The sequence below is a fragment of the Malaclemys terrapin genome, chromosome 1, assembly GCF_027887155.1.
Source record: "Malaclemys terrapin pileata isolate rMalTer1 chromosome 1, rMalTer1.hap1, whole genome shotgun sequence".
Taxonomy (NCBI): domain Eukaryota; kingdom Metazoa; phylum Chordata; order Testudines; family Emydidae; genus Malaclemys; species Malaclemys terrapin.
The window spans coordinates 266,661,785-267,780,370 of record NC_071505.1 but is presented as its reverse complement, the minus strand read 5'-3'; the positions used below and the strand labels follow the sequence as shown (position 1 = coordinate 267,780,370).

The 1,118,586-nt window shown below is 42.1% G+C and overlaps 4 protein-coding genes and 1 pseudogene across 11 annotated transcripts; 2 read left to right on the top strand and 3 right to left on the bottom strand.

The window, feature by feature from the left end:
* Positions 1 to 38,269: 38,269 nt before the first annotated feature.
* METTL21C (methyltransferase 21C, AARS1 lysine) lies at positions 38,270 to 81,496 on the top strand. Of its 6 annotated transcripts, XM_054012903.1 has the most exons (6): positions 69,679 to 69,754; positions 71,075 to 71,166; positions 73,952 to 74,115; positions 77,140 to 77,282; positions 80,429 to 80,546; positions 81,092 to 81,496. In XM_054012903.1, exons 2-6 carry the CDS (start codon positions 71,162 to 71,164, stop codon positions 81,484 to 81,486), a joined length of 825 nt encoding a protein of 274 aa, XP_053868878.1. In that variant the 5' UTR covers positions 69,679 to 69,754; positions 71,075 to 71,161; the 3' UTR covers positions 81,487 to 81,496. The 6 variants fall into 6 exon arrangements, with proteins under 6 accessions (XP_053868916.1, XP_053868887.1, XP_053868878.1 ...); XM_054012941.1 differs by lacking the exons at positions 69,679 to 69,754; positions 71,075 to 71,166 and adding an exon at positions 38,270 to 38,368; XM_054012912.1 differs by lacking the exon at positions 71,075 to 71,166 and having other exon boundaries at positions 69,656 to 69,754.
* Positions 81,497 to 83,749: 2,253 nt separating this feature from the next.
* On the bottom strand, positions 83,750 to 154,408 carry TPP2 (tripeptidyl peptidase 2). 2 transcript variants are annotated; one of them, XM_054012879.1, is made up of 30 exons: positions 154,118 to 154,408; positions 143,834 to 143,962; positions 142,024 to 142,119; positions 141,650 to 141,754; positions 139,673 to 139,797; positions 138,657 to 138,820; positions 137,190 to 137,344; positions 135,457 to 135,533; positions 134,715 to 134,842; positions 131,730 to 131,829; positions 129,117 to 129,265; positions 128,823 to 128,938; positions 127,337 to 127,505; positions 123,333 to 123,490; positions 121,660 to 121,736; positions 120,856 to 120,962; positions 114,914 to 115,068; positions 113,843 to 113,959; positions 113,110 to 113,210; positions 110,415 to 110,511; positions 109,977 to 110,114; positions 106,415 to 106,659; positions 106,082 to 106,160; positions 104,041 to 104,079; positions 93,868 to 94,019; positions 93,571 to 93,667; positions 90,324 to 90,454; positions 88,540 to 88,747; positions 84,649 to 84,768; positions 83,750 to 83,839 (listed from the first exon to the last, which is right to left on the bottom strand). In XM_054012879.1, the coding sequence occupies exons 1-30, from the start codon at positions 154,391 to 154,393 to the stop codon at positions 83,750 to 83,752; spliced, it is 3,900 nt and encodes a 1,299-aa protein (XP_053868854.1). In that variant the 5' UTR covers positions 154,394 to 154,408. The 2 variants fall into 2 exon arrangements, with proteins under 2 accessions (XP_053868854.1, XP_053868864.1); XM_054012889.1 differs by lacking the exon at positions 104,041 to 104,079.
* LOC128830714 (U4 spliceosomal RNA) lies at positions 135,098 to 135,226 on the bottom strand (annotated as a pseudogene).
* A 110,390-nt stretch (positions 154,409 to 264,798) lies between the features above and the next one.
* On the top strand, positions 264,799 to 901,114 carry FGF14 (fibroblast growth factor 14). Of its 2 annotated transcripts, none has more exons than XM_054012858.1 (5): positions 264,799 to 265,557; positions 730,415 to 730,525; positions 743,311 to 743,414; positions 891,211 to 891,409; positions 894,398 to 901,114. In XM_054012858.1, exons 1-5 carry the CDS (start codon positions 265,350 to 265,352, stop codon positions 894,532 to 894,534), a joined length of 759 nt encoding a protein of 252 aa, XP_053868833.1. In that variant the 5' UTR covers positions 264,799 to 265,349; the 3' UTR covers positions 894,535 to 901,114. The 2 variants fall into 2 exon arrangements, with proteins under 2 accessions (XP_053868833.1, XP_053868842.1); XM_054012867.1 differs by lacking the exon at positions 264,799 to 265,557 and adding an exon at positions 680,419 to 681,027.
* Positions 901,115 to 901,193: 79 nt separating this feature from the next.
* On the bottom strand, positions 901,194 to 1,102,985 carry ITGBL1 (integrin subunit beta like 1). The gene is made up of 11 exons (XM_054012844.1): positions 1,102,774 to 1,102,985; positions 1,101,080 to 1,101,291; positions 998,114 to 998,260; positions 993,472 to 993,594; positions 986,285 to 986,425; positions 984,430 to 984,570; positions 978,433 to 978,579; positions 923,241 to 923,357; positions 910,102 to 910,248; positions 904,069 to 904,182; positions 901,194 to 902,275 (listed from the first exon to the last, which is right to left on the bottom strand). Exons 1-11 carry the CDS (start codon positions 1,102,869 to 1,102,871, stop codon positions 902,184 to 902,186), a joined length of 1,479 nt encoding a protein of 492 aa, XP_053868819.1. The 5' UTR covers positions 1,102,872 to 1,102,985; the 3' UTR covers positions 901,194 to 902,183.
* Between the last annotated feature and the right edge of the window lie 15,601 nt (positions 1,102,986 to 1,118,586).

Below are 1,118,586 nucleotides of genomic sequence, written 5' to 3'. Positions count from 1 at the left end.
GGAGCCCCGGGCCCTTTACATCGCCAGCCTGGGGAAGCCAGTCCGGTCCGGCACGGCATACCGGCTCTTGCCGTTATGCCGTACCGGACTGTACCGGCTTACTTTCACCTCTGGTGTTGACACATCCTAAATCAACAAATCATAACTATTTTTACTATTCATTGGCTAGCCCATTTGTAACAAGCCTAATTCAAAATCACTGGATTTTGCACATAAAGTCTTCAGTTTCCACATCTTGGAAGGTCAAGCAGTAAAATTAAAAACAAAACAAAACCCTCAGGCCTTTCGCTACGGGTACTGGAATACATATTTAATTGGTAAAATCAGCAGGTGAGTCCAGATTTCAAAAGCTCTTCACATCTGATCTTATTTCCTTTTTGTAGTACAAAAGGTTAAGCTGCCCAAGTCAGTCTTCAAAGAAGCACATGCAACATTTGTCTTGAACTTTTCTAAACAGACTGAATGAGCTTTCCACAGACCCTGAAACTACTAGCACTTCAAGTGCACATCATGTTATACTGAACATAACAGCCTACGACTGGGCTTCACTTCTCCAGGATTTAAGTGCTGTTATGCTGTCATCGCAGGTCATTTCACGCTCCTCTATGTACAAGTCAAAATCGTGCTTGAACTCTTCTTCCTTGCAAGGGAAAATATTTTCATAGTTGTTAAAATTGTGTGACATCTGAGTCTCGACAAATGAATCAAACACTTTATTGCTGGCAAAAAAAAAAGCACCCAATGCAGAGTCCATCATGTACATAGTGAGATAAAGTGGCCTTCAGTTTACTTTGAAATTCTGATGAGAAAGCATGGAATGCAGATTAAAGGAATTGCATTTTGAAGCCCATTGACTTGCATTCCACTTCCTTTAAGATATTATCTACATCAGCAGCAACTTGTAAATTGCATTTAAGCAGTGTATCTGTGTGATATATCAGGGTGCATTTGTTTCCATTTGCAAATGAGCCCCAGGGGATATTCCCCAAAGATAACTTGCAATACAGTACTTGGTGGTTTCCATCATCCTTGACCATCTGGTGTAATTTCATTGCCCTCTTTGAAATGACTGCATCCTTCTCTTTAATGACAAAGTCTTTCACTGTCTCAATGTGCATGAATGAATTTTGTTGCCTCTGAGCGGGGAAAACCAGCGTGATGGCACCATACAAGAGGGTATATGCAAACCTGAGTGGCTCATGTTGTTGCTTGCACAAACTTTAAAAAATGCTTGCCTTTTGCCTGTTAACATGTTCAGATATCACTGGAAAATGTATCACAAATTCACTGATGTTGTGGAACTCAGTTTTGATTGCATGATTAATAGCTACATGCAAAAGGTGAGCAATACATGGAATGTGAAGCAAGTGTGGATATATTTCTTTCAAATTCTTTACTAAGCATTTATATCCTGAAGTCACTGTTGATTCACAGTTTTCCCACATTTAGTCATACTCTCACAATACATCTTGAACCCAAATTGAAATGATTCCCACATTGCAGTGAAGGACAGTAGAGGATTTTAATAGAATAGTATTTATTGATTTATTTTTATCACTGTTAAACACTGCAAGGATGTTAATTGTTGACTGTCCAGCAAGCTCTGGGGTTTCATCAATTACTGAAGAGAATTTGTCACCCTGCAAAAGATCCTTAATTGAAGCTTAATGGTGAGTGAAAACTTCATGAAGGTATTTTTCTTCCTGCTGACAATATTCTGGACAAGTGCACACTGCTGGTGCATACTTGTGGAGCAGAGCTAATAAAATAACTCGAACCATGGACAGCATTCACTGGAATCACTTCAAAGCACAATGCTTGTACTAGATCACATAGAAAATCTGCAGCTTCTTGCTTCGTTTGTTTCATTCTTTCCAAATAGGCTTCCATTGGACTTTGGGTTATCTTTGCTTGACTTTCTTTTCATTTCAGATGAGACTTGTTACTCAAATGTTCAGCAGTACAATTTGCATGTCTGTTTTACAAACTTTGCAGCACAAAATGACCTTGTTTCTATTTCCAGACTTTTTCACCATTTTATATTTGAGGTCAGTGTATTCTCTGCAATATTCCTCTAGGGATTTCCTCTTGCAACCCATCATTGAAATAAAAAACAACAAACTTGGCCTCTATTACTGTACAAGTGCAGGTGATCCCCCCACCACAAACATAACTGGATTTATGCTTTTCCTCAACTTTGACCCCAACACACTAATGAATGCTGCATAATTAGCTGCAGTGCTGTTAACGCTGGCGCCAGCAGTTTTAGCAAAACTGTAAATATGAAGCATTCATTACAACACATTCTAATATGTTCTCAAGTAGCATTTTTCTCATTTTGCCTATCTGTAAATTTTGACAATAATCGATGGAGATATTTTTTCATTTATTTGTATATGTACAGTGAAATCAATGTTTATTAACATTTACTGATAAAAATCAAATCCTTTCCAGGCTATCTAGGGAGCTGGGAGGGAATGGGGAAGTAATGACTCAACAAAACGTTTGCATTTAACAATGGTAAAGAATCACAGTCATTTTCTTCTAACACTGAATAAGAGACCTTATTAGAAAAAGGAATACAGTATTAACCTTAAAACCTCTCTCTCCCCGTGCTTCACTGTAGAACTTTCCCCAGCCCCACTATTGCCTGACTTCCTACTATAATTTTAAAGAAACAGTAAATATATCCACTGTAGCCTGTGCTAACAATATAGGGCCAGAAGAATGAGTGCAGCCTAGGAGCTGTCAATAAAGGTGTCTGATAGGTGACCTTGGTGGATTCTGAGGACCGCGAGTATCCAAGTCTTGTTATAGTTATGATTCGGTCCAGCAACCGTTACTAGTTTACCCAGCAACAGTTCCTGATTCGTTAAGCTGTTTACCTATCAATAACTGACTCATGCTTTGTATTGATTAGTCAATTGTTAATCAATAGTTAATACATATACTGCATATGGATGCCAGTTATCTAAAGCTATCTGGCCAGGAGTTATCTGCTAGGCAGGTTGTCCTGCTGAGTCTCTGCCTAACCAACAGAGTTACAGTGTTTATTATTTTACCTCCATAATAAAAGCTATTGTTTAAATACTTATCAAAGACTCCAGAATTGGATATCTTGAACCACAAAGGAGCACTACTGCCTGAGAAGAGAAAGGCCTACAAGTGCCCAACATCCACTTTTCCTCTCTTTTCCTGTATAAACATTCTTTAAGAAGAGTTAATATTTAAAAACAATTTATAGATCCAACTGCGTCCCCAGTTTTACCACTTGTACAGAGCTCAGGGCCGCCTCCAGGCACCAGACGAGAAAGCACATGCCTGGGGCGGCACATTGTAAGGGGCGGCATTCTGGCCAATTTTGGAGCGGCCAGCCCAGCTCTGCAGGGGCACGAACTAACGATCCCCGCTGCTCACTGTGCCGCCGGGCTCCCCGGGACGCGCCACTCCCCGCCACCTGCACCAGCCTCCGCCTCCTGCGCCGCTCTGAGCCTGGCCTGGCTGAGCCGCCTTTAAAGGAGTGGCTGACCCAGCACCTCCTGCAACCCCCAATGGCTCCGCCTGCCCAGCTGGGAGAGGCACCCCAAGGCGGAGGGCTGCCCACAGGCGGAGGGAGCGGGAGGGTGCAGCCCTTCACCCCCCTGCAAGCCACCTTGACCACCCTCCAGGTGCTCCCTGCAGCTGCCATTTTTTTTTTTTGTGTGCCTGGGGTGGCAAAAAAGCTAGAGCCGGCCCTGACAGAGCTGATCATATTCTGATCTTGGGGATGTGGAATCCTGTTCAATGGATTCAGAACTCATCTCAGAAAGATTATTTCCCTTGACTAAGGTTATGGTGCAAATACCATTGCTGCTGGGGTAACTTGACAATTCAGCTGGATTTGGAACCAGCTGTAGGTGCCTGTAAAAAGCAACAGAGGGTCCTGTGGCACCTTTGAGACTAACAGAAGTATTGGGAGCATAAGCTTTCGTGGGTAAGAACCTCACTTCTTCAGATGCAAGTAATGGAAATCTCCAGAGGCAGGTATAAATCAGTGTGGAGATAACGAGGTTAGTTCAATCAGGGAGGGTGAGGTGCTCTGCTAGCAGTTGAGGTGTGAACACCAAGGGAGGAGAAACTGCTTCTGTAGTTGGATAGCCATTCACAGTTTTTGTTTAATCCTGATCTGATGGTGTCAAATTTGCAAATGAACTGGAGCTCAGCAGTTTCTCTTTGGAGTCTGGTCCTGAAGTTTTTTTGCTGTAAGATGGCTACCTTTACATCTGCTATTGTGTGGGCAGGGAGGTTGAAGTGTTCTCCTACAGGTTTTTGTATATTGCCATTCCTGATATCTGACTTGTGTCCATTTATCCTCTTGCGTAGTGACTGTCCAGTTTGGCCAATGTACATAGCAGAGGGGCATTGCTGGCATATGATGGCATATATAACATTGGTGGACGTGCAGGTGAATGAGCCGATGATGTTGTAGCTGATCTGGTTAGGTCCTGTGATGGTGTTGCTGGTGTAGATATGTGGGCAGAGTTGGCATCGAGGTTTGTTGCATGGGTTGGTTCCTGAGTTAGAGTTGTTATGGTGCGGTGCGTGGTTGCTGGTGAGAATATGCTTAAGGTTGGCAGATTGTCTGTGGGCGAGGACTGGCCTGCCTCCCAAGGTCTGTGAAAGTGAGGGATCATTGTCCAGGATGGGTTGTAGATCACTGATGATGCATTGGAGAGGTTTAAGCTGAGGACTGTAGGTGATGGCCAGTGGAGTTCTGTTGGTTTCTCTTCTGGGCCTGTCTTGTAGCAGGAGGCTTCTGGGTACACGTCTGGCTCTGTTGATTTGTTTCTTTATTTCCTTGTGTGGGTATCGTAGTTTTGAGAATGCTTGGTGGAGATCTTGTAGGTGTTAGTCTCTGTCTGAGGGGTTGGAGCAGATGCGATTGTACCTCAGTGCTTGGCTGTAGACGATGGATCGTGTGGTGTGACCGGGGTGGAAGCTGGAGGCATGAAGGTAGGCGTAGCGGTTGGTGGGTTTTCGGTATAGGGTGGTGTTAATGTGGCCATCGCTTATTTGTACGGTGGTGTCTAGGAAGTGGACCTCCCGTGTAGATTGGTCCAGGCTGAGGTTGATGGTGGGGTGGAAGCTGTTGAAATCATGGTGGAATTCTTCCAGGGTCTCCTTCCCATGGGTCCAGATGATGAAGATGTCATCAATATAGCATAGGTAGAGAAGGGGCATGAGTGGACGAGAGCTGAGGAAGCGTTGTTCCAGGTCAGCCATAAAAATGTTGGCATATTGTGGGGCCATGCGGGTGCCCATAGCTGTGCCACTGGTCTGGAGGTATATATTGTCACCAAATTTGAAATAATTGTGCGTGAGGATAAAGTCACAGAGCTCAGCAATAAGTTGTGCTGTGTCATCATCAGGGATACTGTTCCTGACAGCTTGTATTCCATCTGTATGTGGGATGTTTGTGTAGAGAGCCTCTACATCCATGGTGGCTAGGATGGTGTTTTCTGGGAGGTCACCAATGCATTGTAGTTTTCTCAGGAAATCTGTGGTGTCACGGAGATAGCTGGGAGTGCTGGTGGCGTAGGGTCTGAGTAGGGAGTCCACATATCCAGACAGTCCTTCAGTGAGAGTGCCAATGCCCAAGATGATGGGGTGTCCAGGATTTCCAGGTTTGTGGATCTTAGGTAGTAGATAGAATAACCCCGGTCGGGGCTCTAAGGGTATGTTGATTTGTTCCTGTGTTAGTGTAGGGAGTGTCCTGAGTAGATGGTGCAGTTTCTTAGTGTATTCCTCAGTGGGATCTGAGGAAAGTGGCCTGTAGAATTTGGTATTGGAGAGTTGTCTGGCAGTCTCCTTCTGGTAGTCAGACCTGTTCATGATGACAACAGCACCTCCTTTATCAGCCTCTTTGATGATAATGTCAGGGTGGTTTCTGAGGCTGTGGATGGCATTGCGTTCTGCACGACTTAGGTTATGAGGCAAGCGATGTTGTTTTTCCACAATTTCTGCCTGTGTACGTCGGCGGAAGCATTCTATGTATAGGTCCAGACGGTCATTTTGACCCTCAGGAGGAATCCATGTGGAGTTCTTCTTCCTGTGTTGTTGGTGGGAGGGTATCTGTGTATCAGTGCGCTGTTCAGTGTTATCTTGAAAGTATTCTTTGAGTCGGAGGCGTCGAAAGTAGGCTTCCAGAACACCACAGAACTGTATCATGTTTGTGGGGGTGCTGGGGCAAAAGGAGAGTCCCCGAGATAGGACAGACTCTTCTGCTGGGTTGAGTGTGTAGCTGGATACTGTAGGTGCCTGTTTCTTCTGTACCATTGACCATAATCTGTCTCAACCACGTAGTCTCTCAGAGTGTGTGTAGGCGACATCCAATGTCAACTGCTGGTGTCCAGTATTTTTTCTCATCCAGTTTTATCAGGAGTGGGTCTCCTAGTTTAAACTTGAGTAAACCTCAGACTGCATTCCAACAATTAAAGAAAACCTGCATCACTCAGCCACACATTCTTTAACCAGAGCCATTTTAGACAGTTAGGAGATACCGCAAGACTGGCATCAGTTTAAATCCATTGACCAATAAGTAGCTGAGCTCAGTTACAGACATTTCTCTATAGCTTAGCAGTTTTATGGAGTCTTTTGCTGAAGAATTCTCTTAGCAATGTGTACTGATCTCTCTTCCATTACCTTGTAGATGGTGACATGGGAGGCAATGTATTTGGAATTATGCTGTATATCAAAAGCTCAGAATTCAGAGCTCATATCCTTTTAGATGGTGGAAATGCAACTTTGACATTTTTGAGATATGCCCTTTGTATTCTTGTTACCAAAAGATTGGGAAGAGCTCTATTAAGGACTTCCTCCCCGCAGGCCCATTCCCTTGAATTGGTATCTATCACCCACGGTAGTTCCAAGAAAAATACCGACACAATTAAAGGATTAAAGTAAAAGGGGGGTTATTACAAACAAATTGATGGTTTACTCAAAAGAGGCATAAAGCCCAGACCCAGAACTAAACATATGTGGGTACAAAGATTACATAAACTGTTTACTTTACCAATCTACAAGGGAGACCAGAGGAGAACCAAAAGCAATGATCAAGAGTCCCAAGGAGCTGGCAGAAACATAGGGAACCAACAAAAACTGAAACCACAGGAATGGAGACGACAGGAATGGACAGGTGTCAAGAACAAGAATGGTGTCTTCAATTTTCTATCTTGATGTTACTGAGGGCAAGCATAGACTGTCACTGGGGTGGACAGCACCCTCTGTAGGGTTTAGAGCCCTTATATAACCTAGTGTTGCTAGGCAGATTTTTTTCTGGGGTCAGGTGACCTTTCCCTCACATCTAAATTTCCTGCCACTATCCCTGTTGTTAGGTAGCATTCTTTCAAAATTACCCAATCAGAAGTGAGGGTTACCAAAAGAGTGCCAAACTAAGCAACAAAAAGGCAGGCCAACATGGAGGATAACAACAACAAAACAAAAATGGAGGATAGCTTCTGACATTCTTATCAATTACACACTCTATAAGAACAGTAGCTGAGTTGGGTGTAGCATACAATTAGACAGAGAAAAATGTATTCCAGCAGTCTCTATTGCCATCAGAACATGTTTTATTTTTGCTTATGCTTTTCCCTAACCTGTCAATAAACTAAAATGGCATCCATATAGACTTCCACTTCCTCCACCCTTTGCAGAACCTCTCTCACAGATTTCTGGGATGCTTGTTATACAGACCAGATGGTGACATGAGCAATATCTTCCAAATGGTGTTCTAAAAGTTGTTAGCTTGACTCTGATGGAGCAGAACTTGCTAGAATCCACTAGTGCATCTAGTGAAGAGATTACTGTTGTATCATCTGTTAACTTAGAGATTGCACCTTCCACAGTGAGGAAATGATACTTTTCTCTCCTTAATGCTTATTGAGTCTTTTTAGATCTATGATGCTATGGAGGTGTCCATTTTTCTCATAAGGGGTACAATAAGCACCACTCTGTCAGTTCAGGAATATGTTCTATTACACCATTCTTCACCTTCCTATCAAGTTCTTCCTTCACTTTAGGAAGCAGAGGGTGCTGAGCACAAAAAAATATAGGCCCTTTTTCAAGAGGATCAAACTGGTTTTTCTTTAAACAGGCTAGTTTCACCAAACACCATCCCAGCTTCCACTATGTGTTTTATGGGATCTATCTCAATGGCTCTGATTTAATCTAGGAGGTTATTTGCAGTGCATTGTCATTATGGACTGCGGTGTCATACACCTACTCTTTTATCCTTGAACTGACTCAGACCATGTCTACACTACAAAATTAAGTCGACCTAACTTAATTGGCATACAGCCACCACAGTAATTACATCGTTTGTGCATGTCTACACTTCGCTCCTTGTGTTGGCAGTGCGTGTCCTCACCTGGAGTGCTTGTATCAATTGTACAGTCAGTGTGGGGCATTGTGGGATGGTGCCTGAAAGCCCGTAACAGTTGACATAAGCAACGCAGTGTCTACACTGACACTGTGTTGACCTAACAACATCAACCATAACTCTACGCTGCTTGTGGAGGTGGAGTTATTAAGTCGGCGTAGTGGACAGTTACATCGGCAGGAGCAAAATTTAAGTGTAGACCAGTGGTTCCCAAACTTGAACAACCTGTGAACCCCTTTAACTAAAATATCAAGTCTCATGAACCCCCCCCTAAAAATGAAAATTTCCAGGGATTTTCTCCTTTACCTGAGTATAAATTATAAAAGCAGTGATCTAAGAAATATAAAATTTGTTTTTATGACATGCTTATTACACACTATTATTAATTATGAGTTATCATTACAGTATTTTTATTATATTATAAAAACGGCAACACTCTTCCAAGATCTTACTTTCGTCGCTTGTATCACTTTGAATAAGTCTGTTCTAACACAAGGCTCCCATGTTTCATCAAGGAGTATCAGATGTGAAACATCATGAAGGTATTTAAGAAACCAACTCAGAGTTCCTCCTACACAAGCATTCAGGTCTTGAGCAGTCCAGGCAAACAACGCATGTTACAACAAAGCTTAAACTTGTTCTTCATAATAATTTTAAAAACAATACTAGCTGCCTATTTAATTTTAAAAACAGCAAAAAATATCCACCTCCCTTTCCATTTCTTATAAGGAGTCTTGACGTTTAAATCTCCTCAGTGTGATAGATATGTTTGCTATGATCTGTTTAGCTCTTGAAAGTCCAGGGTCTCCGGGCTGCTGGCCCCATGCTGCCCGGGGTTCCTAGGGACAGCTCTGTCCACCATTAGGGAATTTTTTCCCGAGAACCCCCTGTAACATTTCACAAACTCCAGTTTGGGAACCACTGGTGTAGACACTTCCTTAGTTAGGTTGACGTAAGCTGCCTTGCATCGACTTAACTCTGTAGTGTAGACCAGACCTCAGGCAACTTGTCTGTCCTGGACTATAGTGTTCTTCCCTGGATTACTCCAGTTTAAGGCTAGAGCTCTTTTCCTTAAAAGTCTCTTTACAGTCACCTCTGCTCCTGAATCAATTTTAAATTTAACAGTAGTATGATAAATCTTGACGCTGACAGTCCAAGCCTGCTCATGAATGCTGCCTTTAATAACACATCCTAGGCATCACACATACTTGCTCGGTTTATCTCTCTGGTTTCAGTGCTCTTAATGTTCTTTTCTCTGACACACACGCTTCACTGACTAAGCAGAGCTCATTTGTTCTATATTTTCCCTTGCTGCACTTGCCACATTTCTGCTCAGGGGACTCCTTGCTCTTAAGAGGAATGTTTTAATGGTGCTTCCCTTTTCCCTACAGGAACTTTATTTGGTACTTCCTGCCCTATGCTTCCACTGCTTTCTCACTGAAAGTCAATGGGATTTAGGTGCCTAAATCCTTTAGTTACACCTGAAAATATTAACCAAGGTGATTTGCATTTTCATTAACTCAAATTACTGTGCTTATTGTTCTGCCTGTGCCAGAGGCCAACATTAACTGTAATTTTTCTGGAAGTTCTTTGTGTAAGGTCTCAACCACTAGATTATTTCTTAGGAGAATTTCCTTATTGATATTGAAGTCACATTGCTCTGCCTGTGGATATATAAGGCATGCTTGGGTGGTTTCTTGGAGGGGAGGGGTTCTGCATCCTTTTGTAAAAGCATGCCTTTCCATATGTTACTTTAATTATTTTTATGAAATGCTCACCAGATTTTAATAACACTATCATAGTTATCTTCTTCCTCAGCAAAGGCAAACGACTTTCAACTTTACTCCCCATTGCATAAATTAAAGTTTGCTAAACTGATGCATGGACTAAAAGGCATTGAAAGAGAATTGCCTGGTCAACATGATACTGGCTGCTCTTTCCCACTATTACTGCTCCATGTAGATAACTGCTGTCATATATTAATGTAAAAAGTATTTTAAAATACTCACATTTACCTTATTTCCCCCTACTGAACCTTGTTTCCCTGGAAATAGTATCAGAAAAGCCACCAATAGCTAGCTAGATACTGTAGGCTCTCAGATATTATGGTGATCCGTACAGCATTCATACTTAGTGAGATAGATGTCTCAGAGTGAGAACTTTCATGTTATAGGTTTTTAGCTTCCAATTTTCAGCAGGCAGTTTGCAAAGACAGCTGTGAACTTTAGGACTTTTGGATCCTGAAGCTTGTAGTAATTGAAAAAATGAAAAAGATTAAATAAAAATATGCAATAAGGGAAGATATTGTAAAAGTATTCCATAGTGTTTTTTTCTGCAGTAAGGGAATAATGACTTCTGGGATGGGAAACAGTCTGATGGATTCCATTCTGTGCAATAATGCTGGATACCCCCACAATCTGAACCTTCATTAGCCAGTTGGATTCCTCCTTTTCTAATTCCCATTTTACCAACCCACTTATACACTAGCTCTTTAATACACCCAAAATGCCTGGGTCCAAAAAATGTTGTTGTAATAAAGTCCATTTTTCATGCTTCCATGGTACCTAAATGGCCTAACTCTAACTGAGAAGGAGCCAGGCTTCCCATTAGTTGTAAGGGTAGTATGAAACTCTTTCACATAGAAACATAGAAATGTAAGGAAAGGACCTTGAGAGGTTATCTGCTTTGACCCCCCACACTAAGGCAGGACCAAGTATACCTAGACCATAATCTATGAAGAAGTTAATTTAATGCATCAACATTTTTATTATCAGTTGCTTGTGTTATACTGGAAGCTAGAAAAGGTCACTAATGTAATACCTAATGCATCCACTATACAACTGAGCAGCATTTTACAGGAATCCAAGGGTGGTTATTGCAAATAAACTCTTAGCAGTAAAGGCTTGTAGTTCTGGTGTGATATTGCCACACCAGTCAATCAGTGTTGTCATCTGCATCACTTTCTGCAAATATCAGAACTTTGCACAGCAACATCAAAGACATTGTCCAAACATTCAGACTGGTGTCTTGCAAATCTGGCTGGCTTTACACATCAGGACTATTTGTGCATGGCAAGCACGATTTTATCCTCAGGGAATAAATGTTAATCTGATGTTTGACTAACCGTCATTCCTCCAAACAAATCAATTTAGAGCTATCCAAATGAAACATCTCCACACAAAAATAGATGGAGGGAGATGATCAAACAGAGATGATTATAGGTTGTTCTAGTGGCACAGCTGATGTACTGGGTTTGGAAGAATCATTCACATGAAATAAAATGACTTCTCTCCCTCTCGTATTAAAATATTGAGTGATACAATTCATATTTATCAAGATTGCTACCTACGTGCCTGGGTGGGTTGTGTGTGTGTTATTATTTAAGAGCAAGTCAGACAGATAATAGTACTTGATTTCATCACTTTAATTAGGCCATGCGGTAGATGTATTATCAGAATGTGTGCTGTCAGATAGAGACTTCTTGCTGCTATAAATTCTTCAATCCTTTAGGGGTGCTACATTCCCTCAGTGATATTTGATAAGAAGCACTTACCTTATGTTCAAGTAGCAGCTGTTACAATTCATTAGTACTTTGCACTGGGGAATTGTTGGCAGCATGTAATATACTTTGTGGCTGTTCTCTTTCTTGGACTATCAGTGAGCTAATTAGGATAAAATCCAATGGACAAACCTCTTTATACTCCGTTGCTGCAAGATGAGAACTAATGATTAAGGCACATCCACGCAATACAATACTGGATTCCTTGGACATTTTTACTCTGAAGTTTCAGCATATAGGCACGTATTATATAATGCCTACACCATTTCTACAAAAGATTAGCATGTGTAAAGATAGGAAGGAACAGCATTGCCACTGTCAGTTTTACTCTTATTTTAACCAAGTACTTAATGCACTAAGATATGAGAACCTTTAACATTTAACTGTGGGTCCAAAAAAAGTGATATCATTCATAGTCATGTAGTTACTCATACTAGTGAGAGTTACTTATCTGAAGAGATTATTGCTATTTATAATTATAAATGTCACGTTAGAGCATTGAATCTGAGAGCTCAAACTATACATTTTATTTCTTATTGGAAATTCTTAATAAATCTTTATTTAGATTAATCAGTGGCTTCATTCCAAAATGCAGCAAAATGCATTGCTTTTCCCTTAAACTGAATTTAGTGCTCATGAAAATTAGAAAATGAAATCCTTGATTTATTCACATATTGAGTATGATGAGCAACTGTAGTGTAATCTTCCCCACATTGCCCCTGCAATGTGCCTTGCCCATGGATCTAGAGGGACCCATCTCTAGGAGTAGGACGAGTTGGTGTAATATCCACACCAGTTTAATCTTTGCTCTCTCTACTGAGATTACTAGAAAGGGTGTCTGTTAATTATAATTATTATATTGTACAGCATCTGCAATGTTCTCAGCTTTGAATAAGACTCATAATAAAGGAATACCCATCATGAAATACAGTACCACAAATTGAGTCTAAATAAGTTTATTGAAGCCGATCTACTTTGGTTTTCTGCCTCTTTGTGCAAATGTAAATAATCCAGTCTGTTAAACCTGATCCAGTTCCTTAAACCTTAATGTGTTGCTGTGCAGTTTTAGATAAGATTCTCTCTTATGAAGTCTTTTTGATAGTCTGCAGTCTAACACCCTCAGAGTGCTTTCTGCTTCACTCGTGTAAATCAGTGTACTTTTATGAAGGCAATGGAACTATCCCAATTTGCACCAGATGGGGATCTGGACCAAGTCATGAAAATTTTCTCTGGTACCTTAAATCAGCCTGGTTTCTCAGTATTATCCCATTATGAAGATTCCCAAACTAGGTTCTGGACTGCTGAGGTCTCTCCTGTCAATATTTTTATAGTTTTATGGAGTAGAGCCATCTGTGGTAATCCACTTAATCACTGAACATCTCAATACCTGTTTTCTCAGGAGATACACAACTTTACTTTTCTCTGATATCTGCCACCTCCACCCAAGTATTCTAGATGATTTTTTATTATGTATCAGACTATTTAAGATTCAGAGACTACTGACTACTGACTACTGTTACTTGTTTGGATTTAATAAGACATGATGTAAAATAACCAACTTAGTTGAAGTTTTATTTAAGTAAGACAATCAATTAATACTTAATACAGCACTATACAGAATACAGAAAGGAAACATATGTACCAATCTGAGACTGGAGGATTGTTGGCAGGTTACTTCACTTCTAACTAACTCCCCAAAATTCATCCCTTTATATACTATGCGTATTTACAGAAAAGAGACAAAGAAAAAGACCTATTGATCTGTAGAACCCTTTTCATGGTATTTGGTTTACCTAATTGATAAGCTAAAGACACCTGTTTATCAATCCATTATTTTATCAATCACAAAAGATAACTGTAACTAAGTCATTATGGCAGAAATAATCTGTTAGTGTAGTTCCTGTAAGCTAAAAGGATCTTTCGATACATCATTATCTTAATCACAGAAAACACCTGCACCATAGCAATTACAAATAGTTCCTTTCTGGACATTTGGACATATTTTCCTAAGGGTCAAAGGTTAAAGTAAGAGGACACACAATCCATTATAAACAACACACTAAGGTCCCACTATAATTCAGCTTATTGATAACATTTAAGGGTCAGCTAAAGTTCAGGGTAGAAAGCAGATTGGCTAATTAAGTACAGACCTGCTATGATTTTACAGACATTCATTAGTCTAAAACAAAACACATTAGGGTTTAAACAGCTCTTGGCTGACAGAGAAAAGTTTCTGGGATATTTTTTGGTCAAAGAATCATGAGTTAACATAAAAATAAAATAATAAAAGATTAATATTTACCAACACTACATCTAATAAACTTAAAGTGAATCATTTTGCCCATATATTGATAACCAAATTAGAACCTTAAAGTAAAAAGAAGAACAGGAGTACTTGTGGCACCTTAGAGACTAACAAATTTATTAGAGCATAAGCTTTCGTGGACTACAGCCCACTTCTTATGCATCTGAAGAAGTGGGCTGTAGTCCACGAAAGCTTATGCTCTAATAAATTTGTTAGTCTCTAAGGTGCCACAAGTACTCCTGTTCTTCTTTTTGCGGATACAGACTAACACGGCTGCTACTCTGAAACCTTAAAGTAGTGTTCCTCAATAATTTCAGTTGGCAAATAGCTATAATTTAAAGTTGTATGTTTCTTGAACTCTTAAAGGTAAGTCCCTCATTGCAGCAAGTAGGAGGAAGAGGCCCACCCTTGCCAGGTTTGTTTGCACAACTCAACTTCCAAGCTCAAATACATACAAGGGGCTCCTCTCAAACTGGCATCTTAGGTAGGACTGCACTCTTTTCCCTTCCTCCCCTCCCAGTGGAGCAAGCATTTTCATCTCTCTCCAACGTATTAAGGAACACTTTAGTTCCTATATCACCATTTGTTCATTGAAGGGAATGATTCTATAATCCATACTACTTGTTTTTCCTGAGACCTGACACGGAGCAGAGCACTCTCAACATAATTCCCTACAGATCTGTTACTGTAGGCGAGCCCGCCTCCAGGTAGGGCAAGAAAGTAGCTATGACAAAATCATGTCTGTCTCATACTGCTGTTGTGAATTGTGAGCAACATAAAATACACCTCAAATTGGGTCACTCAGGAATAATCTTTGAGCGTTGGCAATGCTGCGTTCTTTATCTAATAGTGCTTTCATATTATACTGCCCCTAGAGTATAAAAAAGTCAACATGTTATGACTAGTATATGAACCTATGGAATGTTTATATGACCTACAATCCTTTGTAAATGGAATCCTCAATTGAGGAGGGAAAAAATATATACTTTAAAGAACTTGTGGCATGTTTGAAGTTATGTTTCTCTATATAAAGCATTTTGGTTTTCATGTAGTTTATTCATTAGTGCTTCATCCAGCATTTATTCAGGACAATCAGTTTCACAAGACTTATCACCAAACTTGCTGTTTTTTGAATATTCGTATGTAGGCTTGCACTATATGAGTATTAGGCAAACGAGGAAATAGATCTATAAACTGAAGCAAGTTAGCTGCTTAATGTAATAAATGCACTATATTTTATAGATATATATTAAAAAATTCTTAGTATTTATCTAGGGCCTGATCATGGGAGGTGCTAAGCACCTTCAACATTCACTGAAACCAAAGTGAACTGAGTAGGGTTCCCAACTTTTTAATATTTAAAAACCATATACTCCAGCAAGAATGCAACGCCAGAACCTCCCCCACCTGTGCCCAGCCTCTTCCCCCCAACGCCCCGCCCCTGCCCTGCCCTCCCTAGGCTCCACCCTTACCCCCTAAATAAAGCTATCAGGGGCTTGTGGTCTGTTTCAACTTTCACTGTCTGTCCATTAATATACTGATTGAATCTCTCACAGGCAAATAGTATTCCTAAAAGCTCCTTCTTGATCTGTGCATATCTGATTTCTGCCTCAGTCAGTGATTTTGATGCATAAGCTACTGGTTGCCAACAATCCTCATGCTTCTGTGAAATCACTGCACCTGACCCAGACTGTGAAGCATCTGCTGCTGTTTTAATAGGCTTTCCTGGTGTATAACACTTCAACACTGGTTTTTGTATCAGTTGTTGTTTTAAACCTTCCCATGATTCCTCCTGTTCTGCACTCCAGTGCCATTCATTTTTATTCTCTACGAGTTTTCTCTAAGATGCTGCTTTGGTAGATAGATTAGATATGAATTTTCCAGCATAACCATTCCTGGGAACCATTGGACATCTTTCTTTGACTGGGGACGTGGTATCATTTCAATGGCTGAAATCTTCCTCTTATCAGGTTTTACACCTTCGTTGGAAATAATGTCCCCAATATAAGTCAGTTTTGTAACTCCTAAAACACAGTTCTCCCTATTTATTTTGAGGTTTGCAGCTCTAGTTACATCCAGGACTTCCCGAAGTTTCGGATCATGCTCTTCTTTCGTTGAGCCCCAGATGACGATGTCATCCATTGAGGTGTCAACACCATTAATAGTCTGGTTTTGTGGTACACTTCTGGTGCTGAAGAGTAAGTGTAAAAATCTGTATCTTCCAAATGGCGTATTAAATGTGCATCATTTTGAGCTTTCTTCAATTAATTTTAGCTGCCAAAAACCGGAGGATGCATCCAATTTTCTAAAATATTGAGCATTTGCAAACTGTGCCATAATCTCTTCTCTGGTTGGTAGTTTAAAATGAGATCTCTGGAACCTAAACAGATGCGTAGCTGGCTGTTACTTTTCTCCACAATGATGAGGGAGTTCACCCATTCTGTTGGCTCCTCAATTTTTTGTATTACTTGCATTGCTTCCATTCTTAAACTCAAGGCTGAGCTTGCATCACGGAGTGCAAATGGCACCTTTCTACATTGATGGATAATTGGATAGAACTGCTTGTTTATTCAGATTGTATGTTCACCCTGCAAGTAACCCAGTCCTTGAAACAGTCATGATATTTCCGAAAGAGTGCCTCATAGCCAGATTCAGTATGATCTTGTAGTGAGAGCACCGATTTTACCAGACTGAGTTTCTCACTTGCAGCCAGGCCTAAAATTGGTGTCATCTCCTTTGACACTACAACGAATGGGAGCCTGTACATGGTGTTTTTATGGTTGATGCTAGCAATGCACCTCCCCTTCACTGGTATATTTGTTCCAGAATAATCAGTTACTTTTATTTTTGTTGATCCCTATTTTGGTCTTATTTTCAGTCTCTCATAATCTTGTTCAGACAAAATATTAAAGTGTATTCCTATGTCCAATTTCAGTGGAATAACTGTTCCATTCACTGTAATAGGCAGTATCCAGACCCTCTTATCAGGTTTGATAGACCCCAGTACGTGTATGAAAAACTCCTCAACCAGATTGTCTTTAACTGAATGCACTTGGCCTTTCTGCATCTGGGATCTGCTGCGATTTGCAAAATGATTATTTTCCCCACAGTTATGACAGAGTTTCCCAAAGGAAACACACTGTTTGGGGCCATGTTGTGATCCACACCTTCCACATAACTGTCTCCCTTCTAGCAGTAATTTTCATAGCGAGTGGTTCCTCTCTTTGATTTGACCTATTCTGGCTATATTCTTTTGTACTTAGTACATGGATAACCCCTTCTGGTGAATTTTGGTCTTTGGCTTGTGCTTTCACAGTTTCTGTTATCCTGCATATCTGGAGAGCTTTTTCTAAAGTTAAGTCTCCTTCATGGAGCAGTCTCTCTCTTAACACATTGTCTTTAATGCCACAAATGATTCTATCTCTGACCAGAGACTGTCAGCTCACCAAAGTCACAGGTTTTACTGATTTTCCTTAATTCTGTGACATATTGTTCAATGGTGTCATCAGTTTTTGGCATGCATGTAAAAATTTTGTCTCTCTCAAAGGTTTCATTCCTTTTTGGCATGCAATATTCCTCAAATTTAGTCAGCATTTTAATTAACTTCATGCTTTCACCTTCTTCAAACTTAAAGTTGTTATAAATATCCAATGATTCCTCCCCAACAATGTGCAAAAAGATTGATGATTTCACTTTATCCTTTTTTTCTCATCTCCCGCTGTGGCTGCTAAACAGAATTCAAATCCCTGTCAGAAAATTTCCAGTTCTCTGCCACATTGTGTGACAATCGCAGACTGGAAGGAGGTTGCAAGACATCCATTTTTGGCCTTTAACTCTTCTTAAGCTAGTCAAGCTACTACTGTGCTCACCAAATACATGTAAAAGCCTCTTTGCCTGGTGCTCCACTTGCTTCTCTGGTGCCTCTCTTTGTCTCTGCTTTCAGCTGCAAACACCTGACAGGAGTTACCTTCAAAATGACTGCAGCTTCCTTCTCATTCAGCACTTCTGACACCATGTAATGATCTTGGGCAGAACTGGGATATCCACAGCCACCCCGCCGAAAGCAGAGGGGTGGGACAGGAACCAGAAATATAAAAGGCCAGCCCTCTAGCTCAGTGAGAGCAGAGCTGCCAGAGGAGCAGGATGTCTCTCTATGCTGCTGGAGCTCAGATCTGATGGAGGCTGCTACAATGCCAGAGACCCGGAAGGACTGCCAGAGCTGCCAGATGCTGGGGACGCTGAGGAGCTGCTGCTTGTCATTTACCCCAGCGATACCAGTAACAACCCCAGAACCCAGGTACCCCCGGACTGCGAGTGTAGGAAGGAGCCCAGGGAAGCTGAATAGGGTTCATCTGTGGGACTGACTGCAAGCTGGCCAGTGTTTTGTGGCTGGATTTCCCCCTTGACCACTCTGCCGTTGTTAGGGCCTTGAGCTGGCACACATTGGAGCGGGTAGGCCTGCATCCCCCTACCTCCTGCCATCCCACCCCTGGGGTGGCAGCCTCCCCACCTTTTGGCCAGGAGGCCTGCATTGGTCTGGCACCTGCCTGAGCTAGGATGCCAGATGGTTTGGCTGGCTCTCTCGCTAGAGAGCTAATCCCCCGCAGACTGCACTGTTGCTCTACCTGACTGTAGGCCAGAGCCATTACCTGAACTGATTGCTGCCCTGCCCTGATTGAGGGCTCCAGGCAGACAGACTCCCTACTGCTCTGCCTCACTGCAGGCTAGAGCTTTAACTGATTGCTGCCTGCCCTCGTGAACAGAGTCGCTCTAGGAGCATTGCAGTGAGAGGGTGTGGCCTCCCACCATGATGGACGGGGAGAGGACTGCGACCATCTTACAAGCATAGATTTTTTTTTTTTTTGCTGCTATAAAACTACAAGCTCATTTCCTCTACCATTCTTTTGTCCCTCTTGGCATTATAGCTTTCCAAGGACTTTCTTCCACTGAATATCTTTTAGTTTCTTTCCTCCAATGCACTAGTGTGCATTTTTCCAACTTGAATTTAATTTTGTAGTTTTTACTTACCACTCTAATCTCTTATGTAACCTTTTGTAGCCTTTATGTTGAAATATTCCCAATTAATATTAAATTGTTAAAGGATGCAATAAAACTCAACTTAGTTTTCAGGTTTGCGCCACTAGCTCAGTTATAGAAAATGTATTAGTAGAAGACCACTATGCAACACTTTGAATGATAAAACCAAACTTTATTCAAAAGAAAAACAATTAGTTAAGTAAACAGGCATGCAATTACCATGTACACAATACAATTATACTTGCACTCAAAGATAAAATGGTATGTAAGTGTGTGATCAGTCCACTGACCACAGAAATAAAACCTTAGAATGTTGGCACCTAATGGTACCCTTTTAGGGTACAAACTTCTCCTTTTGTAATCCATTATAATACTACTTAACATTAAACTGCCCCTTACCATAGTTATATTTCTGCCAGCTCCTTATTGGCTTTTTACGTTACACATTATTTTAAATTAACATCTCATAGACTCATAGACTCATAGACTTTAAGGTCAGAAGGGACCATTATGATCATCTAGTCTGACCTCCCACATGACGCAGGCCACAAAGCCGTCCCAACCCTTTCCCTTGACTCTGCTGTTGAAGTCCCCAAATCCTATGGTTTAGAGACTTCAATTAGCAAAGAATCCTCCAGCTAGTGATCCCTGCCCCATGCTGCGGAGGAAGGCGAAAAACCTCCAGGGCCTCTGGAGGAAATTTCCTTCCCGACCCCAAATATGGTGATCAGTAGAACCCCAAGCATGTAGGCAAGATTCTCCAGCCAGACCCTCATTGGCCATTATACTATTTACCAGCGATGGCACGCTGTTCCTTTGACTAAAATCATGTTCCCATTAAACCATCCCCTCCATGAACTTATCTAGCTTAATCTTAAAACCAGACAGGTCCTTCGCCCCCACCGTTTCCCTCGGAAGGCTGTTCCAATATTTCACCCCTCTGATGGTCAGAAACCTTTGTCTAATTTCAAGCCTAAACTTCCCCACGGCCAGTTTATATCCATTCGTTCTCGAGTCCACATTAGTACTGAGCTGGAATAATTCCTCTCCCTCCCTGGTATTTATCCCTCTGATATATTTAAAGAGAGCAATCATATCCCCCCTCAGCCTTCGTTTGGTCAGGCTAAACAACCCGAGCTCCTCGAGTCTCCTTTCATACGACAGGTTTTCCATTCCTCTGATCATCCTAGTGGCCCTTCTCTGTACCCGTTCCAGTTTGAGTTCATTTTTTTTAAACATGGGAGACCAGAACTGCACACAGTACTCCAAATGAGGTCTCACCAGTGCCTTGTACAACGGAAGCAGCACCTCCTTATCCCTACTAGATATACCTCTCCTAATGCATCCCAAGACCGCATTGGCTTTTTTCACCGCCACATCACATTGTCTACTCATAGTCATCCTGCGGTCTACCAGGACCCCGAGGTCTTTCTCCTCCTCTGTTACTTCTAACCGATGCGTTCCCAGCTTGTAACTAAAATTGTTGTTAGTCATCCCTAAATGCATCACCTTACACTTTTCACTATTAAATTTCATCCTATTTCTGTTACTCCAATTCACAAGGTCATTCAAGTCTCCCTGCAGAATATCCCGATCCTCTTCCGAATTGGCAATACCTCCCAGCTTTGTGTCATCCGCAAACTTTATCAGCCCACTCCTACAATTTGTTCCTAGGTCAGTAATAAATAGATTAAATAAAATGGGTCCCAAAACCGAACCTTGAGGAACTCCACTGGTGACCTCCCTCCAACCTGATAGTTCACCCTTCAATACGACCCGCTACAGTCTCCCCAGTAACCAGTTCCTTATCCACCTTTGGATTTTCATATCGATCCCCATCTTTTCCAATTTAACCAATAATTGCTTGTGCGGTACTGTATCAAACGCTTTACTGAAATCAAGGTATATTAGGTCCACCGCATTTCCCTTATCTAATAAGTCCGTTACTTTCTCAAAGAAGGAGATCAGATTGGTTTGGCATGATCTGCCTTTGGTAAAACCATGTTGTAATTTGTTGCAATTGCGATTGACCTCAAGGTCCTTAACTACTTTCTGCACCAATGTCCTTCCCCTACTATCAATATAGACAGCATTTTAATAAAATATCCACAATTCTCAAAAAGAACAGGAGTACTTGTGGCACCTTAGAGACTAACAAATTTATTAGAGCATAAGCTTTCGTGGACTACATCCGAAGAAGTGGGCTGTAGTCCACGAAAGCTTATGCTCTAATAAATTTGTTAGTCTCTAAGGCGCCACAAGTACTCCTGTTCTTTTTGCGGATACAGACTAACACAGCTGCTACTCTGAAACAATTCTCAAAAACACTCATTAAAACCTTGCTCAAAACAGTTGTAACCAAAACAAGTCAGCAACATAACCTTGGGTCGTGTCCTTGATAACTTCAATTTCCCCACCTTACTGTCTCCAACTTATCTCTAATTTCTGCTCACATTAGAAAGTGCAGTGTCCCAAACTCCTGTACACTTAGGCTAACTTTAGGCCAAAGCCTAATTTCTACTTAGCATATTTTATAGGTTAGACTTAGCCCCCTTTTTATTTCCCTCTCCTTGTTTTTTCACAAAGTTTCCCAATTTAGTATCTGCTACACATTTAATTAGTATGCTATTTACTCCCTCTCTGAGGTTAATGAGGATGTTATTAACTTTTGTACCTCACACCAACCCCTCTGATACCCCATTAAACACCTTCTGTCTCATTTGCTCTTTTCTGAGCTGAATTACCGTGTAAGGTAAATTGTGTCAGTTACTTTGACCTCCATTTTAAATTATGGAGTGTGTGTCACAAAATCTGCCTTCATTTACAGGAGCTTTTATGGTGCCATGAAATGCTGCATGGGCAGCAAATTATTGGAATCCACATGACAGACTGTAGCCCCAGACATGTCTGGCACTCCTTTTTCTCAGTGCTTATAAATTATTGGCTTCTGACAAGCACAAGTTCTTAAGAGAGATGAAACCCAGGACTTTGTCCAAAGTAGTAAGCATTTCAAAACTGGTGCAGCATCAAACAGTTTTTATTTATGAGGAACAAAACAAGGCAATGTTTAACCCCCGACTTTTCCGGAATATCCATGGCCACTTCTAGATCACCTGGTTAACGTTATGAGCCAACTCAAGGACATAATATGGATTTCAGAACTGAGCTCACATGTCCATAGGCCACTGGAGTACTTCAGTTAGCTGAAAAGGGGGGAAAATATTACACTTCACTATTCTGGGCAAATGCTATGCATAGTAACATTACACTGAGACCCAGACATTAGAGAGAGACTCCCTCATTGCCAGCAACAACTAATCAGCCCAAGAATTTCTGAGCAATGACATCAGGCACACAGAGTCTCTGGAAGAGTCAAGTTTGATAATAAAATCAGCGGGAGAGAGATTTGGCAAACCATGTCACACATATGCCAACCTACGTTGGCTTCCTGCAGTGAGGGTTTGGCCCTGTATTTTAAGAATGATGGACAGGAGCAGTGCTGAAGAGGAGGGTGGAGTCCTCCAGCAAGCTGATAAAAGCTGATTTATATAAATGGAAGGTTACATGGCGAATTTGTTTTCCTGTTCAGTTGCTGCAGTTGTTCCTTTAGTTTATATGAATTTCCAAGAGAATGATCTCACTGTGAATCTTCATTTTTAAATGGCTGACATAAAGGATTCTGGATTGCAAATTCAGAACATTCCACCTGTAATTGCAGTGATCACCACTGACAACTGTTTATAGGTAGAAGTGAATCCAGAAGCATTTGGATTTGGTTCAGCGCTAATTTTAGGCTAGCGTTTAGTTTTCAGGCTCAAGGAGAAAGCAGTTTTAGAGTATAACTGATCAAAGGGGGAGGGATAGCTCAGTGGTTTGAGCATTGGCCTGCTAAACCCAGGGTTGTGAGTTCAATCCTTGAGGGGGCCACTTGGGGATCTGGGGCAAAATCAGTACTTGGTCCTGCTAGTGAAGGCAGGGGGCTGGACTCGATGACCTTTCAAGGTCCCTTCCAGTTCTAGGAGATGGGATATCTCCATTATTTTATTTATTTATTTATTTATTTATTTTTAAATCTTGCAAGCTGTGTGTGTGAGTTTTCCATCTCTTCTTCAAAGAGAATTTGGCCACATCCAAACAGGAAGTGGGAGCAGGCCCCCATTCTAGTTTTCACAAGATGCTGATTTTATCAGTTGTGCTGGGAACTGTGGGATAGGTTCCCAGGAAGGAAAAGTGCTTTGTGTGGGTGCAGGGATAAGTGAAATAGAATCAATAGTGTGAATGTTCTGTAATGTGCCAGTCACATACAGACCAGTGCTAACATTTAAATTATACATGGTTCAATTCTCCAGTATCAACAAAACCCTGGAATCAATTTTCTTCTTCATCCTGTGGCAGAAGCACACTACTTTTAATAAATACTATGTCATGTCAGAGTGCAACCCTTCTGCATTGAGTGTGGGATCTGTTGGTGTCAAATTGCATATCTTAAAATGAGACAGACTTTTTTTCTTTCTGGTTCGACTCCCGATAGTGTGAACCCCATGCCATGGGAGGCCATCTTGCAGAAATCAAAAACCATTATTTTCCACAGCAGATAATGAGGACTAATATGGATATTTTCCAGATTACCACACTATCTCATTATCTCATGATACTATTGAAGATGATATGCATTTGTGCTGTTAAGTCTGATCTTTAATTAAATGAGCAGTCTTAAAAAATGTTTTCCCTAAATAGAACTGCCAAACAATTGTCTCTCTCCTTAAATTCCTGAAGCCTCAGTCAATCATCAGTCAACCATTGTTATAGTTAAAACCATCTGATTACTTTACTAAACATCCTCACCCTCTCTTCCAACCCAACTGCAAATAATTAAGATAAACACTGATTCCTGTTCCACAAGCCCTTCCCTTTTGTATATGAGGGGCCTCCGCACTTTGAGCAGGATGGAACTGAGCTGCTTTGGAGCAGTGTTTGGAGCACCATTGGGAGGGGGGTGGAATAGCTCAGTGGTTTGAGCATTGGCCTGCTAAACCCAGAGTTGTGAGTTCAGTCCTTGAGGGGGCCATTTAGGGAAATGAGGTAAAAATCTGTCTGGGGATTGGTCCTGCTTTGAGCAGGGGGTTGGACTAGATGATCTCCTGAGGTCCTTTCCAACCCTCATATATTCTATGATCATCAGCTAACTGGCAAATGTTTCCTTGAGGTGCCTCCAGCTCTTGTGAGAACAAAATAACCTCAAACTAGTTATCAAGCAAATGATGAAATTTCCCAATCCACCATGTCCATGAGGCTCCAGAATATGATCTTAGAGGTCTAGTTTGTAGGTGCATGCACTATTAACAGTTCTGGGAAATCAGCTTTGCTTCAGGCCCATTGCTAGTAGCCAGATCATGGTCAATGTAATGATAACATAATCCACACACTAGGATAATAGCAAGAAGGCAGTTTGTTATAAATACCATTTCATACAAGCAAAGATCCACAGTGTATCCTTTTGTATTCTATTCTAGTTGATTTAGATTCTTATACTGCACTCATCACTGTAGTACAGGGGTTGGCAACGTTCGGCATGCGGCTCGCCAGGGTAAGCACCCTAGCGGGCTGGGCCAGTTTATTTACCTGCTGACGCGGCAGGTTCGGCTGATCGCGGCCTCCACTCACCGCAGTTCGCCGTCCCGGGCCAATGGGGGCGGCGGGAAGTGTCCCGGGTCGAGGGATGTGCTGGCCGCGACTTCCCGCCGTGCCTATTGGTCCTGGACGACGAACAGCTGGGAGAAGAATTCAGACTAAAAACAAACAAAAATATTCACAAAAGTGTTTATAGAAAATGTTTTGTGCTATGTTGATGGCCATACACACAGAAGTTAGATGAAAAACATAAAATGCTCTTTCTGGAAGTTGGCAGATTAACATGACTCTATTTCTTAGAGTCCAGAAAGATAGCACACAAGAACCCAGAAAACACAGAGACACAAAGCAGGCTGCTTCCAAAAACGGAGAGGTACAACTCACCCCACCTAATTCTAGGTGGGTGTGACAGGCGGACAACAGGTGAAATCAGGACTGCCAGACGCTTTTGAACAGACCCTGAAATATTTTTATTTACTTATTATCATTATTGTTGTTGTTGTTTTAATTATTTTCTCTGGAGTCTGGATATACCTTGACCAAGAAATTTGGACCTTGACAAAAAATAATTGACTACCCCTATTCTAGGCTGTCTGCATACTGCCACTAGGCCCCGATAACACACTTCCCTACAGAATCCTCTAGGCTCTCAATATAGTCCATTTTCCAACCAGCTCATCTCAATATCAAAGCATCCCTAAAAAATATGACTATGTTTTACAAAGACACACACACATATTTTTGCCATATTTTATTGTAGAGTTTACATTCAGAACACATTATTCTGAAAATTTACAGTTCTTATAAGCTAGTTACTATGAGCAATAAAACATAGCAGAAAAAATAGATTTTATAATAGCCGCATTTATTCAATTCAACCTATATTTTCTAAGGACATAGAAATCTTTATGCTGGGAACTTTATGGGCCACAATAATATGTGAACCTGCAAAAATGTGCATGCTTGTTGCACATCAGTTAAATACAACCCTACATATCTTATGCACACTGGATGAAATTAACTCCCATGTTGGGGTCCAGGGGAGCAGTACAAGTTCTGTGCAGCACTTACATCTCATTTAAGTCCTATTTTGAGAATTTAAGTGTTGCATAAACCTTGTGCTATCCCTCTGCATGCGGGTGAATTTAATCCTGTGTGAAGTCATGTTTATGTTAATAGTTACAAGTAGTGTGACTGGAAATCCATGCCCTGGAAAATCTACATGATCTTTTTGATTTCACTGCCCTCTGTGGACTCTTGTGAGCAGTCTCACATGACTGGTGTAAATCTTGCTGGATTACTCACCAGACAGCTGTTCTCTCTTAAAAAATCAAGCAAGACTACCAAAATCTCACATGGATATTCCTGAGATGACTGAACTCTTGTGGATATATCAATCAAAACATAAATTAGAAAGATAAACAAAGTATGGGTACTGAAAATTAAACTAGAGTATATCTGGTCAGGCAAAGTGCTAAAAGGAACTCTTGGTCTTCTGAGGACAAATTTTTAAAAAGGCATAACCTAGGGCTCTTCTTTTGGGTCTACAATTAAAACTCATTTGCAACAATATTCATGGAAAGGGATCACAAAAGGAGTTCATACATAGTCAAAGCACATTCAATTCTTTGATTCAAGTGCCTATTTATGGGGAAAAATTTGAGATACTGACACAGCTATACTGAATGCAGAACAAGTACACAGCAGCATCTGTATATCTTGCCAGCCTCTATCAAATGTATAGTAAATGCAATTTGTTGACAAAATTAAACTATATGTTGGAATTGCAAGAAATATCTTGTAAAGAATGGAAATGAACTAGGACTGAAAAGGAGCTTTGAGTTATGGGTGACTAATTTAAAAAATAATTAAGGACCTCATTTTGCAACTCATGCTCATTTTAAGCAGCACTTACTCCATCAAGTAGTCCCACTGAAACATTTTTTTAACTTAATTGGGGCTACTCAGTGTGAATGAGGGTACATCTACACTGGGAACATTTGTAAGCATTCTACTGCAGTGGTAGAGTCCTACTACAGCTACAAATGATGGAAGTTATAGTGCAGACACTAATCCTGCTACTATGGTGGTAAAAATGTCTATACTCTGTGTGATAAATGAAGGTGGGGAGGGGGGAGCTTCCTTTTATGGACACCAGCCAGCCAGTTAGCTATAAAGTCCCTCTTGGTGGCTGTTCTCTGCTTGCTTTACCTGTAAAGGGTTAACAAAGTTTCCCAGGTAAAGGAAAAGAAGTGGGTACCAAAAGAGCCAATGGGAGGGCTAGAACTTCTTAAAATGGGGGGAAATAACTTCCTTTTGTTTGTGTATTGTGTTCTCTCTCAGAAAGAGGGGAACACAGCAGGAATGCTGTGTAAGGCTAGAACCAGGTATAAAAAAATCACCTTCCATACCTAGAAGAAATAATTTGGATAGGGAATGTTTAGTTAGAGGCTATCAGGTTTATTTCTTATTTTGGCTTGTGGATCTCCTCTATGCTAACCCCAGATGCTTTTGTTTGCTTGTAACCTTTAAGCTGAACCACCAAGAAAGGTAGTTTGGGTGCTTAATTTTTGTAATTGTTTCTTTTAAGATCTAGCAAAAAGCCTAAGTTCCAGATATTTTTTTTCCTTTTTGTTTTTAATAAAATTTACCTTTTTAAAGAACAGGATTGGATTTTTGGTGTCCTAAGAGGTTTGTGTATGTTGTTTGATTAGCTGATAGCCACAGCTAATTTCCTTTGTTTTCTTGCAGGGTGTGTGTGTGAAAGGGCTTGAGAGTACCCACCAAGAGGAATTCCCAAGTGCTCCTTCCTGGGTTCAAAGGGTTTTTTTTGCATTTGGGTGGTGGCAGCGTTTACCAAGCCAAGGTCAGAGAGAAGCTGTAACCTTGGGAGTTTAATACAAGCCTGGCGTGGCAGGTATTAATTTTTAAAATCCTTGCAGGCCCCCACTTCCTGCACTCAAGGTGCCAGAGTGGGGATTAAGCCTTGACACCCTGTCTGCATTGTTGGAAGCACTGGAGGAGTGGTGCTGGTGCATTTTCCTTGTGTAGACAAAACCGAAGTGAAATTTGATGCTTTTACTTAGATTGTAAGTTCTTAGGGTATGTTCTACACAGCAGCTGGGAGGGTGCTGCCAGTGTGGCTGCCACAGCATGGGCAGCATCTCAGACTAGCTCAAGAACAGTCCCAGCCGACCCCCCGTCCTGGAGTATGTACTTGGGCAGGTAACCTGAGCTGCCACCCATGCCATTTTAGCATGTTAGCTCAAGCAGAGCCAGCACGTGCATGTCCTCCCAGCTGCTATGTAGGCATGCCTTTTGGGGCAGAAACTATCTTTTTATTCTGTGTACAGCACCTTGCACAATGGGATCCTGGTTCATGACTGGGCTCCTAGGCACTACAGAAAGCCAATAAAATAATAATAATATCAAGGATCAATAATATCAATGATCTGGCTTGATAACCACAGAATAGAGACAGCACAGGCAGCAGCTATATAAGATGCCCTACAGTGACTCACCCTTGTTCTGGAAGAACTGCTGCTAGGGGTTTAGTCATTCCTTGGCCTTTGTACTACACACGTGCTAATTGAAGTTGTGGCATTTGTGATGCAGATAGCCCATTCATGATGACAATATGTTCACTTTTAGATTTTTATTCAGAAGCTGTTAAAAGTTCTCCCAGTTAGAATAGGAATTCTCCCAGTTCCCTCCTAACAGGTTTTCCCTGGGACCATCTTCTATTTCCTGGTGTTTCTCTGAAAAGTCTCTCTGTAGAAAGGCTTCATAGTTGCTTCGATTCCATGGCCAAAAGGGGCCACTGGGATCATCCAGTCTGATCTTCCGCATAACACAGGCCATAGAACTTCCCCAAATAATTCCTAGAGCATATCTTTTGGAAAAACATTCAGCCTTGGTTTAAAAATTGCCAGTGACAGAGAATCCATCATGACCCTTGGTAAGTTGTTTCAATTATTAATTCCTCTCCCTGCTAAATATTCATGCTTTATCTCCTGTCTGAATTTGTCTAGCTTTAACTTCATGTTATACCTTTCTCTGCTGGACTGAAGAACTTATTATTTAAATCTTTGTTCCCTATGTAGGTACTTATAGACCGTAATCAAGTCACTCCTTAACCTTCTCTGTTAAGCTAAACAGAGTGAGCTCTTTGAGTCTCTCACTATAAGGCATGTTTTCTAATCCTTTAATCATTCTCAGGGCTCATTTCTGAACCAATTTATCAACTTTGTTCTCTAATTGTGGACATAGAAACTAGACACAGCATTCCACATCAGTGCCACATACAGAGGTAAATAACCTCTTTACTCCTACTTGAGACAGGAGTGCTGGAACAATTTTTATAGTGGGGGTGCTGATAATGGAAAGCACGTATTTGGTGTTTGTTATTACTACTTCAAGCCAGGGGTGTGGCAGCACCCCCCCCCCACCTATATTTCCAGCACTAATCACTCAAAATTCCTCTGGGTTTGCATCCAAGGATTGCATTAGTGCTTTTGGGCACAGTGTTGCACTGGGAGCTCTTGTTCAGTTGTTTATCTAACATGACTCCCAAATGTTTTTCAGAGGTACTGATTTCCAGAGTAGAGTCCACCATCGCATAAATAGGGCCTACATTCTTTGTTCCCAGATGTATACATTTACTTTTAGCTGTATTAAAACACATATTGTTTCCTTACACTCAGTTTACCAAGCATCCCAGCTTGCTCTGTATCAGTGACCTGTTCTCTTCATTATTTACCACTCGCCCAATTTTTGTATCACCTGCAAACTTTTTCAGTGATTTTGTGTTTTCTTCCAAGTCATTCAGAAAATGTTGAATATCATAGGGCCAAGAACTGATTCCTGCAGGACCCCACTAGCAACACACCTGTTTGATGATTCCCCATTTACAATTGCATTTTAAGATGATCAGTTAACCATCTTTTAATCTACTTAATGTGAGCCATTTTATATTTTTCTAGTTTTTTAATCAAGCTATCATGTGGTACCAAGTCAAATGCTTTACAGAAGTCGAAGTATATTACATTAACACTGTTACTTTTATCAACCAGACTTGTAATGTCATAAAAAAAAGTTAAGTTAGTTTGACAGGATCTATTTTCCATAAACCCATGTTGTAATTATAATACCCTCTTTTAATTCTTTATTAATTGAATCCTATATTAGTTGCTACATTATTTTACCTGGGGTAGGTGTCAGACTGACAGACCTATAATTCCCTGTGTCATCCTATTTACTCTTTTAAAATATTAGCACAAATTAGCTTTCTTCCGACCTTCTGGAATTTCCCCGGTGTTCCAAGACTAATTGAAAAATCAACCTCACTGGTCAAATGAGCTCCTCAGCCTTCTTGGGTTTCACATTTATTTTGTTTTCCATCTGAAAACTGTGTGGGAACTGAAAGTCAAGCTGGGTTCTTTCTGGCTGATGCACCATTACCAGTAATCCTGACTCAGGTGAGGTGTGTTAGAGATGTATCTTAGATTCCCTTGAGTAGTACACTTCTGTGCACCTTGAGATAAAAGTATCTGTCACTGATATTTAGTTAACAATTCTGCTAGGTGGTACGACCACCAGGAAAGAACCCAGCTCATTCTCCGTTAGCTCTGCTGGCTCTGCAGTGCTAAAAGCAGTAAAAAGTCAGTAAAGTCAGCAGCTACGCAGGCATTTACACAGGACAGATCTGTTGCATAAAAAGGAGCCATTTTTTAGTCTTTTGTTCTGATAATAATCATGTTTTATACCTTTTGTGCAAAGGCCTACATACCACACAAAATAGTGCTTAAATGGTGCAAAGGCCTTGTGCTGACCTTGTGCATTAGGATGAATTTTCGCCTTCTTTCTAGCATTTATGCACATTGCTATCTATGCCCACACTTTGTGCTTCAATGTAACTTGTGCACCAACATAGCTAAGAGTCAAACTGAGCATTCATGGTCTGTAGGAACTTGTTTAATCAGGTAAGCTAGAGGAAAGCTAAGAAGTGGGTAGGGGGAGATGTGTTAAACAGGATTCAGCTGGAAGCTGCTCTTACATCAGCGCATGAGGATCACCTGATACTTTTTTCTTCTAGTGTTGCCTGTTATGGAAAACCAGGAAAATAAGTGTCCCCTTCTCTACAATGATGTTTCTGACCTGGGAGGTTCTCTGGAATATTCCACTGTCTGGGAAGGTTGTCCTCATAGGGGTGGAAGTCATCCCAAATATTGATGTGCAGAGGGTGAAATATCTGTTGCATTCTATCAGTTTTACTGTTAATTTAATTTAATTTAAAATAAAAAATATGATTGTTTCCTAATGTCCATCCGATGAAGTGGGCTGTAGCCCACGGAAGCTTATGCTCAAATAAATTTGTTAGTCTCTAAAGTGCCACAAGTACTTTTGTTCTATTTTTTTTTTTTAGGGGAATAATGACACTTAAATTGGGGGGGGGGGAAATTGGGTAATTTAATGAATTGCATGTGGTTAGGGTTGTAAAGCTTAACACCACAAACACACACACACACTTTTTTCAATTTGGGGGTTTAAACTATGTGACAATTTAAATTTATTAAAGGTTTAAACCTGGATAATTTCTGTTCTACGCTCTAGTGTTGACATAGGAATCCAAGTAAGGGCACACGGGGAACAGGAGAGTCAGCACCAAACTCTCCTCTAGTTGCAAAGCTCATTTGCTTCTTTCATTGCAGCATAAATATTCATGTTAACACTCTCACTGTCACCTGTGACACTGTGACAGACATCATACAACCAAATTCTGGCACCTCCTTTATTGACCCTAGTGTGGGCTATAAGAGCACTGCAATTTGCTCCCATTACTCCGTTTCACTTTCTGTAAGAGGAAACAAGCCAGACAACTTCCCTTTTCTTGGAGGTGTGGAGAATCCGAAATTTATTGTTCAATACTTCATGGCTCTGATCTCTGGCAGTGTCAGGAATCTAACAGAGTATTTCTGAGTGCTACCAAGTCTAGACACAGATTTCAAGAACACTGACAATTTTTTTCTGGCCTAAATGTGTTAAAATTAGCAACACTCACCAATACTCCTAAAGCCCTTAGTGAATTTTTAAATATGTATATTGCTAAGGTGTTCTAAGTTTAAAAATTATATATACAATGTAAGCACATTACTTGGATCCATACACAGCTAAAATTTGTCTCTATTAGACATATGCATACACAGTATATGGAGTAGTAGTATCTGAGTGCCTGCTGCTGGGACAGTTGGTCAGTTTGACCGTGTGCTTGATTGCTTGCTTGTTTGTTTGAAAAGTGTGAATTGGGAGTGCTTTGTTCCAGGTGGGCCTTGAGTGGGCCTGACTGGTATATAAGGGCAGTCAGCAGCGAACCAGCTGAGTGGCGAACAGCTGAGGCTAACAGCGGGAGTTTGCCTGGGAGTTCGCGTGGGGAGAGCGCACTGAGGCTTTCATCTGCAGGTGTCTCTGAGTAGTTCCTGCAACAGTTGAGGAAGCTCTTAAGAGGACGGAGATATGGAAGGTGAGCGATCAGCTGTTGTAACCTGCACAGGTTGTGCCATGTTTGTCTTTCTTCCACAGGACAGAAGCGACTTTGTCTGTACAAGCTGGTCTCCATGTTGGAAGAGAAGGTTCGAGGGCTGGAGAAAGGAGTGTCGACTCTGCGTTGCATAAGGGAAAATGAAGATTTCCTGGACAGACGTCAGGAGATGCTTCTACGGCCACAATGTTCTGAAGATTCAGAGCAGGCGCAGCAGGGACAGAGGGATTGCGAGGAGGTTTGGCAGCATGTGACCTCCAGAAGGAGAAAGAGGAGCGTCCATGCACCAGCAATGGAGATACAGGTGAGTAATCGTTTCCATGTTCTCTCTACAGGTACTAATGCGGAGAGTGGACTAGATGACCCATCTGAGGGAAGGGAGCAGAAGGAGACTCCACCTATTGGAAGGCAAAAGATGCACTGTCCTAAGGATGGGGGTTCCACGACCACCACTCCCAAGAGGAGGAGGGTGGTGGTGGTCGGGGACTCCCTCCTCAGGGGGACTGAGTCATCTATCTGCCGCCCCGACCGGGAAAACCGAGAGGTCTGCTGCTTGCCAGGAGCTAGGATACACGATGTGACGGAGAGACTGACGAGACTCATCAAGCCCTCGGATCGCTATCCCTTCCTGCTTCTCCACGTGGGCACCAATGATACTGCCAAGAATGACCTTGAGCGGATCACTGCAGACTACGTGGCTCTGGGAAGAAGGATAAAGGAGTTTGAGGCGCAAGTGGTGTTCTCGTCCATCCTCCCTGTGCAAGGAAAAGGCCGGGGTAGAGACCGTCGAATCGTGGAAGTCAACGAATGGCTACGCAGGTGGTGTTGGAGAGAAGGCTTTGGATTCTTCGACCATGGGATGGTGTTCCAAGAAGAAGGAGTGCTAGGCAGAGACGGGCTCCACCTAACGAAGAGAGGGAAGAGCATCTTCGCCAGCAGGCTGGCTAACCTAGTGAGGAGGGCTTTAAACTAGGTTCACCGGGGGAAGGAGACCAAAGCCCTGAGGTAAGTGGGGAAATGGGATCCTGGGAGGAAGCACAAGCAGGAGAGCGCAAGAGGGGAGGACTCCTGTCTCATGCTGAGAAAGAGGGACGATCGAGGAGTTATCTTAAGTGCCTATACACAAATGCAAGAAGCCTGGGAAACAAGCAGGGAGAACTGGAAGTCCTGGCACAGTCAGGGAACTATGATGTGATTGGAATAACAGAGACTTGGTGGGATAACTCACATGACTGGAGTACTGTCATGGATGGATATAAACTGTTCAGGAAGGACAGGCAGGGCAGAAAAGGTGGGGGAGTTGCGTTGTATGTAAGAAAGGAGTATGACTGCTCAGAGCTCCGGTATGAAACTGCAGAAAAACCTGAGAGTCTCTGGATAAAGTTGAGAAGTGTGAGCAACAAGGGTGATGTCGTGGTTGGAGTCTGCTATAGACCACCAGACCAGGGGGATGAGGTGGACGAGGCTTTCTTCTGGCAACTAGCAGAAGTTGCTAGATCGCAGGCCCTGGTTCTCATGGGAGACTTTAATCACCCTGATATCTGCTGGGAGAGCAATACAGTGGTGCACAGGCAATCCAGGAAATTTTTGGATAGTGTAGGGGACAATTTCCTGGTGCAAGTGCTGGAGGAACCAACTAGGGGCAAAGCTTTTCTTGACCTGCTACTCACAAACAGGGAAGAACTAGTAGGGGAAGCAAAAGTGGATGGGAACCTGGGAGGCAGTGACCATGAGATGGTCGAGTTCAGGATCCTGACACAAGGAAGAAAGGAGAGCAGCAGAATACGGACCCTGGACTTCTGAAAAGCAGACTTTGACTCCCTCAGGGAACAGATGGGCAGGATCCCCTGGGAGAATAACATGAAGGGCAAAGGGGTCCAGGAGAGCTGGCTGTATTTTAAAGAATCCTTATTGAGGTTGCAGGAACAAACCATCCCGATGTGTAGAAAGAATAGTAAATATGGCAGGCGACCAGCTTGGCTAAACAGTGAAATCCTTGCTGAACTTAAACACAAAAAAGAAGCTTACAAGAAGTGGAAGATTGGACAAATGACCAGGGAGGAGTATAAAAATATTGCTCAGGCATGCAGGAGTGAAATCAGGAAGGCCAAATCACACTTGGAGTTGCAGTTAGCAAGAGATGTTAAGAGTAACAAGAAGGGTTTCTTCAGGTATGTTAGCAACAAGAAGAAAATCAAGGAAAGTGTGGGCCCCTTACTGAATGAGGGAGGCAACCTAGTGACCGAGGATGTGGAAAAAGCTAATGTACTCAATGATTTTTTTGCCTCTGTCTTCACACACAAGGTCAGCTCCCAGATTGCTGCACTGGGCAGTACAGCATGGGGAGAAGGTGACCAACCCTCTGTGGAGAAAGAAGTGGTTCGGGACTATTTAGAAAAACTGGACGTGCACAAGTCCATGGGGCCGGATGCGCTGCATCCGAGGGTGCTAAAGGAGTTGGCGGGTGAGATTGCAGAGCCATTAGCCATTATTTTTGAAAACTCATGGCGATCAGGGGAGGTCCCAGATGACTGGAAAAAGGCTAATGTAGTGCCCATCTTTAAAAAAGGGAAGAAGGAGGATCCGGGGAACTACAGGCCAGTCAACCTCACCTCAGTCCCTGGAAAAATCATGGAGCAGGTCCTCAAAGAATCAATTATGAAACATTTAGAGGAGAGGAAAGTGATCAGGAACAGTCAGCATGGATTCACGAAGGGGAAGTCGTGCCTGACTAACCTAATTGCCTTCTATGATGAGATAACTGGCTCTGTGGATGAGGGGAAAGCAGTGGATGTGTTATTCCTTGACTTTAGCAAAGCTTTTGATACGGTCTCCCACAGTATTCTTGCCGCCAAGTTAAAGAAGTATGGGCTGGATGAATGGACTGTGAGGTGGATAGAAAGCTGGCTAGATCGTCGGGCTCAACGGGTAGTGATCAATGGCTCCATGTCTAGTTGGCAGCCGGTTTCAAGCGGAGTGCCCCAAGGGTCGGTCCTGGGGCTGGTTTTGTTTAATATCTTTATTAATGATCTGGAGGATGGTGTGGACTGCACTCTCAGCAAGTTTGCAGATGACACTAAACTAGGAGGCGTGGTAGATACACTAGAAGGTAGGGATCAGATACAGAGGGACCTAGACAAATTAGAGGATTGGGCCAAAAAAACCCTGAGGTTCAACAAGGACAAGTGCAGAGTCCTGCACTTAGGACGGAAGAATCCCATGCACTGCTACAGACTAGGGACCGAATGGCTAGGTAGCAGTTCTGCAGAAAAGGACCTAGGGGTCACAGTGGACGAGAAGCTGGATATGAGTCAACAGTGTGCTCTTGTTGCCAAGAAGGCTAACGGCATTTTGGGCTGTATAAGTAGGGGCATTGCCAGCAGATCGAGGAACGTGATTGTTCCCCTTTATTCGACATTGGTGAGGCCTCATCTGGAATACTGTGTCCAGTTTTGGGCCCCACACTACAAGAAGGATGTGGAAAAATTGGAAAGAGTCCAGCGGAGGGCAACAAAAATGATTAGGGGTCTGGAGCACATGACTTATGAGGAGAGGCTGAGGGAACTGGGTTTGTTTAGTCTCCAGAAGAGAAGAATGAGGGGGGATTTGATAGCAGCCTTCAACTACCTGAAGGGGGGTTCCAAAGAGGATGGAGCTCGGCTGTTCTCAGTGGTGGCAGATGACAGAACAAGGAGCAATGGTCTCAAGTTGCAGTGGGGGAGGTCCAGGTTGGATATCAGGAAAAACTATTTCACTAGGAGGGTGGTGAAACACTGGAATGCGTTACCTAGGGAGGTGGTGGAGTCTCCTTCCTTGGAGGTTTTTAAGGCCCGGCTTGACAAAGCCCTGGCTGGGATGATTTAGCTGGGAATTGGTCCTGCTTTGAGCAGGGGGTTGGACTAGATGACCTCTTGAGGTCCCTTCCAACTCTGATATTCTATGATTCTATGATCTGTGCCTCTCCTGCACAAGTGTATTGTGCTAGGGCAGCAGTTCTCAAACTGTGGGTCGGGACCCCAAGGTGGGTCGCAACCCCATTTTAATGGGGTTGCCAGGGCTGGCTTAGACTTGTTGGGACCCAGGACCAAAGCCCAAGCCCAAGGTCTTCAGCCCTGGTTGGTGGGGCTCAGATTACAGGCCCCCTGCCTGGGGCTGAAACCCTTGGGCTTTGGCCCCCTGGCCTGGGGCAGTGGGGCTTTGGCTACCCCCCGGGTTGGCAGGGCTTGGGCAGGCTTAGGCTTCGGTCCCCCATCTTGGGGGTCCTGTAGTAATTTTTGTTATCAGAGGGGGTTGTGGTGTAATGAAGTTTGAGAAGTTCCAGGGCAGGACTGGCAACCTTTGGCATGCGCCTCGCCAGAGTAACCACCCTGGCGGGTCGGGCCGGTTTGTTTACCTGTCGCGTCCGCAGGTTCGGCTGATCGTGGCTCCCACTAGCCACAGTTCGCTGTCCCAGGCCAATGGGGGCTGCGGGAAGCGGTGCGGGCCGAGGGAGCAGTGAACCACGGCCAATAGGAGCCGCGACTGGCCGAACCTGCAGACCCGGCAGGTAAACAAACCGGCACCCTGGCGAGCCACGTTCCAAAAGTTGCCGATCCCTGTGCTAGGGGAACAGATTGGTCTCCCACTCCCGCAACATCCCTTCCAGATAATGAAACCATAAGGTCTTTGCAGCCAGGAGAAGGCACAGGGGAAGGAAGGGACACTCCAGAATATAAGCAAAATTACTAGGTGTAGCCATTTAAGAAGATGCATTTTAAAAAGACCCTGATAGTATTTATCTTTATTATAAAGGATTAATCATCACAAATATGAAGAATGCTCTAAATTAGTCTCCACCCCAAGTAAATCATTGTCTACCTCGCCCAATTTACAGGTTAGGGATTGCTTACCATACAAGTGAAGTAGGCTTCAGCTCCACAGAAGCCCACTTCTTTGGGCCCTGATTTAGCCAAGCACTCAAGCATGTGCTTAACTTTAAGCATGTGAATAGTCCCTGTATTACTCACATGCTTAAAGTTAAACATGTGCTTAAGTGCTTTGCTGGATCAAGGCAATAATGAACTGCATTGTGATAAAACTCTGGGTTTTGGTGAAGTGGAGTGAAATTCGTGAATTGCTTCAATACTCCTTTCTCTAATAGTACGCTTCACCATAAACTGGGGGACACTTTCACCATAAGTGCCGACTTCTTCTGGCGCCAGTGGGTGCTTGACCCCTCTCTGCCCCCAGCCCCGCACTGACTCCACCCTCCTGCCCCATCCCCTGCCGCCCCTATTCCAACACCTTCCCCAAAGTCCTCGCCCGAACTCCGCCTCCTCCCTGCCCCATTCAACTCCTTCCCCAAATCCCAGCCCCGTCTCTTCCCCGACTCCTCCCCTGAGCGTGCCATGTTCCTGCTCCTCCCCCTCCCTCCCGGAGCTTGTTACAGCTGTTTGGCAGCGGCAAGCACTGGGAGGTAGGCGGAGGAGCTGGGACGCGGTGTGCTCAGGAGATGAGGAGGAGGCGGGGAGCTTGGCGGCCGGTGGGTGCAGAGCACCCACTAATTTTTCCCAATGGGTGCTCCAGCCCCGGAGCACCCACGGAATCGGCGCCCATGGCTTTCAGTCCAGCATAAATGGATCCCATGATGCTAATCAATTCAAAGATTAATCACCTCCCTTGCCTCTTCTGCTGTATCTGGGAAAAGAAGTTGCCCATATCTGTTGGGGGAGGGATAAGGATCGTTGTCTTGCGGCAGCTGCTCTCAGGGGATCAGAGAGCAACCAGGTTGGGTTTGCTGAAGCTGTTTCCAGCCACAGCCATAGCCCCATTGCCCCCTGCAATTTTAAGGGGTGAAAAAGCCAAGACTGCTGGAGTGAAGAGGAGAGGGTAGTTTGCCAGGTAGGGCTCCCTCCTGTTATAATGAAACTCTGCTTGTAGTACAGTTTTCTTGGGGGTGGGGGGACAAAACTTCATTGTGAGAGGGCTCCACTTTATTTCAAAAGCATGTGGGTTTGAGAAACTACAGTCCTGTGTGAAGTGAAAATGAGGATACATAGGGGCTGGTGAATGATATTTTGGCAGTAATTAACCTTTTGGTCTCAGTTTACTCACTCCTGCTACTATTTCACTTCTGGGTTAAAGGGACCATTGATTAAATGAAAGGAGAAAGCTGTTAGAAATAATTTACAGAGTAGCAGAAACGTAATATCATGTCTATATTATACATGATCGCAGGTGAGTGCAAGCAGAAAAGCTTCTCAAAATAGACACTTGACACTTACAGTTGCATGTTTAATTATACGTTTGTGTGAGTTAAAATCGATTATTGCCAATGACACACATTGCTCATATTCAAATCTATTTATTTTGTAAGCACATTTATGCCTTGCTACATTCTTAAAGAGCAGTCTTTAAAGGGTATAAAAAGCCTCTGTAAAGATTTATGTGATTTTTTTTTAACTTTGTCATTTAACAGCTTATATAGCACTATAGACACATATAGAATTCCATGAGCATGCTCAATGGAGTTTCCATTCATTCTCTAGACTCCAGGGAATGCGGGTGATCTTGAACACTTCACCCTTGAAAAATGGGGCTGTGTGGAATGCCTAATTCATTATTAAACAGCTGCAAAGGGTGCAGGTGGATTTCATGGTCACAGTAGGGAACTGTGGAGCCCAGGAGGTCTGGAAAGCCCCCAGGGGCTAACAGCTGCAAAGGCAAATTTCTGTGAGGTTGGGCCTATTTTCATTAGTGATTTATTGTAACATGACTGAAGAGCCTTAGTTGCAAAGCCAGTGCTCGTGTGCAATAACATACTGATTTGTTGACTGTATGGGTTTTCATTCATAGATAAAGCACATTCAATTGTTTTAAGTTGTGTTTTGTAGGAGTAAGTCATCTGTACTATCATTATTTATACAGCATCCAGACTGTGCTAGGTGCTTTACAGACCACATAGACACGGTCCCTGCCTTGAACCTTTTGGTCTCAGCTTACTCACTCACTAGATGTGAGGCAATGATTTAAAGCAACAGCCCATTGAGGAAAATGAAGATTACAACGAGGAGTCCTTGTGGCACCTTTAGAGACTAACAAATTTATTTGGGCATAAGCTTTCTGGGGCTAAAACCCACTTCATCAGCTTCATGGAGTGAAAAATACAGTAAGCAGTATATATATGAAAAGATGGGAGTTGCCTTACCAAGTGGGGAGGTCAGTGCTAATGAGGCCAATTCAATTAAGGTGGAAGTGGCCTATTCTCAACAGTTGATTACTTTTGTAGTGCTAATGAGGCCAATGCAATCAAGGTGGATGTCGCCCATTTCCAACAGTTGACAAGAAGGTGTGAGTATCAGCAGAGGGGAAATTTTCTATAATATTTCTATTTTCCCTCTGCTGATACTCAGACCTTTCTCTAATTTTAGTACTAAACCAGTTCCCAGGAGCCCTCACCCACTAATTTTAACCATATGCCAATTTATTTAATTTAATATTCTAAACAGAATTCAGTCCTAGAATTAGTACAAATGACTGACAGACTGAAAGGAGCCTCTATTTTCATTTATATCACTCTCAGAAATCTAAGAATATTTGGAAACTCTCCGTATGCCTCTCTGTTCCTATGGCATCTGTGTAACTGCTTTAATTTCTGTAGCACAGATCAAAGAACAGAATACATGTCCATAACATAAGCAGCCTTTCTGGAATTGCATAACACAAATCCTAAAAATGTTTGCAATAACTTGGCATAGATTTCAGACTAGAGTAAACAAATTTCTGGATGACTGATGTAAATACTCTTCTTGAAACACACCTCTTATCACATTCATCTTCTGAGACTGGAGCAGCATGACATTTGCATGAACTTTTCTTGTTAAACAATCCTCGATCCCATGTTACAATATGGATTAGATCATTATTTCCCACATATGTCTGAAGGTTAGTTTCCTCTTTCTGGGTTAGGTTGACTATAATCCTCTTTCTCCTGTTTGATGCCATCATTCTATTTTTGCAATTTCTAACTTGGCTTCTGCAATGAAATGAAAAACCAGTCTTCACGTTGTAAATATGTAATCATACTTTTTATATGTATATATTCTACCCAACAGCGTGCTGTTGGTTAGACTACCAAGGCTGAAATTCAAGTTGCTGGTTGTAAACTGTTTAAGTCATTTTTCTTTCAGGGAATTGACTTGCACTGAACCTGAAGATTGACTTACAATCTGTTAGATCTGGGATATCTATTACTGTTAGGAAGAGTGATTAGTAAACCTTGACAAGTCTCTCTTTTAAAGAAAGTGATACGATCTCTCCCTAGTGGATAAAAAAGTCATACTCAAATGTTTAAATAAAAAGTCAGACATCTACAAATAGCAAGTTTATTGATTGTTAGTATTTATTTTTCTCTGCAATCAAGTGCTGTGGTTTTGTAAAATGCTAATGATTACTAAAAAAACAGGGATTTTGATTTTCGCTTTAAATTGGAAGTAACTGATAATTCAAGAAAGCACTGAATCACATGATTAAGTCCATCCCCATTCTGGAAAACACTGGCATATGCATAAATTGAAGCACATACTTCAGTGGAAACTAACAGAAATAAGAACATTCTTAAAGTTAAGTGCTCTACTGAACACAGAAGCTTCCCTGAATTGTGGCCTTCATTTTTTCGTAACAATCACTTTTTAAAACTACTCACTGATGAAAGTGGAAAATGGTAAGTGTTCCTCAGGATTTTAAACTGTCATTGACTTCCTGTTGGTTCTGCTGAGTGAACTGGATGGAAAAAGCATGGACATGAAGCAGTCATTCACTTCCTGGTTGTACATAGCACCAATATGAGAAGAGTAAGGAAGTTTTCTGTGTTCCAGAAATATTGAGTAACCAGAAATCGTGTGAATGCTGTCAGTGTCACTGTTCTGAGGTGAATTTCATCATGGGCTAATGCAACAACTGGTTCAGCTCAGAATCCTGCAATCAATTGGAATAAACTGACAGATTATTATTTTTAAGCAGACACTGTTCTAATAAAAAATAAACACCTACAATCAGGAAAATAAACCCTGAAAACTAGCATTCCTACTAATTCCTACCAGGGGTATTCTATAACCGTTTTTCAAGAGTACTTTTGAAGATTTAAGAATAACGCTGAAAAAATATATAGTACAACCTTTCTGTACAGTGCCCCTCACACAAACTCTATTTCAAAATGGATTGGAGTTGTATTTTTTTTTTAATTTGTTTTTGTCTTAAGTGACAGAGAAATTAAATGAGGCAAGCAATGGGCAAAAGATTTTCTATGGAGATCTGGACTGAGATATAACCTGATGATGAACCTATATAAGAGAAGGGTATTTTAGGCAATAGAACTACGGAGGAGATGACTTGCAGAAACATTGGTGAAACAGTGTGCAGAAAGAGAGAAGAGGCCGACATTATGGCAGAGATTGAGGAACACATTTAAGAACATGCATAACATTAGGAATGTGAGTAGTCATTTGGACTTCAATGGGACTACTGGGATGCTTAAAGTTAAGCAGATGCTTAGATGTGTCATGGAAAAAGCCACCCAGGCAGTAATTTGATCAGAGACTCAAGCCTGAGGCCCGTTTATTGAACACACCAAAACGTTTGGATACTGCGCCCCCCGCTTTGTATAATTGCCCCTATTCGGAATTAACACCTGACAGGGGTTAGGGTCTTTTTGGTACTTTCCAACGTTGCTGTAAACAACCCTTTAATGGATGTAATATGGGTTAGGGTCTCCACTGGTACTTTCCAGTGTTTAGCAACCATACCTTTTATGGGGTACCATTACACCATGCTTGTCATAGGGCACAATGATCTCAAGGGGTGGTTACACGACTGGTATAAGGGAGGGCATGGGTTACAGTTGCACATGTTTTAGGCCTATAGATTACCATTACAAAGCTTCACGCCTATTTGATTATACTCTTATCTTACTCAAGCAGTTAGCATATTTCTTAAGCATAAGGCACAATTTGCAAATAGTTCCTGCTTTGGGGGTTTTTTACACCCCCCCCCACCCCTCCCCCCAGTCATGGAACACTATCTTAGTTTGGTTCAGGTTTTAGGTTTGTTAGCTATAAAGCAGGCCCAGGCCAGCCAACAGAGGCCTAGGAAATTGGGGGGGGGGATCCTTTCCTCCACAGGTGCTTTGCTGAATCAGGGCCTACACGAGGGGAGGGAGCAGGGATGGGAGCAGACAAGGTGCATGAGATAGTTTGAGACAAGTCCATGGAGGGCTTTTCAGACCAAGTTCCTGGACTGAAATAGTACACTGTGGCAAAAATCAGAGTCCTAGTCCTAAACTTCTGGGTTTATAGGATTTGGGAACATTAGAGTCACCATGCTAGAATGGAGGGAATATCAAACTAATGTCACTTTCAAGCAACCTCTTGTGGAATTAAACAGCTGTCTTTTAGGTGATATCTTTATAAAGGCTAAAATAGTGAAGAATTGTTGTAGTCTCTAAAACTTTTATTATACTTCAAACATATGTAACAAGGTGGCTTACCCTTTGCCCAGCCAACCCTGATTACTGGAGATGCGCATTTGAGAAGGGATTAGGTGATTTTCCACTATAAGAGCAGCAGGAAGCTGAGAGGGGAGGGGGCACAGGGGAAATGCTCAGGAAGATCAGAGCTTGCCAGAGTATGAATAGCCTCCAGCAGAGAGTCCTGGGACTTGGGACTGAAACTACAGGCAGGAAAGGCCTGGGAGGAGCCCTGGTCAGAAGTAAATACATAAGTTTGTAGATTTTATTTTGAACTTTTTTGGATGACCAGAGAGCAGACTCTGCAGGAGTCAGGGCCAGCTCTAGGCACCAGCAAAGCAAGCAGTTGGGAGCTGAGAACCAACAGGGAGCCCTGGGAGCTGTAGTTCCTTGGTTAGTTCCCTGCCTATAGAGCGGGCCCTGGAGCAGGGAAAGAACTACATTTCCCAGCATTCCCTCGGCCGCAATTAACAGGAAAGGGAGGGGGAAGGAGTGTGGAACTGAAACCTCATGCTGCAGCTTGTTGTGAATGGTAGGGACAGAGCCAGCTCTAGGTTTTTTGCCACCCCCCACCCCAGTCCTGGGCTCCCCCCCGCACCACCCTGTTGCCCCAGACCTGGACTATCCCCCCGCCCACACCCCCTGCCGCCCCAGCTCTGGCCCCCACCTGCACCCCCTGCTGCCCCAGCCCTGGGTTCTCCCCCCACCTGCACCTCCTGCCACCCCAGCCCTGGGCTGTTCTCCCTACCCCCCGGACACCCTGCCACCCCAGCCCTGGGCTCTCCCCCCCTCACCCTCTGCCACCCCAGCCCTGGGCTCTCCCCCCACCTGCACCCCCTGCCGCCCCAGCCCTGGGCTCTTCCCCCCCCCGCACCTCCTGCCGCCCCAGCCCTGGGCTCTTCCCCCCCGCACCCGCATCTCCTGCCGCCCCAGCCCTGGGCTCTTCTCCCCCCCCACTCCCGCACCCCCTGCCACCCCAGCCCTGGGCTCTTCTCTCCCCCCTCGCACCTCCTGCTGCCCCAGCTCTGGCCCCCACCTGCACCTCCTGCCGCCCCAGCCCTGGGCTCTTCTCCCCCCCCCGACTCCCGCACCCCCTGCCCTGGGCTCTCCCCCAAAGAAAGAATTGGGTGGACTAAATGGACAGTGCACCTCTCTATCTGAAGCCTAGCAAGGGAGATCCCACTAGAATTTAAAATGAAAAGTAAGGGAGGAGAGGCTCTACTAGGACCTGGGCAGCTTTAGATACAGTACCAGGCACGTAGGAGGATTGACACTTCTGAGCCACGGAAGCAGAAATTGACTTTTCTTTTCCAGATTTAGCTAATATTCAGAAAGGGAATCTAGCACCTGCCTTCCAGATTTGAACACCCTCAAAATTCAGGAGTGCTCAAGCTCAATTTGGTCAGCTGTTACTTCATTTCTCCCAAATCAAATATACTGATCCACTGTAACTTGCTGTAGAAAAAGTAGAATAAATTGAGCAAGAAATGCTTCCCAGTGGTTATTAGGACTGGAATTGCTATTTTCAATTGCTTTTTTTTTTTTTTTTTAGTTTTAGTTTTATTTGTTTAAAAGGAAGACAGTGATATTGCATTGGCAAATTCCCCATAGAAACAAAGAATGGAACAAAAGAATAATAAAGGCACCTCAACTTTTCCTCATTTATGGAGGACAGTCTTATAATGTGCATCCAGATATCCTCCAATCACACAAGCTGAAAATTGTTCCACTTTACTGCAGTTCTGTAACCATATGGGAACCAATCCTGTCTGTGTTCTGTGCACATCCAAAATTCCTGCTGAATAACCCGCCCTGGGAGCAAGTTACCAGTGACCCAGGGCTGGGGCGGCAGGAGGGTGCAGTTATGAAAACACTCCATCGAAGAGGCAATGAGAGTAGCCTGCCAAAGCAGGGAAGAGCTGAAGAGAGCAACCTTAGGGGAGAAAAGAAGTCCCAGGGCTGAGTTTTGTTTTATGACAAATCGGAGAAGGGGCATTACCCCTCCCCCCCCCCAAAGACCCTGTGTGAAGTTTATTTAAAGAGTCCCTTGAAAGGGGAAACCCGAGTTGAGAGGCCACTTGCAAGGCTGCACTGAGGCCCCCAGTAACACCTGGGAAGAGTCCACTTGTTCACAGTGGTGTAGTCAGGAAGATTTCAAACATCCCTTCCACCAACCAGTGAAGTGGAAGCAGAGCAGGGCAGAAGGACGGGATGGAAACTATAAGGCAAATCATTTAATCAGAAAATGTAAATGACAATTGGTAATTGTTTAAGAATGCGTTACTAGATGCCCCAAAAGCCACATTTGAGAAACAAGTCCCTATTGGTTAAATAACCAACCTGGTTTAAAGGGGAAGTGAAGCCATCTATACAAAAATAAAATAGAACAAAGGGAAGAAAGGGGAAGTTGATAGTAAAAAATATAACTCAGAAGCCATGGATTGTAGAAAATTGATAAGGGAAGCAAATGAACACAAAGAGAAATCTATGTCCAACAGAGTTAAAGACAATAAAAAGGAGTTAAAGTATCTTAGGAACAAAAAGAATCCTGATAATGGAATTGATTAATTACAAGAGGAAAATGTTAAAATTATTAATAATAATGCAGAAAAGACAGACTTGTTTAATAAATATTTCTGTTATGTATTGGGGAGAGAAGCAGATGAGGTAGTCCCATCATATGATGACAACATTCTTTCCATTCTACTAGTATCTCAGGAGGATGGTAAGCAGCAGCTACTAAAATTAGACATTTTAAAATTAACAGTTCTGCTCACTACAGTACTGTGCATGAGTGGACTCTTTCCAGGTGCCCGCTGGTGGCCTTAGGGCAGCCCTGCAAATGACCCCTCACCTCAGTTTCTCCTCTCAAGGGGCTCCTAAAATAAATTCCACCCAGTGCCAAGTACAAACCCACTTGAAACCAGTGGGTATGTATTCCACATGGCTCAGCCATGCCTCCGCTGCTGCTACCAGTGCTACCACGTCTGCACCGCTATTGATACTTCAAGCTAGCACGAGTCTGTGTACACGAGCAGGGGAGTCACACCCCTAGCTTGCAGTGTAGACATAGCCAGAGCTACCTGAGAAACATGTCTTGGCAAGTGTTTTTCACTTTGCCTTTACTAAAAATACAACAGCATGTGCAACATGTTACGACATGTCTTTTAAAGAGGGTTTCTGGCAGTTCCCTTGGTTGAAATGTAGTATAGCCTGAATTTGAGTAGGGGAGTGGATAGGATGGAGAAGAGGCCAGTCTAACCCTTATTATGATCAGGAATTTAAGCTTATATTTTAAACCACAGAGAGAATGCCCCTTCTCACATTTCTGTTCATATACTGGAAATAGTTATTACACTATAAAAACGTGGCTGGATATAGCACTGTTTTCTATATCCCATTTTAGGTTGGAAGACCAAGTACATTCTTGTCCAGTCTTCATAAAACATAATATTTATAACATTGAGGTCAAAATAAAACCCACAAAAAGCAAGGAAGTATCTTAAGACATTTCCCTGTAGGATATGCAGTCCTCAGTCAGATCAGATTCCTATCATATGTACCCTTTCTAGTTTTGAAACAGATTGTAGAATACAACTGGTGCAAAAAAATAGAGTACTGCACCTATCTGCAGACTTTGTCCATATGGTTTAAATGAACATTTTCATTTAGTGTAATGTAAAATCACTCAACTGAGAGGAACATGTGTCTCTCAGTGCTTTGGAACAATGTATCTGAATTAAGAGTGCTTGTCACAGCTTTTGTTCATGACTCCTTGGCCTGCAAGGGTTTTTAAGGATTTTTTTAGGGATTGGTCCTGCAAGATAGTAAATGTTCTCTGGTGCTGAGCATCCTCTTAAATTCATACTTAAGTTCATTGCCATTTAGCAAAGAATTTAAGCATGTGCTTAAGTGCTGTGGTGAATATAGATGGTCTTTTGATTCAGGGCCTCAACTGGGAGTTGAGAAGGCTCAACACCATCTCAGAACCTCACAGGATCAAGCTCCTAAAGTGCACCACACATCACAGGATTCTTGAGTAGTTCAAAGAAAGAAGTGTGTTTGCATCGAAAGTTCAATATTATATAGGTTATAATCAGGGATTCTAGAAGTCTGTTTGCCATGGAAAAATGTGGAATTATGATTTTACAGAGAATCTTTAGTTTTATCATGTCGTGAAAAAATAAAAACTATACAGAGGAACCCCAATTATCTGATTTAACTGGGACCGGTGCCAGATTGGAATCTCAGAGAATCAGAGAATGGGCAAACAGCTTTCTATCCCTTAATTTAAGGTGGTGGGCCCTCTGGCTATCAGCCCCCAGGCAATTGGTGGTTCAGTTGCCTGGGGGCTGATATGGAGAGAGGGGGTTCTACTGTATGTTAAAACATTGTGTTCAGTTGATACCTATATGTATTGTGGCTAAGGAAACTAAAGTGAGACATTTCATTTTAATTGTGGAAAAACAAGGTTTTTTATGTATTTTATCAGAGAATTTTTTATTATCATGGAAAACTAGGATTCCTGGTTATTATATTGGGTAATTGACATGTAGCACAGCTGTCTTTTAGCCTTAACCATTAGTATTAAATAGTACTGACATAATATACAGATTTCCTGTTCTAAATCCTTTCTAATTGGACCAAGATCCTTTCTCGATCCTGTCCTTTCACTTTCTGGCTGGGTAATAGAGTAGTATAGTGCTGGGAATTTTTTTCCCTATCCTATTCTTCCTGATATAATTTCTGAAATTTCTATACTTTCTGCTGAGGACTGATGGAGATCGGGGACCAGCTGGAGTAAACCAGTTTAGTTCTATTGAACTGAAAGGCATTACAGTGATTTACACCTGCAAAAAAATTGACCCAAGATGGGAAAGAAATTTTGGACAATGATAAGTAGCCATATCCTGTTAGCATAAGCTAACTAAAGACAAATAACTTTTCATGTACCATTGTCAGTGTCGTGCCCTCTGACCTATGGTCTGCTCTGGTGCTGAGACTCATCCACTTCCTGGAGCCTGCTTTTGCTGCTCTTAGGGTGTTTTGTCAGTGAATGACACTTCTGTCAGTGCATGAACAGCATTGGTAGCATTCTGGATGTCCTCAAGAAAGAGAAATGTTCTCACTGATTCTGTTTAGTTGTCTTCTGTCCCTTCTGTAGGACGGGTCCTTGGGGTTGTTATGCCAATTTATGATTTCTGTGTGGTCAGTACAGTTGTTACCATGGCAGGTTACCTGCCACTTTCAGTTTGACATCAACATTTTCTCCCACTTATGTTGGGGGTGGAGGGGTGTCAGTCTTCTTTCTGTGCTAATTTCCTGGTATATAGTTTACTGGCTCAAGAAGCATATTAGATGTTGACACTAAAGTTTATGTCCTCTTTGACTATAAATCTCTGAACTGGTGATCCTAATGAAGCAATATGATCAGTATTATGATCTTCTTCACCTTCCCCTGTTAATCAAGGTCAGTGGCTCTTGTTCTTCATCTCCAAGTATTCCTGTCTTGTGCATCTTCCAAACTGACATCAGCCTTCTTCATGTTTTTCTTTAGCATCTCAAACCATCCTTTTCTGAGTCTTCCTTGTGGGCTTTGTTGTATGACTACTAGATCTTGTATTCTCTGGTCAACAAATCCCACCTCTTATCAGCTCACATGACCCAACCATCTCAGTCAATATTCCCTCATCTTTTCTGTGGTGAGGGCTACCTGTATCATGGCTCATACCATTTAATTGAATAGCTTATCAGCTCTTGTCTTACCTAGCATCCACCTGAGCGTATTCATTTGGATCTTGTGAAGTAGCTGTTCCTCTCTCTTCCTCATTGGCCAGCGTTCCAATACATATATCATAGCTGGCTAAAACCAGTTTGCTCTTTAGTTTACTTGGCATATTCTTATCCTAGAGAATTCCCATTAACTTCTCCATTTGCACCAAGTGCTCTTCATGCGAATTCTAATGCGTGCATTCCCATTCCCATCATAGCTCAACACTGAACACAGATATTTATATTGTTGCACGGACTGTAACTCTATACCAGTCTAGTTTTACTGGCTTTCATTGTCCCTCTCAATAAAGCATCAAATGTATTCATTTTTTGTTGACTAATTTGTAAACAATTTTCTTCCAATGCAGCCCTCCATTGTTCTAGATCCCTTTGAAGTTCATACTTATCTTTGTAGCTCAACATGTCGTCATTGGTGAAAAGCATGCTCTATGGAGCCTCTGACCTAATCCCCCCCGTCCAGGTGTCCATTACATTCATAAATAGGAATGGGTTTATGGCTGATCTTTGATGTATGCCTACCCTCACAGCCCTATTCTAACAATGCTAAATATGGATCCATTGTATTGCCCAGAGCTTTGTTGTTGTTCTTCAGTTCTTTGCTATTTTGTAGTGACTTTTCCACTAACTCACTTGGCTACACATAGTAATGATTTGAGGTGATATGCTTGAACTGACATATCAAAGACAATTGCCAAAATTGCTGCAGCCCTCATCTGCCTTCATAGTTGCAGAGAAATGACAGGTCCTTGAAATATGCCTATTCTTCCACTGGGGTCTTGAGAAGTTTGGACTGTGCTTTGTCTAGGACCTCACCTCTGAATGGTTCGCCAAGGCCCTACCAGTAGTACAAGACTCCGGACAACAGTTGTGAGGGTCACTGGGACACACAAGCCTCTCCACCACAACAAGGTAACAGTCCAAGGAGAGGCCAAAATGAATTACCCATGAATTATGAAACAGTATCTATTGTTACCTCTTGTGGAATACAATGGTGAACAAACAATGGTTTGCAGTGTTATTACATCAGTATTCAGGGTGTTGTGCAACAGCTTATTTAAAAAAAATGTGAGTAGTAGCCCACTAATAAGAGGTAACCTTTCCCATTTCATTCAGTAAGATGTGTGCCAACATGGCTTCAAAGGGAATTGAGAATCTTGGGTGGTTTCAGTGGTTCTTTTGCATTCTTTTTCCTTTAGTAACAGAAGATGTCAGATTTGGACACCTTGTCTTTGATGGCAACATTCATATATTTTGGACTCTTTCAATACACTACTCAGTACCCAGATGAGCACTGTGGATTGTATTTAGCATTTCCAACCTCATGCTGTGACATGACACCTTGGGCTTTATAAAGAATTACAAAATACGCACCAATAGTCTTAAGATTCATAATCAACTTTTATGCTTGGAGGTACCTAAGCTTGTTCGGATGGCCATCTGAGGTGAACATGAGCATCAGTATCTGTGCACTTCCCTAATGTCTATTAAAGAAGCAGCATCAGCATCATCACGCAGAGTGGGGAATCTCAACCTCTCCTCTTTCATGGTAAAGATGGTGACTGACCTGGAGCCTCGAAGGGAGAGAGAGAAAACTGGGGAAAATAATGGGGACCTGGAGGACTTCATCAGAGCTGCAAAGCATTCCCAAAAGGAGGGAAAAAGACTGACTGTCTGCATAATTAACTGTTGCTTACAGTCATTTCTCCCTAGTTCACACATTCCATTTCAAAGACATTCACTTGGAGAAGAGACAGTGAAGTCCTTAGGACAGTTTTGCTTCTCTGAAAGTATTTCCATTTTAAGGCTGTAATTTAATTACTTCTGATCTCAACTTTTATCCATCTAAGCAGCTGAAAGGATAACAGGCCCACTTTCCATAAGCTTTTAACACCATGTCGCCATTCCACATCAGATTAAAAATAACATGGATAAAAAGAAATATCTCCACTAAAATGATGAATGCTTTCCATTGTTAGCTCACATGATGCTCATGTGAGGAGCGCAGGATAGTAAGAATGACAACTGAACCCAGTCTGGCTTGGGTAAACCTGTTATTTGACAGCACAAAATCCTATCTCAAAACTGTTTCTGCGATGGACGTTTTAAATTAACAGCATATATTATAAAAGACAGTGAGCTTCTGATGTATTTTTGTCTTCTCAGACCAGTTTGACCAAAACCTGTGTCTCACCAATAATTATTTTACAAAACAAGCCAAATTCGGCTCTGTTAACACCCATGCAATCTCACTGACCAATCTCAGAGCAAGATGTGGCTTCATGACTGAAATGTTTCCAAAGAAGAGTTAGAAGAAAATAAAAAAAGCAGACTATGGTGCAAACCAGTTAGGAATAAATATTATAACATGGGGACTCATCAAATCACCTTTCACAAGTCCAGAATATCAAGAACAGAAAATTGCCTTCGCATTCTACTAGTTTTAATTAATTCAAATCTCAATAGTTATTACAATTTAGGGAAGAGCAAAGGTTTTAACTCTGCTAAGATTCACAGAAGCACCAGCATTAGTTGCAGAAAATCGCTTACATACTGACCTTTTGGTAAACAAGTATACCATTTACTGTAAGAATGCTATTTGCTTTTATTTTATATATATTTATATATATATTTTTTGCTCCAACTTGTGGAAAAGGTTAGTGGGGTGGAGGGTTCGTATAAGGAGTGCATAGAGGAGATGATAGTGTAGGTCCCAGACTCAAATTCCACTCCATTCTCATCCCCCATGTTATCTTCACTTTCTGTATAAGTGTCACGGAGCTATCAACCTCTAGTGCATGGTTAGCTCAACAGGATGACTATGATCAGAGTGTTAATATTAATTTTTTTTATTTACTTTTGTCAGTATATGTCACAGCCTTACTGTTTCTTAGATATAGGATTATGAAATGGCAGCACTATGACACGACATTCCAGCCTTATGGGGTATTCCACAGAAGAACATAGGATTTTCCCTGTCAGACTGAGTTACTAACAATGTGCCTGAAAAAGGGATTGCCTTTGATGGGCAGGAGCACGAGAGTGAGCCATTCAAAGTCTCCGCCCTACAAAACTGGCATAGAATCAGGAAACTTTTAGGCATTGCTCACAGGATTTTAACTTAAGCCCCAGTTGTATGCCTTGTTTGTTTGTTCATCCCTGGTGTAAATTTGACATTGCAACATCTGGCTGACTAAGGGTCAAAAAAAAAAAAAAAAAACCATTGCAAGTAACTTTACAGTTACTTTCAGAAGTCCGCTGCAAGAGTGCTATGCAGTCTTGTCTCTGCACAGCTAACATTCAACTAGACTTACATTATTCATTAGCATGTGCTCCTTACTGTGCACTGTTTTCCTTTTCCTTCATCAGGCAACTGAGATATATTGTCCTATTCCTTGGGTATGATTCAAGGAGAAAAAACTCTTTGGGGTAGGGAGCAAAGGAGCAATATTCCACCTACAGGAGATCTTACTGGTGGAGATGGGCACTCAGAGTCTAAGGGCAGATCTACACTTAAAACACTGCATTGGCACGGCTGCATCGGCTCTTCAGTGAAGACACTACTACACTGATAGGAGAGCGTTCCCTGTTGACGTAGTTAATCCGCCTCCACGAGAGCTGGTTACTAAGTCGATGGGAGAAGCCCTCCCACCGACGGAGCGTTGTCTACACCAGTGGTCAGATCATTATAACTGTGTCACTCAGGGGTGTGGATTTTTCACACTCCAAGCAACATAGTTCTACCGATGTAAGTATATAATGTAAACCTGGCCTAACGCTGTCCACGTTCAGATCTAAAATAAGGCCTTCCCACCATTAGTGGCATCTCACACCAATCTGACCTGCATAGAGTGACCAAAAGGAGACAGATTATTGCCTTTTTGGACATGGTCAGTGCTATTTTAATTACACCCTGGTACTGAGATACCTCAGAGATACCTGTAGTAAAGAGATACAGCTCTTGATCTGAGTAGTGGCAACAAACCGCTTATATGTTTAAACAGAAAAAGCACAACATGAATATAACTTTAGTAAAAAATCTGGCACTGCATCAGTGAGAACTTTGGCTATTTCCTCCATTTAAATATAATCCAGCTTGGTCCAGAACATAATTTCCTTGGTCTCTAGATCAGATCTAGATGGCCTTTGCTGATGTACTGAATATGCAAAGTAAATGTCTCATCTATGTTAGCTGAACTGAAGATAATTGTTCAGAATTTATGCAAAGTAGAGCAATTCTTCCCATTAGTTTGAGGAAATGACTGCTATGACACTGATTATTATGTTAATGGAAGTGGACAGAACTGGGCCCTTACTGTTTTTTCCACGCTGAATAGTCTCAAATAGTCAACAAATAGTCTCAAAGACACTCCTGGTTGCAACAACAGGGAAATTAATTTCCTCCTATCCCCATCTTTGTTATTTCCAAGCCCTCTGAAACTCCTTTTCTCCCCACTGGTAGTAAGACACTGGATACCTCTCAGTTAGCTCAGACAGACTATTACACTACTGCCAATCCTTGCAACTTGATCATGAATCTTGCAATATTGGGTGAAATTCTTAAAGCCCCCAATGCTGGGGGCAGGTGATAACAGGAGAGTCTCTGGTTTTCAGGGAGGACCTTGAAAACATGATCGAAGTGAAGCCTAATGGCTCAGAAACGCATGTGAAAAAAAAATAGAAAGAATTCAAACTATATTGGTTTTTAGCTTAAAAATCATGGGATTTTAAAGATTTTTTGAGGCCTGACTCATGGTTTTGAATGATTGTGGCTGGCAATACTGATACTAATCATTCTTAATAAAGGGAAATTATGTCTATAGATCAGATAAAACTCAAAATAAGGATATTACCCTTTCTGCCATACTTCCAAAATGGTGAGTGAATTATGGCATGGAAAAACACTCTGTATTGTGATCACCAAATGAGTTCCAGCAGCCCTTCCTGCACAAAACAGCAAGGACATGGCTCATGGCAACCCATGTAGCACAATTCAATGTGGGTCCAACAACAGAAAGAGAAATAACCACATACCACAAACTCGCCAGCATAACAGTGTCCTTGAGAAAGTGTACAAATAATTCTCCAATCAAGCAGTTCCCTAATGCAGAACTACCAGATCTGATCACTTCTTTAAATATGTTCAAATGCCTGAACAAGTCAATACATTGGATGCTTTTTCTCCCAGCTTAGCTGCGCAGATGAAGAAAGACAACTCAGTGCTACTGTATATATGGTAACCAGATGTCCTGATTTTATAGCGACAGTCCCAATTTTTCACACTTGCTGTATGGTCACCCTAACTGTATATCAGAGTTCACAAACCATCCACACCACAATTCTAGCACAGAGAAGGACAAAAGAAAGAGGCAACAGCTGACTCAGAAAACCAGACATAATTTTGATATTGCTAGCGTTGTAATGCTGGATTACCCAATATTTATACCAGGTGCTGTTATTACTGTCGTACATTTAGCTTGACAACTTGTTATACTGAGTGATAAACTACTCCTTTGAGAAATCTGTACTGTAATGTTATCCAGTTGTTTAATGAAAAAAACTATACCAAAAAAGTTTGCTTTTCTTTTAACAAATAGGGCTAGAATCATTAAAGAGAACAGGTAGCTATTTGACTTTCAGAGTTTAGCGGGTAGGTAGTACTTCTGAATTTAGATACTTATCCTAATTTTAGCCAACAGTTCTAGAGAACGAGCCCATCTGCAGATAACAGCACAATTATTTATAAACTCTTTCCCTGCAAATGTAAATGGGTTATTCTGCAATAAGTAAATGGGGATGCCGTTTATTAAAGATATAAAATAGCTACTAGTAATATATCCGAGGTGTGTGGGGATTTGGTTATCCAAAAATCCTGAAAGGAACTTAAACAACTGTTACCTCCCCCCCCAGCTCGGAGCAGCAGAAGCTGCTCTCTGTTTGAAATAACTCCTCTGTGCTGGCTGTAGAACATTGCTTTAGGTGACCTATCCTATCAGTGACTGCCCATTACCAGGAGACATGCACAGCATCTGGGCTGGATATGTGGCAGTGAGGAGGCAGAAATCAGAAACATAAGAATGGCCATACTGGGTCAGACCAAAGGTCCATCTAGCCCAATATCCTGTCTTCTGACAGTGGCCAATGCCAGGAGCCCCAGAGGGAATGAACAGCACAGGTAATCATCAAGTGATCCATCCCATCACATTCCCAGCTTCTGGCAAACAAAGGCTAGGGACACCATCCCTGCCCATCCTGGCTAATAGCCATTGATGGACCTATCGTTAAGGCTATGTTTTGGTCATGGAAGTCACGGAATCTGTGAATTCCGCAGACCTCCATGACTTCAGCCCGCAGAGGCTGGGAGCTACAGAGTATCCCCACCACCCGTGGTGGCCAGGAGCTGCATGGAATGGCAAGGGCCCCGGAGCTTCCCAGGCTCCGTGTGTGCAGGGATCCCCTGCAGCTCCCCAGCTGCCACAGGCGGGGTCCCTTCCAGCCACTGGGTAGGGGCAGAGGCCGCAGCTCCCAGCCACAGCAGGGTAGGGTGCTGGACCTTCCTCCCTCCCCATTTTGTTATGGACATTTGTAGTAAAAGTTAGGGACAGGTCACAGCTTCCATGAATTTTTATTCATTGCCCGTGACTTGTCCCTGACTTTTACTAAAAATATCCATGACAAAATCGTAGCCTTACCTATCGTCCATGAAAAAAGAAGAACAGGAGTACTTGTGGCACCTTAGAGACAAACAAATTTATTAGAGCATAAGCTTTCGTGGACTACAGCCCACTTCTTCGGATGTGGGCTGTAGTCCATGAAAGCTTATGCTCTAATAAATTTGTTAGTCTCTAAGGTGCCACAAGTACTCCTGTTCTGCTTTTTGCGGATACAGACTAACACGGCTGCTACTCTGAAACCTATCGTCCATGAATTTATCTAGTTCTTTTTTGAACCATGTTATAGTCTTGGCCTTCACAACATCCTCTGGCAAGGAGTTCCACAGGTTGACTGTGCGCTGTGTGAAAAAATACTTCCTTTTGTTTGTTTTAAACCTGCTGCCTATTAGTTTAATTTGGTGACCCCTAGTTCTTGTGTTATGAGAAGGAATAAATAACACTTCCTTATGTAAGCAGAGTCAGGATAAGCTCTACTCTGACATCTGGTGGTGAATTATGGCGAGGGTGGAAAAGAACTTCAGAGGCTGATCTTGTTTGCATAGGCACACCCACCCTCCTAGCCTGGGACAACAACAACTGAAAGTGGTTACTTTGGCTGGTGTGGGATCACCAGTTTCTCTGTTATTGGGGCAGGAAGAATAAAGTGTTGTTACCCTGATTCTGTGAATCAACGCCAGTGGAACTGCTGTATGACAGAGGGACTCACCAGTAACTAAGTAGCACTCGCTAGACAAGGGGCATGGGTTATAAAAAAACCCAGTGAATTGAGAGAGGTTGGGGACAGGTATGTGTACCTGATGGTATGGGCCCCTGGAACACCAACTGCACTACCCTGTCTCTCCACTGTTGAATAGCAGAGTTAAGTTTGCTTCCATTAGGAGTCTAGCTAGAAGTTGCTAAACTGAATTCACTTTGGGCCAATGGTGCACAAGCACTGGGGTTCCCCTACTACAAGCTGAAATCACTAAGAGCTGAAATCACTAAAAGAGCTAAAATTGCTGAGCTGAGATCACTGAGTGCTGTGTTAACCAGTGGGGGAGCCTGAAGATATATTGTTAAGCAGCTGGCAGAGCCAAGCAGTTTGTGGGATGGTTGGAGCGGAGCAGAGTGGAGCTGAGCCATTTGCGGGGGCAGCTGGAGCGGTTCATGGGACGGCTGGTGGAGTGGAACGGCTGGCAGAGCTGAGCAGTTTGTGGGATGGTTGGAGTGGCCCACGGAACGGGGAGCAGAGCGGAGAAGTTTGCGGGGACGGCTGGAGAAGCGGTGCGGCGGGTAGAGCGGAGCCATTCGTGGTAAAGGCTGCAGCAGAACTCCATGGAGAGGTGGGGCAGTCGGCCTTGGCCCACGTAAGGTGCCCCTTAACATCCCGTGTGCCCCCCCCATTTCCGCCCAGGCTGGAGGGGTAAAACTCTGCAGCTAAACTTTTGAACTCTGGAGCGGCACTGACCAGGGACAAAGACTTTGGGGTTGTTGGACTTTGGGGTGATTGGACTTAAGACCCTGAGGGGAAAAGGACACTGCCAAACTTACTTGGAGGTGGGTTTTTTGCTCATGGTTTGTGTTATGAATCCTGTTTGTGGTGTTTCCCCAACATAATGCCGCATTGTTTCCCTCCTTTATTAAAAGGCTTTTGCTACACTCAGACTCCGTGCTTGCGAGAGGGGAAGTATTGCCTCCTAGAGGCGCCCGGGGGGTGGTATGTAATAGTCCCAGGTCACTGGGTGGGGGCTCGAGCCGGTTTTGCATTGCGTTATTGAAACGGAACCCCTAGATACAGAACCCGGCCCTTGTTGCTGCCAACTCAGAGGGGCAGAAGGGTTACACTTATTTACTTTCTCCTCACCAGTCATGATTGTATAGACCTCAATCAGATCCTCCCCTTAGTCTTTTTTTCCAAGCTGAAAACAGCTTCCCTGGATGTTCTAACCCCATAGGGAAAGTTCTTCCACTAGCTGACTGAATGCCATCAAACCAGATAGGAAAGAATTTTAATTGGGCCCAGTAGAGAATTTGGCAGGCTCTCCCTGACAGACAGTCCCATTCCTGTCTGCAATGGATTCAAACACACTGAAGAGTCACTACTCCTCCCTAGAATTATGCTCATGGACAGTCCTAGTCTCCCCACGCCTCACAGCTGTGAAGAAAACACTTCCAAGAGTTCAGCCCTGCCTGGGGCCGGTGGCAGCAAATAGTCCCAAGTTTGAGTTGTGGCACAAAGGAGGTAGGGAGCCCATGCATATAACCTGACTTCCTTTTGGTGCATAACATAACTCCCAGAGGCTTTGGTCTTCTGTGTCAGGCTGATCCTTCCCCTGGAATTGGGCAGTTTGCTGCTAAACCAGAATCTTTGGCCTTACAGAGCAAACGTGGCTTGAAAGGCCACATATTTTGGGCTAGACTCGGCTGCTGTGAGATGGGGCAGAACAGTTCTCACAACTATGGAAATCAACTTTTAAAGTGAGCTGCCTCAACGCCTTCCATTTTAGTGTGTTTGTTTTGCCTCCCCACTGTGCAGATTCCAGTGTTTAGTCTATTGGTCAGATTCCAAATGTTGTTTTACTCTTTTTGCTTTAAAATCTCTTTTGCTGGCCCCTCTGTACTCTAGTATTGGAGATTTTTTACTAACACCTATGACAGTTTTAATGAAATGGTTAGAATTCCCTCCCTTCCCCCACCTTCTGTCTGACACCGAAGTGCACCTCACCATGTCACTGAAGCTCTGCACACAGTATGGCTAGAAAAGTCTAACTGAAGATCCTATTGTTGACAGAGCGCTGAGTCAGTCATCTCTGAACTCTGGATGATTTGAACTGAACCGCTGCCATTACCCTATTTAGGTTGGGGCTGTTTGATTCGCAGATGGAAGCATAGGAGTAAAACGTTCACTGAACCCGGAATTGACTAAAAGGTAATGAAGCAATCATTTTGGGGGGAGAGGAGTGGCTTTAAATACCAGGGTTAAAGAGTCATCCAAAAATATTTTTTCTGACTCACCTCACACAAGCTGCCAGGCAAATCTGACAGCTTTACGTATCACTGATATTTTCCAGATAACGTAATTCTGGTTTGTCTGGACCATTTTCAGCACATTATACACAAGCTGCGTAACTGGGATTGTGCACAAACCACATAACCAAGGTTTGCCAAGATCCCATAGAAACTCCTAGGACTGCTCTCCTGCGACTTCTCTCTCATCACTTCTACAGAATATGTCACACAGAAAACAAACATTCTGATGCTGATATGAAACTAGGTAAACATGTTTATATTTAAGTGACACGTACTAAGAAACAATTCTCCCTCCCCTCCAAAACAGTTGGGTTTTGCTGTGTGCCCAAAAAGTCAAATTTGTGCTAAATCATGCCAAAGGGGGAGCAAATTCTGAACTCAAAGGCACCTTCTGGAGGGCACTTGCCAGCAGCTCCCTTTCTAGTAAACCAAGAGACCTCAAGCACCTCTGCTGATTGCAAAGGGAAGAGAGGTGATCTCTCAAACATGCAGGAACTAAAATGTTTAGGGTTCTGTAGAAGCCAACTCTTCAACTCAACCCAACTGGCAACCAGTGCAGCTCCGGGAGCATCAGAGTAATCTGTATATGGCAAAATAGGACACTTACCATAGGAGCTGCCAAGTTCTGCATCGGCTTGTTTGTGGGTAGATATAAGGTGTAGCCCCATCTTAAGCATGGATCATGGTAGCAAGTTCTGCATCTGAAAAGAATGGTCCTTGGCAGACACAGATGGAAAAAAGCCATCAAGGGCATTGCTACTATTGGCAAATAGCTAGGAGCAAATAGGCGTCACCTTGCAATTCAGACAAATTCAGACTGGAAATAAGGTAATTTTTTTTATCTGTGAGGGTAATTAACCATTGGCACAATTTACCAAGGATTATGATGAATTGTCCATCATTAGTAATTTTTAAATCTAATTTGATTTTTTTCCTCCCTAAAAGATATGCTCTAGTTCAAACGGGAATTATTTTTCGCATGTGTTATGCAGGAGGTCACAATGGTCCCTTCTGGCCTTGGAATTTATGAACCAAAAATCTGGTTTTTTTGCAACCAAATTTATGATAGTTTAGATTTTGATACATGATTTAGATAACACTGCTCACAACACCAAAAGTACAATAATACAAGATTTAGAGCAGTATGTATTTTTAATTTTCCAGCTAACAGTCCAGACAATCCCAGCTATATTGTGCTAATATTAATCAAGCCCCATATTTAAAGCAGTACACTGGGATTTAAGTTCCAAACAGGCTATGAACAATACTTCCTGTACAACATAAAAAGCACATTCTGCTTATATTTGTTATAAACTGAAGACGTCAAGATGAAAGCTAAGGCCTCAAGCGATTGTTCGTCTCATAGCGAACAGGGGGCTGCACACAGGGGAGTTTGAAAGGGGGAGAAGGAGATACCCCTGCTGAACAAACAAGGTGCAAGTACTAACCTTGGGGTGAGTGAGTTTGTTTGGCTGTTTGTGTGTTTCTTTCAGTTATTTCAGTTACTGGGTCAGTTGGAATTGTGTATCTGGGGACTAGTATCAGAGGGGTAGCCGTGTTAGTCTGAATCTGTAAAAAGCAACAGAGGGTCCTGTGGCACCTTTGAGACTAACAGAAGTATTGGGAGCATAAGCTTTCGTGGGTAAGAACCTCACTTCTTCAGTCCCCCTATCTGGGGACTGTTTGAGCCTTTGTTCCCTGGATCATCCGTGATCATCTTTGATCAGCCTCAATCAGCCTTGCGATCACCCTCCCCCTGTGTGATTAATGAGGGGGTAGGGCTGACCTAAGAGAGAAGGCCTTAAAAGGCAGAGGCTAAGTTACCCAGGGGAGCTAGCCAACAGGGGAGTCTGAGAGGGAGTTAGTGGGAGGGGGACGTAAGATCATTGGTGTGGTTAGGAAGGGCCGCATCGCCAGTGACAACGCTGCTCCAGTCTCCTCCACCTGCGCCTGTATCCAGACACAAAACCTGACCATGGATGCCTCTACCCAGATCCTGGATTTGCAGAGACTGGCCTGCACTTTCCCACCCCCAGAAAGCCAGGGTGGGGGAACCATCCAGTGTGAAAGGTGCCTGCTGTGGAATCTCTCAGGAAGCAGGTGGGAGAGCTATAGGAGAAGGTGGCTAGGCTGAGGTGCATCCGTGCCCACGAGGAATTCCTTGAGAGTATTTGTATGGAGACATCCAAGGCTGAGGAAGCTATCCAGCTAGAGAGCACTGATGTCACACCACCGGGGGAGGAGGATATGGCTCTGTCACAGGGAGGACACTAGCTGCTGGTTATTTCTGGCAACAGGCCGTGCTCCACCCACCCACCTTGGTGATGGAAAATCATTATGCTGCCCTAGCAATGAGCGATGAGGAATCGCTCCCAAAGGTGGAGAAGGAGAAGCCATGTACCCCCAAGGCTGGGAGGATCACAACCACCACTCCCAAGAGGAAATGTAGGGTAGTGGTGGTTGATGACTCTCTTCAGAGTGGGGATGGAGGCACCCATCTGTCACCCTGACATGGCATCCGAGAAAGTATACTGCTTGCCAGGGGCCCATATCCAAGATGTTACAGAGGGATTATTGAGGATCATCCAGCCCTCTGACTACTACCCCATCCTACTCATCTATGTGGGCACTAATGATACAGCGAGGTATGACCCTCAGCAAATCAGAAGTGACTACAGGGCTCTGGGAGTACCAGTGAAGGAGTTGGGAGCACAGGTGGTGTTCTCTTCGATCCTTCCAGTCATGGGTAGGAGCCCAGGCAGAGACAGATGCATCCTGGAGGTGAATGCCTGGCTGCGACGATGGTGTCACCAGGAGGACTTCGGCTTCCTTGACCACGGGATGGTGTTTCAGGAAGATGGACTGCTAAGCAGACATGGGGAAGGGGAAGAGCATATTTGGATACAGACTGGCTAACCTAGTGAGGAGAGCTTTAAACTAGGTTCAAAGTGGGCAGGTGACCAAAGCCCATAGGTAAGTCAAAAAGATGGAGACCTGGGAAAAGGGTCAGAATATGGGGGGAGCATGGGCTGTTATAGCAGGGATAAAGGTGAGACAAGACAAAACTGGGGAGGGGGAAATCAAATCAGTATTGTAGATGCCTGTATACTAATGTGAGAAGTATGGGGAATAAGCAGGAAGAATTCAAAATGCTAGTAAATAAACACAACTATGACATAGTTGGCATTACACAGACCTGTTGGGATATTACACGTGACTGGAATATTGGCATAGAAGGGTACAGCTTGCTCAGAAAGGACAGGCAGGGAAAAGGAGGAGGTGTTCCCTTATATATTAAAAATGTATACACATGGACTGAGGGTTGATATGGAAATAGGAGTCAGACTTGCTGAAAGTCTCTGGATAAGGATAAAAGGGGTAAAAAACAAGGGTGCAGTCATGTAGGGGTCTACTACAGACCACCTAACCAGGAAGAAGAGGTTGATGAGGCTTTTTTTAAACAACTAACAAAATCATCCAAAGCACAGGACTTGGTGGTGATGGGGGACTTCAACTACTCAGATATCTGTTTGGAAAATAACACAGCAGGGCATAGATTATCCAATAAGTTCTTGGAATGTATTTTCTATTTCAGAAGGTGGAGAAAGGGCCTGATGAAATGCATCCTAGAATACTCCAGGAGCTGACTGAGGAGATATCTGAGCCATTAGTGATTATCTTTGAAAAGTTATGGAAGACATGGATAATCCCTTACCACAGCAAAACTCTCTGACCTCAGAGCTTTGACTGAGTGAGAATTGCAGAATTTAGTCCTAAGTGAACACTAACTCTTATTGAGAATATTTTACTGAATATCCTAATAAAAAAGCTATTTAAAAAAACTACTCCAATCTTCATCCCAATGTGGCATGAATTGTAGATCAAATTAGTTAACTGATGAATGGAGTGATCCTTGAAGATTTAGATCAGTTTCCTTCATCTTAGAATCATAGAATATCAGGGTTGGAAGGGACCTCAGGAGGTCATCTAGTCCAACCCCCAGCCCAAAATGCCGTTAGCCTTCTTGGCAACAAGGGCACACTGTTGACTCATATCCAGCTTCTCGTCCACCGTAACCCCTAGGTCCTTTTCTGCAGAACTGTTGCCTAGCCACTCAGTCCCTAGTCTGTAACAGTGAATGGGATTCTTCCGTCCTAAGTGCAGGACTCTGCATTTGTCCTTGTTGAACCTCATCAGGTTTCTTTTGGCCCAATCCTCTAATTTGTCTAGGTCCCTCTGTATCCTAACCCTACCCTCCAGCGTATCTACCACTTCTCCCAGTTTAGTGTCGTCTGCAGTCCATGCCATCCTCCAGATCATTAGTGAAGATATTGAACAAAACTGGCCCCAGGACCGACCCTTGGGGCACTCCGCTTGAAACTGGCTGCCAACTAGACATGGAGCCGTTGATCACTACCCGTTGAGCCTGACGATCTAGCCAGCTTTCTATCCACCTTATAGTCCATTCATCCAGCCCATACTTCTTTAACTTGCTGGCAAGCATACTGTGGGAGTATTTTCATATATCATAACTGGTCTCATATATAATGAGGTAAGGTGATAGAATTTCCAGTTCAGTAAATTAACCTTAGTTTTATAATAGGCTCTGCAGGGTTAGTTCAGGATCTTTTCCTGTGCCATAAGGGGAAAAACTAGCAGATTTCAAGTCCTTTTTAAAATAACCAGCTGGGAAATAAAACTGGTAAAAATGTAAGATAATACAACACCCTAGGGCAGGATAAGGAACACCTTATGTTGAGTTCAGACTCTGCCCAAATCTAACTATGTTCACATCTACAAATAAAACCCAGCTCTTTGTTAAGGTCTTTCCCCAAAGAGCAGTATCTCCACCCAGGACAAGCCTATGATGGCAAAGTTGGTGGCAAGGAGGAAGCACCTAGGGGAGAATGGAGAAGAAAAAGTGAAAATAACTATAAAGAAACCAATGCACATACAGAGTAGGAAAGGGGAAAGACTAGGAACAAAGCAAATCAACCCAAATATAATCCCTTGAACAGAATAGCTTCAGATTTTGAAAAGTTAATCACACACAAAAATCTTGAGCTAGCCAGATTCTGCATCTTAATCATTTACAGAAGGAACCAAAATGTGTGGTATTATAACAAACTAATAGATATCAGCTGCAAACAATCATGTGTCCATTTCCTCTGATAACAGCATGAGGACAAAGTATCAAGTTCCAAAGGTGATCTAAAAATTCTAAGTCAAAAGAATTTAAGTTCACATGAAGTCCAGCGTCCACAGTATGCGTGTAACATCAGCTTGAGATGCCTCAAATTCACTGGCTCACACCCACACGCTAACATGTATCTTGTCCCCTTTGCACTTATGCATCATCTCTGAATTTGGCCCACAGAGCATGTGCGTGAATGTAAAGTGGTCCAACCTGGTGTGATTCATATGCTGAGGGGCCACAGGAGAAGGAATTTGTGCTGGAAACAGATGCACTCGGAGGTGTAAGGAGTGAGGAAATGAACAGAGTAAAAAAATCGGTCTCATGTTATAATACATAGTATTTGTTTCAACAATGCCTCTGGGATCTCTGCCAAATGCACGTGAATACAGGGCTTGCTCGAAACCCCAAAGGCCATATTCTGGCTCAGTCCCCATTGCTCTGATGATCTGGGTGGCACAAACCTGGCTCTCTCAGGCATGGAGGTGTTACTGGGTGGGAGCACACTGGAAGAAAAGCAAAGCCAGAGTGCACTGCACTCTAGCCAGCCCCAGCTGTTGGAGCACTCCCTAGGAACCACTCTCCCCAGCATGATTTACAGCAGCCTAAGCCACAGAACAACATTTGAGGCTCATGGGAGTAGAAAGGTAGGTTAGAGCTAACTTCTCTACAACACTGGTTTCTGCCCTGAACACAGGTGATCTAGCCCTGGTTTCCCAAACAGCATCCTTGTTAGGCGCTAAAAGCCTGCACTGTTTTTATTCCAAACCGAACACTGTACAGCCATTAAATACACAACAAATAGTTAATGAAAAACAGCAGCTGATGATGAGGCATGCTAAAGAGCTCCTACTAGAAGCACAAAGGCTGAAACATTTATCACCCTGCTCGCTTCATTTGCTCAACATCTTGGGGCCCTGTGCACTACAGTAATACAAACAATGATAAAGAAACATTTAGAGCAATTGCTTATTTGTTCCCACTCCACTGTACTCCCTCGTTGGATAGCACATCACTGGATTTCATGCACGGATGGGAGCAAGCCTGATTACATTAACATGGCAACATTAAACATAATTAAACAAGACTAAAATGGAAGCAATTTCTAAAGATTGATGGCTGTCTCGGCAATGTTTTTTACTCCGCATACTCTCAGATGGCAGGGAAAACCCTTTGGATATAAATCTAACCAAGCAATTAATCTGTGCACTCTATTAATTTCCTGTGGCCCAGCCTGAAGGCAATTCCTGGCTATTTTATGACATCAAGCAAGCACAATAAATATCAATTGTCATTTATAAGAGCGCTGTTAGAGATTACCCTGCAACAACAGTAGGAAGGTTTCTTTTAGGGGTATCCTGCTGTACAGTCTCAAATCTCTGCCTGGCTGCTTAGATTCGCATGGAAGAGCCAATGCTGTTCTATGTAGACAAGACTGATGAGGTGGTTATTTATGTAAAAAATGGCATAAGCCAAATTCCCAAAGCACTTTATTCCCGTTACATGTATTTTATTACTTAACATACGAAAATACTTGCAGATTGGATGACTCAGGATGCTAGTATCGGATATAGACCCTTTCAGCTCTAGGTCCAGGTTTCAGCCTAAGACGCCCATACTGAAACTGTACCCACATGGACCTCCACTGAAGTCAAATTAGCAGCACTCACGGGCTGCCAAAGAAACCACATCTGTGCCTCTCACCAAGGAGGTCACCTGTTATGAGGAGGAGATTGAGTTGGAGTGGGGGGAAAGGCCTCCAGGAAGAACAATGAATTTTCCATTTTAAAAGAAATATAAATGCCAGGTTTGGGTTGCATGGCATGTCTCCATAAGCCACTCGGAGCCACTCACCATCCTGCTCCACTTTTAGTGCTGCCACTGGCCAATCAGAGACAGCAATGCATATATTTAGGCTTGGCAGAATTCAATTTTTATTTTTTTAAATAATTTCAACAGTGAACAATGTTTATTTTTAAGCATGTTCCCCCCCCCAGCCAATTTTTATCAATTTAAATTTTCCCAATTGTGAGAAATTATGGGAGGGGTGAGACAATTATATAATGGCAGTAGATGTTGAGTTTCAAAAAGTTAAAGCTTTATAACCGTTAAAACACAAATTGTTGGCATTGGATGTCAAAATATACAAAGCAAATATCCTTAAATCAAACGGTAACAAGTTCACAAGCAGCATTTTTTCTACTGTGCCTACCGGCAAATTTCAATTAATGTACACACAGTGAAATCGACATCTTCCAACCCTAGGGATATTCAGTGTTGCTGACTGTCAATGGGACATGACAGCCTTGGCTCAGGCAACTGCTTCACCAGCAGAGGGAGCATGTGACAGAGTCACTGGTGCAGGTGTTAATACAAAGCCCTAAGAGTATGGCCAAGCATCTGCTGTTGTAGCAGAGGAGTGTCTGCTGCTTTGGGGCACCACAGTACCTTTTGCAGTCTGGGAGGAGAAGCAGTTGCCCAGGAAAGGAGAGGACCAACACATCTCCGCAGCAACCAAGGAGAGGACAGTCTACTCCAGAGCAGGAGACCCGACACTTCCTCTCCTCATTCATCCCAGAGGGGACCCAAGACCTCCAGCAAACCAGCAGGGGCAGAGAGATCACCTTGCCACACCCAGTGTTTGTACCCTAGACTTCCATGCAGGGAAGAAGACCCCTGGTGCAGGCATTCACCCCTGGGTAGAGGGCAGGCATGGGCTACCATCATTGCCATCCCTGGCAGGTTTCAACTGGGGGCAACCCTGGCTTGCTGTCTGATCTATAATGGGTGAAATATGCCCCTATTGTACTCTGGGGCTACATTTTGAGATGCAGCCCATCACTGTGACATCTGCTCTTGGGCATACTGGCAGGCACAGAGTTTAGGAGAATCTTGCCGTCTATTTTTCCCCCCAATTTGACCTCTGTACCAATGGAACAGTACTCTAGAGCGTCCACCATTATTTGGGTCTGTATGTAGCAAGCGCTGGGAAATTTGTTGGAATATTTAACAAATTTGCCTCAACTGTGTTTCCAAGCTGTTGTTTTGCTTTCCACAGTCTAGAAATGAGTTTATGCACAGGAATGTTCACAGAAATAGCAGTTCTTAAAAGAACATTGAATATTTGTAGAATGGAATGTTGAGATCATAACTGCAAATACTTGCCCAGGCAACCTGATTTTAAGAATTACGCTCAGAGAACTGAAATTCAATTGATGGGTGAACTCCGAGCCTCTCCAGAGGGCCTATGAACAAGGGATATGGCATTATTTCAGCCCTGCTTAAATGGGACTTGGGCTGTCTGCCTAAGGGTGAATTTCATCCCAGTGGAATGACATGCCCAGTCAGAAGAACTCAGCTACTGAGCTATTTGCAGATAAGTGCTTGTGGATGGGCTACAGAACAAGAATTACTTGCAGGATGTATGAGGCAAATACATTTGAACAATGACTAAATTTGAAAAGATCACAACCATTTGCCAAGAAAGAAGCCAAATTTGAATAAACTTGTAATTAATTTTTCACTCAGTTCTTACATTGGTTGTGCCACTCACACATGGATTGATTCAGCTCAGCTCATTTTATTTTCTTAACCATAGGCTAGGTAAGTCACGTACAGCACCAAGCACATTGTCGGAATTTAACTGGTGAATAATATTAACAGTACTAGGAGTTACAGTAATCTCCTCCCCCAACTCCAATTAATGCCTTTCTTTTAAGCTACAAAGCCCTAAGCAGCTTCGAATCTGCCTACTTTCCTGATGCATAAACCCCCAGCTGAGATTGGCTGGAGTGCTACCTTTGTAAATATTAGGGAACTCATTACAGAAAACCCCTTCACTTTGGAAGTTACAGTAGTAACCCCTATGATAGATGGCCTGTCCTTTTGCCAATGCAGGAATGTTCCCCAAAACGTTACCTTGTGATTTCATGTACTTGAATATAACCCCAAATGAGTGAGCTTCCACCCCTTCCCTTCGGAGGTAATTCTAGGCATCCAGATACAACATCGATGGGCAGAGCCTACAAATCTGAACAAAATTTCAGTCTAACAGATCTCTCCGTTTCCTATTTTAAAAATCATTTTAAAAAGAAATAGTGTTTAAGTCTGAGAATGACTAGTCCAGCAGTGAGCCTGCCATAGCCTGCTCTCTAGTTATGACTACTGAAGTGGTCCTTGAACAGCTTATGTGTGACATGACCAAACTTACCTAAAACCAGGTGGTCTGTAAATAGTTTGGATAAAGATGCAGCAGCTTTTAAGACAGACAGTGGAAACTCGATCAATATACTGATGTTTTAATATCTGCTCCCAAGTGTCTTAGAAATAGTCCATACTCCTCCTCTTAAATGTATACTGCTGCCTCTTTTTTGAGAGAGAAATCTTTTAATATCACAGCTGATATACTTGTATGCAGTGTAGGTGCAGGTTATTAGCAAGAATGTGGGTCAGGTAATATCTTTCATTAAACCAACTTTTGTGGGTGAGAGAGACAAACTTTCGAGTCACACAGAGCTCTTCTTCTGATCTGGCCACTCGACCTTGAATGGTCCCGTACAATATGTGCTAACTACTTATGCTAAACAGTCTGTTCTAGCTCGCATTTTGCTGTGGTACTCGGAGTACCTTTCCTGGACCTGAATAGGAGCTCTGTGTAGCTCAGAGGCTTCGCTCTCTAATCCACAGAAGTTGGTCCAATAAAAGATATTACCTCACCCGCCTTGTCTCTCCATTGATACACTTAATATTTGGTGTGAATACTGAGGTCACCTACTGGTTAATATGTGAAATGCATGATAAGTTAAAAGTAAAAAAGGGATGGTGAGAAAGGAAGAAGAGGGCTATACTCTTATTTCCAAATTCTTTAAAGGAGCTGTACCGAATAAAGTCAAAATGTTGCTACACATTCAGAGATGTGAATGTTTATACATTGGAGTTGAACTTTTTAAGTTTATGTTTCCTATCTTTTAGAGTGATAGCCGGGTTAGTCTGGATCAGCAAAAACAACGAGGAGTCCTCCATGCAGCTGATGAAGTGGGTTTTAGCTCACGGAAGCTTATGCCCAAATAAATGTGTTAGTCTCTAAGGTGCCACAAGGACTCCTCATTGTTTCCTATCTTTGTTATCCCTCTAATTTCAAAAGCATCCAGTTATGCACTCTTTATACTGTCGTGAATTTGGGAAAAAAAAGTTCTCTAAAGTTCCTTTTATAAAAAGTGTTGTCTGGTCCCTGTTCAATTTTTAAAAGGGTCTTTTCAACAGTGAAACTGGCAGTATATGTGGAGTACTCACATTCTCAAAGTAAACAGAAGGCAATATCTATTTTTGCTAATTTCCTTCATGTATAGTCATCTTAAGGGTAGATTGTAACTAGAGTAGGTGCTAGATCAGACTAATGTGGTTTTCAAGTTTGCACTGTCCCTTTAATAGAGAATTATACACATCCTACAGCATCTATAGGCTAGTTAAAGGAGTCTGCCAGAAGGCTATCATTCTATCTATAGGGATGCCAGATTCCCTCAACCCTTCACCTCCTGGCTCCCAGAAACAGTGGGGGGGTAAGCCCTACAACTCCCCCAGCTACAATATCTTCTAAGAGGGGCCCTAAGACTTAACCTTTTCCTGGAAGCAGGATTTTCTGTGCCATGTGACCTTCTCTCTCTCTGTTTGGTCTGCTGCCAAATGGCTGCACATGTTATTTGTGTACCAGATAGACCATGTTAGGCTGTTTGGGTCAGGACGGCCGTAGACAATGTTGTTAAGACTTGGAATAGTTTCAAACTTCTAAAAATTAAAAACCATAAGAAAGGCATCAGCAGAATTTGACGAGATTGATTCAGTTTTTGACATGTGTACATTTTAGGAACTCCCGAAGTTGACAGAGGTTTTTATTTTGTTCTGCATACGTGAAAAAATTTAGTGTAACACAGTAAGTTCTTAGAGTGCTGTTTGGTAATGCCACCCTAAATAGACTGCACTCCTACTGGCTGGACTTTGTGAACAGAGAATTAATCCTCCCAGGTGCATGTCTGTATAAAAATCTTTAGGGTGGTTTGGGAAGATGCACAGGAAACTTCAAACTCACTCTGCTAAAGAAGGTAATGATACAACTATTCTTCAACTAACATTCTTTGGAATGTACCTAAATAGTCCTATGATAGCAACTAACAAGGAAAGTGTTACATTTATTTATTTAATGCCTTTTAAAATTTGGAATTGTCTGACGTTATCATTGGTCAAGGGAATTAAGTTTTCTGAGTTACTGACAAATGTAGCATTGTTTCAATGAGATCACTGCGTCAGTAATGATGGCAAGTTATTTTCCAGCTATGTTCCCCCCCCCCCCAATATACTCAAGTATCCGCCAGGAGGTCTATCATAAAAGTAAAGTCTCCCAGGATTTATTTGGGACTAGATTTCTCTCTCTAAGAACATTATTTATTATTTAATGCAAGAGAGCTTGATTTAATTGCATGGGCATTTAACAACAAATGTTTTTACCCGTGTCTGGTATGTGAAGTCCTAACAGAAAGAGCTAAATTTTCAAGGAATAACATATAATAATCCAACTGAATTTCTGCAAGTGCAACTGGCAGTGACTTTTGACTGATGAAATGCAGTCCTAAGACATGCTAGCGTACAGATTCATGCACAAAAGTTTCAGATTAAAAAAAAAATCTGGGAAGGGTTGTGTTCACAACTGAACACTGGTCAACGCCATGTTGCTCATTCATCTACATAATCATCTTATTTGTATTTTCATTTTGTTAACAACGGGACATTTTGTTAACAACAGGACTTTTAAATGAAAGATTGACAGGCAAAAATTATTTCTACTGAGAACAAACTGTTACCTTAAGATTTATCCACCTCACGAATATCCCCCCTGGTAGCTTCTTCAATATTTTACAGTCATGGTAGTGATGCTAAACATGGTCAAGCAGGTACTTCCATTATAACTCCACAGAAGACGACTTCTTTCCGCCAGAATAATTATACTCTAGCCTGAAATCTCACAGTTCCAACCGTAATTGTTGTAAATTGACTCAATGATAATTAAAAAGACTTTTAAACACTTCAGATCTACAAGACTAGAATTTAGCATTTGCCTATCTGATCACTTTGCAAAGAAATCCAGAAACAGATAGCAATGTGTAGAGCTGGTCAAAAATTTGTGGATGCAACTGTTTTCCATCTGAAAGTGCGGATTCAATGAAATCAAAACATTTTGCAGGAACATCTCAATTTCAGCAACATTTTTGACATGAAATTATCAATGTCATTTCAACTTTATTGACATCTGTTACATTATAATTTATAGCATGATGAAAATCAAAATGACACAGCTGAAATGAAATATTTCTGGATATTTTATTTAGTGAAAAATTCTCACGTTTCAACTTTTCATTTTGATTCAGGAAGAAGCAAAATTTCAAACTCTCAGAATTTCCCACGGGACTTTTTTTGACCAGCTCTACTACTGGGTGTGGGGAATTTGCACCAAGATGTCGTATGTATTTAAATGTGAACATTAAACTGCACATTCAAATACATGTATTATGCATGTCACTAATGCAAGTCATCTCTTCAGTCTTTCAGTTCAAACACACAGGATCAAATAGAGGTAGGGTTACCATATTTTGTGCCTCCCAAAGGAGGACACTCCACGGGGGCCCGGCCCCGCCCCCAGCCCCGCCCAACTCCGCCCCCTCCCCAAAGTCTCCGCCCCCTCCCCTGCTTCCCGCGAACATTTGAGTCGCGGGAAGCCTGAAGCAGGTAAGGGGGAGTGTGTGGGGAGGAGGCGCGGCCCAGGCTGTCCCCGGCCCTGGGGTGCCAGCCCCGGGCCCGGCCCACCACCGCCGGCCCGGCCCCCGAGTCCCCGGCCCGGCTGGCGCCCCCGATCCCCCCGCCGACCCGATCCCCCCGCCGGAGGCCCCGACCGGCCCCGGCCCCGCCGGAGGCCCCGGCCCGGCCGACCCGACCCGGCCCCGCCGGAGGCCCCGGCCCGGCCGACCCGACCCGGCCCCGCCGGAGGCCCCGGCCCGGCCGACCCGGCCCCGCCGGAGCCCCCGAGCGCCCGGCCCCGGAGCCCCCAGCCAGGCACCGCACCGCAGGCCCGGCCCGAGCCCCCGGCCCAAGCCCTGAGCACCCGCACCGCCGGCCGGCATGTCCCGATTTTCCCGGACATGTCCGGCTTTTTGGGCTTTCCCCCCGGACGGGGATTTGGAGCCCAAAAAGCCGGACATGTCCGGGAAAATCCGGACGTATGATAACCCTAATAGAGGCAAACTTAAAAGCGCTAATGATTTCTGAATTAGGAAAAGACACTGGGTGCCTCTTCTATTCTTGACTTATTCCTTTTGTGTTAAAAAAAAAAAAAAAAGGGAGCACATACAAGGCAAGGAACGTAAATACACAATCTACATTAATGCAACACTAAGGTTGGGATTTAACATGCACAAAATTCTGAAAATCTCCCAAAGCAGCCACATGGCATACAAGGTATTTAACAGGAACACGCTACCATGTATTTGCAAATGAGCTGAGACTTATGCTTTCTACAACTAGGATGTGCATTCTGTCTGCCTTGTGTTTAAAGTCTCAGGCACAATTTTGGAATAGTGTAGCTTTTTAAATATAATTATTGTGGCATTATTAAGCCTATGCTACTAAAATACCTGCATCTCTGAAAATTATAAAACCAAATCCTTGGTGTAGTCTGTACCAAGTTAAAAATAATTAAACACTCTTTTTAGTACATAAAACATCATCACCATAATTTATGGAAGTACATTTGGCGGCTTTTTTCTTTTTAAACTTTGCAGACAAAATGATATAAAATCTTATTACTCAGATGGAGAATTGCAATTTAAGTCTCTCTTACAATGAGTTACTAGCTACAGTATCTAAAGATTTGATCGACATAGATGTTTACTAGGACTGTATTCGTTATTGCATGATTTTTCACTGGTGATACATCGTCAAACTGGAATTTTGGCCTGTTGCAGTAACATTTAGGCAATGAATGAATACAGCAAAGATATATGTATAGCAATGCTGCCAAGTTTAACTGTACACTGATGAATTTAAGCACATAATTAATTATACACATACCCATGTTTAGATGACTATTCCACCAGGCCTGCTTGGTTTTTGTGCTCTCATATCTTGCACCTTCTCCCACTGAAGTCACTGATAAAATTTCCATCGGCTTCAGTAGGATCAGGCTTTCATTTAGGTGCAGTAGATTTTACTTTCCAAAGCACCACCAAATAATAAAGTATATACAAATGTAGTTGCTTGTTGAATTCAACATGCAATTGGTAGGAACACTGGACTTGCCATACTAATCAGAACGCTGGACCTGCAAATTTGTTGCTTCCAGCAGTAGTGGCCACTTAGCTTATGCTTCTGGGGGAGGCAAGTTGTATCCCTCCCCCCTCCAAATTACACACCTAGTCAGTTGTGCAACATGAAGGCTAATACTGCTTCATGGCCTCTGTAGCAATCAGCTGAGATGTGATTATTTCTATTTCAGCAAATGTAACTACAGAAAATATTGGTCTTATTCTGGCTATGGACATGTGACAAGACCATTTTTGAAATTGGAGCTCCTGTTCAATGAAAGGGCAGTTTTCCGAAGCGAGAGAGATTACAGTGGACTTATTACTGTACTGGAGAGGTCAGGATACTTTCAGAGTGGACTGAGGCTGCTAAGAATGTGGCTACACAATCACACAGAGAAAGGAAAGCTTCCAACCTGCAGCAATGTAATCATGGCAAAGTTTGCATTATGCCACCTCTGATTGTGATCATATTACAGTAGAACTTGTAAGTGGTGCAGGCTCAGACCTAATTAGTAGCTGGATGGATGGGAGATCTCCAAGGAAAACTGAGGTGCTGCAGGAAGTGATTCACTTGATAGCACTCCTCCTTCCGAATCAGTACAAAACCACTTCCCCTCTCTGCTACAAGACACAAAAGTGCTACCACAGAAGAGTTAAAATAGAAGCCCAGTCTGTGAGATCACTGAGAGTTCTCATGGCATTTTTCACAGGAATAGGAATGTTAGCCCTTGTATCTGGCCAGATCTGACCTCTGGTTATTGCACTCTACCTGCTTAAATTCCCACGGTTAGCAAAGATTCTTCAGTGTGTGTGTGTGTGTGTGTGTATGCCAGATATAGGATTGGTAAAGCACTTTGGGATCCTTCAATTGAAAGGAGCTGCATAGCTACGTTATATAGTGAACATAGTATCTGGTTACTTTACAATTTTTTGTTTTTCCTCCTTCAGCATTCCTGCTATGATCTCCACACAGCACCTGCCACACCCCAACGAAATTCAAAGAGCAATGGACTGCCCAAGCAAAGAGAAGGAGCTTAATGAGCAGCAGTCTGAATGTCAGGATGGGTCGAATTGCCCTGACTATTGTCCAGCAACAGCAGAATCCAATTCAGGTTGCTACTTAATAATAAAAACTATGGCATGCCAGCAAGTTGTAGAATATTGGATTTTCCTAGGTACACAAATCCAAAAAGTCACCCAAATATCCCATTTTCATTCTTGATAGGATTACTCTCACTTCCGTTTTTTACTTGTTTCTTAAATGTCCTTTTTTTCTTACAGGGCCAGATTTATAGAAGCGCTCAGCACCCACCACTGAGGCAGATTTTGAAAAGAGCTCTGCTCTTATTTAGACATCTAACTGAAGTGGCTGGATTATCACTAAGAACGATGGGAGCTCTTGCCTGCTGAGCTCTTTTAAAAACCTGGCCCACAGCCTAGATTGCCCTCTAACCCCCCTTTTTTTTAAACCACTCCCAAAACTGGGACTAGCTAAAACACAAAGTAAAGTATAAATTGCAACATTTGAACCTGACCACTAGAAAATAGGAATATTTTGCTTTGTGTTTTGTGGAAGAAAACATGACAGTCTACTTGAACGTGTGATAGTTTTTCACGTTACACTATTTAACATTTTTATCAATATCCTGGAAGAAAACAAAGTCATCACTCAAAGTTTGCATATGACACAAAAATAGGGGGAGTGGTAAATCATGAAGAGGACAGGTCCCTGATATGGAGCCATCTGGATTGCTTGGTAAGCTGGGAACAAGCCGTATTAAAACTATATGCATTTTAATACGGCTAAAAGGGAAAAATAGGAACTGAGATTGTCAGCCATACCTACAGGATGGGGGGCTTCGTCCTGGGAAACAGGGACTCTGAAAAAGATTTGGGAGTAGTGGTAGAAAATCAGCTGAACATTAGCTCCCAGTGTGACACTGTGCCCAAAAGCATTAGTGTGATTCCTTGGATGCATAAACAAGGGAATCATGAGGAGTAGAGAGGTTATTTTATCTCTTTATCTGGCACTGGTACGACTGTTGCTGGAATAGCGTGTCCAGTTTCTGGTGCCCACAATCCGAGACGATATGGATAAATTGGACAAGGTTCAGAGAATAGCCGTGGGAATGATTAAAAGGATTAGAAAACATGACATATACTAAGAGGCTCAAAGAGTTCAATCTATCTAGCTTGACGAAGAGAAGGTTAAGGGCTGACTTGATTAGTCACTAAGTACTTATATGGGAAACAAATATTTAATAATGGGCTTTTCCATCTAGCAGAGAAAGGTATAACACTGGGGTGGGTAAACTTTTTGGCCCAAGGGTCACATCTGGGACTAGAAATTGTATGGTGGGCCATGAATGCTCACGAAATTGAGGTTGGGGTACGGGCTCTGGTTGGGGGTGCGGGCTCCAGGGTGGGGCCAGAAATGAGGAGTTCAGAGTGCAGGAGGGGGCTCCGGGCTGGGGTAGGGGTGCAGGCTCTAGGAATGAGGGGTTTGGAGTGTAGGAGGATGCTCCGGGCTGGGACCAAGGGGTTTGGAGGGCAGGAGGGGGATCAGGGCTGGGGCAGGGGTGCAGGGAGAGACTCAGGGGAGCAGGCTCCGGGCAGCGCTTACCTCAAGCGGTTCCTGGAAGCAACGGCATGTTCCTCCTCTGGCTCCTACACGGAGGCACAGCCAGGCGGCTTTGCACACTGCCCCATCGGCAGGCACTGCCCCTGTAGCTCCCATTGGCTGCAGTTCCCGGCCAATGGAAGCTGCAGAGTCTGCACTTGGGGCAGGGACAGCGTGCAGAGCGGAGCCTCCTGGCTGCCCCTACGCATAGGAGCCGGAGGGGCCATGTCGCTGCTTCCGGCAGCCATGTAGAGCGGCCCCCAACCCTGCTCCCTGGCTGCAGTGTCGCAGTGGGGCAAGCCCCAGACCCCGCTCCCCAGCAGGAGCTTGAGGACTGGATTAAAACAGCTGACCAGCCAGATCTGGCCCGCAAGCCATAGTTTGCCCACCCCTGTGATAACATGACCCAATGGCTGCAAGCTGAAGCTAGACAAATTCAGACTGGAAATGAGTCATAATTTTTTAACAGTGAGAGTAATTAATCACTGGATCAATTTACCAAGGGTTGTGGTGGAATCTCCATCACTGGCAATTTAGAAGATTGGATGTTTTCCCAAAAGATCTGCTCTAGGAATTATTTTGGGGAAGTTCTATGGCCTGTGTGATACAGGAGGTCAGACTACATGATCACAATGGTCCCTTCTGGCTTGGAATCTAAGAATCCTGCACTATAGTTTTCTGCTTTTTGTCTTAGGACGACAAGATGTTTGTTCTTGTCACATTCCAGTATCATCAGAGGTAGAGCTGTTCATTTTTCAGTATTATTAAGGATGACATTAGAAGGAAAGGCACTTTAACACGGCAATACTCTGCAGTTATTCTGTGCTGGGCTGTGAGCTTGACCTATCAAATGGGACATGATGGAACCGCTGGGTTAAGATAGGAAAATAAAGTGTTTCAGATTCAAAAGATGACACTGTCCTCTGCATTCCTAGTTGAAACAATGCAACACCTGGTGTCAGGGAACACTGTACTACTGCCAATGCTGACTTTTGGAAGATACAAAAATAGAGGTCCAAACTATCTGTGGTTTAAGAACCCAGTGTATTTCTGCCAGAATCAATGCTAGCCGGCTACCCTGTCCACAACTGTGCAGTTACACTAGCAACCTAAAAATCTCCAAATAGCTTCATTTAGATATGGTATTAGCATGACTTGCAACCCCTGACCTGGGACACCTAAGTCTCAACCTGGTGACAGAAAAATGTATGGCAAAGGAGTGTCCTAAAATTCCTCACCAGGCAACCTATGTTGCTCCATGACTCACGGGAAAGGAAGGTTTTCTCCTTCATTTTGATTGACAGCAGGCCCACCCACATTTGGGATCCAGGTCTGGCAACCCAGTGAACCATGGTGCGCATAATTAGCTCACTAGCAACTTTTTTAGAAAAGGCTGCAGACTCATTGTCTTGACTGCAAATAAGTCTTGTACATTTTCTTTTCCCAGTCATGCAACAAAATGCACGTATATACTCCTATCTAACAAATAATACAGATATGATCTTTTCTCCCACAGAATCACCAAGAATTCTTAAAATACTGCAGAAGTGGATTCCTACAGTTTCTCCCTATTTTGACAAGGAGCATTATTGTTATGCAGATCACCAGATCACTATTCAAGAATCATTAGACCACTTTGGAGCTATAGTATGGCCTGGTGTAAGTTTTACCTGTGTACTGTAATCAAGTAGCAAGTTAAACTCTAAATTATAAAATAAATGTGAACAAATGGAACACTGGAACTGAAGTGAAATGAAAATAATGGTCTTTGATAAACATCCCCATTGCTCACTTACTGTCAGGCTTCCATCACAGTGCAGAATGAAGGTAGTTAACTACTTTAACAAGGAACTCTGGCTTATGCCCCTCTTACTGTCACTTTGGGCCAGAAGAGCAGCTTCCAAAGGTGTGAAATGGGAACAAATGATTGAACTGTAAGTCCTCTATAAAACTGTGTACCCCTCTCCCTTTGAAGAGTGCAGAAAATAGCCATTGCTATTGGTTGAGCATATAAATGAGTATGGGTGCAGACATTAAATCAAAGAAAGGAAAATTGGGAAGAAGTGTTGTGCTCTCTCAATGACTCCAGTCAGTCAGTCACTGTGGGGATGTAAGCACCCGGCGAGACACATGTGAGAACAGAGAAGAAAATAATATTGAAAAGATCCAGCATGCAGCATTTTATAGAGAATGGAAATTTATTTAGAACAGAGTAGAGCAATCTCATCCCAAAATGAGCAAGTGCGGAGGCTTGAAGGTCTATTTAACTGACTGTATGTAGACAAAACCCTTTCTACCCAGGATATTATCTGGGAACCAGGAAGTGTGTCTCATTGCTCACAGGTACTGTCCAATCAGCACCACTTGTGTTCCCCTCATGCATCATTTGATCCACCATGCTATGGAAAATTTAGAGAACTTGTCTCCTTCACAATTTTATTGGAAGGCAAGCAACTGCTGAGAACTTTCTAACTTGCTCAGTTTGTTTGAGACAGAGAACTGCAGGGAGGTCAAGATTTATTTTATGCCATAGGATTTTTTCCTTCTTTTGTGGTTTGGGAAAAAAGTGCAAGACTCTCTTAGGACTTGTGAAAGTGGTTCTAAAATACAGAAAAAGGCGGTGTTTATACTTTATCATAGGAAAGGCAGAAAAATTCTTGCAGGGAAAAAATAGCTATTATGGCAACTCATCTAATTTCTTTCACAGCTAGCTACTGGAAAAGCAAGCTTCAGTGCAGACAAAGCAGGGACTTGATGAACTTAAAAAGAGATGAGTCTGAAGACCAGTGAGAATATTGGGTCATAAGTGGTTGTAGCATGATAGGCTCAATGCTCCTAACCTTACACTATAGAATTCTTTCCCCAGATCATAAGTCTATGCTTTCAGGAAACAGCCTGGAGCGATAAAAGCATCTTGACTCCCCAGGACCTTTTTTGACGAGGATATACCTTTCATCACAGAGTCTGTCCGGTTTATAGAGTCTGGGTTTTAGGCGTAGAGAGTCATAGGCAAGGGGATTCAACCTGTTGACAATCTGCGTGTGAGAGTCATCTTTCAAGTCAGAAAATAAAGTTCTCTTTGGTGTTGTGAGAATGACATTTACCTTCTCAGTTTATTTTTAGGATTGTTTTTGAGTTTTAGAGGTGATGGCAGAAATGCAGAGAGAGTTTGGCCATTGGGGGGGAGGGGGAGGAGAGTATACTAGTGAATAATTAGGAAATTGCTCGCTGGGACCACACATTTGTTGCTGAAAGGCCACTCTGCTTAGTTGAGGGGATTGTCCACTAAGCCAATTTGGCTGTGTACACCTTTAATATGCATCAAATATTGAGGACTATCATGAGATTCTTTTAGGTCTTTATTTGCATTGCATCTCTATGAAGGGTGGTGCTCCTTGCTTCCAGTTGATGAATACAGATTATATTTGTCAATTTTGTAGTGACTTGATCTTGCTGATCATCTGGTTTTGGGAAACTAAGTCCTGAAGAGATGGACATTGTAAATTAGAAAGAAGGAAAGTAATTTCTCAGAAGACCAAAGGAACTCTAAGCAAGATATTGATCTCTGCAAGATTTAAATTGAGAACCTCATAAAAAGTCAGCTTTAGATTTAGACTTCAGAACTGAAGATATTTCCATAGTTCACAGACATGTAGATTAAATTAATATTTTTACTGATGAGGAAACATTCTATTGGTCCCTGCTTATCCCATTGTTGAATTAAAAAACACAGTACTTTGTGTGTAGTGAGATGTGGATAATTTTGTCTCATCTGTAAAGTGGTCTTCAAGATAAAAAGCATTATAGCAACTGATGAAGACGTGAGGAAAATATTCCAAACTTATTTACACTATTTATTATGAAGACGGACAAGGATTGGATTTCAACGCTAGAAAGCTTATCAGTCTAGCAATCATATAAAAACTCACAGAAAATGACAAAGATTCCATCTCAAGATAGCACAAGAGAGAAAGGGGAAAATGTCTGTCTTAAGTCTTCTTACTATGAACTGCAATTTCATCAGATCTCAAATTAGTCAGGTGTCAGTACATGGATGGGAGAACTCCAAAGAAAGCATAGATACTGCACAAACAGTGCTGGTGATTCATTAGCGGCACTCACCCATGATGAGTTGGTAATCAATGCCTCAGCATCATGTTACAAAACTGTGTGATTAGAGGAGATGTAATACGGGGTTGTGATGGAGGAAACAAAGAGGTAGTTCAGTCACCAAGCCTATCTGCTCTTTGACCTCTGCTGTGATTGCTAAGAAAGCAACCAATTGTCGACTGTTTTACTGGTATGGTTCCATGACAGAACTGTCACTTGAACTGAAAGGTACCATTTGTCTTTTCCCTCTCTATAAAGTGGTTGGAATTATTTCATCATGCCTGCACTATGACTAATGGATGGGAGTCAAGTTTATATCTGAATATCTAGAGTGACAGTGACTTTGTAATAAAATCTCTCCTTCTCCAGACTGATGATGCTCAGTTCCTACAGTAACTTAGAGATCAGTAGAAAGCAACAAAACTGTGTGGCGTATAGATGTGTGTATTTCTAGGGAAACCCATATAAAAAGAAGCTGTTTGGTTGTTTTTACTTGCCTAATAACGTGGGTGTTTTTTGTTTTAAAAAGAGGACTAATCTTGTTCCTTTTTCCTAATTTGCTTTTGTGCTATATACTTGAATATGTTCAGTCTAGAAGTAAACTTATTAGAAAAATGTTTTCAATGATTTAATGAACTGCTGCATGGCCATTAGCAAATTAATGCTTTCTATGGATATATTTTAACTGTTCTTAGGCATTGGCTTTATCTCAGTACCTGGAATCAAATCAACAAGAGATCAACCTAAAAGACAAAAAGGTACTTGAAATTGGTGCTGGAACAGGACTGGTATCCATTGTGGCTAGTATACTAGGTTGGTAAATTCTGATTAAATTCCAATAATTCCACCTCTTCACCTTCAAATATATCAATTGTGAGGTGGCAGCTAAACAATTCTTTGACACTGTAGTCAGTGAAATTATAACTAAAATTCAAACTTAACTAGCAGTTATGACTTTGGCTCTCAAAATTCTGTTGGGCTGGTCTACGCTGCCCCACAGTTTGGACTACAGGAGTGCAAACAGAAGTGCGCACCAAAGTGCTACACCTGAACGCCCCCGTGTGGATGCTGTGGGTGCAGACTAAAAGTTCCCCAGTTTGAAGATGATTATATTAACAGGAGCCTTTTAATTTGCACCTGTAGCATCCACATGGAGCACTTGGGGCAGTGGAGACATGCCCCAAAATAACAGTCCTTTATGAGTAGTTACCCCAATCCAGGAAATGGGCGGGCGGTGGTCTATTTATTGACTGAATGATGACCAGAGAGCCAACATATTCAAAATTGATAATTGGGGGAAAAACAGGAAGGTTTATAGAAAAAAATCTATACACTAATCATTTAAACATTCTCTTTAGGAGCTTATGTTACAGCTACTGATTTGCCTGAAGTACTTGAAAATCTCAAATTGAATATTTCAAGAAATACACAAAACATGAATATTCACCAACCTGAAGTGAGGAAGCTGGTGTGGGGAGAAGACCTCAATGAAGACTTCCCTAAATCAACTCACCATTATGATTTTATTTTGGCAAGTGATGTTGTCTACCACCATACATCTCTGGATCCATTGCTAACAACAATGGTATATTTATGTCAGCCAGGGACAGTATTATTATGGGCAAATAAATTCAGATTCAGCACAGATTTTGAATTTTTAGAGAAACTTGGCAATATATTAATCGTTACACTTCTAGCAGAATTTCCAGAATCAAATATCAAGCTGATTAAAGCCACAGTAAAAGAGAATTAAGAGAAAACAATACAGTCATAGTTTTGATGCCCCTCAAAGTTTATGAGCTTCTAGTTTTTAGTACATAATGCACACCGAGTGCATTAATGTCCATAAACCTGTCCCTGAGTCTTTGAATTTTGCACTTCAATACATGAAAAATTAAGCTGGAGGATAATAATATCAGGACACTTCTTAACTGTCTGATTTGTCTCATAAGCTTATAGACATGATTTACTCAAGCAATTCAATTTATTGCTGCCAGAGGGTCCGCAGTAACAAAACACAGCCAGAAGGTAAAGTTCCAAAATTTCAAATCAACTATTAGATCTAGCTACAGAGTAACTCCTCGCTTAACATTGTAGTTATGTTCCTGAAAAATGTGACTAAGTGAAATGATGTTAAGTGAATCCAATTTCCCCATAAGAATTAATGTAAATGGGGAGGGGGGGGGGGGTGTTAGATTCCAGAGAAATTTTTTTCACCAGACAAAAGACTATATATTACACATACAGTGTGTGTGTGTGTGTGTGTGTGTGTGTGTATATATATAAGTTTTAAACAAACAATTTAATACATTACACAGCAATGATGATTGTGAAGCTTGGTGGAGGTGGTGAAGTCAGAGGGTGGGATATTTCCTAGGGAATGCCTTACTGCTAAATGATGAACAAGCACTTGGCTGAGCCCTCATAGTTTAACACACTGTTAATGTAGCCTCACCCTCTACAAGGCAGCACAAATGGAGGGAGAGGAGACAGCATGGCAGACAGAGACAGAGACACACCCTGTGTGAGAGAGAAAGATGCGCATTGCCCTTTAAAGTGAGGTCAGCGTACTTAAAGTACATTGCCTTTTTAAGTAGATCAGCAAGTTGAAACAGCAGCTGCTGTGAGCAAGCTCCCTCTGTCCTGAGCCCTGTCGTGTCTTCCCCCCACCCCCATGGAGATGAGGTAAGCGGGGGACAGGAGCAGGGGGAAGGGGGACACCCTGACATTAGCCCCCCACTTCCCTCTCCCTCCCTGCACAGCAAGCAGGAGGCTCCCGGGAGCAGCTTCAAGGCAGAGGGCAGGAGCAGCACACAGTGGCAGGAGGGACAGCTGAACTGCTGGCAATTGGTAGCCTGCTGGGAATAGTTGCCTCACAGGGAACTTAGGGGAGTGGGAGCTGATGGGGGGCTGCCGGTCCACCCTGGTTACAAGCCCCCACCGACTAGTTCCATTGGGCTGCTCTTTCTGCAAGCAGTAGACAAAGCAAGCAGCTGCCAAACAAGTTATAAGGGAGCATTGAACAACTTTAAACGAGCACGTTCCCTAATTGATCAAGAACAGTAACTGGGAAGCCTTAAAGTGAGGAGTTACTGTACATTTATATGCTGTTTACATTGCATTTCTATATTATTCCTAAAGCTGTCTGCTTTAACACGTTATGTTTATGTACTCTTTAAAAAAAAACAAGAACAGTTTTCAGCTTCATTATTTGTTTTTATTAATTAAAAAATCCTTTTAAGTATCAGAGTGCACATGGTGGTTTTTTATCTTTAATTTTGCACATTTACGCTGTGTTTTACATTTTTTAAACATTATTAAACATTTGTATGTATAGCTTTACAATACCTGATTAACTGTCTGGCACTTTTATACATGTATCAGTCCAACCTGATACTCAACTTCACATGGATTTTTGAAAGTTTGCCTGAAATATCTCAAAGACAAAGATTTACAAGAGCACCTATGTATCAGCAATTCTGAGATACACACAGAGACCGTTGTTGTTGTTTAAAAAAAACTCATCATGTAAACTCTTGCAAACAGTACAGGTAATGGAGTTCCATTACTTTATAGTCTAATAAATAAAATTTTAGCTACTATGATGTAGCTTTAAGGCCTTCATACAATTGAAAAAGAAATTAAGATTAAACATCTTAAAACCCTGTTCATTGTAAAAAATACAGAGCTTTTACAGTTTGCAGTTAAAATGAACAGTTAAGAACCTAACATGCATGCAAGAAATCTTTTCCAACCCAATTCCAAATCCTTGGGTGCTGGCAATTCTGGCACATCCATTGCCAGCAATGGGATGCACACTAAGTAAACTCCCTGATGTCAGGAGTCAGGTTAACAGGTATTAAGCCACACCAGGGTGCCTTTCTGATAAATATACACAACTTAATAATCAGCACTCAGTATTTGATGAAGACATGCGTTCTAATTAAAAGGTAAAACTTATCTTTCCTATCCTGTCAGTATAAAACCATCTCTGTATGTTTACAACTGTTGGTATTTCAAAACACGCAATAATCAGGAGGATACATGACAGGAAGCCAGTTTTCAGAAAAAGATGCACAATGGGTCCATCCAAGTAACTTCATTAACTAAAGAAAAATAATTGATAAGCAGAAAAATTAGATGATTCTTTTGACACTGATATCGTGTCTCATTCTTTCTTAATCTAAAGTGCATGAATGGGTTTAGTTTTTGGAAGATCGGTATTTTAGCTTTGGTGAACAAAATGTTGTCTTAAGCAGCACAAGAATCCCAGTAAACTTGGGGATTTTTTTCCCCTTATACTCGTTTTAAATAACTGTATAGTTAATTTAACTTTAGGTAAGCAAAATGTCTTTGCAACAGACTGGGAAGGGGTTATTGAAGGAAGGGCTCTGAAATGAGTGAAGAAGAGACAAGCCTGTTCTCCCTCTCAGCACCTGGATGGGGGGAAGCTAAGAGCCTGATATAAAAGACTGAATTCCCATGAGACGTCCAGGGAGCATGCCCAAATAGGAATCCCAGCACCCTCCTGCTTCCCAGAGGCTAGAGGACTGGGCTTTTGGATATTGCCTTTGGACCTCACAAGTGCCCCTTCGCCCCACATCTTTCTTGCACACCTTTGAGCTAGTGAGTTTAATCCCCTGGCTAACTGGTGCCAGATAAATTCATTAAGTCCAATCAGAACCCCTGGTGAATTTGGGGGAGGTAAAAATGTTTCAGATTTGAATATTCCTGGATCAAAAACCTATCCAGTACGTTCTGTTCCAGAATCTCAATGAAAATTTTCTGAAACTCAATAGTTTAAGCAGTCTATAATGAACATACATTTACATCTCCTAATATTAAGAGATTCTTCAGCATACATAACATAACAATACCCCTCCATAATTAAATAGATTTATTGACTACCCCTTACCTGTATACAATTTTTCAAGTTTTCCTTGGTTGGCTTCTCTTCTGCAAGTTTTGTGGCAAATTTGAGACCTCTTCCATACATTTTATTTGCCAATGCATGCTTATAGGCAAACGTTAAAACCTACAGTACGTTAAATAAAAAAAGTTAGAAATATAACACCATATTAAAACTAGCATTGTTCAGATAAAAAACAATTTAAAGCAGACAAGTCAAAGTTAAACATTTTACCAGACTGTTTCGAATTTATTCTTATGTTGATTAACACAGATGAATCACAGCAATTACTGTACTCGTGTTTTAATTCTAAAATAAGAGCAAGTGTTTGTCACTATCACAAACTCCAGAACATTTTATGAGGATTCAGAGATCTCATTACTCAAACAGCTGTACACTGGATCACATTTATAGTTATTTAGATTTTTAACAACTGCCTAAATACACAGTACTGTAAATAAATGATAAAACAGCCAAGTTTCTTTTAGCCCATGGAAAAAAGTAATGTCAGATTGTGGGATATGAATCCCAGCAAGTATTAAACTGATTGCATAACAAACACAAAAAAAAACCAATGGATGGTGTATACACACATGTACCTAATTATAAACAAGCAATGAAAACAGATAAGCATGAAAACAGGCCTCAGGTTTTGCTTAATATATTCATCATGAGAATTTGCTTGCTAAGATATGAAAACCAGAGCGTTTGTTGATTACGAGGGTGAGTAATTTATTTGCAACACTGAGCTTTTAGTACCTTATCAACATTACACATAAAAAGTGCAGGTGAACAGACCTGCCCACCACAGAGATGTCAAATAAAACTGGTTCCTTAATAGCCTAACAAATAATTAATGATGAAGATTTTGGTAGATTCTCCATGCTATTTTACTGTTACAGAAATTAGAGCTTGTGCTAACCCAAGTCTTTCACCTTTGATACAATCCACTACATATATCCATAGTGAATATCCTATTTTAATTTCTTATATAAAGTGATACACCAGTACAACTACAGGGATATGGCAAAAAGGCTTTAAAAAAGCTAGTTACTTCAATCTGGGATGCAATTTTTTCCCCACCCTGCTGCTGCGGGGAGTCCTCTCTCCTTGTCACTGCCCCGGGGCAGCCTGCACCTAAACCCCTCATCCCCAGCCCAGCCCAGCACGCCGCCCCCCAAAACCCTCTGCCCCAGCCCTCATCCCCTGCCCCACCCCAGAGCCTGCACCCTAACCCTTTGCACAGCCCCGAGCCCCCTCCCACACTGTGAACCCCTCAGCCCCACCCGTCACATGAATTTTGTTATGTGCATCAATATGGAGGTAATGTGTCACACATCACCAAATTCATTCTGCACATGGGTGGGAAAAATTAGAGGGAACACTGATAGGAAGACAATTTTTTAAAATACTTACAACATCTACCCCCACTCATCCTCCCTCCCACTCACCCCTTGGCTTCCCAGTAGGTGGAGCAGTAAACACTATGCCCTTGACCATCCTTATTAGCTGGATAGGAGAAGAGGAATGCATGACAACAAATAAGCTAGCATGCCTGTCACTAGAATGCCTAAATGTAACTTGGATTTCTGAAATATGGTCAGATAAGAAAAATCAGTAAGAAATTATTTTCCTTCCCACAAACTACATAAAAAAGAGTTTATGACGAATGTATGGAATAGTACTACTTAAAGATTAAACTATTATAAAAACGTCTGCTAGAGAATAGATCATCGGGTAGAATGGAGATAAAAATTCCATGTCATAAAAATATACCGGTACAACGGTATTAGTGAACCATGGATCAGAACAGTAATCATTAAAATTGAGAGTATTGAGACCCTGAAACAAAATTAACAGATAACTTTAGATCCCTAAATATCAAGCGGATAAATGCTAACTATGTGGTTCACATAAAATTTCTTCCAAATAACTTTTTATAAAGCATAGAGTTAAGGCTACTCTAGATTTAGCTTAGATTTTAATTTGGTGGTGCCTCTTTAATAGTATGTCAGTTCTGGTCACCAGGAAGTACCAGGAAAGGGCCAAGGAAATGCACAAACTTGATAAGAGGTAGAATATGTATAGACAGGGGAAGGTTTTTCCATAAGAGGAAGTATTAAAGGGTAAGACTACTATGCAGTTTGTAAAGGAGGAAAAGAGTACAAGGATATATATGAGGTATATGAAACAGTGAAGAGCTGACTGGAGAACAACAATTCTGTTTTGCAGCAACTTTCAGCGCTTTGAAATTAACAAAAAAAAAAAAAAAATCCTCCAAACATTTTTGTGAAAACGTAATTGTGTCAACATGAAACCTAAATGTCTGTGTGTGGAGAGAACTAGTGGTTAGGGCACTGGCCTGGGATGGAGACCCAGATTCAAGTCCCTGCTCTGCCTGATTCACTTTTTCATTCCAGGTATCACTCTGAATCAGACAGAGCAGGGAGTTGCACCTTGGTCTCGCACATCCCATCCCAGTTCTCTAGTCCCTTGCGGCCACAGAAAGTCAGTCTCTCTCGAGGGAGGGATAGCTCAGTGGTTTGAGCATTGGCCTGCTAAACCCAGGGTTGTGGGTTCAATCCTTGAGGGGGCCATTTACGGACCTGGGGCAAAAATCTGTCTGGGGATCGCTCCTGCTTTGAGCAGGGGGTTGGACTAGATGACCGCCTGAGGTCCTTTCCAACCCTGATATTCTATGATTCTATGACAACATCTTGCTCAACACCAGTACATCTCCACAACATTTTTGGCTTTGAGGAAACAGCATGTTTTGACAAAATTTCATTTTGCTGAAAATGGTCCACTGAGCTCTAATAATAAATGGTATAGAGAAGGCCAGTTGGACACTCCTGAATATGTTATGTATCCTTTCTCATAATATGAGAGCACAGATGAAATTTAAAGGCAAGAAAGTTAAACAAACTGCCTAGCATGTTGTTGTTAATGCATAGCCCAGCCCAGCCCAGCACTGTGGCTTAAGAATCAACAGAGGAAGATGAAAGACATGTACACAAATAAGAACATCTACAAAGAAGCTATCTTGAATAAATAATCATCAATCTTCATGCTTCAGGCTATAGGTTGAATCATCAGCAGGGGTCACGAAGGAATAAAGGAATAACATTTCTTCTGATTTGTTCAACAGTTTTCATCTCAAATGATTCCAAAGCGCTGTACTAACTGAAATTCATATACATATATGGAAAAATTCATTCACTACTGAAATACAGCCATGTCTGATGTGAAACATAGCAATTATTCTAATAGTGCATAGCAACAACCAGTTAAAGAAGGAAATAAGTAATAACCTAAACAGTTACATAATCATATGTATTATTGGGATTTTATGGTTTCCTTTGAAACAGCTATGCTGAAGGACACAGGGACCTTACCCTGATAAGAACTTGCTAACAGGTTACAAGTGGTAATTCAACTTCTGGAGAGGGCTTCTCCCATTGCAGCCCTTACCCACAGCTAAGGAACACAGGCTTTTCTTTCATTCCTAATGTAGAAAATGCTATGACCAGCACAGAACAGGGGCTCTACACGCTTCTGTTGAAGGGCTAGAAGTGCTGTATTGGACAGCAATTGAACTATTCCTTGAAAGGAATAGTAAACTAGTAACTCGATAAATGAAGCAGTTTGTTAATAAAAGTCTGCAGTTACTGCTCCATACCCTCTCCATATGTATACACACAGAGCAGATTTATTTGCCTTGGATTTGATAGCCTAGGAGAGATCCCACCTGAGGAAAAACATTTGAGAGAGGCTGGCACAACATATAGGGATAGAACTAGGGAGAGGAAGGGAGAGATGTCTGGAAGCCATACACAAAGATGGTGTTAAATTCCATCACAACAGTGCAAAATTTAGAATTTCTGCTTGTCCTCTTACCTTAGTGTCAAAAAGATCAGTCCATTTTGTTGTTTCCCAGAAAGTCTCTGTCAGAACACCTATGCAGCTCTCTTGATCATCATCTTTACCTTCAGCATCACTTGAAACAGCCCCATCTTGGGCCTGCAGATGGAGAAGTTGGTCTGCTAGTGCGCTTCCTTTCCGACAAAGGGCATCCACTAAGGTAGACTTCTGTTTTTCCATATCACTACATTAAGAAGTTGAACACAAATACAAGGGGTCTCTTGCAGCTATTCATTTTAATCAAGAGCAAATAATTTAACTTTGCCTTAAAAATCACAGTAAACTAAACACACTTGTTGATTAGTATTTACACTAGAAGTAGAAGCAATTTTCAGCTACCCTATTAAAATACTGCATTTTTGAAAATAAACTATTTCCCATCATTGTAAACTGGCTCAAAATATAGTTTGTGTACATTACGCAACGTACAGATTCTAACCAAGCCTAGAGATTCAGGAGCAAATAAACTGCCTCTGGTATTTGAACAGAAGTGCAAGCCAAATTTTAAGAATTTAACAAGAAGTCAGGATCTAGAAATATATTTTATTCGTTCTTGGTAGTATGGAAAGAGGGCCAATCCACTGTTAATTTAAGCCAACACGGACTTCAAAGGAACTGCACCCACTTAAGCCAGCACTGAATTTGGTTCTCAGTTTCAGATGTTAGAAGACCACCAGATCATTTGGTTGACTCTACCAAGAAATGCTTAATTATTTTTAAATCCAGCAAATATAGCGTTATGTACAAGCCATTCCAAGCAACTAGGTTAATGATATAATTAAGCAGGGTCAATATGTAACTAACCTACAAACGTATACCTCCTTTCACAGCCCCTAAACTTTAAATTAGCCGCTCTTTGCTATTCCCCAGTCAAAATGGATCAGCATAAAAGGGGCTTTTGAAATGAATAATTAAAAAAAATGTAGTGCATTGTCATCTTTGAAGTGCTGACCTTCTACTGAACATACTAACACTCCAAAAGAATGTTATTGTGTACTAACTCCACAGAGAAAATGACCATACACCTCTACCCTGATATAATGCTGTCCTTGAGAGCCAAAAAAATCTTACTGCATTATATCAAACTTGTTTTGATCTGCCGGAGTGCGCAGTCCCACCCCCCTGGAGCACTGCTTTACTGTGTTCTATCCGAATTAGTGTTAGATCAGGTCGCGTTATATCGGGATAGAGGTGTATTTGAATACAGATATAGCCATGGTTACCAGTCTCTCTTTCCTGACTCACTCTATAAACACTTGTGAGCACTTCAAAGTGGCTTTATCAAACAACAAGTACTGTTCACTAGCATCTTGGAACCATCCTTCAAGAATTTTGAGGGTCCCACCGTATCATGCAAAACCCTGCACTTATTCCTACAGGAGTTCCTTGCTATCCATATACTACCAGTCCACTGATTATTCTGAATGTTTATGAACTTGATGAGACTAAGCACAGTGCAAATTTTCCCACACAGCTTTGCCCACGTATCTCAATTCTGATCTGAAAGCCATCCTTTGTAATCTTATCTGAGCAAAATTAGTTTTACAGTGTCTTTCTGCATTCTGAAATACACAAAACTCTAAAAATACTTGTCTCAAATACCCGTTTCCACTTGAAGTCAAGTTTGAACCCAAGTCTCAAAAAATTACAAAGCTAGATCAACTTTCAGAATCTTTTAGAATTCGTGTGTGTAGAAAAGGGGATTATATTTATAGACTACAGAAATAGGGTGTAAGGAGGAGTATTTACTGGTTAGGTACTTTTTTATAGTAGCTGCATCAGGCCTGGGATCAGTCTTCATGGCAAAATAAACCGCTAACGCTGTTTGATCAATATGCGAGATAACAGTATTTGCAGCTTCAATAATTTCATCGAGTCTTTTCATTCGTTCCTGAATGAAAATGAATAAAAGAAAAATGTGAGACTGGCAAAATGAAGTCACCCCATTTAACACTTTATATTATTAACATTACTGAAGTCACAAGTACATGGCAATAGAAATAGTTTCTCAAATGTATTTACTTATTTAACATTTCTACATTCTAGACAGGACTGAGGTCATATTGTGCTTAGTGCCATACAAACCCATATTTTGGAAGTCCTTGACACAAAGAGGTTACTATTTTCTTTATATTACAGTGGGGCCTATAGGCCCCAACAAGCCTCCCATGGTCTGCATGGCTCAGGAAGGAAAATATTTTAGGCATCTGTGAAGAACAGCTCTGGGCTTGTTTTGTGCCTCTGAAGCACAGACTGCCATGGCTGGAGATGGGATACTGGACAGGCAGGCTGGTGCTCTGAGGCGGTAGAGAAAATTCTCTCATATCTGGCTGGTGGATCGTGCTCACATGCTCAGAGTCAAATTGCCATTTCAGGTTTGGGAAGTAATTTCCCCCCCAGGTCAAATTGGCAGGGAACTTGGATTTTTCACCCTCCTTTGCAGCCTGGAGTGTGGGCAGGGCCGGCTCCAGGCACCAGGCACCCAAGCACGTGCTTGGGGCGGCACTTGGTAATGGGCGGTGGGGGAAGCGCCGCGCAGCATTCCGCGCGGGGGGCGGAGGGGGTGGGCTCCGGTTGCGTGGGGCTCGGCGAGGGGGCGGCGCGGCGCTGGAAGGGGGTTCCAGCAGCGCTCGGCGGGGGCAGGCTCCAACGGCGCAGCACGGGGCTCGGCGGGGGGGGAGGGTCCAGTGGCGCGCGGCGGTGCTCTGGGGGAGGTTTCGGTGGTGGTTGGGGGAGGGGGGCGCGGCATGGCACGGCTGGGGAGCGGTGCTTTTTTTTTTGCTGCTTGGGGCAGCAAAAAAGCTAGAGCCGGCCCTGAGTGTGGGTCACTTGTTAGGATTATCAGGGTATCTTGCCAAATCATTTCCCTGACATTCATTGCAAGGCCTTGGGCATTGGTGGATCTCAGTCCCTCCTATGCTTTGCCTGTGGCACGCGACAGCTTAGTCTCCTGAGGGCTGTAATACTTTAATCCAGGTTATTGGGCTCAATAGAGCGGGAACTGGACAAGGCTTAGTGGCCTCTGATGTGCAGAAGATCAGATGATCTAGGTCTCTCCTGACCTTAAACTCTTAAGATTTGAAGATAGTAAGATGGAGATCCCAGCTTCAAAGAGCTTGCAATCTAAATAAACAAGACAGACAATGAAAGTGTCAGTACTTGTTTTATAGATGGCAAAGACCCAGTACATCACACAAGGTATGTGAGGGATCTGATCTCAGATATCCCAAGTCACAATATAGTGTCTTAACCAGAAGGCCAAAACTACAAGATCAACCTTACAATCTTAGTGACACAAGATTGATGAAGAATGGGGTTACAGACAGCATCCAAATAGCTGATCATGATTTGAGACAAGCCAGCTAGGGATACAGAATCCACCCTTCCTATGCATAAAGGAGATTGTGCTTCTGAAGTTTTGTATAAAGTCTGAGGTGGTGCACCCTGCAAAAGAAAAAATTAGCACCAAAGGAAGAGGAAGGAGGTGGAATGTTAGGAGCTCACACTATCATGGTGATGAACATGAAATAGATTAACAGAGAGAATTTGTGCAACAGCTGTCTGCTACAGGAAGAGGACAATAACACCATCTGCTAAGGATCATAGCAGTGTACCTTTGAAAATGGAGGGTAAGCACTTATTCACTTGAAAGACATGTGAGCAGACCCTCCACCTCAAGAACAGCTAGTCTATCTCATGAAGAAACCATCTGTAAGGGCTTTATAGTTTGTGGCTAAACTCATTGATCTTTGGATTAGATCTCCAAAAGCAACACAAGTCACCATTAAGCCAACCCACTGCTAGATGATCCATTCCCAGAAAAATGGAATTAACAAGAAGTCACCAGACCCTTACATCAGACTGTACTAAATCTTGGGAATAAGATTTAATCAGTGAGACTGGGAAAAAAACACTTTGCTCAGCTGTGTTGACAACCAAAAGGAGGGAATCCCTCTCCATCCTTCAGCCAGTATCAAATGATGTAACAGGTTCCAACTGTATCCATCTGAATGGCTATTCAAGGGGAGAAGAAGGTGTCATCTGAGGTAGCTCTCCTAGAAGTTAGAGCTACAAATACTGAGTTCAGTACTTTGTAAGCCTCCCTAGAGTAAAACAAAAACAAAACCCTTTTATATAAAAGGGTATATAGATTGAGCATTCACCTTTGAAAAGTATACACATACAGAAGTGCTTTGATATACTTCAAATATCTGCAATGAGCAGCAGGACTGAAACACCTTCTCTTTTTAAAGAGTTCAATGTTAGACACTACCCTGTCCACAGTGCTCCTTGCATTCACAGACTCCAAGCTGGATTATAGCAACTCATATGTAGAAATAAAGCCCTGGAACCTGAAAAACCTACATCTGGCACAAAATGCACCAACTTGTGTAGTTAGCAACCCTGCTCACAGTGATCTGACCCCAGAGTGCTCTGGTTTCTGCAATGCCTCCCTAGGTAAATGTCGCTGGGATTGGTCCTAGCTACCCAAGAGATTGCTTTCTCCATGATCGTAATCTCCCACACATCAGCCACATTCCACTGGAAACTGTCAGCCATCATGAGAAGTTCATGAATGCAGAAGACAGAGTTTTAACAGGAGAAAAAAAATAAACTATGAAATGCATTCCCTCAACGAATAAGCAACTTCACTCCTTTCAGAACTAGATAGAAAAAACTAATTTATTTAATTTTACTTTACCTCACTAATTTTTCCATAAACAACCAATAAGCCAATCAAACTGTTTCTCTGATATGCTGGGAACAATGAAAGAGATGCTAAGCATTCACGTTTATAGCCTTGTAAAAATGCACTGATTTGTAAATGATAAATGCTTTTAATTCTAAGTTAAAAGTTTCTAGTTCACTGCACTCGGTATAGCCAGAGCAGTTACGTCAAGTCTAGGCATCTGTGAAGAACAGTAAAGGAGAAATCTTTAGCTTTAATCTCCTATCTCAAGGCAAGATGTAGTGAAACAAATATTGTATTAAAAAAACAGAACTCACCTTTTCAGAATCCAGCTGATGGAGTCTTGCAACATACAATGGAAGATGATTAGGAAAGGCTTCTTTCAATTCATTATACATGTCACTGGTATCCAGCCTAACCAAAGAGAGGGATGAAATGAATATGCTGCTTCTGCATGTGCTAATCAGGAGGCAGTGCAACAGTGAGAGACTGGTCTTCTGATATCGCAAGTTTAATTATCCTGGTACTCAAACTTCCATTTCTTCTATAAAGTGTAATATTAACAAAATATAAAAGTTATGCGATGACCTGTTATGGAAACTACAAAGACATACTTAGTCATCCATTGTATCTTCAGGTCTCTCAAAGCTTCAGCAAATTCCTCCTTTACGTCTTTTTCTTTTTCTGGTTCCCTTTCTTTCTCCTTGCTGCCATTCTTAGTCTTTGTTGGTGATGGTATCAGATGGTAATGAACAGTAATTACATCCTAGCAGTAGAAAAAAAACCTCATCAACTACTTGGTGGAATGGACTGCGTTGCTATTTTTATCTTACAATGCAAAAAGTGTTAACGATTGCGAGCAGTTACGTGCTTGGAAGCTGGAGCCTGAGAGCAAAGGATTAGTCTTTAGAATCTCAGAATGGTTCAACTTTCTCTGGAGACGCACCCAATTTCCCACCTCCCCAGGGTTTCTTCCAAGTTTTCAGAAATGGGCTTGTCACAAGGTGACTGGCCCCTGCAAGAAAGGAAGCAGGGTCCAGTGCCCCTGGACGGATTACAGGCTGCCCACCTGGGCTTAAGGGAGGGCACCTGGGTCTTATAAAGGGGGAGACAGCTGGAGATAGTTTGGAAGGTGCCTGCAGACATTGCAAGGAGGAAGAAGGCTCCTGCAGGGCCCTGAGTCAGCAGGGGCGAGACATCTGCAAGGAAGGCCCATGGAGAGGGGCCAAGCTACAGGCAAGAGGTGTTGGGAGAGTAGGAAGGCAGATTCTCAGGGAGGATGGGCTGTGCCCAGCTTGAGATTGGGACAAAAGGAGTGAATTTTAAAGAGAGGACAGACCCCCCTTTGGGGGAGGAACTGGGCTCAGCTGAAACTGAGGTGAAGACTTTGTAGGTTTGACCTCTATTTTGTGCAGGACTTAATAAATTGGACCCCAGAGGGGAAATATCTGAATATCTGGATCTTGTGAACTTAAAGGGCCTTCAGTGAAGGGGAAATTGATGTAGGGTGCAGCCGAGCCATGCTGGCCAGCAAGGAAGGCTACAGGGAAGGTGCAACCTTTTAATATGGCTTTAACCATCACATGACCTCAATGTGTCTTAAAGTAGTTCTATTTTCTTTACCAAGGTGTCAAAGCTTAACATTTTTGTATTCACATTCTGTTAAAGGGAGTCATGGAACGGTCTTCAGGAAAGCAGGTAAGTTGGGTAAAAAGGTAAAAATAAAATTAGGTAAAGTTTGGGGACAAAACATGTGAGTGAATAAGGGTTGGGTTTTTTTGAGGGGGGGGTAATTCTTAACAAAATGTTATATTAGTAAAGTCATCAACATGCCATAAAACTCAGAAGAATATACCTCTTGAGCCACTGTAATTTCTTCCAAGCTGCCACTACAGGACTTTGCAGCTTAGCCTATGGTGTATTCATATTCAGATAAAAAGCTGAACAGTAACATTTTTGAATTATTTTCTGTTTTCAAACAAGACTACTGTGATGTGGTTTATGGAAATACATCAATCTCCAGACCAAACCTGCTATATACAGTGATCAAGGTGTGAAAAAAAATCTCAAACAGCTGTTTTGATACACACATTTTTCTCGTATAAATTTAAATCCCATCACTTCGGAGTAAACCAGTGTCAAGTTTCACCACAGACCATCTCTAACATACATTACAGGACACTATCAATTTTTTGCTTTTAACGATGTTACAGTATTTATTTAAACAGGCTCCCCCAAAAGAAAACATTAAATTTGAGTGTACAGACCCACAACATTACCATACTAAGCCTGTGCTATAAACATGTAGATCAAAAGGTTCATCTTATTGCTATTTAAATAGATAACTAGGGCCCTACCAAACTCATGGTCCAGTTTGGTCAATTTCATGGCCAGAGGGATTTAAAATTGGTCAGTTTAATGATTTCAGATGTTTATATCTGAAATTTCACAGTGTTCTAACCAAGGGGGTCCTGACCCAAAATGGGATCATGGGGAGAGGGAGGTTTGCAAAGTTGTTGTGTGTGTGTCGGAGGGAGTGGTGGGGTGTGCAAGGCACTCCCCTCATTTCTGGGCTGCCTTCTGGGCTGGACTAGAGGTGGTTCCCGGAGGTGAGGTGGGTAGGTGCCGGGGGTTCCTAGCTGCTAGTCCAGGCCAGCTAACATCTCTTGGGGAGGTGGATTATATGCGGACAGGAAAAGCTGCACTGCTGTAGCGCTTTATGCGAAGACAAGATTCTAGTTTCATTAATTTCTATCAACTTTAATCTTAACATTTAAAAAAAAAATTGGTGGCAGATACAAATGCGTGAAGGAAATGAACTGACTGATTAGGACTAACAGCTATGACTCAGATATTGAATAAACTTTTAAAAAAAAAGCACTTTCAAAACTCAAAGAACATGCCAAGAGCTACTGCTGGACAAATAATGCATTCTTGTTTATATAAAGGTTTTTATTTTTTTCAATTATGTTATATCATAGTTACTCTGAGTTACTAGGATATAGTGTAAAACTGAATTTAGACATTTAATATATTATCATCTACAGAAAAATTACCTTCATAAAGGAAGTCTCTCAATGTGTAGCACTTACTCTCAGCGTTAAATGTCACAGCTATTCTCATCTCTCATGACAAATTAAGCAATATTACAATTTATGAAATTATTTATATAATGTGCAGCTAGAGTCAGTAAGCCTCAAAGTGTTTTTACAGAACTACAAACTGTATACGTACAAGAATTACTTCACTTGCCATCAAAATATAGACAACCGTGGAGTGGAATTTAACCACAATTGTTTGCTAAATTTGGTACAAGTGGAAGAAATTGAGTTGTATAAGATACAAATCAAATATTTTATTTTTGAGTCATAGCAGACATTAACACTTTTTCAGATCTGCCTCATCTTAAGATTTTCTGTAACATAACCATAGCAGCTAAAAGGTTGAAGGAAAATGTGCTCCTAGCCTGATGCTCTCTGTGCCAAATTTGATGCTGAAGAAAAATATTTATACCTGTATTACATCATCTTTAAACAAGGATTATAATAGAAGTGTCACCAAATTTAATTATGATAGCATGCAGATAACATTAAAATAGTATTAAGATTTAACCACCTATTCCACCAATTTTTTTCCCCACTACTCAACAAAAATTAAAGTGGAGGTCAGATGTCAGCTTCACGTCACACGTTTTTTTAGTCTCATTCTCTTTTCTCAGTTATATCGGTCTACTTTCCCTCTCATATCTGTCTAGTTAGACTAAGCTTTTCAAAACAGAGACTTTAATTGTACATCTGTCTGACGTACCAGGCAAATAATTACATATAATGAGGTTATTCTAATTCACCACCATTAGGGTTACCATATTTTGAGTGTCCAAAAAGAGGACACTCCAGGGGGCCCCGGCCTCGCCCCCACCCCAACTCCACCCCTTCCCCAAAGTCCCCGCCCCAACTCCGCCCCCTCCCCTGCTTCCCGCGAACATTTGATTCGCGGGAAGCCTGAAGCAGGCAGCAGGTAAGCTGGGGGCGGTGGGGGGAGGAGGCACGGCCCAGTGTGGCCCCCCCCAACCGAGCGGCTCCCTCCGGCGGCCGGCCCCGGCGTCTCCAGCCTTGCTCGGCTCCTGGGGTGCCGGCCCCGGGCCAGCCCCCGGCTGAGCACCCCCGGCGCCCAGCCCCACCGGCCCGGCACCCCCGGCCCCCAGCCCCACCGGCCCGGCACCCCCGGCCCAGCACCCCCGGCCCAGCACCCCCGGCCCCTCCCTATTTTCCCGGATATGTTCGGCTTTTGGGGATTTCCCCCCGGACAGGGATTTGAGGCCCAAAAAGCCGGACATGTCCGGGAAAATCCGGATGTATGGTAACCCTAACCACCATAGTTTTCACATAAAATACTCCAGGAGCACATGCATACACATACAGTTGGCTTACTAAAAAGGGCATTATCAGCTTTAAAATTCAAGCAACGTATTTCACATTGCATTTTTCCATTGCACAGGATCTCTCTCTAGGCCATTTGAATGTAGGCAATTTCTCATAAAGGCACCAGCTGAATTTGAAATAGTAAAAGAGGCTCAAAAAAAGAAAATATAAATATTTAAACACAAACACTCCTTCCCATTCTTATGCAAAGTTCTCCAAAAACAGGAAGATGGGGAACGGCATAGGCTATGCCAGACCTCCAACACATTAAGACATCTTTGCCTACATTTCCCTAGAGGAGAGGTTTTCAAACTGTGGGACGCGCCCCTCTATGGGGGGGAGGGGGTATGGAGGAACATTTGGGGCAGCTCGGTGAGGACGCACGACCTCCACCCCGACTCACCTCAGTGGACCACCCAGACCATGGGTCAGCGTCAATGCCTCCGTGCCCACTGCTGGCTCTGCCCCCAGATACCATTGCATGCGTCTTTCCCCACCCTGAAAACCTGAGAGGGGAGGGGCAGGTATTGGGGGGCACAACCAAAAATTATAACTCAAAAGGGAGGGGGCTCAACTCAAAAAGTTAGAAAACTGTTGCCCTGAGCATAGGTTTTCACAGTGTGGGGTGTGCGGAGGTTATCGGGGAGAGTGACGACCCGATGCGAAGCAGAACAATAGTGTCTTGCTCTTTCTGAGCAGCAGAAGCAGTGGCGAAGGCAGCTAGTGCACAAGGGAAGGTAACTGATGAAGGGTTTGAGAGCCCATCCTCCGAGAGCCCTGCCCCTTCACCTCACACCCCACGTGTGCCCTGGATGCTGGGATGGTGGCCGCAGGCAGCAACAAAGGGAGTGGGGTCTGGCCAGCAGCAGCATGGAGGATGCACCTGGAGCCAGCAGATGCAGCCTGCTGCAGGGTCTGCAGAAGAGGGCAGCAGGCTGGGAGAGTGAGAGCAAGAGGGCTGGGCAGGACTGGGGAGGAGAGAGAAGGGGAACAAAGAAGGGTCGTGTATGGGACATGAAGCTTTGAGGGGGGGCGCGGCAAAAACAAGTTTAGGAATCTCTGCTTGAGACTTCTGTTTACTCAGATGGCCATTTAAAACCAGTTGGTGTATCCCTTGCTTTTACACGAGCGTACATACAAGAGACATAGATTCCATTTTTCCAAGTACAGGTCAGCCATTATGCCCTGCCGCTAAAAAGCCCACAACGTGAGTGGTTTAGAATAGCTCTCTCATTGCCCAAAGGAAAAATCAGTGGGCTTCCATTTTCATTCCAATTCCGTGTGTCCCAAACTGCTGATCTAAACAATTGCAACTGGGTACTGTTTGGATACTGAATACTTTGTCCTTCGGGTCGTGATGTGTTGAAGAACGTATATGCTGTAAAACCTATTTACTCCTCTCTCAGTTGACTGGCAGGAAACTCTCTGCTAGGGACCAGCAGCCCTGAACCCCTTTATGGTGGGCTCAACCCCAGACCCTCATCTGTTGTGACCACGGCCAATCTGAGGCCATCTCTAAGAGCAAACTTTGGGTGGATCTTTAAGTCCTGCATCCACCAGAGAAAGGAAGCTGTTAAGTCTGGGTTTGCAGAAAAGCAAGACAGGAAGAGCCCTGAATGGAGAAAAACAGTAGCTGTGAAGCTACAATTAGTGTGGATCCGATACTTTGGATGCAAAGTAGAAAAGGATGTCCCATCTCACTCCTCAGTCTAGCCTTTCAGGGAGAGGGTGCAATAGCGAACATACTGCCCTTCTTCATATCTCCAGTAAGGATTAGACCCCCGTTCAATGCATGAGTGGTTTGTCTCAAGGTCTGTCTTCACTGGGAACTTACATCAGCATAATTACATCTCTCAGAGATGTGAAAAATCCATATCCCTGAGAGACGTAGCTATGCCAACCTATCCCAATGTAGACAGCGCTAGGTGGATGGAAGAATTCTTCTGTTAACCTAGCTACCGCCTGTCAGGGAGGTGGATTACCTACGCTGATGAGGAAACCCCGCCTACCAGCGTAGGCAGTGTCTACACTGAAGTACAGCTGTTCCGCTATCACGTTTTCAGTGGAGACATAGCCCAAGTGATTTCTGTAGTGAAGGTATAGGTGGACAAAGAATACCTCCTTCAGGAAGGCTGGCTACTATAGCCACAATGATCTTGGTAAACACTTGGAAGCCGTCAACAGGTGAAAGACAAGCATTTAAACTGTCAGTAGCAACTCTGAACAAAGTTTAAGTGACCTCTGGTGGTCCACACAAATGGAACTATGCAAACAGGCATTTTACAGATCCAGGACCACAGGAATTCCCTCAGACTGGCCACTCTGATCGCAAAGCAAAGGGCCTCCATAAAGATTAACTGAACTCAGAGGAAGAAATTCCTAGTCTTAAAAAACACAAACTGTCAGAGGAAAACAGAGTAGAGATAACAAGTCTCTTGAATCTGCCTTTTGGAGTAAGTCTTGGGAGACTGCTCCAGAATGGATTATTTCAGCAAGTCTCCTGCAGTAGAAGAAGGGGTTTTGCAATACCTTGATGGAAACGTGATAGAGTGGCTTAGAGAAACAGTGTTTAAGGCACACAGACTAGAAAGTTTGTAGGTTCACTTATACGTAGACCTGAAGTCACCTTCTGATGGATTGTTGTAGACCCATGACAATCCAGGCAAAGATGCTTCTGAAGCACAGCAGACTGATCTCTCTTACTACAGCATGTCCTGAAGCAGCCAGAAAATGAGTGTTTGTTATCATGGCTTGGAAAATGGGAACCCCAAGCATTTCTGCCTAAGTGATGATTATCATCACTTTCTGCCTAAAAATACTGGGCCTTTGTAAGTGGTTCCCTATTGCAGCAAAATGTCATAGGCTGGGACACAGACATGCAAAGGCAGGTATGTTACTCCTGCATACAAACATCTTCTCAATATTTCACCAAAGGGGGTCATGTGTGGTCTCTGTCAAAAGCTAAGAACTAGCCAATTGTGCGATGTTTGTATGGGAAATAATTTGAGTTACGTAACATGTAGGATACTGGATTTCAAAATTACTGAAGTGAAACTTATCACCTGAGGCAAGAAGGATCTCAGGGCTAACTCAATCAACACTGAGAACAAAGGACATATGTGAAGCCAGCCCTATGTTCACTGTCTGGACCACATGCAGGGTTGAGGATTTACAATGACAAGAACCCCCGAGAAAAGTCTCCGAATAGGGGACCCCTGAGGTAAGAGACAGCAGTCTAACCGTATAAGAGAAGCTGAAAGGGTACATGACAAAGGAGAGACTCTGACAGCAGGGGTGTCTCATGAAAGATAGATCCCATCTTTCTGAACTGGACAAGCACTGTAACAACTGACCATTGGATGAGAAATTCGATATCTTGTTATTAAGCATAGGTGTGTTTTTCATGCTTTTCTTTTACTTGTAACCTTATGTTTCCAAACCCCTATACTTGCTTTTATTTGAATCTGTCTCGAGCTCTGTTAAATAAACTTCAATTTGGTTTTACTACAGACACAGGTAAGTGCTTTGTACGAAGAATGCTGAATTAAGATGAAACCAGTGAACTGGGGTGCATTGCTTCCATGGAGGCAGAGTATCAGCATATAATGTGCATGTCCAGAAAATAAGGAACTGGGTACTCAGTGGTATGTAAATTGCAAGCCTGCACTGGGACCAACAGGGCTTATGGAGTGCAGAACAGAGTGCTTGCATTGCCTGCAACCTGTAGCTGGGGAGGGTTTCCCCGCACGGGCACAGACAAGACTCTCTCACTGGAAGTAGGAGGTAGTGATTCACCCCGGACACCTCAGGTAACCTCCAAAAGTGTCACACAGGCTACATGTAAGGGAATCTTGGCGACAAAGTCTCTGGACCAGGCCTATTGCTATAGAGTTCTGAGTGACACTGGATCTTCCACACACCACTGGACACCGGAAAGTAGCCACCTCCAGGAGGAGATGGTCCATCTGTTCAGAAGTGCACTTCTTGTCCTTCTGTAGCCCTAACCAAACATCCCAAGGGCATATAATACCTTTTATGGGCAGTTTCCATTGTATTGTGTCTTATTATGGGACCCACTATTCCGTCTGTACAGAGTGTACTTCCACTACCAGACACGATCCATCCCTGCTGATGGGGGGGGAGCGCAAAGTGAGGGCAGCTGGCTTCAGCAGTGTTACTGAGTATGCTCAGTGCATGTGAGCATGTTCAATACAAGGCAAGCAGCAAATCTGGGGGGGGTGGAGAGGGTGTGCCAATGTGACCCCTCATGCCGCCCTCCCCTCTCTTCCCCCCTGCCTCTGCCCACTGCCACAAGATAGGAAAGTGTTTCCTGGAAGCCAGAAGTGTAGCATTAAAAACTTATACTTTAGGACGGCATGGTAAGTATCAAAAGGACTGACTAAGGACTAGTTGTGAGCCTAAGAGCCCCTTTATGCCAACTAGCAAAGGCACACCCAACACACTGTAGTTAGAACATTTAGCCAAACAGTGTCTTGTATCACAAACTGGTGACACATTGTTTATTAATATTATTGTGTGATGTTTGTATGGTTAGTGTATATAATTATTTACACATGTGCTAGAAATAGGTTACTAAAATATCTTCCGACCAAGCAATCTAAGTAGAGCGGATAAACAAGTTTGTCGCTGACAAAGGAACGTTTTGTCTGTCTGTCTCCAATGTAAATTGAGCAAGGTGAAGCCAGAGACAATGGAAGTACATTTACATTTAATGTAAACGAAGGGAACTGACTGTCTAATCTCCAGGAACCCGCACTCTTGTTAAGGCAGTGGGGTGACAGGGGGCTTACTGTTCTGGGCAGCCCTGAGGAGAGCATCACACTAGTATCCAATATACTCTGAATGGTTTTATGAATAAGTACTATATTAGCTCCTTTATTGTAGATTCACAATTAGTGGGATCAACACATCCTATCCTTCAGGAAAAGGATGCGTTTACATGGGCATTTTTACATTCTTTCTAAATGAGCTATAGTTAATCCTAGAGATGATACAAAAGTGAACACAGGAAAATGGCAGCAGTCTGCATCAAAGTTCTTCTTTGAACGTCTGACCTTCTCCTTGTACTGATATATCCATACCAAAGACCAACAAAGATAGCAGCCTCTCAACCTTACAGGCTCTTAGCTAATACAGCAGAGGTATAGAATATATTGCATGGAGCTGGTAACTTCCATGGCCCACATCCTTCTTCTCTTCCCCAGTCAAAACTCCAACCCATCAGATTAGTGAAAGGTAGAGATATGCAACTAGGTACGATTTCCTTCCAGAGCCTGGAAACAGACTCCACAGAGAGGAAAGAAAATAGGAGGCAAAGTAATCATGTCACTTTAGAAGCGGTGGAAGAAAGGGTGGGAAAATAAGTTAGCAGGACATAAGTAACCTACATCAGCTGGGAGACAGGAAAGAACTGAAGTGAATGACACAGCCCTTTTTAAAAAGAGCAATCATCTTCCTTTGTTTTCAACTGCTCATCTGCTGGCAGAATGTTACAATACGTACTACAGAATGCTAAAATGCTCATTTTATTGAAAACACTAATACATTCCAATGTTATTTTATCATTTAATTTATTACATGAAGGATACTAGATAGGAAAATGACAGTTCTTTGTAGATTATACCATCTGCTCCAATTATGATTTCTACCGTTCCATGAACAGGCTGACTTTATGTCAAAATTAAATTGATCTACATTAAGCTATGTTTACGCTTTGTTTAAGAAAATCACAGAAGCTAGAGATAGAAAGTCTATTAGGTCATTTAGTCCATCCCCCTTCAAAAGCATTGTTGTTTGCTGCAGTATGTTTTCTAGTGCTGGATCCAGTCTACGTTTCAGTACAACTAAGCCTCAAAGAAATACGTCCAGTTAGTGGTGAGGAGGCATTGGATACCATGCTTTATATCATAAACCTTAAGTTCAAATTTCAGTGCATTCATTAAGAGACTAGATGGAAGGCAAAATATTTGCCATGGAAAATCTTGACTCCAAGCACTTCAGAGAGAGAGAGAGAGAGAGAGAGAGAGAGAGAAAGAAAATGAATGGGGGAGTAGTATATAATAAAGAAAAGGAGTTACAGAGCGACTCATTACACATGCATTTTTAAGGCACTATCACAGAAGTATCTGGGTGCTCAAGTGCCACTCAATTAACTTGGTATTACAGTAATATTTTGTTGGTCTAACAGAAGAGGTTGCTTAAGGCATGAAGTGGATAACTCAAGACTACATAAGAGAAGGCAGCTGAGGGAGACAATGAAAAATTAAGTATAATACTAATAGAAAAAGTCTCTAAGTTATATGCAAAAAGACTTAAGCATCTTTTCCAAAAACTGACATTCAGTACCTTTTTAAATTTTCCTTGTCGTTTTGCTGCAGACTGCCCCTGGGAGTTAGAATAACATACCGTAAGAAAACATACACACACTACACAGGATGGAGACACCTTCTCTGTATGATTATGGTTTATTTTCAACCTAGAGAGCTCAAACTACTAAAGTGCCAGGTCTGTGGTCAAAACATGCTCTTAAAGCATACAAATATTTTAATGTCTTTTCAATTAAAAAAATGCATTTTTGTGTATACAGTTTGTTGTTCCTAGTAAGACAGAAGTGTTGTTAACCACTTAGCTCAATGAAAAATGGCAAAATGAACTTTAGAATACAACACAATTGAGAGTTTTAGATTAAAATGGAAATTAAGTGGCATTGTTCCATTTTATAATACTTAAGTAGAATTAATGTACAAAAATACTACTGCATTTTTTTTTTTTTTTCAGTTCACACTTAGTGGACTAGAACAACACTGTTGCCTATTCCTCCCTTTTGTCACTTGGTGCATAGTGATGTTCACTGATGGCAGCAGCAAGAATGCGACACTATTGATGGCACCCATCCAACAAACTGTTCCCATAACATGATACACAAGTTCGTGATTGTGTAAAGAATCTGAAGTGAAAAGTTCGCTCAATGAGCTCTATATTTCTCTTGAACCATTTTCAAAAAAACTGACTTGATAAGCAATAACTACTCCATCTCCAGTGGTTCCCACTCTAGAAATTACTGTACCTAATGGGTATTTAATTTGATGTAAAATAGCCTAGCCAAGAATTACAACAAATTCTTCTGCTGAATTTCAAATGAAAGGGAAAATATCCTATGCTATCATTATAGTTATATGTTTATTGAAACAGCAATAAACTTCCAATCTGGCTGTGAATTTATTGTACATACAAGTAAATATAAACCAAACTAAAAGTTTAACATGCTGGATTACTGGGTTTCTCAAGTTTTTCTGGCCCAAGAAAAAGTATGGCTTCCTGAATACAAACATTCCATTTTCTTGTAAATTGTTACCTAGCCGGTAGTATTATATGCACCTAGATTTAATACATTATGTTGTCTCCATAATAGGTCATAAATCAAATACATTTAATCTAACCCGCTTGAAATTATTTCTTGGCCTGCTATACAAGATTTCCTATGTCCCAACATATGCCTATGACTGTATAGAAAACATTTGACATTTAATCTTAGCAATAACCAATTTAAAAAATACTGGAGTATCTGAGAGAATCCTTCCTAAACTTCGCACTAAGTGAAGTGGAGACTGATTTGGCTTTTACAGCTAGAGTCAGATTGAAAATTCATTCAAGTCAGGAAATTAAGTTTCTAGGTCTCTACATACTGACCAAGGAGGTACAGCTTTTCTATTATGACATAAGGAGGTAGAAAAGAGATCTTAGGTCATAACATTGGCGCACACAGCTGTATTAGTGGTTGACAACATCAGAAGTCTGGAGCAGGTACGAAAGCCTGCCCCAGCATTACAGTCTACAAAACAGATGTCGCCTAAGTTTTAAAAGTAAAATGTAAGTAGGTGTCAAAAGGCACATTTATTTTGTATTTGTTTTGCTGGAAGCTGCATGCACGCGAGTAAGGAAGTGTACTACATAAGTGACTAGAAAAGCAACATGCAAAAGCAAAACACATGAAGTAGTATTGTACATTAAAAAATGACACAGGTAGACAATTATACAAAGAACCCTATTCTTACAAGTTTGTCATAACTGTGGAAAAAAAGCAGTTGCCTCTACAGCAATTCAAAATGCTTCTGCGTAGTTTTAAATAATTTTTGGAAATTTAGGATTTACATGTTATAATTTCAAATTAAATTGCAGGATTACATTTTAAATATTCAGATTTAAGTTTACACTAGGACAACTGATTTTACAAAAACCCATGTGTCTCACTTACTACACTGAACACTCTCTTAACAGGAAGATTAAGAAAGTAAAGCACAATGATCATCATCAAGACACAGAATTTCCCATTTAGAAAAATAGGAACTTTTGAGAACAGTAGTCTTTATTAGTTTCAAGTACTCACAGCTTTCTTTCCAAGTTCCATCTTAGACAATGTCAGAGCTCCTACAAGATAACATCCTGGCCCTGCTCCTTTAGGTATTCTAATAAAAAATAAAGGAAAATACAAATATAATCAAACAAGGATATGCTAAAATGATTTAAGTTCCACTAATACTAAACATATAAAGAACTCAAAACTGTCAAACAGCAACACTTAAAGTCACATTTTGTTAATCAGTTTACAATGCGGAACTACAAACGCTAGAAAGGTATGTATCACATGAGTATCATTTTAGTTGGATTTATAGAAGCAGCTGGTTAAATCTACATCAGAAAATAGGTAACATCAACTTACTTGTCATCAGGCAGGGATGTAACAAAGAATGGATGACTGTGTTTTGGTGGCAATGTCAAACTGTTTGATTTCTTCTTTCCTAAGAGAGCAAGGCTATGGTTTTCATAAATATCTAAGCTCAAAGTATTAGACAACCTATGAGAAACAACAAATGGAAGGTCTTTGATGCGATCCAGTTCACTGTTCTGTTCATGACGGATTTGTAACCGAATAGTGTAATCTCCTTTCTCCAGTTTCAGGGAATACTGAAAGAAAGAGGTTCTCATAAAATGCCAAGATTAAGAAGTTTTACCATGCACACACAATCCTACAAATAAAATCAGAATCATGTTCTTCCTTAAGCTGCCAGAGCTTTATTGGTTAACAGAGAATCTTTTATCTACATTTATATTAATGAGAAATAAAAGGTAGTAATGCCCAGTACCTTTGCTTTCAGTAGAATTACCACCTCACTGACTAAAAGAGCATATTGTACTATATACTGAGGATTAATGGCTCACTTTGTATTATTTTGGGGATCTGTAACTAGTACACATCTTTGCCGGAAGCCCCTAGAATGCTCTGATTACCGGGGGTTGCAGAGGTGTTCCCTTTCTCACAGTATTGAGCATTCAAGCCTGAACATATATAAGCTGCTGCAACCTTGTTCCTTAGTTCCTTTTGCCACTTCAAAGACTCCATTCTAGACTCCAAAGAAGTGGGGATGGAAAATATCGTGTAGCTACGTGCACTCCGTGATCTCTAAGAATTACACCTGCAGCCATGTAGCCTACTGAACATTGGTTGTACAGAGCCACACTTTTGGAAGACTGATGAGCAGCTGTGTCTCAAGAGGACTTCAACTGCAATACCACTCTTCCAAACTAGGCATCAGACCTTGAAACTAAGTCCAGGAAGCAATATTGCTTGAAGGTATGAATAAAGGCGATGAAAACAAGTTTTCAGATACCTTTGATAAGGATGTTTCTAAGAAACTACAGAAGTTGCCTTATTTCTAGTGAAAGCTGTAAGAACTTTAGGTACCAGTGACACAATCTCTGGCAGGTTGTACAATTTTGAATCAAGATGCAATATCAGTCTGAATAATTGAGTGGATAAAGCCTCATTTCCATGAAGTACAATCTAGGGAATTTCCCAATGACCTTTGTCTTGTCATGATAGATCAAACTCATAGTTACTGTGTCAAAGTTATGTAGCCCAGCTTCTCCTAGCTTTATAAGTGGCTAGGAAAGACTACTACCCTGTTTCCCCGAAAATAAGACAGTGTCTTATATTAATTTTTGCTCCCAAAGATGCGCTAGGTCTTCTTTTCAGGGGATGTCTTATTTTTCAGAAATGAAAAATGCCTTATTATCGGTGGATGCCTTATTATCGGGGAGGTCTTATTATCGGGGGGATGCCTTATATTACAACGAGAGGCAAAACTGTAAGTAGGCCTTATTTTCGGAGGATGTCTTATTTTCGGGGAAACAGGGTAGTAAATTAATCATCATCTTTCTTGAGTTAATCCAGTCAAACTGTGTCTTCTACCACCAATACATTACTAGATTTGTTTATATGGAAATCAGACAAACTAAAATTCTGGTTGTGGGCAAAGAGCCACATTGTCATTATGGAATATCAAATGAGTAGGGTCCAGTGATCATGGCCTGCAATTCATAGACTCTGTCTTTCGTATAACAGCAGCAGCAAATAATCTTCAAGGAAAGGTAATAAAAGTCCTGATTTAGCAGAGCACCCACAAATGTGAGCAATCCCATTTAAATTAATGAAATTTAAGCAAATTCTTGAAGTTAAGAATGTCATATGCACATTCTTAAGATTAGGCATATGTGTTTTGTTGAAACAAGTTCATAAAGGGCAGTCTGCCAGAAGCTCCAAAGATACTCCATCAGCTCTTTAAGTACCAGATTTAACCCCCAAAGCAGGGGTTCTCAAACTGGGGGTTGTGACCTCTCACGGGGTAGCAAGGTGGTTACATGGGGTCAAGGGGCTGAAAGCCCCAAGCCCCCATTAAATTTAATTACCCCCCTCATGTTTTTAATTTATAAAAGGAGTCACACTCAGAGGCTTGCTGTGTGAAAGGGGTCACCAATACAAAAAGTTTGAAAACCACTACCAAAGAGGACCCAACTTGTGTATTGTTAGGAAGACATGGAGTAGACCTTGGAAAAGTGGTTTCATTACATTTCATGATGTTTAAGTGGAACTTCGACAACGTTCATGGTAAACTGTTACAGGAGCCAAGTTGCAGTTTAGCAACATACCTATATTTTTGTTTTTGTTTTGTTTTTTGAGGGGTGGGGAAGGGTTGAACAGCAAATGGATAATCCAATATGAGAGAAATAGAAGCAGATATTGTGTCAACTTGCTTTAGGACTGCTCAAAGAGAAAATCTCTCCCAAGTCACCATAGGTTTGTATGGCCCTCTATCAAGAGATTCTTAATAGCTGAAGATAGTGAATGCTTTTTGGAGATAAAGATTTCAAAAATCAAGCAGTCAAATGCATGAATTTTGGGTCTGGATGTAGTATGCTGGCCAGTTTCTGTGAAAGGAGGTCTGGAAGTTATAACATCAAGTGGCTAATTTATATTCTCTCCATTTGCTGGTGATTATAAAGCTTGAGTGATGCAGTTTTTGTGTACAAGGAAAACTTGTGAATTTATTTTGTTTCTTCAATTTAAAAAAAAAATACAACTATGGATACCCATCTAGTACTCTGGTGAACAACAAACTTAAACTGATCTTTCCAGAAAGTAAGAATGATCAAAAGCTACATTAATAAAGGCCAACTGGGAATCTGAATTATTAGAAAATAATTCCAAGAACTAAAGTCAGTAAAGAAGACTTCCACTTTTCTTTTTATTCTTCTATACCAATTCAGATATATAGCCTTTCCGAAAGCGGTACAGGAACCTATACAGAGGGTAGAATACCTAAAAGTCTTGTGAAAATCCACCTTCCTACCAAAGGCAGCACCAAAGAAGTCTTCCACAACCAGCCTCTCACACTTAAAAAGGCTGTTGAAAGACACTGATGGAGGCTACCTTAGAAATCTAATACAGGTGCCTCTGATAGGATAAAAGCAACCACTCTGCTAGACAAATACACCAGCACTAGGAAGAGCTTGAGGGACCCTTTCTGCCTTACACAGAAAAATTGAAACTGTGCAACATCTTAGTAAAAAGACAGGGACTGCAGTTCACGTCTCTGGTAGCATTGGTCACACTAAGGCAAGCAGTCGCATGGTAAAAGCTTTTTGTAGTTAAAAAAAGAAAAAGAAGAAAAAAAAAGTCAAATTTTTCAAATCTTCTTCCTTACTCTACAAAGAAAGAATGACACATGTTCCACCAGATGGAGAACACTGGCAATTTCCAGTTAGCATGTTCCTTTTACAAAATACACCACTCAAAAGTGCAATTACTACATCCTGTGGTTATCTGATGGCAGGGACTATCTATACCTATGGGTCTGGATAGACAGGTGGGGAGGGGGAAAAGAAGGAATATAATTTTCATATTATGTAGAATGTCTGATCAGGGTAAATATATCCCTCTGTACCTGGTGTGGATAAGCATCACCTGACCCCATTTGTCTTTTGTTCTGGTCAAATATAATCCACAGCTGGCTGTCAAATTCAGATTCATACAACAATTCACAAAGCAGTGGACAGCTTGGAGTCACTTCCCCACTCTTAGGCTATAAAAAAAAAGTCAAAACACAGTTGAATATTGCGTAGTGAAAGGTACACTTCTGAAGTAATGATTCAGAAATAAGTCTATATTAATCATAGTAAAACTTAAACAATCCTTCCAATTTATGATTAATTAGAATCTCTGTTCTCACAGTTTGCATTACAACTGGCATCAGCTACAGAAGCACTCCAAGATTCTGTGATCCAGCACATCCTAGAGCTCTCCCTACTCCTTTTGTTAGGAAATTCACAAAAAAGTTCTAGAGATATGAAGTTTAAAACAGTGTTAACCAATTAAAACTTACTTGATGAAAGTTGTACGTCAAAATCATCTCATATAGTTGCCGATTATTTGGCAAAACATCTCTGGATCCTAAAGGTTTTATTTTAGCGCTCACTGGTCTGCAATTGAACACAACAGCAAGTTTTAGGAACAGTTTTCCTATACAATTTGCCTGAACAGTTTGTCTAAACAGAAACTCGCATGCCTTATGACAGTCTTCAATTACATGATCGATCACATGCAATTTTTTCGACAGAACCCATGCCTCTTACACCTGCAAAGGATGGACCTGCTTTGGGGATGAATCAGGGTTATGTAGTGAAGCAGACTTGTCTACAAGATCCCTGATCCACTACTGCAGAAGTTGGAAGGCGTGTAGTGAATGAGGCATGGTATTGCAGGAAAAGGATGGTCTATGGTTAAGACAGCTGAATCGTACCCTGGAAATTGGACTATATCTTTGCCTCTGCCACAGAGTTCCTATATGCATGTCACTTAAATCCATCTTTTCCACACGCAATCATTAATTACATGTTCCTCATTTTCTGGGCACACAACTTGAGACCCTGGGCTTTGATTTGCCAAAGGGCTGAGCACTCACAAATGCAAATGAACTCAGTAGGAGCTGGTCTTGGAACACACAAATTGCAGTACTTTGAAAAATCAGGTTCTAGGGGTCTCAATTTGGGCACCCAAGGCGAGTGGATACTTCTGACCTTAATATGTCTGTCCCTCAACTATCCGTCTATAAAAAAGGGGGATAATATGCATCTCTCACAGGGGCACTAAAGATAGTTCAGAATGTTTAAGAAGCACTCAAATACTGGTCATGAGTGCCACAACACATGAGGAAATTAATAATTCTGTCTTTAGATCAGAGTTTAAAGAGTGTGCAGTAAATAAGGCACAGGAGACACGCACTGAATAATGAGAAAAAAATTAAATGGCTGCTCATTAAGTGAGCACCCCCCATGCTGCATTTTGAATGAGGTTGGGGTCCTGTAGAAAAAAAATAATGTGATGATATAATCAAAGACCATCTTAATGCATAAGCACAAACGGGCAGAATATTATGTTTGCTCTAAGCAACCTTAATTCTGGCATTTCCTAACTTTAGAGTGCTTCATCTTGCAACTTTAGTTTCCTTTTAATAGTGTGTTTGTAATTTCCTAGATTTTTTAAAAAAAGCAAACAAAACCCAGAAATTCCAGCATGTGGCATCACATTGGGACCCATATGGGTTATCAACAGGTTGGAACCATTGGAGCCAGAACACAGTCCTCTGCCACTTGAGCTAATTGAGTAACTGACAGAAGTAACAGGTTATCTTCCATACAGACTAGCACTAGAGGGGGAGAGGACACTTTCCTGTCAGTAAATATTGTGAAATCTCCTAGCAGCCGAAGGGTGAGCCCTCAAGAATCTTGGGCTACATTCCTGGCTAAGAAGGGAAGTGTGCTCCAACAGGCACACGCCCTTCTTCCTGTTTCTCCCAAGCTAACTTGTTCTTCCTCTTTCCCATCCCCTCCAACAACCTGTCCCTGTCTTGTTCTTCCCTACCCTGGCTTCTGGTCCCAGTCCAATCCTCCTTGCCTACCCATGCCATCTCCACTTGTCAGGCTTCTCATTCTTATCACATTTTTTCTTGCCCAGCCAATTCTAGTCTCCCCACTGGGGATCCCCGTCTAAATCCTGGTCTTCCCTTCACACCAAGTGTCCCCCATCCCAGTCTCCTAGCCCAGCCAGTCCCAGTTATTCCCTCCTGATTCTTTGTCCTGTGTGTCTCTTCCCTCCCCACAGCCCTAGTCATCCCAGCCCTCCCTATTTCACCCCAGTTCCTTGTCCTAATCAGTCACAGTTTCCCCCTCACCCACCTCACAACTCCTCATCAGATCTCCCCTCTCTTCCTCTGCCATTTGCCCTCTTCTCCCCCCAGTTCTCAGTTTTGTTGTTCAGCCAGTCCCAATCTCTCCCCCTCCCACCCAGCTCCTTCTCCAATCTCAGTGTTTCTCCTCCGTCCCACCAACTGTCTCCCAGTTCCAGATTCCCTCTCCCGACAACCTCTTAAGCTTTCTGTTCTAATCTTCTTGCTCAGCTAGTTCGAGTCCCTAACCCCTTCGGGATCTTAGTAACAGTTTCTATTCCTTCTCCTACCAGCCCCAGTCTCACCAGGATCCCTGTCCCTATCCACTCCTTTTCCTCTCCCCCTATTCAGTTCTAGTCCCTTTTGCATTTGAGTCAGGTGGCTTCCTCTTCATCCTCATTGGGATTCAGACAAGGAGCCCAGAAGAGGAGACTAGGACTGGCTGGACATGGCAAATGTGATTAGGATGAGAAGTCTTTCTGGGCACCATTAGGCAGGGTCATTGAACACAGGAGAGCCAGTATCCCTGCTCAGTTCCAGACTCCCGCCCTACTCTGGCCTGAAGCAACCTGGAGCTGCCATTATAAAGATCTGTCAACTCTGCCTGCGCATCTCGTGGAGGTGGAGTACAGCAGTCAACGGGAGAGTGCCCGGGGGTCGATTTATCGCATCTAGACTAGATGCGATAAATCGACCCCTGCCCGCCAATCCAGCGGGTAGTATAGACATAACAGTAAAATGAATAACTTTGGGTAATTCATGTTTATTTCAAGAATTACTATTTTAATTACAGGCTAAGCAACTTTGAAAAATTAGACAATTTTCAACAAAGACCCCAAAACAGCAACTGTACCTGAGCGTTTGGACCCAGCTTTTCAGATTTATGCAAGGAGCAATATCTTCATATTTCAGTGTGGACTGAACATCAAAACGGACAATGCCTTCTGAAGCATGCTTTAAAAAAAAAAAGTATTTAACGGTTAACTTGGTTCTCAGCTTTATTTATAAATACATATAAAAAATTCTAACCCATTACTGGCCTTTCTTCAGAATAGAATCATAGAAATGTAGGAGTAGAAGGGACCTCTATAGGACTTCTAGTCCAGTCCCCCACACTCAAGGCAGGACTGAGTATTATCATTCTAGACCATTCTTGACTGGTGTTTATCTAAGCTGCTTCGAATGTCGGAGATGCCACAACTTCCCTAGGCAATTTATTCTAGTGCTTAACTACCCCGATAATTAGGAAGTTTGTCCTAACGTCCAACCTAAACTTTCCTTGCTGTAATTTAAGCCCATTGCTACTTTAGGTATTTATGTTTGAAAAACTGCATCCTAGACCATTATTCCCTGTAAATACTTGCAAGTTTAATGGATGAACATAGCTTTTTTGTACTAATCGTGATCAATACATTTCTGTGGGTTCCTGTTCCTATTACTGTGCATTTAAGAATTATTATTAATCACTGACATATCTCAGCTACATGTATAGTCTGAGTTTTCTTCAAGGTGCATCTAACGATCTTTTCATCATCAAAGAATTTCTCAAACTGATCAATAGAAACTAAAATATGAAAAAAACTCACTATGTTTAACTGAGGAGTAGCACAAACTATGCCATGGAAGGAAATTGTATAATCAATGCTGACATCACTAAGGCTTGCCCACCAACGAGCAATACAAAATTCAATGGTTTTTCCACCCTGGATAATAGAAAAGACAAAAGTTAGACATATTCATACCCTCACCTTCCATTCTCATTCCCCACCGACCCTAAAAATAAATTAATAAAAGAACAAAGGAATTTGCACGCAGTTCAAAAGTACTCCAATTATGCCAGTAATCCAAGTTTACACAGAATTGGCCAGGACACTATGCTTGTCCTGCAAATGCAAGACAATTCCAAAAAATCATGTCTGATATCCTAGCTATGACCAAAAATGAACATAATACTCCAGAGACAGGTGCAGCATTTTTCTATATAAACAGGTTTTAAATAAAAATACATTTAAATAACACTTCTTCCTTCTTTCCCAGCTTGCAGGAAAAACTGATTGATTAGTTTACAGAAGACGACGGAGAGACTGCTGCCTATCTATATGTAGAATTCGCTGAGGGAAAGCTAAGATGAAGAAATGAATATTTAGTTTTGAAAGCAGTCCACAGTCTTCACTCTCTCTTGCAAGAGTTCCATAACTTAGGTTCAGTTCTATGGCATTTTCAAAGAGGCTAAGGACTGAATGGACACAGAGCATGAACCCTTGATATGATGTCCAGGTCATGGCTGAAGAATGTGGCAACAGGAGGAATCCTACACTATCACTGCCTCTACTGTGCCTGTTCTTCAAACAAACTGATTTTGGATTACCAATCTGGCTTCTTTAATACGCATTAAATTAACCCAGCAACTGAAGACACCAAATTCACTTATGTTCAGTTTTAATATCAAAATGATAAAATATGGAGTAATTAAGAAGACTAGTGAAAGAATGGAAATATAGTGCATATAATTCAACATAATAATTCCAACTGAATCCAGGCCCTGCTATATCGTGCTTCTTTGAGTTCTCTGAATAACACGTCAACAAAGCCAATTTTCTTTCATGGTTTACTGTTAATTTTTGTACATATTGATATTTAAATTCAAATTAACTTACTAAGACAGGAAACGCTTCAGTCACTGATCCTTTTTCTGGTAAGGATGAGAATTTATAGAACTCATGGCTTCTGTATGCTTTTTGTTTCACTAGTTGAACCGCATGAAGAACAAACTTGGCAGTCACATCAGTTGAGCAGGAACATACTGTAACTTCTAGATTAAAGAAAAAAAACTTTCAAAACAGAGCTTAATTTCAGTAGCCAAAAAAGCTAATAAGAATGGAAAATGTTTAGAGAAGAAAAAGAAAATTAGACTCCAATGTATATGTAAATTTTTTAAAAAACAGTTATTATTCAGCACACAAGTGCCTATGGGTACGACTACACTGGAATAAAAGATGTGCAGCATGGTTGGCCCAGGTCAGCAGACTCGGACTGGGAGGCTAAAAATTGCTGAGTAGACATTCAGGCTGGAGTTCCAGACTGGGCCCTGGGACCCCACGAGGTGGGAGGGTCCCAGAGCCTGGGCTCCAGACCATGCCTGAATGTTTACACATCAATTTTACAGTCTTGCAGCCTGAGTCAGCTTCCCAGTTCGGCTGCAGGTGTTTAACTGCTGTACTGACATACCCAAAATCCATGATTAAAATAATGTCAAATAATACATGTGCAAAGGCTGAAATTGTGGAAAAGCAACATCACTTGTCCCATAACCTCAGCCATGCTGAACACAACGCCATCTACAGCCTCAGAAACAACCCTGACATCATAATCAAAAAGGCTGACAAAGGAGGTGCTGTCGTCATCATGAATAAATTGGAATACGACCAAGAGGCTGCCAGACAGCTCTCTAACACATTCTACAGGCCATTAATCTCTGATCCCACTGAGGATTACCTAAAGAAACGACACCATCTTCTAAAACAACTCCCTGACAAAGCACAGGAACAAATCTGTACAGACACATGCCTAGAACCCCGACCAGGGGTATTCTATTTGCTACCCAAGATCCATAAACCTGGAAATCCTGGACGCCCCATCATCTCAGGCATCGGCACCCTAACATCAGGATTGTCTGGTTATGTGGACTCTCTCCTCAGGCCCTACACTACCAGCACTCCCAGCTATCTTCGAGACACCACTGACTTCCCGAGGAAACTACAATCCATCGGTGATCTTCCAGAAAACACCATCCTGGCCACTATGGACGTAGAAGCCCTCTACACCAATATTCCACACAAAGATGGACTACAAGCTATCAGGAACAGTATCCCCGATAATGTCACAGCTAACCTGGTGGTTGAACTTTGTGACTTTGTCCTCACCCACAACTATTTCACATTTGGGGACAATATATACCTTCAAGTCAGCGGCACTGCTATGGGTACTCACATGGCCCCACAGTATGCCAACATTTTTATGGCAGACTTAGAACAACGCTTCCTTAGCTGTCGTCCCCTAACGCCCCTACTCTACTTGCGCTACATTGATGACATCTTCATCATCTGGACCCATGGAAAAGAAGCCCTTGAGGAATTCCACCATGATTTTAGTATTTTCCATCCCACCATCAACCTCAGCCTAGATCAATCCACACAAGCGGTCCATTTCCGGGACACTACTGTGCTAATAAGCGATGGTCACATAAATACCACCCTATACCGGAAACCTACTGACCGCTACACTTACCTACATGTCTCCAGCTTCCATCCAGGAACACCTGTTGACAGGATCCATTGTCAACAGCCAAGCTCTAAGATATAACCGCATTTGCTCCAATCCCTCAGACAGAGACAAGCACCTACAAGATCTCTATCAAGCATTCTTAAAACTACAATACCCACCTGCTGAAGTGAAAAAACAGATTGACAGAGCCAGATGAGTACCCAAAAGTCACCTCCTACAAGACAGGCCCAACAAAGAAAATAACAGAACACCACTAGCTGTCACCTTCAGACCCCAACTAAAACCTCTCCAGCGCATCATCGAAGATCTACAACCTATCCTGAAAGATGATCCCTCACTCTCACAGATCTTGGGAGACAGACCTGTCCTCGCTTACAGACAACCCCCCAACCTAAAGCAAATACTCACCAGCAACCATACAACACTGAACAAAAACACTGACCCAGGAACCTATCCTTGTAACAAAGCCTGATGCCAACTCTGTCCACATATCCAAGTGACATCATCATAGGACCTAATCACATCAGCCATAACATCAGGGGCTCATTCACCTGCACGTCTACCAATGTGATATATGCCATCATGTGCCAACAATGCCCCTCTGCCATGTACATTGGCCAAACTGGACAGTCTCTAGGCAAAAGAATTAATGGACACAAATCTGACATCAGGAATCATAATACTCAAAAACCAGTGGGAGAACACTTTAACCTGTCTGGTCATTCAATGACAGACCTGCGGGTGGCTATTTTACAACAGAAAAACGTCAAAAACAGACTCCAACGAGAGACTGCTGAGCTGGAATTGATATGCAAACTAGATACAATCAATTTAGGATTGAATAAGGACTGGGAATGGCTGAGCCATTACAAACATTGAATCTATCTCCCCTTGAAAGTATTCTCACACTTCTTATCAAACTGTCTGTACTGGGCTATCTTGATTATCACTTCAAAAGTTTTTTTCTCTTACTTAATTGGCCTCTCAGAGTTGGTAAGACAATTCCCACCTATTCATGCTCTGTGTGTGTGTGTGTGTGTGTGTGTGTGTGTATATATCTATATCTATCTCCTCAATATATGTTCCATTCTATATGCATCTGAAGAAGTGGGCTGTAGTCCACGAAAGCTTATGCTCTAATAAATTTGTTAGTCTCTAAAGTGCCACAAGTACTCATTTGATTGTCATTTTTTAAACACAAACACCCTGACGTTGGATTCCAACCTGCTCCCACTGAAGATAATGAGAGTTTTATCATTAACATCAGACCAGACACCTCCGTGGCAAAGGATTCAGTTAAGTTCTCATCTTCTAAGTGGACCACAGCACTTGAAGGGGAGAGAGACTTTGCCAGAGGGTTTTAAAGACATTTGCTGACCGAGGAATAGCGACACTTAGGAATCTTGGGTTCCATTTGAGGCTCTGGATGGGAATGTGCTCTAGCAGGCACGGATTCAACTGTGCATTTTCCCAAGCTTTGCCCCTTCTTCACCTTCCCCTCCAACCTGTCCCAAGTTGTGCGTCTTCCCCAATCCTGGTTCCTTGTCCCAAGACAATTCTGCATTTCACTCCTCCTCCACAAACTGCCTGGTCCCAGCAGGGGAAGCTCTGAGACACAAGTTCCTTGTTGTCAGGTCTGCTGCCCAGACCCAGCATGGCCAGAGCAGATGGAAACTGCAATTGCAGGGTAAGCCCTGCTCAGCCCCACCCTGGAACAGGTACAGGACAAACAGAATCTTTGGGAAATTTAGCTGCAAAATCTCTAATAAACATGTGAGAAGTGTAATTTTTCAGAGGCACATAACTTGGCCAAATTTTCACAGGGATGGAAAAGGCACATCCTCTACCAAATTTCAAGCCTCCATTCCAAAGCATGGGGTGCTAGTGCTTCTCAAAGAACATCTTTTCTATTCCTGTCTTTTTCTAACATGGGCACCAATGTGTTTTTCTCTAGCCTCATTCTCAAAAGTGGCTGAACCATTTTGGCTGAAGTTTTCCAAAAAAAAAAAAAAAAAATGCAGCCTGGGGCAAACACGCAGCATGGGGAAATTTTAGCCCAAGTGATTGAAGTTTCGCAAAATGGTAAGTAAGGCTCAGTGTTTGTCACGGAGGTCATGGATGCCGTGACTTTCCAGGACCTCCATGATTTCTGCAGCAGCCCCGTGCAGCTGGCTCAGGTGCACCAGCTGTTGCAGTCCTGTCCCGCCCTCCCACCCCAGCAGGAGTTTGGGTGTGTGGGGTGGGGGAGGGGAGAATCCGGGCTTGGGGGTTGGGATGCAGGGCAGTGCTTACCTGGAGGGGGGATCCCCTAGCTCCAGATACTGTTTCCGCCGGCAGCCAGGCACCACCCCCATAGCTCCCATTGGCTGCGGTTCTGGGGCTTGAGGCAGAGCAGAGGCAGCACGTGGAGCTAGGGTCACTGCTTCCCAGGAGCTGGGTAGGGAGCCTACCCCAACCCCACCAACCCCCATCCCCATCCCCCTGGGCTGTGCCCCTCTCCCCAGCACCATCCCCCCAGTTTTAGTCAGTGGTATTTTTAGTAAAAGTCATGGATAGGTCACGGGCCGTGAATTTTTGTCTACTGCCTGTGACCTGTCCATGACTAAAAATATCCATGACTATGACTAAAACTTAGCCTTAGTTATAAGCAGCTGAAAACAGAGGCTTATAATGGGAAGCGTGGGGCAAGCTTAACAGGTGATGCTACCTGCCTGCTTGCTAATACCTGGTAGAGAGGACTTTTGATACAGACTTTTTGACGTAAAGTGGCCGCTTCAGGTTTGTATTAAACACACACACACACACACACACACACACACAGGCCATACACTCTTGATTTGCCCTAAGCTACAGAACAACTAATCTGATGTAACAGAAGTATTCTAAAACACTATTCTGTTCTTAACTTATATATATGCGCAAGGACTGCATAAATGGCTTAGCTAAAACAAAATTATGATAATAGAAAGCAATCAGTCATTATAAAAAGATACAATTATTTCTTAAATAGATAAGAAAATTAAGGTTGGAAATTTTTCTCAATGGCATTTACCTAGTAAACATACAACTTCCAAAGAATATTTATTCTACCTCAAAAAAACCCTCTGTGTTGAAGTCTAGAAACAAACAAAGAGATGTGTCACAGCCATTTTATTCATGTGTCATATTCCTCTGTATGCTGCCTATCTTCTTACTCAAGTTATTTTGTAGTTGGTTAGAAATGAGGCAAGAAATTCACAAAAGAAAGTTAGTTTTCAATGGCATTTTTTTGATCATTGTTCAAAATATAAACAATATGAACCAAGATTTGGCTTACAGCCGAGAAAGACCGGGGGGGGGGGGGGAGAAGAGGAGGGGAGGGCTGAAAGCTGTCCAAGCGGCCGTGAGAAACTACACAGACCTTGCACCTGCAAGACAGCAAAATCAGCCGAGTGGAAAACAAAGCCCAGGGCCGCAGAGGCAAAAAACACACACAGACGAGACAACAAGAGTAGGAGCCAGCCAGGCGTCCGTGAAGCTAAGATGTTTTGGGAAAGGGAAAGAGACCGTAGCAAGCATGTTTGGACTGGGACCAGGAGCACCAGGAACAGAAGGCTCTGGACGAAAAAGCCCAGGACTTAAACCCTCCTAAGAGCTGGAGCAATTTGGAAAACGCAGCAAATTCTTGGATGCCCTGGGCCCAGGACAGCACTCCCGTCTGCCTTCCCCTTCTTTTCTTCTGACGTTACACCCAGACCTGGCCAAGTCTGGGTAGTGCGTGTGGGAGTATGAAAGTGGGTTAGGGCCTGAGGGCATTAATGCTTTCTTTCTTCCCCTGAGTGATGTGGGAATGGTCCCAGCACTCTGTACCGTTATTTTAATTTTATCAATAAAGCTTTAAAATTCAGATATGTGGTGTCATCTCCTCCCAAAAAAGACCCTGTGGTCCCAGCCTGATCAACTGTGGGCCCAGGCAGATTGGTAACAAAAATCTGTCACATCCCCCTTTAACATCATGTTCCTACATGTTTTTAAGCCAGACAAAATAGGGTCAATTATAGTATCTCTCACACACACACACAGAGTTTCCATCAGTGATGCAAATATACCCAATTATTTAGTAATTTTTTCTTGTAGTGCCACAAACCTAATCAGAATTAGAGTTCCATTGTGCTAGACACTATAAAAAGACAGACTCCCCTCCAATCCCCCTAAAGAGCTTAAAAAATAGCATTTCACAAATAAGTCTTACTCATAATACTCCCATTGAAATCTGGGAGTACTGCCTGTTTGAAAGACAAATTTTAGATAAATTTGTATTTTTAATTTTCCTTACCAGCCCATGTAGCTCCTTGAGGAACGTCAATGAAGTGTCTTCGGATTTGACCAGGCTTAAAATGCACATCAGTATATGAAAGGTCATAGTGTGAAGATTCATCTATTCTGTGAATATAGTTTTAAAGTTTAATAACTTTAAAACTGAATAATCTTTTTAGAAATCTTAAAAATGCAGCTAGTGGGTTTAAAATCCCCACGGCTCAAATACGGATAGGACCATGGGACATCTGTCACTTTGGATCATGATGCCCCTTGCTTGCACACCTGCTTATTTCATTTCAAGAACAATGAGCTTCACTATTATTGCAGCAGCAAAGTACATCTTTATGACCACAGTCTCTTCAGAGCCCATCAGCACTGGTCATAGTAATTCATGACAGCTAGTTTTTGTCAGACATGAGCTCATCCCATTTCCAACAGGAGGTAGACACACCATGTTAACAGGCAACATTGGCTTTAGGATTTTGATGACTAATGGTGTTCCATCAATACACTATAAATCAGCTTGTGACTCATCACTACCTAGTCTTTATGCAGTACCACTGAGTGAGGACAATGGCATTACAGTTACATTAACTCAGCTTCTCTCTCTCTGTGGCCATCTCTGTGCCTGTATTCAGGATGGGGGCAATTTGCACTATTCCTTCTGGCAGAGGATTTATATTGGCTTGGATATTGAGACACTTGAAACCAGAACTGCCCGAAAGACCCAAGAAAGCAGCTAGGACAATACATCATACTCAGGTATTTATGTAGCCATGCATGGGAGTAAAAAAGAAAAAAAAAGTAAATGTTCACTGACCTTGTTGGTATAATAAGAGTTACTGGAACTCTGAACAAAGGGCCTGCATTAGGCGCTGCTATATCATAACCACACACCTGACAAATTAATCAAGATGTTATTTAAGTAGTTACACAGCATCATGTTCTAAAGCAATTTAAAATGATGTAATATGATCTGGGTGAGCTTCCATAGATTGGCTGTGGAGTATTTTGATTCTATATCATTATTACTCAATGAACTTAGAGGGGCTACAGGATGAAGAGGCTGTAATCACTGCCACATCAGAAAAACATTTAAGTACCACCAGTTTAAGAATACTTTTAAAAAAAATTCAACTTTTAAAAATGTTTTTAACTAGTACATTCAGAATCGCATAATTTTTCATAGGTTTCTGCACGGACACAATCACATATGACAAGTTTAGTTACTTGGTTAGGTAGGGACTAATTGCAGCTTAGACCTCTTCCTACACCGCTGTCTTGTGTTCACTCAATTCTGTACCCTCCAACACTTATATTTCCATTATTGCTCTGCACATCTTTATTTTTTGTGCACACAATTCATCAACATTGCTTAAGTCCCAGCCTTAAATATCAGCGTGGCTGAACCATACTACCTCCAGACCCTTTCTTCACTGCTACTGCAGTGCAATCAGAGATCTTCGTTTTTTTTATAATTGTTCTAAAAACCTGAAATGCTTTTTTTCCTAACAAGAAAAGTTATTTTTGTTGTTGCACCAACATTTGAGGATTCCAGCTGCAATGCAATGGAGAAGTTTTAGTGCTATCCTAAGTTTTGGACTCTTTGGGGATATTAAACTATTTTAAAAAGGATCAATGGGGCAAAAATGAAGGAGAGAACAGAGAAGGCAAGAGAATAGCAGAACATCTGAATTGAAAACAGCTTCCCCATTTAATTCAATAAGACACACTTCAAACTCCAATCTCCACTATCCTCCTCCACATACAGGGAAATATTAGCCAGACAGGGCACATCTACTTTGGAATAAAAAAAACCTGGGCATGGCCACGGCTGGCCCAGATCACCTGACTTGGGCTCTAGCTGCGGGTCTAAACATTGCTGTGCAGACATTTGTGCTGGGCATACTCTGGGACCCCTCCTGCCCCCGGAACATCTACACAGCAATTTCACAGCCCTGCAGCCTGAGTCAGCTGACCAGACCGGCTGCAGGTGTTTAATTGCTGTGTAGACATACCCACAGAGGTTCAGATATTTCAAGAAGAGATAAAAATGCTTAATTTTATTTTAAAAATCTAAGAAAAAACATTTAAGTTATAAATATTTAGAGTTAAGACACACTGAACAGCTATGGTAAGCCTCTTGTAGTAATAAACTGGAAAAATGAGCTGAAATGTTAAAAAAATCTACACTTATTAGTCTGCAAAAAATGTAATTGCTTTGTGTCAGGATTACAAAATTGTGCAGAAATAGGGGGGCAAGGTAAAGAACATAGTTTACTTTTTTCTTACATGAAGCCACAAGTTTTTCCTGTTTTAAATAAACAAATTGTGCAACAGCATTTGCTATCCAGTACAAGAGAAGGTAAAATAAATTAAAAGCTTTGGATGCTATAATCTACTAGAAAAATGATTTCTAAAAGTTAAATGAAAATGACCACAGGAAAGGGAGACAGCAAATACTTTTGTTTATAAATAGAAGTACTTTCATACCTCTGTGTAGTGTAGTCCTTCTCTCAGACCACGTGGGTCCACACGTACATTTATATGCCTACATTGGTTCATAAGCTCTAAATGACTGGGACATTGAACCCATGCCGCATTTGAAGTTAAAGCTAAATGAAGTTGAAGAGAGATTCTTTCGGTATTATCTGAAACAAGATGCAATTTTTAAACTTTTAATACAATAATCCAAAAAAAATGTTTAGGTGCCACTGTAACAAAAAAATTAATATTCCCACTAATGTGTACATGCCCTACTATTACCGGTGGGAACCCACTCCTTGAAACTTTTAAGGAAGCTGCTTTTATTGTTAAAAAAGTGCCACTGAACACGATCTTTCAAAAACAAAAAATGTTTTACTTGATAATGGGATGCACTCCCTCAGACAAAAATGGTTACCTTTTCTCTTGGATAGGCAGCACCATCACCATGAGTGAATTCTGGTGCTCTAAGCTGGAAACCCTTCTTCCTATTCACCCTCAATGAAATTCTCATAACCATTAAGTAAAATAGTGACATGCAATTTTTTTTTTTTAAATGACTCCACCCGTGATCATCTGAGGCTGTGTCTCTATTTGGAGCTGGGGCTGTGATACCCAGCTCTCACTGAGCTAGCATGCAAACAGTAATAGTGTAGCCAAAGAAGCAACGGCAACACAGGCTAGTTGCCCCAATTACATACCGATGGGGTCCAGTCAGGTTTGTACTTGGCACAGCTAGCCCATGCCACCACTGCCCATGCTACTACGACTCCACTATTTTTAGCATGCTACCTCAATGAGAGCTAGTGCAAATATGTTTAATCAAGCTGGTAATGACACCCCTAGCTCCCAGGGCAGACCTCGCCTAAATGCAGAAATAGGAGTTTCCTTCCCCACTCCCCTTTTTCAGGTCCTCCACTGCAGTGCAAAAATCAATGCATTCACCATGCTGTCACATCAGATCTAACATAACTAAGGCTAAGATTTTGTCACATTTTTAGTAAAAGTCACAGACAGGCCACAGGCAATAAAGAAAAATTCATGAAAGTCCGTGACTTATTAATGACTTTTACTAAAAGTATGTATGGCATAATGGGGAACTCCCGGGGCACCCCCCCTCCACCCACTGTGGCTGGGAGCTCAGAGTCCTCAGCCACCACAGGTGGCGGGGAAGGACACTGCAGCTCCCAGGCACTATGGGCTCAAGTCAGAGGTCTCTGGAAGTCACAGATGCTGTGACAAAAATTCACAGCCCTAAACATAACTGTATCAGAACTAAAAGATCAAGGTAACAGAACTATTCAATATTTAAGAATTGTACTATATCCAAATTTGTATGAAATAAGTTTTGAAAACACTGATACTCAAACTTCTGAAAGGAACACTTCCCACTGACAGGTTTCAAACAGGACCTTCAGTGATTAACAGAACAATGCAAGGAAGAAGAATGCTTCCTTATAATCACTACTAGATGCAACATGTTGAGCATTTATCTTAGAAATTTGCCAAATTAAAAATATTGGCCTTTATTTTGCTCAACTGTGCTTTATACCTATATCTTGGAAACAGTCCTCTATGAAGCAGAGAAGGATAAAATAAGGAAGTCCCAATGGTAAACAATCTCGCCGTGGCTCAGCAAGCCAGTCCCTCTTTTGGATGCAGTTATCTATGCTCCAGAATCTAGAGGCTTGTCTATTGTAGAAAAGTTACATGAGGTTTAACTAAATTAACGTTAAAGCTTGTATTGGTGAATTACTGAATTAAACTAAAGCAATTTAAGCAAGGGTTAAGCTGGTTTTCATAGATTTAAGAACCTCTGTAAATCATCTAGTCCCACCTCCTGCAAAACAGACCTTAGGACTTCCCTGAATTTGTTTCAGTTTGAAGCAGAAAAACATCCAAACCTGATTAAAAGTTGCCAGTGATGGACTTGACCCACCCCTTGGTTAAGCTGTTTCAAAACCCAGGGTTGTGAGTTCAATCCTTGAGGGGGCTATTTAGGGATCTGGGGCAAAATCAGTACTTGGTCCTGCTAGTGAAGGCAGGGGGCTGGACTTGATGACCTTGTAAGGTCCCTTCCAGTTCTAGGAGATGGGATATCTCCATTAATTTAATTTAATTTAATGGTTAATTAGTCTCACTGAGCTTCAGCTTTTGCCGCTCCCCACCTGGGGCAGTGGGGCTCAGGCTCTCCGCCCCAGCCAGGGTGGCAGGGCTCAGGCTTTGGTCCCTCCTCCTGCGGTGGTGTAGTAACTTTTGTTGTCAGAAAGGGCTTGCAGTGCAATGAAGTTTGAGAACCCCGCTAATCATTCTCATGGCTTTCCTCTGAACCCTCTCCAATTTTTCAGCATCCTTCTTGAAGTATATACATGACAGAACTGGAGACAGTGTTCCAACAGCAATCACACTACTGCCAAATAGCAAGGTAAAAATCACTTCCTACTCCTAGTCAATATTCCCATTTATATATCTAAGGACTGCCTTAGCTCTTTTCATCAAAGCATTGCTCATGCTCAGCTGATTATTTACTGTGACCACCAAGTCTTTTTCAGAGTCACTGCTTCGCAGGACAGAGTCCCTCACCCTGTAAATATAGTCTATATTCTTTGTTTCTAAATATATGACCTTACATTTGGCCATATTAAAAACACATATCAACTGCCCAGTTTACCAAGCAATCCAGATTGCTCTGTATTAGTGACCCATCCTCTTCATTATTTACCATCCCCCGAGTCTTCTAGAGGAGAGCCTCCTCTTGTGAGACTTAGGCAACAAAATATACAGATAAATAGTAAGGAATCTGAAAGCAGCTCAAAGTGTGGCAGTAACATATAGGACTCTTGAGCGTACAAGCCAAACAACTTGTACCAAATTAAGGGAGGCAACTGTTCCAGGTATAAATGCCCACACAGAACCAAATTCAGAATAGTGTGCTTTATTCTGGGAAACCAATTTTAAAAGGCACCCAAATGAGCCAATCAAGGTGATTTAGTAAGTGTTTTCCTTCTAGTTTCAAGGGTAAATTACAAAGTAAAAAAGAGCAACAAAGGTTCTTTAGAGATTAACGGAGGCAAATTAGCAGACTAAATATATTTACTCTTACAAAAGCCATGTCTCAGGGTATAAAACTACACTCTGTAAAACAACAAACTATGTACTGATATGGACTCCCCGCCCCAAAACAGAGAAGACGCTTGGCTGGGCACAACTGAGAGATGATGAAGGGCAAGATATATACCTCCTGAATCCAGACTTCAAAAGATCCAAGATGACTTAAGTGCACTATGGCACACACCAATACTAAAATCCCAAGGCTATCTAACTTAACTATACAAAAGTGTTAAGAGAAAAAGCTAGAAATCTGATTTTAAAATCTTTTTAAAAAGGACTTCTGCAACTACTGATCACAGAAAAAGAACTGATGGAAGTGCAAGTCCTTTATATATAACTTTGACCCTGAAAGTTTGAGGCCATATCCAGGAATTAGTTATTCCTCAACTAAGCGCTTTCACATTTGAAAAAGGTATACATTCCCATGGAGGGCTACATAAGACGCAAAAATTGAAGTTTTAAATTCACACAGATTATTCAAGTTAGAGGAAATTTTAAAATGTTTTGAATATTTTCCCCACGTTCATTTAAAACACTTGGTATTTTTCATTTCAAATTTCTCCAAAGTAAAGAAAGACACGCTTGAGTTAAAAACATGAAGGACTTCACCCTCCAAATGAAACTGTGAAAAAGCAGAGAGACTAAAACCAACGGTTTAGAATGGAAAAGCCATCTTGATTCAGCTGTGTTATCATGGAAAAACCACCTTGATTCAAACTATTAAAACTATAATTAAGAGTAGCAGCTTTTTTTATAATACAGATACATGACATAACTCACTACATCATATATTTTTCATTTAAACATATAGTGTTACCTAATTGTGTGATCTTTAGACCCAAGTCCTCATTGAATTTAAACAACATTCCTAAACATGTTTATATAACCAGCTTCTTCCCTACCTGTATTCTCAGGAAAAACAGGTTCTATGCCAACCCCTCGGTCAGAAGGTGCAGCTATCTGGACAGGATCTCTGAGGTAGATTCCACGGTTGTTTCCAACAGTAATAGTAAAACCTATGTTACTTGTGAATGATGAATTTTGAATGAGGTAGTCATAGGCTTTATCAACCTATTGAGAAAAGACAGTGTTCCAATATACTCATTTAACCCTACAGTAGTCACAATAGAAAATACCCAACTTCTAGATGAAGTTTTTAGAAAGCATAGCCACTAATGGTAGGGAAACACAAAGGTCTGGCATTTGAATTGCAATGGTTATACCTTATCTCCTATGCCAGCAGACATAGCAAGTACTGCAGGACTCTAAAACAGCCTACAGTGGCTATGCACAACATTGCAAGAGGGAGCTGCATTCAAGATGCCTTGACAAGGTGTCCTGGCTGAAGGTTGGGCGTATTATGTAGAACGGAGGAGAAAGAATTCACCTTCTCCAATGAGGAAAAAATAGTCTAAAGATGTGGGGCAAAATTTTCAAAAGACTCAAAAACAAAAACAAAACAAAAAACAAGTACCATTTTCAAAAGTGACTTAGGAGCTTAAGTTTCAGTGATTTCCAGTAAGACTTAGAAGCCTAAATATAACCATTAGGACTCACATGCTGATCCCTTGTGTTGCACTACTATTAGTTTCTATGCTTTGTGAAACACCATATGCTATGCTTCGGAGCCCAAGTCTTGCTGAAAGCCAATGACTCTGGGATTACTGAAAATTTTACCTGTAATTAGTTTTCAGATAGGCTCTAGCAGGGATCGGCAGCCTTTGGCACGCGGCTCGCCAGGGTAAGCACCCTGGCAGGCCGGGCCAGTTTGTTTACCTGCTGCATCTGCAGGTTCAGCCGATCGTGGCTCCCACTGGCCGCAGTTCGGTGCTCCAGGTCAATGGGGGCTGCAGGAAGCGACGCGGGCCCAGGGATGGTGTTATGGACACCGCGGTCACTATTGTCTTAGCATATTTCAAATTTTTTTTGTTTTGTGTTTTACTTTGCCATTTAAAAAAAAATATTGGTGAACTGGGCTCCAATGAAACTCCTTGCTTGGAAAAACAAACAAAAGAAATAAACAACCAGGAAGCAGCAGATTCAGCATAAACCCACAAGCTAATTGTTAGGATGAAAAAAGTGATATTTTCATTCAATGCTTTTGGTATCATACCTAATGAAGTCATTCTACTTAAATACACAAAGTAATCTGAACAGTTAACAGCTATCTGAGTATATAATCTGTTTTACTGTAAGAACTTCTTTAGAGCCAGTTTCCTATTTGTGTGGGTTATTGCACAGCAAAGAGAAAAAGCGATTCAGAAAGAAAAGTGTGATTATAATGGACTTGTATAGCACTTGCAACTACTTAGTGACCAGATTTCAAGTTGACAATACTACTTTAAAGTTGATGATTTGCATAATTTTTGCATCTATGCTGTTAAGTACCTGAATAATACCATGTCCTTGTGCAAACACTTCTATATTTTCAGCCTTCACTGCAGTATTTTCTAACGCTCTTCTGACAGAGTGAACAGTGTAATGAACATCATTAGCTTTGAGTCCTGAAATTACAGTATTATTGATAAAATATTAAAGAACATGAAGATTCAACATTATTAACTCTTATTAAATGTAAGAGACATAGGTTGCTTCAGTAATATTATTGGATTTCAATTTATAAAATTGTGCAATAATGAAAAGACAAACATTTCTCTCTAACAAAGAGACAATATTCATTACCTGACAGTACTAAAGCAATGCCTCCACATGCATTAGGTGAAGACATAGATGTGCCATTCATGAGCTGTGTTCCTCGTAAAGTCCAGTTAGGAACAGAAGCAATAGCTCCTCCTGGCGCACTGATACTCACTCCAAGGGCTCCATCGGTACTAAAAAGTTATGATACGATTATTGAAATCCAAATATTTGTTTATACAACCATTTCACATTAAAGCTATCATACTATTGTATTTCAGTGTTCAGCATTTTTTTTTATTTTTTTTTTTAGCATTTTTCATACTATTTTCAGTCATGACTTGACTATAAAAACTTCACTTAGGAGAAAATAAATATTAAACTCCTATTATAACATTGAATTTTTTGGAACTGGTAGAACAGATAACTAAAAATTATCTATCACAGACTCCAGTTTGTCAAAGGAACAAATTTCCTAACCAAAAGTTACACATCCAGTATTGTATTTCAAGTTATTTTAGATGCCTAATCTGTTAGGTACTCAAGTATGATGGTCAAGCACATGACAAATGTACTTACCCCTAATTTTTTCCTACAAAAATGGTAATAGTGAGGGAGAGCAAAAAGGGGATGCAAAACTAAACTCCTTAATTTCTGGTTTGTGGTCACTCCCACACTTTAAAGTTTAAAGGCAATGTCCTGAACTGAAGGACAGCGCAGAGGCCTATGGTGGCTTTAAGATGGTTCTGGACTGTTTCGGGGACTGGAGAGACCCCTGGCACAGTCCAGACAGCCCTGGGGCCTATCTTAAGGCCTTGTCTATGCTACAAAGTTAAGTTGACCTAAGCACAGCCATCAAGTATTTACCACCTGTCAGTGGTGCACGTCCTGACCAGAAACTCTTCCACCAACTTAACTGTGAGAGATATTGTAGGGTGGGATGGGGCTCCTGCTGTGAGCCCCCAGGCAGGGCTGACAGCCAACAGGCAACGTAAGTCACAGCGTCTACACAGACACCTTGTCACCCTTACTACATCGACCTAAGCACTACGTCTCTCGCGGAAGTGGAATTATTAGGTTGATGTAGTGAGCAACTTACATCGGCAAGAGCAACGTTGTAGTGTAGATACTTACAGAGTTAGGTCAAAATAAGCCACTACATAACTGTAGTGTATGCCAAGCCTAAGTAACTGCTGCCTCACCCCATGCTGCTCTATGGATCAGGGGCAGCTCTGCCTGGAATCTCTAGAGCACTGCATGCTGCAACACCATACTGGAATGCCATCTAGTGGGCCTTGCCATAGGATCCTTGGGAGACAGCCTTACAGCAGTCTTCTGCCCGCAATGCCTGTGCAATCTCCAGCCTGGGGTTTTTAGGGCCCCTTTGTGCATTCTTTTTTGAACCCTGTTATAGTCTTGGCCTTCACAGCATCCTCTAGCTAAGAGTTCCACAGGTTGACTGTGCGTTGTGTGAAGAAATACTTCCGTTTGTTTTAAACCTGCTGCCTATTAATTTAATTTGGTGACCCCTAGTTCGTGTGTTATGAGAAGGAGTAAACAACACTTCCTTATTTACTTTCTCCACACCAGTCATGATTGTATAGACCTCAATAATATCCCCCCTTAGTTGTCTCTTTTCCAAGCTGAAAAGTCCCAGTCTCATTAATCTCTCCTCATATGGAAGTCGTTCCATACCCCTAATCATTTTTGTTGACCTTTTCTGAACCTTTTCCAATTCCAATACATCTTTTTTGAGATGGGGTGACCACATCTGCATGCAGTATTCAAGATGGGGAATACAAAGTATCCCCTTCATTGTACTCTAGGTTTGCGGAAGGCAGAGTGCAAAGAAGACCGCAGGGACCTAAAGTTCAGTTAGCTTGGTCTTCACTTATATAGCTTCTTACATATAAAATCGATGGGGTCTAAATTAGTTGTTACCACTCAAGAAAGATCTTGGAGTCATTGTGGATAGTTCTCTGAAAACATCCACTCAGTGTGCAGCGGCAATCATATTGCCTCTATATAAATCCATCTTGAATACTGCATGCATTATGATATTTTCTGTCTTATTATCTATCCCTTTCCTAATAGTTTCTAACGTTGTTTGCTTTTTTGATTGCCGCTGCACACTGAGTGGATGTTTTCAGAGATTGTAGATCCCTTTTGCTCACTCTCTAAGCAGCATTCAAAGTTACTGGAAAGGACACAAAGTTACACACAAACTAACAAACAGAAACCTGAGATAAACTCCAAAAAAGGCCAAACAGAATCTTCCTCACAGCAGTGTTTGTTAGCTTCAACATCTTTTAGCAATATTAACATTTTTCTTTAAGGGGGCAATAGATGACAACCAGATAGCTACAGAGCAAACTTTCACTAACCACAGGAACAAAGGAATGAATAAAGGAGAGCACTGGTATTCTACATTTCCCTGTGGTATACCGTGAATGCTTTGTGAAAAGGCAATTTGAAGTGGTGCAACATCCTAAGTATCAAGAGCCACAGGAGGTTTGATATCTAAGAATGGGAGTCCATACTAAACGCTTCTTTTCTTTGGCAAGTTACACTTGTCTGCTACTGTCTTCTGACGAACTTTGATTCTACAATTAAAATTAGCCATGCAGCCTGTGAACTTGTGGATTATACATAACTTACCTAGGACCTCTCGATGACCAAGTATACTGATTCGCTGGTAGTTTCTCTCTCAAAGAATATTCAGCAACCATCATATCAGGTGATACATATGCACCAACACCTATAAAAAAAGATTTCAGTATTCTCAACTTTAGAATAACCTTGTCTATAGCCTATGGCATACTCAAAAATAACTTTAAATAAACAGTATGTATATTTTAACTGTTTTAGTGTGGAAAACAATTACATTTTTTAGAAACACTGTAAGCTTCAGCTAGCATAAAGTTTGACAGATATTGAGAAACAGTTAAGTTTTCTCTCAATAAAGTTTTGTACTTTAGAGTGTAAATTTGAAGACCAAGCAGGTATTCTATATAGTAGCAACCGTGATATATTCTGTGCCTATTTCAGTCTATACCCTTTGTCATTATAAAATACTATTTAACTTGTAATGTGAAAATACACACACACACACACACACACACAGTAGAACCCCATTTATCTGACCCACCCTTAACCAGCTCTCCGCATTTACCAAAACAACCAGGACTCCAGGGCCAGAAGTGGGAGTTCTCTCCTGCAGCCAATAGATGGCGCTGCAGCATCGCCTTTTCACAGTCTCTGGTTTATCCAGAGTTTTTGTTATCTGATCTGGCCCCCAGTCCCAATTAGACCGGATAAACGGGGTTCTTCTGTGTATTATATATATTTTAAAACTCATATTTATTCAAGTGCAGTAGTACACATTCACTTTCCAAGTTCTTAATTGTCTCAGATGATAAATTCCAATGGTCTTGGAGAAAACAGAATCTTGACAAGACAAACATGTGCAAAGTAAAGCCTGTAAGGTTTCAAAAGTCACAGGCTGTAGTAAAATGAGACATGAGAACGAGTGGTACAGAAACAATTTACAATGTCAGTTACAGCACAGCTATACAAGTTAACTATGCAGGGTTCTGAGAACAGGTTTCCCCAAAATAATTATTTTAGGAGAAGTATATTGCATTGACGACCTTTCAGCCAAAGTGTCATTGTCTGGGCCTATCTAGTAGATTTCCTCATTTTAAGCAAGCAACCCTAAATTCATCTAGTTGGAATTTGCGCTCTTGCCCATGTCTGTCCTATAGCCAACCCTTTAGAAAAAAAGATTTCCCAGGAATACCAAGATTTACATGTGAGGATTTAGTCACACTAATGTTCACAATTTCCTTTACTATTAATGGGATAAACAAAGTTATTTTCACCTGCAGATTTCAAAATACTCAAAAGGGCTTGTCTTCACTGCAACAGCATGAGTCACTACACTTGAGCTACTTCATTTGACATAGACTTAAGTTAGCCTATCTTGAGTGAGAGTAGGCACACTGAAAAACACTTGAGAAACAGAGCTGTAGTACCATAGTGTAATACTTCCCACATCAATGGAAGGGATTTTTCAATCAATGTTGTAAAGCCATCTCTCTGAAAAGCAGTAGACAGATTGAATGCATAATTCTTCCATTGACCAACCTGTGTCTACACCAAGGGTTAAACTGACCTAAGTACAGCTCCCAGGATGTGAAATTTTTCATAGATCTGAGCAACGTAGCTAAATCAATCTAATGTTTAAGTGTAGATCCGGCCTTAGTTTACATTACAAAGTTTTGCCAGCACAGATATATCAATTATATCCCCAGTGTAGACATAACTATGCTGACAGAAGAGTGCTTTTGTCAGATTAGCTAATGTCATTCAGGAAGATGGTTTATTTATGCCAGCACAACTCCATGTGTTGGCTTATGCTGCATCTCCACAGGGGGGGTTCTGCTGGCATCTGCTGTGTAGTGTACACAGAGAAGCCCGAACTCATGGAAGCAACACTCAAGATTCAACCCATATCAATGATGAGCCAACCAGATTGATTTAAAAGAACCATTAAACCTGAGCTAGAGATTTGTGTGTGTGAATGGAAGTTGAGTTGCGGCAACACCTTTGTTATATCTCAGGCTAACACTGCAGTGAAGACAAGCCAAAAAAATTAGTCCCATTAGGCTGAAGGGTCAACTAAACCTCTCTATGTTCTCTCAAGGTGAGAGCAAGTCACATGTAGACCTCTGAACAGAACCCACAAGTTCAACTCCAGACTCCTGCTCTAATTATTAGACATGCTAACTTGTCTTAAAAAAAAAAAAGTTTTAGTGATAATTCAGACGTAACATTGTAGTTGAATGGATTCCTCCCTCCCCCCCAAGAATATCTCTGGACAAATGCCAAATTTTAGATCCAAGTTACAAAGCTGGGATTCATTAGGAAAGGAAAGAGGCAGCATATCAGGGTATTTGACCAAACATTAGAAACAGTGTTTTTTCCCCAGTCAAAATGTATCTTCTGAGTCTAAGATATTTTGTAAGAGATAAATTGGGATCAAACTTAGTAAAATGTAGTTTGTAGAAACAGCTAATAGCAAGATGATCAATGAATGGCATGAGTGGATCAGTCTTTTTTAAATTAAGACAATTACACTTATGAAGCATTTAAAGAAAGTTTGACTATTTGCAAGGCTTGCCTTCTACAAGTTTATTAAAAATCAAAAATCAAGACAAACTGCCTAGCAGCCTCCTGTATTTTTCTGCATAGTTAGCAGCCAGGTATTAGTAGTAGTAAATATTGTTAAATTTCACCCAAAGGAGGAGGAAGAGGCTGCTCTTTGTTTACAGTACAAATGTACTACACATTCAGACTAGACAGCAGGCTTCTGAACATTAACAAAAAACAAATCTCAGTTACCACACATGTACCTAAAGAAATACACCAAGAACATAGCTCCATTTAAGACAGTTGCCCTCGGGGACATACAAAAGATTTTACAATCCTGTAAATCTTAATTTGTTTGCTTTGATAAATACAAGATCTTATCTCAATCACTTAATGTAAGTATATAATGTAAAAGATCAGCTATTTATATACTTTCTAAACTGTATGGATTTCTTTAATTTTATTTATTTATTTTTAAAGAGAGCTACTTGCCTATTACACTAGATGTAGTGCCACCTGGACATCCCACTGTAGAAAGGCAAGGACCATTATTCCCTGCACTTGAAACATAGATTACATTGTGTTTCCATACAGCTTCATTAATTACTTCACAAATTCTCCTAAAAATAAATACAGAAAACATCATTTAAGCAACAAAATATTTTCTTCCTCCTTCTTAGTATCCAGAATGCAATTCAGGCAACGTTGAAATCAACTGCAAAGCTCCCACTAATTGATGGGCCAGGATTCCATACCCTACCTTTGTTTTTGACCATAGTTGAGTAACGTTCAGCCTATTTGCAAGAAAGGGTGGTCACTGAGTAGAGTGTGGGAGTGACCCCTGAACAATTTTAAAAGGAAATTAATTAATAGCAAGATTAAAATCTATTCTTGAGGAAAGATTCTGTAGCAATCCACACATTGTAAAGGGATAAGTTTTCAACTAACAATAATCACGCCTCAGATTAACTTCATTAGCTATGACACTGCCACTGTTTTTTTTCCCAGAAAAAGTATTGCAACATACTACAAAATATTGACAATTTCACTAGGCTCACTTAATCCATAGATCAAGTTCAGCAATATGAGATGTACTGCAGCAGTTTAATATTAATGAATTATTAGTGTCTAGATTATTTACTCCTGTTGACAGTGCTACTACACAAATGCAACAATTTTTAACACCAGTATTCTTCAGTATTAAACCTGGTTATGGTAAACATAGCGTACTCACCCAGAATTTGGCCAGTGTGTTGCTTCTCCATAGCTGTAGTTGACAAGATCACACTTGTATTTCATCGCTTCTATCATCTGTTAAAGATTAAGTTAAAAAAGTTTACCACTAAAAACCTTAGAGATGGCAAATAACACCATTTATATAAATGAAGCCATTATAAGCCTATTTATAACACCGATGAATGAATGTTGATCAAGATTCAGATGAATATTCATGTTTTTGTTAAAAGGCAGATTTGTTTCATTTCCAGCTTGTCTCTTTACTAAAAATATTTTCCCCCTGTAGCCAATAAATGTTGCACAAAGTCCAAGCTTTGCATAGTTGAACTATCAAATTATTCTCATAAGTTATATAGTTAAGAGAATGTGGGTATATAGAACACTAGGGATCATTAGTTCTTGGCCACTGTATGTTGGTAATTAGTACTGCCTTGTCTTCTTTTGCTGTGCAATCTAATCAAAACCCAGTGCAGTGACCCTCCATTCCAGGGTCTCGTCATACGGAGGTAGTTCTACAGATCACTCATGTGATTGGGGTTTTTTTTATTCCTTTTTGGATTGAAAAATGTTTACATTCACCTTCTTTTCCTTTCTCCTTCTCTTCTACAGATATCTAATCAGAATTCCGAGAGAGATAAAATAATGGAGGTCCAGTGCCTTTGCTGCTGAAATGGAATAATGTCCAATTTTCTCTGAACAGTAGTTGTGAAAGTAAGTCCTCTAATTCTTAATGAGATTGTTGGATGCATCTCGTTTCTCTCCTGGGTTTATTTTGTTGTCTAGTGTACCAGTAACTCTATATACCAGTGTTATATGAAGCAAAGAATGTTAAAATAATACACACTTATCCCATATGTTAGAATCTTCTTCTCCAGTTTTTCACTGTACCAGACTAAAAAAAATAGTATGCACTTCATACAACACAAAATATATATTGTGTATTAAAAAAGAATGTGTCTTATGAGAGGCTTGTAAAGTATCCTCTATTTTCACTAAAGAGTCTGGCATCTCAAGACCTGTAAAATACCGGAATGGCAATAACAGGCTGGTATCCTGCTAAAAGCGATAGCCTACACAGGATGCCCAAAACAAGGCCACATTACCAAAAATACCCAATGCATTGGATTTATCCCTGAAGTATTTATGAAGTGGGATACAGAATGTTGGGCTAGACAGCCCATTGGACTGTTTTATAGGATAATTCCTACGTCAACTGTGCCAGGCAGTATTTTTTTCATGAGGTAAATATAATCTTATACTCCAGTGCCTGAAACTTCATATCCTCTCATTTTCTAGCTATTAAAAATGTCCCATTTCACTTTTTTTGGTTTCAATTCTTACTAAACTTCTCCTTTGATTTTTTCCAAGTCTAGGAAGCAACAACTGATCAAACTGAGTAATGCCCTTTCCTGACAGGCAAGTTACTTTTATGCATATGCTTTTATGAGTAATTTTTAAGCTATGATTTATTAAAATCATGTCTCCACTTCAGAACGACGTGAAAAAACATCTGTCAAAGTTACATACTGAACAACTGAATATCATCTGATTTAGGAGTTAAGCTTTTCTGGAGGCAACGCTGATGATAAATTTAGCAACACAGTTTTCCACAAATCTCTCAAATTATACTTTACTTTCTCTCCTAGCTATTGAGAAGATATACTTACACATTCAAGGTCCTGATGTCAAGCAGCTTAACTTAATTAGCTATTAATTCAGCAAAACACTTACAGCTCTTATTAGGCCAGTGCCAGTTTCCATTGTGCTTAGTCTGGTATCACCAATCTTGATTGCAAGAATCTGAGCTCCAGGAGCCACACCATTTCGTTCTGGCTCTTCTGGAAAATATCCAGCAGCAATACTAGCTACATGTGTTCCATGTGCTCCTGAACAAATTAAACAAAAAGCATACTATTGCAAAAAGTGTAACACCCTAGTAGAAACCTCAGTTTAATATGCTATAACCCAATTAATTTTCATTTACTGAGCAATTTATACCATAAAAAAAGCTAAGAGCTTATGCCGAAAGCTAACACCATATGGAATTCAGATTCTTCAGAAGTGTCCTTACTAATTAGACATCCATCTATTCTTTAAATCTTCTGATTATCAATTGTCACTCAATTTTGTTAGCACCTTTCACTGTTGCTTTACATTTTAGAAAGCAAGCAATTATAAAATTAATTATACATGATATTTATATAAACTGCACAAAAACGGGATAAGAGTAGATGGAGCTGTAATGATAGTGGTATAGTTGTCTTTTCAAAGGAAATTTGTATAGCTAGCCTTCATTATACCTTGGCAAATCAAAGCAATAGCTAAATTTGTCTAAGTTACACATATACACAGATATTTTCATTTAGAAGCTGCCCTCCATTGGTAAGCATTCTTTAATCATGCAAGCTGCAGGGGAAAGCAATTAAATCTAGTCACTCTCTATTTAAAGTCATGCGGAAGCAATTACATTTAATAGCCTGATTCTCTTCTCCCTTATACCAGTGAGACTCAGGAATAACTCCACTGAAGTCAATCATGTTTACTTGTAAGAAGCCAGCATTAGCAAGAAGAGCATCAGGACTGCAGTGCATAGAACACAAGCAGGAAACCATCTACTCATTTATTTTAGCTATTTCTATGCCTCTTAGGGAAATTTTAGTGGGGCACCATTGATAATGATCTATGCATTTATACCATACTCACAAATGTGGCATTTAACTGTCTGATCAGAAAGCTGTACCCCACAAAGGTGGAACTATGCATTTAAGGAAAGATACGTAGCTGCTTGTGTGTTAACTGCATTTTCAGTATTTTGATTTTTGAATATAGCCGTTTTATAAAATTCAAAATAAGATACCTCACACCAGCAGTAATTTTTTTAAAAAAGCATTTATAATTCATTAAAAATCAAAAATGGCAAGAGCATATGTTTTCAAATTAATTTTACAAAGCCTCAATCTGATTTAAACAATTATTTTTAACCAACATTTTAATTGCCTTGATTTAAATTGCTCCCACCTCCCCTCATGGTGCAATACAATATGGAAGTTTAACCAGTTACACAGAGACATTTACATTTTGACTCAAAAGCACCGTGAAAATGAAACCTACTTTATTTTATGAAAGAGTGGCATCACCTCGTTTCCTTGTTGAGATACCTAAAATAGATTTCATTTGCAATTGATTAAAACAAATTACCTCCACTGGTCACAATAGAAAGTAGGTTCCCCTCATCATAAATGTTCACTGAGTAATTCAACATTTCAGAGATGCCAAAAGATCCATATTCTTGTCTCTCTTTGTAGGTTCTCAACACAGTGCACTTAGTGAAGTCACCACATTCACTTGAATCAATACAGGCTCTGTTGATATAGAAGAGTATAAAATAACCCAGATCAATCTATAGTAAGAACCCCTGACTTGTTCTTTCCAATATAAAATGACCACAGAGTTTGTAGATCGCTTTAAATTGTCTAGTTTTTTTTAAGTAATATTGTTCAAAATTTTCAAAACCAAAATACCAAAAGTCAGGCTCCTAAATCAATACATAGAGGCATATAAGTAAGAGTGGCTTGATTGTGAGAAGGGGCAACATCCTATTGACTTCAATGAGATTTGTGATAGCTTAGCAACTCAAGGGGGGGAGGGGCAGAAAAAAAAAAAAAAAGACGCCACTTTTATTCAAATGCCTTAACACTGACTTAAAAGTCTAAAACCTGTGCCTAAAAGTTAGAACGCTGGCCACTGTACACAGCTTTATGTATTTAACTACTTAACGTAAAATTTACCATCCACAAAAAAAAAAAAAAAAAACACATGACTTCAGAAACGTAAACTTATAACACTAGCTAATAACTACTGGCAAAATGTTTGCTAAACATTTGGCTAAATCATGACAAAAATACTGAACACAAGGCTTCTAGATCCCCCTCAGACCTAAACCTTCAACAGGACGCTGCTCAGGCTCAGGAGTCCGCACTAACAAGTCCTGATGCAGGATCAGGACCTACATTTCTAAAACTGAAATCCTGCTAAAGGTAGCAATTCTTTTTACAACATCCTTTTAGTAAAAACTTCATTACATAAATGTTTTTACAAGGTGATCATCAATAACTACTACTTATATTTTACAGAAATGCAGAATACAGTTTGAACCAACGTTTAAAGCATGTAAAATTCAAACATTTTAGTTAGACACAAAAGCAAGAGTTTACCTCCAGGTCTCACCATCATGCCATACTAAGCAATCATATACAGGGCCAGGATCATTGTACTTTTTTTCCAAAGAATTCAACAGTTCTACTTGACTCTGAAATTCTTCCTTCATTAGTTTAGTTGCCTTAAAAAAACAAAAACAAAAAACACTTAGAATATATCATTATTTTCATACTTTTAGCAATACACACAGAGGCAAGTTGTGCAACAAACTGCTTTCCTAATAAAAAAATCCGTATGACCTGATGTGTCTGGAAAAGTTCCCAACATGTTTATGTATAATGTGCTACCTAAGCGTTAAAAAAAAAAACATAAGAAACATCAAGTTACTCATCTGTCATGATTTTCAGATATTGTTGTAGAGATTCTTTTTAAAGTTTCCTATGCAGAAGTGATTAAGTACTGTAGAGTTTATAGAAAAATGCTGGTATCAATTTATAGATGGGGGCGGCGAGAAGCCTTTTGTGGAAATTGAATCTCTGCTTCCACACTTTTATGTAAGCAATGTTAAGATACATATGTTCTAACATATTATACATTTAACAATTAGGAGTTCTGTCTGTATTATATTTAATTTAACTAAATCTTAAAATATTTTTGGCATATATCATGACCAGTAAACCAGTGGTTGCTACAAAAGTAATAGTGATCTACAGTACGTATAAAATTTACTGCATGGTTCACATTCTTTGCTCTACTCATCAATTACTAGAAGTTAATACTGGATGTGAAGTTATAATTCCTCCCAACTTCTGTCACCTGCAATCTTCAGAGGAAGTACAGGAATTCTTAATTAAGACAGAAGGTTAGGATAGTAAGAGAGCTATAAAATGGAGATCAAAACCAATTACTATGCATTAATTTTATCTAGAAAGCAGGATCTATCACCACTTCACATGGCAGAAGAGAAAGGATATGTTTTATTATTTTGTAGTACTCTAGTAATCAGTTCAATTACTGATAAGTCTCACTTCCATCTTTTTCCTCTGCCTCTCTCCTGAAGTCTGAATGAATAAAGTTGTAACTAATGCAAATATGTTGGTATGCTCAGTTTTGGTTTACACTAGTGTGTTCTTCTGAAGTAGCCACAGTTTCCATTGTTTTGAAAATTATACAATGTCTTGGCTGGGTGCCAAAACAGAACAGAAATGAAAAGAGGAGGCAGCAATGATCAGCAATAACTATTTCCTACATTTTACAGAAATCCAAGATGTGTGGGTACAACCCACAAACCCAGTGAACAACTGGTAAGCCTCCTTCAAGACCTACCAGCCTTAGTAGCATCTTACAGATTTAGAACAAATTTGAAACATGGGAGATGCCACATGGACTTGATACATTCCTCAAGAAGGTAATAAATGCCCATTATGGAAGGTATAAACAAGTAACATTTGAAAATTTAAGATGTGTGGTCTTCAACAATGACTACCAATGCTTCTGCAAATGAATCCAATATAAGTATTTTATCCTAGGTCCTTTATTCATAATATTTCTGATTCCTGTATTCTTAAGACACAGTGGCCTGAAGACTGATGGAATCAGAATATACTGACTGATGGACTTAATATGCAGATGACTTGAGTGCCTTAAGGGGCTGACAGCACTTAGTTTTATTGCCCTTCCCTTCAACTGAGATGATAGAGAATTTAAATGAACATTAACATTGAGAATTTATTCTAAATTGAGACTAACAGATCACTGACCTCAGAGAAGAGACAATGTGATCTAAAGAGAATGGAACCTTTTCACTAAAAACTAAAAGGAGTTTGATAAAACAAAGATAATATTCAAGACCAAATAAGCATTCACGTACGCATTCTATATCCTGATTTCAGAACAAGATGCAGTAACGTTCACTCAATTTGTCTGTTAAAATAACCTTGTCTCATTTTCTAATTAACAAATAGAGCTTTTTTAAAGTCTCTTAAGCAAGTGATTTCTGTATAAAAAAGTTGTTTAAAAAAACTAATACAAACTTGTGAGGGAGAGTTATGAACTGCATCAAACTCATCTAGTTTCCTACAAGCTTCTGCTAGTAGAAGCCTGTGAACAGGATCCCATTGTTTCTCCTTGCGTTCTTTCTGTAATACAAAAAAAAAAAATCCTCAGAATGTTAGTTTGCCTAAGAGACACTTGTACCTTTTATGAACACTATATCTTTTAAATCATTTGACAATCCTGATTTGGGGCATGACAACTATAGTACAAAAAAAACTTGTTATATCAGCAAAGAATTAAAAGAAAAATCTACACTATAGCAGTTTACAAGCCATAGTTTTCTAACAAAACCAAAAAAGCAGAGTTAAAATATTATAATATGAATACAAAATGAAAGTAAAAAATAAATTACCTGAATCCTCTCCTTAAGAGCTTTTGGATAGAAATCATAGCCATTTTTTATACCAATGTGATACTTGCCTGAAGGATTTACCCAATTTGTTGGAATCTAGAAAACAGATAAAATTCAGAAATAGAAATATTTCTTGCTCTCAACAGGTATTGCACACCAAATGTTAACGTGCTTTTTATATATATATATATATATATATATATATATATATAAATAAATAAATAAATAAATAAATAAATAAATAAATAAATAAATAAATAAAAAATACATGGCTAAGCAGATTTGTAATGGTTCAGTTTGTAAAGGCCAGTGGTTCAAGTCCAGACCTAGAGAACAGTAAATACCAACTTCTGCGAGATGAGGTGGCAGCCTCAATCCGGTTCCTAGTGCAATGACATCACAGCAGCCAGCACTCTAAAACTGAGAGTATCAAAAGGGCCAGATATGATAAAGGTATGGAGAATGAACAAACCCTTTACAGAGGCACTGCCTAAGCAGATGTTTTTTGTTTGATATTTTTTTATCAAATAACAATATAATGGGCAGGTCTGCTTACCATGGTAAGTGTAGCAAACAGCACAAGAAAAAAATTCAACTTCCTGTTGCTGTTTGACTCTTAGTGAATCAAGTTCACTGGCCCTATAGCTATAAGATCATGAGGGCAGAGGCCAACAGCCTCACATGGTGGGGGAAAGCTAATGGGACAAGGATTCCATGTACAATCATGAAAAGACAAAGCACAGGACACTCCAAGGCAGTAGTTCCCAACCTTTTTCGTCTGGCAGGTGCCAGACGATGAGCCACGGAGGACCATGGCGGCGGATGAGCAACCGCCGAAATGCCGCTGACAAGCAGCAACATCAATAGGCGCCGCCACCGAATGCCGCCGAAAATCGGTGGCATTTCGGTGTCGACGCCTCTGGATGACGCTGCTCGTCGGCGGCATTTCAGCGGATGCTTGTCCACTGGCCAGTAAATGGGTGCACTTAGATGCCCCGGTGGGCACCATGGCGCCCGCGGGCACCGCATTGGGAACCCCTGCTCCAAGGGGTTGACAGCATCAGATAGTAGGAGGGGTTGAAACTAATTGCCCCTCTACAAGGCTATCAATCTATCAACAACAGCAACAGTCCTAGACATCTGAGATCATTGTTAAGATTTATCATCTAAACCAGCTGCCTTCCACAAAATCATTCTCAGACCTCCCAGATGCTGTTAATATTGAGACAGAACAGAACTCCCTCCCTGTTCCTCCCCCCCGAACCTCCAAGACTCCTCAGTGACCTGCTGGTGCTGATCATATTCGGTCTTAATTATGTCAATTTTTAATATGATGGTTCTTTCATTTTACACAGCTGGTTTCACTAATGCCAATATTTTTTAAGTGTTTCCAATCTGGCATCTATGATCATTCTAAAATTTTTGAGGAATAGTTTTTCTGAACCAGCCTTCGAAAACCAAGCAAGAAACCTTGGATTTGTCAAAGTGAATTTCAAGTTATTATGTTTATTACAGTAGTGTCTTTGGGTTAAATATGTGGTTGGTCCCAATGTGCTCAACACTGTAAACACCCCATATCAGGCAATCCTTACCCCAAAGAACTTACCGTCTAAATAGATAAGCCAGACGAAGGATGGGGGAAGGGATATAACATACAAGAAGGATATACAGTGAGACAATCTAGTACAGGTTTTCACTAGAAGGGAATAATTTACAGACAGGAAAGGAAAAAAGGGGAGAGGTGCCATTAAATTTGATACCAGAAAAAAAATAAAATAAAAACCAACAGCAACAATACAGAAATGCTTACCTTCAGAGTTCTTCCGGAAAGACCTATAATTTCTCCATCTTTGGGTTCTACTACGGTAGAAGTGTTTACATCACCACTACCTGTTGTATCAATTATGTCAATTATTTTGGGTTTCCCATCAGTTGTAATCTGAAAACATAAGAAAATGATTATCTGAGATTAATATGTGGCTGTTAGAGTTGCATTTTTAAAATAAACACCCAAGAAACTATACAAACCATGAACTTTTAAATGTATATAATAAATAAATCTACCCCAGCATCCAGGAGCTCCTGCCATTTCATTAGCCACCTCCACACACAAAACAGTTTTATATTATTTTTAATGTTATAATAGCATGGGAATGCCACTATAATTAAGGTTGCATCATGACATCTGTTTAAAGATGGACCTAAGTCCTCTAAAATCAACAGGCTTAGGGCAAAGTCTACACTACAAAATTAAGTTGACTTAAGTTACTTCAACATACAGCCACTGCAGTAATTAAATCGCTTTTGCATGTCCCCACTACGTTCCTTGAATTGGCGGAGTGTGTCTCATCACTACTAGCACTTGCACCGACGCAAAGAGCAGTGCACCATAGGTAGCGATCCTCCTGTCCAACTTGCCACCATCTAGCACAGGGTGTTTTGTGAAGGGCTTGCACCACCTCATGTGAGCAAACGAGTCACACAGAGGTGACTGGGAACATGATTTCTGTGTCCCATGATATAGTTTTCTCCATCCCATAATTTTATCGACATCCCATAACGCCTCTTTTCAAAAGCCCTGCAAACCCATGCATCTACCATCTGTGTGAGAAGTGTGGATACTGCACAGCTCTGTCCTATTGCAGTGAGCATTGTGAGCACAGAGGGCCTGATCCTGCAGTATTTGCAGAGCCACAAGAGGAGGCACAGGGAACATGATGATTCCTTGGAGGCTAGATTGCTGTGAGACACAGAAAGAAACAATTCAAAGTTGTTGGTGGCATTCATGGAGCAGCTGCAGACCGTGGAGTGCCAATTCTGGGCCCAAGAAACAAGCATTGATTGGTGGGATCGCATCATTATACGGGTATGGGATGACTGGCAATGGCTGCAGAACATTTGGATGCACAAAGCCATATTCCTGGATGTGTGCGTGGAGCTCGCCACGGCCATCCAGCGCAACAACATCAAAATAAGATCTGCACAGATAGTGCAGAAATGAGCGGCAATCGCTATGTGGAAGCTTGTAATACCAGATTGCTACTAATCAGCCAGGAATCAGTTTGGAGTTGGGAAATCCACCATGAGGTTGCTGTAATGCAATGCTCAGGGCCATGAATCACATCCTGCTACTGTGACTCTGCGCAGTGTGCAGGACACAGTGGATGGTTTTGCAACAATGGAGGTTCTGAACTGATGGCATACATCTCTCTATTTTGGCCACTGGACCACCCTGCCACAAAGTGCTTCAACCGAAAGGGGTGCTTTTCTATGGTATTGCAAGTGCTGATGGATCACCGGAGACATTTTACCAACATCAACATGGGTTGGTCAGGGAAGGTGCATGATGCATGCATCTTTAAGAACACAGACCTGTTCAGAAAGCTGCAAGCAGTGACTCTCTTTCCAGAGCAGAGGATTGCCATTGGGGATGTTGAAATGCAGTGATCTTGGGAGACCCAGTCTGCCCCTTACTTGCAGGACTCATAAATCCGTACACCAGCCACCTCGACAGCAGCAAGAAGCGTTTCAGCTACAAGTTCAGCAAATGCAGAATGACAACTGAATGCGCCTTTGGCCGTTTGAAAGGACACTGGCGCTGCCTACTCATGAGATTAGACCTCAGTTTAAAAAAAAAAATCCCAATGATTATAGCTGCCTGCTGTGTGCTTTATAATATCTGTGAAACAAAGGGGGAGGGAGGGAGTTTTCCACCTCGGTGGAGGCAGAATGGCTCTCTGCTGATTTTGAGCAACCACATACGAGGACTATAAGAGCTCAATGGGGAGCTAAATGGCTCAGGGAAGCTCTGAAAGACCATTTTAATAGTGAGTCACACTAACGTATGTTGAGGTAGTGTGCTCTGCCTGGCATTGTTTTTTTGCATCCTAGTATGAAGCCTGTAATGAGTGCTGTGTGTGTATATATAACATTGCAAATGCACCGATTGCTATTATCTGTGAATGATGTCAGCCCCAGCTAGCATATATTGAGAATAAAGATGAATTAAGTTTCCATAAATAGGCTTTTATTCCAAACCTATTTTAACGCATATTTATAACTGAATGAAACTTTATAAATATGGGGAAAAGAACAGTCATTTCCATTTCTCAACACATACACCAACCGTGTCTCTCAGGTCAGCGTACGTGTGGCTGCCTGTTCTCTCCTCCTGCGTGGAGTGGTAGGGGGTAGTGCAGCGGCCCTTGTTGCCAAGTGGAATGGGGGTGTACGGAGGTCCCAGAATGCAGTTTTCTATGGGCTGCAGACGGAGGCAAGCATGGGTCTGCTGAACTTGAAGATCAACAAGAGTCTCCAGCATGTCTGTTTGCCACTTGAGAAGTGCTAGCATCTCCTGCAGCACATCTCTCTCCTTTTCCTGTGCTCTTCTTCTCTCCACTCTATCTTCATCCATTCTGTCCATCAGGGTGATCCTCCAAGACTAGTGCTAGGTATCTGAAGAACCAGAGAGGCTTGCAGGACCTCTTGGAACAGGTCATCCAACATCATCTTCCTTCTCCTCCTTAAGTGGCTGAGCCGCTCCATTGGTGTGGACGGAGAGACCCTCGAGGCCACATTTCCATCTGCAAAAGATACAATACTACCTCTCTGCATTTTGAGTGTATTCACAAGATACATGGAAACTTGGTATACTGAACTCACTCCCCTTGAACCACACAAGTTGCAAAAACCACATTCTCACTTGTCCTTGAGATTCACAGAGCACGGCGGCAGTCTCAGCCATGGTGAATAGGGTCTGGGGGAGAGTTGGGACAGTAAGAAGGGGATAGCTCACGGGCATGAGTATACGCATATAGGACAACTGAACTGAATGTGGGCACCGTTTTCCAGAGGTGGTGATGATTTTACCTGATATTTCACTCCTGATAGTAATGGAAGCTGAAAGGAAATAGCTCCTGCAGGCATCCAGCTGCACACTGGGTCTGTATGCTGCTAGCCTGTATGCTGCAATGGTGCTTGCTGAAGTAATTGCTGAGTGGCATGGGAAAGTGTCCAACAGCGGCAGAAGTAGTAAGGCAGCCCTCACCAGAAACTTTTGGCAGAGCACTGCAAACTACCTTCAGGAAAGTTTCCTCGAGATCTCTATGGAGGATTCACGGGACATCCTGGTGCATCCCTGAACTGCAGTGCCGCCTCTGCCTAACTGTATAGGGGAATGAGAAGCAGATAGCAACTCTACCTCTATTGGTTGTTTCACTACCTCCTCTAGCATAAGTAAAAAAGAGTAAATGAATAGATGTGTCCCTGCAATATCAATGCAAACTCCATATTTACCAGAGATTCCTTCCCCGTGCATGAGGCTCACCCATGCTGGACTGTAGGTACTGGCTCGACTGTCCAGGAATCAAAAACAGGTCCTGGCTTGCTGTGCCACTGGATCCCCCCCATCGCCTGTTCCCCATACTCCTCTTCCTCTTCGTCACTTCATAGTGGAAGCCTGTGACTCCTGCTCTCCCAAAGTATCCATGGGACTTTTGGGGGTAGTGGTGGGGTCTCTGCAGAGGATGGCATGCAGCTCTTCATAAAAACGGCACGTCTACAGCTCTGAACTAGAGCAACTGTTAGCCCGCCTTGCCTTCTGGTATGCCTGCTGCAGCTCCTTGGCTTTCACACAGCGTCTCTTTCATGCCCCAAGCGAGCTGCTTGTAGATATCGACATTTATACGGCTCAATCGGAGCTGTTCCTGCACACCCTCTTCTCTCCACAGACCCTGGAGATCCACCACCTCTTGCATACTCCAGGAAGGAGCGCATCTGTAGCATGTACCTGGCACAATCACCTGGGCAGCCACTAGGTGAGCTCTCCATGCTGAGCAGACAGGAAATGGAATTTGAAAAGTTTACAGGATTTAGAGGAGAGGGACGTATACCTGCGTACCTGGTCACTGGGCAGCGGAGCTCAAAATGGTGACCAGAGCGGTCAAGGTGGGGCATTGCAGGACACCTCTTGAAGGCTACGAAAGACAATGTAAGTAATGCAGTGCAGTGTCTACATAGGCGTGATCCTGGAAAACATATACGGAGAAAGGACAGGAAGGAGAAAGAGGGAGCAGAAACAAAGCAGTGAGGAAGTGGGTTAGACTGGTTGCTTAGTGACAACACACAGTTCAATACCAAGCTTGGTTTCTTCCACTGATTCCAGAAGAAATTGGGAGTACCACCATGCTGTCTTCTGTTATCTTAAACTAAGTTCTTTGGAACAACGACTCTTTCATGAAGTGCTAACACCTGTATTGCTATACAAATACTAAGGAAGGAGGGTATTTTTTCAGGTGGGTGGGACGATTCACTGGTTGGGAAGAGTATCTTAACTTAGAATTCATCTCAAGCTTAAATGAAAAAACAGTTTCATTGGACTTAGGTCACCACAACCAGCCCTCCTCAATAAAGAGAGTTCTTGCGTAGCCTGCTGTTAAGGAGAAAGTAAGGAAAATAAGGAGATAGTAGAAGACTTCAAGAGAAGGGGCAAGCCTGAAATGAAAGAAAGATGTCACAGCTGCTACAGAATCCAGCTGGAATTGATCTACAAAGTATGATGGTCACATGATAAACAGTGCTTTCTACTACTGAGTTTAGCGAGTTTGTCTTTTTGCCCAAAGTTATAAGAATGGGGGGAAGGGGAATAGTTTAGCAAAACTGGACATTGCATTAAAACCACACCTTTGCTTAAACTGACCTTTACAGGTTCAATCTATATGCCAGCCATGTTCTATGGCAGCTGTGACATTGCCAGGATAGTATACCCTGGAAAAATCTCAGAGTAAGAGCTGGCAATCTATGGTGTAGGAGGCAGAAAAAGAAAGATAAGTGTAAAGTCACTTGTGTGCAGATGCCCTCACATTATATGAAACACACAGGAAAACATCAGTCCATGTTACTCTTCCTTCTGATACTATGGCACTTCACAATGTGAAGAATGGTAAGAAAGCAACCCACCATTCTACTACAGACAATGCAACTAATATGGGTAAGATTGGGAGGCTTAGCAAGAAAAATAATGTAGTCACATATGGCTGTTCCACACACATTCTAAAGTTGATCCCTAAAAATTTAAAGGCAAGAATACAATATCTATACCCGCAATCCTGCAATGTGAAGCTTGTGGTGGATACCCTTTGACTTCAATAGTAGTCCAAATGGGCACAGGGTTCCCCACTATGAATCCAGTTGATGGATCTGGGTCTGGGACTTTAATTCACAGTCCCTTTGAAGCTGCCAAACAAACAGGAAGATGGCCATGTGTTTATCATTCCTCGAAAGAGTACGGTTGAATATTTATGCCAATTGCATAAAAAATTATGTTTCAGAGTGTCCCAAGTTAATGAAAATCTATGAAGAGAATAGACAGGATATTGGCTCTTCTCGGTCAGAAGATAACACGTTTTGAAGCGGTGTGCTGAGGAATTTCTCCAAATACTGAAGCTAATAGCAATCACATTGATTCTGTACAGAGGAATTCATGTTCAACTGCTGAAGTGCGGAAGATTATAAAAATGTTTACTGAACCTCAATTAAATAATGGCAAAAATGTGTTCCAAGAGAGTTATGAGTAGGCTTTAACAGCACCATTTTCTAGCATTTGTGAATGATACCTATAGGTACAAGTTTACACTTACAATAGAAGAACCAACAGTTGCTCTTGAATAGGTATGCTGGAAATAGATTTCCACCTATAGCAAATCAACTGGAAGCCAAGTGAAGTTTTCCAGTGAATACTAAAAACATAAAGGCTATTCAGGGATGGAATTGCAAAAGAGCATTCTGCAAGAAAACAGGGATGAGAATATAAGCCATGCTTATTTCCTCCACAAAAGGGAGTTACGTTGCAACAGATGGCCAGTACAGGAATTTGAGTAGCAATGGTCTTGTGGCACTTAGGGAGAGCTTCACCTGCCAGGAGGAATGTGTAACCCACACTTACAGTGTGGCGCTCTGACTTCTAGTTGAGGAACATGAGAAAGTAGAATTTTTGAGCTGATAGATCTGGGTCTTTCAGCTCAGGCAACAAAGACTCAGAGTTTCAAATCTAGAGGTCCTGGGTTCAAGCCCCTCTGCCCATGACCCAGCTAGAGGATTCATGCTACTTTCATGCTCAAGTAACATCTCAAGTATTAAACTACTACACCTTCTTCTGCTGGAATCAACTGAGCATTTTCTTTGAATGCACCAGGACAAATAAAGGTTAGAAACTACAAGGCAACACCTGGGGCTTCAGAACTAGGTTTTAAATGAAGGATTTTAATTCTGAAAGCAATCTCAGCGAGTCTGAATTATAAGATCAGTGGTAACTGACTTTTTTAAATTGATTGCAATTATATTTTAAATACTACATTATGAAATTTATATTGAGGTGATAATGTTTGGGAATTCATGTGTGTAAAAGGAAGTTCCCCAAATTTACAGACCAGCATCATTATAAGAGAAATAATTTTGTTGCATGACGACAAAGATTTCTATGCCATTTTGGATTTATAAGAGAAAACAAAAATAGAATTTTATTATTTGATATTTTGTGCTTTGCCTACAGCAGTTTGATAAAATTCAAATAAAATAACCTATCAGTGGTGGCATTGAAGAGTTTATAAAAAACATTTATAGTGTTGTTCATTTTATATTTAAATCTAAAATTGCAACAGCACAAATCTTCAAATTAGGTTGAGGCTTGGTAAAAGAATTTTAAATCAATTATTTTTAACTCAACCAATTTAACTGGTTTAAATGAGGGCTACAGATCCAGATCAATTATTCAAATTGCTCCCCCTTCGGGAAGGTCCTGCAGGAAATGGGAGCAGAAGTGCATTAGCATCAACTGTGAGAATCCGACTGTATTGAGAATCTACGAATGAGTGGGGTGGTGTTATAGGGGGGATTACATGTTAAAAAAAAAAAAAAAAGAAAACCTTGGCTGGCTAGGTTCTTGTCAATCCATCAGGCATTTTATTACACAGTAAGCAAGTACAAACTGATTGCTCTTGCCAAATATAATTACTCTAGAAAAAGCAATACATTTATGTTGTGACAATTAAACCCTTGGTTATTTTACAGCATCTGAAAGTGTTCAGGTCACTTTACAAAACAAATTGTAAGCTCTTTGGAGCAGAGACTATGTCTTTTCATCTAACTTGAAACATGACAAGACAAGCAAAGGTAACAAACAATACGAAGAGAATGGGGTGGGGAACAAGTTTATGGAGTTACCCAATTTAAGCATCAGTACATCTGGAGGTCTCAATTAAGTGTTTTGTTTTTTATTATTGAGCACATGAAAAATCATGGCAGAAGTGTGTACTAATGAGGAATCTGAATGAGGGTAGTGACTTGGTGGATAAGAACAGGTAATGCATTCCATACATGGGGTGGAGTGTGTGTGTATTTGGGGTGTGTGTGTGTGGTGGGGGGGGGGGGGGGGAGACAGATTGTCGTGGGAGCATCAGACTAACAGGACATCAAAACTAGCATCAGCAGCAAGAGTGGGAGGCATCATGATGAGACAAGGTCAGGGAGGTAAGCAGTGCTACATAGCGCTCTCAAGGAAAAGACAAGAAGTTTGAACTCGGTGCAATGACGAAGGGGAGCCAATAGAGAATTAAAAGTGGAGGCGAGAATGATATTGTCAGATCAACTAGTGAAAAATTTAGTGGTCTCATTTTGGGTAAATAGGAGTGGGAGGAATGTGGATATCAGAAGGCTTGTCTTTATTCAAACAGCTGTGCAGTTTTCAGTTAGCTGGCATAATGCTGCCTATCACCTCTCACAAGTGTCTAATGACTTCATGCCAAATCTCAGAGACTCTGCTCAACCTTGACTTCTCACTGCTTTTAACACTTATCTTGTCATCCCTGGACTTTCTATTGCTCCACCCTCTCTGGTCATTCTTTCAATGTCTTGTGGTGGTATCCTTTTCTTTGCCCACACTTTCCACTGAGTTTCCAAAGTCTTACATCTTTGGTCCCCTCCTTGTCTTATTTTACACCTCTTCAGTGATCATATCTGCTCACATGGCTTCAGCTACCATGTTTATGTGGATAATTCAAATCTATCTTTCCAATCCTGACCCAGCTCTCAGGCTGAGATGTAGGATTGGGACTGTCTCCATAGCATCTCCTCCTTGACAGAACACCATCAAATTAATACATGGGTAAAACAATCTTATCCTTTCTCCGAAACCCTTTGTCATCACGAAAAGCACCAATCTCCATGTCATGAGATTTGCCTGGGCTACTCCAACCTCTTCCTACCTGACAGCCACTTAGCCTCAGTTAATTCAAATTCTGAGCCTCTAAGAGCATCTTCCTTGACCATCATTCGGGCCATTTAATCCCTCTGAATTCCACCACTATGAGGTGGGATGGGAAAGGCAAAGTTCAAGCTCCACATTCTCACCTTAAGGGCCCTTCAGAGCTCTTCATCTCCCAGTTTAGAGTCATGTCTCTTTCCATGTTATCCTCCATTCCATTCTGCTCTGCCACTGCTCACACAGCACCTTCTTCCACACTATCCCTTCTGCATATAACTTTTTCACCAGGCCACAACCCTCTCGAAATCCCTCCTTAAAGTCCACTTCTGTGATACCTACAAGAGCAAAGATGCTCAAAGGCAGCTGGACATACTTAATGGGCCTTTGTTATATGAAAATTATAAACAAATTACATACAAAAGAAGCCATATTGAAAAAGTTAAAGGTTGAAAAGTCAAAGCAGGAAAGTTAGAAAGTGCCAGAATTAAGGTTGCCTGAAGTTTTAAACTGAATTCAGAATCTTATACAGCTCAATGTATAAACTCCATGCCTCTCTCCTCAGTATATTTCTTCTTAGATTATAGACTTTTGCAGTTATTTTTGTTTGTACAAAATCTAACTACGCTTAGCTGAACATGTATGACTACAACAACCACAAGAATAAAAATCACACAATACTATGAAGTACGTAAGTATTAGCTGGATTTTATTGCAGAAGAACCTGAGTTAGAGAGATTAGGTGACTTGTCCAAGGTCACACCAGAAGTCCATGGCAAAATGAGGAACATAGCCCAGGTCTCAGAGCCCAAAATGAAGCTCATTAGAGACACTTATAAGGCATTCTCAGTTGAAGGGAACAGCTCTGGAACAGATGTCCAGAGAAGATTAGACTAATCAAAATCTGATCATTTTTAAGAAACACTGTAGGGTCTTTCAATACTTTTCTACCACAGACAATAACATTTACAACAACAACAAGTCTCCCATCCTGCCTCACAAGAAGTCTTGCCCTAATCACAGTTCCCATAACCATGTTTTGCCTAAAAGATATATAGGTCAAAAAGGAAATAATTCAGGATAGCCCTATGTTTTGTGTTACACAGGAAGTCTGACTAGATAATCACAATGGTCCCCCTTCTGGTCTTATAACAGATGAACCACAGAAGGAGGAACAGCAGAGGTTTCCATGAAGAGCAATAGGGACTTTGCTTTGCCAGCCCACTTGGCTTGGCGATAAGCGGACAGCACGGGATGCTGCTGGCCATGCTGGACGCCTCAGTGTGCGGTGCACTATAAAACTCCAGGATAAGCAGCTCTCCTGAGCTCCCATATAGAACCTCAGCAAAACCACAGCAAGCATCGCCAAGGGCTCAAACCTGGCTCTCTCGGGGGATAGGGCACACGTTTGCCGCATAAATTCAACAACTCCCTTTCCCCCAGCTCTGGTGTCAGTGAGGCACCGGCCCCCTTCAGCCGTTTTCCCTCTGAGTGTCTCACCCCGGCCCCTCCAGCCTACAGGAGCCACCAACCCCGGAGTCCGGCAAGTGCCTGCGCCGCGTCACGCCCTCGCCCTGCCGCTTCCCCAACTTCCTGCCCCTTCCTCCTCCGCCCGGCGCCCCACGGTTTACAACGCCCTGCCCGGGAGCCGCTCAGCCCGACCATCCTGGGTGGGCCCCGGCCGATGGGCGCAGCGCCCGCACGCTGCGAGACGATCAGGAGACTGCCCCCCCCCCCGGACGAGGGGGGGGCACCGCTCGCTGCTGCCCCGGACAAGGCCCAGGAGCCCCCACTTCCCCCCAATCCCCGCGGGCGGTGACCCGGCGCCGCCCCGGGTACCTGCATGCCGGGCGCGCCGGGATCCACGCCGGTGTCCAGCACGGCCAGCAGCACCCCGCGCCCGTCGTACTCCGGGTAGCGGCCGAGGAAGGAGGCGGCGCCCGTCTCTTTCTTGGGCAAGAGCCCGTGGAAGGGGAACGGCTCCTCCGCGGCGGCCGCCATGATGCCAAGGGACAGAGCGACGGGACTGACCAACTCCCGGCAACGGCGCCTGGGACGCACCAAGTGAAGGGCGGGAAGGCGCATGCGTCCACCCAGCCAATCGTCGGGCTGCATGCCCGCGCCTTCTAGAGCGCCACGGCGCATAGGCTATACCAGCCAATAGGACGGCGAAACGCACTTACGCGCGCGCCGGAGCTGGGGGGGGGCGAATGCGTCTAACCATCCAATAAGACAACAGGACACGGACCTTCACGTGCCGGAACTCGCATCCCACTTGGTTCCGTAAGGAAACCTGCGCCGAATCGGCCAGTCTTAAAGAAACAGGAACCTATTTCCGTCTCTATCCCCCCGGTCGCTGCCCCGCTGGTCATTATCACAGTTCCCCCCCCTCCCCCCCCCCCACCGTGCGGCCCCTTTAATGGCTCCGCCGGGAGGAGGCTCCACGGGCCTGGTTCCGGGCCCCTCAGGCTGCGATGTCATCGTTACAGCCCCAGCGAGCCTGGTGCAGTCACAGAGCTGGGGAAGGGGGCGAGGGGCCAGCGCAGCCTAGCCTGGCTCCCAGAAGCGCGGGTGCTGAGCAAAGATGCGCCCGCTACACCCTGCACAATCCTGACAAAACAGTGCCCGCTGGAGCCACCGCCAGGGACATGTTTCGAAATGGGGCGTGCAGAGCACAGCTGGTACCGGGCCCCTTGCCTTGTGTGCCTTGTAACCAGTGGCAGCAGGCCTCGGTGCTGCTCTCCATGCACAGTACACAACCCCACACACAGGTAGTTAAGTCCAAAGCAACAAAGTGGCAGATGAAATTCAGTGTTGATAAATGCAAAGTAAGTCACACTGGAAAACATAATCGCAACTATATATACGTAACGATGGGGTCTATAGTAGCCGTGACCACTCAAGAAAGAGATCTCGGGGTAATCATGGATAGTTCTCTGAAAACATCTGATCAGTGTGCAATGGCAGCAAAAACCTTAGCAGCCTGTTAGGAACTATTAAGAAAGGGATAGATAATAAGAGAAAATATCACAATGCCACTGTATAAATCCATAGTACGCCCACACCTTGAAAACTGGATGCATCTCTCGTGTGTGTGTATATATATATATATATATATATATATATATATATTAGGATTGGAAAAGGTACAGAGAAGGGGAACAAATATGATTAAGGGTTTGGAACAGCTTCCACATGAGGAGAGATTAAAAGACTGGAATTTTTCAGCTTGGAAAAGAGATGACTAAGGGGGGATATGATAGAGTTCTATACAATCCTGAATGTTGTGGAGAAAGTGAATAAGGAAGTGTTATTTACTTCTTCACATAACACAAGAACAAGGGGTCACCCAGTGAAATTAATAGGCAGCACATTTAAAACCAACATAAGGAAGTACTTCTTTACACAACACAGCGTAAAGCTGTGAAACTTTTGTTAGGGGATGTTGTGAAGGTCAAAACTATAACAGGGTTAAAAAATGAATTAGGTAAATTCATGGAGGATAGGTCCATCAATGGCTATTAGCCAAGATGGTCAGATATGCAACCCCATGTTTTGGGTGTCTCTAGCCTCTGACTGCCAGAAGTTGGGATTGGACGACGGGATGGATCACTCGATGATTGCCTGTTCTGTTTGTTCCCTCTGAAGCGCCTAACATTGAACACTTTGATGGAAGGGGGGGTTGTAACCCACATGGACTCTGAGTGGGTTAATGTGGATCTTAGCAGCCAATTATGTTACTTGGCTGCACCTAGATGGAGAACTGAGCCTAAGTGATCAGGAAGCCCCCCAGCAGAAGGGTACTGGAAGGACAGTGTGTGTAGTTACTCTTTGGGAACAGAGCGGGGGTGAGGAGGAAGCCTGAGGTGAAAGTAAGCTCTGAGGTGCTAGCCCTGAAAGAAGAATCCACCTAGTGAAGTTGTGGGGAAGAAAGCCTGAGAGTGGCTGGGTAGGAGGAAGCCCAAGGAAACGGCACCAAGGGGTGGAATAGGTTGCCAATCCTCCTAGATTATCCGGGAGTCTCCCGGAATCGGCCTCAATCTCCTGGCGGCTATTGAAAGCAATCCAGGGGATTTTAATAGGCCTCTGAAAGTCTGGTCAGCAGTGCAGCGGGGCTAAGGCAGGCTCCCTACCTGTCCTGGCTCCGCGTGGGTCCCGGAAGTGGCCAGTATGTCTGGATCCTAGGCGCATGGGCGTCCAGGGAGCGTACCCGTGCTGCTCCCACCCCAAGTGCCAACTCAGCAGCTCACATTGGCCAGGAATGCAGCCAATGGAGCTGCAGGGGTAGTGCCTGCAGGCAGGGGCAGCACGTGGAGCCACCTGGCCCCTCTGCCTAGGAGCCGGACATGCCGGTTGCTTCCAGGAGCCGCCCAAGGTAAGTGCCACCCGGCCAGAGCCTGCACCCCTCACCCCCTCCCACACCCCAACCCCCTGTCCCAGCCCAGAGGCCCCTCCCACTCTCCGAACTCCTCAGCCCCACTGCCCAGCTGAGAGCCCGCATCACCTCCTGCACCTCAACCCCCTGCCCCAGCCCTGAACCCTTCCCACACTCTGAACCCCTCGGCCCTAGCCAAGAGCCCCATCCTGCACCACAAACAGCTCATCCCCGGCCCCACCCTGGAGCCCACAGCCCCAGCCAATGCCCTCACCCCCTCCCACACCCCAACCCCTTGTATCAGCCTGGTGAAAGTGAGTGAGGGTGGAGGAGAGTGAGCGACGGAGAGAGGGGGGATGGCGTGAGCAGCGCTTGGGGCTTGGAGAAGGGGTGGGAAAGGCGTGGTAGGGGGTGGGGCAAGGGTGTTCGGGTTAATGCAACTAGAAAGTTCTCAACCCTAGCCCCGACCCCACTCCCCAACAGGAGCACCAGGTGGGCTGAGCAGGTCGGGGCACAGGGGTGCCCCAATTGGCCAGGGACCCTGGGCATGGGCCCCGTGGCCCAGTGACTAATCCGCCACTGGTTGAGGTTGATCCTCCACCTGGACCCTGTATCTTGTTGATCATTATGTTTTTCATTATAAGTGACTGGGTGGATGTGTGTTTCTTCTGTTAGTGCCCATGAACATTTTCAGTAACACTGTGAATGTCCTTAAGAAACCTAAAACCAATGTACTCATTTTGTTTAAAAGCCTTCAGTTCCTCCTTTGGAACGGACTCTTAGAATAGACTGACATATGGACTTGGTGCAGACGGTATATCTAAGATCTCAGCAGTTTGCTAGTCACTTTGTTTGGAATCTAACGTTCTCTGCAACTTGCCATGGATGTAACTATTTGGCTTACTTAAGCCTGGTCTACATCTAACACTTAAGTCAACCTAGCCCCAATACTCAGAGCTATGGAAATTGTTGTGTGATGTAGTTAGGTCAACCTAACTCCCACTGTAGATGCAGCTAGGTTGACAGAAGAATTTTTCTGTTGACCTAACTTCTGCCTTTCAGAGCGGTGCATTAACTATATCAATTGGAGAAATCCTTTTGTCACTGTAGGAAGTGTTGTAGGAGCAGCAGTGATCTGTATGCTCTGTATGACTATGCTATGTATAACCGGTATGCTCAAAAGGTCTGTTATACTTCCCCCCAACACACTTTTGTCTCCTCTCCCTCTCTAAATACCTGTGAAGTGGCTTTCCCACTCCCGCTCCCCCCTGGAATACTTGTGGGATAAATGGGCTGGTTAAACAGCTGGAAAATCAGAAGAGCCCCCAGATAGACAAGACGCCTGGGACTCTAATTAGGCAGCACTCACACACCCAATGCATGGACACTGGCTGAGGAGGAGTGTGACCAACCAGACGTGGCCAAGTCATCTCTAGTCGCAGGCCATGAGGCACAGGTCCTTAAAAGGGGAAGGGGCCATATGCTCAGGAGCTTGTACCTCCCATAAAGCCCCTTTGCCCAGACCACCTGGCCAGTGGTTCGCTGCGTTGCAGTCCATCGTGCCTCGGAAAGTCATATCTTCATCACACCATCCATCTCTGTGCTGTGGGACACTTACCTTAAAGCAGAGGTCTGGCGAACCGCGTGCCGAACGTCGCCGACCCCTGCCTTAAAGGATCCTGACATCTCCAGTGCTGTGCCTGTCCTGGGAGCGTGAGTATGCGAGTATGAATGTGACCCCCTCTCCCCCTTCTTTTGAGCTTAGCTATCAATATAATAAACGTGCTTTCTGCCAAACTCTGGTCGGTCATTAGTCCACCCTAAGCTTACTAGCTGACCCAATTTTGGGTAACAGGAAGCATCTACAGTACAGTGCTGCAGCTGTAGAATGGTACTTGTGCTACTGTAGTGTAGGCATATCCTTAGTATATTTCTTCTGCTCTAGTTTTCTGTCCTTGAAACTAGTGAAGAGTTTATTGTCATTTAGATGATGGTGCTAACATTTTTTTCCTACTTCACTTAATGAACTAAAGAAGCAATCTGAGGGATATGGCAATATTCTAACAACATTAAGGATGGATCCTTTGAATACGAGTGGTCTTTTTATCATGTCCTTTATGCATTGAGTTTTCTGCTAGTTCATGTGATTGTAGACTTGATGTGATGTGGTTGAACGGATGTGTTTAAATTAGAATTGGTGAAAATGAATCACTTCTGAATTTTGGACCGTTATCTATTATTAACGTATCTGGAATCCCATGGGAAGGAAAATGTAACTTAATATGTAGTGTAACCACTCAATCAAAACACAGAGTAGTAACACTGTTGCAAACCCGATGATTTTATTTCACACCCTCATGATATTTGGTGTTTTTCTTAAAGCCCCACCACCTGAGGTCAAGTAATTACACTACATGAGACTCTCAGCTTTTTTTTTTTTTTTTTTTTTTTTAAATAAGTTTTCTGGCCCTCATATTTATGGTGAAAAACTTGAAAAGGGAACCTCAGTATATCCTAGAGCTTCAGAAGGCAAAAATAAAATAAATTAAAAAAATGAAAAATCTTTTGTTATATCTAAAACAATGTTATGATTTTTTAGGCCTGTCTCATGATTTGAACAGTAGAGGCTGGCAATGAGGAGTAGTTGCCTGTCACTTACCCTGCTGCTATTCTATGCTCTCCTCAAGCAGCATTCAGAGCAGAGCACTTTGTTGTGATAAATTAGCAATGAATGCGCTTAGATCCATTAACATAAATCTCAATAAGGCAATGGGGGATTTTGTTGTTTTGGGGACTTTCCATCTGCATAATTGTTTCCAAATTACTTTGGTGGCCAAATTTCTTTATTGAATGTGTCTGACAAAATTAATCTTCATTCAATCCAGTCTGGCATTTGTTCCTTTTACAGATCATCAGCGCCTTGCAATCATCCAGGTCCTCAGAGATCTGGAACATGATGGTTTTGTGCATGTCAGGTAATGAACCAAACCCAAAAGAAAGTACTTAAAACATATATCTATCCAAAAGAATAGAAGGTACAGTATTGCACTTCCTCTTTTGAGTCAGACCCCTCCTTGGCTTGCATTCAAAAGTGAAAATAGTTTTTAATTTTGAAGTATTGATATGTTCCCTTCAGCTATTCTTCAGGAGTAGAGTTGTTGTTTGATGGCCTCAACCAGTAGGGTTGCCAACTTTCTAATCGCACAAAACCGAACATCCTTGCCCCGCCCCCTGCCCCACCCCTTCCCCAAGGTCCCATCCTACTCCGCCCCTTCTCTGAGGCCCCACCCCCACTAACTCCATCCCCCTCCTCTGTTGCTGCGCTCTCCCCCAACCTCACTTACTTTCAACTGGCCTGGGGAAGGGGGGTGGGGTGCGGAATGGGGTGAAGGCTCCGGAGTGGGGCTGGGGATGAGGGGTTTGGAGTGCAGGAGGTGGCTCTGGGCTTGGGGTTGGGGTGTGGAAGAAGGTTCAGGGTGCAGGCTCCGAGCAGGCGACACTTACCTGGTGGCTCCTGGTCTGCGGCACAGCGGGGCTAAGGCAGGCTCCCTGCCTGCCCTGGCTCCACACGAATTCTGGAAGCGGCAGCATGTCCCCCCCCTCCGGTTCCTAGGCAGAGAGGCAGCCAGGGGGCTCTGTGTGCTGCCCGCGCCCACAGGTGCTGCCCCACAGCTCCTATTGGCCATGGTTCCTGGCCAATGGGAGCTGCGGAGCTGGCGCTTAGGGCGGGGGCAGTGCTCGGAGCCCCTGTGGCCGCCCTTGCACCTCACCACCTAGGAGCCAAACATGCCGCTGCTTCCAGGAGCTGCGCGGAGCCAGGGCAGGCAGGGAACCTGCCAGCCCCACTGCGCCACTGACCGTACTTTTAGTGGCCCAGTCAGTGGTGCTGACTGGAGCCGCCAGGGTGTTCTGGTTGAAAACTGGAAGCCCGGCAACCCTATCAACCATCTTTTTAAAAATTGTACAAATCCTTAACTTGGTTAATTTTATTACAATGGCCATAGTTAACCCATTCCCTTGGTGTCTGTGTTTCTTTCAATAATATCTAATTTTACTGTGCAGTGAAGTTCAGTTTACTCTCCATTAAAGCCTTTCAGCATAACAATATCCCAGCTCATCTTCCCTATAGAGTTTAGTATGTTGACACCCTGAATGATATATCTCCCAGACAAATAATAATGCAGGAGTGAGTAAGAAGGGAGGGAATAGGGGCAATGGGTGGGTATGGGGGACTCAGGTATAGGTATGGGGTAATGGGGCACACAGAATCCTGGAAGAGGAAGAGATTGGGGGGATCCTGGTATGGGAAATGGGAGCACGGGGGCAAAGGGACTGCACACAGATCCCCTGCCATTTGGGGCGGGGGGAGAATGGGGGACCCTGGTTAGAAAGAAGAGGGAATGGGGGGTGTATACAGAACCTCTGGCAGGGGTTGATTGGGGGAATTGCAGGGACCCTGAAATAGGGGGAGATGGTAGGGTGACACACAGGAATTTTGTGGTGGGGAATGGAGGAATGCAAGAAGGCCATGTTGTTGTGTGCAATAAGCTCAGAACTATGAAGTATGGGACCATCTAGTCCTATTGATTTTAATGGAATCATTTGGGAATAAAGGTATCAGAATTTGACCCAAAGTGAGTGGCTCCTCTGGCAATGTTTCTTAATAAAAGGCAACATTTGCTTTTTGAGAACAAAATTCTGCTATTGGTATTCTTTTAAGGACAAATATATTCTTAGCCTTCTCTGTCTTAATTAAGTTATTTATCTGGGAATGTTTTTTTTTTTTTTTTCAGATTCATCCCTCGTGAAATACAGACTAGCAGGATTATTAGTCTTTGTTACTCTCCCACATAACTCCCACAAGCATATGTGAAATACGTTTATCTGAAGCCAAGGTTCATGAGTGCATGTCATTCTCTATTCACTGACACTTGAGGCCCAGCTATTGGTGTTAGACTACATTCTTGTCTGCTATATCCAGAACTGTTCATATCTCAATTTAAAGACTTTCTCAACAATGATGCTTAAAAAAATCATTGTTGCTGAAAGATAAGGAAGGTCACTGGATACTTTTGAATTGATAGCCTGAGCAAGAGACTGGAAGTGAGACTCAATCCCAGGTCTCCTTTTAGGGCAATATATGTCATTTCCTCCAATGTTACATTTGTGAAAAATATTTTTTTATTAATGTTGGTTGTTTTAAATTTTCTTTCTCTAAGATCAAAGACACATGAACTAAAATACTTACACTGTCTCCTTAGGGTGACTAAGGCCTAAGAACCCTTTCTCCTATCCCCTCATTTATCACTTTATTCCCAGGACACTCAGAAGAGGAATTCAGTGTGGTGAATTCCATCACCAGCATGGAGAGCCTTCAGTCCACAGCCAAACCCAGCACCATGTGTTCCTCATTAAGAAGATAATTTGTAGTCAGATGCATGATACTGAGTTCCATGAACAGACTGAAAACCAGGCCACCTGCTTTCCTCAGATGCAACCAGTTCATATTACAGAAATTGTTGGACACACCTAGGAAAACATGACTCACCACCTGAAAATCAGAGTTCCGCCCTTTGTGATTGGTAAAGATAAGCTATGAGTAATTGGGATCTCTTCTGGCTCAGACTGGTAACACTTCATTGGAAAAGGAACCTATCTTCACATTTTAAGACATTTTGACATACTCTGTGAAAACCTTCCCTGAATGTTATAAATGTAGTTAGCTACTGTCCAGTATCTAATCTCCTGTTCCTGAGCCAGTTTAATCACGAAACTAACAAAATGTACAACATATCTACACACAGCTAATATCCCAGAGCCTTTGCAGTCTGGTTTCAGGCCAGAATACTGAACAGAAAAATCCTTGGGGCAGCGGATAAATGATTTCTTGCTACCAGTGGATAAGGGATTAGGGCCAGATTTTTAAGAGTATTTAAGTGCCTAATGGGATTTCAGAAATATCAAGGTGCCTAGCTCCTGTTGAAATCAGAGAGTTTTAGGCCCCTGTCTGCTTTTGTAAATCCTACTAGGCACCTAAATATCTTTAAAGATCTGGCCCTTAATGTCCATTCTTATTTTCCTGGCTTGTAAAAAAAAAATTGTGGGATATTAAAAAAATACTTTTAAATTTTTGTCCAAATTTCTGGCTCAGATGTTTTGGTTTTCTTTAACAAAATACTGAGAACAAAACCAGGAAAAAAACTCACCTCTTAAAATTTTAAATCAATCTATTTTTAACTGAAATAACCCCCCAAAAATGAAAAACTGTTTCCATTTTTGAGTGAAAAACCAGACACTTCACTGGAACAAAATTTTAAGCTAAAATGTTAGCTTTTCATGAAAAGCCACTTTTAATTTTATTAACTCGTTGATTAAAAAAAAAGTTGGCCAACTCCATTCTGCTAATTACAGGCTTTTGCTATCTTGCCTGCGGTGGAAGGGGTCCAAGGAAATGCTCTAAAAAGATTTGACTCTCTCCTACAGGATTGCACCCAGAGGATAGCCATGATAAATTGCACCTCTGTCACCAAGCTCTTCCCTTGTGGAGAATGGCAAAGATCAAACTCTCTTCCCCGGTTCTATGATGTATACACTTTATATTGTCACCTACCTCTGTAGTATATGCATTTAGCTGCTAGGAGAAATGGTGAGAATGTGTGAGCTTCAAATGCCAAGATATACAGATGACACAACTTGATGTGTAGTTTACAGCCTATATTAACACCATGGTCCCCAAATTATCCTAGTGTCTGACTGAGATCAACATGTGAGCGAAGGGGAGGTGGCAGAAGTTATGTCCTATGAGAGAGTTTATGCTTGTAGGAAATGATAAACACTCCTGACACTCCAGGGCTGGGGGTGCTAGCATGTGGCGGGGGCTGGCGGCCACACTGGGGGGTGGTCTCTGGGCTCCGGTGGTGGGAAGGGCGTGGAAGGGACAGGGCCTCGGGAGGAAGGAGCAGGGCTGGAGGCTAGCCCCCCCCAGCCGGCAGTTCACGTGCCACCCATGTCTACCACAAATTTAAGATAGCCCTGTATGCTGCACAAGTTTTCTCATAGACTAATGCCCAACTGGAACAATCTCCCTCAGGAACTAAAAACATTCACGTACCTCACCCCATTGTGTTCCAACTGCAAACTGCATTTCTTCAATCTTGCCTTCCCAACACAGTAAATATAGGTTTTTCTCATCCCACGAGAGTTTGAGATTTCACATTTTTTCCCATCCTAAATATGAATGAAAAGTCAATTTCAAATGTTGGGAACCAATAATAAAAATAATAAAAAATAATAAAAAAACCTGCCTGAAATTGAAATGAAGCAACTCTTTATTTATTGTAAATTAAAATTCAGACAAATACAACTTTTAGTTTAAAAAATATCATTGACAATTTCGAAACTTTTTTTTAAACAATGTTTGAATTGGGAGAGTTGTTAAAACTGACCCCTTTCTGAGAGCAGTCTTGATTTTAATGAAATAAATCTTAGTCAATAAATTCCCAACTAGCTATAATTTTGCCCTTGGAGGTGGGAAATAAGACAGATTTTTCAAAGGAATGTAAAGAATTTAGGGCTGTTAACTCCCTTAGGCTCCTTTGAAAATCTCAGCCAGAACAGAGAGAAACCCCAGTTGATAGATGAAGATGTTAGTCTCCTGGCTGAGTTTTCTAACTGGAGGATGTTCAGAATCCACAGTGATAGGTGCCACTTAAGAACATAGATGAAATGAGAAAAAAGACCCCCCTGCACTGAGGCAGCCATGCCATTTGAGGAGGAAAACAGTGAGCAGATCTATTGGGACCTCTATAATACTGCTCCTAAATGGGCATAGAGGTCACTGCAGCAAAATCTGATGTACTCCCTACTTCTAGTGCTGAGTGTGCAGCTTCTTCAGGTTTCCCATTTTCTGCTGATTTTAGAACAAATAATCAAGCCTATGTCCCGCACTTGGATCATTGCTTGGTGAACATTGGTCTATTAAAAGGTTGCCAATCCAGTAAAGTCTACCTAGAGTTTATATTCTGTTTTATAATCTGATTGAGTTTTGATATTTGCAAGTAATTATTTTCTATAAGAGCACAATCTTTTTATAACTTCTGTACTCTGATTTTTTTATTGAAAAAAATCAATGAATAGGTTGTGAGTATAGTAATTCTATTTTATTTGTGCTAAACTCTGTTGATCATACATCCATATAAATTGTTCCAGACAACTTCTAACAACATCCCACTCAAACTCTAAAGCATCTGTTTCTTTTAGGTTGGGAACAGAAAAATATAAATATTCCTCCTTTCTAATTCTAACATTGCCTGTGAGAACTCGAACCTCAGCTTTAGAAATGTTTTATGCACTTGAAAAATTGAGGCTCATGGAACTACATATGCAATCAGGAAAGAAGGTAGTGAAGCTACTAAAGAATCTGCATATTTGGCTATAACCATTGTTACAGTAACTTCTGAAAATTGCTTTTATTAGAGATGGGTCCAAACCAAAAATCCAAATTCAGTTTTGGGGACAGTTTCAAATTCCTAGCTCAAACCGGTTCCTGTAATGGGGCAAATCCAAACACTGAATGTCATGCTGACAGCCAACAGAGGAGAGCCTTAGGGTTCCGAGATTTAAACTTTAGGGATTTGCTGGATTAGGGGCCAAACACCTGTTTCTTCTTTGGGGGAAGAAGGGAGGCATAGAAATTCTCCCTCACCTGAGGTTTTCCCAAGGAGTGCACTACCTACTCAAAGTAAATACAATTTAAAGAGAGGTGGCAGGAGGCAAAGAGAGGTTGTCCTTCATAAATGTGTAGTATGTGAGCCTCGAACTTACAATTTTGAACATTCTAAGACTGCAAGAACCGCTAACAACTAAAGAGGACAGGTAAGATTTGAGTGACCTCTGGAATTTAACCTGAAACAACTTGGATGCTTTTCCTGAATTAGTTCCTGAAAAATGACTTTTGGGTTGCTCTTCTAATACCAAATTTATAGCTGAGCTATAGTGGACCAAACTGTAGTCATGCCTCACAGGGAAGACAAATAGCTGGTTAAATAGGAATTTCAGAATGACTTCTAAAGCCACTGAAGGAGCTCCAGCAAAAGGATGTTTCAGAAACATTATCACTTATACCAGTTGGGATAAGATTTTACAGCATGCTGCTGAACATCTCCTGCAAGGTTGATGAGAACACTGAACACTTCATAACACCACACAGGTTTATGCATCAGGCCTTTGATGAATACAATTTCTATAGGTTTGCATTGCCAGCAAATCATTTCCTATTTGAAGTAGTGGATCCCCCAACAAACCATTTTAAGTGGGGCATAATAGAAAACTATTATTGGGGAAGTAGGGGAATAGCTATCCAAAATTCCTGATTGTGCCACCTGTACTTTGTGAATAGTGTTCTATCTGCTTAGGAATTTCTTATGAGAATTACATGTGACATGCTTTCACACTCTCCTCTTCTCAAAATGCTTGTGATGTGTTCACTCTTAATATCTATTTGTTTTAGAACACATTCTTTGCTACACTATGGTTTTTATTTAAAGTGCATACCATCTCTTAATAAATCTTTTGGCTTACTGCATGTATCCTATGATATCTCTGCCATTCTTAAAAATGTTGAAAGCCAAGACTGAAAGTGACTTTTTGACAAGCCATTCAGCTTGTCAACCTTTCAATTTTTTTTCCAGTTTTTCACGTTTAGGGATATTGATACCCTGATATTATATTGTAGGAGTTTAACAATTAATTTAAAATATCAATCCACGTTTTAATCTCCAAGATGTTGACTACTAAGATGAGAAAACACCTCCTATGCATTGGGATTTTACCTTCTTTTTGAACATCCGTCCATGTCATGTGCTATGCAGACCATTCTGTTCATTCATCTGATCATTTGGGGAAATACTTTGCTTTGAAACCACAATTAGCACATTTGATCATGGTCAGAATAATATATTTCAAAGCTGTATTAAATTGTTTTTAACTTCATTTATATATGATAAGTCAGCATTTATAGAATCTCATTATGATCTAAGATTAAAATCTACCTCTTTTGTGCAAAACAACTTCTTACTCTCAATAGTTCTCATGAGCCCAACATTTGTTAAAATTCCCCTCTTGAGGGCAGCAAACATTCAATCCTGAAGTAATTTTTCTCCCTTAATTGTGCGAAGAGATGAATTTGAGATAGAATAGAATTAACATTCCCTGGCTTCCATATTTTAGAGTTTGCTTTGATCTCACCACTTTGATCTTATGTCTCTATTCATTCACTAAAGGACCCAGCCTGAAAGCTTAAGTCAAAGATACATCTGTCTGATTTGAAGAGGGAATAGCAAGGCATCACCTGCACGCTGACTGAATGTAGAATAATTGAGAAGCCGAAACAACGCTCTCTCGATTTTCACCACCTATCAACTGTCTGTCATTTTGTCAAGTCAGGTGAAAAAAATGTGCTAGTCTACTGAAAGTGAAGCAATTTGTTATTTCAGTTATTCAATGCAAAGTTCCACCTGATGTCATTCTTTGCAAGATAAAGCTAAACTATGGTTTGTAAACAGGGATGTGTAATAGTGGAACTCAAGAAATGTGCTATGATAGCAGCTCCAATGCTGACCTCTGACAGTGCTGCTGATTCTGTAAGAATTTTCAGGTATGCTCACTCACGATAAGACATCTCTGCTATTTTACTATCTTTAATTTTTATGAATGCAGTATAATGTCCTACACTAGAAACAGATACTAATAAGAGCAAGATATTAACATTGCTAAATACCTGTTGGGGTGCAGCTGAGTGCCTTCACCTACCACTGATCGGTTACCTATTTCCCTTTGTTGCAGTCTCTCCCTGTATAATATGTCTCAGTTCAAGGCCAAACCTGTAATTGTTGAAGTCAGGGCAAACCTGCCTCCTTGCATAAAATGGTGCAAGCTCATAGTTTATAGACTCTTTAAGTCAGGGACACTGGGCTGATTCTCCATTGCCCTACACCTAGTCTAGTCATTTACATCACTGTAAAGAAGGAGCAAAATGCTACCAAATCACTCACTTTCCTCCAGTGTAAATGTCTGGAGAAAGTGCAGGGCAATGGGGAATCAGGCCCTGTATCTTTAGTTTGTAAAGCATCATGTTCAGTTGTGGCACTGGACAAATAATTGCCTTAAGTGGGAGTTGAAAGCTTGCAATACATTGCAGAAAGTGCCATGTGCCTCACAGGATGTGGCCCTAAATCTCTGAAAGTATTTTCTGCTGTTACTTCTTGCACCAACCAAACAGATTAACAGGTACTGCATCACTGTGGGGCAAATTCACTTACATCTCATTGTTATGTAAATAAAATTCAATGCAAGTCTTAAAAAAATACTACAAGGAGTCTGGTGGCACCTTAAAGACTAACAGATTTATTTGGGCATAAGCTTTCATGGGTAAAAAAAACACTTCTTCAGATGCATGGAGTGAAAGTTACAGATGCAGGCATTATATAATGACACATGAAGAGAAGGGAGTTACCTCACAAGTGGAGAACCAGTGTTGACAGGGCCAATTCGATCAGGGTGGATGTAGTCCACTCCCAATAATAGATGAGAAGGTGTCAATTCCAGGGCAGGCAAAGATGCTTTTATAATGACCCAGCCACTCCCAGTCCCTATTCAAGCCCAAATTAATGGTGTTAACTTTGCAAATGAATTTTAGTTCTGCTGTTTCTCTTTGAAGTCTGTTTCTGAAGTTTTTTTGTTCAAGAATAGTTACTTTTAAATCTGTTATAGAATGTCCAGGGAGATCGAAGTGTTCACCTACTGGCTTTTGTATGTTACCATTCCTGATGTCCGATTTGTGTCCTTTTATTCTTTTATGTAGGGACTGTCTGATTTGGCCAATATACATGGCAGAGTGGCATTGCTGGCACATGATGGCATATATCACATTAGTAGATGTGCAAGTGAATGAGCCCTTGATGGTGTGGCTGATGTGGTTGCGTCCTCTGGTGGTGTTACTAGAGTAGATATGGGGACAGAACTTCAGAAACAGACTTCAAAGAGAAACAGCAGAACTAAAATTCATTCGCAAATTTAACACCATTAGTTTGGGCTTGAATAGGAACTGGGAGTGGCTGGCTCATTACAAAAGCAGCTTTGCCTTTCCTGGAATTGACACCTCCTCATCTATTATTGGGAGTGGACTACATCCACCCTGATCGAATTGGCCCTGTCAACACTGGTTCTCTACTTGTGAGGTAACTCCCTTCTCTTCATGTGTCAGTAGATAATGCCCGCATCTGTAATTTTCACTCCATGCATCTGAAGAAGTGAGGTTTTTTACCCACGAAAGCTTATGCCCAAATAAACCTGTTAGTCTTTAAGGTGCCGCCGGACTCCTTGTTGTTTTTGTGAATACAGACTAACAAGGCTACCCACCCCCCACTTAAAAAAACACTGTTTGTCTAAATCAAGGCTCTTTAAAAGAGCTATTAAGGACATTTTTTCACCGCTGCTCTATTTACCATAGCAGATAAGGAGCCCCATGTAATCCTTGAGAGTACATAAATAAACAAACAAACAAACAAACCTTTTAGGCTCCCATTGTGGCAGTGCTGCAAAGCTAAATTTGCTTGTCACCATGCATTGTTACATTGATTTTGTTATTAGAAACACTGTGATTCAGAATAGCTCTCCTTGTTCTTTGCCCAGAAAAGAAACCTCATCCCGAAGCAGTCTGTTTCCTAGTAATGTTTTTTGTTTAACTTGTTTTAAAATCTCATTCAGCACAATAATATCCACAAACGTTGGGCCTGATCTAAAGTTAGAGTAACCAGATGTCCCGATTTTATAGGGACAGTCCTGATTTTTGGGCCTTTTTCTTATATAGGATCCTATTACCCCCCACCCCTGTCCCAATTTTTCACATTTGCTGTCTGGTCACCCTATCTAAAGCTCATAGAAACCAGTAGAAAGACGCTGATTTAAATGGGCTTTGGCTTGAGCCTTGTATTCCTATTGTGGCTCATTTTGGTGCTCCCATAGGATCTAGATATTTTTCTTTTTGACATAGCCAGACAATGTGATCACTGTATACTGAGCTACACACTAGTATAGAAGCTCTTTACAGCCCAAAAGCAAGAGTAGTCCTTGGAAGCTGAGTGGCTAGCCAAAAAACAGATCTAGTAAGTTGTTCTAGTTAGAAGGCAAAATTGGGGATAGTCAGGTATTTCACTGATGTGGTTTTGTTTATGTACCAAGTTGTTTCTCTGAACACAGAAGGAATGAAATAGCAGGAAAGAGCATCTTTTGCTCGCTGCCCCTAAAAACACACTTCTCTCTGCAGGTTTCTTCCAAGGTCATATACATCATGCTTTCAGTTGCTCCTTCAGGCTGTCTGTGTCACTCTGCAGCAGGGCCGGCTCCAGCATTTCTGCCGCCCCAAGCCAAAAAAAAAAAAAGCCGCGATCGGTGGCGGCAGTTCAGCAGCAGGTCCTTCGCTCCTAGAGGGAGTGAGGGACCTGCCGCCCCCCGAATTGCCGCAGGTGCCGCCCCTCTCCCTTGGCCGCTCCAAGCACCTGCTTGTTAAGCTGGTGCCTGGAGCCGGCCCTGCTCTGCACTTATCTGTATTCTACATCCACACATACACACACCCTTGCCCAAACAGTGTTCAGCAAAGCCCTTTACCCTTTCAGTCCAAAACTCCTGTGTGGATTTACATAATCCTTTTTTTTTTTTGGATGGGCGCATGTGATAACTTATCCTTACAGTTATGTTAAATGAACAGTTCACTTCACACCAACCAATCTCAGTGAGGTTTGTGATCCATGCAGTCACCAGTGCCTCTCAGCATAGCACTCTGACAGCTGCAGTCACTGAGGTTCATGGTACCCAATACCGTATTTGCAAAAGTGAACTAGCAAAGCACATGTACTTGGGCCAAATCCTCTGCCCAGAGTGTTTGTGGGAAATGAATCTACTCTCAGCCCCTGCATGACTGATGCATTTCTAGGGCAGAGACAGCCCATGGATTTGCATAGCCATGGCTCCTCCAGCCCCAGCACTTCTGGCTAGCTTGTCCAGGGCAGAGCAAATGTGCGGAAGGAAGCCCCCCTGGAATATAGCACAAAGGTGCACAAGAGGAATGAAAATCATGCTGATGTGGAGGGCCACTGCAAAGCCTTCAAATCTCTTCAATCTCTTGCTGAGGCTGTACAGGGTATCAAGAGAGGGAACTCAACATCTCCTGCACTGCAGAGTGGGTCTGGGTGCCAGGCTGAGTAGTGCTGTGTGGAGGGAAGCAATGGTGGCAAGCTGGGTTCAGGTCAACAGAGGGACCATGAGATCCACATTTATGGTCATCCAGTAGCCCCAGCACCAGTAAGGGACCAGAGTATCTGCTGCTCAGACCTTCCAGCCCTTTCTCCCCACTCCCACTCTACTTGGAGAGTGGGGGGGGGGGTTGCTTGGACTGCAGATGTTATGTCAGCTATTAGTTTGGAATAACTTCTTTGGCGCAACTCTGATCCACGGGGAGGATTCTTCCTCCTTGTTCCTTGCAAAGTTCCCCGGCACCAGGCCAAGTTATTCTGGCTAGGTGCCTGGGAAAGAAATTTGGCCTAAATACAACAGTATGCTGAAAATTAATTTTTAAAGAATCCAACTGTATGGCATTATCTATACCAAATAATATACCACTTTCACTTACAGTTACATAAAAGCTTCCAACACTTTATCCTCTTGAATATCTTCTATCCGTCACATTTAGCTTGGTTCATAACCACCTACAATATTTGTGTCACCTAACTCAGTGTCTCAAAAACATTGTTATATTTTTCAGTAACTCTTTCCTTTCCCTCCACTTTTAGACTTATTTGCAATATCCTCTTCTCCAGATATTCCTTCTCCAGATAGTCTTTTATACTCTTTTAAACAGCTGTCTGAAATATTCCACATTCTTACCTCTCATCCTCTTGTAATATAGCTGCAAAAGTTATCATCACATTGTGCAAACCCTTTGCTTTCTCATCAAGCATGCAATACTTTAAATGCCCTTTGCATTTTTTCTATGGTGTCCCATTTTTTGGCCTAATATTCAGAATTACAAACTGACATTCAAGCACATTTACGGCTGCAGTATGCTTGGATGGTGATTTAAAAACTCATTAAAATTCTGACTATGCAGTTCAGACAGGAAATAATAGAATCTGATGTGCAGTGTACAAAATATCTGGCCGCAGGCAGGACCACTAATGATTAACTTATCTGGCCACTAGGTGTGACTGTTGCTCTACGTAAATAGAGCTGGAGGAAGAAGAACAGGAGTACTTGTGGCACCTTAGAGACTAACTGCTACTCTGAGAGCTGGAGGGTCATTCCTCTAAAGTGTAGCTTCTTAAAAGAGCAGTGTGACAGTGAAAAATGTGGGTAGCTTACATTTATGTTATGCTAGTGCCAGAGCTCGGCAAAAAGTTTCAGAGTAAACTTTTTTTCCACTGAAAAACGCAGATTCAGGTTGACTGAAACACTTTGTGAATTCATGTCAAATTTGTGGAATTGTTTCAGTTGAAAAGAAATAATAAAAACTTCTTTCTGTAGCTAAGAAAAATCATATAAACATTTATATAACTTGCTTAAAAATCAGGATATAAAATACCAGTACAAGAACAGGTATTCTACAATTTATTGTATTGTAGTAAGGTATTACTACAATTTATTTTAAAACCCAATATTACTTAAGTTTCTAAAGAGTAAATGTGTATCTACTAGCTGTTAGAACTGAAATGTGCCTAGCCATGAGATGTTTGTTCTAAATGCTGTAGAGAGTATTAGAGAGAGCACGGACAACATACTACAAGACTCAGATGGCTGCCAAGGTGAGGGTGTTCAAGAAGAATACTACATTAAGATGGAAAAATCAGTAGTCAAGAGTGCTCTCCACTTCACCCCACCCCCCAGAAAGGAAGTAAGTGTATAATCCAGTTTTATTTCCTTTCTCTCTTTTTTCAGTGCTTTAAACTACAGTGCAAGCCTCTTCACAGTTTCCTCACAGCATTTAATTTGTCCTTAAATAGAAACTTTATACATGTTCCACATCAGTCTGCCTTTGTTCCTTTGGTAGCATCTCTCTATAGAAGTTATTGCTTCTTACTTCAGGATGTCATCTCATTTGTAGGAACCTGTATTATGATCCAATGACTCCCTTCTTTTTAGTCTGTTATTTTTGCATGTTCTGTGTTTAATTCACTCCTCTCAATCACTATATATGTCACTATATGCCTGTTTAGCACCTAGTCTGATCCAGATATCAATAGGAAAGCTGATTTGCTGTCTTATTGTATTGCCAACTAAGAATCCATTAAAAAACCCCAGTTTCTACCAGCAGATCAAATTGTTTAATAGTAATGTAAATATTAATCTTATAGCCTTGCTGTATTTAAAACAAAATAGTGAATATTACTCCTAGAAACATTTGTTGGAATCAGACTGATAGGTTAGTGGACTCCTGAATAAGCCAGACAATACACACACTCAGAGAGGTCTCACTTTTATTGTACAAATTACTGGCTGATCATCCTCATTGCAACTATCATTATAATACACTTTGCAATATTCATTCCCTGCCTGTAACCCTCAGACGCCTGAATTTCAGGCTCTGGTTTCTTAACTGCAGTGAGTAACATAACTATACAGAGAAGGTAAGAGAGCCATTCCTTTTTATATCTCCATTCTCCAATGTCCCATTATGCCATTCACAAAGCATAAGTCATATCAGCAGACAGAGATGGGATCATATGAAAAATTTCTGTTACATTTCTGTTACATTTAAATTTCTGTTAAGGCTAACGGATACTGGTCAGTTATTTTCTTGTTTCCATCAGGTAGATACAATCTTATGGGTTGACTCTTAAAACTATCTTTCAACTGGCCATCAGCTTAGTTAGGAGACTGAGGGAACTTCCCAATCTGTGTGCTGAGAACTCTCTCTGGTTTATCACTGAGACAAAGCTTTTTTCCTTATCTCCTCCCCCAGGTGGTTCTGTACTGTAAACAACAATAACCCTAGACATTTTTATTGCACCTTTCAGCCCAGTGAACCAGACCTCCTAGGGATTTACATTTAATTAGTACGCCAAAATGATTTTTAACTATATTACTTCAATGGTTCTTCACAGAATAACTCCTCATCTCTGAAGAGGGGTAAAACCAATATCCTTAATTATTCAAGTACATGGGACATTTAAAGCCTTTTAATTATTGGACACTGAGAAAAGGATGCATTGTATAGTGAAGAGATTTCTCAGTCTTGAAATACCTGGTGCTATATTTACAAAGAGACTGATATTGAATTTGATTGTATGACCTACTATAGCATACAAAGTGCTCATTCCTGACTGTGGAAGTTGAGGTTGCTCAGGCCTGGTCTACACTACGAGTTTAGGTCGAATTTAGCAGCATTAAATCGAATTAAGCCTGGACACGTTCACACGGCTAAGTCCCTTTTTTCGACTTAAAGGGCCCTTTAAATCGGTTTCTTTACTCCACCTCCGACGAGGGGATTAGCAATAAAATCGGCCTTAGTGGGTCGGAATTGGGGTAGTGTGAACGAAATTCGACGTTATTGGCCTCCGGGAGCTATACCACAGTGCTTCATTGTGACCGCTCTGGACAGCACTCTCAACTCAGATGCACTGACTAGGTAGACAGGAAAAGCCCCGCGAACGTTTGAATTTCATTTCCTGTTTGCCCAGCGTGGAGAGCACAGGTGACCACGCAGAGCTCATCAGCACAGGTAACCGTGATGGAGTCCCAGGATCGCAAAAGAGCTCCAGCATGGACAGAACGGGAGGTACAGGATCTGCTCGCCATATGGGGAGATGAATCAGTGCTAGCTGAACTCCGTAGCAGTAAACGAAATGGCAAAATATTAGAAAAGGTCTCCAATGCCATGAAGGACAGAGGCCATAACAGGGACACACAGCAGTGCCGTGTGAAAATTAAGGAGCTAAGGCAAGCCTACCACAAAGCCAGAGAGGCAAACGGAAGGTCCGGGGTAGAGCCGCAAACATGCCGCTTCTACGCGGAGCTGCATGCCATGCTAGGGGGTGCAGCCACCACTACCCCAACCATGTGCTTTGACTCCTTCAATGGAGAAACACACAGGGAAGCGGGTTCGGGGTACGAGGAAGATGAGGATGAAGATAATGTAGATAGCTCACAGCAGCAAGGAAGCGGAGAAACCGGTTTCCCCAACAGCTAGGATATGTTTATCACCCTAGACCTGGAACCAGTAACCCCCGAACTCACCCAAGGTGTGCTCCCAGACCCTGAGGGCACACAGGGAACCTCTGGTGAGTGTACCTTTGTAAATATTACACATGGTTTAAAACCAAGCGTGTTTAATGATTAATGATTAATTTGCCCTGGCAATCGCGGCCAGTACAGCTACTGGAAAAGTCTGTTAACGTGTATGGGGATGGAGCGGAAATCCTCCAGGGACATCTCCAGAAAGCTCTCCTTCATGTACTCCCAAAGCCTTTGCAAAAGGTTTCTGGGGAGGGCTGCCTTATCCGGTCCGCCATGGTAAGACAATTTACCACGCCAGGCCAGTAGCACGTAGTCTGGAATCATTGCATAACACAGCATGGCAGCGTATGGTCCCGGTGTTTGCTGGCATGCAGACAACATCCATTCCTTATCGCTCTTTGTTATCCTCAGGAGAGTGATATCATTCACGGTCACCTGGTTGAAATGGGGCGATTTTATTAAGGTGATATTCAGAGGTGCCCGTTCCTGCTCTGCTGAACAGAAATGTTCCCCGCTGTTAGCCACGCGGTGGGGGGGAGGGGTGAAGTGATCATCCCCGAGAATTGGGTGTGGGGGGGAAGAGGGGTTAGTTGGGTTTGTGCTGCATGTTAACCCGGAAACCGCAGCCCTTCCTTTTACATTGCAAACCCATTTTAAATGGCCAACCCAATTCATGCTTGATATGGGAAATGAGGGCGCTGCTATTTGAAACCATTCCCACATGTTAAGAAGGTTAAAAAAGCCAAAAGACTGTGGCTTACCATGGCTGCCTGCAAGCCAAAATCTGTTGCCTGGCACTGCGTGAGTGATCTCTCACACCAAACCAGCAGGCCCTCAATATAAGAGGAAAAATGCGACCTTGTAACAAGAGCACACGTGCTGTGTAATGTGAACAGCAAAATTTAACGTGAAAGAGTGTACCCATTGCTCTCTAAAATGTGTTTTTTTAATCACCTCTCCCTTCTCCTCCACCAGCTGCAAATGTTTCTCCTTCACAGAGGCTAGTGAAAATTAGAAGAAGAAAATGGCGGACTCAGGATGATATGTTCACGGAGCTCCAGATGTCCTCCCACGCTGACAGAGCACAGCAGAATGCGTGGAGGCAGTCAATGTCAGACTACAGAAAGGCACAATATGAACGAGAGGAGAGGTGGCGGGTTGAATCGCGGGATGAACAGAGCAAGTGGCGGGCTGAAGATGATAGGTGGCGTCAGCTTGCAGACAAAAGGCAAGAGTCAATGCTCCGGCTGCTGGAGCATCAAACTGATATACTCCAGCGTATGGTTGAGCTGCAGGAAAGGCAGCAGGAGCAGAGACCGCCGCTACAGCCCCTGTGTAACCAACAGCCCTCCTCCCCAAGTTCCATAGCCTCCTTACCCAGACGCCCAAGAACACGGTGGGGGGGCCGCCGGCCACCCAGTCACTCCACCCCAGATGATTTCCCGAGCATCAGAAGGCTGGCCTTCAATAAGAGTTAAAGTTTTAAACTAAACTTAAACTAAAACTAAAGTTTTAAAAGTGTCCTTTTCCTTCCCTCCTCCCCCACCCATCCCGGGCTACCTTGGCAATTATCCCCCTAGTTGTGTGATGAATTAATAAAGAACGCATGAATGTGAAGTAACAATGACTTTATTGCCTCTGCAAGCGGTGCTCGAGGGGAGGAGGGGAAGGTGGGATGGTTGGTTTACAGGGAAGTAGAGTGAACCAGGTGGGGGGGCAGAGAGTTCATCAAGGAGAAACAAACAGAAGTTTCACACCGTAGCCTGGCCAATCACAAAACTCGTTTTCAAAGCTTCTCTGATGTGCACCGCGCCCTGCTGTGCTCTTCTAACCGCCCTGGTGTCTGGCTGTGCGTAATCAGCGGCCAGACGATTTGCCTCAACCTCCCACCCCGCCATAAATGTCTCCCCCTTACTCTCACAGCTATTGTGGAGCGCACAGCAAGCAGCAATAACAATGGGGATATTCTTTTCGCTGAGGTCTGAGCGAGTCAGTAAGCTGCGCCAGCACGCTTTTAAACGTCCAAATGCACATTCCACCACCATTCGGCACTTGCTCAACCTGTAGTTGAACAGGTCCTGACTACTGTCCAGGCTGCCTGTGTACGGCTTCAGCACCACGTCTGCCGGCACCCAGATGACATATGGTGACGGTGAGCTGAGCTGAGCTGAGCGGGCTCCATGCTTGGCGTGGTATGTTGTCTGCACAGGTAACCCAGGTAAAAAGGTGCGAATCGATTGTCTGCCGTTGCTCTGACGGAGGGGGAAGGGCCTGACGACACGTACCCAGAACCCCCCACGACACTGTTTTGCATCATTCATGCATTGGGATCTCAACCCAGAATTCCACTGGGCGGCGGAGACTGCAGGAACTGTGGGATAGCTACCCAGAGTGCAACGCTCCAGAAGTCGACGCTAGCCTCGGTATTGTGGACGCGGTCCGCCGACTTAATGCACTTAGAGCATTTTATGTGGGGACACACACAATCGGCTGTATACAACTGATTTCTATAAAACCGGCTTCTATAAATTCGACCTAATTTCGTAGTGCAGACATACCCTCAGTATCTGATAGGACCTCAGTATCTGAAAGTTAATAGTAATAAGAGTTTACTTGCCCGTTATCAGGTTTTGGGAGTGTCTCAGCCAAGCAATGATTTTTTCCCCATCATTTGTATATATTCTTAATCCTTTCAATCTAACCCTTTAATCTCTTCTGTATCTTATTTTAACCAAACTTGTTTTACATTTCTTGTTCCTTAAATGTTGTAGCAATTAATGTAGGGCAATGATGAAGGAGGAAAAGGGTAGTGTAGTCTGCATGAAACTGCACTTATATCAACATTTTCAAAGATAGGTACCCAAATCCAGTTTTTTTGTTTTTTGAAGTACTGCCTAATCACATCTCCCATTTACACTGTTTGGCACTGCACTAATCAGTTATAGAGACAGTCTCTGCCCTGATGAGTTTACAGTCTAAAAATAGAACCAGAGGAGACAAAAGATGCTCAGAGCCCCAGAGAAAGGATTTCTTAGATTTTTCCTCCATTTATTTTGGTGTTTGGTGTGGGTTAGTAATTGCATTTGTGAGCAAGAATTCTCCATGCTATGAGGGAATCCATACTCTGGGGAACTCCCTTCAAGATCTTCCTCGGAATGAGTGTGGAAAGCCAGCCTTGCTGTCCTTTTAAGACAAAGGTTACCTCATGAACAACTCAAGAGCAGGGAAGGAGCCTGATGACCACTCTTCAGAATGGGATATTGCAGATCACCCAAATTATACCAAACACAAGGGCTGTGGAAAAAGCAAGTGTCTTTTGGAAGGAGTTCACTGAGGCCCAGGGAAGGGATAGCAGCTGTTTGGAGGAAAAGGAAGCTAGCCCAAATCTTCTTCATGGTTCCCCACCATTTACAAGGCTGGAGATTCCCAAAACCCGAAATCACATGTTTTTTGGTCTGGTCTCAGGTTTGATGCACAAAGTTTATACAGCACAGCTTGGCCCACAATCTGGCAGCACCATAATCCTTGATTTACACACGCCCAGAGCACTCAGAGTGTTTTGATTAGGGGGCACATGCACACTCTTTCTCATTGCTTTGCTGTATTTGTGAAAGCCAGCATTACACTGAAGCTTAAAAATCTAATGGGATGTGACGCTAACAATTCTTGTAATTCAGTTCCCTGCTATCAAATAGCTAAGAGAGCAAATTCCAGCTAAGAAGCTTAGCACAGCTGAGGAACCTCTCTTGGTTCCTCTAGTAGAACTGTTGTTTTTGGACCATGAGTGTGTGAGGAACTGTGTGTATTAATCTGCAGAGCCTAAAACAGACAATGGACACACACTGACTGGCCCAAGTTCTCCTCTAAGTTATCCCACTGAAGCAAATGGAGTTGCACTGGTGTAGCAGAGGGGAAACTTTTCCTCAGGGTTTCCAATTAGGAACTGGTTCTGTTTATTCCTTTGCTGCAGGCATTTCTCTTTAGGTAGCTGTAGCGACCAATGATTATATCAGTGTACCACGTCAGTGACTATTTATTTAGTATGGCCAGATTAAGTTTCTTCTCACTTTGCTGCTCACACTTCTCACATGAATTTACCACATATTTCTGGAACCATTTCCTTCCTCCATTCCCTTCCCCCTTCCCCGCTCCAAGACCTTATAGCTTCGCTGCCTGACTTTCTTCTTACGGGACGCTAAAATTCTGCTTCTCTAATTCCTTTAAATAATATTTAATACCTAGCACATACACAGCACTTTAATCTTCAAAGTGCTTTACAAATATTCTCTAATTTTGCAGTGTTTCCTGGCATCATCATGGAACCATAGAAAGTAAAGATGGAAAATGCTTTGTCCACTATAGTTCTAAGTTACTCAATGGGGCAGCCCCCACTTCCTTGGAGACTATCTACAGTCCCATTACTCATTGTTACATCCTGTGGGATGAGCCTAAACAGTCTCTCCCTTCTTGGGGTTTGTGGAGAATGAGGGAGATTTTTGTATGTATGTCATATGAACCCTCCTTTACTCGCTAGATATTATTTCTGTCTGGCCTCATGGAGTTAAAACAAAGGAAGTTACTATGGAAGGAAAACAGGAAAACAACTGTCAGAGAGATAAGACATCTCCAGGTAAACAGCTTCAAGGGAGTTAAGGGAACAACAGAAGGGCCATTAATTGGGAAAAGTGACACCACTGTTTTGCCAAGGTCAGAGCCTAGAGCTCAAGAGGACCAGAACAGTTGATAGCATCCTCTGGAGAAAGAAAGGGAGGGAGCAGGGTGGATTGATTGAAATAAAAACTATTTAAATCAGATTTTAATCATGATTTAAATCAGTAAACTGGAAATCTTGACTTAAAATCATCAACTTTAATCTCGTTGTGAATTTGTACTTTTAAGTTTTTCCTAAAGAAAGGTTGATTCTTATTGCTGGTAACCATTAAAACATGTTGATTTGCAACTAACCATAGCCTTTACACTAAGAGTGGCACTACTTTTTGCTAGCCAGGAGGATGTATATATCTATACACATTTAAGATAATAGGTAGCTTAATGCACATTTATTCAGATTCTTAATTTTTATTTTGTGTATTAGAAAATGGTAAATGATGTTTTACTTGTGATTTATGTTAAGCTCTATTTGGATGGAAATTAAAATTCAGTTAAAGGCATAGAGTATTTTAAAGTTTTAGTTAAATAAAACTACCTTAAATGTGATCAGTACATAAGAAAAAATATTTATTGAAAAGTTTATCAAAACACATTTTGCATTAAAATTAACCAATTTATTAAATAAAGGAAGTCTTCTCTGTAGTCAGTGAATTTAACTGACTGTTTATAGTTGCCCTGTCCTTCAACATTTTAGAACTAGCAGGTCTCATCCTCTCACACCTTAATTTTATTCATAGATTGAAAATGGAAAACAAGCTTTTTTGTTGCCATTGGTTTCTTAACTTTGAATGAATTGATTATTGAACTGAATTAGTTAAATTGAAGAAAGTATTCTCTCTGCACCTGCAGAAGAAGCTACTTTAAAAAGCTGCTATAACACTTCAGACTCTGGTTTCAGGTGGTTAGCCAGTTCAGTAGTCTCACTCTCTTTAAAAGTTCAGCAGCAAACATGTACTGCTTAATATTTTTTATTTAAACTAATGATTTTAATAGATTAGAGTAAATTTCAGCCCCAACATAGGCTGTCAATTACAAATTTAATTTTAAATGGTTTATTTTAAAAAATGAGTCTAATAAATAATCCAAATGAAATTAATCAAATTTGATTTTTTAATATATATTTAATTTTTTTTTTAATCCACCCTGGGAAGGTGGAGTTCCCAGAAGCTGCTCAAGGTGAGACATTGCCAGAGGGAAAAAAATGCAGCAATACAATTTCTTTCCCAGCTAAGAAGTGGGGTGTCTGTGTTGAGCAGAACCTACCTACATTTGCAAAGACAGAATAACGTTTGGCTAAGACCAGATGCATATAGGCTCTTGTTTTAACTCTTTTCACTGATTGCGGTGTAATTTTGTGGGAATAAATGTTTATTTCTGACATAACTGTTTTGAGTCACTTTAATCAGCTGCTGGTCACAGGCTCCCAGAGAGAAATTTCTTGCAGATGCCACAAATAACTGGGCTTGTCATGTTTACATAATTGGGAAACAAGGTAGGCCACAACCCAGACATGCAGTCTGAGAGTGGTTCCACTCTTGAAAGAGATGAGGGAAGCAAAACCTGTCACCTATGGGGTGCATTCAAGAGGGAGAACAGAGAAGGTGTTTGAGGGAGGTAGGAGACACAGTGAGGGGAATGAAAAAATATGGGGTGTGACAGAGGAAAAAAGGTTGAGAAAAGTGAGGAGGTTTAGGGAGGAAGCCGAGATTGAAGGATTTGTTGGTGCGGGGGGGGGGGGGGCAGGGAGATGATTCTGGGTGACATCTTGCTGGGGAAAAGAAAACAGAAAGAGAGAGAATATTTTGGTGTAGAGGCAAAGAAAATAATAGAGGGATGTATGGGAAAGGAATGTTTCTTGACTGTTCCTGGAAAAACTTGGAGATATAAAAAGGGGGGGATTTGACCAAAGAGATTTGAAGAACCTGAAGAGGGCTAAAACAGGACAACCAACACCAAAGACAGTGCTAGGGAAATTAAACTCTTGGAAACCTCACAGATACAGGGTCTCATGGTATTGACAAGGAAGGGCTTTGTCCTCTTCTCCCAATTTTGGGGGCAAAATTACCCAAGAATGACCATCAAAGGATGCTATACATCCTGTCTGTCAAGGCCTTCCTGCAATACCAGAAATATTGTACCACACAGAGAAAGGGGCAAACCCCAGCAAATTAAGCTATTAAGAAGTTGGGAGATGCATAGAATATAATTTGTAGTCATGTCCATTATGGACAATGCTCTGTGTTTAATTGCTTTTGTTCATAGATGCTATAGTGACAGATGGTCAGATTTACAAAGGTGTTTAGATGCCTAAAGATGCCGAGAGGTACATAGCGCTATTTACAAAGTGCCTAAGCAAGTTAGATGCCCAAGTCCTATTGACTCCAATGGAATTAGGCACCTAACGTATGCGTTTTTGTAAATTGTACTAGGTGCCTATCTGCATATTTAGGTGCCTAAACACCTTCATTAATCTGGCTTAGAAGGCCTAGAAATACCTAAATTAGATAGAAATTTATACAAATGGAGCCATTTTATAACTATGTAAAATTGTCATCTTCATATGTGGATTGATGTTGGTGACAGAGATGTATTTTAGCTACTTTTTGCTCCTGTAGAGCAGCCAAATTAGGAAAGAGTGACCTGGATTCCATTCTGGCTCACATCAACAGAACTGCTAACTATATTCAAACTGAATAACCTATTGGATACATCTGTGCAAATCCAATAATGAATTCACTGGGTTGCAGATGTGCAGTAAGGGTAACATCTGGCCTGCAGAATCTCTATTGCTGGGGAATATGGATGAGCCAGGAAGAACCCAACTTCACATTCAGATTCCAGGTTGAGTTTGCAAAATAGGCAATCAAAAAATAAATTCTTGTCAGAGTTTCTTTGCTAACTGTAAAATAAGCAAATTTGATGTGGCGCTATTTGAAATATGGTGACCAAGGAATCACAATATGCCACGTTTGCAAAGCACAATACTGGGAAAAGTATGATCTGATCAGGTCAAGCCAGAACGGCGAAAAGATGCTTTGGTTCAGAAGAAAAGGATGGAAAATACAGACAACACAGCATAGCACTGGACATGATGCTCCTGATGAGAGCCTATTTTGGACTCTATTCTAAATAAGAATAGGTGAAATATAAAAAGTCCAGAAAAGGACAATGAGGTGGTTAGAATAAGAAATTGCAAAAACTATAATACTTAGGCTGAAAAGTAATCCTTTCATGCTTCAGAAAGAGTATTTAACAGTTTAATGGAATGTTGATATTTTTTAAAGTTTGCCTGACTCTGCAATGGAAATCTAAATCCACACTATTAAGGAATCCATACTTAATATTGAAACTGCTTTAGCTCATCTATTTTTAAGTATTTGTTAGTTTGGATCATAAGGCTTCCAATATACTACAAAGGTTATACCATTTGATGTGCATCTTTTAATATGCTTATCATGCAGGGATGGTAACTGTCTCAGAAAAGCTAACAGTAAAAATCCTCTTTACAGTACATATAACATCAGCTCCATATATAATAAATTTTCTGTGAATCAAATTTGAATCTACCTAGATCAGACATCAGTTCCTTAAGACATCAAGTCTTCAGTAGTTTAGATGTTACAAAATTGCATGTCTTAAAACAAATTTTGGGAAGCTATTAATATTTTTAATTATGAAAAGCTAAATCAGAACCTCTTTCACCTGTAAAGTCTATAACCAGGCAGCTGGAATTGAATGCTTGGTACCAGTTGTGATTTACAGAAACTTGAAACAGCCCTACATGGTAAAGTACTGTAGCAGCATGTTGCTTTCCTTTTGTGCTTTCCAACCTGATTTATGACAGACATTGCTGTCTCAGGAGATCAGAGCACATCCTCTCCTAGGGACTACTCTGCAAATATGAAAGAAAGCATTCAAGTACCTTAGCAAAGTGACAAAATTCTCACTGGATAAAATGAGTAACAGGTTTTCCTCCAAGGCAGAAAGACTCTGTTTTTAAAAGATCAGATGTCAAAGGACTGTCTCATAGAGAGACATGTTGCAGAGTAAACATGACTGAACTCTGAAATGTTCAGAATGAAATGTTATCTATCATCTCAGAATTGTATATGTATCTACAAGTTAGACATTTGCTAGATGTGTTTCTAAAGTCTATAATTGGGGAAGAGCTAGTTAGAAAAGACACTCAGACAGTAAGTAAATAAGCTCCTATCTCTAATGTACATATGTCACACACACTTTGTAAGCTTCCATAGGAATTGCACACCTGACCTGATCTGGGTTGTACTCATCTTGAGCAGAGACTGACATTCAGAGTAAGTTATATGCTGGACAAGGACAAACTAGGGCTTGGATGAGCCTGCCAAAGTCATTTAATTTGTGATTTAGGCCTGAGATTGAAGTTCAGACTATTATTCCATTAGTCTACCTTGTACCTTAATTTTTAAAAAGGCAGATCAAAGTTAAACATGGTATTTGGTTCAGAGTGTAGGTAATTTGTTGCTTACTAAAAAGAAATATACCATCACTAGTCAATCACTGCAAGAGTGCTGAGAAGAGGTTGGTAGTTGACACTTCACTCCAGTAAGGTATCATGCACCAATATTATTCCGAGTACAAGCTAAAGATTTTTCAATATCCACTAGAGCCAAGTTCCTTAACTGGTCATTTGACATTCTGTTCCTTAGGTAATCTTTCACTTGTCAAAGGCATGAGAATGTTCTTGTACATGCAGCACTTGATGAGGAATGCTCACACCAATCACACACACACTGTGTAGTTTGTAGAAGGCAAGTTTGTATTTATATTAAAAAAACCCATCAGGCGCAGCAAACTGTCAATCTTGGACTTCTGTTCTCTCTTCTTCATAGCATTCAGTTACTTTTGGCAAGAGTTTTACCTCATTCTCCACACTGTCTACGGCACATCCATAGTGTTCTGTGAATGGTTTTTATTTTAGAAAGTAAAGAAAATTTTCATACTTTGTGTTAAGGCAATTGACAACAACAAGAACAGATTTATTTTCAGAATTCTTTGAAGTTCTCCAGTTATTTGATCAAGCACTGGAAAAAAGGCACATTTCCTGAAGTCTCCTTTATCTAAAGAGGGCTGTTCTGCACTTGATGCTTCAGTCAAAAATGTATTCCTGAAGTTTTTTAGGCAATGACTGTATTCCCTGAACTTCAGGCAGCTTCAAGTCATTTTCTGAAGCTATGGTAATGGTTTAACTCCATGTTTTAATCAAACGCCTCTTCTGAACTGCTTATATTCAGAAATTCACTGATTAGGGTGTCCAAAGCTAAGCACGTCTGAGACAAGTCATGCTCAACTGCTTGCAAGAGTCAAATTTAACTTTAAGCAGCTGAAGAATTTTTGTGAACATGCAAAGGAGGACAATAAATGCAAAGTCTAATACTGAACTAAGACCTAATGCACCCACTGCCCTGTCAGCTCTTGACATCTCAAGATAGTAAAGCGAGTGTCACAAGAATGGATGACATCTTTTTCACAGCATTACAAGTAGAAACTTGTCCTAAAGCTTCTTCAAATTCCAAGACTTTATTTTTGGGTTGTCTATTTTCTTTTGAGTGGCTATGAATTTAGCACGTGTTGCTGATCCAGAGAGAAATTTCTCCAGGATAGCGAAAAAAAATATGTGTATGTTTGTTTCCTTTGCATATGTCGACAATAACTAAACTGAGCCTGGAACTGAAACAGTGAACATACAATGCATGAGGTAATTCTTCCCTTAAGAGAGCTTGCGCATCATTAAGTTTTCCACTCATAACTTTGGCACCACCATAGGTCTGGCAATACAATTTTGTACATCAGTACCACATCGTGACAATGTGTTCTTCACGTACTGAAGGTAATTTATTATCCTCCTTAGCATGAAGGAGACTTTACATCAAGTGACTCAGCAAGATGGAAACCAAGAAATCTTTCATAGATAGTGCCATGCGAATAATTGCAGCACTACTGACACTTGTTCCACTTTGCTAATGTCTTTAGTTTCATCAGCCATTACAAAGAAATCATTAGCTATTCACTTCTTGGCTTATGCATTCAACCACCATTTCTGATAATGTGAGTGACTTCATTTTGTATTGAGGAATGGGTGTATTTTGAATTGCATGGTCCACTTTCAATTTTCTTTCTTACCATGTCGTATTTGGCTATTAGAGTCAGGAGCTCCAGGAATTTGCCCTCGTTGTCACTGTTTTCGCTCATCTTGTCCTCTTTTAGCAATCCCCTGACTGCAGTGAGTCATGGGACATCTGCCACAGCTTTGATATACATACAGTTCTCTTGCACTAAAGCAAAATATGCATCAGTGATTTGGGACCAAACTGAAAGACTAAATATCTTTGAATGAAGCCCATACCACTTGACAGTGTCAGTAATTCTATTAAAAAGAACAGGAGTACTTGTGGCACCTTAGAGACTAACAAATTTATTAGAGCATAAGCTTTCGTGGACTACAGCCCACTTCTTCATGCTCTTGGAATTCTGCATCTTTTCCCATAGTTTTTCCAGTTGCTGAAGCCACTACTAATAAACACAGATTTTTCTACAGCAGTGGATGTGGAAAAAATCTGCATGGAAAGAAGTAAACTGCATTCATTATTTTGATATATTTGACCCATGGCTATAAACCGAGCCACTCTTCTGAAACTTCTCCATTCATTCTTGTATTTTGTTTGAGGACAAGACCTTAGCTATGGTTGTTTTGGGCCATCAGATACAACTTGTGCAATATCACTTGGCTCAGGTGGAATGTTACTCGCTGGGCTTACTTTATTAATAGGTGCAGTCTCTTTCACTTTCCATTCATGATACTGTATTGCCAAGTCCTTTCCTTCCACCTCCTCATCTGATGAAGAATCTGATGCCGAATGTTCCGCTTCCGATTCTTCTATGCTACAATCTTCTTTGTCATTATATAAGAGATCAGAGTCAGGAGGTAATACTGGTACAGCATTCTCCTATGAATTTTTCCAAAATGTAGCCTATTTTTGAAATTGAGGGCAAGAGTTGTCAAATTTCAAAATACTTGCTTTTCTTCAATGCATTTTGTTTGCTGAAAACTTCTGAAATGGTCAATGATCCTTTGCTTGATATTTTTAAAGATTTTTTTTTAAGCTACTTGTATTCAGAAACAGAGGGGACTCACGGGTGGGGACCCAAGTCATGCCCCACTGGCAGGCTACTGTTTTGGACTAGTCTAGGCCAGACGTCCCAGTCTAGCTTCCCATTTTTGGTTAAATCGATGTAGCAGGAAAGGGGGTGGGGGCAGAACGGGAAAGAGGGAACCAGCCCATAACCCAGCCCTGCAGGGGGATGAGATCACCTGGGAAAGGAAATGATGCATGCATTAAACCGCCCTGAACAAAGACTCACCTAGCCCTGTCCCTGTCCAGGCAGCTAGGGATTCTGGCCTGGCTGGGAGCAGCCTCCCTCCCAGCCATCTTTGCTGGCTCCTGCTTGCTGGAGTACAGACAGGGAGGGAGGGAGCAGGAGACAGATTAAGTAAGAGAGAGACAGAGAGAGACTGTTCATTGCAGCCACATAAACTTTGGGGATATTCCCAAAGCAAGCAGGGACACAGAATAGTCATTGGTTTGAATCTCACTTCTGCTGTGTGTGTCCTGTATGTACACTGTTCATTTCAGAGCAATCGCCCGGCCCTCTATGGTAAGGAACTACCTTCGCTAAGAGATTTCACTAATCTCTTCCACTGTCACAACTGCCTCTGCTACTTTTCCTGTCAGGAGGGGCAGTGGAAGTGGGAGCGTAGAGGGAAATATTTTTGAAGAGTGGTCTCTACCCCTTACCACCATCCCTGTCTGCAAGGAACGTGGCCAGGTTTTTGTGTACGCCATAATTTTACTTTAAACCAGAGCCTAAGCTGGTGGCTAAACAGCCTTAGGTTTGAGGGTGATGAAGTTGGTGTAAAGCCAAATTTCCCCCTTTTCCCTTCCTAAACCGCACCACGCACAGCTCAGTAAGCCAAAAATCTGGCCCCTCGACCAGAATGCTGTAAACTCTAATTTCACTACTTCGTTCTTCTCTTTCAGTTCCCATTCGTGTTGTCTTTTATTTTTGCTGGACTCCTTCACACTATAATGTCAATGAGTCTGAACACAGAGGACTTCAAATATTTCCATGTCAAATTGCACTGATGTGAGGTGTTATTTTCTTAGATTATTTAAAGCAAAAAATTATTCAATCTGAAACTAGACAAGACAAACACTACAAAGTGTTCTGCAGGGAAGAAACTGACACTGGAAGCAGGATGATCTGACAGATGATCTAACAAATCTTTTCATACTCAAAAATTTGTCATTCTGTTGAATCTAAAGATAAACTTAAAATGGCCAGCATATCCATATTGTGCTAGGAATCTTTCAAAGTCAGAGACTGGCAAGTTCAGAATAGCAACCCAGGTCAATGGAAAGTAATAAGTAGCTAATGCTTTTTATTACTCTCTTACAAAAGGTTCCAGGCATGCCCATTCCAGAGAGAATATAGATTCCATGAGACCAATGCCATTATTTGCAGTGAGACTTGGAAGTCAATGGAAGTGCAAAGGATTTCTATGTGAAACTTAATTGCTCAAGCTGTTTCATATAAAAATGTAACTCCATTAAAATTGATACATGCAACAATTAATAGGTCTGTTCTGTCCTCTATGACCCATGCAGGATCTCAAAAGACAATTAGGACAAAAAGTGCAGTTCACAGACAAGTATCATACTCAGACTATCATTGTTAAGTGAGTAGAACAAGACAGATACTTTGTTTAAAATATCCCATAATAATAAATACCTAGCTATCATAGCACACTTTTCATCAATGTTCTCATAGCTCTTTACAAAGGAGGTGAGCATCATTATTCCTATTTTACAGGTGGGAAAATGGAGGCACATGGTGGGAAGTGACTTGTCCAAGGTCACCCAGCAGGCCAGTGGCAGAGCCAGGAATAGAGAGGTCTCTTGAGTCCCAGCCCAGGGCCCAATCCACCAGGCTATACAATCTCTCTGTAGTTCTCAGCTGTTTTCTGATGTGGGTGCTTTCACAGATATTTGCACTGTCATTTATGGCTAAAACAAATATTTCTAACTAGGTTCAATAAAGTCTAAAATACAAGACCTGAGAGAGAGAGAGATTAAAGCCATGTCCAGAGCTGAATGTTTTTGACCTTTACAAAAAACAAAACAAAACCCCTCTTATTTTCAGGGATATAGATGTACAACATACCAGATGAAGGTAGCACTTCCTCCACACAAGAGTATCTTCTGCAGGTGCTACAGTTCTTATTAAACTATATAATACTCAAATATAAAAATATAGACTCCTCTGTCCCCAACCTCTCTACCCCATAACAATTCAATAAGAAGGTTCCAATGATTCCATCACACTGCATATTACTCTCTCCCTCTCCCTTCTCCCCTTTTTGGATTATTGTAGGATGGAGAGGTTTGAGATAAAGGAATGGTGTGGTGGGTCTATACAAACCCCACACTGGGCCTGAAAGGGTTAAAAGGCAATAGTGGGCCCAAGTAACCCTTCCTCTCTAGGCCTGCTGAGCATGCTGTGACTGGAGTCATGGGTTAAAAGGAGCTCAGAAGCCCAGGCAAAGGGGAGGGTGGTCAGGCTGAAGGAGAGAGGGGTCCCTCTCCGGGAAGCCAGACAGAAGGTTGAGCCTGAGAGGGGGCGACAGAGCAGATAAGGCCCACAGGCAGAGCCTTCTCCCACCACCACCACCCCCTTGGCGAACAAGCAGGTCCTGCAAGGCCCTGCTACTTTGGACTCATTAAGTGATTGACCATTTGGCCTATAGGGGCCATGCCCCCCGAACTGAAGGGACATATAGGTAGGAAGTAGCCCAGGGCAGTGGACTTAGACTCACTGCAGGGATGACCCGGCTGGTGTTGTTTCCCATCGGGCCATGGGCTGGGACCCAGTGGAGAGGAAAACACAGATCCCCCTACCACACCCTCCAAAGGCAGATGCCCAATTGCAGGTGGAGAGCTGAAGATTACCAGTTTAGGGTCAGGAAAAGGCACCCTACCACCCTGGCAGAGAGGCAAAGATCTGAAAGTTGGGTGTGCTAACCACTAGGCTGCCCAGCCCTCTGAGTACACTATGACAAATGGGTTTTGTGGGCAGCTTGTTAGGCTGGAAGAGGGAAGTAATTTCAGGCATAGAAAAAAGCACAAAGGGGAGAAAGAACAAAGAAAACAATGTAAGAAGAGTGGACAGAGTACAGGGAGTGGAAGGAATATAAGAAAACAAAGGTAAATGTTTAGGAAGGAGCAGAGTTATCCAACATCTTGGAGGTGAAGACGAGGAGTTTGAATTTTGTGGTGAGAGAGGGAGCCAGTGAAGGGACACAAGGAGTGTTCTAATGTAGTCAGAGTGGTGAGAGAAGACTACTAGAGAGAGCAGAAAGTTGAGCCAGGGAGGCTGGAGGAGGAGGAGAGTAGTCTTGGAGAGAGAGGACCATATAACAAACTAGGGTTTTGCCAGTGGGAATGGATTTAAAAATATTATAAAGGAAGAAGTAAAACATTGTCCCAGGAAAGGATAAGAAGGAATCAAGGGACAACAAGAATGGAAGCTTCTTTGGCCAAGAGGACAGCTGAATTGTCAACTGTGATGACAAAAAGGGAAAGGACAGAATTTATAGGAAGAAAGAAGGGAAGCTCCATTTGACATGTTGAATTTGAGGTGTACTAAACCAGAGAAAATGGTTGGAAAACACACAAAGACGGGTACCTGGACAGAGGAGGAGATGTTGTCACAGCTAGGTCATGGGCAGCCAGACCTAGTGCTCAAAGTCAAGATCCACAGTCACAGGATGGGAGCCCAGAGTCAGCCGGGTCAGGATACCAGGAGATCAGAAGCAGGAAACAAACCTGAGAGCTGAATCACGAATGGGTAACCAGAGTAAGGCCAGGTCAAGGTACCAAGAGGTCAGAGGCAAGAGACAAACCAGAGATCAGAACCACAAGTTGGACACCAGGAGTCATACCATGGGAGTGGGAAGCACAAGACATAAAATCTTCTTACATTGTTTTCTTTGGATCCCAATTGGATGGACAAATTCCTCTTCCTGTGCTGTGTTTATATAGAAGTTGTGGACCAATCAGGACCCTCCAGCATTCTGCCAATCAAGTTTTAGGACTGGAGTCCTCTGTCAGGGTACAGCTTCTGCCCTAGTAACCATTAGCCCCTCAGTGGGTGGCATGTTGGCACTTACTAGCACCTAATAGTGCTGTAGACCAAGGTTATGACTGGTGGTCCCTGAAATATGTAGGTTTTTAAGAGCCATTAGTATGCGGCTGTTAACAGAGACTATGGGAGTAAGTGAAGTCACACAGGGGGCAGGAATATAAAGAAAATAAATAAAGGAACTGAGGCTAGATCGCTGGGAAATGCCAGCAGAGTGCTGATTGTAGAAATGACAGAGTGGAGAACAGACAGAGAAGGAAGGTCAGAGCAGCAGAGAAGTCAGAAGAGAGCCTGATGGAATGAGAGTGACCGGGGGGGGGGTGGGGAGGGGGAGGGAAGGATGCTATCTTATATCCGTATTTCAGAAAAGCTGGTCAGATAGAACCAGGAGGACTTAACTGAATTTGATAAGAAACGAACTGGTGGTTGGAGCACACATTGGGCCACTTACATTCCTGTGCAGGATTGACATGGAACACCTTCTGCGGGAACCAAAGTCTTAGATCTTTGAGCTAGAGGAATTCTGAGTGCCAGGACACAGACCCAAAAGTGAGGGTGTGTCAGAATAGTGTTACTGGGAAATGTTTACAGAGCACGGCATTCACTAAGACCAAGTGTATGCTGAGGAAGGCTGGACCAAAATTCTGTGAAATGATCCTGCAGCACTCTTGTGAGACTAGAAATTCCTGGGCAGCTTGACATACATTAATAAATAGCAGATTATAATGAATTAAATAAGAAAATAAATACAAGCAGTATCATAGCACCTGTGTTATTTATTTTGATATTCCATTCAAGTTATTTTATGATGTCCAACATTTTCAGTTGTCAAATAGGCTGCAGAGTTTTCTATAGACAAGTGGGTATTCACCCATGAAAGCTCATGCTCCAATACGTCTGTTAGTCTATAAGGTGCCACAGGACTCTTTGCTGCTTTTATAGACAACATTCTGGAAGTTGTAAGGGGAAGCTGATTGTTTGGCAGCTGGGTAGGGACAGCTGGGGCTTTTGGCACCTGAGAGGTGATTTGGGAGTGTGGGATTAGCAGATTTGCTCAATGCTTCTGCCAAAGTCCTTAATCCAGTAAAACAGGAAACACATGCTTAACTTTAAGTACGTGAGTAGTCTGAGAGACTTCAGGAGAGTGATATCAATTTACACCATCTGACTATCTGGCCCATGGTTTCTAATATAATAAATATAATTGTTTGCAGTAAGAGATTTAGTTGCATAATATTTCATTATAGTTGATACTAAAGTAATAATTATTACTTGTATTTATTTTCTTATTTAATATAATTTAATATAATTGATAATAAAACTTGCAGTAATTTTAAACCTATACTGTATATTTATTTCCTTTGTATGTATTCATCTGGATCCCAATTTCAAATGGCCCCAAATTGAGAGACTTTTCATAGATAGTTTCCATTTTGTGAAGTTCAGATCCAGGTTTAGATTTCAGACATCTCTAAGTTTCAGTAGTGTTTGGACTCCTATCTAATGTTTATTAAGGAAGACAATGTAAAAGGTTTTGTTAAAGTGCATCTTTTGAATGAGTGTAGCCTAAAGCACATTGAAATTAGGTCAAATTCTATATGCATCTGGCTCTACTAACAAAGTCAATGGAAGTGTGTATCTAAGGGCAAAATTTGGCCTTGGCCATGTAAAAATAAGCGCTCGGTACAGTTCATAAAGGTAACTTACATAAGATTGTAGTGTGGACAAAAATATATATTTCTCTCCGTAAAATAAAACAGTTGCAATAAAAAACTATTAAATGCAAAATGCAGTTGTAGATGTTGAAAATTAGCTAAAATACATTTTAGATAGTCAACCACAACATTTTCTAATGGTTGATTAATAGAGTCACTCTTTAACTCTGAGGTGAGCTGCAGAGAGAGAGTGCATAACAGCACAGCTCTGGTTGGAATAATTATGCTATACCTGTTCTTTAATTTGGTGATCAGGCTGTGAAAAGTTGTCCTTGTTAGGAATTCAGGGATAGGAAATGAAATGTAGTAGCTCTGAAACAATATTGTTATAAGTAGAAACAATTTTTGATTTAGTTAAAAAAATTGATTTGAATATGCATCTTTTGAAAAAAAACAAACCTGCCCCATTCTGTTTGTGTTTGCCTTAAATTCATTGGGAAATGGTGAGCTACATAAGCTCTTTCTTTCAGGACACATCAATTTTTAACCAAAAATATTTATAACTAAATGAATTATACAGTTCTTGAACTCTTACATCTTAAAAGAGAATACTTAATAATACCATGTGAGAAGTTGTGCTTACATAGTGATTTTCATAGTGTCTCAAGAAAAATTACACATAAAGAATACAAAAACACAAATTTAGTTAATTCAGCAAAAGCCAAGGACAACAAATAAAATTGAGGTCTAGATTTATAAGCACAAATGGAATTAACAATACAAATCTCAGTGGGCAACCAGTTCCAGATGGGCGGAACATAGTACCACAGCAAAACCTACAGATTCCAACAAATGTTACCATATAATTCAATCTAGTTTAAAAAATAAATAACACAGCTAGTTCGAAGGTAACTATTAGGCAAGTATTTGGACAAAAAGTTAGCAGGTTACACTAGGCTAATATAGAACATGGTTTTAAAAATCAGCACAGCACATTTATAAATGATACAAGATTCAATATACAACCTCTGTCATGGGTGGGTGAAATTCCTAGTGTCTCTAAAACAGGACTAATGGGCTGAAAAACTTAACGTGAGTGAGAAAATACTAACCTGTGGAATTCTGCATTGAGACTTGTACAGAGATCTTTCTAAGAGACTACAATGTAATGCATTGCAATAATGTAGTTTAGCAGTGACTAAAATGTTGATTACTGTCTACACATCAGACTGGGTTAGCAAAGGCTGAGCCACAATCTTGCCAAGTGTCTGAAATTGTACAAAAGAGGATTTCCCATCCTGATTTATATGATATTCATAAGATTTTATGTTTTGCTTGTATTTTGCTTGAGCAGTTAAGTACCATATAAATAAAATGTGTTATTGCTAATTTGTTCCTGATTAGTACCACAGGAGCAACATAACTGTCATCAAAGATGTTTCCCAAAGAGGCCATAATTCCCAAAAGCCAATGATCAAAAGCTATGTCTTTGAATAATCACTTGAATGCTTCTGACCATATCTAGCACATGGGATACCACAGAAACTGAATAGAGGCAATGAAATGTCACCTATTCTAATTAGCTGGAAATCCATCATGACAGGCTGTCGCGGGGTGTGTGCGTTGTTACAGCCCCACGGCCACGTCTGCACAACCACTCTGGGTCTCAGGGTAGTGTGGCCCAAAGTCAATATGCCTGCCCTCAGGTGTGGTACTGCATGGCCTAATGGCCAGAGTCTATATGGATGCCCTTCTGCTGAGGTGGGTGGCCTTATGGCCGAGTCAATATAGCCGTCCCTCCTATCAGGGCGGGGTGGCCCAACAGCCCATATCAATATAGCCGGAGTTAATATACCCGCACTCTCTCTCGGGACTCGATGGCCTAACAGCCAGAGTCAATGCTGCCCTTGCATTCAGGGCTTGGTGACCTATGGGCCGGAGTCAATGGAGCTGCCCATTCTGTCAGGCCTGTGCGGTCTAGCGGCCAGAGTCAATAAAGCTGCTCGTTCTGTCAGGGCTGTGTGGCCTAGTGGCCTGAGTCAATAGGATTGGTGAGATGGCCTGCCCCCTGAGTGGGTAGCAGCCAGGATGGGTGAGAACCAGGATGGGGGGATCCGGTCCCTCCATCTCTCCCTCCCAGGTCCCAAACCAGGGCCCTGTCAGTGGTGGGGTTGCCCGCCACCAACTCAGTGGGGATCCTTGTGAAACACATTGAGCTAGTCTCTGGTTCAATAACCGATTCCCCACAAAGTTTCCCTGGGTCACTTCCTACTTGTTTCTCCATGGTGTGCCATCTCAGGATTCCCACGGTCACACCTACTTCTGGGGCACCCAGACTCTGGGGTTCGTGGGTCATCACCATCTGGCTGGCCTCTGCGTCCTGAAGTGCCAGTGGTCCTTCCTCAGGAGCCTGCAGGACACCTTCCTTTCCAGGGGTCAGCCCTGAGCTGCTGGGTTGCTCCCTTGTATACTTGAGCTCCAGCTGGAGCATGCCAAGCAAGGTTGAGGGGGTGTGGCCTCCTCAGCCCAAAGAGAGGAGTTAACCACTGCAGTACCAGTGCGTGGCATGCATGCACCATCACACAGGACATTGACAAAAAGAGACCAAAAGGCATATCAATAGGATAAATAAAGGAGTTAATATCTAAATAACAGTGGTAACATATCATCAAGTAGAATCACATAAGCCTTAAAGAACATGGGCTAGCACAAATTCCTGAAGAAAATCAGGACAGGTCAGATATATTAGAAGGACCAGTTTTATGCTCATTGATCTGCTAGCAAATTAGCTTTTTTCTGTTATCTTTATTCAATACTGCCTCTTCCCCTTCAGTCCCTCCTTGCTTGGTGTCTCCTGCTCCAGCACTTGATTGTTGTTGTCTTCTTCATGATAGTCAGGGCAGGAAGTTCAAGAATGGATTCAGCTCTTACGGGGTCCTTTATAAGGACTTGATCTGGTTTCTTCAAAAGGAACCAATGTGTGATACTCGCTCAGAGCATCCAGAACTCTAGGTCACTGTGTTACTCCCCCTACCTTAGGTAGATACTTGCTGGTGCTAAACTGGATTACATCTCCCCTTCACCCCAGTCTATTAGCCACCCCAGACAAACTTCTCAGGACTCTGCCAGCCCTTGTTTTGTCTTGCAGCTCAACATTTGTTGAACCCCACTTCCTAAACTTCCCAGAAGCATCCTCCTATGGTGTCCAGCCCTGGTCACTGGACACACTCACAATAATTACCAATTTTGCTGCCTTCAAAGACACACTGTATACTTGGTTCAACTGAGAAGGCACACGCTACTTAATATCACAGCACTGAGATGACTTGATAGTAAAGAGAGAATAAAGAGCAGAGATTCAGATTCAAATGAGTAAGAATAATGGAAACAATGATGGTTACAAATAAACCAGAAGTGTAACACACTCTTAGAGACTCCTCTTAACTTATAACAGGCTAAAATCTTTGTCCAAGGTAAGTTTCTCACCTAAAGCAACATCTCAGCATCACCAGCCCCCAGGGCCAGAATCTAGCTTTCATGGATGCAAAAAGCACTGCCCTTTTTGCTCCCTCAGAGATGGATAACCAAGGGGTTCTTTTTCCTCCTCCTTCAAGTTCAGCAGACCTTTGAAATGTATCCTTTTGAAGTGTTCCCCAGATAAGATCCTTCTTCCCTGCTGCTTGTGCTTTGGTGTGCTGACGCCATGGTGCTTTCTCACCCTCCTGTTACCTTGTTCTTCATGTTAACGCAGATGCAAATGAACTCCCATTGTATTTGGCATAACCTGTTTAACTTATATCAGAGATCTAGGCATCCAGGTAAATCAATGTTCATTTGTGTGGGAGAACCTTGTTTATTTACCCTGCCTGGCTACAAGGTTTAAGCATACTTTTAGTACATACATACAACTTCTTGACTAACACCTCACAATGCTTATGACCACCAGTATGATATAAGCTTTCCTTTGATACTTCACACGACATTTTTATAAATAAAGACTATGATGGCAATGTGTTAGATGTAGTGAGTTTGTCAGACCTGATAGAAGTTTGTTACATGACAATGAACCCTTTGCCAGTTGGCACTGATGGGCTCTCAGGGTCACATGAAGATTGCCACCTGTGGGTCAACAAACATCACAATTGTCACCTCTATTTCAGCTGTGCGTATTTCTTGCACTCCAATGAGAAGCTATTCATTTCAGCCATAACATTTGAGCGGATACATTCCAAACCAGTGCTCTTTCTTGTACATTGTCTATTTGGCCACTGTCTGAAGCCACCTGCTGTATGGATTGTGAGGGGACATCCCCTCATCCCTGCCCCATCCCACTGATAGAAAGGCTAATGAGCATTCCTGTGCTCAGGCAGCACCAATTAGGCACAGCTACAAAACATGCTGCACCTGGAGAAGGGGAGCTTAAAAAAGTGAAACTTGACACAGAGTGGGGAAGCTTGTCCAGGGGGAGAAGCTGCTAGGGATCTCCAGTAGGAAGGGGAGCCCAGCCTGAGGCAGTGGCCAGCCTTTCCTTTCCTCCTTCCCTTGTGTGGGCATAGACTGACACTACAAGCATGATATGGTTGAGGGGATCTGGAGGTGGTGTGCTCTGAGGAGCACCGCCAGGGACTAGATGTAGTTGGACCTGGAAAGGACCCTGGGAGTGAGATGAACTCCTGCCAGGAACAGAGAGATTACCCAGGAGTGGGGTCTCCCATAGGAGACCCAGGCACAAGAGACTCAAAGAGACTATGGCTGAGCCCAGGATGGCCATTCAGCCAACTACATGGATATTGATCTTAAAGGCCTAAAGAATTAAAGGTGTTTATAAACTCTTTCACTGTCAACTTGACATATTTTCATGGTTATTGAAACATTTTATGAACTTTCACATACTTCTTACAATTGAGCTTAGGTTAGGGATACATTTTGTAGGTCTCATCGTCACAACACACCACAACTACCAGTCTTGAAGGATTTGTCAAACCATTAGTGCAAGCATTTATGTATTTGCTTTGTGATGGATACTGTTGCATGGTCTTTTCTGTAATTTTCCTTAGGGTATGTCTAAACTACGAGAGTAGTTCGATTGTACTTAAATCGAATATGTGAAATCAATATTACAAAATCGAATGTGTGTATCCACACTAAGGACAGTAATTTGACTTTGTGAGTCCACACTAACGGGGCAAGCATCGACATTGGAAGCGGTGCACTGTGGGCAGCTATCCCACAGTTCCCGCAGTCCCCGCTGCCCGTTGGAATTCTGGGTCGAGCCCCCAATGCCTGCTGGGGAAAAAAATGTGTCGAGGGTGGTTTTGGGTAACTGTCAAAATCCAGCTGTCACTCCCGCCCTCCCTCCCTGAAAGCGCCGGCGGGCAATCAGTTCGTGCACTTTTCTGGTGAGTGACAGCGCGGACGCCACAGCACTGCAAGCATGGAGCCCGCTGCGACCATCGCTGCAGTTATGGCCGTTGTCAACACATCGCACCTTATCATCCACCTTTTCCAGAGGCAGATGCTGAGAAATCGGGCGAGGAGGCTACGGCAGCGCGGTGAGGACATGAAGTCTGAGAGTGGCACAGACCTCTCACAAAGCACGGGACCCCGTGCCGTGAACATCATGGTGGTAATGGGTCATGTTGATGCTGTGGAACGGCAATTCTGGGCCCGGGAAACAAGCACGGACTGGTGGGACCGCATAGTGCTGCAGGTCTGGGATGAATCACAGTGGCTGCGAAACTTTCGTATGCGTAAAGGAACTTTCCTTGAACTTTGTGAGTTGCTGTCCCCTGCCCTGAAGCGCAAGGACACCCGGATGTGAGCAGCCCTGACTGTCCAGAAGCGAGTAGCCATAGCCCACTGGACGCTTGCAATGCCAGACAGCCAGACGTCAGTCGCGAATCACTTTGGCGTCGGCAAATCTACCGTGGGGGTTGCTGTGATGCAAGTAGCCAACGCAATCGTTGAGCTACTGCTGTCAAAGGTAGTGACCCTTGGAAATGTCCTGGTCATCATAGATGGCTTTGCCGCGATGGGATTCCCAAACTGCGGTGAGGCTATAGATGGAACTCTCATCCCTATCCTGGGACTGGACCACCAGGCCAGCCAGTACATTAACCGAAAGGGCTACTTTTCAATGGTGCTGCAAGCACTGGTGGACCATAGGAGACGTTTTACCAACATCAACGTCGGATGACTGGGCAAGGTTCATGACGCTCGTGTTTTCAGGAACTCTGGTCTGTTTAGACGGCTGCAGGAAGGTATTTACTTCCCGGACCAGAAAATAACTGTTGGGGATGTGGAGATGCCTATAGTCATCCTCGGGGACCCAGCCTACCCGCTAATGCCCTGGCTCATGAAGCCCTATACAGGCGCCCTGGACACTGAAAAAGAACTCTTCAACTATCGTCTGAGCAAGTGCAGAATGGTGGTGGAGTGTGCTTTTGGACGTCTCAAGGGGAGATGGAGAAGCTTACTGACTCGCTCTGATCTCAGCGAAACCAATATCCCCATTGTTATTGCAGCTTGCTGTGTGCTCCACAATCTCTGTGAGAGCAAAGGAGAGACCTTTATGGCGGGGTGGGAGGTTGAGGCGAATATCCTGGCTGCTGATTATGCCCAGCCAGACAGCCAGGTGATTAGAAGAGCCCAGGGGGACGTGCTGTGCATCCGGGAGGCTTTGAAAGCTAGGTTCCTCAGTGAGCAGGGTAACCTGTGACTATTAAGTTTGTTTAAAGAGAAGCTGAACCTGCCCCCATTTCTTTACCCACTTACTGTTGACTATCTTCTCCAGCTACATACCCCGTTCACCCCGTTCCCCCCCTTCCAATATATGTTTAAAAATAAAATAAATGGAACTTCGTTAATGAACACCGTTTTCTTTATTATGGATTTTGCGGTAAAGTGTTGAAACTGGGACGCAGACTGTGGTGGGGAGCGGGCGTAGTGATGGAAAGAACGCTTCTAAACTGGAGGAATGACAGGCTCCTGCTCCTAGAGTGGTCCGCAGTGGTGGACTGGTTGTTTCAACGGAGCCTGCCACCTCTCCGTGTGGTTGTGTGTGGGGGCTATGTGACTTTGTGGCGGGGGAGGACGGTTACAGATCCCCTGCTGCGTGGCTCTGTGATCCAGGATAAGGACCGCTGCATAAGATCTCTAAACGCCCTCCCCCACCACCAAGTCACATAGCCCCCCCACACAGAACATGAAAACCACCTCCCAGACTGACCAGGGTGCCTAGTGACTGCAATGTGTGTGTGACCTTCTGCTGAACCTGCCCCTGTGTCCGTACCCTGGTAAAGGTGACTGTCCTCTCCAATTACCAACCCCCTTCCCCCCCTTCAAATACACTCTCCCCTAAAAGAACATGATGGAAACAGTAATTAATAGAAACGTATCTTTTATTAGCAACTACACAGTTAGGGGATGAAACTGGGACGGGGGCTTGGGTGAGGCGGGAAGGAAAGGACACAGTTAGGGGATGAAACTGGGACGGGGGCTTGGGTGAGGCAGGAAGGAAAGGACTTATCAAATTTTGGGGAATGAGAGCCTTCTGGTACTTGAGCAGTCTGCAGGGGTGGAGTGACAGTTTTCACGGCCCCTGCCACCCCTCCTTCTTGGGACTTTGGGTGAGGGGGATATGGGAGTTTGTGGCGGGGGAGGGCGGCTAGAGATAGACTGCAGCGGGGCTCTGTCCTCCTGCCTCCAGTCCTGCAGAACATCCACAAGGCGCTGGAGCGTGTCCATTTGCTCCCTCATTAGTCCAAGCAGCATTTGAGTCGCCTGCTGGTCTTCCTGCCGCCACCTCTCCTCCCGTTTGCTGTGTGCTCGCTGGTATTGTGACATGTTCTCCCTCCACTGGGTCTGCTGGGCCGCATCAGCTCGGGAGCAGCCCATAAGTTCTGAGAACATGTCGTCCCGTGTCCTTTTCTTTCTCCGCCTAATCTGCGCCAGTCTCTGCGAGGGGGATGCCAGGGTAGGTCGGGAGACAGTCGCAGCTGTGGGATGGGAAAAAGGGAGTGAATTCCTCACAAAGATAATTTTTTGTGAACAACGAACATAGTCTTTCTCTGTGAACAAGACCATGTACAGCACCTATCACATGCGCACTCAGGACCAGGTCGAATTTTCGGCCTTCACATTCAGTGCCTGGGGTCTTGCAGTGGAGATCAGACAAGCAGGGCAGGAGAGCGGAATTCGGGTAGCAGGCTGACATGGTAAGCCGTAGACTTTTGGCTGCTTAAAACTTAAATTATAGCAGTGCCCTCCTTTCACGTTCAAAGCAACGCTCCTAACATTGGCCAAAAGAAGAAGAACAGGAGTACTTGTGGCACCTTAGAGACTAACAAATTTATTAGAGCATAAGCTTTCGTGGACTACAGCCCACTTCTTCGGATGCATCCGAAGAAGTGGGCTGTAGTCCACGAAAGCTTATGCTCTAATAAATTTGTTAGTCTCTAAGGTGCCACAAGTACTCCTGTTCTTCTTTTTGCGGATACAGACTAACACGGCTGTTACTCTGAAACTTAACATTGGCCAGTTTCTGCTGCCGGCAATCCGGCAAGCATGAACTCTGCCCCTGTCCCACCCCCTCGCGGCTGTCCCTGGGAAAGATCCCTGTATGCTGCCCCTCTACCGCCTCCACCACGTGGCTGTAAACTGCCGGTGACAGTTCTGTAAAGGAACAGGCAAGCAGTCCCAATAGTAACATTCCCCTAATTCTAAGCAGGTCACCATGAGCGACATCACTCTGCTGAGAATTTCTGAGACCGAGAAAGAACGCATGCTGCGTGAAAGCCAGCAAAAACCAGGGCCGTATGCCACCATGCTCTGCAAGGCAATGATCCCAGAATACTTGATGATAGCCTGGTGAGTAAAAGTTTCCTACCACGGAGGACACAATAAGGCCGCTCTCCCCAGGAACCTCATGCAAAGGCTTTCCAATTACCTCCAGGAGAGCTTCGTGGAGATGTCCCATGAGGATTTCAGCTCTATCCCCGGACATATAGAGCTTCTTTTCCAGTAGCTGCACTGGCAAGGACTAAAAAGTAGAGCGCCTAGGGCAAACTAATCATGATAAACCGGACATTGTTAGATTCTTTTGCAGTAGTTGCACTGCCAAGGACTAAAACGTTAAGTGCCTAGGGCAAACAAATCATGAAAAACCCATTGTTAATATTCCTGTTCTGTTCAAAATAAATGTTTACATGTTTAAAACACTTACCAACTGATCCTTCCCCTGATTCAGGGTCTGGGTTGGTTGGTAGGGGATTTCTGTGAGGGTGATGAAGAGATCCTGGCTGTCTGGGAAATCAGCGTTGTAAGCACTGTCGACTGCCTCGTCCTCCTCCTCACCTTCCTCATCTTTCCCGTCCGCTAACATCTCCGAGGAAGCGGCCGTCGACAATATCCCATCCTCAGAGTCCACGGTCAGTGGTGGGGTAGTGGTGGCGGCCGCACCTAGAATGGAATGCAGTGCCTCGTAGAAACGGCATGTCTGGGGCTGGGATCCGGAGCGTCTGTTTGACTCTTTGGTCTTTTGGTACGCTTGTCTCAGCTCCTTGATTTTCACGCAGCACTGCATTGCATCCCGGCTGTATCCTCTCTCCGTCATGGCTTTTGAGATCTTCTCGTAGATCTTTGCATTCCGTCTTTTCGATCGCAGCTCCGAAAGCACGGACTCATCCCCCCACACAGCGATCAGATCCAAAACTTCCCGATCAGTCCATGCTGGGGCCCTCTTTCTATTCTGAGATTCTATCTCTGCTGGAGAACTCTGCATCATTGCCAGTGCTGCTGAGCTTGCCATGATGTCCAAACAGGAAATGAGATTCAAACTGCCCAGACAGGAAAAGGAATTCAAATTTTCCCGGGGCTTTTCCTGTGTGGCTGGTCAGAGCATCCGAGCTCGGACTGCTGTCCAGAGCGTCAACAGAGTGGTGCACTGTGGGATAGCTCCCGGAGCTATTAGCGTCGATTTCCATCCACACCTACCCTAATTTGACATGGCCATGTCGAATTTAAGAGACCTCTATGTCGAACTAAATAGCTTCGTTGTGTGGACGGGTGCAGGGTTAAGTCGATTTAACGCTGCTAAATTCAACATAACCTCCTAGTGTAGACCAGGCCTTAGTGTGGCCAAGTCTGTATGCTCCTTCGAGCAAGGTTCCCAAAGGGAGAGAGATTCACTAAAGTAAATAGGTTAATGTGGAGGCATTACTGTGTATACAAGCTTCTTCACTCACTCTACCCTCCTAAGATTATCAAAGCCTTCAGTTTCTTCAGTAATTTTTTTACACTCCTTTTAAAACAAAGTGATCGTTTCAGCCCTGGTTTGGTTTTCCAATTTCTGAACAGTGAGGACATTCAGATAGGGTATGAAGATTATTTCCATACTAAATTATCTGTTTTTTATGCTTCAAGAAGTTGAACATCAGACTCCTGTTCACAACTTGCTGTTGGAGTAGATCTTACAGGTCCAATTATGTGTACTGCAGATGACTGCACAAGGTCAAATTTAGCAAGGTTCCTGCGAGAAGCAAAGATCATCACCTTGTGGTACTGGAGCATTTCCAACGGAAATCTCTGGCTAACGGGGCTCTGGTAACTATATTCCCACAATGATCTGTGCCAACTGAGGTTTGGGGAACAGAATCGATTGATTAGAAAGGAAAGTTGCAAGAGGATTTTATTGCTAACAGTGATTTAGTTGTCTTTAATGTTGGCACTGTGACTTGTACATAAAGCTCATATGGCACACAGTCAGCAGCAGCATGTCCATGAGGTGCACATGGAATATTTTGGAGGATGTTGGAAGTGATCATCAGTCTGTTCTCACATGTTGGAATGGGAAGATTGCTCCCATTGCTACTTCTCTTCTTTGCTTCTTTTCTCTCTTCCCCCTCTTACCCCGCTTGATTCTTCAGGCTCTGAGAGCTTGTTATATCTGGTAAAGATTGGATGGGATGCTAAGAAAGTAGGACAACTCTTTTTTAATCACTCTTAGTTCTGCTATGAGCTGTTTCCCCTGGAAGCAATGGTTTTCAATAAAGGGGTTTAATATGGGGATTTAAGCAGAAAAAGCCAGAATTCTACTAAACATGCAGTTACTGTGTGTCACTACTAAGCCCAAACGCAAAGATATTGTAGTGGCACTTGGTTTAGCAAAAAGATAAGGCAGGAACATGTGACAATTCATTAATAAATATAGTGCAATATCAGAAAAGTAGAGAAGATAAGAATATCAGCTTGTACCTTTATCAGCAATGCAATAAAATGAATCAATCAATGGTGTTGCAGTAAAATGTTATTTTTTTAGGTGAAGTACAGAGATGCTGCTGTCTCAGGTATATACAACCTACTTCAGATGAAGCAGACTTGCTTTGCTATGTCCAGTATATGCTAATTTTTTAATTTTTTTTAACCACACACACATACACACACACACAGAATGCAGGAGAGAAAATTCATCCATTTTCCAGGGACCCACACTTCAGCATGGGCTACTATAGATATTAATTCATTAATTTCAATTCTTTGCAGTTTTTAAATGGATGAACATTGGAAAGCCACCCTTGGCTATGCCCACAGAAATTGGGCAAGCATGAAGGAATCAACAAAGGAAGGACTAAATCACAGAAATAGGCTAGATGGAATATTTTTAAGTTCATATCTATCTAGTTGAGATATTTCAAACATGAATACCACTTTTCATGTATTTACAGGCAACTGGGAGCCAGAATTCCTGCATTTTATTGCAGGTTCTGCCACATGACCCTAGGCAAATCATTTAACCTCTTTGTGTCTCATTTCCCCCACCCATAAAATAGGCATGACAATTCTTATTTGCCTCACAGGAGGGATCTCATTTCATTCATGTGATGATTGTGATGATCACAAGTGCTATTTTAATACTGGATTATTAATGATCATTATTACTACAATTGATTACATGGGTTACAACTGTAACCAGAGCTACTGAATGCTTTGCTGGTCACAAAAAGGCCAGAGAAAGCTCAAGTTATTGCGGAATCAGCCACCTGCTATGTGGAAAATGACACATGCTAAATATGTGGGGCTTAGAAAAATGAATTTCCCTATGACATGTAAGAGACATTTCTAGGCAAGTGCCATTACATTCTGAAGAATCTAAGCTTTATTAAAAAATAGATTAGCCCTTATAATTTGGAAGAAAATACTACCAAATGGAAGCCAAGAGTTACTGATGCAGAGATGTCTTTCTTGAGCCTAGGGCAAACAGCTCTCAGTGCTTTTGCTGCTGTTCAGAACTTTCCCAGTGTGAAAGCTGACTAGATTCTTGACATTTTTCATTACAAATATTGGGATCCCTCTGGGTAGCTGTGAAGCTGACAAGAATCAGGCCTGTGCCGCTCTGTTTAAGCTTGGGAAAGCTCTGAGCAGCAGCAGCAGACCTTGGAGCTATCTACGCCAGAGGAAGACCCAGAACTAGGATGGGGGAGAGCTAGATTGTCAGAGACCTCACCCCTTCAAGAGGTTGAAGGCTCCAGCATGGAAGGTGGGGTAAATGGAAATAGAGTGTTCCTTCTCCCTTCCAGCAGTCAGAGGAGTCACATTTTTTCAGCTTCTTACGTGTCAGAGACTGCAAAAAATTGAGTCCTCTAATAGGGCCCAGAGACAGCACAGCAGCCTGGTAGAAATGATACTTTGCCTCTCATTTGGTATGGTCCTTGGCTATTGGGGTTCTTCATCTTACGTTAGGGTGTAGAGATGGGTGGAAGAGAGAGACTGATGGATTAAGTTATAGAAGTAGTGTGAGTACACACACACACACACACACACACACACACACACAGAAGGTTGCATTTTAAAAAGCATTTTAAATAGACATTTGACAATGTTATAGACTTGCATCAAAATATCAAGGTAGAGCTGGAAACACTTTGTATAGTTAACTTTGCCTGACACTTCCTATTAAAAGACACTATTTAGTTTATAACTTTGTCAAAATTTAATGTATGTGTTTCTCTGGCTGATATACAAGTTTCAACTAAAATGATTCAGCCATTTCTGAGATTGAGGGCATGTCTACACTACAAAGTTAGGTTGATTTTATGTAAGTTGACATTGAGCCTCTGATTTAAGCAAGTGGATCCTGCATGTCCCCATTATGCTCATTGTGTCAGCAGAGTGCATCCTCACTAGCAGGGCTTGCATCAACGCACAGAACGGTGCACTGTGAGTAGCTATCCCACAGTGCATGGAGCCAAGTGGAATGTTGGGTTGGGCTTGCAATGCCTCATGGGACCAAAACATTTGCACAGGTGATTATAGAAACATGGCATTAGCCTCTCATGATGCACTTACCTCCCTCCCTCCATCCCTCCCTGAAATGAACAGCAAAGAAATCAAGCCTTTTTTCCTAAGCCTGGGTTACCTGGGTAGACACCATAGCTCGGCAAACATGGACCCTGCTCAGCTGTACACTGTTGTTGTGAGCATTACAAACACCTTGGGCCTTATCCTGCAGAATTTACTCAGCCGAAGAAGGAGCTGCCGCACGGAACAATTTGATGCCACGCAAGCAGCCCTGCAGGAAGCCATGGACCGGAGCAATTTGCAGATGCTGGTGACAGTTGCGCATCACCTTGATGTGGTGGAGCACCGTTTCTGGGAATGGGAAACAAGCACTGACTGGTGGGACGGCATAGTTATGCAGCTATGGGATGATGAGCAGTGACTGCAGAACTTTCGAATGCATAAGGTCACTTTCATGGAACTGTGCGAAGAGCTTTCCCCAGCCCTGAAGCACAGCAATAGAAAAATGAGAGCTCTCTGACAGTTGAGAAGCGAGTGGTGATAGCTCTGTGGAAGCTTGCAACGCCAAACTGCTATTCGTCAGTGGGGAATCAATTCGAAATGGGTAAATCTACCGTGGGGTCTGTTGTGACCCAAATTGTCAGGGCAATCAAGAGACTTCTGCTAAGAAGGGTAGTGACTCTGGGAAATGTGCAGGACATAGTGGATGGTTTGTGCCGCGATGGGATTCCCTAACTGTGGTGGGGCTATAGACGGAACATATATCCCTATCTTGGCACCAGCCCACCTCGCCAAAGGTACATAAGCTGAAAGGGGTACATCTCAATGGTGTTGCAAGCGCTGGTGACTCACAGGGGCCGTTTCACCGACATCAACGTGGGATGGTTGGGAAAGGTGCATGACGCGCACATCTTTTGGAACTCCAGTCTATTCAGAAAGCTGCAAGCAGGGACTTTCTTTCCTGACTGCAAAATAACCATTGGGGATGTTGAAATGCCAATCCTGATCCTGGGAGATGCAGCCTACCCCTTGCTCCCATGGCTCATGAAGCCATACACAGGCAGCCTGGGCAGTAGTAAGGACTGGTTCAGCCATAGGCTGAGTAAGTGCAGAATGGTGGGGGAATGTGCCTTTGGACATTTAAAAAGGCCACTGGTGTTGTTTGCTTACTAGGTTAGACCTCAGTGAAAGCAATATCCCTATTGTTGTTGCTGCCTGCTGTGTGCTCCATAATATCTGTGAAACAAAGGGAGAAAAGTTTTGGGGAAGGGGGGGGGGTGTTGAGGCAGATCACCTGGCAGCCAGTTTTGAGCAGCCAGACACTAGGGCAATAAGAAGAGCACCCTGAGAGGCTTTGTGTCTCCATGAGGCTTTGAAAACTAGTTTCAGCAATGACTGACAGTAATGTTACACTTATGTGTATTGTTCCTTACCAAGCTGTCCCCTTCATTGCATGTACTCCCCTGTAAACTCCACCCCCAGTAACCAGTGCACTGAATGAATAAAGAGCCTTTTCTCCTCAATCCATTAAGTTTTATTATGCTCACAAACACACAGAGACAGCAAAGAAAAGTAAGATAACCCGGGGCAGAAGGGCTGTGTGTAGGGGGGCGGGGGGAGAGAAACAAGGACAGCTTGCTTACAACTGCACTGCAATAACAATCAAAGGGGTGGGAATGGGCACCATCTAGTCCTTGTACCCTCCCCTGGAGTTGATTGCAAGGGATACCGGACTCCCCTCCCCCGCATTCTAGGACGTCTGGGAGAGGCGAATGTGGAATTTGGTGACGATGGCAGCAGGTTCAGCACAGGCTGCAGTGGGACTGTAGCATCCAGCTGCCTTTCTCGAACCTCAACCAGATACCTCAACATGTCTGTTTGCTCCCTCATACTCTGCACCATCTCATCCTGTGTGTCACACTTGTGTTCCCTGCATGCTCTTCTGGCCTCGCAGTCCTTGTGCAGGCTGTCGGACAGTGCAATCCTCCATGCGCTGAGCTCCGTCTTGTCACTCTCAGAGGCGCACATTAACTCACGTAACATGTCCTCCTGAGTCTTCTATTTCCACCTTCTAATCTGGGAAAGTCTCTGTCCCGGGGTGGAGGATGCGCCAATGGACAAGGTTTCAGCTGCAAAGAATACAAAGCACAAGGGTAGCACTGACGGTGCATACATTGTTTCTGCTGCAAGGTTAATTCTTTTTATTAAAGAAACACCCCTCAATGCACTTCCCTGCAAGCCACAACAACATAATCACAACCGCTGGCAACAGCAAGAGTCGGTTTGCTGCTCCAGCCACAGTGAGTAAGGCCCTGAGGCATGGGCAAGAGATCATGTGCTGCAGCTTTTGTGAAGACATCCTTGGGATCAGTGGTTCCAACCTCAGAAAAGCCCCCTTTCCTCTAGCAACCTGGACAAGCACCAGTGTAAAGCCCCACAAAATGTTTGATTGTTACAAAAGTGGCACCAGGTTGAGGGAGAAGGGAAACAAACAGGAAGCGCCCCCCCATTTTTTAAATGCTGGTTGCAATACGCAGTGATCCCTTCCAACCACAACTCAGGAAAGCATGGTTGTGTGACCCAGAATTCACCAAACCGGCATGGATTACTTGTCAAATTGCTTGCAGTTTAAGTGCTAGCATTTGAAACTTCCTCTGTTTCCCCTAGGAGACCATACGCAATATCACTCTCCTGAGGGTAACAGAGGCAGAAAGGGAGCAGATGCTGCAATGCTGTGTGCCGCAATGATGCCAGAAGAGTTAATACTGGAGTGGTGCGGGAAAGTGTCCTACTGTGGTGGACGAAATAAGGCAGCCCTTTCCAGAAACCTTCTGCAAAGGATTGCAGAATACCTCCATGAGAGCTTCCTAGAGATCTCCCTGGAGGATTCCTGGGCCACTCGCGTGCACATAAACAGTCTTTTTCGAAGAGCGCCCTCTGCGTAGCTGGAGTGGTCACTGATAACCACTATACCTATCTTTTTATTCAGATTCAACATTAAAAATAATAGCACAGACATTGCCCACTCCACTGGCTCTGCCTGAATCTCAGACACCAGCTGGGCTGTGACTTAATCACTCCTTTTTTGTCACAATTCTAATAATTTTGGCCTTAACCTCTCTATACCTCAGCTTTCCATCTATAGAAGGGGGATAACAATACCACCTAGTCTCACAGGGGTGTTGTGAAGATAAGTGTATTAATGTTCGTAAAGCACTAAGATATGATGAAACCACCATAGAAACACCCAGGAAGAAATGTAATAATTTTGTATTCAGTGCAGGGCTTGGCTAGCATGCGTTAAAGCTTAGGCCTAGGCCCACACATTGGATGAGGAAGATGAAAAGAAATATTGACTAGCAACCCATTCCCTGAATGAGGCAGGGGTCCTGTTAGAAAAAAATAGCATGTGACCATGTAATTAGAGACTATCATATGTCTTGCCAAATGCAAAGAGGCCAAATTAAGGCGTTACAAGCAATTTGAATTCTGGCATTTCCTAACTTTTGCCTGCCTAACTTCATAACCTGAATGTTCTTTTAAACTTTGTTGCCTTTAATATTACATTAAAAAACTAATTATAGCAATTAACACATGGGAACCTAGACATGCCAAATACCCAGCAACCACCACAGGGAAAGTGGGAGAATGTAATTGCTTCATGTTGTAACTTTTTTCTGATGTTGCTCCCCACGGTGTGTCATTCTGAGAGGGCAGGAAATGTAAGGCTGTTCCTACTCAGAAACCTAAGCAGTGAGAGGGCTGTGAAGAAATATGTGCCTGAAACTGATGATCAAAATGTTAAGCCTATCTGCTCAGTAAAGTAAATCAAAGAAAGGAATATAGCAGCAATCACATCAGTTAACATATGCTTTTTAAATTGAACACCAAAAAGCAACACGTCATCTTTGCATCTACCAGTGGCAATATAGTCTGTGGTTCCAGCATATGGTGATATCAATGATAATCATCCTGATATTTTGGTCAGTCTCAGACCTTTACAAACACTGGCCGGGAATGAAGAGACAAAAATGGGTTTCATCTCTTTCAACAACTTCCAGATGCCCCTGTAGCTTCCTGAGCTGCAAACTGTATGTGAAAGTGACAGAAGCCTTTTCTGCCTGAAAACCTGTGTATAATTTAAAGGGAGAGACAAGCTGGAATTTTATGCATCTACTTATAAGCTTATCTTACCCAGAAGACTTGGCTTTCTGAGTTAGTTAGTAGCAGCAGTCAATCCAAATGTGCCAGTGACACCTTTCTAGCAGAAAATTATGCATTAATGCTTCTGGATGTATTGGGAGAATAGTTGTCACATATCTGTATGTGTCAGCATAAAAATAATAGGAGATTGACTGTTTTATTTCCCCCCAGAAATCCTATTACTTACTTGTTTTCCTAAAGCCCTGCTTCCTTAATGGAGAATAAATTCATCACTTATACTCTTCTCTTAATTAACTCTGATTTTTATTCCAATTAACTGCAAAAAACCACAGTGACTGCAGGCAGCCTGGGAGATGGATGGTAATCTTCAAATGAAGTTCTTGTAAATTCATTATGATATGGTACGTACTGATGACATCTCAAAATCCGCATTTAAAAAAACACCACCGACCACTGTATTTTTAAAAATGTTTTATATTTTAGTAGAAGCCAGAGAATTACACATGAAAAATTATGTTAAAATTAAAATAAAAAGATTATACATGACAACATATGTAGATCCCTCAAAAAAGCCTCCCCCCCCACCCCTCACCACAGTTCATACTCTCTTCAGCTTGGGTGACCATATTTCCCCAAAGTAAAAACTAGATACCACCGGGGCTGATCGCCTGAGCCCCAGGCCACCCAGCACCTTGCATCCCTTGCGCCCCCGAAAGTTCCTCCACATACCCAGCTGGGTGCATCCCACTTTTGGCAAAACTGGGCATTCGTTCCTTTTGCTTTTGCCAACTGATCAGCAGTTGGCAAGAGCAAACGGGACAAATGCAATTTTGAAAAAAAAAAAAATCAGGAGATCCAGGACAGAGCTTAAAAAGGTGACTGTCCTGGCCAAAACGGGGTATATGGTCACCCTATCTCCTTGCAGTCTTTGAAACCTGGAACTCCCCTTCTAATACTACATCTGAAGCTGCACTTTGTCCTGCACTCTCTGCCCTGTTTGATCTGACATGTCCATGTCACCCTGTCCTTTCCAGTCTCTCCTCCTTCACGTCCATTGATTCCAAGGTATATTATAATTTACTGATTATAATGATGTATTATTTATTTAATAGCTCATATCACATTATATATCTATTGGCCCAGCCTGTGGGAGCTGGACTGGTCCCTCCCTGTACAGCAGGTAAACTATTGATATATCAACAGAAAAGGGGAATCATGAACTTGGTTCTACAACAGCTATTTAAAAGTAACGTCAGGAGAAATTTGTTCCTATATTTCAGTTTTTCAGAAACGTAAGACTAACTGAATTGTTTTTATCAATAATTTCTTTTTCACATTACAAAATATTTTTAAATACAAGTAAACATTCTTCTGCAGTGTTTGTAACCCAAACATTGCAGCACTGTGCTAGCCTTTAAATCCTACATTTCAAGATGGAAGAGGGGGAAAAAAGCCTGATTTGTTTTTTATACCAGATGTCCACTAATGCAATTCAACCATCTTTTTGCTGTGTGTGCAGTACCTAGCATATTAGGGTCTTTGTCAATGACTAAGGCACCACAATACAAAAATACACTATAACAACCACTTTCTTTAGCACTTCTGATTTACACCAGTGAGAGAGAAGGATGAAGCAGAGACTCAGCCTCTGAATAAAAGTGCTGCTATACACTTTCCTTCATTCAAAACCATCTTTGGTAGAGATTAAAAGGGAGCAGCAGAGATTCAGCAAAGATGTGTTCATCACACACTGCTTTATGAAACAGGATTTTGACATTTGTATTTTGTGACTCCCCAAATAGTCCTCTGACATGCTTTGGTGTTTCTTCCCCTCCCGCCTCCCGACCTCCTCTGACTTTAATTAGAATATTCATCAGCCTGGTTAACTCCAAGCACCTTTTAAAGGGGAATGGCAATTTGTAGTGTTCTAATCACCTCACCTACCTGTAAAATATTTGAAGCCACTAATATTTAAAATAAAATTGTGTTGCTATTTAAAAAAAAAGAAAGCTGTCACATCTTGTCATTGGGGGTTGGTCCTGCACCCACTGAAGTCATTGTCAAAACTCCCACTGAATTGCATGATGCAGGATGAGGCCCAATGTGCTGACACAGGTTTGGGACTTTCACTGTGAGCAAGTGACTGGGCTTGCTCTTGTCTGGAGAGTAAGTGTTACTCACTGTACAAAGTCCCAACCTGATTCTCCATCCCACAGCTAGACAAAAAACCCTCGGTACACGTTAGAGAGTGTGGTCGTGGACAGGAACGGCTCCAGGGTTTTTGCCGCCCTAGGCGGCAGCGCTCCTCCTCTGAGCATTTGGCAGCGGGGGTCCTTCTGCTCCATGTCTTCAGGGCATTTTGGCGGCAGGTCCCGGAGCGAGTGAAGGACCTGCCACCAAAATTCCGCCAAAGACCCAGAGCGGAAGGACCCCTGCTGCCAAATTTCCACCGAGGGTGGCAAAATGCTGCCCCCCAAATCCTGCTGCCCTAGGCGACTGCCTAGTGGAAGCGCCAGCCCTGGTCGTGGAAGAATTTAGCAAAGGCCTTGGGAGGGCATTTCTGGCAGGGAAAGATGCTCACTCTCTGTACTAGTATATTCTTCTGCATCAAGCATGCCCAGATTTGATACTTCCTAGCCATGTATCTGGAGCTGGCAATAAGTGGGGGTACATGTACTGAAGTTTTTCCTATATATCACCTGTGTTCAACTGCACACACAGCTACAGCCAGGGAGTTTTCTGTCTGGTAAATAATTAAATTCATGCTAGAAAGAGAACAGACAAAATCCTTAAACCACAATACTTCTTAGGGAATACTCTGTCAGAAGGCTGACTGGGAAAGACTGCCTAGTCTGTTGCAGTTCTAAGTCTCACTAGTGGTGGTTTCGTTCCAAACAAACTGTTATTTTGCTTTTGAAGTTCTAGATGATCCATCAGTTCTGGATGACAATCCCAACCCATGTTTTGATTAGATGTATTCTCCTACTTCAATCTGGCATTCTCTGAAGTTTTAATTTCAACTGTAATTCCCTTGATAAAATGATACAGTACAGGAGCACCTTACTTGGTGACTATCTGGCTCCCTACTCCCTCTCTTTTATAGGAACTCTTCTAAGCATGTCTTTTTGGGGCCTGGTCCTTTAAATTCAGCAGAGAGACACAGCTACAGTCTTAAAGTAGCCAGTTGGTTCATGTTCTTGATTCCTGTTACATTATCTCTTTCTTATTTCCTAAAGGACAGCCCTTGTGAATCATCACAACTATCCCATTATAATTGTAATTCCTGCTGTTAACAAGTCTCCCCAGCAAAGCGGACCCTCATTTGTTTCAATTTTCAATGTTATCCCAAAGCAAACTTCTGTGAGAATCCTGGTGGTTGATTGCTTATGCGATTCTCGGTTCTGAATCACTTTCCCAGGGGTAGCATCATCTGCCACTGAGTGCGTGCGTGGGTTGTACATAGTTGAATGGCCTCCCAACATGGAGGGCAGCTGCAATATAAGCAGGAACCCTGTCAAATAAGCAGTCGAGAACAATCTGATGGCACCAGACATGGCAAATGCAGGACTCCATTAAATAAGTCTGCAGTCAATCATAATTAGCTCCATCCAGTTCAGTGCCCCCTTTCTTCTCTTCCACTGTTGCAGCTCTCCTCCTGCTCATGGAGCCTCAGTACGGCCACTTTGCAACTCAATCCTCTGGTCAGGTCACCCTGTGATTTCACCATCTGGGGGGAGTCTTTCAAAATCCCTCTGCACAAGCAGCATCAGACAGTCCTCATGCCCACTGCTCTGACTAGGTCACTCCCACAGTGATTCAGGCAGTCTTCCTAATCACTGCCACAGGCAATACCACTCTGCAATGGATGGTAAAGGAACCCAGGCCTGCCAGCTACTCTAGGTTCCACTCCAGGGTCCTATAGTGAGCAGAGAAGGCCCAGACCTTAACTAACCCTGCCACTCTCTTCCCTGGACTACATTCTACAATGCTTCTTTAAGCATCTCCTTCGTCAACTTTCCTAGTCAGAGCCCTCTATCATACCCCTTCTAGGTAAACCTTTCATTATGGGTTCCTATCTCCCCTTCCTTCTCCCTTACTTCAGGGACAGAGACAGCAGGCTTCCTCTCTGCTGCTTGCCACACTGTTACCAGCCTCCTGGCTTTATAGAAGCCTTGTCTGTTCCCTCACAGGTGAGCTTCCTTCTAATTAGCACCCTGCACACAGCCTAAATCTCCCATTTGCAGCTTAATTGGCCAATTGGGCCTACTTGGCCTAATTCAGCTCTTTCAAGGCCAGTGTGAGGAGCATACTCCACCACACCGAGTCACACTTCTTGCACTGGTGGCTGGGTAGGGTTGGTGTAGGCATCACCGTGGTGCTGTGCACCACCCAAGGATACCGCTACACAAGAATCATACTGTGGCTGATCATATGGGCGGTGGGGATGGTTTGGTCTGGCTATGCAGCACAAAGCAGCATTATTGCAGGGGAGAACTACTCCCCCAAACACTTTTGCTTCAGGACAACATGTTGAGCAAATGTGCAGATTACAGCCACATTTACTAAGCCTCACACTTGTATGACACACCGGCCTTCAAAGAGAATGCACAGAGTACAGTTTCCTTTCAAAAGAGGTCTTCATGCCTCTTCAATGCCTAGCACTAAACAGCAAGTGAACCCATTACATTCCCCTTGTTCCTCCATTTTATCTAACACATTTAAATAATTCATGCAATAGCTATAAAGATACAGAAAAGGAAAAGTGTTTCAAATTTTGCTTCCATTTGTGTACTTCAGTGCAATTCAGGTTAAAAACAGGTCCATTCAAGCTGAAACTAAATGCATTTTGGCTTTGGGATTTAACATGATTACATTTACAATGGTCTAGATGGAATGATCCTTTTCTTCACTAAGTGTTGCTATTGCAAAATTTCCCCTGTCCCACCTGAGAGAACAAATGCCATTGCTGATAAGCTTGTTGCATGAATGCAGTAAACTCTTACCACACATTCAAAATCTGAAGAGAGCACTATGACAATATCCCCCAAGAATGCCTGATGCAATGAAAGATTGATGAAAAGAATATGAGATGGAGGTTCACTGTTCTTTTCTGGGATTGCTGACAAACTGTTTTGTCTAATGAATAAGCTATTTTCCCTTATTACAGTTCAGCCCTCCCCTTATGACATCTCTGCCCCCAAATGGCTATGGGATTTGTAAAAGTGCTTAAATGGGATTCTGGTTGGAAACATTTTCCCTGTTTTTACCCAAATGACAGGAAATTCTGGCTGTCGTGTTTTGCAAATGATTTTTCATAGACTTCTTGTTCAGGTCTGCTAAAGCAATTGGGTTGCTTTTGTTTATAGTAAAGTTTTATTTGAAGAGATTTTTTTTAGAACATAAACTATTTCTATATCTCACTTATTTCAATTAAATCCACTATTAATAAACCATATATATTTATAGATTCATCAATTCCAAAGCCAGAAGGGACCATTGTGATCATCTAGTCTGACCTCCTGTATAACACAGGTCACAGAACTTCTCCAAAATAATTCCTAGAGCAGATCATTTAGAAAAACATTCAATCTTGATTTAAAAATAGTCAGCGATGGAGAATCCACCAAGACCCTTGGTAAATTGTTCCAATGGTTAATTACTCACACTGTTAAAAATTTACACCTTATTTCCAATCTGAGTCTGTCTAGCCATTGGATCACATTATACTTGGCTCTACTAGTTTGAAGAGCCCATTATTAAATATTTTCCTCATGTAGGTACTTATAGACTGCAATTGAGTCATCCCTTAATATTACGAACGTCAGAGGAAGAAATGAGATGATTATAAGGAGTATCATCAGAGTATCCTACATTATTCCTATATTAAAGTATTTTTAGTGGCAGTTTTAGGTAGGGGGTCATCTCTATCTACAAGACTTAACATAAAAGAACAAGTTAACAAAGTCTGAGTTATCTGAGGCTTTTGAAAAGACTATCTACTCTTTCCACTAGAAGTTAGTGGGTTAAAAGAAGAATCTCTTTATCATACCACAATTTGCAGAAAACTCTTTCCTGCTAACTGTTCTTAGCTGACATGCCATGTTGTATTTTATAACATCCATTTATATTAGTCCTGCTGCATTCCATTACATGACCTGGCATGACATGAGATGTGTGGCTGGTGTGGAAGGATTTGATATGTCTCAACATGGCATAGCTGCCCCAGGAAATTTGAAAGGATCAACTTTTCTGGAAAAAAAAAAACCCCACAATTAAAGAAGCTCTGGTTTTTAAGTGCAAAAAAGGCTTTTCATCTTCCAAAAAAATAATACTATCAGCTAGCACTAATACTAATACTAGCAACTCCATCACTCTTGCCCTCAAAACAAATGACATAACTACTAGTTAAAATTTGTTGGGGTGGAGAACACGTTGAATGGGATGCACAGTTTTGATACAAGAAGAAAAATAGAATGAACACACAACTTTGATTCAAAGTTACAGAATGTTTTTGAAAGCTCAGTTAAAGCTTTGTGTTTACATAATTAATGTAGTATTATTATTAGCATTGAGTTACGTATATTGCAATCCATTTAGGATTTGGGGTCCATTGTACAGATGGATGTTCTACAAGCACATAGAAAAAGACAATCCCTGCCCAGAAAAGCCTACCTTCTAATTTAAGATGAAGCTCGGGAAACCTGATAGCAAGTGTAAAAAATCAGGATGGGGTGGGGGGTAATAGGTGCCTGTATAAGACAGAGCCCCAAATATTGGGATTGTCCCTATGAAATTGGGACATCTGGTCACCCTAGATGAGACTCATCAAATCAATGTGATACACAACAGGAGAGAAAGGATGAGGGTAATGAAAATAAGATCACATGGTTACATAGCTTAGAGCTCTTACGCCTGATACAACACCTGACCTTAGATTTAGATAAATCTGAACCTGTGACTCCGTTATAATAGATCCCACAATTTAAGGGGTTAGCTATGGCTTTCCTCTCCTTCCCTCCAGCAATAAATGCCTGACTTTGTCGGGATCATGGATGCATGCCCTTGTTACACCGTCTCTCTGTTTTTCTGACCTCTACCTTCCTTTTGATCCAGCAGAATATTAAGATTGACAAGAATCCTGCTCTCCAAAATATTCAGAAAGCAGGATTGATGTCAGTTTCAATCTCCAGCCAGCAGGAACATAGGAAATACCAGACCGGATCAGACCCAAGGCCTCTCTAGTCTAATATCCTGTCTCCAACATTGGTCAGCATCAGGTGCTGCAGAGGAAGGTGTAAGAACCTGGCAGCAGACAGAAGTGGGATAATCTGCATCCCACATTAGGTCTCATTCTAATCTCCCATAGTTAGAGACTGGTTTAAGCCCTGAAGCATGAGGTTTTCTATCCCTTCCACTAAAAGAAGTGAACAGACAGATGTAAAAGGGGTGGTGAGATATGCATATGTATGTAACAGACCCAGTGGTTTTGGGTTACCTAGCTGAGGGGCTGAGATTTAAATTAGGCTGCAGCCCTGATTTTGAAATCTAATAGTTCCCACACAAAAATGGGGAGAATGGAGAGCATTTAAAAAAAAAAAAACATACTTTTAGCTGTGGTCCTAATCTTGGGCTGAAATCCTGGGAACACTTATGCCCATGCTTAACTTTACACATGTGACATGAGTAGTCCTATTGATGTCACTGTTACTGCACATGTGCATCATTAAGTACACGTGTAAGTGTTTGTAAGATTGGGACCTCAGTTTTTCATCCCTGTCAGAGTTCTCTTAATGAAGTTTAATGTGATTGGGATCAAATTCTTGTTAATCTTACTCACAGGACTAGGCCCTACAAAACCAGTGGGACTACTCATGTGAGTAAAGTGGATGGGATTTGGCCCATTGATTGTAAACTCACCAGGGCAAGGACCTATTTGCCTTGTGGATCTATTTGCCTATAAAGCACCATACACAACTATGGCACTGTATATATAAAGGTCTGATTCTTACTTAAACTAAGGCCTCTTTATATCACTCTGGCAATGTAAAATGACCATAAAGGAGGTATAAATGTAATTTGGTCTCACTTTAAAGCCTTTTTATACTGCCAGAGCACTGTAAAAGGGCCTTCATGTCAATGAGAATCAGTGCCTAATAGTTTACATTCTTCTCCAGTACTGGTCGCCACTTCCAGCAGCTCCCATTGGCCTGGAGCAGCGAACCATGGCCAGTGGGAACCGTGATCGGCCGGACCTGCGGACACGGCAGGTAAACAAATCAGCCTGGCCTGCCAGGAGCTTTCCCTAAACAAGCAGCATCCCAAGTTTGGGAAACACTGTTCTAGGGTATGGAACACACATACCCCCAACAGATCAATAAATATTCTATTCATAAAACCTCAGCTTGTTTCTCCCACTTGTTTTGCTCCTGGCTATGGTGTTTATTTTTCAGTAACAGTGAAAGCTATCCACAATTAATCACTTTTTGCATTTTATATATATATTTTTGTTTTTACTCAGGCTTTTAAATACGCCATAATGTCTCATTGCTGGAAATATCGAGTACTGATGCCAGAGCAGTAGAAATAACAATGCTATATCCAAAAAAAAATGCTCTGGTCTTTTATATCACACCATTACCCTGTAGACTGCTTGTGTAAGAGATGGTATAATTGTCAAAATAGTCATTCTGCCAAATGCAAAACTTCAATCGTGTTGTGAAATTCCCATTTCAGTTGGGCACTTTACAAAATAAGTTTTTTTTGTAAAATGACTGAAAATGAGGACATGAAAATTAGGCACTGGATAAAATGCTTTGACCACATGCACATTTCCTGTCAAACTGGAAGGATGTATCTAGTAGGGTCCCATGGGGGTTCAGTCCTGGGTCCTGTACAACTCAACATTTTCATTAATGACTTGGATAATGGAGTGGAAACTTTGCTTATAAAATTTGTGGATGACACCAAGCTGGAGCAGGTTGCAAGCATTTTGGATGGCAGGAATAGAATTCAAAAATGACCTTGACAAAATTGGAGAATTGGTCTGAATTGAACAAGATATTCAATAAAGACAAATGCAGAGTACTGATGTAACTCTTCTGCCAGCCAGAGTTGGCAATAACAAGGGCTGGGTTCAGTATCCTTTCCCCCTCAGGTTTTTAAGTCCAGCAACCCAAAAGTCCCTTTAACGTGCCTGTCCCTTTTCTGCACCCCACTCACAGTTTCTGTCCATGGTCCATGCAAACCCAGAGTTCAAAGGTGCATCTGCAGAGTTCACCTCCCACCCTGGGTGGAGTGGGGGGTAAGGAAACACCTTACTCGCTCCGCTGCTTGGGCACTCGCTCGTCACCTCTCTCTCTATCAGCTGCCCGATTGCCACACCTCTCCACCAGCTGCCCTGCTGGCCCAGTGTCAAGATGTCTTCATGGCCCACCACTTAACACAGCTCTCAGTGATTTCAGCTGTTAGTGGGGGAACCTTACTGATACTGGGCAATCTCTTGCACCAGAGACACTATCCCAAAACAGGTCTAATACTTAATCTAGGTATCACTGATTTCAGCTCTGCAGTATGTAACAAGACTCTCAATTGAGCCTAAATTAGCTGTTTTATTACACAGTGGAGAGAAGAAGAGTCAAATGGTATCTACAACCATTAAGCAGGGCCCACCCCCACCAACCACAAGTACCTATCCTCACTTTCTCTCAACTCACTGGGCTTTGGAACCCATGTCCCCTGCCTAGCAAGTGCCATTTAGTTGAGGGTGAGTCCCTCCATCAGGATATGCCAAGTACAGTTCTGCTGCCCTCGATTCACACAAGGATAACAATCCTTTATTACTCCTGCCCCAAAAACAAGGAGACTGGGAATCCAACACCAGCCAAAAGTGATCATTTGCACAAGCAATCCTAGCATGCTGAGCACCTAGACAGGGTGGGTGTGCCCATGCAAACGAGATCAGCTCCTGAAATCCTCTTCAACAACTCATCACTAGATGTCAGGGGAGAGCTCATTCAGACTCTGCTTACACTTAGGAAGGAAAAATCAAATGCAAAACTTCAAAATGGGGAATAACTGACTAGGCAGCAGTACTGCTGAAAAGAATCTGGGGGTTATAGTGGATCATAAGTTGAATATGAGTCAACATCATGCGGTTAATGTCATTCTGGGGTGGTGTTGTGACAGAGTGCTGAGGGCTAGCACTTGAGCCAGCACTCTAAGTCGCTGTTAGTACCAATTAGGTTCCCTTGGAGAAGGCCTAATTGGACAGAGATATACCTGGTTACCTGGCCAGACTGGGGCTCGTGAGTCAATGACCCAATTAGTCCATTAACATGGAAGCTGGAGGGGGGTAGAACCAGAGACTAGAAGAGCCTGACAAATGAGGACTGCTGAGTAGAGACACCTTATCCACCCCTCCCCTTTTGGAGAAGGGGATAGAAAATTGAGATACAGCTTGTAAAAGTATTGAGATGCTTTTGTGCATTGGTGGAAGAATTAAAATACTGTAAATACACAGGGGTGTTTACAAGCAAGAAGGTCTCAGTGTGGTCTGTGTTGGTGGAAGAGGCGGGGCTGCGGCATGCTGTGTCACAGATGTAGCAACAGGAGTGTCTTAAGTAAGAAGTGGGTGGTAATCATTCTGTTCTATTTGGCACTGGTGAGGTTTCAGCTGGAGCATTGTCCAGTTTTGTGAGCCTCTCTTTAAGAAGGATGTGGACAAATTGGAGGGAGTCCCAAGGAGAGAGACTAACAAAAATGATAAAAGGTTTAGAAAACCTGACTTCTGAAGAAAGGTTAAAAAAATGACGCATTTATTCTTGAGAAAAGAAGATTGAGTGTATGTGTGGGGGGACTTGATAACAGTCTTCACATATATTAAGGGATGTTATAGGAGGAGGATGATCAGTTGGTCTCCATGACCACTGAAAGCAGGACAAGAAGTAATTGGCTTCATCTGCAGCAAGGGAGACTTAAATATTAGAAAAATCTTTCTAACTATAAGAATAGTTAAGCTCTGGAACAGACTTCTTATGGAAGATTTAGAATCCCCATTATTGGAGGTTTTGAAGAACAGGTTAGATAATCAACTATCAGGGATGGTCTAGGCATACTTCGTCTTGCTCAGCGCAGAGGGCTGAACTAGATGACTTCTTGAGATGCCTTTCACCCCTACATATCTATGATTCTATGATACTCACTGAATTAAACAATCAAATGAATAAAACATTAGTCCTCATTGCATGCTGTCAAATACAAAAGACATAATGTCCAATAGTAGTAAATGCTATGTGAATTTGTGTCACTACAGGATGTGGTTGCTTAATTAATAATTGAGATGTGAGTGACATTCCAGGTTTTTTCTGAAATATTTAAATATGTTGACTTTGCATCTCTTCTGGATCATGAGGGTGTCATTAAAAGAATCTTGGCCATTGATAGTAGAGTCACATTGAATAGCATCTCTCATGAAACAATATTTGCATGTATTAGAACTAAGTAGAATCAACCAATTAGAGACGTTAAACCAACTTTCCAAAGCCTTCACAATAACACGGTTATGTCATATAGTTATATTAATAGCAGAGATAAGACAGTTACATAGTGTTCAGATCCAGGACTGGATTGGACACGGTTTAGGCTAGGGGTTGATGTTTGGGTTTAAGCTCTAGTTAGAGATATGGTTCAGATTTTATGGTGCAGAAATCTTGTGAGTAGTCCATTCAAGATATTGGCCCAAAATACCGATTTTGACTGCAGAAAATCTCACAAGGTAATTTCTTCTCATGACATTTTGGCTTCATCCTAATTAGAACCAAAAAAGTAGGCACCATTTGTGTTTGTATCCAAAAAGATAGGGCTCAGATCCAGGGATTCTATTCTAACTACCCTAAAGTTTAAAGGTTTTGGATTCAATGTCCTGGTTTTGACTTACTTCTAACTGACAGCTCTGTTATATGATTCATTATGCACTAATATGACTATTTATTTTATAAAAAAAGTCTTTGAGGCAGAAGCTTTCTGTCTTTTCACATATTATCAGTCCAGTAACTTAATGATTTGTAGTTTTATTCACCTGGTCAAATGCCCAAGTGAAATGGTCATTTAACAAAATGACTGGAAGTTTCAGTTGTTTGGTAATAATGAATGGATGGACTATTGCTGGCGTAAGGCCACTGTCAAGAAAGTCATTTTGGTTCCAGTAGTGACTGTAACATAGACATACCTTTTACAGCATAATCCTGCAGAGAGGGACTGCAGATCCTGCAGAAAATTCCATTACAATTCACTGGCTTTCCCCTAAGGGAACTGCAAGAACTAGGAGCCACTTTAGCTTGGTGTCATACCACTGAAAGCCAGAAGGACCACTAGATCACCTAGTCTGACCTGTTGTATAACCTGGGCCACCAGCAGCGCCAAGCACCAGCACACTAAACCCATCAACCAAAATGAGACCAAAGTATTGCAGTCCGCAGAGACTAGGCTATTATGTGCCGCAGGCACAGAATACGAGGAGACTGAGGTGCACCAGTGCTCAATCCTGCCTGCAATGGCAAGGGAAATGATTAAGTGAGATATACCCATTTAATCCTGGCAAGTGACCCCAGGCATATACATTTCATGCTAGATTTTGAATCCACAAACAGTAAATATCATAGGGCAAGGCTGAAGTGGATTGCAGGAGACTGATAGAAAATACTGTCTACTCTGTTTTCATGAGTCATAGCATATGCATAGTATATTTCCAAAAGTCTTTATACCACTTACATCCTGTTTACTTTGGTTCTCTTTTCAAGTGACAGAGTGATTTATTAACTGTCTTTAAAAAGTTCCATTTCACTGAACAAATGATAAATATCAAAACCTGCAGCCTGACCTAACATCAATATCAAACTGACTCAAACATCCATAGGCTCTGTTTGTTTTCCAAAAAATAAACAAAAGTGCGGTGAATGAATAGTCAATCTAAGGAAATCTGAGTAAATTATTATTTGTATTGCCGTAGCACCTTGAGGACTCATCCTCATTATGTTAGGCCCTAAATAACCATATAAGAAAAAGATGGTCCCTATCCCGAAGAACTTATAATAAATTATTTTAAAAGAAAGTAAAAATTGTACAGCAATCAAACATATTTCCTGCTTTTGTTATCAAAGGTGGCTCTTCATACGGAATATCATTGGTGTCATTGTGTCACAGCCAGGAATGCTGGAAAGTGAGACTGTATATAAGCAGATCCATTTCTTCACAGCAAGGAAGTCTGGGAAAGGAGCAAGACCTGCTCTGCATCTTTCCTGACAGAAAATGAGATTTGGAAGGAGACAGGAGCAACCGTTCCCTCCCTGTTGCCAACTCTCACAATTTCATCACATGTAGCATGATTTGAGCTGGCACTGAGCCAGTCTTGTGATGGCAATGATGCAAGAAACTCCAGCCCTCTTGTGAATTTCAGCCCTGCCTGGGAGAAAACCACCTCTGATTGGCTGCCTGCCCCACTTCCTCAATCGTTCTCTTCCCGATCCCCTCACAAGCTAAGAGCTGGTTTTGGGTAGGAGATGGGGAGGAGAGAGCAGGAAGAACCCAGCAGCTCCCTCATCCCACCTCTCTTCCTGTGAACAATAGATCTGTCTCTCTTTGCTCCTTTCCCGTCTGTCCATGGAACACTAGGCCTGGGAAGGGTGAGAAAGGACCTTGCTGCAACTATCCCAGGCTTGGGAGAGGGGGATGGAAAGCCTCTTAAACTACAAGAGGAGCAAAGATGAGGCAGGGAGAGGGGTGGTATGTGAAAGAGACAGGGCTGCAGGGTGCATCGTTAATTTATGTGGGGATTGCAGTATTTTACTTATGAGCAGATGTCAAGATAAATCCTTTATTATGAAAGGAACTATGTATAGAAATGAGGTATCAAATGTTCTGCTACTCTTTGTAGCTGCACCATGCAACTGCCCTGTCCTCCTACGCTGCTTTGTTTCTGCCCCAGCAGGAAGTGTGTCACTAGAAACTGTAGACTGCATCTAGAGAGTACAGGAAGGGTTTCCTTCACAAAACACTCCTGAGATCACTGAAAGCTTCTTTTTACAGTGTAACTGACAGGTGGGAAGAGTTGGGTTTCTCCCCCACCCCTCTTTACTTCTCACTTGTGTCACTGTTTGCAGCATTTCATCTTTAGGTGTTTGTCTCCAGTTCATCCCACATGCCTGGAAATACAGCACATGACACTTCTTTCATGTTCACATGTATATTTAGTGCTTGTTCCAGATCATCAGGCTGTGTATTGTGAATGTGTCTGCCATTATTAAGTAGCTTCCAGGTTGGAACTCCAGGATCCCATCTGTGACCGGAGTCCCAGGGGAGCCAACTGAGGTCACTCAATTAGGGTGAACTGCAAAGAATGGGGCAGACAATCCCCCAAACTGCTGGATATTCCAATACTTAGATTTACCAAACCAGCATAAAACAGCTTCTATAATACCTCACTGGTTACCCAGAAGCCAACAACACAGTTGCCTTAAAGTAACTGAGCCTCAAGCATCCTCCCAGACACCCAAGTCAAATATGATGAGTATTATTGAAAATCTTATTCATCATATACAAAAGTTCTACCTATCCCAAAGGATCGGACACATTACCTCCCAGGTTAATGAATATTCCAGATCTTACCCAAATACATGCTTACAGACAATTCTTATTAACTATACTAAAATTTATTAAAAAAAGAAAAGATCGAGAGCATTGGTTAAAAGATCAGTATACATACAGGCATGAGTACAATTTTTGAAATTCGGATTCATAGCAGAGATGATGAACTTTGTAGTTTCAAAGAGTTCTTTCCGAATTAGTTCACAGGTTATAGTCCGATGTTTATATTCAGGGTGGTCCAGTCAGAACTGGAATCTGAATCCTTATGGCTTAGGCTTCCCCTGCATGAAACCTCAAGCAGATCTGAAATAAAAAGGATTGGGACCCAAAGGTCTTTTATACAGTTTCAGGCCCACTTGTGACAGCTCGGAATCCTTCGGCAAACAATAGGCACTCATGGGGAGTTTGAAGTGAACCCATTTTCTAAGCATCGCATAATTATCTCCACAGATTAACATAAGGGAATTTCCCATTTTTCCACCATTCGCAGATGATTTGCTATACATTTCAAAGAGAGATGAATACAGCGATATCCTATGTTTACAGTTCCTTTAAATGTTAAGATGTCCTTTTGATCTCTGAATTAACAGAATACAGCATAGACAGGGACTGTTTGATTACATTGTTAATCATTACACAAGATATAAGTAAACACATACAATTAGTATCACCTTTAATATCTACCATTATAGAATCATAGACTTTAAGGTCAGAAGGGACCATTATGATCGTTTAGTCTGACCTCCTGCACAACGCAGGCCACAGAATCTCACCCACCCACTCCTGAAACAAACCCCTGACCTATGTCTGAGCTATTGAAGTCTCAAATCATGGTTTAAAGACTTCAAGGTGCAGATAATCCTCCAGCAAGTGACCCATGCCCCACGTTGTAGAGGAAGGCGAAAAAACCCCAGGGCCTCTGCCAATCTGCCCTGGGGGAAAATTACTTCCCGACCCCAAATATGGCGATCAGCTAAACCCTGAGAATGTGGGCAAGACTCATGAGCCAGACATCCAGGAAAGAATTCTCTGTAGTAACTCAGATCCCACCCCATCTAACATCCCATCACAGGCCATTCGGCATATTTACCGCTAAAGATCAATTAATTGCCAAAATTAGGCTATCCCATCATACCATCCCCTCCATAAATTTATCAAACTTAGTCTTGAAGCCAGATATGTCTTTTGCCCCCACTGCTTCCCTTGGAAGGCTGTTCCAGAACGTCACTCCTCTGATGGTTAGAAACCTTTGTCTAATTTCAAGTCTAAACTTCCTGATGGCCCGTTTATATCCATTTGTTCATGTGTCCACATTGGTACTGAGCTTAAATAATTCCTCTCCCTCCCTGGTATTTATCCCTCTGATATATTTATAGAGAGCAATCGTATCTCCCTTCAGCCTTCTTTTGGTTAGGCTAAACAAGCCAAGCTCTTTGAGTCTCCTTTCAGAAGACAGGTTTTCCATTCCTCGGATCATCCTAGTAGCCCTTCTCTATACCTATTCCAGTTTGAATTCATCCTTCTTAAACATGGGAGACCAGAACTGCACACAGTATTCCAGATGAGGTCTCACCAGTGTCTTGTATAATGGTACTAACACCTCCTTATCTCTACAGGAAATACCTCGCCTGATGCATCCCAAGACCCCATTAGCTTTTTTAACGGCCATATCACATTGGCAGCTCATAGTCATCCTGTGATCAACCAATACTCCGAAGTCCTTCTCCTCCTCTATTACTTCCAACTGATGTGTCCCCAGTTTATAACAAAAATTCTTGTTATTAATCCCTAAATGCATGACCTTGCACTTTTCACTATTAAATTTCATCCTATTACTATTACTCCAGTTTACAAGGTCATCCAGATCTTCCTGTATGATATCCTGGTCCTTCTCCGTATTGGCAATATCTCCCAGCTTTGTGTCATCTGCAAACTTTATTAGCACATTCCCACTTTTTGTGCCAAGGTCAATAATAAAAAGATTAAATAAGATTGGTCCCAAAACTGATCCCTGAGGAACTCCACTAGTAACCTCCCTCCAGCCTGACAGGTCACCTTTCAGTATGACCCATTGTAGTCTCCCCTTTAACCAGTTCCTTATCCATCTTTCAATTTTCATATTGATCCCCATCTTTTCCAATTTAGCTAATAATTCCACATGTGGAACCGTATCAAATGCCTTACTGAAATCGAGGTAAATTAGATCCACTGCGTTTCATTTGTCTAAGAAATCTGTTACCTTCTCAAAGAAGGAGATCAGGTTGGATTGGTACGATCTACCTTTGGTAAAACCATGTTGTATTTTGTCCCAATTACGATTGACCTCAATGTCCTTAACTACTTTCTCCTTCAAAATTTTTTCCAAGACCTTGCATACTACAGATGTCAAATTAACAGGCCTGTAGTTACCCGGATCACTTTTTTCCCATTCTTAAAAACAGGAACTATGTTAGCAATTCTCCAGTCATACAGTACAACCCCTGAGTTTACAGATTCATTAAAAATTCTTGCAAATGGGCTTGCAATTTCATGTGCCAGTTCCTTTAATATTCTTGGATGAAGATTATCTGGGCCCCCTGATTTACTCCCATTAAGCTGTTCGAGTTTGGCTTCTACCTCGGATGTGGTAATATCTACCTCCATATTCTCATTCCCATTTGTCATCCTACCATTATCCCTAAGCTCCTCATTAGCCTCATTAAAGACTCAGGCAAAGTATTTGTTTTATATTGGGCCATGCCTAAATTATCCTTAACCTCCACTCCATACTCAGTGTTTAGCAGTCCCACTTCTTCTTTCTTTGTTTTCTTCTTATTTATGTGGCTATAGAACCTTTTACTATTGGTTTAATTCCCTTTGCAAGGTCCAACTCTACATGGCTTTTGGCCTTTCTCTCTTTATCTCTACATGTTCTGACCTCAGTAAGGTAGCTTTCATTGCTGATCACTCCCATCTTCCACTCCTTTTTTTTAATCACGTCTCTGAGATGCTTGCTCATCCAGCTTGGTCTACAATTCCTGCCTATGAATTTTTTCCTCTTTCTTGGGATGCAGGCTTCTGATAATTTCTGCAATTTTGACTTGAAGTGATTCCAGGCCTTCTCCACCTTTAGATCCACAAGTTCTTCAGTCCAATCCACTTCCCTAACTAATTTCCTTAATTTTTTAAAGTTAGCCCTTTTGAAATCAAAGACCCTAGTCACAGATCTATTTTTGTTTATCCTTCCATTTAGTTTGAACTGAATTAGCTCATGATCGCTCAAACCAAGGTTGTCCCCTACAACCATTTCTTCTATGGGGTCCTCACTACTCACCAAAACCAAATCTAAAATGGCATCCCCTCTTGTTGGTTCAGCAAATACTTGGTGAAGGAATCCATCAGCCATCACATCCAGGAAAATCTGAGCCCTATTATATTACTACTAGCACTTGTCCTCCAGTCTATATCTGGGAAGTTAAAGTCTCCCATAATCACACAATTCCCATTAGTATTTACTTCATTAAAAACATTAAAGAGGTCTCTATCCATATCCAAATCAGATCCCAGTGGTCTATAGCACATCCCAAGCACTATCCCGGGGAGGCTCTGGTAGCTTTTTTCCCTAATGTGATTTTTGCCCAGACAGGCTCTGTCTTATGCATTCCATCACTTCATATTTCTTTACAGTCTACCTCATCATTGATATACAATGCTACTCCACCACCTTTGCCTTTATTTCTATCTTTCCTAAACAGCACATACCCTTCAATACCCGTACTCCAGTCATGACTACTGTTCCACCATATTTCTGTTATCCCTATAATATCTGGTTTCACTTCCTTCACCAGTAACTCTAGTTCCTCCATTTTGTTACGTAGGCTCCTCGCATTGGTGTACAAACATCTTAATTTTTGCTGTTTGGCTTCGCTCACATTTTTTACCCGATTAGGCACAGACATTCTACCGCCAGTTTCACCTATTAGACTGGTATCTATACTACCCTTCCTCCTTATGTCCATTTTCCTACCCACAGCTGTATCCTTTCTTACTTTGTTTTCTTCTCTCTCAATGTTAAAATCCGGCGTGGAGATTACCTGGACATCTCCCATCCATCTCCCCCAAATTCCTAGTTTAAAGCTCTCTTAATCAGTTGTGCCAGCCTCCATCTTAGAAGTCTATTTCCCTCCCTACTCAGGTGAAGTCCATTCCGAGAGAACTGTCTTCTGTCCATGAATGCTTCCCAGTGGCAATACATCCCAAAGCCCTCCTTAAAGTACCACCGCCTGAGCCATCTGTTGATCATCATAATCTTGTCACACCTTTGTTGTCCTTCTCTAGGAACAGGCAGAATCCCACTGAAGATCACCTGAGCCTCGATTTCCTTAAGCGTCTTCCCCAGTCTGGCATAGTGTCCCTTGATACGTTCCAGTGAGAATCTAGCCATGTCAGTTGTTCCCACATGAAGGACAATCAGTGGATTCTTTCCTGCTCCCGTTAGGATCCTCTTCAGCCTCAGGTCCACATCCCATATCTTAGCACCCAGCAGACAGCACACCCTTCTATTCTCTGGATCAGCTCTGGTTACAAGCCTGTCTATTCTTCTCAGTAAAGAGTCCCCAATCATGTAGACCTGCCTTTTCCTGGTAATGGTCTATCCCCTCTTCCCTCTGGCTGCAAGTCCTCTCGATTCCTATTGTCTCTTGCAATTCACCGCAACCCATCCCGTATCCTCCTGGGGCTCATATTTGGTGTTGTTATCACCACTGACTCTGCCCCTCTTCCTATAGGTTTAGCTGCTCTTCTCTTCTTCCTTGCCCTCTCACCTTCAGTGACCACCTGCTGTGCCCCTTCTTCATTTTCCAACTCCGCAAACCTGCTCCTGAGCTCAATTTCTCCTTCACTAGCCTGTCTTTTCCTCTGCCTCGTTCTCTTAGTCACATGCTTCCACTGTCCACTTTCCTCACCCAGCAGTTTCTCCTCAGAGTTCTTTGGGCCTGCTTCCATCAGCAAGTCTGAGCTTTTCCCTTCAGCCTCCTCATGTCTTTGCTCCATCATCTGCTTGAACCCCCTTCTAAACTCAACCAGAGTTTCCACCTGCATCTCCAATCCTTGGATCTTTTCTTCCACCAGCTCTATCAGGCGGCACTTCATGCAGGCGGAACTCTTTTCAGGTACCCCCTCCTGGATCATGTCCATGCCGCAGCTTCCACATCCAGTCATCTTCTTTGTGTCTTCCACTGCTTGGGTCACTACCTCTGTTGCCTCTGTATCTGTCATAGCCTTCCCACCTAAATCCTGTAAGTCCGGGAAACACAAACCAAACCAAACCACCACCACCCACAGCAAAAGAAACCCCCAACGAGCACCAAAACACTGCCAGAGCACCACATACTCCCTTCACTAGCCTGTCTATTCCTCTGCCTGCCTCTCTTAGTCTTCCCCCCAAACTCCCCTTACAAACTCCTCTGTTTGCTGGCTCCTGTGCCGCTGTAGCTGTCTGTGCTGCTGCCTGACTGACTGGCTACCTTTATAGGACCCCTAATCAGAGGTTTGCATTTCAAAGTTCTAGCCTCTCTAACATGTCTCCAAAGGTTGACTCTGGGTCAACTAGCCTGCAAGCTGTTTAACTCTTTCTGGCTATGCATCACACCATCATATTTATGTATTTTCAAAAATAGTTGGTGTATCCTTGTTTAAGTCCCTTTTTGTGTATTGCACTCAGTTGTTTGTGATCAGTTTCTGCTTTGAAGCTATATCCACAGAGAAAGTTATGAAATCTTGTACATTCATACACCAGATCTAGTGTTTTTTTTTTCCCAGTATGCACGTACATCATCTAGGGCTATGACAGCCATGGAGATGCATATGGAACTGGCAACCAATCAGTTCCATGGTGCTGTAATAGGACTGCTCCCAGTCCACCTTTTGAGGCATCTGTGGAGAACCTTATGTCTTTCAATGGGTCAAAAAATTGCAGCATTGGAGCTGATGTCAGAATGTGCTTTGTTTCATGCTCTAGCATCTATGCCCATTCAGTGCAATACACAAAAACCCCCCTGCTCTGGGTCTAAGTGAGCCAAAGCAACTCCATTTTGTAAACTTTAACCAACCTAAATGCTAACAGCCTAAAAGCAGAACATGTAACAGTCAGCTTTTTTAGCAGACAGCTGCAGTTTCGCTCAAACTAGCAAAAGCAGTAGTAATAAGGAAGGGGGGGGAGTAGTCTACATGCATCTAGGCCGGCAAGGCCAAAGATAAACATGCGGACAAAAACTTTTCTAACACGCCACAATGTAGTGCCTACTGTAACTGCTGTCGGGTAGGGAGAGGTGGAGGGGAAACAAAACAAAAGGCTTACACAAACAGCTTGACATATAAAAAGGGGAAACTTGCTTATATTTGTTGCGCTGCTGATTTAAGACATGCTGGTCTCCTAAGTGCCTTTTCGAGATCTCAAATAAACTTAGTTTGCTTCTCCACCCTGATGTGTTTATTAGTGTGATGCACACTGGGCAACGAACCCCACTGTTGCCTCCTCGGGCCCTCTGGGCCGGCAACACATACTTGTATTCAATTGCTACATACCATTAGTGAGCGCATACGTGCACTGGACTACGAGGTCAAGGAGAGACTGCGTGGGCAAGCACTGAAGACCTACCTGAGGGAGAAGATCTACCCAAGAGGGAGAAGACCTGCCCAGAGCACCTGTCCAGAGGGAGAAGAATACCCAGTTCCTGAGTTCCTGTTTGGTGTCCAGCGCCCCTGATTTTCACCACTATCCCTGTTGGTATCCTGAGTTTTTCTCATTGTGTCCCTGTCCTCAGGATATGGTATTGTAATACCCATTGTGGTTTTCCTCTGTTTTACATCCGTAGGTTAAGGGGGTCTAAGGGCTCTGAGCTTCATGCTCTGGTAACTGTTAACAACTGAGTGTGTCTTCCTTATGTTGTTTAGTGTCTGAAGGGGGTCCTTGTCTAGTTTACTGACTAGTGGCATAATAAATGTGTGTGTTACAACTTATTCTGCCTTGGTCTTAATAAATCACCTGATGGTAGATGCGGGAGGGAGTGGGATCTGCAGACAGCCCATCTTCTGAGCTGTGTAGACCATAGTTAAACTGTTTTGGGCTAACAGGGGGGTGCAGGAGTCAGGGAGGGCAAAGGGCTGGGGGTGTGTGAGAGGGGTGCAGGAGGCAGGGCCAGCTCCAGGGTTTTTGCTGCCCCAAGCGGGGAAAAAAAAATTTAAAAAGCCGTGATCACGATCGGCGGCACCTCCACCGCACCGCTCCATTCTTCGGCGGCAATTCGGCGGCAGGTCCTTCCCTCCGAGAGGGACTGAGGGATCCGCCACCGAATTGCCGCCGAAGAGCCGAACGTGCTGCCCCTTTTCATTGGCCGCCCCAGGCACCTGCTTGCTGCGCTGGTGCCTGGAGCCGGCCCTGGGTGCAGGGTCTGGGAGGGAGTTAGGTTGCAGAAGCAGGCTGGGGGTTAGAGTGCAGGGTCTGGCCAGGAGTTAGGATGCAGGAGGAGGCTCAGGTTTGGGGTAGGGGGTTGGGGTGTGGAGCGCTTATGTGGGGCAGCTCCGATTTGGTGCTCAGGGTGGGGCTGGGGATGTGTGGGGGGTGCAGGAGTCAGGGAGGGCAGAGGGCTGGGGATTTGTGAGCAGGGGTGCAGGAGTCAGGGAGAGCTGGGGATGTATGTGGGGGTGCAGGAGTCAGGGCAGGGGACTGGGGGTGTGGGCTGAGGTTGTGGGGGGGCTCCCAGCCCCCTGCCCCACTCCAACCCCCTTCCCTGAGCGGCTCACAGTAGGAGGCTGGGGGGTTATGTGTAGGGGGAGTGCGGGGCCCTGCCTTTGCTCCACCCTGCCCCGATTCCACCCCCTTCCACAAGGTCCCATGCCCACCTCTTCTCCACCTCCTCCCCCGAGCGCGCTGTGGCCCCACTTCTCCCCCTCCCTCCCAGAGCACCTTGAGTCTGGGCAAACAGCTGTTTGGCGGTGGGGGAAGTGCTGGAAGGGAGAGGGAGGGGCGGGAAAGAGGCGGGGGGGGAGCTTGGCTGCCGGTGGGGGAGGAGCCTGCAACAGGAGCCGACAGGACCAAGCTTCTGCCCCCCAGCTGCCCGGCCCTGGGGTCCCCCGTCCTTGGGGGGGCCCATGTGAGGGCACCCTGTGTTTTATTGTAAATCCGCCTCTGAGCAGAACCAATGAGAGTTGGTTCTCTGGCACCTAGAAGGGTTGGGAACAGGCAGAGGCCAATCAGAGCCTGGCAGTCCAGAATGAAAGGGCTGGCTGCCTCTAGTAGGGGCCATTTCTGGGTGAAACCATGACAGAGGAGGAAAGTTATTCCTGCCCCAACCCAAGTATGCTGGGCCAGTCTGGGTCTAACCTTCATGACATTGGCCTTGGGTCTCTAAAGACTAGTGTGTATATTATGGACTTTAATGCCCAGGTGGCTAGTTTGAGTTAAGGTTTAATTTGTTTTAACCTCAAAAGGAGATTGGACTGAGAGCTGAGCTGGCTAAGGGGCTGGGCCATGGAGGCGGCAGACCATTGTGGAACCAGTACACAAGGGGTTGCTAGAGAGGAAGAGTCTTTGTAATATCACACCTTGACCTGAGGGGGTGCTCTGGGGGTGAGTACACTGTGTAACACAGCACGAGGAGCCAACAGTGTTTGCAAAGCAGAGGTGTGATGTGTTTGGGTCGCCTTTGTTGCTGAAGAGGTATACTGCTACAACTTAAACCAGTGATATCATTCTCCCTTAGAAAGAAGCATTATAGTAATGATTCGGAACAGTGAAGAATACGGTTGTGATACTATACTAGTTGTTAACTCAATATGCAAAACAAAGCTAGCACTTTCCTTGGGCTAATTAAAACAGGCCATTTAAGACTTGGTCCTTTACTGCCTAAGTGTAAAGTGTGTGTGTGAGAGAGTATAGAGGTAAAAAGTAATAAATGTCTTTTAATGCACTTTAGCAGCTAGAAACAGATGTACTTTTAAAAAACAACATAAAAATGTTGTTAGAGGATTGTGACGTTGCACCCCATAATGCTTTGTAGAAATATGGTTATGAGTGTAAATATGACATAACTGGAATATGTTTTATGCTTGATATGCCATGTAACATATCTTTGCAAAGGTTATGATCTACTGAATATATTCATCCTATTTGTATGCATGTATCTTTTTATATCTAAAGTTATGAGTGTTTGCTCTATGCTTGTATTTAAAGTGTTTGCTGTAGGAAGCACATAGGGCAGATTTGGTAAACATAGTGTGAAGGGGTTATTCAAGTATCTGGGAGTACTTAACTAGCAATGGACTTTGGGAGACAAGAATCCACATCTGAGCTTTCCTGGGAACGTTCAAACTAACATGTAAACAATGGCGACCGCCTGCAAAAAGCTGACTCATTCATAGACATGTGACTTGCCCAGGTGGCTACAGACTCCACCTTGTTCCTGTGATTTTGCAGAGGAGAACAAAGGGGTTTTTGCCCACAAGAGAGAGAATATAAAAGGCACGGGAAACACCTCCATTTTGTCTTCAGCTGGCTCAGAAGATAGCCTCTCCACCCCCAAAGAAATGCCTGAAAGAAACTGGAACAAAGGACAGTAACTATGAGGGTGTGAGTGATTGCTGGACCCAGACTAGGAAGGAGTCTAGTCTGTGAAAGAAGCTTATTGGAACATCTCTGAGGGTGAGATTTACCTGCATTTAGTTTCCTACTGTATTAGGCTTAGACTTGCGTGTTTTTGTTTTATTTTGCTTGGTAATTTACTTTGTTCTGTCTGTTATTACTTGAAACCACTTAAATCCTACTTTTTATAATAATAATAAATAATTTTTTAATAAAATCACCTTTTGCTTATTAATTAATCAAGAGCAAGTAATTAATACCTGGGGGAGCAAACAGCTGTGCATATCTCTCTATCAGTGTTATAGGGGGCAAACAATTTGAGTTTATCCTGCATAAGCTTCATACAGAGTAAAACGGATTTATTTGGTGTTTGTATCCCATTGGGTGTCTGGGTGCTAGAGACAGGAGCACTTCTTAAGCTGTTTTCAGTTAAGTCTGCAGCTTGTGGGGGACGTGGTTCAGACCTGGGTCTGTGTCTGGCTCAACAAGACATGGTACTGAAGTCCCAAGCTGCCAGGGAAGATGGGCTCAGAGGTAGTCTCAGCACATTAGGTGGCAGTCCCAAGGTGGTCTCTGTGACCCAACCCATCTCAGGGGTGACTCAGGGAACTTCTCACCAGTGAGTGTTGCTTCACTACCCAGAGATTGGCCAACTCTATTCTTGAATTATTTTAATCAATTTTTTCCAGAATACATTTTTCAGGGAAAAATGCCTCCCCTCTTTCCCCATTTTTGGAGAAACTGTTTCTGTCAAGTTTTCACGCTTCAGTGGAAAAACCCATAACTGAAAGGTTTGGGTTTTAATCTTTCATCCCTCCTGCCCCCTCTTCCCCTTTTCAACTTTTTTATACTGGAAAAGGACGGAATAGTGCTGGGGCAGGGGAGGGAAAGCAAAAAATGTGGATTTTGAGAATAAAAACACTTTAGGCCCTGTCTTTCATCAAAATACCCCAAAAAGTCCTCAGGAAATTTAAAAAAATGCTGTGGAAAAAGCATAGTGATTTTTAACCAGCTCTATTAAAGAAAGAATGCTTCTAAGAGAGCTAATTGAACATGATATGATTGATCAGACCAGTGTGGCTATTTTAAGTACGTACTTGATGGAAGAGGGGGTTGCAACTGACTTGTACTGACAGCAGCCTCCCTCTGGGCTGACTTGTTCCCAGGTGCTTGTCACCTGGGAATGAGCTGGGTGTTTTCTCTTTTATGAGACCAGTGAATAATGTGATCATATTGGAAGTTGATTCTTTCTGTAAATATCAAGTCTTATTTCAGAAAGCCTATAGATAAACCTGCATTGCTTGGGACCAACCCTACCCACCTCCTCCTAGGGCTACCTCGCATATCTGAAAATAGGAATTTAATTCAAAGATAAAATAGTCCTTTATATAAATATCTTATGAGTCAGTCCCAGCCCAATTCCCAAGTGGTGACATCACTCACTATCTGCTGTTAAGAAATATTTAAGGGGAGCTACAACTTCACCAGAAAATGCTTTTATGGAATTTAATTTAAATAAAACGTTAAAAGCAACTGTATATAGTATGAAAATAATTTAATTTATTCTGAAGGTAGAATGGTTATAATAGTTTGAAGAAATCAGTCCAGATGGTGTAATATGGCTGCAGAAAAGATTCATACCAGCCAAACTTGGGCATCCTAAAATACTTCACTGGGCCCAATCTTGTAACTTGCATGTGAGAAGGTGCTGCAGGAATGATCTTCAAGATCTTTGTGAATTTTGACACTGGATGACTTGTGTAATTAATAAAAGCAAATCCTTCCAAGTATTAATCCATTAGGACCAATCAATTACATTGTACAGAGAAACTTTAACGTATGATCTAGATAATAGTTGTCAGCCAATTGAGTTTAAATTTATAACTGGCAATCTAGGCTAATTTTGACTTAATTCTCCCCCGATCAAGTTGTTTTATGGTAATTGTTTAGTAATCATAAACTTTTTAAGACAATCTCTTGTTTCTTCCTCAGTCTGTGGTGCTTCTTAGGAGTATGAGTCTATTACTCCGTTTTACCACAAAATTAAAAAAAAAAAATTATAACTTTCTCCTAACTTGATTTCCTGGGATATCTTCTGTGACAGATATTGCCACCACATGTAATATCTCTGGGGGACATATTGTATTACGTTTATCTATCACTGTGGGTCAGAGATTGTATACAACTCCGGATGAGTTACCACAGCTGTTCTAGGAACCAACAATAGTGGGGGATGATTAAAGTTGAATCACTCAGGCTGTAATACCTCCTGAGAGGTGGTACCACCGCTAGGAAGTTTACATATGCTGGTGCAAACTGGGGTTTTCCAGAAACCAACAAAGAAAGGGCTTTTGGCATAAAAAGGCTGTGCAGAAACTGACTTAACGCCTTCTTTCTGATCCAGCAAGTGAACAGGACCTTCTGTCAGAGGGCCCCAACTCTTGCAGAAGGGTTGGAAAGACTTTGGTCCACTAGGCCCTATTAAACTGATGTGTGACCTCTGGTGAGCTTTTAGTATGCATATAGGAGCTTTATTGATTTTTTTTTTTTAAACATTTTCTGTTGGGCTTTTGCCTTAAGAATAAGTGTCTTTATTTAGAAAGAGCTGTGTGGAAACTTATCACTGAGGGCAATACACTATTCATAGCCCTCAGAAACAAAGCAGAGCCAGGAACTGGCCTTTAGATAGCCTGGCTTGCTGGGGATATCACAGGGAGCTGTGCATCCTTAAAACCCCCATCAGGAGGGAGGGACAGAGATGTAGGTCCCTGCCTAAAAGATGACAGCTGGGAGCCAGAAGCCTTAAGTGAATGCCCTCAAGGGACCATGGAAAGGGAATACAGGTCACAGTTTCAGGGTAACTACACATTCTTCTTGGCACTAACTTGCTTTTTTAGCTTTTAAAATGTATTGAGTAATCTTATTTTATGGGCCACATGGTATAGTAGGGCTATGCTCTGATCAGTGATCCTGTAAAACGGATGTCATGTTTCTCACGGATTTTATATCATATGTGTTTACAAGCTTACAAGTAAAACGGATTTTATATAATATGTGTTTACAGTTTACAAGTAAAAAATACCCTTGTTCTAATTGTCAGTCCTGCAAACTCCACCTGAGCTCTGGAAATCAAGCTATATTTCTGGCTTGAAGAATGGCGATTTTGACCTGGCACTGGAATTTTGTTAAGAATTCTGCTGCTAATAGAATAGTCAGGATAGAATCCAGTTCACTTATAGCTGCGCTGAATCTGCATTGCTAACAGGAGTAAAAAGCTACAGGTGTTCTTTCAGTACTCTGAATACATACTGGGGGCAGATCTATTGAGTAAGAATATGCCACTTTCTCGTCACACACATTTAGGTCCTGGTTGCACAATGAATTCCATGCTAGTGCACCCCTGTGCCAAGCCCCACTGAAGTCCATGAGACTCCGCACAGAGGCAGGGATCAGCCCACACAGAGCACATTGCAGGATTGAGACATTGGTCACCTTTCCAGACCACACTGTTGACTCAGATAACATTTCTCCTTGTATTTTACACATTACTATAAGGAACCACTGTAGAGCAGGGGTTTCCAAACTTTTTCATAGGGTAAGCCACATTTTCAGGACTTGACCAAGCACAGTACAAATTTTTATTCAGTTGAAGAGGACTCATGGTACCACTTGCTCCTTCTCAAGAGGGGAGAGAGAAAACAAAGAGCACCGTGGCTTGAGCATCATTGCTCTCTTAATAGAATGGGTGGAGGGAGGGAGGGAAGGAAGAAGCCCAGCTCTGCTGGTCGTGTTTGAGGTGGGAGAGAAGGAGCTGAACAACCCATGCGCCACTAGTTATTTTTCAGGTGGAGAGAGAATGGAGTCGCTGGAACCACTACACTTCTCAAATGATTGAGAGAGACCGAATAGGAGACTAAATCTGAGATGGAGAGAGGAGCAGAAATGTCAGTTCCTTTAACAATGGGAAAAGAGCAAAGGGCCCAGGTTGAAAAGGAGAAGTAGCTAGGAGCACCAGGTGGGATAGCCAGAAATAACAAAAAACAATGCCTGCAAAGAGGCAAGGTCTAAATTGATTTATATGGTGCAAGGGGAGGCTGAATGTTTGTTTATTGTGTGAGCAAGCACAAACTGATTTACTATGGGACTGTTCATCATTCATTTATTGTGTGGAGGGGGACAACACTAAGTTTATTGGGTGGTAAGTCCAGTTTTAGTTGTATGTGGAGAGACAGCATTAAAGTGGGGTGCAGATTTCAGCTAGCAAGGGACTGGGGACTTCAGACCTAAGCAGCAAGGGATGTAAGATTGGAATACCCAAAGAGCAGGCGACGAGGCACTAGGAGGTGTGAGCCTTCCCAAACCACAACTTGCCATTTGGATGTATTTCGGACTGTCAAGAAGATTCAGTCATTGGGCTACTGGGTGTTGGGTAAATTTTTCAAGTCCTGTGTGACACTCTGTACCTCAAAGAAGCACACTGGAACCCCCATATTCACCACTATCATATTATGATATGTGTTGTACAAAGTATGCCTTGTGAGGTTTCATTTTAAAAGTCTTGATCTTTTGAACATTAATATCCTGTTGGATTTTATGTGCTATCATTGTATGTAGACTTATGAAGTTTTGTTATGTGTGTGTCATAACTATAAAGGGAAGGGTAACAGCTGTCCTGTGTACAGTACTATAAAATCCCTCCTGGCCAGAGACTCCAAAATCCTTTTCCCTGTAAAGGGTTAAGAAGCTCAGGTAACCTGGCTGGCATCTGACCTAAAGGACCAATAAGGGGACAAGATACTTTCAAATCTTGGCGGGGGGAAGGCTTTTGTTTGTGTTCTTTGTTTGGGAGTGTGTTCGTTCTCGGGACTGAGAGGGACCAGACATCAATCCAGGTTCTCCATATCTTTCTAAATAAGTCTCTCCTATTTCAAACTTGTAAGTAAATAGCCAGGCAAGGCGTGTTAGTTTTCCTTTGTTTTCTCAACTTGTAAATGTACCTTTTACTAGAGTGTTTATCCTTGTTTGCTGTACTTTGAACCTGAGACTAGAGGGGAGTCCTCTGAGCTCTTTAAGTTTGATTACCCTGTAAGGTTAATTTCCATACTGATTTTACAGAGATGATTTTTACCTTTCTTTTTAATTAAAAGTCTTCTTTTTAAGAACCTGATTGATTTTTCCTTTTTTTTAAGATCCAAGGGGTTTGGATCTTGATTCACCAGGAGTTGGTGAGAGGAAGGAGGGGAATGGTTAATTTCTTCTTGTTTTAGATCCAAGGGGGTTGGATCTGTATTCACCAGGAGTTGGTGGAAGGAAGGAGGGGGGATGGTTAATTTCTCCTTGTTTTAGATCCCAGGGGGGTTGGAACTGTACTCACCAGGGAGTTGGTGAAAGATTTCTCAGGCTTCCCAGGGAGGGAAATGGTGGCAGCGGAACCAGAGCTAAGCTGGTAGTTAAGCTTAGAAGTTTTCATGCAGGCCCCTACATTTGTACCCTAAAGTTCAAAGTGGGGATCCAGCCTTGACAGTGTGTTACTCAAATATATTGTGAGGCTGGGAACACCTACAACCAGCTTTCAGGTACAACAATGGAGTAGCCAGAGGTTCTGATGGATCACTGAAGGGAATCCACTTTCCCAGCAGCCATCCCAGAAGACTTCTCAGAGACAGCACGTAGACAATGGAGACTGCTTGACCAACGGGGTTGGACCCCCACATCACAAGCAAAAGATCTTTCCAGAAAGCTGGAAGAAACTATAAAAGAGGGGAAGTGACATCATGACTTAGCCTCATTCCCCCCAAAACTCAACACCTGGAAACATGTCTGGAGGACAAAGACTTTGAACTGAGGGAGGGTGGTCCCAGGCTGGAAGGCAGTTCCAGCCTGTGTATTGAAGATTTGCGACCTGTTTGTACCACCTATCCGGGTAAGACACTGTTTGATTCAACTCCTGTTTAGTTTATAGAAGTCAGACTGAATTTACTTTTATTTCTTAGGTAACCAACTTTGATCTTTACACTTACTACTTATAATCACTTAAAATATTTCTGTAGTTAATAAATCTGTTTTATTTTTTACCTAAAACAGTGTGTTTTGGGTGAAGTGCTTAGGAAATCTCAACTCCATTTACAAAGGCCAGTGTGTGTCCTCACCACATTGAGGGAGGGGAGACTGGGAAATAAATTTACACTGCTCAGGCTTCTAACCAGGGCAAGACAGTACAGTTTTGGGGTGCAAGGCTGGGGAGATGAGGGGGAAGTGGCTGGAGCCTCTCTGCTGTTGGTTCATGGATGGCCAGGAGAAGCATTCATGTACCTCAGCTGGGTGTGTCCCTGACTGTGGATTCTGTGCAAATGCAGTGCCTGTCAGAGGTTTGTAGTTTGGCAACAGCATCACTGTGTGAGAGGAATACCCCAGGTTGGTGGGACAGAGGGCTCAGCGGTCCCACAGTCCAGGTTGCACTCTGGGGAACCTGTCACACCCTGCATATTTTGAGAGAGACTGTGTCCTGGACATGATCACATCAGCCAGCTTGCTGCCTCTTTGCAATTGCATAACATCCCTCTGGCAACAGCAGCAATTATATGAAAAAAATATCATTAGGAAAGTATGTAGTGGATATTTGGCTTCTTTGGATGCAATTTAGAAGCTGGAAACAAAGAGTGGAGTCATCACCACAGACGAGCTAGCTTTCTGCAGAGCACTACCAAGTGCTCTATGGAGCAGCAGTTGGGGAACCTCTGGCTTAGGCTACCAAAAGTAAAAGATACGAGAGAAATTATTTTCTCATTCAGTTTGCATTTGGGAGTGAAACTGCCCATACTCTGTCAGTCTCCTAGGGTATAATGATGACATCACTTTCCTGCTCTCCTCTGTAAGGCTTATCCAAGCACTGAAAGGGTTTAACATTAAGAGAACCAGGGCTGCTGCTGGTGTTTTGGAGCTTAGCTACGTGCTGCTGGTAGGTAAATATCAGTTACTAAAACAGGGGTGGGCAAACTTTTTGGCCTGAGGACCACATCTAGGTGGGGAAATTGCATGCAGGGCCTTGAATGTAGGGCTGGGGCAGGGGGTTGGGGTGCAGGAGGGAGTGCGGAGTGCAGGAGAGGGGTCAGGGCAGGGGGTTGGGGTGCAGGGTGCAGGAGGGGTGCGGCCGGGGGCTCAGGGCAGGGGGTTGGGGTACAGGAGGGGGTGCAGAGTGCCACAGGGGGCTCAGGGAAGGGGTTTGGGGTGCAGGCTCTGGCCCAGTGCCGCTTACCTGGAACGGCTCCGGGGTGGCAGTGAGTCTAAGACAGGCTCCTTGCCCGCCCTGCCCCCACGCCATGCCATTCCCGGAAGCAGCTGACACCATGTCCCTGTGGCCCCTGGGAGAGGGGGGAAAGAGGGCTCCGCGCACTGCCCTCGCCTTTGGGTACCTCCCCCGAAGCTCCCATTGGCCATGGTTCCCCGTTCCTGGAACTAGGGAAAGCAGCAGTGGATGACAGCTCCACCTTGGTGAACTTAAGTAGCAGTCTTCATTCTCCAGATTCCTACACTGGACTGAGGAGCACTAGCAAAGCCAAAGTCAGCCGCGGGGGACCGTCACTCACTGGCATACCTACAAGGGCCTGTCGGAGCAGCAGAAGCTGGCTAAGGTGGTGGAAGGGTCAATGAGCCTTGGTTCTTTCCTTCTCTGGTTGCTCCAGGGTCTGGCAGAAGACTGGGGTTCTTCACTTCCTGGGACACCTACACAAGGCCCAAAGAAGCTCAGGAGGAACGAAGGACCTTAGGGATAAGGAAGGAGATAGTGAGATCTATCTTCTTCATGAAGTCAGGCAGGAGAGGAAGCAGAGAATGGGAGGGCAGGGATTGCCTGACAGTGATATGCATAAGAACAGCCATACTGGGTCAGACCAAAGGTCCAGCTAGCCGTTATTATCCATTCTTCTGACAGTGGCCAATGCCAGGTGCCCCAGAGGGAATGAACAGAAAAGGTAATCATCAAGTGATCCATCCCATCGCTCATTCACAGCTTCTGACAGATAGAGGCTAGGGACACCATCTCTGCCCATCCTGGCTAATAGCCTGGCTAATCCATTGATGGATTTATCGTCCATGAATTTATCTAGTTCTTTTTTGAACCCTGTAATAGTCTTGGCCTTCAGAACATCCTCTGGCAAGGAGTTCCACAGGTCGACTGTGTGTTGTATGAAGAAATATTTCCTTTTGTTTGTTTTAAACCTGCTTCCTATTAATTTCATTTGGTGACCCCTAGTTCTTGTATTATGCATGCACAACAAAATGTTCTGAGTTCACATGCATGTTCCCTAACATCCTCTGAGGGATCCCTGCGCTTTTCTATGTAGGGTCTGTGTGTGAGAGTCACACAGTAGCAGGGGACAGAAAAGCAACAAAGTAAATTAAGTAAACTCAGTTCTAAAAGGAGAGATCTCAGTGGCAAGTGCCCTTTCCAGAAAGCAGCTTTATTAGACAGGGATTAAATTTACCATATCTAAATTGACAATGACCTTTTAAAAATGAGGAGTGGTGATGTCCTCTGCTTCTGTAAAGGGACAGTGTCAAAAAGCAGTATATTTAGCCTTTCATGGGGCATAGGGAAGAAGGAAATGCTGCCTCAGGCCCATCATCTTCGTTTTGGCCCTACCTGGCATCTGATTTTCCTCCTGAATAGGTTGGCTTGCTGTGGAGGCAGCACCTACAGCCTTCTGAGGAAGGCTGATGGATCGTGCCCTAGCAATAGTCACAGCATAACAAATAACAATACCATAACACAATGGGATTTAGTGATACCAGCACAAAGGGAGTTAATAAGTTATACCCCCAGTGGAAATTTAAATTAACAATTTTCAAGTGGTTCCAGTTGACCACCATATTGTTGGGTTTCTCATCCCCTGGTTGAAGCCAATGGAAACCAACAGTACATTAAGCTAAACATGAACAAGGCACCCTTATTACAAAATAAGTGTCCACACATGGAGTGATTCAGGAAGAGCTGTTCCTGAGTAGCACACTGTGTAGAAAAGTCTTAACTGAAGTATTATACATTCTACTGCAACTTCCACTAGGCTAAAAAATATCATTTTGATTAAACTTATTTAAAAAACTGATTTCATTGCTGCAGATCTGACTTCATATTGTTAAGAGTTAAAACAAAATGTTTTAATTCTTTTTTTCTAATCCTTCAGTGTCCCCTCTTTTACCACGGCGTTAAAAGAAAGCTAACTCTTGGCAACACTAAACCTGAGCATAGATTTTAAAAGTAAATATAAAAAGGTTATGGCTTTTGTTTGTCTAGAGACAAAATAAATCACCACCGTGGGACACACTGTGCTCTCATTTACCTCTGAGTCAGAGTAACTCCACTGACTTTCCAGGTTTCAGAGTGGTAGCCATGTTAGTCTGTATCAGCAAAAACAACAAGGAGTCCTTGTGGCAGTTTGTTAGTCTCTAAAGTGCCACAAGGACTCCTCGTTTTTACTGACTTTACAATTACTCCAGATTAACACCATGTATACGAGAACAGAATTTGGCCCTGTATCTCTTTGTCTGGAAGACACTCTCATTTAGTAACCCCATCCTCATTTAATGACTTCACTTCCAGGCCACAGTCGTTACATGTAATAGAAGCTGCAACTTCAAACGAAGATGTACATATTTTTTCATTTAATGAATTAATAAGTGACAGCATTCACTCTTTCCTGTGTAGTGTCAATGCAGATGACTCTGTGTTCTAATTTAAAAAGCACTAGCTTGCTATCCCTGGGACCCAAGTTCCAAGTCCAAACTAAAGTTTTTAACTGAAATGAGTTCCAGCATAACAAGAGTAGCTACTCGTAAATTGACACCGTTAAGTTCCTGCCTATGAAAGGCTTGGTGAATTGTCCAGGTCAGAGCTGAACTGAATCAATAGGACTAGGGGAGAATGTGAAAAAAGTAAGCAAGTGGTAATGAATCTTCTTAAATGTCCCTTCAAATAGAAATCTCTGTCCTACAGAATTTGTAGACTGCTAAGAGAGTACATTCTAGGAGATAGTTCTGTCCTACCTGAACATCCTTTAGAATTAGACCTGAAGAAAAGAAAGAAACCTGCAGACAGAAGAATCATTACAATATAGATCCCTTACAACTTTATAATTCAATCCCTTTGATTCCAAGCTAAGGTCCTGTGTCCGCTCTCACATTGGTTTTACATTCCGGTAATTCCACTGACCTCAGAGGAGTTGCTAATTTACACTGGTATAACAAAGCAGAATCCGTTGCAGTTCCACATACTTTAGTTTATGCCTGGCTTGCAAAAGATCATGTAATGAAGACTAGAGAGTTGGGTTCTGATTCTCCTTTAGATCTTGCCTCTTTGCACTGCTCTGGTAGTCTAAAGGGGCTTGAGAGTATGTCTACACAGCAGATGCTGTGCATGGGATAGCTTACCCGTGCTTGCCTGAATCCAGCTAGAGAAGATAATAACAGTGAAGACAGCATACTGTGAACTTCAGCACAGGTAGTACCCACCCGGTATGGACCTATGGACGTACTCGACTTGCTAGCCTGTGCTGAAGCCTGCGTTGCACCATCTTCACAGCTACTGTTACCCAGGCTAGCTGGATTCAAGCTGACTTAAGTAGGTTAGCCCATGCACAGTGTCTGCTATATAGACATACACCCGCTCTAAGGGTAAGTGTAATTCACACCCACTTTAAGGTTCATTTTACACAGCTACAGTGGTGTAAATGAGAAGCAGTCCCTTTGTGTACTACTTTGAAACCTGGAAATAGAATAGAAAAAGAATACTCTTCCTAAAGATCCTGGTTCTCCATTGGGCTGCACGTCATATAGTCACTTACATCTGTGCAGATTTGGTGTAATACACTACTAAATCCAAATTATCCACTTGCACACTCACTTTTGGCTCTTTGTAGATGTGTAAATCAGAGAAATGTGAAGCTCAAAAGGACCTCTAGAGGTCATCTAGTCCAACCTGCTACACTGAGGCAATATTGAGTATATGTAGACCATATGACTATGCAAAGGGTAAGGCAAGTAGAAAAATCAAGACCCGTGTCTCTCTGTATGTTTGTACAGTGCCAAGCTAATCATTAAGAAATGAGGATGATGATGACAACAGAGAGAAAAGAGATTTGAAAACTAAAAGCATCCAGAGAGTAAGCTGCCAATATCAGAAAGCAAAACACTACATGAGACCATAGGTGCTGGAACATTGGGGGACGGGGATGGTGGTATTGGGGCACCCCCCGGCTTGAAGTTTACAGTTTGGTTCAATGGCTCTCAGCACCCTCTATAAAAATTGCTCCCGCCCCCTGCATGAGATCAGACTCTTGGGGGGGGGAAACAATTCCCAAAAGGAGAAGTATTAAGTGGAAAATTGCCAAACACCATTGTGCACACCTGCATACAGATGCCTTTATACGGCTTGAGATGATTTGGCTGGTTCTTTAGCTCACCAGATAGAGGCCTTGGTCAAAGAGTTCAGATTTGGGGACTTGCAACAGATAACTACAGTGACATGTGGGAAGCTAAATAAATGACCTGATTTTCAAAGGTGCTGAGCACCTGCACTTTTCATGAGCATCAATGATAATTGTGAGTGCTAGGACCTCTGAAAATCACTCATTTATGGAGGTCTTATCTAGATTTTAGGGCTGTCAAGCAATTAAAAAATTAATCGCAATTAATAGTGCGATTAAAAAAATTAATTGTGCAGTTAATCGTGCTGTTAAACAATAGAATACCAATTATTTTAATATTTTTGGATGTTATTAGAAAATGTATACATTGATTTCAATTGCAACACAGAATACAAAGTTTACAGAGTTCGCTTTATATTTTTTATTAAATATTTGCACTGTAAAAAACAAAAGAAATAGTATTTTTCAGTTCACCTAATACAAGTACTGTAGTGCAATCTCTTTATCATGAAAGTTGAACTTACAAATGTAGAATTATGTTAAAAACCCCACCTGGATTCAAAAATAAAACAATGTAAAACTTCAGAGCCTGCATCAGTCCTCCTTCTTGTTCAGCCAGTCACTCAGACAAACAAGCTTGTTTACATTTGCAGAAGATAATGCTGCCTGTTTCTTGTTTACAATGTCACCAGAAAGTGAGAACAGGCATTTGCATGGCACTTTTGTAGCTGGCGTCGCAAGATATTTACATGCCAGATGGGCTAAAGATTCATACGTCCCTTGATTCTTAAACCATTCCAGAGAACATGCATCCATGCTGATGATGGGTTCTGCTCGATAACGATCCAAAGCAGTGCGTACCAACATGTTCATTTTCATTATCTGAGTCAGATGACACCAGCAGAAGGTTGATTTTCTTTTTTGGTTCGGGGTCTGTAGTTTCTGCATCAGAGTGTTGCTCTTTTAAGACTTCTGAAAGAATGCTCCACACCTCATTCACTCAGATTTTGGAAAGCACTTCAGATTCTTAAACCTTGGGTCGAGTGCTGTAGCTATCTTTAGAAATCTCACGTTGGTATCTTCTTTGCATTTTGTCAAATTTGCAGTGAAAGTGTTCTTAAAATGAACATGTGCTGGATCATCTGAGACTGTTATAACATGAAATATATGGCAGAATGCGGGTAAAACAGAGCAGGAGACATACAATTCTCCCCCAAGGAATTCAGTCACAAATTTAATTAATGCATTTTTTTTAATGAGCGTCATCAGCATGGACGCATGTCCTCTGGAATGATGGCTGAAGCATGAAGAGGCATATGGATGTTTAGTGCATCTGGCATGTAAATATCTTGTCACACCAACTATAATAGGTGCTGTTCTCTCTTTCAGGTGACATTGTAATTAAGAAGTGGGCAGCATTATCTCCTATAAATGTAAACAAACTTGTTTCTCTTCGTTATTGGCTGAAAAAGAAGTAGGACTGAGTGGACTTGTAGGCTCTAAAGTTTCACATTGTTTTGTTTTTGAGTGCAGTTATGTAACAAACTACATTTGTAAGTTGCACTTTCATGATAAAGAGATTGCACTACAGTACTTGTATGAGGTGAATTGAAAAATGCTCTCATCACTTTTACATTGCAAATATTTGTAATAAAAATAATGTGAGCACTGTACACTTATTCTGTGTTGTAATTGAAATTGATATATTTGAAAATGTAGAAAACGTCAAAATATTTAATAAATTCAATTTGTATTCTGTTTAACAATGCAATTAATCACAATTAATTATTTTTGAGTTAATTGTGTGAGTCAGCTCTGATTAATCAACAGCCCTACTATATTTTGGAAGTAGGCCAGTATAACTCGCTTTATATCTGTGGAAACTGCCATGCATTCACACTCAAGTTGTCTCCCACCAAGAGCTCTCTGGATTTTAAAACCAATATAAAGTCTTGTTACCCACAAAACTCTATCTTGGTAGGAATTAATACAGTTTATGGGCAATGGGGGCCCCTCATCGGTCATAGGGTCTGCTCACTGCTACTGCACCTCCTGCTGTGGATTAGCGGATTCCACAGTCAATGCTTCCTTTCCAGCTCTCTCCACGTGCGTTGCCGTCTCTTCCTGGGTCTCAGTGAGGTAAGATGTTCTGTAGTCATGACTCAGCCCTCCTGACAAATCATATGAATCCTCCTCTTCTGGGGTATCAACATCTTTTCTTACAAACAGGCTCAGGCAGTCTTCCCATTCACTTCCCAGCTTGTACCTCTTTCCCTCTGTCTGGTAGGGGAACCAAGCCCTGATCTCCACTCCAGGTTCCAGATCAGAGACCCTCTAATCAGCAGCCAAGGTCTGTTCCATTCTAGATCTTACTGCCTTTTCCCTGAACCTTTCCTTACGTTCTGCTCCCCCCCCCCAGGTTTGCCAGCCTTAAAGCTCCCTTCCCTTCTCCCATAGAGTAATTGTAGGTTGCTTTGGCACTCTAGCAACCAAACACACCTCCCTTCTCCTAGGGAGTAACTACAGACTACTTTCCTGCAGCCCCTTCTTTGCTTCCAACTTCCTGTCTTTATAAACCCAGCCCAGCTCCTTCCTCCTCAGCTGAGCTTCCTCATTATTCAGTTGGGGATTACTTAAGCTATCTGATTCCCCTCAGCTGTGGCTTCTCTGCTTAATTGGCCCACTACTTAGCCTACATTAACCCCCTGGAGGGCAAGTATGGGATGAACCTCCCATCACAGCATCCCACTTCCAATTTAACTAAGCAGGTGTAAGCAGTCCTCTCACTCCTACACCACACGTGTGGATGTAGGTGTTTAACTTCATGCACCCAAGTTTGACAATTTCAGGTCATATGTTTGTTTATTTATATGCATCCATTCTAGATGAATTATGATGATATATTTAAAGGGCTAAGTATAATTGTTGTCACTGGCACTCATCTATTAATATGAACATAACTGAGCCTAAAGACAAGCTCTTCCTTTGTTGTAGGGAATGTGTGCTGTAAAGACTTGTGTCAGGGTATGCCACTATCTCTGTGCCTGTGAGAGATATCCAAAGATGTTTTTTGTTTTGGGTTTTTTTTTTGGATTGCTGGGAAGTGTGAGGGGGGAAAAAGAGTTTAGCCCTTTTTGAGTAAGAGGAAAATGAAAATAAATGCAGCTTCCCCCTTACAAAGGATATTTGCAGTTTTTTTATCAGCACTATAACCAAAATGATGAGTTAAAGATGAAATTTGGCATGAAAATAGCTCTCAACAGAACAGTGCCTTTGGTATTTGGTTTTCTCACTATGGTCTTGAGTTACATTTACCACTTCTACCACAATAAAATTGTTAGCTTCTTGACTATTCTGTCATTATGATGATTATTCTGTACCACCAGAAATATACATGGTGTTTCCTCTCCACGGATCACCACCTTGTAGTGGTGGAGAGCTTGCATGTCTCAGTGACCCCGAGAGCGACGCTGCCTGGAGTCAAGTACTCTCTTAGGGCTACCCATGGCAGAACCGTCAAGGACGAGGTTCCAGACAAAGTGTGATCCAAGAAGTCCTTAACAGCAAAGCAGATGGAGGATAACTGCACAGTGGAGGAGAAACTCTTGTGTAATGTTACAACGGCTGTGAAGGTGGATGAAGACTGCATCAGATAGAGGATCTCCAATCGTCATGGTGCCCATGCCATTGATTTCAAATCCTCTATCTGTCAAGGATAGTGTGGTGACTGTTGTGCACCAGTCTCCCCTCTTTAAAAGAAGTCCTGCACAGGCATCTTCCAGTTTTGGGGAAAAATAACATTGCACAAGTCAAAAGTCTGGTGGCAATCGGCGAGTGGCGACGGGAACAGGACAGTGAAATCCGGAAGTTCCTAGTTACAGACTGACACACAGGCGGTGGGTGTGTGATACAGTCATCTTGCTCGAGGATTGAGGTGGGTCGAGCATCTCGACAGCTGCACCCATGACTGAGCAATCCTTTTGAGGATCCACTCTGCTCACCCCACATGGGGAAGGGGTTAGAAAAGGTACCCTAAAAATAGTCTTGCCTCTGTTTTTCCTGGCTGGATAGCCGCATCCAGCAGGATCACCACCTCAGTGGTCGAAAATGTAAGAAACTCTTCAACTTTGGAACTTGGAACGTATGTACCCTGATGGACAACTCAAACAGTGACTGACCAGAGCGACATACAGCCATTATTGCTTATGAATTGAGTCGGTTTAACATTGATATTGCTGCTTTTTCCTAAATGAGAAAAGCTGATGAAGGACAGGTGAGGGAGGAGAAAGGAGGATACACCTATTTCTGGAAAGGAAAATCTATAAATGCACCTCGATTGCATGGAGTGGCCTTTGCTATAAAGAACAAGCTTGTAAGGTGCCTCTCTCAGGTACCAGTTGGCATCAATGAGCGGTTTATGACACTCCGATTGAGGCTCACCAAAAATCAACAGGCAACTATTGTGAGCGCCTATGCACCCAACACTGGAAACCGATGAAAACGTAAAGGAAGATTTTTATTCTCAGTTGGAAACCATTTTATCGGAGACCCCTACAGAAGACAAGATCATCCTTCTGGGGGATTTCAATGCACATGTGGGACGATGTGGAAAGGAACAATCAGGAAAGAAGGAGTTGGCTAAAGCAATTCAAATGGAATTCTGCTCCTGACCAAGTGTGCTGAACATAAACTTATTGTTATGAACACTCTCTTCCGACAAAAGGAAAAGTTCAAAACATCTTGGAGACACCCACGGTCAAAGCAGTGGCATCTTCTCCTCTACGTTATAGTTCGTCCCCGAGATCGTAGTGACATACTTTTCACAAGAGCAATGACAAGTGCTAATGACTGTTGGACTGATCATCACCTTATTCAATCCACAATCAAAATTAAGATTGCTCCCAAATGGAGGCTGCAAAAGAAGCAGGTCAGGTGCAAGTTGAAGATTCAAGATTTGAAGGACCCTATTAAGCATGACCCCTTCCAAGCAGCCTTAGAAGAAAAGCTCCCATCAGAGTTTCCGGAAGAAATTGAGGAACACTGGAGCCAGTTGAAAGCAGTAATCATCAATGCCTCTGAGGAAACCATAGGCTACCAAACCAGAAAACATCAGGACTGGTTTGATGAGAATGATGCTGAAATTGAACAACTCATTAATGAGAGGAGAATGGCATTTCGTGCTTGGCAGAATGACATAAATTGTAATATAAAGAGAGAAGCCCATGCCAAGGTGAGGGCGGAAGTCCAACATAAAACCAGAGAACTCAAGAACAAATGGTGGACTGAGAAAACACAAGAACTCCAACATCTCGTGGACATTCACAATACATATGCTTTCTTTAGTGCCACCAAGGCTGTTTATGGGCCAATTTGCCATGGTATGAATCCTCTTCGCTCTAAGAATGGAACCACACTTCTGAAGGACAATGAAACCGTCAATTCTTGCTGGAAAGAACATTTTGAAGATCTCCTTAACCGTAATTCTATGGTTGCAGATGAAGTCCTTGAGCAAATCCCTCAATGACCATTTAGGGATGAGCTCAGAGACCCTCCTAATTTGTATGAGGTACACAATGCCACCAAGCAGATGAAGAACAACAAGGCAGCAGGTCTAGATGGGACCCCTGCTGAAATCTTTAAAGATGGTGGACCAGAGCTAATTCGGCAGCTTTACCTGCTTATCCTTAAAATCTGGATAAAGGAGGAAATCCCCAGTGAAATGAGGGATGCCCTGATTGTCACCCTCTTCAAGAAAGCGGATAAAGCAGATTGTGGAAATTATTGTGGTATCTCCCTCCTAGCCATTACAGGCAAAGTTCTGGCGCGGATCCTTGCAACTCGCCTTCTGCCCTGTCAGAAGAAATTTTACTGGAGTCAGAGTGATTTCTGACCATGTTGTGGAACTGTGGATAAGATCTTCACAGCATGGCAGCTGCAAGAAAAGTGTCGTGAGAAAAACCAACCACTGTATGTGGCTTATATTGATTTAACTAAAGCCTTTGACTCAATGAATCATCATGCCCTCTGGACTGTACTCTCTAAGATTGGATGTCCTGATAAATACATCAAGGTCCTAAATTTGCTTCATGATAACATGAAAGCGACTGTTCTGAGCAGCACTGGCTCCCAGAGCGAACCTTTCAAAGTACAAACAGGAGTCAAACAGGGCTGTATCATCGCTCCAACCATATTTGCGTTTTTTATCGCTGTCATTCTTTACCTAGTTGTTGGGAAGTTTACAGCTGGTGTTGAAATCATTTACAGAATGGACGGAAAGTTGTTCAGGCTTAGCAGGCTGAAAGCCAAGAGTAAGATCTCTACAACATATATTGTGGAACTTCAGTATGCTGATGACAACGCAATCTTTGCCAACTCTGAGAAAGATCTTCAAACTATCTTGAATGTGTTTGCCGATGCTTACGCACATCTTGGTCTCACTCTTAATATCAAGAAGACTAAAGTGCTCTATCGGCCCTCTCCAAATGAGGTATTACATGCCCCATCTATTAAAATCAATGGAGTGGCACTGGAGAATGTTGATCATTTCCTCTACCTTGGAAGTCATCTTTCATCGAAGGCAGATATTGATGCAGAAATTCAACACTGTCTGAGCTGTGCCAGTGTAGCTTTTTCCCATTTATGGCACAGGGTTTTTGAAGATCACGACATTTGAACAGACACCAAGCTTCTTGTTTATCAAGTCGTTATTCTCCCAACACTGTTGTATGGGTCCGAAACTTGGACAACCTATAGACACCACTTGAAAGTCCTTGAGAGGCACCATCAACGCTGCCTTCGTAAGATTCTGAAGATCAAATGGGAAGACAGGCGCACCAATATTAGTGTCCTGAAAGAGGCAAAGACCATTGTATTGAAGCAATGATCATCTGTCAGCAATTCCGCTGGACTGGTCACGTTGTCCAGATGCCAGACCATCGCCTCCCAAAACAGGTCCTGTTCTCTCAGCTGAAAGAAGGGTACTGTAACGTGGGTGGACAACGGAAGTGTTATAAGGACTTATGGAAGGACAACCTAAAAAAGTATAATTTTGACATTGACACTTGGGAGACACTTGCCCAGGATCGCTTAAAATGGAGTGAAGTCCTACATGATGGTCCCCTGCATTTTGAACTTGCTCGCCGACAAGCTGAAGAGGACAAGAGATGCAGGAGGAAGGAGAGACTGGCTTCCAGTCATGGTCAACAGCCTCCTGCTGAGCCTGAAAACATCTGCCCTCATTGCAATAGAACTTGTGGTTCAAGGATTGGCCTTATTAGCCCCCTGAGGACTCATAACTCCCATGGAAGATGATCATACTTGGTAATGAGTAATCATCATCACATGGTGTTTGATAGACAAAGAGACATGGTCCCTATCCCTAGGAGCTTAGGCCGAGGTCCTCAAAGGTATTTAGGCACTTAACTCACATTGATTCCAAAGGTAGTTAGGTGTCTAAATTCCTTTCAGGGTCTGGGCCTTATATGTTTCTTCCTCTTCTCCTAAGCCCTATGGAAGCACCTCAGAATTCAGTGAGGCCTGGGGCCAGGAAAGCTGATGTGTGGCCATATAAGCGCCACTGGATTTTCCCTTCCCAGCTTTCAGGACAAAGCTGTGGAAGTTACTGCAGACAGTTTGCAATGGCTTCCCCTGCCCCCCACAGTGGGGAACTTTCCTGGAATGGGCCCTTCCAGGGATACCCTGCATTTGTGGAAGCCCCTGGCAACATGTCTCCTGGAGCATGAGCAGTTGTATGGACAATGAACCTCCATGAGGAAGAGAGAACAAGGCCCTGTGAGTATTGTAATTTGGGGAGGAGAGGCAAAATTTCTGGCCATAGAGGAGGGAAAGGATGGATTAATGAGCACAAAAGATGGGACTGGGAAAAGGAGAGAGAGGGTATGGAGAAGAATGTGATGCATATTCAACAGGGGAGAGTGAGATAGTGAATAGAAAGATCATAGGTGATGTTAGCAAAGTAAAACAAGCAGAGAAGCTTGTTTGGTTCAAGTGATATCTGCTGCCTGTTGGACTAAGACCTGGGGTCTAGAGCAACTGCCTGGTAGGAGCCAGGTCACAGGAGCAGAGGAAAGAGAATTAGCAGAACTGGTTCTCTCCTGCCTGTCAGTTCCTGCTGTTGGAGTGGATCAGTTTTTTCCCCTTTCATTTCTCATCAAAAGTAATGTAATAGTTTCCTTGGGTTCTCCCCCCACTCCCCACATCTATTTAGCATCAAGGTCTCACATATGTTTTTTGGAATTTCTGCACTGCTCCCATTCTACTCACATGCACACAGTTCTTCCTCTCCCTCACCTCTGTAGAAATCTTTAGTGTATGCATCTGAATGCTTCCAAATTACTTATTGAAACTCTGATTTGTATTGATTCTTATGATGTAGTCTATTGAATCTAATTTACTGCCATCTTCTACATTCCAGATTTCCTATATACTCAAGGGAAAATACATGCATGTGTTTGTATACATCTTTATACATACTTTGGATGTTTTAGGTTCTGTTTCTTCGGGACACTTTTCTTCTCTGGAGCGATTCATCTTAGAGTATTTTTTTTTAATAAAATTCTGAAGATAAAAATAGTCTTTGTAAAGCAGGTATTTTTGAAACACCTCCTTCTCTGTTTTGATTCCATTCTTTAATGACTACTCTTGAGGTTCAAAAGGCAGCACTGTACACTTTCCACTGTTGATTTAAATAGCCTGGCATCCCACCGCACCACCTTTTGCACCTGCCACTTTATCGGAGGCAGCTGCTGCCCTAGGCTGCTATGCTAAGTGGCACCCAGGCAGACATAAACAGGCTGCAAACATGTGTTCAAGCTTGTCACTATTGTACGTCTACTAATCTTTTCAGAAACAGAACCATTGTCATCTTTATCAATTGTATTCTGATTCAAAGCAAAATATTTCTTATCTTTCATTACTGTATTATAACCTGAAGTGTGCAATACTGTGCTTTATCTATATCTTCATTGATGTAGGTTAACTCTTCAATTCCTAGGCTATTCCAGATTTATTGCTCCTGTTGTCCAGTCATACTGCAAAAAACAATTGAATCCTATTTCTATAATAATTTGATTTCTTTTCATCTTTCATAGTAAAAATAAATATAAGCTGAGACACAAACATAAAAGACCATTAAAGCATCTCAGAAGCTCCACTGAGGCAGAATGATTTTGCTTTACTTAAACCACTTGAAACGTTTCACTGTCCTTCACTGACACTTTAATTTAGCCACAAGAGCTCTCACAGAAATGTTTTGCCCTTTAAGACCTAGACTAGTTTCACTAGTCAATCTTCATTGCAATTACACATATCTGAAATTAAATCAAGCAACTACTGATGCCAAATCATTGTATCACCTAGACAACTTAAGCTAAGTTATTTTTAAACCTCTACACTGTCCTAAAATCTGCAATATTTGCTTAGACTCACAGTTAATTGCTCCTTCAGTGGCACTGCCCTTAAGTCCTTGAAGTGTTTCTTATACAGTATTTGTTTTATCTTAATTGTAATGATCTTGCTTCTTTGATTTTTTTAGTACCCTCTGCTTTGTCATAGATGTTCTTGCACTTTACAAAACTTCTAATTTTTGAGGTCAGAGGAAAGGGATGCAATCTATTTTTGAAAATTCACTGCCAGGACCAGTTCTGTTTAAACATAAATGTCTTCTGCCCTAATGCCTATCGTTCTATTTTGTATGTGTGTAAAAGTGATCCAGGTTATCTCAAATTTGGTCCAGGTGACAGGCCTTGCTATGGCTTCTTTGTGGTGTTCTGATGGTGCAAAACAGTTGCAATACTACCTCAGCCATTTGATGGAGGATTATCCATCCTTTTCTAGTATGCATGACCTTACACCAGGGGCCAGAAGGAGGGGTGGCATAAGAACCACTATAGACCTCTATGCTATCCAACTGCCTTAATGGCCCCTTGGCCCCATAGGCAGTTTGGCATAAGTTAAAGCAATCTTGAGACTCCTTGGTTTTATGCCAGAAACCAGAGCAGCCCCAGCCAGTCCCAAGATCAAAGTAGAGGGAAGAGGATAATGTATGGGTAGCATAAAGCCATCTTTGTCCACCTTACCTGACTACACCAAGTGCAGCTGAGACACAGCCCCAGGTCTGGGACATAGTATTCAAATAGTTCTGAATTATTTATACTGCGCTCAGTTTCCATTTTGTATTGGGCTGGCAACAGGCCTTTGGAAGTTTAGCATTTCCCTCAAATAGTGACCCCTTCACTTTAGAATAAGCTCTTGTCTTTGGTGGCAGGATGGATTATTAAATCTAGAGGGTAATAGTGTGAACCTACTGCACCTGTGTTTGTACACCCTGACCCTGATTCTCTCCTATCGTACATCTTGTGTCATCATTTACACTGCTACCAAGTGGGTGTAAAATGCTACCATTATGATTTAATAGCATTTTACACCCACTTGGTAGCAGTGTAAATGTCAACACAGAGGGCAAGGCAGGGGAGAATCAGACCTACTGGCTTCCCACCTGCCTCAGTACAGATTTCAAGGTTTGGGGTATAACTGCAAAACCCTACGTAGTTTGGGACCCAGCTACCTCTAGGACCGCCTCTCCCTTTATCTATCATCACACTGACTGATAAGCTGTAATGTTGTTGTTAACTGGCCCTAGCTTTGAACTTTTGAGAATTAGAAGCAAGGCATTTTCCAATTTCCTAGAGATGGAATAAATTTGTGGCTAAAGCGCTGGGATAGAACTAAAAGAGCTGATTCAACCACATACTTCCTATGTGGCCTTGGGCAAACCTATTCATTTATCTGTGCTTCAGTTTCCGCCCCCACACACACACCTCATCTTAAAAGTGGGGATAATACCTTCCTGAAAGCGCTGTTGTACGGTTAAATTTGTTGGACCTGATTCTCCACCACATTTCAGGGAGATGTTCACAGACACAAAGGGCACTTGACTCCCCTTGACAATCAATGGGAGCCAGGCACCTAAATGCCCTTTGTGCCTTTGAATATCTCCCCCTGCACCCACAATTGGTTGTGGGTTGTCCCAACATGGCCGGATCTTGGAGGTTAACAAAATAACTTCTCCTAAGGGCAGAAGTATTCCAGGAATAGTCATTGTTGTGTGTTTTCATAGCACCTAGCACAATGGGGTTCATAGGTGTCACAGCAACACAAGTCATATATTGTCCAGTACAAGGACTCTGGCACCTTCTCTAAAGCATCTGTTACTGGTCACAGTCAAACACAGAATGGCAGAGAAGGGCTGCAAGTATCACACTTCCTCATGTAACACTCAGGCCTGCAGCACTTTCCTACAGCCCCGCTGAATTCTCGTGTATCCCACTGGGCTCCGGAGAGGCTGCAGCTGAGATTCCTCTTGCCATTGCTCCTTCCAGGCACCAGGGGCTGCAGTGGCACTCATTAAGCAGGGAACCAGGTGGCTGGCCTTTCTGCATCCTCTCTCACTGGCTCCCTCTCCTGGGGGTTATCAATCATGCGACAGCAGCCTGGAAGCAGTGTGGAAAGGGAAGGACTCCACCTACACACACACACACATTGCTTCCTCTGTGCCCCACAATTGTCCCAGCACCTCCCCACACACTCAACTACCCCTACCCAACTGCCCCCCAGCTAGGGTGACCAGATCACCAAAGACAAATATCGGGACGCGTGGGGGGGGAGTGACGTGGGGGGGGCGTGGCGGGGGGGGGGCCAAAAAAAAAAAACCTTCCTCCGCAAGCGCTGGAGGGAGGCCCGGGAGACTCAGGGGAAGCGCGGGGCCGGGGTGAGTGAGAGCCCGGCCTGGCCCCGAGCAGGCAGGACTCAGTTGGGTGGTAGGGCGAGGAGGGGGGCGGCCCGCGGGGCCAGGCGGCGGCTGTTCTCCCCCCCGGGCAGCGGGACTCGGGAGAAGCCGCTGCTGTAGCTCCCACTGCCGCGGGGAAGGAAGCGGCCATGGCGCTCGGCAGCTGCGGCTCTGGCGCCCCCAAACCCCCCGAGCCGGGGCCTGCTGCGGGAACCCAGCAGCGCGCCCGCTGGGCCCAGCCCCTGGCCAGTCGCGTCTGGGCTGCTGCCCAGCTGGTGCTATCCTGCGGCGGCCCCGGAGTGGGGGCAGCAGGCCCCAGCCCCCCCCGTCCCGCTCGGGTCCCGCAGGGGAACGAACGGGGCTGGGCGGCCGATGCCTCCGCGGGATTGCACCAGCTGGGCAGAGCCCAGACGCGACTGGCCAGGGGCTGGGCGCAGCGTGCGCACTGCTGGGTCCCCGCAGCAGGCCCCGGCTCGGGGGGTTCGGGGGTGCCAGAGCCGCAGCCGCGGAGCGCCATGGCCACTTCCTTCCCCGCGGCAGTGGGAGCTGCAGCAGCGGCTGCTCCCGAGTCCCGCTGCCCGGGGGGGAGAACAGCCGCCGCCTGGCCCCGCGGGCCGCCCCCCTCCTCGCCCTACCGCCCGACTGCGTCCTGCCTGCTCGGGGCCAGGCCGGGCTCTCACTCACCCCGGCCCCGCGCTTCCCCTGAGTCTCCCGGGCCTCCCTCCAGCGCTTGCGGAGGGAGGGGGAATGGTGAGCCCGGGGAAGAGGCGGGGATTCGGGGAGGGAGCCAATCGGGGGAGGAGGGTGCGGAGTCGGGGCGGGGGGGGCGCGAGCACTTCCGGGCTCTAGCCTCCGGGGCATTTCCTTGTTTGTCCGGTTGTCCCAACCGCATGTCGGTCGGGACGCGGGACAAACAAGGAAATATCGGGACGGTCCCGATAAAATCGGGACGTCTGGTCACCCTACCCCCAGCACCACCACAGAACTGCCCCAGTCGCTCTCTGCAGTTGCTTGTTGTCATGACTGGGGCTGGGGTAGACAGACCTAGTGGTCAGAGCTGGAGTCAAGCCTGGGGTCAGACAGGAAACAGGAGCCGTTGCCAAGGGCCAGCACTGAGTCAAAATCCAAGGAGTCAGAGCGTAGCATTGCAGCAGGGGCAGTCGGGAACCGAGGCAACAGGGTTCAGGGACTGAGCAAGGCTGAGGGCAGGAGCCGGGAACAAAATGGGGCTGAAGTCAAGGACTGGGGATGAGTCTAGAAGTCAGGTAGTAGATGACAGGATCTGTAGCAGCAACAAGCCGGAATCCACCATGTTGTATAGACAACTTCCTGTGTCTCTTTGGCTTAAATAGTGTACTCAGACCAATCAGGAGCTCCAGAGCTCCTCCAATCAGGTCCCTGGGGATGATTCCTTTAGTGGCATGTAAGGCTGTAGAGGTCTCTATTCTCCAGACAGTAGTAGGCCTGTCGGGTGGTGGTGGTAGTGTTGTGGATGCAGCAGTGGCCCATGAGCCCATGGGCCTGGCTTGAGGACTCATGGATCATTGCATAATACTCCCCCGCCCCCTCACTTAGGATGCCCCCAGGACTTCGCAGGACCAGGCTTGCCAGGCTGGACTCTATGGAAGGCCTTCATGGGGTCTGGAGCATGGACATTGCCAGCAGGTTCCCAGGAATGTTCCTTGGGGCTATAGCCCTTCCAATTGATGGGATATTGTAGCGAGGAGGTGTGGCCTCCCTCAGATGTTGAGGGAACACCGCAAGCTGCCTGGTGGAGCCAGGAGGGCCATGCCCCACATCCCAGAAGCAGAGTGGCGGAACAGGAAGGGGAAGTATAAAAGTCCGGCCCAGCAGCTCAGTGAGGGAGCTGCGGAAGGAGACAGATGCTCTTTCCCTGCTGGTGGAGTGGGATGCCAAGGAGAACCGTTACTGCCCTGGAAACCAGCCTGAGTTTCCAGAGAACCCTGCCATTCCCGATGCTGAGGAACTGCTGCCACTACCCTTGGCAACATATCCCGAGGAGACTGAGGACATGGGTACACCCGAGGGGTAGAGTAGGAAGCAGCCCAAGGAAACCAGGCAACAGTCTGGTCAAAAGCTGGCCTGATACAGGATCAACGTGTTGTGGGTGGATCCCCGCTGACCCAGTGGTGGACCACTCATCACTGTTAGTGCCCTGGGCTGGGATGCAGTGGAGTTGGGTGGGCCCGTGTCCCCCTAGTCACCCCACCCCAGATGGCAGTACTCCGCCTCCTTAGGCCAGGAGACCTGCGCTCCTTGGGCCTCCCTTACCTGGTCCCCATAGACTGGGCTGGTGCTACAGCTCTGCCTGACTGCAGGCCAGAGCCTTGACTGTTTGCTGCCCCACCCTCCTTAATGGCCAGGCAAATAAACTACTATCACTCTGCCTTGTTGTGGGCCAGAGCCCAGACTGTTTACAGCTCTGTCCTGCTTGAAGGCTGGGGCCCACTGAAAACTGCTAATTTTTTTTCTTAGTGTGGAGAAGACTTTAGCAAACCAAACTGTGAGGAGGGCCATGCCAGCTTACAGATACCAAAGGATACCCCAATTTATTTTGGCGTCAAAGATGTTATGGATGATAGATTCATCACGTGACTCCCTGGAAACTCCCAACAGAAGTGTGTATGGTCAGAGACTCACCTAGCACCTGCCTCTTGGGAGTGCTTTTGGGGAAAGTTTCTCTCCCATTCACATTTATTCCCAGAGCTATAGGGGGGCTCATGCTTCCCTGACACATCTCAATTCCCTCCCTTTCTTGTGAGAGAAATTTCACACAGTCCCCCCAAACTTGGCTATTTAGATGGACCAATGTGTTCTAAACCTGTACGACTGTTCCTGTGTTCAAACCCTTCCACCTCATCCCCTCAGTTGGCGTGCCTGGACACAAACTCTGCAGAGAGATAAGAGGGGCCACTAGGTTTTTCCCACAAACTCTGCAGAGGGATGACAGAGGCGCCTAGGTTATTCCCTCTTCCCATTTGGGATGGGCTGGCAACCATTTCCAAAGCTGCTGGACATTTTCATCTGCACTGCTCTTGGTTCTCACATTCTGTCCATGAATATGGCATAGAAAATCTCCCCTGAAATGTAGTAAAGAATCAGGTTCAATTAAGTTAGCCTTACAACAGCCCTTTCATGTTGGCATATCTGAATTTTTCAGACTGGAAGAGGCTGAGATGAAAAAGAGAGAGTCTTCTGATCAGTGCCCCTTAGTATGGCAGAGAGCAGCTGCTTTAAACATGTATTTATTTAGTCATTAAATACTACCCATGTGCTTGACATTGTACAGATTATAGAGGAAAACATAGTCCCTGCCCCAAGGACTCTACAATCTAAATACTCACAGTCAGTCTTGTCTGTCTCATTGCTGCAGCGTAGACAGAAATGGTAGGGTAGAGATGTTGTTTTGGCCATCTCCTCAGTCCTCCTGCTCTATGAAGAAGCATGCCGTGCTTGTTCCGTACGGCAGTTCTGAGGTGTGGTGGAAAGGAGGCTCTGTTTTCTTGATGGGGTTCCAGGACATGATTTTGTCTTTATCTGTCTGATTTATGTAGTTATCCCTGCCCTTCCCCCACAAGAAGATGGGTCCTCAGATGATTCTTTCCCCTCTTCTACCTGCAAGATAAAAATCTCTAGGTGGGGATCTCTCTTTCTCACTCCTGTCTAGAAGATGGAGACCCTGGGTGGAGCTTTGTCTTTTACACTCTACCATGAAAAAGGGTTCCCTGGGCAAGGCTTTCTTTTTTCTCCTCCTCCATCCAAGACATGGGATCCACTGGGATAAGAGGAAACTTTTTGTCCCCTCCTGGGAAATTGGGGTCCGTCGTTGATGGCTTGTCTTTTCCCCCAAGTGGGAGCTGGAACTAGAACATCTGGGGAAGGAATCTGCCCACCAAAATCTCACTCTGTGACCCTACTGCCTGTTGGTTTCTCACCTGGGAGAACCTATGGGTGAAGGATTGTTTCTCCCTATCTAACTAAGAGATTTGGGCTACAAATGGCTGTTGCTTTTCCCACTCTCCTCAGAGACCTAGGATGAGTCTCTCTCTCTCTCTCTCCCTTTTGTCTTTGCCTAATCCTGGTTTGATTAAATTAAATTGCATATCACACTTGTTAAAGGGCAAAATGTATTCTTGCTCGTGAATTTCCCTACTGTGCTAAAATGCTTACACTTAGGTCAATGTCAGTTAATGATAGGGCCATTTATAAATGAATTAAAATGTTTAAAAGATCATTTAGAATTAGGAAAAATATGCAAATCACATGTACATATATGCTTGATTTTCTTTTTTTTTAATTATACACTTTTCATTTGAGAAAGGGAGATCTCTTCTACTTACACACTGTGGCTCAAATCTTCAAGTCCTGATTCAGACAAACCTTTCATAGACCTCAAGTCTGAGTAAGGAGAGTCTGGGCAAGTTCTCTCTCATTCCCTCCCTAAGGAGGATGATTTCCCCAGATAGGTTTTTCTTGCTTCACTGCTCAGCCTAGACATGAAGTCACTGGAGGCAAAGGGTGACTGACCATGTATTTTCTCTTCCTACCAGAGATGGTGTCTTTGTCTTCGTCCCCACCCCCATGCCAATCCACAAATCCGATCGCAGATGCCCCTGTCAGAGCCAGTCTTTGCTGTTCTACAACCACAGTCTCCTGTAGTTTGTGGAATCAAGAAAAGTAAAGGAGAGTGTCAGAGTTCATTAAAAGAAAAGGAGGTAAGTACTAGCCCTTTTCCTTGGGAAGGTAGCTTTGAAAATGTAACTAATACAAACCAGTCATTCGGTTTGAAAGCTTGTCAGTGCTCTTTTGTATAGATCATAGGTTATTCAAAGTCCCCTCACAGCCATGTAGTGCTGGCCTTTGTGGTCCAAGTGGGAAGACTCCAGATCACTTTCACACGTGAAAGGAGCAGTGCTGCCTGGGCTACCACTGATGGCACTAGGGTGGTTGAGCAAGCTCCTCTGCTGAACAATAGTATGACCTCTGAACACAAGGAAGGATCGTTTATTAGTTTAGGGGACTGAACAAGGGAATAAACCCAGCTCCTCACACTGACTCCCTCTGTGACCTTTGTTCAATTGCACCAGTCAACTGTTTCAAACTTTGGTGCCTAGAGTTAGGCACTTGGATCACTTGATGATTACCTCTTCTGTTCATTCCCTCTGGGGCACCTGGCATTGGCCACTGTTGGAAGACAGGATATTGGGCTAGATGGACCTTTGGTCTGATCCAGTATGGCTGTTCTTATGTTCTTAGGCACATATATCTAGAGATGTGGATTTAGGTGCCTAATTTTATACAATCACTTCTGAAAATGCTGGCTGTTAACTCTGTCTCACTTTCCGCATCTGTAAAATAGGGATAATAATATTTAAATACTTCTCAGAAGAGATGTGACAGTGACAACTAAATAATTAATATTTGTACAGTTCTATATAGGTCCCAAATCTCACCAGAATGAACCCTAAAACATACTAGTGACTATGTCCCAGAACTTCAAAGGTATTTAGGTGCCTAGATACCTTTGAGGATCTGGGTCTGGGGAACAATTAGCCCCCAGAACCTTGGCTTATTTGTCCAAATATCTATTGCAAAACTTTCCTAAACATTGACAACCACAAGCAGACCCCAACACAAGCAGCAAGAGTCTGGGAGGCAGGAGACAGGATCCAAAGTCCCAACACACACACTTTACAGAAGTTATTATTGTGCCTATTTGACCAGTGGTAGCACCTACAAATTCAGAAGAAACACAGAACTGCCTGGGTTTGAACTGATGGAAATATTTAGAGTGACTTACTAGATGAAGACAGTGTTTGTGGTTAAAAAAGAAAATTAAATGGTTAATTTATAGAGTGATATTCAATATGAAAACCTGGGCACTTGTCTTGGAAAAGGAGGACTTTGGTAGAGGGTTGGAGCTGGGTGGAGGAAAGGAGAGAAAAGCTCTCCATTCCCCTCTCATATTGCCTATACATTTTTCCCTTCACTATCATTCTGATCTCATATCTCTGCCTCATTCTCAGTCTGCCACACTTACTCATTCTCTGTATCACATCTCCTCTAACCTTTGACTCTCTCCAATACCCAGATATCATGTCGTGCTGCAGCAAAGGTGAGGTCGAGAAGCATGGGCATCAACTTCCAGTCTGAGTCAGTAGCCACTGTTGCCATACTCAGGTCCAGTTGCAGTGCTCACAGGCACACTTTCCGTGGCAGTGCTCAGAGTCTCAGACCTCATACAGATCCCAGTCTAGGCATTACCGGGGGAAGGCTGACTGGGGGGTGATGCCTACTGGAGAGCTTCATGAGGGGCTGGTTGCAACATTACTGTATGACAAACCTAGGGGTGATAGCTGAGGAGCATATGCGTTCACCCAGACCTCTGTGAGTTCAGGTCGCCAGTGTATTGCTGTTATTGTTTGCATTGTATTTATTTGTAGCATCGAGGTGCTGTACAAACACACAGCAAAAGGACTGCCCCCAAAGGGTTACAGTCTGCTGGGGTTTATAAAACACATTTGACGCAAAACCCAGAGAGACAGACTCTGAAAAAGGAGATATTCCTGGTTTTCAGGAGCACAGAGTTGCCCTGTTATTAATTCATGTTAATGCAGTGTGGGATGAGAGCCTGGTGGACAAAAGTCAGGCTTGGTGGAGGTGCAGGCTTGTGTTTGCGGGGGGATAGGAAGATAAGGTGGGGAGAGGAGTCAGTAATTTTGAGGAAGGTATGGGGAGAGGGGAGTTTGTGGCAAAATTTTTACAGGCCTGGCAAAAAGAAATCTGAGGCTGAGCCTGACCAAGAGAGGTTGCCTATGAAAAGGGGCCCCTTTTCCCTGAGTTGAGCTTCTGGACCAAGGTTTTTCCTCTGCCATCCCCTTAAGTGACAAGGATCTGCAGACAGGAGCCTGCCTCTCTCCACTCAGAAGGGATGCCCGTTTCTTTTCCTCCCTGGCTCAGGGATGGGTTTCACTTCACTCAGGTGTACAAGTGGCAGAGTGTGACCATTATTTTAAGCTGCAGCAAGGGGAAGGCAGCCCAGACAGACTGGGGGGAGGGCGGGGGAACGGGGGACGAGGAAGGGAGGAGGGCAGGCAGAGACTGCAGTGACACTGCCTTCGCTGGGCTGGCTGAAGCATCTCACTGGTGACAGGCCTGGAAGCACGTGGCTACGTCATGGAAAGCCAGTCTTTCAATGCAAATTTCAACTCCTCCTACTCTATCTAATGCCTGTAACTCACATCCACGGCTCAGGAGCGAAATCCAGGGAGGGATCTGTTCCAAATGCACACGGGTGTTGGAAGCAGGGAGAGTGAGAGGAACGAAAGAGATCTGTCTCTCTCTCCACATACTGTGATCTTGCTAAGGGCTAGATTTGCATCTGTTCTGCAGGGTGATTGAGACCCGCAGGTGCAATAAGATTACACAGATCACTGGGATTTGATGGTAAAATCAACACTCTAAGAGGGGAGTATACATCTTCATCAATCAGACTTGATCTGGGTGGTCGTACTGGTTGTGTGTTTTTTCTCTCCTAAGGGCAGCACAATGGCAGTCTTTCAGTAGGATGAATCCTGTCTTGGCTTTTGTTCTGCAGATCCACCCATCCTCATAGCAATCGAGTAACAGGCTATGGTTTTCTCTTTGGGGATCTTTTGTCTCTGCTTAGTTATTGGCCTCAGCTGGGATTTCTTCACCTTACTTTTCGTTTGGCTTCATGCTGAAAAAGGATTTCTTTTTACGCTTTTGGTAATAATCATCCAATGTTGATCTAGGGGGACAACCTGGCTGCGAAAAGCATCGATTGAGAAGTCTCAAAGAAATAAAGCACGTGAGGGAAAAAAAAAACTGGGAGAAGATCGGAATATAATTATTTTTTCTATGGTAAAACTGGTGCCCCTCTTCAGGAGAACTGATCCCAGCTTATTATTATGCAACCGCAAGGATCTCTTCTTTCTCAGGGTGTATAAGCTGCTGGATTGCTTTTCGCCCAAATCAATGTGGTTTCTTTGGAACATTTTCAGCAAAGGATCGCATATGCTGCAGTGTCTTTGTGGCAAGAGTCTTAAGAAAAACAAGAATTCAACTGGTAAGCAATACATTGCATCGCATTGTTTTCCTTTGATGCTATCCTGTCTGTTGCTCATTGAGGTAGCTCTGCAATCCTGCGGAGGGGAGAAAGGGAAATATAACGAGGGCAGTACGGACCTCCATGTGAATATGTGTTTGAAGGAGCAGTTTTAGATTAGCTTCGGCGACGATGCAAACCCAGTCTGCTTCTCTTGGTTTCTGTGGGGGAGTATGTCCAGAGAGAAGGAAAGTTTTATATTGTTGCCCATTTTAGCGAAGAGGAAAGATTGCCATGTTCGACCAACCCTCCCCCTCAGGTGCAGCTAGTTTGAAGAAGAGGGCTCAGGGGCTCTTGGCTGGTGCGAGATCCCCTGCCTGCGGTTAGTTCCTGTGCAGGGGCTATGCCACTCGGGTCCTGCCCAAGACTTTCTGATTAGCTTGTACAATATTCCCACCCAGGATCACCTTTCCCGAGTGAAATACAAACCCCAAAGCGCACCATTCTGCCCTAGCGCTCCCTCCTCCCCTTCTCCGGCACAGATCAGGGGGTACTTTCTTGTGCCTCGAGAGAAACTAAGCCAAAGTAGACCGGCCCACCAGCAGCAGCACAGGCTTGGGTGGTTTTGTTTGTTGTGTATTTCTTTGCTTCACGTCTCCTTGATGAACCCCACCCCCTTCTCTGTGTCTGTTCTCTCCGCTCTAGTGTGATGATCATGGGCTTCCATTCAAACAGGCTCCAACGGGGAAACTTGCAGTACATTACATAAGGAATGCAAATGCAGGTGCTTTGGGCAGCCCGATCTCAGCCCAAGGGGGCACTTCCCCGCTCCCCCTTCTCAGTGCTTTTCGTTGGCCAGCAGGGTGGGGGAGGCTAACTCTCCGTCTTCGGGAGAAGCAGCCTGGCAGGGAAATACCCAGCCGCGGGAAGAGAGCGAGCGCCCGGGGCTTGTGTTTGCACGAGCGCGTCCATGATTGCGCTCGCTTTCCTGGGGTGGCGGGCTGTGCCTGCAATCCCTGGAGAGCGCGAGCGGCGCGGAGCCCGGAGAGGTGTGCGTGCTGCTGGGTAAGGGGTGGGTGGGTGTGAGCGGGGCTGGCTGCCCTGCAGCGGCAGCTCCAGACGCGGGCACTGCAGTGTAGTAGATCATAAGCTCCCGCTGCCTCCCTGACACCCCAACATCAACAAGCAGCAGCCTCGGCGCAGGCAGCGGGGGCCCAGCTCAAAGCAGGGCAAAGAGACCCAGATCGGCGCCCAGGCGGGTGGTCAGCTTGGGCTGGTGCCCCCCGCGCGCTTTGCTGCAGCAGCAAGGAGCAGTCCCTTCTCGGCATACCAAAGAGGCCCACATGCCCCAGCCCGCCGCCGGGCGGGGGAAGGCAGGAGGAGAGCCTCCCGCAGGAGGATTGCTAGTGAGGGGAGCGCTGAGCCTTCCGGAAAGTGCCAGCTCCTACCCGCTTCCACGCACTGCAGTGCGCGAGCCTCCCCCCTGGCGCGGGGCACTTCAGCCCCATGAATTTCCCGGGCGGCGAAACCTGCTCGCCCCATTCAGCCCCCAAGCAGATGCGTTCCGTGGCCACTGACAAATTGACCTAATCTCCCCCCACCCCTTGGCCTCTAATCTTCAAACGTGGCAATACGGTTAAGGTGACAGACAGGTAAGAACAAGAGACCTGCTCGCCCTAACACAGGGGGAAATGAACGTTTTGGGGCTAACCCTGCAAGCACAAGAAATGCGCCTTTCAGGCCAGTTTTCCCCAACGGGTTCCTGACTCTTTCAAAGACAGAAGTGTTCCTGGGCTTGTTTCTAGACGTTTCAGTTTGCATAGAGATAGTGGAGTTGCCTAGACCTCCTAGTGTTGCACCTTCTCTTTAGTGGGGAGAAGAGGGGTTAATAGTAGTCTCTTTGGGGAGCTTAGTGACTTGAAGTGCTTATCTGAAGCACCTGCTTCCCCCTACTCCCTGTTTAAAAGAGGTCTGTTACACTTGGCCCCTCTTTCCCTGCTCTGGGGAAAATATAGCAGTGGCTTTTGGTTTTTTGTTTGTTTACAAGCATCCCAAATCACACAACATTATGTCAAGTATCAGGGGGTAGCTGTGTTAGTCTGTATACACAAAAACAGCAAGGAGTCCGGTGGCACCTTAAAGACTAGCAGATTTATTTGGGCATAAGCTTTCGTGGGTAAAAAAACCACTTCTTCAGATGCATCTGAAGAAGTGTTTTTTTACCCACGAAAGCTTATGCCCAAATAAATCTGTTAGTCTTTAAGGTGCCACCGGACTCCTTGTCACAACATTATGTAGCAATTCACATTCTCATTTGGGAATGCTGAAACATTGGGCAGGGAGGTGATGGAATAATTCAAAGTGTGGCCAAGAACAACATCAACAGGTGTCAGTTGCTTGAACCTTACTCTGTTAATAATACAATCTACATTAGGGGTTTCAAACATTGCTAATGTGTACTTTTACTACTGTATTTCAAGCCATTTTGCTTTCCAAAACTTGCTATCCTTTTTCCTTGTTTCTATAATCTTTTTGTTACAGGGACATGGTAAGTTTTTTACTTCTTTTCTTGCTCCAGATAAAGTCTTTAAAATGTGTTGCAAGTTTGTGATCCCAAGGTTCATTGTTCCTAAGAAATTAATCAATCAATTAAGGTGAAATCTTGCCAAACCCCCCTCCCCTCTTAATTGTAATAAGCCCAAGAGAAAAAGAATGATCATTCACCACTGTTTGTTATTATGACTCAGAGGAGATAAATAGGTTATGATTCTAACAGAACTACTTGGCAGTGTGCAGGGAGTGGCATTACCATAGTGAATTTCTTTGTCAGTGTCTGATGTACCACAGCAGCTTAGATATTAGATCACTTCTTGTCCCAAGTTTTAAAGTTTTGCAGTCACATTCTATGGCCTATTAGTCTGTAGCTGCGTTTGCAACCTCTGTAAGAACATTACATGCTGTAGGTGTGTTTGTTTTTAAGCTCTTGAGGTTAATATCGGAAATTTGCAAGGTATTTTGTTATGTTCTAGCTGTTATTTGTGTTGTGATTAAATAAAACAAGCATCAAATTGAGCACCAAAATATCTATTATACATTCAGTCATGTTTTGTGATGTTGTGGTCTCTGACTCTAGTTATTGATCCAACAAGATCTAAGTACTTTTCATTCTTTTATGACATAAATACAAAAACAGAGACTTAAACTAAAACCAAAGCGTATGCCTCCACTCTAAAATCCCTTTCCAGAGTAAAATTAAACAATCATTGGCTACTTGGAGAGACTAATAAACACTAATCTTCTTGATTAGATTAGTTGATATTTTGGTAATTAATACTGCTTACGGGAAACTGATTACTGCATTGTTCTGGGTGTAAACTATTTTTTTCCCTCTGTCTTTGCAACAGACCAGCTGTCCCATGTTTGTTCCCGTGCTCTTCTTTGCCTTTACTCTGATCTCCGTATGTGGCATACGCACCACTCTCTTCCTCACTCACAAATTTTAGGGTAGCCCAAGTCATTTGATATACTCATTCTGAGCCCATCCCTACTGGCACGTTGTATGAGAATCCACCACATTGCAAAGCGTGGACTTATATGCCTGTCATCGTATTGACTCAGATGCAAACTTTTAATAAATGGTTGGGTTCAAAGGATGAATGCTAACAGTTTTGTATGGAGTGCTTAGTGCTGAATAAAATGCACTGGTGGGTGTTTGAGCAATTAAGATCCACTGATTGTTATGAAGCATGTTTGTCACTCTTTAGACTATTTATCTCTAAGAGAAGCTCTGTTTCAGAAAATGCAGCCGGGACTGCACATTTTCAAATACGCCTTTCTTTTCCCACTCTAATTGTAACTTCCCCCTAGTGAAATCCATCTCCCAGCTTTCTCCTGATCAGGACCCACGTGCTCTGTCCCAGTTTCTATTATTTCCCAGTGAATTCTGAAGCCAGCCCTTCCATAGTTATTGACATGAGGCATCACTTCAGAGAAAGCCAACATTAATAAAGAAAAGGACTGCTGGTCTAGAGAGAGTTGTACAAATCATGTCAGTATCAGGTGAGGAAGTTTTAGCTTATCACTAACAGGACATGGAAGGCTAAAGAACATTTGTGTTTCAAATTATGGATCCTGGGAAGAGGAACTGTCTTTGTTTCCTAAAATTGCATGACTGTTATCTACTTCACATTTCTTGTAAGACAGAAAATTGTAGAACCCATTTGACTTGTTTTTACTTACAATTGAAAGAGTTTTTCTTTTTAGCTTTTTGAAATTTAGTAATACAAATTAACTGAAATTTCTGTGCTCTTCAATAATGTAAACATTACAATCTTTTTAGATTCACAGGGCCTCATTCTCCACTACCCTGCAGCTTGTGTAGTCAGTTCCCCCTAGGCAAACTGGGTGTAAAATGCTACCATTCTGTGTGGTGGAAATGACTACACAAGGTGTAGGGTAATGGAGAATCAGGGCCTAGAGAACATTTTATACTGATCTAGGCCATAAAGGCCTGATCCAAAGCCCAGTGAAGTCAATGGAAAGACTTCTATTGACTTCAGTGGGCTATGGATGAAGTCCTAACTGTGCATATGTTTGGTTAGGGGGTGTATTGATTATGGAATTATTTTAAGGCTTGAAGGATTGCTAATGGGACATTTTTCTAACCTCTAGGCTTTTGGTTCAAATTTAATTGAGATTGTCAGTGACTGAAATTTGTACCATATGACAGCTGTTTGGGTGTCTATGGGAGATGAGTTGGTTGTTTCAGTCCATTTCCTAATGCACAGGGGCTTCCATCACAGAAACCACTATCATGTTTGCCACCCTTGTTCTCTGTCTCAGCAGAGAGAGAATGTATTAAATGTTCTTCTCTGTTCCTTCCTATGAAGAGGCTTCTTTCCAGGTTAAATTCAAGAGAGATTGCTGTGGGGGAGCTGGTATTACTGTTTTATACAGACTGTAAATATTTTGAGAATACAGAAATTTACTTTCCATTAGTGTCAATCCACGACCATTCTCAAGCCAATATCCACTTAAAAGGAAGAAAATGCCAACTGCAAATGTGAAATCCTATCCCCATATTGAAAAAATGGGATCTCCAGACAATCCCTTGATAACCTCTTTCTTCATTCTCCTCCCCACCCCCCAAATACTGTTCTTTAATGATTGCATATTGTTCTGAAGAAGTTTATAAACCTAACCATGCAAAAATGGAACTGTTTAAAACACAGACTTAGGCTCTGCATTTTACATGCCCATTGTGTGTCATTGTTTGAGTTATAATTAAGTTAGGGTCAGATGCTGCAGCCCCCTTACTCATAGAAAACAAACCATCCCCTAGAAACCAAAGGGTGTTTTTCCTGTTAAGGACTGCAGGATTGGGCCCATGGTGTTTCTTTCACATTACAGTCAATGCTGCTTTTTAGTGTTAATACTATAGAATACAGATTCAATATCGATTTTAGCTGCACAGTACATTTTTCTCCAAGAGCACTCAAATGTAAAATGGCCTATTTACATGTATCTCACCCACTGAAGCTTTTGCCCTCCATGGAATATGTTTTCTGAATTTATACAAATTTAATTCTTCTCTGATCAAAGTAAATTGCATATTGCACTTGTTAAAGGGTGAAATATATTCCTGCTCATGAATCTTCCTACATGATACATATGCTTACACTTAGTTCAATGTCAGATAATGATATGCCATTTATAAATGAATTCATGTTTAAAAGGATCATTTGGACTTAGGGAAAATATGCAAAATGTATGTACAGACATTATTGGGTTTAATTTTGTAATTATGCAGTTTTCATTTGAGGAGGATAAGTAAATTAAATATCTATGAGCATGTTAGGTTAATCAGTTTGGGGGCAAAACTGCTATTTACTTCAGATCTGAGTAAGGGTTGAGTAAGAAATTCAGGATCTGGCCCTGACAAAGATCCATTAAATATCTGTAAAAATATAACCTGGAAAAAAAAAGAGACCTTATTTGAAGTGGAGAGATTTTCAGAAAGACTTCATTTACCTTTTAAAAAAAAGTAATAACCTTTCCTGCCCCTCCTCCCGCAAGTAATATGTTCTGTAGTTTTCTTGTACTTACTCAACTTGGAGAAGGAAGTGTTTCATCAAGTTGTCAGGTAAAATAATGTGGCTGGATTAAAGATATGACTGTGCTGAAATAGACTACATTGGATCTCTAGAACCGTTAGCAAATTCAGAGGTTGTGTGGATGAAGCCTACTAGAAGAGGGTTTAGATGAGGACTGTCTTGTCATCTAGGAAACCGGAGACCTGGTTCCGTACTTGGTTCTGTCAGTGACTTCCACTGTGGTTTTTGGACAAGTTATTTAACTTCCCCATGCCTCAGTTTCCCCCTCTTTAAAGATACCAAACAGTGGCTGAACATTGTGCAATTTCACTGTTTTTTACAGCTTCTTCTGAATTATTAGATACCCAGAGGCAGGTTACCAGGCCGGATGGACCAATAGTATTATCTGATAGCAAAATTTACGTTAACTTTAATGTTTTGTTTCCGTTTTTCTCATCTATGGGGAAAAAGGGGCGGGGTTATGATCTAGTGTAGGAATTCAACCACTAATGGACCTAAACCTACAAACCAGGGTGTAATTCTGATAGCTGTGCAGTGCCACTTACCTCAAGAGGGAACTGTGTGTAGTAGTAAGGCAGTATGCTTGGAAATAAGGTTTGCAGGATTGGGCCCATTAGATTTAGTTCAGAGTGTCTGTGCCTCATGAGGAGTGTGATTTGAATGTTAGAACAAGTGAAGGAGTGAGAAATGATAAAATGAGTGGGTGGCCAATATTTTTATCTCCGATCATGTGCTGAGGTGCTGGATTTTAAAAACTAATTTATTGTGCTGTGGAGCTGGATTCGGCATAACTAGGCCGCTCCTGGAGATGCTGAGCATCCTAAACCCAATGGGAGTTGAGGGTGCTGGCCATCTTGTAGGCCTGAGTCTACAGTGAACAAAATGTAGGTACATAGCCTATTTTCTTTAAACTACTCGACACCAAAGGTAAATACAGTATTCATAGTAAATAAAGTCAGTGCCATTATCCAGCACAGAAACTCTCCCCGCCCCCCCGAAGAGAACTTTCACTTTGGAGTGAAACCTCTCAAGAGTCATTAAGTGAAAGCCTTTTATTATATACAGAATATTATTTTTATATTGCTTTTAGCATATCCCATTAAAAGTATTGATTGCCTAGATAGCTGATGTTTAATGCAAGCAGTTGCAGATGTGAAAAACTTCTTGAGAAGTCAGAATAAAAAGACTTACTGTAATAAAATTCAGCAGACTTGTTTAGGCAACACACTGAGTTGGACATGCATCATCATTTTAATTAACAGACGCTTAAGATAGAATGCAATAGTGCTGTGGAATAGCAGTAAATGACAGACAACTGGTGATGGAAATTGACAGCATGATTTTAACAGCCATACGTTATTATTTTGACTTTTTCCCCCAATTACTTTAATTTTAATTGGAAAATGTATGAGGAATTTTATTGAGCTATTTTAATATTTGCATATGAAAAGTAATCTCTTGGAAATTATTTGGCTTAATCAATTTGTGGTGTTAAAATTAAATAGGTCCCACTTGACACTAAAATAGTTCCAAGGTTAAACATTTTAACCTTGTTGGAATTGTTTTTGGTTTGCTATGAGATAGCGATACAGGTCAGCTGTAATCCTGTAAGAACACTTTGTTCTAAGTAGAGTCCAGGAAGGCCTATATTTATGTGAGTTTGTACAATATTAGACTTGTCTATTTTGTGAAAAGTCATAATGAAATCAAATATCAACTTGCCTTTGTGCAGTTTTACAGTTTGAAAGAATACCCATCCCGTAAAATGCTGCATGGTACAAAGGGCTGCACAGAGAAGGTACACGTACAGAGGACCCTCCAGGGACAGATATCTCCATGCCCATGCAGAGGCGAAGGATGTTTCCTCCAGGGAACCTTCTGCATTCTTGGGCTGCCGCAGATACCAAGGCATTAGGACACCTCACTTTCTGCAAACCTCACTCTCTTCACCTTCCCATTGAGGAGTTGAGGCTCCTCAGGGTTTGGGTGACAGGGATGAGGAAGGGATGAACTAGTACCAGATGTACAGTCCCCTGTATGGAGATCTGGCGTGAAATACTGGTCGCACTGAGATCAATGGAAAACCTGGATTTCACCCCTGATTGGGAGTAAATACAGCCTGAAGCTGTATGATTAACTCACTGAAGGTCTATTGAGGGTAATCCAGAGGGACCTAGTCAGCAACAGAATGGCTGCTACTGCAGCCATTGGGCCATAAGGGAGACCATCCATGTATGTAGACTATTATTACTACCACAGATCTAGAGGATCCTGAAGATCCATATGATTAGAAGGCATCATCTCCTGCAAACTGTTCCCCTGACCCCTAATTCCTTTCCCTTTGGGGCATGCTGTAGGGTCTATTTGTGGGTGCAAAGGTTTGCAGAATTGAGCCCCAAAGTCACATAAAACACCCTGGATTATGGGATGGATCAAGCAGAAGGAAGAGGCTACTTATAAGGGCAAAGGCTTCTGTTTACATCCAGATTTCTTGGTACTAGTCATGCTGGAAAAGGAAATACTGAAGAATTCCATTGTACTTTAATGAGATTTTGAAATGAAAATGTTAAAGTTTTAAGCTGGCCAGTACATGATTGTGGTTCTTCAGTAAATGTATTTTCTTAAGCATGTCCCATTTATGCCCACTGCATTTCAACGTTATATGACTGAATGCACAAATGAATGTTTCCATTTCTATCTGGCATTCGAGAAATATCACACAATATTACATTATTGTTTGTTGGTAACTTTCACAAATTCATTCCTTTTTTCTGAGTTAATTCATTGACTTTGATGAAAGCAAATGGTAACTAACAGTAGAAAACTTAGTGCAAGTTATAGTAGAAGACATGAGGAAAGACTAGGGTATAGGGCTTATCTAAGGAATAGGGAAACTCCTATTCATCCTGGGCAAAAGCAGATTGTCACTATCTGCGGTTCAGATCCATTAAACTTGGGGGGAGGCACCCCAAAGCTTCATGCCCCTTCAACACTTTTTCCCAGCTGTTCTCAAGACAGGATCCTTCCCCCACCAAAACCAAGCAGCCTTCTTCCTTCTCTTCAACCGCAAGCACAGGGTTGCATGAGTCTGCAGTTCTAAAGTTTGCTGGTGTCTTGCTCGCCTCTCAGTCCTGTCTCCGATCTGTGGATCTGGCCTTGGTCCATCCAATTTCTATAGCTTTACTGAAGGTTAACCCGCACATTTCCCCCAGATTTAGTGCTTTTACTGGGTTCTATTTCAGACATTTCACATTTCTGTACTTTGTTTTTAAAAATGTGGGAAAAAATAGCCATTGCATCTAATTTCTTTTAATATGTTTTTAAGGTCTTTCACTGCTTTTTAAGATTCAGCCAGTGATAGTGAGCACACAGCAGTGATTGTTGGTGACTTGATTATTAATGAGAGGAAAGTTGGTGAATTTTCCTAATTTTCTAAGGGTTTGGGCATTAGCTATCTAAATGGCGAATTTCCCATTTTATGCCAAAGTGCTGAAACTGAGTAAATGTGGATGTGCTAAAGCGCCTGGCACTGACTCCACAAAAGAAAAGCAAATCTTTAGGAGAAATCAAGAGATGAAAGGGCAAATTCTGGCTCTTCCGTGGATATGTGGAAGGGCTCCAGTGCAAGAAAAATGATGGGCTTCTGTTGTGTTTGGGGACCAGGCTTCTGAGACTCTTGTACAGCAGGACTCTATACCTCCACTTCCCTGTAGAACAGGCCTCTGCAGCTCTTCCCTCCACTGTAACATTCTGTGGGATGATCAGCTGACCTCTGGAGCATTTCCAGTGGGTCCAAATATTTGGAAAACAACTGACTGAATCCATTTCTCCTTTCTGTACTCTGTAGTTCTGAGCGCTGACTGGAAAATCTGACACCTGTTGGGGCTGAGGGTTCTCTCTTATCTCTGAGATTTTTTTTTTTACGTAAACTCTCCCCCCTGGGCCCCACAAAGAAATACCTGCAAGAATAGCTTTACAAATCAAACAGTTCTTTTGGCTCTTCTTTTGAACCTATAACCATTTAGATTTTTCTTTGTAGTTCGGATTGGATTGCTAGGTGGTGAGTGAGAACTGTTTGTGTGATTGGTAAATAAGAGGAAAAAGAACAAAGTCTTATAGAGAAATATGCTTCATGTATTTAAAGTCCCACATTTTTAAGGAAGGCCTAATTCTGGATATTCAATCCCAGTGACATCAGTGGAGTTGAACAAGTGCAACAGACCAGACCTTGGGCCACTGTATCTGTTTGGGTAAGAGTAAAATTCTTCAGTGCGTCCATATGAGTTACTGAGTTTAACTGGGCAAGAAATCAGAGGGTGTATGTGTGATAGTGAGAACTGACTAGCTGCATCTGATATTATGTTTCCAATTCTTTTTAATTTTGTCTTTTTCTTCATAGTTTATATGGGATGGTACAGATGGAGGATTATTGGCCTGAAATGGGGATGAATCCTAGGATTTGTGGGCAATAGAGGATGTGGATGTGTTTCCTGGATGAAGACATTCAGTTGGTATGAATGTACATTAGAAAATGTTGGCTTATTTAACACATTAACAGCAAAAATGTCAATCTCAAGAATCAAAATGCCATACAACAGTGAAGAAAATACACTTTGGTGGAGTTCCTGAGGATGCCCAAATAAATATGGTATAGCAAGGTAAAAAATGTATACTGTGCTGCGCACGTCTAAGGACAATGAGGTAAATCAAACCAGTCCCGAGGACATGCAGATGAGTGTCTGGGGCTTCACTGAACAATCATGATTTTAATTTCATTGCCTTCTGAATGCTGGGTGGGGGACATTACATCCCAGATAGACCAGTTTCCAGAAGGCGCTAAGGAGGAGCCAGCAGTTTTGGTCCTTGTTACCAATGATGCAGATGGAAGTAGAATGTAGGTTCTACAAACCAGGTTAGGAACGTTTTGATGTACTGTAGGCAAAAACACTAATGTGCAAGGTGAGTAAATATGCTGAGAAAGGGCACACTCGCTGCAGTGAGTGGGCATTTTGCCATTCACTTCAGTGGCTAGCTGAGTGGATGGAGAACTGGCTTGGTTGCTGAACACAGTACAGTACCTGTTAGTGGAAGCAATTTGGGATAGAGGATGGTGACACAAAAGATTGAGACAGAAGATGGGTACAAAAATCAAGGAAAGAGAACATCATGCTCTTCTGTAGTCATGTGATGGAGTGATTACCCCACTTTCACCCTGCAGGGTTTAATGCAGGTAAGATGGGCCAATCCACCAATTAGGCAGCTAATTAATGGGGGTTAGCTGGGCAGGAATAGGTGGAAAAGGCAGATACTCCCAGAGAAAGGGAGGAGTGGAGACTTCAAATTGCAGTCACTCTCTGGGAAGAGGTAGGAGGTTTTGGGGAACTGGTAGGCCCAGGAAGAAAAGGAGAACCAGTGATAGGAAATAGCCCACAGATAGAGCAGTGAGGCAAGAGAGAGAGAGAGAAGGCCCAGACTGCTGAGCTCAGGGTCCCTGGGTTAGAACCTGGAGAAGAGAGAGGTCCCGGGTTCCCCTACCAGCCACTGGGTGAGTGGCACTGAGGCAGTGAGTGGACAGAGTGCCTAGGACTATTAAGGAGTTAAACCTTCCCTGGAAAGTGGGGGAACATGGACAGTGACATGGCCAGAGGACTGAGCCACAAAGAGGACACCGTGGTTCCTGAGACTGCAGGAAGAGCTGCAGGCAGACAGCAGAGATAGAGTGATGATGTGTAAACTGTGGATGGGGTGAGTGTGTGTGTCAGCCTCAAGCTAATCCCCAGAGTACCAGGAGGAGGCACCAGGCTGAAAGTGAGTGGTGTGCCCCATAACAAATCACATATAGGAGAATTTTGGGGTAGAGCTGGATGAAGTTGAAAAGGCTAACACAATTTTTTTGTAAATAGTGGAAAAAGCTGAAAATTCTCTGCTAAAAGAGTAGAGAGATTTTTTTCAAGTCCTGTATGGCTCAAACTGGAATAGTGTGGCATGTTCTCTCCCTCTTATTCTCTGAGGGAAATGAAATCGAGGAGACAAAAGGAATGGTAACTAAATAATAAAGGGATCCAAGGGGTATACAGTAGCTTAGAAAGGTTAGAGAAGAACATACTGTTCTGAAGGGAGTTGAGTTTAGAAGCTCTTTAAGCTACTGTCCAACAGAACAGCAAATAGGCCTGACCTTTAAGGGACACTTTTATGGTACAAATATATTTTTAGAACTGGTTTCCTTACCAGTGTTACTGGTAACAACAAAGATAACTAAATATGAATGATTTTTTAAAAACTATTTATGCTGTTTACTTCATAGATGTGGTCACACTATCTGGAATGGCTCTCGACCATGAATACCTGCCTCCTGGCAGACCCCCCGAACTGGTGGTGTGTTCTATAATTTAGATTTTACCGAATCAGTAACAAATGTGAACTCCTGAATCACTAACAGTTTCACCATGGAGTCACAGATAGTCCCCTTAGTTTCTCCAGTCTATTTTGCCACCCAGGTGAGCAGGACTTAGTGATAAATAGCCACCTACACCAAAAATCATAAAATATTCAGGTTGCTTCCAGTCCCAGGAGACCTGTCACTTACCCCAGACCAAGTGGTATCCTAGATCTTACACCAAAGTCAATGCCTGTAGCCAATTCTGTAATAAACTATCTAAAGGCTTATTAACTCGGAAAACAAATAAGAGTTATTTACAGGTTATAGCAAGCAACAGTAAACACACATGAGTTGCAATCTAAATCCTAAGAGTGTAGTAGTAGTCTGTCAATTCAAAGTGTCTTTCAGGGCAGACCCCTGGGGTTCTTTGGTTCAGTTTGGGGTGTTTCTGGCCCTGTAAGAGTTCAGACAGCAAAGAGATGAAAAATTTTCCTGTGTCTTTGTTTTATTTCCTTCATTCAGCCTCCAGCTCCATAGGATGAGCTTCCTTGCATGTAGCATTTCTAAGATGCGATAGGGCCATTAACCAATCCTTTGAATTGTGGTGTTCCTTGATGGCCCATCTAATTTTGATCGTTTTTCTGGACAGGCATGGGGAAACGCCATTCCCATCTTTGTTCACAAGTTTAGAGCAAACATTTTCAAAGTTATAAATCAAAACACAGACATTACAAATAAGATTAATGGGTGCAGCAATTTACAAACTTTTTATAGAGCCTAAACACTAAATACAGTCTTATAAGCACTATAACATGGAACAGCACTAACTCGTAAGTGAACCAGTCTGGTCTCCAGCTATGAGTTTGTCAGTTCTTAGCTTATGCCTGCAGCCTTGTCAAGACGGGCACTTGGCCTACCCAGCATCACACATGCATACTCCCATGTTGGAGAATATACTAGTAAGTTTCACTTTTTAAAAAGAAATTAAGGTGCTCATACACTATCACAATGCTACAGGATTTGGGTTGCAAAGGCTGCAGGGAAATGTTTTGTTTCTTTGAAAATATAGTTTACACTGGAACTCTTAAAAGTACTGTAAATATATATTTCTATTGGTTTTGGGTCTGTATACCTTATTTTTACAAAACATAAAATTTCAGGTGAGAATTGACATGATGGGTGAAACCGTTAAAAGATATAGAAGGGTTTAACACTAGAGGAATTGAGATAATTTTTTAGTTTATACAGGATAAATTTCCCACACGGATACTTCTACACATTTTAAAGCACCAAGTGGTTTGGAAAGAGTAATTCTTATTATTATTTAACATTTATATTGTGGTAGCATCTAAAAGCCACAACCAAGTTGAACCTCACTGTGCTAGATACTGTACAAATATGTAATAAATTACTGTGCTCGCATCAAAGAGCTTACATGGAGTGGCCTACTATACTAAAATGAATTTCACCCATTTTTAATGAAAATCAGAAATAACAAAGTAGTCCTGATTGTCTTGTTTGTTTGAATTTTGGAAAAATTCAGCATGTAGTACTTGGTGGAAATCTCTTAATATTTTTCTCCTAGGATGGAGAGGCTTCTTTTGTCAGTGAACTCAATACTAACCACTCTGAATGGTTGAATTTAAACATTGTTTGTTTATTTTGTTCTTTCGCAATTCCTGGACAAACCCTTTGCACAACCATTCATTTGCAAATTATATATTTGAAAGAACAAAGTATCAATATTTAATCTGGGGCAAAGAAGGAGGCTGCAATTAACCGGAAAAGATGTTTCTTGTTTTGAATCTTTGAATAATTGCAGTCAGAGGAATTGCGATAAGCTATGGTCATGGCACATAGATTTGTCTGTCTTAAAATAGAGCACAGTAGGGGTGTTGGATTTGGCATGTGAGTATATTACACAGATCTAGGGTTATTGAAACCACTAATAACATGACTAACCACTCTGTAGGTTTAAAAACAAATCAAACCATCTAGTCCAGTAAACTACTTTTAGTAATATACAAGTAAGACTTTCAATATAAACGCTTCGCAGTTTACTCGGCTATTTGGCAGCTGTTACTCAAGTCAGTATCACACTAACATAATGACCCTTGTAACTGCCCCAAACTGTGGGCTCAAATGGGTGTCAGTAATTCCAAGGGGGTCCAGACAGACTACTCTGGGGTTCTCCCAAAGACCTCAAAAATCTCGATCGGGTTTTCATTTGAAGGCAATCTCTCTCAGGTTTGGCTTCACACATGAGAGAGAAAATTTATAGATTGGCTATTATTTACAGTGGCTGCCTTCTGCCTTGCTAGCCAACAGAGCCAGCTTTACTCCATCTTTTGGAAAGCTCCTTGCTAGCAGCCTTACAATGGAAGGCCTCAGTTCTAGATTGAGGAGGCAAAGGCACTAGAGAAAGGAGAGAAAAGAGGCCTGTCGGGACGATCAGGAATCAGGCTGAGTCTACACCTGCCATCTCTAGATTTTAGGAGGGATGGGAATTTGTCTTTTCTCCTTTCAGAGAAGGGGACTGGAAATGCATAAATGTTGCTTCAGGTTTTAATTTTTCTGGTTGGCCTAGCTACTTCAGGGTTAGCTGCAGTGCTTTGCCATCCTGTATGTTTACTGCCTCTTAGGTCTGAATTTATCACAAGGTTACGGAGTATATCAGATCATGCCCTGTGCAACAAAACACAGTAGTGTGGTAAAATGAAAGGAGGCAGCAAGACCGAGGCCTTACTCATAACCCAAATCCCCAGCCCCTGTGCCTCCTGGCTCCATTCTTCTCCAGCAGTGAGTCCCCAGATGGATCAGAGGGCCTTGTCCATAGAAGAACAGGGATCTATAGATAAATTGGATCTGTGCTAATCCACAACTGTTTGGGCAGGTCTTGGGGCAGTCTGAGCCGACTCCATTCTCCTTTCAATCTTTAAGCTATAGTGATTAGTTTACAAAACAAACAGTTCTCCCAACACTCTCACTCCAGGGAATTAATGTATAATGCACTAATATAAAACTACAGAAATCCTGGAACAATATAGAGCAAGTAGTGAATGAACTATGGAATTTCTCCATGGGGCACAAGTGTGTTTCCTTTGGGTTTTCCTCTCAAAGAGGATTAGGCTTCTTCTCTTAAACAGAGATTTCTGCACATTCATTTTCTTGTGCTCTATTGTGTATTACACCTCAATGGAAATCAGAAAAGGTCTGGATGTTATGTGAATAGATTTCAGAAGTCTCAGTGCCACCTGTGAGAAACTGGGAAAGCACATTAAGACTTTTCAAAATATTTGCAATCCTTGGCTAGATAGAATGGTATAAAATAGACTCTCCCTTTCAGTGTAGTCAGTGGCCCTGTCCTGCATTGGTATCCACTCTTCAGTGGGACTCCATGTGAGCACAGGAGTATGGGCTAGTGGACCCCAGTGTAGCATTAAGTAAAATCCAAGTCTTGCTAGATGTAACAGGAAGCTCTAGGACACTTTTTGGATAATCACTTTAATAAAGAAACGTTAAAAGAAAAAAATTGCAACCTCTTCAGTTCCTTGCTTATGCAAATTAGTAAGCAATCCATCCACTCCCTTCTTTTCCGCTGTAAGTGGCATCAACAATTTCTTGCTTAGAGGGTCTTCAGTAATAGTATTCTAAATCTCTTACAAGTGTCCCGTGACAATTAATTTTCTTACCTAGCACAGAAAGATCTGACTGTTGTTGTAGAAATCGGTGACATGCTCATGTTAAAAGTACTGTTCCAAAAGGCCAAAGAAGCTAGTGAATTGGCTGTTTCTGTGTATGCTGCATCCTATTAAGGGCCTATATATTGTACTTACATCAATGGACTTCAAAACACACTTTTGAATTAACTATGAAGTCAGAGACTGCGGGAATAGAACATAAAAATCTGGCTAAAGGAGCAGTTAGAAGCAGGGGCTCTGTTGTATTTAACAGACAGTTCTTTCTGTTCTCTTTCAAGAAGCCAGAGTGTTTCTGAAAACTCTCGTACAGCTCATTGAGATATAGTTGGTCAGGTGCCAATACAATGTTTTCAGAAGAGCTTGTGGGATCCCATTATAAACAGTCTATTTAGACTAATAGTGAACCCTACATTAACAATTACATTAGGGCTAGAAATCAGCTGTGACTAAAACTTGATATTTGTCCTGGTGGCTCCTGGAGTACGTCCGTACATCAAGAGGAAATTCTTTTACAGTGAAAGGATGTCGTTAAAGTTTTTACAAGTTCATTTTGTATCTTTATTCAACTTCTACTCTTTAGTAACAGAAAAAGAAAGACAATAGTTTTAGAGTTGGAGAAGCTGTTATTGCACTATTTTCAAGAAATAGGTTGTAGTTTCTATATTTTCTGCCAGAGTTCTGTTAAAGGACACCATTCTATTCATAACAGTTTAATATGGGTAACTAGTCGAATTTTTGCTGCCCCTCGATACATAGCTATCTAATTAGAGATTATTTACTGTTCTAAGTAAAAAAGATTTCCCCACCTTTGCTGTGAAATTGAATTGTAAATTGTATACATCCCTACCTTGCCACCTGAATACAAAGAACAGCACACAGTAGAATCCACTTGTATTGAAGTGGTGTTTATACGTCTGTCCACTCTCCCACACAACTAAAATTCACTAGAAGCAGAGTTTCACTATGACAGGAGTTGGCCTACCTTCTAACATATCTCTCCCTCTCCAACCTGGGATTGGAGGCATGGCCTTCTCATCACCCCCTGCAGTTGTGTGTACTACACAAGGCTGCTGGAAGCCCAGATCTGCTGTCCAAATGATGGGCATCTGTAGCATTTCAAGCTTCTCTTTCCTTCCCAACAGCTTTAGGAAGGCTAGGGGCTAGGCCTTCTCTGTAGTCCCAAACCCACAGACTAGTGGCAGTCTTTCTTCTTCTTCCCACCTCAACCGGAACTGAAGAAGGGGAGGAAAGAGGAAGTGCCATGCATACTTATAATGCTATATATTCATAATAATAAGAAGTGTGGAATGCAGCACTTGACACTCTTCTGATCCAAGGTTAAGCATGGTGACACTATTTTGTAATGCGAAGCAGGTTGGAAGCAGGTGACGCAGGCTGGAACTGGCACTTGAGTTTACTTGGGGTGGAGGGCAAATCCTGTCCTTCTTCCTAGGGGTGCAGAGGGCACTGCTCAGAACAAAAAAGGGTGAATACTAGTAATAGAAGGGAAGGGCAGGATTTCTGAAACTTGCTTAGGTTCAACTGAGCACAACATTTTGCAGAGCTCTGCTTCTACGCCCCACTGTGCAGTGGGGATTTATGTTGGGAGGAGGGGTGAAGAGGCTAGATGGGGGAGAGAATGAAGCTAGTATGTCTATCATTACATGATTCCCCTGTAAGTATACTCAGGATTGTGCTTCAGAGTTTTTGAAGTTTTTAGATAATAAGAGTAACCCAAATCCATAGGTGACCAAAAATGAGAAGTATTTCCATAGGTTTAGCTGTATTATAGAGACTCTTTATAGGTTTTCATTCAAAGAACAAAATATGATGTGCTTCGACTTGCAGCACAGGTTGCCTTCACTGTGTAAATCAGTGCCCAACTGTAGTATTGAATCTGCAGCTAGAAAGGTTGGAACTGTAGCCTTAAGTTATGTACTTATCAGTGGGACATTAAAGGTGACCTACTAAAGTAAAGTACAATATCCCAGGAGCTCCCAATATTCACTGTATGCCCCCAGGCTTTTAGAGACAGCTAATGCATTATTACTTCTAAACTGATCTCTAGTTTGATTCTCTTAAGTCCTGCAGCACCCACTCCCATGTTGGCCACTTGGCTTCTGCTCTGTTTCTGGTGATATCACCACAGTGTGTGCAAGGGGGTCATCTAGGAGTGCCTTCCAATTGGTCTTGGGTGCAATGGATGGTATAGAAGCTGAAAGAAGACCTACAGGTCTGCTTTTAGGGCTGAATATCCCTATAGTTTGATTCAGGGGGAGTGGGAGGGTGAACTTGCATCACATATCTGCACTAGAATCTGGTTCTTTACCTCTGCAGGTTACCTTTAATTTCAAAACCTTTTTGTGATCATTTAAATCCTAACCGTATTATGGCACTGATGCTGATGTTGACATTTTCAGGTTCTCATTCTACTGCTAGCAGGTCATATCACAGTCTTTAAGGTACCAGATTTAAATAAGTATGTAAAACACAAATTCCGATCCAAAGTCCTTTGAAGTGAATGGAAAGACACCCATTGACTTCAATCGGCTAAGGATCAGGCTCTGAAATAAGGTCTCCTGTGTTGGTTTGAATAGATGGTATTCATCCAATAAACAAAAGTATGTAGATAATTTGAAATTTGACTATTTGGTTTCTGTGTGTAATACAACCACCCACTTTCTTCAATACTATTATTATTTTTTAGATCTACTTTAGAATCTCCATAGCTTTAACAGTGCATTCAATCTTGCAAAACTTCATTGATTCAATGGGAGTAGGATCAGACCATATATCTATCTGTCTCTCTATATTAATCCATCTGATGTTTGTAACCCTTTGCTATCTTTAAAAAGGTATGTTTTTAAACAGTAAAAAAGCAAGTTCAGTTTAGGCAGCTACCGTACTTCAAATGAATAATTTTTACAAGAGATAGAATTAGTTTATTTTTTCTTCAGTAAACGGAAAATAATATTTTTGCACATTCCTTCACTCTCCCTTACTCTGCCCAGTTTCTCAGAGATTGGAATGAGAGCTGTTCAGATTTTTTCCTCTATTTCTACAGGTTTGGACTGTTCCTAGCTATTATTGTACCTTGAGGCTTAGATAAGGGCTGTTTTTACTACATTAACTGACTCACAATACAGTATGTTCATTTTGAACTGCATATTGTAAATTCTGTGCCACCTAATCAAATCTTGCTCAGTAGCTTTGAAGGGATTGTGGATGCAAAGATGAAGTCTGATGAGACGTATGCATCCAAAAAGTGCAGAGCCACTGTATTTGTTGGACCAAATTCACCACTTGTGCAAGCAGGTGTAATTCTATTGTCTTCGGTGGAATTGTCACCTCTTATGCTAGCAGTGAATGTGGCCCATTCTTTCTAAAATTTCCAGTTCAGGACTGCCCAGTGGGCTAACTGTAGTGCAAAATGTGCAGGAGCCTATCTTCAGTTAGGCACTACTATCAGAAACTGGAAGTTTGTATTTGCATGAGATTTAGTAAAGGAAATTAACTAGAAACAAAAGCAAAAGTGGCTAGTCTAGTTTCATTGTCCAAACTGAGTGAAATGCAAAAAGTTAATGAGCAGCATAAATAATGAAAAGTGAAGTAGAGTTTTAAAAACTTTTCTAATTTCAGTAATTTAAGGTGGTCAGATTAATGCCGGTAAGAAAAATGTTTTTACCTTGCCAATGTCCTTTTAAATTAGTACTGATTCATTGTTCACTGGAGCTAACCTTAGTCCTGAATAACATTTTTTCTTTGTATTGTTACTTTTGCTGTTTGAGTAACATAATGCTCCAGAGAGACAAAGGAGATGGTCTTTTTTGTGTGTGTTTCATATGTACTAATTGTTTTATTTAATGAAATAAAGAGTTCACGGAAACTACAAGAGCAGGGGCACTACGATTCTTTTTCAAATGCATCTTCACTTTTGTAACCAAGAGTGGAACATGGTCTCTCTGAAAATCTTTTTATGCACAAAAATTATGTAGAAAAAATATCACCACAAAATGAAATTAGAATTCCAGGTGGTCATTGTTTTCTATCTCAGGAGACCAAGAAACCTGTTGCTTTATATCTAAAGTCCGCCACACACTAGGCAATAGCAAGGGATATTATTGTGTTATATAGTTCTCATGGCATTCCTCTGAATTATCTTAACCTTTTCTTTTTTCATTAAAATGTAGCACTACAAATGTGTGCTGAATGTCCCAGAGGCAATTAAAAAAACAAAACAAAATGAAATCACAATAATCTAACATGAAATTATATTGTTCACTTGGCATGTCAAGGGCTAGATTATGCCTAACTCTGCACTTGGTATATCAAGGATGAGATGGTGCCTAGCTCTTTTCTCCCCCACCACTCTCTATGTTCTTAGGGCTAAGCACAGACCTGTTTCTTGTGCTGTGGGCATATGAGGATTAAGATCAGTGGTGCTAGGATGAGGATAGAGTCAGGGTCATGTCTCTGTTCACCTTCTGCATTAGCCAGCAGAGTTGGGTGGGGCATGTTGGAGGCCATCTAGTATACTGTGTAATAGGGTGCAGCAAGACTAACCATTTGCAGGTAAATTATTTATAATCTCTCTGGCAAATGTTGACTTTCTAATGGCTACTACTTCAGGTGCAAGAAGATAACTAATGATGTTAGGGTTTTAATCTTCCAAATTAGATCTCAAAATCTGAATGATATGCAGTTGTTAACATAAGTGATATTCAAGAGCAGAAGCAAATTTCTACAGCATTGAGAAAATTTACTATTAGCAGCATATTGTTATTCAGAGGCTTGAATGATAACATTTGCAGCTTAGGCACTAAGATTCAGGAGGAGCTCCTGCTGTTTATACTTTAATGAAACTGAATCAGTCAGCAGAAAGGTTGGGGAAACCAAGAACTACTTCCTGTCAGTCACAGAATTTAGGTTGTTAGGCTTCCTAAAAGTGTGGAAACTGATACTGAGTTGTTAAATTGTTCCTTTATAGAAATATGGCACCAGATCCTTGTCTATGGCTGTGAAGTGCAGGTCATGAGTGGACATAAAGATAACGTAAAGCTCACTTTTACTTTTCCTTGATACTGCACCAGCTGTCAAGTCTCCTGCTTCAGCTTAGAGATGCTGCTTGCCAGTGACCCCAATGGGTTGAAATAGCAAGCAGGGATAACAGCAAGTAGGAGCATCGCTCCCCTGCCCCATTTCCTCTGGCCACAACTCCCTCACACGAGCAGCAGGAGGGGAGATGGCACAGAGCTATCATTGTGACTACTACACCATTGGAGGATCCCCTATATACTTTCTCCTAGGGCTAGTTGACTCTGTGGCAAGATTCCACCAGCCACATGGGGCAAAGCAGCCAAACTACATCTAGATTATGGCCATGAGCTCCAAACACTCTGGGCCAGATTCTCAGCTTGTGTAAATTGCTGCAGTTTATTTAAAATGAGAGATGCTAGAGAGATTTGCTTCCACTGATGACTGGGCCTTTAAAAAACTGCAAACCGGCTCGGCCCGCCAAGGGCTTTCCCTACACAAGTGGCATCCCAAGTTTGGGAAACAGTGTCCTGGAGTTCCTCAATAAAACTTTTGCATTTTTTTTTAATCTGTGCAAAACAACATGTTTGTCCCTGATCTTGTTCTCAGAAGTGGCTGGACCCTTTTTAGTTGAAACTTTTCCAGAAAAATCCAGCCTGAGGCAAACATCCAGCATGAAAATTTTCAGCTTTTAAATGGTTAAAATTTGGCAAAGTTAAAAGCATCTAAAAATAATAGGACGTGTCAAGCAACCTTAAATATATGCAGCCCTACCACCTTCACCGAGAGTATGACAGCACAGTAATTTTGCACACTTCTCACTCTGAGAGAGAGACAGATGCTATCTTTACCACAAAGCTTCCAGTTCTTTAGAAGACATTCAGCACTGGTATTTGTAAAATTCGTAAAGAATGACTTCTAGCTAAGAAGAGTTTTAGCACATTTGTTACTGTCTCTGCTAGAGGAAGCCTCCAATTGAGGCTAATTGGTAGAGCTGTTTATCGCCACAGAGGGTACCTACTGGTTTTAATTTCATTTCAGTAATGTATAGAAGGTCCAGATTGCAGTGGAACTAGCCATCAGATAAGGGACTCCATTAATGTGTTAAGTCTTCTATAATGTCTGGTCACCAGTAGACATAGTTTTTCTACAGATAATAATGGCAGCTGTTTCAAGGTTTGAATGATAAATGTTTAACAACAGATGAAGGAGGATGGATAGGGGAATAACTCCCTCAGCTTTCTATCTTCTCCTCCTAGTTGTTAAAGTAAACTGATCAGTTTAATAAGAGGAATGATTGGCATTGCCACTCGGGTTAAGTCTGAGTACTTACTGTATGCTAGCATGACAAAAGGAAGCAGAATCCGATGTCCTGTTGCACTGCCCAAGAAAACAACGTGTCACCACTTAGCAAAAGTATTTGTTCCCTGCTCGCTTTTTCTATCATTCTATTTCTTGTTTTCTCTCTTTACATACAGATATTAGTAGGGACAGAATATATACACTCTTTGGGGTGAACCATACACTATATTTTTATGAGCTGGTGTGGCCACATTACTTACAGCTAGAAGAGGAAAATGAAACCATAAGTCCATTATTGGGTTTGCCCAATGAGTGAAAAAATCCTGGTGTTTCATGACAGGAACTGCTGTGTTTTATTTCTGACACTTCTGTGGAATGGCTTTCATTCACTACTTTCTGTGCATCTAATGCAGGATTGTCTTGTAGAACTTGTTTTTTTAGTGACAGTTGTTTTGTGTGTGTGCCCCCATGTATCAGTATATTGAGGCAAATCATGTCTTCTACTATTACACTCCTCTTCATGCATTTCAGTTTAACTCTGCTGGAGCACAAACCTGAGTTCTGTCTTTTTGGAACTCTTTGGAAAGCATTACACAGAATCAGGCTCAGGACACTGCATTTAAACTGGTGAAAAAATAACATGAGATCTTACTAATAGCTGGCTAACACTGCAAGTTATTTAGTATTCAAACATTCACATTTAACAAAAACTAAGAATTTTAAACAATATTGGAAACACTTAAAAAAAAATTAACCAGTCAGTTCAGTAGTAAAATTGTCAGTGCAGTCCTTCCCATATATATTTCATTCGGTTGCTTATACAATGCATATCTATGGAAAATAAAATTGATAACTTCTGCATCATCGTTATAAAAGATTCAGCAGAATGTTCACTTACCTTTGTTTTAGAACATATATACAGTTTTTCCTACTGATCTTCATGTGTGATATTTTATGCAAACTGAGCTAATTTAAATTTTCAAAAAATATTTGCATATCACCATAAATTTCAGCTTGAGGTCAACACATATTGACCTAAACAGTGGCCTGAGCTGGAACATGGAGCTGCACAAAATGTGGTAGCTGTGATTGGAGTAGGCCAGTGCTAGGGAAGTAGGAGTGCATCTACAGGTGTTGGGATAGGTCGGTGGGTGTAAGATGGTGTCTAGTGCAGGGGCGGCCAACCTGAGCCTTAGAAGGAGCCAGAATTTACCAATGTACATTGCCAAAGAGCTACAGTAATACGTCAGCAGCCCCCCATCTGCTCCCCAGCCCCCAGCACCTCCTGCCTGCCGGCAGCCCCCACCAATCAGCACCTACTCTCCCCTCCCCCTGCAGTCAGCTGTTTCACATATGCAGGAGGCTATGGAGGGAGCGAGGGCATGTCAGGCTCAGGGGAAGGGTGGTTGGGGGAGGGGATGGAGTGAGGGCAGGGCTTAGGGCAGAGCAGGGGGTTGAGCAGTGAGCACCTCCCAGCACATTGGACAGTTAGCATCTATAGCTCCAGCCCTGGAATCCATGCCTAGGTAAGGAGCCACATATTAACCTCTGAAGAGCTGCATTCGGCTCCGGAGCCACAGGTTGGCTACCCCTTGTCTAGTGGCTGTCTGGGGGAGTTGTATAGCGGGGTCATGGGGTGGGTGCTGGGGTAGGATGGCTGTGGATGGGGTAGGTGAGTGTGGATGCTGGGTGTGTGTTGGAGGGGGAGTGTCTACCTATTGCAGAAACTCGGATGGGTGGGCTTAGGCTGCACAAAACTAAAGGCCCTCCTGTCTTAACAGTGGGGGAGGAACAACAAATCCCGGAACAACAAATACAAAAAAAGAGATTGGAGGATGGGTCAAAGGCTGAAAATCGGAGTTCTGGATGGGGATGCTGAGTAGAAAGCCCTGGACAGTGCCCACTGCTCCTCAAAGGAGTCCAAGGAGCCAGTGGACATCACTCACACTCTGAGCATTGATGGGGAGTGTCTAGTGCAGCTAGCTGAGGGTTGTGATCCAACCATTGAGACAAGAGCTTCCCTGGCCACAGCGGCCAGATATGATCGGAGTTTGCAACTGCAAGCAAATGCTTGCTGCCTTCCCACACATAAGGATACACTGGCTCAATTGTTGGGCTGAGGACATATTGAGGTATGTAGAATTGCCATTAATGATGGCTTCCACACTAGGCTATGACAGCAACATTTTTTTTTTTGGTGAGGAGGGGAGCAACAGGCTTGTAGCTATGTTTCCTGCTCTTTTCTCTGCCCTCATGCAGAAACAAAGATGAGTTCAACAAACCACTTTCTTCTCCCCACTACTGTTTTTCTTCTCTTTAGACTTTTTAAAAAAGTGCTACAATATAAAACCACATGGGTAACATCTGTTTTTTTTTTTTTTTGGGGGGGGGGGGGGGAGGGGAATTTTTGCCCGTGTCAGAATTCAGCCCATACTCATGGAACTGAATAGCTTTACAATATTATCTCCTTATTCTGAAGACATAGCTGATAAGATATGCATACAAATTAAACAAGGTTGCCAACTCTCATGATATTTTTGCGAGCGCTGCAATTATGCGGCATGAAGATTGGCTTATCGGAGGCATTTCTGACCGCTTGGCATTACTGCCTCAGCTCTAACTAATGCTTCAGCTCTGGCTGCATCAACCAGAGGTTGCTGTTGCTGCACAGAGATTGCATTGGATTACAGGTCCAGCTGTTACCAGCAGGGGCAGCTGCTCTGCTTGCTCTATCCTGCAGTATGAAACTCTGTTCCCTTGTTTGTGCTGCCTGAGCCAGCGTTTCTCAAATGAGGCCACCGTGGCTGCATGCGGCCACCAGAGGCTTTTCTTGCGGCCACAGCTGCCTGGGCGATGATTGGGGAGGGGCAAAGCATTGGCCCCTCCCCTGGGTCTGCAAGTAGGGGTTGCACCCTGCCCCACTCTGGAGCCACAACCACTGGAGGAGCAGACAGCTGGTGTGAGTTCCCCACCTTCCCGCGGGCAGTGGGGCTCAGGCTTCTGGCGTTAGTCCTGGGGTGGCAGGCGGCAAGCTTCAGCCACGTGGTGGCAGACTGTGGCCACTGGGCTTCAAGCTCACCATCCCCCCATCGCCTCTGTCCCCCGCTGCCTCCCCTGGCCTCTGACCCATCCACCCCATCACCCCTGGCCCCCAATGCCTCCCTACCCACCTCTCCATCCAAGGCTTAATTTGTCCCCTGGCTTGCCAGGGCTGAATAAGTCTGCTGTGAAAAGTGATATTTGTATGTGTGTTAATATCACTTTTCACTGCCTCCCAGCTAGGTAACAAGTTTGCTGCTGTGAAAAGTGATATTAACAAACATACAAATACCACTTTTCACAGAAGCAGACTTACTAGCTATCAATGCTATTAAAAAAAAAGAAAAACAGAAACCAGAAACCAAAAAAGCAAAAGAAACAACAACAACAAAAAAGACAGGAATATGCAAAACACCTTATTTGTGTTTCTATTCTGTTCAGGTCCTGTAAAGTATAGGGACAACTGTACATTGTTATTATTGAGTCTGCAAAAAACTACACCCCGCCATATAAATAAATTACAATGATTTGGACAAGTATATGTGCATATTTATTTGTTTTTCCTAAAGTTAATTACGTTTTTTTTAATTGTCAGCAAGAGTTTGTGGCCTCTCTCTGAGGTCACCAAAAAATTTGTTGTGAGAACCCCTGGCCTGAGCCCAGTATGGGAATCACAGCCTGCTAGGGTGCAGCTCCTACCCATCCCCTCCTTCTATCCAGCACTAAGTGGGGGTGAGAGAAGCAGAGGTGAGTGTGAAGAGATCCTAGGAGTGTGGGTGTCTCTTCCTGCCCCCTATCTTGCATGGAATCAGTCCTAATCTGGTTGAAAACTCCCAGAATTGGGCAGGGTCAGTATCTGGGGTGGGACAAAGGAAGAAGGAGCTAATAGGGACAGTCTCCAGGGGATAGGGAGGAAGGGGATGATCAGGAGCCTGGGGCAGTGTTCTGAAAGGTGGAAGAACTGGGCATGAGTGAAGGCTGGAGCTGGGCAGGCCAGTATCCAAGGTTGAGGGAAGTAGCGGACCAGGGAACTGTATCCAGGGTTGGGAGCTGAACAGGGGCAGTGCCCAGCATTAGTAAAAAGATGTGGGTCTAAATTAGCTGTTACCACTCAAGATAGAGATCTTGGAGTCTTTGTGGACAGCTCTTTGAAAATATCTGCTCAATGTGCAGTGGCAGTCAAAAAAGCTAACAATGCTAGGAACCATTAGGGAAGGAATAGAAAATAAGACAATATATATCATAATGCTACGATATAAATCCATGGTACGCCCACACCTTGAATATAGCATGTAGTTCTGCTTGTCCAATCTCAAAAAAGATATATTAAAATTAAAAAAGGTACAGAGAAGGGCAACAGAAATGCATAGGGATATGGAACAGCTTCCATATGAGGAGAGACTGGGCCTCTTCAGCTCAAAAAACATGACTTGGGGATATGATAGAAGTCTATAAAATCATGAATGGTGTAGAGAAAGTGAATAAGGGAGTGTTATTTATCCCTTTACATAACACACCGATCCGTGGTCAGCCAATGAAATTAATAAGCAGCACATTTAAAACAAACATAAGGAAGTACTTCTTCCCGCAATGCACAATCAGCTGTGGAACTAGTTGCCAGGGGATGTTGTGAAGGCCAAAAGTATGGGTTTAGAAAAGAATGAGATAAGTTAATGGAGGATAAATCCATCAATGGCTATTAGCAGATATGGTCTGGGACGCAGCCACATGCTCTGGATGTCCCTAAGCCTCTGAATATTGGGAGTGGACAACAGGGGATGGATCACTTGATGATTACCTGTTCTGTTCATTCTCTCTGAAGCTCCTGGCATTGGCCAATGTCAGAAGACAGGATATTGGGCTAGATGGACCATTGGTCTGACCCATTATGGCCATTCTTCTGTTCCTGTGAGGTGTTGTCTGCTAGAGGGTGGGCCTGCAGAAAGAAGGGCAGAAGGATGGAGGTGAGATCAGTGGCTGGGGAAGTGGTGTTAGGGAAGGACTTATTAACAGAAGCAAAAGGTAGGAGATTGCCCAGTTTGTGTGTGTGTATTTTTCGGTGCCTGTCAGGATTTCATGCTCAAACACAAAAAGAGACAATTCCCCCTAAGACAGGGGTCTCAAACACTCAGGCCACATGGGGCCCGCAGAGTTATTTGTTGCAGCCCGCGAAGCTCCCCTCACTCCCTGCCCTCCCTCTTCCCCCCTGGAATTATTTCCTGCAACCCGCCAAGCTCCCCTCCTCCCCCCCCAGTGCTCCGTGTCTACCTCCCAGCCCTTCCCCCGCCAAATGGCTATGTGATGGCACTAAGGACTTTTCAGGAGGGAGGGGAGAGGAGCGGGGACGTGGCACGCTCAGGGGAGGAGGCGGGGCCGGGTGGGGGATTTGGGGAAGGGGTTGGAATAGGGGCAGAGAGGGGGCGGAGTTGGGGCGGGGACTTTGGGGAAGGGGTTGGAATGGGGGCGGAGAAGGGGTGGGAAGAGATGGGGCAGGGGGCAGGGCCTCATGGAAGGGGTGGAGTGGGGGGTTTGTAGTCTGTTACCAACCAATTTTGAAGTTCTCAGCTATTTTGACTTGACAATTGGTGTACAACTACAGAAAGGGGTGTATCTCTGCTGTGCCAAGAGTACTAGACCACTGTGATATCAGAGGTAACCAATCACTACAGTTTCATTGGTTGTATGAGGGAGATTTCACAGATGGTGGATTACTTAGCCCGACTGCCACACCCTTGTGCCTAGCTGCCACCTCACATATCAGCACAACCATCTACACAACAACACAACCTGCAAGTCCAAATACAGATAGCCCCTCACCCCAGCACACACCCCTTATTTGCCACTAACACAAATCAACCAAAATCTCCTAGCACAACACACCCAGCCACAAAGCACACAGCTTCCCATCACAACACACATTTGCCCACCCTCACTCATACTTACCATAAACTTGAGTGGCTAAGTGGCAAGTCCTTTGCTAGTAAGCATATATTGAGCTACTGTGACAACGCAATAAAAGTCAGTAGAAAAATCACTGTAAGATGTTATACAATTTAAGGGTATAGAAAAAGGTATATATTATATGAGAAACAGTATGTGACCCTGTAATTAAAAGATTACATGATAAAACATAGTTTCAAAGGGGCAAAGAAAAAGTTGTGTGTGCAACCCTAATTTTGGCACGTGTGCTTAACTGTGCAGTCTTAACATTCTCTAAGTGTAGTTTTTTGTATGGATGTGATACAATTTGCAAGCAACACTGAGATTGGTCTCAGGATATCAAACCTAATATTGATGCTCTGTTTGATGCAAAATGCTGCCAACTAAGTTGCCAAAAATGAAATCACTGTCAAAATTAGCACTGACTTTTCGCATTACAGTTTTAAAAAAGTTAATACATTGACTTTTAATAGCATCCTATGTTACTCTTCATTTTTTAAATTTTTGACTATACTTTTGTATCATTGTATGAAAAGGTTTCAGTGATGCGGCCCTCGGGCCAATGTACTAGTCCTCATGTGGCCCTCATGGTGATTTGAGTTTGAGATCCCTGCCCTAAGAGCAGAAATGTCAGAAAACAGACCAAAAAAGATTTTTAAGCCAGTCTCATGATTATTTTGGTTTCTCTCATAATTTTTGAACTTGCAAGGTTGGAAATAATGCAAGTAGATCAAAAATGTTTAGAAGAACTTTAAGGTTTGTGATGAGGAAGAAAAGGAGCAGTGAGAATGAAGATATACAAAAGGTGTTAGAATGGTTTCACCACTTCTACTCTGTTCGAGTTCTTTAGACATAACTCTTTTATTAATCTGATGCCTTGTTTAATCAGCTTTTTGACAGAATACTTAATTACTCCCAGCAGGTATTAGTCAATTGATATCAACCACCCAGTGCAGAACTTTATTATACTTAAAAGGCAGATACACTGTAGTTCATGCTCCTTAATTTTCACTGAGAGACATCATTTTTGTATTTATATAGCTCTGGTGAAGGTAATAGATTTTAATTAGTTAATATTATTTAGTAATAGTTTTAACTGTAGCAAGTTTTGATGAATGGAAGTCAGTATCTCCCAGTGAAAATCAGTCTGTTCAGGAGTTTGGACAAAACTGACACTTTGTTTCCAAGTTAATATTTTGCACTAATCAAAACTTAATTGACTCCTTTATTTCATTGCTTTTTCCCATTTGGTTTGCTGGCAGATTTGAAACCCTAAACTGGCAGTGGGGAACCAACAAGTTGTGGAGATTAAGCAAAAGTGATTGAAGTGAAGAAAGCATTTGACTTCAATCGCCTATAAATAGACAGGAGCGAGAACTAGTTGCCAAACTAATTTAAGGTGTATTGGGCTGTCACTTTGTGGGGTCCTTTACACCTGTGCAATATTGGCATAAAGCACTACCAAATCAGGGTTCTCGGTGTATTTGTCCCATCGGCAGTGTTTTACATCCTCTTTGCACAGATGTGAATTGCACAAGACCATAGTTACTGGAGAATCAGGCCCATTGACTTAATTCCTGTTTATTATTTTACTTGTTGCATATTTTTAATGATATATCTTCTTAAAAACTAGCCTTTTGAAAATCATAGATGAGTCACGGTTATCAAGTCTCATGTTAAAATTCATATTGAGTTCTAGACCTTCAGGAGACTAATAAAAGCCAAGATCTGATGGTATATGCCGTTGTAACAGTGTATGGGGAGTTGGGGGGCTGGACCTGTGCTGGAAGGGGCTGAGGGAGAATTCCCTTAGTGAATGTACTGCAGTGGGTCACTATAAGCAACCCTATGCTGCCCTCTTGTAAGCCCTGGAGGGGCTATAATACAGGACATTCTGGGCTTCTGACCTTTGACTTAAAGTTACTTTTGTCCCCACCCTGGGGCTGTCCCCTCTGTGCTGTGTCTTCACGAGGTGAAGCTCAGAATTTCAACCCAGTAGAGAACAGCCTTTTATTTTAGCTCGTTTAGCTTTGCAGGAGATTGTTATCACATGCTATAACTGAAATGGTGAAATTTGTTCTTGGTATATAATTCCCTGGGCATGAAAGCATTTAAGTACTACTTTAAAGTAAAGAATATCACTTGAGTCTTTGTGTCAGGAAACCAAGAGTGGGATATAATCATTAAGTGTCATAAATATAATGTGCATAGCCTAACAATTGATCATTTATTCCAACCTTTTTTTAAAAAAAGGTTAAACTCTAAATCTTAATACTACAATAAGATGCTGACTTTTATTTTGGATTAGAAATTGAAACAGAAAAGAGAGGTGGTAATTTGTAACCTTTTATTAGATCCCATGGGTAAGAGATCATGGGCGTTAAAAATTAGAGTGACCTAAAGAACTTGCTGTGCTACTGGAGATTTCCTAGAGCAGGGGTCGGCAACGTTCGGCACGCGGCTCGCCAGGGTAAGCACCCTGGTGGGCCGGGCCAGTTTTATTTACCTGCTGACGCGGCAGATTCAGCCGATCGCGGCCCTCTCTGGCTGCGGTTTGCCGTCCCAGGCCAATGGGGGCTGCGAAAAGCGGCGTGGGCGAGCGATGTGCTGGCTGCGGCTTCTCGACGCCCCCATTGGCCCGGGACAGCGAACCGCGGCCAGTGGGAGCCATGATCGGCCGAACCTGCCATGTCAGCAGGTAAATAAAACTGGCCCGGCCCGCCAGGGTGCTTACCCTGGCGAGCCGCGTGCCGAACGTTGCCGACCCCTGTCCTAGAGGCTTTATAAAGTTCTTCAAGAGCAGAATTTAAAAGCTGATTCATACCAAATGGATTATTTATGTATTATGAAATTATCAAAGTTGAATGAATTTTCAGGATTTGAAACTTAAGAGGCTATGGCCCATGTGTTTCTTTTATGCAAAGGGCAGAGAAGTAGAAAGATCTCAATCCCGTGGTAAATGCACAGTATTTTATTCTTTAGAATGTGTTCATATTTCAAGTAGAGTACATAAGCTCATTGATTTGCACTAGTTACTAGGAACAGAGCTGGGTAAAACTGTTAAATTGTGAACAAATCTATGGTTTTTTTTTTTAAAACAAATTCAGTTTGACTATGTTTATACCACTTTCATATTTGCTTTTGTCTAGGAATACGGTCACTGGCAGGAATGTTCACCAAAACAATATGATTTCAACAACTATTGCAGAATATTAATGGAAAGCAAAATTCGAATTCATAGTCATGATTATGTATCACAAACTGGATGAGTAATGCTCATCCATGCAACAACAGAAACATTTGACTCATGTCCTATCAAAATAGCTCAAATTTTGAACGGTAAATGCACAAAGTAGTTCTCCCAGGGACTGTATTATGAGCAATCTATACCAATCCCTCAACTCTGTGTGGAAAGTCCATTGTAAATTACTTTATTTTGTGAATTAGTGATCAAGTGATCATACATTAAATAGCAAAGATAGTACATTACAAAAAGTAGTTTGTTTTGTCAAATGTTTAATTTTAAATATTTGTAATACTTCATTGTATACTAGTAAATGAATTCTAATGTACTTCATAAATAGGGTGACCAGATAGACACAGACTTTAAGGTCAGAAGGGACCATTATGATCTTCTAGTCTGACCTCCTGCACAACACAGGCCACAGAATCTCACCCACGCACTCCTGTAACAAACCCCTGACCTATGTCTGAGCTACTGAAGTCCTCAACTTGTGGTTTAAAGACTTCAGGGTGCAGAGAATCCTCCAGCAAGTAACCCGTGCCCCAGGCTGCAGAGGAAGGTGAAAAACCCCAAGGGCCTCTGCCAATCTGCCCTGGAGGAAAATTCCCTCCCTACCCCAAATATGGTGATCAGCTAAAACCTGAGCATGTGGGCAAGATTCACTAGCCAGACACCCAGGAAAGAATTCTCTGTAGTAAAATCCGGCGTGGAGATTACCTGGACATCTCCCATCCATCTCCCCCAAATTCCTAGTTTAAAGCTCTCTTAATCAGTTGTGCCAGCCTCCATCCTAGAAGTCTATTTCCCTCCCTACTCAGGTGAAGTCCATCCCGAGAGAACAATCCTCTGTCCACGAATGCTTCCCAGTGGCCATACACCCCAAAGCCCTCCTTATAGCACCACTGCCTGCGCCATCTGTTGATCATCATAATCTTGTCACACCTTTGTTGCCCTTCTCTAGGAACAGGCAGAATCCCACTGAAGATCACCTGAATCTCGATTTCCTTAAGCGTCTTCTCCAGTCTGCATAGTGTCCCTTGATACGTTCCAGCGAGAATCTAGCCGTGTCAGTTGTTCCCACATGAAGGACAATCAGTGGATTCTTTACCGCTACCGTTAGGATCCTCTTCAGCCTCAGGTCCACATCCCATATCTTAGCACCCGGCAAACGGCACAGCCTTCTGTTCTCTGGATCAGCTCTAGTTACAGGCCTGTCTATTCTTCTCAGTAAGGAGTCCCCAATCATGTAGACCTGCCTTTTCCTGGTGATGGTGCGGTTCTCCGGTCTATCCCCTCTTCCCTCTGAATACGCTATGTAAGAAGCAGTAATGGTGTACACAACATCCCCTTAATCTATACCATAGCTTTACCAGGGGGTGATGACACTAGGGGCTGGTCTACACTGCGGGGGGGCTGGGGGGGAGGATCGATCTAAGATACACAATTTCAGCTACGCGAATAGCGTAGCTGAAGTTGAAGTATCTTAGATCGAATTACCTGGGGTCCGCACGGTGTGGGATCGACGGCTGTGGCTCCCCCGACGACTACGCTACTGCCGCTCGCTCTGATGGAGTTCCGGAGTCGACGGGGAGCGCGTTCGGGGATCGATATATCGTGTCTTAATGAGACGCGATATATCGATCCCCGACAGATAAGACGTACCCTGAGGCTCTGTTCTCCACTGTGCCTGAGCAAAACAAAGCTCTGGTGCAGTGGAGAAGTGGGGCTCATAGGGACAGACCTTACCAATGTGCCAAAGGAGCAAAGTTGTTGAGCAAGGTCTTCATCCCAGAGCTTTAGGTGGTCTTTTAGATACCCTCACCCTAGGTCATGGAGTGCTTTAAAGATAAGAACGAAGAACTTGAACTTGATTTGATTAGCCAGTATAGAGAGTGTAGGCCAGGTTGATGACAAATGTCATATATTTCATAGAATCCTAGAATCATAAGACTGGAAGGGACCTCGACTCGAGGTCATCTAGTCCAGTCCCCAGCACTCATGGCAGGTCTAAGTATTATCTAGACCACCCCTGACAGGTGTTTGTCCAAACTGCTCTTAAAAATCTCCAATGATGGAGATTCCACCACCTCCCTTGGCAATTTATTCTAGTGCTTAACCACTTGGACAGGAAGTTTTTCCTAATGTCCAACCTAAGCCTCCCTTGCTGCAATTTAAGCCCATTGCTGTTTGTCCTGTCCTCAGCAGTTCAGAAGAACAAATTTTCTCCCTCCTCCTTGTAACAACCTTTTATGTACTTGAAAACTGTTCTCATGTCCCCTCTCAGTCTTCTCTTCTCCAGACTAAACAAACCCATTTTTTTCAATCTTCTTTCATAGAAGGTTTTCTAGACCTTTAATCATTTTTGTTGCTCTTCTCTGGATTTTCTCCAATTTGTCCACATCTTTCCTGAAATGTGACACCCAGAACTGGACACAGTACTCTAGTTGAGACCAATTCAGAGCGGAGTACAGCAGAAGAATTACTTTTCATGTCTTGCTTACAACACTCCTGCTAATACATCCCAGAATGATGTTCGCTTTTTTTGCAACAGTGTTACACTGTTGACTCATATTTAATTTGTGGTAGCCTGTGTTGCTGAGGAGACATGCTGTAGCATTCTGTACTAATTGGACTTTTTGAAGTACTGAAGACTTTGTGTCTCTGTATAGCGTATTGCCATAGTCCACTCGAGAGGTGATGAAGATATGAATAACCAGGTATCGTTCACAAGGATAGGCCGGAGACTCCTAGCCAACTGGAGATGACAGAAAGTGTTACTTGTGGATGTTTCTGTGTAAGAGTTTACCGTCAGTAGGGAATCCAGCAGCCCTCGTAAGCTGTGGACTGAACAGCTCTAGGTTATGCTGTTGGCAGAACTTCCACCAACAGAGAATCAGGCACAGCATAGACTTGCTCTGCCATGCCCCCTGCCTCTCCATCCCACCCTGGACAAACCCCTAGCATCTCCATATGCCACGCAGCGCCAGCAGAGGTGGTTGGCAGAGCTGGTGCGGGGAGTGAGATAGCTGCTATACAGACTGGAAATTCCCCCAACGGGAAATTCTCCAGGGGGTTTCACTGGCTGGCTTAGGTTCATTTTGCACTGCTTACACAAAGTGAATTTAGTGGTGTGGACAATCCAGTCCTTATGCTTTTATATGCTTGATGACCACCATTGATCACTGCTATAGAATTAACAGTGACAATGAAACAGAGTACTTCATGTTAAAACAGAGAAGGAAAACTTTGTCAAACATTTCACAGAGTTGCAACCAAATACAGTGTCAGGGAAGGGAGATGCATTAGCAGACTGGGCAGCAAGAAATACATACTGAAGTGACCACTGTTTGTGATTGGTATGCGTGAATCACCCAGCTTAATTCTATTCTGCTCATGTTCTTTTACCATGCCCTTGTCTCTATAGTATCATCAGAGCATTTTTTCTTCCTTAAACAAATAAATGTCGTCTGGCATTTTTGTGCTGCCAAAATATATCACTTTTCCTGATCACAACAAGAAAATCCTCTTGGGGGATAACAGAAGATGCATTTTACACATGTACATGAATATGTATGCTGAAGGAAAATTCTTTATAATTATATACAATGTGATTACGTACTGGTGCCTTTGCACACTATACTTTATTCTGTTTGACGTGTCAAGTGGTGCAATTAAAAGGTGAGTTTTCAGATTAGCTATTCATATCTGGTAAGAATTGAAAAAGAAGTGTGAGCTTTATTGAATTTACATTATGTGCACCTGCTGTTTGGATAGAAATGAATGCAGTTATAATTCAACTGCTCTTTCTATAACATTTTCTTGTTCACGCAATTAGAGCTGAACACTGAAGAGAGGAGTTACCTTTGCATAAGCCTTTCTTAAGTAAAAGCTCAATTAAATAGAGACTGAAATCCCTGTTTTTACTTGAATTACTGTTGCCCATGCCCTGCATGGCAAAGTGCTGTGTTTTTGTTAAAAGTAACTTTGACCATAAGCTCTTTGGGGCAGTGATTGTTTTTTTGTTTTATAGGCATACAGTGCCTAGCACAAAGGAGCCTCAATCCCTCATTGGGGCACTACCACATTACACAAATAATAATAACATGAAAATAAGCAATCATCAAAACAGATGTGCCCCAGAGGAGGTTTGGAAAGCATCTGTTCATCTCAAAGTCCAGGGCTATTGTCATGTTGCATGCCAGGAAAATCAGAGGTAAGTCAATGGAGTCACAATAGTGGAAAACTGGTATAAATGAAATGAGAATCAAGCTCTTGGTTTTTCTGGCACTGAAGAAGCATGTTAGCTGATAATGCCTTACCTTGTGGGCTTTGTGGTCCCCTTATAAAAACTGTTAGCAGCACACTTCCTAGCCTCACTTGCATTTTAGCTGGGATGTGAATTGACCTAACATACTACTCTAGACTGCTTTTGCCTAATTTATTGGACATAATTAATGTTACATAGCCAGATTAGTTTACTGTAGATTCTTAGATCATACAGTTTTTATAAAAGTATTACCTGTCCTTACATTACCTGAACATTTTCTGTTTTGTCCATTGTAGGGTATTATATTTTTATTTGGTAAGTAAGAGACACATTCTGCCCTCAGTAGCTGAGGTTTACCTCCCATTGACTTTGTTTACCATGCAACTGAGGGAAGAATTGGGCCTTAAAAATGGTAATTAAGGGACCAATCCTGCAGACATTATTATGTGAGCATTGACACTTGTTGTTGTGAAGTGATGTCTAGAGGACCAGGTTCAAAGACACAACTAATATTGATTTTACTAACCTGAATCTATAAACTTTGCAGCAGAATTTTATGAAATGAACATGTAACTTTGGTGAGTTAAAGCATTCCTCTTCTCCTTACATTACAATCAACTAGGTACTTCAGATTTGGGCAGATCTTCAGCTGCACCAAAACTTCAATTGCCATAGCTGAGGGAGTGAGGACCATAAGTATAATTCATATGAGAGACACTGCGTGGCTATCATGCTGTGAGAGGCTGGTTTGGCCCCCGGCATGACTTAGACCAGGGATCGGCAACCTTTGGCACGCGGCTCGCCAAATAATCACCCTGGTGGGCCGGTTTGTTTGCCTGCCGCGTCCGCAGGTTCGGCCGATCACAGCTCCCACTGGCCGAGGTTCACCGTTCCAGGCTAATGGGGGCAGCAGGAAGCGGTGGCCAGCACATCCCTTGGCCCGCGCTGTTTCCCACAGTTCCCATTGGCCTGGGACGGCGAACCGTGGCCAGTGGGAGCCACGATCAGCCGAACCTGCAGATACGGCAGGTAAACAAACTGTCCTGTCCTGTCAAGGTGCTTACCCTGGCGAGCCGTGTGCCAAAGATTGCTGATCCCTGACTTAGACCCAGGGTTTCTCAAACCTCATTACATCATGGCCCCCTTCTGGAAACAAAAATGACTACACCCCAGGAGGAGGGCACCGAAGCCTGAGCCTGCCCAAGCCTTGCCGCCCCCGCTGGGGTGGGGGTGGGGCAAATCTCAAGCCGGAGTCCCTCCACCTCGGGGAAGGAGGGGGGCAAAGTCAAAGCCCAAGGGCTTCAGTCCCAACCGGGGTGGGGGGGGGGAGGACGGGCTGTAGCCTGAGCCTCGCCACCCAGGGATGAAGCCCTCAGGCTTCGGCTTTGACCCCAGGTGGTGGGGCTTGGGATTTGGCCCTGGGTGGTGGGGCTCGGGCTTTGGCTCCAGGCCCCAGCAAGTCTAATGCCAGCCCTGGCAACCCCATTAAAACGGAGTCGCAATCCACTTTGGGGTCCTGACCCACAGTTTGAGAACAGCAGATTTAGACCAACCTCAGGTCTGCTTTAAATTCTGCTAGCTTGCAGGAGACCATGAAGGGCCATTTTGCCAGACAGGTATTGCAGGAGTGCAGCAGCACTATCTGGCTATGTACTCTCCTGCTCCTGCCACACCCTCTATACTTTGCAACGGGCTGGAGTTGAATTGGTTACATCAGCTCTATATGCCAGCAAAAGATTCCCCTATGCTGGAAGGATCCTCAGTTGCTACATTAGGGCAGCTTTCCAGTCCCTTTGTGCCACTGGATCTGACCACTTGCATTAAGACTTTAAGACCATACTTTTATGGGAAACTTTTTCTTAGGTAATAGTTATTGGGCCTTTTTGGGGATTATTTCCTCATTGAACAGATTTCAACCTGCACTTTTGTTTCAAATAAAAATAAGGAGGCAGGTCCCTGCTCTGCTTTCAGTATATGGTCATACTCTCAAGCATTCCATGTTTGTACCCTGGTTGTGCAATATTATAGGCACTCTATAAAGGATTGAATAAGTAAATAAGAACCAAAGCTGACAATGAACTTGTTTATTAGGACAAAGAAAAGAAAACGGAATAACTTTTCTTGAAATTAATATGACACTTCTAAACTCAGGAACTTTTTTTGTGTGCTGCATTTAATTATCAGCTAGATTTTTATTTGGTTATTTTTTGTGTAGCTCAGGGGAATTTCCCTTGTTGCCAATTCTTTACAAACGTGCTTGAATGCTCAGTTAGAGCGTACAAGTACACACACTGGTTCAGTTCCCCTAAATGTATCATAAATATGCCAAATCATATGAAACATCTCAGTCCTCACTATATGACTCAGCCATATCTTTCAGTGGATTATTTTATGCATTTACCAGAATGGCAAATATTTTGTATTAGTGCTTTTCTCTTGTGTCACATAGTAACACACCATAAACTTAAGTGTCAGTTTAAATATGTAAAAAGAACAGGAGTACTTGTGGCACCTTAGAGACTAAAAATTTATTAGAGCATAAGCTTTCGTGGACTACAGCCCACTTCTTTGGATGCATATAGAATGGAACATATATTGAGGAGATATATAGAGTTGTTCCATTCTATATGCATCCGAAGAAGTGGACTGTAGCCCACAAAAGCTTATGCTCTAATAAATTTGTTAGTCTGTAAGGTGCCACAAGTACGCCTGTTCTTTTTGCGGATACAGACTAACAGGGCTGCTACTCTGAAACCAGTTTAAATATCTGTACATCTTGTTTCATTTTTGTTACTCAAATACAAGATTCAGCATAATTAGCATTCAGCAAGATTCAGCATATTTCCTAGCCTTAGCTTTTGCAAGCTTTCACATATAGTTGAAAGTTTGGTGAATGTATCTCTACACTTTGTCTCACAATCAGCATCTGCAAGGCCTATGGTCAGATAGTATTGATGCTAACCGGTGCAGATAGAGCTATAGCTTAATAACTGTTAGTACATGATGACGTGCTCACATGAGGCTCCAATTAAATTTGATGATTCACAGATTGAATTGTTTCAAAATCTAGGCTGAATGTGAGGAGGGACTCCTGATAGCAAGACCCCTTCAAATTTACCAGAACAGTGCTGCAAATTTCAGCAGCCTCTCTGGCTCTAATGTAAATGATGCTCGGTAGTCATAATTACTTTATAAGGTTAACAAGAAAACAAAATATGATTACAGTACTGGGATAGATAGATATACATAAAGGCTCTTAATGGTGCATTTACTACTTACTCTGTGGCAAATAGAAATGATGGAAAAGAGCATAAAGGTTAAAGTTAATTTCAATCAATATAACATCTGGTAAGTAATATATCCAAATAGTGATTTGAATAGAGTTAAGTATAGAGAGGGTCTGAGTCACAGTCCAGTATGCCAATGGAGAGATTCTCAGAGCTTTCAGTGTGCTTTGAATCAGACCCAGAGGTTGCAAGGAAAAGGTTAGCACAAATGATTTGCATAATGAGTTGTAGATTCATAATATTTCCCAAATTGCTATCAGTTTGTTATTGACACAAATAGTTTCAGTGCACTAACTATGATGAGGAGATTGAGTTCATTTCCACAGGGAATTCACACACTGTATCAGGACTTCCTGCCTGAATGATTTGTTTGTGGAGGGCAGGGAATGTGGGCCTGATCTTGCCAGGGGTTGAATGCCCTGAACTTCCACTGACTTCAGTGAGACACCAGGGTGCTCAGCAACTCCCAGCACTCGGAACCTTGCAATAGTGTGCTTTATGTCTTAGGACTGAGGAATGGCAAGATACAATGAAGGGGATTTAAAAAAAAGTGTGCCACTAGTGTTTCTTGTGTTTGGAAAAGGGAGATGGAGTACAAAGTCTAATGCAATCAATTTGATCACCACCGCTTGGTGGTGAGCTGTTTGTAGTTTTAATAATAAAACCATCTACTATACTATAAGTCAAATCAGAAAATCCTCATTATTGGCTTACTGCTAGAATGGGTTGGTTATCTATCAATCTTGTTAATAAAACAGCTTGAGAACTTAACCTGATGTTTTCTGCATTATAGTTGGTTAAATGAAGTCTGTTGGTTTGCTGTACAGAGTCAACCCTTCAGACTTTGTGTGGTAGAATGATTCATTCACAGAAGATAACCAAGAAGAGGAAGTCAGACTTGGCACTAGGAAATGTAGAGGATGTTTAAATATATAATTAGGTGTAATTTCAGTGTGACATATTACACGCTACAATTGATATCTGACATGTTGACAGTATTTAGAGTGTCCTTTTGCGATGCCTGTTCACTAAGTTCTTGAAGCTTACTGGTATTGCCAATTTAAGTATGGTCTGATAGAAAAAAGTTTCCTTGGCATTTCTGATCTTTGGAATTTGTTTCATATACTAAAGGGGGGAAATGTTGAGTATCTCATGGCTTATTTTTTCTACATAGCTATTTCTGAAATATAGCAGCTATTGAATCTTTCTCCCAAGTCAAACACCAAAATAATTATCTTCTGTACCTCTGATCTGACTATAACACTGTGGTGCTTAACGTCTGAGAACAGTTCTGCTTTCAGGGAGCCTGATTATATCATTGTGTTTCTTTATTCCAAGTGTCCTAAATATAAACCACAAAAGAACCCTACTTTCAGATAACCTTTAGGACCTAATTTACACTCACAGAAACAATGAAACTTACAGTTAAGGCTCAAGTCCTTTATTCACCCATTTGTGACATAGGGTTTGTCTACACTTACCAGAGGATTGACGCTGTGGTGATTGATACATCGGCAGTTGATTTAGCAGTTCTAGTGAAGACCCACTAAATCGACTGCTGATCGCTCTCCCATCAACTCCTGTACTCCACCTGATCGAAAAGAGTAAGGGGAGTCAACAGGAGAGCATCTCTCATCAACATCGCGTAGTGTGGACTCCATGTTAAGTAGATCTAAGCTATGTCGATTTGAGTTACGCTATTCACATAACTCAAATTACATAGCTTAGATCGACTTAGACAAGGCCTAAGTATTGCAGCAAATCCAACTGTTAGGAGGCCCCCGGAATATGCAGGTGAAACAAGTGAGTTAATGCCACCAACCTGATGTGCTATTAACATCAAACATGGAAAATGATACAACTTGTTTTCAATTTTCATCTTTAAAACTTGCATTGTTGAGAGGCGGGATGGTCCAGTAGTCAGGGCACTAGCCTGTGAGTCTGGAGACCTGGGTGTAATTCCCTGCTTCTCCATAGACTTCCTGTCTGACCTTGGAAAAGACACTTAGTTTCTCTATTCCCTATCTGTAAAATGGGGATAATAGTACTTCCCATCCTCACAGGGTGTTGTAAGCATAAATGTATATTTGTGAGGCACTCAGATACTATGGGAGTGGGAAGCATATAAGGATTAGGTAGGTAGAATTTTGCTATTAAATTTATTTACTTTGGTGAGTTATAATCAAAATCTTAATTTTATTATATCTTAAAATGTTGTTTTTATTCCCTTTTCGTGTCAGTAGCTGAAAAGTACAATTAAGAAGTGCTACTAACATGCTACGTGTGTTGTATGAATCAGAATAAAATCCTTCCAGGTTTGTTTGGACTATATATGATGGAAATTAACCAGTTTAGATTTAGCTAAGTCTAGTGGCCCCTGGGTCTGTCATGCTTCCTCGGGTTTACTGGAAATGGAGTTTTTCTTTGTTGAAACAGGAATATTTTGAAAGGTTGGGGGAGGAGGGGAGGGGAGGCAGGGAAGAGGGTGCTGGCTTCCTTGCTTTGCCTGTCCCGAGGTTTCTGCTGTCACAGTCCCCTGTATCCTTAGGCTGGAGAGACTAGCAGTCTCCCTGCTCTGGCCCCAGCCTCCATGTGTTTTTTTCTCCTCAGCAGGAGGAGCCACTGGAATTTCATTGTAGAAAAGGATTTTTGACAAAGCAACAGCTGAAAGCATGTTGCTGGCTAAAGTGGAAGGCCAAAGGTTTGGCCTCAGGAGCTTCTGTTAGTTCCGTCAGTGACCCTGCCTCTGCCCTGAAACTGGGCCTGCCAGTGAATGAGGCGAGATAGTTTCTTAGTTCAGAAGCATTTGCGTGGCATTCAGAATCAAGTTGTTAAGGCCCACTGGAGCTGTGTTATCCCAAAGGGAGCACAGAGAGGGATAATATCTGATGCTTTCCCAATCTTCCTGGTGTGCAAGTTGCTTCCTTGTTGCACGGGAAGGGATAAGGTCGTAGCCCAGCCTTCTCTTCTCCTCCATTGAGGTGAAGTATGTCCCAGGGACAGAGGTGCACAGAGGGAGCAGTTCCCACACTAAGTGGAGTTAGGCAAAATGGGGGGTTTCTTGCATCCTCCTTCCATGAATCCCCTAAAGGCCAGTCATAGTGCGGCCCTTAGTAGGGATGGAGTTTGTTTAGTGGTTAGAGCAGGGGATTGGCTGTGAGGATGCCTGAGTTCTTTCCAGCTCTGTCACTAACTCATTGCCTGACCTTGGGTATCTCGCACAGCGTTGAGCCACTCAGCTCCTGCTTGCTCACAGGAGGTGCTCAGCATCTTGTAGGACTGGGCTTTTAACCTATCTGAAAAACGGGGATAATAATACCTATTCCACAGTGATAGCGTGAAATGTAACAAATTTTGCCAAATGCTTTGAGATCCTTAAAAGCAAGGTTTTTTGTACTGTAGATACAAAGTCTAAGAGGAGAGAGACTATTAGAGGCATCAATACGTGCCTCTGTAATAAAGACATTGGAGGTGCTGACTGTATGTTCTAGCTTTATCCTGTCTTGTATCTTGTTGCCTCATCCTCTGTCTCATCTGCTCTGCCAGTTGTGTCAGCCTCAATCCCTCGTTTGTCTGCACTCTCACACACTCTTTCTGCCTTTCTACATGGGACACCTTCTCTGAACTACTGCCTACAACCACTGCTCTGCCCTTTTCAAGTCCTTCCTTAACACCCACTTCTGCTATGATGCATATTGTAAATAAGTATGTGACCATGGATAAGCCAGTAGGGATTATTGATGGATAGTAATAGAGTTTAAAAAGTTGATTTATCGTAACTGTGCACTTAGTCTATGTAACCACATATTCCCTCATCCTCTCTCCTCTTCACCTCTGTTTGTTGTTTTTTGTCTTAAATTAAACTGTAAGCTTAGGGCAGAGACTGTGTCTTCAGATATGTTTGTACGATGCCTCTAGCCATGAGACTGATCTTGATTTGGGTCTCTGAGTGCTACTCTAATATAAATAAATGATAATTTATTAATACAACTGTTTGAGGAGAGAATTTTTAGCTCTTTGTTCTGAAGACTTTAGCCTCTTGGCTTCATGCTACACTACAGAGAACATATAATTTTGCAACAGCTGTGAAATAAGTTGTGGCTTGAAGCCATGTTCATTGGTTGAGAAGGAGGAACAATGCCTTAGGGATTTCTTACCATCATTTTTGTGTTTGGTGAACTCAGCTTCTACAGATACTGATATGAGAAATTTCTATGATTAAAGGTACAAGAGGAAACATGACAGAAGTCAGTGTTGATACTGGAAAGCCATAGTGGTTTAAGAAATAATTGTATTATGTTGGTATCCACATGCCTAATACCGGATTATGAGTTATGGATCTCGTTTTGGAACCAAATGTGCCCATGTGGGCCTTTTAGCTACCATCATCTCATTTTTTATTAGAGTAATTTATAAATGTCATGATCTCTGAAAGAATGAAATTGCTTTGTATATGCTTTGTTTACACAGGGTAAACTCACAGCCAGAGCGTTATATGTATTGTAATTGATTAATGTTTCATCTATCATTGTGTCTAATTTAGGACACATAAATGCTAACATTTGCAAGATGTAAACAGTCTTAACAAGAATCAGAAGGCAGAGTTGAAAACTGATGTGTAAATTTGCATGGCTATTAAGTGTACTATGTCTATCCTGCTGTCTTTGGCAGAGGCACAGCTTACACTCTTGATATCTCTCTTTTCAAAGCCGAGGCATTCTAATAGCTCATTGACAGGTACAGCAGCTATAGGGTGCATTGCAGTTACTTTGACTGCATTGCTTTAAGGTCATGCAATGCTGCAAAAGTCACAAATTAATTTTGTCCTGTGCATATCACTCCTCTACTTTTAAATACTCTTCACTATGCTGTGTATAGTAATGAAATGCCACATTAAAGACAGGGCAATAAGGTACAAAAAACAACCACTGTATCATAGGAATGGCATATTTTCTTGTAGTAGACTCCTACCATGACATCGCCCCTATTTTTACCCTGTTTCTCTTTACCCAAGGACTTTCAAATGGTCTTCCTCTCATCCCCTTCTGGACCTCAGAGCGAATGTATATATTTTTCATGCATAAGGGAATACCTCCTCCACTTTACCCTGCATGTCGTTCCTGAACAAGCTATATCTCTCTATACCAATATTCCAGTAATGAGATTTATCCAAACAAATCTAGGTGATGCCAATTAAGTCATAGTTTATCTTAAGAACTACTACTTCCAGTTCTTCATGTTTATTCCCCACACTCCATGTATTTGTATCTAAATATCCAAGATGTTGAGTAGATTTCCCACACTTATTGCTCCTGTGACCCTATTGTAATTTCCCGTGTTCCTCCTCCCCTGTCCCCCAAATATCTAGTCCTCTGTTAAAGTAGCCTTTTTGGCTTACCTATTGGCTTATGCCATCTGCCCCCTTTGAACCTAGTTTAAAGCCTGCCTCACTAGCTTGGCCAGTAGGTGAACAAAGATGCTCTTCTCCTTCTTGGTCAGGTGGACCCCATCTCTTCCCTTTATTGTGCTTCCCATTGCAGCAGCTGTTGCTTTTCAGAAATTGTTACCATCTGTTTAAATCTGAGCTTTGCCACTGACAACTTTGATTTCTATTCACACCTGTATACTATAAATAGCATTTCTCATCAATATTTATTATACATGCAAATTCCAACCCCCTTTCCTTTATCCATTTTGCAAGCTTTTGTGTCTATCATTTATTCCTTTACTTCTGAAATAAGCTAAAGACTTGTGTACTTCATGTGTCTTCCTCTTCCCCAGTGATTGGAAAGAAAGATCAGCTACCAAATTGTTGATGAGTCAATACTTGCTGTTAAGAAAATGACCAGCAATTAGCCAGGTGCAGAAGCACTAATTTCCTGTGAGGTTGTACAGGATGTAACTGAGAACAGAATTTGGTCTTAAGTGTTCTTAACAAATAGATCTTGGGCTGCATTCTAAATACCTCTTATTTATGGGAATCTCTCCAAGTATCTGCAGACTCAGAGTGTGCTGAAAGGCCAACTTCTGACATTTTTACCATAAAACCCACTGTTGGCTGGCTGTAGTTTGGTAGAATGCCAAAGTGGTAATGCCAACCACTGTTTGGATAAATATGATAGCAAAATTGACAATTTATATAAGAGCTTCTAAACCACCTACATGTGTTGTTTAAAATGTATTTTTCCTCCTTCATATTTTACACAGTAATGAGATAATGTGTCAAGTAAACCAGGAATGTAGTTTTGTGTATGTGTGTGTAATCTTTAATCTGTCATTGGCTTTCGAAGAATGAAGGGATTTTCTATCCATACACTGAACTTTGGTGATCAAAAGACAAAGAACTAGATATTTTCTGTACAGCAGCAGTTTTTTTTCTTTACTTTGCCATAAGTGAGAATGACAGTTTGAAGACTGTACTTGGAATGCTGGCCTGCCTATGGTGATTGCTTCAGTTTAAAATGAAGCTATTCAACAGCTTTTGATTTTGAGAAAATGTTATTTTTGTGGAATGTTGTAGCTTCATTCCTAATATTGTACTTTATGAAAAAGTAGAACACCTATAAGAATATAATCTGCTTTCCTGCTTGAGGTTCTGACTCTAGATGTGATGACAAGTGTGATGTGTACATTGTACTGCAACTAGGGGAGAGCAAGCCAAAGGCGGCTAGACTGGCTTGAGTTGAGTGCCTGGCCTTGACTTTGCTATGTCCATGAATGAAGATCAGCAAAGCCAATAATAATTTTTTTTTCTGGCATTATTTTCTGCCAGTCTTAAAAATCTATTTATCACATTGTGTATTTCTGTTGAATTTGATTGTAATCAGCTTAAATGACTCACCTTCGTGTTTCAGTTTGTGGAGCCAAGCCACTCCCTTGGTTTGGCTCGGCTCTGCCCTTGCTCTGCTGTACATGTGCACATTTCATCTATCTTGTTTCCAATATGGTCCTTATCTCAGCATTATGTACATGTGTCCCCAAATCATCAAATGTATGCCTCAAGATATATTCCCCTTCTCTCCCCACTCTTCTTACTTCTATTCAGCAGGAAGTAGACTTGGTGGGGGTTTTTCTTTAAATGTGCAATTACTGAGAGAAGGCAAGTCAAAGAAAAGGGTTTTGCATTTTGCTGTGAAGGCTGTGAGATGTGTGGTCATTTGGTCTCTTCTAGAAAAGCTCTGTCTCCTGCCTGTACGAATTTCACTGCCACTGAAATTTCACAGACAATTCCATTGCTCCAGCTGCTTTGGTAGGTCACATGATGCTGAAGAATGACCTGACTCATAGAGGACTTTGAAGATGAGGACTGATACTTTGAGTTTGATTTAGGGATCCAGCAAAGAGAGCAGAGTATTGCCGTCAGGTGCTCTCAGCTACTGAGTTCTGAAGGAACTGAAGTTTTTTTTGGAGTAACACGTAGGTACAGAAAATTAAACTTGTCAAACTTGAAGGTCATAAATATGTGCCTCACTATAGCTGAATCCAGGGCCAGATTTACCCATCACTGGGTCGTAGGCAAACACTCCTGCCACTTTTCCAGCTGGCTCCCTGCAGCTCTGCATCCAACACCTGGATGACGGTGGAGAAGCTCCAACTGGTCTGGTTCAGGTATGGGGCAGGCCCCATGGCAGCAGCCAGGAGGAGCAGTACAAGCCGTCCTACTGCTTGCTCAGCTTTGGCCCCACCATTATGATACAGGACCAGGGCCGGCTCTAGGTTTTTTGACACCCCAAGTAAAAAAATTTTTAGCTGCCCCCCACCCCAGCCCTGGGCTCTCCCTTCCCCCCTCCCACCCACACCTCCTGCCACCCCAGCCCTGGGCTCTCTCTTCCCCCCCAACCCGCACCTCCTGCCGCCCCAGCCCTGGGCTCCCCCCACCCGTAATGACTCTGCCCGCTCCCCCCTCACCTCCAGCCGGTCCGGCGCTGGCAGGGTCAGGGTAAGCAGCGGGGCTCCTGGGCTGCGCCTCAGCCCAGGGTCCCTCCATCCAGGGCTCCAACCTCCAGGACCATCCGGGACCCGAGAGGGCAGAGCCGGGGGACTGCCCCGGCAGAGGGCTGAGGAGCCGGGGCAGGGTAGCCCCAGAGGCAGCGGAGCCCCGGAGAGAGGGACGCAGGCCCCGCACAACAGCGCCCCACCCTCTACGGTCCTGCTGCTGCTGCTGCTTCTGGCCGCCCTGCCACAGTCCCTGGGCGGCTTGGGCCGCTTTGCCCAGCCCCGGCTGCAGCGCTGGGGGGCGGCCGCCCTGTGGCAGCTGCAGGCGTCTCCGTGTGCCCTGTGGGTGTCCCCCAGCCTGAGTGTCTCCCGCTCGAAGCCTGCCTGGCCCAGCCCCAAGGTGTGGGCGCTGCTCCCCCACGGCGCGAACTGCAGCGCCCCAGGGCGCCCCCTGCGCACGACGCGCTGCTGCTGCCAGGGCCAGCTCTAGGCTTTTGCCTCCGGAAACACACACACACACACACACACACACACAAACACACAGCCAAAATGCTGCCCTTGAAAATGTGCTGCCCCAAGCACGTGCTTGGGTTGCTGCTGCCTAGAGCCGGCCCTGTACAGGATCGGTAGGGCCAAAATTGAGAGAGTGTTGTTGAAACCCTGAGGCACCAGGTTGTAATGCTGCTCACTCAAGTTAGGCCCTGTCAGCCCTCTCCCCCCGGATTGCCATCTTTCTAGTCGCTCAAAATTGAACACCCCAGCCCTGCCCCTTTCCCGAAGCACCGCCCCCACTCACTACATTCACACTCTCTTGGTGTCTCGCTCTCCCCCACTCTCACTTACTTTCACTGGGCTGGGGCAGGGAGTTGGGGTGTGGGAGGTAGTGAGGGCTCTAACTGGGGATGTGGGCTCTGTGGTGGAGCCAGAAATTAGTGGTGCAGGGGGTGGAGGGGGGGGGGCTCTGGGTTGGGGCAGGGAGTTGGGGTGTGGGAGGGGGGTGAGGGCTCCAGCTGGGGGTGCGGGCTCTGGGGTGGGGCTGGGGATGAGGGGGTTGGGGTGCAGGAGGGGGCTGCAGTCTGGGGGGTGGGACCGAGGGATTCGGAGTGAGGGAGGAGGCTGCAGGTTGAGGCAGGAGGGGGTACGGGCTCTGGGCTGGGGTTGGGGATGAGGGGGTTCAGGGTGTGGGAGAGGGTTCTGGGCTGGGGCAGGGGGGATGGAGTGTAGAAGGGGATACAGACTCTGGGCTGGGGTGCATGCTCGCGTGGGGCCGGGGCTGAGGGGTTTGGGGTGCAGGAGGGGACTCCTGGTTGGGTGGGGCAAGGGGTTAGGGTAGGGGCTTACTTCGGGTGGCTCCTGGTCAGTGGCACAGCGGGGCTAAGGCAGGCTAGTCCTGGCACTGCGCCACACCCCGGAAGTGGCGGGGAGGGCAGAAGGCTCCGTACGCTTTTCTGGCAAGAGGCACCGCCCCCCCCCCAGCTCCAATTGGCTGCATTTCCCAGCCAAAAGGAGTGCAGCGCTGATACTAGGGGCGGGGGCAGCGCGTGAAGTCCCGTGCCCCCCCTGCCTAGGAACCGGACCCACTGGCCTCTTCTGGGGCCTTAGCCCTGCATTAGCATGAACCGGACTTTTAACGGCCTGGTTGGTGGTGCTGACTGGAGCCACCAGGGTCCTTTTTCAACTGGACGTTCCGGTCGAAAACTGAACACCTGGAAACCCTAGCCCCTCTGCCCCCATCATGACAGAGGGCAGGTGAGGCCAAACCTGAGTGGGCACTAGGGCAGCCAGTGCTGCTGCTCCTCACCGCTGATGTGGGGCTGGGTCCTGCACCTGTACCTGAGCCAGAGCAGCCTGAGCTCATGTTGGGTTCCCCCTCCCTAAAATGGCCCCTAGTCATGTGACTGGGCTCCACATGCCTTAATCCAGCCCTGGCTAAGTCTGAATCTGACACCAGGGGATCCAGTCTTCTAACAGGCCTATGATGAAGAGATGCTTTTTATATAGCTTTGGCTGTTTGGATGTCCAGAAGCAGTGAAGAGTCCAGGTGAACATCAGGACTGCAAACTGTTTTGATGATCTCATGGCAAATATCCTCTGTGGTCAAAGTGCTTCCTTATCCCTATCAGCATCACCTTTGTCTGTCCAGGATTCAACTTCCGTCAGCTGCTCTTCATCCAGTTGTTTATCTCAGCCAACATGGGAGATTATGCTGTTGTGTCTAATGTGAAGGCAAAATTGGGTGTCATCTGCATTTTGCTGGCATGTAGTCTCTCCTTCACTAATGCTGTGGAGGATGAGGAAGAGATAGTGCTGGAGGATTAGGAATAGGATATTCCAGCAGTTAGAGACGTCAGTTGTGACAAGTTGTGACAAATAGTTATTTAAAATCTGGTTGGGTTATGCCATGTTCTGTGTGTTTGTGTGCATGGGGGGGCATTACATTTCCCTTTTCAAAAGAGATGTGACCTCAGCTAATAAGCATTGCAGATGCTCTTGACTCTTTTTAGCTAGAAAGGGCATGAATCTGAGTCACAGATGGTGGCTTGTTCTTCCGTATTGTGTTTGTTTCTAGGACTGCCTGCTGTGTGGATAAGTGAAAGGAGAGATGTTGTGTTATGGGTTCTGTGTTCATTACATGCTTCTTGGTTTCCTGAAAAGCCATCTTGGCATGATTGTCTCTGAGAAGGAGTCTGATAGTTGTGCACAGTGGGAGATGCTTGGTTTTGGGGCTGAGCAGAAGCTGATTCTTGGGCCAGAGTAGTTTAGTGGGGTCTGGTTTTAGTAGCTCCTATGCAAGAAAAGAGCTGAGATAACTTTGTTTCTTCAACAATTAGGATGCAGGCTTGCAAAAATTCCATGTTCTGGAGACTGTCTACACCCGCCTGTGTTTGCCACTTCTGACACTTGAGTTTTTTCTCTTCCAGATGCGTCTGTCATCTGTTACCATTGAGATCTATGAGGGCACGAGGGAGGAAGGCCAGCTCTGGCATTACTTTACCTACAACTACACTAGAACAGTAACTTTTTTTTCCCCCAAATAGAGTAACAATTTGCAAAACAGGGAAGGAGTGTTAGAGACTTTGTGGACTTCAGGGACCAGATTCTCTGCTGCATCCAGTCTCTGGTGAGTTCATTGAGGGAGGACAGTCCCTTAGGGAGCTGGTTGCAGTCCCTTAGGGAGCTGGTTGCAGTTCCTTGATTCTCAGGCCTGTGTTTTGACAACCCCAGTTTCTAGGGGCTACTTTAAGCTCCATCAGCTAGCAATGGCTATCAACCGGCTGATGGGAGATGAAATGCATTATACTCTGATCAGGCCACCTCCCAGTAGTGACACATTGCTGATATGCCCTCTATAGTCTGGGCTGCAGGAGAGAGTACTGTAGAAACTGGCTATGTCCGTTGAGGACTCCCCATGATATGTAACCAGGTTCCTCTTCCAGTGCACCACTGGAACAGCACAAAAAGAGTGGAAGAAACCAGAGAATAAAAACTACAGAGAAAATATGAAATTGATTTGCTAGAATGGCAAAATAGATGGAATTAAGAAGTCTGAATTGGACTGTCCTATGGCAGATCCTTCCTCTGCCCTTGAGGTCCCTGTTCTTCTCCAGTAAATCACTACAGCTACTACAACTTTAATATCATATTTCCTGACCATTGAGTCTAGTTAAGAAAAAATTACATGCCACACAACTTCACTGTCATTACATCTGTGTCATTGGCTAAGTGAGTACATGGCTGCAATAAGTCAGCTGAGTCACTGAAACTGTGGAACAGTTAATTCATGAGAAAATAACAAGTCATTTTTAAAATGTGACAAGTGGCATGGGAAACTGGTATTTGAAATAGAAATCTTATGTTGTTTGCTATGGAACTTTTTTACACTGGGCAACTTTATAATCCACTTGCTTTATTAAAATACAAACTTTATTAAAAATCCTGTGGCTACATTCAATCCAATCAGCCAGCATTAATGTATCATTAAGGATAAGAAATCAAGTGCTCAAAAGTTTGGAAATGTACAGTGAAAGTTGAGAAATCATTTTGAAATCTTTCTTCTTGTGCTTATGCTTTAAAACGTGTTTTTAATCTTCATTGCATTTTCTGACTTTGAGAATTAGATTTCACACCTTACTGTTGAATTAATGCTAATTTTTTTCATTGTGTCTTTTTGTTTCCTAAAGAAAAAATAAGAATAACAATTGCCAATGGAGCTTGTAAATTCCTTGACCAGATGCCTGCTAAATGCAGCCTTCCTTATCCTAACTGACCCAAACCAGTTTATCTGTTATTCAAGGTGGTTGTAAACCCAGGTAATCCTTAACTAAGACTTCTGGAATGTAGGCAACCCTTGACCAAGACTGACCAAACTCAGTGTGTCTTTGATTGGGGTACCCAAAACCTAGTCCTTGATCCTTTAACTGGATCTGCTAACAAGGAACTCAGTGTCTGTGTGGGAGTCCTCAGTCCCACCCTTGGCTTGCCTCATAAATCCCATTGAATGGTCATGTGCAGCTATAAATGGTTTGTACAAGCTCCAGAAATTCTGACCCTTATTCCCAGGTACAGCAGGGCCACATTGTTATCTCAGCCTCTGGGGCTTTCTATGGCCATGGAGGAGAGGATGTCGTTTTTCCTGTGGGAAATAATTTGCACAGAAACTGTATTAGCACTTTCAAAAACAACTCCTGTTTGATATTCTGTTGTCTCCTATCATCTTCTTATATATGTGCAAACAGAAGCCAATGAATCATTTTGAAATGTACTGAAATTAACTGAGTATGAGTATACAATGTGATCTAGCAACATGCTTTTTTTTAATTTTTAGGAATTTATCAGCATTTTTATTGTAAAGTTTTTTCATATTTTGGTGGGCAACAAGGCTGTCCTTAGGCTTTATGGGGCCCTATGGGGTATTATTAAACTGGTGCCCCTATGCTTGACGGCAGCCCAGGCTCACATGTGTATTTTAGATAAGGGGGTCTTTTGAAGGATTTATTTAAAAAACTATATGTCTGAAGATTTGTCCAAGCATTTAAGACTCAAGATTAATACTTTAGATTGTGCATCTAAAAATCTATGCAAGGAGTTTTTAGAGATGTGATTTTATAATCATCATCACACACTAATGAAATATTTTTAAAGCAAATTTTAAACTAAGGTCCTGTAGACTAGCATGTTCTGAGTAAATATTACAGTAATGCACAACTGCTTTTGTCAGTAAATTCAGAAACTGACAGTATGTACCTGGGGGTTGGCAAATGCCTGTTAATGACTTTACCACTTGAATGGTTTCAATGTTGTGTTAATAAGTCTGGCAGTCTGGAAGTCTTTTTCGCTTTTAAGTACTAGATCCCCTCCAGAGGAAGACTCACCAGGCTGCAGCAGCCAGCTGTGGTGGGAGCCTACAGGAAGGGTCAGAACAGGGATAGGCAGAGGTGGGAGGGAGGACACAAAGACCCACGGGTGCCCCAAATTTTCAGGTGCCCTAAGCATCCGCGTATGCTGCGTATGCCTAAAGATGGCTTTGGTGGTCAATAATTTCCATTGGCACGAAATTTGGTATGCAAGTTGAGTTCATATTTAGACACCTAAATAAGTGGTCTGATTTTTTTCCAAAGGGCATGTCTACACTGGCAAAGTTACAGTGCTGGCAGTTACAGCGCTGCTTGGAGAGCACAGAAGGAAAACCGATGTGTGTTCACACTGACAGCTGCCTGCGCAATAGCATGTTCACTCTTGCAGCACTTGCAGCGCTATTCAGAGCAGTGCACTTTGGACAGCTATCCCACAGAGCACCTCTTTCACTTTTGCTGCTAAGACTTGTGGGAAGGTGGAGGGGGTCGCGGGGCATCCTGGGTCCAGTCCCAATGCCCTTTGATGCATTGCTTCACATCCCAGCAATCCCCGTGCAATCCCCGGCACCATCTTTAAACGGTTTGTGTTCTGTGCACCCTACCTCTTTCAGGCTGCAGGAATGGATCCAGAACTGCTGACCAGTATGCTGCTCACTCTGACTAACACATCACGAGTAGCACTGGAGTTATTCCTTAAACTACAAAGGCAAGAGGAGTGCAACACTGATCTCGCCACGCGTAGTAGCTACAACACAGAGGTGCTGACCACAGTGGAATGCCACTTTTGGGTTCGGGAAACAATCACTGAGTGGTGGGATCACATTGTGATGCACATCTGGGATGACGAGCAGTGGCTGCAGAACTTTCACATGAGGAAAGCCATATTCATGGGACTGTGTGATGAGCTTGCCCCAGCCCTTCAGCACAAGGACACGAGAATGAGAGCTGCCCTGTCGTCGAAGCATGTGGCAATTGCACTGTGATAGCTGGCTATTCCAGACTGCTACCGATTGGTCGCTAAGCAGTTTGGAGTGGGAAAGTTGACCGTTGGAGTCATGTTGATGGAAGTGTGCAGGGCCATTTATCGCATCCTGCTCCAAAAGACCGTGACTCTGGGCAACGTGCATGACATTATGGATGGCTTTGCACAAATGGGCTTCCCTAATTACAGAGGGGTGATAGATGGCACGCACATTCCAATTCTGGCACCAGATCACCTAGTCACCGAGTACATTAATCGCAAGGGGTATTTCTCAATGGCTCTCCATTTGCTTGTGGATCACCATGGGCATTTCACAAACATTAATGCAGGCTGGTCCAGAAAGGTGCATGATGCACGCATCTTTCGGAACACTGGCCTGTTCAAAAAGCTGCAAGCAGGGACTTTCTTCCCGGACCAGAAGATCACCGTAGGGGAAGTCGAAATGCCCATTGTGATCCTGTAAAAAGCAACAGAGGGTCCTGTGGCACCTTTAAGACTAACAGAAGTATTGGAGCATAAGCTTTCGTGGGTGAATGCTCACTTCATCAGACCCTGTCTACCCCTTAATGCCGTGGTTTACGAAGCCATATAAGGGGCAACTTGACAGCAACAAGGAGGGGTTCAACAACAGGCTGAGCAAGTGCAGAATGACTGTGGAGTGTGCATTTGGCCGTTTAAAAGCCTACTGGCGATGCCTGTATGGGAAGCTGGACATGGCCGATGACAATATTCCTATGCTTATAGCTGCGTGCTGTACGCTGAAGGGAAGGGTGAAAGCTTCACTCAGGGCTGGACCACAGAGGCTCAGCACCTGGAAGCTGAGTTTGAACAGCCAGAGACCAGAGCTATTAGAAGGGCACAGCGCGGGGCCATAAGGATCAGGGATGCTTTGAGGCAGCAATTTGAAGCTGAAAGCCACTAATATTTGTTGCTATGCTCGGGATTGCAGTGCTTGTAATGCTAGGAGGTGATTGGTGCACATGATGCAAGAAAGGGCCTTAACATAATTGTATGTTGCTTTGCAGTGCTCTTTTTGCTTTCATTTAATAGAATAAGGATTGCTTTCAAACCAACTCCATTCTTTTATTAAAAGACAACAACTGGAGGAGAGACTCAAATGAAGAAATTCATCAGCAGGGAGGGGTGTGGGGGATGTGAAGGCCTCAAGAGGAGGAGAGGTCCCTGGACAGCTACAGATTTGTGTATATCCAGGGATCATACCCAACCTTCTCCTTTGGAGTACAATGCAGTGGGTGCTGTACTTCAGGGATGGGTGTTGAGTGCAGTGAAGTCCACAGTGCTGGACTGTGAGGAGAGAGGAGTGAAATGCTGCGGGTAGAGAGTGGAGCCAGGAGATTGATAACAGTGTGTTGGCGGTGTATGAGGGGCGCCTGGGAAAGAGTTTTGCGACGGCAGCTGCAGGGGTGGGCGGGCGCGGAGCTGCTCGGTTTGAAGAAATAGTATCGCCTGGAGCGTGTCCACTTGATGCTACATAACAGCCTGTTCCGCCGCTCAGACTAGGCATGTGGTGGGAGACAAGCCTGATTTCTGCAACCCTCCTGCCCCCAACAACTAGCTTCAGCAATTCCCCAAATCAGATCCACTTACCAGGGGCCTCCTCTGCTGTTTGCGCTTCGCCAAGATCTGTGACTGGCTAGGCTTCTCCAGGGTAGAAAAGAGCTCCTGACTGCATGCATCTTTGGCCTCTGAGTCATCCTCTGCCTCTGGTTCCCCCTCCCACTCTTCTTCCAAGATTTCCTCCTCCTGGCTTGGTCCACCCTCGACTGGCATGTGAGCCAATGAAGTATCCACAGAGGCCTTCACAGTGGAGGTGGGGTTGCTACCGAGTATCACGTCTAGCTCTTTGTAGAACCGGCAGCTCGTGGGCGCAGCACCGAAGTGGCGGTTTGCCTCCCGTGCCTTGTGGTAGGCATTCTGCAGCTCCTTCACTTTTATCTTACACTGCAATGTGTCCCAGTCATGGCCTCTTTCTATCATGCATCGTGAAATCCGTCTGTTTTGGTTATCATAATTCCTATGGCTGGAGTGCAGCTGGGACTGCACAGCCTCCTCTCCCCAAATGTTGATGAGGTCCAGCAGCTCGGTATTGCTCCAAGCAGGGCATCGCCTGGTGCAGAAAGCTGTACGCCTCTCATTGGGGTGGTTTTTCTTTAGGTTTGTACAAAAATAAAAAGGGGCAACTATGCCAGATTCAAGCACCCCTGACATTGCGAACACAAATGTAATTAAACAGTCAGCAAAACAACACAACAGTTACTAATCAGTTCCACCCCTTGTGCTATGCGCGGCCTCTGGAGGTGCAGAAGGGAATGAAATAATGAGAAAACAGAGGAGAGGGGCCTGGGGACTGCACAGAGGGGGAAGGGCAGGTTCACATTAGCATCCTTTCCATTAGGTAGCTGCCTCCAGCCCCTTCGTGGTTGCAATATATGAGCTGAGCTACACCCAACCCAGCACGTGTCTCTATCCTGAAGTAGGTGGAATGAAATAGTTACTCTTCAGAGCATTTTTCCTTTCCCAACATGGCAATTTCTGGTGCATGGTAAATTACTGCTGCTTGGACCAGCAACAAATCCTTCTTAATGTGCTTTAAATGCTACTGGCAACTAGTTTGCAGTGGACCTACCAATGGAACATGCGGCAGGATAGATATCAGTGCTGGCGTTGTTGGGAAGGCTTATTCACGGGGACCTGTGTTCATGGTGCAGAGCGTGAATTGTGGACTTGTGCTTTGCCTCCAGTACAGGAGTAGCTATGGCGCTCCAGATCTCCTGAAGGAACTTGTTGGCTGCTGTGACTTTCCTACATATGAGAAGTAGGATATAGGCCTTTGTTCCTGATGGTGCTTGTAATATTGGGTTTAGTGGTCCTCTTCAAGGTAAAACATGTGCATTCGGGCACAAAGTAAGCAGTAGGGCTGGGCTAGTGTCCAGGCTGCCATCAGCTTCCAGCTAACAACAGCTGTCTGTGAACTGCTCAGGGAGTGGAGGTATGGTTGGCATGCCACAAAGCACACAGGGCTTGATAATGCTTTGACTACTAAACCAATGAGAATGAAGTGATACCTGTGTGTGATGAAGCAAGGGTTAAATAAAACCTTTGCCCCGCTATACCTGTGACTAATGCCAGGTGTGGATGGGGGAGAAAAGAAAGGAGACTGGCTCAGTTCACTGGCGAAGCAGCAGGAGCTCCCTGTGTTCCTGCCTGAACAGACGGGGCAGCAGCCTGCCAACTAGGGCAGCCACCTGGAAGCAAGAACTGGCTCCTCAGAGAAGGGGAGACTGCGAACGAACCCCAGTACCAGAGGTAACTGACTGAGCAAACCCCAGAGACATTGTGGGACTCGCCCTCACCATCTTGCAGCAGTCTCGCCCAAAGGGACCTGGGACTGCAGCAAAGCACCACCCCAGATCCAAGAAAGAACCCTCCGGGCAGCAAGCCACCAATAGATTGGACTAGAGGGGCCATGCCCCAAACTGAACAGACTCATAGGAAGTAACCCAGGGCAGCAGGTTCTGACTCCCCTCCAGGAGAGACACCAACCCCCCTGTTCAGGGGTTGGTATACACAAGGCCCTGGGCTGGGACCCGGTGGAGAGCGGGGGCCTGGGTCCCCCTACCACAACCTTGGCCTTAAAGACTGAGACTGCTCAGCCCAGCAAGGGGCTGAGAGCCCAGCAATCTAACCACTAGGCCACCCAAGCCCCTGTCACTCCATGTTTATGTGGACTAGACTGTATACTGGAGGAGGGAGTATAGTGATTGGGAAGGGGTCCACTCAGTCCATGGTGCCATGTTTCCCTCTGTGTAAACTCCACCTGGCTTTTCTGATAGCGTTTTGAACCCCTCCTTGCTGTGGGGAGGGTTGGTTAGCATTGTTGTTGCTGTTTTTCTATAATATGTATTGTTTGTTAGTAACGTTAATGGAAATATTGTTGACAGTCAATTTGAAAAGCTCATAGTGCAAGTCAGTGGCCCTTAAATCATCCTTCCTGGGAATGAATAAAAATGTAGTGATAACATCAGTTGGCCATAATTCACCTAATTTCCATCATGCCGAGCACCAGTGTTTTTCTTTGATAGGCGCATTTAAATGAGCACCTCAAGTCAGCAATGCCTCTTCCTCAGTTTGAAGTGTGAAAGCTGTGTGTGTTTGGGAAATGGGGGGCATGCATTCAAATAACTGAGTGGCTGCCTCAGCAATGTTTTAAATGCTCGCATGAAATCTGGTCTATATGATGCAGCATGGCACTGGCTACCATCCCCTGATGCACAGAAATAGTTTGATGTGTAACATTAAATAGCCGAGTAAAAACACTTGACAATAAATATGTGGGGATGGCATGGAGAGAAGATCAGTCAGATCATTCAAAATGTCAAAAGGACAAGTGCAGATCTCTTGGCAGCTGGCAGAGGAAACAATGAAGACCAGAATTTTTTATTATAATATAGAATTTTATCCTTATCTAAAAGATGTTTTGTGCTGCTCTGCGCTGTGTTCTTATTATCTTGATGATAACCATGACATGCTAGAAAGAAGTAGACTGTTCTGGTAGAACTCAAAATGTGGAATCTGTACTTAGTTTTGATTTTCTTCCTGTTTCTAAAAGTTTCTTTTCTTTTCTGTTCTTTTTTTAATGTTCAATCCAGACCACAATTTAATTCTGTATAGTTTGAAAGAATACTGTCAAAATTGATGGACCTGATATTTATATATTTTAAAATATTTTCCTTCTGATCTCCAAAAACGCTTTTATGTTCTTCTTTGGTTCAAGAAACAAAAAGTGCCTTCGAAATCACAGTAGTGTGAAAATAGCCTACTCCACTGAGCAAGTCTGTAACCATAAAATCAGGAAGCTATTTCTACCATGAACATGGGCTTAAGAGGAAGATGTGATGATGTTGCCCTTTTCATATTTTGCCTGCCTGTTGTTGGCGTATAGGGTAGGGAGGAATGTTGTATGAATCAGTGTCACAGTTTATATGATGGCTAGCATGGCTACATACCAGTACAAAGCTGTGCATATTCCATCACTACATAATAACCTTTGTTCTTCTTTGAGTGCTTGATCATATCGATTCCAATTAGGTTTGCGCATGCATGGCCATCGGAGAACTTTTACCCTAGCAACACCCAGTGGGTCGGCTGTGGAGCCACCTGGAATGGTGCCTTCATGGCACCGGATATATACTCCAGCTGATCCAGCGCCCCCTCAGTTCCTTCTTACCGCCTGTGACAGTCGTTGGAACTGTGGAGCTCGGCTTTGCTGCTCTCCACTCTCCCTAGCGTTTTTTCTCTCACCAGTGTTAATAGTTTGTTAATAGTTTATAGTTAGTATAGTTATAGAGTTTTTATATAGTTATAGTGTAAATAGTTCCATTTAGCGGGATTGGCAGGGATCTTTCCCTCCTCCCTGCCGATAGCTTGGGTTCATGCCATGGATTGTTTTATGTATTTATTTCAATATTTTCTTTTGAGGGATACTGAGAAGTGGTAGGAAGTAGGATTTTTTTGGCAAAATATTTACAATTGTTGTTTCTTGAGAATGTTAACTATTTAGTTGGTAGGAAAATAATATGTTTTATGGTTAAAATTATGTTTGTGTATAAACTTGCACTTGGAGCTGATCAACACATGCCATTGATGTATATACACGTTTACTTCTTTTTCATTAGGGCTTTGTTTTGTGTTCATATTCTGAGGTTATTGATATAAGAGTGGTATTTATTTTGAGGCAAAGGGTGGTTGTATTGTGGTGATGTATGTATTGCTTTGTGTTGTAAAAATTATGTATTTATCTTATTATGTGACAGTGTAAGATATATGATGCCCTTAACTATTCACTGCTGTACTTTTAAGTGGTTGGGTTATGTAAATGGTGGTACATTGTTGTACTTAGCAACATTGTCTGGTTTCTGGAACAATGTTTGTTTTATGGTATTTCCCAAGGTGTTTTTTTTTTATTACCTTTCATTTTTATTTCTAATTGGTAAATTCATAATTAAATACATTAGGCATCACAAAATTAAGTTATAGGAGTGGGCAGCTCTGGTAAAACAAATAAAGGGTGGAAACCAACATTCGTGCTTCTTGAATAGTGTGGAATAACTATAGCAGCAAAAATATACTGCCTACAGGAAATGTATCACTTCAGTGGGGTTCTGTGCCTTCTGTTGTCCACCTGTTAAGAGATGATTGCGGGATCCTAACCAATATTTGTGCAGGTGGGTGACAAAAGATCACAATATACAAGCAATGTATCATCTAAGTATCTTTGCTTTGTTCACAGCAAGAATTTATTGACAGGGATAATTGTAGAATATACTCTCAATCATATTTTTTTCCCTTTCTTTGTCAGCTTCAGTGGTGGAGAATCAGGTCTGGTTTTCAAACGATAGCAATTTAAAAAATTTCTGTTCCTGAAAACTGCCTGTTGTATGAGCCAGTGTCAATCTTAAATATTGATATAGCTGCCTTTGTAAAACGTTTATCACTGTGGTATCTAAGCACTACTCAGATTAGAAAATCAACTGAAACTTCTTGGGGTGCAGTAAAATATACTGATGGTTTTGAACTTTGTGGTGTAATGTGATTTAATTGAGCCAACAGAGGGACACTAATGTTGGATACTTGCAGGAAAAAATTAGAAAGGAGCCATGTTTAAGCACTTCAGTTTCAAAAAGTACTTGCTCAATATATTCAAGTTTATCAGAACAAGGGACAATGGGACTTAACTCCTAAAAGATAGGTGTTTTGTAAACTAAAAATTAAGGAAGAAGGAATCAATATCAGCCTTATAATAGGACTGTAGTTTGCAGTCTTAATGATCAGAGATTACCACCTCTTCATAATAAACTTGCAGAACCAGGACTAGAGACCTTGACCTGGTATTCTTTAACTTTTAGAATAACTCCATTAGCTGTTACATATAGAAAGACCCTCAAACTTTTAATAAAATGCAGCTAGTCAACACAATCACATTAAAAATATAGTGTCCAATCCAACTCCTACTGATGTTAATGTGGTCCAGGATCCCTGAGGGTCCACAGACTATGTCTCAGATATCCAAAGGGGTCTGCACCTCTATTTAAAATTTTTTAGGGGTCCGCACATGGAAAAAGGACCTCCCATAGACATCAGTGGACAATTGGGATAAGAACTCATTGAAATCAATGACACCCGGATTGGGCCCCAAACTACCCACAATAAATATTGTTAACTTGTCTTAATTACAGTCAATACATTAGTTCTCAGGGAGAATAAACTCTGGCAAGTTTGAAGGCATAGCAGTAAGCCATTTTGGAATTAGCAGGAGATAAACATTACATATAAGTCTAACTTAAATCTGGGTAACTTTTTAGAATGACTCAAAACAAATTTAACTTTCTTCAGACATGCAAGAAACATTCTTCTTTAGTCTTCAAATTAGACCTGGCAATTTTCAGGACAAATGAATTTTTTCAAGCCAAACTTAGGTAGGAGGTAGGGCACCAAAATAAGGTTTTAATATGAAAATTGGTCTGTAAGCTTTAACTCTGGAGTGGCTACCACCTGTCCATCATGTTTAAAGGAAAGCATTCTCTGAGAACATTTTACGATATATGAGTGTGTGTGTGTGTGTGTATGTATTATCACTGGATAGACAAACTGACAATAAACTGAAGCCCTATCCTCAAGTCACTGGGAATTAGTCTTTTCCTGGTGTGTGCGGAAGGTATATGTCTGCAACTCTTTTGCAAGGACAGATTGGTTAAGTTCAGAATAAGTAGTCAAGCAGTTTTTCAATAGATTATCTCTTCATGTGCATATCATTGAAGAAATTATGTATTTTACAGGTTTGAAGGGAAAATAAATCATGGTAAAAATGCAGGGAATGAATTCAACTGTCTTTGGGAAGGGGATATTTTTGGGGTGGATAGGCAGAGCGAATTGAGAGATGGAAAAGATGACAACTGAGAGATAGAGGAGCTGCCTGAAGAATAGAATCTTTGAGCCTGAAGACCCAGGATATTGTATATTAGTCGAGAGGTTTCCCAAGATGGACAGTCAAGTTCTATCTTGCTTCAGCGAGCCATATCCACATTGCAGGTATGAAGAGAAAAGCCTGCACAGGACAAAAAAATAGACTCACTTTAAACTGTAAACATTATTGGTTTTGCAAAATAACTTTCAATCTGTCCTTGCCAGAGACTTCATGATCAGGAAAGGAACTGATGCAACACAATGAGAATTCATTTCTCAGTTTATATAAACATCATACAGTTGCAGAATTTTCCTCAAAAGTTCTAAAAGTTCATCTCAGCCTATTTATGCAAAGTCCTGCTCAGATTTCCAGTATAATAAATCTCAGAAAATTATTATTAGTTATTTGTACAATGACGTAAGACTCACATTATCCCTAGGACAGACCCATCTTATTTTGATCTAATAGTAGCGTTTCCATTTCTTCTTGGGATCATGAATTCTCATCCTATACTTTCGTCTTCAGTTGGTTTAAATAGGTACATCTGAAAGCAGAATTTGGCCATACATCTCCATAGCTAAATAATAGCAAATTATTGGACTTTCATTTGAATGATACAGTCTTTTCCTGCTTCTCTTATTTTTTTGTTATTTTCGGTCCTGAAGACATAGAAATAAGCTTAAGTTTCAGTTGTGTGTTTTCTTGCATAGAGGAAATGGACACAGATTGATAAGATGCATTCTAGCAAGTTAATGTTTTGTGTTTTTGCAGGTCTGTTTATTCGATAGCTCTTATAACATTTACTGGAATCAGTTGGAAGGTAAACATGGTGAGCAATCTGGACCTGAAGGTGATATAAAGTATCTGTCAGTAAGGCTGGCTCATAACCAAAGGCTAAATTTAATTTACAGGGGAAAGAAAATTACCTACCACACTGTTAGTGAAATCTCTCTACAGTTACCTGAAAGAGGGGGAGAGAGAGGTTTTTAGGCTTTGATTAAATATAAAAGTCTGCACGAGGAGGTGCCGTTCATACATAAGTCCTGGGATTTAGTTTGATTAACACAGGAAATAATAATAATACAAAGAAGTTCAGCTCAGACCATCTCCCCAGGCTTTGCGCTTCAAGGATTCTTCCTAAGGATTACTCAGCCCATGATCATCTTTCTCCAAAGAACTACTCCCATCTCCTTTACTTCCTGAGTTAGCAGAACCCATTTATCAATCACCATACGGAATTAACAGCTGCAAATGTGGTGGGGTATTTGAGGCAAACACTGCCAAGCCAATCTATTGCAGACACTCTCTGAATAGCCTATTTTAAAAATTCTCCCTCCAGTCAGAGAGCCTGTACGAAAATGTGTTGAAGATTTAAAATTAGAATGTGAGGACAGCCTGCAGCTTGGCTCTAGGAAGCCTGAACAGTGATATTTTGGCCATCAGGGAAAGCAATTATGTGATGTGACAAAGTGGTGGGTAGGAATCCAAACTTCCTGTCTCTCAAACAAAAAGGAAAAATAATATGCATATATATGTGGCCACTTGAGTATGACCAGGAACAATGATTAAATATGGGGGGAAATTCTCTGGAGGGGTGCAGTAAGAAAGGAGAGATTTCTGTGAGATCTAGTACTTCCTGCATAAATCTTTAGAAATCTAACCCTTCCTCTCAATCCCAGATTTCTGCCCTGGTCATCTCCCACTTGACTAATTATAGTGAATTATACCCCTAAGGCCTCAACCAGGTCAGGACTCCATTGCACTATACACTGTAAAAAACATATTTTAATGACAGTCCCTGCACCTAGTGCAACCTCTTACTCTCTGGCCTCCTTGACACCCATATCACTCCCCTGTAGTTTATTGAAAATACATTTGCTCAAGTCATCTTCCTTACCCATCATTCTGCCAATATCAGTGCTCTCTTCAGTCTTTCTATTAGCAAATTCCAGTCCAACTCCATCCCAGCCTACAGCTCAATCTAATTTCTGAGCATGTCCCCCTTTGTGCCGCCAATGAAGTCAGTTTTAATGTCCCCTTTGTGTCCCCCCTCCCACTTCCATGTTTACACCTTTTTCCATGCTGCTTCTTATCCATGGAACACTCTGCAGTCCATCAAACTCTGCCTCTCCTCATTCAGATCACTCCTAAAGGCCCACGATACTCGATACTCCATAAGAGTGAAGAGGAAAATTTGCATTAAAATAATTGACAGAATAGAGCCATCAAGAAATGCATATAAACCTAAGTAACAACATAATATTCTTGTTACCTTTGTCGTCTTGTTTCCCCCGTTTCCTGCCCTCCTCCTACATTCCCCGTTTGTTACATTCACTCACTGTGTGCCGTTTTTATGATTAGATGGTAAGGTCCTTGGGGCAGGGTATTTTTCTCATTTGTGGTCAGAAGTACCGAGCACACTTTGCATGTTTTATAAACTATAAATATCATTAGTCATATTAAAGAAAGGGATAAAAGCCAATGGTATAATAATACCTAGCCCTTATATATCACTTTTTCATCAGTTGATCTCCAGGTGCTTTATGAAGGAGGTTAAGATTGTTATCCCCATTTTACATTTAAATGAGAGCTATTGGGAGGGAGGGAGAGAGTGGATCAGGCTGTAGGCAGTTGCTTTTAGAAAGTGGAGCAGGGTTATGGATATTTCTGTTGAGAGGAATTTGGCTAGGAAATTTGTAATTACAGGAAGGGAAAGTACACACACAGTTTTTAAAGGGTTAGATAACCCTTATGGCAAAGCCCTATGTAACTTCTGAGAAAATGATAATGTTTCTACAGGTTTTTTGACATTTCCCTGGAATTTAATATAAAACTAAGGACTCTGCTAGAATTCTCCATGTAGTTCAAAAAGCTTGTAGAAAGAATGTTGTATGCAGTGTAGTTGTAGCCGTGTCTCTCTCGCCAACAGAGGTTGGTACAATAAAATATATTACCTCACCACCTGTTTCGGTAGAAAGGGTATCTATTAATTATTATTTCCATAGAATGCTATTGAATATGTACATAATCCCAAGGTTTAGGGCCTGATTTTCAAAAGTGCTCAGCCCCCATAACTTCAGTAGAAGTCTGAGGCCAGTTCTGGAAAAAAAGGTCCATATCCCTTCTTATATTCTCTAGAACTTTTCCATAATGAAAGGTTAAGTTTGGGGCCCATGGCTGTTGGAAGAAATCCTGCTTTAAACAGAATAACTGAAAGTAGTCGAGATTACTTTATGGAAGTTGCTGTGGCTTTTCAGCAACACTTCCAGACCCCCATCGTCACACCAGCACCCAGCCACAAGAGGTGGGATGGAAGATACATAGTTCCAAGTGGCAGTGGTGGGGGAGGTATGCATGTGAAAAGAATTCTCCATCCAAGCTGTGTCATGGCTGGGTGGTAGGGGGAAGATGGGAGGATCTTCAATAGGATCTCTGCTCCTCCATCCTTTGGCCTCCTGTAGAGTGGTTCTCAGGGAACCATTGCATAGTTGAGTACCAACTGCATAGCCTGCCCAAATCCTGTCCCTGTCCCAGTATTGGTTCTGCCTCTGGGAGGAGACGGGGGCGGGGTACTTCTGCAAATGTGGACGAGGAGGCAGGATTTGCCTCTCAGTACATTTAAAATTCCTTGCTAGGTCTGTAAAATACGAGTAAGTAATATGAGAAAAGCTGCTCTTCCTAAATCAGGATTTACATTTGAGCCTTGTCAGCAAAACATTTTGGATCGTGCCCGTGGAGATGCAACCTATTCTCCTTCCACCCTTTGTCAGAGAGTTCATCATCGCTCCAATTTCTTTCTCTCTTTCTGTTCTGACTTAATGGCTGGTAGTAAAATCATTTTGCTGAAAGTTCTAAAAATAATCCTGAGTAACTGCTACGTAAGTGGAAATGTAATTCGTATTGGTTAAGTGAAGGGACATTGTGCTAACTGAACTGTAATCCTGGGTAGCTTTGTGAAACGAGGTGATAGGTCAACAGCACAGGTTGTTCTCTGAGGTGGAACTGAAGTTTCAGGGCTGCATTACCTTAGTGTCATTTGTTGCCTTGTAAATTGGTTGCTGGTGAGTCTTAAAATGAAATACTGACTTTACTGCACTGAGTCTCAAAACTTCCAGGGAACATTATAAGCATTACTTCCTAGAAACACCACCAGATGGAGCCTTCAGTTACAACGCCCAATACACTTGGGGCTCAGCTTGCTGACTCATTGTGGGATGCATACCAGTAGAACAGTGGTTCTCCAACTTTAGCAACCCGAGGACTCCCATTTTGATTTAAAATCTTTCATGGACCTCCAAGCTCCCTGCCCCCACTCCACCCCTTCCCCCAAGGCCCCACCCCAGCCCCACCTCTTCTTGCCCCTGCTCCACCCTTGCCCCTCTTCTTTCCTTCTCCGAGTGTGCCACGTCCCCAATCCTCCCTCTCCCTCACAGCTGTTCCCCAACATGCAGGAGGTGCTGGGAGGGAGGGGAAGAAGTTGAGTTGATCAGCAGGGCCCGCGGACCCCCTGGAGTAACCTAGGGATCCATGGACCCCAGTTGGAGAAACGCTGCACTAGAATGTGGAATGAAGTAGTGCAGATGCTTTAAAATGTCATCCACAATATTGTAGAATGGGCTAAAATATACATTTGTGACCAAAAATGTGACAAGAAAAAAAAATCAAAATACATAGATTCATAGATTCTAGGACTGGAAGGGATCTCAAGAGGTCATCGAGTCCAGTCCCCTGCCCGCATGGCAGGACCAAATACTGTCTAAACCATCCCTGATAGACATTTATCTAACCTACTCTTAAATACCTCCAGAGATGGAGATTCCACAACCTCTCTAGGCAATTTATTCCAGTGTTTAACCACCCTGACAGTTAGGAACTTTTTCTTAATGTCCAACCTAAACCTCCCTTGCTGCAGTTTAAGCCCATTGCTTCTTGTTCTATCCTTAGAGGCGAATGTGAACAAGTTTTCTCCCTCCTCCTTATGACACCCTTCTAGATACCTGAAAACTGCTATCATGTCCCCTCTCAGTCGTCTCTTTTCCAAACTAAACAAACCCAATTCTTTCAGCCTTCCTTCATAGGTCATGTTCTCAAGACCTTTAATCATTCTTGTTGCTCTTCTCTGGACTCTCTCCACATCTTTCTTGAAATGCAGTGCCCAGAACTGGACATAATACTCCAGCTGAGGCCTAACCAGCACAGAGTAGAGCGGAAGAATGACTTCTCGTGTCTTGCTCACAACACACCTGTTAATACATCCCAGAATCACGTTTGCTTTTTTTGCAACAGCATCACACTGTTGACTCATATTTAGCTTGTGGTCCACTATAACCCCTAGATCCCTTTCTGCTGTACTCCTTCCTAGACAGTCTCTTCTCATTCTGTATGTGTGAAACTGATTTTTCCTTTCTAAGTGGAGCACTTTGCATTTGTCTTTGTGTTAAACTTCATCCTGTTTACCTCAGACCATTTCTCCAATTTGTCCAGATCATTTTGAATTATGACCCTGTCCTCCAAAGCAGTTGCAATCCCTCCCAGTTTGGTATCATCTGCAAACTTAATAAGCTTACTTTCTATGCCAATATCTAAGTCGTTAATGAAGATATTGAACAGAGCCGGTCCCAAAACAGACCCCTGCGGAACCCCACTTGATATGCCTTTCCAGCAGGATTGGGAACCATTAATAACTACTCTCAAAGTACGGTTATCCAGCCAGTTATGCACCCACCTTATAGTAGCCCCATCTACATTTTATTTGCCTAGTTTATCGATAATAATATCATGCAAGACCATCAAATGCTTTACTAAAGTCTATGTATACCACATCCACAGCTTCTCCCTTATCCACAAGACTCGTTATCCTATCAAAGAAAGCTATCAGATTGGTTTGACATGATTTGTTCTTTACAAATCCATGCTGGCTATTCCCTATCACCTTACCACCTTCCAAGTGTTTGCAGATGATTTCCTTAATTACTTGCTCCATTATCTTCCCTGGCACAGAAGTTAAACTAACTGGTCTGTAGTTTCCTGGGTTGTTATTATTTCCCTTTTTATAGATGGGCACTATATTTGCCCTTTTCCAGTCTTCTGGACTCTCTCCCGTCTCCCATGATTTTCCAAAGATAATAGCTAGAGGCTCAGATACCTCCTCTATTAGCTCCTTGAGTATTCTAGGATGCATTTTATCAGGCCCTGGTGACTTGCAGGCATCTAACTTTTCTAAGTGATTTTTAACTTGTTCTTTTTTTTATTTTATCTGCTAAACCTACCCCCTTCCCATTAGCATTCACTATGTTAGGCATTCCTTCAGACTTCTCGGTGAAGACCGAAACAAAGAAGTCATTAAGCATCTCTGCCATTTCCAAGTTTTCTGTTTCTCCCTCTTCACTGAGCAGTGGGCCTACCCTGTCTTTGGTCTTCCTCTTGCTTCTAATGTATTGATAAAAAGTCTTGTTTCCCTTTATTCCCGTAGCTAGTTTGAGCTCATTTTGTGCCTTTGCCTTTCTAATCTTGCCCCTGCATTCCTGTGTTGTTTGCCTATATTCATCCTTTGTAATCCATCCTAGGTTCCATTTTTTATATGAGTCCTTTTTATTTTTTAGCTAATGCAATATCTCGTGGTTAAGCCAACGCGGTCTTTTGCCACATTTTCTATCTTTCCTAACCAGTGGAATAGCTTGCTTTTGGGCCCTTAATAGTGTCCCTTTGAAAAACTGCCAACTCTCTTCAGTTGTTTTTCCCCTCAGTCTTGATTCCCAGGGGACCTTACCTATCAGCTCTCTGAGCTTACCAAAATCCGCCTTCCTGAAATTTATTGTCTCTATTTTGCTGTTCTCCCTTCTACCCTTCCTTAGAATTGCAAACTCTATGATTTCATGATGACTTTCACCCAAGCTGCCTTCTACTTTCAAATTCTCAATGAGTTCCTCCCTATTTGTTAAAATCAAGTCTAGAACAGCTTCCCCCCAGTAGCTTTTTCAACCTTCTGAAATAAAAAGTTGTCTGCAATGCAGTCCAAGAATTTGTTGGATAGTCTGTCCCCGCTGTTTTATTTTCCCAACATATATATGGATAGTTGAAGTCCCCCATCACCAGCAAATCTTGGGCTTTGGATGATTTTGTTAGTTGTTTAAAAAAAGCCTCATCCACCTCTTCCACCTGGTTAGGTGGCCTGTAGTAGACTCCTAGCATGACATCACCCTTGTTTTTTACCCCTTTTAGCCTAACCCAGAGACTCTCAACACTTCCGTCTCCTATGTCTATCTGCACCTCAGTCCAAGTGTGTACATTTTTAATATATAAGGCAACACCTCCTCCCTTTTTCCCCTGTCTATCCTTCCTGAGCAAGCTGTACCCATCCACACCAACATTCCAATCATGTGTATTATCCCACCAAGTTTCAGTGATGCCAACAATGTCATAGTTGTGTTCATTTATTAGCACTTCCAGTTCTTCCTGCTTATTACCCATACTTCTCGCATTTGTATATATAGGCATCTAAGATACTGGTTTGATCTTGCCCCCCCAGTTTTGTCCTGACCCTCCTTTCTCTCTGCCAATATAGCCCACACTCCCTCTTGTTTCCGACCCATCTCCCAGGTCTCCATGTTCCCCACTTACCTGTGGGCTTTGCTCCTGTCCCCGTCGAACCTAGTTTAAAGCCCTCCTCACAAGGTTAGCCAGTCTGTGTCCAAATAGGGCCTTTCCCCTCCTTGAAAGGTGAACACCATCTCTGCCTAGCAGTCCTTCCTCGAATAGCATCCCGTGGTTGAGGAAGCCAAAGCCCTCCTGGTGACACCATCTTTGCAGCCAGGCATTCACCTCCATGATGCATCTGTCTCTGCCCGGGCCCCTACCTTTGACAGGAAGAATTGAAGAGAATACCACCTCAGCTTCAAACTCCTTCACCCGTACTCCCAGAGCCCTGTAGTCACTCTTGATCCGCTCAGTGTCACACCTCGCAGTATCATTTGTGCCCACATGGATGAGTAGCATGGGGTAGTAGTCAAAGGGCTGGATAATCCTCGACAATGCCTCCGTAACATTTCGGATGCGGGCTCCCGGCAGGCAGCATACCTCCTGAGATGAAATGTCAGGGCGACAGATGGGCACCTCCGTCCCCCTCAGCAGAGAATCTCTGACCACCACTATCCTACGTTTCTTATTCGCAGTGGTGGCAGCAGACCTCCCAGCCTTAGGGGTACGAGGCTTCTCCTCCTTTACTGTAGGGGATGATTCCTTCTCTCCTGTATCAAGAAGAGCATAACGGTTACCTATTACCATGGCGGGAGGGTTCGGAGCAGGGGTGGAGCACTGCCTGCTGCCAGAAGTAACCAGCTGCCAGTGTCCACCCTGAGCCATCTCCTCCTCCACCAGTGGTATATCAGCAGTCCTGTGTACTGGGACAGCTACCTCAGCTGTCTCCACATGGACACTGTCCAGGAATTGCTCGTGGATTCGGATGCTCCTCAACTTAGCCACCTCCTTCTGTAGCTTTCCCACCTGCTGCCTGAGAGATTCCACCAGCAGGCACCTTTCACATTGGATGGTCCCCCCCAGCCTGGATATCAGTAAGTGGAAATTGCAAGTTACAGTCTCTGCAAAACCACACCAGGATCTGGGTAGAAGCTCAGGCGCTCTGTCTGGCTACAGGCGCAGGTGGAGGAGACAGAAGCAGTGCTGGCACAGGTGTTGCGGGTCTTCCTAACCATCGTAAGCCTCCCTCTGTCAAACTCCCTCTCAAACTCCCCTGTCTGCAGCCCCCTGTCTGCTGAAAGGGTTGTTTAAACAAGAAGTTTTGAATGTAGTTGGTTTATAGGTTTTAAGGGGAATAAAGGGAAAAAAAGATAGAACCGGCAAGGGGACCCTCGCCCCCTTCCTGCTCCCCTTCCAAACTCCCTTGCGAAACTCCCTGTTAGCAGCCCCTGTTCACAAAAGCTCCCTGGTCGCTTGTGCGCTGCTTTATAAAGCCCTGGCCTGTATGAATGCCCCGCCCACTGATTAAGGCTTAGCCACTTACCAGAGGCTTCTAGCTTTCAAACCTTCCTTTGAGGCTCACAGCTTCCAACTGCCAGCCACAGCACATGGTCCTTCAAACAAACAAACAAACAAACAGACTGACAAACACAAGCTCAGCACACAGCAAATAACCCCCAAACACAAACAAACACGCACTACAGACAGTCACTTACTCCTTCACCTGGAGAACTCCCTTGCGAAACTCCCTGTTAGCAGCCCCTGTTCGCAAAAGGTATTCATGAAATCTCATAGTTTATTATTAGACAGCCCTAAAAGAACAGAACCAATAAATACAGTACATATCTCCTTAGGAAAAATATGGATTAGATATGGGCTGGAGACAAGAGGTTTGGATCTGGATCATATGTTCTTCCATGCAATCTCCAAGAGGGCCTTCAGAGCACGATGGTCTATAATTATTAAGTAGGCCATTTCATCAGACCTCATTATCTAAAGTGACTGTTTCTCGAGAAAGACTCTTCAAGGAATTGAGGACAAATGGTACTAACTTTTTGAACTATTTCAGTCAACGTGCAGCACTATGAAAAGCTGCCACACTGAGTTACATCACACAAGCTTAGCAGATCTTGAAAATGTCATATTCTCAAATTTTGCTGTTTCCTAAAGACTATTACACCAGTGCAATATATGTGGTGTCATGGGTTGTTTTCTTGGAGCAGTAATTAAATTTTCAGCTGTAGTCTTAGCCTTAAGAAGCAGAGCTTTTCATGCGATATTATGATATCTAACCTGCTGGTGTCTCTAAGGCTGCAGAACTCAGTGAGTGCTACGCAGAAATTGAACCATAACATAACTTTGTCCCAAAGCATATAAATAAGGGACCTCTTGCATTTCCAACTCTGATCTGGAATATAAGATTAATGTCATGCTTTGAGACCTGCAAGTGTTCAATAGATCCCAGGTGAAATTTTAAATGATATTGCCCTGATGAGCAAGACTACAGCAGTCTTCTGAGTATTCTTGAATATAAATTCTCAATTTTTGGGACACATGATGTTCCAGCCCGTATCATGCTGCTATTCTAGCCTCATGCCCCGTGTATGAATTCTGATTTCAGGAATTTGAGTGGATTTCATTGTAGGTAGATATGAGTTTACTGTGATTTGGGGAGATTTTTAGATTTGGACATTAGTCCAACTAGAGTGTTGTGGTTTTTTTTAATTATAATTATTATTATTACCATCATTTTGTACAGGAGCCCAGAGTGTTAGAGGGGAGCATTTTAAATAAATCAAAATAAATAAGTGATCTATATTAAATGCTGTGTAATTAAACAAGAGAAAATGGCTATGACAAAGAAGTTAGACCCTTGTTTTCACAATATGTGGAACAAAAAGATACATGGGCTACAATTTGGAATAGCCCATAGAATATGAATCACTGAAATGCTACTATACACTTAAGGGTCATATTTCTGGAAAAGAGTCTCTGTGGATAGTATTACCATCTAAAAGGGTATTTTCAGTTAAATAGTGAGCTTTTTGCATCAGGTGTAAATTCAATTACTGTGTTTGATATTGCTGGCTTTGTAATTTGAGGGGCAAATTCTGGTTTCCAGACCCCTTTTTGGTATTTTTTAGCTATTTTCCAGTTTCCATATCTGAATAACTTTTTTCCCATGCAGTATAAGTTTGGATAATCCCTCCAAATGTTCTGTTTAGTTATGGTCCACCACAACATTCATGTAAACTGGAAACCTCAGACCTAAGATATTTTCTGCTTCTCTGTGAGAACATAGGCATTGCCATACCAGATCGGAGCTGTGGTCCATCTGAATAATCTAATCTGCAAGCACAAATTCAACTGCCATCTTTATGCTGACAATTCATAGATCTACCTCTCTGCTCCGGACCTGTCTCTTCCTGTCCAAACAAAAATCTCACCCTATTTCTCTGACATCTCCACAAGGATTTCTAGCCATCAGCTCAAACTCAGCATGAAACAGAGCTCCTAATCTCCCCCCCCGCCGCCCACTTCAAGTCCTCCCCACTACTTCCTTTCTTGATCACTTTGGATAAGACCACCATTCTACCTGTCCCTCAGGCCCGTAACTTGGATGTCATCTTTGACTCAGACCTCCCTCTAAGTCCTTACATTCAGAGTATGTCTACATCTTACAGATTTTTTTTTCTGCATAACATCTCTAAGATACGGCATTTCTTATCCATCCACACAGCTAAAACTCCTGTCCAGGCTCTTGTCATCTGACATCTTGATTGCTGCAACATCATTTTTTCTGGCCTTGACAAATGCAATCTTGCTCTACTCATAGCCATTCAGAATGCTGCTGTAAATATCCCTTTTCCGAATCTGTCGCTTTGACCATGTCACCCCTCTATTTGCATCCTTTCACTGTCTCTCCCTTCTTTGTCACATGATATGTAAGCTACTTGTCATCACTTACAAGGCCCTTCACAGCCTATTCCACACTACCTATCATCTCTCAGTATCAAAAATTAACTCCTGTCAGGCCATAGGTCCAGCCTCTATCACCCACTTGATTATATTTTCAAACAAGCACCTTCCTGCTTTCTCCCAGGCTGCCCTCCATGGGAGGAGCTTCCCGTAAACATCCACAAAACTAACTCATTGTCCTCCCTTAAAAACCTCCTTAAAACGCTCCTTTGCTGTGATGTCTAAAAAAACATGTGACAACTGCTAGGCTGCTAGTGTGCTGAGACCAAGCCTATCATATGACCAACATTGTCTCATTGTTTCTTTGTACTCTCCTGTCTTTCTGTATCCATCTGTATCTTGTGTAATATTTAGACTGTAAGCTTTTTGGGGGCAGGGTATGTCTTTTTGTATTACATCTTTGTACAGCACCTAAGACAAGAGGCCCTGGTCCATGACTAGGGTTCCTAGGTGTTGCAATAATACAAATAATAAATAATATTAATAGCCATGTCTCTGAGAGTGGCCAGTCTGAGGCCTTGTCTACACTACGAGAGTAGTTCGAATTTACTTGCATCTAATTTTTGGAATCGATATTGCAAAGTCGAACGTGTGTGTCCACACTAAGGACAGTAATTCGACTTTGTGAGTCCACACAAATGGTGAAAGCGTCGACATTCGAAGTGGTGCACTGTGGTCAGCTATCCCACAGTTCCCGCAGTCCCCTCTGCCCATTGGAATTCTGGGTGTAGCCGGCAATGCCTTCTGGGTAACAAAATGTGTCGAGGGTGCTTTTGGGTAACTGTCGTTATCCGTCCATCACTCCCGCCCTCCCTCCCTGAAAGCGCCGGCGGGAAATCAGTTCGTGCACTTTTCCAGTCATTGACAGCGTGGACGCCACAGCACTGCGAGCATGGAGCACGCTGCGACCATCGCTGCAGTTGTGGCCGCTCTCAACGCCTCGCAGCTTATCATACAGGTTTCCCTGAGGCAGATGCAGAAAAGTCAGGCGAGGAGGCTACGGCACCGCGGTGATGTCCTGAAGTCTGAGAGTAGCACAGACCTCTCAGAAAGCAGGGGACCCAGCGCCGAGGACATCATGATGGCAATGGGTCATGTTGATGCCGTGGAATGGCGATTCTGGGCACGGGAAACAAGCACTGAGTGGTGGGACCGCATAGTGCTGCAGGTCTGGGATGAATCCCAGTGGCTGCGAAACTTTCGCATGCGGAAGGGAACTTTCCTGGAACTTTGTGAGTTCCTGTCCCCTGCCCTGAAGCGCAATGACACCCGGTTGCGAGCTGCACTGAGTGTACAGAAGCGAGTGGCCATAGCCCTCTGGAAGCTTGCAACGCCAGACAGCTACCGGTCAGTCGCGAACCAGTTTGGGGTGGGCAAATCTACCGTGGGGGTTGTTGTGATGCAAGTAGCAAAGGCAATCGTTGATGTACTGCTGCCAAAGGTAGTGACCCTGGGAAACGTGGAGGCGATCATAGATGGCTTCGCAGCGATGGGATTCCCAAACTGCGGTGGGGCCATAGATGGAACTCACATCCCTATCCTGGCACCGGACCACCAGGCCACCCAGTACATTAACCGAAAGGGCTACTTTTCCATGGTGCTGCAAGCACTGGTGGACCACAGGGGACGTTTTACCAACATCTACGTGGGATGGCCGGGCAAGGTTCATGACGCTCGTGTTTTCAGGAACTCTGGTCTGTTTAGACGGCTGCAACAAGGTATTTACTTCCCGGACCACAAAATAATTGTTGGGGATGTGGAGATGCCTATAGTCATCCTCGGGGACCCAGCCTACCCGCTAATGCCCTGGCTCATGAAGCCCTATACTGGCGCCCTGGACACTGAAAAAGAACTCTTCAACTACCGGCTGAGCAAGTGCAGAATGGTGGTGGAGTGTGCTTTTGGCGATCTCAAGGGGAGATGGAGAAGCTTACTGACTCGCTGTGATCTCAGCGAAACCAATATCCCCATTGTTATAGCAGCTTGCTGTGTGCTCCACAATCTCTGTGAGAGCAAGGGGGAGACCTTTATGGCGGGGTGGGAGGTTGAGGAAAATAGCCTGGCTGCTGATTACGCACAGCCAGACAGCCGGGCGATTAGAAGAGACCAGCGGGAAGCGCTGTGCATCCGGGAGGCTTTGAAAGCAAAGTTCCTGAGTGAGCAGGGTAACCTGTGACTTTAAAGTTTGTGTACAGAGAAGCTGAACCTGCCCCCGTTTCTTTACCCAGTTAATGTTGACTATCCTATCCAGTTACATACCCCCTTCACCCCCCTTCCAACACACGTTTCGAAATAAAAATAGTTCTACTTTGTTAATGCACACCGTTTTCTTTAATACTGTTTTCGCGGGAATTTTTTAAAACTGGGACGCAGACTGTGGTGCGGAGCGGGTGTAGTGTAGTGACGCGAATGAAGCTTCTAAACTCAAGGATTGACAGGCTCCGCTGCGGTGGGATGGTTGTTTCAACGGAGCCTGTCACCCCTCCTGATCGGGACTGTGTGTATGGGGGGGCTATGTGACTTTGTGGCAGGGGGAGGACGGTTACAGATCCCCTGCTGCGTGGCTCTGTGATCCTGCATAAGGACCGCCGCTTAAGATCTGTAACTGCCCTCCCCCGCCACAAAGTCACAGAGCAACCCACCCCCCACCACATAACATGAAAACAACCTCCCAGACTAACCAGGGTAACTAGTCACTGCATCACTGCACTGTGTATGTGCCCTGCTGCTGTGCCTGCCCCCGCCTATGTACCCTGCCAAAGGTGACTGTCCTGTCCAATTATCAACCCCCTTTCCCCTCCTCCTCCAAAAGAACATGATTGAAACAGTAGTTAACAGAAACGTATTTTTTATTATCAACTACACATGGAAGTGGGAGGTGAAACTTGGACGGGGGCTTGTGTCAGGCGGGAAGGAAAGAACTTTTCAAATTTTGGGGAATGAGAGCCTTCTGCTACTAGAGCTCTCTGCAGGGGTGGAGTGAGAGTTAGCAGGGACTCTGCCGCCTCTCCTTCTTTGCACTTTGGGTGAGGTGGGTATGGGACTTGGTGGCGGGGGAGGGCGGTTAGAGATGGACTGCAGCGGGGCTCTGTCCTCCTGCCTCCGTTCCTGCAGAACATCCACAAGGCACCGGAGCGTGTCTGTTTGCTCCCTCAGTAGTCCAAGCAGCGTTTGAGTCGCCTGCTGGTCTTCCTGCCGCCACCTCTCCTCCCGATCCATGTTTGCTTGGTGCATTTGGGTCAATTTCTCCCGCCACTGGGTCTGCTGTGCTGCCTGGGCTTGGGAACAGGCCATAAGCTCAGAGAACATGTCCTCCCGTGTCCTCTTCTTCCTACGCCTAATCCGCGCTAGCCTCTGGGAGTGTGATGCCAGCCTAGGTTCTGAGACAGTCGCAGATGGGGCTGTGGAAATGGGAAAAAGGGAGTGAATTCCTCAGAAAGATAAATGTAGTTGTGAACAAAGAACATAGTCTTTCTCTGTGAACAAGACCATGCACAGCACCTATCACATGCGCACTCAGCACAAGGTCGAATTCTCGGCCTTCGCATTCAGTGCCTGGGGTCTTGCACAGCACATTTGAGAAGCGGGGCAGCACAACGGAATTTCTGTTGCAGGCAGACATGGTAAGCCGTAGACTTGTGGCAGTTTAAAACTTTTATATTACCACTGGCCTCATTTCACATTTAAAGCAATGTCAGTCCCTGCTGCCAGCAATCCGGCAAGCGGGAACTCTGCCCCTGTCCCACCCCCTCGCGGCTGTCCCCGGGAACGATCCCTTTCGGCTGCCCCTCTCCCGCCTCCACCGCGTGGCTGCAAACCAGCGGTTACAGTTCTGTAAAGGAACGAGCAAGCAGTCCCAACACTAACATTCCCCTACCTAATTCAAAGCAGGTCACCATGGGCGACATCACCCTGATGAGGATCTCTGAGAGCGAGAGAGAGAGAATGCTCCGGGAAAGCCTCCAAAGACCAGGGCTGTATGCCGCCCTGCTGTGCAGAGCAATGATTCCCGAGTACTTGATAGTCTCGTGGCGCGGCAACGTGTCGTACTTCGGAGGACCCAATAAGGCCGCTCTCCCCAGGAACCTCATGCAACGGCTTTCCAATTACCTCCAGGAGAGCTTCATCGAGATGTCCCAGGAGGATTACTGCTCTATCCCCAGACATATAGACCGCATTTTACTGTAGCTGCAGTAGCAGGGAATAAACAGTAGAGCGGCTTGTGCAGGACAATCATGGAAAACCGGACATTGCTAGATTTTTTTTCAAAACTTGCACTGCCCATGACTAAACCGTTAAGCGCCTAGGGCACAGTAATCATGAACAACCCATTCTTTTAATTGTTAATATTCCTGTTCTGTTAAAAATAAATGTTTAGATGTTTACAACACTTACTGGCTGATCCTTCCCCAGATTCTGTGTCCGGGGTAACGGCTGGGGACGCTTCATAGGGGATCTCTGTAAGGGTGATGAAGAGATCCTGGCTGTCGGGGAAATCAGCGTTGTGAGCGCTGCCGACTGCCTCGCCCTCCTCATCTCCTTCCTCATCTTCCCCGTCCCCTAACATGTCCGAGGAACTGGCCGTGGAGACTATCCCATCCTCAGAGTCCACGGTCAGTGGTGGGGTAGTGGTGGCGGCTGCACCGAGGATGGAATGCAGTGCCTCGTAGAAACGGGATGTCTGGGGATGGGATCCGGAGCGTCCGTTTGCCTCTTTGGTCTTCTGGTAGCCTTGTCTCAGCTCCTTGATTTTCACGCGGCACTGCGTTGCATCCCGGCTGTATCCTCTCTCTGACATGTCTTTTGAGATCTTCTCATAGATCTTTGCATTCCGTTTCTTGGAGCGCAGCTCAGAAAGCATGGACTCATCGCCCCACACAGCGATGAGATCCAAGACTTCCCGATCAGTCCATGCTGGGGCCCTCTTTCTATTCACAGACTGCACGGCCATCACTGCTGGAGAGCTCTGCATCGTTGCCAGTGCTGCTGTGATCGCCACGATGTCCAGACAGGAAATGAGATTCAAACTGGCCAGACAGGAAAAGGAATTCAAATTCAAATTTTCCCGGGGCTTTTCCTGTGTGGCTGGTCAGAGCATCCGAGCTCGTACTGCTGTCCAGAGCGTCAACAGAGTGGTGCACTGTGGGATAGCTCCCGGAGCTATTAGCGTCGATTTCCATCCACACCTAGCCTAATTCGACATGGCCATGTCGAATTTAGCACTACTCCCCTCGTCGGGGAGGAGTACAGAAGTCGAATTAAAGAGACCTCTATGTCGAACTAAATAGCATCGCAGTGTGGACAGGTGCAGGGTTAATTCGATGTAACGGCGCTAACTTCGACATAAACGCCTAGTGTAGACCAGGCCTGAGATGCTTCAGAAGACATATTCCATAGTAGACTGTTATCAAAGAACTTGCCCATAGGGAACATTTCTTCTTACAATGTCAGTTAGTGTTTGGCGTATGCCCTGATTATATGACAGTTTAAATTCCATTTAATTTTTTTTATTCTGTCTAATATAACTATGGATATTATCATTAGCTGTACAAGTGAATACTCCTGTTTTGAATAATACCAAGTGTTTGGCCACCATGTATCCTGTAACAGTGAGTTCTCTGGGTTAATTATATATTGTGTCAAAACTATTTTCTTTTATTACTTTTAAATTTGTGACCATTCAGTTTGACGGAATATTCCTTTGTTCCTGTAATTATGAAAGACTGAGTAGGAGTGTGAGCTTTACCAGCTTTGTACCATTTATAATTTTATATACTTCCATTGTGTCTGCCTTTGTTAGTCTCCTCTCTAAATTAAACAGTTTTAATGTTTTCACTTAGTTCATGTGATAGTCTTTCTATACCTCTGTTTTTAATCTTTTATCTCTATATTGTCTCTATACTATATCCTTTCTGAGAATTAAAAATAATATTCCAGATGAGGGTGTACCATTGAGTTGTATAATGGCATAACACTCCCTGTATTTCCTAATCAGTGTCTTATACATTACAACATTTTGTTACCTTTTTTTTTTTTGACTCACTGTTTACTGTGCAGAAGTTTTCAGTGAACTGTTCACAAGGATGTCTAGGTCTTTTTCCATCACAAATTTTACCTGCCATAGTTCCTCTCCATTGGTTTAACTAAGATGGAGTTCCCATTTTCTGAACATATGTTGCTTGAATGGCAGGTCAACCATTGCCCTTTAACCGTACTATGTTTTTTAATGTTTTTTTTTCTTTCCTGCATACTTTTTTATTTAAGGTTCTCAGTATTACCAACACCAAGTGATCAAAAATCATGAGTCAGGCCCCATTCCTTCCCCCCCCAAAAGACCCAGACCTAACTCAAACAACAACAACCCTCTCCCACATGATTAGTTTAAAAATCATGAGATTTTTATTTAAAAAGTGGGTGGTTTTGTTATTTGTTTTCTACTTTTTAAACTTTTACTTGGGTCATGTTTTCAGGCTTCCTTCAGTAACCACAAGGGCTAGAAACTTAATCTTTTTTTTAAAATGCAAGCTGAGATTCTCTGATGATCACATGCTTCTAGAAGGTGGTCTTAAAAAAACAAAACAAAAAAACAAATATTGTGAGAGTGATGATAAAGTTGACAGAGTTATCAGCAGTGTGGCGTGCATATCTTCTGTGACTCTAGACTGGTATGGTTAAGTATACTCCATCCTGAATCTCAGGATTTTAATTTTTCTCACCTTTTTATCTTTTTGATTAGCTTCTTCACTTCAATTAAAATCCCCATTTGTACAGATTACTGTCACTGTGTTACTTTTTGGTATGATTACTTCCAGGAGGATGCTGAATGTAATTGTGTTTGTGTTCACTGTTCAATTAGTGGCTCAACTATAGTTACTACTACTACCAACGCCAAAGGTTGAAGCTGAGAATAGTTTCTCCTGTTGCATGTTTTAGAGCTAGCTGTTCCAAGAAGCCGTCATTTAAAGTGTTGAGAAATTGTTTCTCTAAATCTTGTCTCATTGTAACAGATGACTAGCTTATACATGGCTAGTTGAAGTATCCCGCTGTTATGTTTTATCAGCTGTAACTGCTTCTTTGATCTCCTCAATACTATGCACTCAGTCTCCTTTTCTTGGTTAGTTGGCTTCTGGAATAACCCTACTAGGGCATTTGTATATTTATGACTTGGGAATTGTGTACATACAGATCTAACTCTATGGGCCTCTCCACTCAAAAATTTTATTACCTCATTGGTTTCTATTGCATTTTTTAAGGTATAGTGCTACTTGCCCACCTCAATGATCTAATCTGTATAGTTTCTAGCTAGGTATTACACTATCCCATTGTGATTTTTGTCATCCTACCATGTTTCAGTAGTATCTATTATGTCAAGGTCCTTGCATAGCCAGGCACTCTAGTTCAGCTATATATGCTTTTAAACTTCTTACATTGGCACATAGACATTTACAGTTTTTATTGTTGACCATGTGCCTATTTTAATTTAAATAAGCACTCTGTCTGGCATCCTGTAGCCTTCCAGAATTTATCTTTGATCTCAACCTGGCCCTCCTTCAGTTCATGTTATAACTTCCATCCTATCCTTTACTGGATACAAATATACCTGTAACATGTGGAAGAAAAAATTGTGGTGTAATGGGGAACTTCAGTTTGGGAGACTTGCTGGAGGTCTCATGCAGCTAGCAATCAAACATCACTGGAGTTTCTAGAAATTATAGATGAGAATCTTGAAACACATACAGCATTGCACCCAACATAAGGTAGCTCCTTTTTCAGTGGACTGGAAGGTAGTGGTTGCCTAGGGGCCAATGATCATGACCTGAATAAATTCAATATGGGCAACCAGAGGACAGTGCCAAACAGTAACATATATAACTTAGTGCTTCAAAAGAGCTAATTTCCTAAAGCTGTGGAGAATTATGAGCAGATGTTGACTACGTGGAAAAATTTAGACTGAAAAATATGAATGAAAGTTGGGACTTCTTAAAGAAAAGTTAATTAATGGTCAATAACCATGATTCCACAATCAAGAAAGAGAACAACTTTGGCTAAAAGCACATCCTGGTTCATTGGTGAAGTAAAGGCAAAAATTAGAAAAAAAAAGCAATGTATAACAAATGGAAAAAAGGGGAAATAGATAGAAATCAATATAAATTAGAAATTATTAAGTGCAGAAAGTAAGGGAAACTAAAGATATTAGGGTTGGTAGGGCTAAGGACAATAAGAATAAAACCTGTTAGTAACAAAAGAAATCCTAGAAGTGAGATAGTAAATTTTGTAATGATGCAGAAAAGGCAGATGTATTCAATGAATATGTCTGTCCTGTATCTGGAAAGAAGCAGGATGGTGTAAACATATGGAGATGGAGATAATGAAGTACTTTCTAGTCAATTAGTAACCAAGGAGGATAATAACTAAAATCTACTAGGCATAAACCATTTTAAATCAAGAGGCCTGAATAACTTAAACCCAAGATCCATAAAACAGCTGGCTGAGAAGATCTTGAAATACTTAGGAAATTCCAGAAGACTGGAAGAATGCTAATGTTGTGCTAATATTCAGAAAGAGCAAGTGGGATGACCTGGGTAACAATAGCCTAGATAAACTGGCATCAGTCCCAGATGAAATAATGAAAAAGTTAATATGGGATTCAGTTGATAAAGAATTCATGGATGGGAACATAATTAATACCAGTCAACATGGTTTTATAGCAAACAAAACTTGTCAAACAAACCTGATTTAATTCTTAGAGGTGATTACAAGTTTGGCTGATAAAGATAACTACCATAGCTGTAATATACTTAGGCTTTTGTAAGGCATTTGACTTAGCACTGCATAACATTCTGACTAAAAAATACCATTATACAATATAATTAAATCACACATTAAGTGGATTAAGAACTGTCTAACTGACAGATACAAAAAAGTAGTTGTCAATGGGGAAACCATAATTGCATTGGGGTGTTTCCAGTGGGGTTCTCCACGATAGGTGCTAGTGCCGATGCTATTCAACATTTTCATCAATCATCTGGAAGTAAATATCAAGGGAAGTAGTGAAAAGGAGTAGGGAGGAGATTTTTATGTCTGCAGATGGCATTGGTGAGACCACTACTAGAATGCTGTGGACCGTTCTGATGTCCATATTTTTTAAAAGATGTTGACCAATTAAAGGGTACAGAAAAGAGCCACAAAAAAGATTTTAAGGTTGGAGAAAATGCCGTACAGTGAAGAGACTTAAAGAGCTCAATCTGTTCAGTTTATAAAAAAATTGCAAGGTGATTTGACTACAGTGTATAAGTAGCTTCATGAGTTAAAAATACTGGGTACTAAAGAGCTCTTTAATCCGGTGGAGAAATGCATAAGAAGCAGTATCTGAAAGCTGAATCCAGATAATACAAATTGGAAATAAAGCATAAATTTGTAGCAGAGAGGATGATTAACTACTGGAACAAAAACTCCCAAGGGAAGTGATGGATGCTCCATCTCCTGATGTCTCCAAGTCTAGACTAGATGCCTTTCTGGAAGAGATGTTTTAACTAAACACAAATTGTAGGGCTCAGTACAGGGGTAACGGAATGAAATATAATGGCCCGTGTTATACATGAGGTGAGACTATATGATCTAATGGTCTCTTCTGGCCTTAAACTCTATACATCTGTGAACCTTTGTATTTCCGACATTCCTGGATGATGTCTTTTCTCAGGTTTGTAATTGAAAATGTAGTCCAGAATTCAGAATAGTTTTTGTTGGCCCTGAACAGAACTCACTAAAAACAAACTAAACATATTAGCTTCCTCTGCCTGTTGATTGTGAACACATGGTACGTTTTCTCTTCTTTCAAGGGAACTTTTCCTTTAATTTCTTTAAAGATTCATTGCAATTCTTTTCCTCCTCAGAATACTCAGAACATGTCCTAGTAAAGTTTAACAAGAGGTCCTTATGGGTTCATGCTATATTAAGCTGTTGTAAGCAGAAAGGTGGCCAGATATTTAGACTTCCACTGAAAACACAAAAGAAACAAGACCACGATTTTCCGGTGACTAGTCATATTTAATGCCCCAAATTTTAGGTGACTGAGTACCCACACACTGAAATCCAGGCTCCTTTAAGTTTTTTCTGAAACTGAGCATTTAAAATTGCTAGTCACTTTTGAAAATATTATGCCAAGTCTCTCATAGTCAGGAAGTTTTTCCTCTCAATTGTTAAGCAAGAGCTTTGTTTCCTGAATTGCTGATATAGGGCACTATGTAACCCTTGGCCAGCCCTAGGATGCAGAAAGAAGAGTGATGAGGACATGAACTCAAGTCCAGACATCGGAGGAGATGGATCTGGTCCTTTTATCCTATATTTTTTCTTATTGCATGTGGATAGGGATGATTGTAGTCAATAGCATAGCTGTCCGGTAACTGAATTCTTAACTGCAGATCAGTTTTGACTATCCCATCACATTTTAACTTAAAACGAAACTTTAATAACTGGAGGTGGTTGTGGATTTTTTTAATGGTCTGATTCTCCTTAATATTGAAATATGTATGCTGCTTGAATCTTTCTTTGGGTGACCACATCTCTTTTTTTTTTGTTCCCCTCCCCCCGTTTTTTTTTTGTCCCCAAACATACTGATACAAGGAAATGAATATCTTAGCAGGCAGATCTATTTTTTTCCTAGGTGCAGAAGTATCTGCTAATCCCTTGCATTTTTGGTGGAAAGAAACAACTCATCGATTTACTTCAGTAATGCTCCCTGACTTCTGAAAATTCTCTCCATTAATGATAAACTTGTATTTTCAACCTGACTGGCAACATAGAGAAGCAAAGCAGTCATCACTATGGATGGATTTGGTGAATTATATTTGCTTTGCTAGAAACTTCTTTGTTTTAGCCCTATGGTAATACTGATTTTTGTAGATGTTCCCAGTAGTATTTCAACAGCCTTTTACAATAGCCTCACCACTCGCATGAAAGTGATTGCTGACAAGTTGAATTACCTGCATGTTTTTTTAGGGGCACAGATGCATACAGCAGCAGCTTTTGTAAGTATTGTGTTACTTCATCACTAATGAATGTTTAGACAGGCATGGCTGCATTAAAATCCAATCATGTTTATTAGGTCCCTTTATCCCATATTTGAATTGCCACTTTTTTCTCAAGTTTGTCATTGAAAATGAGGTTCACAATTCAGAATGGTTTTGTTGGTCTTGTATAGATCTCACTTTGAAAAAAAAAAAGCAGTTTCCTCTGCCTGCTGATTTGCAAAAGTACAGTACGTTTTCCCTTCTTTCAAGTAATATTTTCCTTTCATTCCTTCAAAGATGCATTGCTTGCAACTTCTTTTCTCCTCAGAATTCTCAGTACATGTCCTAGTTTAACAAGAGGCCCTTATGAATTCATACCATATTAAGCTGATGTAAGACAAAAGGTGGCCAGTTATTTAGACTTTTCCACTGGGAAATACAAAAGAAGCTGGTTTTGGATAGCCAGGAAAAAGGTGTTAATTAGAAACTTGCCTGAACATTGGCAAAGGCAACATCTGAAAACAAAATGTAGTTTTCAAGAGATGTGTTGTCATATCATTTTGCTTAGTTCATTTGATGTTTTGCCAGCTTTGATCCAGAGGTGGGTCCAAGCAGCAAAATTCATAACTGAATTTCAAACCCCCCCTTAAAATTTGAGGGTACATGTATTTGGGCTTTGGGTTTGAGCCCATCTTTTCTGTTAGCATTGACAGGAGAGCAGATATTGATTTCTATTTACTTTTATGAAGAAAGTCTGAAGGGGACACAAGAGTCTATACTGCTTTATTAACACATTCAAAATTATGTGATTAAGATTGTTATTAAGACCTTTCACAGCACATGTATACTTTTTGGGTTTATATTCCTCCTTTTGCTAAGTGCATGTGTCTTGCAATTTTAACTAGGGCTGTCGATTAATCGCGGTTAACTCACTCAATTAACTAAAAAAAAATTAATTGCAATTAATTGCACTGTTAAACAATAGAATACCAATTGAAATTAATTAAATATTTTGGATGTTTTTCTACATTTTCAAATATATTGATTTCAATTACAGAACAGAATACAAAGTGTACAGTGCTCACTATATATTATTTTTATTACAAATATTTGCACGGTAAAAATGATAAACAAAAGAAATAGTATTTTTTTCAATTCACTTCATACAAGTACTGTAGTGCAATCTCTTTATCATGAAAGTGCAACTTACAAATGTAGTTTTTTTGTTACATAACTGCAATCAAAAACAAAACAATGTAAAACTTAAGAGCCCACAAGTTCACTCAGTCCTACTTCTTGTTCTGGCAATTGCTAAGAGAAACAAGTTTGTTTACATTTACGGAGATAATGCTGCCCACTTCTTAATTACAGTGTCACCTGAAAATGAGAACAGCACTGTTGTAGCTTGCATCACAAAATATTTAAGTGCCAGATGCTCTAAAGATTCATATGCCTCTTCATGCTTCGGCCATTGTTCCAGAGGACATGCTTTCATGCTGATGACACCTATTAATAAAATAATGCGTTAATTAAATTTGTGACTGAACTCCTTATGGGAGAATTGTATATCTCCTGCTCTGTTTTACCTTCATTGTGCCATATATTTCATGTCATAGCAGTCTCGGATGATGACCCAGCACATATTGTTTGTTCTAAGAACACTTTCACTGCAAATTTGACAAAGTGCAAAGAAGATACCAATGTGAAATTTCTAAAGATAGCTACAGCACTCGACCGATGATTTAAGAATTGGAAGTGCCTTCCAAAATCTGAGAGGGATGAGGTGTGGAGCATGCTTTCAGAATTCTTAAAAGAGCAATACTCCTATGTGGAAACTACAGAACCTGAACCATCAAAAAAGAAAACCAACCTTCTGCTGGTGGCATCTGACTCATAATGAAAATGAACATGCCTCCGTCTGTACTGCTTTGGATCGTTGTCGAGCAGAACCGATCATCAGCATGGACGCATGTCCTCTGGAATGGTGGTTGAAGCATGAAGGGATATATGAATCTTTAGCACATCTGGCATGTAAATATCTTGTGACGCCAGCTACAACAGTGCCATGCAAACGCCTGTTCTCACTTTCAGGTGCCATTTTAATTAAGAATGGGCAGCATTATCTCCCGTAAATGTAAACAAACTTGTTTCTCTTAGTTATTGGCTGACCAAGAAGTAGGATTCAGTGGACTTGTAGGCTCTAAAGTTTTACATTGTTTTATTTTTGAATGCAGATTTTTTTTTTACATAATTCTACATTTGTAATTTCAACTTTCATGATGAAGAGATTACATTGTAGTACTTGAATTAGGTGAATTGAAAAATACTCTTATTTTTTACAGTTCAAATATTTGTAATAAAAATAAATATAAAGTGAGCACTGTATACTTTGTATTCTGTGTTGTAATTGAAATCAATATATTTGAAAATGTAGAAAACATGAAAAATATTTAAATAAATAGTATTCTATTATTGTTTAACAGCACGATTAATCATGATTAATTTTGTTTAATCACGTGATTAATCACAAATAATTTTTTTAATCGCTTGACAGTCCTAATTTTAACTGATGGGATGCTATTCCTTTGTTTTTCACCTTCACGCACCTTGCATTTCCCCTTTAAGGATAACCTACTCACAGTTTGCTCATGAGCATCATAATTACACTTTGCCTCTTGTTGCCAAAAATGCTAGTTGTGTTTTGGAAGGAATTTTAACATTTTAATGTGTATATCTTTGATGGGAAACCAGGACCGGTCATTTGCTCATCCTGGTGCTTGCTTTTGTAGGTGATGTCAATGCTTAGAATTTCATTTCCAATAACCTATTCATCAAGTTATACATGTAACTGCATGGGCTTATTATTGGTTTAATCATCCTCCCTTTATCTTCCTCCCTATGGTTTGCCACAGTCACTTGTCATGTTTTGTCTTAAATTATATTTTAAGCATTTGGTCAAGGATCTTGTCTTCCTAGGCCACTTAACACAACATGGTCCTGATCCTAACTGGGTCTTTTGTACTTGTAACACCGACAGATCCTGGTTGTCGGCGGGCGGGATTGAACCTGGGGCCTCTGGAGCTTAATGCATGAGCCTCTATCGCATGAGCTAAAAGTCAACGTGCTGTTAGCTAAGACTGTAGAGCAGACTCCTTTTCTCTCTCTCTCTCTCTCTCTCTCTCTTAGTGGTCTCAGTGCCACTAGATGGTACAGAACACCACACCCAGGCAGTGTGTGGGTTACATACTATTGCCACAATTCAAACAATAAACAAAGCTCTGGCCTACATTAATCATAGAGAGTCTGAAAACATGTCTTCTACACAGAACCTGACTGCTGGGGAACCCTATCTTGTTGTACACTCTAGTTGACATCCAAAGCTGAGCACCCATGAGTTCCATTGACTTCTATACTAAATTTGTGTGCTCCATACTTTGGAATACCAGACCATTAGTTCTTTGTCTCTTTCCTCACCCTTTTTGGATGGCTCTACCTGTAGTAATGTGTGGCATACTGATGTATGTGGTCAGCAAAGTCCAATAATGTGGGAAAATGAGAATTTCTCTGAAGAATGGGAATAATGCATACCATTGCATTAGTATGGCTTTCTAGCATCCTGAATATGATTTGTGAAGGAAGTGTCGGTGGGAAGCAAAAATTGAATCTGTGACTGACTTTTTTGTACTGACTCAGTCCTAGGATGTTTGCTGTAGAGACAACTGATTAGACTTAGTATTTATGTCAGAAACGAGGGATTTTGTACTCTTTTATTATATGGAAACAGACTAACTAATATCAGAGAATCAAAAAAGCTAAGGATAACAAAGACCCCTAATAGGTCATCCAGTCCATCTACAGAACAGCACAAGGAGTATTCCATTGCCAGCCTTTGGTGCTGCAGACACTTAAGCATGTGCATAAAGTTTGTAGGGTTCGGCCACAAGTGTCGTTTTTGCTTTGAGATGCAAATTTGATTTTTAAACCAGGGATAGACACATGCATAAAGGTGGCTTTTTTTAGTCTGGAGTTTAACAATGGGGATTAGTCTTGGCTGAGCTGGGATATTTTGGGAATGAATCTTTAGGGCAGAAATTTCAAAAGTAAATCTCCCATTGACTCCAATGGGAATAGACTTAGTACAACACTGGAGATTTGTGAAAATCTTACTTTTCATCTATTACTAAATTAGAAAAAGAACCAGTTGTTTTTTAATAATATTCACAAAGAGTTTGTATTGTATTGAATTTATTTTCCGTGCGTGTGTGGACAGTGCCTAGCACATTGTGGGAGCTATCAGAATTCAATTAATGCTCCCAATAGCTTAATATAAAGAGATTTTTGAGGAATTAGGATTTCTTCTGTGATATTATCCATGGAATAGTCACAAAAAATGAAATCCAAATACATCACTGTCTCTGCTTTATCAGGTTTGGTGTTAATACTGAGCACAGTACAGGTGTCGTTATTTGTTTTGTGTGCTTTTCGTCACAGGATGATTTTGTGAACTTACATAATATCCTTTATAAAAATAAATGGCCAGCATTCGTGCAGGTCTTGGCCCATCAAATTTGTTAAATATCATACCAAATTCCCTGTCTTAATTCTCTTGCCAAAATATTATTTGTCAAAAATGGATTCACCGATAATCATCAGGAGGTCACTCTTCAGATATAAGGACCTACTTCTATCCTTTTCTTTTTCTTTTCAAAAAACCTATAAGCGAATGCTTTGTTGTATGGGGAATCTAGGAAACAATCTGTCCCCCCTTCTCCTAGCATATGAATGCAGAAGCAGGGTAGGGTAGTTTCCTAACTCACTGTTAGAATTCAGAGTAGTAGCCATGTTAATCTGTATCAGCAAAAAGAACGAGGAGTACTTGTGGCACCTTAGAGACTAGCATATTTATTTGGGCATAAGCTTTTGTGGGTTTTGGCCCATGAAAGCTTATGCCCAAATAAATTTGTTAATCTCTAAGGTGCCACAAGCACTCGTCATTCTTTTCACTGTTAGAAGTGAGCCTAGCCAACATGTGCGTGTGTACACCATACATCAAGAGGTTTTGGTCTGCTCGCTTCTGCAATGGGAACCTTGTGCACATGCTGGGGGGTGGGTGGAGCTCCAAAGTGTGCCCCAGTCTAACCTATTCTGAGTCCTCATACCATGCACAGAGTTTCTCCTGGACCATCTGTGAGGGTGGGACCCTCTGTCCCCTATATTCATGTCTCTCAGTTCTAAAAGTAGGATTTTGCACATGTAGTGAGTGTTAAGATGGACAGCTCATCTTTTTATGTTTAGTTTGGACAATGTTTGATTAGGAGGAGAAAAGATTGGGGTTGATTCAGAGAAAAGTGCCTGAGAGTTAATTATATGATTGCTCAGAGCTAGAGCACCACTTAAGGAAAATGACAAAGCAGAAGAAAAAAATGGGAAGAATTTAGAGCACAAAGGTGGAAGCTTGGAAAATTAAATATAATAATTTGTGCAATTATCAAATCGTCTCAGATAACATCTAACACTAATTTTGGTCATCTTTTCATGCTGATGAGTAAACTAGGACATTATTGCAGCACTACCAGTCAACTTACTGAGACAAGGAAAACGTGGCTTTGGTAAGGAACCCTATAGCAGAAACAAGATTATATACATATTCATTTTTTCCTACTGTGTTATAATGAAGAAACTGACAAAAAATATACTGGTTGTGATTACTAATGGTAGAAGAAAAGTCAAAATACTATTCATGGCTACAATCAGATCCATGTGGGCAGATAACTGCATCTGTGCAAAGCTGGATCGCAAAGTTCATGTCGTCCACTTCAAAGAATTGCATAGGGAACATTTGTCAGAGTTTGTGCAGGTTATAATTTGATAAGCACATGTGGTCAGGTGTGTTGTGGAGCATAAGGCCAAAGACGATAGAGTTAATTTGACCCTGCCTTAGCCCATCTTCTGCTCTTTGTTTCTTATTGTTCAGTTTGTTAACATTTAATGTTAAAATTAAGGGAACTGTGTCTGTGCAGAGTATGTGTGTGACTTGCTCCCCAATCCTATACAAAATATTTCCTCCAGCTATGCATCACCCTTACTTCCATTGGCCTAGAACAGTGAACTGCGGCCAGTGGGAGCTGCAGTCGGCTGAACTTGCGGACGCTGCAGGTAAACAATTGGGCTACGTGCCAAAGGTTGCTGATCCCTGCGATAGAGAAGGGTTTGAAAAAACAAAACAGTCATCATCCTATGTCCTTAACTGGTAAAAATCAGCATAGTTCTGTTGGCTTCAGTCAGGGCCGGTGCAACCACTAGGCGAACTAGGCGGCCGCCTCGGGCACCTAGTGGTTGAGGGCGCCTAAAAGCCCGTTCAGGTGAGGAGGTGGAGTGGAGGTGAGCTGGGGCGTGGGGAGGGCCGCCCGCAGTAATGGGGGGGGGGTGCACAGGGGAACCGCTCCCCACCCCAGCTCACCTCCACTCTGCCTACTCCACTGAGCACACAGCCCCCACTCTAATTCTCCTCCAATTGGCGCCGCAAGCCCAGGAGGGGAGGAGAATTAGAGTGGCGCCAGCGTGCTCAGCGGAGGAGGCAGAGCGGAGGTGAGTTGGGGCGGGCTCCCCGGGCAGGGTTAGCTGCAGAGGGGGGGTAGCTGCTGCAGGGGGGGCTCCCCGGGTGTGGGGGGCTGGGTTAGCTGCTGCGATGGACGGGGTTAGCTGCCACGGGAGGGGGGGCTCCTCTGGTGGGGGGGCGTGGGGCATGGTTAGCTGCCACAGAGGGGTGGGGGGCGGGGTTAGATGGGTCGGGGAGTGGCACAAGGTGGAAGTTTCGTCTAGGGCACGAAACATTCTTGCACCGGCCCTGGCTTTAGTGTACTGTGTTGCCGTGTAGCTATATAAGTTGGAAATGGAACCTGGCTTAGTGCAATGCAATAACCATAATGCCACCAGGATGTTCCTGAAACAGGACTGGGAATGCTACAAACTCTAAAGCTTCATATCTTTCGGGGGCCAGATGCTTCAGCTGGAGTTGCGTTGACTCAGCTTAAAGCAAAATTGCTTGAAGTTACTATTGTCTGAAGTTGAGGAAGAAGTTGTTGTTTCTAGAAAAGCCAGTATTTATTTTTTTTTACTTTCCTTATTGTTTAAGAAAATGTAATTTTATTTTAATAAATAATCTTTCTGAAAAAAGTAGTGCTGCCCCTTTTAAGTGACAATTTAAAAACTTTAAACAGCCTTTATAATCACTAAAATAGAACTAAAAACTATTCTACATAAAACTAGATGGAAAAAATCTTTTAGAATTATTGATATAGCTATTAATCACAATGTGGCCTGGTTCCAACTATATAGTTACAATAAAAAGGAGGCTGAGAAGCAGTTAGGTTACTCCTTCTCTTGTCAATCCTTTGTATAAACTTCTGTAAATCTCTAGAGTATGAGGGTCCAAGCAACTGGAGGGGGAGACATTCGGTGGGGATGGGGGGAAAAGGTTGGGATACAAAGAGAGAAATATTTAAGGATCAGGTGAAATATGAGCAATCCATATTTAGCCTTGGTTGATGGTAAATATACTCTAAGTCAGGGGTTGGCAACCTTTGGCACGCGGCTCGCCAGGGTAAGCACCCTGGTGGGCCGGGCCGGTTTGTTTACCTGCCGCATCCTCAGGTTCGGCCGATCGTGGCTCCCGCTGGCCACAGTTCACCACTCCAGGCCAATGGGGGTGGCAGGAAGCAGCACGGGCCGAGGGATGTGCTGGCCACCGCTTCCCGCTGCCCCCATTGGCCTGGAGTAGTGAACCGCGGCCAGCGGGAGCCGCGATCAGCCGAACCTGCGGACACGGCAGGCAAACAAACTGGCCTGGCCCACCAGGGTGCTTACCCTGGTGAGCCGCGTGCCAGAGGTTGCTGACCCCTACTCTAAGTCCACATTCTTTGATATATAAACACGGGAAGAAAGACTAGATTAGCTATGTTAATTAACACATTACGTAAATTCAGCTGTACTAAGGAAAAACTACTGATAGTTAAGTGGAAATAAAGAAATTATTTTGTCCAGTGTTTGAACAGTTGTTTGAAAGAAGATGTCAAATGATTATGATCGTCCCTTCAATTGTCATTGTTTAGCTCACTCCATATTAACTTTGTTTCCCTATGAAGAACAAACACTAATTCATTACACAGTGATAGTTAATGCTGAAATATATTTGACCAGAGTTTTTTCTCCCCCTCATGTGCTACTATTTTGAGCTGCTGAAAGATTGGAAGAATCTTTGTTCAATAAGTCATTGCAGCATCCTGACAGTTCAGATCATTTTGTAGCAGACTGTCATCCAAATTACTTGATGTGTTTGGAATGAATAGAGATGGGAACATTTTGTAAGTTATAACCATGGAATAATTTATTCATATAGAGAAGACATTGTATTTGATCACTGATAAATTTCATTCCCGCTTTTATGCTAAAACTAAAAAAGGGTGTGTGGATTGCAGCTGCTAGCTTAATAATTTTACTGGTGACTAAGAATGGAATGGATCTTTCTGCGAGTTATATAATCGGTTTAAAAGCTTTCCATATTCTGTTTCTGACAGCTTAGGAAAAATACAAGGCAGAGAATGTTTTTTTTTTTTTTAAACACTTAACTATTTTATGATGAATGTCACAGCCAAAGAAAGATTAGGCGTGAATTATCACAACAGTAACTCTAGGAATATTCTTTAAATCAGCATTGAATCTCTTTAGCAATGATGTTCCTCTAAACCGAACCAAATATGATATTTTCAGGCTCAGATATCCCCATTTAGGAGGCAGGAGGAAAGGAGCTCTGGGCCACTTTAGATCAAACTAATTGGGAATTTATGAACAGCTGGTAAAAATACCAAATAAGGGGTGTATTTTCTCAACATGCACAGGATTAATGCTTACCACTAATATTTAAAAATGCTGGCCTCATTAAACATGAATCTAGAGGGTTTCCCAGTTGCTCTTTCTTGGCTTGAGTCTACAAGATGCTGAACATTCTGGCCTTGATGCAGCAAAATACTCTAAAGCACATGCTTAACTTTAATCACACAAATAATCCTATTGTGAAGTACTTACATGAATTATATTTATACCCACTTTAAGGCCCTTATAAGCTGCCAGAGTGGTGTTTAGGAGCCGTTGTATAAATGAAGAGAAGAAGAAAAGGGGCCAGTCCAAAAATCTATGAGAAAAATAACGGAAACGAAAAGTGGAAAACCTTAAAGAAGAACAACAAACCTCAAGTTGAAGATGTGAAGGGTAACATTTTGACTTTAGGCACAGCCCTGGGCAGGCATTGCCACAGGAAGTATTATGCCTCAGTTATTTCCCTAGAGAAAGGTTGATTCTCCGTGCTTGGTAACCATTAAAACAGGTTGATTTGCAACTAAATATAGTCTTTATGCTAAATTTGCTACTGCTTTTTGCTAAACAGGAGGAAACACTATATCTGTGTGCATATATTGAGGCAATTGAATAGGTTAAAACACACATTTATTCAGATTCTTATTTTTTACAATTTTATTTTTATTAGAAAATGGTGAGTGACTCATTTGTTATTTACTAGATGATTAATTTTTTACTTGTGATTTGTGTCACGGTGTATTTAGATGGAAATCGGAATTCAATTAAATGCACAAAAACATTTTATTTTTATGAGTTTAAAACTACCTTAAATGTGTTCAGGAGAAGAGAAAATGAGTTTATTAAAACTGTTTTGCATTTAAAACTGATTTATTTAACAGACACATTAACTGTAGTTAGAGAATTGAACTGATTGGTTCTGGTCACCATGTCATTCAAGATTTTAGAACTAGAAGATCTCATCCTCATACTTCATTTTTCATTAATAGCCTGGAAGAAGAAAACAAGCTCTCCTGCTTTTTTAACTCCCAGTCGATTTCTCAACTTTGAAGGAGCTAGGCACTGAAGTGAAGTAGCGGAATAACTTGAAATGAAGAAAATATTCTCTCTGCAGCTGCAGAAGAGGCTACTGCTGTCATAAGCTGGTTTAGTACTTTAACAAACTCTGGCTCCAGATGCTTAGCCAATGATTTCCAGCACCTCATGTTTGACTTTCTTTAAAACTTTGTCAGCAAACACAGACTGCTTGAATATCATTATTTTTTATTTAATGTAAATTATTTGAATAGATTATATTAAAATTAGACATTAATATAGGGTATCGCAATTTTAAATTTACTTTTAGATCAGTTAATTTTTAAAAAGGAAAATACACTTTAATTTGAATAAAACAATTTTTTGAATCATTAATTTTTATCCACCCTGTGCTACCTTCATTTTTCTTCTTTGGTTCATTGTGTGACTTTAAGCAAGTCATTAAAAACTTTTGTATCTGTTTCCTCATCTGTAAAACCGATATACTTCCCCATCTCTGTAAAGCATAGTAGATCCTCTGATGAAAGGCAAAGTATTATTATTGAATGGTTCTGTCAGGTTATCTTCCACCAGACATATAGAGTTTTCTTGCACCTTTCCAAATTGAATTTTATTTTTCTTTCTGCACCAACAACTAGTCCCTCAAGGACTCTTTATATTTGTCCTAATACCTCAACAACCTGATGTTCGTATAAGAACAACTGTGCAGAAAATATTTTATGTCCAAGTTTTACATCAAAGAAACCAAATGTTAGTACAAGTGTACATAAATGAGCATTAGATAGCTCTGTTGACGTCAATAGAATTAAGCTGATTTTCAACAGCTGAGGATGTGGCTGTATGTGTATGGGTTTAGGGGGATAGATCTTGGTAAAGGAATTTAAAATCAATACTCACGAAGGCTTAGGAGAAAACATTAATATGAAGGTAAGAAAAGCCATCCTTAATGTAAGGCTGAGTTCTAACCAATTCCAAACCACCCAAGTTAATTACTTTTCCTCTTACAGGATATTGGAGGTAAAAATCACTGACTGTGGCAATGCTAGAGATGTAGCAGCAGTTTTGGAAGCTTAGTTTGGACGTAGCTATTCATTAGGTGATATTGGAGAAACATCTTCCTGTATATTCATAATGTGATTGCTATAAAACTTTTACCACATTTAGTCACGTTAAGGGAAAACTCAAATTCAAATGAGACTGTTTTTTTTTTTTAAAAAAAGCTACTGCTAATGACGCTGATGGTGAGCAAAAGAGTAATTGTGTCACAGCGGAAGGTTACAGATTCTCCTAGAGAAAGGCTTGGAAAAAATATGATACTGTGGGTTATAACCCAGACTGAATGTTGAACCTATAAGTGACTGCATATCAGGATCAGGAAAGTCAGTTGTTTCAGTTAACAGCACCAGCAGTCCTATGTCTGGACATCCATGTATTTAATACGTTTCTTCTTGGAGTTGGGCCCTGAATACAGAGGAAATCCTGCTGGATTGCTGGCAATGCTAGGTTTGTACTATCACTCTACATATTTGCTGACATTTGCCACACATAATGAATGGAATAGCTGGGCTTTCACTTTAGTTTTGTAAGGTGGTTAGTATGCACGCTTTTCCAATATTGTGCATGTCTTCAAAAAGTAAGAAGCATGGAAGAACAAATATAATCCTCTTTAGCTACCAGAAGGTAGTAAATCAACATATTTGCTGCAAAAATATCTAGCATGATCACTGATTTTCTGTACTGTAATCACTGAATAAGTAAATAGTATTTGTCATCATTCCAACAAGTATGGTGGTAAGTTCACAAAAAAGGACATAAAGTGTCCAGCAGCAAGTAAATACTGTTCTGCTGGACTTTGCTACTGCTTTGGCTTTACAACAACACCAAGATTATAATCACTGACAAAATGGCCTTTCAGAAACAGTAACTTACTCTTTGATATATTAACATCAACTGTGTGAAAGGAGATTTTTATCTGGTGGATTACCAAACAGTCACCATGTTATTTTGTATTTTATGAAATAACTGGGGCATTCACACAGTGTTTGGAAGAGAGTTGCTGATTAATTTTTGCTACTTTTCTCTGGCTGACAGGAGATAAAAAGATGAAGTAGAGGCCTGATCACTCATTGACATGCGAGGCAGTCAGTACAGTTACAGGAGTCTATATCTAGGCCATCTGTTCAGGACTAGTTACTTGAGCAGTTCAGTAAAATGATTTTAAAAAATGGTGTGCTTTGAGCTGCTAATATAGCATAGGAGGTAAGTTAGTCCTGTATGATTGCTATATCCTGCTCTGTTCTGTGCCGTGTTGGTATGGAAGCTGGGAAAAGGACATAGAGAACTGAGGTGGGTGAGCTCCCCACACTAGCTCAATCAGCTAATGAGGCTGCGGACACGGGAGCTTTAGGATGGAGGCAGCTAATTAGAGAAAGGCTCAGCTGTGCAGGAACATACGGGGCTTATAAAGCCAGGTAGGGGTTACAGACCAGGCTGCTGCTGAGGAAGGGCAGGGAGATAGTTTACAGTTACTTCCTAGGAGGAGGGCTCTTGGAGCTGGTACACCCAGAGAGAGAAAGGGAACCGGAGTGGTAGGAAGTAGTCCAGGGAAGGAGCAGTGAGGGCTGAGAGAGGAAGCCCAGAACAGCTGAGCTGAGTGTCACTGGCCTAGAATCGAGGCAGTGATGGTAAGGCTGCCTAGGACTGCTGATGGACTGTACCCCGGAAAGGGGAATGCTGAATGACCTAGCCTAAGTCACGAAGGAGACACTGAGAGTCCTGGAGCAAGAGGAGCTGCAGACCAGAGAGGGAGAGATCGGAGTGATGGTGTGCAAACTGTGGATGGGGGCTTTGGCCTTGAGAGCTAATCCCCAGAGTGCCCCGGAGGAGGTGCCAGACCGACAGTGAGTGGCGCATCCTGTGACAAGAACCTTTTCTCTCTTTCTACAAAAAAGCAGTATATCAGGATCTCTCCATATGGTTTTGGGAGAGAAGGATGGCTCACGCATCCTTGCCAGCCCATGCCCTTTTTTTCCCATGAGGGATGACATTTTGGGACTATATTCAGTATCCCAGTGACAAGCGGTAGTCATGGAAATATGGTGCTTCTATCAGAAAAGCAGCATGTGTCATCCTGGTGAATCAGGGGAATCGGTTACCAGCATGTAAGATTTCTGCAGCAGAAGACTGGCACAGGTGGTTGGCCCCTCTTTGGTGGTGCTCCCTCTTTGACTAATAAAAGGGATGGGGTAGCACGTGAGGGCTATCAAAGGTCAAGGAGAGACCCAGTGAGTCAAAGATGGCTGGTCAGTCAGGAGAAGGTCCGGAAGTGAGAGTTGCTGGAGCCTGGACACTACATGGTTCCCGGGGGAAGGCTGAAGGCAGGTGAGCAGCAAGAGAGGGGTTTGCTAGCTCGCATCCCCATGTCAGAGAGCCAGGGTTGGAGAAGCTTGAAGGCCAGGAAGCAGCAGCTGGAATTGCCTGCTGGCTCTAAGCCAGAGAGCTGAAGGAGGGGAGCAGTGGAGGAGCTTTCTACTGACATCGCCAGGGCTGGAGAGCTGGACCCGAAGGAACAGTCAGAGGACAGGGGTTGTGAGGAATGCTCCCCTAGTAGAGATGATCTCCCAGCAGAGAGGCTGTGGGAGTTCCGGGTGGGGTTGCACTCCATTTGGAAGGGCTGCAGTTGTTGTCCTGGCAGAGTGACAGAAGAGGACTGATAGAGAATCTGGTTCTGGCTGAAGGCACCAGTGTGTGGTAACTGGAGCATCAAGGGATGAGATTTCTTGAGTTTTAATGATTACCTACAACGGGGGTGGGAAATGGACTATGTCTGGGACTTTTGTGGGGGACTATTTGAACTACGTTTTGGTAGCAAACCTGGACTAGAGCATAAGCTTGCCTGGAGTTTCTGAGGACTTTGAAAGGGAAAACGGAGGCAGGAGTGCCTGTTATGACTTGGCCTGTTTCAAGAGGGTGCTCCAGTTGAGGCTGCCCTGTGATAAGAACATACCAAACGTTATTTCTGCACATTCTTGCTTACTTTAGTAGCACAGGATTTGCCCCTGAGTAGTATACATAATGAAGCTCATTTTCCCTCAGTGATTAAATTGGTAGTTGTTCAGTTAGGCCATGATTTTGTATTGACTCAGTCAGCATGTATTAACAGAAAACTCATCTGGGGATTTGTTAGCTATAGAACAGCATATACAGTTCTTTGGCCTCAGCCTGCTTGTTAACAGAAAGCTGTATGTTTGTATGGCAGTATATGCAGTAAACAATGTAATTTCTGATATCAAAGGGTCATTGGGAAACAGTAAAAGTAAGAGCAAATGTGCTACTGAACAAGATCAGCAATTCTGTCTTGCCCAAATTGCAATCTATCAAAAGAAGGCAGTCCCATCACACACAACTATCACAGAAATATAGAACGTAAGGATGGAAAGACCCATTGGATTATCAGCACATCTCCATGACAATGAAAGATTGTTCTCTACAACATATGCTTTTGAGCACTGTACAGTGTTTTAAAAGCTTGAAGAAAAAATTGGCACAATTACTACTTAATATTATTTTTGTGTTTAGTTGAAATCATATAGTAGATCATAATAAATTTAGACCTTAACATAAATTAGGAATTTCAAATTTAATTTTAAATACATATATTTTTAAAAAATAAACCTGTATTAATTTAAATTAAAAAAATCTAATTTTCAATGTATTTTATTTATTTTTAAAGTTAAAAATTTGTGTCCACCTGATCAAATACCTGTAGACTGTTGTCATATTCCCTTCCACACTGTATAATCTGGCTATACATATTTAGGTCTATTTAATCTTTATTGCTAAATCAATCTGTCTAACACTATGACCATTTTTGCTGTCCTCTGTATTCTCTCCCATTTGTCCTTATCTCTTTGGTCATGTGATGCTTCTAACTGAATTTGATATTCCAGATTGTTAATGGGGCCATTGTTAATGAGTCAAAACATGAGGGAACATTTCTGAAAATGGTTGTGCTAGATTGTTAGCACCTTACTTCCCTCTATACAAACTCCAGTACAAGAAAGTGCAAATGTCCATTTTTTTGTGTGGATTCTTGGATTTTATTTTATTTTATTATATATTATTTCTACAAGGGAAACCATGCTGAAGACAAAATATTGCACATATTCAAATTAGTTACTTTATTTTTATTTTCTCTCTCATCTTTCTCCTTTGAAGCCAATGCAACTTTCTTGTTTTTCTCATCAATTCACTAGCTTTCTTGCATTAGGATCATATGTGTATTTTAATTTTATTGATCTAAAAATGGCCATGAAACCTAATACAGGTTTATAGGGTTTACTGTTTGTTTTCTTTATCTGATATTATATATGGATGTGTATAGTTAAAACTTTTTGTTCCTTGTATGGTAAGTGAGTGAAATGTACATCTCCTCATTGATCAGATTCTGCCCTTTGGGACAGTGGCATTAAAAGCCATAAATAGTCCACAAGGGTCTGTGGGAAAATTACAGCAGTGCAGGCATTGCATTGGGCCTCTATAGCCTTACACTGCCCCACTGGTCCCACAGCATAAGGGTATTCCAGAGGTGGATCTGGGGAGTGGAGATGCAAAGCTATGGCAGATGCCACTATAGCCATTATGGTTTATGGTGCAAGCATAGGCAGCACCATGGAGGCTGCCGTAATTTTAAACCAGCCTCAGTTATTCTGAGGGCCATGTCAGCCCTTTTCAGGCGCTCAAAGTCTAGAGGGTGCAAAGGTAACTAAAGCCAGCACAGAGTCTGACCCATCATGGTGAATTTGAATTAAAAGAATCTGGTTTGTGTGGTATCATAAGAGTTGGTAAATAACACCACCATCAAAACATTTGCTCAAGTAATGGGTCACAAAATTGTTCCGGTTACCACAAATTAATATAATAGATTTCATTTTTGAAGATGATACGGCAACATCTAAAAGCTTCTTGTTCACATTTAAAACCTAACCTTCTAAAGCACACTGACTTAGCAGTGTTATGCAGGGAAAGCATAGCGTGGCACTTTGCTTCAGCTTGTGCATTAGTTAGGTATGACAGAATTTACAAATCCATAAGGAGTGTGCTGTTGTCAGAAGTTGTTTTTTATTCTCTCTGTATTGGCATCTCTACAGGCCAAGTTTTAAATTGGTTTGGTGAAAGTGTTGCCTCTGGCAGTGGTTTCTCCCAGTCAGTGTTGAGGCACGTTATTGGGGAAGTTTATACATGGTTTCCCATTCTATATCAGCTGCACTGAGAAGCTTTGTGGTTGGGTATCACCCTGACACGTTACACTGGCAAGAACTTGACTTTCTCAGAGCGTCTTTTTAAACCAAAATATTCAAGTGTCTGGCCTACTGCAAAGAACAGATATGCCACGACAGTTCCTAAAATTTCAAACATTAAGTCCTGATTCACCAAAGCACAAAATGCATTGAATTTTCACATGCTTAAAGTTAAGCATGCACTTGATTGGTTTGCTGATTTGGGGCCATAGCATATTTCTCATCAGTCCCTTGTTAGTTTCTGAATGTTCCTTTGATTTCAAAATCTGAGGCTTAGTGATAGCAGAATGTTGAACTCTGTTCAAATGGTAAAAGTTGAGAGATCAGACAAGTTACAAACGAGATGATGGAAAGTTGGAAAATTCGATTCTGTAAATGTTTTGTTTTCTTCTGAGTTTACACTTTGTTACAATAAGGACAAAATGAATGTTGATTAGTTCCTTGCAGTGTTTGCTCATGGGAAGAATCATGTACTGCAGGTGGATGAAGGACAAATCCAAGCTGTGTGCTCTTGGAGGGCACCCAGAGTGTAATTTTCTGTTGTGCATTGACCAGGACAAGCAGGCAAATGATTGAAAGACACGTGGGATGGGTTTAAACAGCAGATTGCAACTTTATTAATTATACCTTGGGGAGGGGCAATTGGTTGGACTCACAGCATCATAAGTGGCACAACTCCTAATCTACAGCTAAGGGGAGGAACATACCCATGACTTTCCAGGGTGCCCAAATCTCTGCAGGGTAGGGATGCTGGCTATGCAGAAGATAGACCCTTTACCAGGGAAAGTCTGACCAGCTTTGCAAGACCCAAGGGGAGAAAGGAACAGCTCTACAGGGTTAGCTAACCATAGAAAAAGAGGCTTTTCCAAAGTCATGGCTTAGTTCAGAGAGGCAAAGGAGTGGTGATGGGGGACACAGCAGCCACTCAGCTGATCCCCATATCGCTTTACCCAGTCAATGGCTAAGCTTAGAACTGAAGGGAGTAGTGGGGGAGGGGATAGCCCCATCCATGCTATGCATGTGTTGGGTGTCAGATTTCTCGCATTCCCTGCTGTCCAGTCAAAGTACCTTGTCCACTAAAGGTGGTAAGAGGTTATATCAGTATTGATCTGAGCCCCTCATAGCATTAGCCTGCCCTTGCGGATATTAAGGTCTCCGAGTTCAATTTTGGAAAAGTTCAAATCTCTACAGCAAAGAGGTGCAGGAGGACCTTATCTCTCCATAAATATACTCTGCAGCTTTTTGAAAAAGTCAGCACTACTCAGAAAACTGTGTTTTTGGCCACATTTGAAGTTCAGGTAATATTTGAACTTCAACAGATAAAACCCAAGAATAATCCATTTGTACTTAAAGATTCTGTGTCTGTTGAGTAGGACTTCACAGCATCAGTATATACTGGCTTGCTGAAGGGCTCAGTTTTCTTTTAAAATTAGTGTTTCATTTTTATTAGAAAAGTAACAAAACACTTTACAGATAAAGTGCAAAATAAAAGCTGTTATAATAAACAAAAAATTCTGAACAAATACTTCCCATTGAAGTCAATGCAAGCTCTCATGTGCGTGAAGTTAAGTATGTGCCTACATCAGTGGTGGGCAGCCTGCGGGCCACATGTGGCCTGTCAGGGTAATCCGTTGGCGAGCTGTGAGACAGTTTGTTTACATTTGCACAGCTGCCTGCAGCTCCCAGTGGCCACGGCTCACCATTCCCAGCCAATGGGAGCTGCGGGAAGCGGCAGCCAGCACGTCCCTGCAGCCCACACTGCTTCCCGCAGCTCCCTTTGCCAGGGAACGGCAAACTGTGGCCACTGGGAGCTGCGGACGGCCGTGCAAATGTAAACAAACTCTCTGGCGGCCCGCCACTGGATGATCCTGATAGGCTGCATGCAGCCCGCAGGCTGCCTACCACTGGCTTACCTGTTTAGAGGTTTGGAGTTTTATACAGGCAGATTTGGCATCTGTATGTTGGGATATAATTTTACTTAGTGACTCTCTAATTATTAATGGGCAAGATACGAGAAAAGGGTCCCTTGTAGCATCCTGTTTATAATTTGTCTTTAGTGTATTTTGTCAGGGTTGGATTTTCTTTTAAATGTCTCTTTAATTTTATAAAACTCCTAAATTAGAGGAAATGGGAAAAATTATTATTTCCTAAATGATTTCAAAATCAAATATATTCCCCAGTCAGGAAACAGAACAGAGTTATAAATAGAGAGTTACAACCAGCCAAACATACCCATGACTTTCCAGGGTGCCCAAATCTCTGCAGGGTAGGAATGCTGGCTATGCAGAAGATAGACCCTTTACCAGGGAAAGTCTGACCAGCTTTGCAAGACCTAAGAGGAGAAAGGAACAGCTCTATAGGGAATTGTGGAGCAGCTCAAGGAAATGAGAGTTTAGCTAAATTAACCCTTTACCTCCTGTGCAGCATAACTCCCTGTACCACGTCCAATCCCCTTTATCCAGCCAGGGCCGGCTCCAGGGTTTTTGCTGCCCCAAGCGGCAAAAAAAAAAAAGCCGCGATCGCCATCGGCGGCAGCTCCTCCGCACCGCTTCTTCTTCGGCGGCAGGTCCTTCCCTCCGAGGGGGACCGAGGGACCCGTCACCGAAGAGCCCGACGTGCTGCCCCTTCCCCTTGGCCGCCCCAAGCACCTGCTTGCTGGGCTGGTGCCTGGAGCTGGCCCTGTATCCAGCGTGCTGTGGCTCTGCAGTTCATGAGAGTTCCTACAAACTTAAGGCCTAGAGTCACTTTCCTGCATGAATCATGCTGAAGAGGGAGACTGTGGTGGATGTGGAACTGCTATGTAAATAATCTAAGAATACTGGTATGTAATAATTCTGTAAATACTGTATGTGACCTAGTCAGTGAAATTAAGTTACTATATAACTATGGACGGTTATCAGACTGTTTCGAATGAATGAATTGATGTAGCTTAATAGGAGGCTGTTGGAAAAACAAGCAGGAAAGCAACACAATAGCTGTAGATTAGCAGCTTCCCAACAAACAGCTGGGGGGCAATTCCAAGCCTATTGCCTACTTCTGTACTCCAAACAGGTTATAGCTGTCTTGCCAAGGCTGGATGCCTAGAGATGAACGGGAGAATAAATAGGACTCTCTGGAGGGAAAGAAGAAGTGAGTTGTGAGTGTTCCTGGTGAGAACAGACTGAGATGGAAGAGAAGCACCGGTCTTGTGGGAGTGTCCTGAAGGCAGCTGGGGCTTCCTCGGCTTCCAGGGAATGGTAAAATTCAGGGAAAGTCAGGCAAGCCTATAGGCCTATTGTCTTCAGATCTGTTTTCTCTGAAATGCATTGGTTGTAAATAAAATGATGCGCTGCTTTAAGAAGGCTGTTTGATCTGTGGTTAATACAGTGACCATCAGGACTAGATTTAGGGGCAGGTGATTGCCTGGGTTGCCAGACTTGGGGTGTGTGTGTGTGTGTGTGCGTGCGCGCGCGCGCCGGGCTCGGATTGCTGTTTTTGTTGTTAGCGACAAAAGGGAAAATATAATGTTTAAAGTAAAATGTTTCAGGTATTCTGCATGCGCATTCATTTTTTACTAGCCTCCTAGAATGTTTTGGACGTTTGTAGAATTTTGTCGAACCTTCTAGACTTCCTTTGAACTCCTAGAATGTTGTCAGCCATTCCCTCCCGGGTATATAATGGGCGGGTGCTGCCAGTCAGTCAGTGAAATATAAGAACAAAATGAGAGCCCAGCTGCGATATTGTGAACTTTGGTTTATTGTGTAATTCTGAAGGTGTACTTGTGTTTTAAGACTTGAAGAGTGTAAGTAGTGACTAATAAAGGACATATTTAACAGGATGCCAGACATATCTATCGAACCTCTATCTATGCAGCAATATAAAAGAAATACTGTTACTTCTTTTGCCATGCTTAACATGTAATGTTTAATGATTTTCTAAGACTGTGGAACATAGACTTTTGCTCTCCATAATACTGTCTGTTTTCCCCTGGAGAAAATAAAAGATGCCCCTGAATAAGCCTTCAGGAGTTCAGTATAGGAAGTGAAAAGCTTAATTGCAATCTAGTTTGCTGCAAGGGGCAAATTTGATGGGAAAATATCTGAAACAGAACAACATAGACCAGACTTTAGGCAGTAGCGATCGTCCCAGTGCAGAAGAAATTACTAAGGAATTAGCAGATTTACCTAAAGATAAGGAATTGAAATGTGAGGAAAGTGATGGAGAATCATCCAGTTTTCCTGGTGGTGTAAAGAGAGTGATGATAAAGAAGAATATGACTCACATGAAAAGTAGAGAAACAATAAAGAAGAATCAGCCTCGCATGATGACAGAAACAGCAGTGAGAAAAATTGCACACCGCAAATCAATACATTGGATCCTGCTTTATGGCCAGCGATCTTAAACTCTGCTTATATATATATATATTGTACAATTTTGAATGGGCCAGGCAAAATTGAGAAATGAGCAGAAGCGACACTTCTCAAAGTCATACTGCAAAAGAATGCTCGAGAATGGTGAGAAACTGAATCGGTGTTGGCTAGTTTACTCAAAATAAGCTGACAAAGTGTTCTGATTTTGTTGCAAAATATTTGACAAGAATGCCAAATCATTGCTTGCGCTTTCTGGGTACAATTACTGGCATATCTTAGCTGATGCTCTGAAGCAACATGAAAAGTCACCCAGCTATTTTGTGGCCTACTCTAAATGGATGGAGGTAGAGTTTAGGCTAAAGCTGAATAAATGCATAGATGCAGAAAACCAGTGCATTATTAATGTAGAAACCCAGCATTGGAGGAACATGCTTGAGTGTCTGATCTCAATTACCTTCTTCCTTGCAAAGAATAATTTGGCTTTCTGGGGCTCTTTGGATAAGTTGTTCACTGAACATAATGGTAATTTCCTCAGTTTGATAGAGCTCCTTAGTAAATACGATGATGTCACGCCTGAGCATCTATGTCAAATAGTTCATAAAGAAACTATGGACCATTACTGCAGCAAAACAATTCAAAACAAATTGATTGACCTTATGACAAGCAAGGTGCTTGATAACATATTGATGCAGCTCACCAAAATGAAGTAGTGTGCCATAATAATGGACAGTAAGATTTGTTGACGACAAGGATGGCCATATCCAAGTAAAGGAACACTTTATCTGTTTCCGATCTGTGGGTGACTCTACTGGAAAAGGCCTAACAGAACTGTTTATGAATGTTTTGAATGAGAATAAAATAAAGCTTCAGGACTACCATGGCCAAGGCTACAACAACAGCACAAACATAGGGAAGAAACAGTGGCATCCAGGCAAGGATCCTTGTGCTGAATCCAAGAGCTTTCTTTGTGCCTTGTGACTGCCATTCCCTCAATCTAGGTGTGTTCTATGCAGGGTCATCTACTTTAGATTCAGTATCTCTCTTCGGAGTACTGCAAAGGATATAAACCTCCTGTTTTCAGCATCAACTATCGGGTGGAAGATCCTCTTGGACAATGTTACAAATCTGACTGTGAAGCCTCTAAGTAACATTGAGAGAGCCACATTGACTGTGTAAGGCCAGTGAGGTACCAAGTGACTGATGGGATCCCCAGGATGCAATCTGGAAATAGGGTACCACTGTGCCCCCTTAACTCTTCAGCCTGGGCTCTCTCACAATACTTTGCTAGTGACACGTAGCAAACCCCTCCAGGCGCTGTGCTCTCTCAGCACAATAGCATGTGGAGCCCCAGATCCTGGTAGATTGTATGAATGTGCCCATAGCCATTTATGAATCACACAGAGAAAGGCACCAGCGAATTCTCTGCAGCTCCCCAGCCTTGCACCCCAGAGCTGTACCGTTTTGCCCTGGTCAGAAGCCTGACTAGTGTAAGTTTATTACCCAGTATGCCTCTTCCTCAGTGTGGAGAGGTCATGCACCAGCCTTTGTAACCTGAGCTGAGATTTTGCAAGCGCTTCAACCAAACCACACTGTTTTCGGTAAAGAATAAAACAGATTTATTAGCTACAGGAAGATAGATTTTAAGTGATTATAAGTGGTAGACATAAAAGGTCTGAGATAGTTACCAAAGAAAATAAAAGATAAATGCACAATCTAAATCTTAAACCTTATTACACTAGGCAGTATTTAGATAAGCAATTTTCTCACTCCACTAGATGTTAAAGTTCATAATACACAGATTTCCCCCTTAAATCTGGACCAGTCTCCTCAGCTGAAGTTTTCATCTCCCCAGCATTCTTCTTGCTTTCAGTGTAGGTGAGGGAGGAGAAAGGCGAAGGCATGCTGCTACTTTTCTCTATTTTATACCCTTTGTCCACGTGCCTAGAAGACACTTGCCTAGACATGTCCTGATGTGCTTTGCTGAGTCACTGAGTTGAGCAGTCCCCCGGTGTGATCTTGTACAACTGAGTCATAGAGTTGAGCAGTCCCCATTGTGTGGTGCTTAATGATTGCTGAGCACCCTCCTGGGAGTGGTTTGCCTTCTTTGTATGTCACTAGCAAACCTACAACATATTTCAGTAATAACCATTCAGAAAAAATCTCAACTTCATGCACAGTATATATATTTGGACAGAACAACAGGTTTCAGCAGATCATGACCTTTCATATGATATTTTACCTGGCATGCTTTGTATGAAATATATCATAATTATATGATGGGATGAATATGGGGGTTCCAGAGTGCTGCTTTCGAGTACAGAGTGTCACAACGCCCTGATGGAACTGGCGGAGTCAAGTAAAGCCAAAGCCAGAATCTGGCATGATGCACAAAGCCTGGCAAACCAGATCACTGACTTCCAATTTTTGGTCTCAACTGTGATTTGGCACGATATCCTGTTCCAAGTAAAAGTTGTAAGCAAGACATTACAAACTCAGTTGATGGACATCGCGACCACTGCTACTTTGAGAAGCTGCATTGGTTTTGTTGTGGCTTACAGACACAACGGATTTGAAGATACCATCACTGCTGCCAAAGAAATGGTGGAAAACTTAGGAAACTCATAATCATCCGAAGAAGAGACAGTTTGGTTACGTGGGCAGAGATGAGGTGATGGGAAGCTTGGAAGAAAAATTCAAGAGGGAGTATTTTTGGTTGCTCATTGACACTGCTAAAGTGTCCAGCGAAGAAAGATTTGGACAAATGAAGCACCATGAAAAGACCTGGTTTTTTTGTATGTTAGTAAGCTGCCAGCAGACAGGAAAACATGCTTGAACAATTATACAGACCTTCGCCAGACGCTGACACATGGGGAATGTTCGAACATAAGTGATAAAGACCTCTATATCAAATTGGACAATAACTGCCTGTAGCGGGGCGACAACTTACTGGAGCGGCAACAACTTACTGGCGCGGCGCCTCCTGCTGGTTATCTTGGGAATTAGTTCTTCCAGGCCGGAGCACCCTCTGCAGGCTGGTGTCTCGCCTGCCACTGGCCCCCGTGTCCCTCCCGGACCCCGATGTCCCTCTATGTCCAGGTTCTGCCCCCAGCAGTAACTCAGAATCTGGGTCTCACCATCCAGGGGAACTCCCAACCCTCTATCCCCACCTTGCCTCAGTGGCTACTGCCAGTCATCATCTAGCCTCTGCTCCCTGATGCAGACTGCAGTCTATAAACCACTCATCATCGGCAAGGGGAGTTAGGACCTGCTGACTTTCCTGACCCTGGACTGCACTTCTGCAACCCGAGTACCCGCTTTAGGCCTTCACCAAGACCTGCAGCCTGGGGAGTTGCCAGGCTGGAGCTCCCCAGCCCCTCTTGCCTTTCCCCAGCCCTGCTCTACCTCAGGTACCCTTCTTTCACAGGCAGCCAAGTCCTTCTCTCTCCTCTGCTAGAGAGAGACTGACCTAGCTCCTGGCTCACAGACCTTTTATAGGGCCCGCTGTGGCCTGATTGGAGCGTGGCCCCAGCTGTGGCTGCTTCCCCAATCAGCCTAGCCTTTCCCCGCCACAGCCTTCTCCCAGGGATGTTTTAAGCCCTTCAGGGCAGGAGTGGGGTGACTACCCCAATACACTGCCACATCTTGCAACACGAGAAGCACTCTCCACTCCAAGTTCACCAGTTCATTCATGATGCAGATCTGAAGGACACTTTTCCTAATGTATGGATAGCTTTGCGGATTCTGCTGGTCACAGTCGAAAGTGGTGAATGCATCTTTTTGAAGTTCAGGCTCATTAAAATGCATCTTCGATCGATGATGGCCAATGAGAGACTGACATCACTTGCTATTTTTTTTGCTTGCAAATGCCATTGGCCAGTCTTTGGATCTCTCTGACACTGTGTTTCAGTTCATGAGGGCAAAGATGACAAAAGCGACCTTTTGAACTAAAGGACTAGGATTAATGTTCTAAGGCTGTCACCTACTGTAACACTGTTTAATACTGCTCCACCCAATGTTGGTACACAGTTCAATTTCTTGATGTGGGTACATTTCAGTTATTCTTAAAATTAAAAAGTTTCTAGAAGCTGAGAGGAAATGAATTTATTTGCTTATGTAGGGCATAAATAAATACAGATTTACAGATCCTAGCATGCAAATTTATCGTCTTGTATGACAGGGATAAATCTAGGATTGCCAATTTTCTAATTGCATAAAACCGAACACCCTTGCCCCGCCCCTTTCCTGAGGCCCCACCCCTGCCCCTTCTCTGAGGTCCCGTCCCGCTTACTCCAGCCCCCTCCCTTCATCACTCGCTCTCCCCCACCCTCACTCACTTTCACTGGGCTGGTGCAGGGGGTTGGGGTGCAGGAGCGGGTGAGGGCTCCGGCTGGGGGTGCGGGATCTGGGGTGGGGCTGGAGATGAGGGGTTTGGAGTGTGGAAGGGGGCTCAGGGTGGGGTAGGAGATTGGGGAGCAGGAGGGGGTGTGGGGTGCAAGTTCCGGAGGGGGCTCATGGCTGTGGTAGGGGTTGGGGTGCGGGAGGAGGTGTAGGGTCTGGGAGGGAGTTTGGATGTGGGAGGGGGTTCTGACCTGGGGCCAGGGGATGGGGTGGGGGTGCAGGGTCTGGGAGGGAGTTAGGGTGCAGGAGGAGGTTCTGACCTGGGGCAGGGGGTTCAAAGTGCAGGGTCTGGGAGGAAGTTCCAACCTGGGGCAGGGGCTTCGGGGTGTGGGCTCCGGCGCGGCGGCGCTTACCTCAAGTTCGGTGGAGGCATGGCCAGGCGGCTCTGCACGGTGCGTGCTGCCCACCCCCACAGGTGCCACTCCCACAGCTCCCATTGACTGGGAACCACGGCCAATGGTCGCTGCGGAGCCAGCGCTGGAGGCGGGGGCAGCATGTGGAGCTTCCCTGATCATCCCTGCGCCTAGGGGCCAGACATGCTGGCAGCTTCCAGGGAGCTGCGCAGAGCCAGAGCGGCAGGGAGCCTGCGTTAGCCCCGCTGCACCGCTGCCCAAACTTTTAATGGCCCGGTAAGTGGTGCTGACCAGAGCCGCCAGGGTCCCTTTTCCAGTCGAAAACCATATGCCTGGCAACCCTAGATCAATCATGCATGCAAATCATGCATGCATGTCATGAAATGGGCTACAAATGCAATAAAAAATAAGGTATTCTAAGATTTAACAAATGGACGGGAGGGGCGCCCAAGATGCTCCCCACCTGGGGGGCTATTTGGTCTAGGGTCGGCCCTGGTGACCATTGCTCCTGGAAGGAAGAAAAGTGAAGGTACTGAAGCTAAGTCAGACCTGCTGAGGGAATCGCGGTTGATTGCAGAGGATTTCTGCCCAAGGCTTGATGTGAGAGTGAGAGGGTCACATGATCCCATCCTGACAAAGGAGATGATCTGAAGCCTGCACTCAAGAGACTTAGAGAAGTCAAAGGTGCAGTTAGCCCAGTAAATGAGACAGAGACCATCTTTTATGTACCTAGGAGTCAGGAGGAATAATTCTGCTTCCTACTCATTGGATCTGCTGCTTTTTTTTAAAGGCTTCTCAATTTGTTATTGCATAGCTCTGTTACACCAAACTATTATCTGATGTGATGCCTCAGGACATGACATAGTTTAGCAGGGGCTTGAGCCAAAATAGGATTGCATCGAGAGCTGCCTGCAGTATTTTCTTCAAAAGAAAAACTTTAAAGAGTGAGCTATTTTGGTGAACGTAGTTATTTGTTTGAAATGTTTGTGTCAGTGAAAAATATTGTCTAAGCTGTGCCCAGTTTGTCTGCAAAAATGCCGATGCTGCTTTGTGTGGTGCATTTCAAGGTTTGAGCTGGGCTAGAGTGTTACTGTGGTCAAAATCACATGGTATTTCTTTAGCCTTCATAACTGACTGAAGCTATTCCATATCATCATAAAGGTCAGTATTACTTATTGTGACTCCATTTCTCACAGGGAGAGGCTGCATTTTGAATTATTTATTTGATCTAATTAGATAAATTGTATTGTTTTGTTTTTCCAGTGTTTGAGATTGTAAGTGTTATAATTACACAGATTTCTGTTTTCCCTTATTAGAAATTCAAATAAGCATTGTATAATTATTTGGAGATGGGCATAAGCTGCACATTTGATCTGGCCTATCTGTGTTGTCAATTAGTAGCATATCACTTCATAAGCCTAACATTATTATTATTATTATTATTTATTATTATTATTACAGTAGAACCTCAGAGTTATGAACACCTCGGGAATGGAGGTCATTTGTAACTCTGAACAAAACAGTATGTTGGTTGTTTCAAAGTTTACAACCAAACATTGACTTAACAGCTTTGAAACTTTACTATGCAGAAGAAAAATGCCGCTTTTAACCATCTTAATTTAAATTAAACAAGCACAGAAACAGTTTCCTTACCTTGACAAATCTTCTTTTTAAACTTTCCCTTTATTTTTTTAGTAGTTTACATTTAACACAGTACTGTACTGTAATTGCTTTTTTTGGTCTCTGCTGCTGCCTGATTGCACACTTCTGGTTCCAAATGAGGTGCGTGGTTGATTGGTCAGTTTGTTACTCATTACAGGTTCTACTGTATAAGTTGTTGTTAAGCATTTTAATAACCCAAAGTAACAAAATGCCAATTCAAGTAGTTATAACCCCCTTCTATTTTTTTTAACCCCACTGTCCCTATCCTTATGGTTATCTAGCTCCCTCTGGGTTTGAGCAGGGCCTGTATGAGGTTTCCTGTTAGCTCAGTGCATTATGGTATAGTATATTGTTGCACCTTTTTGACCTGAGTGACTAGTCAAAGTTCGGGGTCATGGTAATGTTCCAGGTAGGAGAAATTGGTGGTAGTCTGCTATTCTCTTTTGATGCTATCTTGTTTGTTTACAAAGAATGCACAAATTCCTGCTTCTCCAAACACAGGAGAAACCAGAACAAATGAGCAGTTTCTTAGCTTGCAGCCCCAAGCCTCTTTAGTCAACGTTAGACCCAAAAGTTCTCTCTCTATCTTTTTCCAGGTTCAGACTGTGCTCACCAGATACTGCTTGGCTCTCTGTTCTTGTCTGTTATCAGGTTCTGTATGGGTTTTTTTTCCTCTCTCTCTCTCTCTCTCTCTGCACAATACTCAGCCAAAAAAAACCAAATACTCAAAAAACAATACTCAGCCAAAAAAAGTCCCTCTGCCTTTGTGGTACTGTTTTTTGAGCAAACTCTCGTAGGCTGTGTTTTAGGTGTGGCCCCATAAGTGTTTCTTCACTTAAGGTAGTGGTAATTGTGCATTCACATTTTAGTTAAATGAGGTTTTAACTCCATCAATAACAAGGTTTCATTCAACTCATGACAGTATTATTGAGAAAGGGGACAGTCCCTGAGACAGCATAGTTCAGTTCTGTTCTTGCATCCGAGGTCTGGTGGCTTCTCTGAATGCAATATATACTACATATATAGACTCCTAAGGCCAGAAGGGACCATCGTGATCATCTACTGTCCTCCTGCACATGGCAGGCCACAGAACTTCATCCACCCATTCCTGCAATGGACCCATAACCTCTGGCTGAGTTATTGAAGTCCTCAAATAATGATTTAAAGCAGTGCTGGGCAATTTGCAGGAAGTGGCGGCAGCTCCCACTGGCCAGGAATGGATGTCAATGTAAACAAACTGTCTCACGGCCTGCCAGTGGATTACCCCGATGGGCAACGTGCGGCCCGCGGGCTGCAGGTTGCCCACCACGGTTTTAAAGATTTCAAGTTACAAAGGATCCACCATTTACTCCCCTTTAAACTTGCAAGTGACCTGGCCCCATGCTGCAAAAGAAGGCGAAATACCCTAAGGGTCTCTGCCAATTTGACCTGGGGGAAAATTCCTTTTCAACCCCAGATATGGTGATCAGTTAGACCCTGAGCATGTGGGTGAGACTCACCAGCCAGACACCTGAGAAATTCTGTGTAGTAACTAAGAGGTCTCCCCAGCTACTGTCCTATCTCTGGCCATTGGAGATATTTGCTGCTAGCAGTTACATATCGGCTACATGCCATTGTAGGTAGTCTCGTCATATGATCTCCTCTACAAACTTGTCAAGCTCAGTCTTGAAACCAGTTAGGGTTTTTTTTGCTCCACTGCTGCCTTTGGAAGGCTGTTCTAGAACTTCACTCCTCTAATACTTGGAGACCTTTGTGTAATTTCAAGCCTAAATTTATTGATGGGCAGCATATATCCATTTGTTCTTGTGCCAACACTGGCCCTTAACTTAAATAACTCCTCTCTCTCCCTGTTGTTTATCCCTCTGATGTATTTATAGAGAGCAGTAATATCTCCCCTCAGCCTTTGGTTAGGCACAACAAACCAAGCTCCTTAAATCCCCTCTTGTGTTAAAGTAGATTTCCATTCCTCAGATCATTCTGGTAGTACTTCTCTACACCTGATCCAGTTTCAGTTCATCTTTCTTAAGCACGGGAAACCAGAACTGCACACGGTATTCCAGATGAGGTCTCACCAAAGCCTTGTATAATAGTAATGAAACTTCCCTATTTCTACTGGAAATACCTAGCCTGATACATCCTAGGACTGTATTAGCCTTTTTCACAGCGGCATCACATTGGTGGCTCAGAGTCATCCTGTGATTGACCAGTATGCCAATTTCTTTCGCCTCTTCAGTATACTTATCTCATTTCTACCCTTTTTATTTCTATCTTTCATGTGATGAATTTCTTCCTGTGTTCCTCCATTTTCTCTCTGTGTCTCATTTCTTTCTACCACCACTTGTAACTACCGTCAGATGTTCATTTAAGTAACCCACTGAATAGCAGCGCTGATTACAGAGTTATATATAATTGTGTGAGAGTGGGTAAGTAAACATCTGTAGATGTACCACATGTGTGGATGTGATAACCATGTAATAACCATGTGATAGTTGTCTGAAGCATATGATGAATTGTATTTATGCACTTTTGGCCATCTCATCTGCCCACTAATCCATGTCTGCTAGAAGTACTGATTCACCAAACCTTTGAGCAGATTCACTTAGCTGGCACATAAATGTCAGCCTGCCAGAAATGATTTACCTTTTGTCAAAATGTTGAATTCTCCCTAATCCCCTCCCCCCAGTAACTTGACCTGCTGTAACAAAAACAACGAGGAGTACTTGTGGCACCTTAGAGAATAACTAAAAACTAACTAACAAGTACCCCTCGTTGTTTTTGCTGATACAGACTAACATGGCTACCACTCTGAAACTTGACCTGCTGTGTTTACAAAAATATTCAAAACAAGATCAGTGACTAAGGTGACCAGACGTCCCGGTTTTATCGGGACTGTCCCGATATTTGCTTATTTGTCCCGCGTCCCGACCTACCTTTGGTCGGGACGCGAATTGTCCCGATATTTTGCCTCCACCCTCAAGTGGAGCAGAGCCCGGAGGGGGCTCATGACCCCCCGCCCCGACTCCACCCCCTCCTTCCCCCATTGGATCCCTCCCCAAATCTCCCCCCTGGCCCCACGCCCCCAGCCCCGCCCCCTCACTGCCCCATTGGATCCCTCCCCAAATCCCCGCCTCTTCCCCAAGCACGCCGCATTCCTCCTCCTCCCCCCTCCCTCCCAGGCTTGCACTGATCAGCTGTATGGCGGCGCAAGTGCTGGAGGGAGGGGGGAGGTGGAGACAGAGCAGAGGCAAGCGGGGGGGGGGGGCCCGTGGAGCTCCAGCGGCCATTTTTTTTGGGTTGGTTGGTTGGTTTGTTTGTTTGTTTTTCCGCTGTAGGGAAGGAGGAGGTGGAGATGGAGCGGAGGCAAGCTGGTGCGGGGGTTGGGGGGAGCGGGGCGTGGAGCTCCGACGGCCTTTTTTTTTTTCTCTGCCGCTGGCTTTTTTTTTTTTTTGCTCCGCCCCCTCTTCCACCCCCACCCCCCCGCGTCCCGATATTTCACCTGTGTGAGCTGGTCACCCTATCAATGACAGGTTTATTGTCCAAGATTAAATCTCTGCAGGGATAGAAATGGAAGCATTCCATGCACTTGCATGAAGCTCTGGAAAGTCCCAAGACATTGAACCTTAACACTGTGATATTTTAAAGTACAGATTAGCTATTTTAGGCCACTTTAAAAAGCTTTTGTGGTCGCCTCTTAGCCTTGTACATTTGAACTCAGAATAAATAAGGCACCTGACTTTACAGAGAGAGGAGTACTAAACATAATGTTTAACATCTTTAAAAACACATCTCTAAAATATTTCTAATATACTTTGTTCTAAGAAATGAATGAATTCAGGTGCTGCAACAATGACTACAAACAAGAATTCTTAGCATACTAGAATGATAGAAATTTCATGTAGATAACCAACATTAACACAAAAAGAAGAACAGGAGTACTTGTGGCACCTTAGAGACAAGTACTCCTGTTCTTCTTTTTGTGGATACAGACTAACACGGCTGTTACTCTGAAACTTAACATTAACACAATAGGTTAATTGTCACATTATTGACTTTATGTTCATGTTGCTTTTTGGTGGGTTACTTAACTGGGTGTCTGAAATGTTTAATTAGCAATGTTAGTAGATATAAATGAGACTAGAAAAATGGAGGAGCACAGGAAACATTGAAAGAGGGTAGAAAAGTGGTAAGTGGATAATAAAGAGATAATGTTACAGTGACCTGGTATGTGGTATTTTTTTATTTAATTTATTTTATAGAAGGTTCCAGGAAAAAAAATCAATAAATAAAGCTGAGCAGATCTCCTTGTGTTTGCTTAAAAAAATTGCTCTTATTCTTTCCAGTGGAATATGAAAGCTCTTCAGAGAGGGTCACTGCTAGCAAGGGCCCCATTGCTCTTAACTATTTCTAAACTATTTTTATATCATTAATTATTGAGCCAGCGTAAATGTAAGAACATTTGAGATGGTGTACATCACATTCTGTCTAGGTATATACAGTATCCACAACATGTATATCTAATTTAAATCTTGTTTTTGTTCATAGATTCATAGATTATAGGACTGGAAGGGACCTCGAGAGGTCATCGAGTCCAGTCCCCTGCCCGCATGGCAGGACCAAATACTGCCTAGACCATCCCTAATAGACATTTATCTAACCTACTCTTAAATATCTCCAGAGACGGAGATTCCACAACCTCCCTAGGCAATTTGTTCCAGTGTTTAACCACCCTGACAGTTAGGAACTTTTTCCTAATGTCCAATCTAGACCTCCCTTGCTGCAGTTTAAACCCATTGTTTCTGGTTCTATCCTTAGAGGCTAAGGTGAACAAGTTCTCTCCCTCCTCCTTATGACACCCTTTTATATACCTGAAAACTGCTATCATGTCCCCTCTCAGTCTTCTCTTTTCCAAACTAAACAAACCCAATTCTTTCAGCCTTCCTTCATAGGTCATGTTCTCAAGACCTTTAATCATTCTTGTTGCTCTTCTTTGGACCCTTTCCAGTTTCTCCACATCTTTTTTAAAATGCGGCGCCCAGAACTGGACACAATACTCCAGCTGAGGCCTAACCAGAGCAGAGTAGAGCGGAAGAATGACTTCTCGTGTCTTGCTCACAACACACCTGTTAATGCATCCCAGAATCATGTTTGCTTTTTTTGCAACAGCATCACACTGTTGACTCATATTTAGCTTGTGGTCCACTATAACCCCTAGATCCCTTTCTGCCGTACTCCTTCCTAAACAGTCTTTTCCCATTCTGTATGTGTGAAATTGATTTTTCCTTCCTAAGTGGAGCACTTTGCATTTGTCTTTGTTAAACTTCATCCTGTTTAACTCAGACCATTTCTCCAATTTGTCCAGATCATTTTGAATTATGACCCTGTCCTCCAAAGTAGTTGCAATCCCTCCCAGTTTGGTATCATCCGCAAACTTAATAAGCGTACTTTCTATGCCAATATCTAAGTCGTTGATGAAGATATTGAACAGCGCCGGTCCCAAAACAGACCCCTGCGGTACCCCACTCGTTACGCCTTTCCAGCAGGATTGGGAACCATTAATAACAACTCTCTGAGTACGATTATCCAGCCAGTTATGCACCCACCTTATAGTAGCCCCATCTAATTTGTATTTGCCTAGTTTATCGATAAGAATATCATGCGAGACCGTATCAAATGCCTTACTAAAGTCTAGGTATACCACATCCACCGCTTCACCCTTATCCACAAGGCTCGTTATCCTATCAAAGAAAGCTATCAGATTGGTTTGACATGATTTGTTCTTCACAAATCCATGCTGGCTATTCCCTATCACCTTACCACCTTCCAAGTGTTGGCAGATGATTTCCTTAATTACTTGCTCCATTATCTTCCCTGGCACAGAAGTTAAACTAACTGGTCTGTAGTTACCTGAGTTGTTTTTATTTCCCTTTTTATAGATGGGCACTATATTTGCCCTTTTCCAGTCTTCTGGAATCTCTCCCGTCTCCCATGACTTTCCAAAGATAATAGCTAGAGGCTCAGATACCTCCTCTATTAGCTCTTTGAGTATTCTAGGATGCATTTCATCAGGCCCGGGTGACTTGCAGGCATCTAACTTTTCTAAGTGATGTTTAACTTGTTCTTTTTTTATTTTATCTGCTAAACCTACCCCCTTCCCATTAGCATTCACTATGTTAGGCATTCCTTCAGACTTCTCGGTGAAGACCGAAACAAAGAAGTCATTAAGCATCTCTGCCATTTCCAAGTTTCCTGTTACTGTTTCTCCCTCTTCACTAAGCAGTGGGCCTACCCTGTCTTTGGTCTTCCTCTTGCTTCTAATGTATTGATAAAAAGTCTTCTTGTTTCCTTTTATTCCCGTAGCTAGTTTGAGCTCATTTTGTGCCTTTGCCTTTCTAATCTTGCCCCTGCATTCCTGTGTTGTTTGCCTATATTCATCCTTTGTAATCTGTCCTAGTTTCCATTTTTTATATGACTCCTTTTTATTTTTTAGATCGTGCAAGATCTCGTGGTTTAGCCAAGGTGGTCTTTTGCCACATTTTCTATCTTTCCTAACCAGCGGAATAGCTTGCTTTTGGGCCCTTAATAGTGTCCCTTTGAAAAACTGCCAACTCTCCTCAGTTGTTTTTCCCCTCAGTCTTGATTCCCATGGGACCTTACCTATCAGCTCTCTGAGCTTCCCAAAATCTGCCTTCCTGAAATCCATTGTCTCTATTTTGCTGTTCTCCCTTCTACCTTTCCTTAGAATTGCAAAGTCTATGATTTCATGATCACTTTCACCCAGGCTGCCTTCTACTTTCACATTCTCAACGAGTTCCTCCCTATTTGTTAAAATCAAGTCTAGAACAGCTTCCCCCCTAGTAGCTTTTTCAACCTTCTGAAATAAAAAGTTGTCTCCAATGCAGTCCAAGAATTTGTTGGATAGTCTGTTCCCCGCTGTGTTATTTTCCCAACATATATCCGGATAGTTGAAGTCCCCCATCACCACCAAATCTTGGGCTTTGGATGATTTTGTTAGTTGTTTGAAAAAAGCCTCATCCACCTCTTCCACCTGGTTAGGTGGCCTGTAGTAGACGCCTAGCATGACATCACCCTTGTTTTTTACCCCTTTTAGCCTAACCCAGAGACTCTCAACACTTCCGTCTCCTATGTCTATCTGCACCTCAGTCCAAGTGTGTACATTTTTAATATATAAGGCAACACCTCCTCCCTTTTTCCCCTGTCTATCCTTCCTGAGCAAGCTGTACCCATCCACACCAACATTCCAATCATGTGTATTATCCCACCAAGTTTCAGTGATGCCAACAATGTCATAGTTGTATTTATTTATTAGCACTTCCAGTTCTTCCTGCTTATTCCCCATACTTCTCACATTTGTATATAGGCATCTAAGATACTGGTTTGATCTTTCCTCCCAGTTTTTTCCTGACTCTCCTTTCTCTCTGCCAATATAGCCCACACTCCCTCTTGTTTCCGACTCATTTCCCCGGTCTCCATGTTCCCCACTTACCTGTGGGCTTTGCTCACCTGTCCCCGTCGAACCTAGTTTAAAGCCCTCCTCACTAGGTTAGCCAGTCTGTGTCCGAATAGGGTCTTCCCTCTCCTCGAAAGGTGAACGCCATCTCTGCCTAGCAGTCCTTCCTCGAATAGCATCCCGTGGTCTAGGAAGCCAAAGCCCTCCTGGCGACACCATCTTCGCAGCCAGGCATTCACCTCCATGATGCATCTGTCTCTGCCCGGGCCCCTACCTTTGACAGGAAGAATTGAAGAGAATACCACCTGCGCTCCAAACTCCTTCACCCGTGCTCCCAGAGCCCTGTAGTCACTCTTGATCCGCTCAGTGTCACACCGCGCAGTATCATTTGTGCCCACATGGATGAGTAGCATGGGGTAATAGTCAGAGGGCCGGATAATCCTCGACAATGCCTCCATAACGTCTCGGATACGGGCCCCCGGCAGGCAGCATACCTCCCGAGATGAAATGTCAGGGCGACAGATGGGCGCCTCCGTCCCCCTCAGCAGAGAGTCTCCGACCACCACTACCCTACGTTTCCTATTCGCAGTGGTGGCAGCAGACTCTCCAGCCTTAGGGGTACGAGGCTTCTCCTCCTTTACTGTAGGGAGTGATTCCTTCTTTCCTGTATCAAGAAGAGCATAACGGTTACCTATAACCACGGCAGGAGGGTTCGGAGCAAGGGTGGAGCACTGCCTGCTGCCAGAAGTAACCAGCTGCCAGCGTCCACCCTGAGCCATCTCCTCCTCCACCAGTGGTGTATCAGCAGTCCTGTGTACTGGGACAGCTACCTCAGCTGTCTCCACATGGACACTGTCGAGGAATTGCTCATGGATACGGATGCTCCTCAACCTAGCCACCTCCTCCTGTAGCTCTCCCACCTGCTGCCTGAGAGATTCCACCAGCAGGCACCTTTCACATTGGATGGTCCCCCCAGCCTGGATATCAGTAAGTGGAAATTGCAAGTTACAGTCTTTGCAAAACCACACCAGGATCTGGGTAGAGGCATCCATGCTTAGGCACTCTGTCTGGCTACAGGCACAGGTGGAGGAGACAGTAGCAGTGCTGGCACAGGTGTTGCGGGTCTTCCTAACCATCGTAAGCCTCCCTCTGTCAAACTCCCATCTGCAGCCCCCTGTCAGCTGAAAGGGTTGTTTAAGCAAACAGTTAGAATGTAGTTGCTTTATAGGTATTAAGGGGAATCAGGAGAAAACAGATGGAACCGGCAAGGGACCCTCGCCCCCTTCCTGCTCCCTTCCAAACTCCCTTGCGAAACTCCCTGTTAGCAGCCCCTGGTCGCAAAGCTCCCTGGTCACTTGTGCGCTGCTTTATAAAGCCCTGGCCTGTATGAATGCCCCGCCCACTGATTAAGGCTCAGCCACTTACCAGAGGCTTCTAGCTTTCAAACCTTCCTTTGAAGCTCACAGCTTCCAACTGCCAGCCACAGCACACGGTCCTTCAAACAACCAAAACAAACAACAGACTGACAAACACAAGCTCAGCACACAGCAAGTAACCCTCAAACACAAACAAACACACACTACAGACAGTCACTTACCCCAAAAGGTTGCTGTATTGCTCCTCCTTCACCTGGAGAACTCCCTTGCGAAACTCCCTGTTAGCAGCCCCTGTTCGCAAAAGCCCCTGTTCCTCTCTCTCTTCTTCTCCCGTCTATCAATCCGCAGTCAAAACATTTAAAATATGGACACCTCCATTCAGAATTGCACAAGAATAATATTTTAGCAAAAGTTTATTTTTGCACATTTCTTGATCAGAATACATGGCTTGCTAAAATACTGTAAATAAGTGAAATTTTAGGTGGGCAAGTGCCCAAAACAAGCTGACAATTTTTTGTGAAATTTGTCAGAAGAACTAGTACCACTTTTGCATTAGTTACAGTCATATGGAAGGTGGGCAGTGCACTGCTCTATTCACACCTCTAAGACCCTATGTGTTCCATGATTGCTCTGCCTGTTATCAAGCAGAGTAGATCACTGCCTTATTTACTCTCCCTAATTATACACTTGCATATTCACCCTGGGGTGCGTGTGTGTGTACTGGGGGGGGTATCTGGAGCCTCACTCTTGAGGTGGGTGGGGGCAGTGTCTCTCCCTGTCATGGTGATAGGGCGGCTGGCGGAGACCCCCATGGGACGTAGTGACAGCCCATCATTCAGCGCTTCCTTGCGGGGCTCTTCCCCTCAGCAGGGCTGGGGTCTGGGTGGGTGGGATCTGGCAGCTGCAAGGGATCAATCAGTTGCAGATGCGGGGAGGGACCAATCGGGAAGCGGACCAGTCAGGGCTGTTTCTGAGTTGCAATGTCTGTTCCGCAAAAAACATGGACATTGCCTCTTATTTGAAAAAAACGACCCAGACAGAGAGCAGAGGATCAAAAAAAGAGGCAATGTCTGGGAAAACCCGGACGTATGGTAATCCCGTGTTGGCTATCCTAGCATTTAAGAGTTGAACAGGTTTCTCTGCCATAAAAGAGTTCTATATGAGCTGCTGCATGTTGCCTTTTGCCTGTTGCAATTATAATAACCAAATAGGACAAGACTTATTTCATTATAGCACTTAAATATCCATTTCTGTTTGACAGATTACTGGCACCCCTCCTCCCTACTCCTTACTCCCCCCCAGCTCTGCATAGTTCAGAAGTGAGGATTACAGAAAGTATTGTAGTGAGTTAATCTTAGATTGGAAACACAATTCTACATTTGAAACCTATGGCTGTAAGTACAATCAGGGCCGGCTCTGGCTTTTTTGCCGCCCCAGGCAAAAAAGCCGCCGGCCGCCCCCCCCCCCCAGCGCGGCAGGGGAGAGCAGCCGGAGCCCTGGGGGGAGGGCGCCATGAGAGGGGGCGGTGCCGGGGGGGGGGAGGGCGGCCGGAGCCCTGGGAGGAGGGCGGAGTGCCCGGCCGGGGCTCCGCTCTCCCTGGCGGCCAGAGCGCCCAGCCAGGACTCCGCTCTCCCCGGCAGCCAGCAGGGCGGCGAGCCCCAGTCGGGGCTCCGCTCTCCCCGGCGGCCAGAGCGCCGGAGGGTGGCGAGCCCAGGCCGGGGCTCTGCTCTCCCCGGCGGCCAGCAGGGCGGCGAGCCCCAGTTGGGGCTCCGCTCTCCCCGGCGGCCAGAGCAGTGGGGGGAGGGCGGCGAGCCCCGGCCAGGGCTCCGCTCTCCCCGGCGGCCCAGAGGGAGGGCACTGGGCAGGAGGGCAGCTGGAGCCCTGGGAGGAGGGCGGAGTGCCCGGCTGGGGCTCCGCACTCCCCGGTGGCCAGAGCGCCCAGCCGGGGCTCCGCTCTACCCGGCGGCCAGAGCGCCCAGCCGGGGCCCCACTCTCCCTGGCAGCCAGAGCGCTGGGGGGAGGGCGGCGAGCCCAGCCGTGGCCCCGCTCTCCCCGGCGGCCGGAGCCAGAGCACCACACCGCACTGCCCCCCTCCAGGTGCCGCCCCAAGCACAAGCTTGGTGGGCTGGTGCCTGGAGCCGGCCCTGAGTGCAATAAGCTGTCTGGATCACAGTTATAAAGGTAGCATTTGATGGAACCAGCTACTTTCACTGACTACATTGTTTACGTTGCAAAAAAGAACAGATAAAGTACTTTAAGAAACAGACATCCATTCACTAATCTGATCTGGTCTGTGTTTAATTTGATTTCATTGATTTGGAGGAAGGGTAATTTTATCATCACAGAAGCCAGATCAGTATTCTCTCCATACTAAAAGCTACATAATTTTAAATAGTTGAATAGTTTGTAAATTATTTGCTGTAAATCTAACCCATTTTATATATAAAAAGAAGAGAGATGTCAGGGAGTGTCTGTGTAGGATTTATAGCCCAATGGCCACCGTACACCAGCTTCAGAGGACCCCTGCTACTGGTCCAAGGGAGAGTGAGAGGCTATAGTACCCTGTCCTGAGTGGAGAACAGCCATCAGCTCCTGAGAGCTTTACAGAAGACATCAATTCTCATCATCAAAGCCATTGTATCATGCTGAGACCCTGAGACAGCTGCTCTCAGCTGGCCCTTGAAGTTGCTTCCACCCAGCTCTGTCCAAATTGACTGCAAAGCATCTTAAATAAACAAAGCTTGAAACAAAACCCTTCACAACAGAACATCACTGTCTCCCCAAGCATCTCTATTTCGGTGCAATTTTCCCAATGCTCATCCTCTGCAGTTTGGCAGCAGAGTCAAAACAATTCAGTCTCATTCTCCCTAGTTTGGGAGATGATAACCAGCACTCCTGTTCTTACCAGTATCTCCTGGTGTTAAGAAGCAAGAGGCAGATTAAATGCTGCCTTCCCCCTCTCCAGAATTTTTCCTGGTTGGTTGAGAGAGGAGAGCCCTCTTTTGTCCTAAATTACAATGCTCTTGTACCCTAAAAGGAACAATGGCTTGTGGTTTTCAGACACCAACTGTTACCCTGGGATTACTTCCTGTCTGCCTTTGTCATTCCCTGGGTTTCTGTCTGCCCCAGAACTCCTGGAATGAGGTAACCTGGCCTCTGAGACGTCCCCTACTGTCCTTAAAGTGCTACAATACCTCATTACTGCCATCAGTGGGTCTATGACCCATCTACATTAGCAGCTGCACTTCCATCCATAAAAAGCAACAGAGGGTCCTGTGGCACCTTTGAGACTAACAGCAGTATTGGGAGCATAAGCTTTCGTGGGTAAGAACCTCACTTCTTCAGATGCAAGCATCTGCATCAAAGGTGCCACAGGACCCTCTGTTGCTTTTTACAGATTCAGACTAACACGGCTATCCCTCTGATACTTGACTTCCATCCATGACTCACCAAGACAGCTGTACTCTTCTGGGACTCAAATCCACCCTTCAAATAGCTGCTAACCTGTTTTATACTCCTAACGAGTGTATTGCAACTGCATTCAGCAAGGCCCAGCATGTGCATGAGTTCTCTTTTTGTGTGGGCAATCTATTTGTTGCAAAAGCAAAAAAAATCTTTTAAAATATTTTGGTAAACAAAAAGGTTAGTTTATTTGCTGATAGATCAACAAGCCTACACAAGCTCAGAGAGTGGCATTTATGCTCTCATGAGCAGAATTTCTATCCTTAGGTTTTAAGTCCTCACTTTTTGTTCTCTTCCCAACTTCACTGTAGTAAAGACGAGAAGAACAATTTTTTTCTTAAATTTCGACAGAGCTAAGACTTTTCTGTCTAGTAAAGTGACTTTTGAAGAAAATAGTGAGTCAGGTACAGAAGCTCTTGTTCAGCTCACCAGTACTTCAATTTTACCTAGTCTGAATCTATTGAAAATACCAACAGTGTCCCCAGTTGTGCAATGGTCTCCATGCAGAGGGACCTCTGTGCACATACGGAGCCCCATGGAGGCACAGGGGTCCAAGCACATGCATCACAAGGCAGGACTGGGCAAATATGGATGCGTAAACAGGGGAAGTTCTATGGCCTGTGTTATTCAGAAAGTCAGACTAGATGACCACAATGGTCCCTTCTGGCTGTGAAATCTATGAATATTTGTAACAAATGACACATCTGGCTAGAAATTAGCAATGTGAGTTTGAATACATTTTTAAAGATCTCAGAATTAGATACTATTAGACAACTTCTTTATTTTTGCAGTGTTATCAGTGGTAAATTCAGGAATTATATATCCAGTTAGCCATATATTTAAAGAAAATATTTCTATATCTTGTCTTTTATTGTCCCAATGTAAGGTTTTCTTGAGGTTTTTCATGGTTCTAAATGCTTTTCTTTTCTTTTTTCTTTTCTTTTCTTCCTCCCCCAATGCTACTGTTATTGAATCTTATGTGAAATGTGACCCTTCATTTAATTGTATTTTGAACAATGTACCTTTTAAAATTTTATATAAAACTTTTTTTAAACTGTGGCTACAAGTGATCCAAACAAATCATGGTACCCAACTGCGAGTGAAGGGCATGGTAACAGGTCCCTCCAGTTATGTCAGTGTTATCTTCTTCCCTCTTACAGTTCCTTAAAAGGCAACATTAAAGATTGATGTCCAAGCTTGTCATCCACTCTGTGGCTTCTGGTGACATGGAATGGATTGCTGGGGATGTGTTCCAATGAAGGTTCAGAATTTTAGGTAGTCTTGGGACTAATGACTAATGCGTTGTAAAAAGTCTCCAGCTGACATATGACAACTTTACACAGTATTTCTTTGTCCCCTGAGAATGTGTTGAGTGCTGATGTAATATCAGCAATAATTTTTAAAATGACACTAAAGCATCATCTTATTTTGTCTGAGAGAGATCACTTTGGGAAAGGAATAGAGACCACATTTTTCAATGCTAGTAAAATGTATATTATAAAATGGAAAGTCTTCGGGCATACAGTTTTGCTCTTCTACTGAGATTGTTACCAGTTTAAGAAGTGTTGGGAAATGCTTCATTATCAACTAGAAAGAGGGGAAAAAGTGTGCCAAAGAGGCCATTGTAGCAGTGGTGGAGTTAGAGTTAGTGGGGTCCTGTGCTCAGCTTCATTTTCACACACACCCCTCGGGGCCCAGCCAAGAAAAAGAACATTCTCTCTTATCTCTCCCCCCCACCCGCTTTTTTCATTCTTTTTTTTTCTTCATCCTCCTCCTATATTATAAGTAATAGGAAGTAAATGAAAATAAAGTGAAGTACCTTAATTGGGGCAGGGGGTTGGGGTGTAGGAGGGTGTGAGAGTTGTGGGCTCTGGCAGGAAGTTTGGGTGCAGGGTGTGGGCTCTGGGATGGGGCAGGGGGTTGGTTTGTGGGAGGAGATGAGGGGTGTGGGCTCTGGGCTGGAGCAGGGGGTTGGGGGGTTGGAAGGGATGAGGAGTGCGGGCTCTGGAAGGAAGTTTGGGTCCGGGCTCTGCGATGGGACAGGAGGTTAGGGTGTGTGAGTGGGTGAGGGGTGTGGGCTCTGGGACGAAGTTTGGGTGGGGCTCTGGGAGGGGTATCAGGTTGGAGTGCAAGGGGGGGCTGGGAGGCAGCGTTTACCTCGGGCAGCTTAGCTCCCAAAGCGACCATCACCCCCCCCCCCTCAGGCAGCAGCTCCTAGGTGGGCGGGGGAGGGTGTCTCCGCATGCTGCTGACTGCAGGTGCCGCCCCTGGAGCTCTCATTGGCTGCAGTTCCCGGCCAATTTGGAGCCACAGAGTTGGCGCTCAGGGCAGGGGCAACGTGCCGAGACATCCCCCCCCAAGGAGCCACAGGGACATGCCGGCCGCGGAGGGAGGGAGGCAGAGTGGGCAGGGAGCTGCCTTAGCCCTGCTGCTGGCACGCCTCTGCGCATCCCTTGAGAGGGAGAAGGCAGTGGGTCTCAGTGCCCTGCCCGGGGCGGGGGCAGTGCGTGGAGCTGTCTCACCCCCGCCAGGGGCGCACAGAGACATGCCAACAGCAGGGCACTTCCGGGACTGGCACGGGGCCACCGGCCACGGCATGCAGGCAGCCTGCCTGCCTGAGCCCTGCTGCGGTGCCACATTTTGGGGCCCACCCTGTTGTTGGGGGACCCGTGCCACCACACAGTGTGATTAAAGGTAAATCCACTCCTACATTGTAGACAGTTTCACTCTCCTCTGCCTACCCCCCCGTATAAACCTACTGGAGCACACTTATGACAATTATGCAAACTCTCACCCATAGGGCTAACTAGACGGAAAAAAATTAAGCTTGAGGAATCTTGTTCAACTTGCCCAATGAGTGGAATTAGGTTATTAGAGTATACTTTAGAATTCATGTAAAAATACATAAAGGATTCCCTATAATAGCATCTGCTTTTGCATCATTCTTAGAAAAGCTTAACCCTTCCATTATTTCAAAGACTCAGAGGAAGGCAAGAGGTTCCCCTGTCCTGCCTATCCCTACAGCAATCTGGTTTATTGGTGCAGGATTTGTACACAAAAACAACATATGATGCATGGACACACATGCAAAATATGTACTATAAACTGTTTGGAAAAATCAGGATTTATCTTATCCTGATTTACAATATGAACTTATGGTAGGAGTTCCTAGAACTAATAGAGCAGAAGAAGCTAACAGATTTTTGACTAATAAAATATAGTTCATTTCAAAAGAAGACACGAATGACAGTTTCTCATGCTTCCTAGTTTCCATTTTGCATTAAATTTCATCTATAAATGAAGAACTAACTACAACCAAAGAACTCTTTTGATGTACTTCAAATGTGTGACTATAAATAATGAAACAAGATAAAGGTCAAATTTCCATCCTATCATAACACAGCCCTAGTTAATTCAGCTACCGGAAGGGAGATCTCTGACTGGATATTTTGCTGATATGCTTGGTATTTCTTGTATGAAATCCATACCAAGATGTAAACATATCTTAAGTTTCAGGTGTTACTGAGATAAAGTACATTACCACCTGCCGATTATCAAAGAAGAGAACCTAAGAAATTATCAGCACAGAAATTCAGGTTGTGGTGAGGGGAAAGAGACTGTGGGATCCATATCTTTCCACTCCTGCCAGAAATGTACAAAAAACTCCAGCAAAATAGTGCGGCTAATCATCTGTTCTCAATGTTGGCATGTCCCTCTTGGGCAGTTGCCAGAGAATGAGTGGTTAGTGTAGATACTGGGTCTTGTCAATGATTCCTTTGAAATCAATGGGAGTTAGACACCTAGGTGCACCTTTGCGATTTTCAAAAGCACCTATCTGCATCAATAGGCACTTACATACCTTTAAAATATGTCCCTAACCGTCTAAGTAACAATTGGAAATGAGACTTAGGCGCCTAACTCACTTATACACCTTTTACCTCTTTCTTATATTGGTCTTGTTTCAGATGTAGTAATAATAATCCTTAGGCCATGTCTACACTGGAGTTTTGCTCCAATTACAGCCACTGGTGATTAGCCTTTAGCTACAGCAGGGGTAGGCAACCTATGGCACGCGTGCCAAAGGTGGCACATGAGCTGATTTTCAGTGGCACTCACACTGCCCGGGTCCTGGTCACCAGTCTGGGGGCGCTCTGCATTTTAATTTAATATTAAATGAAGCTTCTGAAACATTTTAAAAACCTTATTTACTTTACATACAACAATAGTTTAGTTATATATTATAGACTTATAGCAAGAGACCTTCTAAAAACGTTAAAATATATTACTGGCACACAAAACCTTAAATCAGAGTGAATAAATGAAGACTCGGCACACCACTTCTGAAAGGTTGCCGACCCCTGAGCTACAGTAATACAATCTCTAGCATACACAGGCAAAGCCAGTATATGCTCCAGTAGGATTTACTTTGTTTGAAACGGGATTAAGCTCCACCAGTGCAAATGGTGGTTTTGCTTGTCTACACTAGGGGTTGTAGTGCTGTAGCTAACCTGGTTGCTGATCACTGTTCGGCTGTAGTTGGAACAAACCTTCAGTGCTGCAGACAAGACCTCAGATTAATAGTTGAAACAGTTGAAACTAGCCCTCTCACCCTCTATGCACTCCACACACACTGAGGTTATCTGTTTTTCATTCTGTTGTGTTTGAAGAGGGCATAGTGATCGCACTCTGAGCTCCAGTGTTCCAGTGCAGAGGGAAAGATAAACATTTTCAGTTTGGACTGGTTGCAGTTTATCTAAAGGTTCCATTTCAAGGGACATTTAAAAAAAAACCAAGCTGAATTGGAAAAAAAATATGATGATTCTGTTTCTCCCATAAGGAGAGAGAAAAGAGAACAAATGAAATGCAGAAAAATAAGAAATAAATTCAATATGTATTGTGTCTATTGTTAGCTTCCCTGTTGCCTTTACCTGCTTGCTGCATAGTGGGAGGTAAATATTCAAACACATCTTTTAACTGTCTCTGGTATAAATTATAGCATATTCTACTGAAATGGAATAGACACAGTCAATTAGAGTGCAGCAATGCTGTACCATTATTGATTGTATAGCTGTAAATTTTTTTCCCCAGTTGTGTCATTTCCCGCACTCTGATTGGTTTGAGTTTCTGATTTACATAGTTACTGTATGGTTATTATAGAGTTGATTGAATTAAACATGAATAATACTGAATGCAAATCTCTCTTTTTTTCTGTTTGCTAATTGTTTACATGCAGATCCTGATTTTTGTAAATATCTTCACTGTTTGTGTATTTGCCAAAGAGTTTATGCAAATGTGGGTTTTTTATGTTCTAATCCTGCAAAGTGCACCAGGCAGAGCAATGTTGGATGGAGGTTGTAGTGTGTGACTGGTCACCTAAATCTTGTTGTTTTTTATGTTCCTTGATAGGATGACTGAAACTCTTGTAAAAAGGAGAATGACAATAATAATAGTAACAAACACATTCGATACAGATTTTGTGTTAAATTATTTTAATACTAAAATGCTGGACATTTGGGGGATTCCTGAAACATCATCTGGAATACCTGGCAGTCATCCAGTTATCTAGAGCCAGTAACATTGGCACAAACCTCACCAATTTCATTCATACCAAAAGTGATTCTTTAACATTTTTATTATTCAACCAGCTCTAGTTATTTTTCAGTAACAGTACAGAATGCAAATCCTTGAATTCTGATTCGCTAAAAGCCATGATTAGTCTAGTGAGTTACAAGGATTTGTGTGGTTAACTTTCATTAATCATAATAGGGGAACATGCAAATCTCTCTCTTCTGGCTCTATAAATCACTCTGCTCTGATTGGCTCCTGTGCCCAGAATTTTCAAGCTCTTGTCCAGCAGAGGTGCTGCCTTGGCTTCTCCTTCCCCATGAAGCAATAAAAAAAAAAATCTCCAAAATATACATAAGAGAAGGACTGAGGGCACCGGAGCTGTGGAACTTCTGGAAGATCTTTCTTTAAAACAAAATGATGGTAACCTTTAATTCATTTCCCTCCTTCCTCTCTCCTTCCCATACCCATTCTACAGTCCAGCAGCACTCTTGTTTCCTGAATCACCCAAGAATTTATAGCTATATTGGTTATGCCAAGAGAATCCCTAAAGAGTACCAAAGATTCCCAGAATGTAGGGCAGGGGTCAGCAACCTCTGGCATGCGGCATGCCAGGCTAAGCACCCTGGCGGGCCAGGCCAGTTTGTTTAGCTACCGCATCTGCAGGTTCGGCCGATCACGGCTCCCACTGGCCGCAGTTTGCTGCTCCAGGCCAATGGGGACTGTGGGCAGTGGCGGCCAGCACATCTCTTGGCCCACCGTCCCCATTGGCCTGGAGCGGCCAGTGGGAGCCACGATCGGCAGGACCTGCGGACGCGGCAGGTCAACAAACTGGCCCGGAACGCCAGGGTGCTTACCCTGGTGAACCGCGTGCCAGAGGTTGCCGACCCCTGATGTAGGGGAATCCTTGGGGTGGAGGTGGGGGAGGGATAAAGATGCTATGTCCACTCTTTTCTCCCCTATCTCCTCTGCAGAGAAAGCATGTCAGGATAGGGAGGGGCGAGGCAGGGTGAGTGTGCATGACACTCCATCTGACCATCAGCCAGCCCAGTGGTTCTTATGAACTTTAAAGCGGAAATGGTTCTCAGAAGCCCTGGGATCACAGGGAAGCTGAAAGTTATGCTTAGATCCACATTTCTCTCTCCTCTCCTCAGCTGCATGTGAGCTTGCTACAGCTGTGGATTCAGTCCAGTGTACACCAAAATATGTTGTAGCTATTTTATGCTCAAGAGCTTTTCTGACCTGTAGGAGAAACAAGAGCGCAGGATGATGAAGTCTATAAAAAGGAAGGGTAGGAAAAAGGGGTAGGGAGAAAAAAAGGGGGGGGGAGAGTGAGGGCCATAAGCAATGTTTTGTTTTGTTTTTAGAGCAATTTACCATTAAAAGAACTTTGAGAGACCATTTGGATGTTTTGACGTTTTTTTTCCCTTTAATATTTGACTATTGAATATAGTAGTTGAGTGTAATAACTAGTGGGTGTTTCTTGTTAACTTAGTAATAACTGTTACCTTGACTAATAAAATCCAACTCTTTGGGAGATTCTTGGTCCAGGATAAGATTACTTTTATTAGTAGGAAGCTGTCTTAAGCTTTTATGATAACACACTTTTATGTGTATGGATCATACACAGTAGGCATAAACTTGTGCATTAAAATAAACATGTTATTTATTGCTACTTTATTACTTTACACATCTGACATAAAAGGGTGATTACACTGGAATGCAAAAAAAAGTCGCTATTGAACTGTCTCCTTTCTAGTGGCAGAGATTCCGGTTCCCTGAAGATAAAAGGAAATCTAACTCTTATGCCTGATTTGCTTTGGCACCTTGGAAGATGAAGCCATTAACCTTGATGGAACATTTCATGATGCCAATTTACAGTGGACAAAAATAGTTTGGTATATTTTTGACTCCACAATAGAGCAGCCGTACTGGCTGATGAATGGCCTTTTCAGGCAGGACACCTGTGGGTAGCTGTTAAGCTGAACAATTGGCTGTACCTATCCAGTTAGTGTTCATTGTCCTTCCAAGAAGACTGAATCTTGCTGACCTCAATGACCACTTTATAATGAGGAAAAAGTTAAAATGACAGGCCTGGAAAAATTCTGACAGCTTCCTGTTGACGTATGAGAATTGTCTTGCTGTGAAAACTGTCGTGAATTCAGTTTGAGTTGTTCCAGCAGAGGGTGTAACTCTTTCATATAGTCCGCATTCTAGTTACTCTTCTTGGGGGGGTTGTAGAAGATGTTGCAATATCATTTTAGTGACTCAAAGTTGTTTTTAAAAATGCAAAAAGTTTACTACAGTTTAGAAGATTTTTATCTTCATTTAAAAAATGATGGAAAATTACAAAAAAATCTTATCTTTTTCAATTTCAGATCTCTCTTCTTGGGTAACCAACCATCTTTTTTCTAGATTTACTTTGTGTTATTGTACCTTTATATGCAGTGCCCACAGGCTGGCTGTCCCATGCTATGGAAAATTAAAAAGCCAGGCTTGTTTTGGCATCAGTATTGAAGCAATGAGGACATAACAGTGTTATAAGTGGCCAGTCATTTGGATGCTTTGTGTGATCACATCAATTTCTGGTCCCATAGCAAACAGAGATTTTTGGTGATAATACCAAGAACATTATAGGAACCTGACTGGGACAGTATGTCCCTTGACTGCATATATACAGTAGAAGAAATTGAAGGCTTCATTGATGCTGGAAACTGCTCAGCACATAACACATTCATGGTTTCCTTTGCCTGGTAACTAGGCCTCAGACACCTCCAGTATTTAGACTCAACCTGTACTTGCACTGAAGGTAGCCAGCTTTGTCACAGCCCCTTTTAGGCAATACTCTCTTGGTTCCCTAACCGTTGACTCAGTGTTCAAGGCTAGTATTTTTCTGCTATTTCCTTTTGAGTTTTACACATAACTAATAATGGAAACCCTGGAAATTTCTGGTGCATTTATTTTATCTACCAGTTGTATCTTGTCATTAACCTAGAATGTAAGCCCTTTAGGGCAGGGGTTGTCTTTTTTTCTACGTTTGTACAGCATCTTGCATTGTAGGGCCTTTATCCCTGACTGGGGTGCAGGGCCGGCTCTAGAATTTTTGCGCCCAAAGCAAAAATAATTTTGGCCGCCCCCCCGTTCTTTAATTACCCCACCCCTGGCCCTGCCTCAACTCTGCCCCTTCCCCAAATCCCCATCCCTGCCTCCTCCCCCAGGCTCTCAAGCCTAGGAGGGAGGGAGGGAGGGGGAGAAGCGGCGCCCGCGCCGCGGCCACTCGGAGTCTCCCCCTCCCTCCCAGGTTTGAGAGCCTGGAGGGAGGGAGGGGGAGACTCCGAGTGGCCGTGGCGCGGGCGCCGCTTCTCCCCTTCCCTTCCAGGCTCTCAAGTCTGGGAGGGAGGGGGAGCAGCGGCGCATGAAACAGCTGTTTCGCGCCCCGCGGCCGCTCGGGATCTCCCCCTCCCTCCCAGGTTTGAGAACCTGGGAGGGAGGGCAAGTAGCGGCGCACGAATCAGCTGTTTCGCGTGCCCTGGCAGCAGCAGCGGAGGTGAGCTAGGGCGGCCGGGGCACATTTTTAGGGGCGGCATTCTGGCGCCAGCCATGCCGCCCCTAAAAATGTGCCACCCCAAGCACCAGCTTGTTTTGCTGGTGCCTAGAGCCGGCCCTGCTGGGGTACCTGGGTGCTACTATATGCTATCTAGTATGTAATACTGCTGCCCTTCACTGTAGAATGAGTGCCTTCCATATACACTAGATTGCCTAGAGGACATCAGAGTATCTGTCACTTTTGCCTTTTCAAGCTATATAAAGCTCTGTAGGTGTGTTTTGTTTTTTTGGGGCAAGCAGGAAAGAAGTAGATGGTGTAAATGTTGTTCTTGTTATGTGGAAAATCTATCAATCAGAAAGAAAGGTTTTGCAGTGTTTCCTAAAGGTGGTTCGAGTCTGGTTTCAGCTAATCTCCACTGGAAATTCATTCTACAGCCAGATCCTCACAACTCAGAATGCATTGCCTCCGTCTCTGCTGTGCTTTGTTCTTGTCTTTGTGGTCTGCAGAGGTGTGCAACTGTCTAGTGGTTAATAGATGGAGATGCAGTCTCAAGTAGCTGGGACCTGATCCATTTATTACTTTGAAGATTTGGATCAAGGCTATAAACTGGCAGTGGAAGCAGACTGGGAGCCAAATGATAAAAAATAGTGGTGATGATAGTAGATGGGAAAGTACTTCTCCCTTTCTTGCAATTTTTTGTATTTTAAAAAAGTATAATTTGTTTTATTTCAGTTACCACATATGAGAGAGGTTGGCACCAGCTGTTTAGTGCCTGGTGCTGCTCATGGAGGTGGCTGTGATTCCTTGATCCTCAGGTTTCAGGGGACTGGTTTAGTCTCAGGGACTAACGTAGAGTAGCTTCAAGGCTGCTGAATGTTGTGCAGCTATAGCAGGGGTGGGCAAACTACGGCCCGCCAGACGTTTTTTATCCGGTTGTCGAGCTCCCACTGGGGAGGGGGTCGGGGGCTTGCCCTGCTCCGTCCACCCAGTGCTCCCGCCGGGAAGTGGGGTCAGGAGCTTGCCCCACTCCGCCCACCCGGCACTCCCGCCAGGGAGTGGGGTCGGGGACTTGCTCTGCTCTGCCCACCCGGCGCTCCCCAGGCACCAACTCTCAATTCCCTTGATGATCACCATCTTCCAGCACAAAGAGCCACGCTGCAGGCACGACATCACCGCGCTGTTTCTGGGATAGGAACCCTGCCCCTACATGGCAGCCCCCCACTACGTGGCAGCATGCCCAGTCCCCTCACAGTCTCCTACAGCCCCACCCTCAAGAGCCTCAAAACCGCCCAGGGGCCGCACCTGTCCCAGCTAGGGTTCCTGGTACGGCTGTCTTGGTGTCACTGCCGGCAGGGCCCCTAGGAGTCCCCGGTACTGACCCGGTAGAGCTCCCCAACCTGCCCCGTGCCACACCCCATGCGTCCCCCCTCCCTCTTGGTAACATCCCTTATAGAGCCCCCCATGCTACACCCCATAGAGTCCCCCTCCCCCACCGGGCATTCATGGCCCGCCATACAATTTCCATACTGAGATGTGGCCCTCAGGCCAAAAAGTTTGCCCACCCCTGAGCTACAGCATTCCCCAAGGGAGCTGTTACGCAGTCAGGGATCTCTGCAGCACAGCAGGAGTCTGGCCATGTCAGTGTAGCCACTTAAGCCCACAGCTATTGCAGGCCAAGACCTCATCTCAAGCTAGCGTTTTCTAGTAAAACCGGGTCTTTGGAGGGGGTTATAATTATCTAACTGAATGATGTGACTGGAACTTGTGTAAGCCATGTGCTTTTCAATCCCAAAATACCCTGTCTCGGGATACATAATGGATTTTTGATGATTCTGCCCTTCTCCTAAACGAACGATGACTTTATGGCCTACAAATTCCATGCTACCGCTGTAGTGTGACACTATCATAGCTCTCTTTTCTCATTCTATCTCACCTGTCTTCTCCCCTTCTCCTGTTTTTATCTTCCCTTTCAGCTCAATACCCTCCCTTTTAATTTAGTCTTGTCATCTGCGCTCTTCTATTTCATTGTTGTCCTCAGTGTTCAGCTCTGCACGATTCTTCCCATTCCCTAATAGCTGAAAGGGCTTTTGGCAGTGCAAGTTCATTGCTATGGAAGAGTCTGTGGAGTACTGCCAGTGTTGTTTACTATATCAGAAGGTATTTATAAGCTGAAAGAAAATGGTTGTGTGACATTAAAATTAGAAAAGAAACCAAGGTTTTATTGTGCTCATTATTTTTATGTCAAGGGAAATCACTGACAAAATATTATTTGGCTTTAAAAAAAAATCACTTATTTAGGACTAATTAGGTAACTTCATTTTATGTCCCATTCAGATGTAAACATGTCAGCTTTCATGCAGGTGATTGAGAAGATGACAATTTGCTGGAAGTCACAGAACAGCTTAAACCATCAGACCATTCTCTGGAGATGATGTCTGGATTCCAAGCAATGTTTCCATGTTGCAATGAGATCAGAAGTAAGCCATATGGGACACAGTTAGGAATATGACTGGAGGTACTTCTGGCACAGGAAATGTACATGTGCTATAATTAGGTCATGCCCCTTATCCAATTTATAGCACAAAATTATCTGACCCTGGCACTTACCTCCGTGCACCTAAGGGGGAACGATCTGGCCTGGCATCTGGCATTGGTTTTAAATCTTAAAATGAAGGACATGGTAGTCTGTGGAAGTAGCATTGCTTCCAGCAGATCTGCATGGTCCGCACTGCCCTTCCTTAGATAATCTGCAGGTCCTGGACAGATCTACAGTAATTATTAAGGAAAACAGGGAACTGGCATTTAAAAAAAAAAATCGTATTACAGGTTTGTGTGTGACCTTCCTTACATTGGATAGTCTGAGCAGAGATGCTCCTAGTAAGATAGCTAAGTCTGCATCTTGGGCTGTAGGCCACTATCAGATTCAAACGTTGGGCTGAAGTTGTACTGCCCTCAGGTTAAAGATGATGCTAATGAAGTCCAAATATATGGGCAAATTGGCACCACAAGAGCTAGATGGGAATAATCCAAAGACACTGTAGCTGGACAACTGTGAAAGGTATATGTGTTACACATGTTTATACCTGTTCGATTTTTCTGCATTCTCAGCCAATATGTAGTCCCACTGGGCATGAGATACTTGAGTAAGACTTGAAAGTTAGACCCACTCTAGGATTGACTGATAAATGTTAGTTTTATGGGAGAAGCAAAAAAATTATGACGACACTGGGAAAAGTTTTTGCCCTTAGTTCTAGAACTAATGCTCTAATCTAGGATTAAGCAGATTTAAATTCTCATTACTGTTCAGCAGTTGGTAGATGTATAATAAATATTTAAGTGCTTATTCTGTTCCTGAAGTTAATATGGCATTTATTCTATTTATTGCCCCACTGATTGTGTGTTTAACTGTAAAACTCCATGAGCCTACTTATCAATAGAAAGTATTTGTGGGCCCAGAGTGAATGAGGCAGGGAAGTAAACTTTTTTTCTCATAAAACTTAGCCACAGAAGCTTCTATGGGGGAAAACCCCCTAATGATTTTGGTTGTTTGTTTTACATGCCATTGTATTACACTGCACATATCAATTATTGGCTAACACAGTAATATATTCTACCCTTTTAAGCTGATTAAACAAGTGCATTTCTCCAATGGATGAGTAACTTAATGTTAGAAATCACTTAGGAGGCCCTTTTGTGTCAGTCTGCTTGTGAAGGGAGTGTGGTAGTGTTTTAAGTAGTGCAGTATGTTCTGTGAGTTTGGTGCAGTGCAGCAAGCTTGTATAATATTAGCACTGTCTTGATGTTAGGTTTGGATCTTAGCACCACTTGGAGAGGTGGAAAGCATCCAGTCTTTTGCCCTCCCCCTGTTTTTTTTTTTTTTTTACATTGAATCAACTACTGAGTTTCAGGTACATCTTTATTGCTAGCAAGCCTACTTTTCCTGGTGCTCCATTTTATCTAGGTATTTACAGACTATTGAGGAAACTTTCTGCTGACCTGACAAGTCCTGACCTATAGGTTTATTGTTATGTAATTTCCTCATGGTAAATACACTATGAGAGATTGGTTTTGGGTCTGCAAATCTTCATCAATTTGATATTGGTCTTGCAAACCAATACCAGGGCTGGGTCTGGTCTGGGTTAAATTTTATTCAGACCACCAGAGTTTGTAATATAACAATGGAATTTCCCTCCCACCTCCCAATCTTTGGAAATATGCAGAAAACATATGCAAGAAATTCTCCATTCATTTCTCCTATCACTATCCTATCGCCTGTTTTCTCACCCTCGTTCCCCTCAATGCACTAGAGCTCCTCAACTCGAGTGGAACTGGAGTCTCATAATCCTTTCTGTTTACTGTCATAGAAGCAATTGAATTTACAAGTCTGCTTCTTCCTGAAGATTTCTTTTATCTGTCAATTTTAACCTCATTTTTGGAAGGAAGGCATTTATTTCAGAAGTTGGGGTAAAAATAATGAGTAACTTCACTTGGGTATCGGGAGAATACTATATACTTTTTTATCAGACTGATTTCAGAAGTGAGGCCCCTAAACGGAAATAAACATTTACCTACCCACTTCGGTGTGTTGTGATAATTAATTACAGGATGTCTTAAAGTGCTTTGAATGTACAAAAATACTCAGTGCTATGTATTATTATTGCAATATGCCATCCAGGGTGTGTATTGCTAAACTATTGGGACACGCTTTGGGTGTGTCCCACCAATTGAGAAATGCACCAGTAGTGCACTAATGCACACCTTGGAGTGCTATATTTTTCCTAGAGTCTGGATTATTCATTTACATTTTTCAGTCTTTCAAAAAAGCAATTTTGTGGAATGTATGCAACCTTCCATTAGTCATTCCTAGTAGTAAAAGGATAAGAGAAAAGTTAGGACAAGTTCTAAACAAGATTCTCTTTAATATTTCTAATATATTGTCACACTAATTTAATTCCCTATGCACTTTTAGGTTCTCTGGACTTAGAACCTCACATATCCCACCCCATGTTTCCCATGACCCTGAATGGCCCATTCAGCAGCAGTTTGTGCTCCAGCAACAACTCTGAACACTGTTTCAACTGGGAATTAAATTTGGGTACCTAATTTAGCTTTTCAGTAGAAAGCAAGACTTGACATTGGTTGTTAGACCAATAACTGCTGATGAAGAGGCATTTGGGCTGAGGGAGAACAGAGTGTGCAGCTTAAAACTATATTTCCCCCCCTTTAAGACGTCTCCCTCTCTACCCCCACACTCACCTTATCTCCATCCCTTCCCCTCCCCAATAAATTTCTAAGAAATGGAATTGGAAGCCTTAAAATAGTTCAGGTCTGTCAGGTCTTATGCAGTGTGACTCTAAGGGTATGTCTGCACAGCAAATGAAGGTGTGGTTATAGTGTGGGTAGGCATATTTGCACCAGCTTTAATCTAGGTAGCACAGGTAAGAATATTTGTGAAGATGTGGTGGCGCAGACTTTAGTGTGGGCTAGCAATCTGAGTACAAGCCTGCTGAGGTCCTGGTGTGTATTCCGTTGTTAACCCATGCTGAAGTGCCACCACATCTTCACTTCTATTGTTACCTGCACTAGATAGATTAAAGTTAGTGTGGGTATACCTAACCGTGCTATAATCTCACCTTCACTTTGTAGTGCAGATGTGCGGTAAAGGCAAGCTCTGGTTTCCCTGCCCAGTCCTGCTGCACTCTAGGAGTGGTTAGGTAGAAATCCTCTCAGCAGTATCAAAATACAGCACCCATTGGAGTCTAAATTTAATTCTGTGAACCTCCTTTCAACCCCCTCTTCATTGTTTCTTTGTTGTTTTGTATCCTGGAAGTTCTTTTTTAATAGTCATTTCTGCAGTCAGAAAGGTCAGATACCATGTAGCCTTATTCTCCTAATCTTTTCCATCACAAAGTTAAGGTGAAATTAACGATCCCTGCCTTTGTCCCAGTGATCTTCATATCCTTCCTAACCAGGTCATTTGTCTAACCTTTCCCCAATTCTTACCAAGGTTGTGTCCACACTGAGAAAAAAAGTTTGTTCTTACCTTATGTTAGCGAACATGTGATAACTAGCATGAAATGAAATGCTAGTGAAGACAAGGCAGTTTGTAGCATTCACACGGTATCAGGTCAAGGTAAAGAATTGGAGGGATCCTAGGGTTTACCTCGACTTCTTAATACATATTTAAACTAAAACTGCCATATTTTTATTCAAATTTTATTTTGTGTTGGTTACTACCCGTTGTCTAACCTGAGGTAAGACAACATCTTTCTTCCTAGTGAAGACAAGACCTTAGAAAAGAAGTGGTATCTGCCTGATGATCTCAGAGCTCTGAAATACTATTGACCATAGATACTGGGCTTGGAAACAGCTGGTACATATCCATACACGGCACCAATACCTCTGAAGCTGTTATCTTGTTGTCCAGAATATGTTTTCATATTTTTTTAAAGGAAGTGTCTAGCTGCTTTCGTTGTAAAGAAAACCTCAAAAATGTGAGCCAAGTGTGTCTAAAGCAGAAAAGAATCTGCACAGAGCCTGGAATAATAGTTAACTTCCCCCTTCATCTCAGTAAGGTGTTAACTCAGATGACTGATGATGATTTAAGTGTATTTCATCCTCATAAGAAAGTAGAGGAAAGATCACAGATCTGTACAATTTACTATGAGTCACTTGTAACTTTTGTGCCACAAGTGGGTGAAATGTGAGAGAAACCACCACTTTACTTTTCTCCAATCAAAAAGGAGTGGAGCTCAAGAAGCCCAGTGGAGATCAGAGTACACACAACCATATTTTGAATATCTGTATAATCTATTGTGAGCAGCATCTCATTCTGGCAACTCACATGGGTGGGACATATTTTGTGGGCAGAGCTCTGAAGAGTACCAGCAATTCCCCCCACCACATTCTGACCCTGCCTAGACAGAATAATTGAATTTACTTATGCTAGGGACCTATTGGATCACCTATTCCATCAGTGTACTTGCATTGTTTTCAGTAAGGATTTCTGCTACTCTGAATGACATTTTTCTGTTGTGGAAGGGTGGTTTGGTCATGTTAACAGACAGAGGAACATGATAGCTAGATTTTTATATAGAGATCTGTAGACAGGAATCCTATACATATGGAAAATTGTCACATTGCATAGTTATCATGCTGTAACCTCTTGGGTTGAACAGATGATATATCAGCCGAGGGGCTATATAAGTTTGCCTTGCAGTCCTCCTTTATGTTCTTGCTCCCAGCATTATAAGTTTGACACACTTCTTATTTCTGCAGGTATAGCCCCTGCTCACTGGATTCTTAGGGAAGTCATGCCCATATAGGTTTCACTCCTTTCCTTGGTTTCTCTTAGATATTTCTATATGCCATGGGGTTCACCCACGGCTAGTAGTGCCTCCTCCTGGCCATCCTAGGGATTAGCTCTGGCCAGGTATTGCACCCTCTTCTGGCAGTGTCTCCTCATTGTCCTCTCATCCTGCGGACCCCTCTCACTCCAAGAATCGCAGCCTCTTCTTTGTGAGTTGGCCTTCTGGCCAGGTCACTACGTGGTTTCCCTTCCAGGAGGTAACAAAGTCTTTCCATAACAAATTGTCCTAGGTAGCCCACTGACCTCTGCCTGGTCTGTGCTATGTCCCCAGTGGCTGGTAGGGGAACCTGGGCCCAACCTCTACCCTGGGTTCCAGCTCAGGGCCCTCTAATCAGCAGTCAAGATCTGCACTCCCATTCCTTGCTGCTCTTCTCCTACCTTCCTGGCTTCCCTCTGTGGCCAGCCTTCCAACTCCCTCCTCTCAGGGAGTAACCATGGACTACCCTTGATAGCCCTGAACACACCTCACTCCTCCCAGGAAGTGACTGCAGCCTACTTCCCTGCAGTCTACTTCTGTTGCCAGCTACATGGCTTTATATAGGCCCCTCCTGTTCCTATCCAGCTGAGCCCCATGTCTGATTAATCAATCCCTCTTCCGAGCATCTCCTCCAGGTGCAGTCTGTGGAGTTAATTGGCCCGCCTGGCCACCTTAACCCCTTCCAGTCCTGTGTGGGGTGAACATCCCATCACACCATGTCATTGCTTACTCGTTTTTGGATTGCTAGTCAGATCCATCCATTTGGAATTCATGAAGCGAGGGTGCAGAAATACTATATATTTTTAATACCCCGGCAATTGTTTTTATGCATTTAATCACATCCATTTGGAACAACCCACCCTAGAATGTGTGGGAAACATTTTAATCTGGACTACAGTTTCTACTGAAACTTTCCTATCTTATGCTCGAGTACATATTCCTTAAAGCTAATAACCCTCGGTGCTTGTATAGTGCCTTTTCATTTTCAAGGCATTGACAAGCATTCACTAGTTAAGCTTAAAACTAGTTGAAGTTATTCAAGTTGGGAATCATGCATCTATGTAGGTAAGAGTTAACATGCGGCTCTGGAAGCATCAGTTGACCACAGGATGCAATAGCTTCCTAGAAGAACGGAACACTAGGGGGCACCAGCATTCATTATAGGTAATAGGTTGTTGCTGCCTTTATGTGATACAAAAGACTGCAACTCCGCTATTCTTAATTTGTATAAAGATTTGGAGAAAAACAGTTACCAGATAACATATCTATTTTGGAAAATAACTTAGTTCACTGAGGAATGGATCACTAGGTTTTTGCTTTCTGGCTACCTACTATCTTCTTTTTCAGTTGCTATTGGAACAGATTTTTTTTAGAACCATATTTAAGCACTAGGGTTACGTTTATAATAATATTAATTTAGGAAATGGATGACATTTCTACCTGAAAATGACTAATAGAAGTTGCTCAGAACTCTTGCTTTTCTGGGAATCTTGGATTTCCTTAGATTAGTGTCTGGCATTCTCCCCAGGAGAGCTGTGTGTGGTGCAAAGATACTATCAAATCTCCTGCAATTTAATTTAATTTCCTGCATTTGCGCTCTTTTGTTTCTCCACATTTGAATACTAGTATTATTATTAGCCTGGTGTGCTGTTCTGTGCAAAGCATCAGAAACAGGAGCTCCAAAGTAAAGTCAGAGAAGTATGATATGTTATTGGATGGCTCAGTGAGACAGCTGTATAAGCCATAGGACCCACTATCCTGCAAGACATTGCTTGAAAATACCCCATTCCTTCTTCTCCATGAATATAGCAGTCCTGAGTAAAATGTAACTCTTCCTCCTAGAAAGGGTACTGCTGTCCTCTGTATTCCTGTCAGAGCCATAACAATTCATGTATGTATGTATAGTATAGTTTAGTGGTTAGAGTCAGTGGCTGGGAGTCAGCACTCTTCCATTTTATTCCAAACTCTGTCACTGACTTATTATGGGACCTTGGAGTAGTTACGTAATCTCTCTGTGCTTTAGTTTACACTTTCTTACAATGGGTATAACAACACCTACCTGCCTTACAAGGGTGTTTAAAAGTGCACCAAAATTTGTTGATCCTATACAAGTATAATTTTTTTTTATTGTAAACCTCAGGGCTCACCACCATCTTCAGAGGAAAATTGCATGGGACTTCCTGCTGAAGAACAGATGATGAACTCTCTTGTGTGCTCATTAGTAACCCAACAGCAATGCTCCTTAATTGGCTTGATGTCATACTAATGAGCACAAAATATTTCTTTCTGCACTTGCCTTAATATAGAGCCTGAAGTTGCTGGTTTTAGATCTCCACTAAGCTTTGTTAGCATCAAGGATCAGACCTGATGATGATGTAACATTTTGATGCGTTTGATTTTATCAGTTTGCATGTCTTTGTAAACTTCTAGATTTATCAGAAATAATGTGCCTAGAAAGTTTTTGCAGACTAACTTCACCAAAAGCTGCCATTTCCAGACCTGGAGGAAAATGTTGAAAACTTCCTGAGTCCTATTGCCTTTCAATGAGGCTTAAGTGTTAGGTTTTTAAATCCCTATGGGAGTAAGGTGCCTAGGTGCTTTTGAAAATCTCTCTAGGTGCCTATCTGCATCTTTAGGTACCTAAATACCTTTTAAAATCTGGCCTTACATGCCTAAGTGACTTTTGAAAATGGACTTAGGCTCCTAAGTAACTTAAGCACTTTTGACAATGGTCTTGTAACATTACAAGATACACCTATCTCATAGAGCTGGATGGGACCCTGAAAGGTCATTAAGTCCAGCCCCCTGCCTTCACTAGCAGGACCAAGTACTGATTTTTCCTTAGACCCCTAAGTGGCCTCCTCAAGGATTGAACTCACAACCCTGGGTTTAGCAGGCCAATGCGCAAACCACTGAGCTATCCCTGCCCCCCAAATTTGTTGGCATTAAAAATGAAAAAAAAAACAAGATCAAAGTATATTTCATTATCCATCTAGAATCATGGCCACTTAAACTATTCGGGTACATTCCAATCCTATCTAGTCCAGTCCAGTCCCCTGTACCGAAGCAGAACTAAGTATTGTCTAGACCATCCATGACAAGTTTTTGTCTAACCTGTTTTTATAAATCTCCAGTGCCAAAGATTCTACAACCTCCTCAGGTAATTTTGCTCCACTGCTTAACTACCCTTACAGTTAGGAAGTTTTTCCTAATGTTTAACCTAGATCTCCCTTGCTGCAGTTTAAACCCATTGTTTCTTGTCCTGTCCTTAGTGGATAAGGAGAACACTGTATCACGTTTCTCTTCATAAACAATCTTTTTACTCACATGAAGACTGTTATGTCCCCCCTCAGTCTTCTCTTCTCCAGACTAAACAAACCCAATATTTCCTCACAGGTCATGTTTTCTAGACCTCTAATTATTTTTGTTGCTATTCTCTGGACTTTCTCCCTTTTGTCTGCATCTTTCCTGAAGTGTGGTGCACAGAACTGGACAAATACTCTGCATTTTTTGTTATTTTCTTTCCTTCCTCATTGAGCAATGGGCCTACCGTGTCCTTGGTTTTCCTCTTGATTCTAATGTATTTGTAAAATGCTTTCTTGTTCTTTATATCCGTAGCTAGTTTAATATCGTTTTGTGCCTTGGCCTCTCTAATTTTGTCCTTACAAGTTTGTGGTGTTTCTTTTTTTATCTACTTTCTTCTTAATTTGATCTGGTTTCTACTTTGTGTATGACTCTTTTTTGAGTTTAAGGTCATTGAAGATATTCTGGTTAAGCCAGGGTGGCCTCTTACCATATTTCCTATCATTCCTATGCATTGGGTTAGTTTGCTCTTGTGCCCTTAATAATGTCTCTTTAAAAAATTTGCCAACTCTCCAGAACTCTTTTTCCCTTTAGATTTGCTTCCCATGGGCTCTTACCTACAAATTCCTTGTTTGCTAAAGTCTGCCTTCTTGAAGCCCATTATATTTATTCTGCTGTTTTCCCTCCTACCATTCCTTAGAACAAGGGTCGACAACCTCTGGCACGTGGCTCGCCAGGGTAAGCACCCCGGCGAGCCGGGCCAGTTTGTTTACCTGCCATGTCGGCATGTTCGGCTGATTGCGGTTCCCACTGGCCGTGGTTCGCCGCTCCAGGCCAATGGGGGCGGCGGGAAGCCGCGGCCAGCACATCCCTCAGCCCGTGCCGCTTCCCGCAGCCCCCATTGGCCTGGAACAGCGAACTGCGGCCAGTGGGAGCCGCGATCGGCCGAACTTGCCAACGCGGCAGGTAAAGAAACTGGCCCGGCCCACCAGGGTGCTTACCCTGGCGAGCTGCGTGCCAGAAGTTGCCGACCCCTGCCTTAGAATCATGAATTCTATCATTTCATGATCACTTTCACCCCAGCTGCCTTCCACCTTCAAATTCTCTGCCAGTTCCTCCCTATTTTCTAGAAGCAAATTGAGAACAGCCTCTCCCTTAGTCACTTTCTCCACCTTCTGTAATAAAAAGTTGTTTTCCAATGCATTCTAAGAATGTGCTGGATGATCTATGCCCTGCTGTATTATTTTCTCAATAGATGTCTGGGATTCTTTCCTATCTTTTTCTTCTATAACTGTTTTTAATTAATAGGTGTCTGTCTGTCTTTGACGAAACTGTATGTTATTTATATTAAAAATGAACTTTAACCAAGCCTCTGTACTGTAGATATCAGCTATGTTTCCTTCTGTCCCCGTTCTATCTACATCTTTCTTCTAGCTATACATCTGTATTTGTCTTCTGCCTATACCTTTGAAATGCTTTTATTTACATTGTCCCTTAGGCATGGGTTGCTTCCTCTAAATTAATCTGTGATCCACTTCTGCTGTGATGCCTACAAGAAACCATCCAGCCAATGATGGGTAGGTGTGTGATAGTCAGAGAAAGCTGGTTTTATTTATTTCATAAGAAAAACTTTCAGATAACGTAAGCCATCAAGATGTTTAATAGCTAAACTAGATAATTTCACTATCTTTATTATCATCCTCCTCTTCCCTCCTATTCTTTGTCATACTCACTAACTGCATCACGTTAAAAGTAAGGTTTTAGCTCTTTGGGGCATAGTCTACCTTTGTGATTGTGTAATGCTTAGCACAGTGTGCCCGCAATCCTGATTGGGACTTTTGAGTGCTACCATAATAACAAAATACATAGTAGTCATAATTGGTTGATCTCAGAAAAGTCCAAGGGACAACATGACTGTCCCTTTCAATTCTGATTAGGTGTAGAAGACTTCCATTGACAAAAAATACCAAAGTAATATCAGGCTCTACAGAGGCAACTAAAACTATAGTCTAAATTAATGATATCCAACAGGTATATAATACATGTCTTGGTAATAGCAAGAAAGAGAGAGAATCTCTGCTTTTAATGGTAATTCCTCATGACTTGCTTCATAGCTATTTAAAAACAGGGTATAGTTTATCTTATGAAAGCAGAAAATGTTTTGTCTCAAATGAGACTTTCTTTAAAAGCAATATCCCTACAAGATGACATCTTCACACAGTATGCATCTTTGTTTGTAGGGTGTTTTCTTTGACTTCTTCTATTACTTTGTTAACAGATTAATTATTTCTTTATGCAATTTTCATCTAAAGAGGCTTGGTGCTAATTTGCTTCCTGTAGCAGTGCTGTTTAATTAGGTAATCACCCTTGTGTCTACATGCTGATAGGGGGAAAAAAGTGACAAAATTACACAATGGGTTCATTTAAAACAGTGCAAAATATAAACTTGAACTAACAAATTAAATGGGAAGTAAAGAAAATACAGCTGAGGCCCATTAATAAGGACATAGCAGTGACAGGGGAAATATATTGTAATTAGCACATCCCTATTAACTAGGAAAAACCCTGCTGTTTCCAATGTACAGCATCAAATGTGTTTCTCAGAAAGTGCATCATTTAACCAGATCATCATACTATAACCAGATCATCATACTAATACCTATTAAATCCTTGAATTCCCTGTATTTATTTGGTTTATTTAGGGTCATATTCTGTCTTCCTTACTTGAGTAATATCTTACTCAATGAAAATTCCCATTCAAACCAATGACACTACTTGCAGAGAAAGGTACTACTCAATGGCACAAGGATGGCAAAATCTGCTCCTTACCTTTATAACACAAAGAAAAGTAGAAGCGGGGGGGGGGGGGGGGGGCAAAGGGGGAGAGGAGAGGAGAGAGAGAAGGGGGGCGGCCAAGGCTTCTAGGGCTTTACGTGCACATAACTTAATTTTAAAGGTGCAGCAACATAAAACCAGGAGCTTTCCCCAAAATAAATAACCAGTCAGTGATAACTAATCAACCAATACCCTGGAAAACACAAACATGAGCACTAATTGTATGCATCCCTCAATAGCCAAATCTGTGGGAAAAGATGTGCCTTGAAGCCAGGGCTGGCTCTGGCTTTTTGGCCGCCCCAAGCAAAAAAAACCGCGGCAGCCAGAAGGGCAAAGCAAAAAAAAAAAAAACCTGCGGCACGGCCGGAGCCAGGGTGCAGGGGGAGTCCCTGCGCTGCAGATGTGCCCCGGCTAGCGGGGACGGGGGGCAGGAGGGGAGAGGAGAGGAGAGAGAGAAGGGGGGCGGCCAGGGCTTCAGCGGGGCGCTGACACGCGGCCCCTCCCACCGTGCCCCCTGCTGGGAGGGCTCCGCACCGCTCCAGTCGGCTGGGAGGGAAGGACGCGGGCTGCTCTGCCGGACTTGCTGCAGGGCACTCCCGTTCTCCACACCACTGCCCCCTACAGGGCGGCCGGAGCGGAACAACAACAACAACAAAAAGCGGCCGTGCCGCCCTAGGATTGGGCGGAATGCCGCCTCCTACAAGCTGCCACCCCAAGCACCAGCTTGCTCAGCTGATGCCTGGGGCCGGCCCTGCTTGAAGCATTCCCTGAAAAGCCAACAAATTAGTGTATTTTGGATCAATATGGGGAGCGAATTCCAAAAAATGTGTCAACACTGCAGTCGAGAAGTATGATACCAACATGTATACATGTAGATGAACTAGCTTTAATCTAGCTACATCAAAGCTAGCTCAGGTAACAAAAAGCATGAAGTTGCTGCAACACAGGCAGCTGCAGTGGCTAGCCCCAACTATCTAGGATCCTGGGTGCATACTCGAGTGGCAGCCACCTGTACTGCCTCTGCTTCAATGGTATTGTTACTCAAACTAGCTTTGATCTAGCTTGATGTCTATGCATACTGCAATCACATCTCCTGATTGCAGTGTAGACATACCCAAAGTTCAAAGCCTTCAGTGAAGCATGTCTTGCTGGCAGCTTTCTGTCTCTTGTACTAAAGGGGCTCCAGGGAATTCAGTGGGAGTTGCAGGTGTCCAAAACCTCTGCAAATCCAGTCTTGGGAATCTCAAATTGAGTGAGCATTTTTGAAACTGTGGTCCTTATCCACTCTATGCCTGAGCCTCCCCATCTGTAAAATAGGGGTAGTAATGATTAATTACCCTGCCTTGTAAAATCCTTAAAGATCTGTATATGCTAAGTGATATAAAAGTACTAAATATTTTTATTTTTATTTATTGTTTGTGTGTATGCGCCGGTATTGCCAACCCAAAGCTTTCTGAAATCCTGAGTTAGGCCCTCATCAAAATCATGAGATTGGCTTAAGAGTTCTGGGATTTAAAAATAATGTTTGCAATTCTTTTTATTTGCCTAATTTTCAATCTTTATGGGTCATGTTTTCAAACTTTTTGCCATAACCATGGGGCTAGAAATTTACTTTTTAAAAAATTAAAACTGTGTGTGATACTGGCAGATAAGGTGCCAGCTCATGCCAAGGCCCCTGGGCCCAAACTGAACACAGATGAATGCAGAACTGGAAACCAGTCTGGCTCGCCTGTCTGTTAGTATTATTAAAATAGGTATTAGATTTATAAAAATGTGTTTAGACTTTATGAAATGCTTGTAGGATGCTCTATGTATTAATCTCACAGGGATAGCTTAGTGGTTTGAGCATTAGCCTGCTAAACCCAGGGTTGTGAGCTCAATCCTTGAGGGGGCCTGTTAGGGATCTGGGGCAAAATCAGTACTTGGTCCTGCTAGTGAAAGCAGGGGGCTGGACTTGATGACCTTTCAGGGTCCCTTCTAGCTCTATGAGATAGGTATATCTCTATTTATTTATATTTTTATTTTAACATCTGTACCCCAGGTTATATTGAGTGTTTGCATTGTAAGCCCCTGTAACTGTGTAACTCATTAAGCAGGAAAGAAGTATTAAATAGTGTAAAATGCTGGATTCCTACAGAAGGTGCTAGGTCCTGTATACAAGAAAGTCCATTGAAACCAAAAGAGCCATTCTGAAACATCAAAGGACAAAGACTTTGTTGATTGCTGCCCCCCACTCTCATGAAGAGGAGATGTGCATGAGGACTTATCCCATCAGCTTGAACAGTGGCGTAGCCAGCTTCTAAGAGGAGGGGGAGCAAACATAAAAAAGCACTCCCCCCTTGGCTCCTCCTCTGGCCACGCCCCCTTGGCTCCTCCTCCGGCTGTTCCGTGCCTCCCCCCGGCTCCTCTGGCCACACCGCCCCTCTCCCCCCATGGCTCCTCCGGCCGCCATGCTGCGGCCCCCCGCGGCTGCCAGCCGCCAGCCTGCATAGCCGTCCGGGAGGAATTGGTAACAAGGTTAAAATGTCCGGGTTTTTTTCCTCCCTCGCTTCCCTCTCTCCCTTCCATGCAGAGTGCGGCTGCTGATTGGGTGGCTGGGCCAATTGAACCACTCCCATTGGCCTCCAGCAGCCAGAGCCCTCCCCTGCTCCCCCTCCCTCGGCCTGCAGCCCGGTGTAACACACAAACCGACCCACTGGGCAGCGTGTTTTGCAAACATGTGGAGTCAGAATGGTAAGGGGAGTCCGGGGGGGGGCAGTCAGGGAGCGGGGGAGTGTTGGATGGGTCCCCGGCCTCCACCTGCCACCCCCCTCTGTGTGTCCGCCCCCTGTGGGGCCCCCCCTCCCTGCCTGCCTCTCCCTTGCCTGCTTGTACTGCCAGAGCCAGCAGCAAATGCTGTCTGCTGCCCCCGGGTCCTAGCATCCCCCATCCACTAATGGGAAGACAGGCTGCCCTTACCCTGCCCTTCCACCCTAGCCCTGAGCCTCTCCAACGCCCCAAACCCCTCAGCCCCAGTCCTCATCCCCCCGCACCCTAATCCTCTGCCCCAGCCTTGAGCCACCTCCTGCATCATGAACCCCTCATCCTCAGCCCCAGCCAGAACCCTCATCCCCCACACCCTAATCCTCTGCTCCATCCCTGAGCCCCCTCTTGCATCATGAACCCCTCATCCTCAGACCCACAGCCCTCACCCCTGCATCCCCTCCTATCCCCAAACTCCCTCACAAAACCCCTCCCCCTTCCCACACACCCCTCCTGCCCTCAAACTCCCTCCCAAAGCCTGCACCCCCTCCCTTTGCACCGCCTCCCACCCCCAAACTCCATCCCAGAGCCTGCACCCCTCACCCCCTCCTGCACACCCACCCCCTGCCCCAGCCTGGAGCCTGCACCCAGCACCCAAACTCTATCCCAGAATCTGCACCCTGCACCCCTCCTGCACCCTAATCCCCAACCCAGGACCTGCACTCCAGACCTCCTCCCCCCCCACCCCACCCAACCCACCCCAACCCCCCCTCCCAGAGCCTTAGGCAGGTGGGGGGGGGGTTCTGGGCACCACCAAAATTTCTAAAACCCTGCCACCCATGCGATAAGGGTCGGGGCAGTCAGGGAACAGGTAGGGTCCTGGGGGGGGGCAGTTCGGGTGGGGGGTTCTCAGCAGGGGGCAGTCAGGGGACAAGAAGCAGGGGGGTTGGGGTTCTGAGGGGGGCAGTTAGGGGGTGGGAAGTGGGATGGAGTGGATGGGAGCAGGGCGGGAGCAGGGCTAGGGTGGGGCTTCCCTGCCCCCCCCCCCCGTGTCCTCTTTTTTGATTGTGGAAATATGGTAACCCTATCTAATGCATGTGATACTTTGTTGCAAATTAAAATATGTAAACATCTCTAATGTAACAAATTAACCTCTTTGTATAATTTTAAGAGGTGTTTGTTACCAACCCATTATACAGGTTCAGAGATTAATCAGTAAAACTGACAAGTAGAGCTCTGCACAGATACAAATTTATATTCGCAGATGCGGATATCTGCAGATATAAATCAGTATCCACGGAATCGCAGGGCTCTCCCAGAACCGCAGGGGGGAAAGAAGCAGAACATGGGGCTGCCGCTCCCAAGAGCCAGCGCCCTGCGCCAGCAGCTCCTCCAACGTGGCTGTACCATCCCCATCCCTTCCACACAGCTGTCTGCATCTCCTGTTTGGGGGCATGCGCGCCACTTGAACACAAGAGCACGACCAGGGACAGCTGCCGGTGAGCCTGGTGCCCACCCCAGTGTATTGATTAAGAGCTCGAATCTTGTCACCCTTACATCCACTAATCCCTACTCCGTGAGTAGTTCCCTCCCTGAATCAGTGTGGCTATTCCTGAAATAAAGTGCTGCTCAGAGTAACAGAACTGGGTCAAAAACTTGCAGAATTTGTTTCACATTTTATTTTTTGTTATCTGAAGTTTCTAATCTGTTTTATTTGTATCTAAAAATGTAAACTGCTGTGACAGCTCTCTTCCGCCCCCCCCCCTCAAGTTTGGTTTCATTATATCGTATGACATGTTAAATGAAGCGCTGCTGGTATCAAGCTTCTATCAGCAGCTAATGCCAAAAATATTCATTCTAACACTTCACAACACGCAAGCGAGCACTTTACAGCACAGACAAGGGGTTGCTAGCTATCGTTCTTTTGTTTTTGCCCCTTGTGTATAGCTCCATAAAGGGAAACAAAAGAGAATGTATTGTAAAATGATTTCTGGTATTTTTTTTCAAAATGCTGCTGTCCATCTCATTTGTGTATGGCAGATAAAATTAATTACTGCATTGCAGATAATAGCACCTAAAGGTCATCCTTTGAATTGTTTTTCTCTTTAGTATCATTTTCATGCTTTGAAGATAATGGCGTGATTTTGTTTGTTTACTGTGCAGTAGGCTGCCTTAGGAAGCATATTGAGAGGACAAATAATAGTAACAGTATGGTGCAGCGTAGTTGCTCTGCAAGATTTGCCTCTGCTGTAATATCTCTCTGGTTAAAAAAAAAAAAAAGTCTGATAACAGTGCAGAGGTCTTTTATTCTGTAAATGTGGAGACATGGAGCTGAGGACACTAAAATAGATATCCACTCTCACACATGCAGATATGTGTTGAGTGTTTATTAAATCATTCCAAGTGGTTTGCTGCTGCGATGCAACCTGCAGATGCTGCATTGTTTCCCTCTGCTTGTATTTTCCCCCTGAACACTGGAGAATGTTTGCAGGCACTCTGTTTAAAACTAGACTAGGCCTGTAGAAAGATGGATTCATTTATCCAAGCCTTTTCTCAGCTGTGTATGTGTATAAATAAAGTTTCTTGGGAAAACTTTGAGAGATGTTATCAGTTACACTTAGCTGCTTCCCCTCCCCCCCACCCCAACAAGTGTTGTGGGTTTACTAATGGTCAAAGGGCATATAGTTTTGCTTCTTCTGTTGCACAATATGTTGCAATATGTTACTTTCCATAACTCCACTTGAGTTATGGAAAGTAAGCAGAGCATGCTAAGTTATTGTTTTGATGGAGAAATTTTTAATTATGCATGTATGTATTTATTTATTAGGGGACTAGAAATGTCCCTTATTTGCTTCTGGATGTAGGCATTTCCAAAATGCCTATATCGCCAGATATCAGTGTTTAGTGTTACCCGAAACCAAAGCTCTTGGTAACTTCACTTGGTAACTTCCACGAGGTGGTATCCGGATAGGCCCAGGGAGACGCAGCACTTATGTCTGCTATGTGGCTGACACAAACAAATCAAAACCACATCCTTTCACTTACAGCCAGTACTTTATTAGTCTCCAGCCCTCCCACTAGAATGCCTTTACGCAGTCACTGCTTTGTTTGGGCTCAAGCACACACAAACCCAAATAAAGCACCCCAAACTGATAATTACCCCTCAGGAGTTTGGAACAGTATTCGGGTGATTCAGCCACAGATTTCCCGTGGCTAGCCTTCTGTGTGTGGCTGGAGATCTTCTCGATGTGTCCATGAAGCGATCCGCCTGACCCAAACCCACAATTCTCCTCTTATACCCCAAAAGTTACAAAGACATGTCAATCAAAACTGTTACATACCTCACCAAACAACATTAACCATCAGGCAAAAGCAGGAGTTACAAAAACATGTCACTAAAAAAAAAAAAAAAAATTGTTAAGCAAGCAGTTTTGAGCTGTTAGTCTGGCAGTTATATTTCCCCATAATTACAATCCTAAAATATATCCAGACTTCCTGTTTTTCAGACATTTGCCCCAGGATGTCAGAGAGGGTGTAGAATCAAGCTCACTTCATGTGATAGCTATCCCCCTACCCCTCCCAGTTTGCCTTAGTTATGCTAAGTTCCTGCAAAGGCCTACTAAATGGCTAAATGCAACAAGAAATAATATTGATAGTCCATCCCAATAATTGGCAGGGGCCAGGACACCTGCTTGTTTGTGGAAATGCCCCTCTACATTTAGGTTAATAAAGGAAAACCATTGAGATAGAGAAGAATCAGGTGGCCCTGCTGGGGTTCTGAATATTCTGTAGAGATAGTGGTATCACAGGCCATAAACTGTCCTAATGTAACCCATGCCTGCTCAGTGGGGTGTTCTGTTCCTCCTGAGTGGCACCTAGTGATTGATGAGTCTGCTACAGCCTTAGCTAAGGGCCATGTGCTTTGAGGCTCATGCATTTAGTTCCAGAGGTTCAAGATTCAATCCCGCCTGATGATACGTGGGGTCTGTCAGCATTACACTAACATAACTTTATGAAAAACATATTATTCTTCAGTCAAAGGTTTTAAATTTTAGGTTTGGGGGGGGGTGGCTGGCTTAGGAGGAGTGATAACAGGTTATAGAGCTTTTCCCCTGTAACTTACCAGTTCAGATTCAGAAACCTTAGTAGTGACCAAAAGTTGATACCACCTGGTAGCTATTCAGTGGCTTATGTGAAATGTGTTGTTCTCAGTCCAGTTTTCAGTGGAAAAGTGTCTACATACGACAAATTTGTCTGCATATTCAGAGAGGCCAAAGTCTGAGTGGGTGGTGGAGAATGAACCATTCCCTGGATACCTAGAACTGATCCAGTTTGAAACCTAGTGCGGGGGCAGTGTGAGGAATCGCCTTTTCTGTGGCTACACAGAGGACGTCAGCGTGGATGTCATGCTGACACCTTTCATAAGCACTACAACATAAATCTGAGACAGCCTCCTTGATATATAAGCCCAATGTTCCAGGAAGCACTTGGGATGCCAGCAGAATCTTCTCATAGATACTTAAAGAAAGCCATGTTTTATTTCCTCTTTCTCTTTTGGCTGAGGTGTGGTGCTGGGATGGAACACATTGGCTTGTATGAATGGCATGTATAAACTCAGGAAAGACAAGGTGTTAAGGCTGCTTCCCCACTCTGAACTTTAGGGTACAAATGTGGGGGCCTGCATGAAAACTTCTAAGCTTAACTACCAGCTTAGATCTGGTCCGCTGCCACCATCCCAAAGCTAATTCCCTTCCCTGGGTAGCCTTGAGAGACCTTCACCAATTCCCTGGTGAATACAGATCCAAACCCCTTGTATCTTAAAACAAGGAGACATTAACCATCCCCCCTTCTTCCTCCCCCAACTCCTGATGGATCAAGATCCAACCCCCTTGGATCTAAAAACAAGGAAAAATCAATCAGGTCCCCTTGTATCTTAAAACAAGGAGACATTAACCATCCCCTCTTCTTCCTCCCCCAACTCCTGATGGATCAAGATCCAACCCCCTTGGATCTAAAAACAAGGAAAAATCAATCAGGTTCTTAAAAAGAAGGCTTTTAATTAAAGAAAAAGGTAAAAATCCTCTCTGTAAAATCAGGATGGAAAAATAACTTTACAGGGTAATCAAACTTAAAGAGCTCAGAGGACCCCCCTCTAGCCTTAGGTTCAAAGTACAGCAAACAGAGATAAACACTCTAGCAAAAGGTACATTTACAAGTTGAGAAAACAAAGATAAACTAACACGCCTTGCTTGGCTGTTTACTTACAAGTTTGAAATATGAGAGACTTGTTCAGAAAGATTTGGAGAACCTGGATTGATGTCTGGTCCCTCTCAGTCCCAAGAGCGAACAACTTCCCAAACAAAGAGCACAAACAAAAGCCTTCCCCCCGCCTCCAAGATTTGAAAGTATCTTGTCCCCTTATTGGTCCTTTGGGTCAGATGCCTGCCATGTTACCTGAGCTTCTTAATCCTTTACAGGTAAAAGGATTTTGGAATCTCTGGCCAGGAGGGATTTTATAGTACTGTACACCAGAGAGCTGTTACCCTTCCCTTCATAGTTATGACACTAGGGCAATCATAGCATGAAATTCAAATAAAATTACATAGTACAGCTATACTAAGATTTGTTTGAAAATGTTTAAATGCAGTAGGGGTTATTTCTAGCTGCATTCAAGAAAAAATATATCAAGATGACTAAAAGCAAAAATCTTAATATTTTTGATGACCTGTTGATGCCTTTTAGTGTTGCCACGTGATGCTTGGCTATTGTTTTGAAATGCTTCGGTAAAGTCAGTCATTGTGCTGACTCTCAAATACACGGTTACTCCTGATGATTTCTTTTAGCCGGTAAATGCGATGCTATGTTGTTAGAAGTCAGTGGAGGGGAATCATTCAAGAAATACAATACAGAATAAAGTCTCAAAGGAACTGTGTCATGGTGCTTTTCATTATTAGATGAATTTTCACAATAGAGTTCGTTCTCTTTTAAATCATTTGCTATGGCTAGCAATGTTTGTGCCATTAAATAGGGCCCAATCCTGAATTGCTTAGGAAAAACTTCCATTGATTTCAGTGGGAGTATTTCTTGAGTGAAGGGCTCCGGAGGATTAGAGTGCTGAGAATTTGTTAAAAAACATTATTTTCCTGCCAGTGAAATCTAAATATAAGAGAACACTTTCCACGGGAAACGGTCTGCTTTCAATTCACTTTTCCCATCTAAATCTGCCACAGAAGATTTTATTTTCAGGAAAATCTGCATGTTTTGACTGTTCCATTTACAGATAGATTTTTAGAACTGTAAAGATAGTGACAGCCTCATTTGCAATGGTCCTAAGTAGCACCAGCTCTCATTGACTGGGATTTGGGGATTCTCAGTGGCTCCTGTCTCACTGGTTATTAAATCCAAAGTCTGTAGCAAAAGCTACTTTGCAGCTGCTAGATTAGAGGGAAGTATACCGTTCACTGCCCCCGGAACCTCATACATCTGCATATGGTCCTGCTTTCTTGATCTTGCGGAGAATTAATAAGAGATGGTGTGAACGGACTACAATAATCTCAGGGAGACATTAATTCTGAAGCCTAATGAGGATAATTTAGGGGGCTGGATTCACTGCTGCAGGTTGTTTTGTGCTCAATAATGCCAGGCTACGTTAACTATTTCATGGTTGATAACTTTAGCATAACCATTGCTCTGTAGTGATGTCTAGAGCTTCAGTAAGGTACCACCTCTTCCCTTCTCCCCTCATTTGACTCCAGGACATATCATAAAGGAAAAAGGACCTAGGTTTCTGGCAAGTCTGTTTATTACTTAGAACAAGATAGGAGTGTGGGTTTGTCAGTTTTGTTACACTGAAGACTTATTTATGTTTATAATCTGTGATACTCTGTAATGGGGTTCGCTCACCAGTGGCACCTCCTGCTGGCTGTCTTGGGAATTAGCTCTGCATGTTAGAGCGCCCTCTTCAAGGCTCTATTAACGCCTTTTCTGCCAGTGAGGGGCAGCTGCCCCATCACACACCCTCCTCCTCTAGAGTGTAACTCTTTGGGTTAGGGATGTCTCCTGCCCTGTACCTGTCTAAGCTGTGCCCGCAGGTCATCCCTCTCGTTTTGCACCTTCCAGCAGGAAACACACATTTCCCTTCTCCTCTATATCATACTGGGCCTGGTTCCTCTGAAATTCTAAGTTCCCCTCAGCTACTTGCAGGGCCTCCTCAGCAGCTGCCAGATTCTCCTGAAGCTCATTTACCTGGCCCACTGGATCCCTCAGCACCCTCTCCTCCAGGGTCTGAGTTCCTACCGCAGCCTGTCCTGCTTTGGTGTGGGTTCCCTTGTCTGCCTGGGTCCTCTCCATCCCCGTCTTATCCACCACCTCCTTAACGTCCCCTCCTCGGCATAGGAGATGTCTTTCTGCCGAGTCTCTGGTCATCACTGCCACATCTACCTTGATAGTCTCTAACCTATCCTGGTTCCTGGAGAGCCCTTTTCTACCTTCTCCTAAGGGTGCTTTTTGGTATGGCCTCCTTCATGGCACTGGAAGCAAACCCTTTTCCCCTCCTTGGCCATAGGACTCCCATTGTCCTTCCCTGATTCAGCCCCTCCCCCTGGACTAGCCTTGATCCTGCAACTCATGTAAGGGCACTCGCTTTGTAGGTGCCCCTGTTGCCCACAGGCCCAACATAATCACCCCCTTCTTGTTCTCCTCAAAGGGGGGACTCTCTTCAGCTTTTGCTCCTTCCTGCTCTCTGGTTGAGGCTTCAGTCCCCTATCCCAGTAGAGGCAATCTCTTTTCCAGTGTCCTTGCCGCTCGCAGGCATAACAATCAGCCAGCCCAGCCACCAGCCTCCTGGCCCTGGTGCCTGGCCTTTCCTTGTGCTCTCTGCAGCTTCTATTAAACTCTCTCCACAGGAGCTTTACCAAGGCCTGCTGTTCCTTAACCAGCTGCCCCAAATAAGTCTGGAGGTACCACTGTGTCTCCCATTGCTTCTGTTGGTTCTCCAGGATTTCCTGCAGCAGGGTCTCAAGCCTTCTCTGCTGTCTGTCAGTCCCTTTCTGCTGGGCTACTGACCCTGGAGTCCAGCCTGGGATGGCGCAAGAACCCTCCACAAAGAAGACCTCTGCATACTCTGGATTCATCATCCCCCACCTTCAGTATCGCTCCTTTAGTCTCTGAAACCCCCTTGTACCTGGGCAATCATTCCCACAGTCCTCGCTCCTCCCCTTAGCTCAGGGGTGACCGTGTGCCCACATTCTCCACCATGTGTAATGGGGTTTGCTCACCACTCTGGTGCCTCCTTCTGGCTGTCTTGGGAATTAACCCTCCGTGTTAGTGCACCCTATTCAGGTGGTGCCTCGCCACAATCACTTCTGCTCTAGGACCCATGTCACTCCAAGGACCACGGCATCCTCTTCAGCGACACAGCCCTCCGGCCATGCCACACACTGTGCTCCCCCCTTCAGGGGGACTGCAGTCTGCTGTTCAGCCACTTCCCTTAGTGGCTACTGCAGGGACTTGTCTGGCCACTTCCTCCTGGCCCCAGCATCCTCTTTGCCCTTGCCTCAGGGACTTAGCCTGCAAACCCCAGCAGCCAGCCAGGAGCTGCCTCTCACTTCCCCGGTCCCTGCTAGCAGCACTGCTTTGTTCAGGATGCCAGCAGTTCAATTTAGGCTCCTAATTCATTTAACTGGGTTATGTGATTCAGTTTCTCTCCATGCTGCCTCCCAACACACCTCTCTATCCCTCTTCAGGGATCTTTTTCATGAGACCCAGTTGTGTGCAGAGATTCAGTCTCTCCTGAAGTACAATAGAACATGTTTCTGCAGAATGGTTTTACACCAACTCTTTTTGATTCTGCTTAACAATCTGGCCCAACTTGTATTTACCTCAGACACTCTTCTTTTCCCCCCAGGCCTGAAGAGGAACTCCGTGTAGCTTGAAAGCTTGTCCCTTTCACTGACGGAAGTTGGTCCCATAAAAGATATTACCTCACCTACCTTGTCTTTCTCAGATGCTGGGACCAACACGGCTACAACACACTGCAAACAACATTCCAAGAATCATTTCTCAGGCTGCAGACACTTTCTTATTAAATGAAATCTACTATACTTTATTATTGTATTTATTTATTTATTAATTTACTTTATCAATGAAAACCATGATGATACAAAGTGGTTTTACTTCAAATGCAAAATATATAAATCTAACTAGAGGCAGATTTCTTTCAGAGAGAGTAGGGGCCACTAAGCAAACTTTTTCCATTTGAATAGACCATTTCTTAGTACTATAAAATACTTTTCAATAAGTGTGTTTGAGCAGTGCTTCAAATACACTTTTCATTTTGTTTCCCTTATTAAGCCCTTTCATTCCCCACTTATAATCTTACTGTATTAACTTCTCTTCATCCCCTAAAGAAATTATAGCTGGTCAAGGTGTCAAATGACTCTCAATGAAGCCTCAGTCATAATCACTTAGTAGCAGCCCTCCACTTACGCATTTCTTCCAAATCGTACAATAGATACTTACTTGACTAAGGGCCTCAATGTGGTAACATCAGATGTCTGGACTTTTTCCTCCTTATAAGGTAGCATTTTATAATTGATGTCTTATGCATCACATAATCTTACACAAATCAGATGAATAATGCATATTAGCAAGATACGTTCAACTTGTGTATTAATCTTGCAATTTGTTTATCTATTGTCGTGTATCAGTGGAAATAGAGCATTGGATTTATTCTTTTCAAAATAAGCTGTTTGGACTCTCACCCGTTCAGTGTTATAGTTTCTGAAATTAAATATAAAATCAACAAACATATGCAATAACACAGTAGCTACAGTAGTGATAGGTCTATATGAAGAATATGCATAAATACCTTGCTACGTCAAGCCATGTCTACTGACTTGTTTTGTCATTATGCAGTATCTTCCTTTCACTTGGTTGTGAATTAGCACCCTTTCTCCCCCTCCTGTTCACACCAGATATAGGATATATTGAGTTCTGAGTTTTACGTTTCGTGATTAATTCTTGGCTGGCCTCTGCTGCTTTTCATGACTGCACCCCAGAGCAGATGGTGCTAAGCTTTCTGTGGATTGTTGAATTTAATTTCTTCCCACTTTCACTTTATTTTTATTTTGCTTGCAAATTATTTTGCTTGCAAACTAGCTGGTGAACATACTGGTGGCAGCTGAGGGCAGGATTTGCAGAAATAGTACAAACTTTAGGAGGTCCGTGTGTTCTAATTGATTTTTTAAAGGAAAAAAATATCCAAGCATGTGCCATTTTCCTTATTACAGATTATTATATGAAAGACATGTTTACATCCTAGTATAGGGTGATGAATATATCATAATAATGGGCTTTATAATATTTTGTTTTATCCATTTTGGAGGAATTTGGCCTGTCCTATATAATCGCACGTACAAAAAACAAACAGTGTTTCAGCTCTGACCCTGCTAATCTTTTTTGCAAGTGCTGAATCTTTGTGGGCTCAGGGTCTTTATCACCAACAAAATCAGTAGTTGCAGACAGAGGGTTTGCTCACAACTCTGTAGTAACCTAAGGCTACATCTCTACTACCAGCTAGGAGTGTGATTCGCAGCTTGCATACACATACTCACACTAGTTTCATGAAGGCTAGTGCAGATAGAAATAGTAGTATAGTCACCAGTGGCAAGAGAAGCAGCAGCAGCGCCGTCTTGAATATGTAACCACAGGGTTCAGGCAGGATTGTAATTGGCACTACTATGTGGTGCCGCTGCTGCCCATGCTACCAGCAGCTTAATTACTGTTTATTCTTGCTCTAGCTCTCATAGCGCAAATATAAGTATTCAGTATAGTAAGAGTAAGGTACTTCCTCATGTAGCCAAGTTGATCTAATGGATATTTTTGATGTGTAATATCTGTGGGCCAGAACTTTTCAAACTTGCATTCTTAAAGTTAGCCAATTAACCATAGGTGCTGGAACTAGGGTGCTGGGGGTGCTGAAGTAGTTACAACAACCCAAATACATCGTTTCCACCTTCAGAACCCTCACTATAAAAATTGTTCCAGCACCAAATTTAGGCATTGGCTTCAATGGGAGCTGCTGCATGCTCATTCCTTTTGAAAATCAGGCCACCCATTTAAGCATCTAAGTAAGGCTTTGTGAATTCAAAAAATCTTGGCTTAGGTGCTTAACTACAGGTGAACAAGGCTGAAAATTTTGACCATATATGTAAAGCATCTATGATTGTGTGTGTGTGTGTGTGTGTGTATATATATATATATATACGATTAATCGCTTGACAGCCCTTTATATATAGGGCTGTCAAGCGATTAATCATGTGATAAAAAATTAATTGCGATTAATTGCACTGTTAAACAATAATAGAATACCATTTATTTAAATATTTTGGATGATTTCTACATTTTCAAATATATTGATTTCAGTTATAACAGAATACAAAGTGTACAGTGCTCACTTTATATTTATTTTTTTATTACAAATATTTGCACTGTAAAAGCCAAAAGAAATAATATTTTTCAATTCACCTAATACAAGTACTGTAGTGCAATCTCTTTATCATGAAAGTTGAACTTACAAATGTAGAATTTTTTACAAAAAAACCTGCATTCAAAAATAAAACAATGGAAAACTTTAGAGCCTACAAGTCCACTCAGTCCTACTTCTTTTTTAGCCAATCGCTCAGACAAACAAGTTTGTTTACATTTGCAGGAGATCGTGTTACTCATTTCTTGTTTACAATGTCACCTGAAAGTGAGAACAAGCATTCGCATTGCACTGTTGTAGCTGGCGTTGCAAGATATTTACATGCCAGATGCTCTAAAGATTCATATGTGCCCTCATGCTTCAACCACCCCTCCAGAGGACACACAACCATGCTGATGACGTGTTCTGCTTGATAACGATCCAAAGCAGTGCGGACTGACGCATGTTCATTTTCATCATCTGAGTCAGATGCCACCTGCAGAAGGTTGATTTTTTTTTTTGATGGTTCGAATTCTGTAGTTTCCACATCAGAGTTTTGCTTTTAAGACTTTTGGAAGCATGCTCCACACCTTGTCCCTCTCAGATTTTGGAAGGCACTTCAGATTCTTAAACCTTGGGTCGAGTGCTGTAGCTATCTTTAGAAATCTCACATTGGTACCTTCTTTGTGTTTTGTCAAATCTGCAGCGAAAATGTTCTTAAAACGAACAGCATGTGCTGGGTCATCATCTGAGACTACTATAACATGAAATATATGGCAGAATGCGGGTAAATCAGAGCAGGAGACATACAATTCTCCCCCAAGGAGTTCAGTCACTAAGTAATTAATGCATTATTTTTTTAATGAGCAACATCAGCATGGAACCATGTCCTCTGGAATGGTGGATGAAGCATAAAGGGGCATGCAAATGTTTAGCATATCTGGCATGTAAATACCTTGCAATGCTGGGTACAAAAGTGCCATGTGAATGCTTGTTCTCACTTTCAGGTGACATTGTAAATAAGAAGCGGGCAGCATTATCTCCCATAAATGTAAACAAACTTGTTTCTCTTAATGATTGGCTGAACAAGAAGTAGGACTGAGTCAACTTGTAGGCTCTAAATTTTTATATTGTTTTGGTTTTGATTGAAGTTATGTAACAAAAAAACCTACATTTGTAAGTTGCACTTTCATGATAAAGAGATTGCACTACAGTACTTGTCTGAGGTGAATTGAAAAGTACAATTTCTTTTGTTTATCATTTTTACAGTGCAAATATATGTAATAAAAATAATAATATGAAGTGAGCACTGTACACTTTGTAATCTGTGTTGTAAAATGTAGAAAAACATCCAAACTATTTAATAAATTTCAATTGGAATTCTACTGTTTAAAAGTGTGATTAATAGTGCAATTAATCATGATTAATTTTTAATCGATTAATTTTTTGAGTTAATTGCATGAGTTAACTGCGATTAATCGACAGCCCTAATATATATTCCAAAATTATTTTACTTGCTGTCTCTGTTATTAATGGCAATCTTAAGGCCTTGCAACCTGGCATTTTTTGCATCATTTGCTGAAATCTTCTGACTGTCATCTGAATAATGAAATGCATCAGTCATTGCGTGTAGTAGTTTTTATAGGGCCTTGTTTAAACTGCTCATTTCCAGGAAGAAACAGGCACAGTCAAAATATTTTTTCTTCTTTTCACGATTAAAAATGTGAACTTATACTGGTTTATATTTGTACTTGGTTCTTTAAAATCTACTGTCTTTTACAAAACTGACTTTTCTTCCTTTCCTCTTGAAAGAAATTCTATTTATTTGAAATTGTAGAACTTATTTATGTGGTTAGGGGGTATTTAATACTCTAAACACACTTCATTTTATAAACACGTCAGTAATTCATAGTACTGAACAGGTTTCTGTCTAAGTATTTTAAGAGACGCAAGATAGGTTAGGTAATATCTTTTACTGGACCAACTTAAGTTGGTTATATTAAATTCCCCATAACATGTCAAAAGTATCTAAAACCATCTTAAGTTGATCCAATAAAAGATATTACTTCACCTACTTGTCTCCTGTCCTGGGACCTACACGGCTACAACAACACTGCAAATAAGTATTTTGATTAATTTTCCTTCCTTAGGGTTCAGAGAATTAAAGAAATGAATTTTACCAGAGACAGACAGTGGGGAGCAAGATTTCAAATAGTCTATGTAAGAAATAAGTTCTAGTTAATTTTCATCTACAGAAACATTTTAGATTGGGAGGAGTAGTCTTTTCGATTAATGAAATGCAAAGCAAGTACTAATCACTCCTTAATTGTGGACTTGGCAGCCTTCACACAATTCTGTCCTTCATTGTATCACCAAGTGTGGAAATGACTAAAGTGACCCCTGCATAAAAAAGCTAAAAGAGATAAAAGTAGCATATACATAGGCATTAAAAATAGTAAACAATAGTTAAACATCTGCAATAAAGCTATATGTATGAAACAAAAGGAGTAGCAAAACTTTTTACTTTTACAGGTAAATGTGAAATAAGGCCAAAATGATCAAACATGGATTCTTAAATGTAGGGACCTAAATAAGGGGCCTGACTTTTCATATGAGCTGAGCAGCAAGTGCCTTTTCCGAGTTGTTGCGGGGCCTGAGGACCTGAAAATCAGGCCATTTGTATTCAAGTGCCTAACTTTAAGAATACAGTGATGACAGAGACCAACTGATAGAAGCCTGTGGAATAAAAGGAAACTAACATTGAACACCAAGATGTGGGCCTACCAGACATGCATTCAGAGCACACTGCTATGTGGAGGTGAGACCTGGACTACCTATGGCAGGCACAAGAGACGGCTAAACACCTTACATCCCCACTGTCTTTACCATGTTCTAAACATCAAGTAGAAAATCCAAGTTCCAGTGAGAAAGCAAAATTGTCAAATCTAATCACTATTTTCAAACACAGATGTCTCTGTTGACTTGGTCATCTACACTGGATTGATGATGGGAGCATTCCAAAGGATCTCCTGTATGAAAAACTTGTGGATGCTCCAAGGCTACTAGGCTAACCTATGCTCAGGTTCAAGAACATTTGGAAGAGGGATTCAAAAACTTTCAATATTGACACAGCAAGTTGGGAGGGTGTAGCTAGCAACAGACTACAGTGGAGGACTGTGCTACACTGCGGTATCAGAGGCTGAAGAGAGGTGGTTGAGAAAGAGGAGAGCAAAGAGGAAAGTCCGGCAGGCCTCCAGAGCTGGCATCCTCAGGCCCTGCACCGTATGCCGGAACTGTCTGTGGCACAGACTGTCACACTTGAGAATTGGACTTCTTAGCGTGACACAGTAACTGAACTGCTTTGGCACTTACACCATCTGTTTCAAGACTGACTGCTGCCATATGTTGATACGTAAGTTTAAAAATCCATGTTTGAAAATCTTGGCTTCACTTTTTAAACATCACGTTTTCTTTGAGAGTCCATGGCAGGGACTTACTACAAGTTTAAAATAAGACAAAGAAAAAGGTAAACAATATTAATCCACCCCTCCACCGCCTCAACCCCCACCTGCCAAAAAATGTACTCTCTCATATCTGTAAAATCTCTCTCTTCCGCTCAATCTCTACAACTAAAAAACACTGTTTGTAATTTGGTCATCTTTCACTTTCACACTTGCATCTTCCTCTTTGCCCTCCCTACATCTCCTCCCACCCCTCAATCCACTCCACTCCATCCAAAATACTATCATAAAAAATCATTTCCCTCTCCTAATGAGCAGTGGAGCTTTATTCTTTTTGTGTTGGCACAGACATAATTACTATTGAGTTCCAAAAATATCACTCTAGCAGGTGCCCTATTTATGGGGAAATGTGTGCTAAAATGTAGGTAATTTTTTTATTCTCATTTTTAATGAAGAAGCAAAATATAGTAGATGAAGCTTTATTTGCATTAAAGTTTGCAAGCATGTAGATCTGCATACAAAACAGGGAACAGCCTTTGTTTGATCACAGTAGCCCTTATGTTCAGTTTTTACTTTTTAAAATGTGTAATTCATCCTGGCCAAATTTTTTAAAACTGGATGTTTAGAGATAAGCTCTTAGGTCTAGATTTAGGCACCTATATACGTGGGCTGATTTTCAGAAAAAAAATCTGACTGATAACATCCCATATTAAAATAAAAAAGGCATTATATAATAATTGGCTAGTTTCCATTTACACTGAGGCCCCTTTACACCACTCTGGCAGTATAAAGGGGCCTTAAAAGTGGGAGTACATTATATTTGCACCTGTTTTGCACTGTTCAGAGTGGTGTAATGTAGCCGCAGTGTAAATGAGAAACTGGACCAGTTACTTCATTGGAGTTGTACAGGTTTTTTTTCCATACACGGGGGTATAACTACACAGGGATAAAATCTCTGTGGCACGACCACGGCTGACCTGGGTCAGCTGACTAAGGCTTGCAGGGCTCTGGCTGTGGGCCTAAAAATTGCTGTGTAGAGTTTGGGCTCAGGCTCCAATCTGCAGAGCAATTTTTCAGCCCCGGAGCCTGAACCCCATGAGCCTGAGTCAGCTGACCCAGGCCAGCCCTGGGCTTTTGTCCCCATGTAGACATACCCTTAAAATCAATGGCACTACTCACGGGCACAAAGTTATGTAGGATGGGGCCTAACGTTGGAATCATCTTTTATAATCAAGTCCTAGGTTTGCCTGCCTATAATTTTGGATTGGAAAATTGGTTTGGCATAAATATTGCTGGATTCACTTCAGAAGCAAAGTAGAATGTTTCCCCAAATTTTGAAACAAATGGCTTTTGAGTTATAGATTGTCCCCTTTTGATGCTCCTCCAAACTTCCCAAGTTAAATGTCCATGAAATCACATGTGATGAGTATTGTAATAAATATAAGGGGAAGGGTAACAACCTTCCCGCATACAGTACTATAAAATCCCTCCTGCCCAGATGCACAAAATCCTTTTACCTGTAAAGGGTTAAGAAGCTCAGGTAATCTAGCTGGCACCTGACCAAAAGGACCAATAAGGGGACAAGATACTTTCAAATCTGGGGGAAAGTAGGAACTCCAAGTGGTCCTTTCCCTGAGTTTTGTCTAATCACTTGGTGGTGGCAGCGTTACCTAATCCAAGGTACAAGGGAGAATTTGTGCCTTGGGGAATTTTTAACCTAAGCTGGTAGAAATAAGCTTAGGGGGTCTTTCATGCGGGTCCCCACATCTGTATCCTAGAGTTAAGAGTGGGGAGGGAACCCTGACAACTATATTGGAAGAAAATAAATTGTACTTAAAAAAGTTATGTACAATGTGGATAGTTCGGGGACCAATCCTGTTCCCATTGATGCTGATAGGAGTTTTTTACAGTTAGCTACAGAAGCAGCAGAATATCGTACTCTGTGTATGTGGCCAGGGCTGGGTTAAGACATGGACACAATAGATACATGCCTATATCCCTGGCTTTTGAAGTCATGTGATATCAGAATCTCAGCTTTCATTGAAAATATTTATAGTACTCAGGGCAGTGAAGAAAAACTAGATGTTCATTTTTCCCTTTTTATTTTCAACTCATTTCACCCTGATCTTTCCAGCCTTTGTCTGGTATTAAAGTTACTATCATATCATAGTTAAATGAAACAAGACTTTTTGGATTTTTATGAACACTTTGTGCAGACATGGTACTCAAATACTGTCTGGATGGGCTGACTTGCCCTTGCTGTACATTGTTCTATCAGGTTTTGCCTTGGGGAGGAGAGAGGGCTTTTTGTAAGTGACCAGGAACAGTACTTTCAATTGTCATTTTCTTCTTCTTTGGATGTCTTCAAATATCTCATACACTGAACAATGAATAAATAAAAATAAAAATTTGCCTAAGAACTAGATTGATTTTGTTTTTACAAAAGAAAAACTCGCAAAGCATAATCACTGTTCTCTGTATTTTCTAGGAAATATGTGTAGTTGAAGCTCTCAGTTGCAAAGTCTCTTGTGCTTTGACATTTTTAAAATTTTAATAAGATCTTTATGGGACATTACCTGCATCCTCCCACCCATGCACAAATTATAGTGGAGATATAGTACCAGTGTTGCTTTTTGTATGTAGTGTCTTTCCTTTAGTGTAATTCTTCTGTGTTTCTTATTTTAATTGTCAAATGCATAAATAATAGAGCTGCATGAGTGGTTCTGAATGAATAATGGATTTGAAGAATTTTGCCTCTTTTTCTGTTTGTGAATTGGTAGGAAGTTTCTCTGATCTTCCAGCACTACTTAGTTGCCCATGCCTTTTCCAAAACAATGGTCATTGGTTCAGTGAATTGATTTAGCTATTGGCTCCATTATTACTGTATTCTGGGATGCATTTCATTTAAACCTAGCTAATTTATGTGTGCTCAAATATTCCAAGCATTCTTTTACTTTCTCAATAACTCATTTTACAAGATGTTCATTACTTCCTAATTATCCACACAGCTTTTATTTAGCTTTATGAAGACAGATTTAAAATAGGAGCTTGGTATTTCAGCCATTACTAAGACATTGTTAAATTAATCCCTCATCTCATTTATTAATATGCCTGCTTTCTTTTTAGTACTTTTTATTTTTTATATTTGTAAAATCCCTTAACCCCTTCAAATAGTATCAAAATTATCTCCTTTTTAACATAAACACCACCCAAACATCTATTCTTCCCTTTCCATCTGTCAACTACTGCTTTTTACCCAACTTCAGTGACATGTTAGGTATGAGACTCCTCCAATCAAGTTTGTTAAATCCACGATCTCCATGTAATGACACTTCTAATTCTTCTTTGCGTTTGTATATAGCCAATGTAGTACATTAGTATCGCAAAAGTGGTAAAATATTAAACTCATAGCAATTGAAATATCTGAACTTGGAACTTCAAAAGGAGTTAACAGCCATTGCATATACACTTCAATATCAAGTCTAGCTAATTGGTTAGGATAATAGATGACTTTATATTTGACAGGCAGCTGTTGAATGTGTGAGCCTTTGTATTTAGAAGAGAGCATCATTACATTCATGTAGAAATCCTGTTATGTTGCAGAGCTGCTGAGAAACCTGCCCAATTCCAGGACAAACCTACAAGGCATTTGTTCTTGTGTGGTTTTGATTTATACTCGACTCAAGCAGCTGGGGACAAAGTCCTAAGCGGATAATAAGCAGTCTTAGCAAATAATTTAATGTATCCGAGAAGGAATTAAATCCCTCAGCCACAGAGCAGTTGGAACTCTCTCTCTCTCTCTCTGTGTACCTGAATCTTGGAATGCAAGGCTGTTGTTTGAGTCTTATGCTTAGTAAAATCGCAGTATAATGGATAATATTGCTTTATGGAAAACTGGGAAGGTAATTTTAAGGAGGACTTTCAGCTTAGCCTTAAAATGCTTTGTGGCTTATATCCAAGAAGAAACGCACAATATGAACACTTTTCTGAAACTGATCCATTATTTTAGGAATAGCTGTGGCTGGGGGAAAAGTACATGAAACATACTTGCACATACACACATTCTGTCACGTACATTCGCAATAAATGGCCAGGATTTTTTAAAGACATTTAAAAAATCTGTACAGGCCTCTGCTAGCCATCTCCTCCATTCTTCTGATGTGTATTGACTGCCGGGTTAGAGGTCCTTTAGCTTAGATGAAAAATTGGATTTATCTGTGCAAATAGTTACTGTTAACCCATTGAGCCTTGGCTGGTGCTGCATACACCTTAAAGGACTTTTTCTGTAAAGATGAGTTTAAACACATTTCAGATGATTAATTATCATTTTAAAATAGTGGCTACAGGAAAGGGCTGGAATTCAGAAGCATTGCTTGGAGTAGTAGTGGGATGAGGAAAGGATGTTTATGGGAGAATCATAGAACTGGAAGGTACCTCGAGAGATCATCTAGTCCAGCCCCTGCACTTGTGGCAGGACTAAGTATTATCTAGACCATCCCTGACAGGTGTTTGTCCAACCTGCTCTTAAAAATCCCCAATGATGGAGATTACCTCCCTAGGCAATTTATTCCAGTGCTTAACCATCCTGACAGTTAGGAAGTTTTTCCTAATGTCTAAACTAAACCTCCCTTGCTGCAATTTAAACCCATTGCTTCTTGTCCTAAACAATTTTTCTCCCTCCTCCTTGTAGCAACCTTTTACATACTTGAAAACTGTTATTATGTCCTCTCTCAGTCTTCTCTTTTCCAGACTAAACAAAATCAATTTTTTCAATCTTCCCTCATAGATCATGTTTTCTAAACCTTTAATCATTTTTGTTGCTCTTCTCTGTACTCTCTCCAGTTTGTCCACATTCTTCCTGAAATGTGGTGCCCAGAACTGGACAAAATACTCCAGTTGAAGCCTAATCAACGCAGAGTAGAGTGGAAGAATTACTTCTGGTGTCTTGCTTACAACACTCCTGCTGATACAGAAGAGTGGAAGGAGACAGTTGTGATGGATTAGTATATATCTCTATCAATCTGCAAACTCCATTCTCTTTTGTAAACATAGTATTACCAGCCCCAAAGGTTCAAAAATCATGAACCAGACCCTCCCCAAATCTCTCTCTCTCATGCACACACACACACAATATCTGTTTTTATCTGTACATATATGTGTGTGTGTGAGTGAGAGAGAGAATATGTATGTCTGTGTATATATATATATATATATATAAGTTGTGTATTTTTTGGTCTGGCTTTTGAACTCCTTTTGTCTACCCCTAATGTGTGTGGGACAATTTGTGGTGCCAGTGCTCCCAAATTTATAGAGGAGCACGCAAATAGGAGCAGCAAACAGGAGAGTTTCCTGAGGGAGTTCTCCGGTGAAGGAGGGAGCACCTATATGCCCCTTGGGTGAGTTTGTTGTCTGTCAGTTTCTTTGTTGCTGTGTGCTTGCTTGCCCTGTGCCTGCTTAATTGAAGTCTATTGTGTGGTCTGTTTGGGGTGGGGGGCTCTGTTCTGAGACTAGCACCCTGCTTGACAAGACTGAGAGCTTCCTAATGAGGCTCTAGTTTGCCAGCCTTTGATCCCTAATCCCTTTGGGATCCCTTGACAAGGGGGTGGGGCTAACTCAGGGAGAACAGGGGTATAAAAAGCCAGCTCGTAAACAACCAGAGAAGCTAGCAAATGGGATTTTTGCAAGGGAGTTTAGAGAGGGGGCATGAGAGCCAGATAATCCTAATAAACATTCTCTAAACTTTGGCCAATATCTCCCATCCCCAAGGGGGAAAAAAACCCCATACAGACCAAACAAACAAAAACTCCTGCAAGAATAAAAATAATTCAGGCAGAAATCCAGTAGCAGAGTGGGGGCTATCCACTTTATTGTGCTGAATGCAGCATGTATGATTACCTGCCTTGTGGGCAGGTGGCAGATGTGTGCATTGGGTGCAAGCAATTCATGGCCCTCAGAGACTGAATATGGGCTCTTAAGACCAGTGTGGTTAAATTGGAGGAGCTAAAGGAGACAGAAGTACATAGATGACACTTTCCAGGACACAGCAGAATGGCCGCACCCAGTCTGATAGTCTCATGCTGTTTAGGAGGATGAAAGTCTTAGGGAAGGAGACCATCAAGCTGGAGTGGAGGAAAATGATCCCATAGTTGGGATCCTCCTTCCGGATGATATAATGGTGACCTCTCACACTGAGGGAACCCAGTTATTAGGAATAGACAGGTAACAATAATGGGGGATTCAGTTATTAGAAATATAGGTAGTTGGTTTTGTGATGACTGGGAATATGGCATGGTGTATTGCCTGCCAGGTCCAAAGGTTGTGGACCTCCTGAGACATCTAGAGAGGCTTATGTGCAGTGCTGGAGAGGAACCGGTGGTTGTGGAACATGAAGGTGAAATTCAATTTCAATAAATGTAGTGTAATGCACAGCGGAAAACATAATCCTGACTATGCATACAAAATGTTGGTCTCTAAATTAGCTGCTACCACTCAAGAAAGAGATCTTGGAGTCATTGTGGATAGTTCTCTGAAAACATCCACTCAGTGTGCAGCAGCAGTCAAAAAAGCGAACAATGTTAGAAACTATTAGGAAAGAGATAGATAAAAAGAGAGAAAATATTTTAATGCTACTCTGTAAATCCATAGTATACCCAGACCTTGAATACTGTGTGCAGTTCTGGTTGCACCATCTCAAAAATGATATATTGGAATTGGAAAAAGTACAGAGAAGGGCAACAAAAATCATTAGGGGTATGGAACAACTTCCGTATGAGGAGAAATTTAAAAGGCTGGAACTGTTCAGCTTGGAAAAGAGATGACTGGGGGTGGGAGGGAATATGATAGAGATCTATAAAATCATGAATGGTGTGGAGAAAGTGAATAAAGAAGTGTTATTTATCCCTTTACATAACACACCACCCAGGGGTCACCCAATTAAATGAATGGGCAACGGGTTTAAAACAAACAAAGAGAAGTACTTCTTCACACAATGCACAGCCAACTTGTGGAACTCGTCATCAGGGGATGTTGTGAAGGCCAAAAGTATAACTGGGATCAAAAAAGAATTAGCTAAGTTTATTGAGGATAGGTCCATCAATAGCTATTATCCAGGATGGTGAGGGATGCAACCCCATGCTCTGGGTGTCCTTAAATCTCTGACTGCCAATAGCTGTGACTGATCAACAGGGGATGGATCACTCAGTAAATTGCTCTGCTCTGTTCACTCCCTCTGAAGCATCTGGCACCAGGCACTATTGAAATACAAGATATTGGGCTAAATGAATCATTGGTCTGACCTATATGGCTATTTTTATATTCTTATGAGTAAGGAGCTCTCACCCCGAATCTGCCTGTTCCTAAACACCCAAATCAGTTTTGTTCCCCAGCCCTCATATGAGTTCTACCTGTTCTCCAGCTTCCCCATCAATTCTGCTCCCACATCTGTTCTGCCCCCCAGCCTCATCTCAATTCCTTTTGCAGCTAGAGGGGGTTCTTCATGCCTTTCTCAGGCCTAAAAGGGCTGCAGCAGGAGGGGAGGAGGGTTGCCATGAGCTACTGTGCTTTTTCTGCCCCTCTCCTGTAAGAATGGTGTCAGCTCCAGAGGGGAGAGTGGAAAGAGGTCTGCTTGCTTCCTGCAGCATCTCTGTTTGGCTGTTCTTTCCTAGGAGGTGGGCAAATGGGGAAGGCAGCCAATCAGAGCGGGATTTCCCCCAGGCACGGATGAAATTCATGACAGAGCTGGAGTTTCTCCTGTCATGGTGAGGGTGGCTACAGCCCTCGCAGGAATCTAGTGATTCATGGGGAAAAAAATCATGCAAGTTGGCAGCATTTGAATGCCATTTTGATTGTAATCTGTACTGGACCCTTCACTTTTGCGCCGTAGCCTCCATCTTGGGCTGAGACATCCAGGAGGTGTTGGAAGAAACCCTTACACAGAGCAGACAGGCTAACAACGGGAAAGCCATCAACCTTGTGATCCTCCATTCAAATGCGTTCACCTAGAATAGGCTGGCTGCAGCCAATGGCACCAATTCTAATATTGCTTGGTGGGGGAGAGGAAGGGGTTACTGGATGCTATATGGCTTCGACACAGCCTCTCAGAGTCTGGGGGAGAAAGCCTGGAGATATTTAAGCAGGATACTGTATTTGCCATTGTAAATAGTTACATTTTAAATTACTAAATTATATTTGTATGTGTAATTGGATCAGATTAAGCCTTGCACACACACACAAACACATGCATGGATGTGATGAAGAATTTTGAAGTAGAAGAAGAGACACGATAATGTGCCTATCCGTTCTAAACTTTTATTCATGTCCTACGAGCAAGGAATGTTAATCAACGGTACAAGATAAAAAGGCTGAAGAGGATTTCTTTATTTTTCTTGGCTGGATATTAGTGGTATCAACACAGCACTTGAAAAGACACTCAAAACAAACTCATAATAGCATTACTGATATTCCCTTTGGATAGATAACATTAATAGATACATACTTAGTGGTTGGAACACAATGTTAGAACATGGCCATTGGAAGGTACTTAACAGTATCACATTGCTAAATGACTTACTAGACAGTACTTTGATATTGAGACACTAGTAGTTTCATTTCCTGTGAATACATTGGCTTGATCAATTGAAACCTGATGTATTTATGATGGTGGTTGCCTGAAACATCAACAGTAAAGTGCAGTATGGTGCACAGATGCCAATAACCGTAGCAAATGGTTACTTTGTCTAAAGCTGTCTTCTCAAATTAATACTCTTCAAGAAATGAAACCAGCTTCTTTGTTTTGGGTGCGCACTTATGTAGAAAGGTGGATTCTATTTGTAACCTGAACATCAGGCAGAAGCGAACAATTGCCTCTTAGAAACTCCCTTAGGCAGCCTGTCTCTCATCTTTCCCCATTGTCTCTGTCTAAAAGGAAAGCTGATGCTATTGCACCTCTCTATGAAGAAGTGGAGATAGTGACCATGATTCAAAGGTCATGCTATTTTGGCATTACTTACAGGTGGTTAGGGTCTATTGATGTGCGGTGGAGAAACAATTCACAATAGATCACCAGTTGGAAGGCTTTTTTTCCTAAAATGTAGAAGAGGTTCAGATTAATTGAGTTAAATAGAATAAACTCCTTTCATATCAGTTGTCATTTGCTACTTTTGAAATTTTAAAAGTGCAAACATCTGAGCTTAGTGAGTCTACATCAAATCATGTTATGTTTCACGTGTGTTAGATGTATGTGTAACAAATTATAAAAACAGCACACTGCATCTCCTGTTTAAAATACATTAAGTTGGAAATCTCTCCCTGGAACATGTTATGTTACTCAATAAAGTGGAAGAAAAGGAGGGGGGGGGGGCTGAAAGGAAGCGATGGTGCCTATAGTATGTCCAAAGCCAGGACAGGGTATAACACAGAAAAAGTTTAAGAACTAGTGTAACAATGCGGTTCTGGCAGGACCCAACTGAGAGTGCCAATTCAGGACCAATTGCTTAAAACAGGGCAGTTACAGCCCAAGGCTGGGGTTTTTCCACCTCTAAGGCAAACCAAACCAGCCAGACTAAGGCCTGGTCTACACTAACCCCCCAATTCGAACTAAGGTACACAACTTCAGCTACGTGAATAACGTAGCTGAAGTCGACGTACCTTAATTCGAACTTACCGTGGTCCAGACGCGGCAGGCAGGCTCCCCCGTCGACTCCGTGTACTCCTCGCACCGAGCAGGATTACCGGAGTCGATGGGGAGCACTTCTGGGTTCGATTTATCGCGTCCAGACAAGACACGATAAATTGAACCCAGAAGTTTGATTGCCTGCCGCCGAACCAGCGCGTAAGTATAGACAAGCCCTAAGGGGACTTTGGTCTCACCCCACTGTCTAACCACAAGTCACACAAGCAATTCCCTTAGACACTCCAGTTTCCCAGTATTACCACCAGTGCCACTCGTTATGGGGACAAATGGTTATGAAAACCAATACCCCAGTAAAAGAAAAAAGGTTCTCTCGATCCCAAAGGACCAAGCCCCAGACCCAGGTCAATATAGAAATCAGATCTTATCCACAAATCACGCTGTTGCCAATCCTTTAGAATCTAAAATCTAAAGGTTTATTCATAAAAGGAAAAAGATATAGGTGAGAGCTAGAATTGGTTAAATGGAATCAATTACATACAGTAATGGCAAAGTTCTTGGTTCAGGCTTGTAGCAGTGATGAAATAAATTGCAGGTTTAAAATCAAGTCTCTGGAATACATCCCCAGCTGGGATGGGTTATTCAGTCCTTTGTGTAGAGCTTCCATTCATAGCAAAGTCCCTCCAGAGGTAAGAAGCAGGATTGAAGACAAGATGGAGAAGAGGCCTCAGCCTTTTATAGTCTTTTCCAGGTGTAAGAACATCTCTTTGTCCTTACTGTAGAAAATTACAGCAAAATGGAGTCTGGAGTCACATGGGCCAGTCCCTGCATACTTTGCTGAGTTACAAGGCGTATTTGCCTTTTCTCAATGGGTCAGTTGTATAGCTGACGGTCCTTAATGGGCCATCAAACAGGCTAGGCAGAGCTAACACCAACTTGTATGGGATGTCTCCCAGAAGCATAGCATAAGTTTGAAATACAGACAGTATAGAGCCAATATTTATAACTTCAACTACAAAATTGATACACACATACAGACAGCATAATCATAACCAGCAAACCATAACCTTGTCTTAGACACTCATTTGACCCCCCTTTATACAAGATTTGGTGCCACTACAGGACTTTGGTTGCAACCATGTTCTATATGGTCCCAGTTCAAATCAATAACGTGACAACTAGCTTATCTGATTACATACATTGTTACTTGAAATGTTTAAGAATCTTGGGGAAAATGTATTTAAATTACATCACCCCCAGACAGCAATACTGTATTTTATGCAGATTTCAATGGCAGAGTGCAAATGTTTATGATAGATGTTTCTTGAATGTGGTCACTCACTGGAAGGTATTTAAATGAAATTACCTGAATAATCTAAATTAGCTTCCATGTGGAATTCAGTATCTGGAATGTATGATCTTAAAATGGAATCTTTTACTACTTCTATGTACCAGCTGTCACTATTGAAGAAACACTGTCCTTACATTTGAGAAGTATATCTGCCATTTTCTACTGTTTCCCACCACATGTTCTTGAGTCCAGATATTAAGTTAAAGGATGTGTCCTTGTTTTCTTCTTCAAATGACTATATATTTGTACCTTTCCACTTCTGATAGGAATGTATTAGGTTGCAGTCTTATGTATTAAGGTAACATGCTGTTCCTTTCTCTGTAATGGGCAGATTTTTTTATATAGCATATTTTGTTGGAGTTTTCCCAAAATACAAGTTTGGAACTAAAACTCAGATGAAATTAAATCCAGATCCTGCAAAGAAATCTAACCAGGGGGATCCTTATGGCAATGCAGAGTCCCAATGAAGTCAACAGAACATTGTATGGCAATAAGGATTCAACCCTATGGATCATGTTGCAGGATCAGGGCCAAAATATGATGAAAATGGAAAATATACTGATAATAGTTTGTCACTTCAAGTATTACTTGTACTTCAAATATAGTGACCTACAAACTAACTACATTAAAATATGTTTTAGATGGCTTGTTTTAGATACAGTTGAGGGATTTCTTAAAGTATGGATATGTAACAGCTTTCTCCATGTCTATATGGAGGGGGATGTGGTATACCCCAGAGATGTTAGCATTACTAACACTCTGTATTGGAAAATAAAGCAAACGACATTATGTAATTCAATCTAATGGCTATGTTTCATGTACATTGCTCATTTCTGAACAGATAAAATAGAACTGGTTTATGTAGGCCAAACTCAAATCCTGGAACATGGATCTATCCTGTCTTGAATTCTGACATCAATTACTTGATGAGTTAGTACATAATTGGTCCTCTGGGATTTGAACCATAGTAAAGCATTGAGAATGGGAAGAGAAGGAATAAGAGTGCTAGGGACTGTCAACTTAAATTAAAAAAAAAAAATTAAGGTGACAAAATCAAGATTCTGACAGAGAAACCCTTAAAGAACATCTATACATTTTTTAAAAATATTCCTTTAGAAAAGTTTTTCTCTTTTTTTCCCCCCAATTATATTTCCTCCCCCCCCCCCTTTTATAGTAGAAGATACATAGAATTCCAGTGTAAATGCAATTGTCAAGGTCATGGCCTCCCTTTAAATCTATGGCCCATTTACAAGAGTTCAGCAGTTTTGTCAGTGAGATTTATATATGTATTTATAGTTGAAACACTTTGTCACCTGATCTCAGGAAAAAGTGAACCATTAAAATTTTCATAAGACCAATGGATATAACAACTGATAATAACCATAAAAGCTTTGCAAGCTACTTCACACAGGCAGGCCTGAATTTCATGGCGCTTCATGCAGGAATGAGGTTTCCCTCTCCCCCTCTCACAGTGTAGTTTTTAGAATCAGAACCACAATGTAAGTCAGAGATATTAACACACTGATTTGTTTGTTTTTACATAAAGTCTATTAATCACAAACTATTAATGACAGCAGCCACACACTATAGTGATTGTCTCTGTAGAAGACATACTTTGTAAAAGCAGTTCTCCATGCAATTCCCCTGAATCATTCTTGCGCTATTAGAATTGTCTCAATACTATCGTATATCTGGCTTTCCGCCGCCTCCATCTTCAAGAAAGAGAAATAAAATACATTTCTGATTCTAGGAGTAATGAGATGTTAGAATTAAAACCTCTTTTCTGCTTCCTTAGACTGATAATTATAGGTTAATTTTTTGTATTGACTAACATTGTGTATGTTCTTTGGGACTTTACTTGTCATTTGATATCTGTAATACAGAACTAAATAATTTAAGTTTAAAAAGAAAAGTTGTTAGATATAAGATTTGCTCCTAGCCTTTGAAATGCCCTTTGGTAATGCATCAGGCTCTCAACCTGCAAATACACACATGCTTAATTTTATGCCTGTGAGTGGTCCTATTGAGTTCATTGAGTGTATTAACATACGTAAAGTTGAGCACACACATATGTATTTGCAGGTTCAGAGCCTCAGAGTATATAATACTTGCAAATTGTTGACAACAGGCATGACTAAAGGACCTTGGGATTTTGAAGAATCTGGCTCAGGATATACAGAAAAATTCAGGTACTATCGGACCAACTTGTATTCTGGTCATTATCTGTTTTTTTATCCTTTGAAATTATGTAGCAAAGTTTGTTTAATGTTGTGATATGGACTGTCCCCCAACGTTTATAGATTTTCAACCTTGATTTTTAGGTTTGTTTAGTTTTTAATATAATGGTCCACAGATGCATTTCTTAAAACCTTAATGTTGATCTCAGCATTAAGTCAGAGTAACTTTCCAAATGAAAGGATTGCATGACAGTTGGATATGCCTGTTGATACCAGGGAGTATTAGTTTGCTATTAAAGTTTTGCTCTGTGAGTTTTGTGGCGTGCCTGTTGCTTTTCAGTATCTGTTAGAGATGAAAGCAAATGCCTTATGGAATGTTATTGACTATGCTGAAGTTATGAAGATAGCAAACGGTGCTGGAGCCTTTTCCCCTATTTTCTCTTCTTATTTTCATATTTTCAATATTTGGGTGGCTCGGGTATGTCTTAATGCAACCTTAACTGTCCAACCAAATTAATTTTTTATATGTACTAATTGTAGAGACACAAATAGTGACTCCTTTAAAGTTGTCCTACTCTTTCCACTGCAAGAACTTGTTTATAACTTAGCCAAACTTTAACCATTTGAGCTGAGATTTTTCATGGCAGGTGTCTTCCTCAAAATGACTATTTTAGCAAATTTCAGCAAAAATTGTTCAGCTGTTTCTAAGAATGAAGTTAGAAAAAAATGTTGTTTTGCCCACTTTAAAAAATTCTTACAAGCATTGTGTTAACCTCTAGCACAGGGATAGTGTACTTTCTACAGGTCTGAAATAAAATACTTGGGTGCATAATCTAATTGTACAGTACTTGAGTACAAATAAAGGCCCCAATCCTGTTGTTGAGTCTGTGCTCGTGGATTCAGTTGCAGGAACTGGGCCACAGTGTTTTCTTTTCTGGAATTCTTGATTTCTATATCAGAAACAAATCTGTAGCTTTGAAACCTAACGTGTTGTTTTCCATCAATGACTACTGTAAAATTTCCTGGAAAAAACAATGGCAATAGCTCACCTTGTGCATGTTGACCAATGATGCATAGATCTAACCCTTGATACATAGTTTAAGGAATTCTACAAAATGCTGTGATTGAATAGTCTTTATCAATAACAGGAGAAGCAGCATCAAGAAGGTAGTAGAACCTCTGTAGGAAGAAAACAGGCATAGTGCAATTTGAAAAATGTCCAGTGTACTCCTAATGATTTATATTCTGGGGAGTGCATAGGCTCCCTGCCACAACTAGCTATAAACTCTTCCCATAAGTGACAATTTTTTAAAGTGACAATGCTTATCTCAAGGATAAGCAAAGCAGTCAGGTTAAATCAGTCACCAACCATCTGGGTGTTTGCCTGAAGAAATTTAGTCATAACTGATTTCTGAGTAGCTTCATTGTCACTTAAACATACAGTGCTGGCATTTTACTGCAGCAGTAAATACAGTCAGAGAGCTTCATGCTTTGAAAAGACTTAATAACCAATCTACCATATTTAGAATGGGATGAAAATACTACTATCATAAGGGGGAGATTTTAGAAGGAATAAAGTCAGTGAGAATTGGGTGCTCTGAAAGCCTCCTTTGGCCCATCCATGAGGTCTATTTTCTCATCTGAATATTAGATAAGTCTAAAATCTTCTTAACAAGTAATCTCTTGGAAGTAAACTGAAAAATGTCCATTAAGTATAGCGAAAACTTAGTCCATGAAATAAATCTGCATGGAAAAAAAGCAATAGTATTTTAACTTTGAACAGATAGAAGTAGAGCAATTATATTAATAAAATTTGCTTGTTCCACACAAGACTGAATTGCCAAACTACGTCTCTAACACAAAGTAAAGTCTCTTCCATCCCAGTCTCACACTGGGCAGCACCCCTCCTTCCTGAGGTCTGTCCATCTTCAATTTTCTGAACTGATAACAGCTTTTTCAGATCTTCCCAGGCTCTACTTAGTTTCTCTCCTTTCCTGGAACCCCCAGCTGTCCGTCCTGGAGCTGGAATCAGTTTAGTTCAGTTTTTCTCTCTCTCTCCTGGAATCAGGAGTCCTCATCCCTTCCTTCCAAAGGTGGGTTCAGTTCAAACTGACCTACAAGAGCTGGTCTTTCTCCCAGGAGCACTCCCCTGCAGCTGCTTCCACAACCCAGCTACCTCTCTCCAGGATTCTGGCACCCCCCAGCTTGCTCTCCCTAAAGGGAATGTTCACAACTCCCACATGAGCCTCTCCCCCAGGCCTCTGCCTTACTAGAGGCCTGATTGGGTCACCTGACCCCCCCATCATATGATCTTCATTCTCACCAGTGAGTTAAGCTTGTCAGAGTTAAGCTTGTCATCTCCCCTAAGGGGCCAGTCACCCTTCAACAAGAACAAACTTGTATAGTTTTTATTTTAAATGACATTAATCTTAGCAAAAGCCAATGGACTAAAAGCAGATCAACGTGCCAGAAATGTGTTTTTTAAATGAAAAAATATTTAATCTTTGTGGAACAAAGATATGTAATTTCATGTCTGTGAGTCACTTGCAAAACATTTAAAACACCTGCTTATTTTAAAAATTAGATTAGTACTAAGTTGCCAGAATGGATACTAACATGCTGTGTTTAACCATAGGACGGGTAGAGTTAGGCTATGCTTAACTCCTTGCTGATCACAGGTATTTTAGAGGATCTGAATGGTGAGGTTTTTCTACAGCAGGCATACCATTATATTAAGTCAGAGCTGTGTCAGGAGAACAAATCTAGCACCCGTTAGCTACTGCGGCACAAACAATCATGGCGGATTCTCAAACAGCTACTTTGCTCAACAGGAAATATTTTAACTTTTTGTTTAAAAGTGTAAACTCTTCAGGGCAGGAACCATTCTTCTCTTCGTGTTTGTGCCGGGGGAGGGGGGGAAGGGGTATTGGAAACAAGTAATAACCCATGTGTCTGGCCCTTGTGTGGCATGGATAGGTCCTTATTCTCCCATCACCTATGCATATGAGTAGTCCCATTAGAGATGTTTGCAGGATCAAGGCCTTAATGTTTAATTAATACATTTTAAAAAGTGGTCACACATTCATTTTTATGAATCTGCCCTGTTCCAATCCCCAATTTTTCAACCAACTGTACAGTTATTTGATTTTTTTTTTAAATTGGAAACAATAGGAATTTTTTCAGTGAAAATTTCACCTTTTGTTGTCTAGTTAGAATTAACTAGAATTTGGTGCAGTTTGAGAACTTGGGGTGGGGAGGGAATACTTTCCTTATCAAATGAATTTCAGGACTAAATTTTCACTTTAGTTTTCAGGAGAAAAGGCCTGTGTAAAGAAAAATCTTTCAAGTAGTTATCTTTCCTAGACATAACTCTTACTGGAGGATGGTAGCCAGGAGTACATGAAAGTGTCAGCTATTTTTAATATTTTTGGTACCTTTAATACTTTTTTTTGCCACCTGGGTGGAGGGTCCACCACAAAAACAGGAATTGCCCCTGATTTAATAAATGTTAAAAGAAATAATGATGTAACAATAGTCTTTGGGATTTTAAGCACATTTTCTTTTCCCTCTCCAGATCTTTTCATAACATGACAAAGTGATACATTAACTTACAGGGGGAAAATTCAATAATGAGGGATGACTTTCATTTTTATTAGTTGTCATATTTGCAGAATATATAGACATGAGGTTATGCCTAGCTATGTTTGTCTTAATTGTTAAATGGTGTTTGTGCACTGAGTAGCATTCCGTAATGACAGGAACCAATGTATGACACACTGTACATATCTTGCCTTATTTGTAATTAACTTGCTCACCCAAATGCCAAGCTGGAAATCTCAAGCTTGTTAATTTTGCTTGAATTGATACCCTTTTTGATAGAACTACTTTTTAGAATGTATTTTCCCGAAACAAAATATAGTTAACACGCATTAACCAGAGTTGCACATGATGGAAGCTTTTCTCTAGCCAGCATTAAATGTGGCACCATACTAGGCTATAAAATCCAAGACAGGTAACAAAATAGGGTAACAAAAACAACTGCTGAGGTCAAAAGATAGCTATCATTAGTATGCAAAGGCACACTTGTCTATTTTCTGAATAGCAAAGAAGTATTCTATATAGGCATCAAGTGGGTCATTAACTTGCTTTCAGAAGAACGGAGTTCCATTAGAGGTAAGTACTCTTGAAAGAGCTACATTTCAGAGGCCATTTCACCTTTCTTTCACAATGCTATCACACAAAAAAGTGGGGTGGTAGGCTCACGCTAATTTTCAGGTAGATTTGAGCTTAACATTGACTGGCTTTTCATGTTGCTTTGCAATCTGCACACCTTGACTTTTTGGAGCGGGTAAATGGGAGTGTGGTAATGCAGCTCTCTCTTTAAAAGTACTATACAGTATATACATTTGGTCTTTTGCTATTCCTATAATTTTAGGCATCTGGGGCTGTCTTCAGGCAGTGAAGGGGGCATGCATCAAGGAAAGGGGATGGGGAAAGGGCAGATTTTAAAATTCCTGTGTATAAATTGTAGTTAGTTTGGGCAGTGCTTCCCCTTTCTGTTTTGGGGGTTTTGGTTTTTGGTTTTGTTATTCTATTGTGTTTTTAATTCATAGCAAAAATGACTAGAGTTTAGGGTAGGTGCTTTTAAAAATAAATAGATACAAGTAACTAAATGTTTACATTTTAACTAGAGGACTGGCCCAAGACCTGAATTTGAACTCCCTGAAAAATCCAAGGGTGTTTACATCTAGCACTCTGGATCAGGCCATCTCCAATTTCAGCTGAGTCTGTTAATGATGTCTAGATCAGTGTTTCTCAACCTTTTTGACACCAGGGACCAGCTTGCTACCTCCCTAAACTGTGTCAGGGAGGTCTCAGGGACTGGCGCCAGTCCACGGACTGGTCGTTGAGAAATACTGATCTAGATGACACAGTGGGATAACCCACTAGCCTTCTGCCTCTGGAAACCGAGGTGTAAATCCTAGCTGTGAAAATGAGCTTGACGGTGAAGAATGCCAGCCATACAGTGATTGGGGGGGTGGGAATGAAGAAACTGGACTATGCTCTTCAGGAAAGTTAATGATTGCATGTAACTAACGTAATCAAAAATCTCCTGCCCCATTAAGGGCTTATCTGAACAAGCCAAGTCTTCCAACCAGGGAATATACAAGAAGGGAAAGAGAAGTTGGTTCACCTCAGCCTGCCCAACAATGCTAGGGTTTGCTCCAGCCCAGGAGCTTCCACCAGCTGCCCCTTGAGGCCATCACTCATTATTTTTGAAGGAGAGCAAAGTCAGTGATTCTCCCCCAGCCCTGCAATAAGGGCAGACATCTGTGGTATTTACAGCATACCACGTTCACTTTCCCTCACTTCTTGAGGGATAAGATGTTGTTACTTTGGTCTCATCTGGACAAAACCAACCCACAGTTAATGATCTCTACTCAAGAGAAGCCCCGGATTGGAATACAGTGATTATACACATCTGGAGAGAGGTGTTTTTGAAGAGCTTGTACAGCACCTGTTTTCACATTGCTTTCCTCTAGCTTGTGCTATTAATCTCTCAAATTCATGAACACTTAAGCCTACACAAACAGAAAGAAGTGGGGAGGTGGAGGAGGAAAATCACCTACATAATAGTCATTCAAAACAATCACTACAGTATTAAAACCCCTCATTTTTCATTCCAGTGATTAGCATGAGGCATATTTGACATTCTCAATGGAAGGTGAAAATTTATGTTGCCAAAGATTCAGCAACTAAACATATGTTAGTGTTTATGGAATAATATATTTCTCATGGAACATACATGGAAGTTTTACTCCCCTATATTTACTTTGTCATACTTTTCCTTGTGATAAATAATCCTTCTGTATTACACTTCTACGTACATTCATATTAATACATTGCAATATGGTCATTCTCCTAAGTGAATAATATTAAGGATTTAATCTGTAAAATCTTTTAAAATCCCTTTTCACTTTTGTAGTTCACCTTATATTGTTTATATTTTATGAAGAATGAACAGTGTTGCATTCAGTAGATCTTTAGCAATATTTTCAAAACAGGGTGCCTAAACCTAGGCTCCTAAGCATGCAGATAAAAGGACAGATTTTAGATATATCTATCTATGCTTTAATTCAACCACAAATAGCTGGAGTAAATGCAGGAATCACTGGTGAAATTCTGTGGACTGTCATGCAAGAGGTTGGACTGGATGATCATAATGGTCTTCTGATCTGTGACATCTACATACCTCTCAAAAGTGTTCCCATTTAAATCAATCAGAGGCATTAGGTGGTCATCACTTTTGAAAGCAAGGCCACTTATCTAGGTGCTAAAATAAATATTTAGCAGCCCAATTTTAGGTACCCATTTTAAAAAACAATCTTTGCTCTTTTTCAAAAGATTCAAAACCCTGTCTAATAAAAGTTATGTTATACAATATTTGAATGCAGATTCTCAGGAACGATAGATTAAATTTCTTTCACCAGTCCTACTAAAGTGATGATAAAGCACAATGTTCATTAAGAAAAAAAATATCTGATGGGCAGATTGGCTAGTTCTGGTGTCCAAAATTCAAAAGGGGTGTTGAAAAATTGGAGAGCATTCAGAGAAGAGCCACAAGAATGATTAAAGGATTAGAAAACCTGCCTTATAGTATAGACTCAAAGAGCTCAATTTGTTTATCTTATCAAAGAGAAGTTTAAGGGGTGACTTGATTACAGGCTGTAAGTATCTACATGGGAAACAAAGATTTAAGAATAAGCTCTTCAAATTAGTAGAGAAAGGTATAACATAATCCAATGGCTGAAACTAGACAAATTCAGACTGGAAATAAGGTATACATTTTTACTGGTAAGAGTAATTAACCATTGGAACAATTTACCAAGAGTCATGATGGATTCTCCATTACTAGCAATTTTAAAATCAAGATTGGATGTTTTTCAAAAAAGATCTGCTCTATGAATTATTTTGGGGAAGTTCTATGGCCTGTGTTATACACGAGATTAGACTGGATGATCACAGTGGTCCCTTCAGGACTTGGAATCTATGAATCTATGATAATCAGCCTAATCTTCAAAGCTCTGCCCCCCTACTCTTACATCTTGGTAATGGAGCTTGTGGTGAAGCAAGGCGGCTAGAGTCGTTCTAAGTCTGTCATCATAGAAATAAGGCTGCTATATCTCTTTTGTACCCTAAGTACATCTGCATGCATAATACAACATGCCACATTTCTCATCTTATTTGGGAGGAATAATGGGCTGCAGGATTGCTAATATGATGAACTTGGTGTAGTCATTCTTCAGGTTGAAGTAAGTCTCTGAACATAATGAACAAGATATATGCCATCAGTCAGTCCTGTCCCTTAGTAAGTCACTGAAAAAGAGAGTTGCCTGTTAACATATCAAAGATTTGTTTTTTTGCCTCCATTCTTTGTTGCTCAAGATGTAAAAGATCCATCAAGCTCATACTGTTTGATCAGTGTAGTGGGAGTGATGAGATGGATGTCTCCATTCTGTGGATACTCCTACTCAAATGCTATAAGGAATGCCTCTTTCTTCCTCATTTCTTTCTTATCACTGGAGAGATTTGCTACCCTTCACTGTACTAAATCATTTTACAATGGTGACTAATGCCTTGTGTAGACTAGGATTCAGAAGTGTGTTGTTAGAATGTGTTAGCTAACGTGTTAGTAGCCTAGTGCAGACAAAGCAGTGTAATCTTTAACACATGTTAAACCTGTTGAGTTTGCCTGAGCTCCCCCAGATTTAATGAGCCCCTACTCCCCCAGATTTAATGTGACCATCATTGCATGTGTTAGAAATGGGGTGTTTTGTCTACTCTAGACTTTTAAACATGTTAGCTAACATAACTCTAAATGCTAATCTAGATAATTCCTAAAATAATATCTGCACACAAGTTTTTTTTGCTGAAAATTACCCACTATTGTTAGGACTGGTTCATTCCAGTGATGTGAATGCTAGTATAGACAAGTGTCACATGGTCACCAGTGTTTGTAGCATAGTGTTGCCTAACCCTGCTCAGGGTAGGTCTAAATGATGTGGTAATAAAAATACTGGTGGTTGCCCAGCCCCTTGTCTACACTAGCAATCACACTGGTTTTGCTACCAATAGAGCTGAAGCAATGGTAACAGTAGTGGGGAAATTAGGGACAAAAGGCCTAGCGTAGATAAGGTCTAAGAGGAGTAGTCGTCTCAGAGTTTAGCAGTGCAAATTGATGATTGATGGGGAAAGACACTTAAGATCAGAAAAGAAAACTGGATGAAAATTAACCATCCCAAGATGAAGCTTTTGAAACCAGGTTTGATCCATCTACCTAACTGCTTGCTGTTTCTACTGCTTATATGTAGATGCTGAGGTTTTCAAAATAGTCCAGGAGATTTAGCTGTACATCTTCCATTAAATCCTCTGTTCTGCTTTGGAACCAGTATTCTTTTCTGGAGATGATTGGGAACAATTTTTCAGGAGTGCTGAGCATCCTCCTTGCCAGATTAAGTTAATGGAAGCGGTTGGTGCTCAGGACCTCGCAAACGGCCGTTGGAGGATTTCATTTAGGGTTTCTGTCTGGTTTATCTCTCTGTGCTTGGATATGTGTTTCTTCTTTCTTTTCCTCCTTAACTCCTCCTGTGATATTTATCAGGGATAGATTGACTTCCCTTGACTGTTCATGGGTCACACATTTTGAAAATAAATATGGCTTCCCCAGTATCAGCAATGGTAACTTACAGGGTTATTTATGTGTAGGCTTTGCTAGAGCACTAATCACAATAGCACGAGTGCCTCACAAACATTAATTAATTTATCATTGCCATACACTGAGAGGTAGGGGAACATAAGAATATGATAACATAAGAATGGCCACACTGGATCAGGCCAATGGTCCATTCTAACCCAATACCCTATCTTCTGACAGTGGCCAGGGCGAGATGTTTCAGAGGAAATGAACAGAACAGGGCAATTTATTGAGTGATCCAACCTCTGTCATCCAGTCCCAGCTTCTGACAGTCAGCAGATTAGGGACACCTAGAGTGTTTGGTTGCATCCATGATCATCTTGGATAATAGCCATTGATGGACCTATCCTCCATCAGTTTATCTAATTCTCTTTTGAACAAAGTTATACTTTTGGCCTTCACTACAGCCCCTGATGACGAGTTCCACGGATTGACTGTGTGTTGTGTGAAGTACTTCCTTATGTTTGTTTTAAAACTGCTGCCTATTAATTTCATTGGGTGAACCTTGGTTCTTGTGTTATGTGAAGGGGTAAATAACACTTCCTTATTCACTTTCTTCACACCATTCATGATTTTATAGACCTCTACCATATCCTTCCTTAGTCGTCTCTTTTCTAAACTGAAAAGTCCCAGTCTTTTTAATCTCTCCTCATATGGAAGCTGTTCCATACCCCTAATAATTTTTATTTCCCTTCTTTGTACTTTTTTCAATTCTTATATATCTTTTTTGAGATAGGGTGAGCAGAACTGCACAGAGTATTCAGATGTGGGCATACCATGGATTTATATAATGGTATTATGATATTTTCTGTGTTATTATCTATCCCTTTCCTAATGGATCCTAACATTGTTAGCTTTTTTGACTGACATTGCACATTGAGCAGATGTTTTCAGAGAACTATCCAGTGACTCCAAGATCTCTATCTTAAGTGGTAACAGCTAATTTAGACCCCATCATTTTGTATATATAGTTGAGATTATGTTTTTCAATGTGAATCACTTTGCATTTGTCAACACTAAGGTATCAATATTCCCATTTTGCAGGCGGGAATCTGAAGCACAGAGAGATTACAAAGGATTTTCAACAAGGTTCACAGAAATTCCAAGTTTTAGACCAGTGTCATTTACCACAAAACCATCTTTCTTCTGCAATTTATATAATCTAATATGGAGCAATTGTTTGGATAATAAGCTTTTCTGAAAATATAACTGTGACTTCATATATTACAAGAAAGTACAAACTAAAAATACAAGAGAAATAAAAGTAGCACTTTTAATAATTATGTAATGTGCATCATTGTCTTAAATATTCTGAAAATGCCTTTTGGGTTCTAAAGAGTCAAAAAGGGTAACAGGACTGTAGGAGTGGACACTATTTGCTTATTATACTGTACAGAGATGCTGAATCTTTTAATATAGCAAGAAGAGAAAAAATGTCACTAATAAGATACAGGATTAAAAAATAAAACAGTTCTGAGCTTTCTAACTGTTTAGCATGTTGTCATTTTTGTCATGCCTAACTGTATCCTCTCTTGCAAATACTTATTGGAGACTACAAGGTGGGACTTTGGCAGAGTGCTGCAGCTACTGTATGTTTTTCAGAGCAATACATGCTGAGTATGGCTAGTTTCATGTTATTCCTGGGCTTACCAGTCCAAAACACAGTGTGGCACCAAGACCCATAAAAATTTGCTGTAAACCCCCCAAAACCTACACATAACCCCCCCAAAAAACAGTAGTTTCAAGAAGTATAAAATATTTTAATTCATTTTTTCAGTGTATCACTTTTTCTATAAACCAGTTGCATACTTCAACATTTTTGATAATTAACGAAATAAAAACAAATTAACACCTGTCCTGGGAGTGCTGGGGGTACATTTGAATCTTAATTGAAAACACTCTAACCTCGCTGATGAATTCGAGGAAATTGACTTTTGAATCTACATTTTGTCACACACCTGGATTGTCAAATGGACCTTACGTTAAAATATTTACAAGTCTGTACATCTAATCTGGCACTAATGATAAAACAAATATTGTAATATTGCAGTGTATTGAAGATTTGAGGGGAATGATAGGTTCAGTTGCTACTAGACAAGCTAATATTTACACAGATGGAATCGGTGCCTCATGACATGTTAAGAGAAGTGTTTTAATATAGTAAGAAGAAAAAAACAGAAAAATTAATTTTGTAAATGTATACATTTATTGAAATAATTTCTGGACATGCACCTTCTTGTTGACAAGATGTTTTGTCTGGGCAAAGTTGCAAACCTGATGATGTGGTTTTCACAGAGAGTGTAAAAACCATTAAGTTTCCATAGTATGCTTAGTCTTGAAATCTCCACTCTGAGCGGAAGCAAGTTTTAAGACCCTTGCATGTCTCCTTTGTTACGCACAAGGGCAGGGTAAAAAGTAATGGCATGTAGCCAGAGAATGAGAGTTTGTGAAGATGAACAGGATTTAAGTGCAAATCCTCACTGTGCAAATAAAGCATGTCACTGTGTTGTTCTTTCTTTTGCCCTGTTTCTGACTGGAGTAACTGAGCAGCACTCTCTCTAAGGCAGGTTTGGGTTCCCTTATGCTCCCTATCATGTTCCTCAACTTTTGCCTTGCACTTACATACACAACACCCAGAACCTGGGCTGAGCAGTATCAGACTCTTAATGTAAAGATTAGCTGAGCTATAAGGTTGGTCTGGAGAAAGTAGGAAGCTTTTGCTGTGCCTGCCAAGGCAATGAATAAAAAGGCCTAACATTTGCCTATATAGAAAAAAATCAATGTCAATTGCTCTGTTATAAAGTTATTTCTGCTAACCTTTGGGATGGATACATTGAAGCCCAAGAAAAACCTCTCCATCTCTGCATGCACTTTGCTTTATCATTAGTGCCAGATTAGATGTACAGACTTGTAAATATTTTAACGTAAGGTCCATTTGACAATCCAGGTGTGTGACAAAATGTAGATTCAAAAGTCCTCAGGCTAGTCATTTTGTTGTTGTTGTTGTTGTTTGTTTTCTGTTCAGAGAGTTGGAGGTTGCACACCTGGGTTCCGTTGTCACCTGTACCACTTTCTGATTGTGTGTATGGCTTTGGGCAAATCACTTAACCTATGCTTCTGCTACCCTATTTGTAAAATAAATGTATTAATACCTACTTTGCTGGGGTGTTGTAGGCTTCATTAATGTCTACAAACTCTGGATGAAAGGCACAATATAAGTACCGAGAAATATTATTGTTGATTACAAAAATAAGGATTTGGCAAAAAAAATCTAAAAATTGAACATTATACTAATTGGCGTTATTGGCAGCTACTGCTCTTAACAGAGATTTTACTTCCCACCCATTAAATATTTATGCTATTTGTAAAGGGTAATATCATAATTTCCCTGGTAGTTAACTTCATTAAGTGTATACTGATCTTTAAATTACAGCACCGGGTAGGTGAATGCAGACTGTAGTAATGAATTGCTTGCATAGCAGGATTGCTTTAGTGCTCTTTCTTATAAAATCTCAAGCTCTGTCAATATTTCTTCCAAGGTGTTTAATAATTTAAAAAGTGGCAGTTGCCACAATATGTAAGGAAAGCTGATAGCTGGCAGCAATAATCTGAAAATATTGTCCTTTTTTTCTTGCTAGAACCATGGGTGTTTGCTGGATGTGGAGAAATACAATTCAATATTCTTTGGGTAGGATGAGGCATAGAGTTTTTGATAGAACAATCACACCCCAGAATAGCCCTTCTCTGCAGTACTGCTAAAAGCTGATGTTTAACCTACTGTGTATCTAATTTACTGTGTTAAACAGAATTGTGAGTACATTCCACTTGTTTTGTTGCCAGTTTTTTCTTTTCTCCCCAGCATTGTTTCTATTTATTGACTATTAAGTTGATATTTGTGTCCATAGTTAATTTTTACATGCTTTCTGTCATAAATTATTAGGATGCAAAGTTAATAGATTTTTCTCCTGAATATTTTCATATATAACTTCAGTTCTGTTTTATCCTCAATGCCAATAGTGTATTTCACATGTCTAACTTTTTTGATCATCTGCATTGTATGGTGATTCACTGATCAGTTTATAGAAAAAGAATGAATTATCAAACTATCCTCTGAAAACTTAACCTAAATTAGTTTCCACCCTATTCAACAGTGTAGAGGAGTACAATATGGGCTGTGTGTGCACAACCTTACTAAAACCAACACAGTGTTAAACTACATAATGAATACATTCAGTGTGCCTGGAAATGTATTGCACTTCCTGGTACCATGTAATATCTTACTGAGAAGCAAGCTGGTGTTAAGATAAACCCATTCTTATGACCAGAACTATGTACAGAAATGAGGTAACAAACTTCCAACTGTACTGTGTAGCTGCAGCCTATGACTGCCCAGTGCTGGACTTCTTTATTTCTGTCCCCAACAGGCAGTGTGTCACAGGACACTAATGACTGCATAAAAGGTGTACAGGAAGTGTGGCATCTCTACAGATCCTGGAGGCTTTACTCCACAGCACAGGATCCTGTCTCTTTAAATGTTTCCCCTGATTTCAGACTGCTGAACCAAACAGCGTATTTGGCTAGCATTTTCTGGACCTACCACACAGAGAAAATTAACTGGGAGGAGTCTACTTGAGAGAATTTATCTGGACAAAAGGAGTCTCTTTACAAGACTGGAGAAAACATACTTTTAAATCTGGAAGCCAAGTTCTATAGAAATTAGAGGAAAGAGAGGCCAAAGCTGGCCACCAAAGATTGAAAAAAATGACCCTGTTCGTTCAGCCTTTCTGATGTGATGTATGCCTTACCTGTAAAATGAACTGCCTTCGTTACCTTGAATCCAACAGAGGAAATCATAAAAACTTCTAAAAATGACCTGAATAGATTTTCTATACTTCAAAAAACAAACGAACAAACCTAAAGCCCAACATGTCCTGATCATTCAAATGCCATTGTTCTCCCTTTTCACCTTGCAAGGTTGTAAGATATCGGACCTTAAACTTGACCCTTTTTCAAGACTGATATTGCCTGTGCTGAGCATTGGGCCAGAGAGATTTTGAAAGGAAAATGTCATATTTGGAGGGAGAAAGAAACATCTATCTCGCAGTTTGATGTAAAAAGAATTGGTGGCTTTTGAAGGTCAGAAGTTGAGAATTTTTGAAATACATCTGGTGGAGCTGGATTAGTGGGCAGAGTGCAGGTGTGCATCATAAATGTGGTTTTTCTACATGATTCTATGATATATCACATGATCATTACTGCCACATTGTAACATACTGGCAGTTTTTGCCTGAAAAATCTACCCTGTAGCAGATGATGTTCCCCCCGGGAAAGGATTAAGTATATTCTTCTCACTAAGGCTTCTAGATATAAGGGAGTTTTCTCTCAGATATCTAAGGTGTGGACTGACCATTCTTGAGGTTGGAATTCTAGAAGCTTGAGAAGAGACTTGAATTGATGTGTGTTGTTGTTAATTTCTTTATTAATAAAGCCAAAGTCCAACAAAGAAATGAATTTTGGACTCTGAACAATGTGTTGATTCTTAGAAAGCTCGGAAAGGCACCTGCTCGCATATTTTAATATATAACATTATTTAGTTATCTTAGTCAAAGACAAGTTTTTAAGCATGACTACATATTATATGCTTAAAAACTTGTCTTTGACTTAGACAACTAAATAATGTTATGCTAATGGGAAACTATGGAGCATAAGAGGATTTTGAGTATTTTTTTAGGAAGATTAGATGCATCTCAGTTTATCTGTTTGATATTATCCTGCCTGGCTGAAAGGAGTTAAATGAGAGGAGGCTGTTAGGGAAGCAACAAACAGGATATGAAACAGTGGCAAAAATAAGGTACAGTTCAAAGAATATCAAGAGTCCTTGAGGGAACAAAGGGGAAGCTATTGGTTGGGAAACACCCCCTGCCAGGCTATAGCTCCCCTGATAAGATTTATTCTTCCAAACCTGAGCCTAGGATGAAAGGGGATTCTCAAACCTTAAAGATGCTGGACCTACGGAAGAAGGAGAGTTGAGTGGGTTGTCAGCAGCTGCCCAGTGGTGAAAAGCTGACAGACACGCTGAGTAAGCAGCCCAGAGATGGATGTGAGTGGGTTGTATGGAACTTACTAAAAAGCTTTCAAGGAAAGATTAAGTTGTATGTAAGGGGAAATATGCCTTTAGGCCTTTTTTGTTTTATCCCTTTGCTCTGCATGCTATGTACCTTTGGGTGACTAATAATCCTTTGTTTTGAAGAAACTGCTTTTGAGTCACGTGAATCAGCTGCCGTCACAGGCTCACAGAGGAAGATGGGTTGCAGGTGCCAAACTCAATTGGGCCTGTCATGTTAAAGAGATTGAGAAACTGGGCTGCCATGCTAATGTCCAGTCTGAGTGCCTGAGCCACCCATGAGAGGGGTGAAAGAAGGTAGGCCTGTGACTGTCACCTAAGGGCTGTACTTGAGAAGGACTAACAGAAGTCCAAAGCACAGCTTGCCTGTAAACAAAACAGAAGTATATAGGAAAATGTGTAACAACTGTGTATAGACTAATATGAAATATATTTGGTATGTTGTAGCATAGAAGTTTTATTGGCATGGCAACATCATTACAAAGTTATTCCGAATAGCTGAGAAAGTATTGTGTACTGAAATATGCATGTCTTGTTCTTGTTAAAAATAATGAGTTCGTCTGTGATGTGGACTACTTTAATTACTTTTGTAGTAAATATTAAACACGAGGGAATTGGGGGCATGTAACTGTCTTTGCTTATCTTTGTCACCTCTTCTTTAGTGACCTGAAATGTGAATGAGATTTTTCTCAAGATCCGTTTTTGTTAATTGTAAAGATTCTTTTAAAATACACTCAAATTATTTGTTAAAATGCATTAACTGAATCTCTCAATTATTGGAAAGCTATTCTTATTCCTGCTGATGGATAAGAGTCTGGAATATTTAATCAGAACTGTTTGTTTCATTTAAACCTTTTCTCCAGAGTCTCAGACTTGGAAAGTAGCAATGGTTATATAACTTTTAGTCCAATGACAGGGTAATTGCCTGCAGCTCAGAAGGAAAAAATATTGTGACTGTGATTTCCTGGTCAGTTACTGAAGCAAGTCTGGTCCATGAAACAAAAGGGTTCAGATAAGGGGTTGGTGATTCCATTCTGAATTACCTAACACTTGGATAAATATAGGAAAGATTGATTAACCTAGCTGGTAGCTACAAATGTGTAGATGTACTAGAGGTTTAGTACTGTATACATATGTTACTTTGGTGAATAGTCAAGCACAGTCTATGTGCTTGAAGGTACTAGGAAGAGGTTTTGAGGTCCAATCTTCCATTAGTGAATGTCTATAGCTCCCACTAACATTAGTGAGAGTTACATACACAGCTGTAAGACAAAAGGTGCAGAATATTTTGAATTGGCTTATTTACTTATATGTGTAAAATGTTAAGTGAACAATTACTTCAGCTTTAAAATGGAGTTAGTGCTGCATAGAATTCACACTCTGTGCCACATCCAACTCAGGGTTCTAGTTAATTTGTTATTTAGACTTTTGCAGTATATGAAGCAATCGCGTTTTTACAGGCTGTCAAGTTATGTCAAGGCAATAAAACACCTTCTGGAAAGAAATGATATTCAATATGTCTTTTGGTTTCTTTAAACAATTCCCATAGTGCTTTGTGTAAAATCAAGAGTAACACTGGCATTGCGTCAAGTAAGGAGTAGAGAGAATATGTAAGAGCACCTTCCATATCCAGGAATTCTGGGGGCTGGTGTGGCATCCATTGAAGGCTAAATTACACCCATGCTTCAGTGCCGTGTATAGGCCATTCCAAGAATGCAGAATTGCTGGGGTGTAGGACCACCCTGACAACACCTCCTCTCTCCCAACCCACACATGCTTCTACGCTGCCTATGAGAATGCCACCTGCACCCAAGGCTGCTGTGGAGGCAGTACAGAGCTAATGGAGACAGTTCAACACCGGAGCTATTCCGTGGGGGGTGGGAAGTATGCCTGTCCTGTGACTCTTTTGTGTCTAGCAGTTGCAGAGTGGCACTAGTGCAATAGTGAATTGGAGCCTGGATTGCTAAAATTTGTTTTAGCTATTTTTAGTAAGGAACTTAGCATTTTACATATTTCTAACTAAAATCTCTTGGTCATGTGAGCAGTAGTGGGGAAAGTGGTAAATAAATTAACCTACAATTCAAGCCTGTCAGAGTGAAGAAGAAACCCTCATTCTTAATCTGTGCAGTACTGTTGTTGTTTGAAAGTTGAAACACAGATGTCAAGGATTAGCTGTTCTTGCTCTACTGCTCTGGGCCTCTTCCCCAGTCTACCCCAAGGCTGTGCCAGACAATTTCTGTTATGTTGGTGCTCTCCACGTCAGCACTGAAATCCCGTCACCTCCCCGCCTTGATCTGAAGACAGGTATGTAATACTCTTCAAAAATAGTAACAGGCAGTAGTATTTCCTCAAACTGAGCAGTTAGATTCAACTTAGATTAGCTAAAACAAAGAGTTTGTATTAAAGCATGTAGGGAAATAAATGTTTTAACTGGAACCAGAACAATATTCATATTGATTTTTCCCCCACTCCTATCTTCAACACTCTAGGACTACCCAGGGATTAAAAACAACTATGTTGAATAAAAGATTAAACCATAAACACACTGACACCTGAAATTGCTCAGAGCACTGCTACAACACTGAAGCAATGAGATAGCAGCTTCAAAATAAAGCCCGCCAGCCTAGCATCCTCCTTCCAAAATAAAAATGTGTTGGCGTCGTATCCAGAAAGCAAGTGAAGCCATTCTACTATCCTATTTACAAATTGCACAGAAAATATTATTGAAGACATTATGGTGTTAATTACAGAACCCCGAGCTGTCATTTTTTCTCTGGGCTGCTCCTGAGCCGAAGTAGGTATGCAGAACCCTTCACTGTCGACTCTGTTCTAAAGAGACAATCTAAGCCAGTGGTTCTCAAACTTTTGTACTGTTGACCTCTTTCACATAGCAAGCCTCTGAGTGCGAGCCACCGTATACATTAAAAACACTTTAAAACATACTTAACACCTTTATAAATGCAGGAGGCAAAGCGGGGTTTGAGGTGGAGGCTGACAGCTCGCGACCCCCCATGTAATAAACTTGTGACCCCCTGAGGGGTCCTGACCCCCAGTTTGAGAACCCCTGATCTAAGCCATAATGATTTGGACTGGTTCAGTTAACTCTGGGCAGACCAGGCTCTCCAAAACGATCAGCATTCAGATAGGTCACACTGTGACATCTTAGGTTGTGGGCTAAACCACAAGGCAAGGAAATTTAACAGCTCTAGAAGTGCATGTGCCAAATGAAGGCCATAAGGACAGATGAGTTTGGGAAGGCTTTGGTACAGCAGCAAACCCACACATAATTAAAAATGCATAAAAACAACAATTTGAGATAATACAATAATTATTACATTCATATTAATCAACTGCTTGCGTTCATAGATGGCTGTATAGATTCAACATGAGGCTGTAGTAATCTCCTAATAACCAACCACTTCTACATTATGCACAATAGATAGCCATAAATAGAATAGAGTATGTGGGAGCAGGTGATGGTGGGGAATAGTGACATTGAAATGAAAAACAAAGCAAAAGATAGACTTAAAAGAACTGACTTGAAGAGTTTAGAAATTTTGAAGTGGAAAATTGTTAAACTGGTAGATTAGATGGTAAGGAAAACAGAAAATTGTATTTTATTATTGCTTGTATCTGTAGTGTATTCTCAAATGGGCACTTCCCCCCCTCCACCCCCAGAAGTCCCCTGGGCTGGCCTTGCCTCCTCACCTACTCCTACAAGATTTTTTTGGGGAGGGACATGTATGTGGAGGATTATGCTTTGAATTACAAGATTGTCTGAGATTTTGAAATTGTGGTAGGATCTTCCGGCCTGCTCAGATGAAACCAATGAGTCCAAAGCTTGAATGGCTGTACTGATAAACAGTAGTGCTGATGAGGTGAGATAGAAAAGGGGTCGAAGATTTGTTTTCTGAATAAATGGTGTTTTATACATTTTAAATAACATTTTTTTAGGTTTTGATTCAGACTTTGTATATATCACAATCAAAATATTGAATTCTGCATTAGAGTTAGACTATCCCCGGTCTTTGACTTCATGTAGAGTCCATGAGTCCATATGATTCTTCACTGAGTTTATTTCATCAGGTATAGTTTCAGTTCTAGTCTGACTGATAGTTCTGACAGAAGTTTCTGATGGGAATAATATAAAAATGCATAGAAGGAAACCATTAGGCTTTAATTAGCAGTTTTCCAAACAGCAGAGTCATAAAGCAGGGATATACATATTTTGAACTGTTGGTTGTTTGTTGATGGAGGAACTTGTGTTTTCAGAAATAGGAACAAGATTTGCAACTAGGTTTCACAAACAAATATACAAATGTGTGAAGCAGAATGAATTTTACACTATGGGCCCTATCCTGAAACCCTAACTCAAGCACGTTAGTAATATGACTTCTCCCAAGCAAGCCAAAGACTTATTCTTTTCACGTCTCAAATTTTCAGAATTGGTCCTTAAGATATGATTAACCACTTAAGTTATTTAGGAGTTGCTCTGATTCCAGGATGGATTTTTAAAATCTGGTTCTGGCTTTTCTGTGGGGGTGGGTGGCAGAGAAGGGGGTGGAGGTGGGTGATTTTTTAAACTATAAACTGTTTGGGGGCTGGGACTGTGTCTTCTTTTATGTGTGGCAGCACACTTTGTGTGCTACCAAAATACAAGTAAATTTTAGAATAATAATTGGAACATCACACAGAACACTCCTTACCACCACACGCATATAAACCACTCTAATTTACCATTAAAAAATAAATCTATGCCAGATTAGACTCTTGGTCCTTTTATCTATTTTAGATTTGCCACAATTCTCCCATAAGGCACACTAAAATAATGGCTGCTACTGGAGGGGAATGTTTTTGCTGCAAGTGTTGCGAAGGAGAGAAACTCAAAGCATAACAAAATTCTACAGACATAGGATGGTATCCTGTCCTGAAATACATGATTACACATCACATCTTCTAAACTGTGCTATCAGTACTCTACTACGCTTGCACAAATGTGAGCTGCTTTATGCATGGTATATAGTCGTGTGCACTGGGATGATGGCAGTCCAGCCATGTGAAGGAGGCCTGGGAAGACTGGCAGTGCTGCCTACAGCAGAAGGGAGGTCAGGGGTTTGCTGCTTTCAAATGCTGGCCAGCGATTATTGGAAGAATTTCTTGCCACTGCCTCTGTCGCTGTCCCTGCACTGCTCATGGCCCCTAAGTGGAAGGGGTTTCAGTGTCAGGCCGCTAGCAGCTTTCGCCACGTGAGAGGCTTTGAGCTACTGACAGTGAAAGAAACACTCCATGAAGCTCTGGTTGTTATGGATCTTGTTCTTTTTATGGTAGAGAGTTGTTCTGATGTGGAGTATGTCTGGTGAAAAATAGCCCTGCTCAAACTAATCTGTCATAACGCTTTTAAAACTAGCACTATATAAACTGAGAGGTAGGTGGTTGGTTCAGGGCAGTAGTTGAGTATTTGTGAATCTTATACTGTATTTGTAATTTAGCTACAGCATATATACAGAGAGAAATGTTCAGCACAAATTAAGTAAAGCGACATTTGTTACCAAGCTTATGTTAATAGGAGACCTGGAGCAGTATTACGTGGGTAATTAGGTTGCACAACAATTAGAGATAGTGAAGAAATGGGCCTGGCTAAAATACTAAGGGTCATATTCTGTGTTTAGCTCCAAAATTTTCTGTTTTCTTTTTTGTATGAAACATGGTTGTGAGGCTGGTTCCTTGCCTGCTTACTGCAGTTCAATCATTTTGTTGACACTTGCCGGCTGCATTTGCAGCAGGAGGCCATTACACTCTAGTATTTGGATTTCATGTTGTTTTTCAGTTTTAAGGAGTTGGTCAGTTAAACTCTTGGTCCTTGAAGAAACCACTTATCTTATGGTTCAGCACTCTCCAGAGGGGAAAGGTCCATTAAGCTTTCGCAAGCTAAAAAAGTTGAATCATCCACTGGAATCAGGAATGACGAGTAAGCTAGGTTTAGTACCAAGGAGGCCTACAGCAGATCACTTCTGTTCTCTACAGGAGGTTTCATCTCCCTCAGCTGGAACTACAAAGAGAGCTTCAGAACCTCTAGGCATCTGCTAGAATTTGGAACAACTTCTAAAGAATGTCCACTTACGTCAGAACGGGGTTTCACTGCAGTCAGGTGAAACTACTAGTGATGAGAGCTTATACGATAGCGAGAAAGGCAACAACAAAATATTTATTTAAATAAAATCCAAAGTCAGGTATGGAAAATAACAAAACATATTTGCATTAGACCTGAAATACTTTAATATTACACACTTTGGAAATTTTTTGATTATTTTTATTATAGGCACCACAGGTAATGATTCCTATAAACGTTGCCTGACAGTTTCCTTTATAACAGCCCCATCTTCAACGGCTTATTATTTTGCCAACTTAACCATTTGGGCTGTAATTTTCTATACTGGGTGTCTGCCTCCAGCTGTGTGTGTAAGTTTAAGCTAAACACTTCAGCTGCTTCTGAGAATGAGGTCAGAGAAAAATATGTTGTTTTGGCTAAGTTGTTAGTGTCCAAAAAATCTTACTTTGTGCATGCTTAGTAGACACTTGTTAGTTTGACAACTACGTTTGCTGAAGATTCCATCTGTACCGAACATGTTCCATTTTAGGGCTACAGTATCTGAACATGATTTTCCATACAGCTGGTTGTCTTGGCAGCTAGGGGCCACTGGGGTGTCAGGCACTGAATGAGGCAGGGGTCCTCTGATCGTGTCATTAAAGATGGTATCATAGTGCATATGCTCAGGAAGGCTGAATTCTGGCAGTTCCCAACTTTTGAATACTTGACTTTACAACCATAATGACCTTTTAATGTCACTTTTTGCAATATAGTTGTATTTATGAGCAGTTTTGGCCAATCAAAATTAACATGATTCCCTGTCAAGATGGATGGGAAATCTGCTTATAAACGTATGCACTGCAGAATTAATGCATACAAAGAGAAGACACACAGCAGTTCCCCATGTAGAACAGCTGTTTTGTTGTTTTTTAAAAAAAGCTCACAATAAGCAGCAACAGCATGGGCGGCGCATATCGTAGGCTGAGGGAGGCTATGCCTCCCCAAACAGCCCTGCATAGCCCTGTCCATGCTCCGCCCCAAGGCCTCCCCCTGCTTGCCTCTTCCCACCTTGCCCCCACCCTAGGCAAGGCTGCTCTTCTTCCAGGAAGCATGCTGGGGCTGGGGCTAGAGGGGCCGGCCTGCGGCCAGGACTTGGAGTAGCTGGGGCACTCTAGCTATGTTAACCTAAATTTTAAGTGTATGCCAGGCCTAAGTGCCCATTGGTTCAGGACCACTTTTAAGAATCTCACTTCAATCTTCTGCCATTCAACATGGCATTTGCTGTCTGTCTAAATGGCTTCATGTCTTAAAATGGATTTATTTATTGTGTGCAGTTCTGGGCACCCCATCTCAAAAAAGATATGTTAGAAATGGAAAAGGTACAGAGAAGGGCAACAACATGGGTGGCTGGTGACCCACCAATTGGGGGAGGCTAGCCCTCAGCTGCCCCCCCTGCCTGAGGACCCTTCCCCCACTGGAGCTGCCCTTACCCATGGTTGCCAGCTCCCCCCCCCAGCCTCAGAGCAATGGGCGCACAGCGTGTGCCCCCCAGTCCCCAAGCACAGGGTGCGCGGCACACGGCTACCCCCGGCCCGTGAGCACAGGGTGGGCAGGTGGCATGCACCCCCCCCAAGTCCCTGAGCACAGGGCAGGCAGCTCCATCCCCGTCCAAGTGCCAGGCAGTATGGCCCCAACCTCCCCGGGGCCCCCAGCATTGGGTGGCCCCAGCAACCCCAAGTCCCAGCTGCCCAGCCCCAGCACGCTGGTTCGCTGAAAAGGAGCAGCCTACCCGGGTTGGGGCCAAGGGGGAAGGGTAAGCAGAGCTTCAGGGAGCAGCGTGGGCAGGGCCATGCCAGCCTATGTGATGTGCCGCCCATGGGCAACAAAAATGATTAGGGGTATGGAACAGCTTCCATATTAGAAGAGATTAAAAAGACTGGGACTTTTCAGCTTGGAAAAGAGATGGTTAACAGGGGATATGATAGAGGTCTATACAATCATAACTGGTGTGAAGAAAGTGAATAAGGAAGTATTATTTACTTGTTCACATAACGCAACAACCAGGTGTCACCCAGGTTTAAAACAAACATAAGGAAGTAGTTCTTCACACAGTGGTGCAGTCAATCTGTGGAACTCATTACCAGGGAATGTTGGCAAGGCCAAATCTATAGCAGGGTTAAAAAAAAGAACTATATAATTTCATGGAGGATAGGTCCATCAATGACTATTAGCCAAAATGGTCAGGGATGCAACCCTGTGCTGTTACTGTCCATAGCCTCTGATTGCTTGATGGATGACAGGGGATGGATCACTCAGTGATTGCCTGCTTTGTTCATTCCCTCTGAAGCACCTGGCATTGGCCACTGTCGGAAGACAGGATACTGGGCTAGATGGACTATTGGTTTGACCCAGTATGGCCGTTCTTATGTACCAATTATAGGAACTGTAAGTGCAAACAAAATGTAGTTTGCAGTTCAGTCCAGGAACTTACCCAAGAGACAGTTAGCCAACAAATCTGAAAGTAAATGTTGAATTCATGAATAGGAGAAACTCAAGGATGACCGGTTAATTCGGAAGCTGAAGTGAGATTTCGTAACCCAGAGGAAAGGGTATTTTACTCAAGTATCTTTGAAAGGTTTAATTGTGGAGGACTGTGCCCCTGAATTAATTCTGTAAAGGCAAGTGTTACCTGTAAGCTTGGAAGGTTAGATTTTTATTGGTATATGTTGGAAAACATTGATTTCACCATACACAAACAAACTAACACACATATTTCCTTTGATAATAATCAAAATTCACAGTTAGGCAAAGCAAGAAAAATGGTACTTGAGAACTTATTAGCATTTGATTTAAGGGTATTTAATTTTATATTTTTACATGTGATATTGACCGTCTGTGTTTTAACAGTGTTATAGCTTAAAATTTTTGAATCTCAGTGTCTACTGTTAAATTATTGTTATAGTCATAGTTAAAAGGACCATTCAATCACCTGACTCCCCAAAGTTTCCCACAACTGTGGAAATTTAAATTGATGAAAATAGAGAAGAATGCTTAAAATAAACATTGATATTATCTGTCAAAATTATTAAAAAAAAATGAAATCTGCCAAGCCTCATTGTATGTGGCAAATGTGGTTTTGTTTTGTTTTTATTTTATTTTTTTTCAACATGGGGAAAAAACTATTTTCATTTTATTTCAGTGGTCAATACTGAAATCTTTCCTTTTGTGTAATTAATATTACTGAGGTATTTACACAGGGAAAAACAGATTGCCATGTAACGTTTATCTATTTTACATATTTATAGAACATAAATTGCCATGGTACCTAGGCATGGAATTCAGTTTTAGGACTTAATCTTGCAAATGCTTACACACGTACTTAACTTTAAGAATGTGAGAAGTCTCATTGGGACTTACTCATGCACTTAATTTTAAGGTAAAGTTAAGCATGTGCTTAAGTGTTGACAGGATTTAGGCCATAAGCATTAAACTGGACACTCCACTTGCCATCCTAGGATTTTATTTCTAAAGTTTGAGTTTTTTCTTTATTTTTCTCTTCTCCTCCTCCTCCTCCTTGCCATTGTATTCAGGCTTTTGTAAAAAAGCTAGGTTTTACCCCAAATTCTTAAAACCGAAAGATAAAGGGTAAATAAGAGGAAAATGTAGATTCTTTTATACTTACATTAAGTAAAAATATCCATAAAAGTAGAGAAGCTACGCAACAATGATTTTTTAAAAATGTATTAGTAGTAAGATTTGACTGACAAGCTCCGGGAATTCATGGTCATGCTAATCAGCACGCTAATCTGAATCAGTTTTTTGAACTCTGAGTGGAAGCTCTAACTCCCTTTAAAATTTGTGTTAAAGTGAATGGTTTGTGAGACTGCAAAAAATATTAAATATCTGTCTCCAGAGAGCTCTCAGACCTTGGTCTCTCAGTCAAGTTATTTGCAGTGATAAGGTAGGAAGTCGCTGATACAACCATTCAGGATCAGGCACCGCTTTTCTGTAGAAATGTAAAGGAAAATTATAGTCAAAGAACATCTCTTTTTACGTTCTGTAGCAAACACATGCATGTTGAACATGTTAGTGAATAAATACCATGGTTAGGTAGGAATTGCCATTAATGTAATCGCCATGGATAATGGTAGGATAGCTTTCAACATTGAGTAGTGCTGATATTTTAAGGTTTGGCACAGAGGCTCTGTATGCTGACCAGTTTCTGGGGATATTGTGCCTCCTGGATCTCCTATTCGAGTGCTGAAACATCATCCCGTCATAAAGTCTGTGACCATACAGCTCACTAGAGTCTTATATGGTGAATTTACAGCTCTCAAATATTGTTGAATTCAAGCAGCCAATTTTTACTTAGATGTTTTCAGCAGACTTCTATTCTGGACTGCCTGGTGAGGTACCATAAAGTAGGTGAAAGGTTCTTTATATTTCCTGGGATCAGGGTCAAATCTATCTTGCAGGTCCTATAATGCCAAAGAATAATATGTTCCTATGTTTGTATTTGTGGTTTACATTATACTTTCAGGTATAACTCTCTTTAACCTCTACCTCTCCGCTCAATGTATTTTTGGATTAGTGTGACTGTATGTGTAACTTGAGAATAGTTCTGTGACAGATAATTCCTTTTTTCATGTTGTTTGATAGAGGTTCCATGCTCAATTCTGGTTTAGTTCTAATACTAAATGTGTAGGTCATACCCTCCTTTTGGTGAAGGATATTTTGAGATGGGTGGGGGGAAAGAGTGAGGACTTCTTATAAGAACTGTTGTAGTTTCCCCCCTCCAGTTAAAGGTTTCCTATTGGCAGTTATTTCTTTGCCCTCATACTCTGTCTTCTGCAGTGAATTCTTAAAGTTTGGTTTCTATAGTTCTTTAGCCTTTATTTGAAAGAAACAGTTGCTGCAGAGCTGAGCACCAGCTTCCTGAAGAGAATGAAAACTTCTACAGACCCCGAAAATAATCCTAAAGTAGAAAAATAGGATGCAGGATGAGAACTGATGAATCCAGTAAAAGGAAGAAAACAGCAAACAGGCAGATTCCCCTGAGATAAGGAGAAGCAACTACTAATACTGTACCTGGAAGGATGAGTGGCAGAAAATAAGAGCTGTCTTGTAGGCTGTCTTCCTTTGTTTTGGGAGCTCTGTCTGGGGGCTGAGAGAGCAGCCAGAGTATTGTGATTCATTGCTGCTAATGTGTGGTTGTCCGGAAGCTCAGGCAGGCATAAAAGCTGTGACTCAGTGAACCCTCTGATTAGTGGACAGGAGGAGAGCAGCAAACAGGGGAGTTCAGACAAGGAGCAAGGTACAGTGGGTGGCATTGAAAACTGGACTCTGTTCCCACAATGATACATTTGCAGTGGTATTTGAGGTAATTCCCTTTATAAGCATAGGGAATACCACAAATATTGTAATAAAGGTAAATACTTTAATGTGGTAAACATCTGTTTTTACTTTGGAGATTAGTTATCAAGATGTATTCAATTTACCCAAACATCATTAGAGCCACACACTCAAAATTAACCATTTTAATTTGTAAACGTGCCCATCGGACTGTCTGTGGATGTTAGACAATATTTCAAAATAGGACATAGAACTTGTTAAATAATGTCTGCTTTGGAAGATCCTGCTCTTAAAACTAAATAACAGTCTATAATTAATCTTCTGAGAACTTAGGGAAAAGAGAAGAGTGTTGCATATTGCCCTGAATGCCAACAGACTCTGGATGGGTTAGTCTAGTTGGGGAAGCAAATTCCAGAGCTCAGGGTCCTTCATTGAAAAAGCCTTGATACCCTGAGAATATACCCTAGGACAGAGGTAGGCAACCTCTGGCACGCATGCCGAAGGCGGCACGCGAGCTGATTTTCAGTGGCACTCACACTGCCTGGGTCCTGGCCACCGGTCTGGGGGCTCTGTATTTTAATTTAATTTTAAATTAAGCTTCTTAAACATTTTAAAAACCTTATTTACTTTACATACAACAATAGTTTAGTTATATATTATAGACTTATAGAAAGAGACCTTCTAAAAACTTTAAAATGTATGACTGGCACACAGAACCTTAAATTAGAGTGAATAAATGAAGACTCGGCGCACCATTTCTGAAAGGTTGTCGACCCCTGCCCTAGGAAGTGTTGCCTTGAGTGTCTGCTGAAATGAGCCAACCAATGATGACTGAGTAGAAAGGCGCAAAGATGGGGAGTAGGGGATCGTTATTAGTACTTACAAAACAAACCCCCAGCTAAACCCTTGAATGTTTTATCCCTTTGTCCCAATCTCCCAACCCTTGTCTATTGCCTTTTTTTTTTTTTTTTGGGGCCATGATCTTTCATCATGTTCCAGAAGCATAGACCACTCACTGCATCTATGCAGCTTCATTTCAGTCAGTGGGCTGTTGGACGGTTAACTATTTGGAGCAGGGAATGTGCTATCTTATAGGTTTGTGCAGTACCTAGCACATGTTGGGTATTATTCCATATAAATAATATTTTTTCTCATACCAAAGTGGCACACAAGGAATGAAGATTAAACTGTAATAGAAGTGACTCACCAGGATGCTGGTAAGAGACTGAACTTCATTTCTTGGGCTCAGTGGGTCTGGCTTACATAAGGTTAATACCCCCATCACATGATGCTGCAATAGTGAGTAATTGCTACCTCCAGTGGCCACTGTTATAACAACATGCTTTACTTTATTTCAGCAATGAGAATTGATTTGTCATTCAGAGTGATTTTATTTCACATTAGCATATACATTGGTACTCTAAACTGACTTGACATAAAATGTTGTGAATAGGCAGCCTATTAACCTGTGTCTGTAGATATCTTTTCTATGAGAAGTGCCACTTAAATTTTAAAGTGGACAGTTTAATATATCATTAATCAGAAATGATTCTACCAATGATTCATCTCTAGGCAAACATTTGTCACAGCAGCTTTACTCTGGGCACTTCTAAAGTAGTGGTGGGTATCGTAAAGGGGTAATGAGAAGCCAGTGTAAGAGCATACGGGATTGTGCATCTGTTTATGTCCAACCCTTTTGTGGGTACAGTAGATGTGAAAGAAGAAAATGACATCTTTACTTAGATATGCAGGAATATTACCCAAGTAAGTCCCATGTCATAATGGTAGTTCTGTGGGCAGTGATGGTTCTCAGTAACTCTCTCAGGAAGTGCTGAGCACTTCACAGACCTGGGACGTTTGCCCATATCCCTGACTTCACTACTTTGTACTTTAACCAAAAAGTGATACCTAATTTTTTTCAGGCTATAATCATGTAGAGTCTCATCTCAAAATGACGCCCAACTCCTGTGAGAGCCCTTAGCTCCTAATTAACTCAATGGGAGTTGAGGGTGCTTGCTGCCTTGCAGAACTGGACTTTTAAAGATCAAATCGGTCTAAATATTTCTTGTACTGGCTGTTTGTGATGTTGCACTCCATAATTCTTTATGGAAATATGCCTATTAATGTAAAAATGACATAACTGGAATATGTTTTGTGCTACATATGCCATATCTCTGCAAAGGTTATGACCTACTGAATATATTCATCCTATTTATATGCATGTGTCATTTTTGTATTCAAAGTTATGAATATTGGCTGTGTACTTGTTTGAGTTTAAGTAGCCTTAGTAAAGCATTTGGTCAGCTTCTTGAGGAAGGAATGTGCAAATTAAGTGCCCAGTCAAGAAACACTTAACTGACAATGTAAAAGAAGCTTACTGGAACATCTCTGAGGGTGAGATTTCATCTGTAGTCACTTTCTTACTATATTAGGTTTAGACTTGCGTGTTTTATTTTATTTTGCTTGGTAATTCACTTTGTTCTGTCTGTTATTACTTGGAACCACTTAAATCCTACTTTTTGTATTTAATAAAATCACTTTTTACTCATTAATTAACCCAGAGTATGTATTAATACCTGTGGGGGGGGAGGGGCAAACAGCTGTGCATATCTTTCTATCAGTGTTATAGAGGGTGAACAATTTATGAGTTTACCCTGTATAAACTTTATACAGGGTAAAACGGATTTATTTGGGGTTTGGACCCCATTGGCTGCTGGGCATCTGAGTGTCTGAGACAGGAACACTTCTTAAGCTGTTTTCAGCTAAGCCTGCAGCTTGTGTGGGATGTGGTTCAGACCTGTGTCTGTGTTTGTTGCAGGCTAGCGTGTCTGGCACAACCAGGCAGATTCTGAAATCCTAAGCTGGCAAGGAAAACAGACTCCGAGGTAGTCAAAGCACACCAGGTGGCAGTCCCAAAGAGAGTTTTTGTGATCCAACCCATCACACTATTGTTGTCAAAATTCTTTCTAGCTTCATAGCTATCGGCAGATATATTGTTGTTTTTGTGCACTGGATCTGATATACAAGCTCAAAGTTTGAATACCACCTTTGCTAATGTAGCTAGACTTCCCATAAATACTGTTAATTTAGTCTGAATTTGCTTAGTTTAGTTCAGTTGCACTATGCACCAAGTACTTATAACCTTTGATTTAAAGAGGTAAGTTTGATTCCAACTTTCAAAAACTTTAGCAACAGGAGAAAAAAAACTGTTTCAGGGAAACATTACTCATGGAGCCAACACAAAACCACTCTTGCCAAAGCCTGCTCAGTTACCAAAGTTTAAATCTTAGATAAGTAGACACCAATAAAGATTCTGTTACTGGGCAGAATAAGGAACTGAAAGATATGCCATATTGAGTTATATGCTATGTAAAGATGTTGGATAAGGTGACGTCTTTCCAATTCCTATTTTAGGGTATTTTGACAACAAATTACCCCAAACTGGCACAACTGATCACTGAAGTTACCCTCTGCATGAACTGTTTTTTTAATTATAAAAATCTCCTCTTGTTGACTCTAGAGCAGTGGTGGGCAACCTGCGGCCCACAGGCCATATGTGGCCCATCAGGGTAATGTGGTTGTGCGCCGCGAGACATTTTGCTGACATTGACCATCTGCAGGCACAGCCCCCTGCATTTCCCAGTGGCCGCGGTTCATCGTTCCCAGCCAATGGGAGCTGTGGGAAGTGGCGGCCAACATGTCCAGCGTCCCCTGGGAGCTGCGGGAGGGCGTGCCTGTGAATAGCCAACATCAGCAAAATGTCTCGTGGCCCACAATCACATTACCCTGATGGGCCACATATGGCCTATGGGCTACAGGTTGCCCACCACTGCTCTAGAGCCACGTGATATTTGCTATAATTTATTTTTCCAGCCTCGTTGAAACATACACACAATGAATCCAAGCAAAGCAAACAAGGGTCAGTGGTTTTGCAAACTGGCAAATACCACAGTTCACCAACTGCCCAAATTATATATGGTAACTATTGCTTTTCTTGTCTTAAATATGACAATGCTCTAGTGCAGGGATAGGCAACCTATGGCACACGTGCCGAAGGTGGCACATGAGCTGATTTTCAGCGGCACTCTCACTGCCCGGGTCTTGGCCACTTGTCCGGGGGACTCTGCATTTTAATTTAATTTTAAATGAAGCTTCTTAAACATTTTAAAAATCTTATTTACTTGACATACAACAATAGTTTAGTTATATATTATAGACTTATAGAAAGAGACCTTCTAAAAATGTTAAAATGTATGACTGGCACGCGAAACCTTAAATCAGAGTGAATAAATGAAGACTCAGCACACCACTTCTGAAAGGTTGCCGACCCCTGCGTCTAGTGGTATATTCTCAAGACCATTGTTAAAATTAGATCAGCATTTTCACTACACTTTATTTTCCAGGGGTTTATGACTCAGTCATAAAACTGCAGAGCCTGATTCTGCACCAGTGAAGTAAGCAGGAGCTTTGCCATTGACTGCGGTGGGAGCAGGAGCAGGTTTTAATCTCTAATGAAATTTAGCAAATTATCATTTAAAAGATCTGCAACATTTTCACAAAACTTATCCTATAAACATGTTTTGCCTATATTCTATAATAATGGGTATATGAAAACCCCAGCAAAATAAATTATGCCCAAAGCTTTTGTGCATTGCTTTTCTCTTATTTATTTTTTTAAATTAACACTTTGCAAGATGTCACTCCATAATGTGAGCCTGTGTCCTTCTCTGACTGCTTTGGAGGAAAATATTAAAAATAAGTCAGTTAATCATTGGGGAAATCCCTTATTGTAGTCAGACTTGCTTTCAGTACATCTACAGTGAAAGCAAATCCTTGATGGTCAGTGTAGCCAATGATTTGCAAACTAAGAAAAGTGTGCTTCATAGCTCTTGTCTGAGTTCAATAATCCTTATTTTAAAAATATCTCTATGTATATTGTGGCAGACTCCATGCCCCTAAACTGGGATGCAGGGCTTCTCTGTTGAGACATCTTGTTCTAAGGTCTTGAATGAAGGCACAGAGGAATCATTGCTGAATCATGCTAGAAGGCTGATTTTAAATTAGCTCCATTCAGGACAATGAAGAATTTGGAGCACACTTCTCAGGGGCAAAGGGAATTAAGTTCTGTGACAATAGTTCTGGTAGGAAGCCCTAGGAAGAGCCCAGCATGGAGAAAGTCTAGGCTAAAGCTTGTTTGCCTTTATTTTACAGCTCAGTCATGGCTTTGCCTGCCATGAACCTTGAGCAAGAGGCATTGCATTTATTGCACTGTCTGAGGAGCAGCCTGGGAAGGACAGTTCACAAGAAAACTCACTTTACAAATCGCTGATTAGACAGATCGTATAGTATGTGGTATAGTATAGTGAAGACATTGTTCTCCACCCCTCAGTAAGTGTCTATAATGGGTCTGGTTGGGTCATGCTACAGGTAGTCTGCTTTAGTTTCCCCATCTTGGACTGTTAAAATAAACTTCACTTCAGGCTTCTTTTTTGGTCACAAATACCCATCCTTGGGGACTGTGTTTATTAAAATAAAATTAATTGTAAATAAAACTCAAACCACCAAAACAAAGTCAATTCGGCATTCCACTCAGCCCAAGGTTTCTCTTCATCCTCCCTGCCAAGAGAGCTGCAGACTCTGCCATGGCTTCCAGGGCTTTCTCTCCTTCGCTGCAGCTTCCTGCTCCTTTTATATTGGAATCACCTGATTCCTGTCAGGTGGGGCTCATCCTGTAATCAGGCTCTCCAGCCCATGGGGCAAGCCACTTTGGTACAGGGCCCCATCCTGCAATGTTCTGTGAAGGAGTATTCCCGTATGATTCAATCTATCATTTTAGTAATGGATACAGAGCAAGTGCATACAATGAAGATATAAATACAGTTATCAACCAAGTACAGTAGCTGTTCAAAATGTAAGTGGTAGGTTGTGAACTTCTTACAGTTCTTAGAAAAACTTCTTAGCCAAAAAAATGCCATAACTAGCTATCCCAGGAAAAAGAAGGGGAGTTGGAAGCTAGAGTTAAGATAGGTTAGATACCTGAGCTATGACTTTCCAAATTTCCATACTTTCAAATTGTAGGATTTCTTGTAAGTTTAATATTAATTCTGAAATTCCTGCCTGTTTCATAGTGTGTGTGTGTTTTCTAATTACACTGCTAAGTTATTTTCATATATTATCAACATTGCCCTCATCTTTTTGGGGGGGCTGGGGATGATAATATTCCTTGGGATCTGTACTCTTAATTTCTGTAAGTATTATTCAGAGTTCAGTGTTTGAATGGAAGAAAGACTATATGCTCAATAGAAGTAGCATATGGTTATGAAATTTTGAATTGCTTTCGTTTTCAAAGAATGGATTCAAATTATAATGATCACAAAAGGTTGTAGGCACCGTATTTCTTATAAGAAATATCTTTTTTTCCTGCATAAAGTATCTCTGAAGTGCCACATTTCTACATGTTCTGTTCTGATGCCCTCCCTGCTGCTCTCTTATCCGTTCATTATAGCCTAGTTTATGTAACTTCACACAATTCGACTTTTAAGTAAAAATTGAGCCCATCCTGACTCTGTCCTGCCCTAAATAGTGAGTGAATCAGTGGAAGAGCTGGAAATAAAATCCTGCTCATTTGATTGCTGGCCCAGTATCCTATCCAGTGGGCCATTACAGTATATATTGCTACCGTGGGCTGAATGTATTGCCAAACCTCATCTCTACTGATCTAATTTTTAGGTGTGGGGGAGGGGATAGAAATCTAATAGAGGATCCAGATCCATATAAAAATCTAATACTGAACCCAGAACTAAATGTTGTGGCTTGGGAAAATCTCTAGTTTCAGCTATATGTACCAACTCTCTTATAATAAATCCAACAAACCTTCTTTCAAACTGATTACTGTTTTCAGAAATAAAGGGATCTCATATAGCAGTAAAATCTAACGTGAATAGCCAAAACTGAAGTTACTGTTGCTAGCATCCTTTCACTGCTATATAGTATAAAGGGAAAATACTGTGTATTGCTGGACTGTGTGCCTTCAAGACACTTAATCATTTGGAAAGCATAGAAAATAGTGGCTCATTTTTTTCAAATAGTTACTTTCCTTTGGGAAAAGTCTCTAGGACAACTAGCTGGCGCTTGTCGTTATATACACCTCATTTAAAGTAATCTTTATCTCGTTGAAAAAGGTCAGGGCAGAGAGGAGAAAGTGATGCTGGCGGAAAATATGCATGTGGGGGCCGTGGGGAGGGGGTAGGGGGTTGCTTTGTTTTCTTTTACTTTGCCCCTAGTGATCACTCAGACTTCATTGCAGATCTTTGTCCCTCTGGCTAAAAACACTAGAAAGCAGCTACCTCCAAAACTAAAAGCATTGTTAACTGGGGAGTTCCAGCAAAAGACACAGTTCAGAATGGCATGGCCAGCATTTGACCCTGTCAAGAGAGAGAACTGTGAGCATCCACAGTGAAGAGATGGTGCTTGAAGGAAAGTTCTGTAACCCCAGTCCAGCTCATGATAAACAAAACTAATGGGTTCTAGATCGAATACAATCTATATAATCTAGGTTGTTTTTTCACTAGAATAACACTACAGAGTAAACTTTCAATAGCTCGCATGAGAATTCACCCTATGACTATTGTCCCATTAATAATGATAAAGAGGTTCTATGACTTCCTATTGCTAAGGAGGTCTGAATAACTGAAATTACTCCTGTATTTTTTAGCACTGGTCATACATAGTTTTTTGTTATGTGCTTTGTGGCTTCTGGATGAATGTAGCAGCAAATAATTCTTTGGACTAGATTATGTAATGGTCACCTCATACCACAGAAATCCATTGCTATTGTGTAGCAGTGCCCCAGATGACAATACTGCAGCCTTCTCCATGCCTTTGATTCAGTACATTGATGGTCATGTTAATCTTTTTGCCTCCTTTTGGGATCGGAGTTCAGTTCTTTCTAAGTGCATCAAAGATTAATATTTCAGATTGCAGTCAAGTACCTCAATTTGCATAGACACCACAGTGGTAACCACTGTATACATAAATGTATGGAGAGACAAATCAGCTTAATTTAAACCAATGGAAGGATTGACAGGCATTACAGATTAGAGAGAACCTACAATAAACTACTTAACATTTGTTTTGTTTAAGCATCTGAAGACTGGCTCTAAAACGTCTATTGCAAGGGATGGAAGAGGGATGCCAAAAGTTACTGGAAAGATTGTCCCAAGGACCTGACCTTTGGTTGAGCTTGTCAGCTTTGTATAACAACACTTCTTCCCCAAAACACTGTACTCTCTAACCAATTAGTTCTTTCTATCTCTGGAAAACTGGCATTGCAAAGGTCAGTACACAATAATATTTGGATTAGCTCAATGGATGACAGTCTCTCTTCCTCATCTGTTACCCAGATGGGATGTTTATTTTTCTGATTTCTATTTCAAATGCATAAATCTAATTTCCCTTCATTTGTTACCCATCACAAATTAATCTTTCCTTTGCAGGAAACTATCCATGATACAACTGAAACATTCAAAACTGGTATTATTTTATTTCAACTGGTTCATCCATTTCTAATTTTAAATTTGACAAATAAAATTACAGAAATAAACAATGTAAAATGGTTTATTGTTTTGTGACGGGGCCTCTGAGGTGCAACCGGGACTGCTGAGCCTTCCAAACGCAAAAACCTGGGTTGCCTCTCACACTGTTATGCTGATGTCAAGCTACAAACCTCTGACAGGCACTGCAATTATACAGACATCCACATGCAGGGACAAACCCAACTGAGTTACATGAATGACCTCTCAGCCACTCATGAACCAATAGTAGAGAGGCTCCCACCAATTCCCCCCAGCTCCCCAGTCTTGCACCCCAGGACAGTACAGTCTTGCACTGTTCAAGGCTCCCTTGGGCAGTGCACGTTCATTAAATGGTTCAACACCCCCTCAATTTGGAGCGGACACACACTAGCCTTTGTAAACTGAGCTGAGATTTCCCGAGCACTTCAACGAAAACACACTGTTTTAAGTAAGATCTAAAACAGATTTATTAACTACAGAAAGATAGATTTTAAGTGATTATAAGTGGTAGGCATAAAGGTCAGAGATAGTTACTTTAAGAAAATAAAAAGTAAACACACATTCTAAATCCTAAACTTGTAATTTAAGCAAGTGTTGACTCAAAGAGCTTTACTCGCCCTATCAGATGGTACAAGCAGGTTACAGTTCCTCAATACACAGACTGGACACCCTTTCAGCCTGCTACCAAACTCCCTCAGTCCAAAGTCTTTTGTCCTCCAGATATTCTTCCAGGTGTTGAGTTTGGCAGGGATGGGAGGGAGAGGCCAAGTGATGATGTCCCTGCCTCTCTTCTATACTTTCTTCCAGCTTGCTGGAAAGATCTTTGCTGTGACATGGGTTAATCTGCCCCCATGACATACGTGCCTCTTCCGAAAAGTCTCTTGGATAGTGGATTGTGTGTTGATGAGCCATTAATACCGTCTGGTTATTGATGGCTACTTCTTTGTTATAACTGAAAGGCTGGTTGTGGATGTTCCCAACCACACAACATATTTCAGTAACACATATAGCAGTACTTCATAACCTCACATACAATGATAGTACATACAATCCAAGTAGTTATTAATGTTCAACAGATCAAGGCTTTTAAAATGATACCTCATAGGGTATACTTTGTACAAAACATATCATAATCATATCACCATGGTGAATATGGGAGTTCCAGGGTGCTACTTTGAGGGACAGAGTGTCAGAAGTTTGTGCTAATTCATGTTTTTTATTGATTTAATGAGATGAACAAAGGAGATTTAAAGAGGAGATTTATTCAGCACTACGTGTAATAAATTTACATGTCACCATTTTCCCATATAGAATTGTAAAACTCTTCTAAAACAGTCTGGAGGAGATTAATTGGATGCTAGGATGACCCCGGTTTTTCCCATTGTGCTTGTGTTTGCGAGGACATACCCCACACTAAGATATCAATTCAGAACTCAAGTATGTTCCATTTTCAATATGTGCAGAGGTCCCATTAAGTATGCATTTAAAGTTAAATGTTTTCCTTAACAGGGATATTGTCTCCAATCAGAGCTTTTGTGAGACAGAGCATGATTAACTCTCTTCAAAGGGAGCTAGGCATGTAAGTCAGCCAGAGAGGAGAGGCTCCATGCCAACAGATTAGAGAGAAAGTCTAGTTTCTAGTTTGTTGTGTGTTCCCTTGTTTTGTTGGTGTCTGATGCTCATGTCCAAGGTGGCCTTGTACAGTATTCAGTATTTCTCTAGGTTTGGCTGACGGAGGGAAATTATCCAAAAAATGACCATACAGAGCATAGAATGAATTTTTCTCTTTGGATGCTGTAGAAAACTTTTTCCTAAGAAGAAAGCATCAACTTAAAAAAAAATTAAAGAAAAGATTATGGACCAGATTGTCAATTGGCATAGCTCCAGTGACGTAATCAGCCTGAATTGCCTTTCACTGAAGGTCTGACCCTTAACAAGAAACAGCATGCATTTTTTTCTATTCCTATCTGCCATATGAAACAAGTGAATGTTGCTGTAAGATCCTTGCAAGGAATCCATTCAGTTAAGCAACCCAAAGTTCAGATGCTCAAACAATTTATCTGAAGTTTGGGGGCTTTAGTACCGTAGGCAAGGGAAAAAGCAAAAGGCTGAAAGTTACTATTCAGAAACCAGCAACCCTATGTGGGAGAAGGGAAAGGAGAGTGGTAAATTAACACTTATGGGGCTTACCTGTTTTTAATAAGCATGGTCTGGCTGAGGTCTAAGTTTGTCTTTTGTATGTGTTCTTTCTTCTCAGCAGGGGATTGAGTGGCTTAAAGTGACTTAATTAATCTTTTATAGCTATGGCGGCATCCTTAAAAAATCTTAGCTACTAGGGCCTGATCCAAAGCCCAGTGAAGTCAATGGAAAGACTCTGACTGACTTCAGCATAGAATACAATATCTATGTTATTCAGCCACAGGAAACTAAGCTACAGTTCCCAGCATTCCTATTTGTAATATCCGTCAGATGACTCCACTGCAGAAGCCTGAGCAACTTAGCTTCACAGGCTCTCTGAGGTTGTGGGCAATTGTCCTGCTTGCTACCCCCTCACGCCAGCCCTGGCTTTTAATCTGTGCAGAAAAACAGTTGTTGTGGTACAGGTGGGCCATGGACTTTGTAATGGAATGTTGGAGGAGGGGGCATCAGAAAGAAAAAGATTGAGAACCCCTGATTTAAACCATTGTCACCTAGTGGTGCTGCTGACAGTGGGTATATCATGCGGTAGTGTGGACAAGCCACATCCAACCCAGGCAATTTTAGAGTAAAGTAACTTAGCAAACATGTTAAACCCGTAGTTTACATATGGAGACATGGTTAAATGCTCACCCCTGCTTTCCAAAAGCAGTTTGTAAAGTACTGGAATTTTTTTACACTTTAAAGAGTACCTTTTGCTAAATAAAGTATAATGCCACAGGAGTAGCACTAATTAACTTCAATAGTATGTACATCTATTCCTTTCCTGACAGTGTTTGGCCCAGGGCATTAGCTTAGAATTCTTAAGTTGATAGCTAGTGTTACAAACTCAAACCACATTTTATTTATGATCAAATCTATCTGTGCATTCTTATTCCATTCTATGTAGGTTCTTATACCACACACTCCTCACCATAGTTTCTGAGCACTTTCCATTAGCACATAAAGTAATGTGACTAACATTCTGACTAACTACATGTTCTCTTATTCTCCCCAGAGGGAGAAGTATGTGCAGTGAAGGGTTTTGTTTTGGACTTTTATATATATATATAATTACACACACACGTTGCTATAAATTTGTTAGAGAAGGAGATCAAAAAATGCACCTTACTCTGAGGGCTAATCTACACTAGAGTCAATTAGCAGTGCTAGAGCAGCTCAGCTACATGCAGATGCTCTATGCCAGTGGGAGAGCTCTCTCCCATTGGCATAATTAGTCCACCTCCCCAAGTGCGGTAGCTATGTCAGTGGGAGACATTCTCCTGCCAACATAGCTCTATCCACTCCGGCACTTAGGTCAGTGTAACTTACATCACTAAGGGGAGTGGCTTTTCTATACCCCTGAATGACATAAGTTATCTTGAAGTAAGTGCAAGTGTGTATTAGCCCTAAGAGTGGAAGGTGGTGAGGTTTACAATGCTCCTTATTTCTAGGGAAGTTCATTGCAGTCTTGGCCAGCCCCTGAGAATGTTTTGTCTCCTGCACAGATAAGCTTTCCTCTTATTGTAGAGAGTTCTGTTGTGCCTGAGGAGTACCGTTGTCGTTGCTGACCAGAGTGGAGGACAGGTCTGATATGATCATCATAACTGTTGTTGATGAGGAGACATGTTGCAACCTTCTGGCCTAATTGGACTTTTCTAAGAGCTGAGGTCTTCATGCCCGGGTATGATGTTCATCCATCGTTATCGATGAAGACCTCAACAACTCATTCTTTTGATGACCAGGCTTTGTGCGTCCGAAGATGAGTGATCAGTCCAATTCAGGCGTGGAACGTCCTGTCACACGTCGGGCAAACATGTAATGGCACTGTCGATGATGTACGAGCAGCTCTGGACTTGTGCAGCTCACGCTTTTTTTCAGCCTCAGCAATGCGCCTCACCTCAGAGGTATTACTGCCTGTGTGAATGAGGCTGTGCCATGCTGAACGGTTCAGTGCGAAGGTTTCCCATGTGGTGGTGTTGATCTCGAAGGACTTCAAAGAGGTCTTCAGCGTGTCCTTGAATCGCTTCTTTTGTCCTCCATGGGAGCGCTTTCCCTGAGTGAGTTCTCCGTAGAAGAGCGGTTTAGGAATGCGTTCATCTGACATTCTCACAACATGTCCGGTCCACCTGGTCTGGGCTCTCATCAGCAATGTGTGAACTGACGGCAGACTGGCTCTAGTAAGGACATCAGTATTGGGCACTTTGTCCTGCCATCTGATTTTTAGAAGCTTTCGCAGACAGGAAATGTGGAAGTGATTGAGCCTTCGTGCATGACTCCGATAGACAGTCCACGTCTTGCAGGCGTACAGCAGAGTTGGAAGCACCACTGCTTGGTAGACCTTCAGCTTCGTTGGTAGGCTGATCCCTCGACGTTCCCAAACATTGAAGCGCAATCGGCCAAATGCAGAGCTGGCTTTAGCAATTCTGCAGTTTACTTCATCATCGATTGACGCTGCTCGGGAAAGGGTACTGCCCAGGTACGTGAAGTGGTCCACTGTCTGAAGTCTCTGTCCATTTACAGTGATGGACGGTTCTGAGTTTAGAGCGTGGGGAGCTGGCTGGTGCATGACCTCAGTCTTCTTGATGTTAATGGTGAGACCGAAGTTATTGCATGCAGTAGAAAACTTGTCCATACTGGCTTGCATTTCTGGCTCAGTACTAGCATTCAGAGCACAATCATCGGCAAAGAGAAAGTCTCGAGGTACAGTTTCCTTCACCTTGGTGATGGCACGCAGTCGCCTCAGATTGAATAATTTCCCATCAGTTCTATACTTCAGGCCTACTCCTTCAGTGCAGTGTTGAAAGGCATCATCAGAGTGGCAGAGAATATCATGCTGAACAAAGTGGGTGCTAAAACACACCCTTTCTTGACACCGTCGGTGACTGGGAAGGCCTCAGATGTTTCACCGTCATCCAGGACACGAGCCATCATACCATGATGAAATTGACGTACCATTCGTATAAATCTGGATAGCCAAATTTCAACATGATCCTCCACAGGCCCTGGCAACTGACAGAGTCAAATGCTTTCATGAGGTCCACAAAAGTTGTGTAGAGTTCACGATTCTGCTCTTGACATTTCTCCTGTAGCTGACGCACAGTGAAGATCATGTCAATAGTCTCATGATCCTTGTGGAAGCCACACTGTGATTCTGGCAGTAAGCCCTTCTCCAGGTGAGTAATCAATCGGTTCAACAGAACCCGTGCAAGAACTTCCCCCGCTGTAGAAAGCAGCGAGATTCCACGGTGATTGTCGCATACCTGGCGATTGCCCTTCCTCTTATAGAGGTGCAAGATGGACGCGTCTCTAAATTCCTGTGGAATGGTTCCCTGCCTCCAGAAGGACTGAAACAGCTCAGTGAGTTTCCATAGCAGCACGGGTCCACCGACTTTGTACACCTCTGCTGGTATGGCATCTGACCCTGGGGCTTTGCCACTTGACAGCTGATTGATAGCTTTCTTCACTTCGTCCTCTTCTGGTGAAGCATCCATGGAGTCATTGACTGCAACCTGGGGCATCTTGTCAATGGCCTCATCATTGATGACTGAGGGGCGATTGAGAATTGCTTCAGAGTGTTCAGCCCATCTCTGGAGAATCTGCGTCTTCTCTGTAAGGAGCACAGTAACATCAGAGTTCAGGAGGGGAAAGCTCCCAGAAGACTGTGGACCATAGAGTATGTTAAGGGCTTCATAAAACTACTTAAAGTTGTTCCTGTCCGCATATGCCTGTATTTCATCTGCTTTGGCGCTCAGCCACAAGTCCCGCATTTTGCACAGTCGGTTCTGTACTGTTCTGCGAACGTTGAATCATAGAAATGTAGGACTGGAAGGGACCTCGATAGGTGATCTAGTCCAGTCCCCTGCACTGAGGCAGAATGAAGTATTAGCTAGACCACCCCTGACGGGTGTTTGTCTAACCTGCTCTTAAACTGTTTAGCTCTGTCTGCACTAGCACTTAAACTGTTATTCCTCCAAGTCTCTGTGATGCCAATTATGTCATACTTGTGATCATTCACTAGTATTTCTAATTCTTCCTGTTTATTCTCCATACTTCTTGTATTAGTATATAGATATCTAAGATAGTCATTAGATTTCCCCTCTACATTTCCTCTTGTGAGAGCAAAGTGCATACAGCATATCAGTCCCTGAAGGTGATGGAGCCTCTCATTAATATTGTGCCATTCACTGGCTAAACCAGTAGCAACACTGCTAGGTCTAATACCCCGTAGCCAGAAGGATAGAATAAGGACCACACCCATTAAAAGGAAAGCTTAAGCCTCAACATGAAGTTCCTGTTTGTGCTATTTTAAGATAACATCCATGTAGCATTTCAGTGCCAGATTTTGTCCCTGGCTATTAATATATAACACCAACTTCAATGCAAATTGCTTGTGCTTAACCAAGGCTAGAATTTGGCTCTTAATATTTAATGCATCTTCAGTCTCTAATGTAGGTCAAGAGAAGAAATTAAATGATGACACCGTATTGCTTGCTGTGGCATCCCCAGGTGTTTGTGGTCCCTACTGATTGCCTTGAATCATTAATCAAAGGGTAACTGCACTGCACAGACCAAAATACAGTCTCAGCAGGCACATGTATTGATGATGCACCAAGAAAAAGACTTAATTGCATTGACACTACCATTTTTACACAGTTTAGAGTGTTTATCAAAATTGTGCTGGAAGCATCTAAAAATACTGTAATGAATGCAGCTTTGGGCCTCTTCATACACTGTTTTCTTTTTAGTTTCTTCTGTTAGAGACAGCTGTTTGCTATGAAAAAAAATTCATCTCCTTTCTTTCTCTCTCTTGCCTCCTGTTTGTGTGTGAGTGCCGCAGCAGGATGCTCACAGTTTGTTGTAAATGTTCATTCACAGTTTTACAGTTTCTTAGATTCATATTCACAAAGGCAAAGTATTTTAAGACTTTATCAAGAATCCTGGTTCTTCATGCTGCAACTCAGAAGACAGGGAATGCTAATTTCCAAGGGCTTTATTTCCCAAGACAAAATGATGATCTTTTAAGTTAAAGGAATATAAAGGGTTTGCCCAGGGGATGAGTGAGGACATGGGTCACTTGTTTCTTCATTTTTAAATTGCTTCAGCTCATTGCTGATATAAAGGTGGCTTGTGGCTAGTAGCATGGAAAATATAACTAAGACTAAAGGAAACTGACTTTGTTACCTCAGCGACAAAACAAAGCAGCTGTAAGAAAAGAAAATGGAGACACCACTGAATGAGTCTGTGAGGCCCATAGGCAAATGGGCCTCAGCTCCTCCTGGGACAGCCCCAGCTCAACCTTGCTTTTCTCTGTCAGCTCTGCAGGAATTTACGAACAGATAGGGAAGGAAAGGGGTATAAAACATGTGCAATTGGGTTCACTAGCCTGCTAGTGTAAGGGGACTGTTGCCTCCTTACTAACATTCAGTGGGGGTGTTTTGGTTGGCTGCTCCCAGCACTAAAAGGGAAAGGGTCAATGGGAAATCAGGAGCCTGAGACTGACAGTCCCCAGGATCAAGGGGGAGAGGCCAATGCTCCAGGTCAGCCTGATTGACAGGGCGGGCAGGCTAATCAGGGAGTCAGGAGGCCAGGGTGGATCCCGTCCTCCGTGTGAACTGGAATGGCCTGAGTCAGACAGAGTGGGGCTGAGCTAAGGAGAGAGCAGGGGCCCAAGCTAAGCTGCTGGGAGCAGAGCTGCAGCCCCAAAGCCAGAGCACAGCCCAGAGAGAGCAGAGCTGCCCTGGGGGCAGAGCTGCAGCAACCAGAGCCAGAGGGGTCAGACAAGCAGCCAAGGAGCAGGTCACAGCTGGGAGCAGAGTCACAGAAGCAGCCTGCAGAGCAGACCTGTCCTGGGGCAGAGCTGCAGCAACCAGAGCCAGAGAGGCCACAGAAGCAGCCCAGGGAGCTGGAGGCAGAGCAGCAGCAGCAGCAGGCGCCGTGCTGAGGCAGAGTGGGGCTGGGGCTGGGGCTGGGGCTGGAGCAGTCTGGAGCCGGGTGCGGTGAGCAGCTGGGGAGAGTGAGGGGGACCCTGGGCAGTGGGCCCAGCACAGGGAGACGCCTCAGCCAAGAGGCTCTGCAGGCCAGACTTGGAGGGGGGATCGTAACCCTGACAGGGCGGGGGCAACGCTGGGAAGAAGGGTCCTGCCACCTAGAGCCTGAGAGCGTGTGGCCACCGCCAGAGCAAGTGTCCAACCCGCAGCGTCTCTGCAGCACAGCCAGGGCCTGAGAAGGAGCCTGGGACCTACAAGGAACAGACTGTGACCTGCCCTGACGTTCCAGAGACACTGTTTGTGATGTTCCCTGCCACAGAGTGGGGTGACGTGTTTCCTTTAACCTTTCCCATTTTTCCTTATTTTTTTTTAAATTAATTGTTAATTAAACAACTTGTATTTGCTTTAAATTGTATGAAATGATCAGTGCGTCAGGGAGGTGCCCAGTGCAGAGAGAGTACCCCGGAGAGGGGACACCCTAGTCCCTGTCCTGGGTGACCACAGTAGGGTTGGGGGTAAAGCTCCCCAGGAATCCTGGGCCCAGCCTTGTCGGAGTTACGAGGACTCTGCCAGACAGGAGAGTGGAAGGGGAGTCCTCAAGGACAGGGAGGCCTCTGGGTAAAGGAAGTGGGAGTGAGGACTCGGATCCTTTCACCAGCCCACTTCACCGGGGTAGTGCAGAAGCCAGGAAAGTTCCCCACAATATCAGGACCATTCCCCCGCTTATACTGGGAACAAAAGGACAATGGAAGCACTGGTAGGGAGGGGACCAGACTCAAGTTAGGGAGGCAATAGTACATGGCTCCCCAAAAGGGAGAGGGACTCCGAATTTGTTTTGGGAGTGAAATGGTCACACCTCTAGAGAGGAATTGTACTCCCTGTGACACTTCTACTTCATGATCCATCTGAGTTTTAGCTACTATGAAGTGTAAACACTTATGTACTCTAGGTGTCTGTAGTGGCTGGCTTAAAAATATAGAGTTGCTGTATATTGCCTTTTATATTCTGTATTATAGAGGAGACTGCTGTATGTATTGCAGAACCCCGCAAGCCTGTGATTTTACTGAAGGGACTGTTATTACTTCATAAACTGCAGGAGTGGAGTTCAAGCAGCACCACATATGAAATCCTAAGGTTAAATTACAGACTTGTACACTGAATTTGGGACTTCATACTTACATTGTTGACATAAGATCCGAGGGTTTGTCAAGACAGGCTCTCTAGTTTTGCCTGTTCCAAATCTCTAAAAAGAAAATTGGAGCTATCTTTCTTGACCTTACAGCAGCCTATGACACCATCTGCCACACTGATCTGCTGTACAAAATGTCAAGAGTTTTTCCTATCTGGTTTGCCATAGCAACTGAGCTGATGCTCCAATGTAGACATTTTCAGGTGACTCTGAGTCACAAAATCAGCACCAGGAGATTCCAAAAGAATGGACTTGTGGAAGGCTTGGTTCTGGCACCAACTTTATTTAATGTATTCACCAATGACCTACGGAACACCTCCAGGTGGTTCATGTACACCCATTATATTTACTTGGCCTCAAGATTTAAGAGAACCTGATCAGTAATGTGGCTGCTGTAGGTGATTAGTGCAAGAAATGGAGACTGAAACTAAGTATACCAAAGACCATGTCAACAGGCTTCCACTACCGCCATGCCCAGAGCTAATTTGCATTTAACATATTTCTGAACGGTCAGCAGTTGGCATGCGATTCACACTCACCTATAAATATCGTCTCACTAAAGTAGCTCAAGAAATCAAGAAACTGGCTCCTGAAAAATCTAGCAGGGTCCACCTGGGGAGCCAATGTGCAAATAAAACATAGTTCGGGCTTGCTCTCTGCTGTTCAGCTGGAAAATACTGCACCCCAGTTTGGTTAAACTCTGCCCACGCTAGACTAATAGACACACAGCTTAATCATACCATGATCATACCATATCATACCATAATTATCACAGACCCAATGAAGCCAACAAAACTTATATGGCTACCAGGCCTAGCCGATATTCTGTCACCTAACATCTGGCATCTGAATGCAGCCAATAAACTGATCATCAAGCCACAGCAAATGCCCCACTTGCCGCTGTTCAGGGATATATGGGATGTACCCCGCCACCGACTATGTAGTAGAAATCCTATCTGGATAGTGCTGCATGCTTTCCATTCAGCTGATAACATCATCAGCACTCTGTGGTAGATGGAATGGGAGAGAGATGCTGCCAGTACCAGGAACTCTCAATCATCACTTGGCTGGATCAACAGCTACCTGGCTTAGGGCTCCCACCCCAGCTCTGGAGCCACTTAACAGGTTCAGGTGTGGAGTGGCTCACTTGCCAAGACCGACCGTGCCCGGGGCATCCAGGACAGCCCGCTGTGCCTCTGTGGTGCTGTGGAGGATGCTGCACACATGCTGGATGGTTGCTCTCTTTGTGTTGGGCTCCCTGGAAGTCTTCCCAAGCCTGAAGTACCCCAGTTTGGCTCTGGAACTAAAGCCCTCATCCAAAGCCCACTGAAGCCAATGGCTTTCATTGACTTAAATGGGCACTGGATCAGGCCCCGAGTTCCAGGCTCATCCCTCAAGGAGTGCAGAGAGTCCTCCCTGCAGCGCAACCATTGCAGTTTCACTGCAGGGAGCAAATAGAAGGTGGTCTGCATGACATGACAGAAGATGAATTTGGAGGTAAGGCTAGACTGAGCTGAGTGAATGTCGGGGCTGTGGCTCTGCAGCTAAGGGTAATATCTTCACCACTAGCTGGGCTATCGGGGTGGGTTGAAGCTTCAGTGATGCTGAAGCTCAAGCTAGTAATGAAGTGGGGATTGAACAGCAGCTAATCCATTCACTTGGTGCTGCTAATAAAAGCACTCTGTGTAACTCCGGCATTTTGAAATGTGGTTGCTCTCACTTGAGCTAGGCTAGCGCGAGTGCCGTTAACTCAAGTGGGCTAACTCTAACTGTGTTGTGAAGACACACCTGAAGCGTATGTCTACACAGCAGCTGGAATGGTGCTTCCCAGCATGGATAAACAGACATGCGCTAGCTCGGCTTGAGTTAGTGCACTAAAAATAGCAGTGGGGCCGTGGCAGCTTAGGCTAGCCACCCGAGTAGCGGAGATCGAAACCAAACAGGGTGAAATCCTCCAATGTTTATTAAAACAACAATCCTATAGCTCCAGAAGCAGTTGCAGCAGCAGTCATCCCTGGTCCCAGTATAACACACACACATGCACTTACACTTCCTGTTATTTTTCTAAATTCAAAGATTACAATTCCTGGCATGCAATATTGGATTTAGCAACACCATATTTCTCACTGTCTTAAGAACAAACCCAATCTTAAAACAGTTACAGTGCAATAATTTGCTACTATATTAATGAACAGTAATTAAGTAATTAGCAAATAAAAAATAACTAAGAGGAAATGCTTATGTATCTATAATTAGAATTCTAATTATAACTGAGGACTAATCCCCGTTTTCTTAAACAATTGCATAACATAGTCTCTAGTCCATGCAGGTAGCCATCAGATTCTGATAGCACATCCGTCAGGCCCAATATCCTGTCGGTTATTCTGTACCATCAGTAGCAATGCAAAATCATCAAGACCAGTTGGATGGTCTGAAACATCTCTGCTCTGCTTTCGGTAAGCTGGTGCAAGATGAAAGGTAGCAAAGTTGGATCAAGGCATTTGGGATTGTGTGGCATTTCATCATTGTCAGCTCCTGCAATTTTTGTTGAATCAGGTTTGGCAAGCAAGCAGCTTTGAATTGTTCTTGTGTAATGTCTGTGAGAGTGCCTGTTATAAGTGCAAATACTTCACCATCTGTCTATATGTCAGGCGAAGGCGAGGGCAGGTAGGACAATCAATAGGCCATCACATTTTTAATTCCCAGCCTCTACTCTGCCATACATGAAAGACAGTAGTCTTGCTGATCACCTAGCAATTTGGCTTCCGACAGTGTTATCAAAGGGTTGTGATCTGTACACAGTTTGAAAATACAGCTCCAAAGGTAAGTTCTCCGTTTTTTTGTAGCCTAAATGCAAGTGTCTCCTTTTCAACAGTTGAATACTTCCTCTCAGCTTCTGTAAATGTTCTTGAAGTCAATGCAGCAGTCTTCTCCATGTTGTCATCATGGATTTGAGTAAGTCTTGTTCCCAGTCCACAGTCTGAGGCATCCGTAGTCACAATTGTGGGTAATGCAGGGTCAGACAATGTAAATGCTGAACTATTTACAATAAAATCTTTCATTTTTTGAAACTAACTTGTGCAACGGTCATCCAGGTCAAGCTCGAGTTTCCCCAAAATAGTGCTCATAACCGATTCCATGACCGAAAGTGCAGTTTGTAATAAACCTGGCCATACCATGATGTAAGACCTAAGAAAACTCATAAAGGTTTGTAAATATCTCAGAGGTGCCACTTTTGTAACTCCCATGACATAGTCCAGGTCAAGATTCAGTCGAGTTTGCAAAAGTATATGTCCCAGAAATAACTCTGTCTGAAATGGCATTTGTCCAACTTCAGTTTCAATCCTACTGTTTGGATGTGGTGTAGTACCATGTGGAGATGTTTTTTATGTTCCTTGGGAGTCTTCCCAAACATAATATCATCCAAATAATATTGAACTCCAGGCTTGTTCTTTAGAATCACTGACATCAGTCTTTGAAAAATGCTAGGTGCTGATTCAAATCCATGTGGCACAAGTTTAAAGTGGAATAGTCCATCATGCATAATAAATGCTGTGAGAACTCTGCTGCCCTCTTGTAGCATAACTTGACGATCTGCACTCTGTACATCAAGAGTAGAAAACATCTTTGCACCACAAAGTTCCTCAAATACTACTTCTATGTGTGGGAGTGGATGGCTGTCAATCATGATGGCTTTATTAGGATCCCTTAAGTATACTCAAAGACAAATACCTCCAGTGCTATTCTTTGTCACTATCAGTGAGACCCATTCAAATGATGCAATCTTTTCAATAATACCATTCTGTACTAATTTTTTAAACTCTTGTGATATAGCGTCCTGGCTGGGAATGGAAGATGGCACAACTTCTGTTGTGTGGGTGTCACATTAAGTTGAAGTTTAACTTCATGAACAAGTCCAAATGCACAGCCAGAGACCTCCTCTGTACTTTCCTCATTAAGAGCAGAGAGTAGAGTTTGCACTGTAAAAGTGCCAGGTGAGGTAAAAGCAATGTGTCCATTGACTACCTGCATGTTTAGTGCAGCAAACAAATCTCTGCCTAGGATAGAAGTACCTGTATGCATAATATAGAATTCCATAATCTATGTATGTCTCAAAAGTCACAGTTACAGGAAAGTAACCAAGCATGTGAATGCGGTTCATCACACTGGACATGTGCCACTTATTGAACCAAGCTTACACCTCAAGTATTGCATCAGCCACAAGGGATTGTTCTGTTCACATACATACTGTAGCAGAATAGCTTTGACAAAATGGACAAAAGATGAAGTGTGGCTTGAAGGAATTGACAGAGACAAGTAATGACAATTTTCTGGGCACTTGCCATAACATGAAAAAACTTTTTTTTTTCTGGCGGCATCTCTCTGGACATCACAGAATAACAAATAATAAACTAGTAAATTTCTTAAAATAACTTTAACATAGTTTTTTAAAGGTTGAATATGAAGCTCTTAAAAGTCAGGAAACCTTAAGTGGGACCCATTCATGCATGCATGCAAATTGCAGGGGTTCTCAGAACAAATTTTTTGGTGGCCTCAAAGTGAGGTTACCAACTCTTGCTGGTGGCCACTCTCACACTTTTTCCTAAAACACTCAATTAGCTTTAGGAAAAACAAATAAATATGCACATACACACATCCAAATCATTGTAATTTATTTATTGCTAACTAGTAAGTCTTTTGTGAAAAGTGATATTAATAAACATACAAGTATCACATTTAAACAGCAGACTTACTCAGTCCTGGCAAGCCTAGGGACAAATTAAGCCGCCGATGGAGGGTTGTGGCAGGCAGCAGGGGCCAGGGACGATGGGGTCGGGGGTCAGGGAAGCAGCAAGGATCTGGAGCCTGAAACCCCACAGCCAGAGCCTGAAGACCCATGGCCAGGGGACGGGGCCTGGGATGGAACCCAAAGCCATGAGGCTGGAGCCTGGGACCTGCCGCTGCACAGCCGGCACCTGGAGACGGAGCCCGAAGCCCCATGGCCAGAGCCTGCCACCCCAGGGCTGAAGCCCAAACCTTGAGCCCTACTGCCCCTGGGAAGATGGGGAAATCACGGGCTGCCTGCTCCTCCAGTGTTGTGCCCCATGTGTCTCCAGAGGGGGGCAGGGCCCAACCCCTGCTGGTGGCCCCAGCAACCAACACTGAGGCTGTGCATCCAGGAGCAACAGGGAGGGAGGAGCTGCTACTTTACCCCCTCAATCATAGTCTAGGAGGCTGTGGCCGCAAGAAAAGCCCCTGGTGGCCTCATTTGAGAAATGCATTATAGTCTTAAATCATATGACCACTTGCTCAAATAGTACATGTAATATGATGTAGTTTTTTCTGATCTATCTATCTATCTATCTATCTATCTATCTATCTATCTATCTATCTATCTATCTATCATTTTATATAGATGCTAGCTGAGATCTATCCAGAGTGGGTGATGGGGGAGGATTGGAGCTATAATTTGAGCCTCATTTGTGTTTAAAAAAAAAAAAAAAGTTATAAGGACTGCTACATGTTGCTGTGACATGATTTTTTCAGGGGGCTTGTGTCTTGGATTATTAATCATGTTTATTATGGTAATGCCAAAGACCCAAGAATGAGGGCCCATTGTGCTAGGCAATGTACATACACAGAGAAATAGATGGTCCTTGCCCCAAAGAGCTTATAATCTAAATATTCAGGACACAGGCTGGAGGAAGGGGTATAACACACAAACAGAGTGAACAATGTGATGGCAGCAAATGGCATGTTAGTTCCATGATTCTTTGGGAGGCCGGGGGAGAGGGTTGCTGGGTTTACTTAAGAGGGAGTAAGCTAAATGGGAAGGGCAGGGAATGGGAGAAGAGGGGCAGGTGTGGAGTGAAACAGGCATGAGGGAGGATTGGAGCAATCAGCAGAGAAAGGTCAGTCAAAACTGTAGGAAGTTCTCTGAATGTGCAAAGGTCCCTGCTTTGGCTGCTTCTGCTCCAACCACTGTAGTCCTTGGCTGGCTCCTCCAGAGCCATAACCAGGTTGGGATGAGCGGGGCAGCAGTCCAGGGAGCAAAGCTGCAGAGGCAGAAAAATGGGACAGAGAAATAAAGGGGAAAAATGGTAGGGGATGCAAATATGCTTGCTCACCCCAGCGTTAAAATACCCTAGTTACGGCTTTGGACTCCTCTCTGCAGTGTTTCCCTCAAGGCCACCTTGCTCAAACTACCTTTACATTGGAGCACTAACCCTATCCTAGACCTTCATAAAGCATGACAATTTTCAAGACCGTCCAAGTAAGCTTGTGGATTTTAGAGCACCCAGAAATATCAGCTGTTAAACAGTATTCTTGTGTCAACCTGAACTATGATGTTGTCACTCCCCCCCCCGCACTAAATAAACTATCACTAATTTATTTCTATTTATTCTAATTTTTCTCTCTTGTGGTATTTAAAATGCATATCAATGCTAATCAATCTACACATCTGGACATTGTTAATTGTATAAACTGCACATTTTCATATTTTAAATTCACGTTACACCCTAAAACTTTCATTTAAAATCTGTGTTTGCATAAAGTATGACATTTAAGTAAAGAACAGTATTACTTTACAGAATACAGTTCCAGGAAAGCAAATGACCATAAAAGTTGGTAGCGGCATCAGGCAGAAATTTGTATTCATGAAAGTTACTGTGTCTCTGAGATTGCTTTCCAGGAAGCTGTTAAATTTTCACTAATCCAGTATTGCAAGATATCTACTGTTTTCAACACTGAGTGATAAAAAGTAGTGTAAGGCAGATAAAAATAATTATCTATTATACTGAAAGAGATGTGGTGAATGGATTTGTTTTAGTTCTGTGTCCATCTTAGCAAGAGAAGTGTTAAAGAATTTACTACATAAAAGAATAGACAGATTCTGCTGTTTAAAAAACTGCTACATTCAAATGGGTTTAAGAGGAAATGGGATCTGAGGACACCTGAGTTGTTGCAGTTGCCTACTTGCCCAAATCTAAAATACAGTTAAGTAAGGAGATCCTTCCTGAATTAGGGCCTGACCCAAAGTCCTCCTAAGTGATTGCCCAGGACAAGTAGGTGAATGATTGACAGACATATGGGATGGGTTTAAACAACAGGTTGCAACTTTATAAATTATATCTTGGGGAGGGACACTACATTGCCCTCACCAGCTCTCAGGTACCAGGCATTTAACAGGTTCCAGTGCAGGTTATAGGGCTTTTTTCTTTTTTTTACAAACTAAGCAATTAACTCGGGGTAGAGCCTCGCCAGTTTACCCTACAGACTCAGTTCAGTTGTGAAACCTCTCGCATCCACCGCCACCTTGAAGTAAGAGGGGTGGAGTGATAGAGGCCATGAGGCTGGGTGGGAGAAACCTCGGTCCATAAAGAATGCAAGTTCCTCGCCTTCATGAGCGTGATGTCCAACTGCACAATCTTGGGTCTTATTTATGTCTGGGAGCTGGCCCTTTTAGCCTTTCCCTGCACAGGATATCGGCCCCTGCAAGGGCCAGTGATTAGTATGGATGAACCCTTTGCCCACCATGCCTGGTACCCATCAGCTGCCTCCCCAGTCCTTAATGTCACAAAGCCAAATGTCAGCCCCAGCATCTGACAGATGCACTCCATCCTCCTTAAAGTGCTCATTGAACAGGATACCCCTAAGTATCTATCACTGCTCCCCTACCTCCCAAAATTATGCTGGCTGCTTCATGGATCACATTTTTCCATGGCCTGGCTCAATACCCCCCCCCCCCCATTTCACTTAGTGAGCCTCTCCAGCCAAACCAATCGAGTGTGAAGCCATAACTGTGTAAGCAGCTTTGCGACCCTCCGTATCCTAATTCTTAAATTTAATCCAGTGCAATTCACTAGGTCATTTCACCCAGATGAGTAATCAGGTCACCAAGCTCAGCCCTCCGTGAATACAGCAGAAGCATGGTCCCAGCACATATCCTATCTACCAAACCATGGAAGGCTAATGGCTTCATCCTTGAAGTTTATTTGTGACCCACTTGCAGACCTGGACACCTGCTTATGGGCCCAGTGCACAATAGAATGCTTGCAGATCCAAACCTCAACCTTCCTCCCAATGTCTCCTGAAATCATAAATGCCAAGGTTAGTGCAACCCCCCGATGTGCCCAGGTGGCCAAGACCAGGAATACCTGTTAGTCTACAACAAGGAATTAAGCCAGGCAGGTGCCCCCAGATCATTGAGGAAGCCAATCCCCAATGCATCAGGTACACTGCATATCCCATCTCCTGGTGCTCAAGGATGGGAAATACATTTTTGAAGTCCTTCTTAATCTCTGACTCCTGCAACTTTGACATAACCAGACTTTAAACCAGAAAGAAATAATCCTAAATCTGTGGTGAGCCAAGGCTCCAGCACTGCTTAGGCATTGCCTGTGGATCACAGCTGACGCGCAACAGAAGGTCCTGGAATCTGTTCTCTTGAACTCAAGACAAAACATCGGCAATGCCATTATCTACATCTGGAACATGAACTGCACATAAAAGGAAGGTAAATGAAAGGCAATTTAATGCTCTCACTAGCTTCATTACCTGTGCTGACTTGGCTGACTGTGGATGATATGCACTACCACCTGGTTGTCACACTAGAAAGAAACCAGCTTATTTTGAAATTCCTCACCCCAGCTATAGGAAAAAAAATGTGTTGCCTAATCTGCTGACTACCTGTGTGCCCATGATTTGCCTTGAATATATACTCCAAAACCAGTCCCCCAAGGACATCAGATTGTACCTGAAGCTCTGTTCCCACAGCCCAGTTGGTTCACCGGAAAGATACCCCATTAAATTGATCGAGAAATCTCCAATACCTCCAAGTCAGCTTTTATATCCCTGGTTACCCTGATGCAATGATGAGGCTCCCTGGCCCCAATGGTAGAGGATGCAAGCCAGGCACAACAGGCCCTGCCTGGAGCAACCACTTGACAAGCAAAATTCAAATACCTGAAGATCCCCTGTAACTGCCTGAGAGTAGTGTATCTAGCACCTCACATTGCCTGTATCAATGCCCTTTGATTTCCCAGCTTCTCTCTGGGTAGCTGTGATAAAGCCAGCATTGTATCTAACTCCCTTCCCAAATAAGTCAACTTTGGCACTGGACCTTGAGTCTCTTCAGAAGCTGGTGGGACACCCAAGTGCCTCAACATCTCTGAAAAGCCCTCAATAGGTGCGCACATTCTCCAATTCCTAACTTTCCCTTGGAGAGAGAGTCATCAAGATAATGGAACAGTTTTAAGCTTGTTTCCTTCACAACTGCCCATTCTTGTACTAACGTCTCAAAAGCAGAGTACAACATGGAATAGCCCATGGGTAAACATCGATCCAAATAGTAGTAACCTTGAAATCTTTAGATTGGACAGGGAGCTACTGAAATGTCACATTTTGCTAACTAAGATCCTTGGCCACATCTCTTTATCATGGCTACTGCTGTAGCAAAGGAACAATATCGAACTGAACATAATTAGGATCAATATTATCATTTACAGAGGAGCCCCAGAGGTAATACAAATGATGCATAAACTCTGTATACTTCTTTTGCTTTTTTAGGAACCAAACCCAGAGGAGAAAGCCCAAGGTCCAACACTGGTGAACTCACAAATGGGCCACCCTTTTAGTTGCTACTTCCTCCTGTATTTTCTTTTGAACTATATGTTTAAATTGGTTAATGGATTTTAATTTGTTTGCCTATACATGATATCTTTCTCCTTTGTACGGGATTTGAAAGCCAACTAAGAATCCATTCCAAATATAATCTGCATCTTTTTTGCTGGGCTTGTCCAACAACATGCCCCTTAATATATCCAGTTTAGTTGGACATGGTGCTTGTCTCTGCATTGCCACCTCCATTTGTTGCTCCAGCTGGTGGCCCTTCTTTTCCCCAAACTGGGCCTTTCTTTTTGAACAGATGCATGCTGTATGCTGCCTCCAGTGGTCCAAGTAGAAATAATTTCTTGCCGGTACTGCACTCATAAGGGGGGGGGGGGGGGCACGTGACCTCCCCACAGGACCCTCCATGTGACTCCTCCCTGCCCCACCCTCAGCCTGGGACCCCATGCTCTCCCCGTCCCCTCCGACACTCCCCTTTGTATATACAAACATCAACATGCTTAACTACTACTTACTTTCTCCCCAAATATGTAGTATTCAGTCTGTTTATATGGAATATAGGAGTTGGGTGAGGAGCCATTTCAGCATATGTATGACTTATTAAAAGACAAATTTTAAGTAGAACTGTAACCCAAACTGCTTTATGGTATTGTACCCAAACATTGTATTTAAATGGGGGATTCAACTTCCTTTATAGGAACAGACTCCTGAAACTCTTACCAATCCACAAATGATTAAGCATTTACAGGATTGGGTTCCAAGTCTGTAAATTGTTCTGGATGAAACTACAATGCCTGAGCTGTCAGATCAGAAGGAGCTTCATTCGAATAAAGGTGGGCAGATGTGTGATAAGATGTCTTAGCCCATTGCTAAGATGAGGAACATATTTTCAGCAAAGTTCTTGGCAGATTCCTGAGGCAGCTGGTTTAAGGCCGTCAGTGTCCAGTGTTATAATCTTCACTTATAGTTCTCTCACCCACAAAGCAGGAAAATGAGGCATTTGTTTTCTTTGTTTTGCTGCTACAGTTCCAGTTAACAAAATGCATGTTAGACTAGTTTGGCTGCAAAGAAGAATTCTGTGTTTACACTGGGAATGGACACCACTATTCCTGTCAGGCTGCAGAACTGGGCTGACATCAGAATCCAAATATCCTCTGGTCAGTGCAAGCAAAAGCATTCCTCTAATGATTTGGACTTGATGTGATGCAGTATGAATGTCATAGATAATTCAGACCAATGCAGAAAAACAGAATAAAGAACACTGTTTTATTTAAACACCTTCAGTCCCTCCCACCTCTCCCCTCGAGGACTCCTGACCAAAGTAAAACAGCACAATACATATGCTAACAAACTTAAATTAAGCCTTTGTTAAAGTTTGTTAGCATATGTATTGTGCTGCTAAAGCCATAAAGAATGAATGGCCTCCCTAGCTGCATTCTGCTCCTTTAAGGAGCAGAGCACAGCCCCGCTCCCCCAGCCGTGTGCTACTGCGGGTGGGTTGGGAGGCACTGGCTCCATATCTTTGTGGTACCCCATACAAGCTAGCAATCTCTTGCAGGTACGGGATACCGGAGGTACCATCCTACTTGCACTCCTTGCCGCCCCGCCATAACCCACCCCCTGAGTGCCGCCTAGCCGGAAAAAAAAAAAAAAACGCGAGCGCTGCACTGCCAAAACAAAACAAAACAAAAAAAAACGCGAGCACCGCCCCGCCAAACCAAAAAAAAAAAAAAAAAACCTGAGCGCCGCCCCGCCGAAACAACCCCCCCCGAGCGCAGCCCCACCGAAACAAAAAACCAAAACCCCTGAGCGCCGCCCTGCCGAACCAAAACAAAAAAAACCCCGAGTGCAGCCCTGCCAAACCAAAAAAACAAAAAACCAAGTGCCACCCCAGTGAAACGAAGCAAAACAAAAAACGGGAGCACTGCCCCACCACCCCAAGATTGGCCGCCCCTTAGAAGGTGCTGCCCCAAGCACATGCTTGGTCGGCTGGTGCCTGGAGCTGTCTCTGGCTGGCCTGTGCCCCTGTGCTCTAGGGGGCCTGCTGTGGTAGCTTGTCTCTGCCCCAAAAGTGTTAAAAGTGCTGTTTCCTCTGATGTGGAATTACCTGTTCCAGATGTGGTCCCTACCATTCTGACCATGAGAGGACCTAGAGAGTCAGCTAGTCTGCCAACCCATGCTGGGGCTCTGTGTCCAGTGCCCTTTGCCTGCACATAGCTGGAGCAATATCTGGCATGATTATATGAGCTGCCTTTCTGGGCCCTCCCTTTGGGTTCCCCTGTATTTCAAGTGTTCCAGTCCTGTGCACATAGTGCTGGAGAGTGATTCACATCTGGCCACCCCTTGACTGTCACTGTCCTCGAACTCCTCCCCTGAATCTGGATCCCATGAGTCTCGGTACTGTGACCGAGGGACAGAACTGCTGGGGATTTGACCTTCCCTCAGCCTTTCAGTGTTGGCTATATCCAGTTTATCAGCACACCCCATTTCACTCCATCCCTCTGAAATCACCTGGATGGGGATCAGTGATTCACCACCTGATCCTATTCCTGGGCAGCCTACGGCCATCAGCTGACCTTTTTTTCCCCAGTGTGTGGTCACAGCTCCCACCCTGGATCTCTGAACCACGATTTGGTATAAGTGGTTCCTTTGCAAACACCAGTGGCCAAAGCTCACTTGAAGGGCATGGTCGGTGTACCCATCTGCCAACGTATGCCTGATAAAAATCATTTATAGAGGGATCTTTGAAACCAGGGTTCTGCCCTTCTTTTGGGGAAGGGGTGTCTGGTTCCTTGCTGACTCCGTCTCTCTTAGAGCTGTGAGGTCCAGAGTACTCCTGTGACTTTACAGGATGTTAAGAGCTCAGTCATGAGCATCCATGACGGGGTAATTTCACCATCTGACCGTACTCTCATTCCTTTCATGGTTGGGTTCAGTGCATGCCCTGGCAATAAACTGAGAGCCCTTTGTTCGTTAGTGTACTCATGAGAGATTTTTAGTCATTTACATGCCACTCCTTAGACGGGGTCTGTACCCTCAGTCATTCTCAGATTTAGCTTTTCTTATGAAAGATAGGAAGTTAAAAGCAGTGCCATGCATCCTGAAACTGGAACGACAGTCTGGCAGTCCTGATATTTGCTGCTGCGTTCTGGATGTCCTAGATACGACAATTAGCATCTCAAATTTATTTTGGGCTTTGTGGTGGTGTTGCATGGAGAAGTGAGAACACAAACGTCACAATAGTGTCAACGTTTGTCTCGGTAAGACAAATTCAGGAGGATGGCAGCCAGGGGCATGTGGTGCTGTATGGAAAAGGACACACTGTGGATTGTCAGATGTCCAGATCTAGCATTCATTGCCAAACAGCTAACCAGGCCAACATTAGAGTTTGCCAAGCTTTTCATTTCCTGATAGCCACATGATATTATCATACTAAGCTACATAAAAATGTCTAAAGATTCTGTCTCTTTTCTTTGTTTGCGTTTTAATCCAAACAAGGCAGGTCAAGGTATCTCATTTTTTAAAAATCTCTGTTCCACAGAGAAAGACTTGCTACTTGAAAAGCTTTTGAAGCAATTCTTCAATAACAGGAATTTTCCATTCTTAACACTTATTCATTAACAAGGACACAGTTACATAGTGCTACTAACTCTCTAATAGCATCTGCATGTTATTCAAAGCAATAAACAGAATGGCCTTCAAGTTCTTTCTGTCAGGACTAGCTGCAGCCCTGTCAATTTTATGGTTTCTCTGCATAGACTGTGGGTTTTCAGGCTGTTCTATGGGTCTGGGGGAAACCCCTCATATAAGGCGATATCCCCGATTGACTCTTTCCCATTCCCTTGCTACATGGGCAAGGCCTGCCAATCAGGAGGGAATGCATATGCAGGATAGATAATTAAATCCTTCAAGTGTGGGAGGAGGATTGCTAGTTAAATACAAGGGTAGAGAATTAAACATGTGTGGGGAAAGTAGGTAATTAAATACTGGGATGAGACAAGGGGGTTGAGAATGAAATCCTGAGGTGTGGGAGGATTTGAAATGGTGGCGCTAGGTGAGAACACCAGAAAACCATTTTCATGGGTGGGGGAGCTAAAAGACAAATTGCTTCCATGGGAGTGGCCTGGGAAGCTGAAAGTTCACTAATTGTGGGATATTGAGGTCAGAAATCAATGGAATCAAGGGGTTCTGGATTGGTTAATAGGCAGGCCAGCAGCTGCTCCTCCACTTGGCCCCTATCTCTTCCTCCCCCATCTTTCTCTTCATCTCTTTCTCCTATCTCTACCCCCTTTAATGCATTTTAGAAATTGTCTGGCTTTTACTGTGAAGATTTTTGGCAGGCTTACCAGTAAACCACCCCCGGAAAATAGGCTATTGAGGATCAGGGCAAAGGCCATCAGTGATAAAGCTCTTTGCCTCTGAACCAGTTCTACTTCCTCATGGCCTCTCTGGCTCCTTGGCATAGAGTTACCAGTTCTTCAGATTTTATCACAAGCCTCACAATATTTGTTGTTTTTTCTTAAAACCCCAGCTCCTGGAATCAGGTGATCATATGCGAATCCCCACTTTCACTTATAGAAATGGTAGGTTTCTAGCCTTCATGATTGCAATGAAAAACCAGAAGGCAAATAACAACACAACTTTTTTAAAAAGCCTCACAACTTTAAAACTGTTCTCATGATTTTGGAGGGCCTAACTTTTGAACACTTGTGGTTGGTGGTATTGTTGGCAGCACATCTCTGTTTGAGCCACACTCTCAGGGACACCCTTTGGCAACATGCCTTCACAGAGAATTTCACATGCTGAGAAGCAGCAGGATTAACCCCACAATTGATTTATCTCAGATCACTGGGAGTCTGCTGTTAATACACAAAGAGCCCACTTGCTTGTGCAACTGCTTCATGTTTATAGTGAGCACAGCACTAAAGAATTAGGTGTAAAAGGCTCAGAATCACAAACTCACTATAAATGTAAAGAGGTAACAACTTTATTGAATACATCCAACCTTGGACTGATACATACTGTAATTCAAATTAATTAACGCTCACTCCCATGTATTCTATCCCAAGTCTTGCATGAAACATGTAAAACTTGGAATTCATTATTTGGAGGGTTTCTCTGCTTTGGCTATTCCAAAATCATGGCTAGACTTTGGAACATATTCTCTGCTGATGCGAAAGGGTGAAACTCATTGAATTCAATGGAGTTGTGTTCATTTACATTATCAGAATTTGGCCCACTGATGGGGCTTTTCCAGGACATTGCAAAACCATTCAGCTAATACTTTTTTAGTTTCATTTAGGCATGTATAGTAACTGTTGTAGCTGGGACCTTTCGTTCAAATACGTATAGGCCAATAAAATCTATCTAAATGGTGTGTTTTATGTATATTATTTTATGGGAGTTTTTGGCTTGACTGTTTTACACCTGACCTGGTTATAAACCACAACAAGCTTACAGAGCATGCTCCCAGAAGTGTCTATTACCCTTCTTTCTTGTTCGAAATCCATATTTATAAAGTCCCAGGCTGATGGATCCTGCTGAGAGTATGTTGTGTGGCAAAGTCAGTCATGTTTTATTAGCTTTTGTGACAGTTATGGGGAAAACTGCATTTGTCAGATGAGAAGAAAAAATAATTTCTATGCTTCTGTTTGATTTATAGAAACAAAAGCGTCTTGTAAAAAGTTAGATGGTTATGGGAGAGGAGCAGCCATTGGGTCTGTTCATATTCAACCCCTACATACACTGTTGAAGTCAACAGGCAATTTCTATGAGAAAAGACTATAGGATCCAGGCTTATGTTGTGGGGTTGACTGAAATTTAGCCAATTTTTTTAAATTTAATTAATTAAATTTTAAACAGAAGCCTATATAGGGTGGGATTTTCAAACATGCATAAGTGATTTCAAGAGTACACATCTCTACAGTTCATACAACCACTACCATGGTGGATTCTTCCACTGCTAGGCACTGTACATAGAAAGTATGTTCCCATTATGCACAGGTATAGTGGATTTGAGGTATTTCAGATCCAACATATAGTAATACAAATAATAATATTAGAGAAAATTTCAAAATATGATCTGTTTGTGGACATGCAATGTTGATACTTGTGAGAGCAAATGGTGGAACGTATAAACACACAGGGTGAAAGCCTGGCCCTACTGGAGTCAATGACAAACTCCCTCGATTGCAAGAGTGCCAACATTTCACGTATAATTCATCACTTGCTTTTTATATGTCAGTAGAGGCGCTTCACTAATTGTGCACCTAGTTCTTTCCTTTTACATCACAGGTGATAAGCCTGAAATGAATTAATAATCAAAAGTTAAAGAAACTTTCCAGTTCACTCACAGATCTTTATACTTAAGTTTCTGAACATTACCAAAGTTTCAGTTCCCATCATGATATTGTTCTCACAGTTTATAGTTTTGTCAGCAGCCTTAGGGTTTCAGCCAGTCCAAATCTACCACAACAACTGCCTGTTGTAGATGCTGCTCCTTATTTCTAGAGAGATTTTTCTTTCAGAAGTGGCTGTGTCATGGTTAAACTAGAATTACATGGCCATCTATGGCTACATCTACACTACAGTGGGGGGTTGATTTAAGATACGCAAATTCAGCTACGTGAATAGCGTAGCTGAATTCGACGTATCGCAGCCGACTTACTCCGCTGTAGGGACGGCGGCAAAATCGACCTCTGCGGCTTCCTGCCAACGGCGCTTACTCCCACCTCCGCTGGTGGAGTATGAGCGTCGATTTGGGGATCGATTGTCGCGTCCCGTTGGGACGCGATAAATCGATCCCCGAGAGGTCGATTTCTACCTGCCGATTCAGGCGGGTAGTGTAGACCTAGCCTCTGTCTACCTCCCCAAGAGGTGGTAGCTAGTGCTGCCTACACTGGGAAGTTGTTCGGCTTAACTCTGTCGCCCAAGGGTGTGGATTTTTCACACCCCAGAGCAACGTAACTGGGTTGACCAAACTTGTTAGTGGAGACCTGGCCTTAGATTCTTCCCAGTGAAAGGTAAATAGGGTGTTTTTCTGTTCTCTGAAATTGACCATTCCCAGTGTCATCACAGTTAAGCAGCAGGTGCAAGAAAAGGGCCAAGGACTGTGAATATAACACATACATGCTCCATGCAGAGGGAGTGATACAACATTTGAAAAACAGCATGATTAGCCAGATGGCTCATGTTGGATGAGGCTCAGATTTCCTTCTATTTTAATTATACAATGGCAATTTCTTTTGCACCTGCAAATGGACACTTGTGCTTTAGCAGTGCCAAGGAGCTACTTTTAGAATATGCTCTAATGTACCCTGCTAAGGAACTGGGGGTGGCCTCATTTGTAGAGAGATGGATCAGAAGCTCTTTGTATCTCTTCGGATGTGGGTATAGGCTGAAAGGGATTTTTTTAAATCCAGAGATGAGTTAATCTAGATTAATGGCCTCTGTGGAAATTAATTTATTTTTTTAAGATCTGGATTTCTCAATGTACAGTATCCAGGTTTATAACATGGAGGTATTCCTTTCAGGATTTGTGGACTGTATAAGAAAAAAGCTAATTTAGTCATCCCCACAGGATTACCAGTCCCACAAAGGAGAAGGGTGGGGGGGGGAGCCAAGCCAGAGAAGATATTGGAGGCAGATTCTACAGGATGATAGTTGATTGCCATGCAGAAGGAGTTGGGGAAGAATATTCTGATCTTGTATGTGGCTTTTCAATGAGAAAAGAGGAGAAGGGTGAACAGTCATGATCAATCAGAGGGGGAATAGAAGAGTCCAGTGCCAATACCAAAGACTTTAAGGTTAGGAGAAGGGGGTGTAAATAGAGAAGGTAGTCATAGTCATGGAGTCCGGGGAAGATGTTCAGTTTTCAATGAGGATGAGAGGTGGAGTGCATGGAAAATAAGTGGATGATGGTGAGCTTTCTGGAGCCTGAGCAGGAGTTCCAGAAGAAGGGAAGTAATGCATGTGAGGGAATAGGTAAAAGTACTTAAAACATTTCATTCAGAGAATGTGCTGGGGGTAGTGGTACTGGACCACTTTGAGGCCAAGGCAGGCCTTCACTAGCCCCACCCCCGGCCTTTAATACAGCGCAGTATGACTTACTGAAGTATGTGTCTGAGGCAGCATATGAAAAGGCCCAACTCCTCCAGAAGCATATCACTGCCATCAGTTCCAGATATCCACCAGGGGGGTGAGCCAGGTCTGTCTTTCCTCTCCTCTTCTGCTCAATCCTATTGCTCCTAAATATTCATGTCTCCTCTAATTAAAACATAACTGCCATACTGGGTCACAGCAATTGTCCATCTAGCCCACTATTCTGACTTCCGACAGTGGCCAGTACCAGAGCTTCATGGGGCATGTACAAAACAGGGCAGTTGAAGTGATCCAGTCTTGTCTTCACCTCCTGGTGTATGGCAGTCAGAGGTTTCAGGTTGCCCCAAGCATGGGGTTACATCCCTGACCCTCTTGGCTAATAGCCATTGATGGACCTGTCCTCCATGAACTTAGCCATTTCTTTTTTTAACCTAGTTATACTTTTGCCCATTGCAACATCTCTTGGCAATGAGTTCCACAGATTAATTGTGCATTTTGTGAAAAAGTACTTCCTCTTGTTTATATTAAACCTGCTGCCTGTTAATTTCATCAGGTGACCCCTGGTTTTTGTATTGTGTGAAAGGTTAAATAACACTTCTTTATTCACTTTTTCCACGCCATTCATGATTTTATAGACCTGTATCATATCCTCCCTTAGTCATCAGTAAGGGTCTTAGCAGTGATTGCTTGTTCCCTTGTTATTAGTGGATCGAAGTAAGATAAAGGTTGGTTTGTTAGGTATGTAATATTTAATGTTCTGTGTGATATAATGTTACTGCTTTTTCATTCTATGATGCTTAATTTGGGGGGGTTGTTTTTGTTTTGACATATTCTGTCACTTTTCTAATAAAAAGGACATGAGAAAATTTCCAAATGGTGTATCAAACAGATCCTTCAGTAATTCAATCTTTAGGAAATGGAGGACAAAGCATGGAATGCTTTTAAGTAAATCATAATTTCTTGCACATCCAAATATATCATTCAAGGTTAGGTGCTTAATTAAGCAGCAAAGTATATTGTATGTGTGGTTTTTGTGCTTAAACAGATGGGAACCCTTCCCTTTATTTGTGATCCCATTTGCACTTCAATTTTATTTCTATTTCGGTAGCAGTGGCTTGGGGCTTGTACAGGATTGTTGTGAGGCTAAATTTATGTTGGAAAAGTGCTCTGGGTCTCTTGGACGAAATGCACTCTAGAAGTGAAAAGGATTATGATTTTGACTGTTTAGACTTGCAGTAGTTTTATAGCTGTTAAGTGCTACTTGTAGTGACTGCTAAAATGCCCTATTATGTACACAGCTGGAAATTTTAGGTGTGCAACACAGTTACATTTCTTTGAAATTTTATTGTGACAATGAGATTTATTATATTTCATTACTTTCAACTATTTTTGATGAACTGTTTCCCCATATATATACACACTCAGTTAAAATTACTTTTCACCTCTTGAGGTTTTTCTATAATTAAAAAAAAAAAACACACATTAAAAGACTCCTGGAGATGTGTTACTGGCTGTGCATTCATTTCTTTGTGAGTTAGAGGTATTTCACTTTCAAGTCTGTGCCATAAAAACTGACAAGAAGGTTGTGTTAATGACCATACTGTGCCACTTCTATTACTATTTAGCACACTTATAGACACATGCAGCAAAAGTAAAATATTCTTTAGGTGTTACCAGTTTTAGACATGGATAACAGCACAATTTTGGCAAACTTAAGAATTCCGTCCCAAAGCTGCTGATGATTTGCTGACGGTTTGCATGTTTTCCATCAGTCAGCTCTATTCAGTTCTGACCAACGGTGTTATTTTTCCTGGTATTCTTCTCTAGTCAGATGAGATAGTCCTTGAATCTCAACTCTTAAGTGATTGTCTTGTCTTGATTTTTTTTTTGTTTTTTTGTTTTAAAGTGGATGGCTGTTTCACAGCTAGCTGATGTTCAGAGATATTGGTACTAGGCAGTGGATTCAGTTTTCTCATGGGCATCACAGGGGTCACGAACTTTATGAAGTGTAGCCATGTCAATTAAGATATGCTGATTGCTGTGAAAAGACAGGCAATGCCATTAAATCCTTATAAATATTGCATCAAGAAGTTTAAAACCACAACAGAGCAGGATGCAGAGCAGATCCGATCACTACATACATAGTCCTCCCTCTCTGTTAACACTGGTCTACAATTTTTGAGAAGTCATCTGCTTCAGAGATAAAATGTGCTATTTATTATGTATTTTGATGTGCTGAATTCAAATATGACCATTAAAACTGATTGGCTACTGTTTCTAAGATATTTAAGTTTTTACATCTTATGTCTATGTATATTGTGTAGATAGAGTTTTAATCATAAATTGTAAACCTAGGTCTTTTCATGGGTTTATGGTTGCTTTACATGATAATATTTCACCTGTCCTGTTTATGTAACACTTTAAAAATCAGCAAAAGGGTTATATAAATAAAATTTATTATGAAACAAAAGGCAAAAAACTATTCTGTACATAGTTTAGTCCTATTCAGTGTCTACTCGGCGCTTCTTGGCTTGTCTCTTGTATTCATTAAATGGAGCATCTCTTGTCACTGTCCAGCAATAGTCTGCAAGCATTGATGGGCTCCATTTGCCCTGATAGCGTTTCTCCATTGTTGCAATGTCCTGGTGAAATCGCTTGCCGTGCTCTCGCTCACTGCTCCGCAGTTCGGTGGAAAAAAATCTAGATGAGAGTGCAAAAACTGTATCTTTAGTGACATGTTGCAACCAAGGCTTTTGTATGCCTTGAGGAGGTTTTCCACCAACAACCTGTAGTTGTCTGCCTTGTTGTTTTCGAGAAGATTTATTGCCACTAACTGGAAGGCTTTCCATGCCGTCTTTTCCTTGCCACGCAGTGCATGGTCAAATGCATCATCTCGAAGAAGTTCACGAATCTGAGGACCAACAAAGACACCTTCCTTTATCTTAGCTTCACTTAACCTTGGAAATTTTCCACGGAGGTACTTGAAAGCTGCTTGTGTTTTGTCAATGGCCTTGACAAAGTTCTTCATCAGACCCAGCTTGATGTGTAAGGGTGGTAACAAAATCTTCCTTGATTCAACAAGTGGTTGATGCTGAACACTTTTCCTCCCAGGCTCCAATGACTGTCGGAGTGGCCAATCTTTCTTGATGTAGTGGGAATCTCTTGCACGACTATCCCATTCGCAGAGAAAACAACAGTACTTTGTGTATCCAGTCTGCAGACCAAGCAAGAGAGCAACAACCTTCAAATCGCCACAAAGCTGCCACTGATGTTGGTCATAGTTTATGCACCTCAAAAGTTGTTTCATGTTGTCAGAGGTTTCCTTCATATGGACTGCATGACCAACTGGAATTGATGGCAAAACATTGCCATTATGCAGTAAAACAGCTTTAAGACTTGTCTTTGATGAATCAATGAACAGTCTCCACTCATCTGGATCGTGAACGATGTTGAGAGCTGCCATCACACTATCAATGTTGTTGCAGGCTACAAGATCACCTTCCATGAAGAAGAATGGGACAAGATCCTTTTGGCGGTCACGGAACATGGAAATCCTAACATCACCTGCCAGGAGATTCCACTGCTGTAGTCTGGAGCCCAACAGCTCTGCCTTACTCTTGGGTAGTTCCAAATCCCTGACAAGGTCATTCAGTTCACCTTGTGTTATGAGGTGTGGTTCAGAGGAAGAGGATGGGAGAAAATGTGGGTCCTGTGACATTGATGGTTCAGGACCAGAAGTTTCATCCTCTTCCTCTTCCTCGTCTGACTCAAGTGAGAATGATTCTGGTGCATCAGGAACCGGCAGTCCTTCTCCGTGGGGTACTGGGCGTATAGCTGATGGAATGTTTGGATAATGCACAGTCCACTTTTTCTTCTTTGACACACCTTTCCCAACTGGAGGCACCATGCAGAAGTAACAATTGCTGGTATGATCTGTTGGCTCTCTCCAAATCATTGGCACTGCAAAAGGCATAGATTTCCTTTTCCTGTTCAACCAGTGGCAGAGATTTGTTGCACAAGTGTTGCAGCATATGTGTGGGGCCCACCTCTTGTCCTGATCTCCAATTTTGCAGCCAAAATAAAGGTGATAGGCTTTCTTAACCATAGTGGTTATACTGCGCTTTTGTGATGCAAAAGTCACTTCACCACAAACATAGCAGAAGTTATCTGCACTGTTCACACAAGTACCAGGCATCTCTGCTCACTTTGGCTAAACAGAAATGTGTCCCTTTGCAAAATCAAACACTGACAAATAAGAGAGCATGACACTGTATGATTTCTAGAGCTGATATAAGGCAATTTGTTCAGCAGAGTGATGTAAGCATCGTTATGATTGCATCATCCATGACTTCTAGGAATAACATGATGCAATTCATATCATGTATGACGCAATACCAGCCCCAGATTGCATCATTCATTGTTTTGCCTAAAAAGCAAGTTCTGTCCAAACCTAGTCATAGATTTATTCATAGATCCAGTCAAAGATGTATTTTAGTCATTTCTGGTTTAAATTGAGATTCCTTCCCTTTATAACTCACTTATCCTCCGCCATTCCCAAGTCAAGGGTCGTATACACTGACCCAATAGCATATCTTGAAAACTAGAGCCAATCAACAATTTTAAGCATCATTTTTGTTCTCAGTGACCCAGAATTAGTAAAGTTTGACTACATTTATTTCAGAAGCATTTTGGCTGTAGAGCAGTGTATTCTGATAGCAGGAAGCTATATTCCTATTGTTTTTCTTCTGCTGTTTTGAAACTCCAGCTATTAGGAGCCTTTTTTACTTTGCATTTGGATTCTGATCATGGCACTTTGTTTAGCATGCAGCAGCTGAATCTGGGAGTGGGATCTGCTAATTGCAAACTCACCAAAACCGTTTTAGCACCTCTTTTGTATTTTCAGCTTGTATGGCTGCAAAAAGTGCAGCACTAATCACTCAATGAAGATGCTTTCCCTAGTATTTCAATATCACTTGTTCTTCACTAGCCCCCTCCCCCAACTCGATCAATGGCTCCTTCGCAAAACTGTTAGTACTAGAAAAACTCTCCACGAACCCATAAGGTTGGCAACCTACAAACAGCTGTAATTAGTTGTAAGTATGCCTATGTTTTCTATACCTGTTAATCATCCTTTGGAGATCCTGCCCTGCTAGAGAAAAAGAGGGGATGAGGGGGTGGAAGAAACCTATAAATACTCTTGAATAGATCTAGTACTGAAGAATCAGAGTTCTGCAATAATCTGTCAATGGCAGTGAGATCATATTTTTGCCACAGAGGGGTAGGTATGCAGCTGTGGTTTATTAGGTCTGGAAATAAAGTTTAGGTATTTTTAGCCACAATCAACTTTTCTTATTTTAAATCTCTAATGTTTGGCCAGTTAGCTTTGGTAATGATTGGAGTTATCTGCTTTTTTCCAAATAGACCTCATCTGGAATGAGGTCAGTTGTTTTTCATTCTAGTCTTATTTGCGAGGGTGGCAAGTTTTATAAAGCTATTACAGCTGTTTGGAAATTTTGTGGGTTCCAGGATGTCAACTTTTTTCAGCCAGGACGTGTTTTCCCTTAAGCTTCTTTGCAGAGGCGCTAGTACTACTTAGGTAAGGTGAAAAGAGAGACTGGAACATTAAGCACAGAGAACCCCTCTTCTTCTGACACAGATTCTGTTTTTTCCTCCTTTTTTATTTTTATAAAATAATAAAGTGTGTGTCTTTATTTGTGTGTATACACACACACACACACACAGCCATTTGTTATATAAAATGGAGGCTGGCTAAGTATCCTTCTGAGCCCACTATCATTTGTAGGACAACCAAAGAGGTCTTTCTAGAGTGATGGAGATAATTGTATTGCCTACTCCCAATTTCTTTTGGGATCAGACTGAGCTGTCATGTTATGGGACAAAGCATTATTACTAGGCAATCTCTTGAACTAATATTTCACTCTTATAGTATATGTCTCCTTAATGGCTTATTACTAGAAACATAAGGCATGTGGGAACACCACTCCAATCACTTAGAACCTGATAACTATTATCAGATAAAACTTGTGCAAACTAGTTAACTTTTTTTTAAATTATTGTCACAACTGTTCTTGAGGCATCAGTGGGAAACTATATCATTCTAGACCAATTTCAGAGTAGTAAGATTGGTGATTGGAAGGCTTTTCAATAGACATTGAATCTGCCTTAAAAAAAAGTATTCTTGACAAAGTTTCATCACACATCACCTGGTTACAAGTATGTTTGCAGCAAAGCCGGTGATACTGATGCTCACATTGATACTGCAGCAGTTAGAAATGTTAGGCCCATCAGCTCTCTTCCTTGACAGAATTCCATTCAGTTGATAATTAGCTATGTGTTTTTATCTGCTACAGTTACTGGGCTTCCTGCCTATTAGGTTGCTGGGGGTTCTGAATTTAATTATTTACCTACTAGGACCCATTGCTGCTGGTAGTGTGCTGTGCCAACATGTCATGATTGTAGACAATGTATATTAGCATGCAATTTGCAATTCCTGTCCATTTGTAGATCGAGTTGGGGCAATCTCTTGAGTTGGAATAGGGGACTGATTTCTGAAATAGAGGACATGCATCAAAGGAGTTCTACTTATCATTGCAATATATTTATTTTTTAAGAGGTCATGCCCCTTCATGCAAACTATTTAGGGCAAGGCAATATTTCCCCCATGTGTACTTGCAGCACTTAGAACTTTGAGCGCACTATTAGAATATCAATAAAATACTATTAAACCACCCTATTTTTAGTAACCATTTTTATGTAATGTATATTCTGGTCTGTATTAATGGTCAATCTGGAAGTCCTTTATGTACACATTGCTCCTGCTGACTTTAAAAAATAGTTTTAAAATCTCATTTGAGCCAGTTGTTTTCCTTGTCCCATTTTGGTACAAGGCAACAAATTAAAAAAAACCCACAACTCCCTAATATTTCTGTAAGAATCTAAGTGAAAGTTTTGAAAGAGTGAGAATTTTGTATTGACTGTTACTTGCAACGTCAAGCAGCTTTAGTAGAGTATCACACTTTTCATTTCTCCCAGTGTGCACGTAGGCCTAGTTTCAAATAAATAACTTGACACGTTAAATCTGTGTTGTTTGTGTGAGCTGACACCTACTGTAAGAATTCTGAACAGAGGCACTACCCTGATCTCTCAGCGAACTTGTCAATGGAGTTCACTAATCCTACAAGACTACCACCAGCAAACTAGTTTCTAGGGACTCTCCTCTATGATTTGTTACAGCTCAGTGAATCTCTGTATAAGAAAATAAAATCTATGCAGTAAATCCCTGTCTATAATCAGCTAAATCTCTTGGTTAAAACAATATAAAGAGGCTGAGCTATATTTCCATATGCATGTCTTGTGGATTTCTCAATGCATAATTTACTCTGCTTGTGAGATGTTGTTTTTTTGCATCACTTCAAAGTATTTTTCTATCAGACTATGCTAAGGCAATAGTGCCTCTGATTAGAGTTCTGAACCACCGTCTCTTGACGCCCAACTCCTACTCTCTCTGTCAGGTGCACGTAAGGACTACCACGTGGGCTCTACATTATAAATTATCCTCTGTGCTGAGCTAGACTTTATTCTATAAAGTATCTCAGTCTAATACAGATGCCACAGGATGCTTTTTATTTAAAAAGAAAAGGAAATCTGAGCTGAAATGGAAACAATGTATATACAGCCTTAGAATCATAGGCAAGCAGGGTTTGGAAGGGATCTCAGGAGGTCATCTAGTCCAACCCCCTTCTCAAAGGGGGAACCAATCCCCAGACAGGTTTTTGCCCTAGATTCCTCAATGGTCCCCTTAAGGATTGAACTCACAATCCTGGATTTAGCAGGCCAATGCTCAAACCACTGAGCTATCCCTCCCCCCACCTAGATGAATTAGAAATAAACCTGTCTCATGTCACTATATTATAGATTACTTAAGATATCACTGTTGTAGAGTATGTGATTGAAAGGACTGGTTTAATTAGAATATGATGGATTTTATAAAAATGAAAAAACTGTAAAATAAGACATTGTTTAATCCCAGTTTTGTTTATTAAGAATGCACCTATACTTTCCTTATAGGGGCATTGTAGCTGGAGAGAGGTGCTTCTGAGGTTTTTTTAGACATATATTTTAAAATCAGCCAACTGAATTATCATCTTGAATAAACATTGTTCAGATCACAGTGTTTGAATATCCTGCAATAGACAATAAACATGTCTGAAGGTAATCTAGAAATATAAGGAAAATTGTGCCAGATCTTCAGATGCAGCAAAACCCTATAGTTACAATACCCAATGAAGTGTAATCTACCTCCTATTAAGATTTCACTGTCTCTTTACTCGAAACACTGTTTTTCTCTGGAGGGAATGTGGTAGGCATACAGCTTCCATACCGCTGGAGGATATTTTTTCCAAACATAACTTTCTATTTTAAATAGATGCTGTTAGTTTTAGACTCCTAATTTTGGCTCTCCTGTCAGAGGGATTTTTAAATAGACTCTCTTAAAAAAAAATAAGTGAAAGCCTATTCTTGGATTTAAGTAAACCCCTACCATTATTCCTTTTGTGCTATTGCATTAGAACCACAAGTGAAACAGACTAGTCAGTTTACAGAGGGATTGCTTTCACCATTTGTTTGTTTTACTATTGCATTTCAAAGTCATATTTTAGTTTCCCCTACATAAGATGACAATCACAAAGAAGACAAGGAAACTTAAAAAACAGACTCTGTTTCCACTAATAATCAAAAAGCAATTTGAAACCAGAGGCCTTTCTGGAGTACAGTTTTCCTGACATTACTAGCTTGGGGAGAAGAGGGGCTCTTCGACACTTTAGGTGCACACAAGGGATTAGCCCATTATTATTGTCATTTTCTCCAGATAGAGACACATTGACTAGATAATATAATTTAAAAAAGAATCAGGCATGCTGTTGATATGATTCACTGGAATTTCACCAGTTTAATTTCATGGAGAGTTGGGCCCTAAAATGCTAAAGTGCAATAATCTCTGGTAAATATTTATACATAATTTCATGTGGAGGATCTGATCCAAAGTCCACTGAAGTCAGTGGAAAGACTGATTTAATGAGCTTTGGATCAAGGACCAAGTGAGTTGCATATTTCAGGGAAGACTGTTTCCCTTGAACTCTTGAGATAGCTCTCTATAAAACAATACTATCCATTTTATTAATGTTTGTCTTATGTATATTTAGATGATAGCTGCCATACAAACAGAATATGGGTTGTACTGTTAAAACAAATGAGAGAGTGACAGGCTCATTTGTAGTCATAATTACACCTCTACCTCGATATAATGCTGTCCTCGGGAGCCCCAAAATCTTACCACGTTATAGGTGAAACCACGTTATATCGAACTTGCTTTGATCCGCCGCAGTGCGCAGCCCCCCCCCTCTCCCCCCCCCCCCCCCCCCCGGAGCACTGCTTTACCACGTTATATCAGAATTCGTGTTATATCGGGTCGCGTTATATCGGGGTAGAGTTGTATCTAAGGACATACACATCTCCAACTCTGTCTTTTGTATTAAGTTGAGTTTCCTATCATTACATATCTAGATAAATGTCTAAATTCTGCTGTTTGGGAAAAATAAATTAAAATTAACTTTCGCTTTGGAGTGACATCTTTGGAGTGTTCACATAATTAAAAAAAATGAAATTACATTACAACATATCCATTTTTTTATTCAGATGTTAGAATGTTTTCAGTCATCTACCACCTTATTCTGTTAGCCTTTAAAATCTGAGCTCTTTGCAGATGCGTTTAAAGAAAAGGTTTGTGGGTCCAGTGGGTCACTCAGGTGATGTGTGTAGTTAGTGGCTGACTGCACAAAAAGACGTTCAATTAGGTGGCTTTGGATCTACATTCGCTGCATAGTTGCTAAAAATCTCACTGTCTTGGCCAAAATTTCTCCTCCTTTCATTATTTAGTATTCTTAGCATAACTCCTCCCCCCCTCCTAGTTACCCCAAAACTGGTGCATTTTAGTGACAAAGTGATGCCTGTCAGTATATGAGTGGGAAGGTAGTAATGCCCTTCAGATGCATGGGAAATAAATGCTGTTGAGGACAGAATAAGGCCGGTAGGTCCTTATCCCAAGCCCACTGGTGTTGGTAGAAAGATTCTCATTTACGTCAATGGGCTCAAGATCAGGCCCATAATTTGTAAGTGTTCGTGCCAGAGGATCCAAGGCCACTGTGTACATGTTTGATATCCTTAAGTGGATGATTCTAGGTGTCCCTTGCTAAAATACATCTCTGATGAGAATGGGCTGCAGAAGAAGAGTGGCTTGTTGTCTAAACCTATTTTGCTCTGGGAATGGAGAAAGAAGGTGCCTCTCTCATCCTTTTATTTTCACACTTGTAAAGAAACCATTTGCTTAAAGAAAACACCTTGACTCTTGTCAGTGAGTGAGCCAGTATCTATGCCAGAAATAGCTGCTGCCAGAAATAACTGGTGTTTTATCATATTACTAAGATGAATTCTTCTTTACTTGAGATTCTTAATGTCAAAGTATACATTGCTATTAGGGTGTAAAGCCAACTTCTAAAAGATCTAGGTAATGGCAATGGAAAGGTAAATTGCAAAGCATGTCTCTTGAGTTTATTTCATCATCTCAAGTATATTTTAACCTGTTCTTTCACCTCTAACTGAACACTTCCCACTGCCCAAATGATCATTTCTAATCAAGATTTAAATAGATGTAGGATGATGAGTAGGCTGGGGAGCCATAATTTTAAATGACCATTGTACCTCTCTGTCATATGCATCCCACAAATTATGATCAAAATCATTCTAACTTATCCAGAAGGTCTAAATCAATCAGCGTTTGTGGGGATCTAACTAATTGAAAATCATAGGAATTTTGCATACTAGAGACTGAGATTTACTAAAACTTCTGTGAGTGGGAGGGGAGGAGGGGAGAGATCTGCCTCTTAACTTGTGATATAGAATTGAATTTGGAAGAAATGTTTTTGTATTTTTGATATATGAAGGTAGAGACAGCACTTAGATTAATCCTAAGGTTTATAAGATAGCCAATAAAAACAGCTCACTAGAAACCACCACTTTCTGCATATAATGAATGTATGCAGCATTTAATACAAAATCTGAATTTTCATGTTACTAGATTGATTTTCTGTTTAAGAACCTTGGGAAAGGGTTGTGATGTGTCATTCTTCTGATGCTGGGGTTATATCGTTGTGTAATGAGTTATGCGGGGGGATTATTCATTTAATGATCCAGCTGCTAATAGCTCTAGAATTGTTACTGTCTTAACTAATAGATGTATCAGTAATCTTCTGTAACTGGATTGACTCAGCTATCCACAGAACGTCACGGTGCTTTAGAAACGTTTTTCATAAAATAGCATTAACTGAGTCAAAGGCAGTGCACAAAAGCTGTTTTCTTGAAGGGTGTTTTTTTAATGTATTGAAGTTGTTATAGTGCCCTCTAGAGTACAACACGCATACTGTGCAGGAGCTTTTTGTTTCAGTGGAGCCATTATCCAAAAGGTCTTTAACTAGTTAGTCATTTTGCCTGAGCAGCAGGGTCTGGTTGCACGGCAATAAAGATGGAGCTGAGTTTAGTACACCTTTTTCAGGTTTATGGTACCTCACAGGTTTTACTTTCAATCTGTCTAATCACCTTGACACAGAACTGCTTTGAACAGACTGAATAATTTTATTTTTGATTAAACAGACTGGTACTTAAAAGCAGGGCTGGCTCCAGGGTTTTGGCCACCTCAAGCAGCCAAAAAAACAAAAACAAACAAACAAAAAAAACACAAAAAAACCCACAAAAAAACGCAGCAATCACGATTGCAATCTGCGGTGGCAATTCGGCGGGAGGTCCTTCGCTCCGAGGTGGAGTGAGGGACTGTCTGCTGAATTGCCGCCGAATATCTGGATGTGCCTCCCCTCTCCGGAGCGGCCGCCCCAAGCACCTGCTTGACAAGCTGGTGCCTGGAGCTGGCCCTGCTTAAAAGCATGGAAGAGCTGTTAAAATATACTTTTTACTTATAGTTTGTGAGTACCCTATAAATAGAACTTATAAACATCATCATGTTTTATTCCAGTGTTTGGTTAATTAATTTGCTAGATTAATACGGATTATTACTCCCCCTCTTCAATGTACTTTCCCTTAAAAAAAGATGTTTTACCTAAGTACACCAGGTAGTAGAGCCATCATGGCTTAGGGCCAGCAGTGAGGTGCTCAAAATGGAGGTTTGAGCCTTGCATCTCTCCCCACTCCGTGGATCCTACACAAAGGCCTGGGGCTAATAAGCAGCCCCTGTGCTTGGGGGAGACAATGGGACTCTTTTTTCCCCCTGTACTCTGAGGTGCTCTTTGTTCCAAAGGGGGGAAAGAAAAGGCTTGCCGTGTCCTTGTCCTCCTCAGAAGAGCTGAGCACTCATGCTTGGGTGAAGGAAAAGCAGGCTGCACTATAACAAGTAGGCAACTTGCACACTTCACCTGAGGCACAAACCTCCCCAAGGTGCCCTGGGGAAGTGTAGTTCTGCACGGCCCCCTACTGAAGACTGTGGATGAATGTCACCACCTACTCAGTAGTTACAGCACTCAGAAAAGTGGACTATAAAGGAGTGATGAGGTGGAGGAACAGATTGATGCAGCATGAAACAAAGCTACTAGTGTGCTATGGCAATCTATAATTGGTACAGTTCTGAGCAGGTATTTTGTAGCTATATATATATATATATAAGCATGCACATATTGTCACAAAACAGGATCAGTTACAAAGATTTCCTTTTTGCTTTCAAAGGCTTCATTTTCAAAGCTGTGTTTGTGATCTTTGACAAAAGTTCGGAACAGCCAACGTGCAGATTCACCTACCTGATGATTTTCTGAGCTTCTGCCTTCTGGCCACAAGGTCTCCTTAAAATTCATTTTTAAACAAAATTAATGTGCTATCAGGGCCGGCTCTGGCTTTCTGGCCACCCAAGCAAAAAACTTACAAGGAGGAAGAAGAACATTTGTTTTTCTTAACCTCTGAGGATACGTCAAGACGCAATGGGCTTAAATTGCAGCAAGGGGCATTTAGGTTGGACGTTAGGAAAAAACTTCCTAACTGTCAGGGTGGTTAAGTGCTGGAAAAATTGCCTAGGGATGTTGTGGTATCTCCGTCATTGGAGATTTTTAAGAGCAGGTTAGACAAACACCTGTCAGGCATGGTCTAGATAATTAGTCCTGCCACAAGTGCAGGGGACTGGACTAGATGACCTCTCGAGGTCCCTTCCAGTTCTATGATTCTATGAAGGTCTTTAATTCCTTCTGGATGATGAGATGAAAAAATAGCAATTTTAAGTCTTGAAAATTCAATCTAAAGCAAATTGTAGTTGCACTAATACACATTTTTAAAATAAAGGTTAGCTAAGTAACAACTTATTTAGTACATTGCAAACCTCGGCTGACTGGGTGTTTAGTGCTGAGTGGTATTGTTAGTGACACCATCTTGCTTCTTGTTCTTTTTTTTCTGTGTATTTGTTACTGAAATATTAAAGTAACTGTTGGAGTCTATTGACTTCTGGTGGCTAGCCTAGTTTCCTGCAGCAGTCGCCATTATAATATTCTGAATAATCTTGCTTTGGAAGAGAGATGTATTAAGTCACAGAAAGACTGTTAAGTGACTTTGAACCAGTACACATTAATTATTTTATGTAGCTGTTGAAGAATCAGCATCAATTGCCAACCCCATAAAAGGATCAAATTCATTCATTTAGTCAAAGAATCTTAAGACAATCTTATATGATTCAATATCAGTTTTAATTAATTAAGCAGTGGTTTGGTGAATGGGGGGAAAGGTGGCTACCAGAAAGATGTGTTTGTTACAATATTAACCTTACACTTTATGCAGTGAAAACAAATGCTGTATCTCTAATTTGGCACTAACTTTCTCAGGACTTGAAAAGTTAATATGCTCCAGACTGTAAGTGGACATCAAAACACCTCTACTACTTCCACTTACTTTTGAGATAAAATTTATGATAGGAGATTTTAACATGTTAGCTGAGGAGAAAATTTTAAACCCTTTGGAATAACAACATAAATAGGAGTCAGGCAAATTGCTAATGCTGATATGCTGTATAGTATATAGTTTACTAAAACGAAACCGAACCTATTTCTCAGATTCAAGCTAGCTACATAGTATATATTGCAAATTCAAATTGTCTACATTCACCAGCTTACCCTATTAAAAATAGTTAGCAAAAGTTCCATAGGAGAAAAAGGAATCGGAAAACACATTTCATATTAAAACTTTTTGTATAAGATTAATCACATTAGGACATGTGTTTGAAACCATTTGAATCAAAATAGCTGTGTAATGAGTAAGGCTACGATTATGTCACGGAAGTCACGGAATCCGTGATTTCCAGAGACCTCCTTTTGCACTTCAGTCCTGGGGCAGCTGGGCTGCAGCTGTCAGTTGTCAGCTCCCCAGGTGCTGGGGATGGCGGGGGACCCCCAGCAGCTCCCCAGCCACCTAGCCACAGTGGGGGGACCCACAGCAGCTGTCAAGCCTCTATGTGTACTGGGGGGGGTCCCCCGGAGCTCCTAGCCGCCAGCAGCAAGGGGACCCCCCTGCTTCCAGCCACTGCGGGCAGTGACAGAGACTCAAGAGCCCCAGCAGCTGGTGCTGGACCCTCCTCCTTCCCCATTTTGTCAGGGAAATTTTTAGTAAAAGTCAGGGACAGGTCATGGGCTCCTCTGAATTTCTGTTTATTGCCCGTGACCTGCCTGTGACTTTTACTAAAAATATCCATGACAAAATCTTAGCCTTAGTAATGCGCTCTCTTTGTTTTGTCTCTTATTCATCTTACTCTTCTATCATCTGCATCTTCTGCAGATAGAAAGTACTGGACATGCACTACTGTGGGCTTGGAGATGAAGTGAGTGAATGATTTTGTGTGCTATCAGTGTCTTAGTCAACTGATCATCAGCAACATATAAAAAGATTTTTCAAGTACTGTGCAACTTAAAATATATTTCCTGCCTCTGCATGTTTTGTCCTTTACAGAATATAGTACAGTATGTCTTTGTATAAAATATGTGCTCTTAAATTTTTAACTCAATTCTTTTTAGAAAGAGTTTTTAATTTTTAGTGTTGGTGCCAGAATGAATACTCCAGAGACTGAAATCCCATAAGGCATAGGTAATCATTGTGTAAGCTTCTCTACACTCATTCGTTTTTCAGGATGGAACCAGCTGCAAGACTGAAAAGGTAGCTCAATCTTTGTGTCCATTAAGTTGTCGGGCTCTGCAGAGACTGCTAACAATGGAGCTAACTGAGGTGGTGGATCAGTTTTTGTTCTTTCTTTTAAAGCCTTGGGTTCCCGGCTACAGTTTTCTTACTAAAATTTAGAACTATAAGAACTTTTTCCTGGACCCTGTAATGATATTGAGGACATTATGGTTGTAATGTACATTTATGCTTTACTGTTACAGAATACAAACATGATCTTAAACTCATAGTGTCACCCTTCCAGAGCACCTGTGCGGACACAGGAAGCAGTACAGCATCACCATTCATTCCTGTTCCGTTCCTTCATTAAGCCCAAACTAGTCATGTCCCTGCATACTTACCATTTCATATTTTATTGCTTACCTCTGTGTTGTTTTTAAAAAAGATTAAGTTTTGTCTCCTTACATACAATCAAATAAGACTATTTCACACAAAGTGTACAGTAGCCATGCTGAGTGTGCCAATGAATTAATGCATATGCATAGAAGAGTCTTAAACTCAGGAACTGGCAGTCAGACATCTTGCAGAAACAGAAAGCAACACAGATCCAGGACACAGTGGAGTTCTCAGTTGCTATATTTCAAGCGTTAAATAAAAATCCTTTGTGGAAAACAGCTTGTGCTTCATAAAGGAGCAAAGCAACACATTGTGCCAGAGGGAAGAGCACTGTTTGGAAAACATTTAAAGGCAGCCTGCAAAGGAGAAAGGGACTGTTTCAATCAACCATTATACCAGAGAGCAGATCAGAGAAGTTCCCCTCCCTGCTTCATAAACCCACCTCCTGTGCAATGCAGACAAAAAGAAAAAAGAAAATAGCATAAAGTCACCACCAGAATTCAGGTTAGTGGGGAACATGGGGGAATCCTAGAAGAGGTTTAAACAGTGTTTTTTGCTATACATAATGGCAATAGGTGAAGGCTCCTTGAGTGGATCCTGGAAAGTAGCCTTACTGCTAACCATAGCTAGTGGGGAAGTTCTAACTCTTTATAACAACTTCCAGCTCTGTCCTGAGGACAGTGAAGTTTTTGATAAGGTCTTGGCACAATTTGAGACACATTGCACTGCTAGAAAGAATGAAACTTAGGAAAGATTCCTTTCCCATACAAGAGTGCAAAAGGAACATGAAACTTTGGGCCCCAGGGGTATGTCTACAATGCAATTAAAAACCCACAGCTGGCCCATTCTAGCTGTCCTGGGCTCGCAGGGCTCAGGCGAAGGGGCTGTTTAATTGTGGTGTAGATGTTTGGGGTTGGGCTGGAGCCTGGGCTCTAGGACCCTGCGAGGTGGGAGAGTCCCAGAACTTGGGCTGCAAGCCAAGCCTGAATGTCTACACTGCAATGAAACAGCCCTGCACGAGCCCCATGAGTCCAAGCCATCTGGCACAAGCCAGCCACAGGTATCTAATTGCAGTGTAGATGTAGATTCCTTGATTAGTGATATGCAGCTTTGCATCATTGCAGCCATCGTATCTACTGAGAGACCTGTGGAAGGCACTGCCTAGAATTCAAAGACTTCTAATGAAGCTTCTAAAATGATGATACCATCGAATTCACTCCAGGAAATTGTTTAATCATGGTAGATGCTCACTCTGTGGTGAATTTCAGGGAGCCAAGGATCCAGAAACTGAATCTGACATTGATATTCACATCAACATGGTAAAATATTCAGGACCCGTTTCACCTCACATGTGGCCACAGCTTTAAAAAGTCCTACAGCGAAGGATGAGATGCTGCAGTCCATGAGTCATACTCTATACTCTGGATGGAAAAGCAATTCATGCCTAAACAGTATGTTCTCTTCAGACATAAGCAGACCCTTGCTGATGGTGTCCTAATTGGTAGGTGTGTTGTGATTCCATTTGAACTCAGAAAAAACATGCTAAAGGCCATTCATGAAGGGCACTGGATAACTATGGGGAAATTGCATCTGAAGAAATGAGGTTCTTACCCACGAAAGCTTATGCTCCCAATACTTCTGTTAGTCTCAAAGGTGCCACAGGACCCTCTGTTGCTTTTTATGGGGAAATTGAGGTAAATAACTTGCCCAAGGTCATTCAGCACATCAGGGACAGAACTGGGTTTAGAACCCAGGTCTACAAATTCAGTCTCCTGCCTAATCCACAGTTCTCTTATTATTATCCTGGCAAGTCATTATTTCCCCCATCTGATTAAATTGGCAGAAACAAAAAGAGTTCTGGGGTATTATCAATGGTCACAATTTACTGTGATTTGAGGAAAGCTTCCAATAGAATACTGTCCAAAAGGTTAATCACAAATGGTTGGCAGCTTATTTTAAGGAGCAAACTACTGGGTAAGGTCATTGGCTTAGGTGGAGGACAGAACATATTTGTAAGTGTTAGCAATTCTGGATGCAATAACCCAGTGGTTCTCAAACTTTTGTACCAGGGCCCCCTTTCACATAGCAAGCCTCTGAATGCACCCCTCCCCTTATAAATTAAAAACACTTTTTAATATAGTTAACACCATTATAAATGCTGGAGGCAAAGCTGGGTTTGGGGTGGAGGCTGACAGCTCGCGACCCCTCATGTCCCGATCCCCAGTTTGAGAACCCCTGCAATAACCTGACTAGCAGAGTGACACAGGAATCAATATGAGGTCTGACCTGGTTCTGGTTCAGCACCTTTATCAGTGACCAGGAAAGAGAAGTTGGGAGATGAAATTGCCCAATGATATAAAACTGAAAGGTCTAATCAATACATAGGATGAGGGCAAACATTCACCATGACACTGATAGTCAAGGAGCATGGGCAGAGCAGCAGTTTATGCAATTTGTTGCAGATCAAGTAATGCTGCTGATTTTAAAAATGAGTAAAGTAAGCCCTCAGTGGAGGATTTTGGACTGTATTAATAGGGCATGATTTATATCTTCTTGTTTGCATTTTGGTAACTTTTGTTCGAGTGCCCAGAACTGCAGAAAGACACATATAGATAGATAGATAAATGAATGTGCAGAATGTACATTCATAAGAGAATACAAGCCAAATACTCACTAAGGTTGGGAAACAGGTATTCATGGCATTAGTCCCACTGACGTCAATGGAACAAATAATGTGTGAAGATGCTCACATACTTATTGTTTAGGATTGGAATAAAAATTAAGAAATGTGCTCTTATTAAATCTCTCCTAAAATAGTTAGCCAAAAACATCCATTGAGGGTGTATTCTGGGAATGGTTTTGTCCTGTCACCAGCAATCAGTTTACACATGCACATTGCATAAACAGTTGAGAACAGCTAAGGAAGCTGTGAGTAACTGAGCTGCACAGTGAAATTTACTGACTGTGCACATTGAATGTGAGACACACAGTCATGATCACTGTGAAATAGCCAAGATAAGTCTATTTCATTGACTGATTCTAGCTTCAATGTCAGAATTATAACCACCTGTCCCAGGACCTCTAAGTACCTTCAGACTTTGGTTTGCATGGACTAGTGTATGCGATTTCTGCAGAATGTTTCTGATACATTTCGGTTCTCTTCAATTCATTGCCTATGTTGCCTGTCCCTTTGTGATGTGGACAAAATCCAATTAAGTGTGGACTAATGTGAAACAATCCAGAGAAATACAATTTACAGGTAGTAATTCCTGTTGTCATTTCATCTCTGAGCTTGCTTAAAGGCCAAAAATTGAATGCAACTAAAATCAAATAGACCTGAGAAATCTCAGTATCTTAGACTAATCTTCGCCATTTGTCAAATTCTTGACAAGGTTTTATTTCACATGAATGACAAGAATGATCAGATATGATTGTGACAACCCACTTCTTTGTCTCATATTTATTTGGAATTATAGTTCCTTATTTTTGTAGCATTTGCAGTGAAATATATAATCCGCTGTCTGCCAGTGTATTAGGTTTTATATTGCTATGCCTTTAAAGTATATTTTCATCTTTTTATTTTTAAAGTCTCTGAGCATGGAAGTAAGGGACTGTTGCTTCTTCTATCTAAGCTCTTAGGATGGTGTGATGATCAAAAGTGAGACAGACTGCTTTTTAAAAAAATAAACGGTATAACAGCTACTCACATTTTTTCATTGCTCTAGGAATAAGCCATTTAGTTTTAGATTAGTTTTTGTTATTTATACAAATCTGAAGCCAACTACTTACTTAAAGCAAATGAAGTGTCAACTCTGAAAAAATGATTCATAATTCTGTAATTGTTGGACAAAGTAGCATGGACTATTACTGCTAGCAGGAGACGGTAACTGGTCACTTGAAGCAGTCCTTTCTCAAATCCCAAAACTGCACAATCAAGTGTTTAGTAACAATCTTCATTGTAGATGTTATGTTTACTTTCCATAGCAAACAATCTGCTATCATACAAGATACCCTCAAGCTGCAGTAAAGCATCTTGCTTCAGGCTCTTTTTTTACAAAAATAACTTTTCAGATATAGCTTAAAAATATTTCTTTCATCAGTAGCTATTTTCTGAAATGCTAAGGCAGAACTGCAGTTCCGCTGTGTGCAGTTTTGCTGCTAGCCATCAGTCAAAACTGTAAATGTATGGCATAGATGGAACAAGGTGTGGTACTCCTGGTAATGATGATGAGGAAGATCCAACGACCTAAATTGATACCATTCATGTTGTAAAACACTACATGCTGGATTTGCCGTTTGGGGAAATAGATGCTCTGTGCTTTCTAGTCACCTTTTATCTTTAGTTAGGTCTGAAATGCCCTAACACCACTTCCCAGATAGGGCAATAATTTTAGAAATGAACACTACAAACTGAGACGTTACTTTCTTTTATAACATTAACAGTGGAGATTTTCAAAAGCCCCTAACGGGACTTGAGTTTCTAGATCACCTTGACTTTCAATAAGACTTGTCCTCCTAAGTCCCTTAGGCCCTTTCAAAAATCTCCGGAAAGTTTGAAAATACACAGCTGGAATTTACCATTAACAGTTCTGTACGAAGAGTTTGTGCCTCTATAAAGTGCTGTACTAGCTAGGCCTGATTCTGGTCAGATGCTGATGTAAATTAGGAGTAACTCCATTAAGGCCAATATACATTGTAAAACTTGCATGAGATTAGAATCAGGACTCTCATGCTTTTGCTTATTACTCCACTAAAGTTAATAATATTACCTAAATTTAAAGTATTTGAATATTAAATACAAGTCATTTAGTAATAAACAGTAGAAAAGATGTTAAATTTTAGATTCATAATGGTCTCAGTTCAACATGATAATTTTGATGTGTATGATCCTGCCTGCCACATTGTGCACTGTAATATCATGTCAGAATAACTCCTTCTCTCTTACTAGCAGTCCCAATCAATAAGGAAAACATTTAGCATGTGGGGGGAATAAGAAAATAATTCATTTGAAATAAATGAAGTTTATTGTGTGTTGGAAAAATGCTTTTATGGACCATCTATTGAAGTAGGTGAGAGTGACTCCAACAGAGGGAACAGTACTTTCTCTAATAGTTGGGTATTTATTAATACACTCTTTTCCCCTGTTGATCAATATCAGAGTGTTGCAGGAGAGGAACCAATGAACCATTATGTAACCTCTGCTGTAATGAAAATGTTCAGCCGGAGACTGTCCAGAGACTGACAAGTCATATGCTTGTTTGACCAGACCTTTTATGATGGAGGTTCACAGTATATTTTGTGAGTGTCACTGACATGAACCACTGCTGAAAATTAAAGAATTTGCATGCTTAGTCATGCCCCAGCTTCTTAGTGGATTTCTGAGAAAATTAGTACCACAATAATTATACATATTATGTCTCAGCTACAGCACTGACAATATCAGAAATTAGCTCATGCTTTTCTTAATACTAACAGGTGTCAGTGGTCACAAACCAGTCACATAGATGCTAACATTAATATGCACCTAAGTATTTTTGTAACATACGAAATATCTAAAACATTGCCCTCCACCCTCTTCCCCCTTTCAATAGCTTTAAAATACTAGGAAACATGAAGATTAAATAGGTCATTATTTCCACCTGAGAAAATTTAATTGAATCCAATAGAGATCACATAGGGCCAATTAAATGATCAAGGGAAAATGCCTAATTATTCATCTAGACTTACTTGACTGTATCACTGAGCAATATTTCTTTCATTGCAGTAGGGAAAAAATTGGAATTTTTTCTGGAAGAAGGAATGGAAGAAACTATCCAGAATGCAAAACAAAATTCATATCTCCCAACCACATAAAGCTGGGCATCATCTTTAGCACATGATTATCAAGGTGCTGAGTTCTCCTTGAAATGCTGAGAGCATACATTTTACTGGTTGTTCAGCAAGCCCTTATTGGGAACTTCTCAAAAGCAAAATGACTGCACAAATCCTCTGTAAAATAGATACCTGTAATTCATACAAAACATTTTTATAGCATGAACTCGATAAACACTTTCTAAGTTTTAAGAACACATTTTGTTTTGATGAGAAAGAGATCCTAAGGGTGCAAGAGGACTGTGTATCCCTTGATAAGTTTGTATACTCTCTGGGGTGCACTAGATATACTGTGGTAACATGTTTAAGGCTCAGGCATGACATATTATGACTTCTGCCAGCATTCTATAATAGACTGCTTTATCACAAACAATTGTTTCTGAAATCACTTCATGGACTTAAACAGACATTTAGAAATGGAAAAGGCCTATTGGATTTCCTAGTACAGGATTGTTCACTTGAGTGGTTTTAGTGCTTTGTCCAGGTGAGCTCTAATGGGTTGGTTGTGCCCTATTGAAGTCAATAGGAGCTTTGCCATTGACTCCAGTGGGTGCAGGATCAGACTCTCTAAGTGCCTGCTGGGATGTCCATTGCTTCCCTTGGCAGAGCATTTCACAATTCAGCAACCGACTATTAGAAAATCTTTCTTGATACTCATCCTAAGTTATTGTTCCGTACTCTTCTACTCCTCATTTCCTCTGATCCTGCCCTACTTCCTCTCCCTCCATAGAAGTTACTCTTTATATAGATAAAATGTTATGCCTCCCTTAGCCAGTTACATAATGGGATACGTCTGTGGTTCTTCTAATCTTTCTTCAAGCTTTTTGTGCTGTTCTCCATACTTCCTCCAGTTTGTCTAAGAAGTTGGGGAATTTCAGCAAGGAAACGCCTCGTGAAATACAATAGTGTTATGCATTCCCCTCTTGAGCTATGTAGTCAGCAGTGGTTGTGAACTAAGAGGAGTATCTGCAGTGCTCTTTGAATATTCTCTACTTTCCCTAGGCCCCCTCTAGGGAGGTGAGGTCATTCTGGCCGAGTTGGACAGGGCCTGTCAAAACAGCTTCACAGTTACTTGGAGGAGTTGCTTACGTTACCAACCTCAGTGACTGAGCGTGTTAGTTCTGCTTTACTCCAAGCATCTGTGCTGCTTAAGGCAGAGCGTAGCCCTGGGAACTTGGATTCCTCCATGTATTCAGTCCTTCATAATGAGTTAGTAACTTTTATTCTTCTGCCTTTATAATAGTCATATTTACTTGTAACAGATGATTAAAAGCTTCTGGTTTGAATCACTTATGTCAAATACACGCTTGTTTCTTGTCCAGTTATGCTCATTACTATCTACCCATAGGGCCTGATTTTTGCTCTCACTTACACTGGTGAAAATGAGGGATCAGTCTGTGTAGGCCCATGTGTATGAGACCAGAATGAGGCTCCCATAATTTTGGAACCTTTTGTTCGTACTTAACGTCTATGTAACATAATATTTTTAAATACTGCATATTATACTGTGCTTGTACCAAGGAAAATTCTATCAGCTAGAGGAGCATACATTTTTAAAAAATCTTCCGTCAAGAATGTAATCTCTTTGCCTCCATACTTTGGTCGAGAGAATGTTGGTTAGCACCATATGGCTCTGTGCACTTAGCTCAGTGACCTGCCACTCTTTTTCATAATGGATCTGCTTTTAATATGGTCTCCTAAATATGTAGGAGACCTTGTGTTTAAGGAGTGAGGGCTGGAGAGCTACTTGTTATGCAAATCAAAGAAATGAAGATAATTATTTAAAAAAGAGCTTTTCAAAACGTCCATTTTTTTATTTTGCCTCCATCTCGGCTGACAATGAATAAAATTATCATTTTGAATGTCCTTTCACGTTCTGGCTGATCAAATCACGCCTTGATTGCCTGACAGTTAGCCATAGTCACAGAACTTCCCATCTAAAGTCACCTTTTGGCATTAAAAAAATCAATGAATGAAGCAGTGATTCAAACTATTTTTTTCTTTTTAATTAAGCAGAAGAGAATTGTTCTAATAAATACCCAACAAAATTTAGATCAAAATTTCTAATCATAGAGCCTGATTCTCCATGAAGTGCAGGGCAGTGTAGGTGTTTCTAACTGTGCAGTGGGATGCACAATGCTATTAGAGCGGAATAGGAGCATTTTACGCTTACTTTGCACTGGTGTAAATGATTATACAAAAGACGAGGCAGTGGAGAATCAGACCTGGAGTCTCTGAGTATGTCTATACTGCAATATAAGCCCAGGGTTCAAACTCAGGCTCAAGCCTAACCCACACATTGCACTAACCCAGGACTCAGACCCAGTCTTCCAAACCCCACAGGGGTGGATGGTCCAAACCTAAGTCTAACTGGTTTCGAGCGGAGTGCCCCAAGGGTCGGTCCTGGGGCCGGTTTTGTTTAATGTCTTTATTAATGATCTGGAGGATGGTACAGGCTGCACTCTCAGCAAGTTTGCAGATGACACTAAACTGAGAGGCGTGGTAGATACACTAGAGGGTAGGGATCGGACACAGAGGGGCCTAGACAAATTAGAGGATTGGGCCAAAAAAAACCTGATGAGGTTCAACAAGGACAAGTGCAGAGTCCTGCACTTAGGACGGAAGAATCCCATGCACAGCTACAGACTAGGGACCAAATGGCTAGGTAGCAGTTCTGCAGAAAAGGACCTAGGGGTCACAGTGGACGAGAAGCTGGATATGAGTCAACAGTGTGCTCTTGTTGCCAAGAAGGCTAACGGCATTTTGGGCTGTATAAGTAGGGGCATTGCCAGCAGATCGAGGGACGTGATCATTCCCCTCTATTCGACATTGGTGAGGCCTCATCTGGAATACTGTGTCCAGTTTTGGGCCCCACACTACAAGAAGGATGTGGAAAAACCTCTAAGGAAGGAGATTCCACCACCTCCCTAGGTAACCCATTCCAGTGCTTCACCACCCTCCTAGTGAAAAAGTTTTTCCTAATATCCAACCTAAACCTCCCCCACTGCAACTTGAGACCATTACTCCTTGTTTTGTCATCTGGTACCACTGAGAACATCTAGATCCATCCTCTTTGGAACCCCCTTTCAGGTAGTTGAAAACAGCTATCAAATCCCCCCTCATTCTTCTCTTCTGCAGACTAAACAATCCCAGTTCCCTCAGCCTCTCCTCATAAGTCATGTGCTCCAGCCCCCTAATCATTTTTGTTGCCCTCCGCTGGACTCTTTCCAATTTTTCCACATCCTTCTTGTAGTGTGGGGCCCAAAACTGGACACAGTACTCCAGATGAGGCCTCACCAATGTCGAATAGAGGGGAACGATCACATCTCTCAATCTGCTGGCAATGCCCCTACATATACAGCCCAAAATGCCGTTAGCCTTCTTGGCAACAAGGGCACACTGTTGACTCATATCCAGCTTCTCGTCCACTGTAGCCCTTAGGTCCTTTTCTGCAGAACTGCTGCCTACCTATTCATTCCCTAGTCTGTAGCAGTGCATGGAATTCTTCCGTCCTAAGTGCAGGACTCTGCACTTGTCCTTGTTGAACCTCATCAGTGGTTGATGCCACTTTTTGCACTGTGAGAGCTAAGGGTGGTGATAGAGAAGTAACAGTGGTCACCTCCCACCCCAATACCTGAAATATACAAATGGTCGAACATTCCATATGCGTACTAACGCCTCCATTCTCCCTGGGAGTGGAGTCCATGATGCTGCCATCCTCTCCTCACCTCCTTGCAGTAGCAACAGCTGCAGCAACTCCTACTGTTCCCCTAAGGAGTGAAAGGGGTCAAGGGCCACATGGGGCTGTTTGGGGCATAAGCAGGGAGTTTATTTGTATGAGTTTGCCTGCCTGCCCTTCTCTTACCACCTGCAGAGCAGTGGATTTGTAAGGAGCTACTTCAACATGTGCTGCAGCACAACACAAAGCCAGGATCTGTATAACGACCTTCATGATCTTTGCAAGCATATTATGTACAAGAGAAAGCTGGAGTTTGCTGACCCTGACTGTCCATCTTACTCTTCTTCCTTGTCAGACTTTAGAGAAACTATTGCGCCTGTCAGTCAGTTTACCTGTGTACCATTTTTACATAAGAATAACTTCTGCAGATTGAGCCAGATCCATCACTGGTGTAATTCATCTGATGTGAATGCAATTACATATAACCTTCTTTGTCAATTGCAGCCACAAGGGTCAGGTTCATTCTGTGTAGTTGCCCTTATCTAAAATAAATAAAACTGTGGCTTGAGCCCCCATCCAGAGCCACATCCTCCTTCTGACTGGGGAAATTTAAAATACAACATCCATGGTCACCTTTCTAGGTGGTTTTTCCCCGCTTGCAAGCACTTGCTGCCCTCGGAAACATGGAACCACAAATACCATTTATTTGGTGGAAAGGGGAACAAAAAAACATAACCATATATATTTACATACAAATAAATGAGAAAATCCCAGTCAGTGTGTCCGGAGTATACTCAGTACTGCAGCTGCAAGTATTAATTTTCTGGACCTCAACAAGCCAGAATTTAGGCAGAGAACGATTCCCAACCATCTGAAATGCCACTGCTGGCTCTATTTAAAACTCACTGGTAGTCAGGAGAGCATCAGAGGATGGCTAGCATCAGAGGATGGCTCTTCTCCCCCTGTTCCAGTCTACCAAAGTTTACACCACCAGGTCCCACTCTAATGTGCAGCTATCTGCTTCTGTGACATCAGCTCTGCTGGTGGTGGTGAGGTTGAGCCTTGCTGTGAGGTCATTTCTGGACCACTGCCGGCCCAGGTCCCAGAGAATTGCTGTATGCAGGGTTCAGAATCTCCAGGTGGGGAACTCAGTGCAAACCAGGACCCTTGGAGAGAGTCCCCACACCCAGGAATAGAGCTCCTGATCTCTAGGATAATGCCCTGTACCCTCTCCTTGTTGACCTTGAATTCCATTCCCAGACTAGAACCCACTGCCTGTAAATTCAGTGTGACTCATGTACTCCAGAGTCTATCTTTCACAATTCGTATCCCCTTTCATGAGTACGGCTATCCTAAAAATCCATTATCATTTGTACAAGTGGAACATAAACAAATTCCAATTAAAGCAACAAAATCCAGTATGTGGAATTAAGGGTAAGCAGTGTTATAATCTATAAAAATTAGCATTTGCTAGAACTAATTTTTCCCTTGTAGAGGGAGCAGAGTTTCATCCTACTGACCTTTCTAGCTTGTGACATATAGGTCCATTTGGGAAATTATTAGTTAAATTAGATAAAAGAACCCAAAAGGTGGGTAAGGAACTGGTTAAAGGGGAGTCTACAACAGGTCATGCTGAAGGGTGAACTATCAGGCTGGAGAGAGATTACTAGTGGAGTCCCTCAAGGATCGGTTTTGGGATCATTTTCGTTAATGACTTTGGCATCAACAGCGGGAGTGTGGAAATAAAATTTGCGGATGATGCAAAGTTGGGAAGTATTGCTAGCACAGAGGAGGACCAGAATATCTTACAAGAAGATTTGGACAATCTTGGAAACTGGAGTAATAGAAATGGATTGACATTTAATAGTGCAAAGTGAAAGGTCATGCGTAACAACAAGAGTTTTTGCTAGAAGCTGGGGATGTATCAGTTGGAAACAACAGAGAAGGAGAAAGACCTGGATGTACTGGTCAATCATAAGACCACTATGAACTGCCAATGGGATGTGGCCATGAAAAAGGCTAATCCGGTCCAGGATGCATCAGGCAAGGTGTTTCCAATAGAGAGCGGGAAATGTTATTACAACTATACAAGGTTTTGGTGAGATCTCATCTGGAATACTGTGTGCAGTTCTGGTCTCCAATGTCTATAAATACATCAGAGATAAGCACCAGAGAGGGAGAGGAGTTATTTAAGGGACAATGTTGGCACAGGAACAAATGGATATAAACTGGCCATCAAGTTTAGGCTTGGAATTAGACAAAGATTTCTAACCATCAGAGGAGTGAAGTTCTGGAACAGCTTTCCAAGGGGAGTAGTGGAAGCAAAAAACCTAGCTTGTTTTAAGTCTGAGCTTGAAAGGTTTTGGAAAGGATGGTATGATGAGATTGCCTACAATGGCATATGGCCCATCCGCAACAGCTATTAGCAAATATCTCCAATGGCCGGAGATGGGACACTAGATGGAGAGGGCTGTGAATTACTCCACAGGATTTTTTCCCAGATGTCTGGTGGTAGGTCTTACCCACATGCTCATGATCTAACTGATCACACCATATGTGGTATTGAGAAGGTATTTTCCACCAGGTCAGAGTAGCAGAGACCCTGGGTTTTTGTTTTTTGGGTTTTTTTGTTTGTTTGTTTTTGCCTTCCTCTGCAGAATGGGGTCTGGGTGACTTTCTGGTTTGAACTAGAGTAAAAGGTGGATTCCTTTAAATCAATATTTCAAGAGTTCAGTAACTCAGCCAGAGGTTGTGGACCTACTGCAGGAGTGGGTGAGCGAGGTTCTGTGGCCTGCAATGTGCAGGAGGTCAGGCTCGATCATCATGATGGTCCCTTCTGGCCTTAAAATCTGAGTTTATCCTATGAAAGAATGTGAGGATCAAGGTTTCAAGTAGTCTTGTGATTGGTGATCTTTTGAAAAGTGTCCCTGGAATAAAGGAAAAACCTGGCCTTAATATTTCACTTTCTGTAATGAGGGCTTGTCTGGTGAGCGTGTTGTGAAAGAAAATCATAAATGGAGAAAACAACCTTAAGCTACAAGGCATAATCAGTCTGTGAATATTTTAAATATTTCATCATGGGGAAGCAGAAATGTGAGGCAAATAGAGAGATTTGGGTCTATTAGCAGCAAAAGCATTGGACAATAAACCTACTCTGGATGAACTGGGGTCAGATTTTTGCTAGAGCTCTGTTTCTTGACCTCTATTGCTTCAGTAATTGTACCTAATTAGCTGAACTATATAAATAGCTACTCTTCCTGGATGAAGACTCATTTCATGTGCAGTGCCTTTTCTTAACAGTTTAATCAGACTAATTGTGACAAGCGGTGTATTTGTATAAATATTTAAATATAAAGCATGAAGATTGAATTATTTATTCTGCAAAAGTAAGCTTAATGTAGCTTTCTTTGGAAATCATCTCATTCTCGGATGGCTGTACTATTCAGTACTGTGTGCTGCCTGATGAAATCCATGTTTAATGTTGCAAACATCTCAAATAAATTATAGTTTTGCATATGCCTCATATAAGATGCTAGTGGAAACAAAGTACAGGAGACAGTCTTGGTTTAGCACATGTAGAAACTAGTTATTGCCCTGAATTGAAATGTCAAGGGACCTTGATTTCCTGAAAATGGGTATAAAATGCAAATGATTTGATTCATCGTCCACTCCTGTTTTATGCATGGAGGTGCATTTGCTTGGAGGTGAAAAGGAAATTATCCTATTGATGACAGCATGCCAATCTGCACAGTACGACTCCAAGCTTGCAACTTGAAAAGCATAGTTTTCTCTTGTGTATGATGATGTGAATTGCAACAGCCACGTACTGTACCTCTTAGGGAAGAAAGCAGAATTGTATGTAATGATGCGTTCTGCTACAGATGGGACTCATTACTCTCTGGGGGGAAAAATGCTTCTAAACATGAAACAGATGTTTTGCCAAAAACTGTACCGCATCCCAGTAAATGGATAATTGACCAGCCTTGGGCTGATGCCTCCCAGTAGAATCTCTTGCTTGACTGCACATGTTGAAGGCTAGGTTAGCATTATGCAGAGGCTTCTTTCTCATGCTTTCCACACAACATTTTGGATCAGATGGCATGCACTGCAACAGGTCCTGACAGCAGAGCTTACACCTGTGTCATCTGTTACTCTGATCATTGCTGTTCCAGTCATACTTCGTGGGTTTCTGCCACTCAATAGAGAATTTTTTTGACAGCTGCACTTTAGAAGTGGGAAAAAAATCCACAAAGTGAACAGAACTGGTTTAGTTAGGAATTGGTAAGATACTACTAACTCCTGGACTGTCACAATGGGAATTTAAGGTGCACAGGTAAAGTGTCATATTAACTATGTCTTGGCATTTGTCTGGTTTGCAGATCAAAACTTCTTATTATGCTGCACCTTAATTGTCTCCCTTAAATTATGGGTTGACACATCTAATTTTGTGTTTTCTGTAGAAAACTTAGAGGAAGTTAGTTGATGACCTTCAGCTGGTTTGTGATTTATATCTACAAATTCCAAACTTAAGAAATAGAGGGAAAATGAAATATTTTGTATAGACTTATTCTGCTATTTCATGTAACTCTTCCTTTTGTATGTTGGCAGAATGGCAGCAGGATAATTAATTCAGATATTAAATATCCTGTTTCTAAAGAGAGAATTTATTTGTCTGAAAGCTTGTTTATTAAGATGTGTATACTTTTGTCCAATAAGTGTCATTATCTTCCTTTTTTAAATTATATAATATGCACACAAACTCAAATTTACCTGTAGAGAACTTTCAAATCCACCCAGAATCTGTCTGATGGCTGTACAGTGAGTTACGTTAAATGAGTTGATCAGTCCAGCCTCAAGTGGTGTCCACATTACATACCACTGGCACGTTTGGTGCTCGTTAACATCAATATTGGCAGCCTCAAATAGGAGGTGAAAGACTGAATTTAATCCCTAAGGAATGCAGTTACTGTTGTTTTAATACTTGCATGCTAAATTTTAACTTTATTTACAGAGCACTTTAATATGAGTGGCCATAATCTCTACCTCATACTACATATGCTCTGATGTCTTTGCATACGACTTTAAGAATGACTATACTAGGTGAGACCAAAGGTCCACCTAGCCCAGCGTCCTGTCTTCCGACAGTGGCCAATGCCAGGTGCCCCAGAAGGAATAAACAGAACAGGTAATCATCAAGTGATCCATGCCCTGTCGCCCATTCCCAGCTTCTGGCAAACAGAGGCTACAGACACCATCTCTGCCCATCTTGGTTAATAGCCATTGATGGACCTATCCTCCATAAACATATCTAGTTCTTTTTCAAATCCTGTTATAGTCTTGGCCTTCACAACATCCTCTGGCAAAAAGTTCAACAGGTTGACTGTGCATTGTGTGAAGAAATACTTCCTTTGGTTTGTTTTAAACCTGCTGCCTATTCATTTCATTTGGTGACCCCTGGTTCTTGTATTATAAGAAGGATTAAATAACACTGCCTTATTTACTTTCTCCACAATCGTCATGACTTTCTAGACCTCTAGCATATCCCCCATTAGTCATCTCTTTTCCAAGCTGAAAAGTCCCAGTCTTATTGGGAGCTGTTCCATACCCCTAATAATTTTTGTTGCCCTTTTCTGAACCTTTTCCAATTCCAATATATCTTTTTTGGGATGGGCAACTACATCAGCACGCAGTATTCAAGATATGGGCATACCATGGATTTATATAGAGCCAATATAGAATTATAGAATGTCAGGGTTGGAAGAGACCTCAGGAGGTCATCTAGTCCAACCTCCTGTTCAAAGCAGGACCAATTCCCAACTAAATCATCCCTGCCAGGGCTTTGTCAAGCCTGACCTTAAAAACCTCTAAGGAAGGAGATTCCACCACCTCCCTAGGTAACCCCTTCCAGTGCTTCACCACCCTCCTAGTGAAAAAGTTTTCCTAATATCCAACCTAGACATCCCCCAAATGATATGATATTTGCTGTCTTATTATCAATCCGTTTCTTAACAATTCCCAACATTCTGTTCGCTTTTTTAACTGCCACTGCACATTGAGTGGATGTTTTCAGTGAACTATCCAAAATGATGCCAAGATCTCTTTCTTGAGTGGTAACAGCTAATTTAGACCCCATCATTGGGGGATTATGTTTTCCAATTTGCATTACTTTGGGGAGGGGGGGTGTACCACTACCCTCAACTTGGTGTTTGTGTCAGACCTGTCCTAAAGTTTGTTGGCTCTTTTGATTAAATGCAAGGAGACTATTATTTCAAAAGATACAGGCTGCAGTTGCAGGTGATTTTTGCCTTTGGAGACAAAATCCTACTCCTCATCTGGCATTTATTTGGCTAGCGAGGACTCTGGAGAACATTAAACATGCTTATGTGTATCTATGGGTGGTCTAGATATGCTTATTGTATCTATGGGTAGTCTGATATGCTTATTTAGACCAGTGCAACTTTTCCCGGGGATACCTAGGGTTGTGAGACACCTCACTACCACCTACGGTGGGTCAGCTCTCCAATTCCACTGATGATGGGCAATACAACTAGTACCCTCTACACCTCACAGGCCCCACTCTGTCTTTCTGCAAGTTAGCAACAGGCATACTCCAACCCTTGAGCCCTCTGAGCATCTCCCCAGAGTGTCTAGCCCCTGGTCCACTGGACACTTGCAGTTTTGCCAGATTCACTGTTTCCAAAGAAACCATTTCCTAGCTGCCAGTTTCACTTAGGTCACTACTCCACTTAACTCACAGAACTTGGGTATGTTTATAGTGAAATCAAGTATAAGTTTAGTTAACTAGGTGTAGAGATTCAAGTAATAGTAAGTAGAAGAGTTGGAAATATATGGCTATATACAAAATAAAGTAATAACACACATTCTAGAGCCTAGATTTAATTACAGTAACTCCTCATTTAACGTCATCCCGCTTAACGTTGTTTCAATGTTACGTCCCTGCTCAATTAGGGAACATGCTCATTTAAAGTTGTGCAATGTTCCCTTATAACATTGTTTGGCTGCCTGCTTGTAAGATTCTGTGAAAGAGCAGCGACTTTACAAGGGAGCATTGCATAAGTTCCCCTTCTCCTCCTCCTCCCCTTCCCTCCCAGAAAATCCTAAGCTCTGCTAAACAGCTGTTTGGCGGTGCTTAGGACTTTCTGGGAGGGAGGGGCAGGAGCAGGGAAGCGCTGTTTGGCGGCGCTTAGGACTTTGCGGGGGGAAGGGATGTGGTGTGCTCTGGAGAGGAGGTGGAGTGGCGGTGGGAAGAGGTGGGCCTGGAGTGGAGTGGGGACAGGAAGAGGTGGGCCTGGAGCATTCCCGGCAAAGTCCGAGCCTATTCTTCTCCGGGGAAGCTGCCTCTGCTGCTTCCTAGCGACCTTGCCGGCAGTGGGCTGTGCCTGTGTGGGATAAGCCAGGGGCACTTCCCAACCACAGTACAGTACTGTACAGTATAAAATGCCTTTTGTCTGCCCCCCAAAAATTTCCTTGGAACCTAACCCCCCACATTTATATTAAATCTTATGGGAAAATTGGATTAGTTTAACATTGTTTCACTTAAAGTTGCATTTTTCAGGAACAGAACTACAACGTTAAGTGAGGCGTTACTGTAACTAGATACTCTCATGTTTTGTAGAGTAATGCTCACCCAAAATCCTTGCAGTGTCTTAAGCCAGGTTGGCTTTGACCCTCCTTCCAGGAGACAGACAAACTGTCAGTTTCTGCTCTCGGTGAAGAATTCCATGTGTTTCTTTGCCCCTTTAAGATATCCCAGCCCTACCCTTTATTCATAAACAGGACACTTCTAGCTGTTTGTTTCCTCTTGTAGGTTTCAGGATCTCTAATTTCACAACTGCCTTATTTTGCATATAGGCATGCAGGGTGAGAGATACAATATACAAATTGCCAGACAGTGAGCTAGTTGTCCATTACTTCCTTCTTTAAAGGAATGTTTCTGAGGTATGTCACCTATGGGTGACTTCAAGGCCTAAAGAGCATACTTTTCAGTAAAGATACATAACTCCTTAAATATTATCGGTATATACATTTCCCAGTGATAATGATGATCACTGGGCTACTGGCTCTCGGTAGAGATCTCACATGCCACACTCTGATGAGCTATTATGCATATATCTGACCCAGGAGATCTCTGTAAAACCCTGTGTGCACTCTCCTGTGCGCTCTGCCCATTGGCACCAAAGGGCCCTGGGTCACAACCTGCACACACATAGTAGACTACCATTATAAGCTTTATTTATTTTTTACCACACCATAGTTTTTGCCTTTACTATGGTACATGAGGTGTTGCCTACACTTAGCGTAGGGAATTCAGCAAATACCATGTTAACTTTAATTATTGTAAATGTTAAGGTTTTAATTGTGTCCTGAGTGCATGTGAGAGAAAGCGCGCCTAATTTCCCTCCAGTGCATGACAGCAACTCCCATCAACATTAAAAAGTTACAATACCATTGTGTACGTTATTGGGAAATACTTCAAAACATTAGTAAGTCAATTTTGGAAAAGCTAACCGTACACTAAGTCAGAGGGCTTAGGTGTGCAAGCTCTGGGTTCAGACCTATAAGAAGTCTGTGGACCTGGTCAAAGCCCATTGCAGTTGAATGAGTTTCTCCATCAACTCCAGTGGGCTTTGTCTCTGGGTAGAGGAACTCCCACTTTGTTTGAAGAACTCCTTGAACTAGAGAAATTACAGGTTCAGGGCTCTTATATTAGAAATTTGCTCATCCTGGTTACAAATCATTGCATTTTCTAATTCAAGAGGAAAAAAATTCTCTCATGTGAATTATTCTCCAGAGAAATACTTCAACCGCTCCTCTTCAAATGTGCGACAGTAAGAGATTAATATGAGACTAATATGTAAAAGAGAAACAATTTGTAACTTCACTCTATAACTGTGTGTATGTGTGTTAAATACAGCACTGTTCAAAGCTGAAAACACACATTCTATTACTAAGCTGAATAACAATGTTAGTCATCATTCTGGAATTAAGGATTTTAAAAGTGTATCGCATCAGTAGTGGAAAACAAAATTAACTTGTTGAAAATTTTACCACTGTGTAGGATACTGAGAAATATCCAACATACATGCTTGGAATTTATATCTCTAATTTAAATTGTGAACTATTGTTTGGGAATTTGGGTTCTGGATTGGCTCTAAATTGGTCTGGCTCTTTATGCCAGTGGTAGCACTCAATGTACATTTTTTGGTAAAGATCAGAGATCCTTGGCTGGAAGGCACCAAACAAGTGCAATGTATGGCCCTGATCCTGCAATTATCCCCATGTGGGTATACCCCATCCAGAGGCACCGCCCCTGCAGCTCCCATTGGAGCGCTTAAGAGCCAGAGCAGGGCCATGCCGCGGCTTCCGGGAGCCGTGTGGTGTGGCCCCTGACCCTGCACCCCGGCTGGAGCGCCGGAGTGGGGCTGAGCTGCATGGTGCGGCCCCCAGCCCAGCACCCAGGCTGACGCTCTGGAGTGGGGCAAGCCCTAGACCCCGCTCCCCAGCGGGAGCTTGCAGGCTGACTTAAAATGGCTTGCAGGCTGGATCTGGCCCATGGGCCATAGTTTGCCCACCCCTGTGCTAAAATCTACTATGTACCTAGTGTCCCCTAGATTAGTAGTCATTTGCAGATCATGGCAGTGTAGCTGAACTGCCTGTGGTTCACCTCTTACAGCACCGCTTAGAATCTGGAAATCATTAACTCCACTTGGGCCAAACTACACAGAAGTGATAACAGATTCAAATTCTCATGCAGAATGGAGGGAAGCTAGGTGACATGTGACAGGCCTTATAGGGTGTGGTCCTGGAGACGCAAATGCATCTTGCCAGCCTGATATCAATTTCCTCAGTTCAGCTGTCTGATGACTTCCTTATGGTGGCCAGCATTTGCATAATTTTATAAAAACAGACACATTCCTGATTATCATGGACACACAGGCAATCTAGTTTGTATGGAAATAATCAGAAACAAATGTAAACACAGGAAAAAAGTAACAACTTTAAATCCAATATGGTTTCCATTTTCACTGATATACACTATGGTAGAGAAGGGGGATTCTGTAACAGGGAACAGAACATCATTATCACCAACTTCTAGCGATCAAAAATCATAAATGAGAGCCTAAAATATGACATTTTTAAATCGTCATCAGGCCATATTTTTTAGTCTTTCGACTTTTTAATTCCCCTCTACTCTTCCAGCAAAGTGTGTGTGATAATTTCAGGATGGATGTCCCCTCAAACTTCTCCCTTCAGAAATGGAGAGATGGGTGGAGGGAAAGAATCCATGCTGGTAGGAGTACTTAAGTTCCTATATACAGGTATAACATAAGTACTCAGTGGAGAGCTCTATAGTGTGATTACAATTAAAATATGATGGAAAAACCTAGTTTATACTTATTTAGAAATATATTTGTGACAAAGTAGTTTGCCTTTCAGTGTAGCAGGTCCTAATGGTCAACCCACTCCATCATGTGGCACGGTGCTCTAAGAGTTTGAAAGGGCTAATTATATATATATATACACACACACGCACACACACAATGACCTGGGAGATACTGGGAAAGAGGGAGGAAATCCCATTGTTGTAAGGGCCTGGGGCCAGAAGCCTTGCACAGCAGGCAGGGCAAGGCTCCTCTCTTGCCCAACCAATTGGCATAAGTTGGCAGAAGGGGACCAGCATAAATGTGATGTCCTCTCTCATAGTTGGATATACATCTGGATGCATCAGCAAGGAAAGGCTGGCCTATTGAGCGTTCTGAAGACTAGTTAAGGAAAAGGTCTCAGCTGAGGAAGAAATTGGCTAATCCACAATTCAGCTCCATAGAGGAGAGCTGAGGGCTTCTGCTTAAGAAGGACCAGAGAATCCGATTAGCAGAACTTAGCTCCAGAGAAGAGAGCTAGAGAGATTCCTGATTAAGGAGAGCAAAGGACTAATACAGCCCTGTTCTAAAGACTCATGCTTAAGGAAGGACTGAAAAGGAGTTACCCAAAGAAGGAACCAGGAAGGGTTCCAGAAGCAGACTGTGTACAGGTGCAGGAAAGCAGAGTGTCTTGAAGGAAGGAGCCAGAGATTGATAGTTGGACTAAGCATGAGATGATGAATGTCCCCGGGTGTATCTGAGTAAGCTCCTACAAATGCTTGTGGCTGCTGATAATCAATGAGACCCGTGGAAATGGGGGTAGTCTTTGATAAAAAGGTATCTCTGGACTTATTTATAACCCAGGTGAAGGAAAGTGAGGTAGGGCTCACTTGCAGTGCCATACCTGACTGAAGGGGGCTGCACTGGGGTGACCTCCACACCCTCAAATTCTGCACCATGCCTATAAAATGGAGTTGGAAAATGGGCAACAAACATCCAAGGCAACACAAAACCCTCACTCTCTGTCAAGTGTTCAGTAAAAATGTAGGTGAGCTGCAAAAACCTTTATCTGCAAAAATATCTTTACTGTATCAACCACCTTTCAGAGCTTTCTATATTTCAGTACAGTAATTATATTTATAATCCTAAATAGTTAATTCAGTCACATTCAAAGTATTTACAAAATAAGTTTACATCAGTTTAATCACATCATTTAAATCATAATTTTTGTTCTTTGTATAACTTTTATAACTATATGAATTATCAATTATACTAAATTCATTTTTAAAAAAACTCTCATAATTAATTGTCCAAATACCTAACAGTAATTCATTTTATTTTAATTATTCTTCCCTCTTGCAGCCCCTAGGGCTTCTCCCCTTTCCTGAACCAGTTCAGCCTCCCTCACTACTGTCAGTCCCCACCCCCCAATGACACTGCAGTCTGACCTGAGGGAAAATTTCTTCCCACCCCCACATCTGGTAATCATTTAGACCCTGAGCATGTGAGCAAGAACCACCCAGCTATGCACCTGAGAGAAAAAATGCTTGATGACACCTCAGTTTTGGCCCACCCTTCCCCAATGTCTTATCTCCATCCGTGGCCATCCTAATGCTTCTAAGGAAGAAAATTTTAAAAAATCCCAGAATACATGGGGTGGGAGGGGGAAGGGGGGAATGCCTTTCTGATGCTTGCAAGTGGCCAGCTGAAACCCAGCTTTAGGAACATACCGAAAACTAGAAGTAGCCCCAGGGCATCACAAGCAACCCTGTCATAAAATTGCACTCATAAATGTGTCCATGTCTTTCTTAAAACTAAGTTGTTTGTCCCCACAATTGCTATTCAATCTCATCCCTCACCCCATTGATGGTTAAAAACCTGCTTCTAATATCCATCCTGAATTTGCTCGTAGCCAGTCTACACCCATTTGTTCTTGTGCCAACGCAGCTCTTCACCCTCCTGGTATTTATCCCCCTAATGTATTTATAGTGAGCAATCATATCTCCCCCTCCCATCACATTTGCCTTTTTCACAGCCAAAAAGATTGGTGTCAGATTAGCACACTCCTCCTTTTTGTGCCAGGGTCACTAATAAAAACACTGAATAAGATTGGTCCCAAAACCAATCCTTGAGGAACTCTGCTATTAACCTTCCTCCAATCCGATAATAAGCCTTTCAGCACAACCTCTTGCCTTCTTCCTTTTAGTCAATTCCTTATCCACCTTACAATGATTTAACTAATAATTTCCCATGTATTACAGTGTCAAATGATTTACTCAAGTCCAAGACTATTAGATCTACTGCACCTCCCTTATCTAAAAAATCACTTATTTTCTCAGAGAAGGAAATCCGGTTTGTCAGGTATGATCTACCTTTAGTAAACCCATGTTGTATTCCACCTCTTTTATCATTTACCTCTCTGAATTTAATTATTTCTTCCTTCACAATTTGTTCTTAAACCTTGCACATTACTGAGGTCAGACTAAGAAGTCTATAACTGACTGGATCACTTTTTTCCCCCTTTATTAAATATAGGTACTGCATTACCTATTCTCCTGTCATATGGTACTACCCACAAATAGATAGATTTATTAAAAACACTTGCTACTGGACTAGCAATCTTATGTGCCAGTTCTTTCAATATTTTGGGATGTAAATTATCTGCTTCCTCCAGTTTGAGAGGATTAAGCTCTTTGTTTTCTGTCACCTCAGATGTGGTAATTTCCATTTCTAGACTCTCATTTCCATCAGCTGTATTGTCTTTGTGTACATGTTCCATATGACCATCGTTACTGAAAACCGAGGCAACATATTCGTTTAGTTTTGAGGCCATAGCTAGATTATCTTTAGTCTCCTTCCCATCCACACTGCATAGCAGCCCAATCTTATCCTTCCTTTATTCTCTTTTTATTGATGTAACTAAAACACTTTTTATCATTTATTTTAATTTCCTTGGCAAGAGCTTGACTTTAAGCTATTCTCACTTTATTCCTGCATTTTCTAGATTTCCAAGATTTAGCTTTCTTTGCTGATCAACTTCTTTCCATCCCTTGTAGGCTATCTGCTTACTCCTAATAGTTACTCCCAGTCACTAACTTCTTTATCTATTTCCTAATCTGTCAAATGGAGACAAAGTATTTACCGTTCTCACAGATGTCATTAATACGTGTTCAGTGCTTTGAGATCCTCAGGTGGAAGACACTGTAGGGTTACCATATGTCCGGATTTTCCCGGACATGTCCGGCTTTTTGGGCTCCAAATCCCCGTCCGGGGGGAAATCCCAAAAAGCCGGACATGTCCGGGAAAATCAGGACATGCGGTGCCGGGCCGGGGCCTCGGGGGCCGGGCCGGCGGAGCGGGGCCGGGCCGGGAGCTCCGGGGCCGGGCCGGCGGTGCGGTGCCGGGGGCCGGGGGTGCTCAGCCGGGGGCCCGGGGACCGGCAGTGCTGGGCGGGCCGGGGGGTGCTCGGCCGGGCCCGGGGCCGGCACCCCAGGGCCCGAGCCAACCCAGGCTGGAAACGCCGGGGGGGGCCAGCCTGGGCCGCGCCTCCTCCCCCCACACACCCCCTTACCTGATTCAGGCTTCCCACGACTCAAATGTTCGCGGGAAGCAGGTGAGGGGGCGGAGACTTTGGGGAGGGGGTGGAGTTGGGGCGGGGGCATGGGCGGGGCTGGGGGCGGGGCCCCGTGGAGTGTCCTCCTTTCGGAGGCACTAAATATGGTAACCCTAAGACACTGTATAATTGAAGGGTGTTTATAAATTCTAGGTACTGCTTTCTTGGTCACAAGCTATTGAAAAACTATGCTATGTCTCTTTTATTAAGCTTTTGTTATTATATTTGGTATTAATTCTTAGACATTCCTGGCATTTTTCACACTTTTACAACTAGATGAAGTTATTCAAAATTAAATAAATTGTAGTCTTCCTTAATAAAGAGCTTAATATCTAGGGACCCTGAGGCAATGAAACAGAAGCTCCTCAAACTCTAAAACTTTCAGAGTTTAATCAACATCTGTGAAAGCCTCTAGCTACTAGGTTATGGCTAATGTCAATTCATGATTAAAAACTAAAGGCAAAAATGCACACAAAGTTTTTTTTTCACCCAAAAGGCACAGAATCTTATCACCGTATGCAAGAATGCCTGATACCATCTGCTTCATTGAATTCACGGCTTAATTCAAGATCAGAATTTTTTTTATCGAGTCCGCACTTCTAAGACTCAACTCAAACAAAACAGTTAGCCATCTTTAATACATTTTATTCAGCTGTCCCCTGTTCTATCCAAAGTATATCGCTTACATGTTCATTTAATCCACACATCTTGCAATGAAAGGCTAGATTTGGACATATTTTGTACTTGGAATGAAGATTCTACATTCCTAGCATGCTTGCTATTTGTGTGTGTCTGTGTCTTTCAGTTGTATTTAAAAGTAAATGCTTGTATTCAAAAGTAAACACTAAATGGATGGTGGGTGCATCTCAGCTATTCAGGCAAGATTTAGAAATTCAATGTTCTTCCATGCACAACAGAATCTTTGTGGGACAATTAATTATTCACAGAATTCTGTACAACTCTCTTGGCTGTAGGACATTGAAGATGATCTAGTAAAACTGTAGTGGCAATTCATTAGCAGGCTCCAGCCTATTCAGTTTAGAATAAACTACTCAGCAAATATGCTGGAAATCAATGACATGCAAAGTTTACTCTAGGGGCCTATCCTAAATTGTGCATTATCCAGAGAATGCTAGCATGTTGCTTTCCACTTCCCCATGCACCCAAACATCTCTGAACACGGCTTTATATAAAAACAATTCTATATTGATTGTTTAGGTACAGAATAATGGGCAACCAATAGTGTTTTGTTCTGTGTTTGTATAACACTTAGGGATTCTAGACGGCATGGTACTACACAAATAACTGCAACTGGTTGTAGCACAGCAACTGGCATTATTTACATGGGATATATCTGACCTCTGATAATTTGGAAGATGGTGACTATTCCAATCATGGTTCTGGCTCTTCAAGGAGATACTATAGAATGAGAAAGGGAAATTTTAGAATCTAGAGTAGTGTCATGCACCAGTATTAATTGATCACCACCCTATGATGAAGGTAGACACGGGTAATGTCCTTTGTTGTATAGCATTCCTTATTGAAATCAGAGATGAGAAAAATGCATTAATCAAACAAATATATTTTTGTATAAGAACCTATTGCATTCTCTCTTTGCTCAGAAGTTAATTGGGTGTCACAGTTCATAGATTCATAGATTCTAAGGCCAAGAAGGGACTACTGTGATCATCTAGTCTGACCTCCTGTATATCATAGGCCACAGACAAAATGGAAAAAAGTTTCCACATTAGTGTAATGGATCTGAGATTTAAGCAAACTGCAGAGAAGAAACATGACTTCAAATGTGCAAATAAAGCCTTAGGTTACATCCTCAGACTTTTTAATCTAGGCATAACATAATTACATGTGTAACAAGATCATACATATCTTGTTGTTGACCTGTGGAGCCAGACCCACAAATGGATTTGGGCCTCTAAACCTCAGTTTTAGGTGCCAAGTCCCAGTTTTAGACACCTCTGCAATTCAGAGAACCCCGGCTTGGCTGTCACTTAAACCTGTCAGTGCCTAAGCTCACTTGGCACCAAAATTTCCACTGTAAAGGTTTCCTAGGTATCTAAGTTTCTGACTCTTAGTAAGTACACTGCTGCCTCAGTCTAGGTGTGCAGATGCCTATCTCCCATCTAAGCCCCAGTGCAAGCAAGTTCCCCCACCTGTCTTCCCCACAGGACCCGATCCAGTATGCATAAGTTCCCCCACCTGTCTTCCCCACAGGACCCGATCCAGTATGCATAAGTTCCCCCACCTGTCTTCCCCACAGGACCCGATCCAGTATGCATATTCGGGGGGGGGGGGAGGGGGGGGAATCAGTACATGAAAACTGTAAATTAATCTGTTTTTAAAAACAAGAGTGTCTCGTCCATAACTTTAAAGGATGGGGGGCCTCCAAATATCTTCCCCCTACCATTATGGTTAACAGTGAATATTCTTTGAATGTTTCATACTCATATAGAACAATAAACTGCTCAGTGAGGATTCAGCACAGACCATTTACATTGGAAAAAGGAGGTGTTTGTGCCCATATTTCCGTCTGTGTAGGTATTTACATTTTGCTCATCTCTGTAGCTTCTGAATACCTAACAAATGCAGATGTCTACCAGTACCCCAACCTTTAAAAAGCTTGGGTTTCTTCTCTGAGGAGTGAAAAAGATACCTTCTTTCTCAACAGATCTGCTTGCCTGTTTATATTGAATCCCAAGCTCACTTTAGCAAAAATAAGGTACTTTACACTCCCCGTTATCCTTGCGGTTGAAATATATTGAATTGAATTCTATTGAGCATCAGCAACAGAATGTTTTAGGAGTTTTCAGTTGCACTTCTGAAAGCCCATTGAAAACAGTGGGGTTGGACAGGCATAACTCTCATATTCTGTCAAATATTAAACTTTAGCAATACTAAAACATTTCTACAAAATGAATGACTTCTGTCTCCTCTTTGCCTTCTTTTAGACTGCCTCTTCTTGTTCCTGCAACTCTCTCTTATGGGTTTTTTTTTTTTTCTATATATTTTTCTCTCCATACTTGTCTGGAATTTACTACAGCTTTAAGTAACATTCATAATATTCTCCTCCCACTTATGAAAAATCAAGAGAGGGGGCATCTCATCTGCCCCAGAGTTGTGAATTATTCTCTTACATGTATGTTGTAAGGGATTTAATGTCTTCATTATAGAAGCCAGCACTAGCTAGGTTACCATGGTAACAGACTAATTTTCAGAAGATTCTGGTGAATGCCTCTAGGAGCAGGGCTGCTATTCTCATTTTTTAAAGTGTGTGTTAGTCAACTCTCTCCCATTTCCTCTGCCAACTTCCCTCTTATTTCTGATGCATCCATCACCTCAGTATCTGGGCTCCAGCCTCATTTCTGACACAAGTTTTCACAGGGAGTTCTATTCACTTCTGTGTCAAGTTCAGTGCATGCATAAATTTCAGTAAAATCAAGCCCTAAACACCTCTGGGTCTTGCTGAAAATTGACCCAAATAGCCTCATTTATTGGTAAAAACCCTGTTTGGTTTCTGGGGTTATGCAAAAGCACGTATGTTAATTCTTTATGGCCTCTGTAGCCATTGTGCACAGTTTTTAAGCAGAAGTCTGACATTCCTTTTCCCATGAATTCAGGTCTATATGTAGGATTACATAACTTAGACTTTTGGGGTGCAGGACCACTGTCTCCTCAGATTTCTTGTAAAGTGTGCACTTACACTATCTAATGCAAACATTAGTAGACTTAACCATTGCTCACCAAGCTGATGACACATTCTTTGTTCTCACCATAATGCATGAGTCTCTATGTACCTAAACTCCCCCAAACATTTGTAAATCCACCCACAGACCTGAGAATGGCCTCCAACATCTGAGATATTATCAATTGTGTGATTTATAATCTGTTAGTGGTTGTTATTAAAAGGTCAACTATTCTTTGGCAGGCTGCATTAGATTTATGTGTACCTACTCGAAGCTGTTCCTGTTAATAAGGAGAAAAATGCAATGTTTGTACTCTTATTTTAAGAAGCATTGCTATGTGGTGGGTATGCTTAAAAAAGTCATACCGGTCCGAGAGAGATTTCCCTATATGTATAATGGGAAATATTGCTAAACGCTTTGGGAGGGACCATCTCCCCTGCTTCACTACCCCCTGTTTGTACAGTACCTAGCTCAATGGGGTCAAATAATGATAGCATAACGGAACCTGTAGCCAAAATCAAAACCAGTAAAAACTATGTAACCAGAAGAAACTTGCATGGCATTCCAACCATGGATGGATTAAGAGTAAAATGGGCCAGTAACAAGCTGGCCTGCCCCGTTAAGAGCCAGGAGGCCTGGGGCCAGTCTGCTCCATTCACTTAGCCCAGCTCTGCTACACCTGCCTTTAAGGTGTAGCAGAAAGGGTTGCCAACTTTCTGACTGAACAAAATCAAACACCCTTGCCCCGCCCCTTTTCCGAAGCTCTGCCCCGATCATTCCATCCCCCCTCCCTCTGTCGCTTGCTCTCCCCACCCTCCCTCACTCCCTCATTTTCACTGGGCTCAGGAGGGTCACTTTTCAGAGCTGGCTGGGAAGGAGAGCAGACATACAGCTCTGAGCTGGGGCCAAGAAGCCTGGTTGAGAGCTAGGGCTGTCTGAGGACTGCAGTTGGACAGCCCCTTTTGTAAGAGGCTGGGTCTGGACTAGATTAGTGGGTTGATCAGAGCCCAGCTGCCTGTGAGTTAGCATTGAGACAGGCCATTGCAGCTGGGCCCCGGTTGAAAGGCAGGTGGCTGGATGTTGAGCCTGGCTCTGCTGAAGATTCCTTTGTTCTGTGTTTTTGTTGGACTTTATCTAAAGGACTCGGTGACCCTGGTAAGGGTTGAATACTTTAAAGCGGCTTGGCTGGAAGGTCAAGTCACCTCTCGGGCTGGAGTCGGCTTACGATAGCTGTGGAAAAACTGAGGGGGAAGAGCCACAATGCCAGGTCTCGCTGTGAGGGGCCGTTCTGAGACTCTGAGTCTTGTAACAGAGCCCTGAATCCAGCCTTAGAGGCCCCAGAAAAATAAACTACATGAAAATCAAAGAAGGTCCCACCTCTGCAAAAGTGCTTGTCGTACTTGGTGCTCCCTCCACTGCTGTTTCCTGCTCCCTTGCATCTATGGCAGACCCAGCACTCTCTGGTGGATGATGCCCCATGGACTCTTGAATACAATCCAATTCTGTGGGTTCTGTGGCCTCCGGCCCAGTCCAGGGACTACAGCTAAGGCTAAAGATGATCCATCCCTGTGCTCACTATAGGAAATCTTCAATCTTTCTATACCTTTTTTCATGCCCAGATTTAGAGGCAGAATTCTATGGGCATAACCATTTTGATTATTAGAGTGTTCAGTTTGTTTCAGAAATAGAAATAGTACAAAAGTTTAAAATACTGAGGGGAAAGTCTGAGGAAAAAGAATTATAATTATTTCTGAACAATAAGTCTTGCATGCTAAAAACTGGCTTATTTTCTAAATTAAAAAAAAGTATTTCCAGCATAGAACAGCTCGATGGGGCAAATAAGATCACAATAATTTTTAGCTTCAAAGTAACTTCCTATATAGGAACATCTTTTAAGAGGATTCATACAAGCACTGAAAGAAGTTATTGATGAGAGAATGATAAAGGAATGAAATACATAATCGTCATTAAATTGCCAATTAATTTATTATCAGGAAGCTCTTCAGAAAGCATTCACTAACCTTCTACTGATACCAGAAGTATTCAGGCTAATTTAGTTTATAATTGATTGGAAAGCTATCATCTTACTATCTTGCACTATAATTCTGATTAAAATTTACAGTCTTTGAAGATCCTATGACAAAAATTCCTAGTAGTTATTGAAGTACCAAAGCCCTTCCTGGCTCAGCTGCCACAGACCCTCACAGTAATTGAGAAGACAAATTTGTCTCTTTTCCAGTAATAGATTTTGATCTCAAAAATTAGAAGGTCATTCCCCCAGACTGCACCTTAGAATGTGCCTCAAGGCCATATGCTAGAGGCAACCCACTGCAATAATACAGGCTCAGCTTGACATGATGCCTTCTTGGTTCCATTGGTGCCGTCAGCCATAGAAAATTACCTTTATCAATATGTTTGGAAAACTACTCTGTAGCTAATCATTTCTGTAGTGCTATATTTATAAATCATGCTGTATAACAGGTGAAATGGATCAAAGTCTGGCTGTGTCTAAGTATTTACACTGCTCATTTACCATGGTACGTGAGCACCTAATACTATTTTAAAAATCCAGGTCATGCTATTTAGCATATGCGCTGGTCTTGCTCCCTCCCTTCTTTCCCTGAATGTGACCCAGATGTATGTGATTTTTTTTAACCTCTCTCTTCTTTCTACTTCAATGAATAGCTAATAATGTATGAATTTACCAGATGCTTACAGGTGATTTAAAGTATATTAAATCATGTTTTTCAGCCAAGATAATTACCTTCCTATTTTTAAATCTAGTACAAAATATTTGTTTGACACAAGGTTGAGCAGTTTTGCTCATAATTTATTTTCTTTGCCACCCTCTGCCGTACTTAAGGTTTTCTTTTTCTGTCTGGTAAGGAAAGCTGCTTGGAAAGTGGGCCTTTTGATTATATGGTCAAGTTCTTAGATATTTCTAGAGGTACAGAAACCACTGATTTGAAATCATCTCATATTAGGGTAAATGAACCAGAATCCTTCTCCGGATGTCGGCCGTGACTTAGGGCATGAACTAATGGGATATAGGATATGTAAATTATGTCAAGATAATGGGGTGGTTTTTACTCCAGAAGACAGTTTACTTGGGGCATGGACAGCCTCATTGGCATGGTTTACATTGCAGCACCCGGAGTTCATTGTACAATTATTGCCAATGTCAACCCACTTCGTCCTGCAGTGGGCAGCTCACTGATCCGTCATGCCCTCAAAGTGCACCCTCCTATCAGCTGACCAGTCTAAGATTAAGATGGATGCATAGATTTACTTTATGCCATGACACCATTTCCAGTTTATTCAATGTGTCTGGGGTGAATCAGTACCACCTGCTTACAAGGAGCTCTGTCTGTGCCCCACGAGCAGAAACTCTCCCCAGCCACCAGCTGCCAGCAACACAGGTACTCCATTCTGGGCTCTGTGAGCCCCACTCTTTCCCTCTGCAGGCTAGCAATTTACACATCTTACTTTGTTCCACTCAAGTGCCCAATCCCCTATCTTCTTGACAGCCATCCTGTACACCAATCTGCTGCTTGGTGATTGGGCAACAAAATGGCAAATGAAATTTAATGTGGATAAATGTAAAGTAATGCACATTGGAAAAAATAACCCCAACTATACATACAATATGATGGGGGCTAATTTAGCTACAACGAATCAGGAAAAAGATCTTGGAGTCATCGTGGATAGTTCTCTGAAGATGTCCATGCAGTGTGCAGAGGCAGTCAGAAAAGCGAACAGGATGTTAGGAATCATTAAAAAGGAGATAGCGAATAAGACTGAGAATATATTATTGCCCTTATATAAATCAATGATACGCCCACATCTCGAATACTGTGTACAGATGTGGTCTCCTCATCTCAAAAAAGATATACTGGCATTAGAAAAGGTTCAGAAAAGGGCAACTAAAATTAGGGGTTTGGAACGGGTCCCATATGAGGAGAGATTAAAGAGGCTAGGACTCTTCAGCTTGGAAAAGAGGAGACTAAGGGGAGATATGATAGAGGTATATAAAATCATGAGTGATGTGGAAAAAGTTGATAAGGAAAAGTTATTTACTTATTCCCATAATACAAGAACTAGGGGTCACCAAATGAAATTAATAGGCAGCAAGTTTAAAACAAATAAAAGGAAGTTCTTCTTCATGCAGCGCACAGTAATCTTGTGGAACTCCTTACCTGAGGAGGTTGTGAAGGCTAGGACTATAACAGTGTTTAAAAGAGAACTGTATAAATTCATGGTGGTTAAGTCCATTAATGGCTATTAGCCAGGATGGGTAAGGAATAGTGTACCTAGCCTCCGTTTGTCCGAGGGTGGAGATGGATGGCAGGAGAGAGATCACTTGATCATTGCCTGTTAGGTCCACTCCCTCTGGGGCACCTGACTTTGGCCACTGTCGGTAGACAGGATACTGGGCTAGATGGACCTTTGGTCTGACCTGGTATGGCCGTTCTTATGTTCTTATGCCTCTGTGGAAATAGTGCACCCCAGATCACTGCTTTCACTTCAGTTCAACACTCTCCTTAGCACTAGGCACCTAGACAGGTTTATAGTAAAATCAAATTGAAGTTTATTTCACAGAGTTTAAGATAGATATTTAAAATAAAGTAGCCATTGATGGACCTATCCTCCATGAACTTATCTAGTTCTTTTTTGAACTCTGTTATGGTCTTGGCCTTCACAACATCCTCTGGCAAAAGTTCCACTAGTTGACTGTGCATTGTGTGAAGAAATATTTCCTTTTGTTTGTTTTAAGCCTGCTGCCTATTAATTTCATTTGGTGACCCCTAGTTCTTGTGTTATGAGAAGGAGTAAATAACACTTCCTTATTTACTTTCTCCATACCAGTCATGATTTTGTAGACTTCTATCATATTCCCCCTTAGTCGTCTCTTTTCCAAGCTGAAGCTTGAGGGACGTGATCATTCCCCTTTATTCAACATCGGTGAGGCCTCATCTGGAGTACTGTGTCCAGTTTTGGATGTGGAATAATTGGAAAGAGTCCAGCAGAGGCCAACAAAAATGATTAGGGGGCTGAAGCACATGACTTATGAGGAGAAGCTGAGGGAACTGGGATTGTTTAGTCTGCAGAAGAGAAGAAATGGGGGATTTGATAGCTGCTTTCAACTACCTGAAAGGAGGTTCCAAAGAGGATGGATCTAGACTGTTCTCAGTGGTACCAGATGACAGAACAAGGAGTAATGGTCTCAAGTTGCAGTGAAGGAGGTTTAGGTTGGATATTAGGAAAAACTTTTTCACTAGGAGGGTGGTGAAGCACTGGAATGGGTTACCTAGGGAGGTGGTGGAATCTTCTTCCTTAGAGGTTTTTAAAGTCAGGCTTGACAAAGCGCTGGCTGGGAGGATTTAGTTGGGGATTGGTCCTGCTTTGAGCAGGGGGTTGGACTAGATGACCTCCTGAGGTCCCTTCCAACCCAATATTCTATGATTCTATGATTCTATGAAAAGTCCCAGTCCCATAACTGTAACATTGTCTCCTATATACACATCTCACAATAAACATGACCATCAGCTAGTTCTTAGCTTATGATAGAGACCACACATAACCTCCTTTGGTGAAATATTGAGAAGATAGTTGGACACATATATGCCTGGGCCTGTCTGTGTTACAGGTGTCTCCAAGGCCATTGTGATAGGTCTTCCCCCATCATCTGCTAGAGAAGGGAAAAAATGAATTAGAGACATGCTCCACTAGTAGGGGATTGACTGACTGTCTCCCGACCAGAGGGGGCAGAGCTAGGTGATGTTCTGTTAGACATTGGGCCTCCTAAGGAGCAGAAGAAGGTTATTTGGGACTGGCTGTGAAGGACACTAATCGAGCTGTGCTGTGCTGGAGAGCTGAGCCACAAAAGTGAACCAAACTGGGGCCAGTCTTCAGCAAAACGAACAGGGGACTGAAGGGAAGACCAGACTGGGCAAGACCATTGTGGTTTATGTTGTACTTGGACTTCTAGCAGGGAATAGCTTAGGGAATCAGTGCTCTGATAGGAGTGAGAAGAACTGCAAGTTGAACCCAAGAGTGAAAAAACCTTTTGTTAACTTGGGATTGTTGTTGAAGATGGTGTTTATTTTGGGATTTGGAGTTGTGACACTTCCTCAGGGTACCCAGGGTTTTGAGACACCTTGCCACCACCTGCCCTTAGTATGAGGAAGTCTTATCTATGTCTGCTGTGTGTCATCTCCCTGACTTCACCAGTCACAGGCAACACAAGCACTCCCTTTTTAGCCTATGCAGGTTCTGCAGGTTAGCAATAAGCACACTCCAATCCCCAGTTCCCCCAACTTTCCCTCTGGAATTTCCAGCCACTGTTCCACTGGACACTCAGAATTTACAGATTTGTTGCTCCCAAAGGAACAGTGTGCTTCAGCTTACCAGTTGCACCTTAGGTCACTGCTCTACTTAACACACAGCATATAGATGTGTTTATAGGGAAAACTAGTGTAAGTTTATTTAACAAAGAATAGCAATTCGAGAAGTAGCAAGTAAAAATATTGGAAACATGGTTACATGCAAAATAAAATAATAACATGCATTCTAGAGCCTAGACTTTATTACCAAGATACTTTTCCTGTCCAATAAAATTTAGCCCACCCAAAGTCCTTGCAGCATTTTCCAGTCAGGCTGGCTGTGACCCTCCTTTCAGAAGCCAGAAGATGCTGACAATTAATCTCCTCAGTGAGGGATGCAGGGTGTATCTCCCCTCCCGCATCCGTTGTCTTTTCTTGTTAACAGGATACCCCTGCTGGTTTTGTTTTTTTCTACATGCTTTCTCTCAAGTGATTTTGCAATCTTTTCATTAGCATCAAGCTCAGTAATGTAAATAGGTCCCCATTTTGAAGCAGACAATACACGTGCACGACCAAAGAAAAATGTCTGTTACCTCCTGTCTGGTGGAACCTGGAGTGTCATCTCCTCTTGACCTGCCTTAACTTAGGAACATAATTTTCAGTATGGATGCATACCTTTTAAAATATTATCTGTACATACATTTTGCAGTGATTATAATGACCAGCAGGCTACTGGCTCTCCGTAGAGTCCTTACATGTCAGCATTTAGGAAACTGTTATATAGACATCAGACCCAGGGGATCCCTTTAAACCCCTATTCACTCTTTTTGCTCTCTTCCAGTTGGTACTAAAGGGTTCCTGATTCACAGGAGTACGCTGGAAGTGGATCAAAGACTTATGCAACTTGTCTGGAGGACCAGACTACAGAAGCCCCAGAGAGAGACAGGCCAACACAGGGCTGAGGAAGTGGCTTGCAATGCCATGACCTGACATAAGGGGGCGCTATAGCAGTAAGCAATCTGTCAAAGGCTTTTAAAATGCAATAATGCCATCTATGGGCATAGGAGTGGGAGGCAAGTTTGTGGCCTTCTTTAATGTTTAGAATAAACTGCTGGTGGGAGGAGGGGGGAGAAACTGGCTCATTCATGTATTCTCAATGGCAGGGGCAATAAAGAGGGAGACAAGAATTATATTATTTTGGCTAAGAAGCTGTAACCTTATTAAACTGTTAAATGAAACTATATCTCCTGTAACAATAACCTGACAGTAGTGAAAAGGGAAGGCCACAGCTTCTCTGGGTTATCACTAGCCGCTCCACTTTTCAATATTCAGATCCGGAGTATAGTAATTCCTGGGCCTATCAAGCCTGCATGATTGCGAGATTTGGTTAAGACCCCAACCTCTTATATACTACTGTACAAAGCAACCATTGTGTAAGTGCCTGGGCTTCCATACAAATCCAGCCACCTATACTAGTGAAGGTGGGCTGATGCCTAATTTGCAGGAACGGGGCATTGCCCCTGCAACCAAACGGGCAGTGTTAGGAGCACCAGTCACCACTGCCCACTAACTTTGTTCCCCCTAATGTGTGCTGCCAGGACAAACCACCTAAAGTTGTGATTCTAGGCATCAAAGACAAATTAAGTTTAATATGCGGTCACTTCAAAGTCCAGTGATATAGTGGGTAGCTCTGGAAGAGGCCTGCTTCCACCCAGTGTCCCCTTTATGGACTGCCCTTGGCCCGCACCAGCCAACACTTACAAAAAATGTTGCGAATCAAACAATCACACGTTCTCTAAGGAGGGTTGCCACTGACTGCCAGTTACTCTGGAACTGCCTGCACTGTGGCCCATCCTCCTGCCCCCACCCTCCCATCTCTTGCCCTGCAATCTGCTAAGGGATAGGAGTAGGGAAAAGTGCCTAATTGACTATCCATCTGAAGCAACCATGAAAAACTCAGCTGAGGATTGAAGTCAGATGTGGGTTCTATGTTTACACAGACCAGAAAAAATATGTATTTTTTATGGTGAAAAAACTGTTTGGAGAGAAGGATGGTATTGCACCTCTTTATAAGGTGGCTACGCATTTAAAAAAAAATTCCAGAAATCTTATACTGTAGATTACAAATTACAGGCAGAGCTAATTCTATATTTCTGTGTTAGTTGCCAGACTGTGTCATTCAACATACACAACGAAAATCATAAATAATCTATACACAGTGCATGTTTCCAAAACCAAGAATACTCTATAGCCGTTGCTGCCAGTAGCATTAAAAGGTTGAGTGGGTAGCACTATGTAAAAAGTTCACAAATGTGTCAGCCTATTTGCGAACTGAAGAGTATCCAAAATGGCACAACCTTGGAAAGAATTTTTTTTTTATTCAAGTGACCTAAAATATTGGAAGCTAATAGAAAGTCATTAGTTATATTTGCTCTTTGAAGTGCTACGTTATGGGCAGTGAGAATGGCCAAAAGACAAGGTGTGTCTGAGACAGTATGTAAACTAAGAATCTGAATATCATTCTGAATATAATTATAGCAGTCTACTGTTCAAATAATATCATCTTGCATGGGAAAGGGGGATCTTTACCATTGCTCATCAGCAATCTATATTTAAAAAAATAGTTTTCAAAAAGAACCTACACATACATGAACACGGTATTCATGTATCCTTTTCTCTGTCCTTCCTGCTTCCCCCATAAAGGATTTCAAAGAACAGGACATTATTTCCAGCTTTTGATTTTTTGCTTCTCTTATGGTTTACACAAGGTTTAGAACAAATGAGGCTGACTGATATTGCTGAAATTGTAGCTATTAGCTATTTTGATCCCAATGTTGAAGCACAGCCAAATAGAAGATTGCAGCCTTATTTCTCCCAGATGCAAATAAGGGAACTTTTATACTTTTATATATATATATATAAATAATGATTGTATTTAGGAAGACTTGTTTTCTCATTTCAAATCATGCCACGTAATTTCATTACTGGTAACATATTTTTCCCAGAAAAGCTATTTTTATATTTACTAAGGGACAATTGTGCTGTGGTTGTCACAAATGGGTATTGATAGTGTCATAAACATACAGCTAAGGGTAGCATAAAATCCCTCTTTACCCTGTAAAGGGTTAATTCCTCTTTTACCTGTAAAGAGTTAAGAAGCTCTGATAACCTGGATGGCACCTGACCAAAAGGACCAATAAGGGGAGAAGATACTTTCAAATCTGTGGGGGAAGGTTTTTTGTCTGTGTCTCCGGGAGTCAACAGGGAACCAGGGCAGGGAAAATACATCTCCCTAAGTCATATCTAAGCTAAGCATCTAATATTGCAGAAATAGTAAGTAATAGCAAAGAAATGCGTTAGATTATCTTTTGGTTTAGCTTGTGAATTTTCCCTGTGATAAGAGGGAGGTTTATCCCTGTTTTTGTAACTTTAAAGTTTTGCCTAGAGGGGAAATCCTCTGTGTTTTTGAATCTTTTATTATTCTATAAAGTACTTACCATCCTGATTTTACACAGGTGATTCTTTTACCTTTTCTTTAATTAAAATTCTTTTAAGAACCCGATTGATTTTTCATTGTTCTTAAGATCCAAAGGTTTGGGTCTGTGTTCATCTGTACCAATTGGTGAGGATATTATTCTCAAGCCTTCCCCAGGAAAGGGGGTGTAGGGCTTGGGGGAATATTTTGGGGGAATAGTACTCCAAGTGGTCCTTTCCCTGATTCTTTGTCTAGATCAGTTGGTGGTGGCAGCATACTGTTCAACGCAAGGTGGAATTTGTGCCTTGGGAAAGTTTTTAGCCTAAGCTGGTAAAAATAAGCTTAGGGGGTCTTTCATGCGGGTCCCCATATCTGTACCCCAGAGTTCAGAGTGGGGAAGGAACCCTAACAGATTGTGATGCCAGTTTAATAGACGCACTCCATATGGCATTGATGGTAACCTGCTGAATTTTTAATAATACAAATTTGACATAAGTTGAGATAATCTCCTCCGACAGTAAAATCTGTAGGACAAGGTTCTGTGGGGAGGTAATGTCCACAGAATCCTCTTGCTGACTTCTTCCCCTATAGGTCCATCAAGGAGATGAACAACTCTTGTAGAGCCCTAGGGATCTACAGGAGGAGGCAAGCATCATTCATGTAGGGCCCCTGTGTCTTATCTGTCCCCCCAAACAGACCCCAGACCCTGTGATGGATTTGAAGCTGCCTGAAATAATTTATACTACATGTTCTATTTGTTTATCTGATAGTTGTAACAGGATTTAAAGTATCTTGATTGGGTTATTGTGATGTCTGCTGTTTGCATCTATTGAGTTAATTCAACAGCAAGGTGGTGAGGAATTTCACCCAGGTATATACTTGAGAGACAATCTGAGAGCATTCACTTTGATGCTCTGGTTCTGATCCCCTATGGACCTCACTAGACTGGTTTTGAGTAGCAAGTTGAAGTATCTGTGCTGAGAGAACAAAGAACTTTGGCAGGATTTAAAAAACAGGCCCTCAAGAATAGAGGGGAGGGAATCTAACTGAGACCCAGATTCCCCCGAGGTTAGTGGTATTGGGTAAGGGCTCTAGGTAAGACAGATGTGTGTAGACATTTTGTTGTTTTAAAAGTCCTTTTTCTTATGTTTTGTGCTTACTGTTAAGATTAAACAATACTTTGTATTCGCTATTGCTCATAAACTCCGAAAGGGAAGAACCACAGTTTCCTGAATCCAGTCCAGGGCCGGCTCCAGGCACCAGCCCACCAAGCTTGTGCTTGGGGCGGCACCTGGAGGGGGGCGGCGTGGTGCGGCGCTCCGGCCGCCGGGGAGAGCGGAGCCCCGACCGGGACTCGCCGCCCTCCCCCCAGCGCTCTGGCCGCCAGGGAGAGCGGAGCCCTGACCGGGACTCGCCACCTTCCCCCCAGCGCTCTGGCCGCCGGGGAGAGCGGAGCCCCAGCCGGGCACTCCGCCCTCCTCCCAGGGCTCCGGCCGCCCTCCCCCTCCGGCTCCCTCCCCCTGGCCACCGGGGAGAGCGGAGCCCCGGCCGGGGCTCGCCGCCCTCCCCCCGGTGCTCTGGCCGCCGGGGAGAGCAGAGCTTCTGCCGGGGCTCGCTGCCCTCCCCCCCCCCGCACCCTCCCCTGCCGCACTGGGGGGGGGGGGGGGCGGCCGGAGGCTTTTTTGCCTGGGGCGGCAAAAAAGCCAGAGCCGGCCCTGATCCAGTCAGACCTGCTGGGTAAGCAATGATTGATACATGCGGTCCTGTAGCCCAGGGCCTGATCTGAATGTGGGCGAATTGAAGTATTGCACACTAAAGAAAGAGAAAATGCGAGGGGGAGCACTCTGGGAAACCGGAGAAAATGTCAGAGGTTCAGCTAGCTCTGAAACCTCACTGTACCTGTGAAGTGTTATCTATCTGGGGAGATGATGCCATGGAGACAGCTACCTCAACTTCTGTGCAGGCATGGGACGTTGCATGAGGAAGGTCCCCTCCACGTGTGGAGCTAAGTCATGGGTCTTAATGGTATCACAGTAATGGATATGCAACATCATTGTCCTGATCGGCACTTTTGATGTGACATTGTCATTAATGGAGACGCATATATTTGTATGTGACTAGAGAATGAGTCATGAATCCAAACCACTGAGCTGTCTTATGCACTCTTATTGTGTTGTGATAATCATGAATGTGTTATAATGGGTAGTATTCCTATGTGAAGTAGTTGCATAAACGTCTCTAATTTTAAATTCAAGAAGTGCTGATGTCAAATACCCAAAAGACTGGGAAGATAGTTTCCATGTCTTCCCAGTGTAGGGTGTGCCTATTTTCCCAATAGCATGTAAGAGCTCAGTAGAAATTATACTGAGCAGCTACGGCCTCTGAAAAGCTTTGAGAGAGAACATGCATAAATAATGATAATAAATACCCAGGCTTCTATTGTATGGCCTCTATTAGACACTGACAGTTGGATAGGAGAGAAGAAATATTCCTTTTGTGAGTTAGCCTTTTTATCATTTTAGGCTTTCCGGTGGTGGTAATGCTAATTAGTACATATTTATAATGCAGTAATAACCCCCTGCCTAAAGGCAGGGTATATTTCAAGACAAAGATAATTTAGCATTAACGCATTACTTAATGAGCACATTCTGGGGATGCATGACATTTTTAACTAGATGCATAATGAAATTGAGCCAAGATGTGTAGAGGATTTGTCCAAGACTGGCGCATCTCCCTGCTGAATGATCAACAACTTAAACACAAATGTAATGGACTGAAAATGGAACTGTCTCTAGAGGGTGTTTCTTTTATTGGATTAAATGTTTTCCCTGTATTTCTGAATTGTAGGATGAACTCCTCACGTGTTGTACTCTTAAATTCTGGAAATTGTGCATCTTCTCTGCCAAGCACAGAATTTTAAGCTAAAAGTGCTGTGACACAGATTTGGGGTCTTGGGTATTACATACATAAAATTAGTCAAGCTACTTTACTACCCAAACAGATTACTGTGAATATATAGAAATTAATTTAAAGGGACACCAACTCAAAATCCAATAAATTAAAGTAAGTAGCTGCAGGCACTACACCTGCTTCTAAGGTCTCCTGCCAACTTTAGTGATTTTGAGGTCTTATTTTCCATTTTATAAAGAGTTTTTTTCTTTTTCCTGTTGCTGTGTGTGTGTGTGTGTGTGTGTGTGTGTGTGTGTGTGTGTGTGTGTGTGTGATGAAACTGACTACTCAGGGAAAACAGTTAAGTTTACTACAAAAAAAGATCCTGATACAAAGCCCATTGAAGTTCACTTGAGTCTTTTCTTTGACATCTGCGGGCTTTCGATCAATCCTAAAATGCTGACAAATGAACAAAGTAAATTTTAAAAATTCTCTTTCAATAATTTCAGGTGTTGTTTGAAACAACTGTAGGAATTTCAGACAAAAGTGATATTTTTCAAAGTTCTTTTTATCAAAATGTTCATAAGTAGGACTGGTGTTTTCTGGAAATTGCTGTTGTTGCTGCAGTTGTTTCTAAAAGGACTCTTCATTTCTGAAATTGCCAATCAGAGGGTGGGCAGGGCATGCAGGGTCACATGCCCCCTCCCCACCCCCAGATTTCTGCTTGGAGATACCTGACTCATCTCAACAGAGGCTGGGGCAGAGGTGACATGTGGACGGGGCACGCGGGGTCATGTGCCCCCAGATTTCTGCTAGGAGACACCTGATTCCTCCTCAGGGCTTGGCAAAACCGCCATAAAACTGCCACTGGGCGGGCAAGGCATTTGGCAGCGGGGTGAAGGGCTCCCTCACCATGCTGCATAGTGGACGGTGCTTGCATCTGTTCTCAGCAGTGTCCACAGGACCTCTCTCCTGCTCATCTCCCCTGCATACAGCTGGCTCCTGCCCTCAACCCCCAGCACACAGCTGGCTTTAGGTTCTCAGTGCCCAGAGTCTGTCCCCCACCTACCCTGCACAGCTGGTGTCTGCTCCCTTCCCCCAGCATATATTCATAAGAACATAAGAACGGCCATACTGGATCAGACCAATGGTCAGTCTAGCCCAGTACCCTGTATTCTGACAGTGGCTAATGCCAGATGCTTCAGAGGGAATGAACAGAACAGGTAATCATTAAGTGATTCTTGCTGTAAAGGATTACATATTGTTCATGCTTGCCTATACATGTATTTTTTGTGTTAATATAATGCATATCCAACATTTCCAAAATATACAGCTTTGAAAATCAAATTATTCTGTTTTCATTGCCAGAAAACACTGGCCCTATTCATAAGGATTTTGGTATGCTAAACAAACAGCCACATGTTCGTTAGTACAAAATGAATTAAAGAAACCTTAAATATATATATTGAGACAAAGGTGATTACTGACATCCTTGTCACACCAAGGATCTGTGGAGACATTACTATCTTTTATCAATGATCTGAATGTTGTCATATGATTCTCCATGCAGCACATCTTATATTGGTTGTCATTGCACTTACCTGCTTGCAGCTCTGTAGACGGCTATCCCCTCATTTGGAGTTGCTGAGATCCTCAACGGTATGACAGCTAACCAGAGGTCTTAAATCCTCTCTTCTACTTGAATCTTGTGCTAGATTATAACTTCATGAATACCTCACTGTTAATCAGATCCAAATGGGTTAGTCCAAATTTGCACCGATATAAACCAAATCTATCCCTTTGCATTGTTTAGATAATACATACATAATGCAACTATGAGTAAGGCTACGATTTAGTCATGGGTATTTTTAGTAAAAGTCACGGACAAGTCACGGGCAATAACCAAAAAGTGACGGCCAGTGACGTATCCGTGACTTTTACTAAAAATACCCCTAACTAAATCTTAGATGCTGAGGGAGGTAGTGTGCTCCAGCGGATATAGCTGCTCTTGGTGGGGGGTGGACCATGGCCCCGCCGCTCCTCTGGGCAGAGGGGGCGGCCCCTGGCCCCGAAGCCACTGCTCCAGGTGAGGAGCGGCCTGGGGCCCCGCCACCACCCCTCTGGGTGGGGGTTGGCCTGTGGCCCCGCTACCGCTGCTTCGGGTGGGGGGCGGCCTGGGGTGCCGCTGATGCTCCCAGACTGCTGCCTCAGGGCTGCGCCCAGGATCAGTTACCTGGGGCCACCAGAGCAGCAGCCCGTGCGGCTGGCCCAGCTGCTCGGGTGGCTCTGGGATCAGCCGCTGCAGCTGCGGAAGTCACAGAGGTCCCAGAAAGTCACAGAATCTGTGACTTCTGTGACCTCCGTGAAAGACTCGCAGCCTTAACTATGAGTATTATCCTTTATACTTTAAGAGAAACTGAATATAAATTTATTGGACAGTCTGCCAGGTTTTTTTTAGAGATTTCTTTATTGACATTAATCAACAATAGTACTTGCATTGTGGAGAAAGAGGCAATAAATGGTAACTCTTTTTGAAATATAAGCTGTTTACTGAATCTGAGTGTATTTGTTCTTGGTATGTCTAATTGAAATGAGAAGCTACATTATCTGGTCTAAATTATATATTATTAAAATATGATTAAAGTAGCCCTCCTTTTCACGTTTTTCCCCATTATTTGTTTCCTGCATGTGGCCTAGATTTTTAGCTTCAGCATTATAGAGCAATAAAGGATCAACTTTCCTGTTTTAGAATAATGGCTGTTTTTCAGCAACTGCTACAGAAAACTCTTGTGTAATGTATTTAAATGCATTTTGCCTTTTGCTAAGTGGCTGAATACAGGCTCTTAAGCACTGCTTTCATTGTATGCTCAGTTACAAATTATATTTACAACTCACATTTTAAAATTAACATCATGCTCCACATAGTAATTATAAGTACAAAACACAGTCTTCCTATGAGGGTTATGCTGCAATGATTTTGGCATTAATACTGCAATAAACAGAAGATTACTTTCCAATAAGATTTTAAATTAGTATAACAACACATTACAATATATATTTGCATTGAGTACAGTGCTATAAAATCAACAATAGCACATTTTCAGACTTGCTTAGCACACCATTAAGTGATCGTTAAATGTGTGCATCTTTTTATATAGACACAGTAATAAAAATTCAGTGTGTGAGCTGAGAGTTACTGATCTGACAAGATAATTCTGATTTCATATCCATGCATTTTAAATTAATCATTGGCAAACTTTCAGTATGCCCTGAACCTGCTTTTGACACCGTTTTTTCTGGCTAAAATAATTAAAATGAATTTATTTTATCTAATTAAAGATTTATTGAACTCTCAAAGTTATGGTTTACTCACAACTGTGTTCAATTTTAACACTGAACTGGTGCATACATTACTTCGGGATAGAAATATTGACAATATCGCTAACTTGACTCTTCTTTGTCATCACTTTTTATTTTTTTTATTTCTAAATATCCCTGTTAATTTCTAAGCAAAAGTACAATAAAATGTACACAAACATAATAATTATCTGCATTTCATAACAATGAAACGATCCAGCAAATGAGGCCAAATTGAACTTTGTCTTATTCTGGTTAGTTGAATTGTAGATGTAGTTCAAGGTATATCAAAATAATGATGCATCTTCACCAAAAAATAATGACTTTGCACCATTGCATCACAATACAGTGCATTCTATTTTTTTTTTTTTTAAGCATTTAACAATAGGGTTTAATTCTACTACTTTTAATACATTTTTCCCATGTTAAGAGAACCATTAAAATGAAAGTTTCATAGCTGCCTTTTATAAATTATTGGCATATTACTGTAATGAGCTGGGTTAAACCTTGTTATGGTTGAGGAAAAACCTCATTGAAACTGATGATGTGAGGCAGTTAAGGAGCCACACCTAAAATAAGGCCTAATAGAGCCTGCCCAGGAAGTTTGGATTGTGTGGGTGGAGTAGGGTTACCATATCTAACAAACAAAAAAAGAGGACCCTCCACGGGCCCAGCCCCACCCCAACTCCGCCCTTTCCCCGCCCTAACTCCACCCCCTCCTCCCTCCCACTCCCAGCCACGCTGAAAGGGCTGCCCGAGCGCTACCGGCTTCACGGTTTGCCGGGCAGCCCCCAGACTCTGCGCCCCCGGCCGGCACTTCCCCAGTGCAGCTGGAGCCCGGGAGGGGAAGCGCCCAGCCGGGGGTGCAGGGTCTGGAGGCTGCCCGGCAAACTGTGAAGCCGGTAGCGCTTGGGCTTCGGGCAGCCCCCTTGCCTCCGGACCCTGCGCCCCCAGCCGGGCACTTCTCCTCCCGGGCTCTGGCGGCGCAGGGTCCGGAGGCATAGGGGCTGCCCGAAGCCGTTAGTGCTCGGCTCTTAAACAGAGCCAAAGAGTCGGGGAGGAGCAGAGCCACCGCGGCCGGAGGCTCTACTCCTCCCCTGACTCTTCGGCTCTGTTTAAGAGCCGGGCTGCCCGAGCGCTACCGGCTTCGGGCAGCCCCCATGCCTCCGGACCCTGCGCCGCCGGAGCCCGGGAGGGGAAGTGTCCGGCCAGCGGCTGGGGTCCGGAGGCAAGGGGGCTGCCTGAAGCCCATAGCGCTCGGGCAGCTCGGCTCTTAAACAGAGCTGAAGAGTCAGGGGAGGAGCAGAGCCGCCGCGGGAGGGGAAGTGCCCGGCCGGCATTTTCCCGGACATGTTCGGCTTTTTGGCAATTCCCCCCGGACGGGGATTTGAGTGCCGAAAAGCCAGACATGTCTGGGAAAAAGAGGACGTATGGTAACCCTAGGGTGGAGGGGCTTTTTACTGAGTATTTTTTCTTTTTTTTCTCTTTTCGATGGGGAGGGGAGGAGGAAGGCAGAACACAGACAACTGGGAATGACTCAAAACAACAGAAAAAAAACAGAAGGAGCAGCTGAAAGCATTCATGGTGTTGAATGGCAGAAACCTGGGAAGAGATTTTTGGGTCAGGGATGCAGGTGGAAGAATGCTTTTGGCATTGCGAGCAAAAGAAACTGTTTCCTGTTGTTTGATTTCTTCTGCATTCAAAAACACAGGACTTCGTACATTCTTTGCAAGCAAGCAATATTGCATCAAAAGAAATGACCAATTTCTGCTCCCCACTGGAACTTCCCCAGGGCACCAAGTTTGACTACTTTTTTAGGGTCGAAAAGGGACAACAGTCTAACGTCGGATAATACAATTGCAAGTGTTTTTAAATTACCTTATATGACATATGATGTAATTTCAAAGCAAAAGTAATGACACATTTTACACCCATTGGATTATATTTCTGGGCAACCATTAGGAAATACTCCCAAATGCAAAGTCTCTCTGCTGCAGCAGCAAAACAAGTATGTTAAGTAGAAACAACAATAAGAAATAAAGGGTTGTCATAGCAGAGTAAGATTTTCCAATTAAATCTACTGTAAGTAATAAAGACTGAACTCCAAATCTAGGCTATTTTGAGATGCGGGGGGGAGGAGTTTCAGATTTGAATCCAGGAGACATATGGTTTACCAACAGATTCATGTTTTGGTCCAATATAAAATTGGAAGGGAATCTACCTCTTCCATTTTGACTGTGATCAAAATTTTCAGCCAAGATTGCAGAAATCTTGAAAAGGCAGATGATTGTTAGATTTTTCTTGTTTAGAATGAAATGCTGAGAAATCGGCTCACAATATTTTGGAACTATAACTTTCAGAGTGGAGCTGATCAAATATTTTTCCATCAAAATGTTTATTTGATGGAAATTGTTTGTTTTTTTGGTTAAACAAATTTTTACAAATAAGTCAGGTTTGTCAAATTTTCAGGTTCTCATAAGATACCCAAATTGAAAACGCTCCGTTTTTAAATAAAAACTCAAAATTTCGAAGACGATTTTTGATTAAAATAAAAATTTCATTTTTGTTAACTTTTTGAAACATAAAAATACAGAAGCTGAAAACAAACTTTGGTTATTAAACTGTTTTTTTTTTTCAAATATATTTAAAAGCTGCTGACCAAAGCATTTTTTAGAACTGTCTGAAAATATTCAGAATCCAAAGGTATGTAGGGCAGGTAGATAATCAAAATAGTATGCAGAAATTCAGATTAATTTTGGAGTGGTGCTTTTTGAAATACTGCATTGTGGGCATTAATGAGTTACTTAAATGCTGGGGTAAGTTGCTTAGAGGTAACAGTGTAAATAATAAATGTTTCACTTCTTTGGCATTCCAAAGGTGTACAAAATGAGTGTTCTCATTGGAAATTTCTGGGTGCTGAGCACTTCTGAAAACTGGGTTCCTTTAGTTAGATGCGTCAGTGGGAGCTGAGCCCCAACTGTGGACGCTCAGCTCTTTTAAAAAATCTGGGTCCACCTGAGCTTAGACATGTCACTCAGCTAACTACTGAAGTCTAAGGTCCATTTCTGTTGTGGACAGGTGAGAAAAGGATGATAGTAATATTAGTAATAGGGGAAACCAACAAACAAAACAATAAATACTAAATACTGTACTCTGATCTGTGTAGCAAAAGTGCATACATCGTGTCTGTGCATACATGAGATTAGAACCAGAAAGCCCAAGCACAGTTCTGTATTGAGATTTGACATAACCTCAGTATTTACTCTCAAATTCTGCTATGCACAAACGTTAGGATAAGAAAACATAACATTAGATTATTAAAGATTGGAAAATCCTCAATCATTGTGCAATTGTAATAGCTTTAAGGAAGAACACCTACCGACTCTTAAGAGTTCCATTGCTCTTGAAATTACAGAGCTATTAAAGGTAAAATCAGCAAGCAAATATTATTTAAAGTGTTATCCAACCATGAATATTAAAATTGTCATAACATTTACAAAATGCATACAGACGGAAAGGCTACGATATTAACAGATGACAAAATACGTGAGGAGAGAGACAAAGATTTCTGCTATTACATTTTCAGGAGACTTAATCTGATTCATAGCCTGAACTCCAGAAGACCTGTGATTTGATTTTGTCCAGTTGATGTGTTGAATCCAGCATTCAGAAAATGTATTCAGGTCTTATTTCAGAATTTCAGGAGCAAAAGACAAAAACAAACAGCAATTTTTTTAACTACATCAGAAGCAGGAAGCAATCAGTGGGAGCACCAGATGATTAAGGTACTAAAGGAGCATTCAGTGAAGACAGGGCTGTTGAAGTGAAGCTAAATGAAATGAATTCTTTGCATCAGTCTTCACTGCAGAAGATGTAAGAGAGATTCCCACATCTAAACCATTCTTTTTAGGTTACAAATCTGAGGAACAGTCCCAGATTGAGGTGTCAGTAGAGGAGGTTTTGAAACAAACTGATAAATTAAAGAGCAATAAGTCACTATACAACCTATGACTTAAATCACACTCTGTACCAGGTGACTGGTGGATAGCTAATGTAACACTGTTTTGTTTTGTTTTTAAAAGAAGGCTTCAAAGGCATTCTTGGCAACTATAGGCTGATAAGGCTAACTTCAGTATCAGGCAAAATGGTTGAAACTAGTAAATAACAGAATTATCAGACACATAGGTAAACACAATATGTTGGAGAAGAGTCAACACAGGTTTTGTAAAGGGAAATCATGCCTCATCTATCTATTAGAATTCTTTGAGGGTGTCAGCAAGCATGTGTACTTGGACTTTCAGAAAGCCTTTGACAGGGTCCCTCATGAAAGGGTCTTAAGCGAAGTAACCAGTGATGGGATAAGAGGGAACTCTCATGGAGTTAAAAAGTAGGAAACAAAGGGTAGGAAAAAATGGTCAGTTTTCACAATGGAAGGAAGTAAATAGCAGGGTCCCCCAAGGATCCGTACTGGGTCCTGTGCTGTTCAATATATTCATAAACAATCTGGGAAAGGGGTAAACAATCAGGTGGCAAAATTTGCAGACAATACAAAATTATTCATGATAGTTAAGTCCAAAGCTGACTGCAAAAAGTTACAAAGGGATCTCCCAAAACTGGGTGAATGGACAACAAAATGTCAGATGAAATTCAATGTTGATAAGCCCAAAGTAATGCACTTTGGAAAATATAATTCCAATGATACTTACAAAATAACAGCTGTTATAACTCAAGATAGAGAGCTTGGAGTCATTGTGGATAGAAAACATCTTCTCAGTGTGCAGGGGCAGTCAAAAAAGCTAATAGAATATTAAGAACCGTTAGGAAAGGGATAGGTAATAAGACAGAACATATTATAATGCCACGGATTATAAATCCATAGTACGCCCACAGCTGGACTACAGCATGGAATTCTGGTGACCCCCATCTCAGAAAAATCTATTAGAATTGGAAAAGGTACAGAGAAGGGCAACAAAAATTATTGGAGTATGGGACAGCTTCCATGTGATTAAAAGAACTTGGACTGTTCAGCTGAGAAAAGAGACAACTAAAGGGGGGATATGGTAGAGGTCTATAATATCGTGAACAGGGAAGTGTTTGCCCATATCATGGGTCACCCAATTAAATTAATAGGCAACGTGTTTAAAACAAACATAAGGAAGTACTTCTTCACTGGGGGGGAAGGATAGCTCAGTGGTTTGAGCATTGGCCTGCTAAACCCCAGGTTGTAAGTTCAGTCCTTGACAGGGCCACTTAAGGATCTGGGGCAAAATCAGTACTTGATCCTGCTAGTGAAGGCAGGGGGCTGGACTCAATGACCCTTCCAGTTCTAGGAGATAGGTATATCTCCATATATTATTATTATTATTTTCACACAACACACGGTTAACTTGTGGAACTCATTGCTAGAGGATGTTATGAAGGTCAAAATAATAACTGAGTTCAAAAAGGAATTAGATAACTACATTAAGGATAGGTCCATCAATGGCTATTAGCCAAGATGGTCAGGGATGCAACCCCATGCTCTGGGTGTCCCTAAATCTCAGACTGCCAGAATGTGGGACTGGACAACAAGGGATGGATCACTTGATAATTGCCTTGTTCTGTTCATTCCTTCTGAAGCATCTGGCACCGGTCACTATCGGAAATCAAGATTCTGGGTTAGATGCACCATTGGTCTGACCTAGTATAGCAATTCTCTTTTTCACAATTCACCTGCTAAGTTGTAGTGAACTCCATTTTCAGATTCGGTTTCTGATTTCCTTTGTCCTACGTGAGAGCTCCCAGCCTCTTCTAGAGCCCATACTTATTCCTCTACCTCACACCTCTCAGTCCTTAGTTCCTGTGCTGGGGTTTCTGCTCAGCTTCCCTGCTCAGAGTGTCGATCCATGTGTCACTGGAGCTTGCATTGTCTCGGTGGACCTCTTGCTTATCTGGGTCAGTTTCTGCCAGTTCCTTAATGATTCTATTCTTTCCATCCAGGCACACACTCCTATGTCTTAGTCTGCCCTGAGAGCAAACTTAATCCTTTCTCTTCCCCTGCTCACCACACAACTGGGTAGCCATGTAAAGGACAGGAGGAAACTGATGCACACTTTGGCCTCATAAAAATATTACAAAAAAATTCCATTTTGTCACACCATCCCACACTCTATTTCTGGGGAAAGTATTTCCATCTCTATATTTGTCCACTATAATCCTTTCTATTTTTAAACCCAAAAAATGAACACTTTTTCAGTACCATGGTTATTCTTTTGCCCCTCTTTGGGACCCGAAAATACTTGGCTTCAAATGGATCTTCTATGTCAAGCGCCAGATCTCGCTTTTCCAGAAAGCCAATCAAATCAATTCCTATGAGAGGTCTAAAAGTTTTTTGTATGTACTGTACATTTGACTTGAATTAGTGTAGCAATGCATTGTTACCTTTTCCACCCCATTAAACAAAGAACATAACTCTTTGGATTTCTGGCTTCTTCAATATTGTATGTATGTTCTTTTCAGTGTCATCCATGTACTCTTTCATGTTTCTTTTGCCCAAAAATAAAATTTCTCAGATAATGTATAGATTGTTGCTCTGATGATTTGGATTTGCCTTACTTCCAGGAGAAGCTCTTGTGATGAATGTGTTAATCTTCCCATCTACATCAATAATTCTTATTTCAGATATGTTAGGCCTGATGGTCTCATAGCCTTTGCGTATAGAGAGTTTGGTTTTGTGCATTACTTTTAGTTGTTTAATTCTGTAACTTGTACTGAAAAAGAGTTTAGAACAAAATAAAGTGAATGTTTTTTCTAGAAATATGGCTCACTAAAAATCTCCAGCTCAAATGCCCATCTTACCCCATTGACCAAAGCTTTGGACGTTAATAAGAAATTGGATTTTTCAGGTCTGTGTAGGTAGAACAACTTTTTATTGATTGATTAAACTGTATGTACATACAGATGAAGGAGTCACAAAGTTGCACAAAGTAAATAAATGTCTTGCTTTTTTGATTATTATAATAAATCCCATTTGACCGTACGTATGTTCAAGATTAATTATTCCTCTTCTTTCTTGTACTGATTGTATTTTTTCTAAGTGTCTTTATTATGTTTACTTGGGCTATTTTGCCAGGCAGTCAGGATTTATATTTTCGTGTGATTCAGCAATGCTTTTTTATGTATTATTCAAATACCCTGCCCTCTGTTCAAGTACGCAGACAGTGAAGTATATCAGTTTTACTTGTGTGTCTGCAGGTTGGAGATCCATATTTTATCTCTGTGACTCCATATTAAACTCGGTCCATTTACCAGTAAAAGGATGGGTTTTCTAGCTGCAAGCCATGCAAATTTTCCATGAGATGTGAAAGCTAAAGAGGGTTATTCCTCCTTTTGTGCTATCATCAGTAATAGATTTAGAAAGCCAGTATATAAGAGATTACAGAACTAATATCAGCATTTTAACATTATAAGAATTATTTGGTGAGGATTCAGTAAAATTGCCTGGGCATTTCAAAGTCAAGACTATAGAGCTTTCTGTGTCTCCTCGATCTGCAAGTGAGTGTAGCAAACGAGAATAGCCTGTTTAGCTGTCAGGCTACTGCAATCACATTTTATTGTTTTGTTGCAAAATCTCTAAAAATAATGACTCTGAGATTATAGGGGACTAGGAATTCATCCCTGTGAGAGAATGCTCAAATCATTCATCTAACATATGGAAAGTAACAAAAAACAGGGTGAAACAATTGAAGCTCTTTTTAAAAATCTTTAAGATAATGAATGGATCTGTGAGAAGGCAATGCTTGGAAGAGAGCTTAAACATTTTTAATGGAATAAGGTCTTATATCTCAAATTCCAGAGAGACAAATGACGTGTATCCCCTTGGAGACCTGGAAGAACTCTCTTATGAGTGGTAGCTTTGAAGTCATGTGAGATGTTAGAACTTGTACAGGTCATTAGTTCTAGAATTGTGGGTGCAGCAACACAAATTAAGATGTGCCCTGTGGAGCTTTGGAGAGCCACACATTCGCTGGTGTTGGCTCTGTCTCTCTTGAATTTGCCTGTAGAGTTTAGTGACTCATCAGGGTTCCCTCTTTTCCACACTCCCTTTCCCAGTAGGAATGCTATAAAGCAGTGATATTCAGACCTCAATGATTCAGGAGCCAAATTAGTGATCAGCGTTACCCAAAAGAGCCACAGTAGTGTGAATTCATTGTTTTATTTACAATAGTACTATGCAAATAGTATGACAGGAAATATTTAGTGTTCACACACACACACACACACACACACACACACACACACTAGGGTGACCAGATGTCCCGATTTTATAGGGCCAGTCCTGGTATTTGTTGCTTTTGCTTATATAGGCACCTATTACCCCTCACATCCTGTCCCAATTTTTCACATTTGCTATCTGGTCATCCTAACACACACACACAAACACACACACTATTCTCACAACAGAATGACTGACTAAGTATTATTATTTTATCAACTACAATTGGAGATATCCCATCCCATCCCATGTTATTGGTTAATAACAGTAAAAACCTCCTGACTGGTTAATAACTTAGACTGGTTACACAGTGTATTAACATCATGGGCTGCAAAGAGCCGCAGGAGACACATTAAAGAGCTCCTTGCAGCTCGCGAGCCTCAGTCTGAGTGTCACTGCTATAAAGCATATACTGAGTCAAAACAACCCAGTGAAATATCACTTTAAAATAACCTTGATTTGAGATGAACTGATGGTGAAAAGGAGTTTGACAAATTTCCTCTACACTTTGCAGAAAAACTATTGGGAACTGCCCTGCGATGATGAGCCAGCACATTCTGTACAGAAACTACACCCAACCTCACAATAGAATCCTGAGCCTTCCACTCAAGAAGGACAGGCTTCTTTAGCTTGAGCAGTAGGGGGTGATTTTTAGCCATAAGTGGTAAAAGAATTATGATGTTCTCTAAATTGAAGCTGGTCAGGAGTTTTCCAACAAAACATTTTCACCCTGAAAATGCCAATTTCTTGAAACCGAAACTGTTCACAGGAAAAGGTCAGTTTCAGCAAATCTCCCAATTCAAAAGAAAATTGAAATAAAAAATCAAAATTATTGAAATATCTGTTTTTGGCATTTTGCTAAATGAAAAGTTTCATCTTTTCATCTGAAGTGACTTTTTGAAATTGTAGTTAATATTTGTTTTTAAAAAATTTAAAAGGTCAACATTGAAACAAACACTTTGGAGCTATCAAAATGTTACCTTTTGTTAATTTCTGTCTGAAAATGTTATCGGATTATCAGTTTGTGAACATTTTAAACATTTTTGTCTTAATTTGGGATAGGAAATTTTTTTTTAAATCTCAAACTTTCACAGGATGGGGAAACCATTTCCTGCTCAGTTCTGCTCTCACTACAACAAGCTGGTAGAGGGCAGCGTGCGGGCATGCATGCATGTGCAATTACAATAAAATACAACAATTGTTAACAGCGGTACATATTTACAACTTAATGTCTTCAAATATAGCATATGGACTACTTTTCTAAGTAACAAATATATGAAACATTTGAAGCAGGGTGGATAAAAATCAATGATTTTTTTTTACTTAAATCAGAATTTTTGTATTTAAATTGGATTTTTTTGATTAAATGCTTTTTGAGGAAAAAAACTATCTAAAGATAGTTTTAATTAAGATATCTTTGAACTATAATGTATCTCATCATGGGATAGGGATTATAAATTCTAATTCTATAGTATGAGAATATATTTTTGTAAATAGTTTTTTTTTTTTTTGTAAAAAGTATTTTTACAAATAGTTTTGTAAATGAGTTCATGGATTAGGGACCCAATCTTATGGAGTTAAATTATAAGCATTAAAAAAACGAATGGGACAAGCACTATCTCCAGCTCATTTTCTTGCAAATATTCTCAATACTCGGTACCAGGGTGAAACTTTAACTGCCGAAGAAGAGGAGTTGGCTATGACAAGGACATCCAGCAATCATCCCTCCATAATGCCAACTATAATATACTTCAGAGCTAAGGGTGAATCATTCAAGAAATATATGTTTGCTGATGATGTTTTAAAGAAAGTCACACTAGTGAACTGGTAGAAGTCACTTAAGCATTTGGATTCATAGACTGTTGAAGTGATAATCTCACTTTTAACAGCAGTAGCTTCTTCTGCTGGTGTAGAAAGAATATTTTCTTGCTTTGGACTAATTCATTCCAAATTGAGAAAGCGTTTGGGACCTGAAAAAGCAGGAAAGCTTGTTTTTCTTTTCCAGATTATGAACAAATAGGAAAATGAAGGTGAAAATGACTGAGTTAGCTGCAGAAGCCAATATTTTAAATTTTTCATGTTAATCTGGCTGACACGGTTGATTTAATTTATTTTAATATTTCATGTAACTATTTTAGTTAAAAACAATTTTAACAAAAACAAACCTGATTTTAACAAATGAATGTTTAACTACATTCAAAAATTCATATGCTTGTTTTGTTAAAATATTATATGTTTGCTGTTGAAGAAAAAAAATCCAGAATACATAACATTGTTGTTTTAGTTCAATAAAACAATGTAAATGTCTGTTTGGTGATATTCTCCTCCTAATACAGCATGGCAAGAAAATCCTCCAAATATTAATGATTAACCTGTTGAATTGGAGATAGTTCACCTCCCAATGACTTCATAAATATCTGCTTCGATTACCTTTGGTAAATGAAATAACCAAACAATCATTCATTTTCTGATATAGCTGTAATACTAATCTGAAAAGTTTTCAAAATAATTCACTTTAAAAATGTATAGTGTGTACCTTCTAAAAATGAAACCTACATCTATCTCTGAGTTGTGAAGAATATGTATTAAGGTTATAACAACCAACAAGAATGCACTTTTATGTAGAAATCCATGATTAAATCGAGTCTTCCTGACTAGTGATTTAAATCATGATTTAAATCAATTTGATTTAAATCAAATCCACCCTGATTTTGTTGAAGGAGTAACAACAAACTAGTTTTGAGGAGAGAAGCTCTAAGTAATGTTAGACATTGATCAAAAAATTTAAATTTGGTATTTTTGGAGAAATCTAACTTAAAACAATTTGAACAAAAGCTCTTCAAGCTTTGTAGAAAAAACATGTTTGCCTTCCAGGAAAATCTGCCAGTCATTGGTCCAAAACGATGTTCTGCTCCAAGTTGCAGAGCAGATGTGGAGAGAAAGGATTTAGAAACAGGGTTTATGATGGAACTGTAGTCGTAACCTTAACTATGGCATCATTATTTTGTTGAATGTACCAATATTAAACAATTTAGGGCATGCTGGCACTTGTTTAACTTGGTGCACTCAGACTTTTGCTATTAACTATTTTTACCACAGTTTTTTTCCCCCCAGTCCCCATTCATGTTGAATCAACGATGGAGACATTTCATTATAAAAAGCTGCAGTATGCAATAGTTTCCTGTCATATTCTGGTTTTATTCCTTTTTTCCTACAGAATAATCTGGCTGCCTCCATAGATTTTATTGGCAATATTGTGCTTTCTTTGGTATGTGGTAGCTGTTTTCTACGTGTGGGTCTGACAGGAATACTCTGTAAAAATGTGTGAATCATCTACTGTAGATTATGTTCTTTTTCTTATTTTATTACACACAGTTGTACAGAGTGATTTGTATGTCAACACTAATTTAAAATCCTATAAAAGTTTTCTCCCTTCTGAAAGGCTAATCCAGATGAAATATAGTGTATTTAACTTGTGTACCTTAAACTTAACTTTACTTCTTTTTAACCTGAGTGGTTAGCCAAAATGCAGTGTCTCCCATGTTCTTTTGTTAGGAGGAGAAATTATTGATGGAATCAGGTGTTTCTTTGATGCAATCCTGTTCATTTAAAGAGAATGTACATCAAATCCTGTTTATCTTAACACAGCAGGAATCAAAGAACAGGAAACAATTTCTTTGCTCAGTTTCAAGCACTTTCCTAGCCAGCATTTAGCCCAAAAGTGCTCTCTGAAGGCTGTTTTCAGAACCACATTCCCAGTGTTGATTCTGGCTGTGTCCTTGACTCAGGGCTGGCTCCAGGGTTTTGGCCGCCCCAACCAGCCCCCCCCCCCCCCCCCCCCCCAAAAAAAAAAAAGCTGCGATCGCGATCTGCGGCGGCAATTCGGCGGGAGGTCCTTCGCTCCAAACGGGAGTGAGGGACCGTCCACCGAATTGCCGCCGAATAGCTGGACCTGCCGCCCCAAGCACCTGCTTGCCAGGCTGGTGCCTGGAGCCAGCCCTACCTTGACTTTCTGTTGCTTCTCTCTCAGCTCCTTTACCGTTTCTCCTGCTTTTCTCAGACATACACACACATCTCCACCAAACAATACCCAGTGAAATCCTGCTGTCAACATGTGCCTTGCCATGTGCCTTTTGTTCTGGGCAGTGACATATGCCAGTGGTTTGGGTGGAAGCTGCTATCATTTCAGTTATCTGGTTTGTGACAGGGCAGTTCCCCACCCCAGGCACGAAAGGATTAAAGAACTCTTCTGGGTTCAGTCAGCCCCATCATGTGGCACTCATAAGGCTTGTCAATCCTGGAGAAGGGCAGGTCCTTAAAAGGGAGGATCCTAAATCAGGCTGGGTGGCATTCAGGAGCAAACAGAGTTAATGCACAGAACTCCCAGGAGATATTGGGAAACTGCCAGAGAACAACAGCTTCCGGAGCCCTCCGAGGAAATAGAAAGGATTGGCTTTTCTTTGCTTTTCTTTTCAGCAATGTGGGACTCAGCCTTGATTGTTTGGACACACCAGGGATAAGGAGTCCAAAACTTCCTCCCAAGGACTATTGGCTTTTACTCTCCATGAGACCGCGGAGGCCCAGCCCTTTTTGTGGCTTCTGGAGTTATTTTCCCTTTTTCTTTTGGACTACTTTAACACCACCCACCACACCGTCTTCCTGGAAGGGGCAGGCTCTCTAACAGGTGCTGCAAGAGAGCTATACCCCAAGTCTGGAATCCAGCCAACAATTATACCATCATCCAGAGAAGGACATCCAAGACAAGAGAGGCCCCTCTGCACACCAAAGGGGTGCCAGAGTTGTATAACCTATTCCATGGTTCCACAAAGGAGCTTAATTGTTTCTTATGAAGAGTGACAGTTATACCCACCAGTTTTAACAAGGTTTAGCCCAACCCATAACAATAATATACAAACTAGGAGTCTTATTAGAAAGGGCATATGTGATCCAGTTTATCATTAGTTCTCTATAAATAATCAACCGTTACTGGTTAATGGGTTAGCTTCAGGCTTGTTTGCTCTGAATGTGTTCTTATGTTCACTGTTTCAGTAATAGAATTGTGCTCTTGGTAAACATACAACATATAACTGGAATTTATGAATTTTTGCCCTATTGTAAAATAGATAGAGCAATACTTTTCCATCTGATTCCATGCATTCTGCACCTAGGCAAAAATCTAAGGTTGGGAATATTGCTAGATTGGTAGATAAGAAAGTCTTGAATTCCCTGCTTGCTTCCAAGGATGGCAGACAGAACTTGCTAGGTATAGGTTGATGGTGATTGCATGTATGTGTTAGAATAGCTGAGTCTCCAACTAAAATTCTCCCTGTGCCCAATAAACTAGCAAAAGCCCGGGTACAATTTAACCAACATCAGTGCTAGCTTTTTGGGCTGGTGTAGTTATGCCATGCAGACATCTTTTTATTGGCACGGCATAATTGCTTCCATCAGCACCATTTGCAACTCTTACTATTCCTGCTGCCTCTACCTCTTCTATTCATTTTTGCCCACTCCTCAAAGTTGGCCAAACATGAGGCAGAAGAGTGATTTCCATTTGCCATTCAGACACACTTCCACACCCTGGTGTTTCCTTAAGATGACAGCAGAAGAGTGCCTGTCTGCTCTCAGTGAATTGTGCTTGAAAAGTTGGAAGACAATTAAAAAAAAGCTTGTTGTGGTGCAGGAATGTGTACTAAACTTGTCCAAAACAGGCCAGCCAAGATATCATGTACCAGAAGAAATGGATTAATGAATAGTGGAATGTTAACTGCATTGATCAAAGAAGAGAATAGAGAGTGAACAGAAAATCTTTGTGCTTATGCTAACTCATTGCTCTTATTTTCTCAACTCCAACACTGACACACTTACTACTTAGGGTTTTTTTTTCCTAACTGTTAGACATGTTACAAATCAATACCCAGATTTTTAAAGATATTTAGGCATTGCTGGGCTCAGCACTGATTAGGCCTCAACTAGACTATTGTACCTAGTTCTAGGCGCCATATTTCAGGAAATATATGGACAAATTGGAGAAAGTCCAGAGAAGAGAACAAAAATGATTAAATAGCTGGAAAATATGACCTATTAGGGAAGAGGGAAAAAATTAAGTTTGTTTAGTCTGGAGAAGAGAAGACTGAGAGGGGATAATACTTACTCTTGCTTTGAGTGCCGGGGACTGGTCTAGATGACCTGTCGAGGTCCCTACCAGTCCTACGATTCTATGATTCTGTGTCTGAGTGTCCTTTTTGAAAGTGAGTTAGATTGGGTGCCTCGGTCACACAGGAATTTTGGAAGATACTACCTCAGATCTTTAACTTCCAAATTGGAGTCTCATTTGGAAGATTGAGTAATAGGGGTAGCATCATATACACAAAGCATGCACTGTGTTGATATTTTAATCCAGTTTATAAAACTCTTTCATTTCATTTTAACTATATGGCTTTTTTAATAAAGTTAAATGACAAATTGAGTTACAGACTGTCACCTAGTAGATCACTGGCAGAGGCCATTATTGTTTTAAAACACTTTCATTTCAACGTAATGAACAGACATGTCATCTGAGTAATGGCATGCTGATAAGCATCCACTGTAAAATAAAGCCTCAGACTTTTTCCATTAACATAAACTAAACTGTGTTTCAAACGATTGGATTTTCCTACCTGGGCTGGAAATGCATGAAAAGAATGTTTAATATCTAGAGAGAGGTTATGATTTCTTAATCCTCAACATAGGATTGACTGCATAACCAATAAGCAGGAAATCCAGTTGATTTTAATTCATCTAATGAATGAAAACAGAAAAAGCATGTTTGCTGGCCCGTGTCCATAAATGGAATTTTGTGCTTGTCAGCATTATGACTTCGCTTCTGGCACAAGACTGACATGACAATGAATTTCAGTAATGTAAATGCATGACTTTTGTGCATCTCACAGTTCGATTGCATGTAGGTTTTATTTCTATCCTTTGGTAAGAGAATTGCAATTTACTTGCAATTTACCACTGATCTGTTGGCCATAGAAGATGCTTCATTTTCCTGGAATAGAATTAATGAGTAGCAGATTGTGCTGTATAAATAATCATATCCTAGATGTAAAGTGTGTCAGAACATGCTGTAAAAATGCCTGGCCCATGGAAATAATGCCTCTTTATAAAGAGAGATGAAATATCTTATTTTTGTAACATATTTTTGATAAACAAATGTACAAAAATGTATTATGTCATCCCACCAAAATACATACAATAAATATGTAATCAGTTTTGGAGAGCCTTCAAAAATTTGGCCTTGCATATCTAATGTGTTTCCAAACCAAAACCGAACATGTCTAAACATGTCTAAACTTTGGTCAGAGAAGATTGTGCATAATCTGAAACCAGATCAGAATTTCAGAGCTGTTTCTTCCATGTACTGGACCAAATCATTGAAAACTATTAAATTTTACAAGGTTAAAAAGTAGCTATGAATTGTTGCAGGTCCATTGCTAGTAGTTGCAGGATTTTAACATAATTGAATAGTATTGTTATCTAGAAAAAATGCCTTACACAACTATGCAATAATTTCAGCAGCTTCCTGTTAATCTAATATCTGTATTCATAACTGCTTTTCTCTGAGACAAGTACAGCAGTTAAACAACAATGTAAATGTAATATTGGCAGCTTTAGAGCTGTAATCTCACCTGTACCTCAATATTGCTTTTCTGAGTGAGATTAAAAGATCCCAATGCATGGTTCAATTGCTTCTTTTAGAAAACAAACAGTTATCTCCTCGTGTGCGATGGTAATGCTTTCATGGCAGTAGCTGTGTATCTCACTGGTTTGCTGAAATACTATAATACTGTAATACATTTGCCATTTGAAATAATAGTAAAATGAAGAATAACATAATAAGCACATGTCATAAAGAGGACAGCAACAGCAGGAACTCCTACAGTAATACTGAGAATGTGAACCAGCTATACAGAAGAATTCTTGATTATTCTCTTATTATTATGATACATTTGGCTTAAAATCTACAATATGAAATACCTTTAAAATGTACGACATCCATGGTATATTTTGGTGCAGTTGCTTTCACTAAGTAATAGTTTCTAAATAATTCCAGGTTTCAGTGGTAGCCGTGTTAGTCTGTATCAGAAAAAAACCCGAGGAGTCCTTGTGGCATCTTAGAGACTAACAAATTTATTTGGGCATAAGCTTTCATGGGCTAGAACCCACTTCATCAGATGTATGACATAAAAAAACAGGAGCAGGTATAAATAGATGAAAGGATGTGGATTGCTTTACCAAGTGTTAAGTCAGTCTAACAAAATAAATCAATTAACAGCAGGATACCAAGGGAGGAGAAATAACTTTTGAAGTGGTAAGAGAGTGGCCCATTTGTCAACTGTCTGTAATGGGCCACTCTCTTACCACTTCAAAAGCACCCTTGCGCTTCGGCCCTGGGTGGTGGGGCTTGGCCTTTGGCCTCGGTCCTGGGTGCCAGCAAGTCTAATAGCAGCACTGGCAACCCCATTAAAACTGAATCATGACTCACTTTGAGGTCCTGACCCACAATTTAAGAACCACTGCTCCAGCCAAAGCCCTAGTTCCTCCATTTGAAATCTCTCTTCCATGTTGCTGTGTTTAGGGGTGGTGCTGCTATGTTTTAGCCACCTGATTACAGTGGTGAATATAAGGTGGTGATCACATCTGACCCATACCAAGATTTAACTCAAACCATAACAATATAATAGCCTTCTGTCTACTGTTTCCAGATCTCTGCTCCATTTAAGTATCTGGAACAAACTGCTCAGTTATAATTAGTTTTGTGGGCGTTTTTTCTGTTATTTGTTTAGAATTCTATCTCCCCTTTCATTTCACACATTTTTCCATTAACACAAATCAAATGCTATGGATTAGTTTCCATGTACAGTGGAAATTTCACAGATCAGTGCAACTGTGTTATAATGTGTGGACACAGTATAATGACTTATTTATTTAGAGCCTCTTGTTCTTCAGAATGAAAGCTCTACACAGTTTTTTAACAAAATAATATACACAGGGATTCCTTCATTCATCAAAGAGACCACCATTACAGAGCACCACCTCTGGAGTGAAACGGAATGAGTGTTTATCAGCACACAGCAACATATGGTAAGAAGTGAATACTGTATCCAATTGAAATTGAAAGGAGAATCTCAGTGGACAGAATAACTATTCAAATTGAAATTTGGTCAGGACATCAGTTTCCATTGCATATGGTGAAAATTCCAGTAGGACTTTAATGACTACAAGTGGTCTGGATCTTCTTTTTAACATTTGGATTTGTAAGAGTGATTTGTATTTTTAAGGGGCATAGTCCCCTATATCATGCCCAGGGTATTTCTCCAGACTCAGCAGGAAGGCATGTACCCAGACTCAACAGGAAGAATGCTACTTATCTACCAGCACCATTTCCTGAAGTTCTTCAGTGTTCCTTTGGGACCTCATATCAAGCCTAACCCCATTTAACTTAAGAAAACTAACTGGGTCATCAGTGTGACACATTAGGAGTCCAAAAACACGCGACCGGAGCATCTACAATCTTAAATTCCAGTTTTTCAGAGTTCCATCTGGACAGAGTCCCACTGAAGTCACCTTAATCTAGAGTCTACCTTCAGATGTGGGGTCCTGTCACTGTTTATCTTTCACACAAAACTATATTATTAATTTGTATTACCATAGTGCCTAGCAGGCCCAGTCATGAACCAGGAACCCATTGTGCCAGGAGCCCTGTACAAATACAGAACAAAAGCACAGTTTCATGTCTCAGAGAGTTTATAATCTAATCTAACACAAGAGACAGTAGGTAGATGAAGACAGAGTGATGGGGGGGGATAACAAGGAAACAATGAGACAATATCAGTCATCGTAATAGGAAGTGGTATCAATGTACCAACAGCCTAACTACTATCAAGTTTTTTACAGGCATCACAGCAAAGGAGAGTTTTAAGTAGGGTTTTGAAGGAGGACCACGAGTTAGATTTGTGGATGTGTACAGGGAGCTCCTCCCAAGCATCAGGGGCAGTGTGGGAGATAGCACAAAGTGCTTGTTTGAAGAAAAAGGCGATTGGAGTCTGGCATCATGGGCCAATAAGAAATGGGAATTGGTATATTGAAAGTGAATGAGAGATGGTAGGAAGGGTGGGAATAGGCTGTGAAGGGCCTTGAAAGTGAAGATAAGCAGCTTATGTTTGATTCAATAGAGAAAGGGGAGATAGTGGAGGGATACAAAGAGTGGGGTGACATGGTTAAAGTGACAAGCCAAGAAGATGCAAAACTATATTTATCAAGGGCAGAGAGAAGGATGGTTGCAGCAATTGAAAAAGAGATTTAGCTGTGTGGATGGATAGGAAAGACCGTGTCATAGACATGTTGTGCAGAAAGAATCGGCAAGATTTAGACATGGCTTAGACAAGGGTGGTACTTGTTTAGCTGGACTCCATGGGTACAGTTGCACTCACAGAAATCAGGCCTGGATCAACCAGTGTGCACTTGGTGCACTTGCACAGGGCTCCTATTTCAGGTTTGGCCTCACTACCCCTCTGTCATGACAAAGGTTGTGGCCAGGCCAAATTTGAGTGAGTGGCATTGATCTCAGGATTGCAGTACCACTCAGGTTTGACTTCCACCATCAATAATGCAGGGAGTTACTTGCCCACACCAATGGGGCCCAGATCTTACCACCACTGGCATTGTGTCAGGCCTGAAGCAACTCATTGGGCTGAGAGCCCAGAAGTAGGAGTTGGTTCAGGAATTGGGGATCCCACCCAACAGCAGCAGAGCTGGAACTCAGGGAGAGGCAAGACTGGGAGCAGCCCCTTGGCCACACACAGGGAAGAGCCCCCCACAGATGTGGGCCCTATGTGACCCCTTTCTTATCCCCCATCCCCAAAGAGAGGGCAGTGACCCCACAGGCCTGAACCCTCTCCAACACCCCTCATACCCTCACCAGCTGCCCAGCCTTGCAGGGATGGCAATGACCCCACAGTGTACCTTTTGAATTGAGTGGCTACATCTGCCCTGGGATTGGATGTCAGAAGCTAAAGAATTCCAAGGTGAAGACGACGCCCATGTTGTTGGCCTGAGTGACAGGCAGGATGGTGGTGGTGTCCACAGTGATCAAAAAAGGAGGCGAGGGAGCCTCAGACAGGAAAATTAAGAACTCAGTTTTAGCCACGTTGATCTTGAGCTGATAGCTAGTGTCCTCCAGGGATTGTCAGAGAGACAGGTGGAGATTGTAGTTTGGACAGAAGGAGATATTTATGGAGTAAAGAGGTAGAGATGTGAGGCTCAGCATAGTTGAATTTGTGTTTGCAGATGAGATTACCCAGAGACAAGGTGCAGAGGGAGAAGAGAAGAGGACCAAAGACAGAGCCCTGTGGAACCAACACAGAAAAGCTGGACAGGGATGAGGAGGATCTTCCAAAATTAATATTTACATTTTTGCAATAGTGTGTTAGAGCCCCAATCATGGATCAGGACCCAGAGATAAGGAGTAAAGGGAAAGGGAGGAATTGGAGAAGCAGAACCAGGAGAGGATAGTCATGGAAATCAAAGGAGGACAAGATGTGAAGAAGAGCATGGTTGACCATGTTGAAGGTGATTGATAAATCAAGGAGCATGAGTCTGGAGCACTTGTTCTGAGATTTGTGGGGAGGAAATCAATAGAGACTTTGGTGAGAGCAGTGTCAGTGGAGTACTAGGGGCGGAAGCCAGACTAGAGAGGGTTTAGCATGGAATTGGAAGAGAGGAATTCCAGGCGGTGACTGTAGGCAGAGCATTCAGTAAGCTTAGAAATTAAAGAGAGACTGGAAATAGGGTGGCAGTTTGACAAGCAAGTGGGGTCAAAGGTGCGTTCTTTTTTTGAAAACTACTTTGCTTTTGAACACTTAATAATTGAAAAGATATATAGCAAGTGGGTACCTGCCTACTTCTGTGGGCATTTTAATTTTAATTCTTAAATACAGAATTAAGAATTATACAAGAAGATTCTTGTATAAATAATAGTCACAAGCAGTAACACAAATACTTACAAAACCGATATGTTGCAAGAGTGCACAGCACAAGCAGGTCTAAACTACCATTGCAGGAACGCCATAGAACTCTGTATTCAAAGAAGAATCTTGTCTGCAAGCTTTCACTATTTTTCCACAACAAAAACATAATTTCAATATTACTAGTTGCACTAATAAGATTGAGAGGAGCCTTTAGTTTGCTAAGAGTTACTGCAGCAGAAGAGCTTTGGAGAAGCGAAAAAAGGAGATGAAGAAGCAGCAGAAGCAAGAGGGGGAGACCATCAGAAAGAACTTACAGAGCTATATAGAAAAGTCATAGCAGTGAGAAGAGGCAGGGAAGAGCAAAGCAGTGGGGAGAGGAGAAATTAAAAACTGTCGAAGAAGGTAAAAAAAGAAACAGCAGCAGGAGAAGTAGGAAAATAGTTATGAATCCTTTTTGTGTTTGTTATTTGACTAATGCTGTACATGCCAACCAGTCATACACAAATGATTCCTTGCTAGCAGTCAGTCAAAGAATAATTCTAACATGTGCATTTCAAAGCTCCCCTTTACTGAAAGACTTGGATTATCTAGTGTTGGTGGAGGCAGATCAGGAAGCTTGTCTTGAGAAATTCACTGCTCTAACTGGGGCCGGCTCCAGGCACTAGCTTAGCAAGCAGGTGCTTGGGGTGGCCACGCCGGAGGGGGGTTGCACGTCCAGCTATTCGGGGGCAATTCTTCGGAGGGTCCCTCACTCCAGCTTGGAGTGAAGGAGCTGCCGCCGATTGCTGCTGAAGTGCCGCAGATCGCGATCGCGGCTTTTGGGGCGGAGCGGGGCTGCTTGGGGCGGCAAAAACCCTGGAGCCGGCCCTGGCTCTAACCTAAATGATGAACTTGGGGCATGGTGCAGAGCAGGCTAGCTCTGCAGGGAGAAGAATAAGTCAGCGCAGGCTTTTTAAGCACTCTGGCATCAGAGCAGGGGAGGGGAATGCTTAGGAAACAAAAGAATCTGGGGCACTTAAATGAAGCCTCTTTTCCCTGTAAGGGTAGCTGAAGAGATGAGGACACAAAACTAGGAGGTGGTTAGCTAAGATCAGCTCTTGGAAGCCAAACCAAAGCACTAGCAGGTAGATAACCAGGAGCAATTCACCTCTCTGTCTTTTTAGTGTCTAACAAATACCATGCTGAGGATACTCTTGTGACATAGATTCATAGATTCTAGGACTGGAAGGGACCTCGAGAGGTCATCGAGTCCAGTCCCCTGCCCTTATGGCAGGACCAAATACTGTCTAGACCATCCCTGATAGACATTTATCTAACCTACTCTTAAATATCTCCAGAGATGGAGATTCCACAACCTCCCTAGGCAGTTTATTCCAGTGTTTAACCACCCTGACAGTTAGGAACTTTTTCCTAATGTCCAACCTAAACCTCCCTTGCTGCAGTTTAAACCCATTGCTTCTTGTTCTATCCTTAGAGGCTAAGGTGAACAAGTTTTCTCCCTCCTCCTTATGACACCCTTTTATATACCTGAAAACTGCTATCATGTCCCCTCTCAGTCGTCTCTTTTCCAAACTAAACAAACCCAATTCTTTCAGCCTTCCTTCATAGGTCATGTTCTCAAGGCCTTTAATCATTCTTGTTGCTCTTCTCTGGACCATCTCCAATTTCTCCACATCTTTCTTGAAATGCAGTGCCCAGAACTGGACACAGTACTCCAGTTGAGGCCTAACCAGTGCAGAGTAGAGCAGAAGAATGACTTCTCGTGTCTTGCTCACAACACACCTGTTAATACATCCCAGAATCATGTTTGCTTTTTTTGCAACAGCATCAAACTGTTAACTCATATTTAGCTTGTGGTCCACTATAACCCCTAGATCCCTTTCTGCCGTACTCCTTCCTAGACAGTCTCTTCCCATTCTGTATGTGTGAAACTGATTTTTCCTTCCTAAGTGGACCACTTTGCATTTGTCTTTGTTAAACTTCATCCTGTTTACCTCAGACCATTTCTCCAATTTGTCCAGATCATTTTGAATTATGACCCTGTCCTCCAAAGCAGTTGCAATCCCTCCCAGTTTGGTATCATCTGCAAACTTAATAAGCGTACTTTCTATGCCAATATCTAAGTCGTTAATGAAGATATTGAACAGAGCCAGTCCCAAAACAGACTCCTGCAGAACCCCACTTGTTATGCCTTTCCAGCAGGATTGGGAACCATTAACAACAACTCTCTGAGTACGGTTATCCCACCAGTTATGCACCCACCTTATAGTAGCCCCATCTAAATTGTATTTGCCTAGTTTATCGATAAGAATATCATGCGAGACCATATCAAATGCCTTACTAAAGTCTAGGTATACCACATCCACAGCTTCTCCCTTATCCACAAGGCTCGTTATCCTATCAAAGAAAGCTATCAGATTGGTTTGACACGATTTGTTCTTTACAAATCCATGCTGGCTATTCCCTATCACCTTACCATCTTCCAAGTGTTTGTAGATGATTTCCTTAATTACTTGCTTCATTATCTTCCCTGGCACAGAAGTTAAACTAACTGGTCTGTAGTTTCCTGGGTTGTTTTTATTTCCCTTTTTATAGATGGGCACTATATTTGCGCTTTTCTAGTCTTCTGGAATCTCTCCCGTCTCCCATGATTTTCCAAAGATAATAGCTAGAGGCTCAGATACCTCCTCTATTATCTCCTTGAGTATTCTAGGATGCATTTCATCAGGCCCTGGTGACTTGCAGATATCTAACTTTTCTAAGTGATTTTTAACTTGTTCTTTTTTTATTTTATCTGCTAAACCTACCCCCTTCCCATTAGCATTCACTAGGTTAGGCATTCCTTCAGACTTCTCGGTGAAGACCGAAACAAAGAAGTCATTAAGCATCTCTGCCATTTCCAAGTTTCCTGTTACTGTTTCTCCTGCTTCACTGAGCAATGGGCCTACCCTGTCTTTGGTCTTCCTCCTGCTTCTAATGTATTGATAATACATGTTGCTTTGTGTGTGTATTAATCATTTTGATGTCTTTGTGTTGTAATAAACTCTTTGCATTAGAAAGAGAAAATCCTTCCATTTTTCTTCTCCTTTATCTCCTTTATTCCACCATTTTTCTGGTGGGCAAGCTCATCCTGGTACTCCATTGAAGATATGCCTCCATTTGCAACCTGTTTTATGACCAATCCCAGTGAGTGAATAATACCTTTATCTTTATTTCAATAATGGTAAATATAGGCACATCACCAAACTTATGGCTTGAGTATTTTGAGTTAAACTGCACTCAAACATCTACATTTGGATTTTGCATTAAATTATAAAACCTTTGTCCATGTCATTAAAATAGCTTCATATGTAAGAAAACAGGAATCTGCAGTGAAGTGTTCTATGATTATTTCAGTTTCTTCAGGTTCCACTTAATAAATGAGGCAAGAGATGGTGGTTCGTGGTAAACCAATTCAATGATTAATTCCTAGCATAATCCTACAGAGGAAAGCAATCCAGTCTCTAGTCTAAAAAAACAGATGCATTGTTTTTCTTTTCACACTAAGGTAGATTGTCCTATGCCGAACATCTTACACCTATAGGTTCCATCCCACCAATTGAGGCATTCATTACAGATCATACAATAGTTATTAAGTCATATCTAGGGAAAAGCAAGTTTCTATGAATACTCGTTGATTTCTTCAGCAATGGATGGCCAGTAGTCAGCTTTCCATTTAAAATCTGCAATATTCTTGTAATTAATACAAATATTGTGTTACCTGACCAATTGCTGTAATCCTCTATCGGCTTTGGAAATTCTGCTCAGATCTTCCAAAGAGGTTTTATTCATAATGGTTCCCTTAACCATGCTTTAGGGAGAGATGGTGAATTACTTTTATTGACTGTTTCCGCTGACTTACTGTGTTGTAATTTTATTTTTGGGCTGTGTTAGTTCTATGGAGTTATACCATGTACTAAAGGTTTACAATAGGTGAGGCCACTGTTAATTTGATTCAGCTATGCCACTCAAGCAGTGAAAAATCCATATGCCTGAGTGACAGAGCTACACTGACTTAACCCCTGTGTAGACAGAGCTAGGTCAACGGAAGAATTCTTCTGTTGACCTAGCTACTGCCTCTCAGGGAGGTGGATTAACTACAGTAGTGGTTCTCATCCCTTAGCTGTAGTGAATGGCCACATTGAACAGTTGTGCTGCTGTAGTGCTTCATGTGTAGACATAGCCTTAGATATACAAGTTCTAAGGGATTTGGGTCATCTGCCTCTTAATTAATGATAGATCCCTTTTCATCTAGATCCAGAACTGCATCCGATTGTCATTCTTCTTGCTGCTATATGAGCTCCATCTTCTCTGAAAAGGGGAGCGGCACCACAGTTAAAAATAACGACAAAAACTGAGTTTGAATTTTTCTTTGATTTATTAATCTCTTCCTTGTAGATGATTCCCCTTGAGAGGTAGCATACTGTATTACTAACATTATTAGTGTTCTTTGGCAAACTCCTGGTACCCAAATAGAGACTTGCCAATTTACATTTGTTCTACTTTTAATTGCGATTTATCAAAATGTATCTAAGTACTACAGCTTTGGAAACAAATGTAATTGTAGTAAATGTGTACATGAATATTAATCTTGGGATGAGTAAATTTGGTATTTAATGTAGCAGTATCAGCACTTCTCTGTACTATTTATTGTGCACAGCAAAGGCCAATGAAGACAACAAAGGCCATCAGATTTGGCCAAATGGCTGCAACTTTATGACTTAAGACAACAAAACAGGTACCCCTGACAGATGGCTCATTCTGGCAGATGGGAACCTGTGAAGGAGGGAGGTGAACCTCTATAATGAGATATCACCAGCCTCCTTTCCGCTCTCCCTGCCCATGCTCAATTCCAGAGCAGCCTAATTGTCCAAGGCCTAATAAGCTTATTTTCACTAAAGGACCTTACTGGCCTACATAATTACAAGTTCCACCCTGGACCTGCACTTGGCAGGTTACATACAAAGAAGTACAAACCCTGCCATCAGAGCATGAGCATCCTTGTACAAGAGAAGACTTAAAGTAGGACCATGTGCATGACAGTGTGAGGAGAGATTTGCCAAGGATACAACACTCTTCTGTTGGTGACAGGATAGAGGCTGAGAAGGAAGAGGCCTGCTTCTGCCTGTTGCCATCTTCTATGGGTTATGGCCTTCCTGACCCCACTTAAAAGCACAAAGACTGATCAATAGCATCCTCCTAAGAAGGGAAGGCTGCCATTAGTTGGCAGGTGCCTTGGTGCCACCCAAGGTGGGAGGGCATCCTGCTACATAATCTGACAATAGCTGAGATGGCCAACTTTTCTATCAGACACCATCCATAGGTAAGTGCCTAGGAAGAAATTGTAAAGCGAACCAAAGCAGAGATGGGCAAAGCCATATACTTGCTTGGATTGCAGATGGCTACATATAAGCTAAATGTTTTGCCTTTGGACTGAGAACTTTGCACATGTTCTTCATGCCACAGTCTCAGATACTGTCTCTTAACTGGAACATAGCCATTTCAGAGACACAAGTGCAAGAATGAATATTAGTAAGCAAGGAATTTACTAAGCAATTTAAGCAAATATGAATGGATTTAAATCTGTTCTACCATAAAAACTAGGAGTGTTTTATTTCATCTCATCAAGAACATTGCGAAAAATGGCTAACAAGATGGAATTTGGAAGTCTCATATTTTCTAGAGGGAAAGATGGTAAATTTTGAATGAATAATTTCACTAAATTATATACTGCATTGTCACGGGGTTGAATCAAGGCAGTGTGTGCTAGAATTGTGGCCTGATGTCCATTGCTATTTATTAAACTGTATATCGGTTGACAATAATAGATGGTGTTGACAAATTATTACTTTTTCTTTCGTTATTCAGTAGAATATCATTATTCACTATCAACTCAATTTAAAAAATAGTTCAATATGTAATGGCATTTCTAAAGAACTGCTTACAATTTAGCATTAATTAGTGTTAGCTTTCAGTCTGTAGTCTACTTGCTTTCATTGTCCTTACAAGTTCAGTGTTACCCATGATGATTTGGAATGTGTATGCCTCTGATGCACGTCTTGATGAAATCTTTGCACAAGTGTAAAAAACCCAAACACATACTGTGTTTGAGGTAGAAACTATATCAGATGTAGTGTGTAATAAAAGTACTTTAGTTCTAAACATTCTCCAATCGTGTGCCTCAGTTTTCTGAATTAAAAGAGAGGAGAAAATGGCAGGGTGGCGTATGTGTGTTATGAAAATAATAAACTAAGTCTCTAATCTCGCAAATCCTTACTCCTGTGAGTAATCCATCTATTATCAGTGAGATTATTTGTGTAATGATTATTTATAGAAAGAAGGGCTTACAGTCTGGGTTCTTGTTTTCTTGCAATTGTTTGATAAATGTTTTATTTTTTACTCATGTTTTTCTTTATTTCATTGCTTTACTCATAAACTTTACTCATAAACGTGGTTTTCAAACATTCCTCTGCCTTGCTGCATCTTCATGGCTCGCAAAGTTGGAAGGCAATGTTTTTATGGTGAGGTTTTCTAGTTTTGGCAATATGCTGAATTACTTTGGAAAGTCTTATGCCCTTTGAGATTCTGTGACTAGAACTGATGGTGCTTTGCCTTGGTTTTATCTCCATGGCCTGAATCTTCATGACTCTGAGCATTTCTTCTCAGTTGCTAAGGATTTGGCTCAATGGTTTTAGAAACATGTAAGTGTAACTTGCATCCTTTTCCAAGCAAAATTAGGCTCCATGGCTACTGGTGCATGGTAGCTTGGCAGCAAGAGACTGCTTCACTTTCATAGAGGTTGATTTTCCCCTGTAGTGACTATAGAATGCTGGGTTAAATCCAAAGCTGGTTCTTCTCTAGGTCAGACTATGCAAGTTATGTTCTTGGGATGGTATCAGAGGCCTTGACATCTGAATACAGTAATGGGTTCTTCCCTGCCTGACTGAACATTTGCCACTTGGAAGAATTTGAATGAGGCTCTGGGCTGAAGAGATGGGGCTTTTCCTAGATGACAGGTTAGCAATGGAGAGGGGTTGCTACCTGAAAAATACTTCTCTCCTCTTTTCCCCGCTCATAAAGTTTGTGAAGGGGAGGGTGCAGATCCTGAAGCAGACTGGCAAGTGTCCTACGACTTTAAAAACTAGTGACTGGGTGAGGTGGGTGTGATATTATTTCCTCTTTTTTAACACTCCGGAATAAATATATGTCTATATATTTTAAAGAGTATTGCCTGGAACTTTTCCTCCAACTGTGTGTCCACAGTTGTTTCTGGTTCTCTAACAATGTAGAAATTCCATAAGATATATAGTCGTAGGAGTGTGAGTGATATTCCTGAGAATCAAGAATCATGGAAATGGAGAATTCATTTGTCTGAGTTCTCCTTCTCCAACAACTTTACAGCAGGTAGTTTAGACTCTGTACTGGTTATCATGCTGGTGTGCCTGGCAACCTGAATCTGCAGCATTGGCAGGATTGGGGTGGGGGGGGGTCTAAGAGCCCATAGCCACTTTGTGCTTTTTAAGTCTTTCCATCTGGGGATCTATTTAATACCAAAGGCATTTTCACATAATACATTTACTATCAAGGGCTGTGAAAATGAGGTAATGGGTTTGAAATGAGACTACTCCTCAAAACGATGAGGCTGAATCTAAGTAATATAACCAATAATGACAAGCAGGTGAAAGGATTTTCCTGAATGGATTAGAGATGATCTGGGTTAATCTCTTGCTGCACAAAGGAAGAACTATGTTCTGTTTGCACACTTGGTAAATACAGTGGGTCACATTCTGCTTTTTTCTGCCATGCGTCTGATGAAGTGGGTATTCACCCACGAAAGCTTATGCTCCAATACGTCTGTTAGTCTATAAGATGCCACAGGACTCTGTCGCTTTTTACAGATCCAGACTAACACGTCTACCCCTTTGATACATTCTGCTTTTAGTAGCTCTTTAATTGTGTTATTCTGAATCTATCCTGGTGAGCAGAATCTGGTCCAGCATCTTAGATCCCGAATATCTGTTTTAGTATCCCTGCTCACTGCTCTATAGGAATGTGACTATTATTTTAAAGAAATCAAAAGAGCCTATATTAGAATCCATTTTCCTTCCACGGTAATAGAATGGTGTGAACAAGGATTTCAGAATCTGGCCCAAAGCCACTACAATTTTATAGTAGATTGACTATTAAATAGTCTCTTACAAAAGTGAGTCATACTGTTACAAGTGTTGCAGGTTTTGTTTAATGGTTTAAAACAGTAAAGTGAGATTTTAAAAGGGACTGTAGCAGGGTGGTCACCCTGCTCCGGTCCAGAGGGGTTAAAAAACAGCCCTGGGAGGGGGCTGTGGCTGGAGAAAGCAGTTCTTAGGCTGAGCTGATTGGGGGAAGTGGCTGCAGCTGGGGCCATGCCCCAAACAGACTCAGCTGGCCCTATAAAGGCAGGGAAGCCAGGGGCAGATAGACAGTCTCCTTCTGCTTGTTGAGGGAGAAGGACCTGGTTGCTTAGAAGCTGGGAAAGGTACCTAGAGTGGAGCAGGGCTGGGGAAAGGCTAGAGTAGCTGGGGAGCTCCAGCCTGGAGAACTGCCAGGCTGCAGGCCTTGATAAAGGCCAGGACAGGTACTGGAGCTACAGAGGGTTAGCTTGGTGTAGGCAAAGGCAGCAGGTCCAAACCCCCCTTTGCTAGTGATGAATGGCATGTATACTGTAGTCTGCCCCAGTGAGCAGGGGCTAGATGGTGACTGGCAGTAGCCATATTCTGAGGTGAAGTGAGGATAGTGGGTGGGGGTTCCCCTTGGAGGGGGAGACCCAGAATTGTGGGGGTACTGCCAGGGGACAGCACCCAGTTAAAGGGGCACTGGGGTTTGGTAGGGACACGGGAGCCAGCAGTGGTGGTGAGACACCAGCCTGAAGAGGGCGCTCCAAGGCTGGCAGAGCAAATTCCCTGGACAACCAGCAGGAGGTGCCGCAGGGTGAGTCTGTGCCAGCTTACAGGCACAAATGGCTGGTAGATCCCCCAACTTCTATTGAAAGCTGCCTAAAAGTAGTGGTGTATGGTGTGTGGGTTTTTGTTACTGTTGTTGTTTTTTGTCTATAGTTCCCTTCTGGAGACTTCTAGGTAAGAGCAGAAACCATTTAGAAGATTGGGAATAATGTAATTGTGCAGACTTCTGCTTGTTCACTGGATGTGCCAACAAATATTTAAGTTAGAGGCCTGTTACACGTTGTCTGGTGTGCAGAGAGATTGGGAGGGTAGAAAATGACAATCCTGAATCCAGACTGTTGTGGTACAACATAATATGTTTGAGAGTTCTCAAACTTAAAAAATAGTTTGAGTGCAAGTAAATGATTAAAGGAAACTTTAATCAACCCCCAAAAGTAAGCAGCCTACAGCTCTACGCCCTTGTAGAACAGAGACTGTCTACCAGCCAAACTAGCTATATCCCTAATTGGCATAGCCTGCTCCAACAAAGATAGGGGCAGTGGAAATCAGGGAGCCACATGAAGGAAAAACTGAAATTTACAAAGGTTGTCAGCATATTAGGATGTGTGTATTATAAAATGTAGTGTGGCGGTGCAAGAAACAAAAGTGGCATGAAAGGAGAGAAATCCAAATTAAAAGGAAGAATGAAAAAGTGGCACATTACTAAAATATCTCCTTACTGAAAACTTGTAAAACAGAACAGTTTTGACAAAATAAAACCATTATATATTACAGAATATTAAATTAAGGTATACACAAAAACCAAAATATTCCAATGTGGGTGCATAAAATTAAGCTCTTAAATCCATATTTAGATACTTAATTATGTGACTGATTTTCAGAGATATTGAGCACCCATAGCTCCCATTAACTTCAGGTATTCAGATACTACACTTAAGTACCTAAAGTATCTAAATAGACTGATGAAATTCAGGCCTCTTTTTGTGTCGTCTTAACTTGCACTGTATAGTTGTAGTGTGGTTGTTCTTCCATTTTGTTCAGTTTGTTTTTCTTCGATGTCTGTTCAGTTTTTTGAGTCTGCCTCCGTTTCTTATCCCTCAACTATTTTTGTTCCTTTCTGTGGTTTTTTTTCTCCTCACTCTCTTCCCCCCCCCCTCAATTTATTTTTTCCTCTTTCCCACTGTCCTCTTTTACCTCCCCTTCTCCCCACATCATATGTTCTCACCCATCTACCCACAATCTCCCTCTCTCCTCTCTGACTCTCCATGGAGCCTCACTCTGCCCATGAGGGCACTCAATTTCTATGGTTGGGAACAGATACTTGCCCTCACATGAGACCAAATTTCTCATCTCCCCTTCTAGAGCTTCTGGCTTGAGCCTGCCTTCAGAGCCCTATCTCCCATCCCTCTTTTCACATAACTTGTTGCATGCAGTCTGTCCCTTCCACAAAGGCCTTGGTTCTGCTTTCCCTTTTTCATCTCTGACTGGCCATTATCCTACCTGGGGCTTAATCAGTGCAGAGGGCTTTGTGCTGGGCCTTTGCTCTAGGAAGAATTCCACGCTATGTGTATTTGCAAACAAAAACATTAACTTAACTTAAGGGTGCTATGAGATATTAACAAAATAAAATAGTCCAAATACCTTTACATTGAAGCAGAATTTAGAACAACTTGTGCTGTTTCATAGAAATGAGAGGGAGGTCCACAATAGCAGAAACTATAAAATGAAGTCTGTCAGTTCTTATTGATTGTGTGTGTTGTGGTAGCACTTAGGAGCGCCAGTCATAGACAAGGACCCCATAGTGCTAGGCACTGTACAAACTTACAACAAAAGACTATCATTGTGCTCATAAAATCTGAAAAGTAACAAAGTTTATCTCTTTCCATTGGGCATTGTAGCATGTTTCTTTCATTAAGTAGCCATATAAAACAAGTCTACTGAGAGAGCTTTATTTTGATGTTTCCCGGATAAGCCGGCTTTATGAATATGCATAATTTTTTTTAAACTCCACACATCTCACCACCCAATATCAGTGTCATGTCATAGTTAACCTAGATATATTCTTTAGAATATATCTTTAGTGTGCATGGTGGGTTTTTCTCCCTCTCTTTAAAGCACCAAGCACATAGCATGACAATAAGAAATGTGATCTTTTCCACATGTGACTGTTTATGATGCAAACTAGCCCCCATTCTTTACTGGTTTTATAACAGTATAGAATAGCAAAAAGAAAATGAACTATGTTGATTAAATTACTGCCTTTTACAGCTGATATCGTTAGTTGGGCCATGCCAGTTTGCAGAATAATGGATGATTATTTCAATTGCTCTAAGAAATACTTATTAATTATGCTGTAATATATGCATATACCTAGTAATTTTGCTATTGTTTATGTCAGTGTATTTTTTTTGTAATTGGATAGTTACTAAAATTGTTGAGTCCAAAATAATTTGGTACACTTTTTAATGCAACTGTGAAATGTCTATATAGTACATACATACATTGTAACTCTTGCCACTGCAAATTTAATCCTTGAGCCCAATTCATCCAGGCTGTAACTCCACTAACTTCAATGAATTTGGTCCCTTGTAGTTATAGCCACATTTTTTGATGTATACTTATTTTGAACATTATAGAAAACATCCATTTGGACATGTTGATATAATCCTGGATTTGTAGCAGAATACGGATTTGATAATGCAAAATCATTTCTGGAGATCTGCATGTAAAAGCAATAGGCTCTAGAGGTCAGGATGCAAAAGAGATTGATAATGGGGTACTGAGTCTTCTTCACCCCTTGGTTACCAGTTAAAATATGGCTCATGATAATGGGAACAAATAGGTCTGATCATGTGAAGGCCTCTAGGAAATGTTAGTTTCAATTTTATTTCACATCATAAAAGCTACCACTACAATAGTCATTTGCATTTTTGTTGGTAGCATCAGCACAGAGGTCAATGGCTGCAGAGCAAAACTGCATTTTCTGTCTTAGATGTTGTCCCTCCAGCTAGTGAAGATATATCTGGATGATATTGGGGAAGTTTGCAATATCACTGCCCATGATCTATTTTTGGTGGATAGACAGGGAACCAAACAGTCTTCCCATTCACTTCATTTACTGTTTGTCAATCTCATCTTAAAACTTTACCTTTGTCTGTCTTCCTCTCCTAAAAATTATTTCATACAGCAAGCATTGTAGCTGCAACAAAGTCATTCAAGGAGGTGTATAAATAATTAGACTCCACATAACTTGTCTGTTCTTGCCTATTGTCTTGCTCAGTTCTCTGCAGTTTTGTGACTAGTCCTGTTTTGCCTGTTTATCTCTCAAAAGGAGGAAGAAGTAAAGGAGGACATACATGTTGGGGGATGGGTGAGTGAGAAAGTGCAAAGAGTCCCTTAAATTAGAGAGTGGGGAATCATTCATTTTGAAACATCCACTGCTGATACTGGCTCCCACGTCACTGGTGATTTGTCTCTTTGGGAACCTCCTACCATTCCAGCCCCTTGAAGGTCTCCTCTCTGTGGGGTAGTTAAAATGTGGGTGTTGTTTAACTCCTGATACAGCCCAGTAAATTAGTGCACAGAGCTAGATCTGGCACTTGTCTCCAACTCCTCCAGGAGCTGCAGGTCTGCACTCACTTTTCTTTCCCTTCCTCACAGTATAGGCCTTGGGGAAATCAAGTTTCCTTTGTTACCTTGTACATTTCTCTTCAGTTGAGGGCATGGAACATGGGCTTGTCCTCTTCCCTCCATTCAACTATAAATACCTGGCTCAGGAAGCCCACGCACTGTTTCTATACTAGGAATTTCTGGTTTTTTTACTTAGGTCACTGTTAGGGTTACCATATTTTGTGCCTCCAAAAGGAGGACACTCCACGGGGCCCCGGCCCCACCCATGCCCCCGCCCCAACTCCGCCTCCTCCCCTGCTTCCCGCGAACGTTTGATTTGTGGGAAGCCTGAAGCAGGTAAGGGGGAGTGTGGGGGGAGGAGGCGTGGTCCAGGCTAGCCCCCCCCAGCGTTTCCAGCCTGGGTCAGCTCGGGCCTCTGGCCGGGCACCGCACCCTCCCGGCCGGGCACCGCGCCAGCCCGACCCTGGCTCCCGGCCCGGACCCCGGCCCGGCACCGTGCCTGGCCCGGCACTGCGACCCCGGCTCCTGGCCCGGCCTGGCCCCTGGTTCCCGGCCCGGCACCGCGCCCCTGGTTCCCGGCCCGGCACTGCGCGCCCGGCCCAGCTCGGCACCATGCCCCCGGCCCGGCCCCGGCCCCACACCGCCGACCCCAGCCAAAGAGGCCCCAGCCGAGCACCACCAAGCCCTCCCTCCCTCCCGATTTTCCCGGACATGCCCGGCTTTTGGGGATTTCCTCCCAGACGGGGATTTGAGCCCCCAAAAGCCGGACATGTCCGGGAAAATCCGGACGTATGGTAACCCTAGTCACTGTGTAAGGTTCATCTGTCACATTATCACCGCAAGATTGATTTTTTTTTTAAATGTTTGACTTTTGTCATGCTCTCCACAGCAAAAACATGTGCCTAGCGGGCACTCTCTCCTTTTAGCTTTTACGACTGTTTGGTCTCCTATATTGTAGCACCTCCCAGTGCCCTTTCATTCCCTGCTAACTAGATGGTGCCCCGGCCTTAGAACAGGCTTTCTAGTGACTGAAATTCTGATTCCCTTTCAGACAAATAATTCCTGTTCATAAGAACAAAAGAACTGCCATACTAGGTCAGACCAAACATCCATCTAGCCCAGTATCTTCCGACAGTGGCCAATGCCAGGTGCCCCAGAGGGAATGAACAGAGCAGGTAATCATCAAGTGATCCATCCTGTCACCCATTCCCAGCTTCTGGCAAACAGAGGCTAGGGACACCATCCCTGCCCATCCATCCCTGTTCCTCTGAGACTTCCTGTTCCTGCCTTCTTGCTTTTGCTTCAGGGCTCCTAACTACCTTCCTTGTTCATCCCTGTGGGACCCATGTTAGGGGGAATAGTGATCCTGAGGATCTGATCTCCTGGATGACAATTTCACATAGGTCTGGAGATAATTTTTGTGTGAGGGAGCTTTGTTCTGACAGAACTTCCTGGTTAAAATCATTAGAATTTTCACTGTCTAGAATGTTGGCAACTCCTAAGATAAAGTTTCCATTGCCTAAATCTGAGATGGGAGCCCCTGAATTTAGCAATATGGCTTTCACTTCAGCAAGTCTTCTCAGGATGCCTTAGGAATTGGGTCCACTTGGAGGTAAGGTGGATGTGATGTGACACTTTATTTGTGGCCCTTAGAATTGGTAGTCATGCTAGCAGAATTATACAGATTGTGTATTTGTAGCATTCAGCCCTGACTATGATTAATCTGGGCAAGAATCAAGTATTTGACAGAAAGCCACTATTATCTGTGATGTAGCCTGACTGCTAGATTTACTGGGATAGCCAAGGTAAATCAGAGATGTAGGACTAAGGGGATTTGAATTTGTGAGAGAAATCAGAAGCTGCTGTCAATGGCTGTAATCTCTTCAGGAAAGACTTTACAAACGGGTCAGGGACATCAGATTCAACATTGCCATTTCCCTGGAAACAAGAAATAATCACATGCTGCAATCCTCAGGTGTACTTTTATCTAAGTTTCCTTCCCTCCCCCCACCTCCCAAATGTCAGCTCTGGTTTGGGTTTCCAACAGAAGGAAGTGCATGCCAATGAATCATCTGCTCCCATAAAGGTTAGTTGTGCAGAAATAGTGCCTCTCTGACTACAGTTACATACAGTTCTGCCTGCCTTTTAGTAATTAAATAACCTGTTCAGCTCTTTCTTTGTTTTACTAGCTGGGTCAGACTATAATTTCAGCAAGTTTGCAATCCATTCTCTTGAGGGGAGTGAGAATATGTGACTGTCTAGGCCACTGTCATTGGCTGCTCCACTCACTGCTGTGCTGGTGCCTCCTCCTGGTCACTCTGGAGATTAACTCTCAAGACTGACACTCTGGTGGGTGGTCACCCCATCACACACCCTTCCCCTCAAGACTGAAACCCATGGGTGGGCAGGTATTGTACTCTAAATCACCTACTCCACATCTGCTGCAGCTGGATTCTCAGGTCATCCCTTTCTTGTCTTAGGCCCCTGACCATACGTTTCAGTCTGTCCCATTTCTCCATACCACTTCTAAACTTTTCTCTCTGGGACTCTAGGTCCCTCATGACCTCTTGCAATGCCTAGCCTCTGTTTGCCAGAAGCTGGGAATGGGTGACAGGGGATGGATCACTTGATTACCTGTTCTGTTCATTTCCTCTGGGGCACCTGACATTGGCCATTGTCAGAAGACAGGACACTAGGCTAGATGGCCCTTTGGTCTGACCCAGTATGGCCATTCTTATGTTCTGCAGCTAATATCTTTTTTTCCCCAGCTGGTTCACCTGTTCCACTGAATCCCCTAGCACCCTCGCTCCTGTGTTGTGGTTCATCTCTGTCTTAGTCCCTGCATTTCTCAACGTCTTCTCTGGAGGTCTTTCTCCTCCCCTCTAGTCTCACCTGCCTCATGGCTTTCTCTACCTTTCTTATAGGGTCCTTATAGGCCTCTCCTTTTCTCTCTTGCCTCAGTCTCTTGCCTTTTTCCTGGCTCCCCTCCTTTTCCATGTCATGGGGTGCTCCACTAACTACTGCTCTGGCACCTCCTCCTAGTCACTCTGGGAATTAGCTCTCGAGGGTGATGCCCCCATTTACAATTTGCTCACCATCACTCCAACTCTGGTCTGCAGTTCCTCTTGCTCCTGGACCCTCAGCATCTCCTTCATGACTTAGGCCCCTGGCTAGGGCACTCAGTGTTCCCCCTTCTTAGGTTCAGTCCATCAACAGTCCTAAGCAGTCTTCCCATTCACTGCCCCAGTGCCACTCCTTCAGTGGCTGGTAGGGAAACCCAGGCCCACCCTCTACTCCAGGTTCCAGTTCAGGGACTCTCAGGTCAGCAGTTATGGACTTCCTCTCTCTGCCCTCATTGCTCCTTCCCTGGACTGCTTCCTATTCTCTGGTTCCCCTTCTCTTTCTGGGTGTACCAGCCCCAACATCCCCCTTCCCACAGAATGACTGCTGTGTGTGTTTCTGCAGCCTTTCCCAGCAGTCTAGTCTGTAGCCCATTACCTGGCTTTATAGGCCCTCCCTAAAGCCCCCCTGTTTGCAGTCTAATTAGCTAATTGGGCCCACCTGGCCCAATTCAGTTCTTGCAGGGCTAGTGTGGGATCTCACCCCATCACAGATCAATTTAGTACTGAAGTATCAAACTTTCTCTTTCAAGTTCTTACAAAAATGCAAATTCTGACCTTTCCTTTTGGCCAGCCATCAGCCTCCAAAGTCTTTACTAAGTCCTAGCAAAACTGACAACCCTCGTTTGTCAGAAGAGGATTTTATTTATTTATACACACACACATACACATCACTACTTTTATTTTTGTACATTACTTGGACTACTTTTTTCATCAGGACTTACTGGTAGTCTGCCCATGACTTTGCAGATTTTTCTCTCATTTTGTCTATCAATTCTGTCGCAAGGAGAATTTGTGTTTGATCCCTTCTCAATGGTGGTTGTCTGTGTGTGATCCTGGATGCAGTCGGGATGATATGGTTCCTCTCAAGTATTTGGTATTTAATAAGAGTTGAGCTCCAATTAAGCTTTCTCCACATTTAGTGCACTTGAGATCTCTCTTGCATGTAGATTCTCTGCTACATTGTAGTTTCCTTGAGACCTTTCCTGTTAGGGGAGGTAGATTTTTCCTCCTCTCTTCTTTGTCTCAATCCTGCTTTGTTGAAGATTATAGGAATTTTGGCAATGACTTCAGTGGGAGCAGGCGGGGGCATTAGGTGAACAGGGACTTTCATCTGCCCAGGTTGATAATTGCTATTCCATTTCTAAGTTGTCTCTGGGTACCCTGTTCCATTGTCCTGCATCTATTATGCTATTTTACATTTTGAACAGAAATTGCACCCTGTACAGATACTGCATTTCATCTTCAAGTGAACATAGTAGTATAGTTGTGATGCTGTAGCTTATACTACCAGTCAAGAGGGTACAATGAACAGCCATCTTCACTCAGAAGCAGAGAAGTTATTCCTCTCCATGAAGAATCACTTTTCATCTGGATCTGTTCCTGCACAGTCCATTCCCTTCAACAGACCCATCTATTTTGTTTTGGCTTCGAGGGTGCTATTAGGCTGGTTTCTGAGCAAAGATTTTCTTCCTTCAGTAACAATGTCTGGACACGAGCAAGAATTGTTACACATCGGTCACTTGGAGCACTGGCACTGCTGACCCAGTGTTCCATCTGGTCAAGTATCCTCTTTGCCTGTGCTCAGTCCCAACGCTTCTGTGGGGTTTCTTGCATCTCCCTCTGGGTGCAATTATGGAATAACCTGCTCATAAAGTTTCTTTCTGATTTCCATCTGGTTTATCCCCTGGAGGATTATATACTAATATTAAATATCCTAATGTAGATGTGGGTGTTCTGATGATTCAGATAAATGTCTATTTTAAATAAAAAGCCAATTAAGCTCATGGCCTCCAGGGTAACTTGCAGCAATGAGTTCCCCAGGTTAATTATGGATTCTGTTAAAGATCATGATCAGTTACACATTTGTTGCTGTTCAGTTTCATTGAATGTCCCCTTATGTTAGCATTATGAGAGAAGGTAAATTTACCTTCTCTAGACTATTTATTATAAAGTATATCTTAATTTCCTCTCTGTAAAAACTAAACAGTTTTAAAATTTTCAGTCTCTTCTCTTACGGAAGAGGCATGCCATCATCCCATGCCTTTGATGATTTTCATCCCTAACCTTTTGAACCTCCTTTCTTTTTTTATATTCCTTTTGAGAGAGCATGACCAGAATGGAACACAGTATTCCAGGGAAAGGTGTACCACTGATAGATATAGATATAATGGTATAATAATTTCAATGTTTTCTGTCCCCTTCTTTCTGAACCCTAAATTGTGTTCGCTTTTCTGACCACTCCTGAACATTGAGCAAATATTTTCATTGAGTTGGTCATAATGATGCCCAAGTCTTTTTCCTTAATGGCTCCAGTTAAATTAGTGACTGGTCACTTCATAGTTTATCATTTTGTTTCAACAAGTCTCTCAACATCTCAATCCTTGGAAATAATTCCTATATATCAGTGGTGGGCAACCTGCAGCCCATCAGGGTAATCTGATTGCAGGCCACAAGACATTTTGCTGATGTTGACCATCCGCAGGCGTGGCCCCACGCAGCTCCCAGTGGTCTCAGTTTGCCATTCCAGCCAATGGGAGTTGCGGGAAGCTGCAGGCCGCAGGGACGTGCTGGCCGCCGCTTCCTGCAGCTCCCATTGGCCAGGAACGGTAAACCACTGCCACTAGGAGCTGCGGGGGGGCCATGCCTGTGGATGGTCAACATCAGCAAAATGTCTTGTGGCCTGCAATCAGATTACCCTGATGGGCCGCATGTGTCCCACGGGCCACAGGTTGCCTCCCATTGCTCTATATTATCTAAAAAGAGTTGTTCCACAGCATCTCCTGTAGTGAACACTGAGGCAAAGAAATCCTTTTGCTTGTTTGCAATGTACTTAAATGCTTCTGCTTCTCCAGAGGACACACTGATTCTCTTGCAGCTGCCTTCCTGCTGCTGATAAATTTCTTAGATTTTTCCTCAATATATTGGGCTATTTACTCTTCAGCTTGCCTCTTAACATGCCAGATTTCCATTACATTTTGCTTTCTCCTTCCTATTATCTTTACTGGTCTTGAATTTCCATTTTCTAAGGGATATCTGTTTTTTCCTCAAACAATATCTTGAACCTTGTCTTTTAACAATCTTGCTTTTTCCCCCTAGCCCTCCTGCTCCTTTTTGTTTACTGGTATGACTTAGCTGTAGTATTCTTAAGTAGCTTTCATATGGAATCTAACTCTTCACATTAGACTTCTAGGTCCCCCCCAACCCCACTCCCCGCCTTTTTTATTAATTCTCCTTTCTAAAGTTTAGTGTCTCACTGCTAGCTCTTGCTACAATCTTTCCCAAAGCTGTTGAACTTAATTACTATTCGTTAGTGGCATAGTTACTAAATAGTTCCTATTTGTTACACACACACACACACTAATAGTAAACAGCTATTCCTGTGAGTAACTTAGGATTTTTATTAAGAGTAGCCTCTCCTGTTATGTGATCTAGAACCAGCTGTTCCAAAGGGCAATTTTTTTTAAATGTCAAGAAATTGCTTCTCTAGAACTTGTCTTGTGACATTTGACCAGTTTATAAATGAGGAGTTGAAGGTTCCCCTTTTAAACTGTTTTATTAAGCTTACTTACCTCTTTGGTCTTTTTCTGATCAGGAAACTAGTGGTAGAACTGTGCTTGTACATCAGTGTTCTTATGATTTGGAATTTGTTTCTAGATGTAAGTATGTGGTCCCCTCCATTCAAACAGATTTCATAAAATCTAATGAAACCTTTTAGGCATAGTGCTACTTGGGCACCTCTAAAACCTAATCTGTCCTTACTGGTTGGATTTATAGTAATTCTACCATATTTCTCCAATGCCATGTCATCTTCCATTGCCAGGCGTTATAGTTTGCCTATTTTTGGTTTTTGTGCTTCTTTGTTTAGAGCAGTTGTGTTAATGGGTAGTCTCTGAAGAAGATCTTGCTTTTTAATTACTCTTTTTAATAAGCTCCTGATTTCTTCTTTTTTCTCGTCCCTCTCTCTGAGAAAAGGTCTCAGGATTCAAGAAGGCTCTTGAACTCAGCACTTCCATTTCCACTCTCCAGTGTCCCACATTCTTTATTTCACACATGCCTTCTTTGGAAAATATCTTCCAAGCCTCATTTTGAGCGCTTCCATTTGCTTTCTACTTAAGTGGCTTTTTATTTAGTTGCCACTTTCTCAGCTAGATACATAGGTGGAGTTACTGTTTATTGAAGTGACTTTATTTGCAGATACTTCCAGACAAAGTTTTTGAGTTACATCTGGACTTCATCCCTTAAGTTGTCAGACTCAAATGTAAATCTGTTTTCCCAAAACCCAGACTGAGCATTGATTGTCATTTAGATGTTAAGAGGGCTATCAAATTTTCTTTATCCCAGGCAAAGCCTCTTTGAAATTCTAAGAATTTTGTTTGCTTCTGTGGGGAAAAAAAAGATTTTAGCAGCTTTTTAATAACAAGAATTGCTTGGTGCAGTGAAGACTCTCAGTAATTCCTACTAAAACCAGTCTCTGTTCTGGACAGTGTACTAGAGACGCTTCAGTCTCCTGGGCAAACAGAATTTAAGCAGCAACATCTGATATATGCTGGACTGGTATATGGTGCTTGCTTCATTCTCCCACAGATGATTTTGGTTGAAGAGTACCACTTAAAGGAAGGCACTTCCTTATTTTCATTCCTTGCCACATCTGCTTGCTGTATGGACTCTTGTTTTGTAGGATGGGAGAAGAGGGGGCATACAAAAATGTAAAATTACATACTAGTAATTATGTTTGTCATAGTCTCTCTTCTCCCATCTTCCCTCCTTACATAATCCTGGCTTTATACATAATGATATGCATCCAAATTCTGCAAAGTTTGTGCCTTCATTTTTAAATGACTAAGGGTGGAATGAGTGGAATATTACCATATAAAAATACATCCTGTGTTGACAGTCTTTTTGCCTCCTGCTTCCCAGTAGGTAGAGCTATAACGCTTGCTGTATGGAATCTTCTTTTGTAGGAAGGAAGAAGAGGAAGGACTACAACAACCACAAATAGTGGTATGTAATTTTCCCTTTCTCCTTTCTCTCCCTATTTATTAGCCTTATAATTGATGCTATAATATAATGTCTTACCTTTCTGTTTGCTGTAACTTATACTAACAGTACCTTCTGGTCTCATACTGTCTAATTTGGTAAACTGTTTTGGGGAATAGTTTGAATGAAAGATGATGTACCGAACAAAGTTTATGCCGGATGGTAGTGACTCTTGGTAACTGCTTAGTTGAGCTGAATTTGAAAGGTGAACTAAATGAGAGCTCTGCATCCCATTACCAGTGATCAGAGCCATTCAATCCTCCCTTTTTAGCTTTTATACAATGTACAAAAAATTGGATTTGATAGAAAATAACAGGGAGAAAAATCACCTTTTTTATTTAACAAAACTACTGGATGCAATCAGTTTTACTTTTATGACCAGTATCAGAGAGGTAGCCGTGTTAATCTGAATCTGTAAAAAGCAACAGAGGGTCCTGTGGCACCTTTAAGACTAACAGAAGTATTGGGAGCATAAGCTTTTGTGGGTAAGAACCTCACTTCTTCAGATGCAAGCCTTCTTCTTCTTGCATCTGAAGAAGTGAGGTTCTTACCCACGAAAGCTTATGCTCCCAATACTTCTGTTAGTCTTAAAGGTGCCCTAGGACCCTGTTGCTTTTTATGACCAGGTGGCACTGCAGAGCTGATACAATTATGAGAAAACAAGTTGGATTCTATTCCAGCTCAAGTAATGTAAGAAGAATTGTGAACTAAATTCCAGTTGCAGACCCTTGACTAGTGGTGATGCATAAGCCAGAAAGAGTCCAGCTTTACAAACTACAGTTTGCTTGCAGGCCAGAGGTTTAGGGGAACTCCTCCCAGTTTTTTAACTGTTAAACTGAGGAAAATTTTGATGCAGGAACCACTGAGATACAATAAACACAGAACCTCACAATGCGACTTTTTTCAGTGGTTTATTTTCAGAATAGAACAGCATTGTGCACCACACTGCTGTGTAGTGTTTGAACTGACATTTCATCCGAAGTTTCCCACATCGCGCAGCAGATGTTCTAAACTATATTTACATCCATGAGGATCACTCCTCTGTCACCACCTAATTAAAATGGTACAAATTGGCAGCATCATAGTTGAGGAGAGAAAGTGAAAAATACCTTATCCGGTTTAAACTTCAGCCTGAAATGAAGTAAGCAAAAATGTAATTAAAAACTGGAAGTTAGCCTGGGCACTTGACCACATGTGATCCCCATGGCACACTTTGCTAAGACATTGGATCTGAAATATGTTGTCTTCTGCAGCACAGTTTTTCCCTCCAACACTGTTCTGGGTTATTGATTCATTACTAACTTTAGAAGTAAGCTTGCCATCCAGTGAATCATCACCCCTTTCTGTCACTCACTAGATAGTCCTTGGTGACCTCTCATCTAAATATTGACCAGGTTTGACCTGTCTTGGCTTATGAGATCACGGCTCAAGGTGGTACAGCTGCATTAATAAGTTACAGAAAGTCATAATGTTTTCAAATTCAATATGGCATTGATGAATTATGGAACAAATGTAATAAGAGTTTAGTTAGAAGTATAATGTCAAACTTTGACATTACACTTCTAACTAAAATCTTATTACATCTTTCATGACTCACAGAATCTTCCTCTAGTACAATTAAGTAACAGTCAGTCAGTAACCAGCTTGTACTCCTATTGGAAACGGAACATTAAGGGCCAGATCCTGAGATCCAACTGATCCATACAGAGCATGTGTGTGCAAATCTGGCTTAAAACTCATCCTTTCACTTATCTAATTCTGGTGCAGTCGCTGTTCAAGGCTAGACCCATTGTAGTAAGGTAGAGGAAACCTGAGGCTGGTCTAATTGATGGATTGGCATAGATGTGTCCTGGGCAATCCCACTCTTTTCCCTGCCACCATATAAACAGGGAGAGGGAAGTGGCATAAGAGCCCCTCCTGCACCAGCTTATACTGTCAGATCATCCTTTCAATGGGATGACCTTTCTGGGGTGGCTTAAGGCCAAGTACATGCTGCAATGTGGAGCAAAGCTGTCGCATCATGCTAGAAAATCAGTCCCTAAAACTTTATTTTAATTACATAATGACTCTGTTGTAGAAAAATATAAAATAAGATAATAGAGAACTAATTAAGATCTAGTAGTTTTATATCCATGACACTTCCTGCTGGCATTTAGAGAAAAGTTAATTACTTTTATTCCACCGCTCTTAACATTATCATTTTTTATAATTTTTCTGCACAGACATGACACTTTAATGTTCAACAAAATTGTCTGCTTAAAAAGAAACACATAGGTTTGCAAAGCAGTCAAGAAAAATCACATTTTCTCAGTCCCTAGGGAAACATGTTCACTCTGGAGTAAATCTGCAAGTGTTGCATCATTATATTTATTTATTCTTCGATGTGAAGGTTGGACATTAACTAAAAATAAGGACACTTGAGGGCTTTTCTCCACAAATGGCACAGAGATCTGTCTCTCCCAATTTCCCAACATTAACCTATCAAGAGTAATCCTTACCTTGTAGGGAAGTGGTGACCATAGATTCATAGATTATAGGACTGGAAGGGACCTCGAGAGGTCATCGAGTCCAGTCCCCTGCCCGCATGGCAGGACCAAATACTGTCTAGACCATCCCTGAAAGACATTTATCTAACCTACTCTTAAATATCTCCAGAGACGGAGATTCCACAACCTCCCTAGGCAATTTGTTCCAGTGTTTAACCACCCTGACAGTTAGGAACTTTTTCCTAATGTCCAACCTAGACCTCCCTTGCTGCGGTTTAAACCCATTGTTTCTGGTTCTATCCTTAGAGGCTAAGGTGAACAAGTTCTCTCCCTCCTCCTTATGACACCCTTCTAGATACCTGAAAACTGCTATCATGTCCCCTCTCAGTCTTCTCTTTTCCAAACTAAACAAACCCAGTTCTTTCAGCCTTCCTACATAGGTCATGTTCTCAAGACCTTTAATCATTCTTGATGCTCTTCTTTGGACCCTTTCCAATTTCTCCATCTTTTTTAAAATGCGGCGCCCAGAACTGGACACAATACTCCAGCTGAGGCCTAACCAGAGCAGAGTAGAGCGGAAGAATGACTTCTCGTGTCTTGCTCACAACACACCTGTTAATGCATCCCAGAATCATGTTTGCTTTTTTTGCAACAGCATCACACTGTTGACTCATATTTAGCTTGTGGTCCACTATAACCCCTAGATCCCTTTCTGCCGTACTCCTTCCTAGACAGTCTTTTCCCATTCTGTATGTGTGAAATTGATTTTTCCTTCCTAAGTGGAGCACTTTGCATTTGTCTTTGTTAAACTTCATCCTGTTTACCTCAGACCATTTCTCCAATTTGTCCAGATCATTTTGAATTATGACCCTGTCCTCCAAAGTAGTTGCAATCCCTCCCAGTTTGGTATCATCCGCAAACTTAATAAGCGTACTTTCTATGCCAATATCTAAGTCGTTGATGAAGATATTGAACAGAGCCGGTCCCAAAACAGACCCCTGCGGTACCCCACTCGTTACGCCTTTCCAGCAGGATTGGGAACCATTAATAACAACTCTCTGAGTACGGTTATCCAGCCAGTTATGCACCCACCTTATAATAGCCCCATCTAATTTGTATTTGCCTAGTTTATCGATAAGAATATCATGCGAGACCGTATCAAATGCCTTACTAAAGTCTAGGTATACCACATCCACCGCTTCACCCTTATCCACAAGGCTCATTATCCTATCAAAGAAAGCTATCAGATTGGTTTGACATGATTTGTTCTTCACAAATCCATGCTGGCTGCTCCCTATCACCTTACCACCTTCCAAGTGTTTGCAGATGATTTCCTTAATTACTTGCTCCATTATCTTCCCTGGCACAGAAGTTAAACTACTGGTCTGTAGTTACCTGGGTTGTTTTTATTTCCCTTTTTATAGATGGGCACTATATTTGCCCTTTTCCAGTCTTCTGGAATCTCTCCCGTCTCCCATGACTTTCCAAAGATAATAGCTAGAGGCTCAGATACCTCCTCTATTAGCTCCTTGAGTATTCTAGGATGCATTTCATCAGGCCCTGGTGACTTGCAGGCATCTAACTTTTCTAAGTGATTTTTAACTTGTTCTTTTTTTATTTTATCCGCTAAACCTACCCCCTTCCCATTAGTATTCACTATGTTAGGCATTCCTTCAGACTTCTCGGTGAAGACCGAAACAAAGAAGTCATTAAGCATCTCTGCCATTTCCAAGTTTCCTGTTACTGTTTCTCCCTCTTCACTAAGCAGTGGGCCTACCCTGTCTTTGGTCTTCCTCTTGCTTCTAATGTATTGATAAAAAGTCTTCTTGTTTCCTTTTATTCCAGTAGCTAGTTGGAGCTCATTTTGTGCCTTTGCCTTTCTAATCTTGCCCCTGCATTCCTGTGTTTGCCTATATTCATCCTCTGTAATCTGTCCTAGTTTCCATTTTTTATGACTCCTTTTTATTTTTTAGATCGTGCAAGATCTCGTGGTTAAGCCAAGGTGGTCTTTTGCCACATTTTCTATCTTTCCTAACCAGCTGAATAGCTTGCTTTTGGGCCCTTAATAGTGTCCCTTTGAAAAACTGCCAACTCTCCTCAGTTGTTTTTCCCCTCAGTCTTGATCCCCATGGGACCTTACCTATCAACTCTCTGAGCTTCCCAAAATCTGCCTTCCTGAAATCCATTGTCTCTATTTTGCTGTTCTCCCTTCTACCCTTCCTTAGAATTGCAAACTCTATGATTTCATGATCACTTTCACCCAGGCTGCCTTCTACTTTCACATTCTCAACGAGTTCCTCCCTATTTGTTAAAATCAAGTCTAGAACAGCTTCCCCCCAGTAGCTTTTTCAACCTTCTGAAATAAGTTGTCTCCAATGCAGTCCAAGAATTTGTTGGATAGTCTGTGCCCCGCTGTGTTATTTTCCCAGCATATATCCGGATATCCATCTCTGACTTTTAGTGCTACAGTTCATTTCCATATATAAGCAATATAGATAAATGGTATTTTAAGTGTGGGTGGCTTCACTATATAGGGTCTTAGTCAAATTGGAACATGAAATCTCCCTGTCTGAGAGTATTGTGTCAGAAGGATGTTGCAAAATACTTGTGGTATACTAGCTGTGTCTCTGAATCTTAGAGCAATTGAAACAGCATGCTAAATTGTGATGTATTTGAGTTTTTGGGGGGAGAGGGGGTGATGTGGTGGTCTGCTGAGACTACAACTACTGTTTTTTTTTTTTTTTTTTTCTTTTTAAATGTCCTCAGGACATAAAAACAGGTTGTCCCCAGTGTGCTAAGTTCCTGCCCGCTTCCTACCGCCAAACAGTTGATCCTCCTTGCAAGGGAGGGGAAAGCTAATTAGCCAACAAGCTGCAGGCTCCTAACCCCAGAGTAATACTATCCCTTATTCCTTCACGCTGCCCTTTAAAAACACTGTGCAACTCTAGAGACAGAGAACCCTTAGCTCTAGGCTTGATATTCAAATGGAAGAGAGGTTAATTTGGATCAGTGCATTACCTTTACAACTTTCTGTCCAAGAAAGGGTAAACCATCAACATATTATGACCTCTTTGGGGGGGTCTGCAGGAAGAAAGCCATGCTAGATACTCAGAAGTGCATCCCAAACTAACAGAGCCTGATTCTTTTCTCTGAACATTATTTTAAAAACTGATAGAACTTCATTGATTTTAATGGAGTTTTTCTTGACTGTCACCAGTGTAGTTGGAAGAACAATCAGACCTATTGTCTGTAGTTGCACTAAGATGTTCTCTTTAGTGTCATGTTGCTAATGTTCCTAGGAGAAAATCAGAATGAAAGAAAGATCAAATAAAAGGAGGATTATAGAGAAGGAAAATAGCATCTTAACAGTCATTGATTTCTATTAAAGAGAAATCTAACAGTTGGTAGGTGATGTGCTGAACCCATGTATCAGAAACCGCATGCTTACAGCGGCCTGACATATCTTGCACTCAGCATTTGATTTTTGCTTTTCCTTGTTTATATGGAAGACAACTTGATATCCTTTGTACCTCAAACTGCTGTGTAGGATGGAATAAGACAGACAAAGTACCATAATGTCAGTTGTAGCTTTAGGGTCATGATGAAGTGTTTTATAATTAGCAAGGTGAAAATAGTACCCAACATGACCAAACTGTGTATGGAATGTATGTAAATGTCGTCATTCCTTGTAGGGAGCCTCTTCCATCACTCAACACCTATACCAGATAAGAAGCAGAGTTGATGGTCTCAGAAAGGGCTTCTGTTTAATCTTTCACAGCTGGAAATATGGTCAGAGTGTGAGAATAAGAGATTGGGGTTTTTTGGGGGGGATAGCTTATTTTTAACTCATCATGAATTTATTTTATTCACATCTTTTATCCAAAGAAATGTGTAGATTTTAGTGTATTGATGGTCTTGTCCATGTCACTTTAATGTTTTATTTCCTTGAATTGTGACTTTTCCTGTTAAATTTTCTTTATAAAATATGTCAAAGTGGGAGAGGGAGGGTGGAAGGAAGTCTTTTAAATAGAAGTGACCACAATGTGTCCACTGAAAAGAACTAGGAATCTAATCCATATGATCTTAAAAATGAGCTAATTCCACACCAAGGATAATAAATCTGGAAAAATGACCCCCAATGGTGTCTAAAGCAAAAAGCAGGTAAATGATCTCAAGAGACAAACTTTTTTCTCTTGGAAAAAGAGGCAAAAGGAAGTGTGTGGGCCTCACTGACCTTTTCCTATTCATAAAGCATCTTATTCCATTTCCCAGACAGTAAATTAGATAGTCTTTGGGGCAAGATCATTACTAACCTCGCAAACAACTTCTTCCCAGCTTCCACACCAAAGCCACCGCCTCCTATTCAAAGGCCTTCAAAATACTTTTAAAATAAAATTGTTTGAAGCCTTTCATGCAGGAAGTTTTCAGTTAGCCTTACTAAGCAAAATTTTAACTCATATTTTATTAATTTCTAATATATTTTCAGACTATGAAATGGTGCATTATAGGAAAAAGCACTTGCAATTTAAAGTGCAGTTATACTTTGAGAAATAACTCAATTAACATACTATGGGGGTCCTTGTTTAAGGGTGACCTCAGGATTCTGAGCACTCTTGGTTCTTACTGAAATCAAGCATAGGGCAACATTGGACCTATGAAATCTTTATTACTGGTGATAATGAGCCTTAAGGAATCTTATTTGAAGGAATTGAAAGATTTTGGAATCTTGTAGGATCAGGCCTTTATTGTCTCAACGATTTCCATATTAAATGTGCTTAGTTTAAAAAATGTTTTTAATGGCTGTCAACCCTGCAAACTCCAGTCTGGGATATGAGAGTCAAGCTGGGTATTTTCTGGCTCAGTATTGGCATCATCAGTAAAGACTCTGCAAGCCAAATGCTGCTGTTATTGTTCTCAAATGATGGCCATAGTTGCCTGTGCAACTTCAGTGTGTGCATGTAATTTGAAGACAGTTGGGTTTCACAGATAGTCCTACAAATGAAACTTTAACAATTCTTTTGGTAATTTGAGTCAGAAAAAAATCCAGTTCACTCTCCCAGAAAACTGATGGCTCATTTAGTCTGACATTATTAAAATCTATTCACTAACCGCCAAAGGCAAAAGGATAAAAAGGGGTCCATTTTACATAGTCAATTTTCAGAATACAGCCATAGTTTAAAATCTCAACTCCTGGATATTTTTCTGACTAATCAAGGGTGATGGTGATGGGGAAATCAATAGCAATAGGTGGGCTGGAATGAGCAGTCTGGATGAAGGCAGTTGGTAGTGACAGATGACAGCTGGTTGGAAGCTGTGGCTTGTCTAGCCATCATAGGCAAGGAACTGGAGCTGCGTGTTGCCTGGCACTGAGGAGAAGTCTTGCACCAGCTGGTATGACAGCCAGACAGGCCAATTCTCTAAAGCCAGAGCTGCAATGGGAGTTTTTTTTTTTTATAAAAACTACTCTTGATGTACCACTTAATAGTGTGTCAGGCCTGAATGGTTATAAAGACACATTACAACCAAAAACTCCATCAGACATTGCCTTTTTTCACATGGCAAATACAAAAATAAAAATGTCTGTTTATAAAGTGCGCCTGATACAGGGCCAGATTTGGCACATGTTAAATCCTCTTTGTACCATGCTGACAGCAGGAAGGAGACTTCAGTCAAATGTGCATAGTCTACTGAGGACCATTGCACTAGCCAGAATGACCATGGTTGATAGCATGGGATCAGGCATTGTAAAATGAAGTTCTCAGATTTGGCTCAATCCTGCAAGTCCAGAAAAGGAGACTTCAGTAGGGTTGCCAATTCTCCTGGAGTCTCCAGGAATTAAAGATTAATCTTTAATTCCTGGAGACTGTCATGTGATAGAATCATAGAATATCAGGGTTGGAAGGGACCTCAGAAGGTCATCTAGTCCAACCCCCTGCTCAAAGCAGGACCAATCCCCAGACAGATTTTTGCCCCAGATCCCTAAATGGCCCCCTCAAAGATGGGGTTTAGGAGGCCAATGCTCAAACCACTGAGCTATCCCTCCAGGAATACAGGACCAACCAAAATTGGCAACCCTACACTTCAAGCTGCCCTTCAAGATGGGAATTATCAACATTCTCAGATGCAATGATGTAATCTAGAATTATTCATATATTTATAAGGCCAGAAGGGGCCTTAAAGATAATCTAATCTGACCTCCTGCATAACACAGACCACAGAATTTCACTCAGTGATTCTACATAAAGCCCAACAACTTGTTGAACAGAGGTACAATTTTCAAAAGCTCCTAAGTCCCATTGACTTTCAATCAGACTTGAACTCCCAAGTGCCTTTTAAAAATGGGACTTAGGCTCCTAAGTCACATAGTCACTTTTGAAAAATTTATCCCTAGACAATAGACATCCAGTCTTGTTTTGAAGACTTCAGAAGATAGGGAATCCATCACGTTCCTTGGAAACTTTTCCAATGGCTAATTATCCTCACAGTTTAAAAAAGTGTCTTATTTCTAGTTTATATTTGCTTCAACTTCCAGCCATTGGCTCTTGTTATGCCTTTCTCTACTAGATTAGAAAGCTCTGTACTATTGGGTATATTCTCTCTATGTACTGAGTGTTGCCCAATTCAGTACTCCTCCCTGACAATCTCAGTCTGGAGCCAAGGATGAACTGGGCATCCTCAGTGGTGGGTGGGAGAGGATTTGAAAGTGTGAATCGATCATAACATGAGTGAAGCTCAGGCAGGCAGGATAGGTACACCAGAATTTACGTTCTTGAAACCTGTCCCAGAACTTAAGGGAAAGGCATGAATGGATAGTTTGGTAAATACCTATGCAGACTCAGTGACATTTTAACAAATTTGCAAGTCTATTGCTTTACTAAATTACTAGTAAATTTACTCCTTTTAATTATTAGAGCCTAGATTTAATTTACTTCTGAGTGAAACTCTTAATTGTGATGGTTGTGGTGTTTTGTGTAGAGGCCGAAGTCTTAGTGGCAGATAGGGAAATATGACAAGATGAACCTGTGATGTCAGTAACTCGCTAGCCACTTCTCTCTATTGGTGGTGTCAGAACACCTTCTCAATTCAAGATCAGACACTCAAAGTAGAACTGGTTGAAACTGAGAATTCTGTTCTGGGGGAAATTCTGACATTTCAAAATCTCCTTATCCTGAATCAGAACAAAAGGTGAATTTTTTTTCTGTAAAATTAACATACAGAAACATTTTCATTTCAGAAACTTCAAAATGAACTAAAGTCATTTGTTTGACTGGAAGGTCAAAACACACTTCAAGTTAATGGCTTCTTAAATGGGGGGCACTTTTTATGTAAACTAAATACATCAGCTATATAATCTGACCCATTGATTTTGGGATAGTAAAACAATCACTTGGTGCCCATGTAGAAGGGATCCTGATGATCAGAGTAACTTTCACTTCCACATCAGTCCAGTCTGGCTCATCTTCATTATATTCATTGTATCATATGATCGATTCACACTTTTTCAAATCCTCTCCCACCCACCACTGAGGATGCCCAGTTCATCCTTGGCTCCAGACTGAGATTGTCAGGGATGAGGACTGAATTGGGGAACACTCAGTCTGTCTCTTTCTGCTGAGTGCCCTTTATCTTATTGAAAGTAGAGCAGTAATTATGATTTCATTATTTCCATCTGGTGTACTGAGGCTGTGATCTCATGCATCATTAGGGCAGTTGTCTCCCAAACTAAAATGAAAGCCAAAAGTTTCCCAGTCCCCACATGTGATATCTTTGGCAATAAAACTTTTCTGTCTTTTTAACAATATAACCTTTTGCCATTTGTTTGCTATGACTTAATTGGTGTATGCAAAGTCTGATGCAAATAAAGGTGGGTGGAAAACATTTCACCCTTTTGAGTAATTTGAAAAATAATCCCTGCACACTTAAAGCCAGCTGGGGGATTGACAAATTGGAAACTCCGTGACTAGGATTGTTTTTGTGCAAGAAGGATGTCCACCAAAAACAGTTAAGTCATTGGAGTCCTATGACTTGACTTGCCGAGATTCTAACTCAGCACCTGAAACTGAAGTCAATGGGAGCTGGGGATGCTTAGCCCCTCTGAAAAGCAGGCCATTTGTGTTTATTATTCAGTAGCATTTTCACTCAAGCAACAAAGCTGCCAATGCCAGATGGTGATGGATGCTTTACTACATTAGGAGATGCTAACCAAGATGCATTCAGGATGTGAGTTGTTACTATAGTAACAGGATGTGAAGCTTTTCAAAATGAAATACATTTAAAATATGTCATCATTAATTTATGCTACATTATTAAAGGAACAGCTCTATGAAAAATAGTAATTTTTGGATAGATTTTTCTTCTCAAAATGAATGTTATGATTAAATAGAATATACAGAACCATGTCACAACTTTCTTTTGCTGGATCCCCAGGAATCTGAGCGCACACAGTGGCTGTCTGTTTATACTTTTTTTTCAAGGTCAGTTATTTCTATGTGCTATCTGCCCACTTTTGTTCTCCCTTTTCTCTTTTATCCTGTCCTGTCCCTTTTCCCCTATAAAACTGAATAGAGCATGACATTTTTTCTATAATTTTGGACCATCCTATAGCAGGGATTGATTATGATTATTAATAATGTTTGTATTATGGTAGTTCCAAAGGGTCCTAGTCAGGGATCCAGCATCCCATTGTTCTAGATACCACCCAAACACGTATGAAAAAAGACAAACTTTGCCCTAAAGATCTTTATTGTTACAAGAGACATGACATAGGTTGACAAAAAGAATAAACTAGAAGAGGGGCGAGGTGGAGTATGGGGTAATGGTTAAGCAAGTATATTTTGGTTCGGTAAGCATTGGACACTGTATATTATCTGCCTGGGCAGAAATGTCATTCCTTCTTAAATGGTATAGGTTTTTAAAAGTACTTCTTACAGAACCCCATTTGTTTCACCTCTAGTGAATTCTACAGAATTTTTCCAGAAGGGTACCCTGGGCTGGGAGGGTGGGAACAAGATTTCTCTCAGAAGCAGTCATCCATTACTACTTGTTGTAAAGGCAGGCTATGACATGGTAAAACAGCTAGGAAAGGGTTAAAGTTACCTGTCGTGTGATCTAGCAATGAACATAAGGTCAGGTAGTGTCCCCTTTCTGGGGGCTGAGAGGCAAGGGAAAGCCTGTGGGGACTGCAGCCTCTGCTGGTCAGGACAATTGCTTTGTTTTGTGTTTGTACTTTGTACTGTAATTTGTGCCCTGAGGTAAGGGCCTGAAACTGACTCAGGCATGGGCACTGGCTCTTTTCTGGTCGGGGGAGGTTAGCCACCAATTTACCGCAATGTAGCATCTCTTCCCCTACCATTGGGACCAAATCTTCTTTGTTTCTCACCAGCCTAACCATGTGGTGCAGTGGTGGGCAACCTGTAAACACTGTCTCGCGGTCCACCAGTGGATTACCCTGTTGGGCCGCATGTGGCTCGTGGGCCGTAGGTTGCCCACCACTGCTGTAGAAGCAGAGCGAAAGAGTAAGAGTTTTCCTAAACAAACAGAAGTTGTAGTTCTAATTTCTTATTTTTCATTGAAAATTAAAATATTTTAGACATTCCTACATGGACTAAACAAATATATGCAGTTCAAAGAACTGCAATACTCAGACATGTTTAGATCTCTCATGAATATACGTAGCATATCATATTTAATTAGAACAGGAGTACTTGTGGCACCTTAGAGACTAACAAATTTATTAGAGCATAAGCTTTCGTGGACTACAGCCCACTTCTTCGGATGCATACAGTGTGGAATAAATATTGAGGATATATACACACATACAGAGAGCATAAACACATGGGAGTTGTCTTACCAACTCTGAGAGGCCAATTAAGTAAGAGGAAAAAAAACTTTTGAAGTGGTGATCAAGCTAGCCCAGTACAGACAGTTTGATAGTAAGTGTGAGAATACTTACAAGGGGAGATAGATTCAATGTTTGTAATGGCTCAGCCATTCCCAGTCCTTATTCAATCCTGAGTTGATTGTGTCTAGTTTGCATATCAATTCCAGCTCAGCAGTCTCTCGTTGGATATTTAATTAGATTTTGGTGTTTGGATAGGTTAGGCAAAATCTCCTAAGGAAACCATACAGACTACTTATGCGCCAATCATAAAGTATTTTACCACTAAAGATTAATTCTGCATTTCAGGAATATTAAAGATTACATCAATTCTGTGCTTAGGCTCACTACTAGGCAAGCTCAAATTAAAAGGAAGCTCAAGTTTCAGAATAAAAGCACCAAAGAGAAGTAGCGAAATAAAGTTAGAAAGAACCCAGGGTATCTGTTCCTCTTCTTTTCGGAGTTGTGAGACTTTTCAAATCCTTCTCAGATGTATCTCTACTCTGCTCTTTAATACATTCCTTCCATGATGAATTAAATCTGTATTTTTTTTTTCTAATTCACTGTGTATTAGGTGTTACTGTGAAGCTATCTCAGCCACCTATAAATACCAGTATTTTATTGCAGCATCTACGTCACTTATCCATCTGTATAACATCAGCTTACAATATTGAGAGGGTGTGGGTATTTGTGGTTTTATAAATATTATATGAGCACTTTAGCTTTATGTAATTATACTGCATAAAGGTCCTTGAAGGAACAATCTATATCGTTCTCTTTGTGATTGAAACTGAGAAGCTAGCAACTTTACTGCCTTTCTCCTGGATCAAAATGTTTTGCTTTTCACCATTAAATATATATGTCTCTGTGTATACACACACAACATATTTAAATACATATTCCACTTGCTAATGAAAAGCAAATGTAGCTCTGTATCCTTCTGTTCTCTATTTCTGTCACGTTTTGGCTGCTGCATTTTAACACTACTAAAATTTAATTAATTTGATATTTTTTTTTGTTTGGTTTGGGGGGTGGGTGTGTGTGTGTGTGTGTGTGTGTGTGTGGTTTGTTTTTTTTTTTTTAGTAAATGCTCCAGGTTGGATATGTTTTACCTCTTCTACCTCCCTCAATAGTGAGTAGTCTGTTTTTTGTGACTGGACCAGAGTAAAGATCCCAAATACAGTTCAAGACTAAAAGTATCCTAAATAACAAGTTTTTATTTTTCTCTTACTTCTTATTTTTAATTTGATAGAAAATTACCAAACATATTTGTAGCTTAGACTACACATTGTTTCACCTAAGTATGCCAAAGACTTAGCATTTCAGTAGAGTTAAGTTGGGGAATAAAAACTCTGATTCTGGGGGTAGGGTGAACAGACAACCAATGTGAAAAATTGGGACAGGGTGGAGGGTAATAGGAGCCTATATAAGAAAAAGACCCCAAAATCAGGACTGTCCCTATAAAATCAGGACACCTGGTCACCCTATCTGGGGATAGGATCCTGGATCCATTGAAGTCAATAGGAAAACTCCCATTGACTTCAATGGGACAGGACTTCACAGTGGAGGTTGTTGTCTAAGTTTCTGCATATCTCCCTAGATGGACAGCTATGTACCTGCTACACAGATCCTCTGTGAACTTGAAGTGTGTCTTTCGCAGGGTACCCTCAGTTATAGGTTCCTTTTCAAGTTGTAAACAGCTTCCATTGCTTAAGGTCTTTTAATGAGAAATGTAATAGCTCCCTTTCCATTGAAACAAAATTGAAAAAATACATATGGTCTACTTTCATGACAAGGTTTTGTTGAGCTCTTTCTACCTAATCATATTCCCCTCAAAGGCCACTTGGAAAATTCACTTATGCAGGTTCTCTAATAACACAACCTTTCTTTCCATGCAGCTTGGTCAGAAAAAAAGTCTTTTTGTATAGCTTTTCCTGTCCACATTTCTCAAAGTGGATACTGCCTGTGTGGTTGAGTAGATTATGAAGAAATAAGTATCCTACCTTTAATTGCACAACATGGAGTGCAAATATTCTTCCCTGAGCTTCGTTTTTTCTTATGTTCTACACCAACAGAGAATATGTAGGCCATGCTTGTGGGGCAGAGGACTCTGTGCTTAGGCAAATCGACTCTCAGGGGACTAAAATCATAAATTAACAGCTGTATTGTTACTCTAACCATTCATTACTGGTGTGTGTGTGAGATGCAGAAACACATGAGCATAAACTTACCCATAGATTTGCAGGGTAGTTGTGGTCATGTCGGCCCTGAGATATTAGAGACCGGGTGGGTGAGGTAATATATTTTATTGGACTAACCTCTCTTGGTGAGAGAGACAAGTTTTCAACATCCCCCACAACACACCTTTCAAGATCCATGGATTCTACACTTGTCTATCACAATGTGTACTAAATGGCCCATTAATAACTATGTGAGTGAAACTAGACAATCTTGAATGAACTCACACAGGAAAAACAACAAAAGACCAAAACACCCAGTCACCGGTGAGTGAACACTTTTCACAAAGTGGTTACTCTGTATCTGACTTATCAGTTCTCCTCCTCAAAGGAAACTTTCAAAAGACAAACCTGGGAGCTTGAATTCATAACTCTTCTAGACACTAAAAATCATGGACTGAACAGAGACACTGGATTTATGGTTTATTACAACAATCTGTAACCCACTAACCCCCTCTTTTTGTCCTATGACCGCAGAGGTGTTAATAGGTCACTCTACCTTGAATGGTCCCTTACAATATGTGCTAACTACCTATGCTAAATAACCTGTTCCACCTTGCATTTTGCTGTGATAGTTGGAGGGCCTTTCCCAGATCTGAAGCAGAGCTCTGAAGCTTGTGTATCTTACCAACAGAAGTTGGTCTAATAAAAGATATTACCTCACCCACCTTGTTCTCCCCATCACTTTTTTTTGAAAATGTAGCCTCATATTAAAATAACACATTTTTCTTACATTTATTTTAATTTGTAAAATGTATTGTTGTAAAATGATTGCCACTGCTTCTTGCAATGGAACAATACATATATTCAAACTGTATAATACAGCACAGTCAATACAATACTGTGCTATCTACCATGCAGGCCTGCAAACACAAGCAAAATGAACAAAATGCATGTCTGGCTGAATCAAATAGTATATGAGGTAGGACTTCAGTGATCAGGAAATTGGAAGTGGATTTGGAAGACTTTTCCTTCTAGGTCAGAGGAATGAATCTAATCCAGTACTTAATAAAAGTTGCACATTTGATGACTGCATGATGCTTGCGAGGCATGAGATGGTTGCCTCAGATTACTCCTGAGTGATCAAGTGTCCATATCACAAACAATGCCACCTTGTTTGGCATTAATTGGCACATTGTTAAGAAGGTAACACTGCCTGCGGTGACTCAAAAGCAAGAGTACCAACCTCAGGGCAGACTGTTAGGAACCAGAGAAAAAGCCCCAAATAGCCTTAACATGGAGTCACAGACAGTCCCCTTGGGTACTCCGATCTATCTTGCCACCCAGGTGAGCATACCTTTTGGATAGATGTTCCCTTACACCAAGAATCGTAGCAGTATTCAGTTTACTCCCAATCCCAAAGGACAAGTCACTTATCCCAGATCAGCTGCAGCTTAGGTCTCACACCAAAGAAAATGCTTATACCCAACCCTATAATAAATTATATACAGATTTATTAAATGGGAAATTGAAATCAGAGTTATTTACAAGGTTAAAGCAGATAAACATAGATACTCAAATGAATTATCTTAAATTTCAAAAGGTAATAAAAGCTTCTATAATCAGCAAGCTCTATAGGTCCTTCAGGACTAACAGAGGCTAAGAAGTTGGGGATCTCTTGCTTATGCCTAGAAACACTTTGGCCCCCAGAGTCCAAGCAGCATAGAGATAACAAATTCCTTTTGTTTGGGGTTTTTATCCCCTTCCTGTCACGTGTTCTGACCTGCAAACTCAGCTGATGTGTAAAGTCCACTTGCATGACGCTTCTTCGGGGGGGGAGAGCAGGACAAGTCTTTTATCTTCTTGTTGATGGAAATTCCAGTTGCAATGTCCCACAATAGCCCATCTGGTATCGATGGACCTTTCCTTTTGGGAAGGGCACAACATCTTCTGTTGCAGATCAGCCCTTCACACTAATTAATGTCTCTCTCCTGTCTGGTGCTTTACACAGCCACAGAGGTTCACACTACAACTGTTCAAATATTACCTTACATATGGGATACAGATGTTATAAGTGTGATTAATGCATGCAGCAACTCACAAGTATTTAATAAAGTCTAAACATTAAGCACGTTATTATATTTCTAATACCGGTTATAACATTACTAACACACAGCTGAGCCAGACTGATTCTAGCTACATATTTGTCAGTGTTCAGTTGAGATACAGGAACCTTTACATGAGCTGACGCCTGGTCTGCCAGTCTCACAGACAATATCCACAAACCTTTGGCTTCTGTGATGAAGCAGAAGTACCCATTCATTTCTAGGAGCTTCATCAACGGCACAGTTTAGGCACAGCAACATGTGTAAATCTGAACAGTTTCTGCCTGTTCTAAGAATAAATTAAAAGCATTATAAAATGAAATATTGTCATTCCTTTTTGTGATTGCTATAATCATTTAACAAAAATTGGATAGTATTTTAATCAGCTCTAGCTTTTGAACTCTCTAACTAGAAAGCCGACTTCCCTTCTGCCATGAGTTTTGTGTCCTTCATGAAATAAATTATATGTCACCAAGAGCAATATCAAGTATATGAGATTTCTTGTTTTGCCATTTACTCATAAGGAAGAGTTTCTTTATGAATCTTTAAAACTTGTTTTGACAGTAAGTGACTTGTTTCATATTAAATATCAGTTTGAAAATGGTTTAGAATGAAAGTGTAATTGCATCTTTGACAAAATAATGTTGCTATTGTAATATAACACTAAAATAGGGCTCTATAAAATCACCACTAAGAGTCTGAATGTCTTTGCATTTGTTGGATAGGACTGAGTTTAAACTAAAAGTTTGTCAACCAGATTAGAATTTGTTAATTATTTATTTGTATTGTCATCATGGAATTGAACCTCCATTGTGCTTGGATATCGTCTGGGGCCCCTGAAGAATTTAATTGTAGGTGCCACATGTTCTGCAGTGCAATACTTTGGCTTGCTAGCTCAGAATCAACCTTTTTGTGGCTAAGTTTTTTATACAACTATATACACATCAGTTATAGCAACAAACTGGGTGCTATTACGTTAATCCTTTGGAAACAGATGTTCCTTTAATACAGGGGTCGGCAACCTCTGGCACGCAGCTCACCAGGGTAAGCACCCTGGCGGGCTGGGCCAGTTTGTTTACCTGCCGCGTCGGCAGGTTCGGCTGATCGCAGCTCCCACTGGCCGCGGTTTGCCATCCCAAGCCAATGAGGGCGGCGGGAAGCGGCTTGGGCCGAGGAATGTACTGATCATGGCTGCTGATATATATCAATGGTACAAGGTTCTCTGCATCTAAAGACCCACATATTTTTTTAAGTTCACATGTACTTTTCCACATTTTTGCTGTTGTAGGTACATAAACCCTGATGAGCACACAAGTCAGCGTTATGTGGGCTCAAACAGGTGTGTGGGCACAAGCACAAAATCACTGACTTGGGCATGCATCAGGTGTGAAATCTTGGCCCCACCGAAGTCAATGGGAGTTTTGCCATTGACTTGAATGGGGCCAGGATTTTACCTCAAGTGTTTACCCTCCCAACTTCAATGTATATAGGCTGATACAGCTAAAATATTACAGTATGTACTAATTCATTGGAACACAGTGTACTGGCAGAATTGCCTTATTAAGATGCTACACAGGAAACTAACTTAGGCTACATCTACACTACGGGGGGGGGGTCGATTTAAGATACACAAATTCGCGTAGCTGAATTCGACGTATCACAGCCTACTTACCCCGCTGTAGGGACGGCGGCAAAATCGACCTCTGCGGCTTCCCGTCGACGGCACTTACTCCCACCTCTGCTGGTGGAGTAAGAGCATCGATTGTCGCGTCCCGACGGGACAGGATAAATTGATCCCCGAGAGGTCAATTTCTACCCGCCGATTCAGGCGGGTAGTGTAGACCCAGCGCCAGTCTCCTTCTTACCTGCCAAGATGAGCATAAACTAACCTAGTACCAAATAGTTTAATAGGGAGTTATCAGGTGTTAAACACTTGAAATTCTAAGGTCTGACTGTAGCCTCAGCCAAGTACAGCAGAGTTCTAGTGCTTTGGTCAAGGATGGTGGTTTTCCCATGGTGCATAGCCAAATTGTTCCAGTTTATGGAGTTTACATGCTGCGAGCTGGATGCTCTTTTCCATTACGTCATTGATTTATTGGTTTTCTTAATATTCTCAGGGTTTCTTTATGGGTTCACTGTTAATGACCCAGAAGTGATAAAAAGCTAAACATGAGGTTGTATATGCAATCCTACTATTTGTGCATGTGCTTTGTAATACATTCTTTAATTATCTCATGCTGTTTCTCAAATAAAGCATTTTTTCTAAAATGTTATATATGTGTCTAGCATCTTGTAGTGTTGTGTTCTACTGTGGGTATACCAGTCAAGATCTATGAATGTCATTTATATGAAAATTGTATTGGCCAAGATTTTCAAAAATTGGTGCCTAAAGTTAGCTTAACTTCACATTTAAACCCCTAAATAAAGGCCCTATGGAAAGCCCATTTAATGAGAGTATTTCTACTGACTACAACAGGTAGTCAACATGTACTCAGTGACTTGATTTTCAAGTAACCATCCACTTTACATTGACTTGAATGGGAGCAGTAGGGTGCTAAGCACCTTTGGAAATCAGGTCATTCATTTAAGTGCCTTAATATGGCCATTATTTAATTGAATCAAGTAATAACCCCTTCAACCTGGAAACATACAGTTTTAACTTACAGAAAAATCAATGGAGTTGCCCAGTTAGAATTGTATTTCAAATCAGTAAAGTAATAATGTAAATTCTGTACTAGAATCTCACTCACTAAACAGTTAAATAGATTTTAAAGAAAGTACATCTGACAATTCTGAAAGAAAGAAACTAGTATTTGGACTTTGACACATTTTGAGGGCTGGTGATCTGAAAACACAAAATAATTGTATTTCTACGTCACAGGCCAATTTAAAAAAGACACCATAAATATACACTCTCTTTACAACACTGTGTTCTTCTCTGCAAAACAGTTTGAGATACTCCAGTAATAATATAGATACTGGGACTTTCTGACAATTAAATTAGTTTAAGAATTAATGTGGAGGGGGGAGGGAAGGTTGTGGAAAACAATGAGTGATGATTGAAAAATAGTAGCTGATCATATATTTTAAGACTGTATTATGATGCATATGCACCAGGGGGCAGATTTAAGGTTGTGTGAGCAATCTTGGCTGTGGCAGTTCCTGATTTATGAGTGCTTAATTGTACAAACTTGACTTTCTCTTTCTGTAGTCTTTATCTAAAGTGTGTCTGTATAGCATATAAATCTATAACGATGAAATATATCTACTTGTAGAGTGAAAAAGTGAAGTGGGATAGAATGTTTAAAGACAACGTCTTAGACTCTTATTGTTGACTTAGTCAGTTTTTCAGCAGGGGAGCAACTGTCTTCTCTGTAATCATAAATACCAGTTTGCAGATTTTTATTATGCCTTTCTTTAAAAAAATCTCTTATCCTAAATGCATTTGTATTGACTGTTTTGAGGATTTATTTTTGCTTACAGTGCCCTCATCTGTAGTTCAGGGACAATTGCAGAACTCTAGCAGTATAATTGGCACCTATGTTGGCTCTATGTTTGGATCTTAGGGCAGGTCTTCACTACTGGGGGGGGGCTGATTTAATATACGCAAATTCAGCTACGCAAATAGCGTAGCTGAATTCGACCTATCGAAGCAGACTTACCCCGCTGTGAGGACAGCGGCAAAATCGACCTCCGCGGCTCCCCGTCGACGGCACTTACTCCCAACTCCACTGGTGGAGTAAGAGCGTCGATTCGGGGATCGATTGTCACGTCCCGACGAGACGTGATCATTCGATCCCCGAGAGATCGATTTCTACCCACCGCTTCAGGTGGGTAGTGTAGACCTAGCCTGAGCTGCCTAAGAAATCACCTTTCTCTATGTACTGTTCTGATAGCTGGGAACGGCTAATGTGCTCCAGCTGACATGTTGTGCTAGTTTGCCAGATGAAATTTGGCTCATAGCAGCTTTTAGAGTACTTTAAACACTGTTTATTTTGATGTTGAACCTCAATTTTGTTTTTCATTCTGTAATGGAGTTTAAAAACACAAATGATGTCATCTGCCCACACTTCAATTAGAATAACCTTCCTTAATCCAAACCATTTATCAAAATCACACCTATTAATTATGAGATGAAACAGACAGATCAAAATAAAAGCAAATGAGTGAAAGAAAAGGAAGAATTAGATTAACTGTGGCTCTGGTGGACAGTCCACTTCTTTTTTTCTCCATCCCTCACTTTTTCCTTTAGGCATAGGCATCCGTCCAGGCAGCAGCTCTCACAGATGTTGACAGAACCTGCAAGTCCATGCAGCTGTTCACATCTGCTAATAGCCAGCCATTCTTCCTTTAGTAAGGATGCAAGAGAGATAAATTATAAAGGCCTAGAGTTCATTATGTGTTTGTTAGTTTAAGCAGTCTTTCAGCTTAAGTCTACTCACAACATTCATCAAGATGTTTTAAATCCATAGCTACAAAATTAAAGTAAGCCAGTGGTGGGCAACCTGCGGCCCATGGCCTGTCAGGCTAATCTGTTGGCGGGCTACCAAATACTTTGTTTACATTTAAACAGCTGTCCGCAGTTCCCAGTGGCCGCGGTTTGCTGTTCCCGGCCAATGGGAGCTGTGGGAAGCGGCGGCTATACCCAGGGGATGGGCTTGCGCAGCCTGCACTGAAACCTGTGTCTGATGGGTCCTTGCTACTATTTTCAGTGAGATAGCTAAATTAAAGCAAGCTTCATTATGTCTACAGGCACTGCAAATCACACTCCAGCCTGCAGTGCAGACATACCCTGAGGATCATTCCAGGAGCCTGCCAGAGCAGTTGACCAGAGGGGGATGACATAGAGCAGTGGTTCCCAAATTTTTGTAACAAAGGCGAGCCACCAACTCCATTTCATTTCTTTTGTGACCTACCCAAGGTCTAAATTCATGGTGTGGTGCCCAAATCATAGGCCCCTATCTTTCTCCTTTGCTGCTGCAGCCTCGTTACCCCATTGAGGGGGCACCGACCACCCACAACTGCACCACCCTCTGCCCCAGCACCACAACCCTAATCCTGGCCCAATGCATAGGGGAAATCCCAGTGATTTGGAGGGCGAGCCCAGCAGCTCTCCGGTCCCACAGGTCAGGGCCTGACTCCCTGCTTCAGGCATTGCAACCTACTGTAGGGGGTCCCAGCACCACTCAGGTTTGGCCTGGCCGCCCTTTGTTCATGACAGAGGGATAGCTGGACGAAACTTGAGTAGGTTTCAATGCCTAGAGCAGGGAGCCTGGCCTAGCCTTGTGGGACGGGAGCTGCCACTGTGGGGTGAGTGTGGAGTGGGCTCCCTCTCCAACCCCTCCCTCACTCTCCCCAGGGTCTCTCCTCTGCGCAAGGCCCATGACCCATATACAGTCTTCCTGAGTGCAACCCACCATTTAGGAAACACTGATACAGAGTTGTTGTTGCTCATGCACATGGCCAGTTAAATGTCTAGACATGTTTGCATATAAACACCAGATTTGTATATGCATTTCAGCGGTGTAAGCCTAAAAGGTGCAGGGAGGCGGGGAGTATGTGAAATTTTGCATGGACTAATATTTAAAATCTGTCTCTACGTCTCTTTTTAATTTTTTTACCTACTGTGTGTTACAAATGACACCCAGAATTATTAAGATTAAGGGTTAAAATAAACTATATTACTTTTCAGCACTTTTGTTTCACTTCCACAATGAAAATAGGGTGGTCAGTTTGACTTCCATCTTCATTCAGTTTGTAGTCTATTTAATTTTTCGGATCTCAAGCACTAGCATAGTGATGCAATGTTTGGGTTGCAAACACAGCAGAGGACTATTTCTTGTAAAGAAAACTATTACCATATTTATTTCATGAGAATGTTTCTATTGATCTGAGGTTTTCTAAAACCATATTTTTGCAAAATCTTAATTTTGGGCCAAATTTAAACTGGCACTTTTTTTCTTGTAAATGTGAAACAGGGAGTGTTTTTCCCCCTAAATTTGCTTCAGGATAGAAGTTATATGCTAAACTTTCCCATTGTAATAAACAAGTTTATTTTATGCATTTTGTCTCTGCTGATGGCCAGCTGGTAGATAGTTGTTTGTCATGAAAAGCATAGGAATGTAGCACAGGAAGTAGGGGCTGGTAACCAGGAATTTCTGAATCCTTCTCCCAGCTATAACACTTATTACCACTATAACTTTGGGCAAATCACTTAGGCTGTCATTTTCAGAAGTGTTGACTAATTTTGGTTGCCCAGTTTGTGACCCCTAAGTGTGTCAAGTTGAGCACCCAATAACCAAAGCATCCACCTCTTTTGAAAGCATCGTCAATCTCTGCTTGGTGTTCCCTGTTTGTAAAATGAGGGTAATAAAATGTAGCTGGATCACAAAGTAGTTGAAGGTTAATTTGCTTGAAAAGCTCTGTTAGCTAAAGAATCTAGTCTTTTGGGGCAGGAGGTCTTGAGTTCCATTCTTCATGCCATCTATTTATGGATTCTTGGTGATGAAGCCGATGACCAATGTCGAAAGCCATATATTCAAATTCTTGGTGCTGTTTGCTTCTGCTGAGGTCACAGTTTCAGCCAGGACTTAAATATTATGTGACAGAGAGAGTGAAAGGTAATTTGAATAGCCCTAGGCAACAGCACAAATGCTATCTTGTAGGCAGACTGAATTTTTAACTTCACATCGCATGACTGATGTTTACTCCCAAAGCAACTCCTGTCATGTACTATATCTCTTGGGGGGGTGGGGAGAGAATTGTCTGTATAAGGTGAAAAATGCATCTGCATTACTTGAACCTTATCAAACACATTATGTAGAAATGTTTGTTCTTGTCTCTCCATCCATAACAGCCTATACTGTAGCAGCTTAGTCAGGGATATTAGTCTGCTTTATATGTAAATACCCATTGTGGTTGCAAGAGAAGAAGAAATGACTGTGTTCTGAAGATCTTCCTCTGGGCCTTTCTGTGTGGTTTAAACTAGTTCAATCTATCATGCTTATGGGGAAAGAGATCACAATTTGACCCAGGCCTAGTCTATTGTCTATTCTGTGAGAGTTCAGCATTCTTTGCTCCTTCACAGAGCATCAGGACAATAATGGCCCCCATGAAACAGTACACATATTCCATTCAGGTGGTAATAAAATGATATTTTATTTGAAATTCTACATTAGTAGAAGATCCTATAATATAAAGCAAAAATAAACGTGTCTCTATTAATACTATGGAAGGCAATGTTAAACTGGCACTAAGTTGAGTGATAAGAACGGCCATACTGGGTCAGACCAATGGTCCATCTAGCCCAGTATCCTGTCTTCGAACAGTGGCCAGTGCCAGGTGCTTCAAACAGATAGAACATAATAGGACAATTATCAAGTGATCCATCCCCTGCTGTCTAGTTCCAGCATCTGGCAGTCAGCGGCATAGGGACACCCAGAACATGATGTTGCATCCTGGACCATCTTGGTTAATAGCCATTGACGGACCTGTCCTATCCTGATTTGGAAAGATAACTTGAACCAATATGATAGAAGCCTGTCTTGTCTCAGAGCCTCATAGGGAGGCAATGTGACAGTGAGATAAGTGGTTCCTGTAACAGTAGGGTAGAAATATGCTGTAGTGAACATGGCACTGGGCTGGGACTTAGTTCCAGGAATTGAACCTAGGATTCCTGTCACATAATTCCTCTGTGGCCTTGGAAAAGTCTCATTGTCTACCTTGTTCCTCCTCTGTAAATTATGATAATCCTTCCCACCTCATAGGGCTTTGTAAGGATAAATCCATTAATGATTGTGAGGCACTCGGATGCTGTGAGCCATATAAATACCTTTATAACTAGTTGGGTAAGCCACTGCCTCTTGCCATAAGACTGGAGTGGGAAAGAGTATTTTTGGAAATTTCTTTTAAAATCTATAGAATGTAATAGAGAATGATTTCCTTTCTGTAGATTCCTTTTAAAAATACCCTATACAATTCTATAGCAAGGATATAATTTATTAAAATGTATAGGACTTTTTCATGGGAAAGCTCAAAGTTGAACTAGAAAGTCATCATTTTTTTTTAAAGTCCAGATGATAGAAATGCATAGCCATTATTTTCTAATATAATTATCCATGTAGTTTTAATGACATTTAGTCAATTAGCTCCTCCAGCTATGGAGGAATCTGAGCAGCAATAATGGCTTGGGTACTCTATCAGTGAGAAACATTAGGCTGGTTGTAATTATAACTTTCTTTAAAATGTTCCTTTTGGGGTATGGCATTTCTTATGTTTGGCCTCAACCCAAAGCTGAATTTATTTGGAAAGTTTCAAGAAAATTGGTTGAGCTTGTTTTGCGTTATGGGAGCATGATAAAAAAAATATATGTGCCCCTTAAAAAATAGAACACTTTTTTTACACTCTGATGGTTCAAGATGAGTTAGTTTTAGCGCTTCATACTTGCCAGGATTCCTCAAGGAGAACAAGCGCCTTTTTCATGCTTGAAAAAAATTGGTTCACAAATTTAAAGGACTAGCAAAGGATTCCAACATGAAACACATATCAGAAGTGACATATTAACACATGATTCTTCTTAGCTTATCTGATGTTCCAAACAAGTCACTGTGGTGAAAGCACTGGAGTTATTTAGCAAACAGTTCTTTGGTGGGAATGATAAATCACCATAGAGACTGGTTTGCCTTTTCTCATTTCAATTTTTTGTAACATCCAGATAGATTTTAGCATCCATTCTATTTTTGATTTGGGGGAAAAATCAGAGGGGTATTTTACTCTTTCTCACTTATGCACCCATTCTTATCTCTAATTTCTTAAGCCATGTCTACACTGGCAAGCTTATTTTTGTATTGATACAGCTGTGCCACTTGTATTGATACAGCTGTGCCACTGTAAGAGTACCCATGTAGCTGCTACATGCCGACGGGCGAGAGCTCTCCCATTGACATAATAAAACCACCTAAATGAGCAACTGTAGTTACGTCGGTGGGAGAGCATCACGTGCCGACATAGCGCTGCGTACACTAGCACTTATGCTGACGAAATGTATGTTGCTCAGGACTGTGGGTTTTTTCACACCCCTGAGCAACATACATTTTGCCAACATAAGGGGTAGTGTAGACATAGCCTAAGACTTTATTAGTATATAGGAACATCAGATTAATTACATAGAGAGAAGGTGGGTGAGGTAATATCTTTTATTGGACCAACTTCTGTTGATGAAAGAGACAAGCTTTTGAAGTTAACAGAGCTCTTTGGGTCTAGGAAGGTTATTTAGCATGTCACACCTAAATAGAAGGTGGAACCAATTGTTTATCATAAGGAGTTGCCATGTTGTAAGAGACCATTCAAGGTGAAGTGGGCAGTTAACACATCTGCAGTTATAGGACAAAGAACGGGTTAGTGGGTTATAGATTGTTGTAACGAGCCATAAATCCAGTGTCTTTATTGAATCCGTTATTTTTAGTGTTTAACAAAGTATTGAATTTAAGCTTCCAGGCTTGTCTTTGACTGCATAGGTAACTGCCCACTTCACCTTGAATCGGTTCTTACAACACATCAACTCTTTATGCTAAGCAATCTGTTCCCCCTCCTATTTAGCTCTGACCCTGAGTACCTTTCCCAGACCTGAAGAAGAGCTCTATGTAAGCTTGAAAGCTGGTCTCTCTCACTAACAGAAGTTGGTCCAATAAAAGATATTACCTCACCCACCTTGTCTCTCCAATATCCTGGAACTAACATGCTACAACAACACAGCAACCAAGGATTAATAGTAACAATTTTGCATACTGTTGTTCTGTATCGGCATATTTGAAGCTTATTAAAAACTTGGTGGTTGGTATTAAAATGGTGCTACATAGTGACTGAGTATACTGACAGCTGCAGTTTTGCCAAAAGTTAGCTTTTAAGTTTAGGAAGCCTCTGGTTGCAGCAGTTTTCGTTTTCAACCAGGCATCAGTTGAACCTCCACCTTATTACATGAAGCGGACCTATTGTAAATTATCAAATACTTTCTTCTAAAGCTGCTGAATTAGCAAGTTCTGTTACAAGTGCAAAGCATGAGGAGTTTGGGTCTCACTGTATATTTTTCATGCTGTGCCTATCATAAGCACAGCTTTGACACAAGCATTTTCAACTATTTCTCAAAAATTCTCACTGAAGCAGATTTTCTTTCCCCAGTATAAATCACTATGAAGGACAACGTTGCCATATTAGTAATATGTCATTTATGATTAATGCTGCTGCTTCTGTGAAAGAAGGCATGTAAAAGGTATTTACTGACCTAACTCTAAAAAAGAGGAAAGATTTGTTTATATTTTGTTTATGGCAATAATTAGAGTATAGCCCTGTGAAGGGGTGTACCAACCCCGCACTGGACCGCTGAGGGCGGGCCAATCATTGTGGGCCCAGATTGCAACACCCCCTTTTCCCTGCTACGTATGCTCCACATGTAGAATAGGGTTACCATTCGTCCGGATTTACCCGGACATGTCCTCCTTTTGTGTGCTAAAAACAGCGTCCGGGGGGAATTTGTAAAGCACTCACAATGTCCGGGATTTCCCCCTCCCCCGGCAGAGCGAGCGGCTGGGAGGGCTGCAGGAAAGTCCCGGGCTGGACTCCGGAGCAGCTTCCTCCTCCCACCCCCACCCCCCTCCCTGCATTCTGAGCCGGCCGGCAGCTCCTCCTCCTGCAGCCCGCTCCGGCAACCCTGTGCAGGGCCAGGGACCGGGTTTTGTGTTGTGCTGGGGAGCTCAGCCATGTGTCCGGCTGGCACAGAGCCCAACACCCTGTTCTGAGCAGCAGGGTAAGGGGGGGCAGGAGAAGGGACAGGGAGGTTCTGGAGGGGGCAGTCAAGAAACGGGGGGGGCTTTTGGAGGGGAGTGGAGAAAGTTTTGGGCAGTCAGGGTACAGGTAGGGGGTAGGGTCCTGGGGGGCAGTTGGGGGGGGTCTTAGGAGGGGGCAGTTAGGGGACAAGGAACAGGGAGTCTTAGGTAGGGGGTGGGGTTCTGGAGGGCAGTTAGGAGCAGGGGTCCCAGGAGGGGGCAGTCAGGGGACAAGGAGTGGGGGGTAGGGGGCTGGGAGTTCTGGGGGGGAGCTGTCAGGGGACAGGAGTGGGGAGAGGGATCGGAGCAGTCAGGGGACAGGGAGCAGAGGGGTTTAGATGGGTTGGGAGTTCTGGGGGGGCTGTCAGGGGGCAGGAGTGTGGAGAGGGATCGGAGCAGTCAGGGGACAGGGAGCAGAGGGGTTTAGATGGGTTGGGAGTTCTGGGGGGGGCTGTCAGGGGGTGGGGAGTGGTTGGATGGGGCGTGGGAGTCCCAGGGGTCTGTCTGGGGGTGGGGGTGTGGATAAGGGTTGGGGCAGTCAGGGGACAAGAGGCAAGGAGGCTTAGATAGGGAGTGGAGTCCCGGGGGGCAGTTAGGGGCAGGGGTCCCAGGAGGGGGCAGTCAGGGGACAAGGAACGGGGGGAGGGTTGGGGGTTCTGGGGGGGCGGGAAGTGGGAGGGGCAGGGGCGGGGCTAGGGCGGGGCTCCTCCCGTCCTCTTTTTTGCTTGTTGAAATGTGGTAACCCTAATGTAGAAGCCAGATAAAAGGAGGCAGCCCAGCTCAGTTGGGGCGGGTGACGGAAGAGGAAGGATGCACATTGCTGGTGCCTGCAGAGGTGCTTACGATGCCCGTGGTGGTAGAGCCTGAGGAACCGAACTACGCTCCACTCACTTGCTGACTGCAGAGACTGCCGGGGAAGCCAAGCCACCGCCCGCAGAGGATGCTGCTGCCTGCTCTATGTCCCAGCCCAGAGGGAAGTAAGGCCTATAACTGTTTGTTTTGCCCCACCCAGGGGCTGCAGCCAGCTTGCTGCTTTGCCCTGCCCAGGGGGCCAATTCCCCACGTGCCACTGCCGCCCCAGCCGGGAGGCTGCAGGGCTCTAGACTGTTTGATTCCTTTGCCCTGCCCAGGGGGCTAATTCCCCACATGTTACTGCCTGCCCCTAGACTGTTTGTTTGCCCTGCCGAGGGGCTACAGCCTGATTGCTGCTAAGTACTATTGCAGGCCCCAGCCAGGAGGCTGCAGGGCTCCAGACTGGTTCTTTGTTTTGCCTCAGCCAGACTGTTTGTTTGTTTTGCCTGCTCAGAGACCACAGACTATTCATTTAAGTCACCCCATCAGGGGGCTAGGACCCACTTGGCCAAAATCATCTGCTTAACGCGGAATCCTGACGACTAGGTGATGGGGTGTACTAACTCCACACTAGGACGATGGGGGCCTCAAATTGACATGCAGGGCCCCCGTCACAAGGCCAACAATTTTTCTAAATCAAGTAACTTAGAGATATTTTAAATTCAATATTATATAACTTAGGCAAATAAGCCTCTAATATATTATACACATATTTAATATTGCTTCTTTGCAAACACTTCAGTATGAGGAATCCAATCAAAACGGATTTAAATTGGTTGGCACATGACATAACTATTCTAAAAGAAAAGCCAAAAAGATCTGTTGAGACAAGTTAAAAAATTTCAAGTCTTTCATGAATGAAAACAAAGAAACTTCTGCCCCAATAAACAGGCAGCACTGGGTGCTTCTCTAGCAGTTTCTGTATATTTTGACCAAACTTTTCAAAAACCTATCATCCTTTTTTGAGTGGTCAATTTGCACTCTCAAAACTGCATGCACAGTTTTTGTCCCCTCAAGTTCAATTTGCACCTGTTAATAGAAACCCAACTGATTCACTGTACTTATAAGTGATAGGCATGGTTATTAATAAACCAAAGTTTGGTCTATCTGATCAAAGTTTGGTCTGTCTGAGTCTGTACACACAAACACATACACTCACTTATGTACAGGATGGCCACTCATGCATCCCCAGAATACCGGACATTCCAGTACTTTTGGGAAGGATGTGGGTCCACCCTGACCTCTGTGACCTACCTCCCGCTGGCATGACCTCACGCAAGGGAGACGCCATTTTGAAAAGTGCCCTGCCTCTGCCAGTGTGACCTCACCACACAGGGGACATCATTTTGAAGAATGTGTTGCCCCTACCAGCATGACCTAAGTGGAATAGTAACTAGAGTTGTGTTATTTTTGTTGTTTGTTTGGATGACTTATCCCAGTCATCAGCAATAGCAATCTTGCCATTTTGCAATTTTGCCTAATTAAATGAAATTCATTGCACATTTATCTCTTTATAAAATATTGTATGGATTTCTAAACACCCCCTCTCCAGGGAGAAAAAGCTGGCATTATCCCTCCATATTTATAAGTAGTACTGATAATAACAAAAGTCTTGGCACTTCCAACCAGTATTGCTATCCCCAAGTGTTCAAAAATCATGAGATTGGTTTAAAAGTGTTGGGTTCTGTTTATTTGCTTTTTGATGTTTGAGCCTTTAGGGTTTGAGTTTTCAGGCTTTTCTCTGCATTCATGGAGGCTAGAAACTTTTTTTTTTTTTAAATAAAAGTTGAGATTCTTATGTAATCATGTGACTCCAAGAGCTGGCACTTTAAGAAAAACATCAAATATTGTGGAACTCGCAATGTTACTGGGAGAGTTGGCAGCACTAAGTAAAAGGAGTGAGGTGCTCCTTACGGTCCTGCACCGGCCAGCCGCATCATGGATAGCAGTGAGTAGGGAGGAAGCAGATTCTGCAAAGCCTCTACACCTCTTCTCGCACGGGCAAGCAGGTATGCATGGGGAATGGCAGAGCCTTGGCTCAAAGCCCCAATGCACTGAGCAGCACAACTGTGGTAGGGAACATACGCTGTGCCAGGTATAGGACTGGGAACACCTCCCACTCCTTTCCCCTTCTCTCCAGAGAAGGTGGGGAATTGAGATACAGATGGTGACTCTCTGATTCAGAATCTGCTTCATGGTTTGCTCCTGGAGTAGCACAGTAGTGTGCTGCCCCATATATTGGACTTGTAGCCAAACCACAATTTAGTCCACAGAACCAATTGAATTTTGTTCCAATCATTGACTGCATTCCAGTTACTTTGTGAGGCTCCAGTGGGGCAAAGGTGGCTTGCCGTCACCTTTACACACCACCTCCTGGGGAGTGTTGTGTGTTCCTTTCCCATAGCTAAGAACTGCACTTACTATATTTAGTTGTGTAGTATGATGTCCTTAGCTATATGTTTCCTTCTTTTCTTTCCTGGATTTCTGTTCATGATGTCCAATAGTAAAGTACATTATTGTCATGAATAGCTCTAACTAGTTTTTGAAACAAAGGTCTTTTGTTTAAGGAATCTTCTTATTGTTGAATCCATCTTGTATGTCGCACAGATGCTTAGACGAGCATATAAAGCTTTGGATGCAGTTTTCTCACCATTGTTATGGACTCAGTTACAGAACATGCTCTATGGAAAATCACAAAAACAAACTGAGGAACACAGTGTACTTCACTAGATTTGCTTCAAATGCTTTGTTGGCATGATAAATTGGTGAGTTCCTAATATGCTGAAATGACTAGCAAAACAAGCTATGTAAAGAAAATGCTGTATCACAGGTCAAAAGAGGGGTTTTTTTTAAAGCCGCTGAAATAAATTCAAAGTACTGGGCTGGTTAGTTATTTTAGGCCTGATCCTGATCCCATCAAAATCAGCAGAAGTTTTGCCGTTAACATCCATGAGGACAAGACTTGGGTCCTTTTTAAACTACATATATAAACTGTAAGTGCTGTCATGATAATTGCTATATAATAAGCTGTCATGAAAGAACATTAAAAAACCATAACACAAAATTTAGGAAGCTATTGTTACTTGTGAATATTCAGCTTCCATGGTTTCCCAGACAATCTGATTATCCAATTCCAGTGTTCAAAATAATTGAGCAAACTGTTCAGTGAACAAATCAAACCCATGTTTATATGCAAACATTTTTACTTGTTAACAAAATATGAATCTCTTCCTATGGACCAAGAGGACAGGTTCAGTGGAGCACTCATTCATCCTTAATGAATGTTTCAAAGCCTCTTTTTAAAGAGATCCTGCATATGCCACAGTGACAGATATTTCCCTTTATATTTGTTAAAAGGAAATCTTTCATTCATTAAATTAGTTTTTTAATTAAACATTCTAAATATTTGTTTAAACTTTGTAATAGAATACTAGCGTCCTATACCTCTGTACCAGTAATTTCTTTCATAGTAAAGGATCCCAAAATTGTTTGTAAACTTTAGACACACAAGAATTGCTTCAACATGAATGCTGCCCAGTCACCTCTGCCAAAACATTGCACATGTTGTAACAAAATACAGCAACACTGCACAGCTATTGATCCAATGAAAACTGAACTCCAGTCCTAAGTCACTTAGGACTTGTGTAGACAAACAGCGTGCAGCACACTGGGGTATATATTTACAGCGCACTAATGTGTTGTGCAGTAACTATCCAGGTGGATAGCACATATTAAAAGTTCCCTATTGCTTATTGACCCACTCCTATTTAAAGTGGAGTAAAGCGAAGTGCACTAGGGAACTTTCAGTGTGTGTCGGAGTACACGTGGACAGCTAGCATGTAGCATGCTGTAGATTTGCAGCCCAGCTTGCTGCGCACTAACTATCAAGACAAGCCCTTAGGTGCTTTTTGAAAACCCCATAGTCAGGTGCCTAAATATGGACTTTAGACTCCTACTTCTGAAAGTGTTTGCCTGTATATTTTTGGTGTTGAGGTGTCCACCACAGAATGAAGTATTCCCAGGTGTGGACTTACTAGAGCTCCTTTGAAAGAGGTTGTTTTTCATGACAAATTGGAGCCAATTACCTCACTACACTACTTTCCCATTTACAGCTGACGTGTAATTTATACCACTATTAAATCACCATTAAGATTAGTATAGCAGGCCATATTTAAGTGGTTACAGTTGTGTGAGTTAGGCACTGTAGAGGGTATACATGCCTGGAAGGTGTAATTTGTAATGCTGTTATAATTCATTGGTAGTGTTAAATATGGCTTAAATCCCACATGTCACTGTTGGTATGTGTGACCGGAGTCCCAAGGGAACCACACTGAGGTTACTCAATTAGGGTAAACTGCAAAGAATGGGGCAGACAATCCCCAAAGCTGGTGGTCATTCCAGTATTTAGAGCCACCAAACTAGCCTTCAGACAGCTTCTATAATACCTTACTGGTTACCCAGAAGCCAAAACACAGTTCCCTTAAAGCAACCCAGCCTTAGGCTTTCACCCAGACACCCAAGTCAAATATGATGAGGATTACTGAAAATGTTATTCATCATATAAGAAAGTTCTACCAATCCCAAAGGATCGGACATGTTACCTCCCAGGTTAATGAATATTTCAGATCATACCCAAATAAATGCATACAGCCAATTCGTATTAACTAAACTAAAATTTATTTAAAAAGAAAAGAGAGAGTATTGGTTAAAAGATCAGTATACATACAGACATGAATACAGTTCTGAGATTAGATTCATAGTAGAGGTGGTGAACTTTATAGTTGCAAAGAGTTCTTTCAGAATTAGTTCATAGGTTGTAGTACAATCTTCATATTCAGGGTGGTCCAGATGGGACTGGAGTTCTCAAGCTTCCCCTGCATAAAGCATCAAGCAGATCTGAGATAAAAAGGATTGGGACCCAAGGGGTTTTTATACAGTTCCAGGACTTCTCTTGACAGCTGGGAGTCCTTAGATGAACAATAGGCAATCATGGAGACTTTGAAGTAGACCTATTTCCTATGCATCACCGGTAATTAGCTACAGGGATTAACATAAGGCAAAAAGAACAGGAGTACTTGTGGCACCTTAGAGACTAACAAATTTATTAGAGCATAAGCTTTCGTGGACTACAGCCCACTTCTTCGGATGCATAAGGCAATTGCCTGTTTTCCACCATTCACAGGTGATTTGCTATACATTTCAAATAGAGATGAATATAGTGATATCACTGTATTTACAGTTAATTTAAATGTTAAGATGTCCTTTTGATCTCTGAATTAACAGAATGCAGCATAGACAGGGACTGTTTGATTACATTGTTGACCTCTATCAATATATATGTAAACAAACAAAACACAAACATTATCTACCAATATGTCCCTAAAGGTTGGATCTGGGTCAGTTAGCCTGCAAGCTACTTAACCCTTTCTGGCCATGTGTCACAGTATGGAAGGGCAGTGTAGGCTGGAAATGGGTTGTGATAGATCTGTTGTGGTATTTATCACACATTCATCACCATGGCATCTATGGAAATAGGAGCAGGGTAAAGGTAACTAGATGTGTGGTCTTGGGTAGAAACTTTAAGCTTATGCCGCAGGAGTGAAACCATGTCTGTGGTGACTAGCAGAGGTGTCAAAATTAAATTTCTCCCCTACTTTAAAAATGTTTTAATCTTCACAAACAAGAATTAACAAATCCTGACTCCATCCCTCGGCTCCTACAACACTCATCTTTCCATCCCCATGTGAGCTGAAAATAGGATATCTGTGGGGCAAAGAGGGTATCTGAATGTTTTGGATATCTCTGGAGACATCACGGGGAACTAAACCTTAAGTTTTCTCTTATACAGATTGCTCCATGCTTGTCTGTCTTTTAACACCGCATTAAAGGTCATTTGGCAGGGAATGTGTAGAAACCTCTGCATCACCTGACAGCTCTCTATCAACCAACTTCTACTGATGATGGCTGAGCAACCAGAACATCTCACCCTTAAATGTGTCCGCCATAAATTTGTTGCAGATCCAGGAAGATAACTTGAGTTTTCTGAATTGTTATCTTGTGCTTCAAGGCTGTACTGTGCATGTCCAGGAAGCAAAAATCAATAGTTATGTGTCTGCAAACCTACACAGAATTGCTTGCAACATAGCTATCCCTTTTCTTAGACAAGGGAGGGAGAATAGCTAACTCTGCAAGAACATCAAATCAAACCGAGGTGTCCTGCTTTTTCCATTCACTGTGGGGAGAGCTCACAAATAAGTACCAATGCTGTTTGATTACTCCTTTGATACCTCTCATTCTCTGGTTGCCTACCTTTCTGTGGCATCAGTACAATAAGGAATAGTCCCTGAAGAAAGATATGATGAAGGGGGGACATATGCAAATTTAGCATTGCCTGTCACTCTCCTGTTGTGGTGCAGGTATGAACAGGGAGCACACAGAGGCACAAAACCCCCCAAACAAATCCCTAAAAATAGTATAAAGGAAACAAATTCTACAGTTTTGATTCAAGAGAAGAAAATGAGACAGTAAAATGATTTGTATAAGGTGTGCTGCAGTCCTGGAAATGGAGGGCTTTGGAAATGGAATCACAACAGCAAAAGAGCTCTAGTAAGATGTTCTGCAATTAATGATGCACTATATTTTAAATGTATCAGAGTGAATAATCTGCAGAGATGCAGTGAATCTCAAACAAATTATGCTGCTCCATTTTATAGACAATAAATGAGAAAACTTCCACTTCAGCATGTTTAGGGGAAGGTATATTGTGGTGCAGTGAATCAACACTTTGAATGTTTGGAACTGCAGTCACTTAGGATGTCATGCAGGGTGTCTGCAAGAATAGCCCCCAGAACTGGGTTTTTTTCTGTATGCATTCCAAAACAGAGGAAAGGTTTAAAATATTCACCATTTCTCTCAGAACAATTCACACTGGAGCCTGATAAGGATTAAACAGGCACATGGCATAAATGAAGCTGGTAGGGTCAGGTGTTTAAAGTTTGAAAAAAAGGAATAATTTTATTTGCAGAATTAAAATTCTAGTCTTCCAAAGAAATTTAAAAAAAAAATAGAGTGTGAGAGTTTTCCAACTGTCAGGAAGTTTATTTTTTTCAAGTATTGTTCTTAATGATTTTACTACAGCACTTGGATCCATTTTATTTATTAATATTTCTGAGGAATATATGGCTGCGATTTTCAAAAGTGACTAGTGATTTTGGGTGCCTCAGTGTTGGGTGTCCAGCCAGACACACTTTAAAAGGCCCTGACTTTCAGACAGTACCAAATACCCACCCTCTGAAAATCAGGCCCCTTTAAGGGATCTCAAATTGGGCACCTAAATATCAAGGCACCAGAAATCACAAGTTCCTTGTAAGGATTTTAATCCTATATCTCTGTGCTATATTAGTAGCTTGTTTTGGATCAGTTGTTATCTTATAAAATATGATAGATATGCACAATGTGTTCTGAGGTAGAACTTTATTTCGGTTCTGTCCATCTGTCAGGGTTCTTATGCTGAGTTCATCGTTGTGGTATCTGCATGACTCAAGAACAATGGTACAACACAATGTGTGACACCTTAACTTTTCTTGATCTTTTGTGCTAAATTTGTGAGGAAAACTATTAACAAAACCAACACATATTCCTGTGCTAATTGTACCTGTATTTTATCAGACACTAACACTTAACAGAGAGTACAATTCTTCTCTGTCTTGTGTCAATATACCTGATGTGGAGGGAGAGAGGACACAGGAAACCTCTTCGCCATTTCTCCCCAGCGTGCTCCCACAAAAAGCTCAGCAATATTGTTCTCTTGAGTCATAGGCAAGGCACTCAGCTAACATATTCAGCAGCCCTCCCACACCACAAGAATGAAAGGTCAGTTGGCGGATGTGCATCTGTGGCCCTGTTCGTCTGTGCCTTTGCTGCCTTCAAGTGTGTGAATGCAGAGATATTTGCTGCTTCTTTATGGAGCAGCAGGATTAGTTGCATCTTGGCTGCCCCTGAAGCATTCTTCATGTGCAGGCAGTATAACTTGGAGATCTTTTGCTCCGTCACTACTGCTTCAAACTTTACCCCACCCCATCATGCCTTGCAGTGAGGTTAAGATATGTTCCTTAGGGCAGTGGTTCTCAACCAGGGGTACACATACCCTTGGGGGTATGCAGAGATCTTCCGGGGATACATCAACACATCTAGATATTTGCCTAGTTTTACAACAGGCTCCATAAAAAGCACTAGCAAAATCAGTATAAACTAAAATTTCATACAGACAATGACTTGTTTATACTGCTCTATATACTATACACTGAAATGTAAGTATAATATTTATATTCCAATTGATATATTTTATAATTATAGGATACAAATGAGAAAGTAAGCAGTTTTTCAGTAATAGTGTGGCTGTGGCACTTTTGTATTTTTATGTCTCATTTTTGTAAGCAAGTAGTTTTTAAGTGAGGTGAAACTTGGGGATACACAAGACAAATCAGACTCCTGAAAGGGGTACAGTAGTCTGGAAAGGTTGAGAGCCACTGCCTTAGGGAACAAAGTCTTCAGCCAAGTGCAAAAATTCCAGTACAAAAGGCTGTATAGTGGTCAGAAATGCCATCCTAGTGAGTTGGGCGCAATTCCATATTGATGGGAGCTTTTGTTAAAGGGAAGATCAATTAAAATGGTCAGTTTGCCATCTCTTACGTTACCAGTATCTAAATTCATTTCTGTGCACTGTTGCATTGTTTTCTATTATTCACCAAATAGACTCCAACTCAACCTAAGGCAACCTGACCCAAGAGGAAGATGTCCGGTCCATAAATGAAAAATCGGTATATTCACAAGGGGAAGAAAAATATTCCAGTAGATTAGTTTTTAGAGTTTAGAGTAATTATACTATTTGTTAATAAGTAATGCTTATTATATGAGTAATGACCAAGAGACTTACCCTGATATGGTGTCTACTCTCACACCCTCTGACTGGTAGAAACCAAGATATATAGTATATGTAACCCTATTCAACAAATGTTTTACTGAGTTACTATTTACTTACAGCATGGATTCATATGTGAGGTTCATCAAATGTGGAATGAAAAATATTTGAACAACAGAAGTTTAGTTCGCAAATCAATGTTTTCATTTTTCTCAACTAGCACATCAGTCATGGTTGGCAAAGTTCAGTCATTCATCTTGAAAATAAACTCAAACTATAGACCCATTGTAAACTAACAATATTAATGGTATTTTATTGATGCATTGACTTATTTGCTGAACTGTAATGCAGACAATGTTGTTTACACGTCCGATCTGAGAGTTCAGTCTCAGATTTGCCACACCACATAGTTTAACAGCATTAGAGATTGTAGCAGTGTTCAGTTGTTATAAATGGATAGTTATATCTTTAAGGAACTTTCACACTGGGGTGTACTTTGAAAAGATCATTTAACCAACAGTTTATTCTTCCCACTCCCATTGCTTATATTGTTGCTATTTGAGGTACTGAAAACCAGCTTTCTCCTTTACAAACCAACTACTCTTTCTACTTGATCCTGCAGTGAAATTATAATATTATATTTGGCATGTCTAGGGTAACCAGATAGCAACTGTGAAAAAACGGGACAGGGGATGGGGAGTAATAGGCATCTATATAAGAAAAAGTCCCAAAAAACAGGACTGTCCCTTTAAAAATGGGACATCTGGTCACCCTAGGCACGTCTATAGCTACGATATCCATGTAATGTCACCAGTTCAATGGATATAGCTTCACTAGAGAACAAAATGGAGAATATGTTGGGGGAACTGGTTTAAATACTAATATCTCTGATCTCTATTAATTAGCAAAAATGGCAAAGAAAAAATATGAAGAACACAGAAAAGTACCTAATTCCATTCTGCAATCATGCAACCTCCTATTGTGGTCTTGTCAGATACTGTAAGTAGTGTTGGCTTTGTCTAGTACTCGGAGATGAGAAAACTTGACAGAAAAGCGAAAGGTTTCGGAGTGGTGATGGAAATGTATCAGGTGGCATTCTTCCATCTGAATTAATATTACACCAGTGACTAGCTGGTTTCTGGAGATGTCGTTTTATCCTCTGCTCCATACAGCCTCCTTTTTGGAGAGGAAACATGGTGTGATTATGGTGCTAGATTGGGACACAGAAGGTGTGGATTCAATTCTCAGTTCTCTCACAGACTTCCTGTGTGATTCAGTTCCCATCTGCAAAATGAAGACAATAATACTTCTTTTCCCCCCCACTCTTTAGATTGTAAGCTCTTCAGGGCCGTGACCATCTCTTGCAGTGTGTAGTATGCTAGCATCTAGCATGATATGGCTGTGATCTCAGCTGGGGCCTTTTGGTGCTACTGTAATTATACTGCTACTATAAAAACTAAAGCAAAGTTCTTCCTTTTGGTTTGCGGTCATTAACTATCTCACTGCTCCCATAGGGAGAGTCCGTTTGTTAGCCCCAGTCACATCCTGGTCAAATTCAGTTTTGAGTAACTACATTCTATCTAACTAAATTGACCTTTTATTTTCAATTGGGAAACATATTCACTTTTTGCCCCAAATCGTTGTATGGTTTTTGTAAACTTTCCAGAGTGTGCTGCACTGTAGCGATGGATGAAGGCTTAAAGAGTGATGTAGATCTGTTGGTAAAGAATTGGGGTTCCTTCTGGATGAATATGTTTTAAAGCTTTGTACAGTCTGAAAGCTTTTATTTAAATGTATGACTAGTTTGCTGGGAAGTCATGCCCATTTTTCATTCTCTGTGTGGCTTTGATCATCTTGTCTATGCAGTTCTCAGGAACTCTACAGGGGATGAGCAAACTAGCTATTAACAAATAAGAACCAGACTGAACCCTTCAGCCCAAACACTGAACTAAACCTTTTAGAAGGTTTGGCTTAGTTCAGGGGTTCTCAACCTTTTTCTTTCTGAGCCTCTCCCCCCCCGTTTCCCCAACACGCTATAAAAACTCCACAGCCTGCCTATGCCACAACAACTGGGTTTTCTGCATATAAAAGACAGGGCCAGCATTATGGAGTAGCAAGCAAGGCAGTTGCCTGGGGCCCCATGCCACAAGGACCCCTGCGAAGCTAAGTTGCTCAGGCTTTGGCTTCAGCCCTGGGTGGCAGGGATCAGGGCCCCAGGCTTCATCCCCATGCAGTGGGGCTTGGCTTTCTGCCATGGGACCCAGTGAATCTAACACTGCCCATGCTTGGTGGACCCCCTGGAACCTGCTCGCGGCCCCCCAGGGATCCCCAGGCCCATGGCTGAGAACCACTGGTTTAGTTAATTAACTTCATCTCCCTTCTCCCCTTGAATATTTGATTCAAACTCTGTTTCAACTTTCAAGTTCCATTGTGGTCACAACTGGTCAGCAGTATCTGTTGGGTCAGTCCCTGTGTTTTAAAATCATATGTTGCAGGGTCAGAGGTACCCAGTGCATTTTGGAATATCATAGGAGGAAGTTCAGTGAGAAGAACAGGGAAATATTGTAGGGAGCATAGTGGCGGGATGAACAATGGAATACAGTAGCTCCAGCCAGAGAGCTGATTATACTCCAAAGAAGGAAGGAGAGGGAGGATTGGGGATCACATAAATGTATCTGTAAAGGAGAGGGAAAGGTAAGGAGAAAGTAGTGTGGGGACGAGACAGAGGAATTGAATACAAAGAAGAGTGAGAAAGGGAGTAGATTTCATCATCTCTATTAGGAATAACCTTCTTCAGTTCATTGACAAACCAAGATTGCTCACTGAGTAGATTGGTAAAGTACTTCCTAATCAAATAAGGGAACTTTAATCTTCAAGAAATTATACAGCATTCCAGTTGCTCAGGATACTCAGTAAAATCATTATTCATTGCCCTTGAAGAGATTATTATCCTGTATTAAATCTCACATTTCTACAAGTTCTAAAGACTGAATCCTCCTGAAAGATTGAAAGGTAACAGTTTCAATAAAGAATTATTTAGCTAAAATAGATCTGACTAGTGAAATTTAAGTGCTTTTATTAATCCTTCTTTAAGGAAGCTTCTCAAATTTAATCAACAGTCACAGCAGAGGATGGTTACAGATTTATGACCCTTTAAACAATATAAAATGTACTCTTAATGAAAGCCACATTCCCTCTGTTTTCTTTTGGAATGGAGAGCACAAGTCATTGTTTCGACTGACCACAGCTTGGTAAGAGAACCAGGGTTGGGGAGGGGCAAAGGTGGCTTTATCCTACCTCTTTCCCTCCCCTGTTCTGGGCCTGGCATAGAACAGTCACAGCTGCCCTTTTTTGCCCCTAGCTGCCAAGCAACTGCCTGGCAGCTGTAAACAGCCAGAGTGCAGTCCCCACCCAGAGCTCATTTCCCCGGGAATGCCCTCTCTGTCAAGGATAGTTGTGGGTGGTTGATGTAGAGCCAGGTACAGCCATGTGATGACACCCCCTGTACTGGAGGCATTTCCTTGTGGCTAGTTAAGGTGGCTACAACATTCCTTTAAAACACCAAAGCTGGCATGGGGGAAACACAAATTGAACCCAGAGTTTGTAATTTACTTAATATACTGAACTGTATGTTTGCCAGAAAAGTATTTCCTTCTGTTTTAAATGTTCTGTTTGCCTGATTTTGTCCTAAGTAAATAAAAATTCTAATTCCCAGGAAAGAGAGTCAATACCCAGGATCACATTTTGGGACTTTACAGATGACATGGTTTCCTTTAAATATCTTGCTTCAAAACACCACTACTTTGGTGCCATTCCCTGATATGCATAAAGGCCGTAGTATATTTCATTTTATGACGCACAGAAGCAAAGAAAGCTAAAAGTATATTGTCAGGATAAAATCATACATTAATTAAACATTTCCTTACCAGCACCTTCTTTTTACCAATGACATATTTGCTGTTAAAGGTTTCCATATATTTAATGCTGTTTGTTTTACTTCTTGGTATTCCACTGAAAAGTGAAACTGGTGGACTGACCACTTTCAGTTGTGTATATATACCATTTCACTTTCTAGTACAGGCACTACCCTCAGGTCCGTCTTCAGAGGAGGGCAACATGGGCGACTGCCCGGGGCACCATGGTCAGGGGGTGCTTAATGTGTAATGAAAGACATGCTGGAGCTCAGCCCTGGCACAAATTAAGCACTGGCTGGGTGGCCAGAGAGCAGTGGCTGCTGGCAGGGTGCCTAGTTCTGAAGGCAGCACCACTGCCAGCAGCAGCGCAGAAGTAAGAATGGCATGGTATGATATTGCCATCCTTATTTCTGCATTGATGCTGGTGGTGGCGCTGCCTTCAGAGCTGGACAGCTGGAGAGCGATGGCTGCTGGCTGGGAGTCCAGAAGTGCCAGGCTTCACAAATTAAGCATTGGGGCACCATGATCAAGAGGTAAGGAGTGAGGTAGGTCTGGGGTGCAAGGTCACGGAAGGGAACTCAGGGCAATGGGGGGCTGGAGGCAGGGGGAGGATGAGTGAGGAGCCCATGGAAACAGTTGGGGCCAGGAGCAATGGGGGGATGGGTGGGAGAGGCAGCAGGGGCGCTAAAATACAAGTTAATCCAGGGTGCCATTTTCCCTAAGGCTTGCCCTGACTATCCTAATAGCATCTGTGTAAGGGCTTATCTACACGGGGAAACTGCCTACTTGCTTATTCCATAAAAGCTATACTGTTTAATATCAATTCTGAAAGAGTTTCCTGTAATATGGTGGATATATGAATGTGACTTTTGAGCCAGAAGGGGGCATTATATCATGTAGCCTGACCATCTGTGTATCACAGGCCATTAAATTTCAGCAGTTATCCCTTTGTTAATCACAATAACTAGGGTTAAATTAAAGTATTTCAGTCCTCAGGAGACTAAACTGTATGCCACGGACAAAGAACTAAGTGCCCGAGGTGCCACCAATGGTTGAGGCCTCTTGAATGGAAGGGAATTGATTAGGGAGGATATGCCCCAATGAGCCTAACGGGATTCCTGATCCATGCTACAGAGGAAGGTGAAAACTCCAATGTACCTGTCAGTCTCCCCTTGGGGAAAATTTCTTCCTGACCTGTAATCTGGCAATCATTTGGACACTGAGCATCTAAGCCAGACACACCAGTCAATCATCTGAGGTGGAAAATGTCGTGGAGAATTTGGATGTGGAATTTTAACTTTGTGCCTGTGACAAGGTGGACGGCAATGGTCTATTCATGCCAAGTTTTTTGAAGACTTATTTTCGTTCAGCGGCGGGGTAAGGAGAAATCCTTGCAAAGGCTAGATTTTGATTCTAAACAAACTCTTCTTCATTTGTGTTTATTACAGAGCAGAATCTCTTTATCTCTAAATTCTTTTCCAGTTTGTTTGATCTAAGTATCCAAGGGGAAATAAATATTTAATTATTTGCACCTCTGGCTTTTGAAAGTATGGGGAATGTTAACAGTCTTGGGTCTTGGATTGAATCTGTGCTGTAGAGAAGAGAAGGGACACATTTTTAATATAATTCTGTGAGAGAACTGTGCCAGACACTAATGCCATTTTTTGGAGTATAAACACTGTCACTGTTGTTTCTGCAGCCAGGTGGTTAGTGTGTGTGGAGGGGGAAGAAGCTGACATTTCACATGCCTTACTCCTGAACTTCTGAGTCAGTTCGCTCTTAATTTTGGTTCTATTTAATCTACGTACCATCAAATATTACTTTCCTTTTATTTACGTTAGCGTACCCGGAAGAGAGATTATTTTGAAATGTAGCAACAGGTTATTCTGTCTTTTCTAACTCTCACATACATACCTGGAGGAAATATTACTATTTCTTTCATTTAACATACGGAAGAATGTCCCAATGATTGCAGCAAATAGTAAGGGAGAATCAAAGAACTCAAAGTGTGCTTCTCAGACAGCTTTAAATTTACTTTTTGTTTTCCTGATCTGTCTCTTCCTATCCCCACCTTATAATTATAAAGAATTATTAATTAACATTTGTATTGTGCAAGTACCTGGAGGTCAATGAGATCGGGGACCCGTTGTGTTGTATAAACATATTGAAAATGACAGACCTTGCTCTAAAGAGCCTAGAATATAATTCAAGACATTAGAAATGGGTTGAGGTGAGGTGAAGAATAAAAAAGGATGTGCACATCTCTTGGCCTTTAAGGAGCAGTAACACAGCTTGGCACTTGACCTATTATCAGGTTGTAGTTTACTACATGCATTATAGAAAAGGGTGAGTTTTAAGAAAGGACCCGAAGAAGCATAAGATGGGGGCCTTATGGATTTGGACTGGGAGCTTTTCGCACTTGTAGGGACCAACATGAGAGAGTGTGAAAATGGTTGTTGAGAATGGAGAATCAGGGCACTCGAGGCTGGCATCATTAATAGAGTGAAGGTGGCTAAGATAAAAGGTCAGATAGGCCAGGCCAAGCTAAACTGTGAAAGGTATGGAAAGTAAGGACAAGAAATCTGTTTGAGTTACAAGAGGGGGAACTAGTGGAGGGACTTAAAAGAGGAATGACAGACTGAGCCAGGAAGAAGACCTTGGCACAGTCATTTTGACTGGCCTTGAGGGCAATGAAGTTGCAGGCATCAACGCTAGAGAAGAGGAGCTCCCAGTAGTAAAGGTGTGAGATGATGAGGGATTAGACAAGAGTTTTGGCAGTGTGGACAGAAAGGAAACATTGGATCGTGGAAATATGCAGGAAGAAGTGGCGAGATTTATACTCCCTGGATGTGGGGGAGGAAGGAAAGAGAGGGTCAGTTCAAAGTTGAGCTAGAACTATGGATCCGAGTGACAGGGAAAATAGTGGTGCTGTCCACCCCAACAGAGGAAAATAGAAAGTTCCAGGGAAAAGATCAGCAGCTGTGTTTTGGCCACATAAAGTTTCATTTTGAGGCTAGACATCCACAAAGACACGTCAGAAAGACAGGCTAAGATTTTAGTCTGGATGTGGTCAAGCAGAGAGGTAACTTTGTGAGCAACAGACACGAAGATAGTATTCAAAGCCATGCTTGCAGATGAAATCACCTGCCCGTTGGATGGGGGAGGAGGAGGAAGGTAACATCCCTAACTCTGTGTTTAAATGTTCGGTGCTCTTTTGTGTGTCACACATTTTATTGCTGAGGATTTCTAGGCTCTACTGGATATTTTTTGTAATTAATAATTAAATACTTTTATGATTAACAGTTATCGCAGCTACGTACATAGACCGAAGCACGGAACTTGCAAAAAAGGACAAGTGAATTTTAATTATATAGCATTTTAATATGGATCTTGGTATGAACTAGGGAACACACTTTGAAAATCTGTATGCCTTATATTCACAGCCTGTCTCTATTGCATTAATAGAAAATGTCTTACACTTAAACAGTACTTTTCACCCTGTAACATCTCAGATCTCTATATAAACATTACAAAAAAATTAGAGCCATATCCTGACATTGATCTGTGGGAGTTCTATGAAAAAAGGAGCCTGGCCTTTTATGTGTGTAAAAAATGTGTGGTTGCCAAAACAATACTTTTCATTGCCGTTAATCAAAAACTATGTAATATAGCAGATAAAGCCTTTATTTCTTATTTCAAAGATAGTGAGTTGAAATACTGTTAATATTCTGCTTCTCTCATCATTTCTGTTCACTTTTTTTCTATCCGTTCTTGTCTCTCTTTTCTTTAGAAATCTGCTCCAAAATATTGAACATGTTTAGGGGTGGGAATGGGGGTTGGGAGAAGAAACAGTAGGGAAAAAACATAGCTTAACTATATGAAAAGATATTAGTCATTTGAATGACCATATTAAATATGACACATCTCTTTTTGTCTAGCTTTGTTTCCCCATTCCCTAATTCAGAGTTTCCATGTGTGGGTTCATAAACCTGGGGAGAGCAGGCCTTGCTTTAAAAAAAGAATCTCACTAGTACAGCTGCACCAATGGTAGCAATGGTGGGAGTATTAGCAGGGCTGTGGAGGCCATTTTAACCACTCATTCATCTAGACTTCTTCTGAGGAGGATTAGGTGACACTAAGTTGGAAGAAAAAGTAGTGTAGTGTGGAAACAGCCTAATAACATTTTAGTTCACTTGACCATTTAGATGACATCTACACAGCAATGTGTACCCATGTCTTACCTTGCATGCCCAGGGGCACATGTTAGCCAGCCAGCCTCTGAGAGTCTATGCTGCAGAGCTGCACACACTCCATACCCCATGTACCTGCATCTACAGTGACGCTGCAGTTACACATGTTTAACACTAGGATTTCTGAGGTGTATCCCAGGGTTTATAGAGCTCGATCCTAAAGGCAAAACTTCCATTTTCAACAAGACTTTTGCCTGAATTAGGACTGAAGGATGGGGTCCTTTAACCAATTCAGATATGCCTGTATTTGAGGATATCACACTTTCTTTTTAAATATGGCTGAACTGTTCCCCAATGTTCCTAATTAGGCCTTTTTATCTGTGAATTAGTAAAATCCATTTGTACCGTATGGGTGCCTAAGATGAGATAAACGAATGTTTGACGAGTATTGTCTATTTAAGTTAACCTTAGACCTAAATTATCTATTACAGCAGAGAAATGACTGATGAATTACACACCAAACTCATTTACCTTGTGATTCGGTAATTTTTGTAATTGTCACTTAAATGTAGATTTCTATTGGTTCGTATGGCCTTCTTACTGTCTAGTGTTTGCTCTTAGCTTTTACCTGTTTGTTTAACAAATATCTGGTACATACTGTACCTGCTCAGAACCTTGAGTTTCTAATATATCAGAATCCTGAACTAAGTGCAAGAGGAAGAAAGATGCAATCCATATAAAGAGATATTCTGAAGGCCATAACGTCCCCAAATGCTCAGGAAAAATTACTAGTTACAATATGTGAAGTTAAATTTTATATCTACTGACACCTAAGCCATATTTCAAAGTCAGTAATGCTTGTTAATTTATAACATTTTAAGACCTGCATATTAAAACTACTCTGTATAATCTTTTAATTAGCACTCTTGTTAGTTACTGCAAGGTATGTGACAAAATTTAAACAGCTTAATAATCTCCAAGAAATGTAAACTAGGCTTTTCTATTTTTATATCACCTGCAATATCTTGGATTTCCTTGCTTGGTTTTAAAATACTCAAGCACTGCTTTAATAATCGTTGAAAGCTAGTAATAGCTCTTTCTTTTGAATAGTCTGAGCAGCACTGACAACACTCGACAATAATTTCCTCACTGGCTTTCATAGTTACTTAGACCTGAGGATCAATACTTCTCTCAGATGTATGCTATATAGAGTATTCTGAACTTTCAGGACCAGATTGCTCTGGTCCTTAGCATGGGTGTACAAGCAGCCTTCACCCCTCCCACCCCATTGTACCCTCCCAACTAAATGGCCAGGGATTTGGCAACCCTGCACTGTTCCCTTTTTACAACCCAAAAGATTCAGCCTTAGTGGAAACAGGGAAGAGGTGGGATCATTTTTCTCCCCCGCCCAAACTGACCCACTGAGCTGGCTAGTCACAAGAGGGCAGGTGGCACCATCCCAAAGGATGGTGCAGTGTGCAAACTCCCTCTTCAGGCCAGGAAGCTTTAGGAGACATTGTACACAATCCCTGTGGAGTGCCTCTTGGGATAGAGCAGCTACACACCATCCTCTTCTCAGGGCTGTCGAATTTTCATAGCTGTAGTTAAATGCCACAACCTAACCCATGTGTTTTAAAATATGGATTGAAAGCAACATTACATGGGAATTACATCCAGTATTCCTTAAGGAAACAAAAACAGGAGCTGGAGAAATTACCAAATCTAGGGAATCATAGAAGTGTAGGACTGGAAGGGACCTCAGTAGGTCATCTAATCCAGTCCTCTGCACTCAAGGCAGGACTATATAATACCTACACCATTCCTGAGAGGTGTTTGTCTAACCTCTCCTTAAAAACCTCCAATGATGGAGATTAGGGTGCTGTGGGTTTCCCTTGCAGGCCGGGCCCTCCAACCATGTGATTCATGCCAAAGCCACTGTGCGTGTGTTAATGTGTGCAGGGAACATACCATGTGCACCCTGTTGATGTGTATTAACAGTGTGCTAATGTGGTTTGCTCTAGTCCCAAGACAATTCAAAGATGTCTTGATCAAAGTGCATTGAGGAACTGTTAATGTGCATCAGGGTGCACATGGACAGTTATTCCACACTATGGCGGGCTGTTACAGGGTAGATCACACCCTAACTTGCTGTAAATCTGCCACCTGAGGCAGCTGCCCTATTTGCCTATGCCAAGAGCGGCCTTTGCATACACCTCCTTTTGTCAATCGCATAATATGCTTGAAAAGGCGACACCTAAAGGCTGCTGTGGTGGGGGCAGCATTAGTTCCATCATGGACTGAAAACTAGTTAGTGGTGTGTTCTGAGTAGCTATATTTCATGCTTATATGGTTATCAGACGTTTTCTCCTAATGAGTTCCCTTTATCCTTGTTGTAACTCAGGCCAAAGTGGTCAGAGCCGCATCCTGGTTCTCTTTTCTGGATTGGAGCATTTTTTTTTATTTTTTTTTTTTTTGACTCATCAAATGCCTCTACTGATGAGATGCCACTCCTAGTGTTCATTCACTCCTTACTCACTCCAGGTCTGCAGCTGAAGCCAAGGCCTCGGTCCTATAGTTTGTGCTTCACTACAGAGTAAAGCTGGAAACACCTCAGGAAGCCTTGAGATTTGGGAACTATTTAAAGGGCACAAGGGCAGTTAGGTACCCAACTCATGGTTACTTTCAGTAACTTCAATCTGTGCCTTTGAAAATCTCCCTGTGGAACTGCTGCTGTGGCATTGTTGAAGAACTGTAGCAGCAAATACAGCTCAAAGGCACATGCCAAGAAGGCAGAAAAAAAAGAAAACCCAGAAAGAGCAGCTGCAGGTTAGGTTCCCAGATGGGAATTGAGATAAATGAGAAAAAGCTCCTAGAGGATGGAACAGTGTCCTGCCTACCTGCTGTTCAGGGCTGAGTGAATTCAATAAAATAACATGACTGAGTCGCAGGGTAGGCAGCGTTTTGATGGATGTTAGGAGCTAGATGGAAATTTTGGTGGATGTATAGGAATGGAATAGGATTGGAAGCAATATGGTGGAGAGGATAAAAAGCTGGGAGGGTGGGATGTGGATAGGCCAGTATGAGGTGGGATTCTGGAGGACGACAGCAAAAGGGAAATAGTGACTAAAATACTTTTGAAGTGAAAGAAAAGGAGAAGTCTGCGTGTGTGCACACGCTCCAGGCCATCTGCAGAAGAGACAAAAATCAGTAGAAAAAAGAACTGTTTTACTACTGTAAGGGTGCTCTTGTATTATGTGCTGTTTTGAAAAGAAAAATTCTATAAGGCAGGTAGATAAAACAAAAATAATTAGGTGGACTTTACAGACAAAGTTGCAAAGACACAGGTTCTGTTTTGTGCCCACAGTCCTTGACAGTGGCAAAGGGTGAAGGATCAAAAATGGATACCATGTAGAGTCAAGCACAGGAGTTTATTATGCACAGAGCTGGCAGAGTGTCACTTTGCTTATCAGGCTCAGAGACACTGCAGAACAATTAATTACAATAGATTATATAGGGTGCTCATTGGGCGGAGAGAAGCAACGGGGATGGGTTTCCCAAGCCCCTGGATAGGTTCTAGCAGCAAAACAAGATAAGCACAATAAACCAGATTACATAATGGCTCCGCCCAAGGCTCAAATTAACATATTGCTGACACACAGGTAATTACCCCCAAATGATGTCTATTAAAGTGTATAGGTTAAATCCTAATTTGGGGGTCCAGGGGAATGAGGTAGCAACTCTCCCAGTTGACCAACAGGTACATTCCTGGAGATTTAAAGCAAAAAAGCAGTAATTAGTACTGAACAATAACAATTGTTTATAAGTTTATCCTTGCATTTCTGTGGGCTAGGATTGGCATACATCTGTGAGGGGAGGGTGTCATAACTCATGTCAATTATATTAGGCCTCTCCCTGAACTCTGTCTGGGATCTGAGGGGTATTGTACCACTATCTCCTCCCTGCATTAGGGAGTAACTGTGAGGTCTTTCTGAGTGCTTCATGCGTCTATAACTTGCAATAAGGAAGCCCAATTACATTTGGAGTTATGCTGACTCCGCTCACTGACTTGAAACACACAAGGTTATCCGTTTACCCCAGCTTTCTCTTAGCTATGTATTGTTCTTTGTTAGCTAGTCCTCATCTGGGCCTATATGAAAAGTTCTTAGCAAAAACTCTAATTAATATTTTATGTCCACAGCAAATGGATTTTGGCCTTTCAAGAGCAATTGATGCTTTATTTTTAAAAATGTTGTGTGCACCACATGAAATTCTTGTGTATCTGGTATCAAATCCTGGCTTCCTGAAGTCAGTAAGTTTTGCCATTGACATCAATGGGTCCAGGATTTCTCTCACATTCTTGAGACATCTCACTTCTACTGAAGATGTTTTTATGAAAAGAAGAACTGTGCACAGCAGCTCTGTCCAGAAGAGTGTGTGTGTGTGTGTGTGTATGCACAAGTGTACATAGGTAGTTTGGAAAGCTTGTCTATTATGCTACAGATGCTTTTCCAGTAGAGCTGTACTGGTACAGGAATAACAGGAGAGCCCCCTAGTGTAGACGCAGTGTATGCTGGCAGAAGTAGTTCTTCTGCTGGCATAGTAACACCACCTTCTGGAACAACATTAGCTATATCAACAGAAGCATTCTTCTGTTGGCATAGTTGCATCTATAGTGCAGGGTTCGCCAGCATAGCTACTTTGGCTACAGGATATGTTTTTTTCATACTTCTCACTGACATAGCTTTGTAGTGTAGATCTCACCTTAATTCTGAGAGAAGGAGATAAAGGAGAGACTGGTTTCAAAATAAAGAAAAATATAGTGATGAGGATTTGTGAGAGGAAGACAGAGTGGTGGGTTTTTAAATAAAAAAAAAGATAAACATGACTGAAGAGAGACTAGAGGGGAGGCTGGAAGAATGAAAAGAGAAAAGGGAGACACTGAAGCATGCAAATAGGGTGAAATGGAAGAGGATAACAAAAATACGATGCAATGTAATGTCGAAATGGAACTTAAAATGTCCGAAATGACTGAAAAAGTATCTCTTTGTCAGACTTCAAGGGTACAGTGTGTGTGAAATAGATATTTTAAAAATCTATTGGAATAGAGAAAGCATTATTACAGCAGACTTTTTGGATATCTCTTTTACACACATTTTTATCAGACCTTTACGATATACAGAAAGAACTCTTTAGTCACTTTTGCCAGTCTATTACACTAGTAAAATATTACATGCTATGTAATTATAATTGTATGTATATAATAGTCTCAATAGAGGAATGGAAATGTATGTGGGGAGCTTAAAGTGTTATTTGAATATTGAGATTAAAAGATGATTTCCTTAAATGTTGTAATACTTCCTAAGAAGATAATTCATATAATCTGAGATGAAACCCTTACAGTGCTCTTCTTCAGTTCTTCCACATTTTTTCACCCAGCAGGCATAAAAAAAAGAAGAAAAAAAAATAATGGAGATATCCCATCTCCTAGAACTGGAAGGGACCTTGAAAGGTCATCGAGTCCAGCCCCCTGCCTTCACTAGCAGGACCAAGTACTGATTTTTCCCCAGATCCCTAAGTGGCCCCCTCAAGGATTGAACTCTCAACCCTGGGTTTAGCAGGCCAATGCTCAAACCAATGAGCTATCCCTCCCCCCACCAATTGCTGATCCTTAGCTAATCCTTCCAAAACATTGTAGAGAGTGCCCCAAAATCACCCTCTTCCTCATAGCTGATTCACTTCCTCTCCTTACGCACTTGTGCACTTAGGTGGATTCAGGGAAGCACCAAAACATGCTGAAGTGTTTTCTTGACTAGGGATGCTTTCCTGAATCTGGGCCTTTGTCATCAGCTCTCTGCCTGTCTCAGACCTCTCCAGATGCCTCACAGACACATTCTTCCAGCTGATTGTCTTCTTCCTGCTGGTGCCTGGCCTGAAAGGATGGGTGACCTGGGAAGAGTGTGCCATTTGTCTTTTGAATAATGGCATTATGAAAGAAAGAAACATATTGGCTGATCAGCGTTGGTACTGACTGCTAGTGTACGTGTGCAGGATAGAGCCCAGTAGTTCACTCCATCAAGTGTAACAAACATTTTTATAAAAGCAATACAAAGTAGACACTTGTAAGAATTACAGCTTCCCTAGCTACCCATGCTTCTTTAAGGGGGCCTTTCACTTTGTGCCACACAGCAAGTATTGAATTCATTATGTGTTATGATGCGTTACCTAGGGAGGTGGTGGAGTCTCCTTCCTTGGAGGTTTTTAAGGCCCGGCTTGACAAAGCCCTGGCTGGGATGATTTAGCTGGGAATTGGTCCTGCTTTGAGCAGGGGGTTGGACTAGATGACCTCTTGAGGTCCCTTCCAACTCTGATATTCTATGATTCTATGATTTAAAATGAAAATAATGAAGAAATATTTCTATCAGAACAAGACAGTATATAATAAAAAACCAAGCTCACGTTGTCTGATAATGTACAAATTAAAAAAAACATCAGAATCTCTCCAAGGTTTTGTTTAGCACAGGTAATCCAGGCTGGAAGTAAAAGCAGAAATTTGCCAACTTGCTTGGCAGACTTTCTCGCTATGTCTTAGTTGATAACTAGTGAAACAGTGTCCACTGCTGGCAAATCAGATAATTGCACTATAAGTTATGGAGCTGTTACACTCATCACAAACAATTGTGGTTAGTAACAGTTGATCTTTACGTCCAAACACTTTCTAATTAAATTTGTTGGATGATGGTAAGAAATCAGGTCACTGAGCTAATATTATTCATGCTATTATCACTGGTAATAGTAAATATTATAAAGGTCAGTAACCAATGTGTCAGTGTAAAACACAGCCCCTGCTCTTAGTACTCTTTACTTTTAGAAAACACAGGGCTGATTTTTAACACAATTTAAATATGCTTGTATTGGTCAGGACTTCTATACTGTTACATCTTCAAGACTGAGAGAGAACACAGGACAGATACTGTGGACTACATCTTGCTTTCCTTATTTACAGGAGTAGTGCGTAAGGCAAGCAGGAGATCTCTCGTTATCAGCCAAGAAATTCACTACATAGTATTGAATCTTAAAATTCCAAAAGCTGCCAGCATGAGCTATGCTATTTGTGGTGAATGTTATTTCTACCAAAAACTCTAAAGTCTAGATGAAATATAATTGAAATTGGGGTTACAATTCAGAAAAAATATAAATAAACACAGTACATTAGCATGATGATTCAAATAAAGTATTGGTGGGGGGGTAGGAAAAACATCTGATGGAATAGTAATAATATGTAATTGTTCACAGGCTCCTATACATAAAAATATTAGTCTTATCATGCCTTTGAATATCTACTGACTTAACTAAGGGAGGAGCTTTGTTATTTCTAAAGCAAGAAAAGGACTTATATCTCTGTTATTGATCTGTCTCATCATTTCATACCACCCAGTAGGAGTAAGTGGTCAGCTTTAAAGGAAAGAAAAGCAAAACATGCAGGTCCTAGGAAATATATCAGTTATCTTTGGTTCTCAAGGGTGGGAAGAAAGGTGATGAAAAGCTGCTTTTCAGCTCACCCAATCCTGAAGGCAGCTGGAGGCAACATCAGCCCTTGTAAATTAGAGCAGCATTGGGATTGCTATAATCTATGTTGTGTGGCAACTGCCTCATCATGCAGCCTGCGGCGATCACCAGAATGCAAGAATTTCCAGCCATGACCTCAATGCTGTGGGGAAGTAGTGGAGCTGGGAGTAGACAGTGTAGAGCTAGGTTCTAGAGGAATCCCTAGTTATCCTGTTAAGACAGTTTCCTGGCCTTTTTGTACCGCCAGAGTATTGCAAAGGTGCCAGAAGAAGAGCTATAAATGTGGCATGTTTTCACTTTGGATGCACAATTCTAATTAATGCCACCGTAACCCACAATAGCATATCAATTAATGACAATGGGACAGATTCCAATCTGTTCCACCAGTGTAAATCTACTGACTTGGAGATATATAGATTAGAATCTGCCCCAATGCTCCTAAAAGCTTTAAAAATAAACAAAGCTTTGAAAGTGTCAGCAAATGAAATGTGCCTGTTGCATCCATCAAACAACTGCCCGTTACATGTTGTGATGGACTCTCTGGCTTTCTGATCTTTCCTCTTACACTGTGCTCAGATTGTAATTACTATTTTACTTCATCACCTTGAAGTTAGCACACATATTTCCAACTCTTTCTCAACCATTCATTTTATCCTTACCTGGGAATTCAGAATCTTGCAGGATCAGTCCATCACTAAAGACTAGCTCTAGTTTTCCTTCGGTGAACAAGACAGAGTATTTGAAAACTTAACCAAATATACAGTCACAGCAGTGTTTAAATATTAGTTGCACTGCTGTCAGGGCCGGTGCATCCACTAGGCAAACTAGGCAGTCGCCTAGGGCGCCAAGATTTGAGGGCGCCAAAAAGCGGTGCCCAAAATGTCTGGGATGCTCACCCAGCGCCGGCTAAATGTGTAACCCTCTTCCCGCCGCTGTGCGAGGGGGCGCTGCGGCTTTGATCAACTCCGGCCGGCCGGGAAGTGATGTCATTCCTCCTCGGGCCACCAGGGGCGCTGCGCTGCTCCCTGCTGCTCTGGCTCTTCCCCAGGGCCTCGCCCCTGCTCAGCCCCCCCCTCCCCCACTCCCCTGAGCTCTGCAGCAGAGTTGCACCTGCACTCACTGGCGGCAGGAAGTGCAGAGACCTGGCCCCAGCCGCGCCGCCGGTGAGTGCTGGGGGGTGGTTCCCCCCTGCCCTCCAAGCCAGTCCCGACCCCCCGGAGGCCTGCTCCCCCCTCGCTCCTGCCTCCCCCATGGAGGCGTGGGGCACCCCCCCTGCTGGGGGGGCTGCATAGGACCCCAGAATATCTAGGGACAGCCCTGGTACCCGCCACAATGCCCTCAGCCAGCCCCACACCCCCTGCCCTGCCTGCAGCCAGCCCCGCACTCCCGTCTCCATCCAACCCCTGCAGCACCCCGGTGCCCAAAGCCAGCCAGTCCCACACCCCATCTCCAACCAGTTCCGAAGCCAGCCAGCCCCACACCCCATCTCCAACCAGCTCCGTATCCCCTGCCCTGCCCGAAGCCAGCCAGCCCCGCACCCCCCTTTCTCCAGCCAGCCCTTGCTGCACCCCTGTACCCGAAGCCAACTAGCCTCAAACCCCCGTCTCCAGCCAACCCTGCACCCATATCCAACCAGCTCCGCATCCCCTGCCCTGCCCAAAGCCAGCCAGCCCCACACACTCCTGTCTCCAGCCAACCCCTGCCTCACCCCCCTGCCCCAAGCCAGCCAGCCCCACACCCTGTCAGGTTATTCATTTATTTTCATTAAATATGTAGTTTAAATAATGAAATTAATAAATTTTCAAGCCGAATATGTATTAATTCTAATGAACAATGCCATATTATGCAATATTCATTTTTGAAAGTTTATAATAAGCGATGCTCCGGGGGGAGGGGTGGGGGTGAGAGGCTCAAGGTGGAAATTTCGCCTAGGGCGCAAAATATCCTTGCACCGGCCCTGACTGCTGTATGAGAAGATTTTGAAGGGCCAGATTGAGGACTATAAGGAGCCATAAGGCATCCCTTTACTCCCCTGCACTGTTGCGTTATGGATTGAAGCATGAGGGGAGGAAACAAGCTTTGCAGAATAGCTATTTCCCCTCCCATCCAAGTGAATAGAGACTTGGCTTCACCCCCTTTCACCAATGTAACTGCCAGTGTGCAAGAATGTTTGCAGTGTTGTAACCATATTGGTCCCAAGGGTTTAGAGAGACAGGGTGGGTGAGGTAATATCTTGTGTTGGATCAACTTCTGGTGAGAGAGACAAGCTTTTGAGCTTACTCAGAGCTCTCCTTCTGATCTTGTTGTGCAAAAGGCACATACATTGCACCAAGTATTGAGCTGTGTCCCTGTAGTGGGCGAGGGCAGGGGAGGGTGACTGTGTAACTGAGCCAGATTTGTAAAGGTATTTAGGTTCCTAAAGACGCAGATAATAGGCATTTAGTGGGATTTTCAACAGTGTCTAGGCACCTAGGTGTTTTAGTAAACCCCGCTCATTGCCTAGTAGCTGCATATTTAGCCACCTACATAGCGTTAAAAATCTGGCCCCCCAGACACAATCTGCCCTCTGGTCTGTTCCTGGGATGATGCAGCTATACACTGCATTATACACGGGGCTAGTGGAAAGCACTTTACTATTGTTAATTAAAGGCCGGATCCTGCATTACGCAGTCAAGAGTTAGACATTGACTTACTGGGAGCATGGCTGTGAAGTAGGTAAATATTCTGTGTTATCATCTACGTGACAGAAATGGCATTTTCCTGCAATATCTTTGGGAGATCTTACACTGTTATGTTTATGTATCATGTGGGCCAGGGAGTGTATGTAATTTCAAGGGGGAGGCTCCTCCAGAAATTAAGAACAATGAGGGGTGATTAGGCAAATTAACTCAGGTTATAACACCTCCAGAGAGGTACCACCACCTGCAGAGGCTCTAGTTCAGAGACTAACAGATAAAGAAAGGGCTTTGGGATAAATAGCCCAAGTTTAAACTGACTCAGGGCTTGCTTTCTGATCCAACAACCAGACAGGACCTTCTGTCTAAGGGGGCCCGATCTTTTCTGGGAAGGTTTGGAAGGACTTTGGCCTACTGAGGGCCCACAAGACTGCTGGGTGACCCCTGGTAAGCTTTTTAGCATGCCTATAGGAACTTTTATTGTTTTTATGTTTTCTCTGTAATGCTTTCACTTTAGAATAAATGTGCTGGCTTATAAAGAGCTGTGTGGTAACTTGCCTGTTCCTAGCCTTTAGAAAGAAAGCAAAGCACAGACACTCGTCCATTTAGGCAGTCTGGCTTGCTGGTAATATTACAGTGTAGGCAGAGAACTATGCAGCCTGGAAAAATCCCAGTCAGGTGAGAGAGAAACGATGGATCCAAGAGAGGTGATGGCTGAGGAGCCAGAAGCCTAGAGTAGGTAGCATTGGTGGACCATGGAGGGGAAATACAGGTGCAGTTGCCTTGAACTGTGCCAGTCTGCAGGGCCATATCTCTTTGTTGTTCCTCCTTCATCTCTCGGCATTTCCCCCATATCTCTCAATGTCACCCTGCCATTGCCATTTGCAACACTGCTGGGAGAGGGTCCCTCATTCCTTGTCCTTGAAGAGCAGATGGCCTAGGTTCTGGAACTATTCCCCTTGCTGGCCTCTCCAAGCAAGGAGTGTAGGTGCTTTTCTCCTTCAGAGAAGGAAGGATATTGAGGATGTTTGAAACATAGACCCACATAACTTGTAAAACAAAGTTTATTTGAAAATAGAAAGAGATGGATTTAAAACACATATAAATGATTGTCTAAATAAACATATCTAGATTCACTTTTCCAAAGTTAGAATGCAGTCTTACCAATTGCTTTCTCTTCTATTATTTTCCTGCATGATTCACAGAAAAACCAGTGTTCTGACCCTTTTGTCAGCTGCACAGCATCCTGCCCTTTTATCCTGTCAGTGTTTTTTCTGTGTCAGTTCCTTTAAATAAATTGTCCTTCCTGCTCACCCTGTGGTGTTCAGGTGAGAATCAATTAACATACTTACAAAGATCCTCAGACTGGTACTCTGTGTGCCTATTTGCTCTTAAAGGCATGATTAGCCACTGTGTGGTAAATGCTCCTAATGGCCCTATTCTGTGTTCCAGGAGAAGGTATTTACCACTCTGGGACTATGTGATAACCAAAAAGCCTTGCCTTCTCTTTTCCTTATAGTCTTAAATATAATGGATAAACTAAGAGCATCAGATAATATCCCACGACCTCTGTAAAATATAATGGATAATTTGTCACTCGTCCTACATTCTCATTTTACATATGGGGAAAATAAGATAAATTAAAACAATTAAGGAGGTGACAATTTACAGTACATAAAACTAAAAAGATTTTAAATGTTTAACTCCAGTACTATGTTATATTGATATATTGTATTTCCTGCTGGCTGAATTATTGAGTTACAAATAAGCTCAGAAAAATAATAACATGTTTGTTACTTTTTACAGTGCCCGCTGACACATTCAGCTCTCTATCTTGATCACACTTTCCCCCTCAAGAACAAGGACTATGTTAAGCAGAATGTCTATGTTCTCAAGCAAGCAGGACTGTTAACTTCAGAAATTTGTCTACACACAGAAGTTGCACTGGTTTAAGTAAAACCAGTTTAAAATCAATTTAGGTAACCACTAAGAACATTTTTGTGGGGATATATCTAGGGTTACCATATTTAAAAAATAAAAAAAGAGGTCACTCCACGGGGCCCTGGCCCCGCCCCCTCCCCAAAGTCACTGCCCTAACTCCGCCCCCTCCCCTGAGCGCCCCGCATTCCCCCTCCTCCCTCCCAGCCACGCAAAAAGGGCTGCCCGAGCGCTACCCGCTTCACGGTTTGCCAGGCAGCCCCCAGACCCTGCGCCCCCGGCCGGCACTTCCACAGCGCAGCTGGAGCCTGGAAGGGGAAGCGCCCAGCTTGGGGCGCAGGGTCTGGAGGCTGCCTGGCAAACCGTGAAGCCGGTAGCGCTCGGGCTTCGGGGAGCCCCCATGCCTCCGGACCCTGCGCCCCCGGCCGGGCACTTCCCCTCCCGGGCTCCGGCTGCTGTGCTCCTCCCCTGACTCTTCGGCTCTGTTTAAGAGCCAAACTGCCTGAGCGCTACCGACTTCGGGCAGCCCCCATGCCTCTGGACCCTGCACCCCCGGAGCCCGGGAGGAGAAGTGCCCGGCCAGCGGCTCAGGGTCCGGAGGCATGGGGGCTGCCCGAAGCCAGTAGCGCTCAGGCAGCTCGGCTCTTAAACAGAGCCGAAGAGTTGGGGAGGAGCACAGCAGCCGGAGCCCAGGAGGGGAAGTGCCTGGCCAGCGGTATTTTTCCCGGACATGTTCGGCTTTTTGGCAATTCCCCCCAGATGGGGGTTTGATTACCAAAAAGTTGGACATGTCCGGGAAAAACCGGATGTATGGTAACCCTAGATATATCAGTTTAAACTTGGTTTACACCCATATAATATATGTCAGCAAAGCCTTCTCTATGTGCAAAAGTTGCACCCGCATAATGTATAGCTATGTAAATAACACTAAACAAAGTAAGATTATACACTGTGCTGTGCATGCACTAGTTTCAGCCGCTTCACATTTGAAACCAAGGGCTTGTCTACATGGGGAAATGTACTGGCATTACTACATCAATATAATTATATTGCTATAGCTATACTGGTATAACTTCCCATGTGTACACTCTGAATTGTGATAACAGTGGCCATTTAGAAGTAACATAAGCCAACCCAAGAAGGGCCACTGTTATTATGAATGAGAGTGTCCACGTGGGGAGTTATACCAGTATAGCAGCATAATTATACTGGTATATTAATGCCAGGAAGTTTCCCAGTGTAGACAAACCCCAAGTCTCCACACAGTGCTGTGCTGCATTGATTAAAATGTGTTTAATTTATTGATGCCCTGATTAATTCCACATGTAGATAAGCTCTAAATCACTTTTAAAATATGCTTTTACTTAAACTGGTGCAACTTTGTGTGTAGACAAGACCGTAGGTTAAGACTACTGGGTACATTTAGTAAAGGTATCTTATCTGTTGTTTGCAGCTGACACAGTTACAAAAAGTGCAATTTCCTTGGCCTTATATATATATATCACGTTTGTTTTTATTATAGAAAAATGCAGCCTCTGTGGAAAACTCATTTTAAAATGTCCTTTTCAAACACTGGCTTTTGATCTTGTCAGTTGTGTATTGAGTGTACATTCTAAGGCCATGTCTATACGTACAGCACTGCAGCGGCACAGCTGTACTGATGTAGCTGCGCCGCTGCAGCACATCTGGTGAAGATGCTCTATGCTGATAGGAGAGAGCTCTCCGGTTGGCATAAAGAAGCCACCTTCGCGAACGGCAGACGCTATGTCGGCGGGAGAAGCTCTCCCACTGACATAGTGCTATGCACATGAACACTTACGTCGGTGTAACTTAACTTATGTCGCTCAGGGGGGGTGGTTTATAAGGGCAGGTCTTCACTACGGGGGGGGGGGTCGATTTAAGATACGCAAATTCAGCTACGTGAATAGCGTAGCTGAATTCGACCTATCGGAGCCGACTTACCCCGCTGTGAGGACGGCGGCAAAATCGACCTCTGCGGCTTCCCGTCGACGGCGCTTACTCCCACCTCCGCTGGTGGAGTAAGAGCGTCGATTCGGGGATCAATTGTCGCGTCCCAACGAGACGCGATAATTCGATCCCCAAGAGATCGATTTCTACCCACCGATTCAGGCGGGTAGTGTAGACCTAGCCTAAGTTATGCCGACATAGGCTGTAATGTCAACATAGCATTAGTGACTTGTTTTCTCACCCTGGCTAGGAAATTGGATTTTTCCCACTTTCTTTTGAGCTAAAATGGGTGGCTATGACGCTCTCAGACACAATTAATTAGTATGCATATGTTGGACTGTAGAAGAGATAACACCTATGGCTTTGTGTGACCTGGATTCCTTAAGCATCTAAAGTAGGCTGATCTTCTATTCTCAGTGAATTAAGCTAACATTACAGAAAAGAATTAAAAATGTAAAACTCTAGCTGGAAATGTATGAATATTATGACATGCAGACAGACTACTTGTTTTTATTCAGTGATATAGTCTGGTTTCCACTTCCCTAGAATCTCCCTGGATTTTATCATTTCTTAGCAACACATACATTTCATGTATTTACGCATTAATTGTTTTAAATGGTATGAAGGATTAAAGGAGTCTAAATATATGATAAAACAATATGCCTATGAATGTAAAATGGAGACTTTGAGTACATAGTAAGTATTCTCTCCTATTGTCCCGAAAAAAACAATTCCTTACAGATATATTGGCAAATATTTCCCTTATCTCCTTTATTCCAGGGGCTGACGTTTTGTGGGCATCTCTTTGTGTAGTTTAGAAATATATACTTCAGCAAGGCTTGCTGCCACTGCTGAGATGAGGCTATCTCTTTTCTCTCACATCGATTATTGTTTTGGGAATTTTCATGTCACAATTCCAGTGTTCAGTACAGTGCTGTTTTACTAGTATTTATGAATTATAAAGCAATATGTATCACTCCATAAGAAACTTCCTTTTATTAGCCCTTCTCTCAGATTTGTGATGAATCTGAGCAAGAGAATGCAAATACATTCATTACAATTTCTCCTATATTTTTGTCTATTTCATGGTGACTAGAAAAACCTTCCCTTGAGAATACTAGTCAATCTATGTACAAGAGTTTATATATTTTCATGCTCTGCCAATTGTTCTGACTCTAGAGGAAGCTCATTGTAGGATTAAGACCAGATTTCTGCTCTGAGGCAAGGCATCCTTATTGTTGCTTGTAAAAATAAATTTGACACTCAAGCAATAGTCCATTTTAGAGTCCATTTTCAATCACTTGGAAAAATAACAAAAATTACTGTCACTGGTTGTAAAACTGAGGTGAAATCCAAGAAGGTAGATATGTGGAAGAGATTATGGACTAAATCCTGCCCTGGCTAGATTAGCAAGGGAGGAAACGAAGACTGACTTCATTGTAGTTTGGGATTTCCTTTCTTTTCTGTTCACTTTCTTTTACAGGTACCTAATCTTTAAGCTTTTTGTTGTATTATGTGTGTGCATAGGCGCCGACTCCATGGGTGCTCCATGGCTGGAACACCACGGGGAAAAAATGCTGGGTGATGATCACCCACCGGCAGCCCCTCAACCAGTTTCCCCCAGTGCCTCCCACCAGTCAGTGGCTCCGCGGATCTACGCCTCCTCCTCTCTCCCTGCACTTCCCACCCACTGCAAACAGCTGTTTTGCAGCATGCAGAAGGAGCAAAGACGCAGCATGCTTGGGAGAGGGGTGGAACTGAGCAGGAAGAAGCGGAGCAGGGATGGGAAGAGGCAAGGCGGGGGTTGATGGGGGGGGGAAGAGGCAGGGCGAGGGTAGAGTGGGTCAGAACCAGGAGTTGAGCACCCCCCGGCACTTTGGAAAGTCGGTGCCTGTGTGTGTGTGAACTAGAAATGGCATGTTTTTTAAAATGAAAGTTTAGATTCTGATTTCATCATGGGACTTCAGGACCAAAGTACTTCATGTACCAAAGTACTGGCATGAAGGCCCTGATCCTGTGCCATTAAAATCAAAAGGAAGTTTTGCTATTAACTTTACTGGGAATAGAAGAAGATCTATATTGTCTCTGCCTTACCATTGTCCAGCCTGTCTCCAGTAGGACTATTCAACGTGTGTAAAGTTAAACCTGTGTATAAGGTTTGAAGAAGACAGATCTGGGACTGACGTGGCATTTTCACAGTTTTTTAATTACTTTTAATTAATTTGTTTTAAAGCTGATCAACATTTTTGAAATCTTAATGAAAAACAACCAAAAACTTTACATATTTTTCCATTTATTAGCCAGCTCTAATTTGTTCTGTACTGTTTGTTTAATCTTCACTTGAATTAGCAGCCTTTACAGTAATTGAACAAATTTTCTGCTAAATTATTTTACGATTCTTTGTTTTTATTAAAATACCAGGCTTCTACTGTGCCTCATGGAAGAAAAGCTCTGTGTACTGTTTGGTGTAAGTCTGAGTGATGGTTAAGGTCTGCATTCTCATCCTGGAAGGCACAGTCCCCTCAGAAAGGAGATTCAGGGGATTCGTGACCACTCTCATTTCTTTATGGCTACATGGGAGCAGGGGCTTGAAACTTTTTTCTGTTGTTAAAAGTATGGAACAGGATGAAAACTAGTTGGTTAGATTTGTCTTTAACAGAAATGCAAAGATTTTTCCTGGACCACTTCTGATTGTTTGTTTAACCCACTTCCTGCCCAGGCCAGTTCCCCAGAATTTCAGGCAGTCTCTAGCTCAGTTTCTTCAGATGTTCTTCACTGCCTGTCTCCATTCTCCAGCCAATCCATGTTTTCTAGCACCACCCATCTCCACTCTGCAGCCAACTCTACTCCCTGGCTGTCTTTGTGTTTCTCCAGTCACTTGACTTCCTCAAGTGAGGTCTGTCATGAGGGGAGCCCTGCTCCATCCAACCATAGCAGATATACATTTGCTGAAGGAACATGTGTACCTGAGCTCAATGACTCCCCTTTTCTCTCCCTTTTCCTACCTCTCCATTATCTCATCCAGATTACCTGGGTTCAGTGCCCCACAACTCACCCAGTTCTGTCAACCCCTTCCAGAATCCTGGCAGTTTCTGATAAGTCCTTGACCCTTCAGCAATTCACAGTGGATAGCTGGAGTCCAGGAGCAGAGGACCTGCAAGAGGTCTATACCTCTGCCCACATGAAAGCCAGACAGTGCTATGACCAGCCTATTTAACCTTTTCAGGGTGGAGCCTCCCTTAAAGTCTCCCTAGACCTTGGTGGGGTGAATAGATAACAAAGCAGAGGTGGGGGTAGCTGTGGTTTTGTAGAATGAGCAAGTGGGGATCAGGGTTGTTTGAAGGAGTTATTGTGGGTGGAACATTTTGTTGGTGGCAAGAAATTGGTGGAGCGTTGCATGAGAGTGGTGTAGAAAGAACATTGCAGGGGATATGGAGAGAGCCTAGGGGTGTTAAAAGGCATTTGGTTGGGGGAATATTGTGGGAGATGGGAGGGATGGAACTTGGATAGCTGGCATTTTCTGGAGACCTCTCCTACAGACCCAGGAGTCTTAGTTGGCTTAATTAGTCCCCGACAAGACTATTTAGGCTCATTGAGGAGTAACTAGACCATTTAGGCTTCCTGAGGGAGTAGATCCCAGCAAGGAGCTTCAAGACCAGGCCATTTGTAGAGAGGAGAGGTGAGATATTGTGAATAGACGGCCATGGAAGGGAGAAGGGAGAACTGAGCAATGAATGAAAGGAGTCAGGGAGAGTTTGAACTATGGTGGGGCAAAGGGGATGGAAGTAAGTGATGGAGGAGTTCTGGGGAGTTTGAGGGACCACTGAGTAAGGTTACACAAGACAGCTTACAAAAATGCTAACTTGAGTGTGTATCTTTGTGTAAAGACTCCCTTGAAAGGGATCTATTTAAAACCTACGATTTTATTATTGTTTTCTGTTTTTTTTTTAAAAAACCTCACTGTTTTTTTCCCTGTGTTTGAACAAGCAGATCAAATAACACATGTGCCAATTTGTGAATGTGAAGTGTATCATGTCCTGAAAAAACAAAAACCACTTCAGCAAAACTTTTAAAAGTGCTAATTTGTGATTAAAGTTTTAGTGAAGAGTGGATAATGTCAGTTACACTTTAGTTATTATGAGTGTTTTGTTAGGGAGCAGAGTTAAGGTGGTGTGGTGCTGGTTTTTATTTTGTTCAATGATCTATCTGTGAATTGGGAGTTAAGGTTGGGTCAGAAAGTCTTTATGGAAATCATTATTTTAGGTAACAGTATACCGATGTTCCAATCTGGTCTCATCATCTCAAAAAGTTAGAGCAGAAATAGAGAGGGTAAAGTGACAAATGTTGAGGGTGATTACAAGCTTGGAAAAGCTCTTATACGAAGAAAGATTGAAAAGATTGGGGCTGTTTATTTTAGAGAGAGGTGAATAAAAGGTAACATGATAAAGATATGCAAAATTAATGAATGGCATAGAGAATCTACTTTGGGAGCTTCTTAATCCTTTATCATGATATAAGAACAAGGAGACATTGAATGAACTTGAGTGCAATTTAAAACCAATAAAAGGAAATGCTTTTCCAGACAAAACACAATTAGTCTGTGGAACTAATTGCCACAATATATAATTGAGGCAAATAGTTTAGCAGGATTTTAAAAAGGGTTAGATGTTTATATGGGTAACATGATTATCCAAAATTACAGTAAGAAATGAAAAGTAACCAAGAGTTTCAGAAGTGATATAAACTCTCATGCTCCAGGGCATAAGCCAACCTCTAATTAATAGAGGTTTGGAGAAACTTTCCTTGTGTAGAGGTTATCTCATAGTTGTGTTTCGTAGACTTTCTTTCACCTCCTCCTGAAGCAAATGGTACTGGCCACTTCAGGAGACAGGATACTGGACTAAATGGATCTCTGGTATTATAATTCTTAGGTTTCTATGTTTTTGTATCTTAGCTTCTGATTTCCATATTTCAAGGACAGACACCAAAGGGAAGGACTTGCTTCTAACATATAACTGCAAAGGCCTGGGTCCTGCAAATACATATGCGCTTTGATTAGTTCTATTGACTTCAGTGGGACTATTCACAGTAAGTAATGTTAAGCATGCCTGTATGCCCATGCAAGACTGGGCTAAAGTACGTGCAATCATTTAAAAGTATATTAGGCCATGTCTACACTCCAGAGTCAAGTTGACTTATGTTGACAATCATAAACCACTGTAATTACATCGCTTGTGCATGTTCCTTGTGTTGGCAGGGTGCGTCCACAGTTGGTGCTCTAGCACTTACAGATAGAGCAGTGCACCATGGGTAGCTATCCCATTGTGCAGATCACCACCTTCCTCTGCTAGGAGTTTTGGGAGTGGATCGTAGTGTATAATGGGGGAGGGATCACCGCCACATAATGCAGTTTTCTCCATCCCATAATTCCAAGGGCTTCCAACTACATTTCGTGCCATTTTTCAACTGCTTCTGTAAACTTTGTGTGCAGCTGATCCTGCAGTATTTCATGAGCTGTAAACCTGAACAGGAATCCATGCTGCCTGTCCTGCTGTGTGGCATGGAAAGAAACAATTCTAGATTGATATTGGCATTCATGGAGCAGCTGCACATGGTGGACCGTCGCTATTTGGCTCGGGAAACAAACACTAAGCGGTGGGATCTGATTGTGATGTAGGTCTGGGATGCTGAGCAGTGGTGGTAGAACTTTCATATTGCAAAGCCACTTTTCTTGAACTCTGTGTGGAGCTTGCCCCCGCCCTGTGGTGCAATGAGACCTGCCGTAACAGTGGATGTGTGGCAATTGCTGTGTGGAAGCTGGCAACTCCAGATTGCTAATGGTCAGTTGCGAATCAGTTTGGAGTTGGAAAGTCCACTATGGGGGTTGTGGTGTTGCAAGTGTGCAGAGCCATTAATCGTCTTCTACTACGAAGGACTGTGACTGTGGGCAATGTACAGGACATAGAGGATGGCTTTGCAGCAATGGGATTCCCTAACAGCAGTGGGGCAATAGATGGCATGCATATTCCAATTTTGGCCCCAGACCATCTTATGGTGGAGTACATCAACAGAAAGGACTTCTTCTCTATGGTACTGCAGGCACTAGTGGATCACCGGGGTCATTTAATTGACATCAGCGTTGGGAGGTCAGGGAAGGTGCATGACTTACACATCTTCAGGAACACTGGCTTGTATAGAAAGCTGCATGCAGGGACTTTCTTTCCAGACCAGAAGATTCCAATAGGAGATATGGAAATGCACATAGTGATGCTGGGAGACCCAGCCTACCCCTTACTCCCGTGGCTCATGAAGCCATACACTGGAAACCTTGACAGCAGCAAGGAGTGCTTCAACAACAGGCTCAGCAGGTGCAGAATGACCATAGAATGTGCATTTGGCAGATTAAAGGGTCACTGGTGCTGCCGTTTTGAGAGGTTCGACCTCAATGAGGAAAATATTCCCATGGTCATAGCAGCCTGCTGTGCTCTGCATAACATTTGTGAAGCCAAGGGGGAAACATTTCCCCAGGGGTGGAGCACTGAAGTGGATTACCTGGCGGCTGATTTTGAGCAGCCAGACACCAGCACTATTAGAGGGGCTTATTGAATCAGGGAGGCTTTCAACAATGATCCTCAGTAATGTGTCTGTCTGTAATGAAATGAGCCAGACATTGTTTACTTACCACATTGAATGACGCTTGTAATGATTCCTGCCTGAGCATTAATTGTAGTCAGCAAATGTGCTGATTGCCACCATGTATAAATTTCTGTTGCAGCCACCTTGTGTAGGTCACAAATAAAGAATTATGGTCTTTGTAAGCCAAATTTTTTATTAAACAGCAATACAGACATTAACATTTCTTACAAGGGACATGACAGTGAGCAGCACCCTCTGAAGTGAGGATCTCACAGCTGTGTGAAAGTCTAGCTGTTTTTATGGAAAATGTCCCTACGGGTGCAGTGCAAGGGGTACTGCAATGGGCCAGGAACATGAGAGAAATGTGTGGGAGGAGCTTGGAGAGGGCAAGGAAGGCAGTTCTGTATGGGCTGCAGGGGGAGTTGAGCACACATGTGTTCTGCCTGCAGTGCAATCAGGTACCTCAGCATCTCTCTTTGGTCCTCCATGAGCTTTATTATCCACTCCTGACCCAGTATTATCCGCTCCTGGCCCTGTGTCTTCTCCTGGCAATCCATTTCTAGTTTGTGGTTTATAGTCTCTCTCCACACTCTGTGCTCACTATCACCCTCATCTGATGATTGCAATACTTTGCAAAACATGTTGTCCTTACTCCTCCTCCTTTGCCTCCTTATCTGACAGAGGTGTTCCACCAGTGTGTAGGAGCTGGCCCTCAAGGGCACATCTGCATAAACAAAAGAAACAACACAGAGTCAGTATTGTGTGTGCACTCACGGCCTTAAATCATAAAAGTTACATACACCTATGTCTCACTTTCCCTTGGCAAGCACGGTGAGAGCACTAAACATGGCGTGTTCAGCCTGGGGATGCAAGACAGGACAAAGGGTCTGGGTGGTTTCAGAATGGGATCAATACAGGTGCCTATAAACACTATTCTGAATACTGGCACCATTTTCCACAGGCAAAGGCGATCAAAGCTGAAATCACACTTCTGAGAGTAACCGAAGATGCAAGGGTGCATCTCCTGCATGCATGCGGCTTCTGACTGGGTCTGTATGCTGCTCACTGTGTGCTGCTTTGGTTCCTTCAGAAGTAATTGCTGATTGGCATGGCAAAGTTTCCTACAATGGGGGAAGAAACAAAGCAGCTCTGCCAAGAAATTTTAAGCAGAGGATTGCAGAGTATCTGCAGGAAAATTTCCTAGAGATCTCTATGGAGGATTCCTGGGAGATCTCAGTGTGATTAACAAACTTTGCCGCAGGGCCCCCACTGTGTAGCTACACAGGGGAATGTGAAGCAGATGCAAACAGTATCTAGTGTTGTTAATTTCGATCCCTTCTCCCATGTGCACCATATAACAAAATTAAGGACACCTCAACCTCATGTAACTGCACTATCAAAGCAAAATGAGTGATCCCCTCTCCTGCTACAGGCACGCCAGAGCTGGATTGCTGGGATTGGCTAGACCCCTCTGAAGCCAAAAAGAGGTCCTGGCTCGCCACACCACTGACAAGCCTGTCGCCTATCCCACATCCTCCTCCAACTCGACCTCTTTGTCCACCACTTCATCCTCAGGGTTGACTCTGCTAGCTGCTGCCTCCTGTCCCTCTGAAGTATCCACAGGATTCTTGGCAGTGCAGGTAAGGTCACTGCTGAGGATGGCGTGCAGCTCCTTGTAGAAGCGGTGTGTTTTTGGCATCGCATCGGAGCGATGGTTGGCCTCCTTTGCCTTCTGATACGCCTGCCTCACCTCCTTGATCTTAGCCCAGCACTGCTGCTTGTCCCTTTCATGCCCCTTCTCATTCATATCATGAGCAATTGGATCAGAGTTGCGACTGCATAGCCTCCTCTCCCCACAAACCCAGAAGATCCAGCAACTCTAGTGTACTCTAGGTGGGAGTGTTATGCTATACAAAGCACATGGGATCTTTTCAGGGAGAAAAGAGAAATACGCCGCATTTATTGAAAATACAACAGTTAGCATATGCTTCTCTCTCACACATACACATACACATACACACACACACACACACACACACACACACACACAGAGTCCTGCCACTTGCTGTTTATAGTTACCAGTCTGTTGTAGCTTGAGTCAATCTAATGGCCAGTTAGATTGAGCATGAGTGAGGAGCTGGGCTCAGTCGGTCGCAATCTGATGCTCCGAGGCTTTGCAGGACTGAACCCAGAGTTCCATGGCAAAACACCCCAGCTTTATAGTTGTAAATTCACATTTGAGTCCAGGCATTTTGCAATGTCATCCTGTAAATATTAGTCCTTAAGTGGTGTTAATCTTGGGGTTTTCTGCTGTTATCATTTGATGGTTATTGTCAGGCTTCCCATCGTTATCTCCTATTTGTTGTCTTGCATTCAGGGGTGCCTGCCTCACTTCTGAGGTCGTCAATGCTGCTAACATGTTTAGCATCAGATACAATGGATGTTTTTTGATTGTCTCCTGTTTTTTCCAAGTCTCTCACTTTTTCTTGACCATCTGGACATTTGTGATGGCTTTCACACCTTATCTTTTCCTGATGCATGTATTCCTCATTCACACAAACAATCTCTTACAGAAACCTTCAAAGGTATACAGACAGCAGTATTTTATATTCAACAGAATACATTGTAAATTAAGCCTTGCTAAAACTTATAACTAAAACAATTCACATTGAAGCTTCAGACCCTCAACATTCCTCTAATCTCCTTAACATAGATACAATACAAGATCCTGTCTTTTACTTACTAAAACCTTAAAACAAAGAAATGTATATTTAACTAGAGTGCCTAATTTGTAATACAGATAGGAAACCATAGTAGACAATATAATTTATCCTAAAACAAAAGGGTGACCATAGTCAGTCATAAGGATTGTTCTGGTCTGTCATTCCTTTCTGCTATTCAAAATGGGTGGCTGGCAGGATGAAATCAAATCATACATTAATTCTCATAGTACAATTATAAAATCCTGCTCCTACAGGAGTGTGTTTGTTGTGGAAAGCTGGCATGGTCAGCTGGGAAGATGTGATGTGAGCTGTCCACGCTGAGCAAACAGGAAGTGGAATTTCAAAAATTCCTGGGGCTTTAAAGGGGGAGTGGTGCATGCCTGTGTACCTGGCTGCAAGGCAGAAGAGTAGAAACTGCTTACTAGAGCAGTGTTGGACACCTCCTGGAGGCCAGTTAGGGTGACCAGATGTCCTGATTTTATAGGGACAGTCCCGATTTTTGGGTCTTTTTCTTATATAGGCTCCTATTACCCCTCACCCCCTGTCCTGATTTTTCACACTTGCTGTCTGGTCACCCTAAGGCCAGTTAGGGTGACACAAGTAAGTGGAGTGTCTACGCTGACACTGCATCTCTCAGGCTTTGTCGCAAAAAGCTCTATGACGTTCATCAAGGTGGTTCTATGATGTCAGCATAGCAGGAGAGTTAAATTGGCTGGAGGAGTATTGTTGTGTGTACACATCCACTGTTTTGTCAACCAAACCTGACTTTTGTTGACAAAACTGTGTAGTGTAGACAAGGCCTTAGAAAACAGCTTGGAGAAATAGAGTAAGCAGATTAGTTGAAGACCTTTGCCACCTCAATATGTGTTCAAAAGCTTCTATCTCTTATTTCACAGACTCACTTGTCAATTTAAATGTGTATACCTAAACTCTCAAGTAATTGCTTACAATAGACCCATTCCCATAAACTTCACTTAGCTAAAACTCTTATTGACTTCAGTTCCTGAATGAGGACTGCAGGGTCAGTCTCACCGTGAAAAACATTTTACAAAATAAGGAACAAATTAACTACTTCTTGACTTTATTTTCAGTAATGCACTTTACAGCTACCCACTCTAATATCCCTGGCTGTAGGTCTGAGTTAAATTTCAGAAATATAGCTGGGATGTACATGGTCTGCATTCAAAGCCCATTGCAGTCAATGTTTATTAACTTCAGTGGATTTTGCATCAGGCCATATTACAGTAACAAATATAGAAAATGTAAATGAAGCTCTGAGGAAATGAAAAAAGCCACACTCAATATTCTGTAAGTGGGCTATGTAAAATAAAGTGTTTGTGCTATTTTACACGTTCTTTACTATAGTAACAGTAAAGGACTGATAAAGAATCTGGGCACCCAACTCTTATAGAATTTCAGCCCACCCTACAGACCTTTTAGAATACCTGTTTTTCATCCTTGAGAATTTTATCTTTAATAAAATTTATGATTCTTGTACACTAGTGTATGATGGATGAACGTGTTGTAGAATTGTTTGCTTCTTTGGGTATGTTCACACTGCATTGTAAACCCGGGTCCGTGAAACCCGGGCTGTGGGCTTGCGTTTCCAAGCCTTCCCCTTGATCATCCACACTGAATTGTAAACCTGGATTTACAGTTGCTGGACCTGGGTCTCAGAGCTGTGCTAATGCATACATACTGCACAACACAGACCTTCTGACTTAGGTTTTCAGCTTGAGCTGCATCCACACTGCAAAATGGCAGGGCTTGGATCTGCATCACAGTGCCTTGGGTTCTGACCCAACCCCCTAGAAGAGTCCTAGAACCTGGTCCCCAAGTGCTTTCTGACCCGAGTTAGGCTGATTTGTGTATGGCTGGAAGGGGGGGCTTGGGTTTACACCTGAGTCAGAGCCCAGGCTTAGAGTGCAGTGTAGACATGCCTTTCTTTTAAATTTTATCAATTTCTTTTTTGGACTTTATTTTAAGATAGGTGTTTTTTACTGTGTAAACTGAATTTACAAACTATCAATGAGAAAAGTGGGGGAGGGAGAAAGAGAATGTGAACTCAACATTACCTGTCACACAACAGGGCCTGATACAAAGCCCACCGAAGACTTGAAGACTGTTGTGACTTGGATGGCCTTTGGATCAGGCCCTCTTGACTAATGTGTATTGTTTTCATGTTCTTCCTCCCCTTCTCTCATTGATAGCAAATATTAATTTTGAAAAATATAAAGATATAAAACTAATTAAAATGTCAATCATTCCTTTTATTAACATTTCCTTTACTGTGTAAACAGTAACGTGTAGCAGGGTTTGGTGTTCATACTGAACATCCAAACATCTTGGACCAAATTCATCCGTGCGGTAAATGCATTAAAGTCAGTGGAGTTCAAGAAGTATGAATTTGGCTCCTTGATTGTATTGTGGGTGTCTTCAACATACATGCAATGTGAGTAATGTGTAGTTACACATGCTGAAGTGTCTGTGCTTATTAAATTTGATTCTAACCCACTGATTTCTGTGTTGGTGAATTTAGGTTTTTAAAATTGCAATATTTCCTAATATTGTCATTTTCACTTTCTGTGTTACACTGGAAATGTCCGAGTGAAGAAAATAATTTGTTTCTTTGTTTCTCTGATACTTTCATTCTTCTGTCAGAGTACACAAACAAAACATAGAATTAAAATGCTCAGCAGCATAAATCATCATCTTCAGATAAGTAACAGTAACTCATAAGCAGACTGATTTCCAGGTGAGCAGTCATGAATGCCTGCAACACACGTAATTTCAAATGCATTTAAACCTTATTGCACAAACAGATTTTTATTTTTATTCTCACCACTGGGTGCACATAAGCTGTCTGCAAAGGGATTTCTAATCTTCAGCTTCATATGTTTATACGGGTATATTCATATGAAATATTACTTTTTTAATGTTGATAAACCTTTGGGTGGTATGCATAAAACCCTGCAGAGTATAAGCATTGGGCCAGATTCTCCTAAGTGTGTTCTTTGACATGTATAAATTATATATAGGCCCTAGGGATCCAAGTTCAGTTGGATTACTACTGCTTACTCCCCTCCAGGGTTTTTATCAGGAAAGGGATGATATCATTTCAGTGGGCAGCTATATAGGAACCATTGGAAGAGGTGGTTGAAGCAGAGACACTGTTTGCGGGCAAATTGTCTGCCTCTGGGGTGAGACTAGCACATGACAATGCAACCCTGAGTCAAATCTGACCCACTGAGTTCGGTCATATCCATCAGAATTAGGAGATGACAGGGAGATCATCTGTCATTACAAAGGTATCTTCTCCTAGATGTGCAATAAGTTCTTACTATGGACCAGATTCTGACACATTTACTCACACTGAGTAATAGCACCTTACTCCAGGAGTAGTTCCTTGCTACTTGATGGGTATGTAATTACTCAATGCAAGTGACATTGGTAGAATCTGGCTATAAAAGTTAAAATGTTATTTTTTAAAAAAAGGAATGTTAATTGCATAATGTATTTGTTTACATTGTGACTGAGGCATAAGCTAAATCTGAGGACCATGTTGCAAATCTAGGAGAAATTGTCTTTGCAGTGATATATAAAATTATCTTCAACTTCCAATAGTCTAGGAGAATTTCTATTCATATCTAGATTCAGAATCCTGAAATAATGATTACTGTGGATTTATAAACAGTTTACAACTTCAGATTCTAGTTTATTTAATAAGACAAGAAACGACTGAGTGTACATTTTGTTGGCAAGCAAACCGAATAAAAAAATGACTAGATCTCATGAAACCAAACCATCTGCTAGTATCAATCTGTAATCTGGTGTTTCTCCCTTTGGAAACACTGGTTACTAGCACTCTTTTGTACAGCTAACTTTTCCTCAGGTGCCTTTATTGAATTGATCTATAAAAGTAATAACTATGTATTCTCTGTGCGCTTTTACAAAGACGTGAACTGCTGCCTGTAATCCCTTCAGTCTAATATCGATATGAAAGGATACCAACATCTGGTGAAAAGATTGTAGCTGTTAAGGCTTGTAAATTGTAATTTAAAAAAAAATGGCTTTAGGTAACCTCAAGCTAGAGTATAAAGGCAATATGGAATCTACATTGGCAAACAAGAAACCCATGATATAAAAGTGTTTTGTTAATATGTGGAGAGAAAAAATGTTAATTAGCATATGTTTGTTACTTTATCCAATAGCAGTTTTATCACTTAAAGGGGACACTTTAGAATTAGGTTAATCTTTGAAATAATTCACATGGTTAACTGTATGACTTTGTTTAATTACATAGCCAGATGCATCTAGCCCAAAATGAATTTGATTTGAGACACTATTTATAGGCACTTTAATTCTATTATATAGGAAGCCGTTTACTTCGATTTTAAACAATTTGAGTGTGAATTTACAACACTCATAACAAAACATATAATTTACAAATTTTGAATTTTTTTTACATTTTAGAAATGTTTCTAGGAAAACAGTAGGTTGGTAGTTAGAAATTAATAGATGGGAAAACAGAAAATATTGAAAATCTAGCACTGCCCCACCGCCTCGGTGTGTTTATATAACCAGACTTTTCTTAATCAGAAAGAAAATAGTTTTTTTTTAATACATCAGAGATTAAAGTTTTCTCCTGGACACAATGTAATTAGTAGACCTTAAGACGTCCAAAATCCATCTGTTAGCAAAACCTTCACTCTGACTAGAATTGCACACATTTTATCACAGGTTAAGACAGCAGAGGGCTCCCTTGAGTTTTCTTTGGTGTACCTAAAGCTGTAAACAACTACCCTGCATTTCTGAGACGCAAACCGGGAGCTTTTTATGTCTGATCTCTGGAGTAGGAAACACACCTTCCCTTTTCGTACGCCACGGCAAAAAATTTCAGATTTAGAGTGACAAACTGAATTATCTTCACAAGTTTCGATGAAGCTCTGTTTGAAAGAGAGTCGACAAAGTGAGCTGTAATTGTCGATCACGTAGTGTTTTAGAAAGGACCTTCCACAGAAAGGAATATGGATCCCATGCATTCAGAATCGCAGTTGTTAAGGCAATTCGTCTGGCTAAATCACGGGGCAACGCTGTGGCAATTAAAGATAGATGGTAGTGGGGGGTCGGGGGTCCTTGCTTTTTTCCCGTCGTCTAGCGCATCTGTTTTCCCTACTTACATAAACAACCACGATCCTTTTCTTTTTGTCCTGGCACTTCCAACAGCAAGGGAAACGCCCCACTTTTTAAATGCTGAAGTTCAGCACTTAGTCTGGTTTCATTGTCCTGTCGCAGGACGGCGTGGTTCCATTAGAAGAAGACAATGTGGACTAACCCCTCAGCCTTGAAAGAATCTGAGAAAGGGAAGTAATTTTAGACAACGTCCGTTATACAGCGTGAAAACAGAAAGTTGAAGGCAAAATTAAGACAAAATCAAATTAAAAACTCCTCTGATTGCATTAGTTAGGGTAATTGTAGCGATTTTATGGAAGTTGCTGCACTGTTGAAATCGCCAGACAGAAAATCCAATCTGAATGATTTAGCTGAATCTGTTTAGAGCCACTCTGAAATAAAATAGAATTAAAACGTGTTATCCAGATCTAATTGAGCGTGTACTCCTCCGAGTTGCTCCAGCTTTACCATAATATGTGTGTAAGGGAGATGCTTCCATAAGCTTTTGCCCTCGATATGAAAATAGTCCTTTGTAGATTAAAGGATTTAGGGAACTAATGGTCGAAACTGGAGCAACTGAACTATCTGCTCAAATAACTGAGCATGTTAAGCTTTATACTGCGAAGTGATATATTTTGCAAGGGAGTGTTTAAGCTTCAAAACGTGGGAAGGAGGACTAGTAAAATAACACGTTTTTAAGTGTGTATATATAATGGAGATACACACACAGAGACCTGTGCATAAAATGTATTTAACTATATACACGGTACAGTAACTGTAAGGTTTAACCATTATAGGAGTTAGCTCGACCAAAATCCATGCTTGCAGAAAAGAGGATAATAATGACTGTGAAACCCATTGTGTCGTCTTATTTGTTTAGTTACTTCAGCTTGTAAACTCCTTGGGGAAAACTTCTTGGATCTTCTGTACCTGGTACATATTGTCAGTGCAAAATAGCGAACACATCCACAGTTTATAAAAAAAAAAAAAAAATTGCCCATTAGGGGCGCGATCAATACATCTCCCGGTCGCCCACATACAGGTGTTTGTAGGCGCAGCATTGAATGCATTCAGTGGTTATAAAGCCCTGTAGACTAGCTGGTTTATCTTCTCGGTTAAAAGTATATTGGTTGTATTATTTCTCTCTGAGACAAAGAGCGTGTGTCGGTTTTAGTTGGAAGGTTCCCTAAGATGCGTAGGCGTGTTTCCGTCTAACCAGCTCTAAATCATTCACACGCCCAGTGGTTTTTTTACGACGGGAATCGGCTTGCCTAGCAACCTTTTCCAGGTCGTGTCTGATGGGCAGTCTGGAATATTTGGGCTTTCACTTCCAAACTCCAACTAGCTAGAGAAAAAGGAAATCATGATGGGTCCCACTCGGGTGGGTCTTGGGAGCCATAGATCTGTGTGCACCCACCGGAGCAGAAAGCTCGTCTCTCTTTCCATCCCTCCGCACGTGGCTGGGGATTCACATTCAACTAAAGCAGCTTTGCGTTCAATACAGAACGAAGGGCTGGAGGAGGGTGAGGTTGAGCGTTTACATTGGACGCTCTATGACTTCTCCTTCGTTCCCTTTCCTCCCACACCCCCAACTTTCCCGGCTTTGGCCCAGGCTGCTGGAGGCACAAGGGGAAGTTGGGTTTGGTAGTTTGTGTGTGTGGCCGCTATTTGCTGTCACCCTGCTCGCTAACTTCCCTCCGGATTATCGCGTTCACACCATGTCTGTGCTGCTGCAGCTGGCAGAGAGGCGAAGGGGTCTTTTTATACCACGTGCGTTCGCCCTCCCCCTGCGCTGGCTCCCCCTCCCTCATGGTGTCACCATTGAAAAATGACGAGCCTGCCTCCACAAGGGAAGGGAGATCCCTGCAACTTTGAGCTGGCTGGGCGAAGTGGCGGAGCCACCGCTCCCCGCGCCAGCCGGCTCGGGACTGGGTGTGGGGAAAGGGACTGGCGCGCGCGCGAGACCCAGATCCAGCCTCCCCTGGGGCTTTGGTTGCGCCTGGGATTAGCCGCTGGGCAGCGCCTCGCCCTCCAACCAGAGCAGGGAGTTTGTGGAGAGCGGCGAGCGAGCCGCGCATTGCAATCAGGAAACCCCAGCTGGGAGCAGAGCCGAGGCGGCGGCTGCTGCTGGGGGATCAGTTAGAAACTAACAATTCTCCCCCCGCGCCCCGAAAATTGCCCCAGCCCCCTTCTCTGCCGGCTCAGGGCGGAGGGACTCGCAGCGGGGTGGGGTGGCACCGAGGCGCGGCTGTGATTGCCGCTCTCCCCCCGGAGCAGGAGAGCGCTCTCTCCAGATGCTGATTTCTGAAGCACTTGGCAGGCACCAGCCAGGAGCCTGGAGGCGGCGGCTGTAGCGGCGGCAGCAATGGGAGCCGGCTGCTGAGGGGCGGCCAGCCGAGCGGAGCGCCCAGCCCCGCGCCGGAGCCCGGGCAGGTGGCACCCGCGGCGGGGGGCCCATGCGGTGACAGCGCCGGGCCGCGGGTGCCCCCTGGGTGCAGTTGCGGCTGGAGGAGCCGGAGGAGGGTCTCGCTTGTCCGTGGCGCCCGGGGATGGGTCCCCGCCGCGGCTGAGCCCCAGCGCCCGCCCAGTCCCTGTCTCCGCTCCGGCCGGCCAGTGAGCCGGGAGCCGCCTGCCGGGAGCAGCCATGGCCGCGGCCATCGCCAGCGGCTTGATCCGCCAGAAGCGGCAAGCGAGGGAGCAGCACTGGGACCGGCCCTCGGCCAGCAGGAGGCGGAGCAGCCCCAGTAAGAACCGGGGGCTCTGCAATGGCAACCTGGTGGATATTTTCTCCAAGGTCCGCATCTTCGGGCTGAAGAAGAGAAGGTTGCGGCGCCAAGGTGTGTGTGTGTGTGTGTCTGCCCCTGTCTCTGTCTGTCTGTCTGCCCCCGGGAGTGGGGACAACCTGTAGCGAGCCACTGCCGGCCAGCAGCTGGGCAAGTTACACGCGGCAAACTCTGTGCTGGGCTGGCGGCTAATGCAATCTCCCAGCTAGCGCCTGCCCCAGTCCGGCTCTCCGGGCGCTTATGTTCCCTCGCTAGCTCCGTGATCTCCTACCTAGTGCCTTGGGTGGAAAATACACACAGACATGTACACACTAGCTAGAGGAGATCGCAGAGCCAACAGTTCCCGGTGGTACAGTGTGATCTATCCAGCTGTTGGCCCGGGAAGTTTCTTACTCAGAGAATACGCCTCCTCAAGAATATAATGCACTATGGCACATAATAACACTTTCCCTAGGTGTTAGCTGTAGTAAATAGAGTATCCCCCAAATAGGCTTTAGGTGTGGTTTCCTCTTTACTTCCCTGTACTAGTTGCCTTCCTGGGTAATGCAAAGTCTTTTGTATTTCGCTCCCATTCACAAAGCGCCTTATAGGCAGCACTGAAATAGATGAGTAGTAGTTCAGATGTATGTTAATGCCCTGTACTGTTCAGGATGTAATGTATATAGAAAGGTTTCCTCAAACGCTAGTCTAGTCAGAAGAATAAAGCAACGCTCACAATTGATAGGTCCCCTGTTTAAACAACAACAACAACAACAACAAAAACATAAGCGACTTAGTGCTTTAGTTTTTACAAGGCAATAAAGGGTGAAAACAGTCTTTTAATTGAGGTAGTGATAGAGTTAAGTGTATTACGTGATGCTGTTAACTACTGGCTACATAACAAGGGCTTTAGTAACCACAGCCTATTAACCTTTTTTTAAAAGGACAAATAGTACAACGATTTGTACAGCTTCTAAATGGTCGGTGTCTGACAAAGCAACCTCAGCAAACTATCGTTAATGATTCGTTTCATTATGCTATGTGCTTCATTTTACACACAGTATAGGCACTCTGTTCTAGACTCCCATTCTTAATAGTTAAGTAGGAGAGAATCATTTTATTTCCAGTATTCTGAAAGTAGGAAGTGTATCATACTAGCATGTTTAAGGACCATGAGGGATATTATCACATACTGTGTACGCTGAAATTATATACATATATATTTTAACTGATTGTTAAGTTAGGGCCCCTAATATAAAGGATAAAATCTGTGGATTATTGTAGTTTCTTCCTGTAGATTACAGCATACTCAATAAATAGAGGTCTCCAAATTTACATTAGTAGCATGATTGCATTTTTTCAATGCTTTGTATTTAAAGCGTGTAAACAAAAGGATAAAACTATATAAAAAGACAAAGAACATTTATAATTATAATTTTTCTTAATTTTATTGCCCAATTAAAGAGTAATACTTCCAGAATTTAGAACCGGTGTTTACTTTATCTCATACTTATGCCCAGAAGGCAAATAGCTTTAAAACACAGGGATATTTTATAAAGGATGAAGATTTTAAATAAACATCTTCAAAAGCAAGGAGAATATCAGTAAAGATATTACAGTATTTGCTATTTACTATAATAAAAAACAAATTCTTTCTGAATAGATTAGAGAATGCTTCTTCCATCCTGTGCTGTAATATAGTGTATATAGTGTGTGGAAAGAAGTATCCTTCCATTTGAATTTGGTCTAGAGAGTTACAGTTGTTGGTAAACTATTTATATAGTTGATGAATAACTAAGACATAAGAATTTACCTGGTCTGATCCATCTTTCCTTTTCTTGCTGTAAATCATATTTGAAATAGCATCTTTTGATAGGATCTAACACATTTTATTTTGTATGGTTTTATTATTTGCAGCAGAATTATTTCTTATTCTTCAGTTGTCTCAAATACAGTGAAAAGAAGCAATAAAGATACAATAATCCCAGATTTCTTGTATTATTGTAGAATATAAGATAAATGTTGCCATTATTTGCGAAGTGGTATACAACTTGTCTTCTTATTTCTGAAAACTGATTTCTGAAATAGACTTTAAAAGTTAACATGGAGGCCGCATAAAATTACTGTACACTTCATTTTTGAGCATTTAGTGTGAGTTTATATTAATAAAATCTTTGTAGGCTTAATTTTTAGACTGAGTAATTTCTTAAATATAGATCTATAATTGACTTTTACCAAATAAATTCCATAATTGATTATTATAAAACAGACAATCTATCTTCTATAGTTGTTTGATGGAAACAAATTTACTAGGGCTTCCTTTAATACATTCACTTCCTGAAAGATCATTTTTGGCCAGTTCTGAGTTTCATACACTGGCAAAACTCTTATTGAATTCAGGGAGACTTGAGGATGATAACCACTTCACAGCATTAGATGCCAAGCATTTCCACAGTGAAGAGATGCCTCCAGCAAAGTTCTGTATTCGGCATCATGGATTTTTCATAGTGTATTTAGTAATGCTCCTGAAACTGATCATAATTCAACTAAATTGGAGTATAATCTAAACTCTAACTCATGTTAGCACTATTGGTTTCAATGGGAATATTTATTAGTGAAGGTTGCAGGATCAGGCCCTTTGTTTATGTCAATGTTAAGAGCTTTTTAAAGGCATATTTATCCAGTCATGCACCTTAACTGCACAGATTCATTATTCATCCATAAAACTTTATACTGAAAAAAATCATTTTTCTGTGTGTGAGTGTGGTGGCGGTGATGATGCATAAGGTACCTGTGGATTCAAAGTTACATACAAGAAGTAGATAAAGCGGGGAGAGAGAAAGAGTGGAAAGTGGAGGGCAAATTTCATCATTTATATATCTTGTGGCATAGAAAAAATTAGAATATGTAATTGTGAAACAAATATGCAGTTCATTCTGTTCATTGATTAAATGATCATTATACGAAGCAGAAAATCAAGAGTTCCATTACTATTTGTCTGATTCGTCAGAATATATGGCCATCGGTCATCATATTGTTCATTGAAACTTATTGTTGAGACATGAAATAAGAGCAAAATGTGATAAATTTCCAAAAATCTGTTGTCAGATGTGTGCAATGGGAATTTTACAAATAAATCTTATCTAAATGATGTACGAAGTGTCATGAGAACAAAGAGTGAAAAATGAGCCAGTAGAGATGTGACAAGTGGACTCCTTGGATTGCTCATGCATGATAATATCAGAATAGAAGTATGCAACAATTGTTCATTATTTATTGATAGAGAAATCTAGAGTACATCACTCATTCCAAACAAAATGTAACTCTGATACTTGCAAAGAGGTTATATACACAAAACAAAAGTCCATACATCTTTGAAGTTAACAGACAGCTGAGAGAGATGCTGCTTTTTTCCTAAAATGCCTGTTGATACTGCTTCTTGGTTGGCTGGTGCTGATCTGTGAAAAAATTATGTGATTCTGAAGCTATTAAAAGCTAGATATCCTCTATTGTATTGGTGCTTCTCTATAGTTGTTTAATTTTCAGTCCAGGGTTACCCCTTTATGGACATATTGTAGTAGTATATATTATAAAGATACAGAGTGGGGAAAGGTGAACATTCTTATTTACATTTACTGGTATAAAAGCCATAATGACAGATGTAACTGTGGTTTTGTTTCAAATATTTTTTCCAATAATTTTGATTAATGTGTCTTAGCTCTATAGTGGATATTGATTTCTATCAGAGAATTACCTAATTAAGCTATTGAGTAGACAAACCACAATCATATATCAGACAGCTTTGATTCATAATGTTTAGTTTTAATATTATAATATCTTTAATTTATGCCAACTGCCACCTGATGAAGAAACCACTGGCATTAATTTCCTTGTACTCTTGAAGCCAAAATCTGTGCCCTGGCGTTGATTCCAAACACGTATCGAGAATAACTCACCCTTTTTCATTTTGGATTAGAGAACAAGGTAGTTTAATTCTGTATATTCTCCAGATTCAGTTAATGCAACACAACAATTACACAGAGGACTGACAGATCAGAATTTTGAAGGCTTCATGTGGCATGAAACCTGACTATAACTAGAGACTAAGCAATGAAAAGCAGAAAATAAATTCCTATGCCTTAGCTCATGCAATTACATTACATATGAAGTGTATGATTTCAAACCATCCACTTGTCCCTGTTGCATTCTTAGCTTCTAGTTAACCTATATTTTAACCTATAAATCTATATCCTTTATTGGTCCCCAAAGTTGTAGTCTGGTTAATTAGATCTCTTTGGATTATTCCATTGTGTAGTATTCATAATTTCAAATGTATAAAAATAAATGTATTGTACATACTGTGTATATGTATATTAATACCAACTTTATATTACTCAATTTTGGAATGATTTTGCATCTAATTTTTTATGCTAATACTAGTGAGATTGTCTCTATCTCACTATGTTCAGAGAATATATTGATTTCAGTTATTAAGACATGACTATTAGACTTCTAGGTTTATTTTTTTGTGAATTACTACAGCTATATATCACTCGAAAAAGTGCCTTTTGGGACAATTAATGTGTACATCAGATGGGATTGATGAAGCAGACAGGGAGTGACTTCACAACCTAAGAAGTAAAATAATTCTCAGGAAATGCAATACCTGAAGTGTCTTTTTTGCTTTTGTAGAACTGAAAGCAAGACCCATTCATGTGTACACATGTAAATGTATTTCATTCCCTGCAAATCAGAACACTCCATTTGTATCTAGAATTCCTAAGAAATTAAGATCAGTTTGGAAGCTGTTGCTATTCCTAAATTAGTACAAACTGGCTTGGCTTTCCTAACTGAGGTCTCCCCTTAGGAATTCATTCTTCTTGACTGACATTTAGCAATCTTTCATATACATTGTAAGGCCCATTTATTTTGCCAAGTGTTTGACTGATTTTGTTTTTAACTGTGTTTAAATCTCTTTAAATGCAGTGCCTAGTTGCCAAGGTGACAGGCACTATAAGCCTGTTTTTGTAATAAAATATGTATACAATCAATTTCATTTTTTTCTTTTAAAATGCTGCTAAATATCTCCATTGAAGAACTATAAGATCATTGCAAACACAAAACATACAAATGTGTTGCTGCCAATGTAGGCATGTTCATTTTCATTTTTTAAAATTTATTGTCCTACAATTAGTTTTAGATTGAGTATCAAGGCCTTTCCCAGGCAAAACACTTCCAACTGAGTGGGAAGCTCTTCTTTAAATAGAAGGCTGGTTTTGAAAAGAGGTTTTGGTATGTATCAAAACTATATTAAAGCTGATTATGTTGAATGTGAATTAATGCAAACAACTTGGTTGAGAGTATAGAGGGATTATAATGTCCCTTGTATTGAACTGTTTCTAGTGGATCTAACAATGGTGCTGAGTCAAGGATGTAATTTTAAAAGGAGAAGTAAATGAAAAAAGTTAATTCCTCCTTTAAAACTGTAATGTAATTTTAGATGATAAAGGATTTACAGCAGTGTTTCATATCAATATGGGCTTTAAATCCTGACTTAACGATAGCAGTGTTCTTTGTGACCATTTAACATACAAGTGATCAAGTGTCTTATATGATTACAAAACATCTCATATTATTAATATAACTCAGGAACAAAAAGACAAATATAATTGTCATAGAGTCTTAAAATATTATGTTAAAGTAGAAATAAAATAGAAGCATTTTAGCATTGTGTATTTGATAAATATTAGTAAATTTTAGACTTCACTGGACTTTCCCAAAGGTTATTTAAGGGATGGCTGGCATCCCTTTTCCCCTTTGTCTGCAGACTGCCAGCATGTGGTAATGTTTTTTGTCTTTTCCTTCTTTCTGACATATGCTAGAACACGTGTATTTTTACCAGCAATCCTGAATGTCCAGTTGGAGTAAAGGAGATTTCAGAATTACCTGATTCTGAATACTGTCCTCTTCCTTACACTTTTATTCTTTTCACTTCCGTCCTCCCTGCAACTGCTGATTTAACTTTTCATTTATAACAAATACAACATTGTAGGTGATTGACTCTCTCTGAGTTCTCCTGAAGTTTAGAGAATCTGGATCCAATTGAGTACCAGTTCAGGCTTCCCTCTAGTTAAAAAGACACTGTCATGTGACCATTATGCTCTATCATGACTTGGATGACACTTCAAGTCTGTGCGATGTCCACTTGCTTAAGAAACAAAATCCTTCATAAATCTACTTCTCTTGTTGTGAATTTACGCCTTCCTTCACTGGCCTAAATACTGAAATATGAAATGAATGGTCATTTTAAGGACTCCAAATTTCAAGAACTTTTTAAAAAAATATTCCTGTCCTGGTAATAATTAAAGTTTATTATAGAATTTAAAAGAATCTGACTAATAGAGATGCTAAGGGAAATTTTACTATACACTCTTATTGACTTATTATGGAGGAGCTGTAGCAATGACATAGCTAATTTTGGGTTCTGTTTTGCATTTAAACAAAGGATTCAACCTCTTTGTTTTGCATGAAGAATAAAGTATATCTTCCCAAACTTACAGCACATAACCTGTGAGTAGAGATTGAATTTTCTGAATATTTTGAAGTAAACCTGCTAAGCAGTTTGAGTTATAATGAATTAAAAATGGGGCCTCAAAGAAAGTTCACATTTTTGAGTCATGATTTTTCAGGCCTTCTATTTTAAAAACGATGGACTGCAGAACTTTGGAATTTGTAGATAATTGGTTCTCTCTCACCATATAATATTTTAAAATTAAGTAATCCAAAAGACAAAAAAGGATGGCATTTTTTCATTTAATTTTTGTGCAATGGGCAACTGACATAACCCGTTTTACATTGTCTACTTTGGTGGCACACTAAAGCAGCTAAAAGATGTTCTGAACAATCTAGAATAGCTATTGCTCTTTTTGTCTTATCTTTTAAGTGTAGACCAAGCCTATGTCTGCATAGCTATGTTGGTCACGGGTATGAAACCCCTCACATCCCAGACCGACATATCTGTGCCAACAAGACATCCAGTGTGGATACAATGATGTTGATGGAAGAGGGCTTCTGTTCATGTAGCTAATGCCAGTCAGGGAGGCAGTGTTCCTACATCAACAGAAAAACTCCTTCTGTTGGTACAGACTGCATTTACACTAAGGGGCTATGCCGGCATGGGCTCCATAGTGTAGACCATTGGTTTTCAACCTGTCGCCCATGGATCCCTGGGGGTCCGCAGACTATAGCTAAGATTTCCAAAAGGGTCTGCACCTCCATTGAAAACCACTGGTGTAGATGTATCCTTAGATTTCCTATTAATGCAAGTTCTGTCTGAAGTATCAGAGGAGTAGCCATGTTAGTCTTTAGCCACAAAAACAAGGAGGAGTCCAGTGGCACCTTAAAGACTAAAGGATTTATTTGAGCATAAGCTTTTGTGGGTAAAAAACTCACTTCTTCAGATGCATGGAGTGAAAATTACAGAAACAGGCATAAATATATATTGGCACATGAAGAGAAGGGATTTACCTTACAAGTGGAGACCCAATGTTGAAGGCCAATTAGGTCAGTGTGGATGTGGTCCACTCCCAATAATTGATGAGGAGGTGTCAATACAAGGAGAGGGGAAAATTGCTTTTGTAGTGAGCCAACCACTCACAGTACCTATTCAAGCCCAAATTGATGGTGTTAAGTTTGCAAACGAATTGTAGCTCAGCAGTTTCTCTTTGAAGTCTGTTTTTGAAGTTTTTTTTGTTGAAGAATGGCTACTTTTAAATCTGTTATTGGGTGTCCAGGGAGATTGAAGTGTTCTCCTACTGGCTTTTGTATGTTACCATTCCTGATGTCTGATTTGTGTCCATTTATCCTTTTACGTAGAGACTGTCCGGTTTGGCCAATGTACATGGCAGAGGGGCATTGCTGGCACATGATGGCATATATCACATTAGTAGATGTGCAGGTGAATGAGCTTCCGATGGTGTGGCTGGGTCCTATGATGGTGTCACTAGGGTAGATATGGGGACATAGAAGGCAACAGGGTTTGTTACAGGGATTGGTTCCTGGGTTAGTGTTTCTGTGGTGTATAGTTGCTGGTCAGTATTTGCTTCAGGTTGGGGGGCTGTCTGTAAGTGAGGTTTGGCCTGCCTCCCAATATCTGTGAGAGTGGGGGATCGTTTTCGAAGATAGGTTATAGATTGTTGATGATGCACTGGAGAGGTTTTAGCTGGGTGCTGTATGTGATGGCCAGTGATGTTCTGTTATTTTCCTTGTTGGGCCTGTCCTATAGTAGGTGACTTCTGGCTACCCATCTCGCTGATTTTTAGTTCTGTCTGAAGTTGAGCATACCACAGATGACAGGATGTACAGCTATTACACCAATAAGTGAACTTAAATATAGAAATAACACTATGGTTGAACGCTCATTAAGACACACACTACCTTTGTGACATATAGAATCCATTTTTTCATATGAGTAAACTGAGGCATTTATTGTTTGATCCTCCATTACATGTGCACAGGTAGAGGGGAGCAAAAGCCAGCAGAAATAGAGGGCACGTGGTAGGGAACAGCACCTCCATAACATACTTCCTCCCCCTACCACAAGCTCTTCTGAGCTTCTCTTCAGGCTTAACAGAAGGTGGAACTCTGGTGGCTGGTATGGGTGGGGAGAAGTGGCACGTGTCTGCATGTCAAAAGTGAGTGAGGTGGAATTGAGCATTTGCTCTTCCCAAGTTGTGCTCTTGCTAACCAGGTGGATTTCTAAATATAAATCTATACAATGTTCCATGCTGTGATGGAGGAAGCAGATGGGAAAGTCAAGAAGGGTCTGGATCCCTGCACTGTAAGTCCAAAATCTGTGAACCAGCAACCTGATTTTCCTGCAAAGCCTTAGGGCTCTGCAAAGTTTCCAAGCCACACTCCCTTCAGAATGTGAGAGCTTAGATTTTCCACCTACCTGGTAAATGAGAGAAAATCTAAGTTTTGACTCATTAGGTTTTCCTATTGGAATTTTCTCCCTCCCACAAATTTTTCCATGGAACTGGAGATCCTCCCCTGGGCCAGATGATCATCTGGTGTGATGGCTGCGCTTGGTCACTTGTTATTTAGCCATAAGAAACTTGGCCAATCAGCAAATCAGTAGCAGAGAAGAATAGATTCCATGAGTCTTGACTTCCAATTCATTGATCTAACTACTAGACCATGCTCTTCTTCATGGCTTGAATAAAATTCTGGCATTTGCTTGAATTATGATGCAAGTTTTCATATTCATCCATTTTTATAGAAAATCAAAACACCCCAAATAACATGCAATTCAGCATGTGGTGAAGTATTTAAAGCAAAAGCTAACAAAAATAAGGCTGAAATAAGTAGATGTAGAAAGCATGATATAAGATTTAAATGGATGCGGTACATAAAAAGGAAAAACACAAAACCCCAACCGACAAGGCTTTCTGCATACAGGATCAAGTTTTGGTTAGTTTTGTACAATAGTGACCATGCAGCCACATAATCCTGATATGTATTGTTTCAACTTCTTAGTAGGTTTTCCATAATCACTCCAACACAATTGGAACAAATCAGCTAGTGTGTGGGGAACACTTCCACCTCCTTTCTGTAATAGATGTATTTTAACAATTTCCTTAGTCTCTGTGATTTAATCTCTCACTTGGATGTTGTGATGGGGTGTACAAATTCCACACTGGGCCCATAGGGGGTAAAGGACAGTACTGGGCGCAGATAGTCTTGCCTCTCCAGACCTGCAGAAAATGCCCCAACTGGAGAGGAAGCTTAAAAAGTGATATTGGATGTGCTACCCATTAGCCCTCCAAGGGCTCTATTTACAGGTGTATATCAAGAGTAGGTCCTTTGAAGTCATTGGAATTACACTGGTGTACATAAAAATCGGGTTTGGGCCCTTTAATTGCAATTATTAGATTAGATAAATGGTAGAGCATGACATTTCTTTAAAATGTAAAATGTTTTCCTTTGTGAAATAATAGTGTAATGCGGTATTTTGAAACACATACAGTGTCTCTCTCTCTCTCTCTCTCTTTGTATATAATATATAACCACATACCAAAAGCCTAACTTTAAAGAAAATTAATTAGGTTGCAAAGTCTACCACTGCTACAGTTGTTTTATCAATTGCCAGGGATTGCCGGTGCAATGTGTATTGCTGTGAGTTGGCAGTGGTGGTTGTTGGTGCTTTGGGAGTGACATGGGGTTACCTCTTTAAAATATTCATGTTCCGTTATTACTTAGACACGGTGCTATAATTTTCCTGAGGAATGCAAGCAGGAGAAGGAAAGTGGTGATCTTAGCAGTTTATAACTAAGCTAAACCTGAATAGAATTTAACATGGCTAAGAAAAGGGACTTCTCAAGCCGGACTGGGCTTTTCCACTCCTGAATTCCAAATGCCTGCTGCAAACAGTAGACATGTAAGAGCTTCTCAAGAAAATGTCACCAGATTTTTTTTACAATGGAAGTTGTTAGGCAACCTAAATATAGGGGTTGCTACAAGCTTTCCCTATAATACAACAATACATCAGAGGTGTTTGGAGTCCGATCTTGCTGTTCCACTTTGTATAAATAATTATTAACTGAAGCAGGGACTGGAACCCAAGTGTCATCCCTCCAACCACCAGGTTATCTAGTCATTCTTGCTCTCTAGCCCAATGACTATTTAAGTATTTATGCGAAGTGGAACAGTTTCAATAGAGGAAACTGAGAGACCCACCACAGAATACCACATACCCTGGGGGTTAGGACACTGTTCTGGGAGGTGGTAGATGCATGTTTAAATCCTGGCTATAATTAGACTGTGGTCTTGAACCCAAGTCTTACACATCCCATGTGAGTACCCTAACCATGGGCCTATAGAGGATAATGAGGGTGCTACCACTTGCCTCTCTGCTGGTTTTCTGAATGATGCTTAGGTCCCCATGGGAATTTAACCTCTCCCACCCCTCAAAAAAAATTTGTTTTTGGTCAAAACCATTCAGTGACTGGATCAAATCTCTCAATAATTTTAGTCAACCCCAAACTGCATTTTTCAGCAAATAAACTATTTTGACCACCTCTAATTGTAAACACACCAGTTCAGATAAATGTTTTCCAAGATATATTGGAATTGTAAAGGTACAGAAAAGAGCAACATCAATGATTAGGGGTATGGAACAGCTTCCATATGAGGAGAGATTAATAACACAGGGACTTTTCAGCTTGGAAAAGAGATGACTAAGGGGGGATAAGATAGAGCTCTATAAAGTCATGACTAATGTGGAGAAAGTAAATATGAAAGTGTTATTTACTTCTCATAACACAGGAACTAAGGGTCACCAAATGAAATTAATAGGCAGCAGGTTTAAAACAAACATAAGGAAGTATTTCTTCACACAACACACAGTCAACCTGTGGAATTCCTTGCCAGAGCATGTTGTGAAGGCCAAGACTGTAACAGGGTTAAAAAAAGAACTAGATGCATTCATGGAGGATAAGTCCATCAATGGCTATTAACCAGGATGGGAAGGGATGGTTTTGCTAGCATCTGTTTGCCAGAAGCTGGGAATGGGTGATGGGATGGATCACCCGATGATTACCTGTTCTGTTGATTCCCTCTGAAGCACCTGGCATTGACCACTGTCAGAAGACAGGATACTGGGCTAGATGGATCTTTGGTCTGACCCAGTATGGCCGTTCTTATGTTCTTATTGACTAATGTCTGTGAGTTACTATATGAACATCTATATGAACTCTTCAGCTTATCTAGTGGATTATCTCTTTATTGTTTGTAGAAGTTCAGAAAAGTCTCCATGTTTACAATTGTAAATACATGCCAATGACTAGGAAATATAATATACAATGCAAAAGTTATTTTATTGCTCTATTTTCTTTTTTTACTTTTCCTCTTTTAATTCATCAGAACTAACAATAAATATACTTCCACCACAACTTCAGCAACCACTAGTCATTCATCAAACTCTCTCTAGAACACTCTTGCACCAGAATCAACATCCAGGACACTGGATGATCAGCTTCAACAATAGAACCCTACAGATAATTGTATACAAGAAACTCACGGATCACCACACCTACCTTCACAGATCTGGTAACCACCCCAAACACAACAAAAAACTGTTATTTACTGCCATTCAGATACCACAGAATATGCTTCAAGGAGAAAGTGAGGGATACATGCCTTAGCACACTTAAAACCATGTTCACTGAACAATGACACTCTAGCAGAGAAGTAGATCACATCATGGTATGGGCCATCCAAATACCCCGACAGAAGCTGATTCAATATGGGGGAAAAACGCTGCACACCCCTAGTTGTCACTTACCACCCCACACTGAAACCCATATGGAGTATCATTAAATAATTAGAACCCATGTGCAATAGGGACCATGTCCTGAAAGAAATTTTTCCTGAACTTCCTCTTCTGGCCTTCAAACAACCGCCCCCCAACCTTGCCAAGCTCATTGTCAGAAGCAAGCTCTCCACAGACCAGGACCTATCAACTCAAAGTGGCACCAGACCCTGCCATAACAACAGATGCAAAATCTGCAGACATATCTCCACTGCTACCATGATCGATACCCCACCCCCCACAACACACTTTCAAGATCCATGGATGCTACACATACCTATCACGACATGTGATGTACCTCATCTAGTGCACAGAATGCCCCAATAGCAACTGGGTGGGTAAAACGAGACAATCACTATGCTCCCAAATGAACTCACCCAGAAAAATGATAAAAGACAAACACCATATCACCCATGGGCTGATGCTTTTCACAAAAGATCACTCCATGTTTGACCTCTCAGTCCTGGTCCTCGAAGGAAACTTGCACAACATATTCAAAAAATGAGCCTGGGAGCTTAGGTCCATAACTTCGCTAGACACTAAAAATCATGGGCTCGGTAAAGACACTGGATTTATGGCTCTTTAAAACAGTCTTAATCCACTAACTCTCCTTCATCATAGGACTGCAGGGGTGTTAATTGCCTACTACATTTAAATTGGTTTTGTGCAACATGTGTTAACTTCCTATGCTTAACAATCCGTTCCACCTTGTATTTAGCTGTGACTCTGGCCTGGTCTACACTGGGGGGGGGGGGGGGGGGGAGGGGGATCGATCTAAGATATGCAACTTCAGCTATGAGAATAGCGTAGCTGAAGTCGATGTATCTTAGATTGACTTAGAATCACTTACTTCGCGTCCTCCCGGCGCGGGATCGACGGTCGCCACTCCCCTGTCAACTCCGCTTCCGCCTCTCGCTGTGGTGGAGTTCCGGAGTCGATGGCAGAGCGACCGGGGATCAATTTATCGTGTCTACACTAGATTCCATAAATCGATCCCCGATAGATCAATCACTATCCGGCGGGTAGTGTAGACGTACCCTCTGTGTATATTTACACTGCAATAAAACACCTGATGGAACCCAGTCAAACCTCCTGCGTAATCATGGTATATAGGGGACCCAATCTAAGAGGAGAGAATCACAGGATTCCACCCCAGGACAGGTGAAGGCATCAACCCCTAACATATGTGGGGGCTACTCTCCAAGACCAAGAAGAGTTAAAGATGCAGCTAGCCCTGAACTTGGCACAGGTTTTGACCAAAAAAAAAAATAGTTTTAAACTGTTTTCTATTTTTTTTATTGTATGTCTAAGCATATACAGTGCTGCTGATTTCTGAACCTTGAGTAATTTATACACATGCACCTTTGGCAATTATGTTGATATGATTTCCACTTAAATGTTTGCAGTTGTGCACAGGTATTTGTGCTTTGTCTGTATACTCAAATAGTTCACAGATGACCTGCAACTGATGAAGCGAGAACGGGGACAGTTAAAGTGCCAGTGGTGGAAGTCTTATGCTGAGTCCAATTCATTGTGACATTCAGGCTTTTAAAAAAATATTATATGGCAGGACTGTGTGAGAAGTGAAGAAATATTTTTTTTTCACTTCCACCATAATATCTACGAAGTCTCGCACAATGGGTCTGAATCGTTGACAGCTCAGGGAATCCTGGATGTGTCCATTTGGTATTGACTTGAGGTTTTTCTCCCTGTAAAGAATTTTCATGTTATCTTTTCAGACAAAATTGCTCAGATTTGGACTGCACTGTCTACTGGCATGGAAACAAAGAACTGTGGCTTTAAGGGAGAAATCTAAATCTTTGCTGTTTGAGTTTTATCCTGTTTCACTTACTGAGCTTTGAGAGGTGCTGGAGTAGCTTCATGCTTCTTGTGAATTGGACTCTTGTCCTCTGTAGCTGATGAAAGAAAGCAGGGAAGTACTGGGTCCATTGCTTTTTATGTTTGTCATTGTTTCCCTACAGGGGGCAGTGCACCAGTGGTTCTTGAACAGTTGTGAGGCCACTTCTCAATAAACCAACTCTTGATGCTGACAATGTGACTATTGACTGGCACCTTATCTCCCAGTTTTGGGGAAGACTATTGAGAGATTGCGGTGATAGGGAACTCTCAGGTTGAGATCTAAGGTTTTCTTAACTGGGGTCATTCGAGTTGTGGGTGTGGTATAAAATAGAAACTGTGCTGTTTTCATTAGGTGGTTTCTTCCTAGCAGTGGATAAAGAAATGTGTCCATGTTGATTCTTTCGGATCTGAAAGCCCCTTTTGATACCTTTTGATCATGAGGTTTAGTTCACTTGCTTAGGAGATCTAGCAGAGATGGAAAGAGTTGTCCTTGAATGAGTCCAGTCTTAACTTTCTCAGAAAACCCAAGATGTAGTTGTGGGCATTTGTTCCTATACCATAAGGGCACTCTCCTGTAGGTACCACAGGGGTTTATATTGCTGCCCTTCCTTCCTTCTCAATATATATGAGGTTGAAGGGAAGGCTAGTGAGAAGACATGGACTATCATGTATTCAGTATGTTGATATCAGCCAATATAAGTCTCCATCCAATCTCCCCCAGCCAGAGCAGTGAAACAAATAATCTATGTCTCTATGATGTATGGACTTGGATGATTACTTGACTTCAGTTTAAATCAGATAAGACAGATAGTGCTGAAGGAGGAGACAGAAGGATTGGCAGAACTTATATTGGCACCCCCCTTCCCATTGAGTGGGTGTGATCAATTTATAATACACATGTGCAATTTAGGGGTAACATTAGATTCTAAGGATGTTTCTGGATCTCCATGTAACTCTTGTGGCCAAGAATGCAGTCTTTCATTGGCATCGATAAGAAGAGTGTAGACCAGGCCACTATTCTCCCTCTAATATAGACCAGGCCACAATTATCTATGCCCATGCCGTCTCAAGAGTAGCTTGCTGGAAGGCATGCTATATAGAGCTATACCTTGAAACCATTCAGAAACTGCAATTGGTGCAGAATATTGTGGCCTGCTTATTAAAGAGAAATTCTTGTCAGAAGCACATAATAGTGCTGTGGGATTTTCAGTGGCTGCTAATGCCACTTCTGGTTGGAAATCAGGGTGCTGGTATTATTGACCTATAAAGCAATAATGGTTTGGGACCTAGTTATCTGAGAAACATGGAAAAAGAGTACTATGTAATGATTCTAAAATGATGTGTACTCAAAAAATGGGGGAAAATGGTTTTACTGTTTATTTTACTGATTTCTATAATGCTAGTTACTTAGCTAGATGCTACAGTTTCATACACTGAAACACAACCGAGCAAAAACAAAATTGGAAATGTCAAGAACAAAACAGTCAATCAAATGCTAAGCACAATTAATGGACCTTATGACTACCTGAAAGTCCCTAGACTTGGACTTCAATGGGCTGTCAAAAAGAGTGACATGGCGCGAGCACATCTGGTGGTTGTGTAGTTAGGAACCCACAGGTAAAAAATGGGTGGTCTTTTTAATGTCTTTTATTATCTGTTACTTCTTTTGGCTAATCATTCTGCACTGTTTCTAGGTTGTCAATTAACAAGAACCTTGTTTAACACTATCACTCTAGCATGTAGTCTATACGTTCAAAGAAAAGGAATGTTGTAGTTTTACAGCAAAGCAAAATAGAGGTTGCTAGTCATATCACAGAGGAAGATCTTTCACAGTCTAACTCTCCTGTTAGGTTTGAGATATATATCAATTTCATCAACATGGAATATTGGTGGAAAATTGGGGGCCGGGGGAATGAGAAGCTCAACTAGTGTGAGATAAGGAGGAAAAAGAGAACAAAGATACCTAATAAGAGAAAAATCATCCCAGCTGTTGCAGAGCAACAGAAGTCCTCAAAAGCAGGAGAACTAGCCAGGTCCAGGAGAGGATGTGCAGATGACTCTATGCTTTCAGTGTGTCACTGAGCTGTACTCTACAAATAGTCTCCCAATGTCAATGGGTGTAAAGAGCAGTCAGTGGAATGGGGAATTACACTGACCTACTGGTCAAACCCCAATGCAGTACAGGGGGAGTACAGGAGCAGCAGCTTCTATTACAATCTGTTGATGATAGCTTAAACACTATTGGAGCTACTACTGGACAAGAGTCCTGCATCCTACACAATCTTGCATGGGAGATGATTCTGCATTCTACTCCATCAGACACTGTATAGATCCCATTTACTAGTGGGCTTTTTTTTCCCCCAGGGGTCCAAGTTTTGGCCTTAAATGAGTAAATTAAATCAGGGTTTTTTTAAGATTTGTGTGGTAACCAGCAGCTTCACCGCAGAGCCTATGCATGCACTGTACGTGACAGCATTTGCTCAGGAAACAGGCAGGAAAATTGAACTTCAATTAAAGTAAATTTAGCTATCATGCGCTGTATGGTTTATGACAATTTTTGATTACTGAGATATTTGTAAACACTAGTCCAGTCTGCCACCTCCTTGTCCTTCCTGATTCATTCAGCAGCTCACATCAAAATTCAGCCCTGTGGAAGAATTTGTGTTATTACAAATGCCAGATTGAATGAATCAGTAAGGGGGAGGCTTCTTCTATGGGAAGTGGTCTGGTTACACATAAGAATGAGGTGGCGATCCTTCTCTTCCCCACTTCTCATAGTACTTACGTGTGTAATGCCTAAATGCTAAAGTGGTGGGTGCCTTGGAAATTCATAGTGAAATGAATAAAGAGGCTTTGATAATCAGTCAAAATGGGACAGAAAATGCAAAAAAGGAAAGAAGAGAAAAAACACTTCAGTAATTTAATACATCTTTGATCAAATATAAAACTGTAGAAGTTTGCCAAATATGACTTTATCTACAAATGTTTTCCCCAATGTACATCTACAGTGTATTAGTTCTTTTTCTTTTTTGTATTGTTAAAACATTTTGAGGAGAATCTGGTGATCATTAACATGGGAAACTAACACTAAACAGAGTCCTGTATAGTGTAGGCAAGCAATTTACCACATATCTTTGTCCATTTGATGTAATCCTAAACTATCCTGTGCACTTTCAGACATAGTCATTTTCTGAGAAGAGGCTGACATGTAGCTATTTTTAAAATTGTATACTAAAATGGACAGATGTTAATTACACACTAAGTTGAGACCACCCACTTCATACTTGTTGTGGTCTGAAAAGAATTTGAAAGTATGTCTTCAAATGTGAAAGGCTAATGACTTCTTGCCCCTATGCACAAACTTCCTTTGAACATAGACATGCATGTCATCTTGATATATCACATTTTTCTTAAGCAGACATTTATTCAATCCAGTGCAGGAACAATTACTTTCTTCAAATACAGTGGAGCTCAGCACAGCCCTGTTTACTTTATAAAAATAGATCAGTCAGCTATTTAGTTATAACACTATTAAAACTTGTAGTGTGGCTGTGACTTTAATCATATTCCTTAACTGAGACACATGCTCAGACATAGAGCAAAATGAAGCAACACGTTAGTGGAGTGGTTTTCATAGATAATTTTTGAAGACTAATTTCATTAATGGGAGGAGGTATTATTTTGCAAAAGATCTCCTCCTCTTCCCCATGGAATTTCAAGGAAATCTAGCAGCTGTGATATTGGTAGCATGTGGATTACTAAATTTGTTAGTCTCTAAGGTGCCACAAGTACTCCTGTTCTTCTTTTTCCCAGAAAAGAGAAACTGTAGTAAGACCAGGAGTCAGCTATTTTCATCTTCGGTTAGGTGATTATCTTAGTGGAACTTAATTTACAGCAGTCATACTTCACTGTAAGCAGATTGAAATTTCATTATAAACAAAATAAAGGTCTACTGAAAATGAACTAAAACAACTCTGAACTTTTTTATTCCTACTATGAGTAAGTTTCTTTTGTGTTTGTTTATTTTTCTTGATGTGCGTGTTATGGCATCCCACTGTACAGCTTCAGGACAGAAACATAATTTGAACTAATTTCATTCTCATACAGAGACAGTAAAATATTGAATTTGGGGTTAGAAGGCAGGGACCCCTGATTACCAGTGCTTTTGCATAGATTTCTGTGTGGCTCTGTGCTGATTAGTTAACTTTGTTTCCCCAGTTGTAAAAACTTTGGGAATGTTCCAATATGGACCTGTACTTCGCAGCATGAGCCCATCTCTTTTGCATACCAGCAGTTATTTCTTTCAGGAGTGAGATATAGTCTCATCTTGGTATGTGAAGTTCCAGAAAGTGACTCTTGTTCTTTTGAGTGCATCACTGGCACTAACAGCAGAGGCTATAAAACCAACAAGTTTTGGGACATTAGAAGTGACACTGTCAGGAGCATAAGTTTGAATTGACTGTGATGAGGCAGATTTTCCACTTCACACTATGAAAACAACATATTCCTATGCATTAAATATTGATGGAGTCTGTCTCTTTGGCCCTGGCTACACAAGCTCTCTTCATAACTATAATACACCACTGGTGTAGCTTCACTAGTGGAAACTTTAGCATAGTCAAGGCTCAGGAATTTTTTACTACCATGTCCTCTACACCTATACCTGAACCCTGCCTACTTTACAGCTTCCATTGTTGCTACCACGGGTGGAACTGCACCAGTCGTGAGTTACAGCTGTGAAATTAGTCGTGTATCCTAAGATTTTAGCAGCTCCCATATATGGTCAGTAGGGTTTAATGGAATCCTATGTGAAATAAAAGTTGGGAACTTTGGCAAGCCCCTAATCACTTGTAATGGATGCGTAGGCAGTTACAGACCCCTTCCACCGCCTTCTCCCTCCCGCACCTCTACACACACCCCCAAATACATATTGTTGATGGAATGGAGAGGTTGTCTCTCTTTCCATTTTAAGGTATATTCTATCCTTTACACCACAACGTATTCTGCATATGTCAAAATTGTTAAGAGAAAATTGATTTTAGAGAATGGAGGGAAGGGAAGTATCAGTAGTAATTTTTATATTTTTTGACCTAGAAAACCAGACTCCCTTCAGTATCATATATCCAACAGTATAGACTGATAGGAAAATGTATAACGAATATATTTTTTTAAAAAGATTAGAAATTAGCTAAAACAATTTTTTTCTTTATGATGTTACAAATTTAAGGTCATATCTTGCAATGTGCTGAGGATAAACAAAAACATTGCACCACGAAATGTGGAGAATCATTCTTTCCAAAGGGATAGGGCACCTATTTCTAGACCTGAAAAATCACAAGATATTGGACTTTCAATCTGTCATTGATCCAGAACTGAATATTGTCCATCCTGCATGTTAGGCTCATGTAAGCTTTGTGGAAACTTCTACATATGGGAAGAAACATACTAGACTGGTATTTAAGAAAATAAATACAAAAGCCCCTTGTTTGTTTGAAAGTTGCACAGAGGTTTAAAACATTAAGCATAGACCTGGCAGAGAATAAGAAGTGAGCAGAGTGTAACTGAGGCATGGCAAATGCTTTATTTTATGGATACCACCGTATATATTAGCATAGGGGTTTATATTATATATATCTAAATTGATAAGCATAATCCATGATGAAGCGTAATCAATCACCATACTGAAAATAGCACTTTGAAGAGCAATTTTTTTTATTTTAATCCATTGCTGAACAAGGACCTGTGTGGTCTGTATCCTTTTTAAGAGGTATTGATTAAGTCGACTAGTAGACTTTGAAAAGAAGAGGTGACTCTTTTTAAATTAACATTGGCTTTGAATTTTTTGGGGGGAGAGGATGTGCTAATTCATTAAATTGTTCAAACATACTGCAGAAAAATGCTGGAACTGATTGAAAGTTTTGTTGTTTTCTATTAATGATCTAATTATATGTTTCTTCTTCTCATGAGGCACAAGGCTTGATTGAAATATAATTTAAATCGTTCCCTTGTGGAAGATCCATTGGATGCTCTGTGGAACTGATTCATAGTATGACAGCATCCAGTCTTCAGCTATTTTGCTGGCAAGGCTACATTTTTCAAATGTCTTCACCCCATAAACTAAGCTTTTGGTGCTGAGGCACAGTAACTTATTAAGTTTGACATTAATAATTCTGATGAACTGGAAAATCCAGTCATGATTCTGTATCGAGGTATAGATTAATATTTTAAGGGATGGTTGCAAAGTGTGCGAAGGAAATGTACACTAGGAGAACTTGGACTGTTTCATCCTAATCTGGGATTTGCTTAGGGACTTATATTGTGAGTGAATAACATGAAGGCTGGTACTAGGGTAACTATTTTTCGTACATTTGTGATGGAATGACTGTGTGTGGAGACGAACATACCCTTCCTTTTCAGATTTTATTTTCCGTTGCTGGTACTGTAGCATCAATCTGGTGCTATCCTAATGAGTGAGGTAGCCCTTAGAGAGAAAACCGATATGCAGTGGCAATTTGTTGTAAATTGTTGTTCTTTATGGTTGTAATATCTGAAGTTATAGGTGTACTTGCACTATGTTAAAAATGGAGATAATATTTGGCACCTGGAAAGTGAGGACAGTTCTCAGTTAGATATTATATTGGGAGTCAGTAGATTGAGCAGAATACAAGGATGATGGTGTGCTTATGGCAACCCATGTTACTGAGGAAGCAAGTTGCTGTGTTCTGTACCAATTACAGTTTTCTCAGGGCAGATGTTATGAAGTGCAGCTAAACTACATTGCTGTAATCCAGACATCAGGTGACAAAGGTACATATTGCTGAGGCCCGGATATCATCCATGAGGTTGGGATGCTATCTCTTAGCCAGTTGGAGATGGTAGAACATTTATAACTTGCTGATGTGGAAGCTTGGTGTCAGCAAGGAATCCAGAAAAATATCTGTTCTATGGATTGTTTTGGCAACATGTATCGACTACTCGGGACTGCACTGTGGCTTTGAGCTCTTAGAAATTTTGGCCAGAAACTGGCTTAGCTGGAAGCCTGTGGCAACGATGGTGATGTAGATTATGAAGGATAGAGTCAGTTTATTGTTGGCAGTGGAGTCTGTCACAGTTCAGGGCAATTGCATCTGTATTTCCCCTCTGTTCTTTACCAATGGCACCACCTCTAGGGTCCTGGCTCCTCAGCTATCACCTCTCTTGAGTAAAGACCCACTTCTCTCTCCCTCCAGGCTGCACAGTTCCCTGCCTACACTGTGATATTCCCAGCAACCCGGACTGCCAGTGTCTGCCCTTTGCTTTCTCTCCAGAAATGGAGATGGGATGGAGTGGGCGGGATGGGGCCTCGAAGAAGGGGCAGGGCAGGGGCAGGGCCTCAGAGCAGGGAGTGGGGTAAGGGTGTTCAGTTTTGTGCAATTAGAAGGTTGGCAACCCTAGGTTACATACAGACCTTGCCCACATAGTACATAACTTTTTCATTTAATACAATGGACTCCAAAGATACTTTAGCTTAATTCAGTAAGGTTTTTCAAGGATATTGCAGGAAATTGCCGTATCTGTTACAGAGCCCATGACCTCATAGTTTCTCTTAATGGCTGCCTATAAATATGAAATAGGATCAGGGAGAAAATTAGCCTTGTGGAACTTAAAAGGTGAAGGATCCATTGGTAGAGGTGCAGTTTCCTATCACTAGTCTTTAAGGTGTGTTCCAAGGGTCTTTCAGGAAAGACAAACTATTTTCATGCATTCTTTGGACCTTTGCCATCTCACAGATGATCATATTGAATGGTGTGGAGAGATTGAGGATTCTTGAGAATATATGTCTGCTCAGTATCTATTGATAGCAAAAGATCTGTCAGGGCCACCAGTGCTTTGTTTTGTCCATATCCTAGCCTAAACGTAGCTTGTAAGGGATCTAGGATATTGGCTGGGGATACAGGAGTTTGAAGACTGCTTATGGATGGCTTCTCAATGAACTTGCTCAGGAAAACACTCAAGCTTCCTTGTGATCATTTTTTGGATCATCAGAAACCTTTAACAGAATAATTGCTGGATAAAATATGCAACTGTCACCATGTAGTACAACATACTCATAATTTTGGTATCAGTGCTATGGGTTATATTTTTCTCTTTGTAGAATAATCAGAAATGCCATTATCAGTGTATAGTTTTAAGAATTGACTATAAAATGGAGGCTGAGAGTGACTTAAATGTGTTCATTTTTATTCTTACATTATGTTAATCATTATAATATTTTCTAACATCGTTGAAGCTGTTAGCTTCATCAATAAATATTCCAGTTGTTTTAGGTGTTTAAGTATTTAAACAGGTTTTTCACATTACAGTTCTGATTCATCACTGTGTTACTCCAGTTTCATGTTGGTGTAGCTTGATTAACTTCAGTAAAATTACACTAGCATAAAATTGAAGTAATGTCATGAATAAGGTCTTGGATCTATTTATGGTATAAAATAACAAATAGCATCAAAATATATAAGATGAATACATTTCTCAATGGAATTATATCCTTGTAATTGCACATAGCATTTAACATACTGTATATAAATCCATTACTTGCCATGTATTATCCAATATATCATCTTAGGATAGGTAATTTATTTAGTTTTTAATTGCTCATAGATGGTTTATAATTAAATATTATAAGGTAAAGTTGGTCTTACCTCTAAGTACTATATGTTTTGGTGAATGTTTTTAATTTTATAAGATGTCATTCAGTTACACAGATAGAAGGCTGTTCTTTGTTGTAAAAGCAGTGCCTGGTTTTTGCTGTCATCCATTTACTTTATTAACAATAGCAGGCTTTCTCTCCTTCCTGATTAAATATTCAAAGCTTTTGAGTTGTAAATGACTGCAACTTTTGCACAATTAACAGCCAAATTCAAACGCAGATTACATGTCACCGAAGTTGTGCTGTGCACATTGAATACTAGGTACTTGTCCAATGACAGCCCTGAATTTCCGTTCTTTCAGTGGTTGCAGCTTGACTGCCAAGAGGTAGGTTTTTTACAGTAAGATAATTAATTTGCAATGGTTATTTGCTGTAAAATCCTAGTGGAGACAAGGCACCAGTAGTTTTTACTGTGATGTGGTTGGCTAGGTCAAAACTATATCCCTGCGCATGGTTGATCTCACGTAGTTTACCTTATGGTAAAACAACGGTGCTTTGTCTCCACTGTGTTTTTACATTAGGATATCTAAAATGCACATTAGTTGTCCTGTGGTTAAAATACACAGTTTTTTTTTAAGCACTGAAGACAAAATAAAATCCTTCCACTTGCTTTAGCACTTGTGAGTAACATCTCCTCACAAAAACAAACAAACAAACAAAAAAACTGTTGGTTTTTGCCATACTCTTAGATGGTGCTGCTTGCTGTTAACTCTCAGACCCAATTCAAATCTGAATAATAAAATGGAGTAAATGATCATATAATTAAGGTATTAAGTATTTTTTGGTAAAATGATAGACTATTTCTCCAACTGATTATATTCTAAACACAAACAGATGCAAACCAGAAATACAAATACTACCTTGTACTGTGATTTTTGCCAATCTCAAAGGCTAATCAGAGTTATTAGTTTATTCTTGAATTTGGACCCTCCTAGGTGTTGCAGGAAATTGTTTGCAAACTCAGTTGATGGCAGTCTTCCCTGTGAGTCCATAACTTTTTAATGAAAGTAGGGGTGTAAACTCTGGCATCCTAGTATTTTGGTATTGATGATAACATTATGGTCACCTAAAAATTTCATTATATTTCAGATTAGACAGGGTGTTTGTGACAAGTTGTCAGGGTTCTAGGATTCTGCACATAGATTGAGGTCTATTCTGTTGCCCAGACTGGCAGCCAAATCAAGAGAGTCCCATTAGCTCGAACCCAGTAGTATAAAAGGCTTTGTGTGTCCATCTGAGTCAGAGGGGCTACGTGGCGAGACAGTCTTGCAGGGAAAAACCCTAAAACCAACCTTATCAGTAAAGATTTGTTTTGTTGCTCTTAGGTTTAAAAATTACAGAAAAACCCAGGAAGAGCACTTCCTTTGCAGAACTACTGTGTCATGGATGTGGATGCCCTAGAAAATGGCTGCAATTTAGTGATGGGTGAAGTGATCCCTGAATATAAAGAGCCAGATTCTGGCTTGTGTACATGCACGCACGCGCACACACAGCTTTGAAGGGCAAAGATATTCTTTTAGGAAAATAAAGAACAGCCTACCCTGCAGGGCCTTTGGAAAAAAAATCACAGAGGAGCAAAAAGGGCATAGACAAGGGCCTTTGTCTACATGCCTGTTAGCATAGTCACTCCAGCCTAGCCATGGTCTCTATGCTCAGCCCTCCTACGATTTACAGAACACACTGTATAGGGGAGCTTTCTTCAGGTTGTTCACAGTCAAATTGCAGGCCCATGCTTTTGTTGCTTTGCAGATCATATGTGCTTCCTTTTGTTTCTCTCTCTGTGTGTGTGTGTGTGTGTGTGTGTGTGTTGCTTAATGCTCCTTTTCCAGCACTAGCTAGAATTTGGCTGATAGTATGTCAAGATTGTTCAGCAAGATTAACTAATCCTATTATAATGCACATCAAGCACTTGGAAACTCTGTATTCAATGCTATATCAAAAACCTCTGAAACATAAACATGGGCCCTATATGCAACACAGGATTTACTGCCCAGGAAATTTTTGTTTTGGTTGAGTTTGTAGGTTACGAAAACCTTATTTTTCAACCAGTTTTAAGCCTGAGAAATTTTGTTTCAGGTTAGCACTTTTAGTGTCTCATACAATGCATTATTCTTATAAACATTTAATTGTATCATTTATGAGGTAGACATAAATATGGTACAGTAAACACATAATGTTAAACTATATAGTTGGTTTATCTACAGTATTATAGCTGGAGCATTAGCGACATCTGTAGTTGAGGTTTTATAGAATAATTCTTGCATTGTGCATGAAACAATCCAAATAGGAAAAATATGAACCATGAAAATAGGCCAGACAATGATTTTTGTCACTATGTTAAATCAGCATAGTGTTTTAAGTATGCCAGTGTGCTACTATGCTGATCAGAAGGCAGTCAAAAGGGTATCTGTCTGAGTTCGGCACTATTCTTTGGGCTTGCAGCTATATATCCTGCACTGAACTCCAAAGGAGTAATAGTGTTCCTCACTTTACATTGGAAAGTTGAAGGGGAAGGTGATAGGCTATAGAAATCTGATGGGAAAATTCAGTCTGAGATTGGTCATTAAGAAGTCAGCAGTGTGTAAAATTTGCAGCAGTTGCTACAGCTGCTCACTAACACCCACTAATTCCAGTCCTGTCATTGGGATGTCACTTGGCGCTGACAGAAATAGCGAGTGAAAGTCCAGGGGATAATTGGGAAGTGTGAAATGATCTCTAATGTTCTAGGTTTGCATAATAGATCATTTGTCTGTTTAAAAATATGCAGGAAAAATGAAGGGATTAATGTGTGTTAATATCAGTAGTCATTGGAGAATGAGTTATTCTTTGGAAACACATTCATTCAGAATGTTGAGTACAGTGTCTGCCACAGTGGAGCCCCAATTTCTGACTCTGGCCTCTTGGTACTACCGCAGTGCGAATCGGTGATGTTGGTAGTGCAATACAGTACAAATATTAAATATCTGTGACAAAATGTTCCAATGTGGGTGCCTAAAATTAGACATCTAAATCCACAGTTAGACATCTAAATAGTTGACCTGCCTTTCACAGGTGCTGAACCTCTGGTCACTTAGAACCTCTGAAAACAAGGCTGTTCATTTGAGTGCTTAAATATAGGTTTGAGTGCCTAACTTAAATAACCCCAGTTTGTACAGGGATGGAGGTCAGGCACAGATTTGGTAGACCCACAAGTGGCTGAGGTGTTTTGTAGACTCTTACTTTTCCACTGACCTTGGAAGCTCTGTATCTACTTGAGAGTGAGTGTCTCTGGGATAGGTGGCTGGTGTAGGACCCAAGGGTCTGAAAGGCCCAGGGTCGTAGTTACAGAATAAATAGGGAGGTTCCTTTTTTTAACTGAAGGTAGAAATTGCAGGGAATGTTTGTTTGGTTTACTGGAGTTTTATATTTTCTCAGGATTGGACCTGCACCTTTGATAGCTATTGTAGGATGATGGTGAGAGTAGAGGACCAGGAGAATGGGTTGGTTGCAAAGGCTTCGGACCGTTGATTCATCTGGAGGGTGAGCAGGGGCAGAAAAAGCATGAAAAATTTCTCTTTCTTGTCTAGCAGAAACCTGAAGTGAAACACTTAATCTCACGTTCTATATCTTGGGAAGATGGAACCCTGATATAGGTCCGTGATGTTTCATGCGTAGAGGAAGGTGAATAGAATATCAACCATCTATGATGTGATACGGAAGGAGGCCCTCCAAGACCTGTTTGGGTTATATGACCGGACTAGCTTTGTGGTAGTTGGTTTCAGCCAGTTAACCAGTGCATTAATAAAACAAAGGAGGAGGGGTGTCATTGTGGAGGTATTGTGCTCTGCTGTTTACATCTGACTTGAAGTCTAAGAGATCTGGCCAAAAATTAGACCTGATATTATGTGTCAATTTGTTATGTGAATCCTGGGACAAAGTAAAGTTGGAACTGTTTTGTTCAGATCGACCCACTGCTCTGCGAAATCCCTGCATGAGCTGATAAAGTTCCTCACTGCTGTGGCTTTGGAGGCACTGTGCTGATTGTGCTTGGTGACTATCACTAGAGATTGAAGGGTTAGATATTGTTCCTCTGTTCTGGACTAATTGTTGCCTCTTGGAGTTGATGTCCATCTTTCCTGTCATGGCAATGAGACCTGTTTTTGTGGTCTGTTCTCAGAGACTAACAGAACCTAAATGCTTCCAGAGGTCTCTGAGGTAGATTGTTATTTTTGACAGATTGCTCTGTTGATGGATTGATAAGCTTTTATAATTTTTTATCTTTCACTGTGTGTAAAGTGACCCCCAGATACTGTATCTCCTAGTTTCATCTTCACAAGTCACCATAGTTTACAGAAAATGTTCAAATGAAGACAGTTATTGCACTTGTAGTGGAAGCCAGGGTCTGAGGCTGGTCATTTGCATTATAAAGATTTTGAGATTTTGCCTCCACTATAAAATTCATAAAATTTCCATGAGAGCATTTGCTTCATGTGGTTTACAGCCTAATCGGCCTGGACTGTTTCCACTCTGTTCCTGATGTGAGTCCTTCCAGTCATGAAAAAAATTCTGGTTACTAGGTGGCGCTGTTACACATCATCTTTTTCTTAGCATAAGAGCAAGTTTTTAGTCTTCAGATAACGTTACGTTGGGTTTTTTTTGTTGTGGTTAAATTTTTGTGTGTGGGAAGTAGTAGATAGTAGTAAGGGATTCAGTTCTCTGCATTGATTTCCCTTACTAGAGCCAGTTCTTGAGACAGAGTGCATTGATGTTTAGACTAAGATCCCTGAAAGAGGGGACTACCTGTGTGCAGTTTGTGACCATCTCTGTTCAAGGACAGGCATGCCAGTGTTGGGTCAGCCAGCTGTCTTTTGATACCATGGTTTATGAGGAATTTGTAGTCCTTAGTGAGAGTGGATGGGCTCTGTTTCTTTCTCACAGTGAGATCTCAAGGGGGGCTTTGCCTTACAAAAGCAAAACAGCCACACATTCTTCTGATCATGTTCCTCCATCCGTCCCATCCCCTCCTCACCCAAACTTGTCCAGGTACACAAATGGACATGCACAGAACCAATCACCAGTAAGAAAGTATATTACAAATCAAAGTCTGTTACCTCTCCAGTTACATCCTTGTTTGTCCCCCCAAAATAACCCTGCCATCCCATTTGCAAATGTCAAAGAACTAGAGGTACTAAAATACAGTCAGTCTGATTTGATCTCCTAGTTCCATTATTAGTAAGTAACCTATTTCTTAGGACTTTAGGATCTGCCATAACTTAGATTTCTAATTCCCAAAAAAGTTAGTGGAGGACTTCAAGAGGCCCTTTGCCAGTCTTATATCCCTGATACCCTCTCTTTCTTCTTTCACTCCTTACAGGAAATCCAGAGATTAACGTGAAAATTATAATCCTTTCAGAAAGAGCAAAGGAATGCAGTAAAAAGCATGAAAGAATGACAAATGTTAACATATATACACTTACTTATAGGACTATGCTATATAATTATTTCTAACCCAAATATTGCCATTCCCTACATATGAAGTCATGCCAACGTACTCCTTTATTTTTACTCAAATAGTTTGTTAAATTAAAATGTTAAGTTCATTGTTTATTTTATACTTTAACATAATTAAATTTATATTAACAATGCTTAGCTAAGTCCTTTGGGCCAGGACCATGTCTTCATGATTTATTCTACATCAAGGAAATTATTGGTTCTTAACAAATAACAAAATAATAATAATAAAAATGGCAAGAATGGCTGTGTTTACAATCCTTGGGGTACTGAATTATCACTATACATAACCTGGTGTCTCTAGAGTGTATTCTGGAGCCCCCTTCATGATCTCCAGGAATACTACTCCGTCGTAAATTGGGCTGAAATGCACTTTGTGTTTAATGGTGTGTGGAGTTGCCATTGTTGTATGTCTTTGTAAACAGATCTATCTATCTATCTGGAGGGTGTCCATATATTTGTGTATGTGAAGGCAGTCAGAAGTTATGCAGAAACATAATGGTTAAATGTTGTCACATAAATTACTATATACTCAGATGAGGGGTATATACACACACACACAAACATGACATTTATTAAGTTCTGCAGTTATTATTCCACCACACGTTTTACATAGTATACATTCTCTATCAGATATAAAAAAAAGCTTTGTAGACATCACATGCTACCGTAACATATGAATATATATTGTAACATGTTATGGAGGGCAATGTTTTACACTAAATGAAAAGCATTCAAAAATCTGTTTTATAAATTTTCTTGTTCCTTGCAAACAGGTTTCCTTTGAGTTCTGTTTTTCTTTTCAAATTATCAAACACTTTTTTATTACAAGAGGATAAAAGTGTAAAGAAGTATACACCCATCAGTTTATTTTTGTGTGAACTGTGACTTCAGGTGAAATTGAACAAATGATAAAAATGCTGTTTCATTAAACAAAGCCATAGACTGACAATATGATCAGTAGTTCTGTGGGCAAATATGTCTTTGATTTTTATGTTTTTAAATTCACTCACCCCAACTAATGTGTAAATGACAGCTTTGGGGTATAATGTTTTTGTGAGTATTTTGTAAATTCTAATATACTTCTTGAGTGACTGCTTTTTATATGGTGGTGGCAAAAGGAAATGAAGACTATTGTTGGATTTCTGGAACTTGCTGCATGGGAGATCAGTTAAGCCTTTTGACCTGTCACCAAATAAAAATGTATTTTGAGCCTATTTGCTGCATGATGTCTGTGTGTGACATATATTGCAGTTCCTAGTTAATCACTTTGGAAACAGATAAAATTTCCTTTGTGTCAGTTCATTGACAGTGCAATTTTTCTGTTTGTCTACCCTGTTTTTGCTAGTGAATAGAAGTAAATGTAAAATTTCTCAAAAGTAATGAAAATGGTTTCTTTCAATATTTTGTGCAATTGACATTAACAAGAAATAGGAGTAACTATAATGGACTACATTCTATGAATGTTCCAGCAGCATTTCAGAGTGATGCTGCTGCATATCTAAACAGAAAGAATATACTTCATTTCATTTCATATGCTTGTATGTATTCTGGCAAGGAGTAAATGAACTTAATAACAAGTTAAGGACCCCTGCCACTCTGTATTATAGAAGAAGCTTCCTGTATACAACAATAGAAAATTGGCTGTGGTTCAAAACTTAATACTTAGCATTGCAAATTAAGCTGCTGTTCTTTTTCCATTGAGCCATGCTTTGATAGTCTGAAATGCTTTATTTTCTATGGCTTTTTTCAAGTGCTTTCCAAATTAAAATTCTAAGGGAAATTGTGAAAGAAATATGGACTGAATTCAAATATAGCATTACTTTGTGGTGCAATATGCAAGGAGACAAATAATCTAGGTTGAACAGACAAAAGGTTTCACCATTTTATTCTCAAAATGAAGTTTTCCAGATAAGAGAGAATCAACTCAATTCATTCTTTAGTCAGTTAGCTATTATGTGAAATGTATGCAGTTAAAATTTGAAAAGGTCATTTATTTCCATCCTATTGTACTTTCCATTTTCAGTGACAGCTCCAGAGAAAATCTTATTCTTAAAAGCCATTTACTGATTCAAAAGATCACACATTAGTCAAATTTTATACATATAGGTAGATGGTAATAGTCTGTCACCTTGTGATGTCTTAGTACTTTTTGGATCTGAGTGAAATAAATTTGAGTCTACTCTTTCACTGAAAGCAAGCCAGGTGGCAAGTACTGCAAAACAATGAAGATGCTTGGGTCCTGGGCACAATGATACTGCATTATGTCTTAAAGAGAAACACTAAATATTTTGAGTATTATTCGAATTTTTATATAGCTTTATCTTAACAGTAATTTAGATGAATGAAAATACAACAATTGTTTCAGTGTACAGAAACTCGTAAAAACGGATGCAATGTATTCATCCTGAACTTCAAAGCAACATATTGGAACATGTTTATAACAACAAGATTCAATCTACAGGACACTTTTTCTGTCTGTGTATAAAAGAGAAAACAAAAATTAAAATCTGAATGGTAAAGCTGGTACAGTTTATACAATTATACTGTAAAAGAAGGAGTTAAACCAATGCATGTGCATGCGTTTTGAGAAAGGACAAAGTGAATGCAACTTGTAGCAGGGCTGTTGGAGTCAGTGGATGCCGACCTCTGCCAAATAATAGTTGTATCTTTTATATAACCTTGATCAGTGTCAGCTGACTGGAGCCAGGAAATAAAGACCAGACTCTTCCCAGGATCCCTGTGCCTCATACTCGTGTTACATGGGGTCATAATAAGTTAGGTACTGAACAAGTGAAGATTGAGCAAAGAAAGGTACTTGAATACCACAGTCTGAAAGGGAACATGACACAGAACTGGAGGAGGTTGCTATAGATTGCTAGAGGTTGCAAATTATCCTGGAAGCTAGTACTATTGAAGAGAAATCAACGAGTACGCAATCCGCCACAGTGCTACATGTGGCAAGCTCAGAGCACTGAAGGACTAAAATACAGACCAGTAGGAACAGAAAGGGGTATGAAATCTGGTAGACAAACTAAATAACAAAAATTAAAGAACACTGATCCATGCAAGAATTAATGTGAGAATGGCACATTTATTTAAATAAAAAAAACTAGCTGTGAAATTACACCACTGACCATTAGCTTACAGACCTGTCTAATAAAGTAAAATCATGTGAATTTGAACCATTAACAGACAGATTTAATTAGAAACAAAACTATTTGTGGTATAATTGATAGACAGGTGAAAGCAAGGACATTGTGGGTGGATGGGGGCAACCTTGATTTTCAAACAATAGTTAGCTAATGAAAATTGTGCTTGCCAAAATGAGTGTTTTACAAGAAGTGGAATGCACCTAATCAGAAATGCATAACAAGACACAAAGACACAAGACAAAACAAATGGCAGAGACCAGATTTGTTTTCAATAAATATGGAAGCAATCATCACATAAATGCAAAGATGCTAGCACAAGGGGGTTGATGTCATGCATGCAACAATAACAGCCATTTTGCAAAAGTGTGACATTTTCAGTACAAATTGCAAAAGAATACAAAAGCAAAATACATCTCATCAATACAGAGCTGGAAGCGCTGATGCTAATGATGGTGCAGAAATACAATTCTTTGTTGGGTCTTTTAATGTTTACAGAGTAAGGGTGTACAAGAGATTAGTCAGTGACATTGGAAATAAATGAACAAAAAGTGGATTTCACAATAAATACTGGAGCCGAGTGCAACGTAATCAAAGCAACCATATACAAATAAGTGTCTCATATAATAGGTACAAAAAGAACCCATGTAACACAGGAATACTGTCATGTCTGTATAAAGGCAGATACTACTCATAAGAATATAAAACAGTGGAATGGGAAATCTTTTGTGAGCTTGGGTTGAAGGAACAATTTGCAAATGCAAATCATTAATAGGTGTATAACTTGTCTTCTCAATAGGATACAAAAATATTCTTAGAGAATTTGATTAGATATTTAATGGCCTGGGGTGAATTAAGTAGATAATATATCATGTCAATATAGAAACCAGTGTCCCACTAAAAATGCATATACTATATAAAGTCCTGTTAGCACTGAGACACATAAAGTAAAAACTGAACATGAACAGATGGTAAAATTGGATGTTCTTGAGCAAATTCAGACACCAGCTGACTGTGTTAACAGTATTGTTTAAATAAGAAGTTAAAGATGTGTATAGACTGAAAAATTTGACTAAGGCCATGAAATGCAAGTAGTACCCATCAGAACTGTTGGAGAGATCATGTCTAGACTTCAAAATGCAAGGGTTGTGTAATACTTACTAAAATATATCAGAGGATTTATTGGACCATTCCAAGTACTAACCCCAGGACACACAGGCAGGACTAGATTTCCTGCTAACCCCCCCCCCCCACATCAGATACAACAACATACTAACATACAAGACAACAATTTAAAACTAATATAAATATACAGCACCATTTATTGGTGGAGATTCTGTCTGCCCTGATCCCTTCTAGTTGAATAAGAATTTGAACAGTAACTTCTAGGAAATCTGCCATGAATGCAGATTTCTGTATGAGTCTGCCCACTCAAGTCCTATATTCAGTCATGGAGACATCATGAATTATCAGAGGGTGCACGGTTCATGTTCTCCAGGTCAGGGCTATCTGTAATGGACAGACTGTCTATTGAAAACTGCTGTTGTCTGCAATGGCTGATGATCAATAGTCACCAATTTAACTCCTGCAGTACAAATTTTCTTCCCTTTTTGCTATTGGGTGTTCTCCATGGATCAGACTTTTTCTTATCCTGAGTCCAATAACTGTATTTTTTCAAGCCATCAATGACTCTAGACCAGTGGTTCTCAAAGCCGGTCCGCCGCATGTTCAGGGAAAGCCCCTGGCAGGCCGGGCCAGTTTGTTTACCTGCCGCGTCCGCAGATTCGGCCGATCGCGGCTCCCACTGGCCGCGGTTCGCCGCTCCAGGCTAATGGGGGCTGCGGGAAGGGCGGCCAGCACATTCCTCGGCCCACGCCGCTTCCTGCAGCCCCCATTGGCCTGGAGCAGTGAACCACAGCCAGTGGGAGCCGCGATCGACCGAATCTGCGGACGCGGCAGGTAAACAAACCGGCCCGGCCTACCAGGGGCTTTCCCTGAACAAGCGGCGGACTGGCTTTGAGAATCACTGCTCTAGACACCTAGTAACAGGTATCTCAGCAGCTCTTCACATGGGCTGTTCTAATAGTTGCTGATGGTGTCACTGCTGCACCAGCAACTTCTGGTTTCCTTGATGTGGCTTTCCTCTGCTTGGGTAATTCTATCTCCAGTGGCCTTTGCCTCCTGGACCATTTTAGAGAAATAATAAGGTTTATTTACCCCTTTAAAGAGACAAAAGCACATTACAGCTTATTAATTTTTTTGGGATAAATACACCCTTCCCTTCAAACATAACACTGAGTTGGTTTATAGTTAAAATAAAAACAAATTTATTAACATAATATACATAGGATTAAGCAAGTTCAAGAATAAGGAATGAAGATAGAAAGTTACAAGTAAAACGAAACAAATTATGCTTTCTAGTGGCTAAGACTTAACTTAACAAGCTACTGTCTTTGTTCAAGGTAGATTTCTTACCAGTCTGTCTTCTTTTTCTTAGTTAGGACCTTCCACAGAACCACAAGGGACTGGTTTCTCTTGTCTTCCTAAATGAAAGATCTTTGCTTAAGCAGGTTTCTCACCTATATTCAGTTTCCATAGACTTCAAACCCCTCCCCCTTGGTTGAAGGACCCACCTTTCTCAGCTTGCCAGAGCTCTGTTCCCTTGTGTCTGTCTAGTGATGGATACCAAAGATGGCTTCTGTCTTTACTTATATCTTCCAAAGTTCAGTGACCTTGTTTCAAGAGGCAGGGAAACCTCATGCTGTTCTACCCTTCCTGTGGGCTTCCCATCCCCCTGCTAATTTTTGTGTAAATGGAGCTTCCATTGTTTCTGGACACAACTTGCTTAATTTCACTGGAGACAGGTAGATACTGTGATGTTCCCTCCTGTCTGGGAGAGACCTATTTTTTCCCTTTGTTTGGTCACAGCCTGTAAGCCTAATATCAATGAATACCCACAATTCCTTATATAATGTTAAAAACTTACATTTTATGATATTAATCACCAGTGTGTCATAGGCTTTCATCAAACACCTCACTCAACAAGTTTTTATAATACAGTAATACTGTATACAATCAGTTGATTCAGTTGCTTATCACTTGAGGTTCAAACCTCTGTCTTTACAGCCCAAATAAAGTTTCTCTTCCCTTATAAAAGCTGTCTCCTCCCCTGCTTTTTTTTAATCTTGATAACTTTGTTTACCTAACTGGACCTTCATGATTTGCCTGACAAGCAGGCTGATCAGAGAAACAAATTCACGTTCCTTTGTCTAGGGCAAACCTGTTTACCACCACCCACCTCCCCCAACATGCCTGATTTAAACACAATGTAGTCACCATCCCAATATATATCTATAACTCTTGATATACACCTTGTAATGATCAGTGAGTTACTAGTTTTTCAATGCCATATTGCATTACACCCTTTAGATACAGATTATAACCATAAGGAGTTGGGGTACACTGAAATGGTCAGGCCAGCTGTAACTCATTTCCTTATACTAGTGAGCCCTTTGTCCTTTTGCATCGGGATGCTGTTAGGTCACACCGCTCCCGTCTTACAAAGCTGCAGGATGGCTAGCAATTAGCTTCCCAGAGGTAGCAGGTCAGTGCCCACTTTCCCGGACAAGGCATCTGCTACCATATTTTCTTTCCCCTTTATGTAGAGGTGTTACAAACATTTCACAGTGACATTAATCACCTGGATCTTTGAGTGTTTGGAAGGTATGGGAATAATTGCCGATAATCTGCTGATTTGGGCCAAAAAAGACCAACTTCATAATGACAGCTAGCATAATGTTAGTATGCCATTCACTACAGCACAGAATGGCACTAGCATACTTCACAAGATAAAAGCTTTTGGGAATTAAAAAAAAAAGTTGTCACAGAAGCATCTCTACTGAAATATTTAAAGACTAGCAAAGATCCTAGAATTTGTCAATGCAAGCTCACATGGGTTTCAAGCTGTCCCTGTGCAAAAGGAGCATCCAGTGGTAAATTCCACAACATTGACTAACACACAATAGAACAATGTTCAGATTGGAAAAAAAAAAAAACAAATACTGTCAAGAGTGTTTTAACTGTGAATGGTTTGATTAAGATGTGTGTGTGCAGAAATCAGTCAAGGCAGAACCAGACCATAAACAGTTAGAGGCCATAGTACAGAAATCATTTTGCAAAGTACCGCCTAGATGTCAGAAAATGATTATGAAATTGCAGAAGTGATAAGTGTGTGAGAGAGGCCGAGTAAAGAGCTTCTTATGTTCTACATGCTTTCAAAAGTGCCTATAAAGAGTGAAAGCAATGAGCAGCAGGAAGAAACATTTGAAATAAAGGTCAAGTACTGCCCCTTTCTGACCCAGCTTGAAAGAGTAATTCTAGAAAGATGGTGAAGAGAAAAAAAATTCAGGCACATCTGAACATAAAAAAAGATGGGGGGGGGGCTTTTGAGGTGTGATTGTTGCATTTGTTTCTGTACAAAGAATCTTATGTCATGATATTTTAGAATATGAGATAAGAAATTTACCACAGTGTCCATCTGAGTATTAAGAAGTGTAAGAACAGAGCCTGAGATGTTCTGTTCTGGATAGACATGAATGCTGCCATCAAAGATAAGGTATCCAAGAGCAAAACCTGCAAGAAATGCTAGCAACAGAATGCAAAAGAACCTTGAAACCTATGAGATTCTTGCTCATCCTTAGCCCAAGTTTGGGTGCAGATCTATTTGAATTTACCTCTAATTTGTAGGTTGCTGCTCTGCCTTTAATTTGAGTTGTTGCACAAAACTTTGAAAAGCAATGTAATAACAGTGTAATATCACAGACTCATCATGAGAAGATGAGCAATTCACCAGCAGCTCGCTTCGGTAGTTCAAGCAGACTGACATGCCCTTTCTATGTACAGTTGAATGGGTTAGTGGATAAATCAGTACAAATGGCAAAGATTTCAATTTAAAAAACAACTAGTGGATTAAAGGGATCCACATTGTTAAAATATCACGCACACTTTACATTATTTTATTAGGATCACCGGTTCAAATACCTATGGCGAGAAAGACAGACAAAAATTTTGGTGCCAACATTTAGCCTGCTTCCTAACCCTATAGCAGTAGATCCTAAAGTTGCTTAAGAACTACATGCCAGGTAACTAGAATAGATTAAAAGAATGCTGAAGTCATCCCCCATTGTAAGTCTTTCAAACAGAAAGTGGCTAGCAACTTGCTGAAGTAACAGCTTCACCCTCTCTACCAATGTGATATGTCATAAGTGCTCTAACAGTGTCAGGGTCTGTAATGTGGGATATCTGACCTAGTGTTTGGTGTCAGGAGTAGAGTTGGGGTCATGGTCACACCAGGGTTCAAAGCCACGGCAAGAGTCAGAAGTCACGCCAAGGGTCGAAGTCAGAGTCAGTAACTGGGGTCAGGGTGAGGAAGTAGGCAGCAGGAACAAGGAACAGGGCATGGTAAAAGGAACAGGGATGAGGCATGTTATCAGGAACAAGGAGCAGGAACCAGGCGAGAAAGCAGGGACCTGATCTCAGAAATCTGGGCAGCAACACGCCTAGTGACTAGTTGCTCAGACAAGAAATGGGACAGGAACAGGAAGCCAGTCAGCAGTCTGTTGTTAGTCATCTGACCCTGCCGAGTCAGCAAGTGTAGCTTCTGGTGGTGGGGTGTTAACAGCAGTTCTTCTTCAAATGCTTGCTTGTGTTGATTCCATTCTAGATGTGCGTGCACCCACGTGCGCGGCCATCAGATATTTTTGCCTTAGTGGTATCTATAGGGTCGGTTGTAGCTCCCTCTTGAATGCCACTCCCATGCATCGGTATATTAGGCACCACTGGCCCTACGCCCACTCAGTTCCTTCTTACCACCTATGGTGGTTAGTCGGAATGCCTTTCCCTTGCCTTGCAAGGGCTAGCAGTTCTTCTATTTCATTCTTTGAGCCTTAAGGCTTTTTAAATAATTTGTTTACAGTATCAGAGTGGTAGCCGTGTTAGTCTGAATCTGTAAAAGCAACAGAGGATCCTGTGGCACCTTTAAGACTAACAGAAGTATTGGGAGCATAAGCTTTTGTGGGTAAGAACCTCACTTTTTCAGATGCAAGTAATGGGAATCTCCACTGCTTCTGCAGTTGGATAGCCATTCACAGTCTTTGTTTAATCCTGATCTGATGGTGTCAAATTTGCAAATGAACTGGAGCTCAGCAGTTTCTCTTTGGAGTCTGGTCCTGAAGTTTTTTTGCTGTAAGATGGATGTAAAGGTAGCCATCTTACAGCAAAAAAACTTCAGGACCAGACTCCAAAGAGAAACTGCTGAACTCCAGGTCATTTGCAAATTTGACACCATCAGATCAGGATTAAACAAAGATTGTGAATGGCTTTCCAACTACAGAAGCAGTTTCTCCTCCCTTGGTGTTCACACTTCAACTGCTAGCAGAGCACCTCACCCTCCGTGATTGAACTAACCTCGTTATCTCCATACTGATTTATACCTGCCTCTGGAGATTTCCCTTACTTGCATCTGAAGAAGTGAGGTTCTTACCCACGAAAGCTTATGCTCCCAATACTTCTGTTAGTCTTAAAGGTGCCACAGGACCCTCTGTTGTTGTTTACAGTAGTTAGTTAATAAGTAGTTGTTGACTAGAGTAGTTGGTGATAGAGTCCCAGTGGGGACTTCAACCCAGGCAGGGCATGCCCTGGTCTCCCGGTTTTAAGCCCTGCTCTGACTGTAACCCTCATAGCAGCTGCCTCAAATGCTTGGGGGGAAATCAGATGTGAAGGAGAAGTGTCACATCTGTAAGAACTTTTGTCCCAGAACTCTGCTTCTGAGCCTTCCTGGCTGGACTCTGCCCTGAGCATCTCAGCCTCAGTGCGCAGCGCACCCTTGGCACCAGGCTCCACCCAGCAGTACTTCCCAGCACCAGTGCCTAAGAAGAGTGACTTCCCGGCACCGAGCAAGAAGGGCAAAGGACCCAGTTCGGGCTGATAGCCCACACCAGAGCCACGTGGGGATGCCCCCCAGTAGGACCCACTAACCTCCTGAGGGATCCGCCACCGACTCCAGGGATTGGTAGAGGACCCAGACTGGTGGCAATGCCGATGCCTTCCCAGGCTCTCCTGGTGCCCAGAGAGCAGAGGCCTCTACCAGCGCTGCTGGCACCGCGTGCATTGCAGGTCACAGCAAAGGCTCCCGGTGAGGGAAAGCCAGCCGTAAAAACTCCTCAGAGGGGGGTGAACGATGCCGGTCTCCGGAGATGAGACAGAGCTCTCAGTCTCCACATCCCAGGTCTCTGTCTTCTGCGGGATGTCCTACGTAGCCGGCACCATGCTCATGGTCTCCGCCCTGTCAACGAGGGTCGCCTAGAGGAAAGCACCAATTACCGTATCGCTGGCACCGATCATCTTCCGCTGGTTGTCTCCTCAGTGCAGATCCCCATGGTGGGAGCAGTCTCCGTCATGGTACCGATCTCCCTGCCCCTGGCACTGATTCTCCCGTGGAAACAGTTAGCCATGAGATGCAAGCTTTGACGGCCCCTCCGTGATCACCAGAAGGTGTTTCCTTCAGTTTGGAAAGGGAATTCAGTCTTTCACCACGACAGCACTGGCATGTGGGCACCTGAGGCTGCTTCGACCTCCGTGATAGCATTGTAGCAGCAAGGCCAGTGGCGCAATGGCCATACGCAAGTGCGTGGGGCATGTCTGTGATGCCGATGCCTCAATCAGTCCATTCTTCAGCCACTGCCCATAGTAGCAACCAACGGCACTGGTGGCACCAAGGCTGGTACGTGGTGCACTCGGAGGCCGGGGTAGAGGAGCAAGTGCCCTCCCCAAAACCCTCTTCCCCCACAGGGGATGATCCCTCGGGGCCTCTCCCGGTGACCCAGTCATCGTCCTCATCCCCAGATGAGGCGGTGTGGGCCCCTCCAGCGCCAGCCTGCTGGACGATTTCAAAGAACATCAGGCCCTGCTTTGGACTTGGGCTAAGAACTTGGGCTTGGAAGTGGAGGAGAACGCCGAACAGGTGTAAACCCAGCTCAGTGTGCTCTCAGCCTCTACCCCGGCCCATGTTGCGCTACCAGTACATGATGGGGTCCTAAAAATAGCAAAAACCCTTTGGCAAACTCCTTCTTCCATCCCTCCCACCTCCAAGAAGGCCAAGAAAAAGTATTTTGTTCCAGCCAAGGGGTTCGAATATTTGTATACCCACCTTCCTCCAGGCTCACTGGTCGTCTTGGCGGCCAACAAGAAGGAGAGATGGGCAAACCAGTTTGACCCCCAAGAATAAAGAGACCCAGAGGCTGAACCTTTTTTGGAGAAAGATTTATTAGATGGCCAGCCTTCAGTTCCGGGTGGCCAAACACCAGGCTTTCTTGGGGAGGAACAACTTCAATTTATGGGACTCCCTCCGTAAGTTCAAGGACTCACTGCCCCAGGACTTGGCCTAGGAATTCAGGGCCCTGGTGGAGGAGGGTATGATGGCTGCAAGGTGCTCCCTCCAGATGGCATGGGATGCGGCCGCTTCAGCAATTAGGGTGGTCGTATTGATGATGGTCATGAGGCGCATCTCCTGGCTTCAAACCACTGGTCTGTCCCAGGAGATGCTGACCTCGATCCAGGATCTTCCTTTGATGGGAATGATCTCTTCATAGAAGAGGCTGACGCGAGGCTGCACAGACTGACGCTCGGGCCACCCTTCGCTCGCTGGGTCTGCATATGCTGCAGTCATTGAGGAAGCAGTTCCGGACTCCCCCACCGCCAAGGCCTTTGCAGTCTTGACATGGGCCTGCAAGGAGAAGGGATAGAGACACGAGTTTTGGTTGTCACCGCCCTTCCTTCTCCCGCTCCCCTGCACAACCCAGCTCGTCGAAGCCTCACAGGGGCCAGAAGCACTCGTTTTGAGGGTGTGCTCCAGCGTGACAGCTTGGGAGGAGGGATTGCTCAGTGGTTTGAGGTTTGGCCTGCTAAACCCAGGGTTGTGAGTTCAATCCTTGAGGGGGCCACTTATGGATCTGGGGCAAAATCAGTACTTGGTCCTGCTAGTGAAGGCTGGACTCAATGACCTTTTGGAGTCCCTTCCAGTTCTATGAGATAGGTATATCTCCATATATTAGTCAACTCCCTGGATCCACTTCGTTCTTTCCTCAACCGTCTTCTTCAGAGATTGTATCTTGGGGCTACTCCCTGCAATTCTTGGCTGCTCCCCCTCTGGCCCCCTTTCCCTGTCCCTCTTCAGGGACCCTTCTCATGAGCAACTCCTCATTCAAGAGGATGAGAACCTCATGCAGCCTGGGGAAATGGAGGAAGTCCCCTGGGATATGAGGGGAAAAAGGTTCTACTCCCATTATTTCCTAATTCTGAAAGCGAAAGGGGGTCTAAGACCCATTCTGGACCTGCGGCACCTCAACAAGTCACTCAAAAAGTTTAAGTTCTGCATGATCTCCCTGGTCGCCATCATCCCCTCCCTGGATCTAGGAGACTGGTACGCCGCCCTCAATCTGAAGGATATATCTCCATATTTTCCAAGATCTCAGATGATTCCTCCAGTTTGTGGTGGGTGGATGCCAGTTCCAGTTCATGGCACTGCCCTTTGGCCTCTCGTCTGCCCTGTGGGTGTTTACAAAATATATGGCTCTAGTGGCTGCTTACTCAGGCATCTAGGGGTTCAGGTCTACTCATATATCGACGATTGGCTCATCAAGGGCCCAGATCTCGGGAACAGGTTCAAAGGAGCCTCAATCTGGTTCGTTCCATCTGCTGTGACCTTGGCCTGTTGGTAAACGAAAAGAAATCGACCTTAAGGCCGGTTCATTGGGGCAGTTCATTGGGGCAGTTCTCAACTCCACACGAGCCAGAGCCTTCCTTCCGGAGGTGTTTTTCCAGGCCATGTCGTACCTGATCTCCCATTTGAAAAACTACCCGATCACCACTGCTCACACCTGCCTGCGGTTGTTGGGCCACATGGTCACATGTATGTAGGTGGTCCAGCATGCCTGGCTCCATCTCTGGCCACTGCAAGCATGGTTGGCGTCGGTCTACATCTCCAACAGACACGATCCAGACCGGGTGGTCAGGGTTCCGGTTCACATCCAATTGTCCCTGGATTGGTGGTTGAGCTCTGAATCAGTATTGGAGGGAGTTCCCGTCATGGCCCTGTCCCCATCGCTGACCCTCATTTCCAATGCCTTGGACCTGGGCTGGGGAGCCCCCTGGGCAAGCTCAGGATGCAAGGCCGCTGGTCGTGGGATGGTCTGTCCCTCCACATAAACGTCAGGGAGCTCAAAGTGGTTCGCCTGGCTGCCAGGCTTTCCTGCCCCATGTGAAGGGCAAGGTGATGCAGGTCCTGACAGACAATACTGCAGCAATGTATTACATTAACAGGCAGGGCAGAGATAGGTCGCCGGCCCTTTGCCAAGAAGCTCTCCACCTGTGGGGCTTCTGTGTGTAGCAGATTGAGCACTCACCGCCGCGACACCTCCTACTGGTTGTCTCAGGAATTAGCCCCTCAGCCTCGGAGCGCCCCATGCTGGCCTGTGTCTTGCCTGCCGCAGGCCCCATGTCCCTCCTGGACCCTGATGCCCCTTTCCTTGGGGTGCTGCCCTGCAGCAGTGCCCCCCCCCCCGCACTGTGGGTATCCCCTTTCAGGGGAATCCCCATCCCTATGCCCACCTTGCCTCAGTGGCTACTGCCAGTCGTCATCTAGCCCCCTTTCTCTGGGGCAGACTGCAGTCTGTAATGGCCACTTATCATTGGCAAGGCGGTTTGACCAGCTGCCTCTGCCTATCCCTGGGCTGCACCTCTGCAGTCCCAGTACCTCCTTAGGCCTTTAACAAGGCCTCAGCCTGGGGAGTTGCCCGGGTGGAGCTCCCTAGCTCCTCTGGCCCTTCCCCAGCACAGCTCTGCTTCAAGTACCCTGTGCTCCCAGGCAGCCAGGTCCTTCCCACTCCAAGGCTGGAGTTAGACTGACCCAGCTCCTCCCTTAGCCCTTATATCACGGCCAGTTGTGGCCTGATTGGGTGTGGCCACAGCTGTGGCTGCTTCCCCAATCAGCTGACCTTTTCCCCCAGGAGTGGGGTAACTGCCCCGCTACAGTGTGGCATGCCATACATCTGGTGGCCGCGCATCTGCTTGGGGCCAAGAACGTGGTAGCAGATCGCTTCAGCAGGACCTTCTTGTCTTGCCACAAGTGGTCACTCCACCTGGAGGTGGTTCTTGTGATGTGATCTCCCTGACGTGGGGAACTCCCCAGGTGGATCTGCTTGTGTCCAGTCAGCAGGGCCGACGAGAGGGTGGGGAAGCCGGTACAAATTACCAGGGCCTGGCTTCCCCCCCCCCCCCATCGGCCCTGTTTAGCCGGTCCGCCCTTGCTGGGGGACCCGAAAAAATTCCGGGCCTGGCTTCCCCGGCTTCCCCCCCATCTCATCGGCCCTGTTTAGCTGGTCCGCCCCTTGCTGGGGGGTCTGAAAAAAATTTTTCACCGGGGCCCGAACCCACTTTCGGCAGCCCTGCCAGTCAGAACAGGAAATGACATGTGTTCTGCTCATTCCGGGGATTGGACAGGGGCTTCCTTTTGGCTCCTGTGGTTGGGGGCTCTGATGTATGCCTTCCCAATGGTGTCACTAATCGATAAGGTCCTTCTGAAGATCAAACAGGGCAAGGCCAAGGTGATCCTGATAACTCCTGCATGGCCTCGGCAGCACTGGTTTGGCATGCTGATGGACCTTTTGGTAGCTGCCCCACTGTAGCTGCCTCTCTGGCCAGACCTGCTGTCCCAGAACCACGGCAGTCTTCTGCATCCAAACCTGGTGGCACCGCACTTGACCGTGTGGCTTTTGCTTGGCTAAATGCAGAAGAACGCGAATGCTCAGCTCAGGTTCAACAGGTCTTGTTGGGCAGCAGAAAGCCCTCCACCAGAGCAACTACCTCGCCAAGTGGAAGAGGTTTGCGTGCTGGGCCGCAGTCCAGAGTATCCGGGTTGAGCAGCGATCCTGGACTATCTTCTACACCTCAACCTCCAGGGGTTGTCCCTGTCATCGATCAAAGTCCACTTCCACCCTCTGCTCCAGGACAGGTTGGTCTTCACTCACAACATGACTTTCCAGTTTTTGAAAGGTCTGGCACATCTCTATCCACATGTCAGGGATCCCGTCTCTCCCTGGGACCTGAATCTCATGCTGTTGCAGCTCATGGGTCCTCCCTTTGAGCCTCTAGCTTTCTGCTTCCTTCTCCTCCTCTCCTGGAAAGTTTCTTTCCTGGTCTCAATAACGTCCGCCCATTGGGTCTCTGAGATCAGGGCGCTTACTTCAGAGCCGCCCTATACAGTGTTCTACAAGGACAAGGTCCACCTCCGGCTGCATCCAGCATTCCTGCCCAAGGTAGTTTCGCAGTTTCATACTGGTCAAAACATATACTTACCTGTCTTCTTTCTGAAGCTTCATAAATCAGAAGAGGAGCGCAAATTGCATGCCCTGGACATCAGGAGGGCACTTGCCTTCTACATCGACAGGACCAAGCCGTTTCGTAAGTCAATGCAGTTATTTGTTGCAGTGGCAAACAGGCCTGGACCACAGCCTGCATCTGTTACTGCTATGATCTGGCAAAGCTGCCTCCACTGGCGTCCGTGACTGCCCACTCAACTAGGGCACAGGCTTCGTCGTCAGCCTTCCTGACCCAGGTGCCGATTCAGGATATCTGCAGGGCTGCTACCTGGTCATCTATCTACATGTTTGCCTCATTATGCGCTCACCCAGCAAGCCTGAGACGATGCTGGCTTTTGCAGAGCTGTGTTGCAAGCTTCACAACGGTGAACTCTGAGCCCACCACCAGGGATGCTGCTTGTGAGTCACTTAGAATGGAATTGACATGAGCAAGCACTTGAAGAAGAAGAAGAAACAGTTACCCATCTTTTGTAACTGTTGTTCTTCGAGATGTATTGCTCATGTCCGCTCTCCTGCCCCTCTGTCAGAGTTGCTGGCAAGAAGGAAATGGAGAGGGCATAGGCGCCTAATATACTGATGCATGGGCACGGCTCTCAAGGTCCCATTCAGCAGCCCCACAAGGCTGGGTTTGAGACTTGTGGCACCTGACGCCATTTCTCAGGATGATTCCTGTGGAAGGCCCAGACTTTTGAGGGGCATACACATGATGAGCTGGCTCCCAAGAGCATTCTTCCACCCCAGAGCCCTCCCGATTGATCAGATAGTACAGAGTCCATCTGTGCAGTTGGGAGTCCAGGATGTCCTGGATGAGGTGATCCTCATGGTCTTGAACTTGAACCACATGTGTAGGTGGTGTATGCCTGCTGGGGAATGGATTGTTTAGGAAAGGCTTCAGGAGGGAAATTCAAAAGACAGGATGGTCCTTTCAGGATCGATGGAGCTGTATTTCAAATGCCACCGGATTTATCTGCCAAGTAATAGTGCAAGGATATGCATACTGATGATCTAAATTGTGCACAGGTAGAGTGGTCTGTAGATGTTTTGTGGACAGCCACACTTTCTGGCCTGTCTTTAGAGGTGGGACTTCTTGGCGGTGTTTGTCAGTGTGGTGATTATAAGTTGTCTTGGCTGCTTCCAGGTGCTCCTTTAGGTTGACTTGCATTTCTTGAATGGTCTGTACCAGATTAGAGGTAGCAGGAACCGTTGTGGGTGAAGGGACAGAAGGGTGGAAATGAGGATGAAAACCATAGTTGGAGTAGAAGAGACTGGATCAGGTAGAGGTGTGTTCCATGTTGCCAATTCAGCAAGTGGGAGTAATGCAACCCAATTGTTTTGGCAGCTGTTCAAGAAGCAGCACAGGTATTGTCCAAACACCTGGTTGACCTATTCTGATTGGCCATCCATCTGAGCGTGTTGTGCAGTGGATGCATGGGGTCAGACATCTAGGACACGAAACACTCCAACTGGGAGCCATGGTCTGTGGTAAGGTGGTCAGGGAGGACATGGAGGCAGAAGATCTATGTAACCAGAAGGTGTGCAATAGTTTCTGCAGTAGGGAGACATAAATATGGTACAAAATGGGTCATTTTGATAAGCTGGTCCACAACAGTTTGTGTGGTATTGCAGCCTTCAGATTTGGGTAGTTCTGCTATAAAATCAAGGGTTATGTGTGACCAGGACGGGGAAGGGGTCTCAGATGACATGAGGAGGCTGAAAGGCCTGCTCCAGGCAGGTTTTGTTCGAGCACAGGTGTCACAGGACTTGACATGGGACCAAACTTTCTGAAGCTGAACAGACTTATACTTCCTCTAATATCTTTAAATGACTGTAGTGCTTGTGGAAGGTACCAGATTGAAACTCCTAGAGAATGAAGTCTGCTGTTTAGCCACAGAACAGCTATAATACAGGCAGTAGTAGGTTTCTCTGTCAATGTGTCTCAGTTGTGTTCTGGAAGGCCACCTATATATTTGCAGGGGTAAGATTCAGCATCCCTGCCCTGTCATCCCTACATCTCTTTGCTAAAGATGCGGACCATGAGACTAATTTTCATAGTTTTTGTGAGGAGAACACTTGCTCATTGTGAAATAGACTGAGATTAACAAATCATTTCACACACCCCTCAAATATCAATAACTTGGTCTGGGCTAATAACACAGAGATGAAAGGCTTCATTTCTCATTACCAATTCATTGAGCAATTTAATCTTTTGAGCATTCCTTTAACTAATTAATTAATCCATGTTTCTACAGTGCTTTGAAGGTGTAGAGAGTTACAATAAACAAGTGCTGAGTATTACTATTTAGGGCTGGTCATTTTCTTATTGGAAAAGAGGTTTCCTGAGATTGAAATTTTCTAGGGGGAAAGAGCTTTTTGGCATAATTTTCCAACAGGAAAATCGAAACTAAACTTTTGGTAGGATACCTTGGCTTGTAGAGCACGAAGGGAGTGGGAGAAGGGGGTCGTAAGAATGTAGAGATAAAAGGAAAATTAAAAAGAGAGATTTTTTTGATAGTACAGACAATTGTAACAAGGTTTTATATCCTTTTTCTTCCATTATTTTCTCTGTCTTGTAAGAACTACTTACTTTTCACAATGGAAGCATATGTTTTATGTAAATCAATTCCAATAATTTTTAAAATGAAACTGCAAACGAAGAAGTCATGCTCACATAACAATTGGCCAAGTTAGAATACATCTTTGATAGCTGAAAGCATTCCCAATGCATGCAACTCACCCATTTCTAGCCTACTAATGCACACTACATACAATGTCTAGACTACTAATACAGAATGTCTTGGCAAGAAAATGCTAAATGGAAAAGAACTGCCCATGGCACACAAGCCCCCACCCCAAAATTCTGGCTTAACTTGTGTTCACTCACAAGATTAGTTTTACTCACGTCATTTTGTATAGCTAATAAACCAGAGGTAGTTTAAAATAAAAGACCAACAATAAAATTGTTTTCCTTTTTAAAAACAAGTCAAGTTTATTTTTTTAAGTAGATAAGAAATTTCCTTTTAAAAAGGTGATTAAAGTATAATTTTGATGGTCTACTCTAAATTTCAACTTTGTCAATCAGCACATTAGATGTAAACAGTTTCTGATAATGATTGACTTTAATTGAGCCTTCTTAGGAGACAGTGATTGTTTTTAATTAAAAATGGTACCTTTTCCATTTAGCTGAAAGCTTATTTGCATTTGTTTCAGCTTTGAGCATAGACATAACTACCTATGTCTTTACTAACATTGTATTTTTTCCTTTTCTTGAAATGCTTCATGAATTTGTCAAACAAGTTAGCTTTAAATATTTTCTTACTGATCCTTGCAATTTTGGCAGTTTTAATGTGTATCGGGAATGATTTATTAATTTTAAGCTTATCAATTTAGAAACACATAAAAATAAAATTGTTACATATGTGTAGTGCCAGTCTGATCAGTGCTTTTTTATTTTATTTTTTTGAGTGATTAAAATGTTTTTCAGTATCCAGATTATGTCGATTAAGATAGTAGTTCAAGGAAGACCGTACACTCCAGTACTTTTAGAAGACTTGTCAAACTATTCCTGTGTAAGGATTCTGCAAGCCTTGCTGACATAAATAATCTTTATACAAGTAGTCCATTTATGAGTCACTCATGAAAAGCCGGGTTTGCAAGATTGACTGTAATACGGCATATTTGCAGAACATTTGCTTATACACCTCTACCCCGCTATAACGCTGTCCTCGGTGGCCAAAAAATCTTACCGCGTTATAGGTGAAACCGCGTTCTATCGAACTTGCTTTGATCCGCTGGAGTGCGCAGCCCCGCCCCACCCTCCGCCAGAGCGCTGCTTTACCGCGTTATATCCGAATTCATGTTATATCGGGCCGCGTTATATCAGGGTAGAGGTGTATTTCATAATACTTTGAACATTTTTGTACTGTAATCTTTATGATAAAAGCCTCTGAAATATTTACAGTGTAAAATGGAAAAAGTAAATTTAAATGGTTCTGTTTGTTTAAAGAATGACTTGTTACACATTTTGTGAATAGCAAATACATTGCAAAAATCTGACAAATTAATCATTTATGTAGATCTTTCAATACTAGCTGAAACTTTTGGGAAACTTTGTAAACATTCTATTTAGGAATAATTCTGTTTATATGCCACTATTTTCCATATTCCAATCTCCTTGTTCATTAAGGGTCAAGCTGTTGAACTCCTTACTCATATTACAAGTAATCCTATTGACGTCAATGGGATTACTCATGAGAGTAACAGTTCATCAGTATGAGTAAGGGGTTCACAATCTGGCCCTAAATAAGAGTATTTGCATGAAAACAGGATCTGTATTCCTTAAGATTTCATCTATTCATCCTACTAATTACTCATCTGAAGTTCTAATAAAATCTTTCTGATATTAGTTAATCGTTATGGAGATGAACATGATGTCATAAACACAAAATTATTGCTGTATCCCCAAAGGTTGCTAGCCAGTCATATCTAATTTGTTAGGCAGAGTTGGGCCTGGTATGTATTTTGATGAGAGACATTTAAGGAAAACTCAGCTACTGCAGGAAGGTGGCATTTTTCCCTTGGAGGATTGAACTAATTTGCCAGCAAGGTGTTATGGATGATGATGAGGCATCTCTGAGACAAAGCTGAAGCTCTGTGGTCCTTAATCCAGTGGTAATTCTCATGAAAGTAGAGGTGTTAAGCCTGGTGTCCTAGCCAAATTCCAATTTAGGGCGAATGCACTTATCCTTTTAAAATTCCCTTTTTACATTTAACTAGGTAAGATGTTTTTCAGTTCTCCTCCTAAATGCTGTTGCTAGTGAAGAACTCTTATGTCCTGCTGTAGGCATGGCTGTTTTTCAGAGCTGGGGTTTTTAGTGATACTTGTTTATTAGTCTATAAAGTACATTGGTACCTTCTATGTTCAATTATTATTAAATATTACACACAAATGTGTCACTTCAGGTAGGGAATTAAATGGAAAAAAAAAAAACCCCACCAACCCCCCTCCCCCCAGATTCACTCTAAGCAACAAAGGCAGTTTTTTTCATGTGAGTGTCTCTAAGAGTGACGAACGAAGTATAGTAATTAAATCTAAATTATATGACATATGAACAGGGTTTTTAGAAATGATTTTTTCCCTTAAATATTTTCAATTAGGCTCTTTATATTAAATTATTTTTAATTGCAATCTGAAATGTCTATGTAGGGGCTAATGTAGTTTAAACTAGAGTTTTTCATACAGTAGTTCAGCATTTTTTATCTCTGTTAATTACCATCAAGAATGTTCACAGGAGAAAAGAGGACATAAAATTGGTGTAGTAAAATTCTGATGGAAGAAATTTTCTTTCTTCATCTCCAACAGATATTGTCCTGTATAGTACTACTGAGACAATCTTCCTTCTACAATGAGAGAAATAGGGATAACTCTTGGAAAAAGTTTTGAGGCTAGTGACAAAATATGTTTGTCTTTCAGATCCCCAGCTCAAGGGTATAGTGACCAGGTTATATTGCAGGCAAGGCTACTACTTGCAAATGCACCCCGATGGAACTCTCGATGGAACCAAGGATGACAGCAGTAATTCTAGTAAGTGACTGCTCTAGGAGAATGTATTAATCTCAAACACAGATTGCAGATGTAATCATTCAAATATATATGTGCAGACACTATTTTAATGGGTTTTGAGGAATTTTGATGTGTTTTGGCAAAAAGATTCTGTCGACTTAAAATATATTAAACACTAGCATGCCTTTTAAAGACTCCTTAGCGCTCCTGTGTGTGTGAAAAAGTATACAGGAAAGAAGCAACTATGCATTTTGTTAGTGTCTGACATGAAGTTTTGGATTTTCAAAAGTGCTCAGCGTTGGTCTAACTCTACTCCCATTGAAGACAATGATAACATTCCAGTTGAAATCAGTGAGAGGAAAGTTAGGCCAATACCGAGCACTTTCAAAAATCCACTGTAAAACATTTATCAGCAACATTTTCCTTTATCTTTGAAAAATAAATATAGAAAAAAGAATCAAAGAAATTATCTTTGGAACGCTGACAACCAAGGCTGTGTAATTATGCATATGTTTAACTTTAAGGATGTTATTAGACCCATGGAAACATATGCTTAAGTATCTTACTGAATTGGGCTAAAGAGACTGATTATACAGTTCCTATCCCAGCAAGATTCCCAGTGACTTCAATAGGATTTCTGCAAGTGTGGGGCCTGCAAAACTGGAAACAATTTGAAAAGCTATCCAAACAAAAATGGTGTCACTTTTCAAATCTCTTATGGATCATTTTTAGTGTTATTTCTTTCAGTATAATATTGCTGAACATTTTGATTCAGATAATGAATATATATTTTACAACTTGAGCTGCAAGTGGTGGGTAAGCAGACTTGCCCTCACTCTCGAATGGTTCAATTTGAATAATTTTCATAAAGCACAGAAGACATTGGAGGTTTATTTTTATTTTTTGTTTATAACACATTTATTTACTTATTACTCATACATTAATATATGCCTGGTTGGAACTAGGCTGTGGGAGGTGCAAATTCTGTTTTCGTTTTGTTAGGTTTTCTGTTATTGAGACTACACCTTTTAACACAATATGTGTCCTTAATGTATTTCATCCACAGATATTGTTACTGTTTTATTGACTGTTATACTTTTCAGATTCACTGTTCTCTCTCTCTGCTATTTTTCTGTGTTCTTTTCTCATCTCCCTGTTTTTCATAACTGTCTTTCTGTTTTCTCGCACTTAAGTATGTCCATTTCTAATGCCCCTTCTCTATTGGCCCAGTACTGCAAGCTGTGCAGAAACAAGATTCCCATTGCTTTCAATAAGAATGCATTTTGCTTGCATGAGGCCTGCAGGATGTGTTTTTTGTTTTGTTTTGCTTGTTTCTCTTCCCCTGCCTTCATTTGGGGAGGCGTCTAGTGGCAGTAGTGCAGGAGTGTCCTTTTTATTGTTACAACACATCTAAATAAATAAATCTTTCTTAGAAACCTAATTGTGGACATTGACATCTTTGAAAACCTAGGCCACAACCCCTTACTTTCCTCTCTTCTCCGTTGCCATCTTTTTAAAATCTCCCATCTTTTCTCCCTCAGTGTTTTTCTCTTCCCTTTCTCTATTTGTCTGCCTGCTCTCTCATTCTCTCCCATAGTTCCAAAATGCAGAATAATCTTTCTTGTCCAAAAACAGCTTGTGCAAAATAAAGGTATTTCATATTCAAGATAAATAATGGTGGGTCCTGTTATATTTTACATTTGCATGAGTTAGAGATTAGGCTGTGAGTTTCCCAACAAATTTAACATTATTTGCTATGGAAAAAATGGGCATGATTCACCAATCGGCACTGGATTAATCCCAGAGCCATTTTGAAATCAATGGATTTACACCATTGTAAAACGTGAGTAACACAGTGGTGAACCAGGCCCAATGTCTGGATCAGGGGCAAATGTAATATAGTATTAAAAATGTTACCAGCTAAATGCATGTATTGCCACCTTAAACTTTTAATATAAATAATATATCAGTGCCAACACTATCTTGCAAATCAGAAAGATAATGTGTGTTACCACATGTGCACTTTCAGGAATATATGAACAGCTATCAGTCTCTGTCTCCTTACTGTTGCTGTTGCCAGTCCCTCATGTTAGTTCTTTGTCTTTTTTCCTCTTTTTTTCCTTTTATTCCCCAGTCTTTGTCTGGAGTATGTTATTGTTTCCTTTCATTTTCCTATGCTGTAATTCTGTTTTTACTATTCCCCCTTTTTTAAAAAAAAATCACTATTTTTTCTTGTGGATGAACTAGCTTTTACTCTTTCGTTTTGCCCTTCATTTTGCAATCTCCCTATTTTGAGAATTCAAGCCCCAGTCTTACTGGTGGATGTGGTTTGGCTGGCCCCAAGGGTGAGAAGTGGAAGAAGTATTCAACATTCAACCTCACCCTCATCCTTACCTTATCTTACCTTATCTTGCTGCTGATTGGTTTGGAGCGTGGATGAGATTTCTTCTGACTGTTGAGTTTACACCTTGCCTATTTGATTAACAGTTGCCTCCAACTTGTGAGGGGCATAGGGATACGTTGATAGTCAGGTGGGGTGGGAAAGCACTTTTGTCTCCAATAGACAGAATGGAGCTTCCTGTCCTTTTTGAGAATAGCTTTGGATTGAGGTTGATGAAAGCACTGTTGGGTTAATGTTGCAGGGTGGCATGGACTATTGTGCCTCTGCCATGCTTTTCAGCATGCTCTGTGCTACAGCTGATTGGCACTGAATGACAGGAAAGAATTTTCCCCAACCCTCGGTTTGGCTCAGCATCTGACTTCCCTTGAGCATCCAGGGGGAATGGCTAGTGGGGGATGGATGAAAGGGGGAGTGCTTTGAGTTCCTGGCAGGGAAGCATTGTGAGAGGTTGAGTCACACAGTCTTTTCTTCTGCTTCTTATTTATTATTTATAGAGCATCCCAACTTGTGCCAGGCAGCTAGAGAATAAATAAAAAAATATGATCTCTGCCACCCAAAAGCTAATTTTAGCTATGTCTCAAGGCATAGGAGTAACAAACAATAGAGGGTTCTGTAGTGAGGTAGGACAAGGGTAACTGTAAGAAGATATGGTAGTTACTCAGTTTGGGTATGGGCATATCTAATGCTTCCATTACAGTCCCACCAAAAGTTGTCCTTTAAATTAAAGCTTTTAGCTATTTATAATGCGTGGGATTTTCAGAAATACTTTGTGTTAGTCTAATGCTTCTCCCATTGGAATCAATGGGAATTTTACCAGTGATTTCAGTGGGAGCAGAGTTAGACCAATGCTGAGCGCTTTTGAAATCCCACCCTGCAACTTCACAGGGGCAATATTCCTCAACAATAATAGGACATATTGCTGCCACAGCTTATCTTAAACCTGAGCATAGGGCCAGGAGTGAGTGGACCTGGCGATGCAGTAACCAGTAAATTACATAGGAGGCCTTTTTATGTTTAGTATAGTTTAGAAGTACCCCTTTTTATACCCAATTCTTTGAACGAGGAAGGGCTGATTGGGGAGAGGAAGTAAGAAAGAAAGGATCACATGTGATAGGTCCTAGCTATGTCACTTAAGGCACTCTGGAAGGTGCTCGATTCCGCGGTGATGGGCATACTACAAGAGCCTGAATTGAACAGAATTTGGTGGATTTCAGTTCAGAGCTGTTTTCCATTGGGGTCCTCATCTCTCCTGGAACCTGTTAATAACATTGGCTGAGGAGGTATGGACTAGTCCATCTGTTGGATAATGGTGGAGAATGAGCTTTCTCATTTTGCATCATAAAATTGGGGCCATTTGTTGAAACCATAGTTTGTGCATTGAGTCCTTTATTTTCTGATCTTTCACTGTGAATGGCAAGTAGGTTTTATTCCAATACTTCTAGTTCATAGAATCATAGAATATCAGAGTTGGAAGGGACCTCAGGAGGTCATCTAGTCCAACCCCCTGCTCAAAGCAGGACCAATTCCCAACTAAATCATCCCAGCCAGGGCTTTGTCAAGCCGGGCCTTAAAAACCTCCAAGGAAGGAGATTCCACCACCTCCCTAGGTAAAGCATTCCAGTGCTTCACCACCCTCCTAGTGAAATAGTGTTTCCTAATATCCAACCTAGACCTCCCCCACTGCAACTTGAGACCATTGCTCCTTGTTGCAGTGGGGGAGGTCTAGGTTGGATATTAATAGTTTCTTTAATATTCCTCCTATCTTATCTTGTCCTTCTCTTCTCCCCTCAGTTGGTATATCAATCTGTTTCTGAGCTGGCTTGAGGCTGGTACTATTTAGCTTAGTTGTCCAACTCCAGCCTCCAACCTATGTGGGCCCCAAAAGTGTTCCCGGTATCATTTAGTGTGATGGAAACTTCCTTTTGGGACAGTTTGTGTTTTCATTGTTTTCCACAGAGCAGACCACTGTTAATCTGAAAGTGGATCTGACACATGATGTGATTAAAATAGAAACCATGAAGAAGTAGTGTTGGAGATTTCTATACTATGGTCCTGGAGACATTTAAAATGTTATGTTTTCCAAACCACAGGCTCCTTCGTGAACCATTGGAGCTGATCAGTGATCGCTGTCATAATTCCCGCATTGTTATCTCATGAACTAACTGTGGTTTTAGTAGAACCCAGTTTGATTTAGAACATGGGCAAAACTGATTCTTTCATTCTGGAGGTTGCAACCCAATCAAACTGCCTTAACTCCCTGTCTCATTTTGTTTCTCCTGCAAGAGAGACCTTAAACAGTAATCACTAACATAGTTCAGTATAATAGTTACTTCCAACAGTTACTTATATAATCAATATATTGATTATATATCATAAGCACGAGAGATCTAGTTTATGTATAATTAAACCAAAACAACTACACACAATTAATGGGTATTTGGTTTCTTTGTTTTCTAAAGAAAAAAAAGCATGAAGAAAAAGAAGAAAAAGCAAGGATGATGTCTTGATTCTACAATACTGTGTTTTTGTTGATGTAAAGTAAACCTGATTTTAACATCTAAATGCTGTTATTCCTTGTATTTAGCTTTCAACTATATATAGTTACATTAGAACATGTTACGAAGTTAAGCACTCAAAACTTGCCCATTTAACCTTAATTCAGCCCCACTTTGGATATGTATTATGATAGTCTTTAAGTACATGATCACATGCATGTTTTGCTTGCCTCAGTCAGCACAGAAGATGGATGGTGTTCAAGTAATGGTGTAGCTGTTCAATATTTCTCTTATCCTCATTGTCAAACACCAGGTCAAGCTCTCTCTTGTTGGTCGCACGCCAGGCTGCTGTGTTTGGACCCACACATAGGAACGGTGTTCTTCTGATGTCCCCTGGGTCTTGGCAGACTTCAGCCACAGTCTCTGGCCTCTCAGACACACTTCAGGCACAGGCTATGTATCTGGTACCATCTCCTGGGGAATGGGATCCTGCAGTCCAACTGCCCTAGGCCCTTCAGGACATCCCAGTGATTCAAACACACCTTCCCTAGAGCTTTACCCTTTACTCTAGTACTCTGGCTACTCTAGTTTACAGTTTAATCCTTCAGAGATATGTGATAGTTAAAGCAAGAACACACAGACTCTGCAAAAGGATTTCTAAACAAATCACACTTTCATTATAAGCAGAACAAGAGAGATACAGATCTATGGAAAACAAGAAAACCTGCATGCCAAACCCGGTCTCACTTTCCTCACCACTTCAAGAGTCTTTTGGAATTTGGTCCTTGACTCTTCAGGGAGTCCAGGATTCTACTGCACCCACTCTCCTCTTTCCTTCCTCCTGCTCAGTCTTGCATTCTTATTTTGCTCAGTGAGAGAGAGAGAGAGAGAGCTAGTCAGTTGACCTGGTGCATTTATAATTTCCAGTCCCCTCTGTCATGTAAACCTCTTGGTCAGCTTCAAACCCCACCCCTCAGGTGATGAAGGTTCCCCTCAAGTGGTCTGTAGCTTGATTACCGCCCACCTGGAATCCAGACTTGAAAACCGGGTTTTACCTAGGTTGCAGCCATCCCACTGATCTAATTGTTGATAATCCTCAATGACTGTCCCACTTGGAGGCAGATACCTAGGTGCCAGTCCCCCTGTCTCTGCCTCAAAGAGTATGGTGCAAGAATACAATAAAAACCACTTCTGTGGCAAAGGCAAGGATAGAACCCAATTATCCAGGGTGGCATTCAGTCACCTTCAAGATGAGACCATCCTTTCTCTCTCTCTTCCTGCAGCCCCCCTGCCTCATTACTACACAACTCCCAACTTCTGCAACAAAAGGAAGGATCTTACAAACAGGCTCCTTCACTATACAACCCTGATCTATCCCCAGAGCAGCTCTGTACTGTGCACTGAATGGGATACAGGTCCCATGTTAAAAATAGTATGTGATCATATAATTAAGGAGCAGGGGAACGAATTTAGATTGCACAGTCAGCCTTAATTCAGGCAGCTCCTAATTTTTGAGCGCTTGGTTTTGCAACTTGAGTTATACACTTTTAAGATAGGGTTATGGGTAGGGCCCTACCAGATTCACAGCCATGAAAAACATGTGACAGACTGTGATATCTGGTCTTTTGGGTGCTTTTACCCTATACTATATAGATTTCACTGAGAGACCAGCGTTTCTTAGAGTGAGGTTCCTGACCCAAAAGTGAGTTGCAGGGGGGTCACAAGGTTATTTTAGTGGGACTGCGCTATTGCCACCCTTACGTCTATGCTGCTTTCAGCGCTGGGCGGCTGGAGAGCAGTGGCTGTTGGCCGGCCCCAATTCTGAAGGCAGCGCCGCCAGCAGCAGTGAGAAGTAAGGGTGGCAATATCGCAACCCCCCCCTATAATAACCTTTTGCCCCCCCCCCAACTCCTCTTTGGGTCAGGACCCCTACAATTACAACACTGTGACATTTCAGATTTAAATTGCTGAAATCATGAAATTTATGATTTTTAAAATCCTGTGACCATGAAATTGACCAAAATGGACTGTGAATTTGGTAGGGCCCTAGTTATGGGTGGAGGTTTTTTTATATATAATTTCCCAGGTGTTTTTTTTTTTTTAACAGAAAAAACAAATTTTAATACACATGAAAAGGCCTGTTTTATAGCCTTAGATACTGCTGAATATGTAGATGTGGCAGATTCTTTGTGAGAGAGATTTGGCTAAGTGACTGAAATTTAGACCTGCCACATTAGAGAGCTGGGTTCTAATCCCAGCTTGTGTAACATCTCGGTCATGTAAAAGGGCTTGCTCAATAATAAGGATTGTGAAGAGCACAAAACTATTAATACCCATAAGTGGGGGTGGGGGAGGAATTGGATTTCTGATTGCCAGGAATTGGGTTCCTGACTGCCATTTGTGCCTTTGAAAAACGCTCCCTGCCTTCTCATTGCTCTGTTCCTTTTCCCAAGTCAAAAAGTATTTTGATGGATGAGCCATTTTTGTCTCCTCCCATAAACTCAAAGAGAAAGTGGAGTCCTTTGTCACTGTCCTAACAGAGGTTCTGTACTGTGTAGCATGATGATGCATGGTGCTGGAACAGTGCATGTTTAATACAGACAGATATTAGCCAGTTTTAGCAGCCTGTCTCTAGCAAGCTGCACTGAGGAAAATACTGATGGTGCATCTTATAAATCAGACACATCCAAACAGATCTTCACGGAGACTTCAAAAAGCACCTCTCTTATTCCAGGGATTTCAAGTTACTGCAGCAAACCTTGCAGAGTGTGTGTGTATATTTTATAAAATAAAACATACATGTAAAATAAGATACATATACATGCGCGCTCACACACACACGTAATGGAGTGTGTTTATTTATACATCATCCTGGATCTCATCGGAACCCAAATCTGAATTTTGCCAATGCATTGTTTCTAAAACAGCTTAGAGAACATTACAAAACTTTCAAAGAAAAATTTGTAAGCAGTTGCTGTAGTTGCCACTGTGGGGTTAGGTGATGCAAATGTGAGGGAAGGTAGACTGTGCAATCATAAATAGGAAGAGAAGGGGATAATCCAAGAGCCGTTCTCTCTATTAAGATGCCTTACAAAATATGATTAAGAGTACCTAGTTAAGGGGAATGTGGACAGTCTGTGAGCCAGGAGGGCTCTTTCAGTGACTGGACTATTTGATTGTCTGCACTTCTCAAGTCTTACTTGGAGCCACATTCTTCCTGGCCTTTACGTAAGTGTGCAGTATGGGAGGAGGGTGCTCCAATGCTCTCAGTAAGACCCATGCAGAATTGCAAACTCTGAGTAGTACAGGACTGCTGCCTTGCTAGTAGCTACTACTCAGACAGACTCATTGTGCCTTAAAGGGGTGGGGAGGAGGCAGAGCTGTGGCTTCGCGCCCATCCCCCTCTGCAGATAACTGTTTATGCTGAAAAACTCTGGAAAGTTTTCGACCGGAACACTCAGTTGAAAAGGGACCCTGACGGCTCTGGTCAGCACCACCAACTGGGCCATTAAAAGTCCAGTCAGCGGTGCTGCGGCGCTAGGGCAAGCTAGTCCCTACCTGTTCTGGCTGGCGTCCACGCTGTGTCCCGGAAGCGGCCAGCAGGTCCGGCGCCTAGGCAGGGGGGCCATGGGGCTCCGCATGCTGCTCCCGCCCTGAGCACTGGCTCTGCACTCCCGGCCAATGGGAGCTGGGGGTGCGGGTGCCTGCGGGCAAGAGCAGCGCATGGAGCCTCCTGGCCCCCCCGCCTAGGACCCGGACCTGCTGGCTGCTTCCAGGGCATGCACAGTGCAGTGCCAGCACAGGCAGGCAACCTGCCTTAGGGCCCCTCCCCCCCCAGCTGTGCTGCTAACTGGGAGCCACCCAAGGTAAGCCTGTGCCCCAACCCCTTGCCCCAGCCCTGAGCCCCTCCAAACCCATAGCACCCTCCCACACCCTAAACCCCGTCATCCCTAGCTCCCCCCCAGAGCCCTCACCCCTCCTGCATCCCAACCCCCGCCTCAACCCACAGCCCCCTCCCCCAATCCAAATCCCTCTGCCCCACCCCCAACCTGGAGCCCCTCCTGCACCCCAAGTCTCTCATCCCCAGCCCCACCCCAGAGCCCGCAGCCCCAGCTGGAGCCCTGACCCCCTCCGGCATCCCAACTTCCTGCCCCAGCCCAGAGCCCCCTCCCACACCCTGAACCCCTCATTTCTGGACCCATCCTGAAGCCCACACCCTGAAGCCCACACCCAGTGAAAGTATGTGAGGATGGGGGAGAGCGAGCCACTGAGGGAGGGGGAATGTAGTGAGCAGGGTGCGGGTCCTTGGGGCAGGGGCGGGGCCTCAGGGAAGGGGCAGGGAGTTCAGTTTCGTGTGACTAGAAAGTTGGCAACCCTAATTATTATGAGCTGGGCCTAAATAGCTCAATTCAATCTTTAGTGAAAGATTAATAGGGTTACAGCTGAAGTGCTAAAAGATTGAAAGTTGCAAGCTGGCATGGAAATAGTCCGCACTGAGGAGCACTGCAGAACCAGGTTCTGTAGGAAATTGATTTTTTATTTGACCAACTTATGAGCATGTGGATATCACATATTGAGCCTGACCTATAGAGTGTTTGGCTAAAATCAATGAGAAGTGTGCATCAAAGAGAGTTATGCCGGCCATATGTGCATCAATAGTTGTATTCAGACTAATCTTCTTTGTCCCAGTGAAGTGCGAACTGTCTTGTGGAGTGAAATCCAGGCACGCTCTCAGCTACTGGCCCAATGTTCTTTATTAGCCGAGTTCCAGCATTCTGCTTTCCATTTTAACAGCTCATGCACTAGTCTAATTCCTTCAGTGCTGAGGATCTAAGGTTATCATTTGGTGCCTTAAAAAGACACATAATTAAATCTCTCTCTCAGTGCTTTCTAAACCACCAGAGGTTAATAAACATAAACCTCTTTAATTTTCTCATCATTTGCATAAAAACACTGTAATTATTTCAGGTCTGCAAACCTTCTTCATAGGTTGTCATTGTCTGACTCTGGTCCTGTTTCTTTGTTCTCAAATGATGTTACTGAAGTTTGCTTTCCAAAAGTTTTGAAGAGACTTCTGTGATTTGGAGTTGTTATTATTAACAGTTTTCCTGGATCTTTTGTGTCTTTGTGCATCTTTCTTTAGTGAAGTTGTTTGATTTCCTACCCAGTGCCCCTTAATGACTGGAAATAGAAGACAGGCTATATATGCCCTCTTCTCTCTGTTATCATTATTTATTATTTGTATTACTGTAGCATCTAGGAGCCCTAGTCATGGACCAGGACCCCTCATTGTGTTAGGCGGTGTACAAACATTATGCTTTTAATGCACATCCAGATTTCCTCCTACCGTTTTATTTTTTTATCTCAGTCTTGAATGCCCATTTGCCTGCTTCTTCCATGAATACATCCTTGCTCTTTTCATGCACCCCTTTTGTCACTGAATAATATCCTTACATTCTTTTGTAAGGCTTCATCCTCCTCCAAATTCTCTCCTCCTTCAGATCCCTACCCAAGACCCAATTCTGTTGTGACACCTAACAAGAAGCCATCCCATTAATGGTGTCTTTGCTGTGTGACAGTTGGGGATAACTGGTGTTACTTATTATTTTAAAACTTTCAGATGATTTGGAACCTTCAGAAGCCACCAAACTGTGCAATAGCTAATTTAGGTACTTCTACGATCCTTTTCTTTTTCATTACCTGTTGTACTCCCCATCCCCCTTCCTTCCTTGTCTTTGTCACATTCATGGTATCTTGTTTCAGATTAGATTAGGTACATGTGTTTACTGTAGGTTTGTACAGTGACTAGACCAATAAGACCTCCCCCAGTCTGACCGAGGTCCTTGGGAGCTACAGCAATACAAATAATACATATTAATGCTAATTTTTGGCTTAGGTATAACTTTCTGTATAGCACCTCTTAACTCTGATATAAATCCAGCAATTTGTTTTCTGTACCTTCTGGAGTTCTTTTTTATGCACTTTCTTTTCATTCTGAAACTGCAGGAAGTAGGCTGCTTTATCACAGCATCTTCCAACTTTTTCACTGTGGCAATATTTCTTCTTAACAGGATCGCATTTCATGTATTCTTCTATTGCAGGAGTATATTTCTGATAATGTTGTTGGTATATGTTGAGAGAATATTTTAGGGTATTACCATCCTAAAAGACCATATACTCTACTCCGTTTATGTAGATGTGGTTAGCTTCCTCTGAGTCAATATTGTCTCCTTTATATTTCTGTAGCCATTGCCTGACCAACCTGGAGTTCTTGCACCTAGGCTACATGTCTGCCTTGTTGATAGTGAATGCATTTCCCCTTTTTCTGATGTGGGTTTGAATTCTGGGATCTTAATTAGGGATTGTACCATGAAGCAACTTTCTTGCCATATATATGACATTCCTTTTCAAATGCTGGGTAACTCACCGCACCTTTTGTGAGTGTTTTGAAATGCAGTTTTACCTCCTGAGACTTAACTTGCTGGTACCATGGGCTTATGTGTCTTTAGTCTACATACAGGTTGCACTTTGCTTTTCATCCAAGGGCCTGGGCCTCTCCCACTTCCTAGCTCATCCAGGGCTTAAAAGCTGTCCAACATGAGCTCCGGCTCAGACGCTGTTCCCCAGACCCTGAGTGATGCACAGTTTGCATCTTATCTCATAATCCAGGCCAGCAAACTCATGCATTCTTTCTGGTGTAATTTGGCATAAAAGTTGGTTCATGTCTCACTTGCCTGAAAATGAATAGTTTATATATCTTGTTTATTTCATTTTTATATAGGGAGGTGGTCAGTCAGAACACTAAAGTCTTTTTCAAGGAGATCTTCGCTGCCAGGTGTTTTGCTGGGCATGAGTCATAAAATGGCATTTACCATCTTTCCCATGTAGTGTAGCACAAGTGCAATTTGCCATTTTGGACTTGCAATTTGAACTGCAGCCAACAGATTTCTAAACTTTCTTGTTCATTTATGCCATCATTATACAGCATCTCCATCCTGATGGCTCTTAAATGTTGGCAATAAAATTAATGTCATGCTGTTTTTCTCTCGATTTTTGTTGATTTTGTTTTGAGATTTTTGAAGTCCTTTTTCCCCTACTTGCACCTTTATATTGTTTTCTTTTCAGCCTTTTATAAAAATGATTGCTGTCTTTTTATCTTAAATTTATGTACTTTTGTTACTACAGCTGTTGTTAGCTGATTTTCTTTAAAGCCTCAATTTCGGAAAGCATACTTATTGAGGACAGCTCAAGTACATGTGCATGCTTAAAATCTGTCCTTGATTACTTTTCTGCATAGAAGCCTAAGTGCTTTCCCATATGCTGAGTCTATGTACCATTGCTTATATCAAAGATGCTCTCAACAAAAATATCCATTGCACTTTCAGTTCTGGGGCCATAGCCTTGCTGAAAGCAGTTTTACTGGGGGTGCTTCATAGTACAATAACATTTAAATGTTTAAGGGGAAAAAATTCACTGTGGACAAAATGGAAAGATTTTCATTATGGAGAATAATCTGTGATTGTTACTCCCACTCTCTGCATGAAACTAATAGATGACAAAATGTTATACTTAGAATTGTTTCTATCCCCTCCCCCACCTTTATATGGTTACAGCATTTTCCATTCATTGGAATTGTGATGCTATTATACTCTTTGCAATCCTATGAGATATTCTTTTTTATTTGCTAGCTAGCAATTGTGCCAATACTAAAATGCTACAGGCATAATTGCCAATTAAATTTGCAACATAAAGCTTAAATACTAACTTAGCAATGCTTTCTTAATTAAAATTTTATTGAAATCAGGGCTTTTTGTGAAGGTGGTAACAGTTGTTCTTTGTTCTTGATTTTGATTATTCAAATACTTTATTTATCAGTTCTCATCTGTGACAGATCATGTTTATATTTACAGCTCTATTCAACCTTATACCAGTGGGACTACGAGTTGTCGCTATCCAGGGTGTAAAGACAGGGTTGTATATAGCCCTAAATGGAGAAGGTTTCCTCTACACATCAGTAAGTAATATGCTGTGGATATTTTGAATTCTTTTGACACACATATCCAAAACAGAAACCTGTACCAGAATGAAATATATTTCATTTACGATAAGTCCTATAGACCATTAATAGAGATTAAATCAATATGTTTTTAGAGTCTCTAAAAATTGCTCTAAAAACCTATAGAATTTAACAGAAAATGATATCCTTGCTGTAGAATTTTCTGAAAAACATTCTATAGAATTCTGTAGCAGGGATATATTTAGCTACTGAAATCTGTGGGATGGTTTAGTAAAACTACAGATGGGTTATAATTTTCAGTTAAAGACTCTAGAACTTTTCTGTAAGTGTCTGCAGTGCCTTCATTACTGGCATGCTGTTCAGGATCTAAAACTTGCTACAAAATTCTTTGAATTATGAATGTTTAGTAAAATAAGGTACTTCTATAATGTAATTTACATTCTTGTTATATATCAATATCTTTTCATTGTGTGTATCACTAATTTTTTCCCCTAATGGCTAGGACTATTAGAATTTGAAACACCACTTGCATTAATAAAAATTTTATCATATGATTTTGAAAAATTGCTAGGTAAAAATTGCATGAAATAATACAGACCTGCAAAATGGCCAAAGCTAAGAAAGTTCCTTCAGGCAAAATAATGCTGCTAAATAAAATATCTTCAGATATTTCAAATCAGTTAATTCTAATCAGTCAAAGTGTGGTGGCGTTACAGCTGTGAAAAGCCTCAGTGTTACATAGGGTTAACTTAGTGACAGTATTAACCAGGTGTTTAAGGACTTTTTTTTTTTTTTTTTTTTTTTTTCACTGCAGTGGTTGCTGTTTTCATACTGTATCTCATGCTCTTTAAATTTCTTATGTCAGATGATATTCTAGTCCACACTGAGTTAAAATATAATGCTTTGTTTCCACTGTGTCTTGAGAGGAAATTGGGCAGATTTTGCTTCTGTGTCCTGAAGGAAAGTATTCTATTTCTTTTAAATATGTGACTGTCATTGAAAAGTTAATTAGAAGGAAAAAAGTGTATCCTAATGTTGAATGTCAACACCAAGAAAAATGCGTAATCCTAGTATGTCTCTGGGATACCCCAACAAATGTGATGTGAAAGATTTATTTTCTTTAGTCTGTCAGAGAAAAATATAACACAACATACAATATCTCCCAGCAGTGAAGACGGGAGGCCAACAGTGCTCTAATTTCCTGAAGGTTTCATGTATATGGAATTCATGTCATGGACATTTCTTCATGTGATAACAATGCAGTATGAATATGTTTCTGCCCACCAGTAACGCCACAGTGTTCTCATCCCTTCCTAGTGAACGCTAAAGAATGTTTCCAGAAGATGTGCTCATTTCAGAGAATATAGCAGCTTAATGGCTAGACTGTAATTATGGAGAGTGGGGAAATCTCTGTGGCTGGATTGTGTCACCCTTTGTTTATGTATTACTCCCAAAATAGTCCCACTGAAATCACTGTGACTAATTGCTATGAAAGGTACTAATCAACATGAGCAAAGATGGCAGAATTCAACTCTTAGTAACTTTGAACCCAATCCTGAAAACACTTGGCTAATAAAAGTTGTGTATGTGTATAAGTAGTCCCAGTGACTTAAACGAGACTAATCATATGAGTAAAGTCATGGGCATGTGTAAAGGTTTGTAGGTTGGCCCACTATATGCCCTATATTAGTTGGATTTTCAGAACTCATGATTTACATGTGTATTTCTGTTGTTATTGACAACATTTAATAATTGCTTTTTGCAAGCAACTGTGTGTGCATTTATTTTATTTTTTACCATTTTCTACTCCATTGATAGTCCTTAGGGAGAGTGGCTCAATCTGTCCCTCTTCCTTATGTAAGGCAAGGGAATCAATACATATTGTATTGGGAAAGTACTGTTTACTCTTTTTTCATGTAAATATGAAATCAAATGGAAAACAACATTTACAAAGATAAATGAAAATAATACAGCATGCAGTAGAAGAGTCTTTAGGTTTAACACATGCCAAGAACTATCTGAAAATGACTATTCTTTATTTCATAGAGATGAGAACATAAGAGCTGCCATACTAGGTCAGACCATGGTCCATCTTGCCCAGTATCCTGTTTCCAACAGTGCTCTGTAGTAGAACTTTAGGGGAAATATACACTTCAGTGCAATTATGGACCGATCCACCCCTTCTTCGACTCCTGGCTTCTGGTAATCAAAGTTTCAGGGCTTCTCTGAACATGGGGTTTCATCCCTGATCATCTTGGCTAATTACCATTGATGGACCTATCCTCCATGAATTTATCCAGTTATTTTTTGAACTTGGATATACTTTTACCATCACAACATCCCATGGCAATGAGTTCCACAGGTTAGTTTGTGATATTTGGTAATCTGAAGTAAGATTTAAGAATGGCGATTTAAAAAATATATCATTGGAAAAACTCATGTCCATGCCAAAGTTCCTATTAATATTTGGGGGGTAAGAATTATTATTGTGTTTTCATTAATAGGAATTGTATATTTTGAGAGTAGAGACTAATAAATTGGAAAATAAAAAATAAAACATGGAAGAGAGCACCTACTTCAGAAAACAGAGTTTGTCCTCATTTCAGTGGATAGGGGATTTATATGTGTATCTCCCCTTGGATCAAGATGAAGATATACTGTGCCCAGAAGCTGTGAAATATCGCCCTCTGGGGAAAAATATTGTTGTCATAATTGTGAAGCAAACAATATATATTACAGTCTTCTTGGTGAGTTTTGCATTCCTTCGGCAATATTTTTCACCTACTGATCTCAAAATACAGAAATCATATTTTATATTATAGCAGCAATACTCATGCAAGTGATGTTATGGTTGTATCTGCAGTTCTTGTTTCAGCTTAAAAAAATCCTGGCTAATATATATTATGAAGGTGTCGGACTAGAAACTATATTTTAAAACATTGTGATGGAAATATATTAATTTGAAATAACATATAAAAAATAGAAAACAAGCAAAAATGAATTGGGCCAAATTGCTGATTATGTAATAGTGCTCTACGTTGCCATTAGGGAAGGCTGGTTTGATTGACTTGGGGAATGTGGTGAAACTATTTCACATCACCTCTCATCAGGTAAGCAGCAGCATTGATTGGAAGGGACTTATGACCAGTCCTTCTCAACTAGAAGAATTATTGACCTGCCATGAGGCTAGAGGATGAGGAGGCTAAAGTAGGTTTAGAATGACCTTTTTTAAAAAACAAAAACAAAAAACCCCCCAGTATTTTTGATGTTCACTACTGCTTGGATAAGTATTTATTCAATTAAATGATAGACCTGAGATCGGAACCCTCTCCAGCAGTTCAGATATGCTGTCTATCATTTGCATACTTATACAAATCAAACTCCTACTCCACACCAGTTGAAATTTGCTAAGTCAAAAGGGGGGAAATTCTTTAGAGTTTTGAGAGAGCTTTGGAGGATTCCTTAGGGGAAAATGTTTCTTTGAGACTCCACCACCTTATTCCCTCCAGGAGTGTGATATAAACAATTGGAACAAAGTATTGTTTGCTGCTTGGGGAGAGCAGGGGGAGGCTTATTTCAAAAACTGGGGAAAGCATTTAGAAACATATATATATATATATATCCCTTAACATAGTAACCACTGAACTTTTTATTTCTAATGTTTTTGTTGATTTGTGGCAGAAGTCTAGTGCTGTTAGAATGTAGTGTGTCTGGACTTAGTGGCAGTCTCCTGTTCGTAGACACAGGTTACTGACCTAGAAAAATTATATTTACATAAGTAACACAACCAGAGAGAGCGAGAGAGATAGCTCATGTTTCATGGATTCACAGAATGTTGAGATCTTAGTCTGAATTCTTCACTATCATGTAATGCAGTTCTTGCAGGAGAAACAGGATTTTTCCACACAAGAACATCCTGTATTGCCAACCCCAAAATCTTCCTACTTCCTGGAGATTTAAAGTTCCCTAAATACTTGTATGTTCTATCTTTTCTTTTTGAAGGCTCATGACACTGTGAAGGGCTAATGAGCTATTCAGCAGCATTCTGCTGACTGGTGGTTGTAGTTTGATGTACTGTAATTTCCAGCAGCTCACATTGCTGTTTGAAGAAAGTGTACTCAGACTTAAAACACTCAAAAATATCAAACTTCTTCTGTGACTAGATCTTACATTATTAAAGTCAAGAGGAGCAGAACTGGCCCCTAAATTATTGGTTAGGAGGATAGTGCTGTTGGATAGCCCACCAGCCCTGCAAGGATACACACAAGCTGCAGTAGGAAGATGGTAATGCAGGGCCTGTCAGAGACCATTTGTATTTTGGCCAAATCCTGCTTGTAGTTCTGCACACACAGCTCTCACTGCCTTTATTGGATGTTGCACATTGAAATCTGGGATTGCATTTTGGACCATTGTTTTACATTGGGTAGTGAATAAACAAGTGAAAAATGTTGCTATTTCTGAAATGCTGTGTTGCTCAACTCTCTTTCAGAGAAGTTTAGTTAGAGTTGAAGATGGTGGCTCAGTTTTTCTGTTGTGTTTTTTAGGATTTCCTGGTATGTGAATAGGCTCAATTCAGAAATGGACTGTATTGTGTTATTGCACCTATGTCCATTTTATGATTCTTGGTGTCCTGACAAGCCATCTTGGATGTCCTCAGGTGACTTTTCTCCAAGAAGTAGTTTGCACGTTCATTGCAGGGTATGGGATCTGGAGTTGAGTGGTTATTCTAGGTTATTCACTGTTTAGAATAGTTCAGCAGGGCATTATTTAGTGGCTGCTATGGTGGGAGAAAGGTCAGATTTCTTTGTTTCTTCCATGTGTAGGAAAACAAGAATTCATAGATCTGGAGCTTGTCTGTATCTGTTTGTTGTCTGCCACAAGCCCTTGAGTCTTCTTCCCCATTTCCTCTAATGCAAGTGATTGGAGAAGAAGGGAGGTCTACGAATGAAATGGGAAAGGATGCTTCAGAGACAGTATAATAGCAATAGTTAGGGTCATCATGACTCATTCCAGGGACTTTTGGTGGGGTCAGTAACCTGCACACTAGCCTTTCACTGGGCCCGTGAGCTGCCAAGAACTGGCCATTGCCTAAATATGGAGGTGGTTCTGATCTCAGGCTGCAGGTCAGCCCAAGATAGTGATTAGACCAGACACTGAGGGCTTATCTACACAGGGAAAAAAATCCCCTAATAGCTAGTGTGCACTTGCTTTTAGGCACTAGCTACTCTGCACTAACTCCCCATACGGACACTCTTCGGCACATTAAGAGTACCTTTGTGTTCTGTAGTTTAATATGTTTGGAGGTGTACTAAGCTAAACCGCCTCAGGGCACCCTTAGTGCACAGTAAAAGTGTTCCTGCAGGGAGTTAGTGCAAAGTAGCTAGTGCGCTTGAAATTCACACCCAGGCTTACTGCACACAAACTGTCCTGTATAGACCAGCCCCTTTTCAGGAACCGAGAATGTTATCAGGAAAATTAAAATGACTAAAAGAGAGACATTACCAGAAATACAAAAGCTTTTATAAAACCACCCATATTTCCAAAAGCAAAGATGGTCCATGTTTTGCTCTCTAGAATGATCTTTTTGTAAAGTGTGAATTTGATTTAATCTGTGTTACATTCCACAGTTTTAATTTGAGCAAAAGCTGGGTGCATAATACTTTGCTGGTTGTAAGATAATAGTCTATGCTGGAGCTTTCTGGAATTAGAGAAAATGTCAATGCATGTTATCAGGATGTGAGTTTATAATATCAGTAGTCCCTAGCAACTCTCAGTAGGAAGGATCTTCGGCATGGAGGGTTTCTTCTGACATTTCAGCTGCTTCCCAGTGCTGAAATTGCCACCGTTTCTTTAAGTCCCCATAATTGACTTGTCTGAAAAGAACAATTTGCAGCCTCCAGGACATAGGTTTGTAGACAGCACACAGTGGAAGAGAATGAGACAGAGAGTAATCAGTATTCTACAGATAATTTTCTATAGTATCTAAATCAAAGTCAAATAAAAAATATGTACTTTTGGTTCCTTAGATCCTTTGTGCTTTGGAATAATAATATAAATAGTGATGAAGAACCTCAAAAATTAGTACTACACTGAGACAAAATATTACAAGTATAATATTTTTCACAGCTATTATTTGTATTATTGTAGTACCTAAAGGCCCCAACTGAGATCCATGCCCTATTGTGCTAGTCACTGTATAAAGAATCAGCCCTGGAGAGCTTACAATCTATATTGACAAAGCATGGGAGAAAGGAAGTATTAATTACACTCTGTGAGTTGACATTACTTACATGTTTGGGCTGGTTTGGCACAGTTTAGAGAATGGGAAAGTAGGTAAGCAGCAAATCGAATCTTGATCTAATTAATTTCATGATTTGCATTTCACAAATTATGGAACAATACGAGTCTTTATTTTCAAATTCTATAAACGTTTATATTAAATTTAGAAAAAGGCAATGCTTGGTAACATACAGGAGCTACATCCAGGTAAAACGTAAAACATGCATTAAGTCAGTGTCAGATTTCCTCCAGCTCTCTTGCAAACCTGAAAAGGACTTACAATGGGAAACAGTTGGATACTAGGGTGATGGACAGCATAGATATACATTTCTTTGATGTATACAATTACTTCTTTAAGAATTCCATTTTCATTTCAGAAACTGTTGTTTATGAGTTAAAAGGTGTTTTAGATGGATGTCATCAGGTAAAAACATGTTTAGCAAATTCATAATATACAAAATCACATGTTACAAATTCCTGGAAAATAGTTAAATTTGTAGTAACATTTTTGGAAAGAGTGTAAATAGGTACATTTTGAACAATGTTCTCCATCAGGGAATTAGCTGCTGAAGGCCTTTATTTCTGTGGGTCTCCTCTTCACAATCTTCTTTTATTGTGTGTCCACAGAAAGGTTACTCATATATGCCTTGTTACTCATTATGCAACCCCATGCTCTGAGTGTCCCTAAGTCTCAGACTGCCAGAAGCTGGGAATGGATGACAAAGGATGGATCACTCAATAATTGCCCTTTTCTGTTAATTCCTTGTGAATCATCAGGTGCTGACGACTGTTGGAAGACAGGGCTAGATGAACCATTAGTCTGACTCAGTATGATGGTTGTTCTGCTCTTATGAGCTTTATATGCCTACTCAGTGGTGATCTTCTCAGTGGACATATAATAGAACAAGAATATGTTACCGGGGATACTAATTAGCATTCTTCTTGAGTTTCCCACGGTAGGGTCTATGGACTGAGCAGCTTGAAAGATGAAATATCTGCTCACACCAGAGGTGGTTCTTCCAGTTCATGGTTGAAACATACTGGTAGGGGATAGGGGGGAAGATTACACTGCTTCTCTCTGTTCTGTACCTATTTTGTGAGTATAAAGGATTTCAGTATCCAAAGCTGTCAGTCTTAGCATCTTTCACTATTATTTAGTGAACAAAGCCCCTTTGTACTAGGTGCTATGCAAACACAGAGTTAGCCCTGGTCTACACTGGGGGGCGGGAGGGGGGAATCGATCTAAGTTACGCAACTTCAGCTATATGAATAACGTAGCTGAAGTCGACATACTTAGATTAACTTACCGTGGTGTCTTCACTGCGGTAAGTCGACTGCTGCTGCTCCCCGCATCGACTCTGCCTGTGCCTCTCACAGAGCAGGAGTACAGGAGTTGACGGGAGAATGCTCAGGGGTCAATTTATCGCGTCTAGACTAGACGCGACAAATCGATCCCCGCTGGATCGATCGCTGCCCACCGATCTGGCGGGTAGTGAAGACATACCCTAAGAGACAATCCCCACCGCAAAGGCATGGCAGACACAGTGTAGAGGAAAGGGATATAACATATGCACAGTGAACAGAGTACTGTATGGCAAATGACATATTAGCACCACAGTTCTTTTTCAGGGGGTTATGTTTTTTGTTTATTACATTTTCTGGGAGTTTTGTTAGAATGGGATTGGCTAACCAAAAAGACAAAGGAAGGAAGAGTGAACAAAGAAGGGAGGGAAATACATATGGGAGCTAGGGTGGAGGACAAGCAGGAAGGAGGGAAGGGGAACATGGAGGGCAGGTGGAGTGGGAGTGAGGTGAGAGAGGGGTAAAAGGAGTTTAGAGCACACAGAGTTTCTGGTGAGGATGCTGCTTGTGCTGGCTCCTGCCAGCTTGAGTTTCTCTGACAGCTGTGACGTTGTGCAGTCTATATGGTTTTATAAAAACTTGATAATAAGTCAATATAATGTAACTGAGATAGTTTTAGAGAAAATACGGTAATAAGTGAATGTAAGTAACTGGGATATGCCTCATGCAAAAGGTCTCTTGTAAGGTATCATTCCAAATCTTATAATCTACTGAGTGTGATCATCTGATTTGTATAAATGTACCACTCTTGTATCTAAAACTAGAAATATAAAATGTAACTCTGAGGGCCTATTGTAATTGTGTAAAGTGTGGACCATTAATGATGGTTTGGAATCTTGATGACTCCCATTGTCTGCAGATGGCTGTATTTACCTGTGAGTCTTCCTGTATATGTGTGTGCTGGCAAGTGAGTAATGAAGTCTTGCAGTGACATGTGATCATGTCACCTGAACTGGAATCCATCTTTAACCTGGTGCTTTTCCAGTGAGGGGGGGGAGGTGGAAACCCAGAGAGACAAAGAGTTCCCGCCTTATGCAAAAGATATATAAAGGGGGGAAGAGAACAGAGAGAGGGGAAGCCATCATGAAGAATCCCCTAGCTACCACCTGAGCTGCAACAAGAGCTGTACCAGGGGAAAGAATTGTGCCCAGGCCTGGAAGGTGTCCAGTCTGAGAAAAACTTACTGAAACATCTCTGAGGGTGAGATTATCTGTATTTAGTTTGATTAGGCATAGATCTGCGCATTTTATTTTATTTTGCTTGGTGACTTACTTTGTTCTGTCTGTTACTACTTTGAACCACTTAAATCCTACTGTCTGTATTTAATAAAATCACTTTTTATTTAGTAATTTACTCAGAGTATGTATTAATACCTGGGGGAGCAAACAACTGTGCATATCTCTCTATCAGTGTTATAGAGGGCGAACAATCTATGAGTTTGCCCTGCATAAGCTTTATGCAGGGTAAAACGGATTTATCTGGGTTTAAACCCCATTGGGAGTTGGGCATCTGAGTGCTAAAGACAAGCACGCTACTGCGAGCTGTTTTCAGGTAAACTTGCAGCTTTGGGACAGGAGATTCTGACCCTGGATCTGTGTCTGGAGCCAGACGGGAGTGTCTGGCTCAGCAAGACAGGGTGCTGGAGTCCTGAGCTGGCAGGGAAAACAGAAGCAGGGGTAGTCTTTGCACATCGGGTGGCAGCTCCCCAGGGGGTTTCTGTGATCCAACCCATCACAACAGCCAATGGTGGCTCCTCCTTGGACTAAAGATCATTTAAAAAAGAAATCGCAAAGAAATATTCTTGTATACAGCAGAGGGACAGATTATAGTGTAAAGGACAATATATTTCACATCAAGCATGACTACAGTGGATCAGATTCTACCCTCATTTGCAGCTGTTCAATCTCACTGCCATGTATGGGGTTCCACTTGATCAGTGTACAAGAGAGCAGAATTTGACCCTGAAATTCCAGTGAGGTGTTTCTGGACACTCATATCATGTGCACACACCTTGTTTGATTTATTCAGGTCCACAGAATCCCTGACTGAAATCAGATTCTTAACATACCCTTTCAGATGTATATAAATTATTAACCATGTTTCTTTGAAAACCCTAGGTTCCATTCCATCATTCAACACCTCTCTCGCATTCATATACACGATCTCTGCAGACTTTTCCTTGCATGCACATACCTCTATTTAAGATTATTGGGATTTACACAGATAGATCAAGGGGAAAAATGGCTCCTCTTCTATGCCTTTTGGTCTCCTGTCCTCCACACACAGCACAAAAGTCACTGCCACACAAGGTCATAGAGTCAGCTACAGTAGCTGGATTTTTAAAAGGACAGGATAACTTTATGACAAGAAATAACACTTGTAGTTATGCATGCTAAAATAAGAGTAATCTAATCTCATGCTTCAGGGAGTAAACTGATTGCCACAGGGGTTGAAGGAATGCTTTCCTCAGTGTATAGCATTGCTTATTTGAGTGGGTGCATTATGGGTGTTTTTGCCTTCCTCTGAAGCGTTGAGTAATGGCCAATGCCAAAGGCTGGGCACATACTTGATGGACCAATGGTTTAATCTGGTCTGTCAAATTTTATGCACTTCTCTCTCTGATGTTACTCCTCCTGTATTTTTAGCCTTTACTCATATTACATAAATTACATAAATTCACCTACACTTTTCTGGGAATTTATTTATTCTCCATCTGGTTACTTTTTGGGGGTTTAGGTTATTTATGTTTCTAAATGTTAGATATCTTGCTTTTTATTACATACTCTTCTACTGCCTCTTTCTTATCATGTTTTTGTACTTCAACAATAACAGAAATACAAAAACTGTCTATACAAACGTATTAGGTTTCATTTATTAGAGACTTTCTAATTTTCAGTGTATGACTTTAAGCTTTCACATATTATATTAACATACTACAATGTAGCTGCCAAAAATATACGGCTTCCTGGATGAACTTTTGGGAGAAGCTGTAAATGTCCCAATTGCACACTGGTGAATTAGCAAGGAATATACTGAAGATAACTGTCTTACAGTGTATAGATAAATAGATTTACAATATGTTCTTTTTATTATGTAACAAATTTGATCTTTAAAAATGCAGAGAAGGCCAAGAATGCTCTCAAGATTACCTGGAGAGGAGGCAAATGTTAACTCTAATGTGGGGTACAGTAATAGAATGAAGAGAGGAAATTGTACCATCGTCCCATAACTGGTTTACTTGTTTATCTAGTGCAGTTTCAGTTATTCAGGCATCTATTTTGTAAATCTACAAAAGCTGTAGGGATAGACCAACACAAATAAACAATGAATCTTGATTTAATTTTAAATTCTGTTTTGTAGAAATGCTTCCATGTAGAAGTAACCATGTAGGAATACGGAAGAACTGCTTTAGGCAAAGGTATCCCTTTGTTACCTAAGAAAAACTGAACATTATCATGCAGAAATTAATAGTAAAATAAAATTCTTATTAATTTTGAAGCATAACAAAAAATTTCGAGTGTGGGTGACCATATGTGTAGGAGCTAAATTCATGTGGATATGTGTCTGATTTTGGGCACCCAAGTTTGAAAATTTTGGCTTTTGTCTATGATAATTGCATCTCATGAAAGATTTTATACATTTTGAAAGTTTGCTACAAAAAAAAAGTAGCTACCCATTAATTTATTATTAGATAATTGTGGATAACTGTAATATTCAGCATAGGGAAATGCATCATATTTCCTAGGAAAGAAGTGGATAAATCTTCAGGTATATAGAATTTTATTCTTTTAAGGTCAAATATTTGAATTAGAATTGGGAGGGATGTGCAGTGGACATGGGGACCAGTTTGTAGTAGTAAAAAAATAAGTTGGTAAACTAGCCTGAGATAAAATCCATATTCCCCAAATGAGAGGTGGGTAAGCTCTGTTTACCCTCAACTACACTATTGATGGAGTCTATCTAGGATTAAAATATCCTGCCTAGTATAGTGTGTACAGAATTACACTCGTTCAAGTAGGTGAGGGCTCTCTGCAGTTGCAGAGGAGGGAATAGTTTTAGCCCTAAATAAGGCAGTACCTTAATGCATTGTGTGAGCCATCACAGAAAAGCAATTATTATTATGGTGTATTAGTCAGGGCTGGTAGTGCCATTTATTATTAAGGTTGCCAAAGTAACCATTTGGAATGCAATTTTCTATGCTATTTGTCATCCTGAGGCTGTACATATATGTTTGGAAAATTTCAGCCAAAATGGTTCAGCCATTTCAAGGAATGAAGATAGGGAAATTGTTATTTTTCCTCCCTTGTCAAAAATTCTGGCAGCCTTTTCTTTGAGCAGCTCTAGTGCCCCCATACCTTGCACCAGAGTGTGATCTTTATGTCAGGTATGTGCCTTTTGCTGCCCCTGCGAAAATCTACCAAAATTTGGCCAAGTTATAAGCGGTTGTAAAACCATAGTTCACACATGCTCAGCAGAGACTTCTTAGAGCTTCACAGATAAAATTTCCAGAGATTCTGTCCACAACGAGCATGCTCCAGCGTGGAGCTGCAGGGGTGGAGCAGGACTTTCCCTGCAATTGCAGCTCCAGGCTGCTGTGGGCCAGGCAGGGGCTGGATCCAGGCATCAGATCTGAAAACAGGGAGAGTTTTTCTTGTGTGCTGTCTATGCTGGGCCCAAGCAACAGGGAGTAGAAATGGAGAGGGACAAGAGCTGGACCTGGGACAAGAGAGTAGATAAGGAAAAGGAGTCTGGGAGGGGGGAATTGTGTCCAGAGATTGGGAGGAGGGGGGCAGGAGAGGGGAACTAGCACTGGGAGTTGGGGTGGGAGACTGGGACTGGCTGGGTAAAAACTGAGTATTAATTATCAACAGATCATTCAGCACACTTCATGTAAGCAGTGATTCTCTTTCTCTACCACACAACCTTTCTATGGAAAAACAAGCAACTAATAATTAATATATGTTTTAGAGGGTGGGTACCTTACAGCACAGGACCCATGTTTGAAAAGCACAATTCAGCTCCACTAAAACAAATGGGAACAGGACAAGACTCTTGGTGCCCAAATTGCGGCTTCTCTTCCCCATGATGTGCATTAATTTGTAAACACTGTACAACAAATGATCATGATAAATTTAAGGACTAGTTCTATATGCTGTTTTTAAGATAAAATGTCTAAAAAAGATTTTCCTAATCACCAAATTTCAGCTGTAATTACTGAAAAGTAGTCCACAAACTTTCCGAAATGAGGAAAGCTTTGTAACTGGCCTCACTGAGAATTCTTCTTGGCCAAAAGGCAACTGTATCTTGAGGTTAGAAGAAAAAAATGTCTTGAACCTTCAGTTCTGAGAACCATATTCCTTCAGAGCTAGAAAGTCTGTAGGGAAGTTCCATTCAGTAAGCAGAAGTCATTTACTTTATACTTATAGGGCTAGATTCATCCTGGATTTATCACAACTGTACAGCGGTAAATCCTGGTGCAAGTTCCTGGCTACAGAACATCCCAGATCAGCTGTAAAACAGCATATTTTTAGGGAGGTGTGATGGGGTGGACTAGGCCCAGAAGCCCCCTGCTGGAGGCCTGAGTGTCCTGCCACACCTGTCCCAGGAGAGGAGCAGAAGAGCTAAGTCCTCTGAACAGCCTAGAGAGGCTGAAAAGGGCTAGCCAAATCAGAGAGGCTGCCAGCTGGGGCCCAGGAAGGCCATATAAAAAGGAGCTGTAGGGCCAGAGACAGGCAGTTCCTTGCTGGAGCGAATGATTACAGCTGGTTCTCCTGGCTGGCCAAAGGGAGCTTCAACACCATGGACAGCTCAGTGCTGGCAGGAACAGGGCAGCAAGAAAGAACTCCTGGCTGGCTGCTGGGCCTGAACACAGAAGATCCGTGAGCTAAGTGTGAAGCATCGTTGAACGCTGGGACCACGGGAAAGTGGCCCAGGGAACTGAAAGCAGTCTAGCTAAAAGGACATGGCTGCTCTTCTTAGGGTCCCTGGTCTGGGACCCAGAGTAGTGGGTGGCCTGAATTTCCCCCAGTAGGCCATTGGTGAAGTGGCCTACAACTGGACAGAGAGAAACCCCCAGAAGGGGAACTGAACTGTTAAGAGGCCTAGCTGGAGAGCTGGGGCCAGAACAGACCAAGAGAGCGAAACCATTGCCTCCAGGGAGGAAGCCCTAGGGTTACTGCCCAATCCCAGGACTGGTACTGTTTAAAGACTGCAGACACACCCGACCAGAAGGGGTGCTTGTGAGAGCTGAGTGCAGCCCATTATAGGCTGTAAGAATAACTGATGGCAGTTTTGAAAAAAATATTATTCAGCTTATTGAAAAACAAAATCATCAAATGAAACATTTTGTTCAACCTGAAACAAAATGTTTTGGATTGATTATGAGCATTTTCCTTTATTCTTAATAAATTGATGGAAATTTGGAAACAACAATTTGTTTTGTACTGAAGAATCAGAACATTTTGACTTTTTAAACTTTTGTTTTTGGTTTTCCAACAGGAACAATTTGAAACTAACACAAATTTGCAGAACATTTCAGTGTTGCTGAATCTGCATTTTTGCCCCTCCCCCAAAAGTTTCTGCTGAAAAATTTCATTCAGTTCTGACTGTTTAATTAAATTTCACTGCAATTGCTTACATTGTGCCCTATGTGACCATTGCTTGTTTTTGGGGGGCGAGGAGGAGTTGAGTTAACCATCCTTCCCAGCAGTAAAACTAAAATACTCCCTGTTAAGACTTCCATGCAAAAAATCCCAAGTAAGTCTTATATAGTCATTTAGTTTAATTCCTGTATTTTTGAGTCAGCATTTTCACTGCTGCCTGACTTCCTTTCCTACCATCAGAATAGGTCCTGATGGTTAGGCAAAACTCAATATATTTTTTTGCACACAGAAGTGTTGCATTAAAGAATTGATTGAAAGGCTAATGTAATACTGTGGTTGTTCTCCTGTTTTCAGTTGTGCTCTACATATTCCTGAACATGAGTGTTCTCATTAATTTAGGTGAGAGGGCCTGTTAAGTGATTGTCTCACTTGATTTTTGCACGCCTGTATCGTCAAATCATCTCAAAATAGATACACAGCTCAAATCCATTGACACTTTGTGTATGTGTATCTTCCAATAAAGGGCTAGAGGAAAAATATGAGTAATCTGATTTAACAAGTAGTTTACTGCTCCCTCTCTCTTCCAGAGCATAACTTCCATGATCAAAAGTAGGGTGGGTAAGTTAAAGTTGTCTCTATTCATTTTTTAAATTCTAAACTCCGGAAGCTTAATTTTTCCCTCCTCTTACCTTGATCTCATCAAAATTTAGGCCATTGCCCCATTTCTTTTCCCAACTAGAAGTTTTTACTAATAGAGAGCCTGTTGCTATCCTCTTTCTCTGTGAAGAGTTCCAATAAAACGATGCAACAACTCATGGACTAAACTATAACGGAACACTCTGTGTGTGAAAGGTGGCGGAATCATGCCCCTAATAGGAAAAAGAAAAACGAGGGTAAGAGTTGTAAATCCCATCATTGCTGAAATACTTTAGCACCTCCTTCATTAATAAGAAAGAAAGAAATGGTCCATACACAGCATTTAATCCAGCCGTAACACCTACAAACTGAGGAAAAATCCAACTCCCTGCCTTTTGGCAACACAACCTCTGTCCATCCTAAGAGATGAAATCCCCAAAATATTATTGCTGTATGTACATAGCTCCATGGAAGTGTGTTCTTTATAGGTGAAAGAGAAAACAAAGGGGGCTGCACCAAGGAATTTACAATGTCAGTAAAATAAGGCACAACAGGGCATGGTAGGGATGAGAGTGAAGGGGAATAATGGTCTTGAGCAGTGTAATTTGCTAGCAAGATGCAAAATGTGTATATTGGTAGCTTTTTAAAATTTAATAAGTTATGTTGGAACTGATTTGTAATTATTTTATGTAGTTATTGCTTTGGATGTACTCCTGACAGAATTCTGCACCCATACAGGGGCGCAGAATTCATATTGCCCATATATTTCTGTGCCCCCCGCGCAGAAAAACGTAAAAGAAATCTGCGGGGGACACGCTTCTCTTCTCCGGCAGCCCAGGCCTGCCCTGGAATTCAAAGTGTATTAGTTACCAAGTATTTGTAATTTAACTTTCATGTGTTTAGGAAATGCTGAATAGTTGTGACTTTTTTCTGTGTTGTAGTTAAATAACTTACCAAAACAATTGAAACTGGTGTGATTATTGCATTATTTTGACAAATAAAATTTGCAGAATTTTGCAAAATTTTTAATTTTTTTGTGCAGAGTTCCCCCTAGGAGTACTTTGGATGTCTAAGAATCCCCTCTGACAACAAGCATCCTGATCATGACCTTGCTTGCAGCCAAGCTCTTCTGTACTAATCCCTACCAAGCATCTCCTTCTCAGTTCCTCATGTCAAAAGCATTATGTCCTCAACCCCCAACCTCTCTGCTGGCAACCTCCCCCATCAGAAATACTTATTCTCCACACCACGTCCACTGTAAGTAGTTATCTTAGCCACCATCCCCACCAACTGGTGAATTTTCCCTTTCACAAGCGCTTAGGCTGAATCTTTTCCTCAGCTGCAGAACCCGTCCAATCCCAATTTCCATGCCTTTAGAACAATGGTTCTCAACCAGGGATACATGTACCCCTGGGGGTACACAGAGGTCTTTTAAGGGGTACATCAGCTCATCTAGATATTTGCCTAGTTTTACAACAGGCTACATAAAAAGCACTAGCAAAGTCAGTACAAACTAAAATTTCATAGAGACAATGACTTGTTTATACTGTTCTATATACTTTACACTGAAATGTAAGTGCAATATTTATATTCCAATTGATTTATTTTAGAATTTTATATGGTAAAAATGATAGTACGCAATTTTTTATTAATAGTGTGCTGTGACACACTTGTATTTTTATGTCTGATTTGGTAAGCAAATAGTTTTTAAGTGAGGTGAAACATGGGGGTACACAAATCATACAAATCAGACTCCTGAAAGGGGTACAGTGGTCTGTAAAGGTTGAGAGCTGCTGCTTTAGAAAAGGTTCAGTTTTCAGTTGTTATGCCCCTGAAAATTAGATTGTGTTCTGACGAGGGGATTTTCAGCATTGCTTTAACTCTGCTCCCATAGAAGTAAGTAGTAACTTCAATGGGAGCAGAGTTGGACTAACACAGAACACACTGGAAAATCTCATCTCAAAGGGTTAAACTACTGAGGCTTCCAGTGTAACATTTATTCAATATATTCTATTCACTGTAGAAACAGAGGCCCTCTTGATTGATTTCCCTTGACTTTGCAAGGGTTGTTGATTTTTTTAGCTGAATACAAATACAGCCATGGGGAAATAATGTCTCTCCTTGAGGGCATTTTGAATGGGATCAGAAATCTGCAGAGCACATGTAGTCATACTAGAGACCTGATGTAAGGGGCTAAGGAAGTAGGGAGAAGATGATTCATTCCACTGTCATATAGGGATTCAGTAGTAAATGCATGGGAGAATCTATTCTAAATTCCTTCCTAGTGATATATTTACCACCATGAATTTGGTAATGAAAAGTGACATTATACCAATACCTGGCAAAACACAGACTATTGAACCAATATGCAGGGTCTGTGCTAAAACCCTGCAGTTGCAGCAAATAATAGAAAGCTGAGGATTTAGATCTCACTTCTGCATGTTTTTTTCTAATTAGCATGCCACATGGTGGATGTTCTTGGTTTATTAATGGGATGGTAGTGAATGCATCTTTAGGACTGACTTTACTTACTTTGCCACTGCATCTTTTGTGTAATTGAGTCTCAAAAATGAAAACAAAGGATTTCAAAATAAAAATAAACATTAGGATTTTGTTATTTATTTTTGTTGGCTGTACAATATCTGAGGCCTACAGTTTTCTACAAAAAAAATCTGTGATTGCCCAATTTGCCATGGAATTGTTTACTTATTGCAGAGTTGCCTACCAGCTGCAGAATTTTAAAAAGACAGAAAAAGGGTTTTATACCACTGGTTCCAAACAAAAATATAGTCAACATTTCAAACGCATGATTCATTCTGTTTGTTGTGTCCCTTTTGGCCGGCATCTGACTTCTGTGTTGTGACTGATATCTACCTAGTTAGACACTGTCACTCCTCCATTCAGGCTACAGGCTAAAATCAGAGCACACTGCAGATCTCCAGGAAAGAGAGTGCTAAAAGGGAAGGGTTTGCTTCTTAAAGGATTTTAAAAAATGTTAAATACATGGTAGAAGCATAAAATTAGATCACTTTAATATTTGCTGTTTACACAACTGTTCACCCTACCCCTATTGCACATTAGCGTTTGATGATGGATTTACTTCTGCTATGGATGGTTCTAATTTTGTAGAAATTGAACAAAAAAAGAGAGGCTTCCTATGGAAATCAGAATAAAATACCAGACTTGTGTAACTTGTCTCCTAGATCTCTTTTGTGCACTTCAGGGAATGTACAATACCAGGTACAGTCCCAAGGGGAAAGGGAGGGACTGAGAGGATATATAACTCAAGGAGATTGGGGACAGACAGGCCAGCCCAAAGAAGTAAAATATAATTTTATCTTAGAAATTTTAGAAGAATTGTCAGCATAAATTATAGTTGCCTCCAGGAAGCTATAAACTGCAGAATTTGTTGTAGAAGGCCCCAGGCTCACTTGTAAGGGGTATTCTACATGTTCACAAGGATTATTCTCTTCTCCCCACTAAGGGCATGAAGCAACTTTTGCTGAAGTCAGTGGGAGTCTTTCCACTGGGATTTGGATTAGGCTGTAATGTATTGGGTACAAAGGGGATTTTTTTTTCATCACCAGGTGTGAACATCATTTTCCATTCCTTTTTTTCCTTAAACCATTGTGAGGAGAATTGCTCTATCCATTAACCTCTTTCACACCAGCGTTCTCCTATGTCAGGTTTACAATATTCCCTGTTACTAGATACATAGCATGTATGATTTTGTTCCAATTTACAGACTGTGTGTTTGTTTTTCTTTTGCTTTTCTGAGAGTTCTTTTCAAGGCTGTAGTGACACAGCAAGTGGAAGTGTTTTAATGCTCTTTTTCAACAGTTAGGTTGCATGGGAGTGGGCAGGGATTGACCGTTTTCTCCTTGACATTGGAAGATCCGGTGTGTGCCCTTGTCTCTTCTTTCATGAGTGTATATTGGCACCAGTAGCATAGCAGATGAACATATCAGGCTTTCAGGCATCAAAAGTGACAGCTGCAAAAGCATCAACTGAGGCATTTCTGCCACCCCTTTTGCATTAATCAAAGTAGTTTCTCTTAGCATTGTGCACTGAGGGTGGCGGCATCTTTGAAACAGAATACTGTATAAACCTGGTCAGGCCTAGAAACATTCTCAATTTTTCATTTTGTCTTTTGAAAATGTATGGTATTTCCATCCCGGTATTGGAAATCCACTCTCCTGTGCATTATCAAGAGTGGACTAGAAAATAGATCTGATTTATTTCTATTTTCCATGGATCAAATCATCCCAGTTGCCTATATTTGGGGGGTGGGGAGGGGTTGGTGCGCGCAGGGCAGATTCCCACCTAGGAAATGCGGAATAGCTGCATCTGAGATATTGTGCCTCACTCACAAGATTGGTAATCAAAGGGTGGTGGTGGAGGAGGAGGAGGATGACGACTAGATTAAGGGCAGGGGAGTTAGAGGGAGGGACAGGGTGGATTCATATGATATCTTGCAGGAAGTCCAACACAACATTTTATTGATAGAGTTAGTTCCATGCAAATCACCAGTTTTGGGGGACTGTGAAGGAGAATATTTGACTCTATTGACATGCCAAACCTGACCCGAAAAGTAATGTGTGGAGTCTTAATCCTTAATCCCGTAAATAGATACGTTAGCACAGACCCTGCACCTTCATAAATCCTGTTAACTTAAACTAGGTCTTTTGCATGGACAGGAGCCCACATTAATAGATGTCCCTGTGGCGGAACTTTGCGTAGCCAAAGTACGTGTCCTGTAGGAGCCCTAAAGAAAGAAAACGTATGTGTATGCAGTTTAATCAAAAAGTTCAACACAGAGCCCTTAATCATCATTCTTCCAATAAGCAAAAAGTTGACTAAATGGAGCAAGATTACAGTTACTCAACAGCAACTCCAGTTTCTGATCAGTCTTAATAGGAGAAGAAACAAGTGATTGGTTGATTTTGTGCTTGAAACAGCAGCTTTATTAGTTAGCAGAAAACTATACTTTTTAATCCCTTTCTTTCCAGCCGGACTCTGTACTAGGTAAACTGAAAGGTATTATCTAAATCAGGGGTCGGCAACCTACGGCACGCGTGCCAAACACAGCATGCGAGCCGATTTTGAGTGGCACGCAGCTCCCTGCCGCGGTCCCGGCCCCCAGCCCCACTCAGCCCCCCCGTCCACCGCTTTCCCCTGCGGGGGCAGGAGGCAGAAGCTTGGTTCTGCAGCAGCCAAGCTTCCCCCCTCCCCTGCTTCTTCCTCCAGCGTGGTGCTTTCTGGCCCCTCCTCCTCTCCATCCCTGCGCCAATCAGCTGATGGCCCTAGCGAGGGGGAGGGGGAAGAGCGGCAGCGTGCACGCAGCTCCGTAGAGGAAGCAGAGAGAGGTAGGGACGGAGCCTGGGGGAAAGGGGTTGAATAGGGCATATCCCTTCCAGCCCCGGGCCTGAGCTGCTCAGGGCAGGGGGCTGGGAACACCCCCATGAGCCGAGCACACCAGCCTTCTGCCCTGCACCCCCCACACACCCCAGCCCTCTGCCCTGAACCCCCACAGCCCCATCCCTCTGCCCTGAACCCCACACACACTCAGCCTTCTGCCCTGCACCCCCCATGCCCCCAGCCCTCTGCCCTGACCCCCCCCACAGCCTTCTGCCCTGCACCCCCACACACCCCCAGCCCTCTGCCCTGAACCCCCCACACCCCAACACACACCTGGCCTTCTGCCCTGCACCCCCCCCACACCCCCAGCCCTCTGCCCTGACCCTTGAATCCCCCCCACACCCAGCCTTCCGCCCTACACCCCCACCCGCCCCGTAGCCTTCTGCCCTGAACCCCCTCCCCCAGCCCTCTGCCCTAACCCCTGAAACACCCCCCCACACCAGGTCTGGGGTCCCGGCCATAGGCCCTGCTCAGCCCGCTGCCAGCCTAGGTGAACAGAACCCCAGGCTGGCAGCAGGCTGAGCAGGCTGGTGGCATAAGATCAGCATTTTAATTTAATTTTAAATGACACTTCTTAAACATTTTGAAAACCTTGTTTACTTTACATACAATAGTTTAGTTATATAATATAGACTTAAAGAAAGAGACCTTCTAAAAACGTTAAAATGTATTACCGGCCCGCGAAACCTTAAATTAGGGTGAATAAATGAAGACTCGGCACACCACTTCTGAAAGGTTGCCGACCCCTCATCTAAATTAATAAATAATAACTAATAAATGTTGGAGTGAATTTTTCTCACTTTTTGTCATAAGCATTTGAGCAGAGGGTTGCAAAATCCAGGGACTCTAGCCTTGTCAGGGAAAAATGTAGTTTGAAATCCATAAAATGACATCTTTTAAGCAGAGCTCCACAATCACACTAGTGGGGAGCTCTGCTTGAAAATGGAAGTGTAAGATATGGCACTAAAATTACCAAAGCTAGTCTTTTTTTTTTTTTTTTTTTTTTTTACTTTATATGTGCTAATTTGGGGGGGAACCCAAAATGGATGTTGGCTTTCTAGTACCAGTTATAGAAAGCAGCAGTAAAAAAAATTAACTGAAACACATCACTATCTTAAATATAAAGAATAATATACATTTGTACAGTTATTTCATACTTTAAAAAAAAAAACACACAATTTTAAATTTAAAACCCTCCTGTTATGTGACTGAACTGATACTAATGTTGCCACTCTTCCCAAACTATCCACATTATTTAGACTACAGTAAGAATTGTATTGGAAAAGGAATCTGGATTACATTCAAAATAATTACCGTAGTATTATTTCACAAAGATGAAGTGTTTCTGAACATAAGAGCATACAAACATGCTACATAATATACTTCTGGGGGCATTCGGCACCAAAAAATTAAAAATTCTACACACAATATTTTAAAATTCTGCATATTTTTTTGTCAAAATAACACAATATAATCACCCCAGTTTCAATTATATTGGTAATTTATTTCAAAGTTCCTGTCAGCAACTCTGTTTGTAATAGTACAGGTAACAAAAAAGATTTAGGAAATGTTTTTTGGCAATTAGATTCCTTACTAGGCATATAAATACAGAACGCTGAGTAATAATTCATTTATACTACAATACAGAAAGTTATTTCCCACACCCCTCAGAAGCAGAGCAAAGGCTTGGAGGAGTCAGGGGTAATGGCAGAGCTGAGGGAGAAGGAAGTAATTGCTGGGAAGGAGCTTGGGTGTAAATGTGGAGGGTTATTGATATGGGTGGGAGAAATATGGAACAGGTGTTTTTGGAGGAGGGAGGTTTGGTGTGGAGGGATTGTTAGGAAGTTTCCACCATGCAGACCTGGCTGACTCCTAACCTCTCTCATTCAGTCAGGCACATCTGCCCCGTCCCAATGTGTCCCTGCACCGCCCCATCCATCCCAGCATCCCCTCCCCCCATGTGGCCCTATGCCCCCACTCCTATTCAGCCCCCCCAAATCTGTCTCCCCAATAGCCGTTCTGAACCCCAGTCTGTGACCCCCCCAGCAGGCCCATGTGCTCAACGCTGTCAGTCTCCCCATATTTTGTGCCTCCTCGCCTGGCCACACAGGCAGGGTACTGTGAGGAAGGCAGCCTCTTTCTCTTCCTTATCCACAGCTGGGACTGCTCCCACCTGGGAGTGGCTGCTTTCTGTTCTGGTGCCACAGCGGCCCCTGCTGGGCAAAATGAGTAACTGCAGCACCTTTCTGGCAGAATGTATTTTCTTTGAGGGAAAAAAATTCTGCAATGCACAGAATTTACTCCCTCAGGAGTAAAAATAGTTGTATGACGATATCTTTCTCAAATGTATAAAGAGAACATTAGAAACCTATATTTTTTGCTATATATTACTGTTATTTGATGCAACCAAACTGGATACTACTTTCTCCATTTGAATTGGCTTCAGATGTTTGCTAAAACAGTTTTTTGGGTCTCTCTGATGGGTTTTTAAACTCAAATGAAATAATCTTTTCTTTCTTCACTGTCTTCCGTTCAGCAGATCAACAAGCCCACTCTGAGTTTCTTTTTATTATTTGTCAAAATCTATTTGTTAAAGTACTCCAGTCCTCTTTCCCTTTGTCTCAGTAGAAAAGGAATTTTATTTGGCATTTCATTGCCTGCTGTGTTGTTTTGCTTTTGTTTTTTAAAAAGGTTTCTAACTCAATTCCCTTCATTGGCAGACAGCAGGGGCGTCTCTATCTTATGCCAAAGATGGTTAATACTGTCTTTCTGTTAATGCCAAATTGATATCACCGTGTTATTGGAATTACCGGGAAAACAGAATCCACTGGAGGGGCCCCTATGAAGGTGACATTTTCTTGTTTTTATAATGTAAATCTGTATACCAAGTCAAAATATAAATAACAAATCAATATATAAGATAAAAGCTTGTTCATTTTAAGGAAGATTAGATAAACATAAGTGAATCTATTTACTTATTTTTCTCTGAAAAGTAATTGCTAAATACGGAGGTGAAAGTTGTGATTTAAAGGGCCCAGGGCTCCAGCTGCTGTGAAGAGCCCCGGGCCCTTTAAATCACCTCCAGGGCTCTGGCAGCCATGCTCGGGTGGAGATTTAAAGGGCCCGGGGCTCCTGCAACTGCCTCTGGCCCTTTAAATCATCGCTGGAGCCCTGCCACCGCTACCCCACAGTGGCAGGAGCACCAGGCCCTTTAAATCCCTGCCCGTGCCCGGCTGCTGGAGCCCCGGGGCCCCGGCAGCCGGGCTACGGCGGGGATTTAAAGGGCCCGGGGCGCCCCACAGTGGCCAGAGCCCCGTGCCCTTTAATTCGTCCCTGAGTCCTGGGGCTCCCAGCCGCCTCTGCAGCTGATAGCTCTGGGGTGATTTAAAGGCCTTGGAGCACCTAGCCACAGCCAGAGCCCTAGGGCCTTTAAATCTTTTAAGGCCCCACCTCTTCCGGTTGAGACCACGCCCCCATGCAGGACTCCGGCGTACTGGTAAGTCCTTTAAGTTACTTTCACCCCTGGCTAAATATCAACATTAAAGTATTCGAGGAGGAACAGAATTTCTAGGGAAAGCTAGGTAAAATGCTTACCTTTGTGTTCTACTAACGAAGGTGCCAAACCCACAACCATGTGCATAACTGTACTGTCATGGGTAATCCCATTGGGAGTACTCGGATGGATGAGGTTATTCATGCATATAGGTGTTTGGAGGACCGGGGCCTAAGTAATGTCAACTAAGGAGCCATAATAGTGATTTCAGATTTAAAATGCTGGCACAGACTTAATTTACACTTTCAAAGCACTTTCCATATGAGGACCCCAAGGGGCTTAATTCAAAAATAAATTGTTAGCTTCACAACTCATGTGAGGTACCTGAAGGTGTTAGCAAGTTTTGCCACCTTCATTTTTCAGATAGGGAGACTGTTAAACAGAGAGGTTAAGTGACTCCCGCTCTCACACACAGTCTATGGCAGAGTCAGAAGTAGATCCCAAAGGAGAAATTCTAGCCCACTGAAGTCCTATTTTGCCCAGGCACACATTTTATTATATACAATTAAAAACACAAAGTGGAAACTGCCATGTACAATCAGTTATATGTGATTGAAAATAAAAATTAATTCAATTTCTCATTTCTGATCCTACTAATGATGGTACTCATTTATTTAATAACAAAACAAAAAATCCCTAATTTGTGACACATATAGCATTGATTCACGCTCTTCACTCCCTCCACCTCAAAATACTTTAAATCCCTTTCCTTCCTCTTCTAAAATTTTGACTACAATTATTAAAAGAACTTGTATTTAAAAATCAAATAGTTTAAATCTTCTACTATTTTTATTTTCCAATATTTGGTAAACCAGCATTGAAGCAGCTTGGAATCTGGTTTGCAAACTTACACTGAATTTCTTTGTGGCAAGATAACCTCCCCCCACCCTTTTTTTTTTAAATATCAGTGCTATATAATCAGAAATGCCATTTGTAATTTAAAATATATTTTCAGAGCTATTTCATGTCTAACAACAATATTCTTCACCTGAGAATCTTAAAGCAATGTACAAAGGCAAATAGTCATCCTTATCTGATTTTACAGAGGGTGACACTGAGATATAGAGAAGCAGCAAAATAACTTGCCTAAGGCTACAGAGTGAGAAGTTGTCAGAGTGGGAAAAATAATGTAGGAGTCCAATTGTCTATTTCCTATTCTCAATGATGGGAAGGGTTTATTTCTTTATGTAGAGTTTTGGCTGAGCAGAGCAAAATGTCAAGTGTTTTATTTGAATATGGGACCAAGAAACACTGAAATTCTTCTATAGATTCTGTAAAACAGTGGAAGCTTGTATTGTATTTCTAATTCTCTTATAATTTACTTTTATATTTACACTCATTAAGAGTGGTCTTTCTTTTCATTCCATCATTCACTTACATTTTTACCAAAATGGGGTATAACTTTGGCAATTTGGGGTTTCCTGCCATCTCCACATATGGTGTCAAGGGCATCATGTTTGTGTGATGTAGGACCACATGAGTGCCCTCTAGTTTCCTGGACCAGGTAACTGCACACATTGACTTCTTATGTCACTTCACTCTCTTTGATGGCAACAAAAACAAAGTAGAAATGACTAATGCAACCCAAACCACTTACACTCTCCTCCAAGAGCCCAGAGGGCTTGTTGTTGCTTTGTTACACGAGTGCAACACCATTGAAGTCACCCCAGTATAATGAGTGGGCAGGATGACTTATTTTTTTTAAACTGTGCAGCAGCCTCTACATTTTTCCCCTTTGACAGTTCTGTGCGATATGATTCAACTACCTTCATTTTTCTTCCTGTTTGCAGGGTGGTTGAATTGCAGTGGGAAAGTTCATATCTGGTGCAACATGGGTGCAAGCTTTCCTTACCATTCATCAAGAAGTTGGTAGTAATATCTTTTTTAAATGACCGGATTAAGACCAGATCTGCATAGGATCCTTTGGCCAGTATAGTTATGTTGGTTAGGGGGGTGATTTTTATGCGATATTTCCATAACAGTAAAAGCCCAAGTGCGGATGCAGTTATATCAGCATAAAAGTACTTTTCTGGTGTAGATCTGGCTTGAAGAGAATAATCATGCCCAGGGTCAGATCAATTCTTGAGTACCCATAGGCTCTAAAAGTTTTGGGGCCCCCTCTTTGAATGTCTTTAGAAGCCTTGTATATCATTGTAGTGGTACTGTACATTGGGAGTAGATTTGGGTATGTCTACAGTGAGCCTCTCAGCCCAGAATGACAGACTTGAGCTAGGGAGACTCATGCTAGCACTCTAAAAATAGCTGTGTAGACAGCACTTTGAAGTTCCAACCCGGGCTCTAGATCCCACCCCACTCCTTAGGCTTCAGAGCCTGAGCCCCAGCCACAACTTCAAAACACTGTCTATACTGCTATTTTTAGTGTGCTAGTCTGGCCCAAGTTTGGGCTGGGAGACTCACTGCCGCAGGCTGTGTATGCATACCCCATGAGAATGAAACACTCCAGTGCTTCTAAGTCCTCTCTTCATAGACCCAGATCCCCTCAGCTGACCTTTGGTTCATGCCCTCCTCTTCAGGGCTTGCTTACATTTTCTTCTAGCCAATTCCAGTTCACATGCTGTTTCTGTGACCACCAGACGCTGGCCTCAGTGTCCACTTGCCTTCCTCACTCCCCTTATTGCTCCTCCCTTTCCCTCCTTTCCTACCCCTCCACTCTATACTAATGCAGTAGCTTCCTCAGTCAGACTTTCCCAAACCAGGCCTCTCCTCTGGCCTTCTTTAGAAAGCTCCCACCCCACCATTTCACCCCTGAATTTAAGAGTGAAGGAGGTTATCTTCCTTTTCTTTTTATGTCTTTTGTTGCTCAGAAAACCTGTTCTTCAAAAATTGTTGCATTAACCTGCATAAGATCCCTGCTCTAAAACTGCATAGAGCAGGGATCGGCAACCTTTGGCCCGTGGCCTGCCAGGATAAGCTAAAGTTACCATATCTCATAAATAAAAAAAAGAGGACCCTCCACAGGCCCTGGCCCCGCCCATTTCCCCACCCCTAGCCCCGCCCCAACTCCGCCCCTTCCCCACCCTAACCCCACCCCCTCCTCCCTCCCACTCCCAGCCAGGGGGAAAGGGCTGCCCCAGTGCTACCAGCTTCAGGGTTTGCCGAGCAGCCCCCAGACCCTGCGCCCCCAGCTGGCACTTCCCCAGCGCAGCTGGAGCCTGGGAGGGGAAGCACCCAGCCGGGGGCACAGGGTCTGGAGGCTGCCCAGCAAACCATGAAGCCGGTAGCACTCGGGCTTTGGGCAGCCCCCATGCCTCCGGACCCTGCGCCCCTGGCCGGGAACTTCCCCTCCGGAGCTCTGGCGGCTCTGCGTAACTTACACTGTGTACGTTACACAGAGCCGAAGAGGAGCAGAGCCGCCGCGGCTGGAGGCTCTGCTCCTCTTCGGCTCTGTTTAAGAGCCGGGCTGCCCGAGCGCTACCGGCTTCGGGCAGCCCCCGTGCCTCCGGACCCTGCGCTGCCGGAGCCCGGGAGGGGAAGTGCCCGGCTGGGGGCGCAGGGTCCGGAGGCACGGGGGCTGCCCGAAGCCGGTAGCTCTCGGGCAGCCCGGCTCTTAAACAGAGCAGAAGAGGAGCAGAGCCTCCAGCCGCGGCGGCTCTGTGTAACTGACACCTAAGAGTTGGGGAGGAGCAGAGCCGCCATTTTCCTGGACATGTTCGGCTTTTTGGCAATTCCCCCCGGACGGGGGTTTGACTGCCGAAAAGCCGGACATGTCCGGGAAAAAGAGGACGTATGGTAACCCTAGATAAGCCCCTTGGCAGGCCGGGTTCGGCGCTCCAGGCCAACAGGGGCTGCAGGAAGCGGCGGCCAGCACATCCCTCGGCCCGCAACGCTTCCCGCAGCCCCCATTGGCCTGGAAGGGCGAACCGCAGCCAGTGGGAGCTGCGATCGGCCAAACCCGTGGACGCGGCAGGTAAACAAACTGGCCTGGCGGGCCATGTGCCAAAGGTTGCCGATCCCTGGCATGGATGATGCTTGTCTTCTCTCTGTTTTTGTCTCAGGTGTAACTTCTCTGAACCTCCCAACTCCTTCTCCTTCTTCCCCAGAATATAAATAGTAACAGAATAACAAGAAAACAAGTGCACCTTACAACTGCTTGCTGTGTGCTAAGACCTCAGGTTCACAATTTATCATGTAAGGCTGCCATTGGGCCTAATATGTCCCAATATTTCTCAGAAAGACTGTATAAAATATTGAGACTGTATAAAATGTTGCTGTATTGGGTTTCACTTTTACAGTAGAGAAATAGTAGTAAAAGGGTAACAAAACAGACTAGAGATATTATAATTATCATTTCATGGGCAAGATTAAGAGTGCTTGAACCGGAGCCATCAAGATTTAAGAGTCCCTGAACATTGCAACATATTACCTAAGGTTTTATGGAAAACTACAAAATGAAATAATATAAGATGCTAAGGGCTTTTGGCCATGATGCCATTGGTTTTACCATTATCTGGGCCTGAGCTCTTCATTGTTATCATGTATGATTTGAAAAGTTGCTACAAATTTACTAAACACTGTTTTCGGTCACATATTTACTTAGCAACATAAATACAAGGTGTGTTTTTTTTAAAAATCTTCCTCTTCTTTAGACTTAAGTATCTGTGCCACATGCTTCTCAATTCACAGTGAAGAACAGTCTTTGAAGGCACATAGAGATTAATTTTCATGGTTGAAAGGGTTATATTAATAAAATTGGACAAAGATTTTTCATTTTGATTAATTAGAATTAATAGTCCCATTTCCTTTTATGTAGGGTGACCACCCAACCCTTATTTTAAGGGATATCTCTTGATCATTTTAAACATTAAATTCTGGTTTATGATAAATGCATTGCGTACTCAAGGAATGTAGAAATGTACACTTGAGAGCAAAATACATGATATGCTAAGGGAAATGTTTCCCTAAAATGTCCCTTAAAATAAAGCACTATCCCTTATGTTTCATGTGGTTTTCCCTTATTTCCATCCAATAAAGGTCACCCTACTTTTATGTGTTGCCCAAGGCATGACATCATAATGTCACATTGTAGGCTGAATCTAAAGTTAGTGTATTAATGACCTTCATCTTTTTATATTAAAACAATTGCTTTTCTTAAAGGGTGAAACAAAAATATTATTTGGTTTTTAGATCAATTACCTTATTTGAGGCACTCAGTTGTATATTTCTCTATCAGCAGCATTTAATGCAGTAGTTTGCATGATTAATCCTTTAGCTTGTCAGGGCTTCTGCCCATGAGGAACTCAGTGTGAATCTTTTGCTACTGCCAAAAAGTTTTGGTTAAGAATGTATTTATTGTGCCAAACACATTTACAAGCAGGAGGAATGTTTGGCCTAAAATAAAATCTGCAATTTAAAAAATATACTAGTATTAAGAGACTCAAAGGTAAGTGCTGTCCTTCACTTTGTAAGTAGATGGAATTGAAAAGCAGTGGATATGACCAGAGAGGGTAGAGAAAAAAATTCACAGCATGTTAACCCTTTCCTCTGCACCATGCAGAAGTCCTGTTGGGTTTGTCTTGACTCAGATAAAAGTGTGGTGTTAGAACATGTTAGATAACTTGTTCTAATCATCACATTCTGAAACGCTAGTTTGGCAAGGCATAGTAGACTTTAACATATGCTAGCTGGTTAGTTTGAAACTTAGTCTCCCTGGTGTTCGTTTGGAACAAGTTAGCTAACATCCTCTAACAGCGCACCTAACATTCTACTCATGACATACCCTGTGTAAGTACTGCACATGCGAGTTGGGAGGGCCTGCATCAGACATGTTGCCGTGGTACTGCTGCTGTGTACAGCCTTGTCTCAATGTGAACTACACAGAGATTGCTAATGTAAGTTAATGCTGACCCTTTCCATGAAATTCACAATGTTGTTCCGGTGTTTTATTTTAAATTGCACATTTAATTCTCTCTCCATTGACTGCAATATCATCTCCTATAGAGTCAATTCCTTGGAAAAAGGAGACTCTAATGGCCAAGCCAACTGTGTGTTATCCAGAGGCTCTATCAAATGCATAGTTACTGGAGACTTTCCAGGTGGAACTCTCAAACATTTAGCAAAATAACACAACAGCAACCTCTATTTAAACATTCGATTAATTAATGTGAAACTAACATATTTGGCAAAAAGTGGAATGCTACCAGTAGCTGCTCATCATCACAGTACCTATCTCCCATAGTTTTAGTCATCTTGCTACTATTCATTTTCAGTTTAACATTCCCTGCAAAAAGGAATGTCTAGATCAGTGTTTCCCAAACTTGGGACGCTGCTTGTTTAGGGAAAGCCCCTGGTGGGCCGGGCCGGTTTGTTTACCTGCCACATCTGTAGTTTCGGCCGATCGTGGCTCCCACTGGCCGCGGTTCACTGCTCCAGGCCAATCGGAGCTGCTGGAAGCGGTGCGGGCCGAGGGACATACTGACTGCCATTTCCAGCAGCTCCCATTGGCCTGCAGTGGCAAACCGCGGCCAGTGGGAGTGATGATTGGCCGGACCTGCGGACGCGGCAGGTAAACAAACTGGCCCGGCCCACCAGGGGCTTTCCCTAAACAAGCGGCGTCCCAAGTTTGGGAAACACTAGTCTAGATAACTGTCAGCTGTTTGCACAAAACCAAACCAAAACAAAAATTTGACCAGAAAAAACAAAGCTTCTCTTGGAAAATAATTGTGGTGATTCCCTACACGCTGTATTTCCTTCATGTTATTTACTATTGTCTCTTCATTGGCCTTCTCTCTCCCTTTATATTATTATTCATTGTGTAATTTGTCTAATTCAGGGTCAGGACCTGAAAGGTAATGAGCACCCATAGTCTCCATTGACTTCTATGGAAGTTGTGGGTGCTTGCCATGTATCAGGATCAGTCCATTGTATTTAAATTACTTGGGATCGAGCCCTTGTTTTCCTAAACCTCTAAAGCTTTGTGTACAGTAAGGAAGCTATATGAATTATAGGTCTGCTTCCAGGTCTCCTTATTGTATCTTAATATAGGGTTATACTAATGAACTTGTGAAGATCTACATTGTTTGATCCCCATCCAGACTGGTGGATGAATATTGTTGTTAATGAGAAGAGGCACGTGTGTCAGGCCATTGGCTGGCTAATACACACTGAGTCTGTACTGCTGGACGATGCAAGTTTGATTTGTGGGGGAGTTTTATTACCGTGAAAATTGTGCTTTTTATTTGTTTTGAAAGTATTGTGAACAATAGTATTAGAATGTTATTAAACTGTAGCATAGTAATCATTTTGATTATCTGGAAGCATCCCCACATAATTCTTAAATGTTTTCACCTATTTGAAAATTTGCGTATAAGATGACTTCAGTAAAACATACATGTTACTTTTAAACATATTTGTGAATATTATGTTTAAAAGTATTCCCAAAATCTTTGTATCCTTGACCCATTTAAATTGTCCATTAGACAAAATGGTGTGAGGACAGAGCTACTTATAGTGGCAATATTTCACACTTGCTTTGATTGATTTTATAGCTCAGTAACACAGAGAACTTTTCTGTTAGAGCTATTAGTGTTTTAGCTGACTTCTGTGTCTGTCAGTAGAAAAAAAACATAGAATCTTTGCAACAGAATGCTGTGTAGGCCTTCCAAGGAAAAAGACCAACTGTATTAATTAAATGAAATTTGTGGTTTTTCTATTTACAGTTATAGACCAGGGTTCCGTAATTTCATAATGCTTTGCATTTGAAAATCCTGAAATGCTAATCTGACAGATAAAAAAATATCTTTCTGTTAGAGCTTTATTTAAACCCATTTTATTATTCCCTGGCATTAACGTAAGAAGAAAGATGACTAGCAGCACACTTAGCCTGACTCTGATAGAATTATACAGACTTTGCTCCTGTGGTTTCACCTACAGGACACCTTAATCTCCAGAGGACTTATAGAAGGGTCATGATTTCTTCAGACAGGAATATGGGCTCCCCCCCCCCCCCGACCTTCTTAATAAATTATACAAATAGAATTAACTGAAGGTATAATCACTCTTCAGTGCATCAGAGAACTGAGTCAGCCGGCAATCCTGCTGTACTGATGCCTAACTACAGCACTGTTAACTATGCTGAAAACACACTGGATCAAATCCATCCCTGGGGTAACTTCATTGGGAGTTACGGGTGCTCAGCACATCCAAGAATCAGGATCAAGGTGTTGCACATTGGGAAATCAAAATCAGCAAACAGTTTTGCAAATCTTGATATAAGCCATTTGCCCAAATCCATACTATAAATGAGCTGCAGAACGGGGATTAACATTTAGGAATTCCTAGCATCCAGTTCTCAGTTCAGTTCATTTAGACTACACTGTCTTTCCGTTGAACCATTGAAGGATTACCATGTGTCTTTATAGCATCTAGTTTTAAATAGGACACACTTAACTGTGGGTGATAGTATCAAGCAGGGTCTCCACACAGGCAGAAGTCAATATCTTCCATTTTAGATGCTTAATGTCAGTCTGTCAGTGCAAATTATAATTCATCTTTAAAGTGGGCTTTTACTAAGGCACTCTGGCTAGAATGGCCAGTCAGATGACTGTACCAGCTAGAATGGTACAGTCATCTCCTGTAGATCCATGTAGGGAAAGTGGCTCATATTGATGACACTATATTAACTAAACTGATCATGTTCAGAGAAAACGCTGACATTCATACATGAGGGTGGATGGGTGGATTCCTAGAGGCGAACTGTTGTCATCTCTCTACAGTTGTAGAGCAACATTAAATACAGATATATTTTTATTTCCAGTGCTTACTTGCTGCAATGGCTTATTCCAGGCTAGGACATGACTACTAGAACTTGCAACAAGAGCTTATTTTGGTTAGAAATCACATCATCTACCTTTTGTGCTCTTATCTTTTATTCTGACCTTCCACTGTGTCCTTCTCAATCAAAGCTGTTTTGGAAATACAACCAGAACATGAAAATTCTACTTCTTAGACTATAAAGGCAATGAAGAAAAAGTTAGTGAGCCTGATTCTTCTCTTATACAGGTTATACACTGGTAAAACAAAAAGAATCAGATCCAATAAGTATTGTTCTATTGAACGACAGACTGAAACTGGTCCAAAAACTGCCTCTACTTCAAACGATATGATCTATTCTGGAAGGAAGTACTTTTCTTTTGGGTTTTGATTTTGTTTTTACTAACATTCACACTCCCACTTACTTCTCACTGTACAAGGCCATACCCATGATACTTATATTTATAGCTACTGTCCTTCCATCCAAAACCTCTGAATAAACTGGAGTTCAGAAAATGGGAAAGTTAAATTATCCATTCAAGTTTTATTTGAAAAGCCTGTATTCTAGGTCCCCAAATTCCAATCTGTTACTGCTGGCCAGCAGAAGACAAAGAGACTATGGACTGAGTTACCCTAAGCCTTGAGCATAATAAAATCTGCCAGTTGGTTTTCAAAGGAGGAGTTTAGCATGCACCTCATTGATGGCCTCTCAGATAAATTTCTCTGAATGGTTAAAAGCAAACACCCCATCCAGATCCCCAAATAAACAACACACACAAATTGCTGGAAAGATTATTGTGAAATTAGAAGCAGTCCGAAAGTACATGAGTAAAGCATACTGAATTAAATCCATTGTTGGAGGTAAATGGTATGCAAAATCTATTAATAATTATATCGTACTCTTTACTGCAGAGAGTGTAAGGATATTTTGGTATTTGAACTATAGAATATAATTTTACAGTATCAATAGGAAATCTCACTTACAAATTCAGTACCTTATAGAAATTTTCCTTTTTTGATTGTTTAGTAAATTAAAGAGCTTTTTCTTCTCAGGAAGCAGAGTTTTTGAAATGGTGCATTTGTAGTTTTTGTAATCCCTACAGTGAATCTATCTCTTGTGCTTTATACAGAGAGTGTGGGTAACAGAAAATATGAGACTTGGTCCCTATTATTGTCTCTCTAACATTTAAATAAAATATTGCAACAATTTTACAATTTTCATGACTCTCACATGATTCTATTCTTCTCTGAGCTTATGTTACATTTACCTTAATTCCCACAAGTCTTAATTGGAGATGGGTGTGTAAATCCTGCATAGTATATGTCACTGAGAGAATATATCCATAAGATTCTATGCATTCTTTCTTTCTTTCTTTCTTTCTTTCTTTCTTTTTGCATCCACTTAATAGTTGATTAAATGTATCATCTACTCTGATTTCATCTTGAACAAAATGAGATATTACTTTTGAGAACCGGTCACTAAAAGTGACAGCATGAATGTTTTCTTTTTCAATATGATGTTTTGTTCCTTTTTGGTTGTTCTAATTTGAGCATATATTTATATAAAGGTGAAATCAATCAGAATAAATTATTTCCTTAGAACTTAGAAAAATGAAAATGTTCTTGTATATTTATTATATTTAAAGGTCTGCTGTAGAATATCAAAACTACATGCAACAGTATTTTTAGTTTTAAAAGTCACTGGAGAAAATTACATTTCTTCAATTAATGTTCTGTTTTTGTTTCTTTGACTACATTATTTTCATTTCATTTGGATACAAATAAAGGAATAAGTATAACTAAGGGATCTGAGCATTTGTGTTGTGCTTTATAACAAAACAAAAAATTGAAAGGTCAGTTATTTTATTTTCCTTGTTTAATTTTTTTTTAATGACAGTCATCTGATAGCAATTTCCCCCCCAGATATAGTCATTCATTAAAATGTGTGTTTCTGGGTAAAGGAAATTAACTAAATATACAAGATGCAAATTATAAATTCTGTGAAAGAATATTGTTAGATTAAAAATACAGGTAAATATTGCCTGGGGCGGTTTCCTTTGCAACACAAGTTTCAATCATTCATATATTTTGTAAACTCAGCAATTGTTCTTGTACATTGCTCACCTTAATTGAATTGGCTCATTAGCACTGATCCCCCACTTCCTAAGGCAACTCTCATCTTTTCATATGCTGTGTATTTATACTTCCCTACTGTATTTTCCACTCCGTGCATCTGATTAAGTGGATTTTAGCCCACGAAAGCTTATGCACAAATACATTTGTTAGTCTCTAAGGTGCCACAAGGACTCCTTGTTATTTTTGCTGATACAGATTAACAAGGCTACCCCTCTGAAACCTGTGTAATATATGTGGCAGGACACACCATGTGTCCCCCAAATTGATCACATAGCTAATCTATATAACCATATGTTCCTGTCACTATTACTTTCATCCTGCCTCCACATTTCCCTCTTTCTTTGTCATGCTCTCTTGTGTCTTCTATCAGTCTAAGACTAGGTTCTGCAAATGGATTCTCTCAGCTGCATCCCTGGGCCCTCGCGGAGCACCATTGACTTCCATTGGGCTCTGCATGGAAGTGGTCATGAATCCGGCTCTGTAGTTGCAGGCATGTACCCAGGCAGATCTGTTTGCAGGATCTAGCTGCTGAGTTGTAAACTTTTTCAAGCAGGGATATCTTCTTACTATGTATTTGTACAACGAGGTTCTGATTCGGATTAGGGCCTTTGGGCACTAACATGATACAAACAATAAGTTGTGATTAACAGTAATGGAACATCTTATCTCATTATCGTGGGTGGCTTTTTACTGTCATTTGGGTTGCTGTACTTAAAACCAAGCCATCAGGACTGAAACAGTGACTTTTGCATCCATTAGACTCTGTCAGAAACAATGTACTTGTCTCAGTAAGTCCTCATGGCTCAATGGAGAACTATAGAAAAAGTAAATGAGGTGAGTCCTAGAGTAGTGGAAAAGGTAGTAGGAGATTGGACAGTGTGCCCCTACTTGTATAGCCAGCTGATCAGAAATTTGAAAACTGTGGCGCTTTCAAATACATTTACCAGAATTGGTTTGGAAAAATTAATAAGCAATTGCCATGGTTTCTATTAAGGACAATAAAACACTGATGGTTGGGCTTGATCTCGCTTAGAATAGATAAAGGGTTCTGAGTCACTGCTAGGTGTGCTTTCCCATGGTGATTTATTCAATGAATATGAATGATCTTATTAGCGCGATAAATGTCTTGAAGCTGGAATAATTTCTGAATCGCTATTTAGAATCTATTGAATACTTCCTATTGAGAAAGATAAATGAATAAGCATCTATACAAAGTGTTTTAATTATGTATTTCTTTCTTGGTTTATATAAGTTCCTGAAGGCTATGAGGAGGCTTACTGAAGTCAGACTTAGAGGATCAAGGATCTTGGTTCTCTCTGTTCAGTCAAATTGCTTGCATACCCTTTTATAAACAAAAAAGTCTCCAGTGACAGTGGCATGGTGCAGTGTCTGGTGCATTGTTTCCTTCTTCTCTGAAGATTTCACATGGATATTGCATTTATTCTATCAGGTGCAGAGAATGCCAATAAGTTTAATAGTGGAGGGGCCTTTAAGAAGTAAGGTGATTTCTGAGGATTCAGGATTCGGTGCTTCTGACTTATGAGGAAAAACTTGGACTCTCTTGTCAGAATAATTTACTCGTGCCCTACTTGCAAGGCATTAGCACTCTAATTACATGCCACTGGCTTGTTCCAGATATTGCCATTGTGTTGCAGATTTTGAGCATTGTACACATTTTTTTCATTGGCAATATGTGCTTTGTTGGGCTATGTAAGCTGGTGGGCCGATCCACTGGCGAGGGAAGGTGAACTCCATGTTCTGAATGATGGCACAGCTCTAGTTCTCTTCTCAGGATTGTTGTTATTCCCAAAATTCAGAACAAAAACAACAACCCAAAGCACTGTCCGTATCTTTCAGGGTCATGTCTTAGCCCTTGTCTCCAGGGCTTCATAGCCTCCCCAGCAGTGGTTTTCCCCTTACCCCCTGCAGGTCTCTCCCACTCAGGCTTTCTGTCTGACAGGTGTGGGGAGTAGCCTATGAGATCCTCCCCTAACCCTGAGTCTCTCCTGTCTGTCCCTTTGCTTAAGACCCCAAAAACCATATAGGCTACTTCACCTAGGCCACCTGACTAGAAGCAGGCATGTGACCCACCACTACAGCTCCCAGTTTTAAAGGGCCCAAGAACTGTAACAGCTTTCACTCTGAGGTCCAGTACCGTATTACACGCCGCTTTAGTGTTGCCACAGAATTGGTTACTGTTATGTTTTTGTTTTGCATGTTCTAGCCCTTGAGTAACATAATGTGTACATAAGCAGCTTGCCCTGCTGAGCCTGGGACTTTCTCCTCTGGAAAGAAGGTGCAGTGACCAGCTGTGACACTGATTAGTGCACTGCTTCTACTCTTACTGGACTTCTCAGGGGATATAGAATGTCCCTGTCATAGAAATTTCTGTCTGTTCCAGCTGAGGAATAAGGAGAGACAGACACAGCTAGCCAAGCAAGGAGCCCCGGGAGGGGCGATCCGTTTATTTCAATTGCAGTTGGGTTCGAGCTCATAAGTCAGCAAGAACAAAGAAAACACTTACACCAAAGCATTATATGCAGTTGCTTATGATAATCTATCGCTCTATGATTGGCCAAAATTTGCCATCATTACCATACATAATTAGCAAGTTACATGTATCTGCCCCTCTTATGACCCCTTATTGTTCATCTATTTGCCCCCTCCTCCTTGCTTATTTTGCAAACTAAGCAGTTAGCTATCTACAGGACGCAGGCACAGAAAGGTCCATTGTCTCCAGGTTTAGAGTTTGGCTATATTTCCTCTTGAAGGAACTTCCTGACTACCTATAGCTGACCCTGCATTTTGTCCTCCTTCTTTCTCCCATGTGTACGTGACAAATTTGCCCCCTGGCAGTTACGTAGAATAATTTTATATCATCCCCAAAGCAGGTCAACCAAAATCTCCCTTGCTGAATGTTAAGATGATTACTTCCTGTCCTACTTTCAATGGAAACGGAGAACAATTGAGCACCATCCTCTTTATAACAGCCCTTAAAATATTTGAAGACTGTTATCAGGTGGTTCTCCCCCCTCCCCCCAGTCTTCTTTTCTTAAGACTAAACATGCTCAATTTTTACAACATTTCTTCATAGGTCAGGTTTTCTAAACATCGCATCATTTTTGTTGCTCTCCTCTGGACTCTCTTTATTTGTACACATCTTTCTCAAAGTATAGCATGACACCCAAAACTAGATATAATACTGCAGCTAAGGTTTCACCAGTTCTGAGTAAAGCAGAAAAATTATCTCCCATGTCTTACATATGACACTCCTGTTGATACACCCCAGACTGATATTAGACTTTTTTGCAATTGCATGACATTGTTGGTTCATACTGAATTTGTGATCACTATGAACCCCAGATGCTTTTCAACAGTACCATCACCTAGCCAGTTATTCTCCATTTTGTATTTATTCATTTGATTTTTCTTTGGTAAGGGTAGTGCTTTGCACTTGTCTTTATTGAATTTAATTTTGTTAATTTCAAACCCATTCTCCAATTTGTCAAGGTTGTTTTGAATTCTAATCCTATCCTTCAAAGTAATTGGAGCTCCTCCTAGCTCGGTGTTACCTGCATATTTTATACGCATACCCTGCACGTCATTATTCAAGTAATTTATGAAATTATTGACTAGTACCAGACCCAGGAGAGACCTCTCTGGGACCCCGCAAGATACGTCTTCCCAGTTTGACAGCGAACCATTTGAGAGTGGTTTTAAAACCAGTTATGCCCCAGTTAATAGTAATTTCATCTAGACCACATTTCCCTAGTTACACAGTATTAAAATCATTGATCCTTTCTGTGAACTCTGAAGGGTTTTTAAATTGAAATCTGCTTTACCCAGTTTAAAATGTATAAGGGTCTAATAAGGAATACTGTGCATGTATGAACATATAACACGCTGAATTTACTCAAAGGAAATAGTGTGGAGTACTTTATTGTAAAATATTATCAAAATAAAATCAGTCACTGTAATTGGTATCTGTCATCATTTTACAAGGTATAGATTTCATGTATATGATTCAAAGCCAATATTTATACACTACTTTCTTAAAAAGGATGCACATTTGTCACATGAAAGGGAGGTTGCTGAATTCAACCAATTAATCAACAGGACATAGTATGCTGGTGAGCTGTAACTACACATTCTCATCAGTAATACCAATCCCCCAAACATTTCAATTCTAATCCAGTCTTACAAAATATAGTGGCAGTTTTAGTGATTATGTTAATCTTATTCACATTTAAATTATAGCATAGAAAAAGAGAGGTTTAGATTAGGGTGCTATGGATTGTTCAGGTTGAAATCTACCACAGTTCTGGGTCTATCCAAACCTGCAAATATTGGATGCCTAGAGATTGCTCCCTCCTCCAAGGATTTTAGTGTATATCAGAGGTGTATTCCTCTTACCTCTGCTAATCTCTGTGAGTGGGAATGGGGCTGCCAGGAAGGGACCCCTCTCTCCCAGTGATGCAAAAGCTTGCATGGGAAGAGAAGTTTGACTCTTTCCCTTTCTCTCCAGAGGGCAACAGGAGCTGTGAGAGGCCCTCAACAATACATCAGGGCAGGTAGTGCCCCCTAAACCCTAATGTTGAGTCACTAAGGAACCCCTGGGTGCAGTAGCTAGGGCTCTCCTGAAGTGTCTGTGCGTGAGGGGTTATCTGTGGAGTGATGGTGGGGGTGCTTTTTGAGTTCCGGACAAAAATGGGTCTCCATATGAACCTGGAGGAGTTGGTTCAGTACCAGCCCATAAGAACCCAACCTAGAGTGGTTTTCACAGAGCTGGTATATGTGCTAATATTGTTGTTCAAATCTTAAGAGGAAAAATTCCAAATGAAATATATATTAATATATTTTGTGGATTTGGTATAATGTGATTAATTGTTTTTAAATAGATTTTCCATCTCTGATCACTTCTTATATTATGTTCCCTTGGGATACCATAAGTTGTGTTCAACTTTTTTATTCACCAAAATATGAGCCAAGTGTACTGGAATTGGCAATTGGTTTGTTCCCTAACAATAAAGCATACTGGTCAGTGGCCCTTGAGAAATATCCTGTTTACCATAAAAGTTCATGGCAGCGTGAACTTCCAAGGGATTTGTTCCAAACTTTATTTTCGAACACCTAGTGTTGTTTAAATTACTTCCTGTAACAATAAAGATTGTTATGAATTAAAAAAAAACATGTTTAGAGATTGAGTAGTAAGAGTGTAAGCAAGTGGAGTTTGTTTATTTAATGGTGGATAGCAGTACAGAGTGGTCTGAACACAAGTTTGAACTTTGTGTGTTCAAAATCCAAACATAGATCTTGATCTGAATTCTGCATATCATGGTGGGGTGTGGGTGTGTGTGAGAGAGAAATAATAATTGGCCCCCATTTTTCTAATGAGCCAAACCAAAATCCTGAATTTAAATAACTCTCACCTTGAAAATGTTTTAAATATATATTATGAGTTTTGCTGCTTGAGCCATAAGAACGGCCATACTGGGTCAGATCAAAGGTCCATCTAGCCCAGTATCCTGTCTTCTGACAGTGGCCAATGCCAGGTATCCCAGAGGGAATGAACAGAACAGGTAATCATAGATTCATAGTTTCATAGCTTCTAGGACTGGAAGGGACCTCAAGAGGTCATCGAGTCCAGTTCCCTGCCCTTATGGCAGGACCAGATACTGTCTAGACCTTCCCTGATAGACATTTATCTAACCTACTCTTACATATCTCCAGAGATGGAGATTCCACAACCTCCCGAGGCAATTTATTCCAGTGTTTAACCACCCTGACAGTTAGGAACTTTTTCCTAATGTCCATCCTAAACCTCCCTTGCTGCAGTTTAAGCCCATTGCTTCTCATTCTATCCTTAGAGGCTAAGGTGAACAAGTTTTCTCCCTCCTCCTTATGACACCCTTTTAGATACCTGAAAACTGCTATCATGTCCCCTCTCAGTCTTCTCTTTTCCAAACTAAACAAACCCAATTCTTTCAGCCTTCCTTCATAGGTCATGTTCTCAAGACCTTTAATCATTCTTGTTGCTCTTCTCTGGACCCTCTCCAATTTCTCCACATCTTTCTTGAAATGTGGTGCCCAGAACTGGACACAATACTCCAGTTTAGGCCTAACCAGCGCAGAGTAGAGCGGAAGAATGACTTCTCGTGTCTTTCTCACAACACACCTGTTAATACATCCCAGAATCATGTTTGCTTTTTTTGCAACAGCATCACACTGTTGACTCATATTTAGCTTGTGGTCCACTATAACCCCTAGATCCCTTTCTGTCGTACTCCTTCCTAGACAGTCTCTTCCCATTCTGTATGTGTGAAACTGATTTTTCCTTCCTAAGTGGAGCACTTTGCATTTGTCTTTGTTAAACTTCATCCTGTTTACCTCAGACCATTTCTCCAATTTATCCAGATCATTTTGAATTATGACCCTGTCCTCCAAAGCAGTTGCAATCCCTCCCAGTTTGGTATCATCCGCAGACTTAATAAGCGTACTTTCTATGCCAATATCTAAGTCATTAATGAAGATATTGAACAGAGCCGGTCCCAAAACAGACCCCTGCGGAACCCCACCTGTTATGCCTTTCCAGCAGGATTGGGAACCATTAATAACTACTCTCTGAGTACGGTTATCCAGCCAGTTATGCACCCACCTTATAGTAGCCCCATCTAAATATTTGCCTAGTTTATCGTTAAGAATATCATGCTAGATCATATCAAATGCCTTACTAAAGTCTAGGTATACCACATCCACAGCTTCTCCCTTATCCACAAGACTTGTTATCCTATCAAAGAAAGCTATCAGATTGATTTGACACAATTTGTTCTTTACAAATCCATGCTGGCTATTCCCTATCACCTTACCACCTTCCAAGTGTTTGCAGATAATTTCCTTAATTACTTGCTCCATTATCTTCCCTGGCACAGAAGTTAAACTAACTGGTCTGTAGTTTCCTGGGTTGTTTTTATTTCCCTTTTTATAGTGGGCACTATATTTGCCCTTTTCCAGTCTTCTGGAATCTCTCCCGTCTCCCATGACTTTCCAAAGATAATAGCTAGAGGCTCAGATACCTCCTCTATTAGCTCATTAAGTATTCTAGGATGCATTTCATTAGGCCCTGGTGACTTGCAGGCATGTAACTTTTCTAAATGATTTTTAACTTGTTCTTTTTTATTTTATCTGCTAAACCTACCCCCTTCCCATTAGCATTCACTATGTTAGGCATTCCTTCAGACTTCTCGGTGAAGACCGAAACAAATAAGTCATTAAGCATCTCTGCCATTTCCAAGTTTCCTGTTACTGTTTCTCCCTCTTCACTGAGCAGTGGGCCTACCCTGTCTTTGGTCTTCCTCTTGCTTCTAATGTATTGATGAAAAGTCTTTGTGTTTCCCTTTATTCCTGTAGCTAGTTTGAGCTCATTTTGTGCCTTTGCCTTTCTAATCTTGCCCCTGCATTCCTGTGTTGTTTGCCTATATTCATCCTTTGTAATCTGTCCTAGTTTCTATTTTTTATATGACTCCTTTTTATTTTTTAGATCATGCAAGATCTCATGGTTAAGCCAAGGTGGTCTTTTGCTACATTTTCTATCTTTCCTAACCAGCGGAATAGCTTGCTTTTGGGCCTTTAATAGTGTCCCTTTGAAAACTGCCAACTCTCCTCAGTTGTTTTTCCCCTCAGTCTTGATTTCCATGGGACCTTACCTATCAGCTCTCTAAGCTTACCAAAATCCGCCTTCCTGTAATCCATTGTCTCTATTTTGTTGTACTCCCTTCTACCCTTCCTTAGAATTGCAAACTCTATGATTTCATAATCACTTTCACCCAAGCTGCCTTCTACTTTCAAATTCTCAATGAGTTCCTCCCTATTTGTTAAAATCAAGTCTAGAACAGCTCCCCCCCACCCCAGTAGCTTTTTCAACCTTCTGAAATAAAAAGTTGTCTGCAATGCAGTCCAAGAATTTGTTGGATAGTCTGTGCCCCGCTGTGTTATTTTCCCAACATATATCTGGATAGTTGAAGTCTCCCATCACCAGCAAATCTTGGGCTTTGGATGATTTTGTTAGTTTTTTAAAAAAAACTCATCCACCTCTTCCACCTGATTAGGTGGCCTGTAGTAGACTCCTAGCATGACATCACCCTTGTTTCTTATCCCTTTTAGCCTAACCCAGAGACTCTCAACACTTCCGTCTCCTATGTCCATCTGCACCTCAGTCCAAGTGTGTACATTTTTAAAATATAAGGCAACACCTTCTCCCTTTTTCCCCTGTCTATCCTTCCTGAGCAAGCTGTACCCATCCACACCAACATTCCAATCATGTGTATTATCCCACCAAGTTTCAGAGATGCCAACAATGTCATAGTTGTATTTATTTATTAGCACTTCCAGTTCTTCCTGCTTATTACCCATACTTCTCACATTTGTATATAGGCATCTAAGATACTGGTTCGATCTTGCCTCCCAGTTTTGTCCTGACCCTCCTTTCTCTCTCCCATTATAGCCCAGGCTCCCTCTTGTTTCCGACCCATCTCCGAGGTCTCCATGTTCCCCACTTATCTGTGGGCTTTGCTCACCTGTCCCCGTCGAACCTAGTTTCATCAAGATCATCAAGTGATCCATCCTGTTGCCCATTCCCAGCTTCTGGCAAACAAAGGCTAGGCATGCCATCCCTGTCCATCCTGGCTAATAGCCGTTGATGGACCTATCCTCCATGACCTTATCTAGTTCTTTTATGAACCCTGTTTTATAGTCTTGGCCAATCTCTAGTTGCCAAGGCAGTGCTCTCTTCAATAGGCCACTGGGACAATAAAGAAGTCAACAAGAGAACTGGATATTGGGACAAGGAGACCAGAAGAAGCAGGACACCTAAGAGGGTATAAGTCATTCTTTAAAGGTAACTGTCCAGAGGAGTTCACGTGTCTTTAACAATTTAGCTACCATACATGCACTGAATGATGGGTGTGTAGTAAACACACAGTGTGCTGCTTTGAAAATCTAAAAATTTGAAATTTTGTTGTTAATTCCTTGGTAAACTGTGACAAACTGTGATATATTTATCAATTTCACATATTTTAGCCTTAACAAAAATAAATACTATTATGCAGTCTGCCAAATACTTTGATAATTTTATTCTGATACTTATATAAAGAAAAACTGACCAGAGCATGTTGTCAGGGTCTAGGACCCTGCACAGGGAGGCAGACTTTTTCTACTGGCAGCCAAATCAGGTGGGTCCAACCCAGGTTATAAAAGTATTTGAGTGTTTTTCTGAGACAGAGAACTGGGAAGAGAGACAGAGAGCCCCTGCAGGGAGCAACTGTAGAAAGAATCAAGCTCATGAGCAAATTCTGAATGGAAGTTCATGGTTTTCTGTTTATTTGTTTGTTTTAAGTTATTTCATAAAAGAAACCTTAAAAAAGGTGTGAGGTTGGAGCCTATCAGCTGCATGCTAGTGTATATGCGTAAAGGAGTAAATCCGTATACTGATATTTGAGACACTCTTTTTACCGCCTACTAACTTCCTTATTTTTTAGTCCTTTGTCCAGTTCAGTGCCAATATTTTCAACTCCAAGTTGTTGTTTTTTTAATATAAATATATGAAAAGCTAAATATGGCTGCGAAAAATCTTCATTCTCAAATATATTTAAATAAACTTGTGCCTGAAAGGCAAGCTCCTGCACGTTAGGCTTTTTTATATGCAAAGAGCAACAATTTTAATTTTTATCTTAGATTAAGGGAAACACCAGGAAAGAACAAATCTCAATTTTCCATCAGAGAGCACAGTGTGCTTGTCTATTCTGTTACAGACTGGCACAACCTTAAGAATAAAATGTCTGTGACTTCTGCCCCTGGGCAGAATTCTTAGAACTGTAAAGGCATGGCACATAAAATGAAAGCAGTACACACCACACTGAGCATCTACTGCAGCTCCCGTAGCCCAGACTGAAGAATGTTCACATGAAGCATAACTCTCTGACTTCAATGGAGCAGAATTTCGACCATACCAAGAGCTTTCGAAGCATCCCCCTCCACTCCCCTTTTTTTTTTCTTTTCAAAATAAATCAATACCATGGCTTTATTTATCCTAGTATAATTATATATTTGCAGAGGATGGGACAAGGATACTGTGTAGAAGTATTGGCAAGAAGTTGAAATGTGCTCACTTTTAAAAAATCTATATTGATGGTTTGTGTTGCTAGCAGATTGGTTTCCATGATAATTTCATTCAGCATTATGTGCTGAACAACTACAGATATATTCTTGTCAGGTAGTATTTTGTGATGTGAAGAGGCTGTTTTATTTATTTCTTTTCTTCTAGACTCTGGAATGGTTTTGTACTCTCTGTTTTAGGCATTTGTGTTGAGTTATTTCTTATTAAGAGGAAAACAAACAGAATTCACTGAGGAAAGACCAGGAAAGCCAGCTGACAGTCCAAAAGTAGAAGAATAACTCTGAGTGCTACTCATGTGGTATTTCAGAGCTCTTGGACAGAAAAGAAGTTGGGAAAATTCAGTAAAGCAATCTTACTAAACTAATTTGGGAGAAGAGAAGTATTTTCCTTTGTAAAGGGAAGATCATGGCATGCTGCATATCCCATAACTTCTGTTCCTTCTTATGAACACAAAAAACTACTGAGTAAGTAAACTAAAGTGTAACTGCCAGTGATAAAGATGTTACTTTCCAGAAGATCCTGTTAGATCACCGTATTTAGCACTAAATAAAGCTTACATTGTTGTGGGGGGGGGGCTGATTCTATTATTCGGGGATAGGCAACCTTTGGCATGCGGCCCGTCTGGGAAATGTGCTGGCGGGCCGGGCCGGTTTGTTTACCTGCAGTGTCTGCAGGTTCGGCCAATTACAGCTCCCACTGGCCGCGGTTCGCCATTCCAAGCCAATGGGGGCTGCGGGAAGTGGCAGCCAGCACATCCCTCAGCCCACGCCACTTCCCGCAGCCTCCATTGGCCTGGAATGGCAAACCGTGGCCAGTGGGAGCTGTGATCAGCCGAACTTGCGGACACTGCAGGTAAACAAACCTTCCTGGCCTGCCAGCAGATTTCCCTGATAGGCCGCATGCCAAAGGTTGCCGATCCCTGCTATAATCCATAGTGTACCTCTGTCGTATTCCCAACTCTATATTTGTATTGTTTTTTATTAATTTTTTTTATTTGTAACACATGTCTTTGCTACATTCTGTAATTTTAGCATGTTTTCCCCCCTACCTACTTCCCCAAGAAAGTATATAAGTGGTTTGGTGTCTTGAGTTTTCCTCTGAATCCAATTAAAAAATAGTTTCAGATCCCTTCAACATCATCCATAGCAGTTTATTTTCTAGTCTACAAAACACTTTTTATACCCTGCTTGACAGTTCCTGCCTCCATGATGCAAGGCAGTTGCCAATGAGCCACAGGGAGCTGACAGGAAATAGATTAAACTAAAAACTAGGGCTGTCAAGCGATTAAAAAAATTAATCGTGATTAATCGCACAATTAAAAAAAATTAATTGGATGATTAATTGTGCTGTTAAACAATGATAGAATACCATTTATTTTAAATATTTTTGGATGTTTACTACATTTTCAAATATTAATTTCAATTACAACACAGAATACAAAGTGTACAGTGCTCACTTTATATTTATTTTTTATTACAAATACTTTCACCAAAAAACAAAATTATTTTTCAATTCACCTCATTTAACTACTGTAGTGCAATCTCTTTATCATGAAAATTGAACTTACAAATGTAGAATTATGTAAAAAAAAAACCCCATGCATTCAAAAACAAAACAATGGAAAACTTTAGAGCCTACAAGTCTACTCAATCCTACTTCTTGGTCAGCCAATCTCTCAGACAAACAAGGTTGGTTACAATTTTCAGGAGATAATACTGCCTGGCATGGCACTGTTGTAGCTGGCGTTGCAAGATATTTACGTGCCACATGCTCTAAAGATTCATATGTCCCTTCATGTTTCAACCACCATTCCAGAGGACATGCGTCCATGCTGATGATGAGTTCTGCTTGATAACAATCCAAAGCAGTGCAGACTGACACATGTTCATTTTAATCATCTGAGTCAGATGCCACCAGCAGAAAGTTGATTTTCTTTGGTGGTTTGGGATCTGTAGTTTCTGCATCAGAATGTTGCTCTTTTAAGACTTCTAAAAGCATGCTCCACACCTCATCCCTCTCAGATTTTGGATGGCACTTCTGATTCTTAAACCTTGGGTCAAGTGCTGTAGCTATTTTTAGAAATCTCACATCAGTACCTTCTTTGCGTTTTGTCCAATCTGCTGTGAAAGTGTTCTTAAAACGAACATGTGCTGGGTTATCATCTGAGACTGCTATAACATGAAATATATGCAGAATGCAGGTAAAACAGAGAAGGAGACTTACAATTCTCCCCCCCAAGGAGTACAATTACAAATTTAATTGACGCATTATTTTTTTCATGAGCATCATCAGCATGGAAGCATGTCCTCTGGAATGGTGGCCAAAACATGAAGGGGCATACGAATGTTTAGCATATCTGGCATGTAAATACCTTGCAACACCGGCTACAAAAGTGCCATGTGAATGCCTGTTCTCACTTTCAGGTGACATTGTAAATAAGAAGCAGGCAGCATTATCTCCCATCAATGTAAACAAACTTGTTTGTCTTAGCGATTGGCTGAACAAGAAGTAGGACTGAGTGGACTTGTAGGCTCTAAAGATTTACACTGTTTTGTTTTTGAGTGCAGTTATGAAACCAAAAAAATCGGAATTTGTAAGTAACACTTCCACGATAAAGAGATTACATTACAGTACTTGTATGAGGTGAATTGAAAAATACTATTTCTTTTGTTTATCATTTTTACAGTGCATATATTTGTAATAAATAATAATATAAAGTGAGCACTGTACACTTTGTATTCTGTGTAGTAATTGAAATCAATATTGAAAACATAGAAGAACATCCAAAAATATTTCCTAAATTTCAATTTGTATTCTATTGTTATAAGCGTGATTAATCACAATTAATTTTTTTGAGTTAATCGCATGAGTTAACTGTTTGTCTGAGTTGGCTACTTTGGCAACATAAATGGTATTAAAGAATGACCAGTTTAGTGGAACACTTGCTTTCTCCTCTGCTGGAAGAATCCTTTATGTGCCAACTCTTTTAATTTTTAACACAACTCAGGTTGGTTTAGGCAATTGTTGAGGCACACATTTTCCTTTGTCAAAAATGCAAAATTGCTTTCAGGTGACCGATGAGAAACAGAGATTTTGGAGCAGAGTTCAAGTGGTCCCTGTCCAACACTTAAAGCTCCTCTAATCACCCTATTTAGGGATAGGAAAGAAAGAAATTTACTTCTAGAAGGCCTAGCAACATAGTGTAGATCCCTCCTCCCACCATTTTTTCTTCTACTAATGCCTTTTGATGAAATCACTGAGCTCTCAGAAGTGTTTGTTTCAGAGAACTTTGTTGCTTTAGATAGATAATGTTGAATATTATCACATCTTTAGTTAGGAGTCCATGGCATATAGTTTGGTTGTTTTAGACCTTTTTCTCAAAACTTGAGCATGGATGTGGGAACGGTGGGGTGCACACAGGGCAGGGAAGCTGGGTGTGGAGGCAGGTCTTGAGATGCAGAGGAATGAGGTATGTTCATGGATGAATATGACTTCAGGGAGTAGGCTGGTCAGAGATTTGCTGCAACAAAGTGGTTACAGCAATATTGGAAGAACATGGGTTTTGTGCACATGAGGCCATTAGGATCTGCAAAGATGTTTTGAACAATAGATATTACAAGGTACTGAGTAACTGTTCCATATTAAATCAATAAATTTGCAATAAATTCATAGGCCTTTAAAAATCTGTATTACTTGTCTGTGTATTTATTTGAAGCCATGGCACTAGTGATGTATTTGACAGATCTGCAAAAAGAACAGGAGTACTTGTGGCACCTTAGCGACTAACAAATTTATTAGAGCATAAGCTTTCGTGGACTACAGCCCACTTCTTCGGATGCATATAGAATGGAACATATATTGAGGGATGTTGAATATATATATGTTCCATTCTATATGCATCCGAAGAAGTGGGCTGTAGTCCACGAAAGCTTATGCTCTAATAAATTTGTTAGTCTCTAAGGTGCCACAAGTACTCCTGTTCTTTTTGCGGATACAGACTAACACGGCTGCTACTCTGAAATTTGACAGATCTGCAACTCATTACATTGCTCATGGTCTTTCCAGCTTGTTAGGATATGTTTCACTAGTATATAGTTTTGAGATCCATTTAGTACAGGTACTGTGGGCAACATCATTGAATGTAGGAGAGTATGTAATGTAATCTAAACAGGCAAAGTGGAAGCTTATGTTAGTGCCATTGTGAGTTTAATGTGAAAAAAAAAAAGTGTGGTGTATGCAAGCAGAAATAAGCAATCTAGATAATCCATGGTACGGATCAAAGACAGAAATCGGATCCAGGATTCTATGTTCTTCATACAACATGGTAAGGCAGCTCTTCAGCTGGTGTATTTCACTGAAGTCAGTGGAACTATGCAAATTTATACAAGATCAATGGAACCATGCAAATTTATACCAACTCAAGATCTGGGCCATCATTTTTAGCTGAAGCTGTAGGTCTCCTGCTTCAGGATAATTTCCCTCTTCCCATCACATTCTGATTATTTAGGGAGGTAGTATTTCTTTCTTGCTCACTCTCTTCATCTGCCTTAAATTAATAGATTTTTGAGTACAGAAGGGAGCAGTCTAGCCTGACTTTCTGCAAAATATAGGCCATAGACTTTCACAGATTAAGCCCAGTAATTTGTGGTTGAACTAGAGTATATCATTTATCTTTTAAATGAGTGTGGGAGTTTCCTAGCAACTTATTTTTTGACCAGTGTGGGTATCTCGATCAGCTCATACTGCTGGTCCATTTATTCAGTAATCCAGTGTGCTTTCTAAACACAGATAAGACCTAATGAGCATACAAAGACAGAAGAAGGTTGGTGCAAGGGGATGTAATACACAAGCAAAGGGATAGGTTGTGTTGTTTTCACTCTGTGGAGTAAGGTGTTACTCAATAAATCAGTCCCATTGAAGTGCTCAGGGTGGTGATAGGCACAGGTCTTACTAATTACGAATTTATTTGTTTGGGTTTTTTTAAAATGTTAAACGCGGTATCGTCCTCTCCCCATCCCTCCATAATTCAGCCCCCCCACCTCCTTTCTTCCACACAAATTCCCATCTTCAGTCATTATGTCCCTTTCTCCCAGTGTCCGACGTCATAGACACGAGCAGTTCATAAGTAATTGAAATTGCTGAAGTAGATGACTTAGTGATTAATTTGTTGATGGTGCCATACATGAATTGTTTCTTTTGGATGTCTCTAAATGAGGAAGTTTCTAGATAATCTGTATGAGAATTGGGCTTGGTGTATTAGCTGAACTCCACTGAAAGACTTTCAGCCTTGACTCTTATTTAACAAAGATTTGTGTGTGCATGTGCATAAAAACACACATATTTACCTATTCATATGTACCTTTTTATTTATTTATTTCTATTAAAAACCACAGTTAAGAAGAGGTGTTGGGCAGCCCTTACAAGACTTAAAATTCATAATAATTAGAAAAAGATCACCTTGCACTGCTTAAACCCTCTTGAACTGCTACTTCAGTCACAATTAAATCTGTCCCCACACGATAGCTAACTAATAACAATAAGGACCCCTGCCCACTCATCATGTTCCCCATCATATGCTTAAGAAAAAAAGATGAACTTTTTAGTTTCTAAGTGAAGGTTATTAACTCTATTTCTGGTGAACCAAAGAGGGCAAGGAAGTGTACTCCAGAGGCAAAACGCCCACATGGAGAATACCTTGCTGGCATATCCTCCTGTTCCGTTCTGAGGGAATTGAACTTCAAACACCTGTGCTTACCACAGAAGTTCTAGTATGGCACAGGGAGAGCAAGGCTCTCTCAGGTAACTGGAACCCAAGCCATTTAGGGCTTTAAAGGTCAATACAACACCTTACATTTCTGCTGGAAGCCCAAAGTTAACCAGACCAGTATTCTGTGCTCCCAATGTAAAGCTATTGCATTTTTTTCCTCCCAAATGGGTTATTGCCTCTTACATCCTTCTCTTCCCCCCAAAAAACTGTACCTTGGCCTGATGTGTAAAATGGGCAGTATTCAGGTGCCAGTTCTTCTCTTATACAGGTATGAAGCAGGAGTAACTCCATTAAAGTGTAAAACTGGTGTTAGTGAGAGGCGAATTAGGCCCACAGTCCTGAAAATCAAGTTGTAATGGTTATTCCCACTGGACAACCGTGGGTATGAATTCAGTCTTCTTGCATATAGTTTTAAATATGCTGTAATTTAACGTTCCACTGCTAGATGCCTTTGTGATAGTGTTTACTGCTATTTAGGTTATTGAATCTACTAAATGAGTAGAAGTTTAGTCAGAACATACTAAATAAAGTACATTTAGCAGCATGGGGCATTGTTTGCAGGATATAGTTATACACTCTGTGTATGGCCATACCTTCAGTATGTTAACTGACTAACATAAGCCTACTATTAAGCAGTATAACACAACAATCTGCCAAATGTTTTGATGGTTTTTGGCAGAAGTCTGTATTGTAATTAGAGTGTCAAATTACAAAGAGATTTAAGCTGTTTATGAGCCGTTCAGCACACTGATCCCTTTCTCTATTCATATTTGACAAATTGTATTTGAAAACGTCTGTAACGCAACAGTTGCATGTCCAAAACATAAGTTAGCTCATCAGATTGTTAATAGAATGCTGATCCAAAGTGAATCTTTCAGGCTGGATAATTACCATGGAAGTATGATGCCCAATAAGTATCCAAGGCATCTGCAAGGAACAGGTACTGTGCTGTTAAAACTACTCATGTGTTGAGGATGCTTACCCCAGCTGTAACTGAAATACATGCACACTGTATTTTTGTGCCTTTTATGGAGCACAAGATGGGAGAAGCTATTTAAAGATGTGCACATGCACACATGCAGCTTCCAGTTAATATTGGCTACCAACATGCCAGTTTAATGTACAGACATGGAATTATTTTCTACAGTGGTCTTATGAGGAGTTCCAATACAATGTACTTACTGTACCACGATGCTGCACAATGTGAAGCAACAGGTAAATTTTATTTCTGCACACAATACACTGCTTGCAACCTCTTTGAAGGGAATGGCTCATTCTTCTTCAAGTAGTATCCCCCTGGGTGCTCCGCTGTAGGTTCGCTTGCATCCCTGCACTGCTGATTGGAGAACTTTGGTAGCAGTGTCCATTTGGCTGGCACATGCACTGTCCTCACTTCGTGCTCTGCCACAATGCTAACCAGTATGCACGGGTGAACCCCCCTCAGTTCCTTCTCAAACGCCCAAGCTAAAGACAGAGCTATTAGCAGTCCATTCTTCAGATCATTATCTTTTTCTTAGCACTTCAATAGTTAATCCTTTTTCTCTTAGTTGTAGAGCTTTCTTTATTTTCTCTTTCTTAAAAAACTTTTCATTTTCCCCTTTGTCTGGGGTTGCCCCAGCATGGGGGTATGCCCGGTTCACAGGGCTTTAAGAGGTGCCTCTCAGACAAGGAGGCCATCCCTGTAGTGATTGAGCATTCCCACTGTATCTGCTGTCTTGGGGAAAGCCACATTTCCCAAAAATGTGGTCTCTGCCAAGAACTCAAGCCAGATCTCAAAAGGACAGAGCACTGAGACAAAAACGCCTCCTCCTGGAGGCAGCTCTTCAGCCTTCCCTGGACCCGTGCCAGGAGGCACCCAGACGGCTCAACATCTAAGGACTATGTGTTGAAGAAAACAGCTGTGGACCCCTCCTGTAAGGCTTCCAGAAAGAGAGCTGCGAGTCCCCAGATTGAGCCCTAAGTTAGCCAAAAAAGATCACCAGCATGTTCAGTATCGTCGGTACTGTCAGTACTGAGACAGTCCAAACACAAGGGTCCGAGGTGGCAGGTACCATTTATGCACCTAAAGGCCCAATGGGCATAGGCACTGAAGCATCAGCACCAACAGTTAAAGGCAAGGATAGAGACTGCATCACAGCTAAGAAGACGCTGCCGGTACAAACAGTACCATCAGCACCATCAACAGCGAGACATCCAGCTTCGGTGCGCTCAGTATACCAAGATCCTGTCTATGCCGCCAGCCAAGCAGCAACCAACATCTGCACTAGTTAGGTTGGCACTGCAGGAATTCAGACACTCTAGAGAACTCACATATCTAACATAAGAGTCTCCCTTGCTCGGTACTGGGGCTCCAGTACCGAGTTTACTTCAGGCACAGGAATTTTCACCGGCACCATGTCATGCACCTCCATTCTTCAATGGTGAATCAGATAGCGAACAGGTCATCTGACCACTCCTCTCACATTCTTTATAGTGCTCGCTGTCAACCTGGGCCCCCTCAGTTATACCCTGTGCCTGTTCCTCAAACACCATGGTATGGCCAACCATGAACACCACCACTCTGACTTCTTCCACTGTCCCAGTGGCCCTACTGGGATCCCTGAGCAGCATACAGATTTGATGCCTCCTGAGCATCCAGCATGGCCCACGGTGAGCCCTTGAGGCACTCTCCCTCAGCCCGGCATCCAGATCCTCCAAACATCTAGAGGAGATCAAGGAGGAACAGAAGGATGGATTTGAGGAGAAAGTTACACCACTGATCAACATTTCTTCCTCCTCCCCAGACGAGGCAGTGATACCCCCTCCCGCCATTCCTAGCCAACTTCAGGCTATTTCAAGATCTAGGTAAAAGGGTGGCAGAAAGACACCCATCATAAACTCTTAGAAGTCTTGCACTTCTCCTCTTCCTCCAGAATAGCTCTCTCCATCAACAAGGCCCTTCTGAACCCAGCCAACGTATATGGCAAACCCCTGCATTGGTCATGCTTACCTGCAAACAGACTGATAAGAAACATTACATTGTGGCTAAGGATACGGAATTTCCTTTTTCCAATCCCCGCCCCCAATTTCATTGCTGTGAATACAGCAAACTCCCAGGGTTGCCAATATTAAATGAGGTCCAGCCCCTATGATAGGGATTAGAAGCACCTCGATGTATTTGGGAGAAAGGCCTATTCCTCTGCCACATTGTAATTCAGAATTGCAAATTATCAAGCTCTGACAGCAAAAAAAGACTCCCTCAAGTATACTAAGGTTAACACGTTTATTGATCAGCTCCCAGCGTCACACCAAGAACAGTTTCGGACCATTATTAATGAGTGACAACTGGTGGCCAAGACCGCACTCCAATCAGCGGCTGATGTAGCCGACACAATGGCCCGGTCCATCCCTATAGCAGTGGTTATGCGGCGAGCATTCTGGTTGCACCTATCTGGGTTCCCTAAGGAGATGCAAACTACAGTAGAGGACCTTCCCTTCGAAGGCACCAGATTGTTTGCCGAGAAGACTGACATATCTCTTCATACACTTAAAGACTCTAGGGCCACTCTCTAGTCATTAGGAATTTATGCACCTGAACAAAAAAGAAAATTTAGTCTGCAACCTCAGTACAAATCCCACACTCCACATTTTCCAACTCCAAGCTATTATGAGCCTCAAAGGAAAGAATACAGATTTTCCAGATGTAAACCATCGGCCCCCAGTCTTCCTTGTCACAACTATCCACTTCAAAACATTAGTTTTGACATTTTGGTCTGGGTGCTGACAGACTACTCCCCTCAACACCAACTACAGCTGACCAACCCATCACACCCATTTGGGTATCACCTTGCTTCGTTCCACAACAGCTGGGAACGAATAACATTTGACTGATGGGTTCTGGAAATCATCAACGATGGGTACTCCATCCACTTCACCTCCCTCCCCTCACCAACGCCCTTCCCCGTCCCTCTTCAGAGACCCTTCTCACAAGAGTTTATTATGACAAGAAATAGATCACCTTCTCCATCTAGGAACCATAGAGCCTGTACCTCAACATCTATGAGGCAAAGGTTTTTACTCTCACTATTTCCTAATATTCGAGAGGAAGGGAGGCTGGAGACCCATACTAGACCTCAGAGCGCTCAACAAGTTTTGTTAAAGCTCAAAAATTCAAGATGGTCACTCTAGCAATGATTATTCCAGCATAGGAACAGGGAGACTGTTTTTTGGCCCTCGCCTGCAGGATGCCTATTCCCACATATCAATCCTACTTTCGCCACAGTCGATTTCTCAGATTTACTCTGGGCCAGGACCATTACTAATACAGAATACTCCCCTTTGGCTTCTCATCAGCTCTGAGAGTATTCTCCTATGTCCTCTTCATAGTGGCCGCTCACCTAAGCTCCCAGGGGATTATGATCTATCCCTATCTGAACGACTGTCTCCTCAGAGCACACTCCTTCAATGAGGTCTGCTAGGTTACCCGCTATAGCCTTGTTCATGGAACTGGATCTACAGATCAACATCCAAAAATCAACATTCACCCCTGTACAGTGCTTAGAGTTCATAGGAGCCAATCTTGACTCATTACTCATAGACTCATAGACTCTAAGGTCAGAAGGGACCATTATGATCATCTGGTCTGACCCCCTGCATGCTGCAGGCCATAAAACCGTCCCTACCCCTTCCCTGGACTCTGCTGTTGAAGTCCCCAATCCTGTTTTTAGTGACTTCAATCGGCAGAGACCCTCCTGCTAGAGATCCCTGCCCCATGCTGTGGAGGAAGGCGAAAAACCTCCAGAGGCTCAGCCAATCTGCCCTGGAGGAAAATTCCTTCCCGACCCCAAATGTGGCGATCAGTAAGACCCCGAGCATATAGGCAAGAGTCTCCAGCCCGACCCCGTTAGCCATTATACTATTTACCCACCATTGCTTGGCTTTCCTTGACTACTATGTTTTACCATTAAACCATTCCCTCCATAAACTTATCTAACTTTATCTTAAAACCAGACAGGTGAGGGCGCTCCTGCCACAGCACAGGTTGCACACCTTGGCCATGCTCAGAGAGGCAGTACAAATCAGCCCTCAAATATCAGCCAGACATTTGGGGCATATGGTGGCAGGCACATCAGTGATATCCCATGCCAAACTTCATGCGAGGTGCCTCCAGATGTGATTCAGCTCGCACTACAGGCCGAATAAAGACAGACTAGACAAACCTCTATTACTGCCCACCAAAGTTAAATGCTCCCTGGACTGGTGGGAAAGTCCCAGCAAATGTCTGCACAGGGATCCCTTTCTCACAAACTTCCCCATCATTACTCCTCACCACCCATGCATCCTTCATAGGATGAGGTGCACCTCTCAACAATCTTTTGACACAGAGCAAGTGGTCATCCACAGAGATGTCTTCACATCAACTTCCTCGAACTGAGAGTGGTCAGGAATGCATGCGCCCACTTCCTTCCACTAATCAAGGGTACACACCCAAGAGTCTTGGCAGACAACATAGCATGTATGTACTACATAAATTGGCAGGGAGGCACCAGATCACCCTCCATTTCTGCAGAACCACTAAAGCTATGGAACTGGTACATTTCCCACAGTATCAGACTATCAGCGTCCTACCTTCCAGGAGTACAAAACCTGATAGCAGACAGTCTGTCTCAAGTTCCCACACAACCACAAATGGGAGACAAACTCAGCAGTACTATATGGCCTATTCAGGTGGTAGGGGACACCAACTATAGACCTTACCTGGTTTTCCACTTACCTGAACAAGAAATGTCCACGCTACTGCTCCAGGGCAGGAATAGGACAACACTCCTTGAGGGATGCACTCCTTCTGTGGGACAAGGACCTTTTCTATGCCTTTCCTCTGTCGCCCCTACTGAAAGTCCTGTTAAAAATAAAAAGAGAGACAGCAAACATCATACTGATTGCTCCTACCTGGCCGAGACAGATCTGGTATCCTTACCTGTTACAACTGGTGATGTGCTGCCAATCTCTTTCCAATCCATTCCATACCTCCTGTCACAGAACGAAGGATGCACTTTTCATCCCAGTCTGTGGATACTCTGATTCAAGGCCTGTCTCCTACATGGTTCCAATGCATAGAAAGATCCTGCTCTGAGGAGGTACAGGAAGTGTTAGTACACAGTAGAAAATCAGCTACTCATCATACCTGCAAAAGTGAACCAGGTTTCAGCTCTGATGTAATTCCAGACAAATTTCCCTGAAATCTGCTACTCTCCAAATGGCCTTAGATTATATACTGACTCAAGGAATCAGGACTATCTCTCAGTTCACACAAAGCTCACATAGCAGTCATAGCAGCCTTCCAACAACAAGTAAACAGATACTCATTGTTTTCACACTCAACCACAAAACGATTCTTCAGGGGTATAGTAAACCTTTTCCCCCAACCCAGACTTTCTACCCCAAAATGGGACCTAAACCTATTACTGTACTAAAGAGCCTGACTAGGACACCCTTTGAACCCATGGCTACTTGTTCACTCACATACCTGTCTATGAAGACTGCCTTCCTGGTGGCGATCACATCATCAAGATGAATAGGGGAAACAGTGGCACTGATAGCACATTCTTCTTATATAATATTTTTTTGGGACAAGGTTACTCTCAGACGGCACCTGAAGTTCATCCCCAAGGTGAACTCGTTTTTTCACATAAACCAACTGATTCACCTCCCAACCTTTTACCTTAAACCTCACCATGCTAACAGGGAGGTTATACGTCACTCGTTAGATGTTAAGAGAGCCCCGACCTTTAACCTGGACAGAACAAAGGCCTTTAGGAAGTCTTCTAAGCTTTTCCTTTCCATTGCAGAGAGGTCTAAAGGCACATCAATATCAGCCCAGAGACTCTCCAAATAAGTCTCAAACTGTATTAAACACTGCTCTCCGGTTTGCAACATAATACCACACGTACTCCACAAGGTTAGTTTCCTCCTCTGTTACTATCCTCAGGAATGTCCCTATCTTGGAAATCTGTAGAGCAGCAACCTTGCTGTCTGTGCATATCTTTGCAGAACACTATGCAATTACTGGGGACTCTGCTTCTGATGCTATCTTTAGCTCCGCAGCATTGTCATCCATAACAGATTCAACTTCGAAACCCCAATGGAGCATCCATAGGGACACTATTCAAAGAAGAGAAAGTTATTCACCTTGTGCAGTAACGATGGCTCTTAGAGATATATGTCCCAATCGGGGCTTCATGATCCTCTCCCAAGGACTCTGGGGTAAAGAAAGAACTGAGGGGGGTTATCCTATGTGGGCTGGTTAGCCTCATGGCAGAGCATGAGATGGGTACAGCCGAACGGACACTGCTAACGAAGTTCTTCGATCACCAGTGCAGGGACACAAATGCACCTACAGTGGAGCACCCATCTCTCTAGGGGGAGACATCTCGAAGAATCATTGTTACTGCACAAGGTGAGTAACTTCCTCTTCTATAGCCATAATGTCCTGGCTAGACCTGTAAGTAGAGGAAGTTTGTAAGCTCATGGGAAGATGATTTTTCTCACAGAGAATTTTCTTTACTGGCAATGTTTTAATTTCATAGTAATACTTGGCTCTATTAGATACATGTAAATTAAAATATTACAAGGGTATTTATTAATGTTGTGCTGATATATATTTATATATATTCATGTGCCAATATATATTTATGCCCGTTTCTGTAATTTTCACTCCATGCATCTGAAGAAGTGGATTTTTTACCCATGAAAGCTTATGCCCAAATAAATCGGTTAGTCTTTAAGATGGCACTGGACTCCTCGTTGTTTTTGTGGATACAGACTAACACGGCTACCCCCTGATATTTGAAAAACAAAATATGCTCCTGTGCTCCGATCCTGTTGTTTCCCAGCATTGTTGTCATTGCTAGTTATTTTTCGTATTGTCATCATGTCCAAAAGCTGCAACCAGGATAAGGGACCCATATGTGCATGCTATACAAACACATAGGGAGACAGTGGTTCTGGCCCCCAGAGCTTATAATATAAGGCTCCGATTCTGCAATCTGTTTTGCAAGGATGGATTCTGTAAGCCCATGCAGGGCCCTAAATTCAGTGGGGCTCCAAGGAGGTTCTATATTTATGCTGTGTATTGTGAGATTGGAACCTAAATTTGGATGAGAGACAAGTGAGTGTGATAATGATATGAGAGGAAAGTGAGGAAAGATAATGGGAAGAGGGTTTGTGGTTTTTTTGGTACGTGCTACCCAATTCTGCCATTACTTCAGCTGTCCCTATACCTGTTCCCTTAATCTGTGCTCTTCATTAGAGAGCTCATTTATTTCCTGCTGCTATGGCCAAGAATTTTCTGTGCCCTTTAAGCTCAGCAGGAGCAGCACTTCACTGGAGACATGGTGCTAAATCTATAATCATATCTAATAGATTGGATCTTAAATTGTACCGATTCTCTGTAAAAGCTTCCCTTGATCTTTACAAAAACACTGTGTTCCATAGATGTGGAACGCTGTACAGAGCAATTAATTAAATGACAGCCTTTTAAAACTTACTTCTCTCCTCCACATATTTAACCAATAGAAATCTCCCCCTCTCCCCTCACAGATTGTAATATTGCTACTATTGTTTATTTATATTACAACAGTGAAATTACAGCTATACTAGTTTATAAATTGTGAGTGCAAGAATATGATATTGGGGACAAGCCAAGCTGGAGTGCTTTGCACTTAGTTCTGAAAGTGGCTAATTCTCTTGTAAAGTGACTTCCATAGATTAGGTACAGTGCCTCCCACGCTCAAAGATCGCTCCTTATTGATCAAGAGTTTCAATAGTCTGGTGGAATTAAGCTGTTGTGTGAAGTCACGGTTGTGGAGGAATAGGTGGTCTTTCAGGTAGCTAAGGCCACTATCCTGGAGGGTTTTGACTATTAAGACAAAGACCTTGAACAGGACTCTCTAATCAAAGGAGAGCCAGGACAGAGAGCAGAGCAGCATAGTGATATACTCATGGCAACCTGTGATGCTAGGCTGCTGTATTTTGTACTGGATTTTTCAGGATGTGTTGCTTTATTCTTAGAAGTGAATTGCAAAGTCAAACCTAGTAATCACAAATGTGTGGGTCTCTATGGCCAGATCTGCATCTGGACGTGCAGATAGACAAGACAACCAAGACACAATTTTCTGACCAAAAAAGCTGGATGGAAGAGGTGTTTTTGCTCATTATGCCTCCTTCAGCACAGAGGAACCACACACGCACAGCCAGTGGTCACTGTTTTACATTAAATAAATACACCCCGATATAACGCGACCCGATATAACAAGAATTCGGATATAACGCGGTAAAGCAGTGCTCCAGGGGGGCAGGGCTGCGCACTCTGGCAGATCAAAGCAAGTTCGATATAACGCGGTTTCACCTATAACGCGGTAAGATTTTTTGGCTCCCGAGGACAGCGTTATATCGGGGTAGAGATGTATATAAAGCATATTAGATACATAGATTTTGTTCACTGATTTACTGTAGGAAATACTTTTAATTTTGATGTAACATTGTTTAGTTATTTAAAGTAGTTGGCAAATTTTTAAGAGTGACCTGTGTGTGTGTGTGTGTGTGTGTAGTGCAAATGATTTATATATATGAGCATGTGTCCTTACAGGCATGTATATCAACTGCAGCTCAGTAATTATGACTCTGTTTCCACATATGCTGTATTAATATTTGTAAAACCTGGCAATTGGTAATGCCACTTGTTTTTTATTGTGTGATATTTGACTGCCGTGAACTGTTAGTCAAATCTTTGACCCTGAAGGATGTGAGCCACAAATAAAATGAGTTTTGATGACCTTGATTTAGTTTTCAGTGAGTAGTTCATATCACTCATTCTGACACAATAAAGAGTTTCTGCTGAAAACATAAAATGGAAGGAATAAAGGAACTGAGGTGGAACTTTGATTAGCATAGCTGTCATCTATTTTTTTCTCTACAGACACAGAAGCAAATGCAGCAAAGTAAAAGAAGTTAAATGATCCTAAAAATTTATCCCCCTCCATATAGTCTGAAATGTTTTATCTTAAACTGGCTAACAATTGAAATAAAAATGGGATGTGTAAGGAATTGACTTAATCCACAAAAGTAAAATCACCAGCTCACAGAACAAGTAGAACAGTTATTTTTAAACTAATCTAAAAATCAATGTTCGCTCTGTGTACATATGGAAATCAGTGTACTGCAGGGAGCCCTTTGGGTAGAGAAAAGTCCTTTTGATTCTCAATTTGGGATCTTCATGATAACGTTGATTTACTAAGCAGACTTTGCAAACATTGATTGTGCTGAAGAACTCTTTTTCTCCTCATTTTTCCAATGAAGGAGACAGATTTATCTTAAAGTATTTGAAATGGCTCTTGGAGTTGCTCAGTGGTTAATGAGAGTGTTGTGTTGTGGAAAGAAACCATTATTACTAGTAGTGATTACATTCATTTCAAATGGCTAAAGGCTGAATCCAGCATACAAGTTAGTGAGCAAAATTTGCAAATCAATGTTATAAAAATGATTTGTTGTGTTTGACTTGAACCACTGAAGTGCTTGTAAAGCTGAGGTGTAGATCACAATGCAGTGAGATGTGTAAATGGACATATAAGAACGGGTATTTGCTATTTGCTTCTTCTCTTTGGCATCTGGCAAAAATATGTCCTGGATTTATATTATGAAGACATTTCCCTCTCATATATACACATCTACCCTGATATAACGCTGTCCTCAGGAACCAAAAAAACTTACCGTGTTATAGGTGAAACCGCGTTATATTGAACTTACTTTGATCCACCGGAGCATGCAGCCTGTATTTGGATTTGTGTTTAGCAAAACCTCATTTATTGGGTTTTGATTTTGCAAAAGCTGGGATGGTTCAGATTCATGTTATCTACATCACAAACTGGGTTTTGTTCCATTTTTCTAAGGGACAAACTTTTGATGTGTTTAGTTTTGGTTTTGCAGAACATTGTCAGTCAGGTTTTGATTTTTGGCAAAAGTGAAACTGGGTGTGGTTTTAGATCCACTTTGCACAAACCATCAAAGTTCAAGGAGAAGAGGGCTGGGTAAAATATTGAGATTTGGAGCCCATCTCTACTTTTAGTATATATATTTAATGGTTCCATTTGATAATTTGCACTTATTTTTCTGTTTAAACAAACATTCAAAGCTGTTTGTGTCCCAGTTCCTTTTTTCTCAATAGCTTGCCATTCAGGCAGTTTATAAATCAATAGGTTGACAAATATTCAGATAATCTGCTTTGGTATGAATTGGGACAGTAGATATCACCTTGTGGCTTCAGTTATCTGGATATTTTCCAAGATTCAAAAGTAAAATCATGATTTTTGTCTTCTAAGCTCTTTGCAAAAACAAATATTTAGACTTCACAACCCTTCACCATGAGGTAGGTATTGCAAGTATTTCCACTTTACAAGAGGACTAACTGAGGCATAGAAGTTAAAGCCATATTGTGGAACCCTTTCTCGAACTGTGGGAGTCAGGTACTGGGGAGAAAAGTTACATGTGCAAAAGTCCCACTTAAGTCAAAGACTTCTCATGTAAGTATTCACCAGTATAGAAAGACCCATAACCGGGTCCCAAGTTACTTGCACAGATTGTAAGGGGAGTTAATTTTGAAGCTGGGTTTAGAAATAGGGGGTTTGGGATTCACAAGCATATGATCAAATCCTGGCCTGATTAAAGCAATCCAGGATCCTAGGCAAATCATGACATGGACCCTCCCCAGGTCTCCACCCCTATTGTCTCACTCCCACATCATGACTGCCCTTACTGACAGCAGTGATGGCTGAGCAATCCCCTCCTTTCCTAGAGAGGCAGAGGCAGCACCATGGACCTCTCTACCCCACCCCGAATCAACAGCATGGACTCTTAGGAGCAATAGGAGTACTGTCATCCACCCCCCAATAGAGAGGCAGGACTGGCAGCAGAGGACCCCATAGTACTTACCCTTCCTGTTGGTGGCCAAACTTACTGCTCCCTTTTGCCATTCATAGAGGCTTCTGCTGGGAAGGTGTTGTCAGGGCCTCTGTAGTAGTTTTGGGCTGCGGTTCGGCCCTCAGCGGGGCTGTGGGGTAGCCCACCGCCTCGCTACAGTCAGAAAAGAGCCGTGAGCCCTCAATCAGGGCGGGGCAGTAATCACACAATCAGGCAAATACCCAGGCCCTTAAGCAGGGTTCTGGGTCAGCGTTTGTAGCAGCCCAGGCCCTAGGTCAGGGCGGGGCAATAATCAAATAGTCAGGCAGGCACCCAGCCTCTCTAGGCCAGGGGAAAAAGGGGGAGTCTGCCACCCAAGGAGTGGGTGGCAGGGGGGACGCAGGCCCTCCCACTCCATTGCGTCCCAGCCCAGGGCCCTAGCAGTGATGGACGTTCGCTGCTGTCAGTGGGGATCCTGACATCGGCTCTGGCAGTGCAGCAGCCAGACTGGGGTCAGCTGCCCCCGGGCTACTTCCACACTCCCCCTCGTATGGTACCTGGGCCCTCTTAGTGTCGTTGGTGCTCTCCACCAGTCTGGGCTCCTCGGGGTAGGTAGCGAAGGGCAGGCTCGGCTCCTCCTCAGGGTAGCTGGCACGGGGCAAGCTTGGCCAGTCCTCCTCAGGGTAGCTGGCACGGGTCAAGCTCGGTTCCTCCTCGGGGTAGTTGGCACGGGGCAGGCTCGGCCAGTCCTCCTCAGGGTACCTGGCGAGAGGTAGGCTCAACCGGCCCGGTGAGTCAGCAGGCCGCTCGCGGCCTGCGGCTGTTTCCCAAGCAGGAGCTCGGCCAGGGACGTCTGCTCTCTCCGCCGGCCTGGGCTCCACTGAGCTCTGCAGGCAGGCTTTTATACTTCCAGGTCGGGGCCGTGACCTCGGAGGGGTGGTGGCTCTGCCCATGTTGGTAGTAGGGGAGGTTCGGCCCTCAGCGGGGCTGTGGGGTAGCCCACCGCCTTGCTACAGCCTCACAGAAGAGTGATTCTTGGAATTAATGCCCCATTGACATGAACAGAGCTATTCACCTTTCTCATAGGTGTTGTTTCAAGCCACGTGCAGACTCAGGCTTATGTCACTTTATCAGTTACATTCGAGTCACATTTTGCAGCTTTTGTTTGCAACCATGAAGTGGCAATGAAAAATTAAAGCTTAGATTCTGATGTAATCAATTACTCCAGGCCTTACAGCTCTTGGTATGGTCTTATAGTGCCTATACCTTAATCCAACCCTTATCAAGCTACTAGACTATGATCTTTTTGCTTGAATTGGTATGCACTGTGTGCTTCTACTTTATTCAGTTTAAAATGTGGTTCTAATCTGAAAAAGTCATTGTAAAAAAAGGTGCCTTGATATTAAATAGACTTGCTCCCAGTCTGCATTCAGAGTCACATCTGCTGACTTTAATGACAAAAATAAGATGTTGCTGTTTTTAAAATACCTGTTACCATTGAAGAGCTAAGAGTGACTGAGATGGATTGTGTTCACGTGTGTCAGTAAAGGAATTGTTTGCAAAATTCCAACTGGTTATAGCTGTGCAAATTCCATGAAAGATAATGGGGTTTCACAGGTATAAATGAGGGCCAAATTTGATCTGCAGAATCTTTATTATTGATGATGATGTAGAAGTGAAAGAACCCAGCTTGACTCTCAGATTCCCACAATTCCAGTTTCTGTAGTTTCTTCAGAATAGACCCGCACTTTAAACAGACTTTGAAGGGAGAGATTTTTTAAGGCTTCTCAGCGTTGGCTTATCTCTGCTTCTTTTGAAGTCAGTGGTAGATTTTGAAAACTTCACCATAAATGTTTAATCACAGCAAAGATAGATGGAGAACTAAAAGATCATTGTCAACATCAACATGATCTCCATTGCCTTCTTCCAATGCCAAGGTTGGGTAGAGCCAAGGATAGTGTCAGTATCTTGGTGTAAGTGAATACCTAAACCGCCAGCCACCTCAAGTCTAGGCAGCCCCCTCCTATTCATTACCCACTGGGGTTACCAGGGTTGAATCATGAGACGGTTGGAGTGGGATACTATGTTTGTGGCCTGGTCATTTCTCTGCTCCCACTTAAGGTACCACAGAGTTGACCTTGCCAGTGTTTGACCCAATAGTGAGTTCTGCCATCAGGAAATCTATTCATTCTTTGTAGATGACAGAAATAAATATAGTAGAAGATAACAGACACAAATGATATTGTGTTATGTGTGCGAACTATTCTTTAACCATATGAAATAGAGACAGTCATGTTTCAGCTAAACAGGATAGATAATTGCTGCTATTACAGGTTGATGGAACACTGAACCATTTCTTCCCTTATATGGATGGCTGTTCATTAGTTTTGAATATTCAGTAACCATATTTGCTATAGCTTGTAGCATTTCTATATACAGTAATTTGTTAAAATTTATAACTGTAGAATTTCACAGATGATATGACCCCATTACAGCTGTGCCGAGAAGAATAAGAGATAATAACTTGCTCATATCTCTGGCTGCAGGCTACCTTTTTTATTCAAGATACCATGGTCTGATTCTTCATGTGTTCTGCTATAATGTGACTTGACATATTCACAAATTTTAATAATTTGAGGCGGCCACCACCCAGACCTTCTGTACATTCAGCCAACATTTTTAATAATATACTGGAATAATGTGTTACTTTACTAGCTAAACATCTGAAGGAACAAAAGTGCAATAAGTCAAAACAGACAGAAACATTGTGTTCCAGCCAATTTGTACAAATACTGAATCAACAAAGCAGGAGAGGAAAGACAGACCCAAATTCAGTTTAAATAATCAGATATTTTGATAAGGTACAGACAACTGCCTATGAGAAGCAAGGAGTAAAGTATAGTTGTCAAACCCAATTTGAAATATCTCTTAATAGTCTATATATTGTATAGTGCCAACCATAGGAGGGAGATTTCCCCATGGGAGCCTCAGCTACAGATATGAACATAATGTGTTTAAGATAGCTTTGGTTTGCTACAAAATCCCTCAGTTTGTACAAGGCAACATTTCTCAGCTGTAACAGTATGTAACATCTATGTTGTAAATACAGACTTTTTTCATTATTCCATGGAAAAAGTATAAATGTTGCAATCTTCCAACCTGAAAATAAAAGACTATTCTGTTATGACATTTCTAATACATTGGTGGAAAACTGCTGTGTTGATTTTTAAAGGCTCACTCACCATACTCCACAATGAATTCTTACATTCTGAGATTTCTTAACTAGCATAACTTGTGTCCATAGTGTCGAGCAGGCAGGTCAGCAAATCACATACTCAAGTCTACTTCAAGGATTCGTGTTGGTGCCTTTACCATTCAATATCTACATTAGTGACTTACCTGACAAAACTTCGTGTAAGTTCATTTATGCTGATGACATCACTCTTGCAGTACAAGGCAAAAATCTTACCACCATTGGAGACACCCTCTCCACCGACTTCGAGATAATGGCAGAATACTTTCAAAGCTGGAAGTTCTGCCCCAGCACTTCCAAAACTTGGTAATACCTTTCACCTAAACAGCAAATCTGCCGAGGAATCACTTAATGTCACCTTTTGCAGTCAATGGGTTTGAAAAGCACCCTATCCAAAGTACCTGGGTGTAACCTTGGACCAGAAGCTTGACTTTTAAAACTCATCTGGAAAAGAAATGAGAAAAGATAAAAGCAAAGAATTGCCTCATTCAAAAACTTGTGGGCACAATATGGAGTGCTGATGCTCACACACTTCAAACAGCAACTCTAGCCCTGGTATATTCAACTGCTGAATATTGCAGCACCAGTCTGTTTGGGCAACTCTTGTACCAAATCTCGGGGCATGCAGCTTAATGCCACGGTGAGAACAATAACTGGAACATTAAAGCCAACACCCATGCAGTGATTGCCTACTCTGGTACATATACCTTCCACCCATGATATGGACAGAGAGAGACACACACGGCTTGTGAGTATAACTGAACTATGGCCAGTGTGAATTTATCAATCCATGAGTACCTGCAGAACCTTCTGAAGACATGTTTGAAATCATGCAAGCCTTTTAGGGATTGGGCTAATGCTATTAAAGCATCCTAATTCATCCAGAGAAACACTGGAAAGCATTCCAGGATAATGCTGATGTCCCCAACAAACACTTGATTGCCAACCCCACAACAGAATTTCCAGGTTTTAACCTACCCCAGAAATAACGGTCTGCATTGAACTGCTTCAGAACATTGCGTGGCAGATGCTGTCATCTCCCTTACATCTCTGGAAGACGAGAGGCAGCGCACAATGAGACTGTGGACACCAGCTGCAAACTGGAGCACATTGTAAACCAGTGCCCGCTTCAATTGTTTTGGTGTAATTTGGAGATTTTACTGGCAGACACTTCCAAAGCTATCCACTGGCTCACCAATTTGGACTTGGTTATTTCAACGTTGCTAATCACCACTCCTGCCATATGAAAAACAATCATCATCCTGGGAATGGGTGCAAAAGAAGCTGTACATTAACATTTTTGTATTATAAAGAATTTTGTAACTGCGGTTTTGTGCAGCATAGTTAATTAAAAATGTAATTTTAAAACTTTTTTATAGCCTCTGTTACTTTGGGAGGGCATTGCCCCAGTTACAAAGATAGACAACTGGACTCAGTAATGGAATATTTTTGGAGCTACGTGGTAAAGCTTCATTCTTTTTCCACCACAAAAGCCTGGATTCTATTGTCCTCCCGAGTTAGCCTGAGTTAAGAACTCAGACTAAAATTCTGGGTAGGAATTAGTAGGGTGGTTCTTCGAGTGGTCCCTATGTTTATACCATACATGGTGTATACCATGCACAGTATGCGTCTGAGATTGGAGATTTCTAGCAAATAGTGTCCATTGGAGCATGAGGAGGGCAACTGCTCAGACATGGACCAAACTGACGGTATAAGGGGCGGCACAAACCAGTGTCTCTCCAGCTCCTTCTTACTGCTGCAAGGGCTGAGTCAGAATCCTCTATGTCAGCAAATACCTTTGTTTCCGCTTCTTCAAAATGAGATCTTCACATAGTGAGGAACATCATCTTGTTCACATCCCAAACGAACAAAAAGTTCACCCTGCTCCAGGACACCTCTGGGCCCTGACTCCAGGGGCGATGCCTTTTTTCTCATCCCTCTGCCATCCTCCTATCACCATTTGACCGTTCCTGGAGCTGTTAACTCAGGGAAATGGCAAGACAAGACAACGCAACTCAGGCCTCCTTCACTTCACAGCCTGGTATATGGATTGGCATCGGATCTAGAAGTTTCATTCACAGAGGCTGTTCAGTCTATATTCAATCAAAGTAGAAAAGATTCCACCAGAAAATGTTATCTGGCTACATGGAGGTGTTTCTCTACCGAGGCACAACATAATCAGTTATCTTCAGCATCTGCAGCTATCCCTGATATTTTACACAATCTCCTGCCCCTGAAGACTTCAGCACATTCCACTAGTTCCCTAAGGGTCCATTGGGCAACAATCAGTGTCTTCCATCTCCAGGTAGAAGGCTACTCAATTTTTACTCACCCAACAACAGTTAGATTCCTGAAGGGCCTAGTTACCTTCCCACCAATGGTGAAACCTGCACCACAATGGGACTTCAGCCTTGTACTATCAGTATTTACCAGACCATCATTTAAACCACTGGCCGCATGTTCTGTTTACCACCTTTCCATGAAGGTTGCCTATTTAGTCACTATCACATTGGCCAGAAGGGTGAGTGAATTAGGAGCACTCATGGCTGACCTGCCATACACCATTTTTCCTTTATCTTCACCTGAAATTTGTCCCTAAGTTAATTTCTGAGTTTCACCTAAATCAACTTATCCACTTACTGGTGGTATTCTCAAAATCTCATGGTTCCAATGGGGAGAGGAGACTTAGTTTTCTAGATGTCAGACGAGCTTTGGCATTCTATCTGCAAAGGACAAAATCAATTAGTAAGTCACCAAGGCTATTTGTCACTATAGTGGAGCTGTCGCAAGGACAAGCATTACCTACTCAGAGACTCTCTAAGTGGAGCTCTGGTTGCATCATTCTCTATTAGCAATTGGCACATATTTCTCCCCCAGGGGAGAGCCCATTACACTAGAGCACAAGCAACCTCAACAGCATCTCTTCAAGAGGTACCTGTACTGAATATCTGTAGGGCGGCTACTTGGAGCTCCAGCCATCCATTCATAAAAACATTATGTATTAGTTCAAGCCTTTTCTGCGTATGCTGCTCTTCGTACAACAGTATTACGGGTATCTATACCAACTGCATCCTCGTGCTCCACTCCTGTCTATATACTGCTTATCAGTCACCCACTTGTGGAATACACATAGGGCGCAGCACTCAAAGAAGAAATGGAGCTTACTTATCTGTAAATGGAAGTTCTCCGAGATGTATGGTCCCTATTTGATTCTCTTCTGCTTTGGATCCTTCTAATCTGCAGTAAGAGTGGAGCTGGAGAGGCGTCCGTTATACTTTATACCCTTGGTTCGGAGCACAAGAACGGCAACCGCACAGGCACGAACCAATGGATGCTATTTTCTCGAAATCTCAAATCTCAAGAGCATGGTGTGCATGTGTACCCATGCATGGAATACCGATAGGGACCATGCATCTTGAAGAACTTCCAATTACTCTTACTGTTCTGGGTTAAAACTCTCATGCAGGTTTGGTAAGGGTGAGCTACAAGTGGAGAAAATAACCTTTCAGGATCATGTTAGCCTCAGACCTCAGTTATAATACAATTGTTGTGACATGTATTGGTGGTTCTTGTTTGTTTGGCACAGCCTGTTCCCATCAGTAGCAGAGAATTTTGTACCAGGACACATTTTTATTAATAACCTGGAGGAAAACATAAAATTATCACTGGTAAAGTTTGCAGATGACACAACAATTGGGAGAGTGGTAAATAACGAAAAGGACAGGTCACTGGTAGTGATCTGGATTGCTTGGTAAACTGGGCGCAGATAAATAATTTGTGGTTTAATATAGCTAAATGTAAATGTATGCATCTAGGAACAAAGAATGTCAGCCATATTTACAGAATGGGGGACTCTATCCTGAGAAGCAGTGACACTAGAAAAGATCTGGGGGACATGGTGGATAATCACCTGAACATGAGCTCCCAGTGCGATGCTGTGGCCAAAAGGATGTGTGAGCAGGAGACTGTCTAGGAGTAGAGAGATAATTCTGTTTTTGGCACTGGTGCAACTGCTGCTGGAATACTGTGTTCAGTCCTGGTGTCCACAATTCAAGAAGGATGTTGATAAATTGGAGAGGGTTCGGAGAAGAGCCACAAGAATGATTAAAGGATTAGAAAACCTGCCTTATAGTGACACGTTCAAGGAACTCAATCTATTTAGCTTAACAAACAGAAGGTTAAAGGGATGACTTGATTACTGTCTGTAAGTACCTACATGGGGAACAAAGATTTAGTAATGGACTCCTCAGTCTAACAGAGAAAGGTATAACATGATCCAATGGCTCAACATTGAAGCTAGACAAATTCAGACTGGAAATAAGGTGTACGTTTGTAACAGTGTGAATCATTAACCATTGGCACAACTTACTAAGGCTGTAATGGATTCTCCATCAGTGACCATTTTTAAATAAAGATGAGATGTTTTTTCTAAAACATATGCTCTATGAATATCTTGGGGGAAGTTCTATGGCCTCTATTATACAGAGGGTCAGATGAGATGATCACAATGGTCTCTTCTGGCCTTGTAATCTATGAACCTATTAATTACTCAAAATACAACAAACAATGGCACAGCTTTAGCTATTGAGTTACACTTTGAAAGTCTAATCCAATAGGAAGGAAGCATAGCAGTTACTAGACCAGAGCAAGTAACTGAGCTGTTTAGTCTGATATCCTCTCTTGACTAGCAATAGCCTGTTCTGGTAGAAAAGTTCCTTACCCCAATGCATGTTTACCAAAACATTCCCTCACAAAATCCTCTAATCACATTTCATTTTCAGGAGCTCTTAAGCTAACTCAGATAAAAGGCCACTGATTTAGAACTAGGTTTAGGTCCCTAGATGTGTGTAATCTGGATGCACTTTAAGAGCTGAGTAACCCCCATAGTTGTTACTGTGATAGAGACCATGGTTCATATGTTAAACATTACATTCCTCACCCACCACCCCATCACTTCAAACACCGTTGGCTATGGGATTTTGGTTCAAGCCCATTTGTAGTTTTGACTCACTTATGCAAACAAACAAAACCCCCAATATAAGATCTTATAAAAACAAAGTCTAATTTAGTGCTTTCATACACTTCTACTACATGGTATTTTTAAACAGAAATTTTGTAGACCTTTAGATAATGATGTGGGTTAGTGGATATTTTAGAAACAATGTAAAATGATAGTTACTTGATTCAGAAAAACTAGCTACTGAACAATGTTTTGTTGAACAATTCACAAGGATTTTTAAAGATGTAAATGTGCATATACAGGGAAGCCACACTGACAGTGAGCTGTAATGATTCAAAATATTATAGCTTGTCAGTTCAGGAGTCCTTGAACTAGGAAGGAGCCACTGCAGACTATCAGGGCAACACTCTGTGTTACTTAGACTCCTTATGTGTATAGTTGCATAATCTGCAGTTTGAAAATTCCTTTACATTTATAATGATCTCCCCAGTCAATTTTCCACACATTTGGGATGGAGAGAGGTAGGGTGTTGTGAAATTACCATTAGAAAGCAAAAGAAATGAAGACAAAACCAAGAATCTATTAAGATTGACAAACGGGTAAAATCTTGAAGTATCAAAACTGAAACTAAAATAATCCCTTTTTCACATGTTCCCTATATACTGAAGGAGCTTCATGTCAATTGATTGAAATGTCAGTATTTCGGACCAAAGGAATAATTTAAAGATCAGTGTTCACCTTAACCTCTAATTTACTTACTTTGCACAGGTTGTCACAACTTTCAGTGCCATTTAAGCATTTTTTTTTTCTTTTGCATTGATTTTAAATTGTCTGCTATTGAACAGAACGCAATGCAAAACTACAATAGTAGTCTATTCATTGTCAGTTAATAGGGTTGCCAGCCCTCCAAGACTGTCCTGGAGTCTTCAGGAATTAAAGCTTAATCTTTAATTAAAGATTCTGTCATGTGATGAAACCTCCAGGAATAGGTCCAACCAAAATTGGCAACCTTATCAGTTATCTGCAAATACAGCTCTGTTTTACTTGTAAATCTGATTTAAAAACAATGCTGTGCTGTGACTGAACTACAGGTTCCATATCTTTTACTGGTTTAATGTGTCAAGCTTCAGAAACATTAGGTTCACTGATACGCTGCTTCTGCTGCTGTTTGTCTGGCATAGTATCCCATGGGGCAAATGAGCAACCCAGCCATGTCTTGTGGTAGCTTTGTATGAGTGCAATTAATTCTCATCTTAAATCCTTTCACATACTGTCAGCATAGAAAAAGCAGGTATGCCAAAGGGCTTAAGTGGAGCTTAGATGGCAAAATGATGAGTGGAAAGGTTAAAGTACAAGCAGTATCTTTATTTATAATTGTAATAAACCATAAACATCACTATCCGGAACCAGATGTGCCCTGTAACAACAGTCAAATAAATCAGAGAAGACCTTAAACCACAGAGCAGTGTATCTTTGTACCAAACTGAGAAAATCCTGATTGCCCTTCTGTGAAGGTCAGCTGCACAGAAGACCTAATGTCAGTGAAGACAAGGTAATCATCCTCAAATAATGACACAGTAATGCTCCAAAGAGTCAGAGAAGATATTCTTTGGGAAAGTACTTGGGTATTCTATCTCAGGTTAGAATTCCCTCTCAACACTTCTGATGCATTGAAGCTTACTCTACATGCTGTATTTTATATATATATATTTAATGGCTATTAACTTTACCAATAAAACTATTGCAGTGACTGGGGCACGGGAGGTCAGATGTAATGGTTAGAGTCAGGAGCCAGGAACTGGAATCAGGGTCAGAGTCAGGAGTTAAGCCAAGGGTCTGAACTGGAGTCAGATTCAGGCGCCAAGCCACAGGTCAGAGCTGGAGATAGAGTAAGGAGTCAAGCCAAGAGGTAGGGTGTAGCTGGAGTCAGTGTCAAGGATAGGAGCAAGGACCTGGAGCATAGCAAGAAAGCAGAAACAGTTGGGTCTGGGATAAGGAGAGCAAGAACAGGTAGGAAGACAGAGATCATGCAAGTAGGCAAGATCCATAGTGCCAGCCAGCCAAGGATTCCTCTAGTTGCTCAGACAATTTCCTGTGCCTTTGTCTAGTGTAAATAGAGCTTCCCAGCCAATTGGGTGGGGCTGGATGTCTCCCCTCAGCCAGGGGCTTTGTGGGCAGGGCCCTTTGCAAACTAGAGCTTCACTGGTCCTCTCCTCCAGTCATTCACATATGCTGCTGGGTAGCATCTGTGATCTGCGCACTACCTAGGAACCCATGGGCCCATGATCCCTCACAAAAATGCAGTATTAGTTTATGATTCAAGGCATGTTCAGTACTTGAAATACCCCAAACTAACTTTCACTCTTTAGCCTTATCTTGTTGCCTGAGTTCCTGTACCATTTCTATTGCTATTGCTGTTGCAATAGCTTCTGTGGAAGCTGGGATAATAGGTTCCTCATAATTCTAGTCTCACTATCACTTTATGCTAAGTTACACACAGATTTTCTCTGCCATCAAGGACACCTGCAAAGGCATATCCAAGTTCTCATTTATAGTGGTGGTAGTTTTAATCAAACCAATTTAACAGTCCCAGATGTCTGCCTCTTAGCATGTTAAACCATCGCTCTCAGTAAAACAGCCTCTCTTCTTTCTCACATACTGCCTGAACCCAGGACACACCAACTCATATGTCTTAGGAAATCATCTCGGATTCATGAGACAGTGGTTGTAGTTTTAAGACCTGTTTTTAGGAATACACATTTTAAGAAACATAAAAGTGGCTGGATTTCTCCAAAGATCATTTTGATTTGGGTGTGGTAGACCCAACAGGAATAAACACTGTTTACATAACTGTTCCTATCCAGCGATTCACTTGATTTTTTCTGGTGAGGAATCTCAACATGAGCATTGTAAGTAACCAGTAAAGCTGCTGGGATAGTGAGAGCACCATAGAACACGAGCAGATAGGATCCATGTTGAACCATTGGAAATGATGTAAAGTTTCTGTATACAAAAATTTTCCTCAGTAGAATCTCCTTTCTCTTTCCTCCCTCCATCTACTTGGAACAAAATGGTGGCAGAGAAATGAAATATCTAGCACCCACTTCATTCTGTCATTGTTCTCTCCCTGGGATTTATTCAAACACACCAACTCCCAGAGAGGCTTCAGACCAACCACTCTTTGATTTTTCTTTTTAAATCTGTGTGCCAAAGATATATTTCCTCCTGCTGTCCCCAAAACATGCCTCAGCTCTAGGACAGCCAGGAGTCACTTCTGGACCAGTAACTTTTCTGAACATTAAAATGCCATGCCTTTGAAGCCCCGTATTTTGCAACCCTGCAGGACTACTGACTGCTGGAAAGAAGGGAGTTCCAAATTTTCACTGAGTCACAGCACTCACTGTTAGCCTGTAAGGGCTTTAATATTGGGACATTTTTAAATATGGAAAAGCTATTTTAAATCACTGTGCAGTTCGAGGGTAACTAAGGTACCTGGCTTTGCAGAGAAATACAAAACATAGCCCCAATAAAATAAAATTTTAAACTTTCTAAAACATTTCTAAAAACGTTTTTCTGTAACTCATGTGCCACATATCAAACATTTTAGCAGTATTTGTTTTAAGGTGATATAAATAACTCATCCATGGGTTGGTCAGTTGAGTAACATAGTCATGCATATTAAACTCTTTGTACCACACCACTCATATATTCTTTGTATAATATATTCATGTTTTTAAAATGTATCTATCTGTATAGACTTCCCTGCATCTTTAGCCATGAGTTTTCTATCCCTTAAATATACAATGGAGTAAAGTTCACTTATGCCTGAGGGGATAAGAAGGTTAATGAAACATAAAAATTGCATATTTTTCCATTATTAAACTCTCCAAGAATCACGCAGAGATGAGCTGAATATTTGTAATGTAGCTTAATCGGATGCTGTTTATTTTGTACATGTTTTTACCAGAAAACTTTCAGCTTCAGGGAGTTCTATATAGCACATTATAAAATGACTGGAATGAGAGCTATGACCCAGATAATTATCTCCCGGTGAACATAAACATTGGGACTATATAGCCTCTTCACTGGGTAAATGCACATATACAAGAGATGCTATTACAAATCCAGCATTTACCTGTATAGGTATTGTATGGTATCTTAGTATACTTAAAATGGCAGATGACTTATCAAAATTACTATGGAGTACTAAAGGCTTAATTGAGCTATAGAAGTCAATAGCATCTTGCCTTTGATATCAGTGAGAGTTGGATTGGGCCTAAATACTGAGTTGTATATTGTCTTTTACAATTAACTATTTTCTTTTGTGCTACCTCATGCCATGTTTGTTTGTTGTCCTGTTTTTTTTTTTTAACCACTTTATGTAGCACAGAGAGGTCCTTCATAAATTTTAAGGCCAGGAAGGAACACACTGATCACTAGTCTGACCTCCTGCATAACACAGGCCATAAAACTTCCCCAAAATAATTCCTGTTTGAACTAGAGCATCTCCTTTGGTTGTTTTTCTAATCTTGATTTTTGAAATTGTCAGTGATGAAAAATCTGCCACAGAAGTTGGTAAATTATTCCAACAATTAATTTCCCTTACTATGAAATAATTTGCACCTTATTTCCAGTTTGAATTTGTCCAGTTTCAACTTCCAACCTTTGATCTCGTACTTTTGTTTGCTAGATTGAAGAGCCCATTATCAAATATTTGTTCCCTATGTAGGTGCTTACAGATTGTCATCCAGTCACCCCTTGTCTTTCTCTTTGTTAAGCTAAATACATTGAGCTCCTTGGGTCTATCACTATCAGGCATATTTTCCAATCCTTTTATCATTGTCATGGCTCTTCTCTGAACCCTCTGCAATTTTCATCATCTTCTTGAATTGTCAGAACTGGACAGACTATTCCAGCAGCGGTTGCACCAATGCCAAACACAGAGCTAAAATAATGTTTGTTTTTTTTTACAGAATTTCTAAATGTTAGTGCTGATGTCAGTCTAAGCCTTCCCCTTTAATTCTCCTCTGATATTCCCTGTTTGAGCTCAGTGCCATGTGAACTCCAACCACTGTCACTCAGTCTGATAGCTTCCTGGGAGGGAAATTGCTCTCATTTTAATTCGTCAGGTAGTTGTCAGCCTAGATTTTCCTCTTTTAGATGTCCTCTGTTTCTCCATTGTCCTTCTGGGATTGTCTGAGCGTGGCCCCCAAGCTGCCTATCTTCCTGTCCCGTTGATGGCAGTTCTTCTTCAAAGGGCATTCTGGTGGCTGTTTAGTCCTGTGTGGGGAACAGAAGCCTTTGAAACTGATGTGATTCTACTGCACAGTCAGTAATGAGCATTGAAAAACAGCGTTCATTTGTTTAAAATGTTGTTTGCATCTACATAATTTAAACAGTTGAAAAGTCATGCTTTTGTTGTTTCAATGCTTACTACTGTGACGCATCTTGCAGCAGAGCTGTGAAGGGAGCGGATGTCTTTCAAATTAATCCAACTTGCCTTGGCAATACAAGAGTTCTTTGAAGAGGAGAAGACTCTAGAGAACTGAGCTCAGCTCATGCATCACTGAAAGTGCTAGAGAACAGCAGAGAGCCTCTAATAGATGAGAGCAGCCTGAAGAATTAATTTAAGAATGTCCTCTCTTTTCTCCCTGTCATTATTGGTAGGCCTGTCTCCCTAACAGAGCAGTATCAGATGGAAGCAGTGCCTTTCACTGATCCCTTGGTATACAGCTAAGGAAGTTTTTGAAAGCTGGAGAGAGAGAGAGAGAGGTGTTGGGGAGGATTTTCCCTAATAAATAAATATGCTTAATCTGAAAAGGACTAGAACAGGGAGTACATTTGTCAGTCAGTATTCAGAGTCTCATGTGTTCAGGCCCTCAGCTATTTCTTGTGAGTCAGCACACTAAAGTCTGTGCTTATGGACTGATGAGAAAACACCTGTTGTGTTATTGCTCATATATGCCAATAGTCTAAAAACAATTCTTTGCTGAATTACCTAAAAATGGCCACCTTCTATTTTCTGTCCATGCTAATCCTGCAGATAAAATCAGGGAATTCATTCCTTCAGCTTTCAGGTGTGTCTAGTTTCTCCACGGCTTTTGAAATGTGTGTGTGCGCATGCTACAGCAAGTAAAAATCACTTGTTGTGTTGTAAGGTTGATATTTTCTGTAGTTTTCTAATAATAGATTAATGAAAGTTTATTTAATTCCACATGGAAACTGGAATAATGAATAGGAAACAGGAAAAAAAACATGGGGAATCTACTAGGTCGTTTAAGGCCCAAATGACTTGCAGCCAGTGGTATAAAATCAATAGAGGCCTGATGCAGATTTCCTGCACTCTGCAGTTGTTCTGTGCAGATGATGGCTATGTTTACAAAGTTTTTCAAACTGAGACATCTGTCACAGCAGGTCTGAGTTACGCAGGGGAAATTTAGGTAACTAGCAGGAAGATGGAGTATATGGCCAAAGGTGTTACCATAACCCACTCACTGTCCAACACTAAAGAATGCTAAACAAGGTCTGGGGCTTAGTATAGAGAGACCAGATACAGAGCCTACTTCGCACCATGGCAAGCACACCATTTAAAATCCATTTAACCTTTTATCAAGGATACAGAGAAGAAGAAAAACCAGTTAAAGCATTTGAAATGTAAAACATTAAGTAACGCTTTCATTTTACCCACATCCCTTGTTTCCTTTCCCTTTAACTGGAGAGAGCTCTAGAAGGAAAATGTCCTTGTTTGACAGTCTCTTAGATGATATTAAAGATGGTAATAACTGTCCTCTAGGGGAAAGGAGAATAAGAGAAGCTATGTCTACACTGTGCCGCTAAAGCCTTGCTACTGTAAGGCACACAGTGTAGCCGCTCTTTGTCAGAAGAAGAGAGCTCTTCTGCCGACAAATTAAAACTACCCCCAGTGAGGGGTGGTAGGTTTGTTGGTGGGAGAGTGTTTCCTGCCAACAAAGCGCTGTCTACACTGGTGTTTTTTTCACACCCCTTACCGACAAAAGTTTTAACGACAAAAGTGCTATGTAGACATAGCCTTAGTTAAGATGGGCTGGAGCTGTTGCTGCTGCTGTTAAAGCCTGATCCCCTTTCATCTCAGAAGGTGTTCGGCTGGAGCAAGTAGGGAGCCACGTCATCTGGATCCTTCTCTGGTCCAATCCAGTCAGGATCTCTCATGACCAGCGCGACGAAGGCCCAGGGCCTCAGGAAACGGTGGCAGTGGCAGCCATGATGATGAAGCTCACTCCGGTAGCTCTGTCTGTTCTTCTCTATTTTCCCCCAACGTCTCTTTCTTTAAGGACCCAAAAAGGGAGTGATGGGTGGAATTGCCCATCCCCTCATTATTTTGTCCGCAAGTTAGGCCCAATACCAACAGGCCAATTTTGGTTCATTCATTTCTGGTTCCACGTCTCCTGGTTTTCCCAAGCATGATTTCAACACAGTCCTTGAGCCATATCTGTAGGCCCTTTTGTTTAGGCTAATTCAGTCTCTCTATCTCCTTTTCATACCTTTGTCCATCAACATTTGTAATTATAGGTAAGGCCCTACTTGAATTGCGGGATGATTGTCAAAAAACAGCAGCTGAGTTGTGGATTAGTCATGGAAAATTGCAGAAAAGTAGAAATGACTCTTATTATTTGTGGTAATAAAGTCCATTATTACTTTTCTTCAATTTTCTGCCATCGGCCTCCTGGGGCTGAGAGTGGGGACTCCTGCTGTTGCCAGTCTGGGGCTGAAAGCTGGGGTCCGGGACTGACAACGGGAACGTAGGGTTGAGAGCAGGGCCTCCCGCTATGGGCCACCCGGGTCTGAGAGCGGGGGCTCCTGCTGTCAGCAGCCCAGGGCTCCCACTTTCAACCCTGTGCATGGCAGGGCTCCTACAGTCAAAATCTGGTAGAAGCCTAAGAGAAATCCACAATACTGCAAGTTTAAGTAGGACCTTAAATAGAGGTTATTGTGACATTTTATGAATTTTCACATGCTTTTTACAGTTTAGCTCACAACTGAAGTAAATTTATGTGCCCAATTATCACAACACTCTTCATGGGAGAGTTAGAGAGAAAAGGACCTAACTCTCCCCAGGCAAGTAATCACATATCCCTCTCTTTCACTGCTCTGTGGATTTGACTCTGTCCCATTTAGCTCATCCCCTTGCCATCACAAGATTGACTCAAGTACATGTACAGGGGGAGATGGGAGGGAAGGGGGCACTGGGAAGCCCTGGGGGAGGGCAGAGTGTTGGTATGTAATGGGCTTGGTGGATGTGATCCTTGAGGTGTATATGCATGCAGCCAGCTTGTCATTTTCACCTGTTCATCTGGCTAGGAGAGAGAGCTGCTTGAATTTTTTTCAGTAACATATTTTTATAGAAAATTACATTTTCTATTGACCAAAGTGATATTGAACAACATGAAAATATTCATGTTGATCAAAAATTTCCTTTCTTGCGGGTAGGGGTTGGGATGGGAGTGGGAGAGAGAGAGAGAGAGAACAGTTTTCAAAAATTGTGCTCTTTTCAATTTTGTATTTGATTTTTTGTTCAAAAAATGAAAAAAATCACCAGAAATAATAATAATAAATTTCCACAAAAAAATTGACATTTTTCAAACAGCTCTGCTGCAGCTTTTTGGTGGCCAGTCTTAAAGAAACTAGAACAAAGCACTAGCCTGTGTAAACACTACATGGACAAGGTGCTCAAAACAACACCATTCCTGGTTTTCAGTGCCCTATAACTGCACCCTATGCCTGCAGTTCTTTGCCTGGTGGTGTAAGTGGTCAAGGGTGTGTCCATTGGATCTTCCACAGCATCCAAAACACCCTGGGAGGGAGAAGCACAGGGATGCTTCATCTGCTTCTTCCCTCTGCTTCCCAGTCCAGATACTCTGGAGTAGCACCTGCCTGCAGGTTGCATAGATACTGTAGTATTCAGTGAGATCATGCATGAAAAAATATTCCATATGAGCAAGGGGGTCAGAATCTGGTCTCAAATACATCAGCTAATACATAAATAAAACTTTTTTGCTGATGGTTTTAGCCTCTAAGAAGTGAGCCTTTTAGTATTAAGGGACAAAACATTGCATCTCCGTTTGCTGTGCACAGCCGAAAGTTACAGTGGTAAGGATAGCTGCTTGTTAAATACTAGAATAAGCCAGCAGATGGAGCCTAAATGCGAGCAGCCAAGTCCTGGAGGATCAATGGCCTAGAGGGGCAAGAAGCTAGAGGATTCCAGGACAGCTGGGAGAAGCAGAGGGCGAGTGCCATTTTAGCATGAGTAGCATGTGGATGGGAAGGCCTCTGTGGAAGGAGGAAGGACTGTGTTGCCCTGGGTGCGCATGTGTGTGAGCCTGGGAGTGGGTCTGTGATGCGCACTGCTGGACTGGGGCTGGTGGTGAGCACTCTGGATGTAGGCTCGTGTGTATCCCAAGGGCAGGTGAAGGCCAAGTAGCTGGGGAGCAGCAACCCTACCAGGCTGGAGTCCCAGATGGAGCAGCACCAATCAGCATGTCACTAGGCTAGTGCATCTCAGCTCTGTGTGTGCCAATGCTGGGATTGGAGACCTTGGGTCAGGGGTAAAGGTTTGGGGCAATTCTGGAAGTGGGGGAAGGGATTGTTGCCAACCCTCCAGGATTGTCCTGGAGTCTCTAGGAATTAAAGACTAATTTTTAATTAAAGATTAGGTCATCTGAGAAAACCTCCAGGAATATGTCCAACCAAAGTTGGCAACCGTATGTACTATTGTTTCACCATTGCAGTTGAGTTCCCTTCAGTCCCCCATCCTCTTTCAGCCCATTGGTCTGTCCCCATTCCTTGTATAATGGGGTTTGCAGAGCCCAGATGAGCACAGGCAGAAGGGAGAGGAGAGTCTTCCCTGCTTATAGCCAATCAGTTTGATCACACCCCACACCACTGCCAGATCTACCAGTCATGGAGACAGGCACCCAGAGCTGTTCCCAACAGAGAAGAAAAGCCCTGCTATAAAGGGGAGAGGGAGGCAGAAAGGCCTGGGATAGTAGAGGGACAACGGCCCCACACCAGGCTGCCTCTGAGAAAGCAACAAGGAGACAGACAGAGACTCCAATTCCTGGAGTTGAAGGGCCGATAGACTCAATTTAAGATGAGAATTCATGAACTGATCTTGAAAACAAACTGAAGAGCTCTCCATTCAATACATTTTAGGAAATCTACAGATGATCAGTGCTTCCATTGCTGCTCATCTGGCTTCACTTCTGTTGATTGACTTCCCTCCACTGCTACTACCCGCAGTCACTATGCAGCAGCGGGCATGGAAGTGAATGTCCACAGGTATTCATGCTGATTGAAACTCATGTTAACACCTGACCAACAGTCTGTGAGCTCAGCAGAGGAGCAGGCTACTCACAAGAGCTTCCTCCCCTTAAAAAACACAAAATCCTGACCCCATTGATTTCTAATGGAGGAGCTTCTCCAGGGAGGGAGAAGTGTTTTGTGGGGTGGCACAAGAGAAGTTCCAATGGCTCCTCTATTCTGGTTGAGCCAGAGGGGAGCATATTGCACTAAGTGCAGCTTCTGAAACTAAACATCTTCTGTGGTCCACCCAAGCATAAGAAGCAGGCTCATCAACTCAGGGAACCAGAAAAAATAAAAACAGTTCAAGTTTCTGGTAGTCGCACGTTCTCTCTTCTTCATGAAAATAATTCGAGTAATCTGCCACAGTATGTTTGGCTGAATTTTTTTTTTTTAATATCAATCCACTATCACATCAGTATGTTCCTGGCAAAGCTTTGAGCTGCTCTGGTTTCCGGGATGGCCAGATAGTGCATGCCTGCTTGAAGGGAGTTTTATTCAGAGTGCATTTGTCAGTGTGTATGGTGTCAATTGTTGAAAGGTTTCCTGATTCCATGGTACAATGTGTGATGATAAGTCTTGTTGATGTGCTTTGTAAAACAGCTTCCAGAAACAGATTTCTCCATGTCAAAAAGCTTTAGTATCTCATGGTGGGAGCCAAAGGGTAGCATTCAGAACATTGTATCTGTGCAGCAACACTACAATGGAAAATATTTATTTTTCTTATTTATAATTTTTGCAATAGAACAATAATAGAAATTAGGCATTGCATGATTGTTGGTAAAAAATACAAGCACTAATACATCTTCCTAATCATTCCTGAAAGTTGTTTCTTAGGGTAAGCGTGTCCATCAGTTGGCCAAGGACACACGCACACAAAAATTGCCGTAACATACCTTCCTTCTATGAAAAGTGAATAATAAAAGATTTCTAAGATGTGCTAATCAAAAGATCAGCATAAATTAATCACAAACTCCGAAGTGGTCTTGTCACTAAGGCCCTGGAGTGAGAATCAGAAGAACTGAGCTCTATTCTTGGCTCTGCCACAGGCATTATATGTGACTTTGAGCAAGTCGCTTAATCTTTCCTTGCCTCAGTTCCCCATCTTTATAATGAGGATAATCCTCCCCGTCTCTTGGAGGTGTGAGGAGGATGAATTCAGTAGTTTCTGAGACACTTACGGTATGTCTCCATAACAGCGGCACAGCTATGACGCTACAGCTGTGCCACCGTAGTGCCGTGTGTAGACACTTCCTACATTCCCTCAACACCTCTCTGAGAGGCAGTAGCTAGGTTGATGGAAGAATCCTTTTCTCAACCTAGCTGCAGCTACACTGGGATGTAGGTTGATCTAACTACGGCGCTTGGCACGAAATTATTCACAGCCTTAAGCAACATAGCTAGGTTAATCTGACTTTTTAAAGTGTAGATCAGGCCTCAGATACGATTGTGATTGAAGCCATAAAAGTATATTGATGAATATAAGTCTACAGCTTTCATAATGTAAAGAAAATACTTTAGCATATCCTTGTCTTAACTAGACATTGAACTGGTATGTTATCCACATTAACAAAATTTGAATTTGCCAGATCCTGATCTCAGTTCCACCCAGGGGTGAAAGTAACTTAAGGGACTTCCCTGTACGCAGGGTGGCCGGGGTCCTGAGCAAGGTGTGGGGGAGGGGGTCTCTAGGCACCCAGAAGGGGTGGGGCCTTGGGTGGAAGGGGCAGGGCTAGGTCCAGACTCCCCCAGCCAGCCCTTCAGCACTGCCTGGCCCATGCCGCCTGGAGCTCAGGTGGCGATTTAAAGAGCCCAGGGCTCCCAACCGCCGCCAGTGCTACCCTGGGGCTCCAGAAGTGATTTAAAGGGCCCGGGGCTCCCAGCCACTGCTACCCCAGGGCTCCGGCAGCGATTTAAAGGGCGCGGGGCTCCCAGCCACCACTACTGCTACCCGGGGCTCCAGCGGCGATTTAAAGGGCCCGGGGTTCCGGCTGCTGACATGGTAGCGGCGGCCGGGATCCCTGGGCCTTTTAAATTGCCACCAGAGCCCCAGTGTAGCAGCAACAGCCGGGAGCCCTGGGCCTCTGGCAACGATTTAAAGGGCCTGGGGCTCCAGCCACTGGTGCAGTAGTGGTAGTGGTGGCTGAGAGCTCCAGGCCCTTTAAATCACTGCTGGAGCCCCATGGTACTGGTGGCAGCGGCAGCCGCGAGCTCTAGGGCTCTGGCGGCGATTTAAAGGACCAGGGGCTCCGGCCACTGCTGGGAGCCCTGGGCCGTTTTAAATTGCTGGGCCCGGGGAAACTGCCCAGCGGCCTTGTCGGTATGGTTGGCTGTGTACTGGCTCTTACCGGTACACCAGACCGGACCGGCTTACTTTCACTTCTGGTTCCACCAGAAAACCTCCAATTCTTCAGTGCATTTGCACCCATGTAAATGAGAGGAGACTGACCCAAGTGTGTCCAGAGAAGACACTGTTAATAACAAATACATGACATATAACTGCTTTGCAGTTCAGTTTAAGCTATATAGGAGCTATCAAATTTAAAATTGCAAATCCCATTAATACAAATAGATCAGGCACTTTGAAAAAATTACATTTTTCAGTGTGGGAGGAAAAAGCCCACCTAGGTTTACTGATGACAGTGAACAACTTTGGCTGCAGAACTTAATTAGCTGGAAGACCTCTCATTTTCAGACTAGAGAGAGTTCAACAGGCACTCATATATCTGGGTGACAAGCTTGTGAAGGGTAATTGGGTCAGAGGAGGGGCATTGTTTCCATCTGGATCCAGATTAGGTTTAAAATAGGATTTGGAATTTTGGTGTGAGGATGAACCAAGTCTATGTTTTGGGTTCATGTTCAACAGTTCCACAAACTTGGGGGCTGTTAACTTGAGTTTGGCCCCAAACTATGGTGATGGTTATTTATGACTAAGGCTATGTTTTAGTCAGAGGTATTTTTAGTAAAAGTCATGAACAGGTCACGGGCCGTGAATTTTTGTTTACTGCCTGTGACCCGTGACTAACACTTGGTGGGGGGAGGGCAGGCCGAGGGCTGGGGGGGGAGGGCGGTGGCCCGGGACCCCCATTGGTGCTGAGGGGGACTGGGGGGTGGGGGGACACACTGGCAGGCTCCCTACCTGGCTCCGTGCCTCCCCCACCCCCAGCAGCAGAGTTTGGGTTTGGGAGGGAGCAGGTGGTTGGGGCACCGGATGGAGTGAGGAGGGCTCTGGGCAGCGCTTACCTGGGGGGCTCCCTGGAAGTAGCGACAGCCACTTCGCTCAGTTGCTAGGCGGAGGCATGGCCAGGTAGTTCTGCACGCTGCCTCTGACTGCAGGCACCGCCCCAACAGCTCCCATTGGCTGCAGTTCCTGGCCAATGGGAGCTACGAAGCCAGCGCTCTGGGTGGAGGCAGCATGCAGAGCTGCCTGGCCACACCTCCACCTAGCAGCTGAGCAAGGAGGATGTCGCTGCTTCCGGGAAGCCCCCCAGGTAAGTGCCGCCCAGAGCCTGCCTCACCCTGTCCCGTTCCCCAACTACATTCTCCTCTCCACACCCAAATTCTCCTGCTGCGTGGGTGGATACAGTGGCCTGTAACTGCCCCAACAGTGGCCGGTGCGACTGGTGCAGAGTCTGCCTGAGCCAGGTGCACTGGCCGCTGCAGAAGTCACTGAGGTCACAGAAAGCCATGTAATCCATGACCTCAGTGACAAACCCGCAGCCTTAATTATGACATGTTGAACAGTGATATTGAGCTCTGCACAACCATATAAAGCATGGATGACAGTGTTCCTGACTTAATTATTTTATAATCTAAATCAGATACAGGCAACCAGTCCACACATAGTCACATATGTATATGGCATGTCAAATCTACAAGTTACAAGATACTTTTGTTGAGAAGGAACCTGTGTGTGGGTGGTGGATCCTGTTTCTCTCTCTCTCCCCTGAGCAGGGACTATAGAACTTCAGCGGCCCCTGCAGAACAACCTACAGACGGATATAAATGGCCCATCAATTGGGGAGCTCAGTCAGCAACCCCCCCGCAATGTAAGTGGGGGTGACTATGCATGATTTCAGGAAGCCTAAACTATGCCCAACCTTATTCCCTTGAGATTGGGGTGTCTTTGGCTCAGTGAGCACTACTGTCATGCCTGCCTGGCAGCTTTGTTTCAGAGCTGTCATCTGGCTTCTGTGCCTTTGGGCTTGGGACCCACTTGAGCATTTATTGTCTCCCTATCTGTCAAACAGCCAACAAGACCCCACATGAGTTTGTATATTTTATATGTCTAGAATTTGAAAGCAGGTTTATTTTTTCTGTGAATTTATTATGAGCTTAATTTGGTGACAAGTTGCAGTCATTTGTATGGTTTGACTTCTGTGAAAGTTGGGTCTGTGGTGTGCTTTACATTTACACTGTACCAAAGTGAGATCCCTGCATTTGTTCCAAACAGGAACTTATCTGGCATTCCTCACACACCCAAATCGTCTGTTGACTTTAGGGCAGATTTGGATGCACAGCGAATGCAAGATCAGCCTCAAAGTGACACTGGTTTATGGCTTAGCATCAGAAAAGAATTAAAGGGTGAAACCTTATTTAGCAATAAGGCATCATAATTAGTATGCCAAATGATGAGCAATATGCCAGATCTAATCTGGAATAATATTTTAAAATAATTTTCTTTAAATTCTGTCATTTGCAAAATGAAAATTTCTCAGAATAAATGTGCACCATGTAGTTTTATGCAAAAATGTTGGTCACAACATTTGCTGTTGGTACTAACTAGGGGAATTTTACATGGCTCAGGTTTAAGAGCTACTTTAACTGTGGAATTGATTGTCTACTTCAGCGGTTCTCAAACTGTGGGTCACGACTCCATTTTAATGGGGTTGCCAGGGTCAGTATTAGACTTGCTGGGACCCAGGGCCGAAGCTGAAGCCCGAGCTCCCCTCCCTCCTGCCCCAACCTCTGGTCAGGTAGTAATTTTGTTGTCAGAAGGAGGTTGCGGTGCAATGAAATTTGAGAACTGCTGGTCTAGTTCTTACATCTGAGGAGCAGATTAGCACAAATTTTGTCTGAGGTCATCTTTGTCTGAATTCCTTTTGCAGATATTAACTGTAAAAACAGTGAGATCAGATCTAGCACTCAAGTATGCCTCTCATGCTGCATGTACTTGCCTTCTCTAAAACTCCTGCAAGGCACCCCATTCTCTGTTGAATGAGCTTCATGGAAATCCTGCAGGGGGAGAAAGCAGGCTTAGGAAACATCACATCATTGGTCACATGGAGACAGTGATATTAATTTTCTGTCCCGTAGTCTTTCAGGCTCCATGTAAACTGGAATTTGAGAGTCTAAAAGACAAATTAGAGTGAACAACAAGAATTCTGAATGAGCAACCATACGCAGACATCAAATAAAAGGCAGAAATACCCTTTTCAAAAGATTCACTCTGCAATCAGTTAAAACAATAAAGAAATGTTGTCTATAAACTGGAGATGTGTGTTTTTTTTTATAATAATGCTATAAAATGTTATTTCTATATACAGAAAAAATCTTTTTGAAAATGGATTGTATCAAATCTTTGTCAAATTTAATCCACCAAAGTTTTTTTTATTATTCTATTATTTTAGTATTATATTTCTTTGTCAGGTTTGCTGTATTTGTTTAAACAGCAAACAAATCAGTACTCTGGTCAATATCATAATCATCATTTTGTAGAGCAACACATGAACTGGCCATGATCTAGCAAAAGGATCTGCATGGGTGGACACTAATACCGATTCTGTGTGGATGTAATGATCTCCTTGTGCAAGCCTCTGGACCTCAATCTTAGAAACAGTTAGACATGAAGATCTTTATTCACTTGAGTAGTTCCATTGACTTCAATGAGAATACTCATTGTAATAAGCAACTATGCTCAATAGTGTTTGCAGGATCAGGCCTTATATGTAATAGTTAAATGATTTTGTAAGCCTGCCACTTTCATAACTGGAACTGTTTGTGTGTGTGTGTGTGTGTGTGTGTGTGTGTGTGTGTGAACGTATGATATAGTTGCAAATACACCAGCTAAACAATGGTCATCATTAAAAAGTCAATATTTGTCAACAAGTACCACACCATGGGTATGATATGACTCTGCAATTTTTGGCTCTATTGAGAATAAGAAATAACTGGTAACTCTCTGTTAACTATTGACAACTGTTGACTTTTAAAAGGTAACCACTTTTACAACTTTACTGTTGACTTTTAAAAGGTAACCACCTGCAAAGTAGTAATAATAATAATAATCCTGATTCTGTTAACCTTGCCTTGTCATTTGATTTTACTGGTGAGCAACATCTGTCCTCTATTAAATTGAATGACTGGATGAAAAGTGTCACTGTTGATATGTTTACCTTCTATTTAATGAACAATCCCATTATAAATGCTGAAGACAATGCAGCCTGATATTCCGGTTTTGCTTTGTTGCTGTTCATCAGACAAAATACCGTTTCAATGCCAGAATTCCTGTGTGGCAGGCAGCACAAGGAGTTGCTTAACAACCGTCCATCAAAGAGGGAATCCTTTAGAGCCAGAGAGAGTAGATTAAAGGCAAGAAATTTCAGACCAGGGCTTATCTAAGGATGGGGAATTGCCTTGAGCTGCCATCCCTAGAATTTCAATATCTTTCATTGCCTGGTAATCTGTAATAGGAAGTCTACTAGTAACCAGTTATTTTTTTCCGTTCCTATCATTGAAGAATAAGCTGAATTGTCATAACAGTCTAAAGACAATAGAAAGACATTTTCAGAGGTTTCTGTTTTTTGAAACTTCCAGTATCTGATCTGCTTCTTTTAGTCAAAGTTAAAAATGGCATTTATGGCAGCGTCATTATTGCTGACTACTATTTCACACGATGGGTGAAAAAATCAAACAAGTAAAACTACAGCTTGTCTTCACAGACATTATTGTTGCCATTGCGGCATAATATAAAAGGTTCAAGGCCCCAGCTTTGAATTCCAAACCTGTATGGTGTCACATGTTACTGTCCATATTTTAAAATCTATTACTGTTCCTACGTGAGTTGAATTGAGCCAAATGTTTTATCAAATTCACTAATAACTGCAGTGCAGTACATCATTAATCACAGCTATTATCTTATGTAGTTTGTGACCATGCTGAATACCATTGTTAGTCGCTGTGAATGCTTTGCAAAGAATTGGGTCTGCTGATTTCAAAGACAAGTTAAGTTCAATGGACTACTCAGTAAATCAGAGAGACAAGGTAGGAGAGATAATATCTTTTATTGGACCAAATTTTGTTGGTGGAAAAGACCCAAGCTTTTGAGCTTCATAAAACTCTTCTTCGGGTCTGGAAAAAGTAACCAGAATGTCAGCTAAATATAAAGTGATACAGATTGTTAAGCATAAGGGAGTTAAGTTGCAAGAAACCACTTAAAATGAAATGGGCAATTAATATGTGTTAACCGTTTATGCTTAACAATCTTTCCCACCTTGTATTTAGCTGGGATACTCTAGCTCAGTGGTTCTCAAAGCCAGTCCACCACTTGTTCAGGGAAAGCCCCTGGCGGGCCAGGCCGGTTTGTTTACCTGCTGCATCTACAGGTTCGGCCGATCACGGCTCCCATTGGCCGTGGTTCACTGCTCCAGGCCAATGGGGGCTGCGGGAAGTGGTGGCCAGCACATCCCTTGGCACGCGCCGCTTCCTGCAGCCCCCATTGGCCTGGAGCGGCCAGTCGGAGCTGCGATTGTCTGAACCTGTGGACGCGGCAGGTAAGCAAACCGGCCTGGCGTGCCAGGGGCTTTCCCTGAACAAGTAGCGGACCGGCTTTGAGAACCACTGCTCTAGCTACTTTTTCCAGACCTAAAGAAGAGGTCTTTGAAGCTGGAAAGCTTGTCTCTTCCTTCAACAGAAGTTGGTCCTATAAATTAAAGATATTACCTCACCCGTCTTTGCTCTTTCATATCTGGGGACCAACATGACTACAACACTAGTTAGTAAATGTCTGTTTTTTATCTGACTCCTCTCATCTGATGACGGTAGCAAATTCAGTTAAAAGGCTTTGTTTGGTGAAAAGGCTACTTTTTACTATAGCTAGTTATTGTTTATGTCCACTCTCTTTCAAAGTGTTTTGACAACTTGTCAGTCTAGTGTACCTTCACACTTTACCTGGGCTTTTTTTTCAGTTGCATGGCATTTTTTCCTAACTAGATATCCATTGAATAAAAATCTATGAAAACACTGTTGTGTTTTTTTTATGAGATGCTGTGTGAAATATTTTCTTCTACTTTTGAGAAATTCCCTAAGTCACACACACACACAGAAATCTGATTGAGTTTTAACATAGCGTTTTTAAAATAAGGGGATTGGCTCTAAATCTGCCCTGCAGTCCTCTTTAGTTTGTTACTTAGGGTTTGTCTACATTTTAAATGCTACAGCAGTGTAGCGGATTGGGTCTCATTCAAAATCTGGCCAGAGGAGATGGGTGATTGGAATGGGGGGCTGGATCCTGGGTCTCCCAACCCCCGGGTGGGTGTCCTAACCATAAGTCATTCTCTCTGGCTCAGTGACTCTTTCAGTATTTATCCACAGTGCAACATTTTCAACAGGAAAGACTGAGGGAGCCACAAATCAGAATATCCCATAGTTCAGTGATTGGGGCACTCTCCTGAAACGTAGGAGACCCCTGTTCAGATCCTTTTTCCCCATCACCAGGAATGAACCTGACAAGTGCTCTAACCACCAAACTAAAACTTTTATAAAGTGGGTGCCACCTCCTCCTCCTTTTGTGTTGAGTTAGGCACTTGCGTCAATCATTCTTGCAAGAAATGACTTAGGCACTTAAGCCTCCTGACTCCAGGAGAGGGGTTCCTGGCTGTAGATTATAGGCAGAGATGACTGCCTGCTTAGCATGCTGGCTTTTGTAGGTCGCTTGGTAAGATTCTTGTCTCTCCCCATTCATTCTACAGGGAACCTAGAACTCAGGCTTTGTAGATCACGTTGTTTCTGTGATTTTTCCAAGCCCCTAACATTTAAGCATTGCAATGCTCAGCATCACGTCTGTTTGAGGATTCTGGCCTAAATTCATTATACATGTAAAGATTTATTTGTTGCCAAGGCAGTTAGAACTGGACAGTTAGTCACCACGTGGCTAGTGGTTATCTCAGAGTTGTATTTGCTTTATTGGTGTGGAGTAACAGTGACATCCAGTGGTTGGTTATTTCAGTGGTCTAGGTTACTGTATCAAATAACATTTCAGGAAATGTATTCCAGGCAGTGTTTTCTGTTATAAAGCCCTGGTTCTGCCAGGTAAAAGATGGCACTTCCTTTCAGCTCCAAGAGTTATCTAATGAACTCTAGAATAGCTGCCGTATATTCCCCCCATATCAATGCTTTTTTTTGGCCAGTGGGAGTCCAGAGGAAAAAGCCTGAAGTGTGGGTCCTCTGCTAACTCCCTGATGGAGGATGAAGAAGGATATATCTCTTGACCTCCAGATTCCATCATGGGGATCATGTGGTCACTGAATGAAGACACATTTGGAGAAGTGGTTTAATGTTTCAAATGTGCAGTGCTGGTACATAACTGCTAAGTTAGGGGACCAGTTATTTTAAAAAATACCATTCAAAACTTTTAAAACTAGGTGGATTACAATACCTCGTAGAGTTCTAAAGAAATGTTTTATGTGTTAGGATGATTTCATCTTCATCACATACCATGTGAAACAAACCTATTTTGAACCAAAACACGGAGTGGTTCCCAGCAGTTCACAGATATTTTGAATGGGACTCAAGGAATGCCAAATGATTTTTTCCATTAAGGAAATAACATTAACTGTTATCCTGTGAGAGTACAGTAGGTTCCTATTCCCTCACCTTTCCGCCTACTTATTTGTTGCCATTCCTCATTCTATCCCAAGTGCTAGTAGACTAGGGAAGGGTACCCATTATGGGTCAGACCTAGAGAAGTTTTAGCACATGTAACTCCCGTTGACCTTTCAGAAATTAGTGTTGTGTGACCATCCTGACTGAGGGTTGATGTGAACAATATATTTCAGTAAAAGGCTAAGAATTCTAAGATTTACTCTGAACTCCTTGTCCCCACCCAGGCTGAAAATGGTGGTTACAGCAGTTTCAGTTGCATGTGTAGTGAAGCATTTACTGCATAACATCAAAAGTGTCTGAGAAGACATGTCAAAATAGTTGGGGGCAAATCCTATGGTTAGAATAGCCTTTGTGAGATTATGCAAGTGTGCACGTGGAGAAAAAATGTTTTATTTTAAACCCCAGATGCCTAGTTGTTTAACCCTGTGTGATTTTGGAGCTACCTCCTGCTCTCCATTTGATGAATAAAAACAAAAGTGTACATTGTGCATAGCTGTATTCCACAAGCAGGACACAGGTAATTAAAAGTCAGTCATGTAGATACACTTCTGTGGAGGCCCACTTCAAAGCTTATTTCTGATTTATTGTCAGAACAAAAGTAGAAAATACAAGTTGGCTAACTTGCTCCAGTACTTCAGCTGTAGATGGAGACATCTGTCTAATGAAATTGTTCTAACATAAAGTCTGCATGAAGGTTTCTTAAAAAGTACTTCACAGCATATGGTGTTTAGGATATGTGTGCTGGGGAGAACTGCTAAATCCACTGTAAGATTTGCTGTTGCTGAAGTGTTGTGAATAACTGCTACTTGCTAAACACAGTTGATATATTACTGCCTTATTATTGTATTTTATTTTTTTTAAATTTGTTGTCTCCTTGCATCTTGAAATCGGCTGCATTAATTCAGTATAACTTTGTTTCTCGAACCAATAATAATTGAGATAATATAGATTTTTTTCTTTGTTCAAACTTTAAGATCAAATTCTGAATTAATTTTAAAATATCTTTTGTAAAGGGTGAAAATTGACAGTTTGTCTAAAATCTTCTCATTTCTGATGGTTCTATTTTAATAAGTGCTTAACCAAGGTTATCCTAAGAGATGTCTGTTAACCAAAAAGGCTAGAACAACCAAGAGACTGTGCTATGACTGTGGCCTAGGTGAACACAGGCCAATTATTCCATGCAGGCAGACTCCTGCATCCATGCAAGATGACTTGCAGGATCAGAGCTTTAGGAAACCATTACAAGGGTGCTGATTGCATGAAATAGTTTATTGCATTGCTTGCCTTTGCAAGAGTGCAGCATATGCTGTTTTTGACAAAACCTTTTGGAAGCATCTATTGCTGTTGTACCAACTGTCATAGTTACAGGGCTAGCTGCACCTCTGCCCCCTTCATGGTTTCACTGAGTGCACCAGGCCTCATGTCTTTACCTTCCCTGAGGTGGAATCATGTGCTTCTCCTGCTTTTGAACTGGGCCTCTGGCTACATTACCCTGTGAATCAACCATCGTTACCCAGCAAGTCCAACTGAGTTTGGAGTCTGTGGTTCTGCCCTTCAGGAATCTGTGGCCATTGGTGAATACAAAGACCAGGCAGCCGCCTCAAAAAAAAAAATGTTTATTTTAACAGTAGGAACAAAACATTTAAAGAAAAAGGATTTTTTTAAAAAACATCCTATGCACATCTCTCTTCCCATCCCTTGATGGTAACTCAGGCAGGCCTAAATTCTTCAAATACTTCAACAGGTGCCTACATCTTAGTTTGGTCCTCCCCCGAACAACTCCCCGCTCCTGAGAAAGAGTTCCTTTTTAAACTGTTGTCGTCTTTTTGATCTTCTGGCTTCCAGGCCTTTGGCTCTTCTGGACAAAACTAGTTTTGTAGATTGGCAGGGGAAGAGTTAAAAACTTCAAAGCTAACAGTTCTGGTCTTGCCTCTTAACCCCCTCAAATGTTTCTGGGGAAGTGGCTTATCTTGAGCTATTCTGTTTTCTTACTGTTTGTTTTTCCTAACAGCCTCCTATTAAATTAAACTAATATATTCACACATATCCCAGTGACCAGATAGATATACAGTATTAATAAATTATTACAGGGCATCTCTAATTTTGTCACATAGATGTTTTCTGGGATGATTAAGACACCTGAGGCATAATAGATAGGAATCATAAGCATCTAGCATGTCTTCCTAATTCTGTCCCAAAATACAGTGCTTCCTATGGCACGAGGGCAGAGGACTGGACTAGATGATTTCTCAAGGTCCTTCCAGTCCTACGATTCTATTTGCAAATTACCCCAAAGCCCCTGAACTCATTGTTCCTGCTGCCAGTAGGGGGCTTATGGGTAGTTTCTGAGTAGAAGGCACTGAATTTTGGGGCAGAACAAGGAGGACAAGCTCAGTGCAGGTAAGTTCCTATCAACAGTGGAAAGAAAACATTGTATATTGAACCAGTTCAGTTGGAGCTGAGGTAAAGACTTTCTCCCAGCTCATGCACCCAAACATTACAACCAATATTTCACCTTTGGTTTACTAAAAAATGAAGGTAATTAAATGCAAAAAGCTGTGTTAACACACTGTTAAGCCCTTTTGTGAATGAGCTGCCCTTAGTAGGTATGAGGACTGTCAAGATTCCCTGGGCAACAATACAGTTCTAACATTGTCAGCAAGAGCAGGGAATCTGTTCAGCCCATGTCAGGATGAAGAACTCTCTTGTTTGAATCTAGACTTCTCTAGTATGAGCAGGATTCAATGAACCCTCTTCAGCACAGGTCCATCATCGTTGGTGGTGTTGGGTTTTTTATATGTTTGGTTAGTTGTCTTGTGGGTTTTATGTGTCTTGTATTTTGCCACCTGAGGAAAGCAATCTGTTTAGTCACCAGTTGGGTTTACATGCAACCTTTATACTTCTGCAGGATAAATGCCATCACCAGCATTGCTTACTCATTCTGCAGATTGGCTCAGATATAACTACATTAATATTCTGCATGCACTTTTTTTGTCATGGGAGAAACATCAAATATCCATTTCTCTCTTATTTTTAACCTTGAGATTTGATCTTTAGTGGCAGTTTAGATTCAAAATCACTATCTGCCATACCACATAATCCGAGTGACTGAAGGGGATTGGAATCCAAGCTATTTACTCACTTCTGTCAAAAAATTTCCCTTTGAGGGAATCATTTCAATTAACTTTGTTCAAACCAGAATGGCAGTGTACACCAGCATCAAGCCATATATATATATATGGGTGTCAGTTAAATTCAGATGTCAAACATGGCTTTTAATTACAACCTTAGAGCTATAGATCAGTTTGTTGAAAAGATGTTTGAAACATGCTCTAGCTCACAAATCTATTTCGAAATTATACTCACTAACGCCTTAGAAATATTTGCCATATGTAAGTAATTGATACTTTTATGGGTATAACACACACATATATATACACAGTCTGTGTTTCTATATGTAGAATATGAATGCAAAAATATACATTAATGTGTAAAGAGGGGCAAGATCTAGAATGTACATTTGCCCCCTGCCAATGATCTTCAAGGCACTTCAACTTATTGTCCAAAAAGCCAAAACATGTACCAAGTTCCCCAGTGTTAAGCAGTGGAACAGCACCAGATTGCAGAATATTCATCCTTTACATGAAATATAACTCACGGCTAAAGACTGACACAATAACCACATTTTACTTTTTAAAACTCTTAAAATCCAAGATTTTCCAGGGATGTAACCAGTCCTTTGTGAGGGGCACACCAGTAGAAAGGAGGGTAACAAGCTCTTCTGGGCTCAGCCAGCACTAACCAAACTCACCTATAAGGCTTCCTCTGCCTGGAGCGAGGAAGCTTAAAAAGTGAAAGCCTGCCATAGGAAGGGAAGGTGACTAAGGAAAGACTGCTTTACCTCCGAGGCTACTGGGACATATCAGCAAAGAAGAAGACAACCACGATGACGGTCACAGACCTTGCCACACCTGAGACTGTATAGCACAGGTATAAAGCTGGGATGATGAAAAGGAGGGGCTGCAGGCAGACCCTAACCCTGATCAGGGATACTATAATCAGCAGCCAAGCCAAACTCCAAAGGGGTGACCAAAAGACCGCCTAAGAGACTGCCCACCTTGTCTTTTTTCTTTTACTCTGATTCTCCCTATTTCAAGGGAAGGAGAGGGAAAAGGGCATTTCTGTGTTTGTTTAATTTGGAGAATCCTTTCTGTGCCACAAACAGGCAAATGACTCTCTAAGCAGCTCAAATCGTGGTCTAGGAAGGACTCGGAGGAGGAAGCACCCACCACGAGTAATGGAGTCTGTGGGCATAACTATGCCTATTACAAGGGTGTGTGGTGTGTGTTGTGTTTTGTTTGTTTGTTTTTGTTTTTAAGGCCACAGAAGGGGATAGAGCTCAGAAGCTCTGAGCTGGAACCGGAGCAGTGGTGTAAATGGCTAGCAGAGAGGGAACAGCAACAGGAGTTCCAGCAGCAGTTGGTGCAGCATTGGACTACCCAACACAAAGTTCAAACCATGCAACAGCTGCTGAGGGAACTGATGACTTAACAGCAGCAGTTTCACAAGGAAATGATTCCAAAGATAGCGCTGTCCCTATGTCCCCAGGAAGTCTCAGTGGGTCACATTTACACAGAAGGGGAGGCCCAAAGTGCTTGTGAAGATAACCAAGATGGAGCCGGATGATGATGATCCTGAGGCCTTTTTAGTTACATTTGAGAGGGTGGCACTAGCATCTCAGTGGCCCTCAGAACAGTTGGGTTTGATTTTGGCCCCATATTTGACAGGTCCGGTATGGGCAACCTACCATAACATGGACTTATAGGCTAAGGACTATCAAGGCTGGCTTTAGGACCTGCGGAGTCCGATTCTGCGGTCCGGGTCTTCGGTGGCACTTCGGCGGCGGGGGGTCCGCTCTGCGTCTTCCGCGGCACTGAAGGACCCCCCTGCTGCTGAAGACCCTGGAGCGGGCCCACCCCGCCAACGAAATGCCGCCAAAGACCCCGGAGCAGACCCCTCCCCCCCCGCCGCCAAAATGCCGCTGGAGCGGACCGCCGCTGGGTGAGCCTAAGGCACGGGGCCCTCTTAGGCGCGGGCGCAGGGCCCTCTTACCCGCGGGGCCCGATTCCAGGAAATCGGGGGAATCTGCCTAAAGCCAGCCCTGAGGACTATAAACAAGTAGAGTTTGTCATTTTGGACTATTTGGACATTTCCGAGGAAACCCACCGCCAGCGGTTTGGATCCAATACCTACCCCAAGGGGGCCATCGCCCGGACAGTGGTGCAGCATGAGAGGGGACGCTGCTGTTGGAAGTGGCTCCACCCGTAAGAACAGTCAGGGGTCTAAATGCCTGAGGCAATTGTGACAAAACAATTTATAAAAATATTACCAATACAAGGCAGAGAATGGGTATTACGGCACTGCCCTGGGACATTGTCAGATGTAGTGCAGCTAATGGAGGACTTTGTAGAAGCCGAAGGGTCACTAGAGATGCAATCCACCAAAGTCTTGGCAGTGCGTGGGACAGACTGGAGGGAGACCCAGGAGGGTGACCTCAAACCATAACATCCACTCTGAGGGGTTCAACCCCAAAGATGTCCTCCCAGATGGTCAGACTGCCCCTTAGACCATGGGTAGTCCAGGGGAGCAAGAGGGTCGGGCTGGGACATAACGCAACCAGTGGGACCACCAAGCACCTCAAACAACTGAAGGAGACGTAAGTCTAGCCACTGCTTCAGGACCAAGTTCACCCCCAAAAAGGAAAGGTACAGGCAGTGCCAACCCGATAACTTGCTGCTCCTGTGGGCAGACAGGGCACATAAAGAGAGAATGCCCTTTTATGGAATATGAATATGCCCAGGGCTGGACTGCAGAAACCCACACATAGGAAAGGACTCCCCCAAGTTGATGGTGCTGGTGATGTTTCAAGGAAAGAGTTCAAGAACTCTTGAGTCCGGCTGTAGTCGGATGGTGGGTCCTGGCCTCCCTAGTAGAAGATGATGACAACCCTAAAAATTCAATCCACCTGCAGTGTATAAGCGGTGATGTGCAAATGTACCCCAGCCAACATTTATAACTGACAGTGGGGTGATGATAGTAGCTCTGGACAAAATTGGCCTACCCAATTGTAGTGAGGCGGTGTGGCTCCTCACCGCCCCGGAGGGGGAAGAGCCCATCCGGAGGCCAGAGTGGGCGGAGCTAGGGAGCTCTGAGCCCGCCCCTCAGAGGGTCAGGCGGTGACCCAGAAGTATAAAAGCTCGCCCTCACAGCTCACTCGGGCCCCAGCCGCCGGAGAAACCAGACGTCCGTGTGGAAGTAGCCCGGGGGCAGCCGACCCCAGTCTGGCTGCAGCACTGCTAGAGCCTATGTCAGTGTGTTGAGGCCAGGATCCCCACTGACAGCAGCGGGTCTTCTGCTGCTGCTAGGGCCCCGGGCTGGGACGCAGTGGAGTGGGAGGGCCTGCGTCCCCCCGCCACCCAACCCGTGAGTGGCAGTCTTCCCCTCTCCCAGGCCTTTTGAGGCTTGGGCCTACTTTTGTTGCCCCGCCCTGACCTAGGGCCTGGGCTAAATACTCCTGCTGGTTGCTCAGCCCTGACTGAGGGCCTGAGCCCCTGACGTAGCATTGGTGCCCTGCCCTGAGCCAGGGTCGGGCTTACTGTGTATTCCAGGACCGTAAGGGCTGCCAAGGGAGACCCTGCAGCCGGACGAAGTACCCAAGCACCAGTAGGTAGTGAGCCGGTGTGGCTCCCCGCCACCCCGGAGAGGGTCGAGCCCCAGCAAACCCTTGTACACCAATAATCATAGGCCAGGAACGTCAGTTTTTTTTGGCAAGTCATTAACAAACAGGTCCATCCAGTAAACAGGGATCCAGGTTGATCATTGCTGCAGGTTCCACAGAGCTCGGTAAACTTTGGGGAACCTGAAGATCTTGAGGATGGAAAGTCTTGAGCAACATGGCCACTGACGCCCACAGAGAAAGAGGAGGCAATCTGTCTGGACCTGGAAGCAGGCATTTCGTGTAGGAACAGAGAAATGACCCTACACTTAACCATGCATATGACCAACTGCATCTGTAAACAGGGCCGGTGCAACCCATTAGGTGACCTAGGCGGTCGCCTAGGGCACTAACATTTGGGGGGCGGTGACCGCGGTGGCCAGATCTTCGGCCGCCCCGGTAGTTGGTGGCATTTCGGGGGCGGGACCTTCCGCCGCCTAGGGCGGCAAAAAAGTTGGCAGCACTCCCGTCTGTAAATGAGGAAGTAACAGAGTGAGTTCAGCCGTATCCATGCTTTGTGCTTAAAAAAGAGCACCTGTATCGAATTGAAAGGGATCAACAAAACAGGATCAGCTGCTGGTGGCACACAAGTAATGTTGTAGTGGATACATGATATCCCCTGTGCTACTCCTGGGGGCATTCTGCACCAAAAATTAAAAAATTCTGCACACAATATTTTAAAATTCTGCAAATTTTATTTGTCAAAATAGCACTACATAATCATGCCAGTTTCAATTATTTTGGTAATTTATTTCAAAATGCCTGTCAGCAAGTATGTCTGCAACAATACAATCACAAACAAAAATTCTCCCAGGAGTAGAGAGTTGAAGAAACCCCTATGACAACCCAGTTCCTGTTTCTCTGCCCTCTTCCCCCCGCTCCAGATATCCACACGCCCACCCCCTCAGAGCCCAGCCGCAGGGCCCCCCCTTGCCCAGACACCCCGCCCCCCAAGCCCTGGGATCCTGAGGGAGAAACAGCCTGATGCTCAGTCCCAGGCTTGCACAGAGTTTCCTGCACACTGCCCTCTCCTTCCCTCAGGGCATGCTGGGAACTCTAGCTGCCTCTAGCCCAGCTTCCCCTAGTGGCAGGTAGCAGCACTGCAGCCCATTTCTGAGGGGGGAAAGAAATTCTGTGTGCACGTTAATTTCTGCAAAATTCTGCATTGGACAGTGGTGCAGAATTCCCCCAGGAATAATGTGCTGGACACTTGGGAAGAGACAAGACAATGTTACAGGTACTAACCGAGTTCTACTGGCCAAGCACACATCAGAAGGTGAGAGAATACTGTTACTTCTACCCAAAGTTACAGCTGTCCAGCAACAAAGGGACTCCTAAGGTACCATGGTCCCTATTCCCTCTGCATCTGGGCACCAGTATATATCAGGGATCATCAACTATGCGACCAGGTATCTGGAGTCTGTTCCCCTTCACTCTGCAAAAGCTATGGTGATAGCCCCAGAACTCCTGAAGCTCTTCTCATGAGAATATTTCATGGGGAAATCCCAAATGGAGCAAGGGGCCAGCTGATTTGCAAATTATACTCCCTTCTGAAACTCAAGTCCCTGAAAACCTTGGTGTACCGCCTGGAGACAGATGGCCTTGTGGAGACAGATGGCCTTCTGAAGGGAATGCTGAGACACTTTGTTAGAGATGACCCCAATCACTACTCCTGCTGCTTCTACTTGCCATAAGGGGAGATCCTGCGGGCCTCTATGGGGTTCTCTCCCTTCTAGTTACTTTGTGGCTGCCAACCATGGGGAATTCTGGACTGGCTACAAGAGGGCTGGAAGGAACAGGACCTAAGCACCTTGAGTGCAACCCAGTATGTCTTACAATTAAGGGAATGACTCAGGGACCTACCTGTCGTCATCAGTGAGACGTTAAGAAAGGCCCAACATGCACAGAAACAAAATTATGATGTATGGGTGAGACTACAGGACTTCTACCTAGGTGACTGGGTTCTTTTATTGTTTCCCTCAGTCGAGTCAAAATTCCTGGCCTTGGGGCAGGGTCCATATGAAGTTGTTAGGCAGGTAGAACTATGAGATAGAACTACCAGATTCTGATTCTCCCTCTCTGCTTGTTTGGGGTTTTTTTTTTTTGTTCAGATAATCCCTTGTGTGCCACAAACAGAGGAAGGACTCAGTAAGCAGTTCAATTCATGGTCTGGCAGGGACCTAGAGTGGGGCCTCACCACTACACCCTGGGACTCCTGGAAAGTTGTTTTCTTTTTTTAAATAGTGACTTTGAGGGGGCCCCAAAATTCCCACTTGTTCCTCCAGTAATGGGACCTAAAACTGGCTCTTATACACACAAATTAACTATATTAACACAAATTATACACACTTATTAACATCATTCACCTGATTACCTCCAGAAATACATGCTATTCACCAATAGCATATAAAGAAATGTCCACAAACCACTTCATGCACTCAGACAGTACCATCTCCGGCTCCCTCTCTCTGCATGTAACCGTTCATACACTTATTCAGTCTGCAGCTGTCTATCATTGAACTGTTCCCCTATTCCAGAGCTCCAAGTTAACACGTGGACTTAAACAGTGTGAGAAGGCAGAGTGTTTTATGTGTTGTGTTTGCTTTAGTTGGAGGTGCTTAAGCAAAACAACGTTTTTGGTTGTAGGGATTTTATGTGCTAAATCCATAGCTGCTTTAAATCACTGCATATACTGATTTTATATCATCTGAGCACAGGCACTGTTTGGTTCTACATAGTATATATATTACATTATATAAGAGAAAACATACATGCGTGCATATCTGTGTATATATCCAGGTTATATGTAATTGATATGGTGTCTATCTAATTTGTCTCCTAGAGCTTGACTCTGATCCTGTAAGATTTTGAGCACCCTCAGCTCCTATGTTAATCAGTGGGAATTGATGAACTGAGGCCTCATTGCTCTTATTTTCAGATTAGAGGATATTTTTCTGCTTTTCAACTAAGTCCAGTTAAAATTAAGCATGTGGAATTTAGTTGGTGGATTTATTTAAAACTAGTAATAATGTAGGTAGACAGCAGTTAAATAGCATTTGAACCGTTTTGGACTATAATATGTGAAGTTAGCCTAAAAGTCAATTACTTTCTTTAGGCTCTTGTTCCAGAACATCTGACCCCTCACCCCTCCCGAAGGGAGGACTGACTGAAATGATTATTTTGTTAGGATATTAAATTATTACTGAATATCTGAACTAGGCTTCTTGGCTACAACTGAGCGTTACAGTTATGTTTGTTCTGTATTATTATTGACTGCTTTTGTTGACTTGTATGTCTTGTAATGTTCTCAGATTTATAAATAACAGTGTTTCATAAAGGAAGATTTAATGGTGATAATAGTAAAAGAGTCAAAACACTAATGGCAATAACATGAGGCCAGGAGACAGTAGAACAACAGGTGAGCAAATTAATGGTGGTAAGTGAAAGCTGGGAAAGATTAAAATGATAAATGAAGACCAAGTAAGAGATTAGCAAAACTGTGTGATGTTATGAGTGGTGGTAACAGGAGGGAAGGGGTGGGAAATAATGTTGATAATGATAACCAGAGGTAATTTGAGTTCCTGGCTGTGCTAAATGTAAGGTAGGAGGAAAAGAAAGGTACCAGTGATGAAAGGCTTGAAAAGAGATTAGAAATGATAACCGAGGCCAAGTGAAATAACAATCCTTACAGAAGGCCAGGCATTAGATTAAACATCATAAAAGAAAGTTAGAAGAAACAACGATAGTGGGAAGTTGAAGACAGCTTAATTGATAACAAAAGGCCCACGCCATTTAGTGCCTGGGGATACCCTGGAGTTCTGATGAAGCAGGAAGAAAGACACTTTTACGATACCTGTGGAATATTGTGCATTGTGGGATTGTTTTTCAGAAATATGCAAACAATGTATGTGTAAGTATTTATTTTGGTGCTCAGTCACAGTAACTATGCACACAAGCCTAAATGTAAGATTCTGTATGGATTTATGTGGGCATAATTGTTCATGGAGTTACACTACCATAAGCATGGATTAACATGGGGGTGAAAACATCCAAATTTCTAAGGTGCATTCCTTGAACATGTAATGAGTGTCATAGAAAGGGTTAATAGAGGAACAGAGATCAGATGAGAAAAACCAAACATAAATATTTACATAACCTTTTTGTGAGGAATACAAATCTGTCAACAGTTCTCAATCATCAGAAGCCATTTACTATATTTTAAATTTTAATATATCCATTATCAATGGTGCTAAGTGCTTTATAGACAAGAAGACAAATTCTATGCCCCTAAAGAACTTAGATTATGATAAAGTCACAGAATTTTACGGATCTCTGAACAAGTAGTCATTTGTCAATGTTAATTCCTGCAATATTGTATAATGTAGTGTTTAATTATTCATAGGGGTTGTTGTTTCTTTAATGAGGCTTTGTACAGTGATCATGTTAGTTATTATTGTTTCTAATGCTGATGAAAGGTTAGAATGTTGTTCAGTTTCAAGAATAAGAATACTAACGTTTCATATCTCAACCAGAGAGATTCTCTTTGGTTTCCAGTAGTGTTAGAAATCAGGTAAAAACATTACTAAAATGCAGAGAAACATGATCATAACATCCTGAAATTCTGTAAATAAATTCTGTTCTTTCTGCTAATGTGCTATTTGAGTTATTGACTTGCTGCACCTAACGTGGCAGAATCAGGAGCAATGGGACTTTGAGAAGATACCTGTTAGCTTCAGGTCATTTCACTGAATGTTCTGTCAAGTTTCTACTGGTGCCTCGTGGGAATAGATGCCATATGGCTTTCTTGTTACCCACAACCAGTAACCAGACTGTCATTTACTCCATTTTTATCTGCCTAATAGCTGATGTGTTCTATTCTCTTTGAAATGTCAAATACATTTCTTTCCCCCTCCCCTCCCCCACCAAAAATTAACTATTGCAGACATTTTTTGGTTTCTTAAATAAAACTTTTAACATCAAGTGAGTTACAACAGAAAATCAGTTATGTTAATAATTACACACTGTGTTTGGGATCCTAGGGAGATCTGCTATGTTCTTCTGTGAAGTTGGTTACCTTGGGGAAAATGTTAAAAACAGTAGTATTACTTTACATTTCCTTGAAACTTAATTGCTAGCCTCTCATAACAACCTCCCATTACTATGGCGATGGGCACAGTATAACAACATAGATTGTCTGAGCTAATGAAAACCATTACGTCTGCCTTCTAAAACATTAGCCAATCCTCTTTTGGATTTCACCTGTCACAATCCAAAGGATACTATTTCCTTTTTCTGATTTTACAGTGCATATTGGCCTTGATCCTGCAATTTTCATCTGCATGGGCAGACCTGTGCATCCATGCAGAGTCCCATTGAAGTTAATGGGGTGTCACCTGAGCAAAGGGGTCCACCCCTGAGGATCTAGTGCCAATGCCTTTTCATTAAAATATATCTTCTTGATAATCAGTTTTTTTAAATTTATAAGAGAATGCCCCAGGTTACACACACACAGACACAGTTTTGGTAACTCAAGGCAATTGCAAACAGGTCTTTGATCTAGACTTGTGCTAAATGAATAATAGTTTGGTATTTTTATTTACACATTATCTGGAACTGGTAAACTGGAGCAAGCAGGAACTTGCACATTTTGTTTAGTTAACTCACCCTGTTTGACTGAAGACTGCATCACTACCTTTCCTCTCAGGTTAACTAACATTTGAGTGATTAACTGGGAAAGATGATTGTTAGTTTTGTCAGAGCTTCTGAGAGGTCAGGACAGATTTGAATTCTAGGAATGGGTAATTTCTTTCTGAGGTGAGAAATGAATGGACACAGACTCAGTATTCTTTTCTATACTATAATTGCAACTCTCATGTGGTGGGGATAGATATTAAGCATCAGCAATGCTTATAACTCACAGGACTTTTGACACCAGCTGTGTCATACCTTCATGTCGATCTATGTAAGGTATTTGTGCGATACCAGCTGCTGTAATATTTGGGTGCCAAACATAAATTAAGAAAAGGGAATCACTGTTTTAAATACATTCTGAAAGGCCTTTATTCTTGCCATCTTAAGACTCATCACTTGTTCAACTTGTACCTTTATAGTTATTGAGCCAAAACTTGAGGTCCTTTTTCATTCATAGTAATACCATTTGAAGCAGAAACTTTACAGGACAAAAAAGTTATTTTAAACCATATTTTTATAGACAAAAATAGTTTAAAAATACTGTCTCCTACATGTTCCTTATTTTCAATTAAATATCAGTGCACTCTCTGCTCTTACCCTGGAAATATAATTTTCCAAAGGCTATATGGAGACAGGGATGATAGGCATTATATCCTGGCTTATTGGGAATACCACAGTCACATTTCAGCAGGCAAATGCAAGTTGTCACAGCAATTACTGCTGTTTTCTGTACACAATGTGGCTGGATATAAGCCATGTGTATATACTGTAGAATTTACACACTGAAGATAATAGCAATGTGTGGTTCATTGTGGAGTCTGCTTTTATATCTTTTCAAAAAATTCATGAAGATGATTGGCATTCTTAAGTAGTTTAGAAGATGTCCAGAGAACCCTCATCTACAATGAGGCAGTGTTAACAATCTTTATTTTGCAGTTCTCTGTCAAACAGAAATTGTCAGACTTTGTAAACAGCAGACAGCAACATTTTAATGTACATGTAATGAGGTGAAGGTCTGACGGTCTGTATCCTTAGAAATACAGAAATATTCCTTGCCTGGATAGTAAAACCTTTTGGGCCTGATTCTCCACTGTATTAATCCATCTTACACCAGTGTGGATCCATTGAAATCAGTGGAGTTACAGCTAGGGTGACCAGATGTCCCGATTTTATAGGGACAGTCCTGATATTTGGGGCTTTTTCTTATATAGGCTCCTATTACCCCCCACCCCCATCCCGATTTTTCACACTTGCTATCTGGTCACCCTAGTTACAGCAGTGTAAAACTGGAATACCATTGTGGAGAATCAGGCCCTTTCTATTTTTGGACTTATGAGTAGAGACTTAATCTTGATGTTCTAGCACATTCTGAATCATTCAATCCCAAATGCTTTGTATGTAGAAGGTTCTGAACACAGTGAAATAGTCATTGTTCTGCTGCAGGGTAGAAAGGCTGCAGAGAGGTCATAAAGGGAGATGCCCTCCCACTCCGGATGTAGTTCAAAGGTGCATGTCTCCATGGCAACATGAAGTAGGGTGTCTGTGGGCATTATCTGGGAGAAACAGGGTTCCCAGTGGCCCCGACATTGATTCACAGGCCTATTCACTACATTACAGTAGTGGCAGTAGAATGCCTGCCTCTCTGCTGTAAGTCCCTAGATTGGAAGACAAAATATTTCCGCATGCGCATGCACACACATGTGAGTGAGCCATCTTTCGGATAAAACTGATACAATTTAACTGACTTATTTTCTTAAGGAAGAAGAGCAATTGTCCCTGGCAATAAGAATCTTAGACTTGGATTCTTTCATGAGAGACTGGAGGGTTCCAAGAAACTTTGCTTGAGAAATAACAGCCAGAGACTAGAGCTCAGTGTGAGGAGGGTTGACACTACATTAAAAGGTATTCTTTGCCTCTGTGGCAGCAAGCCTGCCATAATATAGGTCACTGACTGGGAGAAAACTAGTCCTTGGGGCATGTGAGGAAAAAATGACAAGAAGGAAAAATTGGCTGTTGCAGATCTGGTTTGAGGAAATGTGACATTTGCAATTATGTTGTTGAATGAAACTGGCACTGTTCAGGGCCTCCCAACAGGTGTCTAATATTAACATATAAGTAAAATATTAAATTTAATGAATATTCCCTAAGTGTTGTGGTTTGCAGTACATGAAGGCCAGAATATCATTTAGAGCAAGGTCCCACAGCCAAAGCATTTTATTTGTGGCATGTTCTTTACACCTCTGCTGCTGAAAAGCTTCAGTCAGCTAGAGAATGATTCATCAGACAGCAGCTCAGCAAGAGTGAATCCACACTTCTGGGAACCCCAAGATTTTAATTTTTTTGATAAGAACGATCAGTCTTTCAGCTTTGCATTCGTCATCTAAGTGGCATAGATGAGCATAAGAAAAGATGTCCAACAATGGCATATTTTGTTTTTATTTTTTCAGCATACTTAAGTATCGAGCATCTCATAAAATGCATTAGCATAGAAATGTTTTGCTCCAGTAATTCCGTGAATGTATTGTTCAGTAGGGAGATTCACTGAGCAATCAGTTAATCATTTTTACATCATAGCTAAAACTGTCTGCATAGGAGGGAAAATATCTAAAGACTTTCAAAATAGATGATTTTAACCTATTATATGTTTGGTACATTTTATTTCCAAAGTTGCATAATAGGAAGAACTGTATTACAGTCAGTTTTAACCACTGTGTTGATCCTGCTAATTTTCACATTTTGAATTTGGGAAATAGTTTTATTAAAACCAATGGAGACCCGTTAACAGTGCTATGGTTCATCGCAAGTCTGAGAAACTGGATAACATTTTTTGACTAATACTCATTTTAAGTTGGTCTGTCTACAGTTAGATTTCTGAGCCATCTCTAAATGCATCAGCTAGAGGTAGAATCTTTATACTTGCACAATGCAGCTGTCTAATAACAAAGCATTCCAGTGAGGAATCAAATTTACATGACACACTATGTTAGTAATGTAGAATTAATATGTTTTATACTGAAAAGGAATGGTTTCAGCTAGCCAGAATACAGTGTTTTACAGTTACTGATACATGTGGTAAATCTTATGGAACTCAATCCCACAGGATGCTGAGGGCAATCTGGACCCAATACAGCAAAACACTTAAGCACATGTGGGATCCCACATGTTTGAAGTTAAGTATGTGGGTAAGGGCTTTGCAGGAACAGGATGAGAATGCTCAGTGATGCACTGCATATGGTGTGTGTTCTCTTTTATACAAATCCCTGTACTCTGATTGGCTGAGAATGTCTAATTTGCACAATAACTACAGTTATTTTATTTATTCAAATATACACTGTAAACATCCCTTCACTCAGACTATTGACCTCAGAACTCCATGTGCCCATATCATTGATGTTCATGTCAGCCTCTGCCTCCCTCCCAACCCTTAAAAAAACTGCTTCTCTTAATACCCCCCAACACACACACACACACACCCTTTTCTCTTGAGGAAAGCTAAGCTGGCTTGCTCGCCCCTCTGTGGAGTAAATTCCCTATGAACAAGACCATTTTGTCACTTTAGAAAACTATTATAAAGGTCCACAATGGACCAGATCTCCTACTGTGAGTAAATATTGAGGTTATTCCTTTGAATAGTGAAAATGTTACTGGTTGTAGTAAATCCTGATCATGCTCCCCATCCCATACCTGCAAATCAGCAAGATCTGCATTTACTTATTTGACTGTGGGAAGGATTAGGGAGACTGAAGAATTCTTTGTGCTTAGTAATCCTGTATGTGATGCCTTTTCCACTACTCATTGGCCTCCAGCTTGTTCCCACCTAGCCCCATGTCTGAGACTGGCATGAAGTGATTGACACATAGAGAGAGGTTTTTTTCTTCTATATCCGTTATTAGCTGTGTAAGCTTTTAATTCAGGGTGTGGGTTTTCTGTTGGTAAATATCATTACATGCTAGAAAGTAAACCGGACAGATAACAGTGCAAAACAGAACCCTTAAAAACTTTAATAGTGGTTTTAGAAAGCATCTCTGCCATAGAGTTGATAGGGCTGGTTTCCAAGCCTACAGTCCCAGGGCACGTCTGTGACTGATGAAACATGTCATCCTCTACTTGAGGCAAACATCCCCTTCAACTCCCGCAATGGGATTCCCTGCAGCTGCAGTCCTAGCTACTTGTCTCATCCAGACCTGGAGGACTGTGGGAGCTGTAATACCTTCAGGCCTCCAACGCTGTGCAGAGCATTAAACGTGATGTTAAAGAGTTTGACCAGAATGAGAAGGAAATAGGGGAGGGTCCTGAGAAAGGAAGGAAGAAAGGAAGATGTGATGTAAACAGAAGAGTGGGCAAGGAAAGTAAGTTTAGCTGCATCATGTTGAGTGAACCTGTGCAGAATTTGCTTAGCAGATATTTCATAATCCAAAGGGGGGTCCTTACCATTTCACTTCCACATTGGATTCTTATGCTTAAATTTTCCCTTGCCTGTGTTCTGTTTCCCCCAGCAGTAAAATTGGGATAATAATGCTTACCAATTAGTGATATAGGAATGAAAAATATGTCATTAGTACTAAGTATTATTTATTATTGAAATGGAGCAGAGTGCTACATTGTAATAAATGTATATGTAACTCATACAGAATTTAAAAGAAGAAGAACTACATTGCTTTAACATTTTGCTCAGCAGATATAATTCTTGGAGTTTATCCTGTTTTGTCCATATGTTGTTGTTTGTTTTAAAATTGGAAACTGATTAGAAAATGGAACAGTAGATTATTTTCTCTTTAGTTGTATTTCTGATGATACTGTAAAGGGAAGTAACAATATGGCAAGTAGGAGTTATAAAACTTGAATACGAGTCTGATGCAAACCAAAAAAAGCCAAGCACGATGTGCAGAAAATGACTTATTTACTATTTTGGCAACAAGTTTCATGAAAAAGAAGGTGTCGTGCTGTTTGTTGACCAAGAATTAGATTTGTGCTGATTCTCCTAAGAAGCATTAGCAGAAATGTTGATAATACGTGTTGCCACAAAAATGCTTATAACGTTCTGTATTTTTTTGGTTAATTTTAGCATCATGGTTTGCATTAATGAGTTCAATTAGTATCAACTAGATTTTTTTTTATTGAATTTCGGTTATTGTTAGATCTTCCCTAAATGCCTTGCTAGCTGCTCCATTGTTTCTTGATGAATCACTAGCCCGTCAATTAGAGATGAAATTTACTAATCATTTTCTTGAGAATTTCACATAGATCGAAGTGGGGGTTTTCTTCTCTAGAGAGTTTGGTAATAGGCTTCAGTGACTTTCAGCTATAAATTACTAATCCAAATGTGACCTAAATTGGAGGTGACTGAAGGTTGTGGCCATTTGATGATGTATACAGTATTGTCAAGGACAAGCATTCAAAAATCATGAGTTATTACATAAAATTCATAAGATTTTTAAAAGTAATAAATATTGGGTCCTTTTTATTTGTTTTGTGGCTTCTGGGCATTTAAGTTACATTTTCAGGCTTTTCTCCATAATCATGAAGGCCAGAAGCTTATTATTTAATTAAAACTCAAATTTTCCAGTAAGCACTTGCCTCCAGGAGCTGGTGCTTGAAGACCAACTTCTAATATTATGAAACTTGTAGTAAAATTGCTAGACTTGGCAATACAGCATATGCAAAAACAAGCTGCTTGTCTCTAGTTCCTAGTGGACAGATACCTTTGTAGGTACCAGAAATTTGATAATGTTCCCTTCAGTCTAGCAGGAAAACTATAACAAGATCCAATGGCTGAAAGCTGAAGCTAGACAAATTCAGACTAGAAATAAGATGCAAATTTTTAACAGTGAGAGCAATTAACCATTGGAACAGCTTACCGAGGGTTGCTGTGGATTCTCTATCACTGGCACTCTTTACATCAAGATTGGATGTTTTTTCCAAAAGATACGCTTCTGTTCAGATAGGAATTAATTCAGCAAAGGCCTATGGCCTAAACAGGAGGTCAGACTAGATGATTTCAATGGTTCTTTCTGTCCTTCTAATCTGTGAACCTGTGTGCAAATGAAGGGGCAAATTCAGCTTGCCTTGCTCGTGCAAATATTACTATTGCCTTCAGTAGTGCTACCCACATGTGGAAAACAAGCAAATTTGGTTTGTGAAAGAAAAACTCTGTCACAATAGGCACTGATTTTCACCCTTGCTGTCAGTCATGACACTCAGGCATGGGCGGTGCATGAACCCCCACTTCAGGGAGGCTAGCCCTGGCTCAGCCCCTTCCATCTGAGGACCCACTCCTACCCTACCTCTTCTGCCTCTCCCCCTCCCCCCCTCTCCCCCCCAGAGCCCTGAGCTGTTCCCCGCACTACGGCCAGAGGATCCCCAGCCCACCCGCCCCAGCTGTCCCGACCCCTGGGCTGCTGGCTGGCCCAAGCACCAGCCCAACTCCTGAACCGCCCTCAGGTGCCAGCTGGCCAAGCCTCAAGCTTTGGGAGAGAGGAGGAGTGAGGGCGGGGCCTCAGGGTGAAGCATGGACAGGGCCACGGCTTGGGTTAGGGAAGGCTTAGCCTTCTGTGACCTATTATACTATTATATTCAGGTCAAGGATTGAATGAACATGGAGACTGAAATATCCTTCCCTCCCTTGAAATGATCCCACCAGCTCAAGTTTTAAGCAAGCTGATAGCCTAACATGTGGAAGCTTTCACTCCAGGCCAAACTAATGCACTCTGTGGCCCTAGATATACCATGACATAGAGCTCCCTATGGTGCCATACCTACATCATGGCCGTGCTCCTGTGCTGTGGTCCTACTGTCCCCTTGGAGTGAGAGTGGCATGGGATTCTTTTCCTGCCCACCAAGAGTGCCTGTAGAGGCTTCTCTTTCCTCAGAGCAGCAGGTGTGGCGGTGGGGAGCCCCCAGTATTTACTCTTACCCTTATAGCTGGGATGTACTTTTATGATTGAGTGGGAGTGGTGAGCCTGCTTCACAATTTTCATCTCTCTGTACCTAAATGCCTCTTTTGGGGTGCTGTTGGCAGGTTCTCCTCTGCAGGTGGCTCTTGGAGTTAACAACACATTGAAATGCATAGTTCAGTTTATACTTACACCTCCCAGAGATTTTGTCTCAGGCTGTCTGCAGGGTCAGGAATCATTCACTGCATCTGTTACACTCAGGGTTTATTTTAAAGTTTTTCCTTGCTACGATGATGGCTAGAAATTACTTTTATGAGGTGCCAAATAGTGCGTTGGCCTTAATCCAGCACTGCTTGTGCTGCCACTGTTTGTGCTGCATTTCTGTGGTTAAATAGGGAACTACAGCTATGGACTCCCAACCTGACAGTATTTAGGGACACTAAATCCATTATTTTGATTTTGTTTTCATTTTTGTGGAGCTGGTAATTTTCATTTTTTATGGATCAATAATGCATGGGTGTACTACATAGGTGCACGTGATCTCCAATGAGTCATGCATGCTGTGTGTTCCACCAGGCACACCCTGATGTTACCCTATAGAAAATTAAGTGAGTGCCCTTTGTCCACAGAACCTTTCAATCTGTTAGGGAAATTAAACAGACATATGTTTGTTTGTTTGTTTGTTTTTACATAAATAAAGTAGATCTGCAGAGCTACCAACTCTCATGATTTCTCATGAGAGTCTTGCAATATTTGCTTCTTTTTTTTTCCCCCCCAAGCCCTGGAATCCTCTGATAATGGGAGAATCTCACCTTTTAAAACTTAGTTTGAAAGTGCCTAGTTTTCTCCATATGACTGTAGAGGAGAGCTTGAAAATGTGACTAGAGTGCATGCTGAAGGCTCAAAAACCAACAGGCAAATAATGGTTTTAAGTCAATCTCGGGATTTTCTGGGACCTGAATCATGATGATTTTTGAACGTTTATGGTGGCAGTGCTAGGGCTGTATACAGTAACAATTTGACATCATGCTATTTCATTAAAATGACCTTCATGACTGAGTTCTATGTTAAAAGCTCTTGGCAATAAGAACTGTCTCCCTATTTTGAAGCTTAATTATGAGATCTCAGACTTTATTATTTACTCCATTGATTCATTCAAAGTCTGCATATAATCTGGATGACTATGGACAGGAAATACTTAAATGCTACTATGCTTAGAATTGAGTGAGTTAAGTATATTACTCATAGGCAAGATGAGATAGTGTGAGTCTGTCTACCTGCATTGAGAATCACATCTCCCAGCTTCAGTGTAGATATTCCCTAAGATGCCAGCAGGAAATGGGGGTGGCAGCAGAAACGATAATATAACACTGGGCTATATTATCTTCTCTGGGAGATCTTTGCTGGGAAGCAAAGGATCCCTTTGTGGAGGGTCCTTTCTCTATGTAGTGACCAGGGGAACAAAAAAAATCCTAGTTTGAGTTTTTAAAACTCAGTTTTTAAAATTAACTCTGAGCTATTGAGTTCTAACGTAAATTGATTTGACCTCTGTTAAAAGTGTATTAATCAAAAAGCCATGTTAGCCGGTTTTGAATGCTTTTTGCAGTTCTCAAAAATTTTTACTTAAAAAAAAATAATTAGGCAAGTAATTACTCAGTGAAAATGTCATTGAATTAAAATACAGTAAATCAATTGAGTTGTTGAAGATAAAGGGGGAATATATAGGAATATTTAGTGCACAATTTATTCTTTGAGTGCTTGCTCATGTCGATTCCAAGTAGGTGTGTGCGCACCGCATGCACGGTCATTGGAAGGTTTTCCCCTAGCGGTACCTGTTGGGTCAACTGTGGAGCCCCCTGGAGTTGTGCCTTCATGACGGTGTATATAGGTCCTGGCCGACCCGCCGCCTCTCCAGTTCCTTCTTACAGCTTGTGATGGTTGTTGGAACTGCTTCTTCTCTCTCTTGCTACAGCAAGCAATCCCCTAGTGGACTTTCCTATTTGTACCTGAAAATAGTTTAATTAGAGTTAGTGTTCTTAGTATGAGATAGTTAGATAAAGTTTCTGTGGGGATTTTTCCATCCACGTTTTCCACCCCTCCCGGGGACTTGGGCATGCCTCGGTCTCAAGGCTTCAAACTGTGCAGGTCCTGCAAGAAGCCTATGCCCAGGGGAGACCCTCACGACTCCTGCTTAAAGTGCTTGGGGGAAGCCCACCAGACTGACAAGTGTAAAATCTGTAGAGGCTTCCACCCAAGAACGAAGAAAGAAAGGACTTTAGGTTGAAACTTCTCCTTATGGAGTCGGCTCTTCATCCACAGTCGGCACAGCCCATGTCAGGTCCAAAGCCCAGCACTTCTGTGCAGAGCGCACAAGCCTCGGTGAGGGAGGCTGAGGCGCCAACAAAGGACTCCGGGTCTAGAGACCCGCGGCACCGCCACTCTCCGAAGATGAGCTCTGTGACTTCCTCACACTCACTGGTGCTGCACAAAAAGCAGAAGAGAGCTGAGAGAGGGCATTCGCCCACAGTGAGAGCAGTGGAGCGTGAAGGTACCCACAGAGTGCGTCCCATGCCAGAACACTCAGTCCCTGCTCTGGCAAAACCAGCACTGTTGACTCCGGCCTCACAGGCAAGTCCGGTCCTGTTGGACTCCCCGGTGTGGGAGAGCCAAATGTGGGAGTTGGATCGTCCATCCACCATAGACGTGTTTGAGGCCGCCAGAGACCTCATAGCAACCACAGTCCCCGAAACCGGCAACATCGGCACCTCACAGAGGAGCCAGGCTTTCTAAGGGTGGTGCCAGTCACCCTCCCCTTGGCACTGCACTCCAGCACCATCCTGCTCAGCACTGTCATGGTCACCAAGATCGGACTCATCTTCGGGGTCAGAGCCGGAATCGTACATCTCCAAACGGAGCTGGCACTGCTCTCGTCACCATTCGAGGCAAGAGGACAGACAGCAAGTTTCCATGATGCCCTGGCCACCACAATGGCAGTTGCCCATGCAGTGGCCTTTCTGGATCCCATGAAGGTATCACCAAGCCCAAGGGCCAAGCTCCAGATCCCTATCTATCGCCTCGGACAGGCAGTGATCCCCCCTGTCATCCTCCATGGTGTGAGAACCTCCACGAGGATCAGAGCCCAGTATCCAAGCCGGCACAGAGGCCGTAAGTGAGGCCAACATTGAGCTCGGCACCAAGATGGGGGTCGGTCCTGTACCTGCTACCACGCAGGAGGTATCAGTGTGGGAAGACCCCCATGATTTGGAGGGTTAGGAGGACCCAGTGCCGCTAGGGGCATTATCCACTTCCTCCCTGGATGAGGCAGTAGTGGGCTCATCTGCCACTTTGCCGGCCATGGACAATAGAGCCCACCAAGAGCTACTCAGAAGGATAGCACAAAATCTAGGCCTCCAGGTGTACGAGGCATCAGAAGAAACGGATCCCATTCTGACACTCGAGGGTCCTTCAAGGGTGGCCGTATCTTTGATCAAGACCATCCAGAATACCACCAAGACCCCATGGCAAACTTCTGCCTCCATTCCCCCCATGGCCAAGGGGGTGGAAGGGAAGTACTTTGTACCCTCCAAGAGGTATGAATACCTTTTCACCCACCCTCATCCGGGAACACTGGTTGTGGCAGTGGCAAAAACAAAAGAAAGACCAGGGCATCAGGGACCTGCATGCAAATCTAAGGAGGCAAAAAAGCTGGACCTCTTCGGCTGTAAGGTCTATTCCACCGGGGCCTCCAGCTTCAGAGCAACTTTAAAATCCCAGGGGCTCCATATGCCAGCCCCACAAAGGAAGCATTTTAATCCTCAGCCCCGCCACGCTTTTAGCCCTCTCAGGCAAGACACGATTACAGTAGGAAGTGGGGTAGGCATAATAGGTGAAGGCCTCCATAGCCCTCTTCCAACCAGGGCCAGAGCTCGGTGAGGCAGTATTCAGCTCCCAAGCAAAACTTTTGAAGGTGCGCCTGGGGGTGACGCACCAATCAGAATCATAGGACTGGAAGGGACCTCGAGAGGTCATCTAGTTCAGTCACGAGCACTCATGGCAGGACTAAGTATTATCTAGACCATTCCAGACAGGTGTTTGTTCAACCTGCTCTTAAAAATCTCCAATGATGGAGATTCCACAACCTCCCTAGGCAATTTATTCCAGCACTTAACCACCCTGACATTTAGGAAGTTTTTCCTAATGTCCAGCCTAAGTCTCCTTGTCCTATCCTCAAAGATTAAGAAGAACAATTCTTCTCCCTCCTTCTTGTAACAACCTTTTATGTGCTTGAAAACTGTTATGTCCCCTCTCAGTCTTCTCTTTTCCAGACTAAACAAACCCAATTTTTTCAATCTTCCCTCACAGGTCATGTTTCAAGACCTTTAATCATTTTTGTTGCTCTCCTCTGAACTTTCTCCAATTTATCCACATCTTTCCTGAAATGTGGCATTCAGAACTGGACACAATACTTTAGTTGAGGCCCAATCAGCGCAGAGTAGAGCGGAAGAATTACTTCTCGTGTCTTGCTTACAACACTCTTGCTAATACATCCCAGAATAATGTTCGCTTTTTTTGCAACAGTGTTACACCGTTAACTCATATTTAGCTTGTGGTCCACTATGATCCCCAGATTCCTTTTTCCAGTACTCCTTCCTAGGCAGTCATTTCCCATTTTGGTTGTGTTTGTTTGATTGTTCCTTCCTAAATGAAGTACTTTCCATTTGTCCTTATTGAATTTCATCCTATTTACTTCAGACCATTTCTCCAGTTTGTCCAGATCATTTTGAATTTTAATTCTATCCTCCAAAGCACTTGCAACCCCTCCCAGCTTGGTATTGTCTGAAAACTTTTAAGTGTACTCTGTATGCCATTTTCTAAATAATTAATGAAGATATTGAACAGAACTGGACCCAGAATTGATCCCTGAGGGACCCCACTTGTTATGCCCTTCCAGCATGACTCTGAACCACTGATAACTACTCTCTTGGAATAGTTTTCCAACCAGTTTTGCACCCACCTTATAATGCTCCTTCTAAGTTGCATTTCCCTAGTTTGTTTATGAGAAGGTCATGCGAGACAATATCAAAAGCTTTACTAAAATCAAGATATACCATGTCTGCCATCCACAAGGCTTGTTACCCTGTCAAAGAAAGCTATCAGGTTGGTTTGACACAATTTGTTCTTGACAAATCCATGCTGACTGTTTCTTATCACCTTAGTATCTTCCAGATGTTTACAAATTGCTTGCTTAATTATTTGCTTCATTATCTTTCTGGGTACAAAAGTTAAGCTGACTGGTCTGTAATTCCCCAGGTTGTCCTTATTTCCGTTTTTATAGATTGGCACTATATTTGACCTTTTCGAGTCTTCTGGAATCTCTTCAGTCTTCCATGACTTTTCAAAGATAATCGCTAATGGCTCAGATATCTCCTCAGTCAGCTCCTTCAGTATTCTAGGGTGCATTTCATCAGACCCTGGTGACTTGAAGACATCTAATTTTTCTAAGTAATTCTTAACTTGTTCTTTTCCTATTTTAGCCTCTGATCCTACCTCATTTTCACTGGCATTCACTATGTTAGACGTCCAATCACCACCAACCATCTTGGTGAAAACCGAAACAAAGAAATAATTAAGCACCTCTGCCATTTCCACATTTTCTGTTGTTATTTTCCCTCCCTCATTGACTAATAGTTCTACCCTGTCCTAGGTCTTCCTCTTGCTTCTAATGTATTTGAAGGATGTTTTCTTGTTACCCTTTATGTCTCTCGCTAGTTTGATCTCATTTTGTGCCTTGGCCTTTCTAATTTTGTCCCTACCTACTTGTGTTATTTGTTTATCTTTATTCTTTGTAATTTGACCTAGTTTCCACTTTTTGTGGGACTCTTTTTTGATTTTTAAATCATTGAAGATCTCCTGGTTAAGGCAGGGTGGTCTCTTGCCATACTTTCTATCTTTCCTACTCAGTGGGATAGTTTGCTCTTGTGCCCTTAATAATGTCTCTCTGGAAAAACTGCCAACTGTCTTCAGTTGTTTTTCCCCTTAGACTTTCTTCCCATAGGATCTTACCTACCAACTCCCTGAATTTGCTAAAGTCTGCCTTCTTGAAATCCATTATCTTTATTTTGCTGTTCTCCCTCCTACCATTCCTTAGAATCATAAACTCTATCATTTCATGATCACTTTCACCCAAGATGCCTTCCACTTTCAAATTCTCAACCAGTTCCTCCCTATTTGTCAAAATTAAATCTAGAGCAGCCTCTCCCCTAGTAGCTTTCTCTACTTTCTGAAATAAAAAAATTGTCTCCAATACATTCCAAAAACTTGTTGGATAATCTGTGCCCTGCTGTGTTATTTTCTCAACAGATGTCTGATTAGTTGAAGTCCCCCATCATCACCAAGTCGTGTGCTTTGGATGATTTTGTTAGTTGTTTAAAAAAAGCCTCATCCAACTCTTCTTCCTGGTTAGGTGGTCTGTAGTAGTCCCCTACCATGACAGCACCCTTGTTTTTTACCACTTTTATGTTGGAGTATCTGGCAAGAAGGAACTGAAGAGGCGGCGGGTCAGCAGGGACCAATATACACAGCCATGAAGGCGTGACTCCAGGGGGTTCTACAGCCAGCCTGACTGGTACCGCTAGGGGAAAAAACCTTCCAACAACTCTGCACACAGCTCACACACACACCTACTTGGAAGGGGCATGAGCAACACATCTCTAAGAGCAACAGTTATGGGAGGTAGGTAACCATTTTTTACATATCCAAATATACCCTAACAGAGCAAAATGACTCTTAAAAGCACATACTATGGAGTAGTATTCATCTATAGAAACCTCACAACTGTTTTGGTCAATGAGGTAAATGTAACAACCTTGGGATTCGTTAAACAACAAACCAGTGAATGAGAGAGGAATAAAACAAACTGCAGAGTGTCTCTGGTAAACTGCTGCCCATAGCCATGTGGTGTTCTCAAACCCCACCTCCAAGGCACATCTCCAAATTTGCACACTCACAACACTGTCCCTTCTGAGGCGGCATCTCTAAATTATAGTCTTCTGCAAACATATCTCTACAGTAAATATATCTTATTTACCTGAAAGTTTAGAACATCTTGAACTCTGTCTTATAATATAAGGTCTGCATTTTTTTTTCTTTCTAAAAGAGAAAAAAAGAAAATGGGAAGTAATTCACTTCTTTCCATGTTTATGTTTTTAAGAATGTTGGGCCAAATTCTGCCCACACCACTTGAGGTAAAGTCAGCAGAAACAGTATATGTATATTTGAGGGAAGAATCTGACCTAATTTTTAGGTAATTTAGATCCACAAGCCTAGTTTTGTTTTAAATCTCCCATCCTTTCCTTCCTCCCCGCCACCCAAAGTAAACAGATGTTTGCTTGGACTAAGACACTGTTCTGCGTAACTGGCAACCCAAAACATCACAGTATTTTGTTTATGCATGAGAACTTGAAAGTGAACTGGCCAGAAATAGATTATAAGCAAAAGGGAAACTACTAGTCTATTTTCATTGTCCAAGTGCAAAAAATAAACAGTATAAGTGGTGAGAAATAAATATAGGCTTAAAACAGAGAAATTCGGGTTAAAAATATGTGAAAATAATAATCAGTTTCAATAATTTTAGATTGTGTTAGTAATACAGATAAGAAACTGTACTGATATTATTGTTAATGTAATAGTGTCCCTTTAAAGTTTTCATATCAGCAATGTAGCATTTAGACACAAATAAAAGAAAAAAATTGAAGGTGTATTAATTGTGTCTATATACAATAAAATTATGTATATTAGAAGCCGGTGATTTTTTTTTCTCGGCTAAATGAAGGAATGGAAAAGCCCCTTGTTGCCAATTCAAGAAGGAAGTCTAGAACTTAATTAACTTTTGATGATGGCACTTGGAGTTTGTTCAAATTATAAACTCATTTTATGACTAATTTTATATCGTCTGATTAGACACAGTGATTCATTTGTCTAATGGTACCTACTAATCAATCAGAGTAGGCTTCAAATCCAAATATGTATGTGAACAATTTATCTCTAAGATTTAAAGGAACTACACTGCTGTAGTGTATCAGGATTCCTTGAAAGTTTAAAGAATCTCTATTTTTGCTTCTCCTCTTTTCCCCTAACTCTACTTGCACAGTCCCTGATCAAGCAAAGAACTTAAGCATGTGCATAGAGTTATGCATGAAAGTAGCCCCATTTATTTCAGTGGGGCTATTCACATGCTTAAATTCATGCACTTGCTGGATGAGCTAATGCCCAGTTCTGGAACTATTGAAGTCTGTTGAATTTTTGCCATTGACTGCAGTGGGAATGGGATAAATCCCTTACTTAGGAACAAAATTGCATTGCCTGATGAAATAAAGAAAGCCAGAACAGAGCAAAAATATGAATACCATAAGAATGGGCTGATAGAATGGGACTTTTAAGATTAAAAACCTGAAGCTTTAGGATTTTACTATGCTATTTTGATTCTAGTCTTGGAGCAATTACTGTAGTAGCTCTGGTTTATTAAGGAACAGCTGAGTTGGTTCCATTCTCTGTCACACACATTATGTATAGAATCAAAGAAATGTAGGGCGGGAAGAGACCTCAAGAAGTGATCAAGTGCATCCCTCTGTGTTGAGGCAGGACTTAGTAAACCTAGACCAGGGATCGGCAACCTTTGGCACGCGGCCCACCAGGGTGAGCACCCTGGCGAGCTGGGCAGTTTATCTACCTGCCACGTCCGCAGGTTCAGCCAATCGCGGCTCCCACTGGCTGCGGTTCGCCACTCCAGGCCAATGGGAGCAGTGAGAAGCGGTGGCCAGCACATCCCTCGGCCCGCACCGCTTCCCGCAGCCCACATTGGCCTGGAGTGGCGAACAGCGGCCAGTGGGAGCCACGATCGGCCGAACCTGTGGACGCGGCAGGTAAACAAACCGGCCCGACCCTCCAGGGTGCTTACCTTGGCAAGCCGCATGCCAGAGTTGCCGATCCCTGACCTGGACCATCTCTGATGGGCGTTTTGTCCAACCTGTTGTTAAAAACCTCCGTTGACGGGGATTCCACAATCTCCCTTCCAAGTCTATGCCAAAGCTTAACTACCCTTATAGTTTAAAAAGTTTTTCCTAATATCTAACCAAATATTCCTTGCTGCAGATTAAACCAATTACTGCTTGTCCTACCTTCATGGAGAACAATTGATCACCATTGTCTTTATAACCGCCTTTAACATATTTGAAGATGGTTATTGGGTTCTCCCTCCGTCTTTTCTAAGACTAAACATACCCAGTTTGTGTAACCTTTCCTCCTATGTCTGACTTTTTTAAAAAAACTTTTATCTTTTTGTTGCCCTCCTCTGGACCCTTTCCAATTTGTCCAAATCTTTCCTAAAATGTGGCATCCAGAATTGAACATGGTACTCCAGCTGAGACCTCACCTGTGCTAAGTAGAGTGGGACAGATACATCTGGTGTCTTATGTAGAACATTTCTATTAATATATCCCAGAATAATATTAGTCTTTTCCACAACTGCATCACATTTTGGTTCATATTCAATTTGCAATCCACTATAACCCCCGGGTCGTTTTTAGCAGCACTACCACCTAGCCAGTTATTCCCCATTTTGTAGTTGTACATTTGTTTGTTTGTTTTTTCCTTAAGTGTGGTACTTTGCATTTTTCCCTATTGAATTTCATCTTGTTGATTTCAGACCAATTCTCTAATTTGTCAAGGTCATCCTGAATTCTAATCGTTATCCAAAGTGCTTGCAATTCCTCCTTAGTGTTGTTGGCAAATTTTAAAAGTATACTCTCCACTCCATTAATTAAAATATTGAGTAGTATTGGACCCAGGACTGATCCATGCAGGGCTGCACTAGATATATCCTCCCAGTTTGACAGGGAACCACTGATTAGTACTCTTAGAATACGGTCTCAAACCAGTTGTGCAACCACCTTCTAGTAATTTCATCTAGACCACATTTCCCAGTTTGGTTATAAGCATGTCATGTGGGACTGTGTCAAAAGCCTTACTAAAATCAAGATATATCATGTCTCCTGTTTTCCCTATCCACTAGGTCAGTAATCCTTTCAAAGAAGGAAATTAGATTGATTTGTGTATAGGTAATTTATTCATGCAGAGCAAGGCTTATACGAATGAGGTTATCATTGTGCGTAGCATTTCAATGTGAAGGAGCATTTGACAGATTCCTTTTACAAGTAGGGAAAAAATTGTACCCCAAGTCTATGTTGGTCTCCTTTTGGTATTTAGATTTCAGACATTTTTTATAAAATTTGTATTTCAAAGAGAAATAAAATTGTAAGATGAGAAAATATGATGTAGGTGTTCTCTGATCTTCACTAAAAAAATACTACTTCAGTACTTGTAGCTTCTTCGCTTCAGAAAGAATTAGATAATATCCAGTAGCAGTGACTGAATTAAAATTAGCCTATCCATAACAGTAATTGAATGTTCTAGATTTTCATTTTAATAAAATAAATTATTGTTCACAACATTTTATGTTTCATTAAGTACTTTTGTAAATGAGAGTAATAAATATTCTATGTAAACAAATAAAACATTCATGATTATAAATTATACAAGTTTACTTTTAGCCAGCTTTGAAATATACACCATCAATTTGCTATCCTGCTCATAGGAACTGAGAATAGACTCATGGTAGAGATTCTAATCAGGTAAGAAAATATTAATACTATTATAATATAGAAGACTTTAAATACTAGAATATAATTCTTTCATTATACTTGCATAGCTTTTAGGACCACATACAAAAACATTTATTAGAACTAAATAGTAAAATAGAATATTGCTTCTCTGTTTCTTTGTCCTCTCTTCACCCCCAGCAATTTCTGTTGTCTTGTTAAAGCATCAAAATATGTGAAAAATAAAGTCTGTTTTATGAAATATTCATTATTATTATTTATTATGCATTTTGTATTGTGGTAACACCTAGAAACCTCTTCCCCATGATGCTCTAGGCTCTGTATAAACCAGGGGTTCTCAAACTGGGGCCCTGGACCCCTCAGGGGGTTACAGGGTTATTACAGGGGGGGTCGTGAGCTGTCAGCCTCCACCCTAAATCCCGCTTTGCCTCCAGCATTTATAATGCTGTTAAATATATAAAAATGTGTTTTTAATTTATAAGCGGGGGGGTCGCACTCAGAGGCTTGCTATGTGAAAGGGGCCACCAGTACAAAAGTTTGAGAACCACTGGTATAAACACCCAAAATTCTTATAAGCTGAAGTAATCTTCCTGTGAGAGATTAAAGAAACTCCATCTGTTTAGAGTATCCAGGAAATATTTAAAAGGTGACTTGATCACTATCCATAGGTACTTGTGTGGCGAGAAGATTTCTGACAGTAGAGGGCTCTTTAATCTAACAGATAAAGTTACATAAAGATTGAATGTCTGGCAGGGGATGCTGGTTAAATTCAGACTAGAAACAATTTGAATGGCAAGGCAATTAACCATTTGTGGTGGATTTTGATTTCAAGTTTTTAAATCAGTGCTGGCTATCTTACTAAAAGACATGCTCTAGTCTAGCTCAACCAGAAGTTATGGGCTTCATGCAGGAATTACTGGGTGAAACTCTATGGTCTGTGTTATGCAGGAGGTCAGAATAGATTATTATAATGGTCCCTTCTGGCCTTAAAATCTATTAATCTAAGTATAAGACAAGAGGTGACAGATGGACACAACAAACGGACAGTTTGGTAACAGTGAGACAATTTTGATGACCCTGATAAGCAGTGGTCACAGCACACCAACTAACTAACCACTAACAGGATTTTTGTAAGCATCATGGCATAAGCAAGTTGTAAGAGAGGCTCTGAAGGAGGGCAAAGTGGAAGTCAGAATGTACTACAGTAAGTTTAAACTAAGGATTTAACTACAACTGAACATTGTGCTCTCATTTAATATTTGCAGTATCATTTCTTCAATAAATCTAATGTATATGAACAGTTATCTGTTTTTAGCCATTTCATCAAAGGACTGCAATGCTGTTTATGAAGATGATCCACATTTTACAAATGGGGAAACCGAGGCAGAGAGAAGTTATGCAACCTAAGCATGCTATGGCAGAGTTGAGGTAGTCCACAGGTCTGCTGATTCCAATCTTAATATCTTTGGGTATGTCTAAGGTAATCTTAGGGTAATTTCCCGCTCTGATAGACATACCCCGTGTTAGCTCTGATAGAGCTAGTGTGCTAAAAATAGCAATGTGGTCATGGGAGCATGAACGGTGAGACAGGCTAGCTGCCTGAGTATATACATAATCCAGTGGTTAGGGTACCCACCTGGGAGGTGCAGAACCAGTGTCCAGTCCCCTGCTCCAATCACTGTCTAATTATTTATGTACAGTGGAACAGCATCAACAGGAGTGACTGAGGGAGCGCCCCATCAGACTATCCCACAGCTCAGTGGTTGGAGCATTCTTCTGAGAGATGGGAGACCCCTGTTCAAATCCTACCTCTCCTCCTGCCCCATGCAGAAGGGGAATTGAACCTGGCTCTGCCATATCCCGGGTGAATGCTCTAGCCACAGGGCTACAAGTTATAAGGTGGGCAGCAGCAGCAGCCAGATTCTGAATGGGGCCCACTCCCATAGGTGATCTCTGAGCACACGAACCTAATTGGGCTCCACATGCAATTTCAGCAGAGAAATGCCTATCTTCCACCAGTTTGTGCATTGCTCTAGGGCTTAGGTGGGAGATAGGCATCTGGATGCCTAGCGTGAGGCAGCTATGTGCATGTCCAGAGGCAGAAACGTGGGCACCAAAGGAATTTTTACTCTGAAAACTTAGGCACTGAGTGAGTTTAAGTACCTGCAGGGTTCCAATGGGAGTTGTGTAGATCACAATGGCACCTTGTTACCTGTCAGCTCTGTGTTCTTGGGGAACCAGGGCGCAGTATCCAGCCTGTCTGACTCACGAAGGACCCACTGCCCCAGCCTCTGCTTGAACCAAAACTGATCGGAAGAAAGACTTACAAAAAGCAATGAAAAGGCAGTAGGAGACACACCTAAACCCCTCCAGACCAGGGTGACAGGATTAAGGAAACTCCCCTAGCCTCATTTGCATCGGAAATTGGACAGGGAGGCATCTCTATTAGCATACACAATGGAGAACAGAGATTCCAAAGCAAGAATCGCAGTGAACTCTGGGACCAGAAAAGCAGGGAAGCACTGCATGATGGGGAAATCCCTGCTCCAGATGTTAATGAACCCATGCCTGCACACACCCAGCTCAGTAGTTATCAGACCAATTCTAGTAATAAATCCTTTATTGGTATCCAAAATACTGAAGCTGCCTAACTGCATTGCGGGCTCCCTGGAAGGAACACCACCCATAGCCAGGAATGAGCAGTTCTTATTGTCTAGTCTGAACAAAACAACTTTGGCATACTCCCTTGAGCCATTGGGTGGTCTTCTTCTCCGGACTGATCGTGCTGGGGGCTCTGCCTGTCTCCAGCATTCCGGACCCTCAGCTACCACCACCACCTGGGAACCCTGATAGATTCAAGCTTCACAGAGTGGTGAGAACCCAGCTCTATCTATCTATCTATCTATCTATCTATCTATCTATCTATCGCTGATTTTTTTTCTCTACTCTAGGTATAGTTTTCTAACCCTGACTTGTGTGATCAGGTATAGTTTTCTAAACCTGACTTTTGTAATCAAATTTAAGCTAGATTTAATATTGTAACTGTTTTGTTTGCTTGGCTCTGCTTGTATGGTTATTACCTGGCAATAAATAACTTTTATGGTTAAGCTGGTTGCTTCCTTCCCTCCCTCCCTCTCTCGTTTTTGGCTTCCCCATTTGCTCTGCAGCAACACTCCTCTTACCTAAGCTAAAGATCCCTGTATTGCCCAAAAATCCTGTGGGGTTTGCTCATCAAGTGAGTTACTACCAGAACAATTGTAACGTGAAAGTGGGGATAGGGATGTACTGAACCTGTGGTATAGAAGGGTGGCAGCTTGGAAGTTCTGCTCGACCCAGCCTGCTGAGTCCAGGGACATATAAGGGGTCAGCTTGGGAGTGCTGATTAACCTGGTCCATTCAGATGCGCTCTGTTAATATGTGTGTGTGTTCATCTGATTCTGGGGCTGGAGGAACCCAGCCCCGGGGAACCTAGGTCCTGCAGGATAGCTCCATTGGGACGGAACTTGCAGAAGGGAGAAGTAAAGCTCTGTATGAAAACATAAGTGACACAAGCAGTACATTGATAGAATTACGGAAGTCCCCCCCGCCCAGAAGAGTAACCCTAATAAATGAGCGTACCCCAAAATAAGGGGCAGATCTGGTAACAACCTAAAACTGGGAATTAGGCATCTAAATCTGGGGTTTAGGTGCCTAAGTGCTTTTGTGGATCAGGCCCTAGATATCAGTATATGTAGTCACCTCTTCCTCTTTCTAGGCCATGGCTATCAAACTCGTGAGGAGAAGAGGACAGAATTCCATGTTTAACTATGATCCGTAGGCTGTGGAATAAATTCAGGACTATAATGCACTGTGGATCTCCCACTGATAACAGCAGGAGGTTTGCACAGAAGTGAAGATGTCCATAGATTTGAATATTCAGGGATTTGAATTGACAGGCACTCTTAGACTACATCTACCCTTGCATGTTTCCCTGGGTACTTGCCTATGTATTGCTAGCACATGTCCCCTGTACTCATGCCAAGTGCCCAGATAGGCTGAGGTAGGTATGGGTATATGCTGTACACAGGCATAAACCCGCATCCACACTACCTCGTCTTGGTACATGTCATAGCACTACCATTTCAGGGGCAGTATTCCAGAGGCCTGTGCATCACAGGAGACACTCTGGGAATCACCTTGCTATGTGATGCTGGTACTGTACAACACCTTCGCACACTTGGCAAAGTCAGCTTCCCGTCATTTCTCCCTTCTGCCCAGTTCTGTTGGAGACATGGAACAAGTGTGTGATGCTGATGAGGTTCTTCTCCTGCTCTTTGGGCAAATATTCCTGCTGACACAGGCAGTCATGGAGGACAGTGTACTCTGACCACATGCTGATCAGCACCTGTATGTGCTCCAGAGACCAGACGGCTGCTCTTGAACAATAGATTTTAGATTTTAGCACAAAACTGTTCTTCAGTGCTCAGCAGAGGTGGCTAATATCACTGGCAATGTGTGGGTCAGGGACCTTTATATCTTTGGATAAGGATCAGGCAGCAAAGTGATTAATGCATTTTGGGAATGGTTCTGGAGGACTGTTGAGATCCCTCCCTGGTATATGCCCTGACCCCCCTCCACACTGCATTGTAGAATGGGTATGGGGCCATGCCACAGCAGGGGTGAGTCCATATCCACACCCTCATGCGTACTAGCTTTTGTGCACTACGCCATCCTTTAGGAACATGGTTCAGGTTTTCAGGTACAAACAATTTGCAGTTTATGGGACAACAACACACATGTAACCATGTATAGTCCCTACTATAGATGGACCCTTAGTAGACGGTCTGTGACTCTTTAACTTACTTCCCTTGTTTTTTCACCAGTGGCTTTGTGGCTCTTCGGGGCTTGGTTGAAGCCCTTCTGTTTACTTAGACTCTTGGCTGAGGTAGCCCTGATGTGAAAGGAGTGCTTGGCTGAGAAGAACTAAGTTAGGCAGTTAGGTTGTTGTCCTTATTATATTGTGGTGGCATTATGGCCAGGGCTGGCTCTGGCTTTTTTGCCGCCCCAGGCAAAAAAGCCTCCGCCTGCCCGCCCCCAGTGCGGCAGGGGAGGGCAGCCGGAGCCCTGGGGGGAGGGTGGCGAGTCCCGGTTGGGGCTCCTCTCCCCTGGCGGTGAGCCCACCCGGGGCTCCGCTCTCCCCGGCGGCAGAGCGCCGGGGGGAGGGCGGCGAGCCCCGGCCGTGGCCCCGCTCTCCCTGGCGGCTGGAGCCGGAGCACCGCGCTGCCCCCCTCCAGGTGCCGCCCCAAGCACAAGCTTGGTGGGCTGGTGCCTGGAGCCGGCCCTGATTATGGCAGCTTTGTTTTGTTTGGGGGAGTGTTTGGTCAATTGGATTTTAAATTGATTTATTTTAACTGATCTGTGGTACATACACTCAGAAGCCTATGCAATGGACATATGTTCTTATGGATACAAATATAAATGAATTGTGAGGGATGTATATTTCCAATAAGTGTAAGCAGTGGCATTGCTTGTTGTTGGTTTTTTATCCTCTTTCTTCCATCAGATTAAATTAAGAAACCTGTTTCCTCCTTAGTGCTTCCCTTTTCTACCCCCTCTTTTGGTGTTATCGATTCCCCCTAAAGGATGCTGAAACTTGATGAAGCAGTACTTGATCCAAACCCAGGCAATCACTTTTGGGTAATTAGTGCCTTGTAACTGCACTGATCTGAATACCAAGAGGAACATATTATGTATTCACTGATGGGTTTATGGTGAGATTTTAACCACATACCAGAATAATTATTCACCTGAATTGCACTGGTCTATCTCAATGCAACATTTGCAGTCTAATTAAGGACTCCGTTTCCAGTAAAATTCTGGTAAAACTTTGAAATACAGGACAGAGTAATTAGATTGTTAATTATAATCCCTCAATACACACCCTAAGTATTTTTTATTTTTATTTTGATATTCTAAGTGGAATAATAGTTCAGAATTATATCTCTATCCTTTTCTGTAATGCAGTGTAAATTAAATTTGAGTCAAGCTTATGTTTCTCAGAGATATAAACTGAGACAGTAAGACAGTAAGAGGTATGCAGACTGTGGGTGTTGTAAAAGTCATGAGCCATTAAAGTGTCAGGCGAGAGAGAGAGACACTATGTGGGTAGAGGAAGGATATTTTTTTCTAAAATATTGCACTTCTTTGTGATTGTTGATAGGAGCAGAAAATGAAATACCTGCTAGTGGATTCTTGAGGCTATATTCATCCTTACAATACCAGGAGGCGGTGATTGGTGGAAAAATCAAATAAGTCTCCTCCTCCCCCGCCTCCCAGTAAGCATGAATGCTTTTTAAAACTTATTTCTGATTTTGAAATAGCTGTAGTAGCATGAGTTGATCAAATGAAGGGTAGGAGTGGATGCTGCTTCACTGAATATCATCATAAGCAAATGTGCTGCACACTTTAAAGGTTAGGGAAAGTGATTTATACAGACTTCTCCCTGAAAGACAAAGTCACAAGTTGCAAAACTCCCATAGTAGCTTAGCCATTGGCTAAGCATACAGACTACTTTGTGACATTATTTTCACTTGTTCCCAGGAGTTTCCCTGGGCCCAGAGTTCTGCAAGGTGGGAGGAGGGTTGGGAAATGAGAAGACTTGCATTGTCCGCACATCTCTTCCACCCAAGGGAATCAGAGGCTGTATTAACTTCCCTGTGGAGTTCCCTTCTGCATCAAGGAATCGTATTAAAGGGAAAGGAAGGGCAGGACCAATGGGCAGCTGGAGAAACCCATGTTGCCCAGGAGATGGGGCAGAACCATGGGGTGACCAAAGCTGATGAAGAGGAGCAGGACATCCACATCGATGGCTCTGTATGCTGGTATAGCCCTGAGATCGCAGGGTTTGTGACACAAGCACGCTGTTCCCTTCAAGGGGGAAAACCCCACCCTGAGAGGAAAAACTCACAAGAAACTGCAATGAGAATCCAAGAGTTTGCTGGCCTTTACATAGGTATTTCCACACAGGGACATGATCTGGACCATTGCCTTTCTTCCCCATTTCTTGTGTAACACTTTACCTTTACCTTTTGAATCCTTTCACTGCCTTGCCTTTAAATTCTCTTAGCTCTGTGCATCACACTGAACCTTTGTCCCGCAACCATTGCTCCACCCCTGCCTACCCCTCTGCTCTTGTTTCTTCCTGCTTCTCCAGCCTGCTCCCTGACCACTCATTCTGTCTTCCTCTTTCTACTCTTGCATCCATTACTATGCCTGCAGACTCTCTGCTCTTTTCACCCACCCAGCAATCTCTCTGCCATAGACAATTCCCTCTTCAAAACTTGCTTCTAGTGACAGCCTTTCAATGTGGACTTTTTTTTTTTTTTGCTTTAAAACAAACCACCATCATCACAACAGAAAATCCCCCCCAAAATTTAGCAATTTGAAGGTTTGATTCTTCCCCAGTGTATCTTCCTGTTTGATCTGTGTGTGGGATTAAATTTAGACTCTCAGCATAGTTTAGATTGCAGTAGGGTTCACACTTCACATCTAATGATGATAATAATATGTAGCCCTTGTATAGTGCTTTTCATCATTAGATCGTCAAGTGTATTACAAAGGGACGTAAGTATCATTATCCCCATATTACAGATGGGGAAACTGAGTCAAGTGACAGTGAAGTGATTTGCCTAAGGTCACCTACCCAGCCAGTGACAGAGCCAGGAATAGAATTCAGGGGTATGATTCTGTGCTCTGTGCTGTGCAAAGCACAAAGCCAGCATTTCAACAACAACAAAAGAAATATTGAGAACCAGTGAATGCATAGTCTGCCTTTTTCTTATTTTCAAAGCTGCTATTTTTTTGAGTATATTAAAAATAAGTGTTGACATTACTGTGGAACAATAAAACTAACACTTGTGTTATTATAATTCATTGATCTACAAAAGCCAATCCTTGAGTGTACTGGCTCTGTGCCACCCCATTACCAACACCTGGAGTAAGGAGCATGGTTGAAGAAAAGTGGGTGTAGCTGGAGTTTCATTGTACTACAGCTATGCCTAGCCCCTGTGGCCATAGGGAGATGACTGGAATCTACACCAGCACTGAGGCTTCTCTAAGTCATGCCAGTGGCTGAAAAGACCCCTGGCCAACCTCAGGATTGGGAAGCGACAGAGTTGGCATGAAGTGCACCTCAGCCACACTTGGGAGTCAGGATGACTGTGTGGGTCTGGGCAAGTCACTTAGGAATAGATTTGTAAAGGTATTTAGGCACCTAACTTCCGCTGATAGGGAATTTCAGACTTGGATGGCTTGGTTAGGCACCTCAATTAATGGCCTAATTTTCAGAAGCGATGAGCATCTTGTGACCCTCAGAGTCCCTGAGTACCAGCTGGCAGAGGATATGCTGTTCTGTATCTCCTATCAGGCCTGACACGCCCACTACACCTAATACATTGCTGTCATAGTATTTATCTGTAAAGAGCGTCATGTGACATATCATATGAAAGCTGGCAAAACACTGGTCATTAATATCATTGTGTGGTTTCTGGATGGATGGTGTATAAAGAGTTATGTGTATGTGCTGGAAATATGTTCCTAAAATATGTTTTGGAGCCAGCCTTGATAAGCAAGTTTGTCCTAGACAAAGGAATATAGATTTGCTTGTGACTCTGATATAAATTGAGCAAGGTAATGTCAAAGACAATGGGCAGTTCATTTGCATCTGAGGTAAACACCAGTTATCAGGAGCTTGAGGAAACAGCATGGTGTCAGCTCACCAGAGGACACCGGGCAGTCTGAACCCCAGGGGTTTTTCTGATTCTTCACAAAGACAATGAACTTTGGGGAATGTAAGGAGAAACAAAAGAGCATCACTGAAGGACAAAGAGGTCAGCACTCTTTGCATTTACGAATGATGGACCCCCAACTATGTGGGCTGGTGACACTGAGAAGTAGCTTTAGGTAAGGAACTTATCTTAGGATACGTGTACACTTAAAACGCTACTGCAGCGCAGCTGAACTGCTTCAGTGTAGACATTGTGTTGACAAGAGAGGTTCTTCCATTGGGACAGGTGGATTACCTACACAAGAGGTCGATCTACTGCTCTCTATATCACGGGTAGGTCGGTATAGCTATGTTTTCTCAGGGGTGTGGATTTTTCACACTCCCGAGAGATGTAGTTATACTGATGTACATTCCTCATGTAGACCCAGCCATGACAAAGATTGTATCATCTTGAGTTAAGTTTTAGTCACTAGAAAGCATGCTTATACTTTTGTTTTATTTGTAACCATTTTCTGTTTCTATCTCTGCTTGGGATCACTTAAATCTCTGTTCTTTATTAATAAACTGATTCTTGTTTTATTATGAATTCATCTCAGTGCTGTTACATTGAAGTGGGGGTTGCATCCTCAGCTGAGCCAGCTGGTGTGTATTCTGTCTCTGTGGAGACAGTGGACTTGGTATTTCTGTGGGCATCCAATGACGGGCTGGATGCTGCAGAGGAATGCTCTTCCACAGGGTGCGGGAACTGGGGGCACCCAGAGATAACTGCAAGGCAAGGAAAGTTTGTTTTGCTGGCTAACAGACTGGAATATCAGGGGGGTGACACACAGTTTAGCAGCAGCAGATCTCTCTCACTGAGACTCAGGGGTAACAACGTGACTTACGTTTCTAGATGCCCCCCAAAAACGTCATACACCTGCAATTCGCATCAACAGCAGCTAGGGTTGTGGTTGTTCTACTCTGCACAGTGAAAAGTAGCCTTACTGAAAAATAGTTCAGGGCCCTGGGGATGTTCAAGTTGGGAGTAGAAATTGAGAGTGGATTTTGATGGTTTCTGTGATTGTTGATTTACAAGAAAGCACAAAGTCCTGCTTCTCCAAACATAGGAAGGTACAAACCCCAAAGGAGTAATTTTACAGTTTACAGACCCATGCTTCTTTCAGCAAGCACACCTGTCCCAGATCTCTCTCTAGGCTTCTTCAGGGTGCTTATAGGCCGCTAATTGGATTTCTTGCTTTGGCCCTGAGTCTCTCTGATTATTTTGTTATAGGTGTAGGTCTTATGATTAACTTATCCTGACAGTTATGTTAACAGAAGGGTGTGTTCATATCCAGTCTCAAAGAGGTTTGAGATTTATGCAGTCACTAGTATCCCTCAGCATAACAATATGGTGCCAGGCATCTCAGAAAACTGTGACAAAAAAAAAACAGGGACCATTTTTGAAAATGTTGGCCTTAACCTCTTTGTCCCAGGTCTTCCCATCTCTAAATTCCAGATAAAATTTATTTGCCTGCTTCAGAAAGGTTTTGGGAGGAGTCATTAATTAATCTGTGTACAGAGTTTTGAAGACATAAAGCACTATATAAAATGCTAAGGGTTGTTTTTTTTTTGTTTGTTTGTTTGTTTTTTTGAGTATCAGTTTCCCTGTTGATGTGAGTCACGCACAATATCTAAGAGACTAAAAATCTGTTCCTGAAATTTGTGACTGGCTGAAGCAAAAACATCACTCTGAAGCCTCTGATTTTTATCTTTGTTGGTGGCATCATTTTAATTGCTACATTCTCCCAAAACAGAGTTTTGACTGATTTATTGATTGATTTCCAAAAGAGCAAAATTTATTTTCTGAACACTGGCGAAACAGCATGGAAATGTAAAACCTGATGTTCTCCCCCATCTTTGAGCATGCTGATTATTGCATACATTCCCCTAGAATGACAGTTTGTTATTGACAGTCTACCAGAGCTCTGTGAAAGCTCCCAAATATCATGATCTGCTCTGTCCTCTTGATACTTTGCAAAATACTGAATCTGAAAGTTGACATGTCAGTTTAACATTATGACATGAATCTGGTATTTTATTCACCTTGTATATGTGCACTACTATAGCTTTATTCCTGTTTATTTTTGGAGGAATCTTTCTGTTTAAAGATTTGATGGTCCAGATTTCACACTTGGCATCCTTAAGTTAGATGCGCATACAAGTTTGATAATTACTCTTTAAATGTATTTTATTATTAACATATCAAAAAGTGGGTGCAAAGCGCACTCATGGTAGTATGAGTTCGTCTCTGGTAGTATAAAGGGATTTTACAACAGGTATAAATTACATATATAATGGGAATAGCCAGTATTACATGTTCGCCCTCTAGTGTAGGGGATGTGTCGGTGTGGGAGAGGGCATGGCTGGAGCATGCTAAACTCTTACAATCCCGTTTGGGGTAATTACAAATCAACATAAATTTGAGCACCAATAAGGCTGGGACCCCAATGAAAAGCCATATTTGTCTCCCCGTCAGGTCTGCTGACTGGAGCTCGGGTGTATCTAATGTTCTGGGCATAAGTGGCCTGGCAAATCTATGATCTGGGCCTATATGACCTGTACAACCCCTCATGTCCACAGGGGTTCAATCTCTTCTGCCAAAACACAACTTGAAATCTCTAGGAAGAAAATTTTTCATCAAGTGTAACCAAGGACTGTGCCCTCTCCTATTCTGTTGACTGTTTCAGGGAAATACTTTCCTTTTACTGAGGCTTTGTTTGAAAATAGTTATTTGTAATGAATTATTTAAATAATGAAAATTGATAAACGAATTCAATTGGTTTTAATACCTCTTGTAAAAGATGGTCAGGTATCACCTTAAGGGTGTCTGATTTATCTTTTGTGAAGGAAAGATTCCATGTATTCATCTGTAGAGACATGTTACAGTCATACATGAGCAGTTTCTTATATATTATTACGACATCATTTAAAACAAGCAAACAATGTTGTGCATTAATTTGCTCCTTGTGAAAGATGCAGTTTTGACCAACTTGGAGTGAATTCTGCTATACACAGAACCAGCACTCTACAGGAAGAGGCAGTAGAAGCTTTCTGCAGTGTTTCAGACCCAATACCCATTCAGTCCTTTGTCTCTAGGCTGACACTGCAAAAAAGAATCGCCACTTAGTCCCAGCTATGGGGCTGGCTTTTGTGATGTATCTGTTCTTTCGAGAGGCGACTGAGACCACCAAAGTAATTTCACAGACCATAAGCAGATATCAGACGGTGCCAACTTTCAGTCACTGACTTGAGTTAAATATATACCAACGTTCTAGGTGTGAAAAACTCTAAATCTTATTACCTGCCTCCTGAACCGTCCATTCTTCCTTCCATTTCTTTGTCTGTGGGCAGCGTGCTTGGTGCATACATTTCTCATGGCAGTGCAAAATGGTTCTCAATGGCTAATCTGGTTAAGATTTGTATTTTCAATGGATTTTGAAATCCAAATATTTGCCATTTTCATCTCATTTTTATATTTTATATAACATCATCAGGCAATTTTTCATAGGCAAAAACTGTCTTCTTGCAGCCAAGTGTTTGCACAGCTATCCTTGACTACATGTCAATATGGGGTACATATCTATTTGTACTTGTGTTTCTTCTGCCACTGAAGAAGAGGGGGCTGGATTTACAGAACTAGAAATGGTGGCTTCTCTTTAACCCCCATTCTAGACCTACAAGAATTTTACATATACAGTTCTATAGTGATATATTTGATATATTTTCTGGCTCAATTAATCTTTGAAATCAACCCACTCAAGTCCACAGTTAATGTATTGTTTTAATGTCAGGTTGACATACATGAAACTTGTTTTCTTGTCCATTTCTCAGGAATATAGGTGATGTAAATTCATTGCCAGGCAACACTAGAACTAATCTCATACAAAACTTCATTGCTTTCTTTGAAATGCACTCACCACAGCTAAGCCTATTTGCAAAAATGTATTGCATGCAGTGTTGTATATTGAATTCTGCTGAAAAGCAATAGGATTTATTTAGAGACTTTTGGTATTGAAGTGTTATAGATTAAAAAAAAAGAAAGAAGCCACCATCTTTCCTTATATAGTCACCATTCCTTAGATGTAGATTAAAAGAATTAAAGTCATCTGATTGTACATTTCTTATCATTAGGTTTAGGTTGCTAGCAAATAGAATCAAACTGCTCCAAGATCAATATGCGGCTATCTAGGACAGTTAATGAGTATCTTTGATGAATGGGGTATATGTCTGTACAATTTATTGATTTCTGTGTGAGATCATGAGCACTGTGTGTCTGTGTCAGGCTGAAAATTCCATTTTGAATGTATAGCCTTCTGCCTTCTCTATGCTCAGTGGTTTGAGCATTGGCCTGCTAAACCCAGGGTTGTGAGTTCAATCCTTGAGGGGGCCATTTAGGGATCTGGGGCAAAAATCTGTCTGGGGATTGGTCCTGCTTTGAGCAGGGGGTTGGACTAGATGTCCTCCTGATGTCCCTTCCAACCCTGATATTCTATGATTCTACCTCTGTACTGGATTGAGAATGCCAAAGCTGGTGGCAAAAGAATAACAGTATAAGGCAAAAAGAAGAACAGGAGTACTTGTGGCACCCTAGAGACCAACAAATCCACTAGAGCATAAGCTCTCGTGGACCACAGCCCACTTCTTCGGATGTATAAGGCTGTTGATTCTTAAGTACCCAATTGTTGGACATCTAGTCACCCTAGACAAAACTGGTCCCTGCCCAGAAGAACTGGTTTAGTGGGAACATCTTGACAATGAAGTCACCTGACAAGGGTCTGTGCTCACATGAGGAAGCTGACAAAGGAACAGTTACCTCACATAGTGCTAAAGGTTTTAAAAGGCAGAAGCTGGTCTTCTCCAGGGTACACGTTTTCTCCAGTCCAGGAGGAGGGAGCGGTCATCCAGCATATAGCTGCCTCATGGGGAAAGGGTGCATTGTTTGCTTTTCTGAGCTCAGCTGGCCCCAAGCATGGTGGACAATCTAGGGACTTGGCCCCCAGCCCAAAGAATGCCCTGGAGATGCCAATGGACAGTGTGTCACAGGAAATGCGGGAGATGTGTCCAATATCCATAAGAGCTCTTCACTGTCAGCAGCCAAAGGTTAGGTAGAGAGACACAAGGGATGCCTGGATTTCTTCTGAAATGTGTAACTGCTAGAAAGTAAGAGCTGGCATTCCCTTACCTCAGAGTCGGTGATCTTAGTCACCTACTTGTCCTGGAAATAAAGAAAAATCCATTTATTAGTTACAATAACTATTGGCCATCAGCAGCTTATCTGATTAGGTACAGTGGGTCAAACTAAAATGAGTCACAAGGGATCCTACACTGATATAATGTACACCTTTTCCCAGCCAACCAAATAAGTACATTACACTAATCTTTGGGCTTGCAGTAGATATCCTTTGCCAGCATAGCTATGCCAATATAGGTATGACAGCAAACTTCTAGTAGAGATGCAGCTTATACCAACAAAAGGAGTTATTTTGCCAGCACATCCCTGAATGACATAAGCTATACTGGCAGAAGGATTCTTTTGCTAGTGACTTAGACACATCTTGATTCATATCTACTGAGTGAGTGTTAACTCTTAAACTAGTGTAATTTATGCACTGAGGAGCCAGAAGAAGGGATGTAGCAAGAAAAGCAACTAACAAAGGTAAGAATATGTAAGCTAAAGTAGGCCACTCCTTAAATGAACTTGCATATTCTTACACCTTCTTCTAGCTCCTCATCTTGTAAATGATATGAACTTAGACTCTTACATAAATTCACATATCACGTAGTGGGTGTAAGTAGGGCTATGAGTGTCTAATTTACACCACCTTGCAAAATGCCTCTGAAGTTAGCCTACTGTCTATGGTTAAGGATTGCTAGATTAGCAAAGCTCCTTACTGTAGCCTGCAAATAAATATTATTAGTTAATCATGTTTATTGTGGTTGTGTCTGCAGGCCAACCAGGAATGGGGGCCCCACTGCACCAGGCACTGGAGAAACACAGAGAAATAGATGATTTCTGCCCCCAAAGAGTTTACCATCTAAACCAGGGGTGGGCAAACATTTTGGCCTGAGGGCCACATCAGGATTACGAAACTGCATGGAGGGTCGGGTAGGGAAGGCTGTGCCTCCCCAAACAGCCTGGCCTCCACCCCCATCCGCCTCCTCCCACTTCCCACCCCCTTACTGCCCCCCTCAAAACCTCTGACCCATCCAACCCCCACTACTCCTTGTCCCCTGACCGCCCCTTCCCAGGACTCTCTGCACCTAACTGCCCCCCCAGGATTCCACCCCCTATTCAACCCCCCCTACTCCCTGTCCCCTGAATGCTCCAACCTCTAGCCACAATCATGCCCCCTGACAGGCCCCCCCAGGACTCCCACGCCTATCCAACCACCCACTGTCCCCGGACTGGCCCTGGGACCTCCGGCCCCTTATCCAACCCCGCCCCACCCCCTTACCATGGCCGGGAGCTCAAGGGCCGGGCAGGACAGTCCCGTGAGCTGTAGTTTGCCCACCTCTGGTCTAAACAGACAAGACAGACACAGGATGGAGAAAGGGATCGAACACAAGCAGAGTGAGCAATGTAATGCCAGCAAATAGCATGGTAGGCTACATCTATGCTACAGTGACGCTGCTGCAGCACCTCTGGTTAAGATGCTCTAAGCCCGACGGGAGCGAGCTCTCCAGTCAGCTTAATGACTCCCACCTCTGCAAGAGGCAGTAGCTATGTCGGCAGGAGAAGCTGCCTGCTGACATAGTGCTGTCCACACTGGCACGTAGGTCAGTGTAATTTATGTCACTCAGGGGTGTGGATTATTCACACACCCCAAGCGACGTCAGTTATCCCGAAGTAATTTGTAGTCTAGACATAGTCTTAGTTCCATATTTTTAAAGGGTGTGTGTGTGTGTGTGTAGGGAGGGATTATATTGCTTAGAAGGGAATCAGCTAAGCAGGAAGGAAGGTGAGGTGGGGAAAGATGTAGAATGAAGCTGAGATGGAGTAATTTGGGGAAGAGGGAGGGCTGGAGCCAGGCCCGCCAATGGAAATTACAGGCCCCAGGGCCAAGGCTATTCCTGGAGGGGCGGGGCCCAGGGCGGAAGTGATGAACCTGTCACTTCTGGGACCGCCCTCTCTGGCCAATTGTGCTGGCCCTCAGGGCCCCCCAAAGCGCGGGGCCAGAGTGGTCTCATGCGCCTAGGATCCCTGTGGCCCACCCAGGCGATTTAAAAGGGCTCGGGACTCCCCACCAGCACTTCTGAGGCAGCCGCGGTGGCCGGGAGCCCCCGAGCCCTTTTAAATTGCCCGGACCCCTGGGCAAATGCTCCCTTTGCACTCCCGTTGGCAGGCCTGACTGGAGCAAACAGCACAGGGCAGAGAAAGTCCAGTCAGAACTGTAGAACATGCTGTGAATGTGCAAAAGTCCCTGCTTTGGCTGCTGCTTCTCCTCCTACAGGTTGGAGAGGAGGCAGGACACGGGCTAGCCCCATGTGCAAGGGTCGGAAAAGGGGGGAAGGGAATTGGCCAGCCCCCCACACAAGGGAGGGTGGAGGGCTTGGGTGAGCAGCTCGGACCAGTCCCATGTGGTGTCCCATTTTCCCTTTGGGAAATATGGTCACCCTAGGAGTGTGCTGGTGGTGAGGGTTGCCCCAGCTGGACCATATTTTTCAACACCTCCCCTCCCCTGGTGCCATAGTCCCTGCTCCATATGCATACTTTCATGTAATCCACTACACCATGTCATGTCGTCCAGCAGTGGCTAATATTAATGTAAAGGTAATTCAGTTGCAAAATATAGTTGCAATTTTCCTCAGCTCACAGAAATTGTAATGTGACACAGATGAGCAGGCTCTGAAATCCCATTAATGGTGCAGAGTAAGAACGTCTGGGAAATGGCTCCCTTTAATGTTTGGTAATTCCTATAGTCATTTTTGTAATGCTTTGCCCCATTTCACAGCAATTAATGTTATTTAAGGCATTAATGTCTGAAGAGCAGGTATACAATAATGGCTGCAAATGGTTGGAGAAGATTGTGTAATAGATTCTGCTGTCGCTTGGAAGGGCTAACTCCACACCTGAGTTTAATTTAAATTTGTACAACTTGGCTTAACTGTAGTTAGAACTGTTAAACGGATGGGTAATGGTAAGTCTACAGAAAAACAAAACCTGCGGGAGCGAGTCTCAGAGCCTGCGTCAATGGACTTGGGTTTGCCGGGCTCACGCTATGGAGCAAAAACTAGTAGGATAGACATTCCCACTCGGGCTGGAGGCCAGACTGCGACATCCAGCGAAGAGGGTGATCTTGGCCTGTGGGCTCCAGCCCAGGCCTGAATGTCTACACTGATATTTTTAGCACTTTAGTGTGAGCCGTCTCACCTTAAAGTCTATGAGTTTGACACCAGAGGGCTAGTCTACACTACCCGCCCGGATCGTCGGGTAGAAATTGATCTCTCCGGGATTGATTTATCGCGTCTCATCTAGATGGATAAATCGATTCCCGAATTGACGCGCATACTCCCACCTTGTCAGGAGGAGTAAGCACCATCGACGGGGAGCTGCGGAGGTCGATTTGCCGCCGTCCTCACAGCGGGATAAGTCGAATAGGATATGTCGAATTCAGCTACGCTATTCGTGTAGCTGAATTTGCGTATCTTAAATCGATCCCCCCCACACACACAGTGTAGACCTAGCCCAGGCCTCTGAGACTCCTTGCTGCATGTTTTGTTGTTTTGGATTTGCAGGGTAGATGTGCCCTGAATGAGATTTCCTTCTTCTCCTCTTAGTGGCCTTTTCCTGAAGATATTTTCTTTGTCTTTCCTTTTAGCCTGTGAACTTAGTACTGCTGACCTATTTTTCCTTGGCACTGACCTTTGCAAACTAGACCATGGTGTTATCTACAAGCTGATGAAGCATGGTTGCCTGAGTAGAAGTGATTGAGTGAGACAGACCGGATTGCTTACTGTTTTTTGTGAAAAATCTCTTCCCTGTAGCACAAGCAAACATTGCCTATAATGCACACAAGCCCTGTTATTGTTGTCTTATGGTATGTCTGCACGGCAATGTAAGCCCAGGGTTACTGGGACTTGAGTCAGCTGACCCATGTTAGGGAATCCTAGGCTTGAACATCTACACACATTCTAACCCTATGTTAATTATTTTCTGAACTGTGCTGAAACCTAGGACTCTGACATCCACACTGCAGTGTGGAGATCCGAGTCAAAGTAACCACATCCCAGAGTCCCATTCTAGCCCTAAGAAAGTGGTGCCCTCTGGGAAACTTTACTGCTCAACCTGCATGTTACCAGGAAGCAGCTCACTTTACAAAAGGCTTGGTCAGTTCACTCTCCACTGCAAACACAGGAGGCTTTCTGACAGTGCGCTTGCAGATCGGTGATCAGACCAGAATGGGTAATTGGGAAGAATATAAGGGCAGGAAACAGGAAGCAAGGGACAATAAAGGAGAGACTCAGAAGGAGGCTCAGAGGATGAGCCTGGGCTGGGAAGTGATGGCTGCAAGGAAGCCTACCCTTGCTGTAAGCCAGCATTGGAAGGTGTTACTATGTAAGAGAGGAATAAATACTCACTTTGGTGTGTGAGAGAGAGAGAAACAGCCTGGTACCGGTGTGTTTGTGACTGTGAATCTATCTGAACTAGTCAGGCAGTGAGGTTTGTTCAGGGAGCTTTTGGCAAACGAGTAAAGTGCCTAAACCACTATTGTGTGTTGCTAACAGTAGTCAAGTTAGCAGGCTATACTGAACCATTCTTGCGTACTGCTAAAAGTAGCTAAGTCAGCAGGTCGTAAATTGGTCATGCAGCAGCCTCAGTGTAACCAGACAGGAGGGGAGGGGTTTTCGGGTGCCACAGACAGGGCAGCTTGACCCTGCGCCCTTCCTGCTAAGAGTGTTAAAATTGCTGATGCATGTATTTTAGAAAAACAAGAAGTCTGGTTATATGTGACCCCGGGAATGTTTGTCAGGGCCCAAAAGCCTGGACACTCTGGAAAAAAAATATCTCTGGTTAATTGGCAATCATAAGGTGTCTGACTTTTAACCCTGCTTGCTTAGCAAGTTTTCTTTAGGGATATGTATAAATAAAGGGGGAAAGTTTGAGGTATTTGGACTTCTCAGGAGGGGCTCTTCAGGGACGCATCTTCGGGTCCTCACCGGCAGACGGAAGCCTGGCCAGCTGAAGCCTGTCACGGTGCCACTCGAAAGCCACACTCAGCTTCGGTAATTATCAAGGGTTGAGGGTGTTTCACTAATCTGTTGCAGACGTGTGTATGTGCTTGAGACTAAGTAAAGTTTAGCTTGAAGTGAAAGCACTCTTGTGTTGTCCTGTTTGTGCCAGCCATCTATCGGTCGGATGGCCGTGTCTCCCCTGATTTATTTCTTGACACCACCTCGGAGAGAGTAAAAGTTACTGAGAGCTTTGGGTTAAAAGAACCCCGGGTAACAAGGTTCACCGGGTGACAACAGAGGCACCTTGTGACACGTTTACATTGCAGTGTAGACATACACTGGCTATGTGTCAGGCTCACTCAGACCAGAAATCCGTAGTCAGATTGTATAAATGAGTCAAGAGATGTTTTATATTTAAGGACAGGAAACAGTTCTGGTTGGTGTTTACACTGCAGCTTTAAAACGATTTATCTCTGCAACTGCTAAAGTCCTGGAAAAAACTAGGTGCAAGCCAAAAACCTGTAACAGTTCAGATCGACATCCAAACTTTGCAAATATGACCCATCTCTAATATTTTTAAACTTCATTTTTCTTCCATTCCTCAAGACAGTCACCACTTGTCCCGCAATTCTTATGAAATTTTGTTGCCGTAGATATGGCATATGAATGCCAGCAGGCAGAATTGTGAGTTCTACCCTCGAACATTACTTGACTTTTCAAAGCTGCTTCCCCAAGCCTTTCATATTCTCTCACATCATAGAATCATAGCCATGCATAATAGTGGATTCTGTCTTAGGAACTGAAGGTCTCATTTCAGGTTCTAATCAGGGTTAATTTATTTGGAAGTCAAACTGGATAGCCTATGAATATATCAGAGTCCTACATCAGAGTCTGATAGAGTTTTATAATGAGGGTCATGTGTAATGATAATTGCTTACATGACACACAATCACTCATTGATGATTTTGAGTGCTTGGTGCTGATCAGAAAAATGGAAGAACAAAATAAACATTGCCCTGCGTATGTATCACTTGTGATGTTATGATACTGTTTATGTATTGACAGTCTGAAAATTGTTTAAAGAAACTAGATTTACTTTTTGTGTGTGTATGTATGAAGTTTTCCCCACTTGTTCCACTTTTTTCAAATAGGTTCACAGTTGACATCCTTATTTGGTCTTGCAAACAGTAAGTTTGTGGAAGTGGTGAATACGTGCATTGCCTTTCCCATAAAACACCATTCAATCTAATCTAGCTATCATATTTTAATGTGATCATCAGCATGACTGCTGGCTGTTGCAAACAAAGTAGTCCTTTTTTATTATGAAATGGGATAGTTTTTGTAAGCTAAGTGGCTATATATTCTGTTTCAATCTGGAGACAGGGTGAAGCTAAATTCAGGTTGCAATCAATACCATCTTTAATACAGGGGAATCTTTCCAATAATCTTTGCCAGTTTCTGTCATATGCAGGTTGTGTCTTTGTTATACATGATCTTATTGCAGGAACTGATAAATGTACATGAACAAAAGAATCACATTCACATCACTGATAGTTATAATCCTAGACTAATAAGAGAATTGATTTACAATACATTTATTTTGTCTGAATTTAGTTAATAGTTATATTTCCTTAGGCTACAAATTTCTGATATGAAATTCAAGAGCTAGTAACTGTAGTATGTAACCTATCACTGAAATCAGCCTCTGTGCCAGATGACTGGAAGCTAATTTAATGCTGATTTTTTAAAATGGGCTCCAGATGACATCCTGGCCATTACAGGCTGGTAAACCTAACTTCAGTGCCTGACAAATTGGTAGAAACTATGTGTCTGATAATTCTGTTCTTTACTATAGATGAACATGATTTGTTGGGGGAAGAGTCAACCATGGCTTTTTTAAAGTGAAAATCATGCCTCACCAATCTAGTAGAATTCTTTGAGGAAATTAACAAGGATGTAGCTATCTAAGGGTCAGCCAGTTAATATAGTGTACTTTCATTAAAGGCTCTTAAGAAAAGTAAGTGGCTATGGGATAAGAGGGAAGGTCCTCTCATGGATCAGTAACTAACTGAAAGATAAGAAACAAAGGGTAGTAATAAGTGTTCAGCTGTCATAATAGAGATGGGATTAACAGTGGCATCCCTGAAGAATCTGTACTGGGATCTGTGCTGCTCAACATATTCATTATGAGCTGGAAAATGGGGTGAACAATGAAGTGGGAAAATGTGCAGATAATACAAAATTATTCAAGGTAGTTAAGTCCAAAGCAGACTCCAAGGAGTTATGGGGGAAATCTCACAGAACTGGGTGACTGGGCAACAAAATAATAGATGAAATTCAACGCTGATAAGTGCAAAGTAATGCACAGTGAAAAGAATAATCCCAACTATACATATACAATAATGGGTTCCAAATTAGCTGTTCCCTCCCAAGAAAGAGATCTGGGAGTCACTGTGGATAGTTCTCTGAAAACATCCACTCAATGCGTAGCAGCAGTCAAAAAGGCTAACAGTATGTTAGGAACTATTAGGAAAGGGATAGAAAATAAGACAGAAAATTTCATAATGCCCCTATGTAAATCTGTGGTGTGCCCACACCTTGAATACTATGTGCACTTCTGTTCTCCCCATGTCAAAAAGGATATAGTGGCACTGGAAAAGGTTCAGAGAAGGGCACCAAAGATTACCTAGGGTATGGAATGGCTTCTATATGAGGAGAAACTAAAAAGATTAGGACTGTTCATCTTAGAAAAGAGATGACTAAGTGGGGGCTATCACAGAGGTCTATAAAATCATGAATGGTGTGGAAAAAGTGGACACAATATAAAAAAACCCGCAAGGGTCACCCAATGAAATTAATAGGCAGCTGGTTGAACACAAACAAGGGGATGTACTTTTTACACACAACACTGAACTAACCAGTGGAACTCATTGCATTGACCAATGTACAACTGGGTCAAAAAAGAACTGGATAAGTTCATGGAGGACAGGTCCATCAATGGCTATTAGCAAGGATGATCAGAGATGCAACCCCATGCTTGGGGCAACCCTACACCTCTGACTACCAGAAGCTGGGAGTGGAAGACGGGTGGATCAGTCCATAATTGCCCTGTTATGTACACTTCCCCTGAAACTCTGGTATGCGCTACTGTTGGAGACTGGGCAACATGGACTATGGTCTAACCCAGTATGGCAGCTCTTATGTACTTTAAGTAGTGATATTTATGATATCAGGTCTTTTTAAAAGAATAAAATTTAACAGAAGACAGTGGTTTAAATGTATATCCTGACACCCCTTCTAGACCTGGCATTTCCTGTCTTAGTTTCCTGGGCTTTTGTCCCAGGGGAGGCGAGGCACTGATCTAGGACATAAGTGGTTAAGGCACTGGTCTAGGACATAAGCGGCCTGGTTTCAATTCCCTGCTCTGCCATGGACTTCCTGTGTGTGACTTTGTGCAGGTCATTTAGCCAGTCTGTGCTTCAGTTGCCCATCTGTACAATGGAGATAATAATGCTTCCCTACCTCACAGGGCTGTTGTGAGGATAAATGCGTTAATGATTGTGAAGCTTTTTGAAATCTACTGCTGAAAAACATTATATAAGAAATAAGTTTTATTATTATTTGTCCAAATAGACACCAATGCTTGTTATCCTAAGCAATTTCAATATCCATGGGGCAGATTACTTATGTAGTTTAACTCAGGATCTCCTGACCAATAGAACAACCACTGGATTATCTGTAATGTTCTCTGACTAATAAAATCCAGTAGGGAAGTACTGGGTCCATTGCTGAGGACTGATCAATTCCCTACTGGAGTCCAGGGTGCCAGCTTCTCTCAAAGGAGTGGTAGCTAGGCTCTTGCTTGAAGACGTAAGCTCTGAATGTTGGCAGTTTCACCAGTTATTGCTTTGTCTCTAACCTTCTCTTTTTGGGTGGAGTCATTAAGTCATTGAGAAGCAGCAAGGCAATTCTGAATCTATGGGAATCTTCCTATTGCCTCAATATCTTACAGTCTGGCTGACAGCTTTGGGCACAGAATGGAAGTTCTGCCTGTTTCACTTGTTCATGATTTCTTGTTTGGAAGTTGTGTCTCCATGTGGTTAGGCATCAGCTCAGCAAAGTACTTAAGTGCTTTCCTGATTAGGGATGGACTACTCAATTAGGCCTATGACCCTTCCAGCAGTTGAGGTGTCAGTGAACCTCACTGAGATAGATGAGAATGCTACTGAATGATTCGTCCCTTTTCTTCTACAGATGTACCGCAATACTTCACTGTACCAAGCATTCTCTTCTGTGGAGTCCTATGTATTCTCTCACCATCCTGGTTTAATGTTCAGGATGCCACTAGGGGAGATAGTGAGACAATTTGAGCAATGATGCCCTTAGCATGTAGCTTTAGATTTCTCTTTCATTTGAGCCCAGATAGTTTTTACTTTCCCCCTGAATAACCAAGCACTGAACTTGGATGAGAGCAAAAAGACTGAAGCTTTGTCCAGACCGATTGTAGGTGATGCTGGTGAGGGTGGGGTTGTTCAGGAGGTTCACCAATTCTTTATAATACAGACTATTGCAACTTCCTCTTCTCTGGCCTTACTAAATCCTATTCTGGTCCACTTATATCTGCTCAAATGCTGGTGGAAAGATCTTTTCCTGGCTCACCACTTTGACCATATCACCCCCCCCCCACCCCTTTGTGTCTCTCCACTGACTCCACTTTATTCACTGCGTCAGATACAAACTACTTGTCTTCATTGTTAACGGGCCTTCTCAGTCTATTTCCTATTATACTTATAATCTCTTATACGATCTCAAGATGTCAAACCCATCTTCACTCCACAAAAGATGCCTGGCTTGATTGCCCATTTTAAAAAAAATGTCAATAATGACATTAACATTTTCTCCTGTGCCAGACGTTATGCCTGGGAGCAGGGCCGGCTCTAGGCACCAGCAAACCAAGCACGTGCTTGGGGCAGCACATTTTCAAGGGCAGCATTCTGGCCTTTTGTGTGTGTGTGTGTGTGTGTGTGTGTGTGTGTGTGTGTGTGCTTCTGGCGGCAAAAGCCTAGAGCCGGCCCTGGCAGCAGCAGCGCGTCGTGCGCAGGGGGCGCCCTGGGGCGCTGCAGTTCGCGCCGTGGGGGAGCAGCGCCCACACCTTGTGGCTGGGCCAGGCAGGCTTCGAGTGGGGGACACTCAGGCTGGGGGACACCCACAGGGCACACGGAGACGCCTGCAGCTGCCACAGGGCGGCCGCCCCCCAGCGCTGCAGCCGGGGCTGGGCGAAGCGGCCCAAGCCGCCCAGGGACTGTGGCAGGGCGGCCAGAAGCAGCAGCAGCAGCAGGACCATAGAGGGTCGGGCGCTGCTGTGCGGGGCCTGCGTCCCTCTCTCCGGGGCTCCGCTGCCTCTGGGGCTACCCTGCCCCAGCTCCTCAGCCCTCTGCCGGGGCAGTCCCCCGGCTCTGCCCTCCCGGGTCCCGGCCGGTCCTGGAGGTTGGAGCCCTGGATGGAGGGACCCTGGGCTGAGGCGCGGCCCAGGAGCCCCGCTGCTTACCCTGACCCTGCCAGCACCGGACCGGCTGGAGGTGAGGGGGGAGCGGGCAGAGTCATCACGGGTGGGGGGAGCCCAGGGCTGGGGCAGCGGGGTGCGGGTTGGGCGGGGAAGAGAGAGCCCAGGGCTGGGGTGGCAGGAGGTGTGGGTGGGAGGGGGGAAGAGAGAGCCCAGGGCTGGGGTGGGGGGCAGCCAAAAATTTTTTTGCTTGAGGTGGCAAAAAACCTAGAGCTGGCCCTGCCTGGGAGGGGCTGCAAAACTGCCTCATTGCCCTCCTTCACATCCCTCCAAAAACTCGTCTCTACCATGATCCCTACAAAAAACTCAGCAATGTCTGGGCGGGTGATTTTTCCATGACTGCTACTTTTCATGCTGACCAGCATCTTCTCATTGCTCATTGTTTCTTTGTGCTCCTCCCCGACCCCTGCCATTTCTTTAAACTGTCTGTTGGGTATAGCCTTACATGTAGGGTGCAAGCAAGCTCTTCAGGGCAGAGCCTGTATCTTCGTTATGTGTGAGCGTACAGTGCCTAACACCGTGGGGCCAGGGCATCTATGTGCCACTATAATACAAATTAATAACAATTTGTACTTTGCACTTGTATTCCTCTGAAGATCTCAAAGAGCTTTAAAAAGGCACTGATTTGCCTAAGGCCACACAGCAAGTGAGCATCAATGTCGAGAATAGAATGCAGGTCTCCTGAATCCAAGCAGTTGCAGTTTCTATTTAGTTACAAAGTTGTCAATCACTGTAATACCTGAAAGCCTAGTTAGGAATGTGTGACACTCCCTAGGGGTGCCCAGAGTTGTGAGGCACCTCAATACTACGGGTCCTTAGCATGCCTGAAACCACCAGCCTCTGGCAGCACAAGCATTGCCTTCCAGCCCCGCATAGGCCTCTCTCTGTCTGTACAGGTATCAACAGACACACACCAACCCCCGAATACTCAGGGAATTCCCTGCAGTGTCCAGCCCCTTATCCACTGACCACTCACAGAATTACTATGACTGCTATTCACAAAGGAAGGGTATACACCAGCGTGCAAGATTCAACTCGAGACCAGCACTTTGCTTAATACTACACTAACATACTGAGATATATTGATAGTGAAAACAAGACTACATTTATTATCGAAGAATAGCTATTCAAGTAATAATGAGTAATAATATTGGAAACAAGTGGTTACTTGTAGAACAAAATCATAACATGCTTTCTAAAGCCTAAGCTTAAAAGGTTAACCTCATGCCTAAAAACAAAACAACAACAGAAAAGGGGGAAAAAAAGACCCCTCACTCAAAGTTCTCGTCAGCATTTTTCAGCCAAGCCTGGTTCAGATCCTTTTTTCATGAAGCAAAAGCACTGTCCTTTTTTTCCTCAGTGAAGGGGAGCAACAGGTGGCAAAGATAAATGTATTGGTTTGTAATACAGAAAACAAATGGTAGTGTTTTCTGGTGATTTAGGTTTATAGGGAAGCAGGATATTGGGGAAGGAGGCAGTGTGTGGGGTCGTGTTATTTATTTAAACAAAGGAAACAGCATGCATATTCAAGAAAGTGATTGGCCGGGTTATGTAGGCATTTCAGCCTAGATCCTCAAAGGTATTTTGGCTCCTAACTTCCATTGGGCCTTCCTGATTATCTTACTTTGTTGTTCCAGCAGCCTAGAAAAATGACTAGTATGATACAAATGGTATGTTGAATGGCACAAGTGTTTTGCCTTTGCTTCTCCTTGTCTGTGACTTGGAATCGCTGGAAGAAGAAGGGAGGGCATCACAAACAGCTACCTCTTAAATTCCTGGAATAGCTTGATTGAAGCCTGGACTCATGTGGCAAAAGAGAAGCAGCACTCTAGGGATTTCCTATATCTTGTTTGTGGTTCTTATAGAAACTGCGTTTATAGTTTCTGCATGCTGGTACAAATGTACGACTCTGTAAATGGCTGGGAAAGAAATGTTAGTGATAGAAGGATGTTAGTTGTATGCCTAACAGATAAGACTTTTCATAGCCTGTAAACCATTATTTATTGACTATGGACACCACAACTATTAGAATTAAAGGGCTCAGTTGCACAACCATCTCCCATACGAACCCCAGTGCGTTATTGGAGGGAAAAATAAGGAAAAACTCTCACAACCAGCCATGGCTCTTTTGGGATATGCTCTAATTTTTACCCTTTCTCCCACAGGAACTTTTTACACCGGAGTGCAAGTTTAAGGAGTCCGTTTATGAAAATTATTATGTAATCTACTCATCGATGCTCTACAGACAACAAGAGTCGGGTAGGGCCTGGTTCCTGGGGCTTAATAAGGAAGGGCAGGTCATGAAAGGAAACAGAGTGAAGAAAACAAAACCAGCAGCTCATTTTCTACCCAAGCCATTGGAAGGTGAGCTTTGGGCCATCACAGCCAGATATGCTGAAATTTTAAAACATCTCTTCCTTTGAGATGGTAATACCACAAAAGGAGGGGGAATGGGTCCTATCGTATCATTTCAGAATGTGCTTGGCACACACCCACTGGCCATATGACAATTGCTAGGATTCATGAGTGTATTATGCTTCACCACAGTGTGCCCTAGAAAGGGCATATGTAAAATGCTCTTTCATGGGATTAAGAGGTCATTTTATTAGAAGAAAACCTATTGTTAAAATGTACTGTGCTGCTTTTTAAAATATTCTTCTGGTAGAAGCAAAAAGTTGGTGTCAGTATTGCAGTGAGAAAATATTCCTTTCATGAACCAGCATGAGTGGTTCTGAACAATAATGTATACTTAAGGAAATTGGAGTTATGAATGGAATAGACGAAATGTCAGCATTGCAATTTAAGAGCATTCTAACACAAAACTCAAAGGTCTTATTATAGACTAAATCAAACTGCTCTATTGAGTCATGTGATGTATAGTGCGCCTTTGTGTATGTCAGCTATTCTGCTAGGTTAGGAAAGGGGAACAACAAATAATACCTTTAGTCATGCTAACCTTATATACTAAAATGATGTTGCATAATCTGGCAAAATGTGTTAATTTTTTGTCTTGAATATAGAATTGTCTATTTGTCCTACTCATTCTACAAGACTTTTTCACCTGGGCTTTTTTTTGTTGTTTTGTCCTGTTTACACTCCAAATCTCATTCACTTTGATCCAGATTGTTGCTCATCACCTCAGTAATGCTGAAAAGTGTTTCATTAGTTAACATCTTAAAAGAAACCCAACACCTTTCTAAGTAATGATTTTGTCAGCAGTGACATGTTTTTTAACATTACAGTTATCTGAGAATTACAAGGTGTGGAAGGTTTTGAGGAATTTCAAATCTAAATCATGTGTTAAATGTGTTAGGACTGTCTTTATGTAATGAAAATGTAACAGGTCTAGGTGACTGACTTTAATATCACATATTAGTTTACCCTGATTTTTTTTTTCTATGCTCTGCAGTTCAAGTGGTCTTTAACACTTTCCCAGTGTTTCAGCAAGACTTGCACTATATGTGTTAACCCCTATATATGAACTTAAAGTTATGTATTTTAAGACTTTTATTGGGAAAAATGCCAGAATATTTTTAAAAAGGAATCACAGTACATACAGCTTAGGGAAGATGTGCTTTTTCCATTAGAGTAATTAATATTTGTATGGTCAGACTCTTTATCAAAAGAGTTGAGGTAAGGCTTAGAAACAACTTATTTGATGTTGCCCAAAAGAGTCATCAAAGACTACAGCTATACTATGTAATTCCTTTACTTTGTATTGCTATCACATGGTGCTTAACTTCATATTTTTGTAGGTCACATTGGTATTTCATCCTGTTCCTAATTAATCAGCAAACAGAAGTGTCCTAAAAACAATTATGGGTGTGCACTGTAAAGACATAGATCATCCCCAGCATTATGTACTCTAGAGAAGAAATTTAATTTCAAACTTTCAAAAGCCATAAAAAGATTTAGATTATGTCATTGCAAATGTTAGAACACGTTAAGTACTTGATTAGTTAATGATGGTATGGGCCTTTCATATCTATTATGAAACTTCCGTACACTGAAGATCAAGGTCAGTGCTTTGATGCTACTGCCTCCTATTTTAATTAGTCCAGGGAAGAAGGGATTGTTCTCTCACATAGTTTCTTCAAGATCTTTTGTGTGATGATTAATTCTTTTGACTGCTTGACATCTCTTTTTTAACATCGCTGTGATATAAATAAATGCTACCCCCAACTTATGTGTAAGTAAAATATTACCTAATTCAGTGATGTGGAAAATTAAATTGAATTATCTAACAGTATTCATCATTAAGGCAGCTCAATTCAGGTACTTTGTAACTGAACATGTGTATTTTCCTCAAGAGATTTAAAATTGTTAGGACCCTAGTGAATCCCAGTGTGCTATTCTTAATTCTTCCATAAATTCAGTTAATAATTTAGTTTTGGAGTTTTCTGCATTTCAAAATTCCAGCAAAGATCAGTGACTATGGAATGTTTCTTGGCCACGTATTACAAGACATCTTAGGAAAAAAGAAAGAAACGAATACTAGCTGAACAGTGGCTGTTTTGTGTGCTGTCTGGAGCCATCCTAAATACTTCACCAGTACAGATGAATGAACACCAAGTCTTGTCTGATCTCATCATGTTTTAATTTTATATAAACACTCTATAAGATTTATTTTTGTGAATACATCAGTGAGCCATTTATGGGGGGAAATAAATGCCACCTATTAACCAGGCTGTGAGAGGAATTTGAAAAATTAAATAATGATTGATTAAATGATTTTCCTTCATGAAAATTAAAGTTCTTGATTCTAATATTGTCATTCTCATTTTTGATGCTTAAAATAAGATCCTCATGGCATTTGATAAAGAAATAACTTGATGTACACCAGTAAATATCAAGAATCCTTAAAATGTAATCAGAAAATTCAGTTTTGACTATTGAACTATTTTGTAATAAGACTGTGCAAAGCCTGAGGGGTTTTGCTGCACAGCTCATTCTTCCATATTGTACAAATTGAGATAGAACAATTGCTTTTCATTTCTAAAGCTTCTATAAACAAGTCACATTTTCCATTTAAAAACAAAGGGACAATTTCCTATTGTGCATGTAAGTCAGAGGTGATGGAGGAAGAGCGATACTTGGATTGCGTGGAAAAAATATTAGTGACTTAAAATAGACAGACAGTCCCTTTCAAAGTAGCTAATCTCCTTCACACAAAGAGGAACAAAGAGACTATTAAAACTCTTATTCTGGTAAGGGTGATATAAAAATATGCACTAAAATTTATTTGGGGTAAGTTCTATGGCCTGTATTATACATTAGGTCACAGAGGACCCTTCTGGCCTTAAAATCTATGAAAATGAATCCTACTGAAGTTTTTTTTTCTTCTACCTTTAGTTGCCATGTATCGAGAACCATCCTTGCATGATGTTGGAGAAACAGTGCCAAAGGCTGGGGTAACTCCAAGCAAAAGCACAAGTGCATCTGCAATAATGAATGGAGGCAAACCAGTTAACAAGAGTAAGACGACATAGCCGGATCCTCACAGGTGTTGTGACTTATTAAGCCCTGAGTACAGTTGAGCAATTTATCCTTGCCGGACTCTGCTACTTCGGTGTCTGTGGATCAGCTTGAGGCAAGTGAATACTTGCACTTTGCTGTTTCTGAACTAAATTGTTGCAAGTGGATAAATCTCAACATGTAGCTCCTCCCACAACGAGAAGACACCTGGATAACCAGCTAAACTCAGACCATGGAATGCCCTACCAGATATGGAATGCCTTTTGAATATTTTTTCTGTGACTGTGACACTTCATGTGAATGACATACTTCACAAGTACACTTGATACCTTGCCTGCTGACAGTTACCCATAATCCTTTTTTGAGTCCAGTTTCAGCGAAATCCATGTGTTTAAGTTCTATTTTGTAGCACACAGGTGATATCAAGTAATTTCTAGTTAGATGCTGTAAACCTGTGCTATTATGGATTTCTCTTCCCTTTTTTTTACAAGGCTGCTTGCTCCACTGTCTGTGACCTTTTGCAGGGATTGTGTTTCTCTACAATTTAAATGTTGCAGGTGGCTTAGTTCTGAAAGCAATCAGGGAATCAGGAAGCCTTCAAAAACCTATTATTATGAATTATATCTATGAAGACTAGGATCATTGTCTCTGACTTAGAATATTGGTAAATGTGAATACACTTTAGTAACAGATACCATGCTCCTGAGGTTGGCATTATTGTGGTGGGAAAAGTGTCAAACACGACCAGTAGAAAGTTTTTTGAAACTAGTGTTTGACATCCCTCTATAGTTTCTTTTTGTGTGTGTGTTTTATACGTATCACAGGCTTACTGGTAATGGTAACATTTGCCTTGCCCAGCGAGCAAGACCCACTCATTTTTGGGAAAGTGGGTCCAAAGAACTATGTAGGCCTTGTAGGCCTGAATTAAGGCTCATTTTTCACCTACTAATCCTCATTATTTGAAAAATAATAATTAAGACTAACAAGAATTGCGCTACCTAAATCCAGTTCAGATCTAATCCTTTCCTGTTTTTAATTAACTGAATTTAATGCCATCATTATTTTGGCTGTTTTCCACTCTTACTCAGCAAAGCATGGGCAAGGATGATGTGTTCTTTTTAGCAGCACCAATGCAAAGGGTAGTTATAAGTTATACTTTAATATTTTGGGTATTAATTTTTTTTTAAACTGGGTCTATTAGAAAACATTTAATTTTTTTTTTAGCTCAGCATGCAGAGTCCAGTCCTATGTATTTCACCCCATAACCCAGTACATACCTCTAACCCACCTTTTTAGGATATTCCCACCAAACTGCTAGATAATCGGTGCCTTGCCTTGCTTTCTGTATGCTATACATTCTACTACATGAAACTAGAGGAAAGCAAACCCATTATGAGATTGAGTCCTTGAATCATGTTCAATTGCTTCATGAGAAATACTGGTGACGCTTCACTGGTGTCAGTTAACTGTCATGAAACCAATTGAACAACAAAATAAAATGGGTAATAAGCTTTAGACAATACAACAAAGATGCCATTATAGTGTTAAATACTGTAGGTAAAGAGTCAAATATTTAGGCGCATACTTTCAAAAGACTGAAATAAGGCTATTCTGTGTGTGCTTAATAGGCATTTGCTTCTCAGAAAGGGCGACAAGGACCAAACTGTACCTGAGTTTTGGCAAACTATGTGTGACAACACTCTATTGGCCTCTTGCTGTTATCATCATGTTTAAGGGGGACAAACTTCATCCTTCCCTTTTGAGCAATTGTAGTTACTGAAAAAAATAATTTTCTCATGGCATTATGCAGAGCTCTGTGACAGGCCACCAGTTGTTTCAAATTCCTGGCCTGTTTAGCTGCATACTGATTAACTCTTCATGCTTATACAGTTTTCATATGGGAATTCCGTTTTAATAAGTAACACAACATATTGGTCAAATAGGTTATTGTAATGCTGCTATGAGTCTTTTGACAGTTTAGGGTTCCTTGTTTATATACCGTGTAAAACAGACAAAGTTTGGGTCTCCTTAAAGAGCCGAGTGAAGCATATCAAGTGAAGTTTGTTTTGTAAGTATTTAAGCATTTAAACAAAGACAAAGCTACTTCAATGCTGTGACAAAATGTGCATAAAGTAACTTTTGGCCCAGATCATCCCCTCACCCGGTGACTTTAAAGGAGAAAATCTCCATGAGATACCCCTTGTGGTGAGCTTCCGATCTCATCCTACTAGGACGGATGGGACTTGTGTGCCTCCCGCCCCCCTAACAAAAAAAGCTATGAAGCCTCCCCCTGGTGGATCAATAGGAGGCCAGTACTACCAACGTAGAGCTCTGCCCTGCCTCTCTGGTAGTGTCCTGGCATTGGAGCCTTGCTGACCTCCCCGCCCCCCTCACTTCTGCTGTAGCGCCTCTTGGGATCGGGAAGGGAGTTGTGCAGAGAAGCTGCATTATCTTTTGTGTCTAATGTTCACAGGGAGCCTATGTGCATTCTTGCCCTGTCCCACTCAGTCTCCAGCCTGCCCAACTTGGACCCTGGCCTGCACAGAGGTGGCTCTGGAGGGTCCGGAGGGTGAGACAGTGCCATAGAACTGCCTGAGGTATGCACGGAGGATGTAGAGAGCACACGCTGGTCCTTTGAATTTCAGTTCTCTGGGACTGGTGTCCCAAGGCCATATACATTACCATTTTCAACATTAAACCCTACATCTCAGGCAGCTATTTCTCTGCCAACCAGTTGACTAGTTACAATTAAGGCTGAATTTATTTTTGTAAATGACTAGTATGTACTGTAAATGTATCACCAGTTTTATTTTTGTTTACATGGGTTGTCTGTAAGGGTGTTTAATCCTGTGAATGGATGTCTTACAACAATTTATTCTAAAGTCTGTTTAAACGTAGAGCACAGGGGTCTTTGTTATTTGTGTTTTGGTTATGCCTTTAATTTTGTCTCTTGTCTCATCTGTTGCATGGGAAGAGGATGGCAATGATGAACTGCATGTAGTAGGCTATGCGTATCAAGAACTGTTGGTATGTATTACTAAATTTACATACATATATGCAAAGAGTTTGTTTGCATTGTACAGTTTGTGTTTATTATCATTTGTTGTATACACAGAGGCAACATATTGAATAAAATATTTATATGAAGGCATATTGAAAAACAAAACAACTTTATCTAACAAGCAGAATGTGCAAAATAACATTGCACTGGCCACAATGTAGTGAAACTACGTAGATAGGTTGGCAAACTCAATTCTCCCCCTTTACCATGCCAAAGAAAATTTTAGCTCCTTGATATATTACCTCTCCTGCTGTTTTCCAGGATAAGACTTCACCATTTTGTTCCCTCTAAAATTAATGTTGCTGTTAAGTGAAAACTATTTTCAACTGTCTGTTACTACTAAAGTACTGTATAGTAAACCTGATGAATTAATTTATATTTACAGATTTTGTGTTTTGTATTTCCATGTACAGCAATGTATGCAACTCTACAGTATGCCAGACCTTTTGCATGCTGTGTTTTGTATTGCTCCTTCCTTTCTTTTTATTTAATCCCAGAGAGCCTGGTTTGCACAGTGGTCCAAAAAAGAAATGCCAATCTCTTCACTATCTCACTAATGCACAGGTATATTAATAATGCAGATGGGCATTATCTTTTCATTTTCCCTCTGAAACAAGAAGTTCATTTTTATTTCAGCAACAATTTTGGCAAAATACCAGTCATGCATACACATACACAAAATCCAGTTCTTAGGTAGATATGTACAAATTGAACAAAGCACTATTAAAAAGTGTTTTCTAGATTCACATGAACCCTTACCAGCTTGGCCATGTTTAGAAAAACTATAGTAGCTTCTAAAGAAAGATCACAAGTGCTTTGTAGCTCACTTAACACGTGTTTTGCTTCTTCTCCTATTCTTTAAGCAATGCTCAAATCAACATGTTTATGTATTGTCATTTTTTCATCCATATGATTTGTATAACAAAAATAACCCACAAAAGAATAAAAGGACCTTCTTTCACAATGTATTTACCTGAAAGAATCTTGTAAAGCTCATAACTGTTTACACACAGAGGGACAAAATCTCTGCTGCTGTAATGTTATAGCGGTCAATCAAGTAGACAAAGAGTTTGGCCCATGCATTAAAGGTGTGTCTTGTTGATCCATCTGTTCTATGGTACAAAGTAGAAATATTCAACTCCATTCAGGTTAGAAAAAGTAGGAAAATTAGACATAGTAAAGCTATTATAGTGTTGCTAAATGCCCCTTTGGATAAATTTGTGATCTGTGCAATACATTTCAAGACTTTTTCAGGATGTCTAATGCAAATGCTATGATTTTTTTTTTTAAATATAATAAAATCTTTGTTCTAGAGCCTAGTCATAGAACTATTCAACTTCACTTTATTCATCCCCAGACTATAGTATGAAATATAATTTAGATGTAAAGTGAGTCACCATTCCAGGAAGGAGGAGGGCAGTGCATCAAAAGCACCAAGCCAGATACATGATTAAATCTCCAGCTATATGCCTCTGAAAGACAGCTTGACCCTTTACCCTCCCAGTAATCCTTTCCCTTTGCTAAATCATGGATACAAGCAAGACAGTGAACAGCAAGTTGATGTCTGAAACCCGAGAAGATGTTATATAGTGTGGCCACAATCCTGCAAAGTGCTGAGAGTGCTCAGAAGTAGTACTTAGCACTTTTCAGATGGTGCCCTTTTTATCACAAGAATGGAGAACTGTAGATGTAGCCAGTATCAAACTGCCCCCTTATCTAACCAGCTTTCTTGTTCTGGAATTACTGTTTGCCCAAGACCTGGAAGCAGTGACATAATTAGTATATGTGAATTAGATGGGAAATATTTTTCACTCCCTCACACCTCTTTTTACTTTTACAATTTAGGCAGACAGTATTTTCACATACATGGAACAATAATATTTATCTTCCAGTCTTATTTTTATAGCAAGGGAATAAGCTGCATAGAAGATGTACTGAGACTCATATCACTGGTTTCCTCAGTATGGGAAAAAAAGATGTTCAAGCCACACACACGCAAAAAAGAATAAAAAATGGAAAAGAAAATAGATATCCATTACATTTTGAGCAGTCTTGGTAAACACTATATGGCTTATAGCCCAGTTTTGCTTTGATCATTTGTATTTTACTTAATCCCAGGCCCTAGCTTTGTCAGAGAATTTTAAAACATTTTTTTTAAAGTCTATATTAATCCACCTCAGTAGCTTTGAAAATTAAAAAACAAACCTGTTGTGGAAATGTTTAAAAGTTTGTCTTACTAGAAATTAGAATCACTTCTATGATTTTAGTTTACAAACTTAAAAGGAAAACAAACAAAATCACAAAGTAAAATAAAATATATCAAATATTACATGACACGCAGATACCCAGCAATTTATGACCTTACAGAGAATAATTTTCCAGTCTAGGAATGTGGCTGCCTGAAATATCATAGGTAAGATACAGTATTTATATCTTTGTTTGCTAGTTTGTTTAAATGATCCCAAGTATCTATTCAATCTAAACAACATTGATTTTCTATTTTGTTAGCTGTACAAAGTACTGTACATAAATGCGAGACATAATGAAGCTTGATTTCCTTTTTTCTTTCATTGACTCAGAAGTACCCACACCTGTAAGACATTTATTACTATAAGAGACTTCAGGTCTGTGTTAATTTATATATAAATAAAACCAACAAGCTTGTGTTCACCAGTCAAAGACTAGCGTTGGCAAATGTTAAAATGACACATTGAAATACCTAATCTCTGTACAATTTTAACGGTTACAACCATAAAATATAAGATGTGATTTCAAAACTTGTTTTACTTCAAAGTTTGTTTATGCTGCATCAATACATTTTAGAACTCTTCCTGATATTTTGGTTATCTAAAGAGAGGCAGTAGCAGCTTTTGGGTATAGTTGTCTCTGTGAATGTGCAGAACTCCCATTAATAAGTTATGCACAGACATTTAGAGGTGACTGGATTATGTCTCCCTGAGAACATGGGCTTTGAAAAGCTATATATTTATGTTTAAAGCTACACATTTAAAGAAAATGCGGTAAAAGCAAGCTAAATGGGGGGAGAAATGATTGTTCAAAACCTTTCAATAAGCGCACTTAAAGTTTTCACACTATAACTGTTACATGTTCTTTACTGTTGTATTTTCCAACTTAAATAATCAATGTCCTTTCTATAAGAAAACAAATTTCTAGTGTAATAATGGAAATACCTTTTTTCAATTAATACACAGGTTCCTTATTTCTTAGTCTTGTATCAAACTAAAAGCCTGAAACTTGACACCTAAATCACAATGTAACAATATCAAAATTTGATATTTTTTGTGATTTAATCAAATTTCACAATATGTAATCACTTTTGAAAAGAAAATGTACATATTTTTTTGCTCTGAAGAATTAAAGGGCTGCCAAACCTACAAGTTGGGGGGAAAAGATTCAAATGTAAATAACTTAGGGAAGTCCCAATATAGTTGTGCATTTTTCATAATTCAATGTGAATTTCACACTGAGCAGCATTTCACCATTGATAAGAAATAAAAATTTTGTTCATACCACTGCACTGTTTGTATTTACTGTTTGAAATCTGCAATTAAATTATTTTGTTTCCATCATCTGAACATCTTTCATTGACAGCAGTGTGCTATACAGTGTACCTAATTCAGCTGATGGTCAAGACTCCCACCTTCTATAAAAGTAGTAAGATTCAATGAATATCGTGTGTGATAGTGTAATCTCTTCCAAAACAGTGAGTCCTAATAGCACACGGAATTGGTATCCTAAAAGTTATCTAATACATTTTCATGTGCTTTTCTTTTTAAGATGACTAGGTAAGTGTACATACATAACACTATGATAAAAGTACATACAAGTTATAAGATATGTATTAAATATAGCAACTCATTTAACTGGATTTTTTAAAAAAATTCTCACCCTACAGGTTATGTATTTGAGAGTGTAGTATGAAGACTAGATAACCAGCTTAATGATATTGTAACCACAGAAATCAAGATTTTTTTTGATTTCTCTGTTCTAGCAGTGGGGTCTGGTTTTATAATTTGGATCATTGACCTACTCTCTGGGGTTGTTTAGGTATTTGGATCTGTTATACAACTGCAGATTTCTGACAAAAAATAAAATAATTAATTTACAGCTTCTCTTGTTATTGGAGCTGGAAAACAATCAGAATTGGAAGGGAAAAAACACAGCCAAATAATAATATATTTGACAGACACCAGAAATGGCATCAGATAAATTTTTTGACAAATATCCATCCAGCTCTAGTCTTTTATATGAACACCATTTCATTATGTAATGGTGTCGAGATTTGACAACAAGCTAAACTATGCAATAAAGCTTTCTTGTGTCACTTCAGTGAAGCCAGGAATTCAACCTTAAGACTTTTAAAGCCAATCCCAGTCCCACTGAAGTCAATGTGAGTGTTGCAAATGAATTCAACAGGAGCAGGAGTAGACCTGCAATTGGTTGTTATGAAATACAGAAACTTACATTGGTCTATTTGAATATCTCTGGTGGTTATTCTATGTGGTTTGCCTTGCATTTAATTGTTCTAGCAGCCTAAAAAACCAAACCAAACCCCTCAGTCCTGGATGCTCCATGTTACGATTAAGGGTATTCTGTCCCAAGCCAGATTTCACAAGCATTCCCATTCCATCCTTCCCAGCATTCACAGTTTCCACAGCTACATACACCATTGCCTAGAACAAAATAAACAGGGGATAATTACCATAATTGAAATGTACTGCATTAAACTGTGTTATGGGAAGAAACAAGCCATAATAAAACATTTTTATTGTTCCTTTACATATTTTTTGTTAAGAGAGCACTTTACATTTGATTAAGCAGCCACCAAAACCATACATTTTCAAACAATTAATGGCATCTTTAGAGCAATGCCATCAGCAGAATAATAAATATGGTAATTATACCATCATGGTTTGGACCCAAGCTGTTTCTATGCTGTCTTAGTGTTCCCACTATACTTCAAGATGTAAGGAAAAACTAGAACTATTTTAGCTAAAGCGAATTTGTTGCAAAGAGAATAGTATTATGAATAAACCTTTGAAATTGAAAAGCACCTTTTTCAGCTGAGGAGCTCAAAGTGTTTGACAAAAAATAGTCTCATGAAATCTCTGTGTGACAGGGTATTATCCCCATTTTGCAGATGGAGAAACTAAGGCACAGAGAGGACCAATATTTTCAAACCCCTCCATCACATGTGGGTGACAAACTCAAGTGGAGTGGTGGAAAATCAGGTCCCAGGCACTCAAACACAGTGAACACTTTTGGAAATTTAGTCAGCCAAGTAATCAGTTGCAGATTTGTGAATAGAACCTGAAACTCATGACTCCATCTTTCATGCTCTGATACCCTTCCTCCTATTCTTTGTTTCAGCAGACACATAGTTCTGTCTTCTGCCACCTCTGTATCCATTGGCAAATAGAAGAACATTGCTAAGCAAAGATTTTTCTAGATGGAAAGATGCAGAGATTGTCCTCTACGACAGTGGTTCTCAAACTAGGGCTGCCGCTTGTTCAGGGAAAGCCCCTGGCGGGCTAGGCCGGTTTGTTTACTTGCCGCGTCTGCAGGTTCAGCCGATCATGCCTCCCACTGGTCGCGGTTCGCCGCTCCAGGCCAATGGGGGCTGCAGGAAGCAGTGCGGCCCAAGAGATGTGCTGGCCACCCAGACGCGGCAGGTAAACAAACCGGCCCGGCACGCCAGGGGCTTTCCCTGAACAAATGGTGGCCCTAGTTTGAGAACCACTGCTCTACGATTTTCATCATGGAACACACAGCAAGTTAATCAAACAGATCACATATTCCTGCTTGTCACTAGATTTTTCTCCCATCTCTGTTAAAAGCAAGTGTTGGCAGTCTACCCATTTCCCTTTGCATCTGCCATCTAAACCCTGAGATAGGTGCAAAAGACTTTAGTCAGCATCCAACATGTCATAAAAAATACTGTCAGGCATCTCAGCATCCCAGTGAGAGTTGTCTTGATGCCAGGGAAGTCTATGAAAAAAACATGACTATTCCCCTCATCATAATATAAGCACCTGCTCCTGCTGCATTACCAAGGATTATTAAACTAAATGGTTTCTAAATTCATTACATACATTCATCATAGAAAATGAAGTAAAGATGGTGATAGCAACAGAAACCACTGAATCACTACCTTCTCATACATGTTCATTTCCGTACAGGAACAGGTGGTAGACAAAAGCATTTTACTTTTTGGATGAATTTCACAAGTGATTTAATTATTGGTATTCATGCTTTGGATTTCAATTTTCCTTGCAAAGTGTTAAATTGATTATTCATCACAACATAAAGCAACACTCTCCTAACAGCTAAAGTGATTTTAATAATAGGAAAGTGTTCCTCCTTTCCATCAATGGACAAAGAGAACTTGCTTGGTTTTGTCTAACTTCAATTTGCATTTATGCACAGTCTGCTTCTCAGAGCAATTAAGGATTAGTCAGTACTGCACCTGTGCAAATAAGACCATCATGTTTGTCGCAGTCTCTGTCATCACATTCACAAAATTCCCCTGAAATGTACCAGTCCTGGGGGGAACAGATGCACTTTCCACAGTGACAGGAACCTGAAATCACAAAGATTATTACTCACAATCATTGGGCACCAGCACTTTTCTTTCTGGGATATAACATCTCAGACACAGGCACAATTGCCATCTAACAAGCTATTGTCTAAAAGAAGATCAAGCAGCTAAAAGCTTATTGAATAAAATGATCCTTTAGAGGTCAGCCTGAGTATGAAGTGGTGTTCTATGTAATGCCTTGATTTTGCTTCTTTTATTTATTCAGGACTCAAATTTAGAGGTTTCGCTTTTGTGCCAGAGCATCACAATCAAGGCTACTCTTCCCAGGAGCTGTTCTGCTTTGTGGCTAGATGAGTCAAAATCATGCCTGGTCCAACCTTATTGAAGTCAATAAAATTGCATCGGGATGAAAAATGGCCCGTAGTGTTTAAGGCACACACATAGCACCTTGCTGCTCTCTGGCCTTTTCTTTCCATTTGTTTTGGATCACTGCGGGTTGGATTTTCAAAAATCCTAAGTTCCTTAGGAGTGCAGGGTACACTGACTTTCAATAGGATATGCTCCTAAGTCATTTGGACAATTTTGTAAAATCCCACTCTATCCCCCTTTTCAAGAGGCTTTCCTTTATTACAGTAGGGAGCCATCAACTGTTCAGTGCTGTACAAAACAGAGAAACACATGATGATCCAGCCCCAGAGAATGTACAAAGGTATTTAATTCACAGAAATCTATTCAGGGCCTGATCGAAAGCCCACAACATTTTGCATCTTTCCATTAAGTTCAAAGGGCTTTCACTCAGGCCCACAGTCAAAACTCAAAGTGGAAACTTTCCTTTAAATTTTGAGCGGTGTCAATCAACTGAACATTCCCCAGAAAAATCTCCACAACAAACCCGGTACTATTTATCAATTGAATCTATTTCTATTCATTAAAAACATCAAAGTAGCACAGGTACTGACCCTCTTTAAAAATGTAACATTCACTGATTTACTGTAGGTTGAGCAGAGTTAATTTACTGCATTATTGTAGGGATAAGTTGTCTTAAACTATAACATATTGTAATATACAAATAAAGGACTTATACTTGGGAACACAGACTTGAGCAGAGGTGGGCAAACTATGGCCTGCAGGCCATATCTGGCCTGCGGGACCCTCCTGCCTGGCCCCTGAGCTCCTGCCCCAGGAAGCTCTCCCCCGGCCCCTCCCCTGCTGTTCCCCCTCCCACACAGCCTCAGCTCGCCCCGCCGCCAGCGCAATGTTCTGGATGGTGAAGCTGCGAGCTCCTGGGGCGGGGCAGCGCAGCTGCAGAGCCGTGGCCTGACCCAGTGCTCTGTGCTGTGCAGTGACATGGCTGGAGGCAGCTGGGTGACATGGCTGCCTGTCCTGGTGCTCTGGGTAACACGGCTGTAGCACCGCCAGCCACCGGTGCTCCAGGCAGCGTGGGAAGGGGGCAGGGAGTGGGGGGGTTGAATAGAGGGCAGGGGAGTTCGGGGTGGGGGGAAGGGGTGTGGATAGGGGTTGGGACTGTCAGAGGGTGGGGAACAGGGGGGTTGAATGGGGGCAGGGGTCTCGGGGGGGCAGTCAGGAAGGAGAGAGGGGATTGGATGGGGCAGCGGGGGGCAGTCAGGGGCGAGGGGTTCCGGGGACAGTCAGGGGACAGGGAGAAGGGTGGTTGGATGGGGCAGGGGTCCTGGGGGGGCAGTCAGGAAAGAGAGAGGGGGTTGGATGGGGCGGCGGGGGGCAGTTGATAGGGGTTCCGGGGGCTGTCAGGAGACAGGGAACAGGGAGGGTTAGATGGGGCAGGAGTTCCGGGGGGAGGGGGGGCACACCCTGGCTGTCTGGGGAGGCACAGCCTCCCCTAACCAGCCCTCCACACAATTTTGGAAACCAGAAGCATCCCTCCAACCAAAAAGTTTGCCCTCCCTTGCTTTAGCATGTATTTCTCTGTCATTTATTAACATGCTGCCTATTAAGCTATGCAAATAGGGAAATACTAACTTTCCTTTCAAGGGTAAAATATTAAGTGCATGAAGAGGCAATGGAGGAAAGCACATCCAGTAAGATAATTTCAAGATCACTGTACTGGCCAATCTTATATTTCATTCTATATTTGAGATTGATTTAAGCCAGGTGTTTCTATTTCCAAATCAGCAACAAAGCCTCAACAGCTACACATGCTGATGCCAAGAAGAGCCAAACACAATGCGAATTTTAGCAAGAAACATTAAGAAGAAAGCAGAGTATTGTAACTCACAGCTACCCAAGACTTATTAAAGGTATTTTGTAGATGATACAATAAATGTAACGTGTAAAAGGAACTTTAAAAAAAAAAAAATCAGGTTCCATAATGTACAAAATCTCTTTCCTGCCTTGGGAGCCTCCTCACTTTAATTAAAAATAGTCTAATTGGTTAGGATAGTTTTCTTGTAATTCTGGCCAGATCCTTTTTGTCTCACTGACTAACCTGAGTCCAGCATCGTCACAGCAACCATCTGCTGCCCTCCAGCTATTTCTGAAGAAGCAGCAGCATGGTGGGTGTTTCTGTTTTCGCTGGTGAGAATATTTACTACAGGCGGTGAGCCAAGATTTTGAAAAGTGACTAGTAACTCTCGGTGTCTATTATACACTTGGTTTATGTTAAAGGGGCTTCATTTTCAAAAAGTACTGAGCAGTCACCCTGTGAAAACTAGTATCGCAAGTTGACATCCAAACATTGAGGCCCCCTTAAATCAGTTGTCACTTTTGAAAAATCTTGGCCATAATTCCTGCAAAGTTTTAATAGCCGGGAAGCTAGGTACTCACTAGTGCATGGACTATTGACAAGCCACTTATTTCACAAACAACAGCACTGGTATGTAGAGAACTGGCTCAACGTTTGGCCTTACATTAGGACTTCTGGACGCTGCCATTCACTCTAGCTACAGACAGTATTTACAAACCTGTGTGCCTAAGGGTAAGGTTCCCAAATCCATGTTTAGGCATGCAGGGGGCAATTTTCAGAAGTGCCTATGCCCTGGTCTACACTCACAAGCTTTACCTACTAGTAGAATTATTTCCGTTGTGGGTGGTGGGTGATTTTATTTGGATTGTATTTTTACTGATATAGTTATACCAGCAAAAGCCCTAATGTGGACACAGTTTTACTGGCAATACCAGTTTAGTTATTCCCCATCCCATAAAGTAATAAGCTATACCAGTATAAGCACCCTTATATAGATATGACTACACCCACACTAGCAGGATTGTCCTGTTTTAACTATAGCAGTATAGCTAAAGTGGTATAAGTTTTATGTGTAGACATAGTTCAATCTGTCAATGGGAGTTATACTCTTAAATCAAAACTGCTTTTGAAAAAATATTTCACCATTGTTGCCTAAATAGCAATTTAAAAGCCTTAGTTTAGGCAATTGGATTTGAAAATTTTGGCCATAGTCAGCTAAGTATAACTTACCTTCAGGCTGCTCCAACTTACATGGGAGACCAGACAGATCCTGGCCAGCCCCAGCATCAGGGTGGTCAAAGGTGGCTTTATACCAGCTCGTCTTTCCATCCCCTGGTTCTGTGCCAAATGCAGCTTGGCAAGATGTGAAGATCTGGCCCCAAACTAACAAGTTCAAGCTGCAGGGTCAGACTGTGTGGTCTGGCTAAGGTGTTCTCAGAGCAGGAGATGGGGCTTGGGAATCACAGCTTTACAATGGGGAATAGCTGTTCAACTATTTTGCCTTTAAAATTAAATTTTTTTTTTGTTTACACTTATTGAGGATTGTAAATCTCTTGCTGGCTTGTTTTAATCATTTCAGTTCACCTCTAACTATTTACAATAACAATCACCCTGAGAGAAGAATTTAGTCTTTGGTTAAAATGGAGTAAATCCCAAAGATCATTGCTCTCCTGTACACGTTTCAAGGTAAAGACAGCTATGTTTGATCAAAACAATGGTGAAATTGTGTCATTTCCTTCTTCAGCATTTTGCCTATGGGTGGAATTTTCTCATTTGCTGCAGTATTGGGCCTGTTGAGGGGAAAATAAACAGTATAACTGTGATGGGTTGTTCATCCCACACTAGCTTAGGAATGGGCCAATTACATGAATAGGCCTCAACTGAGGGGAATTAGGTGTCCTAAGTAACCCCAGAGTGAGGATGGAGCCCTGCTGAGAAGGAACAGGAACAACTAGTATAAAGCCAGGAAGTTGGTAGCAGAGCAGGACTGCAGTGAGGGAGTCTGCAGCCATGCTCTGGGTGCTACAGTGGGAAGGAAGGAAACCCAGGGGACAATAGATATCTCCAGGGATCCAGCCCTGAAGGCAGGGCTTACCCAGAAGGTGGTGCAGCGAAAGCCTGAGAGAAGTGGAGTAGGAAATGGCTCTGAGAAACAGCAGCAAATTGAGATGTTGCAGACATTGGCTGCTGATTGGACAGTCCCTGAAGGTGGAACCCAGAGTAGAAGGTGGGCCCAGGTTTCCCTACCAGCCACTGGGGAATTGGCACCATCAGGACAGTGGGGGAGAAGACTGCCATTTTGGACTGAGAGATTTTGATAACCCCTGGAAGGGGAAAACACACAGCAAGCTGGCCAGAGGGCCAAGCAACAAAGAGAGAGCTCCCTGAGTCACAGAGAGAGAGGGGGCAACAGGGTGCACGAACAAGCAACAGAAAGGGGAGCAGCTAGTCCTCAGAGCAGCCAGGAGGAGGCACCCTAGCAGTGAGGGGAGCCCGGTACAATAACCAAGAACAGAATTCTGACCTGTTGTTACATAAAGAGAGAGGGCCAGCTCTTTAGCTCTGGTTACATTCCTTTTGCACCAACTAAAAATTCCCAAAAAGAGGCAACTAGGGAGTTGCCTGATGCAAAGGAACCCCGCAACCCTCCAGCTGCTCCTGCTCCCTGTCCACACTGGGGAGGCTACAGGAGAAGTAGTGGCATGACAGGAGCAGGTGAGATCAGAAAGTACTGCACTCCAGCAATCCAGGGCCAGCAGCCTTGTCCCCAGGAGATCATTCCAGTTGGCATAAATTGGTGGTGGCTGCTGTAGCTTGTGCCAGAGGTTGGTTCAGTCTCCCACCTTCCCCCCCACCCCTTGCTAGCCCCAGGATCAAAGAAGACAGGATGTAGGCTTGGAACCATGTTTCATCTCCCCCATTGGTCTGCTGGAGAGAGAGAGAGAGAGAGAGAGAGAGAGTGTGATATTTTTAAGTAGGTGGTTTATACCGTAGGAAGCCAGAAATCCTCTTTCCAGTGAAATAAATTGTTTGTTTCTAGCCTGGGAGAGAATACCCTGAAAGAGCTTAGTTTAGTTATATTTCAGAAGTATCTAGTAATTATTTCTCTCTCTATGCCAAACCCGTACAGCTGGACTCATATGAAGGCAGCCAGGACTTCCAGCTGGAGACGTAAAAAAACACAACCGTGCAGATACGTTTAAAAATGTTTCTAAAGAGGGGAATGTCTTAGGGAGATTGTGGGTATTGTCGAGGCCTTGCTTCTCCCTCGCACGGGCTGGGGCTGGAGACACAGCCCTGGGGGCGGCTTTTGGACAGGAATAGCAAGTGCTGCTGCTCAACATGTACCCCAAGTGCTACCTGAGGGACTCTGCTTTCCTTTAGTATCACCGCAGTGCTACAGGCAGCCCTGTCACTCAGCAGTATTCAATCAAATAGTATAATTGAGTTCATAGAATACAACTACCCAAGACAGACGCAGACAAATACAGCTCTGTGAAATCCCATGCTGTTAGCAAATGGCACTGGAGATCAAAGCAGCTAAATACATGTGCGTGCAGTGGGTGTTTGACACAGTGGGTGTGATAACAAGGTTAGATGCATTATGAAGCCAGTTATAACAGCCCTCTAACAACGGGTGACTTTGGAAGAAAGTGTTACTAAACAACAACCCACGACCATACATTTTAAGCTTCCAGAACAGTGATGCAGGGTAGCTCAGCTACCCGTGTATTGCTTACCTTTTCCCGAGCACAATACGCCATTGGCTGAGTCACAAAAGCTTTTGCTCTCATCTTCTGTCATGTTGCACTTTCTTGGATGTTGACACAACTGTCCAAACCATCCGTCCTCGCAGATGCATCGCCCACAAGAACAGAGGCCGTGGCCTGTAATGACAGCAGGGGAGCAAGCATGTTACACAGACAGGAGAAATTACCGACATTTCTAGCTGAAGAAAATACTGAGCCTTTCAGGCAGCTCAACATGGAATTGCCTAATTGAACCCTCAGGCCGGGCTCGTTCTGGGTCAGAATGTACTGGTGCAGCATGCCTACGAGACAGAAAGTATTACCATCTTCGGCTAGCCTGGCCTTGAGCTAAGCAAGGTGGGCCGGTAATGTAAAGAATGGCTGGGCTCTGGCCTCGCAACTCCCCATCCCCAGCTCTTCTCCCTTGCAAGGGCCCTTACCCTCCTTCACTTCCTGTGGCTCCCTTCCCACCATACCAGCTAGCACATTGGGCAAACCACAGAACTCTCTCCCTCTCTGTGGGCTGGGATGATCCATATGCCACAGCACAGTCCAGCATCAACAAAAAAAAGGGGTGGACATTTGGCAAAATCATCTGGATCGACTGGTAAGGCCAGCAGGGAGCATGCAGGGCCCATCACAGGGGGGAAGGGTAGGAACCGAGAAGGTGGTGAGGCAGATAACTATGTGATTGCCTGTTTAGGAGAGAGTGAGTAGGATGGTAGCTGGTCAGGAAGAGGAGGTAGGTGGGAGATGTTAGAAATCTGGAGTTTGGGGACAGGCCTTGGGAATATTTTGTGTCTCTTCCCAAACTTTTGAAAAGCAATGGGCACAGTCTTGTCCTCAGTCCTATCCCCAGCTGTTAACTCACACTAGCCCCATCCCTACCACCACTACCAGTGACAGGCATCCCAGTGCAAAGTCTGACAGCTGCTACTTTTGCTATTGCAAGACACCTCATGCTGTCTTGTTATAGCAAAGATGAGGAGCAAATGGCAAGGTATCACCATGGATTCCTTTCCCAGGCGTGGCTGGGGCCTGAATGCAGGAGTTAAGGCAAAGCATCCTAAGGGCAGATGGCATGCAGAAGAGGGTGCAAGGGAGAACAGGAATCCACTAGCGATCCCTCGGGATATATATATCTCGGGGGCGGCTGATTAAATGGCAGTACAAAGGATAGAGGGGAAGAGAAGGAGAGGGACAGAAGAAAGGATAAAAGGCAGGAGAAGAGGGAGCAGGGAAACAAAATAGGGAGGAAACGGGGACAGACAATGAACGGATGGAAAAGGAGGACAAGCGAGTGCGGGAAATACACTGGAACATGTGTGAAAGCAAGAGCCTAGATTACAAGAAGAGTGAAAGAAAGGGAGAAGCAAAACTGGGAAGCGTGATTTGTTCAGGGCACAGGAGGAACAGAGAAAGACAGACAGTTGAATAGAAAACTGAGAGCACAAGGCAGAAAGGGAAAGAGAGCAACAAATGGGAAAACCTGAAAGCAGATGGATGATGACAAAGGACAAAAGAAATGGAAAATATGCAAAGAAGCAAGAAATGCCACAAAGCTGAACGCTTAGTACATTATACTGAATTTATTCACATTTCTAAACTTCACTGCCTTTCCATAGCAGAAAGGGGAATTCCTTAGCTTATACATTTGCAGTGCTTTGAAGATGGTCTCTGTACATTGTAAGCAATTATTATAACATAACTATTATAAGGGCAGAGGTGATGAAAAGGAAGGGGTTAGGGCTGATTGCGTTGGTGGGCTGGGCAAAGGGCAACTAGCTTGAGGACCATTCTGGCAGAACGTGGGTCTGTGGGAAAAGGAGGGACATACCAACATGTTTATGCTGCTAATTTGGGCACAGCTCCCAAGGCAACGATGCAGCTTAACATAATAAATCTTGAAGTAGCATGGGAGGCAGACCCAAAGGAGATACAAACCAGGTAAAATGGAATTCCTCAGCACTTTAGTGATAACCAACTACTTTACTAATTGATGGTTTTGAGCTGTTCTTATTCACAGACATGAAGATATTCAGATCTATTTTTGAAGTCTAGTGATGTAACAATTGCCAGACCATTCATTGATTATTTCTTCATGTTGGATCCTAATAAATGTTCAGCATTAAATGTTGAATACCTACATGCTTCATGGTATGCTGGGTACTCATGTCTGTCTCTGCACTCACCTTCACAAATATCAATTTCTCTATATACATTTAACATGTATATAAAGCACTACATATTGGTAAACCATAAATACTAAACAGTCCTGTGACGTTTCAGCTTCCATTTTAAGTTGAGTAACAATGAGATTTGTGTTACATACCATAGAAGGATAAGGGTGGCAGCCATCTGTACTTTCCCATATACTGCTATGGTTTAGATTGCATAAAGATATGGGTGTAAACATATTATGATTTTCTACATTTTCTCATCATGGCCAAGTTTCTCCAAGGGTATTTGGCCTCTTTTACTTTGGTTTTCTTTAGCAAGACATGGATTAAGTTTTTTAAATATTTCAAATATTGAAGAACTAACTATTCAATACATTGAATAGGACTTGCATACTGGAAAATTATTTTTGGAAGTGCAAATACTTGTACTCCTGCAAGCACAAGTGGGTGAACATGTAATTCACACTCAGCCCCAGGCCCTCTCTGTGGTTTAAAGAAGGCAGAGAATAACCACATCTGCAAAATTACTGCAAAAATCCAATTAAAAGTATTCTAACTTTTGGTTTGGTTAGAAAGATTTTTGTTTGTTTTTTTAATAGGACTTGTGCAATTAATTTTTCTGATGTGACCATTCTCTGCCTTCTACATACAATACAGGATCTTGATGTGGAAAGGTCTCTTTCTTAAGAAGTTTACTTCACCATTTATAGCTGCTTCCAGATTGCCAGATGTTAATCATTAGTGTGGAGAGAACACAAAGGGTGCTACTCATCGCATTGGCTTTCATGACACTAGCCTCTGTCTTTTTCCCCCAAAAGGTATCCTTTGGCATACAGCAGCTCCTCAAACTTCTACATTAATTCGATTCATGCAGCCACGCAAGCCTTCAAACATCAGTGAAGCGACAACTGCCTTCACTGCTGCAGTTCTGACATCACAGGATAGTTACACTTGAATTCTGGAGGTTTCCATACACCTACTGTTAAGTTTTTTTTTTTGTTTTTTTTTTTTAAAAAAACCTCTTGTTACTATTTGGGGAGAGGATCCACAGTTTAAACTCATATTTATTCATGAAATACAAGGAGTTCCCAATGGGATTTATTAGCACTGCAAAGTGGTAAACCTTGTGCCCAAGAGCCTCCTAGAGTTTCAAAGGACAGTCTGCATTGCTGGACCATGTCTTGACACTGGCTGCATTGCCTCTTCCAGCACAGGCTACACCAAAAGCATAAGCGCTGAGACCAGTTCTAGCTGCATCAGAGAAACTGACTGGCGTATGAGATAAGGATAAAGGATATGACATGCCGGAACATCCGTTTCACCATTGGTTCTTACCATCTTCCATGTGGAAACACTACTTTGATGTGCCATGGTCACTGCAAACAGCTGCGACTCCATCAAAGGAATTTGGTTGGTTGAAAAGACCAGGCCTATCAATGTATTCTGCTGTTTTAGATAGCATCAACAACAATGGACCAACTCTTGGACTATCAGTGTTGGGGTAACCAGAGAACTAGGTTGCTCCTAGGAGTTGAGGGCAAGGGCAATTCCAAAATGGGAGGCCAATGGTCTCTCTTGACTCAAACCTAAATACCATATTACCATAGGCAATGCCCTATTTGAAGTACAGACCGCTGAGCATCACTCATATAGCATTACGGGGGTACATAGCCTTGGTGAGGGCTGGCGATACAGTGCCGATATATTGCGTCCAGCTCGATTCTCAGGTGTAGAGGCACTGCTTTGAGTTGTCTATTCCATCTGACCCATGCCATCACCAATGGTACAGATGAAGTGGGATCTCAACCATGTTTTTTCCTAGACCAGGTTGTGAGGATGTCCAAGACAGCTCATGTTGTACCAGTTGGTAGTACAAAGAGAAGCCAGGAGGGCTTTTAGATGCTTCCTCCAGAAGCTGATTTGTTGAGACATCTGTAAGTAAAGCTCAGAGTGGAGCCAGTCATGGTCCCTTATGAAGAACAGGAGGCAATGACTGGCGTTAAGAATGCTGTCTCATATACTGCTTTAGTGTTGTTATTTATTAATAAACACTGCTTGTCCCCAACCCTGAAAGACAGCATAAAGTACAGGATAATAATCTACCCAGGTGGGCCAGCCAATGCTGATCATGCTGCATCTGTGAGCGGAAAAAAATATCATAAGTAATAGGGGCAGAAGACCACCAGAGTTCTGCTGCACCTGGAGAGCCAGTCATGATCCAGGATACCTCCATCCTCAGGCTTGGTCTACACTACCCCCCCTAATTCGAACTAAGGTACGCAACTTCAGCTACGTGAATAACGTAGCTGAAGTCGAAGTACCTTAGTTCGAACTTACCTTGGTCCACACGCGGCAGGCAGGCTCCCCCGTCGACTCCGCGGTACTCCTCTCGCCGAGCTGGAGTACCGCAGTCGACGGCAAGCACTTCCGGGTTCGACTTATCGCGTCCAGACTAGATGCGATAAGTCGAACCCAGAACTTCGATTTCCAGCCGTCGAACTAGCTGGTAAGTGTAGCCAAGGCCTCAGACAGGACCTGAACATTAGAGAACTGGTCCTAGAATGCAGCTTACATATCTCAGGAAAGTTGTCATTAATCATCCTCTTCTGGGACCAGCATGCTGCGCCTTTGTGCCAGGGCATAGACTCTAGAATGGGAGTCTGTATCTAATAAAAGAGCGCTGCAGAATCCATGACAGGTCCTATTACAACTTCTGTCTGAATGAAGGCATCATGGCTCTATTCCTGGTACTGTGATGGACAGCTGAATTTTAAGTGAGTGTCTCATTTTAATCATGCAGAAACATAGTAATAGGGTCTCAATCACTTAAACCCTCATTTATCACATCCTTCCCCTTATGTCTACCTACCGGCACATGGGCAGCTGGTCTGGAAAGCAAGCTATTAATCAATCTCTGCTGGCCAGAGAACGCTAGTGACAATTTTTATTCAAATCACTTAGATTGTCATTCATATTTCTCATTTCAGCAAGTATCTAATCTTGAAATACCAGAGTCTCCCTTCCTCATGCTCAGAAGCACTCAGCTCTCACTTTAACAGATTCTGTTCAGTCACAGGGTCTAGCTTTCCATTCTCTGAAGCTGGAGCTCTATGATTATTCGTTCCACAATATCACATCTCTTGACAGTGATTGCCAAGCTTATGGTATTGCCTAGGTCAACAGAGCAATGGAGAGAAGAGGAAGAGGAAAGGGATAAGGAGCTCAGCAAGACATCCCAACAACAAATGTCAGTGAAACTGATGGAGATGCAAGATTAGACAGAGGAGGAACAAGCCAAGAGAGAAGAGAGCAGTTTGTGAGATGTCAACACAAAGATGATGGCTGACATTTTGTGAGTGCATAAGGTCACTTAGGGACATGGTGCAGAGGGTGAAGAAATGAGATCAAGGGTACAGCCCTAAATGACCCCCCCACCCCCGAGTGGGACTGTTGGGGAATAGAATTCAAACGAGATCAGAGAAATAGTAAAAGAACCAAGAAAAAAAAACACAAAGTGTCAAGGGAGGATATGATGATGTCAAGGAGGGTGAAGTGATAAATGGCAGTGGATAGGGCAAGGAGGATACGAATGGAGTAAGTTCCCTGAGATTTGGCCTGGAAGAAGTTACTGGAATCTTTGGGGGCAGCAGTTTCAGTGGAGTGGAGGAGGTGGAAGCCAGTCTGGAGGATGAATGAGGAAGAGGGGCATCAGTTGTAAATGGTTCATTACATGAGTTTAAAGGGGGGGGGGAGGAGCTGGTGGAGAGACAGCTGGGGTCAAGAGTTGGCTTTTTGAGGATGAGGAAAACAAAGACATTCTTGTACTTAGAGTAGGGGAGGTTAAAAAGGAGGGGGAGTGAGAGACGAAGGGACCAGAGAGGTTGACAGCTTGGAGGGGATGGGGACAAGGGCACAGGTGGAGAGATTAGACAGAGAGAGAAAATGAAATCTCAGAGTAAGTGACAGCTGAATAAAGAAAAAGTTGCTGAGAATGGGGAGGAGGGAGGCCACAGTAGCCTGAGATGATCTTGAAGAATTTGGAGAGATCCTGGAAAGGGAGGGAGGAGGCCACAGGAAGGGGAAAGGGTTGAAGAAGGGAATTAAAAGTGACAAATAAGCAATTTGCTTTGTTAGCCTGGTCTCAGTGTACTTCACATAGGAGGAAGTGGAGCTGTGAATGTAAAGAAACATTTGTAGTGAACGAAATCTGTGGAGTCCGCAGAGAGGATCAGTGGGATGGGAACAGAATGGAGGAAGCCAATGTTGGGAGTGAGTGGAGAGGAGGGAGTGCGAGTGAACCCATGGCTTTAAATGAAGACAAACATCTGCAACATGTGTTGCCTAATGAACAAACATAGCATAGTATGACAATATAAACATATGCCTGCAGCTGATAAATTATGGTATTAAGTTGAGTTTGTTCTGTCCAGCGACACCTTTGGGATTCAGGATGTCAGCACCCTATCACTCCTAGTGGTATAAATTATGTTTGGGAATTGGCGTGAGACTCCAAGTATTTTCCTCAGAAAGCTCTGTAGTCTTCTCCATAGATTGGCTACACAACTCTAAACACCTCCTTCAGAATGCACCAATATTGCCATGACTGATGGTCGGGACGGGTGAGACTCTGACTGGCAGAGATATGGATTGGCGCAGACACAAGATAGACTAAGTTCCACTATTTTATTTACAAGGATGTAAATTACAGAACAGTGATATTAGAGATCAAGAGCAGAACAGCTGCAGTACAGAACTTCCAGGACTCCAGCAGAACAGCCAGATCCAAATTCTTAGCCAAATGCTTTTTCAAAACTGTCCCAGCTGATCTGTAACTCCTCTGCAAACGCACTGCATTCTTTACCATGACTATGGGCTTGTCTTCACTGCAAAGTTAACTTGAGTCATAATTTAAGTGTTGCCCCTATCTCGAGTCCAGTCCATACACAAAACCCCTCAACTAGAGCACTATGGTGCTTTAAACTCGAATTGGCTAAAATGCGTTCGCTGATAACGTGCTGCTGCCACAGTGCTGCCGCAATACTGCTAATCCTCCAATCCTGTCCCACAGTTCCCCTACGTGCCCAGAAAAGACAAACAAGTTCTCCCATAATTCACAGAGCAGCTTGGTTTACTGCAGCACAAGGAACCATGGGATGTGCCCCGCCCCCAAAATTTTAGCACAATACCTTCACTGCAAAGATAGTCTAGGTTCTTCCTCGGGTGTTGCCCCTCATGCCCGTCCCATCCTCACACAAAACCCTCTCCCCTGACTTTAGTGGTACTTTCAGCTAGAACTATCTGGCCCAGCTGGGAGCCTGGTTTCTATTTTCACTCAAGCTGGCAACCTGAACACACTGCAATGAGAATTACTCCTCCTGGAATTCTGCACCATTGCACAATGCAGAATTTGCACAGAATTAATGTTCCCCACAGAATTTTATTTTTCCCTACAGAATTCCTGATTTGCCCCCAGTACTCCCGCCCACTGTCAGCCCTAGGTAACCGGAGCTCCCGCTGTCAGTGGGAGCCCCACCCACCTGGGGCCGTCAGTGGAAGCATGATTATATTGTGTTATTTTGACAAGTAAAATATGCAGAATTTTAAAATATTATGCACAGAATTTTCAATTTTTTGGTGCAGAATTCCCCTGGGAATAGAGAATTCTGCTAGTCCTCCAGTGCCTTCCCACAATTCCTCCTATATGCCAAGAAGGACTGACAAGTTTTCCCACAATTAACTGGAAAGGAATCAGAGTGTCTCTGCTTACTGCAGCACAGAAATCCCTGGGATATTCCCCCAGAAACCATAGCAACCCCTCAATGGAGAGTGAAGCAGCAGTGAGGATGCAGTAATTTGGATAGTGCATTTCAGTGTGGCTGCTCACGTCCAGGTTAGGCTCACTGGGTATTCAGACCAGGGTACCAATCATCCAGGTTAACTCTGCAGGGAAGACATACCCATACACAAGTGAGTACAGTGCCAGTGTGGACACAGCAGCTTGAATATTATTATTTCACCGTGTGGTTGAGGTGTAACTCAAGTGTAGATAATGCCAGTTAACTCTGCAGTGAAGACATATGGTTGTCACTCAAAATCACCACTCCAGCCACTTGATCTAGATGTCAACCAAAAACAATCCTGGATTGCAACTGCTGTGTCTGTACAAGTGATTTTCACAAAAGGAAACTATTTGCAACACAAGAGAGTTCCCAGTATAAGTTATTGTACTGTTGGGGGAGGGATAGCTCAGTGGTTTGAGCATTGGCCTGCTAAACCCAGGGTTGTGAGTTCAATCCTTGAGGGGGCCACTTGGGAATTTGGGGCAAAATCAGTACTTGGTCCTGCTAGTGAAGGCAGGGGGCTGGACTTGATGACCTTTCAAGGTCCCTTCCAGTTCTAGGAGATGGGATATCTCCATTATTTTTTTTTTTTTAAAGAATCTCTGCCTTTGAGGCAATGGGTGACTACAGCCTCTGAGGAGAGAAACAGCTTGGTCCTCTAAATTCCCCATTTAAATATTCTATTAACTCAGCTCACAGAGAGATAGGTGGACCTACAATGGACACCTCTCTGCCACATCTCATAAAAGAGACAGTAATAAATCAATTGATTTTGTAGTTTTGCAATTCTTATCACAATCAAATTTTAGCTGCTGTCTATTTTTTTAAACCACACAGCCAGCTTGTCCAAGAGTTCACTTTCATTCACAGTTTTCCATACAAGTTATTCTATGGCTTCATTAGCACCAAAACCAAAAAAGTGCTAGAAAAGGTTGAACTTTTGAAGGCGGAGGGCAATAATAGAGCATATCAGCTAATGGGCTGTGCATCGAGTTTCTGCAGAGAATTTCTTCTATAAAATCAAGCCAGAGTAGGTGAACACAAACAGTGCCCATTATGGTAAAGACACATTTGTATGTCTTATTAAAAATATGCCATGAATATGTATTATTCTAATATTAATATAAATAATATCCAATTAAAATAATTTATATTATTTAAAAATTAATAAAAATTCTTCAGTCAAAGTTTGACTATAATTAGGATATAAATATGGCAATAATGGTATATTTTACTGGTTCATTAACACTCAGGCTGAGGGCCTGTAAAGAAAATAAAGGGGAACAAGGCAAAGACTAATGAATCCAAGAATTTAGTTGTCACCATACAAACTTAGGTCTGGTCTACATACAGTTATTGTGCCGCTATAATTATTTCAGACAGGGTCTTTTGTTTGTTATTTAATCACAATAGTTACAGCTGTACAGCCCCTAGTGTGGATGTAGTTATATCAGTATATCGGTGCCTTATGCTAGCATAGTTTAGTCCCTTCCCACACAGGACTAAGCTATACTGATATAAAAACTCATACCAGTATAACTGCATCCAGCCTAGGGGTGTTGTTCTGCTCTAAATGTTCCAGTATAGTTAAAGTGTTTTATGTTTAAAGCAGGAAGTAGTGACAGAACTCTCGTCCGTCTGCTCCAAAAATACAGCCCCCGACCATTTGAACTCCTGATAGCAGGCACTTGAGCATGTCTGACGATCGATCCAGCAGAAGGAACTGCATGTAAACCATTAGCCAGTGCATAGCAAGACAGAAGGACAAAACAAAGGGAAATGTTGAATTTCAATAGTAACTTCCCACATAATGTCAGGATCAGGTGTTTTTTTCCCTTCCTTCTTTAAACCTTTTCATGCTTTTCAAATATTAGAAGTATGGCTATAGGAAACCCCATTGCTGGCTTAAAAATATGTTTTAGATAGAATTTGGGTAGTCCAAAAAACACAGAATGTAAATATTTACTCCAAATAATAAACTGAGTAATTCTCTTTTAGCTCAATCAACACCTTTCCCCAACATCATACAGTTCAGAAATGATTAGGCTACATCCCCATGAGAAATTGGCGATGCTCTAATTAACTAGTCAGTACTCTCAGGTTTCAAATCCAGAGAATTGCTGAAAAAATTCTAGGAATTTGAATAGCCAGAAAAGTCCCATAATTCCTCTGTTAGAAAAGATATATCCTTCATTTATACTTGAGAAAAACTTGTTTGTTTCAAGAAAGTAGAAGAGCTCTGACAGTGCATCCAGCTATGTTTGGCTTGCAATTTCTACTCCTACTACTAAATCATGGCCAACAAGACAGCTGTGGCAGACCCCCACTTTGCCATCTCCTTCCAGCCTTTCACTGGTATATTGCTGGTTCCCAGGACCATACAGATCCCTCTGCTGAAATTAAGTGCTGCCCTGCCCATATAAGGACGTCGGGTCTCTGATTCCAGAAATGATCAGATGTGAGCCAGAGACTCTTCATTCTCAGAGAAGGAATAAGATCAAAGAAAAATAAATATGTATAAGCAGAAAGAGCTAAATGTGGCTGGTGAAGTCTAAAAAAGAAACTTGAAACTCATAGTGGCTAATGAGGAAAACAGAACAAGTGCAGATTAGGAAACCAGGCTCAAGGAGAGTACAATGCATTACACGTGATTTTGTTGGTAAGGTTCTAACCAAGTACTTTCAGATAAACTTATAGGACAATCCTCTATGCACTGAATGCTGCTACAGAATCCCAGCTAAGGGCAGTTCAGAGAAGGCTTTTGGCACTTGGATTGTTTCAATGATATAAAAATTATATTAAGAGCAGCAGAAACTAGAAAAAAAAGCTTATTTTATACAGAAAATAACATTTTCTTATCCTTTAGGAGCTTAGTCCGGCCACCCATGTCAGGAGAAGAGAAATGTCTGTAATTACAAAACTATGTATTGGAGGGTGCAAATGTAGTTGTATCATTTCTCAGTATACTCCCAGGATCCATAACAGTAAATCTTATTCATTCAGGGACAAAACGCTAATGATTAAGTTACCAGTTCAAATAAAAACAGAAAAGTTGAGCTAAGATTTAGATTCAACTTTACACTGGGTTTGTACTTTTATAAGCTTTTGTATTCTTACCTGTTTTTCTTTAAGTCAAAATAAATCAAAACATAGAAATGAATGGATTCATCTCTGGTGTTCCCATTACATAGAACTGTTTAGACCGAAGGGAAAATTAGAATTTGTTCAGATAATAGTACAGATTGAATGTAATCCCTTGCACAACGAGAATGGTCAGGTGACTCTGTCCGATTACTATTCTTCTTTCATCATATGAGTATTCATGAGAGAGATATAACGTTCTCCAGTCGAAGATAAAAGTTAATATGGTAGCTGTGTCAGCTCTAAGGAGGAGTATTGGTAATGTTTTTCTATGAATTCTGAGGGCATTCAATTTACTTAGTATTATCACCAAGACACTGGCTGATTATGAATAGACTGGGTATTCTAGTCATAAGAAGATGCTTAGTTTTGTTTTTGATATATGTATTGCATTCAATAAGACTGACCTTTTCCGTTCTCTTAACTTCTGCTTTCTCCCTTCTTTCACAAACAGATGACATTCAAATTACTTCTTTTTGATGCATATTTTATTTAGTGGATATTTAATTTAACTAACTCCTGTTTAGGCTATTTTTTTACTGACAACCAGATTTTAACTACTATTTTCTCAAATAACTACTTTCTGTAGATCAACACCTTCACACCAATATTTTCTCTCCCCCCCCATACATTTTTGTATACATTTTTATGCATGAAAATAAGAAAGCTATGTCCTAAAATGTGTGTGTTCATACTAATCACTATTAAAATCATAATCATTTCAGAAAAATCAGTCAAATAGAATAGCAACCTTTAGAGCAATATTATCACAATTGCTTTCAAAATATTGTGTCTCTCTATAAAACTAATTTGAAGTACTGCATAATACTATTCTCCACTACAGAAAAATCAATCAATGACAGTTTCCATATAGCTGACATAAGAATAAAGAATTTATTTATAGCTGTGATATAGTACAAAATCTGCAGTATGCTTAGATTCTGTAAGATTTAGGAAATAAATTCTGATTCCTTGCTTTTGCTGATAATTTGAGCCTTCTATATTAATGATAATGATCTATAGTACCTTTCATCCCCAAAAAAATCCCAAAGTCCCTTCCAATACACCAATGGTCACTTTATGCACCACTGAAGGAACTTCAGTGGGCATATGTGTGAACTGTTAATGATGCACAACAACCTGACATATTACAAAACTATTTAGGGGCACACATGATGAGTTCAGTTTATGCAGGGAAAGTGAAGTAGACAGCTGGTAGGATGTACTGGACATCAGCTGTATTTAACACTTCCACTCTTATGAAGAATGCTATTGGATCTTTAATTTATTTATGAAATGACCATAAGTGATCAGTAGAGACACTGTTTTTCATGTCTAATTTAAAAGATACCTTCTTCGGCAAAATAGCTCTTAATGCTGTGCTGGACCATTGGGTCAATATTGATTGGGAGAAGAGCACTGCCAAATATCAACCCAATCTAATGATGCTTAGTTTGTGAGAGCTGGTGGGGCCATTGAACATGGTGGGATTGCTGTAGTGTACCAGGTGATACTAAACACAACTGTCCTTGAATATCAGCTGCTAAAGCCACTTAACACATTGCTGAGCATTGCTAACTTAAAAAAAGAAAAAAGGGGAAATGTGATACCATTGGTAAGTCTTCAATCATAAAAGTCAAAAAGTGAAAATATGATCATTTCTTCCATAGTTTTTCTTTAAATATCTGTACAGATTTCTGATACATTTTGATGATATCGATGTAAGAACTTCAGCACAGTGTAAAATGTTACTGGGCACATGTAATCTGCCTCACTGTTAAAGACAGACATTTTGAATATTAATTAAAATATTCAGTTGTGGGATTGTTATTTCTTCTTTTTAAGATATAAATGTACTACAATCTACTGCTGTGGTTAGTTTCCATTAATACTCTTTTGTAACAATCAGGGGAAATAGGGAAAGCCACAAATCCATACAGAATTATTGCTTATTGAAAGGAATACATACCCCCACAGACATTGCCATCCATATCTTCACACTGTCGATCATCACATTCGCAGGTTTTACCATGAACTCTGTTATCTCCTGGAGGGAAACAAGTGCACTGGCCACATTCACATTTCCCTGTGAGAAAAAACAGTTGTTAGGGTCACAACATCATCAAGATTGAATGAATAAAAAACGGGGGTGGGGGGAAATGTTCTGCTCCTACAAAGACATAAAGCACAAGTCAGTCTGTGTCAGCTGAAGTGTGAACACTTGTAAGAAAGAAAAACTGTTGAAAACAAAATAATGTCATGTTGCTGGTGGGAATGGCATTAATCTTCTTTACAGTTTTATTCTTGTCAGTATTAATGGGAATTGTATCCCGTTATAGCCCCTACCTTTGCATAGCTGAACTATGATATATGTTTCCCTACATAATTAACTCTCCAAACATTTGGTTATGTGTGGTATGAACACCAGATGTGGATGCAATTAAAATGAAATCATCTAGAAAAGTAATTTACAGAGTGGTCCAGGAAAGCTTTCTAGTATGGGATACTAGTAGCATAACTAACATTTTGGTACAAATGCCAAACAGGAAGGTAAAGAATTAGTGCTCCTATGGCCTGTCCTCTTTCTTAAACAGAGGTGAGACTGTGCCTGCAGATCTGGGTTTGAAGGACACAGCAGGGTGAAATGCAACCTCTGCAATATTCTTCCAGCCTCACCAGTCCTCTCTCTACTGGGACTCCATGAAGTTGGAAGGGATAATGGAGCCAGCCAAGCTCCAAGAGATGCTCTTCCCCAATAGCCTCATGAACACTGACTGAGGCAGGGGCCTCTGGAAATATAGTAAGTGGCCATGTAAGAAAAGACTATCATAATGGATGGGATCTCCTAATCGATTTGATTTGGAAATTTCTACTTGACCAGTTTTTCCCCTCTTAAAAAAACCAAACTAATTAAACATAATTTGGGACACAGCCTCCTAAGTCACTTAGGGTATGTCTATATAGCATTATGGAGCCAGGGGGAGTGAGTAACCCAGCTCAAGTCGACAGACTTGGGCTAGCAGGGCTTGCACTGGTGCTCTACAAATAGCTCTATAGACAGCACTTTGAAGTTGCATCTCAAGCTCTGAAGCCCACGCGCACCCCTAGGCTTCAGAGCCCGAGCTCCAGCCCCAGCCACAACTTCCAAGCACTGTCTATAGAGCTATTTTCAGAGTACTTGCATGAGTCATACTAGTCCACATCTCTTGGCCTGGGCTGGGAGGTTCACACCTGCTGGCTCCAAAATGCTGCGTAGACATATTAAAAGTACCTTAGGGAAATTTTACCAAAAGCTATTTTGAACTCTTAAAGGTTAAGAGTTGTATCAAATATGTATTGCTGTGATTTTTAAATATTTTAAAAGGTACATTTAAAAAGAATATTTTTATTGTGGTGACAAGTAAGAATCCTACACAAATTAACTCATGCATTTCCTCTCTTTTACAAATAGTTCCAGAATCTTGTGTCATATAATGTAACTCCTTTCTACCTTTTTGACTACATTAGTAAAGATGGCGCTGTGTTGCTAGAGCAGTGACTTGATTTTAATTTCTAGTTTACATCTCAAAGAACCAGAATGATCGTTGGATCTGAGGTTTTGAATGCTTTCTTCCCCTGCTCAACTGGGGTATACTCAAGTAACCTCAAGCAAATTTCACATTTATAAACAAACAAACAAATAATCCTGAAGACAGCCAATTCCTGAGATAGACAGACAGAAGGAAAGAAAGATTAGCATGCTGAGGAGGACTAAGTTTCAAATCACCACATAAAAGATGCCTCCCCAGAAAAATCAGCAGAGAGCATTTTCCGAACCCAGAGTGAGATAATCCAAGCCATAGTACTATTTTATCAAATGTATCTGCACAGAAATAACAGCAGGCACACTCTCTATGACCTTATTCTCTTACTTCTTATTGTGATAACCATACATGCAGTACAAACTCAATCCGTTCGAGAGTAATTAGAGGCTCACATGAAACCAAAGAGATCAGCACTTTACTTACATACTCGTTCTTTGACTAGAATAGGTTTACCATAGCAACCTGATTATAGAAGAAAAGCTACTACCAAATACATCCGAAACTCTTTAAAATTCCAAGGCATATAGAAACAATTAAACACTTAAGGACTATAATAGTCTGCACCTTTTCACCCAGGAAAGCAAGCACTACACCTTGTGAGACTAAAGAGAAACAACTTGACTCCAGATGTTTAATATCAAGTGGCTTCCATTGCCTCTTCTTACACAGGGGTGGCTAATTTTTTTGAGCTGTACAGTAACTGCAGATCAAGGAGGCTTTATTAAAAAGCTTAACATATCCAATATCTATTTGTGAGGGACAAGGGTCCAAACCCAAGAATACCAGGATAATTACACAGGCATATTTACTGGCCTAGGAGCCTAATATTTCCAAGCACTGACAGTCAATCATTCTTTATGTAATTTCTATAAAACCCTGCTTTCCTCACTCAGACAAAACTCCCACTGTCGTCAATAGGAGTTTTACCTGAGGAAGTACTGGCTGAAAACTGAATAGCTTCCAATATGCAGCCCTTTTAATTTTACTCACCACTTACTATACACACTTTCATTTCCTATTGTCCAGCCAGTGCTTGTAAAAAGAATAACTAAAGTGAGTAGTGCCTAGTGTGATATTAAATCTGCCCCCTCGTGCAATTTGCTGTGACCATTAGCATCATGAATTTGAAGCAATTTTTAGCTGCCTACAGAGGGTGATTGAACCTTCCTTTCGTACAGGCAATTTTGATTTCAAAACAGTGTGCTAGAACTACATAATCTGTAGAAAAACAGATTTCTCCCCTTTTATTGCCTGCAAAAACACCAGAAAGGTTCAGAACAGAGCAACCAAGGTAAAAGTGAACAGTAAATAAAAAACTTTTCTTCCTTCAGAAATATCTCCTTTCCCTTTCCATAGCAGCACACATTTTCCCTGTGCATTTTATTGTGAATTCGGGCATTTTATACAAGAACAAAAAACAAAATGATTAATTTGGCTTTATGTAAAGCATTTGAAACCAAATGGCAAAATTAGCTTCCGGCCCAAGCCGGCCTTGTGGTGGAACCTTACCATGCTATGGGGAGGAATAGTACCTTAAGGATGGTGTAAAATAGGAGATGGTCCCTTGAAGAGGGGTCATGCCTTTAAGATAAAGCAGCATTCTGTCTCTTGGTATGGCCAGCTCGCTCTACCAGTTAGTGTGTGAGTAGGACCACAGCCCCGCCTCCTTGCCATCACTGGGGCACTGTTCACCCCAGGGGTTCACCAAAGGCAAAGACCCTGCAAGTGCTGGGGCGGCAATTATGACAGGACGTTGTGAAGGCTTTGCCAGCAGGTAGGCTCCTTGCATACCCCACCCCTGAACAGATCTGCAAGATAAAGCCTGTCTCAATCTAGCCTCTAGCATTTGCTCTCAGCAGGGCTAAAGATTGCTTCCACATAGACAAGCCCTGAAGTTCCTTATCAGCTTTTACTCTGCTGTTTTGCCCACTTTCATGATTTTAAAGCCATTGTAGTGCTAGCAGGTGGTCCTAACTCCCAGATAAAAAGTAAATTTCTAGCTCCCGTGGTTTTAGAGAAAAGCTTGAAGTGAGGTGAGGCCACCCTGAAATCTTGAAAGCAAAGTAATGGGGTTGGGGGAGAAGCACCTTTTTTAAAGCTCATGATCTTGGAGGGGCCTGATTCTGACATGATTTTTGAACATTTAGAGTTGGCAATACTGCTGATGTACTGCTATTGCATAAATGGGAGTTGAGTTTGCAGAAGGGTAGAACACTGAAGAACTACTTCAGAATTTGGCCCACAGAAAAGAGAAAAAATGCAACGTATACTTTGGAACGTTGCACAGAAACTTTAATTGTTAGTTTTGATATGAGCATGTTACTGTTTATGTTTCCTGACTGTATAACCATAATGCTTAGAATCAAATTTCTGGTTGCAAGCACTCATATTTATAACTTCCTATTTGCTTTACAGAAATATTTTCTAATATTCATTAAAATTTGCTATTTCCATGAACCAGTAAGCTGAGTTGCTAGAATGCTCCATTCTTCATTTTAAAGGAAGACAACAAATCTCTAGTTAGTGATGCAACTCTAGCTAGGGAGCATTGTAACTGCTGTGCTGTAGCAGTTTATCTTTGGAGTGTTATTCAGTAAGAGGAATTGGAACTGCTAATTGTGGGTGCATGTAACGGCTTATGGTAAAGCCTGGTACTGGATTCCTAAGAAGAAAAGAAAGTGAATCCTGTTATAACTTTCACTTTAGTATTTAGAGTATTCCTATAGAAAATCCAGCTGTAGTCTTCCAAGAAGGATATGAATTAGTGGTCTGTGCAAATACTTTAAGTCAGATAGAGGAGTTCTGTAATACAGAACTGGTAAGTAAAGTAACACAGCTTACCTCCCCCCATGTGGGTTACACTTGCAAACAAAGGAAAAGAACTAAATAGTTATCCCTTTACCCGGGAGGTCACAACCTCTTACCCCTTAGGTCCAGGCAGAAGTTACGGCTCCCTCCTACCATTCTTCCATGGACTAGGTAGAAATCTTGCCCCGCTGCTTTTACTTATTCAGCATAAATCACAATATGGACGTGAACTGTTATTTTTCTTTGTGAAAGATAACAAGTTCAGCTGTTGAACTTCTGGGAAAAGAAGCGCAAAACACGCTAAATGTGTTTACTGAATCCTGCTTTTCAATTCTATCCCTTCAGGATGCTTAGAACATCGCAACATTTCCCCTACACTGAGCAAAAAAAGGTTCTTTAAACAGCTGAATGTCTGGCTCAGCTCATCTGAGAGATGATAAACTGGGACTTATTTCTTTATGCAGATTCTGGACAACTGGGAGGTAGCTTTCTGCCGGCAACTTGTAAACAATGTCATCTGTACTCTCTCCTGACATGTTGGAACAAGGAATAGTTTTCCCATTTTGCAAATATTTCATGAACATGCTTCTGCAGAGTTCAGTTTGTTTCAAAGGCTTTGCTGTGCTTGAAGATTTGTGACACTCAGGGATTTTCACCCTGTAGTTTGAGATTCAGAGAGTTGCGTTATGTCAGTAAGAAAAAACGGATCGCACAACCAGTGCCGGCTGCTCAGTCTGGGGAGTTCAACTGCTGCATGCAAAATGTGATTCGACTCTTGGGTATAAATAATCCCTCCTGCAGTAAAGAGCATCAGATCTCCAAATCTGGTTTGCAGGTCCTTGCTTGTACATCCAGTGTGAATGAGACACATAGTATTCATCACAAAACATCAGATTGTCACTGATATCTATGCTATGCTTGATGCTGCAATGATGGGCACATATGCTTATATGAGACCACATAACTGGCCTGGTATCCTGACTCTGGCAGTGGCCCATATAGTATGGCTCAGAGGAAAGTGAAATCTCCCCATAATGCACCTAATCAACTGTGCAATGCTTCATATGGGAAAAAGGTCCTTCCTATCCCCTATAGCAAGCACCTTTCATCTGGAAACCTGAGATGCTTCAGGACTCAGATCAATAGCTACAAGGGTCAAGAAGGATTCTCTCATGTGCACAGCACTGCAAATTGGCTTGGTTAATTTTTTAAGAGGTGGTGGAGAGAAGATTGCCTTCCTTTTAAAATTCATTCACTGATCACACTTTTTTTCCGTAACACACTTGGAAACACCAAAGTCTACATCCAGCTCCTCTTAAATGAGTGTGCAAAATTAGAAAGTAAAGATGTGAGCTTCAAATCCTGCATTAAAGTTTTATCATAATAAACAGAAAGTGAAAATTATGTTCTGAAAAAGAAATAGTGAAGGGCTACGTAAGAAATAGACTTGGAGTATCAAACTTATTCTGTGGTGAGGGCCCAATTTCTCGATGAGTCAGAGTCTGGGGACCAGAAATAAAAAATTCACGACAGGAGTCTAATTTTGCAGTTTTTGTCCAACTGTGGAATGTGCCTCTTTACTTAGTTAAAATGAATATGATATTTAGAAGACTTAAAAAAAAGTAAAAGATTTACTCTTGTCTACTGTCCTTTAACTTACCCCGCTGTGCATCATCTCCTTTTGAGAGTTTTCCCTATTCTCCTCCAACACTTTTGGAATTTCTTACCCCCCCCACCCCCCCCAACCAGGGAAGTCATTTGAGAACCCTCCTCGGCCAAGCACTACCCAAAGACTGACGTATCAAAGCAGCAGCAGACGTAGAGTTCCAATGAGTGAGTAAATCGAGTCAGTACATTTCAACAAGATGTCCTTTGGATGGAAGAGAGACACGCTCTCGCACAGTTCAGTGGATGCAGATCCCCTAACAAAGACCCCTGGAGTAGTAGGGAAGCAGGTAGAATTATATGCTATAGTTTTGCTTAGGAAGTCGCTTGTTTTTTTAAAATCAATCAGAAAAATGAAAACATGCCTGAAAACAACTCATAAAAAGTTATTGGCAGCATGACTGCCTCAAGAATATCAAAGCTGAAGTGCCCAGCTAGGGATATAAATGCTCCTGATAAGAGCTTGTTTGGATCACACAGACCTCAGATGAAATGAAAATTGCTTTAATAAATCTAAAGCAGTCTTTCCAGACTCCACACCATTCTGAGTAACTTTTTGGCTGCAGATTTTTAATACAGCACTCATTCTTCCTGTTTTGCATTTTAAGAGTACAAAACGTTTGTGTTACCCACTCTAATACAAGTACTTTCTGTTGTCATCCCAGCCAAGCTTTCAATGACAAGTCTAGAGAAAGTGTGTTATTTCTATAGCACGAAGTCAAACCCAGCAACCACCTCCACCAGCACTGGTTCAGTTTCTGCAGCTTTCCTGGTATAGACACATTATTAGAATGGAACACCAACAAATTCTGAAGAGTGTGTACCAAGAATGCCGCTATGCAGCTGGTGATCACATGGGTGCCAAAGATAGTCAGTGATGGACAGCCCTTAAGCTGACCACCTTAACGATCTAGACAGAGATTGATCTGGGAAGTACTCAGAGACCTGCCATCATGACAATGATAAATAGTGGAGTAGAAGCTTCTATATTTAGGAAAGTAGCTACATATATACGAGTGTCTCTTAAGGTATGTCTTCACTCCAAAGAAAAACTTGCAGCACTAAGTCTCAGACCCCGGGTCAAGTGATTTAGGCTCACAGGGCTTGGGCTGCAGAACTAAAAATAGAAGTGTAGACATTTCTGCTCAGGCAGGTCAAGCTCCAAGACCCTCCCCCCTTACTGGATTCCAGAGTCCATGAGGCTGAGGGGGGTTGTTTGAAGGCCATAAGTGTGTGTGGGGGGTGGGGTTTCAGGAAAGATTTCTGTATAATTTATAGATCTGCTCAAGTGAGCACCTCCCTGAAATGCTTTAAAGGTCAATTGGAGCCCTTACTTTGCAGTCTGTTTCGCGGCGCAAGCGCTGGGAGGGAGGGGAGAGAAACAGGACGTGGCGGCGTGCTCACGGAGGAGGCGAGCTGGAGCAGGGGAGCTTCTCCGTGGGTGCTCAAATTTGCCGCCTCTGCAAATTTGCCACCCTAGGCCTAGTCGGCCTAGGTGATAATATGCTACTGCTTGTATATAGGGGCCCCACAAAAATCTAATAGCCCCGGGCCCTCAGGAAAGTTAATCCGGCCCAGCAGTCATGCACTGCTCAATTCAGCAAGGACTATTTTCCATGCTAAACTTAAACTTAGGTGGCTTTGACTCAGACTTTTTTTCTGAACAGAAATTGTGTCTTTTTTTTATCTGCTTTATTTCATAACAAGAAGAATGGATTTTTTTTTAAATCTCTCTCTCTACAAATGTCTAGCACTTTTACTCAGAATTCTAAACAATTACGATTGGTAAGGGACCTAACAAGGAATGTTTGAGCCTAACTGGTCAGAGTTTCAAAAAGTTATAAGCTAGTGAAAATTAGGAGTTATAATAGAAAGTGTTATGCAACCTTAACAGTAGTGGTTTGAGACTAGCACCCTCCAATAGTTTATAGAGGGACTGTGTCTGGAAGCTTAATTGCACAGTTGACATATGGCATCTGAGATAAACTCTTTTCCTTTGTGACAGACTAATAGTGAAGTACAACTTTTTCTTCTCTCCACAAATCCACTCAGTGCTACTCAACAGATTCAGTGTCAGATAGTCTTTTGCAGCTCTTGCTGATTAGTGGTGCTGAATTGTATCTTTCCCGTTTTTAAAAAAAGTTTGGGGAAGAACCACTGCTGTGCTGTTACTTTGCTTTTCAGATTGTTAACTTGTTGACATCTGTTATCACCATCAAGACTGCACGCCTCCTCCATCTGTCTGCTCTCAGTAGCAGGGCTTTGAGGCGAGACTTCTTGAAGGCTGTAATTGTGTTGTTATATAGCAAGTAGAGCGAATTTCTACTGAGCTACACTGAAGAATTAATCAAGCTATAGTTCTTAGAAAAAACAGACTTTTAGTCCCGCATTTTACTTTTCCTAGTTAAACCCTTCTACAGTTTCTGCTCTGGGACATACCTTTGCAAAATACAATGACTAGTTATGGGGACAATTACTTGAAAGAGAGAAGGTGTTAGTGGAAGCCACCCCACAAAGGAGACATTTGTAAAGAAAAAGACTGACAGAAGGCACTGTTTTAGAGAAGGGAAGTCCTTCTCTTATCCAGGAACATCTCCGCAAATGGGTACTTTGTGTTTCCACACACAGACACACACCCCCCCCCCCCCGCCCCTGCCATCACCCTAGGGCAGTGTTTTTCAAAGTAGGGATCCACGACCCAGTACTAGGTCACGGAATGTCAGGCACTGGGTCACCTTGCTGATTCAAATTATAATGATCATTGCCACGCAGCAGCTCTAAAGGGCCACGCAGCAGGGATCAGAAGAAGAGAGAGGTAGGAGGTGGGCGGGAACTGGGGAGGGGAGCAAGTTGGGGCTTGCAGGGCTGCTGTGGGCCTCTCCCCCAGCCCCGGAGTTTGCTGCTGCCAGCGGGGAGAGAGGGACCCTTCCCCCGGAGCTCCTGTGCTGCCTGCCGGCAGGGGAGAAAGGGACCCTCCCCCAGAGCTAGCTGATGCTGGCCCCAGCCCCAGGGCAACCTGCCTGCACCCCTCATCCCTGGTCCCATCCCAGAGCCCGCACCCCCAGCATCCCAACCCTCTGCCCCAGCCCTGACCCCCTCCTGCATCCTGAGCCCCTCATCTCTGGGCCCACCCTAGAGCCCTAACCCCCAGACAGAGCCCTCACCCCTGCAACCCACTTTCTGCCCTACCCTGGGCCACCTCCCACACTCCTTACCATAGGCTTACTAGTGTCTAGTGCTAGTTATGTAAAGTGGATTAAGCTGGAATGTATTGCAATATTATGATTTTATGAAAACACTAGTCAAAAGATATAATTGTGTTGGGTCATGGACATCAACAATTTTCTTCAACTGGGTCACGGGGAAAAAAGTTTGAAAACCACTGCCCTAGAGTACCTCCACCATCTCTTGCTGAGTGTCTCCTTTCTGTCACCATTTCCTCTGAGATGCTTTCAACAATAGAAAGTAACAAGAAAAAGCCACCATGAGGTAACGCCAATAAATCAAGTAAAGAGCACACTGCCGTCCACTAAAATTAATGTCTGTTCAGTAGAAATATGAAAAATGAAATATTATATTTGATTAAAAGGACATGACTTGAAACACTGTTGCTTCAACCTGACAACTATCAAGACAAATATGTCTCATTGCCTTTTCAGTCATTCCAAATGTCTGATATTTAACATAAGCTTCTGTGAAAATATTTTCAAGAAAAGGAGAAAACATAACAAAATGGCACAACACAGGGGAAGTGATTTGATGTTTAAAACAAGAATAAGATATGACACACAAGGACATTGTTGGAGAAACTGTGATTGCTCTTGAGTCATCCTGAAGTTTAATTCATTTGATTACCTTATCACCCAGAGGACTGACTGCTTACCCATTTTTTCTTACACGCGCTGCCATGTAATGAGTCATAGCACTAATTCCACAGAGATATTTAATTTGCAGATTAATTTACTAGAAAATGTCAACTGCTTTGTGGAAGTTTAATCACCAATATGTTAACCTTGTTCATTTCCTGCTGATGCTTGTTGTTCATTAGGCAGTAGACTTTAAAGATTTTTTTAGGGTTGTAATACAAGGATTTCTATTAAAATGTTTAAACCACTAGACAGTTTGCTCTTTGAAGTAATAGCCAAGATTAAAACAGCTGTGTAATGGTGAAACAATAATATGCAATGATTTTACTGCATAGCAACCATCAATATTAGTTGCAGATAACAGACTGCTGAGTTCAGAAACCATGGCAACAGATGATGTCACCCTGTGTATCTACCTTATTGATTAACTTTCACCTCAACAAGATTTTTTTTTCCAGAAATGAAAGACATTACTTAGCAACTACATCATTTCTATTGACTTGCTCCAAGTTAAAATGCCTTTAACCACCACTTCTAAGCAATTTTTTTTAAGCCAACCCACCAGATTAGGTACTAACCTCTCATTATCAGGCTTTTTGTAACACCACTGTCCAATACAAGGGGACTGCCAGCCACAGATCCAAATTGCTTTACACCAACTACAATTATTCTTGAGATAACACATCTTTTTGATGGCTGAGAAGTTTGACTCTGAAAGGTAGAGTTCTCAAGAGAACAGAATGTGTAATGAAGGAATTAAAGGGCACAATCAGCCTGCTTTTGGAAAGCAAACATCATCTGAAAAATGACATATTCCTTTGTTTTGTTTTTTCCTCTTTTGATTTCAAATCTCATTACTCAAATCTTTGTTGCAGGTCTCCTTGGATGTACAGAACACAAGAGGACTGGATAGCAATAATTTTAATCTGACTGTCAGTTGAGAGGTATTAAAGAAAGTCTGCTAAGTACTCTATTGATCATTCTATAGGGTCAAGCGTCTCTTTAAAAAACACCTGAACAAGGGCTCTAATAACCCCGAAGAAAATGGAAATCTTTGTCAACTGAAATACCAGTGTCCGTGGAGCTTTGTGCTTTGTTTTTTAAAAAAGCAGAGCCATTGTTATGAGAAGGATCTTGAACTCCTTAGACTAGCTCTGAACTGGTTGCTGGCAGTATGAAAGTTGACAGCAGCGTTGAAAACAGCAGTCTGACATCCTGCAGAGGCCCAACTGCTCTGTGAGAAGGAACTCCAGACACAAATCACACATCGCTGCCAAAAGTCCTGCCTCGGTTGGGACTGCCCTGAATTTTGCCAATCAGTCCCCTGGGGAACTTGCTTCTCTGTGTCCCAGGAATAGGTCCACAAAAAGCAACAGCAGCACACAAGTACCTCACCCAGCTGTCTCCATTCTAAAATGCAGTTCAGTCCCCATGCCTCTGACAGTCACACCTGACTGTTCCCTGGGAGAGAATCCCATTCAAAAACAGATGAGAGTCAGTAACTATGGCTGGGAAAGCTACATCCTTTGATGGGTTGAATCACAGAAACCCCTTTGTGGCTGCCAACTGATGTGCCAAGACTACTTCTGCCCCCACTTTCCCTGCCAGCTTGAGACTCCAGCACCCTATCTTGTTGAGCCAGACATGCAAGTATGCTCCAGCACAGACCCAGGGTCTGAACCACGTGCCCCAAAGCTGCAGACTTAACTGAAAGCAACTTAAGAAGTGTTTCAGTCGTTAACACTCAGATGCCCAACTCCCAATGGGATCCAAACTCCAAATAAATCCATTTTACCCTGTATAAAGCTTATACAGGGTAAACTCATAAATTGTTCACCTCTATAACACTGATAGAGAGATATGCACAGCTGTCCGTCCCCCCCTCCACCAGTACAGGTATTAATTCATACTCTGGGTTAATTAATAAGTAAAAAGTGATTTTATTAAATACAGAAGGTAGGATTTAAGTGGTTCCAAGTAATAGCAGACAGAACAAAGTAAATTACTAAACAAAATAAAATAAAACATGCAAGTCTAAACCTAATACAGTAAGAAAACTGAATACAGATAAAACCTCACCCTCAGATGTTTCAATAAACTTCTATCACAGACTGGACGCCTTCCTAATCTGGGCACAATCCCTTCCCCTGGTACAGCCCTTGTTCCAGCTCAGGTGGTAGCTAAGGGATTTCTCATGATTGCAGCCCCCTTTGTTCTGTTCCACCCACTTGTATATCTTTTGCATAAGGTGGGAATCCTTTGTCCCTCTCTGGGTTCTCACCCCTCCTTCTAAATGGAAAAACACCAGGTTAAAGATGGATTCCAGTGCAGGTGACATGATCACATGTCAAGGTAAGACTTCATTACCTACTTGCCAGCACACAGGTATACAGGAAGACTTACAAGTAAAACAGAGCCATCTACAGTCAATTGTCTTGGTTAATGGGAGCCATCAAGATTCCAAACCACCATTAATGGGCCACACTTTGCAAATTACAATAGGCCCTCAGAGTTATATTTTATCTTTCTAGTTTCAGATACAAGAATGATACATACATACAAATAGGATGACCACATTCAGTAGATTATGAGCTTTGTAAAGATACTTTACAAGAGACCTTCTGCATGAAGCATACCCCAGTTACATCATATTCACACTCATTAGCATATTTCCATAAAATATATGGAGTGCAACGTCACAGGATATATAATGGCTTTTCTCTTTCAATCTTTCCAGGAACATACCCTAAAATTCATCAGAATGCACACAAAATCCTCCAGCAGATGGAGAATTCAGGCACCCAAAAGTCTTCAGCCACTTGAAAACCCACTTGGGACATTATGCCTTTGAGAAGGAATGATCAAAATTAAGTATAAATAAAATGTATTATAAATCCAATCCATTTGAATTGAATTGCAGTTCTGTTCTTTTAAGGCAGTGGCTCTCAACCTTTCCAGACTACTGTACCCCTTTCAGGAGGCTGATTTGTCTTGCATACCCCCAAGTTTCACCTCACTTAAAAACTACTTGCTTACAAAATCAGATATAAAAATACAAAAATATCACAGCACACCATTACTTTCCCATATAAATCAATTGTAATATAAATATTACACTTGTATTTCAGTGTAGATTATTCAGTACCCATACCCCTGTTGAGAACCACTGTTTAAAGGACACAAACACTTTTTAAAATGCACAATCACAAAGAAATTTTGGAAGCAAGGGCTATGTTTTACCAAACCTTATACAAAGAAGTGGAAGGGTCAGGCAAGAGTAATACAATTTCAGAATTTGTGAATAAATCAGAAACATTCCAAAGTCAAATGAAGCAGAAACAGAAAAGTTTAAATCCTCTATAGAAATTTCAGAAGTAAAGGATACTATAGAATTTATTTAAAAAAATCAACAGAATATACAATAGAGGATACTGTAGTATTGTTAAAAATACCTTATTGGTATAGTGGATAATTTTATAAAGGTTTAAAAAATATCCCTGCCCCTCTTATTTTGGAAGCAAGTATATATGAAGTTATTACCTTGCCCGATACATTGGAGGATGGCCACGATCTCAATGGAGGACAAAGACAGTACAAACTGTACCAACTATAGAACAAACTCCTAATTACATATTGATTTACATGTTATTATGAAAAAAATGGAACTGCAGGCCAAAAAAAAAAAAAAAAATCCCTGCAAGGAAAAAGCAAACTTGACTGCCCCAAAGGCAGTCAGCTACAGTATAACACTTTTAACCAGTAAAGCAAGAGAAAGACTGAGGAGAGGTATGGAAGGGGACAAAGACTGGCCAAGTGGAGCACACCAAAGTGAAACCCTCTCATTAGCTCTGAATTTGTCTAATCTGTTTATGAGGAAGAACTACCCATCTGTTCTTCACCAGCGGAGCTGGACTCAAGGAATAAAACTAAACATCTTAAATCCTGTCAGTGCCCACAATCATAACCAGAGCTATCCCTTACAGATAAATAACCACGACCAACTCTTTTGTCCCATCCCTCCCCTCCTCAAATGGCTGACAGAGAGATTAGCTCTGAAATATGTCTGGAACTTTAACAAATCCAGGCTCTGGTGGACCAGGAAAAGCCAAGCATGATCCATACTCCAGGTGTCCGACTGGAATGTGTCCTGAAGGCAGCTCCATCCTCTTTTCAAGAAAGGCAGCTCTACAGCACAAGTACCACTGCTGACCACAAATGTGGCAATGTGGAACAAGGAGAAAGGCAGCCTCTTAGATAACCCAGGCTCAAACCATTTAACACTTTAAAGGTCAATAATAATACTTTGAATTCCAACCAGAAGCCACTGGCAAAAAGGAGCCCTGACTTATGAGGAGAGGCTGAGGGAACTGGGATTGTTTAGTCTCCAGAAGAGAAGAATGAGGGGAGATTTGATAGCTGCTTTCAACTACCTGAAGGGGGGTTCCAAAGAGGATGGAGCTAGGCTATTCTCAGTGGTGGCAGATGACAGAACAAGGAGCAATGGTCTCAAGTTGCAGTGGGGGAGGTCTAGGTTGGATATTAGGAAACACTATTTCACTAGGAGGGTGGTGAAGCACTGGAATGCGTTACCTAGGGAGGTGGTGGAGTCTCCTTCCTTGGAGGTTTTTAAGGCCTGGCTTGACAAAGCCCTGGCTGGGATGATTTAGTTGGGAATTGGTCCTGCTTTGAGCAGGGGGTTGGACTAGATGACCTCCTGAGGTCCCTTCCAACCCTAATATTCTATGATTCTAATACAGCTATTGAAGCAATATATTTTGTGCTCCTGATGCAAAGCTCAGCCTCATAGATGAGCTGCTGAATTGTAGCTCAAAATAGACTGCAGTAAAGTAGTCTAATCTCAAGATGACAAAGGGTTGGATAAGCACAATGAAGTCTGCATCACAAACTCAGTGCACCAAGCACCGATGGATAAGCATGCGCTTTGATATGACTGCTACCCAAGCACCAGCTAGCACTCATGGCTCTTATAAGCCTCCTAAATTGCAGACCCCATTCACAAATAATCCCTCCACATCACCAATTAGTGGTGCTGTTATTCTAACCAATTTTACTGGCTACTTGCCCAAACCAAACAACATTATCACTGTCTTTCAGACTGAGCCTCACCCAGAACAGAATTCTCTCTAGACACTAGCGGCTGATTCTCATTTACACTAATGTCACATACGCTGCCAGATCGATGTAAAGGGGCATCAGTGTAAATGAGAATCAGGTCCTTGGCCATCTGTTCCGCTTCAGCAGCCAGGTTGGTGGTAATGGACATCTGCATATCATCCATCTACTGCACACACTTTGTCCCTATTAGCCCTCCTCTAACCATCATATACTCATTGAACAAAGGGGAGAGGGACAGAGCAGAACCTTGGGGTGCCCAGTACATGAACGCACTCGAGATGGACAAATAATTGCCCATTATCGTACCCTGGGTTTTCCATTTCAAAATGAATTCCATCTCCTGCTAAGATGTCCTTCTGATGATAGAAAATGAGCAGGTGGGAATACCTGTGTCCACGCTGAGAATACTCTGGCATAATTGAGTCGCCTAGCTGGAATGCTGTACTTTCCCAGAGGTTGATCTTTTCTCCCCGGCTATTGATTCTGTGATCTCCCAAGTGTGCCATCTCTCAGTTCCGCCCTCACAGGCCACTGGGGTTCATAAATAACTTTATGCAGATGAAGTGGGAGGAAATATGGCCAGGGCACCGCTAGGAGCAGAATCTTCATGCACCATAAATAATTTTAAAAGATTTGAACTATGGCTATGCAGAAGACAAAATAAAGTTTCTTTACTTCTGCTCTAATGCGTGTAAAGTCACACACTACTTTATAGCCCTGTGAACTGCAGCTAGAGGAGTGCTGGGGCTGGCACATAAGGACTGTGGGTTACTCAGGCTTGTTGCTGAGCGAGTAGGAAGGATGAAGATAATTCAACGAACTAATCAGCAAGAATTCATTTTTTTCTATGTAAAATGGTGGGGGGTGGGCATAAGTGATGGGGGAGGTAATTGTAGAACACAGCAAAGGGCAGGAAATTCTGTTGAGATGTTAGGAGAAAGGAGTAATGGGGCATTAGCTACAAAATAATCAGCAAACATTTATCATCTCATCAGTAACGTGAAAATGCATGGCTCAAAATACACACAAGGGCACACATTAGAAAATGTATTTACACTTATTTAAGAACGAAAGCAATCCTTAGCTCCTTCCCCAGCAAAAGACACATCTGCTCTAGCAATTACAGTATATCCATCACACTGGGAAAGGCAGGGAGGTCAGTTCTATTCACCTGGCACAGGAACAGTTTGGATTTCAGAAGCTATGAAGAGGAAAGGGATCAGCAACCGCAACAGCTGCAGGTGACTGACAGAGCAGAGTGCTTTACAGCAAAAAGAGATAGATTGAGACTTCCCCCTTCAGGGATGAGAAGCCTGAGGGCAGACAGATCACAGTGACAGAGTTTAATTTTTTTTGAAACCTTTATTAGCAGCTCTGGTACTGAAATAAATGATTCATTCATCTGTTCTGCCTCACAGGATCCAAACAATAAACATATCACCAATTTCTAACTGCTATTCTCAATGCCGTATTTATAGTTGCAATTAACAAAAAGAAACAAATGTATTTTTCCTAAGGGCAGATGCACGCACACACACTCACTCTCTCGATACATACACACATATAAAAGGGAATTTCCTTACCCCTTTGTAACTGTAGTTCTTCAAGATGTGTGTGTGTCTCTCTGTATTCCATTGTGGATATGCATGCGTTCCAAGTACCCGAGACCAGAGAGTTCTTGTAAGTAGTGTCTGTTAGTCTATGCCTGAGCCCTTGCCCGCCTAATGCTCCCGCCAAGGATATAAGGAACAGTGCATACTGACCACCTCTCCAGTTCCTTCTCTATGTAATTCAAAGCAGAGAAGGAGGATAGACAGTAGAATACAGGTAGGGACCACACATCTCAAAGAACTCCAGTTACAAAGGGGTAACTTCTCTTTCTTTGAGCGTATTCCACTATGGGTGGCTGACAAGCGACACTCAAAAAGGAGGAGACTGAGGATGCAGACAATATGGCTGCTTGCAGAACTGCTGTCCCAAAGGAGGAATCAGCAGAGGAGGCTTGGACCAAGGCATAATGTCTTGAGGACTGATGTTGGAACTCCATGCTGCAGCCTTGCAAATATCAAGCAGGGATACCTCCTGAAGTGATGCTACTGAGGCTGCTTGTGATTTTCATAGAGTGAGCCCTTACCCCATGTTGGGGAGGAAGTCGTGAATAGTGATAAGGTAGGATACAACCAGAGATCCATTTGGAGATTCCCTGGGAGGAAATGGCTTGTCCTCTCAGTCATTCAGCCATGGCAATGAACAATCTAGGTGACTTCTTGATCTGTTTTGTTCTCTTCAGGCAAAATGCCAATGTTTGTTTTTCATCGAGGGAATGAAGTCTCTTCTTCAGGCTGGAAGCATGGGGCTTCGGGAAGAATGCAGGTAAGTGGATAGTCTAATTTGCATGAAACTATGAGACTACCTGAGCCATGAATTTCAGGTGTAGTCATAGCAAGACTGTGTCTTTATAGACTACTGGGAATGCGCTTTTCTTGGCTGGGGGCTAACACACCACCCCTTGTCCCTGATCCTGGGGTGCCAAGGACCCCGCTAGTGGCCCAAGAAGGTGGTAGAGGAGGGAAGCGGGAGAGGGGTCTGGGTTTCCTCCTCACTCTGAGCCCCAGCCCCTCTCAACCCCTGTTGGTTTCTTACCCTCTTCCCCCTCAGGTAGGGTTACCTTTGGTCCTTGACACTGGGGAAAGGAGTCTCCCTTCCTTCAGTTCTCTGGTCTTTCAAGTCTCAGCAACACACCTCCACATTCCAGTCCTCTCTCCTTCCTCACACCCCCTGACTGCCTGAAGCAGAGGGGTTTATTAGGTTCCTGACAGGGCCTTAATTGGCCACAGGTGATCCAATTAATGTGTAGCAACCCTCCCTAGTCTACAGGGAACCACGCCTTAATTAGCCTAGGGCTTATATATCTCCCCTCTACCACTCCACCACCGTTCCCTGGCCCTCCTGTATCACAACACCCACAGTCAAAGAAAATAATTTAAACTATCAAATACTGGAAATGATTCTCAATGTAATATACATCATTGTAATGTTTTATTTTTATGGAGGTGTGAGAGCAAGGTATTGTTTTGCAATCAGTATTATAGTTAAGGCTGTAAGAAAGCTGCAATATTTTTTGTTCAAAAGGTACAGCCACAGTTTATTAAAAGTTGAGGCTTGGGTATGCTCACACCAAAACCACACCTCTGCCCTACATCCAGCCTTGCTCCCCTGACCCTGGGAGGGAGTTGCCATCACAGCTTGGAGCACACAGACTGGGCACCTCTACCCCAGTAGTGTCATAGGCTGCCCCTCTCCACACCCCTTCCTTGCATTGCAACTCCGTGCCATGCCGGGCTGCTGAGGGGCTCATTTCAGCATCACCCGCCCCTGGATGCTGCTGTCAGTGGCAGGGACTGACCTTTCTGCAGCTGGCTCCATGTGCCTCTGCTTCCCACCAACAATGAAAATAGCCTGGCTTGAAGTGGTGTCCCTGCATTGTGACCCTGTGTGCCATTTGGGCAGTCAGGCAACTGAGTGAGTGGGGTTGTGACCTGGTGTACAGGTGTCAGGATCACAATAAAGGCAGTCAGGGCCCAGGCTTAGAGCAGGGTCAAACCTAAGGCTGGGAGTAGCAGAGGAATTCAAAGTCAGGTTCTAGGCCAGGATCGATACCAAGGGTCAGAGTCCAAGGCAGGAGGCAAAATCCAAATCAAGCCAAGGCCAAAGCCAGGAATTCAAACATAGGAGTGGTAGTGGCAGCTACAGGACCTCTGCACTGTTGTCTGGACACTTCCTGGACTGCCCTTTGGGTTTATATAGGGTGGGGAGCCAATCAGGAACCAAGAAGCTGCTGCCTGTTCAATCCTTGAGGAGAGACTTCCCATGGTTTGTGTCCACAGTGGGTCAAGGGAAGTGGACTGCAAGCTGGTTAGTGATTATGGTGTTAAGGACTGTAGTGGAGTTTTAGTTAAGTTTGGACTGAGAAAGTAATTTAGGATTTGGCTCATTGTTAATTATTCTTCCTAAAATGTCATGTGACTACCTGGCAGTTCTGCAGGCCTGGGTTCTAGATGCATGGGTCTTACTATGGGGATGCAACACAGCAGTATCATGTTCTCCTTGTTGGCAGGAAGCAGCAGTTCATGGAGCCTGCTGTGGAGAGCCCAGTACCTGCCACTGGCAGCATTCAAGCAATAGAAGTGCTGAAATTTATGGCAACTATAATTTAAAGTTTTGGTTACGTAAGAAAATCACTGCTTGTGTTTTTCCTACCCCCTTAATGATAATAGATTACTTTCCTCATTTTCCCTTCAAATAAATTATGGCATTTAGCAATCACTGTATTTTCATTGCCCAGAAAATCATAGAATTTGGAAATTAAAGAGACTGATTAGAGCATCCTAGTCCTTACTCTACCAGAAAAAATGTGTTTTTTTTTCAGAAAATTTCTGATAGAGAAATGTACTATAACATGCAATTATATCTTCTACTTTCTGACCCTTGAAGAAATTGTGACAGAAGTTCAGGGATTTTGCTTTGGGAACTTGAGTGTTTTATAGAACTGGAAACTTCTCCTCCCTGCACTCTTTTATATATGAGCACCTTATGTGCGCATTCTGCAAACACAATACAACTTTGGCTAATAGAATATGAAGTTTCCCAATATATAAAATAATAGGGCACAAAATATATTTTGTTTTATTGATTCTGAGTAACACTTTAAAAAGTTTAATTCTGGTAAGTGCATTTTGACAACCCCCATTAACATAGTAATGGCTTTAAATATCTAAAAGAATGTACTTAACAATTTTAACTAATTTTTGTTCTTTTGTGAAGATGTCAGTAGAAACTTTATAGTTAAGTTTGAATTGAGATTTAGTCATTAAAGTGGGACTAAATTCCTTGTTTTTCAGTCTTAAATTATTGAAATTAGTCTCCATATTTAACATAACAGCTTTTCCTAGACCAACTGAATTTTCAAAAGAGTTTTCCTTCAAAAATGTACTCAATTTTTCAGAGAAAACATTTAAAACATTTTTTTATTTAGTCATAAGAGCCTCAAATTCCATTGGCTCCTTTTCCTAAAGGCTCACAGTAACAATGACATAAAAGTCAAGGTCTTTATGTTCACAGTGCTCAAGGGCTTGGGCCCAGGATACCTAAGAGAGCCGAAAGCTCTGCAGCTCAGGAACAATGGAACTTTCTACCACAAGGACAAAGCTGATCTGTGCAAGAGACAGAGAACTTTCTCAGTAGTCCAAGACTGTGGAATGAACCTCCACAGGAACTAAGTGCCATCAGAAACCTCCCCACCTTTGGCTCCACATGCAAGGCACATTCTTTGATCCATCTTCCCCAATAGAAACATAGAACAGCATTAAAACATTAAAAAACAAGCAAAGAAAAAAACACCACAACAAAACACCCCACTGTATACACAATTCTTCCCCTGCCGAGAAGATGAGAGAAAGAACAAACCACTTGTAACTGATGGTAGTCATGTTGCAAAATGCTCTACAGGGAGGCTCTCAGAGTCTACGGTAATGAGGGTGGCATAAGAACGTACACAGAATAAAGTCCAGATTTCTCCCACATACAAGCACTCATAACATCTCACCAAGAGGTCACTTTTCAAATTTTTATATAGCACCAACTAAAAGTTACCCCCATGCTTTGTCATAATCTAGGTGAGCTCCGCAATGAGAGCCGATGGGAATTGTCATACTTCTGTTTTTTGACGCTACCCAGGCTACCGCCCTGAATCTCTGGTTCTGCTCCTTATACATTCCTTCCCACTCTTGACCCTTGAGAATCAGGTAAGGCGGCTAGATAGCAGGGGACATGGAGGGTGAGTGGGGATGGTGTCATGATGCTGCTGTGTTGAGTGACATTGTAGGGGGGTAGGGGAAAAGCGTGTATGTGGAACAATGGTGGCGGGGGGAGTAGGATGATAGAAAGACAGAATAAGGAGCAATGGTCTCAAGTTGCAGTGGGGGAGGACTAGGTTGGATATTAGGAAACACTGTTTCACTAGGAGGGTGGTGAAGCACTGGAATGGGTTACCTAGGGAAGTGGTGGAATCTCCATCCTTAGAGGTTTTTAAGGCCCGGCTTGACAAAGCCCTGGCTGGGATGATTTAGTTGGGGTTGGTCCTGCTTTGAGCAGGGGGTTGGACTAGATGACCTCCTGAGGTCTCTTCCAACCCTAATCTTCTATGATTCTATGAAAGACAAGTATGCCTAAGAGTGGAATGGGCAGGAAGAGAAACAGGCTTTAATGAGGAGGGGAGCAGGTATGTGTTGAGAGTATGAAGGAGTGATGGGAGATGAGTCTCTGTGCTTCTACAGTGCACCAGGTGCAGGCAGCAGTGCCATGAAGAGCCCTGGATGTGCCAGGTTGTGTGCAGATGGGGCTTCACAAGACCTTGCTGGATTGTGTGTCAGAGAGCTGGGGTACCCAGCCTGTGAGTATACTGAAACTCATAAGGTTAAGGATCACTTAACCTTAAAAGTAAGTATGAGCTCAGAGTTAACCACCAAAAGATAGACTTTTCCACTATGTGTATAGACCAGGGATCAGCAACCTTTGGCATGCTGCCCATCAGGGAAAGCTGCTGATGGGCTGGGACGGTTTGTTTACCTCCAGCATCCGCAGGTTTGGCCGATCAGAGCTCCCACTGGCCACAGTTTGCCGTCCCAGGCTGGCTGCGGGAAGCGGCGGCCAGCACATCCCTCGGCCCACGCCGCTTCCCGCAGCCCCCATTGGCCTGGGACAGCGAACCGCAGCCAGTGGGAGCTGCAATCGGCCAAACCTGCAGACGCTGCAGGTAGACAAACCATCCCGGCCTGCCAGCGGCTTTTCCTGATGGGCCATGTGCCAAAGGTTGCTGATCCCTGGTATAGACTTTACCTACAAACAGACGTGTTGTGGTGATTTAGCTTCATCGATCTGAGGTCAGAGGTCAGGTTGTAAGGACCAGGTTGGAGGTTTGCTTTGTGGCTTGTTATATGTTGAAAGTACAGGAGGATTTGTTGTGGAGCTCAGGAATCAGCAAGTGTATTATAATGTTTGGGTCAGGCATGCAAGTTGAGATTGTTGTGGTTGCAAAATGTGGCTTAGCTGGTGGTTAAGGGGAAACAGCCCTCAATGACATAATCCATTGTTACTTAAACCCTCTGTTTTTTGCCCTAGAGCTCTCTCTCTCTTTTCTTCTTCTCCAAAGTATTTCTATGAACTGTCTTTCATGGAGCTGTAGTCTTCCTGATATCTGACTCAATAATTAATGTGTAAAGTTATTGCTTGCATGCATAATCTTTCCCTCTCATGAATATGTGAAGGAGGAAAAATTATAAGTTGTCAAGTGTTTCCAGAGCCTCTGCCCATGACAGAATGATAGATCCCAATGCTGTATTTAAAACACAGCTGAATAGATAAAAATAGTGTTTAACTTTTATAGTCATTACGAACCACAGTAATTTATTGAACCCTTCAATCAGCAAAAGAAACAAAGGACTGGGAATGGGTGAATGACTCATTTCTTTTCATGTTGTGTACACTGACTTTCCAATAACTGGATGATCTAACAGCTAAATAAAACTGCACTAATGTATTATGGAAAAGAAACAAACAAAATACTTCAGAAACAAAAAAAAAATTACTGGAGAGAAATAAGGGAATTCAACTGATGTCTGGCTCCTAATTACTAATATATATGTGACTGGATCCCCGGGGTGCATCCTGGGACTGTGGGACTGCTGTGCCCCCTTAACTCTCCAGCCTGGGCTGTCTCTCACACTGCTTTGCTAGTGACAAGCAGTGACCCCCTCCAGGCGCTGGGATCACTCAGCACAACTGCATTTGGAGTCCCACAGCCAGCTAGATTGCATGAATGCTTCCACAGACACTCATGAATCACACAGAGAAAAGCACCAGCTAAATTCCCCCAGCTCCCAGAACTGTACCACAAGCAGTGCAAGTCTATTAATTGGTTCACCACTTCATCAATGGAAAGTGGATATACACCAGCCTTTGTAACCTGAGCAGATTTGCCAAACACTTCAGGCCAACTCACTGGTAAAGATAAACAGTAAAACAAGTTTACTGACTACAAAAGATAGATTTTAAGTGATTATAAGTGACAGGCAAAAAGTCAGAGTGGTCACTCACCAAAATGAAATAAAATATAAGCACGCAGTCTAAAATCTCAACCCTATTAGACTGGGCAACATTTAGGTTAAGCAGTTTTTCTCACTCCACTGGATATTGCAGTTGATAGTACATAGTACACCCTTGAAACCTGGTCTAGTCTCTTCTGTTGGAGTCTTCAGTCTTCTGAGTGTCCTTGTTGCTAGTTGCAGTATAGGTGGGGGGAGGAGAAAAGGCCAAGCATGGGGCCACTGTGTTCTGTTTAATACCCTTAGTCCATGTGCTTGGAGAACACAAGTCCAGGCATGTCTGGGGGCATTGGTGAGTCACCAGGCAAGGTTGAGCAATTCCCCTGGTGTGGCCTTGTGGAAATGGGTCATTGCATTGTAGCTCCCTTGCTGGACAATGGCTGGTGATATCTGTTCAGCACCCACCCAGGCATTGGTTACCTCCCTTGTCATTGTCTCTGGAGAGCTAGTAGCTGGGCACTTCCCAAACCACAGCATATTTTAGTGAAAGCCATACACACAATTCTTATAATTTTATATGCATTCATGATACACATATTTAGATGGAACATTGGGTTTCAGCAGATCATAACCTTTCCCCGATACCTCACATGGCATGCTTTATATGCAATATCACAATTATATATAGATGAGGAATATGGGGGTTACAGGGCGCTCCCCCGAGGTGTAGAGTGTCACAATATATGAAGGGTGCATGTGAAATAGCTGGGAGGGTAACCGTGGATTTTACAAAAAAGCAAACTGTACTTTCAATGTGAACACTAAGGGTACGTCAATTAAAAACCCATGACTGGCCCATGCCAGCTGATTTGGGCTTGTGGAGCTCCGGATAAGAGACTGTTTAACTGTGGTGTAGACATTTGGGCTCAGGCTGGAGCTTAGGCTCTAGGACCTTGCAAGGTGGGAAGGACCCAGATCTTGGGCTGCACACCGAGCACCACAATTAAAAAGCCCCACAGCCCTTGCCCCACAAGCCTGAGTCAGCTGGCATGGGCCAGCTGCCGGTCTCTAACTGAAGTGTAGACATACCCTAAGTCACAATAGAAAAGCTGAAGTTATTTGCTTTGCCCAGCAGCCTGACTAGTAAATGTATGTGCATCTTGTTCTTCCTGTTTATCTTGTTATTTTAAAAATTGAAGGCAGATACCTAGAAGGAAGTTGGATGCTATTTGAACAGTAGCATATTAGACAGTTTGAGTACATTCTCATGACACAGAACAGTGCAAGGTGTCATTTTTCTACAGATGACAATGAAGACAATTTGCTGCTACACTGTATATTAATTGGAAATCGAGAAATCAAGATGTACAATCTGATAGGTAATATTCATATTACAGATTTTAGTTCAAATAAATCCATCACAGATTCTAACAAACCACATCACAGTCTTCACAACACACAGAGAGAACAGAACAATACAGGAATTGCCATACTGGTCAAAGTAGTAGTACATCTAGTCCAATATCTCATCTCTGACAGTGGTCAGCAACAGATGCTTCAGAGGAAAGTGTCCAAAACTCTATCTTACAAAACTAGATCCACCTCCATATGTATCTTCACTCATGGGAGGGCAGAGCTCCCTACTAGTTTTCCTAAGTTATACACACATGCACAAACCCAGTAAAATGTCAGAATGTTAAGTAAGTGATCACATTTAAAAATTCAGTACCCATGCATACAATCCTTTTAGAAAATGTTTATTGCTTTAGGTTACAACCACTTTTCATTAGACCACAGAAATGCACTTCTGTGATATAGGGAATCTCTGCAAAATTTCAAATTTCTATCACCAAAAGGTTACAGATGTGGGGGAAGACACCATATCTTTCTATAATGGAAAAAGTATATTTCCTTGTCCACCTGTTTCATTCCCAAAAGTGGTTGAAATATTTTTGCTGTAACAAAGAAAAAAAATCTTGGGTTGAAAATGAATTTTCCAATTTTTAGACCTAAGGTAAGTTGAAAAAAAGTTGTAAGCAGCTTTAAGTGACTCCTTAGAATGGAAATGCTCATGCAACCACAATGACAGATGTTGCTATGAACATGAGCGAGAATATTCACTCTTCCGTAAGGTTTTGAATTAATTGATGCTGTATAATTTCTTTACTGAAATTTATTAACTAAATCTCAGTGCTCCATTTTGATCATGTAAAATTGGTCTGGTCTGAAATTCAGTTGTGATAAAATAATCAATATTTGACAAACATATTTTAGATTAAAGAAATACAAATAACATCTCTTGAGAATTCTCTTCTTCTTCACCCCCCATCACCATCCCCAATGCCCCTCCTTGAAGCAGCCAACCGAAACTTTCAAATTGTGAATAAAAATCATCCACATGAGCATGATGGAATCTCAAGTCCACACAGGCGCTTGGTTGCCCAGTTCTTACCCTCTCGGATATTTCCATGACACCAATTAAGGATTAAATGATGTTGTCTTAAAAGCAGTCAAAAGAACATCCTGATAGGTTGATAAAGTTCTGACTGTGTTGGCATTTCTTTCTCCTTGCTCCCTTGATAGCTCATATTAGCAGCTTTAAAAACTCAGATAATATACAAATAAAAAGATACAAAGCAATCTAGTGCACCTTTGTGGTTTTAAAACATTTTATAATTTTGTCAACACTCATCTTTGATCCAGTGAGGTGCTAAGCACTTCAGAGAGGAGTGAGCCCTTTCCTAACCCAGATGGTGTTCAACATCTCCTGGATCAGGCTCTGACTACTTTGAATAATTCCTCAAGTACATTCTTTTTTTTCAAGCACCCACCTTGGAGATGCTCATTACCTAATTATTTACACCCCACTGGGGTATGTCAGGTTTTAATTGTAAAATGGACAGATTGTTAAACCCAATGTAGAGGGGGAAAAACACAACTGAGATTATGGAAGATGAGACCGATTAAAACAGCAGAATACACATTCTGGGTATCAAGGAAATACGTTGGCTCTCCTCTTCTAATATTCATTGTCAATAGACATCTCTCTCTCATTACTTAGAATGTAAGCCTTTTGTGGGGCAAGAACCATCTTTTGTTATATATGTGCACAGTGCCTAACAAAACACAGTCCTGATCCTTGATTTGGGCCTCTAGGCACTCCTGCAATAGAATAATATTAGTAATTGGAAAAAAAGCCTATAATCGATTGTTAAATATATTAAATAAAAACATCCTTCTTTCCTGGTATATTACACATTTAGACTGTTAAAAACATTATCATCCCACTCCATGCCTCCCTTCTTACACATTAAGAGAATTTAAAATGTTTCACCATGCCATGGTCATAAATTTTCAGCTAACCTACCCCTACTACCTGATGTCTCTGAAGACAGGCACTAGAATGATCTGATTAAACTCTAAACATAATCATTTATTACAGACCAAGGTAAGTGGAGGTAAATATGATTTTAAAGCTATTATTTGCAAAATTATTCAGATATATATTTCTCCACCAAATTCACTACCTTGCTTGCTAATAACAAATGTAGCATTTGACTGATATACCTGGTTTTATATTGAGTTAAAAAAAATCTTCAGCCTTTTGAAAAGGAGAACAGGTGCTACTTCTTGTATCACTACCAGTCTGAATATCTGCTCACCATTTTATTTTTAATAACAAAGATATTGCTGCCAAAAAGAGTAAGAATAGTTTTTATAAGTCTCAGTTGTTCCATTATACCTCTGCTATTAACCATTACTTGCATCATGAGAGTTTTCCTAATATTTCCAACCAGAGTAGAATTGGCCCCTCCATCTCTTTTTCATGCTGCCTGACTCAACGCCAGGAGACATTGTTTTAGGAATGCTGAACAAATATAGCAGAATAGAAGACCTGGAACACAGGAGGCTTTCCAAAAGAATAAGTAATATTTTTAAAGGGCTATGAAATAGAAAAGGACAAAAAGGAAAAAAAAACTCAACTTACTTCCCTCAGAGACTATATAGGCCCAGAGAAGTTAACACATTTACACTTAGGGCTTGTCTAGATTTAATGGAGGATTGACGCTGCGGCGATCGATGCATCGGCAGTCAGTTTAGCGGGTCTAGTGAAGACCCGCTAAATCGACCACTGATCACTCTCCCGTCGACTCCTGTACTCCACCAGATCCAGAGGAGTAAGGGGAGTCATCGCATAGTGTAGACCCCATAGTAAGTAGATCTAAGCTATGTCAATTTGAGTTACGCTATTCATGTAACTTAAATTTCGTAGCTTAGATCAACTTTTCCATTTAGTGTAGACAAGACACAAGTTTAATGTAACATCTTGATAGATTTTATTAGCTCTAAGCACCATGTGTAGTCATTTGCACCTAGGGTGAGTATAAAAAAAGCTGCCACCTCAGAATTGCTTGAAATCTGAGCTTTATTTGAAAAGAGGCATTGGTTAAAAAAAATCAAAGCTTACACTATGTCTATAGTACACACTTTGGCCAATGTAAGCTCTGGTTGCATGAAGCTGCTGTAGTTAGTACATGACTCGTGTGTGTGCATACTTGACTCTTTGCATCAGTGCTGCATGTACTCACCACGAGTGTCAATGCACGGGGAGTGAACCATGGGTAGATATCCCAGTGTGCAACTTCCCACTATGCCACTCGCTAGTGCACTGTCTTTTCAGAAATTTTGTCAAAGCACGGTGGGGCAGAAATGAGTCACTGGGAGCCAGAGGTCAAGTTCTCATCATGCAACTTTCTCTATCACATGATGCCATCCATAACCCATAATATTTGTACCTTTTTAAAAGATCCCACACAACTGCCTGGCACTTCTTACTGTCTGCCATCTCTGAAGCATTGAGCCTAAACAGCCCTGCAGTACTGCCATGAGCATTGCAAACAGGACAAACAATCCTCGGGTATTTGCAGAGCTGCAAGAAGCACCACAGGAGAGGGGGACATGACTATTTAGTGCAGGAAAGATGGCTGTGGGAGATAGAGAAAACCAATTGATGGTTGTTGGTGGTGTTCATGAAGCAGTGGCAGGACAGTCGCTTCTGGGTCCGAGAAATGAGCCCTGACTCGTGGGATCGCAGCATAATGCAGATTTGGGATGACAAGGAATGAAGCAGCTGTCTGCTGAGTTCAAACACCCAGGCACACAGGCTATTTGAAGAGCTCCAAACAGAGTTATGCGGCTGAGGGAGGCATTGGAAGAGCACTTTAATGGCCAGCCACAAGAATGTAATGTGGTGCAGTGGACTGCGTTCTACCTAGGCTTCAAGTTTTGAAGGCTGTGAGGAACTGTGTGCCACTGGGTGTACATTTATGAATATAACCCCATCTGTTAATGCACCTATTTATTTGGCATTGCATGCTGTACCTTTATAATTATTACGTTGCGTTTGCCACGGCTCCTATGAGTTCCGTTGCCCTGTACAATCATAAGGTATGGGTGCTTTCAGTAACACTAGGCATTCTGCAGCAGATGCTGTGAAGTAATACAGATGCATTAGTTTCCAAAAGATAGAATTTTATTGAGTACCAAAACCGGTGCCAAAAAACAAATGTGCAATTAAAAAACAGATACAATAAAAACTTCTGAAATAAATTAACGGAACAGAACTTAACAAGGGGAAAGAACATTCATGTCCATTTCAGTCCATTTTGCCCATACATACAGGAACTGTAGCTCTCACAGGTCAGTGTTTGTAAGCTGTGGTTATCCTCACTGGTTTGGAGTGGTATGGATGCAGTTTCCAATGCCATGTGAAATGTTGGGAGGTGCTAAAATGGAGTTCTCCATTGACTGCAAAGAGAGGTGAGCCTGTAAGTCAACAAGAGGCTGCAGCATCTTTGCTGTCGAATGAGCCCCATTTATGCCCTGGGCCTTTCTCCTGTATTCTCTTTCCTTCGCCATCCAGTCTGCGATGTTCACCCTCCAGGCCCTCTGTTCATATCTGATGCAGCACAGCAGCAGACAAATTTGAGTGTTGACACATGCAAAACTAAGATGATGCAAGGCAATATACGTTGACCTAACTTTGTAGCGTAGACCAGGCTTGGGTAAGTTTAAATGTTTAGATTGCCTGGGTACATATTTCTGCATTCAGTCATCATGTTGAAATGGTTCTGTGAAAATTGGGGCTCAAGAAAGTCTGATATTTGAGGGGGGCTCTTATTTCCTGGATAGTCATTATATAAAGCTTTACATCTGTAGTAACTATAGAATGACAATATTTTGAAACTCCAGTTTAACCTGGCTTATGCAATGTTGAGAGCTGTGATGCTCTTCAAAGAGATTATCGCCATCCAATCAGAATTTCTCTTTTTTTCCCCATGTAGCACTGAATTCAAATATTTTTCCTTCTGGTAAAATAAATCCATCACTCATGAGAAATTGTGCAGACACATTTCCCCATTTTTTCTAAGAAGAAAAGAAAATTCATAGTACATAAGAGTATTCAGTTGATACAGACTGCCAAAACTGCACAACAGCTGAAGCATTAATCCAGCTGGTGCCCAGACTATCTTTAATATTAAAAATAATAAGCACATATAATGAACAGTGCGATAGATCACATTAATGTTCACAATACTTCTTGGAATTATGTATTTGATGACAATAGTACCTCTATGCATACTTTATTTTTAAAAAGTCTAGAAGTAGAGGAAAGAATATCCATGGATCCTAGTGTAACTGGTTAATCAGAGGGTGATTCATTATTAGGACAAACTGCCAAAGGAAGTGGTGGATCCTCCATTTCTTCATGTCTTCAGATCAAGACTGGATGCCTTTCTAGAAGATATGCTTTTATCAATAACAAAATATGCTTTAGTCAAACACAAGTTACTGGTTCAATATGGGGTAACTGGATGAAGTGTAATTGTCAGTGATACACAAGAGTTCAGACAAGATGGTCTAATAGCCCTTTCTGGCCTTAAACTCCAGGAAACTATGAACGTGCACGTGTATTGTTGGCACTGAAGAATCTTTCCCCCTATCATTCTTAAAAATGTGGGGTGAAGAAGAAGGGAAACACTGACGAAAAGTGCTATATAAGAACTAGATATTATTTATTAATATTGTTCTCTTCTCATTTACGCTGCTATCAATCAGCAATCAGTGGAGAGTTACACTGGGTTAAAACCAATGTAAGTAAAAAGAGAATCAGGCCCTATATTTTGTATAGATCTTCAGAATAAAACAATGGACAGGTTCCTTATTCTGGATTCTATCAGGTGGGGTGCTGAGCACCTTGAACTCAATTTGATGTCCAAATTTGTGTGGATCTCATGTACAGGCTGTAACAGATTTGGGAAGAGTTGACAGATTTTACTGCTTAGATGCAATCTCCATCTTTTCAAAACAAAGACATTTTTGCAGGGTTTGATATCTTTCATGGAAAAAAAAAGAGAGAGAGTATCTTGCAGAATTGTAGCTTTTCCCTTCCCTTCATGTTTGGGTTATCCCTATTCAATCATAACTGGCAATTTCCACAGGACTAATCTTCCACTTCTGATCACCATTGGTTTCTTTTAAAACAGAGCGAATATTATAAGCAGTTTGCAATAAATTTCTGTTTTCTTAGCAGCCTCAGTATGTAACTCCAGGAAAGGTTTCTTACTAAATAGGACGATGGAAGAAAAGCATGTGTGCAGCTTATATCTTCAAGCTACAGTTAGATTACTTGCTGAGGTCAGCAATAGGATTTATTGCTCAGAAAGATCAATATTAATTTTAAAGGTAGAAAGGAAAATACATAATTCATTTAAAGAAAATATAAGCATGTAAAATAAAAAATTACTTGTCCTTCAAAATACCTTGCTTATACTGTAAAATTTGTCTTGCATAAATGGTAAGTGAAATGTTCTGTAGACAGGAAATTTAGTCTTCCACAGGACAAACCAATCTATTCAATGAGATGAATCAAATGTGTCTAAATCATCATCACAGTTGCCAGACAGCATTTTAGATACCTTCTGTTTTAACAACCTGTTTAAACTCTGTACGGCAGCTGCAGTAGAGTTTGGCTTTTTTCTTTGACTCCCTAAGACTGAATCATTGACACTTCGCAATGTCTGTGAAAAATGTTAGAAGTGTGCAAATCTACATACGTTTGAAGTAGTCACAAAATTCCTGCAGATACCAGAATTGTAAGTCAAGGAAACTATTTCACTGATTTTAACTGGTAAGTGTGTGCTCTAGAAGTTCTCCTTACATTTTACATCAGTTATTAGACAACTACCATGTTACAGTTAAGCAGATAATGTATGCAAGCTACTGAACAGGCTAAGAACAATACATTGGAAGTAACCTTAGTGACTGATATCACTACAGAGAAAATTAAGACCCATTTAGTATAAAATTCAGCAAAAGAAAATAAATTTAATAACTATCATTATACGGTTTAAGAATCATAGAATCATAGATATGTAGGGCTGGAAGGACCTAGAGAGGTCATCTAGTCCAGCCTCCTGCATTGAAACTGGACCAGTTATACCTAGACCATTCTTGAAAGGTGTTTGCCCAACCTGTTCTTAAAAACCTCCAATAATGAGGATTCCAAACCTAACCTTGGAAGCCTATTCCAGAGCTGCCCAGTTTTTGTTTTTTTTTTTAACTTTTCCCCATAGGTCAGGTTTTCTGGACTACTCTCTCCAATTTCTCCACTTCTTTCCTAAAGTGCAACACGCAGAATTGGACAAAGTACTCCAGCTGAGGCCTCACCAGTACGAATCAGAGCGGGACAATTATCTCTTATATATTACTTACAACACTCTTGTTAACACACCAAGAATGATATTAGCCTTTTTCACAGATGTATCACATGGCTGACTCATTCAATTTGTGATCCACCGTAACGACAGATCCTTTTCAGCAGTACTGCCACCTAGCCAGTTATTCCCCCATTTTGTAGTTGTGCGTGTAAATATTCCTTCCCAAGTGTAGTATTTTGCACTTGTCTCTTATTGAATTATATCTTGATTTCTATTACTTTAAATTATTAAATTGGTACTAGTAATAAATAATTACTACATTTAATAATTATTCTTAAATGACCTCAGTGTTACATTTAAATTAATTAAGAGCCAGATAATTTATTGATTTCAATGGCACCAATTTGGTGTAAAATACCACCCATCATGAGTATGGGAGATGTAGAAACAGGCATTCCGAATTAAATTTGTACTCTATCCATAATGCATGGATATCAAGGACCCTCTTTTTCCTTTTCTTATATAAAGATATGGGCTGTAATTTCCTCCTCTTCTAGGCTGTGAGATTGGGAAGGAAGTGGCTGGGGGAGGTGGTAGGATCAGAAAGGTCAACAGAGGCTGGAACGCTACAAGCAACCCTGTCCCCAGCTCTGCTGGTCCCACACACTTTTCATAACCACACTCACTCAAAACACATAGCAATGACCACACAACTAAATAGTCTGTCCATGTTACTACTGACTACATGGCCATGGGATGTTCTGTGTGACTCTTCTGATGGTAGTCATAGGTCACAGAGGGTTAGTTAATGTTCTATCCATTCACCTGACCCTTTAGCATGGATTTTCATCCACAGTGAAAGAAAACATGTTGTTCAGAGAGGCTGTTCTGTTCTCTGCAGGACCAGTTCCAGGCACCAGCTGAGCAAGCAGGTGCTTCAGGCGGCCAAGGGGAAAGGGCAGCATGTTGGGCTCTTTGGTGACAATTCAGTGGAGGGTCCCTGTCCCTCTCGGAGGGAAGGACCTGCCACCGAATTGCTGCCGAAGAAGAAAGCAGCGCGGTGGAGCTGCCGCCGATCGCGGCTTTTTTTTTTTTTTTTCCTGCCACTTGGGGCGGCAAAAACCGTGGAGCCGGCACTGGTTCTGTGGTTCCTCCTTGGGCAGCCACTTTTTCCTTCTATGCAAGTGAGCTTCCTATGGAGGGGAAAGTGGAACCTCGGCAGCAAGACAGGAAGATATATGTCATACATGTCCCTCAAAGAATTTCTTCCATGCTTTTGTTTTCCTTGACCCAGCAGAGGAGGAAAACATACCATCATGTTGTCAAGGTATTTACTAGTGGGTGGCATAACTGTGTTTCAGACCTCTGCAAAACAAGCCAGGAATTCAATCATAACCATTAAGGGGTTCTGTGAGCTTAACACCAGTGCTTACCACTTTAACACTATTTCTCTTATTTCACAGTGCTTACCACTTTAACACTATTTCTCTTATTTCACAGTGCTTACCACTTTAACACTATTTCTCTTATTTCAATTTCTTCTTAGGCTTTGTCTACACTGAAAATTTATATTGGTATAACTACTTCCATTAGGGGTAGGAAAATACTACACCCCTGACCGATGCAGCTATGCTGACAAAAACCCCATGGTAGATATAGCTATGGTGTCAGAAGATGGCTTCCGTCAACATAACTAAGGCTATAGGTTTGTCGTCACTACAAAGTGAAGTCAACGTAAGGCAGCTTATGTCAACCAAAGTATGGAGGGTACACACTGCTATGCTCCTCCCACCGCTTTAAGTTACCTGCTACACTGACCTAATAAAACTATGTCAACAAGAAGTGTAGCACTTAGGGCGATGTAGTCAGAGTGACACAGTGTCAGTATAGACACTGCATATGTCTACACTAGAACCATTACACTGGCACAGCTGCAGCACTTCAGTATAGAGACTTACTACGGTGATAGAAGGGGTTCTTCCATCACTGCAGTAAATCCACCTCCTCAAGAGGTGGCAGCTAAGTCGATGAAAGAACTCTTCATCGACCTAGCGTTGTCTAGACTGGGACTTCGGTCAGCTTAACTATGTCTCTCAGAGATGTGAATTTTTCACACCCACTGAGTAACACACCTGGGTCTATTATCTTTCTAGTGTAGACCAGCCCTAACTTTTTTTGGGGAGGTGGAGTTCCTACATTGACAGAAAAAACCCTTGTTTAGGTATTGGCTGCATCTATACTGTGTGGATATGCCAGGATAGTCTTGGTAGTGCAGACATACTCTAATTTTAACAACAGCTAATAAGGGAAAAAGAAAAAAGGCAGATGGACAAAAGTGGACAAAACCTGCCAGGAAAGTGTATGGTAGCTGAACAGCCAATCACAACTTCGCCTTTCTAATCAGATATCTTTTGAATAAATACTCATGTAGCGCATGCCTAGTGAATATATTGAATATATATTAAAATATATTTACTCTGCAAGAATTGTATTAATTAGTCAAAAGGAAACACCCTTGCAGTGTATTCAAAGTACCAATACCCATAACCATCAGATTAAGGATTAAGAACGTGCCAAATTAATTTGTAAAATGGAAGTGTTCGAATTTTCTAAAAACAAAAAGCAACTTTAATAAAGGTATTGAATTTATTTGAAAATAGGTTAAACAAGTAAATGCATTTGTTTATTGCTTAATAGTTCAGTTTAAGTCCAGAGTGAGATTTTTATAACCTAGTTATATATTTGTGAAACAAACAGGGAAATAAATAGAAACTCTGACAAAACCTTTCAAGGATACTATTTTTGGGAGGGTATTTTTGAGGAGCGCCCAGAAAAAGATTATATAAAGGTTAGTCAAATTTCAGAACTAAAACAACAGTGTCCTTCCAAGGTCAATCAGGCGGAAGTATAATACATACTGAACACTAATACAATAGATATTTTTTGAGATAAGTAACTAATACACCAAGAGGATAATTCTAACTGAGGTGAAACTTAAAGGCCAAGACTAATATTGGATTTTGAGGATAATGAAAATTTAATTGCTAGCTGAGTACAGATTCATAGATTTTAAGGACAGAAGGGACCATTATTATGATAATTTAATCTAACCTGCTGCATGACCTTGGTCATACAATTCACCTATTAATTCCTGCATCAAGCCCCTATCTCCTGGTTGAACCAAAGCATGTCTTTAACACTGAGATCCAGTCTTGACATCAGATTTCAAGTGATAAGTAACATCATAAAAATTAGAAATCCTAAGTAGTGGTGTTCAAACAGTACTAAGGGTTAGATTTAACACCACTAAAGCGAGGCAAGTCACAGTTCCTTATATATAGGGACATTAACAAGTGGTTAGGCATAGCTGTGATTTTGTCTGACTGTCGCTTGCAATACTGTCTTGAGCAACACGAGCAATATATTATCAGTTTCTAACTATGTTGCCCTTTCAGTTTGACAAATATTGTTTTCTAAGACAGCTCAACTCAAAAGGTCTGTGTCATTCTTTTCCTGGGTTGTACATCAACATCAATAGTACATAGCAATTTACAAACATTAAGGACTAGAATAGATAAACAATATAATGCAAGTACCTAGATAGTACCTCCATAGTTAGGGTTGCATTCTACAATGGGCTTTAAAATGGGGCACAAAATCCCTGTTTTTCTCTGAAAGTCTTTTGGTGTGAAATTTCTCAGAACATTATTTCTAGGGCTGTGATAAATGAAGGAGGACGGGGTAGCTCTCTGTTATGGACACCCAGCCAGCCAGCAGCTATAAAATCCCTCTTAGTAGCTGTTCTCTACTTGCTTTACCTGTAAAGGGTTAAAAGTCTTACTGTGATGCATAGGTAAAAGGAAGTAAGTGGGCACCTGGCCAAAAGAGCCAATGAGAAGGCTAGAACTTTTGAAAATTGAAACAAGACTCCCCTTTTGTCTGTCTGTTGCTGTTCTCCAGAGAAAGGCAGACGGAGCTGCAACTATGCTGTAAGAAGCTTGGGGCCAGCTACGAAAAATCATCAGTATCATACCTAGAAACTACTCATTTGAAACCCCAGATATGTAAGTAGATCAGGAAATGTCTAGGAAGAGACAATCAGGTTTATGTCCTTTTATTTCTTTATGGCTTGTGGACTCCTCTGTGCTAACCCCAAATGCTTTTGTTTTACTTGTAACCTTTAATCTGGACCTCAAGAAAGTTATTCTTGATGCTTAATCCTTGTATTTGCTCTTTTTAAATCTAGGAATAGCCTAAGTTCCCAGATGTATTTTCTTCCTTTTGCTTTTTTAATAAATTTACCTTTTTTTAAGAACAGAATTGGATTTTTGTGTTCTAAGAGATTTGTGCACGTTGTTTAATCAGCTGGTGGCAACAGCTGATTTCCTTTGTTTTTCTTCCACACGGGGGTGTGTGTGTGAAAGGGCTTGAGGGTACCCCACAGGAAGGAATTCCCAAGTGCGCCTTCCTGGGTTTTCAAAGGGGTTTTGCACTTGGGTGGTGCCAGCATCTACCCATCCAAGGTCAAAATAAAGTTGTAACTTTGGGAGTTTAATATAAGCCTGAAGTATTAATTTTTAGAATCCTTGTGGGCCCCCACCTTCTGCACTCAAAGTGCCAGAGTGGGGAATCAGCCTTGACAAGGGCCTTGGAATTTTTTATGCAGTTTTGGTTTGGCTTCAATTCATAATTTGTTTCTGGCTGAATTTTTTCCTGGGCAATCCAGCCATCCATCGTTGATCAATATCTTTATAAATCTGGAAAAGAAGTGTATACTGACTAAATATTTTTGGTGAAAAAAATGGATTTCAGGTGGGATCTGGCAGTTATTTGTCATAGGAGAAAATTTATCAGAAAATGATTGTCAGAGAAAGTTAATGGGAACCGCCTATAAATCTTGTGCACAGAACCTGTCATATGAGGGTTCATGTACAATATATTGTCCTGAAATTTAAGTCAAGGGTTCATGTTCAGCTGCTGATGATATATAAAATCTTCTCCATTGACAACTGCATTTATCCCCACTTCGACGCAATGCCTTTTCTATACTTATGCATTAAAAAAAATCAAAAATTTACATACAAAGATTAGCTGAGTGTTACCAGACTCAAATGCACAAAAGCAAAGAAATAAAATGTTATACAGTTTAGATAGATAGATAGATATAGTTATGTATCGTTATAATATGCTGATTGGCTATACTTTGCAATTTCTGCTTTGAATTTAAGTCTATTGGATTGTGCCTCACGATGGGTCAAACCTTGGGTTTTATATTATTTGAGGTTTATAAAATTATTTATATTGTGGTAGCATCTAGAGGCCATGATCAGGGCATGGACATTGTGCTAGGCAGTGTACTAAAGAAGATAGTCACTGCCTCAAAGAATTCATAATCAGAACATATGATAAGAGACAATGAGGGAGAAAACAGACAAACAGAAGGGAAGGACAAAGTCATAATGAAACACTTCTATTTTGAACAGTAATCAAGAGTCACAGCATGCCCACAGTCTAGCCACTATCACGTGTTTTTCAGGCATTATGGCAGAGGTGAATATTAAGAGATTTGAAGGAGAACAATTTATAGTTTATTATTTTTTTAAAAAATCATGTACATTAGGGTTTGTGTGGGATAGAACTGGAGAAAAGGAGTAAATCCAAGAAAATCCAAGCCATTTAAAAAATAAATTCAGATTTTCTGATATAGGGAAGGAAAAAATGTTAGTTTAGATGATGAATACCAACAATTACAATTTAATCTTGGGGAAAATGTTCCAAAAATATTTGTAAAAATTGCAGATAACTCACAGACACTACACAGACATAGACTATGTAAAAGAGAATGAATCTCTGTGGGAATTAGTAATAGGTTATGGAGCATTTCAGCTCTAGCAGGGCTGAGCAAATGTTTCACAAGAAATAGTTTATTCAATGAATTTAGCCATGTTTCCAGCTCACCAAAAGTTCATGAGTAGCTCCTGATTTCCTAATTTCCTCTCATTTATTTTTTGTTATTTTACCTAACCCTTTTTCAGAGGAGTTCTTTTTTCTATAGACTGAGTGCAAACACTTTGCTACACTCTGATACTTGTAATAAAAACACTGTTGCTTAGTTGTGACCAGTTGTGTACTGCCAGAAATTGTGTTCTCTGTTCCCTGACTAGATGAGCATAGCTCATAGGAAACTACAGGGGACTTTTAATCTCCTAAGAACTGGAAGCAGTTTAGAGAGAGAGGAGCAGGACTAAGGAACTTTACAAAACGTATCTTTATTGGTTCACACATTTCTAGAAAAATTAGAGTGCTGTAAGATTTATTAGATGGGTGCAGAGTTAAAAAGTCGTATTCATAAATTTTAACATTTATAGGTTTAAATTTCACTTATGACAGTCACACAGAGCAACTATGCATGCACGGTCCTTGCTGTGAAGTGTGTGCTCAGATCCATGGCTGACTCATTAAATTGCCTCTGGATTTTGGGAACACTATTCCCAAAGCCACATCCCTATCAAATAGTATAAGTGTATTGCATTTAGTGGCATGTGTTATTGACAGCGTAATTTCATGTACAGGGTGCATTCAGGTCCTTGTCTGGCTTATTTAATTGCTAGAACTCTGGGGAGGACTTTGAGGAACTCTGCCACCCCAACACATCAAGCCAGGGCCTAGCTTATACTTGTGCTTGCAAGCTTAAAATTCACTTTGTCCATCTTTGTGAAAGTAAAACTCAATCACTCAGAGGTTCAGAGAAAGTGAATTCCAAAAGGGCATGAGCAAAACCCAAGTAAATTCAGTTTTGAATTCAAGTGAGAAAGGCAGTCATCATTCAAGTTTATACTAGTGAGCATTGTTTTCATGAAGTCACTTACTGTGAGATCTCATTTGGAACAATTTGGGCTTTAGTTTGACTGGTTATTATTATTTATTACTTGTATTGCACAAGCATCTAGATGCTCCTCTGATTCCAGAACCTAACCCCATTGTACCAGATGCTGTACACATATGCAATAAAGAGGAGCCAAATAATCCCCCCACACACACACGCACACACACATTTGCAGATGGTTCAGGGGAGGGAATATTGACAGGGCAGGAGGGGATGTGACCAGTGCCTGAGCGGGGGAGGGGAGATGTGAGAGAACATGGTTGGCACAACAGCAGCTGGTACCTCCTCACTTCCCTATTAGCTGGGGGGACAAGGCTAGCAGATTGGTTCTCATGGTGCATTCCTCCTCACTCCCCTCCCACCTATTTAAACTCTCCCAGGCTTTACAAAAGCCTTGTCCCATCTATCCGATGGTATCCCAACTCAAAGTAGTATGGCTGAAGGCTAGTACAACACAATCTCCCTACCTCAAACACTAATGGAAATTATCTTCATGACAGCCCCAAATACCATGACTCGAAAGAACAAGAATCACAAATTTGCTCTCAAACCTGGTATTTGCTACCCAGGGAGTCACTGAGCTAACCTAAGTAAGAAATTATTAATGTTTAAATAATCTTTCCCCATGCTAAGTAGGTCCGCAAGACACCAATTCTTGAAAATTTGCTTTGATGCAATAGTTCATAGTTAAGGATCTAATTTAAGAACTCAGAAAAACTATTAATTTTAATGAATTCATTTATATGTGTAATATTCTGTCGTCTTTCTTCAGCTCCATTATTTTCTTTTGTTTGGTTGCCATCACCACCTCTCATTCTTCAAAGAGTTATTAAAACTTACAATACAAAAAAAACCCCTCATTTGTACTTTTTATTATTCATCTCCTCCTCATCACCTCCTTTTTTCTGTTTTGGTTTAGCAGATTACTTGAAATGCTGTAGAACTGTCACTAGAGGTTCACAATCCAATCACTGTTCATCTATATCTTCACAAAGAGGTAAGCAAATACAGCGATATTGTGGTCCAAAATGTGAGATCACCAAAATTAGTTACATGTCACTGATGAGTGTAGGCCAATGATGGGAGTCAATCCATCATATATATGAGAACATAATGACTCACAGTTGATATATTTATTATCATGATGTAAGTGTTTGAAATCAATGGCACCTAATATTAAAGTTGCTAGTGAGTCAGCAGCAGAGGTCACAGAAAGGTATGAATAAATATCTCCCCATCTGTGATATGAAATAATAAATGAAGCTAATGCTAAATTTAGTAAATATTTTCCAATAAAAATGTATTGTCCACTGAGATGAATGTTGCCTTCAGAGTAACAGCCTCACTTTGATCACACATATAGATGCAAGAAAAAAGAAAGGTTATTTCCTGTTTACTGTGAGACGTTTAAAGTATCAGACCAAAACAAGTTGAACTGAATAAAAATATATCATAAGACTTAAGCAATAAACTGAAATAATATGAACTCAGAGATAAAATTTTGAATGGAAGGATCCATGATTTTAAAAAAATATGACAGGAAGCACATTATGTTTCATTTCACTAATGATAAGCCACAAGCAGTTTTCCTATATTTCTGATAGAGACATGAACTGAGGAAAATCAAGCCAGTCAAATCGTGTTTCTAACCACAATAAATAATTCAGCTAAAGTACAGTTTGATTTGAATGTAATGTTAAGAGGAATTAAATCAAAACCAGACATAATGCAGGCAAACACTAATATATAGTCAAAATGTCCAAGTGCTAATATTCTTCTTATATCTGCAACATCCCAAATCCCTATTAATTTCTTTAACTGTCAGAGTTCATCTGAAAGTTAATAAGAAGCAATGAAAAACTGGTGATCATGTTAAAATGTTTTGGTCCAGCTAGTGCAAGTTATGCAGCAGAGCCTGGGCCTCTGTGCAGTGCCTTATGGCAATGTTCTGCTACCCCTACTCACACCGAGTAATATCTTACTTCTCAAATAGCACATTAAAATCAATGCAACTACTTGTGGAGCAAGGTACTACCCAGCATGAGAAAGGACATCAAGACCTTGCCCTAAAGTAAATACCCTTCACAGATGCTATCTCCATGATGGCTGGAGCAAATGGAATTATTTCTCTAGTTAGTGGAGTACCACTATACCAGCCTATACTCCCCCATCTAGGCATTTTGGCCAGTAGAACCACATAGCCATGGACACACTGGAAACACCTGTTTCCCCTGGTGCTTACACTGAATTTCTCTCTGCAGTGCCATGGAGAAAACCACCGCTGAGCATTAGTTCCATAGCACACAGTGATACATACCATTAGGACTGTGCTGCATTTAGGGCCTTTAATGCCCCCTAGGTGATAAAGGATTTTGCCTTGCAAGAGGAAAGACCCAGCAGGGTAAATGTTGTATTAGTTTATTTCTGGTCCTGTATAAAGTTGGTGTAAAACGATATTCTGAAACCATCTATGAAACTTAAGCGGGGGCAGATTTATGAAGGGTCATTAAAATGACAAGGAATTCCTTTAACTTAATGCAACATGACAGGGGAAGGTTTGTATACAAAGCCGTTTATCTGAAGCTAGATGTTTTCTGTCTTTTATTAATATGGGCAATAAATCGTCTGTTATTGTACCTTTAAAAATTCAATAACAATATTTAAGACAAACGAGGATAACTGCTGCTGTTTGTCCTTCTTGCCCCTTGCATCTCAGCTGCTAGATTAAGCACCTATTAATATTTTTAATACAGCAGATTCTTTGATGTAGTATTTACTTTTTTCAGACTGCTTCTGGAATTGTGAAAGGTTTTTCACATTAAGCTTTTAATATTAAAACTAGAGAAGTGGGAATTTGGTAAATTTCACAGGGTTTATGATTTAATAAGAAATAATTAGCTTTGCTAATCATGTCCTGTTTTATTGGTACTCTATGGTTTGATTTAGATGACAGACAGAAGAGGAAGCAGACAGACAATAAAGAAGAGCTTAAACTTAAACACACACAAAATAATTTTCTGAACAGAAATGGCAAAAGCAGACTGGCTGATAATATTCTGGGTGTTGGACAAATGGAGACTTACAGAACAAGCGCAGCATGGGTGAACTCAGACCCCTATTAGGATAGAAAAATTAGGACAGTTTCTTTAAAAGAAATACATTTAAGATATTTAGGGAAATGGTTAGGAAATTCAGCCACAGAACTGAATCTGGGCTGGGTGTACACCATGCAGGCAGTAGTGGAAGGAGAAATGGTGTAGAATGATTGTTTGCAACAAACTTTGTAAAACTAGTCAGGAAATCAACAGGGAGAATGACTGTCCAAATACAAACAAAGGAGTGTACATTATTGGTGGTCCTGTGTTGCCTGATCTATTGATAGTATATTGATATTACTGATTTAGTTTCCCCAATTAGCACTCTGAAATTTGGTATGGTCTTGTCCCAAGATCAGGCCCAGTGTTATCAAAATTACTGTCCAGTTGGGAGCCCCAGTGTGTATGGTTGTAACATTCTCACTTAGGAAATCACACAATATTTATAATAATTTTATTAATACATTTTGCAAATTCACAAACTCTCTAACCCAGCAAGGCAAATAGAGATAATACAGAATGAGTGAGCACTCATCTATTTACACCATCCCTTGCAAAACAATCTGAAGCATTATCATCTTCCCCCTCACCATCACCAATGGTTGTCACCCTTGCATCTCTCAAAAGCTACCTTTCTCCCTCTCAAAGCACACAGGCTGGGATACAACTTCTATAATGTGTTACACTGATGCCACTATGGCTAATGGATATTCAGTACAGGTTTCATCCTTTTTCCTTATTTGTAGTTCCTCACCTTACTTCTCCCATAAGTTATTAATCTTTTTACCTCAATCTTAAGTCAATTAATTCATGGCATCTTTAGGTCAATTAGGTACCAGGGCATCCTTGTGGTCAGATATCTGCTGATGTCCTTAACGAAAAATATCCCAAGCTTGTGTAAACTAACATCTTGTGATTACCTGCTGGCAGTTAAACCATTACAGCATTTTATCTTGTGATATCTTATGATCTTCTAGAGTTACTCTTGGTTAGCTACTTATGCTAAGGCTTTTTGAGCCTTATGCCTTAATTAGTTTGGCTCTCCTTGTCTTATAGGCCTTGAGGCTTTTAGACTCACTACATTACTTATACCTATGCCCCACCTATCAAATACCTATATCTATAGGCTACACCTGAGGAAGAGAATTAATAGGTTAAGAAGAATCTGAAAAAAAATAGCAGATATGGCTGTACCAGAGGAATTACTGCTCACTTGGGAAGATTTCAACACTGATACAGGATCAAGTCAATCAGGCTATGCGTGGATACTGTGCTCACAGAATCCAGAGAAGGCTGCAGTGCTTGATATGTGTTGAGGCAGTGGGTGACTGACAACACTTGATTTAAGACAAGAGAAAGTAATCTTTACACATAACAAAGCGATGGAGTAAGCACACAAATAGATTTGTAGCTAACCAGGATGAACCAAAGGAAAATGGTTAAGGATTGTAAGGTTACTATGGGTGAAATGGTTGTAGCCCAACACAAGCTCTTGGTGGTAATGGTCACGACTGGCAAATGGAAAGAGCATGAGCTTTTCACCAGTGATACCTGCATCAGGATATTGACTCTGCACAGCATGACTGTGAGACAGTCACAAGGTTTGCACCAAGAGATACAACACTCCTCTTCCGCTATTCCAATCTGTGTATCTTTAAGAACGTGTTGATCCAAGAAGCTGAGATGCTATGTGGATGCGCTAAGCTGGGTAGACCACTGTCTCAAGAAGAATAGTGGGGGAACAAGGAAATGCAAAAAGCAGTCTGAAATCAGAGAGAAGCCAGAAAGGTGATGGAAAATAACCCTTTGGAGGAAGCAGTTGCCACCTACAGAGGCACCAAGCAAGCAGTCGGAAAGGTGAGAAACCTAGCTTTAGATGATCTGTATAAGGAGTTGAACAACTGCCCGCAGCTTGGCAAGAAGAAGATATATGTTTGTGCACATGATAAACAAAAGGAAGGAAGATGGAGTGAACACACCATTCATAAAGAATTCATAGTGTGGTTCACACGTGGCTGCTCCACTGAAAAGGCCACAGCATATGTGCTAACTGGCTGAGGGACACTGAGGTTTGTGTGGCCACTCCTCTCCTCTTCAGAGCAAGTTAGGTATCCTGCTTGCTGCTGTACAAGAGGAAGGAGTGAAGAGGTTCTTCCTATAACAACTTCTCTTAATGCCACATCAACACACTACAGGGCAGGATATGGCCAATATAGCTCTAGAAAACCTGGTGGTTAGTTCTATAAAGTAAGATGATGTTCGGTACAAGGACTTATATTTGGACAACACCAGCAGGCATTCCAGGTCACAAATATTCTCTAATCATTTTATTCATAATGTGCTAAAATGTTATAATATGTAGTACATCCATTACATCCTTGCATGTAGATTTAACAGACTGAACTGACTTAATTTTTCCAGTGCTGGTAATTTCTTGTACAAAATCATACTTGCACTTAAAAATACTAAGCTGTGCATGTACAATTGCCAACTTTGCTTCTGCACATGCAAGTTTCCTCACATAATTGTTTCCACATATACTTGTCTATTTCATGGAATCAATTTGGTTAACACATATTGAAAGAACAGTCCTTTATTTCCCTCTTTTAGATGTAAAATGGAACCACACCCTTTTATATCATGTTGAATACATTTATTATTTTCCATGAGCTGCAGTAATTAATTGGAATCTAGCCAATGTGTTTGTGCAAATACTCACTCGTTCTTTTTTGTTTGCTTGTTTGTTTGCTTTTTGCTTTTCATTCCTTTTGGGGCTGCCCAGAAGGGGGGCAAGTGGGGCAATTTGCCCCAGGCCCCGCAGGGGCCCCCACGAGAGTTTTTGGCGGGTCTTCGGCAGCAGGTCCTTCAATGCCGCCGAACACACCCAGAGCGAGTGAAGGACCTGCTGCCAAAGACAAAGAGCTTTTTCCGCTCTGGGTCTTCGGCAGCAGTTCGGTGGCGAGGGCTTCTTCCACTCCGGATCTTCGGTGGCAATTCGGCGGCGTGGCCTTCACTCGCTCTGGGACCCGCTGCTGAAGTGCCCGAAAGACCCGGGATGGAAGGACCCCCACCACCGAAGACCCCAGGCCCCCTGAATCCTCTGGGCGGCCCTGTTTGGAATGCCTTGTACTATGTGAGCCAACCAAAAATACCACAGACATTTCTTCATCAAGTGAGCCACCCACCAGATGGACAGCACTTAAAACTACTGTAAAGCCTCTTTTATTTGGAATACCTGTAATGGCACAAGGGGTACACATAAATCTACTTTTGAGCTATTCTGCCTGTTATCCTAAGGGATATTTCAGACTTTAGGTTATTTCATTCTTGTATCTTTGAAACTATTCAGGATGTTTATAAATCCTGATGTCAAGCCAGGTAAAGCTTCTTAAGTGAGCTGAAGCAGGATCAAGCATTTACACAAACCTAATGCACTATTATTTTTTAAATTAAGCTTAGGTAGAGCTCCTCTAACAGGAAGCACTCATGTTAGTGTCCTACTTGCTAAGTATCTCATTCACAAATCATTATAGCACATTCTATGCGAAAGGAAAGATACTCCATTGCAAGCCTCCCACTAGCTAAAAGCATTGGTGTAACAATGGTTTTAGCTAGTGGCAGGCTTGCAATGAAATACAGTTTTTCATTAAGCATTCTCAACAATATACTCCTCTTCTACACTGCAAGCCCCACCATCCATCACAGATGTTGAAGTACTCCACAGCTATATTCAGCTCGCTATCAAATCAAATGGAAGAGACAGACTAGTCAGGGATTCAGAAGGAAGTCTAACACAAATTAGTGTCAGTCCACTCTTTGATTAGGTAATGGCAATTATGATATTTATAGCAATTCACTGCAGGGAAATGTTCAAAAATTGAAAGTCTGCTTCCACTTGTGCGAAGCTTTGCTTTGAGTTTTTGAGTACCAACTATGTTCTTCCAAATGTAGCATCCACTTATGCGAAGCTTTGCTTTGAGTTTTTGAGAACCAAATATGTTCTTCCAAATGTAAACAGCACAGATTACAGAGGCTATAATGCCAGCATAAGACTGTGGGCTATTATACTGTATTAATACAGTATTGATTTTCCAAAAGCCCCTAAGTCACATTGTGTTTAGGCACTTTTGAAAATGTTACCCATAGTGTACAAGTACACAATACCATGCCAAACTTAAACAGAATGTACATCTGTGCCATATGTCAAATAAGTTTTGACACTCTCTTTTACATCAAAGGGGTGTCAAATGTAATACATATTGGGTTTTTGTCATATGTTTTGTATTGTGCTCTGCAGCTCTCTGCCTGGTTTTGACAGGATGCCATGGTCCAGCTAACTGTTGAGCAGTGTGTGCAAATGAGAAAGCCAATCATGGCACAAGACTTGCTGGTAATCATGAAACAATCAACATTTAGGAAACAACAATTGTGGAGTCTCCTACTGATTTTAACTGCCTGATATGAGTTAAAAATAGTTAATCAGGGCTAGATTATAGAACAGACTGTGTTCAGAAGCCAGCTGCCGAAAGGAGAAGAGTATAGCTGTAGGCATGTCAGTCTCGAGATATTAGAGAGACAGGTGGGTGAGGTAATTGTGACAGGATCCCAGAGGTACAGCCTGGGACTGTGGGACTGCTGTGCCCCCTTAACTCTCTCCAGCCTGGGCTGTCTTACACAATGCCTTGCTAGTGGCCAGCAGCAAACCCCTCCAGGTGCTGTTATCACTCAGCACAACCACATGTGGAGCCCCACAGCCAGTTAGATTGCATGAATGCTCCCAGAGCCACTCATGAATCACACAGAGAAAGACACCAGAGCAAAATACCCCCAGCTCCCAGCACTGTACCTCAGGAATATACCATCTTGCACTGCTCAAGATGAGTAGTGCACATTTATTAATTGGTTCACCACATCATTAATGGAAAGTGAATATACACCAGCCTTTGCAAAACCTGAGCAGATTTGCCACACACTTCATACAAACTCACTGGTAAAGATAAACAGTTAAACACATTATTGACTATAAAAGATAGATTTTAAGTGATAGGCAAAAAGTTAGAGTTAGTTACCAAAAGAAATAAAATATAAGCATGCAGTCTAAACTCTCAACCCTATTAGACTGGGCAACATCTAGATTAAGCAGTTTTTCTCACCCTACTGGATATTGCAGTCCTTAATATACAGATTTGTCCCTTAAATCTGGGCCAGTATCATCTGTTGGAGTCTTCAGTCTTCTTCTCAGTGTCTTTGTTTCTTGCGGCATAGGTGGGAGCAGGAGAAAGGCCCCAGCATGTGGCCACTGTATCTGTTTTATAACCTCAGTCCCATGTGCTTGGGGAGCACAATCCAAGCATGTCTGGGGTCATTGCTGAGTCTTCAGGCAAGGTTGAGCAATTTCCCTGGTGTGACCTTATGCAGGTGAGTCACTGAATTGTAGTTCCCTTGCTGGACAATGGTTGTTGATGGATTGTTTAACACACCACCTGGGTGTTGGCTACTTTCTTTGCTCTTGCCTTTGGAGAGCTAATATCTGGCCGATTCCCCAATTTACAACATGTTTTAGTGACCACCATACAACACAATTCTCATAATTTCATATGCATTAATGATATACATATATGAATAGAGAAATTATTTTCAGCAGATCATAACCTTTTCCCTGATAACTTACAAGGCATGCTTTATATGTAAGATTACGATTATATAAAAATGAGGAATATGGGGGTTCCAGAACACTCCCCCAAAGTATAGAATGTCACAGTAATATTAGGGTGACCATATTTTCCCTAAACTAAAAACAGGACACCGAGTAATCAGCAACACCAGTCAGCTCAGGCCAGCCCCACGCTGCCTGGGGCTGACAGCCTGAGACTTTATTCGTCTGAGATTTTTGTTTGTTTGTTTTATCTGGTAATTCCCAAGCAAAGGGGGCAAAAGTACAAACGTTACCTTTATTTATTCTTTAATAAGGATTTGAATGCAGAAGTAGGTTTAGAATAGAAGAGCTCCCATGGTTCAGGCACAGAATGGGAGTTCAAAGTGATTGAGGTTCAATTTGCTGGTCTTACCACAGTTATTCTTTTTGAACTTTTGCAAGACATTTATTCTTTCTATGCCTGTCTGTAAAATCTGGATAATGGTACTTTCCTACCTCACAGAGGCATGGTCAGATTTAATTCATGTTCAGATACTACAAGAATGAGTGCCATAGAAATGCCCATATATTAACTATATTATGCATAGCCCCTCAGTTTCACCAAATGTATAAACTTGTTTTTTAATGTTAAACATGTTATGATGTTATAAAAATATTTGTATCCCATCAAGCTGAATATATTATATTGACTGTATTAAGATACTGTGATAAGTTTCTATTTCTGTATCACAGTCGGCATGGATAAAATTGTGGAAAAAATTGTAAATACATTGAGCCAGATCCTCAACTGATGTAAATCAGCATAGTTCCACTGACTTCAATGGAGTTACAACTCTTGACTTACACCAACTGAGGATCTAGCCTATATTTTCATGTGGCAGTCACTTTGCCTCATTTGCAACAATACTTGCAAGCATCAGTGAAGATCACCTATTCAAAGCTCAAAAGAGTCAATTACATAACTGCATCTGCTTCCAGTGTAGCATAAACCTGTTCATATCAGTGTGTGAACGGAGATGATTCAGAAAATGCTGTGCACTGTAAAACTCATTGGAAGTTGCAGCACATCTTAAATGAATTGAGCCTTTGGTGATACATGTTTCAGAGGTGTGAAAGGCTGTTATTGTTATTAGCGGTACTAGTATTTCATATTTATGCAATGTTACTACTGAGAAGCCCCAGTCAGGATCAGATCTGCATTGTGGTAGATATTGTTCCTACCCTGGAAAGTTAGTATATCATCATAGCTTTAAACTATACAACTCACTGACCTTTAACCCTAAACTTTGCTTTCAGATTATACGGGTTTGTATTCTGCTAATGCCATGAATTATGGAAGCTGAGTGCTACACTTGTGTTTGATTCATTGCCTCAATTCACTATGAGTAGTCTTTAATATTGCACTGAGCACTGTTGTTCTTCCACTGAATCAGTTAACTGGTAATTTTTAAATAAGAGAAAAAAATGCATTTGTACTTTTTTCTGTACATTATCCACAGTAGGTACAATTTCCAAGAGCTCCTAGGTGACCTGAGGCCCATTGATTTTCATCTTTTGAAAATGGGTTTTGAAAATGTAACTGGTATAATTATTTTTTATTTTATTTTGTACTACTGAATAAGAAAACTAATTTTTCAGACATCCAGTTCAGAATAAAGGCAAAAGGGAGACTTTTGCAGTTATAAAAACAAACAGTTTCTTTCACCACACATGTAAAGTAAATAAACATAATTACAGAACAGGGTTTGAAATGGTAAAAGATAATATCAAGAGGAAGCTTAGGTATTTGTCTTTGGGTCACTGCCAGGATGGTTGCCCTCATGCATGATGACTACCTAGAGAAAACAGATTATAAAGAAGCTCTCCTCAGAAATAAGCTAATTCCCTTATTGCTTTCAGTTCTCTTCTGTGAGGTTTTTTTTATTATTTTTGACACTTGTTTTTAACCCTAGAGAGAAGCTCAACAGAGTGCTCCCCATTATAAAGTTATGAAAGTCATTAGTCTTGTTCTAGAAAGCTGGCAGGGATAAGCTGCCTCCTTTAGAGCTGACATTCCTTATGATGTGGAGTTTCATTTTTTTAACATGTTCTCCTTTAACACAGACACTGATCCCCTTGTACAATAACGTTCTTTAAAAGTGAAACCTCTTATTATGAAAAGCATTACCCTGGCACTGAGAAACTTCGCCGTAAATAAAAAAATGCTACTGTGAATAAAACATTAGATGTGTTACTGAATCTGTGTGCATAAGGTCAGCTAGAGACTAGATCCTCTGTAACTCTGCACGGGAGGTATTTGAGAGACTGAGTTTAGAAGTTAGTGCTCGTGAGTCTAAATTCCAATACTATCATTTGCTCGTTTTCTTCTTTTATATATGAGAGGAACTACTGGAGGTGAAAACAATCAGGGTGATGTAAATGAGAAGATATCTAATTACCAGGGCAAAATTTTGACCCGTCTTTACAGTAGCATGCAAGGATGTAGAGCAGGGGCGGGCAAACTTTTTGGCCTGAGGGCCGCATCGGGTTTCATAAATTGTATGGAGGGCCGGTTAGGGGAGGGGGTCGTGGCCCCGCCCCCACCTCCTATCTGTCCCCCCCCCCCGGGACTCTTGCCCCATCCAACCCCCCCGTTCCCTGAAGGCCCCTCTGGGACCCCTGCCCCATCCACACACCCCTGCTCCCTGTCCCCTGACTGCCCCCGAACCCCCACTGCCCCATCCAACCCCTTCTCTCATTCCTGACTGTCCCCCAGGACCCCTGCCCTCATTCAACCCTGTTTCCCCCCCAACCACCATCCACACCCCCGCCCCCTGACCACCACCCCGAACTCTCCTGCCCTCTATCCAACCTCCCCTGCTCCCTTACCGCACTGCCTGGAGCTCTGGTGGCTGGCAGCACTACAGCCATGCCACCCAGCTGGAACCGGGCCATGCCAATGCCACTGCCACCGCCGCCGCCACCAGGCAGCACAGAGCACGGGCTCAGGCCAGGCTCTGCAGCTGCGCTGCCCAGGAGCTCACAGCCCCACTGCCCAGAGCACTGTGCTGGCGGCAGAGCAAGCGAGCTGAGGCTGCGGGGGAGGGGGGACAGAAGAGGAGGGGCCGGGAGCGAGCCTCCCCAGCCAGGAGCTCGGGGGCCGGGCAGGATGGTCCTATTGGCTGGATGTGGCCCGCGGGGCCATAATTTGCCCATCCCTGATGTAGAGGGTGTGAAATGCCGCTTTACTCCTCAGCACAAGTTATCTTTATCACAGGTCAGAGCACAGATGGGAGAGAATCCTCCCTGGAGTTACTGTTCCCCCACATCTACACAAGTAGGCAAGAAGTGGGCTGACACCGGTGAGGAATAATTGTGGTCTTTGGTCTGCTATCCCAACATGCCAGCCAGTTATCCAATAGCAGTCTGCTTCCCCCTGGAGTGAGAAGGAAGCCAGGAAGGGAGCTGTGACTCAGAGTCATAGTTCTTTCCCTGGTCTGCTCCTGGGACAGAGCAGGGTAGATTGAACTGTTACAATCTAATCGTACATCAGTGTTACTGAGTCTAATTATCAAACTGTGGTTTATTAATTTTCCTTCTTAACTCCTTTTTCATTCCTAGCTGTCTTTAGGAAAAAAGAGGGAGATCCTGATTTATTTACTCCAGATGCTTAAAAGTTTTTCTTTTATTGTGCTTCTTTTTCTCTTTCTTTCATTCTCGTATTGTGATGATAGGAATCCTTATAATTAAATAAAAGCTTAAATTCTGCAAATTCTGAATGTGTCATGCATATGACATGTCTCAACGCTGCTGAATTCTCTTATCTTGTAAGGCTGATGCCCTCTCTGTTATTGCTCAATCAAGAAAATAACTTGCACTGTGTTTGAATTAAAAAAATGGCAGTTTTCTATAACTAAGTTTTGTGGGTGTGCGTGTGCTTAGCCCAAAACTTAGGCCTGTTGAAATTTAAAAAAACAAAATCAAAGCTCATTTGACAAAGCAGCCTACACTGTATGTAAACATGTTTTTTTTTAATATACACACTAAATACATAGGCCCACTGAATCATCCAACTAGCAATGAGTTATAAAACTAATCTTGGATGAGTTTTATGGTCTATATTTAATTGATTACAAATAAATCCACAAGCCCAAAATCACCACCCCTCATTACAAGGTACCACTTCCCAGGGAAAAATCTCTCTGAAATCAATGAGTGTTGCAATATAAGCTGTAGCAATGCCAGCTGATCCCAAAACAAACAGATAATCATCCTTCCCCAGCTGAGGAGCCTTATAAATTAACTGAAAAACTGCTAGCTGAGACACGAACAACAGGAATCACATTCAGGTCTGCTACATGGCAGCCCAGATAATCACCTCTAGGCTTCCAGTCTGGTCCAAACTATGTTGTAATAGGCATATTCATATCACAATAGTCTATAATAAATAAAATATAAGACTTTGGATTTGCCTTTCATTCAAAGATTGCAGAACACTTCAACAAACATTATTGGTTTAATTTCTGAGAGATAAATATCCCGATTTTATAACAGGGGAAACTGAGAAAGAGAAAACAATGAAAAGAGACTGTGGCCTCACTTCCACTGAGGAATATTTATATTCCCTTACATAGGTAATTCTTGTGGAAGGGATGATTTTGCCCATTTTTTCCCAGCTACTATAAATAAAATTATATGATACAGATGATACACAATACACATATATATTTTTAAAACCTGCAGAATATTAGTCTCGGACAAAGTAATGTAAATCCAATGTACTTTCTCTTTATATGGGGTTATGAGAGGCTTATTTCCCCCCCCCCCCCTTTTTTTTTTCCTTTTCTTTTTCTTGGGCTGGCCCATACTTTGCATCGCCTTTACACAAGATTTTAAAAATTCAAAGTTGAATTTCTGGAAGATTTATGATTTTTATTTTCAAATCAGAAAATTTTGCAAAATAAGCTAAAACCTCAAGGTGGCCAGCCAAAGCTTCTATGGAATGTTTCTTCAATGCCTCCTCAGCCAGTAACAGAGTTTACTTTGGCAATTATTGAAGTGAAGTGAAGAATTATAAAACATTTCTAACTTACATTTCACATTTTAACATGAAAATACCATTTAGAAAGTAGTTGAACAATCTTAGGAATCCAACGTCATGACAAAATGCCTCATGTTTAAACATTCTCCATGAAACTCTCAGTACACATCAGTATTTAATATAAAAGGTGAAAGGGGTATGAATTTCAATTTTCTGCTCCCTGTTTTCTACATGTTATGGCTAAGGAGTAAATTATATGTGTGGTGCAAGTGGTATTAAGAACAATCATAATGTTTTGTCCTCATTTAGCACCTCTTATCCCAAAATATTAAAGCGTTTTATAACAAGTGGTTTAGTATCATGAACCCCACTGACTAACAGAGAAACTGGGGCACAGAGATTCCCCAAGGACACACACAGCAAGTGACACTGTAATAAACAGCAGCTGCATCTCCTGACTCCCGGTCCCCTCTTCTAACCCAGAGATAAACTGTCTTACTAAACAAAATTCCTATTAAATTAAGATATTGTATGCATAATTTCCTACATACAGCAGTGCACATTTACTCTTATTTTCTTTGTATCCTAGCTAAGAGAGAAACATTACAAGAAAGTGACCAAAATAGTAATGTACAGACACCACTAACAAAGGCAAGGATTTTTAAAGGTGCCTAAGGGATTTAGGTGCCCAAATCCAATTGAAATTCAATTGAAACTCTCTTTGATTCCTTTGAAAATCCCAGTCAAGACATCTATGATATCAGAAACAAGAAAAAAAATCCAGTTTGAAAAGGGACAGATTGAAAAACCAACAAAAAATTAAAATGTAATACTCTTAAAACTCAACCCAGTCTCTAGAAGAAATTTACTCAGAGAACTAAATTGTTTGTAAGGTATTCCATTCCAGGAAACATGATTCCTTTAAATCATATACTGACACCAATAACAGGTTGGGAAAGCAGCCCCGCTACATTAAAGATGTTTGAGCAGGTCCTCTAGCACAATAACCTTTAAATTTCAGGCATAGTTTACTACAGGATGGAGGCAATCCCATGGTTACATCCATAAAACCTCCTTACAGGCCCCATATTCCCTTGCACCTTCTAGCATCTAGTTCTTTTTTGCTATTCTATCTATATGCTTATATGCCCCTCTTCACTGCAGTATCTGAGCACCTCACAATCAATCATTAATGGATTTTTATGCTCACAACACCCCTGTGAGGTAGGGAAGTATTATCATCCCATCATCAGATTGGAAACTGAGGTAACGATAGGCCCAAACTCTGGGACCCTCCCATTGCATAGGGTCCTAAAGCCTGAGCTTCAGCCCGAGCCCAAACATCAACATGACAGTTAAACAGCCCCTTAGCCCGAGCCCTATGACCTCAAGTCAGCTGGCATGAGTTTTTAATTGCAGTGTAGACATTCCTTCTGTTAACTGACTGCACATGTGTAATATATTAGTAATATCCTAATCCAGCCAAAGGAAAACATTTTTTTCCAGCACAACCAAAGGCACTTCCTCTTGTGACAGCTATTTCTCTGCTAAAAGGTCAACATTCTGCCGTCATAGCCTCATGAAAAGCAGCTGATAATTCCTAGTTCTTGTAGAAGATAACTAGTTCTGCACAAGAACTGTTATTAACAGCTATGCATTTGTGAAAGAAAAACAAAGGCAAATGTCAATGTGGCACTGCTAACTTGGGTGAATAGCTTATGACCTTTGTTTGACCCTGGTTATTGCAGACAGTATTAGTGAAAGAAGCAATCATAAATTAAATGACATTTAAGGTTTGAGCAATAATTCAAAAGCAGCTTTAGTCCTTTTCCAGCAAATGCTACAGAGGGCAGACTTCATAACAATTTCAATTACCAATTCTAAAAAAAGTCTATATCATATTTACTGTTCTAGACTCTTGAGAGCAGAACCATATTTCATATTCTGATAAGTCAAAATGAATGGAATCCATTCTCTTTTAGATGATTTTGTCCCTCTTGCATGTTATTTATGTTTATATTGTCCCAACTGCACACCTGAAACTGCATACTTAATTTTATAAAAGTCTGTTAATAAATAATTGTTTTAGTCAAAGCTTTTGAAAAGGCAACTGAAAAGTGAGCAGGCAGTTAGAAAATGGCTGTCAAGAACAACTATTGTATAGGGCTCAATCCTGCAGTCCGTGGGACAGATCCTCTGCCGGTGCATATCTATCAAAGACTATCATGTCTATCAAAGTCAATAGAGTTATACCAATTTACAAAGCTGAGGACATGACACTTTCAATTCAGTGGGAGTTGTGTCCAAGCAGAGGGTGCAAGAATAGGCCCATACTCCAAATATATCCTCACCAAAGAACTAATAGCAGTGATCTTGAAATCTCCTCCACAAAAACTGAACACACTGAAGTAAGTGAAATACAGTATATTGCAGCAGATGCCAGGAAAAAACAGGTACTCTTTCTTCTATTCTCCCTTCACCCTACCACATAAATCATGCAGACATGACTCATGCACAACAAGGAAAGTTCAAGCTCTTTTAAACAAGAAATATATGAATAGAAAAAATGTAATCAGAAGTAGATTATGAGAGCATGACAAAGATCCTAACGAACTTCACCTACCTCTTCCAGAGCAAGGTAAATTAGAGCTTCCTTGGCATTTCTTAGAGCTGTCCTCAGCTGACAATGGACAAGAACGTGGATGTTCACACTTCTTTCCAGTCCATCCTTTTTTACAATCACATCTTCCACAATTACACTGTCCATGACCTTTACAATGAATAGAATTAAAGTCTTCTAAGTCAGTCTCAATCAGGGCAATAGATACATTAAAGTTCAATGACAATAAACACAGTCTCTAATTTCTAAAACTCCACTTTTATTAAATAATTATCATAGGAAGAGGTTCAGTATAATCAAGTCATTGCACCTAAAATCAATATTTCCTGTATGGTAATAATAATGGCTGCCACACTGTTTTTTGTTATCATATAGTTCTCGACCGGGGTCTCAAACTCAAATGACCATGAGGGCCACATGAGGACTAGTGCATTGGCCCGAGGGCCACATCACTGACAGCCCCCCTCGCTGCCCCCGGCCCCACCCCCACTCCACCCCTTCCATGAGGCCCCGCCCCACCTCGTCTCTTCTCCACCTCCTCCCCTGAGTGCGCGGCTCCCTGCTCCTCCCCCCTCCCTCCTGGAAAGTGCTAAGTGCCACCAACAGTAATGCACCTCACTCAAAGGACAAAACACTCACTTAGATTTACTTCTGTTAACACCCCCACACACACACACTGCACTGGGCTGCACCACCACTTCACTCCTGCTCTGCCTCTTCCAGGGGTGGCAGGTTTGTAGAAATTTTGGTGGTGCCCAGAACCTGCCCCCCAAACTCCACCCCCACCTGCCTAAGGCTCTGGGAGGGAGTTTGGGTGGGGGAGGGGGTGCACAGGTGAGGGCTGTGGGGCTGGGGATCAGGGGTTTGGGGCATTGGAGAGGCTCGGGGCATTGGAGAGGCTCAGAACTAGGGCAGAAGGGAAGGGGAAGTGCAGCCTGCCCTGGCCATAGTGGAAGGGGGCACTAGGACCCTGCGGCAGCAGGTGATGCTGGAAGCCGCCAGAGCAGAGTGGAGTCAGCATGAGCTGCAGGCTCCGAGCGGTGAGGGGGCAGCAAGTGAGCCCGGGGAACACTTGGGGGAGATGCGTGGGGGTGGCAGGCGGGGCCGGGGGAGAGACCCAGCCCCAAACATTGGGGAGTAGCGAGCAGGGAGCTTAGCTGCCACATAAAATAACTCGGGGGAGGGGGCGCGGGGAGCTTGGCAGGCCGCAGGGAAGAGCTCCGCAGGCTGCGTGTTTGAGACCCCTGTTCTAGAATTGAATCATTTTTCTTTTCTTAAAAAATACTGTAGCATCTGATGTATAGTATAAATCTTCATACACAGGACTGTTAACTAAAGAGGTAAAGACACTCAAATTTATTTTCTCACAACAATGAAAACCTTTAGCAGCAAGGCAACCATAAGACAACTTATACACTCACCACAACGCCACTCTCCATGCTTTATATCACTACCATCACAATACTCAGTCTTACCAGCACACAAATACCCTCTGTTCTGCACACACGTTCAGTTCAACACTACTATGACCCACAAAGCATATATAAACACATTCTAAATCACACTGCAGTGCAAGACCCTTACTCAATCTACTGACAATTGCAATATTATATACCATGTCACATAGAAAAAGAATATGAAGTTCATGGTGTACTTAACATTTCATCCCTTATCAAAACCATACAACTTTACAATATATTTAAATAATTATTTTCAAAAAGTAGATCTACTTTATGGTATATTCTGCTTTAAAAAACTGACATGGAAATTATGTGATGCTGAATACAATTTGCCTTTGCCTACATCAACCACTCATTTGTGGTCAGCATCATGGGCTGTCTGAAGGACTGGAGGCAAGGCAGCGAGACTGAAGATCCAATTAAATCTCCTCTGCACATCCAGCAGAGAGAGTTCTAACTTGCACTCTAGCTTCTTCCATCAATCACTTAACGGGGCAGAAGCCTGTCAGAACAAAATATTCTAAGCATTGGGTGAAGAAAGCATGAGCATCAGAGTGACAGGGTGTATAAACTCCACACTGGTCAGGCGGGAGGGTAACCAATCACTTTTGGCAGAAGAGGCCACGCCCTCTCGCCCCTGCTGCACATGCTCCCGATGAAAGGCACAGATAAAAGGCAACTGGCCAGTTCAGTCGGGGTTGGCTGAAGAGGAGGATGGACGGGAGCAACCGGCTCCTGCTGAAGAACTGTCAGCTCTCCAGACTGCAGATGAGGGTAGTACAGGGGACCTCTGCCCTCAGGTACAGAGGCCAACAGAGACACCAAGCTGCTGCCCATGGAGGATAAGCCCGCAGGAGACTCAAGGGTAGGAAGTGACCCAGGAATGTGTTGGGCGCCGACACTTGAATCTTCAATAAGGAGATCACTGGCTTCATAGGACCCTCAGCCAGAACCCGATAGAGTAGGGTAGGCCCAAGTTCCCTTACCCCCATCCCACACTTGCCACTAGGTGTTACCACTGAGGATCATTGATACAGACTGTTGGTTTGGTTTGCTCTGCCCCGCCTCGAGGGCAAAGGCCCCAGACTGTTATTGTCAGCCCCAGCCAGGAGGCTAAGAGCTCCAGACTGTTTGTTTGTTCTGCCGTCCCCCCTAGACCCGAGGGGTGGGGCCAGAAGTAGTACTGCCCTGCGAGCCAGGGCAGCACAGAGGATTATTTGCCATGAGATCCAACATCCTGGCAAGAAGATGTGACTCAGTGGGCCATGTCTGATATGACATCATGATTTGAAAAGGGGGCAACCCCCCCCCATTACACACTGCACTACTGTGACAATCAGCAACATCTTTCTTCAGCAGCACAGTAAAGTTTGAAACAGGGTATAAATGCTTGTTTCATTAGACCAGCTCCCTGGCCAGCTCTGCTCCCAAGAACCTCAACCAGTCACCACCCACTGCTTTAAGTCCAAACCACTCTTCTTTTGTCCACTGTCCCATCTGGTTTTCTTCTTGCAAACTATAAGCACATATGTTTTATAGATCTAGTCTGACTACACTGAAATGTTTACACTTGCAAATACTATATGTCTAAAATGTATGCACTTACTAGTTTACATGCAGAAAATTGGAGGAGGCGGGGGCCAAGGAGCTCCCTCGGCTGACAGAAAGGCCAGCAGACCAGCTGCCATCCTGCAGGTGCACAGGAGGTGATTTTTCTTTATGTTTGTTAATTGTTTTTCATTTAAAAATGCTAAAGGCCGCTCTTCTGTCCCTTGTTGTTTTTGTGCACCTGCTGGCAGGCTGAGCATTGGCCATATGCCCCTGTGGCCCAGATGTGCATCTCTGAAAGGCTAATTCACTTTATTAACTCTCTCCGGCTAAAACAGCCATGTATGCACTAACAAGATAGTAGCACATAGTCTATATATGAATATGGATGTTTTCATATGGGAAGGCTCATTTTGTTGTTGTTTTTTTCTTTCTATATCAGGATGTTAACATGATTATCTTTAAAGGAGGACAGTCCCTTGACAATGTGAACACTTCTAAGTGAAGATCACGCAGTTAGATACCAAACAGCATTAAACTCTTTAAAAGAGGACATCCAGTTGGCAACATGAAGTACTGTAAATTGCCAATCACCCCCAGGCAATGTGAAATCTCTTACGGGAGCTACCCTACTGTGATGTTAAGCCTTAGCAGCAGGGCTCCCAATTCCCATGGTAAAGTCTTTGAAATGACTGGTGGCATTTCATTCAGTCACAGTAAAATTCTTATCTGCAACAGGGTTTCTATGATTCCAGTCCACTAATCTGGACAGGAAAGGTTTCCTACCTCTATCAATTAGGCAGGCAGAACAACATGAGAAACTTTTGAACCAGCTCAGCTCTCTTTATTGTCTATCAGGTTTGCCATTTTGCCTGGATTTTCCTTAATCTAAGTAAACCCCAGTGGATTTTTTTACTAAAACACTGAAAAAAACTTGTTAAAACCTAAAAAAGTAACAGTTTTGAAAAGAAACATAGCACATATGCTTTGTGATTCACTTTGTAAGCACTGTTTTTCTGCAGACATAAAACAGTAAATATATTGTCAAAAATTAACAGCTTGAATTTTTTAAGTGCTTTCCCACATTATGGGTTTTGGTAATGACTTACACAGATGCAAAGTACCCTAGTTTGAACTGGGGTGAGTCACACTACTGAAAGTCAGTTTACATTGGTGCACTGTATCTAAGCTAGGGGTTTGCACAGTTTGTGAAAACAAGGCCCTGAATATAAGAACACAAATGCAAAGCCTGTAATCTAGTTAGACATAACCCTCTTTTGTATTTACCCTTAGCTATTGATACACTTTTACCAAATTATTTGCTTTCTCTACAAGTGGAATATAACAAAGTTTCAATCAAATCAATTGCAGTGTGGTAAAACTCAATTGATGCTGATAGTAGTAAGTCTTAAAGATGGACAATATCCTGAATTCAATTGTCCTGTTTTCTGTTTAAGTGTTAGACACTTAGAGCTGATCAAAATTTCAACCAAAAAAGTGGGAAGAAAAAAAGTCATAAAACATTTTCACAAATGCAGATCTTTTTTTCTCCTTTTCTGACCAGTGCTAGTCCCAACATTGTATTTCAAACATAGTTGTGGTTAAGAAATCTGGATCTTCACATTTATCATTAGTAGAGAAGAAAGGACTAGAGGGTTACATTTCACAATCTCAGTTTCAGCCTCCTCTTACTGCTCTAGGCTCCTTTTGTGATCTTTTGATTTGGGATCAATCATGCTGGGGGGTGGGAGGGGGAAGGGAGAGGGAAACTATAAACTTTTCAGAAGCTATTTTTAAAAATTATTTTGTTCTTGTGTGGTTCCAAATTTTTTTCTTAATTAGGTCAAGTCAGATTTCCACAGAACACTGCAGTATTAGTGTCAGACTGTAATCTGTCAAGTCCCTTTGAAGCTGCCTTCAGTTGCTTTTGCAAAATGTATGCTTCTGTAGAGTCCCTTGGTGCACAAAACACATGCAATGTTTTAGTCAAAGTCTTCCTCATGTTTAGTGCTAATTTCATCGTATTTATGGTAATTGGATAAAAATGAAGAGGCATCATCTTCCCCAGAGTTCCACCAAGTGTCTCTGGGAAGCTGGGGCATCAATCCTTTTTCAGTCAACAAACCATGAGGATGTTGGTAGCTGAGAAAGAATTTCTGAACCTCCAGAAATGGGGTAGGACTGTGTTAGGTGTTATTCTTTCTCAATAAGGATTAAAATATTGTGCTGAGCACCCATACAGCTGAAGTTCTAGATGTCTGGTTCTGAGAAATGTTCTCATCTTTTCCCATTTTATTTTCTTATCTTAGCAAATAGCAAAGATCTTCTTGTTATACCCCACATTCTCGAATGGCATCTTGAGTATCTTGGACCCAATATTCTGAGGGGCAGCAAGGTACAGTTCAGAGGTAGATTCAACAGCATTTAATAGGAACACATATTTCCTGTATTGATACTAAAGTCACTACCATACCACTTTTTATGTTCTACCAACCACCTTGCATTAATAACAAATGTGAATTCTTTTAGTTTTTCCTTTATTTTTCCCCTCTGTCTTTTCATTTGCAGCAACTAGAAGTGACCCTGCAAGTTTCAATCTGTGTGGTAGAGTATATCCATAGTTAACAGCTTCAGTCATTCTTCAAATTGTTCATGCTATGTTGAACACGATGTACTTAGCATAACACAAATGGGTGCTTACAGTTGGGCTCCTTCATTCATATTTAGACAAGCTGGTCAAAAAGTATGTTTTGTGGAAAAAAATAAAGATGAAAGATTTTTAGTTTCATTTAATTGTTTCACAAAATAGCATGTTTTTTATTTTAAAAAACCTACCTACTTCCAATAAAATAATTAGAGTATGAGCCCTAATGTCTGCTGAGCAAAAATTACACTAAAGGAATAGAATGAGGAGTAAGAGCAAGCCAACTGGACATTCCTTCTTCCAAAATTAAATTCAGACATCTTGTTTACATTTATATATGCCCCTTACCTGAACAGAAGTCATCAGAATATCTGTCATACACTGCCTTGCAATTTCTTTCATCACACTCACAGGTATCTCCATGAATATCTCCCCAGTCACCAGTTGGGTCCACATCATGGCATGTGCATTCACCACATATACACGTGCCTAAGGAAAAAATACAGAGCAGAAATGGGCCTACCGCTACCAATGGGCATGAATAAGAATCAGTGTAGGAATTGAAACTTGTTGTTTTGCCTTCACAAAAGCTTTGTGAGCACAGGGTCACTGTTTCCAATGCTCATTAGTTAAAAATGTATGCAGTGGCTTCCATTGTCTCCAGCTATCTTACTCCATAAAAGAGCTTAATTGCTTCTTCCATTTAGTCTGAAATAAGGGCAGCTACCACATCCATCAGTTTCAGCAAGGTCTGTGATTGCCCATAGTTCAAAGTCACGTTTGCTGCAGCCACCAGCACCCTCCACTACAACAATAGGATGTATTTGAAGAGAACTGGACTGGATGAATCGATATTATAGACACTTGCATAGTTCATTCAGTGAAAAGAATGTTAAACTCTTAGAGTGGAAAAATTATGTAATGATGGTGTAATCCCAAACAGTAAATTTTTAGAGTGACTTTGCATCAGCTCTCCTAGATATTCAGTATATATCAAAATATGTAAACTGGGAACACTGATCAAAAACCTATTAATAAAGTGAGTAGAAATCGCTTTATAAAGTCAAGGCATCCTGAAGTTTCATGTGGACAAAATCATAAATACGTGAAAAGTTAAAAAGAATTCTGGAAATAGTATTGGACAGGTAGTTCCCTGGTGCATCCTGCAGAAGTTTGCAGCTACCAGTTATACTGGAGCAGTGCAAATGAGTGTAATGATAAAGAAATGCTTGCTAGGTAACACATCTTAAAATTCCTTTTGGTAAGATATCACTATTACAGTGCAAATAAAATATCTAATTTGACCATAATGTTTCTATATTTGTTTCCTGTATTATACAAGGTTTTTTTTAAAGTTAAAGCCCAAAAATTAAATGAGCCTACATTCTTTCTGTATTTGAGCCAAGCGTTCCATTTCCCCATAATTAAGATGAGAGGGTTTTCTAAATGCTTTCAGAATAATTAGGTGCTCATACTATAACAGGTTTTGTCAGTAGAGATATATTTAAGAAAGGTTTCTATGAGACTTGCACTTTTGCTCTTCTGTAATAGTTCTGGATTGCAGCCAAAAGAATAACATTCTCACTTTGAACTATTTGTTCACTGAAGCCAAGTATAGCAGCTGGTGAATACAAATCTCATTTTTTTCATTATTTCTTCCCAAATTGGCAAAATTAAATGGAAATTATGGATGAAATTCAAGTGATTGGACTTTGTGCAAAGAACTACACGTAGTTAAGAAAATCTATCTTCCAAGGCCATGAGCAGGCCCCCTTTGGTTGCTGTTCCAGGTTCTGAGATGAAATAATGACCACTGTTCTTTCATAGCCCATATTCAGGGGTTTGGGGAACCCAGGATGAGTTATCTGCCCATTACCCATCCAGTGCAGCCTCATTGTAGGAGCAAGAGGTGAAAGGGACTTCCCATTCTTGGGTCAATTTCATCTTATAAATACATATTTTGCATATACATATGTACACACATATGTATATAATAGGAAATATGTGTATTCATATACACAAACATATTCATACATGCATACATAAATGTATGTTTATGTGTACACACATATACACAGATGCCAAATTTTAAAGATTCATGTCCAGAAGTGAAAGGAGAGCAAAACCAAAAACTATTTCTAAAAATTATGACCTTTGTCCTAGTGCAGAATAAATGCACACATAAAATATGCGAATGACACACCTCTGTTGCTGCAGATTTTGCCATCTGGAGATGTGCATCTTTTCTTGATCTCCCATGGGGTGATGTCACACTGGAATTCACATTTATCTCCATGCCAACCAGCCTCACAGTAACAGTTTCCACAGTAACACTTTCCATGGCCTTAACCCAAAGCAAATTTTATACAGTGAGAAAGAGGCAAGTTTTTAAAAGAGCATTAACAATCTAACCATTTTTACTAATTTTCCTCTTCATCCTTGCAGTGTTATGATCACAACTAAAGCAGTTGACAGATTTTATTTCTGAATAAAATAAGATTTCTACAAAAGCAATTAATTATGTTGTATTGATATACCGCCATAAACCTATTTTACAAATGTTCTTCATTTGTAATACATAAATAAATAAATAATAATAAAATTAAATTTAAATGTATTCTTTTTACTTAATTCTTGAGTATGGATGGGTAAATTTAGTAGATCATGAATTTAACAGAAAAAGTAAAGAGCAACTTTAAATACACTACTGTGGCTCAATCTCTCAATCATGAACTACAGGGTACTGTGCACTTGCAACTTCTAAACAATGGGAGTTGGGGGAGCTCAGCCCCTTGCAAGATTCACTCCATGGGGTTCTGTGCAAGTGGAGGGCTCCACCTGTGCTGAGCAGCTTGCAGGACTATGGCTTTTGTTTGTAACTATTTTAAACAAGGAAAGTATGGACATAGACAAATCAGCTCTTAAAATTAAGAACTAGCTGGAAGATCAATCCCTTCCATGAATCAAAACAAACCTTTAACAAATTCACCTAATATCCCTCCCCCACCTTCAAAATCCTGAACAGGTCCTACCTTTGGTCATTTGGGACTTAATCCTACAAGTTTGTAAGCCCTCTGATCCAATCTACCAGAGCACCTAACTTTCAGCAGGTGAATAGTGCAGTGACTTCAATGGGAGTACCCAAGTGTTTAAAGTTAAGCATGTGGGACACTTCATGTGCTCAAAGTTAAGCATATAGTTAAGTACTTTGGTGAGCAGAGCCAGGACCTTGCAGGATCAAGTTCTTTCTCACTGTACTATGAGTGTCAGACTCAACAGCCCCAGCAATCTCTGCAAGAACTGGATTAGCTGCTATCCTCAAATATCTCATGTTCATTTACTATCAACAGTGCAAATTTTGAATTGTGACGTGTACATTTTACAGTCAAACATGACATTTCCATAGCTGTCAACCAATTAAGGAAAAGAAACAGTTCTGTATGACTTATGTAACTAACCAACCCAGAGCAAATTTCGCATTTCAAATATTCACAATGAATTGTTCATGAAAGCAGATCAAGAATTATTTCTGAACAAATTTGTGAATAATTTCTAAAACTAAATACATTTGAGAAATTGGCCATTTTTTGCAGACACTTCACACTGGTAGAAAGGAAGCTAAATTTGTGAACTAAATTGTTATAATTTTTTTGATCATCTCTATCTTTGATTATAGAGGGCTCATGGAACGATTCCACATCATCGGCTACAGTCTGCACCCCCTGCCAATCATCTTGTGACTGGGTGCCACTAGAGCACAGATGAATAGGCGAGCGAGTATGGATGGCGCAATGCAAACCATCACCATTGAAAACAAGTCACATGTGTGTTCTGATTACAGGGCAAAGTTTTATTAACTGTCCTATGGCTGTTGAGGCGCAGAGACTGAATCATAAACAGCAGCAGACTTGGCAGGCGTAATTTATAATCCCTTTCTCAGCATCAAACTACCTACATACTTTATTTGGAAAGGACTGCCACTTGCGCAGCGGTCTTTTTAGCCACAACTGTGCTCACAAGACGTAAAACCATCATCAGCGTCATCTTCGGTCACGAAGGATAACAACCACCTTTGACCTCTTATTTTTTCCCCTCACACTCATATATACCCAGAACTAGTATGAACTACATAATTTAATCTACAGTTATCTTGGAGTGGATCCATGGTTCCTGACTGAAGACAATGCTGTTCTATGAGGACACAACAACAAATTGCAGGATCAGAGTTTAGTTAGCTATAATATGGTCCATGTTAAAAATCAGGCTGTATCTTTGCTGAAACTGAATATGAAATCCCTATGGCTAATCCCCCTGTGACGGGGCATCTGCCCCACACTAGCCCATAAAGGGTTAATAGAACCCTAGGCAGCACAACAGACAGCCATTGGGAGATGCCCCTAGGGAGGCTATGCAGGAGACAGCCAATTGGAGAGGGCTACGAGGAGCAGCCAATCAGGGCCAAGCAGGCCCATATAAGAAGAGCTGCAGGGCAGAGAAAGTCAGTATCTCCCTGGAGAAGGACTGGCTGCCTTGCAGGTAGAGGGGAGCTAGCACCTTGGACAGAGCAGTGCTGGGCAGGATCAGGGGAGTGAGAGTGAGCTCCTGGCTCACTGCTGACATGCTAGGGCCCTGAGACAAAGGCGGAGAAGGTGCTGGGGCTGTGGGGAAGTGGCTCAGGGAAGTAGACTGGGGGGGTTGGAGGTGATGCAGCATGTGGCTGCCATCTACAGGGGGTCCCTGGGCCAGGACCCGAAGTAGTGGGTGGGCCCGGGTCCCCCCCCCACCCCCACTCACCATCGAGAGGAAGTGGATGAACAGTGGACTGCCGTTCCCCCGGAAGGGGGGGGAGAACAGAGTGTGACATAGCCAGAGCGCTGTGCTCTGAAGAGGACACTGTATCCTTTGGGACAACATGCATCTTGGAGCCGAAGTGATGATGGTGGGAGGAATCACTGCATTCCATTGGTCAGCCACTGCCCGCCACAAAGCCAGGCAGCGCCCCGGACAGTTAGGTGCTGAACCGCCACAGTCTGCCCTCCTCATGGAGTGTGTGAGGCTAGACCAGAACTTGAAAAGCAGATGGAAACCTTGCACCTGGCAAAAATAAGAAACCAAGAACTTTCCGTCTTGGCAGCTAGAATGTCAGGACCAAGTGTCCGAGATTGACAGACAATGACAACCTACAATACACAAGCACCATTCTGAAGTCAGCTTTGATAGACTGTGAGCTGTACAAACTCAATGTTGACACTGCAACACTTCAGGAAACAAGACTTGCAGATGCTTGTCTAAGAGGCCAATTACACCTTCTTTTGGTAAGGTAAAAGCAGCAAAGAAAATCCTCTGCACGGTGTCAGTTTTGCTGTGAGAAACAAGGGGGTAAAGCTCCTAGAAACACCCATTGAGAAGTCAGAGTGTATCATTTCGCTTAAACGTCAGACTCTGTGAACATCATTAGTACCTATGCACCAACACTCAAAATTAGCCCTGAGGAGGATATATTTTACCACCCTTTGCATTAAGTCGTCAAAAGAAAACCATCAACTGAGCAACTTCTCCTCCTTGGTGATGTTAATACAAGAGTCAGTGCAGACAACACCTCATGGCCAGATTGCCTAGGACATTTTGGCACTGGCAAGATGAATGAAAATGGCCAACGACTTCTTGAATTCTGCACCCAAAACCAAATGTGCATTACTAATTAATATTTTACAGGAAAAGATCACCACAAAGTGTCCTGGCGACATCCACGATCAAGCCACTCGCACCAATTAGACCTTGTTATCATCAGGAGAAAAGACCTACCCTTAGTGCGGAACACTTGCACGTTCCACAACGCTGATTGTGACACTGAGCACTCCTTGGTTATTAGCGAAGTGAAGATTACAGCCAAGATACTACATAGAGCAAAACCTAGGAGCAAGCCCAAAATCAATGCTATTAACACCAAAATGCCAGGAGTTTGTGCAGGCTTTTGAACTTAGCATACATGGGAAGTCATTACCAGAGAAAACAGAGGAATTTGGGGAGGATTTAAGAACAACAATCCATGAAACAGCTTTATCTACATTTGGGGGAAAGAGACCATCAAAAAAGGACTAGTTTGAAGAAAATGAAGTGGAACTATTAACTCTCATCAATATTAAGAACACAGCCTATCTGGAACACAACAAGAAGCCAACAGAGAGCACAAAAGTGAGACTTTGACATGCAAAAACCGAGATGCAGTGAGCAAGCAGCCGCTGTGCAAATCATTACTGGATCAAGCTCTCTGAAGAGGTACAGACAGCCTCAAAGTCATGTATGATGGCCTGAAGAAAGCTCTAGATACACTGTCAACAAGGCTGCCCCTCTCAAATCGCACAGCGGTGAAATCATTACAGATAAAAGCAAGCAGTTGTCTCATTGGGTTGAACACTATTCAGAGCTATACACACAAGAAAGAAACATCACCAGCGAATCACTGGACCAAATACCAACTCTACAGGTCATGCCAGAGCTAGAGGTGGAGCCCACTGTAGAAGAGCTAAGCAAGGTCATTGATTTTCTATCAAGTGACAAGGCTCCTGGAAAAGATGGCATCTCAGCGGAAATCAACAACTCCAACTCGCTACTATCTCGCTACTAAGTGTAGCAGGAAAAGCTTTTGCAAAAGTCATCTTAGTGCACCTACAACAGCTGGCGAATCGTGTCTACCCTGAATCACAGTGCGGATTCAGGGCTGGAAGATCAACTATAGACATGATATTTTCTCTGCATCAACTCCAAGAAAAGTGCAGGGAGCAAAACTGACTATTGTACATTGCCTTTGTGGTCCTAACCAAAGCATTTGACACAGTCAGCAGAGCAGGTCTACTAGCAATACTAGAAAAGATAGGATGTCCACCAACTTTGTTCAATCTTATACGTTCATTCCACAACAATATGAGAGCAACTGTCCAGTTTGACGGGTCCACTTCAGACAGCTTTGAGATGAAAAGTGGAGTGAAGCAAGGATGTGTTCTTGCCCCTACACTCTTTGGAATCTTCTTCTCAATACCCTTGAACTGTGAGTTTAAGGACATGGGAGATGGAGTCTATCTCCACACAAAATCAGATGGGAAACTCTTCAACCTGTCCTGACTTAAGTCAAAAACCAAAGTCAAAAAGGTGCTAATCAGGGAACTTCTATTCACTGATGATGCTGCCTCATAGCCCGCAATGAAGATCTATTACAAGAACTCATGGACCGCCTTTCAAGTACCTGTCAGGAATTTGCTCTCACCATCAGCATTAAGAAAACAGTAGTATTAGGACAGGGGGTTCAATCACCTTCAATGCAAATCAGCTAGAAGTAGTCCAAAAGTTCAGCTATTTAGGTTCTACAGTGACCACCAACCTCTCACTGGATGAAGAACTAAATGTTTGCACTGGAAAGGCTGCCACTACCTTTAGCAGACTAACTAAAAGAGCATGGAGCAACTCAAAGCTGACCATCAAGACCAAACTGCTAGTGTACCAAGCTTGCATCCTCAGCACTCATATATGGTGAGGAAACATGGAAAACTTATGCTCATCAGGAGAAAAGGTTTAACAGTTTCCATCTATGTTGTTTACACCACATACTCAACACCAATTGGCAAGATAAAGTAATCAATGCAAAGGTTCTTCAAAGTTCTTCGACTGCGCTGGCTGGGCCATCTGAGTAGGTTGGAAGACGGATGCATCCCAAGGACATGCTACATGGGGAGCTATCAGAGTGAACAAGAACAATAGCCCAAACTTCGCTATAAAAATACATGCAAGCGAGATTTGAAGGAATTTGGAATTGATCCTGACCAATGGGAAATCTTGGCAAGTGATCATAACAAGTGACGCCATCGTCTCCATCAGGGTATCAAAGTCCATGACAGAAGCTAGCTCCTACGGCTTGAGAAGAAAATTGCCCGTAGGAAGCAAGCAGCTCCCAACAAAGATACATATATTTGCAATAACTGCCAAAGATCATGCAAATCTTGGCTTGGCCTATTCAGTCACATGAGACATTGCAAACCATTTACATCATAGGCTGCAATTCCCACCGTCTCTCGCAGATGAAAGGATGCCAACACATGTCTGTTTTCTCTATTTGGGGTCCAGCCATGCAACTGCAACTGCAGATGCTTAGCTTTTAACACAGGAGGAGTAGCTCTATCGATACCCCCAGCACAACTATTCATGTGCTTAAAGTTAAGCTCGTGCATAAGTTTGAAGGATAAGAGCCTTGGTTTGCAAGGTCTCCAAGACACTATTCCTGTCTTACTGTTTGCAATATCAACTTTAATTGGGTCCTGATCCTGACTGGGGTGTTTGGGTCCTGGTATAATGTAACCAATTTCCATAGAGATGAATTAGGAAGTCACAAACACGAAGGGACGTGGTTCACTAGCACCCTTCTCTGGTAACTCTTGAATTCAACAGGCACATCAACATAAAATTGGAGTTTTACAGAGGTAAATCTAGTCCCCGGTTGGATTATGGCATCACTGAATGAAACGAGGGTAGGGAAAAGGAAAAAGCTTTATAATGAGACACCACACTGATGAGAAAGGATACACAGAAAAATGCAACAGGAGAGTTTAATGGGGTTTTGTAAAATGTCAAATGCTATCAAATGTAATAAAGTGTGGCATTTTCTCTTCACACTTGGTATATAAAATAAAATAGATATTGAATCACTGACATATATCCCTCCCCAGCTTTTACTTTGGCCAATTATTTGATACATTTGGCCTGCATTCCCAGGATATGGCTTCTTTAGAGGGTCATATTACTATCATCATTTTAAAAACCAACTTATTCCCTCCCAAGAGCAGCATGGAGAGTTAAACAAATAGAAATTATTTTGGTATCTATACACACATGAGTAAATACAGATAGTAATACATATTTGCAGTATTATGGGAATGAATTGGGTCCCCTTGTGTATGTATGTGTGTGGGGGGGTGTTACTCCTTTCTAATCCCACTTGTTCCAATACTGTACTTCTCTGTTTTTAATGTATCCCCTCAGTCTCTCCCTCTTTCTTCCATCCTCGCACATATCCACTTCCATGCACCTCACTTGTTAGAAAATTAGCAGCTTTGTGGTACTATGCACCCTGGGTCCCGCTTCTCTTCATAAAAAGAGACAGTGGCTCAGGGCTACTATGTTCCTCAGATGACTGTTCAGCCCACTTGCTCATCTGAAATTTCTACTCACCCTTCACAGTAGGTATTCATGCTATTTATCTCTTTATTGCATGCATGCACTGAGAGACAAAGTCATTTTATAATACGAATAAGTAAAAATCTGAAATACTGTATTACTCTATTGCATGTCTCAACCAGCTTTGACTGATTTCTTATTGTACTTATTTACTAATGCACTTACCTGTACAGATCTCTCCTGTTTCATCATCTATGCATTCTCGGTCATCACACTCACAAAATTTACCGTAGATGAGTCCATTCCCTTCCGAATTCTCACACTTGCATCTGCCACATTGGCATACGCCTGTAAACATTCAAAAAAACACTCTCGTGATTATAGTTAATAGAAAGAATAGTTGTTACTGTTTTAATTAATCCAACAGTGGTTTTATACGCCTTATTGCTGAGTTCACTGAAAACTTAAGATAACCCAGAGGGTCAGGGGAGTCCATCTGAAGTGTAAATAGATTTTTTTAGGTGTCTCACTCTACAAAGAATTAAGAACCATAACAAGAAGTATCAGACTTCTCTAGAGCCAAGTAAAATTCACCTCCAGGGCTGTCTGTCAACAGCTACCCCAAAGGCATCATAAAATCCACAAACAGGAATGCAACATTCTCTTTCTCTCATGAAGGAAGAAAGTTGAATTCTACACTACCAGTTTCTCAAGGATGGAATCTGACTTTGTCCAGCTCAATGGCCATATGGCAACAGACGAGCATGACAGCACACTTGAGATCCTAGAAATAACATTGGAAGCATCCCCTCAGTATATTTAGAGAGTCCCACAACATCCTAATATCCCCTACACAATCATAATTTGGAGAATGTGGTCCCAATGTAGTGAGATGGGGAAAACCCCAAGAAATCAGCCTGAATTAATTCTGGGGGAGGTGCAGTAAGAACTCATGCTCAGATGTGAGGGAAGAGGACTCAACTTTATATAGTAATTATCACAGCAATACCTTTAATTTGCCAACTGGCTAGCTAATTGCAGTGAAAATGTGAAACAATCAGCAAGTACTTTACCAATATATAATTAGAAATGGCTAATAGAACTGTGTGCTTTTTCTGCAAGGATGTACATTACAGGGATAGTTGACATAATACTGGATGATCGATCCCTCATCCACTGATCTTAAACTTTTCTGCAACATTCCTTGGTTACGAGAGAAGGTTACTTGTCCTATTAATGTAGTTTTCACTAGGCTCGGCAAACCAGTCAATTAACTGTTCAAATAATGTCAAATTATCAGTCAATTGATTGCCTATAATTTGGCCATGGTCAAATATTGTAAAATATTGCAGCAAGAATACCCTGATGTAGGTGGCAGTCTATCTTTTGAGGGCATCGTGGTGCCATTCTTTCATGTTTTAGATCTTAAGTTCATCGTTTTGCATTTTTCTGAGTTAAAATAACTCACGTAAGCAACTTAGGGCTTAAATAACAAAACAAAACAAAAACTTGTGGAACTAACATAACATCTGCTGATCATCATGCTGATGACTCTGCTCATATGTTATAGCCCTTTCCTTTTCCCTGCTGGTGCATGGAGACCACGGCTCATCATGCTGGACAATACTGTCTTATTGTCTCCTTGTACTCCCCCATCCGTCTGTCTACGTCCATCTGTTGTCTCGTGTCTTAAACTGTAAGCTCGCTGGGGCAGACGCTGTCTTTTTGATCTGTGTTTGTACAATTCCTAACATAATGGGGCCCCAGGAACTACCACAATAAACATAAGATAATCAGCAATTTGCATTCCAAAGTTATCTAGGAGTTTGCGTCAGCTGTGTTCATGCCTCTTGTGTCTTTGCTTTCCACCAAAATTCAGTAGATGAGATTACTGGAATAAAAACTGGTATCCAAAGCAGCACATGTAAGCTAATAATACATGATACTATTGCAGATATCAATTTTTCAATTCAGATTTGTATTTACAATAGAAACTAGACTGAGTGTCACACTCGTTCAGACAGGGAATAGAAACATGCCATGTGATCTACATGCCTAAGATAAACAACTTGAATTTAAAAACAATGACAAGAACTTGATTACAAATAAGCTACAGATCTAGAATTATTTGTTGAAGTTCATTAGCGAACAATGTCAGATAATGAATAACTTCAAGAAAACTCCAATTTCTCAGCAGATGATTCACAAATAGAAAAGGAGAAAAAATGTATTCATTACAAGTTATTCAACCAGCTTTATGCACAACTGTGTGCATGTATTTATAGAAAATGTATTGGGCAGTTGGGCTCCTATCATCATGGTAGGCTTGTGTTTTTGAAAATATATATATATTTCTTTCTGCTTCAGATATGAACCCTAGAGTCTAAGAATAAAGCAATGAAAGTCAACTCCCTGAGTGAAAGACCTGGTGCCTAACTGGGCAAGTACTTGCAATAAATATACGATGATACCCTTCCTACTTCAGTGTCACACATATATCAGATACCTGTTCCAGGTGCTAGGCAATCTGACAAATATTTAAAAAAACATAGTCCATAACTAAACAAAATGATAGGAGCAGCCCAGTGGCCAAACCCGCACAACACCAATCATAGCCAGTAAACAAAAGACATTACAAAACTAAAACATTCCTGCCTCAAGTCCCACAACCTACTCCAAATCGTTCCAATCTCAGCCAGCTCAAATGGCTGCTCAGCTGGTTGGGCTTTTCAGTGAATCTCAGAAATGAACAGACTCAGGCCATCTCCAGCCAAGAGATGGGGGAGAGTGAATTCAAAAGGAAAGAGGCGCTCAGGGAGAAAGCTCTCCTAGCAGCGTCCTCTCTTTTACCATGAGGGGGCTTCAGCTCATGCATTTCAGCTGATCACAACTGATGATGTCTCATGTTGAGAGCCAAACCCTCATTTAGGTCTTTATCAAAAACAGTATTTTAAACTCCACCCAGAAAGAAACAGGTAGGTGGTGCAGATCCTGGAACACCTCACAGAAGAATGCTCTGCTTAACATTTACACATATATGTGAGTTATTTGTGTGTCTAATTTAAACATGTGTGTATGTTATCTGTTTCCACAGTTGCTCAAGCCGCCTTTGATAATCTGGGTCTATATGATGTTTAACAAAGAGGGAGCTGTGTGGATGTAGCTTTATAACCAAGTCGTGGTCCTTCTCTTGTTCAAAGTGGTAAGTCAGTTACTTTGTTTTTGTAGTTTCTCTCATCTCTCTCTCTCTTTCTCTGACACATTGGGTCATGGCTCATTTCTGGTGTAAGACTTGATAATGACTCTCTATTGTTCAACACTTCCCTTTGCTCATCAATATCTCAATATCTGACAAGATGTAGGAGAGTGTTTCGCTACTGCATTGAAGAAAATACCAAAACATGACAATATAAACTGACTACATAGAACAAACCTAGGTCCAGTAACCAGATATCTTTCACAAAGAGAATTTCCACAACTCTGGGTTTTACTGTCATGTTTTAAAGTGCACCACTTGAAGAAAGAGGCAGAAACTAAAGGTTTTTGTATAAACAGAAAAGCAAAAGGAGAGAGAGTGCAGCTCTGATTACAAGAAAACCTAGTCTTTAATGAGAGCTTTGCCTGCACACAAACTGCCTCCCTTTTTAAAATTGAGCTCTCAGTCTTACCCTTAAGCAGCTGATTGAGTCTTCACCAAACAGTCCTGCCTTAATTTCTCTCCTGCCTATAGTCAAGTAACAAGTATCATATCAAACATGGATTAGATTCAGCTAAGATAATTCCTAGTACTTTTGCAGTCTATATTATCTCCAGCAAAGGAATGACTATGCTTAGTCATTACTTTAGTGCCAAAATGCTAAAATGAGTAAGAGAACTATCCCGTAAGTATAAAATTACATACGTGTATGGGCTTAAATGTAAATTAAAATACTGGCAATGTTGGGCAAAAGTGTGAACTTGGCAACTCCTCCCAGTGCCAGATTCACATAGAGATTTGTGAATGTTAATCAGCAGAATCAGATTTCAGTTCAGATTGCCTGCAAATGTCCACTGTGCAGCTGGATCTTCAAGACAGTTGTATCTTCCCCTGTTTATCTACTTGGTAATTCCCACTGAGGTCAGCACGAATCATAAAACTTAAACAAAGGATAAAAAGAGTTACAACAGCTCAGAATGTAGGAGGGTTTTGGCTGGAGGTTCCATAACCAAAATTACATGGCAAATGTTTTGTGATAGCAAGTTTTAATAATCAGTGTTAAAGCTCCTGTTTAAATTTCCAGAAGGGATGTTTGCAAATGCCTCCTTTGCATCTGACCAAAACAAAAACATCTAAGCCCCTCTCAGTGTAAATGTTGTTACCACATCCTTTTGAGGAGTAAAACATCTGGCACAGCTGGAGTCTTCATCAATTTAAAATAGTTATGGATGAGCCAGAATACTAAAGAAAGCATTTTGAGTACACTTTAGAGGTAATTTAAAAGTCATACAAATATTTTCACATAAATCCTATAAAAAGTTTAAACTAGCATTGCATATCATGTCTAGCAATCTGCATACTACAGTTTAGGTTACATTTTTCCCACTGATTTTTCTGGATGAAGAAGTCATTCAGAACAGCTGGAATCCATGTCAATTTCAAAGGAAAGACTCAGCCTGCTGACTCATTTTCATTGTATTATCTGAATTCCATTACACACACACACATGCTGATGAATAGAATTTCACAGAAGTTTAGTATGTCTCTATAAGTATACCAAGCAAGCTTTAAAACCATATTCTGTGAAGTTTTAATTAAACCATGTCAAATGTCATCACAATATACAAAGTAACACAGGAGGAACTTTAACCATTAAGGAAAATATCTTACCTGCATTAGAACAGATAATATCTTGAGAATTCTTACACATTTCATTGCTCTTCTTCCGTGTAAGGTTGCAAGTAGTTGGGTACTGACAAGAGTCACCATACCAGCCTTCATCACATTTGCATTTCCCACAGTCACACTTTCCATGGCCTAGGAATTTAAGGAAACAGTGTCAAAATCAGTTATCATTCTAACTCATCTTTTCTAATCTACTTTTTAAAAAAGCTACAGTTGCATCAAAAACGTTTAAAGATGACATCCTTAACAGATTCTCTTTAAGTCACATTTGAACAATTATAAACATGACTGCTTTTCTAAAAGCTGGAAACAGTTTAAATTAACTTTGAAGAGAGATTTTAAATGTATGTAACTTTAGTTTCAGAGTACATTATTTTGATAGTCCTGAATGGCTATTTTAAAAAGGGATTACAGAATTAGACTACTAGTACATAAACAATATTTATAGCCTGAAAACCTTTTTTTTTTTTTTTTTTTTTTTAGTATTTTCATTGCTAACCATTATTATCTCAATAAAATGATTGCAAGAGCTTCTGATAGTGTTTAAAGACAATGGGATGTATATTTCATGAGTAGCATGAATATCATTGCTTGGTAGGTTAACACTGCAAGAGCTTCAAGGACCAATCCAACTGTTTCTTCCATCAATAGATGGTATGGTGTATATCAGCGGAGATCTGTACACTACATGTCTTTTGCAATATCTTGCAGAGCAAAGGTATTCATGTGAACCGTGAGCAAAGTGTGTCATTTCAACTACTTTTTCTTTATACAAGGTCCAATAGGGTTTTACAAATCCTTTAAATGTCTTAGAAGATTTCTGACTAGATCACTGACTGCACTGTTCATTTATGTTGCAGTTGAACCATTGTATTCCAAATTAATCATTAAGCATAAATTACAGTCAGTTAATTTCCAGTTTCCTCTTTACACTTTTAGACTATGTATGATCTTGTATAAACTAGTCTATCAAGAACAACATATGGCTTCAAACAGTTGCACACAAAGGGCATCTATCTAATTGTCAGGTGAGCATTCTAAATGGGTCACTTAATTTCTCATCAATAAAATCTTACAACAGTTGATTTTAAATATGTCAATTTGTCTGCAGTTAGAAACAACAACATTGAAGTACAACACACCTTCTGCTAATATCCGGGAATTTAAATAAGCTATTGTAAATAAATTGCTTTCATGATGTAAAACCAGTTTATTTGCTAATTAAATACATTTTGTATTTGCTGTCTCCGGTGGTCCAAAGACACAGTTCAATAATTAAAGGACACGTTAAAGAACATCATTATTCAGTTCTTTTTAAATAAACAAATAAATAAATAAAGTAAATAATATAAAAATATTTGTTAAAGACTTGTCTGATGACTTATTCATATGATCTCTGTTTGCACATGAAAAAAGGTGAATGCCAGCAGAAAGAGAGTAGAGGGCATAATATTTATATAACATTTTCCTGCTTCAGTGATGGTTAATGGCATAACCCTCACTGGTAAAGGAAGATAAGCCCTAGTGGAGCTAAACCAAACCAAAATAAAACAAACAACTAAAAGCCATTTCCTTCTCCATTTTAAAGAATACTCCGGACAGCAGCTAAGGCTTCTTCCATCCCAGCTTCCCTGATGATTTACTGGCTCAATCTCTGCTGGTTAAGAAAAGAAGCTCCAATAAAAAGGAGAAATACTTTTTTCACTGTTGTTCCTTTAACTAAACAATACAGCAACTCAGTGACAACTGCTGCACACTTTCCCTTACTTGGTCTGGCAGCAATCTCTCTCAGTCATCGGAGATAGACATGAATCAAAATACATTAGTGCACAAAGGAGAAAACTTAAGAGTGTGACTGTACATGTATATGCATGTCTCTTTTAGAAAAACAAACATTTGAAAATATTTTGATAATCTCTCTTAAAAGTGAAAAAATCTGAGTGTGAAGTCCTTAAGTTAGCCTCTCTCTTTTTCTGTTTATTATGGGTCAGTTCGCCAGTCTGGGATCTAGACCAGAGTAAGAGGGGTAAGACTGTAAGTGTGTATTTGTAGATGCATGTCTCATTTATTGTACTTACTGTATTTGTTGAGCACTAACAGGACACAAAAATATAGTTCTCAGTCCCAAGAGTTTACAGTCTAAAAGATAGACACAGAACAGATTTGGTCTTTTGTTTAAGGCACCAAATTGGAATTCAGTAGATTGGGTTCATTTCCTGGTTCTGCCACAGACTGTCTGCATGACTTTGGGCAAGTCACTTAGATCCTCCTGTTGTAAAAGTGGGGATTAATAATACTCCTGTTTCTCATAAAGGTGTTGAGGTGATCCCGGCAATTACAGACCGGTAAGTCTAATGTCAATACCGGGCAAATTAGTTGAAACAATAGTAAAGAATAAAATTGTCAGACACCTAGAAGAACATAAACTGTTGAGCAATAGTCAACATGGTTTCTGTAAAGGGAAATTGTGTCTTACTAATCTATTAGAGTTCTTTGAAGGCGGTCAACAAACATGTGGACAAGGGGGGATCCAGTGGACACAGTGTACTTAGATTTCTAGAAAGCCTTTAACAACCCCCTGCTTGAAGCAGGACCAATCCCCAGACAATTTTTACCCCAGTTCCCTATATGGCCCCCCTCAAGGATTGAATTCACAACCCTGGGTTTAGCAGGCCAATACTCAAACCACTGAGCTATCCCTCCCCCCTACCATCTAAACAAGAAAATAAATCAGTAAGGAACCATTAGGAAAGAGAGATAATAAGAACAAAAATATAACATAATGCCACTATATTAATCCCTGGGATGCATTCACCTTGAATACTGCATGCAGTTCTGGTCTCTCCAGCTAAAAAAAGATATATTAGAATTGGAAAAAATACATAGAAGGGCAACAAAAATGACTAGGGATATGGTACAGCTTCCATATGAGGAGAGATTAAAAAAAAGGAGACAGTTCAGCTTAAAAAAGAGATGACTCAGGGGGATATGATAGAGGTCTATAAAATAATAAATGGTGTGGAGAAAGTGAATAAAGAAGTGTTATTTACCCTTCACATCACATAAGAACTAGGGGGTCACTCAATGAAATTAATAAGCAGCAGGTTTAAAACAAACATAAGGAAGTACTTCTTTACACAACACACAGTCAACCTGTGCAACCCATTGCCATGGGATGTTGTGAAGGGTAAAAGTATACGCGGGTTAAAAAAAGAATGAAGTTCAGGGAGGATAGGTCTATCAATGGCTATTAGCCAAGATGGTCAGGGAGGCAACCTGAGGCTCTGAGTGCCCCTAAACCTCTGACAGCCAGCAGCTGAGACTGGACAATAGCAGATGGATCACTTGATAATTGCCCTCTTCTGTTCATTTTCTCAGAAGCATCAGGCACCGGCCACTGTCAGAAGACAGGATACTCGGCTAAATAGATGATTGGTCTGACCCAGTTTGGCCATTCTTATGTAAGGAATTGTGCTGTCTTTTAAACAATTTTTCATATATTTTTCTGAGGCACTCTCCATCAGGCACCGAGTTTAAAGCTGTACTTGAGAAGTTGACCTTGCAGTGCACCAAGTTCTTAAATAAAGCCCTTGGTTCACTAAGCAACTACATTAGATATATTGCCTCTGGTGGAATTTCAATTTACATTTCTAGGAATAACCTGCAGTGACAAGGGGGAAAAAAATGTTATAGGCATATTCTCCTGTTGGACATTTGAGATCCAGCTTATTCCAAGACAAATCATCTTCGAAACAAACAAACAAAAAACAATTCCCAAAAAATCTCCCAGCCTTTCAGATGGAGGTAATTTTTTCTGATTTTTTTTTACTTCTAGGATTTCACTCACCTTTTGATAACTAAAAACTTAGCCATTATTTGTGATAACACAGTCCAGAGCAGGGGTGGCCAACCTGTGGCTCCGGAGCCACACGCAGCTCTTCAGAAGTTAATATGTGGTTCCTTGTATAGGCATCGACTCCAGGGCTGGAGCTACTGGCGCCAACTTTCCAATGTGACAGGGTCTGCTCACTGCTCAACCCCTGGCTCTGCCACAGGCCCTGCCCCCAGTCCACCCCTTCCTGTCCCCTCCCCTGAGCTTGCTATGTCCTCGCTCCTCCTCCTCCCACCCAGAGCCTCCTGCATGCCACGAAACAGCGGATCGGGAGGGAGGGGGAGGAGGAGGCGCTGGGAGTGGGGTGGGGAGAGCTGCTGACTTATTACTGTGGCTCTTTGGCAATGTACATTGATAAATTCTGGCTCCTTCTTAGACTCAGGTTAAGAGGTGAGCAAAAAAAAAATTATCTTAAATTCTTTTCCAGCAAAAAAATTCAGATTCAGTAACTAATTTGTGTTGGTTTTGTCATGTTGGTGCAGACAAAAAAACAAAGATAATTAAAAAATCTAAATGTTTTTGCTGCCACATGTACAAAATGAAACATTTCAATTTTTCAATTCAAAATGACTTTTTCCAATTTCCTATAATTTTATTAAAAAACAATCATGAGCATCTTAAAATGGTCAAAATCTAAACAAACCATTTTGTTTTACCTAAAGCAATTATTCTTCCCTCTTTTTCAGAATTGCTAGCAAACAGGAGATCCATTATCCACATAGCTCTAGTCACCAGGGACTTTCCAAAGAACAGAAATGAATGCAGAAATTTTAGAAAAACAAACATTTGAAAATATTTTGATAATGGCTCTTAAAAATGAAAAAATGAAAAAATCTGAGTGTGAAGTCCTTAAGTTAGCCTCTCTCTTTTTCTGGTTATTATAGGCCAGTTTGCCAATCTGTGATCTAGACCAGTCGTCTCTGAAGTGGGGTGCGCAAGAGGATCCTTCAGGGTGCGCGGCAGGAGGAGCACCGCCGGCGCAGCGCCGCTTTTTTTTTTCCCCTCCCTCAGCAGTTTGGCCAAGAGTCTGAACAGCTTTTTTTTTTTTGCTTCGACAGTTCGGCCAGGAGCAGGGGGTGCATGCTCAAAAACTTTTTACTGATGGGCATCTAGACCAGAGTAAGAGGGGTAAGACATTTGGTGATGCCCCTGCAGCACCCAGGGAGGAAGTCTGAGTGCATATCTACACTACAAAATAAAGTTGACTTAATCAGGGCCGGAGCCCGGCCACAGGCCCACAATCCCCGACTGGCCAGAGCGCTGGGAGGAGGGCGGAGAGCCTGGCTGGGGCTCTCCACTCTCCCCGGCGGCCAGAGCGCCGGGGGGAGGGCGGAGAGCCCCCGGCGGCCAGAGCGCCGGGAATAGGGCGGAGAGCCTGGCCGGGGCTCTCCTCTCTCCCCGGCGGCCAGAGCACCGGGGGGAGGGCGGAGAGTCCCCGGCGGCCAGAGCGCTGGGAGGAGAGCGGAGAGCCCGGCTGGGGCTCTCCACTCTCCCCCGCGGCCAGAGCGCCGGGGGGAGGGCGGAAAGCCTCCGGCGGCCAGAGCGCCAGGGGGAGGGCGGCGAGCGCGGCGTGGCTCTCTGCTCTCCCCGGCAGCCGGAGCGCCTCGGGGAGGGCAGCGAGCCCAGTCGCGGCCCTGCTCTCGGGCCGGAGCGCCCCGCCGCGCCGCCCCCCTCCAGGCGCCACCCCAAGCACATGCTTGGTGGGCTGGTGCCTGGAGCCGGCCCTGGACTTAATGTAATTTGACCTTGAGCTTCTGAATTAATTAAGTTGATTGTGCGTGACTACGCCATGCTCATTGTGTCGGTGGAGTGCAATTCACAGTTGCTGCTGGCAGTCTCAGAGCAGCTGCACACAGTTGAGCACTGTTTCTGGTCACAAACAGTGACCAGCTCTGACTGATGGGACCGCATCATTTTGCGGGTATGGGATGACGAGCAGTTGCTGCAGAACTTTCGAATGCAGAAGGACACTTTCCAGGAACTTTGTGCAGCGCTTTCCCCAGCCCTGCAGTTCAGCAACACAAAACTGAGACCTGCTCTGACAGTGGAGAAGCAAGTGGCGATCGCTGTATGGAAGCTTGCAATGTCAGACAGTTACCAGTCAGTGGGGAATCAATTCAGAGTAGGTAAATCAGTGGTGTGTAATCTGCGGCCCGCGGACTGTACGCAGCCCGTCAGGGTAATCCGCTGGTGGGCCACGAGACAGTGTTTACATTGATCGTCCACAGACACGGCTGCCTGAAGCTCCCAGTGGCCGCAGTTCATCGTTCCCGGCTAATGGGAGCTGCGGGAAGCGGCGTGGGCCACAGGGACCTGCTGGAGGGAGGTTGTGAGCCAGGCGATGCTGACTGGCTGTTCAGCAGGGGCTGCAGAGGGACTCTATCCTCCTGCGTCTATTCCTGCAGTTCAACCAGACACCTCAAAATGACTGATTGGTCCCTCATAATCTGAAGCATCTCATCCCGCATGCCATGCTTATGCTCCTGGGATGCTTTCCTGCTCTCCATGTCCACATCTAATTTCTCAGTCAGTGAAATCCTCCAGGCTCTGAGCTGTGTATCAGCTATCCCTGAGGTGTTCATTATCTTGGTGAACATGTCCTCCCGTGTCCTCTTTCTCCTTCTTCAAATCAGTGAAGGTCTCTGTACAGGTGTTGATAACACAGCGAAGGACACATTTCCCAGCTTTAAGGCATGGAAAAGAACAAAGCAACCATTGTAAATGCATACAATGTTTCCAGAGCAAGGCTGTTTTTATAAAAACAAAAACGAAATTCAAACCCCTTATTATGCTAGGTGCAAGCCATAACATAATCAGAATCCCTACCTATTCAATGAGCTGTTTTGCTGTTCCAGCTATGGTGAGTAGGCCCCTTGAGTCAGGGGTGACTGAACTTTTCCTGAAGTTTGTGGCAGACTTATGTCGGGAGCATAGGTAGCTAGTTGAACAACAGCCCTTCCCCCTAGCAACATGGGATGTTGTTTAAGAACAGGAGGCAGGGAGTGTTTTCTCTCCCAAATTGCGAAATTTCACATTGAGGGGCCTCCGAAAGGGTGGGAGAAAAACACAGGAAGCCCACCCCCAGTCTGGTATCAGCCAATTGAACTACATGGCGATCCATGCCAAGCATATTAACGGCACTGTGGTTTGACGATCTGGAATTCATGTGGGGTGGGGGTCTACAGGCTTTATTGTTTGTTGTATGAGCACTTTTAATGAAAACTTCCCTTGTTTCTTCTAAGTGACCCTATGTGATATCAGTCTCCTGAGGGTAACAGAGGTGGAAAGGGAGGAGATGCTGCAAGGTCTGGGTATAGACTTGGTCCTTATGCTGCTATGCTGTGTACTGCAATGAAGCCAGCAGAATTAATTCAGGAGTTGCATGGGAAAGTGTCCTACCATGGTAGAAGAAATAAGGCTGCCCTCCCCAGAAACTTTCTGCAAAGAATTGCAGAGTACCTCCATGAAAGTTTCCTAGAAATCTCCATGGAGGATTCCCGGGCTATCCCGGTCCACATAAACAGTCTTTTCTGGGGGCCACCCTCTGCATAGCTGGAGCGGCCTCTTGGAAGTAGTGACCCACAGCACCTCACTTTGTCTTCACAGTAAACTTGCAATAAAACCGAATTTGTGTGCCCGCTAAAGTTTAACTGGAATTTGATTGGAACTTTATACTCACCAGAGGTGCCTTCCCCGGCATTACAGTCAGCCACCATGATGTCCTGCAACCCACAGGGCTCCAAGGTTAAAAATATTTCCTGGCTCTCGGGGAGAATGGATCTACCGCTCGCCTGCCTCCCTCTTCCTCATCCACCATATTGTCCTCTTTGTTGTCCCTAGACTCACACATCTGAGAGGTGTCCACATTGCTTTTGGGGGTAGTGGTAGGGTCACCCCTGAGAATCGCATGCAGCTCATTGTAGAACCGGCATGTGTGGGGGTCAGAACCAGAACTACTGTTTGCCTCCCTTGCCTTCGGGTACAATTTGCGAAGTTCTTTTATTTTCACACGGCACTGCTCTGTGTCCCTCGTGTAGCCCTTCTCGCCCATAACCCCACGCGATCTTGGCATAGATGTCAGCATTTCTTCTGCTGGTTAGGAGCTCTGCCTGCATAGACTCTTCTCCCCATACAACAATAAGCAGGGCCGGCATTAGGCCAATTCCACCAATTCCCCCGAATCGGGCCCCATGCCTAAGAGGGCCCCGCGCCCAGTGGCAGGGCCACCGGGATGGGGGCAAGTGGCCGAGAATCCCTTCCCTGGCTAGAGGCTCCTTTTTAATTTTTACTCACCCGGCAGCGCTCCGGGTCTTCGGCGGCACTTCAGCGACGGGTCCTTCACTCGCTCTGGGTCTTTGGCAGCACTTCGGCGGCAGGTCCTTCAGTGCCACCGAAGACCCGGAGCGAGTGAAGGACCCACCGCCGAAGACTAGGAGTGCCGCCCGGTGAGTACAAGCCCCACATGTTTTTTATGTGTTTTTTTTTTCAGTCATCCCTGCCGGGGCCCCGTCAAAACTGTTCGAATCGGGCCCCACACTTCCTAAAGCCGGCCCTGACAATAAGATCCACCACCTCCTGTGCAGGCTAGGCTGGAGCACGTTTGGGGCATGGAGTCTCCAGCTGTGCTGGTGTGCTCCCAGTGTTAATCAAACAGGAAATGGGAATTCAAAAGTTCCCGGGGCTTTAGCAGGGGAGGTGCTGTTTGCTATGTACCTGGCTGCAGTGCAGCGGAGTTGAGAACGATATCCAGAGTGGTCACAGATGAACAGTGTGGGACACCACCGTGAGGCCAATTAAGTTGAATTACACAATGCTGTGTCTGAACTACCTCACTGTTGACCCATGAAAACTGAATTAAGCGCTACGCCTCTCGCAGAGGTGGAGTACAGAAGTCGACATTAGAGGCAACTTAGGTCAGTGTAAAGCAGCCAGTAGTGTAGACAAATACATTAACAGGTCAATTTAAGGTGGCTTCCGTCGACCTTACTCTATAGTATAGTCCAGGCCTGAGAGTCACAATCTCTTGCTGCTCCAGGTGAAATGCAGCTTTTGCCTTTTCTTTTCAGCCATGTTTTAAAGACTTAATTTTCTCCACTAAAGCTATACAAAATGTATTTTAACAGGCTAAAACACTAAGGGAAAGCGACATTATTAAATGGATTGGTTAAAAATGATTGAGAAGGTTGTCTTTTTATTACAGTAAATAATTAATATTATTAATTATTATTATTAATCCAGGATGGTTTGTTCCTGACATATGGAGTCCTTTAATTTTAAGACACCTAAAGTTAGGGGAATTCAGACACTTGAAGCCAGCACAGAGTGATAGGGACTAGAAATTCATATCTTCACACAGCTTAATGGCATACATCCAGTGACACAGCAGTCCTAGTGTCTAACGGATGGGCAATAACAACAATAATAAATAACCACCATTATAAATAGCATTAATTGTTAACTCTATTAGCAGTATTAACAGAGGCACTGAGGATTAAACAGGAATGGAAGCTGAATTACCTTCTTTCTGCTATACCGGGATGGGGAAGCCTACAACCTGCTTCATTTCATCCGGCCCACAGCAAGTCTACATGCCATGGGCCGGAAGCCCTGGGCCTCGGTGCCCCCATGTGGGGCTGGAGCCGCGAGTGCCGTCTCACCCTGCTGCGGGGGGAAGCTGAGTTTGCCAGGCTGTTAAAAGTCCAGTCGGCTCCATGCAGCTCCCAGAAGTGACTGGCATGTCCCTGCAGCCCCTAGGAGCAGGGGCAATCAGGGAAGCTCTGTGCACTGCCCCTGCCCCCAGAGCTGGCTCCGTAGCTCCCATTGGCCAGGAATTGTGGCCACTGAGAGCTGCGGGGCAGTGCCTGCGTAGGAAGTGCACACCTTGCAGAGCTCCCTGGCCCCTCCATTTCGGGGCTGAACATGGCGGCCACTTCTGGGAGCAGCAAGAAGCCAGGGCAGGCAGGGAGCCTGCCTTAGCCCCACTGCACTGCTGACAGGGAGCCGCCTGAGTTAAGTGCTACCCAGATGGAGCCCGCACCCTGAACGCCCAGCCCCACGTTGGAACCCTCCCACACTCTAACTCCCTCCCAGATTCCACACCCCCACTCGTACTCCAACCCCCTGACCCAGGTCGGAACCCCCTCCCACACCCAAATTCCCTCCCGGATCCCGGACCCCAAACCTCCTCCTGCACCCCAACCCCTGCCCCAGTCCTGATCCCACTCCTGCACTCCAAATCCCTTGGCCCCAGGCCAGAGCCCCCTTCTGCATTCCAAACCCCTCATCCCCAGCCCCACCCCAGAGCCTGCACCCCCAGCTGGAGCCTTCACCCCCTCCTGCACCCGAATCCCCTTCCCCAGCCTGGAGCTCCCTCCCACACCCTGAACCCCTCATTTCTGGCCCCACCTCAGAGCCTAGGGGAAGCCCTGAGCCTCCGCGCCCCCCCACAGGGCTGTGTGTGGCCTGCGACTGATTTTTTCTCTGGGTCAGTGGCCCGATAGAAAAAAGGTTCCCCACCCCTGTGCTGTACCATTCAATAAAGCTCCAAATGAAGAATCAGTCAGAACAAGCCTACAAATGTTAAGACATGCCCTCAGAAAATAAATTCAAAATTCAGTACTGCCAATGTTATTTTGTTATCAGATTTTAAACTGTTATGACAGTTAGATGACAGAAAAGTTAAATGATCGTTTTTATATATAATATACTTCTATAAACACATTCATACATACACACACACCCACACATATATATAATACACACATATAACTATATCATCTAAATATTTCTTACAAGTGATATCCCTTTTATTCGTCATATTGCTGTAAGGAGTGAGTACTTTGCTAGTTTCTATATAAACTATGGTCAGTATGATTGATAACAGCAATTGCAAAATCACCTAATCACATACCGCTATACAAAATTATTTGACTTGAAAAGATCATTGTTCTAGAAGAGGCAGCCCTTGTTACATGTTAGCTGTTAACAAATAATATTATTTTAAGAAACTGCTTAAGGCTAACATCAACGCTGTACATTGTACATAACGTATAGTGCTCTTTTTAGGGGAAAATGTCCAGTATTTGTTGTTTTATTATAGTAATAGCGGAAGGAAGACCTGGATCTCATAATATATTTTAAATCAGTAGCTTTAGAAACAGTAACACACTAAAAAGTCAAATTACTGATAAAAAAAAGTCAAAATGTTGCCCTCTGGAGGATATTTCTGACATTAAAAATATTGTACAAGGTTTGGTAGAAACAAAACTTCATCATTGTAGGATAAAACTATCAGAATTTGCATAATATATTGTCTTACTTAGTTTCCTTAAATGAGTGCAAATAAAGGAGAAATGGTTTTCACAATTAAGATTTTAATTATCCTCTTTTTATCCCAAAAGACTCAGATACATCTGTATGTAGAGATAGAATAGCACATAATGCATAATTTTACATTTAGCTTGGGAGTATTAAAAATATAGTTACCATGAACTGAAGGTTTTATTTCAATTGCATAGACTGGATATTTTAAATTACAGCAAATTTTATTTTTTTAAAATACATAAATAAATGTATTTTTAAAATATTTTTAAAACCAAGGTATTTGTCATCATCATAAATAAATTGGGAAGTTTGAGATTGAAACATATTTCCAACCAACCTACATGTCCTCCCAAATAAATTCATGTTACCCCTGCCCTAATAAATTCTTCCCAAAAATCAGGGACCTTTTTGCAGTACCACTCTTCAGCTTCTGCTCCAGGTTGCAGGGGCAGGACTGCTGGGAACATACCCACTCTTCCTTCAGCACAGGCAGGGCAACTGGGATCCTCATAGCCCCTCTCAGGCCTATAAGCGTGGTAGGGCTGTGGGGGTCCTTCACTCTCCTCTCAGGCTTGCAGGAGTGGTAGAAAGAATGACCATGAGCAACTTCCCCTCTCCTTCAGACCTGCAAGGGGAGCAGGTACTTCCCAACCCTTCCCAGGCCTGTTGGGGAAAGGAAGCTGGGCAGAGCAAAAAGGATGTTCACCCCTCCTCTCAGGCTTTGGGGGACAGGGAACTCAGATACTTGGCTCTAGTAAGGGAGGGCCACTAGGGTCTACATATTGATAAGTGGGGAGTGAGTTAACAAGGCTGTCCCATTTTACATTCATGCCCTCAGGCATTAGAAGGGTGTGTGTCTGTAAGGGGCCATCTAATCATCACATTTCCAGTCTGATGGGTATATGTTTCTTCTCTAAGCAAAGTGTGGACTAAGACTGCAGTAGAGAACGAGTCGAGAGTACAGAACAGAGTTCCTGTTCCCAGGGCCGCCCGGGGCGGGGGGGGAGGGGGGACAAGTGGGGCAATTTGTCCCAGGCCCCGGGCCCACAGGGGCCCCCCGAGAATATAGTATTCTATAGTATTGCAACTTTTTTTATGGAAGGGGCCCCCAAAATTGCTTTGCCCCAGGCCCCCTGAATCCTCTGGGCGGCCCTGCCTGTCCCCAGCATGGAAGACATTTCTTTTGGCTTTGACTGAAATGCCTTCCTTCCTCTCTTTGGCACCTCCAAGGCTCTGTATGGGATGGGTAGTCTGCTCACCAGACTGCTCCAGCTATGCTCGGGGCTGGTGGGGAATTGGGACCAACAGCAATGGCTGGCTGGAGGCAGGAGTGAAAAGGAAGCAACTTTCTCATCAATTCCTTGTTTGCACCTGGCTTCTGCAAGCTTGAAAAAGTGCCTTAGAATCAGGAGTGTTAGGGTATGTCTGCACTGCAAATGGGGATAACAATTGCAGTGTAGATGCTTGGGCTCAGTCCAGAGCCCAGGCTCTGACGCCCAGCAAGTTGGGGTGAAGGGATATCTACACTGCAATTTTTATCCCCATAGTGCAAGCCCCGCAAGTCCAAGTCAGTTGACCTGGGCTCTGAGACTCTCTGCCACATTTTTTCCCTTCAGTATAGACTTACCTTGAGATATCAAAACAGAGTTTTCAAATGCTGAAGCATACACAGCTTGAGTTCTGCTATGGCTTTACGTTGCCACTTCCCTGACAGAGGGTTGAAGAAGTGCACCACACCCGCAGCAGTGGCTGAATGTATTCTGCCTGCCGTGCTTTTGCTGAGCAAACTCAGGAGCAGTTCTTCCACTGCCTTTTTGGAGGAACAAGATGCACTGCCAAGGACCAGCCTAGAATTTCCAATCTGTGACTAGAGGAAGAAGTCCATGGCATCACCCTCACTCCATACAGTCTTGCCCTACTGGGACATGTGATGTCACTGAGTGCACTAACTCTCTGCATCTGGGGTTCAAGAAGCACAAGCACCAGGATTCTGGCTGTCACCATACAGTTGCCCAAAGGCAGAGAAAGGTTTCCCTGCACTTTCTCCCTATTTTTACCTGCACACCATGCAAGAGCAGCCAAAATCTGGCTTGCAAACACCAAGCACTACACTTTGCCAACTTTGCTTTCTACTGCCATGAGTAAAACATGAGAAACTCAATGTGTGTGTGCAAGTGCAGACCCTGGTATGCAGAACTTTATGCACAGAACTTTATATAGGCTCCAGAATGGAAATTGGTAATGAAACTTTCAACTCCCAGTAACCAGTTTTGACAACTGAGGCTTGCTACCTCTTGATGGATATTTGCTACTACCTCCTGATGGATTTTATAGTTTCATAGAGTTTAAGGCCAGAAGGGACCAGCAGATCATAGATTCATAGATTCCAAGGCCAGGAGGGACTATTGTGATCATCTATTCTGATCTCCTGTATAACACAGGCCATAGAACTTCCCCAAAATAATTCCCAGAGCACATCTTTTAGAAAAACATCCTATCTTGATTAAAAAACTGCAAGTAATGGAGAATCCACCACAACATTTGGCAAATTGTTCCGATGGTTAATTATGCTCATGGTTATCAGTGTGATATAATGTGATCTAGTTTGATCTCCTGAATATCAAAGGCCATTACATTTCACACAGTTACCCCTACATTGAGCCCAATAACTTGAGTAAAACTAAGACTAATGTGATCAATTCACCTCTCACACCTTCTCTTTGATAAGCTGAATAGGTTGAGCTCCTTAAGCCTCACATCATAAAGCTTCTTTTCCCTAGATCATCTTTGTGGCCCTCTTTTAAACTCCCACCAGTATTTCCACATCCTTCTTGAAGTGTGTACACCAGAACTGGCCACAGTATTCTTGTAGCAGTCTTACTAATGTTGTGTACAGAAATAAGATCACATCCCTACTTCTACTCCAGTCAATATTCATGACACATACATACAACAGAAAGACAAACACATTCCCCACCTGAGTCTTATACCCATCTGTCATAAACAGACAGTTAAGGGTTAATGCCTCTTTTACCTGTAAAGGATTAAGAAGTTCACCTATCCTAGCTGACACCTGACCAGAGGAACCAATGGGGGGGACAAGATGTTTCAAAAGGAAGGAGGGAAGTTCCCTTTGTCTAAGTCAGTTTCAGTTTTGGCCGGAGTGGAAAAGATCAAGGAATCAGCCTCTTATCAGAGTAGGGAGTATTAGAAAAGGAATAAATAGGTTTATGTTTATTTTCTTTTGTAACTTGTCTTGTGCAATTAGAGGAATAATCAAATTGGGATTTCGTTTGTATATCTAAGGTTTTGCCCAGGGGAATATCCTCTGTGTTTTGAATCTGTTGTCTGTGAGAGTAGCTTGTATGCTAATCTCTCAGAGGTTTTACTCTCACCTTTCTTTCTTTAATTAAAAGTCTTATTTTTAAGAACCGGATTGATTTTTTCCTTAGTTAAGATCCAAGGGGGTTGGATCTGGACTCACCAGGAATTGGTGGGGGAAAGAACGGGGCGGGGAATGAGTAATTCCTCCTTGTCTTAAGATCCGAGGGTTTGGATCGGTGTTCACCAGGGAATTGGTGGAGGAGTCTCTCAAGGCTACGCAGGGAAGGGTTATAGTACTTCGGAGGGAAAGATTTTGCGGGGGAAGACAGAGTTTCCCAAATGACTCAAATATATGGGTGGTGGCAGCAAAACTAGATCTAAGCTGGTAATTCAGCTTAGGGGTTCTCATGCAGGTCCCCACATCTGTACCCTAAAGTTCAGAGTGGGGGTGAAACCTATGACACCATCACCACTGTTGTTAGAGTTATGGTTGTACTTTCTGTTTTTGTTTGGATTTTGGAGCTTTGTGAATATGTTCTGTGGGTGAACATGCATTACATTTGACATTTCTGCTTGGATGTTAATTAAATGATGATCTAATCGTTCACTTCCTGAGGAGGGAGAGTTTGAAGTGGTTTTGGTAGTAATCTTAACATATAGGATAGCAAACGTAACTGTCTCACAAGGGAGTTTTAGTTTATGGACCTCCCAGGTTTTTTGGGGAAAAAAGTTATGGAGAAAATTATGTTATGACTACAGCTGGTTGAATGTTTTCTGACACAATATTTGTCCATTACAAAATTCAAATTTGTCAAAACTGAAACATTCATGGGAACATGTTGATTTCAATGAAATTTCTTTTTGAAAGAAATCAAGATGAAGCATGTCTTTAAAGTTGAAACATTCTGTTTCATCCTTACTGGAATGTAACATTTTGATTTTGAAACAATGTTTTGTTTTATAATTTACTTTATTTTGTATTTTATAAAATATGATATAAAAATGAAAAACAAATAAAATGAATACAAATCAAATTGAATATAATTTAAAATAAAGAAATTAAAATACATTCAAAATCTAAACACAATTTTTGATTGATCAGAAACAAAATACTAAATCAAAAATTCATTTAACAAGAAATTTAATTTTCCCTTTTCGTTCAGATTCTGAATAAAAACAAATTTTGAAATTTTCTGAATTTCCCATGGAACATAAATTCCAAATTTTGCCCAGTTCTAGTTATGACAGATAGAAGACACAAATATATGTGGATTAGACACAGCACTGTAAATGATCTGAGGCCTAGTGGCCTTTTAGAACTTTGAGCTCATTTCCACACAGTATTGCCCTTTCTCCTACTGCAGCTGCAGAAACAATACAACTGCAGCATACAAATGAACTAGAGAGGAATGCCAATGACTGGTTGAATTACTTCTGATGTCACGATAATACTACTTCAGAATACCCTGGCCCTAAGTATAATCAAAATAATTAGAGACAATATTGTTAATAAATTTGCTTAATTACATCTTAGTTTCTTCAAATGTAGCCTATTCAACAGAGAGAATGAGAATTTTTGGTTCTCTGGGAACTGTGGTTCTTCAGATAGACAGTCTACAAAGGAAACAGTAATCCCAAAAATCTTATTAAAGTACTTTTAAATTTTATCCCACAAACTATTTAAGCAGATTTACTTGTAAATCCTCAGAAAATCTTTACTCACCAATTATTATGTTCTGTAAATTTGGGGAAGATCCTTTGAATTCTTCATCAAAAAAAAACCCCAAAGAGGTTTAATTACAAATCTCACTAACTATGCAGCCATTCTGGCATCCCCATAATAAGAAATAACAAATATAGGATTTGAAAACTAAGTGGAAGAGAAGGAAAAATCTCTCTCTCACACACACACAGAGACACACAAACACACACACTTTTTATACTTGTCTCTCAAAAGCACTTATTTTTTTTCCTCCAGTACTTATACCTCACAAGATATAAAATGTAATCAAGTTGGAAAATACTGTCAATAAGTTACATTTCTGTTTTTTGTCTCTGGGACTTGAATTCAAATCTTCTCCAAAGTGAAGTTACTAAACTGTAATAAAAATCAATTGGATATTCTGAATGACTAGGAATCCAGAAAGCTATAGTAAATTGATTCAACTCCAGTTTCTTACATGGGAGGTGGCACAAGTTGATACAATTTTAAATGTGATTCATGCTGTTTAGACAGATGACATAAGTATCTCAGGAAGACAGAGATAAATTAGCTTTATCCATCAAAACAGTTTAGAGTCAAGGCTTGAGTTAATAATTCAACGGTTCTGTAAAAGATCTTTTACCTTATTAATGAATGATTTCTAATTTTTAAAGGTTATTTTTAAACAGCTTGAAGTAGGAAGTTCTTTTAGCAGACAAGGTTACTTTTAAAATGTTTTTTTGGCAGGGGGGAAAAAACTTTTTCTTGCTGCACAATGTACACATATTCCCACACAGTAAAAATAAATTACACCCTTAGGCCCAAATAATCCCTTTTCATCAAGCAACCTGTAAAAGGGGGAAGGAAAGGGGGCAACTTTACATCTGTCACTGTGTAGAGAACCTAATACTGCTCCCTTATGAGGCAAAGAGATGAATGGCCTCAGAGGGCACAGATATGGGTAGTAGGTATCAAAGGCCAGGGCAGGCTAAACCCCCCTGGACCCAGACTTGCCTATGTTCCACCCCGAAGCCCCGCCCTTTCTCCCCCTCTACGCAGAAGCTGGCGGGGGCTCACTCAGCTTCAGCTGGCCTGGACCCACTGGTGGCCAGGGGTGGCCCAGAGTGGCTCTGGTGCCAGCCCGATGTGATTCTGGTGTCAGCCCGATGCTGGTGCCAACTGGTGACTTGACCTGGTGCTGGGGCCAGCGCTGGAGGTACCAGCCATCATGGCTGGAGTGGGCAGACCAGCACTGTGGGGGGGAAGCTAGTGTGTCTCGGGCAAGCGGGATGGGACCCCTTCACCTGCAGTGGGGTTCAGGGCTCCAGCGGGTGGGGCGGGGGTGGAGCCTCAAATTAAAGGGGCTGATTGGCTCTCCAGTCTGCAGGCTGTGCATCACCTCTTTCTTCATGAATGCAGGGTAAAAGCTGCAGATCAAAAAACTATACAACTCAGAGTAGTATTAATTTATCATAGATTCCAAGGCCAGAAAGGACCATTGTCACCATCTCTTCTAATCTGTATACCACAGGCCATAAAACTTCCCCAAAATAATTCCTAGAATATATCTTTTAGAAAAACATCCACTCTTGATTTTAAAATTGTCAGTGACAGAGAATCCAGCACAACCTTTAGTAAGTTGTTCCAATGGTTCATTATTCTAATTTTTAAAAATGAACACCTTATTTCCAGTCTGAATTTGTCTTCAACTTCCAGCCATTGGATTGTGTCATACCTTTCTCTGCTAGATTGAAGAGCCCATTATTAAATATTGGTTCCCCATGTAGGTACTTACAGACTGTAAGCAAGTCACTCCTTAAACTTCTCTTTGATAACTTAAACAGATTGAGCTCCTTCAGTCTATCACTATACAGCATGTTTTCTAATAATTAATCATTCTCCTGGCTCTTCTCTGAACCCTCTCCTATTTATCAACATCTTTTTTGAATTGTGGACACTGGACACACTATTCCAGGAGTGGTTAAACCAGTGCCAAATACAGAGATAAAATAACTTCTCTACTCCTACTTGAGATTCCCTGTATATGCCTCCAAGAATTGCATTTGCTTTTTTGGCGCAGAGATCTCATGCTTAGCTGAATATCCACCATGACCAAATCTTTTTCAGAGTCCCCCATCCTGTAAGTATGGCCTACATTATTGGTTCCTAGTTGTATACATTTACATTTAGCCACATTAAAATGCATATTGTTTGCTTGCGCTCAGCTTACCAAGCAACCCAGTTCCTTCTGTATCAGTGACTTGTTCTCTTTATTATTTACCACTCCCTCAATTTTTGTGTCATCTGCAAATTTTATTAGTGGTGGTTTTATGTTTTCTTCCAGATCATTGATAAACATGTTAATTAGTGTAGGGCCAAGAACTAATCCCTGTGGGATCACATTAGAAACACATTTGTTTGACGATGGTTCCCCACCTACAATTAAATTTTAAGACTTATCAGTTAGCCAACTGTTAATCTATTTAAAGTGTGTCAAATTTTATATCTTTCTAGTGTTTATCAGCTTTATCAACCAAACTAGTAATCTCATAAAAAATATCAAGTTAGTTGGAAAGGATCTATTTTCCATAACCCCATGCTAATTGGAATTAATTATATTACCCTCCTTTAATTCTTTATTAATCAAGTCCCAAATCAGCCACTCAGCCAGCTCTTAAAACTCTTGGATGCAAGTTATCTAGACCTACTGATTTTAAAATGTCTATCTTTAGTAGCTGCTATTTAACATCCTCATGAGATACTAGGGGAAGGGGAAGATTGTGATCATATGATATGACTACATCATCTGTTGTTTCCCAAATACAGAACAGAAATATTTATTGAACACTTCTACCTTTTCTGCATTATCATTGAAAATTCCACCATGTCCATCTAATAACTGACCAATACCATTGTTAGGATTCTTTTTGGCCCTAATATACTTTAAAAACTCCTTTTTATTGTCTTTAACTCAGCTGGCCATGGATTTCTCCTTGTGTCCCTAGCTCTCATTTTACCAATATAAAATTAAATTGAAAACAGCAAGGCATTCAAGTACTGATGGACTCTTCTGAGCACCTCTAAATAGTGGACTATTAAGTCACAGAGTAGACTTGTGGATTTATTTAATATTACATACAAAAAACCTGTGTTAGAAAAATGTTATTTAGGTGGCAAAACAAAGCATTCAAAAGTTTTTCAAATGCCAGATTTAGAATTGTCCACACAACCTTAATGCTGCCCCACTCTGCATTCAATCTGTGCAGTGAATGAGGCAGGGCAGGTCCTGAAAAAATACTATGTGATCATACAGTTTAAGGCTTATCATAATGCATATGTACAAAGTGGCTGAATTCAGGTTGCCAAGGAAACCATAAATCTGTCATTTCCTAACTTGTGAGTTTTTGCCTTTGCAATCCAAAGGACCTTGTTTTAACGTAGATTTTTGTAAGTAATTTCCTAGAGGTTTTTTAAGTTAATAGATTTTTTTTATGTTTATCTGTAACAGCCTCCCCTTGATCAGCAATGTTTGAACCCTGAACCTTCAGCACCTGAGCACATGCAGCTACAGGGCTAGCAATATTAGCAGGATGTTATCCCCTGGGGGTGGGGAAGGGAGATGGATCACTTGGGTCAGTTGATGGCATTGATTGGTATGGGGGTAGCCCAACTTGATTCTCAATCTGTCTTTCCTCTCCCGAGGAGCCAGGAGCAGCTCTTGATCCATGTGGTGCCCACTGGGGGTGAATAAACCTCTGGGGCCATATGAAAGGTTCAGTATGGGAAAGCAGTTTGACTCCCTGTCTCTCCTCCACATGTTTAGTAGTTAGCAGGTGTTCCCAGTACAGTGTCTGCTGCTGCTTTGGCAGTGGCATGAATCCAGCACTTTGTATGTTCATGTTCTTCGTTATTATTTTGGCAGGCTGCCAAGAAAATATCCTGAGAAATGTAAGGGAGAGAAGGGAAATGACAATTTTAACTGTTTATATCTCAGCAAAGCTGGACAGAATTTCATGGGATGAAGAAAAAATATTTCTGTTAGCTTGAGGGCATTTCCCTTGCTGAATATTAAAGGCCTGCTGCAAACAATGAAGGTGTAAGAACTTCTCAGAGAGAAGGTCCTCAAGTGGACTTTATAACAGAAAGTGTTAGGCAGCCTAAATATAGTGGACTTTTCCCACTCCCTCTGTAACCAGTAAGCTGTGTGATGTGGAAAAGGGCAACTAGGAATAGTTTTTTTGTAGCACAGGTATATGGGATGGAAGGGGAGCACAAGTATAGAGAATGGGAATAGACAGAGCAATATGTTTGCTATTCATGATGGTTGCCTGGTTGTGGCACATTTAAGTAGTCATGACTGGGATGCTACAACCAACAGTGCAGAAAGACAGCACTTAAGACATCTATAGGTGGCTAAAATGAAAGCTTTGTCAAAAAATAAAATAAAAATAAAAATAAAAAAACGAGTTTGGAAGCCAAGCATTGATAGCCAAATTGGATGATTAACCAAAGAATGTAGTGTATCACGTTTTGCAGAATACACCAGACAAGGTACCATACTACCCTTAGGAGTGCCCAAATGTACCATGGCAGTGCATAATACAGAATGAATGTCATGGACCCTTTCCAGGTCCAAAATTACCTTATCATCAATGTCTATTCAAAATGGCTGGAGGTATTTTGTATGTCTTCTGTCATACAAGTAACAGCACATAATCCTGAATTACTCTGCATTATATTTGCAAGAACTGGTATCCCAAAGCAGATCAGCATAACAGTCTACATATTACAGAATCAGATTTTCAGGACTACATTAAGTGAAATGGAATCATGCACGTAACCTCAGCTTTCCACAACCATCTTCAATGACTTGGCTGAACAGTTTGTTCAAATGTGAAAAACAGGATTACAATCTATAAAAAACTGAAAAGGACACTTTGAAAAGAAATTGGCCTACTTATTATATTCATTCAGAAATGCTCCACACAACATCTGTTTAATTTATGTTTCGGGGGTGAATAAAACCTTCATTTTTGACTTGTTTTCCAAAACCAAACCTTCTAGGATCTGTTTATAAGAAGCAAGTAAAACAAGCTGCCAGTAGACCACATTCCTGCTACGTACATTTAGGGATGATGGTACTATGGAGAACAAAACTGAGTCCTAGGTACCATTTATATCACACTTTTGTCCAGAGTTGCATGCAGCAAAGGTCAAAGATGACAAAAATCTAGCACACACATTTATATCAGTTGGATGTGGCAGAGTCAATATCTAGCCAACTTGTTGCACAGAGAATCCTTTATTACAAAAAGAAGAACAGGAGTACTTGTGGCACCTTAGAGACTAACAAATTTATTAGAGCATAAGCTTTCGTGGACTACAGCCCACTTCTTCGGATGCACAAGACCACCACCATCAACTGAATTGCAACACAAACCTAATGATTTATACTAATTCTCCCTTGGATTGGGAAATGGAGAAAAAATAAACTACTGATATTCCAGAATGGCTACGGACTCCACAGTTCATCAGGGTCAAGAATTACATCTGAAGAATCAAGAAGAGGCCATCCAGCGACTTTTTCAAACAAATTCTATCCAATTAAGCATACCTACCTACCTATCTTAAAGTGGGAAAATTGATTCCTGATTTTCAGCAAGAGCACTGCTGCACTCTTACAACCAATGATATATGTGTAGTGCAGGTAATACTTAGGTTGTGGTAACTAAAGCCCCAAAGTTATTAGTTATTACTGTTCAAGAATTGCCCAGGAAAGAAGGCCTTTTGGGGAAAAAAGAACAGAGGACTAAGAGAATAAAAACCCAAGGCCTAATGACTAGATTTCTTCAATAGTGCGAATAAGTGTGTGTCTCTGTCTCTGTCTGCCATGCCGTCTTCCCTCCCTCCATTTGTGCTGCCTTGTAAAGTGTGAGGCTACATTAACAACGAGTTAACCCTTGAGGGCTCAGCCAATTGCTAGTTCATCATTTAGCAGTAAGGCATTCCCTGGGAAATATCCCACCCTCTGACTTCACCACTTCAACCAAACTTCACACTCATCATCGCTGTGTACCAGTACTAAATTGTTTGTTTAAAACTCTGTGTGTGTGTGTGTGTGTGTGTATATATATATATATTTAGTCTTTTGTCTGGTGAAAAAAAATGTCCCTGGAACCTAACCCCCCCCGCCCCCCATTTACATTAATTCTTATGGGGAAATTGGATTTGCTTAACATCGTTTCACTTAAAGTTGCATTTTTCAGGAACATAACTACAACGTTAAGCAAGGAGTTACTATACAGCAACTTTGCACTGTATAATAAACTGTTAAAGCAAGTTTAAAGAGTGTCAAAGCATATGGAGAGACTTTGTATAAATTATATGAACTTTAAACTGGACATTGCAGCAGCTATCACAGCCTTGATTGGAAAACTGCTGCTTGAGCAAGCATAACGGCAAAGTTGGCTAACGAATGCACTGCAAAGGGGCCCATGGAAAGCAACTTGCAGAGATAAGTTGCTGACCGCAGCAAACCAGTCGCTGTGCCAGGAATATCAAAGATGGTTGTACCGAGATTTATAGCCTAACTTGTCTTACAGAAGATGTGCTGCACAAAGACACTGGAAAATTCCAGTCCCAGTTGCAATATCTCAAAATTTGATGCCTCATTCGCTCATTGCATGGTGAGAAAGGACGACTTTCATTTTGGCTGGATATTTTGGATCTTCAGCAGAAGTATGGATCACCATCTGATTGGTCTGTCCTAGCACTTCCAAGAAGAGGAACCAAGTTGGACCACCCAGAAGCAATAGGTAAAACACCCTGTTCCTTTCAGCACATCACTTCCCGAAACCCAAAGACTCCTGAAAGGGAGAAAACTGAGGTCCTGGGTCAGCCACCTGGGAGTCCTTCTGGTGACACCAAGTACCTGTTTCAGATAGGCACCTTTAACTGTCTCTTTCTATTTTCCAGCGATTCGGGTTACCTGCTAGCACACTGAGAAAAAACTATAGTCATATCTGTCCTTTGCTCCATCTGTGGTGCAGTGTCAACGCCTGCTGTGAATGACAACTGAGCTGAAAGCTGACACCTGAGCGACGATCTGGGGTGATAAGTAACACACAGACTTTCTCGTGGATGACAACCCAAATCAGTAAATTGACCACTTCCTAAAACTGGAACCTAATTTGAAAGGAAGCATACTTGCTGATGTATGTGTTCTAAAGATTGTCACAGAGTTACTGTGTGTGTGTTTGTTTTGTAACAGGTTTTAAAGTAGCTTTAAAACTGAACAAGTCACGATTGTTAAACAAGACTGTAGAAAATGGTACAAGTGTCTGCCATACTTAATGATTTCATACTGCCTTTCAAGTTTTAGGTATATACAGATATAATAATGAGACCAAGCGTGCAAGCTTTTTGAACTTCACTCAGGCTATCCTGTCTGTCATAAAGGTACGAGTTTATTTTAGGTAATTCGGAGTGTTAGGTCCTGGGGCTAGTATCATTCATTGGGAAATAGGTTACAAGGGTTGACTACTGTAGCTCCATTGAGAAGGGGACCTTGATGAATCGGCACGTAATAATTACTGTGATCCAGTTTTGGATTGTTTTTCCTCTGTTGTGTTAGCAACAGCAGAGTTGATAATCAATTGGCACAAGTGAGGCCCTATTCTGAGGGACTCAGTCAAAACTAATCAAAGTCACCATCCACGAGATAGTAATTGAGCGTAAGTATTATTTCCTATTATGGATGTGTGATTTGATTTTGAAAACGTGAATGGTTATATCAGCCACATTCCTAGTTTGTGTTAGCCAAAACATAGTCCAAACATAGTCCAGTTTGCCTTCTTATATGCTATACTATTAGTTGCTGTTGTTAAAGATACAGTAGTCAATAAAACTTTACAAAACTAAGCTCAACTCTTGAGTCCTTGCCCTTAGTTAAGCAATCAAAATTAAAAGAACCCCAAGAAATGTAGTATGGGTAATCAACTAAGCAGTTGGTCAATTACCATAAATTTTATTTTATACATTATCTTTCCTACAAAGTGCTCAGGTGTTTTTAGTACCCGCAGGTTTTTGTGACACTTTAGGTCTGTATAAAGACACCGGAGGTCTGTATACAGTAGCAATAGCCCTACTGCTGAAAAATGGATACAAAGGTTGTTAAATAAGGCCTTGGTGTGAAAAATCAGACCAGGCCACACCAATAGTGGTGTACCCAAACATTTCAAGGGAGATCTTGGATTAAATTTGAAACATAATCCCAAAGCGGTAAGCCAATAGCATGTCCAAAACTACCCACTCTGTTTGGCAGTGCCTAGCAGTTTAGAAAAATATGTTTCCCAATATTTATTTTGGCTATTCTTTTTACCCAACTTTGTGGCCAGATATTATGTTTAATCTGTCCTTATAAGCCACTTTGAATGTTTAAATTTACCCTCCTGTTTGCTTTCAGTCTAATATTTTCTCTGCGTTTTCAGAAAAGATAAATCTTTGTGAACTTTTAAACTGCTCTAAAATTCTTTTAAATGAAGCCATAAGGTTTTGTTTTGTTTTGTTTTGTTTTAGTTTCTAGAGAATTTTACAGTTCAGCAACAGAAGACTGATATTTCTGTCTAGAAGCAAATAGTGCGTAAGAAAGGCACGGGGTGTACATTTCTTCATACACACAGTGCTGCCAAGCCATCTGCAATACTCCTCTTATTCTGGAAATCTTCTCAACAGAGGCTGCCAGTTTTTTCAAATGGGGTGATGGCTTTGAGATGTGGCTAAAATGACGTGAACTCCAAACGTCTATTGTTTTAATTTTTTGGATGGTTTTAGCCACAAATGTCAAATATAGAAAGTGAAAATTTATTTCAAGTAAAAATGGTCTCAAGCTGCAAAATTCAGATCTAGATTTTGAACATAACTGAAGACTGGGAATGTCCAAAATCCAGTGATTTGCCTCAGCTCCTCTTTAATTTCAAAAGAGATGTACCTGGAATAACTAGAAAATCACCAATGTGACACTACCTCAGGATAACTTAGGATGTATTATTTAAAGAATAAATGGTGGAACTGAAAGGGTTATGGAGACAATACGAAATAGGGCATATTCTTTTTCAGAAGGACATGTTTCAGAGACGTCCAAACATTGCCACTTCATGATACAGACCTCCAATTTAGCCTGTTCTAAGGAAGGTCCAATTTTTCCGTTAATTAAATTATTCACTTTGCACATTGGGACATATTTTAATTGTTGATACTATTTAATTGCATGTGTTTACCTATAGTGCAATCCATGTTTTTGTGACCTGTAGGCTGGACAACTGCAACTCACTATATTTAAAAATGAGTACACCATCCTTAAAAAGGCTGCCACTGGGCCAGAACACAGCAGCCCATACTCCCATAAGGGATGCTCATCAATTCACAGAATCCCAATATTCTGCTCACTACTCTGGCACCTCACAGAATCCAGAGTCAAATTCAAGGTCTCAGTTCTCATCTTTAAGTCCTTTCAATGTCATTAGACGAGACACCAAAGAAAACACTATTTTTTCCCCTGGACAGCTACTTTCCCAAGATCTATGGAACTGTCAAACTAATGAAAGTGGCAAACAAAGCTTTACTGTCAGCTCACCTAAGAGTGTGTAACTCTTACAGAGGAGGTGAGAATGGCCTCTAAATCTGACTGCTTTCAGTAAAAATTTAAAGTACTTCTTTCCCAGAATAAAAATAAAAAATATGAACAAAGGAAGGAAAAGAAACTAGATGAAAAAAGAAGCAGTGGGGACACAAGAGGCGAAAAAACTCTCCAGATGTTTACTGGGAAAGAAGAAAGAAACCAAATTAGATCTCAGGAGAGTCTTTACACTGTTCATGGATAATTTACGGAAGGCATTAACACGCCACTCTGAGGAGCATGGTATAAAAATATTAGATTAGAGGACATATAGATAGAAACAGATAGACAAATCTGTAGTCCTTACAGAGTATGTACTGGTGTCAGAGACACAAAATAAATAATACAGCTTAGAGAAGAGCAAGGAAAAAAACCCAACTCCGCTAGAGAGATGGGGAGAAAATAGCTAGCAGGTGGGAGCAAGTCTCAAACTGTGATGGTATGCATAGATTACCAGGCTTTAAAACAAAGAGTAATCAGCACATGTATTATATACTTTTAAGATACCAGAGGTTGCAGTGCATGGCAAACCAACATTAACTCTATTTTTATTCCTTGGATTGAAAAAAAGCACAAAAATCTCTTAAACTAGGAGAACATAATAGATGAAAGGGGACAGATTGTTTTATTTTCTCCTAAAACATCATGTTTCAGAATTGCAGTCTAAAAAGACGCTATCTAGGTGTGGGCGGTATAATTGAGCTAATCAGTCCCTTCATGTTTGTTATTCTCCTTGAGGTACATTTAAGTGCAGAGCTAATAAGTAATGAATTATAGCAAAAATGTAATTCAAAAGGTTGAGCAACGGAACAACATTTTCAATTACTGGCAATGTGCAAAGTATATCAAAGTTTTGAACTGAGTGGTGTCTCTAGGTCTTTCTATTTTAGCTATTTATATGGCCCACATTACCACAGTATCTGAGCACTTCACAGTATATTTAGCCTCATAATACCCATGATGTAGGTTAATACTATTATCTCCATTTTACAGATGGAAAACTGAGAGACAGAGAAGCTAAATGGCTTGCCCAAAGTCACGTAGAAAATCTATGGAGGAACAAGGATTTAAATCCAGCTCTCCCATGTCTGAAGCTAATGCTTTAACCACTGGACAAGCCTTCCTCTCAGCTTGCTTCATGAAGTGATGGACTTCAAGAGTGTCAAGGACCTGACGTCAGCCCTGTATGCATTGCAAGGTAGCTACAATCTCTCTGCTAGCCAGTGTATGGAAGCACAATAGTAAGGCCACTTATCCACTTCTCTCTGACATTCATTATCTAGAAGAGTATATAATGTTGGTGGTAGGCAGAGGCTTTTTGTGTATTATGAAAGTATCATTAGGAGTCCATCTTGACTAACTTTAGATCAAGTCTAGTCAGAGTAAAGAAGAAACTCAAGTGATTGTGGATACACCGGGCATCCTGCATTTCATTCCTAAGAACTAAATTCCTTTTCTTCAGTGAGGGAAACTGAGGCACCGAAGTTTTGTCCAAGGTTATACAATAAACATGTGTCAGAGCTGTGAAAACAGAATTTAGGGCTGAGATCCCAACCCCATTGAAGTTAATGGCAAAACTTCTGTTGACTTCAATAGGAAGGATTTCACCCCAAATGTGATAGTTCCCAAGCCTATGAAATTGAAGTCTCTCCACTGCCCCTCAAATGGAGAAGTCAAGGGGAATAGAAAGCAAACCTCAACCAGAAAAATAGGAGGGAAGGCTGCTTTAGTCTAGATTTGTAGAGATGAAGACCCATTACCAACAGATATTTCTTTTAGAATGGAGAGGTGCTTTCTCAGGTTTGCCAAGAGAAGAGAAGAGAAGAGAAGAGAAGAGAAGAGAAGAGAAGAGAACGGATTCTTCAGCTCACTATCACAAAAGCTTCAGCTATCAGAGACAATCAGTCAGTGAGAAAGGAAGAGCAAGAGACATCTCCCAGAGTTAATCATTTATGTAGTGTCCCTGAGTCCCACTTAAATCTGAGGCTCTTTGGTTGCTGGGGATTGCTCCTACTCACTTGAATTTGAGCTGAGGATGTTGACTATTTCAGAGACCACCATGCAAAATAGTTGAGAATGGATGAATAAGAAGTATGACATAAAAAGGCAGAGAGATTTAATCAGACTGTGTTACCTGGCCTTGGCACAACAGAAGCCCTTTTTTCAGTTTCCCCTCTTAGCCTTCTCTTAATTGTCAGACATTTGAAACATTCCTTTAAGTCGAAGCTCTAGCTAGACAATGATAGGGAAAGTTCTGGAAGCAAGAATAAGAGCAAGGCAGTATTACTATTCACTTTCTGTGAATCACTTAACAGGAACTTTGACACAGCCTGTTTTGTACTCATTTTTTTCAGGTCAACTGGCCACTCATGGCTTTTCAAGCATGCCATAAGAACAAGCTCATCTAGTTAAAGAGACTATGGCAAGTCAGAGAATTATGTTTATCAGTAAAGCTTTAAAGAAAAGACAAAAATGTAACTAAAAGTTAATTCTGTACATTTAGTCAAGGATGAGAAGAACAGAATTGTTCACTGTTAAAACTGTACTTAGAGTCAAATGCAAGATGCAACTCAAAATTCTATTTGCTGGTGACAAAGACCTATTTCACAAAGCTTTTGAATCGACAACACAACACTGTTTTACCACTCTGTGAAAAATCAATTACCATAGAAATTAATAATGGCTGCTTATTATGGATATGTTACTTGTTCTAGGAAGTAGATCAATTTGAGAGAGATATTAGAAAAGGTCAACAAATCTCTGTCAACATTCTGAAACTTATAAATATGGATAAGGATAAGTCTGCCTTTGAAGACTTAGACCTGAAAATAAAAGTGAATGACAGTACACCACTTTAATTATTGTACAAATGTTCCTTTGAGATAAAACATAAAATAAAAATAAAGTAATATATTTTTTCCTTAAGGATTTATAATCTATGATCAGCTTGTTCTGGCTGGGACCAGGGAGCAGGATAGGAGAGGAAATAACCCAAATAATTCAAGGTTGCTTTTTGGGGCAAAGTGGAAACATCAACTGAACCAGGCAAAGGAAGTGAGAGGATACAGCATTTGTGAGAAACCTAGAAGCAAGGGGGAAAGGAAGTTGAAGTATACAGACCAAGAGATAAAACTGGGCAAGGAAGGAAGAGAAGAAAAGTAGGAGTGGATGGATTGAAGGTACAAGGTGAACAGAAAGGGAGCAGAAACAGGGACACAGGAAGAGATTCAGAGCAAATAAATGAAAGGAGAAACAAAGGGGCAAAGCAAGAGAGAGAAGAGAATCAATAGTACTGAAAATTAACTCCACCCTAACATGAAAGGAGGTGAGAAAAAAAATCTGTGGAAGAAAACTGAAAGAAATGGAGAAAATCCACCGTGCCAAAAGGATTGCATCTATCTGTCACAGAGAGAAGGTGCTGCCGCAGGAAGAGCTGAGGTAGGCTCTGCAGAGGAGATTCCCAAATGCAATGCCAAAGAATATAATTTCCCTGAGGAAAAGGGCTTTATGATATGAATTAACAGATCAATAGAACTGTTTAATTTTCTTGCCATTATTTCAAATACATGTTCCCTGCAAAGTAGATGCCTGCATGAGCAATTAGTGAGCAAGCATGATCTAATTTATATTACAGTTGCCAATCAAAGCTACAAAATGTACATATCTTGAATCTTTGGAAAATAACTATCATGTAAAAATCCAAGAGGGAAAACTGACTTAGCCCATGGTGAAATACAGCAACCTTTATTCTTTAATTGAATATGATTAATCAAATATGCTGTCTGTTATAGGTACTATTCAAATTGTCTGTGTGAAGTGTGTTTAATAAAAAAAATGTTCATTTTAATGAGCTAATAGGGACCCTGGTTTATTCCAGATTAGAGAGTTGATTTTTATACTATACCTTATAAAGACTTAAAAAGCCAACATGCAGAGACAATATAAATTGTAATGCCTGCCTCTATTTGTAGATTGCCCATCACCACAATATGTTATTTCTCAATTATACATGTCAATTCACGTATTTCAATCTATCAAATAATAGTGAATAGTACTTTAAATATCTTTCTTTTAAAAAAATACTATATTAGTATTATTAAATGCTAACCTGTTGGCTAGCCTTTTAAGGAGCATTTCTAAAGGAAATTACCTTCTCCAATACTCTTTCCAATCCACACAAAATCTAGATCCAGATCCCATTCAGTTTTGACATGTCAACATACTGTAGAACAAAAGTGAACACCGGACCTTTTCTCTAGAGAAAAGCCAAGTCCCACGTCTATGAACCTCATCCCCAGTGTTGTACATTTGTAAGCAAGGTTTTATTTTAGAAATGTCAGATTGCATGGATTGTTCAGCAATGCCTGCTAGCTTCTTCAACTCCCACTTAAATCAAGTATACATTATATACAATAGCTACTGTTTTTCTGTATCTGCATAGATGGAATGATGCCTTAATTTTTTTAATGGTTGTGGATTTGGGAGGAGTGCATCACTCAAAGAAAAAAGCAGGTAGATTAAATATCAGCAAATCACCACATTTTAGGAAAAATACCATTTCTGACATGAAAAATTAAGCTTCAAAGGCTGAAAATAAATTAGTTATCAACATATTCAGATGATCAGGTGGGGAAAATAAGTAGGACTCCCCTCAAATATGGAATGTAAACATAGAAGAGATTAGTCTGGTAGGCAAGACAGAAAGGGAAGAAAATTTGGAGGGATGGCACTGTTTATCAAAAGTGTTCACAATGCTACAGATCTAAAAATTTGAGAGAGTGGCAGAGAAATTCTTTGGATTAGTGTACGAGGAATGAAATGCAAAACGATAAATTATCATACAGATTATCTGGCCCAAGAGAAGAGTAGTAAAAAATTCCTGCACCAGCTCTCAAGTATTCAAACCTCTAGGATTTTGTACACGTTTGATTTTTATCTATCCTTGTATTTTTTGTTTAAAAAGTACATATCAACACAGGTTTCATCCCATGAGGTTCCTCAGTTGTGTAGAAGACAACTTCATTTTTCATCCCTAACCAGAGAATTCATCCTGGATCTACTTCTGATAGGGAAAGAAAATGACTGAGAATCTTAGGACAATAGGAAAATGTGGAATCACAAGATACCTGAATTTGAAATATAGGGAATGGGATTGGAAAATTAAGAAGTACAAGGAAATTAGATTCTAGAATATTAGATTTTATGGCTGCAAGGATAGTTTTGCTTGGAGGCTTTGGCTTTCTTGATCCCAGAATGCTGTTCCTGGAAGAAGAATTGCTAAGCAGATATGGAGTTCACCTATCAAGGAAGGGGAAGAGCATATTTGGATACAGACTGGCTAACCTAGTGAGCAGGAAAAACTTGAAATGCCAATTACTAAACACGATTATGACACAGCTGGCAACACAGAGACTTGGAGGGATAATACGCATAACTGGAATATTGGTATAGAAGAGTACAGCTTGCTCAGGAAGGACAGGCAGGGAAAAAAGGGAGGAGGTGTTGCCTTATATATTAAAAATGTATACACATGGACTGAGGTTGAGATGGAAATATGAGATAAACTTGTTGAAAATTTCTGGGTAAGGATAAAAGGGGAAAAAACATGGTAGGGGGTCTGCAACAGACCACATAACCAGGAGGAAGAGGTGGATGAGGCTTTTTAAAATAACTAACAAAATCATCCAAAGCACAGGACTTTGTAGTAATAGGGGACTTCAACTACCCAAACATCTGTTGGGAAAATAACACAGCAGGGCACAGATTATCTAACAAGTTCTTGGAAGGTATTGGAGACATTTTTTTTTATTTCAGAAGGTGGAGAAAGCTATTAGGGGAGAGGCTGTTCTAGATTTGATTTTGACAAATAGGGAGGAACTGGTTAAGAATATGAAAGTGGAAGGCAGCTTGGGTGAAGATGATCATGAAATGATAGAGTTCACAATTCTAAGGAATGGTAGGAGGAAAAAAGATAATGGATTTCAAGAAGGCAGACTTTAGCAAACTCAGGGAGTTGGTAGGTAAGATCCCAGGGAAAGCAAGTCTAAGGGGAAAAAACAGTTAAGGAGAGTTGGCAGTTTTTCAAAGAGACATTATTAAAGGCACAAGAGCAAATTATCCCACTGCGTAGGAAAGATAGGAAGCATGGCAAGAGACAACCTTGGCTTAACCAGGAGATCTTCAATGATCTGAACCTCAAAAAAGAGTCCTACAAAAGTGGAAACTACATAAATTACAAAGGATGAATATAAACAAACAACATAAGTATGTAGGAACAAAATTAGAAAGGCCAAAGCACAAAATGAGATTAAACTAGCTAGAGACAGAAAGGGTAATAAGAAAACATTCTACAAATACATCAGAAGCAAGAGGAAGACCCAGGACAGAATGGGGGGGAGGTAAGTGTGGGGGGGAAACAATAACAGAAAAATGTGGAAATGGCAGAAGTGCCAAATGACTTTTTCATTTCAGTTTTAACAAAAAGATTAGTAGTGATTGGGTGGCTAATATAGTAAATTCCAGTGAAAATGAGGTAGCATCAGAGGCTAAAATAGGGAAAGAATAAGTTAAAAATTACTTAGACAAGTTAGATGTCTTCAGGTCACCAGGGCCTGATGAAATACATCCTACAATACTCAAGGAGTTGACTGAGGAGATATCTAAGCCATTAGCAATTATCTTTGAAAAGTCATGGAAAACAGGAGAGATTCCAGACTGGGAAAGGGCAAATATAGTACCCATCTATAAAAAGGGAAATAAGGACAACCCTGGGAATTATAGACCAGTCCGCTTAACTTCAGTACCCAAAAAGATAATGGAGAAAATAATTAAGCAATCAATTTGCAAACGTCTACAAGATAATAAGGTGATAAGTAACAGCATCGATTTGTCAAGAACAAATAGTGACAAACCAACCTAATAGCTTTCTCTGAAAGAGTAACAAGCCTTCTGGAGGGGGGGAAGCAGTAGATGTGGAATATCTTGACTTCATTAGGCTTTTGATACTGTCTCACAAGACCTTCTCATAAACAAACTAGGGAAATACAGTCTAGATCAGGGATTGGCAACCTTTGGCACGTGGCTCACCAGGGTAAGCACCCTGGCGGTCCTGGACGGTTTGCTTACCTGCCATGTCTGCAGGTTCGGCCGATCATGGCTCCCACTGGCTGTGGTTCACTGCTCCAGGCCAATGGGGGTGAGAAGCCGCGGCCAGCACAACTTCCCGTAGCCCCCATTGGCCTGGAGCAGCGAACCGCGGCCAGTGGGAGCTGTGATCGGCCAAACCTGCTGACGCGGCAGGTAAACAAACCGGCCCAGCCCACCAGGGTGCTTATCATGGCGGGCTGCATGCCAAAGGTTGCTAATCCCTGGGATAGGACCAGAAGCCATGGGCTTAAATTGAAGCAAGAGCGATTTAGGCTGGACATTAGGAAAACTTCCTAACTGTCAGGGTTGTCAAACACTGGAATAAATTGCCTAGAGAGGCTTGTGGAATCTCCATCATTGGAGATTTTTAAGAGCAGGTTAGACAAACAGTCAGGGATTGTCTACTTAGTCCTACCATAAGTGCAGGGGACTGGACTAGATGATCTCTCTAGGTCCCTTCCACTCCTATGATTCTATTGTCCATAATTAAGGTGCAATACGTCTGGAAATGAAGAATGGAAAAATAAGTATTGGTCAATGTGGCTTCACAAGATGCTGCTAATAATCTGAAGAAGAAAACCAGTGATGGAATCTAAGGGTGGAGGCAACCAAACATTAATGTTCAGAGTCCACTAGGAGTTAAAACGTAAGTCCAACAGAAAAAGCAAAATGAGTTGACACAAGCCAAAAGGCTTTAATATAGGGAGCTTTACAATGTGCTCCCCACAACTTGAAAGGAGTGGGGGGCATTGTCCTGCCAGGAGGAAGAAAATATTCAATAGCTCCTTTAAGGGAATGGTGTTGGCGGAGAGAATGCAACAGAAGACCAGTCCAAAAATGCAGGCATAAAGGGTTATGAACCAAACTGGATATTAGTAAAGAATGGTCAAATTTTTACCCTTTACAACCGGATATAATTTTTTCATCTACATCTTCATGAACATGATTCTAACAAATCAATACACCCAACAGATTTTAAACAAATGTATTAAAATTTAACACATCCAGTAAAATGCTTAAGGTGAAATACTAGCTCCACCAAAGGAAATGGGACCTTTACCACTAACTTCAGTTGGGCCAGGAATTTACTCCCCAGAGATTTCCAGGTCAGTTATTGGATTTAGAATTCAATCTTGACAGAAAAGGTGCCTTATTATCTACATTTGGAAATTGCCAACACTGTTTGCATTAATTTAAATGCGGGGGAGAGGGAGGGGGAAGGTGATCAGGTGTAAGATCTATTATATGAGTTTTCTGTTTTAATCAATGACGTCCAAAACATAAGTTTTCTATAGAACTTCTGCAGCTGGACATTTACATCAAAATAAACAAAAGCACGATGGACACAGTTGTAAAATCTCCCACATTGAACTTTAATTAATATAATTATCTGCTTCTCATCCTTTCCATGGGTGTCTGGTGGAAAAGAATGTATAATATTTACTTAAAAAAAAAAGAAGCTGAATGTTACACCTCACTCTGAACAACTCAAGAAAGCTACATGTTTTTCCTTTCTGTTTTTCAGATGCTTCTTTTCAGACAATTCCTCTTTTGTACTGTTTAAATATAATTTTAAATTAAAATATTTAATTTAGCACAAAGTATACTTGCAGGAATGTAGAGAAATGTAGTTTGAGAAGGGTTCTGCAGAAGGGGCAGACTTAAGGCCATCACTAAAGCTAGAGTATGGAGAAAGGATTTTATTGATTGCTTCAACTTTCAAGGAAAGGTAACTTAAAAAAAAAATCATTGCCTAAGTATAGATGCATTGCAAAAAGCAGCAACACTAATACAATATAATAATAAATTTAGGAAACAGATTAATATAGTCGTCATCACTTGAAAAAGTCTTGCATTTTGGGAAATTGGTATTCCCCACCACATATATCCAAAAGTCATGAGTCAGGCCCAAAAAACATAATGAGATTACCTGAAAAATCATTACCACATTTGGCATCCTTTTTATTTGCCTTCTGGTTTTTGAGCCTTTGGAGTCCACATTTTAGCAACATTTAAATATTACTGGTTCCATAAGTATTCTCCATGTGAAGACGTGGGGGACATGGATCAATGTTCACGGTGCATTCCCCGTCAGTACCTGGGCCATACTGGGGAAGCTAATGATCCAACCAGCGGACCAAATTCGGTGGTGAATCGTGGTCACATGCCACCTAAGACTCGTTGTGCATATGCTAAGAAATATAGCAGTTATCATGTAACCCGGAAGATACTTTGAAAGTGCAATTATTGTACAAGTAAATAATAAAATACGGACGCTCCCCAGGTTACGCAAACCTGCACTTACGGAAAAAGTTTCCTAAGTTCCGTAAGCTTTTTTTTTTTTTGCGCATAATTGTCAGGTATATGTCCCTGACTTACGCAAAATTCGACTTACGCAAGGCATTCTGGAACGGAATGCCTTGCGTAAGTCAGGGAGCATCTGCATAAAGTTTAAGATACATCTACACAATACTGTCCATTCATGGTCTTACATGCAGAGTAACTATGATTTTTCTCAGCATATGAAGCAATTCATTGATCAGTCCTGAATAAGGCATCTATCTTGCAATGAGATCTGCGTGGACAGACCCCTGTATCCACCCAGAATCTGAATTCAATAGTGGGAGGTGTGCGTACTGTGTGAGCCATGTAGGATCAGGAATTAAGTTATGATTTCAACATGATGGACATGTATTCTTATAATTTACGCTATATAAGAGCTCATTATTATTATTATTCTCTTTCACCTGGACCCATGATTGCTATCCAGTGAGGTCCATACACAGCAAGGCATAGAAGAAGAGTTCTGCAAGCTGGCCACTTTTTCCTTTCTTTTGTCCTACTGCCTACATTCTCTACAAAGCAGGAATCAACCAGGATCTCACTTGTTCTAGGTCTTGCAATTGGGTGTACTGATTTCTAGAAGTCACCTGCATACTCACTGGTCTTACTGGAGTTACAAACACCTTCAGCCTATCAGAAATGTTCAGCACCTAAGAACAGTTCAAGCAAATGTAAGTGGAATCATCCCCAGATAGCCCTCTAACATTCCCCTTTGCTATGAAGTATTTAAGAATCCTTCATCATAAAGCTCTTGCCTCTGGAGAAAAGTTCTCCACATATAGATTCCCAGGAATATTACACAACAGATTTACACCAGAACTGAACACATCATTTCACACAGTCCTCCATGGATGTTCATGAATCACATAATTTCCTCTCATTTCGTGCAGCTTCTACGTGTGGTGTTTTATCTGTCCTCTCAAACATAATTTGGATGCCCCCATCATTCACCAGATTGATCACTTTCACATTCAGGTGTGCAGGTGCTAACAAACTGAATGACAACTACGTGTTAATCGCTCTCAACTTCAAAAATCAGGGGCTACCAAACAGTTCCATTAGAAAATACAGGTGTCTCCAGGAAAATATAAAATATAGGGTTCCAGTATTATACAAAGTTACAACCTCTATTTTCTGTCATGAAACTGCAATGTTTTGTGCAGCGACTTCTCTGAGTTCTCTTTGTGACTTCCTTTGGACCACTGCTCCCTTTCTCCCTCCCTAGGAATTTCAAATGTATAATTCTGGTATGGAAGCAGCAACACCAATGGACGTGCTTTTAATCAGTGCTTCAGAAGAGGATGCCAGACATCTGAGTTTATGACCCATATCTGGAGTGCAAAAAACAACAAATAAAAATGTGTCTAGTCCTGGGTATAGTTATGATCTAGGAGCAGTTCTTGGAAATATCTTCTTTTACTGGTACAGGCCTTTATTGGGAAAAAATCCTCAAAGTGTAACTAATTTTAGAACAATTTTGATACACTTTAAAAGACTTATATGATGCAATACTATTCCAAGTAATGAAATATGATGCAAATTCTGAAAAATATATCCTTATTGCAGTTAAAATAGCAGCACATCCGGGACAGGAGAGTTGTCAAAAGCACACGTACTTTTGACAGGTCTGCAGTGCTATATTTATAAGTATAATATAAAATACATTATGAACTTCATCCTTGTGTAAAATGCCCTTATTTATATTGTGATTACCAAATACTCAAATGAGACACAATTATTTCAATCAAGATATCTTTCCAGCTACTTCATTGAGAGCTGAATCAAGTCCAGAGTGATTGTTAGATTGGGATGTACTTTGTCTCCACATGGAATTATTCTGACTCTATATTAGTTTTTATAGCACAGCAGCTCTGGATTCTTTAAGTGAGGTGCATGTTGGAATAGGTGTGAGGGGGAGAGGGAAAGGGAACATATACTACTTATTTTAATTTACAATAAACTTCTCTAATATTTTATATCTAAAGATAATTTGAAATCAAAATGAAAGCTGATTTTTTAAAATGAAATATAAGTTGTTGTTTTAAATTGTGTAGTAAGGCAAATTAAGGAAACTAGTAAGTAAGGGAAACATAGAGCTGTGGTCACCAACCGGTCGATCGCGATCGACTGGTTGACCCTAGAGACTCTCCCAGTTGATCGCGATCTCTGGCGGTATAGCGGGGCTGCCGCTAAGGCAGGCTTGCTCCCTGGCTGCCCCGGCCCCATGCTGTTCCCGGAAGTGGCCATTGTGACCCTGTAGGGCGGAAAGCAGGGGTCTCGGCACACTGCTCCTGCCTGCAAGCACCACTCCCACAGCTCCCATTGGCTGGGAACAGGGAACTGTGACCAGTGGGAGCTGAGGGTGCAATGCCAGCAGAGAGAGGCAGCGTGCGGAGCCACATGCCCTTTCCCCCTGCCCAGGGGCCACAGGGGTGTGTTGGCCCCTTCCGGGAGCAGCATGCGGCTGGGTCAGGCAGGAAGCCTGCCTTAGCCTCGCTGCACTGCCGACCAGGAGCTGCCCACAGTAAGTGCCGCCCAGCAGGAGGCCTCACCCCAACCACCAGCCCTGAGCCCCCTCCCAGAGCCAGCAGCCCAAAACCCCTCCTGCACCCCAACCCCCTGCCTCAGCCCTCACTTCCCCTCAGAGCCAGTAACCTGTACCCTCTTCTGCCCTTCTGCCCCAGCCCTGACTCCCATCCCAGAGCCAGCACCCCACATCCCCTCCTGCACCCCAACACTTTGCCCCAGCCCAGAGCCCCCCCATGCACCCAAACTCACTCACAGAGCTAGACCCCTCACCACCTCCTGAACCCCAATCCCCTGCCCCTGGCTCAGCCCGGAGCCCCCTCCCACACTGCAAACCCCTCAGCCCCAGCCCAGAGCCCACACCCCCTCCCGGACCCGCTGCCCCAGCTCAGTGAGTGAGAACGAGCAACAGAGAGAGGGGGGATGGAGTGAGTGGGGCGGGGCTTCAGGGAAGGGGCGGGGCCTCAGGAAAGGGGCAGGGTAGCTCCTGGGTTGCCCTTAAATTCAAAAAGTGATCATGGGCGTAAAAAGGTTGGAGACCACTGATGTAGAGTTAGTAGTTTTTAATTGTTAATGGTTGCAGAAAAGGTCTTATTTTCAAAGTGTTTCATAGTGAGTTGCATATACAAATCGCACAATTTAACAGAAATTATTTCTGTACTCAAAGCCCTAACATTACTTTTAAAACTTTAAGCCACTACTGTTCTTCACTAGAATTCTTAAATAGCGGCCACATCAAAGTCTGGATCCAAATGTTTTGGTCTATCTGAAATCAGAACTCCAGTAAGAAAATCCTATAGTCAATATCTTGATAATAGGCCAAGTCAAAACTCTAAAATTGAACACCCCCAAACTGTGAAGTGCTAGATGTACAAATCTGGATCCACAGTTTGTGTTGGAACCCATTTTGAATCAAATTCAACCTCCAATAATTAATCACTTCCTGAAACTGATCACTTGAACTGTACCATCTGCCTTTGTGTTAGCCTCTGAGTTTCTGTTGAAACATTATTCATAGTTATGTATGAGCAGTTTTCCTCACTGTACTATGAGTAGGAATATAATGGCTGCCTCACCCCCTCTCCCAATCTATTTTCTTAGCCAGAATCTTCAATCTTCCTCTCTCGTTACTTCTGGCAAAGAGGGTCAGGACAGGACATTTCTGCTACACTGTACAACTCACTTAGGGAGTTCTGAACAAGAACTACACACAATAACCTTTCTAGAGGCAAAACATCCAGGCAAAGTTGGAAAGAACTTGATGTCTGCATGATCTTGAACTGAACTGAAGATAATGGACTTCCCATAAACTCACTGAAGTGCAGAATTTAGCCACTAAACAACAAGAAACTCAGGTTATTAAAAGACTTGACTGAGGCAGTCCTAAAAAAACTAGGTTTTCCTTCCCTGAAGCATGATAAAAGTCACTGCCCTCACAGTTTCATACACAATGTCAATCTTCTCCCATAATTCAGAAAGATTTAGAAAAATGTACAATGCAACTGATAATATATCTTCATCATACCCAGTAGTTTGCCTTGGGTGAAATCCTGATCCCAGTTAAATCGATGGCAAAACTCCCAAGATTGCCCTTTAATTCTACTTTGAACTTAACATTGCAAGGTTACAACAAACCAAAGAAACTGACAAATAGTTAACCACTAAAAATCTAGAATAAAATTGTAGTTAACATGAAAGTATGTTTCAGTGCAGTTGCAGTATCTGATGATAATCATAGGATACATCGTGAAATTAAAATAAGTCAAATAACTTTAGAAATATATTTCAACATACTTTTTTTTTTTCATTTTCATGGTTTTTGGTCTCATATGTAATACATAAAGACAATGTACAGCTGACAAACTAAGATCAATTAATGTAAAACTGTACCTATTGGGTTTGTTTTTTTTATGTGAATTTAACCATTGTTTTCCTGAAGTTTCATTTGGTCATATGGCCCTAGAGCCTTCCTTCTTTATTGTGACGCCTCTGAGCACAGGCACTGACTTTTGTTTTTGCCGATGGATGCTTTTGAAGAGGTGTGTGTGTGTTTGGGGGGAGGGCACCCTGCCAGTTTTGGGGGGAGGCTATTTTCAGCATATTTATACACTTCTTTCATATTCTGGTGTCTATCATTGCATATGTCTATCATTGCAATCACGTACAAGCTGTCTTCACTAATGTCCCAGTTTAAAATTATGTCTCACTGTAGCTCTCTGTATGAAACTGTCAGCAATCTTCTTTACATCTAGGTTCCTTGGTATTGTCTGGATGCACATTAAGGACAGCTATATTGCGTCTATCCTGTTGATGACTGCAGATAATTTGTAATTTTTCTGAAGCTTCTTGAAGGGTGACAGCTAATTTAGTCACCAACATTTTGTATGTATAGTTGGGATTATATTCTGCCATGTGCATTACTTTGCATTTAACATTGAATTTCATCTGCCATTTTGTTGCCAAATCACACAGTTTTGTGAGACTCTTTTGTAACATTTTGCAGTCAGCTATGGACTTAATCTTGAGTAATTTTATATCATTTGCAAACTTTGCCACTTCACTGTTTACCCCTTCTCTTCATTCTGAAAATGGACCATTTATTCCTACCCTTTGTTTCCTATCTTTTAACTGGAGTGCTTGGCAATGCTTTCAGGATCATCTAAGGATGCTTAATTTAATGTAATGACAAGCCTTTTATTATCTTAATCACCCTGCCTCCATCTATAAACAAACTCCCTGTCCAAGGGCAGAAGTTGTTAGCAGCACAGAACTTATCACATTCCACACTCAAGCTCTGGCTCCTGGGTGCTGAACACCCACTAATTTTTTTTCTGTGGCTTCTTCAGCCCTGGAGCACCCACAGAGTCAGTGCCTATGCCTCTGAGAATGGTAAGGCACTCAGAGTTTCCACAGCTTGAAACTCAGCAAATGATACAGTTTCCCCTATGTGAGGAGATGCTTGTGGTAATACTGAGAGGCCAAAAGAGCCATGGCCAATCTTAAGGATCCCTGGGAAAGTCACTCTTCCAAAATCATAGGTTAAATCCTAGCACCACAGAAGTCAATGGGAATTTTGCCACCAACTTCACTGTGGCCAGGATTTCACCCTATAGATCTTGGCTCATCCATAAGAAGGGGCCTTCGCCCATCCTGCAGCTCTCTGGCCTCTGTCCTCTTCCAGTCAAGAGTCACTAACTTTCTTTCCTGTGTCTGTGTAACTTACTCTGTTCTCTCTGAAGCGAACGGACTGAAAGAAGCGGCCATGGCATGGACTTCCACCCACAAACCCACCAGCATTAGAGGAGAACATGCTGTACAGTAGTGTCTCCCTAGCTCTGCCTCAACATATCATGCTATAATTGCAGAATCCCAACTAGTTGGCATTAATGTGGAGAAGCTTTTACCAGCAATTGAGTAGGGCCCTCTGCATACTTGCCTTTCCCTGTGGCCTTCTTCTCCCGCTAATTTCAGGGAATTTCTATCTCTAATGAAAACACATGAGGTCACTGGGATTTATACACCATTAGGAAAAGTTAGAAGCCTGTTTACATTTGCTCCATCTACAAGCTGAATTTGGGGTTCTCCTTCTAAGAAAAATGTATTTATATAAATATTTATTAAACCGATCAGACATGGATATGGTCTATTTGTTGTAGCTATAAAAAATTTCATGCCCTTGATATGGGAGTTGCATACATGTGTCTAGGCCACTCTAAGTGCTTTTCTTGCATCATAACAACACTTTGCAATTCTAGAGAATGTTTAATCTTCAAAGTGTTTAATAAGATAATTAAATTATTTCCCACAACATCCCTGTGGAAAAGAGCAGGTATATATTATCATCCACATTTTATGCATGGGAAATTGCTGTAGAGAAGGAAAGTAACTTTGAATGCTTTATATTATTCTGTGGTTTTTTTTTTTTTTTTAAAACCTTGTTCCTATTTGGTTGTATTGCATTTTGTCCCAGTTGCTCGCCTGTTCTTTGTCCAGTGCTTTTTAGCACAAAGCTTTAATTCAAAAGAAATTAACAAAATTTTGAAAATGTTTTTTAGATCTAGCCTGCCTTTATTCTTATAATAATTATTTGTATTGCAGTAGCACCCAAAGGCCCAAGTCAGGAAACAGGTCCTCCGTGAAACAGGCATTGTACAAACACCCCAAAAACTAGCATATAATCCTCACTCCTTTAGAGTCAACACCTACTCTCCCATTAGTTTCAATGGTGCCAGGATTTCATCCATAGCCCCTGCTTTGTAGACTTTATAATAATTTCATTTGTAATAAATGAAAAACAAAGCACTGCATGGTGCTTTTAAATAATCCATCATTACTTACATGTGTAAGTACTTTGATTAAACGTGGGTGGCCCAATTATGTTGAAAATGTATTTCCATGCTTAAACAGATGGTAAGTGTCTGGGTCCGCCCACTTGCTACTGTGCTCTTACGAGCAACCTGCTAGAAATGTTAAAGTGTATGCACATGCAATTACAAACCCATTTAGGTGGACAATTGCCAGCAGATTGCAACACAGGTGCATCTTTTTGAATATGTAATGCAGTCAAATTCACTCATTTGCAATTGAGATTGTCATTTATTCTAAAAAAGAATATTGTAGGTGGTGGTGGAGAATTGGGCAGTTATACTAAAAAAGAAGACACTTGCCATATTCTTATTTCAAACTCTCCTAACAAGCAAGGAATGGAATTCAATGCTAATAGGCAATATTTTCTTCTACAAGCATCAAATCTGGCAGTTTCTCATACTGTCACTTTTTTATGATCAATTAGGTATTATTTGAACATTAGTCAAATGGTAACAAAAGTGGTTGTTGTAGTCCAGAATACAAGTCCCAGCTGACAGCATCCAGTCTTCTGTCCGTCTTAACCTTTTGTTCATGTAGTTAATGAAATATGACCTTGCTAACTGTGCTATTTAATAAAGGGTCACAAAACCCAACTTTGTCTTGTGCTTCTAGTCTGCAGCTAATATTTTACTCCCATAAAAAAGGATGCGGCAGTGTAGAAAGGAAGAGAAAACAGAGAACAATTACATTTATTTTCACAGCCTCCTTGGCCAGTCTCTACAAGACCCTCCTCAAGAGATCCAGTCGCCCACTGTCACAATCATAAATAATAGTAACTCTTTGTGGACAAAGAACTACGTTGATCTGATATGAGAGGCAGTCATAGGATAAACGTTAAGAGAAATTGTCTGATGGGGTAGCTTGGGGGATGAAAAAAACTTAAAAACTAACTTAAAAAACTTAAAACTCTCTCTCATATATATATATATATAATGCTAGGTGCACAGAGATACAGAGGCTTGGATTTCCAGATGGAAACTCCACTCAGATTGCTCATTTGGGACTTTGGAGTATTGACTTTGAAGGTCGTTGGCTGGTTCCTGGGGAGCCAGAGGGGATGAGGGAACCAGAGTGTGATCATGAGTTGAAGCACTGGCAGGCTCTTACAAGATTAGGCTGTCCCTAGAGGAGTAAGAGGTATGAAGGTCATGGGATACTATTGTTATATTTGTTATGTTTAGTTTAGTGGTTTTTCAAACCTAGAAATTGTAGGTATCTTCAATCTAACCACATACACACACACAGTCTGCCCTTGCACAGTTAGCTAACCTATGTTCTGGAATAGATTAGGTACTGGTGCAGGTAGTTTATAGGGCCTTACATGGCTACTCTAGAGCCCAATATCAAAGTGAATTCAGAAAAATCAATGTCCAAGTACATTTTTGACTTTATATGTATTCTCATTTAAAAGTTTGCTGTTTTACAAAAGTTCCCCTGTAAATGTTTATAATAAATACTCAGCCTATGACATTAGAACAATTTACATCAAGACATTTCCACGCAGGAGGCTAAAAAAGTGTGGTTCTGCTCTAAAAATTGACTGTAAAATTAGTGCCTTCTTACTCAGCAGCTTCATACTCCCTGTGTGCATTCAGAGTTCTATTGTCTGACTTGAGTGAACAAAAATAAAGACTGAACTGGAAGGTTTCTGTTCCTTCTTGTGCATTGTCAAAAGTTTTTACTAGTGTGCAATCTTTAAACCTACGCAAAACCACTGACGTCACTGGAGTGTCACTGAGGTGAGAATTAGAAGACAATGAGGTGAGATGGCTAGAGGAGGCAGATGGTAAGCATCCATAAAAGCGTTCCAAACCCATATACGCATAGTAGAGCTAGCCAACATTTTCTAATTTTTGAAAAAATATTAATGTTTTGAAATTTCAAAAACTGTAAAATGTTTGAACTTTTATTTTTAAACCAGCTCTACTTAATAGTTCTCCTAAATAGATTCCCAAGTTATAAAATATATTCAGTTTTATATATGGCTCTATGGTCTCAGTTACATTCCTGATGGAAAACAAATTTCCATGCCTACTAGAAATCCAGAGTGTATTACTTCATCATTATACTGAATTGAAACATATAGAAAAGCATTTCCCCCAACTATCTTTATAATCATACTAATACAATAATATCATATCACAGTATGTTCCCATCTCCAAAAAATATCACCTGATATTAGACTGTTATTAAGCTAGAAATTAGCACGTAGACAAAAATGTTAATTGCTTCTTGACTAATGGGGAAAATGAGAAGTTAAAATAGACTCTAAGAATTATTTATGAAGTGCAATGCTGCTTTATTTTACCAAGTGTTCTCAAATCCTGCACTACGTACTGTATTTTACAAATATAAGGGGGGAAACAGAGACTGAGTGAGAGTGTGCATGTGTGTTCTCCTTGTTTTAATGGTTTGTGCCTCTGGCTTTTCAGTAGATGTGGAAAGGGTAAGACTTTTACAAGGATGTGTAGCTTGCCCTATGTTTGCCTTGTTTTATTTAGACTGTAAACAACTTTGTGGCTGGGGGTGTATTTTATCTATGGGTTGAATCCTGCTCCCATTCAAGTCAATGAGACCAGGAGCAGGTCCTATGTTAGTAAACAATGGTATTGTTAATTTTTTAAATAATAATAATTATTATTATTACTATTGATAGGACAGAAGCCTTAAACAATGGTCAGAGATCAATAGAGGAAAGAAATCCACTAGCAGTTTCTCCTTAAGCTTGGACTGGCAAGCAACCAGATCACCAAAGAAGGAGTTATTTCCTCTAGATTCCACTCTTGGTACATTTTAAACTTTCTTACCAATCGCAGCACTTCTGCATACATTTGGAGGGGAGAATTATGAGTTGCAGCACTGAAAAGTTCATTTACAGGAATTCTCTTCATCAGCTCTGCAACTTTCCAGAGTTCAGTTGAATTTCTTTTCCTGACTCTTCTACTGTGGGGCTGACCTTTCCCCATTATGGAGCCAACATCTGTGATTTTCTCAGCTTTGCACATCATAAAAGGTTAGATGTGACACATAATTTTGTATATGATGTGTACCATGAAGGATAGATACCGAAAATAAATAAGCACGGATATAATTTTACTGCAGAAGCACATAGAAAGAAAACTGGGCTTGAGAGAGTGATCCTGTACATATACACAAATATATTAAACGGACTCTCTTCACTGATCAGCCGTGAGAAAGGAAGATTCAGCTGAACAGCCCTGCAGATCCAGCCCATAACAAGCGAGGCAAGCGAAGGCCAGCACGGAGGAAAACAAAGAGGACAACGAAGTCTAGCCAGTGTGTTTTGGGAAAGTTGAGGAGACCACAGAGAGCTGGTTTTGACTGGTACAAAGAGCACCAGGAACAGAGGGCCCTGGACAAAAACACCTCCAAAGGAACCCAAGACTAAAAACCCTCCCGAGAGCCAAAGCAAGGCGGAGATCACAGCGGACCCTGGATGACCCGTGCACAGGGCAAGAACTCCCGTCCACCCTTCCCCCCTCTTCTTCTTACGTTACACCCAGCCTGGGCCAGCGTGTGTGAGTATGAAAGTGGGTTAGGGCTTGGGGCACTAGCACTTTCTTCCTTCCTCTGACGTGGGGACTCCCCCCCAGCACTCTTCACTGTTATTTTATTATTTTATTAATAAAGCTTTAAAATGTAGACACTTGTTGTGTTATGTCATCTCCCCAAACGATCCTGTTGCCTCAGTCTGATCACCTGACGCCTCAGGCAGATTGGTAACAGAAATCTGTCACACTTTCCCCAGCAAAAGAAAGGCTGCCTAACCTGGCTTCTTTTGCCTTCTCTTCAGAGATGGTTAACAGGGTAATTATCACAGTTAATCTACCATACAGCTCTTTTTAAGCAAGCACATATTATTCTTATGGCAAAAGCATTACAGAGAAAACACATAAAAAACAATAAAACAACCTGCACATATGCAAATAAGCTTACCAGAGATCACACCAACTCCAACATGTCCTTCATACCCCATCCAAGGGTTTTCTTGTGGTTTCAAGTTTGTAACACCCTTTGCTCAGAGCAAGAACCCATATAATCTGTAAGTGAGTGCTTTACCTATTCATGGTCTCTTCAAAGACCCCAAACTGGATAATCACCCAGACAATGGATACCCTCTATGGGGTGAAGCTTCAAACAGCTATGATTCTTGCCTAACTGAAGGAATTGTATTAGCATATTCCCCTCTTCCTAGAGGTTTCCTGGGAAACTCACTTAAATTTAAAAGTTCATGCTGTTTCAAAAAGTCCTTTGAAGTTCTTAACATTTCTCAAGGTTTACATTAGTCACATCCCCTAGAGGGGTTACATACAATTCCACAATAATGAATAAACAATTGTATTTTTAATACAATGGACCCCAAAGGTATTAAACCTAATTCAATATGATTTAACTTAATTAAATAAAGGTTATCCAGGAGATTGCCCTATTTCCTCACAGACAGTGGTACAAAAATCATTAGCAGACAAATACAGAAGCCCAAAATCACATTTTATAGTCATTTTCCAGAACTGAACTGCACTTAAAGTGTCAAGTTCTTCATGTGAAGGAGACATGCTGAACTCAATATGCTTTTACCTATTTCTGCTAGCCTCAAATTATCATTTGATTTGAGCAAAAAACTGGAGCTACACAGTTCTGTCCTTTTCAATGTACTCAACTTTGGTGTAGACTGTGTTAATTCATCAGGAGTATTCATTCATATTGAAGTGCCTATGCCCAAAATGGTGCAGACACATTAGGAAAAAAAGACAAGTTAGCCTAAAGCAATATGAATGTATTTGTCTACAATTTTTGAAAAGTGAGAGAAGTAAATTAAAGCTGCACTCAGTTGTTTGGCAGGCACTTTTTGAAGCAGTTAAGCTAAGGTCTCAGTGATTTTGACAGCACCACAGGGGACGTATTTTCACATAGTTAAAATGTTCTTGAATAATTGCTCCAATGTATTAGGAATAAATGGGCTTTCATTCAAAAGCAGCTATGTAGGATTACTTTGATCTTTCACAGATCTGAAAATGTCAGTCCCGGTTCTAACATCGCCTTTCTTTCTATTGATATTTCAATAATACAGCCGTATAGTTCATGTATATACATACATAAAGAGATAGGAGTGTTGCCAACACTGAGAAATAATCAGACAAGTCATCTTTTAATTATTAATTTGGATTTGTCTTACTGGCTGATCAGCTTCAAAAAGCTAAATTGGGATTCATTTAAAGAAACGTGCTCTTTCTCTGGACAAATATAGGAGTTATCCCACCTTCACCAACTGCAGTTAAAGGGAAATTCTACCCCTCCCTCCACAGCCCTTAAGCATGGTGAAATCATCATCTTGGGCCCTCACATAAAAGGGCAGGGACTCTGTGCACCATGTAGCCCAGGCGCACATAGGACCACTATACCCAGTGCAAGTGGAGGTTGGACACAGATGGGATGGAATGTGGAAAACAGCACTGGATCTATAATTGCATGAATGCAGTGGCTATTGCAGAGAGTAGGGGATAGGCAGGGGAAACAAGTGCAGCAGAAGTCACTGCAACCCTAAGTGGGGGCAGTTTCTACCCCAACCCCATAGGGTCCCACTAACACCAAGCCTAGCCATATGAGTTTGACACAGGTAAAAGGGCTTGCCAATAAGACTAATATCTCTCAGCTGGGCTAGTTTTAGCCTTGCAAACTAATTTGGACCAAATAACACTCTTTAATAGCATTTATGGAGAATATGAAGGATATTTAAATGTTGATCCCCATGGGAAGGTTTTAGATTATGTTACTCAGGTTTTTATTATTTTTGTTTTGTATGAAGGAAAAAATATAAACCACAATAATATAAGAAAAAATGTGCATGTAAGTACAAATATAAAACTATGGCTATATCACATTAATCCAGGGGTGTGATATTCAAAAATGAGTGAGGGCACCCAACTCCTACTGACTTTCAGTAGGTGTTCGGATAACATTTTCAAAAGTGCCTAACTCACTAAAAGTAAACTGGGCACCTACCTCCCTTAGCCACTTTTCAAAATCCCACCCAATAACATTTTACATGTATTCACTGCTCTGTGTTGTAAGACACCTCAGAGAAAAAGGCCCCAGGCAAAGAAAAAAAAGAAACAACCCAGAGAAAACATGATACTCCAAACACATGAAGTCAGACAGAAGAAATATCACAGTGGGCCAGAAGACTGATATTATACTGTAATGACATCAGTCTGTCACTGTCTCCAGCACTTGAGGATTATGGCATTTATATGAGAGTCAATGCACAAGGGCAAAATCTGACATTACTGGCTATTTTAAACCAGATACAGGGTAGTGAGTCATTCAGATTGAAATCACAGGGTGGACAGAGAAGGCACCGAAGTTAAAAATTGCCCTGAATGCAGAGAGACTTTCTAGGTCTATAAAAGGTAATTATACACATTTTCTCATAGGCAGCCCAGCAAATTAAAGGTTTTAAAAGGTAAGAATTTCCACACCAGGAATACAGATATAACTGACATTTTTGAGATGCCTGTTGATGGCAGTCGTTTTGCTATAAAAAGCAAGATCATTTTTGATAATGGTAAAAGAACTTTTCCATTGATGATAATGGAAAGTATCAATTCCCAAGATGTGCAAGTTTTCTGAGAAGTGTGTGTGTGTGTAGAGTAATGTTTCCTTTTGCCAGTTGTTGTAGCCAATGATACAGGCACAAAACATTTTTTAATTTCATTTACAGTAAATTGCTTTCCTTTTAGTTAAGATAAAAAAATTTGTACAACTGCATGGCAAAAACCTTAATAATATGTAGTGCTACCACCTTCACCTATAATATATAAAAGCACAGTCATAAGGTAAACAACAGAGAAGTTGAGATATATGCAACGCACAAGTGAAAACGGTGTACTGAAAATGCAGTCTATTGATTTTCTTTCATTATTTAAGAATACACATGGAGGGTGATGTCCATTGAATTCTGCCATTGACTTCAATGGGGTGAGGATTTTACCCAGGTTGCCTATTCCCAGACAGCCTCATACACAACTTCATTTTCAGGACTTACTGCACACAGTCATTTATTGTCCTGCAAAGCCATTTTAGTTCTGACTCATAGTACTTTAAAGCTGCTGATAGAAGAGGCACTTTTAGATCTGGCAGCCTTTTTGAGTGGGCCCTGGTGTTTGCAATTTCAAAATGTACATGCTATATTCTGTGCAAACACTGCCACTGTGTAAAACCCTCCAGGGCAGGGACTGTCTCATTATCAGTGTTTATACAGCACCCAGCACAAAGGAAACCCAATTCTGATTGGGACCTTTGGGCACTAGTAGAATATAAATATTTAATAACTGACTCAAAACCATCTAATTATATGCATAATTAGTCTATGTAAACACATGTAGTTATTACATCTACCCTTCTCCCTCTCCCATTCCTTTGTGAAGGAGAAGGGCTATACCATGCTTTTGTACAGCACCTGCAGACTATGGCCTTAATCCTGACTGGAGCCTCTAATCACCCATGTAGTACAAATAATAAGTTATTACTTATTAAGTATTATTATTAATTATTATTATTATACAAATATTATGGGCTGGGAAGCAGAGATAGAGAGGTTAAGAACAAAATGTTCATACTTGGGTACCTAAAGTTAGGGACTTAAATTCATATTTACCCAGCTGACAGGGGTATTGTAATTTATTCATGATAATGTTTTGACATCTTGAGGTTGAAGTCAGGCTGTAAAGAGGTGGAAACTATTATTTATTAATCATAGGAAGAGGTGGGCTTACATCTCCAGGTACTGCTTTCAAAATGTAGTATGCACTCTGTTTAAAAAGCAAGTACAGAACAAATTCCATCCAGAATAATACTGGCAAAAACAGGATGAACAATTAAAGTGATATAGAGGACACTTCTTACAATACATGATACTCAAAGACGGCTGATTTGCTCTAACTCCTCTTTAGAATACTAAGCACACTATCTCTGAGCGATTAAATCTTCTTGTAATTGCCGAAGCATAAGACAATAGTTTAATGAGCCCATAGTTTATCTAGTCAGATACTGTTTCTTGCTTAAGAAACTGCAGTATAAAGGATATTGTTTTGAACGCAACTTCACAATCAGCTTCCTGCACAAAAATTAATGGTTTACTTGAATTTACAAAGTAAATGTTGTCACCCATGTATGGTACGCATAGGTTACACATCAGCAAATGGTTGACTCTAAGATCAGCACTTAGAATTACCCAGTAATTGAATGTGGATGTGGAAGAAAAAGCCTGTTTTTGACTATAATAAGGCATTGTACAGAACTCAGTAAAAGTTTTATTCAGAACACAATTTAAAATGGACAAAAATAAGTCAGTTTTTTAAAGTCAAAGTAAAATCGCAAGAAATGGCTTCAAGGAAGACAAAGCTGCCTGCCAGCAGAAACCAAATTATGTGACAGACCAAGAGGCCATTCCAAAGTTGGCAACACATTTGTCTGCAGAGCCTGCCAAAGAGCCAGATGCTCCTGCTACACGAATGCACCCAGAGCTTGGCTTGTGAATTCTGCCAATACTATTTACAGTAGAAAATTAATGGCTCAAATCTAATTTAGGAAAAGTTGTCTTGGGCCCACATTACTGTCAATTTTTGGCAAGGATATTTGTAAAATGCTACAATTTTTTTTTTAAGTTTAGAAAAATACTGGGAAAAAAAGAGTTGATAATGTTTAATAAATACATATCTTATTTGTTGCATACATTGGTACTGTTTCAGTACCAAACACTTACAACACAAATCTATTTTCAAAAGTAAGAGGCCTGTTGGCTCCTTATTGAAACTTTTTTTGGGGGGGAAGAGGGGGTGGCCCTTACCCAATACCAGGAGAAAGTGGAAGGGCCAAAGAGGAGTCAGGATGCTGTGACTGACAAGTCCCCTGAGTCAACAGGGAGAGGTCAGTTAGATTGACAGCGACCAATAGGCAGGACAATAAGGGGGTTGAGAGCCCAACGTCTGTCCTTCAGATGAGCTGGGGCTACCAGGGCAGAATAAGGCAGAGCCAGAGAGATTGCATCAGCCCGAGCAGCAACCCCGAGCTGGGGAACTAGACCCCAGAGCAGAACCAGGGAGATTGCAGAAGCCAGAGCAGCAGCCTGGAGCTGGCGCAGCGGAGTCCAGTGGTAAGCCAGGACTGAGCTACAGTGGGAAGCCACAGGACCAGAGCTAGGATAACAAATGATCCACTGTGCAACAAGTAAACTGGATACAAGTGTGGTGAGCAGCTAGGGAGAACAAGGTGGGGATCCTGGGCAGAGAGGACCCAATGGAGGGAGACATCACAAAGGCTGGACTTGGGGAAGGGGGGCACGAACCTGACAGGAGGGTCGATATTGGGGAGAAGGCTCCGGCCACCTAGAGCCTGAGGGTGTGTAGTCACCACCAAAACAGATGTCTTATCTGCGCTATCACTGCAGAACATCCAGGACATGTAAGGAATAGGTCGTGAAATTTCTTCGGTGCCTGAGATTATTGCTTACAGTGTTCCCCGTGCCTATGGTGTGGGGTTTCTTCTTCCTTTAACCCTCTCCATTTTTCCCTTATTTGTTTACAGCGGCTGTTTAATAAATTGCATGTGGTTTATTACTCAATGTAGTGATCCCTGGGTCAGGGAAATGGCCATTGAGGAGAGTGGGGACATCCTAACCCCTGTCCTGAACGATCCACAACAAGACTGGGGGTTAATCTCCACAAGGATCTTGGACTCAGCCTTACTGAGGTTATGAGGATTCCACCACATGGGGGAGAGAAAGATGAGTGCTCGAAATCAGGCAGGCATCCAAGTAAAGGGAATTGGGGCAGGGACTCAGATCCTTTCACCATCCAATTCCACCAGGGTAATACGGAAACCAGGAAAATTCCCCATGATAGGAGGACCATTTTCCCCGCTTACACCAAGATTCTCCCAACTAGAGACACATTTCCTGATCCAGAGCCATTAAAGTCAATGGAGCATAGCCTATTCAGTTGGCTATGGATTAGACCCAAGATGGAGACTTTTACTCAGAATGGAAGACATTTTAAAAGAAATAAAAACTCTGAAAGCACGGTGGGAAGATGAATTCACTCAATTTCAACTGCTCTTCAAGGGAATTATATGACTAGCTTCTATATATTTCTTGAAATTTAGGAAAGATCTGCATTAAAAGATAAACAACAAAACTAAATGTCTGATCCTGCAAAATGTTGCACTGAAGTCCCTGGCACTATTCATATGAAAGGACTATTTGTGTCAGTATAAGCTGTGGGATCAGGCCCTGAGTTCCAGATTGATGTGCTGAATGTCCTGACTAGGCAAGCAGTAGGAAGTATTCAGCACACCAACATGTATTAATTCTCTTTATTTTAAATTCTTATTCCCCCTGTTGTAAAAGCACTTACATTCCCTGGTTCACTGAAGATAACCCAGCCTGGTAAATAGGTGCATAAAGAACATAAATCTGGAATTAATTTTCAAATGACTGCACTTTTTCCTCACTCTGCCTCTGGTGTGTATTCCCAGATCCCATGCACTACTCAACCTCATTTCCCTCCTTCAAACTCACTTCCAGAGGTTTAGCTTGCCTTTGCTGACCAACACTGCAGCCCTCAGTCTAAACACTGTCTACAAATTTTAAAAAATGCAGATTAAAAGAGGAACTATCTAGACCTGTGTGTAAAACCAAACACCTCAGTCCTTCGCAGTTCTCACGCTCATTCCTCTACACGCCCTCCTCCCACACTTACTTTATTGTCATTCTTTGCTGTGTTACAAGCTCAAATAAATGAAGATCTTCGGGACAGGAACCTGTCATTTTTATTTGTCTGTCTACTTCCATGCACACCAGTAGAGCTGTATAAATAATGAGTAACAATTTTCATTTTAGCTTTGCAGCTTACTTTTAAACCCAGAAAATGAAAATTTAAAGGGAAGATGTTCAAAAGCACCTAAGGGATTTAGGAGTGCTTTGGCTTTTGAGGCAATCTTCAAAATCTCCCCCAAGAGTACATTCCAACCACTTAATGTGATTTTTCCAATTTATACAGAATACATATATATTCATTTTTAATCAATACATATGAGAAACAAATAAGTGCTTGAGATGGATCTTTCCTTAATATTATGTTAATGCAAATACTTAGGCCTTTGATCCTACAAACACTTACATATAGGCTTAACTTTACACAAGAGTATCCCATTGAGCTTAATGCAGGATCAGGGCCTAACATACTCCCACTGGAAGAAATGAAAATAGATTCCTCAGCATCAGAGTGAACCCTTTAGCAAATTCTTTACTAGAGCTTACTGTTTGATAGCCAACTGTAATTAGTAAACGAGGATAGCCCACTACTAACTTTGGTATGAAAGTTATATAGAACATTTTTTGTTAAAACCAATTACGTGAATTTAGTGCTCATGAAACATTCTGAACAAACAACCGTGGCAGCTGAAATCCTCTGTTCATCCACTGAATGGCCCAATAAACAACAGAGTTTGCACATATACATGCTGTCCAGCTATTGTACCTCAGCTTGACATAAGGGCCTATGAGGGAGGAGAGGGGAGAGGTATTACCTGTTTCATCCTTGGCCAAGGAATTTTGTTGGTCACTACCAACCTGTATGTAACTCAGAAGTGAAAGTGTCGTGATCAGTTATCAAACTCCTGAACTGTTACATCTCTCTCCACTTTTCTGTCTCTTGCTTCCCTATTCATCCGAATCAATCTCTGTCCTTCGCTCCCCACCAACCACCATTTATCATGGTCTCTTTGGCCCAGATTTTTAAAAAGATGTTTAGGTGTTGCTATGCTCAGCGCTGCAATGCCTAACTAATTTAGAAGACTAAAACTCATTTTCAGAAGTGATTTAGGCACTTAGGAGCCTAAATCCCATTGACAGCAACATCTAAATAATTTTAAAAATCTAGAACTAAGGCCTTTGCAAATGAAAAGGATCACACCAATAGTAGCTTGGGGTCTCAAGTGCTGACAGCAGAATGAAATAGACTCTGTTCAATATTATAATTAAGCTTCAAGGGACTAGATTTTTATTGGTCAGAAAACAATGATTTCACTGTACATTCACAAACTGATGAACACAAGTATTTCCATGGATGATCATCAAAATATACAGATAGGCAAAGAAAAATGCTGCTTGAGAATGTATTAGAGTTTCATTTACGGAGATTTACTTTGTATATTTTGATGTGTGATGTTGACAATTTGTGTTTTAACGGTTTTTTTGCATCTCAATATTTACTGTTATTAAATAATTATTATCTAACCTCCCCAATCCCATTGTCTGACACACACACCATAATTTCCTGTCACGATGAAAATTTAAAAGATAAAAATAAAAAATGCTTAAAAATAAATATCCATTGAAGTTATAAGAAAATATCAAATTCTGCCAAGCCAAATTATAATGAGCTAGTTTTATTTTGCAGTCAGTGTTGTGGGAAAGACTACTGTGCAGGCACTGAGCCCTGATACATCTTATTCAAGCAGTTGGCATCTTGCGGAAAGCCTTCTGAACAGTGCTTTCCAAAGCAAATTAGTGTTGTAATAACACTTTGCAAAATAGCAGTTGGAGTGTATAGTGTTAAAACAGGCTTCTAAATCATAGCACTCTAGAGAAGAGACATTTAAAAAAAAAATAACACTAAACTTTTGGGTCCATTAACCCTTCAATGGCTCATTACAGCTTCTATGTAGAGGACAAATGCCATAAAACCAACAGATCTGGCTAGCTGGGATTCCTCCATATTGAGCATCGCTAAGATTCTAGCCTGATATCTTTAAACCTCGTTAAATGATTTCTCCCCTCTCCGCACCCCCACCCATTCCCCAACCGCCTTACCAGAAAGATTCTATCCTGGGATGAGATGTTGCATGTGACATTTCAGTTCGATTAGTATGTTTCTGGGGGGAAGTCAGGGACGGACTGAGAAGCAAGGCCTCTAATGGGAGACTCATAGGCCATTTTGTGTCAATGACACCAAAAATTGCTGCTAGACAGAAGAACGGAACTAAAAGCAGAGCACTTGCACCTTATGGATGCTTCTTTTTAAAAATAAAAAATAAAATAAAAAAAACAAACCAACAACACACAACAATGAGGAGTCCTTGTGGCACCTTAGTGAAAAATGCAGTGAAAGCAGTATATATATAAATAAATAAACAAACAAACACAGGCATGAAAAGATGGGAGTTGCCTTACCAAGTGGGGGGGTCAGTGCTAACGAGGCCAATTCAGTTAAGGTGGAAGTGGCCTATTGTCAACAGTAGACAAGAAAGGGTTAATATCAAGAGAGGGAAAATTTCTTTTGTAGTGCTAATGAGGCTAACGCAATCAAGGTGGACATCGCCCATTTCCAACAGTTGAAAATAGGTGATGTCCACCTTGATTGCATTGGCCTCATTAGCACTACAAAAGTAATTTTCCCTCTCTTGATATTCACCCTTTCTTGTCAACTGTTGACAATAGGCCACTTGCACCTTAAGTGAATTGGCCTCGTTAGCACTGACCCCCCACTTGGTAAGGCAACTCCCATCTTTTCATGTGCTGTAATATATATACACCTGCCTACTGTATTTTTCACTCCATGCATCTGATGAAGTAGGTTTTAGCCCACGAAAGCTTATGCCCAAATAAATTTGTTAGTCTCTAAGGTGCCACAAGGACTCCTAGTTGTTTTTGCTGATACAGATTAACATGGCTGCCACTCTGAATCCTGTCTTTTTTAAATGATCATATATCATCAGTGACACTCAGACTGCGGCTTGTGAGCTGCAAGTGGCTCTTTAATGTGTGTCCTGCAGCTCTTTGCAGCACATGGTATGAAAACACGGTGTGATTTAATGATTAACGAATCTAAGTTATTAACCACTCAGAATGCTTTTCCTGTGTTATTAACTAATTATAGTTTATTTTATATATATTAAATATTTAGTTTTCATATACAGATATGAAAACTAAATATTTCCCCTATCATACTTTTAAAATATTACTATATAGTACTATAGTAAATGAAACAATGGACTCACATTACTCTGGCTCTTTTGGGTAATGTTAATCACTAATTTGGCTCCTGGACCACTGAGGTCTGAGTATCACTGATATCTATATATATATCTAGAGAGAGAGAGAGAGAGATCCTCATTGTTGAGGAGAATATCCATGACAACTCAGCTAAGGAAGAGCTTAAATATGAGAAAGTGAAAGGGTTGATGTGTTGCCCTGGTTTTGAGAGGTGTGTATATCACAGAATGTGATCAAGGTAATTGCAACTATATTATGTGCATTCAGCCACCATGAATTAATGAAATAGAACACCACATAGTTAAGGGTTAATTTGGAGACAGGTTTTCAGAAGCAAGGTCAAAACTAGCTACAGTTTCTGTGAATCAGAATGGGAGGAGGGGACAAACATGTAAACAATTGAGACTAAAAACCTTGGTGGTTGGAAAACCTTGAGTCTAGGTGCCTCTGATATTAAAAGTTTATTGAAAGTTAGAAAAGTGATGACCTATGTGCTTTGTAGAAATTAGTTATAAAAGATTAGCTAATAGAGTGTACTTTGGAGCAGTCCTCTGAAGCCATCTTGAGAGACGTTTTTCCTGACACCTTTTCTCCCCAGTGGGTGAGCAACTGGCCACAGTGAACCTGCTGTTAATTACTTAATACCATTCCAGATGTTAGGTAAATATCTGGAATGTTCTAAACTTATTGCTTATGTTTGTGTGTGCTTAAATCTAATAAACTGCAATTTTAGATAGAGCACGCTTACTTGCGTGAATCTTATCAGATGGAATTGCTGTGTTCCTGTTGATTTATTCCTTACATCACCAGGAGTGAAATAGTTAAGTTGCCCCTGTTGGGGGTTCTGAAAACCCCGGGTAACAGATGATGCAATTGGTATGGAATGCTGAAAATGTGGTTCTCTCTCTCCTGCTGACCTGTAGTTGGCAGCAAGTGGGCCATAGAAAGTGATTATTTTAAATTATAGTAGCAAAAGCATCTCAGGATTGTGGTTCCTGTTTTTGCTGCTGCTGAATATATAGCTTAATGTTTTATTTCTGTAATACATCACTGTATTTCTATCTTGGTCAGTATTCTGAAGCACACTTCCAGTTAACAGATATTCCTTGGTTTTGTTCTTTACTCCTATACATATTTCACATTTATCTGGAGTCAATAGCATTTACCATCTATTAAACCATCAATTTAATTTATCTAAATCCTTCTATAATCTGTCAGATGGCATTGTTCTTCATTACTAATTTAAACACATCGCCCAAATCAGAAAGTTTACTCACTGTCCTTGTCAAACTACTTAAAATATATAACTAAAAGCAAATGAACAAGTAATGATATTTATGGTACTCTACCACATAATCATTTTCTGCTTTGAAGTCTATTTTTTCTTTTCTACAGATTCAGAGAAATGTTCAATCCCCCAACTTTTTTCTTCTATTCTGTGGTTCAGCATCTTCATAACTGATTTCCAATACAAAAACTTTACCAACTCCATGTTGACAATCTACAGCTAAAAGTAAACGCAAATTCCATGTAGTTGCATCCTCTTAGCCTGTAATGCCAATAACATTTTTGAAGAATTCAGAGAAAGCACAGCAATAAGGCACAATAACCCATTTGCTACTATGTTGGTTATTTACAAATGTTACTTTTTTTAAGAGTTCCTTTTTTGAGGTACTCACAATAGTCCCCAAGACTTTGCTAAATCAGAAGGCCACTCCATGGAAATGCTGATTTCTTATGGTTGGGGCCCAACCAATTTCATTACCATGAAAAACATGTCATGGACCATGAAATAAGCCATTCTCTGTGAAATATGATCTCCCCCTGCTGCTGGGAGCCCCACAGCCAGGGGCTCCTAGCTGCTAGTCCAGGCCAGGATGGGGAGGGAGAGGAGTTGTCCTTCCCCTGCATGGCCGCTCTCAGTGGGGAGATCAGATACACCTCCAGAAGCAGTGCAGAAGTGAGGCTGGTACACCTTCACTTCTGTGCTGCATCAGCCCTGGAACTGCACTCGGGGCTTCTGCCCCCACGTCTCAGGGCACCCATTTTCCAGGGGGCACTGGGGCCACTGGACAGAGGCCCGGTGGGCCCCTTAGTTAATCACCACTGGCCAGGACTAGCAGCTAGAAGCCCCTGACAGAGGCACTCCCAGCAGCACAGGAGAACTTCCTGCAGCTGGCGGAGGTACTTGACGATGGATCTGATCTCCACCCGAGAGGGGCCATGCAGGGGAAGAGCAAGAATCAATCCGTGGAACTGGTTGCCATAGAATGATGTAAAGACCAAAAGTATAACTGGGTTAAAAAAAAAAGAATTAGATACGTTCTTGAAGGATAGGTCCATCAGTGGCTATTAACCAGGATGGTCAGGGATGCAATCCCGTACTCCGAGTATTCCTAAATGTCCAGCTGCCAGAATCTGGGACTGGATGACAGGAGATGGATCACTCAAAATTGCTTTATTCTGTTCATTCCCTCTGAAGCATCTGGCACTGGCCCCTATCAGAGACAAGATACTGGGCTAGATGGACCACTGGCTGACCCACTATGGCCATTCTAATGTTCTTTCTCTGCTAGAATAAAGAGCCCTTTAGTACCTGGCATTTCTCCCCATGATGGTACTTATATACTGTAATCAAGTCACTTCTTGATCATCTTTCAGATCAGCTAAACAAAATTAGCTCCTTCAGTCTCTCACCATAGGACATTTTCTCCAGCCCTTGAATCATTTTTGTGGCTGTTCTCTGCATACTCACTATTTTTTTCAACATCCATTGTAAAACGTGGGCACCCTATTCCAGTATCGCTCTGACCAATGCCATACAGAGAGGTAAAATCACTTCCCTACTACTCATTACTCCCCTATTTATACCTCACATCACATTGGAAGCTCATGGTGACTTGTTTGTCCTCTGTAACCCTAAGTCCTCTTCAGAATCATTGCTTTCCAGGATAGAGTACCTCATTCTGTAGGTCTGTCCTGCATTCCCTGTTCCTACATGTTTAACTTTGCATTTGGCTATATTAAAATTTTTTTAAAAAAACAAGACCTAGCTTGCCAAGCAATCCAGACTGCTTTGCATGATTGCCCTGTCCTCATCATTATTTTCCACTCTGCCAATCTTTGTGTCATCTGCAAATTTTAGTCAGCAGAGATTTTATATTTACTTCCAGATCATTGATTAAAACATTGATGAGCACTAGGCTTAGTACAAATCTTACTAGAAATACCCACATTCAATAATGATTCCCCATTGACAACTATTCTTTGAGATCTGCCACTTTTCCAATTCTTAATCCGTTCAATGTGTGCTTTATTGATATAGTGTAGTGCAATTTTTTTAATCAGAATGTCATGCAGTACCAAGTTAAACATCTTACAATAGTCTAGAGACATAAGGTGGGTGAGGTAATATCTTTTACTGGACCCAGTACCAGATTTACCATGGAGCCAATGGTAGCGCCGGGTCGAAGCTCAGAAGGGGGCCCATGACACTCACTTCCTTCCCTCTCGCAGCGCTGCAGAAGCGGAGGCTCTGAGAATAAGCCTCGGAGCAGCAGGGATCCAGCATGGGAGCTGAGAACCCACGGGACCCTGGGAACTGTAGCTCCTTGGCCAGCTCCCTGCCTATAGAGCCAGCCCTGGAGCAGGGAAGGAACTACATTTTCCAGCATTCCGTTGGTAGCTATCAACAGGAAAGGGAGGGGGGAAGCTGTGAGACCCCATGCACCGCAGCTTGGTGTGAATGGAGACCTGGCTGCTAGAAGGGAGTGGTACTGAATGGGGAACAAGTATGCCCAAGGAGTAGAAGGCTTTGGCCCAGATATCACCCTCAGAAGATTCTCCAGACTGGATTAGGGGTGCTGGTGTGACCTCGCCTGGCAGCCCCCAGAGAAGGAATTGGGTGGATTAAATGGACAGTGCACCTCTCTATCTGAAGCCTAGCAACAGAGATAGGTGGATCCCACCAGAAGTTAAAATGATAAGTAAGGGAGGGAAGGCTCTACTAGAGGACTTGGGCAGCTTTAGATACAGTACAGAAGGATTTCCACTTCTGAGCCATGGAAGCAGAAATTGGCTTTTCCTTTCCAGATTTATCTAATATTCAGAAAGGGAATCTAGCACCTGCCTTCCAGATTTGAACACCCTCAAAATTCAGGAGTGATCAAGCTCAGTTTACACAGCTGTTACTTCATTTCTCCCAAATCAAATATACTGATCCACTGTAATTTGCTGTAGAAAAAGTAGGATAAAATTGAGCAAGAAATACTGGCATCTTCCCAGTGTTAGGGCTGGAATTTCTATTTTCAACAGCCATTACCATTTTTTTTAGTTTTGTTTGTTTAAAAAGAAGACAATAATATTGCATTGGCAAATTCCCCACAGAAACAAAGAGTGGAACAAAAGAATAACAAAGACACCTCAACTTTTCCTCATTTATGTAGGACAGTCTTTAATATGGATCCAGATATCCTCCAATCACACAAGCTGAAAATTGTTCCACTTTACTGCAGTTTTATAACCATGCGGGAACCAATCCTGTCTGTGCACATACAAAATTCCTACTGAATTTAGAAGTGCCTTGCTTTTGTAATCATATTACCTGATATTTTCAGCCCTTGTAAGCTAAGCAAGTTTACATTTAGTAATTGGGTAGGAAGCCTCAGAAAACGTTCGGTGCTGTAGGAGGTGTTGCTTATTCAGTAGGTAATGTGAGACCTTCCTGTTACAATAGTAAACAAGTGCAGCATAGAATGCACTTTGATCATAGAGTCTAGAATATGGTTCTTTGCTTCTATACACAGCCCATTAAAGACAATGAAAAGACTCCCACTCACTTCAACAGGCTTTGGACAGAACCAGTTATACACAGGGTAACTCCACTGTCTTCGTAGGGTCCTGGTCCCACAGCAGAGGGGGGCCATGTGATCTTGTTGCAGAGCTGCTGCTTAGGGATGGGAACCCCCTGGAACTCCAGCCTCCAAAATCATTCAGGCTACACTTTCTGCTCTCCTATGTGCTAGCTGAGGGGTGCGTGGGGAATTGGCCTCTGCTGCAGGTAATGGGCATCTCAGGTACTTAAAGCCATGGCCTAGAGGAGGGAAGTGCCTAACTGCAGAGTCTGCAGCTGTCTAGGGCCAGTGCTGAGGATTTAGAGTCCATAGTGCTGCTGTTGCAGGGTTCAAGCATGCTTAGCCTTGGAATTGCCACCCCTCCTTAGACTAGTAGCTTCAGCTATCTAAGGCTGGCCTCTGGCAATTGGCCCCATGGCTGTAGCCAGAGAAGCTGCAGGTAGTTCTGTGACTACTGGAGGCCGTTAAGCTAGGAGCAGATAAAGAAACTGGAGTTAACCTCAAGGAACAGAGGTCACCCATAGAAAGGAATGTCAAGGGAAGAAGGGAAAGAGGAAGCAGGTCAGGCTTGCAGGGGAGAATAGTGTCCAAGGTAGAAGAAAAACAGGCACGGGGAAAGGTGGTGGTGACTAGCTAGTAGACTAGCATGTAGATGGGAGCAGAGGGAGAAAGGCTGGTGACTTTAGGTTCCCAAGGGCTAAGTCCTCACTTTGGGGAAATGGGGTTTGCAAGTGGCTTGCTCAAATGGCAGGATGGGTGCTGAGGGAGGCATTTGTCAGAATTGATCAGATTATCTACTGGCTGTGGAACTTTATTGAGCTGAGACCAGAACCACATACAGTGACTGGTGACAGAGGGTAGTACTGGAGACATGGCTATAGAAGGTTTGAATGAGGAAGGAGATAAATCTGTGAGCAGTTTCCCCTGATCACTAGGAAAGTTCTGCTCACTGTGGATGCTGGTAAACCCACATGGGTGTACAGCTCAATGAGAAAAACTGGGGGCTGAGGGAACAGTGTATGGCAATGCATATAGTCATGCAGAGGTGTGTGATCAAAATGAAAATGTCTCTGAGATTCAGTACTGGGTATACCATGGCACCAATGGCACTGCCATACCAGGCCCACACTCGGAGCCCACAATGACTATATGGGGGCCCACAACTATGTTTGGCACCGGGGCCCACAAAAGGTTAATCCGGCCCTGACTGGACCATATTCTGTGGTGAAAGAGATACACTTTTGAGCTACAGTGAGCTCTTTCACAGTATCTCTCTAATATCCTGGGACTAACATGGCTACAACAACATTACAATAGTCCAGGGGTCGGCAATGTTCGGCACGCGGCTCGCCAGGGTAAGCACCCTGGTGGGCCGGGACAGTTTATTTACCTGTTGACACGGCAGGTTCGGCCGATCGCGGCCCCCACTGGCCATGGTTCGCCGTCCTGGGCCAATGGGGGTGGCAAGAAGCGGCACGGGCGAGCGATGTGCTGGCCACGGCTTCTCACCGCCCCCATTGGCCCGGAATGGCGAACCACGGCCAGTAGGGGCTGCGATCGGCCGAACCTGCCGCGTCAGCAGGTAAATAAACTGGCCCGGCCCGCCAGGGTGCTTACCCTGGCGAGCCGCTTGCTGAACGTTGCCGACCCCTGCAATAGTCTAAGCAGATTACATATATCTGGCTATCTTTAATCACTCAAACTTTATCAAAACATGAAATCAGGTTTGTTTGACAAGGCCTTTTTTCCTTAACGCCATGTTGACTGGCCTTAATTGTCTTCTCATCCTTTAACATTTTATAGATCAAGTCCTGTAACAGCTTTTCCATTATTTGGCCCGGGATTGATGTGAGGCTAACTGGCCTGTAGTTATCCAAGTCATCCCACATTTCCTTTTTGAATATTGCATGACATTAACACTTTTTTCTAATCTTCTGGAATTATTCCATTATTCTAAGATTTATTAAAATTTAATATCAGCAGGTCAGAGACCCCATTAGCTAACTCTTTCAGGACTCTTGGACACAAGTTATCTGAGCCTGTTGATTTAAAAATGTTTATCCCTAGTAGATGCTATTTATCATCCTCCTTAGTTACCAATGGAGTGGCAAGTACTTTCTCATCTTCATGTGATATGAGTACATCATCCTGCTTCTTTCCAAATACTAAATAGAAATATCTATTGAAAACTTCCGCTTTTTCTGCATTGTTATTAACAATTTTACCATCTCCATCTAGTACTGGACCTATATTATTAGGATTTCTTTTGTTTCTTATATACTATAAAACCTCTTATTGTCCTCAGCCCTGACACCTGTGGATTTTTCTGTGAACTTATAAATTTTCTATACTCCACAACTTATCATTTATATTGATTGCTCTCTGTTGCCCCTTTTATCTATTTGTCATTTGTTGATCTAGAAATAATTGAAATGTAATTAACATAGAACCCCCACTGCCATTTTTAGAGTTACTTTTCAGAGCACAACTACACTTCAAGTGAGATTATAAAATGACTAATAAAATGTCCTTCCTTCTATCCTGTTGGATACCAGTTATCTGGTTATAATAAATATTAAATGTTTCTAATCTCGTATTAACAACTTGTAAAAGAATTAGACTTGTTACTTAGTAACAGGTTTCTAAAAAAATGTACATAGTTTTTCATTTTTACATATAAAATGGTCTTTGTTTGAACGAGTTCGTGCAGGGAGGCATAAGGTACTACTCCTTGCACTAGCCCAGACCCTAGCACCACAGAGGAGATTCACGATGAAGGAATCCATTGTCTGATGAAGACACCAAGCTCTGTGAAAGCAAGGAGAAAGTGTCTCCCAAAGGAAACTAATGAGGCAGAAGTCAGCACTAGTGGGAATTTCAATTCATATATACTTCAGGAGAAGAGACTGAAAATGATGAGGACAATAGAGTATACATCGTGTCAATGCCTATTATTATAAGGAAGAAAGCCAAGAAATATATATATAATTAAAAGGAAAGCAAAGCAATGTTTCCCTAGCAACTCTAAATGCTGTTTCAGTCCTGTAAAAATTCATTGTTGTTTACTCATGCTTTCCAGCCATGAAACATATTTTCCAGAAACACTATAAATAGCCTGTATTAGTTCTACCATTCATTCAACGTTTGCAAAGGAATGAATTTATAAAGCAGATACGCAAGATTACATAAAAAGTTTCATTTTTATTTATACACTAATAAATGTTCTCTTATTTTGAATGAGGCAGGTTCTGGGAACATTAGGGAATTGTGTGTTTCCCTAGGGATGGTGCAGAAAATGTATTATTCAGTCTGTCTCACTCTGCTGACTCAAAATGTTGCATTCAAACAGCATTCTTATCTAGTTAGGAAAATATTATAAGGTTGGTACAAAAGATAGTTCTACGTCATCTCACAGCTAAGCAAAAGCAATGACTTTGGTTAGGGTTTTGCTCTATTTTTTCCCCTAACCTTTTAGTATGTTATTTTTAGACCAAACTCCTGTACACATAAATCCCAAAGAGCAGCCTGTCAGTTCTAGTAGTAAATTACAGCATAATTTCAAAAATGCTAAAGTGAGGTTAGTACTATGCACCAAAATATTAGAGAGAGGAAATACAGCAAAAACCTATAAGCAGCTCCCAAAGGAACTGAAATGCTCAGAGTGGAAATGGGCTCTGAAGCCTTTGATGTTTACATCACTGGTTTAAATCTCTTGCAGATAGCGACCCAAATGATTGTTCAGCGGCCTAGATAACAGGAGTTTCTGGACTCAGTCCAGTTCTTGGTGTACAGATATCCACAGCACAACTGTTTGTCAGCTGCCATACAGAGACAAAGAACTGAATGGGTGTTACAACCCTACATGAGCTCCTCCTGGTGGACACTTATGAGGCTGCTGTACCAGACACAATCTTTGGCTCCCACATGCTCTTGGCTCCTTGGCCCTGGGCAGAATTTAGGTGGCACTGTCTCTGGGCCTCTAGGCACACAGTCCAGGTGCAGACCTGTGTCTGACACCCCTCTTGGCAGTGGGAACCTGAAACGGGGTCAGGACTCACACCGCTGGCGCCTCCTGCTGGTTGCTCTGGGAACTAGCTCTTGTCAGCTGTGGAGCGCTCACTGCGCATGGTGTCTCACCCTTTTCTGCTCTGCTGATTTGGGAATCGCGTTGCTCCCCACTCGGTGGTGTCCGCTTCAGGACACTGCCCTCCGGCAGCGCCCACTACTCCATTCTCACCCCCTTCCAGGTGGCAGGGGGGTAACGACAGTCCTTCGGCTTGCACCTGCCTCAGTGGCCAACCACAATCCCAAAGTCTAGCCCCTCGTCTCAGGGCAAGTTGCAGTCTGTCTCGGCCACACTCCTCTGTGGCCAGGTGCAGTACAAGGGGGGAAGGAGGGGACCCAGGCCCACCCACTACTCTGGGTCCCGACCCAGGGATCCTCAGCCGCAGCCTCTCTCTGCCCTCCTTCTCTCCCTCTTGTTTGCCTATCTTCCCTGGGCCACTTCCCCTTTGGCCCCGCGCACCTTCTCGACCAGTTTTAGCAGGGGCCGCAGCCTGGCAGGTAACTGGGCCGGAGCTCTCCTCTGCTCCCCAGAACCTGCCCAGCACTGCTCTGTCCAAGGTGCTACCTCTACCTCAGGAGCCAGTCCTCCTCCCTTGCTGCCCTCTCCTTTGCTAGGCAGCCTTCATATAGGGCCCAGCCCGGCCTTGATGTCTGCCTCTTTTTTTGCCCTGATTGGCTCTCCACAGGCCTTTGCTGATTGGCTGCTGGTCTGCGCAGCCTCTCTGGCCTGTTCCGGTCCTTTCTCTCATGGAGTGGGGCAGCCGCCCCACTACAGGACCCTATGGTCCAAGTGCCTAGGCCCTGAAAATAGTGCCGGCTTGCCACGTCTCCCAGAGTTCCACTGAGCTGTGGTTTACTTTTTCCCCTCTTTGGGAGCTATGTGCCCGTGCAAGTAACCCAGACTTTGAAAAGGAATTTCTGAACACACACACTTTGCTCTTAGAGAAAGCACAAGAGATATACAGATCTATGGAAAAATAACAAACACCTGCATGCAATACCCTGCCTCAGTTTTCTCACCCTTCCTGAGAGGCCTTTATGTCTTCATATCTTTCAGGGAGCCCAGGATTCTTCTTTACCCCCTTTCCTTCTGCCTACTCTTGTCTTCTGGTTTCGGTCTCTCTGCTCAAGCACAGCCCACACACAAGTTCTCCTGCTGATAAGCATGGGTTTGGACATAAGTCCCAGTATCGTACCTCATTCCTCAGGCATGCTGCATTCACATGCACAACCCCCTTTATCTCACATACTTGTGGGGTGGGGTTGGAGCTGATAAAATTCATTAGCAAATCAATATTCCTTCCAGGGAATCTCCATTGTCCTGCTAAGGCAAGTTTATTCAATTGTTGATGGTCCTTAGTATAAGTCCCATTCAGAGTTAGACATCCAGCTGTCAGTTCTCCTTCCTTAAACCAAGAGGTATGATATAAGGATACAGTAAAAGACAACCATAAAAGTATAATTATAGAGAGAGTTCAAAAAAAATCAGGCTGGAATTCATAAGTTCATATAGGTTCCCAAACTGTCATAATGGACAAGGATATCAAATTACCTTCTCACCCCCTGAATATGATGCTTTTGGGCCAGGGGTGGAGCAAATTGGTGGGGTAGTATGAGGAAGCTTCAACTGATGCTGCCTATGCCACTAGTGTCCTACCTCTCCAGGAAGTCAGTCTCCCAGGCTGTCAGACTGAAAGCTCTCACACATTTAAACTTTTTAAAACAAAAAACTCTCAGTGCTATTGAAAAGTACACTATACAGTGAACCATGAGCCTCACTTCACAAACTATACAATAAAATATCAAGGAAGAATTAAATTGTCCTTTTGCAAATAGTTAGAATGTGAATCAGAGGATGATTTCAGCAGATCCAGTGTAGTAATTACAGGGTAGCTAGAACAAATAGACTATAATAGAAAAGTGAGACAGGCAATCACAGACAAACTGTTTAGTTCCCCACACCCGAATGAACAGAGTGAAAGGTCATTTATGAGGGATTTTCTGACTGCTTGCTAGTAGATTATTATTGATGTCTGTCTTTTAAGTTTACTCTGACATTCTGCAATGACATATTAAGTACCTATGATACCGAGCACTTCTATAGTTCTTTTCAATCAAACATCTCACAGAACTTTACAAAAGGTTGATAAGTATTATCTCCATTTTACAGATGGGATGCTGAGGCACAGAGAGGATAAGACAAGTGATTTGTCCAAAGTCACACAGTGAGCCAGTGGCAGTGTGGACTAGAAACCTAGAAACCAGTGTGGACTAGTGCCATGTTCTAACCACTAGGAAACACCATGAATCTCCAGTGAAGCAGTTGGGTTTGCACAGGGTGTAAGTCAGCACACAGTTTAACCAAGAGCCTGATTTTCAGAAGCGCTGAAAACTCAACTCCAGCTGAAGTCAATGGGAGCCAAGGTTTTTCAGCCTCTCTGAAAAGCAGGCCTTCAATGCCTAATGATAACCCAACCTGATATAATTAAAAGACACAACATGGACTATTGGCACAGTCCTACATTTGCTGACCACATCCTGTTAGGTACTAAGTATCCTGTACCTATATTAATTTCAGCACTTTGTAGGATTGGGCCCAATAGTAGTAAAAAAAAAAAAATATATATATATATATATACACACATGAACCCAAACAATAAAGCAAGATGGAAATCTCTTCTGAAATCTGAGTGAGAGAAGTTTTCTTGTTCATTCCTTCCTCTGTATCCCTTTTGTTAGCTTCAACTCATAAACCATGTCTTTCAGACTATTCTATTTTCAACAAAATATCATTGCAGGACTAAGCAAATCTCCATCTTCCAGGTACCCTAGGGCCAACCAATCTTTCCATACTGCACACCTATCTAGGGCTTTCCCATCAGATGTGCCTCACAGTTCATTCCACATCTCCTGGGGGAAACAAAGGAAGAGTTGAATTGACTATCTGGCACACACCCAGAAGAAAGAGGGAGATCCGCTGGAACCTGCAATGAAGTTTTAAGAGTCTGACTGAAAGTCACGGAGGAAAGAAAGGTGGCTGGGGAAGATCTATTGCTTTTGCATAGTGGAAACTAGGTAAAAGAAGCCTAATAATCAGCCCTTCCTTAAAAGACAACTTGAAATAAGATTTTTCTTTACTGCTCTCGTGTCTATACCACATTTTATAAAAGAACGAAAAATAGAGAAATAATAACAATTACTATACTTCTTAATAAAGTGAACTTGCAAAGCAGCTGAAGAAATTTTTGATTTTATAACCTATCACCATACCAAGATTTCAGTCTTGTCCAATCCAATGTTTTAAGCTTTCTATCTTTTTTCCAGTGTGTCAGATGAACTGAATGCTGTTTTAGTGTCATACTTCTGTATTTGAGTATCCTTTGAAACTACTGACCTAATCATATAGACAGCATTTGGCTTACTGCCTGTAATACATTGAGGGGCTGGAATCTGCACTTGCCAGCTTTCTATTTGTTTTCACAAGTCATCCAATATTGATTAAATTATTGTTGGGCATCTCAGTTGGGCATCTCAATTTTCACATTGAACTTGCTTGCCTAGACACAATATTGTGAATGCTATTTTTTATTTTTATGGTGAATACACATATAGAAAAATAGATTACTGTGTATATAGCAAAAGGTATATAGAAAACGGGCTCTGATTCAGCCTTTTTTTAAATTTATGTGTACACATTCTTCTGGTCTCTAGTGGATCTCCTACTTGACAGGAGAGGTGCCCTAGCAATATGCTACTCTGCCAAAACACAAAGAAAAAGAACTGATCTCTGCTGGATTTTGGCAGATTATGTATGTGAATGGGAATTTCAAAGATGAGCATGGGGATTCCCTTTTTTGACCATGTAAGGGAAGTGTGCAAGCCTTAATGTGCAGTGTACATGACATTATGACACAGATGGACAGCTGCCACCAGCATACGAGGTGCTTGAAAGAGCTGCCCATCACAGCCTGTGCTAATATTCCTGATACTAATGTTCTTAATGCTGCCACTTCTGCTGCCTCAAATGGCTTTGTATCCTCCGTTGCTAGTACCAATGGACACTCCTAAGCCCTTTTCATATATGCTAATTTCACTACAATCAATGCATTTTCTCCACTTATATGCTTTTTAAACAGATTGTTTTGCAGGAAATCAAAGTAATGATGCAATACAAATGTTGATTCCAATGGCTATTACTAGCTTCATTTATGCCTGTTTACTATATTTCTTCATCTCATCCCCGCTTCCCTTCATACTAAAATCTGCCCTAAGACACCTTTGTACTATTTCATAGAATCACAGAAATGTAGGACTGGAAGTGACCTTCACAGGTCATCTAGTCCAGTCCCCTACACTGAAGCAGGACCAATGATGGAGATTCCACAGCCTCCCTAGGTAATTTGTTCCACTGCTTAACTATCCTTACATTTAGGAAGTTTTTACTAATGTCTAACCTAAATTTCCTTTGCTGCAATTTAAGACCATTGCTTCTTGCCCTGTCCTCAGTGGATAAGGAGAACAATGTATCACCCTCCTCTTTATAACCTTTTACATACTTGAAGACTGCTATCATGTCCCCCCTCAGTCTTCTCTTCTCCAGACTAAATAAACACATTTTTTCAATCATTCCTCATAGGTCATGTTTTCTAGACCTTTAATCATTCTCGTTGCTCTCCTCTGTACTTTCTCTAATTTATCCACATCTTTCCCAAAGTGTGGTGCCCAGAACCAGACACATTACTCCAGTTGAGGCCTCACCTGTGCTGAATAGAGTGGAAGAATTACATCTTGTATCTTGCTTACAACACAACTGCTAATACACTGCAGTGTAATACACTGTCTTCAGAGCACTCTCTGCAGCATGCTTGACTGTAAGGTGTTTGGAAACTAATAGAAAATACCTGCTGAAAATCTGAGATTATTCTATGGAGTTAAATATCTGTACAAGATGTGTCAACAACAAATAAAGAATATATTTAAATCCCCATTTCATGAGGCAGGGTGAATAAGAAAACACGGTGAAAATGTTTCTGTTTACTAGGATAGTCTCCAGCAAAGAAAAAAAGTAATCTCATGCTATATGCCAGGGGTCGGCAACGTTCGGCACGCGGCTCGCCAGGGTAAGCACCCTAGCGGGCCAGGTCAGTTTATTTACCTGCTGACGTGGCAGGTTCGGCCAATCGCGGCCCCCACTGGCCACGGTTCACCGTCCCAGGCCAATGGGGGCGGCGGGAAGCCGCAGCCAGCACATCACTCGGCCCGCACCGCTTCCCGCCGCCCTCATAGGCTCGGGACGGCAAACTGCGGCCAGTGGGGGCCGCGATCGGCCAAACCTGCCGCGTCAGCAGGTAAATAAACTGGCCCGGCCCGCTAGGGTGCTTACCCTGCCGAGCCGCATGCCGAACATTGACGACCCCTGCTATATGCACTTGCATAAACCACACCTAAACAAATCATCAACAGGACTTCGTTAGTACTTGTTTCACCAAATAAATTTCTCTTAGGTCTTAGCAAAATGCAGACACTATTGGGTGGGAGTTAGCAATCAGCACACTGTACAACAGGTAAAGGAGGGGAAATTGTATGCAAAGGACACTAGGACAAACCCCTATTCTACCTAAAAAGATTGTGGGATTTTTAAAGTCTGCACAGAGCCAAAGAAATGATTGTTTTTAAAAGTTATAATCATACAAACCCCTGAGAAACACAGGGAACCCAATTTGTCTACCTCAGAAGCACTGAGTCATCCCTCTAATAATTTGATTCCTATGAGGTTAGCTGCTTCAAATATGATGCTCAGGCCTCTAAGCCACCCCTTTACCTTTGAAGGTCCGCTAAGTAACCAGGTATCTGGAAACTAAGGGGAACCTGATTCCCTCAGAAGTAAAAGTTGGAAAACCAATCACACCCTCCCCAGCTGTGAAAATGATTAAGTACTCCCGAGGCTAGAATACTTGTGTTCATTTTGTGTGTCCTAGTTTCTGCTTCTCTTTTTTGCCAAATATAAGCTTTTCATTAAAAGTTACATTTCCAGTTTATTCTGTGTCATCACAAAGTGAACCAAAGTGCTATTCCACTGTAACACTACTGGAAGAAGGTGTTGACAGACAAGCAGCAAAGCTGTTGAACTACTGTGCATGCCCGTCCTCATTACAATAAAATGTTAAAGCCTATCTAGAAATGCTAATACTGGGCTGTCTATTAGATCATCTGTTTTCCAGAGCAGAATTTTCTCCTCATTGCATTGCTAGAAAGACATTGGTATTTCCCCACAAAGCCGTGACATTTGTCTTTTAAATTTCACAATCCCCTTTCCATAGAGCAAGTGCTCGCCTTGAGTGTAGTCAAGAGCAGCAGTTCCCAAACTTTATTGTTTCATGTACCACCTTCTTCATAAATTGTCATGAAGTGAATCGATGGAACATCAAGTTTGAGCACCATCAGTGGTATGTCTTCCACAGTATGGGAACCCCTGGTCTTGAGAACTGGAAAGGGTCTTACCTCCTTGGTTTAAACCAGGGGTCGGCAACGTTCGGCACGCGGCTCGCCAGGGTAAGCACCCTAGTGAGCTGGGCCAGTTTATTTACCTGCTGACGCAGGCAGGTTTGGCCGATCGCGGCCCCCACTAGCCGCAGTTCGCCATCCCGGGCCAATGGGGGCAGCAGGAAGCGGTGCGGGCCGAGGGATGTGCTGGCCGCGGCTTCCCGCCGCCCCCATTGGCCCGGGACGGCGAACTGCGGCCAGTGGGGGCCATGATCGGCCGAACCTGCCGCGTCAGCAAGTAAATAAACTGGCCTGGCCCGCTAGGGTGCTTACCCTGGCGAGCCGCGTTCCAAACGTTGCCGACCCCTGGCTTAAACACTGCACAAATCATCAGGCAAGAAGTGTCATGAAATTGATTATCTTTTATTTTATTTTTTGCATATGCAGCTATAACAACATTTCTACATTTTCCTTTCATCGAGAACATTTTGTGCAGCACTACTTATTCTCATACATTTCAGCTGTAGTTTCATATATTAACTTCTCAGGTTTCCCCCCTCTTCCTCTCACTCCCACAACCACATTAAGCTCCCTGTACACATTTATATTCTGTTTCTAATTAAGCAATAAGTCACAACAGGGTATGAAATTCTTGGCTATCAGTGCATGCTTCGGGTGTGTTCTGAGGCATGAGGCCACGCATACTCCAATGTGTCACACAGAGAACTTAAAAATTGAAACAGTTGGGAACATTAATGAAAGATTAGGGGTTTTTATCTTTTAAACAGAGTAATTTTATATATTGCAACGCCAAAAGAAATAGTGCCTACAGAAAGAAACCTAGAACTTTTAGAAGGAGGGTTCCCACTATTGATTATAAAGGCTTTGACTAGATAACAGGTGAATTGTTGGCTCTGAAGTAGCTTGTCTTCTGTGGACCAAAGTGATCCTATACAGGATGACTCTAGGATACTGGGATGGTGACGCTATTCCTCCACAGAATATACATAAAAGGTATGCCATAAAGTTGTAATGATCGTCTAGTACAGCGGTTCGCCGCTCCAGGCCAATGGGGGCTGTGGGAAGCCCGCAGCCAACACATCCCTCGGCCCACGACGCTTCCCACAGCCCCCATTGGCCTGGAGCAGCGAACCGCGGTCAGTGGAAGCCGCGATCAGCTGAACCTGCGGACATGGCAGGTAAACAAAATGGTCCGGCCCGCCAACGTGCTTACCTGGGCGAGCCACGTGCCAGAGGTTGCCGACCCCTGGTCTAGTATATAAATAAGTAGTCAATTTTTTCAAAGTGTACACTTCAGAAAAGTTCATTTATAGGCAATGCTTTGCAAAACAGTGTATGCAAAGAAACAGAATTATTTTCAGAAGAGCCACTGAAGCATGTAGTGCAGCTGAGAATAATTCCACCTCAGTGAGCATAATTTTGTGCAGCTAGATTAGCACACATCTCCCCAAACTGCTTGTACAAAACTCCAATCTGTGCTCTGAAGTGCACTCCATAAATATGTTCTAACTGCTACTTTTTTCTTGATCAAAAGGGTGTCCACTAGGTGAAAGTTTAATTTTAATGATCTCATGGCCTAATTTTTGTTTAATAAAAGAAGAAACATTTTTTCCTCTCAACTGTTTTTATGGCCTACAGATCTTAATTACAGTTTATAACACTTACACTTACAACCCGCTGTCTATATGTTTTACAAGCTAAGTAACACCACATTCTCTCTGTATCTTTTTTTTCCCCTTTATCAAATGTATGATGAAACACAAGATTATCGGAGTTTGGCAATTCATTTTATATTCATTTGGACTGAGAAAGATAGAACAAATTTGTGTCTTACTCCAGAAATAAGTTATTTGCTATTTGAATAAATAGGTGTTAGTGAAGCTAACATGGATAAAGATTTTCTATCATTCTTGAATTCGTTAGTCATGATTTCCATTGTCCTGTATTGGTTTTTACTTTTGATTTGTATTTTGCTGTTTCATGCATTTTGCCACAGGTGTTAGTTAGGTTTGTGATTGACTGAGTGTGCAAAGCCAAATTTTAAAATATAATAGTGAAAATGTTGCCTAAGTATGTTCACAATCAACTATATTCCCCAGTAGTTGGAGTTGTAGGAAATGGAGTGCAAAGCATTGCACACAGAGCAATTTAAAATACTTCTTAATTCTTTACACATGTAAACACATCACCTAAATCTATGAGCATGAGCTGTGTTCCTCTAACTATGAGGAAAATGTACTTATACATTTAAATAGATAACTAAGCCCCGAGAACCTCTCACTTATTGTTCATCTTTTGCTTCAGAGACTTCAGAGACAGGTTGAGGCCCTTTGGAAAATGTGGCCCACATGGTAAAAATGAATTCTTGAGTAGCTAACTATGCTTCTCAGGTTTCATAAATAATTCCAAGAGTTATACATAATTTTAATATGTAAAACCAGACTTTCAAGCCGTCACTATGGGCAATCCTAGTAGCACTATAATCCATGGAATTACAATCCATGGATCTTCCTTACTAAGCCAGAATACCAGTCCAGAGAGCTGGTTGCACAGTTGTCAGGATTTCCCACTCCTGTCCATCTCTGGATACCAGTCTACAGTAAAAGAGCTACACAGAAAAATCAAAGAGCATAAAAGTAACTCAGTATGAAATTTCACTGATTAGCCACCTAACTTTTAGGGGGGAAAACAGGAATTTATGCCCCATTTCAAGTGCATTTTAGGTTGCAACCCTAAACATGGAATCACTACCAAGACCTCCATAATTAATATCATTTACACACAACAGACATATTGTGTTTGCATCTTGTAACAAGGCGGTCTGTTCCCTTTAAGGGTAGGGGAACCTGGAGCCATTCAACCCCATTTGAAGGCCTCTTGTAATAATTGGGACCTAGCAGGCCTGCTTTAAGATTCATGAATTGTCACAATGCTCTGTTAAATAAAATTGTTTAAGAAATATGTAAGGAGGACACAGAAAGACTGAACTAATTTAAACAGAGAGGATCTACTGATACCACCCAAGGCCTGGGTTAAGATTATGACTGGTAAACAAGAGGAGTACAAGACCAGAAATCAATGGACCAAAATTGGTGCTTCAGAAATTAGACTTAATTGGTGAACACAATAATGAGAGGCTGGGCTATTCTGCCCATTGCCCCTCTTTGGGGGACCCTCAAAAAGGAACTTGGAGGAGAAAATGAACTGTTACCACCACTATTGTTGCCATGGCAGACGAATTTTTATTGTGATGTCCAAACACTGACACACCAGTGGGAATGCTTGACCATTTTTGCTGCACCAGCGAGGACCCCCAGTCTTATACATGTGAGATTTTGCTCTCTTTTCCCCTCCCTCATGTGTCCCTTTCCATCCTCCACTATCTTTCTCCTATCCTCTCTCTCCTTCTTGTCTTTTCACCTGATCCTGAAATCAACTGCACAGCACGCACCAGCATTGTGAGACAAGATGGCTCATCCAGCTCTGCTCAGCCTGAGAAGGACCAGTGAAGGAGAGGGTCCTGATCAGACCAACCAGATGACAGCCCAGACTGGAGAGGAAAGCTGGGCTCCAGAGCAACAGTGGTTGTGGCTGACCTGCAAGCCCAAAGTGTCTGTCCATGACTGACCAGCCACGCTACATCCTCAGAACACCAACAAAATGTGTATTTCCCTCATATTTTACTATCCTATCTCTTCTCTCCCTTCTGTGCCTGTCTGTTTTGTCAAAAAGCAGGAAAGTGATTATCAATCCATATTAAAAACTGAACTACAGAGCTAACCCCTTTCTTCCCCACCAACAAGGACTGCTTGAAAGAATAAGAGACTCTAACCAATATTCCCTCTCTTTAAAAAGAGACTTTGATAGGTCTTGGTTAAGTTTGTTGTATATAATCACTCAGTATCACTTTCTATGCTTTTTGCCTTGTTTTGATTCTTCTCCTTTTGTGTGTTTCAATCAATAAACTTCTAACCTTTGGCATAAATTTCCTAATGTTTTTGCCAGGGTGCTAAGCAGGTGGAGCAGTAACAAGTGTCTGTATTCAGAATCCTGAACCTCATTTAAAACAGTAAATATTGTACAGTGACCGTCATGTTAACACATTTGACTTTTGGGGCCCATTTATTCCACCAAAATTAATACAAACAGGCATCTTTAAGAACAGATAGTTCCAGGAAGATTCACCAGACCAAGCTGGGAATGGGGCCAGATGGCCGAATCATACCTGCTGAGGGTTATAAGTGGGCTCTTAGCTCCATCAGTAGGAGCCTAGAGTTCAGAGAGACCTCCAAGGAAACGCTTCTGTAGTAGAATCAGGATGAAGGTGGGCTGAGGAAGCCTGCCAGGATTCCAGCATAGTCCCAAGAAGGAGGGATGTGGAGACCCTACCCACAAGGCAGAAGTTTGAGCCCCAAGACCATGGCTAGGAAAAGGCCAGAGTGGCCAGGGTCCAGAGTGGGACTGACAGTTACCCTACTTAGAGGAGGCAAGGAATCAAGAGAGAGCTGCAGACTGAAGCTCTTAAACAAGGGTAAATGGAAAGCCCTGAGGGAAGAAGGGAAGGTTTGAGTCTGGAAGGGTCAAATGAACTGAGTGTTTGTTTTGTAAGGGATTAATAAATCAGATGCCAGGAGGAAGCATGTCACTTTAAAACTCTTGGCTGTGTGGAAGTTGATTAGAGAACCAAGAGGGGAACTGAGGTGGGGTGACTGCAGTATCACACCACAGGAAGGCATGATCTGGGAATGCACCCTGCAATACTTCCATTTAAAAAATCCTGTAATTTGACAGAGTATCAAAGAATTAACTGTAGACTGATTGCACTGTACTCTGGGCATTTACTGATGAAATGTCTTATGGCACAAGTATGAGTGTAGCAGATATATGGTTGTTACATAATTCTTTAATGGATATGTAAGATGGATGGTTCTGATTTATGACAAGTTCTCCAGATAACTCAAGTGGAAGGGAAAAAATGCTGTGAACAATCTCTTGCACATCCAATTATGATGTCTCAATCTCATCCTGACTTCCCATAGAACAGATCACTTAATAAAACTTTGAATTTCTCTGCCAGCACATTCAATTCCCTTATCGGTTTAACACTGCACCTACAACTTGCTTTGAAAGAATTGTATTTTTGAGTTGTTGGAATGCTTTCACACAAATCTCTCATTTTTTGTTCCCTTTAACTCTGTTTGAAGAAAAATTATTTTGGTAAGTGTCCTGTCAACTACTGCTGAGTAATTCATAGTTGTTTAAAGTAGAACGGAAAAAGAGGAATCAATCAAGTAGAATTTAGTCAAGAGTAAAAGCATTTCTAAACTGTGAAACTTTGATTATCATTTACAAGCAACTGATATGGTCTGTGTGATGCTGTCTTAATTTTGACAGGTGTGAAGGTGTAGATTTAATTCAAATAATGGAAGGAAAGATTGAGGGCCCAATGCTTTGCTGGCATAACTCCACTGGTTTCATTGGAGTTACAACAGCAGAGAATTTAATCCTATGTTTAGGAAAGAAAGACAGCCTAACATTTCCATTTTACTAAGGGTTCTTTCAACACATTACAGTAATAGAGTGTTTAAAGTTGTCAAGTTTCCAGTGAACATTTGTGCCCATTTAAAATAAGGGACGTTAGTTCAATGCACAACAATGTAGGAGATCAAGAAATGAGAGTTGCATTTGGATCTTGGTCCTATGAGGTCTAAATATGTCAAGAAGAGTTGATTACCCTATCCTAGCAGCCTCTCTGAGAGTGCATGAGCATCATGTATAGCATTTGAAAGGAGACAAGCCAAAAACTGAGGTCTATAAATATCTTGGACTTAATAATACTACCCTATTCTATATAGGTTCTTATATCACATTCCCAAAGCAGCCCATGTTATCTTCCATTATACAGCAAAGAAAGGAACAAAACGGCAGTGATCATTTTTGAAAATGAGGCTCCAGTACACCACACTGAGAAGAACTATGTAGTATGATCCCCATCACTATGTAGCTGCACCAACTACCCCATTAACATAGATCAGGGGTGGGGAATCTATGGCCTGCAGGCCAAATCCGGCCAGCTGCTTCATTTAATCTGGCCCGCGGCAAGTCTCCGTGCCGCGGCCCGGAAGCCCTGAGCCTTGCCCCCCCGCAGTGTACCAGGCTCTTTGAGGCCTCACGGTCTTACCACACCCTGCCCAAAAAAGGAGCAGTGAAAGTGGGTCCTCCAGGCCTGCCTAGAGAGGCTGCAGGGAAGTAACCAATTAGAGCACAGCTGCACCAGTTAAAAGGAGTTGAGCACCTTTGCTGGTGGGGACCAGAGAAACAAGGAAGGTGTTTCTTGCTGGAGTTCAAGGGAGAACCAGAAGATGGGTTCTGGTGACATTGGCATTCTGTGAGGAAGAACTTCAGCCCTGAGGTAAGGGTGAAGTGGAAGAGGCTATGTGAGAAGTGGCCCAGGGAATAGTAGTAATAATTATTAAAGGAAGTGGCATGTGGCTGTTATTTGTAGAGTTCCTGGGTTGGGACCTGGAGTAGTGGGTGGGCCTGGGCCCCCCCTGCCCTGACACTGGCTGAATGGCCAAAGCCCTGAGAAGTGGACAAGTGTTGTTTAGAAGCCTAAGAAAAGGGCTAGGATTTAAAGGACTCAAGAATGGGGCTGAAGACCCTAGGGAAGGCCAAACATTTGTTGAACTTTGTTGCCCCCCCCCTGGAAGGGGACTGAATGTGAAAGGTGACCAGATTGGAGAGCTGGAACAGTGAGACCCACTGAGGACAAGGAGTCTCCCAGGAGGAAGCCCTGGAGACACTACTATATAACAGGACAGGGGTGGACTTGAAGCTAGCCCAGAAGAGGCTGAGAACTGAGCCCAGAGACAGGGCTGCAGACACCAACAAGGACAGAGTGATAGTCATCCATTTTAGATTTTGTGTGATTTGGCCAGATGGCTGAACCACTGAAGAGCTACCTGACAAGGGCAACAGCTGACAGGGGGCACCACAAGCAGAAAGAGAGAGTGTGTGCAGGTTTGTACCAGACTGACAGGAGGTGTTCATGATGAGTGTCCCCTATCACAAATACCAACAATTTTCTCAATACTGTACAGTACATAAAAATAAAGACAGCCATTGTCCAGTAAGTATATGTTTAAGCTTAGTTACAGTTATCAGGTATCTAAAGGGTCAAATATTCTTCCTTAATATTTGTCTCTGATTTGTGCTGTATTTAGCAGAAAAGAACATTAATAATTTTGTGTAACACTGAAGTGTTTTCTCAACACTGATTCTGGCATCATTCACATTTCCCTCCTCCTGAAAATCACCTGTCAAATGTACCCAATGTTGCACAGAACTAAAGAAGGGCATGCATAGACACCATAGGATTGTGCATATGCCTCTCTCATTAGCATCTGTACTCCATGGTCGTTTCTGCTCCTCCTCTCTCATTTACATAGTAGTTTCAGAATGCTGCTACCATGTTCTACCATATTCCTCCTGAGAGTTTGACCTTATGAATATGATTCCCTATGGACTGTTATATCTTCCTATTATTAGGGATCTTTGGAGTACAATACAAGTCACATCTACTCTAGTGTTTAATTTCTTTTTGTTTGAGGGGTAATGTTTTACATCTAATGCATGTTTCAATCTTTTCTGTACTCTGGCAGTAGGTATAGCACAGGGGTCGGCAACCTCCGGCACGCGGCTCCCCAGGGTAAGCACCCTGGTGGGTCAGGCCAGTTTGTTTACCTGCTGCATCCACAGGTTCGGCTGATCGCAACTCCTACTGGCCGCAGTTCGCTGCTCCAGGCCAAAGGGGGCTGCGGGAAGCATCGCGGGCCAAGGGATGTGCTGGCCGCTGCTTTCAGCAGCTCCCATTGGCCTGGAGCAGTGACCTGCAGCCAGTGGGAGCCGCGATCGGCCGGACCTGCAGATGCGGCAGGTAAACAGACTGGCCCGGCCTGCCAGGGGCTTTCCCTAAACAAGCAGCGTCCCAAGTTTGCCAGAATGGCGTAAAGCAGTGTTTCCCAATGTAAAGGAGCCTTAAACTTTTACACCTGTTTTATACTCCTGGGGGAATTCACAAAGACAATAGGAACAATTCACTAAGCAGGCAGGCTGCTACATTCTGCTCTGAGGCGAACAGAGCTTGTCCCATGCTTAGCACCTCAGAAACACCCTGAAGCCCTTCCCCTCCATGCAAATTGTACTGCAATAGGGAACGAGAGGGACAGTGTCTCTCTCTCTCTCTCTCATACACACACCCACACACACGACTGCCCACTCTCCCCCGGTGGTGATTTACGTCTCTACCAGGTGCTCTGGGTGCCCAAACAAACTTGCCTGCACTGCCAGGAATCAGTACATGACTGCTCTTGTGCCTTTTCCTTTGCTCCTTTGTCAGAAGTCATTTTTCTGCAGGGAAGCAAAGAAATCTGCAAGGGACATGAATTCTGCGCATGCACAGTGACGCAGAATTCCCTCCGGAGTAGAACATGCTCACTGTAAAGGTCACTGATGACATCAATGGGGCGAATCCTCAGAGACAGACTGTTGCCATCACTTTTTCCTGACCCTCACTAAAGTCCATTTTAGCCTGATATATTACATGTTTTAGTTTTAATGCATTTCTGGGAGAAGGACAGAATTAGGGGTTCAAAGATCAAGTCCCACCCCAACTATGACATACGAGAGGGAGCTCCCCTGAGTTCTCTATCAAAAGTAGCAGTAAGAGGCAGCTGTCCAGATGCTAAAGATTGAAGCTTGAGGTTCCTTTACAGCAGTAGGGAGTTTGAGTGAGGGGTGGGGGCAACGGGGAGACAGGATCATTCCCCCACAACCCCTGCATAATGATGGAGGCAAAGAACTACCTCCCATGGACTAGATACCCAGGAGCATTTGCCCTCCCTTCCCCAGGATAGGCACACATGACAACCTCCCCCATGCCCAAGAAATAAACAGGGAAGGGGAGTAGACTCTCACCCCAATGCACAAAAGGGATTTGATTCTTTGATGGGCAGGAGAAGGTTAGAGATGAGACAGACACACACATATCCCAAAAAAGAAAGAAAAACAGGTTAAAGTTAGTGTCAGGGATTTAGCAATGCTGTGAGGTGAACTCAGGGAAGCTCCATGGACACTTTTGACTAGTAGACCTGACAAATTCAGCACAAAACAGCCCTAAGGCTCTCCTACCTGCCATCCTGCCCTTAAAAATACCTCTAGTGGAAAGGCTCTCTGGCACATGTAGAAGTGGTTTTGTTCCTCCTGAACCCCACAGGATGCATTGCTGGGCCAGGGTAGGTTGGGCTGGGCAGGAAATAGTCATGGCTAGGACATTCCTATGCCCTTGGCTATTCCCCTGCAATCACAATGCCCATAAAGTCTCTCATACCCAAGGCACAATAATTGTTAGGGCATCTCTGAGGGTTTCCCTAATGCATTCTGGGGGCTAAATCAGCCCAAGATAAGAGATGCATTCTCTTCCCCCCCCCAAGTAGTGGTTTCAGCATCAATGCAGGCATGAAATCAAGACTAGAAATTCAGTGATGATATCAAAGGGCAAAACTTCAGAGACAAACTGGCAGATCACTGGTAAAATAAAATTCTAATAATATATTGACAGGTTTCAGAGCAGCAGCCATGTTAGTCTGTATCTGCAAAAAGTACTCCTGTTCTTTTTATTAATATATTGACATTTTTTAAAAATCAGACTGCTGGTAGTCAGCATCTTTTAGGAAGACTAGTGAGAGACTACCACTGAGCTTCTGGAGAACTTGGATATGGCAATATTCCATTTAATTTCACAATGAAATAAAAGGTAAATTCTGAGATGGTTTATATGCACTGCAAAGTGCAATTCCCGCACATAAAAACACCTACTTCACTTTAAGCGGGAGTTGTGTGTTATAGCCAAGTGTATTTTATTTTCATTGTAATGGAAAGCCTGGTTTTGTCACACATTATGACTTTTTTTTCTGGTTTTTAAGAAGTTGTATGGCAGTCTATCCAGTTTCATATTGGATTAATTTGTTTTTTAAATCCCTTTTAAGGAAACTGGACTCTATAGCAACTTGGCAGCCTATGGAAACAGGCAAAGCTTCACTGCGATGTATATATGTCTGCCTAATAATTGTAATGTAGTCGCTTACTTATATCATATAGCCTGAAGACATGTACAATAGAAAGGGATGCTTTTGTGATTAATATACTTCATTGCAGGCAGAATCTGAATCCATGATTCCAACAACATAGAAGACAACATGTCATTTGTAATTAATAGCAATGTAGCCTGTGATTGATGGTTGTGTTTGAAAGGTCATGCTCTTGAGTTATGGATTGTATTTGCAGTATCAACCTTTCTCAGAAAATGGGATGGCTTTGTGTTGTTATGAGCAATGGAAAAACAACTGACTAGGATAATGTGAGAATTTCTCCAAATGCTGACTTCAGGATGAACCTGCCTATTTGGAGAATTGTTAACTTTAAATGGAATTGCTCCTACATCCTCAATTCCTACCTAGAGGAACTGCCCTCTCTGGGGGTGACAATCAATTTTAGTTCAATGATAGCTCTCACCTGGACCGCTCCCTGAGCACAAACTAGAAACAGTGCTTCATTATGCTTACTGAGTTTGTGATGTGGGTTATCTGTGACTTGAAACTGAAATGAGAATGAAATGCAGCTCTCTCAAGAGGAAGTGCCAGAGGTCCCAGTTTTTAAATGCACAATGCAGTATCCTAATCTCATGTCTCAAGTCAGTCTTATGTTTTTATTCATTCTCCTTACCAGCACCGCATTACAATTAACTTTATTTGACTAACAAGAAATGTTCATAAGGGATTTTCTTCTATAATGTGTTTGCACAAGAGCTTCAAGCTTATTATTGAAGAAAAGGCACCAATTGCACTGCTGCATGATGGGCAGCCTTTTCTTCATTTTAAAAATTACCTGAACACAGATGTCTTCTATATGGATTCTTAGGGTGACAGCCTCAGGAACCATGAAAGCAAGGGTAGGTGGGCTTTGTACAGGTGATGTGCACAGGGGTTGAAAGGCACAAGCTGCTATTTCAAATGTTGGGCTGCTGTAATGGATGAACACTGTTACACACTCCCAACCCAGAGTGCTCGGCCAGAAAATCCCAGAAGTTCATGGAATTACTAGCCATGCCTCTGCCCTGCCCCCTCCCTAAGCACACTCACTACCACAGTTATGCCTCTGCCTTTCAAGCCTTGCATACTCCTGGGAGAGTGGGAGGGGGCAGGATTTCCCCATTAATCCTGAGCTAAATTATGTCGCATAATTCTGACAACCATTTTCAGGAGTGTTTTCTGGATCACTGTTTACAAGATATTCTAATAGCACCTGCTAGACTTCTTCTTTTTATGAGTTTTAAAAACAGCCCTAAAAACTCCATTCCCAGCTGAAATGTGGCACATAAGCCACCAACCTGAAGGAACATTTTAAAAATTATATTAGAATGACTTTGGCCATTTTTTAAGTTAACAAGTATAACAAAAAAAAAAAAAGGGCAAAATTTACAGCTTATACTGTTAACATGTACTTACTGCTATTGTGTCTTATTGCACAGTGACATATCCTGGCCCCACATTATGCTAGGTTTGTCAACTTTCTAGTTGCAGAAAACCAAACAACCTTGCCCTGCCCCCTGGCCCACCCCTTCCCTGAGGCCACGCTCCCTGCCCCATCCCTTCTCCGAGGCCCCATTCCAGCTCACTCAGTCTCTTGCTCCCCCCCCCCCCCCCCGCTCACTCACTCACTCATTCATTTTCATCGGGCTCGGGCAGGGGATTGGGGTGCAGGAGAGGGTGACAGCTCCAACTGGGGGTGCAGGCTCTGGGGTGGGGCTGGGGATGAGGTGCAGGAGTGGGCTCCGGGCTAGGGCCAAGGGATTCGGAGTGTGGGAGGGGACTCCGGGCTGGGGCCGGGGGTTGGGGTGCGGGAGGGGGTGAGGAATGCGGGCTCCGGGGAGTGCTTACCTCAGGCAGCTCCTGGGAAGCTGCCGGCATCACCCTCTGGCTCCTAGGCACACGGGTGGCCAGGTGCCCCTGCCTGCAGGCACCGCCCCCACAGCGCTCACTGACTGCGATTTCTGGCCAATGGGGAGCCAGCAATTGGGGCAGGGGCCGCCCCTGTGCCTAGGAGTCCGAGGGAGATGCCAGCAGCTTCCCAGGAGCCACATGGAGCCAGGTAGGGAGCCTGCCTGCCCTGCTGTGGGTGGCCAGCTGTGCTGACTGGAGCCGCCAGGGTCCCTTTTTGATCTGGCATAAAACAGTAATAGATTGTGTGTGGTAGAAACTATTTATACATGTAGAGTATTTTGTTTGATTTGGGCTTTGGTATTAACTTAGGCTAGGTCTACACCGGGGGTAGGCAACCTTTCAGAAGTGGTGTGCCGAGTCTTCATTTATTCTCTTTAATTTAAGGTTTCATGTGCCGGTAATACATGTTAAAGTTTTTTAGAAGGTCTCTCTCTCTAAGTCTATATTATATAACTAAACTATTGTTGTCTGTAAAGTAAACAAGGTTTTCAAAATGTTTAAGAAGCTTCATTTAAAATTAAATTAAAATGCTGATCTTACGCCGCCAGCCTGCTCAGTCCGCTTCCAGCCTGGGGTTCTGTTCACCTAGGCCTGCAGTGGGCTGAGCAGGGCGACTTGAGGTCAGGGCAGAGGGCTGGGGTGTGTGTGGAGGTGCAGGGCAAAAGGCTGGGTGGGGGGGTTCAGGGCAGAAGGCTGGGTGTTTGGGGGGGGGGTTCAGGGCAGAGGGCTGGGGGTGTGTGGAGGTGCAGGGCAGAAGGCTGGGTGTTGGAGGTGACTCGAGGTCAGGGTAGAGGGCTGGGTGGGGTGCGGGGGTGCATGGCAGGTCAGGGCAAAGGGTTGGGGTGTGTGAAGGTGCAGGGCAAAAGGTTGCGGGGAGTGGAGGGGTGCATGGTAGAAGGCTGGGTGTTGTGGGGAGGTTAGGGCTAGAGGGCGTGGGAGGTGCAGGGCAGACGGCTGGGTGTGTGTGTGTGGGGGGGGGTTCAGGGCAGAACTGTTGGGAGGGGGGGTTGACCTAAGATATGCCAACTTCAGCTACGCTATTCACGTAGCTGAAGTTGCTGGCCATGAGGACGACGGCGAGTCAACCGCTGCCGCTCCCCCGTCGACTCTGCTTCCGCCTCTTGCTGTGGTGGAGTTCTGGAGTCAACGGCAGAGCGATCGGGGATCGATTTTATCGCATCTACACTAGACACAATAAATCGATCCCCGATAGATCAATCACTACCCACCAATCTGGCGGGTAGTGTAGACGTACCCTTAAAAATCACAGCACAATGTCTATTCTCTTATGCGATGAGTCAAGCAGCTGATAGGTGCACAACTGGAAAAGGTGAAAACCAAGTAATTTTTTTTCTGTTCATATAATCACCATGGCATAATGCTTTAAAACTTAGTAATATATATCCCTTCTCCCAACAGACCAATGTCACTCACGATCCATTTCTACAGGCTAGTGCATTCAGCCACTATTAGTACCCATCCTAGTCTTCTCAAATATCCAGTTTGCATTGTGCAAACAAAACAAGCAGGCAGTTTAAACCCCCAGCCAGAGCCCTCACCTCCTGCACCCAACCCTCTGCTCCAGCCCTGAGTCCCTAATCCCTGGCCCCACCCTCTAGCCCACACCCCCAAACAAAGCCCTCTGCCCAGCCCTCAACCCCAGCTCCACCCCAGAGCCCACACCCGCAGCCGGAGCCCTCACACCCCTTGGAGGTGGGGTGGGGGGGAGAGGCCAAAGTGTTCGGTTTTGTGTGAGTAGAAAGTTGGCAACCCTAGGTGAGGTGCTGGAGCCATGTGCTAGGCCCATAGGGCAGGTTGTGCAGAATCTGACCCATCTCCCTTTCTCTCCACACTACATCATCAGAATTGTGGTAATCCCATAAGCCCTGGGCCACATGCAAGGTCAGGGACTGGAGGGAGCCCAGATCAGCTCTCTTCCCCCCGCCACAGCTGCTCTGTGGCATTCCCAGTACAGGGTCTGCTGTTGCTGCTTTGGCAGCAGCATGAGCCGAGCCTAGCCTTAGAATGTTTGCATTCATTTATTTAGTTCCCTTCAAATCCACATACCCTAATAGTGTAATCAGAGTTTCTAGTGCAGTTTATTTCTCTCATACACTGGCCCAGATACACCTCAGAAAGCTCTGACTGCCTCTGCTGATGCCACTGACAGGAGTAAAGCCCTTTGGTATACCTCACTGCTACTTCAGATGGCCAAGCAGCAGACAGAAAATAAGCAGTTTTAGGAGCTTTCTGGACATTAATGGTGATTCAAGAAGGAAGAGAGGCACTGGGAAATAAATACAGCTAAGCTGCAGGTCTGTTAAAGCAGTGTCCTTCTTAGGAGAACTCAAATTCTGAAGGTGGTGTGGCCAATTCACCTCCCACCTACAGCCTACTACATATACCCAGCTGCAAATGAGGCTTCTGAACAAAGTCATTCTGTAAGGAAGTACTATTTATAAGAAATACGATTCTTTCTTCCTATAATATAAAAGGTTAGTACCTGACTGTGAGGGTGCAGACATATGCCTCTAATGTCCAGTAGTGTCCATGCCTCAGTTTAACTTCCAACAACAATGTACTACAAGTGATTAGATTGCTCTGGTACTTTGGACCCTCTAGTAAAAGCCAAAAAGTCTTCTCCTTCTGGGCACAAACAAAAGTCCTGACTGACACAAACAATTCCTTTATCCCTCCCCTAGGTTTGATAGTCCTGCCAGGTCCCCCGGTATGCAGCATGGGTTCAATCAGGCAAAATAACTGTAGTGCAGTGGCACCCAATCCCTGCTTCTGCACTGGACTCCAGGTGCAGGCCTGATGCAGAGGAACGCTCATCTGTTCTGGTCTCAATGCTGTGACCTTTTCCCTGGTTCCTCCTTAGCTGGGAAACTCAGAACCAGTCCTATTTGTCCTCATGCTTGGGAGTCCACTGGCAACCAGCTCCAGACTCATACTAAGAACAGGGAGCTTTTATAGCCTGCTTCCCACAGCAAGCCTTGTTCCTGCCCAGTCAGGTGCTCCTTCTCTAGATTACAGTGCTCTGAACAGTTGGCTTTAAAAGATCTGCAGCAGTGACACCAATTCAGACATTTCGGGGGGGGGGGGGACACAATTCCAGTCCCTACCCCCTAGCAGAGACCCCGTTCCACTTCCTGATCATACTAGCCACCCAGGCAGAGACCCTCGGTCTCCCTCAGTCAGAAAGTCCGCCCCTCTCTTTCCCACACAATGCATGAGCTGATGCTGCCAGGAGTCAAGTTCTAAATGGACTCCCTGGTGCTCTGCTGTACAAGAACAGATTCCCCATACACCAGGTCACAAAACCATTTGGATTGCCTCCCCCACATCTGAATGGAGGTGCGTCCGGGCCAAATTTGAGTAGTACTGGGACACTGTGCACCAAGTCACAGTGCCACTCACTGAAATTTAGTCTGCTTGCCCCTCCATCTGTACAGATGGGTGGCCAGGTCAGTAAGCATTAGGCTTACCGTTAACTGACCTTAACTGTTAACCCCAGCCGTCCCACGCTGGCCGGAGGGGCCCCAGCCCAGGCCTCATCGGGCCAGCCGGCCAGAGCGTCCCGAGCCCCACACTGTCTGGAGGGACCCCAGCTCTAGCCAGACTGGCATGACCCTAGCCCTGGTTGCGCTGGGTCAGCCAGACTGAACTACCTCAGCCCCAACCACACCACACCAGCTGGAGTGACCCCAGCCGCCTTGGCCAGCGTGACCCCAGCCCCGGCTGACCCCTGCTGGCCAGCCAGTGTGACCTCAGTTAACGGTTAATCGGTTAAACGATATAATTTTAATCATTTAAGCGGTTAACTTTTTCAACCAATATTTACATCCCTAACCCACATCCTTTAGGTCAAAATCAATTCCTTGAATTTCATCCCTAATCAACTGACAGCCAGTAAGGTCACAGAGCAGCAGTGCAGTGTTCTCCTTGTAGGAAACAGTGCTCAATATACAGCCTGTTGCATTTGACACTAGCTGCAGTTTCCAAATGTGTTCCCATGGAGAATACACTGCAACAATCCAAAGTCAGGGTGACAATGGCATAGATAACTGTGGCAAAGGCTGTATCTAAAAGGGAAGAATGACATTATCTTGTCAAATGCGAATAAGAAACACATGTAACCCCCAAAGAGATTACCTAGATTCCTGGGGCTCTGTGTGCTGGCAGCTCAGGGAGAATCCCACTCTCCCTGGTAGGGAGGGGGAGCCAAGGGCAGACTCAGTATGATAGGAAACCAAAAGGGAGAGAGGAAAGACACTATTTAAAATGACAAGGGCCCCTGTCTGCCTGGGGAAGGATAGCAGGTGTGTCTGCTCGGAGGATGAGGTTGAGTCAAATAATTGATAAGGGAAAGCCCTGGAAGAAGAGCTAGCCTGACCCATAAGGAGTGCTCCAAGGGAGCTGAGGAGGGGGAAGCAGCCATTTTGGAGCAGTCTGAAGCCAGCCAGGGAAAGGAGCTGGTGAGTCCCAGGCCTGCATGCAGGTTTCTCCCTGAGAACTGGTTAGAGCTGCCCGGTGTCCGGTTTTTGACTGGAATGCCCGGTGGAAAAAGGACCTTAGTGGCTCTGGTCAGCACTGCTGACTGGGCCATTAAAAGTCCAATGGGGCAAAGGCAGGCTCTCTGCCTGTCCTGGCTCTGCGCAGCTCCCCGGAAGCAGAGGCATGTCCCCTCTCTGTCTCCTACACATAGGGGCAGCTAGGGGGCTTTGTACGCTGCTCCTGCCACAAGTGCCAGTTCTGCAGCTCCCATTGGTTGGAAACAGTGGCCAATGGGAGCTGCAGGCAGGAGCGCTGCCAGCTTTTCTGCCGCCCTAGGTGGTGGAAGGTCCTGCCCCGAAATGCTGTCTCCCACAGAGGCAGCAGAAGGTCCTGCCGCCGAAATACCACCACAGTTGCCGCCCCCCAAATTGTAGCGCCCTAGGTGACCGCCTAGGTCGCCTAATGTGTTGCGCCGCCCTGGCTGCATGGGCAATGCCTACAGACAGGGCAGTGTGCAGAGTCACATGGCCGCACCTCTGCATAGGTGCCACAGAGAGGAAATGCTGCTGCTTCCGGGAACTGGTTGAGGTAAGCGCCACCCGGACCTTGCACCCCTGACTCCCTCCCATGCCCCAACTCCCTGTTCCCACACTGATCCCCCGCACCTCCAGCATCCTACTGCACCCCAAACTCCTAATCCCCAGCCCCACCCTAGAACCTGCACCCCCAGCTGGACCCCTTGCCCCCATACACCCTAACCCCCGGCCCCAGCCTGGAACCTCCTCCCACACCCTGAACTTCTCATTTCTGACCCCATGCCAGAACCCACACCCCCAGCCCTGAGCCCCCTCCCATACTCTGAACCCCTCAGCTCCAACCCCCAGCCCGGAGCCCCCTCCCATACTCTGAACCCCTCAGCTCCAACCCCCAGCCCGGAGCCCCCTCCTGCACCCCAAGTCCCTCATCCTTGGCCCCACTCCAGAGCCTGCAACAGCAGCCAGAGCCCTCACCCCCTCTCGCACCTCAACCCCCTGAGCCAGCCCAGTGAAAATGAGCGAGTGAGTGTGGGGAGAGTGAGTGATGGGGGCGTGGGGTGGAGTGAGCAGGGGTGTGACCTTGTAGAAAGGGTGGGGCAGGGCAGGGCCTCAGAGGAGGGGGGGGCAAGGGTGTTCAGTTTTGTGCAAGTAAAAAGTTGGCAACCCTAGAATGGGCCTCTGGTGACCTGAAAGCAAGATGCCTCAGCATGAGCCTTTCCCTCTCCAAGATGACTCCCAGTTTGTAGAGTTTTGTTGGGAAAACTCCCCCCAGCCAGGCTGAGTTAGCCCTCCAGCTCCCCAGGTGACATCAGTCACCACATGGCACTACTGCTCTGGCTGCTAGGCCAGGGCTGCTGCCTGCTGTGAGTGTCTCTGCGCGCTAGGGTGGGAAACTAAAGTTAGGAGTTTAAATAGTTTCTTAATCTGCACCTTGAGCCGTGCACCGCTTGGTAGTGAGGGGAGATCCTAGGACTAGAAGCAGCCTGACTCCTGCATGAAGAGGATGCCTGCCAAGAGGGATTGTCAGCAGTGACTGGGGAGTCCACAGTCATCTCTGTACCTGAGGATCACTCACAGAGTTTGTGAGTACACCATCTTTTAGTTAGCTAGTGAGGGAAATTGTTTGGGAGACCCTTTACTCCCTGAACTGTGTTCTCAAGCCTGGAAGCCAGGGTTTGGGGATTTTATTACCTGCTGCCTATTAAACCTGAGGACAGACTTATCACTTTATCCCATTTGTGAGTCCTCTGGGCTGTACTGAAGCCAGTCAGCCACATTGCTAACTGCTGCACAGAAGATATTGTGGTCACCCAGGTCATCAAGGGCCCCTACAAAGTATATGTACCAACAGGACACAAATTTGATGTTTGCTAGATCAGGTCATGTGACTGAGGAAATTCACAGGTTGTATTAGTGTGGGCACAAGTGACCCTAAGAATCATTTTACCCTGTTATGTTATATTTATCTCCTGTTTAATATAATTATTGTTTTAAATATATGGCATGTGTTTGTGTTATTTCTTGGAAGTCTCCAACTATCTGGCAAATAAGTCGGGGTTACTCTGTGATTAGAATTTTCCTCCCAAACTGCCCTAGTGACCATGCCAGGAAGGAACAAGGGGAGGGGAAGGACCACCAAATAAATGTATATGGGAAGAAAAAGAAGTTACATCCTGCTGAGTAGGTGGCAGGATCCAGAAGAACCCAAGCCTATCAATCAAAATCCAAAAGAAGATTGGCACTAAAGGAGGCAATGGGGCAGATGGGGGGGGTGGAGTTTACACACACTTGGCAACTGCTGTTACTAGGGAATCCAGAAGGAAATGAGGATCCAGCGGGACGCTCCAAGTTGCACATGTTTAGAAACAAATAGTAGGCCTATGTCACCATTTCCTCTATTTGCTTCCTCCATTGTATTCCTCCCCACCTTACAAACATACCATAGCCCATTTTGTACTGAGTCTCAGCTAGCTATTCCCATCCACCCCACAGTCTCTATTATATGCCAAGTAAGTCATTTCACCAACACAGTAGTTAAAGATATGGAATATAAATAGGGTGTGGTGGGCATACTGAAGACATTGCAACTCATACTAACCCTCTTAACAGCATTGCATATACATAGAACAAAAGGGGAAATGAGACAGGATAATATTACTATCCTTCACTTACTAAGTGTTGTTTGGTAAGAGTTAGTACTTGTATCACAACATTGTTTTCTCATAGTGAGAGTCCAATCCTATAGCTATGGCACACCTAAAATTCCCACAGAATTCAATGAGAGTTTTATATATGCAAACGCTGCAGTGTCAGGTCCAAAATTTTATAGCAGAGAAAGCTGTATATGTAACATATACTTCTCAGGACCACATTTTTAAAGCAGGTGTCTTGAGGTCCATGTGCAATTACTGTGATTGTGCATGCGTAAGTGCCCATTTAGATGCCTAGTTATCCATTTGCACATGAGTAGCTGATGTCCACAGTCAATCAGTGATTTTATCAACAACCAGCAAAAAATAGTGTCCCCATTTTTTTCATGAAAAGCCTCCTCCTTTGAGCATGCTATCCTTAAACCTATGCATGGGGCCTGACCCATGAAACTCACACTAACATTTAGGGGTGCTGCTTGGCTTGTATACAAGCCGACAATGTGCTCTAATTGAATATACAGGTGATGCAATGCTATATTGTGTTTTTCTCCGTCGTATCCATTTCAGTGATACAGTGGTACAGTATATTCTCCTTTCAATACATGTGCATGGCTTCCATTTGAGGATATTTGTGTTCATTCAGGAATAATGTGGATTATAACAATGCTATCTAGACAAGTTGATACTGTGGACTTTGTTGCCCGCATATGGGCAGCTACCAGTTTGGGAGGACAAATATAGTGGCACGGGAGCACCACTACAATTAACGTTGCATCACGATATTTGTTTAAAGGTTGACCATTCTAGGCCCTCTAAAATCTACATGCTTAGTTGGATTTCTTTGAAATTTGGTGTAACTCAGAAAGGTGCAGGGTAACATTAATAGTTGGAGTCATTTGAGCCAGAGGTTCTGGAGATATAAGCCCCTAAAAATTGCCATTTTTAAAATAATTCTGTGTTTGGGGCTTTTTTTGTCCAGAGCTAGAAATCAAACTGTTGCTGTCAAGTTTTATCCAAGGTAGTGCATGGCGCCCACTAAATCTTTGGGGGACCCAAGGCAAGAACAGTATTTAAGAAAATGTAAAATTTTTAATAATGAACTTGCACCAATACAGGGAAATGGCTAGAGGGTTTCCATTTCTGTCATTTTATGTGCTTTAAACTTGACTTTTGTAAGTGCTCTAAAATCTGAAGTTACTCAAGGCTTGTCTACACTTAAAATGCTGCATCAGTGCAGCTGCACCGCTGTAGCACTTCATGGGAGATGCTCCCTACGCCAATGAGAGGGCTTCTCCCATCAGCGTAGGAAATCCACCTCAACAAGAGGCTGTAGCTAGGTCCACACTGGGGGTTAGGTCAGTATACTTCATCACTCAGGGGTATGGATTTTCCACACCCTCTCAGCGACATAGTGATACTGATATAAGTTGCTAGTGTAGACCAAGCCTCAGATTGCTTTGAGTGCTTCATTCAGGTGTGGGGTAGCAGTAGAAGATGGGGTCATTTAACCAAGGGGTTCTTGAGGTAAAGGCCCCGCCAAAAAGGGTTTCTTTCTGCTGCCTTCTACTGATAAGCTGAGAGGGGCACAGATGACTGGCTGAATCACAGACTCTTGGCTGCTGTGAACTCACCCTTCCATTAATGTAAGTAAGGATACATTAATTTCAAACCCCACCTAAGGCAAAAGGAGTTTGCTACAATTTGCACATCATGGGTAGCAATTTTATTGAAGGGGAAAAATAAGATATGTGAATGTTTCCTGGGAGGGGAGAGCTATTAGGGGATGAAGGGAATAGGGAGGGAGGTTGAGGCTGAAGTGAGGAATGGAGGGTTATAGGGATGTATAGTAGGGGAGGTGAGAGAGGTTAGAGGCTCAGGTGAGGGATCCATATCATCCCCCAGTTCTTCCAGTGCACCCTAACCACCCTCCCCCCCCAATCCTTCTGCAACCCATAGTTCTGCCAGTGCACCCCAACTCCCCTGTCTGTGGGAGAGGAGAGGGGTGATTGGCTTGGTATGTTAACTGTGGCTGTGGGACATGATAGACAACTACCTAAATGACTACTAACGCCTATCAACAACATATATTTTGCTGTTTTAAAAAAATAGGAAATTTTATGGCAAAAAACTGCATTAATGCAGAGTTGAGGTTGCTTGGTGTTAGGTCGTCCCCTTGCAGAATGCTGAGTTGAGCAAAACGCAAACTTCTGAAAACCAGGAAATGCAGAGTTAAGGTTCTGTATGCAATCTTAACTCGGCCCTCTTCAGCAATGCCCCATATACCCCAATAATACACATACTTTTATTCTGCCACCCATCATTGCTGAAATGTACAAGGTCTTCGCCTCCTTTTACAATCCATCCTCTCTCACCACCTGGATTCCATCGAACACTATTAACAAAAAATTAGGACAAAAATGGGGGGGGGGAGTTGCCCATTTGGGATCAGTGCCTCAATATGGACATACTCACACTGGCCCTTGGCACTATGAAATTCAGGAGGTTCCAGATGCTGGTGTACACTCACTCACTTAGGCCATATCTATACAACAAATTTTGGCCAATGTAAGTTACGTTGGTGTAAAGCTGCCACAGTTAATATATTGCTCATATGTGTGCATACTTGGCTGCTTCTGTCAGTGCTATATGTACTCACCAGGACTGCTTATGTCAATGCAGTGTGTTGAACCATGGGTAGGTATCTCAATGTGCCAGCCAGTCTTTGCTTGGGCTTGTCTGAGATGGGATCTGGGGACCTGTCATTTCCAAATCCAGAATTCTCCCTCCGAGAGCAACAGGCCCCTCAGTGACTGCAGCAACCCTGCCCCACATGGGATATTATCCTGGCTATGAGGATTAAAATGGACTGTGGAAGGTACGGGGTGGAAGCACTTGGTGCACAGAGATTTCTTACTTTTATGTCAGAAGTAACATCTGAACAGCTTGTTCTGAGAGCAAGCTATGTCTGTCTAGGCAAGTGTGTAATGAACAGGCTGGTATGTATGTGCACCATGTACCTCTTGTGGTTCCCCTGGCTGTCATGGGCCCTACACTACTAACAGATAGCAGAGATTCTCCATTAGCTCGGGCATCGGGTTCCTGTGCTTTGGTGCAGGCTACAGGGGTTCTGCCACAGCTGTGAAGTTCTCCAAGGCTGTTGTGTGCAGCACAGTGACACATGGCAGTTCCAACAGGCTGTGGAACTGTCACAACAGAGCAGTACTCCCTGAGTTACTCCTGCACCATCCCAGGGCCCAGTGAGCTGTTCAATGCAGTGAAATGGTTGTTAGAGAATAGAACGGGGTCAAATAAAAGCTGCCTCTGTAATCTGAAATCCATGTGTGAGTGACAGGGCCATCATTTCATCAGCAGCTGTGAAAAATGTGCATTGCCAGACCCCTCTGCTGGAATTCCAGCCTGAGACTTCCCAGTTCCATGGAGCTGAGCACAAATGAGTGCCAGGGGGTGCTTGCTGCCATGGGGGGCTCTAGGAGACTTTTCCTCCTTACCACTGCCAGGCAGTTGTGTCTTATAAAATAAATTAATGGAGATATCCCATCTCCTAGAACTGGAAGGGACCTTGAAAGGTCATTGAGTCTAACACTCTACCTTCACTAGCAGGGCCAAATACTGATTTTGCCCCAGATCCCTAAGTGGCCCCCTCAAGGACTGAACTCACAACCCTGGGTTTAGCAGGCTAATGCTCAAACCACCAAGCTATCCCTCCCACCTTGGGCTTGTCTGAGATGGGATCTGGGGACCTGGCATTCCCAAATGTCAGGGTCAAAGGTTTGTCAACAGCCAAGGGGCAGAGGTCAGGCCTGTGTGCGGCAAAGGCCCCAGGATGGCACCGACCATGTGAGTGGCCTGAGCAGTGCCCTGTGTCAGTGCCATGTCAGCCAGGCCTCCCAAGAGCCACGGCTGTGCAGCTCAGCACGCTGGTCATCCACAGAGAAATCCTGGCCAGGGATGAGTCTGTTTACATTCCAAACACCCTCTAGTGGATACAACTGATGATTAGCAACTTTAATGAAAGCCTTAACCCCAGGTGCTCTCTCTTCCCCCAGCGCTGGGAGGGGCCAGGCCCCAGGCTGGCGATACAAGCTCTGCCAGGGCTCAGCCCTGCACACAGGTTAGGAGCATGAGCACAGCCAATGTTGCATAGCCAGACAGGGGGTCTGGGGAAGGCAACAGCTCCATCCTGAGCTAACCGCCCACACAGTCCCTTATGGCACAGATCCATACAGCATCTAGCACATTTTCTGTATGCGCCGTCACATGGCCCCACTTGTGCACCCCTTACCGTCCTAGCAGCTATGCTGATGCTCATGTATCCCCTTCTCCCCTAACTGCTGTACTCCCCTCCTGCACCCCCTTCTCTCCTAACTGCTGCACTCCCCTCCTGCACCCTTGCACTCCCCTAACCCATCCTGTGCCCCTTCTCCCCTAAGCCCTGCACTCCCTCATGTCCCTAGCCCCCTGCACCTCCTCCTTTTGCCCCCCCAGGCACTCAGAGCAGCCGGTATCCTACCTCCAGCAGCTGCACATAGCTCACTGGGAACCAGCCACGCAGCCATTTTCCTTCTGCCCTTCCCACCAGCCGCCAGCACATGCAGCACCGTGATCAGCTCCCATTCTGCAGAGCACAGCCGCGGCTGGTGTCACTCCCTGGAGAATGGGTACAGGGTCTGACAGCGCGAGCCTGACATACTGTGCCATGGAGCTGGCCCATAGGGACACCATTTAAGGAGTGTGTGTGTGTGTGTGTGTGTGTGTTACACCTACCAAAATCTGAAATGGTGCCCCGGCTTTGCTGTGGTATGAAACTCAGGGGACCAGGTGCCCCGCCTCCCTGCCCTCCTTAAATGGTGCCCCTGTAGCACTCATGATTATTTCATTTACACCTACTGAACAGCACTCCAGTATAGAAAAAGAGAAGTTACTACATTTATTTTTCTGTTTACACATGATTAAATTTGGTTCTTATTTACCCCGATGTGAATTCAGACAATAGATTTTAAGTAACGGTAGCATGATATTCCATGCAATAAGAAATTTTGCTGCCTCATGCTTCACTGGACACAACTTCTGTGATTTTTTTTTGCACTATCTACACTGTTTCCACTATAGTTGGCCATAAGAATTCACGCTTATTTAAACTTTGTGATCTTCATTAATCACGGACATTATGCATATTAACTAAAAAGTCTTCACTCATTATGAACAAAATCTCATTCAATTGGAGATTCCTATGTGCTACAATATTACTGAAAAAATAGGAATCTAATGGATCCTCAGCAGAAACTAGGGCTATGCCATCTGATCTTTTCCTATAACACAGACTTAATGTGTTCTTGTAAGAAAGCACTGAGCTCATATCATACATGAAGCCAACACTGTTGCCATTTATTTGCATGTATCACCAAAACTACAAACATTTTGCCTAATATATCTTGACAGCCTGTGCTGTACATGTGACAGTGGCTTGTGCTAACCAGAAACTTCCTTTCAGTATAGAAAAGTTGGATTATTTTACATAGACTAGTAAAAAGACTGACCACAAAGAGACAGGTGACTTTGATGTGCACAGTTCGCTACAAGTGGATAGAGGAAGAATCTAGGTGAGCGTCTGAAGCAGCAATAAGAGGGTCAGTGCCACTTTAGATCTGTATATGTGTCTGCCTAGTTCCAAGAATCATTTTGTGTTTAACCGCAATATAGGATGCAAGATGTGTACCAAGAGATTTTGCTTTAGCTGTTTTGAAATACCTTGCAGCACCTTGCAGAAAAACCTCAGAAGGGGGTTAAAATTGCTATAAAATTCACTTCCCCCCAAATTGAAATAATTAGAGTGGTAACAGTATCAGGACCCTTTGGGCTGCATAAAATAGTAATTAGTTTTAAGATAAAGGCTTTAATTAAGTAGAAAATCCAACATGGCCAACCAAAATGGCGGATATAGGGAGCGGATAGTGGAAGATTCCATCTCTGAGAGATACAGTGTGACTTAGTAGGAAATTCCACTTCCTGTAGGGAACGACTCAGCAAAAAACCCTACAATCGAAGATGGCGTCAGGGGAGGAGCTTAAAGATGATGTCATAAGAGGATGATAGACAGGTCACATGTAGGTACATGTGACTAGGAGGGGCTTAAAGCTAACCTCACAAGGGAAGGGCTAGGGGAGGAGCTAGAAAGTTGAAAGATGACTGGCTGAAAGGATCAGACCTTGAGAGAGCACACAGTATATAAGGGTAGCCCCCAATAGGCTGATCTTGTAGTGGGTTTGGGGTTCCTAAGAAGAACAGAGCTGCAAGACACCTGAGAAGAAGAATAGAACATCTTGAAACAGCTGCCTAAGAAGCATGTACCAAGCAGCAGCAGCAGAACCCTGAGGTTGCCCTGGAATGACTATCATAGCAACCCAGCCAACAGAGAAGACTGCAGCCTTTGGACAGCATGGGCTTCCGTCTCTGTCACCAGAGGGCAGCTTTCGTCTTAGCGGCGGTCATTGCGCTCAAACACCAAACAAGCAGCAGTAGACCGTGACAGAACAGAAGGACCATACCAACGATACAGAGGGATTTAAGAATGGTAGAAGTAAGTGTAGTCTTTGATTTACTATTGAGGAATGTATGGGTTTTGCTTGTAAATAAAGCCAGACGCCTGTGGTTTGAATGAGATCTCTATATGCATGTTACATTGAAACTATTGTATTTTTTATATGTGATAAGTTATTCTATATAGTCTGTGCCTTTTATTTTGCTGCGCTGTTTTACTGCATGTAGTTCTATTGTATTTTCTTATGTTTCATGCATTTTTTTCTTCCTTTACTAAATCTCCTGTAACTTTTTATCTCTTATCAAAAACAGAAATAATATTTATTTAAGAATTTCTGCTTGTGTGTCTATCCTTGATCGGAAGGCTGTATCCATGTCCTTTCAGGGGTTAGCAAGACTAGCTTGCTCTGGGGAGATGTCTGCAGGTCAGAGACAAGCACCCTGGTAATACTCTGGCAATTCACAACCTTGATTACCCTTTTTTGTTAAATTAGACAAATTTGTAGGTAATGTAATTGGCACCTAAATCTTAGGATAACAGATAGTCATAAACGCAGTTAGTGTTTTAGTAGCACATGGAAATAATCTAAACCTGTAAAATTCTTGCTAGGAAACAGAGAATCCTTTCAGTATCTATGTTTCTAATGTAAAATTCCTACTTCCATGAAATCCCTTCCCTCTACACTGAACAGTAGTTCTCCTTTGAAAGGTACGCGCACAATTCTTCTACATATTGTAGGTCAGGTCCCCTCACGCATTGGTAGCTGGAAACTGCCATGACAGAAGTTTCTGTCTTTGCTGAGGAGACAGACAGGCAACTAAGAAGGCCTCAACCTCGCATCTCCAAAAATCCTTATTTTCTAGCAGTCAAATCCTTTGCTTTTTAATTCAGCTTTTTACTATCTTAATTCTCTTATCCCATCCCTTCCGACAATGCAGAGCACACTCCCTCAGCCAAGGAGCCTCTCAGGCCAGGTGCACAAGACAGAACACACAGGAATGTCACTAAAGTTGCAAGCGCAATTGCAACTTCAATGTTGCAACACAATTCCTACCTCTTCTGTCCCACCTTGGTGTAGCTCAGGGGTCGGCAACCTCTGGCACGGGGCTCGCCAAGATAAGCACCCTGGCTGGCCGGACCAGTTTGTTTGCCTGCCGCCTCCGCAGGTTCGGCTGATCACGGCTCCCACTGGCTGTGGTTCACTGCTCTGGGCCAATGGGGGCTGCGAGAAGCGGCTCAGGCTGAGGGATGTACTGGCCGTGGCTTCCCACCGCCCCCATTGGCCTGGAGCAGCGAACCGCAGCCAGTGGAAGCCGCAATCGGCCAAACCTGTGGAGGTGGCAGGTAAACAAACTAGTCCAGCCCGCCAGGGTGCTTACCCTGGCGAGCCCCGTGCCAGAGGTTGCCAACCCCTGGTGTAGCTGGTCTGAGAGGAGCCAACTGAAGAGGTCAGGCTCTCCAAGTAGTCCAGATCAAAGCAGCATCTCTAAAACTGCAGCTGGTCTGCCACAGAGTCAGATACAAGAACAATGAAAGAGGCAGGCCTCACTGGCAGGAAGAAGTACAGGGAACAAGAGCAACTATGGCATCACAATACTCTCTCTCAGAAGCATGAAAAGGCCATAAAAGAGAGAATAAGGGGACAGAACCCCTCCCTGCTTCCCCTCTGCACTACATCCCATGCTCAGTTCCTCAGGAAATTCCCTTTTCTGTTTCCTGTACTATCACCTTGGGTAAGCACTGATGTGGAGAGCCCTAGGCAAGCAAATTGGAATCTCCTCCGCCCTCAGTCTCTCTTTCCCTTAGGAGAGCAGCTTGGATCTGGTTAGATCACACTTAAGGATCCTTCCACCAATAATTTTGTGAAAAAAGCAAAGGAACCCTGGAAAAGACATGCAAAAGGGGTACTAAAAAGGTTTATTTCCCCTGTATATCACCTCAGAGAATTCCTCTGAAAGGGATATTAGGCCCTCCTGAAGGCTCAAAGGGAAAAAAATCCAACAGGTGCAGTAAGCACACAATTGATTCCAATTCCTTCTCCTCCTTGTACATCACTCATGACAGTCCTTTCATCTACTACCCTTCAAGGACACCTGGCTGTTTCTTCAGTCTTCTCATATATAGGAAATAACTCCTATCCAAAACCTCTTCCATTCTGCAGTTCCTTAAGGAAAGCCTGACTGTGGCCTTCATGGCCAGCATCCTGAAGGCACATGTGGTAAATTGGGTAATAAATTGGGTGATAAATGGCAGAAACATGTAACACTTATATTTTGTTGTGTGTTACCCTGTAATTTATAGATTATATTTTTAATTCAATCACCTGCTCTCAGATAGGAGCAGAACTGTTGTCAGTTCACCCTCATATAGCCAGATTTCTCAAAGTAGCTGAGAAAAAAACAAACTTTCCAAAAGTATTCAAGTGTCTAACTTGAAGTCTCAGTCTATCACTTCAAGATTCATATTCCATCCCTTGGAACCACTGAGGAGTTCAGGGCCCCTCCTCTTTCTATTATGGTACTTTTTCAAAAATCCATCACTTCCTCAAAGAGAGCTTCCTCAAAGCTGTGGCAGTTGATCTTCAACCATTTTTAAAGACAAAATTATCCTGAGAACCAGATCCTGAGAAACAAATGAGTGTCTGTCAGAGTCACAACACTGTGTTTCCGTCATTTGGCCCAAATCCAGAAACTAGGACATATCCAAATGGTATAGTACAAGGACAGAACAGAAGTAGTACACTTGAGAGGATTTATCATCTTTGGTTCCAGGTTGATGCAGATCTATTTCAATTAAGCAGGAAAGAGTACCGCTATTAGTATGCATTAGTTTCTGGTTATTGGTTTTGATTCATACTATGTTTTATTTACATTTGATTATTTTTAAAGAAGATGTAACAGTAGCTTTTGGAGTGAGTATATACTGACTCCTGCCAAGTGACAGGGCTATAAACTTATACAACCCTGCCCCATGTCATGTGTCTAGGACTGGAAATAAAGACCATGTGTGCATCACATCTTTATTAAAACCCACACAAAAAGTTAACTAGGTAAAAACGCAGTGTAGCCTAGTGGACTGAGAACATGACTGGAAGCCCAGAGATCCAGAATTATAATCAAGGCTCTGCCACTGACTTGTTGTTAGGCCTGAAAGATTTGCTCAATGCCAGCTTTTCAGAAGTTCTGAGCACCCTAAACTCCAGATGAAGTCAGCGGGAGCTGTAGATGCTCAGCAGCTCTGAAGATGAGGCCCTTCACCTTTCTTGCCCTATCTATACTGCAATTAAGGCAGAGGGCTGGGATTAAATAGTTTCATATCTCAGTTCTCACAGCTCAGAGTAGAAAAGGCCACTGTCAGGTCTTCTGATGATTAATGAATAAAAGTTTGAAAATGTAAAGTGCTACATAAGTGCTAAGTATTATTTTTATTCTTAGAAGAATCTCAGTCTCAGTTCTCTCCTTCCAACTAAACCACTGATGAAGCTCTCAGCTACTGATGGTGGCATTAGCAGGTGAGGGGCGGGGGGAAGCCAACAGTAATAAAACTTTAAAAAAAAGATTTTTAAAAATAAAGATGCATCAGAAGATCTAGATTGGACAGAACAAACCACATAATAAATGTACCCATGCTCCCCTAAATGACTTGCATAACTAATCTTGCACTGTTGAGCAGGGTGCATATTAAGCACATTCTCCATGAAACTCGTGTCTCAGGTGCCAAGTACAAATATTTTTTTTATAACACGATTCTTGATCTTTTCATGTTATTATTGGACTTCTTATTCTTAGCTAAGCTGTTGCTAAAATAAGTGGTTTTTTTTCCCTATAAAATTTGCCAAACCCACTGCTGGAATGCATTTGTATTATCATGTTACTAACGGAATTCCTGTAACATTCCCACTGACCTAATTGTGGGTTTTGGCCTGAAAAGATGACACGTTTATGAAAAGCTGCTAAAGATGTTTAGGCAGGGACACTTGAAATGAATTTCCCTTATGGCCCCTCTTTCATCAAGGTGTATCATCAGGGTGCATCCCTTTAGGAATGTGAGGAGATAACATTCACGCCTCCTCTTCTTTTCTCACATCCTATTCTGCAGCTGCTAAAAAATTCCCAGATCTGATGAAAACCGTTCAGAAACTTAAACTAAGACAGCTGGAAAGGTGCAAAAGTGACAAAGTTAGATGCAAACCAGTTGGGCATGTTCCTATGATCATGAGCCCAAATTATGTGTCTCCCATTGAAGTCAATGGGATTAATGTGCATGTATCTAAAAACAGAATTTGGCTATGCTGCCTTAGTCCATATTTTGTAAAGTGACATGTATATTTAGAGAGACATATAGATGGTTAATAATAAAAGCAGGCACATTTTTAGGGTCCCCAGCCATTGTGTAAGTCTTATAGTGATCTTTCCCCAACTACAAAGTTGCTGTTCTATAACCACTGGAGGGTGAAAGCAAGCAAAACTGACAAGTGAAGCAGTGCTCAGAACTAATTTACAGCCCTAGGTAAAGGCAGGGCTGCCCAGGGAGGGCAACAAAAGGGGCAGTTTGCCCCTGTTTGAGAGGGCCCCCAAACAAAATGTGGTTGTGACAGGATCACAGAACCACTCAGGTTTGGCCTGGCTGCCTCTTGGGCATGAGGGGCAGCTGGGCCAAACCTAAGTGGTGCTACGATCCTATGCACCAGCTCGAAACACCCAGAGTGGTCAGTCTGGCCCAGCCCATCAGGACAGGAGCCACTGCTATAGGGTAAGTGCAGGGTATTCTCACTCTCCAACCACCCTGCCCCTTCCTGTTTTTGTACACTTGTTTGTTTGGTACAGTGCAGGGAGGGCACAGTTTCAGATTTTGCATCGGGCTTCCAAAAACCTCTGTGTGGCCCAGGGAAAGTTTACATGGAGGGTCAAATGGTGTTCTCCTTCCTCATATAAGTAGTCCCAATGAAAATAACAGAGCTACTCACATGTATAACACAAGCAGGATCTGCTCATTTATCTGACTCAAAATGGATTTGCAATGCCTCCAACATGAGGAACCTCCTATGTGCTTGTCTAGGCTACAGGAACAACCGATCAAGGGGATCCAATTATAACCATACATCATTTTGTGGGAGAGACGACCCCTTAACTGTGTTCCCAAGCCCCACTAAAGGCTTTGATGTGTCAGCAAACAGACAGAAGCCATGGCCAGGGACACATTTACAGTCCTGTCTACACTCTAAAAATGGAACTGTGCTATGTCCCCTAACATACCAGTAATTGTAATGTACAGAGATGCCAGGAGCGTGCCAGCTAATGGGCAGCAGCCTCATCACACAGGGAAAGCCTCTTGGAATACTATGGCTTCCTTACCTGCACAAGTCTCGCCATCATAAGTCTCACACACCCACTCGTGGCACTCACACAGTGGACCGTAGTATTTGCCCGGCTCAGTCACTTGGCAGATGCAGACACCGCAGTCACATTGGCCTCTGCCGCTGCACAACTTTCCCTCTGGGACACGACACCTGCGTTCCGACTCAGCACGGGACAGTCTACATGAGGAGGCGCTGCGGGAGCCACTCCTGCAGAGGACAACAAAGACAACCAGCTGCAGAGAAAATCAGGTGCTCATAAATAGAGTGGATGAGATCAGAGTTGGGACAGAGATCCTTACTGTTGCAGTGGATTTACCCATTACTTTAAAACTCTGTTATTTTTGTATTACCTACAGTTTTACGGCCATTTATTTAGCATGTAATGGCAGCACAGAAGCTAATAATTCAAAGCACCATGATTTTTGCCCTTTGAGAGCCTGGAGGTTAACAGCTGGGTTATTATTAATCCAATGTGTCACCCACTGGGATACATTACACTGAATTGTAATTATCTTGCAAGGGGCTGGGAACCCATTTGCAAACTTACATTGGGATCACACATTTGTGATAGATTAGGTAGATATACCTGGTTAAATGATGGATTACATTTGGATTATTCTGGTGGATTTGAGACATTAAAACTGGAGGGCACGAAGCCAAAAAATAGCAGGATACAGATGCCAAATTAAAGTTTTTGCAGCTTCCTTGTACCAGGATATGTGGGGTCCAGATTTGTTTAATTTATTTATTTAAATAGCAGAAGTAAAAGTTGTTCTTTAATTGAATGGTACAATTTATGGATTAATGGCTCAAATTTGGCAAGATCCAGCAGGAGCCAGATGTCAAATTTGAATTTTTGCTGCTCTGTCATACTGGAGTACAACAGGGTCTAGATTTTTAAGATGCACCAGGGGCATCTAAACATGTTGCCTGTGGTGGCATTAGGATTTTGGGGGGGGAGGGCTGGGATAAAAACCTGTCCAGACCCCAGTGTGAGATCTAGGCATGGGCAGCGCCATTACACCAGGATGATTTGGAGGTCCAGATTTATTGGTGCAGTAATAGTATCTGCACTTGTCCTCAGGCATTAGAATTTATGTGCATTGAGACCAAAAATTTGCGGAATCCAGCAGGAGCTAGGTGCCAGAGCTGGTGGGTAGGTTGTATATACTGTTTGTGGGGTTAGTTTGGGGTTTTTTTGTGCCATTGCACCAGGATGTAACCAGATCCAGGATGTTTGGTGCACTAGGAGGAACTGGACTTACTGTCTATTTAGCCAGTTGAATTTGGAGAGTTGGGTACAAAAATCATCAGGATCCAGCAGAAGCTCTCTTTTACCTTTTCCCCATAGATACCTGCATATTTAAGTTGTGCATGTATAATGAAAGATACATTTCTACCTAAACTATGTGATCCAATGTAGTGTATATTATACACATTTGTGATCCTAACTACACTATAGTGCACACATAACTTTGCATTATATATATACACAATGTGTGAGAGTATTATACATTATGTGACTAATTTTCAACAGATAATAGCAACAGGTTGAAAATACTCCATCCTTTCTTGTATGATATATACAAAATTTTAGATTTTTATTGCTTGTGGCAACTGGTTACCAGTTAAAGTCCAGCCTATAAGGCAATTGCTAAATAAACCCATTAATTTAAAAGACAAACTTACCGCAGGGAGAGGGAGAAAGTTTGAGGAATGGCAGGCAGCAGAATTAGAAGTGAAGCAGCCAGCAGCAGCACCAACTTGAGGAACCCCTGTGCACACATGTTTAGATCTCAGGCAGTGACTGAAGAAGTTTGAAGTTCTCTAAGAGAGTCCCACGGACAGACAGACCCACTGGGCTTGCAAAGCCCTGAGCTGGCCAAAACCGGCTTCAACACTGCTTCCCCTGGTGCTGCAAGTGCCTTTGATTAGCTGCCTGGAAGCTGGATTTGGGCAGCACTCTGGGAGGAAGATTGGTGCCAAACCCCAATGCTCACAGTCTAGGCAGGAAAGTAATTAGAAACAGTTGTACGGCCAGATGGTTTATTTTGACATAAAAAGTGTCCTGTTCACAGATTGAGCGAACTGTCTCAGTCTTGAAATACAAGCACTATAAATAGTTGAGGAAAGTGTATTTGAGTTAACTTTGATTAATAGATGTTTGAGATAATTTTAGTAATGTGATTAGGGAAATGTACATTTGTCAGTTTTGGCAGATGACATTAACAATACTTTCCAACTGTATTTGAGTGTATTGCCAGCAGTCAGGTAAATGCTTTACACTTTTAGCGAGAGCAAAAATTATGTGGGTACATTTTTCCCCCTTGGTTCTCAAACATTACGTGTTATAAGCTTTACAGTGTGACATTCAGGGCTGTCAAGCTATGACAGTTTGAGTGACTGTGATTTCAAAAATATCAGTTAGCTTTTAAAATGCCTCATTAAAACACCCAGCTCAGGCTTTCATCCCAAGAGTTAGATATTTGGAAATACCGTAAAATTAATCCAAAATGAGGGAGTCTGCCTCCAAATGACTGTGACTTGGCAGGACTGGCCATAACATTTCTTTATACTTCATAGAAGTTTTAACTGTTTTTGATCCCTCTGATTGTCCTGGAGAGTCACAAATTGCCCAACATGTCCCTGAGCCTGAATGGTATTAGAAAAAATTAAAACTTACACCACAGAAGAAAATTCATTAGTAGAATATGGGTGCTATAGTAGATGTACTTTCTTCCCCCAATAATACAATTCCATTTTTTGAACCAAGAAGCCATGCTATTGACATTGGAAGCGTCTGTTGATTCAAGTTCCTGTTTTGTGGACCAAGGTTTTCAACAGCTCTTTCTACTGAAGAATTTTTTTTTTTAAAGAAAACTACAGTTGTACAGTACAGACAGTATATAATGTGCTAGAAAACATTTAGTTAAATAACTTTAATTCCATGACTCAGATGTAGCATTTGCAATAAGTTAAAATCACTGTATTATAGAGAATTAGAATAGCAAACTCAGTGGAATGTACTCTATTCCTAGGCCTCCTGTTAAAATATCTGTGCCTGCCAGCGGTCTACTTAGACCTTTCTGCTAATGGTAAACAGAATTTTTGACTTATCTTTACTAGTCTCTTAGGTGGTGAAGGAGTTCCCAATACCAGTTTTTGGTAGAGATCCCTGTTTTTATTAAAAAAAAAAAAAAAAAAGTTTTCTGTGGAGTGCAAAGAACAGATTTGCTGGAAGTTGGCCAGAATTCCAGATAAGTATAAATTCTGGATGTCTTACTCTTTGAAAATAAAAGACTATGGTTATCAACCCATGACAACTCAAATAAAAACATATTAGATTAATTATCAAGGTAAAACCCTACAGACTCTTATTTTATTATAATAAAGAATGTAGTCTGTTCATTGCAAAGTGCAGTATTCCTTCACTTTCTATTTCTAGGTTAAAATTTTCTACAATTATGGGAAAGATAATATAATGCTATGTGTAGTAAACTATCAAGTTTTGTTAAAACATGAACAAGGACAGCCAGGGAACACTCTTCTTATAGCTTTGTACCAGCCTAATTGATTTCAGGTGTGTCAATGATCTTGGTTGGCAACTCACCTGAGCTTAGTTTGTAAGATCTACTTGACCTAATTGGAGAGAAGAAAATGTGATTATTCCTAAAAGACTGAAAGAAGAACAATCCAAACTTTTGCCATTCATGCTGATGAATACTTTCTCCAGTCTATGCAATGTGTTGAAAACCTCTCCTGCATAATAGTCAACAATCATTCTCTGATCTCATTATATCCATAAAAATGATATAGAATCAGTACCTATTGGAAACAATACTGGTTTCCTCTACTTCCTCAAAATAATTTTTCTACCAGAGAACCCCAAACTGGCTGCTCAAACTTATTTTGTGCGTTTGCTATTGTAATTTATGTTACTCTTAAAAAAAAAAAGTATAAAACCAAAGGACACTTATCTTCATGAAACAATATAGATATGACACTCACTTGTAGAAATGTGTTACATGATTGTACATGTTTAGCTCATGTTAAGGAATAAGTTTTAACACATTACTTCATTTTACAGCATTATATGTTGAAATTGACAGTCTACTGATGGTAATATGGATCCTGATTCTGCAATGAGATCCCAGGTTTGTGCAGATCTCCCTGAAAAAACTGAGAACATGGTCTTTATGACCAAATCCTGCAAGCAGTTATGCTTGTGCTAACCTTGCCCACTTGATGAGTCTGCTCACAGGTACAAAGTTAAGTACTGATTGCAGGATCAGGGCCTTTAAAAATAGACAGAATCCTGTATTTTGAATCCCATCCTTAATACAGAACTAAGTGCTATATTTCTTCAATACTTTTTAAAACTTTATTTGTAGTTTTTGGGGAAAACAAAAGCAACAAGTTTGAAAGGGAAAAAAATTACAAGAACATTGTAGTTGTCAAAAAACAACTGTTAGAAATCCAGGAAATTCAGTGTTCAGGTAAAATGAATAAGAAACATTACATTTGAAATGATGGAAATTCCATCATTTGGCACTTAACTTACCTTGAACTCTCCCACTAAATGTTTTGTGTGTGTGTGCGTGCGCGTCCAAGAGCTTCATGCAGTCTGCAACCTATGGCTTATATCTGGGAAAAAATATTGTCCTGATACAGTGACCATACCACTCCCACTTTTTTTTTTTTTTAATCTTCCCCCATTCCCTTCACATAAACTAGTGAGCAGTCTTTGACTCCAGACATTTTAAATTTGGAGAAGACACTGTAGTTATACAGCCTAAGGGTGGAGTATCAAGAATGTGCATGCACCCCAGAGCACTGGCTTTATAATTGTTTTCATATGTACGTGTCTCTGATTCCAAATGTGATGCTTCATTGCTGCCCTTTAACCTTTGCTCTTTTCATATAAATGCTATGATTTGAGCCTGAGAGTTTGTGTACATAGATACATTAGATCTGTGTTAAATGGCACATGGTGTCTTAAAGAACGTAGAACAGCTGGGCCAGATTCTCATTTACCTTAAAGCCTGCTCCGCATTTCAAGTGCAGACAACTCCTAAGTACTGAGTTTAGGTGCCTAAGTCCCAGTTTTAGGCTCCACTGTGAGCTACAAAGCTCCCACTGAATGCTGTAAGCACCTGAACTCAAGTTTTCAAGGTAAAACCTCCCTCGGTATCTAAGTTTCTGCCTCTGGGCACGCCCGCTGCTGCCTCACTATGAGTCCATATGCCAATCTCCCACTTAAGCCCCAGAGTGATTCACAAACAAGGAGAAGACAGACATTTGTCCATGTAGGTAAGTTGTGTGCAGAGCCTGATCCAGCAGGTGTGCTCAGAGGTCACCAACAACATCTGGTCCTATTCAAAATCTGGAGTAGGGAGGCAGCAGTGGTGGTGCTCACATTAAAACTTTTAGCCCAGTAATTAAAGCTCTCACCTGGGATGTGGGAGACCCAGGTTCAATTCCCCACTCTGTCAGAGATTGAGAGAGGATTTGAATAGGGGTCACCTACTTCACAAGAGCAAGGTCCAATTACTGAGCCAGAAGCTATTCTGATATGGGACTCCCCCAGTCTCTCCTATTGAAGCTGTCCACTGTGGATAAATAATGAAAGAGTGATTAGAGCAAAGGAAACAGGCCCAAGGTCTCCCAGTTCAGTGCCCTAACCACCAGGCTACAGAGTCACTCTTGTTTTTTCTAGCCCAATGATTGCTCCACTGTGGATAAATACTTAACTTGTCAGCAAGAGAGAATGGCTCTGTAGTTTACTGGTTAGGGCACCAAGATAGGAGACCCATCATCCAGTCCCCCTGCTCCAGTTGCTCTTTATTTATCCTGGGGGAGCCCCACATCAGAATATCCCATGATTCAGTGGTTAGAACATACTCCTGAGAGAAGGGAGGCCCCTGTTTAAATCCTTCTCCCCATCAGGCAGAGAAGGGGGAACTGAAGTTGGGTCTCCCACATGAGAGTTCTAACCAGTGGGCTAAGAGTTATAAGGTAGGCCAGTGCCTCTTGTTTTGTGTGGAGTGAGGCAGGCACCTAACTCATTACTGCAAGAATCTATGTAGGCATTTAAGCTACCTGACTTCAGGAGAGGGGGTCCTGTTCATGAATAACTAAGCAGAGATAGGTGCCTATCTCTGAGAGAGGGCAGGGCTTAGGACACACCCTTCACACTAGCATATCCTTCTGGTTATCTTAGGTGGCTCCCCACTTCCTGTGCTGGTTTTTGTGGATCCCATTCTAAGGGGCCTATCTCTTCACATTCATTATGTGGGGAGCCTAGGCACCTAATTCAGGCTTTGTGGATAGCAGTGGTATACCTGGGATTTTCTAAGGAACTAAGTCCCTTTTTGGTCAAGGCCTAGGCCCCAATCCTATGAATACTTACACATATACTTAATGTTATGCACTGAGAGTAATACCATTGATGTCAACAGTATTATTTGCAGTGTGGAAAATTAAGCACATGAGTAATGTGAAAATTAAGCACAGGAGCAGGGCCTAAGGACTAGATTCACTAAGGTACTCAGGATTGCAACACCTAACTCCTAGATGCCCTGCTTCCCTATGAAATTTTCAGTCTGAGTTAGGTGCTCAGGAACCCCATGTATTGCATAGTCAGAGGTGACTAAGAAAGGGATCTTCATAAGCCAGGAAGTGCTGCCTAAGCTACTCAGGAGTGAAATGCAGAGGAAAGGACAGGGCTTATGGGTCACATACACAAAAGACTTAGGGACCAGGGTATTCACCTGGGAGCTGAGACACCTGTTTTCAGATCCCTGCTCTATCTGATTCGGAGCAGGGACTTTAATGCTGGTCTCCTATCTCACAGGTGAATGATCTCATCACCAAGCTATTGGGTATTCTGGAGTGGGGAAAATCTCTCAGTCTCACCCTGTGGAAGCTCTTCCACTGAGTATAAATAATAATATAGTCATTGTGCCAGAGAGAGTGAACAAGCAAGAAGCAGTGAGAGATTGATTCTATAGCCCAATGATTATAGCACTCACCTGGGCTGTGGGAAAATAGGGTTGAAGTCCCTGCTCCCAGAAATATTTAAAAAGGTAATTAGACACTTAAGACCCTGTGTGAATCTAGCTCTATGGTCGAGCTCTTCAAAGATAAATGAAAGTTAGGAACCTAAATACCTTGGATGATCTGGGCAGATCCAGCTGCAAAGCAGAGGAGAATTAGGACATAATCTTGTAAACTTTTTGGGGGCAAGGAGTGTCTGTTAGTATTTGTCCGTATCGCACCAACCACAATACCGCCCCAACACCTGGTTGGAATCTGTGGATAATATAAAAAATAATACTAATAACTAGGACTGCTGATTAATCGCAGTTAACTCACGTGATTAACTCGAAAACATTAATCACGATTAAAAAAATTAATTGTGATTAATCGCAGTTTTACTCCCACTGTTAAACAATAGAATACCAATTGAAATTTATTAAATAGTTTTGGATGTTTTTCTACATTTTCAAATATATTGATTTCAATTACAACACAGAATACAAAGTGTACAGCGCTCACTTTATATAATTATTTTTGATTACAAATATTTGCACTGTATAAATGATAAACAAAAGAAATAGTATGTTTCAAATCACCGCACACAAATAATGTAGTGCAATCTCTTTATCGTGAAAGCACAATTTACAAATGTGGATTTTTTGTTGTTACATAACTGCACTCAAAAATGAAACAATGCAAAACTTTAGAGCCTACAAGTCCACTCAGTCCTTCTTGTTCAGCCAAACGCTCAGAAAAACTAGTGTGTTTACATTTACGGGAGATAATGCTGCTCTCTTATTATTTTCAATGTCACTTGAAAGTGAGAACAACATTTGCATGGCACTTTTGAAGCTGGCATTGCAAGGTATTTACATGCCAGATATGCTAAACATTCGTATGCCCCTTCATGCTTTGGCCACCATTCCAGGGGACATGCTTCCATGCTGATGATGCTCGTTAAAAAAAAAAAGTGTTAATTCAATTTGTGACTGAACTCCTTGGGGAAGGATTGCATGTCTCCTGCTGTTTTACCTGTGTTCTGCCATATACTGTATTTCATGTTATAGCAGTCTTGGATGATGACCCAGCACATGTTGTACGTTTTAACAACATTTTCACTGCAGATTTGACAAAACACAAAGAAAGTACCCATCTGAGATTTCTAAGATAGCACTCGACCCAAAGTTAAAGAATCTGAAGTGTTGTCCAAAATCTGAGAGGGAGAAGGTGTGGAACCAGAGGTGAAAGTAAGCCAGTATGGTCCAGACCGGCTTCCGCAGGCCAGAGATTTAAAGGGCCTGGGGCTCCCGGCAGCAGCCAGAGCCCAGGAGCCTTTAAATCACCGCCCAAGCCCCCCTGCCGGAGCCCTGGGGTAGCAGTGGTGGGGCTCCGGCAGTGATTTAAAGGGCCAGGGGCTCCCGGCACCGCTACCGCAGAGAAGCTCCAGGCCCTTTAAATCTCTACCAGAGCCCCGGGGTCTCCCAGCTGCCGCTGCTACCCTGGGGCTCGGGGCCCTGGCAGACATTTAATGGGCTCGGGGCTTCGCTGCGGTAGTCCCTGGCCCTTTAAATCACCGCCGGAGCCCCGCTGCCACTACCCCAGGACTCCAGCAGCGTGGCTCGGGCGGCGATTTAAAGGGCCCGGGGCTCCGGCCGCTGCGGGGAGCCCCAGGCCCTTTAAATTGCTGCTGGAGCCCCACTGTTGGAGCCCCAGGGTAGTGGTGCTGGCCGGGGGTTCTGGCGGCGTTTAAAGAGCCCCGGGTGGCAGCGGCGGCTGGAGCCCCAGGCCCTTTAAATTGCTCCCGAGCCCTGGGATTCCCAGCTGCCTCTGCAGCTGGTAGCTCTGGCGGTGATTTAAAAGGCCTGGGGCTCTGGCCGCCACTACCACAGTGGAGCCCCGGGCCTTTTAAATTGCCAACGGAGCCCTGGAGGCTTCTAGCTATCGCTGCTACCCCGGGGCTCGAGGCTCTGGCAGAGATTTAAAGGGCCTGGGGCGCCACTGCAGTAGTGGCGCCTGGAGCCCCGGGCCCTTTAAATCACCCCAGAGCCCTGCCGCCGCTACCCCAGGGCTCCGACAGCGGGGCTTGGGCGGCCATTTAAAGGGCCCAGGGCTCCCAGCTGCTGCAATTACAGCCGGAGCCCCTTCTGGTTGAGGCCCCTCCCCCCGCTCAGGACTCCAGCATACTGGTAAGTCCTTTAAGTTACTTTCACCCCTGTGCGGAATGTGCTTTCAGAAGAGTTAAAAGGGCAACATTCCGATGTGGAAACTACAGAACCCAAACCACCAAAAAAGAAAATCAACCTTCTGCTGGTGGCATCTGACAGATGATGAAAATGAATGTGCGTCGGTCCGAACTGCTTTGGATTGTTATCGAGCAGAACCCATCATTAGCATGGATGCATGTCCTCTGGAATGGTGGTTGAAGCATAAAGGGACATATGAATCTTTAGTGCACCTGGCATGGAAATACCTTGGGATGCTGGCTACAACAGAGCCATGCAAATGCCTGGTCTTACTTTCAGGTGACATTGTAAACAAGAAGCAGGAAGATGTAAACAAACTTGTTTGAGTGACTGGCTGAGTCAGAAGTAGGACTGAGTAGACTTATAGGCTCTAAAGTTTTACATTGTTTTATGTTTGAATGCAGTTATTTTTTGTACATAATTCTACATTTGTAAGTTCAACTTTCATGATAAAGAGATTGCACTACAGTACTTGTATTAGGTGAATTGAAATTCTTTTGTTTTTTTACAGTGCAAATATTTGTAATAAAAAATAATATAAAGGGAGCACTTTACATTTTGTATTCTCTGTTGTAACTGAAATCCATACATTTGAAAATGTAGAAAATATCCAAAAATATTTAAATAAATGGTATTCTATTATTGTTTAACAGTGTGATTAATTGCGTGATTAATCGCGATTAATTTTTTTAACCGCACGATTAAATAACAAAAGTATGTATTTTCTGTGGATTCTTTATGGCTATAAAGAAAGCTTAATCAGCACAGCTACTGAATAATTAAGAGTGAAGCATTTTAATTTTTGTGGTCACTGCTGAGGTTAAGGGCTTGTCTACACGGGAACATCCAGGAAAATAAATCCAAATTAACTAAATGTGTGAATTTGATGTGGCTTAATTAAACCACATTAAACCCCTGTGTGAATGCTGTTATTTAGAATTAAAGTGGCCTTAATTTAGTTTATTTTAATTCACTCTGGAAGTGAATTAAAATAAACCAAAAAAATGCTACTTTGATTCTGAATTAGTGTGTTCACATAGGCAATAGAACTCAGTTGCCAGTCACAGCGGAGGAGGTGGAACAGACTGTTATAGCTGATACCCATTTGAAAGGGAGGTCAATGGGTCTACCAATGTCAGCCACACAAGAAATGTCTTGGGATAAGGATATGGGACCAGAAAGAAGCATGCTGCTGAACATGAGGATAAGCCTGAGCTTGAATGTATTGTCTATTAGCTCTCTGATTAGAGGCCTGTGGTGATAGGGATGGTGGGAGATTGGGGGCTTGTCTGGACTGGCCTGTTTCTGCACAGTAAAGCAGCTTTTTGCGCTCAAACTGCAGATGTGTGCACACTGCCAAGCCACTTAGTGAGCAGAAACTCCTCAGTTGCAGCGCTGCAAAAAAAAAAACACCTCAACGAGAGTCGTAAGGCTAGTTGTGCAGAGGCTCCTGCGCTCTATTGCCAGTGTAGACACTTGATTGCTTTCTGTGCTGTAATTGGCCTCCGGAGCTGTCCCATAATGCCTCAAGTGGCCACTCTGCTCATTGTTTTGAACTCGGCTGCCCTGGAGACATGAGCTCCTCCTCTTTCAAAGCACCATTTCTGACAGCCCTTGCGTGCTGTGCCGATCTGCTCCGGGACACAAAGCAAACCATTAATGTGGAATGCTTGTGCTGTTGAACACAGAGGGTAGCTATGTGTGTGTGTGAGGGAGAGAGCGAGAGAGAGCAAATCGCCCAGAGAGGGAGGCGGGGGCTGATGTTGGGGTTTCCCCCTCCCCCTGCCTAAGGACTGGTTGCTTCCTGCCGCTGTCTCAACTTACAAGACAGCATGCTGACACACTCTCTGTCCCCCATAACACACAGTTTCTCTCCCCCCTCCATACACACACAAACTCCCTGTCACACCCTCTCCCCCACCCACGTCAGTTGAAAATCAGCTGACAATGTAGTAGGATGCCCCTGGAACAATGGGATTGGGAAACCTGTAGCGTGTGACTCTGTGCCTGCCCCATGAGGCATTGCAAACCCTTCCCAAAGCACCCTCCGGCCAGTTGCACAGTGGGACAGTTACCACAATGCACTGATGTCTTTGCCTTTGCAAGAGCTGCTAATGTGGATGTGCTCCAGTGTCACAAGGAGCACAGTGTGGACACGCAACAGTGGTTTAATTCCAGCATTTTAATAAAAGTGGTATAATTTATGTTGCAGAAACTTGCCAGTGTAGACATACCCTGGGTCTGGGCCTTGCAGCTACAGTCAGATAGTTCAAAAGCTTTATCATTCCTAGCAAAGCAAGTAGCAGTTTAACTTCCTAACCAAACTAGTGAAAGCTCTATAGCAACTTTTAGAGGTTAGCAAACTTGGCAATAGCTGTAAGGCAGTTCGATTTAATTTTAAGAGGGAGAATAAGATTTGCAAACAATGGGGCAAGGTTAGGTAGTTTAAAGGCTGTTATTTTTGACAAAAAGGCAAGCAAGGTTTTAACTTGCCAACCAAGCCAGAAAAGGTCATGTACTAAAGTAACATACAATTTTATTACTTTCTCTGCAGCAAACCAGAACTTGATTTGAACTTAGGAGGCAGATGGCCTCTTTAATATTTTGTTATGGTCTTGCAATTGCCAGCTTATCTTTACTGCCCCCAGGACCAGGTAGCTTAATTTGCAAACTCCTATTTGACTCACAAACTATTTGTAAAAAAGTCATACACACAGAGAAGTGGTTAACTTAAAAATAGCTGAAAAATATCAGAACGCTTCTAAAATCCTCTTGGGTTCTTTGTGGTAACCCTCCTACCAGCACCATCAGCCTAAATCAGTGTTGGGCAACCTGCGGCCCGCATGCGGCCTGTCAGGGTAATCCGCTGGCGGGCCACCAGACAGTTTGTTTACAGAGTAATAATACTGAATGTCCTGAGCCAAGTAAGGGTAACGCACCATATGGTAGCCCATATGGTAAAGAAGTGTATACTAAGAAATATTACAAACTGAGATATGAACTCACTTTCCAGAATTCATGGAAAGCTGAGTACCCGTGGATTTCATGTCAGAAAGATAAAATGTCTTGTGTAATTGGCAAAATGCATCTGAGAAGTAGGCCAGACCTACTGTAAGTGGATGTAAGACCTTTAGAACTCAATCCCTACATGTACGTGGCTGCTCTGCTGTTCACCTGAAATGCATGGAAGCAGAGAGTGTGTCAGTCTACAAATTTTGTTTCTTATTACATTGCTCCATAAAATACAAAATGAGGCAATCCAATAATTTGCCAACATATTTATCGCCACCCATGCAATTGCTAAACATGATTTCGGTTTTAGAGATTACGAAATAGTCTCCTGATTACACGGTCATGAATTATTTTAACTAGTAAAACTATATTAGCACCCATGGAGTGAAAACTTTATAGAAACAATTAAAAAGCTTCTTAATGAAGTGGCTCAAAAATGTATATAGAATGCTAGACTTATTACTGTGCTTGCTGACAGATCTGCTGGCAGATTTGTAGTTGAGCAGGAGTTGATGTATGTCAGATGTGTACAGAATAGGACACCTTATACTCTCTTTGCTGACATGACATGACATGATCTGGAACAGCTGATGGTTTCACATAGGGAATAGAAATACCTTTAGGAGTTATGGAGATCAAGGCAGAACAGCTCAAATCAAAACTGGTTGGCCTGAATTTCGATAATATAGCAGTGAATAGGGGATATTCAAATGATTTGCAGGCCAAATTTAGTCAAGATGTTGTGCTTTTGTAGTGCACTGCATCAACCATAGCCATTAAATTGTCATTCTGGGCCAAAGAAAAGACCACCCCTATGTTTAAGAGTTTGATAGGGGGAGTGGGCAGAGGGAAGATAGTTTACTATTTAATACAATGGTAATGATGTACCACTCTTGCTCATGATGTTGAGGCAAGTCGGAAGGTGCTCTCTCCCATTTGGTACCTATTTCAGAAAGTGAGTCAGGGTCTGGTGTACCCTAAGTTAGGTATATTCTTAAAGACAACAAGTAAGGTAAATTTGGGGGCACATGTTTTTCAGGATGGCCTCAATCAGTATTGTGGCTGAATTCTCTTACTTGTCAAAGGGATAATCTAATTTTTCGTGAGGCCATGCAAAAGCTAGCCAAAAACATGGAAAAATCATGAAAAATTCATTTAATTTTTTTTACTAGAAATGCCATGCTGGAGCTCATAGCAATGGAAGATTGTTCCAGCCCTTGATTCTGAAAATTCATCCGAAGGAATGGCAAATTTAAAGAAATAAAAATTCCTGGATCTCAAGAGACAAAATAATAATAAATTAGATCTAATGCTTGAAACTGCTATTGAACATATGGATGCCAGATTCACCAAGCTAGAACAATCCCCATTCATATAGTTTCAGTACTTTGATGTCACTTACTGGCTTGCCTAGTGATTTAAAAAAACAAACAAACCCAACAACCACCACCATAATCCATTATTACATTACATGCTTCTGGGTACTCAGCATTTTAAAAATCAGCCCACATATGTAGGTTTATGTAGAATTAGAACCTTGACTTAAGGTTTCCAGTTTGGAAAATCATAGCTTGGGTCTTTTAGTTAGGTACTTTTATATGGATTTAGGAGCTTGATTCTAGGCACCCAAGTTTGAAAATTGTATATCAAATTACTTGTGAAGATGAATTGATCTTATTTGTGATTTACTAAACAGCAGTAGACCTCTGACCTATACTGTTGTTCTACAATAGCATCATCCTGGCCACTTAGTTCTAAATTTCTTAATGACATTTTATAAGATCTATTTTTAGAGCTGAGCAAGTATTTAATAACAAATACTTTATTAAATGAACATTCATAGTATTAAAACTGCATCATACAGATATTAATGAAAAATTAAAACAAGTGAGATACAAACACAGGTAAAGGGAATTAAATAAATAAATATAATCAAACACACACCATCTATTAAGGTGATGGTATTGAACCAGGCATCACGTAATGAAGTTCCCAGATCTGGCTCATTCATGCAAATCCACAAACCTCTCGGGCAGCCCCAGGGATGGTGCAAGATAGGGTCAGGGGATGAACTCCTTTGCGTGTCGATAGACAGAGAGAGCACAGTGTGCTGGGGTATTTTTGTCCATCCTTGCATGGTCTTCAGCCATCTTGCCATGCTACTTTTGAATATAATGAGTGACTGAAGGAAGGCCAAATATTGGAGAGATTGTGACATTTCATACAACGTCAAACCACTTTATGCTCAGGATTTGACACTAACAAATATTTACACACGCAGTATTTTGCAGTATTTACCCAGCTTTACCTATTTTCAACCAGAATGAGATAATTAAGATATACATTCTGCTCTGGAAAAATGCATATTTATACTGATGTCATTGAAAGGAACAGTGACAATGGTTTATGAAACTGGATGGGTTTTGGTCCAAAACATGAGTGAACTCCCTATACAGCTATTGTTATCTTTGATTGGGAAGGGACAGAGCAGGAGGTGTTCATCATCTGCTTGCCCCTGAAGATCCCATGTGTAGCTAAGCCTTGAGGCATCTCTTTGATAATGTAATCATTTAGGGCAGAACGGTGCCTTGGACTACACTACATGCCTTAAAGGAGCATAAGAGAGACTAAGAACTCTTCCACCTCTTTAAGCTCCTTTAAGGGCTATCCAGATCTTGCAGTTAGGAATGCCTCAAGTGGGTGCTTTGAGCCCACTTCTTTTCCCAGGTGTAGGTGGATAGATAGAGCTAGGGCATGGTTTAACCTCGGAAACACTGATTATTAAGTACCTTTCATCCAGAAAGGTCCCGGTGTGACTTGCAGATCATGTTACAGCATCCCTGGCCCCAAAGCTATGGCTAAGGTTGAGAAGGGAAGCCTGCTGTAAGCTCTTATTTTCAATTTCTTGTAGCTTTCACGAACTTTCCTTTAGAGCAGAAGCTTCAACACGGTTAGGTTCAGCCCAGTGCTGAAATTATTTCGAAAAGACTGAGCAAACTCATTTATCTGTTCTAGAGTTGGGCAAGTATAAAACAACCTTCTAACCTTTTCTGCATTCCAGGAAAAAAAAATAGTTTAAGGCCCAAATTCTGCCCTTAACCACATGTCAGTGGGTGTTGTATGCATGAATCAGAGGCCAGACTTTGGCCCTACATATTCTAAATTGACATATAGCTAGTTTTCATTGATTGATAACCTCTTCAAATTACAAAACTGACTTCGCTATGTTATTCGTATTTATCAAGATATGCTTGAACACATGCCTAGATGATTTTCTTGAAGTTTTAAAATTCCTGTAACTGCTTCCTGAGCCACAAACATAAGTATACAGAAAAGAGGAACTGTGGCAAAATGAATAATGGAAAGAATGATATTTTCTTTACAAGTTTAACTGCATATTTCCACTGCCCGCACAATTCTCTTTGGTTCATATTCTACCATTCTTACCACCTTACTTGACGAATAGAGTCACTGAGGAAAGGTTAAAGGTATGTTTGAATATGAGTAAGCATGGCAGAATCTGGCTATTTGTTAGCAAATGTGGTGATGTACAGATGTTGAACTGTTAAATCAATAAGGAAAATACAATTTTTCCAACGTCAGTATAATTGCAGTAGTTCTGTTGCACAAGATCACATCTCCTGGCACAGACTAAGATTTCATCTGCGAGCACAAACTAGGATTAAGTTGTAAAGCTTCAATGTTTGCACTTGTCTCTTCTCATGTGAGAGATGGTACCGTCAACAGCATAATGCTGCCTAGCAACAAAGTACTAAAATACAGTGGGGGAGGAGAAATACAAAATAGAAGCTATTTTATATCTAAGCATACTTACCTCTACATGAATATTTTTCAATATTTGCCATGGGGCATTGGTAGGCTGTTTAATATTAAGGGCCCACAATCCTGCAAACAGTTATGCCACGTGCTTTCTTTGGACTACTCAGGGTACTAATGTTAAATACATCTGTTAGTGTTTGCAGGATCAGGACTATGTTCTTAAGGCCTACTACCTTAATGGCTAATTGGTTTTTGCTTTAATATCTAGTAGCTAAAATATAAAAGACTGCAATTCAATTATAAGCATATATTTTCCTTCCATTTTCTGTTTCTTTATTAGGGCATAATTTTGGAAATACTTATGCATGTGTGTAATTTCACTTGCATAAGCAATCCTCCTTAAGGATCAGGTCCTTTTCAGATTTCACAAGCTCCACAGAGCTATTATTCTATATTATTTCACACCAGCTATTATCAATTAAAGGCAAAGTATAAATTTAAAGAACCTTACTTTTTTGAACAAGAAACTAAAAATACATAATATTGTTAGTAATAGGGCGGACTCTGGTAGAATGGGGGACTTCACCCAGACATCTATTGGAAAAATAATACAGCAAAACAGAAAATTTCCAGTACGTTCTTTAAATGTTATGGAGACAACTTTTTGTTTCAGAAAATGGAGGAAGTAAACAAAGGGACAACCATTTTAGACTTGATTCTGACCAACAGGGAGGAATTGGTGCAAATTTGAAGGTGGCAGGTAACTTTGGTGAAAGTGATCATGACATGATAGGTTTCATGATGCTAAGAAGAGGAAGTAGTGAGAGCAGTAGAACAAGGGCAATGGACTTTTTTTTAAAAAAAGCAGACTTTAACAAATTTAGAAAACTGGTAGGGGTAAGGTCCCAGGGGAAGGAATATAAGGAAAAAAGGAATTCAGGAGAGCTGGCAGTTTCTCAAGGAGACAATATTAATGGCACAACTGCAAACTATCCTGATGAGAGGGAAAGATAAGAAGACTTATAAAAGAGGCCAGTATGGCTCTATCAGGAGCTCTTTAATGACCTGAGAAATCAGAAAGTAATCCTACAAAAAGTGGAAACATGGATGAATTGCTAAGGAGTTGTACAAAAGAATAGCAAAAGCATATAGGGATAAAATCAGAAAGGCTAAGGCACAGAATGATTTTTACCTACAAGGGGCATAAAGCAAAATAATAAGAGGTTCTTTAAATACATTAGGAACAAGAGAAAGACAAAGGAAAGTATAGGCCTTCTAGTTAGTAGGGAAGGAGAACTAATATCTGATGACATTAAAAAGGCTTCAGTTTTCACTCACAAGGTAATGGTGACCAGTTAATCAACATGATTAATATGAACAACAAGGGGGAAAGAATGTGAGCCAAAATAGAGAAAGAACAGGTTAACAA

What these genes read in the sequence shown, in the direction of transcription:
- METTL21C (XM_054012903.1), top strand. An exon ending in AACAGCAGAATCCAATTCAG is followed by an intron (nt 74,116 to 77,139) that starts GTTGCTACTTAA and finishes TTTCTCCCACAG; the next exon opens with AATCACCAAGAATTCTTAAA. An exon ending in GAGCTATAGTATGGCCTGGT is followed by an intron (nt 77,283 to 80,428) that starts GTAAGTTTTACC and finishes AACTGTTCTTAG; the next exon opens with GCATTGGCTTTATCTCAGTA.
- TPP2 (XM_054012879.1), bottom strand. Translation starts at nt 154,393, where the DNA reads ATGCAGCCCGACGATTGGCTGGGTGGACGCATGCGCCTTCCCGCCCTT. An exon ending in TGGTCATCGAGAGGTCCTAG is followed by an intron (nt 129,266 to 131,729) that starts GTAAGTTATGTA and finishes ATAACTTTTTAG; the next exon opens with TACCGATGGAGCCCTTGGAG. An exon ending in ACATCCCTGCCTGATGACAA is followed by an intron (nt 106,161 to 106,414) that starts GTAAGTTGATGT and finishes ATTTTTTATTAG; the next exon opens with AATACCTAAAGGAGCAGGGC.
- FGF14 (XM_054012858.1), top strand. Translation starts at nt 265,350, where the DNA reads ATGGTAAAACTGGTGCCCCTCTTCAGGAGAACTGATCCCAGCTTATTA. An exon ending in GAAAAACAAGAATTCAACTG is followed by an intron (nt 265,558 to 730,414) that starts GTAAGCAATACA and finishes TTTGTCTTTCAG; the next exon opens with ATCCCCAGCTCAAGGGTATA. An exon ending in TCTACCCAAGCCATTGGAAG is followed by an intron (nt 891,410 to 894,397) that starts GTGAGCTTTGGG and finishes TTCTACCTTTAG; the next exon opens with TTGCCATGTATCGAGAACCA.
- ITGBL1 (XM_054012844.1), bottom strand. Translation starts at nt 1,102,871, where the DNA reads ATGTGTGCACAGGGGTTCCTCAAGTTGGTGCTGCTGCTGGCTGCTTCA. An exon ending in ACTTTCTCCCTCTCCCTGCG is followed by an intron (nt 1,101,292 to 1,102,773) that starts GTAAGTTTGTCT and finishes TGTCCTCTGCAG; the next exon opens with GAGTGGCTCCCGCAGCGCCT. An exon ending in AACAGGAGAGATCTGTACAG is followed by an intron (nt 986,426 to 993,471) that starts GTAAGTGCATTA and finishes CTTTGGGTTAAG; the next exon opens with GCCATGGAAAGTGTTACTGT.